General features: G+C 42.3%; 1 protein-coding gene across 14 annotated transcripts; it reads left to right on the forward strand.

Annotated features, from left to right (window-relative positions):
- Positions 1 to 90,845: 90,845 nt before the first annotated feature.
- Positions 90,846 to 800,822, forward strand: ROBO2 (roundabout guidance receptor 2). Of its 14 annotated transcripts, none has more exons than XM_069204124.1 (31): positions 90,985 to 91,763; positions 150,501 to 150,827; positions 571,166 to 571,323; positions 574,483 to 574,603; positions 581,503 to 581,641; positions 602,787 to 602,914; positions 639,214 to 639,338; positions 645,069 to 645,240; positions 667,035 to 667,240; positions 667,743 to 667,824; positions 669,725 to 669,890; positions 670,942 to 671,108; positions 679,581 to 679,702; positions 693,536 to 693,767; positions 709,793 to 709,917; positions 714,639 to 714,810; positions 731,517 to 731,699; positions 734,491 to 734,517; positions 735,194 to 735,262; positions 738,144 to 738,183; positions 740,299 to 740,429; positions 746,760 to 747,041; positions 747,353 to 747,478; positions 749,282 to 749,435; positions 760,635 to 760,895; positions 764,045 to 764,253; positions 774,224 to 774,406; positions 782,352 to 782,522; positions 787,973 to 788,221; positions 790,377 to 790,574; positions 797,960 to 800,822. In XM_069204124.1, coding segments are annotated over exons 1-31 (4,782 nt in total). In that variant the 5' UTR covers positions 90,985 to 91,708; the 3' UTR covers positions 797,962 to 800,822. The 14 variants fall into 14 exon arrangements, with proteins under 14 accessions (XP_069060235.1, XP_069060225.1, XP_069060226.1 ...); XM_069204125.1 differs by having other exon boundaries at positions 746,775 to 747,041; XM_069204131.1 differs by lacking the exon at positions 774,224 to 774,406.
- The last annotated feature ends 352,611 nt before the right edge of the window (positions 800,823 to 1,153,433 follow it).

Here is a 1,153,433-nt window from a genome sequence, read left to right on the forward strand (position 1 = left end):
GCTCCCCTCTGTCAACCTCACCCTCGCAATAGTCCCTCGCATTCACTGTACCACAACCGGCGGCAGATCCTTCTCTCACCTCGCAGCCAAAATCTGGAACTCACTCCATGCCAACCTACGTAAGACCCAAGACCTCCTGACCTTCAGGAAGCGCCTCAAGACTTAGCACCACCCCCACCTCCCCCCCCAGTGCCTTGAGACCCTTCCGGGTGAGTAGCGCGCTCAACAAATAATTTGATTGATTGATTGATTGATTGTTGTGGGTTGTCTATTAGGAATCTGGGGATTATGCAAATTATGCAAAAGAAGTAAATTGAAGAGGTCTAAAAAGAATCAGAGAAGGGAAGAAAAGAAAGAAAAGGGCAAGAATTTATAATGAAAATGCAAGGAGAAGACAAAATGTCGAAGAAATAGAACTATAAAATTGAGGTTAGTAAATTTGGTGTTCTGACATATTTAGTCATCAGAGGAGGGATTGCTGAAGCAGATGTCTTAATTAAAAAATTCTAATGAGTGTTTACATATTTTAAATAATGACTTATGTAGGAAAATGAACAACGTAGAAAAATAATGTGCACGTTTGAAATTGTGACCTCGAAGAATGGCCACCAGTGTCCACGAAATGTACCAAATGATGATTAATACTTATGAAATATTGAAAATGTATTAGAATAATGTAGTAATATATAATATTAAGGGTTATGAAGTATGTTTTAGCTTATTAATTGTAGACCTTAACTTAGCAAGTGTCCGGCCTAGTTTTGCCAGGCCTCTTGCAGAAGCTATATTTCTTAGCGTTTAATGAAAAATGCTGACAAAGTGAACTAACTGTGAATTACTCATTGTCTTGTTAAAATGCTTAGCAGAAGCTTTCCATTAGAACCAACTAACAGGACACAGTGTCCTTAAAATGCATCAATACGTGTGTAATGTGTGCTAGATGTTCTTTCCCAGGGCGCAAACAATAAAGACACTGATTGGGGAAGAAGATGCAACAAATTTGATACCTGACGAGCCGGATGATGAGAACATCGTAAAGCAGACCAATCAACGCTGTATGAAGTGTGAAATATTAGAATTCATAGATTTGGTATAAGAAAATTACTGGACAGAGTAATAACGTACGATTAATTGACCAATTGTAAATTCAGGGATAGTTTGGGTGACTTTGATATAACAACATGACAGAGGAGACCAGACTCAGGTTAGACCTCATTCTGATATGTGATGCGATATTGACTTAAGAAGAGATTCGAGATTCTGTCATTGGGCTCATACTCTCTGACTGAGAGCCTTATGTTTTTGCTGATCGATTGATGACCGGAGGACAAAGACTGATTCTGCTTGCTGACCATACCGTGGATAGGTAGATATGACAATGAGACCGAATTGCATTTTATGCCTTTCTTTCTAGGTACCAACTGCGCTGTTTTAATAGCTAGATGTATTCAAAATTTGTGTTCTACATTTTTTTGCACAAAGCCCCACATGCTAATGCTAATCTGGGTTAGTTGAGACTATTCAAATCAAGACTGACAATTTGCAGGGACAAATGGTTGACAAACTATTTTGCTGAATTCTATAGATCATGCAGTACTATTGAAATTGGTTTGACTAATGATTTGTGCTGATGCTTTAGAATGCATTGTGATTCAAGCTTTAATTAGATCATGCTTTTTGAGTCTTAAATATTAATTGTGTTTGATTTGATTTTGAGATTAATCTACATGAGTTTAGCATTGTTAATATAAGGGAAATAAACTTACTAACCTTTTACTAAAGGTGCAGTTATTCATGGCTGAAAAGTCATGGTGCGTGACAATTACTGACTCCATTGATTATTGATTATTGATTTGACTAATGATTATTGATTATTGTGTACTGATTATTGTTTCTGTTCTGGAACTATGGTAAGAACATCCTGAATGAGTCAAAAGGTTCATCGACCTATACGCGTCCCCTTGTAAGTTTACTTATTAAGGTTTGACGCCCTAACACACCGAAGAAAAAAGATGTGTAATACATAGCTCTGCGTGTGGTGTAGTCATTGGGGGTAGGCGATAAGTAACCGGATGATTTACAGCGCTCTCTCAGAGAGTTTGTTGTTGTCCAAGCAAACTGCCTGTACATGCCACATGTGACTTCATCGAAGAGCCGAATCAACCGTTGGCGTATGTGGAGTGAAAGGTGTGTAAAGTAATTTTCAACATGCACTCATCCGCGTTAATCACGTTGCAGCCTTTGCTAGGATCCTGATGTGACTAACGTAAACAAATGCATGTTGAAAATTACTTTACACTGCAAAATAATTTACACTTTGAGATTTGATTAGTCTTTAAACCATAGGCCATTCAGGGGCATTTCTACATTGTGTCCTGATTATGTTCACATGGACCGTTTGGCCATAAGAGACCGAAATGTCAACGGTTTCTTCTCTCTAACATCATTCACAGTGATATTTTGTAAATCAGTCCATATCATCGTCAGTTCTAAATTAATCCAGCTGGACTATTCATTTCTGATCATATGTGGTTAGGAGGATTTATCACTCCCCATGTGATCTCTTGCTTAGAATTACTCCATAATTGTTGGTTTGATCATGCAGGGTGCGGGTGATGTTGCATTAATATTTTCAAACTGTACTTTTGATCCTGAATATTGTTTATATGTTTTTGTATGATCAAGAGAAAACTGAAAGTACCAAATAAAAAGTCTTGTCTGATCAGTAATCCTAAGGTCTCATTTTTTGGATATATTGTGAATAATGTGTTTAGAATGTATGTTGGAACAAAGCATGCTGGAACAACGCATGCCTGAACAACGAGGTCGGAACAAGGACCACGTTGTTACCACTAATGCCTTTACCACGAATGCCTTAAGAACGATTTTTCATTGTAAAGGCATTCCTGGTAAAGGCAGTAGTGATAGGCATGCATGGTTCCAGCATGGGTCCCCCCTGGGTCCCCACCCCTAAAAATTACTTGGACTCCCCCACCTCCTCCCCTGAAACCACGCCAAACCCCCACCCTTGCCCCTAAAACTGCCCCAACCCCCCACCTCGTCCCTAAAATTACTGTGACCCCACCCTGCCCCTAAAACCTAAAACCACCCCAACCCTCACCCCTAATACAACCCCAACCCTCACCCCATCCCTAAAACCTAAACTACCCCAACCCCCACCCCTAAAACCTAAACCTAAAACCACCCCAACACCCCCACGGCTAAAAGTACCCGAGCCCCCCACCCCGCCCCTAAAACCTAAACGCCCCCAACCCCCATCCCACCCCTAAAATTACCCAACCTCCAACCCACCCCTAAAACTTAAAACCACCCCACCCCCAACCCCTAAAACAACCCCAACCCCCAACCCATCCCTAAAACTTAAACTACCCCAACCCCACCCCTAAAACCTAAAACCACCCCAACACCCGAACCCCTAAAACTACCCCGAGCTCCCCACCCCACCCCTAAAACCTAAAACCCCTCACCCCCCCACGCCGCCCTTAAAATTACCCGTCCCCCAACCCACCCCTAAAACCTAAAACCACCCCGACCCCCACCCCTAAAATTACCGCAACCCCTCACCCGACCCTAAAACCTAAAAACACCCCAACTCCCACCCCTAAAACATTAACCACCCCAATCCCCCACCCCACCCCTAAACACCGAAACCATCCAACCCCCATCCCCAAATACAAAAAATACCCGACCCGTCACCACGCCCCTAAAATAAAAAATGCCCGCCCCCCCTCCCTGTCCCTAAACCTAAACCACCCCAACCACCCACCCTTAAAACTAAAAATACCCCTCCCAAAACCTAAACCGCCCAACCCCCTACCCCTAAAACTAAAAATACCTTGACCCCCACCCCGCCCCTAAAACTAAAAATAACCCTCCCCTCCCTCCCCGCCTCTAAACCTAAACCGCCAGATGCCTCCTCCCCTAAAACAAAGAATACCTCGAGCCCCCACCCCACCTCTAAAACAAAAAATACCCCAACCCCCCCTTCCCCCGCCCCTAAACCTAAACTGCTCCTAAAACAAAAAATAACCCGACCCCCCTCCCCTAAACCACCCTGACCCCCAAAACTAAAATGACCCCAAGCCCCCACCCTCGCCCCTAAAACTAAAAATACCCCTCCCCCAAACCTAAACCGCCCGACCCCCACCCCTAAAATTAAAAATACCGCGACCCCCCCACCCTCGCCCCTAAAACTAAAAATACCCTTTCACAAACCTAAACCCCCTGACCCCCCACCCATAAAACTAAAAATACCTCAACCCCCCACCCCACCCCTAAAACTAAAAATACCCCTCCCCCAAACCTAAACCACCGACACCCCTCCCCTAAACCTAAATATACCTCAACCCCCGCCCCTGCCCCTAAAACTAAAAATACCCTGACCCCCCTTTTTCCACCCTTAAACCTAAACCACCCCTAAAACAAAAAATAACCCAACTCCCTCCCCTAAACCACCCTGACCCCCAAAACTAAAAATACCCCAACCCCCCACCCCACCCCCTAAAATGAAAAATACCCCGACCCCCCCAGCCCCAAAACAGCCCCACTTACCTGACCTCCTCAGCCGACTCCCTTCTTCTGTGCCTTAATCACGCATGTGCGTGGTTCAGCACATGCGTGGTTAAGGCACCAAACAACAAGGTTGTGGTTAACGAAAGCGTTGTTCAGCTTTCGTTGTCCACAACTTCGTTGTTACGGAGTCGTGGTTAAGGCCATTTCCCATGTGTTTAGAATATTAACAATATTGTTGGATAGAGAAGCAAAAGGATTGAACAGTATATTTGAAATATACCGGTTCCCTGGGGGATGTTGGGTTGCCCAGTGTGTTTAAGGACTTTTAGAAAGTTGCCAATTTCTTGTCCCAACCATTTGTTGCCTGCAGCTAGTATCCTGGGTCAAATGACTAGGTGTAACTGCCATTTGGTCTTTGTGTATTGCTCCTAGACAGTGAGACAAAGGAGAATAGCTGTTTGGCAGGAAGGTCCATCTCTGACTTGATGAGAGGGACAAGCTGTCACCTACCATACTTTCACAACATAAAGCTGGCAAGCTGGGGCTAGGGCAGGGAGGCACGAAATTCCAATCACCTCTGGGGGTTGAAACCTCCAGAACCTTCTCCCACTTCAAATTAGGCACCAGGTATAGATAATGGACCCTGAGATCGACCTCTACAGTACACCCCTGGACTTGTAGAAGACTCAGAAGAACTGCTATGCTGCTCTGCAAGAAGGATTGCTACACTCCTGTCCTACTGCCCTGTTGCCCTGATGTCTGAGTGAAAGGACCTGCATCTTGAACCCAGGACCACCAGAGCTACTCCAAGGGCTAATTGGTTGGCCTCCTGATCAGACCCGAAGGGGCAGAAAAGGCTCCAACCCCCTTAAAGCCAGCACCTGGACTATGCTGTACGTCCTACCCCCTCAAATGATGATATCCCAGTCCTAGACCTTTGTAGTGGGCCTGAATGTGCTATACCAGCCCAGCTGTGGAATTTTCAGCAGAACCAATGTAGTGCAATGCATCATCTCACAGCCAATTTGGAACTGCTGGAATGCAATGCATTACCATTGCTGGACCTCGCATTGCAAACCCCTCATCAACTGCATTCTCAAAAACTGTGCAGGACTCCGCATTGCAGTTTCTTTGGAGCCGTTGGTGCATGATAAATCTTCGATGCAGGACTTCACATTGCAAGCCCTTCATTGGTGGCATGCTCGACAGTGTAGGGCTCTACATCGCAGCCTCACCGCTTCCTCAAAGCTGCTGCTCTGCAACACATCCTCGATGAGGGATCTCGCAGCGTTCCATAAACCAGAATTTATTGTACTTTGTTCAGTGGGCCTAACTAGGTCCCTGTATCTGGCTCATGTTTCATTGCAGTCGGCCTGAATTTGTGACACTGCCCCGGTCTGGCCTGACCAGATTACCACAGTTGTAGGTTTGTGCTTCTAAGCATTATTTTTACTTAAAACTGTAAAATTTCATATCTCTGGCCTACTGATTGGATTGATCTCAAATGATGTTTTCAATTTTACTGTTTGTTTTCTAAATTATTGTGGGATTTTCCTTGTGTTTTGTTTTCACTTGATTAGTGTTTGAAGCTGCTTTAAGCATTGCCTTCAGTTTTAGCATGACTGCTTTATGCAAAGCCACCAGAGGGTTAAGCACAGGTTAATTTGGGGTTTGCTTGTGTTTCACCTTGACAGGGATTGTGGCTGCTGTTTGAGTAGGTTTTCATTTGTTGTTATCCAGTAACTCAATATTCTACAATGCCCTATCCAGAAACATCTATAAACACTAACGTTGAATGGTCCTCAAGTGGTTAATGGGACAGTGAATATTGCTTAACTTTATAATCAAATGGGGGTTTACATTGTAAAAACACATTTATTTTTTCTCTATTTCCTTTCATACACTAATTCATAGGGATATTATGCTATTTGCCCAGACACACAAAATTATGAGCAGTAGCTGGGATTTCAACCTATGCAATTAGGTTCAAATATTAGCATCTTAGACTTAAGACCACTCTCCACCACTTTTGTCCTTTAAGATTAAATTTTTAACCTTCCGTCTGTTTATGTATACATTTTTTCTACTTTCCATGGTTTTTGTTTAACATTGTAATTGAATTGTATTCTAAACAACATTCATAACTTTTTATGTTAGACCTTCATGTTGTTCTTCAGTTCCATAATCATAGAACTGTATTGATTGTTATAACCAGAGCAATTATGCCAGTGTACTGCATACCCCTCAGCCTCACTCTTTTACAAATACCACTTTTTTTAGTGCACTGTGCTCCAGCCTTTAAGAACTGCAGAAAAACACTTAAGCATCCATGGAAATAAGCTGAAAGAAGCCAAGCAAGGGTGCACTATGTAGTGCCAGGGAGAGGGGATCCAATTGATGCTTACTTTGCTCACTGTCCTTGGTACCTACTTTTAAATAGGTGTTCCCAGATATGAGAACCTACTCATATCACTTCCTTTGATGCTACTGGACCAAAGGTAATGTGCTGTATCTTTCTGTGATGACACTGGATCTCGTTGCTCATAATGAAATATGAATAGTACCTTTACATTTCTGTGATGTATAGGCTTTTATATATTTTGTTTGAATTAAGTTATAATGGTATGATTTTTAGTTGTATGTACTCTTTTAATGTTATTAAAGTAAAGCTGGAATTGTAAATATATTTCCCCTTTTACCTAAGTTGTATCTATTTGTTAATGTTTATTGGAGATTATTTCTAGTGTTGCTTATTAGTAATTAATTATTATTTTTTAATTTGAATTTCATTTACCGTTTTAAATTTGTTTTTGTATTGTTAGATGTACTTTTGTAATTTAGTTTTGAAGTCTATATTTGTATTATTAAATATTTTTATTTTACGTATTCTAACTTTATTTGTGTTTACCGTTTGACACAATTCAGAGTTATGTTATATTTGTCATTTTGGCGATTTTAATAATTATATTGATAAATTATGCTTTCTATAATTTGTTCAATATATTCAATGCACTGTAAATTATTAGTTTATTTTAACTATTCTTTATTTAACATTTTTATTTCTGCAATATTAATTTTAGTATTTTTTTAGATTAATTTTAAAGTTTATTTTGTATATTATTTATAATTTACAAAACGTGTCCTTACATTTTAGTTTATGTATATTTTTAAATAATTTGTAAAATATATTTTTTTATTACAATAAAGTGGAACTTTTCTAAATGCCTATATTTAAACATGTAGGGCCTCATTAGGAGTTCTGCGGACGGTTTCCACCATCCCTCGAACTTCCGATGGGGAGGTTGCCATTACACTGGCTACCTCCCCACCGGACCCATTAAGAGTTTCTCGCTGGGCTGGGGGGAGACAAGTGGCAGCATTGTCTCCGGGTCATAATCGAGCTGGCAGCAATGCAGCAACCGCAGGGTGCACGAGAACCCTTGCAATGTTCACAGAAAGTGAACATTGCAAAAGTGCTGGGCAGGAGGATCCCTGCACTGCCCATGCTAACTGCATGGGCAGTGCAGGGGCCCTTCTGTGACCCCCTGCACCTGTTCTTCTACATCCTTTTCATGGTGGTAAAACTGCTGTGAAAAGGCAGGTAGAGAATGAGGTTGTAATCAGCAGGGCAGCGGTGCATGCAGCGCCGCCCTGGCTGATTGCAATCCCGCCACTGCTAGGCCATCGGGATCATGGATTCTGGCAGTGGTGGTGTTCTCCTAGTGGTCTAGCCAACAGAGTCTTAATGTGCCAGTCAGACCAACACAGCAGCAGTGGTCCTCACCACCACCACGTGGCTGACGATCTTAAGACCGCCAGCCTCGTAAGCCTCTAGGTTTGCGCCCGCCGGCCCAGCGGGGATGTTGTAATGGGGACCGCGGGACTGCGGCCGCATTGGCGGCCGCATGACCTCCTTACTGTCTAATTAGGAGTTTGGCAGATGGTTTGAACCGTCCGCTGAACTTCCGAAGGGGAGGTTGACGGCACACTGTCTACCTCCCCGTCGGACCCATTACGAGTTTCCCACTGGGCTGGTGGGTGCAAACCTTGGTTTCCACGCACTAGCCTAGTAGGAAACCGGCGATAGCATTGTCACCGGCTCGTAATTGAGCCAGTGACAATGCTGCCACTGCAGGGTGCACCAACACATTTGCAATGAACATTGTGATGGTGCACTGCAAGGGGACCCCAGCACTGCCACCGCCAAGTGCATGGGCAGTGCAGAGGTCTCCCTGCGGCCCGCACCTTTTTTCCACCAGCATTTTCATGGTGGTAAGGCTGCCAGAGAACGAGGTTGTAATCAGCAGGGTGGCACTACACGCATCGCTGCCCTAGCTGATTGCGCTCTCCACCCGCTGTCAACCTGTTAGGATCACTGATCCCAGCTGAGGTGACAGAACCCTGGCAGCCTGACCGCCAGGGTCTAAATGTGGCAGTCAGACCATCACAGCAGTAGCAGTCCTGACCGCCACCACTAGGCTGGCAGTCTCCAGACTGCCAGCCTCGTATTGAGGCCCTTAGTGTGCTATGTACGAAAGATCTCAGATAAAATCAAAGTTTGCATGAGTATACTTAGGGAGAGACATATTATTTGGACCAAAGTGATCTCAAACTGTCCGTGACAGTTTTTCCATGTGGTACACTTGTGATACACCTTTGGAAGGGCAACACTAAGGAAGGTTATTTGGGAGGAATATAACAATGCAACATTACTTACTTGAGGTCCTTCTGAGGATTCAGAAGCTAGAAAGTGTTAAGGAAGAAGGAGGATTGGAGTTCAATGCTGTGAGGACAATTCCAGAGAAGGATTATTTCCATAGGTTTTTTTTCTTGAAGGCTGTATTTGTAGCAGCAGGCTGGGTGGTGAACTGTGTGTGCTTCTCAAGAAACTTAGACTGTATGAAATTGTACGTTTCTGAGCCAGGTAGATGTAGTTCTTTGGTTACAGTTTTGTATACAATGTAGGTAAGTTGCAAGTGTCTTTTTAAAGCCATCTGAGTGATATCAACAGAAGGGAGGGGCTAAAGTGACTGAATTGACACTCACCTGGAATGAGTTTGGCTGCTGCAAGTAGCACTGCCTTGAAGGAGGCTGAGTTTTGGGAATTTCAAAAAACAGAGATGACATAATCCAAGTGCACTTGAATCTGCAATACATCTTTTGATGAATGAGGTGCAAACTTTGTGGTGTAAGATTCAATTGATATGATACTCCTTTTTGCAAGAACATTTATGTGTGTCTGTAGGTTGAGTTGCCTGTTCAGTACAAAGCCAACTGCTTATACACAATACACAATCTCTGAATTGTGGTGTAAAATTACTTAATCGTTGAGCCACTCAATTATGCAGTTTGAGTGTTTGATACATTGACATTCAGTTTTCAGAGGGTTTTGTTTACGGAGAAGTGTCATTGATGCCTCTACTTCTTCATGCTTATTGGCTACCGCTAAGATGTCATTTGGTGAAGAGATTTTCTTTTACAGTTGTATTTTATCAATGTAGAAGTGATATATGGATTCATGGGTAGGGATTCCATCTATAGTTTGAAAACTGTAGTAGACAGTATGTAACCTTGAAGCACATCTTGGTCTTGCAATGATTCTTTCAATAAACATTGGCTATTTTTATTCTTTGTGCTCTGTTTTCCAGATGCAAAGTGAATAAAATGAAGAATGAGTCTCAAAAGCATCATTCTTTCCTGTAGGATATTTATTTGTGTGTGATGGTGTACTGTGTCAAAGTTGGCGAAAACACATCCAGAAGAATGAGTCTCTAGTAAGTGTGCTAAGGGCACTGTTGGTAATTTTACTGTTGCTTATTCCTTGCTGCATCCTTCTCTGAAACCAGATTAAAATTCATCTAGAAGGTTGCAGTCAGTGACAAATTGTTTCAACTGTGTATTACTTTTTTAACACACTTGCAAGAAATAGTAACTAGGAGTGCAAAATCTGTTTTGATCCTTTGTCTATAATCCTGTTTTCCTAAGTAAAAGAGTGACTAAAACTCTGGGCCTTATTACGAGTCTGGCAGTCCATCGACCGCCATGGTGGCGTTGATGGTCTGACCGCAGTCAGGTTGGCGGTGGGACCGCTGTCAGGTTGACTGTCGGAGTGCCATATTATGAGTCATGCGTGTTTCTGGTCAAAGACCACCGCGGTTCTAGGCAGCACAGACCACCACGGACACGAGGAAGCACAAAAAGGCCGGTGGAACCTATGTTTCCCCCAGACACATTATGTGGTTGCACACTGCTAATGTGACAGTGGTGGTCCAACCACTATGTCTGAGAAGGGAGAAACAGATAGTGTAAAGGGATACACTCACCTCCAGGCAGCTTTTCACGTCTGATGCCACCATGGAACCCATCACGCATGGCCTCGGCTGCTGGTGATCATCGAAGGAGACCAAAATCAATGCCACCAATCGTAAGTACACACACCTACCTGTGTGATTAACCTTAACAACAGATCACTTTGCCATCATCCACATCATATGGGAGGGCACACCATGGGTAGCAAGTACACTTGGCATTGTGTCCCGCATTGGAACCAGATACCATGAAGGACACATGCACAGTGACAGTACGCCCCCTTTGAGCAGGGCACTCACACAGCATGGCAACACTACACTAAAACACACGGTCACATATCTCTGGCACAGGGATAGTGAAGGCTACACAACCATATCACACACATCACCAACGCAATAACATCACACATACAAATATAAGTTACACATCCACATTCCACACAGGCCAGAGACTGTCATCGCATAAAACACACAAATGTAACAATGTGGCATTAAACACAAACAACACCACCATTAAATAACCCTGCAATGGACAAACACATCATAGCACAACGGAAGGACAATGGCATGCACAATACATAGACAGACAAATAGACAAAGGGTAATAACCACACATTACTTGCACTATTGGGAAGGGGGCACCAGGAACACTCAGGGAAGGATACATATTACTTTACATATGCCCAAAAACAACATGTACATAGGAAAGGGCCCTACATGTGTCTCAGGGACAAACAGTACCATACACTAATGTCATGACTATCTGCACAATGTGGAAGTAAAAGCCTACAAACCACATACAACTCCAAATGCATGGGGCATACCCCTACAGGAACCAGCTGCAAGGAACACACAGATAAATGTACAGATGCACTGGCAACTACAAACCAAGCTAGCACAACTGAACACACTCCATGTCTGCATTAACAAAACTCAAGCTGGCACATATCCGATGAATACATAAACCATGTCAGGGGACAGGTCAAACATGTTATATGCTCACACTGGACAACACAAGATGATACTCACCATAACAAACACTACATAATGTCATGACACCACCACATTTACACACAGACATATACACACACTCAACATATGCCTTCCTCTTGGGGAACACCAGCACTACCCACAAAGTAAGATAATGCAAACAATAGCAAAAAGAGCAGCAAGTAGGCTGAAACACACACAACTGTATGCACACAACACATGTCACTCTGGAACAACATAAAGGTAGAAAAGGTAGAAAAGTAATTGCAGGAAACATGTGTACCCAAAACAAAACAACTCTTTGCATTTTATTAATTAGGGGATTCAAAAACATCCAAGGCCATATCATCAATAATAAAATAGCACAATGCTGTGCATAAACCTGACTCACAACTGCCATTGAACCTCCACAGAAAGGGGCATCAAGGGGGCAGGCACCTCAGGGATTAACTGGGGGTGGGGTGTCAGATTTTCAAGTTGGGGTTGGGGTTGGGGTTGGGGTTGGGTTTGGGCAGAGTGATCTTCTTTTAGGGAGTGGTGGGAATGTAGTGGTGGGTTGGTGTGTGGCTGTTGGGATGGTGACTGCAAGTATGATGGATGTGGTAAATGTCTGTGTCTCTGTAATTGTGGTGTCTGCAGATGTGGTGCTTGTGGTGGATGTCTGCGGGTTTGATGGGTGTGGTGGGTGTCACTGACTATTGGTGTGGTGCCTGTGGGTAGGTTGGATGTGATTTGTGTGATATTGGTGGTGGGGTGGGTGTCAAGGGAAGTTGTGACCGTTGCTGTGTCTGTGGGTGGATGTTCTTTGTGTGCATGCCAGTGTGTCTTGTGTGCGCTCCTCTTGGCTGTTGAGTGGGATGTCTGCGGATCGGTCTGTGTGCTTTGGGTAGGTAGTGAAAGGGGGGATTTGGAGTGGGAAAAGGGAGGTGGAGGGGGTAAAAGAAGGTGGGGGCTGACTGGCTGCCATCAGCGAAGAGGCCAGAGCCTGAAAAGATCTCTGTAGGCCAGACATTGAACAATGAATGGCTTCCAGGAATGTGTTGGTTTGCTGGAGTTAGGTCGCCAATCCCTTGATGGCATTCACAATGGCTGTCTGACCACAGATATACTTCTCAATAGGTCAATAGCCCCCCTCACTGAGGGCAGCAGGGGGAGTAGGGGCTAGAGTGGAGGTGCCTGCAGTAAAGGAGACGCCGACCCTCTTGGATGAGCTGCCACCATCAACTGGGTGGGGAGCAACAGCGAGGGTGGTGATAGAACATGGGTGGCAGACAAGAATGGTACTGGGGGATTACCCGATGGGTTCGCCACTACTAGGGAGTCGCCACTGGAGAAGGAATCCAATGATAAAGATGTTTTGGTCTTCCCTGTGGCACTCCCCTCGCCCTCTGGGTTACTGGGTTTCTCTGTGTCAGTTGTGTCTTGACCAGAGGTCCCATGGCCAGATGCCTCCGCACTTTGCTCTGCCCCATCTCCTTCATTTGCCTGTTATGATGCTGCAAAGACAAAGAGGAATAGGATCATCCCATGCCCATGAACACACTTGAACAACAGCTCAGATTAGCAAACATGATCATAATGTCAAGTAGGCCCCAGCAACAAACTCCATCTAAGTGGCCCATACATGCCATGCCATATACATGCATGCCATATAAACTGTCAACAGTTACCCACAGTGAAATCAGGATCTCACAATACTACAATTGCATGGCTGAAGTTGTGCAATCACAGTTACCAGTCAACCATTTGGAGACACCATCACCCCCAAAGCGTTGCCCCATGGAGCAGGCCCCAGTTACCTGTTGGTATACAAATGTAGCCCAGTGCAAAGTCCATTCCCACAGATCCCACACAAGGCCATGCACACATCAATTTTTCACATAAATCATGACCCTACAATAAGAAATGATGCTCCAAAATTCAGCCATGTTGATGGCAAGAGTACAATAGCCTGGAGAAGGTGACATGTCACACTGGGAAAATATCAACAATTTACACTTCACCAAGTGATTTTTGTCCAAGTAGAGTCAAGGAGGTAGTATCAATGTCAAACAGATAGGCCACATATGTGTCATGAAAATGAACACTGTAGACATCATGTCCAATATGTCATGGTGAGATTTCCCCAAAAACACAACACAGTGAATCTGTAAGCCACAGGGTAGTCACCACTAATGTCGGGCACCCTTTACAATAACATACTCTCAGTGCATCAGTAGAAGCCAGTAGTCCTTTGCATGTTGGAGAGGCACAGAAGTAGCAAGGACTTGTAGGAGGCCCACAACATGCTGACCAGTGGAAAGTTACATTACAATCCCCATCAAGGTAATGTAAACCCAGATGTCTATCTGTGTATGTATGCCTGTACCCAAACACATGAGTCTAAAACATAACTTCAAGTCACTCCATGATGCATGCCAACAGTCAGGGAACATACCTTAACCTTGACCAACGTTCAGGTGGCACATCAAGCGCAAAGATATTCACATTGTGGCTCTAAACTCTAGGCCTACCTGTCATGTCTCTCATTGCTACTGCATTGGTACATGCCAAATAACATGCTATGACGCATGAGGGAATGTGTTAGCCAATAAACAATGGTGACACACTCTTGTATGTAACACAACATGAAATGCCACGTGAGGATGAGAATGGTGAAGAGGAAGGAGTTCACTTGAGAGAAGATCTCATCAATAACTACTTTTCATGAGTTTAAGTATGTCATGTGATGTAATGACTGTGACCGTGCAATGAACTGTAGTTGTCAATGTGTGGAGTAGTGTGAGTCTGCAAAACAGTGAGGAGCTAATGCTATCAACATTCAACCTAAGGGTGCTTGAAAAGATAGGCTTTGACATATCCCCACCTCGATGTAGCTGTTTCGTTTGTGTCGGTCTTGTTTCAATGTAACCTCATTTCCAGATGCTTGCTATGTGATTTATGTTGTAGGCATGTTATTAAATCTAAACTCATTGTCTTGTCTTTGTCTAGGTACCTTCACCATGACATCCTCCTCTGGGCATTTCAGAGTTGTGACATTAGAAGGTATCTGATATTGCTCTGACATGTGACGTGGACATGGACTGTTCCAGGTAATGTAGGTAACAGATTTGGGGTGTATGAAACTTGTTCCAAGGCAGCCTCACCAGTGTTGGGTGGACGTTCTGAAGTGCACAATGCACTTGTTTTTTTCGTGCTGTGTTGACCCATTTGCATCATGAGTGTGAATATGTGGGCATAAAATATGTTGTCATCAAGAGCAATTCATCCTTCACATAGGCTAAATGTTCTTGAATGACCTGTATGTAGCTGTAGATGTGTTTCATCATTGCAGGCCACAGTGCCTGTGCCATAACACTGACATATGTTTGTGTCATTCCACCAGATGCATGGTCATTAGAGTATGATGGATCTGTCATCAGGGACTGTTGTCCTGCCCTCTGTCTGTACCTTGGTTTATGTGATGTTAGAATATTTTGGTTTGGTATGTGATAAGGCTCAAACTGGTGACACCATTCACTTTTCTGTTTCCTATTTTATAGATCAGTGTCTAACAAGGCCCTTTGTTCTGTGTTCTGGGGGACTGTACCTTGGTATAATTACCTTGACACAATTTAAGTGAGCCGTTCTTGGCATTGGCAGTCCAGACATTTAGACAGCGTATGTGCTGTACAGTGAAATAAAATGTTTGGTGTGACAGACACTTGTACGGATGTGTTTGTGTGTGTTTTTCATAATCCTTAGCAGGACAGTGTAGCTGTTACACATCCCTCCTTGCACTAGTATCATGTGTCTTCCACATTTGCTTCATATGGTCTTACATCTCTATATTGCAATAATTGAAGCAGAAGAAATCAGACACAAACTTAGTGATAGGTGGCATTTATAGTGCATAAGTGCATAGGATGAAAATAAGGGACATGACGGAACATAACAGTGAGGGGTTCAGTCATGGTGGATGAAATGATTGTATTAGATGCCACAGCATTTAAAGTACAAAGTCCAGTTTACTCTTCCCATAGGAAATGGAAGGTTGTTGAAGGTCAGTCAACAGAGTGATTATGTGGCACACTAAGGAGTTAATTTAAGAAGAGGTCACTTGCTGGCAGTGGAGGGTATCTTGCCATCTGCACCTCCTGTATTCTTAGCTGGATGTCCCACTTGCAGAGGTGGTGATCTGATGCTTCAGCGGTGTCTTTTCTGGGTTCTTCCTCCTTCCAGTGGCTGGCACCGATGATGAAGGGCCTGGTGTTGCTGGGCCAACGGAAGGGGGATGGTGTTGCTCACAATCCTGATCAGGGTACTGCTAATCTCCTGGAACACTCCTGTTAGGCACGCCAAGACTGTATTTGTGGCCTCCCACTTTGTAAGCATTTCCTTATGCATGTCCTTCTGCAGCTGCTTGATCTCCCGGAGTTCGGCAACTACCTGGCCCATCACGCCTTGGGACTCCTGATAGACACCCAAGACTTGGCTGATGGTATCCTGGCCCCAGTGCGCACAGCTGGTTGGTCTAAAGCATCACTCCACACACCCCACCTCCCACGGGCCTGTGCCCTTGCCACAGGGTGCCCTCTGATACTGGTTCCAGGACCATCATTGTCCAAGGTGTAGTGATGAGACTCAGGATCCTGGACTGGGGGGCACAAGATGGTTGCCACTGTCTTAGACACAGCTTGGTGCAGAATGGCAGTCTGTGAGGTTGATGCAACCGGGATGGGAAGTCTTGATGTGGGCCCACTGAGAGTACCTGTTGGTGTCTGACCAGGTTGCCTAGATGGGCCAGAACTGCCCTCCACGCCCAAATGTACAGGAGTGTGTCGTTACTGAGGGCTTTATTCATGGGACAATGGCTGTCTCTTCTGTAGGCTCTGTGTGCCAAGTGGCAGCTCGACCTGTTGATGTGAAAGGTACACTGTTACTCATTGCATTGTGACATCTACCTCCAAAGGTTCACGGTGACATTTAGCGAAGACCTTGTAGTTAGTTGATTTGTAGGTTATCCTATTGTGACAGGTACCCATGGTAATGCTTGTATTCACCTGACATTTATGAAACATGCCAATTCCATTGACTTTAAGCTACTGCTGAATTTGGGTGTTCATTGGCACTTGGGAGGATGGACAGAGAATGTCAGCTTGCCACCAATGGAGGCAAAACAGTAGCTGGGCAGGATGTGGCTTTGACCATTTTGAGGCCTGGCTGATTGTTATACAGGCAGACCCAGGATCCTGTTGTATAAGCGATTGGAGGCATCATGTGGTCAGTGCACTGTGAATCTGTCTGCAGCCAATACCATTCTGGTTAGGCATCTTAAGGCCTTGTTGATCATTTATGGTCCACACTGGTTGTGCTGTCCTTCCTGTCCTCAATATTTTCATCTGGGCTTAGCAGTTCAAGATAGCGTGAGGTGGCCAGCCAAATCTCTGAATTGAGCATGATCTGTATCTTGGCCCCTCTGAGGTGAGTACACGTCATTTGAGAGTGACCAGGCAAGTGTTTTTGGACATGTGCCCACTGTTCTGCTATTTGTGGTCACTTGAACAGTGCCTCCTGTGAGTTGCATTCAGGTCACTCCCTCTACTTCCCAACACTATCCAAGTGTTATCTTCCCAGGTGATTAAACTTCCTTTGAGAGTTCATTTACATATGCATTGGTGCAAGTGGGCACTGGGCTGGTGATTCTAGTTAGCAAAACAGGGCACATTGGGCTTGGCATTCAGGACACTACCTCTAATTCCAAACAGTAGACAAATGTTATCCCCCCAGGTGAGTGAACTGCATTTGGGAATTGACAACCCATGGTGTTTTGAGAAGAGAACACTGTACTGATGTTTGTAGTTACAGATATGGTACATGCTGGTAGCTGCAGTTATGTCACTCACTCTAGTACAAACACTTGACCAATGTTCTTCCCTAGATGTGCACACTTCAATTAAGAGTTGACAGACACATGTTTTTGAACAAGTGACCGCTGGTCTGTTGTTTCTAGTTACAGAAACAGTGCCTACTAGGAGTTGGAGTCAGTTACCTCTATCTTCTACACACACTATACAAATGCTATCCTTCCAGAATAATCTTCAATTGAGACTGACCAAACAGATGTATTTAGACAATTGTACTCTGGGCTGGTGGTTGGAATTACATACACAGGCCCTACTGGCTTTAGCAGTCCTGTCAGTCCCTATACTGCTCACACTATACACAGATGTTATTCTCCCAGGTGAGTCTACGACAAATGAGAGATGCCAGGCAGGGACCCTTGGACAGGTGGACACTGGACTGGTATTTGGAGTTACAGACACAAGGCCTCCTGGGAGTTGCAGTCATGTTACTGTTGTACTACACACAGTATACAAAATTAATCCTCCCAGGCAAGTACACTTCATTTGTGAATTAAGACAAAGGGGTATTTGGGCATGAGAACACTGGGTCTGAGTTTGTATTTGGTGAGACAGGGCGTCCTGGCCTTAGCAGTCATGACACTCCCTCTCTTTCATGTACTTGATAAATGGCACCCCCCAGGTGAGTAAACTTCATGTGTGATTTCCCAACCATGGGTGTTTGGAGAAGAGGTCACTAGACTGGTGGTTGGAATGACAGTAAGAAGGTCTCCTGTGAGTTGCAGTCATGTAACTCCCGTTACTACATACATTATACATATGTTTTCCTCCCAGGTGAGTAAACTTTAATAGAGAGTTGAGAAACACAGGTGTTTGTTGGGGAAACAACGCTGGTCTGGTGGTTGAAGTTGGAGGAACAGCGTCTGCTGGGAGTTGCTGTCCAGTCAGTCCATGTACTACACACATTATTCAAACGTTACCCTCCCATGTGTGTATACTTCAACGGTAGGTTCACAAACAGGAGTATTTGGACTCCACGGATCCCCATTGCATCGGACCGCCATGGGTGTCTGCCACTGTGACTTTGGACTTGTAATACGGTCAGTGGTTGGTCACTAGGCTGTCAAGGCTGGAGGTCTAACCACCTATTTCCAGCCCTCAACGTACCCACATTGTACTACTGCATTGGCAGCACGAGACACACCCCAGTGACAATCCAATTCAATACAAAACAATTGTATTATGGATCCCAGTTCCCAACAATAGCAGCAATGTATACCTACAGAGACTATAGCATTTCTGAAATAGGTCTGCGCCTAGGCCGCACCAGTAAATGTCAATGTCAACCACGATGGTAAACAATGTGCATGGCAATGTTGCCATGAGTTGAAATCAACCCTGGACATTCACTACCACACTCTCACTCCATACCTCTATGTGGTGCCATGGATGTCAGCCATGCATACCTATACGCACTGGCACACACTCACTTCAAGCACCCTAGTGAGGTGTTCTGACATACGGCAGATGAGGTGTAAATGAGTTAGCAGACCCCTCTTGGACCAAACCTTTCTACACCCTCTAACCAATTCCTGCCCCCCTCAGAGATAGAAATGAAGCAACCTTTCCTCGCATACTAGGTCTCTTGCAGCTGGCATTCACACTTAGTCAAGATCCCAGGGCAGGGGTATGGGAATGAAGGAGAGAATGGCAACAGTTGGCAAATGGAGATTTGGTCCTCACTGGGGAAGTTCACTCAGGGTTCTTCACACCAGCCTTCTGGTGTGGGTCCCGGTCAGTAAAGCACAGGCGGAGAGTAGGTTTGGGACACATTGCTCACAGTGGTGCGCAGCCAAGCCAGACGTTCCACTTCACAAATAGTTACCAATTAGGCACCACCCAGGACAGGCGGCACAATGTCTGGGGAGAGATGATTTGGACCACCACAGACAATCCCTAGGCACATGAAAAGATAACCAAATTCCATGCGTCCCTGGACTGAGGCTCAAAGTCTGGTGTGCAAAGACTTGAGTCCCACTTGACAATCCCGCTGCACATGAAAAGATACCAATCTAGCACCTTCCTGGGATGAGACACCATGCCTGTTGTGCAATGACTTGATTTGCACCAGGCACTTCTGAACACACAATCAGTTCCCATTCCTCACCTCCCTCTAATGAGACACAATGTTTGGTGGTCGATGACGTCAGCTGCACCAGACAAATCTGGTTCACACACACAGAATTCAGCATCACTGCTCCGGGTATGCCCCGACCTCCAGAGGCCACAGACACAGCACACAATGAGCTTACAGTCAGTGGTTACAAAAGAGAAATGCAGCACACTCAAAAACATCCTCAAAACAAAACAAAAAGTCTTGTTTATGATGCTCAGTATACTTATTGTGTGGTTGTGCTTTGCTAGTGCTTTACACATTGCCTCTGTGATAAGCATGACTGCTCTGTGTCAAGCTACCCAAGGGTGAGTGCTGGTTATACAGTGAGTGTAAACGCCCACACCTGACAGGAGTGGTAGAGTCTTCCTGGCTAGGGCCTCAACTCAGCTAACCAGAACGCCTTCAAATTTTGATGGACAAACAATGGGAACGCCCCCACGTCTGATGGTCAGACCCAGTGACAAGGACACCACAGGCAATGATAGTACAGTTGGTGATCACACAAGAGAAATGTGGCACACTAAACAACTGGATCGGGGTACCACAAACAATAATCCGTTCACTACCAACCAAACGCGTATGTGTGACATGGCCCTACGATGAAGGGCTACACTTCTTGAATGTGGGATGTACTTTGCAGGCTCCGCACCAGGCAAATCTGATCTCCAGGTCCAATACTTAGTTCAACGCTCACATGGCTGCTACCAGGTGGAATCCAGCAGATGACGTAGACGAGTAGGAAAGCACCGCTTTCCAGATGACGCAGTAGACAGTGTAGTGCCCTTGCAGAAGGTCATTGATATCCCTGAAACCCCCACGCCTAACAGGAGGCAAGCTAACAGGCCCTTAGAGAGCACAATTCAGAGTGTCACACTGCAGCAAGCAGTGTGCCCAGGCCAGCCATGATGCAGGAAGGGAGCACAATCCCTTCTCAGGACAGTAAATACTCCTGTGCACAACAGATTCCTCTGACCGTGTGCACCACGTAGTACGGGGACTCCGTCCTGCACTCCTGAAAGTGATTCTGAAGTGTGGTCCCCCAAGTTATACTGAAGTAAGCCTTTGAAGTTGGGGGTGATCCAAAGGGTTACCCTTTAAACCACAGATGTCTCCCCTAAATTTCAGCCCTGTTCTGCCATGGGGCCTGGGAATGTAGATCCTTATCTTTAGTGGGGCCATGATATGGCTCTAAGAGGACAAGTGTCAAAACCTCTCCCTCCAATCTATCCAGCCAGGCCCTCAGATGGCAGATGTCTGTCGTTTTGGTTGTCTATGTTTCAAAGCAGTCACTGGGGAATGCACAGATGTGTTTTCCCCAGCCCCCAGTGAAATGAAGCTTGAATTGAAAAGGCATACAAAAGGGATTTTAAAACATGGAAATACCCACTTTCTAGAAGTGGAATTTCCAAAGTATTACTGACAAAACTAACCTTACCATTGGAAACGGTTTGTCATTGGGTACCTAATGTTGGAAAACAGACTGAGGCCACTCCACTGCAATCCACTATTGCAGCTAGGTCTAATCAGAACTTTTCCCCAAAAAATAACCTACGGGCAGAGCAGCTTTCAATGGCAGTGAAAACAAACATAAGCATTCTTCACTCAATGGGCACATGCCCTGGTGCATACACAAGCCTATAGGGGCAGGCTGGACACAAGTTTTGAGAACACCCCAAGGGTCCAAGCGTGCCCATACAGGCCTACTGTGTCATGCGTAGTACATATATAAAAACCATAATGTGCAAGTGTGCACATACTGGCAAGTTGTGCCAGGCTCATTATACATATGAAAACACCAATTTGCATGTGTGCACATATAGGCAAGCCATGGCAGGCTCATTATATACATGAAAACACCAAGGTGCAAGTGTGCACATACTGGTAAGCCATGTGAGGCTCAGTATATACATGAAAACACCAATGTGCAAGTGTGCGCATACTGGTAGGCCATGCTAGGGTCAGTATATACAAGAAAACACCGATGTGCAAGTGTGCAGACATAGGCAAGCCATGCCGGGATCAGTATTTACATGAAAACACCAATATGCAATTGTGCACATACTGGTAGGCCATGCTAGTCTCAGTATATACATGAAAACACCCACATGCAAGTGTGCAGACATAGGTAAGCCATGCCGGGATCAGGATATACATGAAAACACCAATGTGCAAGTGTGCACATACTGGTATGCACCCCTTCCTAATTTATTTAGGGAGGGCACACACGCACTTCCACACTGTACTTACAGTGGAAAAGTGCCCAGGGCCCTAAGCTCACTCAGACAGAATCAGCAGAACCTCAAGGAAGAGCCAATCTCCTTTTGTAGAAACTCATGTGGGGATGGGTGAAGGACTGGAACTCACCTGATGAAGTTAAGAGATCGGGTTGTGGTAGCCATGTACCTCATTGATAAGGTCTAGCTCATAAGCATAACACCAGTCCTGGTTACATTAGTTTGAGGTTAAGGAATATATGTGTGTATATATATATATATATATATATATATATATATATATATATATACACACATATTTGTTTCTCAGTTTAAAGGTCTTCTGATATTCCGATTTTAGCACAGGGTTTAAATCTGGTGCATTCATGTATTTATGTTTCCTGAATATGGACCAAAAGTGCATTCTGTTATAGGTGTTATCTTCAGATTGTTCAAGGCTGCAATAGAACGTACTACTTAGTTGAAATCAAGTATATAGCTGTGACATCAATCTTGAAGACCAACAGAGACACTGCATGTTCTATTATCTTTGTTTGTTTCTGAGGTAGATTAGACATCCCTTTCAAACTGAAAAGAAAGCTATGTATACTTTCGTATAGTTTAGATCCACCACTGTCGGTGAGTAATGCTCCTCTGATTTTGTTATTTAGATAGAAAATTACTAATTAATTTATTTTAATTTAATTTTAATCTATCACCTTTAAAAAAAAGAAAGTATAAGGTCAAAAAGCAAGTATTATCAAACTATTATAGAAATATTTATGAAGAGAAACTGCACAAACTTATCAAATGTGGGAATCGAATTTAGAGAAGACATGGCAAATAGCTGATTGCAACCTTTATGACCACATTTAAATATTATTACTGTAATTTTGTATTTTTTTACTTTTCAACCAAAAATTTAAACGTAGATTGTCATTACAATTATAATTCCAAGGCAAATATGGATACATTTGATGTGGACCTTTTCACAAGCTTGAACACTTTGGGGGTGAAAATTGTTCTTATGATCAGTTGAAAGGTCTTAGTTGTAGTCTTTTAAACAGCTTAGGATTTAATGGTATCAAAGCCAAATCAAGTTTAAAATTATTTATCACATTCTGCATAGCTACTTCTACTGGAACCTTATTTTCATATGATTTTGGACATATACCAATATGCCATATGCAGTTATGTCGTTTGTATGAGATGCATACAAGTACTAAAGGTTGCATATTTTCTTACACTGTGAATTATATTTTTTGGGAGTGCATCATTTTCACCAGTCTCCTTTGAGCATTGGACCAGAGGTCATTAATAAATAAAAATTCCAAAACTTTGATCATCACTTGTCAGTTATATGCTGTGTGATCCAATAACTCTTCCTCAAAAATCTTTAAAACTGCACACTGTCCTTGTGGTTTTTCATTTCCAGTGACTCAGTGAATATGTTTGGAACACATTATTATGTGCAAGGTCTTGCACATTAATCACATGTAGCTTTGGATCACACGGCAATGAAGTGCATAATTTCTAGGTCAAGTTTTCGATGTTTCCCTTACATCAGGGATTTGCAAATATTAATTAAACATGTTATCAGAACATACGCATCCACTCAGCGCACAAGCATACTTCAACTTTATGTCTAATTTAATTACGTTTAAACAAACTCATGTGACATATTGCACTGGAAAACGAATTTCCAGATACTTTACAATAGAAAGAGCCTTGAAATATTAAATATGAACAGTTAAAGTGAAACTGCAGAAGCAAAGTAAACATGCACTGCATTAAACAAGAATTGCATAGTTAAATAGACTTCATCTTCAATACAAGATGAAATATGCACCTTGTAACATGGCATCAACAGACGAATAAAAAACGCATATCTCACAAACAGAGCCTATTTTCTTTTAAATACTCAATGGAGAATGAGAATACATTTAGCACAGTGGAACATTACCACATAAAGACAGACAAATATAAGGAAGAGTCAATTGGAATCGACAATTCAGTAGTCTGGCAGCTTTTGAATGAAACAACTGTATTTATAAATACAAATTATTTGTATAATTTGCCATTTCTCTTTTTTTGCAAATCTTTCTAGTTATAAACTGTTAAATATTACTGAGAGACATGACCCATAAATGAGTAAGCATAAGCAAAGCCAATAGTTTTCGGCTCAAAAATGCTGACTTTGCCAAATACTTTTTCCAGTCGCATGCGGGGTTATGTGAGAAGACACACATAATGGCAATTTCGAAATGGGTTTTATAAGAAGGGACACTGATACAAAGTTGGCTGACACAAGCACATGCACTCATTGAGAAGCGTCAGTCGAGACATGTGCATCGGGACTTGTGCCTGGGCATGTATCTTGATGCTGGTGGCTATTTTTTGTTTACTAATCAAAGATGAGATGGCCGATACGCATGTTAGGGTGGTAAATTTAAATATTTTAATGATTGTGGGCAGCCCAGCAGCTAACCAGCTCTATCCGTATCTATATATTCATAGACAAGGGTAGAAGAAACAAGGGCACAGCATCAGGGATTGTCCAAGGTGAATTTTCTAATTTTCTTATTCCATTCATGCAAAGCATGGCCAACGTGTTTCAGCTACTGTCTTCCACAGGGCCGCAATTCTTTCCACTGAAAAAAATGTCAAGTTATAGCTAGATGAAAATGTTAGTTTATACATAACACTTTAAACTAAAAAACACTGACAAAAACCCACTGAACTTCATCAGTTGAAGGTATTTCAAGTACCCATTACTCACACTCTTGACGTGCACGGTGTTATCATCAATGATGTAATTTCAGTTCTCGTCAGGGATGTTATCAATTATGTATAGAACATGTCATGAATTTTACAATATGTGAGTCATAACCAATGCATAGAAAGGGAGTGAGTTATAGTTACTTTAAAGAGCTTTAACTGGTGAATTTCAGTTTTTTTAGTTTAAAATGTTATACTTTTTCAACTAACTATAACATTAGTTTTTTGTTAGTGAATTTCTGAGGTTTTTTTTAAGGAAACTAAAATATTAGCACACCTAACTAAAACCTTTTTTAATATAAAGTAATATTTTCTTACCAAACATAAGCATGCCAATCCCTGCCGTGCACGTCTTTTTGAAGTGCACAGCTTGGTATTGGTCATGGCCCTGCATTCCCACGGGACACCTCCACGGAACACCTCCAGGAGACCAGGGTGGACCAGTGGCTCCCACAGGACCATAGAAACCCATTTTGTATTTTTGTTTGGCCAAGAGAGTGTCCCTCTGGGACCCCACACAAGGTCAAGGGGTTAATAATACCTTGTTTGCTTTTATTTTCAGGACACAGGGACTGAGACACATGGCCCAACTCTCCAGGCCATGGGGACAAATGTTTCACCCTGTCTGCCTGCACTCATGCAGACAATGAAACACCAACTTGCTCCTGCCCAATGGAAGCAATATTGAAAGCTGCTATCATTAGGTCAGAGCAATGCTGGCAGGTGGGTGTGTAGCCAGCATCAAGATGTGGGTGGTGGGTGTGTTGTATGAAAAAATGAGCAGGAAGTGAGGGATTGTAGGAGGCAACACAGGAAGAGAAGGTGTGAAGGAAAATTGAAAGGGGATGCCGCATATGGGTGGGAGAGCAAGAAAGCACATGGACTCCAATGGCATGCTTACAGAATAAGACAAAATAGTCTGGTGAATGCAGTCAAAATCAGCAGTGGAAGAACTTTAACTAAACAGAATCCTGTGAAACCAAAATGTTACTAGGTGGAAAATACACATGAATATGGAGAAAAAACATCTGGAATTTGGTGCATATGGTCACATGACTGTCCTCCAGAAATGTATTATATACACCAGAAATCACCTGTGTGGTATTGCCTCATGTTGTGGTTTATCTCAGTGCTAGTTTCCATTTTGACATATTTGTACAGAGGGTCCAGTCAGGCATGTGTGGTCTGTGAATTGAGTTTATTTACTATCATGGGACTTTACTGAAAGGACATGGACTCATCAGGTGTAGATCCAATGTATGCATGTTCTGTTCTGATTAATGATCTGTCTTGACTACAGATTATAGGAGCATGGAGAGTTATGATCCAGATTAGGACAGATTTACTGTTTTAGCCAGGGCTTGATGCACATTCTGACATACCTTTTCAGGTGATTTCTTGGACTGCTCCAGTCATGCTACCACATTTGGATTATGATATGGTTGAGGCAGTAGCCATAATGGAGTGGATAGGAGTAACATGTTGGGACATGATGGAGGTTATGTGGGTTACTAGATGAAATAGCCTAGCCAGGAGATGTATACCTACAGTTGTCCTTGTTCTAATGTGTGTATATGAAGAATGTGATGACCCTCTCTCTCCCCTTCTATTCGTCCCTCCCTCTATCTCTATTTGTGTGCATCAGCAACTGCAGGCAAAGGAGAAGGGGCACAGGTGAGTGGGGATGTTGCTGGTCATGGGACCCGGAGTGCTGATATCACCGACAGCAAGGGACCCAGTGGCCCGGAGGGTGAGGGGAGTGTCATGGGGGAGACCGGATCTTCTGCTTCATCATCCTCAGAATCCTCCTACAGTGGACACTCTCTGGCAGTGGAAGACCCTTCTGGGACCATGCCAGCACCATCTTTCTCCAACACCACCACCCTTACTATCACTACCCTTCCTGTAGCTCCCTACCCATTAGTCCAAGCCTGCTCACCCAGGAGGGTGGGCGTCTCCTTCGCCGCAGGCACCTCTTCCCCTGTCAGCCCTGCTGCCCTCAGTGAGGAAGATATTGACCTCCTGAGGTTGATCTCTGAGGGTCAGTCGACCATCGTGATTCCCATCCAGAGACTGGCAACTCAAGTCAAGCAGAGTAATGCGTTCCCAGAGGACATTCATGATGCACTGGCTGGCCTACAGAGATTCTGTCAGGCTCTGGCCTCCACAATGATGGCAGCCAGACACCCTTTGTCTTCTGTCCCCCCTCCACCTTGCTCTTCCCAATCCCAAACCCCTCTTCCCCATCCCAGCCAAAGCACACAGACAGACAAGCATGCATCCACCTCAACATCCATGGGTAACACTGACAAACACAAGCACCACTAGACCCTCCTCCTGCAGGCATACAGACAACACCCACCTGCAGACAAACCAACACTCACTAACTGCACTGCCTCCCCCACCACCCCACCTTCACAGACACTACACCGGACATACCTGCAAACAGGTCCGGCCTTTGGGTGGTGCGAGCGGTGCAACTGCACCAGGCGCTGACCTCAGGGGGGCGCTGTGTTTATCAATAACTTCCAAAACTTGCGATTTAAAAGCACCTGCTGAAAAGTTCCTTGTGCGTTTAGCCTTCAAGAAACAATTAAAATGTCAGGATACCTCTTGTGATTAATTTTCCTGCTAGAGAGAAGAATGGGAGTTTTGCCTAGTGGCAGCTTTGACTCAACAGAAAGTAGCATAGAGAGTTAATATGCCTGCTGCAAAAAACAGAACTATGGGGCATATTTAAGAAAAGTGGTGCTGCATACAGTGCAGCTCTACTTTTCTTGCACCCCTTAGCGCCCCCCCTAATGCCACCATGTGTGCGTCATATTTTTTATATTCGGTACACCATGGCGGTAATTAGGGGATAAGCATCAGAATTGTTTATGAAAGTCTGGTGCTTTGCAGGATTAGCCTCATAAATGTTGACACTAATCTTGGAAAGCACTTAGAGGCCCATTGTAACCAATGGAAGCCTCCTTTTAATGCCTGCTCTGAGCAGGGGCAGGTAGTGCCTGTATATGGATTGTAGAGGCCCAAGATGGCTTCAGGATTATGCTGCCTCTGTATTCCATGTTCACACATTTAATTGCAGCAGCCACGTGTTTAAGAAGAGCGCTTTGGGCACCGGCACCTTTTTATTTACAAATTAAGCACTGCCCAATGGGGCACATTTGAAAAAAGTGGCGCTGCACACAGTGCTGCGTCACTTTTCTTGCGCCCTTTAGCACCCCCCTAATGTCACCATGTGTGCGTCATATTTAAATATGGCGCACCATGGCGGTAGTTAGGGGACTAGCGTCAGAATTTTTTACACAAGTCTTGGGCTTTGCAGGATTAGCATCAAAAAAATGTACGCTAATCTTGCAAAGCACCCAGAGGCCCATTGTAACCAATGGAAGCCTCCTTTTAATGCCTGCTCTGAGCAGGCACTGAACATGCTGGCACACAATTACGTGAAGAAATCTGTCAGATTTTTTTGCTCCACTTTTTTTGCCCCCCCCACCCCTAACGCGGGGATGCCCCCTTTGGATACATTATGCCTGGTGCAGGCATAATGTAGCACAAAAGGTTACAAAGTGGCGCAATACATGCATTGCGCCACTTTGTAAATATGGTGCTGCGCTTTTGGCCTTCTAACGCCACCTTAGCTTAAACAAAATACACTAATGTGACATTAGAATGGCACTAGGGGCTCTTAAATATGCCCCTATGGGGCATATTTGAAAAAAGGGGCCTGCACACAGTGCTACACCACTTTTCTTCCGTCCTTAGCACTCCCCTAATGTCACAGTGTGTGCTCTGTATTTAAATATGGTGCAACATGGCAGTAGTTAGGGGACTAGTGTCAGAATTTTTTAAGCTAGTCCGGTGCTTTCTAGGATTCGCGTAAAAAATGTTGATGCTATCCTGCAAAGCACCTAGAGGCCCATTGTAACCAACAGACTCCTCCTTTTAATGCTTGCTCTGAGCAGGCGTTAAAAGTGCGCAAAAAAATCTGACAGATTTCTTTGTGCCATTTGTTTTGGCCTCTCTAACGTGGGAATCCCACATGTGCATACATTATGCCTGGCGCAGGCATAAAGTAGCGCAAAGGGATACAAAGTGGCGCAATGCATGCATTGTGCCACTTTGTAAATATGGCACAGCATTTTTGGCCTTCTAATGTCACATGAGCGTACAAAAAATTACGTTAATGTGGCATCAGAATGGCATTAGGGCTCTTAAATAAGCCCCTATATTTTATGTCGCTAGCCGAGGGGATTAGTAAAGCCAGCCTTTACAAGTGCTTTAAAATACATGAATGTAGGTGAAAGGGGAGCGATGTAGAGATGAGGGGCACATTTGCCGAGTGGTAGTGAGTGAAACCGAGGAGGAGGTCACGGGGTGGGGGGGAGCCACAATAAACTGTCGCACAGGGCGCCACCAGTCCTGACGGTGGCCCTGCCTGCAGACACCACACCCACATTCACCGATACAGCCACAACTCCTATCCTACCTACAATCACCACAATAGCAGACCCAAAGACATCCAACCAGTCACCACATCTGCTGCCACCACAACCACAGACACCTACGTGCAGCATACCCACCATTCCTGCAGTAACCACCCCAACAGATAGTCACCCATTCACCACAGTATCTCCCATCACTTCCACCTCCTCCTCTCAAAACACATAAACGCCCACACTCACCCACCCAACAGACACCCTGCACACACAACCATACCTCGCACATACATGAACCCAAAACATCCCCCAAAACACCTCTCACAATCACTCCTTTACCCTTCACTCCCAAACGTTTTTGCCATGATTGTCCCTGTGTGTCTAAGAAATATTTCCTCTTGGAGTTGAACCTAGTCTCTCTCCGTGTCCAGCCTTTCCACCTCAAAGTCCTCCCCTGGCCCCCCTGCAGGTACCCATTCCCCTCCCCCTGCCAAAACGTCAACCCCTCCTAAGGGTTCCCAGCCCTCCCCTAAGCCTCGAATTATGCCTCCCCCTCCCAAGCCCAAACCCAAGGATCTACCTTCCAAACCCAAACTCCCCATCTGTCCCCCCAGTGCCTGAGGTGCCTGCCTGCCTCCTTGATGCTCCTACCTGTAGAGGTTGTATGGCAGTCAGGAGTCAAGTAGGGGCACCGGAATGTGCCATATGTGCATATTGCACATATTTTCTTGGACTGGCCTATAGCCTGATTATATTGTACATAGTTATGTTTTTATATATTTATTAAATTCCCATATATCTGGGCCAACCAGTCGTTGGTTCCAAGGTTACTTTGTTGTCTTGCCTTTCATTCCTTATGGCTATTTTGGTCTTGCCTGCTTATGTTTGAGTGTGAGTATGTTTTGTGTGTGTATTGATAGTGCTACCAGTTGTATGTTGCCATCATGTGTGGGTGTGTGCGCATTGCATTTGTCCCGCTGTGATGGCTTTGTATTGTATGATGGGCATGTATGAATTTGGGACATGGATTGATGTTGATGTTGTGCGTAGTGATTGTGTTGACATGTGTTATTTCGAGTGTTGTGTGCCCTTGTGTGGTTGTACTGTGTGTGTGAGTAGGTGTGTTGATTGTTATATCTTATCAGTTGAGATGTGCATTGGCAGGATATGATATATGGCTTGTTATATGGATGTTTGATAGAGTGTGTTGGTTCTCTGGTGTTGTTAGGTTGCACTGTATGTATGACTTGTCAATTGGAGGTGTGTATTCTGGATGGATGATGATGATTTCATAGTTCTGCAGTTGTGGTGTTGTGTCATTTGTTGTGTTGTGTGTTGTAGTGTTAGATTATGATGGTGCTGTGTATCTGGGTGTTGGTGTGTGTTTTGAAAGTGTGTGTGTGTTGGCCACAGTGTGTGTACTAAGTATGCGCATGTGTATATGTGTGAGATGTGCGTGTCAGTGTGAGGGTACGTGTGTGTGTGCCCTTCGTGACCCATTCGGGATGTGTATGTTGCGTGCGCATCTATTCATTGACATTGTGCAATGGTGCCAGGTAAGTGTGTGTACTCACGGTTTCTGTCTTCGTCATTGGTTCTAAAGTCGTTGGGCGAGTAGGAGCAGTGGGAAGACAAGTAGTTCAGGTTCCATGGTGGCTCCAGATGAGTATGTGTTCCTGAATGTGTGTCTCCTTTTATAGAGTGGGTTTCCGCCAGGGTTTCCTTGGTGGTGTGACCGCAGCCGAAACCTTGGTGGTGTGCAACCTTGTAATCTGTCCTGCGAGAACATGTTCTCTGCCGGCCTGAAAGTGGCTGCCGTCATCTGTGGTGGCCTGATGGCACTGGCGGTGCCAGCGGAGGATTGGCTGTATTCTGTTGGGAAGACTGCCATGGTCATAATTTGGCTGTCTTCTTCTTGTCAGATTCAGGGTCCAAATAGAGTGACCCCTTAACACGGTTTATCACATGGTTGTTCAGATATTGGGCAACCAGTCAAATGAATAAAACTGAAATTGGTATCTTACTTTCTGCTCAGGAAATCACCTGAAGAAAAATGAGTCCTTTGCATGGTAGGCTTCATGTGAAGCTCATCCTGTTTGGTAGATCACCAAAGAGTTTTGATAAAGCTAAACTGAAAAGTAGGGGATGTGCTTAGTTGGCCTGATTTTTTCATGCAAGTACACATTTTTTCAAAACTACACAAAATTTCACGTACCTAGGTGAGCTGCAAATCTATCATTTTGTGTTATATTTCAGCAAGAAATGCATCTTCACATCAATTTTTGACGCGAGTCTGCATTGCATGGTAAAAAAAATAGTTCCAAAAAATGAAAAAATCATAAACAACAGCTGTTTGCTCTCTGCTGTTCCCATGCGTTTGCAGTAGATTTTTAATGTGAATAACCTACTTGAAGCAAAATTTTAAAGTGAATGGCACGTAATTATGAGAAGTGGCGTAGTGATGTAATTTCAGGGATTTTATGTAGCATAATGTGAAATCCCCACAATTATTTGATTTACATGTTATTTAAAGTTTGTCTAGGCCCACTGAAAATGTGTTAATTTTTAATCAGATATATTGCTTACATAAGATTCTGCAAAGACTAATGTCTATATTCACATAAGTAAAATTACATATGCATATTTACTCATTTATAAATCTACTCATGCACATAGGTGTAAAGTCTGCTCTTTTTGCTGTTCACCATTTCTGAGTATAGATGTATATTTAAGTGAATACTTACATATCTCCATTCAAGTGAATATTTACATATCTCCATTACCTTAGTTCAGAGGTGGAGATGACTAAGACTGAATTTATTTGGGCAAAGTTACTACTTGTAACTTTTCACACGTATGTGGAGTTCTCAGCCACCGTGGCACAGATATCACTCTGGGAATGTAGAAGGAAAATTATTAAAGTTTATGAATTAAAAAAACACCTATTTTAATTTTAAATCTAAATATGAAATAAATAAAAAAAACAATTTTTACTCTACACCTAATAACACAACAGTCCACTGGTGTGACTTTGCTGCTGTTTTGAGTGCTTTTTGGCTGTAGTAATTTTAGAATTGAAGTTTGTGAGTAACAATGGGTTTACCCTGTGGGTGGGCGTAGCAATGGGTTTAACCTGTGGGTGGGTGTTTGTATTAGCACAATCCACATAGCAGGGTGTGGACTGCATAGGTTGGTGCAGTAAATAATACTGTGCATTCATCTTAAATTAAATACGAACTTGCTCTGCTTTAAGTGTAGCTCAACCAATTTTGTTCACTGTAGGGATACACGAGTACTTGTTAATTTTACTTTCCGATCTGGACACAAGTGTCTGAATTGCCTCATTCACTTGCTACACATTGTTAAAATTAATGGTCATCGACAAATGCAGGTAATGTTACACTGGTTTGAATTTAATTTGTATTATGCCCCATGAATTTTCGGATGCTAGACATGTGTGTGCCCAGTGGGACAAAATAGTCTAATAGGCCACTATGAATTACGTACATATATTTACATGCCCTTTGGATAAATATTTATCTGATATTCATTAATTTGAGAGTAATTCAAATATGGATCAATGGATCTTTCTTAGTTTTCCTAATATAGAATGAGTGCCGGATTTTCATCCTCAGGGTGAATATCTAATTATTTAATGGAGCCTTTTACTTTAACTCTTCATGGCACAGCCAGTGTGCATTTTTCACAAACCCTTTCACTGGTTTCTCATATTAGTGATATCTGTAATTCCTTGCCATTGCTGGTTTGATTTTATTACAACATTGGGAATCTTCATAGTATTTGTTCTTTTTTGATTTTTGTATGGCATGTGTCATAATATACACTAGATTGTTGAATTTTATCTTGAATGAATTTGCAATATATTATTATTACTTGTAAGATGATATTATGAATAGAAATAGACAGAACAACAATAGTATTTTATACGTTGATCCCCATATCCACTACATATAAAATAAATGCATTAATCTGTGAATGTCTACAGCTTAATAATGATGAGATAATAATTATTAATGCTGAAAAATGTAATTCAACCTTGAAATAAGAATGGTAATTCAGCATTATGGAGAGATTTTTTTCATGTCTATTATGTGTTCTGTATAACTATTTGTAAGGGTAGTGGATGTTGATGTATCTTAACAAAGGCCCCTCTTGAGGTGAAAGGTGTCTTTTTATTTTAATTTGAAATAACTAAATTACTTCAACCTTATTTTCTATGGTCTATTATTTTAAGTAACAGCTTCCGCTTTTTCATTAGGAGTATGTTGTATTATTGTGAATGGCCATGTATGATGCTAGACTTACTCCAAGGCTGGATTGGAGTACAATTGCTACTGTTTTGTGGCCATTGCAAGGAGACACAAAGTGACACATTGGTATTTACTTTCCAGCACAATAAGTATCTTGTGCTGGAGAAGTTGCCTTCTCTTAGTGCAAAACAATCACATTGCTGCTTTGGGTTGCTGTATGTCAAGTGAAGCATCACTGGGGCATTATTTGGGTGAATCAGTGAAAACACCCATAGGTTTTGATGCCAAGATGATCTTCTAAGAAAGACATGTCAGGCTTTGCATAAATAACTAACACCAGGTCCAGACTAGCTACTGGGCGTTTCAGCGGGCTGGAACGGTGGGGGCCACTATCACTTGTTGCTGGGGACCTGCTGTCTCAGAGCCACATGCACAACGCAGCGGAGCAAAGTTGTTTTTTTTCTGAAAAAAATAATAAATCTGCCTGTTAAACTATGAAGAATGAAAGTTACTGGGACAAATGCAGGATTTGGTGCTGCTTTGTCACTCTGTGCCAATAGCTATGTGATGTGTAATAAAGATCATTAAAGAAGAATCATCTCTTGGTCTTTGTGCAAAGGCACATGGTTGTGAGTTACTACACAACATAGTTTTGAGTGGATTCAGAAAGCTTGTTTGTTAATGGCTTCTACTAACACTTAGAGGAGAATAATACATGAGCTCCAGGAGGAATTAGACAATTAATCAGGAACTCTGGAAGACTATGCTCAAGTAATAAAAACTCTGTACAGCTCTGATCCTAAATACATCTGGTGACATCTCACTGCTTGATGTGTTTGCAGTACTTTGAAACCTTTGAATGTCTTAGAGAACTCCGTGTGGTGGGCGAGCATATAGAAATCATATGCAGAAACCCCCAAGAATATTGGGGTTTCTAAATCGATTTTGTAGAAGAAAATATTGTACATTTGAAGATCAGAGAAATTTGCATAATTTGCACACTAATCTATTTGCTGTTGTTTAAATATGTATACTTTGCACCCAGGTTGGTTAAGTTGTATCTCCAGATATATTGATTTTACTCAGCAGATAGAACTTGGGTATTCCATGTCTCTTAAATTGTATTTAATCCTTTGAAGGTATTTAGAAGCAGAGATTTTTGGATTGTACACATTGTGAATTTTTGGAAAAAATGTCATCTGAGCATGAGAAAGCGTCATCTCTTACTCATCAAAATAATTCAGACATTGATGTGGAAGAGCTGATATATTGACCTAGCCAAGGTGGTAATGTGGATTTGAGTTTGAACTGTGTACCACAAGTATGATTAAAGGTAGGTTGATGTAAGAATGAGTATCCAAAGACTGATTCACAAACTTTTTTGTGAGTAGGCATGTTGTTGTGGTCGGTATGTATTTACTTGTTCTGTACACAGAACCTTTAGGAGTGGAACTTAGAGTGGTAGAATGTTAATGGGGTCTGATATATATATGGGGTATATGGCATGTGGGAACATTCAAAGAGATGATACATACATGTGAGGTGCTGTATTACCTCAATGTATGAAGAGACAAACAATAAACCTATTGGAAAGTACGTTTGGTGTACAAAGTTACTAAATGTGTGCTGATTACTATGAAAGTTAGAGCTGCAGACTTAGGGTCTGATTTAGATATGGGTGGATGGGTTGTTCCGTCACAACGGTGATGGATTACCCGACCGCCGAAATCTATATCCCATTATTTCCTATGGGATTTAGATTTCAGCAGATGGGATATCTGTCGCCGTTATGGCGGAGTAACCCATCCGCCAATATCTAAACCAGGTCTGTAGTATTGAAAAACAGTAAAACTTTGTGAATCAGGCCCCAGTTATTTCACGAACAAATAGATCTCTTACTTAATGTCACAAACTTTACAAAATAGAAGTACTGTTTAAAAAAATCCATCCACGTCTATGAACAAGCAGACAATGCTATGACCCGATAAAAATTCAAATCAAAAACCTGATTCATATTTTTCTTCTACTTTGCAATATTTTTCTATTACAATGTGCTAAACCATAACAATTTTCATATCACAGAGAAATGTAGCATTTGGCCAAACAGTAAAACTGAATACTGCTTGATGGCTGATCATTTTTCATTCCTTTGATTCTAACATGAACTCAGGAAGCTTAGAATCATTTTAAATTCCATGTGCCATGTCCTGATAATTCATGCATTTTATCAGATGCTTTGCTAAATAGTATGCATTTATAGTCACATTTTGAGAAAATTTCTATTTCTCAGACAATGCGCTCCCAAATGTTCCAATTTCAGAACAGAAAACGTCTACAGTGCCTGAAATGAACTTGACAGTGGTGCCTGCTGCTCAGTCTGATGAACCTGTCACTCTAGGATACTGAGCAGAGAAACTTTACATATCTGAATTGTGTTTCATCATGTTTGTATCCAAAGACATTGCCAAACGTCATCTCAGACTTCCTCGTAATGCCAATGAGCACACATATGCTTACTGGCATTCGAAACATAGTAATGTTTAGCATACTTACAGTTTGAAATTAAAGACTTTGGGGGTCATTACAACCCCGCCTCGGTCAGTAGATCCCTGCTGGGCCGACGGGGATCTCGGCCGCAACACAGGAGCCGGCTCCAAATGGAGCCGGTGGTGTTGCACCTGTGCGACGGCGTCGCGCTTATCACTGCCTGCACAGCAGACAGTGAAAAGCTGCACGGGGCCCCTGCACTGCCCATGGCAGTGGCATGGGCAGTGCAGGGGGCCCCGCAACTCCCCTTTCTGCCAACCTTTTCATGGCGGTTAAACCGCCATGAAAAGGCTGGCGGGAGGGGGACTCGTAATCCGCCAGGGTTGTAATGAGGGCCTTTATTTGTAAAATGCATTCATAGAGTTTTGTCATCATGGACCAACCCAAGATTTCACATTCAGACTTAATTATGCTCTTGAAAGTCGAAGGGCCTAATTTAGAACTTGGCGGATGGATTATTACTTCACAACAGTGATGTATATCCCATCCGCCGAAATCTAAATCCCATTCTATCCAATGGGATTTAGATTTCGGCGGATGGGATATCCGTCATCGTTGTGATGGAGTAACCCATCCCCGATTTCTTAACCAGACCCAAAATCCTCCATCTGGGCAAAGCTGGAAGTACTGGTGTGCGAAATTTGGGTAATTTGTTTTCACATAATTATGTGCAATATTGGGAACATTATGTGAAATTACTCATAATTACACAAACTGCTAATCTGTCATTTAGTGCCAACTCATTTCACTGCATCCTTCAGTTACTTCGATGTGAGGAGTGGCATGAGCAGCAACTGGTTTTTTTCTGGACGATCATGTTATTCCCAGGCATTCACAGTACAATTTTACCACAAGTGTCATGTAATTATGCAACTTGTCAAAATGGCATAATTTCAGTAATTTTGCATAGCAAGCATAATGCAAAATTCCCAAAATTTCACAAGTAATGCAAGTGTAATTTTAATTTTGCCCTAGCCTATCTAGATGCTGGGCAGAGCACCACAACACTGAGTACTTTTGCAATGAGATCCCGCTGATCCCATTTGCAGTGTGGCAAAAATCTCTGAGCAGGCTGAACCTGGTTTTCTTGTCCAACGTGTGTGCAACCTTTGAAGAACCAGAACCTTATGGGCCTGGCGGCGCAGGGTACGCCTAAAATCTCCTTGGATTCACCTGCCTCAACTAACAGAGACACGGGACACTCTGTCAGGCGTAAAAGATCAGATTTTATTAGCTGCAGCTAGTACAGTTGTCCAAGAAGTACACAAGGTATGTTCTCAGGAGACTGCCACTTTACTTTGTGGCGCACAATCTTATATACCGTATAAAAACCATTTATTAACTACATACACTCCCAGAACACATAGAAAGGAGCCAGTAAGAATAATGTAAAGATAGAACAGAGCCAATAGAAATGTCGGAAAACAAGACAGCACCAATAGAAGGAATTGGAAAACAAAGTATCAAGTGACTTAAGGTTGCCTCCCCTCCAGCTGTGTTTGTCACCCCTCCCTTGAACTAATTCATTAACCGATCCACAACGAAGTTGCATGTGGTGCGATAAGTTTGTGTGCGTTTGGAGGACAGTTGTGAAATGAGAGAATACTAGCAAAGGACAGCGAAGGCCAGACGATAAGATAAGATCGGCGGAGAATAGTGTGAGCCTACAGATAGTTGAAACAAGGATTAGAAAACCAGACAGGGATTAGTGTACTCGGTCAGACCTTAATACCAGCCTTGTAAAGATAGAGGCAGAAGGCTGTTTTGAACACCATGTTGCAGAATAAGCAGAAAAGGCAGAATGGACTTCGTTCGCTGTGCTGCCTGAGTGAAGGCAACATAAAATGGCGGCGGGCCACAAAATGGCGGGTCGATACGATCGTATTAAAAATCGAATTTCCTCAGACCCTCCTTTTGCCAGAACTCAGGCAAGATACACAAACTCATGTTAATCTGAGTCGATGTCTATGGCCATGAGGTCATCAAGCTGTTGCTGTACCATCATTTTGATATTCTCTGCTCTTTGTGACTTGGGTTTGGGAATACATGCAGTAGCACATAGGTTGCAGATGGCAGGACCGCAGTGCATACAAAGACAACAAGAGAATATAAAAGCTAAAATTACTCCAAAGAATGTCAATACCTTCCAACCCCATTTGGACAGTAATTCCCAAAACCACTCTGAAAAGGACCAATCTCCTTCGTCCTGATGAATCGACTCGGAGATTATGTGTAACTTAGAGATAGCTTGGTATACTGTCGGAGCGTCATTAGGTATGAAAATACAGCAACTTGATCCGATCAATTTGCATACTCCACCACGGTCCGCAAGAACAAAGTCTAAGGCAACACGGTTCTGCAAGGTCATAAGACGATCAGCCTGTAGTTCAGCTGTAATGTTACTTAAAGCTCCTACAGTGATGTCTATGGTGGTTTCTACGACACGAACCAATTGCCTTATATTTCTGCTGTTGGCCATTGGACCCCAGAAGGGAAGAAATCCTTTGAGGAAATCTCCTCCCTCTTGTCCTGCTGTGTCTTTCGAATCCACAATCCCTCTGCCATATCTATTTTTATGATGGTTCGCAGGAGCGGTGTATGTAGGGGGAAGAAGAAAGGCTATATAACAAGTACCAGAGAAATCAGCTGGCAACCATGTATAAGCCCTATCGTGGCAAACGAAGTATGTACCTTGAGATGGTACTAACGGCAGTGAATTCAGGGCTGAATAAACATATGTATGGGAACATAAACTTTCTCTTTGTCCGGTGTTTGGAGTTCTACCATTTATTTGCAGACAGAAATTTCCTTGTTGGGGTATGACCCGTATCGGAGGAGATTTTCCTTGCTCAACCTTATCATTGAGGCTAGAAATGTAATTAGTTATGTTCCAATTGGTATATGCTTTTCTTTCATCTATGGAAGCTTCACTTTTTTCCATGATTTTAGCCATAGCTACCATTCCCTTTATCAATAAACTATGACTGAAATCTGAACCAACACTATGTGAACTGACAGGTTGTTTAATTTTACTTTGATATGCATTATTGAAAATGACAAAATAAGCCCAAGCGGAACCTTCATAGGAGAATGGAAGAACTAAATATGGCATTCCTTTTTCTACCGTATGTGGTATGAGTCCACACACCCAACAGTCAGTTGTATTGATCACTAACTGATGTTGATGTAACAACTGGACGAAGGAATTGTTAAAGTATTCAGTTCTTCTGATGAGTTCATGCTGGGGAAGAGTGTGAAATAGGTGCGGAGAGATAGTAGAAGAAGATGTAGAGGTAGGAGAAGAGACAACTTTTTGCTGCAGAGTAATAATTATCCAGTTTACAGATGCCAAAAGAATACACGACAATATAATGACGCATAGAGCAATACTACAACGACTATATATTTCTTTACAATTATTCTTTACATTTTTACTTTCTCTTTTATCTAATGTAGCCTCCATCTTTCTAAGTGGATGCTCACGGCAATCTTCCTCAATCACTGTAGTCACGATTATCTACCGTCCTATGACACTGTGAGGTCCTGCAGGCCTATTGCCACTTACTCAGGTCGTAACTAAGACTCCTACCGTGACCCTGCAACCGGGATAGAGTACTACATAGGAGAGAAATTTACAAGTTCTTTGGTCTTGGTCTCAAATTATAGCGTTCCTGTCCAGAGGCAGTCTGGTTTTGAAACAATGTTCCTGGATTTGTCGTGTTCAAGCGACGATGCAATGGTATTGCTTCTTGAAGGATGTCGTCGTCCTCTTTCTCAGAAAGTGTTCCAATTAGACGCGCATCACTGAATGGTACAAATTGCGGAACTTTCTCACTTTCAGAGTCACTGATGCCTCTACGGACCCACTGATCGAAAGGCAAGGGCAAAGGCACTTTCTTGCAGTGCACGGCATGCACCCAGTTTTTCTTTCCTTCGACTTTAACTGCTGTTCTTGTGGTCAAAAGAACCAGGCGTGGCTCTCTCCATCTGGGCTCCAAATTTCTCTGTCGTTGGAAATTTTTCGTGCAGACCCAGTCACCTGGTCGGATGGAATGACCTGGGTCTGTGGAAGCCTCTGGTAGAGCACTCTGAACCTGTTGATGAAGAACACGCAATTTAGTTGTAAGGTCATGCAAGTAGTCAATCAACATCGGGTATGGCAAGTCTGAGTATTTTTTAGGGCGAGGAACTCCCCATACATTAGCTGGGCGACCAAATATCACTTCGTAAGGGCTAAGCCCCAAACGAGAGTGTACTGCTGTTCTGGTGGACAGAAGAGCCAATGGTAAAGCATCAGGCCAATTAAGTCCTGTGCTAGCTTGCACCTTAGCAATTTTAAGCTTCAAGGTTCCATTGTAGCATTCTACTAAACCAGCCGACTGTGGGTGATTCGCCGCGTGGAACTTCTGTTTTATGCCAAGACCTGCACAAACTTTTTGCATGACTTGACCCACAAATTCGCTCCCATTGTCACTCCAGACAATGCGCGGCAAACCAAACCTAGGGAAGAATTCTTTCAAAAGTATTTTGGCAGTTGATAAAGCAGTATTGTCCTTCAGAGGGTAGGCTTCTACCCATCTAGAAAAAGCACATACTACCACCAGAACATATTTGAGGTTGTTGCATCGTTCCATGTGAATATAATCGATCTGCAACACCTCAAATGGATATGTTGGAGGAGCAAAATGACCTGCTGGAGTTGGGGTTCCCTTTCCCGGATTGTACATCAAGCAAACAATACAATGTTTTACTATATTATTTGCACACTTTGGGATCCCCTCATTTTGCCACACTGGAGCCAGAAGTTTACATATTCCTTTTGCACTTAGGTGAGCTGGACCATGTGCCATAGTAACTACAGGTAGTACATAAGCATCTGGTAACAGCCAACGTTGATGTTCTGATAATTCAACCCAACATCCCATCTCATCTAACATTCCTGTACTTTCCTTCCACTTTCTCAACTCATTCTCCGTAGCCTCTCCTTGAATTGATTTCACACTCTCTACTGTATCTTCACACATTCCCTTTTCTCTTACGCAGTTTGCGGGACCTGCAACATACATTCGACTTGTGTTGTCTCTGGCTGTCTTTTTCGCTACCTCATCTGCAAATGCATTTCCTCGACCAACATCGTCCACAATCTTTTTGTGTGCACTACACTTCACGATCGCTATCTGAGTAGGCATTGTAAGTGACTCAAGAAGTTCAGTCACTAATTGACCATGTTGTATCTTAGTACCATGGGAAGTAAAGAATCCTCTTTCCTTCCATAAGCGCCCAAAGTTAAACGCTACACCAAAAGCGTATTGGCTATCAGTGTACACGTTTACTCTTTTTCCTTTGGATAACACACACGCTCTAGTTAAGGCTATCAATTCAGCTGCCTGAGCTGAATTATGTCTAATGCGTGCTGTCTCCACAATCGTATGCAAAGTAGTAATAGCGTAGGCTGAAACTGTATCTCCATTCGGGAGCTTGAAACAAGAACCATCTACCCATAGTGTTCCATCTGGATTCACTAATGGCGTGTCTTTTAGGTCAATTCTACCCTTAGTCTCTTCTTCAGTACGGAGAAAACAATCATGCTGTTCAGAGACATCTCTCTCTTCTGGAAGAGGCAACAAAGTAGCTGGATTCAGGGTATTACATCGTTTGATGTGTATGTGACTAGCCAAAAGCGTCAGCTCATATCCGGACAACCGAGCACTCGTAAGATGCTGCGTTTTTGTCCTATTTAGTAAAGTATCCACTGCATGTGGCACCATAACAATGAGAGTATTATCTAGCACTACTCCAGCAGACTGTCGAATAGAAATTGCTGCTGCCGCTGTCGCCTTAAGACAACTAGGCAATGCTTTAGCTACTGGATCTAACGTAGCTGAGAAATATGCGCATGGTCGCTGTTGATCTCCAAAACGCTGCGTTTAGACTGACAATGCACAACCCTCTCTTTCGTGGACATAGAGCGTAAAGGGCTTACTGTAATCAGGAGTACCCAATACAGGAGCAGAACATAAAGCAATACGCAAATCAGTAAAACTCTTCTGACACTCGTCAGTCCACGGAAGAGGCTGAGGCGTATCTTTTAAAGTTAGCGCCAACAGCGGTTTAGCCAATAAAGAGAAACTCGGAATCCACTGTCTACAATAAGAAGTAATGCCCAAAAAGGCACGTACCTCTCTTTGTGTGGATGGCACTGACATTTGTGCAATTGCCTGAATTCGTTCGGGGGTCAATCGTCGTCCCTCCTTTGACAAGAGATGACCCAAATAAGTCACCTCGCGACAGACATATTGTAATTTAGAAGGAGAAACCTTGTGATTCAGATCAAACAAATGACGCAACAGTGCAACGGTCACGTTTTTGCAAATCTCCTCTGAATCAGCGGCAACTAATAAGTCATCCATGTACTGAATGAGAGCGGCACCGGACGGTAAGGAAAAGGCATCAAGATGACATTTTAGAGCTTGACTGTAAATAGAGGGACTTTCACAATAACCTTGAGGTGCGCGTTTAAACCGGAAGCTTCGGCCTCCGAGGGAAAAACCAAAAATATCTCTACTCTCTTCGGCGATGGGAATACTAAAGAAAGCATTCTTTAGATCAATAACTGAAAACCAAGTCGCTGTAGAAGGTATCATCGTCAACAGAGCAGTGATATCTGGGACTACAGGAAACTGCGGTACGACAATCTTGTTTACCTCCCGAAGATCAATTACAAAACGATAAACAGGAGGCTGAGAAGGATCAGTGCGTTTAAGAACCGGAAGAACAGGACTGTTACATGTATTTCCTCTCGTTTCCTCAACCACACCCTTCTGAATCAAATCATGGACAATTTCCAGAAGTGCTTTCTCACCTTCAGTAGAGATTCTGTATTGCGGAATACGTGGCATTTCAGCATTGGGCTTAAGAGTAACAACATAAGGTGGGATCTCAAGACAACCAACGTCATTCGGACCCGTAGCCCAAAGCGTTTCGGGAAGAGAAAGCAATTCAGGTGGGAATTGATCTTTTGATAAGTACATTGGACTAGTCATTTTCTGTCCTAGAGTGAGGTATACACCAGAAGGTGAACAATATATCGTAGCATGCATTCTTTTTAATAGATCTAAACCCAACAGATTTTCACCACAACCATTCGTCAGAAGAAGCGGAGCTTCTAAATCATAAGGGCCTATTGAAACAGGCAAAGGGCAAGAAACTGGATTGCGAACAGGGGCGCCAGAAAATCCTACAGATACATTCGTTAAGCCAGACAAAGGTGCGCCAGGGAGTTTAGAATGAATGATAGAGCTTCTCATGGCACCAGTATCTAAAAGAAATGGCTCTGAAACACCCATTGTAGTGACATTAACATAAGGTCCATTCTGATCCACTGGAATTGACGTAACCCCCTTACTTTGTCCATGGCTGTCCTATTCAAAATGAAGACTTTCATTCCCTCCTTCAATATACTGATCCTCACTGTAATACTGTGTAGACCTAACATTTTGCTGGTCAAAGTAATTTCCGGAATTTGGAGGAACAAAAGAACGCTGCTCTTGGGTTAACACACCTCGACCTCTACCTCTATTTGCTGACTGAAGACCACCACGACCTCGTGAAGCAGATGTTGCTCCATTACGCTGCAACAATGCCGGACAATTGTTCTTAAAATGACCTTCCTCCCTACAATAAGCACATTGATTGGGACCTAGCAAAGGTCTTGGAATGAATGGTTCAGGCTTTTGATACAACCTCTGAAACTGCGGAGGCTGTTGAAACTGAGGCTGAACATAACGAGGAGGATAAGCCTGTTGCAAGAGAACTTTAGTTTTTAATTCTTTCGTCTTTTTCTCTTGTTTTTCCCTTTCTTCTTTGTCTCTATTTTCATAATATTGTGCAGTAGCCAATATCTGGGCGGAAGAAGAAACTGCCCATGAACTCTCGGAGTCTTTTAGCTTGTGTGATAGTTCAGGAAGCAAGTTATATACGAACTTATCCACAAATAATCGCTGTCCCCCTTCTGTAGCCATATCTTGACCACTGTGATCAATGAATGTCTCCTCGAATCGGGTAAAGAAATCGGAAACACTTTCATCTTTCTTTTGTTTACATACTGCTAGCTTATCCCAATTAACTCTCAAAGCAGGCATCATTGTTTTCATTAATGTAATAATCCTACCAGGGAGTTCTGAGATCAAAGCGTCGGGCTTTGCACCACCTACTTGACCTCTATCTGCGGCAATAATAGCGTTCCAATCGCCGCCTAATTCTTGAGCGTGATCCTCTCTACGAATTTTAGCCCATATTGTCTGTGGAACTACATTTCCCATCAACATGTCAATATCTGCTAGATTCATAGTACATGCATCAACTGTTTGCGACAACTCTTTATAGTAACCAGCAGGATTTTTGCGTGGATCTGGTAGTGACTGTTTAAGTGCTAAAACTTCAGACCTTTTCCAGGGGACATGTATCCATATGCGCTGAAAATGCGCAGGAATAGCTGGATTAGCACCTGCTGCTGCAACTTCTTCCTTCCATATTGGAGAAACCTCTCTCATGGGATAGTTTTTCAGTGCTGTCCTAACTGAAGGATCAGAATCAGGAAAAGTCTGTGAGAACAATAGGGATCTGAAAGAAATAAGTGTTCTGACAGCGTTTTCAACCTTAGGACCCACAATAAGTCCTTTGTCAAAGTCAGCCTGAACATCTAACAGATCCTGTGGGACCAAACCCAAATTCATATCCTCCCATTCTTTAGCGAGAGTATCGCACATAACTTTAAAAACATATCTCTGCGTAGGTGCATTCCATTGCAGAAAGGTGGACATAATATCAGACGTACTATATTGGGGACCCTTCTTGATCCATCTACAAGCAAGTGAGTCCAATTTTTCTCGCTCTTCGGAGTCTGGGAATTGACTACGAGACTGTCTTCGAGAAAAAGCTGGAGACACATTTAAAGCTTCAAAGAAAGGTGATAAGAGACCAGAGACAGTATCTGCAAATCGCTTACGCATAGATGGAGAATTTGACATAAGGATAGGGGACAAGGTATTAGGTGAATTAACTAAAGGAGCATTAGGAATTGCCAAAGGAGCAGAAGGCAAAGGAGTTAAAGGCAAAGCTGGCATAGGCAATACTTGAGGAGGCAAATGTGGAAAAGCTGGAGCAGGCGGAAGCACAACTGGCGGCTGAACAGGCTGTAACATCGGGGGTGCATTAGCACCTTGTACATAGGGCGGAGGCAATTTCAATAAGTGGGACATTAAGGGATCTTCCTCAAAATCTTTTCTCTTATCAAGGGAAGAGATAGGCAACGTCGGATAGCATTTATCTATTGCCATTCGATGCTGTCTGTCTGAAATTTCCATTGCATTATCTATTTCATCATCTTTGAATTGCTGAGCAGCCTGTATAATCGTCATTCCCTGTGTTTTCCTATCTCGTTTCGCTTGTTTAATTTCTCTCTGTTTGGCTTCCTTACGCCAAAGGCGAAAAGAGTCAAACATTGCCGGCCGGGCTTTTCTTTTAAATAACGTTGCTTCTAAATTATCTAGCACATCAGTTTCGAAACTACCATTTTCTGGCCATTTTAAAACACCATCTTTCTTTGTATATCGGGTCCATGTCTTATTAAAGGCAATAGGACCAACACCATGTTTAGAATAGAGCTCATATGTGGGAGTTCCAACCGAAGGAATCGGACAGGAGTCCTCAAGCTGGGAGTCCCTATTACAACCAAAGCAACAAAGTTTTCCAAACTTAGTCAGACCAGACATCTCACGATTTTTACTGGCTGTTCACAAACATCAAGGGGGTAAAACTTTCAGTTTACACAGCACAAATGCACTTACCCCTCGGCTTTGGCCACTGCAATGGCCAAATCTAAGGACCTAAGGACAAAACAAAGACCAAAATTTGTGGGCGCGACCCACCAAATACTTAACTAAGGATGTCTTCTTACACCAACAGAGGCCCGTCTATCGTCTCGCTTTACCATACATCATCAAAGAAAGGGCCAAGGCAGGGCGGCAGTCAGGGCAGCAGTCGTCAGTAGCCGTCAGGAAGGAGTAACCGCGCTGAAAAAGACCTTCGGACCACTTCGACATACAGGGGTCGCTTGACGTGGCTCGCGATTCCTCCAGAATTTTCTTGCGGGGTTCCTCACGACCTTCAGGCAGAACCGGTACCGCTGAAGCCGCCCCACGTTGGGCGCCAGTTGAAGAACCAGAACCTTATGGGCCTGGCGGCGCAGGGTACGCCTAAAATCTCCTTGGATTCACCTGCCTCAACTAACAGAGACACGGGACACTCTGTCAGGCGTAAAAGATCAGATTTTATTAGCTGCAGCTAGTACAGTTGTCCAAGAAGTACACAAGGTATGTTCTCAGGAGACTGCCACTTTACTTTGTGGCGCACAATCTTATATACCGTATAAAAACCATTTATTAACTACATACACTCCCAGAACACATAGAAAGGAGCCAGTAAGAATAATGTAAAGATAGAACAGAGCCAATAGAAATGTCGGAAAACAAGACAGCACCAATAGAAGGAATTGGAAAACAAAGTATCAAGTGACTTAAGGTTGCCTCCCCTCCAGCTGTGTTTGTCACCCCTCCCTTGAACTAATTCATTAACCGATCCACAACGAAGTTGCATGTGGTGCGATAAGTTTGTGTGCGTTTGGAGGACAGTTGTGAAATGAGAGAATACTAGCAAAGGACAGCGAAGGCCAGACGATAAGATAAGATCGGCGGAGAATAGAGTGAGCCTACAGATAGTTGAAACAAGGATTAGAAAACCAGACAGGAATTAGTGTACTCGGTCAGACCTTAATACCAGCCTTGTAAAGATAGAGGCAGAAGGCTGTTTTGAACACCATGTTGCAGAATAAGCAGAAAAGGCAGAATGGACTTCGTTCGCTGTGCTGCCTGAGTGAAGGCAACATAAAATGGCGGCGGGCCACAAAATGGCGGGTCGATACGATCGTATTAAAAATCGAATTTCCTCACCTTCCTGAGTAAGCTTCCACACCTTGTTGCAGTCCTCGGGCGGGGAAAAAATGACTAAGATCCAATTTTTTCCAGCTGGATAAGTTCATTTTCATCAGTCCTGCATACCCTACTTCCTCATGACAGGCTTCCAAGCACTAAATAACTCTCCAGCAAAGGCTCCTCCAAGGTCTAGTCCTTTGTAGTCAGCTGGGCCCTCTCGAAGTCAGGAGCTATCTCTCTTGCAGAGGGAGTTAGGAGGTTTACGGTCGTTTTCTCCCAGCAGATTCAGAAGTCCTTGAGTCATCCCTATCCATCCAGCAGGGCCTTATTCTTTAGATGTAGTCTTCACACTTCTAGAAATATTCTGGGGAGGTGGTGTCTGAGGTGCCAAAGTTATTGTATGCACTGGCCAGTGATTGGAGAAATTCCACCCCCCTATTACATTTTCTTGCAGTACTCTCACTTTTTTTTACAGTACTTCCTCTTTGCCTTATTGTAAAATTACCCAGGGCCCCCTCTTTAATATGGCAAAACCCTTCTGCGCAAGGTGTCTCTCTTCACTTCCTTTGCCACTCCTCTGTTTAAATGAGGTCTCATCCCATCTGACAAGGGCAAAAATTGTTTTTTTCCTTTAGTGTGAATGGAATCAGGCTGTCCAGGAAGGTCTTAGGAACAGATGGGAGAAACTTTTCCTGGCATCTCCAAGTCAAACGAAGTAGTGTTAACCCTGCCTTTTGGTCTGTCAGCTGTTTCTGTACACCCCAGAGAGTTCAATGGTGTTAAATGGTCAGCCGTTCACACATATTGTACCTCCCTAGCCTTAGCGATATGCTATTGTCCTTTGAATCACAGTTGTTTACACTCCCAGCCAAGAATGTGCTTCCCAGATCTGGGAGAAGGGGGTGGTCTGATGGCAAAACTGGTTTTGTCTCAGGCAGCACAAAATACATTTTTATGAAGGTACCTTTCGTCTTACATTATCAAAATGTGATATGACATTAAATTAGTTCTTGAGAACTAAACAAGAAATTTAAATTCCTTTTCGTAGCATTTTCCAGTCAAATAAAGATTTTAATCCCATGTAGGGTTGCCCAAGATCTAGCAAATGTGTTCAAGATCTAGTAAGCTAAGCCTAAAAAGTGAAATAGCTTCTTGATTTTATTTCACTATGATAGCATATTAGCACCCTGTTCTTTGGACTTATGATGCATACTTTAAGGTTGATTTATGAATATTTAAAAATAGGCCTTTCCTGCATGGAGGAGGCATTGTTCCGAACAGGTGTTTATTTCTGTCCTGTATGTGGGCGGTGGAAAAGCACACTGCAGCACACATATGGCATTTAATTTGTACACAATAGGTGCATTTTATGGCTCATCAACAATGATCTCATAGAACATTTAAGAATAATTGGGTGAAGCCAATTGTAGGGCCTGAGCACACAAACTGTGGCACAGAATAGCATTGTCGCAGTCACAGAATATTTTATCTTCTAACACTTAAAAAACAGGGCCCAGAAAAAGGCAACAAATCTGGGGTGACTATGAAGAAAAAGTGAATTTGCCACAAAGATGATCTATATCAGGTGTCAGTCTTTTATGGCATGGAAAATAGAATAACCTTTGAACTACGAATCGTATACAGTAATGTGAATATTTCTGAGACATATGTACTTGAGGGGTGAATACCTTTGAGTAAGTCAGTTACGTGCAGAAGCAGGCTACATTATGTGATATTGCAATGTTACCATGCGAACTAGACTCGCTTAGTTTGTGGAAATATACATTCATCTCACTCTAACAATATAAAGTTTAAATTCACTGTGTATTGTGTGACACGAGGCTTACCATAAACAGGTGAACCCTAATACCGGGCTCTTCTAATAAGGCATACCTCCTGTTTACTATGCTTGGCAATCAAAACATATCTAAAACGTCAAACTTTTGCCTCAATCGATGTATAATTAGATGCGAAATTGGAGGAGAGTGATTATGCATAAAAACAGCAACGGAGTAAAATTAGCTCATATTTTAAGTAAGTACCAACAGCATGTTTTACATCAAGGGCAAGTAATCTTAGAAAAGAAGAGCAACATTTAGAGAAAGAACAATTAAATCTGAGGCGAAGTACTCCAATCTCGTTAGAACGAGAGAATATGTCATTCTCGTTAGAATAAAATAAATTGTAGCAAACACTTCCACATTATATGGACATATTTCTAAAATACGTTTACGGGGGGAGAGAGGACTTTGGGGGTCATTCCAAGTTTGGCGGGTGGCGGTTGCCGCCCGCCAAACTTACCCCGTCAAATGACCGCTCCGCGGTCAGAAGACCGCGGGGGCCATTCAGACTTTCCCGCTGGGCCGGCGGGCGCCCGCCAAGGGAGCGCCCGCCGGCCCAGCGGGAAAGGCCCTGCAACACAGAAGCCGGTGGTGTTGCAGGGGTGCGACGGGTGCAGTTGCACCTGTCGCGATTTTCACTGTCTGCTATACAGACAGTGAAAATCATGCTGGGGCCCTGTTCCCGCCATCCTGTTCCTGGTGGTAAAAACCGCCAGAAACAGGCTGGCGGGAAGGGGGTCGGAATCTCCATGGCTTGCAGCGCCGCCTTGGAGGATTCTCCCAGCCGGGGGAAATCCGGCGGGAAACCGCCGGACCCGGCTGGGCGACCGCGGCTGTAAGGAATCCCAAATGAAGCACCCCCAGCCTGTTGGGGGTGCTTCCGTGGTCAGGGTTGGAATGACCCCCTTTATGTTGAAATTCCTATTTCACAGCCTTTGTTTGCAGTGCTTGTTTGGTGTTTCTGATGTCGATCTGAGCGAAAATGCCTTTCAGGACATTGTGCTTCTTTTTATTTGTTTACAACTGTGCCGCTGTCGTTCTGTGATAAATTTGCAGAAGGTCTTCTACTGGGGCGCTACTTTCTACTTTTTTGCCCTATTGCTCTGATGGGTGATAACATCTAGATTATAACCTAAAAACTGTTGCTTTCTGCACTTTGGCTCTCATTTCAACATTGGCGGTATCGACCGCCTACCGCCACAGCGACGTCCCCCAACAATACCGCCGCCATGGCTACCAGCCGTCTACCGGTATCATGACTGCGGACGGTATTCCACCTGAATGCTGGCAGAACACCGCCAACGGTCATGGCTGCGGATGGCGTTAAGGCGGCGCTGCTGACAGCAGCACTGCCACGCCAGCAAAACAACGCTTACCGTATCAGGAGCAAGGATACGGTCTGGCGGTGTTTTTCTGGTTAACTCTGCTGCTGACAACAGCGCCGCGGGCTGTCTCCAGCCAGAGGACCCCCTGCAAGCAGGCAAGTTGGGTCCTCGGACGGGAGAGGGGGGTGGGGGGTGTTGTGTGTATGTGGGGGTGTTGTGTGTATGTGGGGGTTGTTGTGTGTATGTTTTGGAATGCATGCATGCGGGTGTGAGTCGCGTTGAATGCATGCATGAAGGAGTGATTGTGAGTGTTGTGTGTTGTGAATGCATGTGTGTGACAAGGCATGTTGGTGTGTGTTGCGGTGTGTAGGTATGTATGTGTGCATGCATGGTCGTGGTGGGTATACATGCATGCATGTGTGTATATGGGTGCGCGTGTGGGTGTGTATATGTGCGGTGGTAGGAGCGGGAGGGTGGGGGAGGACGCTTGGGAGGGGGAGGGGGGAGACCCCTATCAGTGCCAGGCAGGGGATTCTCTGGCACTGATAGTGCCTACCGCCATGGTTTTCGTGGTGGTATGTTTGTCACGAAAACCATGGCGGTAGGCCGGGTCGTAATCCCAAGGGTGGGATTGTGGCGGTCGCCGGGCTGGAGACTGAAATCTCCAGCCCAGCGTCCATTACCAACCCTAGTGGTCAGTGTGTTAAAGTGGCGGTTTTGGATGGCGGTAACCGCCATGGTCCAAATTCCATTTTTTTTACTGCCGGCCTGTTGGCAGTATTACTGTCACTTTAACACCGACCGCCAGGGTTGTAATGAGGGTCTTTATGTTAATCTCCAGGTTCTGAACTGGAGCACACCAAAGCACAAATACATGACTAGCACTATGCTGATGCTTCAATAAGAAGGACTGGATCAGAAACAGTCAATGTTACTGAATGGTAATTGCCCCATGGCGATACATGTAAGAACAATTGCTGAACATAGAAACACATTGTTTTTTTTTAATATTTAGTATGTCAAAAATATAGTTCAACATTTTCCAGGGGTAACATTTAAAAATTAGAGAAAGGTAGTGTACTACCTAACAAAAGCCCAAATTGATCTAATTGATAAAAAAGAGAGTCACGAATCATAAGTTCATGGCTGAATTCTGTCCCCTAAGCAAGGAGAAATGTGGCCGGTGTACGAATATGGAGCTGTGTGATAGGTATCACATCCTCCTTGTTTTCCCCTTACAGATTTCGGAAAGTCACTGATAACATTCAGCTCCACTTTCAGTGAGCCAGCAAACAAAGCATCATAACATTCCTGAACCTCGTGTGCTTCTGGGTGAATGAAAGCTTCAGGCATGAACTGAGCCACAGTTAAGGCCATGTCTTGTGAAAGAGTTGTACCAGACCGATTGTCCTTTATCTAGCCCAGTGGTTCCCAACCTTTTGACATCTGCGGAACCCCACTTTATCATTACTGGAGGCCGGGGACCCCCACTGAATCATTATTGAAATCCGGGGTCTCCCTTTTGAGTCATTACTTTAAACTGGGGATCTAATCTGTTAATTTCATTCAATTTTCTAAGTAGTCACGGACCCCCTTAGGAGGCTTTGCGGATCCCCTGGGGTCCCCAGACCACAGGCTGGGAAACACTGATGTAGCTTACAAACATAGGACCAATTGCTTCCACAACTGCAAAAAAGAGAGGAAGTTATTAATCCTGGCCAGTACCAAACTATCCTTCATTGTCCAGGTGAATTCAATGTCCATGAGTCTCACTTTTCAGTGCCTCAGAAACTTCTCTCCCTCCGGTTATAGACTACGAAATGTAGTTGAAAAGAGCACTGTTGATGATATGGCATACCATTATTATTGTAATATCATCTGTTCTGGATACTCGAAGAAATTTGTCAGCAGGATGCAGTGGCTCCAAGGCACAAAAAATGTGCCTGGAGGTATGGTTGAAGAATCACATCAAATTGAAGGTGAGAACTAAATTCAAAATTGTCTTCACTGTGCACAAAGCTGAAGGGGGCCCAGGGGCCTAGAGAAACTTGCATCCATTGTGAGTCTGACAGGTGCCTATGACTGATATCACAAAGAACAAAAAGCGGAAGGGAAAATACCTGAACCCATTCCTTTGGTTTGAACCAGACTGCATGCATTTCAGGAAGAATTTTAAATTAGAACTTTTCTGCCTCATCTACAATTGACTTTCAATTGAACGTGGGTTGTAGAGAAGGATGTCAGATTGGGGCGTCCTCTTTCGTGACAGAACACTTACTTCTCTCTTTTTCTTTGGGCCTATTTTATATCTACCCAGCACTCTGGCGTAACTATGAGACCGTACACAGTTATCAACAAAACTCCTGAAGTAAATAATATCTATTTTTCTTGCCCCCTTGCAGGTGGGCCCAATAGTTTTATATATGGCCCAATTGTCCCCCTACTAAAATCACTTCTAGAGACTCAACTGCATGAGACACAATTTGCACAGAGAATCTGCAGATATTTTATTATACAATATCACTTCCACCGAGCAGGGATTATGTGGAACAAACTTGGAGACAAACTTAACATGCTTTCTATTATCCATGTTAAATTGCCTAAGTATTTAAGGTCATTGGTAGGGTCAGTTCCGAGACTTGTATGATTCTAGTCTCCATACTGTCATATCACCATATCATGGATGTTTGTAGTAGCATTAGCACAACCAGTAAGCACTTAAAATAGAGGTATATTTGTGTTCTATTGTGATTCATTAGGTAATGACAAAATATTTGCATTGGTAATGACGATTGAGGATGCCGTGTGTGCAGCAAGAACTGCAGTAAAGTAATCTGAAGAACTAATTAGTCGTGATAGAGCAGACCTGCCAGAGAAGCTGGAAGTAACCGCTGGCACATACTCTGAGACCACATGCATTCCATTTGTGAGATCACTCTTTCTATATCTAGAATGACAGAGGTACATCTCCTTACAAAATCCCAAAGCAGGAAACAAAAAAACACATTACGTAGGAAATTAGTGGGTTAATCTTAAAAGCATCATGCCACATTCTTGATGAGAGTTCGGATTGAGCTCCCACAAAGCCAAACGAGTCTGATCCTTAAAAAGTAAAATACTTTTGTGAGGAACCCGTCGCTCAGGCATGATAACTTGCCTCAGGCAGCACAGCATATTTTATGACCACAGGGGGGCAGTAAACCCTTCGTTTTAGGGACAGAAAATAAGCAATTACCCCATTCTTTCTATAAGCCCAAATATGCATTTAGAAAAAACGCGATTAAAGAGGAAAAGTTCAGCTCACTTGCAGCATACCTTGCAAGGATTGTTCTTGATAATAAAATCTATCTTCCCACATGCAGCCACTAGTCCGGATTACCATGGTGAAAATAACCATGTGAGGGATGTCGTCTGAACTGAAATAAATATCTAACGCCTTAGGACCGGTTCTTGTGAGAGAAAAAAAAACATCGTTTTGCAATGTTCTGCTAATGGTTTTACACAATGGACATTTAGGGGCTCATTATATGTGACCCAGTAACTCCGATGATGCCAGTAAGTGAGCACTAACTGTTGCATGAACATTGCATAAAGCAAATCTATTGTCTGGGTGAAAAACCACGAACAAATGGGGAATAACATGTAGATATCGGTGTGGAAACTTTGTGTCCAACATGCTGTTCTTCGTTCCAGCTGCTAAACTCAAAATGGCGTGGCAAAGGCGCTGTAATCCTGAGTGGCACGGTAGGATCTAGTGCGATATTGCCGAGCCAATATACCAGGACACTGATAAACAGGGACCGCGCACTTTTTGACATCATGTGGTTGACTAAACAGGGCAAACGTTTTTATTCTGCAGATGCCATATCTGTCGCTTTGGTAAATCAACAGTCTGCAAAAAGTGTATTTGCAGGGTGTAGAAGTGAAGGGAACACTTTAACCACGTGCACTTCAAATGCAACTCGGGACATACATACGTGACACTCTTGTTGGTGTAAAAGGTCATTTTATTAGAACAGGATTTAAACACAACAATACTTCAAAACATTTAACTGTATATCTTTTAAAGCAGACTTTAACTTTTACAACTCCCTTGCCTTCATTTTCTCCTCAAATGTCTCCCTTCAATTTTCCAGCCGTATATGCTCCCCTATTCCGCCCATGCCTTCCTTGCCTGTAGCCTACCCCTCCCCGCTCTGATGCTTCACCTCCTTGTTTTCCCCCTGGAAGGGTGGACAAGCCGGCACCTGGCTCTCCACCCTCCCCCATCTCCTGCTACCTCTCTCAACTCACCTGTCCTAAATGACTGTTAACCCCCCCTTCCTGCCCTAACTAACCTGCCTAACTAAAAACCCTTCCTCCCCCTGTCTTCCTAAGCTGGGTTGGTGGGTGGTCACTACAATTAACGACCCTCCCTCACCTAAGTCGGCGCGAAAAAGGGCCGACCCCACCCTCCACCCCCCCTTTTAAACCTGTCCTAATCCCCGCCCCAACTTACCTCCTACCCAATCGGGCGCCTTGCGCGCCACTTCCCCAGTCCTGAATCCACCCGCGGAGAGACTAGACTGCGTCTCTCTCTCCGCGGGTCCCTTCAATGTGCTATTAGCAAGTTCCTGTTTTCTCAAGCCAGTCTGCAGCACTTTCCCAAGTGACCATATAAGGATTAAAACTTTAATTCCTTAATTCTGTATCTTTTGAAAGATTATCTACCGTGGAAAAAATATTGTTGAGATAACATTTGTATTACATTTGTAGCCTAATAGATAACATTTGTCTAAGCCTAACTGAAGTGCTTAAAAATCCATTCACATTCATGGCTGATCTTATCTCATACGCACTTCCTTCACACATGTGACTGTACCTGGTAGACTAAAAGTGAACCTGCACATTAGGATGAATGGGACATTAGTTTCCAGGCCTGAAATCAAATATCTACTCGGGTTACTCGGGTAAAGGTCTCTTTGAGCTTGGGATTCAGAAAGAGAGATCTGGGTTAAACTCCTTGAGAGAGGTGGCACATATGGGAGTATATGGTTGGAGACTTTCAATGTTTGGTAGAAGCAATGGAGCGTGTTTAGGGTTGAGTTAGGCAACTGAGATAACTGAGCACAATGCAACTACTAGTTCGGATAAGTATAGTGAAAATAACTATGTGACAGATTTTGTCTGAACTGAAGGAACACCCCTTAAAAAGAAATTGGGTCACACTGCTGCCAACCAATGAGGGGGAGGGGAAAGTGGCAGGAATCTGCCTGAAATAGATATAGAAAATAAAACTATGCAGTATATATCAGAGACGTATTCTTAACAAACTGAAATAGATGGTGAAGAGAGGTAGTTTTCTTCTCTACTTTGAATATCTGGGACCGCAAATATGCTTCCAGATAGTACATGAATACTGGTGTAACTGGTTACATGCATTCCCTCATTGGACTCTTGATGTTGTTATAAACACATACATTTTCACAGTCTGTCAATATACAGTGCCTGGCAAGCCATGTTAACAGCAGCAGTTTCAGAAAATGATGATTCTAAGGGAAGGATGTATTCAGATATTCCTCATACTTACAAAAAGAAACCTTAGGCTAAGAATAACTAAAGGTATGCAAATAGATGAACTCTAAATCTAATGTAACCCAATGTTAACCAAAGGGAGAGTTAGGCCTTACAGTGGTGAAAAACTAACGTAGGGGTTTTGCACCACCAAGACATGTAAAACTTAAACCACATCTCCTGCTTTTTGCATACAATGCACCCTGCCCGATGGGCTATAAGGGACCAGTGTAGAGGTAACCATTATGTAATAAAAATGAAGGTTTAGGCCTTTCAAATGTTTATTTTGCAGTGGCAAAGTGGCTGTTTAAAACTGGACTACAGGCTGCAGTAGTAAGCCTTAGACATGTTTTAAAATGCTACATTAGTTGGCACAATGACTGCTATAGGCCCACTTGTAGCATTTAAATTACAGGCCATAGGTACATGCAATGCCACTTTATTATGGACTTTCAAGTACATTAAAGGTGCCAATCATGTGTCGGCCAATTTCACTATGTTTAAGGGAGTGAGTTCAAGCACTTTAGCATTGGTAAAGTGCACAGATCCCTAATGCCAATAAAAATTAATTTAAAAAAAAGGAGGGATGAAGGCAAATAGTTTGTGGTGAACCTGCAGAGAGGGTCAGATCTAACACTAATTATCTGGTAGTGTCTGACTAAAGTATATAACAACAACATCCCATCCATTATTACCTGGTCCCAACGTCCACCCTATAGTATGGAGCAATTTCATAACATAGTCAAATTTTTCCTCGATTCCAATAGTCGTATGTGTTTTATCAGGAGTGGGCCACACCTCAGCACATGGCACAGCAGTCAGTCAAAAAGAGCTGTAGGCCTAGTAAAGCAAACCAAGGCAGAGTGCCACTGAGCTTCTCTCAGCCTATCTACACTAGAACATTTTTGCCTGCCCAACATCCTCCCCGCACACCACGTCCGCTTTCATTATAAGTAGCAGTGTAAGCTTGCACCTCTTACTGTGAAAATTAAATTCAAGAAGAGGTTCTTGAACAGAAAGAGCAGATGTGTCCCTGACTGTACCCATACCGACATGGTGGATCAGCCATTTGCCTTTCGGTGAATGAAGGCTCTGTGGACTGCTATGTCGTACATGCTTCGTAAACATTTGCTAAGAAAGGGTAGTAGAAAAAGCCAGGAAAATGCACAAATGTTTCTGTAAAAAAAAAAAAAAACATTTGCAGTACTGGAACCGGTGCTTTGGCTGACCCTGTCAGTCTACAGGCTAGAGGGGCCAAAGGAAGGTCCCCCAAATATTAACCCCGGGTGTAATCGGGTAGAACACAAATGGGCTGAGGTAGTCCAAAATAAACGGGGTGTAATGGTTGCCATGGAATGCATTTTCCTGTGGTCTGATTCCATTCGTTCTTTATATCTTTTATTTACTCTTTTAGATCCTCAAATGAACAATGTCAGGCTATCAGCCTATGAAAACACGTATCAACAAGCTACATGTGAGTGAAAGTGTTATTAGAAACGTTGAGGGCAAGCTACACCTGGTTGATTAAAATGTCGTCTTTTTATTGAAAGTGCACTAAAACAATTTGTAGCATCTTCATTGAATGTTGATTTGCTGTCTTAAAGTGCACATATTTATTATTGATAGTAACACAAATATCAGTCATGGTTGATACTGAGGGGTCTTTCTTCTCAAACGTTTCCAATTCCTAGGTTAATAGAGAAAAACGAATATTACCGACCTAGAGTGACTCAAAAATCAGTCTATACCTGCATCGTCATCTCTTTTTCAGAAGGCTCAATTTTCGGTATAATTACACATTCCTGAAACCCTAACACAAAGGGTTAGCAACAGTAAATGAGAAGAAAGCGGCTTTAAAGGATTTCAAATATAATGTATTTTTTTAAATAACCTAGTGTGCCTTCTGTAGATAAGGCATATGAAACATTCATTTTGTAATAATATTTAATTGCTTGGAGGCCTGAAGCAATGTTTAGTTACTTGTCGTGGTCCTGTTATATATTTTAGCATGCCGTAATCATGAAACTGTTATTGGTAAGTACATGATCATGATCAATTGTAATCTCGTTCAAATGTGTACTTGGCCTAGGGAGTAATTTTATGAGTCAACTGCCAGCAGAAAGTTGCTTCTTTGACACTTGACATAACGTCGGACATTGCAGAGAACAGGCAATAGGAGTTAATGTTTAGTACCAATTCAAAATGTGCAGAAAATTAATCTTGCACCTTTTTGCAGCTTGCATGATGGAAAATGGAACAAACGGATTTTTCTTTAAACTAACGTTCACCACAGGGGCAAACGGAGCAAAACAACTCTTTATTTTAACAACCTTTAGAAATTAGAAAGTGTGAAGCAAAATAAGGTTATTTCTGGATCTGGTTTCCTGTGGTAAATCCTCGTAGAAACGATCTATGTACAATAGATTTGCCAAATTTGCCATATTTATGCCAGGTAAAAATATGTATTGATTTGCTTGTTTTATTGTTTTGTATCATGTTAAGCATGTCGCCAAAGGCCACTTTCCACAGGTGTTAGAAGAGCGTACATTAATAATCACTAATCATAACTGTGGAATAAAGAGAGTAATGTTTGTTAACATGAAGAACATCAGTGGGAGGAAGCTTCTTGAAGTCTTAGGCAAAGTGAAAAAACCTTGGGCCAGATGTATCAAAGTATTTTGCATTCTCAAACAGTGCAAATCGCAAAATTCCAGCATTTTCGAATGCAAAATAGCCTTTCTGAATGTATGAAAAGCATCAGCAGTCCCATTTTAGAGAATTACAATTTTTGTGAATCCCTAAAATTGTGACTCCCAATAGGAAATCGCAATTTGCGATTCCCTAAATATGAAATCGCAAACAGGGATTACCTATTTCCGATTTCATAAGCACATATATCAAGCATTTCCTAAATGCAAAATGGGCATTTAGGAAATGCTTTTACCCTCCATTGCAAGTTGATGGGAACCATGTGCAATTTAGTAAAATGCATTAAAATGCATTTTTAAAAGTGCCATTTAGCGCACACGTGCCCCTAGGGCATGTATGCACGTCACATGTGCACAACTCATTTTTGGGGTGCATCAAAGGGGGACCTTAGGCCCTCGGCACCCTTGACTTTGCATTGCCTAATTAGAAATAGCAATTTAGGAAACGCAAAACCATTTGTGCTGGCAGCAGCGCCACCTTACCGCCGTCCGCCACCATGACCATAGCCGGAATTCTGCCAGCCTTCTGGTGAAATTCTGGCTATGGTCATAATTTGGTGGACGGTCAGTAGCCATGGCGATGGTATGTTGCCAGCTGTCGCCATGGCGGTAGGCGGCATTTGCCGCCAGTCTTCTAATGAGAGCCTATATCTCAAGGTTTGAAAGTGGTTGAAGGAGTGTGTTAGACAGCGAGTTATTTGTTTGGTAGGGGTGCCTCTATCAACTTAGTAAACACAATGTGGTTCAGTCAAAATACATTTCTAATACAATCTCTGCTGAGTTCATGATAGCTGTGGCATAAGCAGCACATAATTCCTAGGAGGAATGCATGTTAGGTTCAAACAGAACCACCAATTTTAAAGTCAAGGAAACTGCACAATAAAGTTCTCAAACCAATTTAGAGAATAGAGAAACTTCCATGAACAAAAACACCAAAGAGAATTAAATTGGACATGGGGAACTTGGTACAAGGGCGCAGCTAGACCTGAACTTCGGTGGGGCTAACATGTCAAACAAAAGAGGTGGGAGCTACCCTTAGAGTAAATACTAGAAACTAGAGTGATGAACTGTGCATTTTAAACATACTTGTCAAACTGAATACAATTCCAACAAACTTTATAATACATTTGACATCCCTTTTTCCAATTTCTTCTGTACAATGACAGTGAGCTTGTGAAATATTTTGAATTCCATCTTTGGAAATAAGCTCCTGTCTGGATGTTGCTCAATGAAAAATTCAGTCTGGTCATAGGAATGTTGCAATATATGCTCACAGGAAGAGGATATTGGGGTCAGTGGGTTAACACCCCTGATTACGGGATGTGTGAATGGCAAGTCACACGTTTGAGTCTTAATGCATCTTATTTTCTTCTGCGATTGAATAAGTGAGTAAACATCAGTTGTTGAGATCAGCAATATTACCACCTGTAACTTTATCTGCTAGTATTCTGCACTATCCATGAAATAACATTGCAATATATTGTGTTGATTCATACAAAGGATGAACAAATTCCTTCATGCTTCAGAACATATAGAAGGTGTGGCTGATGAGCAATGCCCTGCAGAAACAACAAAGCAAAAGAAATAGACTTTCAGGTGCTTAATAGCAGAGGTAATAAAAACAACTTAGTTACAAACAGAGTAGGAGCTCAACAGTAGCCAATTCTATTGATATTTGTAACTCAGACATGCACTCCTGCTCTTTGTTTCACATTTAGAGGAGCTTCCAGAATTCAGTCCACTGGAGGTACAGGTGTCACTTGGTGTCCCCATACAACACAAACTTTCATTAATCTCAAATCTCTTGTCACACATACCCCCGAATTCTTCCTTAGACTGCTCACAATTTGGGCCCACAACCTTGCCAACTAATGGATGATGAGTGGTAGGAAGCCGTGGGATCATCATGGTAGGATACTATTAAGGCCCATCTTTGCCTAAGACTGTTGAAATACCTACACCGGCTCTATCTTACAAGGTCCATGGGTGTGATCACTTCTCCACTTTGTCTATCCTGCTCTATCCATCAGGGAGACTTATTCCATACTGTTTGGGTCTGTAAGCACTCAGGAGGTTTTGACATGAATTGGGGGCAGAAGGATGAGCTGGGCTTGTCACTCCCCAATGATCCTAAATTAGAAGGCAGCAGGTACAAGAGAGCTCGACTGTGGATTGAATTGGAGGTGACCAAAGATGGTATCATCAGAGAATGGACAAAATGTAGAGGCTCCATTGCTGGTGGAACGGAAAAAGGACTTGGATAGATGTATGACCCTACAAAAAACAAAGCATGTAGTTAGGGGTTTTCTAAATATTAATGGCAATATCTGGATTGATTGGGCTCAGTGCTGAGGGATTTCACTTGAGCCTTGCTAAACATGATCCTGGTCTTCGGACAAGGTGTGCATCTCCGGGATTTGATGGGCTCATGGGCAGTGATGGCTATGGGGGCTTGGAAGAGGATGGGAGCTAAACAGTTCTTATGGCCCAATATGTTCTCTTTAGTTTGGATCTGCTACTTGGGAATGGCATCCTGACAATTTGTTCTTGCTGTACCATATTAATGTTAAATGCCAATAAAATGTGTTATAAACAAAATAACAACCATCCTTTCAGTTCTGTTCTGAAGCCCGAGCACGTAAAGGGTCAAATCCATTAAAATATTGCTGCTTTTTGTTAACCCTGTCAGCCTTAGGGTGGTCTTCCCCCAAACTTTTTGCCTTCACACATCCTATTTATTTGTTTTTGTTGGCTTTAGTATTCTGTGAACTTTGCCACTGCCAACTAGTGTTAAAGTGCGTGTGCTCACTGCGTAAAACATGGCAAAATTGGCTTACATCTGATTGGTATACAGACATAACTGATACAGAAATACCTCATTGGCATACATAATTTACTGAGTAAAGTGGTATACCATACACCCATGGCTGGTAAATTAAATGCTCGTAGTGGGCCTGCAGCACTTATTGAGCCACCCACTTAAGTAGCCCGTTAAAACATGTCCTAGGTCTACCATTTAAGCCATGGTTGATATCTGAGGAATTGTAATTTAAACACCTCTTCAACTGTAAAGTCGGATTTTAAGTCACAATTCTGAAAATGCCCCTTTTAGAAAGTTGCCATTTTCTTGTCCTAACCTTTTCGTGTCTGTATCCTGGTTCTAGTCACCCGCCTAGAAGTTAGTGACAGTTGGTCGTTGGATATTCCTTTCAGACAGCCACACAAAGGAGGGTGTGGGTGTTGGCAGGATGGGCCATCTTTGACTTGATAGGGGGCAGAGCTGTAAAATACCACACTTGCACTTGAAAGGCACTGGCTCAACTCACACACAAAGGACTTCACACTACTTTATTGTTCCCCCAGATAGACTGGGAGCAGGGCAGGGAGGCAGAAACCTCTAGACACTTCTGTGAGGAGACAACTCCAGAAGCTTCTCTCATTCCAAAGGAGGAACCAGTTAAACAAATGGGACCTCAGACTGTCACAGTTTAAATTGCCATGTTCTGGGGATTCACTGCTGGGCCTTTACTGCAGTGAGCATTTTGCAAGGTACTCTTGCTGTATATATGTCGATAGGATGGGCTTTAATACCAGCAGGTTTTGTCTGTGCTTCTGTCTTGACACTTCATAATATTCCGTGCTAGGCAAATGATTAGGCAGGGCTGTTCAGGTGGCAGGGGTCACCTGGATTCTGAAGATAAACAACAGCTAAGGAAGACTGGTTTGTTTCACTTAAAAAATGCTTGACAGCTGAAAGGAACACCTTAAAGTGTCCGACTTGCAGACCAGGCACGCAGCCCCAGCTCAGCCAGCCCAGCTCACAGGAGCTGACAGGGTGACTAAAGCCCATTCAGCCCAATTGGCGTTGAACGCCTTACTGGATATTTTTTTTTTTAAAGCATAAGAAGACTCAAAGAGCAACCTATGTGTGATTTCAGAGCACAATGCAATGAGTATCAGGTAATCTGGTCAAAGATTTTACACTGGGACTTGGAGTACTTTTTAGAGCTTAATGTACTCCAGTGGGGCATGGTGGGAAACTGAAGCCATTGAAGTCACAAAAAATTAGATAGGCTATTGTTAGACTTGAAATCCTTAGCTGGTCTCCCCTAACTTTCTGCCTCTGTTTCCCAGGTTGTTGCTATGTGCTGGACTTTGTTTTGACTGTTTTTGATACTCTGGATACTTTACAACTGCTAACCAGTGCTAAAATGCAGATGCTCCTATCTAAAATGTATGTATAATTGACTATCCATGATTTACATATTTGATTTACTAGTAAGTCCCTAGTAGAGTGCACTAGTGGTGCCCAGGGCCTGTAATTCAAATACTACTAGTAGGCCTGTAGCACTGGTTTTGGAACCCACATCAGTAGCCCTGTAAACATGGCCCAGACCTGCCACTGCAGTGTCTGTGTGTGCAGTTTTAAACTACCAATTCAACTTGGCAAATGTACTCATGTAAGACACCCCTAAGGTAGGTCCTAGGTAGCCACTTGGGCTGGGTGCAGTGTATGTTAAAGGAAGGACATGACTTGATGTGTTTTACATGTCCTGGCAGTGAAATACTGCCAAATTCAGTTTTCACTGTTGCAAGGCATATCTCTCTCATACGTTAACATGGGGGCTTCCTTCAAATGATATTAAAGTGCAGATTCCCTTTGAGAGCAAATAGAAATATGGACTTTGGGTCTCTGAGCTCATAATTTAAAAATACATCTTTTGGTGGAGTTGGTTTTTGGATTGTGAATTTGAAAATGCCACTTTTAGAAAGTAGGCATTTTCTTGCTTCAACCATTCTGTGACTCTGCCTGTTTGTAGATTCCATGTCTGGGTCAGTATGACAGTTGGGCTGGTGCACCTGTCCTCTAGCCAGTGACACAAAGGGAGCTGGGGTGTAGCCTGCATATCCTGATGGGCCATTTGGGGAGGGAGGAGTGGTCACTTACACATGAAAGGGCTGTGCCTGCCCTCACACAATGCAGTCTCCAACCCCTGGTGTGTGTCTGGGGCCTGGCCTGGGCAAGGCAGGATCTTGCAAACAAGAGAGATTTTGATTTTAAGTACCAACTTCAAAGGCTGAAAGGGGTATAAGTATTGGACCCAAAACTCCTGCAAATCAGATTACTTCAAGGATTCGAGAGGAACCTCTGCCTGGAGAAGAGCTAAGGAGAAGTGCTGCCCTGGCTTGTGAGTGTGCTGTGTAGGGCTATCCTGCAGTTGCTGCTTCTGCCTCTGCAAGGGGACAGAGATTGGACTTTGTTGTGCATTCCTGCTTGAGAGGTATCTCCGAGCTTGCCTTCAGTTTTAAAGCCTCAGGAAAAGCAAAGGCTTAACCACCCAGTTCTGAATCTCCCTGCTGTGAACTCTAGCTTGCCAGAGGGTGCCATTCCAGTTCCTGGGCCCCTGGAAGTGAATTTCTGGAGAAAAAACAGTCCAACGACACCAGACGATGCAGTGTGACTTTGTAAAGGATGCCGCTGCCGGGACCGCGACACCTCCTGCCCCGAAGCCGTGGACCTCAAAGAAGTGCGATGACCCTGAGGACCCTGTAGGCTTTGTGTCATTGCAGCTGCTGATCCCGTCCGAATTTGCTGACTTCAGAGTGTCATAAGTCCGACATCCGTGACATCCGATGCCATTGCAGTGCCTACGGTTCTGCGATGCCTCACTCCCCGAATCTGTGCCCTGGTCTGTTTTCTAGTTGTTTGCTAAAGTACTGTACCTGGGGGTCGAGTGACTCCATAAACGGCACCATTGGCATCACATTGTCGGAAACTACTCCGTCACAACGCCGCTTATTACCAACTTGCAGCATTTGTGCCTCTAGGCACTATTTATGTGCTATTAAGTGCTAAATTCATACTTGTAACTGTGTATTGTGTTTTTTTTATTGTTTTTTGGTCTTGTTTATTTAGATGAAATAATAACTATTTTTCTAAACCTGTGTTGTGTCATTTTGTAGTGGTTCACTGTATTACTGTGTGTGTTTGTACAAATATTTAACACATTATCTCTGAAGTTAAGGCTGCCTGCTCGTGCCAAGCTACCAAGGAGGTGAGTGAGGGTTAACTGGGTGTGATTCTCCTTTGCCCTGACTGAGGGTCCTTGCTTGGACAGGGGGTAACGTAACTGCCAACCAAAGACCCCATATCTAACAGCTATTGTCAAGATCCTGCTGAAATGGCTGTTTTTGGTGCCAAAAGCTTCAAACAGGACAAACCTGGATTTCCCAGCTGCTGATGTTACTTTGCCACTTGGGTAGATTTGCTGCCTTATACCAGTTCAGTGTATTACCTTTTGATTTAGTCAAAATCCACTATCAGGGATAAGGCTGGGAGCTGTAGCTGGGTGGACTCCACAGTGATATATACTTTTCAAGTAAGATGCAGCTGAATCAATTTTAGTGTGAAAAGCCACGAGTGGGATATATCTGGTTTACTTGCATGCCAGGCGTACTCATTCCCTGAGGAAGTCTCAGTACCCTCCTCTGGTCATCAAAAGGGAAATATTGAATAATCACTCTTTTCACCAACTAACTACTCAGAGCATTCCTCTTGGTCACTCCGGAGCCACAAGGTGCCTATGTCAGGCTTCTAGGCATTTGGTCTCTCTCCAGCTATAGACTCCATCGTGTACCAGTGCTCAGTGGTAGCCTGACCTTCTTAGATACAGTAGTCTTTCCACATTTTGTGTCCCTGTAGCAGGTAACTTGAGGCTTGGAAATCAATTTTAGTCCATTTGTGCCACTAGGAGTCAGTAATCCTTGACTCTTATTTCTTCCAGGTTTCAGGAAGATTTTTCTTCCAAATGTTTACTACCCAGGTCAATGACTATTTTAGAAGCCAGTGGTGGGGTGCAGTCATATAGCATTCACTTGCCAGTGACTGGGTAATTCCCTACAATCAATCCTGGCTACTTTGTCAAAGAATTAATTCTCCTTTTATTAATACTTCCTTTCCCAGTTACTGCAACACTTGATAGACTACCTCATCTAAAGTGTCCCAGCTTTCCTCTTCCTGCATGAGCTGAGGCCCTACTGCTAGCCCCTTCAGTAAGGAAATGAGGTGTCCTCCATTTCATCAGCGCTAGAACTGGGTTCCTTCGTGATAGAGATAGAGACAGCAAGTCTAGTTTTGCTCTGGAAATCAATGGTTGTAGAGATTTTCAGTCCATGGTGGCACAGGCAATCTAAACATATGTGTTTTCCGTTTTGAGCAAGGAATCTAACTTCTCTCTAGTTAACTTCCAAATCAGATTTGGTGGTCATATTACGGAGAGCAATTTCACCCAGACCTATAACCAAGAGCTTCATTACACTAATGCCCTAATGCTCTGTACATTCCTGAACTTTATTACAGACTTCTTGCTACCAGCCACTGCCACTCGTGCTCGGCAGTCTTCATTAGAGACACATTTATTTTTTGATTTCTTCATCAGTGTTAGAAATGGGGTCTCTAGTAGGCTGTCAACTTACACCGTGTTCAAGAAGGGACCCTCACTCAAGCCAGGGTAAGGGAGCCACACACCTAAGATAACCCCTGTTCACCTCCTTGGTAGCTTGGCTCAAGCAGTCAAGCTTATCTCAGAGGCAACGTGTAAAGTACTTGTTCACACACCCAGTAACACTGTGAAAGCACCAAAAAAGCACTCAACATCAGTTTAGAGAAATAGCCATTATATATCCAAGCAAAACAGGACCAAAATGACAAAAATCCAACATACACAAGCAAAGATATCTCTTTTAAAAGGTTGCAAAGAGTCTTAATCCAGGGGAATCAGTGGGTTTCTCTTTTTAACACACAGTACCTGGGATGCGTCAAAATCAAAGATGATGCGGGCTGCAGAGGAGATGAGATCCTTCTACTGCAAGGCAGGTGTTGCATCGATTCTTCAGCCGTAAGGCAGGCACTGCACCGATTCTTCTGCTGCAAGCCCAACAATGCATCAGTTTTCAGCTGCGGTGATCCAATGTGTGGATTTTCTTCCTCATGGCACCAGTTTCCACTTCTAACGGCCCATGGACTGGATTTGGCACCACTCGGCAAGCCAGGACTCTCAGCAGAAGAGTCCAGACATTGGCAGATGAAGTCTTTGTGGTCCCTGAGACTTCTTAACAGGAGGCTTGCTCAGTGCAAGTCCTTGGCGAACCTTGGAAAACAGAATGTAGAAAAGAAAGTCCAGCCCTTTACCGCCCAGGACAGAAGCAGCAAGCAGCAGGCCAACACAACAAAGCAAAAGGTGGAGTGGTAGTCCCATGTACAGCATCTAGCTCTTCTTCCTGGCAGAATGTCCTCAGTCCAGAAGAGTTCTGAAGTCGTGGTTACAGAGGTTCAATGCTTCCACTCATTTCTGCCTTTGAAGAAGACAAACATCAAAGGAAAGACTTTGTAGTGCACAGGGCCCTGCCTTTCCTAACCCTGGCCCTAAACACACTCCAAGGGGTTGGAGACTGATTTATGTAAGGGCAGGACACACCTCAGCTCTCTTTGTGTGACTGCCTAGAGTAAATTCACAAACAGCCCAACTGTCATCCTGACCCAGGCATGTATCCCACAGCCAGGCAGAGGCACAGAATGGTTGAGCAAGAAAATGAACATTTTCTAAAAGAGGCATTTTCAAATTTACAATTTAAAAAACAACTTCACCCAAAGATGTATTTTTAAATTGTGAGTTCAGAGACCTGAAAACTCCGTAGCTCTATATGCGCCCAATGAGAAATTACACTTAAATGATATTTCAAGGCAATCCCCATGTTAACGTATGGGAGAGATAGGTCTTGCAATAGTGAAAAAAGAATTTAGCAGAATTCACTATCAGGACATGTAAAACAGACCAGTACATGTCCTACCTTTTAAATACAATGCATCCTGCCCATGGGGTTGTCTAGGGCCTACCTTAGGTGTGACATACATGCAGTAAAAATGAAGGTGTGGGCCTGGCAAGTGGGTACACTTACCAGGCCGATCTGGCAGTTTCAAACTGCCCAAACAGACACTGCAGTAGCAGGTCTGAGACATGTTTACAGGGCTACTCATGTGGGCAGGCCCACTAGTAGCATTTGGTTTAGAGGCCCTGTGAACCTCTAGTGCACTTTACTAGGGAGTTTCTAGCAAATCAAATATGTCAATCATGGATAAAACAATTACCAATCCAATGTAGACAGAGAGCACATGCACTTTAGCACTGGTCAGCAGTGGTACAGTGCCCAGAGTCAGAAAGCCAGCAAAAACGAAGTTCAGCATAGGATCAAAACAGGAGGTCAGAAGCCAAAAAGACAGGGGAAACCACACCAAAAACTGAGAGGTCTAACAATCAGTCACATGCAAATCATTAAGATTATCTCTCTTTTGATATCAGCCATTATCATTGCGAACTCCATCCCAGTATGTGTTTATTTATTTGTTTATTTCATTTCGGCTCAATTTACAATGGTCCAGTATCATGTTACAGATGACATCATTTCCAGTTCCTTTTCCTTGTAATACTTTCATATGGTGTCCTAGATTTGGCTGAAGACAGTTGGCAGGAGGGACCACACCAAAAGACCTTTTACAAGATGAACATAGATTGGACCCGCACTTTCCTTTCCTCTGAAGGTGGGGAGGAATGATGGTCTCAGAGATTGATCCCTGAGTAATTACTAGTGGAATCAGAAATATAACACCAAATTCCACAGCAATTTTAAATCGTGCTTCAAAAATGTTCAAGACATTTCAGTTGCTAAAAGGTTGATGTGAAGCACAATGGGTCTGAGCAGTCCCACAAACCTCATGATTCTGATGAGGCCAGTGACTCATACTGTTCGCCCTACCAGTATAATATGGACATTCAGAAGGCGGGTCTAAAATGGTCGCCTTAGGTCTTGCAATATATTGTGTGAGATCACATCCCAGTATAGCATTGGCTTGAGTGGTCTAGTCTTTTAGTCATGATTATGAGAAAACGATGGCCACCTACTTTGGAAAGCTGAGGTATGATTTATGGCTTCCTCCATAGTACTCCACAGTCCCTGCTCCATTAGCTAATCCTCAGGCAGAGGGTTGGGGTTAGTTTTCAGGAATTATTGTAGGAACTACGGAGTTCAGACATAAAGTTTGCTTCTAACTAGACAGATCCTCCTATCGCCAGAAGCTCGTTCACCTTTAAAATGCAAAACAACTGATAGACAAACACATTTCTGCTTTTCAGGTGAGCACATTTTACCAAGTGAGAGAAAGCGGGCCACTATTCCGGTTTTGGGTATAAATGTCCATTTGTGCCTCAAACAGAATAACAATTTGCACCTCATGGTGTGTGCCCTCCCAAGTTGGCCCAGATAAAATGGAGGTATGGGTATATGCCACAATGTATCATTTTGCACACCTCAGATGAAAATATGTGACATTTGGTACCACTCTTCTATAGTCAGCAGCTAAAAACTAGGTGCAAACTGTCCATATTCTAATTCCCACAACCAGTGCAATCGGTATTTAGCAATTGCGTGAGCGATCACGCCGATAATGTAATCGGGGAGTGCAGGTAACCTGAAAAACTGTCCAGTACAAAAGACAAATGATAGATTTTGTCTGGTTAAATCGTAAATCAATTTTATTGGCCATACTGTGTTGGGGTATGGCATAAAATCTCATTGGGACTTTTATTAAACATATCAATTCCATTTGTTTGCACTCTGCAATGGCAAAGGTATAACAGAGGGACAGGGTTGTCCATCTGTTCTGCTTTCCCTCTTATCTCATAACGGAGCTTACAGAACCTCTCTGGAATGCACTTCTGAGTTTAAAGAAGACATTTATTGTTATTAATTCCCCACCCACAAGTTCCTGAGAGACGAAATTAGTAGATTGGAAGCACACGTTCAAAAGTAGTCGCAGCAATGAAAGCAAAATATATCAAAGTACTTCTCAGTTGCAATGTACACAGCAAATATAGGTGATTATATTATAGCATAACTTCAAAGCAAAGCATAAAAGTCAAAATTCATCACCGTATGAGAAAGGCGGTAGGGACTATAGTCAGCTTCATCTTTCTGGGGTCTGCAAGTTGATGACTCCGGTCAACTGCAAGAAAGAGATTCTCTACCCAAACAGGAGGCAGGCAACTGACGTCTAGTTCCTGTCTGAAGTCAAGCAGATTCAATCTATCTCTCTGTAGCCCAGAGTCTTCCTTAAAAGCAAACTCAGTGTGAGAGCCGAAGAACCTTGCAGAGAGGCCAATTCTCCTGAGCTCACTCGCTCTCAGACTGGATTGTGAGGTAAACACAAAATCTACGTGCTCTTATCAGCTAAGGTCTGGTGTGAAGAAAACAGCTTTGTCCATCTTGTGGAAAAACACAGCTCGGAAAAACACAGCTCATCTTCAATGTCTCAACTGCAATGTCTAACCCCACGTTAAAGCCAATAGGCAGCTAACCTAAATATCAAATGTAATGTCTAATGTCATGTCAAAGCCAATAGGCAGCTAAGCTGAATACAGAATGTAATGGCTAATGACATGTCACAGCCAATAGGCAGCTAAACTGAACACAACATGTAATGGCTAATGCCATGTCAAAGCCAATAGGCAGCTAAACTGAACACAACATGTAATGGCTAATGCCATGTCAAAGCCAATAGGTGGCTAAATTGAATACAGAATGTAATGGCTAACTCCATGTTAAAGCCAATAGGCAGCTAAACTAAACAAAACATGTAATGTGCTACTGGTGAACATTGAGCAACTAATATGCGCAGTGGTGAAACACAAAGTCATTGGTCAAACACAATTAATAGCATCACACCATCTCAACCACTTTCTGCGTGTTAATTGTTTCTTTGGCTGTGCTTCCACGACATATCAAAGGGTTGTGGATCTGGTTGTGAAAACCTTTGATGACTTGATCTGCAGCTACTGTTATGAACACAAAACCCAACATTAATCGGAGCCCCAAGGAAGAGGGGTCCATCTGGTATAGTGCACACGCACCACCACCCAGTATTTAGGAGCTTAATTGGCTTTCATCTGCTCTGCTGTCAGCAAACAGGCTGAAATGCCAAAGTCTAACGAGGCATATACTTAACATATATTTCGTTTTTAATTACAGAATATGCATACAATTCTGGACTGTTTAATAATTTCAGCCCAACACTTTCAGATATTTTCCCTACCTAGCAATCTCATAGAGGAGACTCAATAATCTTTAATGGTTTGCTGCATTGTGTCTAAAACCTCAGATTTCCTAAACCATAATGGCTCTAAAGAATAGATTGTACATTACACACTTTAATGATACTCGATTTATAGATCTCAGAAGGATAAAAGGCTGAGTTGACGCTTCCAGGATTTATCCTGGTGGCCTAAAGATCACACCACATCTTCATGAATCACTATTATTGGCTGCATTCCTTCTCCAAAGTTTCTAACAGTTATTTAATTCATTATAGGCTACACTTCAAAATCTGCATTATGATTCTCTTGTTACTCTTTCTGCTGTTTTGGGTTTCCTTCCTATTGCAAGTTTTTTGTTAACTGATAGATTTTGGAAACTAGGTGCCATCATGCGAGATAGAAACATAACAGATGGCACTGTCAGTCTAACAGATTTCAGTGTGCGTTACTGGGTGCAACGTGGCTAAAGGGCTGCTTAAAAGTGAAAGTAAACATGATCTGTCACAGAGCATCAATCACTGAGTTACCAAATAAAACATATAGAGTTTCTATTAGGTACACATTTCCAATATCATTCACGATGCGATGTTAATTATAGTTAGTTGTGGGTAGCATTAAAACGCTGTTCCAAAACACAGTGGGTGGTCTGCGTGTGTTAACATCAGAAGCCACATTTGCATTTAATTTACATGTTTAATTCTCTGTTCGGAACAAAGCATTGCTGTCCATTTATACTCTTTTTTTCCAAATGCTATCGAGGCACTGTTTATCGTTGATGCATTCGCATCAGCCACTGATAATTACGGGAATGCTCTTTTCAGTGCTATGATTACATGTAATCAAAACGTTCTATATGGCCAATTTTAGATGAATGGTTGAAGTGAAGAATGAATGAAATATTGTGGACACCTGTATCAGGCTAGCCTGTCACCTGATATCATGTTTCTCCACTTAACAGAAAACATACTTACATCTGCTATTCAGACATACGGTTCACACAATGCTAGGAGTATTGTGTATTAAGGAAAGGGGATATTAAAGCAGGCACACTGCTTCAATCAATTAAATAATATAATCGTAGATGTCATCAGGATTATGCATCTCGTAATTCCCGTCATTAACAAAGTCTTGACTGCTACCTTTGAGAGTACTTACGAACTTTATTCTCACATGAAAGTACGTGCAAATAGGTATGAATGTGAGTATTTGCATTTGCAATCATGCCTTTCCTTGGTTTCAGGGTAGGCGTTGTGTGATTGGAATAGTGTAGAAAGGGATTACAAGATGAATGCCCAATACTGTCAATTCTGGCCAGTTTGTGTCCGGTTCGAATTGAAGCTGCGGTTGCCTAGGAACCTATTCAGGCTCTGCTTTAGCCATGTGTTTGGTTGCACTATTGAGTTTTTGCACGGGTTCGGGATTTGCAAAACAGGGACTAATACTATCTTTCCTTTAGTTGAGACTAAGGATATACATTTAGTTCTTGTAATGTATCGATGAACCTTAAAGTGTGGTGCCCTATATTTAGGGTGACCAGACGTTACGGATTTCTCCTGACAGTCCCGATTTTCTGAGGACTGTCCCGGTGTCCCGATGCTTTTCTTAATTTCAAATGCATGTCCCGGTTTTTGAGACCAAGGGTCAATTCAGCCTGCAAAGGACAACTGAAAGTGTACTAACATTAAGTAACTTTTCCTTTTTTTATAGGCAGCGCAGAGGAAGTAGGCTACATGGTGGACGCAGGGATTTACATAACATTTACATAACATTAGCTCTGACAGGACCTCTGTCTACCCTGAGACCCTCACCCCCTCACCACTCTGCCTCCTGTCTCCTGGGAGCATGCAGCCGACGCCCCCTGCACTACCTAAAAGAAACAGAGAGATTACTTAAGGATAGTATGTATATATATATATATATATATATATATATATATATATATATATATATATATATATACATATATATAAAAACTGTAGGATCTATATACACACACACAGGGCGTAGCTGCAGGTGGGTTTTGGAGTGTGCTCGGGGGGGGGGGGCTTGGAGTGTTATACCCCCCTAATACATTTAGTTTCTGATAAATAGTTGGGTGCAGGTGCTTTCAATCGGGTACAATGAGGAGTTTGTTGGATCTCACCAGGAATTTTTACATACACACAGACAAATAAGCGCATGCACACTCTCTCCCTCACTGTTTTGAAAGTCCTCTAAAAAGTTTTTTTTTTTAAACAAAATATTGTTTTTTCTCTCACTTGGTACTCCTACCAATCCACATTCTTCTCTCTTTCCACTGCCCCTTAGGAACCTCTCATGTGCCCTGCTAGTTGTATAATGTAGCGTGATTGTCAGAAAATCCAAAGCTCACACCGTCCCAATTTTACTGACCAAGTCACGACCCTGCACACACACAGACACACACACAAACAGACACAGCCGCACACATAGACACCCATGCCTGACCCTCCTCCCCCATGCAAAAACTGGGACAGGCCAGACATGAAAGTAAAGTTAAATGCTTTCGTCCTACTTTTATGTGTGGCCTGTCCCGGTATTAACTTCTCAAAATCTGTTCACCCTTCCTCTATTCCCTTGTTGGGTGACCTTTGTTTTGCTATCCATGGCTAGAAAAAAATGTTCCTTATTCTGTTTTCAGGAATTTCTAAACTGAAAGTGGTTATGCACTTCACTAAGCGTATGACTTGGGCCCGCTTTATGAGTGTCCCAGGAAATAGACCAGTGTTCCCCACTCCTAAAGTTACTGACACAAGAGGTAAAGATATCTCAGCAGGCAGGGGATATCTGGCATATTACAAGTGGGACCGAGATGGTCTACTACGAAATGGGTAATTACAAGAGGGAATCAGTAAATCCGGGTCCAATTCAGTGGGTAAATCTCTGGGTGAAACTGGACAAACCCCAGGATATTCCTGTTGAACTCATATTTGCAGTGGAACCAGTAAATGTTGTTGTAGCAGGCAAAACATCTAAGGTAAGAGGCCTGTGTGCTTTAGTGTTTTAGGCTTAGACACTTAGAGGTCTGCCCCAGTGCTTCTGTAGTTTGCATTTCAGTGAGCGGCTCTCGTGGGAGTTGCTGAGGGCATTATTTGTACATTGTGGGATGCCACTTTTGGATGGTAGCTTGGGTGTCTTCTGCATTAAAGACATTTGCATGCTTCACTGCATTTTGAATGAAAAACAGTGAGAAGCTTTGAGTACTACACTGGTGTGGTCAAATAATGTGTGTATGTGGCTCAGTCCATGTTTTCATCAGGACCTTAAGCTTTACAATGGACAAAAGGTGAAGACACTGTATGGTTTGATAAGCACATTTTGATGCTATTGTTTCGACACCTGCAATGCAACGCTGGATAATTGATGAAAAGGAGACTTTTAGGACTGTGAATGTATTTTCAGACTACACCACCCGTTATTTCTCCATTGTCCTCCCTCAAGCGTAAACAGGAGCATCACTGTTGTGGCCAGTGCTATTTTTACCTATCTGCACCAAAAGTTGTGGCAGTGCTGTTTTCTCTACTTCCATGTGTGTGGAATGTGTTTGCACATTGATGAGTAAAAAGATAGTTATAGGCTGTCCATATATGTTTACAATGTATTGCAAATGTAGATCTACCTTACCCCATTAAGCAGCCGGCACATGCAAATGCACACAAACAAATTTAATGTATAGAGAATGACTTTAAAAAAAACACCCCACATGAGCTCTGCTAACAAAAAGTTTGATTTTAGGATATTAAAGGTCAGGTACTTTTGCCTCTATTAGTGTTGCCAGGTGTCAACATTTTCTCCTTCTACAACTGCCTGTATTGTTTGTGTTATGCAATGTGTAAACATATTTTAGGGTGTACAATTGTAATGCATCCACTCCCTTGCGTTACATTTCCATTCACAGAAAATATATGTGAGCCCATACAAATCATGCAAGAGACGGGTGCATCAGTACTGTTGTGCTCTGAAAACACCAGCATCAGATACCCAGTTTACATTTGAACCGGATGCATTCTGTGTATGACGTTTTTCTAAAGTCAAGTGTAGGCCATATTGCAGTGACATAGCACACCCCCTCACTGAGGTTCATGCATCCCATTTTTATGCTGAGCCACTGGTGACTCATGTCCATCCTGCCACTTCACTTGATCATCTGTCTTGTTCAAAACACTTATTGCTACCCTGGCTAATGTATGGGTGGAGGCAAAGCGGTCTTTGGCTAACTATTAAGTGACAAATGTCAAATGTTAGGTTCCTCTTATAGTAGAACGCGAGTCCTCTATATTTGCTATCCATAGGGTATGTGTACTATAGATGTTGTGAGGGGCCCTGTCCTTCACTCTAATATAGTCACAATCTCAGGTACGCATGTGGCTTTTTGTTTAGTGATCAACTGTCTTGATTCGGCATTAAGAGATTTAGGTTGTCTGTCTGGCTCCATGCAGGCTTGTTTACTATTGTAAGTGGTATGCAGCTCAAAACATACATTTTTTGCACACAAAGGCAAAGTAATATTTTATTGTGTGGGTGCCTCCTTTCTCCTGGCAACAAGGTCACTTTATGCCATATGTTGCAGTTTGATGACCTGTTGCGGTCATGTGAATGCCTCAATAAAGCAGCTGTTTGCGTTCGTCTTACTGCTACAATGTAGCAACAACACAGAGCTAGGGAGTCGTGCAATATTGTGCCTTGGGTTCTATTTTCTTGTAGTTAAATATTAAAGTTTCTTTTGAAACTATTTGATGCTGAGCATTTCTTTGTGGTCCTGCCTTTGTGTGACTGAGTTTGTTGCTGTTTTATGTATTGAACGTTGATTGAACACATCGTTATGAGTAACCTTTATCACTGAATGAAAATGAAGGAAGAACATTTATGACAGATATATTAAATGTCTTCCATCACGGAGTTTGTGCGTTTAAATACACAACCTACCTTTTTGGTAGGTACTTTTTTCATTTGGAAATGTTCGGCCACTCGATTTCTGGGTCAACCCACTGTCTAACATGTCACGAACTTGAATTCAATTAATTTAATTGTTGAGAGTTTTCACCCATCTCTTGGATTGCCACCACATCCTGAAGTAAATTCGAGTTTCAGTTATAGGTGTTAGTCCTCACTTGATTACATATCTCACCTTTTAATACATTTCACAACTTTTGTCAGATTCGTTCTGCTCGTATTGACCTGACAAGCAGCCTTGAGTTGCACACTTATCTTTTATCCACACAATCCGTGCCTCCCTAATAATTTTATTTACATTGTGCTCTTTATTTTTGACAGTACGTGACTCTTATCTTTTTAAATACTTAATGTCCAGATAATGACCCTAAAACTAAACGTAAAGTGTCAAAACATCATGAACATGTACGGCAACTGGAACTTCATATGATTCCTTCTTTTCAGTGTCTAATTAACTATGGACAGCAACTGTAATTGATCAATGATTACTCATTATTATTCCATTGCTATTTGGTTGACTGAGCAGGGTAGGCCACGGTCTGCCACTGGAATTGCAGTGTCTGGGAACTCAGCAACTCTTTCTCCTGGGTGGAAGTGTCTTTCAATGCGTACTAGCTCCCGGACTCTCCTCTTCTATGCAGGCCCTTCACTCACAGTCATCCAAGGGTGGGGCTGCGTGTCCCCACTAGGTCTGTTCCCACTACTTCTAAAAGCTGGCTTTCTCTTTCTGGATTTCCTGGCCTCCACCGCTTGCGTTCCTGCAGAGGAGAAGCAAGGATACAATTGGGATTCTTCCAGGGAACAGAGGTAGCAAAGGAATAATTGCCATCCATGTGATTGTCCCTATCTGGGGAGAGGTCAGGTCCATCACATAACCTCTCCCAAGGCATTTGATGTTTTGGAAAATACTTAACAAGAAACCGGAAAAAGAAGTGTGCATTCGTTTAAAAAGATCCTGGTCTGTGGTTTGTGAAAAAAGGCAAATGGTTGAAGAGCAAGAAACCAGGGAAGAACATTTGGGTTAGTGTCGGTGGAATGGGAAAAGCCACGTGAGTGGAGAGTGATCAGTGCAGAGGTGAAAGTGACAGCCAAACAAGTAATACCGAAAGGATAATTAATGCAGCCAACAGGCCTTCTAATTCCTCTTGAATTTCCTTTCTCCTTGGGTTTGCAAAAGGAATTTTGTATGGCTCCATTTGTATATGAGGTTGGATCTTGTCTGTCAGTCCTAGTATTTTTGGAAAGAGGGAGGAAAATGCAATTAATAAGCACTGCAGATTCTGTGCATGATTCAGGGGTAATTCCTGAACCTGAACTATCCAGAAGCCCCAGCGATGTTCCCAAGTACATCCCTTGTTACAGTAATTGGCACCAAGATTAACCAATATTGGATCTTGGCAGGCTTTCCATGCCTTCATTTCCTTATTTTTCATGTCTTTAAGGTGTTGCTTGTAGAACTGTGATGAGAAAAGGAGGGATCTATGAATCTCTTCTAGGGGCACTTGCTACTGTAAGCACTGACAGATCTTTGTTTATCAATCCCTAGTTCAGAATTTTCGGGGAAATGGGAAAGAACATCTACACTCTCTTTCTCAGGTCCTAATTTGCATAATAATGGTGGCAAAGCCATAGAGCTTTGAATCCCCATGCTCACAAATTATCCACATCCCTTCCTCTTGTATTGATCAGGGGTTAGATAATTCCTTTTATTAGCTGTGTGCTTGGAACTCATACCCAATATTGCTTCACTTGGTATGTTTGTGTAGGCTGAACCCTATCCTTTTATGTTACACACTGACCTCCCAAAGTATCTTTTGACCTTTGGTAGGCACAGGCAACACCATTGGCTTCCAGTAGTGACAGTTTGGGGTGTTGTTTCACTCATCACTTGGTACCAATAAGGGGGGGTCTACATATTGTTCCAGTAGGAAGTGATTGAAAAGTCTTCTATAGTCACTGTGGTGGGTTGTAGCCACTTTTTTAAATCTTGAATTCTACTAAAGAATACATTTGGACTTTCTCATAGAGGCTATTTGGATTGATGAGTTTGCTGGTAACAGGACTGTGTACCAGTCCCCAATCATAAGCTTTTTTTCTATCTCACCTTAATGGGTTGTTCCAATTGGAGGCTCGAGGTTGGGATCCTCCTAGACAGATAAAGGTCACTCACCTAGAAGTCCGTCATCTATTGACCCCAATGTTTAGGAAGTCAAGCAGTATTTTGTGCAATCTTTTGAAATTGTTGAAAAATCTGAATCATCAGCTGGTAGGTTTCACCCTTGAGCTTGGCACATTTCTCTCCTGTGTACTATGTCCTACAGCTTCCACCAGGGTTTCTATAAACAGGTTCTCCCTTTCATCCTTGGGTGACAGTTGCAGCTCCCCCAGCTCATAATCAGAAGTCTATCCTGGGTGAATCCCTCTGTTCCCACTGGGTAGCCCAGCCTTCTTCTACATGCTTACCTCTTTCTCCTTTATCTCTAGTTCCAGGTACTCCCTATTTCATGCTAGACTCAGAGGGGCAGGGACCATTTGCATCACCACTCAGTCTGGTCAATTTTCCTCTAGGCGTTGGCTTTCTATTTCCAGGCTGCCTATTCTCTGTCCCCTGATAATGACCCTAGAGATGGAAGCAAGGATACCATTTGCATTCTTCCAAAATAATTGAAGTAGGAAAAGAAAACTGGTCATCCAAATGATTATTATTTCTGGGAAGAGGTCCTATACATGCAACTTGAATTATTGCTAGTTTTATCTATGGCTTTGGAGACATGCTCATTCAGCAGGACCTGGAAAGCGGATGTTGTTACACAGTGGTGTTTAGTAAGGGATTATATGGGACATTCTCTGTCACTCTGAATCTTAAACAGGAGGGTGGTATTTTATAATTAAGATATATTTGCTCACTGTGGTAATTTCTTGAAATTGAAGTGTGATTGGTTAATAACAGGCTAGTTTCTCCTTTGCTGTACCTGTGCTTCATGAAGAGTTCTAATCTGGCATTTATGGCTCAAATAGGTTTGCATCCCAGGGTAAGCTATGCTCCTGCACCTGCCTCTCTTTGTGTTTACGTGTTTGTAGCTGTAGCAAGTGACAGAGTGTGGTGAGTAATGTGCAAGATGATGTGAATGAGAAGAGTGGAGTAAGCTAAATGAGAGAGCGAAAGGGTAGGTCTGTTGTGCAGGATGACAGAGGTGAGTGGGGTTACATGAAAGAGATTCCAGTGACTGCTAGTGTGTGTAGGTTAGTGGTGGAGTGAACAGGCTAAAAGGATGCATGGAAAGAACAGAATAGGCGTTGCAGTGAGGTTGCAGTGAGGTAGTATTGGAATGACTGAGTGATGGTTAAGTAGGGTAAAACTACAGAGTGAGTTTAGTGGAGCGGTTGATGGAGTTGATGGAGAAAATGTCATGGTAGGGTACGTTCAGGGAGTAAAGCTTGTAAAGTTAGTCGTTTGGGTGGATCGCATACCAGAAAGTGTATGGCGTAAAATATAGGACATGTTCTATGCATGTTGCAAATCTGAGAGATATGGAGGTGAGTGTAGCAGGGTACACTTAATGGGCAGAGAAATCCCACAACTTGCTGGCCCTGTGAATGATGCACAGAGACCTGAAAATGAAAAGTGGACAACATCGTGAGAACAACATAAACAGCAAAAAAAGACAGAGATAGGAAAATGGAGACAAGGACACATAAAAGGAAAGAAGGACTAATCGAGGGCACTCTCACTGAGCAGGCTGGGAAGGTTTCGAGGATGGGGAAGACGTTTCAGCAAGGTGACGCATAGGTGAACAAAAGCACGCTGGAACCGCGGAACCAGATGAAAAGAGTTGGACAGATGGGACGCCTGACGCCAAAGATAGGGAGGAGGATATTGACAAGGAGTGGTGGCTACCTCCTGGGCCAATAGGAAATTACAATCCTGAGACAGTCAAGGTGCGTGTTAGGTAGGGAAATGGAATCATTTTTTAGAGATTCTAACCTGTTATTTTCTTGACACAACAAAGATGTGAATATTTTAATCCTTACACAGAGGAAGTTAATAGAATCAAGTATAGGAAAGGAATTTATAGCAAGATAAGTGACTACCAGAAATTACTAGACACTGGACACAGTAGATGGTAGATTATGAGACATAGCCACAGATTCCTAATAATTCGGAAAACACTGCAAAATTGCATGGTGCATATAAAAAAAATGTACATCTAAAATGTTGCAACATTTTCATATGGAAAGGGATCAGGAACACTGCTGGAACAACACCAAATTAGATCACTTGATGGGATACCTTGGTTTGCTAATACACATATAGCTACAAAATGAAATCCCATTTATTTAGGCATGACACATATGTAATGGAATTCATCCTGCATGATATTTTGCTGTGAATTTGCTTATTGGCTAAAATACAGACAGGTTTACATCTTTCTGTTGAATTACAAATATCGGGGAATATTAATCAGCCATGTCATCCACTAGTTGTATAAAACAGTGTGTTGGCTGCAAATCAATGTCCTGTAAGTATATCCTTAGAATGAGGCTTAACAAACTCAGAGCCCGATTTAGATATGGTTGGACAAGTTACTCCATCACAGCGGTGACGGATATTCATTCCACCAAAATCTAAATCCCATTATATTCTATGGGAATTAGATTTTGGCGGACAGGATATCTTTCACCGTTGTGACAGAGTAAACCGCCAATATCTAAATCAGGCCCTTAGTATGACTCTTAATGCTTAAATTAGATTGAAAATATGTTGATGGTGAAAAAGGCCACTCATGTGTGGGGGGTAAGGACAACAAATCCTGAATGCTTATAGTTATTATACAGAAAGTGTTTTCAACTAACAACCTAATCACCAATCAACAACACAAGTGTATTTTTTCATTCAATACAAGTATATTCCATATTAAACTCCCCAAGTGTGTTCATAAAAACAATACAACTTGTAATTTCTTGAATAACATTCAGAACACTTCTTCTAGTGAATATTCAAAGAAAAGTCCATTAGTTGCTTGCAACTAGACTTCACGGTTGGGTTTATTGACAACAATACACTTGCCTATAGATGTACACCAAACATGAGTTTCACATTCTACAGCCAACAGGCCTGGGGCTTTTTCAATGCTGAAAGACAGTGCACATATAAATCATATACACATATAGGCATTTTGTTTAGTGAGGTGAGTCGCACTGTGTACCTACTGCATATGTGATATTTAATTTAAAATTTCTGTGACTAGTTTTTTCAAAAAGTCTGTAATATACACTTATTAAAAAAATTAAAGAAACAAGAATCTTGTATGATACATTCTGGTCTTATCACAATTTCTTGTGTAACCCACAATTATTATGGTCCAGCCTGAAAATGGCTGGTGAGCACAGGAACAATTCTCTGTGACCAGAGAACAAAATCGTGGTCTAATCGACTTCTAGTACAGCTATTGTGGTGATCCATAATATACAATCTAGAATGCACAATCTCTGCTCTTTAACTTTGGAAAGTTAATTCTAAATAGACGAAGAGGCTAGGAGCCCAGTGCTGCTTCATTTGTACTATGGAATGATCAGAACAGTCTGTGAATACAACAGTAGTTCTTACTTGCTTGTATCTTCATTTGTGGATTAGCTTATTAAGAGCTGTGCCATTATGGAGAGAGTGGTCTGTTGGGAGGCAATGTTGAAACAATGCTAAAGTTGAGTATATGGAGAACAATGTCAAAGGTAATGGGGCTAAGTGATTTATTTAAGTACATTTTAAAAGTTCAGCATGGTTAAAGTAGCTATGCAGTGGTCATCTTGGTCTGATTCTAATGGAAAAATAATATTCTTCTAAGACTATGCATATATAGGGACTATACTGTGGCTACAAGTTTACATTCATGTAACTCCTTTATTTGAGCCTAAAAAGAAGAGCAAAATTGATGGAGGTAATAGTCATGTACACGGAAAATTAAAAATAAAACCAAACATAAAAATATAAAGAGATAGTTTCTTGATATACATTGTCGTTCCCCTTGGGTCAGGATAAGAGGTGAAGGGCAGATTTGACAAACTATGTTCATTAATGCTGGTCCGGATCATTAAAATGTAAGAACATCAAACACTTATTGGCACTATTAGTGTAGAACCTATATATAATTGTCATCAGATCATTGTGGACCTTTGCGAATACCAGTGGGACCATGGACTGCCCCAGTGGAGTCTCCATTGTAGTGTTCCTGTTGAATATAGAGGTTGTTGGCCAAATTCATTTGCAAGCTAAATGGACCCTCATTAAATTATCATAGGCCAGAGCTGGTCTATGTAAGGTTTTGGACAGACACATTGGGGTCTCCAAATCACGTGCGGTGGTGGAGACACTAGTGCTACCCAGGTAAGCTAGTCTTAAGAAAAACAAATTATATTTTTAAGGTGAAATAAATTGAATTGGAGGAGTGACCCATGATCATCACAGCAAAAATAAATCATTCCTCTAACATTGTTGGGTGGTGGTTGTGGGGAACTGGGTCTATGCAGTTGTGTATAAGCCTCTGGGGATGCAGATCCCGAATCAACATTTTTAAGGTTACATGTAGCTTTGCCATCATATGAGTTTGGGAACTATTTATGGTGAACAACCACAGTGCCCTCTTGGAAACGGTTTGGACTCATTTTCAGACAAGGTCATGTGGGGCTAAACCACTAAAAGCTGTGGTGGGTTTGAAGAGCAAATAAGTGACAGTGCTCTAAATTTTAATGCTTACAGGGTAAAATTGCTGGCACATACTAGAAGTCAGAGTTCTGTAGCCACCATTTCTTAGTTTTGCACAGCCTCGTCAACGTTCATTGTTCAGACTGGATATGTGCAACCATTCACATCACCATCTTGGAAAGGCTCAAACCTACTCTTTATGAGGTTTTCTAAGACTCATAATCATTTTCAGTTATGTACTGGTAGCGTTTTTAAGTGAGAGGGGGTGGTAAAACTCCCACACCTATGGTTCAGGGTTTACCCTTGGCCCTTATGTTTTACGGTGGCCCTTAAGATTAGCAGTGGGGTGTGTTGTAGGTTATGTAAGGAAGGTTTGTGGTATTCCATGGTTGAGAAAGGTGGCCCTATTGGATAATAGCCTGTCTAGTTAGTAATGGGTTACCTGTACTATAATACACTTTTGATTTTACATTTTTCACTCTAACGTGGACCTCAATGGCATGGTTAGATTTTGATGTGCTGTACTGCCCCAGAGAGAACAAAATGATGAGTACAGTTGGCGGGGACGTTTGGTCTCAGTTGAAAGATAACCATTAAATCGAATGTTTCTTCGTGCTACAATGTATAGTTTCATTACGGTCCTCAGAGATTCAATAAGTGCTAATTTGCATGGTAGCTTATAAGAAACAATATGTAATAAACCACTATTACCATGTTCCATTTCAAAAACATTATAAAGAGATAGTCGTATTTTTTCCTATCCTAATGGAGTGATGTGTAGTCAACGTTGGAGGGTCACAAGGTCAAAAAGCTAACATTCAACAGTGAGTCAAACACTCCATCATGCTACAATGCACAGTAACAATAATGCCCTTTCGAAAACTGGTTGATAATATAACTAACAAGTAGGAGTGCATAGTTATACATATTATTAGGAGAAATATCTGTATAATAATATTACATGAGTGATGGTTAGTTCATGGTTTCTTCCTCTAAGGTTTTTCCAAAATGTATCTATGCCCATGAACTTGAACTATCTGATATTGGTGGTGTTCTTCAAAATGTTAAACCAGCTGTGATTTTTGTCTAACTTGTGAATATTTCTGTAACGTCTTGAACACGTAGTTTCAATAGTCTTAATCTGCTGCCAATATAGCTTTTACTTCAGGGACACCTGACAGTTTAAATCATGCAAGTGTTGTTACAGTTTATCCAATACAGTATTCGGTGTCTGTGAAAAATTTCCTGAAACTGTTTAGCTTTGTAGAGGCATAAGGGGTTTTTGATTTCATTTCCACTACACGTTTCCATTGAGTCCTTGTTTTTACCTGCTATTCACTCCTTTAGTGGTACATTTTCTAAATGTTCCCTGGTGCGGACATGCGAGAAGAGGAGGGAACTGTCCTCCCTGCCCAGGATGTTAGGGCAACACAATGCAGAAACAGGTTAGCTGCATGTATGCAGCTGATATATGACAATCATGTAGCATTTGATGTCTGGAGGACGTACAGTGGGAAATTCATATTTACCCTCCGCAGCTAAGAAGGATAGTCATGTAGAGAGTTTTGCCATGGACCACTGATGGCAATGATAATTGAGGCAAGCAGGCCTCTGAACTTGACATCGCCAGGACATGGTGGGACTCCCAGCAGTACGAGTCACATGAGGCAGGCCCAGAAAGGTGGCATCTGAAGTGGCACCAACCATAATCTTGGTGTGTGTGTTTTCCTACTTCTAGAGAAGGAGAAGCATAAAATGAGTCTGGAGGCAAAGTGATATGTTCCCTCAATTGCTCCTGTGTCTACAGCCTACCCCAGTGGAGGCAGTAAGGAGGACCACACACAGACGAGCAGTGGGGGCAGAGGCGTAGCTTGGTCAGTATGATTGAGAGGGTGTTAATTTCAGATTTCCAGACAATCACACTGGCACTTGATGTTAAAATATGTTATACAGCAAGCAGGACACACGAGAGGGACTTAAGGGGCAGTGAAAAGAGAGAGGAATGTGTATGGGTAGGTGAACAAAGTGAGAGAAAGTGCATAATTTAGTGAAATAACCATTTTTGTAGTCTTTCCAAAGAGAGAAAGGGAGAGAGTGTGTGTGCGTTTTTGTCTGTATGCATAAAAAATTCCTGGTGAAATTTGTTAGACACATTACCATATCCTACTGACAGTACCTGCACCCAACTATTTATCACAAAATATATTCAGTAGGGGGTTTAACCCCCCCACACACACTGAAGTTATGCCCTTGAGTGGGGGGCATACTGGCAGAAGGCATTCCATCCCAGTGCCGGGCCACGTGCCTCTTGGCAGATTGATCAACATAACAGGGCTCTACCTGAGAGCCAGGATATCTGGATCCACACCATAAAGCAAGAAAACCACAAAAGTGCTCAACGGCAGCTCAAACAATATACCACCAGAAGATAACACATGAGAGCAGGCTTGGAGTACACTTGGCACCAAAATAGTTAGAAGGGGCTAGACTGTGAAACCACAAATGCAGGGGCAAGGAAGGGTGGGCAAGAAGAGCACATAGAGGTCACTTCAAACAAGAGCAGTCCTCTTCCTTCAAGATGGAACATATTGCCACATTCCAACTGTATAGTTTTCTGAAGAGCATCAAAGAACTGATTTTTCCCTTCACTGGCCTCTTATAATAAGTTGACAAACTTGACAATCATGCGCTCAGTATTTTAACTGTACGATGTAAATGGCTCCTGTTACAAAATAGAAAATTTGTTTTCTAAGCCATGTCCTTTCATTACACACATCAATTAATTCTATGCACAGACAGCTCTGTTAAGATACAGCATTCCTTTGCGGTGCATGTAACATTTTAAAAATCAACAAATCCATGCAGCAGCAAACATCAACCCCCTGCCCCCTCGTCAAGAAAGCAGAAACTCTGAAGACAATAACTACTTAGGAGGGCTGTCAGGTTCTGGATACTTACGTGGGGGCAGAATGTAACCTCATGCCACCCTAACATTGGAGTGGTAGTCACTTGTAGGGCCTTAGTGTCAAGCCATTGTAAGATATGGGGAAATGGGTTATGAAGTGGGCACCAGGGAGTAGATCCTGTTGACAGGGAAGATCATCAGAATGGAGCTCCAATCCGATATCTGACTCAATTACAGATAAATACAGTTGAATTTGGCTCCTACCCGAATTGTCAGTGTTATGGAGTCCAGAGAATGATAAAGGCGCTGTAGAAACTTTAGCCACAACCTTTGTGGAAAGTGGGTTAGCTGTCAATGAGGCAATAGAACAGATGGTGGCATAATAATTAGAGAGGACAGCTGTGAAGCCACTGAGTAGAAAGCAAAGGCTCATAGCATTACATTCCTACCTGGTAGTGGTGTGATTGTGGGGACACAGGCTCCAGAACAGTAATATGACTTTTGTAATCAACATGATGGAGGAATAAATTATGAAAAGAATGACAGTATGTATTGTGATGGTACATCAGCTATTTAATTAACTAATACTGCTTTATCTACAGAGAAATATTTCGCTATTAGCATGTCACATTGCAGAATTGGACAACGGGGTGGCAGGTGCCTTATAAAGTTCACAGTGGTTGAGATTCCATGGGGTGGCATCCAAGGCACAGTGATGTGGGTCCATGATTCTGGATAACCTGTGGATTCTAGGTTTGTAAGAACCTTAAGACTGGCAGGCGGCCCCAAGGCTGTCTTTACAAGGTTGACATATTGGCAGGCATGGAAGAAATTGTTGAGGAGTGGCATGGCAGCCAGAAGGGAGGGTATGGTTAACTTTGCAGTGAAAATCTTTGGAAAGAATTTGGGGCCAGTGATGGAATCAAGAAAAAACAGCAAAAGTAGTATTTAATGAGAAATGCTTTTGAGACATGTGCCTTAAAAAGGTGAACTTGGGATACATGTCTTATTGGGTGGTAAAAAGAACAGGAGAGGAGACTAAGTGGAGGACTTCCTATCACAACAGTGCTACTGAGAGGGAATATTTCACAGGAGAGGCGCATATATGTTTCTGGCTGGGTGTTCAGATTTTTTGGACCAATATTTTCTTTGATTTTTTTTGTGTCATTCAGGATCTCCAAGATAGTTGGGGTAAAAATTATTATGGTGGGTTGCATTGATGGGGGCACAGTAATTGAGGGGTTGACATGGTGTGCTTTGGGATAAGGAAAATAATACACACTGGAGGTTTGTGGGGCATGTGTGACATTGAGGAGCACAGGTGACAAGGTGATATATCCAGTAAGGACACTTAAGTAATATATATGACTGAGGGGTCCTGGATGCCCAAATATTTCACCGTGAGGCCTTGGAAAATGTTATAGATAGGCAGATGTTAAGGGTTTTGCAAAAATAGATGAGCTGTGGGGGGCAAGGGAGAAAGTTTGGGACACTTCCCTTCTGAATGGGTGCATTCACATTTGGATATATATTAGGGATGAGTGAGGGCAGGTTGAAAGGTATTAGTCTGTTGAAACAGAAGAGTTTTTGTTGATATGTGTGCCCTGATTTACAGGCTAACAAGCAGCAATGGCTAACCAGTGTTTTGCTGATAACTAGGGTATGGTTGCAGAAGCAGAATGAAGATCTGGATTTGAGGACACTAATTAGCTAAATAAGTCAGTGAGCATGCGTGGAGACAGAGTTGTTATCTGCAACTAAGTTGGAGCATTAAAAAAGGTGGAAGTGCAATAGGTTGGAAAATGGGACAAGAGATGGGGACAATTACAGCTGCATTATGGGACAGAAACCAAATGGTACAATCATACTTGTAGGGGAGAACATACTGGTCCAGATTTCATGTTTACTGCTCATACTGATGAAGAACTAAGGTGTGAAGCTGGTGGGGGACAAATATGAAAAATAAGATATTTTCTGGTTTCATCTCCTTTGATGAAGTGTGTGATGTGGGACGAGGAAGCCAGCAGACATTTATAGAGAAAGGAAGGATATAAATAGGGAGATTTCTGGTTTCTACAAGTCAAGAAACTTGAGAATGGTTAAGTCATTTTAAAACAATGATTAATGTTTTAAAATGACTCTTCTGTTTTAGCATGACTGAGCTCATTCATCACCTCTGGATAAGAGGATTTATCTGGTGAAGTTAGCAGAGGTACTGGAGGAATGTTGAAATAAGGAGTGGAATAGGATAACAGAAAGGGGACATCTTAGGAGGGTTTTTCGGGGGCAGAGAGACCTCATAAAAGTCAGAGGGGTAGCAGGAAAGATCTTCGGATCACGAGTCAGAGAATGTTTCGAATGGAGGAATAAGAAGTAGTCCTGATCCTAGTGTAGGCAGAATTGAAGTGAATGTTGGTGGTGTTAGAAGATTAAGGAATTAGCCATAGAAACCGGTAAGATTCAGAAACAGGATTGTTGAGATGACTGAGGTTGAATTCAGGTGAGAGGACTTTAGAAGGTTAAGGGGAAGGAATGCAGGGTAGGCTCTAGGGCGGTGCAACTGGTGCCACTGCACAAGGTACTGACATTGGGAGGGGGCGTTATTGGTATAAAAGCCTCTACTGCAGCTTTCCTTGCCTCCAGCAATTTTCAGGCAGGAATAAAATGTCAAGATAACTCTAGTGATTAATGTTCTCTCTGGAGTGAGTTTTTCCCCAATCTTTTATTATATTAATGTTGCAAAAAAGGGTTAACTTGGGTAGAAATCAATTCCTTTTATTAAAGAGAACCCCCAACCATGAGGTTACATTTTAAATCCTGAGTTTGTGCTTCTCCAGACCAAGCAATCTTTAACTATACAGCCTGCCAGTGTGTATGGCATGTGACTCCTACACCTTGTATCCTCTGTCTTATGTAACATTCTTTGTACAGTGATTTCCACACTTATGATTGTCTCTGTGTAATGTGTTTGCGATATAAAAGTGCTCTGATACCCTACACCGGAGTCGCTACAAAACTAATTAAATGCATCTGAGAGGGAGTGGTTATGACGACTAGAGGGGCACTGTTAAAGGGTGGTAGTGAGGGAATCTGTAGCAGAGGTGGTCACTGGGGGGCACCAGCAAACATTGTCGCACAGGGCTCCAGCAGTGCTAAGGCTGGCCCTGATGGAAAGTATTACGGTAAGGAGAAAAGGTTACTGTTTTTGTTAGGGCATTTGTAGGAACATTTATATTGTGCAGCCTAAGTCCAAGGATGCGTATAATACGTGTGAGCTTGACTTGCTTAAAATATTTGTAGCCTTTTGCACTTCACAAGTGACTTGTGGCTTTTGTGCTCCTTCAATTTTGCAAGTGGCACTATCTTTATGACACTGCTATACTGTTTGCATTCATAACAATGTTGACTTTCAAGACAGAAACGGCGAGTGGTGTCAACTTCCAGCGGGTGGAAAGGCAGGGCAATGGAGGGTCAGTTTCCTGTTTTCAGCCTGCATGTCCATCTAGGCAGACAGGAAGGAGGAGCTGCATGCCAGGTATAGTCTTGGCTTCTGAGGCCCCTCCGGGTCCAAGATGTCAGTTCAACCTATGCTGTTCTCGCCTCACTAATTCAGATGGAGAGAATGTGCTGTGAGTCAGGCATGTTGATAGCTTCTCTGGCCCTGCTTGTCCTCAGGTGTCAGCACTGCCTGTACCATTCGTATGTCACCTAGAGGAGAGAGAAAGAAAGATTCCTGTCAGTGCCAGCGCAGAAACACCAGGCGACTCTGGGTTGGCATTGGGATGTCACTATTAGCTTGGATAAAATAGTATAGGTAAGTAGGGATTTTTTCTTATTACAAGCACATTGTGATGTCAATGTGCTTACAGTAAAAAACAAATGACAGATTTTACAAGGAGAATGGAATCTCACTTGCATTATAAAAAAATAAACAGAACTACAACTCCAGGAATGCAAAGAGTTAGTCTGGATTGGTTGAGTTGATTAGATGACATGAGAGTTGCAAATGTTTAACCCGCTGAGCAATCTTTTAGGATTAACTTTTCAAGTTTTTTATTAGGACACTTCATGTTTGTGTTTCACCACTGATCAATATTTTTCTCCTTTATTTTCAGCATACCCCCCCACCCATAAATACAATCTATATTTTCGGATTGTCTTTGTAAATGAGTCTATTTATATTCTGTGCGTGTATAAGTATATCTTATGTGGATCTCCTCAAAATCTGCCATGAATTCGTTCACCTGGATATACAAGTTTTATTTCCTCTTGTGTTATTGAAATGCACCTGGACCACAAGCTTTCTCCTTGCCCTCCTACCCTTCACCCAAGAGCAACTCTGCTCCTGACCCCCACAGCCGATGTACCTCCCCACCTGGTCCCATGAACTTTCTCCCTGCTCTCCCGCGCGCTGTGGGTTTCAGACGCGCCTGTCGGCCATAATAGCGTATCAAGAATGCCATGGGCCCTGGTGCAAAGCAGTGAAGATGGTCCCCTGGACTGCTGTTGGCTAAACAAACACAGCACTATCCTGGTTTAATCGGCCCCTCGGGGCTCAGGGTCCCGGTGTCACTGCACCTGCTGCGCCGATCGTAGCTATGCCCCTGGTCGACCCCTGTCCTCGGTATCGCTGCCGCGGCGCAGACAGGTTTGCCTTCTTCTGCAATCCCAGCCCAAGGAATGGCGTAAGGCACAAAAGGAGCAGGTCTTCCAGCAGGGGGAACTAGAGCCTTGTAATCCGAGGTCTGCTCTCGGCGACGTGCCAGTGCGTGCCTCCCCGCTGTGAATCACCGGCGCCCCCAGGAAGCCGCGAGCCTGTGATCACACGTGGCTCGACATCCACACTATTTACATAAACTGCAGGGCAGATGCCGAACCCCCCTTTGGTCTCAATGCTGCTGACATACCTGCCCGTGGTCGGACCCATTGTTCTTCCTTTTTGCGCCTATTATTGTCGCCACTTGGACGCTGCTGTTTGTGTCGCGCAGGCATTCACAGCGCTGACAACTGTTCAAATGGTGCTTCGTGTAAAACACAATGGGTTCGTTCCTCCCCCAAAGTTCGAACCCCTCCACACGAACGCTCAGCCTCCGGTGTGAGCCTTTCAAATAACAAAAGGGTGTCTGTGAGGTGGTAGCAGCCGTCTCACAACTCTCGCACCTGTGCGCGCGCTCTTCATATTGCCTCTGAAACACACTGTGTCCCGCCCCCCGCGAGAACACACAACAAGCTCACACCCGGTGCGCCCAGGTGATTGCGGGTCGCCTCGAATTCGAAGCCGCGCGCACGTCATCCATTTTGATATGAGTTGCAATATGCTATAGTAGAACATACATTTACTGGATATGGGGGGAGGTCGTGCGTGTTTTTAGGCGGAGTTAGCCCCTTCCAACTATAGAAAAAACGTTTAAGTTGAAAATTTAGCTTTAATAATTAGGCAATACCACCAGCTTGAAAACAATCAGCCAGAAAACACACTGTCCGCCGTGAAGGAAGCACCATTCAGCCATGCATGGGGTAGAGGAGGGAGAAGGGGCTTGAGGGAAGAGGACCAAACCATAAGTGCTCATTTCCCTCTTCCAAGCACATCATCCGCTCTCACTGAGGGCTGGTTATTTATCCCCGAACGGCTCAGCTCTCTGATCTGCGGTGTGCAGCGCTCAGAGGATGCTTTCGACGCCGCGCTCCCCCGCCCTCCTCTTGCCTCTGCCACTTGGCTGAGCAGACATCTCCTCCCCTTTGCAAGTTCCTCTCGGGATGCGACGCGGGATCAACGAAGAGGGAGCGCCACGTGACCTGCGGAGGGAGGCGGTGGGCTGGAGGCTGCTGCTGCTGCCACTGCTTGGCTCAGGGGGAGCAGCACTGCGAGCGGAGGGGACGGGAAGGCTGGGCTGAGCGGGGTTGTTCCACACTCTTCATACCGTCCCTGCCCCAGACCAGCGCCCGCCCCCCTGCCGGCACCTGCCTCCATTCAACAAACTGTTGGGCGGCCGGCACGTCCATCCACCCTCCCCTGACCCTCCTGGGTGCAAGTTAGTGAGAAACTCGCTGCTCCATGCTGCTTGTGGACGAACAGGGCAAATAAAGAATTGTTTCATGCAGCCTGCTGAGAAGTTCGCAGTGCACTTTTTAAGGAACCGGCCTCTTTCTGGCCTTGGAGGAAACACCTGGCTCTGGATCACCAAGGATTTTAGGGGGAGCAGTTTAGAAATTGCATTGGCTGGGCTGGATCTTTGGGGATGTGGGAACCCGAGTGGATGGAGGTAACCTGTGTAGTGCTATGGATCTAGCTCTGTCCTGCTCAGACCGCTTCCTTCAAGGCGCTGTGGAGGTATCGCGCTCACTTATCTGCTGTTTGATCGGCTCCTAGCGAAGCGCCACGTGCCTCCCCGTCCCTGGTACTTGTTGGTACTTGACACCCTGGGATTGTGCTACCTCGAATTCTGGATTGTGTGTAATATGACAACATGGGTCTGCTAACACACCTCCTGTTCTGTGGGTGTGTGTGCTTGCAGGTGTTTGGTAAGTATTTCCCTTTTTTTGTCTGACAATGCACGTTTCCACTTCTTGTAGTGCCCTTTGTGAAACAGCACGTGTGCCGGCGAACTAACATGAAAAGGGTAACTTTTAATAACGTATTAAAAGTAAACAATATTTCCAGTGCACTGCTGGATGGCAACGCCAAGAATATCACAAAACGTGAAACAACAGAAAGCTGGACACGTCGTTAATTGGTCACAGAGCATCCCTCCGGTTGTATATAATGTTCAAGGTTACAGTGATGAACTTTTGTGAAGGAAATAGACAGAAAATGCGTTTTCTCTTTCCTTGTGTTTGAGGTGAGACATTTATGGGACACTGGAGTTGGGGAGAATATTTCCTTCGAATGCTTGTTAAGAAGCCTCAGCAGTTGGGTGTGGGAACAACAGTGTAAGAGCAATTTCTAACCAGATTTTAAGAGTGAATGAGTCAATGGTTTGGTGATGTTACTTCAGAGGATATACGATCGAAGTGCCTAATACAGCAACTTCAGCGTAGACCTGCCCCCCCAACCCCTACCCCAACACACACACACACAAAACTAGGTGGCACGAGACATTTATTGGAGCATCCACTGAATGTATCTCTTATCTGCAGGCGCACAAGCCAGACTTGTTGGACTTCTTGGTCACAGTGTTATATCAAGGGCGGATACTGTCTCCTGACTACGTTTGCAGGGGTTAGGAACATTTCACACGGGGGAACAGGCTTTGAAGTACTTTTTCTGGCAAGCGCATTGAGTTCACAATGCAGTCAACGCGGCGCTTTACGAGTGGTTTCCTTTTACGCTTATATCATGGACCTTTAGGTGGATAGGAACATGTCGTTGTGTGGAACTCGATCTGTTATTAGTGAGAAGGAGCTTTATGTATTAAGCATGTCTGCATAATAGATAGTTTATTTGGGGTGAATGCAGAGAGAGCAATTGGCACACATCTCCACCGAGGTATGTCCAGTGTACAGACCCTGATGAACATAGATTGAAATGCGGCGCGATGGGATGCTCGTTTCCCGTTTTTTCTGGGTGTGCATAGACACACCTAAAACTGTGTGAACCCGTCCCCTCGAGATCACACAGCTTAGTCGTGGGAAGGCTGGGATCTGAAGGCGAGTATCAGCGGCCCAAAATAATTTGTGTCACTGGAAGACGATTCTTTTTCATAAATCAAGATTTCTCTGGCTCTGTCTATTCATCCGTCTGTCAGCTTGTGGCCCTGTCTTGTAGGAAATAAGAATTATCTCAGAAATACTTTTCTATGTTATGTGGTGCACGCATAGCATAACAAAGACCACGTCTACTATACTGGGCCAATCTGTATATAGTGATTTAAATTGGGAAGAGCAAACAAGTGTTATGATAAGTGCATGCACCAATTAAACCATTTAAAAGTATCAAATACTAGTATTTGTCCAATTTGGAGGTCTTCCCAGTTTTACAGATAGGCAAGAGAAGTCACAAACTAGGTGTATAGCGATTTGCTTAGGGTTGCACAGAGTGGTCAGTTAGAGGGGTTGGGGAATCGATGCCACAAACAATCATTGTGATGCCTCTTTGGCTAGAGCATCATCTTTGTGTACTATTTGCTTTCATTTGACTAAACGGTTTTGTCATCACATACTCTTCTGTGCCTGAATATGTTGTTTGCAGTTTGGCTTGTTACTCAAGGCCAGTGCGTTTCAGTTTGAGCGGGTTAGTTATGCACGTGGTATCTGCTTTGGAAGGTCACCCTGGCAGATTTATTCTTCCTGGGGTGATTGCAGTAAGCTGCGAAAATGTGTATGTCTACAAGTGAAGCCTTTCATCTTGTGGATGTGCAGGCGAGCAGAAGTATCAGGTTAGCATTCTGACACACACCCACACACACGCCACCACCCCCACACTCCCCCTTGCTATCTGCTAGTAACCATCTCCCACTATTGCTGCCACTATACATCTCTCTCTAGAATAGAATTCGAATAACATGTGCTGTCCTGTATCCCATGTCATCTTAGTTAGCCATTGCTTAATGACCGGTATCATCACAACGCAACTCAACAGCACTTGTTGTGTCCTCCCCCAGAATGCTGAAAGACTGAGTTAACCCTTCCATAATTCACACCTTTTGGATTTGTTTGAACTTGGATCTGTGCAGGAGCTGCATTCTGTATTTCCAACATTTTAATTGTTATGCATACACCTTGTGACATATGTATGTAGAAATCCCATGACTAAAGACAAGCTCCAATTAAATGCAAAGTGAAGTGACCTAGAGGTGTGTATGTTTAAAATGATGATATAAAAAGGCCTATTTATCTGTAATCTAGGTAATTGAGAGGAAAACGCTTTCTACTTGCATTCCGCACATTTCCCACAAGTGTATGTGCTTATAGTTGTAGTATGCATGGTGACCTGACTCCTTTCTAGGCACTAGGTAGAATTTCGGATGTAAATTGGTTGCCTGGTAAAGATATCAGACTTAGGTTGAGCCTCAAGTATTTCAGGCTAGCTGCTTTGCCATCATTGTACACATAGAAGCTCAGACTGGAGGCACGTTTCTGATTTGCACCACAGCTGTGTCTTTTCATGATCCTTCTGTACACCTTTTTGGAGCCTCGGTTGCAGCCTCATTGTTTGAATATTGTTAGATATTACTGATTCTCAACTACTGAAGTTGGTACTATGGTAATTTTTAGAGCCACAGATTGGCGTCTCTATTTCCTGATTTCTGTTGTTTCTACTTTTGTGCAGAAAGGGACCCACTATTGGAATATACCACCCTACCAAGACACTTTGCATATCTCTGTGGTGACCTGACTGCATGGCATGCTTAGTACTGTCAGATAGGCAGTTACACTGAGGGTGGTGGAGTTTCAGTATTCCTTATCTCCGTTTTGCTGCACCTTTTTCTTTGTTGTTTTGTGTTACACTGCCTGTCTGGTATGACTTGAACAGTTTGCCATTGGGTTGGTGTCGTTTGATTCAAGGCATCACCTAACTTACAGTGACCTGTGCTTTGTTCAGGATTGAATACATTTTCAGGTCAGGTAAGTTTTGGGTCTGTTGCGCATTCGGTTCTATAGCACGTGTAACACAGCATTGTTCTGGTCTGGATTTAACAAAAAGAGGCACATTTCCATGTACTGCTGATTAATTTGGTTAGTTGCCTTTCCAGATTCTATCTCAGTAATGGCAGCTAATTTGTGGCTAGGACATCCATCCACCCAAGGCTCTTGGTCTGTTCTTCGTGTTTTTCACTGACTGTATAATTTTGTGGATTGTGCATTGTATTAGAAGTAGAGCATATTGGTCTATGACAGCCATGGACAATCTGTGACAACAGAGTGTTGAGAGGGCTTACAGTAAGCCCGGCTCATATGAAAGGGGCTGTTTATCCACCAACATGTAAATTGGCATTTAATCGCCAGGTTCACCTTTGTTTGTGGTCTACAAGTGCAGTATAAACCTTCATAACAAATTGAATTCAAGCAAGATCTTTTAAATTCAAGGTAAATTGGCCACGCTTGTGAGTTCTGCGCTAATCCATGCATTGCTGCTGGTGGTGTTCTTCACTGCAATTAGAGCCGGGTCAAAGGCAGCTGGCCCCACCCCCAGCTCTGCATCAAACATTCATGGAGGGTAGCTCATGAGGCTTCCAGCGAAATGCATGCAGACAGGCACGCTCAGTGCACCAACCCCCTTCCACAGGCAAAGACAAACAGATCACATTTCACAATACCATAACCATGCACAGAGAAGTGTTCAGCATTAGATGGTACAAATGTAATTATGAGTAAGTGCCGAAAAATGGCGTGTAGCTCAGAGGGATACAATTAAAGTGCTCAGTAGAAGTGACAGAGTGTAGCAGAGGAGCTTGGCGCTACAGAATGTAATTAATGTAGAAGACTGTTTGGAGATATATGAAACAAATGCAATTAACCAGCTTGCCGGAACGACAGAGCAAGACATAATTTATTCTGCGTCGTTTTTTTTCTAACTCGGGAATAAATCAAGAACCCTGGTCCTGATATGTCTCTCTGAAAGAAGAGGTATGCAAAGATCAGTTAGTAGGCACTGGCTGAAAATGTTCTCACCTATAGCTGCTTGTTATTATGAAAGTTGCCAGATCACACTCCTTGTCACTGTTTAACTCATTCTCAAGTCCTAGGTTTTCATTGCTCAGACAACTTTTTCTGGGAGTTGTAATTTTCATTACTTCAACTGAGCCAGTTGGGCAATATATATATCAACTGATTATGATATGTAGGGTCTAGAGCAGAGATGTCCTTTAGCTTTGATGTTGCATAAATTGATCACATGAATTTTGCCTCCTTTCAGAACTTTTTATGCTTGTTTATAGAAAATTAATTGTCTAAGTGTTGTCCTAGCTGTCCGTAAATATACATCGGTACAAGGATTTGTACAGTCATACTTCACATTTCAATACCACTTTTTTTCTTCTAACATGTAGTGGCTTCGATGTAATAAACTACTGTGACACTTAACCAACACAAGGAGTTGTTTTGAGTATATATTCTTGGCAAGGTTTTATCTCAAAACCACCACACAAAGTAGAGCTAAAGAAATGGCAGAGCACATGAAGATGGTTACATAACACACCAAGTGCTTTTTTTTTTCTTTTTCTGAAGACAAATGGCAATTCTGCCAACCTATAATCGCCTACATTGACTAGTACAACAAAAACTGTTGGTTTGGCTTCCAGCTTTGACATCTTGGGTTGGCCCCTTTCCATCGAATGCCTTGCAGTTGTCTGACTCAAACCCAAAACGATCAACATGGTTGTTCTTGCAAGCAGCCTTTGTCAAAGCCCTTCACAGGTAGGTTAGAAGGTGCTCTATCACTTGGGCACCGAAAACCCACTTTCACAAAATGTAAGAACAAAGAATTATTCCCAACAGCAGTGGGCAATATAGTGGCTTTTTATTCAGCAGTGGGAGAGAATTGAAGGGCATTTTCTTTCTAGTGACCTCTTGCGTTCTCAAATGTATGGAGTAGCGCACTACTAGCCAAGGGATATGGAGTGTTATAGATACCAGTTACTAAACAGTCATATCATAGAACAACGCAGGGCCGGGATGGAGAGAGCCTTGTGCGCATGTATGTTTGGCCGGCCAAACATACATGCGCACTGCACCCTCAGTTCCTGTCATCCCGTGGCCCGCAGTCTTTTATAGTAAAAACATAATAAACAGAATTTGTTGTGTTTTTACTATAAAAGTTTTGCAGCTGCTGGTGGGGGGGGGGCGATGCTCCTCCGTCATAGCAGAGGAGCTGCCCCTGGTCATTTGGCCCTTAAATGTCTTTGGTAGAGAGCCATTGTTAGAAATGGGGTCTTTGGTTGGCAGTCAGGTTACCCACTGTCCATGCAAGGACCCTCACCCTAGTCAGGGTAAAGGAGAAACACCCTCAGCTCACCCCAGCTCACCCCCTTGGTAGCTTGGCATGAGCAGGCAGGCTTAACATTAGAGTTCTAGGTGTAAATTATTTGTGCCAACACACACAGTAACTCAATGAAAACACTACAAAATGACACAACACAGGTTTAGAAAAATTTAAAATATTTATATAAACAAAACAAGACCAAAACTACAAAAATCCAACATACACAAGTCAAGTTATTAATTTTAAATGCAAAAGAGTCTTAAATCCTTTTGTAAACAGGTAAAACACTGTTAGCGTTGAAAAGTACCTGGGTAGGGTCAAAATAACACGCACGGGCGAGTATGCATTGAAAAAGTTAAGCTGTGTGTCTATTTTTCAGCCACAAGCGGGATCATGCGTTGTTTCTCCTCCTCCCGTTGGGTTGGCATGCGTCAGTTTTCCTCTCTGCAGGAGAGCAATGAATTGACGCGGGCAGCACTCAGGTCCTGGCAGGTGGTGCGTAATTTTTCCACGCCCAGCAAGGTTTGTGTCAAAAATCCTGCCGAACTGTGTTAGCAAAACCGCGCTGTGTGGTTTGCGATGATACCAGCCTCTGTTAGCGATGCAGCAGGTCATTTCTCCAGCCGCGAGCGTCTATCTCCCAGCCACTCTCCAAGCGGTTCGTCGATTTCAGCAGTGTCTCGGAGTTTGCGTTGGAAATTTGCCTGCAAGGTGGTCAGAGCATGGATTTTCAATCTTGGTCTGCCAGCTTCACCTGTCAAGGCCCCCATGTACTGGATAGGGCACAACTTGGCACAGCAGGAGTCTCAGCAGAGAGTCCAGATGCTGGCAGGGGAAGTCTTTAATGGCCCTGAGACTTCAACAATAGGAGGCAAGCTCGAGAGAAGCCCTTGGAGATTTCTTCACAAGCAGGAATGCACAACAAGGTCCAGTCTTTGTCCCCTTTCACCAGGCAGAAGCAGAAACTTCAGGATAGCTCCACAAAGCACAGTCTCAGGCAGGGCAGCACTTCTCTTCAGCTCTTCTCCAGGCAGAGGTTCCTCTTGATGTCTAGAAGTGATCTATAGTCTGTGGTTTTGGGTGCACTTCTTATACCCATTTTGGCCTTTGAAGCAGGCTTACTTCAAAGGAAAGTCTCTCTTGTTTGTGAAATCCTGCCTTGGCCAGGCCAGACCCCAGACACACACCAGGGGGTTGGAGACTGCATTGTGTGAGGGAAGGCACAGCCCTTTCAGGTGTGAGTGACCAGTCCTCCCCTTAGCAGAGATGGCTCATCAGGATATGCAGGCTACATCCCAGCTCCCTTTGTGTCACTGTCTAGAGAGAGGTGCAAACAGCCCAACTGTCAAACTAACCCAGAAAGGAAATCCACAAACAGGCAGAGTCACAGAATGGTTTAAGGAAGAAAATGCTCACTTTCTAAAAGTGGCATTTTCAAACACACAATCTTAAAATCAACTTTACTAAAATATGCATTTTTAAATTGTGAGCTCAGAGACCCCAAACTCCACATGTCTATCCACTCCCAAAGGGAATCTACGCTTTAATCAAATTTAAATCCAGCCCCCATGTTAACCTATGAGAGGGACAAGCCTTGCAACAGTGAAAAAACACATTTGGCAGTATTTCACTGTTCGGACATATAAAACACATTAGTATATGTCCTACCTTAAACATACACTTCATTCTGCCCATGGGGCTACCTGGGGCCTACCTTAGAGGTGCCTTACATGTACGAAAAGGGAAGGTAAGTGGGTACACTTGCCAACTCGAATTGACAGTTTAAAACAAACTGCACACACAGACACTGCAGTGGCAGGTCTGAGACATAATCACAGAGCTACTAATGTGGGTGGCACAACCAGTGCTGCAGGCCCACTAGTAGCATTTGATTTACAGGCCCCGGGCACCTCTAGTGCACTGTACTAGGGACTTACCAGTAAATCAAATGTACCAATCATGGAGATCCAATTACATACACATTTTATGCAGGGACACTTGCACTTTAGCACTGGATAGCAGTGGTAAAGTGCCCAGAGCAACAAATACAGCAAAAACAAAGTCCAGCACACATCATCAACCTGGGAAACAGAGGCAAAAAGGTAGGGGAGACCACGCTAAGGACAACGAGTCTAACAGCCATTCATATTAATGAACTTTCTCATGATCCAAGGTCCCAGTGTTGGAATAAAGATGGGACACCTCTTTTTTGTCTCCCATTGGTATCAAGACTCAAAGTTAGTATGGGTAGCATGGCCTCCTCCCCTCCTCAGGTTGTGAAGTGAGAGGAGTCCTCCACACAACCTCATAGAAACTCCACATAAATTTTATCTGTTCTGAGGCCACATGATCAGCGCCTCCTCCCATCCTTCCAAAGCGTATAGTTTGAGAAAATTAACCAAATGACATCCCACCCTCTGCTATTGTAGTCTTTTTTTATTTCAACGCAGTCGTATCGCTTACCCTCTCTTTTCAGTGCAAACGTTTCTCCACATTTCATTGTCTGCTCACCTCTCTCCTCATTTGTATGTACACACAGACACCAACTCAAATAGTGCCCATCTAACACAAGAAACAAGTATTTCCCTGTTAACTTCATTTGTTTATTGTGATCATGAAAGTTTTTATTACTCCATGCATTTCTCTTTGTTTACCACCTAGGCTCACCTGTTGCTGCATCTTAGCGATCCTGGCAAACATGTTGTTGCATGTGCACTCCCCTTGCATCAGGTGTTGCTAAGGGAGTAAACAAAGAGTTCCCGAGGGGCCTGCCTCCTGCCTTGAAATACCTTAATCAAGAGCAGCACGTCCCACAGAGACTTTGCTTCAGCAGTAAAATATAAACACCAAATACCGAAATAACATAATCGGAGCACTGTTCCAAAAGTCACTTTTTATCCTCTGTAACTAATCTTTCCATGTGTGTGCACTTTTTTACTGCTGTTCTTCAGACTCCCCTTTAAAAGTTATGACGTGATAATTCAAAACAGAATAAACTGTAATTTTAAACATCTTTCTCTATGGGAGGAGTTGCCAAGATTTGTTTTTGTCACTAGTCATTGAACCATCAATGAGAGCTTTGGTCCCGACTACCAAAAGGGGCCTGTGTTGTGTCTTTAGGTCACAATGTGAATATATATATATTTAATTCGCATTTCAATGTGTGCAGTAGCAGCTGCAGGGGAGGTGTCAAAATATGTCTGATGTTTACCATCAATCCCGGCAGCCTCTATCCCAGAGCAGTAAACAGGATAGTGTCTAGGGGTAAGCTTTGGGTAACAGAAGGTGAGCACACAAGTATAGCTCTGCAACTGGTTACAAAGTTGCAATCCTTCCCCCCTCTCTCCCTTTGTGGTTCATCGTTTTTCAGATCTATCTGTGAGAAACGTATAGTTGGGAACTATGTCTTAAATTAAGATTTTACAATTGTTAGTATGTTCTTTTAAAAAAAATCATTGTATTGCTTTTAGCTAACCGTATACAATAAAGATGACTATTATTAGATTTTTTAAATAATAAAATAATAAATATATGTGAGAAAAGTATAGTTTCTGTAGCTGCTTCCAGGGTGACCCAGTTGTCTTCAGAATTTAACATTCTATGCTGTTAGAAGCGCAGTGAAACACTGTTTTCTAAGGCATGTTCTTTGTTTGTGGTAAAAAATGAAATGGACTCAAACAGGTCAGGAGTGATCAACAATATGATTCTTTTAGGTTCTTCAGGATGTTGCTATAGAGTTTTGTCAGTTATCCTGTGAAAGGCTATACCCACAGTGGTTTGGGATACACAAATTTCACAAGGTTAAACCTTGCAAGGGGAAGAATACGCAGTTTTCCTAATGTGGAAAAAAATAACATCTACATGTTATCCCCATTCCAGGATGCAAAACTCAAAGTGGGGGTGGCCATTTTCCTACCTGTAAATTCCAGATCCTGCAGCATTTGTACTTTTCCTGTCTGGAATTTCTGGCTACAAATACAATGGTGCTCAGATTGTCACTTGTATGCTGTTACTCTATGTTATTGCACCTTCAAGCACCCTTAAGCAGGTAGATTTTATTGTTCGTCAACCACAGGGTGGTCAAACAAATGTTGAATGGCTGCTATTGGTTGGCTGGCTATGTATTGCAATTAGTAAATTTTGCTAATCCTCGCTTCAAGTCAAGCACAGCAGTAATCAAGCAAGTAAAAACAGGTTTCAGAAAATATTGTACATGATTTCTGCTTGAGAGCATGTTTTTATAGCTCCAGTTCCATTGTGGTGATTGCCTTATAAAAGCAAGTTAGGCTAATTGCAGTAATAGCACTTAAAGCCTGCAATCGTAAGTACTCAACCTAACTTTGAGGAAGGTTTTCAAGGGTCGTTGGCCTTGAAAACTATACACTGTAGCATCCCGCATTAACAGGAGTCATTAGGAAACCATTCTGTTATGCCATAGATAAAAGTACGAATCTCACGCTTGCAGGAATGGAGGAGGTGTGATACTGAGAGGAGCGATCAGTAAGGGCCAAAACCAGAAAGCTTTTTTTATTTAAGTAATTTTCTCTTGCTCTTGGAAATCCAGGAATAAGTCAACCCCATATCAGGAGTAAGAGACAATGACACACTGACAAAAGTCTTCGAATTGCACCCATAGTGATTCAAAATAACTGAACTTCTGATCACTTGCTAATTGTAAAAGTGCCAAGACCAGCAATGTACAGTCACAAAGATGGTACAGTTATTTGCCCTTTTGGTAAACATGAGTCCTTGTGTGTGTTTTTTTTTTTTTTTTTTTTAAATGTCAGTTTGTTGTAAAGTGGTATTTGTTTTTTTGTGTTTTTGTGTTTTTTGTTTTTGGTGTATTTTTTGGGTGGTATTGTTGTTTGCACTAAATTTATTACACACTTTTGAATTCAATGTCAGTTGGACATTGTAAGAATATGACATTTAGTTTTTGGTGACCATGGTGATTGTTTTTCTGGACATTATAAAAGTACCCGGGCTCCAATCATAAGTAGTGTAATTTGTTGATTCAGCTTTAAGATAAAAATGAAGTTCATGATGTTTGGAACCAGTTTGCCAATGTGCTTATTGCAGTGATTATGAAAGTTCCTAGGCATGGAACGAGGTAGGCATGGGTAATAGAGATCACCATTTATCCAATAGCGATGTGTAATGTATCAGTCATCTGTGAACTGTAGCAATGGTGACCTATCGGTTGCGTTTACTTGACGTCTAAATCCTATTCTGGGACTGGTTGTAGCAGTGGGTGCCACTTAGTGGAGAATTGAACGTCACTACTACATCTCATTTTCAAATAGTGCAATCAATCAATTTTAAAATAATAGGAGCTATTGTGGGTTCAAAGGGTCGGTCTAGGGAAGTTCTGCCATCACATATTTATTTATTTATCGATTAAAAAAATAGTCAGAAATGAACGTTTACCAACCCGCTTGTTCATTTGATCTAAATGGAGAGCCAATATTTTGTGTATCGTTTCCAATTGAGATGTTGTGAAACAGAAAAACATAGTTTTTAGAATGAATATTCATTGTATTGTTATAATGCGATCTTTGTAAAGAAGCAGACATCCAAAAAATATTCAAGATTTAATTAACGCTGTAGCAATGCAAAATATGTGACTTGCGTTACGAAATAGGCATTGCAGATAAGTAGATTTTTTTTTTTTTTAAATAAAAGGCCATGCCAGGAAATAGCTGCCATTAGAAAATAGGTCTTTGGTACTACACGTTTTTCAGTTGCTTAAGTATCTCTAAACCTTGTTTCTTTGATGCAGACCTCTCTGGTGGAGTCTCCAAGGGGCTGAAAGACAGGCACCTAATCCCCCCCTATTACCTAAAAGCACATTTAGATGTCTGCTCACAAAGGAAACTTCCCATCAAAATCACTTGAAACAAAAAACGAAACGTGCCGTCAAATTCTTAAATGAGAAGCACAGATGTGCACTCCAAAACCATTTCAAATGCACTTTACACTGCACAGGCCGAGCTGTGGACTCTGTTTCCTGCATAATACAGGAGTTAATTGCTTTGGGCTTTTCAAATTCCCCTTTAAAAAACAACAAAAAAACCTAAACACTTGAGCATCAAGTGCTAAGAAACATGTATATGGTTTTGTGTGCCCCAAACATTCATGTATTCCCCCACTGAGCACAAAACGTGGCTTTTTGCTGACGTGCATCCGTTGCTATGGGAAGAGCACAGATTGGCTTCTACACACCCAGCAGTGTGGGTGAAGGGTGCATTGAGGCGGCGAGAGGAGGTGACACATTGTGGCGCGATCAATGAATCACAAGTTCACTCTAACATGCCCACTTCTGCTTAAAAACGAACGTTGTTTTGGGTTTCCTAGCCTCTTCCAGCGGTTCCCTTCCAGGCTTTGAGCAGTGCCGCTTAGAGTGCACTCCAAGCCACAAAGGCGGGGTTGAGATGTTATTCATAGCACGCCTTAGTCACAATGGCCAACCCAATGAATAGCAACCGTCAGAGGCCTTTAAAATCTGGTGATTAATACCGCCTGCTTTTAATTGAGGTAAAAGAGGCATTCCAGATCCCGCCCACTGGTTCTGCCAATTTGCAACATAGAGATGCTTCCCACATTCTTTCAAACGGGGCACAAGCAGGTCATTAAAACGTAAACACATTTTCGTTTCTGGGCATACTGTGCTCTAGAAGTTGTAAAATGTTGTTGCCCTCGAGAAAAGCAGGAACCAATCAACCTGTTTTTTTGCTTTCTTTTTCTGGTGTAATCTATGACGAAGTAGTCGTTTTACAGGCATACACTGAATAATGGAGTCTGCAGTGTTGATAATATTTTTGGGAATGTTACTAGGAAATAATTAGAGCTGTTAAAACATTTTTGTAAATGGCCTTTACGAAAAGGTCCAAAAGTGCCACGTGCACCTCATGTTCGAGAATCACAGAGAGGCACATGAGGCAGCATGCAAAGCATTCTGGTCTGCAGCGATTGGATAGGAGCAATGTCATTTTCAAATCTCTTGCATCCGAATAGTAAACATAAAATCTGTTTTGAATCTAGGGTTTCCTAAAACCGCCCTCTGTGCGAGCCATCAACATTATTATGATTCGATGTTTCAATGTAAAATATTTTTTTAATTGTGAAGAATGGAATTATGTAACAGGTGTGATAGAATATTAAAGTTGATTATTTTCCTTTTATAAGACTTTCAAGGACCACCATGTGTGAGCTGCCACGACCATCCAGACTGCTCGTGGCTCTCCTTACTTGTACACACGAACATTATATGGTGTGGACTATAGCTCTGTGATCACATTAATATTGTTCCTTTATGTATGTCGAAAGTCTGTACCCATTCGAGTTCTTTCTATCACTTCTGCATGAATGTCGCTCCTTTGAGGGCCTGTTTTCCTAATTCTTTTAAACCACGTTTTACCAGCATAGCCATTTGCTCCCTTAAAACATGTCATCTTTGTGACTAATACAGTAATCCAGGACAACTTTACTAGCGCTTTTCTCAATATTATCAGTTTTGACAGAGTTTGTAAAAATAACGTTTGATTTGTGGAAGACCAAAGGCTAAGTGAAACTGTCCCGGCCGTCATGACTCCGCCCTTCTTGACCCCGCCCCTTTCTGCTCCCACCCACTCATCTACAATGTGTGGTTTCCCAGGGTCACTTGTTTCTACTCCCAGAGTTATGGGTAGTTTATAAGCTACATACAGAACTCCTGTGTAGAGTTAGTAAACTTGAAAGCATTTTAAACTCTAGCTTTTTTTCTGCCTAAAAAATATTTTTCTTAATGTGTCACCCCTTTCTTCCTACACAGCGCTTGTGAATTCTAGGAAGCTTCCTAAAGTTTTACGGAAAACATGCATGGGGCTTTCAGTTGTATCTTAGATGTGATTAAATGGTGTGACAATTTAATTTAGTGACCACTTCTTTGGTGCTCCAAAGTTCAAAACTATGGCTGTAAAGTCTATTAATACAATAATGTTAAACAGGTCGATTACTAGCCACAAGCATTTACACATTTTTCATTCACTTTTCATTCATTGGCAATCGGGCATGAGCTAAACGAGTAATGTTGAAGAATCAGAATGTTTTCTTTTTTGCATTTTTTACATTTCTAAGAGTATTCAAATATTACACAATGCCGTAGGCACTGCATTTATCGTGCACGTTGTGGCCTAGAGAGGTTAGCGTTTTGATAACTAAGACAACGTTTATTTTAATACAAATTATGATATTTTCACAATCCGTACAAAGGATAGGAAGATTACAGGATACATAACAAACGGCCTAATAATGTAATTGGTGGATTCTGGTGACATAACCACTAGGGTGAATGTCAAGTAGTTTGTAAATGTCACCCGAACCCCAAGATGGCAATATTGGACATATTTCGCACTTCGCCCATTATGTATTTTTATTTCACTTGTTTATTTTTGGGTAGAAAGCTTGAAAAAGTTGCTTTCTTGTAAGTGCGACCAACAGCTGGCACTGTTTTGAATTACAATGTTTAGGTTTAACTTTCATGTAAAGGTGTTTGATATAACAACAGACAATGGTGAGGACCACAGAATTTATGAGCTTGTGTGGCTGAAGCCATTACCGTATAATTATGGGTTTGCCACACATTTTCCACAAAATTAGCAGTTTTTACAAAAATATTTCTAGCTCAAATAATGAAAGTAATATTGCCAGAGAATGAGCCACATCATTTGCATTTTTTGCCACATTGTTTCGATAACCTTGCCACATAATTTAGGTAACTTTGCTGCATAATCTTACTAGCCCTGACGATTATAAAGGTCTGCAGAGTGATTTGGAAGGGCAGTCATGAAGAAGAAACATGGTTTTCACAGGGAACCAGAAATAGTTCCTCTGTTTCACAATTCACTGTGAAATATTTGTTTTTATAGTACTGCTTTTGGTGCAATAAAACACCTCAGTTTGTAATGAATACATGTGTATGTAACATTAACTAAATGACAAGGTCACAAGTGTGGGTTGGGAGAGAGACTCCTCCCCATCCTCAAGGTTGAAGCCCTCATTTGAGATGTCAGACAGTCCATTAGTGGCATGTTTCTAACTTGTCACCCAAGGCTAAATGGTGATCCCTTACTCTCATTCTCCATATCCATATCCAAAATTGGAATTTCTTGAACCATGGTAAAATACTTCTAATGTTTGAGGAGAAAATTATAATTGGTTTAATTTCCTCCCTTAACATGCCACAATACATAATTTATATTACAACAAATACAACATGTTGATCTGTTGTTACTGCTGATTTCTAACTTACGAGGAGAATTATGACAAAATCACTAACTTACAACCACCAATTCAATTATACATCTTGTTGGTAATTAGCATGTCATATTACACGGTGTTAGCTCAAGATTCTGTCATGTTTTTGGCATAACTGCCTTATTATATTCTATGCAATCTACTAATTTGACTCTCGGCTCTGCATCTTTATTTGTTGCACTGTAAAGTAAACATGTACTTAACACAGTGACATAAATTTTAATAAACAAATTAACTAAAGGATATCTCTTCTCATATGAAATGTATATCTGAGAAATGGTGAAAAATGTAATTCTTTTAAGAGAATCACTTTCAAATCGAGAGATGCATACAAAAGTGCATGCTTTGCCCCCCCCCCCCCAACCACCCAACATACACACTTGATGGTAATGGAGTGCCTCAGTTTTCAAATGAGCAAAATAACCTGCCTATATACAGTATTGCCTATTTTAAGGCTAATCAATGTTTTTTTTCAAATCTAGATTATGTAACTTTTACACAAGAAAACTTGTTTGCACTTGAGAATGCATGTTTATGCTTAGAATTGTGCTCCTGAATCACATATTTATGTGATTAAAATGTATAAAATCCATAAGTCCCCATCGTTTATATATTATATATCCTTATCCTTCAGGAAGGAACAAAAAATGCGAGGTTACACCTAACATGATTCTATAATCGTAGGTGTCTGGGTAAAATTTAATTTCTGTTCCACCCAGCCCCCTTTTTACGTGCAAATGTGTTTGCCTCTTCCGCATACACTGTTATCCTTCTCAAGGATGTGGTATAAATGTCATCTGGGTGTCTGTAGTTTGTATGTTCGACCATGGGAGTAGTTTCATTCTAAATAGTTTCCCACAATTATATTTATAAAATGATTCAGTACATAAATATAACGTGACCACAGTCTGTTGGGACTGAATGCTTTAATTGTATGCCTATTCTTAGCTGTTATAGCACCAAGCAGTGTTCCTTTGCCTCTGTTTTTAACATTGAGCTGTTCTGGCATATTTTGTGTGTCACGTTAGACATGTGTGCTTAGGATGCAGTTTTAAACATGCACCTGCTAAGTACTTAAAAAAAAAAAATAATAGTTTGTACACCCGTTTGCACCATGTTCCTGCACTACATATGTACTCAAATGTCATTCTGCTGATGTGAGGTTAAGGTTACTACTTGTTGATAACTGCCTTCGAACTACTTAAACAAGACTTGGCTTGCTTAGACCAGCCCAGGGCTTCAAAGACCCCACCCCATACCATTAAAGTTGCTTTGTATGTAGATTCCCAGATAAATGCTTTCTGGAGAAAAGATGGAAAGCCAGACTGCAGCACTGCCTCCTACTTGTACAGGGGGACTAGATCTCTGTGTGTACTAGTCTTCACTCTTTATTTAGTCTGTGTGGCTTTGCCTGCAGTACTTGTTATGCTCCATGTCAGTGAGCGAGTACTGTGTTGAATTTTTCTGTAAAAAACAGCCACATAACCAGGTAGTTTTTAGCAAACAATAGTGTGAGGTGGGTTAAAATGTGAGATAAGTGGAATGATATAGGATATGGAACCATGTAAACTTACAATTTGATATTATCAAGTTCCGTGCCCACACATGAAACTTATTCTCTCAGTAGTAACCAATGTAGGTTCCTTTCGTGAACTTTCAACTCTCAAGAGGTTGAATTGCATCCAGTTCACCATTTGTTAACACTGAATCATCTTCCTGTCATTTGAGAGATGATCTGGAGATCCGCAGGCTGGCAATGCATGGCCAGTAATCTAGTAGCATACAGCGTAAATGATGAATGAGATAGACATTCGTTTAAACCCTGGCAAAAGGTGCAGTTGGTCTGCTCTTTGCCCGATGCTAAAACCATCTTCTTATTAGTTGTGGAGAACTGTGATGTATTTAAAGTCTTTTTTGGACACTTCTTAGTTTTGTATCCGTCTGTGATGCCAGAAAGCATATTGAATGATAATTAATGGTTGCTAATGTTCAAAATGCCTCCATGTCAGGTAATGCAAAGAAGGGAAGACACCGCAAATTGCATCTGTGACTTTTAGCAGGTTTTTTGAGATGGGGAGGATACCTCCTATTTCATTGTGTTTGGAATGCAGGAAGCTTGGCTGTCTTGTCTCTTAGATGTGTCTAAAAAGTGTGATTTGGCTTTGCCAGTATTTTAAGAGGGAATAACATGCAGTAAGTCAGCCTATAATTACCAAGAAATAATTTGGTGAAGGCTGAATTTATGAGGACATGGAGCACCATCACCATGGCCTTTTTTTGCCAGTGGGGAATGATTCTATGAGAGATGAGATATCAATGTTTGTGATTAATGTTTTGATAAGATGCACCCATTATTCCAGGAGTGTATTTGAAAGTTGTTGACTGGGTAGTGGTAGAAGGGGAGATTCAATTTGCTGTTTGTTACCATTGCCTCTTAGTGGGCCCAATTAAATATGCTGAGAGTCTTCCTTTGTAGGTCTGGCCTAGAGGTGGCTTTAACTTTCTTGCCAGCCTCTAATATGCATTCCATCACCCCTCTTCACACCCTGGTCTGTTCAATTGTCTTTCAAATTTTGTGCACAGGCAACAGATTGGCAAATGTAAGTGATTGGGTTTTATCACGGTTAGTGACAGCAGTTTGTTCTTGCACACATGCCCATCAGCCTATAAAGTAGCCCTCTCCTGTGCCAGGGCTGCTCGGCCAGTCTTTACTTGAATTTCTTATATTATTTATTTATTTTTGTGATGGGTCTTTTTTTCTTTTTTTTTAGTAGTATTTGTAAACAAATGCACTCCACCTTTAACAGCATTTTTATTATTATAACGTTTGCTATGTATTGCACAAGTTGACAAAGCAAGAAAGAAAGAAGTTAAAAATAAAATGCATGGCTGCCAAGACCAGACCTATTTACTTTGGCATTATTGGCCTGATTACATCCTTGGCGGATGAGATTTCTTCCTCCCAAATGTGACGGATATCCCGACCTCCGTGTTACAAATTCCATAGGATATAATGGAACTTGTAACACAGTGGGCGGGATATCTGTCACATTTGGGACGGAGTAATCCTCTCCCCCAAGGTCGTAAACAGGCCCTATGTGTTTTATTTAAGTTTCTTGGAATTCTTTTCACATTAACATATGAACTACTTCGCAGAAAACAATACTGTTTGAAATCAGTCAACGATTATCACGTATTAAGCTGTTGTTTCTTTAGGTCAGTTAGTTTTTAATTTTTTGCAATTTTTTAAAGTTGTCCGGTTGCCTTATTGACATCAAAACACAATGAAAAGAAATTGTCTTTGTCAAAGTAACCAGGTTTGTCTGTGTACTCCATAATTCCGTACATATTAAGGATGTGTTGGTTGAACTTTGAAGAGAGCTGGATTTTGCCTGGATTTCAACAAACATGTATTTTATATCTAGCCAGTCCTGTGTCACATTGAATATATATCTTCCATGGGCTTTTGCTGTCATGTCAATTAGTTGATTGGATCTGCATGCCTTGGGACTAATCATGTACCTCTGCCTAAAATAGGCCATGTTATGCAGCCGTTGGTGCTTGCTGGCATCGGCTTCATATTTATAATTGTGCTAAACTGTGTTGACAGTGTTGAACATTCAATAGTGTGTCTATAAACAAGGTGGGGACTGGGAGATTACTGGTCCAGTGCACAGTCTCCCAAATGAACCTATAATATCAAAACAGGTGCACTGTTCCACAAAGGAGAGACATAAAGAAAATGATCCAGTTTGGAAATGGCGAAGCTATACTGAGTAATCTCAGGAGGGCCCTCAACCACCCATTTGGGTGACAGGTATCATCATCGGGCTCACTCCTCGCCAGACTGGTGCTGCAATGCCTGGCGGGCCACCCAACATTCTGGGTGGCACTCAACCGTTATAAAATTGCTAACAACAAGGGTCTGGGAAAGAAACTGAATCAGAAACGGAGAGTGTAGAAAAAGAGACAAAACTCTAAAATTGGCTCTGAACCTGAGCCACTATTTTAATGTGATAGAAATTGGGTTCAGGCCAAGATTAAAAGCAAAAAATATATATTAGAGTGTCACAGAATGTTGGGTGGCCCGCCAGGCATTGCAGCACCAGTCTGGCGAGGAGTGAGCCCGATGATGATACCTGTCACCCAAATGGGTGGTTGAATTATACATTCAATAGTGTGCCCAGGATAGACAGGCCCGTGGGACTGCAGTCTCTGGGGCTTCGTTATCATTTTTTTCGGTTTGTCGGGTCTCGAAAACTGACATTATTCACCTCATACTGTAATCTGGCTACTTTGGGCTTTATTCTATGGAAAGGCTTAATTTTTCCAATTAAGTCTAGAAAATAAGTACAGAATTTGGTACAAGGCAAGCTAAACAAAAAAAATAATAATACTTTTCTTATAGTTTTTCAAACAATTTAATGCATGACAAAATGCGTAAACTTTTCTACTTGATTATCCTTTCTGTTGCTGACACGGATCTGACTTTTTTTTAATACTTTCTAAATTACTCGTCCATTTCTTGCATATAAATATGGCTTGGAAGTGATGTTTACATTATTTGTCGGGTTTATAGCAGTTAATGCAAGTCTTTAGCATTTGTTAAGTGCTAACAAGTTTTGAAGAAAAACATGTTTGAAACAGATTAGTTCTATTTGGCCTAGTGGTGTAGGAAGGATTAGCACTATCTTTGTCACCATATAGCAATATAGGGAAGAGATCCTAAGGTACTAACTTCTATTCAAATATAACACCTAAACAAACTGTCGCCTTTGATTTATACAGTTCAACAACCCATAAAATACAGGGTTTGTGCACCACAGAAGGAGTACATTTGTTATATTTCAAAGTTTGTTGAACTAAGGAGATGGGCATGCTCTCACTGTCTGTAAACAGCATTCTATCTTTTGTGCGTGGCCTTTTCAGATTTCCTGTGATGGGGAATCTTAAAGTTCACCTTTTTCCGAACACATATGCTGGTGCTCGAATCAGCGTTTACCCAGGTGGTCTATATGCAATTATTGTGTTTTTGCACACCACATTGGACTCTGAGAGACACAGTAAATTGTGCTTCAATTACACAAAACAGTGCAACAATAAACATGTCAAAACCAAATGTATGTGATGCGTGACTACATATAATTTGTGCCTCATTTCTAATACACTCACCATTAGTGTTTTTTTATGTTTACACATGTTGCACGTTTTGAACTCCTGTCAGTATGTTGGAACAGAAAAGTCCCCTGCATGGTAGACTGGCATGTACCCCAGTCCTGAGAGTCCAACTGCATGGGAAACTGATATCCTGCCTTTTTGGTCTTTGCACCATGCTAATCTCATGAGGTCACTGAGGCCTAGAACATCCCCATGTAATATGAGGTCCACAACCTGTTATGAGGCCTGGGAGGCCATACAGAGCTTAACCTCATAGCATGCGTGGGACTACTATCATGTCCTGAGTAAGTCACATAAGGCAGTGGTGGCCGTGCTCTGAGTTTTATGAATCTTTACCAGGACCAGCCCTATTTCTCACTGTCAAGGAGGTTCCTACCTATCAACCCTTCTTGTTTAAATTCCTGCCGATAATTGAACCCCCGATCCTTTGGGAGGAGATGTATGTGTGTAATAAGTGACTAGGCCTGGTTTCATAGTAGGACTCTGTGTGTGATGAAAATCTGAGTATTGGGTCCAGTGGCACCAATTTTGATTATCCCCTGTTTCAACATGACAGAAGATGGAGGGTAGATACAGCCTCTTTGGACACCAGAAGTGTATTGACTACATGCCTGCCACTGGAGGGTTTAGAATGTTGTTCAGGGTCAGGAGGTGTCTAGGCAGGCCCTGTTTCTGGTTACTGCTTCAGGAAGGCTGATGACACCTACATGCAGAGATCTCACACTTCTTTGCACTCTTGGTTTGAATATGCTTGCATGGAGCCACTAACATTGCAATCTGATGTGACAGCCATCACCATGCACAAAGGCTGCTTCAGAGGAACAGCCAGAAAACAACATTTGAAAGGTAACAAACCAAAACTCGTTTTGGAAACTTTAGACAGTGGAGCCACTCCCTTTTCCTCAAAAATGTATATAAAAGTGTGTTCCAAACTACTCCCTTTGTCCTAGTTCTAAGTTCTTTATGACCAAGGAAGAGAGTCCTCCACTGAGTGCACGAAGGACTGCTGTTTGAACAGGGTGGAGTCTTCATGACAGGCCATTCTCTAAGCGGTGAGGAGGCATCATGTGAAGTCTGCAGTTTCTGCTGGAGGAGCTGAAGCTGTGTCTTGACCATAGATGATTTAGTGCCTGCTAGGCAAGTGATGGAGTGGGCCAGGACCTGCAAGAGGAGACAGTCCAGGAGGTGAATCCCAGACCATTCTCGGCATAGGGAACTGCCAGACAAAATAAGTGACTATGAGGGATTGAAGCCTGGTGTGACTCGTGCTAGGATCCCCTTGGTCTCCCTGTGCAATCCTTGCTGTGAAGTCCAAGTCGTCTAACAAGAGCTAAGCATCACGTAATGTTGGCAATCTGCTGTGTGTCTGACAGATTTCTGCTGCAGACTTCACGCTTGAAACACTTCACTGCTGAGGTGAAACTCCTGATAGGCCTCACCTACCAATGACACCTGTACGATGAAGATCGTCCTGGAGGCCACGCTTGCCAAAACAGACCTGTCTGCGAAGCTACAGCTGCCAAAGTGAAGAGCCACTGTGCTGAAATCTCAGAGCTGTCTTGGTATGAACGAGGCCACAGCCGTGGCCCATACAGTGCAAGAGTTGCCACTGACAGAGCAGGACCACAGGACTTATCTGCCTGTAGCACCCAAACATCAATGCCAGACTGCAGGTAACCACTGTGCCTAGAACTGTGAGTTAAACTAGAGACTGAGGAAGCATACCGTGTTCTGTAAAACAAGCAGGACTATTACCAGGTAAACACAATGAGGTGAAAGAAACCTTAACTGTTGTGTGCATCAAATGCCTTGAAGGAGCTTCTTGAGAGTTACATCTGTGCCTAATCAGTGTCTTGCCACAAGTTATCCTCTATGGATCATAGGCTCTGGGGATCTCTGTTGATGGGGAGGAGGGTACCGAAGTGTGCAGCGCTTCACAAAAGATCACAAACAAGATTACAACACTCAATCTGAATTTGCTCAGTGTGTTGTGCAGTATTACCTTATATTGTGATATTAAAGTACTCCCTTCTAATCCAAAAACTAAATTCTGGGCTGAAAAATATGTTACTTTATCTGTTGGTTGGCTGTTGACTGACAGTACATTTATCAAGTACATTGCTTTACTCCTAACAAACATGCCCATGTCTGTAGCTGGATAGAGAGCATTCCAGCATTAAGTAGGATAACATTAAGGGCCAGATGTAGGTAGAAATGGTTTTCGAGTCGCAAAACCATATGCACAATGGTGTCCCTGACACCATCTGCGAATCGCAAGGGGGTCGCAAAGACCCAGCTCATCAATATTAATGAGGTGGGTCACAATTTGCGACCCCTTGCGATTCCCTGCACTCACAGGGATGGTGGCCTGCTGGAGACAGCAGACCCCCATGTCTGTGACTGCTTTTTTAATAAAGCAGTTATTTTTGTTTTTGTATTGCAGCCCGTTTTCCTTAAAGGAAAACGAGTTGCAATACACTCGGGGAAAATGAAACCATTTGGTTTCATTTTTTCAGAGTAGGCAGTGGTCCATTGGACCACTGCCTGCTCTGAAAAAATATTTTTGGCGTCATTCACAAAGGGGAAGGGGTCCCATGGGGACCCCTTCCGTTTCGCGAAAGAGTTGCACCCACTTCACATGGGTGCTAACTGCGAATTGCTTTGCGACCGCGTTCGCGGTCATAAAGCAATTCTGCATCACGGTGTGAATCGCAAATAGGAAGGGGAACACCCCTTCCTATTTGTGAGTCGCATTCCCATTGTGCGAGTCGGTACCGACTCGCAAAATGGGAATGTGCATCGCGATGCACATTTTGCATGGCGCACACTGTGAATTTCGCAGTGTGCGCCATGCAAAACGCCACCTACATCTGGCCCTAAGTTCGGTTTCCTAGAGAATTAAAAAAAAACACCGAGTACATATTGTTGTTACCTGGGTCAGTTTTAAAATACTTGCGATTGCGTGCTTTCTGTAACTAGAAGAAAAACTTTGGCATGATAATTGTACCTTTATCTCTTTTTTTTTTTTGCACATCCAAGGCCATTTATCCTTTGAGCCTCAGATGTGGCTTCAAAAAGAACTATCTGCGGGTGGTGATAGCATCGCGGCCTTCCGACAGGATCTAAACAGAGGCCGAGAAAAAAATGTTCGGCATGTAAAGTTATAGCCCGTAAATGTTTATTTAAGACTCATACTGAGGGCAAGGCTGTCTGTACTAGAGCAAACAATAACCCCCTTTTGTAAATATGCGATATCCCTTTACAAACCTTAAACAGAGTGACTTTATATTTCCGATCCTGCGAAGGCGCTATACTGTTAGAATATATTTTAAATCCATGTACGTAGCCAAAAGAGTGTCCTAGTTCTGCTTTAGGTCTGTGTTTTTCTTTAAATGTCCAGGTTGATTTAGACCGGCCATTCGCATTCTCTGGGGACTGGTTCATATCTAAAAATTGCAAGGGCTTCACTTCTGACTGCTGAAACAAGTGTTTTCACAGCAGCCACTGTGCTGGGGAGGCGCCCACCAGTGTTCAGCAGTAAGGAGTGAACGGAGACATTAATCAACTCATTTTCATATCTGAACTGCTTACTGCAAATATCCGAGCGGAGCTGCGGCAGGCCCAATTTAGCTGACTTCAAGAGAATGGGGGAACTCCAGGGAACGCTCTTCAGAATCGGGGCGATTTCACTCCTTCCGCTGAATTCCTGGCTCGTGGGGCAGCGTCGGAGCCGCCATAGCCAAACTGTGGCCACAATGCGCCTTTTAAGCGACCGCTTAACAACGCTGTTTGTGACAGGAGCTTACAAAAGGCCCCACACATGCATTTGTTGTTCGGATTCACTGTGGTTGTGAAGCAAAGACGTGATTTTGCGAAATATGTTTGAACAAAGAGTAGCGGAGATGTACATTTCCGAGTTGATGTTGTGTAAACTCTAGGATATTGATTCAGAGGAGACCGTGTGAGCAAACGTAACATCCGCCCGCAACCCCATAATCCCCTCTCTCCTGCTCCACCCAACATCCCTCTCCAGCACGGTTTTCGCGCAACGGGCATTATCCATTTGTATTATGCAGAAATCCGAACTCCTTAACTATTAAAGGGCCCAGAATACACCAGGCATCTTAAAAGGTTTTTTTAAACTCTCACTTCGATAGAGGAACATAGATGTAACATGTTTACTTAAAAAAAAAAATATTGCCATTTTGGCTGTTCTCTGCAATTGGTTAATGACATAAACATGTACAGTTTTCAAATCATTTTACCTAAAAACAGGCTTGTCACAAGAATCCTGTCGTTAATGTTTGTAAGCCTTTTGTCTTGGTCTCACAAGCCACTTTTCACACTCTTGTGCTGGTACATGGATGGACAAATTGAAATTGGTCCATAATCTTCTATGCACAACATACAGAAGCAATTCGATGTGTGTTTTCTGTGATGAGCGGACTTAATCTGGTGAAATAGCTAAGACGAGAAATATTCAGGCACTATACACATTAGGAAAGATGTCTCGTCTTAACACCTACAGGCCTCAGAGACTCAGCCATTAGAGTGGCACAATATTGCCTGAAGTATAGATATATGGGCCTAAGACAGGAAGAGGTTAACATCACTCATGTGGTCCCTCACTGTTGACTTCCACGGGCAAATAAATACACAGAGATGGAAGAGTTAAACAACAGAGTGGATATTAAACTCAAATGTCTGTGAGACTCCAAAGAAAGAGGGGGGGGGGGACCAGGTGCCTCTAAGCTTGGAGGTGCACAGGAGGACAGGATACTGTAATGAGCTTTAAGACAGGAAAGGTAACACCAGGGACAGGATTGCATGTAGAACAGTGGGAATGATTGTGGTGTGGTTTCACACTGAATGGCACCCTTTAAAGATGCAGAACTGGAGCTGCTGTATTTTAGCAACTTTGGCAGAGGTCATTGATTGGTGTTGGAACTATCATGAAAATACAACGTTCGATGGCATCTGTCGCTGTAGATACACATGGTATGCATGAGCTCGCCATCTGGTGTTGGGTCGGAGTGTTACAAGTTGTTTTTCTTCGAAGAAGTGTTTTCGAGTCACGGGACCGAGTGACTCCACCTTCTGTGCTCATTGCGCATGGGCGTCGACTCCATCTTCGATTGTTTTCTTTCCGCCATCGGGTTCGGACGTGTTCATGTCGCTCCGAGTTTCGGAACGGAAAGATAGCTGAAGACGGAAGATTTTCGACGGTATCGTTGCGATCCGGTTACAGATAGACACATACGACGACGCGTTGAACATCGAAGCGCTTCGGTGCCCTTCGGGGTAGATTTCGGCACCCCGTCGGGGCCTAGTCGGCCCGACCGCGTGGAGGACAACGCCGATGGATCGGACCCCGTTTCGATTCTGCCCCGAATGCCACAACAAATATCCTTATACGGACCTGCACTCGGTCTGTAATCTGTGCCTGTCACCCGAGCACAGTGAAGAATCCTGCGAGGCCTGTCGGGCGTTCCGGTCCCGAAAAACTCTGCGCGACCGTCGAGCGAGAAGACTGCAGATGGCGTCCACGCCAAAAGAGCGTCGACAGTTCGAGACAGAAGAAGAACAGGAGGAATCCTTTTCCATCCAGGATTCAGACTCCGACGAGCTACACTCTACAAGAACTGTGAGTAAGACGTCGAGATCAAACCCTAAAAAAGGAAAGAAGGCCCAGGGGACGCCACTGCCAACCGGCCATGGCTCCACCCAAATTCTCGGTGACCAACAATCGGCACCGAAAAAGGCCCATTCAGTGTCGAGATCGTCCGACTTCGGTCGAGACACCGGCACGCAGCCTCCTCGGGACCGAGAGAGTGCTAAACAGAAGCATCGACACCGAGAGTTCGGTGTCGACACCGATCGACGCCGAGACAGTGGCGCCGAAGACCATAGAGGCCAAGAATTTTCGGCACAGAAAAAGAGGAAGGTTACCTCGGAGCCGAAAAAACAATCGACAGGGCTTTCGGAGCCGAAAAAAGCGACATCAGACCCTGTTTCTGGCTCCTATACCGAAGAGCATTCTATGTCTTCTCAAATGAAGAAACATAGATTTGAACAAGAACTGCAATCCACTGACGTGGATCACACGCAAAAGCGTATCTTTATTCAGCAGGGGACTGGGAAGATCAGTACCCTTCCACCTGTCAAACGAAAGAGAACGCTTCAGTTTACTCCTCAGCAACAAACAACACAAAAGGTAACACCTCCTCCCTCGCCTCCACCTGTAACTCCGGCTTCGCCAACTTACACCCCGTCACATTCGCCAGCTCACACCGCCATGAGCCACGACGACCAAGATCAGGATGCGTGGGACTTGTACGACGCACCAGTGTCTGATAACAGCCCAGACACATACCCAACTAGGCCATCACCACCGGAAGACAGCACAGCCTACTCACAAGTGGTGGCTAGAGCAGCTCTATTCCATAATGTGGAACTACACTCGGAACAAGTCGAGGATGATTTTTTATTTAACACCCTCTCCTCAACCCACAGCTCCTACCAAAGCCTGCCGATGCTCCCAGGCATGCTACGCCATGCAAAGGACATTTTTAAGGAGCCAGTTAAAAGTAGGGCAGTGACGCCTAGGGTGGACAAAAAGTATAAGGCGCCTCCTACGGACCCTGTCTTCATCACCTCTCAGCTGCCACCAGACTCTGTGGTGGTAGGGGCTGCCAGAAAACGGGCAAACTCGCACACTTCTGGGGATGCACCTCCCCCAGATAAAGAAAGTAGGAAGTTCGATGCAGCCGGGAAGAGGGTTGCTGTCCAAGCAGCAAACCAGTGGCGCATCGCAAATTCACAAGCGCTGCTAGCGCGATACGACAGAGCCCACTGGGATGAGATGCAGCATCTCATTGAACATCTCCCAAAAGATCTGCAAAAAAGAGCAAAACAGGTTGTTGAGGAGGGTCAAAACATTTCCAACAATCAAATACGCTCCTCCATGGATGCAGCAGACACGGCCGCAAGAACCATTAATACGTCGGTTACCATCCGTAGGCACGCATGGCTCAGAACGTCTGGATTCAAGCCAGAAATTCAGCAGGCAGTGCTTAACATGCCAGTAAACGAGAAACTTCTGTTCGGTCCGGAGGTCGACACAGCTATAGAAAAGCTCAAGAAGGACACTGACACTGCCAAGGCCATGGGCGCACTCTACTCCCCGCAGAGCAGAGGATCTTATAACACCTTCCGCAAAACACCTTTTAGAGGAGGGTTTCGGGGTCAGGCCACACAAGCTAGCACCTCACAGTCCGCACCGCCCACCTACCAGGGACAGTACAGAGGAGGTTTTCGGGGCCAGTATAGAGGGGGGCAATTTCCTAGGAATAGAGGAAGATTTCAAAGCCCCAAAACCACTACCAACAAGCAGTGACTCACACGTCACTCACCCCTCCCACACAACACCAGTGGGGGGGAGGATACATCAATATTACGAAGCATGGGACAAAATAACTACAGATACATGGGTCCTAGCAATTATCCAACATGGTTATTGCATAGAATTCATGCAATTCCCTCCAGACATACCACCAAAATCACAAAATTTATCAAAATACCATTCACAACTTCTAGAGATAGAAGTTCAAGCACTACTGCAAAAAAATGCAATAGAATTAGTACCAAGCACACAAATAAACACAGGAGTTTATTCACTGTACTTCTTGATACCAAAAAAGGACGAAACACTGAGACCAATTCTAGACCTCAGGGTAGTAAACACATTCATCAAATCAGACCACTTTCACATGGTCACACTACAAGAAGTGTTACCATTGCTCAGAAAACACGACTACATGACAACCCTAGACCTCAAGGACGCATATTTCCATATACCAATCCATCAATCACACAGGAAATATCTAAGGTTTGTATTCAAAGGAATACATTACCAATTCAAAGTATTGCCTTTTGGTTTAACAACCGCTCCAAGAGTATTCACAAAGTGCCTAGCAGTAGTCGCTGCACACATCAGAAGGCAGCAAATACATGTGTTCCCGTATCTAGACGACTGGCTAATCAAAACCAGTTCGCTCACACAATGCTCAAACCACACAAATCAAGTCATACAAACCCTCTACAATTTAGGGTTCACCGTCAACTTTGCAAAATCAAACATTCTGCCAAGCAAAGTACAGCAATATCTAGGAGCCATAATAGACACGACAAAAGGAGTAGCAACGCCAACTCCACAAAGGATCCACAATTTCAACAGGGTCATTCAACACATGTCTCCAAACCAAACAATACAAGCAAGAACAATACTACAGCTCCTAGGCATGATGTCCTCATGCATAGCCATTGTCCCAAACGCAAGACTGCACATGAGGCCCTTACAACAGTGCCTAGCCTCACAGTGGTCTCAAGCACAGGGTCACCTTCTAGATCTGGTGTTGCTAGACCGCCAAACTTACCTATCGCTTCTATGGTGGAACAGTATAAATTTAAACATAGGGCGGCCTTTCCAAGACCCAGTGCCACAGTACGTAATAACAACAGATGCTTCCATGACAGGGTGGGGAGCACATCTCAATCAACACAACATAAGAGGACAATGGAACATACATCAAACAAAACTGCATATAAATCATCTAGAATTATTAGCAGTTTTTCAAGCACTAAAAGCTTTCCAACCAATCATAACCCACAAATACATCCTTGTCAAAACAGACAACATGACAACGATGTATTATCTAAACAAACAAGGAGGAACACATTCAACGCAGTTAAGCTTGTTAGCTCAAAAAATATGGAAGTGGGCAATCCACCATCAAATTGGTCTAATAGCACAGTTTATTCCGGGGATCCAGAATCAGCTGGCAGACAATCTCTCTCGAGATCACCAGCAAGTCCACGAATGGGAAATCCACCCACAAATTCTGAACACCTACTTCACACTCTGGGGAACACCACAAATAGACTTATTTGCAACAAAAGAGAACGCAAAATGCCAAAACTTCGCGTCCAGATACCCACACAAGCAATCCCAAGGCAATGCCCTATGGATGAACTGGTCAGGAATATTTGCTTACGCTTTTCCTCCTCTCCCTCTCCTTCCTTACCTAGTAAACAAATTGAGTCAAAACAAACTCAAACTCATTTTAATAGCACCAACGTGGGCAAGACAACCCTGGTACACAACACTGCTAGATCTGTCTGTAGTACCACACATCAAACTGCCCAACAAACCAGATCTGTTAACGCAACACAACCAACAGATCAGACACCCGGACCCAGCATCGCTGAATCTAGCAATCTGGCTCCTGAAATCCTAGAATTCGGACACTTACAACTTAGCCAAGAGTGTATGGAAGTCATAAAGCAGGCCAGAAGGCCATCCACTAGACACTGCTACGCAAGTAAGTGGAAAAGATTTGTTTGTTACTGCCATCATAATCAGATACAACCACTAGAGGCAACTCCAAAACATATAGTAGATTACTTGCTCCATTTACAAAAAGCAAAGCTAGCCTTCTCTTCTATTAAAATACACCTTGCAGCAATATCTGCATACCTGCAAACTACATATTCAACTTCCTTGTATAGGATACCAGTTATCAAAGCATTCATAGAAGGGCTTAAAAGAATTATACCACCAAGAACACCACCTGTTCCTTCATGGAACCTAAACGTGGTTCTAACAAGACTCATGGGCCCACCCTTCGAACCCATGCACTCTTGCGGAATACAATTCCTCACCTGGAAAGTTGCCTTTCTCATCGCCATTACATCTCTAAGAAGAGTAAGTGAAATTCAAGCGTTCACAACACAAGAGCCTTTTATACAAATACATAAAAATAAGGTCGTCCTACGACCTAATCCAAAATTTTTACCAAAAGTTATTTCTCCATTCCATCTAAATCAAACGGTAGAATTACCAGTATTCTTCCCACAGCCAGATTCTGTGGCTGAAAGAGCACTACATACATTAGATGTCAAAAGAGCATTAATGTACTACATTGACAGAACGAAGAACATCAGAAAAACTAAACAGCTATTTATTGCATTCCAAAAACCTCATGCAGGTAACCCAATATCAAAACAAGGTATAGCCAGATGGATAGTTAAATGCATCCAAATCTGCTACCTTAAAGCAAAAAGACAACTGCCCATTACTCCCAGGGCACATTCAACAAGGAAAAAAGGTGCTTCAATGGCCTTTTTAGGAAACATCCCAATGCAAGAAATATGTAAGGCAGCCACTTGGTCTACGCCTCACACATTCACCAAACACTACTGTATAGATGTGCTATCCGCACAACAAGCTACAGTAGGTCAAGCTGTATTAAGAACTCTATTTCAGACAACTTCTACTCCTACAGGCTAAACCACCGCTTATGGGGAACTAACTGCTTACTAGTCTATGCATACCATGTGTATCTACAGCGACAGATGCCATCGAACTGAAAATGTCACTTACCCAGTGTACATCTGTTCGTGGCATCAGTCGCTGAGATTCACATGGACCCACCCACCTCCCCGGAAGCCTGTAGCAGTTCAGAAGTTACCTTCAATTTTGTACATTTGTATATATATTACTTAATCCTTTAATAGGTACATACTTACATTTTTCATTGCGCGGGCACTATTACTATAGTACAACTCCTACCTCACCCTCTGCGGGGAAAACAATCGAAGATGGAGTCGACGCCCATGCGCAATGAGCACAGAAGGTGGAGTCACTCGGTCCCGTGACTCGAAAACACTTCTTCGAAGAAAAACAACTTGTAACACTCCGACCCAACACCAGATGGCGAGCTCATGCATACCATGTGAATCTCAGCGACTGATGCCACGAACAGATGTACACTGGGTAAGTGACATTTTCATTTTGGTTGGAAACAAAGCTGCATTTGATGACACATCTGCTAGAAGATTTATAACACAACAGTGAAAAAAAAACAATATCAACACAGCACAGTGGGACAGCACCACAACAGAACAACTGCAAAACAGCAGTACTAAATGATAAGACATTATAACTACATGTTAACAATTCTAAAACGTGACAATATTAACTCAATAAAACACAATAGTTAATAACACAACAGAACACAAAAACAATGGTGGTACGAGGGTGAGAGAAAATCACAATAAAACACAAAGCAGAATAATAAAAAATAGCAAAACCTAATGCAGAAACAGTGCAATAAGACATCATACCTAAAAGGACACCATCATAAGGATACTACAATAAAATACAAAAAAATAAACACAATAAGAGCACAAAACAATGTATGACCATAACAAGACAACACAGTGCAAATGCACAACAGAATTGAGTTGTACTATGCAGTTCTGTAGTGTGTTGGTGCATTTTTATTTTATTATGTTGTTGCTCTGTTGAATTGTACTACTGTTGTTTTGTAATATCATGTTGTGAGCCTGGGACCCATGTCTGGGCATACCCTTGGCCACTTAGGGTGTCACATCAAACACACAACAAGCATTTGCAATGCAACGGGTCTGCGTTTGCTCATGTTAGAGCTGATCGCGTTGTAAACTCCTAACCCGACTTTTCATCTATCAGCAAAAGTGCTTTTATGTACATAACCCGAAAAAGTGAAATTAACTGTGTAAAGCGCTCGACTTCTGCCAAGCGAAATGGCGCTAAGAAAATAGAGAAAAAGTAGTCCACGATCCGACAGAAAACAGCGAGTCTCGCATGTTTTCTGTACTTGGTCGCTGCGCTCGAGGAGGGCTAACCACCGGAAAAGGCATGACGTGTGCATGCCTTCCACTAATGAAAGCAAGCAGATTTTACTAGGCAAGCCCACAAACCAATCAAACACACTGACGTGATGTCGACAGGGCTCCGAGCCCTTTTCTAATAACTAAAGCGTCTCGCTGCGATACGCATGCGCGAGCGCATGCAACGCAGGCTCGACCCTAAAAAGTATTGGTAGGAATGCTTGCAATTTGTCGAACCGAACGCAATTGCTTGGGTTGCTTGTGTTCTGGTTCAGAGAGGGCCTGGCTTAACAGTTCGGGCTGAACTTTTCCTACTGGAGCAGGACCAAGACTGAGTTGCATATGGCTGTTTAATCTAAGGTGGCATATGTGGGCAAAAGAACAGTGAGTTGGAATGCTACCCGGGTGATTGCCAGTGGTTAGAGTTTTTGTAATCAATCCTCCCATCACCTTTTTGTGTTTGATGTAAACCCCCCCAAAGTGTCCAAGGACATTCTCACTGTGCCACCAGAACCAAGCCGTACCTGATGATGAGCCCTAATCAGGGTGGTACTGGTCTTAGTTTAAATACCTTCCAGTTCAGAGAGGGCCTGGCTTGGCAGTTTGGGTTGTACTGTTCCTATTGGAGCAGGACCAAGACTGATTTGCATATGGCTGTTTAATCTAAGGTGGCATATGTGGACAAAAGGACAGTGGTTTGAAATACTACCCCGAGCAATTCCCAGTGCTTAGACTAATTGCAAGTATTCACTCAATCACCTTTTGTGTGTTCATTTCTAAACGTGTTATGGAAAATACATCTCAAACATGAAAACACAGTCGCTACAGCAACTGTGCAATATATAGCAGATTAAGAAGCAAAACATATATAAAGCAAATAAGAAAAATTCTAGGCTACGGTGAGTAAGGTAACCTATCTCTTTCAACGCAATGTTTGTGACGTCACATATTTTCACAGATCATAAACAATCATTGACTAATCAAGTGAAGGCTAGGACAAGGGAGCCAACCTATACACATAATAAAATAAATTGAATAATAAAGGGAAAGAAGATACAATGCATTTCGTGCTCAGCAGTACCTGCTTTGGTTCGTTGGATTAGTTTTGTCAATTACACTTTTATTTATCTAAAGTAAGCTACACATTTATTCACACACAGAGCTCGCTTACCAAAAGTGTACAAAATCTTGTAATGTTTCCCCCTTTGTGTTTTACTTAATCTGTGAATTAATATCAACTTCAGTTACTGCACTCCACTTTCAGCATTTTCCTGACTAAAAGAATACAGTTCTGGAGCATTTGTGTTTTAGTAACTTTGGCAGTGATAATTGTTTGATTGGCATTGGAAATGTTCTGAAAGTGCAACTTTTGGTTGGAAACAAAGCTGCATTTGATGACTCATCTGATGGAAGTTTCATAACTCAACAATGTTATTCACACTCCCAGATCACTTACCAAAGGTGTGCACAATCTTGTAACGGATTTCCCTGTGTGCTGTACTTAATCTGTTAATGTCAGTTAACTGCACTCCACCTTTGGAATTTTATTGACTTGAAAAAGATACAGTTCATTACAAACATCTACATTGACATGGGACGTAGAAGAGAGTAAAAAACTTTATTTGATTAAGTTTTGTCTTAGGGATACTCCAAATCAACCAGCTACTGCTTTCACCCTAAGGATTGTCTTCTTTTTTTGTTTTAGCAACAAATATTCCAAATGAACTAAAATTAGATAGGTTTATCCTGTTATAAGGCAAACTCTATGCTAGACAATAGATTTCTGCAAGGAAGAACCAAGGAGGCATCATGATTAATCTGAAAGTGAGGTGGTCTTTCATTATTCATCACTTAATGACAGTTTGGAACAAGCTGCAATGTTTCGATAAATGAGAGCTGTAAAATGCCACTGTGAAGGAGCCGCCTTGCATCTGAACTGGAACACAGGGCTCAATTGAGCTCCTCAGTGAAAATGGTAATTCCACATGATTAATCCCTTTTTTTCTGTCAGGATGAATATTAAGTAACTGCCTTCACAGGGGTCCTGTTAACTTGTGTTACTTCGATTTGAGCCAATTTTCCAAACTATATACACCTCAACCTTGACTCTGTTGTCCTGATAACGCGATGGAACCTAATTGTATTCAAATGCAAGTCTACTCAAAAACCTATGATAAAGATGGCGTATGGTTTATATATTTGTTTTATTTAGATTTGTTTACTTGGAGACAAATGTTATACGACTAACAGACCAATTGAATCTGTATATTGTTTCTGACACTTCGAAACAAAGATCATGCTGGAATGCTAAGTTAAATTGAGTTTATTTTCTTGGTATTCTGTCATCCTCAGTTAGCAATAGTATCCTATTTATCCAATGGTTTGCTTTTTATCATCACAGTCCTTACGTAAATGACTGGATCACATTCCATTTGTATTGTTTTCTCTATATTCAATACAATTAATTGTCAGACACATCTGAATTCCCATGTTTCATCTGATAGTTTGCATTTTTATTGTATTCTTGAACTGACCAGTGTCTCTTTTTACTGTCCATCTCCATGTAATGCATCTTTCTTATTTCTATCCAGTTATTCCTCCGTACAGCTGTTACTAAATCCACTGGCGGTAAAGCAATTGCTTTAAACATTCTGCTTTGTGAGTTGATCTCTGGAATTATTCCAAGCTGTTTTAATCTGTCTGGAGATAAGTCCTTCACAACTTGTCTTGAATCAACTTGTGAAGTTTCTAAATAATAAATGCATGAAAATAACTATCACGATTGTCCTCCTTTAGGTTTTTTTATTGCTCTCTTTATGGGATTAACAACTCATTTTCCTAGTACAATAATATCTGATAGAATAACTTCATATTCATTAGTCCATCTGTCAGTAATTGCATACTTTGAAGTATGGTTAAATAATATCTGATGCTTCACACAAAATACAAGTTTCTTGATAGTGTGCTCTCCTTTTTGGACATCTCCTTTTAATTTGCTACCAAGGAGTTGCAGTAGCTTGAAGTTGCTCTCTAATCTTACATTGCCGGCATAGGTACAGAGCCAATGCAAGGACTTATTTTTGAGTTGTGCAAAACATTCCTCTGCCCCATTTGCTAAACGGGGCACGTTGGACAGTATGACAACATAGGAAAAGCATCTGGGGGCAAGTTGAGTGCAGTAGTCTAAGGCCCTTTCCCTATCTCCCTATTTGGGCATATCACCCCTCTTGCCCATCCACCTTCTCTCTCAAACCCAGCTTCGGGCCCAACTATTGGCCCTGCTCAGCAATCTCCCCTGCTTCCTAACTCGCCTGGGTGGCATCTATCTCTGGAGGAATGTGCTCCTGTTGTACCATGCGGCTGCTGGCGTGCCAAAACTCCCTTGGAAGGCGAGTGGGGGAAGTAGCTTTGTCAACTTTTTTGGTTGAGGGCACAGGGTCGGGTTTAAGGATTACAAGCCTGTAGTTTACTGGATCCAACAGCACCCTAATTTCCGACTCAATCACACTCAGGCACTGATAGATGGCTTCTAGTTTTCCCACAACAAGTGAAGTGAACTTATTGCACAGGTCTTGTAGCCCTTCATGTGGCTTAGTCAGTGTCCGATCCTTTAATGCCCCAACCCCAATAGGGCTGGTAGACAGTGTCTTTGCTTTTGTGTTGATGATTGCCCTTTTTAGGGTCGAGCCTGCGTTGCATGCGCTCACGCATGCGTATCGCAGCGAGACCCTTTAGTGTTTAGAAAAGGGCTCGGAGCCCTGTCGACGTCACGTCCATGTTTTTCATTGGTTCGTGGGCTTGCCTATTAAAATCTGCTTGCTTTCATTAGTCTAAGGCATGCATACGTCATGCCTTTTCCGGTGGCTAGCCCTCCTCGAGCGCATCGACCAAGTACAGAAAACATGCGAGGCTCGCTGTTTTCTGTCCGGCTCGTGGACTACTTTTTCTCTAATTTACTAGCCTGATTTCGCTTGGCAGAAGTCAAGCTCTTTACATAGTTAATTGCACTTTTTCAGCTTACGTGCATAAATGCACTTTTGCCGATAGGTGAAAAGTCGGGTTATGAGTTTACAACGCTATCAGCTCTAATATGAGCAAACGCGAGACCCGTTGCATTGCAAATGCTTGTTTCTTTTGCCTCCTACCCCTTTAGCTGGTGCAGAGCTCACCTGACGCAAAGAAGGATTTGATAGTTATGCAGGGGATCCTCTCAATCCTTCTGTATCTGTGTTGCACAAGCATTCAAGAATGACCCAGCTCTCAAGTTACGGATGGGAACTGGAGTACCCAACAAGCTCCAGGTCACTGAGGTTAGCAATGGCAGTAGCTTGGGGTCACAAGGAGAGGGCAAAGACAAGAGGGGCAAAAAGGATAAACAATATTCCACAAGGTCAGTTTCCTTTCTAATTAGGCTCACTGCTGTCTGAAGAAATCCGTTTAGGGTACAGCCAGGCAGAACCTTTATTGCACTCTCCGGAACTCCTCTTCCCCATGCTGGCCTATTCAATGGCAGCATGTGGCTGCAGTAATTAGAGGTTTGAGGTTGTGGATAGAGAGTTACGTTGAAGAGATTTGAAGGGGGTCGGCCAGCCCAGCCCACTTACTGGCTCACTTCCGGGCTTCTTCCAGCCACTTCTGGGCATGCAAATGCACCTTATGATGCTAAGGAGTAACAGGCAGGAGCAGAAGCATCAACACAAAGCACTTCGGAAGGTGTAGTCCCCCACTGCTGGCCCTCAGCAATCCTAAGGCAGGGGGGTGCTAGGCAGTGCTGGGCAAGTGCCTGGAGTGTCTAGTAACCAAGAGCCAAAGGCAGGTGGGTATGGGATGTGAAGGAAGAGAGAACAGAGAAAGGCTCAGGGCTTGAGGGGCCTGCAGTGTCTATTTAATCTTCTAGGAGATTAGTCCATTAGTCTGAGAAGATCCAGTGAGATCATGCGTGTCATCAGTTCATGCATACAGATCTTCCATAAAGAAGTAGAAACTGAAAGGTTAGAATAGCAACTAAGCTAGCAGCATATAGGAAAATATGGTATCCAATTTGTAGCAAACATTCAGGAAAAGTCCGGTCATCTGCAGACACTTACCACTTCCCCAGGCAACAGAGATCTTGGTGGCAGCTTCCGCCTCCCCCCACATGGCCCTGACTCGAAATGAGCTTAGGAGAGGCACTGACATTGTGCCCAAATGAACTCTAAGCTGTCTCTGTGCTCCATGGGTCTGGTCCCTGATGTTTGGCGGAAGGTGCTCCCCCTGAGGAAACCTTTTTCATCCTTCTTCAATCTGCTATTCACAGCAGGTTTAGTGCATTAAGCTTAGCCCACTGCACTGCAGAGAGGCTGCTCACCACCCTACCGTACACCTGTACCCATTATCGTCTGAGTACAGTGACAGTCAGCGGCAGTATGTGATTGCAGTGCCGACACGTTCGGGCTGTTGGCTGGGAGCTTGAGGGAGAGAAAGGTGAGCGTGTGCCTAGTCTTCACCTGAGCCACCCCTCTCTCCAGGTTGTGGGGTACACAGAGGAGTCTATCAAGGGGCCTTTCATGGCGATACTCTCCGGCCGGGATCTCCAACGGGTTGAACGGCGTGACTAGAGTAATTGATTGCAGCTACATAACTACGTCAGCCATCCTGTTGTGTTCCAGCCTCCCGACGTGCAGCATGTGGGCGGGCACATGCACGACAATGGGGAGGATGTCATCTACATTGCGACACAGAAGCCTGGCCATGTAGATTTTAGGAAAACTTCACTTCCATTTGTTTACTTCAGTACATGTAAACTTGTCCAGCACTGGGATTTGGTAAAGAGACATACACTTGTATTCCTATTTAAATGTTCTATATGTTTAGATGATATTTTCCTGTAAGTCCATGAACTCAGAGTTGATTTGAGTGTTCCATGTGCTTGGCAGTAATGGAATTATTGAATGTTGTTGTCTGAATGCTTTTCCTAGTGTCCATTTCTGAGAATTGTTGCATCTTCTGTTTCTGTACATTTTAATGCCTGGATTTAATTTGAATTGAAGAGTATGGCACAGCATTTCATAATTTCTGTTTCTTTGTTTCCTGTTTGGTTCACGTTTTCCTGTTTGGTTGTTTGGTTGTTAAGACTTATCACAGTAAATTGGTTCAATGAAGTACAGAATAAAAATGTATTTCCGTAACAAGCGTAAGATTGGGCACTTCAGCTTAAAAACAGCGGTCCACAATTGGCAATGATTACGATATGCTTTACTTCACAGAACATAAAGCTTAACCTTGATAAAAGTGTTTTCAAGCTATTCAGTAAAAAAAAAAGTGTAAAGAAGGGAAAGTTTACACTTTACATGTCTTTAAACTTTAAAACGTGGGCGGAAGGTTTCAGTAGACTACATTCTCATGTGTGTACTCTCCAGCTGTTAACTCATGAATTGTCTAGCATTCATTTAGGCACATATACTGTCCCATAGGTGGTGTCATCTATATTTTGCAAAAGCCTCCTTAATGTTTTTGTTATGCCAAGCCAGTACAAATAAAATTTGATTCTAGCATATTTCAATATTACATGTATGTTAAGGGTTAACTCTGTTGACATGCATTTATACCCAAAATGTAAAAATCCTGTATTATCTAGCGTGTTACTTGCCTTATTCACATTAAGGATCACACATGTATTTGGTGTTAACTATAACTAGAGAATTTTATGAAAACCATGTTCCCTTCCTTCTTGAATGCTTTGTATGTTGTCTTGGTAAGTAGTGGGCAGTTACAAACAAAGATGTTAGAAATTGCACAAATAACATCTTGCATGTTTATTCACCAGGACATTTGCAGGGACTGGCTTAATGCAGCTGTAGTGACCAATTCTATTACCTATCAATGAACAACTAATTCTAATAGCATGATAACTTAATGACAAACAGGGATTCTTGCTTTTACTTTAATCTAAAATAACTTAGCAAAACACATTGTAAGCGGGAAATGGAGGAAACAAGTGGTGGTATCAGATAACAGAACTAATGGAGGCTTCTAGCAGTACTCCAAGGCTTTTCTGATATTTAAAAAAATGCACAAAGAGCTTCTTGTTTGATTTTAGATTATCTTTATAGTTTCTCCTAAGTTTTGTACATTTATAGTGATTGAAATATTTCAAATATTTTTTTCTAATCCATCGATTTTTGGATAATTCGAAAAATGATGACGATGACAAGCCCTTTTGGATCCCCACTTGATCAGACAAGCATGTTTTTAATTGAGGAACAACAGTTTTAACAACTTTCATAACAAAAATTCAAACTAGATCTTGAAAGGAATAGCTAACACCAGATAAGTTGAAGAAAACTATTGTTGAACTACCATTAAAACAAAATGTTTTTTAGCCAGGTTGTCACATTTCAGTCCATTTTCAGTTGTACACAGTACCTTATGTAAACTGAGTAATTCCCATTAAAATGATTTATTTCCATTGGAGGCAGATCATATGACATGCCATGGTATTTGGCATTTTGGGCATGTTTGCAGTAAGCAAACAGAAACTACTGAAAATTGGGTAGGTTTGCCCTGGGAACTTTTACCCTACTGGTTAGCAAGTGCCCAGGAGTCACCCTTCCAACTACCTAGTGACAGGCATAAATGTGGCACCTTCACCAGAACACTGCTGAACTTGCAAAGGAATACTAGGTAGGCTGACCCTGCTGCACTTGGAATCTATGACCTATGAGAAGGACCTAATGAGATTGGATGCCCCTCCACTGGAAAGCTCAGGAGAGAAAGATCTCCAAGGATCATAAGGCTGATCCTCTGGATAGCATTATATATTTAAAAAAATCTGAAAAGGACATTCCGATGAAGAATCTGAGCTAACAAGTGGTAACTAGTCCTGACTTTGTTGTTGAATTCTGCGTGACACTTTAAGAGTCTGTAAGTGGTCATTAAGGCCCAGGGGCCTTGGAAGTGTACTTCTGTGATTGGGTACCAAAAGAGGTTTGGGATTTTTTCATAACTTTCACTCCAGAGCTTCAATTAGACTGACTTAAAAAAGTATCAGACTGTCAGTTTAACCACGTTGAATTGCATTTCAGATTTGTCCCCTGTGGAAAAGAGTTCTTCCTCAGAAAAACAGCAAAGTCCCCTTTCAGTTTGGGACTTTTGAAACCTTTCTGGACCTCCCTACTTCCAGGTCCTAGTGGAGCCAATATGTTTTTCTACCCTAACAGGGCTGCATGGTGTTTCGCCTCAAATCATGGCTAGGTCATTTTCTGCAGCTACTACTGAATACAGTACAGCTCTTGGCTTTATTTTCTCTTAGATCATTAAACAAATCATATTTCTGGTTACCTATTCTGCTATGGTGAACCCTAAGCTCGGCAGTGATCACAATATCATCACAAACGCACTTTAATCAAATTTTATTCACTCACATAATCCTGATATTTGATTAATATATATTTCAGCATCAAAGTAATAGTACATTTGAAATAGACCCTCTTTATACGTATAGCGCCCGATAGATATACTAATTTATATTGGTTTAGAAGCGGCTCTTTTAGTAGAATGGCCCATGTAAAGGTTTCTTGATTAATTCTGAGACCTATTCTTGAAACATAATTCACTCCGTTTTATCATACAATTTGTATTTGCAAACAGTGTTTTCATTGCTCTGATTTGAGAGTAGTAGAATCCAATCATCAGCATTATTTGACCTGGATGAACTTGAAGGAACACACAAGATATAAAGATACAGCAATGAAAGTAATGGAGCAAACTATCTGACTAAGCTATAGTCAATGTCCTCAACCGCTTTGTTTTACCACAGCTTTAAGTCAGACAATACACAAATAATTAAAGAACAATATTTGTTCCTTAGACAACTTGAAAGATATCTTTATTTGTAATGAAGTAAAATTTGACAATTCATTAAACATCTCATATGAAATATGTGGCATATGTAAACAAATTAATCATACTGTACAATACTATAGCCCTGATTTAGAATTTGCAGATGCAAGACACCCACCAAAACAGACAGATGTCCTATCTGGCATATTTAGAGAGTAGAGATGGTTATATACTCTAATAAATAAGGTATAGAAGACAGTAATCTCTTGTTGGCAGCTGTCCGCGTAACTCTACTTCAGGCCTATGTGCCTAAAACTTGTTAGATGTGGTTTCAACCTTTGCTTTTTGTAATAGTTTCTTTGCATGACTAGACAATAACATCAAAGACAATGATCACTTAATATGCAGTTTTTGGTGTCTCTTCTAAAACATCTATGTGGTTATTATTGTAGTTGGTGTTCGGTTAGCACACATTCTGTCATTCTGCCTGTCATTTACATCAGATTGTAAAATTTTCAGTAGTCTTGGGATGACCTTCTAAACAGTCGAGAGAGTAAGTGGGAATGTATCTAGGTTTGTGCATGAAAGTTCTAAGTCTTTAATGAGTGATGTGCCAAACCAATTAGTCATTACATAAACTACATTGTGTACCCTTCACCATAATAAAGTATATTCATGGAAGACAGTTGGTGGGACGGTGCTGTTGGGTTTTCCGGTATCCAGTTTTTCACATTTGAACTCTGTTGGATGTATGACCAGCGTTCTATCTTCATGAGTTATGTTGTTAGTTAGTATGTGGTATGTTTCATTGGACACTATAAGCACAGTGGTTATGAAATACATGGCATATCTATCTGTGCTGAGTTGACACATTGTGTGTGTTGAATGTTATGTCTATCATACCGTTTTTGATTTTATATACGTGGTATTATTCTGGACGTGTATCAGGCAGTAACTTTAAAAATATGCTTACCTATACCTTTCATGCAAACCGATCCTTTTACACTTTGAGACTAGTACTTACTAAATATATTTCATTAGAGGTAACAAACAGTTCCACAAGCAGAGTAACTCACAGAGGTGCAGAAACCTCAGGACCACTTCCAGCCTCTGAAGTCCCTAAGCTTAACTTTAGCTTGAAGCCAAGTTTAAATGTCCTCATTGCCCACCATCTGTGCAGCCACACTCCAAGCCCCAGTACTCGCTGACTCAAAACACTATAAATAAATTGCTGAACACACCGCAAGCCCTCTGGTACTCCCCCTCCAAAACAAATGCACCTTCTGCCATTGCCTCTTAAAATCAAGATTTGTTACATCATCAAAGCACCGAGACGCTAATTATACATAGTTAAAAGATTTTCTAAAGTTAATATAAGAGAAGGCAAAAAAGTTAACAATATTTCTTTGTTCTCCGTTTGTTACACACACGAGATTTCTTTTAATTTGTTTATATGAGCCGACCTGTCTTCTTCTGGGCAAAAAAGCGGGGATTTAACGCTTTTTACCGTTTTTTTAAACATGAGAACAGTTGGGCTACAACACCCACTGTGAGTTATGACAGTGCTACCACAGGCGACCACAACCTTTTCAACCCGGTAATAACCATAGGGTGTTGGGTTTATTGCTTGTCATGCACAATATACAACTATGAAAATGAGTGTGTGTTTTTTAATAAACAGAGAATTCAATTTAATTTGACAGGTGATATATTAAATGCGAAAGATGCAGTAAAACAGGGTTTATTCCTTTACTTGAGACAAAAAACTGTACTGTGTAGCTCTCCTTTATGTCATATAAAAGTATGCGAAAGGTGTTCAGTCTGCAGATACTGAGTAAGAAAGTCACGGGTGCAACGTGTGTAGTCTAATTTGCTTCACTTGCAAGCGACCTCAATGGCTGTGTTATGCAAATTAACCAGGCGCCGGTAGACAAAATGGCCCTCCTGCGCCGTAATGTCTGTAGCGAAAGGGACAATTTTGGAAAGTCACGTACATATTCAAAGCATTGTATCGGCTACTGTAAGAGCATAATTAGCCTGGCTGTGGAAAACAATTGCAAAGGCATCTGCTTGCCTAATTTTGAGAGAGAATCTACCAGATGGAGGCTGGAGATTTAAGTGATTAGACGGTGGTAGATTGGAATACAAATTGGATTAAGAGAAATTGGATTGATATAAATCGAATTGAGTCACAATAGTTTGTGTTGTTCCTACCAAGGGGCAGTGGATTATGGGAGAAGCAGATGCTCCAATGAGATGGGAATTAATGTGACTTTGACAGTCCATCTGGGAAGACCTGAATATCGAGTGTATCGAGAATCTCTGTCCATTTATCAATGCCATAATGTTAATTAGTACTTCATTTATTTAGTTACTTAAGGTGGAAAAAAGAGACACAAACTCGCCTTAGCCCTTCTCAGTTTGTAAATCGGCTGTTTTTCCAAGAAATTAATGGCCATTTGTTGAATGTTATTAGAGAGTTGTGTTGTACGATTTTAGTTGGCAACATATTTAATATGACAGAAATGTATTGGTTGTATGATACAAAAATAGTAAACCCCAAATCAGTTCAGTAACTCATGTAGCGTTTTTTCATTTCTTTTCGATTACCTCAATTTATTATCAATAAAGCATGATTTTGTAAGTTAATAGTGAAAAGGAATAAAATTCTAATAAAATGTTTTGGATCCTTACAGCCCAATCCCTAGAGTTTTTGTGGAGAAAATAATAGTTTATTTTTAACCCAACATGAAGTGTAGTTATTAGTTTTCATACATGTACGTGGAGATTGTAATTAAGATATAGTCACCCACCTTTTTTTCTAAAATAATTCCCATAGGTTATAGAGTTCACTGGGCACAGGGCTCGTGACTTAAGCTTTAAGGTAGAAGGCAATGGAAAGAAATTAGCGGGTGAGGTAGGAAGGCAATATGCTGCAGTGCTCCTATCGCATTTCCGTCAACTAATGCACTAGTCAAAAGAGCGTAACATGAGAGATTTGCCAGTGCTTTGCAATGTAATTCAGGTTAATCTGTTGAGTGGATGACAATAGTGAATTTAGGTATGGCTTGTTAACATTGAATCCTTTTTTTGCCCTGTGGGATTAGTTATTTGAGAGGGCTCCAAAGATGGCTTCTATGAGAACAGCCCCTTAGCTGTTGGTGTGAAACGTCATGAAGAAAAGTGTGCCGTGAAATTTTAGAGATGCTATGAAATTGCAGTAGTGACATCAGTGCAACTGATAGAAGGCCACTGGACGGGGTCAGATAGGCGATTCCGTCTTCTGGCTTGCTCCATTGCAATAATAAGTGGCTTCCTATGTCGGAACTAGACAGAGAGATAGAGTGAAAGTGGTTACGTTTGCAGAACTATTAGAATGGTCATAATTTAGTAATTTCCCTATGATTCGTAACATAGTAATTTAGAACAACCGCACATGCACTGTCATGCATACTCCTACTCACCCACAATATTTCTACCTAAATCAAAGACTGCATGTGCAGTGTGGTGTATATACCATACCATTACATATTCTGACTCAGAACTGCGCCACCCTGTAACGCCAACTCTGCACTCGACATTTCAGGTCCCATATCCTGCATTCTCATCTATGCTTAACACTCATAAGGTCATATATTGCTCGCCCACAGCTATGCTATGGGCACCCCTACCTGTCTTTTGCTTCCCCTTTGCCATGCCTTGTTCCTTACCAACTACGCTAAGGGAACACTTCCAGTCATGTTTCTTTTTTGGTTTGGCCAGGATTTCTGACACTCAGTCACATGCTGTTCAGTCTCAGCCGTGCTTTTAAAGCACCATCCATGTTACTGAACTGTTACCCCTGCTCAGGGAACCATCAGCCACACTCTGAGCAATAAAAGGAACAAAGTGACTATCCCCAGAAATACTATGAGAACCGATAGCCAGACAGAGCACCTACAATTAGGCTCAGTAAATCACAAACCCTTCTACAAATCCTTAGCCATGCCTTGCACATTTGCAGCACCATTATGCTTCTGGAATACTAGGCCTTGAATGCTTCCATGAAGTGTGTACACACCCTAAGTAGAACTTTGCATACTCTGCTGCCTGCACTCTCAAAGCCCTAAAAACGCTATGCTTTGGTCTACACACACCAGCTACAACTTCACATCCTCAGATATACATACAATATTTTATCAAGAGGGCAGCAGGTTGGTGTTAGCACCTCCACCGAGCATGTGAAGACCTTTGATTCTCCCTGTTGACCGCTTCCACCACTGTCTCACTGCCAACTTACTGACGTAGTGTTGAGGCTCTGAGGTGAGTCATCTATTCACAGGTTGCTAAGCATGCTGCAACAAAGTTCTGCCCATGGTAGGCTGCTTTCTTGCTGCTGATGGGACCCTTTCCTCTGCTCTCTCATCCAGTGACCAAACAGCTACTGTGCGTGAGGCCTACAAGCTTTACACCTTGAGCAGCGGTTAGTTTGGAATGCTGGGGAGCAGTAGCACTGACAAATATTGGTCTTAGACTCTGGAATGGAGAATGGCCTACTGGTGTGGGAGAGCCATGGTTGAGGTGGCCAGATTTGACAGTTACCACCTGTGTTGGCCATTGATGCCCATCCACTTTGTTGCCAGGTTGTGTCATCCTGTCTCCTTTGTCAGCAGTGCTGTCTTTTTGGCTGCCTCAATTCCCTTTAGCTGTGGTGACCCTCAGGATGGATGAATATCAACGTCATGCTCGCCCACGCATTCGCTTTGGGACATAGATGGAGTCTACCATGAGGTGCCCAATCTCTCTGTCAGCTGGATTGCTAATCCTGATGTGGTTATGGCTGCCATTTTGGAAATGAAAATAGTTGTCCATTGATCTTTTTCTTCAGTTTTCTTTTTACTCATGACAAATTTTCATGTTAGAGACTATAACAATATTTAGGTATTTATATTTGGATGAGATGTCTATTTAAGTTGTTACAACTGTGTAAAATGTGGCTATGCAACAAAACCTATTTAATGTTTCTTTTTTGAACTCGTAATGCTTTCCTGCTTGTCATCTTTAAAATTCCTCTCCAAAAACTCAACCAAGCCCTTAACGGACACTGTATGCTATCACTGCCACTGAGAACCCTCAACTAGATTTTGCATATATTCTGCTACACTCTCTAAATATCCTCAGCCACACTCTGAATGCACACACCAATGTGCAGATAGCCCTTCTCCATGCCCTTCTCCATGCTCTGAACAACCTCAGATAGAGGAGGCAAATCTCCAGGCATATTCAGAAGTACTATACACACCACTAGCATCACATCATTACCTACAATAAACCATGCTCTGCACACTTGAAGACACCATACCATGCCAACAATATCAGGCCATGCTCTGCTAACACTCAGACATGCTGTTTCCATTCATAACCATGTTCATTCTCTGCCATGCTTGTGAACGTTGTCTTTCCCAGTACACCATTACCACCATGCTGTGTAATTCTCAGCCATGGTCTGTGCATCATCTCCACTTCATCCGAGGTCATCCATGATCTGTTCAAACCCATTAACTCGTTGGCATGCACCGGTGGTCAATCCCTTTTTATCTTTGACCTGCATTCGCTCAAGCATACTGTACCCACCAATAATCATATTCTGTACACTGTCACACTGCATATGTTCTGACAGATTGTGCATACGCAGTTGCTCTGTAAAGATTGTCACATACCACAATCAGTCTTTTAATGCCTTAGCCAATATCTGCATGCTCACAATCGTCTCATGAACATTGATGGCATCTCTGTGCATCTACATCTTCCGTCTTGCCACACTTTACCAGTACTTTTAACCATACTTTACTGAATTTATTAACACTCATGTTCTCCACTTTCTCAAACTTATTCTGCACATCCTGATTTAACCCTTATCAGAGCTTCATGGGACTTGAGGGATGAACATTTGTATGTTCAAGGTGGAGTCAAGTGAGCTGTAATCGGGGTCCGCACCACTTGCCATGTGTGTGGTATGAGAGACCTGGACAGGTTGCACAGAGATAGAAAGCTACTCTGAGTAGGAGGGATCTATACAATGCTACACAGTGCAAAATATAGTGTCAACATTAGTTACCATTACAAAGGCTCTCAAGCGTATCTCTGAGTAGCCTTGCATGAGTAGACACCCACACAAACTTTAGTAAATGTGGTCTTCCACGTTAAGTATATTGGATACAATTTTTCCAAAAACTAGAGGGTACGGGCTGTTTGACAAACATTTTGTTTTCCCATCTCCAAGCACAAATTACCTTCTGACCGAGGCATCATTTTATCAGTGATAAACCACCACAACTGCTGTAGGTGGACCTTGTAATGGCCTTATACTCTGTTATCTTTAACAAATAATACGTGCAAGAATCATGCATCACTAGCTACAGAAACACTAATGTTTGTTCTTTAATTAGGTAGTCCGTGGCTTCAAGATTACTTGTAATATATAGTCCAGACTCGCTATTGAGGCCAGTGTCACCTTCAGGGTAATTTAGCAGACATTGAAATTATGCATGTAGGTCATTTGTTTTGCTTGATGACCAAGCGCATGCACACACCTAGATGAGCGTTATGGAAATTGAGTGAGTCAAAAGTATTTCAGTCTGAAACTCCTGGAAAGGTCGTTCAGTTGCTGAAAAGCCATCACTTATTAAAATCAAGACCTATCTATAATATGCTCTTCTTGTTGTTCTATGTAAATATGCCCACTGCTGTTATTTATTCTGTGCTATTTAAGTATGGTATGAATAAAAATCATGAAGATGTCCTTAAGGAAACATCAAGAGATAGGGGTTTACACTCTGTTATAAATGCAACATATGGGCTAGCTCCACTACATTAAAACGTATGTTCGTATTAGCTTTATTACATTTATAACCTCCCTTGCTAATCCTCCAGGCCTGAAAGATACTATTCCCCAGATAATAGCCCTACCAAAAGCTTTGCCACTATAAACACTGTACATGAAATATGCGGGGGAGGGTAATGCTTATTTTCAGAAAGAGCCATGAATTAGCTTTGGGGGATGGACAACAGTGCATTGCCCTTTGGTCTCCATGGATTTAATTTAGCTTTTGCAATTTCATCTGTTGTATGCAGCTTCGATTTACAAACTGCTGTGATTCTATTCAAAACTGAGGCGGGCTTGAGCTGGCCAAAGAAGTAGTCTTTTGAAAACGAAATTTGTAGCATTTTTGTTTTTGTGGTTTAAGCAGAGATTTGGTGACTGGGATTTGGTGACCAGCTGTTTGCTAACTATAAATGAAGAGTCAAATGCACAATTTCACTGTATACTGGATTATCTTGGCACTAATTTTATTGATAATGTGAAGAATTAAATATTAGTACCACTTCCACTATCAGATCAGTCGACCTATGTGCTAAACAAATTGGAATCACATGTGCTAGCAAATAATATGCACTTCATCTTTTCTTAAATGGTAAAATAGTGAAAGATTATAAAGAGAAAGCTCTCCCACCATAATGGCAACCATATTCATCCATTAAAATAAATATTAGGTAATGATGCATAGTCCTAAATGGCTGTGCTCCTTCTCCAAGAAACTGTGCACTTTGGATAGAGTGATCACGAACAAAACTCAGAGTTGGCATCACATTTTTGGGACAGTGTGCAGGCATTAAACTTGCACATGTGCAGGGACACACTCACTCTTTCTCTCTGACAGACTAATACAATAGGAATGATGCTATCACCCGCTCCATATTCTCCAATGTATTTCGCACTGTTCAATCACTTTTACCTGGCTTCCTGCTCAAAAGAGTCATGCATATGATTGTTCCAACTAGCATCTCTAATCTGTCTGGTCCCATTTCTGTCTTTGTGGTCTGATAACAAACGATCATGGCAACTATATTCCAATGTTTCTAGTGTGTTAATGATCTTTGACGTTGCCTCCCTTGTGGCCATCTGCAGATACTCCAGAAAGTCCACAGTGCAAGGCCTGCCTCTTTTCACAGTCAGTGGATTGCATCTCAACTCACCATTGAGATTTCCATTAGACTATCAAATATCATAAACTTCTGTTCATCCAAAAATTATTTTTGTTGAAATGTATAAATGATTCTGTTTGTTAAAGTAAAGCACTGCTGCTCTGCCCACTCCCAAACCAACACTAGTAAATCTAATTTACACTTATGCTAAATAGTGAAGAACTTGGTTCAGTCAATAAGCTTCCATTCTTGCCTCAACACTGATTGATTGATCACCTTGCTCAAGGCATCCTTGTTATACAGCAGGCTTTTACTTACTTCCTCCTCCTTCCTCAATGTGTTGCTGTTTGATGACAAAATTTAAGTAGTGCATATAAATCTGGCTCTATACATAAGAAGCAAAATGATCGAATTGGAAAAGATTTAGGCCCTCATTCCAACCTTGGCGGTCATGGACCACCAGGGTGGAGGGACACGGAAGCACCGCCAACAGGCTGGCGGTGCTTCCAGGGCCATTCTGACCGCCGCGGTCAGAAAAAGGGATCCGGCGTTTTCCCTCCGGATTTCCCCTGGCCCGGAGAATCCTCCATGGCGGCGCTGCTTGGGGATTCCGACCCCTTTCCCGCCAGCCTGTTTCAGGCGGTTTACACCGCCAGAAACAGGATGGCGGGAACGGGTGTCGTGGGGCCCCTGGGGGCCCTTGCACTGCCCATGCCACTGGCATGGGCAGTGCAGGGGCCCCCTAACAGGGCCCCATAAAGATTTTCACTGTCTGCTTTGCAACTGCACCCGTCTCACCCCTGCAACGCAGCCGGCTCCATTCGGAGCCGGCTTCATTGTTGCAGGGTCTTTCCCGCTGGGCCGGCGGGCGCCCTTTTGGCGGTCGCCCGCCGGCCCAGCGGGAAAGTCGAATTGAGGATTAATTTTATTATTGAACAACAACCATGTTCTCAATGAACCCAAAAAACTCATTAATATCAAAGCTGAATATTTTTGGAAGTAGTTTTTAGTTTGTTTTTAGTTTTAGCTATGTTAGGGGGATATCTGTGTGTGCAGGTGACTATTACTGTGCATAATTATTAGGCAACTCAACAAAAAACAAATATATACCCATTTCAATTATTTATTATTACCAGTGAAACCAATATAACATCTCAACATTCACAAATATACATTTCTGACATTCAAAAACAAAACAAAAACAAATCAGTGAGCAATATAGCCACCTTTCTTTGCAAGGACACTCAAAAGCCTGCCATCCATGGATTCTGTCAGTGTTTTGATCTGTTCACCATCAACATTGCGTGCAGCAGCAACCACAGCCTCCCAGACACTGTTCAGAGAGGTGTACTGTTTTCCCTCCTTGTAAATCTCACATTTGATGATGGACCACAGGTTCTCAATGGGGTTCAGATCAGGTGAACAAGGAGGCCATGTCATTAGATTTCCTTCTTTTATACCCTTTCTTGCCAGCCACGCTGTGGAGTACTTGGACGCGTGTGATGGAGCATTGCCCTGCATGAAAATCATGTTTTTCTTGAAGGATGCAGGCTTCTTCCTGTACCACTGCTTGAAGAAGGTGTCTTCCAGGAACTGGCAGTAGGACTGGGAGTTGAGCTTGACTCCATCCTCAACCCGAAAAGGCCCCACAAGCTCATCTTTGATGATACCAGCCCAAACCAGTACTCCACCTCCACCTTGCTGGCGTCTGAGTCGGACTGGAGCTCTCTGCCCTTTACCAATCCAGCCACGGGCCCATCCATCTGGCCCATCAAGACTCACTCTCATTTCATCAGTCCATAAAACCTTATAAAAATCAGTCTTGAGATATTTCTTGGCCCAGTCTTGACGTTTCAGCTTGTGTGTCTTGTTCAGTGGTGGTCGTCTTTCAGCCTTTCTTACCTTGGCCATGTCTCTGAGTATTGCACACCTTGTGCTTTTGGGCACTCCAGTGATGTTGCAGCTCTGAAATATGGCCAAACTCGTGGCAAGTGGCATCGTGGCAGCTGCACGCTTGACTTTTCTCAGTTCATGGGCAGTTATTTTGCGCCTTGGTTTTTCCACACGCTTCTTGCGACCCTGTTGACTATTTTGAATGAAACGCTTGATTGTTCGATGATCACGCTTCAGAAGCTTTGCAATTTTAAGAGTGCTGCATCCCTCTGCAAGATATCTCACTATTTTTGACTTTTCTGAGCCTGTCAAGTCCTTCTTTTGACCCATTTTGCCAAAGGAAAGGAAGTTGCCTAATAATTATGCACACCTGATATAGGGTGTTGATGTCATTAGACAACACCCCTTCTCATTACAGAGATGCACATCACCTAATATGCTTAATTGGTAGTAGGCTTTCGAGCCTATACAGCTTGGAGTAAGACAACATGCATTAAGAGGATGATGTGGTCAAAATACTAATTTGCCTAATAATTCTGCACTCCCTGTATACCAGTGTAAAAACTTGATTTCTTTTGTGACAGAACTATGAAGATTCTTTTTTTCCCTTAAATAAACATCTTTAAAAAGAAGTAAACTTGGTTCAAATAGTAAATCCATGGATCTAAGGGTGGAGATATGATTTCATTACCTAATGTTACGATTGGTATAACTCCTGAATTTTGGGCCACCTGTAAAAAGACCAACAATCAACCAGAAAAACGGAAATCAGCACTGTCCTACTAGTCAGTTCTAAATATAACCATCATTCTATTTCACAGGGTGAGAAAATGCTTCATCATTCTCATTTTCAGAATTATTTGCTGGTGTCTGTCTTTTAGTTTTATGTTGTCATCCATGATAAAGACCAGATATTTCACTTTAGTAGCTTTTATTAGCTTAGATCCCTTTCATGAAGGAATATGTAAGCTAAGTTTATTCAACCTCTGCCAAAAGCCTACATCTGTGGTTGTATTCCACACTGAATGGAAATGTATATTTTCATGGTAATATTGGGTACCTCACTTTTACTAGAAATAGTAGGAGTGATTGTCCTGCCAAGTGGGAACAATGCTTGGCTTCCTTTTGTCAAATAACATTGCCAAAAGTTCGAGTTGGATTGGTATTTTATTATTTACTTTAGTTTACCTCTGCATGATGGAGCAGATGCAAGTAAACGTATTAAACTTTACCTCTATTTCCTTCAGATAATCTGGTAATTTTATGTGCCAAAATAATCGTGAGAGATAATCCTGGATTCCAAACACAATTGGTTAGCATGTCCAATTTAGGATTCTTTCTGGCAATGCCATGATGTTGGCATCATTTATTTAGTAGAACTTCTGTCTGCACATATTGACATGAAGTACTAAGCAGGAAAAAACACAGACAAATGATTAAGGTATTTTATAATTCCCAGGTTTATATAAATACATATAAAAGCTTGCATATGCCTGTGTGAGATAAAAAGAAAACAAGAACGCCTATTGTAGGTCTTGCAGACATGATAATCTTCAATTTCCACGAAAATATGTTTAGTGGCTCTCCTATTAACTTGTTTACAGCTGAGAAAGCTGATTCCGTGAGTTCTATCAGCCTTTGCAGTCACGCAAAGAACATTATCCTGTATTTTCATAGATGGATCCATTTCATTGCTTAGTCGTGCGGTTCAGCTGCAGCGTGACAATTGTGGAATGGGAATTTAAAGTGATAGTCAATTATTTTAAGCAGGGAATGTTGCAAACTAGCCCCAAAGAATCATTATCATTTAAATAGATATGAGAAGGGCAACGTGGTGTACGTAGGAAAATACTGTATCCATAAAGTTGTTGAACTGGTAAATACCCCAGTTCTTTGTATTACAGATCACCAGGGGGCATTTAGCCTGTTCAATTGCTTCATCAGCTCCATGCTACCCTGTCTCGTGCTCCGTACTGTGTGCTGTCATGCAGTGCAGTGGCAATGTGCCATTCCCTGTGCCTTTGGGAATACACTGAAACCATTCCTTTGTTTGACAATCAGGCTGAAAAATACATTATTTCATATTCTGTTAGAGAAGTATAGTTAATAAACACAAATGCCATGTATGCATAGGAGCATCCACAAACAAGCCACACACATCTACACACATCGCAAATTCAGTTAAAAAAAAATATTTCTCTTGTTTATCACCACCCAAATGGATGAACATTGTTAGCATTTGCCTTAACTATGCTTTTAAAAACCTAGTAAGGGCAGTTGGGAGGGCTAAAAGCTAACCAGCCTGCCCTAACCATTTTATTAAATGTTTTGATATTCGGACCTCCTAGGTGCGAGTTTCCAAATTCATCAATGAGATTTTGTGTTTCTTAACATGGTGGGTGCTCCTTGCTACTGTTTTGTCTTGAAACATATTATAATCCTACACTGCAAAGAAAATAACGTGCAGGAGCATTTTGTTTATCCCACCAAGCAGAAAGTCCAAATTCATCCTTTCAGCTATTGTTCATGATCCAAACCTACTCGTCAAACAAATGTTCTTTGGCACATGGACGAGTATATAAGGGACACATAGAAGTAATCCCAAAGCAAGGCAAAAAAGAGTTGTTTTCAAGATGTGCCTATTAATTGACAGTCCAGTTGAGACTATTTAAAAATAAATTGTATGTGATGATGTTTCGGTTTCAACATAAATAAATGTACATTAATGATTACAACTCTGTTCCCTTTGTTTGTCACTATTCGCTGTCACAATCCTAACCCTCTACTTATGTTGTTTTTACTTTGATCTTTTTGGGAGGTTTAACCTAGCTCCTCGAAACAAGGGCGCTATTTAGACAGAAAAAAGTATTTGTAATACATGATTATTTGCAAAGCACCACTTCAGTCATGAATAAACACCGTTAATAATAGCGTTATGTTCTTCCTCTTGGTGGTAGTGACTTTACCAAACTTGAAATGGTTACAGCTGACCTGGCCTTGACAGGATTCAAACGTTTGACCTGCAGCTAACAGTAGTTGTTAACAGCAACGTATTGACTGCTCTCAGTGGTTAATGGCTACTTTGCCACACTTTAGGAACCTGTTTGCCTGGGTTATTCATATTACCATGGGCAACTGGATGTCGGCATTAGGGATCTGATTGAGGCCATCTAAAATGGGATAGTGACCGTGAGAATATCTTCTAAGAGCATCAGCAGAGTTTTCAATGGGATACATTGGTGGAATAAATGAGTATTTAGTGGTGTGAAAAGTGAGTGATTTGTTTTTATTCACTAACTTAGTTTGCCTGTATGGCTGCTTTTGGAAATTATTGATTAACAATCAAGTAAAATATCTAGTTTCTCTCATTGGAGCTCTGGCTAGTTTAAGGGAACAGATGTCTCCATGTTATGCACGGTCCAGCATACTTGCAGCCAAAGGTGGTAGTGCCATTGTCAGATCTACTAAATCAATTTTATTTCCTATGTCTCTTAAATGTCTTCCCCTTTACATTTTACGCAGCCTATGTGCCTTTAAAGATGACAACCTTGCCACAAAGGACATCCTTCTTCAAATGTGTTATTTTAGCTTAGAGAATCACAAATCCTTTTTCTTTCTCTTCCTATAATATATTTAAGAAACTGTGGATTTCCACCTATCAGCACCATTTGTATTTTATTAAATGTCAGTTGCTGTTCCGGTGGTAACTTAAAATAAATGCAAAAATATGCTAGTGGCTGATGTATCTGAGAAAGAAGGAAAGGAGAGGGAAGTTTTGATATGTCTGTCATCCAGTCAACTTGAAGAGTAAAATCCCTTGCCCCCCCCCACCTTAGGTGGCCTACTGCACCATAGACCCCACTACTCCCATGCAACCCCGAAAGATAGTGGTGTGGGCTACAACCTGGACACATGGGAGCTCTTGAGGCGTTAGTCAGTCAAGGGTAAGTCATTTGTAGTAGTAGTTGTGGGTGTCTCACAACAATGATGTGAAACCAGAGTTAAAATACAGTCACAGACTACCTCCTGGGTGGATCCTACAATATCATATTCTTATCCACAATTTTTATATATGTGTACACTTTTATCAGTGTGATCCTGAAATGTACACCCAGTTCAATCTTATAGGTACTTCTATAGAGATGTTTTACTTTTCCCAGAAAAGCAAATAATACCAGAGCACTTGAAGCTCAAAGGAAGGACATTGAATTTGTCTGTTTTCTGTAGAGCTGGACAAATGGAAGAGAGCATCTCTCCATTTTTCTTGATAACGTTATTCGCTATGGGTGTTTTATATTGCACACTATGTAATGATTTTATGCTATTTATATTAAATAGTGGTATATTTGTATACTATATTCTGTGAAATCATTGCCCTTTAACACTGTAGCTGTTTTAGCAATATGTGATTTCGTATCCTTCCATATCTCCAAAGTTGTGTGCAGCTGCTTAAGTCAGATTTGTGTGCAGAAATCAGTGGGATTTCCATACACACAAACAGTCATTACCAAAAGCCCAGAGGGTGTTGGGCCATATTGTCAATGCAGTTTCTTTAAAAGGTATCTGTTTTGCTAGGGGGTGTGGATTGCAAATGCAAATAGTAAATCTGCTTCAGAGAACAGTCCATCAGTGCAGAAATTGCTGAATCTGCCTGGAGGAGAGGAAGGATGGAAGGCCACCAGCAATGAGTACTTTTGTACATCTGTTGTCCTGTCTTAGAGGGTGTTGCCACTGCTTTAGTATTTAGTACCCCGTTATATGTATGTATCATTCATGCTAGATTAAGATATGGAAGCTGCTGATGTTTACAAATGCGAAGCATCCATGACTGAGAAAAGAAGGCCTAATCCTATTTAAGTACTGATCACAGGTACTAGTGCTAGGGACAGAATTAACTTCAGAAGGAGTAAATCCCGGAACAGGTCTGTCAGGGTGCAACTTTCTGACCATTGTTACTCAGTCGATACTCAGCTGTTAACGTAAACACACTGAACAATCAACACTCAAATGTTTTTATCTATACATGGATATCCACTAATGTCCCACTAGAAAGAGGACAAAATGTGTATCAAATTCACAATGATCTACCTTACAGTCACAAAAGCTCATCACTAAACATGTTACCTAAAAGAAACCTTTAAGCTAGGCGTGCATGCTTCCTGCTAGCCATATATTATAAAAAATATAAGTATGGTATAAAGCCACCTCACGCCAACAGATAAACAAGTAAACCATTGTGAATTATGGAAAGCTCGAACTACATAACTCCTAAATTCGATCTCCCAAAGCTAAGGCTCTTCACGTCCACCACAGACGCTACATCTTGAAAGAACCTTGTACTGCACAGAAGTTCCTAAAATATAACAACTATATTTATAATAATGTTCCTCGAGTCCAAAATTAAACCTTCACTTTCTTCTGAACATGTTATCACCTGATCCATGATAGTTTAATTTATCAAGTACCTTTTCCTTTTTAAGTTGTAGGAAAAAACTCTGTTCAGTGTAGCCTATTGACCTGCAATTGAAAGAATGGGTTAGTGTGCCCTACTCTATTTGCATCATCGCTTTGGGTTCACATTTACCTTTATAGACACTTAGTTGATTTACTGTAACTTTCTTAAAGGGTGTGTGTGGGTCTGTTTTTGTTTATTGGGTATACATACAAGACTCACACATTTTATACATTATGACGTTCATACATTTTTGGCATTTAAAGTGAAGATTCAACTTTGAATGTCAGTTGTTCAGATAAAACCCCTTCCCTAAAATAGATCTGTTGAGTGATCCGATGGAAGGTGTCGAATATGTATAGACAAGACTTGCAAATATGTCAAGATATGACCCTTATTATTAATAATGTTACTTATTAGCCTCTGTATTAATAGGTATCTCATGCCATTCTTTCACAGCTGAAATAAAATATCAGAATGATACTGATGTCAAATTTTAAGGTATTAAATAAAATACACAAAACACTCTACATGAGTCGCTCACTTACAATACCATTCATGGTACGGGAGACTATGCATTTGTGCTTGCGGCAGGCAGTGCTTGTGATAATATCAGGGTAGTGAACAGTAAGTAAAACCGGCCTAGACACCGACCTATCAGGTCTGCCCTCTGGGCACTGCCAGACTGCCCTCTAGGCCAGTCCTTCACTGCACATTTTAAATAAAATAAAGCATGTCTTGCAAATGCTCTATAGAGCTTTCGTCAACAAATATAAGATGATGAAAAACTGGATGGATTTGCAGAGACGCCATTTGCAATGCATGAGTTATTTATTAAGGTTATGGGTACAGTACATCACCTCCTCAATGAATAACCCATGACTTCCAGTTCTTGTCACTGCAAATGCTTCCTGCTCCTAAAGACGCATGTTCTGCTGCTAAAAGCATCTGTGTTGTTGTTGAATGGGAATAAAATGTTGCCATTATTGTTATGTTTGACATAAAGAAATGAGTTGTAGATTTTATTCTAATGTAATGCATAGAAAATGCTATCAATGTTTGGAAAAAAGCCTAACTTATACATTATATCTATGTCATGGATACCCCTCTCTCTTAACTATTTAAAAACTGTTCCTCTGGTTACACCCTGTGGGTGTCTTTGAGTTCCTTAACTACGAATTCAGAAGCAGACATTGCTGCTGTTTACATTTCCCTTAGCAGTGTAGGCTCAGTATCAACACCTACAGCATCACTACCAAGTGGCGTACAGAACATAAGCAGCTGCAGTGGGGGTGGTGGGGCTTTCAACAAAAGTATAATCACTGCTTTTTGAACACCTTGTCTGTTATTTACAAGGAAGCACATAAATCACATTTTACCAAAATACCATGAGAGCGATAAGAGGTGGAGGCCGAGATCAGGCAATGAGGCAAAAGTGATAGAGAAAGGGAAAGAGAAATTTTGAAAAAATGGAAAGAAGGTAGAGAGAGGTGGAGGAGCAAAAGTACAGCAGTGAGAACAAGCAGGAGGGAAGTAAAAAGAGGAAGGGTACAAAAGTGAAGAAAAAAGTTCTTAGGAGCAGAACATCCCCTTAGCATCAACTTTTCTCTCCTGAAAGTAGTAATGGTGGTCGGGCTTCCTTGCTTTGCTTACACTATGCCTTTGCGATGTGATCAAAGCGGAGAGTATTTGAAATTTCCTGCCACTCCATTGTTCCCACCCCTAACTCCTGCCCTCGACAATAGTGTTCTGTCTGCCTTCACTCACAAGCATGTCTCCCTGCTCTGGCTTCACAGAAGGCTGTCTTTAGACTGGATACCTGTAACATCATGCCCCCAAAATAGGTTTTCTGTCTGCCTTCACCCACAGGTGCACATCTCCTATGGCTTCCACAGAAAGTCTTTGTTGTACTAGTGAAACTCTGCTCATATTCCACCATTTTCACCCATGGTTGATGCAGCAAGGATCTGTTCCCATGTACAGTGTTGGCTTTACAAACCCACAGTAGAGGTCATCGAAACACTATGACTCAAGAGGCATTAATTCAGGCTTTTCACTATACAGATCACCTCCCAGGGCTCACATGGAGAATTGAGAGGGGAACAAATGCTGCTAGATTCTGCAGGAAACTGGGTCTATAACACCCATTTCACCCGTGTTGACATCAGCCCTAAATAGAAAAGGTAATTCATGAGACATTTTCTTATTAATATATTTAGGTTCAATTTCTGATGAGAATTCAATGACAAAATACCTAATTGTTTTAAACGTTAGGCACTCCCTGTGGCACAGTGTCTAACAGCATGCAATTGTGCAATATTAGATGCATTTTAAAGTATAATAATTTATTGATAATCCATGGTAGTGCATTCCATGAATTTGTCAGCCTGGTTTCATGCAAGCACTGCACACTCTCCTACCTTATAGATTGACAACATAGGCATCTGTGTCAAGAAGCTTCTTCAGCAGTGAAGTACAAGATCTTTACGCTATCAGCTGGCTATTTCATAACAGTATCTGGTGGTCGGTCTTTAATGACACAGTATTACATAGGCAGCTCAACAGACAGTACCGGGTGCTAGTTTCATGGCACAGATTCTTAACAGCACAACAATTCTGAGGTCAAAATTTTCATTCATCTAGTTTCCTGATGGCTGCTATTGTCCTTGCAAAGTGTTTCTCAGAGTGATCTACTCTAATAAAGCAACTGTTCTAAGGATAAGCATTCACACATTGTATTTACCTTGAGTATTGTTTCTTCAAAACATTATTGTGGAGGAGCTGTAAATTAAATCTGTATGTCCAAAGAATGGAGAGAACATGCTTCCTTTCAACAGTGAATTTTGGAGTAATATTATGGTAATTAGAGTGAATGTAGAAGTTACATTTTATTGTTTTGAGGCAAGAAAACAAGTTGCACCTTTTGTTGAAAGAAGCACCCTGGCATGCATGTGACTGACTATCTATGATGTGTAATAGCTGGCTATATTATTTACTAATTCTCTTACTCGCTTTCATTATGTAGGATCTCGTCTCCGCCAAGAAGACTTTCCTCCTCGCATTGTTGAACATCCATCAGATGTGATTGTCTCCAAAGGTGAGCCTACAACCCTCAACTGCAAAGCAGAAGGTAGGCCGACGCCCACCATTGAATGGTATAAAGATGCTGAGAGAGTGGAGACGGACAAAGATGACCCCCGTTCCCACCGGATGCTGTTGCCCAGCGGATCCCTGTTTTTCTTGCGCATTGTGCATGGACGCAGAAGCAAACCTGATGAAGGAAGTTATGTTTGCGCAGCCAGGAACTATCTCGGTGAAGCTGTTAGCCGCAATGCATCTCTGGAAGTAGCATGTAAGTCACTTCATTGTTAATAAGGGAAATTTTAATAGCACGTCTTGCAATGCCAAGTTAGCAGCTTTAGCTTTACAATGCTTTCCTCTGAAATTAGTTTTAACATTACTAAATACATGGTCCATGCTTTTTCACACTAATGTTTAGTGCACTAATGTTTAATTGCATAATTAAAACGGCAATAAAAACATGATCTATACCATGTCGTTCCGCAATTTGCATCTTAAATAAATGTTTGCAGATAGCAATTAAATTCAGATAGAAAACATTTGTATATGTTGTGAAGATGAAAGAGTTGAAGACAAAAAGTGCAATGTAATCTAAAGACATTATTAGTCAACAGAGGACTGAAATGTTCAAACTGAATAAGGGCTTGTTCAGCATCCCAAAACATTAAATTGAACAAATGAAGTCAGAATAAATCCACAACCCCCACCATAAATGATAAAACAAGGGATATTCTGGATATTTGTAACATTGAAGATAATTGGTAGTGCAAGATTAGGAAAAATAGTTCACTGGACGGGCAAAATAATTCAAATAAGATCATTTGCCTCTGTAGAGCTACCTTGATATTAATCATTAAGGCATATTGTTCGAGAATGCAGCAAAGGTTCCAGTAGAGCTGTTACTGAAGAAGGAAATGCATTTCAATCCATTAATACACTGGGAATTTCAGAGACAACAATGTAACAAGAGCACGGCAGTACACATAAATTAGGTATGGGCATAATTCCATACTCCTTGACAAATCAGACATAGCAGTTTAAACACTGCCACTAATTCTTTCTCAGGAGCGAAGATCTCACAGGTTTATGCCAGAGGATGATGCAATCAAGTTTGTCCAAAGCTGTACAGTTTCCCACGAAGTAGCAGAGTAATTGTTTACAGTCACTGTTTCTGTTCATCTGGCCCAAATTGTTCAGTGTAAAACGCTAATCAGTAACAGAACCTAATCCAGATGCAATAAGATTTGGATATCGACTGTCTACCCCACTTCAAAATGTCCGTGGCGAATATGTTTGAAGTATAGATTGCAAAAAATGAAATTATGATACAAGATCCAGGGTATGGTCTATTAAATCTCCCAATCATCACTTCTTTCATTGGGTTGGTCTGTGCTTCAGAGTTGGCCTTTAGACGGAACGATATTCCCGCTCAGCATTGTTTTTCTTTCATTTTTTTTTTTTTTTTTTTTTAATAATGAGCAGAAATATGTGTTTGACTGGATGCTGTAAGACGTTCAAGCCATATTTGATCCTTTCAGTATTTCTTGAAACCATAGATTCTACAGGCCTGGTATCATCCATTTATTCACTAGGGGAACCAGGATTCACCCAGTCTCCCTTACAATTCTGAATTCCTAAATAATTCCCTTAAAAATGCACCTCATATCTCTTTAGGCAAATGTATTTCAACCTTGCTAGGTTGAGCATAGCAGCTGGCAAGCGCTGATTTTCTGATGTGTTGGTATCTATGTGGCCTTTGAACCACACCCTTCACTTTTGCTGGTTCATGGGCTTGCCTTTCAAAAATCCTTAGATGACATTGGTAAATGCTTTATGTTTGTCCTGCCTTAGGGTGATTTTGTTACCCCCCTTGGCGACCAACCCTGTTACATGGATAATTCCATGTTTGCCGGTATGTTTGACTGCGAGTGAACTTCTTTTTCTTTTTGTGTGTCTCCATCACACTCACGATCATGGCGGCCGTGGCGCTTTGAATTGACTTGCTCATGTCAACTGTTTCACTTTACATTTTCAATTTATGTGTCAAGAAAAGTCTAGTTAGGTATTTACAATGCTACTAGCTATAACTCCAGCAAACACAAGACCCATTGCTTTGCAAATGCTTGTTTTTTATTTGCTACGTTCCTATTAACACCACCATTAAAAAACAATTGGTGTCACATTAGGTAGCCATCTTTATTGTGTTTTTTGAATTTACTATCCCATGTATAATAACGCTGTTTTTCATTGTATTCATTTTGACCACTGACCCGTTGACATTCCCACATAAAAGTGGGGCTGTATCATTGTTTTCTGCCTTACTGCTTCATATAAATACTGTTGTTGACACTGTATCCTTTACATTTGACATTACATTACAATACCCTTCCTCATTGCCTTCAACACCATGATAAAATTCCTCTAGTTTTCATATGTGTGCCCTTAACACTCGTTTTAGCGGCTGTCAGCACATTCTAGGTTATCACATTTTGAAGGTAACCTACTTAACTATTTCCCACACCTCTGGTTTTCTTCTTTAATGGCAAGCAACACACTAAACTTGTATTAAAAATTGTACTAGCAACTGGAGACTTAATATTATACCATGTATAATATGAACAAATAGTTTGGGGGTTTAATAGCTCTTCTTTTTGTACTTCTGACTTTTCTGGGCACTGTGGATAATATAATTTATTACCAATTTTTAAAACACAATTTATTGACCTCGCAAGGAAAAAAGGCCTACTTTGCTGGGCTTCTAGGTTATGACTTCAAATCCCCGCAACATTAATTTACCCTGCTGAGCCATCTTGCTAGCTATAGCCAGTTTAAAGGACTCCATTGAAATATAAACTAGTCTGTAGGCCATTTTGTACTGCAAGACAAACTTCCCCCCCCATTTGACGCCCCTGTTTTCCAAAAAAGCCAAATGATATGCCACACAATGCTGGTTATTCGATAACACTGGTTCTCAAATAACACTGAGAGCGTCACTGTTTTTATTCATAGTTGAAAGGTCAAACTATTTGTAAAATCATGAAATGCTCAATGAATAAATTGGATGTAGTATACTGAGTTGGTGAAACCAATGAAACTGAAGACCTTTTATGACCATCTGGCTGCTGAAACGTGGCCATTTGGAGAATTCACACATGGTGCCCAGACAGCAGCTAACATTTCTTAAATAAATATTTATCTTGCGGGTGTAGGCAGCCGAGCCATAGTTTAGGGCCTGGCATTAAACTACAGTTGTACTATGGACACACTCGAGTTAAAGTCTCAAACGCCACAGCTGGTGAGTGGTCACGCATGATCTAAAGGCCTCGTAGCAGATGGTTACAAAGAAAATAAAAGAAGGCTTAGGGGTTGTGTATTTTAAGGCAAGACCATAGAATGGGGCATGTGAGGTAGGAACAAGGCTGAAACGTGTGGCTCTGAATCGTGCACCTGACACCCGATTGTATTACTGTTTTTGTAGCTTTGAAATTTAGCTGACTGAATTATTTCAGTAATCTCTAAAGGGATTAAAGGGAAACACTTGTAGTGACAGAATTAGGTTCTGCTTTGTGTCTGGCTATCGTTTTATTCTGTTTATCTGGGACTAGAAACATCCAGTTTGTTAAAGGAAACCTCTTAGTGACACACTCTTCACCTCCCTACAAAAATAAATATTTATTTGTCATAAGAACAATCTGTTAGAAAAACATTTTATACATATATAGGCTGAGCAGGACATCAAAATGCACAAATCAACATGTTCTAAACAATGTTTAGAAGCCAAATGACCAGAGAACACGATGCCATATAGTTTACCTAGTATATTGGAGATTCACATGTTTTATATCTTTAACAGACACTGTGAGAATGCCCTTTAATTTTCGAAAACAGTGTTTCATTGTTTCCCTGGAGGTATGTTTAGGTGGCTGGAGTGCCTTGACTTGCAGAAGATTAGGTAGTGGCCAGGACTCACTGGGGCAAATGTAATGGCACTGCTACAGATCACAGTGACTAACATGGCTTCATCTTATCCATGCAGGAAGGGATTTCCTTTTAACAACACTGACCTTTTCCCACCTCATTGGCATATTTTAGAGTGCGCCCTCAGTCTGGCTATTGTTTTGTTTGCAAATTAGCTTTTTGGTAGATACTCTATGAATGTATAAAGGAGGCATGCTTGTTAATGTTGGTTGTCATATTAACAATTATTTGCTAACTTTGTTAGATTGGACTTGCTTACTTAGCAAGACCACTCCCTGCAGCTGATGTAGAACATACAGACTTGCAGGGCCAGAGTCACAAGATATGGTCACACCCATGCTTTGGGAAAAATAAATCTTTGGAATAAATGTCTCCCAAATGAGGCGCCATATTTTCTGGGCCTAGTAGGGCTTGACATACAATTGGGAAATACGAGTTGGGGAGGTGCGGGTTGCAAGCGCAGCTCTGATAGGTGCTCTGTGGTGAACACTATACATATTGGCATGCACACACTGCACTTGCGTGCATCAATTCTAAGTGTACATGTGTTCAAGCAAGGAGTCTGTTTATCTCAGGAGCCTCCCTTTTCTTTATCCAAATCTATCTTGAAAACAGCATTTATGTTACAGCATTAATTGTTGAACTGAATGTCTACCATTATGCTAGGGGCATAAATCAACATTCCACTGCTCAGGACGTGCATAAGCAGTAGAGTATGGAGGCTCAAATCTGTAGCCTACTAGACTTCTGCATTACTTTAAGGTAGACTTAGGTTATTTTGTTTCTGCTGTGACTAAATGAGATCAGTGCATACCATATCCATCAGTGAATGAAGGATGCAGTGAGATCAGGAACCCTCCCTCTGTGCAACCAGCCCTGTGTCTAGTCAGAAAACCTGGAAGTATGGTACCCACACTCTGGACCCTTTTGTACCACATGTGGTCAACTGGATGAACTTTCATTCTATTTCATAGGTCTACCAAGCTGTTGATCAATGCATGGCTGAACATATAAAATTTGCATGCAATACTTTTCTACATGTTCTTTGAAGACAAAAGCATTATCAGCTTAAGCACTATCATCTGTTAGACTTAATGGAATCAGGTTCTAGTTTAAATGTCTATCAAAATGGGCAATTCATCCGATCACTCTTCATTCAAAAGAAATATACTTTCATAACGTTTCTAATAGTAAAAAAATCTGCTTCAGCGCATGTCGCCTCAGGTTACCTGTCAAAGTTACCTCTGTAGAAATGTCCAGAGTATGGCCTTCACTCGCCCCTTCACTAGTAGCCTTTCAACTGCTCTTCTCTCTCTCTCTCTCCCTCTCTCTCTCTCTCTCTGTATATATATATATATATATATATATATATATATATATATAATAACGTGGCTCTTGTTTGTGTAAATAACGTGCCATTTCAGACAAGTGTACCAACAAATACAGATTCGCACATTTAATACTGCAGTGTAAACTTGTTCTTACCACAGCAGAGTATAAATGGCTTGAGAAAAAAAAATGACTCATGCCTCCTAGGTTCCATTGTAGAATCACTTTACATAAGAAATCATCGAGGGCGGTATTCACAAGGCCTGGCAGTTGTGATTCTATCTTAATTTTTATTTGGGGTATTCACATCCATATATATTTGTTGGCTTCAAAATAGTTATTAAATTGTTCGGTTGGCAAGCACAGGGCTCAACTGGAAAATCTGAAAGCATGTCTTAGCATACTCTTTTATGGAGTTATATCAGTGCAGTGTTTCTTTTATGTACTTGCTCCAGTGTTGCTTTTGTAACGATACAGAAGACACATACTGGCTTATTGAATCATCCTGCTTTTATTCCTCTGGCAAATGTGTTTAATAATCTCATTGTGCAGGTTGAAATGCTGCAATACCTGAAACTAGTCATAGTTGATAAATGCAAACCATGAATGCCCTTTTTGATCAGAGACTGCCTGTCCTAAGTGTAAAATAGAAATATTGTACAAGAACTTTATTCTTCCTTTTAAAAACTTTGGGACACTTTCATGAAAGTGTCCCTGAAAAAGTCTTAAATATACGCTTTCAGGGATATGTCCAATTTCTGTGGGAATTTCAAAAAGTTCCAAAAATACTGCTGGGAACTGTCACTGTCAAACACTCTTGTAGAATTTCGTATTCATATAACAATTCACAAATGTATATTTGAACAGTTCTACATGTAGAAAACGTGATATGCAGGAGCACATGGACGTTTACACGTTTTTTTCTTTCCTTCAGTCCTGTCGAGGGTCAGGTTGAGAATGGAGAATATATATAATCCTAAATCATTGGGCTAACACGGTGCTTTGTGAGAAGGATGCTTCACCCCTGTACGTTTTGTGAAAATGGTGCAAAGGGTTCACTTTAAGTGATTGGTGTTATGGTGTTCAGAGGTGTTTTTGTGCGTGTTCCTGCATGTACCTTGTATGTTAAAAATTGTTTAAACATATATGTCTTAAATCATTTTTTTAAGTTACCTATTGATCTGACATTCCTTTGTGCAAAGCAATCAATGGATTTCCTACATTGTCTGAATTTAAATACCCCCCTGAATATCAGTGAAACATAAACCTCACCAAACCATCTTTTTCCATGAAAAAGTATCAGTACAGAAATTGACATTAGTCAATAAGGTTGAGTTCTCTTTCCAAAACGCATGATGCCCCGTGAAAGTGGCATAAAGGGCAGGGGTGACTCTTCCTGCATACTGAGACAGCCACTCATCTACAGCCGCCACAGTCTCTGGGCGTCCCTTGAGATGGCAGTTCCAGGCCCAGGTGTTAAATATGTGACAGCAGCTTGATCTATCGACCGGTGCAAGAGGGGGCTCTGGCCTAAATGAAAATTCATGAAAAATTGATGAAGTGCCCAGATAATTTTTTCCTTTTTTCAGAGCTGTTCCTGTGCGTCAAGGGGCGATTAAATAAGGTGCTGAATGCTTTCCAGCCAAAGAGCTGATGGTTCAACAGTCTTGGGTCATCGATGAAACCTTTTTTCTCGTTTTTCTGATTTTCTACTTTCAAAAGCCAACACAAGGTCTTGAAATATTAACTGGGATTTACCTTGTTTTTGTGCAGTGTAAACACGCAGAAGTAGATTCTGACTTGGCTTATAAAGAAGTAACTACATCAGCTTCGTAATTAAATTCCAGATCTTGGAAGCCAGATTGAATTCTGTGACTGCGCAGCACAGTCTGCCCTCAGATATGGAGGCAGGGGCCTGAACTGTGATAATCGGGTAAAAGAGAAACCGCTGCATTATTTATAGGTCACCTATTGCTGGATTACCAAATTTAGGACCTTGGCCAAATATAATGATCATAGTTAGTCTAAATACAAACCAAATTGATGCCGTATGTTCTAAATACAAGAGGTTACAGTAGTAGATATGGCTACCGAGAAGGGTCATAGGTATTTTTCTCACAAGCCACTTTATGCCAGAAAGGATTTTTTGACAGTTTCCTTCCTTTTTAGGTCGTACATAGCAGCACGCAAACGCTGCTTTTCTGACGTGTTGGTATGTATTGGGGCTTTTAACTGAACCCACCGCACGTCCAATACTATCACTTGTTCATGGGCTTGCCTTAAAAAAACTCTTTCTTTTCATTGGTAACTGCTTTACATTTGTCCCTCCTTAGGTGGTTTTTGTTAGCGCTTGGCCATCGACCCCTTTACATGGATAATTGCACTTTTGCCAATAACTTTGACTACGAGCGAACTTCTTTTTCCTTTTGTCTCTCTCTTCGTCCTCACGGCGGCACTTTGAATTGGCTCACTATGTCAAAAGAAAAGTCCAGTTAAGAATTTACAGTGCTAATAGCTCTACCTCGAGCAAACGCGAGACCCATTGCATTGCAAATGCTTGTTTACTTTGAGTAAGGGATGATGTGCATAAAAGCAAGATACACCATGCTGGGATAGTTCACTGTTTCCCCTGAGGACTGCTAGGTTCCTGTTCTGCAATCGCTAATGTGCAATGTTTGCAGATCCTTTTCTATCAGTTCCAGTGGAAATGTCATTCTTCGCTTCCTCCACTTTTTGCGACTTTGTGGATTTTAATTATTTCTGATTTCTGGTTTTTTTCCAAACGTGATTAAACCATTTATTTTCGTAATTTCAAATTTTACGACAGCCAATGTTCTAGATGTAGGACACATTTTTATCTTAAGTGTTACATATTGGTGTGTTTTTTTTAATTAAGAAAATTTCATTTATGACTACTGGTGTGTTTTGATGCTGAAGGGGAAGATATAAATATGTCACTTCGGTGTCTTCCAGTAAAAATGTGTTGAGACATCACACCAGCCTCCCTCGGGGTGTATATTTATAAACATGAAACCTGGCATAGTGCTGTTCCCTCCTCTTACAGATAACCCGAGAAAATTAGTCTTTTTCACAGATTTACAACATCAGTTCCGGGATGGGGATGGAGCTGTGCCGTAAATAAACTGACTTTCTAGCATCAGTCATTTAGTGGAAAAAGAACTAAGAGCCATATGTACAAACACATTTTCCCATAGACAGAGAATGAGTAAAAACCCTTTGATACATCTGGCCCTAAGTCTTTCAATGTGAATAGCGTGTCATTAGGCACAGTTGGTTGAAACAAGTGCTCAATAGTATGGTCTCTGAAATGTGTATTATATTATCATACTTCTTCCTTGTGTTATTGATTTTTTAAATTATTGTAGTATCACACTTGTGTTTTGTAATAGCAGAGTCTGGAGATAAATCCAAACTGGGAGATATTTGCTGGGTATAAATAGTATTAGAGAACTTGTCTCAAACTGTATTGCTTCTTGGTATTTAATATAATTAATTACTAACATTCCATTTGGAATATCCACACAATGACCATTATAATGTAAGCTAGTAATATTTAACATGGGGCTATTCTCCGTGTAGCCTGAATGCCAATGCCTAGACTTTTAGCAGGGCAATCTCTTCTTTTTGCTATTCCAAAGTCAACAAACTGAGTTCTTTTAATTTGGGAAACACTAGCCTGCATCTACAGCACTACTGAAGGTAAAAATGTAATGTTTTAAGTGCTTGGGAAAATAGTTATTCTTATTATGATTATTGAATGCCAGAGTCGGGCACAGCTGTAAGTAGTGGGGCATGTGCAGTGGCATCCTCTTTGGCCTGGGAGTCCTCTGCATTCTATTTCTGGCTGACGTTTACTAGGAATCCTGGAGGTACGGGTTCTTTGTCCTTGCTTGTATTGGGACCCGTGCTCCCTCGCTACACATTGACTTCACTTTGCACCATTGCCTCTTATTTAGATGTGCCACTGCATACCTTTGAGCATGGTGGAGATGGCCTTCTCAGCATGGCTGCCACCCTCTATCAGTTTGAAGAGGAAGTTTGATGATGCCGAATGTAAAGGCCATCAATAAGCACAGAAGCAGGCAAGCTAAAATATAGGTAAATGCGAAGTCCTCTAAAGGATGGACATGGCCTTCTCCATTAAACAGAATCGCAAAGCTGTAAACAGGCCAGTATTTAGAACTGGGAGGTCATCAACCTCTTCTTCATTGCCTAGCAATAACGAGTAGTTGCTGATGATCAAATTCTTATTATGATAAGATATTTATTATGATACAGAAAATTATTATATCATTTCTCTCATCTACAGATAATGCATGTTGTTTTGTTTATCCGTGTTATTTCTCAGATCCTGGACAGCCCTAGTCTCTTGTAAATGTGGCAACTTAGACACCTTTCAATGTTGAATTGCAAACACAAATTTCATAAATGTCAGTGTTATTCAGTTCTTGCCAGTAGGGATTTGGTTATTCAGTCTTGTCTTATGTTGGCCAAATAATAGCACCCTCATGCAGTATACAGTACCAACAAATATGCTGAACTGTTCTTTGGTGTCTCTGCCTGCTCTTCAACAACCTACAACCCGTTATAACCAAGAGACCTTACAAACATGGAAATGCAAATTCGTGAAATATAAGTTGAATACCAAGTACATATTTTCCTGTTCTTATTAAGCAGTCTCAGTGGAAAACTAAAATCACGAGGGAATGTCCTCTCATAATTTCACATTCCCTCACTTTAACTTTCCTGTACCTCTCTGCCACACTCCAGTCCAAAAGAGTTTTCTATTACCTATTGCTTAGTAACATATTGTTAATACTAAGGCTCATTTATGAAACCTCTTATTTTAATCACCTTTGTGTTGAGGTGATGTTGCTTTTTTTACCTCTTACCAGGGGTGTTGATGCTATAATATTGATGTCTAAGTGGCTACATTTTCAAATACTAATTTGTTTATGCTTTCTTTGAATACTTTAAACTTCCTAGTACATTTGTAATTATTAAATTATATAACTTTATGATGCAAATCATACTTACTGTGTTAAAACCACACGCACAAAAATCCACAAGACTGTAAAACCCTTAGAACATATAGGGGGTCACCGCCAGGGGTAATGTAGCGTCCGTACCGCCAACAGGCTGGCGGTACGGAGGCCCTTATTACGACCGCGGCGGTAGCGCTGCGGTCGCACCGCCGGGGCCGGCGGTTTCCCGCCGTTTTAGCCCCGGCGGTGATAATCCTCCAGGGCAGCGCTGCAAGCAGCGCTGCCCTGGGGATTATGACACCCCTACCGCCAGCCTGTTTCTGGCGGTTTGCACCGCCAGGAAGAGGCTGGCGGTAAGGGGTGTCCTGGGGCCCCTGGGGGCCCCTGCACTGCCCATGCACTGGCATGGGCAGTGCAGGGCCCCCCGAACAGGGCCCCGGCCAGCTTTTCACTGTCTGCATAGCAACTGCACCCGTCGCACGGCCGCAACACCGCCGGCTCCATTAGGAGCCGGCTCATACGTTGCGGCCTCATCCCCGCCGGCCCAGCGGGAATGTCGTAATGGGGGCCACGGGAGTGCGGCCGCATTGGCGGCCGCACAGCGGTTACTGCCAGTGTCGTAATGACCCCCTTAGTAACTTGCAAAGAAAATACTATTGAGTTGTTTTTGATTGGGCCTTCATATTCGTTATTGACAAAAGTTAGCTATTGATTGTGTGACAGAATGTTGAACAATGTAGGTCTGGCATCATAACCGCTGATACACTGACAGCATCTGTCAAGTGTGAACTGTGTTCAAGGAAAGGTTAGAAAAAACAGACCGATAGGTTTGCTGTATTTTTGTAACTCGCCAATAATATATAATTAATCAGAGGAATTGCTTCAATTTTGGTGTCAGATTTCACCATAAACCGCAATTGGAGTTCATGCTGACAGTCTTATAAATCAGCACAGCACAGTCTGTAATTTATTTGATCACTCTTTCTATTAAATGACTGTGAAGCAAATGCAAATCCCTTCCTGTATTGATTAGATTGTTTTTTCTGATGCTTAGTTATTCAATGGAATCTTAATCATGTATTTTGCAATAGTTTCATATTTGCCTCCCCACTATGAACTATTGTATACCTGCTTGCGATTTGGATGACTTTGGAAAATCACATAAGGAACATAAGGTAAGCGTGAAACACAGAACACCAGTTCTTTTACTGTATTCTGAGGCGACTAAACTCATAGTAATGTGTTCTATGATTTATATGCAACAGATGCCCATTGTTGTGCAATCTGTATTTTGGAATCTGCTCTGGGTGTTATGATCACTACCATATCCACCATCAAGCCACAAATAAGGGAGGCAATAATTGTGATGCAGAGCTAATAAGAGATTCTGTTGTAGTGTGCTGCACTGCAAGTAGTACAATGTCCCTTTCATAATGGAGGTAACCATTGAAGTGGCCACCACCTTTTTGCATTGTGCCAGCAGGAAATCATTTACTAAAAAATTTCTTTATTTTTTTTAACAAACATATACATTCATTCTTCCTTGACAGAGATAAAAACATTAATTTGAGGTGTTTTTCTTTGTTTTATCTTTGAATCCGTTTTCTATCATTTTGTAAATGTGAATATCCTCTCTAAATATGGGCTTTGGTGACCAACAATTGAGGGGAAAGTTATATTTTTCATATAGCTGGAGGCATTTGAACACAGCTTGTTTTCCATCTCTAAAATGGATAGAAAATGAAGAATGGCCCAGTTTGCATGGGCTATGCCTCATGCATCATAGCCATGTGACCGTATTGGGTCACAGACGTACCCCTGGCCCTCTAATTCTGTTTTGTTTAAATGGGCACTGAATACCACCCGTGGTAACCAGTCATTGTTGACTTGCTTTTTTCAGCGTGAGCCTACGAGAGCATGCGCTAACACATGTGACTCGCTTGCGAGACACCTATGTTGACAAAAATAGGTTTTGAGACCTCCCATTGCTTAACATTTGATAGCTTGCCTGGCACTCTTCTTTACAGCCTGGCATTATTTATTTTCCACTCTGCAGAGCAGAGACCACACACTGATTGGTTCAACGTAATCAGTGCACATCCACTGCTCCCGATGTGACTGAGGTACTATATTGATCTCTTTAACTTCTAGTGTCCTGCCGGTAGGCGTGTGACTGGCAAAAACGTGTCCAGCAGGGCATATAAAATTGCAAAGTTTTTTTTTCTATAGTCAACTTTCTTTTATTTCGCCAAGTCTTTTCTTCTCCCTTTGCAATCATGTTTTGTTTTTGCTTGTGAGCACTGTTCTCAAATGCTGATGATTATCTTGTACTAAATATTGCAACACAACATTATTTCTTCATGTGTATTTTCTGAAACTGTTTTAACACATAATCGTGCAGTACGCTCGAATCCAATCAACGTCAGTCCAACCCACTCAATCCCAATCATCCCAAACCTATCCAATCCTCCCCACTCCACCCCAGTTCAATCAAACTCTCCCCAATCCAAACCACTCACCCCAATCGAGTCCACTCCAATGCTTCAAACCCACCCCACAAAAGTCCAAAACAATCTGCTCCAATGTAAAACAATCTGACCTACTCCACTTCAAAACAATCAGCTGCACTCCAGTCTGCCCCACTCCAGTCTGCCTCACTCCACTCCAATCCAAAATAATGTTCCCCACATCCATTCAAAACAATCTGCCTCACTTTAATCTAAAACAATCTGCGTCACTCCAATCTAAAATGATCTGCCCCACTCCAATCCAAAACAATCTCCCTCACCCCAGACCAACCTGCCTCACTCCAGAAGAATCTGCCCCACTCCAGTCCAAAACAATCTGCCCCACTCCAGTCTAAAACAATCTGCCCAATTCCAAACCAAAACAATCTGTCACATTTCAACCTCCCCCACTCCAATCCAGAACAATCTGCCCCACTCCAGCCTGCCCCACTCCAATCCCAAAACAATCTGCCTTACTCCAATCCACAACAATCTTCCCCAATCCAACCCAGAACAATCTGCCCTACTCCAATTCAAAATAATCTACCCAACTCCAGTCCAAAACAATCTGTCCCACTCCAATCTGCCCCTCTACCGTCTGCCCCACTCCAAACAAAAACAATTCACCCCACAGTTATTCACCCCACCAATCCATTCCACCCACTCAAATCCATTCCACCCAACTCCAATTCACTGCAACACAGTTCTCCTCACTCCTGTCCAATCCACCCACCCGGTCCATCCAGTCCACCTTAATCCATTCCACTTCAAACCACCCACTCCAAACTACCTTAATCCATCCCACTCCAGTCCAATCTACCTCACCCCACTCCAGTCCATACTATCATAATCCATCCCACTCAAATCCCGTCCAATCCACCAGATCCAGTCCACTTCAATCAAATTCACCCACTCCCAAAATTCCACCCCATTCCAGTCCAATTCACCACACACAATACACCCTACCCCACTCCAGTCCACCCTACTCCAATCCACCCCACCCTACTTTAATCCCCCACCCCAATCCACTTCAGTCCAATCCACCTCAATCACATTCACACCACCCTGGTCCAGTCCACCCAATCCAATCCACCCCAACCCACCCCACCTAAATCCAATCCATTTTACATCATTCCAGTCCACACCACTCCAATCCACCCCACATCACCCTTATTCAATTCCCCACCCACTCCTATCCAGTCCACCCCATGCACTCCATCCCACTCCAATTCACCCCACTCCAATCTAGTCCACCTCACTCTACTCCAATCCATCCCAGTTCTGTCCACCCTACTCTTTCCAATCAATTCATTCCAATTTACCCCCACTCCGTTCCAATCCACCATTCTCCAGTCCACCCCATTCCAGTTCAATCCACCCTACTCCAGTCCAATCCAATCCACCCCACTGTAGTCCACCTGACACACTCCACTCCACCCCACTCCAGTCTTCCCCAGTCCAATCCACCCCAGTCCAATCCACCCCAGTCCTATCAATCCAATCCACCCACACTAATATAATCTACCCCAACTCACCTCACCTCACCCCATTTCAATCCACTCAAATTCAATCCACCTCATCTAGTCTACCCACTCCAGTCCACCCCAGTCCGTCCGCCCCACTTCATTCACCCCAATCCAGTCTACCCCACTCTATTCCAATCCAATCCACCCCACTACCTCAATCCACACTAACCCAATCCACACTATTCTACCCTACCCACTTTATGCCACTTCACTCTATGACAATGCAGTCTACGACACTCTGTGCCACTGAACCACTCAACTCTACTCCCCTCAACTCTATGGCACTCTACTCCCCCACTCCACTCTCCAAAACTCTACGCCAACAAATCCACTCTACAGCAGTCCATGCCACCACTTTTTAGCCATGCTGAGCAGCTACCACACTTTTGTACACATGGCAAATATACATTGTGCAAGCCAGTAGCTGTTGTCTAGGGGAGACCCATTTTCTTTGCAAATGCTTGTTTACCAATTGAGTGGAGTTTGTATGAGCATGAGTGATCAAAGAGAACGATCCCCAAATTTTACATGTTTCATTCCTTCTAAATTGATCCTGCCAGTGATGTGATGATTTTCTCATTTTTAAATATTTTAAGGATATTGAGCCACCTTGCTTGCTAATAATATTTGCAGCCAATTAACCCAAGTTAAAATAATAGTTTGTGCTCACAGCTACTGATAATGTGCTCACAAAACATATTTATAAAGCTGTTTTTAGATTTTGACAATATTATTGAAAATAGCTGGATGTAGGTTACTGAATGAACACAACAATGAATCTGAGATACTCAGCAAGAACAGGAAACCAACAGAGACAAGGTGAAATGGCTGGCTGGAACACCTGCATTTTAACAATCACTCCATTGATTTTTGAAATAATACATAACTTACTTTGTATGCAAACAAATAAAAGTAACGGGTTAGCAGTACTTAAGCTCTATAGATTATGTGCATAGAGTTAATAAATGCAACAGTACTGAATTCAGTGACTTCAGGTGTATGAAAGGCTGTGGTGGATGTGCTGGTAATTTGCATAGATACAAGCAGTAAACTCTTATCTCACTGAGCTATTTAGCCGACTTTTGGCACGAGAAGCTCAGAGGCTTTCATAGGATTCTCAACATAGCAGACGCAGAAAATGCCCTTAGATGTGTTCAGCCTTTGCTAGAGATGCCTTGGAGATGGTATACCCTAAGGATGTGACTGAAATAGGAGAATGCAGGAAGTGGTGTTCAGATGGGTGATGGTAAATGTTCAGTTACTTACTGGTAATCTTCATTACCCCGATTAGGGATCCTCCTCCTCCCAGTCCTCTTTAGTAGCGACCAGGATGAGGAGGATCACATGAGGGAGTAATGATGTCCTCCTGCCTGACTTCTTCTTTTAAAGCTGGGGTTTGCTGGAAACCAATGGTGTTGCTTCATGTGATGGCTACATAATGGCTTTGAACATGTAACAATGCCCTGATATTGTACTAATCCACAAAACCAATTGTTTGTGTGTATTCAACACACACACAACACACCCGCATATACACACATCTGATGTTTGATATAATTCTGATTCATGCAAAATCATCGAAAATTAACTGATATGTAAATTAGGCTAACAAAATCCTTTCCTTACAATATTTAAAACATATCCGAGAGGTTAAGTACAAAGCCAAATAAATCCATTTAGCTTCTCATACTCTAATCGTCACCGTTTGTAGGAGCTCATGATTTTCACAGTCAGACACATTTTAGAGCTTATCATTACACCTACCCATCTCGCACGAACAAAAAACACATACATTCAACGGCCCACTCTTTTTCTGAAGCACAATTCTGCTACTAAAAGTAATATTTTCAGCATCACTTTCAGGCTCCCATACAATCCAAAACACAACTTTCAAACGCTATGGCTTTCTACCTCCTAGTTCTGCAGTAGGGCTTGAGTTGGAAGATTGGGTTAAAGAATGAGGCACAAGCTTCGGCCCTCTTTCGCTCCTTCTCAAATCTCAGCAGGGCTGGGATGGAATCAGTCATACCAGAACAGTGCCTCCTAAAGGACGTAGGTCTCGAATAGAATCCTCTACGTGTTAGGCTTATGTTTGAGACTCACATGCCAAATTGATAATAATTATTTCAGCGGTCAGCTGAAAAAGAATGAACTATGTATTGCTGTATTCGTGTTTTGTCATGGCCCACATGGCTGTTAGAGTAAATGCCAAAGTCTTTCTCATTGAGACGAATAAAAAAAGCCTACAAAGGAATGGTAAGTTCACAGAATGTTTAGGTAAGCACATCTCCATTTTAAATTGTTCTGCAAGCATGTTTGATTGAAGTGATGTTGATCATTAAATATTGCGAAAAATGTAAATCAAGGCACTAAATTTCATTTTTAGATGACTATCTATTTATGTTCAGTCCACAAGATGACAATTTCACACACACATGAATTTTTTATTTCAAACTTTCATGCGTATCGCATTTTGGATTTATTTTGCAATATTTAGAACTGGGCCAACAATGGTCTTCTCCAAACTTTGAAACTATTTAGCAACCTGGCCATCCATTGTGTTCAAATTTAAGTAATTTCAAGGTACTTAGTGCATGCAACAAAAAGTAATGGTTTAAAGCTATGAAAAAATCTTTTTAATCTGTTTCTCTTTTGATCCTCCAAAGACGTGTAATTGGTCGAGAGACTTTAGTAAAGATATTCTGCAATTATTTTAATATTCAAAGATAGTGAATACAACTGCAGATACAAGTGCATCAATGAGTGAAGGCCTTCGCATTACTAGATGTTAAGTGGTTTGTGAATTCCTGTGTTTTTTTATATAAGAAAAATATGAATTCAAGAAACAGAATACCTTGCATGTGAATTTAGTGCATGAAGTGAAACGAGGTTGAGCCTCTCAATAAAATTAAACATGTCACCAGCATATAGTTCCTTGTCTTGACTACCTGTAACAAGCTACACAAATAATCACACAATGCACATCTTTTAGAAAATTAATTGGGAAAGAAATAGTGGTAAAAAGCATTAGAAGAGCCTACAGATGAAGGTATGGTTATATTTGGTGTATTTACCTGCAGGGGTTTTGATATATATTTATTTAGCATATACTGATATATATTTATTTAGCAAATACAGGCCCTGAATCTGATTATGTTGGAGGCGCACGTACTAGTTATCACACCCAATATAAGTTGACACTTTGAGTTCAATATTTTTTTTTTTTTTTTTTTTTTTTTAAAGCCACTATTACGAGCTTCTTGGGAATAAGCTGCATATTTTGGTGCTTTAAGTACCTACATCTACCTGTTTAACCTGCCGAGATTTAATTGAAGCAAAGGTATTCAATGAACCTGGTAGTTTTTGGGTATAGTAAAATATACCAAACATGAAATTCCAACCTCTGAACAAACAATGGGTCTGTTTAAAGGTTGGAAAACTCTGACTCACTTATAATTAATTAGGGCATCAGACTTGGTGTGAAAAGTGATCAAACACCATAGACATGAAATTACTTGCGTGTCTTCAAAATGATGGTAGAAATAAAGCCATATCTGTGTGGTAGAGTGTGTATATACAGACCATTGCATGGGTTTACCAGTGTGACAATAAGGAGGATTTTGCTTTTATGAAGCGCAACACAACGTTTAGCAAAAGTATTGTCCTCAGCTCGTGACTGCAACCTGGCATTCCGTTGGAAATCTCGTAACACTTTATATAATTTAATTGGATAAATAATGTGGCCCATACCTTGTGATACGGTGTGTGGGTACCAGTGACCCTATGTAACTTATAGATGCAGCAATGCTTATGTGTGAAAAACAACTCTGATTCCAGATTGGACTCTTAAAGAAGGACATTGATCATTGTCTGAGAGACATGGGGAGCACAATTCTTCAGTTTATTCAGCAAATTGTGTAGAGCATAAGGTATGAAAGAAGTGCCAGCATCTGCACAATATTACACATTTTTCGCACTACTTTTCAGGGAAATAATACACGTTTTTAACAAAAGGGAGCATTCCTATTTTTTCAGCAATGTCTATTGAATGGTTCCGCTTGTAGGGGACAAAATGGATTCGGGTAAGGGAAATTCCCTACTTTAAAAAAATCGCAATAATGCTTTATGAGTAGTGGGAGAACTTCTGAATTAGTATGTACATTGTTTTATCTTTATTGATTCCAGCTTTGAGTACATTCCTCCTTTACACGGTTAAGGCAATCCCTCTTTTACCAAGGTGTATCTCAATTGCAATAATTGCATATTTTCAAGGACAGAAAATACAATATTGTTTTGTTGCACTCTTATTAAAACCGTTTTCTCTGATAATCTTGCCTACCACTGATTCTGACATCTGGTCTCTAAACTTAGTTTAGTTGTACCTTGCTTCCTAAATACCATTAAATTGTGTTGGCATCAAACAAAAGTTCAAGTCTCCCTTGTGCTTTCATTCTGAAATAATTTGACAGATTGTTAGGAGAGACAACTTTTTATCTTGTGCTGAAGTTTTTCTGTTCCTAGTGGGGTTAAGAATTTTATCAACTGCTGCTACCTTTTTTTGCATCATTACTTTTTAACATTGTTATAACTTTGACTCTAGTCTTGTTATAAAGTTATTTTAAATTAAATATTTTCAAGGTTTGAAACAAAAATAATAGTCATTATGTAAAAGCTGTTTATCAATCTATAGGTGTGCTGCAGTGCATAATAATATTAAATGCAAGCAGTGGTGGTCACCGCAAGTCTCAAGGGGAGGGGTAGGGGGAAGAGAACAGAGGGGGGTGGAATAAAGAATAAAATAAACTTACCTTACCGCTGCCTCTGTCTCCTGCCGCCTCACGCTCCTCTTCCCTCCATGGGGTGTCCTGACGTTCACTGGGACACCAGCACAGGCTCCACAACAATCCTGGCTCTGCTTTCGTGCCAAACATAGCATGGAAGCAGTGCCAGGATTGGTCTGAGTGGCAGTCACAACTGCTCAGACAGTGCAGTGGGGTCTGTGCAGTTTCTCCAGCTCGGCTGTTAAACACAGCCGGGCTGGAGAAACCAGAGTGCGCATGTGTGTTTTTCCGGCCTGAGATGGCTGTCCAAACACATGCGCCCTTAAGTCAACACTCTCTCCTCCCCCCACCTCCTGTTGCCTGGCCCCACCGCTCCCTGTACTGCTGGCTGAGCCAGCAGATTAAAAATAAAACAATAGTGCAACTATTGTTTCATTTTTCATCTCCTGGCTCTTGGCCAGGGGGGCGATGCTCCTTTGCCATAGCGAAGGAGCCACCCCTGACTGCAGGCAAAATAGTTGCTAAGAGTAAGACTTAAGGGAAGTCAGAAAAGTCTGCTTCCATGGCAGTTAGTGTGGCCCACATATTGAATAACTTGAAGATGATCCTACTTGTTTTGACTGGCAGCAGAGAATGAATGGAATGGGAAACTGACTGCCTCTAGCCAATAGTATATTCTACTACAAAAACATGACACTTGTATGAACTACAAGTACTCATCATATGCATTTCTTTTGCATTTTTAGTCAGTATGTGTTGCTTTGTTAAAACTGTTGTTCCTCTACCTTAGTAAATTCTGTGCTTCTGAATTAAAATATAAGATTAGAACACATTGGCTTACCTAATTTAATGGAAGTATATCATTTGTTTAAATGTAGACTTTCTAGGTAGCATCTTGATCATGAATGTCGAACTATTAATTAATAGCAACCAGTTTGCAAATATTTGTGCAAATAGAGTTTCCGCCTGTGTAATCACAAGTATGGGGAAAGTGTTTTGATTTATATTTAAGCTCTTCCACTGATTGACATTTTCACCCCCAGGAAAGGAAGCTTTAAATTAGATGTAAATGTTATGGATTTAATCATCTGGTATCAAGCTGGCTTTATACAGAGATGGGACACATCCAACAATTTGGAGGCCATCTTGGTTCTGATTGGATAGTTGCTCCGCTTAAAGGCAGCCTTGTATGTCAGCTTTGTATTCTTGAGGGATGCTTTGTTCTGTGTTGACACAATTCCCATATGGTTCAGACTTGCACACTTATTAAGGGGCATTGAAGCATATTATCACAATACAGATTAAAATGGGGAATAATAGCTTCCTTTTGCAAAACATTTGCCACGTCTCAGTGATGAAAGCAAGGCTATGTTTTTCTACCTTTAATATTAAAAATATTTGCTGGGAAACTATTAATACCACCAGAGAACCTAGATGGTGTTCCATAAAAAATATGGGTGAAAATCAACTGCATTGCTGCAATCTGTTCATTACCCTGTACCGCTAGCCGAGATTAGGATTTAAGTGATCACTGATGAACATCCAAAGTCTTTTTATCCCAAAACACATTCACACAAACAAAATAAAATGTATGGTGCTCAGGTCATATTAGAAGAGGGAGTTTTGTGAATTGAAGACTATCTAACAGAGATATGTTAAAAAATGTAGAAACCCAGGCATGTGACAGTGCAAATGGGAGCTGTCATCAGCACCATTGTCTTATAAAGTTAAAGCTGAACTCCTTGGCCTATGCTTTCTTCTAATTGCCACTGAAGGATTGTAATCTCTCTCTTGAGCCAATTTTGCAGATTATAAAGTAGTGTTTCTTTACGCTCTAGGATATGGACTGAAACCTTTCATGATAGATACCAAGTTGGCTAGAGTAGCTCAATGGAATCGCTGCTGTGCAATATTCCTTGACCTTACATGACCAAGAAAGGCCAATTTAGGCTTGAAATTCACCCCAGCACATAAAATATATCAATGAAGAAAAAATGCCCAGAAACCATGGGTTAGGCTCAGGACTCTAGACTAGGTACCCTGAAGACACATGGATAGTCAGAGATATTTATAATGCAGAGAACAATATTCTATCACTGATTTTTGTTCTTTGTAGATCTGGTTCAGCTTCATGAAAGATTAATTGGTGATAATCAGCATCAACCTCCAAATAAAGGCATTTTCTTTTTGGAAAGACAAAGGGGGTTATTCTAACTTTGGAGGAGTGTTAATCCGTTCCAAAAGTGACGGTAAAGTGACGGATATACCACCAGCCGTATTACGAGTTCCATAGGATATAATGGACTCGTAATACGGCTGGTGGTAAATCCGTCACTTTTCCGTCACTTTTGGGACGGATTAACACCTCCTCCAGACGGATTAACACCTCCTCCAAAGTTAGAATAACCCCCAAAGGGTTTTGGTTACGAGTTTGGCGGATGGAAAACTCAGTCAGCTAAATTCACGACAAGGTGGATGCTGCCTACGTGGCAACCTCTCAGCCGGCACTATTATGGTTTTCCTGCTAGGTCGGCGGTTTCCGCCCACTGACCTAGCGAGAAACAGGCTACAGCATTGTCTCTGGCACGTAATTGAGCCGCCGGCAATGCTGTCGCCTGCAGGGTACGCCAGCCCTCTCACAATGTTCACTGTCTGCAAAGCAGACAGTGAACATTGCGACGGTGCTGGCCAGGGGAGCCCCTGCAGTACCCATGCAAAGTGCATGGGCAGTGCAGGGCGCCCCCCCATTGCCCCCTGCCCCTGTTTTCGACCAGCCTTTTCATGGCAGTGCTATGGCCATGAAACCACTGGCAGAGTGCGAGGTTGTAATCCCCAGGGCAGCGCTACTTGCAGTGCTGCCCTGTGGATTAGGGCCACCTCCAGACCAACGGGATCCAAGATCCTGGCTGAGCTGGCGGTCCGACCACCGGGGTTGTACTGTGGTGGTCTATAGACCGCCACACTTATAATGAGCCCCAAAGTGTATTTTGCCGAATGCCACTGAACATGTTATATAATTGATACTAATGTTTTTAAACAACAACCATGCTTCGATAAAGAGATACTCCCAGTTGTATATAAGCAGAGATTCATCCAAATAAAATTATCTTTGTTTATTCTGTAGCAGTTCAAATCAACCATGGCCTCCTTTAATTACAATTGCCTGTGCCTATTTATTTATACAAAAGCAATTTCTAATACGATTTGCAAACTTTGACTAAATTCTTGTGGGATTTGGGACTCTCCTGTTCTCAGGCGAAGGAAATACGCTATTTCAACTGGACCAGATAATTGAACTTTAATATATAGACGTTGTAGATGTTGCAGAGCCTTGGAGCACAGTATATCAATGTTTTTTTCAAATAAGGGTTTCTTTTTCTCAGAATGTTTTCTCAGGAGCAAAAATCCCACTAATGTAATGTTTTTATTCAACAATATTTGTTTCTGCTTGCCTTTATATTTTCTCATTCAACCTTAAGTTGGCTTAGTCAGACTCCAATAAAAGAGCTCAAAACATAAACCTCTCCGTAATATTGTACCCCCTCTCTTAATGTCACATTCAGCTAATCTATGATGATATTCATAGTAGTTCACAGCTGACCATGCATAATATTCTATAACTAAACTTAATGTGTTTCGTTGTTTGTGTGTGTTTGTGTGCTTAAAGTGAAACCAAAAAACTAGTATTTTTCCTCTATGTGAGTGATTTTGATTTTCATTCTTTAAATGGAGGAACGTGTTAGACACAGCTAGATAGACTGAGTACTATGATACTATGCAATTACACCTACAACATATAAGGTTAAGTATGAATTAACTATTGCTCAAAATTCATGCCCAAGGTGGCTTGATACCTCTATGGTATGTTTGACATCTCTATCAAAATATGGAACATTTTGTCACCATAGCAAGCCAAGCATGCTTTGCCCCTGTAATCTCAATCAGACGATTCTGTGACACTTAAAATTTCATCTTCTGCCCCTCACACATTTTAGAAAAAAAACAGAAATAAAAATGAAAGACAGACCAGTGAATGAAATCTTCATTGAGATCAAATGGCAATACTCATTAATCAGGGTGTCAAGTGAGTATGAAGGCAAAACTAAAATGAATTTTCAACAGAGAGTTTTGGAGAGTGTCCTTGCTTAATAACTGCAAGATGGGTCAGTGAGGTAACACTCCATGTTGAAATCATTTGTCAAGAATTACAATTTCTAGGAGGCCAACTCAGCCTTTCGCCACCCTCAGGTTTGTAAATTGTGTATCATTCAATTAGATAATAGTCACATGTTATTTACAGCACTGCACACGTCCTGGCACACCATCCATACTCTGATTGAGTTCCTGTGGCAAAGCAAACGTCCAATTTCTTGCATAGAGAATCAGTATTTATATTTAACCAGTGATTGGTCCTTTAGTGTCTTTCTACTAGTAAAACTCCTCGTGGCATATACTTGGGAGATATTGTTACCACAAATAGAATCATTCATGTACATTTCAACTAGTCAGAATGAAGGGTGCAAGAGCGAATATGTTTGCACGATGCTGAAGCCCAGTTACACCACTCTTCTTTTTAACATACTAACAATACTAGCCAAAACTACAAAAACACATACAGTAACATGCTAGTTACTTTTCCTACTATGATCTTTACACTGCATAGGAAAATACAGTGCGCTTTATATGCTGAGACTATTTTTTGTTGAGAAAATGTGCAGTGCTGTGTGACAAAGTGAATGAAACAAAACCTGGTTTCCTTGGCAACCATATTGACCTGGCAGGACCCTAATCATGAAGGTCAGAAGTTCAGTCGCTGACAGCACTGGTCCGAAAAAAAATGATTCTGCAGGACTCGCACATTTACTGAGACTAGCTGATAGAATCTTTGAGACAAGGCCACAGCTCACCCCGCGCTCGTCTGTTTGCAAACACCTCACAGTCATTTTGTCTTCAGAGCAGTGGCTTAGTTTTTCTTCTTGAAGAGAGCTAATACAAATTATAGGACTAAATTAGTTGTTTCAGTGAGTGAACTTTGATGGACAGCAAGCATATGCAAACATAGTGTTTGCAGTGTGATAGCTGCCTTTGTAAGGTCATTCATTGCACGTGATGACCAGTGTTGCAGTGTCTCTCACACAGTAGTCTGCGATCTGGTCACATTTGCCTTTGATCTGCTTAGGGCCAAAATATGTAAAGGAAAGTGCTAAAATTAAAGTACCCCTTTCGCAGTGTCTGAAAATGCATGAGCACAAAAATAACTACAACACTGGAAAGTAACTAAGTTGGGAATTTACATGCTGAATAATTATTCATGCTATGTACAAATAGCGGATTAATTGCAAGAATGGGTACTTAAAAACTATTTTTACATCAGCATATTTTTAATACGCAGTATCATTTCCATTCAGTTTGCTCATTGTACCAATGATGAGGCCTGTTATTACCGATATAGTTGTAGAAATGCAAAATAAAGAAACGCGTATTCTGTTCTATTTCTAAGATTACATAGTGCACATCAAGGCCAGTACACTAGAATAAGAAACATCTCGGATGGCGTGTGATGGAGCATTTGATCACATTTTTTTTTTGTTTGGTGAGTCTCATAGTTATCATACTGGACCTGAAATAATGAAGCCAATAACATGTAAACACACCACCCAGAAGTGCCACAACCCACATTTCTTTGTGTCAAGTTGTATTCTTGATTCACATAATGATGGGTGTCATCCTTTTCTATTGCCAGTGGGTTGTGCTAATTAATGCAAGCATTTGAACAATATGGTGGAATTACTGAATTTACATTTCCATGGTTAAGAATGAGAGGGGCAGGCACAGTTGCATTTTCAGGGATAAAATGGGGGAGGGTAGAAAACAAAATCGTTTCTTTGTATGGTACAGTTATTTTTCCAATGTAGAAACAAAAAAGACAAATATGTAATTGTTTATATGTGTTCACATTACACATCTAGAACAGATCACCAGTCACAATTTCATATACATAAATACTTATGTATGAGAGTACTCAAATAATTCTACAACTGCCATACATTTTAATGATGTGCCTTAGAGCTCTTTGAACATTTGAATGAGTAGCACATGAAAGCAACTATGCAACTTGCTTATCATCAGCGAATCTAGCTCATTGTGATGTACATATGGTACTATTGGAGACAGCATCTTTAGGTAGGTGTAGTCTTACAAATAAGGTTCACAAAGTGAATTTACTGTACAACAGCCTCTATACATTTTAGACACATTTAACCGATTTTTTTAAAGTGATAACTAATTCTTGGATCTTTAGATCTTCTAAATGGTTAGCAGTAGTGTGAGGGGATCCAGGTGCTGTTCAAATGTTCGTTTTTAGGGGTGAGCGCAAAGCGCTTCGTCCCCTGATGTAATTTCTCTTTGGGCTTCTAACCACACCCATGTTACGTCAGTCCCTTTCATTGGTTTGTGAGCTTGCCTTTTAAAATCTGCGTGCCTTCATTAGTGTAAGGCATGCATACATCGTGCCTTTTCTGATGTTTAGCCCTCCTCGAGCACACCGACCAACTACTGGAAACATACAAAACTCCATGTTTTCCGTATGGTTTCTGGACTACTTTTTCCCTTTATTTCGCAGCGCGATCGCGCTGTGTTTTACACAGCACGATTGCGCTCGTTTTTTTTTCATTTAATGTGGCAAGAAAAGTCTGGTTAGAAGTTTACAACGCTAATAGCTCTAACTCGACAAAATGTGAGACCCGTTGCACTGCAAATGCTTGTAAATAATAACTATTATGCTTTCAAATTCCACACATTGATTTTTCTTCAGTGACACTGACCATTTTAGAAAAACAACGTAAAAAGAAATAAGCATTCCAATTAAATATAAGTAATGTAAGCTGTAGGTTACTATGTGTTACTGTGAGGACTAAGATTGTTGGATCATAGGAACAATAGCACATAACATCTCATTGTGTGCAAAGTACAAGAAACCGATTCTGCCAGGCAGCCATGTCCCTGCTGTGGAGAGCTCAGTTGAGGTGACCTCTGGAATCTATGGTGTGGTGAGTGATGTAGTTAATGAGATCTAGTGACATTCTGACCCCCAGCTCCTCATGGCTTTGGTTCCCCTCATCCATCTTCCCAGCCCCAAAGGCAGTGAGGCAGTGTGTGGAAACAGGATTAAACAAGTGTGAATAAACAAGTTCAAGAGCTTTCTGTCATGACTGCCACTGCTGGACAGAGCAAAAGTAAGACATCAATATCCCATTGACGAGTAGGACTTATTAGTTAATTGCTGGCATGAACACATAAACCACCATCTTCCAAGTGCTCAGTTCACGAAATACCTCAAAATTCTGAAGCAGGTGTTTAGTTGCGTACCTATTATCAAAATCATGCAGCAGAAGGCCAGAATACCATCAGATTTATAAACTCTTCATAAACCCTACTTTTTGCATTTCAAATTATGAATTAATACATCAATTATTTTTTCCTTGCATAACTTATACTACATTGTTGACTAACGTGCATGGGAGTCATTTGAGTTTTTTCATGTGTTTGTTGGTACTTCTTGGTGGACTTTCTAGAAGTGAGGTATTATAATTTCAATTAAAATAATTTAGTTTCTTCGGAAGTATATTATTTAATGTATTTTTACTATCGGTGGAGAGCACATCTTCATTGGGGGGGGTAAGAAAAAAAGTATTTTTAATGTCAATTCTGACGATATTTTGTTTAAAAAATGAATCCCTAGTTAACAGCAACTAATATTACTGAAAAAACACTGATCTTTCCTCTCGACTTTGAGAGTTTGACAGGCCTGCTAAAGATGCATGGAATGATTTTGTGCTAAAGTCCATGCAGATAACCTCCCACCCATGACACGAGTGCAGGCAGCGCGTGTCCTCTATTTGACAGTACGCTATGCTTGTCCTCTGGTGCTAATTGATAACTTGAGCAGGCACTGATTACATATATTTATTTAGTTCAATAGGTCACAGATTTTGCCTGGATAGAAAATTACTGACAAATTATCTGTTGCCAGGTCTTTGACATCTGGCCTTACCGTAGTCCATCACAGGAGAATTCATAATATGTTTGCCTCGCCAGCATATTGTTTCCCTACCTGTCTGGCTACAGTGCTGCAAATTGGAAGCACTGTTCGGAATTGCCAGAAATGCATCATTAAAATGAGAAGAGTGCCTTTTATGTAAGGTGATTAAAATGACTTTCAATGTGAAATTGTCTACTGTTGAAATTTTTGTTCTGGTTTGTGGTGTACAAGTAATGTCCCTACAAAACTACAAAGGAAGACATTTTCATTTAAATAGCGCTACAAGAGACGCACTCGCTCTTAATGAGCACATGAAGATGGACCTTAATGTGCTGCAGCTTGGCTAATACCAGATGTCGAGGCAATGAAACAGTCTGGAAATCTTTAATAATTAAGAAATGGTTATAAAGGAAGAACTTGATGATTAGTCTAAAGACCATGTGAAAGGAATGATGGAGGTTGGTCGCCTGCCACAGCTAGTGTGTTCTGTGTGATGATACTGTCTCCCTCCACCCAGCGACTGTTTTCCCATGTTTCTTTGACCCAAATTGAGACATCGGAACAGTTTTTGGTAGGTTTGTTTTAATTTCAGTGCATTTAAGTTCTGGCCCTTCAAACTATGTTGTAACTTTCTGTACTAGTAAAACACTCAAGAATTTGTAACTTATGTTTTTTGCAACATTTATTAATGTATAAATATTCATGATGTGATCTGTTGATGCGTACTTTTGAATGTTCCATTTTCAATGTTTGTTATTCCATCTAATTTTGATGCTTGGGAAAGTAAAATGTCCCTCACCCATTTCTCCAGTGGTTACTGTATGCAAGTTATGACCTCACATGCAACTTTAACATTGAAGTGCATTTTGCATACTATGAGTATTTTTGTTTCAAAAATTACACATAGAATGTAAGGAAACTATTTTGCCCACCTGTAGTTTTATATTGCCCTAAAGGGTAACAGAAAGAGAGTAATGACTGTTCTGGAGTGTTGCGGTGTGTGCAGAATGAGACATTCGCTTTGGGTAGAGTTACTTCAGCTGCGAGGGTTAGGAATACAACAGTAGGCATGTAGCAGCTGCACAGCAAGGGGTAATGTGAACCTGCTGTCTTCACTTGCCTCCTTAAATATATCATATTCTGTCAGAAACGCTGTGAAAATGATATACTTGACATTCCAAAGGGCCTTACAAAATGCTTGTTTAGGGGTTTCAGTGACACAACTGAAATCTAATCTTGGATACTTCACAGGGTCATGTATGTATGGATTGTTGGAAACATGAACAACACTGGCAGTGCTTTGGAAATGAATGCTTTCTAATGGCACCAGAATTCTAAAATGGAATTGAAATGGGAGCAAAAGCAATGATATGTTTGGCGATTTTTGTTAAAATACGTATGTTAATTCTCATCCTTGAGGAGCCTTGCCACACATCTATACAGGTATTCCTTAATCTTTATGAAATGTACATAAAAACAATCAGGAAAAAAGCAAATAGAAATGGGACAAATGTATTTGTTCCATCCTAACTGTCAATATAGTCACTTGTGATCTTAATTTTTTTTTTTAAAGTTTGTATCTTTGCTGTTCAGCACCAGTCTGGTCAATGATTCCATCCAGCAACTTACCCGTTTTTTTTTTTTTTGGGGGGGGGGGGGGGCGGTGTTTATGTATGTACTGGGTCTCTACTGGCACCTCTGTCACTTTCTCCATTTCCCCATGGCTAATATCATTTGGTGCAGTGAGAGATCCAGAGGTGAGAGAGTGGAGGAGGATCAGAGAGGATAAAGAGAAGCTGAGAGTGAGAATGGATGGATAGAAAGAGAGAATAATAAGGATGAGGTAACGAAGGGAGAGCGACTGATTGAACATTTGGGACAGGATTGCTTTTGGTTCCCTGTCTCCCCCTTTTCCTCTATCTGACTCCAATACATAAGCTGAAAACAGAGTGATAGGTCCAGCAGTGTGAAAAGAGGCATTGCTGCAAAACATGGTAGTTGCACACAGTGTTTATACAAATTGATTAATATATTGTATTTGTATATCTTCCTTTAACAACTTTGATTTTTCTTTAACAGTTCCATTGCTCTGCTTCTCTGTAACAGTGAAGTTCTTCCACGTCTTCCTGCAGCCTCCAAACATTCTAGTTTGTCTCTTATACTCTGATTGATCTAGGAAGATGACCACTAGCGTCCCCACATCACCCTTTCAATTCCTGTGTAGACTGTCCCAACTATGTATAAGTGAGACTGCAACCTACCATAGATGAAAGGATGGATTTCAAGTATGGAGACAAAGGCACAATGAGAGCAATTGGAGGATTTGTTAATAATCGAAGCAAAACACTGTCATGTTTCTTCCTAGTACTGAATATAGAGGACTTGCCCAATCCAGTTAACAAAATAACAGATGGTCCACCTTGAGGAATGACAATCTGACACCAGTTACATAAGCACACAAAAACATGTATTTACTTCCATAAATTGTATGCTACCCAGTCTGATTTCAAAGCCTTTCTCCAGCACCCAATGTATAGATTGGCATAGAAGTGAGAGTGACCAAGTGTAGTTCATGCTGCTGGCTTGTAGGTGCACATTATAAAAGCCCATTGTGCTGCTGCCCGGGAAAAAGGGCTACTCTTACAGAGGGACATATTATCCTTACTTTATGGTTGATCCTCCCTTTACTGTAGGAAAGGGAAAACACTGACCCAGCCACAGCCCAGTTGATCCATATAGATCTGTGAATCCAGCGAAGTAAAAATGCAACTCACAAGGAGAGGATTGCATTGGTGGATCTTGGTTACCTCAGGAATTAATAAAAGTCCTTGTCTGCCCATATCCACAGCAGGCATCATGTAGCTGTCCCTTTTCTGATGAGTTTGAAGCTGGGAAAGAAGGCTGAAGAAGCACTTCACAGTTCTGAAACTCAAAGTCCACCTTGTTGACACAGGTTATCTGGAAAAAATTTGAACTTTTAAACCAAGGAAACAAGTGGTCCCTGGTCTTAGGCAACAAGGTAATGTGATTGACATCAGGACAAAAGGTTCTAAAAGACAAGAAATTCAAGGACACCTTCTTACAATGTTTGCATGGCCATACTTTAGGGCAGACAGTTATGTGGAATAGCAGTAGGGAATGGGAGGTTGAGTTGAGAAAACAATTAAGCCATTAAGGGTCCAAAACCTCAAAAACTCCATCCCCAAATGGATTGTTTGGAGTACTAAACAGTAGTCCACTTGGCATAGATACTGTTACAACCATGTGAGCCCACCACTCCATTTTAAATGTTTAGACACAAACTGGGTTTAAGCCTGCAAACGTGATAACCATTTGATATATGCCAAGCTAAAAATGAGTCCAAACAAAGATTGTCAGATTAAGCTTGGAAACTATTTTTCATTGCATAAACTTTTAAAGCCAGTCCTATAGACGAGCTAACCTGTGGATGTCTAGTATTTCAATCTCCAAGACAACTGAAGGCCAAGCAAGAATTTGCAGGGAGGGAAGGGGATATGAGAGGTTTCTTGGTGATGGCAACGATCTACTTTGCATTCATCTCCATATTACAAAAAAGTAATAAACCACAATAGAATTCTCAAGAAAGAAACTACCAACATATTCCTCAGAATCTGTGCCAGTCCCCGGGCAATGAAAAGAAAAGTGAAAAGACATACAACCAGGACAGTGACAAGTAGAGAGATAGAGCAGTCATCTACGGTTCAACCTCCTGGAAGCTGGAGCAGAATAATGTAGAGGAGAATTTACTTGGGAAGCAAAGGAATTGTTCAATGAAAAGATGAATTTATTGCAAGGTATACAAAAAGACTCCCGAAACAGACAATAATTCTGCAAAGAATGGAAAATCAGACAGTTTTGTGCAGTGTTCTCCCACCCGATGGTGCAGCTGAAAAAAAGTGAGAGGACATGGACCAATGCCACAACTCTACATTTATTGCCATTTGTGATAGTGGAAAGGGACTGTGTACCATATAATTTGACTATAACAGCACCTCATCTTGTCTCTGTTTCCCTGCACCCTAAATGGCATGATGACCACATTATTATCCAAGTCCAATAACCGTGAATAGAATTTGTCTCACGCATTTGTTGAGGAGAGAAGTGGAGATGGGTGTGCATGTGAACCCCTCTGACTAGGTGTAGTCTGCTCAGTTACATCTGGGTTTCCTATATCCAGCTGTCACTGGAAATCTGACTTCAATCAGTTAGAATTTTGCCATAAAGCATTGCGAATGAGATCTCCATAACATGAAGATGCATCTGGTGAGCAACCATAGAGGAAGCTTTGAACATGGCACTGCAAATACCGACACTGCCCATAGAGAAACAGAAGCTTCAGCATCTGTATACGTTTTTGCTACTATCCTTCCTCAAGGGAAATAATGGAAAGTGGGCTAACAGTACCGAAGATCTCTCCTTGTATGCTGAACCATAAGCACACCTGGATGATCAGTTTTAAAATGCTCTTCTCTGGTGTCATATGAGACTTTATGCTCATGATTCCAGAAAGGAAATGCAATTCAGGTCCACCATCAAAAAACAGACAACAATGAACTTGAGATTCTAATACTAATCCAAGTGGGATTTCTTCTTATTCAGTTTGACACTATGAAACACTAATATTTCTCAACCTCCTCCATTTCTGCTTCCATTCCAGAGTGATATAAGGAATGTAGCATTCTTTCATCATGGTAGGGGCGGACAGTGATTCCAGTTTGTGTAGGCAAGCCACCTGGGAATGCACCTTGGGGATTTCTATTGAGCCTGACCTCAACATGAAGGGCAAGTTATAGACCTGAAAGTGCTGATTGTGGAAGCCAACATCTATACATTTGAGACGAATACCTTCCTTCAAGATATAAAAGAATGCTTCCTTCAGGTCCATGGACAACAGATGGTCTTGCAAAATAAGGCGAGATGCAGTGAAAGCAATCCATATTGAAATGGATTTTTGTAACATAGTAATCGATCTACATATGTATGTAAGCCAGTGCATCCTGCAAGAAATATGAACAAGTAATACAGTCAGGTAAACCATTCTGCCTCTATTATTCCTTAGAAAAGAAGATGACCCTCTCGTCCAGTTGCTTTTGAATTTCTGATGACACGGCTAGCTTCTTGGTTGGGTGGAAAGGCCAAAGGTTCCCCAGGATTTTAAATAGAGACAGGCTATAGACATTTCAACCCTTTTTCCGTACCGAATAAATTCCTACTCCTAGTAGTCAAATATCAAAGCCTTTCTCACTGACTTGAAATGGACTAGTATACCTCAGCTCGAAAGTTGAACTCTTAAAGAGTTTATATTGACCAAGTCAGCTTTCATAGCTTGCCTTTAAAATTGATTGTAACCAGGATATTCCTTTGATTGCTCAGATATGCCTTTTTGAACCATCTACAGCAGCAACTACCTTCAAGAATGTAATTTAGGAGACATTGGAGGTAAATGAGTGTATGAACTTTCTCATGAATGACCTACATGCTTGTTATCATTAAACCCCATGTACACTATGTCACCAAATACATAGTCAAAGAATTCACTTAAACAGAATCTTTGGCATGAAGTATCTTTGGTACATGTCTTCTTGAATTTCCTCACCTTTGTTTGGTCAGTTAGGGAGGAGCTTGATATCTTATTTATATTTCATTGAAAGCTACATCCATGAGAAAAAAAGAGCTTGATCTCTGTGTTAGCCAAAAGTCATCATCTGTTTCCGGAATCGCAAAACACGAGATTGAAATTCCTCATCATTGACATCGTAGTTGAAAAGGGGGCAGTGTTAAGAATAGCTGTAATTTGACCTTGATGAGAGAGCTTTTTAAGAGTATGATAAGGCCTACAGAGAGCTGCAACATTATTTATTCTATGTGATTTCCCAAAGATGATCCCGTGGAGCCACGTAGGTTCTACTCAAGTGACTGGCTAAAACAAAGTCTATGTGGACTCGGTGTAACACCTTGATTGCCCATTCTGCTTTCTTCTGTTCAGGAAGCAGTAAACTGTTCACAAATGGACGTTTTAAGCACCATTGTGAGGAAGTGAGTTCCGGTGTGCCTAATCCCCCCCATAGATTTTTTTACCTTGGAATTATTGTATTCACAACTTTGCTGTGAGTTACTTTCACTGATTGAGTCTCACAAACTGTAAGTGTATCATGAAATAGATTTGCGTTATAACCACCTGTGCCTGGCTTTTTAAGAAGCTAGGCCTGCTTGTCTGAGGGGCTGGTTACATGTAAACGTGTGTGTAAATTTGCGTGCATGAGTTGAGCACGTTGCACAGCAGTCTCTCCAGGTCTTGAACTGCACTCAGGTAGCCTCTCACAGATGGCACCTTCAATAAATTGGTTATGCCGTATGCAGGCCTTATATTTAGTGGCACGAGTACAAATAAAGCCCCCTTTCTTTGTGACTGTGGGTCTGTAGTGCTTTATTGCATTCGCACTGTAGGTGGAAACGTGGAGTGCCCAACAGGCCAGTCGAACACTGCACAGTTCTCTAACACTTCTTTAAATAGCAAAACCCTGTTACTTTAACCATAATCTGTTTATCCCAAGTTTAAGACTACTCTTGGCACTTTCTGATCTTCTTTAAAAGATTGTGTAGTTGCACAGATACGTTACCTTGCGGCCAACACAACTTTAAAAACATCTCAAGTCTCTGCTGCATATAACGTTTCGCATAAACACATGGAAAATGGCGGCGTAGAATTGAACGTCAGAAATAAAACACTCAATCAAACGCCATCGGATGTCTCTCCGTTTTGAAAAACATGCTGAGCGGTCGATCTGATGTAAAATGGCAGGAGTGCCAAGGATGTGCCTTCAGTGGGGGCGACCCCAGGCGGCTGGAGGGAGCATTACATTTCCCGCAGCGCTAAACATCTGAGATTATACAACGATTGTAGGACGGTACCCCTACTTGAACCTAGAACCTTCATGCCACTTTTAAACACTGCATTCATTTGACCCCCGAATGACAGAGTAAATGAAAGCTCTTTTTCAATATAATGCGATCAGTTGCCTGAATATTGTGCTAATAAAGTTATGCATTCTAATTGAAAGATTTATGGCGGTCTATTCAGTTGTTACTAGGTTATTTGTGACAGGCAGATGCCAGGTAACCTGATTAGAGGCAGCCTTGTGATGACTTGTAGCTGCTGAGCAGAATAGAGCTCTAAAGCTCTGTCACAGACTGGCTCTGAAATGAAGTTTGAAGATGATTTAAAGGCAAATGCTTGTCATTTAAAAACATGTGTGCATCTGGTGTCCAGAGCATCCCCATTCTATAAAATGCTGAATAATGGGTAAACCCCCGCTCACTAATTGGTTTTACTTGAGCCCATAAACCGAATTTAAATATTAATCTTTGAATAGCAGCCTCTCAGTAATAAAATGGGAACTTCTGCCGCCATTTTAACTGATGTTTTCATCTCTTGTTAGACCGAAGAATCATAAACAGCCATTTCAGCACCATATACGTTGTAGGAGACTGGTTATTTTAATGACTGTGATAAAATATTCTCAAGTTGCGTATATTTATTTAAAGAAAAAAACAACTAAATACTTGCTTTTGCACTTCACTGGCAAGGTCCCCGGTGTTTCTGGCAAGCGATATGATCAGCTCTATAAAACATTCAATAAATAAATTAATTATTCTGTGCAAGGCCAATGCTTCATTCACTCCGTGCCGGGATTAACTGGCCCTCATATTAAAATGGAAAGAAATCAATAAAATGCGTGTTTTACTTGAACTAGTGAAAATGCCTAATTGTGGCAGGGTTTCACTTCATTCCGAGCAGGGAAATTGAGGCCGCCCTGTGTCATTGTGCTTTGTTTGCTCACGAGAGATAAGGCTACTGTGATTTATTAGAAGGATGTAATTTCAAAATCCAATAGGACTGAATGCTGATTTTTAATAACCTTGTAATGTGACTTGATACACAATATATTGCTGCTTTAATTTCTCTGAGTCAGGAGATAAAGCCCCCGAAAGCCCTTTGGTGATTATTGCCTGATAAGCAATCAAATGAGTCAAGGTTCAGTGGCAAATGGTGGTTTAACCCTTCTGATTAATTTTGGGACTTTTGCTGTAAGGTGTCTGGTTGTATCAGATTCACATTTATCTTCAAAGTCAATGGGTTAGTTACTTCTGTCAAAAGGTGGATTGTGATGGAGTTTGTGTTCTATATAAAATGAAAGGATGGTTAGTGGTGGAGATGTGCCTCATGTAAAAGCAGTCCCCGCTTGTCAATAAGCAGGGGAGGTGGTGGAGGGGCGGCGACACAAATGTTGAAAATATTCTATAACCTTTTAGGTATTCAGCGCTCCAGATTTTGTTGTACTTAGGGAAAATGAAATGCACATATGTTACAATGGTTTATAGTTTAGATTTTAAGTTAGCTTTATTTCTATTTAACCTAAGTAAGGGGTCGCTTTGAGCCCAAACCTGCTTCATCATAGTGTTGCTGTACTATATTTTTTATTTATAGATGTAAAAACATAGAGCCTAATCACAACGTTTTTGGGCAAATTTGTGTTCAGCCTGGAAAATGTTGCACTAGAATCAACATATTCCAGGTGAGCAGTGGGTGTAGCGGACACTGGAAGGTCAAAGTTATTATTTTAACTTCAGTCTTATAATAAAATATTGTTTTCCCCTAAATACTCCAAGGGGCCTAATTGGTACTCCAACTCCAGTCCTGGACTATATTGGGAAACGTTATAATTTTCCCAAGCATTTTTAGTAAGGATTGAAAAGTAGAAATTTTGAATGGCAGAAAGTGCTGCCCAGAGGACTCAGCTCTGGGCACAAAATAGGAATACCCAATTTGTAGGGGAAGCACATTTGTCACATTTACTGTGTTAAAAAAGACACACGTTCTGACTGTGTATTTCTTTAAGTAATCCTGTGCAATCGACTTTGTCTCGTTATTTCTCTGTTACCTTGCCAGAAGAATTGTGAAAGCTTTGAAACAGGATAACCCCTTACCTTGAACAGTACATTAAATCGCAATAAAATATTTTTACTCTTTTAACAGAATTCCTAGCTTGTGTTGTTGCATTTTTTTTTTTTTTAGGTTATTGAACTTTCTAGATCTGTAATTCTGATGGCACTTGGTAACATATATTCATCATTGTTTCTATGAAGGATTTAAGTTTGATACTTTGGGCCTTCAGTGGTGAGACACATATACGTGTCTATTTGTCAAGAATAACAAATCCACTGGAATATGCACACTTCCTCTGCTGTGCTCACTCCCTCAGGGATTCTAAGTAACTATGACACGTCTGCCATGTCCCTCATATCTTGCTAACTTTATAAAATCCTTGCCCCTATCTTCATAGGAATTGTAGCACCCAACAACTTTAAAATCCTTTACATTTTCTGCTTTGGAGATGTGGCCTCCAGAAATGAAACCTATAGATGGGGACTCACTTTTGATAGGAGCCTTTCAAAATATTGTTTCTAATGTTGTCTCCATATTGTCCGTCTCATAGTTTCAATGACACAAATGTACCACTTTGTACACAGTGGCATTTATTACTGTCTTTTTACATTCTAGTGATATTCTAAGCCCTTTCCCCACTTTTTGAGAGCATTAACTCTTTTGTTTAGCATATGTAACTGACAAAGCCACTAGACCCGTTTGTAGTGGCTGGTTAAACGTGGTTGCCAGTGTGTGTGGTAATTCACCACTGTTTGTTCTGTTAGAGCCAACATGTTGCTGTGTTGGGTGGTATTTATGAATGGGTGTGTTTCTATTGGCAATTGATTTGGGAATCTTGAAGCACAGTCTCCGAAGGTTAACTAAATGAAGGCTTCCTTTTCAGTATTGCAAGTTGTTGTGTCAGTCCTCATCAATCAATTGAAGTCTTGACTTGTTTAATTAAAGGTATTGCAGTAACGGCATTGATTTTATGAGGGTTATCTCTGCATTGATTTTATGAGGGTTATCTCCACCTAGAGATGTTACATTTTTGTTTTCCTGCAACCAGTTTGTTACTAACAGTCCTTCTGCATCAATGTCCAGTTAGATCTGGGCACCGTGAGACCAAGACAGGTGCCTACGGATTGACCAGCCTGGGTCAGATTGAGTTCAAGGGTCGTACAATGCAGTGTATTTTCAAATCCCGATTGGACTACTGGTTTGTCTCTGCTATGAGGGTGAGAATGTTGTACAATAAAGAAATATTCTGTGCAATAACCACTCCTTTTCCTTTATGTATCGTAAATAAACAGATGTGCTTTACAAATTAGTATTGAGTAAATGTCCTCAATATATTCTAAATATTATGAGATAAGCATATCAAATAGGAGCCCAATTCGTGTGCAATACAGTAAGAATTTGCAACACCAATTTATAAAAATAGAAAGTATAATAAACAGTTTTTCATTAAAATGCAACACATCTAGACTGTGCATCTATTGTCTATGACCCAGCTGGATTGAACACACTGTATCATTTAATTAAACTGTTGAATTTGGGGCTCACTGTGCCCCAGAGAGTATTTGTGCATCTCACAGGCATGTAAACATTTACTATGCACTTTAAATTATCCTTCATCTTCCTTCCAGTAGTCATATTGTGAAAATTCCTGCTTCTGGCTGTCAACACCTATGAACCCCTTTCAGTGCTTTGCTCGCTGTACTCCCGCTGATCAAAGCCTGACCTGCTTACTAAAGCTCTCATACAGTAATAATCCAATAACAGCCGAGAGCTGGGAAACAAAAGAAAATGACAGCGGAGGAGGCTGCTGCTAATTTCTCTCCCTAACATAATCAAATCAGTTCAGCTACCCAGCCAGGACTCATCGCCCTTAATAAGTCACTCTACTCGATTAAGAGAAATTGATTTTCCTCTGCTATAGATCCTAGTGATTGTGATAAATATGGTATCTTGTGCTTACTTCCCTTACTTGCTCCCAGCATCCATTTGTTTGCTGGCCCGCAGGTAAACGAGCTAGCGGGATGATGCGCTGCCATTAACTGCAGACAGTGTCAGCACTCTGACAGTTCTGGAATTGAGCGGTTCCATACATCAACAAGGAGCCAATCCGGAAAGGCTTGCACAGCAATTACGCACTTCTGACAACTGTACTGACAGCATTAGATGCATAGATCTCCAGTGCCATAATTTGTAATTGCAGCTAAGTGGACAAACGGTATTTGGGAGGGATGCCAGGGTTTTCTCAGGTTGCAAACAGCAAGTCAAGGTGCAAGCTGAACCATTTTAGCACCATCAATGGTGAACGGAGCACTGCACCCATGTTAACCCAGGAGTCGCTCCTCTCTTAATTTTTTTTCTTTGTTCCGTGCTCTGGCCTGTTTTTTTTTTTTCCTTTCTAGGTCAGCTGAAGCAGTGCATTTCCAGGCAAGTGACACTGTGACAGCAACGCATGAAGGCATGGAGCTGAGGGGTGAAATACACTCAGACTAAAGAATACAAATATATTTTTTCCTGAAGCAAGTGTGTGTGTTGTTTTAACCAACGTCTGTTTCCAGCTGTTTTCATTACTTCGTTTCGAGTGTTACCCTACATCAGAGGTCTTCAAACTGGGGGGCGGGCCCCCATAGTGGGGCCTCAAGTGATCCCAAGGGGGGCGCCAGACTCTTTCTGAAAGAAGCATTATACAGATAACAGGCCTTTGTTTTAAGCAGAAGCATGTTATTGCATATTTAAAAAGGTAACAGTACTTAACTGCAATGTTTAAATAGGTCTAGACATATTTAAACATTGCCCTCTTTATGAAATAATTGTGAAAAATTCTGAGGGGGGCACAATGATTTTTATTTTTCAACTGGGAGGGGGGCGCAGCATTAAAAAGTTTGGAGACCACTGCCCTACATTGAGATGCTATTACTGTATATCAAGACATACAACTTACTTTATTAAATGGAAACCACTAAAGGAGAAACAAGTACTCATTATAAGTGCTTGAAATAGAGGTTTGTGTTCTCATTGAAACTGATATAAGAGTAAATGTGGTGCAGAAGTTGATATGTAAGCCACCTGACAGCCTTAGGTTAGTGATCTTTGAGATTGCATTTTCTTCTATATTTTATTAAAAACCGGAGAGAAGATCAATATTTTTACAATATGTTGAGTTCTTAAATGAAATTTAAAAAGGAATGCATTAACAGAATACAACACCCCTAACACACTTATTAAATTGCCATAGTTTGTGAGGACTGATTAGGAAAGGATTTTCAAAACTCAATTCAGCAAGTTCTTTGGCATCCCGGGTATGAAGAAGACATTTGAACTTATTAAATTAAAGTGAGTTTTGCACATAAAGAACAGTGTTTAGAGTTGCAAACGCTCCATACGAGAAAGTTGAAAGACGGAGATAAACTACTGTCTTTCTTATCTTCCCAAAGTTACTTTATTTAATTATTTGTTGATTGTCTTGTTTCTGTGTTCGCTCTACTATAGTGATCAGTGTAATCACACATAGATCATTGATCATTAAAGACCATCCACCATACCAAGCGTGTAAGTAAACGTTAACCATAGTTACAGGTTTGCCAAGCCCAGGTACCATGTCAGAGGTGATTAGTGTTGAGTCGAGATTATTATGATTATTTTTTTTTTAATGTTTTATTTAATTTCTTATGCAGGTAGGGAAGGGAGAGATGTTACATACTATAAACCATATCTGGAATGCCATAATATTTATATTCAAAAACAGTTCTTAATTAATCAACATACACAGTAGTACACTGCAGTTAGACCAGATTATTTTGATTATTCATCCCTCTCCCCAAATTATTTGATACTTCCGCACTGCCCTTTTTCTCTGAGCATATAGTTCTTCGTTTGCCTGAACTACTTGCATCTTATGCTCCTAAAGTTCATATTATGGGAGTATGGCTGTTCTCCATTGCTGTATTAATAATGACTTTGCAATTCATGTTGCAATAAAAGACATCTGTGTTTGCTGAAAAGAGAAAGTTGAACCACTGGTGAGTCCAAAAAAACGATCCTAAGCGGTCCGGACTTCGAGGCACCTGTAATTTGGGCCTGAGCCACTGATATACTCTTTCCCTGAATTTTGCTACAGCAGGACAGGTAAAGCACATATGCAGCCACTCTCCCACATTAAGCGCGCACCAAAAGCATTCCACCGAGACAGAAGGATACATTTTCTTTTCCTGAGTGGGTGTATAATAGAATATCCATTCTACGAAAAAATCCATCCTTTTGAAATTTGCCGCTTATATAGTCTTATGCAAATAATCAGTATACTGCTTCCGAAGTTGTGGGTTCATCCTGGCACCTTTAGTTATCATAATATCCATCTAAGCTTGAGGGATGAGTTTCTCATAAAGTTGTCGCTGTAATATTTGATACCAATTACCTACCCCCATTTGTCGCTTTAGGTAAAATGCTTGGGTATAGTGGTAGTTGACTCATCCACTGAAGTCTGCATTAATTGAGCCGAATGGTAAATTTGAAGATAGGAAAAGAATAGGTAATCACAGATATTCTGTTCACTAGTTCAAAGCTGTCCCCATGACTTGCTTTTCCCTGCTAGTAGAAAATTGCTAAACCTGGAATTCCCATGCCTTTCCCATTCTTTAATATCGTTTATGCCCAGTTGGAGACCCATTGTCTAGGATTCATATATTGTTACAGAGGGATGAAGCCGACCCAAATGGTATCCTTCTTTAATCTGGACATATTGTGACCATACTATACGGGGGAGCTTACACATAGTACGCTTTGGAAGTCTGGGAAATTTTTTAAAAAGTGAGGAAGCTGGAGATTGTCCTCTAGGAACATATGTTTAAAATACAAGTTGTCATCAAGTTTATAAGATATAGCAGCTCTGACGGCCCAGTCGAAATAGGCTTCCTCATAATATTGTTTAAAGTGTGGTGGGCTAGGCCTCCATCTGCCGTACTTACCTGCAGTGTTTCTAGTTTGAATGAGGTTTTTTATTTTCCTAGATAAACTGGTGCAGTATCTGGTCGAGTGCCCTAAAAAATGTTTGGGGAACTTTGATAATAACATTGGAAAATATAAAGAGAAATCGTGGGAGAATCTTCATTTTAATTAGTGGTATACATACGGCCAATGACTGTTAAGGGAAAAGAGCTTTCTTAAGGGTGGTAAGATAGTTCAGATGATAAAGATCTGTAAAATCATTGGGGATATAGATACCCATATATCTAATAGGCTGTTGGGTTCGAAATTGTGCCCTCATTTTGACTGGCAAGATTGCTTCTGTGGTGCTAAAGAGAAGTGCCTCTGACTTCATATGGTTGATTCTGTAGCCCCGTAGGTTTGTAAATACTTTAATTTTAGCGAAGGCTCTATTACCATTCTGTGCATTTACAGCCAGATGTAGAATCATGTCGTCGGCAGATAGTTTGACTTTAGGTGCACAACACATGGTTGCTTTCATAAAAATGTCTTGCCTAAGTTCGCCCGCCAAGGGCTCTATAAAAAGTGCAAAAAGCACTGGAGACAGGGGGCATCCTTGGCGGGTTCCTCGACCTATTGACACTGTACCAGCTATCCGTACATTAATTAGGACGTTCAATATTATTTATTGATGCATGCAGTCATTCATTTTAAGGACATATGCAGATCGCGAGAACACAAATGCTTGCATACACTAAAGAAAATATAGCAGAAAATGCACATCATATTGTCTTTTTCCAATTGACTAGATAGTCAGTGCTTGTTAAAAGAATTCTGGTATCAGGCCTTAGAGCCATTAGCAAGACCCAAGGAACTTACTCTCGCATCCAGAAGATTGCAACAACGCCAATAAATTGGCCACTATATTTATTTGGGTTCCACGTTTCCTGTTATTCTGGATTATTGTAAGTGCTAGTTAAATTACAATTAAAGCGCCCTAAATCCACATGTCAGAAGTACTAGATGAGCAAAATAAATATTTTGATATACTTGTATGTACGAAATGTAATGTAAATGTTCAAAACAATGTTTGCTACATTGTTAATCATCAAACGTGAAATCATTTTTTGTAACCAATACAGTGGAAGTGATTGCTATGCAGTTAAATTCATCCATGCCTTCGCCAACCTTCCAGTGTGCAGCACCGCTGCACAGCAACGCCAAGTGATTCCCCTGGTCAATGCACAGGTGTTTTGTCACATTTCTTTATTTCCCCAGTTATTCATTATGGTAATGGCACTTTGTGATGTGCAATTTCTGGATTTATGGCCCGTTCTCGATAAGCCTGATCCAGGCTGCATGTGCATCTTTGATAAGGTTCTAATTGGATAGCGCTGACCTTTCTGAATGTAATTCAGGGAGGAAGATTAAAAAGCAGTCCAGGAAGTGACAGCTTTGGGACAATAACGTATGAATTCGGCTCCACTGGCAGGCAAGAGATGTAAGCAGTGATAAATTAGAGGCAAGCCAAGCAGCCTTGTTGAATGATTGTTCGATGTCGCTGCATCCTTGGGCGAAATGAGTTGCACCAGCCATGCCATGTTTTTCCCCCAAGCACTGCATTTATTGTTTGCGATTTCAAAGAAATGCACAGATAGTGCAGCTTCATATACATTGATTGAGAAGTGCTCATTCTAGAAAAGCTAAAGTAGGAAGACAAGGGAGGAGATGGGGGTCTGGTAGCCTAGAGGTTAAGCTATCGCCATCACTGTAAATTGTGTGATTTTGATCAAACCAGCTAATCATCCTCTGCCTAAATGTGTGACATTTCGTCATAAACTGTGTCACAATGCAAATTTATGCCCCCCTTCCTTGCAGGTTGCGCTAAGAGAGAGCCCTGGAACTCCTATAACTTGTAGATATTCATAGGACTCATGCTGACTGTGCATCCCCTAAGCCACAGGATCATGCGTTACACCCCTTAATGGGAATATGTTAAATTTAATGTAATTCAACAATGTTAATCCCCACTTGGTGTGCACAATCTTATATCATATCTCAACACCCCCCAAGTTATATACTATTCCCTTAATCCCCAGCTAGAGTTCTGCTGCACAAAAGGCAAATCGATGTGTACACTGGAGCACACATCCACATATGGGTACATTGTGTTATTAGAGAAGGGAGCTTCCTTCAGTTTTTCTTTCAAATAAATATATGCATCCACTGTCAGAACAGATTTTTGGGAATCGCCAGAATGTACCACAAAACACATTGCATGCTGCTTTTATGACTCATTTCAGCCATTGTATACAATGGTTTGAACACCGTTGTGCTCTTACCCATCAACAGGGAAGCATTCCTCTTGTGACTCTAGATAGTAGTGAAGCTCCTTGTCCTACTTTGCTGTTTTTGCTCGCATATCTCACAGAGATCCATTCCCAAAGCGTGCATTATTTTGACTAAAACAGCGCGGCTCACAAGGGGCCGAGATTGATATACTGTGAAACCCAAGGGGGCTGCCATGTTGCAAATGGGTTTAGCGTCACGCAGTATTTAGAACTCATCCCATGAGAGTTGCATTGTCTGCTTAACATATTCTGAATTGCCCCAGAAAATATTGCATGACAAATGAGTGAATATTAAAATGATTTGCTTTAGAAGGGCACCTTCCTTCTTAACAAAGGTAGGTGTATCAAGCATTTCAAAGAAATTAAATTTAGCAAGGGGCAAATACTTACCTTTATTACTATTCCTGTAGAAATGCTATGTCTTAGAATAACTTGTTGACTACATGCCTTTTCACGTGTTGGTTTCATTTTTGTCTATTAAAGGGCAAAAAAAACTGATATTGACCTGCAATCCATACATTCCATAAAGAGAATACTCCCAAAGGCTGGCAACTTGTTCCTTAATGCTCAATATCACCCATGATTTATAGAATTATCAATGTGTAACGTGAATTACTGGGATGTTTTTCATCAAGGGGTTCTGAGTGCCATCAAGTAGATAAAGAGAACTTTGAGTTCTCTATGATGTCACTCAGGTGAAAACCATCCCTGCAATTCACTGTTTACCTATCTATATTTTTTTATGTATGATCTCCAAATCATCTGCCTCTGTTTTCAACTACGCAGGACTGAGGAATAATGGAGAGCCATACATAACATGGCCTCTGTTCAGTTTCCAAAACGTGAAAAAAAAATGATCCGGCCTTCTGCCACCTACCTTCACCCTGCTCTGCCTTCCCCTCCAGAAGCCGAGCTCCCTGGTCCAGCACTTCTTTAACATGCTCTTAGAGAGCCCAGCCGGAGCAGCCTGGAATCCCTTTGATATAGCAACAGCGGGTACCAGCTTTTGTTAACTGTAGCTACCTCATAGCAGTGAGTGACTAGATTGTACTCCTGTTTTTCACAGTAGTGGCACTTACCAGATCCATACATAACATGAAAATGCTACAGTGACGGGTAGTGATGTATTATGATGCCCTTATTCTGTTTCCTTGCTTACAAAAGCAGTGGCCTCATTAATGTATGATCTGTGCTAAGGAATACTAGTGTGCTGGATTGTAGTATTTCAGTATCAGATGAAACCAAACTCAGCATCCTGAAAACATTACTATATTACCACATTCACTACTAAACTCTGCAGTGAAAAATTGCATTTTTCCTTTGCAAATTAGTCAGTGCTGATTGTCTGCCACATTGTACTATTCTATATGCACTACTGGGGCATGTTGCCCAACTCCCAAGGTGCCAGACTGAGTCAGCCCCTAGAACCCGTAGTGTAGTCTCAGGGCTCCTGCACATCCAACAAGGAGCACTCAGGAGCCCATAGATAGAAGGATCGCGACTAAAACATTCCCTGACATCTCCATGCAATCTGGGAAACGCAAGAATGATTTGTTACCTACACCAGCCCAGTACCTCTCTCATCCACTCATATACCTCTTGGGTCACCTGGTTAATGTCAGCCACAAAGAGAATGGGGCACCAGCATGGCTCATTGTAGCAGTTGTGGGATGTTTAGTATTCCATTCTTTTAGAAAACACTTTTCACAACAAATTGTTTTGCGCTGCTGGCAGCTAACACCAAACTGATTTGATCCAGGCTAATATTGGTCTGTAATGGTCTACTCTCAGTCAGCACTTTAGTCTGTCCGCTTTCACTCAGAATGACCATCAGCAGCCTCTTTGCTTCCTATATTAAGGGTGACCAGAATTTCAAAGTGGGTGTGCTGGGGTGGAGTGATGGATTCTGAGTATGGAAATGGTGGACCCCCAACCAGCGACTGCTCTAGGCATGAATCAGAGAGCCTTGAAGTCAATACATGAGTAGAGAGAAAGCCGGAGCTGTGTAAATGACATGAAATCTGGCTGTTGTGATTGAAAGTGTTCTTTGTCTCCAGTAACTTCACTCTTGTTTGAGCCAAGTGTGTAGGTAATGTCACAGACATGGTGGCAGCTTCTAAAATCATTTGGGTCAGAATGAGTAACTTCGAGAAATGGTATGAAGTGAACATATATACATTTGTCTGACACGTGACTGAAAGAGAGGGATGTATTTGTGAACTGCCACAGACAGTGTAAGACTAATGTAGTTTCAGCAAGAGTTGTGAACACTGCTGATGACCAAGGGCATATTTTTGACCTTCACCCATATTTTGCTTTGTAACCGGTTGTAAATTGGTTCTCACACAAAAGAAATTCAAAGTTCTGTAAGAGAGATGTTGGTATGTTGTTAGTGTGTCTGGTATCTTATTTCTGACACCTTATTCACAATTTGGGCATCATTCTTAATCTTCTTCCCAAAAAGAAGAAACAACTGAGTGAGAGAAAAATCACAAGGACATCAAAAAGACCGCTTTTGTGAAAGGATTCCAGAATTAGAAGGGAATTTGGATGTATTCCATAGTAGGCACGAGCTCATTGGCAGCCCCCTTGATTGGTAATGATTTTTTTCACCTACACGTTTGATGCACATGCATTCATGTTTCTCAGGTAGTTATTTTGCACCACTGGGAAATTTATTTATTTCCTTATCCACTCTACTGTAATTTCTTGTCAGGGCTGATGTAATAGTACCATCCAACTAATACTGATTGTAGGCTAGTGATGGGGAAGGCACTTGTTTGGAAAAAAAATACAATTTGTATATTTTCTTTATTAAGTAGCTTGTTGTTTACAAATGATGCAAACATTGACAGATCACCGAAATACTTTTGAACAGGGACTACTAATGCCTCAAAGCACTTTATGATACATCCGTTTATTAAAAAGAAACAAAGTATCTAACTTTAAATTAAATGATACTTTACAAACAAAAAGGAATTTTCTTCCTGTTGAGTTTTATTTAAATTAAATAAACATACATCAACTCATTCACACGGATACTCATAAAATCAGCTGTATTTACTTGGAAGTAAAATTAAAGTATGTATTCATTGTTAAAGCATTTTCAACCTTCAAATCAAAATTCTTCTCTTTAATGTGCCCATGCATATCATAACCTTTTATACTGAAGGGGCTGGTCACTCCACTTTACAAAACATAGATTTTATTGTGGCACCATTTGCCCGTTTTCTAGGGAGCATAACTTTTGTGCCTTCTTCCTTTCCTGCCCTACCGCCAAGCAGAATTTCATCATTCCGCATGAATGATTTCTGATGAAATTAAAAGCTCGATAAAACGATTTCCTTCCTTTTGAAGCCCTTGGTGTTAAACAGCTCTTCATGGCTCGAACAGTGAGGGGCCCGGATTGTGTAATATATGCAGACTGACATGTGCCTCTGCACGGTGAGCAATTAATAAGAAAAGAAAAGCAGGCACTACGTCCCAGGCGTACCTCAAGCTGCTGCCCCACTGTTTTTACATTACAGGGGATGAGGACATTGCCTGTCCCCTGTCTGCAAACTCGCATGCGGCGCTTGTGTCGAGAGCCAGGCAAATCAAACGCCGCCTACTGACCCTCCCCATTGTCTGGGCTTGTCGGCTTCTATCTGCAGTGCGCTGTAATCAGCAGGATACACGTGTACCTCGCGCTTTCTTGGAGTTTGGCAGGCCCCGGCCCCTCGCACCTGTTTGCTTATTCATGAGGTTTTGTGCATGGGTAAATCCAAAGCGAAGGCGGGGGGGTGGAGTGAGTTTTAGGGCATCCCTCGCTCAATGGCTTTGAATTACTATCTGCCGAGGAGACTGGCGACAATGGCATAATATGCTGAGCTAGTCTGTAGGGGAGCCCTGCCCCTGGAACATGTCCGCCCAGTTTCATTGCAGAACAAGTGATTAGCATTGCATCCCTTTCACACTCAGAAGGTCATATTTTTTTATTTTTTTATTGTGTTGGTCTATGTCTAGATTTTTTACTGAATCACTTCATTTTAGTATCAACCAGTGGAATAGTCGCGCATAAATGAAACGTGCTACGATTCATTAAATCTGTGTGCAAAGATTCAATTGATAAAACAGTCAAGCTAATGTTCAAAGTAGCAAACTGGGGAGAGTAATTTTCACCTGGTATGAAATAAAAATGTATAACTTTCCCTAGTGATAGTCTGTGTACGTTTTATCTGTCAATGGAGGGATACTTGCTGTAATCTGTAGAATGCATTTATTTCATAAAGCTATCCATGTGCATTGCACGTATATTCTGCCTTTTATGCAAATGACTGCTGTCGTAAACCATTTCTGTTAATGTCCATCAATACACTTAAAGACTCTTATTATTATATTTTGATGCTTGTAGGTTTACAGTTTAGAATTACATTGTGCCTTTGGTGGCTAGTGGTAGGCATCAGCACTCATGTTTTGCACACTCATGCTTGTTTTTCTTCATCAGACTCAGAATCGCACCAGGCGTGAACAAGGCCACAAAGTAAGAAAGGAGGATTAAGGAAAAACCTGAGGAAAAAGTGGAGATATAAAGCAGTCGAAAAGGAGCCTGCAAGAGTTATGTGAAGAGAAAGGTAGTGTAGACTGGAGGAAGAAAGAGAAGTGAGGTCTAATGAGGACCAGGCAACCCTAGTGTACGAAAGCCCTGAAAGAGGGTTCCTAAGAAAAAGTTTAGGCCTCTGTAGTTACTTATTCAATTTTATAAATGAAGCACTGCTTGGAAGTTTTAGGTTGTGTCCACAACTGATGGTCAGAACTGGCTTTGTGCAAGTGTTTGTACAGGACTGAGGAATAGAAAATTAATATGATTATCTTGCTACTACTGAATGTTTATACATATTCAACAACTTGTCATGGTTTGACCTTCTATTGGATAAGGATTCAAGTGGTAGCATGCCTAAACGGTGGCTAAAATCTGGATGTATTTCTTCACCAAGAAATGTCCTCACCCCATAGTACCCGATGACCATACAAACATTAACAAGCAAAGACCAACCATTTAAATTTTGCAGCGTAGTCCTGTTTTTGTTTTTTATGGAGGGTGGTCGTACAGCAGACTTCCTGACTGGGGTGGAAGGGATTTATTATTTGTGTTTGAGATTAATAGACCAACATAAGCAATGACTATGGGGGTCATTCTGACCCTGGCGGTAAATACCGCCATGGCGGAGGTTGGCGGTAGCACCGCCAACAGGCTGGCGGTGCTCCGCCGGGCATTCTGACCGCGGCAGTACAGCCGCGGCCAGAAGCGGAAAGCCGGCGGTGTACCGCCGACTTTCCGCTGCCCATGGGAATCCGCCATGGCGGCGCAGCTTGCTGCGCCGCCATGGGGATTCTGACACCCCATACCGCCATCCTGTTCCTGGCGGTTCGCCCGCCAGGAACAGGATGGCGGTATGGGGTGTCGTGGGGCCCCTGGGGGCCCCTGCAGTGCCCATGCCAATGGCACTGGCCAATGGCATGGGCACTGCAGGGGCCCCCGTAAGAGGGCCCCACAAAGAATTTCAGTGTCTGCTTTGCAGACACTGAAATTCGCGACGGGTGCAACTGCACCCGTCGCACCTTCCCACTCCGCCGGCTCCATTCTGAGCCGGCTTCCTCGTGGGAAGGGTGTTTCCCGCTGGGCTGGCGGGCGGACTTTCGGCGGTCGCCCGCCAGCCCAGTGGGAAACCCAGAATGACCGCCGCGGTCTTTTGACCGCGGTACGGTCTTCTGGCGGTTCCCGCTTGGCGGGCGGCTACCGCCGCCCGCCAAGCTTAGAATCAGGGCCTATATATTTTCTGCGTTCTAGAAAGACATGCTAGAAGGCACATGATGGAATCGAAATTAAAATGAGTCTGAAATATTGTCCTGGAACAAGGGTGTTCTGCTGCATGTTGATTTTTAGTGTATTTTTTCTGTTTTACCAACCAATCACTTTCTACACCACATGCAAGTGTCCACTAATGACGACATTTGTCATGCTATTCTGGCACATAAACTGGACCTGTTCAATGGAAAGACACGTGCAAGAGAAACCCTCAAGTCTTTCCGAAGACCAGATAGGTGAACAATTTTTCTTCATTCACCAGCCTTGCTGCCATAGTGTCTAGGCCGTGTGGGGGTAACAAATGAGCTGTCTTGAACTTTGTACTTGATTTGCCAGTGGCCAGGCAGAAGGCGTTTACATCTGCACGGCCTTGCCTGACTAATTTCATGTCAGTGACTGATTGTATTGTCATTTAAATAGGAATGTACAATAACTGTTGTTAACCTACCAGATGGCAGAGTTGGAAATGTTTTAAGTGTATGCTGCTAATGTAGTTACCTTCGCTTTTGCCTCGTGTCTCTGAAATGAGTGTCAGTAGCAAACACAATTACAGGAGCACATTTCCATTCTGTATTTCCCTTCGATTGTTTAGTTTTCACCAGGGCAGATGGCCTGAAACATCAGTCATTTTTGATTTAAGTCACGGTGAGAAGTGATTATAATATTTCCATTCTAGAAGAAACATTAATGTTAGTTTGTTCATTTTACAAAATTGATGAGAATATAATGCTAAATGTCATACAAGAATAATTGGAACATTTTCATAACGTGGCTTGATTTGCGAATGTTATTTATTTTCGCTTAACCGTAGGTAGACGATTTGGCATTAGACTTTGAGGTTCAGTGATGCTCTTTCATTCTTGCAACGAATTACTCCATTACAAATCATGCCTGTTGCTAGTAAGTAACTGATGACAAGTGCTGAAATATAAATTATTTTGTAGAGAGAGCACCTACCAATAAATGACGTTTCTCTGTGTCATCATATTGAGCCATAAAGTGATCTTATTCACAAAATTGGTTTGTGAACAAACTTAGCAGTAAATATTGCAATGTGCTTTTTTAGTTTTCCCTTTTTATAGCTAGATAGGGCCTGGTCTTAAGCATGGGGATCAGGATCAGGCTGTAAGTGACAAAGTATATGACAATCTACTGGCAGGTGTAGGGAGATATAGTGTAAGTGGGAAAGACTTGTGCAGGGCAAAGGAAAGAAAGGCTACCAGGCAATGAGTCCAGTGCAGAACAGGGTGCTAGAATAAACCGTCCAGGATAGCACTTTGGTTGAATATATGTTCTTATTTCATCCATTCTTCTGGATCCTACACATATTAAACTTTTTTTTCCCACAAACCAGGCAGTCATCCCTTAAAACAAAATTGGTCATAGATAATGAACTCCAAGAGTTGCAAGAGTGTAATTTAGCTGACCCGGCTTCAGTGGTTCTGGCTTTCTGAATTCAGATCAAAAAAGTTCAGTGTTCTTAAAAAATCAATTGAAAACCTGTTTCTTAAAACCTGCTTGACCAGTGCTCACATATTCACATTGCATCTTCTCCTAATTACCGGAGTGACAGGACTCCTTGTTTGGATAGCTGTTGTCAGTTGTTGGATCTCCCCACAATTGGTGTTGCTGTATGACAGTCACCTGATAATCAAACAAGTTAGCTGAGATCTAGTAAATTGGGCAGTGCCTTCCTCCAAACCAGAACTATATCCAAACTCTTTGAACTCTACTTCAGGAGGCAAGTTCCCCTACAGGATAGTCAGATGTTCACAAAAGGTGATCCAATAACCCATGTTGACTAAATCAGGAAACTGAAACTGGCTCCCCCAATTCTTTGAATCTCGTACTGGTGAGCAAAGATTCAGAGTTAGGAATCTCTCTTCTAGAATCCTCCAGTTAAAGAAATATTATAGGTCATTATGATGGGAAGTCTGCCACCTCATTTTTCTTCAAGGATGGTTTTAAAATGCAAGCTTGCCAGGCATTGTTTTTACTACAATGTGAGGAGGTCGGCGTTATGGAAAATTGCCAAATGACACCAGAATCAATCCAGCAATATCCCCTAGAATCTTGGTGAATATATAAATCCAGCATGGCTGAAGGTAGCCTTATGACTAAGGAGATCAATTTCGCCCTGAACTTCTCCCACCTTTAGCCAGTTAATTCCAGAACACTTAAAATGCTTTTCAGCACAAACTGTTGATATTGTACCAGCATAATGTATTGAACAAGGGAGAAAAATTTGAAGTGGCAGTCTGTCACTAAAAACGTCATGGAAGAAAGCAAATACGCCCTCCTCATTTACTTCTATTGTGTTTACACTGGATTGATTATCTGGGATGGTTGTTGGGTTAAACCGGGTGATTAGGACCAGTGAAGAGGCATGCAAATGTGGGGATTTCCTGGCTGCAGATGTGAATACTACATTCATTCAAATACTCTGTTTAGACATGCAATATTTTTTTTTATCTCATAGGCACCAATCTAAATTAGGGTTATAAATGGGGTCTCTAGTTGGCAGTCAGTTAACACCCTATCCAAGTATGGACCCTTGCTCTAGTCAGGGTAAGGGAGATGCTAAGATAACCCCTGCTCACCCTGCGGTAGCTTGGCATAAGCAGTCAGACTTATCTCAAAGGCAGTGTGTATACACACACACACACACACACACTCTCTCACTCTCTCTCTCTCTTACTTTCTCTCTCTCTCTCTCTCCCTCTTTCTCTCTCTCTACAAAATAACTCCACACCAGTTTAGGAAAATAGCCAATATTTATCTAAACAAACAAGACCAAAACAAAAAATATCCAACATACACAGGTAAGGATATCACTGTTTAAAATTAAGAGAGTCTTAATCCATAAGAATCAATGGATGTATTGTTTTACCACAAAGTACGTGGTATGCATTAAAAATAAAGCTGCACGGGTGAGCGTGTGTGTCGGAAAAGTAAGCAGTGTGTCGATTCCTTACTGGCAAGTGAGGCCGAGCATCGATTCTTTGCCCGCCGGGTAAGCAATGCATCGATTCTTTCCTCACTGGGAAGGGATGCGTGAGTTTCCAGACAAGCAGCCTCTGGTCCATGCAGTGATCTTGAAGGTTTGATGCCCAGGGACGATGCGTGGAAAAAACGGGCACATGGCAGCAATGTATCTGCACAGAACTGGTAATTCATTGATTTTTCCTGCGCTACATCGATTTTTCAGCCACTTGGCTGCATTGTGTGGAGGATTTTCACTCAGATTCTGCCATCTTCTCCTTCCACGGTCCTCTTGATCCAGAAGTTATCTAAAAGTCTGGGGTTTTGGGTTTATACTTATACCCCTTTCTACCTTTGAAGTAGGCAAACTTCAAAGGAAAGTCTTCCTGCCTCTTCCTTGCCCTGCCCCAGCTACACACTAGGCAGTTGGAGACTAGATTGTGAGAGGTCAGGCACAGCCCTTTCAAGTGCAGGTGTCGGTTCCTCCCTCCCACTCTTGCCCAGAAAGAATCTTCAGGATATGCAGGACACATCTCAGCTCCCTATTTGTCACTGTCTAGAGTGAATTCACAAACAGCCCAACTGTCAGCCTGACCCAGGCGTGTATTCAGTAGCCAAGCAGAAGCACACAATGGTTAAGCAAGAAAATGCCCACTTTCTAAAAGTGGCATTTTCAAACTTATGATATAAAAACCAACTTCACTAAAAGGTGTATTTTTGAATTGTGAGTTCAGATACCCCACACTCCACATCTCTGTCTGATCACAATGGGAAAATGCACTTAAAAGATATTTCAAGGCAATCCGAATGCTACCCTATGGAGGAGATAGGCCTTACATTAGTGAAAAACGAATTTGGTAGTATTTCACTACCAGGACATTTAAAACACACCAGTACATATCCTACCCTTTAAATACACTGCCTCCTGTTCACGAGGCTACTTTGCGCCTACCTTATGAGTGACTTACATGTAGTAAAAGGGAAGGGTTGGGCCTGAGGTCAAATTGACAGTGGAAGACTGCACATACGCAGTGGCAGGTCTGAGACAGTTTTACAGGGCTAATCATGTGGGTGGCACATTCAGTGCTTCAGGCCCAATAGTAGCATTTGATTTACAGGTCAGGGGCACCTCTAGTGCACCTTATTAGGTACTTACTAGTAAATCAGATATGCCAATAATGGAGAAAACCAATCACCAACCCAGTTTAGTCAGAGAGCACTTGCACTTTAGCATTGTGTTAGCAGAGATATCAAAACCAACAAAAACTACTTAAAGCACAGGACCAAAACCAGGAGGTGAGAAGCAAAAAATACAGGGAAACCATGCCAAGAGCTGCCAGTTCTCACAATTAGCATAACTCAAATGTGGCTGCAGCTCGAATTACAGTTTGAATTTAATTTTAAAATTAACTTTTCCCACCATCCCTGAGATCCAATTTAGAAATCTTTCTATTTGGAAATGGGACCAGCACTGTGGATTCCTTGACCAAATGAAGCTTCTTAGCTGTTTGAAGTTCATTCTACATTGTAGGTCACTAGTGTACTCAAAGATCCATAACCATTCTAGATGCATTAGATAGGATGGCCTGCTCTTTATGCTTGCCAAAAAATGAACTAGATATTTATGTATTCCCAAGTGTCAGCCAAGGGCCTTGATATCCACCCAGGCAAGCCCTAATGTAGCAGGACTGCAGTGGGTGAACAAAGGCACACCATTTTTGCAGGGCACATGGGGCTGAGCCTGAACAACAGACCATCATAAATAGCACAAGTCAATTTTTAAATGATCTAACAGGAAATATATGGGGGAAATAATAATTGTAGTTAAGCGCTTGTTGTTAAGTGTGAAGTCAGCACTTAAACGTCTACTGACCCGCCAAGCTAAGGGTATAATGAATACCTGCTTGAAGCCATAGTAGAGAAGTGCAAAAGTCTCCACACTCCATGTTTTGATAACCTTAATTGGACTAAACAAGATTTTTCAAATTTCCATGTTGTTTGTTATCAGCTGTATTTGGAATATTTAAAGCTTGTAACCTAGTCACACATTATTTGCCAAAAAAATGAATTGTATCCACTGAGCCACTTTCTTACAGATACACCAATTTTATTTGATATTTAACACATCAGGTCTTGCTTTTAGGGCCATACATTACCATAATATCCAACTTTTGCTAGTGGCCCATGTTAAACACCATATGTAACAAATTGTGTTGTTGGGTTTGATTCTCATGCTTTATTAAGTACTGGGATTGAATTAAAGTCTGGTATAATCACAGTAAAGAGTTTCAATAACATTGCCAAAAAGTCATCAGAATGAGAAGTTACACAAATATAAACATCAGTATAGTTTTATGCTTTATTTGAGCTCCGAGATACCAAAGGAAAATCAAGTGTGATATTTTTCTCAAAAGAGTTTCTCTGATACTGAAATACTATGAAATGCTTCTTTTGGAACCATAGTAAATTCAAAACATAAATAAATAATTAAATAGCTTGCAATATGTGATTTCAGATGATTACTGCTTGATAGGTAGGTAAAAGCTGTTTTAACATGTAATTGCAAGGCATCTGAATAACTTTGACTAGGATTTTAAAACTAGGTATTCCTACAGTTCTAATAATGCAATGTTGCAAAGATGGCATCAAAGGCAGCATCAGTCCTACAGATGTGTATTTGTTATCCAGGTTTGTAACTGTACTCCTCAAGCTAACCCTAATATTTACCTTATCTTTTCCTATGCTTAGCAATAGAAATTGTGTGAATATAGATTCAAAAACAACTTTGATGCTAACAGCAATCCAAATACCTATGCAGGATTGCAATAACTACTTGCATTACTAAATTAAAGAAATGCATAGAACATTAAAGCAGCATAGGTTGCCTGAAATGCACTGAGGTCCTCATTACGAGTCTGGCGGTCTAGTAGACCGCCACTCTCACGGTGGCTGTCCCACCGCCGACAGGCCATTGGTGAAGCCCACCGGATTACAAATGTGGCAGTTTGGTCTGTGCCAAACCTCCACTTACCCGTTCCTTCAGCCAGGGCAGGCAGACCACCAGGCCAGAGATAAGCATCTCCGACCCCGCGGTCCATCAAAGTGGTATCACAAGTCCCCTTACCATCAGGGATTTTGTGGTGGTTGCACCATCATGAAATCCCTGGCGGGAAGTCTACCGGTGACAGGAATTTGCATTCCTGTCACCGGTAGATGATTCCCCACCCCCTGCGATCCCAACCCCACCCCCACCCCCTTTCCATACCAGAACCCCCTTACACCTACCCCTTCCATACCAGACCCTCCTCCCCCCCTTTCATACTAGACCCCCCACCCACGCATACACACACACCCCCACACGCACCCCGCATACACTCATTTACAAACACTGACATACATGCATTCACTCACAAGCATTCACACAGACATTCCAACATGCGCTCACTTCAACAATCATACATGCATTCATACACCTATACACACATGCATGCACACGCGCATTCAAACACGCATACAGACACCCATACACACACACACACACATGCACACTTACATTCACACTTGCAGACTACACCCACTCATACACGCACACACAGCACCACCCACCCTCCCACCTTCCTCCCCCTTCGGACGATTGACTTACCTTGTCCTGCGAGGAGGTAGTCAGGCAGTGAATGGACACTTCCACCTCCGGCAGTTCCCTGCCGTCAGGACACCGCCAGGCTGTATTACAGATCGTAATGCGGCTGCTGGAGTCTTTTTGGTGGGTCGAGGCCTGTGGTGGAACCGCCCTTGTGCCTCCGACCACCAGCACGACTACTGGTGGATTTCCACCAAAATTGTGGCAGAAATCTCTGAGTACTTGTAATATGGTGTTTGGAAGACCGCCAGCACTGGCGGTCTTCCAGCGCCCGCAGTTTCCGCAGTCTGTGTAAAAGACCACCGAAGTCATAATGAGGGCCTTAGTTAGGGAATATATAATCTTCTTTAAATTGTATTTTTATCATGTTTAAGTAGATATTTTTATTTTATGTGTATTTTTTAAAGCCTATGCTACCCAAATGCAATGTGGCAAATTGTGGTAGGATAAGGAGTTTAGAACACCGTTATAATGTTGATCCTTTTCTATTAACTAAAATATCAGGATTCATTTAAGGCAAGCTTTTTGCTTCATAAAAAGTCCCTTGCCTCCTAAATCTGTAAAACATTTTGGCCCCCATTCTGACCCTGGCGGTCGGTGATAATGCGGCGGCCAAGCCGCCAATAGGCCGGCGGTCCAAAATATGCAATTCTGACCCTGGCGGGAACCGCCAACACAGCCCACCGCATTAACACTCCGCCCGCCACGGCGGAACAAACAAACAGCGCGGCGGGCCCCGCCAACAGCCAGGCGGCAGACAATGTACCGCCCACCTTATCACGACCCACCAATCCGCCACCTTTTCCGGGGCGGGAGCACCGCCGATAAAAACACGGCGGAAACAGACTACGAACGGGAAAACGCTCACCTCTACGCACTCCACGTGAGATTCCGGCAGTATGGAACCCGAGTTGCAGGTCATCCTCGCACTCCTATACCTGCTCCTGTACCAGGAGCACGCCCGGCGGCGCGGAAGACATCGGTGAGTACTGCACCTACGACACAGGGGAGGGAAAAGATTACCGGCACACACCCACCCACCCACACCCACTACAACACACACATCAATGCATTCCCACAGATCACTGTCACAACCCACAAACCCCCCCCTCCGAAATAATGCAAAGACCAAAAGAAGAGATCATAAACGGGCAGATATATTGAAATATGGACACCAGTAATCCCAATAAATAAATAAACTATGTACAAAATATATACAGCTACTAAATGTAGTCCAACCACTGTCCGTGGACCACAGGGGTCCTGTGCAAAGGGGCAAGGCCCAGTCCCACGACAAGAACTCCACGGAGAGAACACTGCAGGGGCATCAGAAAGAAAATAGGACAGGCACCTCAGGGGGAAGGGAAGGGGGGCACCTCAGCCACTTGAGTACACAACGCCAGATCCACGAGGGGACTCCATGACCACTGGCCCATCCTGGGGAGAGCAAAGCCACAGTCCATACAGTCCATACAGTGGGTGGCCTGCCCACTGGGCCATCCTGGGGAGAGCAAAGCCACAGTCCATACAGTCCATACAGTGGGTGGCCTGCCCACTGGGCCATCCTGGGGAGTGCAAAGCCACAGTCATACAGTCCATACAGTGGGTGGCCTGCCCACTGGGCCATCCTGGGGAGAGCAAAGCCACAGTCCATACAGTCCATACAGTGGGTGGCCTGCCCACTGGGCCATCCTGGGGAGAGCAAAGCCACAGTCCATACAGTCCATACAGTGGGTGGCCTGCCCACTGGGCCATCCTGGGGAGTGCAAAGCCACAGTCCATACAGTCCATACAGTGGGTGGCCTGCCCACTGGGCCATCCTGGGGAGAGCAAAGCCACAGTCCAAACAGTCCATAACAGACTCCACTGCCACTGGAGGAGGCATGTTGGCCAGAGGACATCCTGCAGCCCTGCCCGAGACAGATCCTGCCCTGCCACGTCTGCCAAAGGGCCAGCGGTTCTTGTCTGGAAGGGCCCAGTTCAGCACTTCTTGCCTTGAACGGCCCAGTTCAGCGCTTCTTGCCTTGAAGGGCCCAGTTCAGCGGGTCTTGCCTTGAAGGGCCCAGTTCAGCGCTTCTTGCCTTGAAGGGCCCAGTTCAGCGGGTCTTGCCTTGAAGGGCCCAGTTCAGCGGTTCTTGAGACGGCGGTCCCCAGCGGAGCGGTGCTGGAGACGGCGGGGCCCAGTTCAGCGGTGCTTGAGACGGCGGGGCCCAGTTCAGCGGTTCTTGAGACGGCGGGGCCCAGTTCAGCGGTTCTTGAGACGGTGGGGCCCAGTTCAGCGGTGCTTGAGACGGCGGGGCCCAGTTCAGCGGTTCTTGAGACGGCGGTCCCCAGCGGAGCGGTGCTGGAGACGGCGGGGCCCAGTTCAGCGGTGCTTGAGATGGCGGGGCCCAGTTCAGCGGTTCTTGAGACGGCGGGGCCCAGTTCAGCGGTTCTTGAGACGGCGGGGCCCAGTTCAGCGGTTCTTGAGACGGCGGGGCCCAGTTCAGCGGTGCTGGAGACGGCGGGGCCCAGTTCAGCGGTTCTTGAGACGGCGGGCGGTCTATGGCCAACTGCTCATTGCCTGGTGGTGCCCTCCTGGGCAGCGGGGATGGTGCTCCTTCAATGCCCACCTGGGCTGTGGGTGGTGGGGCCCTCCTGGCCAGCTGGGCTGGGTCCTCCCTGGCCAGCGGCTATGGGGGTGGTGGGCTCCTCCTGCAGCCTGACCTCTCCGACTTGCTGCCCTTGCCCTCCTTAGTCGGGAGTCTGTGGCCCTTTCCTCCCTTTGGAGCTGTGGCTGGTGACTGTGTCTGGGTGGTGTCCGGGGGGGATGTAGAAGCCGGGCTCCTGCGGCACCCCTTCCGCCTTCTGCTCCTCTTCCCAGGGGGTGGGCTGGCTGTCCCCTTGCTGCTGGGCGAAGATCCAGACATGCGGGCTGGTGGGCTCCAATACCCCTGCACCCTTGTCAAGGGGGCTGCAGGGCTGGTGGTGGCTGAGGTGCTCTTCTTACCCCGACGAGAAGGAGGGGGGGGCTCAGGGTCAGGAAAGAAGTTAGCAGTGGCGAGGAAGAGTTTCTTGGGACAATGGAGAGTGGTAGGTACAGTGGGAATGGGAGTGGAGGGAGAGGATGTGGTTGTAGGTGAGTCACGTTTGCTGTCTTTGGGTGCAGGTGCAGGAGGGATAGGCTGTCGTGAGGTGGATGGCTGTTGGGTGGGTGGGTGGCTGCGTTTGTGTGGTGTGGAAGAGGGGGTGACAGACACAGTGGGAGAGGACACAGGGGACGTGTAAATGGCAGTGGGGGTGGTGACTGCACGTGTGCGGACTGGACTGGAGGGTGTGCTGGTGATGGAAACACTGGCTGATGGTGAGGTGAATGGAGGTGTGAGTGTAGACGTCACAGGGAGGGAGGAGGGAGACAAGGAGGTGGGGGTCACAGAGGTGGTAGTGACTGTTGGCATGTCTGCATCGGAATGTTGCGTGTGTGAATGTCTGCGTGATCTGTGGTGCTTATGTTTGGATGAGCTTCTCTTGGGTGTTGAGGTGTGTGCAGGCTGGTCTGATGGTGTGGGTGGGACAGGCAGAGGAACAGGAGACTGGGAGGAGGGAGTTAGTAGAGGGAGGCAGGAGACAGGGACAATGGCTGCCGTCAGTGCTGAGGCCAGAGCCTGGAACGATCGCTGATGGGCAGCCTGACCCAAATGAATGCCCTCCAGGTACGCATTGCTGCGATGAACCTCCCTCTCCACCCCCTGGATGGCATTCAAAAGGGTAGTCTGCCCAACAATGAGCGTTCGGAGGAGGTCAATGACCTCCTCACTGAGGGCAGCGGGGGTAACAGGGGCAGGGCCTGAGGTGCCTGGGGCGAAGGAGATGCCCGGCTTCCTGGCAGAGCGGGCACGGGGCGAACGCTGAGGGGCTGCTGGGAGGGCGGTGATGGTGCGCTGGGTGGCGGCTGTACCTGTAATGGCGGGGGGCACGGATGGTGCCACCCCCGCAAGGGAGCTCCCTTCCGAGGACGTGTCCGTGTCGCTGCAGGGTCCAGTCGTCCCCGTTGTGGAGCTCCCCTCGCCCTCCGTCTCACTGGTCCAGTCAGACTCTGTGGCATGGCCCTCCTGGGCCATGTGAGATGCAGCGCCCTCCTGCCCCGATGCCACTTCTCCTCCGCCTGATGATGCTGATGCACACAAGCACAGAAAGACAAACAAAAAGGGGGGGGGAGAGAGAAATAAAGGGATATTGAGTACATGGATCTCCGGTACAGTTAGCGGACATGACAGACACAGATGCCCCCTGCACTAAGTTGCGCACTTGGGGTCCGCTACGCATTCCGTGGAACATGCCCTACACGCCTAGAGTTGACAACTGCACCCATGGATGACACGGCCCAGGGATGGCTGTACTGACACACTACTGAGGGTGTTGGCTGGGGACACAGGGGCTTACGGGGGTGCCCAGCCTACAGATATCGCCCTGGCCTAGGGGGACCCACAGCCCTCCTCCCCCACCCAGACACCTCCACTGCACGACAACAGAGTAGATAATGCTTGAACTCACCCCCTTGTGTCTGCTGTGCTGCCCTCACGCGCCCATCCAAATCAGGGTAGGCCACCGCCAGGATCCGGAACATCAGGGGGGTCAGTTGACGGCAGGCACCCCGCCTACGTTGGGAGGCCATCCCCAGCAGAGACTCAGCGGTCTTCTTGGTCCCGCGGCGGATGTCCTCCCACCTCTTGCGGCAGTGGGTGCCCCGTTGATGGTGGACCCCCAGGGTCCGGACTTCCTTGGCGATGGCACGCCAAATCCCGATCTTCTCATGGGCGCGGACCTATGTGACACGTACAGGGAGGGAGAAATACCACGTTCAAGTTTGTCTGCATTTTCGTTGCCAGTGGCCCAACGCCCCCCATCCCCGCCAGGCCCCCCGCCATGCCCCCCGCCAGCCCCAACATGCCCCCCATCCCCGCCAGGCCCCCCGCCAGGCCCCCCGCCAGGCCCAACATGCCCCCCATCCCCGCCAGGCCCCCCGCCATGCCCCCCGCCAGCCCCAACATGCCCCCCATCCCCGCCAGGCCCCCCGCCATGCCCCCTGCCAGCCCCAACATGCCCCCCATCCCCGCCAGGCCCCCCGCCAGGCCCCCTGCCAGCCCCAACATGCCCCCCATCCCCGCCAGGCCCCCCGCCAGCCCCAACATGCCCCCCATCCCCGCCAGGCCCCCCGCCATGCCCCCCGCCAGCCCCAACATGCCCCCCATCCCCACCAGGCCCCCCGCCAGGCCCCCCGCCAGGCCCAACATGCCCCCCATCCCCGCCAGGCCCCCGCCATGCCCCCCGCCAGCCCCAACATGCCCCCCATCCCCGCCAGGCCCCCCGCCAGCCCCAACATGCCCCCCATCCCCGCCAGGCCCCCCGCCAGGCCCCCAAGCCAGCCAGTGGCCCCAAATCCAGATTGAATTAAACTCACTTGTTGGTCTGGAGGACCGTAGAGTAGCGCATACTGGGGGAGGACCCCATCCACAAGTTTCTCCAACTCCTCTCCAGTGAAGGCAGGGGCCCTTTCCCCAGGCGCAGCAGCCATTGTCCCTTCCAGACCGAGGTCACAGCAACACTTGCAGTATAGGTCCTCTCCTGTGAAAGTTCAAGTCGCAAGTGGATAAGTAGATAGAAAATGGCAGTCACGTCTGCGGCGGTGCGTACCGCGGCGGTGCGTATCGCCGGCGCCCTTCGCCATTGGCTCCTGAAACCCATAGGCTTCAATGTTAACCAATGCGGCTTCGCGCCGCGGTCTTCGACCGCTGACCGCCGCGGTGTGCCACGCCAGCGCATTGACCTCACATCCCATTGTCACACTTCACAGGTCAGGCAGCCGCCATTTCGAGGGTCCACATGGCTCAATTTCAACTGCGTCACACAGGCCTAGGCCTTGCATAGCCACTCAGACACGCCATTCACTGCATAGAGAATCGTTTACTGTGCTAGCTGTGAGTACGTACCTGTGGGTTGCTTGACTGTGTGCTCCATGTTGTCCTTCCTAGGCACCGTCCGCTGGGTTTGGCGAGGAGACGGATGAATCCTCGCGTGTACCGACCGCTGGTGGACCTGTCGACAATGGAAGAACGCCACATTATCCTGACCTACCGTCTTGACCGTGCCACTATACATGAACTGTGTGTCCAGCTGGAGCCCGACCTGATGTCCCCCATCCGCCAACCCACAGGGATTCCCCCTCTGGTGCAGGTCCTGTCAGTACTCCATTTCTTGGCAAGTGGGTCATTTCAGACAACAGTGGGAATTGCTTCTGGGATGTCTCAGCCCATGTTTTCGAAGGTGTTATCCAGAGTGTTGTCTGCCCTGATGAAATACGTGAGGAGCTACATCATTTTCCCTGAGGTGGGCGAATTGGCTACAGTGAAGGGTGATTTCTACACCCTTGGACATATTCCCAACGTCATTGGTGCCATTGATGGGACCCATGTGGCTTTGGTTCCCCCAAGAGACAGGGAGCAGGTGTACAGGAACAGAAAGAGTTACCATTCCATGAACATCCAGGTGGTGTGTTTGGCTGACCAGCACATCTCGCATGTAAATGCCAAATTCCCAGCGTCAGTGCATGACGCCTACATCCTGAGGAATAGCAGCATCCCTTACGTGATGGAACAGCTAGAGAGACACCGTGTATGGCTATTGGGGGACTCTGGGTACCCCAACCTGTCGTGGCTACTGACCCCAGTAAGGAATCCCCGGACCAGGGCAGAGGAACGTTACAATGAGGCCCATGGGCGTACTAGGAGGGTGATCGAACGCACCTTTGGCCTCCTAAAGGCCAGGTTTAGGTGCCTGCATATGACAGGTGGATCCCTAATGTACTCACCTAAGAAGGTGTGTCACATCATCGTGGCCTGCTGCATGCTTCACAACCTGGCTTTGCGCCGCCAGGTGCCTTTCCTGCAGGAGGATGGTCGAGACGGTGGTGTTGTGGCAGCGGTGGAACCTGTGGAGAGTGACGAGGAGGAAGACGACGGGGCTGAAACAGACAACAGGGACAGAATCATTGAACAGTACTTCCAATAGGACACAGGTAACAATTCAAAGATAATTTAGTAAATCTGAACTACTCTCCTGCATCTCTGCTGCCTGTCTATTTGCCCCAGTGTATGATGACTGAGTTGTGGCTTTTCCCTCCCTATTTCATATCTGGGGTCCCCACTACGAGTCCTGTGCTTCGTTTCCCCATGGACTACAGCTTTGTGGCAGCTGTTTGTTGACTACACTATGTACAAGGACATATTTGCACTGTCATGTCAATTACAATATTTTGAAATCACAGCCAGACTCCAGATAGTTTTGTGCAAAATAGGTGTTTATTTAAGTGCTCAAAATGGGATGGGTGGTTTCAAGTGGGTGGGGGCTATGGTGAAGGAATGTCCATGGCAGAGTCCAGAGTAACAGTCACACAGGTGCATTGTCCAGAGGCCTGTGGAGAGATGGAGCATGGGCAGTTCAAGGATGGACAGGGTGACAATGTGGGACAGTGGGATGACATCAGGTGGTATCCTTTGCTGGCGGGGGTCTTGACATCCTACTCTGTCTTCTTGCGAGATCTCAGGGCCCTCTTGCGGGGTGGTTCTTCTCCTGCAGGAGGTGGGGGTCTGGTGGGCTGCTGTTGTGCGGGGGGGCTCCTGTCCACTAGCGCCGGCGGAGGTGGTTGGCTGTTCTTGGTCCAGGCTAGTGGCAGGGGCCGTTTGTTGTTGTTGAGTGTCCGTCCTGGTGTTGATGAGGTCCTGCAGCAGCCCTACCATGGTAACCAGGGTGGAGGTGAGGGCTCTGATGTCCTCCCTGTACCCCCGATAGTGTTCCTCCTGCAGTACCTGGATCTCCTGGAACCAGGCCAGTACCGTCGCCATCATCTCCTGGGAGCGGTTGTATGCTCCCATGATGGTGGTGAGGGCCTCGTGGAGAGTGGGTTCCCTGGGCCCCTCCCCCCCCTGTCGCACAGCTGCCCTCCGAGTTGCCCTGTTTCCCTGGGCCTCTGCCCCCTGGCCGGTGTGCCCACTACCACTGCCCCCAGGTCCCTGTTGTTGTTGGGGTGGTGGGTTATCCTGGGTGCCCTGTAGTGGTAGACACACCGCAGATTTACGCGCCCTGGAGACAGAGGCATGGGCCCGCTGGGTGGGAGCTGTGCTGGTGTTCCCAGAGGGGTTTGGGTCTGTAGTGGCCTGGGCCTGTGTGAGGGGAACCGACTGTCCAGAGGTCCCCGATGGTCCGGGCTGGTCATCGGTGTCCAGGTCGACAGAGCTGCTGTCATCGCTGACGGCCTCTTGGGTGGGGGGTGTGGAGAATTCTGGGCCCTCCGCGGCGGTGTGTTGACGGTCGGGTCCTGCAGGGGTATAGAGGTATGGTTATAGTTTCAATGTGTGGCATATGGGTGTATCTGTGGGTTCCCGTGTCCCCAAGTGCTGGCATTCGTGTGTGGGGGCTTTGGTGAGGGTGGCTTGTGGGGGGGATGTGTATATGCATTGGGCATGCTTTGGTGATGGGTGTCCATGCTTAGTGGACGCATGCAGGCCTAGGTTTTGGGATGTGTGGGTTGTGATGGTGAGACATTGGCAGGGAATAGGTGTGCTGGGGGTGGGGGTGAGGATGGTGGTGGGGGTGAGGATGGTGGTGGGGGTGAGGGTGGGGGTGAGGATGGGGGTGGGGGTGAGGGTGGGGTTCGAGGATGGGGGTGAGGGTTGGGGTATGATTTGGCATGCAGGTGGGGGGGAAGCAGTAGTGAAGCTTCAACTTACCAGTATCCATTCCTCCGCCGACTCCTGCGAGGCCGTCAGGATGCAGGATGTTCAAGACTTCCTCCTCCCATGTTGTAAATTGTGGGGGTTGAGGTGGGGGTCCTCCGCCAGTTTTCTGCACGGCGATGTTGTGCCTGGATACCATGGAACGCACCTTCCCCCGTAGGTCGTTCCATCGCTTCCTGATGTCTTCCCGATTTCTGGGGTGCTGTCCCACAGCGTTGACCCTGTCGACAATCCTCTGCCATAGCTCCGTCCTCCGGGCAATGCTGGTGTATTGGATCTGTGTGCCGAACAGCTGGGGCTCTACCCGAACGATTTCCTCCACCATGACCCTGAGTTCTTCGTCTGAGAAGCGGGGGTGTCTTTGGGGTGCCATGGGGTGGTGTGTATGATGTGTGGGGTGGAGTATGTGTAGTTAAGTGTGTTGAGTGTGGTGGTGTGTGTTGTTTTGTGTGTGGATATTGTGTGGGTGATGGTGTTGAGTGGCTGTGGCTGCTAGTTTGTGGATGGTGGTGTCTCGCTCTGGCCTTCTTTCTGAATTTTTGGTCGTAGGGGTTTGTGGGTGATGTGGGTGTGTGTTTTATATTGTATTGTGTGTGTGGGAGTGGTGTGTGTATGTGTATCAGGTGTGTGGAATTCAAATCGGCCAATGTGGCTGAGTTTTGTTCGTTTGTGTGTATTCTGACCGCGGCGGTGTGTCCCGCCAATGGAAAACCGCGTTTGAAAGACCGCCGCGTGGATTCGTGGGTCGTAATGGCATGGGCGTATTTCTGTTGGCGTGACGGTGGAGGTTTTGTCACCTCCACTTTTCCGCCGACCGCTGGTCTGGCAGTCTGTTGTGGCTGTCGGATTTTCGGAGGTTTGGCTGCTGCGGGTCAGAATGACCGTGGCGGGTTTCCGCGACCGCGGCGGGATTATGGAGGATTTCTGACCGGCGGTAGGCGCCTTTTACCGCCGAGGTCAGAATGACCACCTTTATATGCTCTGTTACATTGATGGATCATTAGGGAGCGTCTGAGTATAGAAGTAAATCTTGAATTAAGAAGGGTGAAATAAATATACAATGCTGTTTACAAACAAGCAGGTGTAGAAAAACCAGCATAGAGAAACCAAATCACATATACTTGAAATATTGGGGGTAAGCACAGTACTACGTTGGGAATGGAGAATCGGTCACCAAAGTACAGCAGGTGTGACAAGATTTACTAGTCCAAAACTTACAGATGTAGGTGATGTGATCTTACAGCTGTTTTGAGACTGCTGTCTTTTTCAGCAATTGTGATTGCCTGCTCCAACCTATGGAATCCTTTTGATTTTCCCTTTTTAAGGTTCATTTCTAATTTGTCAATATTATACTTAAATTACATAGACATGAATACGCTCTTTTTAGGCAATTGACACGCTATTGGGTGTGATCATGTTGTATAGTCTTAATCAGCTTGAAATATTTTCTTAGTTTTTTTGTCTCCCCGGATATTTTCACGATGTTGGGGCTTTGCTTCCCTAGGGACTTACAATGGCGTCTTGTTAGCCTTTTAGTCACTGCAGGTGTAAAGAATGTGATGACTAACCATTTCCCTTTGGTGACAACCTATAAATACCTTGGTGCCTGTTTGTATGCCCCACCTACATAATTGTATTTGCCTCTGAGTCATTTTGTAAAAAAAGAGGAGCACAACATGAACTAGATTGTAATCCCTACAGGCAGCCTTCCTTTCCACTATAAAAAAAAAGCCGCAATAAAGGTAATCTTGCTACAGACACCACAGTATGATGACGATACCTAAAGCATCCTTTCTAAACACAGGGCTATAGAACAGTCTACTGCTCAATGTTAGTATTCAAGTATGTTTCCTCGACACTGAAGGTACGTATGTATTATATAGTTGATTGTTGTGCTTGTGGTGGATGAGGCAGGTGTAAGACTGTTCCATATAAGCTGCATAACCCATAGAAATCAAGTGTGTAGATTCAATCCGAGTGCAATAGATAAAATGCCACGAATTGTGTGCCAATATTAGCATTCAGTTGGGATTACATACAGTACCTTTGGGGTTTAGTCGGTCCTCTCTTATCCGGTTCTTCCAGCGAGCATCAGCATCCACGTGCTAAGAATGTACAGAACCTTTCATGGCCTCCAACCTGAAAAACATTATATTTATCAAGACTGGAATGACGGTCACCAGTGTGTGAATAGTCCCAGAGGTCAGTGTGAGGCTACACATCTTTTCAAGGGATTTAGTTCATTGTGCTGGAATTGGGGCACCTCAAACATCCCTCTCATTCAATTCACAGCTTGAACATCTTCAACTAGCAATATAAGCATTTGCTGTTTGGAAATACTGGCAGTGGAAGGTTTGTTTTATAAGGAATAAGCTATTGACACGTGCCTCTGCTTTGATTTCCAGGCAGGGGAAATGCATGTGATGTAGTGTAAAATTGTCTTTCATTTCCTATCATTATCTGTGATTTTTTTTTCTTCTGTTTAACGTGCTTGCAGTGTAAACGTATCAAGTTTCTGTGATCTCACCAGGGTGCTGCAAACTGCAAAACAGTGTCATTTAAAGTGACAGAATACTGAAAGAAAAGATTGATATTGTTCACATATCCCCTCTCTATGCCTAGTGTTTATCCCCATCATTGTTTTTTATACATAGAAAAAACTTAAAATATTAAAAAAAAACATCCAAATGTGGTAGCACTCTTTAAAAGGAGGGTTTTTAACGCGGGCACTCCAAAATCCCCTGCTGGGCTCAGGCAAGCTGAAATTAATTCAAGAAGGCAGATACAAATTTTAACCAGCCCGAGTGGAGATGACGGATGTGACAGCTCTCAGTTAAAATGTCTTTTAGTGGCAAATGCATGCGTATTAGTCAAGTGATGTGACATAACTGTCCCGGGTGAGGCGGAATGAGCTGGTGACCATTTGCATCGAGAACAAAGGAACATTCTTGGGAGGCAAATGGAGAAACGAATTGAAAAATAACTCCATATTTCCTAGTCATTGCTTGTCTTGTGTGCAATTATTGTGTTTTTCGGCCTTAACATATTTTTATGTGTAAGGGAAGTGTGATAAAATCGCTCTCAACCTCTTATAGTATATGAGCAGATGTGAGATTGTTTGAGCACACAACAAAGGTCATACATTAGCTGGAAGAGTCCACCAACAATAGCCAAGCACTGGCTTTCACATCAAACAACACATTTTCGGTATTATGATGAAAAATCTTCGTTTTCGCTGCGACAACAAGGTATTTGAAGCTTTGAACACATCACCACAAGACCCTTCCTGGTAGTGCATTAGTTTATTCATGTTTCAAGCACGGATTCACCTCATAGTAATGGAATCATGCAAGCGAAACAAAAGGATGTGTCTCCGCTTTTAATATAGGATATTGCTTGGAACTGTGATTTTTAGAAAAAGTATGCGACTTCAGGGTGCAAAAGTCATTTTTACTATGCTTTAGTACCAGATGCTACCGATTCCCAGTGCCTCCCAGCTAGAGCTGCCACCGTAATTGAGTTTCCAGTATTATTCTGCTTATTGTTTCCCATTATAATCAGATTGTATTATCATAATTTTGTTATTAGAATGCACCTCTTACTGTGTACCTCAATAACTTTCAAGGCCACATCTGCAATGTATTAAATATGTCTCCCCTTTCCGCAAAACGGAAAGCAGCCTTTATTTACTAGGGTATTGCACGGGTCACTCATGCACAGAACGGCTTTATAAAAAAAATACCAATGTAAAATGACATTCACTCCTCTACATTTGAAGGAACCAGTTGTTTGTATTGTTTTAAACTTTTATTTATACACTAACATGGGAGGAGTTGCGCTTTTGTTTCTATCATGTTTGCTGGGTCCGTTCAGGTGTTGAGATGTTAAATCTTGTATACTTGGTATTGGGTGATGACTCTTGAAGGTCAAGCAACTGTTCTAAAATTGAATGTTAAAGAAAAATTCTCTGACTTCTGGGGGAAGTGCACATTTATAGGAGAATCCACCAGTGGAATTTCCTACATTATTATTGTCATTTATGAAGGAAATTCTTCCAGTGGGTTCTTTGCAATTCACACGTGTTCCAGAAATCACAGAATGTTCTAAAAGAGGCCCACATTCTACAAAGCCACAGATTCATGTCCAAGTACATTGTCAGTCATGCCCAAATCTTGAAGTAAATGCTATCTCAATGCATTGGTGCTATTATGGTAATTGTTATTTAGCAATTGTAGAGCTCACACTCAGCCATTAAATTGACACTGCAGCACCTTCTGTTGTCCGGGTTACGATATTCGAAATATTCCATCATAGACCAGAGTCTGTGTGTTTGTTCTGTGGAAGTGTACTGCCTGTAAGTTGCTTTTAAAGAGTTGTAGATTTTTGGTTGGTTAGACAAGCGACCTGTGCCAAATGGTTGACCTGTTCCCTTGGTTAGCCGGGGTGCACTTTGTAATTTATTGTAATTGTAATTATTTAGTGCTAACCCTGAAGAGATGTTAAAGCATGTTATGATGAATTGCAAGCTACTCTGGAACCCAAGGTTTAGTGGTAATCCAGTTGTTACTGGTTAATGTTGGTTGATGGGATTTGTCTTGTGTTATTAATGAAACAATTTCATGCATCTACTACACTTTCCTTGTAGGAGATTAAATAAGGGTTAGGTGTGATTAAGTGCCGGGGGTATGTGAGTTCAAACAATGGTTGGTATAGTAAATATTTAGGTTGCAGGAGATTGAGAAGTATTAGCTTGCAGGCATATGGTTTCAAAAAAGGGGATGTTGTGACCTCTGAAATAAGTTTTGGGCAGTTTGCAGGGTATTCATATTAATATAGGCAAAGGTAGACAATCATAGGACTAAAAGGAAACCCTGATCAGGGAGAGGAGCCATAAAGAGAATGGAAAGCAAGCTTTAAATAGTTGGTAGTGTGCTGGCAGCAATGATTAGCTCTGCAAGTTCTCTATATTATGTTGACATATGTCTTTTCTTACATGATCTCAGTCTCCTTTCCCATGCTCCCTGTAACAGGATATTGTCCACTCTATGATCTTGTATATTTGTGGGAGGTAACTGGTGTGCAGGCTGGGTGAGTAACAGTCCTACTTTGCGATTGATGACATGAGACATTAATAAAGGATAGTTGGGGTATGTGGCTGGAACGGCAGCGGGCAGATCCCGCATGCCTTGCTACTTCTGAGTGTTCACAGCCCCTCGCTCCCTCCTGTTATGCAACTTCCTCTTTCACCCTGGAGTTCTGGTGAAGCTGGAGACACGTGTCAGAGCTGTGGCTCATTGATGTAATGATGGTGCTTGTTTTGAAAATCAGCTCACAGGAGTAAAAAGGGGACTGCCATGTCCAGGCCACGTTTGATGCCTGATGCCTGGAGACAGTAGTATTTGAGGTGGTGAAGGCAGTGCCAGATCAGCTGCTTGATGTTGAAAGGAGTTTGTGATACTGCAGCTTTTGTTCAAACTTCAGGGGATTCAAGTGCATATTGTCTAGCAGTCTAAAATAAAAGTGCTGGTGAAGAGCCAATTCCATCTATTTGTTAATGTGGCATAAGCTCAGGAGCTTTTGCAACAGTTCTTTGGCCAGTCCTTATTGTGATGAATTTGGTCCTTTTAGACTGAGGGGGGGCTTTTGTGTATAGGTTGTTGATTTTGTAGGTGCATTTGTGGAGGTCGGGCAATGCTGATGAGGAGAGATGGACATGAGCATAAGCGGGTACAGCACCATGGCTCATAGTGTAGCTAGAGCTTCTCTGGGAGGGGTACAGTGGACCATTCCCTTGATTTGGATATTTTTAAAAAGTGTTTTTTTCTTTTTTCTTTTTTTTGGGGCACAGGGTGTTTTGGGAGGGGAGGAATACAAGGGGGTAGGAGCTGGGTGGTGGGGAGCACGTTTAGTTAAAAGGAGCAGAATCATGTCTGATTGCTTCAATTTTATGAAGTACTATGGAGGAAATTTGCCATTTACTGTGACAAACAGAATCACATTTGATTGTTTATGCTTTGTTAAAAGTTTGGGGGGGTAATGCCTTCATTCAGGAGAGATTGTTGTAATGATGGAGTTTGAAGCACTTCGTATGATGTTAATGACATTTTAATCAGGCACGCATATACGGACTTATTGGATGGCTCCCCTCTCTCTCCAGAAGTGTTATTTCTGCTGGAGACCCACCTGAAAAGAAACTCTCCTGAAGTATTTATTCTGAAGTATTATTCAAAAGTCTATCTTGCTTCCACCGGTTTGGCAGTTAGATGTGTATCTGTATACTGGGATAGAGGGCTGAACTGGCAGGTGTCAAGTGACAAGGGGCCCCCACAACAGTTGAATATGGTTGGAAGCCAGCGTGAATGGAAACCCTTTGAATTTGATCAATTATTATGCGCCAGTTTGGGATGATCCTGAACCAACAAGGCAGATCTATGCTATCGCTGCAGGGGTGGTTGTCCCTAATGTGCTTGGGGGGTGATTTTAACTTAATTGAGGACTTGGCCTGGGATACTTCTAATAAAATGAAAAAAACAATTGAATCCTCAGACGAAATGTGTGTTCATTGCCTCGAAACAAGATGCCCAACTGCTTGATCCCTGGCGTGCTGACCATCCCACCCACTCACAATATACTTCGTTCTCATGTCTCTTTCACACCACTTCCCAGATTGACTACTTTTTAATTTCTCATTCACCTAAGTGGACCAGCTCACATATCTGGGCAAATTCATTCTCTGACCATTCTCTCGCCATTGTCACTCTTGAGTTGGAAATTAAGAGGAGGGAGATGCCCAGGTGGGAGCTAGATTGAAACCTTCTCACCAACCAAGAGTGGCTGGGAGATATGAGAGTCTTTATTCATGACTTCTTTGCTTCGATCAGGGAAAGGCTCCACTTTTTGCAGTTTGGGAAGCCTTTAAGGTTTCGGCTCAGGCAGGTTATTGCTTACAAGGTGCAGCAATCTAAATGGCGGGCTGAGCGAATAGCTGAGCTTCAAGCTGCAGTAGACGCCGCCTTTCAGGCCAAGTTTAGCTATGAGGGTCATACTACTGCAAGCTAAGAATTATTTTTATCATTGTAGAGATCAATAGCTCAAGGGTCTCTCAGCAGTGGGTCTTTGAGGACACAGTGCTCCATCTTGGCGGTTTAATGGAATTCTAGTTCAATAATAGGCCACAAGGCATGGAGGGCTGCTAATTTTAAAAGAATCTCCTCCTTATCTCATTGGATGGTTTATTATACTCCTGAGGCACTACATAGAAGGTTTCTGTTAGTGTAGCTGTGTTTCTGCTGCTTGCTGTCGGGGTGGGGGACTGGCTGCACATCTTTTTTTCCTGTCAGAGGTTGGAGCAGTTATGGCAAGAGGTCTTTGCTGCTCTCAGCCTTGCCCTCCGGATAAAGCTAGCCCAGGAACCAGAGGCGATACTCTTTGGCTTGGCTAGTAAAGACCAGAGGCCGGGCTTAGATAAATGGGCCCTGGTATTTGTTTTCATTGCTTCACGTGTCGCTCGGTCTCTGATCCTGCAGAACTGGGGATCATTCAGGGTTCCAGTATTTCAGGAGTGGTTGAATACAATGCTCAGGACAAAGGTGGGACACTGGCATGTTGTCATTTCATTCTATTTTCTATGTGTTAATATATCAGTCTGGTTTGAGGAAATGCCTGTTATAATACAGTCAGACATGCTGCTAACAGAAAAAGTCGTTATATCTGTTAGTGTTGACTAGGAAATTGGCATGAAGGCACTTTAGGATCTTTCTTCACATCATTTTCAGCCTTTTCCACTTGTGCTCAGCTGAGATCAACTGTTCTAAATTGCAATTGTGACTTGTTATTTATATATGTATGTTTTCAGCTATATTTGTGTCTCGATATATATTGGATAGCGGATTGATTCATGATTCTGCTGAATAAAAATATTTAATAAAAAAATGGAGAGTTGGCCAAAAAATTGAAATTGAATGAAACAACTATTAAATCCTCTGTGGGAAAAGGAAACGGATTCATGTTTATTTACATGAGGGATTTAGTGGAGGCTGTAGTAAGCAATTACGTACAATGATCGCTGACAAGAGGGTGAATTTATCAGAAAGGTAATCTACTGCAGCACAATTAGAACATTTCTCATTGAACAGCCCAATCGCATTGTTTTATTCTGCAGAAATACTTTGAATTACCTAAGAACATAGATTCATTTAGAGTGGAAGCATAAATGTCTCTATTGGGTGAAGAATGTACAGTATACATTTGGTGAAAATGATTTGCTACAGCCATAAGCACCCTTTTATCCATTGCAGATTAGTGAAGGGTAAGTTCTGGACTCAAAATCGAATCCTTCCATGCAGCGTTATTGTGTACCATGGTCTGCTACTCATGCTGACCAAATTAGCCATGCCACCAGTCTTGTCTTCAGTTCACTACATAACCTCATGATTAGTAGAAGGTGCTAACAACCAGTGGAATTAAGATGGCTCTTAATTGAGCATGGAGGCTGAAGCTGGGCCAGATGATTCCTATGAGGTATCACTCTTGGCACCCTGTTTAATCTTTCTCCAAGGTCACCACATACAGTTATCAGCAGAGAGGTGGAACATTAAGGCCGCTGGGCCATAATCTAGGCCCCATATTTTCCATGATCCAATCCACTGAAAACCAGACCACTACTTTAAAAAATACTCTCTTCAGTAGTTGTACTATGGTGATGTAAACGTCTGAGAAAGACAGGCAGATATCAAGACAATAGGCAAGGAAATATCCAATATTATAAGCAATCAGCCCATTTTGAAAGAAAACCTTCATTGAATTGTATTTTGGTGATCTTTTGGAGTGGTAATTATTAATTGGTAGACTATATACAATGAAGCTTGCACTCAGTTTTGATTTCTTAGAAAATGTCTGCATTTTCTGACTCAAAATTGCTGGCCTCTTTTGTGAAAACAATGACTCTGATCATGGCTCCACAACATTTCTTTTAATAATGATGCTGACCATATTTTTGGTTGTGCGCTATTGTCTATTTGCAGTGCTACATGCAAAAGCAAATAAGACATGATCTAGTTTTGTTTTTATTCACAAAGAATGTGTTTGCTATTCAATTTGCCTTATCAAAATAACACACATCACAGCACAGCTCTATGGACACATTTGCCTGTTTTTATAGCTGTATAGCCCTCCATAGCGGGCTATACCAGCTATTAAAGGCTTGCTCCAGTGTTAACAAGGTATCAGGCCTTTTATGACTGGTATAGTCCAGCTACCGCAGACTGAAAGGCTATTACTACATTCTGCCCCTAGAGGGTAGAATGTTCTAATTAGTAAAACAATGGCCTTGCCGAGCTTGAGGGGAGGAAATCACCTCGGGCTCCGTGAGGCCTTTGTTCACAGCAACAGCTGTGAAAGGCAAACATTGGAATTTTGGAGCTCTGGGCTTTTACCAGCCGTTAGAAGCCCACTGCTACTGCATTGTCTTCAGTGGAGCACTCAACAATCCAATGTACTAATTATCCTTAATCCCCGTTCTGTTGATTAGACCATGTACGTTGCCCAGCAGGAAATTACCACCACCAGAAGATAATCTAATGATTGAAAGTTAGGTGGGTGTGGCATAGCACACCCATCTCATAATTATATACATGAAATAAACTTTTTAAGGCGACTCTTCAAAGGAGCGAGAGTTTTGGAAAACACAATTGTTGATTCTTTTCTAAGCAGAAAACACGTTGAGAAGAGAATAAAGACATTGTGTTTGGAAGCCTATCTGTATATTTCCTGTGTCCTCATCATTTCAGAGCATCTCGTTTTTTCAGAACAGCCATGTTGTGCAGCAGTGTCAAATGCAGCCTTTTTTGATAGTTGACTATATAGTAAATTGCTTTATCATGGGTAATGTTGAATACACCTACAAATTATTGACTTTTCATCTTGTATTTTGAGTACCCAGAGCTAGCTGTTTTTTTCTGGGGGCCAATGACTCTGATGAAAATTATACCCAGAAGAGTGCAGGGTTTTGCCACTGACCACGAGCAGTTAATGAATGCGGAGGTAAATGAATGATGCATCTCTATGATGTCGGTGCACCTGCCATGCGCATCACAGTCTAAGCCTTTGATGAAATCCCGTTTTACTCTTAGGCATGTGCTCAGCTATCTCGAAGTCATTTAATCTGCCCTGCCTTTATCACTATTTGTCAAACCAAAAGAGCTGGTCAGGGTCAGGCACTGCAGGTCAGGGTCATTGATTGGGGAAAGCAATAAGTGATGAACCCTGCGCTTAATCTCAACAGAGGATCCCAGTCCTTAGTGGCTGCCTTTATTTAGCCAATACACCAACTCTGCAGAACGTATCCTCCCCCCAAGGAATTCCATCCCCTCACTGCCACCTTGTAACATGATAATGGAGATGTTAATAGGGGCCTAAATGTTCAACTGATATCAGCAGCTGTTCAGATTTCAGCTTTAACTGAATATCCTGCTGAACAATTCACTGACCGAGCAGAGTATTCCAATGCAACAAAAATGTACTTTGAAATCTGTTTTTTAGGTCTGGTCTATAGACCGCTTTAGATGTCACAAGAGCCTCAGTCATAAAAACAAATACATAAATAAATAATGAATACCTATACAAGAACAGAATAGTTTGTCAGCCCACTTCATCCATTGGTCCTTTTAACTGTCCTTCACATTTACTGCTGTCCTCCAAAGCATGGGGCAAAGGGTCAGCCCAGTTCAATATAGCCAAAACCATTGCACAAAGTTAATATTTAAGGCATTAGTACAGGTAGTTCAAAGGTACAAAGGTTTCCAATGCAAACAGAACCATAAAAATATATCTTAACATAATCAAAAACCATAATGCAAAGATTCAATGAAATGAATATAAATGATTGTAGTGGACAGATTGGAAGATTTCCAAAACATTAAATCAGTAAAATAAATAAGAAATGTTCTATTTTATGTTTCAGACGCTGACAGGCAGACATGACAGTCTAATTTTTGGTAGTGGCTCCATAATGATGCAAAATGCTTCCTATTTTTTAAGGTGTGGTACAATCTGCCTAATGTACCAATTTAAAAAGTGAAAGGGGAAACCATATGTGTATCAAATACTTGTGGAATCACAGCCGCCCCCAGATCACATTAGTATGTATCCTCCAGTAACTCCACACATGTGCTCTGCATCAAATGTAACAAACGAACAATGAAGCCTATACTAATGCCTGCTGCCTTAGATGAACCACACGTTGGACAGCATCAGCATCTGAACCCGTGTTTTCACCCATTACTTTCCCTAGTGGCCGCATGTATCTATTAGTGATTTCTTAGGCACTCGGTTCTTCTTGCAAGTGACATGAGTGGATCAAATATAAAGGTATGAAACAATAGAAGAGAAAACACTAATACTAGTGTGTGCTTTCACATCTGTATTTCTTGCAGTTTACTCCATTAATCATTCTGGTGGTCTTATGGAGAGGGTAGTCTTCCTCTCTACAGGAACCAACATGGTAGTGTCATTGCTGCAGGGGCTTTGACACTTGGGTACTCACAAATTCTTCCACCAAGTTTGTGTTTATTTGGTCAGGAAGAACTGGCTGAAGAGAAGGATCTTCACTTTTTTATGAAACCTATAGTGCTCATGTAGGCACCTCAATTTCTTGTTCAGTGCCCCTGTCTCTTGCACCCAATGCTTCACCTTGGTGGCCTCTTTCGCTAAAAGTTGCTGACGTGCTCCAGTTGTCAGCTGCTTATCACAGGCTGCGTGTCGCCTTGTAGTGAGTGGTTGAAGGATTTGGTCAGTTATTTAAGGCTATGTGCCCATTAGAGTTTTTGAGTTGTGCAGAACATCTTGATAGTTAATATGTTATGATTTTGTAATCCCAACCATAATTTGATGATATTAAATTCATTTTGTTGTAGAAATATTAATAGGTCATACTTTGTAGTATCACCTCTTCCAAAAATGTATGAGAATATTTTAACCATTTGTGCAGAAACTGGAGATGTTTGTGAAATTCATCCACAGTCTTGATTCTTTGCAATAGAATATTTTGTAGAACTAACAATGGACACTGGGCAGTCACTCTCATTATATGCGGGAACAAAGATGAAGATATGTCTGAGTGAGCGAATGGTCCGCTTGGAAAATTGCCTTTTGTATCTTGTTTCCACCTATCTGCAAGCAAAGCTAACATTGATAAAATAATCTGCAAGCAAAACTAACACTGATAAAACATTAACGCATTATATAATTAAGAACATTTTTTTGCAGAATACAATGAAATTAGCATAGAGATTCCAAAAATCATAATGGAACATATTAATTATGTTTGTGAATGCTTAACATTTAGATACAGTGCATCAAATCCATGAGTAGGCATCTATCTACTTCATAACGATACACTAGTACTTTCATGATTTCTACCTAAGACAAAGTTTGCATTCTCTTTGAATTTTCAGTGAAACCAATTCATACAGGATCCAGGATTTTAGTTTCAGAAGATTTAGATTTGGGGGAAAAAGTCATGCTCATATTTAATTGGCTAAATTCAATATGCAGCGTTCCATTTGTCACTAAGTTATACAATTTTACAATGGAATCACGGCTAATTATTAATGGAGGGGTTGCTCCCATCTGAATTATCTAATGCTCTACCCAGAAATGCTTCTTCAAAGAGAACATGAAGGTTGAACTGCAAGCTACCCGAGACTCTTTGGAGATCAGAGATGTTCATTTTAGCGTAATCACTAAATATTTCAGTAGAAAACACAGCAGGCATTACGATTTTATAGAGATTCATGAAATAAATGAAGGTATTCTAATAAAAAATGCTAACTGCTGTGACTTTCAAGTCTCACTTTGAACATAACATTTAGCCATGGGAGACACGAGTTTGTCAGCATTGACTCTTTAATTTGCAGCAGTTCCAAAGAAGAAGAGCATGTATTTTGCTAAGAGTGTTCATTTTCTATAGGTATGTGGTCAAAAGAGTTAAGAAAAAAGGACATTGGGGTATATGTGTTTACTTGGTACTATTTTACTCTAAATAGCTGTTTCTCATTCACTAAATTGTACATTCAATTGTCAAAATCATATACCTTATCTATTAAAATGACATTCCTGTGCCTCAGGTTTCCTGTGTGTTTCAGAAAACACATGGGCCATTTCATGTACTACTCAGAATAAACCAACATGGGTCCTGTAAGAAATTGGGTTATTGGTTGAGGGGGTTGGAAGCTCCTTTCAGGTACCATCCACAATCCTTGTCAGGATGAACTACAAACATTTTTATTAAACTGTACTTAATCCTCTGGTAACTTGACACAAAAGCAGTGAGGCTTAACTTGGATGCAATCTGTAAAGTATTTATACAGTGCACAATTGTTATGAAGTAAAAACACAGCACAGGATAAATCCCAAACCAATTTAGAAAAATAGAGTAAAGTATAATTTATAAAATGATACTAGAATGACAAAAATTCAATCCATACAACTGGAGATATTCAGTTAAGTTTTTAGTTAACATAGAGTCTAAAAGCACCAAACACCACACGTGGTCATTTGGTCACGCTAGCTAAGGAAAATGACAGATATCCAGTTTGACTGCGATGGAACACTGGCCAGATACAGGGACAAGATTAGTCCCACTGAAGAGTTACTTTCTGAAGTCCAATACAAAGAGTTCAGTTCACTCTGGAGAAGGCTGCAAGAAGCCTAACTTCAGTACTTACACCCTTTTCTTCTTGGAGTTGCTTCATCTGAAGCCAGCCAAGTGTCCAGCGCCTGGAGGGCACCGTTTTGGTAGCAGTCCTGAGTCTAGGAGCAGGGCACAGGCAGGTCCAGTTGCAGCTGGGCAGTTGTACGGAGGCCACTGGAAGCTTGTTGTGACCTCACATAGGAGGTCAGCCAACTGAACTTGTGATCACCCTGGGATGAAGACAAATAGGCCAAGTCTTCCTTCTCAGTTAGCAAGGCATTCCTTCAAGCAGCTGGGCAGCTCTTTGGCACCAGGTCAGTCCTTCTTCCGTACATTACACAGGTCTAGGAGTGTTCTGAAGAAGAGACCTGAAGATTGTATTTTTATATCTGATGCCAGCCTTTCTGTGGAGGGGGACTGGTTCTAGTATGTTTTCCCCTTCCCCTGTCAGGGCTTCAAACTATCTGGGGTTACAAAAGGCAGGCCAGGATTGGTGTCTGATTTCTTTGTGTTTGCTGGAAGCAAATGCCTTTGAAGTGTAAATGGGGGAGGGTACTGCTCCGTCCAAATATCCTGTCAAGAAGGCCCTCTCCCAGCTAAACATATGTCCTGTTGTTCACTGTCTGGGCCCCATATGCATTCTTTATAGGGGAGCAGTTAACAGGACCAGGCAGCTGAAAACTCTTAGAAGGCCTCAGAAAATACAGGGCTGAAAAATGCCAAAGTTCTAAAAGTTTCTTTCATGAAAATTGTATTCTAAAATCCGACTTTACCATTAAAGAGAATTTTACATTGAAATTAATTTTGACGTAAACAGCAGATCCTGTCTACTCCCAATCAAAAGTTATCACTTAAAAATTGAAAAAAGGTAGCCCAGTATTAGCCCATGAGAGAGATAGGCCTTACAGCTTATGGTAGTAAAAAATGACTGTAGGAGTTTTTCACTCAGAGGACATATAAAATGTAACTTCACATGCCCTACTTTTTCAATACAATGCATCCTGTCCTTTGAGCCTTTATGGCCTACCTTAGAAGTGACTTACAAGTTTTAAAAAGGGAAAGGAAAGTTTAAGCCTGGAACAAGGTTTATTTTTGCCAGGTCTAAATGGTAGTATAAAACTGCACTACAGGCTTCAATGGCATGCTAGAGTTCGGTTTTAAAGTGCTACTTTAATGGGTGGCCCTATGGGTGTTACAGGCCCACTATGAGCATTTTATCTTCAGGTGCTGAGTATGTGTAGTACCATATTCTAGGGCCCATCAGGCATTGGCCAATTTGACCATGTTTTAGGGAGAGAGCACTCACTCTTTAGCACTGGTTAGAAGTGATAAAGAGCACACAGACATAAAAGTGAACAAAACCAGGTTCAGCATAACAGGAGTGGTGAATGCAAACAGTTTCGGGTGGCCAGGTTCAACAGGTCCACATCTACCTAAATTGCTGGTTTGATGCACTTCAGAATTACGAAAATGGTCATAATGCCTTTTTCACTAATTACAAAGGTATTGGGTTGTGGGGTGTTTGGGCTTTTTATTCATGTCAATGAATGACCATTGTGACATGGTTGAAGTTTCCATTGCTCAGACACAGCTACTACAGCTCCAGGTAGGACTTTTCTGCTGGTAAAGTGTGGAAATGTACCAGCTTATTAACGTTCTTTGTACTGTATCTTTGGGAGCAGTTAGTGAAGAGAAGTCCCCGAGTACTTGCTGGAGACTCACACCACCCAGATGCATAGAATGCTGTCAAAAATATGAGCTTTACACTGATGGTCTTATTCCAAGGGGATCCTCTCTGCCTCTTGCAGATTGTGCTCCACGTTAAGATTGCATTGGTGACAGCAGCTTGGCTACATTGAATAACTCATGTTCCTATATATGAGTCATGTAGACAGTGCTAGAACAGCAATAGTTATTAACACAACTGTACAGAATGGTTGCAAGTAAGCCCTGCAGCCTATTAATGATCGTAAGGGGACCACACGCAAATGCATACACCTTAAATGTGCACATACATTCTTCAAATAATACATTTAAAAACTGGCATCAGAATTCACCCCAGCTTGTTGTGTTTGCTTCAAAATGCTGTAGAATGGTTGTTTGATTCAATATCAAACTGTTGGACCTGGCATCCTCGGCGAGGTTCCCCTGTCTTTTTGCCTCTGCTTCCTGTGTTTTTGTCTGTGTGCTGGACTTTGTTTTTGCTGGTTTTGGTACTCTGGACACTTTTTCACTGCTGAACACTGCTAAAGTGCTCTCTGTGTAAACTGTATGTGTAACTGGCTTTTCCATTATTGGCATCTTTGATTTACTAGTAAGCCCCTAGTAGAGTGCACTAGAGGTGTCTAGGGCCTATAAACCAAATACTACTAGTGAGACTGCAGCACTGATTGTGCCACGCACCTTAGTAGCCATGTAAATATGTCTAAGACCAGCTACTGCAGTGTCTGTGTGTGCCTATTCCACCTGACAAGTGTACCCACTTGCCAGGCCCAAACCTTCCCTTTTGGACATGCAAGGCACCCCTAAGGGAGGCCCTAGGTAACCCCATGAGCAGGGTGCAGTGTACGTTAAAGGTAGGACATGTACTGATGTGTTTTACATGTTCTGACCAAATGTGATTTTCACTGTTGCAAGCTTATCTCTCTCATAGGTTAACATAGGGATTGCCTTTGAAAATCTTTTAATTGCATTTTCATTGGGCGCAGATAGAGATATGGAGTTTGGGGGTCTCTGAACTCGCAATTTAAAAATACATTTTTTGGTAAAGTCGTTTTTAGATGGTCAGTTTGAAAATGCCACTTTTGGACAGTGGGCATTTTCTTGCTTAACCATTCTGTGCCTCTGCCTGCCTGTGGAATCCACATCTGGGTCAGACTGACAGTTGGGCTGTTTGTGAATTCCCTCTAGGTAGTGACACAAAGGGAGCTGAGGAGTGTCCTGCATATCCTGATGTGTCTCCTGGGCTAGAGTGGGGAGTTGACACACCTGAAAGGGCTGTGCCTGTCCTCACACAATGCGGTCTCCAACCCCCTGGTTTGTGTCTGGGGCCAGGCAGGATCTTGTCAACAACAGAGACTTTCCTTTGAAGTTTGCCTACTTCAAAGGCAGAACTGGGTATAAGTAGTGGACCCAAAACCCTATTTTTTTAGATTACTCCTGGATCAAGAGAAAGCTCTGCCAAGGAGAAGCACTAAATAGCTGGAGGAGGAGTACTTCCCCTTTGCCTGAGAGTGTGCTTTGCTGGGTTGGCCTGCAGTTGCTGCTTCTACCTGAGAGAGGACAAAGACTGAACTTGGCTGTGTTTTCCTGCTTGTGGAGTGTCTTGATGGGCTTGGACTGAGTTTTCCCCCTGTTCTGAAGTCTCACGGCCATCAAAGACTTCCTCTGCCAGCACCTGGACTCTTTTGCAGAGACACCTACCCTGCCAAGTGGTGCTCAATCCTGTCCCTGGGCCTTGAAAGGTGAATCTGGTGGAACCAAGACTAAAATGCATGCACATGAGCTGAGTGGGAGAAAAAGTGACGTAGCACTTGTTTAGCAGCTGAAAAATCGACACACCACCTGCATCGAGCTGGGAAATCGCCGCAACACCTGCTTGAGGCTGCTAAAATCGACACATTACCCACGCACCATGGCTCTTCACCACCGTGTGCCAGGATTTTGCGTGCATTGTCACTGGGCATCGAAACCGCTGTGAACCTGTGCGGACCCAAGGTTGCCCGTCCAGAAATCGACGCATTGCTCTTCAGCGGGAGTGAAAAATAACACATTGGCTACCCGACCAGAGAATAAATGATACACGACCTCACCTGCGAATCGGGAATCAACGCATTGCAGACTTTTCTGAAGCACTCTCGCCTGTGCGGCTTAATTTTTGACACAACGTTGCTTGTGTAGGTTAGATTTTTGTAGTTTTGGGCTTGTTTTACTCAGATAAATATTGGCTATTGTTCTAAACTGGTGTTGAATCATTTTGCAGTGATTACACTGTGTTACTGTGTGATGGTACACATACTTTGCACATTGCCTCTGAGATAAGCCGAACTGCTTGTGCCAAGCTACCAAGAAGGTGGGCAGGGGTGTGTCTCCCTTACCCTAATTAGAGGGAGGGGTCCTGCTTGGAGAGAGTGCAAACTGACTGCTAACCAGAGACCCCATTTCTAACACAAATGTAAATTGCTAATAACTGACCATGTCCAGAAGGAGATCCCGGACAATGCTGCCAGTCAATAATGGTATTTCTGCTTCTCATCATAGAAGTGAAATGGGGAGACATATTTCTTGCCAAAGCAAATATACAGGCTAAGTACCCAGCTATCTTCCCTTTATTTAGCTAAAAATGTTTAATTAGTTGTACATTTGGAGCACAACATGGACATGTCTAAATGAAAGGGTGTATGTGTCACAATAGGATTCATATGGGAGACAGGTGCTTGGACTTCACTGGACATGGCCATGTAACTTTCATGTGGATGCAGGTCATTTTCTACAATATCATGCCATACGCAACATTGTTCAACACGTCTGGGACAAAGTACAGAATACACCAGGTGTATCAACTACATTGTGTCTCCTGAAACAGCAGACCAGATACATGGCATTTCCGCCAGCCTTTGTATTGCCTTAAGAGAGAAAAAAAAAAGGAATCAACAATCAAGCTGATGGGCAGTTGAAGACTAATTGTAGGGCAGACTTTTTTATTGGACAGTGGCAGAGAGCGCTCCCACTCATACATTAAGCATCCAGGACAGCTAGTTTCCAGCTCTCCCGTTTTGGTTTCATACATAGGGCTTACATAACTCCAGCAATGTACAAGATTAAGGCCCTCTTTACGAGTCTGGCGGGCCTAGGACTGCCATACTCGCGTGGAGGTCGGACTGCCGCCAATGCAACAGTCCTACAGCCACATTATGACTGTGGCCAAAGTTCCACGGTCCGACCACTGGCACCGCCAATTTTTCACCGACCAGCGGCCTAGCGGTGCCTGTGTCTTAATCCGCAGCGCTGCCCTGGGGATTACAACTCCCGTGTCCGCCAGCTTTTGCATGGCAGTTCCACCACCATGCAAAGGCTGGTGAAGATGGGGTGCTGGGGCCCCATGCACTGCCCATACACTTGGCATATGCAGTGCAGGGGCCCCCATTGGGCAGCTCTGTCGTGCTTTTCACTGCCTGAATTACAGGCAATGAAAAGCGTGACTGGTGCTGTTGCACCTGACGCACTGCAACACTGCTGCCGGCGCGATTACGAGCTGGTGTCAATATTGTGGGTAATTTCCCACAGGCAGGGGTCCACTGCCGCCCGCCAATCTCTTAATGAGGCCCTAAGTCTACAAGACCGGAATTCTATACTAAGTTTGTGGGGTTGGTGGCCATATATCTTCATTTAGTATGAAAATACCCTAAAAAGGTGGATTACTGAAGCGGAACTTTGGATAGATATAGTAAACATATACAGATATCAATTTGGTTGCTTTGACAGACTTGCTTGTTAGGCATAAATGCTGTCACACCAAAATATAAAGAAAAAATATATATATTTGTACGGTTTACCTTAATTGTAGTAAAGAGGTGTATTATAATTACTTTGCTGGGCGCCATGGTGCCCACATTAACAAGCTGGATTAAAGATGTTGGTGAATGGACTCTGGCAAAAGAAACTAAGATTAAAATTACCATAAACTCCAAAAAATGTATGAAAGATTGCAGGAAGCGGTGGAAGATTGGAAAACATTTACTGGATACTTATTTTAAGAGATCCTCATAATTTTTTTTTTGGTCCATGTAGTTAAATATTGGTTTGCTTCCTGTTCTGCCACTGTAAGGTTTAAAGAAAAGTTGTTGTTTAGATATGTACCTTTTCAAAAATAAACACATGCAACATATAACTAATGCCCCCTTTTGGGCCTGCATATTATTACTTGCCTCCCTGAATTCTATACAGAAGCAGTGGTCACTAGCAAAACCAATAGGTCTGGCTTGCCTTTAAATCTTGACGAAAATATTGATAACAGTTGCCACAGTGAAACAATGTGTTTCCGTATGCAATGTATCTGTGAGATAAATAATTTTATTTTGTGATGATTCGGAGTACATTTGGATTTTAATATAGTTCCTCTTTCATTACAATGCGAACACTTCATAGGAAGCAGACCGATGCACTTAGCGCGAATGAGGGAACAGAGCATAATTTCTGTGGATTGGCTGAAATACCCCACGGTATATTTATTTTAAAGAATTAGTAGCAATAGGTTTTAATGCAGCAGTTTGTTAAGTCATACCTAAAAGTGGACACATTTTCTAGCCCGATTTCTGTTTCAAGTACTAAAGTTGGTGGTAGCACTGCAAAAAGAGGTCCAGTTAAAATGCATGTTCTGTGACTACAGCACAGTACAGGAAATTGACTCATTTCTGGTTAAGTCTGCTATGTGACGTTCTATGATTAGGTTAAGTGCAAGGAAATTGAATTTAATCATAGTGAGATGTTAAGTATTGGGATGCGCGTAAGAACAATCATGTGCAATATTGTACACCACACACACACACACGCTTACTTTGTCATTTTAAGCATAGGGCTCTTTGAGGCATAATGACAGCATTTTAAAAATGTGAGGAACTTAAGGAACCATTATAGATAATGATAACATTTCAGACATTTTTACACGTCAGGTTTTTACTATAATGGTACTTAAACATGCAGCAGTTGTCTGACTTACTCTGTAAAGCATGCATACCTTCACATCCACAGCAGGAAATTGTTTCAAATGTTAGACCTTGTGTACCTGTTCCATACTGAAAGTATCTGCTTCAATCATAGTTTCAATGTGAGTAATTTAAGTAAAGCATTTACGTCTTAATTTCCAGAGCAACTAGAATGCATTACGCTATTAACAATTTCAAGTATACGAATCTGGGCCTGCAATTGTATGGAAATATAACAAAAGACTAACAGTCTAGAGCTCTTTCAGTCAGTAGTTCTGGATAGGATGCTATTTTTGTGTTTTGCATTCACATCCCTAACACACCCAAAAATAAAAGTTGTGTTTTTGTGTCTTTGTGGTATTTGATACTTTGAGACCTATTCACAAGCCACCTGACACAATATATCTAAATAAAAGATTCAGTCCGAAGGAATGCTAGATTTATCTAAAATGACAGGATATTGCATTTCAAATCCTAATGCTGGTTTCCTCATGAACCCATAATACTTCACCCTGTTCCTTTTTTACACACGAGAACAGGGTTTGAGGGAGTGCTACGTGAGGAGGAATCTTCTGCTTCCAACCATCAATTACAAGAGAACATGGCTTCAACTGGCCCTCTACAAAGTCAGCTAGATATTGGTGTTACTAGCAATATCCTGGATCCAGGCTGCCTTATTCACTTGGATTGTTGGTGAGCAGAATGGGCCTGTGAGAGGGTGTAGTTTGAGTACATTATTTTGTTATATACCGTGGCTTTTTACCTTGCCTCACAGTCCTTCTCTCCCTGTTACTAAATAAGTCATATAATTCATACCGGAGTGAAAGAGTTAGATGGGCAAAGGCAAAACAAAGGGCAGGAAGATGAATGATCATGTAATGTTGTCATTAATTCTTATCAAAATTAATTTGATTATAGATCGTAGCTACAAGGGGGTCCTGATAAGGAGGGCCTGTGAGGCACTTCGGATGGAAGGGAATGGGAATATGGAGGACATAATAACCTCTGATCAACAAAGTGTGCAGTGCGTGGAAGGGGTTTGGGTAAATACTAATAATATCAGTCATACCCTGGAGATTATTTATACATGTAGATCTTAACACACACTATTAAGTATTTCCTGAGAAATATGTGCCTGACTTTCCAGTAGGCATGCAAAATTAACTGGTATGTGGAAACAACACATCATCTAGAGGATAAGCAAAGAGAATAAACGGAGTGACCATTATTAGGACAGTTTTAGTAGTGACTGATAACTATAGAAAGAGCCCACGCAACCCTTAGTAAATCTAATGTGTGTGTGTCCTCTGTTCATCCTGCTCTTCCTCCATTCTTCTTCTTTTCTCCCTCCCTGGCACAGGGCTCTCCTTGATTCCCATTTCTTGATGAAATCCGAAAATAAATATCCTTCCAAGGACAAGCATATTTTGTAGCACTAAGAGGATGTGTAGTCTAACTCTTCTTTACTGAATGCCCCTGCTGTTTTCCCTTTAAATTAAATATTGTTTCACTGAATAGATTGTGTTTATTTTCCAAATCTGCTCTTTGGTGTACCCCATAGTTGTTTGATACACCCCCATCATGTCTATGATATATTAAAAATACTGCTCAGGCTATTGATAAGAACTGAAGAATAGGTCTGGACTGGCTGGAGCCCATCTGTCAGTGGGGTGCACCACAGCATCTCCAGCCACAGCCTGCATGATGGAATTATCAACAGATCTCGCACATGTTACCTGGCAGACATTAATGCTCGAAGAACCAATCGCCAGAGAGCGAGTGGACGCACCATGGAATCTGGGTGGAATCCGGCCATGTGGCGCTTCGTTTGCATAGGAATAACATTAGTATCATACATCACGTATTCCTAATGAGCATATGAGTTTCCCCAAGGAAGCAGGCGAGTTGTGGGCTGTAATGAAAGTAATCTATAAATGAGCTTTTAAAGGGTGCAATACTTTATCACTGGCACCATGTCACAGCGCAGGCCTGCCCTCTGATGGGAAATAGAATTCTATTAGTCCGAGATTAGGAGTGATGACGGCAGAAAGTAAAAAAAAAAAAACACCCTCTAACAATGTCAGCTGCAGGTCTTAATGATAACATAGTGCAGCCTTCCTCGAATAGTTTCATGTCTTCCTCAATGTAAATGGAGAAAATGTGGCATTTTAAACCATTAATGTGTTTTCTATTGACGCTGTCACCGCGGCTAGTTGCTAAAAGAAGACAGTTGTTTGCCAGTGCCCGTGTTTTTCAGTGATTCATGAACTGCTGTCATTTCAGGGCTGCAGCTGGCAGAACTGGAATACACATTTTACAGCCATACAAGGAAGGAAGCTGTTTCAGTTTTAAAAAAAGAGGATCTCCGGAAACCCTGTCCTTCAAGAGCGCAGGGTCCTGTACGAGTTGGACAAGGTCACTAGAGCGAGGCCCTCGGTTTTTGTAAGCTGAAACGCTTGCAGTGCCTTTACACGAGGCGACTTTCCGCGTGTAACAAGGCTACATTTCAGCATCTGAGGTCCATTGTTATGGATCAGTCCATATTGAAGGTACGAACACATTCATCTCTTTCAGAACAATTGTTTAGGTTTCCTTGAGGTATATTACCTTTCTTTCACAGTTCTATATTCTTAGGGACTGCCTGCAATCTGAGTACGTTGAGCTTACTCAAATTGCACTACGTCTGACCCTCAGACAACAGTTACTTCTTTGAAGAACATATGTCTAGTCAGAAATAATATTTCGAAATCTGCAATGCTGCGTATTCTCCTTCAGTGTATCATAGGAAGTAATTAGGTACACTTTCTGGAAATAACTACACATAACCTATCTTCAGAAGTAACAAGCATTTAACTTGCGGGTGAGTCTGGTGACGTGACACCGGTTTTTTAGCAAAAAACACCCGATTCCACCTGAATATATGCATCCGGGTGTTTATGATGAATGTGTTTCTTCCACTTTGCTAAATTGAGGGAAAGTGTCATACTTACTTAAAATAAACGTATTTTCAAGTGATCCCTTGCTACAAACAACCAAACTGCAGCTTGCTTTTTCTCTGAATGTCAATGTATAATCTGAGGCTATACAGAAAAAGTTAACCGACTCTAAAGCTTACCATCGTAAATATCTATGTCTGTATCATGACTACGTACTGAGCTAGTGGTTCTATGTTGGTGTCATGGATAGCTATTGAAACTGGTTGCTCTTCTGTCTGTATTATGGATGGTTATTAAGCAGGCTGATCTTCTATGTCGGTATCATGGAGAGTTATTAAACCAGTTGTTCTTCTATGTCGCTATAATGGATGATTATTAAACCGCTGTTCTTTTGTCAGTGTAAAGGATGTTAATTAAACAAGTTGTTCTTCTCAGTCAGATTATGGCTGGTTAGTAAACTGGTTGTGCTATGTCGGTATCATGTTTGATTATTAAAATGGTTGTTCTTCTATGTCGGTATCATGGATAGTTATTAAGCTGATTGCTCTTCTATGTCGGTATCATGGATAGTTAGTAAACTGATTGTTCTTCTATGTCGGTATCATGGATAGTTATTAAGCTGATTGCTCTTCTATGTCGGTATCATGGATAGTTATTTTACTGGTTGTTCTATGTCAGAATCATGGATAGTTATTAAACTGGTTTTGCTTCTTTCTGCATTATGGATGGTTGTTAAACTGGCTGTTCTATGTCGGTATCATGGATAGTTGTTAAAATGGCTACTCTTCTATGTCGGTATCCTAGACAGTTATTAAATTAGTTGTTCTTCTATGTTGATATCATACATAGTTAATAAACTAGTTGTTCTTCTATATCGGTATAATGGATGGTTATTAAACCGTTGTTCTTCTGTCATTATAATGGATGGTTATTAAACTGGTAGTTCTTCTATGTCGGTATCATGGCTGGGTTATTAAACTGGTTGTCCTTCCATGTGGGTATTCTGGATGGTTATTAAACTGGTTGTCCTATGTTGCTATAATGGATGGTTATTAAACCATCCATGAACTGGTTGTTTGTCCTACTATCCCTCTTCTCACAGGATATGGGTTAGGTGATGGTATGCTGCTTTCAGTCTTGTTACCTTTTGGAGTTACCAAGGTGTTTCTTGTATTAGTTGTGTTATTTAATCTGTACAGGAAGCTTGCTACTGGGGCGCCGGATTACAAAACTGAATGTGTCTTGGCACAAGTAATCTAATAATATCCCACTGTTTTATACTAGTATCTTCCTTATGTTGATGCAGAAAAATCTCAGCTACTGTCTTAAGAGGACTAACTTTTAGACAGCCACCGTTTAACTACCAAAGAATGGAGGTTCTATGTTTGGAATGCTCTTTTTAAATTATTTCACTGTGGATTAAAGAACTCTACAGTAAGTGATCCGTCGCTTCTCTGTTTCTGGGCTTTTTATTGAATGTGGAAGTCTCCATGAAACTGCATTTTGAAATGTTGTCTGCACAACCTACTCCTATCAAAATGTTATTGGCTATTACTTAAGCCAATTTACCAAAGTTCAGACTTTCGGTCAGTACTACATGCTTCTAGAAACTTGAGAAATATCCCTGGGTGGGTTACAGGCTCAAGAAACCAAAATGGCTTGAAATGCTGTTCTTGTGATCACCAGTCCTCAGTTTAATTCAAGTATTACTTCCATTTTTATTGTTTGTTGCAGAAGAAAACCAAGTGTGATGGGTGTTATGCCCAGGCACTGGACCCATGCACACATCATAACAGAACTTCACATCACAAATGACAACCAAGTAGGCCACAGCTGATTTGGAGTTACATGTTTCCCTCCTATATGCCGTGGTTATCCTTCATTACGCTAAAAAATACCTTCAATGTGCCAGCATTTTGACATGGATGGCCTCATGCCAAGAATTATCTTTAGTACGACACCCCGGTACGTTTATGTCCTGGCCAGTACAAAACTAAGCAAAATCACCTAAACCTGCTATTTTTAGCTCATATCTGTACAAACTTCAATAGCAAATATGAATAGAAAACACTTTTAAATGTGTTCTAGAGCCGCAAAGATTCCAGACTAATATAGTAAATATTTACAAAAGAGTCATGTTACAAATGAATATATTCCGTTTTATTCATAGTCCTATTTAGTGTCTTGTCCAGGACTTTGCACGCTCTTAGAGCAGCGGTTGCAGTGCATTAAAAGAAGTATGGGAACTATGGTGTTGCATGCAATGGAGGCGGGGTCAGTGAGCGTGAGGCGGGGTCGAAGATGTGGCGTAAAAAAAACATTCTGTATGTTTTCTTGATCTTTCACTGTTGGTTAATTATGTATAAAATAACGTGCAGCTTAAAAAAAATGTTAGTGGGAAACTCACTATACTACACTATGAAACCTTTATCAGTTAATGCACTACAGAGGTCAGGGCTGTGTGTAAACAGAGATCCACTTAATTACATCTTGGTTGGTGCAGGGAGAATAGTGACATGTATTTTTAGTACTAGAGATCACAGCCTGTGACAGAAAGCACCGTCAATACGAAAGTCATTTTAAACTTGCATTACACACAGTATAAGATGGACTGCTACAAAAAGGTTAAAGATAAAATAGTGTTTCCAAAATGTAGATTTTAGTAATACCCAGACTGTACGTAATGCAATTTTGTTTTATATAACTGTCCCTTTAAGCTCTTGGCAGTGGTAGTAATCGCTATGACAAATACAATTAAAAATAATAGCACACACTTCCCAGCTCCGTTGTTAAATCTTTGCACTACCACTCAAAAAAGAATACATATTTATTGCAAAGCTTCCAGTGATTCTATCAACTAAATCTCCCAAGCATCCTTTTAATTTGCAGATTACCATTTACAATTGCTGAGTAACTCGTGCAACTTTGCATTTCTTTTAGGCAAGCAGGCTGTCTGGCAGGAAGACTTGTTTAGCTGTCTGCCTGGCTTTGGTTTCACAGCACAGGAGACTTGGTGAATGGCACTTTAGCTGAAGCATTTAAACCATCGGAATTAACCATCACAGGACAGTTATCTTTTTACAAAAAGTAGGGGAACCATTTTTATAAATAAAAAAAAAGTATGGGCATGTCTTGCCTCTCTGATCCCGCCCACTTCAACCTCTGCTTAAAACTACAACAGATGGCCAGTATCTTTCTTTTTGAAAGGTGGCAACCATACCTCTGACTTAAAACATCACAAGGTTTGACCGTCCACTACAAGGGAGCAAATATGACGTGTGTTCTGCAAGGCCTCTCCTGCTGACTGGGAGGGCCAAAGGTCATGTTTGGATGGGCCAGGCCCTCCTGCTAGATCCAAGCCTGTTGGCAGACCATCATCCATGGGCACTTCTATCAGGGCTTCCCAATGCTTTGCTCGGCTCATGAGGTCACACTCTCAGGGCTGTGAAATCTTCAACTTGTCTCTGGCTTCCAGAAGCCTTTGCTTTAGCTCAGTGGTTCCCAACCTGTGGTCTGAGGACCCCCGGGGGTCTGCAACGCCTCCTCCGGGGATCCTTGAAAGCTTAGAAAATGCAACAATACTAACAGATTAGGTTCCCAGCATTCAGTAAGGACTCATTGGGGGAGTCCCCACATTCCAATAATGATTTAGTGGGGGGCCCCGAGCTCCAGCACTGATAAAGTGGGGGTCCACAAAAGTCAAAAGGTTGGGAACCAGTGCTTTAGCTCATGAAAAGCACATGGCTATCAGAACCTGATACGGTGAATGTTTGCCAGGCTGACCTTTTCTCAGCCTGCCATACACTCATCGTGCTTTGGGAAAGAGGGGGACAGAGCCCCAGAGCCCATAATGAAAGAGCACTTACGAAAGAAAGGGTGTCCAGTGCAGGTTCAGGAGGATACGATCCGTTCCAGATAGATACATGTAGTTAATTTCAGTGGGCTTAATTTATGCAGTTTGTGAATGTCCTAAAAACAAGTATAGATGGTGTTCCTAATCAGATCAGTTTCGTTAGCTAACCCCACAATGAATGAAATAAATAACTGTTGAGAAATCGCAACTGACTCCATTCTGTCTTCGTGCAAGCTTGATAGGTACAAAGAGAATATGCAACTCTCTTTAAATAAATAGGCTGGAATAAAGTGTGGCTCATTACCGTGTTTTTCTGTTGCAAATGTTAGGGGAAAAAATGTAAAGTGTGTTAATGGAAAAGACTGCAAAGAAGAATTATTGGAACGGAAAAAGATGGATATGATTATAAACTACTGGAGTAAGCAGATTTCTGGAAACAGACATGCCGTTTGTCATTTAAGATGGGCTTACTAGCACGTTATATATTGACTGTGAAGGAGCTCAACACAATGATCAGTCTTGATAAATTAATGAGCAGTGAGGAAAATGTGGGTACTCAATTATCTTGGCCAAATTAACAATTGTAATGTACAGTGAATTGGCCATGGCTTGCTTTCTGAGCACAATTTACGGACATAAAAAATATGCACATAAAAAACACCGTAGCGTCGGTTAATAGATGATTCCATATCATTAATCTACGTTTTGTGATTCACAGATTCATCAAAGATAGCCAAATTTGTTTTTTCCTCTTGCCACACTTGATGCGGGCATTGCATGAATCTTCATAGGAAAGCAAATGCGATTCATAGCACCTTCAATGGGAAATTCTCATCTTATATTATCAAGTTATTCTACAGTTTTTATTAAATGGGGTCAGTTTGCATTTAGCATTACATGAATTAGTTGTAAGGGGAAATAAAATATATCCTCTTGTTGTCTGTCTGTATGTTTTTTGCCCAAAGTCCTTGTGCGTTGTTTTTTCTGATTCCTTCTTTTGTGAGTGGCGGAGAGTTTACCAAAGAGCAACATGGTATTAGTGTAACGAGCAGGTCCAGGCAGAAGCCATTTTGAAAAACCCAGGGTGCAAATGGGAATGGCACCCATTGACAGGCACGTTTAACTCTTGGAGGAGAGAGGCTGAATTATTGCGTGATTATGCTGTGAAGTAGCAGCAAGCCCAAAGTGTGGTTAATGCTCAATTGGTGTCAGCCCTTCCGAAGTTGGATAGGTTTTTCTAACCATGAGACAAAGAGGAAATTCACAGTAATGGAGAGAAGGAACACCGATCAAAACAAGAGACCTAAGACAGAAGTAGAACTGTGGGCTTTATTGAATCGCAATAACAGAACAGAGAGGACTTTTCAGAATCGTTTGTTTTCCTAGCCTCTCAAGGTTTCTTTCCCTCTAATCGTGGGGTCCTACAAAGCATGAGGGTTCAAGTTATGTGTCTAGGAAGAGAAGTGCCACAGGGCTTAGACCTTTATTACTGCAGCAAACAATGAAACTCCTCACTGTGTCGTGTACTTCCACAGCTGGCTTCCTGCCCATGAAACAGCGACCTCGGGAGCAGAGAAGTCTGTTATATGGCAGCCATCTTAAAGAGGTTAGTCATTATTTCATCCATTGAAGAAAATGGTAAATATTTTTCTAAGATACTCTGATTCCCTCGAATGGCAATAAAGCAGGAATAAAGCAGGAATAATCAGGGTAGGGGCGAGAAATAAGAACCAGTCTCAAATGGGCCAGACTCCAGCTGAAGAAAAGGAAAAATCTCAGGAAGCAGACAACAATTTCTTGAAGATGGATTGGTTTCTCGTTATTAATCTTAGGATTTCACGTATGCAAGTATAATTTTGAAGAAAAAAAAAACTACTGTAAAGGATTCAGAGTCTTGCTGAGAAGTTCAGGGGATATACAAATATAAAGACAGGAATTACAAAACCAAGAGCTAGAACCATAAATAGTTGTGATCTGATTCTGAATTAGGGTTATAAAGACGGTTATTGTTACAAAATAGAAAATAGTAACTTTACAGAATCAGGCATAAGAACTAGATAAGTAGAAGTACATGAATGCACAATGCCCTGATTAATGGACCATGATCAGGCATTAGATCTTTGAAAGAAGGCAAACCATTTTATTCACCAGTCTGATTAGAGCTGTTTTTTTCTAGGTATGGGTATTGTGCCTAGAGAAAATCACCTCTTAACAGAATTGCTGAACCTTCCGTGCCTGGTAGCTTCAGTTTAAGGTCGAACATTTTGTATTCGGACTTGTAGTTGTGGAAATGCTCATTTCTGAAAGTGATTAGAGCATTTTTATCAGAAAGTAATATATTTTTAGAAGTCAGGTAGAGGTTACAGAATGACAACATATCTGTAGCAAAACAACAACAAGCATTTGCAATGCAAAGGGTCTCACATTTGCTCGAGTTAGAGCTTTTAGCGTTGTAAACTCCTAACTGGACTTTTCTTGCCACATAAACTGAAAATGACAACTAATACGATTTCACATAAGGGAACTGATATAAAGCGCCATGCCATGAGTGTGAAGGTGACTAATAAGAACAAAAAGATCGGTCCGGTTTCGCCTTTGCCTAGTAGTAAAAAACAAAAAGAAGTGTGACCGCGGTGTGTAAAATCTTGAATTTGCAAAGGAGCACTAGGATAAACAATAGAATTAAACTGGTAGTCATGAAATGTGCTCGATTAGTGCTCAGTGAGATTACGCTGCCTACAAAATAAAGAGAAAAAGTAGTCCAGAAACCATATGGATAACATGGAGCCTCGTATGTTTTCAGTAGTTGGCCAGTGCTCTCAAGGAGGGCTAATCACTGGAAAAAGCATGACATATGCATGCCTTTCACTTACGAATTCAAGCAAATTTTAAAAGGTAAGTCCACAAACCAGCTAAAGTGATGGGTGTGGTTGAAAGCCCATAGAGAGATTACAACAGATACAGAGCGCTTGCGCTCTCAACCCTAAAAATGTGATGGGTGGACTGAATGCAACTATCTTTGACACCAGCAATCACATTGGGCGAAAATATAAAACATCCTTTTATACTCATGTTGCCACTCCTGACTGGGACCAACCATATGCACATCAGTCCTAGTCATGGTTCAATAGGAACAGTCCACACCAAACTACTAGCTCACATACGATGTGAAGGAGAAGACAAGCAGCTCTAGAAGGGCTTCAACCTTGAATGGTCTGATTAGTGATGTGCAGGTTGTATTCAATAGCATAGCAAACATGGGACCCATGTCTTGGTATACAGCTCATATAGTGCATCACATTAAAACAACGAAAGATGATCAGTGGAATGCTTGAAAAAGTTTCAGACACTGGCTTGGCTTCAGTCAAGTCCATTCTTTTTTCGTCTGCTGCTCCAATTCAAATGTAGAACAACTGTTCACTCGGTTGCAGCAGAGAAGTTCATTGGCTGCTGTTCTGTTGTGTCCTGTACTCTTTCTGCTACCAAAGGTTCCACCCAAAAATCAACATGGAAGAAATGAGGAGAAGTGTGGAGCTGCCAACTAAAAAGAAGTTTGTAATCCCTAACCCTGAAGAGAGTTCAAATAAATATTATTGCTACTACGATAAACTTCCAACAAATAACACAGGGATTGCTGAATTCATCTCAGCACTGGCAATTGCTCAGGACCACTTTCCAGTTTATCAGTTTTGGCCTATTGTACTACTTTAGATCGAGACCAGGCATATGCAAGTCAGTCTTGGTGGTATTCCAATATGATTAGTCCAGCATGAGCTACCAGGTCATGTCCCTTCTGAACAGGAACACATATGGTGCTGCTTGTAATTTTGAAAGTATTGCACTACTCATCTTTTTTCCTTTAAAATATCTGTAGAATCTGCTAAATGGGAACAATCCAAGAGAGTGCAGACCTTATAGAAGCGGTAAACAAATATAATTGCCTTGAGAAGGGTGCTGACATAGGTAAAGGGGAAGACATGGTAAATCATTTTAAACCATTACAGCAAGGAACATTGCTGGGGTGCAATAAGGCAGACGATCCTGCTCAGCCATTAGTTGTAATGTCAAAGTATTTAGGAGTGTCGAGGTTGTACATAAAACTTTAAGTAGAATAATTCACTGTATCCTGCTCCAGTCTACATTTTTGTGATTCAAAAACAGTGTAAAACAAGAACAGAAGAAATCAAGTAAAACAACTTGATTGTGTACAACACAGCCCTGTGCACACCATAGATCAGGGAATCAACAATTGCAATGTGGTCATATCCACACATTACCTTTACAACTCAAATACCTTTACCACACATTCAATTATCACGCATAAACCTTTTCCACCCTTGACTTTACAACAAAAATGTAATAATGATTATATGGGGTGAGTGAGGGTATTGGGTGACTTGGGTACTTTTACAGTAGACAAGGGTATTTGGGTAGCAAAGGTATTTTTAGATTATAGGGTGGGTGAGGGTATTTGGATGGCAAAGGTATTTTTAAGCTTCAGTGTGGTTGAGTTTAGCGCTTGGTGGTGATAACTTAATGTGTGTGTGTACGTATAATATATATATATATATATATATATATATATATATATATATATATATATATATATATATAAAACATTTTATACTCACCCGGGTAATACTTACATTTTCTTTTTAATGGCATGGGTCGTAAAGGAGTATGTGTGATGCAAAAATGTGTGGTAAAGACATGCGTGGTGAAGGCATTTGCGTTTGTAATGACTGTGTTGTAAAGGTAGTGTGTGATAATGGTATAATGGTATGTGTGGTTCCGTCATACAATCCATAGATCAGGTCAGTTCCTCAAAACATTCGCTGGGGACATGATGTTCATATCTGCAGCGCTCAGTATTTCCTTGAGCTGTACATGCAGAGGTTCATCTAGCATATAATTCCTTTCATTAGTCTGTAGGGCCGTACTTGATTTGGCTTTAGGGTATAAGTCCTTTGTATGTACTACTTGATTTCCTCTAAAATAGTGACTCTATGAAATGTTATTAAAGCGTCGTTTCATGGATGGCTGGTTAGCTGGTTACACAAACAGGTAAAGGAAACGTACTCTGGTGGCTTGATGGAGACTGCTAATTACCACTCTCGCCCTGAAAGCTTCACAGCATGTGTTCCTCCGAAATATAGTGCAAGTGATGTGTGACTGCCTAGGGCGTGTAAGTCCCCAAGCTGTGAGCTGTTTGTTTAGTTCCCGAGAAAAACACATTATGGCCGCAATAATTATGTATTTTGAATTGGATTTTAACTTCCTTGGTATGGTGTTTCCCCCGTGCTTTAAAAGGCAGCCACAGCATAATGTTCTGATGCTTCATTTGCTAATTTAGCAATCTAGTGCTTGTACGATAGATAGAATGCATTATCATTAAGAAATAATAGCTCATTGAAGGGCTATCTGGGCACGGGATGCCTGCAAGGCCCTTCACTCAACAAGTCCATTACAGCCATCAGCTGGAGGCAGAGTTGTTTGTGTTAGCATATATCCCTGCATGCAGAAATAATACTATTTATGAATTAATGGCCTTTCTGTAAGTGAACGATGGCCCTGATGATCCAGAAGGATATGGGAACATGCACTATTACTTACCTCAAAGTATTTACATCTGGAATTTAAACATCCAGCAGGTTAAGTAAATTGCACCAGGGGACGGACCTTGCACGGATGGCTAAGAAATATTTCAGTTTCCAAGGAGGTGAATACAAAAAGAAAGAAACTCAGTTGTCCTAGTGAAATGAGACTCCTTACAAAACGAATTGCGATGGAACAGGTTGTTTTAAACAACAAGGGAATTTGACTAAACCCTCCGTTTATGAATGGAGCATTAATTCTAATCCCTGTGTGCACTTATGTTTGCACTGAGGTCAATATGTGAGGTCAGTTTCACACCCATGCAGATTTCCCCAGTTACATTTTGAAGGTCACACCTTTAGTGAAGTAAAAAATGGCTCGTAAATACCGAATATGCAGAATTCAATGAAGTATGCACCAAATTCAGCCAGTAATTCACAGACAGTATGTCGAAGACCAGTGGATGTAATACCGTGTCTGCCCAGCAGGTGGTGATCTTTCAATCTACCAACACTTCCTCTATTGGTGCATACCCTGGATGATGTCATGGGTGGAAAGGGTTTGTGCATGTGGAGATGCTACTCCCTGAAAACAAAGGGTGTGGCATATTGGCCGCGCTAGTGCTAGTCACCTATCTAATGGGAGGAGATGAAATGCCAGCTACCTCACTTAGATCTCTCACAAAGGAGCATCAGTTTCTTGTTTTAATTATTATTTTGATGCTTTATGTTTTATTAAGGCGCCACAAGTAGCTTTGCTATCAATAGTGCAGTAGGTGCCGGCCGCACTAGATCCATGGTTCTGATGGGCCCACTCACCCCTATTATGGCTGTATTTTACTTCCCTACTAGGAGAGACCATTTTTTTTTTTTTTTTTTACTTGCTTGCATTAGGGCCTACTGCTCTGGATGCCACAATTTATCATCCTTTTATTTGAGTATCTTGGTTATGTTTATTTAAGTGGTGTCCAAGTCTATATTACATCTCGTAATGTGATAGACCTGACTCGTCATAATTCGTCAGCGATAGAAGGAGACATGTTGTGTGCCCTGGCCGAGAGGAGAACGCGCCGAGGTTCTCAAAATGCATCTAGCCATTAAAAATCAAAGAGCCATGAATATTATATGAGTAAAAATCGACCATATCTGTGGACTTAGTTCTCGCAGGTCAAAATACTGCTCCAGCTGGGACAGCGGGTTCCTCGGCCACTAAAACACCGCCGTGCATGTTGAGAAGGTGTAATAAGAGCAGATACTAATATTATGGTGTACTGCTCGAAGCAATTCCTCTCGGAGCGCAATAGATTTAAACAAAATCCATAATCAATTAAAAGAGGTCATCCATCCCCAATGAAATGGCTTCTTTAATAGCATTCACATTCATTTGCAATGAGGTTCATTTGGTTTTTTAAATAACATCCTTGCAAGAGTTAGCGTGGCTTGCATACTAGAGCACAGCAGAGCAGGGGGGTGAAGGATAGAAGATAACATATGTTTGATCGTTGAACCGGAAGCTGCAATAAAACCCCATGGAACAAAGAGGAATATATGTGAACAGTGCATTAATGAGGCATATGAATATTTAAACCATTCATCAACATGTAAAATTTAGTTTATATTCTGTGTTCATGCATAACTATCGCACGGGAATCGGATATATCGGACTGGTCAGCAATGACTGCAGGTTCACAACAGCGAATTCATAGCATTAATCTATTTATGATGGTCCTAAATACATAGTTTAAGGTTCTTTGATGGAACCCTTAAGCAATGAAGGACCCCAAGGCCATTCTAATGGCAGAACAAAGCCATACAAATCTGTACCTTAGGATATCAGTGATGTGATTACAGTCGTTCCCATTAACCGGACGCTTCTCAATACACCCTTTGATAGTGTCCTCCTCTTGTAAAGAACACTATAGAAGTGAAAAAATAACTTAGTGAAACACAAGGCTGCAAATCATGGCAGTTCACATGTGCAGCACAGATACACTGTGAAATATGGGGCCAGATGTAGCAGGCATTTTGCACGTCGCAAACAGCGATTTTTGCTGTTTGGGACGTGCAAAAAGCACATCGCAATGCACAAACCTTGTTTTGCGATTCGGTAACCTAGATAATGAATCGCAAAACGGGTTTGCGAGTCGCAATTAGGAAGGGGTGTTCCCTTCCTAATTGCGATTTGCAATGCAGTGCAGGATTGGTAATCACATTTTGCACCTTTTTGAAATGGGTGGTATCCCATTCGCAAACAGGAAGGGGTCCCCATGGGACCCCTTCCCCGTTGACAATGGCACTGCAAACATTTTTTCAAAGTAGGCAGTGGTCCTACGTACCACTGCCTGCTCTGAAAAAATTAAACAATAGCGTTTAATTTTTCGTTTTTGTAATGCATCTCGTTTTGCTTTAGGAAAAACGGGCTGCATTACAAAAAAAAAACTGCTTTATTAAAAAGCAGTCACAGACATGGTGGTCTGCTGTCCGCAGCAGGCCAGCATCCCTGTGAGGGCTGCCATTCGCAAGGGAGTCGCAAATTGTGGCCCACCTCATGATTATTCATGAGGTGGTCATTTGCGACCCCCTTGCGAATCGCAGATGGTGTCAGGGACACGATCCACCATTCAGAATTGCGACTCACAAATTGCGAGTCGCTCTGACTCACAATTTGCAGGTTGCAATTCTAAATGTTGCTACATCTGGCCCTTGGTGTAAAGCAGGGGTGTCCAACGTAAGCCCACGAGGGCCGCATCTTTGTCAGATTTTCAATGTGTTAACATAACATACACTTATATATGGGGCGTCTGAATGCCTTTCATTTCCTTTGTGAATGGTGATCCTGAAAATCTGGACTCATGGACCGTGATTATTCACTCCTTGTCCACAACCTCTGAGCACATGGGCACAATTTCAAGTTAAATGTTATACCAGCTATTCAAATGTGGAGTGTAACCATAACCAGAGGGTGCAATTAAAACTGTGGGTCACAAAATGTAATGAACGAATGTAGCAGGAATCTTCCATATTTATTATATCAGTCTGACTGTATATTGGGTGTCAAGCCCTATGTGTGTTGCCCTATGGTCCGTGGAATCCATATCCACCTTCATGCTACTTCCATTGCTCTCTTAGACGCCCACCTCATTTTATCCTTCGAGCTAGCACCTTAAGCATCTGCTACCTCCTTCACATGAACTCAACTTTGAGGTGTAAAAATCCCTCCCTCACAAATTCCAAAAACATCTGCCTGAATAAGGAATCCATGTGAGGTAGTGCTCCATCACATCTTCATCTAAGCATGCTTTTTGTATATAAGTATTTATATCACAGAAGTCTACTTAAGAAGGAAAGAAGTGCTGTACATTTCATGGGGGCAATGGAAGATGACCCACAACATTGTGTACATCAAATGGGGATTACCCAAATATAGCCCACACTTTACATTTCACATTGTTAGACAGGGAGAGATTACATGACTTGCCCAGAATCACACGATGTTGAGTCAAGCACCGAAGCTGTGACTTGAACCTGGCACCCAGGGCCCAAATCTGGCAGCTCTAGCTGCTAGGCTAAATTTTTCCTGTCTTCACAGCTCACATAAGAAGCACGTGGCAGCAAAAGTTTTCGTTGCGATTTGATATTTATTTACTTTATAAATAGAGCATGGATATATAATATATAGATCAAGGAAATAGAAACAATTCGCTGTATGCTAGCACAGAACATATGATTTACGTCTACACTTCTGTCTGTGTGCATTTTATGGGGGCAACGTGTTGGGAGTCGGTGCGCTTTTTCTCTAAAAGCAGTAGAATCTTGTTTACCTATAGCACATCAAATCCAAGTATTTGTTTCAAGCTCCTTATTAGGAATTCCCAATAGAGTCGGTAACATAAACTATCAGCCAGATCGGCAAACAAGTGATGCAGTGTGACTGGTGGCAAATCCTCGAGGTCAACCAAGGACGAGTGCATCCTCGGGAAAATACTGCAGTCAGAAGTCTGTGCGCAGCACTGATCCCTGTCTAGGGAAAAGTCGGGCATCAACATGTGATCCTCAGGAAATATTGGGATCTAGTACTGCTGCTACCTCTGGTATCCACACTCCCAGGTGTGATATTACCGCTATTTGAATCCAAGGAAACGTGTTCTAGTGCCCAGTGCAGTGATGCTCAATTTAGCCACCTTTAAAAGATGAACGTCTGAGTAGATCTTGTCTGTATCAAACCAGTGATCTGCAGGTCACAATAGATGTCAGCAGGTAGCGTTTTACTCGCTCAGGCACTGTGCAGCCTAAAACATTTGTGTACATCCGTTTTATTTCATTTGATCTGTGAAGCCATTATGCCAGAGTTTGCATCTGCAGCTTTTCATTTTGAAGGGAAATGCCTCTGCTCATTAGATGAAATTAAATGACACATTTTCCCATGTAGACCGAGTTCGCACAGTGACACAGGTTAAACATTCTAATAGCACATATTAACTTCCTGGCCTTTTTACTTAATACTTCTTGCTGTTTTTTATCGTGGTCACCGAGTATCACCAGGTCTATTGGATTTTGGAGTCTTATCTCTTCTTTGTACTGATGGGGTTACATGGTGTCTCTTCACTGCATTAATTTTATAGTTCTCTGTAAAACATTAACACAGCAAAAATCTGAGCTTGTAAATGAGGGCCTGTCCTCATCTTGATCAGAGAAATGAAATTTGTAATTCAAATTAGAAGATGTAATGAACTTAATGCACAGGCCGGAAAAATGCTGTAATGTGCCAATTTCGTTCTCGTAAGGATGATTCCAAACATCCCCATTAAGGTATTGATTGTCCCATTTAGTGAACCAAAGGGGAGAATGGCACGCCTAATGGACTGCATGTTACACCATTAGTAGCCAGACCCCAAAACAAAGAGAATTCTGTCCTAGAGGATCCGCCCATTCTGTCTCTGCTTATGAGCGCAGGGATAAAGATGTGCACACCCAGATGCACCACTTTCCTCTAAGGTTGATTGAAAGATAGATAGATAGATAGATAGATAGATAGATAGATAGATAGATAGATAGATAGATAGATAGATAGAAAATTGAGCACATTTTCCTCATATTACTGCAGAGCCAAAGTCAATTCTACCACAGTATTAGTGTGCCTTGAGAAAGCATGCTATATTTCTTACAGATACCATTGTAGAATCAGTGTAGCGAAGGCATCTATTAGTGGTATACACACCAAACTAAGATGCTGTTCTATCTCACTGTATGGATTTAATTAACATCTTCTGCTTTGTAATTATATCCCTTTGTTTATAACTACTGCAGGAAACACAACCTGGCATAAAGCATATATGCAGATCCATCGAGTGTAATATGCTATTTATTGCCTTGATGATGGTAGAGATGTGCATCCCAACCCACTCATTGCTCGTTAATCATTACCCTTCACCACCCAGCAATGGTAAAATAGCATGTTACACTCTGCACATATGTATATCCAAAGTCCGGCAACTTCCTCAGGTGTGACCTGACCACAGTGGGTGTCCGTGTAGTAGGCCTGCCTTACGATATTCAATCAGATTAATACACACTCCAGGCACAATTCTTCTAACATATAGAAGATGACATTTCAGCTGAGTTTTCAATCATTCTCATGGCCCATGCATGGATTAAATATAATTCCACAGTGCCTTTCGGAGTGCTGGTTCTTTTGGGATGAGGACTTCTCATGGAAGAATCTATCTATCCATCTATCTATCTAGAGAAAGAAAGAGAGAGAGAGAGCAAGAGAGAGATGAAAATTCCTGCCTATGTGTGTGTGTGTCTATATATATAGATAGACACACACACACATACTGAGAAAACCAAAGGTTACAAGGGCGTTCTAGTTCAGTTCATATTTTATACAGATAAAACCATAGAAATACAGCAGTTATAGTTATCTTAATAAACTATAAATCGTGCCCTAAGGTAACTATAACTTGAGTCCCCCGCCATGCATAGTTTTCTTATCAATAATTTTATTGCAAATGTTGAAGTGATATTATCAATGATGTCATAGAAGATGTCATGACGTATGTAATATGTAGGGTAATTAGCAGTGCATGGCAAGGGCACAAGTTAGTTACCTTAGGGCTGGAGTTATAGTTTCTTGAGAACTATAACTGCTGAATTTCTATAGTTTTATGTGTTTAAAATCTGAACCTAACTGTAACATCCCTGTACTCTTCATTTTTTTCACTGAATTTCTAGAGTTTGTTTTTACGCAACGCAATATTTAATTACCATATGTTAATACAACTGCTGTCATGGCAGTTGGCCCCAGGCCTTCGCTCTGTAATACAGATATATATATATATATATATACATATATATATATATATATATATATATATATATATATATATATATATATATATATATATATATTCATATATTAAGCAAGTACTACATTTAGAAAATCCATCCAGAATCATATAAAACATTAATAAGAAACAGAAAAGGGAATAATGTCTTCTTACAAAAGAAATCATTAAGTTGATGACCTTGCTCCATTTTCAGTGTTACCTACTCAACAATAATGAGATAGCTTCAAGGTACGTGGTAAGAGAAGTAGCTGCATGCATATAATCACTCTCTTATTAAAGGAAGAAATAATGCTTTTGAATCTGGCCCCTGTTATACAGTTGGCAGACTGTGCACTGCAGTAGCTCGCTAGTGAGGCACAAGTCAGTGCCCTATTGATTAGTTGATGGTGGGATAAATGTGTGGTGGCTTCTATCCTTTAATGAGAGCTGATTGTTCTGGGATGTGCTGGCCTGGCTTGCCAATTCCCTAGGTGTTGTTTACCAGATAGGACAATATCAATTTTCCAGAGGGATGATTGGTGGGCTGTCACAGATGCCACCCCTTTCTTCCTTTCTCTGAGTGGACTGCGGACCAGCAATTATGGGGACAGACTGTTGTGTCCATTAATAGGTGCAACAGAGGACAACTGGACTAAAAAGAAGAAAGCTTACTTTAAAAAAAAAGTTGTTGCCATCCAATGAGGTTTCAAGACATAAAATGCAGTAGCATGGTCTAGGCCTGCTGAGCGCTGCAGGATTTGTTGAGATATTTAATACCCTAAGAATCAATTTTATTCCCTTTATGTCAACCATATCATCTGACCAAAAAAGCTATGCTCTAAGTTAAAGTAACAATTGATCTGTTTACATCTCTGAATTATTTGCCTTACTTCAACTCTGCTTCTTCAGTATTGTGGTAACATTGCAAACAACAAATAATCTAGCACTCTGTTGAACGTGGGTCAGCTTCTGTTTGCTCATTATTAATAAGCAACACAAACGTGAGATGGGGGGAGTGCTGAAACTTTTCTAACACTCCCCCTCAGTCACAGATCTGGGTTTAAGCCATTGTTCTTTTGCCCACCATGCCACACCAGTTTGGACCCAGCCATATGCAAGTCTGTCTTGACCCTGTTCCCCAGGGGAACAGTCCAGCCTGAATTGCCAGACCAGGTCCTCCCTGGACCGGAAACAGGTATCCTGGGACTGGTTTCAGGGTATCATAAACTGATGGATTGAACCCAGATCTGGGACTGGGGGTGAATGTTTGGTATGTTCTGCATTCCGTCCATCATCTCTTGTTTTTGCATTGCTCATAATCCATAGCACTGTACAGCAGTGAAGGTCATTCTAATGTAGATCATCCTTTTGTTACAGTATATAATACGGACAGCCACAACCATCCCATCTCCCCTTTCAGTCTAAGGCCTTAGATTATCTGTGTTATATGGGAATCTTAGGGGTCCCTCACCAGATTCTCCCAAGGTAGGGGGCAGCATTTTGCATTACTCCACTGTCATATTCCATTGCTGGTGTAAGATCATTGTCTTTCTGCGTTGGCCCAAACTCTCAGCTTCACTCAATATGCATGCATTGTAAAGACCTTGTCGTATGATTACATTAGCCTGGACACCAGTTTTACCTTTCCAAGGTACAAGACAGTTTGAATTCAGTAAGTTCTCAAATGATCAGTTGCATGCAATATATCAACAGTCAGTAACATCAAAATCTGGTTTACCCATTATATCGGTACCTACCATGGGTGTATGAAATTCTCACATTCTTGTGTGCTGCCGAGGGTGGCATGTTTTCTGCACCGCCCCTCTCCCACCTATACATTTAAATGTACAGCCATATTAAAGAGATGTTCAGCATTAGATGTTCTTTGACATGCCATTGACTAGTACTAGAGAATATATATACATATATGTTTATATATATATATATATATATCAATATATATATATCACTTAACATAAAATGCATATATATATATATATATACATATATATATATAAATAATATATACATTATATATGTGTGTGTGTGTGTGTATATATATATATATATATATATATATGTACATATATATATATATATATATATATATATATATATATATATATATATATATGTGCATTTTATGTTAAGTGACATTTGTATGGAGCTGTATTGCCACTATTATGGCAACACACCCCTGTCAAGTTCAAGTACCTTGATGCCCAGGTTGCAGTCTTTTTGTCTTTTGAGTAGGATCCTCCGTAGATGTAGGTGTGAGAAATATTTCGTGCATATGTTTGATTTTCATTGTATTACAAAGGTTAGTGTTGTTTTGTGTGTCTTTTGGTTGTCATTGCGATGCTGGCTGGCGTTTGGTGTGAGTGGAGGAAGATGTTTATCACTTTGGGCATGTGCTATTCAAATGATTGGTAAAAGCATTATCCATCTCAAACATCCTTTGACTTCCACCCATTTATTTTAATATTATGTGATGTTCATATTAAAGTGTCAGTGTTGGTGGCAGTTAGTTCAAAATAGCCAAAGGTAAAGCAAATGTGTGATATAGGAGGCCATTTCTGTGTGGCTCATGCAAATGCCAAATATACGTGATTATTAATTTCCTCTTTTGAGGCCCCAGCTAATTGATTTTGCACTGTGCTCATTAAAAATGGATATGAGGCCTTTCAAAGTGTCTTCTCAGAAACCCAAGCCGGGCGCACTTCCTTGGGGACAGCCTGCACTGACCAGTCCGTTGGGGCGGCAGCGAGAGCGGCCATCACTTCTGCCAGAGACGAAGTATTTATCCCGTCTTCTTGCTGGTAAACATTTGCAAGGCAAATACTAAATTAGCCATTAATCAGAGGAAAGCCGATGCTTGATGAACTCAGTATACAGAGGAGATGTCAGGTAAACAGACAGAGAGAACTGATGTAGTGAATTGACTCAAGGGAGATGCCAGTTAGCAGTCTACAAAGCTTTGTATTCCGTTAAGTGTCTTTCAAGGTTAAAACATATTTTCTAGCACGCACAGGTATTGTATGGCTCGTTTCTCCGAGACTGAGCGTCTTTTTAAACGGGTAGTGACTGCAAAAATAAATTACTGTGGGGCAAAGCGCCATTTATAATCCCACTTTCCATGCCACAATGGTTCAATAGGAGCAGCAAAGCTTTATTGTCACATAACTTAATGAAGGACACCCACTTTGATAAGGTATTTCGTTCTGGGTTTTAGTTCAAGGATTTTACGCATTAACTGTGCCAGAGATTCTTGCGCAGAGCGCATCTACCATCAGAACACAAAGCAGGGGATTGTGATGTGTAGAATCTTCCATGGGCATGTGCAGGGCTTCCTGTACCTCCTAGCAACTATTTTACTAATAAATATGACTATTTGATGTGTCCAGCGGCTGGTGATGCTTGAGTGAAATATTTGGGCATAGTGATAGCATTGGGCTTGTGACATATTTTACTTTTTTTACCCTAACCTATGTGCACACACATTTCTACTATTTGCAGAGATTCAACTATAATATCTTTGTTTTATAACGCATCAAGCTACACTCCAAACAATTCGCTGCTTAACAGCAATGGTAAGGAAATGGTGGGCCATACCTTGCTACAAGCTATTAACATAAAATTAACAACGTAGTTAAAATAACGACAGGCTCGTCATGTTGTGCTTTGTGTTGCAGGCCTCTCTAAAATAAGCATTGACAAACCCAGTACGTTTCGCCTACACAAAAGCTATTGGCATGCCAATGTCTGTTTGCCATGTTGTGAGCAGCGTGGCAGTAGAGTAGAGGAGTGGGGTTGAGTAGCGTGGAGTGTCATTGAGTAGTGTAGAGTGGTGCAGCTTAGATTAGAGTGGCATGCCATGGAGTGGAGTAGAGTAGCTTGGAGTGGCACAGACTGGCATGCTGCGGAGAGTACTGGCGTAGACCAGAGTAGGGTGATGTACAGTGCAGTGGCATAGAGTAGATTCGCATAGAGTGGTGCACAGTGCAGTGGCAGAGAGTGGACTGGAGTAGAATGGAGTGGGGTAGACTAAAATAGAGTGGAGTGGCGTAGACTGGTGTGGATTGGTGTAAAATGGAGTATAGTGGCTTGGAATGGCATATGGTAGAGGACCTTAGAGAACAAGGGGGTAGGATGGAGGGTCATATTCTTGAGGGGCATAGAGCCACACTGTGTGTAGTGGACTGCAGTGGCATGGAGTGGTGTAGAGTGGAGTGGCATAGGGTAAAGGGGTGCTGTGCAGAGCGGCGTATACTGCACTAGGATTGAGTGCAGTGGAGTAGATTGCTGTGCAGTGCAGTGGTGCAGAGTACAGTGGTGCAGAATACAGTGGCCTACAATAAAGTGACATAGAGTGGAGTGGTGCAGAGTAGAGTGCACAGAGTGCAGTAGAGTAGAGTAGGGTGCCATGGCATAGACTAGAATGGTGCAGATTAGAGGTGTGTAGAGTGTAGTGCCACAGTGTAGAGTGGTGCAGGATGCAGTGACAAAGAGTGGAGTGCTTCAGATTAGATTAGAGTGACAGAATGCAGTGGTGTGGAGTACAACAGTGCAATATAGAGTTCAGTGGCGTAGAGTGGTTCAGAGTAAAGTCACATAGAGTGCAGTGGTTTAGAGTAGAGTGGTGAAGAATAGATTAGAGTGGCATAGAGTGCACTGAAGTGGAGTGGTGCAGAGTATAGTCAAACAGAGTGCAGTGATGTAGAGTACAGTGCAGTGCCGTAGAGTGATGCAGAGTAAAGTGCAGTGGAAGAGAGTAGTGATGTAAAGTGGCACAGCGGCATGCAGTGGCATAAAGTAGAGTGGCATAAAGTGCAGTGAGAGTAGAGTGGCATAAAGTTCAGTGGTGCCAAGGTGCAAAGTAGAGTGCAGTGGCATAGAGTGGTGCAGAAAAGAGAAGAGTGGCATAGAGCGCAGGGGCGTTGAGTGGATTTCATAGAATGCAGTGGCATAGAGTGGTGTAAAGAGCAGGGGAACAGGGTGCAAAGTAGAGTGCAGTGGAATAGAATGGTGTGGAGTCCAGCAGCATAGAGTGGTGCAGAGTAAAATAAAGTGGCTTACAGTACAGAGTAGAGTGTGGGAGGGAAAGAAGCTATAGGGATATGGGAGACAAACTAAAAACACAAGCATTCATATGCAGTACTTGAACACAAGGAAAATGAAGCTCCAAGAACGGAAGCAGTGGAGGCACGCAAGTACTTGGTCCTCGCTGAAAGTGAGGACCAAACAGAAGAAGAAGCCCTGGCACTCACATGCCTTGAAGAAGAGGGACAAAGGAAATAACAGCGACTTTGAAGCTAACAAATAGTAGGCACTGGGCGGGCTGTAAGACCACTGTGTGTAAATAACATGTCTCACAGAGACAGCGCGTGGCTGTCTAGCTGAATCCTAAAAAAAAAAAAAAAATGATCGCTTGAATGAACCAAAACCATTGATGTACCCACTCTGTTTATGATGCTCCCCATCTCTGATATATAAGTATTTGTGTAATTGCTGAATTTATATTGCCGTGTCTTGCTCAGCAACCTGTCTCAAAAATGTTGTGTTACATTCGAGCTCCTTCATGGAACCTCTGCTCTGCATTGGTTAACCCTATTCAAAGCACTGCATAATCTCACGATTTCTTATTTCCTCAATACCTAATGCTAAGATCCTGTTTATTTGTCCCATCAGAATTCGTAATACTCACATTTTAAAATATTTAACATTAGATACAAATATTTGCTCTTTCTATACCATTGGGTGCTCTCGTTCATAATGTATGGAATGAGAGATTACACTCTGCTTCATTGTTAGTTGAATTGTGTATTACTAACTTTTAGGGGAAGCCCTAATGAGGCAACTAATAAGCTTTAAATAAGTTTCACTCAAGTGAAATGTTTTCATCATTGATTGAATTAAACATTACATAAACGTTTTGCTGCTAGTGTATTTAATAAGCACTGGAATAAGGTGATCCAATTCCATCTTCGCAATTTGCCATGAAACCTTTCAGATGCCAGGAACTTAAGATGCACACATTGAAACACATGAATGACGTTTTAATGTTTTTTTCTGGCAGACTAATTAAAAGGAGCTGTTGGAAACATTTAAAAGAAATTTCTTATACATCCATACTTGGTACTTTGCAAAGGACTCCAGGGGTCTTATTACGGCCATAGCTCCATGTCGCAGTTAACATTTGTTCCCACTTGTTGTGCTCATGGAGCGCTTTGGTATGATAAAAAGAGGACACAGATGCTTTCCCAGCCACAGATCATGCCAGTGCACATTTGGGCCAGCACAATCACAAGGGGGTATTCCCTTCGTTTGCATGGAGATGTGGCCCATACAACTGAGGAAGCAGTTAGCCTCTACACCCTTGTCATATAGAGATGGTGCACAGTCAGGGTACCCCCCAAGGATGCCACTGAAAAGGAAGAAATGGGATCCCAATCATCCCCACTCAACTCTCCATCAACACATTGAAGACTGGGGAAGTCACTCACTGCAGGGGAATCCATGGCCTCCTCACCCCCCTGCACCCTCCCCTCGCCCCTCCTCGCCCCATTTCCAACACAAGCTAGGTTGCAATCTGCAAAGTCAAAACTGGACCTGCAGCTTCAAACTGTTGGTCTCTCTTCCACCTCTACTAGAGTGCTGTTCTTGTGTTTTATTTATTAAAAAAAGGTGAACAGACACCACCATGCACTGTTTCACTACAGATATCCGATATGGATCAAACATCAAAATTAACTTTGTTATTGTGTGTAGTGCTCAGTACAGATGCCACAGGGATGCTGTGAAGAGCATAGAGGCAACATAAATTCCCTTTCCATCAGGCCTGAGATCAGATATGTTCTTTGTTCTTTCATGTTCAACACTAAGATGCCGATTCCACAGACAGATATGCTCTGCAAGTGAACAAGAAAACGCAAAAACCAAGCACGATTCTTCTTCAATGGAGAGCAACAGGCGCGCACAACGCTTCGCAGCTTTTCAAGACTAACATCGCCTTTTCGCTCGCTCAAGAGGCCGATTTTCAAGCTAATGTCTTTTAACTCTTCTTCCAGACCAAACTCCTTCTTTTCATCTCTCCCAGTACAATCGAGTGTCCACTGTGGCTGGCTTCAGTGCTTGAAAGTTGAAGACTCCAAACATGTTGATCGCCTCGTACTCATTTCTGCAATTTCATGTACTTAGGCTGGAATATGACAGGCGAAAGGCTGGCCATGCATGTAGATAATACCATCATTTGCCTCCACTGTAAAGCAGATTAAGTCCGACTATGCTTTTACTGGATTGATTACGTTTGTTTAACCGCATGCTTTGTTTTCTCTATCACTTTATTATCCTGTTTCTTCTCTGTTATTGTTTAATCTGTAAATGCCTGATTATGTCCTGCTTATTAAGCACTGCATTAAATGGATCAGAGCAGTCCACTTGCAGTGGGATAACATAATTATTCCGCGTGGTCCCTGTGGAAAGGATGATTAATCTTTAGCTAAAAATGGCTAATCTCTTATCGTTGCTTAATTTATTCTTTGCACTTTGCTGGTACCAGCTTATCCAACTTGTGTATGCAAAGCTAGACCTCTGGGAAGCTGACGAGTGCTAAAATGAAGTTGAGTTAATTTTCTGTCTTGTATTTGCAGCCTTAAACTGATCAGGGCTTCCAGGGTTCCTCACCTCATTGGGCATTGAAAGCTAAAGCCTGTTACATTCATTTCTGACAACTCTATAAAATGAAATAGGTCTCTTCGCTGTATTTCAATATCACAAATATTTGTTTTTGTTGTAAATCCTTTTGTTGCATTTTCTAAAACTAACCAATAGTCGGAACCACAGTGTTTCCCACATGTAACAAGGTGTTTTATCACAGTTGCACATGGTTCACCACACGCCCCCTGCCGCAAGACACCAAATCTCATCACTGCATCTACTGTCTGTAGTAGTTGTGCTCACTTTGCAACTACTCTCTTCTTCATATAGTTTCTATTGTGTGTGATCATTTACTATTCGGCCCTCTCTTCTTCATGTAGTGTCCATTGTGTGTGATCATTTGCATGGCTGTAAGAAACCAAAGTCTTCTTGACTAGTATAATAAGTTGGTGCATTGTGTTTATTTTTGTGTGCAGTGTTTAGCTGCCAGCAGCATCTGTGAGGTAATGGTCCACTGACTTAATGTGAGACCCTCCTAGGTGAAGGACCAAAGCACAGGGTCATCATCAGTCACTATGGAGTTGTCAGGAATCTCACCACTTTCATATGGCTCAGTGTTCCCTTCTAGTATATTTTGATTTTACAGCACAATTACCATACATGTATTTCCACTCCCTCCGTACGGCATCCCCTCCCGCACATGCCATCAGTATGTGGGCACATTCTTTTGAGGTTACTCGGCATGTGGTACCAGTTAAACATGATTTTATACCAAGTTTCCAGGACACTAAGCATAGTATTCTAGGCATTAGTCATAAGCCCTCCAGTTATTGTAATGAGGCTTTTTCTCTCATCCTCTTCCATTGTTGCATGTAGGGCTATTTATGGTTAGGGAGTGTGGTCATAAAAGTATCATATATCAGTGACATCAATCCCTTTGAGGGTTCAAAATGTGTGAAGAATTATTCAAAGGTGTGAGATCTCTGGTGCCTGCTGTCTTACTCTGAGAGGTCAATACACACCGTGAAACATGGAACAACCTTGCCTTTATTGGCCCTAAGCTGGTAAAGTCTGTGAGGTAAAAACTCCAGGCATACAATTATAATGAAAACTTGTAAACAAATTGCTATATCCAGGGGAAGGCCAATAGGCCTGCCTAGACCCAAGCCCTATGTGGCTGCCCAAGTGAGAAGCGCTATGTTTATTTTGTTGAAGCACAAGAAACAATACAATTAGAGGTTTCAATTTAAGGTCGAAAATGTGAAGCAGAGAAAAGAAATTGCTTGGAAGGATCTCAAAAGGGCTGATTGTATCCTTTCATTTAACAAAACAGACTTCACCTTTCAGTTTTATGTAATTAGTCCATATAGGGTGATTAGAATGATAAGAACCAGTGACTGAAACTGTTTGAACTTATGTGTAAGTACTTAGATGTAGTTACACAGTTGATAAAGGACTCCACTTGAATAATCATATACCCCTTTACAGAACATGTTGTCGACCAATGAAAATGCACATTCTCAATTTCAAGGATAATGAATACATTGGGATTATGGTTTTACTAAAGCTAATTTGACCCATATAATCTTGTATCTTGATGGAATGTTTTGCCGTAGGGCCTGTTGCGTATCACTCCAGTGGTTGGTGGTAAGTCATAGGTTCGAAACAATTTGGATTCGGTCCTGAAAAACAGTTTGGAACAATTTAATGTTTAAAAAAAGTGTTTTGTCAGAACTGCCTTTGTGGTTTCAAAGAATTATTTGTTAAAGTTTTTGAAACATCCTAAAGGCAAAATTGTGAATAGATTATTTTAAAGACATATTAGACAAAAGGCTTTAAGAAAGAAACAAGCATTTGGTAAACTGAGGAAGAATTACCAAATACTTTCAAACATCCTTGACTGATATATTGGTTTAGAAGCCCTCCCTCTGTGTATGTTTATCCCTCTTTTGTTACCATTTCTGTACCTCCATTTTAGGATTTGCCTGCACAGCACTTGCAAAATCTCTTGTAAAGAAAAAAAAACATTAAGACTTAGGGCCCGCCCATTACTTACTTTTATTTACTGTTGATTGGCTCCGATATCACTCTTGTTTCCTTGTTTCATATGGGTCATCTCCTCCTCTCCCCCGGCTTCCTCCTGTGCTTCAGTGTTTGGTCACTGATGTGGACCTTGGACCAAGTACTGCTTGCAGTGGCCAGTGTCCTTCCACAAGCCTCAGGCTCCTGACAGTACTTTTTTGGCATGCACTGTGCAGCACCATTAGCCTGCAAAGAACACTGGATGTGGTTAAAATGTGATTTCTTGGCAATGTCTGCAATTTCCTATTAATGCTGGACATCAACTAGGCAAGTCGGTGCATTCTGGCGATCTGTACTTGATTGTTACGAATACTGCTCCTAATACTGAGAAATATATTGATGGATTCTACAGTATTGCCAAGAGCGAAACAGCACACCGAGCAGTGGTTAAAGCGGGAATGCCTGCAAGCCTTTGTGCATTAGGAGGGGCAGATTTATTGATAGTTTATAGTCCTTTGAGTGTTTATCCTAATTCCCTTTTCCCTCCATAGGCTTCTTAGGCAGAAGTATCCAGTTACCAGAAACAAACGCACTTTGGCACTTCTGCTTAAGAAAATTCTCAAGCAACACAGTCTCCTCAGTGGAACATGGAGTGGCCTTTGTGAATATTACCTTGCATACATTATGTTATTGCTTTAAGCCTTTTCAATCATTTAAACGTTGTGTGTGTTCCAGGTACACCTAAATCATGGGAAGGGTTAATAAATGCCCGACATAGAAGTTGTGGCAGACTGAGCACCGTTACTAGGAGCTTCACGACTCAGAGCAAAATAGCCCATAAGCCCAGCAGCAGCCACCTCTCCTCACCCCACCCTCATCTTTTCTCCACAAGAGAAGCAACATGTAACAGTATCTACGGCCCATGCAGTCTGCAGAACTCTGGCTTAAAGGGAAACCTGGCCCTTTAAACAGCGCCTTCACCTCCCTAGCAGCACGAAATGCTACATTTGGTTCCAAACTAGGACACTGTAGCATTGGACACCATTGCTCTTATAATGTCCCCTAAAATGAGATACTGGAAGGCATGTTGATAGTTTGTGATGTTTTCTTGATGTGCCAACTCTAATCTTGCGATGCTGGCTAAAAAAGAAAGGCCTGTGTGGTGTAAATCCTCTACCCCCGCCAGGCGATCTTTTTAAGCTGCCTATCCTCCTGCTTTCCATTCTTTTTAAACATACCCCAACTCCTCTCGCCACACATTCTTTGTTTCTCACCCTCTTATTCTTTGTCACCCCACAAACACCCCCCCCCACTATTTTAAGGCATATTGCACAGCAGCATGGGCTGCTATGGAACGTGACTTAAAACAAATAAAAGGAAGGTGCTGTGGCGCAGTAAACACGTGCTATATTGTTTTGTATTTATTACCCTTTTTTGTTAAGTACACAATCTGTAAAAACATTGACAATGCTGCTAGGTCTCACATAGGCAAAACCTATTGGCTTTGGCAATGATTGTTCTCATTACCAGGAAGCTCTGATGATTTCATCCATTTCCATCTGGATCTTGAGGGTCACATGAAAAACTCTGTAGTGAGGCAAAAAAAATTGAAAAACATTTCTTAATGGCTTTCTGTTTTGTATTTTTGTATTTTGTATGCCAGTGAAGTAAGGATGTGGTCTTTAATGGTTCCCATTAGTACCTAACGTTATCAAGAAATAAATAACACTACAGGCTATCCTAATTGAAAGAAGACACCACTGCAACAAAGCAAATATTTTCAAACCATTATACAGAAATATCAATTATAATGTTTGAAAAAACATCCTCGAGGGTTTTACTGTAGTTTGATGTGACCTTTCTATTTGAACACAAATTGAAGCATGTAAACTGCCGACATTACTGGCATGTTCTAAACATAATTGAATAAAAAAATTATGCTAACTTGCATGGATGCTCATTTCAGACAGTGCATGGCGTAATGTAGTTGAAGCATCAAGTCTAGCTTAGTTGTTTCGTGTTCTGCATGTTTTTAGATCACATTTTTGTAAACTTAATTAACGTTTGAATATTTCTGTAGCTGTGTATGAAGAATGGCACCTGGGGAAAAACTCTGGTACACAATTCCTCTACGTATACGAACATAGCCCGGCGGTAAAATGTAACTCATTGCATCAGCAAGCAGGGCTGCCTCTGGTAAAGCACCTTTACAAATATTTGCCTCATCTATTTATTCACTCTGTTGGCTTGTATGTATTTTAGTGTCAATACAGGTTAAATGTCATTGAAATTAAGAATGGACCACTTTTACTGCAGGGAATTTACTGCACTCAGATCTAAACGAGTATCATGAGTCAACTAAGTCATAGGTAATTGGGTCATTTGAGGGAGGTGGGGATGAAACTGAGGGCAAGAGTCTTATACTGAAGAAAAAAAGATAATGACACTGCTGCCTAGTTCCACTACCAATGCTGCTGGCTTAAGTTATGGAAAGAAATATTGTGAAGCAACTACAACAAGATAACACACTCTGGCAAAGCTCATATGACTGGCTATGATAAGCGGTCGAGCACGCAATCTCTCTGACGTGTTGTAATCTCTGTGGGCTTTTAACTACTCCCACCGCATGCCCATCACTATCACTCCTTCGTGGGCTTGCCTTTCAAAAAACCTTTCTTATCATTGGTAAATGCTTTATGTTTGTCCCTCATTGGGGCAGTTCTGTTACTGCCTTGGCTATCAACCTTGTTACAAGGATAATTGCACTTTTGCTGATATGTTTGCCTGCGAGTGAACTTCTTTTTCCTTTTGTGTCTCTCCTTTGTGCTCATGCTCATGGCAGCCATTGCACTTTGAATCGGCTCACTTGTGTCAACTGTATTACTTTTCATTTTCAATTTATGTGCCAAGAAAAGTCCAGTTAGAATTTTACAACGGTAATAGCTCAAACTTGAGCAAAGCGAGACCCATTGCATTGCAAATGCTTGTTATTTTTTGCAACCATGGGCAATAGGTATTTAAAATGTATTGATAAAAAGTAAAGATTCCACTTTTTAAGGGTTGGATACATTTGCTTGCAAAACAAGAAAAAATGACCCTTAAAGGAAAAAATAAATGAAAAAAAAATTAAATAAAAACTGAAAGGAAACCAGAGATTGGCAAACTTGGTTTGCCACCTAATCAGCTATTTGTTAGGCAGATGTGCACATGCACGTGAGTAAAATGCTGCCACTCCCAGCAAAACAGCTAGTGACTGAAATGCGCTGACCTAATGCCCCATGCTGTGTGCTGCAGTGAAGACCCGAAGTCACTGTGTGTTTATGCATATATTTTTATTATGAGTGTTTATGGAAAACATAAAGCTAGCCAGACACCTCCAGTTGTCTCTAGGCCACCGCTAAAAAAACTACATTTTGCATCAACGTGCTAATTTTAATAGATCTAGCACAAGTTGTTGTTAAGTCTTTCTACACAGAATTGCAATTTGGGAGTAATGCAGTAATGATCGGCAAAGAAAAAAATAAATTATTTCCGTACCTGCGTGCTACTTCTAACCTCATAGATAGGTACCTTCCTTGCAACCAAGAGACTTGACCGTCAGGGATTTTACTTACTGCTCTAAACAAAATAAGCGTTTTAATTCAGAAATGTAATTGTATTAATTTTGTAAAGGTGGTATTTTGAGTTTATTTTAGGGAAATGGCTGCACAGATGGCCAAGTAGGTAGTCCAGGTGGGCATGGATAGCATGAACATATGGCTTCTTCTTCCCCTATTTAATTGTATGTTACCTTGCAAAGGATAAGCAGAGTTAATTGAAGTAAAAAAGGAAATCGTCACTAAGGCTACTGGAGGAAGAGGCTGTAATTGTAATGTTAAGGTGTAACGCATCTATAAGTCAGCATCATTTTCCAAAGAGTTGGCATCTATTACGTATATGTGGTCACCTAGCTCAACACATACTGGGGAGAAGGGTACTAGACAGCCCCTAGAAAGATCAAATGTGGTCTTCTTGCAGGCAAAGAGGGAGAATAATGCTCCTTTGGCTTGAGAAGTGGAAATTCCTGGTACCAACTCTGGCTCACTTTACCAGAGACAACTCACATAAGCAGTGGACCATCTGGATTTTTAAGTTCTCTGGTTCTACTGCATAAGTTCTCAGACGTGGTCTTACCATATATTTAGTAGTAGACAGGGTACTGTGTAATCGATCACTCAGGTGGTCTCAGTATGTATGGTATTTACATCACACCGAAGTATATTATGTAGTTTCAGGAACCTTGTATTATGCTAGTTACATGAAATTCCCCAAACTATTCCATTTCACCACATTGTGTAATTACACCACAGTTAGTGGAAAATTATGGCCTGGATTCAACATCAACAACTAGAACGTTAGTGAATGTTGTTTGCACCAATTTCTTTTGTGATTTCATTTTTGTTTCATCTCAAAATGTTTTGATGTGAGGGCTCATTTCACACTACAATATAACAATAAATTACATAGTTACATTTCCTGTAATCATGTGTAATGTGATGTAATTTTCCTGAAATTTCTTAAACTTACAGAAAAGCAAATTATATAAATTTCACACCAAGTCATTCCCCTCAATGCCTTATCCATTGTGACATAACATTGAGAAATATATACATTTATGTATAAATGTAGTACTTTATGGGATTTCATACGCGGCATACACTATATAAAATCACAGATAGGTATGTTATTTCCATACAAGTATATTTACATATATGAAACTGTACCATTTTAAATTAAAGGAAGTTTATGAGACAGGATTGATCTAACTGCTTACATTTCCCTCTGCAGGGGTCCCTTAACTAGAACCGGTTTGTAATTAGATGAAGAATACAGATAGCAGCATTAAGATAGGAGCTCTTTTCCAATTGACCGAACACCAGACCAAGCACGAGACAGTTAGACTGTCGATAAACACATCAGCCCTTGTTTGGAATAACACGGCTGACTACTTGCTGGAAAAGAGTGTCCTAGAGACCGGTCTCCTCGTAGGTATTGATGAGAACAAGGACTTACATTATATTATATTTTTGCTACAAATACGATTGCATTCCTGTTTAGCTTATCTATTGTACAATGTACACCTTTGCTATGGATATTTTCGACAGTTTCTAAAAACAAATGTTGAATGTACCGTTTCAAGGCGTCCCTTTTAGCTGTCTTTTAAGCGTCAAAGATTATCTAAAAATAAACAGTCAGCACAGCTGTAAGGTTTGGAGGCCAATTATGATAGCTGGCTTATAGTTTGAGTGCCACATATAGGCAATCGTTTGATTTATTCCTATATTTAATTCCTATTAAAATCATCTGTAACTCATGTTTTCTGTTATAAAATGGTTCATGTATGCCCCTTTTCGTGGAAACCACTGACAAAATGTAATTTTATGACCCCCAACATAGAGAACAATGTAACATTTGCACTACTGTCTTCAAAACCTACATCAGTTGAGCTTGCATCCAGCAGCCATTATATCTTTCTTCTCAGTGGTAATGTTTTCTGTTGCACTGTTGTTTGTGCATATGTTTGGTATTTGTCACTTGTTTCCTAACTAGTGTTCATTGCTGTATGGCTTATATCTCTTTTTACTCAATCCATCACAGTGCAGATGATGATAAAGTGTGCATTGTGCAAAAGAAGCTGTGCAAAAAAGATGTTCATGGAAATTGCTTTGCACATGTACGTTTTGGGGAATACACGAGGTGTGAGGAAAGTGCTGAATAAAATTAATTCCTCATTCATTGAGATCTGTGCAGAAAAATGCAAGTAGAGAATCTTCAAATCACCTGCAACAGAACGGATGAATCACAGGTCTGCTGCAGGGAACCATAATGCAGCCAATGGAAAGCAACTTCACTTACCTCCAACCCACATTTCACCACTCATATTCATGGGAGAAGGTGTATGGTGTAGTAGTGATTTACTTTTTGCCAGTGCTCTACATTGGAAATGTACATCTAAACACTGGGAAGGAGCAAGCCCTTTCAGGCTCCCAGCTGCCAATGCCTCTTCCATAGGTGATGTGTGAGAGAGAGGAGACACACCTCTTGGGGTCAGAAGGCCTCCATCTCCACCAACGCGTGGCAGATTCATGCCGGGTTCCTCATTACCTATGGAGGCCCTAGAGAGAATGCCAGTGCAGGTTGTTCTTTGCACTGGCTGCAGATCCGCTATGGCAATTTGGATCTGCAGCCACAAAACTGTGACTTAACATATCTATCTGCATTTGAGCCCATGCAGGCATACAGGCTATTTTTTGTGGGTTTGGCCAAAATTGTTGTTACAAAGTCAATGCTGGCACTAGTGAGTCAGAAATTATCATATGATTGTGGTTTTCATCTCCTTTAAAAAAATAATTGCAGCCTATCTCTTCTGTCTGTTTCTGAAATATAATACATGCACTTAATAAATATTCAAAGTGTTAGGAACATCATATTTCACTGTTTTTTTTTTTTAATGCATTTACCCATGCACTTTCAGTATATGTGCTGAGAATATATCCCTGCTCCCTCCGTTCATGATATGTACAAGTGAACATGGCCATATTATTTATTAGGTAGGTGCTATGAAATAGGACTCTGGAGGCATTCCCACCACCGGACAACCCACCTGCATCTGCTGAGCTGCCATCACTAATTGTGATCTGATTTCCCCGCACAGTTTGCATCTGCTTTCTTTACATATTTTTGTGCCAGTGAACATCACAGCTTTCATCAAGAGTCTGGAAAGGCATTGGGATTTTCAGACTGAAGATGGGAGGCTACTGAAATTGCAAATGAATATGAGAGGTTCCTTCCTGTGCGCAAATCCAAGAAAACCTATTGGACTATTGTGTTATAGGTACAGTATTTCTAATTGTAAACGTTCTTCATTCACATTTACTCAGTAGGAACAGACATCCATCACTGACTATTTCAAGTAAAACTGGATACTGGTTATAAACTTAATTTCGAACTGCATTGTTATGGACCATATTAAATGGATTAAGTTGCTGTTTTACAAGCACACACGTGTGAAAGTTCAGTGTTTTTCTTTGTGCACCCCAGATAAAACTATTATTTCAGTGTCTTATTTTCTTTGTAACTATCTGTGGTAGACTCTGTTCTTGGTTCACTGCTTTGAGAACACTCAATCAAGGTTGGACTGTGAAATTCTGTTGCATTTACGTTACTTTTCTCAATTCCTCATAAGCAGATTTCTCGACATGACATATTTTTTCACTATAAACTTTCATATTAGCCGCAGACCACAGTACTGAAAGAACTTACATTTTACCTTTAAGGAGCCGAGGGGCCAGATGTAGCAAACGTTTGCGAATCGCAAACGGGCCGATTCGCAATTTGCGACAGTGCAAAATCGGAAATGGGATGCAAAAAGCCCATTTCCGACTCGCAAAAAGCGATGGGACCCGTTTGCGAGTCGCATCCGTTGCGACCCCATTTTGCGACCCGCAAATTGCAAGTCGCAATTTGCGAGTCGCAAACCTTATGCAATTGCAACTCGCAAATTGCGACTAGTCGCAAAAAGCCCAGTTTGCATGTCCCATTTACCACTAACTCAGAGCAGGTGGTAACCATTACCAAAGTATAAAAGGGGACCCAGAAGGCATCTGGGTTACTCAAGATGGCGGAGATATACCTGATAGCAGTGAGGAGGAGAGTCTACGCAGCCCAGCAGAGGAGGAGGAGGGGCCACAGACAGGAGAAGATATATAGAACCAGGCAGACTCTTTTTCAGCAAACTGAAGAGGAGATCTATGACAAATACCGCCTTAGCAGCACAGCCATACTAGAATTAATAGATTTACTGAAACCACAGCTAGAACACAAGACTCTGCGTGGCTGCGCCATCCCTACGCATGTGCAAGTGCTATGCGCACTGCACCTCTTGGCCTCAGGGAGCTATCAGGGGGTCATTGCCGTGGCAGGTGGGGTATCCCAAAGTGCAGTGTCAAGGTTCCTCAGGGCATTCCTAGATGCCTTAGTCACGCACATGTCTCACTTCATATACTTACCAAGGAATGAGGCAGAAATTAACAGCACCAAGCTGGACTTTTACCGCATTGTCCACTTTCCTCATGTCATAGGGTGTGTAGATGGGACACACATTCAGATATGCCCCCCTGCTAATCTGGAACACATTTTCCGCAACAGGAAGTGTACCCACTCACTCAACATACAGGTTGTTTGTGATGCCCATTATGTCATCACGGACATCGTAGCTAAGTTTCCTGGCAGTACCCATGACTCATACATTTTTAGGCATAGTGGGATACATCAACGCCTGGAACGTGGGGAATTTGGAGACGGTTACCTCCTAGGTAGAGCCACAGACACTTGCAGACATACACACAGGTCACTGTGCACGACAATCTGGACTTCCTAACCGTGTACTTTTGTGCCCAACAGGTGACAGTGCATATGCTCTCAGGCCTTGGATCATGACTCCGTTTTTAACACCCAGAACTGAATCAGAGAGGCAATACAACAGTGCACATAAGAGGACCAGGAACCTGATCGAGCGCACCTTCGGACTGCTGAAGGCAAGATTCAGATGCCTCCACTGCAGTGGAGGCGCCCTCCAATACACCCCTATTACCGCTTTCAAAATTGTGGTCGCATGCGCCATCCTCCACAACATAGCCACCCGACGTGGGCTACCTCTCACCCCTGCAGACCCAGATCCTGATGATGAAGAGCAAGAACAACCACATCGCCATCATGGGGATAGGAGTCTAGCTAATCAAGGCAGACTGAGACGGGACCACATTGCAACGCAATATTTTGGACGGTACGTGTCAACTCCCACCATACTCACCTATTAACCATTTGTTAAGTGGAACAAAAATAACTGTTTTATTAATGTCATGAAGAAACTATATACAAGTTGAAATTGTCCATGGGCAGGAAAAATGCCAACCAGTCATGTGGCACATAAACGCCATGTGCCACATGAATCTGTCCTGGCTGTTATCTATGTTCTCCTGCCCCTCCTGCCAGCCTGGCTGGTCCCTGCTGCGTCCATGGTGCTGTGCCTACCACTCCTCAGCACCCTACTGTGAGTGGCAGAGACACTGCTCACTGTTGAGCCCTCCTCCCAGGTGTATTTGTTAACTTCCTGGCTGTGATGTCATCATCATGTGCCAGGAAGTGTTTCCAGGGTGTTCTGGTATGCTTTCTGGAGTGTTCTGCTGCATCTGCAAGCAATTTTGAAGGTATTCGCAATTTGCGACACCCACTCGCTAATTGCGAGTTCGTTTTTTGCACACTCGCGAACAGCGACCTCGCAAACTGCAGACTCGCACATAGCGTTGCGAGTCCGGCTGCGAGTCGCAAAATCGGATCGCTTTTTTTTCTGGCATTCCAATTTGCGACTCGCATTTTGCGAGTCGCATCAACTCGCAAAATGCGAGTCGCAATTTTTTTTTTTGCTACATCTGGCCCCAAGTGTTGAAAAAATCATAAGTCATTTCACCAGACACGCTAAAAACCCTGTCAAGTACTTGGGGATTTCTTTGGATACAGTTCTGCAATAGATAGTAGTAGAACACACAAGTCTTTGCCAAGAGATCCATGTTTCTGTTGCTGGAACGCAGTGTGTTAAGTGGGGCCATTAGGTAAAAATCTGATTCTATCAGTGTCCTTACTGGTTCAGAAAACAATGTTTCAAATATTACCTCGCAGTAGATTTATCTGTAGTGACTGTAAATGGGTTCAGAAGCATACCTATCAGCACTTTGACATAGTTGTGCTGAAGATTTCCATCAATCTACAAGTTCCTCACAACTATTTGTGGGAGTATTTTATATAGCATCAAGGGTTGTTGAGTTATAACCTGCAATGTTCTGTATGAGACAGCAACATTGTGGTTTCGTGCTACAGTAAAATTTGTGGATTTTTGCTGATATGGAGATAAATCCATGGATCGCTGAAGAGCACAGAGTGTTCAGCAGAACTGCAACTCTAGCCCGGTTTCTGAAATAGAGGTCAGCGTGTCTTTGGTCAGCAAAAACCTGCTGGCTAACCACATGCATTTATAGCATGTGGTACTGGATCAGAAATGTAATCAGTAAACATCTGATGGATATGCATATATAAAACTTCACTTGGTTTTCCAAAAACGCATGTATTTATCATGTGCATCATGAAAAGACCTTCTGCATATATCTAATTGGCACCTTTTATACCTCTGACTGCAGGTGGTACTCCTTGATCCAAATGGCACCATAAATCAGTTTATTTCAAATATTTCTTTTTCTGTCTGATCAATTTGGCTCTTAAAATATTACTTTTTTATTCAGAAATTTCTACCATTTAAAAGACTCATCACACTTTACACATGTTTGGTTTCTTTATTTCACTGAGGTCACAAGCCATTTCTCTAGCACGTGTTCACCGTCTGACTCTCTACCCATGTTTTAGAAGCCTGATTTGTGTGGACTATGCCTTCTTAAGTTTCCTTTGCTAATAGTTATAAATCGCACCTGATCCTCCAGCGTTTCTCCATCAGAAAGGAATACTCTATCTGGAGGCTTGCACTTAGAAACATAACTAGCGTCCCTCAATTTTCTTCACTGAGAAATAGAAACAGGTTGTAAATAAATTAAAGTGGCATTGATACCTTAGGTGGGCTCCTTCCAGTGCCATATGCGCTATACTTTCATCTACTGTATGTAATTGCACACCTTAAGAACATCACTAGTGTTCTGCAGCATATTAACCCTGGGTCTCTGAAAGATATTTCATATAACCCAGTTGTCACCAGAATGGGTACGGCTTCACGGAAATGTTTCGAAAAACTTTTACATACAGCAAAATGTGAACCAATAAGAGAAAATATACCTAGTCAACTAACTGGTATTTCTTTCTGAAGTCCATGTATTACTGTTACAATGGTACCAGTGAGAATAGTGTTGCGCATCACCACAATATAATGTGCAAAACAATAAAATAGGAAAAAAAGATGGTAGTGCAACCTGTCAATTCTTGAAAAAAACTGGTGTTATCACAATTCAAAACACCGATGGGTGTTGTACGAGTGGACGGTGTGCAATTAACTCAAAGCAAACAGCACACAAATTAACAATGTCTCATTGTAGTAAGGAGACAAAAGTCCCTAGTAATATATAGTTGAAAAGTCCTGAAGTTCAATTTTTTCTTCTTGTAGAACCAGTATGTGCTGAGAACAATGGTTAGTAGCTATACACAGGCCTGGTAATAAGACAGACAACACGTGTCATCCTCCGTGGTATTTATCAAGGCTAATGTTGGCAAGTCATGGGATGCCTGTATTACAGCACAACAAATATAAAGAAATAATGTTCTAATTTCCGATGTCAGGGTGGACGTGTATTTCTCCTACTTATTTATCCAGAAGGCAGCATCTAAGCGTATGTGGAATACGGCAATCCGAACATGTTCGGGGAGTTTAGGTAGTAAATAGACTGAAGTATGTAAGAGCCCTGACTTTGATAAGCCAATGAGGTAAATTTGTAGTTTCAAACCATGCTTTTTAAACAACTGATGCTCATACCATAAGCAGTATAGTTCCTGGTATGAAAGACTTGCATCTTTAATTACTTTTAGGAAATAAATACACTGATGGAGAGGGATAGATATTACTTAGGAAACGCTGATAGTACGTGGTACAGCTACCTGACTATACCCTGCACAATGCTACATAATACTTTAATCTGCTGAGTATTATTAGCTAATCTGTTTCTCCTAAAAACATAAACCAAATTAATTGTACCTATTTTATATTGTTTACTTTTTTCCCTTCACCTACTTCTAGTGATTTTCAGTAAGTTAAATCTCTACCTGCTGCCACCAACTTAGATCTTAACAATCTGCCTTAACTCGCCTTTCACACTTATACTTCCCCCATCCACTACGTCATGAAACTCTCTTTAACCTAAAGCTTTTACTTTAAAGGGGCCAGCTACTGAATGATGTCATAATGAATGACCTAAAAAATCTTTTCTGACATCATCAAAGACGTTAACATTCTAGAATGTATATTGTAGGTCATTGCTAGTGATGAAGTACTGGGCAAAGAACACTGTTAATTTACAGGGGAAGGCCTCTTTAATTTTCAAACTATAACCAATCCTCCTTCTTCAATCTCCATCTTCGTTTATAGGCAGCAGGTACCTGGTTCAGAACAACAGGTGCCAAAGATCCTTTTACGAGCATAAACATATGGTAAAGCATTTCTCACCCAGATTATGCTTTAAATTAGGTCAGTAAAATGTTTCACCCCACATGAAGTGGTGGAGAAATAGCTGCAATCAAAACCTTTCAGACAATACAATTTAAAATGACAGCACAGTCTCATGGGTCATGCAAGGACAACTCCAGTCTGGGAAAGTTAAAGGATCTTGTTACAAACTTAGACTCAAACTCATATAGAAAATTCTCAAAACAAAGTTATAAAGATACAGAATCACCGGTGGTTAACCAAGGCGATCAAAAAGATTCAAAGAAACTAACATCAAAATTCAATAAAACAATACAAAGCATCAGAAGAATAACCTGATGAACAACAAGTACTGTTCAATTCTTTTATGCATTAAGGCAATTAAAAAATCATCTGACCTTACTTAGCGAGGGCAAGGGAAATCCCTACAGATTAGCAAATCACAAATTAACGTGCTGGGCTAAACACACGTGGACAAAAAGTAAAAAGAAATCTTACAAAAAAAGAATTTGGAAAAATGACATCTGGGGCAAAAGGCAACTAACCAAACTTGGCAAAAAGTAGGTAAAAAAGGAAGGCATCAGCATGCCGTAAGCTGGATCAAGAGTCTTCTTCTCGGATCAGGGAAACCTTCTAAGTCTCACCGAAGCATTGGAATAAAAGTTAAGGGTAGAGAGGACTGTACCTCTCAAAGTCCAAGGGTCTAGCATCAAAAGTGCGCTGAAGAACGATGAGAAGCAGAATGCTGCTAATCCATCCAGCGAACGGTATATTAAAGTTCATAGTGCAAGATGATTCTCTCATCCATCACCGCAGATGATGCAGAAGATGTAAGTCTTCAATCTTAGTCAGTCATGCGACATGGAACTGCAACATCAGTGAAGATTCCCAATACCAACATGTTGAAGCACTTGGGACCAAAGTTTAAAAGAAATGTTCATGTTTTCAAGAATGACTAAACATTATCTGCACAGTTAGGAAACAGGGGCTTGCAGGCCTCACTTAGGCTAAGCAAAGTGAATTAAAATGGCACATTCATTTATGCACATAAGGCACATATAACATTCAAAGTTTTAAATTCATCACTAGTAAGCTTTGTCAGTGTTCATATTACAGTACATTTAAAACAAAGTAACTCTGTTTATACATTGCTTTAAGTATAAGGCAGAACTGCAATCTTCAACTTGTGCATGTTAAATGGTAACCATTATCCTCTTGATATTTTTTATTGTGTTATTGTTTGCAAGCCATTAATTATCATAGAGATTCACATATAGTTGAATTAGTTGATGAAACCTAACATCTTAAGGCTATACCACCACACTTTACTCCTCTATTCTACAGTTCATTCAGATTCATATAGGCTTTCAGTGCACCACTTTACAGCAATTCTATTAGTACTTCAATTAACAAAATGCATTGTTTGTCACACATAGATGATCACTGTGACATCAGGGGTATCAATAACATTTGTACTACATCACAATAAAAAAAAATTCATTCTCCCTACTTTGCCTTTTTACTTATGAAGCATCTTGCATAACCAAAAATTCAAATGTGTTCTTTGGCAGTAGCACTACAGTGGAATACCTATAATTTAAAGCAAAAATCCCCCTACCAGCCACCAAAAGCATGTTCAAAGAGGTATTTTCAACCAACCATAATTTCCCTTAAGCCCTTCATGACTTGCATCAAGTAAACAAATCAAATCGTGGGACAGAGAAGGCTGGTAGCAGTGGTGTGAGAAATATGCTGTACCTCCCAACACAGAAATTGTATATTCCAAACAAATGTAAAGTGTGCTCAATTGGTAGCAATCACTATTCTACCAAAATAGTGCAACATACATGGAGAGAATCCCCACATATCAAATATATATGAATAACTCAGAGGACTACAAAGTTCATTGATGGTCTGCTGTCCACAGCAGGTCCAATTTATTGGTGAAACAACTATAATCCAGTCAGCGAATTGTTTCCAACATCAGAAAACAAGACATTGTGTTTTCAATATTACCTGATATTTACAGACTTCAGCCTTGAAAAAGTTGTCTAAGGCGAAACACGTGTGTTGGAAATAAAATGGCTTTTTTTCTGAAGTTGGAAATACATTTCTTTGACTGGATTAGTGTTGTTTTTCAAAACAAGTCATGACAGCTCTAAAGACTACACCCTGGATAATACATCCACAGTCTATATGGCCTTTCAAATATATGTTGTTTCATTTGCACACACTAATAATGTCATAAATAATGCTTGTGTGTAACATCTCTAAAGCATCTTGAGATGCTAAAGAAATACATGCATAATACATACATCTATAAATGTTAGGTACTAAAGTGAATAGGATAATAATTTTAACATATTGGTTTTGGAAATAACTAACAATTGAGATACTGGGACTTACATTGCCAATAGAAGCATTCAGTGTTTGAAACGAGCTAATGATGACATGTCTGGGAAAAGATAGTAAGGTTATGGAGTGATATAGCAGTTTTCTAGACTGAAGGGAGAAATCGAAATGAAACACTGATGTTTATGAATTATTGATCAGGGTTGTGTGTGATACGAAAACTCCATGGGTGACAACTTTAAAAGCTTAAAGAGACAGAAATAAGTCTATTTTTCAGAAAGAAGGACAGGCACTGGCAAGTACATATCTAAGCTTGCTGAAACAAAAAGTTTTAACATGGAACCTCGCCTGTCAATTTCTTTGTGAAGAGAAGTAAAGATCAGATTTTGAAAACATGATTTTGGTATATTTTGCACTTAATCGTCTGCCAGTTTCACATTTTTGTTTGTCTTTCTCTTCAACGTGTCTGTTTGCTCCAATGTAATTGTATGTATCCTTTGTTTAGGTGTTAAAAAAAAACAATATTTTCAAATTAAAGTACAATTAAATTGTAATCCTCTGCTAAAAACGTTTGGTAAAGCGATCTCCTTTAGGGAATTCTTATATTTTTGCAGTTATCTGATTTCAGTTGAAAATTAAATATGATACTTTGTGAAAACAGACACCTGAATTATCCTTTTGAGCACGGATGTTGGTGGCTGTTTATCCACGTTCAGGGCTGTGTCAGCATTGCTGCAAGAATTCAGAGGTATGACTCCTACCTAAGGGCCCTCCACACCAGGCGCAGAAATGTTCTCCAAATCACGTTATTGCTCACTAGGTTTGCTTCTAATAATAGTGTTTCAGTTTTCAGTGAGGTAGGGTACATATTTGAACTTGCAGAATGCAATATTTTTGTAAGGGGGTTTTCGGTATTAGAGATAGACTGATCAGCAATACAATAGTTAAATAAACACAAAGATATGTGGGTGTGTGAGGCTTCTAATTGTTTGTTGGAAGCTATAATACACCTAGAAATAGCTTTCAAATTAGGGTAGGTTCTCCATCAACTTGGAGTATGTAGAAGTATGGAGAGTGGCACAGTATATACAGGGAGTGCAGAATTATTAGGCAAATGAATATTTTGACCACATCATCCTCTTCATGCATGTTGTCTTACTCCAAGCTGTATAGGCTCGAAAGCCTACTACCAATTAAGCATATTAGGTGATGTGCATCTCTGTAATGAGAAGGGGTGTGGTCTAATGACATCAACACCCTATATCAGGTGTGCATAATTATTAGGCAACTTCCTTTCCTTTGGCAAAATGGGTCAAAAGAAGGACTTGACAGGCTCAGAAAAGTCAAAAATAGAGAGATATCTTGCAGAGGGATGCAGCACTCTTAAAATTGCAAAGCTTCTGAAGCGTGATCATCGAACAATCAAGCGTTTCATTCAAAATAGTCAACAGGGTCGCAAGAAGCGTGTGGAAATACCAAAGCGCAAAATAACTGCCCATGAACTGAGAAAAGTCAAGCATGCAGCTGCCACGATGCCACTTGCCACCAGTTTGGCCATATTTCAGAGCTGCAACATCACTGGAGTGCCCAAAAGCACAAGGTGTGCAATACTCAGAGACATGGCCAAGGTAAGAAAGGCTGAAAGACGACCACCACTGAACAAGACACACAAGCTGAAACATCAAGACTGGGCCAAGAAATATCTCAAGACTGATTTTTCTAAGGTTTTATGGACTGATGAAATGAGAGTGAGTCTTGATGGGCCAGATGGATGGGCCCGTGGCTGGATTGGTAAAGGGCAGAGAGCTCCAGTCCGACTCAGACGCCAGCAAGGTGGAGGTGGAGTACTGGTTTGGGCTGGTATCATCAAAGATGAGCTTGTGGGGCCTTTTCGGGTTGAGGATGGAGTCAAGCTCAACTCCCAGTCCTACTGCCAGTTCCTGGAAGACACCTTCTTCAAGCAGTGGTACAGGAAGAAGTCTGCATCCTTCAAGAAAAACATGATTTTCATGCAGGACAATGCTCCATCACACGCGTCCAAGTACTCCACAGCGTGGCTGGCAAGAAAGGGTATAAAAGAAGGAAATCTAATGACATGGCCTCCTTGTTCACCTGATCTGAACCCCATTGAGAACCTGTGGTCCATCATCAAATGTGAGATTTACAAGGAGGGAAAACAGTACACCTCTCTGAACAGTGTCTGGGAGGCTGTGGTTGCTGCTGCACGCAATGTTGATGGTGAACAGATCAAAACACTGACAGAATCCATGGATGGCAGGCTTTTGAGTGTCCTTGCAAAGAAAGGTGGCTATATTGGTCACTGATTTGTTTTTGTTTTGCTTTTGAATGTCAGAAATGTATATTTGTGAATGTTGAGATGTTATATTGGTTTCACTGGTAATAATAAATAATTGAAATGGGTATATATTTGTTTTTTGTTAAGTTGCCTAATAATTATGCACAGTAATAGTCACCTGCACACACAGATATCCCCCTAACATAGCTAAAACTAAAAACAAACTAAAAACTACTTCCAAAAATATTCAGCTTTGATATTTGAGTTTTTTGGGTTCATTGAGAACATGGTTGTTGTTCAATAATAAAATTAATCCTCAAAAATACAACTTGCCTAATAATTCTGCACTCCCTGTAATGAATGGATGGCAAGTATGGTTTAAGATCTGACTGTGTTAGATAGGATGTGGTTTACGTCTCCTCTGTAGCCTGTATGTACACCATAAAATAAACCGGTCCCAAGAGTTCCATTACTAAGCTCTTGTGACCAAAGGAAACAGTGTATTCATTTATTTAAGAACCTTCATTTCCTTGCACATTATCATGGTGCAAAAATCGTTTCTTAGCAGCGTACCACAGCGAGCGACTCGTAAAAATTATGTTAAGTGGAGTGAGTTACATTCTGCAAAACACTCCCATTCATTGATGTTTGCTGCTCAAGTTACAAAAAAGCTTGCTTGTTGATTTCTATTTCATTGTATAACTCACTTAAACAGTAAAAGACCAAATTGTGAAAGATACAAACAAATGGCAAGCAACGAGAGCCCACATGAGAGGTAACGTGTGGTCTTTTTCTGCACTGACATCCTCTTCTGCAAAGGGGACGATGCCATTGGATTCAGGTTGCTTTCTTTTTTGCAGGTGATTGTCTGTCAATGTTTCATCTAGCTCAGATGGATTGTGCACCCTCTGATGATGATGCTTGAAGAAATAAATGTGTTCTGAAAGGCCCTGTCAATCACAAAGCCAGCTGACCCACGTACCGCTTGAAGCCATATTAAGTAAAAGCTGTCTCCCTCTGTTACCTTCTGAACCAACAAGGAACACAAAATGTAAACTGTCATGGCGTGCACTGCACAAAATGTGTAGTTATATCTGGTAAACGGTGGCCTGTGGTGCATACCTACTGGAAGAAGATTTGAAAGCTATGGCCTATATTTCATAATGCTGCATTACATCTCTTTACATTCTTTATCTGGGCAGTTGCTCAAGAAGGGTAATTAATTCCGATCTTTTTCAGAAATGCTTATGGGAAAGCCCACAAATGGGCTTTACCTATGACAACAGTCTTGAGTTTTGAGGAGCCTATCTGTAACTTTAAGTGAAGTAAGCTTGAATACTTGGTTAGAGATGACCAAGCCGGGTAATGATGATCTGTTTCCAGCGCATTTGTACCTACAAAGAAACTGTACTGTTGGTGTACAATACTTGTGACACACGTGTTAGTAATGGTATCGTGTTGGACTCTACACCCAGTGTCTTCTCAATCTGCAATTCAACTGAGCGACATTTCAATTGTGTTTACATAATGCCTGGTAATTTTAAAAGTAATCAAAAAATAGTTTGAGGCTTAATGTAGAAATATGACCATTTGACTGTACTATATCTCAATACAAAAACATACATTTGTGTTTGTTATATCTAGTTATACAGCCATTTCCAAACTTGTGTAGGTCTGGAAACAAATGTCACTTAGAATGTACCATAAAAGCAATTTTGAGACACTTAAGTGGCAAATGCTTTAGTGCATTAGCTGACTCCTTCTTCATCTCACCAATTCCTGATCATATCCTTCTGGACGATGTCATAGTCAGCCCCAGCATACAGAGCATGGCTGAATTAAAGGTTACACAGTAGGTCACAGAATATAGACTGCTTTGGAAAGTGGTCCTGTTTGCTTCTTTTGTAGCAGTGAGATAAGAAGGGATACAAAAGTAAAACATTCTGGCCAGATGAAGTCGAGCTCAAACATTGCAAAAGTGTGTTCTCGTCCTTTGCATGCTAGTTCACATGGTCCAATCCTGAACAAATATAGCAGCAATAAAATTGGTAGATCAAGAAACACGTGAAGATGAGGGAATTTAAGTTGCCAGTGGCTGCACACAACCACTTGAGGTGCCAGTTTATATACCATGGCAGACGAGTTATAAAAATTGTGTCCTTGGACAGTGCAAGAGGGTGACGAGCACCTCAGCATGGAAATGAAAGTTCACTTAGGTCTGCAAGGGAGAGGCCTAGCCACAGGTATAAGCATATGCACCAACAGAGGAGCTCTTGAGTAATGAACAAGTGGGTGTGAGAGACAGTCTTTTTAAGGGTCATGCGGATTTGCAGGTTGAGAATACACGTACTCTCGCAGGATATCAGAGATTCTCCCAAATTGGTTGTCCGCCTTAGCCACACACACGTGACGCAAGCAGAGACAGATATGGTTTGGCCCACCTAACGCCAGTGCCTGCGCTGTGATATCCAACATCTAGTCATTATAATGTACTATAAAATACATATTTTGGGCTAGATGCCTATATAACACATTCCAGTTCTTCCATACTAAAGCTGTTTTACACAATACACTCCTTTATTGTTGTCCATTTGTGATTTCTGGTGAAAAGCTGTGGGAATTCTCATGTTTGTATCCTCGAGATCTCCGGCTTCTCAAATTTCAATCCAAAGTAGTGGAAAGACAGTTTTCCAGGGACCATCATTCACTGTCATTCAGACTTCCCTCATGCTTGAAGTCGAATTATGAATGTGCACTATCTCAGAATGCCTGTTTGCAACAAAGAAGTGCTGGTACTCTCCGTTACCATTCCATTAACCGTACTGCACTCTTATCTTAGAAATGTTTAAAATATTCCTTTCAAATTAAAAAGTGTAGGTGTTCCTTACTGACAGTAGCTGCCCATTTAAAGCACTGCTCTTCATATATGTTGCTTTTTCATGCATGGGGCCCCACGATAGCCAAGTCTGTCACCTGCCGGCATGGTACATATAGCATATAGTAGGAGGCTAAAGTGCAAATATCTAGTGCCTGGACTGGGAGGCAGAGAATTGTTCATCTCTGATGGGCTTAGTGTGATTTTTTCTTGGCGTATTCATGGCATAAGCTGGCTCTCCTTGGCATGTTGTGGCCATCCTAAGCTTAGCGATAGCCATTTCTACCATAACGGCACCCTGGCATATGGTGGCCCTTGTTAGTATATTGGTAGCACCCACAGCCTTATTTGTGCCACCTCTGACATAGTGATGCCCATCCTTGGTAAACTGGTATCCCTGACATGAAAATACTGTCATGGCTAGATAAACCATATGCTTATGACTCTACTGCCAGTGAAAACATAGGGCCTTTTTTTCAAAAATATAGTCTGTCTAAGAAATATAATTCCGAATACAGTAGATGTAAGGCCTTACAGAGGACCTGTGGTGAATGATGTCACACTATATCTCACAACACAAAATATGGTCAACAAACAAAACAACATTTTAGAATTCCTGTTGATAGTGATTGCTAACAATACGCTACAGGGTAAGGGACACTATCTCGTCTGCGCTGTATTGGCCCATTTAAAAGCAATGCCTTGAATGGATCGTCTCCTCGGTTGTTTAACTCTCTTCTTACTATCTCAGTGCGCACGTTGTATGACCTATTGTTGTTGCTTTGAACTGCAAACGAGTCAACACAAACATGAGTCAACCAGAGTTGTTTCTGGCGAAAAGCAGTGCAAAGGTCATACTATTCCCATGGGACTCGCCACGGACGGTTTTATGTTCTTATAAAAATCTAACTACACCCCAACATTGCATGAATGATAAATGTTTTATGAAACATGCTTGGTTAAACCCCTCACACCCCAACCTGTGCGTTGCAGAGAACATGGTGAAAACGATGATTAAACATCCCCTCCGTTTATGGCAGACACGGCCATTTATTTTTATAAGGGGTAAAATATGAACCCTGGTTTTCCCGAGGTTACTAATCGGTCGGCTTTTGTAACACTTTTCTTGATGGAAGTGATTCACCAGTTATTGTGGCAGCGCAGGTTCTTTGCTTTACACTGAAACCAGTGTTGTTCCTGTGGCTTTACTGAGACGTTCGGAGGAATGTTCCAGAAAACAATTAAGGCCGTGTTACTGCAATTCTGCGCTGGTGTAGATAGCTGGCCGTAACCCTTTTGCAGTAGGTTGTCGCATCTGTAATGCGGATTTGTGTCAAAAATTGACCCCAGCCCATTTTACAGAAATGTTCGCACCTGGGCAAAAATTAAAAAATTAAACGGTGAAATTATTGCTAAACAGTTTTGCTTTTAATTGTGTTTGTAGTGATGTTTTTAACACAGACCTCACAGTCCACGAGGAACCCTTAAACAAAAAGAAAACGAGTTAACTGATTTTGCTTTGTTTTTGCTGCTTTTGAAATAAAAAAAGGGACACGTGTTTTTTTTCCCCAAACATAGTCCAAGCGTCACGTTTAAAATGTGGTGACAATGTATATTCTGCATTTATTAAAAATAACGTGAATTCTACTTTGTGTCCTGTTTGCGCTGGTGCCAAAATCGTTTGCAATATTCCTCTGTAAAAAGAGCTAGAATGGTGCAATGGATTAGCCTTAAATTGTTTTTGCAACGGTGAAAAGTTTGAGTAATACTGACAGTGGATTTTATCCCACCTGTGAACTCTTGAGAGGCGGTTTAATCCGTGATAAGCACACACTGGCAAGTAGTGCAATCAGGAGGCAATATACAAACTCTCTGTTCTGCATCAGATGCATTTAGCAGATAGTTAATGTATCCCGTTAAACTTCATTGGAGTGAGTCTTCATTTTACATGCATTTCTATACCTTAGGAATACAACTTTTTTCTCTTCACATCCTTTTGTCTCTTTCATCCTGGCTTTATGAGATGTCAGCTTTGTTAATAAATATTTGTGCACACTCTGCCTCGTTGTGTGGGGCATCTTGCCTGGCCAATCTCAACTTTACCCTTTCTGACTGATTTATTAATTGAATGCTGAAAAGATCTGCCTCTGGGATGCACGTTATGTGACAACGGGTTAGAAATGGGAACCTCAGCAGCAGGTTTGATGCAAGCCTGCATTTGACATTCATAGAAGGGGGGCGGATGTCATGGACAAGGCGACGCAGAGAGCGTGCAGTGGATTTCCTGAATGTGAATGCCTGGCTGTGAGGCTATCAGGTTCAGAGAGAGAAGTCATCCTCCTGACGAGTCGGGGGCAACCCTCTAGTTGGCAGACCCAACGGGTGATGAATGTCCAGGCGCCTGCAGGCTGACGAGGCATTTTTCATCATTAATCCAGCCCATTATGAGCAGGTCCACTCACATTGATTCCAACCAGGGGGGCATCATCTGCTCTTAAGGGGGTGATGACTCGCTAAAATGAGGGCCTGGAACTAATCAAATGTAGTTAGAGCCTTCACTGGCAGCCTGCTGGGACAGCTCTAGGGGCACTAATAGGAATCCATCAGACCTGGGAGGACGTCCCCCCAGGCATTGCTTATCTGTGTGTGGGAATCCCGCAGTAGCCTCTAAAAATATGCACAGCGCCTCCGGTCATTACTAAGTCATGTGGTAAAGTCAACAGTTGGAGGACCCTTCTAAGGGTGTTCCGTACAATTGATGACATGATGCTCTTCACAAACTAGACAAAAAAGTTCTAGAAAACATTGTTATTCTAAACAGTTTCTGATCCGTTTCTGATTTATTTAACAGATGGTTATTTGCGTGGACTTTATGATTTAGGTTGTATTTTAGAACAATATTTAAGCTTCTCTTGTAAAAGTTCTTTTATGCATTATTAAATATTTATATGTAGACCTAGTTTCGAAAAATATAGGGTTAGAACATAAATACATTCACAGACCTAAATACTTGTGATTGCATAATGTTATATGCTGCATAGAGCACTGTTCAGCCAACTGCTAATTACTACTTTCTATGGCTGTTCAACATATTTCATAGAAATGTGAAGGTCTTTTACATGTTAGAGCTGGTGCACAAAACTCATTTTATGCACATAGCAAAGGACTTTCGTCTGCTGTAATGTACATTTACTTCATCACGTTATTGCAATGTGCTATTGCTAATATATCACAGCATGCAATTCAACTATTATGAGCTCAAACATCATGAGCCAATGCATTTTTCAACTCACATGGGATGCCACATATGTCAGCAAGAGATTTGTGGCCCTGCACACATTTTACAAGTCTTGGCAAGTTACTAATTCCAAGAGCCACTTGGTTCCATATATTTGACACAAAGAATCTATGGCGTGGACCTCACGCTTGAGACTGAGAATAGCTAACTGGCAGATTTGGACTGTAGTGAGCGATTGTGAAGCCGAGGATGGCAAGCCGTGCAAAGAACACATTTTGCACTAAACTGGCACAAAATGAGTCTTTGCAAAAAATATATGTGTATATATATATATATATATATATATATATATATATATATATATATATATATATATATATATATACATATATACATACATATACAGCCAGCATTGCTTTTGTAGGTCATGCTAGAAGCAACTAACATAATTCCATCCTCTTTACTCTGTGGACAAGGTGACCAATTGTTATTTGGACATTTTGAAGGTGGATCATCTAGTACCCTGGGGGAATGAATTACAGGTGTAAAGTGTAGGCTAAATCAGGTGTTCAAATACATGAATTTTAAATTAACAAACATGATAATTGTAGTGGTGGTGATGCTGTAAAGAATGTTTGAGATGATAGTATTGAGGTGTTAAGGGAGGAAGGTTGCTCATTTTGATTGTCATCACCTCAGCTTTATCGTTCATGCTTTTGTCAGTAGGGAAAACTCGTAATTGTTTCCTTATTTCACGGACAACATTGAAAGACAAATGAAAATCAATGTGTGCATGTATATGTGCATTCTTTGTATAGTACATGCCTAGCCTAACTCCATCCAGCCAATGAATGATAGGCACAGCTAGGTTCTGGGAACAGAAGTGTACTCTGTGTTCTTCAAAGTGCATCTTAAACTCTTTCCTAAATTGCAGCAGCTTGAGGGCTGTACATATGGACGTGGGGATATTGTTCCAGATCCTAGGTGAAAAGATCAAAAAGGCCTTCTGCCTTGTTTTTCCATTTTACACTCTTAGTCTCCAGTCTGATTGTGTATTGGTACAGTTGTTCTGACAGCCATCAGAGATGGTGAGATTGTCTGTAAGATAAGGGGAGGCAGGGGAGATGATGGTTGCGATGACTTTGTAAAAGATGCAGTTTGTGTTGAAGATGGTGTGGGCTGACAAAGAGAGCCAATAGAGTTCCATCATGAAGGGGTGAGGTGATCATATTTCTTCAGGCCTTGTGGTGCGACCTTAATGGGGTCAAATGTGGAACATGAGACTTCATGGAGCAAGGTGTTAGCGCAATCTAGAGTATGAGGGTTTGAACAACATTTCTGATGTTGCATCTTGGAAGAAATGGCTTTACTTTCTGGTTGGAGGTGCAGACAGTGTTTTAGGCATTAGATGCGTGGAGTGAAGGAGGCTTTTATGTATGGTTGCTTCTCGTTCTAATATTGCTGTATTTTGATGCTTTTATTTGTGAGGTTTATAATGAATCCTGTATTTTATGAGTAGATTGGTGCCATTGAAATCAAAGCTCGTCAACATACATTTGCTGAGATTTTGGAGCTCCTCAAAAAACACCAAGAACATGTCATTGGGTCAATCATCAAAATACTGACCTCTGTGCCTATCCTGTAAGTAGGTATATGGAAGCTGAGGTGGAGTCCTCACCTTCTTTAGTAATGGCTTGCATGTTTTGGGGAGGAGTGATGAGAGAGTCTACTTCTAACTATTATGGGTATAGAGACAAATAATTCAAGTATGATTTGCTTTAATCTTCCATATAGGAATGACATGAACCAGTTGTGTAAGGTGTTGAAAACACTAGAAAGTAAGAAAAAGTGTGTTGTCATGTCAGCGAAAGTTGTGGGGGAGAGAAGGATAAGCATGTAGTGGGAATTGACATCCACAAAGAAAAATATATTTTTGCATAGAGTCTTATTGCACTGAGCAGCCAATGCTGTCTCTAATATGAAAAAGAGGGGTAGATTTGTGTCAGAAGAAACATGAGGAATAGGAAGTGAACCTTTTCAGCACTGCTGAATGAGCAACAAAGAAAGAAAGCAGAGGGTAAACAAGAAAATGGCGGATCTGTCACCACCTCTGACGATCATCCTCCCAGTTGCTTTAGGTATTAGTGTGGTTGAGCTGCATGGGCTAACAAATGGAATCAATCAGATGAGGATTCTGATTCCATACTACAGAAACAGTGTAGATACAGATGAAAAATAATTAATCCATGCAATTGAAACACAAAACATTTTGATGACATCTGTAAATTTGACTAAAATAATCTCCGCCTATAATCCTAGCTGAACCTGGAGGTCCTTGATTCATAATATCACGATCTTGCTGAATAAAAATTGCTGCTGCTAGAACAATAAGATCCTTGCGATCAGAATTGTGGAGTTTTGAAACTCCTTGCTACTTGATCTGAGATTTCAAGGAAATTTCAGACTATTCAAGATTGATCTCAAGATTACACAAACTTTCTGAGGCTATGACAGTTATCTTCCTCTTACGCTGTTAAAATCTTTCCAGAACCCTGACTTGAACTTCGTCAACATCTGCCCAGAGAGTTGAGTTTCATGCAAAGATACTTGCTTTTTGTGAACTTCACTCTGCTCTCTGGCTTTATATTTCTCCTTCTCTCTGTCTTTCCCATTCATTACTTCCCTCTGTCTACAGTTGCAGTTGATTTCACTCAGTGTCAAACTACAACATCAGAGTTCCAGTCCTCTTCTAAGTGAATACATTTTGATCACTTCATTACATAGTCTACACAATGCACTCCTCAAAGATGGACCATTAGTTCTAATGTATGGCATTTAGTTGGACATATGACCTGGCCGTGAGCTTGCTACTTTTGCTTGGGGAACTGCTCTCTTGAAAATGAGTGAATGCCTCATATAAAGGCAGTGTCAATTGAAGACAAAAATGGCATTTATACATTTGTTCTTATTGATGTTTATTAAGCACTGGTTTACAAACATAGGTTTCTTGGTGCAAGGAACAATAAAACAGAAATCTAAAAACAAGAAAGAGAGAATAGGTGAGTTTGTGGCTACAGAAGGGAGAGAAAAGTCCCTTCTATCATACCAAACTGTGCACTATACACACACTACATCAACACATTTGTGTTCCTTTGGGACTCGCACACCCTTTTTTAAAAAGAAAAAAAAAAATCTTTCTGCATTGAGTACACTATTTCTTTGTAATCACATTATTATCCTAAGTATTACTTAGTTCACTATCATTATGGTTATATTTTTCCCTACTACGTGGTTTTGTATCATTGATATTTCTTGATATTGTGATGATTATGACACAGGGAAAAGGAATCTGCTCCATTTTTTTTATTCCATTGAAGTCAGCTTCTTTGACTTCTATAATAAGAAAGCAAACGGGAAAAATCAAACTTCTCTCAAACGTGTAGGTCATTGAACAATTTTACAAATAGTATCAGTGGACAGCTTCCAGCCAACTGTGAAATGACTGATCATCGGGAATTTTCCTTAGTTTGGACTGTATGTATGTGCAATAAAATCACTGTCTTTTCTGCAGTGACCAGCAATTTTACCTATTGGTGCTTTCTACCAATTTTCTACAGCTGATTACATGTCCATGTCAATGGGGCTCTGAGCTTGATGGATTATGGAGCCTTTTCCAAGGAAGTTACAGAAAGCATATTATTCTGATTGCCTGCCTATGGCGTTCTTCCAATGTATCATTGAAATACAGTAAATGCCACACAGAAATATTTCAATAGATATTGAATGAATAGCAAGGTACTTATTGGATCCTGGCCATATGTGCTATAGATGCAAATGAGCTGAACGTCTTAAGATTGAATTTCTTCACTGAAATCTACAATATGTAACCATTTTTAAAGGTCATCATGGTAGTACTTCAAAAATGTTTTTTAAGTCACGCGAAGAAAATTGTAACGCACTAAAGCTGTCAAATGATATTACTTCTCCGTTGTGAATTCACCTTTGCATGGTCATCCCAGATTTTCTTTAGAATTTGCTGGGCCCCATGTTGATACGTAAGTACACACTGCAGTCAACATATGATATTTAACTTCATTATCACAGGTGAATTTTCTCAGCAATCTTCAGTGAACTTGCAGGAAAGATAAATAGACCAAGTGGACCAAACCAATTTTGAAAGTACCTTTTAGGTACAGAGCACAGGCACAGATTGGGGGTGTCAGCATGCACAGAAATCTAGTGACAGGAAAAATAGGGTACAAAATGGTGAAAAGTCAAGTATGATCCCCCCAAAAAAGGTGATTTTGCTACAATTCTCCTTGATGCACTATGAACTATTGGTAGATCAATGTGCACAATCTTCCCTTTGACTGTGTTCATCTCACCCCCTCTGCCGTGGCTATATTAGAGGTTTCCTGCAGAATGCGGTGGGGCCATGTTTTACTACCCACACAGCAATTCCTTGAAATTGAATCTGTGTGAACAGTGAGTAGATCACTATCCAACTGTGGCGAGTAGAAGCCCATTGGGTTACGAGAACACCCATAGTCTATTAAAAAAAGGTGCATTTTCTGAAACCACACTAAGGTGGGGGTTCTAGAGTCCATCTATATTACATGTATTTTGAGATCAGCAGATATATAAATATATTGGGGATGAAACAACCGTTCTGTAACATAGGTGTGAAGGAGATACTCATCAAAGAAAAAATGATTTTTGTAATGGTTCAATTGTGTATCCTCAATTATGTGTCATGATCCTCAGTACAACATTATATTAAAAAAATACAAATATATGTGAATTTTGTTTTCAAATATGCCATGGCAGGTACTAATATAAATAGGTACATATTAAGTGAATGAGAAATTTTACCTGTACAATGCATGTATATCTTTGTTTTCCATTTTAGCAACAATTTTATATTTCATTGTTGACGCAGTTCTAATACTTCTGGTTAATACAGAGAAACACGTCAAGGGCATGTTGTCTTTTGTACAGATGAATTTGCCTTTCCAGAAGGGGAGTTATAAAATCTGGCCACTTTTATTAACCAGATCAATGGACATGAAGCTGAGTTTGTGCCAGGACTGCATGCCAACATCTGCAAACTTATGCAGCCTTGCTCAGCCTCCACTTTGATGATTGTGTTAATTTTAGTTTATACCTTCATTTAAATAACTATGGGCCAGATGTAGTAATCTGTTTGCATGGTGCAAACTGCGAAAATTGCAGTTTGCGCCATGCAAACAGCCTTCTGCGATGCACATTCACAATTTGCGAGTCGGTAGCGACTCGCAAATTGTGAATGCGACTCGTAAATAGGAAGGGGTGTTCCCTTCCTATTTGCGACTCGCATCGCAATGCAAAATTGCTTTGTGACCGCGAATGCGGTCGCAAAGCAATTCGCAGTTACCACCAGTGTCACACTGGTGGTAACTCATTCGCAAAAGGGAAGGGGTCCCCATGGGACCCCTTCCCCTTTGTGAATGTTGCCCAAAAGGTTTTTTCAGAGCAGGCAAAACGAAACCAAATGATTTCGTTATTTTCTTTATTTTGCAACTCGTTTTCCTTTAAGGAAAACGGGCTGCAAAATAAAAAAATAAAGAACTGCTTTATTTATAAAGCAGTCACAGACATGGAGGTCTGCTGACTTCAGCAGGCCACCATCCCTGTGAGTGCAGGGACTAGCGATGGGGTCGCAAAATGCGACCCACCTCATTAATATTTATGAGGTGGGTCTTTGCGACCCCATAGCGAGTCGCAGACGGTGTCTGAGACACCGTTCTGCATCCGCATTTGCGATTCGGAAATTGCGAGTCGCACAGCAGAAGTTGCTTCATCTGGCCCTTAATATCCTTTTTAAGCCAATGCATCCGGCCATAGTTTCCATACGGTAGCTAGAAATATATTTCATTGAAGTAACAACTGTTGAAGTTAAGTGTCAGGCCAATGTGTTAATTTATGTCAGTATTTTTTAATGTACTATTTATCTGTACAATTATACAAATAATGTACTAGTGATAGTCGTACTGCCATTATAACTGCTTTTACTTCCACAACAACTATTGCCAGTGATATCATTGTTGTTGCTTTTAATATACGGTACTCAGTAGTCTGCCTGGCTAATCTATATTTGTATGAATTAACATTCTGGTTGATCAATATGTTTGTTAACCAGTCTGGGGCAGCCATGCTGTGTAAAGCTGTTAAAAATTAAAAAAAACTTAAACAAAATAAGCCTACCCCAGGTTTCTCATGTGGGTGAGAAAATATTTCTGTACCTGTGGTTTGTGGTCAAGATTGATAGAAAAAAGTTAATTTTTTGTTTCATTAGTTACAGTTGCATTAAATAAATGTATTTCAGTCCTCAGGGCCTACTAAATAGGACTTGTTAGGGTTGTCACAAAGCCAAGAAACAGCTGGTATTTGTGACTTAAATCTTACACCCAGCACATATTGATATAACTATAGGGACTCACTATTATTTTAAGGCCAGATTCACAAAACTATATCCAAACCTAAAAATAACTCGTGTGTGCAAATAACTTAATTTAGGTGTGTAAACTCATATTAATAATTCAAAAAATATGAACATGCACTTGAAAATGAATTTACTCAATATAGTATAATGTTTACATGCGACCAAATTACTTCACAGAAGTTGTCATTCTATGGCGGGGATTCACACAGCAGTATATCCCCATGCAGGATGGGAATGTGAAGGGAACACCGTAAATGGTGTGGGTGTATAGATGGTCTCCATGGCTCAAAATGATTTTCCTCATTGGGAAACAAAAACATTTATCAAGTGCAAACTTACTTATATATTAAATTCGGGCAGGTCATTTAAAAATGAAATATTTACCTATGTGTGTGCTTTTGAAAAACTGTTGTAGACACAGCTTCTCCAGTGCTCAAGGAAATCTTTTATATTTCTAAATAATTTAAATTTTATCCTAGCTGTAGATGTCAGTCTAAGTGTGCAGTTAGGAATTCTGGTAATTTGGGACCTTAGCAGCAGATACTGTTCTTTGAGTGAATTTCCTTTGCATTATAGTTGTAATCTGAAAAATAGTTTTAATTAAAAAAAAAAGAGCTTTATGCAAGAAGGCTGGTGGTTTCATGTATAGCCGCTATCAACAATATAGCATTCAGCATATACTATTTGATTGTGCAGCTTGAGAGTATTTCAACTGAAAATATTTTCAAAATGTCATTGAACCTTGCACTATTGACTTACTATCGTTTATTTGGACACTATCTTATTGTGATAATATCACATGAGAATATAGGAAAGTCTGAAAGAATCTAGGTGTATGTCAGCATTCTACACAGGTTCCATGTAGGATAGTAGCATGATTTTGGTGTACTTGCCCTTGAACAAATGTGACGTTTATGATTACCTTTTTAAGCCGCATCAAATTCTTCTCCCCAGTCATCTCAATTAGACTCTTCAACATCTTACGATTTGCAACAAAAAGCGAAATAAGACTTTTATAAAAGTAAAAAAAATGTAGATCTCCTCTTTTTGACCCTATGCTGCCACACTGTGTCAAAAAAAGAAGGGTGGGCAGAAGATAGGTGTTTTCATTCTCTCTCTGTCCTGCTTTTTGATGCCACAATGAGCTTCCTGGAGGCAGCGCCTGCCTTCAAGAGCATCAAAAGAAGCTACTCTGGACCTGCACAAAAATGAGAAAGACCATTGAAGACGGGGATACTGAAGGTATCTGAGCATTCCGGGTTCCTTGAGAAGTCTTTCTCCTTTCCTTTATGGCACCATGAAACACATGGTGCTGCATGGAGGTGTTACAGTAGCCCGCTCTACCCTCCTCACACCTTGCGCTAAAATGGGAGGATGGTGCAGAGGGCACATTAACAGCTCCCTCCAGCAGCATGTATCTCATGCTTGGAAAAGACGAATGCTACTAGAGAGAGTGCAAAGCTTAAAGTGTACTATATCTGGCATCACACTTTCCAATCTACAGCTTACACTTGCTGCAGGGTTCTGGTTTGCTGGCTGGGACGCAAAATGTTTGTAATGGGCAACTTTTGTGCCTACCGTAAAAATACTGAAATTTTGCTTTGTTTGTCACATTTTCCTTGTTTTGTGGCAACACAATTTATCAAATTAGGTTACATTGTTCTTGGGGGGTGCATCAGGGTCAATTTTTGATTCACCTGGTAAAGTTTTTAAATGAAGTTTGCAGTGTCGATTTGCAAACACTGACACATTGTGTGTAATGTCATATGTTCTGGTGCATGAGTGGAGGAGGCCTCTGAGAATAACACCTACCCAACACAAGGTATGCAAGTGGATGTGGCCACTGTTATTAAACAAAGGAGGTAGAGCTTTTTAATGGTACACAAGTATCAGAAGCCTCAACGCTTCATCATTTGGTAGTGGTCCTTGAATTTTGCACTTAACACACTTATAGTTTATCCGCAACTCCTACCACAAGAACCAAAGCCTGTTTATTTCACAGTATTGGAGATACATCAATATAGTAAAGGACTTTGGTCTTGTGGACGCAGCCCATTCCTAATGTTTGTCTCTTACTCCCTGTAATGTTTCAAAACTCCTTTCAACTTAGTTTAACAATGCCTTTGGTCGACGTTGGTTCTCAAGAGCAGACACATAGAGATTATTTATATACAACCATTCGTACATTAGTGCTCTGCAGAATCATTAACGAGTTTACAGCGCATTGATAAATAGTGTGTAATTAACTAGCTATTCATTTAAAAAATACTATTTCCCAGATGAAAGCCTTGGAGTGTAGGAGATTTAAGTCTGTATGCATTGCTTTTCTGGCATACCAGCATAAAACATGGAACTTTTAAAGTATTAGGGAGAAGATAAAATAAACTCTTATCTGTGTTCTTGTTAATGAAATTTTCATGAGCTTTAAATATGTCAGTCTTCTTGATGAACAGAAATATAATTAGAAAACATGAGTTGTTGCTGTTGCTGTTATTGATGAGTCCACAGTAGTAAAGAAATGCATTGCTGTTTGACTGCTTCCTTGTGAATCTGGTATAAAGATCCAGGTTAGAAGGCCCTGAAATTAAGTGGATAGTATAGAAACTCAACATAGCTGACAGGTGATACCGCAATTGCATTGAAGGACGTTTTGAACATGGAGCGAAGTATGAAGTGCTCACTTAGTATAAGCAGAAAAGCTGGTTTCTAGCATGACCATCTATTTTTGTGGTGTAGTCTATTCACATTAGAAGTGGGCCACCCACTGAAACTTGGGGCTAGGCTCGAGCACGAAGCCTCACTCTGGTTCAGCTTGAAGTCCTGATGGAAGCTCAAGCCTATGTGAGCCAAGCTTTCTTGTAACTTCTGCCTGCCTGCCTCCCTCCCTTTACTGTGGACGTAGCATTATGGCCAGATCAGCCAACTTTGGAACTGGGGAACCAGGTTTGAGTCTGTTTCAACACAGTGTTGAAGTAAGCCTCAGCAAGGCCTACTAGTGCAAGGGGTTCGCCCTTCTCTGCAAAAAGTCCTCAGACCATATAGGAAGAAGTTGGCACAGAAACTGAAATAAAAGACAACGTTTATTAAACCTCTTGAGGTGGTACTACAGTTCAAATAGCACCCTTCGGTAATGTTTGAAGTAGCACACTGAACTAAGAGAGCATGGTCCTTTTATACCCACGCAGGGGCTAAAAGAAGGTGGTACAATTATAGAAGCAAGACTTACATACATATAAGGTCATATGGAAATGCACAGTCGACAGGTAGGAGGGGCTAATAGTTTTCAAGGACTAGTTGACACATTACTGTCTGTTACTGACTACTAACAGCTGCAGATCTTACTGGGCATGTGCGAATGTGGGAGATGCTAAATATAACTTGTCACTAGACAGATTTTCGAGAGTAGTTAACAGAAAGGTAGGACAGAGCACATGGCGAGCACATGGCAGCATGTGGCAGAGAAAATGGCTGCCATGAATACAAAATGGATTCCACGAAATGTTCACAATAGTTGCTAAATACAAGATGTCTTGTGCTAATGCTTAATCTAATCGCTATTAAATTACAACAACAGCAGCCTGTGGCAAAGGCTCCCCCAAATTGTGGGAGCCACAAGTGTGTCGGGCCGGGCCGCAGCTGGGGGCAGGCGACTCATTGCACCAGTGTCGCTGGCGGGGATTGGCCACCAGGCTGCTCACACTCCCAGAAACACTTGGAGTGCTTCTGGGTCATTGTGGTATCTGTCTGGTTAACCAAATCTTTTCCTTTCCAGCTGGATTGCTATGCCATGCTATTGTCATATTTTATTGTATATCTTGGCGGGTGAGGTGATGGTGGCTGGGACAATTGGGGTCAATGTAAGACACAACTTTCCCCTAAATAAACATGACAGGGATGTTACAGGGCCCTCCAGTGGGTGCTGGCAGGGACAAGATTGGAGGAGTAATGGGTCCAGGGGGTTGTGAGTGAACGCTGGCATCTAGTCCTTCTGGCCTATTCCCACCCATGCGCAGTTGGCACAAAGGTGGCACTGGCCCATGGAGGTTAATGGTAGGTGTAGGGGTTGCCCAAGATAAGTATCCTGGCAGGCAGGCCCCTGCACAGGCGTATCTGGGAGGTGCGGCGAGTGGATGGGGTCCTCCCCTAAGGAGGTACCCAACCCAGAACAATAGGTGGACAGGAAAAGGGAGGTTTTGGAGTAGGAGACACCACTGACCACATGGACCAGTCATGATCTCACTCAAAGGCCTAAATTGGATACACAGGAACAGTTGTTTAGACAGTGCAAGGAAACTTGATGTATAGAGTCTCTGTTAAGGTTAGCCATCCAACACGTGTAAATAAAGCTGTAAATATGAAAGGACTACTGCATATAAACTTTTGAAATGTTCTGTGTTTTTGAAAGGCAAAAATGTTTGTTATGTTTTAATAAAATACAGCTGGGGGTTCACAACCCCTAACCCAAAACTGTGTGGAATCTTGCTTAACCGGGTGGGGTATGGTTGGATGGGATAGTGTGAGGATGGTCTATGGACAATGAGGGAGGCCTCTGTGATACCATACCATATGGTCTAGGCAAATCACCTATTCTCCCCAAACCTATAAACATTGAATGGTGACCTTGTGACTGGTGCTCATATAAAGCGCTCCAACACCTTCCAGGTTGGGTTTGTGCTATAAAAACTGAAAATGAACAAAGAGGTAACAATTAAGCCTTAACATAAAGAAAGACAGATCTATTCCCACTTACTGGCTGATTTGTACAAAGTAAAACTGGGAAACCTAGATAAATCGCTGCCTCTTGCTTAAATTGTGTCATCTTGGGTAAATATTTTATTTCACCAAAAACACTTTTTCTTCATTATCTCATATGAAAGCTTTTTCAAATATATGAGTTCAGAATATCAGTTGTTCAACATATCCATTATTTGATTTAATAGATTATAATGTTGCTCTATAATAATCTGGGCTATGTACAGAGCTTGCTTGACAGCTGTCTTGCCTTCTTAGTTCACTAATGGTTCATTAAAAAAAACTATCACTTTAATAAAGTACTCCTCAGTGCAGTGCTTTAATGTGACATATTCATGTGAATGCTAGAGTGTTTATCATATTGTACTTACTGTTTGTTTTATGATTTACTTAGCAAACAGTTTTAGGGCTCAGCTCCTGCACGGGCTCTAAGATCTGAGCAGGACCGTTGCCTCGTCTGTGGCTCGGCACTCCCTGTTAATGTGTAGTCTCTAATTCACATCATTCTGACAAAATATTCCCATCATGCTCTCTGCTGAGCACATTATACTAGATGTCATGCAGACTTATGAGGCTGACCAAGAAAGGTCCCACAAAATAAAATGAAGACACTGCACAAAATGTGCTCCATGTTCCTAGCCACTCATTCAATACTACTGTTTTTCATGACGTCACCATGTGAATGGTAAACACTTTCGACCTACTTTCATTCTCAAGATTACATGATTCACGATTGTTGTTTGGGCACTTAAGTAGTTGTAGACTTGGCCATCTAACTGAAACACGTCAGTAATTTTGCGCTGTGCATAATTTACATATGCGTAATTGTGACATCTGCGCAGGAAGAAGGATTGGGACTCATGACTCGGCCTTCGGGTTTGGCTCAGCCTTGAGATTGAGTGTTGTTTCTTTCAATGAGATAATGAAGAGGAAATAGAATGGGGTTCTCCATTAGGACAGTAATGTAGTTTTAATCATTGTTTCCAAGGTCTCCCTATTCATTTCGTCTCGGTGGTCAATTGTATCAAATTGTATACATTATTCTAATGCGCGCCTTACAGAAAAAAACTGCGCACTTTTCCTAAATAAAAAGGAGTATGCATAAAGAATGCAGATGCAGCTAAAAAAAAAAAACATTGTGCATCTGATAAAGCTTCTGGGGAAAAATATATCCGTTTTATGTCATTTAGGAAAATATTATTCAGATTTTTTTCTGATAAACTGCTTAGTGCCGTAGATATTTATTAAAACAGTTTTTCCTTGTGTTTCTTTTGTTGAGATGGTTTCGCCATTTACCATATTTTAATTTTTGTTCCAAGCATTTCAAAATATGAGCGGGAAACTCATGTAGAGTGACATTGTGCACAAAGACACAAAGTGAGTGGTAGCCCTGGCACGAGTCCAGTGGAAATATTTGGTGAGCTCCCATTTTTATTTTTTTTCACTTCTGCTTTCATAATGGTAAGGTCCATTAAACTGCAGACATCTGGTGTGCTATGCACTTAAAGCTGCAGATCCCAAAGAGCTTTTTTCTTCCTGTTTAAATATGCATGAACTGTTGTTTAGCTAATCCACTTCACCCTGTCAAAATAGTATGGAGTGCAATCCAGCTACACCCACCTCGTCTTTCCATATTTTGACAAAGGAGAAAGGCTCCAAGGATCTGGAGTCCACTGCCTTCAGCATGAACCCACCGAGGTCGTGGAGGTGGCACCAGGCTGTAATGGATACGTGCTGTGGGTAGCAGAGGGTGCCTGGAAAGTGAGTGGTTTCAAGCAAGACAGTCAGCAGGGACTAGAAAGAGACATGTTGAATTATGGCCTCTGAGCGAAGAAATAGCATGACACATGTCTTCCTCAAAGGAACTCGCTAAATATGTGCACTCATTCTAATGCGCGTGTAATAGTATGAACATACAGGCCTTTGTCCAGCAAATGACACTGGGGCATATACAGTTGTTGCATGGTGATTGGGAAGTGGACTTTGCCTCCTGTAGCATGTCAAGTGGGGCCTTTCGGAGAAAGATCACATTTATAAAGAACTAGAATGTTATTGATTGATGTAAGGTAATTGTTGGGTGATGTTTGCAGTGTAAGGTGTGCCGTCCTTGGTTATTGAAAGCTGTCTGGGGAGTGTTGTGCATCTCATGGAGGGGGGGAGTGCTGCTTTTCCATCCTGTGGCTACATGTCTTTATCCCAGGTGACAATAAGTACTATATTGGCCAGAATAACCCCCAAATAACCTGTAAGGATACTGTAAGTCACTGTTGATGCTGGAGATTAAAGAAATGCAAAGCACTGCAAGTTTGATTTGAGAGCATGAAAATCTGTAGTGAGTTATAATATACACCCAAAGAGAGTAACGTGAATAATGGTCAGAAATCTATACCTTGCATGTCCATAATCCTCCCTCCAGAACTGTGAGGGGTTTTAAGATTTCCATTGCAATACACTTTAGAGGCATTGTTTAGAATACCTGGAAGCTGCATTGAAAGGTACGCGTGTTAAAAAAACTACCTAGCTGCGCCCAACTATGAGAACAGGCCAGGTTGCAGTGCTAGCTGTGGAGTGTGGAAACGTCCAGCGCTCCACTGAGGGATGGGAATGGCGGAACAAGTTCAGTTCAGGTCTCAACCAGTTTACCTGCCTATGAATCTACTGTGAATCAGGACAGTTTTGTCTCTTATATTGTGGTATTTTCTCAGTAACAAAAATACAGGCCTGGGACGACAAATATCAGAAGCAATTATTTTTGCTTTTTGCTTTTCTGGTGCACTTAGTGTCAGGGTCATCACGCTCTTCCATCCACCGCCCACTCTTCCCCCTTCCCATATACCTTTTCTTAATAAGAAAATGTTGTTGTCATCAGCACTAGTCCTGGAGGAAAGGACAAGAGCTGCAGGCAATGCTGTGACTTTTTTCACAGGTTGTGATAGAAGACAGTCCTTAGATGTTCAATCATAACCCCAATAGGCAGAAAAAAAGTTGGCATTTATATTTAGGTCTCGACTACAGACCACTTTAGCAAGAGCTATTGTTTTCAATATATACAAAAAGTGGGCTTTGGATCAGCCCTTTGCTCATGATCTGATAGCTTTGTGGTTTATCTCAGTTGTCTGCTCTTGATTTGATGCCCTCCCTCCCTATTCCTAAGTTTATCCCACCCAGGAGCATTTCATTTTTCTTTTTTATTGAGCCCTTCATGGGAGTTCTTGTGTTTCCTTGTGGCCTCTCTCTGCCTAAAGTGCCCCACAACCACATTTTCCTATTTCCCCCCACTTATGTTTTCCACCACCTTTTTGTTTATTTTCTTCTTTTCAGCCCTCTTGCCTCCCATGCTGCCTGTCTCTATTTTTTAATGAGGGTCCAACAGCTTAAAAGTGCTGTCAAGCCGCTCCCTTTTTTCGGTGCCTTGCACATACTTGTATATATTTTTTGCATTTTAATCTATTATTTTAGCAAGGCCAGCTGCCATGTTAAAAGGTTAAATTAAGAATGGCAGCCACGCATCATGATGCATGCGCAAGTATGTAATGGCGTGCATGCATAATGATGCACACATGACGCACACACTGTGATGCATATGTGTGCAAATGTCATGATGCAGGCATGCACATGCATTTTGATACATGCATGTGCATCAGCAGCTATCCTGGATTTGTTTTCCTTTAATATTTATCCTGTAAAAGTTTGATAGTTGTGGCCGCTAATGCTTATTAACGCATGTGCTTGCATATCAGTACCAAAAAGCATTGGCAAAGTCAATAGCTTGGTCTTTTGAAACGGTGACCAATTGGCTTTGCTAATAGTTGTTGTCATTCAGGTTGCAGTTCCCAGACACTAAATTCTAATGACTGTCTCCATCTTCCCTCAATAGTTTGTGCGTGGAGTCGGCTGGTGACACTGTTCCTCTTTGTAGGAGGGTAGAACTCTGACATCACTACTCGCTTCTATCAGGCATGTCAGATTGTGCCTGTTAACAAGAAAATAAAGTGCAAGCTTTTTTAGGGAGATAATGTTATGTGAGCTAATCACCAGGTGTTTATGAGGGATGTGCCAGGCAGTGTTTAGGATAGTCACTGATAGCACCAGCAGTATGAAACAAAACATCATATGCCCACAGCGATAGTTATGATTAATTGGACTAATATTGCACAGTAAGAGCCGTCCTTCAGGTCCAGATGTTGTTTATCACAACATGTTGATGTAAGAGGATCATAAGGCCCTCTGTGTAGCCCATGCTGGATACTATTTACTGTCACTTTGGGAACAGTGAGAGCCAATTGGTTCCTTTTCAGACCATTCTCTTATTTCTTTATAAAACCCATTAGTGGATTTAGCCTAGACATCTTTGCAATGTTGCCAGGACATGGCTGTGCCTTTTTTTCCCTTCAAAGTATTTCAGCGGCGCTGTTTATTTGTAAGCGGAGTAATCAGTCAACAGTGTATTAGAGTTATTTGTACTCCTTTTCCTCTGTTTCCAGCTTTGTTAGCCAGAGTTTCATGTGTTTAAAGCTACTGAAACCATGGTTTATGAGTAAATGTTACATGCAAATTCCAAAACAAATTTAATAAAACATTTTATGGTTCATATAAGTCAAGCCAGGCAATAAAAATAAGATTTACCAGGGACAGGTAGAAGAAGACTGTGTGCTTCTAAATCAATTTCAAATACATTCAGAACTAGACTGTGTGCAATAGAGTATGAAAATGTATTCCATTTTATTTGAAAATAATCTTTGTCTCTAACCTAGAGAATAAAGTAACGTGTTTGCATCTAATAGTGCTTTGAAAGCATTTCATATTTAAATGCAAAACTCCTTTGCAGGACACCACATGAAGAATTGTGCTACTGCAATGTCACCGTATTATACTATATAAGGCAGAAGAGTATTTTATACACCTAAATATGCTTCTTTTCTATCATATTTTCTATCCTTTCTGTAAGTTGTCGTATAATGTTGTGGTAATTGTTTCTGTTATTACTAGAAGCTGTTGTACTGATATTGATTGTACTTAGTATTATTATAGTGTTAGACTGATAAGAACAATGATGATAAGGTTGATAATAATAATATTAAAGCATTATAGCCCACTGCCCCAATTGCACCAGCTTTCCGAGAAAGTGCCAGGCCGACCCCGTCCCTTACTCTTCTCTTTGACTTCAGTTGCTTGTGGTGGAGCCAAACAGAAGAATACCCTTGGTTCTACTTATGTTGAAAAAGACGCAAATAGCCTCTGTAAGGAAATGCCTCCTTGGCATGGTTGCCCCCTGACTTTATGCCTTTGCTGATGCTATGTTTACAATTGAAAGTGTGCTGAGGCCTGCTAACCAGGCCCCAGCACCAGTGTTCTTTCCCTAAACCTGTACTTTTGTATCCACAATTGGCAGACCCTGGCATCCAGATAAGTCCCTTGTAACTGGTACTTCTAGTACCAAGGGCCCTGATGCCAAGGAAGGTCTCTAAGGGCTGCAGCATGTCTTATGCCACCCTGGAGACCTCTCACTCAGCACAGACACACTGCTTGCCAGCTTGTGTGTGCTAGTGAGGACAAAACGAGTAAGTCGACATGGCACTCCCCTCAGGGTGCCATGCCAGCCTCTCACTGCCTATGCAGTATAGGTAAGACACCCCTCTAGCAGGCCTTACAGCCCTAAGGCAGGGTGCACTATACCATAGGTGAGGGTACCAGTGCATGAGCATGGTACCCCTACAGTGTCTAAACAAAACCTTAGACATTGTAAGTGCAGGGTAGCCATAAGAGTATATGGTCTGGGAGTATGTCAAACACGAACTCCACAGCACCATAATGGCTACACTGAAAACTGGGAAGTTTGGTATCAAACTTCTCAGCACAATAAATGCACACTGATGCCAGTGTACATTTTATTGTAAAATACACCCCAGAGGGCACCTTAGAGGTGCCCCCTGAAACTTAACCGACTATCTGTGTAGGCTGACTAGTTTTAGCAGCCTGCCACAAACCGAGACATGTTGCTGGCCCCATGGGGAGAGTGCCTTTGTCACTCTGAGGCCAGTAACAAAGCCTGCACTGGGTGGAGATGCTAACACCTCCCCCAGGCAGGAATTGTCACACCTGGCGGTGAGCCTCAAAGGCTCACCTCCTTTGTGCCAACCCAGCAGGACACTCCAGCTAGTGGAGTTGCCCGCCCCCTCCGGCCAGGCCCCACTTTTGGCGGCAAGGCCGGAGAAAATAATGAGAAAAACAAGGAGGAGTCACTGGCCAGTCAGGACAGCCCCTAAGGTGTCCTGAGCTGAAGTGACTCTAACTTTTAGAAATCCTCCATCTTGCAGATGGAGGATTCCCCCAATAGGGTTAGGATTGTGACCCCCTCCCCTTGGGAGGAGGCACAAAGAGGGTGTACCCACCCTCAGGGCTAGTAGCCATTGGCTACTAACCCCCCAGACCTAAAACACGCCCTTAAATTTAGTATTTAAGGGCTACCCTGAACCCTAGAAAAATAGATTCCTGCAACTACAAGAAGAAGGAATGCCTAGCTGAAAACCCCTGCAGCGGAAGACCAGAAGACGACAACTGCCTTGGCTCCAGAAACTCACCGGCCTGTCTCCTGCCTTCCAAAGATCCTGCTCCAGCGACGCCTTCCAAAGGGACCAGCGACCTCGACATCCTCTGAGGACTGCCCCTGCTTCGAAAAGACAAGAAACTCCTGAGGACAGCGGACCTGCTCCAAGAAAAGCGGCAACTTTGTTTCCAGCAGCTTTAAAGAACCCTGCAAGCTCCCCGCAAGAAGCGTGAGACTTGCAACACTGCACCCGGCGACCCCGACTCGGCTGGTGGCGATCCAACACCTCAGGAGGGACCCCAGGACTACTCTGATACTGTGAGTACCAAAACCTGTCCCCCCTGAGCCCCCACAGCGCCGCCTGCAGAGGGAATCCCGAGGCTTCCCCTGACCGCGACTCTTTGAACCTAAAGTCCCGACGCCTGGGAGAGACCCTGCACCCGCAGCCCCCAGGACCTGAAGGACCGGACTTTCACTGGAGAAGTGACCCCCAGGAGTCCCTCTCCCTTGCCCAAGTGGAGGTTTCCCCAAGGAATCCCCCCCTTGCCTGCCTGCAGCGCTGAAGAGATCCCGAGATCTCTCATAGACTAACATTGCGAACCCGACGCCTGTTCCTACACTGCACCCGGCCGCCCCCGCGCTGCTGAGGGTGAAATTTCTGTGTGGACTTGTGTCCCCCCCCGGTGCCCTACAAAACCCCCCTGGTCTGCCCTCCGAAGACGCGGGTACTTACCTGCAAGCAGACCGGAACCGGGGCACCCCCTTCTCTCCATTCTAGCCTATGTGTTTTGGGCACCACTTTGAACTCTGCACCTGACCGGCCCGGAGCTGCTGGTGTGGTGACTTTGGGGTTGCTCTGAACCCCCAACGGTGGGCTACCTTGGACCAAGAACTGAACCCTGTAAGTGTCTTACTTACCTGGTAAAACTAACAAAAACTTACCTCCCCCAGGAACTGTGAAAATTGCACTGTGTCCACTTTTAAAACAGCTATTTGTCAATAACTTGTAAAGTATACATGCAATTTTTATGATTTGAAGTTCCTAAAGTACTTACCTGCAATACCTTTCGAATGAGATATTACATGTAGAATTTGAACCTGTGGTTCTTAAAATAAACTAAGAAAAGATATTTTTCTATACAAAAACCTATTGGCTGGATTTGTCTCTGAGTGTGTGTACCTCATTTATTGTCTAGGTGTATGTACAACAAATGCTTAACACTACTCCTTGGATAAGCCTACTGCTCGACCACACTACCACAAAATAGAGCATTAGTATTATCTCTTTTTGCCACTATCTTACCTCTAAGGGGAACCCTTGGACTCTGTGCATGCTATTCCTTACTTTGAAATAGCACATACAGAGCCAACTTCCTACATTGGTGGATCAGCGGTGGGGTACAAGACTTTGCATTTGCTGGACTACTCAGCCAATACCTGATCACACGACAAATTCCAAAATTGTCATTAGAAATTCATTTTTGCAATTTGAAATTTTTCTAAATTCTTAAAAGTCCTGCTAGGGCCTTGTGTGTTAAGTCCCTGTTTAGCATTGTCTTTTAGAGTTTAAAAGTTTGTTAAAAGTTTGAAATTAGATTCTAGAAACAGTTTTAGATTCTCTAAAAAGTCTTCCAACTCTTAGCAGAATAATGTCTGATACAGAGATGCAGGTGGTGGAACTCGACACCACACCTTACCTCTATCTTAAAATGAGGGAGCTAAGGTCTCTCTGTAATATCAAAAAAATAACCATTGGCTCCAGACCTACCAAAATTCAGCTCCAGGAGCTGTTGGCAGAGTTTGAAAAAGCCAACCCCTCTGATGATGACCTCACAGAGGAAGAAATTAGTGACTTGGAGGCCAATGTCCCTCCTCCAGTCCTAAATAGGGAGAACAGGACCCCTCAAGTCCTGTCTCCAACTGTGTTAGTCAGAAATAGTGAGTCCCTCACAGGAGGGTCCCACATTTCTGAAATCACTGAGGATGCTCTCAGTGAAGATGACCTCCTGTTAGCCAGGATGGCCAAAAGATTGGCTTTAGAGAGACAGCTCCTAGCCATAGAAAGGGAAAGACAAGAGATGGGCCTAGGACCCATCAATGGTGGCAGCAATATAAATAGGGTCAGAGATTCTCCTGACATGTTAAAAATCCCCAAAGGGATTGTGACAAAATTTGAAGATGGTGATGACATCACCAAATGGTTCACAGCTTTTGAGAGGGCTTGTGTAACCAGAAAAGTGAACAGATCTCACTGGGGTGCTCTCCTTTGGGAAATGTTCACTGGAAAGTGTAGGGATAGACTCCTCACACTCTCTGGAAAAGATGCAGAATCTTATGACCTCATGAAGGGTACCCTGATTGAGGGCTTTGGATTCTCCACTGAGGAGTACAGGATTAGGTTCAGGGGGGCTCAAAAATCCTCGAGCCAGACCTGGGTTGACTTTGTTGACTACTCAGTGAAAACACTAGATGGTTGGATTCAAGGCAGTGGTGTAAGTAATTATGATGGGCTGTACAATTTATTTGTGAAAGAACACCTGTTAAGTAATTGTTTCAATGATAAACTGCATCAGCATCTGGTAGACCTAGGACCAATTTCTCCCCAAGAATTGGGAAAGAAGGCGGACCATTGGGTCAAGACAAGGGTGTCCAAGACTTCAACAGGGGGTGACCAAAAGAAAGGGGTCACAAAGACTCCCCAGGGGAAGGGTGATGAGACAACCAAAACTAAAAATAGTAAAGAGTCTTCTACAGGCCCCCAAAAACCTGCACAGGAGGGTGGGCCCAGAGCCTCTTCACAAACCAATGGGTACAAGGGTAAAAACTTTGATCCCAAAAAGGCCTGGTGTCATAGCTGTAAACAGCATGGACACCAAACTGGAGACAAGGCCTGTCCCAAGAAAGGTTCCACTCCAAACTCCCATCCAGGTAACACTGGTATGGCCAGTCTCCAAGTGGGATCAACAGTGTGCCCAGAGCAAATCAGGGTCCACACTGAAGCTATTCTAGTTTCTGAGGGTGGGGTGGATTTAGCCACACTAGCTGTCTGGCCGCCTAACATGCAAAAATACAGACAGCAACTCTTAATTAATGGGACTAGAATAGAGGGCCTGAGGGATACAGGTGCCAGTGTCACCATGGTGACAGAGAAACTGGTTTCCCCTGGCCAATACCTGACTGGAAAAACTTACACAGTCACCAACGCTGACAATCAGAGAAAAGTACATCCCATGGCAATGGTTACTTTAGAATGGGGAGGGGTCAATGGCCTGAAACAGGTGGTGGTCTCCTCAAATATCCCAGTGGACTGTCTGCTTGGAAATGACCTGGAGTCCTCAGCATGGGCTGAGGTAGAACTAAAAACCCATGCAGCAATGCTGGGTATCCCTGAACTGGTGTGTGTGAAAACAAGAGCACAATGCAAGGCACAGGGTGAACAAGTAGAGCTGGAGTCTGGAAGAATGGCCCAGCCTACCAAGAGGAAAGGAAAGTCAGTTGGGAAACCAACTGCAACACAGCAAAAGAAAGGGAACCTCTCTTCTCAGGAAGAAGTTCTGCCCTCTGAGGGAACTGAGCCTTTGGAGCTTGAACCTTATCAGGTTGAGCTCTTAGGCCCAGGGGGACCCTCAAGGGAGGAGCTGTGTAAGGGACAAGAAACCTGTCCCTCTCTTGAAGGCCTTAGGCAGCAAGCTGCTGAAGAGTCCAAAGGCAAGAAAAATGGAACGCATAGGGTCTATTGGGAAGATGGACTCCTGTACACTGAGGCCAGAGACCCCAAACCTGGTGCCACTAGGAGAGTGGTAGTGCCTCAGCTGTTCAGGAAGTTCATCCTAACATTGGCCCATGACATTCCCCTTGCTGGACATTTGGGACAAACCAAGACGTGGGAGAGGTTAGTCAACCACTTCTACTGGCCCAATATGTCCAACATGGTTAAGGAGTTTTGCCTCTCCTGCCCCACCTGTCAAGCCAGTGGTAAGACAGGTGGGCATCCAAAGGCCCCCCTCATTCCACTTCCAGTGGTGGGGGTGCCCTTTGAAAGAGTGGGTGTGGACATAGTTGGTCCACTAGAACCTCCCACAGCCTCAGGAAATATGTATATCCTGGTAGTAGTGGATCATGCTACCAGGTATCCTGAAGCTATTCCCCTTAGGTCGACTACTGCCCCTGCAGTAGCCAAGGCCCTCATTGGTATCTTTACCAGAGTGGGTTTCCCTAAGGAGGTGGTGTCTGACAGAGGTACCAACTTCATGTCAGCATACCTAAAGCACATGTGGAATGAGTGTGGAGTGACTTATAAATTCACTACACCATACCATCCACAAACTAATGGCTTGGTTGAGAGATTCAACAAGACATTAAAAGGCATGATCATGGGGCTCCCAGAAAAACTCAAAAGGAGATGGGATGTCCTCTTGCCATGTCTGCTCTTCGCTTACAGAGAGGTGCCACAGAAGGGAGTAGGATTCTCACCCTTTGAACTTCTGTTTGGTCATCCTGTAAGGGGACCACTTGCCCTTGTTAAAGAAGGCTGGGAGAGACCTCTCCATGAGCCTAAACAGGACATAGTGGACTATGTACTTGGCCTTCGCTCTAGAATGGCAGAGTACATGGAAAAGGCAACCAAAAACCTTGAGGCCAGCCAACAGCTCCAGAAGTTTTGGTATGACCAAAAGGCTGCACTGGTTGAGTTCCAACCAGGGCAGAAAGTCTGGGTTCTGGAGCCTGTGGCTCCCAGGGCACTCCAGGACAAATGGAGTGGCCCTTACCCAGTACTAGAAAGGAAGAGTCAGGTCACCTACCTGGTGGACCTGGGCACAAGCAGGAGCCCCAAGAGGGTGATCCATGTGAACCGCCTTAAGCTCTTCCATGACAGGGCTGATGTGAATCTGTTGATGGTAACAGATGAGGATCAGGAGGCAGAGAGTGAACCTCTCCCTGATCTTCTGTCATCAGACCCAAAAGATGGCACAGTAGATGGAGTGATCTACTCAGACACCCTCTCTGGCCAACAGCAAGCTGATTGTAGGAGAGTCCTACAACAGTTTCCTGAACTCTTCTCCTTAACCCCTGGTCAGACACACCTGTGTACCCATGATGTGGACACAGGAGACAGCATGCCTGTCAAGAACAAAATCTTTAGACAGTCTGACCATGTTAAGGAAAGCATCAAGGTGGAAGTCCACAAGATGCTGGAATTGGGAGTAATTGAGCGCTCTGACAGCCCCTGGGCTAGCCCAGTGGTCTTAGTCCCCAAACCTCACACCAAAGATGGAAAGAAAGAGATGAGGTTTTGTGTGGACTACAGAGGGCTCAATTCTGTCACCAAGACAGATGCCCATCCAATTCCAAGAGCTGATGAGCTCATTGATAAATTAGGTGCTGCCAAATTTCTAAGTACCTTTGACTTGACAGCAGGGTACTGGCAAATAAAAATGGCACCTGGAGCAAAAGAAAAGACAGCATTCTCCACACCTGATGGGCATTATCAGTTTACTGTTATGCCCTTTGGTTTAAAGAATGCCCCTGCCACCTTCCAAAGGTTGGTGAATCAAGTCCTTGCTGGCTTGGAGTCCTTTAGCACAGCTTATCTTGATGATATTGCTGTCTTTAGCTCCACCTGGCAGGATCACCTGGTCCACCTGAAGAAGGTTTTGAAGGCTCTGCAATCTGCAGGCCTCTCTATCAAGGCATCCAAATGCCAGATAGGGCAGGGAACTGTGGTTTACTTGGGACACCTTGTAGGTGGAGGCCAAGTTCAGCCACTCCAACCCAAGATCCAGACTATTCTGGACTGGGTAGCTCCAAAAACCCAGACTCAAGTCAGGGCATTCCTTGGCTTGACTGGGTATTACAGGAGGTTTGTGAAGGGATATGGATCCATTGTGACAGCCCTCACTGAACTCACCTCCAAGAAAATGCCCAAGAAAGTGAACTGGACTGTGGAATGCCAACAGGCCTTTGACACCCTGAAACAGGCAATGTGCTCAGCACCAGTTCTAAAAGCTCCAGATTATTCTAAGCAGTTCATTGTGCAGACTGATGCCTCTGAACATGGGATAGGGGCAGTTTTGTCCCAAACCAATGATGATGGCCTTGACCAGCCTGTTGCTTTCATTAGCAGGAGGTTACTCCCCAGGGAGCAGCGTTGGAGTGCCATTGAGAGGGAGGCCTTTGCTGTGGTTTGGTCCCTGAAGAAGCTGAGACCATACCTCTTTGGGACTCACTTCCTAGTTCAAACTGACCACAGACCTCTCAAATGGCTGATGCAAATGAAAGGTGAAAATCCTAAACTGTTGAGGTGGTCCATCTCCCTACAGGGAATGGACTTTATAGTGGAACACAGACCTGGGACTGCCCATGCCAATGCAGATGGCCTTTCCAGGTTCTTCCACTTAGAAAATGAAGACTCTCTTGGGAAAGGTTAGTCTCATCCTCTTTCGTTTGGGGGGGGGGGTTGTGTAAGGAAATGCCTCCTTGGCATGGTTGCCCCCTGACTTTTTGCCTTTGCTGATGCTATGTTTACAATTGAAAGTGTGCTGAGGCCTGCTAACCAGGCCCCAGCACCAGTGTTCTTTCCCTAAACCTGTACTTTTGTATCCACAATTGGCAGACCCTGGCATCCAGATAAGTCCCTTGTAACTGGTACTTCTAGTACCAAGGGCCCTGATGCCAAGGAAGGTCTCTAAGGGCTGCAGCATGTCTTATGCCACCCTGGAGACCTCTCACTCAGCACAGACACACTGCTTGCCAGCTTGTGTGTGCTAGTGAGGACAAAACGAGTAAGTCGACATGGCACTCCCCTCAGGGTGCCATGCCAGCCTCTCACTGCCTATGCAGTATAGGTAAGACACCCCTCTAGCAGGCCTTACAGCCCTAAGGCAGGGTGCACTATACCATAGGTGAGGGTACCAGTGCATGAGCATGGTACCCCTACAGTGTCTAAACAAAACCTTAGACATTGTAAGTGCAGGGTAGCCATAAGAGTATATGGTCTGGGAGTATGTCAAACACGAACTCCACAGCACCATAATGGCTACACTGAAAACTGGGAAGTTTGGTATCAAACTTCTCAGCACAATAAATGCACACTGATGCCAGTGTACATTTTATTGTAAAATACACCCCAGAGGGCACCTTAGAGGTGCCCCCTGAAACTTAACCGACTATCTGTGTAGGCTGACTAGTTTTAGCAGCCTGCCACAAACCGAGACATGTTGCTGGCCCCATGGGGAGAGTGCCTTTGTCACTCTGAGGCCAGTAACAAAGCCTGCACTGGGTGGAGATGCTAACACCTCCCCCAGGCAGGAATTGTCACACCTGGCGGTGAGCCTCAAAGGCTCACCTCCTTTGTGCCAACCCAGCAGGACACTCCAGCTAGTGGAGTTGCCCGCCCCCTCCGGCCAGGCCCCACTTTTGGCGGCAAGGCCGGAGAAAATAATGAGAAAAACAAGGAGGAGTCACTGGCCAGTCAGGACAGCCCCTAAGGTGTCCTGAGCTGAGGTGACTCTGACTTTTAGAAATCCTCCATCTTGCAGATGGAGGATTCCCCCAATAGGGTTAGGATTGTGACCCCCTCCCCTTGGGAGGAGGCACAAAGAGGGTGTACCCACCCTCAGGGCTAGTGGCCATTGGCTACTAACCCCCCAGACCTAAACACGCCCTTAAATTTAGTATTTAAGGGCTACCCTGAACCCTAGAAAATTAGATTCCTGCAACTACAAGAAGAAGGACTGCCTAGCTGAAAACCCCTGCAGCGGAAGACCAGAAGACAACTGCCTTGGCTCCAGAAACTCACCGGCCTGTCTCCTGCCTTCCAAAGATCCTGCTCCAGCGACGCCTTCCAAAGGGACCAGCGACCTCGACATCCTCTGAGGACTGCCCCTGCTTCGAAAAGACAAGAAACTCCCGAGGACAGCGGACCTGCTCCAAGAAAAGCGGCAACTTTGTTTCCAGCAGCTTTAAAGAACCCTGCAAGCTCCCCGCAAGAAGCGTGAGACTTGCAACACTGCACCCGGCGACCCCGACTCGGCTGGTGGCGATCCAACACCTCAGGAGGGACCCCAGGACTACTCTGATACTGTCAGTACCAAAACCTGTCCCCCCTGAGCCCCCACAGCGCCGCCTGCAGAGGGAATCCCGAGGCTTCCCCTGACCGCGACTCTTTGAACCTAAAGTCCCGACGCCTGGGAGAGACCCTGCACCCGCAGCCCCCAGGACCTGAAGGACCGGACTTTCACTGGAGAAGTGACCCCCAGGAGTCCCTCTCCCTTGCCCAAGTGGAGGTTTCCCCAAGGAATCCCCCCCTTGCCTGCCTGCAGCGCTGAAGAGATCCCGAGATCTCTCATAGACTAACATTGCGAACCCGACGCCTGTTCCTACACTGCACCCGGCCGCCCCCGCGCTGCTGAGGGTGAAATTTCTGTGTGGACTTGTGTCCCCCCCCGGTGCCCTACAAAACCCCCCTGGTCTGCCCTCCGAAGACGCGGGTACTTACCTGCAAGCAGACCGGAACCGGGGCACCCCCTTCTCTCCATTCTAGCCTATGTGTTTTGGGCACCACTTTGAACTCTGCACCTGACCGGCCCGGAGCTGCTGGTGTGGTGACTTTGGGGTTGCTCTGAACCCCCAACGGTGGGCTACCTTGGACCAAGAACTGAACCCTGTAAGTGTCTTACTTACCTGGTAAAACTAACAAAAACTTACCTCCCCCAGGAACTGTGAAAATTGCACTGTGTCCACTTTTAAAACAGCTATTTGTCAATAACTTGTAAAGTATACATGCAATTTTTATGATTTGAAGTTCCTAAAGTACTTACCTGCAATACCTTTCGAATGAGATATTACATGTAGAATTTGAACCTGTGGTTCTTAAAATAAACTAAGAAAATATATTTTTCTATACAAAAACCTATTGGCTGGATTTGTCTCTGAGTGTGTGTACCTCATTTATTGTCTAGGTGTATGTACAACAAATGCTTAACACTACTCCTTGGATAAGCCTACTGCTCGACCACACTACCACAAAATAGAGCATTAGTATTATCTCTTTTTGCCACTATCTTACCTCTAAGGGGAACCCTTGGACTCTGTGCATGCTATTCCTTACTTTGAAATAGCACATACAGAGCCAACTTCCTACAGCCTCATTATGAGGCTGGCGGTCTTAAGACCTCCAGCCTGGCATTGGCGGTTGGACTGCCGCAGACAGGGCGGTCCGCCGCCTATTAGGACCGTGGCGAGCCACTACGGTCCATCTGCCGACACCACCAGGCTACAGCCTGGTGGTCCCAGCAGTTGTAACCTGACAGTGAAATGTACGACGGGTGCTGTCGCACCAGATGCACCACAACATTGGCGTCGGCTCAATTACGAGCCGGCTTCAATGTTGTGGTGAGTGTTCCGCTGGGACAGTGGGCAAAAATGCTGTTTTCGCCTGCTGGCCTAGCGGAACACTCCTAATATGGCAGGCAAAAGACTTCCAATACTGGCGGTCTTTTGCCTGCAACGGCTTCAGCGGTCCTGTGAAAGGATCACCAAAGTCATAATGAGGCCCAAAATGTTCAAGTATAGACACAGCTTCACAGAGTATAGCTCAGCCTTTTTATATATTCTCTCTAACAAAATAAATCACACGGGGGAAAACAACAACTTACTAATGGAATTCTTGAAGCGTTTAATCTCTGAAAGCGTTGCCCCAGATGTGTACTTACTTCACACTTTTTCACCACAGGTGTTTGGCAAATCAATGTTGGTTCCTATTTACCTGTTGTTGAGATGGCTTAGGAGAAGTGTTCAGTGACTGAATTGTAATTCAGCTGTCCAGTTTCTGATAAAGTGATTCTTAAATGTTGTATTGTGAGGGTTCTTTATAAGTTGATATTGCTCCTGGTCACCTCAAAATGATGTGCAAGAAAGGCAATTAAGCTAATCTCTCTGACAACTAATCCTTGCATGCTTATTCTTGAGTCAGTGCATCTACGCATTACCGGTGCAGTATCCTACGAATGTGCCCTGTAAGACCTGAAGGTGAGTAATCTCACTTGTGAGGGATGGGCACACAGACAAAAGAGGTGTTAGATCTCAAGTACTGTGCAATGTTTGTAGAGAGATTAAGGATGGAGCAGGCAACATAGTGGACAAAAGTTAAAGTGAATTCTTAGTTGCTAGAAGACCTCTTCTTGAGATATTTTCTTTCACTTTTAATCAGTGCTTAATTTGTATAGGAGTGAGTGCTGGTGCCCAAAGCTCCACTCAAAACCTTCTGGCTGACGCTATTAAATGTTAGCACACTGAATACCAAGGCTACATAGGCTTCAGTCCACTTTATTTTTCTTTAAACCACTACAGACACTCCCTGCTCCTTTATCTCATTCTTACAGGTTCCTGCTTTCTCAACATTTTTTTTTGTCTTTATCTTTCACAGTCTTTCCCCTTTGTGTATATTTCTCTCTCTTACTCCCCATAACTGGTATAAGTGCAAGCCCCCAAAAATGAGTGCCGGTGGTCCCCACTGGCATCACCAGCACAAATTAACCCCTGTTGTTAGTGTGCCTCTCTTTCTCCCTTTCACAGGAGCGGTCTTTCTCTTTCTTTCCCTTCCGATGAACCTATGTTCTTTTCAACGTTCCTTCATCTGTCACACATGTACCAAGGCCATTGTTCAGTTTTTGGAAAATTAAAAATGTTTCACAAATTGTTTGTGCTTCAAATTCTATTATTCTGAGACTAGGTGGATTTGGTTCATCAAATAATTAGGCCACATGACGATTTTAAGCAATTATTTGGAAGAGCATTGGTCTGATTATTGTAAATTCAACATTCATGTTCAATTCTTTATGGTCCAAAATCCACTTTTGAAAAATAAAATGTGTTTAATTACTTATTTTTAAGCACATACAAGTGAAAAGAAACTATAGAGTGTGCATCTATCACTTAATCTGTACCCATTGGAACCATTTCACTATCTTAAAATGTAATACATTGACATGAAATCAGAGACTGGAGCAACCTTTCTGAGGACAGCTACACCACAGGCCTCCTCAACTTAACTTTCATTTTTTCTTTTTTCAGCATTATAAAAAATGTACTTAGCAAAATAATCTGTTGCTGTCACCGAGTATGCGCTTGATGTCTGCATAATGTGTATATTCTCTGAATCCCTAGTTACATCTGTGCGTATGTTTAGCCGAACCTCAATTTTGTTCACGATGGCATTGTCCATTTATCTAGGTGACCTTTCTAATATCCCCTTCCTTCTTGTGTAAAGATTCCAAGGAATGGAATTGCTGTTTTTGGATCATCCTGAGAGAGCAGCCCATATATTCTTCTCTTCATAAGACCTCCAAATTCTCTGGTACTAAGGAGGACAAGCATTCTGATTATCAAAACATTTGCTGCTCTATGCACTGTGTAAGCACTCTACTCTGGCTTTTAGTTGCATTATCAAGTCCCTTGAACTGTGAAACTCAGTGAATGCTTCCCTAGGCCTTGGGATGAGGGAATATGGGTGTGTTATGGTAAATGTTTGATGACGCTCACCTAGACATAGATATCTTCGAAATCGTGTGCTCACTTACAAACATGTTTGCACACTTAAGTATTACTGAGATGGGTAAAACTAGGTAATTATGCGAAATTTATGAATTATAGCTTACACTTTTTTGGAAGCTAGATAAATGGAAGAATCTTCCTTTAAATATTCGTCTAGAGGCAGCCGAAAAAGATATATATATATAATGGCCTTTATAACTGAGGAAGAGGATCACTCTCACCCCTGTATCCTGGTGAATATGAACCAATGATAGCTTAAGCCCTTGGTGATGGTAGTTCTTTATTGCACATCCTCATCAGACCGCGCTTGACTATTTGGAAAATGCCAATGTGTGTGAACAGAGGACACTCTCTGAATATGTACAATCATTATCAGGAGCCAAAGACCGAATTTGCTATAGATAGTTGCAGCCCTTGACATATGAAATAATCACTATTAATGTATTCTCTTGCTTTCTCAAAAATGAGTCAGCCCCCGATCATGCTTGCTGCTTAAACATAATCCCACTGAAATAATGATTCTACCTTGCAAACCGATACCACTCACATAAAATATCTGTACGATACAAAGCAGTTTTCCCCGATACCCGTCACATAAAATATCTTTATGATATCAAGCGGTTTTCCCTGATACCCGGCACATAAAATATCTGTATGATATCAAGCAGTTTTCCCTGATGCCCGTCACATAATATATCTACATGATATCAAGCAGTTTTATGATATCAAGCAGTTTTCCCCGATATCTCTACGATATCAAAGCAATATCTGTACGATTTCATGCAGTCTACCTCTCTGCTGGTGCACGTCATTCTAAGGCATTGCTCCCAGTCTTTCATGCTACAATGCAATTCAATAAATAAAAAAATGTATACACTGCTGCACAAATGTAATATTAACCTAAATTTCCCAGAGGACAAAGATGAGTGCTGCAGGGCCTGCCCATGGGAAAGTGTGAGGCGATAATAGAAGGATACGCAAGGTAGCTTCGGAGTCGCCGGGCCGCACAAAGCGCATAGGTGACAATCAGGTGCATGAATTTTGCATTCATTTACTTTTCTCTTAGACTCCTTGGGGCAGATTCACTGAGACACAGGAATCAGATGGAGAAGCCTGCCTTCAAGAATAGGTCCTCAGCCCGTTCCATTTATGAAGGTTACACAACAGATTAATCTTTGTTTTAGGTGGTTAAAATTTGTCAGTTTTAGAATATTTTGACACAGATGGGGAGGATGCAGACCAAGAAAGAAGAAAAGCAACCGTGAAAAAAACTGCCCTTGAAGAGATGCTATATTTACCACTTTGAGGATTCCATTAGTTTAGTTTGGCAAGAGGCTAATTTGAAATTAATTGGAAATAAATGCGTTTTAGGAGAGTATTGACCGGAAAATGAGCAATGCTCCTGAATGCTGGTGGTTGCAGTCAAAAGCACAATCCACTCCAGAAATGGAAACATCTGCCCCCATCAACACTGCGCTGTACATGCATTCACTTAAAATTCAAATAGTTTAAGGTGCACTTTCAACTGTGCAATTGATTGAAAGAAAGTGTTTTTATCTCCATATTTTCTCCTGTGTTTTTATTCTGAGAACAGCTCTATTATTTTCCATGCTTTTTAAGAATGCTAAGAGCATCGCCGTCTGTCGCCTTCCATCCTGCTGCACTTATTGCCTTCCTGCCACAGTATTCCATTGCTCCCTTGTGCCATTCTGGCTAATGATGTGTGGCTGGGAAGGCAGGTGGTGAATCATTTTACAGTAAAACACTGCAGTGTCTCCATGGATGCCAGGAGTCGGGCTCTCTGGCTACTTCCTGGGAATCACCCTGCCTTTCTCCATGCCAAGTGGTTCATCGCTTGGCGTTGGACATGACAGCACAGCGTCCACTGAAACACATTGTCCTATTGCTAAAAATCAGCAACAATGGCACATTGACAATGACAAACTACATAGATGTCTGTCTGTAGATAGTAAAACCCCTCCTTCTATTCATTTATGTATTTATTTGTTGATCATTCTGAGGTGCCACATGTTCCATCTATTGCGTCTAGACATCCTGCAATTCATTCGCTTACAAATTATTTATTCCTTAAAATGAGTGCAGTAAAATATATTATATTTGTAATAGCCAATGAATCTTTATCTATTGGGGATTTTTTTACCACTGTGCAATGGATCACTAAGAATGCCATCTCGCTGTTCATTGTCTAGCACAGAAGGTTATATTACTCAATGTGGCACACATCAGCACATCCACCATTTTAGACTTTACACCCCAGCTAAGTGCCAAAGATTCCGATCACAAAATAATGCTGTTATTGACAGTATATTGGAGGAGGTGTATCGCCAGGGTCAGCGTTGCATGTTTGTTTCATTAAACAAGATAAGGGATTTTTGACATATATAGAGCGTGTGAACACATACATATGTCTAGAGACCAATCTTCACCTCCTGCAGCATTTCACAAAAGCATTTTAAAATGTGTTGCTAAAGTGATGTTTTAAAATCACCATGCATTATGCTGATGCTAACGTTTCATTGTTTCATGTGGCAATAGGGAGATACATTTGAAACACTGGTAACATTGTTCAGCATGTCACAGTCAGTCCGATTGGCAGTAATGTCAGTCAGATATATAGCAACTTTTTTTCAGTGAAAGCATCCCTGAAAACTCCATTGAATTGTTGTAATTGAGTAATATGCTTACAAAAAACTTAATAATTGTAATGTCTATATTCATGCTATCCTCTAAGCTTATTTGTCACTCAGCACACGTTTCTTACCTGTAAATCAATCTTTTGTCATATTGACACAATTTAAAGATATAAATGCAGTGTGTTGCACTTCTATTGTTCTTGCATGAGCGTTCCGCCCTTTTACAGCCACCGAAGGCTCTGCGTGTCTATTCCCTCCTTACAGTCTTGGCACTCTGCTCCAGGACCATTAGCTTTCTGGGAGCGCTGGGACCTCACCCCTTTGCCACTGGAAATTAAATATTCAATATTGCTTTGTCTGTGCTTACTTTGAAAAGCATTCATCCTTCGTTTGAATGTCATGTCAAAACTCATTGGCAAGCAATGGCTAATGTTGCCGACTGATATCAAACCTGACCCTCTTTCCATATTCACCCTTGGGGACCCTGACATCATTACCATCCCACCAACTCCCAGGATCATTCATGTTTAAATGAAGTGAAATTGGGATCCTAGTAAAAAAGCAGCCAGATATTGTTTGCACTAATCTAGGAAGGACTTTTTTTTTATTACTTTGCAGGCAATGGTGTTCTTCCCGCCTCGACAATTACTCCTGGGTGACTTAATGTGTACAGGGACAGAAAAGAATACCAGTAGGTGAATAACAGATTAAATACATGGAACATCTGCTTTGAAAGCACTGCTGGGAATGAAAATTTTACCTATTCAGAGCTTGTCTTGAATATGGATGGGAGGCGGGCAAGAGAGGTATCCCACCATCTTCAACAATGGAGAAAGATTTTCCCTATTAAAAAAGGCATTTCTTAAAGGAATAATTTTTTTTATATCGTAACCACAATGGGTAGGTCAATATTTCTATGAGCGGTTAACATCTTCCATGGTTGCCAATTGGCGCATGCTAAATATCCTTAAATGGCTGGCTCTCAAAGGTGATTTCTGTACAAAGGCAGGAAGAATATATTTATTTTCACCCAAAATCCTGTATTATTAAATAATAGACCACATTCGGTTCCGTTTAGACAAAGACATCAGTAGTTTTTTCCTTTTCTCTCCAAAATGCAGTAAATGCATATCATAAAACCTGCTTTAGAACTAGTGCATATTAGTGCCACAGTTCCCCCAAAAATAAATGTACTTGCATAGTCTTGTGCCTTCGTTTTGAGGAAATAATTTGCTTTCTTGGAAATCAGTAATAATTCTAGGAGTGCTCTTGAAAATGTGTGACTGTTGTAGATTACAAAGCGTACTCGCATGTATTACTCTTTTTACCTAGGCACATGTAAGTGTCCATTTCAGCATAAGGATATTGCACAGAAGTGCATGCTGTTCCCATTGACAAAACTCTTCCATAACTTCCCACCAATTGAAAGTTTGTTCCCTCCTCATTCTTATGGTAAAAAAGTTCCATTTGCTGTACCAACTCTCCAAACAGTTGGAGTGGAAATGTAACTGCCAAATATCTGTGAATACCCCCACAATTGTGAGTTTGAAGTACACACCTACTTCGGCAGGTAGTGTAAGAAACCGGGATGTGCAAGTAAACAATTTGCATTTCAGAACTCTACAAATCTGCAGATTTTGGATTAATGCATTTTTTGGATGCTGTGAAAGCAGAAAATATAGGATTAGTGGGGGAAATTAGGAAGTTGAGAGAAGTGATGTTCCTTGAAAATGCAGGTAACGGCAACAAAGTTATAGGATTTTGGATTTCACAATCGTTTTGCAGGTAGTTTCCTACCTTGGAAAGGCATAACCTGTTTTTTTGTTGTCTTTCCAGGGTGGAAAAAGGAATGGAATAGCCCCATGTTCAATGAGGATTTAGTGGAACAGTTTTGAAAAAAAAGTTTTTCCTGTAGAGAGAAACATTAAACACAAATGTGCAATTGTACGTTTCTGCATGATACAAATATGAACATTTTCCACCCAGCTACTGTCTGCATGAGTACAAATGGAATAGTAGGAGTATTCCTCCACGTCTGTAACAGTCATGCATTTTTTTAAAATCCCTTTGTTTCTGCAGGAATACCCAAAAGCTGGAATTTGGATCCAAATAAAGAAGGAAACCAACAGGATTAGATGTCCGTCTGTTGCAGACTAGGTTATGTGAATTAGTTCCAAAATGCTTCTTCAAACTACTTTTAGTTTGCCTTTAATGAATAACAAATGTGAAGCAATGCACTTTCTTGGAAGGCAAGTGGAACAAATATGCATTATAAGATCTTGGACTAACGCTGCAGGTTTTGAGTTCACGTCTTATGTTGATGCTCCCACCACATCCTTTACGTTTTACCTGTAATAATAGGTCTTGTCAAGTAATAAACCTGCTGATAATATCTCGGGTCATGTTATAGAATGTGTTCGGGTGACGGATGCTTTTTGAGCCCTCAGGGCCCTTCTTTATTACAGAAAGGGCCACAGACACTTGCTCACTCCCTTTTATATTACAAATTGTGCACTAGTGGTAAATGTATGACTGCATTTCTAAGGGGGCGTATCCTTATTTGCATGTGGACATGACCCCATTAAAATGAAGAAGTCTGTTTCTTTGCTCTGCATATAATACAGATGCAAGTGCAGCGGTAAAGCGGTTTTTATGAGGTCACTGACTGTGCTACACAGTATGGTGCCTCTTGGAAGAGAGCAATGTGGCTCCCAGAATCCTCTAGGTATCACTCATTGCACCTGCTTGTAGAGGAGTTTTGTCCTCCTTTGAAAGTTAGGTAGGTTGCTACCTGCACAGTTTAAGGTGGAATGGCTGCTTCCAACAGCTGGTCCCCTTTGACTATTTTGCTTTGACCAGTGCAGGCACAGCCTGTGCCAATAGGGTGGAGGGAGCACACTGCTGGCATCTTTTTTAAAAAGGGCCCCTTTGCATTCTGGTAAATCTAGTTTTAATAATGTCAGTAACTGACAGGTAAGAAAGTGTTCTCCATCAGTTTATGCAGTCAGTGCTGGTATTTCTGTGCATTCCTGGACACACATTTCAGAGCAATTGCCATTCTTCAGAAGTAGCAGGCCTCTTTAGGGGTGCTTAAGATGCTGCTTGTGTTTCTTCAGGTCAGCACTATTCTGAAGCACACAGGTGCCTCTCAAGACTCGTCAGCCTAATCACTCCAGAAGGAGCTTTAACCATGCAGGGGAGAGGAAGCACTCTCCAGCCTTATCTGCAAAAGTTTCTATTGCGTACTGGTAAATACAGTTCATAATAATCAGGGTCACTGGAATTATGCAATTGTATGGCCACGCGATTTTTGTATTATTATAGGTTTTCTGCATTTGCCACTTAAATCATAATCTGCCCCATAATCTGCAAATATTAACAAAAAACATTTTGTTTCTAGCTCAAACGTTTCAAAAGTTACTAAAAATGTGAGGACGGGTGTTGCTGCACAATAGAAGCACCTTTGCAAATCTGGATTGGTCGCCTTTTTTGTTGCTTATTGCTATATTTGGATATTAAGTTGGTAATAATGTAATGAAACCAATACCCAGAGAGTGTTACCAAGTTTAAAAATGCAAAAATAATGAAGTCATATTGTTGCAAAATGGTAAAGCATAATTTGCCTTGTCGCATTATTTACTCAACCCCATCACATAAATTGGCTCTCTCCTGCCACATAATTCCAGTGGCCCTGTTGATATTTCCAGTAATTAACACGCAAGGAAGTGTTCACCATCACAAATTTTACATGAGTGTGTGCAACAGTGTGAAAAGAAGAGGGCAAATACATTTTGCACCAATTTTGCTATTTGCTTATAAGTGATAAAGAAAACAGAATTTGCTCCAAACTGCAGTCATCTGCCCTCCACTAGATGGATGTGGACATCTAGATAATGAGTTCCTGTTTGGGAGTGACACATGTCTAATTGCGTTTAGAGAAAAAGCATTGACAAAGCCATTTGTTTAACGGTCACACAGGAGCATTTACCAAAACAATAAAAAAAAGCCTGCCGGATTACAAATTGATTTTTACAAAAGGATTGTTTTGTATATATGATGCAGGGATAAGATCAAGAATTACACGTGATGATAGCAATCATTTTAGATGTATAATAGTCCTTTGTGCATTTCAGTGGTAACAGAAGATTTGCCAATAGAACAGCCAAGAGAATGAAGGTGCAATGCTTTTTCAGGCTTATTCAGGATGTGATGAACAGTATCTGAAGTCAGTGGGTGAAGGTTCCTGAGACAAAAAAGTTAATTGCCGAAAAAGGCAGAATCATAGCCCCAGAGCTTTTGAGTGGGCCCGGTCTGTCCAGTCTCAGACCCGACAGTAATTAAAAACTGAGGGTAAAGGGGGTCTCCGTCACTCCCTAAAATCATGTCCTTAACTCTAATTGTAAAAACACTGATCAATTTCTGAACGAGGGGTATAAACATTAAGGTAATCCATGTCAGCAATGTACTTTCTGTTATATTTCACATGATTTATTTGAGATTTCATTCCCTGACTGTGCAACATCTATTTCCTGGATGTTTCTGTATTTTGTTACTCTTGCATAGTGCATTCTTTCAACTGAGTCACTACTGGTTTTTATAGCAGGTTACAATTGAGAAGGCAGGATTCGATGCTGAAGTTAATGTGAGTTTCTCGCTGTGCCTGTCAATATTAATTGTATATTAAACAGCTTACAACCATTTACACGACCAATAGTTCTGGTTGCTTTCAGGTGTATGTTAGTTATTGTGCTGAATAGCTGGATACAATAACACAAAGATCAGAGAGTAGCCAAGACACCTGTAGGGTGGTACACTATGGAAACCACACACATTTAGTCACCATGTTCAAGCCTCGCCATTTTTACATAGTTCACATGTTTTCATTCCACTTAAGGCCCCTTAGAAATGTAAAGAATACAATCTGCTTGCCATGAATGGTGGAAACACTGTTGCACATCAAACCTCATAACTAGCCAAAATGCAAGTCTGGGGCAATTTCAGCTATCGCAGACCAACAAGAGCAACCAGGAAAAGAGGACTTATGAGATTATTTTCTCTCGGCCAGTGGTATTGAGCTATCAAGAACACAGCTGCATACCCTCCTGTTCAAATGAAAGAGGCAGATTGAGGTGCCCACGTTTGAAGGAGTCAGACTGTGTCATCCCCGATAGACATCATTTTTTTTATAGGGCAGAGAAAAAATGCAGCAAACTCAGACATTACTGAACTGGTCATCTACCAAATATCCGAAGAAGTTGACCAATAGCTTTTTGATAAACAAACCTTTAGAAATAAAGACCCTTATAATCAAGTCTTCATTAGAAAACATCTGTGACACACGGCCAACTGTGTTTAAACACCAACTCAAATGTCATTGTGGGTACAGATTTGCAGAACCAGGTGCCCAAACCATAACCCACACCACCAGAATGCATTTAATTATGACATATGCAAAATTCAGAGGCATACTTCAAACCCATCTACTTTACTTGTTTTCTTTAATATTTGCTGTGTTATACCTGTCAGTACAGCTAATTAACATAATTGTATTTACAGGAATGATGCAGTGGTGCTACATTGTTTAGTACCCCAGGCAAAAAAAACATTCTTCCTTTGGTACGCACCGCATCCACTGACAATAAGGCAATTTTTCTATCCTTTCGTTACCTTTACTCACAATGACCCGGATTCTTTCCTGTGTTTGACAACAAAATAGAAGATAATCTAGATTGCAAAATGAGGACCCAGCCAGCAATCTAGTAATTCATTAATTTACCCAGACACTCACTCATTTCCTGAGTTGTACTGCATTTGGATAACATTAACAGCATATGTTAAATGTGTTACATAGAAGAAAACACTACATATATGTTACATATTAATATTACAGATACCCAGAAATGTGGGAGATGCTGTAAAGAAAAAAAATTGTAACAATATCAGTTGTTTGTCACATACCTGACTAATTATATGGGTGGATAGACTGAGAATGCCCCACTAATTAGCGTGTTTTTTGAAAATTTCCTTTTACATCTTAATTCGCTTTTGCTTGATAGGGTTGTCTATACCATTGAAATGCTTATGCAGTGTCCAAAGTTCTCCATGCATTTGTTTACGTTTTCCTTTTAGAGGGTGGACGGGTCTTTTTGGTGTCCGAAAAAAACTTGCCACTAATTTTTATAGTACTAAAGGCCAGTTCAACAGAATGAGGTATACGAGCTACAATAAAAAGTCCCTACTTATAATAGCATTACTTACCACAAGCAGTCATTTATTAGATTTTCGCAAATCATAAAAGCACGCAGTAATATAAAGTAATCTACAAAATGATAAATGAAACAATAAAAAATAACATACAAATTATCTAAACTTAATATTCACATATCAAGTCAGATATATTAAAGAATAAACAAATAAAATCATTCATAAAATTCCTTTCAAACAGCATCTCTCACACCTAAAACCTAACCCCCACACAAAGAGCCGATCACCTTCAGCCATATCGTTTTCTAATGAAGAGTGCCCCTCTAATAAAATTGAGAACCTCTAGACAGACTTCCTGGGACTTCAGCGAATGCAAGAACCTTCATTAATGATCTAATTTTACACAACTCATCTTAGGCTTACTCTTAGGAATTTCTGAGGAAGATCCAAAGACATTTTAAATGTGCTTCCCACTAGAATCCACTCGTTTACTATTATTTAATTGTAGTGCTTTGTGTTAATGAAATAGCAACATGACAATGTATGTGTTTATTGTAACTGGCATTAGCTCTCTGTATTGCTTGGAAAATGCATTCTAAATATTCCCCCCCTGCATTTCTTTTTATAAGGTCCAATCTTACTGCATCCTGATTTAAGGGAAAGTGCATAACCATATCTCCAGCTGAAACACAACGGGGAATACATGCGTCTAACACAATTTAAAGTTGATTAACAGCTATTTTGTATTAAGCCCAATAGGTTGTCTTGAACATATATATTATCCAGGACCCCACTGTCTCCTTTGATTTCAGGTTTCATGCACGTTATTAATGGAGTGCAGGGTGAATATCTACAAATTGTGCTATGTTGTACTGTTTCAAGGTAGGCAGATATTTCATACACTCTTGATAGCATGGCTTAATTCAAGGTTTATCTTGGCACATTATCTTCTCTTGGAGTTTCCAAAAATTCTTATATGTCTTACCCAGGTCTTAATACTTCTATCAGCTGAAAAATATGCATTGTGTCAAGCACCATGCTTGCATGCTAGTTGTTTATATGATGATGCTCTTTGTTCCTTGAAGAGAAAATGCGGACATGATGACTAAGAACCAGATACAGTCACATCTGGTCTATTATTCAGCAATCATTCAAAATAACTTCTTGCACAGTTTGAATACACTCCTTAGTTTGATTTGAAGCTGTACATTTGATCTCTAACTTGGGGAAACAAATTTCTGAGGTCTTTGGTCAGAAATCTAACCCTCTCACTTGCAACTTTTTGTTTGTGACTTAAATATATGTTCCTTTGATCCGGATAGCAATGTCCTTACTAGGACTCTTTACAGTTTGGTATCACTCATGAAATGGCTTGTAGATAGTCTTCTTTTGAAACAGTCTGTTATCCAAATGCAGACCCTTAGAGTCTCAGACTGTGCTGTTAGGGATCATCATTTAGGGTGTTTTTTAAAAGCTGGTGCTTGCCTTTTTTAAGATGCCTAGGATTGAGTTAAGCACATGTTTCGCAGGAGAAAACTGTTATGCTAGCTAGGGACTAAACTAACAGGATTAGGAGAGAAGAACTCTTGAAAACTAAAGTGTGGGAATCAAGAGTTAAAACTAATGATATCAGGTTCATCACAACATACACTGAGGGTAACAATCTAATTTCTAAAAGTCTTTTAAAGTATTGGAAGACCCTTTCTCTAGACCCTGAAATCTCAAATACTTTACCCCAAAGAACTCGTATTACTTTTAAGAAAGCTGTTCCACTGGGAAATTTACACAGTTGTGGTGGCACATTGAAGTATCACTATCAAGTATTGGGATCTGAAGCTTTAAATTGGTTACTGGATAATCCAAGGGGTTATTATAGGTGTTGCAAATGTGTGTGCTGTTAATATGTATCTGATAATGTTAGAAATTTTACTGATGATACCCACAAATTTGTCTTTGAGATTTAGGGCCTCATTACTAGGCTGGCAGTCACAAGACCTCCAGACTCGCGGTGGGGTCAGACCGCCATGGCTGTGGCGGTTCTGACTGCCACATAACCAGTTTGGCAGTCCATTCACCATTCATCTGCCGTAGGATCCTGATGAGGTGAAGGCAATACTAGTTATGATCAGCAAGGGCTTTGCTGAACTTAGAACCTCCCTGCTGATTTCATCCGTGTTCTTTGCCAGCCTTTTCATAGTGGTTTAGCCTTTTCATGGTGGTTTAACCACCATGAAAAGGCTGACAGAGAACAAGTGCTCTGGGCCATGGGGGGGGGGGCTACACTGCCCATTGCATTGCATGGGCAGTGCAGGGGCCTCCCTGGCCAGCACCCTTGGAATACGCACTGTCTGCTTTGCATACAGTGCACATTCCGAGGGTGCTGGACGGCCCCCTCTGTGCTAAGAGATAGCACTCAGCTCCTTTAAGGGAGCCAAGTGTTATCTTGTAGCACTATTCCCAGCGGTCAGACTGGTGGGAACAGTCTATTTCAAGGTTTGTGCCGGGCAGCCAGGCCAGGCTGGTGGAAACCTTGCAATAGGGCAGGAGGGACTACACCGCCATGGCGGTGGCATCCTCACTGCAAGTTTGGTAGTCCCGCGCTGGGACCGCCAAACTCATAATGAGCCCCTAAGTCATTTATTAATTGTAACACTTCAAATTGTGTATAAGTAGTAGTGTGTGTCAGGGAAATCAAATATAATGATTCTAAACATCATATGGCTATTAGTTTTCATAAGGAACACTCTGTGTCTGAACTAAATATGTTCTGTTTTTTGGGCATTGAAAATGATGTGGATGACAGAAGAGGAGGAGATATTGAGAAGAAGATAAGTGGTAAAGAGACTAATTGGATACATAAATGAAGTATGTTATCACTGGGTTTGAATTTGGATAGGGAACAGCATGCTTTGCTCTTATTGGATGAGATTGTCTAATATTCACAATATAGAAGTAAGCATAATCTTTACCTGTCACAAATTAAGTGATGCCCAACAAAAATGTATGTTTCTTGTATATACAGCTAAAAGGTCTTTAGTTTCTTTGGTCTCTACAACTTAAGAACAGGTTGTGCGATCTAGGAAATGTTTTGATTATTTCATACCATACCTCGTTGATTAGCATGCAGATTATTACGGAATAATGAGGATTTAGAAATTTTCTGAAGTGAAATAGACTTTGTGGTATAGATGTTAGCGACTCTGCCCATGATGGATGAGTGAGCATGGTTTTGATTTTAAACATGGACAGTGCTTTCATTTGGATAATGGAGGTATTTATTTGCACTTAAGAAGTGCTGACACTAAAGTGAACTAAAATATTTTAATCTTGTTTTTCATGTAACAAACCACATACATATTAGATTTGGTTTTATATTAGTTGTAGTTGATTAGCAAGTAAATCATTACAGCACTAAGAGGTTTGTGGTAAATTTTAAAGTGAATAGAGGATGTGGTATAGAGGTTAGTGACTTTGCCCATGATGAACATGTGAGCATGGATTCAATATTTAACATAGAGTGTTGTTGTTTGGATAAGGTATTGACCCATTTCTATAAATGGTCAGCATTGGTGTTAATTAGAATATATATTTTGATTGTGAGTTTCATATAGTAAAGTACCTAAATATTAGATTTGCACGAAGCAACTAGGTTTTGGTGACAGGATTGCTAAATTGCAGTACAAAGAGTTGGTCAACTAATTGAAATCTTGAATACACATCATATCAAAGGGGTTAGTGGTTTTGTCTACCATCAATAATTGATCACAGGTTTGACTGTGATTGTTAGAAATGGGGTTTTTGGTTGGCAGTCAGGTTACCCTCTGTCCAAGCAAGAACCCTCACTCTAGTCAGGGTAAGTCACACACAATCCAAAATTAGCCTGTGCCCACCCTCTGGTAGCTTGGCACGAGCAGTCAGGCTTAACTTAGAAGGCAATGTGTAAAGTATTTTTGCAATAAATCATACAATACCACCATATAGCATCACAAAAATACACCACACAGTGTTTAGAAAATATGTAATATTTATCAGGCTAATTGTAGGTCAAAACGAATAAAGTTGCAATGTGAATTTGTAGAGATATCACTGAAAAGTGATATGAAGTGTCTTTAATCTTTAAAAAGCAAACAAAGTCTCTTTCAAGCACAAAGTACCTGGTTTGGAGTGGAAAATCTCCTCAGAGGGCCACAGAAGAAGAGATACGTGGAAAAATGGTGTGTGCGTCGATTTCTCCCCAGCACACACGGACTTGCGTCGTTATTTTTCACGCGGTGAAGTTGTGCGTCGTTTTCCGGCACGCGGACAGTCTCTTTCTGTGGATCGCGGGGATTACCAGATGTCCCGGTCTGTGCGTGGATTTTCCTGCTTGTTTTCCGGCTGCGCGTCGTTCTGCGGGGCTGCGCGTCGAAATTTCAATCTCACGGCAGGCGTCGCGTCGATTTCTCCTCTGGAGGTCGGGCGGTGTTGTCCTTGCGAAGCCGTGCGTCGAAGTTCCGGTCGTCCCGGAGGCGTCGCGTCAATCAGCGTCGGTGTGCAGCGTTTTTCTCACCGCAGAACAAGCTGTGCGTCGAACATTTCGGCGCACGGAGCGTCCAAGTGAAAAAGAGAAGTCTTTTTGGTCTTGAGACTTCAGGGAACAGGAGGCAAGCTCTATCCAAGCCCTTGGAGAGCACTTTCACAGCCAGACAAGAGTTCAGCAAGGCAGCAGGCCAACAGCAAGGCAGCAGTCCTTTGTAGAAAGCAGACAGATGAGTCCTTTGAGCAGCCAGGCAGTTCTTCTTGGCAGGATGTAGTTTCTGGTTCAGGTTTCTTCTCCAGCAAGTGTCTGATGAGGTAGGGCAGAGGCCCTGTTTTATACCCAACTGTGCCTTTGAAGTGGGGGAGACTTCAAAGAGTGGCTAAGAAGTGCACCAGGTCCCCTTTCAGTTCAATCCTGTCTGCCAGGGTCCCAGTAGGGGGTGTGGCAGTCCTTTGTGTGAGAGCAGGCCCTCCACCCTCCCAGCACAGGAAGACCCATTCAAAATGCAGATGTATGCAAGTGAGGCTGAGTACCCTGTGTTTGGGGTGTGTCTGAGTGAATACACAAGGAGCTGTCAACCAAGCCCAGCCAGACGTGGATTGTAAGGCACAGAAAGTTTTAAGTGCAAAGAAATGCTCACTTTCTAAAAGTGGCATTTCTAGAATAGTAATATTAAATCTGACTTCACCAGTCAGCAGGATTTTGTATTACCATTCTGGCCATACTAAATATGACCCTCCTGCTCCTTTCAGATCAGAAGCTGCCACTTCAACAATGTATGAGGGCAGCCCCAATGTTGGCCTATGAAGGGAGCAGGCCTCACAGTAGTGTAAAAACGAATTTAGGAGTTTTACACTACCAGGACATATAACATATGGTACATGTCCTGCCTTTTACCTACACAGCACCCTGCTCTAGGGGTTACCTCGGGCACGCATTAGGGGTGACTTATATGTAGAAAAAGGGGAGTTCTAGGCTTGGCAAGTACTTTTAAATGCCAAGTCGAAGTGGCAGTGAAACTGCACACACAGGCCTTGCAATGGCAAGCCTGAGACAAGGTTAAGGGGGCTACTTAAGTGGGTGGAACAACCAGTGCTGCAGGTCCACTAGTAGCATTTCATCTACAGGCCCTAGGCACATATAGTGCACATTACCAGGGTTTTATAAGTAAATTAAATAGTCCAATCTGGTATGATCCAAAGTTACCATGTTTAAAAAGGGAGAGAGCATTAGCACTGGTTAGCAGTGGTAGAGTGCGCAGAGTCTAAAAGCCAGCAAAACAGGGTCCAAAAAGTGGAGGGAGGCAAGCAAAAAGTTAGGGGTGACCACCCTAAGGCATGTCAGGTCTAACGTGTCCCCCCCAGCTGAAAGTGGGGAGAGCTACCCGACCTCCTGGGAGCTCTCATCGCTAAGGCGGAAGTTACTGGAGAGACCATCAGCATTGGTGTGGTCAACCCTTGGGCGATGCTCCACCGTAAAGTCCATCCCCTGTAGGGAAATGGACCATCTCAAGAGTTTTGGATTCTCATCCCTCATCTGCATGAGCCATCTGAGGGGCCTGTGGTCTGTCTGAACCCGGAAGTGAGTCCCAAACAGGTAGGGTCTTAGCTTCTTCAGTGCCCATACCACAGCAAAGGCTTCTCTCTCAATAGCACTCCACCTCTGTTCCCGTGGTAATAGTCTTCTGCTAATAAAGACTACTAGTAGGTCTTAGCCCTCCTCATTTAGCTGTGCTAGAACACCCCCTATGCCATGCTCTGAAGCGCCTGTCTGAACAATAAATTCCTGGGAGTAGTCAGGGGCCTTGAGCACGGGGGCCGTGCACATGGCTTCCTTCAGAGAATCAAAGGCTTTCTGACAGGCCTCTGTCCAATTCACCAACCTAGGTTGTTTCTTGGAAGTGAGTTCTGTCAAGAGGGACACAATGGTACCATAGCCCTTGACGAACCTGCGGTAGTATCCAGTGAGGCCCAAAAAGGCTCTCACCTCAGTCTGTGTTCTAGGTGGTTGCCAGGCCTTGATAGTTTCAATCTTGGCCTGGAGCGGCTGCACCCTGCCACCACCTACTAGGTGTCCCAAGTACGCCACGGAACCCTGCCCAATCTGGCACTTACTAGCCTTGATTGTCAGGCCTGCCTGTTGCAGGGCCTGAAGCACCTCCTTGAGGTGTAGCAGGTGTTCCTCCCAGCTGGAACTGTAGACAGCTATGTCGTCTAGGTAAGCTGCACAGAAGGCATCTTTACCAGCTAGGACCCCGTTAACCAACCGTAGGAAGGTAGCGGGGGCATTTTTCAGCCCAAATGGCATCACCCGGAATTGGTAATGGCCATCAGGGGTGGAAAAAGCGGATCTTTCTTTAGCCCCCTCAGTCAGGCCAATCTACCAGTACCCGGAAGTAAGATCGAACGTACTCTGGAACTTGGCAGCGCCTAGCCTGTCAACGAGCTCATCAGCTCGGGGAATGGGGTGAGCATCAGTCCGGGTGACTGAATTGAGACCCCGGTAGTCCACACAGAACCGGAGTTCTGGCTTTGCATCTGGGGCAGTAGCCTTGGGAACCAATACCACAGGGCTGGCCCAGGGACTACTGGATTTCTCAATAACCCCCAAAGTCAACATCTTGGAGACCTACTCCTTGATGCTGGCCTTCACCTTATCTGACAACCTGTAAATTTTGTTCTTTACAGGGGCACTGTCACCTGTGTCAATGTCATGCACACAGAGGTGGGTTAATCCAGGAGTAAGGGAGAACAGGGGGGAGAACTGCTCTAACAGCTCATAGCAGTCCCCTCTCTGGGTTGGAGTCAGGGAGTCAGAGGGAATGACACCACCTACTGACCCATCCCCTTCTTTGACAGCGAGGAGGTCGGGGAGAGCTTCACTCTCCTCTTCCATGCCCTCATCGGTGACTAGGAGCATACTGACCTCAGACCTCTCAAAGTGAGGTTTGAGCCGGTTGTGATGTAGGACCCTTAGGGGTTGCCTAGGGGACTTGAGGTCCACTAGGTAAGTGGCCTCCCCTTTACTCTCCTTGATCTCAAAGGGGCCAGTCCAGCGGTCCTGGAGAGCCCTGGGCTCTACTGGCTCCATCACCCAAACTTTGTCTCCAAGTGAGAACTCAACTAGAGTGGCCTTCTGGTCGTACCACTCCTTCATCACCTCTTGACTGGCCTCGAGGTTACTCTGAGCCTGCTTCCAGAAGCGTTGGGTTTGTTTGCGGAGGGCCAGCATGTAGCTGACCACATCCTGGGGAGGGGCCTGGGGAGCTCTCTCCCAGCCCTCCTTAATGATGCTTAGGGGTCCCCTGACAGGGTGACCATAAAGAAGCTCAAAGGGGCTGAACCCCACCCCTTTCTGGGGCACCTCTCTATAAGCAAACAACAGGCAGGGTAAGAGGACGTCCCACTTACGCCTCATGCCTTTCAGGGTCTGGTTGAATCTCTCAACAAGCCCATTGGTTTGAGGATGATAAGGGGTGGTAAACTGGTAGGTCACCCCACACTCATCCCACAGGGTCTTCATGTATGCAGACATGAAGTTTGTGCCCCTGTCAGACACGACCTCCTTAGGGAATCCCACACGGGTAAATATTCCCAACAGGGCTCTGGTCACCACCTTTGCAGTCACTGTTCTCAGAGGGATTGCCTCTGGATAGCGGGTGGCATGGTCCACCAAAACCAGGATAAACCTGTTGCCCAAGGCAGTTTTGGGGTCCAAGAGACCAACAATGTCGATGCTTACCCTTTCAAAGGGGGTGCCAACGACGGGGAGTGGGAGCAGGGGAGCTTTAAGCCGTTTCCCTGCCTTCCCACTAGCCTGGCAGGTGGGGCAAGCTCTGCAGAAGTTATCTGAGGCTTTCCTCATTCTGGGCCAATGAAAGTGGGTGTTAAGCCTGTCAAAGGTCTTGTCTTGGCCCAGGTGTCCTGCCAGGGGAATGTCGTGAGCCAGGCCTAGTAGGAATTTCCGGTAACACTGGGGGACCACCAGCACACGGTGTGCCCCAGGACCTGGAATCCTACGCTCACTGTAAAGGAGATCATTCTCCCAGTAAATATGGTGAGCGCCAGAGGCGTCACCTGCTGCGTGGTCTGTGGCCTGCTTCCTCAGACCCTCAAAGGTGGGGCATTCTTTCTGCGCCTTGCAGAATGCTTCCCTGGTTGGCCCCCCTCTACTTGCCAGCCAGCAAGTTCAGGTAGGTTCCCCATGGCAGCTATGTCCTCCCCGGTTGGCTCAGGGGCCTTCTCTTCCTCAGGGGCCTCGTCTACCACCGTGGGAACATTGGAGGCGGGTTTCCCGTGCCCCTGGCCCCCCTCTTTGGCAGCTGTCTGGGCCATCTTTCCAGGCTCCAGGGGCCCTTGACTCCCTTCCCGGGCAGCCATGGACTGTGTGGTCATCTAGACCCACTCAGGTAACCCTAACATCTCCAGGTGAGATCTGAGCTCTACTTCTTTCCAAGCAGTATGCTCAAGATCATTGCCTAACAGACAATCTACAGGCATGGCAGGACTCACAGCTACTTTCAGAGTACCAGAGACCCCCCCACTCAAAGGGAACCAGAGCCACTGGTAGGTGACTCTCACGATTGTCAGCGACTATGACCTGGTGGAATGTATTAGGGACTATCTTCTCTGTTGACACCAGCTGACTCTAGATAGTAGTCATACTGGCTCCTGTGTCACGCAGAGCCTCCACCTTCTGCCCATTAATGGTGACCCACTGCCTGTACTTGGAAGTATTTCGGGGCATGTGGGCTTTGGGCACCATTTCTCTTTCTCCCAGGGCCACTAGGGAAATCTCTACATGCTCCCCAAAGCTATCTTGGTCCATCTACCCTCCAAGTGCTATACTAGTCAACCCAGGTGTCTGTCCGGTAGTGGACGGTGCCCTTTTGGAGCACTGGCGGTCGCCTTTATAGTGACCATACTGGTAACACTCCATACATTTGGGGTTGGGTTTCCCTGACCTATCATATGTCCCTGGCTTTTTCCCAAATCTGGAAAAGGAATGGTTGCCACCCCCTCCCTGGGAATTCTTTTGGGGGCCTTTGGAGAGTTCCTTATCTGTAAGTTTATCTCCCCCCTCTTTCTTCTGTTGGGAACCCTGACCACCTTTGTGGGAGTCCCCCCCAGGTACCTTTTTGGACACTCTGGTGCTAACCCAGAGGTCCGCCTCCTCAGCAAGCTTCCTGGGATCAGTCAGCTTACTATCTACCAAGTGCTGGCGCAACTCTGTATAGGTAACATTGAGTATATGCTCTCTCAGAATCAAGTCATATAGCCCTTTATAATTATCTACTTTGTTGCCCCGCACCCATCCATTCAGTGCCTTACTGGAAAAGTCAAAGAAATCTACCCATGTTTGTGTGGTTTGTTTGGTGCTGTCCCTGAACCTCTGACGGTATCCCTCAGGGGTCAGCCCAAACTTGGCAAGTAAAGTGGCTTTCTGAAGTGGGTATGTGTTTTGATCAGGTTGATCCAATGTGAGAAGTGTGTCCCTCCCCAATGGCGGCACATAACCCCACATCGCTACCCCCCATTGCCCTTCAGGAACCTCATGAGCCCTTAGTGCAACTTCATAAGCAGCTAACAATTTATCTATGTCATCTCCCACCACAAAACTGGGCAACACATTTTTAGGTATACGAACCTTCTTTTCTCCAGCAGGTCCTGTCTGTATGCTGCCACCATTATTGCTGGATTCAGACTGTCTCGCCTTGATCTCCAGCTCCTTGAGACTCAGTTCATGAGCCAATAATAGTTTCTTTTCAGCCAAAGCTCTTTCAGCTTCCACCTCTTTGCTGCTCTGTCAGCCTCAGCTTGTTTGGCTTCTCTTTCTGCCCTCCTTTCCTCCTGTTGAGCCTCTAGTCAGGGTAAGTCACACACAATCCAAAATTAGCCTGTGCCCACCCTCTGGTAGCTTGGCACGAGCAGTCAGGCTTAACTTAGAAGGCAATGTGTAAAGTATTTGTGCAATAAATCATACAATACAACCATATAGCACCACAAAAATACACCACACAGTGTTTAGAAAATATATAATATTTATCAGGATAATTGTAGGTCAAAACGAATAAAGTTGCAATGTGAATTTGTAGAGATATCACTGAAAAGTGATATGAAGTGTCTTTAGTCTTTAAAAAGCAAACAAAGTCTCTTTCAAGCACAAAGTACCTGGTTTGGAGTGGAAAATCTCCTCAGAGGGCCACAGAAGAAGAGATACGTGGAAAAATGGTGTGTGCGTCGATTTCTCCCCAGCACACACGGACTTGCGTCGTTATTTTTCGGCGGTGAAGTCGTGCGTCGTTTTCCGGCGCGCGGACAGTCTCTTTCTGTGGATCGCAGGGATTACCAGATGTCCCGGGTCTGTGCGTGGATTTTCCTGCTTGTTTTCCGGCTGCGTGTCGTTCTGCGGGGCTGCGTGTCGAAATGTCGATCTCACGGCAGGTGTCGCGTTGATTTCTCCTCTGGAGGTCGGGCGGCGTTGTCCTTGCGAAGCCGTGCGTCGAAGTTCCGGTCGTCCCGGAGGCGTCGCATCGATCAGCGTCAGTGTGCAGCGTTTTTCTCGCCGCAGAACAAGCTGTGCGTCGAACATTTCGGTGCACGGAACGTCCAAGTGAAAAAGAGAAGTCTTTTTGGTCCTGAGACTTCAGGGAACAGGAGGCAAGCTCTATCCAAGCCCTTGGGGAGCACTTTCACAGCCAGACAAGAGTTCAGCAAGGCAGCAGGCCAACAGCAAGGCAGCAGTCCTTTGTAGAAAGCAGACAGGTGAGTCCTTTGAGCAGCCAGGCAGTTCTTCTTGGCAGGATGTAGTTTCAGGTTCAGGTTTCTTCTCCAGCAAGTGTCTGATGAGGTAGGGCAGAGGCCCTGTTTTATACCCAAATGTGCCTTTGAAGTGGGGGAGACTTCAGAGTGGCTAAGAAGTGCACCTGGTCCCCTTTCAGTTCAATCCTGTCTGCCAGGGTCCCAGTAGGGGGTGTGGCAGTCCTTTGTGTGAGAGCAGGCCCTCCACCCTCCCAGCCCAGGAAGACCGATTCAAAATGCAGATGTATGCAAGTGAGGCTGAGTACCCTGTGTTTGGGGTGTGTCTGAGTGAATGCACAAGGAGCTGTCAACCAAGCCCAGTCAGACGTGGATTGTAAAGCACAGAAAGTTTTAAGTGCAAAGAATTGCTCACTTTCTAAAAGTGACATTTCTAGAATAGTAATATTAAGTCCGACTTCACCAGTCAGCAGGATTTTGTATTACCATTCTGGCCATACTAAATATGACCCTCCTGCTCCTTTCAGATCAGCAGCTGCCACTTCAACAATGTATGAGGGCAGCCCCAATGTTAGCCTATGAAGGGAGCAGGCCTCACAGTAGTGTAAAAACGAATTTAGGAGTTTTACACTACCAGGACATATAACTACACAGGTACATGTCCTGCCTTTTACCTACACACCACCCTGCTCTAGGGGTTACCTAGGGCACACATTAGGGGTGACTTATATGTAGAAAAAGGGGAGTTCTAGGCTTGGCAAGTACTTTTAAATGCCAAGTCGAAGTGGCAGTGAAACTGCACACACAGGCCTTGCAATGGCAAGCCTGAGACAAGGTTAAGGGGGCTACTTAAGTGGGTGGCACAACCAGTGCTGCAGGTCCACTAGTAGCATTTAATCTACAGGCCCTAGGCACATATAGTGCACATTACCAGGGTCTTATAAGTAAATTAAATAGTCCAATCAGGTATGATCCAAAGTTACCATGTTTAGAAAGGGAGAGAGCATATGCACTTTAGCACTGGTTAGCAGTGGTAAAGTGCGCAGAGTCTAAAAGCCAGCAAAACAGGGTCCAAAAAGTGGAGGGAGGCAGGCAAAAAGTTAGGGGTGACCACCCTAAGGCATGTCAGGTCTAACAGTGATAATGAACATTGTCTTTGTATGATAATTTCAATTTTCAAGTAGTACTTAGTGGATGATATTGGTTTTATTTACAATGTTTTTGATAGTATGTCTGCTCTTTATATAGAAGTTCACTTTAATTTGTTAAGTCAGGAATTGGTGATGTGGCCATTAAGATAGTTTTAAGATTATTATGTGAATCTCAAACAAGGTTCAATGTTTAGAAAGTTTTGAAATCTTAACATACAATTAGAGTTATTTTACTTTTTATTTATGTTTGCTGAGTGCAATATCAGGATTTCTTGAGTCTGTTCCTTTTTAATCTTGTCTTTATTTCTCTTTTATTTCTACTCGCACCCTAAAGAAACTATAACTCGCACCCTCACTGTAATATCTGGGGTAATTAGCAGCGCATGGGAAGGGTGCAAGTTCTAGTTACTTTAGGGTGCAAGTTATAATTACTTGAAAGAACTCTAACTGCTGAATCTCTATGGTTTTGAATGAGTAAATGCAGAACCTAACCATAACCTCCCTGTAACTTTTTTTTTCAGTGAATATGCAGTCACCAGCAGGTAATTATAGTTAGGAACTAGTTTCCATAGGAAATACATTTTTTTATTGGCCTATAACGCTGCCGCCATTTGACAAATCTTCATGAAATTTCCCACATAAGTGTCCTACTGTGTCTTATTGTGCATGGTACGTTTTGGGTTGATTTGTCAAAAGGGGGCTGAAAAAAAGGGGGGAGGGGGGTTCCCATAGAGATTTTTTTTAACATGACTACAGTCTGAGCCGCTGCATGGATGATTGGAATGACACCAAATTTGGCGGAAAGCTAGCTCTTGTTCCATAAAGTGTGCTTTTTGTGATTTGGTGTAAATGCGTTCAGTAGTTTTGAAGATATTAAGGTAAAAAGAAATATAGATATCTAGGCAGAGCTTAAGCACAGATCTAATGGTAAGATCTGATTGGCTGTCAGCACTTCAACCAGAAAGTGCTGGCAGCCATCTTGGGACCAATATACATAATACCATCCATTGAAAAGCATTGTAGTGAACAATCATGTTTGAGACAGAACTGTTTTCTCATAGAGATTATGATGGTGCTCGAGAAGCTAAAATGAGAACATATTTTCTCTAAATTTATATTATGTTTCTGGGCCATATGAAAATTAAGTCTGACTTTCTCAGTAAAGCATTTACTTCCAACAGGAGAAGCCTATCAGTTGATTCCCTGGTGTTCTACTGTAGCCTCCCAAAGTGTTCTAAAGAACAACTAGAGTGCTAACAGTCTTATTTATGACAAAAGTGTGGCACACCTTAAGCCATCTTGATTGAATCAAGATGGGACAAATGAGGGTTTTTGTTTTGTCATAGAAATTATGGTTTAGAAGGGAACAAATGAGGGTTTTTGTTTTGGCAATGAAATGGTTAGTGCTGTAGAAAGAAAATTAGGGCATATTTCAAATGAGTTTTCAAACATCGTCCTCTTCTATTTCATTAAAACATTCTGACATGGAGACTGAAACATGCACTTTCAACACCAGCAGCAGACTGCCTGCTAACTCCCATGCAATCAGCAGTTTACTACAGCGTTCTTAATGAGCAACTAGAGTGCTAACATTCTGAATTGATGCCAGAAGTGTGGCTCATCTGAATATCATCTTAATGGAATCGAAGTGGAAAACTGAAAGCATTTTCTCCTGAGGATACTGCAGTAAATGAGGAGACTAGGGAGCTTCATATCAGATGTCTCCCAAGATGGCCACCAGAGGAAAAAATAGCCCAAATGCAGCACATGTATCGCTCAAATGTAGCCCTACTATAGCCCACTGACAGAAGTGTGCAAAACACTTGCTTTTTTGCAGTTTTATATAGAACAGACTTGACCTGAAGGTATTGGAGTGCTTTACATGAGCATCAGTTATATTACACAATGACACATTCTTTTTGGGCTTCAGGCATGGGTAGATTAACTGATTTGCCCAAAATCACAGGATGTCGAGCTGACGGCAAAACTCGAACCTTGTTCTCCCGTTGCAAACTCTCCAGCTCTGCCCATAAGGGCACATTGTCTCCCCTAAGTGTAACTTTTATTAAGTGATCAACTGGATAAAATAATATTGAAATAGCAAATAACTTGAAAGTGCTATGTTGCTGTTTGAGAAAATATGTCCTCATTTTATTTTTATAGTGCACTAATCATAATGTTTATGGGACTAAGACAGTCTTATTTTTATAATTTCTAATGGAAATGCTTTAGATTTTACAGTTTTGATTACATCAAGATGACGTCAGGCGTGTCATACTTTTGTAATAAATATAGATTAACAATATAGTTGTTCATTAGAATACTGTGGGGAGGCAAATGTCAGGGGCACAGACTCTGATAATTAATTGCAAGGAGGATGGTGCAGAGGCAACAAGTTGACCATGCAGGGCAGGCAGGAGGGGCAGTGGCAACAAACTAACCATGCAGGAACGAACCACGCAGGGGCAAGAGAGACTGTGGCAGAATAACATATCAGTGAGGGCAGAAGGAAGAGACAGTACCACCATACAAGCCAACAGACTTGATTCAGGCAGGACACTCCTGATGTTTTTAAGTCCAAAGGGGCATTATTTTATCTGTCGCCTGCCTAAGATTGCCTCTTTTTCACTGTAAATCGGTGTGGAACATCAATCCCGCAGTTTTTTTTTCAAAATCTCCCTCTCTCCATGTTCAAAATATGGTAAGTTAGATGACTGAGGGCAGGAGGAATGGGGTAGGGACATTGATTCAGATAAAGAGGGCAGGAGGGAGATGGACAGGAGCACCAAAATGACCTTACAGGCCGAGCATCAGGGGTCGCAGCAGCACAATACACCACACAGGGTAAGTGGGATGACAGTGCAGCATAATGGACCATATAAAGCAATAGGTGGGGGGGGCAGGGCCATGCCAATGGACAACAGAGAGCAGAGGGGAAAGAGGCAAGGGCAGCAAGCTGCCCTTACCGGACAGACAGGAGGGACAGTTGCAGCATAGCAGAGCATAAAGGTCAGGAGGGAGGTTTGAGGCACAACAACGAAACAGCCAAGGCAGGAGGGAGGGGTAGGGGTCTGCACATGCAAACGGGACGGCAGGGGCAACAGGGCAGGGCTAGGGCATCAAGCTGGCCATGGAGGCCAAATAGAATGAGCACTGAAAGAACAACATATTATGGAGGACCACAGTGAGACTATAATTACATACACACAGATAATGTAGGGAAGGTGGGAGGGGGCAGGGGCAGCAAGCTGACCACACAGGGCAGGTGGGGGGTCTGTGGCAGCACAGAAGGCCATGCAGGGCAAGTGAGAGGAATAGCATCAGCACAACGGCCATGGTGGGCAATGGGAGGGGGCAGGGACATGCACAAAAGACCATGGAAGACAGAAGGGATGGGTAAGGGCCAGACACAGAAAAGAGAGGGCAGGGGAAGGTGCTTCACAACAGACCACATGGGGTAGGCAGGAGGTGCAGTTGCAGCACAACAGAGCATGAAAGGTAGAAGGGGGTGGCAGCAAAATGGACCATGGAGGACAGAAGGGAGGGGATATTTGCAAGGAACTCAGAAAGGCAGGATGGAGGTGGCTGGGGCAGACAGCAGTCATCTGACCATGCTAGGCAGGTAAGAGGGGCAGTGGCATCTCAGTAGAACACTCACAGTAGATAGGAGGGGCAGTGGCAGGTCTATGAGACATGATAGGCAAAGTAGGAGGACAATGATGGGGCATATATTTGGGCAACAGAAGGCGGGAGGAGTGGGCAGGGACATCAAGGTAAATGGAGAGCAGTGGCAGCACATCGGACCATTCAGGGCAGGAGGGTGGGGGCTGGTGCATGGACTCAGACAACAGAGGGTAGGAGGTGGTGGGGCAGCAAGCTAACTATTAAGGGCAGGCGGGATGGCAGTGCCAGAACAATTGCCACACAGGGCTATAATGAGGGAGCATGGACTTGGACAATGGATGGCAAGGAGAAGGGGAGGGAGGAGCAGCAAGCTTGGGTGGGGCAGACCAATGCTAGGCCAGGTCCTGTATCTACCCCCCCCCCCACTGTGCATTGCAATGAGCATTTTACTTAACATTAAAAAAAACTAAAGTTAGAGATATACCGTGATTTAACCATTCCATGGGTATGAGAGAGGTCCATTACAAGCAAGTTTTCCTTTGGAATCTCTATTCCACGAAAATTTAAATAATCTTTCCTACTACATCAGATTTTGCTGGAGTGGGTGTGGCCTACTTGATGACTTTTGTCATACATGGTGGAACTGCCTCACCTGAAGTCCATTCTGGGCTGGAATATTAGCTCAAATAAAGGAGATCCTGGGATACCCGATATTTAACAACCCCAACTTTGTGTTATTGGGACTGCAAGATGATAACTTTGGGCATGAAATCCGGGGTGATAAGTCCATACAGTGGTTGTGTCTAGGGACAGCAAAACTAACTATAGCAGCTGCTTTGAAGAAAAAAAGGGGGCACCATCTTTCTCACAATGGCATGCAAGATTGTGGCAGGCCCTCACGATGCAACGAATGGCGGACATATTTAAGGATGATTATTAAAAATGTTGAATACATTTGGGGTCTCCTGGAGCTGTCTCTCTCCAGAGGTCTGCCTCTATGCGTCTGTCCCCACATCAGATGAACACTACATCTTTTTCAATTTTAGGTAGACAAACAAATGGGGCAACATGATACCAGGAGCTGGTCCCTTGACTGTTTAGGCCTGGAAGTCCCCACTCCCTTTCTACTGCCATGCCACACTCCTATTTGTGTATTTATATGCGTATACTGATGACATCCACATGTACCAACTTGGTCTTTTGGTGTCCCCCACCCGTCTTCTACAGGGGAGTTGTTCTTTGTTTGTTTGAGGGAGAGAAGGGAGATAGATTAGCCAACAGTTTATAAAACTGACAACAGCAGTGATGGTATCAATTGAGGTGAATGAGCAACATTTCTCGTAGTTTATGGAGCAGTATATTACATCAGCAGATATGGAATGAAGTGAGATTTGAATTATTTGCTACTATCAATGTGTATGTTTAACTCGTGTCCTTGCCATTCTGAGCTAATTACCCCAGATATTACATCACACATGACATCGTATATGACATCATTCATAACATCACTGTAACATTTACAATAAAATTATTGATGAGAAAACTGTGAAAGACAAGGGCGCGAGTTTACCTTAGGACACAAGTTATAGTTACATGAAATAACTCTTAACAGCGGAATTTCTATGGTTGTGTGTGTGTAAAATCTGTAACCTAACTATAAAATGGCTTTTTTGGTATCTGTATGCAGAAGGTTTAATTTGTACATACCTAAATAATCCTTTTACAATCAGATTTCAATGGGATTTAGTTAAATATTTAGTGCTTATGACGTGCTGTGGTTGACTGGGCCCAAGTAATGGCAAAATAGTGTTAGGGGTTTGCTGGCAATCAGTGTGTGCCAGGTCAGATGAAGGGCCTCATTACAAGTGTGGCGGTCTTGAAACCTCCACACTAAAGGTAGCAGTCAGGACCGCCGCTGTTGGGTGGTCAGACTGCCACATTAAAACCCGGAACTGCCTGGACTGCAACGATATATGATCCTGATGGCCTGGCAGGGGCGGAAATCGTAATCCTCAGGGCAGCGCTGCATGCAGTGCTGCCCTGCGGATTTTGACCTTGTTCTCCACCAGCCTTTTCATGGCGGTAACACCGCCATGAGAAGGCTGGCGGAGAACAGGTGCAGGGCTCCCTCTACACAGCATCCTTGCAATGTTCACTGTCTGCTTTGCAGACAGTGAACATTGCGAGGGTTCTGGTGCACCCTGCGGGCTACAGCATTGTTGCTATCTCAATTATGAGGTGGTGACAATGCAGTAGCCTGTTTCTCACTGGGCCAGCGTGTGGAAACTGAGGTTTCCGCCCATCGACCTAGCGGGTAACTCTTAGTTACTCCTGCATTGTGGTTGCCACAAAGGCAGCAGCCACCCTGTCAGGAGTTTGGCGGACGGGCTTTCCCTTCCATCAAACTCGAAATGTGGCCCAAAGTTCTTATGTCAGGAATTTATTGTAGACAAATGCGTTGAAATTTTCTAAGTGAGCCAGAAGACAATCTGCATCGAGTGTTCACATGAAAGTCTGGTGAAATAACCTGTACTGCAGTTTCTCACAGTGGGTATACTCCCAAAATCAGGTACTATTAGAGTGCATACCACCAGTCTCAACATATTCACTTGTGACGGATGTCCTATTTCACTGTAAGGTGTCACTGGATTTTTTCCAGTGGCATTTCAATATTCCTATAAACATTTTAAAAAACATTTAAAACAAATTGATGTCCAAGCAACGAATGTAGGGATCCTGAGTGAATGACCTCGTAACTGCAGCATCTCATTTTCTCACCACAACAGTGTCTGACGACAGGGTCTGTTTCTCCCTTTCTGCCCATCTCAACTTGTCTGTTGTTGTTTCCACCAAGTATGCAATGTTCATGAACTAAAATAAGTGACTTATCACGTAAGCTGCTGCACGTATATTCTTAAACAATAAATATAGTTCTAGATTCCACTACTTTTCGACAGAAAATTTGTTGGGGAATATTGCAGTACTTTATAATCCTGGAATACATTATATGCATGCAGCATTTTAACAAGTAGACTTCTCATTGAAATGCTCTTCCTTCCAAAACCGCCTTATTTTGGGGATGGAATTAATAAGGTGCCTGTCAGATCTGCCTTTGGGCTAAAACACATCATGAGCAGAAATTCAAAGAAGTGACATTTTTGAGTGACATGGGGCCGTTTTAATTTTTGTGTGGAAGGCAGCTGATATTCATTGGTGAGCATTCTGAAGATGTTTCATATGAATCTGCTTTAGGCAGATTGCACTGATGAGTCGGTAATGACGTTGCAAAGCCACATTTGACAGGTAAATTTAGCTCTCAATCTCGGCTCGGAATAGAATATCCTTTGTAGGTTTCATTTCTGATGCTCGTTCATATGATAAATCTTGTCTGTTGAAGTGGAACAACGCTAGGAAATTCACAGTTTGTGTTTCCTTGCCGAACTCAGAACTCAAATAACACAATAAACGATTTACTATTGTTTTAAAGGAATGTAAAATATGTTTACGAAGAAGGTGATAAAAGAAAATAACTACATAATTTCCAGGATAACGTTTACAGCACATGCTGAGGAGGCTAACCCTGTTATGCACACAGTCTGACAGTAAATCTATACATTTCTTATGCACATAAATAGTAATGTTCCCCTGGAATTAGGTGGCATTGACTGATGACTTTTGAGCACCACACAGACAAAATGGTATTTGACAATGGGAAACACTCAAAAACTAGGGGACTGCCTCAAATAAAATTTCAGACTTCAGACGCTTAATTACCTTTTCTAACATGAATAGCATAGTGCTTATCATAAATCCCAGGCAACCTCATGATGTACAGAATTGTACAGAGATCACTCGGACATCCTTTGAAGTTAGAATGGCATAGATTTAGACACTTTCTTAGGAAATATGATTTACTAAAGTAAATAATAAACACTGCCCTGAAATGGACTTCCAGCTCGTTATACATTGCAAGCAGTGGTGAATCATTGTAAATCTATTTGGGGTGGGTTCATAAGGGAGCATATCATTATTAAGTATAAATCAGTTGACTTTTGATAGAAACATATGTTCATAAATGATTAATTTTGTAGAACGTTACACAAAATTATTTTGGTTATATAATAATGATTGAGGGCCTTTTTACGATCTTGACAGAGGAGTTTCCTCCATCACAAATGTGACACATATCCCGTCCGTCGTATTACGATCCTCATTTAACATAATGGGATCATAATACGGCGGACGGGATATCCGCCACATTTGTGATGGAGGAAACCCCTCCGTCAAGGTCGTAAGAAGGCCTTGAGTTCCTTTGTATCTGAGAGTCTGTGCCTTGTTATGCTCTTTTAAACAGTGGTGACTGATATGCCTATATACCTTCAGCTTCAGTGCAGGACTTCATTGAGCTCCTTCCTCAGCAGTCGCTTGATTCCCAATGGTATCCAGTCATTGAAACCCAGCATCTACAACAAATGTGAATGGTGACAACCTTATTTTGTCTTACAGTATCATCCTGATTAAAATCCAGTCCAGTTCCTGGTGGTCAAAATGTCTTCCGATTTCAATCTTCATGTGTCCAAATTGATTGATTAAGTAAATATAACAACTGTTGGCCCTTCTTGGTTGAATTTGAACACACCTGTATCTCCTGATGGTAGCATTCTCATAATTAAGTCAGTGATCGTACCCATGCATCCACTTGTTTACCTTCAAACTTCAAAGCAATTTATATCTACATACATAATGTATCCTCCTGAGTTCCACCATGCACATTAGCCATTATTAACGGAAAAGTGATATCCTGATGAAAGCAGAACATAGAAATAGAACTCATTGGACATATTTTATGATTTTTTCCTTTATGATCTCGTGTGGACATTTTCCTAACAATCCTAGTAGAACTATATTGTTTTTGTTTTTTTAGTAATGCAAAGTCAACATATTATTTAAACATTAGCCTCGTGCGTAGCAGGAGTCTATACAATGATCACTATTAAGAATGGGGAGAAAATGTTCTTGCTTGACTAATTTAACTAGATTATTCATGACATCCTGGTCGGGCTGAACCAATCTGTATTTGGTGTGTAAATTTGTAATTTTACTAACAGCTTCGCTCCTCAAGTATGCAATTACTCTCAAAAGTGCCACAGCTATGAATACTAAGGAGGGATGCCCTCATATTCGTCAGGCACCCATCAAGTGCAAAGACCTGGATTTAGTCCCTAAATTATGGAACTGATACAAAAGTTGATTAATCAAGGATTTTGTAGGAGATTTTGTAGGGCACTGTGGCAGGCAATTCTTCTGCATAAGCATTCAGATATGTGCAGTACAAGTGCTCTGCTTTTAACGTCTGATTTTATGACACTTTCTGATGGTTTCGTTAACTTTATATTAGATTGTTTAAAAAATCATCATAGTTCAGACCATTAGCTAATTTGTAACCTTCCCTCTTGTCCCTGCTATATGCTCTTAGGTGTTCTTAGTGCTTAGACAACTTACCCAGTGATTCATTCTACCATTGGTACAATGACACAGGTACTTTAAATATTTGATCACTTCTTCCTCCCCTTGCCAAAGATATACCTGCCCAGGCCTAGTAAAATGTGCACATACAGCAACTTCATGCTACTTGCCTTTTTCCAGGTCTGGACTGCTGGTGTAAGCTTCCACATCACAGACAAAACACCTTGGATCCACAGCAGCCATCAATAATATTGCAGAATGTAGAGGGTGGCAAACAGGTCACTGTATTCTCAGGCCGTGCAGTAAGACATACACTTGAAACAAGAAATACAGTTCTCACTTAAACCTTTACAGAGGTTGTTCTGCTGCATTGATAGAGCTAGCTGAATAAAGATAATGTGTACAATTCCTGGCTTAGTAGAAGGTTAAACCATGTTCCCCGTGTCAATGTGAAATTCTGAAGAGACCAGGTCTAGGATCTGAGACTTTACTTGATGCCGTACATTCTAGATCACTTTTGCACTAGTTCACTAGAGCAGTCAGTTTGCAGCAAAAAAGCAAGTACAGAGGATCCCAATTTTGGGATGTAGAATTAAGTTATATGCCCAAATATCTGGATCTACACCAGCAAGACATTTACACAAGATGAAGTATGAGGAGTGGATCCATTAACTCCCTAATGATACAGTCCTATTTTGTATAGGAATACATTTGACGTCAAGGGTCAGAAGTGTTTTTTAAGGGTGTGGTTTGCTGTTAAAGATTTTGAGCACACAGAGACACTTCAGTTTGAGAGCATTTTGGCTTTTTTCTCAGGCCCATTGCTAAATGATCAGAGATTTATATCAGTCAAGAGCTAGGGTAAATGCCTTACCAGGGTGGGAAGTGGAAAGGAACACCTCGTAGGGAAAGCCATTTCTCCAAGGGGAAAAATACTTTCCCTGGGAGGAAAATAGAACATAACAAAGAAAATCATGGAATTGTGCAGTCATGCTGTCATTCGATAACGCACTATGGTAATGTGCATACATTCCCATATTGGGGAAATGCTACCCTTCCCCCCAGCCCCCAAAACAAGAAGTCTCACAGCTGTCACAAAAGTATGTCTAGATACCTATGACTGGTGTAGCTTTCCAGTTGTACACTGCAAAAGTTTTGCAAATTCAAAAAAGCGTAAAAGTACATTGAAGCGGCAGTATCAGTCTGAAACCCTTTTTTTGGTAAATGGAGCACAGTAAATATTGGGCGATGTTTCTCATCTCATTGCATTGCGTAAAAGGACTGCACTGGCCTACTGACCTAGATTTGGACATTGGATTGACGTTACCTGTCACTGACCGAGATCATGAAGCCCTGACAAGAACTGCAGTACCCAATTATATCTGCAACCATGTAATTTCCCTCCCGCTGTGGCTGCTGCCTTGTCAATCACTGTGTCCTTCCCTGTAAATATCCGCTTCATGAAAGCTATTGACACACCTCACAGGCGAAGCGTTAAAATGAGATGACCCCTCAGTGTAAAATATTTCTAAAGAATAATTGTAATACTGTCACCAGATAAATCTCTGTAGTTTTCAATGGCTCCACCCAAAAGTCTCTTATTTTTCGTGAGCTTCGTCTGCAGCCATATTTAAATAACTATCCGCTGTCCTGCTGTTGCTATCAGCCATCAGCCGGCAGACCACACATGACCTCAACAGATGGTTCCGACTCATTCAGACAGTGCACTGTTTTCTTCCTCTGCTGACATCAAATTAATCAGAAGAGCTAAAGACTGGAAACTTGGTGCTTGACACGGCCCACGCTGCCTGTGGTGACACAAATTAAAGCCCCAGTTCTTGGAAAGGGATTCTGACACACTTGCATATTAGCATACTCATTTACATAAGCTTTTTTTATGCTTTACTTTCAGTTGTGTGTGCCTGATTTAAAATGAGCATCAATCAAATATAAATTCCTGTAGGGAGATACACGAATATGGACTTTTGAGTATTGACCTCATTCAGCAACCCACCTACATAGGCAAGATCTTGCCTTTGGATGAGAATTTGTAGGCATGCTTAAACACTGCACAGTGGCCCACTGACACCACTTTTTGGGCAGTAAATAAAGTAATGAAAAGCCACAAATCGACACCGATCTGAGCATTCATGAAAGTTTTGTCAGTTTTAAACCATCTGATAATGATCTTTGTGTAAACATAACATTAAAGCTAGGTCCACGTTAGTCTGGTACTTTGATGTGGCAATCAGTTTATCAGTCTTGTTCTAAAATGGAGGCACTGGTGCAGACTATGTGTGCGGTTATTGTTCATAGATCAAAATAAGTATGTCAATCAGCTTACATTTTAAGACACTTAAAGTTGGATGGGAAGCAATGAGGCTTGGTTTGCAGTCAAAGAAGAACCAGACTTGAATCTTTCAGAGCCATCCAAAAGAAATAAGATGTTTATGGAAACATACAACGTCTGTGTGCTATTTTTAGCAAGTTCTTAGATACCCCAGAGATAATTTGGTTCCTGATAAGTAAAGCGGAGTGGAGGTTGATGTGTGTGGTAGAGGGGAGATTGAGCAAGGAAAGGTGTAAGTGAGACTGGATGAAGTGAATATGGGCAGCGTCTGATCCAGTCTTGTTAAAGGCATCGGAAACTGAAGAAGGAAGTTGGGGTAACATGAAGGAGGCAGCGTTTCTAAGAAGTCTGATTACTGATTTGATTATACAGCAACGGAATTGGTTTAAGAGTGTGGTCTTGTACTCTTCTCTGTAGGGAATTAAAGTAAGGGCATAGTTGATTGTAAATAGGGTGGAATTGCATTCCCTCAGAGCATAGTAGGAGAAAGCCTGCTATCTGGATTCCCCACTGTTGCCCCCACGATTTACATACAAATAAACACATATAGTAAACATATTTGTTTTGTAAGCATACTTATAGACCAGCAAGACCGAGCCAAGGAAGCAATGTACTTGAAGATAAGTATTGTTGAGTTGGAAAGCATACCCAATCATTGCAAACTAATCACAGATTATAATAGATATAAGGTACAGCCAATGAGACAGCACGCGCTGTCTGGTTGCAAAGATCCATTGTGGGCTTACCAACAACTTACATCGGGCTCAAAACCTGTCAATTGCTTACCAGTGGCTGGCTCTAACGTCACTTTTAAAAAAAAACATCTTATTTAATGGCATGCCTTATCCATCCTGTGTTTGTCATTCCCCTGGAGCATATGCTCTTTTTTGTGTCCTTTTACTGATCACTTTAAAGGAACTACTTAACTTTTGCCTAAGCTTTCCACAAGATTGTATGTGTTTTCCCTCCCTCTCTTGCTTCGTCCTGCTCGCTCTCTTGTAGGTGTGCTTTACTCACCCGCTCTCTTGTTTCTTTTCGAGTAAGCACTCCATGAGTGCTAGTGTTCTCCAGATGTCCTCTTTGTGTGGTTTTCTCCCCTTCCTACTCTGTGCTGCTTTCTGTCATTCTTGTGTCTTTCCTCTAGAGCTCTACATTCTATGTTGTTTTCTCTTGTCTGTGTGCTTCCTCTGAGCTGAAATATCTCATGCATGTGTTTTTCTCCCCATACTCAGTGTTGCTCTCTTACTCATGTAAATCTGTAGTGTTCTCTTTCTTGTCCCCCACCTGCTCCTCTGTCATAAAACACCAACCGTCCAGTTCTTATTTTTTTTTTTTTTTTTTTTTCATTTACTGATCTAAGTTGTGTCACCATTGTGGATCAACAAAATGAACAATTAAAGCAAATGATGCTCAAGTCATTCGGCTGGTGCGTGCATACGTTCCCACACATTGATGTGCAGAACGACTTGACCGCCACCAATCCTTTTTATGTCGCACGTGCAAGCGTTCTGACGTGTTGTGATCTATCTGGGGGCTTTTAACCACGCCCATCATTATCACTCGTTCATGGGCTTGCCTTTCAAAAAACCTTTGTTATCATTGGTAAATGCTTTACGTTTGACCCTCCTTGGGGCAGTTTTGTTATCACCTTGGCTGTCGACCCTGTTACATGGATAATTGCATGTTTGCCGATACATTTGACTGTGAGCGAACGTCTTTTTCTTTCATTTCCTTTTTTGTTCATGGCGCTTTGAATTGGCTTGCTTATGTCAACTATTTCACTTTTCATTTTCAATTTATGTGGCAAGAAAAGTACGGTTAGGAATTTACAACTCTAATAGCTCTATCTCGAGCCACCCGAGATCCATTGCATTGCAAATGCTTGTTTTATTTTTTGTTGTTCACTAGTTGTTTTCTGACTACGATCACAAAGAAATTATTTCGCACTGTACAGTTCATTCAGAAGTAGATAGCCACATCTTATAATGCACTTAGTTTAATTTCGAAAAAATGGATTAGAATCTAGGACAAATTCTAAAATGTGCCACAAAAGTACCAAATGTCATTTTGCAAAGTGCTACCTACATTAGTCTGACAACAAATCAACTGTACTTTTCGTCCGGGTGTCACATTATCTCGTGTACAAAATTGCATATGTTTCTTATTTTCCGATCACAGGCCATGTCATAACACACGCAATTATAAATAAATAATGCTTTTCAATACCACATTATTTGAAGAAGGGAAGCAGTCCGAGTTGATAATGTAGAGTTCTTTCGCCATTAGGTGATGTTGGCTTGTGACCTGCTGCTCGATTTCACAGCTTGGTTATGAACACATTTATCAATCAAAGTTTCCACCTCCTGCTTTTTTTCAGACAGCAATCAGTGGTTCCTGTTATGCAGTGGAAGCAAATTTGCCCGGCCATAAATCCAATTCACAAAGATTGTTTTTTTATTGTCACTGAAAATGTCATCTTAGGGTGAATGCAAGATACATCACAGTAACTTGTTTTTTATCAACCTCAGCAAAGCCTGCACTTCCCTGCCAGAAGACTCTGTAAAGAAAAATAGCACCTTAAAGCGAATTTTAGTTTTCAGTACCACAATGGCATTAAGGTGCCTCATTGTCTTTGTATTTGTCGGTGGAGCAGGGTAGCCTAATATTTCAAATATTTGAAATGTCCAGCATCTTGATTTTTATTTTTAACGGAAATTGCCGTAGAAGCATGTAACAGTAGCATAATGGTGATTGGAGTCTAAATGTATTAGAAGCATTAACAAAGCAAAAGCTTTGAAATGCAAACACCTCTATGTGCCTAGCAGGACCTAAGGTAGTATTTCAGTGGGTCGAAGCAAGCACTATGATTATGAACTACTATTTCGTGTTGAAGATGGGCAAGAACCAGGGGCGGCTCCTCCGGCATGGCGGAGGAGCGTTGCCCCCCTCACCTACATCAGCAGCAACAGCTGCAAAACTTTTATGGTAAAAACATAATAAAAGTGGGTGGGGCCACGGGCACGACGTGGACAGAGGGAGAGTGCACAGCATTCTCCCTCAGTACGCATGTATGTTTGGCCGTCCGTCTCAGGCCGGCCAAACATACATGCGCAGTAGGCTCTGTCCAACCCGGCAACACAGTGCCGGATTGGAGAGAGCACGCAAAGGCTCCCACTCTGCCTCAGAGCTCCCTGGCTGGGCACTCAGTCCAGTCCTACTGCTTCTTTCATGCTGCCAGCAGCATGAAAGCAGCTATATGATTGGATAAAGGGCAGGCTGGGAGCCTGTGCCTGCAACGATGGAGCAGAGCGGATGGAGCGGCGCTGGAAACAGGTATGTGTTATTTTTTATGGGTCCCTCCCCGCGCCACCCCGCTCCTTTTCCCTCCCGTGAGCCTCGGCTGGCAAGAACCCAGAAACAAATGTTCAGAAATGCATACAATGGCGCCGCAGCTGATGGTGAACGCGTCCTTACTTGTGAGTTAACGTAGATATCGCAAACTGCAATTGTCGCTATGTAACAATTGCTGAGATACCAGCAGCATACTTCCACCTCCGTATTCAATCAGAATGTCTTCATATGAATTTAATAAAATGAGAACCATTGGGGGTAAAGGTAGCAGATGTTATGTGCAGGACTATAAAAAGGAATATATTGTCAAAGTGTATGATAATAAATTTGTAATTATAAGGATACATTTCACACTAACCTTCCAAACTTTACACTGCGTTACTGAGAACAGTGAACAATGTATCAAAAATGCTCAGTTTTATAATAAAGACGCAAATGTACCCTTGACTGCAGAATGCAAAAGAGGAACGGTCTTCTGTCATTTGTACAGTTTTCATATTGCAAAATAAGAGGCTGCGTACAGTTGTGAAGTCAAATGCTTCACAATTTTGTGTATTTATTTATTTTTAAACATAGCCAGTTTCATAAGGTGTGAATATGGGGAAGGATAATAAAAAGTGACATAAAACTGACCATGCACAATGGCTGGAAAAAAAAATCTACTACTCTTCAAGTCTGCGAGTGGGCCACCACTGCTCGGTATACATGAACCTTCCCTCTGGAAGTTCTGATCAATTACTTCTGGCAGAATGGAAACATTATGTGCAGCTCCCAGGTAGGTGCTGTACCGCATTTCATAACTTTGACGCCGGCCTAAGGGCAGAAATCAATGATAGCAAGGGAAGTTTCTCTCACTGGTTTGCCCAATGATATAACAACCTAACATAACATAACATAACATAATCTGTGGCTGTTGAGCAGTAATTCAGACTGCAGGAAACTGCCACCAGGAAAAATTCAACTTCTCTTCCTAAAGTGCAGCAATGCTGAGATTCTTCTCCAGCCTTCATGAAGGATGAAGTTTTCCCATCTTCTCCCAACTATGCAGTAAACCTTTTAAATTGCACCTCTCTAGTTGATGTGAGATTTCAAGAGTTTGTATCTACTCCATCTTTCGCCAATGATAAGAAGCACAGGAGTGAAGCTGAGGTTGGCAGAAATTTATCGCATTCAATAACAAGGTGGTAGCCATGTTACATTGATTCTTGGAAGTAGCAACTGGGGAAATCTCGGTGGTTAATTAGCCCACTCTATGTTGGTAATCCACTAAAACATGTACCAGAGACAACAGGCAATACTGAACATCGGCAGGCTGGTACTTTAACTACCACTGTCCAAAATAATTACCGCCCTGGGCCATAGTCACACACAAGCCATTGCTGAAACTTGCCATGTTTAGCTGCACTTTCCAAGTTTTAATAAAGACTTTCTTGAAATAGATGAATTTGAGTATTGAGGCAGGTTTCGTACCAGTTCATATCTATACATTGGTTCTACAATATATATAGAGAGTTTGATAGGACTGCATAACAGAATTAAAACTTAATGACCCTTCTTCTCCATGAGAAAGTGCGCATTTCAACATAATTTAAACATTTGTGATCATTCTTTACCCATTGAATTACAGGCAGTTAGAAACAGAAAATAATTCTTCTTCAAAAGGCTCGACATCTGATTTAATCTTAGACAATCACAAAGCTTACTAGATAGGATGCTTTGGAAAGAACTGGAGCTTTTGACTGAATACATTTGTAATACGTCAAACTGCAGACAGGAAATTATTTCATTTTTATGCAAATTAATGAGCACATTTTACAAGAAACAACATTTTCACCTTCAACAATGCTGAAACTTGTTGCAAACTCCACTGCACATGTCCCGTTTGAAATGCCATATTTCCGTACTTTGAGGGGTTGAGACACTGGGAATCAGGAAATATCTTGGAGTCCTAATATGGAAATCTTTTTTCTATAATTTAGCTAAGCTTGCAAACTAGTCAACAGGAACTTTACATCAGAAATGATATATACTTTGTATATGTTTTCTTTTTTTTAGCCAATTTTCCTTTTTCAGTAACACTAATGAACAGTGATTTCACACATCAATCACTCTAGACTCAGGGACGCTAGTTTGGTTGGTTTTAATGACTCAATAAAATCTCACCTGGTTTCTACCCTGCACATCTAGACAATCATAATTCAAGGCACTAAAATCATTGCTTCTATAAAATGCACTGCACAATTAACTAATTTATGTTATAAGTCATTTATAAAGTTACAGTTGCTTTGAATCATTTCATATGTATAAACCTGGCAGTACAGAAATAATTATTTTTCAAGGAGCAACACCATACTACCCTTATTACAAACATGATACACATATACTTAAAACTAACCAGACGTAATAATTGATATTCTTTCAGAATTACTTAAATCCATATTTGATATTTTCAGCATTTTCACACACAATGCATATTCCGTAAAGTGTACCCAACTGACCCCTACACTAGTTGCTACCTAATTATGTAAATAACGGCCAGCTAAGCAGCTACATACTATTTTTTGTAACCACATGACTTACTGTTGCACTGTGATTGAACAATGAGGTCTCCCATCCATATTACATTGTCTTCTGTAGAATCATCACCCAGTAAGGATAGACTTAAGGATGTCACAAAGGAATCTGTAGTCCTCTTTAAACAAATGCCCATTAGCATACCTTGGGCTGGGTTCCAAGGTCGCTCACAGATATGAGTTAATTTTTGAAAGATCCCTTGGAACCTTATTCACAGACAGTATAAATGGCTGACAGCGCCTTGGTGAGGTCTAGAACTTGAGTTTTGCGAAGGAGGAGTGATGCTCCATACAATTTAAGAAGCTCCCCCTCTAGTACACACCAGAGTAGGAGCTCCTCCAGAATAGTCCCTATTACAGAAGGGTTGAGCCAACCTTCTGTGACAGCCAAAAAGGCACTAGCAGCACACAAACCACAGTAAACATAGATTTTCTTTTCTTTCACCCTGAATATTTGGCTTTCGTGGGTCCCTTATCTAATCTGGAAAATATAGAGTTCTAGATTCATATAGTACCATGCAGAATTAAAGATTTCTAGCTCTTCAGAATTTACAAATAAATATTGTATTGTAGGCATAGAGAGATGAACTCATGGCAGTCACAAATAATTTGAAGAAGAACATACCATCTTCATCTTCAATAATGAATAGCAATAAAGGACTGTAGCGTTTAGGGAGAGACCGCGGAGTAACTGAAGCACAAGGTCTCATTTCTTCAAAAAAATGTCCTTTCAGCCAAAATTTATCATTAACATATAGGGAATTTGATTTGCTGATTTTTGGTGATTCTATTGTTAGAGTACATAATATGTTGAAACTACTTTACCTTAACAGATCTAAGGATGAAAGTCCTTGTAGAAACCATAGGTTTGAAAGCACTAACATCAGAATACAAAAGGCTATAAATGATGTTCAAATTAACCCATTCAGTTTTGATATTGTTTGGCACTAGCAAGAGGTATGGATGTCATAGAATGAGAAGAGGTTTCTTTTAAAATAAATATTCTTAACTCCATATTGATTTTTCACTTATTGTTGAATGGAGACTCCCCTCTCCTGTAGTAGGGTACATAAATTCAGTGAATTTGTTACCCTAAGCCTAATAGTGAAAGAATTATCTTAAAACCTCATATCCACTAAATACCAAGTCAGTTTAATGCAAAATTGTGAACTTGAACACATACAAGTTTTTTGCATTTGTAAACATCACATCGTCTGTTGCTTAAATGTCTTTAAGCAAATGAACAGACATATGCTATGACCAGATCATATTAACATTTTTTACAATCTTAAATGCCTTGTAAAAGGTTATGGGATGCAGAGTAACTGGTACAGAGGCAGATGTTCTTGTAAACCAATTATGTTTATTGGTGGAATTATTTTCAGAGGAAGAAACATGCCGTGACTTTGAGATGTTCTTTTAATTATGAAGTCCAGAACACAAGTTCACATGAGCAGAATATGAATATCTTTTGATATAAGAACTATCCGGTATTTGCCAGTGCTCTTGATTGCATTACTTTTGGCTTAATTTAGTACAGAAGTAGTTTTTAGTGCTAGGAAAGGATTAATTTGAGAAATAATAGAACTTGAAGCAAAGACTGGAAATTATAATTAAGAACATCAATCTTAATTAACATTTTCCTTCATGTGACTAGGGCATGCACACATTTTACTAAACATTATTATTTGATTGTCTTCACCTTTGACACTACTGACAGAAAAAAGCACACTTATGTAGCATCACTGTAATTGTATGATTTTGGGAAATAGCTTTATTAGTCACTATTTGATATGGGCACAATGTTCCTCTCTTAATTCATGAGATACACTTTACACAATGATTCATTTGACTTTCAAATAAGTTACTCATCACTTTTCTTGCTTTTCACAGGGATAAGATTTACCATTTTATGTTAGGAATAGAAAGAATGGTGCCGAAGTACTTCATTACTTCAAAAGAATATCCAATCACTGTCCAGTTGCGTGCATAATATCCTATAACCATGGCCGAATGTACACTCATGTCACCACCATGTCAGAAAATTACATCAGTATTCTGTTCTATCTGATTGTGCTAGTTACCATTTATCATCATTGTGCAATGGATTGATGTTGGGTATTTACATGATCAATGTGTTGGAGTATATACCTCTGCAACACCTGCTGCCTTGGGAGCCTCTGTCTTTGAGAACTGTAGTCACTTCACTGGTTCTCCCTCCATTTGGCAGATTGAAGGCAGGCCATTTGGTACCTTGAAACAACTATATTTTAAAGGAGAAACACGAATGTGTAGCATCATAATCACACATTTTTAACTTGGGGGTATTTTCACTCACTTATTCACAATAACCGGCACTGCATGTAAGGTTTCCAGTAAAAATATTTATCCTGTGATTGGACACTTTTTAGATGCTGTTTTCAAATCCTTATGGATATCACCAGTTAAAGTGTTGACGAAATGTATTAATTAGTTTGAATTTCCCACTCTCCTAGCACGATTTGTTAAGTAGATTTTGATGTTACTACGGCTTGTTGCCTCTTTAACTTTCAATGCATCACAGCTTCAAAACACAAATACCAAAGTTCAGATGGTAAGCAGGGTAGATTGCTCTGACAAGGAATTATTGGAAATATACAGCATGTGAGCTGATTAGCATTTAGACCTGTGAAAAATGTGTTGCTTCTAGTATCATCCCTTCAAGAATGACTGATGTGGCCACACAAGTGAAAATTTAGTTTTAAAGGGATGTGAAGAAACGTTGGTTGTACCTACATGTTAGGCTCGTAGGAAGATACTTTTAAAGATAAGAGGCGGCACTGATCTGAATTAGCCTTATAACTATTTGTATCACTTGGCCTTGTTGTGGAATTTTCTGTTGTCTCAGTGATTAAACAAGGGTCTTGATGGTAGCCAATAGAGAGCCACTATCATGATGTAATACGCTTGGTATTTAGGCCTCAGGAATGAGTATATGTCCCACATTCTTCTCTAGTAAGCAGAGCATTCTGAGGGGCACTATTTATTATTATAATAATAGAGGGATGGGTCACAGATAAGACGTTGTCTTTTATAAGGCCCACATCATAAGATTTACTTAAACACGCAACTTCAATTTCGGATGAACACCTACCTTACTTGAGAAAATAATCTTGTGGTGATGTTTCACAATATCCTGTTTCAAATTCACATGTTTGTTATAGTGTGGATATTTATGAAGTTATTTATTTTGAAATATACCTTTGAACCCTACATAAATTTTGATCTCCCTCAATAAGCATGTTGCTTTGTTTCCCTTTTTTTCACTTGTGACCATACCCATAAATTAGTTTACCACTTATAAAGTAATAACACTATGTGATTTAGGGCCAGATGTAGGAAATTCCTGCATTGCAACTTGCAAATTGTGAGTCTGAGCGACTCGCAATTTGCGAGTCGCAATGCAGGATGCAGGATGGTGTCCCTGACACAATCTGTGAGTCGCAAGGGTGTCGCAAAGGCCCACCTCATTAGTTTTAATGAGGTGGTTCGCAATTTGCAACCCCCTTGCGATTCGCAGCACTCACAGGGATGGTGTCCTGCTAGAGACACCAGACCACCATGTCTGTGACTGCTTTTAAATAAAGCAGTTTTTTTTTGTAATGCAGCCCGTTTCCTTAAAAAAAACCGAGATGCATTACAAAATGAAAAAATGAAACGTGTGAGTTTCATTTTTTTAGAGCAGGCAGTGGTGAAAAAATGTTTTCAAGGCCGTTCACAAAGGTGTGACACTGGTGGTAACGGCGATTGATTTGCGACCGCGGTCACAAAGCAATCCTACATCGCGCTGCAACTCGCAAATAGGAAGGGGAACACCCCTTCCTATTTACGACTTGCAGTCCCATTTTGCGAGTCGGTAACCAGGTTACAGACTCGCAAAATGGGAATGGGCATCGCGATGTGGGTTTTGCACCTCACAAACAGCGATTTTTGCTTTTTGCAACGCGTAAAAGCCTTGTTACATCTGGCCCTTACTTCCTTCATTTCATGACCATTCTTATTCATAATATATTCATCAATTAAAACAATTAAGAAAGGCTAATTATGGGTGGATACATTGTAATGATGAATGGAGTGGCTCCACCGAGATAATTAAAGATTAGCTCTGCACAATTAAATTGAACAGGAATTGTTTCCACTATAACTTTTAGTGGCATAATGACAGCACACATGGTCTGCATGCAGTTTAGAGTTTTCCAAACATATATTTCAAGAAAATGAAAATAAAGGGGAGAAATCTAATGCCAAGCAAGCACATTGCGTCATAGCAACCAGTTTGTTTTTAGCGCAATTTCGTTTTTTTACAGTTTTTTTTTTTTTTTTTAATTACCGCACATACTGGAAATATTCATTTCTTAATCTTGCCGCAAAGGTACGATAGTCAAAAGTTTTTTTACATCATCTCATCACATTGTAAAATCACAGGTCAGAGGGCAGTCTTATCCATGTTTTCATGGTGCTTGAAATATATCGCCTGTTTGCCGGCAGCATTTTTACCCCAGCCATCCGAGTGCCTTCTGTTTGCTGCCCGGGGGGCGCACACAGTCCAAAAAATGATTCAAAAAGAAAGCCGGTTATATTAGGCAACTGACTTTGTGGGCTCTGCTTCCTGGAAACACCAGAACATTGCAATAACTTTCTGGTGCACCGCTGTTCTGCAAATCTTGAAAACTTTGACAGGAGTTTAAAAGATGCTGAATGATAGTGACGTATGGCAAAGCTTTATTCTCCGACAAGGTTTCAATGAAAAAGAGACGAGGACGGATATTTACAGATTCTAGCTTAGAAACTTCTATTATGAAGCCTCACACAAACATCAGCTGTGGCAACTGTAGAAACAGATGAATTGAGCGAAAGATAGAGGTCATAATGAAGGTCATTCACACCCAGAGGGCTGCTGGTCTGAAAGAGCATACCGGGCTATCAAATCATTGATTTATCACTATAGGGCACAGGTTAGAGAGCAGTCCAGGAATATGCGAGGCACAACCTTCCATAGCCTAAAGTGTACCTAGTGCTAAAATGAAGAGAGGACGAAGCCAAACAAAGGAAAGGTTGAATTCTGAAAAGGAATGTTTCACCCAAAACAATCCTTTCTCCTAACCTAAAGATCTAATTTAAAGTCTTAAGATCTGAGTTTTGCGTTTTTTATTTTACAGTAAGAATTATAACAGGTGTATCGGGCACTCTTTAAATCAGGATAATACCTTTGAACATTTGCAAGAAAATCAGTATGAAATGGTTCATGTGTAAACGTTGCTCAGACAGCGCTCGGGCAGCAGCAGACCAGCCACTTACTCATGCAGATGCGAATGTAAAGTGCATGCAGTTTGTGTGTGGGCTTGACCCTTGACTGATGGGCCATATGCTGGAAAGCCCCCAGGGGCGTTATTTGACTGAGTTCCTTTCCTCTCTGTCTCATCACCTATGGAGTCTGCTCAGTCACTGTATATTAAGCCTTAGCGGAGTTTGGCTAACTCTGTCAATAAATCTCCTATACTGCCAATGGCGAGCGGAGGCCACCGATTACCCTTTCCACACGGGCCCAGATATCATATGGCATCAAATCTTCACATTCAGTAAAATAAACATTACATTTTTCATGACTTTGCATGCGCGATGAAACAGATGGCTAGGAGCTGATTCTCCCTTCTGTGTGTTAATTTCGCCTGAAAGTGGTAAACTTGTATTCTGAACTCCCCTTATAAATCAAAGTGTGTGTACAAAATGGCGCCGCAATCTCTTTTCCATGACTCTGCTCGCCTGTCTGTTTTAAAGAGTTGATTGTTTTCAACCTTTAAAAAATGTAGAATGTTTCCTACTGCTTAGCATTTATGATGGAAGATAATGCTTCCATTTTCTTACGATAATGGCATTACTCCTAGTCCTACTCCCTCGCCTTCCTTTTAACCAATGAGGCCTCCCGCCTCCCCCCTAGACCCTCCCTTCCCCTTTCAAAACCCCCCCCACCCTTATCCCCTCCTGTACAAAAACCAAGCCCAAGCCGCAACTCGGACAGTCCGTACCGGGAGGGTGGGAGGGAACGGAAAAGGAAGGCGAGGGAGTAGGACTAGGAGTAATGCCATTATCGTAAGAAAATGGAAGCATTACCTCCCGTCCCTCCCTCGCCTTCCTTTTAACCAATGAGACATAGCAAGAAAAACACACAGGAGACGGACATCGAGTTGCAAGACCCTTATTTAATATCCTGCACCAAGAACATCCCAAACAGTATCTCATAGAGGATAAGACCCGGTGACCAAACACCGACTCCAAACCACCCAAGTCCGACAGCCTATAATGACGCACAAACGCCGAAGGAGAAGCCCAAGTGGCGGCCCTGCAAATATCCACCACTGAAGTCCCCTGAAGCTCTGCCACCGTCGCCGCCATGCCTCTGGAAGACCTCCCCTGAATCCCTAGAGGAGGAACCACTTCTTTCAAGGAATAGGCCAACAGAATCAAAGATCGAACCCACCGACTCAAGGAAGCCGTGGAAGGTTTCTCACCTTAGCGCGTCGGACCAAAAGTAACAAACAGAGAATCCCCTGTACGAAAAGGAGCCACCACCCGCAGATACTCCAACAAAACCCTACGTACATCCAACGAATGCAAACGGACCTCCTCCCCTGATGAGGGATCCGGACAAAACGAAGGAAGGATGACCGCCTGCCTGGAATGGAACGAAGAATTGACTTTTGGAATAAAGGAAGGCACCGGAACCAGAACCACCCTACCGGGAAAAACTTACAAAAAAGGAAAGGAACATGCCAATGCCCCCAATTCCCCCAACCGACGAGCCGAAGCAATGGTGACCAAAAAGAACGTCTTCAAAGATAGACGTCGCAAATCACAGTCCCCCAATGGGTTAAAAGGGGCCCCCGTCAACACATCCAACACCAAGGACAGATCCCATGAGGGTTGAGAACGTACCGGGCGAGGAAATAAACTAATAAGCCCCTGAAAAAATCCAGGCATCAATCGCCCTTCAACTTGAAGATTACGCCACGGTCCCTAAATGCCCGAATAGCCGCCCACAGTACCCGAAGAGAAGCCACTGACAACCCTAAACGAGCACCGTCCTGCAGGAACTGCATCACCTCAAAGAGAGAAGCGCAGGAAGGATCCAACACACGACTTAAGCACCAAGATGAAAACACCTTCCACTGTCCACCATAAGAAAGCAAAGTTGAACGTCTCCATGAAGCCAGCAAGGTAGAACTCAAAGCCACTGGCACCTAACAGAAACGCCCTGAATAGTTGAAACGGAGGGAACGCATATAAAAAGGCCCTGCGGCCAAGGACATGACATCCCGTCCACCTCCCATGCTTGGGGACACCGAAACCGGGAGCAGAAGCACCCCACTATCGCATTCTCTACTGACGCAAACACATCCAGCACTGGAAGACCCCAAAGCCGAACCAGATGCCGAAAACAGAGACCTCTGGAGAGAGAAAAGTTGAGAGGAAGGAAACACTCTGCTCAGTAGATCCGCCCGAACATTTACCACTCTCGCCGAACGACATAGGCCACGGCCACTAAGACGTCTGTGCGAACCAGAACCGCCAATCCCCTCAGGGAATCCTGGAAATGGACCAGAGCCAGGAATATAGCCCGCAATTCTCGCCAATTAGAAGACCGACTCGCCTCCTGAGGGGACCAAAACCCCCGAATCTGAGCTGACCCCATCCATGCCCCCCAACCGGAGAGGCTGGCATCCGTCGTCACCACCACGGGTCTCAGAGGTGACAAAGACACCCCTACCCTCAGGTGGTCTGCATCCAACCACCACTGCAACTCTCTGTGAATCAATCCGAACCCTGGAACCCCGTCCCTCAGAGAACCGGACCCTGGAGCCCACCTACTCAAGAACCACGTCACCAAGCACAGGGGATGGAAACGTGCCCAAGAACCCCAAAATATCACTGACGCCAAATGTGCAGTCGCAACCATAGAAGAGCTCGGGGAGCAGACAGTAACCATACCTTCGTTACCAAAGCCTGGAGAGCATCCAACCTATTTTCGGACACAGTCACCAACCCTAGAATAGGCTGAAACCGAGCCCCTAGAAAAACCAGATCCTGGGACGGCACATGATTACCCCCAATTGATCAAAAACCCGTGTTTATTGCAGGACCCCCAGAACTTGGGCCACCTGCCTTTGCAAAAGGTCTCGTGAATGGGCATGAATCAAAATGTCGTCTAGATAAGGGTGCAGAAACACCCCTTCAGAATGAAGCAAAGCCACTAGAGGAGCCAGCACCTTCGTGAAAATTCGGGGAGAAGATTTCAGACCGAAAGGCAGAACGCAAAACTGGAAATGATCCTGCCCCACAGCAAACCTCAGGAACTTTTGAGAGGACCATGCCCCCGGTACGTGTGGGCAAGCATCCTGCAGATCCAGTGACACCAGAAAATCCCCTTGCCTGACCAATGGAAAAATAGTCTGAATGGACAGCATGCGGAAATGCACTGTCCTGATCCAGGTATTCACCTCCTTCAGATTGAGCACCGGTGGAAATCCCCCTGAAACTTTCCGCACAAGAAACAAGACCGCATAAGTGCCCTGACCTCGGGCCTCTAGCGGAACGTGGGAAATGGCCCCCATGACCAGTAAGTCCCGCACTCCGTCCCATAATGCTCCACTCCAAGACCCCTCTGAAGGCAGAGGTGTGGGATGCACCCCGGAATCTGGAGGAACCGACACAAAATCTATGACATAACCATTGGTCACCATGTCTAGTACCCAATGATCGGTTACACTGGCCTCCCAAGCTGAAAGAAAGTGACACAGTCATCCCCCAACCGGCCCTCTGCCAGGCCCACAGCGAATGCCAGGACCCCTTCTTGAAACCACCCCGGGTCCCAGGAGTAGACTTCATAGGTGAAAAACGCAGATGAAAACGCCGTTTCCCAAACGAAAAGGATTTAGCAACCCTAGTAGGAGAAGAACTGGAATGCTTCTTCCACCCTTTACCCGAAGAAGAAACCCCTTTATAAGGTAAGGCATGCTTCCGCTCCTTAAACGCCATGGAAAGTATGGATGGTAATAGTTCTCCAAACAAGTTACAACCCTCAAACGGCAGTCTCAACAAGGCCGCCTTTACCCCTGGATCAGCCTTCCATGAACGCAACCAGAGGGACCTACGAGCCCCAATCAAAGACCCAGATGCCAGAGCCGAAGTACGGACTATATCTGAAGACACATCCGCCAATAATCTGGCCTGCTGTTCCATACCAGCCAGGAGCTCCGAACATTCCGCCCCTTCCTGGACAGCCACCGCCAGTCTATCAAAGCCTTGAACCAATGATTGTGACGCATAAGCCGAATAAATCCCTTCCTTCAGCGCCAGATCCTCCGCAGCAAAAGCCCTCTTAAGACCTGAATCCACTTTACGGTATGTGGCATCCGTAGGCACACAATCCTCCGGATTGACTGCCGTTTTGCCAATGAGAGTAGCCAGAATAGAGTCCAGGCGTATTGAAGGAGGAAAAACCCCCTCACCCTCAAGTAAGTAAAGTTTCTGAAGGAATCGCGGAACCGGAGCCTTCTCCACATCCTTCCACTCACGAAACACCATATCCTTCACAGGTCCCTGGAAAGGCATGGCAAACATAAAAGGCGTCTGATATTTGAGGAAATAAATGAGACTCTGAGTTTGTAGGTTGAAACACAGGGACACCTAAACTGTCCCGAACATGTGTCATCACTGCCCACATTACCTCTTCTGGAAACCTATTTCCCCCCAGATGACGTTGATGGGGCCTCATCCTCACTCTCCGATGAGGATTTCCTTGCCGCTACCGATGAGTGCGCACGCTTAGACTGAACAGTCCTGGCCACGCCAGCCTGCAGTGCCCTGGTGACCGCCAATTCAACCATATCCTGCACTTCCTCACCAGACATGAGGGGAGTACCCCTGTCAGGTACCTGTGGGTTCACAGGAAGAGCAATGCTACCCTCCCCTCCCACCTCCGAGGAGGAAGAAGAGACAACCACGTCTCTTTGCTGGAGCTTTAGGCATGGTAACCAAAACAACACTGTCTTACATTCCAAAACACTATCCTACATATAGGACCCTGGTCCTCCCCTAACAGGGCTCCACCAAACCCTAAAAAGGTTACAATCCTTGTAAAAATCCAAAAAACCACGGGCAGAACGCCCGTCCTACCTGACCAGCATCCAAAAATTGAAGTTCCTCGGTCCTCGCGGCTCCGCGGCGTGGAAACCCGGAAACTAACGCCCCAGCCACAGAGGGCCGGCTGACCCCGTCAGCCGGCCCCCAGTACACGCCTCTCGAGCAGCCATGCCGTTCGCTCAAGACGTGACCCAGCCGTAGCACTCCTCGCGGAGCACCGCGTCCCGAGGAGTGCCTCCATCGACGACCTCCAAGCCCCGCCGTGCAGGTAAGAAAGGGAAAGAAAACCGTCTAGCGTGGGCTAGACAAAAGAACAGGAGGGGATAAGGGTGGGGGGGGGGTTTTGAAAGGGGAAGGGAGGGTCTAGGGGGGAGGCGGGAGGCCTCATTGGTTAAAAGGAAGGCGAGGGAGGGACGGGAGGTAATTGCTATGTCACTACCTAAGATTTTAGCTGTTATAGGCAGACTAGACGAGTCCCAGTAGAAAGTTCTATACCCTTTTAAAATCTATCATCTGTATCATCCCATAGACGTACTTTGGAAACCAAAGATTCTCTACTTGTGCTACACTGCTTTTGCTCCGATTTTTGTCATTTATGTAAACTGTGTCTTGAAATTGAACCCCTGGACGCCAGTGGGGCACAGTGGCACTCATTTTGGGGACCAAACCTTATTTGTTCTCATCAGACTCGACTTAGAGCAAGAGTGTGAAAAACACACAAAGGAGAAAGGAAGAGGAAGAGAAAGATGGAAAAAACAAGGACAAAGGGAGAAATCATGGAGGAAAAAGAACCTGCAAGTGTGAGATAAAGGGGCAGGGAGTATCTAGTGGTGGATGAAAGAGGCAAGAGGTGGAATGAACACTACTCAGTTTTGGTATTCGACACAGCGATATTCAGTAGCACCATCTGTGGGCTTCTAAGTAAAACATTTGGACCATGACACTTATTCTTTTACAAATGTAGCATTATATATATTCTTCCGAACCTAAATAGAAAAACTTAAGTATGTTTTTTCTACTCCACTATAATACCTAATTGCCCTGACTGGTACTCTTCTTAGTAACTTGATTTGAATACGAGATATAACTACACATTCAATTTTCATGCAGATACAGCAAAGTAAATTTTGTGGAAATTTATGCAATTTGGGTTAATTTATTTTTTAAAGTAAAATGTTGCAATTTGTTTGAGGAAGGACCTGCAGGAGCAATTGGACAATGTGCACCTACACAGTGTGTGGCTGCTACCACTACTGTGACTCATATAATGTCCAGATGAATATGTGCAAAGTTTTGCAAGTGTGATTTTGTTTTGCGAATTAAGATGGAAAAAGTGTGCCTTTTTGTTTAAGTGTGAATTGGATTGGGTGTACAAGTTGAAATATGGTTTTAAAAAAAGATAACAGACCTGTATAATTTTATTTCATACTAATTTATTTTTGTATTTCTGTATAATATGAGTAACCCAATAGGTATGCATGTTGTTTGCAGGTGTTGTGACTTCATCAGTGTTACTTGCATTTGCATTAGTTTTGGACATATGTCAATTTACACTCTAGATTTGTTGGTAGCATCAGTTGAGCAGGTTGTTCAGTTTTGTTAGGATGGAACAAGGGGCTTGATGGAAGGATGATACTGTGTATTATGAATTTATGAGACTTTAAATTTATTGATTGAACTGCTCCATGGTTCGGATCATAATGTGTGCAACCTTCCAAAGTTGAGGAACCTGGGCCAAAATAATTTACCATGCCTGTTGTTGTGTTTTGGATTTAAGTATGGCTGACTAAGTGAACAGTCTTAATATATTTTAGGGCTTAAGATGGCATACTTGTCAGCTAGGACTTTTGTTTGTAGAATAGTTTAGGAATGCTACAAGTGTATTGAAATTTAACACTCTCTTTAATATTGTCCATTATGAACTGCAAACTATATATGAGACAAAGGGGAAATTATATTTCACAAGGTAAATAAGGCAATCAGTTGCTTATTCACTCCCTGGTACATTTTCTTAAAAAGACTGCAAATATGTTCAATATACTTTAAGCAGCCTGTTATACATATCTGAAAATGTAAATCAAAATCAGAATTCAGATGTATAAATCAAAAGCTTTTGAATTAGATCCCAGACAAAACACTATCTCCCCTACTGATTCAAATTACTGCACCAAACTACTGCACAAGGCTGTTAAAGTTGTGTTTTTGCAGCATAAGGGGTTGACCCACGACGTACATGTGCATTTTGCATGGGTTGCTGAAAATTTTGGGCTGTTTCAGCTTAAGTCAGATGTAAGCAATTGACATAGTTTTAAAATGTTTTGTACAGAAATATTATCTTTTATTCTTTACACAATGGGCTTGGTTAGCAAAACATCATCCCATGCAGAGGTCCAAGGCTTGTGCTCACTTAAAGTGAAGTAAGATAGCAGTTTTAAGGAGCCTCCTACTGAGTTCATCGAAATACTTCACAGAGTATTTAACCTGCCAGCTTTGATTGCAACGAAGGTCCTTATAAGTTTAGAGGTTCCATGATATTGCGTATAAGCTAGGAGAGGTGGAATTTTCCACAACAGTACACTACACAAAAAAGCTGAATATTCATAGTCTCGTATTTTGCTGGTATAAATATGGGAAGTTTATTAGACATCCCCATTTTTAATGCCGAGCAAGTGTATGGAAATTTTCAACTAGAAACATGTTTTCCAAGTGTAGAAAACAATATCTGTGAAATTTCACAAACATTCCAACCCACACATATGAATACTCCACAGTGCAAATAATCTGCACTCTAATGCTTGTGGGTGACTGGTGTCCCACACAATAACATTCCTCCCAAACTTTGACCTGTTGCTTCTAGGAATTAATAAAAATCAAATATTCTCTTCAGTGAACATCAGGAATCATACACCTAGACCGATGTTTCTATTCTGATACAGTCTCAATAATTTTCTTTGTGTTTACAAATTTTTAGCTAATGTGATTATATTTTGCTCAAAGTTTAAGTCCCTTTGTAAAATGCTTTTTAAAAAAGATAGTATTTTCTAAATGTAAAATATTGTTTGTGCTATGGCTTTGTATTTCCATGACATTGTATAAGTGTTTCCATAATTTCGTAGGAAAGAAACTGCCTGAACAGTCTTTGTACATGTGATTTTCCTATTATTCAAGTTTATTCTTTGTCGATCCTACCTGTAAAACTTTTTACAGCCAAAAAACTTGTAATGCTACATATGTATGGTACCAGTGTAGAGAGTATTGAATAGTGTGCTACAATTATATAGAAAAAATATCGATGATAAAATTCTAGTGAAGGTAAGTACATACAAGTATATGCTTATTATACTTGACACTTCCTGCTGAGAGCCAAAATCAAAGTGCTGGCAGCCCATGACATATATAATATAATGTAGTATATTATAATATAATATAATAAATTGGGTCTCTAGTTGGCAGAGGTATGCATCCTGTTCAAGTAAGGACCACAATCCTAGTCCGGGGAGGTCACAACACAACCTAAATTATCCTGTGTTCTTCTTCTGGTAGCTTGGCACAGAACAGGCAGGCTTAACTTAGAAGGCAATGTGTAAAGTATTTGTGCAATAACTCATACAGTAACACAGTGAAAACACCACAAAAAGTACTCCACACAAGTTTGGAAAAATAGATAATATTTATCTGAATAAAATAAGACCAAAACAACAAGAATCCAATATGCACAAGTCATGATATCACTTTTTAGAGGTTTAGGTAAGTCTTAGTTAATAGAAATCAATGGATGTATTATTTTTTTTGCACAAAATACCTGGTGTGCGTCAAAAATAATGATGCAGATGGCCGCAAAGGAGGTGATGTGTTGGAAAGTAAAGCACTAAATAGATTTTTCCGGCGCAGTAGAGGTGATGTGCTGATTCTTTACTCGCAAACAAGGTGTTGCTTCGATTTCTGGGTGCACAGCCTTGGCTCCTCAATGTGGTGCAGGGAGATTTTGAGGCCCAGGGACGATGTGTGAAAAATCCAAAGTGTGCTACGATGATGAAACATGCGCTGCCTCAATCCAGTGATTTTTCAGATGTGAGACAGGTGCTGCGTTGATTCTGCAGGTGTTCTGTTGATTTTTGCAGGCTTTGCATTGATCTCCCACGCAGTGGATTTTCTCTCTCTAGTGAAGTCTTTGATGGCCCTGAGAATGCACCAGGGGAGCTGTTAACCAATACAGACCAGACGTGGATTAGAGATAGGCTGTAAGGCACAGACAGAGAGCAGTAAGTGAAGGGAAATGCCTACTGTCTAAAAGAGACATTTCTAAAATAGTAACGTTAAATCTAACTTCACCAGTAAGCAGGATTTCTCACTACCATTCCAAACATGACAATTCAACTCCTTTCATATCAGAAATTACCACTTAAGAGTGTATAACGGAATTTCCAATGCTGGCCTATGAGAGGAGCAGGCCTGAGACATGGTTAAGGGGCTACTTATGTGGAGGCACAATCAGTGCTACAGGCCCACTAGTATTATTTGATTTACAGGCCCTGAGCACATGTAATGCACTTTACTAGGGACTTAGAAGTAAAGTAAATATTCCAGTTGGGTTTGAGCCAATGTTACCAGGTTTTAGAGAGAGAAGATATGCACTGTAGCACTGGTTAGCCGTGATAAAGTGCCTAGAGTCCTAAAGCCAACAAAAACGAGGTCAGAAAAAGAGGAGGAGAAAGGCAAAAGGTTTGGGAAGACCTGAGACCAGAGAGGGTGCTCTACAAATTGCTCAAATAGCCTTTAACTGTATTATCACTATAAGACCATTAACTCAATAATCTTGTTGACTGTTGACTTTTTGAATGTCATCATTTACAGTTGCATCACATGGTGACATGGTCTGCCAACTCTTTTGATATTGACACTTGAAAGGATGTGTGTAAATGACTGAATGTTTATATGTCAGAATCAAAGGGATCCCTGATTGGCTGGAAAATCACTTTAGGCACCCCTAACCTGGAAAAACACGTTTCTGAGCAATATAATTTTCAGGTCTCTGTCCATTTTGGGCCAGATGTACTAAAATGCAAATTTGCATGTCTTAAATAGCAACTTCATAGAAATCGCTATTTAGGAAATGAAAAATGTTATGTATAAAGATACTGATTTGCTAATATTGATTCCTAATTGCTATGAAGAAATCGCAAATAAGAAATCCCATGCCATTTGAGACAATGGGCCGGTTTTGCATTTCCCAAATAGCGATTTTCTATTGGGAAATTGCTATTTGGAAAATGCAGACCCAAGGATGGCTATGGGCAAAAGGCCCTCCTTGGTGCACCCCAAAAAAAGGGATGCACATGTACAGCATACATATGTGTTTGTTCCATTGTGCTTTAAAAAAAGCATCTTGGAGTACTTTTTTTTATTTGCACATGGTTACCATTGACTTGAAGGTAACTGCATTACCTAATTCCCAGTTTGCATTTAGGAAATACTTTGTACATCTGATTAGGAATCGCAAATATGTAATCCCTATTTGCGATTTCCTATTCTGGGGATCGCAAATTATGAATTTCCTTTAAGAGCTTTGTACATCAGAAAAGCCCATTTTGTAGTTCTTAAGGACCAAAATAGCAATTCAGACCCTTATGAATTGCAAAATAGCTTTGTACATCTGACCCATTATCTATATGAGCCACAGTAGTAGTGTCTAATTACAGAAAAGCTTGCTCTCAAATGCAGAGCATTTTGAAAATCAAGGTTTATGATATTTTGTTGGTACATTTATTTTATGGTGACACGTTTTATCATGGATACGTGTGAATAGTTCTACGCCTTGCCGGGTAGGTTATCGCTGTTGCGATGGATGCACAAGGCAGGGTGAAAATTAATTATGTTTCCTGTGATTCGCTCACATTTGTGTGAGCACATATTTCACTGTGTCAGCATGATCAGAAATAGAATATCCTTGACATTAATTGCAAAAGCATACCTTCACCACCACCACACCTTTCTGCAGGTGTTATCAGATGCAAATTGCAATTGGCAAGTTTCTGAAATGACTTCATCGCCTCGAGCCGATAAAAATACGTCTTGGGAAGCAGCCATGTTTAAACTGTTAGAAGAATATTTCAAGATTAAATCCTATGCAAGAAAAGGAAAGAATGCATCATAATTCAACAAAGGGTAGAAGAAAAGAAGCTGTAAGTGCATATACACTTTTTTTCGATGTAAACAATCTTAACCATTTACTTACCCAATGAATTAAAATAATGGTCTGTTTTTTTCTTGCCTATTTGAAAAAAAAGAAACGTGGTTATTAGGGAAGTTTTTATATATGAATTGAGGTTGTACCGAAATTCATTTTGGTTAACCTTCCGAAGAACGTATCAAATTTCTTTTGAATGCTCTGATTTATAAATATATTTACGAAAGTGATTTTACTTGTTTTAGCCCATGCTAACTGTTCCCTTCTCGTACAACAGTTGCCAGGTGACGTTGTGAGAGCACAGAACACATATTTTTTTATCTTTCACTTCATAATCACTGTTAGGCTCCATGCTTCAATTTCCATCACGCCTGGAGGTGCACACAGCCCATATCACCACTGAGTGTATTGCAGGCTCAAATAAAACATTTATGCGTTGCATACATAAATGTCATTATTTCTCACACTAGGCTCAAAACTACCTGTGAAGTGTGGTCGTGCAAGACTGCCAAAGTGACCAGTGCCTCATCCAATGTTTTTTGCCTATTGAATAATGCTATTAACTGGATTTGACAGTTAATCTGACAATTGATCTGACATTTATGCTCAGCCTGATCACTCCAAAGGGTGGTGGATTAGGGTCTGTGGCATTTTAAAGACGTCTGGGGGTCTCTGGGTACCAGCACACGAAGCCCAAAGGGAATCCAGAAACACTATTGCTGAATAGTATGGCTTTTAGAATCTTACATTTAAAACACTTCTCTACTATTGTTCCTCAGCTGACTATAGAGATTTGTATTCCCCATTCCAGAACTTTCTTTCACTTCAAGGTTGATCTGGCTCCCACCACTTGATCCAAGTTACAAAACAACAACTTAGTAATGCACACGTTTTTCTACTGATCGTGACTAAACCTTTTTGTGGGGCTATTACATCGTAATCCCCAGAGATGGTTGCAACATATATTAGCTGTTTCAATAGGTGGGTTAAATCAAGGAAGAAAAATACATTTACGTTTTCTGAAATGATTACTACTATCAATATAGTAAATCTAGTGCTATTGTTGAGCATCCCTGATGAAGAACTGTGTGCCCCATTCCAACTATAATAGCGAGATAGTGGTATGTATATATTGTGATATTTCTGTATTGTGAACATAGTGCTGTACATGGTCCAAGTCAAGCATAAAGTGAAGGTGTTACAAGAGACGAAGCCGCATTTAAAAAAAAGAAAAGAAAAAGAAAATAAAGTATTGTTTTCCAAACAGCAAAACAGTCTCTCCTACAGATTTTGGTGCATATATATTGATACAAAGACACTAAAGTATCAGTTGAACAGAAAATATAAATCAGTTATTACCATTTGTGAGTACAAATAATCACTGCCTGTTTACACACATAAATTTCGATGGGAAATTATGCAACACAGACATGTTACATTACAAGGAACAATTAATCTGAAAGCACAGACAAATATCAAGTTGCAATATTTAATTCTTAGGAACAGAGAATTTAGAGCCAGTGGGTTTAGAACAGTCTGTCATCTGATTTGGGATTGATTTGAAGTATAATGGTGTCCCAATCATTCAGTACCATTGGCCTCTGCTGACAGAGCCATAAAATACTGATCAAAGTGTCATGTGCCAATTTCTACAGATCCAGTTTCCAACTGTACATTACAGGTGTCTTGGGTGATCCCCAATAAGAAACTGGATTGTGGATGGTTAATTCTTTTTGAGTATTCTTCTTAAAAGAGGTGAGTCTTCAGATCTTGCCTAAATTGGAGCAGCTTTGGGGCAGTCTTGATGGTATGGGGATGTTTTTCCAGATCCTGGATCCATAGATGGAAAGTAATTTTCTTTCTTTTTTACATTGCTTAGTTTGCAGCCTTATGATGTTGAGGCTGTGAGTGTGTCTGCAAGATAAGCAGGGGTGCTAGTTTTGATAGATTTGTAAATAATGCAACTGGTTTTGGAGCTGGGCTGGGCTGGCAAGTAGAGGCAATGGAGGTCCATCGGGATGGGGGTAATGTGATGACATTCCTTCATTTTCTGTATGAGACATGCTGTAGCATGTAGGATGCCCCTAACCTGCCAGTGTAGAATCTGGGAGCCCATCTAGTAGGGCATTACCACCATCTATGTGCAAGAGTATGAGGGCTTCAACATATGTTCTGAAGTCGCTTTCTGGAAGAAACTGTGTTACTTTCTTTAGAAGCGAGAGCTGGTAGCAGACACTCTTTGCTTTTTAGCAATGAATGTGAGGTTGGTGTCCAGGGTGATTTCAAGTGACTTGGCATTTGATGGAAATTGGGGTTTAAAGCTGTCAAGGTTCTTGAGTCATATTTTTACTGTACCTAGTTTGTTGCTCTTGGTGAAAACCAGGAACTCTGTCCTGGTTGTGTTGAGCTTCAGGTGGGCGTTCAACATTCAGGTCTGGATGATGTGCTACCATTGTCTGAGGTGTTGAAATTCTGAAGAGACTTTTAAGTACAGCTGGTATCATCAGCATATTGGTGAATCTGGATGTTTTCTGTGAGTAGAACAGTAAGTTGCTCCATGGAGAGGTAGAATATGACAGAAAACACTATGCCTGTGTACTCCACAAATGATAGGGAACTTATGTGAAAAAACTGGAGTCAGCTGAGATGGTAGGAGGAGAACAAGTAAAGGATATTGCTTGTGAATCCCAGTCGAGTCTTCAGAGCGCATATGAGAGTGGGATGTTCGACTTTGTTAAAAGCAGCGAAGAGGTCCAGCAGTATCAGGAGATCTAGGTCATGTTCATAAGTGGTCAAGAGGAAATTGTTAACAGTGTATAAGTTAGTGGTCTCTCTGCTGTAGTGTGATCTGAAGCCAGACTGGTAGTCGTGCAGGAGATGGTTAGCGTACATATGATCTTGGCGTTCAGCATAGACTTTTGGAATTAGCTTGCGGATGACTAGAAGGTGGGTGTTTGGCCTGTAGCTGGTGAGAAAGAGCCTTCCCAGAGAGAGCTTTTTGATGAAAGATCACAGTAAGACATCATCTCTGTGAGAAGTGGCTTTGAAGGAGTTGAGTGTATCAGCAGGGGCTGGGATGGCTTGCACTTTCATGTTGCAGTTGGGGCATGGATGTTCACATAGCTTTTCAAAAAAATATTAAAGTTGTTTAGTAGGGTTTGGCATCAAGAGATAGAGTTGATAGGATGAGAGATCAGTCAACCATGACTTCATCTCATGAGATGTCTTTGAAGGATCTGGAGGTTTGCTCTTTTATTTTGTGTTGACAGTTTGTTAGTAGGATGCGGAGTAGGGAGATAAGGGTGGCAACGTGTTCAGTCCTTCTCAGTGGTATGGAGGTTTTGCATTGAGTTATTGGTGATGTTGAAAAGATACGGTTGACAATTTGGCCTATGCCATTGTGTTAGATGTGTGACATGCTGTAGCACATTGCGTGTATCAATTAGATTGAAGAGTCTTGTTTCTATTGATCTTAAATGGTCTTCAAACTGCTCCATTTGATTTTATATGTTTTATCAAACTGCCTCTATAATATCATGATCATAACATGCATCACTGTCTCCCAAATCAGGCCTTGGGATACAACATTATGGCCATCTACCAGGTTTCCTAAACCAAATGTAGGTGGAGGGAGGATCGAAGATTTTATTTTCTGTTGATCAATAAACTGTGGGATGCACTTCGTATTTCAATTAAATTACTCTAAAATATACTTTCATTCCATAAAGCTATAAAATGGTTTTAATTTGAATTATATCCCTACTTTGCAGAGCAGTACTTCTCACCATGTAATAGAGGTGAGCGAGCCACTGAAAGCTCAAGCCTGAAGACCAGCTATGGCTCAGCTCGCAATCCTGTTGGACCCTCGAGCCCATAATGAGCTGAGCTTTCATGGAGCTTCTGTCTGCCCCCCTCCCCCCCGAAACACTCCCTCTACCTAGGATGTGGCAAACTCTCAGACCTGCTGACTGTGGAACTGAGGAACCAGGTTCGAGTCGCGGTGTCAGTTCAAAAACCTGTGATTCTGGCACATCACTCAATTTCCCCGTGCCTATAAACAATTCATGTGACCTTATGTAATGTGACTTGTTCTCATGTAAATCGCTCTGCCTTCAGGTCGAGTTTGCACTGTGCATAAAATTACAGAAATTTAACTAAGGTGCTAATAAAGCCTTGATATAGGGAACGACAAATATTTCCAGACCGATTTGTACAAAATGAAACCAGAAAACCTAAACCTGGATGAATTGCAGCTTCCTCTCTTAAATTTGATAATCTTAAACAAATGCTTTCTTTCACCAAAGCTCTTATTTCTTCATTATGGCCTATGAAAGCACTTTTAAATATGTGAATTCAGACTACTGGTTGTACAAAACTATCACTGTTTAATAAGTACTTCTCAGTGCAGTGCTTTATTGCTAATGCTTCCATATGTTAAAGAAATAAACTTTTTTAATTTTGAAGAGACGTTATCGTATTTTGCATGATTTGTTGTATGATTTACATAGCAGATATTCTTAGGGCTCAGCTCGACCAGGGGACTCTAAGATCCAAGCTAGACCTTTGGCTTGGCTCGCCCTGTTAAATTGTTGGCTCACCCACCTCTACAATGTAATGCTGCGTTAACAACTTTAGTTTTTATTTGTGTTCCCAATTGGATACCTAGAAATAATTTTATTGGTATCTCCTATTTTGGGGAACTTAATTTGCCTGCATGTTGCATTACAGAATAAACCTTTGCCTTGCTTAATATTGCTAGGATATTTCACAGCAAGGAAAACATTTACTTGCCTTGGGTGCGAGGTTTAAGAACACCGTCACTGCTGCAAATATTGTCCTTGTCTAACAGCCACGTATTTTCATTCTGAACGAGTTTGTAATTCAGGTGTAAGAGACAAAATCGTCTTTAGTCAATTCCAGATTGTAGAGGTGAATTGTTAACCTGCTGAACCCTGAAGCTTTCCCGCAGAGGATAAAATACAACACTTAAACTGCTATGCTGTGAGGAGAAGATTGCGAAGGTAAGCAACAACTAACTGGAATTGGTCTACATCAGTGAAAACTCTTTTTGTCTGCTTGATCATTCTTCGTGAGACATTGAAATATGAGCTACAGCGATTTTCTAAATAGCTCTTGGGGTAAGATGCAGAGGAAAATAAGAATATTTTTCAGATTATTTTCTGTTTTGACATTTCCCACGGCGCAAATACACATTTTACAGCTGAGAACAACATAACAACTCAAACATCGTTCATGAAGTTTGCTGGTATCCAAGAGCGAATTATCTGTGTTGCCTTGTTTTGAAACTATTTATTGGACTCGACAAATAATTCTCAGTTTCAGTTCGTGTTCCACCCATGTGTTTGAAAAAAGAATGCGAACTTTGCCTATCTCAGGACACTCACAAATAGGCAAGGTGCAAAATATGCACTATGTGGTGAGGTGTTAGTGTCCAGGTCACAGAAAGAGGAGCCCCACTCATTCATTTCTCTGCATTCATCTGGGCTCCCCTGCCTTATGCCAGCGAGATCCTGACATTCGACTTTTGTAGAGGATGCTGTAATGCGTGCATGTCTCCTTCTTCCGTAATGACTCCATTCATCTTGCAAAACATTGTCCTTGGTGTTCATTTCCTTTTGAAATGTCTAGAACCACCAAAAATCCGAATAATGTCTGACTTAGAGAAGATCACCAATCTCCCACATTACTGCCAATTTATGTATGTATGGAAAAATATAAGGTGCATTGAACTTAACAGAATATTTAAGCATGTTAAAATGACATAGACCACTTACTTCAATATTATGTAGCTAATTGGTACGTGCCAGTAGTGTGTTAATTTACCATTTTTTCTTTCTTCCACTCACATATATTTTGCATTGGGTTTACCAGAGATGGGATGATTGTTTGATATAAGGAGGTGCTGACGATGTCAACATTTGTGTAACCTGCTCTACGTGTAAATAAAGGGCCCTAATGTGCAAATACTTGCCGGACATTAGTTTGAACATATATTATATGTATGTACTATACATAGAGCATGGGTTTGGATGTGGTTTGCTGCACACTATCAAAAAGTGGCCTTTTTAGCCTTTATTACATGCAGGTGTGATGGACTGCCTACACCTCTGCTAGAATGTTGTTGTATGAATGCTGTTAGGCTCAAAAAATCACAATCCCATTTCCTTCGCAATAGGATCTCTTCCTTAATTGTCCATGAGGAAAGTAATCCAGTTTAAGACATTAAGCATTGTAAGTAAAGCCATCTATCAAAAGTCCCCTAGTGGTACAATAGCCAATTTCATTAATATACACTGAAGATATCGTTGAACGTTACTAAATTGAGGCATCTATGGATATCCTTTATCAGAGGTATGCTAGACTAGACAATAGAACATGTTTGTAAAGGTTGCCAGGCTTCATAATATATGTAGGAAGTTGGCTCTGTATGTGCTATTTCAAAGTAAGGAATAGCATGCACAGAGTCCAAGGGTTCCCCTTAGAGGTAAAATAGTGGTAAAAATAGATAATACTAATGCTCTATTTTGTGGTAGTGTGGTCGAGCAGTAGGCTTATCCAAGGAGTAGTGTTAAGCATTTGTTGTACATACACATAGACAATAAATGAGGTACACACACTCAGAGACAAATCCAGCCAATAGGTTTTTGTATAGAAAAATATCTTTTCTTAGTTTATTTTAAGAACCACAGGTTCAAATTCTACATGTAATAGCTCATTCGAAAGGTATTGCAGGTAAGTATTTTAGGAACTTCAAATCATCAAAATTGCATGTATACTTTTCAAGTTATTCACAAATAGCTGTTTTAAAAGTGGACACTTAGTGCAATTTTCACAGTTCCTAGGGGAGGTAAGTATTTGTTAGTTTTACCAGGTAAGTAAGACACTTACAGGGTTCAGTTCTTGGTCCAAGGTAGCCCACCGTTGGGGGTTCAGAGCAACCCCAAAGTCACCACACCAGCAGCTCAGGGCCGGTCAGGTGCAGAGTTCAAAGTGGTGCCCAAAACACATAGGCTAGAATGGAGAGAAGGGGGTGCCCCGGTTCCGGTCTGCTTGCAGGTAAGTACCCGCGTCTTCGGAGGGCAGACCAGGGGGGTTTTGTAGGGCACCGGGGGGGACACAAGTCCACACAGAAATTTCACCCTCAGCAGCGCGGGGGCGGCCGGGTGCAGTGTAGAAACAAGCGTCGGGTTTGTAATGGAAGTCAATGGGAGATCTAGGGATCTCTTCAGCGCTGCAGGCAGGCAAGGGGGGGGTTCCTCGGGGAAACCTCCACTTGGGCAAGGGAGAGGGACTCCTGGGGGTCACTCCTCCAGTGAAAGTCCGGTCCTTCAGGTCCTGGGGGCTGCGGGTGCAGGGTCTCTCCCAGGTGTCGGGACTTAGGATTCAAAGAGTCGCGGTCAGGGGAAGCCTCGGGATTCCCTCTGCAGGCGGCGCTGTGGGGGCTCAGGGGGGACAGGTTTTTGTACTCACAGTCTTAGAGTAGTCCTGGGGTCCCTCCTGAGGTGTTGGATCGCCACCAGCCGAGTCGGGGTCGCCGGGTGCAGTGTTGCAAGTCTCACGCCTTTTGCGGGGAGCTTGCAGGGTTCTTTAAAGCTGCTGGAAACAAAGTTGCAGCCTTTCTTGGAGCAGGTCCGCTGTCCTCGGGAGTTTCTTGTCTTTTCGAAGCAGGGGCAGTCCTCAGAGGATGTCGAGGTCGCTGGTCCCTTTGGAAGGCGTCGCTGGAGCAGGATCTTTGGAAGGCAGGAGACAGGCCGGTGAGTTTCTGGAGCCAAGGCAGTTGTCGTCTTCTGGTCTTCCTCTGCAGGGGTTTTTCAGCTAGGCAGTCCTTCTTCTTGTAGTTGCAGGAATCTAATTTTCTAGGGTTCAGGGTAGCCCTTAAATACTAAATTTAAGGGCGTGTTTAGGTCTGGGGGGTTAGTAGCCAATGGCTACTAGCCCTGAGGGTGGGTACACCCTCTTTGTGCCTCCTCCCAAGGGGAGGGGGTCACAATCCTAACCCTATTGGGGGAATCCTCCATCTGCAAGATGGAGGATTTCTAAAAGTCAGAGTCACCTCAGCTCAGGACACCTTAGGGGCTGTCCTGACTGGCCAGTGACTCCTCCTTGTTGCTTTCTTTGTTCCCTCCAGCCTTGCCGCCAAAAGTGGGGGCCGTGGCCGGAGGGGGCGGGCAACTCCACTAAGCTGGAGTGCCCTGCTGGGCTGTGACAAAGGGGTGAGCCTTTGAGGCTCACCGCCAGGTGTCACAGCTCCTGCCTGGGGGAGGTGTTAGCATCTCCACCCAGTGCAGGCTTTGTTACTGGCCTCAGAGTGACAAAGGCACTCTCCCCATGGGGCCAGCAACATGTCTCTGGTGTGGCAGGCTGCTGGAACTAGTCAGCCTACACAGACAGTCGGTTAAGTTTCAGGGGGCACCTCTAAGGTGCCCTCTGTGGTGTATTTTACAATAAAATGTACACTGGCATCAGTGTGCATTTATTGTGCTGAGAAGTTTGATACCAAACTTCCCAGTTTTCAGTGTAGCCATTATGGTGCTGTGGAGTTCGTGTTTGACAGACTCCCAGACCATATACTCTTATGGCTACCCTGCACTTACAATGTCTAAGGTTTTGTTTAGACACTGTAGGGGTACCATGCTCATGCACTGGTACCCTCACCTATGGTATAGTGCACCCTGCCTTAGGGCTGTAAGGCCTGCTAGAGGGGTGTCTTACCTATACTGCATAGGCAGTGAGAGGCTGGCATGGCACCCTGAGGGGAGTGCCATGTCGACTTACTCGTTTTGTCCTCACTAGCACACACAAGCTGGCAAGCAGTGTGTCTGTGCTGAGTGAGAGGTCTCCAGGGTGGCATAAGACATGCTGCATCCCTTAGAGACCTTCCTTGGCATCAGGGCCCTTGGTACTAGAAGTACCAGTTACAAGGGACTTATCTGGATGCCAGGGTCTGCCAATTGTGGATACAAAAGTACAGGTTAGGGAAAGAACACTGGTGCTGGGGCCTGGTTAGCAGGCCTCAGCACACTTTCAATTGTAAACATAGCATCAGCAAAGGCAAAAAGTCAGGGGGCAACCATGCCAAGGAGGCATTTCCTTACACAACCCCCCCCCAAACGAAAGAGGATGAGACTAACCTTTCCCAAGAGAGTCTTCATTTTCTAAGTGGAAGAACCTGGAAAGGCCATCTGCATTGGCATGGGCAGTCCCAGGTCTGTGTTCCACTATAAAGTCCATTCCCTGTAGGGAGATGGACCACCTCAACAGTTTAGGATTTTCACCTTTCATTTGCATCAGCCATTTGAGAGGTCTGTGGTCAGTTTGAACTAGGAAGTGAGTCCCAAAGAGGTATGGTCTCAGCTTCTTCAGGGACCAAACCACAGCAAAGGCCTCCCTCTCAATGGCACTCCAACGCTGCTCCCTGGGGAGTAACCTCCTGCTAATGAAAGCAACAGGCTGGTCAAGGCCATCATCATTTGTTTGGGACAAAACTGCCCCTATCCCATGTTCAGAGGCATCAGTCTGCACAATGAACTGCTTAGAATAATCTGGAGCTTTGAGAACTGGTGCTGAGCACATTGCTTGTTTCAGGGTGTCAAAGGCCTGTTGGCAGTCCACAGTCCAGTTCACTTTCTTGGGCATTTTCTTGGAGGTGAGCTCAGTGAGGGCTGTCACAATGGATCCATATCCCTTCACAAACCTCCTGTAGTACCCAGTCAAGCCAAGGAATGCCCTGACTTGAGTCTGGGTTTTTGGAGCTACCCAGTCCAGAATGGTCTGGATCTTGGGTTGGAGTGGCTGAACTTGGCCTCCACCTACAAGGTGGCCCAAGTAAACCACAGTTCCCTGCCCTATCTGGCATTTGGATGCCTTGATAGAGAGGCCTGCAGATTGCAGAGCCTTCAAAACCTTCTTCAGGTGGACCAGGTGATCCTGCCAGGTGGAGCTAAAGACAGCAATATCATCAAGATAAGCTGTGCTAAAGGACTCCAAGCCAGCAAGGACTTGATTCACCAACCTTTGGAAGGTGGCAGGGGCATTCTTTAAACCAAAGGGCATAACAGTAAACTGATAATGCCCATCAGGTGTGGAGAATGCTGTCTTTTCTTTTGCTCCAGGCGCCATTTTTATTTGCCAGTACCCTGCTGTCAAGTCAAAGGTACTTAGAAATTTGGCAGCACCTAACTTATCAATGAGCTCATCAGCTCTTGGAATTGGATGGGCATCTGTCTTGGTGACAGAGTTGAGCCCTCTGTAGTCCACACAAAACCTCATCTCTTTCTTTCCATCTTTGGTGTGAGGTTTGGGGACTAAGACCACTGGGCTAGCCCAGGGGCTGTCAGAGCGCTCAATCACTCCCAATTCCAGCATCTTGTGGACTTCCATCTTGATGCTTTCCTTAACATGGTCAGACTGTCTGAAGATTTTGTTCTTGACAGGCATGCTGTCTCCTGTGTCCACATCATGGGTACACAGGTGTGTCTGACCAGGGGTTAGGGAGAAAAGCTCAGGAAACTGTTGTAGGACTCTCCTACAATCAGCCTGCTGTTGGCCAGAGAGGGTGTCTGAGTAGATCACTCCATCTACTGTGCCATCTTTTGGGTCTGATGACAGAAGATCAGGGAGAGGTTCACTCTCTGCCTCCTGATCCTCATCTGTTACCATTAACAGATTCACATCAGCCCTGTCATGGAAGAGCTTAAGGCGGTTCACATGGATCACCCTCTTGGGGCTCCTGCTTGTGCCCAGGTCCACCAGGTAGGTGACCTGACTCTTCCTCTCTAGCACTGGGTAAGGGCCACTCCATTTGTCCTGGAGTGCCCTGGGAGCCACAGGCTCCAGAACCCAGACTTTCTGCCCTGGTTGGAACTCAACCAGTGCAGCCTTTTGGTCATACCAAAACTTCTGGAGTTGTTGGCTGGCCTCAAGGTTTTTGGTTGCCTTTTCCATGTACTCTGCCATTCTAGAGCGAAGGCCAAGTACATAGTCCACTATGTCCTGTTTAGGCTCATGGAGAGGTCTCTCCCAGCCTTCTTTAACAAGGGCAAGTGGTCCCCTTACAGGATGACCAAACAGAAGTTCAAAGGGTGAGAACCCTACTCCCTTCTGTGGTACCTCCCTGTAAGCGAAAAGCAGACATGGCAGGAGGACATCCCATCTCCTTTTGAGTTTTTCTGGGAGCCCCATGATCATGCCCTTTAATGTCTTGTTGAATCTCTCAACTAAGCCATTAGTTTGTGGATGGTAAGGTGTAGTGAATTTATAAGTCACTCCACACTCATTCCACATGTGCTTTAGGTATGCTGACATGAAGTTGGTACCTCTGTCAGACACCACCTCCTTAGGGAAACCCACTCTGGTAAAGATACCAATGAGGGCCTTGGCTACTGCAGGGGCAGTAGTCGACCTAAGGGGAATAGCTTCAGGATACCTGGTAGCATGATCCACTACTACCAGGATATACATATTTCCTGAGGCTGTGGGAGGTTCCAGTGGACCAACTATGTCCACACCCACTCGTTCAAAGGGCACCCCCACCACAGGAAGTGGAATGAGGGGGGCCTTTGGATGCCCACCTGTCTTACCACTGGCTTGACAGGTGGGGCAGGAGAGGCAAAACTCCTTAACCATGTTGGACATATTGGGCCAGTAGAAGTGGTTGACTAACCTCTCCCACGTCTTGGTTTGTCCCAAATGTCCAGCAAGGGGAATGTCATGGGCCAATGTTAGGATGAACTCTCTGAACAGCTGAGGCACTACCACTCTCCTAGTGGCACCAGGTTTGGGGTCTCTGGCCTCAGTGTACAGGAGCCCATCTTCCCAATAGACCCTATGTGTTCCATTTTTCTTGCCTTTGGACTCTTCAGCAGCTTGCTGCCTAAGGCCTTCAAGAGAGGGACAGGTTTCTTGTCCCTTACACAGCTCCTCCCTTGAGGGTCCCCCTGGGCCTAAGAGCTCAACCTGATAAGGTTCAAGCTCCAAAGGCTCAGTTCCCTCAGAGGGCAGAACTTCTTCCTGAGAAGAGAGGTTCCCTTTCTTTTGCTGTGTTGCAGTTGGTTTCCCAACTGACTTTCCTGTTCTCTTGGTAGGCTGGGCCATTTTTCCAGACTCCAGCTCTACTTTTTCACCCTGTGCCTTGCATTGTGCTCTTGTTTTCACACACACCAGTTCAGGGATACCCAGCATTGCTGCATGGGTTTTTAGCTCTACCTCAGCCCATGCTGAGGACTCCAGGTCATTTCCAAGCAGACAGTCCACTGGGATATTTGAGGAGACCACCACCTGCTTCAGGCCATTGACCCCTCCCCATTCTAAAGTAACCATTGCCATGGGATGTACTTTTCTCTGATTGTCAGCGTTGGTGACTGTGTAAGTTTTTCCAGTCAGGTATTGGCCAGGGGAAACCAGTTTCTCTGTCACCATGGTGACACTGGCACCTGTATCCCTCAGGCCCTCTATTCTAGTCCCATTAATTAAGAGTTGCTGTCTGTATTTTTGCATGTTAGGCGGCCAGACAGCTAGTGTGGCTAAATCCACCCCACCCTCAGAAACTAGAGTAGCTTCAGTGTGGACCCTGATTTGCTCTGGGCACACTGTTGATCCCACTTGGAGACTAGCCATTCCAGTGTTACCTGGATTGGAGTTTGGAGTGGAACTTTTCTTGGGACAGGCCTTGTCTCCAGTTTGGTGTCCATGCTGTTTACAGCTATGACACCAGGCCTTTTTGGGATCAAAGTTTTTACCCTTGTACCCATTGTTTTGTGAAGAGGCTCTGGGCCCACCCTCCTGTGCAGGTTTTTGGGGGCCTGTAGAAGACTCTTTACTATTTTTAGTTTTGGTTGTCTCATCACCCTTCTGCTGGGGAGTCTTTGTGACCCCTTTCTTTTGGTCACCCCCTGTTGAAGTCTTGGACACCCTTGTCTTGACCCAATGGTCCGCCTTCTTTCCCAATTCTTGGGGAGAAATTGGTCCTAGGTCTACCAGATGCTGATGCAGTTTATCATTGAAACAATTACTTAACAGGTGTTCTTTCACAAACAAATTGTACAGCCCATCATAATTATTTACACCACTGCCTTGAATCCAACCATCTAGTGTTTTCACTGAGTAGTCAACAAAGTCAACCCAGGTCTGGCTCGAGGATTTTTGAGCCCCCCTGAACCTAATCCTGTACTCCTCAGTGGAGAATCCAAAGCCCTCAATCAGGGTACCCTTCATGAGGTCATAAGATTCTGCATCTTGTCCAGAGAGTGTGAGGAGTCTATCCCTACACTTTCCTGTGAACATTTCCCAAAGGAGAGCACCCCAGTGAGATCTGTTCACTTTTCTGGTTACACAAGCCCTCTCAAAAGCTGTGAACCATTTGGTGATGTCATCACCATCTTCATATTTAGTTACAATCCCTTTGGGGATTTTCAACATGTCAGGAGAATCTCTGACCCTATTTATGTTGCTGCCACCATTGATGGGTCCTAGGCCCATCTCTTGTCTTTCCCTCTCTATGGCTAGGATCTGTCTTTCCAAAGCCAATCTTTTGGCCATCCTGGCTAACTGGATGTCCTCTTCACTGGAGTTATCCTCAGTGATTTCAGAGTTGTTGGTCCCTCCTGTGAGGGAACCAGCATCTCTGACTATTATTTGTGGAGTCAGGGCTTGAGAAGCCCTGCTCTCCCTAAGTAGGACTGGAGGGGGGGAATTTCCCTCCAAGTCACTATCTTCATCCTCTGAGTTGCCATCCTCAGAGGGGTTGGCCTTTTCAAACTCTGCCAAAAGCTCCTGGAGCTGTACTTTGGTAGGTTTGGGGCCCATTGCTATTTTCTTTAGTTTACAGAGTGACCTTAGCTCTCTCATCTGTAGATGGAGGTAAGGTGTGGTGTCGAGTTCCACCACATTCACATCTGTGCTAGACATTTTGCTTCTAAAAGTTGGAATACTTTTTAAGAATCTACAACTGGTTCTAGAATCTAATTCAAACTTTTACCAAACTTTTAAACTCTAAAAGAAATGCTAAACAGGATCTAACACAAGGCCCTAGCAGGTCTTTTAAGAATTTAGAAAACTTTTCAAATTGCAAAAATCAATTTCTAATGACAATTTTGGAATTTGTCGTGTGATCAGGTATTGGCTGAGTAGTCCAGCAAATGCAAAGTCTTGTACCCCACCGCTGATCCACCAATGTAGGAAGTTGGCTCTGTATGTGCTATTTCAAAGTAAGGAATAGCATGCACAGAGTCCAAGGGTTCCCCTTAGAGGTAAAATAGTGGTAAAAATAGATAATACTAATGCTCTATTTTGTGGTAGTGTGGTCGAGCAGTAGGCTTATCCAAGGAGTAGTGTTAAGCATTTGTTGTACATACACATAGACAATAAATGAGGTACACACACTCAGAGACAAATCCAGCCAATAGGTTTTTGTATAGAAAAATATCTTTTCTTAGTTTATTTTAAGAACCACAGGTTCAAATTCTACATGTAATAGCTCATTCGAAAGGTATTGCAGGTAAGTATTTTAGGAACTTCAAATCATCAAAATTGCATGTATACTTTTCAAGTTATTCACAAATAGCTGTTTTAAAAGTGGACACTTAGTGCAATTTTCACAGTTCCTAGGGGAGGTAAGTATTTGTTAGTTTTACCAGGTAAGTAAGACACTTACAGGGTTCAGTTCTTGGTCCAAGGTAGCCCACCGTTGGGGGTTCAGAGCAACCCCAAAGTCACCACACCAGCAGCTCAGGGCCGGTCAGGTGCAGAGTTCAAAGTGGTGCCCAAAACACATAGGCTAGAATGGAGAGAAGGGGGTGCCCCGGTTCCGGTCTGCTTGCAGGTAAGTACCCGCGTCTTCGGAGGGCAGACCAGGGGGGTTTTGTAGGGCACCGGGGGGGACACAAGTCCACACAGAAATTTCACCCTCAGCAGCGCGGGGGCGGCCGGGTGCAGTGTAGAAACAAGCGTCGGGTTTGTAATGGAAGTCAATGGGAGATCTAGGGATCTCTTCAGCGCTGCAGGCAGGCAAGGGGGGGGTTCCTCGGGGAAACCTCCACTTGGGCAAGGGAGAGGGACTCCTGGGGGTCACTCCTCCAGTGAAAGTCCGGTCCTTCAGGTCCTGGGGGCTGCGGGTGCAGGGTCTCTCCCAGGTGTCGGGACTTAGGATTCAAAGAGTCGCGGTCAGGGGAAGCCTCGGGATTCCCTCTGCAGGCGGCGCTGTGGGGGCTCAGGGGGGACAGGTTTTTGTACTCACAGTCTTAGAGTAGTCCTGGGGTCCCTCCTGAGGTGTTGGATCGCCACCAGCCGAGTCGGGGTCGCCGGGTGCAGTGTTGCAAGTCTCACGCCTTTTGCGGGGAGCTTGCAGGGTTCTTTAAAGCTGCTGGAAACAAAGTTGCAGCCTTTCTTGGAGCAGGTCCGCTGTCCTCGGGAGTTTCTTGTCTTTTCGAAGCAGGGGCAGTCCTCAGAGGATGTCGAGGTCGCTGGTCCCTTTGGAAGGCGTCGCTGGAGCAGGATCTTTGGAAGGCAGGAGACAGGCCGGTGAGTTTCTGGAGCCAAGGCAGTTGTCGTCTTCTGGTCTTCCTCTGCAGGGGTTTTTCAGCTAGGCAGTCCTTCTTCTTGTAGTTGCAGGAATCTAATTTTCTAGGGTTCAGGGTAGCCCTTAAATACTAAATTTAAGGGCGTGTTTAGGTCTGGGGGGTTAGTAGCCAATGGCTACTAGCCCTGAGGGTGGGTACACCCTCTTTGTGCCTCCTCCCAAGGGGAGGGGGTCACAATCCTAACCCTATTGGGGGAATCCTCCATCTGCAAGATGGAGGATTTCTAAAAGTCAGAGTCACCTCAGCTCAGGACACCTTAGGGGCTGTCCTGACTGGCCAGTGACTCCTCCTTGTTGCTTTCTTTGTTCCCTCCAGCCTTGCCGCCAAAAGTGGGGGCCGTGGCCGGAGGGGGCGGGCAACTCCACTAAGCTGGAGTGCCCTGCTGGGCTGTGACAAAGGGGTGAGCCTTTGAGGCTCACCGCCAGGTGTCACAGCTCCTGCCTGGGGGAGGTGTTAGCATCTCCACCCAGTGCAGGCTTTGTTACTGGCCTCAGAGTGACAAAGGCACTCTCCCCATGGGGCCAGCAACATGTCTCTGGTGTGGCAGGCTGCTGGAACTAGTCAGCCTACACAGACAGTCGGTTAAGTTTCAGGGGGCACCTCTAAGGTGCCCTCTGTGGTGTATTTTACAATAAAATGTACACTGGCATCAGTGTGCATTTATTGTGCTGAGAAGTTTGATACCAAACTTCCCAGTTTTCAGTGTAGCCATTATGGTGCTGTGGAGTTCGTGTTTGACAGACTCCCAGACCATATACTCTTATGGCTACCCTGCACTTACAATGTCTAAGGTTTTGTTTAGACACTGTAGGGGTACCATGCTCATGCACTGGTACCCTCACCTATGGTATAGTGCACCCTGCCTTAGGGCTGTAAGGCCTGCTAGAGGGGTGTCTTACCTATACTGCATAGGCAGTGAGAGGCTGGCATGGCACCCTGAGGGGAGTGCCATGTCGACTTACTCGTTTTGTCCTCACTAGCACACACAAGCTGGCAAGCAGTGTGTCTGTGCTGAGTGAGAGGTCTCCAGGGTGGCATAAGACATGCTGCATCCCTTAGAGACCTTCCTTGGCATCAGGGCCCTTGGTACTAGAAGTACCAGTTACAAGGGACTTATCTGGATGCCAGGGTCTGCCAATTGTGGATACAAAAGTACAGGTTAGGGAAAGAACACTGGTGCTGGGGCCTGGTTAGCAGGCCTCAGCACACTTTCAATTGTAAACATAGCATCAGCAAAGGCAAAAAGTCAGGGGGCAACCATGCCAAGGAGGCATTTCCTTACAATATACTACTCCTATACCTCTGGACCAAGCCAACACTACTGAAATGTAGAAAACTTTCTGTACCCATAGCGAACTGGTCTTTTCCAAATGCTTGTGTTGGCTCAGTGTTTATCCTTGGCATCATTTGATCACAGCGTGGTCAACAAATAATCCATAACATAACACAACATAACTGAAGGCAGACCAATGTATTGGGGGAAGTTTGAACTTTCCAGTGAAGAAGATTTATATAGGACTACGTCCATTCTCCTATAACCTTCAGGCTTAGCCTAAAATGAAGCCGATGTAGTATAGTAAATGTTCATCTGTACCAAAATGACACTGAATATCAGATGTATGAATGCACGTCCTGGCCAGGGTGGTGAAGGAAGCAAAGAAAGCCCCTTTGTAGAACTATTTTGATTGTACTCATCTTTCTCTTGGTGAGGGTGTTTGGGTCCTTAGTCACCTCTTTGCATCACCAGCCCATTCTACATGGTGCGCCTCCCTTAAATATCAATCAGGTGAATCAGTGGCTTAATGAAACTTGAGGGCCCCCGCAAAATACATGAATGGGGCACCCCCAAGCTCTGGGTCCTGTCAGAAGCTCTCAGGGGGCCCATTGCCCATGCACATTGAAGGAACCCTCCCAACCCTCGGAGCTCGGGCAATTGTTATGCCACTGTGGTGCATGCTTCATAATGCGAAATTTTGCCAGACTGAGCAGGGACTTCATAATTTGAAAGGTGTGAATCCCCATGCAAACATGTGATTCTCTGTTTTTATTCTGTGGGCACAGAATGGTGCTCTCATATATTCATTATTACAACAGAGCTATATTAGACTCTTCTGTAATGCCAAGAAGTGTAATTTTATCACATCTTCCAACCTCTTTTATATGGGCCACGAAATGTAGTTGTTAAGCTAAATTTGTACACACCTCTGAAATGTCTATGTATCATGATTAATCATGTGTTCTTAAATGGAGATCATACAGATAGAAAAATATCCTCTTCCCAATTACAATAAAAGGGTCATTCTAAATGTTTGAATAGTTTAGAGCTATAACGATACAGGGACCATTTTACAAAACAATTGCACTTAAGAGAAAGACATATGAAAACAATTTTACACCAATTCTCCTCCACATGTATAAAGCAGAAGCTGTCAAACATACCTTCCTCAAATATTGATTATTTTCAACATATGTGACCCACAGTGTAAATTAATAAAATAAACTGAGACATCATTGGACAAAATATAGGCTCAATCTATTACATACTATTGATTAAGTAAATCTCAGTTGCCTGGGGGCATGTCTTTCTTACTCAAACATGCACCCAGACCAGGAGGCCTAGGTGGGACACAGGAATATCTGTCATTGAGGAAGTGGAGTTCTTTTTGTTCCAATCCCTTTTGTAAAGGGTATGATGAACCTCCCTAACCCTTCCAAAAGGAGTCCAGTAGTAAACATGCAGAGGCAAAGCCAAGGTCGCCAGTATTTGAGTATGCACATCATGCACTTTGATGGGTTCATGACAGACCCCATAAGAATTAGTGTGTCACTGGACTACGGCCACCAATATCGAGCAGCCAATTCACCTATAACGCAGTGTTGATCTGATGCGCCTTTCCTTTTTCAGAAGCTCATATTGCCAGAGAGCACCAGTGGAAGGAGTGCACATTTTTTGGTGTGCACATTCTGTCACATAGGTGCTTTAGACATGTGACAAGAAGTCTAATTTGAGACACACTCTGATACATAGTACATCTTTATTAACCAATGAATATGTTGGGCTTCAGTTAAGAGGTTATTGTCCCACATTGCAAAAATTGCAATATTAATATATTATATTCAGTTTTTGTTTCATTGGTGTTGCAAATGGGGTTCACCTATTTCATACACTAAGATTTTTTGCTTTTTGATCACCTGGTTTTTGGAACCTTTCTGTGGGTGAGTCTCATTACATAAATCTCACCCATAGTAATTGTATGGTAATTGGACTGCAGTTGTTTATCACCAGTGTCTGCCTGTTAAGTTAAGGCTGCTGTGATGCAGCTAGGGTAAGGGGCAGTGGGTTGGTTATACATGAACGCACCCGGTGCAGGCTGCAAAGGAGAGACTACTGCCTGGTAGTCGTACACAGTTAACCCACCAGTGGCATTTGTAAACTGCAAATTTGACCTAGCAAAATAGCACTTTTGACAGGCCTCACCCTTCCTTTTAGATATTAATAAGTCATCCATATGTATGTCATATTGCAGTGTGCATGATATTTAACAGTAGGACATGTAGAACTCAATATTGAGCATGATCAAACAATGAAGTATCCACCAAAATGACTCACTATAGCAAGGCTGGCTCCACCCAAAGGGACTCATTGGACTACATTGTAATATTTATTAAATGCTACATTGGATTGGTAGCAGTTAGAGAAATACTTATTTAAATTATTTTAAATTATTATTTTGGGAATTCCAATTTTAGAGTTTGCATTTCCCTGACTAAGGTTTCTGTGGCCTTTCTGTGAGCGGCTACTTGCCTGGGCTGGTGATGCTCTCCCACTAGGAAATTTGTATTGAGACCTGACAGTCAACAAAAGGGTTCTTGGTACAGAGGGGAGTGGATGTTCCTGACAGTATGGCTAGTGAGGAGTTTTTCCCTGCCCAGATTACTCTTTAACGGAACCTGCCTTGAACACACTCAAAGGAACCAGACACTAGGCCTGCTCCTGCTTTTTTTTCACTAGCCGGGTTAAAGCCAAACCCAGGGAAGAGAGGAACTGACCAGAACCCATTTTAGGATTGGAGACAGGAGTGTCCCCTACCCACTGGCTGGAACTAAGTATAAAATTGTCATCCCCTAATTTTGAGGGCATCTCACTGACTTGTACTTTGCTTACATTATTATTGGGCTTTGTAGGCGATGTACAAAGGAATAGACAACTATTAGTTGCAATTCTTCTGGTGCTGGTGAGGCACAGTGTCGCCTGGGACTGGCTTAAAGGTCCCAGCTCAAAGATTCAAAGATTGGCTGAGGGGCGCAGTGTTCTTTAAAGAACAGGCATAATTGATATGTTACCCTACTGGTTCCCAGATCACGCCTAAAAGACATAATGAGCCCTTTCAGAGAGTATTTGTTGGGAGACCTGGAATTGGGATTGATGACCAAGCCCTGTCCTGCAAAGCAACTTCGGGTACTGCAGATGTTGACTGAACATTTAATGGGAGGGGTCACAACACCTGATGGGCATGATTTGCAAACATCCCGCAGGAAAACTCTGGGTTTTCTACTGTGGGTATATTAGATTTAAATGACACAAAAAGGTATCCTGTTTTTACAATGCATGAATCTTAATCCTGGATAGGTCTCTCCAGGCTCAGTAAAGTGGGCTCCCTGTGGACCAGGTGGGGGAAGACCTGAACTTGTGTGCCCCAGCAGGAGGAATGAAGCACCAGGAGCCCGGCTAAGAAGAAAGCAGGCCTAGGAAGCCAGTGGAATCAGCTCCCTGCAAGGTGGACCTTTTGGGAGGCCAGAAAGCCAGCTGAAATTGCTCCAGGTGGCTAAGCTACACCACCAGGAGTAAAATGAGCCAAGGATCATTGGAATCGGCCCAACAGGGTCTGAGACCAGAACCAGTTTTTATGTTAAAATTTGAGACCTTTGACCATTTGCAAGCGATGGAGTGTTTGAGGCTCTGCCACATTTCCTAAATCTACCCTGTGGGTGGGTCATTGCCCAGTGTTAATTGTAAGCTCCATTAAGCACTTATACTCTGCAATGGGGCGTGCGCCAAGCCCCTCCCCTAACTCTCTGTAGGCCTGTCACCACCTTCCAGGCCAGCACGACATTCCAGGTGCCTGGGATCCCAGCTCCTTTAGTGCCACCAAACTACCCAGTGGAGTAATTCAGCCTCCTGCTCCTCACACCTGTGATTAGGGTGAGTGGGGAGGCCAGCCTAGGTTGCCATCCACCTGTGAGGAGACAGGTGAGGAGATAAATGTGCCAGCTCTCAATACAGCACTGCAGAGTGTCAGTTGGGCTACAATCCGGTTAGCGAGTGCAGGAATTGGCTCCCCATACTGCTCCAGTGATATACACCATGCTGGGTGTCCCAGAGGACCCATTTGAAAAAAAAAAAAAAGGTGTTGCTTGAGGCCACAGACATAAAAGCAACTGTGGGCAAAGCCACTATTCTAATGTTGACTGCTCCCTTGCGGGACTTGCTTACATTAAACTTTCTTTTGGTTCAAGGGCACCACCAACGCAAACTTTGTGCTTTTGGGGCTCTAAGGAGTGCAGCAGTCCCCTAGGTTCAATTGGGAAAATTAACCACATGTCTCCCAGGATGCAAAATACATGACCTGGGGAGCCTTTTCATTGTTTTTCAACCATTCTGGGCTGGAGTTTTTGTTATAGCTTCAGTGCACAGAGACCTCTAGAGGTTCATTTTACAGCTGCATTTTGGGTGGCCTGAAATTGTATAAGTAAATCTCAGATACATGTTATGTTGGTTTTAAATGCATTAGTCAATATGTAATGCTGAGAATGTTTTTTTATTAACTTTGCCATGCTTTTATTGACAATAATGATCACATTTAGGCATGGTTATTGATTTCAGTGATATGATGGTGATTTTTTAACATGTAATATTTGGTCTTATAATGCTTATTATGATTTGGTGTCCCCTTGACAAAGCCAATAGGCATGTTTTATTTAACACAGCTTCCCCCTATTTTGTGAAGCTTTACCTGGTATTAGGGGGGTCATTGCCCACTAGGGGTCAAATGTGATTTTAGAATGTCACCAAAGGTAATTCAATCTGCCTTATGTACATTGTTGTAAATTAATACATAGTATGTAATAGTCTATGTGTAATAAATGTACTTTTATTTTTCCAGAGAATGAGCACTGACTAGAAAGTAATTTATTAAGTGTCATTGTGTTCCCGCGGACGGAGATTACTAACCCGCTCCAACTCCCCTTAGTAGGGAATGGACTGCTCTGCTTCACTACCCTAAGAGAGTCAAGGGCTATAATGGGTAATTGATTCCCTTTAAGGAAACAATTGTGGACCTTTCACTTGTGTCGGACTCACATCCTGCACAACTAACAACCCAATTTCTTACAGTTGCCTTAGGTGTATCCTATTGGCTCTGTTCATCTTTAATAACATTCTCTTAGCTATGATTACATTATTGTATACACGCTGTTGCAAAAACCTTTTGATTAAAAAGCTATGGATGAACAGAAGTTGATATGTGCAGCACCTCTGAGGTTTTCTGTAGTGTTTCTTCACAGTTCTTTGGCATCAAAAGGACTACTACAACATGTGTCTTCAAGTGATTGATAATAGTTTACAGTATTCTACCCAAATATGTCTTATATTATAAATACTGCAAAAATGTACACATTGTTCTTTGCAATTCATAAACATGCATTTCATCTGTTGAAATTACAAATGGAGAAGAATACATTGTATGATGTATTTGTTTGTTTCAGTCATTGTCCCTAGACCAGCAGATGGGTAGTATAACTGTAGTAATACCTCAAAGTTGTGTACGTATTAAGTTCACTCTAACTTTACATTTCATTTTCTACAAAAGTGTGCAGTTATTTTATGTTAGTGGTGCAGTTATTAGGCACAGGTCTGTCTAGGTGCAACTTATCGTTATTAAAGGCAGTAGATAAAATAAAAAAACATCAAACAGCATTCCCAGTAGTCAACAATAAATATTTTAATGGAGATACAAATCGGTGTCTAGCATATTTAGAGTTCCCACATTTTAAAATGCTAATTCTCCAAAATAATGGCTATTGTGCATGAAAGAGTGTAGCTTGAAATCCTGAAAAATAATCAAAATGTTTAAAAATGAGAAGAAAAAAACAGACATCTGCCAGTAAGAGCCTATTTCTGCTACTCTTGACAGGTTTGGTTCTTTCCTCTTTAGAATATAAAAAAACAACTTTTTTCCAAATATGAACGATCTTTTTCAGGTGAATTTTTTTTTCGTCATTTTTCCAACATTTTAAATCAATCAAAATGGTACATTTGCCATCAGTTCATAAAGATTTAGAAACCCACAAAATCACTCATTCGAAAAAGTCGATTATTTGAATGTACCTTTTGTGCTTGTTTTCTTCTGAAACAAATCTTGGTCGAATTACTAGTGTTTTAATTAGACTTTTTAATTCCCAACAGGAATAAGTTTGCATACTGCCAACTCGATTTGGAATGTCCTGCCCCATGGTGATAAAACTAAGGCGGTATTCACGAAAGAGTATAATTGTTCTTCTAACTGAATAATATAGACAGTTAAAGTTAGCTTTAGATCCACTTTAGTGGTGATTTTAATTTAGCAATCCCATACTAAAACAATTTAGGCAGCAATATACATTTTCATAACATTCTCTAGATTCAATTTACAAATATGGTTAGAAGTTGACATCGCCTCATGTTGATAATATACCTGGAAAGCTGCCCAAAGCACAGGTTTTATATCAAGTGACAATTCCTACAGGGGAGTTTCCCCCAGTGCATAATACTACATAACATACTATTCTGCAAGGAGTGAAGTGAAACATCCTAAACAAATGCACATTTGTTTCCATGGGGAAATTCTTTTCCCATTGAGAAATCTCTTCACCTACATGCCCACCAAATTTGGGGGTGACCTGTTCCATTTCCCATCAAAGTAAATCTTGATCCATTTGATGTGTAGCTCGAAATATCGAATCCCAGTTGTCAACGCAACAGAATATTACAACAATATTGAGGAACAAAATATTGAAAGGTAAGCTTCTGTACATTTTCTATATGTAACTTCACATATACATACCTTAGTGATGTATAGATCTTCAAGGTACCTAGATGTGAAGTTAGGAATAGTAAATCCTTACTTTCCTCTGTGCACTTACCTTTCAATATTATGTTCCTCAATAGTTTTGTAATGGTATTCTGTCCCATCAAAATTCAGGATTGAATATTTACTTCTAGAAGCTCTATTTCTCTGTGGGAAGAGGGGAGATCAGAGTTTGTGAATGCCCTAAAAAAATAAAGTTTATGGGTGTTTGCAAATGTTCAGGGCAAACCATGTTTTGAAACATACACTACCCACCTCTAGAGTGTGATTTACTAGTGTGGATTTCTTTGCACTCATGTAAGAGACCCCTGCAGTAGTAAATGTGCTAATGACTGCCAGGAATCCCTGTCTAAATTCCTGTCTTGTGTAAATGAGATACTTTCAGCTGTAAACTTATGCTTATGCCTGATAAGAATCTTTGTTAAATCGGACAGGGTACAAACTTCAACATTCATGCTTTTTTTTCTATCCGTAAGTTTGACTGTACACCAAAAGTAACTCACAGTCACACAGAAAAATATTTGTGTTCAGCCCCCCAATGGACCTCATGATTCTAAATCCCAGTTGCATCTCTGATAGCGTAATGGATAAAAATTGCAAACCTGGTAAATTATCATATTTATTATATAATTCATCCAAGGCAAACACAAACACTTGTTGTAAGTAAGAGCTTTCTTGTAATCACAGACATGCACACAAGCTATTCTGAAATGTCAATATTGGTGAAACATTTTAATTCAAACTTTAGGATTTGGCCTGTAGCAAACTAGGAGTATCAAAGAAAATGAAACTGTCTGTAAAAGTGCATTTGCATGATAATTCTAAGATGTAGTTGCTCATTTTGTTAGGCATACATTTATTCTTCCTAAATTGATATGTTTACAAAGAAAAATAGAGGCTGTTTCAAAAAGACATGAGTCTGTGAAGGAGTACTCCTATTACTTCACATATTCTTAAATGGATTTACGAATTGCCCCCAAAACATTTAAAATGTGAATATTCTGGTGGTTAGTACAAATAGAGTGACCTGGACTCTCTTTGCACTTTACTGATTGGGAAATGGGACATTTGGGGCCAATTCACAAAGGATAGTTGAAGTATGTGAAGTACCACTCTTGTAGTACTACTTCATACTCCTATAGCATTGGTCCACATGTGCATACAAGACTTCATAACTCAGTCCTATATTGAGAAACCCTACTCTCTGTAAGGAATGTCCACAGTCATTCAAGCAGGCAATTATTTGAAATATTAAGTCTGTATTGATCTGTCATTGTTGTCAATAATGCGCTTATAAAAATGTTACTGTGTACGCATATACTTTTTGTGGTTTCATACCTATACTTACAGGATAAACTGCATGCCGTCTCAATTCTGTGCCAAATAAAGCTTAAAAGGCAATATTACGTCCTGTATAACAATTGTCTTTTTTAATGTTAATATTATCTTACAAGAGCAAATACCCTTGGCATTTCTCATGTTTTATAGGGTGCCTACTGCCTTTTGGACTCCAGAATCACAGCAAGGAATGTTTTAAAGCATTTCAGTCGTAAACCACTGGTCCACATATCAAGAGGAATAAACAGCCAGCCTATGTTTTAACTTTGAATAAATAAAGGAGGATATATTTAGGCACAGTCCTCTAATGGGAAGACATTCCCTCCAAAGACCATAGGCAGTAGCATTGTTGTGACAGTACAGAATACACAACGCCTTTTCTGTTTGACATGTCCTTCCCATGGAAATAATTGGACGTCTAGGTTGAAAATATTAGTCTCAGGCACAAAATATATATTTGGGGACTCCTGAATCTCCTGCATTCCTTCCTTTGTAACACATTTTTGCAATACCTCAGGACAAAGTGTAATGCACCATATACTTATCAGGCTGTATTTCAATGCCAGTAAACCTATTGCATTCCATTAATGTGATTACCTCCTACATTTACTTTAAAATACAAATACAATGCTGTAGTTTGATTCTTTCTAGCTATTACTTTTCAGGTCATATTTTTTTTTATACAGTGGCACATGAAAAATACAGTCGGGTCTTTTATGATGTGAATACTGTGTACAGTTCTTTTTAGATCTGACCTGGAGCCAGCTTTGGCTGTCTGACAAGCCTTGTTTAATAAAAAAAAACACATAAAAACGCATGCACAGATACATACATGAGCATTATTTGCATTATATAAATTGACCTAGTTGGGAAGGACAGCACTATACTCATCTGTGTACAATACAATTGGTTAAGCAGCATGGCTTACATACAAATACTTGACTGGACAACCTTCAGCCTATGTCTACAGTAATAGCCTTCTATGTTAATGCAAGGGAATGTTCTCCTTCGAAGAATCACATGGTTCACATGTTAACTCAAAGTGGATACCAAAATGGATGGATGGATATTTCTGGTGGAAGACCACAAGCTATGGAACCACTCATTAATAAGTTCAATTTTCATTCAGCTAAAGGAGCTTTTCTATCCAATCCTTGAGATATATAACCCCTGCTTGCTAATCATGTTCCTCATAGAACTTATTCTGCTAATGACTACTAAATGGGGCCTGCACTACTCCCTTTCTGACTGCTCCAAAAATCTTTCTTTTCTGCCTATACCCTATGGTCCCTATAACTAATCTCCTCCACCCTTAAAGAATTCAGGCCCTCATTATGAGTCTGGCGGTCCTAGGACCGCCAGACTTGCTGTGGCGGTCTGACCGCTGCCAATGCAGCTGTCTGACAGCCACATTATGACTGTGGTGAAAGCGCCATTGTCCGACCGCAGGCACTGCCACTTTTTCTCCGGATGATGGCCTGGCGGTGCCGGGGGTCTTAATTCGCCATGGCAGGGCTGCAAGCAGCGCTGTCCTTGGGATTACGACTCCCGTGTCTGCCAGCTTTTACAGGGTGGTTTAACCGTCATGCAAAGACTGGCAGAGACAGGGTGCCAGGGGACCCATGGGGGCCTATGCTCATGGCATGGGCAGTGCAGGGGTCTCCATGGATAGCCCTGTGGCGCTTTTTACTGCCTGAATTACAGGCCATGAAAAGCTCAATGGGTGCGATGCACCCCAACATTGCCACCGGCTTCATTACAAACCGGGGTCAATGTTGTGGCTAGTTTCCTGACGGACCTGTAGAAAGCTCATAATAGGGCCAGCAGGCAGAAGACTGAACTGGTGGTCTTCCGACCTAACGAGTTTGGCGGGCGGCCTCTGCCGCTCGCCAAATTCATAAGGAGGCCCTCAGTATGTAGAAGTACATAAGCTGAAGTGTGCAGTGCATCATAACACTGATGAGTTGTGCTTCTTCAGATACACGTGGTTCCCTAGAAACAATTAAACTTTGTAGTGCAAGCTGTACTTTGTCAATAAATCCATAAAATCATATTGGTTCCAAATAGTAGTAGGATTAGTGGCCACTTGATGAAAACCTGAAATCTGAAGACATATTTGTTCAACCATACCTTCTGGAAAGCTCTGGCCCTCATTATGAGGCAGGCGGGCCGACCGTCATCTCGCCAGCCCCATGGAGAGGAGACTAGCAGCCTCACCCCACCCCCACCCTCAGGCTCAGTACTAGGTTTCCACTGGGCTGATCACCGTAAACCTCTGAAATCAGAGGTTTCCGACTGTCAGCCCAGTGGAAACCGTGTGGTGGCATTGGCTTCGGCACTTCATGGAGCGTAGGCCAATGTCGTCACATAGAAGGTGCCCCAGGTATGCTCAGAATGCGCAGTGTCTGTTGTAGCAGACAGTGCGCATTGGGAGGGTGCTGGGTGGTGGAGGGCCTGCACATCCCACAACATGGTTGTGGCAGTGCCGGGGGCCCCTTGTGGCCCCCAGCACTGGGTTTCCACCAGCCTTTTCATGGTTGGGTCCCTGCCACGAAAAGGCTGGCGGAAACTGGACTCAGAGTGACAGCACTGAAAATCTATGCTCAGCGCCTCTGTGGCTGTCCACGATTCTGACCGCCGCTAGCCCATCAGGAACAACGCCAGGGTCATAATGTGGCAGTCGAGCCACCCTGAAGTGCGCCGGTCCGACCACCACCACGGCACTGGTGTTCTGCGGACCTCCAGTGTCGTAATGAGGCCTTTAGTATACTTGAGTAGATGAACTTCAACTCGAAAAATGGTGGCAACTGAAGAACTTAATGAGTTTGAAAGGCCCTGCACGACTGAAAGATGAATTTAAATTTGGTTTTAGCAAGTCGTTGTTGGTTAAGTCTTTGTACCTTTCTTGTTGATCTAATGTATTCAGATTATTTATTAAAAATATAAGTCAGAATCAAAATAAAAATAGCAATGTAGGGTTCTCGTATGTTCAATTCGTTTGCATAAATTCAAAAATAGATTAAAAAACTGTGTATTTTTTTAACACTTCAGTAAATACATGAAAATATTTTAAAATGCAGTACCCTGCGTATTACCTAAATCCCCAACAGCAGTTGTGCTCAGCCAGTTTCTATTATTGAATGTTATTATGACCAGATCTTGAATTCGGTTGTTCTATGTGCAGTAATAAAAAAATATATATCTGCAAACTTTATCATTAACAGGCTCTTCGGTTGACTCAATCTACTGTTTGAGAAATAGGAGCGCTATCGAGGAATTACTTTGAGGCGATAAGGGCAAAAAAAGCTTTGATGTTTCAGTTGAGACAATGCTGATGGCAGGATTCTTTCTAAACCTGCCTCACTGATGGACATAATTCAGCATAATTGACAGTCAGTGCTGAGAGGCGAGTCAAGTTGATTGAGCAGACATGCGAACCTGGTCTGTAAACTAATATACAGACATATTTCCATGTTTTATTTTGCACTGACTCGCTTGCCACCATTGTTTACTGAAAGGTGCTGTGGAGCTGTCAGTCTAACATTTAATCTCCTCAGAACATATTAAAATTTAATATTTCAGTTCAAGGTGATTTGGTTTGATGACAAGCTATTAGCTTCCCTACATTATGCTTTATTTCATTGAAAGCCATTTTTGTGTGTTTTTGATGTTGATTTCTTTTACCAAGATCAAACACTGACTTCAAAACTGACCAAGCATGAAATTGTTTCCAGACGATGAGGGCCAGTTCAAGAACGCAGTTGGCTAGGCTTCGCAGTGAACTCGTCATTCTGTGAACTCAAGAAAAATAGAATGCAGTCCCCATAACAGTAAGCATCACTGGGCAACGTCACTAGTAAATATGTTACCTTCTGAGAGCGGAGGTGTGACCAGCTAACCCCAATCCATTGAAATGTGGCTATTTATCGGGTGATTGGAACTTTTGCAATTATTCATGAACCAAAACGTAAAACATATGAAAACTAGTTAGATACAGAGAGATCTTGAATGTGATGTGGTCTCAAAGTACAGTGACTTTTATAATTTAGTCTTTATCGATGTTTTCCATCCACACGAGTTGCACGTGGCTGCTTCTGTTTCTGCTGTCCAATTCATGATTAGTATTTTGTTTTTATACAGGTACGGTGAAGCTGCCTACTGCCTGTTTTGGGGTGTTATTTGCTGTTGTGTGTAGTATCACTTTAATATTTTAGGGAGATTGTTCTCTTCATTAACATTAATGGTGCACGAGGGCCTCTGCTGCCTAATTTTTTGTGATTTGCGAACGCAGCTCTATTTTTTGTACAGGGAAGGTGGGATCAGCCGAATCCTTGTTTTCCTCTGGTGTTCTTTGCTGTCATTTGTTTTGCTTCTATGCTCAAAGACCTAGTTGGTGCAACGAATGGACAAATGTTCGGTGTGACTTACTGTGTGGGAGGAATCATGTTAGTATAGTATGCAGTGATAGAGGTAACAATTAGTGCATCAATTACAGTTAATTGTATGCTGTTTCTGTCTTCTTACAGTTCTTGTTAAAGGCATTTAGAGGTGGAAAGATATTTCCTACCAAGCAAACATAACATAGCCCCCAAATGTCTATGTGCACTTCTGGTAACATGGGCATGAAAGGAAAATGTAGAACTATGTGGGTGATAATATTTCTTAATACTATACGTTTGCCAAACAAGTTAAGGGATCATCAATCTCTGTAGTTAAGCATGCATATGTTGATTAGTGTGAAATTAACTCTTTGCATCCTTAGCCATTTCGAAGTGGGTAACATTATCAGTTAAATATATGAAACAGGCAAAAAAAACCTCATGATGGGAAAAGTGTTACGTTGTCTCTTGTAGAACAATACTGCCCATGTTCTCTTGGGTGGAAGAGGGGAGAATGGTATGTGCCTGTCCAATGCAGCCGCTTGTCTGTGAACATATCGGTGTGGAGTGCAGCAGGACAAACCAGGCAGAGCAGTCTGAATAGGCAAGCGCTTTTTTCTGGCAGAGAACAGTGTCGACAAAAGGTATTCCGTGGTGTCAGTCTTTTTGAGACCCGCGACAAAGAAGAAGATATCGAATATGAGCTCTGGAAGCTGTTTTGTAGCTGAGCATCAACGTTTGAACGATTGTGTTAAATCCAGATCCCCTTGAGAGCTGTGTCATGGCCAGAATCACAAGCCTAAGTGAAATGAAGAGTGAATCTCGACAGACTTGGAGGCAAGGTAGGCAGAGCGTGTCTGCTGCACCTCCTAGGCATAGCTGCACCACAGGCAGAAAGCAGCTAGACCTACGCCTTACTGGAGCTGCTGCTGAAACATAATTAGAGTTCATTATGGCTGTGTCTATTCAGTGCTAATTGGCATGCATGTTTGCTCTTGTGTGATCATGTGACCTCCACAGGTCTGACACCCTCTGAGAACAAGCAGATGAGATCATTTTAAATATATATAAAAAAATCTATGTTCAGAGAGCGCCCAGATAGAAATGTAATCACTTTTCACCCATATCATCGCAATTAACATATTATTAGTTATGCATTGAGATGCATTGGTGCAGAGAAATATTGAAGAACATTGCTGCTGGTTCTGCATATGGCTTTTCACCTTGGGGCCAACGCAAATTGTCTTCATTTACAAATGTTTCATGCACCCAGGCAAAAGCATTTTATATGTGTAAAAATATTCAATTAAAAACCTTTTTTTTAAACGTAAACTCATTCGTAGCTTAAAACTGTGTTTTTGTAATGAAATTAGCGTAGGCCAAGCTGAACCTTTCTTGTACTGGACAAGGGAGTTTCAAATTTCACACTTCTGTGACTTCATTTTGACTGAAGCTAGGCAACTAAATTCCTGTGGGTCTGTTTAACAATTGCATCTAGGGAAAACAGGCTTGTGCACCCATCAGCTGGAAAAAATATGGACATTTGAGACATCACACTTGACAAAATTGTAGGGTGTTTATGCTGGTTTATTCTTAATCCCCCCTGCATTTCGAATGGCATTCATTCAAATGGGATCTATGAGTGAAGATGACAGAGAGTCTTCCAGTGTTTGTGGATTAACCTACCTACCTTTAAATAAAACAAACCACACTGCTAAAGGTTAGAAAGAAAAGGGATATCCTTAGAAGAGCACGCACAAGAGTTCAAGGATGATTCATACTTCATAAGTAGTTGTATTACTAACATCCAGAAATCCAAATTTGTGATTGAAAAGCTTAAAGCTTTACCTAGTCAGCTACTGATGACTACGTGAAATTAATTCCATCATTTTTTTTGCATCCTCTTTTTCTCTTTAGAGAGAGAGAGGGCCAGCCAAATACAAACAATCTGATCAGCTCCAACAGGAGATTTTCAGCAGGATCTGCTATGTCATTCTAACTATATATGTGACAGAAGATACCATGGATGCATTTCTGTTTACTTGGACTTTGTCAGTGAGATTAGAGTTACGTTTTTGGGTCTCGCAATTATTAAGGTCCATGCTTGGCTCCTACTTGGTATGTGGGTCCTTCTTAGTTGTTGCCCAAAATTCACAAGGTGGGCATACAAAGCCCAAATTGAGGATGTTCTCTTTTATCTCAAACTGGCCTGGTATCCCTCTACCCTGGGGTCTTATACACAAAGTGATACCTCTCCAGCTGACTCAAAATGAGGGCATTAGCATAGAAAAGTAGCCAGGTTTTCTGATGGAGATACCTAAGGATTTTGCTGTGCAAGCCACTCGGGCTATTCAGTTTGAACTGACTCCGTTACTTTTTCTTACACTCCAAAGTACATCTCAATACAAAGCTAAAGCATTCCCACCTAGGGGTTTGCGAGGAGCTCTGCTGTGCTGGCAGAGCTAATGGAGTTTTTGGTACTCCACTTTCCAAGTAAGTCCAAAAACTCTGCTAACCCATCCAGCAGAGCAGAGCTCACCCAGTACACACTGCAGCCCTGTATGGGCTGTGCAAGCACAGACGTTCTGTTCTTGTGCTGTGTAGCCCAAAACTGGGCTGCAGTGTGCACCAGAGCAAACCAGAAGGAGGCAGCTGCTGAGACTAGTCGCCGTTGGACGAAAAGGAGAGGAGGATGATAAGGTAAGTCCTTGTCTTTTTATCATTGTTTGTGCACACTGATGCACAAGCAAGGACTGAAACCACAGTTCTTGCTGTCTACTGCCCAAGCCTGAATTCAGGCCAGGGCAGTAGTCAGTGAAAGCTGCTGTTTCAGGCCACATTTGCCCGTACTGGGTTATTTTTGATGCACCCAATGTACATTTTCACTCTAACAAGGTTAGCATTGTGTTTAAAATTACATAAAGGCTCTTTTTGGTAGACTTGTGTATTGTGGATTTTTGTCCTTTTGGTCTTGTCTTGTTTAGATAAATATTTTCTATTTTTATAAACCTGTGTTGTGTCATTTTGTAGTGTTTTCATTAAGTTACTCTGTGTGTTGGTACAAATACTTTACACCTAGCACTCTGAAGTTAAGCCTACTGCTCATGCCAAGCTACCAAGGGGGTAACCAGGTGTTAGCCAAGGGTGATTCTCTTTTACCCTGACTAGAGTGAGGGTCCTTGCTTGGACAGGGGGTAACCTGACTGCCAACCAAAGACCCCATTTCTAACACGCCCCCTCTCAAAAGTGCTAAGCAGGGTCGGGCCTGGCTGACCAGGCCCGACCCTGCTTATCGCTTATGAGAACAGGTGCATTCAGAACTCCGCGGTTCATGGAACTCCGCCTCCCCAGAATTCCACTGAGTGTTTTTTCAACGCTGCAGCATTCTGCGGAGTCAGACTCCGTGAACTCCGCCCAGGCAGAAAGGTTGACTATTACCATCAAATTAGAATTAGCTCATTTTCTATGGATTCTGTATAACACCCATGACTGTAACATAAGTTTACTTTTCACTCATTTTGGAACACTAATTAATGTTTTATGTTAGTGGTTGCGATCTTATCTCTGAGAAAAGTATTGAAATGTCATAGATCTTCATGTATGTAGTTTCCAAATCTGATATCCTTTTATTCCAAGCTATAGAACTGGGATCATTCATTTCTTAATAACGCTATAGTAAATTAAGTGCTGCTAACATACAACAATACAAACTTTGTGTAGAAATAGTTATAGCAATATTATTTGATCTGTTCTTTCAAGGACATGTTGTGTTAGAGAACTTGTGAATGATAGAATATGAATAAATGGAATATTATGATTAGTTGGTTCAGTCAATTATGAAATAGGAAGGAAGGACCATACAAACTATATGTCTGGTGTGTTGTAAGTGAAGACATATTACCATGTTTAGTTCTGATGAACGTCAAAAATGTTGAGACTTTGAAACATGTTGATCCTCAAAACATTGATAAGTACATTAGCCCCATTTTTGTCCTTGTGTTGTAACATATCTCTCTACAAGACCTGTTGGTACCAATTCTTTGAAACACACAGAGTGGACTTTGACTCTGCCCAGAGGAATAATTCGCTCACCTCAAGCCCATGGTTGGTTGATGTATTATTCCGACTCCTAAAGAGTGCTTGCAAGCAATGTATGGGTGGGGGACTGTTTTACAACTCAAATGTACCCTGAATCATCACAAATGAAATTGCTTCATAAATGTATCACATATGTTATACAATCATATTTGTTATTTTCTTTGAAACAGATTGATTTTATTGTTTTAGTCAACTGGCAGCCAGGCATACTAGTTTTGCCAATACTTGTGTTTTTTAAATGGGCAATGGAATGTAACGAAGCAAACAGCCCTTTTTTTCAACACAGGTTTAATTAAATATGCCTTGCACACAAGTAACACATGCTTACTCCTAATGGAATTCAAAGTATATAATGGATTAAGACACATCCTGATGGTAAGTTGACAGCAATTGTCAACTTTTACAATTAATGTAGCACAACAACATTTCCAACTTAGGAAAAGTGATGAGGAGCTAACAGGGTTAAACTCCTTTATTGCATTTCCAGAACACACCAACACATGTCACAGGAAAAGCAATGATGAAAGTCCACATTAATGGTGGATCTTTCTCATTAACATTGTATGCACCTGTGCACCGTCTCCTCTGACTCATACCCATGTTTGTAAAGCACCTACTACACCTCTATCTATAGACCTGTCAAGATTGTACACATTTTTTCAAGAGACTGGAATTACCCTAGGAAATCACTGAAGTTCTCCCTTGTATGTGCTTACAGTATATTCTGTTTTATCATGTTGAACAATTAAAGATGAAGGTGCATTCAAACATTGGTTCCCTCATTCTTCCCCCAGTTGGAGATTGTGTGCAAAGACATAGGAGTGACAGAAGCACAGACAGATATTCTCATCATCTCTCAGAAATGCACGGGTATTGTGGGAACACAGACGTAGACACACGCTGCCAGATCCTAAACAGTAACTTGCTCATAGTAGTAGACAGTGGCAAGATACACACAGAAGACTGGAGTATCTAGGGCTCTCAATGCAGCACTATTCATGAGCATCAATGAACACTCAAAGTCTTCCCAACAATAGATGGTATGCCTTTACTTGTATGTGCTATTGCAAGGTTGAAATTGAGCCATGTATATCTTTAAATGTTGTTACTACCTACATATGTCCCAGGAGCAGACTATGTCCTGTGTGTATGAGCCATATTCCAGAGCCAGGTCTTACATCCAAGATAAGTGAAAATGTGATGTGCACCCTGCATACAAAGAACAGCTTGGTGCCATCCCTGAATCAATAATTATACTTTGTTTTATATATACCTACAATCAGCATGTCTGCAATTTCAAAACTTTGCAAATAATTTCCACAGGTAATGACACTGAACTTGCCAACCTTGGAAGGATTTAGGGCAATAAGATTTGATCTTCAGATAACTGTTGGCTAATTCTTGCAAACATTAACTGGGATCTGCTAAATAACAAAAGGAAAGGGAATTCCCTTGTTGAAGCAGTGCCTGGAGGCAGAAAAAAATATAGCCTCTTGTTTTGTACTTTTGAATATATGTATCTGTTAACTCAAACTTGGCTTGATCATTTAGTTCATTTATTTTGTAATTTGAATCGTATATAATTTCAAACGGAGGTGGGAGAGCAAACAAATCAACAGGGAGAGCTGAACAAATGATCTGGCTCGGATCTTGGAGCCCGTGCACGAGCTGAGCCCTTAAAATGTTTCCTATGTAAATCATACTGCAAATTTCACGTAAAATATGATGAAGGTGCTTCAAAACGTAGGAAAAGTACACTACAATGAAGAAAAATTGTTATGGTGACAGAAAATATTTGCCTAAGATAACACTGTTTAAGCGGGGGGAGCCGCCACTTAGCCAGGTTTTTGCTTTGTATAAAATCACCCACTAAATTGGTAACTATGTGTCTATCCTTATACAATGGCTTTGTTTTTTTCTGCTGTGCAGTTTTTGATATGGCGCCAATTCAATCCGAATCACCAAATAGTTTACAAAATGTCACGGTTGATTACCGGTAGGCACAGGAAGATTAAGGGCCAGATGTAGCAAAGGGTTTTACCCATTCTGTGTCTATGGGAAAATGTGTTCGTACATATGGCCCTAAGTGAATTGCGCAGAATCACAGGATACTGAGCCGACGCCGAGACTCGACCCAATTTCCTAATACCTCAGTCGACAGCTGTGGCCATAAGGCCACATCCGGGGTACAGGGAGGAAGGCAGGCTGAAGCCACATTAAAGCTCATCTCTTTATAGGCTCTAGGTTCCAACTGGACCTCGAGCTGAGCCAGAGCAAGGCTTCAGGTTCGAGCCTGGCTCCAACCTTCAGTGCCTCGCCCATCTCTAATTTTCAACAAAACAAATAAAGTAGCTGAACTGGGGCACTTCCAAATAAATCAATAAGATGTAAATCTGTGGGGAAGTGATTTGACGTGCGCAGAGGCAGACATTTCACAAAAAAAGTTATACAATTGTTAGAAAAATGTCAGTGATTGTCAGGAACAGTCTGTGTGTCGGATACATACCTTGCCGCCTTCACCTTATATTGAGATGTAAACGTGGTTTGTTTCATGTAAGGTAGAGAATATAAGTATCTAGTTAAGAAGCTGGTGAAACACGTTGTGCATTTAACAAAGCACACGAGAATAAAAGGGAATCTTTGTTGTATAAAATAGACATACAATCATTCGTATTTACACGCATTCGCCGAAGCTCAAGCATGAAAAGACCCCCGCGCGCTTGCGAATACACATACACATGAACTCATATGTGTGACATAAGGGTTAAAGGGTAATACTATAATTCAATTGTCACAGAAACCGGGAAAGGTTGTGTCGTAAGTGGCACTTTACATCTGCGTCATAATTTCCCTAAGTCCGGTCATCAACTTCGTTGGCTGTGTGTGGAAAAAGATTTTCAAAAATTTTCAATTATGGTTGACGTTTGTTGTTTTCGCTCTGTCAGCCCATCCAGGGGGCGGCTCTGTTCTTTGACGAGGCGCCTCCACAACTTTTAAGGGGCATCCCACCACACCGCCCCAGTTGGATAGACAAACGAGCCCCTCGTTACGCGTCAGAGTAAGCCGTGGACATATGCCTGGAGTGTCCACTTTCCTTCCGAGATTTAGTGTGATTGGAAGATAAAGGGTCTGCTCAGCAGATGGAGGTTGTCAGATTAGCAATTGGAGCAGGGCACGTAGCAACGTCACATTGTCTTTCGAAGCACAAAGAGCTCCCTTTATACCACGCGTGCATATTTCATGGTCTTAAAACAGCAAGGCGGCAGACGGGTGGCTGCCGGCAGTTCCTCTAGCTGTGCCTCGAGGCCCTTTTCGGCTCTCCTCGTAATAGGGGGACATTAGCAACCAGTGGCTCGCGGAGGCAGAATCGGGAAAGTCTCGTGGGGACAAGCAGGCCACGCGAAGTGCGAGCCATTAGACAAAGCAATGAGATTACTGCTCCTGAAAGGGGTTTAATATTACCGCATAGATTTTACAGGGCTGCCAGCCCACTCAACCTACAGATGTCAAGCATGATTTAAAAGGTTATTATACTATCGAAAGCGGAATTGGATGGTTTTCCATCACTGGGGGTTCGAGTTCATTCGGCTTCTCATACACCATTTCATAGTGTTCAATATAGCTAAATGGCTGGCTTTTATACGTAATAAGTGTTTTATGGGTCTCAAAATTGGAAGAACCATTCTCACTTTATTTGTATTAGAAAATGTGATCCAGTTGAATGTAGCAGCGTGATAGCTTTGTTGCTGTGTGACTCCGGGGTGTTTTTGGTTTTTTATTAGGTCAATTGAAGCAGATAAGTGTGTGCGCTACAGTATGCCACTGAAATGAATACACGCAGCCCATTGTACTGTAGAGACACTGAACCAGTGGCTAAGCTTGTAGAATAATGTTGTACAAGTCAAGCAGTTGTAATATAGACTTTATTATTGGGCTTTGCATCAACTGGCCATTAAACAGCTGTGCTGTTAAAACTCTCAGCAGTGTAAGTCATCACAAGGTGCTCAACGGCGACACCTTTTGGAAGAGATGTGCATTGCAAAGCTTCAGAAGAACGCAGGGCAAGAATTACGTTCTACTTGGAAAGCTGGGGCGCGCGCACCCTGTAGCACTTTAGCAGTTTCCTTCCTGAGGAGGGCTCTCATTCGGGGGGGGTACTTTATGGACTGCAGCAGCACTCACTGATTTTGACATATGTGTTGGCTGGTCTCTGCCACCAGCCTCGCTGATTCCCAGAGGTGTCCGCTAAACCGTATTGTACAAGGGAGAAACATTTTAAATGAGTAACCCTTTCATGATCTTAAAAGCGAAAGCAGCTTTGATCTAGGCAATTAGATACTTTTCATCTCCTTTCCCAAGCCCCAGAGGCATCTTCCTTCAAACTTTTTTGCAGGCAGATTGTAGATTTGTTTTGGTTGTCTTTATGTAATCCTGCAGAAGGAGGGGGCTGCGCACATGCTATGAGTCCCTGCAGACAGTGCTCAATATTGCATCCGTGTCTCCTAGGAGCCGCTTTGCTGGATGTAGTCATCAGCTGGCCTGTAAAAGGACAGGCGGATTTAGCTTCAGTCTGCTGATAAAACAGATTTTCTTTCTTATCTTTGAGCCCCGGAGCATTAAGCCCAATGCTCAGAATTCATATAGATCCACATTTAAAAAAATCAAGATCAAATTAAAGGATACACAAAAGATTAGGAGGCTTATTGCTGAAGTTCAACATGAAGGTTAAAAGTTTTTATTCTTTAATAAACAGAAACTTCCAGTCTTTAGCTGTCATTTGTTAGACCACAACCTTTTGGATGATGCAGAGGTCAAGATTGTATTTTTTATTTTTTTTAAATTGATCCATTTCTACTCTCAGCAGTTGCTTCTCTGTGTGATAAAATAATTAGAATGTCTTCGGAACATCTGCTTTAGGTATGCATCTATCTTTATTCAGCCTAGCCTTCAATATATTGTTTCACAATTAGAACTACACTTCAGAATGTTAGCTAGTGTACAGGTAGTATGTCTGCTTGGGGCAGTATCATATATCCTGACATGGCCCCCATCTTCACTGAACACATCCTCAACAGATGCACTAGCATTATTGCACAACAAAACCTCCTGCCCCAGTGTGTTTGAATGATGAGGCTTGTGTATAACGAGCCTGCTTGTATGGGTGCAATATTCTTTTTAAACATTATTTTTAAATAATTATTTGTAGTTTCAGAATGAAAATCACACAGATAAACCATAACACGAAAAAAGAGCAGGTCACATGTATCTGCAGACTGTACAAGCAGGAGGATCAAGCATGTGTACATAATGTTTCAGATGCAATTTGGTCTACTCTCCTTCTGGCATGTTATGCAAGGACATATCCCTGTGACCGTGTACTTCTATGTTCAAGATAGCTATCTGGCACTGGAAACCAAAAATAAGTGATGGAACCAAACCGAAATATTTTGCTATAGGTGAGAACTTAAGGGGGGCAGAAGTCACCCAGTCACTGCATGCAAGTGGGTCCTCAGCAGAAGGGTAGAGACCACCACCAAGCAAGGAAAGGAGATGGCAAGGAGCAATTACTGCAGAGCGGGGGAGAACCCAGCGGTGGCTCTCACCCACTGGAGCGAAACACAGCGGTGGAGCAGGCCAGATCTACCTACAGAATGGGAGCAGTCTGCAGGGGAGCGGGAAAGGCTCCAGAGCTGAACAAGTGCTGGTGGCAGGGGTGAGCCCTGGGGATTCAAGGTGGTCTCTCGTCCAACTTCGCCTCGAGCACAGTTAAGTATTTTTCCCAGTTTGGAAGTAAGGTCGGTTCACCACAAGCTGTCCTGACTTTATGCAGTGTCTCACCTGGCCAACTTCCCAGTGCGCAAGTCCAAGTGCCTTAGCTGTATTGGGGAGGGGGTAAGAGCTGATGTCCAACTCATGGCTAGCTGCCATTTAGCAAGAATCGGGGCCAGGTCACTGAACTTAGTAGTAGGTTTTCTTTCGGCCATGCATGTGGTGAGCCCTGGCACACAACTCAGTGCATCCTTTGGCAGGGAGAGCCCAGCGCTTCTGATGTATGAGTGAGTACTTCGTCCCACTATCTATGCATTATTCTTTACAAAAATGTAAAAATGTGTAATAGATTAGTGGTGTGCTCCTTTACACTTTTTATGTAAAAAAACATTCAGTCAGAATTCACCAAAGTATTCAATTGAATTATTAATTTAAGACAATGGATTTTTTTTTATTTGAAGAAATATTAGAATCTCAGCAGGCATTCTCAATGTGTATGGTTTAATCTAGGGTCCAGCCTCCCCACCTCAAAAGGCCCCACTCCATCTCCACGTTGTCTCCAGAACAAGCAGAATCTTGTAACTGCACTGGGGTAGTGCAGCACAGAAATAAGGGCCCGTGCTTTGAATCAACCCGTCTGCATTTAAATGCATAAGGACAGGACTGTTCCAAAGAAGCGGGTTTCTGGGTCCACCATGCCCCATTCACAGAATGAGTCCCCAGGGGCACACTAAGTGCACATTACTGCATCTGTGGTGCATAGCCAGCAAACCCTCAGGAAGCCTGTTAGCCACTGCAGTTGCATTTGTATTATGATGAGGGGAAAGGTATTCCCTCTTTTAGATGGAGCCATGCCCCCAAGAAAGTAAGAGAATAGCCAATTGAGATCACATGGATGCAAAGTGTGCACCCATGTGAGTATTATATCTGGGATTACAGACATAGTTCAAAAGTTAATCGGTAGTTGAAATGATAGGCCCAAATGCCCATTGCTTCTCAGAGTTAAATAAAGACAGAAAGTTGTATTGCTACTTCTTTCCTCTTTCCTGCAAACTGTATTGATGTGAAGCACTAATGAAAACATTTTTTTCAAAAGTAAACACCAACTTGAACAGATATTGATAGTTATGTATTGGAGATAAAATTGTATTAAACAGCACCATTTTGTTGTAGATTCTAACCTGCTACATTATGTTGTGCCACAAAGCAGCTGCAAAAGTAAAGCAGAAGTGTTAAAGGGGCAGGCAAAATCTGGTTGTTAGATTGGGGTCTGTAATTGGCAGTGGCTTGCACCCGGTCCAAATAGGGACCTTTACTCTAGTCAGGGTAAGGAAGTCACACAGCTAAGATAATCCATGCTCACCCCAGGGTTCTGTTAATACTGAAAAATGAGAAACTTAAAGCAGTTGTTAATTAGGTCCAATGTGACTGCAAAAAAATGATAAATACATTTAGGAAGTCAGACATGACCTAGACATGAACTAAAATAAACAGAAATATCATTGGACTATATTCCCCAAATCCTGACTTTGGGAGTCAAAAATATACTCTTGTGCCTTATTTTCCTGCATAAAAAGACAAAATATTATTTTCAACAAATTCACAATACTAGAGGTAATAAGGAAACATATAACAGTTGTAGACATCTTGAACATTCAAATAGTTTCAATGCACATATTCCTTGATCCCCATCAGTAAAATGTTTTCCCATGAAATATTCTGCCTTTGTTTCTGTACTCATTAAGCAGTGGGTGGGTCCCCATTTTGATCCCTGAAACACCCCAGTGCCCCAAGAGAAGCAAAGTGGCTTTTGATTAGATTGCACTGCAGAGTGTCCTCAACCATAATCTCTTTTTGAACAAGGTATTGCTCTACTGCAGTGCCTTTTAAAAACACTGTAAACACAGCTCCGAAGTCTCCTACTTTGAGAATGAGTTTTATCATCTCAAGTGCAATAACTAACAGTGGCGAAAACCAATTACAAAACTCTCGAGGAAGACGAGAATGCTGTCTCCATTTCCTTAGCACTGTGGCAAAGACGTTTCTAACTAAAGAGTTTAAAACATAAATCCGCTCTCACACGTTCCCAGGTAGATAAAGAAAACAAAGCTTCTGTGACATTGTTTTTGTCTGGAAAACGGGGGCAGCATGAGCGTTTGCTACAATTTGACTACATTTCTTATGTTAGAGATATATGCGACCCTCATTAGTGCCACTGTGTCTTGGATAGACCGTCGTATTTGCAGGTACATTTGAGAACATTCATCCCAGTTGTGGTCTTCTGGGATTATGGGAGTTAAATAGATAATTAAGGATGTTTATAAGTTTAATATCTAATAATATGGTCCTCTAAATAGCGTATTTCCTAAGACAGGGTTCTGTAAAGTTGGTCCTGGAGAGCCGGGTCCATGCCAGATTTTTAGCATATCCACATTTAGAAAAATTTAGATTTCTGAAACATATTTTTTCTAAATGTGGATATGCTAAAAATCTGGCATGGACCTGGCTCTCCAGGACCGAATTTGCAGAACCCTGTCCTAAAATAACGTCCACCTTGAAAAAGGTTGTGGTTTTATTAGTGTTGTGTGATATATAATGCCTGACTGACAAAAGAAAAGGGAGGAAAGATGAAAAAGTATACTTGTATTTTTAATGTTTACTTGTATTTTTAATGTTAAGTAGAAAAAAAATACAAATTGCCTGGAAATGGTTGTGACATCACAGAATTATGCAACAGTGAATATAAGCATATGGAAAAGTGCATAGGCACACTTCTGCATAGGTAAATACAGCTATATTGCTGTGCACATTTTTTTTCATTTTTAGGATCATCTCTGGGCGGTGATTTTCCCAGTGGAATAATAACTTCACCAACACTAGTTCAATTCATTTAGTGTTCCACCCCTTAGGTAACTACGTGCAAACGTTTGGTGATTTTGTGAGTTTTGCAGGTTTTGCAGGTGAACCCATGCTAGAATGGCCACAAATGCCCTAAAAGCAAAATTGCTTACACAAAAATTCTGCCATGCTGTTGGGCATTTCTGTGTTATAAATCACACTTCCGAGTGCAGATTCCCACAATTTCTGATTCAGTGGATCAGGAGTTGGAATTTTACTCGTACATTAAGGGATTTCCAAGGTAAACACCTGCATTTGCTGATTTGCCTTAGTCAGCCTCTTTCATACACACATATGCTTGCCGTTTCACAATGCAGAGAGAATTACTTTACCACGATGAATACTGAAGTCAAGCTAGTATGGCATTTTAAAGTTAAGCAGTATACAGCTTGCTAGACTGCTGTGTCAAACACCTTGTTTGCCAAAACAGAAGAGCCCTCCCTGCCAGCAATCATTTTAAATAGTGTCAAGGTTTCATGGAAAACAATGCCATTGGTTCCAATAAGACCAAGGTGCCAAAAATACGAGAAAATGTCAACTACACAGACTCAGGCCCTGTACACTCGAGCAGAAAATGTAATACGTACATTTGCATAGTAACAGGCTCTTCAAGGAATACAAAACATAACAGACTCTGCTGCCAAGAACTGAAGGCTGTTTCAAACAAGCTTTTCTAAACATTGATTCAAGAGCAATAAGAATGTGATTTCTAGGTTTTATATACTTTTCTCCTGCTTTTAAAGCGTCATCAACTTCCAAAAGTTGGTAAGGTCGGTGGCCTTTTTAAAACAAGCATTGGCAAAGCCAGCAGGAATGTATTTTTCAGGGAACAGTTTGCTAATAGATGGGCAATTGTGTCTTGTCCACAGCTGCCCCAAAAACAAAATCTCATAGTGAAACAACATGTGGAATTTGGAAGTAGAGTGCTTTAGTTTATGATTTAGCACAGATGAGCCATCCAATCAGAGTGTTATAAAAACGAGGGAGAAGATAACGTTTGTGTTGTAAGTGGTGAACCTAAAATATTGCTTGGTAGATACTGTTTGACACACTTATAGATGCTTTTGATACAGAGCCACTATTTCCATTGTATCTTTGGGAAAGTCTATATGTACATTCATATTTACTTTGTAAATAAAAAGTTATAAATCAAACAACATGCTATCTAGACAGTAAAGTAAAACCAATCTGCAATGAATCATAGTAACAATGAGTTTTCAAGACAGACAAAGTAAGCCATACAGCAAAGACTTCTTGTAACAAAAAAATAAATAAAACAGCAATAAAAAATCTCAAGTAAATATACCAAAGAACACCTAGCGGCTCTCAATTGCAAGCCACACTTGGGCTTGGCATCTACAGCCTATCATAAGCATTGGCAATGCCAATAGTTGTGGGTTTACTACGCTCTTGCATACATACAGGTGTATCACATTAAGGTGATGCAGAGGAATAGGAGCCAAAAGAAAGGAAGTGAGAGGTCTGCTGTTGTGAAGCAATACCTCACGCAGGTCAATGCAAGCACTCCAATAAATGCTGGAGGATATACCCAAACAGACAGGAACAATAGGAGATAGATCAATGCTCTGTTGGGCTAAGGCAAGATGTCTTTGACAAAGTCTCAAGGCAATAGCTGAAAGAGGCAAGTTGAAGAAAGCCAATGTTTAAAAGAGTCAAAGGCAAATCACACTCTACATACATATATTTTAAGCAACAGTCAAAACAATGCCTAAAAACCAAAGATTTGCAGGCTCAATTTTAGCTATTTAGTTTAATCATTACACATGTAGGGATTTGTTTGTTAAATGGGCTCACAGTCTAGCACGCTGTTAGCTCTAACAGAAATCTGGGGCTTTGGTGTAAGTATAATTCAGCTCATATGAAAAATGTTGTGATCCCAGCCACTTGTATACACCACACCCTTTTTTATGACTTGCATTGAGAACTACACATATTTCAGAGTTAAATCCACAAATGAACAGACACTAAGGCACTGAAATTCTTATTTGAATGACAGTGTGTGTGTTCAGTGCATTTAATAATATAACTATCAAGCTCCAAATAAAAATAGCAAGCTTTTGGAGTGCAAACTATGACACTTTTTTGCAACCTTTTGTAACATGGTGCATAGGAGGTCATAGATCCAATTTAATCTTGTGTGAAACCATTCACATACAGAATATTTACTTACCCGAAGAGTTGCTTTATTAAGCTTATTCCTTTTTTATAATTGGGTTCTTAGTATAGAATATCTATGTTTACATTTTCTGAGTTCCCCAACACATTGAACTACAGACCAAAATGGATATTTCATGAGCACACAATATACAGAAAACTTTTCACCAGAGGTGACTCACTAATGTTAAAAGTACACTTTATTTGACTTGTTATGTTAATGTACCTCGTTCTGATAAAATATCTGTTTGCCACCCTTGATTCTTCCAGCGGTCATTTTTTGCTTCTATTTCATGAATCGTAGAGCTGATTGAGAACAATCTTAATATTTGAATGATCCATGTTCTGCGACTTTAGATTGCTGGAAATGAATATTTCTTACTCATGTACATGTGTGTTTGCAGGCACCCTGTCCTCAATTTGAAGTTAGCTTCTGAATTGTACAAGCAATTACTATCCCTCAAGCCCTTGTTTTTTTATTTCATGCTTATGTCTATTTCCTGTTTGCATTTCCCAGCCCACACAATGTCCATATTAAGTTCCACATAATTAAAATCATTAAAGGACTGACATTTGTGTTGTTCTAAAATGAAGCATAAAATATGATAGCTGTAGGCGAAATGTGATCTTGTGTAACAGGAATTTTTTATGTTGTTTTATAACCATTAGATAAAATATGCAAGGACATTGGAGGGATATCTCAGAATACATATCCGTACCTAGAGGCATGTGTGTTACTTAGCCAATATTGAGTTAAAGGGTCATCAATGACTTGAGCAGAATTATAATATGATTTCTTTCAGCCCACGTGAAACTTTAGGTCTCTGGTTTATGCACTGGCTTTCAGCAACAATAAATAGTACCTTAAGGAAATGTGTTGAACATAATGTAATAGCACTGTCTGGCCACATTCACTTATCTCAAGCTTTTACTCAGTAGATCAATCAAATGCATTTTCTTTCTGCTGATAGATATTGTGTAGGACACCATCCTTACTACATCAAGCAGTTTTGCTTACACAGTTAGTTTTTGCTATGCAATTAGTCATTACCCTAAAAAAAAAACTAAAAAAAACAGTCATATCCCTAGGAATGCAGCCAAACTATTTTTGTTAAGTAAGTAACTATTAAACAAGACTCGTTCACTAATTCATCTGAAAATTATTGCTGTGGATGCTTAACATGTCTACAACCTAGTTAGCTGATCTCCTTTTGTAGGCTACCTCAGACACACAATACCTTACAAAAAGCAAGGCAACACAATGACACCAAATAGCACCATACACTGGTGCATATTATTATGCAATCAAAGATAATACCATGTAACTTCATGCACTGGTGTATGTTATTTTGTAGTCATCTATAACACCATACTCTGTTGTATGTTATTGCACTTTCAAGCAGCTGTCAGGTGACATTTAGTTAGACCTTGGTGACTCGTAAAGTAAATGTAAGTAATTTTAAGAGACCCATTGACACATACGTGGTTTTACCAGGTGCTACATTTACTTTCTTTGTCTGAAAAGTTTCAGGGTGAACATATATGTGTTTGCGATTTGAAGAAGCGCCAAGAACCCAACAAATTATATTTTCACTAAATGTTCTCTACTTTGAAGGAAAATGTTTATTTTGGTGATTGTAATTGTTATTTGAAATATTGCATATAGAATCACACCTCGTTTCTGCGTGTTGTGGTGTGCGGTTATGTTTTCGATAAGTCCCTGAACATCATCATCTTGCATGTTGTTCTCCTAGTAATTCTTGTTGGTGAGATTTTTCATTGCAGTAGGTTTAGATTTGGGGACAAAATATTGGTACGTACAGGGGAAAAGAATGGGCTGCCATTTGATTTGAGGCATACACGTTCTCATCCAATTTGTACATTAAGCTTTAGTGCCAAGTAAGATCCAGTGTAAGAGTGCAGATTCTACATAACAAGTGCTTAAACTCAACAAGATTTATATACTTTTTAGGTGAATAGAATAACTAAGAAATTATTCCTTAACACTTTAAATTCTGGGTAAAAGTAAGTGTGGGGTTGCAGAAATTCTCTTGACTAGGTTTTCTGTTTTATGCTGTTAATTGATGCAATAAAGTGCAGTTATTTGATGACCCGTTCATTGTATTTCTTGATTTCTGGAAAATAGCAGAAAAAAATATTATTTAATCCTACAAAATCTGGATAAGTATGTGGCTGCAGAAATACTGACAACTTTCGACAATTTGCATAGTTTCTATAAATACAGTGATAAGATTTCCAACACTTTAAAGGACGACTGACTCACTGTGTTAGTAAACCATAGGACATGTTTGTATGAACATCTCTATTATCCACTTTAATGAGTTTTTATTCTTTGTAATTGCTATAGAAATATGCTTGGCCTATTAAGAAAGTAGTTTATGATAACAATCATAGAAAAGTAGTATTCTGTAGATCATAAGCATACTCATATTTTATAGATTGATTTGAGATGCTTACTTTCTCATAGGAAACTATTTGGATGATCAATAGAAAAGATAGTATGACTGAGTTGGAGTTTCTATGGTATATTCACTGGCTTGCTACTGTTCATTGAATCACACATCTTGAGAACGTCCCATACTCAGTGTTAGACTAATGTAAACATTTGATTCTGCTATGAGATATTTAATGTTAACAGTCAGAATCACTCAAAGATGACGTTCATAATGTGTAAATTTATATATCTATTTATTAGGGTTTCAAAATCAAAATGATTTCCAGATAGTAGATTAAGTGGTACTTCACAATTTAATGGTGAACGAATACAGTATTTGCAAGACATGTTGGCAAGTCACACATTGTATGACAATTATAACTTGTACATCAAACATTTACAGGTACTTCAGTCCACTGCAAAAACGTCTGTATGTCTGCCTGTGCAGACTCTGCAAAAATTTAGGACACATGTACCTGTGCACACCTGAACAGTAGAAAAATTAGAAGAAAAATTGGAAAGAAACAAAAAATAGAGAACAAATAGAGTTTTTTTGGTGAGTAATGGACATAGACTTTGCAGGATTTGCACCCCTTTCAAAAATCTCCATGGATACCTCTACCATCAACAAAAAGGTCTATCCAGGTGCAGCTATGTATCACACTCAATGACTAAGAAAGAGGTGTGTTTTAGGAATGGTTTCCACCAACACCTCAAGCGAAAAAAATATATTGCATTGCCTTCAAGGGTCAAAGGAGTCATGAAACTTAGTTATAAAATTCGGCAAACATAACATATGAAACCCAGAGCACAAAAATATGTCCAGTACTGTCCCATTTGCAGTTGAAAAGCAGCTAGTAGCATGTGGCTAGTCAATACATTAATTGAATCAGAATATGTATCATAGTTCATTAAAGGAGGGGTTTAACATTTGGCCTGTATGTACAACATGCTGTTTCTGGGAGGAAGTGGGCAGTACGTTCACAATCAGATCACATGAACTCAACATCATCTCCCACACTGACACACACCTCATCCTCTCACTGTCCGAGGATCCTTCGACCAAAAAAAGCTAACTTCCACAGATGCATGATGAACGTAGCGTACTGAATGAAAGACAACTGTCTCAAACTCAACACCGAAAAAACTGAAGTCCTCGTCTTTGGGAACAACACCTCGCCATGGACTGACAGATGGTGCCTCCCCCCAACTGACCACACCCACAACCTCAGCATCATGCTGGATAGCAAGCTATCCATGAAGAAACAAGTTGACCCAGTCTCATCCTCCTGCTTCAACACCCTTTGCATGCCCCACAAGATCTTCATGTAGCTCCCAGCAGACAACAGAAAGACCCTCATGCAGGCCCTGATCACCAGCAGACTGGACTACAGAAACACGCTGTATGTAGGAATCCTAGCAGGCCTCGTGAAGACACTCCTTCATACTCCTATCAACTTTTTTAGTATTTGTTTCCATTGGCCTTGTGATAGTTTTTGTGGTGTAATCCAACTATTTGCGTTTTTTTTTTTTTTCCTAATGACCATGGAAATGTATTTTGGGTTGCAAATGGTAATGTATGAGGGTGTTATTTAGTGGGAACATGTGGTCCAGATGTACATTGAGAGTTTTGCACAATTTGTCAGTTTTTTTTTCTTAGAGTACTCCAAGGTAAATGGGCATCACACACAATGCATACTTACCGGTAGTGTCATTATTCTGAGTCCAGACTTCCCTGTTCCGATCATTACATTTCGTGATGAGCGAAACAGGGACGGTGACGATAGTCCTTGTGATAGGTGTCCGCTGATGTGGTGCTCCTAAACCGCTAGGGCCTTTCATGATGCCATAGAAGACGTCCAGTCCTTTTCAAGCTCCAGAATCCATTCTACTCGGATGGCTGATAACCCTGCCCTGGATGGGGCCGTGATCTCACCCCGAAAACACTGCACATCCATTAATAATTTACAAGTGTGAAGCTGTCATTTTTAAATTAAAAAAAATTCAGGGCCTGCCTTTCTTCTCATTTTCACGAACAGAAATGTTGGCCCAGAAAAATGAGCACGCGCTGCTTGCCATTAAACACTTTACGAAGGGTGAATCTCTCTTCGATTATATTTCGATTATCTACGCTTATTCTGCAGCAGTATTTATCTAACAATGGGACACGTTCTTTCATATTGTTGTATTTATAAACATAAAAACTAGCGTCTGTTGTTTCCTGAGAAGGCACAGCATTTCGCTGTTTTAATGAATGAATGGATGGCTGAGGCGAGTCTAACACCACAGCATATATCAAAGAAGACCCTTTTATGACTTTTTGAAGCAGCATTGGAATTGATTTTCTGTGATTAAATTGCGCTTAAATGGTATTCACCTCACTGGACTTAGCACGTTTTCCGCTCTGGACAAGACAGACGTTCAGCAGTGGGGGGAGGCGGTGGGCCTGGAAACCTCTACTCAGCGCAAACAAAAGCAAACAACCCAGCGAGCATTCACCATCAGCAGACCCGCAGTTACCTACTGGGGCTCCCGCTCTCTCTACCTCTTTGTTTTGTTAATAGCGGATTAAAAGTTAAGCAGGTCCCTTTGGGATCAATTGTTCAGCGAAATAGCAGTGGACCTTTGTCCTGTGATGGTGAGCTAGCCCTGTACAGATGGCATATTTCTGATATCTTGTGAAATTCCGGTTTGCACCTTTTTTCCTCAGTCGCTCGTTAGTTACTGCGGCCTTTCTGAGGATGGTCTTCCGGGAGCTGCTGTGATTGTGACAGATGGAGGGGGGGCAGAATCGCACGGGGACACTGCCTCTTGCACTCCGTCTCTGTCTCTTGCCCGGCTTTCCTTCCCCGGCACTAATGCTAGATTCCCGAGCACTTGCCCCTGGAGACATACAAATTGCTGTAGTTACTGGAGGAGCTCTTCACGCAGCTAGCACCTGTGTGAAAAGGGCCGCGTGTACCCGCTTTGAAAAAATAAAATAAGGCAGGGACTTTTTTTTCCTTTTTTCCATTTCTTGTGCTTGTCGTTAATTGCTCCTGTTTAGGAACGCGTAAAGTGTTCTGATTGCACGTCCCTTTAAAAACAATATTCCGGTCCATCTGCAGAACTGATTTCTGTATTTCTTGAGCTCTCACCTCTCATCCTTTGTTTGGAGTTTGGAACATCTGCCCTCTAGCGGAGGCAAGAAAGATTTCCATATCATTAATTTTTTTGTGAGGTTAAAACAGAAATGCGTGCAGCATTGGGTTGTTGTTATTGTGTCGCTCGGGGAGGCGAAATCGTGTAAACTAGACCGATTCTATTGCCCTTCAAGTGAAAACCCACGGACTACGAGAGGCATTGCTAAATTAGCTTAGTAAAAATACTAAGAGGTATTGATTTGGTAAAAAGGAGAACCAAAGCCTGGGTGGACGACTTCTGTCTCGATTTATCATCCACCAATGTTTTACTTTCTGGGATTTGTAGTTTTGCATTCCTCGTTTAAGTATTGGTCACTTTCACCTAGCATACAAGCTACTGTTAGCAACAAATGCCATGTTTGATAAAATGTGTCACGTAAGACGGCTGGTCTCACACGTCTTTAAGCTTCACATCATAAATGGGAGTTTCGATAGATACAGACATCCCTTCAGAAACACACACCAGCCGCACGCAATAACGTGACACGTACTTGTGCGATGTGCACCGTAGCATATCAACGTAGCTCTGCTGGTTCAATGTGCATTTTTTTCTTTATTGGCCTGCATCAGGATGTTTGATAAAGGAAGTTCGTGTACAGAATATTTGTAAGGTGCGGGAATATAGCATTTTTTCATTTTAGTAGCTATTGATGACCTGTTCCTGGATGTCATATGAGAGTTGATATCATGATTTTATTAAACAAATACATAGAAACGTACCTCACCCTGTTCAATGTGAGTACATGTTGTGCTGTTTGTTTATAATTCCGATTTTCATGTTTCAAGAAATTCTTTCATTTACACGGTTAAATCTGAAGCCCACATCTAATTCTTAAATACGTAATAATGGAGTCAAATAAATGGGGCTAGGTATGGTTAGGGGTGCATTACTACTTTTTGTATGACTGTAAACCCTTGTGGCAGACACCGACGGGTTATGCACTGCATCCATTGCAAACGAGTGATAGTGTTGGATATAGGCATGGGGTGATTTACTAATCACTCAACGTTTCCGTCTACTTGTCCCACTGTCTCGGGGGGTGGGAGGGGGGGGGTATAATATAAAACACTACAGTAAGGCAAGTGTTGTAATAACTACACCCATTATTGTGGAATCACCAGTGCATGGAAGGTCCCTGCTGCAGTGTCGTCTCTTATGCCCTTCTTATCTTTGAAAGGGATCAGAAGCCTCCCCACTCATGGATGCTATCAATGATTTCATCAAGATGTATAGGCCATGGAGGAACTCTCCTTTCCAATTCCACTTGCAGCCCAAGGGCTGCACTAGCTATACATCATCCGCTCTGCATAGCTGCCAAGGTTTCAGATTGTTGTGTGTGACATTTTCATAATTTCAGTGTAATTATGAGTGACATTTCAACAACTGTAATTGACACAAGACGAGGGAACCAAATAAATACCATAACATATTGAAAATCCTATACCTCCCGTTGTACACCAGTGCCACCTTGTGGCCTTTGATAAGCACTACTCGGAGCTTGAGAAACTGGAACAAAAGGTTTTACCGCACTTCAGGACACAGTTCTTTTGCGTGACAATATCAGGCATTGCGGTAATGCAGGAAAATAACTAGAAAGGTGTTATTCTAACGCAAGATGCTTGACACTTGGCAGGGCTGCCTCAGTGCGGGAAGAGAGCACATCCTTTTAGACCCTTTATCACTTGTACTTCTGAAATGTTCATATCATGCTATTGAGGGTTGTCCAAATGATGCACAATACCTGGGCATCAAAACAACTATACAAAGAAAATGGTTTAATGTGGGAACAGATTGTTAAACAAAACTGCAACACAGAGAGTACTTAAATTAGTCACCCGTACATTGGTCTATTTATCACCAACTATGATTTATTCAGTTCTTATGAAGAAGGGGAGGACATGTAAATTGACATCAAATGGACATAGAAAATGGCATAAAAATTGACATATCACCATACATCTACATAACACCACTGTACTAACACAAATCATAAATAAAAAGAACAAAATCACATTATTACAACATATAAATCCATCAAAAAAGGAGAAAATGGCAACTTTGAAACTTTTTTTCAATCTTCCAATACCTTTACACATATGTGGCAGTCTCCAACTTTGAGCACAAAATACACAATAGGAGGTAGTGTGTAAAGGACACTGAAGACAACCTTTTAATTTCCATTGCATTCTTTCACAATCATTTGAAGATCTATATGTGAAGGATGTTGACAGTGAATAAGCATGATCACCTCTCTTTCCAGGTGGGCTAAATATAATTTCTTTAATATACTCCCATGAAACTGCAACTTCAACTTCAACAGATGTTAATGATAAATATTTATTTTGAAGCAGCCAATCTAGCTCTGGTTTTGCCATCTTTTAGAATCTCTCTTCAAGCTTCTAGTACACAAAAATCTACTGTATAACTTATATGAAATTAGTGGTTCATTGATTTGATGTGTTAGCCAAATTTGAGGGCTTTATTTGTTGGAAACGGGATCAAATGTAGGCAGTAAATGTAAAAACGATCAAGGACTGCTGCATAGGTTCACAAAGCCAAAGCAGTCCTTTGATGCTTTCAAAGTGTAGAGTCCACATAGCACCATCAACATGAAAATAAATAAAATAATGCACAACCCCCTCTACTTTGTACATAGGAAGGGACACTTGAGTTCATTCCTTCAAATTTAGAAGTATGCACAGATTTTAATTAAATCTATTTAAGACAGTCAGCCTTTGTTATTGCATATAAAAGTTTTACAAAACTTGAATGCCCAATATTTATCTACATTCCTAATGCCAAGAGATGGTGGTCAGAAGTTATAGTATTAAAGTGATCCACAGTTCCACCTTATTGTTACAGTAATGCTTACAGGTGTTAATGATTGTGACCTTGACAGCTCTTTTTCTTTACATTTAACTCAAATCTAGTTCACCATCATGAAATCCATCCACTCAGGTGCCACATCCGGCCCATGCCCCCCACACATCTCCAACCTAGGGGCATCCAGGATTGGTCTCAAACTTTTCACCCTAATACCTCACTGGATTCTGCCACCTTCCCAGAAGACTGGCAACATGCAGAAAAGTATCCCTCAGCAGACCCCAGCAACCTCAGCAACTACAGACCCAACTCCGTGTTCCTTGTCCTGGCCAAAGACATTGAAAAAGCATTAAACCAATAACTCACTATCTACCTGTAATATAATCACCTCCCGCACAACCCACAATCCGGATTCCGCAGCAACAACAGCAGTGAGACATTCCTGATCACAGTGACAAATGACATCCATGCCAACCTCCACAAAGGAGAGACAGCCACCCTTATCCTCCTCAATCTCTCAGTAGCCTTCAACACTATCTCCCAATACACTCATCACCAGACTTCACAACATAGGCACCTGAGGAGCCGCCCTCAGATAGATCACCTCCTTCCTCACTGACAGAACACAATGAGTCCACCTTCCACCATTTGCCTCTGAACCCAAACCAATCATCTGCGTAGTCCCTCAAGGCTCATCACCCAGCCCCAGCCTCCTCAACATCTACATGCCCCCCTCTTGCTAGCCCAGTAAGACCCCACAGACTCCACATGTATATCCTGTACCAACGACACACAACTCATTCTGTCCATCTCTGAAAATTACACCACCGCCAGAGCCAAGTTCCACCAATGCATAATCAGTGTCGCCAGTTGGGTGAGGAATAACTGCCTCAAGTTCAACTAAAAAAGATGTCAGTCTTCATCTTCAGCAGTGGCAAATCCCACTGTGACGCCTTCTTGTGGCCCACAGAACTGGAGCCCACTCCCGCTGAGCACCCACAGAATCTTTGTATCATGCTGTACAGCAAACTCATGATGAGGTTCAAGTCAATGCAGTATCATCCCCCTCCTTCTTCATCCTGTACATGTTACATAAGATTTCTAAGTGGCCTCCCCAAAACGCGAGAGGCGCCATCACCCAAGCCCTCATCACCAGTCGACTGAACTATGGCAACATCCTCAACATGAGAATTGAAGCCCACTTAGTTCAAAGACTACAGACCATCCAGAACGCCACAGCAACACTCATCGTAGATCTCCCTTGTTGAATCCACACCACCTCCACCTAAAAAAACACGACTGGCTCCCTACTTAGAAGAGATACCAGCTCAAGTTCCTCACCCACGTGTTCAAGGCCCGAATGACTGTGGCCCAGCTACATCAACCACTGCCTGAGATTCCAAAAAAAAAACAGACACCTCCACTCCACATCCCTTGTGCTGGCCCATACCCCCACATACAATGCAGCAGAGCAGCAGGATTCTCCTACCTCACAGCCAAAGCCTGCAATGGTCTTCCCTGCATGTGAGAACCTCCCCTACTCGAGAGGAGGTCTGTAGGATGCTGAAAACCTGGCTCTTTAATTGAGACCCTGGACTCTGCTAGCACTTGGATAGCCTCAGAGGTGGCAAGTTACACTCTGCAAGTTGGATGATTGATTACTTCTTAATAGGTTTTTGCCATTGCATACACCTTCAGTAGGAGCAAGAAATTATAGTGCCAATACCGTAGTAATTTTTTCACCTTTTGATGGAAACATTTTTCCACAAGAGTCTAGCTTCAGAAGGTCAATACATTATGGGCGGCGGTTTCAAGACTGAAATGATCATTATGAAGCTTGGTTAACTTATGACAGATTAGTTCTACAGAGCAGATGTGGCAGCATAGATGTGCTAAACTGAATCCTTTTGCAGTGAATATTAGCAGAAAATATTACCTTATATAAACCAATTTGTGCCCTAGAGTGTAGGTGTTAGTTGAGTGTAGGAGCGTTGACAGTCACAGTAATGTTTATTTTTCCAGGATAGCATGGCACACTCTCTCAATACTTTACTATCTCAGTTTGCATCCCCACAAACAATACTTCTATGATTGTCAAGCCAACATTATAAAGAGATATTAGAGATGAGTACCATTTGTAGCATTTCAAAATCTGAAAATCAGTATTGTTACAGTCAGGGGTCTCACTTTCATGCAGTAATGGAAATGACCTCTGCCACATCCCTTCTGGTGCAGTTGCCCTTAGATGACATGCACACATGAAGCAGCAAAATTCAAAGAGTTTGCAGTGATCTGACCACTTTATAGGAGAACTAAAAACTGCCCAGGGAGTAAGAAGTCTTTTGTTTAGGATCAAGTGTCTGGGCAAAACTCTAGTCTACTGTTAGAAATGGGGTCTCTAGTTGGCAGTGGTTTGCAACCTGTCGAAGTAGGGACCCTCACTCTTGTCAGGGTAAAGGTGCCACAAAGCTAAGATAACCCCTGTTAACACCCTTGGTAGCTGGGCACAAGCAGTCAGGCGTATCTCAGAGGCATTGTGTAAGGTATTTGTATATACATACATACATACACACAGACACGCAATGAAAACACCACAAAGGTACTCCACACCAATTTACATTAATAGCCAATATCTATCTGACTACAACAAGACCAAAATGACAAAAATCCAACATACACACGTAAAGATACCACTTTTAAAAGATTAAATGCAATCGTAGTTTCTTGAAATCAGTGAAGAGTTTGACTGATGCAAAGTACCTGAGATGCATCAAAAACAAAGGCAATGCACGACCTCAGGGGAGGTGATGTATAGAAAGAGCCAGAAATGTGTCAGCTCCTTGATGTTGCAGGGGAAGTAATGCGTTGGTTCCTTACTGCTAGGCAGAGGAGGGGATGGTTCGGTTCCTCACTGCCATAAGGGGAGGTGATGCATCATTTGCAGAGTTCCTTACTGTTGTGCGGTGTTGATAAAGAAAACGGCTCCCAGGGACAATGCGTCGATGATGTGTTGGAAGTCAAACCTGTGATGCATCCATCTCACAGCGATGAAATAGGTGCTGCATCCGAGTCAGGGCGGTGTGTCACGGATGTCTTGAAACTCATGCAGCTGTAGTTCTTCTGACATCTGCCGACGGAAAGCTGGGTCCTGCATTGAAAATCATCATTGTTGAGTCAAGCGGGGACCGCGCTTTGGTGCAGGCAGTGGTGATGCCTTGAATCCTTTCAGTCCCAGGACAGAAGCAGCAAGCAACAGGCCAGCACAACAAAGCCGCAGGCAGAGGAGCAGTCCCTCCTACAGCATACAGCTCTTCTTCCTGGCAGAATGTCCTCAGTCCAGAATTGTTCTAATTGTGGTGGGTCAGAGGTCCAGTAGGTATTCCCTTTTCTGTCTTTGAAGTAGGCAAACTTCAAAGATAAGTTTCTGCAGTGCACAAGACCCTGTCTTTGCCTGCCCGCACACACACTGGGGATTGGAGACTGCTTTGTGTGAGGACAGGCACAGCCCTATTTAGGTGCAAGTGTACGCTCCTCCCACCACTCTGGCTCAGGAAGACCCATCAGTAAATAGAGGGCATACCTGTGCTCCCTTTGTGGGAATGTTTAGATTGAATTCACAAACAGCCCAACTGGCTACCTGGCCCAGGCATGTATTCCACAGTCGGGCAGAGGCACAGAATAGTTGAATAAGAAAAAGCCCAATTTAAAAAGTGCCATTTTCAAACTTACAATTCAAAAAACAATCTCACCAAAAGATGTATTTTTGAATTGTGAGTTCAGACACCCCAAACTCCAATCTCTGTCTGCTCCCAATGGGAAATTACACTAAAAAGATATTTCAAGACAATCCCCATGATACCCCATCGGAGAGACAGACCTTGCAATAGTGAAAACCAAATTAAGCAGTATTTCACTATCAGGACATGTAAAACGCAACAGTACATGCACTACCTTTCAATTACACTGCACCCTGACCACGGGGCTGATTTGAGCCTACCTCAGGGGTGCCTTACATGTAGAAAAAGGAAAGGTTTGGCCTGTGAAGTGGGTGCACTTGCCAGGTTGTCAAAATGGCAGAATAAAACTGCACACACAGACACTGCAGTGGCAGGTCTGAGACATGTTTACAGGGCTACTCGTGGGTGGCACATTCAGTGCTGCAGGGCCTCCAGTAGCATTGATTTATAGGCCCAGGGCACACAGTGCACTTTTACTAGGGAATTACTAGTAAATCAAATATGCCAGTCACATATAAGCCAATCACTAATACATTTTAGACAGAGAGCATATGCACTTTAGCATTGGTTAACAGTGGTAAAGCTCCCAGAGTCCTAAAGCCAACAAAACCAGGTCACTAAAAATAGGAGGAAAAAGGCAAAAAACTTGATGATAATCCTGCAAAAAGGGCTAGGTCCAACATCTACCATTGTCAGACCAAGTCTTTTTTGCTTTTCAATGGCTGTGATATCTCAAGTGTGAAGAACAACTTCAATGTTTGTATCAACCTTCAGTCTCTGTCCGAAAATACATGTTCAAATAAAACAATTGTATTAATGACTATCCTGCATGATGCCTCAATGTTAGAGATGATGCTTTAACAATAATACACCACTACAGACATTTATGAAAAATACTATTTAAAACCGAAGCCTAGTGGAGAGACGAATACATCGATGCTTACCCTCTAAAATAATTTTCCTGCAGTGCTGACTTCTTTAGAGAATTTTTCAGAAAATAACTCCGTGAACTTTGCGCACGCTCTTTTCCATTTGTACCTGTAGTGAACTGTAAAGTGGTACATAATTTATATAGCCAGCATGCTAACTCTGAGTGGCATTAAAACCCAAGAGATTGGCGAGTAATAAATAAAGCATTTGTTTTTCCTTTTACAGGATGTCAGTGTCCCTTCTATTTGAGTCTCAAGGCGGGCACCGTAACGATTTTTGGAAAGCAGAGTACAATAAGGCATTGGGACATGTCTCCGTGTCACAATCTTTAAAATGTATTTTATGTTTCGAACATATTTAAAAAATAAGCTATATAAAAAAATAGTTGTAGAGATAAAAATGTTATAATTAGACCTTTCATCCCACCTAGTATTCAATCTTGGAAGGAAATGTAATACATTTAATTTGTTTCCATCATTAATTGGACGTGTACTACACAATACCGGAAGGTGAATGGGCTATGACAGACAACATCATTACAAAAACAATGCATCATTCCTTGGTTTTGTTTGTAAATGGCATTCATGTTGCTGTTGGAGCAGGATATGAACTGAAGGATACTAGCACTTTGTGAATTATATTTCCTAAACCCAGGAAGTGGTCGCCTCTAATGCAACATATTTCCCACTAATATAGGTCAGTGCAAGAACATCCTTATAGATGTGCATTTCCAAGAGGACGGTTATTAGGGCAGATGGAGTTTGGGATTTGACAGTCCCCCTCTCGACATTGACTGGACTGACATTTGCTGTGCAGTAACAAGCTGCCATGGTTATGATGCCAAGGGGGCTCGTGGGCTTGATTTAAGAGTGCTGACACTGCCTGCTTGTTATTTCATATCTTAGAGCTGTCAGGGAGGCAACTGATGTCAGCATAAAATTATTTGATGGCTCTAACTCCTGGCAATGTACGAATCTATTGATGTCCATATAACAGTAATCAAATTGTTGTCCTTTCCAGTTGTCTAAGTTGACAGTGGAGCAAAGCGGCACATGATTTAATCAGCACACAAGCTGTGATTATCTCCCTTGCATAACCTTTACCATATTTTGAGATTACACATCTGGGCAATTTTTTCCGATTCATTATTGACTATATGCTCTAAGTGCCAGATTTCTTTTGTCTAAACAATGTTATGTTACGATTAAACCTGTAATTTCTGCTGAACAAAAGCTTATGGAGTATCATTTACGATCAATAGAACAAAACAAAAGAACAAATGAACAAATATAAATAAAATAACACTATTGAACATGTTTGATAATAGAGAACATGGATGCAAAAATGATCTTCAATTTCAGAAAGTTTCTGAAAGTTCTTACTTCACGTTGGACATTTCCTTTTAAGAGTAGGTGTGTCACTTTCATTATGTACATCATATTTTGGACCGCACAGTTGACCTCAAACATTATCAATGAGTTTAAAAAAAACAATGCATCAAAATGGACTACACATGGCATATTGTTTCTCCGCAGCAGTAGCTATATCATGTACTGGAAAGTTCATTCAGGGTAAGCATTGGTAAGCGTTCAAAAGTGCAAGAAGTAATGCATATAGTTACAAATTACACTTCAAACCATATCTTACACAGCATCCCCACCCATCTCACCAAATCCTCAATACACCTGGTATTACTTCATACCCACCTTTGGCATCATTGCTGACTAGTCGAATCATTAACTTTCTTATATCAGCATTTCTCTTCGTGGGATAGCTCACATCAAATTCTCTTCAAAAGTCCTCCTTTTCATTTAACACTCCCATCTTGTAATGCTGATTATAAACCCCTCCCAACATTTGAATCACTCACACTGTGCTGTAATTCAAAATTGTGAGCCTCACCCAGCTTAGTGCCGTATTAGGAACCCGGCTCCCTCCACTTTAGTCAGCAATCTCAATTACCTATCGTGCCAATCAGAACACACTTTCCTCTGATAGGAATTGCTGCCCAATCACACACCAGTCAGATTAGCCCTCATCTACCTTGAACAGGATTCCAACACACTGCCCTAAACCTAAGGTCAGACCATGTCTTAGATAATTCTTTGTCTCCAACATCTCACTCACAGTCAACTGGGTAGACTAGTGCACAATTATATTAAAACATGCTGAAGTTTACTTTGTGAGAGTGCTACATCCTGTGTGAATGTTGCGTGAATATTGAAACTGACATATTAAAAAGGTACTTGGTAAAATCTTGCATTGTAACTGGAACACCCATGTTTTAGCATGGTATTCCCCACACAACCTGCAACACAACATTCCTCTGCTACCCCTTACGGTGGAACCAGGAGTGCAGAAGCAGCTGTGGAAGCTAGCACTCCACACTATGGGAGACCTGTTAATAAATAACAGCTTTCTATCATATACTGATTATCTGCATGGAAGTACCGGCAACCCCCTTCATAAACTGACATGCCATATGCTAATCAGTGCTATACCACACCTATCGTGCTGATTCCCGTAGGAACAACCTGAATATCTGCTACTCACTACTCTTCATTAATCCCACACCCGCCAAACTAGTAACCAGACTGTATGATTCAGTTACATCCACGCTCCCACAGCCTTCTGCACATACTAAATCCAGCTGGGAGTGGGAGCTCAGACACGACCTCACCGAAACACAATGGGCATACTGTTGCGAGCAGACACAAAAAGAATCCTCCAATGGCCCGTTCAGATCTTTACACCTTAGATTTCTGCATTGGGCTTATTATACCCCCATAGCTATGTTTCGATACAGCTGCTCCGAGATGTGGCACTTCCCCCATATGACCTGGACATGCTGTGATATGTTATCTTATTGGCACAAACTTACTACCGAACTGAAGGCTCTGACTGATGCAGATCTACACATTACACCTCTGTTTGCACTACTCCAGTTTATTAAAGAGGTCTCAAAGCCCTACCGTAGATTTGTACCCCTGGCACTACTGTTGGGCAAACGTAGGCTAGACATGTCCTGGAAGTGCCAGACTGCCCACAGATATGCTCAATGGCTGAGAGACCTCACTACATGTTCTGAACGTGCAGACAAATACAGTTTGCTTTGCACCTTCTTCTAGACCCAGAGACAAATGGACCCGCTCTATTTGTACTTAGCAGGCCTACCTTAAAGTCCATAGTGACATGCATCACCTCCTTTACTATGAGATCACTTTGACTGTTGGAGTTCTATTGTGGGGGTGCATCGGAAGAATGATGCCTGATTAGAATGCTAAACACCGTGTGATTGACTGTCCTGCGTATGTGTTCTGTCTGACTGTATTTACAACAGCTACACTTTGTATATGCCTGTACTTTTGTGATTAAAATGAAAATAAAATTGGACCACAAAATAATTGAAACACAGATTAACACAGCTCAATGAATATGCATATGTGTTTATCCATACACAAACAGTTATTACAAAATCTGATAGGACTATAACAGTTTGGGTGGCATCCCATGAGTGTGTTCCTGGGCTTTCACTACAGGTGCAAAGTCTCTGTGCCCTCAAAAAGCCCTTTGTCAACGATTCTTGGCCCCAGCAAAATGCCAACCAAGGTGAAGCAAAACGTAGACCACCCCTGGTGTCGTCTGAATTCTGCATCTCTTCCAAGAGCTATGGCACCCTATTGAAAATAAGGACACCCTCTATTGCAGTGTGCCAGCAGAAATCTTCTTTCTGTGACGGGTATAATGTAGGGCTGCAAAGTAACTTCAATAGTTTTAAATTTTATTGGAAGCACGCACAGATATGACAAAAATCTGCCTTTTTATTGGATTTGCCCAGTTCCGGCCTCCAAAACAGTGCATGCAATACAGCCTTGAGTGCCCCTTTTCGCACACCCTTTATGTCAGCTAAAAAAATATCGAGCACTACTGTGTAGTATAGACTCATAGACATAAACACATACAGCATGTTTAGAATCATCTGGTCAGTTACTAAAACATTCCTATTCATTTCATCCCAAGAATCAGTGTCAAGAACCGACAAAGCCTGAGAATATTGTTAACAATCCTGGCATTTTACAAATGTAATTCATGCAGAGCACTATATGTAACAAACATGCACAACATTGTGATTGGTGTTTGTTTTCAAGCCTGTCACCACAGTTTTGGGTTTTCTGATTTTATGGTTGTCACACTCATTTTTCCAACTGACTCATTCAGTTATGATTAAAACAGGTTGAACACAATAATCCCTCTGAGGGACCAGCTAGCTTCACAGTACTCAGACAGATCTCTTTGGAGGACATGAGCTAATACTGGACCAGCTAATTTCTGCAGCATGTCTCATGTGTGCTTTAGGTTTCCTATACTATTTATTTTGTCATGCTGAGAAAATAGATTTATTCTACTTCTTTCCTTGTATAGACTAGTATCATTTAAGCTGAAAATTGCCAATATACCTTAAGTTAAGACTTTGCTCACAGAAAGGTAAGTAACAGTAAATAAAATGGAGCAACACAAGTTCATGATTAATATGGTAATTCATGCGCGCTTTGAGAGTACTTGAATAGTTGTTGGATTTTTTTTTAAGTTGATGTTTATCAAGACATATTTGAAATGGAAAGTATGTGCAAGGCAAATGCACATTTACATGTTTGAACATCTTTTCTTCAGCTTTTGATTCATAGTGGAACTCTTTTACTAGAGTGTCTAGAGTGTTTCCTTATTCTTCAATTATGGTTCCTACAGAAATTCCATATATTTTTATTTTCGAAACGTTATTTTTATGGCACTTTAAATACACTTGTGCGATATAATTTTAGAGTTCTTCTTTTCATTCTTTTAATTCTTTACTGTATGTGTTCTATGGTGATGTATCATTGACATGAACTTGTCTCTTGGAAAATCTTGATCCACATTTATTTAATCGGTGTCTGGGCACACCGAGGTAGAATAAACGTGAAACCCAAGGAGACCCATCTGAGGAGTCTCAATCACGGAAAGAAATCTAGGGCACGACTATATCTTGCTTAACAAACACTGACAAAATTAATTGTCCTGCCTTTGTGACTTGTTGGCTTTGCCAATATTCAAGTTCAAAATTATTTTTTTAAATCATTATTAATTAAAACCGTTTCACATAGAATCGTAAAAACAATGTTGAAATGTGTGGCTTACAGAACTAGTTTGATCTAGCACGTAGTTAAATGATGTAATGTGCAATTCAAAATGCACAAAAAGACAACAGTAAAAAAAAATAATGAAATGTGGAAAGCCGCTACAATGAAATACATGGTTATGTGTCATAAAATGCAGTTCGAAAAGCAACGTATTTTCAGAAGTGAGAGTGTGCTCAAGAGTTAGCTGTGCCAAGAAAGGATACCCTCTAAGATCTAACACAGGCCAGCCAGGCCTGGTGTTGTCTGATGCCATTAGAGACTTCACAGCTTACATTCGAGCATGTCCAGGTACTTCACCATCCTGTTGAAAGAAGCCATAATTGTGGACCTGCATCTGCGCAGCCGTCTGTGGAGCCAGATTGGCTGAAGAATTGCTCTTTGGTCGTCCATACTACCTTTGCATATGCACATCTGGTGAACCAGTGTCTCGGACTAGGCTGCAGAACTGAGATAGCCGTGTCATGTCTCTACTTTTCTATAAAAGGAGATATTCATATGTTGGTAAACATTCCATTCGGAATTTCATAAAGGCTGCTTTGGCTTGATGTCTTGTGGCTGTTCCCAGATATGGCTGGATTGCTAGCTAAGTGTACAATGACAGAGTACGCCAGGCGTGCTGTCTCTTAGCAAATGCTTCTTTGTCTGCAAGTAGTGAGTGGGCCTTGAGGCTTTTGTTGACCAACAGTTTAGCTTGGTGATAAGAACTAAAGCAGTCCCAATGGGCCATTGATTGCAGGGAGGAGGCTAAGTAAAGCCTGGCTAAAGAGTGGGACTGGCAATTTATTTCTGCCCAGGGAAGAGAACTAAGCATGCCAGGGGCTGCCACCGTAAGTTTGTGGAAGAGCTTGATGAATGTGCCATTCCTCGCTAATTACTGTCTCACTAGGCAAAACTAGAGACGCAGCTGAGCAGTTGACATATGAGTTGGTAGGGGGAATGTTGATATAAAGAGCCTGGAGATTATATTCTCCAGGAAGACCCCATCTCTTTCTCTTAGGATTTTTCTACCATTTGTAATAGTGGGGACCAGTTTGGCCTGGATTACTTTAAGCAGAGGTAGATAGGTTGAGGAGCCTGTGGCTACTTTGATACATTCAAATGCAGACGTGAGGGAAAAGGATATCTGCCTTGGCGAGTCCAGTTGTGGCTGGAAAGCCCCATAATTATCCTGGAGGATTCCCAGGTATTTGTATCCCCACACCTCTTTTTTGCAGCACAGGCAAAAAGGATAATTCTTTTTGCTAATGCTAAAAGTGTCAACAAGAAAAAAGACACAAAGTTCCACTGTGCACTTGTGTGTGCCATGACATCATGTGGCAGCATCATCCAGTAGGTGCATGCTTGCATGATGGCAAATGCAGGTGTATGCATCATCACACACGTGAACGCCTATGGAATGATATTTATTTTTGTTTATATACTGATTCAGCTTGACAGACTCCATTTGGAGTGGCAAATAAAAACATAATTTTCCCTTTCTCAAAAATGCAGTTGTTAAAAGTGTTAAGAGTGGTCTGGAAACCAATGGTAGCTGCCAGACCATTAAAAAAAATGTTTAAGGTCCACAAGGGGTGGAGGGAACAACTAAGTATGGGGGAGGAGATTGGGTTGGAAGAAGCAAGCAATGAGGAGATGGTGGTGAAGTATCAGGGGAGCTTTAGACCTTGGGGAGATTAATTAAAAATCCAAAAAGAAAAGCTGGGGTGGAGGGAAAGAGAGCAACACGGAACACGTGGTTTAGGAGGCAGAAAGCTGAAACCAGCTTTGAATGGAAGAGCACACAAGACTGAGAGGAAGTGGAGGGCAGGGGTTAGCTACATGGAGTGCAAAGTGGGCTTGTAGTTGGGGAGAGAAGTAGCACATGAGGGAGAGAGCTAGTAAACGCACGCATCTCATGGAATTGAGAAAAAAAGCTGTTCCCTAAATGTGAGTACTGGAATGATATATGTCAGTGAATCAAAAGGGTGATAAAAGGATGATAAAGATACTGTGAAGGATAAACACAAGAAGAAGGCAAACAATTGAATTAGAAACTGGGAAATGAAACTGTCAATAACCGCTGGTCTAGAAGATGCCTTTGCCTACTGAAAGCTAAAAGTTGAGTTGAGTTTAAGACATAAAAGTGGGGAAACTAGATCAGATTGGCAGACAAAAACTGCAGATCCTGGCTTAGGCCCTTATTCCAAGTTTCATATAAATCTGGCTTCAATTGCAAATGTGAGTTTTTGCTTGAATCGGGATTCTAAGTTTTGTGGTATTTACTATACACCCCTAATTTTCCCTAGACGCATTACATGGTAAAAACCTGGGAAAATTTGTACTAGATAATATGGCCAAAAGAGATAAATGGGACTCAGACGCAGAAATGTTGGCAACAAATCTTATACCTTATTTTGACATGTGGTCCTAGAAGGAGTAGATAGTCACACCAGATAAATACAATACTCTGTGTTCTCAATGCACACTGCATTTGCAGTTGGTCACCCAACACATCAGGACACTTTGCACAGGTCCCTCTAGGTATTATTTGCTCATGAACTTCCAAGAATGAGGCATGCCTGCTCACAGGAAAACACGTTTTGTGATTCTCAAGCTTTAGGATGTTACTGAGAGTTTCCTTACACCAATTACACCTGGAATGAAGGGAGTGCTGAGTTACTGCTCTCCTCCATCTTTGAAAGATGAAACCTAGTTATTTTCCTTAATACTTTTTAGATTAGTTTGAATGTGGCTTGCCTTCTATCAGTGGCTCGTGTCTCCTACTACAACGAGTATCACACACAACAGTCACGACCCCAACAAGCACCACCCACTGCAGCTACCCCCATACCGTTTAACTGGCTGTTGTTAATTGCCACCATGGTAAGGATTATTGCCATCACTCCTATTCAATGCAGTTTTATTACAGATGATACCTTCTGAGATGCCAGGGACTCATTCTAACATGGTGAAAAGCTAATTTATGTAATCTGTTACTTTGCTCATTAATTACTACTTTGACCTGGAGGAAAACAATTGTATTTAATGCGTCTCAGTTTCTTCCTACAAAGAGATGTTAGACTTGCACTAAGATTTTTAACTACTAGGAGAATCTGGTTGCAGACTACATTTCCAACACTGTAAGAAAATGGTAGATTTTTGGTATGCTGAAGGACAATAAAGAATACAAATTTGCCCTACATGATTAAGAAATACATTTGTCTCCATATTCTAGATGAGAAAGAACATCCCTCTGATGTTGAAACACTCAATTTGCCTATGTGCTAATTTTATACAGAAGTGAACGAAAAAGTACAAATACACTACTCTAATTGGAAGACACATCACTCACCTGACTCGTAGTATTTGCTGATTTTGAGAGTTTTGCAGTAACAAGACTCAGTGGTGGACAATTACAGGGTTTGATTTTTGGTGGCTAATGATGGAAGTCGCATAACTCCAGGTAGATCAATGTGAATTATATTAATATGTACATACACAATCTCAATCTGTCACCTACAAATGAGCTTACATGAGAAAGTTTGCACTGTTATGAGAAATTTTACACTATCCTGGATATGAGTAATCATGCCAAGGGCAATTATGACGGTTCTAAAAAGCATAACTTATTTTTTAGGGGCAAAAGCACCACGGAATTTATGTTTTGTAATCAGGTTTTATGTATGTAAACCAGGTCACGCATATTGTGATGTAATTGTATATTAACTCATCAATCTAGGATATTTTTCATAATTGTTTGCTGCATTTAAAACTCATCGTGTTTTTTCCTCCAGCATTTGAAGAAGAATTTTGAGCATCAAGAACTGAAAATTTTAAAATTTTGAACAAAAATTATACATAAAGTCCAACAAGGCAATCTTTGTCCAAATAGGACACATACTAGTATTCTAGGGGCAAATAATGGTTCTCAAATAAATAAGGAGCCTCAAATTTTTTTTTCTCAGAGAGCTCATTATCATACTCTGAGAGCAAGATTGCAGTTAGTTCACATGAATATAGATGTATATTCCTGTAAATGGATGTGTATAAATATTTGCCATAATTTGCATGACTAATTCTAGCGCAGTAAAAGGAAATTAAAGAACAGCTAGTTGGTTCTATTGCAATTGGGGAACAAAATAACACAGAAATGTGTACCTTATGCTGTTTTTGGATACAAAGTCAAGTTGTGCCCATGAAAAAGGTTTAAGTGTAAAAACTACATTGCATATCTTTTTAACTTAAATTATTTTTACATGGTCTAGATAAAATGCTTTGGGATTTGAAGGGATGTTTTTGTATGTAATGCAATACTCAGTCTTTACTAACTTTACTAAATGTTTGAGTATCTCACATTTGTGTGAGTTTGTGCGCATACAGTTGTGTAGGTGGCTGTATGAAAAGATTTCTGTGAGCCTTAGAACCTATGTCTTTTTTATGTCAGAGGAAGTTAGTGTTCATCAAAGGGTATAATTAGAAAACATAACTCAGTATGGCAACATATTTCTAGAACTGATAACAGAAAATGTTTGACAATATGAAAGGGAACATCTGGGAAAGAATTACAGGGCTGAGTTGATAATGAAAGCTAGTGCACGGAAAGTGGGGAGGCCAGTATAGGACATTGATATTTTCAGTTTAATGACTTATGTTGAGTGTAGGTCACGGGGCAATACATTTGTCCATGCCTGCTGCAGTCAGTTTGCTATAAATATAGGAAAATAATGACCTCTGCTGCTGTTTAAAAATTGGTGCAGAGAGTAGGTTGTGTGGGATACTTTGCTTTGTATGATGTCACACTACACTATTTTCCATGTATTCAAGGCCCCATTAATCACTTCCAAGTGCATAAATGGTGCTTAGCATGTCTTTCTTTGAATACTGGGTAACCATCACTTGTTACTAACTAAAATACTAAGGAAGTTTAAGTAAACCATTTCATATACAAAAAACACTAACCAAGGAATCATGTTTTACAGTGTTCTAATGTAGTTGCAAGGCTTAATAAAGGTGTGTGAAGATCCACATACTCTAGTGTGCAAATATGGCTACAATTAACAACAAAAGAGTATGAAATAAAACTAAAGAATGAGTGCTTGCGCTATCAGAAAAGTCCTCTTTTAAGGCATGCAAAATAATTGTCACATATTCTGTTAGCCATTGATCTTTTTATGCTTTAATCTAATTTTTTACAAAAAAAATTAGACCGTTAATCTTTGCTGCTAATTCACACTGGGCGTGCAAGTGCAACTTTACAATTTAAGGATTTGAGATACTGAGTTATTATGTAACGTACAACAATCAATATATGGAAAATCTGGAATGTAAAATAGAGCGATTGGGGAGTGCATAGTTTTCCAAAACTATGGTTAGGTAAAACATTTTGAAAGTTTCTGTCACATAAAAATATTTGAGAAAGGTAGCCATACATTTTTATTGGGTAGTGTTCACATGCAGTTGCAAAATGGTGAGTGGAAAACAACAAAGAGGGGTAGAAGCAAACACTATAGCCGAGGTGTTATGAAATTTTGAATACACTTGAAACCAGATTAAATAATTGTTTTGGCAGTTTTGTAAGATTTCCAATGTGTACAAATATGGAGCAGTGCTGGCAAATCAGGCATAAGGCACTTGGATAGACAACTGCTTGACCAGACAATGACAGTCACTTCCACTTTAGAAGTGGTGGTACTGAAGCTTCTGTTCATATGCTAGGGCCTGATGTGCCTTGTATAAAGATGGACTCTCCCTTTGTCAAAAACAGGGGATGTCAACAGGCAGTGACCAAACAGCCTCTTCTTGCACTAACATGAGACCCCCTACTTGGATAATTGCTAGAGCTTGGGATTCACCTGGTGAAATTGCTGGTGATTAGCAGATTGCCGACTGACACCTCAGTTGGTTAACACACATTAACGGGCGGTAATAACACCTATTGGCAAAAGGCGTTAGGCAATGCTGATCCAGGGAAAAGAAGAGTAATGGCTTACTACCACAAAGGACCTCTTTCTGACACTGCAGGTAGTCCTGTGGTATTCCCACACCTGAGAATTACCAATAGTGCATTGATATTTCCTGCCCCATTGGAATGAGGGTCTTAGAATGCAATCAAGCCCTAAGCACTCATGGTCTGCATTTCACCACACAGACAAAGTAGTAAAATGTTAATTCATGTCACACATTTCCCTCACAGTTCGTAATGTCGATATATTTAAGTCGGTCAACATAAAATAAATCAAGTGCATTGACAGCTAGTGGTAAGTAAAGTAAAAAAAAAATGTGTAGTAATTGTCCTTGTGTTGGAGTTTATTCCACGCTTCCTTGTACACGAATGGCCCTTTAAAATTCAAGCGCGCATGGAATAACAGAGTGTGCCACAAAACGAAGCCTCTAAAAGAGGTTACTAAATTATGCATAGGATTCAGAACGCTTCACTGAAAAAAAGAAAATCCTGTCTTCTCGGTGGGAATAGTCCTTGCAGTTGAACCGGCAGGTGACTTGCTCTTGGAGTTTAGGGCAATCCAAGAAGGTTCATTTAAGGAGAATCGGCAGATATGACCAAGAGAATGGTAAAGTGCAGTTTGTTTAAACTCCTTTTCATAAGCAATGTCGGTTTCCACAACGTAAGCACCCCTAATCCAATAAGCCAATAAACGGCCGTTAGAAGCTAGCACGAGCATGCACAGCTGTGTGTAAATAACATCTGAGGTAGGAATGCAATTTCGTTTTCCATTCTGTAGCTCTAGGGATTCGCATTAACGGGTTGACGTGAAGACTTTTGCAGTTTATTGCTGATGACATTTTGAGGACAACTGCAATTGTTACTGTAGGACAAAAAACTACGAGCCGGGGAAACTTCCTTAGGATTGGGGATAAATCATTGAGGGAAAGTCAAGGCTTTCATCCAATGTCAACTGAGATTTCATTGTTTGCCTGACCAAAATCACATACTTTTTTTTCCCTTTTTTTTTTTTACAGAAATCACTTATAACTGTTTTTTAAATTAGATGCTCTGAGAATTACAATACTTTCTGTTTGATCAGAAGCCTAATCCCTTGGGTATAAGTCACAAAAGTAGACCAGAATCTCTGGAGGACTAGAGCATGTGTGATGATCAAGATATCTATTTTGTAGTGCAATATACCTCCCCCCCTCTCTGCACCTCGGGGTCAAAGGGCGGGTACTTGATGGCATGAAGTCATGCGATGTCTCTACCTCACACACTTTCACGTTTAGAAACACCCTTCTTTAAATATGTTGCGCAAACTAACACATAGTTTTAGTTAGTTAAACACTGAAAGAAACAAAAGAGGTGAGTTATTCACATGCTTATTCATGTGTGTCAAGAAAGACTTCCTTGTTATATGACGAGATCAATTTGCTTCACAAGGAATGAGGGAACTGCTATGAAGTTGGCTAGTTCAGTTTCAATGAGTGATGTGTGCAGTCTATGGTTTTGAAAAAATCATAAGAGGGAGCAGAATAGACCTATTTTACAGGAATAGTGAAAACAGAATGTACTACTATGTATATATTATGCATTATTAAAAACATGGTTTTAAAATGGTCACATTCGATTTCAGATGTTATTGGATGAGTGGCGCTGTACCTGCTGTCAATTGCAGTCCTCACTGAGAACACAAAGACATTTGTGATGCCATGTGTCATGGCACAAAAAAATGCAACCATTCTTCTTTTGTCCTTGTCCTGTTCCTGGCCTCGCTCCACAGCTTTCCTGTATTTTGGTTCAAATGTACGTAGTGCCCATTATGCAGGATGGCTTGTAGGGCAGCAACAAAGGCCATCTACTTCTGTCTTATGCACGTGTCTGTACGGTGCCTCAGCTGCAGTTCAGGCTCTTCATTTCTATTTCCACAGTTCACCTCCAGGTGTTCTTTGGCCTGCCTGTCCTCTGTTTGCCTTCTGTGGGCCAGAGGAGAGCTGTTCTTGTAACGGTGTTGTGTTCTCTCTTAATGATGTGCCCTATCAATCAAACCCAGTGAAAAAATGCCTCTCATTGGACCCGCAAGCTCCCAGGAGCCCAAGGAATTATCCTGTACTGTCACACATGCATAGGTTTCTAGAGAATTGGCAAAGGAATCAACGCAAAAGCTCTAAAGTTGGAAGATATTAATGATGTCCCCCACACATGAGAAGGGGCATTGCTAAAGATTTCCCTAGACCTGTAGAAATGGGGGGCGGGAGGAGGAGACAAAGAAGTATCACTAGCTCTGAACAATTAGCCATGCTGACTGCTGATTTTTACATGGTTGGGATTGTTAGGCCAGTGGTGGAGGCAGAGATTTCACTATCTGATGCTATACCCACCTCCAGTTGGCATTCTACCTGATGGCTGGTCATCTGGTAGCAGTATTTTGGAAGAGAGATGCTTAAACCTTCTTTTGCTAAGAGCTAAAATGAGGGTTAAAGGTAATCAATAGTGAAATAAATATGAAGTTCTGAATGCAAACTCTGCAAGATATGCACATGTGAAATTAAAACAATTCCCATCTGCTATTTATTTAATCAGGCTTTCTCTGTGCCCCAAAACTTTTCATTGGCAAGGCATGGTAAAGTATGTCAATGACCGTGTGACTAAGAGCCTATTTATCCACCTACTATTATATCTAGGGTCTCCAAAATATAATTACAAAAACGGTCTATAAGGAGAGAAAGGTTTTGGTATTTTTTCACGTCTAATAGTAGATTACTTAATGTCAGCATCCTTGGTTTTACTGACTTTTTATGCACAAACAAAACAGTGTTTCATCACAGGCCATCCTTTAAACAGTGTGAGTAGTGTAAACATTGTCATTTTAGAAAACATCCAGTACTCCTTAACATGCAATAAGGTAGTTAATGTATTTGTATAATATGTCCCTTCTTTTGAAGAAAGTTTGCTGTACTCTCCTGAGCCTTGGGCCTAGTGTAGAGTTTTGTATTTGTATTCTTTCCACACTTAATTAATTTCTCTTTCCCTACCTCTCCTCTCCTCCCTCTTCTCTCTTCTTTCCCCCTCTTATCCTCTCTTCTTTCTCACCCTTGCTTCTCCTCTTTCTGATCTCTTCCTTTTCTCCCTCTCCTCCATATAGTATAATACAGTCCCTCAGAAGTATATCACTATATAGTTTTCCAGAGGCAGTCAAGCAAACTAAGCTTAAAAATATGTATTGAAGATCTTTTTAGAAATACAGTGCCCTACTTTACCAGCTGTATCTTATTTCCTGTGAAGGGCCTCAATACACTTCACTTTTGAGGAACCAAAACATATTGATCAGCAGTCAAGACCTCTGCATGAATCATTAGCTTGGGCATCAGAACATTTCAGATAAAATAAACTAACTTCAAAACATAGATTTGCTAAAGTATGCCTCTTCTGGCCTGTATTTATCTGTAAGTTGTTTTCATGCAACCAGCAGGTACAATTAAACTCTCTAGTTCCCCTTTTGTCATGATCAATCAAGAATAATAGCTTTATTTGTTAGCAAATGTTATTCCCTGCAAAGTAAGCTTTTTCAATTGCTTTCTCATTGCATAAATCCCACCTGGGCTGCCCTCTGCCTGTTGATAGCTAGATAATTATAGTATTCAAGTAATTTGCAAACATGCTGTGAAAAGGATGAAGTACTTTGTGACCTCCTATGAAAAGAGCACTAATTGTTCCATTTCTGTATACTGGTAGATAATAATGTTGAACTATCTTTTACATTTGAAAATATCAATGAATATAATATTGTTTCTGACGTATTGGATATTATTGATTGTGCTTATGATGACTGACAGCCTTGGGACTATCTGTTTTACCATTAACCCTTAACTTTAGTAACCAATCATAATATTTGTTGATGCATTTCTTCAGTTTCTTCTACTTTATTTATTATAAAAAGCTGCTGGTCAAATACTAATTTCACTTTCACGTTTTTTTCCCCACAACTTTCATATCGCTGTGAATTCTCGCTGTGACTCCTGTTTTTCGGACTTCTTTAACTATAATGTGTCTGGCAACTTTATGACTATACTAGGTAAGTGAGAGCACCTCTCTTATTGTGGCAGAATTTTAAACATGATTTTCATTATTTGCCATTGATCTCTGTATGTTAAATTTTCACAGTGGTTTTACCAGTCTGTTTTCTACCACATACTGAGGTTCTTTTGATGAAAGAAAATTTCATTCAAAATGCTCCGGAAGTATTGTAGTTTATAAGATGATATTTCCAAAATTATTCTGGATAATAAATACCATCAAGTTTATTTTGTTTATATTTAGATCATTTGAGATAAGCAATTAACTTTTCCTCAAATATTTTTAGAAGGCTTACTGTTTGCTGGATGGACTGTACTTGCATAGCTTAATTTAATAAGTGAGTCCTCTAGGATCACAACAGGTAGAGCATGAGCTGAGACCTTCAATCAACTGACAATGTATGTTAAATGTTAATTCTTTGGTCATAGGAGTTTCACAAAGTTTTTTTGTTCACAACTGTCTCTTTGCTTGCAACATTTTGGTCTCTACATATAGGAAAACCTAATTAGTAAGTTGTATGTTATGCATTTTTATGAATATTTGTTTGGAAAACTTGTGATTCTATATGTTGTACAAGCAATGGATGATAAAAAAAAGATGGACTGTGATAAAGAGATAGACTGAAGTGAAGTTAATTAAGGAAGACTTAAAGATTATATCGAATCCACAATGGTTTAAGCACATGTGCTCTCTAGGCTGTGCAGCCGATATTGCAGAATTTATTGTGAATATGCCACCAAGCTTCTTGCACAGAGTTCTGACCTACAAAAGTGACTTTGTGCTTTGCTTAATTTGCTGGATCAGCAGTGGTCCATGTACGATATCAAACAGGTGCTATTTGCTCAGTGCAGTGCAACTGCTAATTCTGCACCCAGTGGTGAATTAATTAGAGGTATGATCTTAGTCCCATTAAGTCTTCATTCTCAATCAACAAATTCTTTAACCGCCTAAGACTGTCCTAACAAATATACAATGACATCTAAATCTGGAATGTTTTTTTATATATCCCTTTAAAACATTCTTGCATATGAACATTCATCATTCCCACAATGTATTCTGTTGGACAAAGAGATTTCAGTGCTGTAAGACTGATTGCTGATTGTGTTCACAGCATTCCCAAGAATGCTTTTACTCTCTGGATGCTGATACAAAGGCAAAAATCCTATCTGGTGCTACCTGGGGCTACTCTGACTAGAGAATTCTGAGGTAAGCTGAGGATATGGAAACAAAATTTACATGGAGCAAAGCATGAGACTGCAAACTAATGCAATAGCAGAGTTGCCAGTAAACTATTGAGATTATAAAACAAAGTGTTTTGGGACTATTGGCTTTAAATTGTACGCTGATCACGCACCAAGACCCATAGTGGTATGACTAATTCCAAACTTGTTTTCACTCTGCATGTAAAAATATGAATCCCTAAACTCAACATGAGACACTGGTGTATGTCCCAGAGATGTCCAATTAGGATCAACTACGGCTCACCTATAGTTGTGTGGATCACCATGAACATTGTTCTGTGTGTGTGAAAGGATCATGTTAAATTCATCCCCCACCTGCTATCAAGCACAAGGTAATCAACAGCTATCTAGACACCATGAATAGATCCAATAAGTCCATTCCTTATAGAATCAGGTTTAGGAGACATACAATCTCCCGGGAAGAGAGGCTAATCCCATTGGCAAAACCTAGTATGACGTGCCATGCCAGATACTGTAAAATAGCAGAAGAAATGTAGGGTTCAAACTTACATTGTAATGAAATAGTGCAAAGATTGAAACTCAGAAGTTCGCTACTAATTTCCTTCCAGAATCTGCCCATTTATTTTAGTACTGAAGCTCACCCTACCTTTCCTAGTTTGCTACACATTCCATTTCACATGTGCCTATCTATCATTTGGCTCAACAACCTGTCAGCTGTAATTGGTATGGCATTAAACCATTACTAAAGGTAGATGATGAAAGGGTCCTATTCTTCTACTGGGTCGAAACACTGACTCCTATTTTCGCAACAAGACAATTATTGTTATGGATTTCTCAGGTAAACTCCTCATTTAAACATTATGCAGTACAAAGGCTGTCCTTATTCTAGTTCTGCATAATCTGTATGTCACTCCACAACACCCTAGGAAAGTTTGACAATGTAATGTTGTGAATAAACACTTTATAAACATTAAAATAGAGATAGGATCCTATATTTTCATAATCTATAAACATTTCATAAAATAAAAAAAATGTATGCATGTGTTAGAGCGTTCCTAAAATAGGGTCATATTAAAAGTGTTTTAATAATGCATGTTAGGGAGGGTATATATTTAGAGGTTCGTGGAAAAGACAGAATAGCATTTACAATACCTGTCGATGAGACCATACTCCTCAATAGCTTAGATTTCTTGTCAATACAAACATAGATTATGAAGTATTGCAACTGATGTGTAGGGCATTAATGTCAATGTTTTGCCATTTTATTTGCTGGACCCCCAAAGATGGTTGTACCAGTGACTGAGAATAGATTTGGGTTCTTTCAGCTATCCTACGGTGATGATAAAAAGGATGTCTAAGAGTGTATACAAACACTGTGCCTAAATTGAATTTATGTTCCTTCCTACCTATCTGTTTTAGTGAGACATGTATAAGGGCAAATAAAAGATTTTAAAACAAATCTTAAAACAGTCCACACTGAAAGGGGAATAAGGTGGGAATATAGCCATAATTCTAGAGCTAATGTTGGTCTAGCTGCGTACATGGACGGGAACATTGACAAGGAAGAAGAGACATGAAAGGTAACCAGCACACATTTATTGTTGAAGCTTTATCACAAATAATAATAATATTTAAAATGGTCTCACATCTCAAGATAAAACATGGTGATGAATATTATTATGGTGTTATTCTTTTCGTTATTATTGATATTACTATTGGTATCGTATGAACAAATGCTGAATACTGAAAAGGGTAGTTCAGTAGTTTGCAAATGTCATTACCCTAGAAATATGCACTGTGTACACAAGGCATGTTATATGTGCTTTGTGCGTGATTTCATTTCAATTACACCTTCTTCATTTGATAACGTAAGTTGTACATATGCAGGTCAGCATGTTATTTGCATCTTTGTGAATATGGCATTTTGCCTTTATTTTGGACATCTATTTGAGGAAACTCCTCTAGATTCAACAAACTGTATATTGTCTCAGAATTTCCCTCTGTACAAACATATGTTAGCAGTGCTGGCCTCTTCACTGTGGTTTTCATTCAGTGTGTGAGTTATGTTCATTTCTTGATTCATAACGGATTGGGTCATCGTGCACATGACAAATCTAGTGTTATTTCCACTCCTAGGCAGCTTGCTCTAAGGGAGCATCTCTAGTGGGAATCTTTAGGGCGTGTAAAAGGTCATGTGTTTTTACATACTTTTTCTGATTTGGGATCTAATCTATGGGATTTCATGTCTGCTATGTTCATTTAATCAATCAATGATTACTTCATGTTCAGGCAGAGATTGAAGATAATCTTTTTAAGTGAGCAGGATTTTCTGAGTGCACCCTCAATGGCTTTTCTGGTAAATTTCCCAGTAGCTGCAGAAGGTCATGTGTGACCTAGATGTGCTTAAGTACTGTTATAGAACATAACAAAATTATAGCATTAGATATATATATATGAGTGTTTATTATGACATCTCCATGTTTAAATTACTCACGTTGAATTTATTCTGTATGGATAAACCGTAATATCATCCTTGCCCATTTTAAGATTCACCGCCATCAAAGTTGTATGGAGATGTTTACTGGGGTATTAGATGATGTTTATTATCATAGTGACATCTCTCACATATCTACGTACCTACTAATCTGTGATGTGCTGCAGTTTTAAAATCACCAATATAATGACAATACATTGAAACACCCTTATTTCAATTGTTTTATGAATAAGGCTATGTATGTAGTCACCTAGATCGATATTTAAATACACCTTTACTCACGAGATAAATCAAAGTACTCACATTGTGGTCAGTTACAAATTTAGCAAACGCAAGAGGGTGTATTACAGCTCAAATCAGACGTTAGAATATTACAGATAAAGAAACAGACCGAGAAATGTAGTTATGGCATAAAGATAAGAAAAGAAGATCAAAATAAACTATGAAAGAAAAATATGACGAAGTGAGATAAATGGAAGTACGTAGTGAGACATGGGAAAGAGTTGATGAAAGTGAGGCAGAGGTGTGAGTACAAAAGATTGAGGTAAAGATGGAGGAAAGAAAACAGGAAGTAGGAATCAATGGCAGGAGGAAAATGTACTCGAAAGAGGATTGGAAGGAGTCATTGGTCGTTTTCAAGTATATCAGCAAGAAGAGGAAAAGAGGTTAGAGACTGGTAATATTCCCACACAGCATTCACAGTTTCTCTAAATTTTTCTCCACAAGAACGTTTATTGACTTTTACCAAACCCAATGTGGAATCTAACACAATTGCAGGGAAATGAAAAGCTGGATACCTTATTAGATTTTTATGCTGTACATAAAGAGGCCATGTTTTCTTTTGTCAAGCTGTAAAATAAAATGCCTTCTCTGAGCATCAGTAATGTCTCAAAACTTTACAATCTGTTACATCTTTTCCTCTAACACAGATTGAATTCTGAATATGAGGTCAGTTAGAATTAAAACACTGCTGGGTTTTTAGTCTATTTACATACAACTTTGTAAGTGCAAATAAGATATCATACCACCATTAACATAATTTCTTGCATACAAATCGCATCACATTTTGTGTTAATACAGTCGTAGCAGTGGTGTCACAAAACGAGAGGAAGCTCCCCTACAAAGTACACGAAGGGTACCCAGTCTGGAGCTCACAGGCAAGGGGCCTGCTGTCCTTGCACAGTGTACTGTGCTAAAGGAGCCTGCTGGAGCTCGGAGCCCCCTGCACCGTGGGGGCTACTATTACCGCACTGAGTGTTAGAATGTTAGCACTGGGGACCACTTATCATTTAATGAATAGTATGCAACTGAAGCAAACAAGAGAAAATGATACCAACCTTTGTCAGAAACTCTGCTCGAATCATCATATTAATATATTACTCCACTTATTGAATGTGTGAGGCTGGGTTGGCTACTGGAAACAAATACATGTTCGGGAACTAAAAACATCTTATAACCTACAATTTAGCAAGTTCTGTTCTGAATTTTACAGGAAATACTGGGGAAAAAGCTTAAGACTTTTACATCACACATTATGTAATAGAGATGTGAAACTAAAGTCTTGTTCGAGCCACATGTGTGATAGAAAATGCAGTACCTAAATTAAAGTCACAGCCATAAAACATATTAATACCCCTTTCCCTGCAATCAGGTGAGAATTAAATAGGGTATTGGTGGCCGACCACTGACGCCTGTTACTCTCAATACTCAGCTTGTACCATGATTAATATTAGAAGGAAGTGGTTCATGGTCTTCAATTCTTGTTTCTAAATATAGGGTGGGGACTATGTTTAAGCAGTTGTGGCTTAATAATTGCATTATTCACAAGGTTGTTTCCAAAATATAGTTAGAATTTTGCATAAGGCCTTCTAATAAGTAAATACCTCTTTTCAAAGTACAGTCAGTCAAATGTATTGGCGACTGATGAAACACCAGTTGGTGCCTGACTGATGCATCCCTAGAAAATCTATATATAATACTACTGCCTGAAAAATGAAGTACTAATCATATCAGTGAGATTTACTGCAGGCACAGGGTGATTGAGTTCATGTGGATAACATGGACAGGGGAATCTTAACTGCATCCTGCATGACATTTGGGAAGCCCACAGGCAAATGAAGGACAGCAAATATAGTTTAGACTGATCAGGGTAAAGATCTGATGATATTCCCTTAACACAGTTTGGCTGTCTTACTGAGATATCCGTGTTAACAGAGTGAGCACTCGAGTGAGGAAAGTGAGCTCCTTTAATCCATCAGCACACATGGCCAGATTAACTCTGCAATCGTGGAGGATCTGCCTATGTCCCTGCTTGGCAGATTTATACATGAGACCTCAACTTGCCAATAATGTGTTTTATTAATAAAATACTTTTTCAGTAAATGTTTAAAAAGCTTAGAGTCGGTGTCAACCTGAGAAAGCCCAGGAGATACTTATGTTCCTTAGAAACATGCAGCAGTAGGTGATGCTTTGGTGTGTGACAGCAGGCCTATCGGGCAACATGCCTACTGAGGCTTTGTGTTCCACTGTTGCAACTTGCACATCCAGTAACCTTACAGTGACCCTGAGTTTCACTGGGCAACACATCAAAGAAGTCTACAGCGCTATTGTGTTTACTGCTGTTTACATTTCGAGGACTCCTATTTATTCTCTGGAAATATCTGTGAGGGTTCACATAATCCGAACGTTTACAGTGTGTCAGGAGTTCAGATTAAGGGCTGTACATATCAGGACTCTTTGAATACCTTCTGGGATTTTACTATCTGGGCTTACATGACCTCTAGAGTCATATTAGCTTTCAGTGAAGAGACATATAGCCAGGACTTTACCAATTATTTGGTTTCACTGGCAGTAACACAGTTTAAATAATCAAAAGCTTTTCAGAGTTTGTGTGTTACGGTCAAGATACCAAGTCCAGGGCACTTCCAGAGTGCCAAATTCATTATTGTCTCTTGCATTCTCAATTCTTTATTAGATAAAACCCAAAATGTTCTGATTGAAATGCGTTTTATTTCACCAATCTATGGAACAGGGAATAACTTCAGACCATGGTGTTCCACAACTGAAAAAAGCTGGTATGCATCCTATTACATCCTCAGTATCATTAAATACCAGGTTGATTGACTTACAGCATTTGAATATAAAAGATACTGTCCTGAGGGATGTGGGACAACGGCTTTAGGAAACATTCCTAACAAAATCAGAAACTCAATTGTAAAAGTTATAAGTGACTGCCTCACTTCCATTTCCCAGCATTGTCTTTTAGTTCTTCACTTGATATTTTGTAAATTGTGAGGTTTCATCACCCATGATTTCAAGAAGACACACTGGTTAATGGTCCTCAATTCATGTTTTAATTGCAATACAAAATATTCAATAGGTTGAAATAAATCTATATTTTATCCTGCAGTTCAAACAAAAGGGAGTTTTAGCACGCTTCATACTATAGAACATTTCAAGTTTATTGGAGAGCCTCTTTTTGTGAATTTTCTAAAAGAAAATAAGCCTTAAGTTGTCCCTTATTGGTCTTAAGGTACTACTCAAGGTGCTGTCAGGATGGACGGTATGTCCTATTCATCACATTCTGAACTTCCAGGGAGTAAATACTTATTGTACTTGTGTGTTAGCGCTCCATCACTTGAAACTGTAACCTTACTTGGAAAACAATTGCCTATTGATCCACATTCTTTATTAAGTTCTGCCATGGCTCAGTACCGTTTTGTACTTGTTTGCTGAGATTGACTGAATGAAATTCCCTGTATTGTAAGTACTTCAAAAATTACTCAACAATGCGACTTTTTTTGTACATTTGAAATGTCACTGAATTCATCAATCATAACAGAATTTGACCACTTAGATGTGGTTTATCATGCCCTGTTATTCTGCATTAACACAATACTATAGAATTAGCAGTGTGTTTAACCATTGATATGTTTTTTTCTGTTTAATGCACAAATTACAAATGTCATTTATATGCTTCTGTATGCTCAACCATGGTTTAACGGAAAAAATATTGTTGACGTTCATAACAAAAATATTGGATAACATACAGATAGTATCATAAATGTAAGTTACAAAAATATACCCTCATTGGGGATAGATCTTGTGTTATGGCCTCTAATAGGCTGGTACTTTTTTATAAAGGATATTCAGGACACAATGGGGGTCATTCTGACCCTGGCGGTCATGGACCGCCAGGGCCAACGACCGCGGAAGCACCGCCAACAGGCTGGCGGTGCTTCTGGGGCCATTCTGACCGCGGCGGTACAGCCGTGGTCAGAAAAGGGAAACCGGCGGTTTCCCGCCGGTTTCCCGCGGCCCCAGGGAATCCTCCACGGCGGCACTGCAAGCAGCGCCGCCATGGGGATTCCGACCGCCTTCCCGCCATCCTGTTTCTGGCGGTTTTCACCGCCAGAAACAGGATGGCGGGAACGGGTGTCGTGGGGCCCCCTAACAGGGCCCCATTGAGATTTTCAGTGTCTGCTTGGCAGACACTGAAAATCGCGACGGGTCGCACACCAGCAACTCCGCCGGCTCCATTCGGAGCCGGCATCCTCGTTGCTGGGGCTTTCCCGCTGGGCGGGCGGGCGGCCTTTTGGCGGTCGCCCGCCAGCCCAGCGGGAAAGTCAGAATGACCGCCGTGGTCTTTTGACCGCGGTACGGTCTTCTGGCGGTTCCCGCCAGGCGGGCGGCTTCCGCCACCCGCGGGGGTCAGAATGACCCCCAATATGTTTGTGGAGGGATATGTTGGCAATGATATTCTTTACCACAATAGTACCGTTGAATATTACAACAACTCCACACCATACTGGTTCATTAAAGTAATGCATTTTTTGGTGGGTGCAAAATTAAGTTAAGACATGCTTTTAAATGTGTCAGTTTTTGGGTTGGTGCTATTCTAATATCATATGTGGGGTCACAAATAGACCTGCAAACTGCTCCCTGTCGAAATGAATTACTAGCTGAGACTGTTTCACATATTCAAAGCAGATGGGAGGTGCATATGTTCAACATTGGAGTAGCATTTCATATATCTGCTGTAAGCATTTAAAAAAGTCCATCTGCCTCTGACATAGCTACATACTATATCTATGTAACCAAAAAAGGACACTGTCAACAGCATCAACAGCCCAATGAAATAAACAAAGAATCAACTGCATATATCCTCTGCCTACAGGTAACAACCTGCAACCTTTCCTAATGTTGTACATCTTCAAACCGCATTCTGTCTCAAAAACCCACTCCCACCATACTCCTAAACGCTGCACAAAAATTCACCTTCATTTTGTAGCTAGTGACTGAACAACTGTGAGTGAGTCTCTTGCATTCCTGTCCACCTTATTTTCTACTATATTTCAACAACCTAACCATACCTCTCCTCAGATATCACAAATAAACTAGGCAACCAGTTGTTTCAGTCTAACAATATATCACCTTTTCCAGCCTATCTACACTTCCTAGTTTGACTCACTGCACATCATACATCACAAACTCTCCTTCTGTGTAATCTTGTCTTGCTATTTACCATTGTCCACCCTCCTCTAGCATATCTACTCATCCCATTTTCAACTTGTTTGCATTCTCATTAATACCTAACTTTTTCTAACCTCATCTACCACAAGACACTGGAGGACGCACCTCTAATAGTTTCTTAAGAGTGCAAGGTCTAACTCTATAACAGTTAGTCTACAACAGTAACTAATAACCACTGGATTACCCACTAATGTTCGGTTACAAAGTAGCGGGTTACCTGCCATAAAGCACTTCAGCACATCGTCAGGATCAGGAGACTCTAACTAAATCCAATTGCAGTACAATCCCCTTTGGGCGCAGTCCTTGTGGTCATAACTTAATTTTCTCATTGATTACTGGTCTCTTTACCTTCCCTGCCTGGTATTCTTAAAGGCTATTGGATGCACATTTTAGTGCTGCCAACAGTGCCTACAATGGACACGTGCCTCAGGGCCATTATAAAGGTTGTGTGTTCTACATGGAGCAAGCACTGTAGATCTCTCTTGGTGTAGTTGTTCAGTTTGTGCTTCTCAGCCAGGAACAATTATGCACCACTGAGACATTATGAAATGTGGAACATTATACAGAATACATACTACATTTGTAAGCACTGGATAACTGTCCTTGATGTAGTTGTTCAGTTTGCCCTGAATCAGCCAGGCACATTTATGTACCACACGAATATTATGCAATGTGGTCTTCCGTCTTGGCATTTTTTCCTAAATATTTGGTGTTCATTTAAGTAATCTCTTTCTTAAAAAGGAAAATCTCGCTCTTGTAAGTTTTGTCCTACAGTTGGAGTACATTTGCAATTCTTTGTGATTTAAAAGCATCACTCGATTTAGGAAAACTACAGAAGTCATAATTCATTTTTAAGGGATTGTCATGTACATTTGTTGAACCTCTTATGAAGAGATTATCCACAAAGACCGATGATGCTTTTAGAATGACCAAGCCAGCATTTTGTTACCTTATGTCTACTTTGTTTTAGAACAAGTCACTCAATCAAACAGGATTTATAGAGCATGGCTAATCACCCATGAAGGTATCAGGGCGCTGACTGCCTGTTACCCATGCCAATGCTTTCTAGAGGAGCCCAGAACCTAAATTAAATAGACGCATAATCCAGTTATCTAACAATACAAATGTTGGCATTTATACATCCATGGAACCAAGTACAGATATCCAGATTATAAAATGATTATAGTTTACACAGTTATATAATGTGCTGGCCATGAGTGAACCTCCTTTATTTTCTTAGAATTTAGAGCAGTGGTGGATAGGTTTACTAAACAACTTCATTAAACAGAGATGAAGGCCATCTGATGATAGTGTGTTTCTGAAAGTGTATTATTTGTGTAGTTAAATCAGAAACACAAGTAAGACAAGAATCTGAAAAAGATGTAACCATCTAATAAACATGATATTAAGAAAAATAAACTTAAAACAGTAGCACCCATGAAAAATATACCGTTTCTAGGATTCAAAAAACAATTTAACATCTAACAGAAGGGATTTCCTAATTTATTGGACCCAATGCACATGGGTATTTGGTGGTAGACGCAGATGTATGATCAAAAATACCTGATTTATGCCTGCTAACAATGTACAGAGTTAATCCTGGCAGGCGTAGGTGGATTTAAAACTGCAGCTTGCTCTGCTGTGAGTGTGGAGAAATTGCAATAGTAAATATATATAAAAGTGGATGTTACAAGGCATGGTTTGCCTGTTACGTTTTGCTCACAATCTTCTGCAGTTCACGCTTCAACCCTTGCCCACACTGCAAATGGTCAGAGAGTTAAACTTTATGAATATTGTCCAGGGGCCGGAACCAGGCAAGCAACAAATTGAGCATTGATTTATCTAGCAAAGTGAGTTTAGGTCTACCTAAGGAGGACACACAGGTGTATATATATATATATCTATCTATATATATATATAGATCTATCTATCTATCTATATATATATATATATATATATATATATATATATATATATATATATATATATATAGATAGATCTATATATATATATATCTAAAGATATATATATATATATCTATATATATCTATAGATATATATAGATATATATATATAGCCTTCTGACACTCTTCTAGAGGGGGGGTTTGCTTGAACAAAAATTTCCAAACGAGAGACAGAATATGTCTGACACATCTTTTCTGAAAACTAAATACAAATTCCACTGCTAGCATCCTTTTATACAAGCTATATAATGTTCAGAGTTGGAGTGCCAGGTTTTTATTATATTGAATCATAATTTGATGTTGTGATATTCTTTCTAATTGTAAGCAAGATAATTATTTAATTTAATCCTGAAGAAGGTGGACCCCATAGATCTTCTCTACTGAAACTCCCAAACAAGATACTGTGACATTAACTATGGACACTGGTCACACTTTTATGAAAATTAAGCTTCATAAGTGCTCGACATGGCATCCCCCTCAGGATGCCATGCACACAAAATACTGCCTGTGGCATAGCTAAGTCACCCCTCTAGCAGGCCTTACAGCCCTAAGGCAGGGTTCACTATAGCACAGGTGAGGGGATAGCTGCATGAGCAATATGCTCCTACAGTGTCTAAGTCTATTCTTAGACATTGTAAGTACACTGTAGCCATATTAAGTATATGGTCTGGGAGTTTGTCAAAACGAACTCCTCAGCTTCATAATGGCTACACTGAATCCTGGGAAGTTTGGCATCAAACTTCTCAGAATAATAAACCCACACTGATGCCAGTCTTGGATTTATTACAAAATGCACACAGTGGGCATCTTAGAAGATGCCCCCTGTATTTTACCCAATCCTTCAGTGCAGGACTGACTGGTCTGTGCCAGCCTGCCACTGAGATGACTTTCTGTCCCCCTGGAGTGAGAGCCTTTGTGCTCTCTGAGGACAGAAACAAAGCTTGCACTGGGTGGATGTGCTTCTCACCTCCTCCTGCAGGAACTGTAACACCTGGCGGTGAGCCTCAAAGGCTCATGCCTTTTGTTAGAGCACCCCAGGGCATCCCAGCTAGTGGAGATGCCCGCCCCCCCCGGCCACTGCCCCCACTTTTGGCGACAAGGCTGGAGGAGATCATGAGGAGAACAAGGAGGAGCCACCCACCAGTCAGGACAGCCCCTAAGGTGCCCTGAGCTGAGGTGACTCCTGCCTTTAGAAATCCTCCATCCTGAGTTTGAAGGATTCCCCCAATAGGAATAGGGTCGTGCCCCCTTCCCCTCAGGGGGGAGGCACAAAGAGGGAGTAGCCAGCCTCCAGGACAGTAGCCATTGACTTCCGCCCCCCTGACCTAAACACACCCCTAAATTCAGTATTTAGGGGCGACCCTGAACCCAGGAAATCAGATTCCTGCAACCTACAACAAGAATAAGCACTGCTGACCTGAAAGCCCCACAGAGACGATGGAGACACCAACTGGCTTGGCCCCAGCCCTACCGGCCTGTCTCCAGACTCAAAGTACCTGCACAGCGACGCATTCGACAGGGACCAGTGACCTCTGAAGCCTCAGAGGACTGCCCTGAACCGAAAGACCAAGAAACTCCCAAGAACAACAGCACTGTTCAAAAACAGCAACAACTTTGCAACTTTCAAAGACTTCACTCTTCCCGCCGGAAGCGTGAGACTTTATACTCTGCACCGGACGTCCCCGGCGTGAGCTCCAGAGAACCAACACTGCAGGGAGGACTCCCAGGCAACTGCAACCACGTGAGTAACCTGAGACAACTCCTCTGGACCCCCACAGTGAAGCATGTAGAGAGGATCCAGAGGCTTCCCCTGAACGCGACTGCCTGGAACAAAGAACCCGACGCCTGGACCAAGCACTGCACCCGCAGCCCCCAGGACCAGAAGGAACCAAACTCCAGTGCAGGAGTGACCATCAGGTGACCCTCTGCCTAGCCCAGGTGGTGGCTGGCCCAAGAAACCCCACCTGTGCCCTGCCTGCACCGCTAGAGTGACCCCGGGTCACTCCATTGATTCCTATTGAAAACCCGAGGCCTGCTAAGCACACTGCACCCGGCCGCCCCTGTGCCGCTGAGGGTGTGTTTTGTGTGCCTACTTGTTTCCCCCCCAGTGCTCTACAAAAACCCACTGGTCTGCCCTCCGAAGATGCAGGTACTTACCTGTTGGCAGACTGGAACCGGAACACCCCTGTTCTCCATAGGCACCTATGTGTTTTTGGCCCTCCTTTGACCTCTGCACCTGACCGGCCCTGCTGGTGCTGTGACTTTGGGGTAGCCTTGATCCTCCAACAGTGGGCTGCCTATGCCCAGGAAACTGAACTTGTAAGTGCTTTACTTACCTCAGAAACTTGACCTAACTTACCTCCCCCAGGAACTGTTGATTTTTGCACTGTGTCCACTTTTAAAATACCTTATTGCAATTTTAACTAAAACTGTGTATGGTACTGCTCTAATTCAATGTTCCTTACTTACAAGGAGTACCTTGCATTTTATGTATTTACTTCAAATCTTAAATCTAGTGGTTCTAAAATAAATTAAGAAAAAATATTTTTCTACATAACAACTATTGGCCTGGAGTTAAGTCTTTGAGTGTGTGTTCCTCATTTATTGCCTGTGTGTGTATAACAAATGTTTCACACTACCCTGTGATAAGCCTACTGCTCAATCACACTACCACAAAATAGAGCATTAGAATTATCTAATTTTGCCACTATCTTACCTCTAAGGGGAACCCTTGGACTCTGTGCACACTATCTCTCACTTTTTGTGAGATTGAGGTTATATGGAAGTGTTTTGTTTTAAATTTCTTTTAATACTGAGTTGAGAATACTTTGGTTTTATTCAGGGGGTGTTGTTGGGGGACTTTTTCAACAATAATTTTCCTGTTGAGAAAAAAAAGTGCTTTTGACTGGCCATACCACTGTGCAGAATTTTAACTATTTATCATTCTGAACAGGGTGAATAGTAAGCCTTTAAAAAGTCACATGGCGATGAGAGCCCCTGACATGCCTTTCCATGTGTGCTATTGCATCTGTTTGGTGAATGTCAAAAAAGTGTAAACGCACATTCAGGTGCAGTAGTAGGTCTCTGCCCCCCCACAGAAAAATCTGTAAGCAGAGGAGGTTGCATGCTGCAGGAGCCATAATTATCTTTATTAATTCTACTGAAAAGGAATGTTTCTACTGACCTTTGTTTTAAGATTATTATAACTGTTACAGTGACCCATTTTTCAATGTTCTATTAGTGTTTCAGAAGAAAAACAACATGGATAGGGAAGTAAAAACAGAGGTTCTGCAGCTTAAAGCAATTATTTTCTTATAGTTTTCTATTTTGCTGGGAGGCGAACAAATACCAGGAGAAATTGATGTATACATTTGGAGGACACAGCGCTGCCTTTCTTTGCTGGTGCTGCCTGATAGACCACGATATTAAACATATAGGCTCCCATCTCAAAACTTTGTAACTGGCTCACTATCACAAAACTACTCTTTGAGGGAGAACTCAGTTTCCATTCTTTGGATATCCCTCTATGTCTACGGGCTCCAGATGCGGTGAATACTGACCATATCATGAGTGATGCAATATGTGAGGTCATAAGCAGTGCATGGGGGGGGGCATAAGTTATAGTTGGCTCAGATAAGTATAACTGGTGAGTTTCACTGGGTTTGTGCAAGTGAAATGTGAGCCTAACTATAATGTCCCCTTTGTTTTTTTCAGTGAATTTCTAAGGTTTTTTAATGTTGATTCCTAACTATAATGTCCCTGTAACCTTTGTTTTTTTAAGTGAATTTCTAAGTTTTTGTAAATGTTATTTCCTAATTGCAACCACTAACCTTTGACAGTGTGTGAGTCAGTGCAGTGTCTCACTAAGTCTCTGAGTGGGTTCATGAGTGTCTAAATGGGCCTATGAGTGGGTGCATGAGTCTCTTAGTGGGTTTATGAGCGGGTGTGTGAGTCTCTGAGAGGGTCTGTAAGTGGGTGTATGAGTGTCTAAGTGGGTCTGTGAGTGGGTGTGTGAGGGTCTGAGTAGGTCTCTTAATGGGCACATGAGTCTCTGAGTGTGTCTGTGAGTGAGTGCATGAATTTCTGAGTGGGTCTGTGTGTGGGTGTGTGAACCTGAGTGGGACTGGGAGCTGGTGCATGAATGTCTGAGAGGGTCTGTGAGTGGGTACATCAATGTCTGCGTGGGTCTGTGAGTGGTGCATGAGTGTTTAAGTGGGTCTATGAGTGGGTGTGTGAGCATTTCAGTGGGTCTGTGAATGAGTACATGAGTGTCTGACTGCGTCTGTGGCTGAGTCTGTGAGGATCTGTGTGGGTTTGTCAGTAGCTGTGTGAGTTACTCAGCCACAAAGGTACCTCACCTGCCATTGTATCCAATAGAAGACCACAGTTTTGCCCAAAATAGCTATAGAAGTGGAGTTTTTTCTACCTCATTGGGTTAATGTCAAGTACATATTCTACACTACGACTGGGTAATGGAGCGCAAGGAAATGTCACCAGTGACCTTGTTTGCATTTTGGCAATATGATTTTTCCTGGTGCATTGTGATCCAGAAATATGTGATAACATGAATCCTCCTGTAGAGAAGACAATGAGAGTAGAAGAGGTAAATCTCCACCAAACTAGGGTCTTTCCTCTTCACTATATGAAGTAAGTGCTTCTTTGTTTGGCGGAGATGTCCTCATATTCCTCAGCATCAAGAATCCATGACCAAAATCGGTGGACAATGTGCTGAGGAAGCTACTTGTTATGATCTCCATCATCCTGGCAAAAGGCAGAAAGACCTTTAAATGCTACTAAGGTGGGTGGGGCCAAGCAGGGAAGCATCCAAGTGATTTCCACATTTAGATACTGCTAGCAATTTAAAGAGAGAGCCATGGACTCTGCTCACAACAGGACAATAAAGAACACACTGGTCACAGTCGCAAACAGTTTGCTCTCCAATAGATCAACGATACAGTCACCTTAACAAAGGATTTCAGATAATTTTTCATTGTGCAATTGCTGAGAAAACACACTTGCTTTGCCTTCACCAAGTCCAGGAGTTAGGATCATTTCTCCTTTACAGAAGTGGAGCTTCAACGGGGGCATCTGATATGTTTATATTTGTAAGTACAGCATGTTGAGGATTAATTTCTGTCAAATGAGTGGCATGGCAGAATTTCCCCGGGGACCCCTACCCCAGGCCACAACTTAATGGGAGATGAGGTCGCTTGGACCCCCTCCCCAATCTCAACCCTGGGGACTCCATCTCCCGGGGTCTGGTCTTCACTGACTAAGGGAAGGGGGCAATGCAACCCTCCTCCCTGGGCTGATTTAGGATCTGGGGACCCCAACCCCATCCATGTCCCTTGGGTGCCCTAGGCAGGAGCAATTTACTCAGGCAGGGAACAGATGAAACCTCTGCTTCCAGTGGGTGTGAGCACTTTGACAGCTCCCACCCTCGGGAGCCGGAGTGTTTGCTTTTGGTTTGCAGGAACTGTCAAAGCTCCCGCTAAGCAAAACCAAACAACCATGCCCTGGGGGTGGGCACCCCAGGTCATAGCAGGAGCCGGCCCGGGGAGGTGACGATCCCCAGGGCCAGTATTGCTCCAGGAGGAGGGCTGCACAGGCCACCCCAGAGACCTGGTGGTCCCTGGGGCGGGGGCACGCTCTTTTAAAAAAGTTTTTTTTTTTTTTTAAAGAAAGGCGTGGGTGGTGGTGGTGGTCCCAGGGATATGATGAGGGGGTTCTGTGCGACCTCCCACTCTATATTTAACTTATCCCCAGGGAGGTGGTGGTCCATGGGGCTCGGGGTGGGGAGGTTCCAAGCCCCCCAAGCATTTTATTTGTAGCCCCCAAGGAGGTGGTGGTCCCCAGGGCTCGGGGATGGGTCCGCATCACCCTCCTCCAGTCAATTTATTTATAGTCCCAAGGAGGTAGTGGTCCCTGGTGCACGTGAGGGTCCATACGGCCCCCCACTCTATATGTAACGTAGCTCTGGGGAGGTGGTGGTCACCAGGGCTTTGGGGTCTATGCAGCACCTACTAAGCATTTTATTTATAGCCTTGGGGTGGTGGTGGTCCCTGGGTCTTGGGGGTCTGTGTGAACCCCCTTAAGCATTTGGTTTGTAGCCTTGGGGTGGTGGTGGTCCCTGGGTGGTCCCTGGGGCCTGGAGGGTATGCACAGTCTCCTGGTTACTATCAAAATTAGCCCCAGGGGGGTGGCGGTCCCCAGGGCATTTCTAAGGCATTGGAGGGAGGCCCCATACACCCCCAACATTTCTTTTATTAAACCCCGCATGCCTCCGGGACCTGGCCCACCTGAGGAATATAATTAAAACAGCATGAGAGAACGCGCTTGTTTTTTTTGTCTGTGAATTTGCAGCACTTTTGTTTTAATGCTTTTTGCCCTGTCGGGGTGTCTCTGGCCCCTTTCCTTTTTTCCCTATTTTTTGTGGGACTCGCCTAAAGCAGAGTCCCAAAATGGCTACCAAACCTTCCTGGTTGAAGGGTTGGCAGCCAATCAAAGCTCTGCATTTCCATGTACAAGCTTGTTATTCTTCGCAAAGTCGTTGCACAGGAACCGCAGCCCTAGATATACCATTTTGGGTTTCCTTACATTTCTCAATAACTAATACCTGGATTTACAAAAATATAAAAAATCACAATCTGTAGAACAAAATCTACCTTTCTGCCAAATTTGGTGTAATTCCATCCAGAGGTTCGGGCTGTGGTTGCATTCAAAACTCCTATTGGGATTAACATGGGTAACACCCCCTGTCCACTCTTTTTCTCAGCCCCACTTGATGGATCACCCTGAAACTTTCCATGTGCAACAAGAATTACCAGCACACTGTTTTTTTGGAAAATGTGGTGAAGATACATCAAATGGCGCCAAAGATATAGGGGAGTCAAAAAATGCTTTTCCTATGGAAACATGGTCCTAACTACAAAAACCCACTGTTGACCAATTTATATATTTATAGAGGTGGGTAAAGGTATTTTGATGGAAAGGGTTTTTTAGGGTTTAGAGTGGGCAAGTGTATTTGGGTGGCAAGGGTGTTTTTTTAGGGTTTAAGGTGGGTATTGGTATTTGGGTGGTGGGGTGTTTTAGGGTGGGTAAGGGTATTTGGGTGGTAGGGGAGGTTTTAGGGGTTAGAGTGGGTAAGGGTATTTGGTTGGTTGGGGTATTTTTTAAGGGTTTAGTGTAGGTAAGGGTATTTGGGTGGGAGGGGTGTTTTTTTAGGGTTTAGGGTTGGATGAGTTCAGGGGTTATGGGTTGGTAAGGGAAATATATATACTTACTATTTCGTGTTAAAGGCAGTTTGTGGTGGCGCATGGTAAATGCAGTTTGTCGTAATGGCATGCCTGGTTACGTCATACATCCGTGCCTAGAAACCCATGTGTATCATTCCAGGGAGAGGAAAAAAACGTCACAAGTAACAAAAATAAATAAACGAAGACCTTTAAGCTTATACGTGATCTGCTAATTTATTTGTGCACCCCTTTCATATAGCATGGCCATCCAAATGTAGCCATTTCACAATTTACACTCCCAAAGATTTATTTTTTAAGAAAGTATCAAAATATGCTACAGAGTCTAAAGTCTTTTGTAGGTAAAAAAAGCGCTTTATGTTGCATGCTGTTATACTCCAACCATGTCAGCCTCCCTTTTGCATTACAAGTTCAGTTAAAAAAATATTTTTGAACAAATGAAGGGATCAAAGATGAGAAAAGTTTGCTCTTGCACTAGTCCTGCTGCTGGACAATGTCTGAAGCAATATAGCTGGCTTTTAATTGAGAATGAGATCATTTGCCCTGGAGGAAACGAGGGATTTTACTAAAATGAAAAAGAATCACACAGTAAACCCAGACAGCAAAAATAACAGGACTTTGTTAAGCCTAGCCTCGAGTGCAGTAGTGACTGCGTGCCTTGGAGGTCTGAGTGCTGTGCGTACACTAACACATTTTTGTGCATGGTACATTTGACATTGCCACACATGAAGGCCTCCCTTATTCCAGTCTTCTGATCTAATTGTCTCTTTTAATGTGTGGTGTTTGTCAGCACCATGATGAACTTCTTTCGTTAACAAAGAGGTTGGGGCACGGCTGAAAGATTGTATTTATTTTTGCAGTGTCCCATTACTGCTCAGACAGCTGACGGTGGTGTAGACTCGGCCAGGAGCCAACCTGCTCAAAACTGAATAGGCAGACGTGATTATTCAACGATGAGTGATAGTTTTTTAGATGGAAAAATGACATGTGCACTGTAGGTGGCATAAAGGCAGTGCATTTGTTGGACTCTGTAGTTGCTGGATCCGAACAGTGGCAGAAGATGAGGGGCATGCTAGTGATATAGAATATATTTTTTTTTAAAGTAGACAACTGTTCAGAGTCCTTATCCAGCCAAATACAATATCAATATGTAAGACAGCGTTACATGGTACATGATATATTTGAGAAAATATTGATACATTACTCTTTGCTTGCAGAGATCAAAACTGTGAAGGGACTCACAAGTGCAAGACACTGTATGAAATAAAAACTTCAGGGTGAGGTAAAGTGCTAGGCGAAGAGATAATTAGTAATTATTGTCTAGTGGAGACGTCTAAGAGAAATTGGTAATATGGAATGCTCAGTATTTGGATTTTAGCAGTACATCATAGTACGGACTCTAGGCATACCCTGTGCAATAGATCCTCCTATTATTATTATTATTGGTATTATTGTTATTATCATTATTATTATTAAAGGTGGTGGGACAATTCATCACCATCCTCATTATCATCATTATTATTCAAAACACTAACAATAGCAGTAATAATAATAATACTTTATGAGTGGGGGATGGTAGCTTCTAGAAAGTAGACCATAATCCTGTTTCTGTTCAGTGTGCCACATTTGACCCAAAGAGATGCTTACTGTGGCAGTAGGTACATAGAGCAAAACGTTTTCTTGGCAAGGTGATATCGATATCCAGGATGAATCCAAGAGAAATGGCACTGAGTCAAACTTGGGGTTTGACGCTATCAAATCCATTTTGTTGACCAAGATTTGGACTAATTTTGCTTGTTGTGCAGAGATTCTGTTTTGGTGGGGATAAGAATTAGGTAGGTACTGGATGTTCCAGTTTGAATTTGATTCAAGCAGCTTTTAAAGATTTGGATGTTTGGAGCTGAGGAGAATTTAAAATACAGTTGTGTTTCTCAAGTGTATTGATGAATTTTGATATTATCTGTGAGAAGAGCCTCAAAGGGCTCCATGTAATGAGAATGGCAATCTCACATTTAAGTACTGCCAGAAGTTAAGCACTAAAACACACTATATCATCTTCACATTGAGTTAATATTCTGGGAAATGCACATAAAATGTGAAGGGATTTAAACAGCTCAAGGGACTACAGACCACATCTTCGGATCTTCTAGTTCTTAAAAAAAATGGCTAATGTTTGTGGCTAGTAAATACATGTTTAATGTAGGGTCACAGTCTTTTCTCCTGAACTCAGGTTACTTTATATTAATGATGATTGTAAAGGGTTAATACCAAAGAGTTTTGGAAACATCTAAACTAACATGACAAAAAAAGAAAACACTGGTGAGTAAAATTCCAGTACTCGTGGTTCCTGGAAAAGGTGAGGAGAGTGTCTTGGAGTGTAAAAGCCGAGGAGCACACAGTGCTCACAGCCATCCATAAAGGTCACTAGATCCGGATAGCTAACCAGCCCACCAGGTGCTAGGTTTCCTCATATGGCACCTCTTGACACCCTCACCTGCATTTGTAGCAATCAGTCTCTCCTGGAATCTGTCTCTGTCACTGATGAGGAGCTCAAGGGGCACACCAAAAGTGTGAAAACATTGATGGGTCCCAATGTAACTTATTGCGTACCTCACCTCCATATTGCAGTGAAGAACAGAGTGATATTATTAAGGATCAAGCAAAAAATTAAAATTAAAACATTTAAAGGAAAAGAATATGTTAATTCACCATAATAATGAAACATTAGAGATGGGTTACTATATTAGATAAGTTAACAACATTACATTTGTCTCAACAAATACAAGAATATGATTCCAGTGAGAAATTCTAAAAACATTATTACAAACAACCATTAACATTAAAGCAAGGGTATGGTTGATATATTCTTTGAAGTCATTGTAGATAATTTATTGTTAAACTTGGTTCACATTTTAGGTGTAGTTGCAGATGCTCTAGTGCCTCTGAGCTCGTGGTAGTCAATGTCCCCCCAAAATCCATAGTATTCTGCAAATAGCCAGGGATTGTGCAAAGTTATGTAAAGGTGACTGTTCCCTTAAAGACCACATGTGAGGGACCCTATGGAAGTCGCCTATTGTCAGGCCAGAATAAGCATGTCTCCAAGAAGCAGCATGTCTGCAGTGTGAGGGGTCCTAGGGGAGCATTAACTTCCTAAGAAACTATGAGAAAAAGCAAAATCCCAAGGGAACAGCTGGAAAAATGACAAGGGTGATACATCTGCTCTGCTTTGAAACTTGTCCCTATTTTAGCCTTATCTCATTGTTTCCTCTCCTCTCTATCATTCGCTCTCTCTGTTGCCCTCTCTTTCTTTTTTGCTCACTCAAACTACTGGAAGTCAAGTATTTATAGCGGTAGAGGTGCTTAATTTGAGCTGATGGTTTCCAGTATGGGCACCAGCACTTGTCACAGTCTGCCACACGGTGGCACTCTTGACCTTTTTAGATATGAGTACGCCAGATGTTTATTAATTCAATATAGATTAAAGCAGGATTAATGCCTGTCGCCAGAAAATTCTTACAGCTTTGATGGCCTAGAATAATCAGATTGGTCTCACTTGTAGCAGTGTAATGGTTCGCAGTTGTGTTGTTACTGTAAATGACAGTGCTTACAGCTGCATTATGATGTGCAAGCAGAAGTAGCACCCTGACGCGGGACCTGGCACTCATTATCCTTTTCTTTGCTTCAAATTAAGCTCTAGTGGTATGCCTCTCAAAATATGAAATTCTTTCTGTTAGTACCTGTTCATTGATAAGCATCACTACTGTTTAATAAAGATATGAAGCACATATATCTGTGAGCAATAAAGTGTATGCTTTTAGAAATACTTACACATGCACAGCGTAACCTAAAGAGAAGCAGGTGCCAGGGGCAAATCAAGTCCAAAGAATTAAGCATTATACAGTTAACAACAATTCACGAAACTCCAACGTTTTCAGCCACTGCCATGTGTCTCCCTAGATCCTGCTCATACCATTTTCCCTTAGACTGTTACTTTAGGAGAGTGAAGCATTCCTGGTGCTTGTCATTAGGTGGGATATGTAAGAAAACCTTCCTCCCCAGACAGCTTCCATTCTATGGACTGACTTTTCTTCTGATGGATCCACTAACGAATAATTTTATTTTGCTCTCTTTGTTAAAGTGTTGGTCGTGGATGAGGCAGCAATACAACCACAGGTCGTTAGTGTAGCAGATAAATACGTCCTTTGTTTATTCAGCAGCTTAATTCGAAAGGTGAAAGGTAGGTTACAATTCCCTTTAAATGTTTTGCATCTAGACCAGGAGTAAGAAGGGCATCTCTTTCTTGTGGCGAGAGGCTAATTAAAGCAAGAAATCCATTGGAAAAAAATGCTTAGTGGTAATTATGGGAACAAAGTAGTGAGCCCAGCAAGCTTCCTTTAATTAGACACTGTAACAGCTGACTCATCAGAATTATTTATATATTAATGAACTGTGGATCTGAGCTGTACTTTTACTCTTTGAATGCACATGTACATTATTTCATGCCCTCAGATTATTACTAAAGTAGACAGTATATGGTGAAAAACTTTAGGTAAATGGAATATTAATTGGAACTCTGCATAGTTACAGACACTTGACTGGTGGTACATAATATTAATATAATAGTAAAGGAGTGGACATGTAGAAATGATAATGTATGAAAGTCAGTGACCATCAGATTCTGAGTCTGTCTGATACTTGAAAATCTGGGACCTCATGCACATGCCATTGTATGCAAAGTAACATGGTAATAGTGCCTTCATTACTTGAGTGTTAATATGTATATTGTTCAAAGCATTGAGTGTAGTCATTTGGTCCCGCTTCCCTCTAACTGTTGGTTCCACTGGGGTTGTCTGTTTGTCTAGAGTACTCAAGTGTAGCATTATGTCACACTTTAATAGAGGCACCATGTAGCAGTTTGGGGTCCACAAGAATATGATCTTCTGTTGTTCATTACCACTAAGTGATCATTCATCAGTGTAATTATGATTACCTGCATAGCAATATATTCCTTCTCCAGTAGAAAAATGTCACTGAAGCATATTCAGGCTTGGAGTAGTCTTTCCAAAGAAATTTAAGCTGAAGTACATTTTAAGATTAACCTAGGTTTCTTCCTCTGTCCCTCCTATCTGAGGATGGTATTTCCATCAAGCTAATAGTCCAAAACCAAAAACGTGTGTCAGCATAAAAATGATGAAATTATTGCAGAATAACTTTTTGTTTTAGACATTTTCTCATGACAAATATGGAATTCCTGTAACTTTTTTCGATCTGAGGTTTGATTGTTTTCTGCATATGGGTTCCTAGTATGTCATTAGAGAATGCAACAAGGTACTCATACTCAAATATTTAGGTTGTTGTAAGGACTTTTTATTTGAGAAAAAGCATAATTCACATTAAATAGCCTCATTACCTTTACCTGAGAAACTAATATGTACCTAAAAAAATACTTGTATATTTCTCTAGTTTCTCAATTGCCGCATAAGTAAATGATTTTGGGTATCTTAGCTCTAACATCTCCTCCTTTGTCTCATTGATAAATTTTGGCCTTGCTCCTTTTTTTTTGCCTGCCAGGTCTATGAATCAATTTACTTGTTTATCTGCTGTCCTTTGGCCAGAACGCCAACCTAGTGAAACTCTCACACTTACTGGAACATGGCTGTCCTATCTTCTAATACTCTTAACCAAATTCCAGATTATCATGATTATGACTGTCTAAATGTAAACACAAATAATATTTGCCTTGTGATTTTCAAGGTTGTTGGTTTAGCATCGGTTGTTCACTCCGAGAATGTCATGCAGTCATGAATTCATGAATTATGATAGTATGAAATCAGTTCCCTCTGTTTGAGCTCCATTCTTGCACAAAATTGTACATGAAATCGTGAATTCATTCTGCTGTGTAAATGCTAATGACCAGCCTCCGAATATTTCTTCGCACTTCACGAAAGTGCTTATGGAAGCTTTCTGCTTTCCCTTCCAACCATTAATTGCTTTCAGACTTGACACATCAATATTTCCAGGAAAGATGTGATGTACATTATGTCTCAGCATATAGATGTAAAAAAGCTCACAGGATTTCTGGAACCAGAGTGAAACCCATTCACTGAATTCTTGAGCATTGGTTAAATATTTGGCCTATAAGAATTTAAACCTGCATGGATTAAAACCTGTTTAAAGCTCATGGTTTATTGACTGGGGTCAAATGATCCTATGTGACTGGATATTGTATTACAAATGATGCCAAATAAAGCAAATACACTGGATAACAGAATTTGCTCCAGTTTGGCTAAGCGAAATGGGAAAAATGCTCTTGTCACTGCTAATAGTTAACATTGCTTATATTTGTACCAGTGTTTAGGCCCTTTCTTAGCTGCCTCACAGTTGTTTTTTTCTTTTATTGACTCAGTAGAGGTACCAGTCCTAGAAATGACTAATCTAATATCTGTGTTTATACGTGTTTGTTCTCCATAATCTCTGAGTGTTTTGCTTTGGCTTCATCAACTCATGCCCCTATGCCTGCTATGCAGACTCTTGCATAACGTTCAAACATCTATGATGCACTACACTAGGATATAACTTCTACTTTGAAGTCTAAAATGTATCTTTGTTGGGAGGCCTGGAGAGGGCCATGGGACCTTTTTAGCCACTTCAAGAGAAAGGCCCAAACTGTCGCTCGGTCACTCCTTTAGAGCTCTCTCTTCTTCATTGCTGATTCTCCCCATCTTCTGGTTTTGCTAGTGCAGAATAGTTAGCATGCTACACACAGGTTTTTTCAAACTTAAGGAGTCGCTTTCATTGCCATATGGTCCTCCACCGTGGAAAACATGGAAAGAGCCCAAATGTATGTATTGTTGATAACCATTTTGTACATATTTGAAAAAATATAGTTAAGAATCAATTTTTCATCTTTTGAATCAGTATAGAACCAAACAGTTTGTAAGACCATCAATGATGGTCAAAACAGAAATAAAGAGAAATGTTGATAGGAATGAGACACATGCGATTGATTGTATACTATATTTATTTAAACAGCAGAACTTTCCCCAGTGAATAGATCCTAGATGATGTGCTGTGGAAAACTGTTTTTTTCATTTATCAATTGGGTGAGAAAACAGGCGTGCTTTCAGCGAGTAGCCAGTGCTGAGAATAGGTCTGTTTCTTTTTTCTTCTGATTTACTAGTCCAGCAGCAAATAGCAAGTGTTATAAACCTTGCTCTGTTAATTGTCCTTTCCTCTACAAGGTTTACAGCCTATTAAGCCATTTTTTAAATAACATTGGAGTAATTTTAATTCACCCTTTAATGTGTCATATTCTTATTATCTTGCTCCTCTTCATATTGCTTGGGGGTACCCAGCGTTCTCACAAAACCATCACCATATTTGGATTCTAAAGCAAATTGCATAGATCTTCTGAGAATTCTCAGCTGATGAGCTCTGCATGATAGACTCTTAAATGATGACTTCCATATCTTTCAGAATCCTTTGATAATTTCTTACTGTTGCTGGTTCTACATCTCCCTGGCATGTGTAGTTCTCCTGAGGCAACTGTGCAGAAGGCACGTCTCCCGCCGATTCCCAGGCCGATAATCCCAAGTTTGAATACCTCTGAACAGATGGACCGTGAAGCATGGCTGAAGGGAAGGGAAATGGTGGATTCAGTAACAGAGACCCACCTGAAAGAAAGTCTGCTTTCATATTTGCTCGGCCTTTCCTTTTGGAATACATTGATGCACAAACCTCAGAATGCAAACCACGACTTCTTCTACCTGCATCTTTTTTGGTTTGCATAACGTGGATGCTACTAAAATCTCTAATTAGGTATTCAGCTAGTGTTGTACCATTTTAATAATAATAACATTATTAATGCTATTATTGATCATAATATTCTAATGATAGAAGCCTGCTGATGCTAGTCATAACTGTGTTCAAAGATCATATGCCCAAATTGAACTGCAGTTAATAGTGGGAGGGATTCATGTATGTTTTGGATTTCCTAGCGTAAACAGGATCTAGGTTATATGCATATTTGTAAAAGGGAACTATTAATTTGTTTAGGCACCATTTTTAGAAGTGGTCTTGCCCTGTAATGAATTTTTCCTTGCACCACAATTCTATGCATTCATTTTGTATTAAATATGGCTATAGTACATCCTGCCATAAGTTATAAGGGCATTACATGTCACTGAAAAGTAATGTGACAATATATGGAAAGAGGCTTTAATCTCTGGTGTCATGCTGTCACTGCAAACATTAGGAATACATGTTAAATCTCTAAAAATGAAACAATAAAAAACAAAAAACTTTGCAAAATTATATTAAAGTCAGTTTAACATATTGTGTAGAAACACTCAGAGACTTTGGCTATGGTGGCGGTCTCACCGCCGACGGGCCGGCGGTGATGACCACCACATTATGAGTGTGGCGGTTTAGCCTGTGCCAAACTGCCACTTCCCCATGCTTACCGCCAGGGCGGTCGGACTGGCGGACCAGAGATAAGTATCTCCGACCCGGCAATCCACCCAATACCTCCAGATTATCACGAGTCCCTTTTCCTCCAGGGATTTTGTGGCGGTAGCACTGCCACAAAATACCTGGCGGAAAGGTTACCGGCCACTGGAATTTGCATTCCCGTCACCTGTAGACGATTCCCCCACCCCCATCTACTTAAGAGCCCGCCCCCTTACCTTACAACATTTCCACCCCCACTTCCCCGAACCCCCAAGTAACCCCCTACCTCCCGCTCCCATTAGTAACCCCCACATACATGCATGCACCCACAGACACACACACCCTGATACTCACTCACCATATTTACATATAGACACACACACACGCACACATGCACAACAACTCCCCCTCCCGCCCCCATTCATGACACGCTTACACACAATCACACACATCCATTCACACGCCCCACCCCTCTCCCCTTGCAGAGGACACTTACCTCATCAGATGAGGTGCTCCTCACTGAGGTGACGGGTCCCGGCGCTCCCACCACCGGCAGTGCCCCGCCATTAGGACACCAACAGGCCATATTACTGCCAGTAATATGGCTGGTGAAGTCCTTTTGGTGGGGCGGGGCTGGTGGTGGAACCACCTCAGTGCCTCTGACAGCCATCACGACTATTGGAGGATTTCCACCCAAATTGTGGCAGAAATCCTTCAGTACTCATGATATGGCAGTAGGAAGACCTCCAGCACTGGCGGTCCTTTGTCGCCCTCAGCTTCAGCGGTCTGAGGAGAAGACCCCCTAAGTCAGAATTACCACATTTGTCTTTGTTAATATCTCTATTGTGCTGACCACTTTTTCTTTTTTTTTTTAATATTCCCGAAAAGGTCGTCAGTTCCCATTTTTCTTGTTCAGATTAGCTTTCATCATGCTCATTTACATGGCTTTCATCATGGCTGCTGGCTCTGATGGGAGGCATTGTGATGTCAGAACTCAACTGTAATCAATTTGTTTAGGTAGAACGCCAAAAATATTTATTTATTACAGGTGTCTAAAGATATCACAACTATACTGCAAAAAAGAAATTGGACACTGGCTTTATAAACAGACATTGCAGGCCCCTTTTATAACAGAATACTAAGCTCTAAATGTGCCACAACAGAGCATAACATTGTGTTAGTGTAAGGTTTGCAGAAAATTCAACAAGAATATTAAACTGTGCAGCACAGAAATTCAGCATATGACTCAGTAAATCTTGAGAACTTTTCACCCAGCTTGATAGAATACCCCTAAATCAGAAACAAAAGTATGCACGGCAATTTCTCGAGGAACATAAAGGTGTATGAAATGCAGTACAAGGCAGTATAAAATAATTTGTTGCCCTAATTAAGGCCACAATATGATAAGATATTAATGACTTGTTTCCTTCTTTTTGAGCTTGTCCTGGTTTCTTTAGATCAGTAGAGAAATAATATCTGTAGGGACCAGAACTACATTTAACAATTGAGGTGAATTGGCTGAGGTTAATAACTAATAATTTCCAAATACAGTTCAAACCAAATGAATGATTAAAAAAACAAGCCATGTTTCTGCCATCTGTACGTTGTAAGCAACTTTCATGTAACTGTTCTTAGTAGCATGATCCTATTAACATGTTCTTATATGATTGTCTATTGAAAGTAGCTTTTGGTGGTTTAGAATATTTTTGTTTGATGATATTAAATGTGCCTATGGGATGCCTTAAGCCATATAATCTTACTTTTTTATCTGTACATACAGAGTAAATCAATTTGTCCTGCTGTTGCTGCTTGTGAAAAAGTTATATGACACAAAGATAATATTTCAGTTGATATTGAATAGTGTTTCTCTTCTACGAAAAATATCTAGGAAATATATTACAATGCCATTTCAAACATGTAACGCATCAACTGCTGACATTTTCACAGCCTCTGTAATAGAAATAGTGCTGGCACTGTCCTGAAGGGGTGTTAAGGAAAACACATTTCCTCTGTGCCCACAGCATATTATAGATTTGGGTGCAGATGCAAAGAGGCCTCTTGGGTTGCACTGACTGTGTGACACAAAGAGGTGACACGCACCCAGTGCACCCTTGAAGCAACTCTTCTAGAGGGTAATGGAGGGCCTGATGGATCCACAAGATGTGTCCATGCAGGGGGGTGCAGTCACTCGCTGCATCCACCCGCAGGGGAATCTCTGTCCCCCTTGAAATTGTAGGACAGGTGCTATCAGAATTGTGAAAGGAGGACCAGCTACATCATTCAGCCAGTCTGTCTTTCACTTACAAGCTGCCCCACGAAAGCACAAGTTTGCAACTGCATGGTGCATTGTCCCCACTTGCTCCCAGCACACCTATTTAAAGGTGAACGACAGCACAAACACCGACTATGGGTTCTTACTCTAATATGAGCCATGGTCTAATAATAACACTCATTAAATGAAAATTGTGCAGACTGTGACTACGTTGATCATATTTTGTCCCTAGCACCCTAAATGTTCTTTAGTTATTTTTCTTTTATATTACACAGTTTTCCTAAATCCATGTCAGTGCACTTTAAAATAGTGACCATTGCCTCACTACAGTTCTGCCATATTTGAGACGGATAAGGTTGGAGAATATGGGTCTGATTATGAGTTTGGTGCTCGGAAAACCTACTGCCAGACCAGTGGTGAGGAGACCGCCGCAGAGCTGGTGGTCTCCACACTTGCCTTATTAGGAGTTTTCCGCTGGACTGACTGGCGGAAACCAAGGATAACATAGGTCAGCCCAGGGGAAAACAGGTGGCGGCATTGGACTCCCACAGTGATGAGGCGGGGGAACCCTGCACTGCCCATGATGATGTCATGGACAGTGAAAGGGGCCCCCTTTGGCCCCCACCCCTTTCTCTCCGCCAGCCTTTTCATGGTGGCTGAACCACCATGAAAAGGCTGGCAGAGACAGCGCCGCCCTGGCTGATCACAACCAGGACCACCGTCAGCCTGTCGAGATCAGAGATTCTAGCAGAGACGGCGGTCTTTTGGTGGTCTGACTGCCAGACTTGTAATGTGGCCCTATGTCATCATCAAGGATGGAGAACATGGGAACACTAATTCTAAAGAAATAAGACTTGGGGAGCAAAGGAAAAATGACCCCATTCCTGAAATCCTGCAAACATAAACAATGATAAAAACTCATGTCTACATGGAAATCAATAAATATAATTTTGTGTATGAATTGTTCGTCAATTGAGGCAATAACTATTATTTTTATTCTCTTACGTATTAACTTTCTTGTTGCAGGCAAAACTCATGTACTACCAGAACATTTGTTTTTATTTCTTTAATGTAAATTACGTTTGACTATATATGTTACGTAATATATCCTCATAAAATCTAAAATCAACTCATGAGTTTACATTGCTGAGATGACCGGTGAAGGCACATCGTGACACATACTGCTGTAGCCCAGATAGGCACAGTAAGTCCTTATCTGCTTTCAAGGTCAACGTTTTTATGCATCTTGCTTTGCTTCATGCCTTTGGGAACAGTGTACAGGATTACACATTTAAAATTGAGCACCAAAAGACATATCTCTTCAGCTTCCATCTCCGAGATCCCCATTACACGTGGCATGTTTTACGAGGAACAAAAATTGCCATTTCCCCCAAAACGGAGGACAAGGCCAAATTCCCTTTCATGTTTATGGTAGATATATGCTTATAGATAATCTCTCTCGCTGCAGTGAGAATAAATGTCAAGCTTTGGCTTGAGGTAGAAAAGAATGATGCTTCCTAAGTACTTTATCACAGTTCTTCAATTTGTGGCCTTTTACAACCATAGTAAATTGGCTGTAAATCATATAGAGACCTTAATATGTGGATGCAAACTGAGAGAATCTGCCTGAAAGTTACTTTAAAAAAATGAAGGGATCTTGCTCTGGTAATTCTGAATTAAGGTTAACAGCAATGTCAGTTCTGAGTGGAACACTTAACTATTTAGGGATTTATTTACTTGCAATATATGGTTGTCACCTACTGGAAGTCAATGTTGTCGTTCTGAGTGACCAGTTGAAGTGAAAAAAGCAAGTCAGAACGCTCAAATAGTATACTGATTGTTTTGAAGCCTATTTTAAATAGAAATCCATTGTGTACATTGTGCAAGCATTTCATAGTATGTGTGATACTGTATTTGTTATTATATCCAGGTAGAAATGCATAGACATCCTGGAATTGACTGATTTACTGCACATAAATTGTGCACAGTAGCTCACAAAGTCTCTTGGCGTGGAGGCGGCGTCAGGGTGAGTGGAGTTGGAGTTGGTGAAAGTGGCAATTTCATACACCTGAATTCTGTCACCACCAAAATGTCAGGTTCTCCTACATGTTGGCAAGTGTTTAAAAATGCATAATCACGTAATTCTTGTTAATATTGAACAGATAAGTCCCAGACAAAACAGACAACAACCTTTAACAGGGGAATTATAGTTACAATAAATGAAAAGGCAAATCTTACAAGTTCCTTATAAGGAAGTATCAGGAAGGATAAAAACAATGCTACATACTGAATTTTTTCTGAAAGTCGATCACCTTCAGAGCCCAGTGGAGAGAGATTTTTCTGAGAGCTGCCAGTCTCTATTCCTGATGGTCTGTCCTCCACATCTATGAAGGTTGACCTGAGCGTTGGTACAGAGTTTGCATCAAAAAGAGTTTAATTTCTATTTCAGAGACTTAGGAGCAAAAAGAATCGGCATCTCAAATGTAATTTTATAGACCCCTGTCGGTCTTTTCGCTCCCCTTCCTGTTGCAGGTAAATTCATGTCCTAGGAGAGCAGTTTGATTTCGATAATGGACATTAGTTCTTTTGTTTGACAGTACTGACCTTAAAGACCTCTTCTGTAATACTGAGTGCTCAAGTAATGTCCCAGCAACCAAGAATTCAAGTTGTGGATTCCTCTAATTCACATGAGGTGCATCTCCGTGCACTAGAGGCCAGTTTAGAAAGTGAAGGTCCGCTGCTGGTGGCCCTGTCACTTTGTTCATATCCTCAGTGTTTTAATTGCAGCAAACATAGGGAGCCTCAAGAGAGAGGGGGGAGAAGGGGTGGAGAGAGGGAGCAGAGAGAGAAGGGAAGAGAGAGGGTGGATGGCATAGAGAGGGAGAGAGAGGAGAGGAAGGGAGAAGGACTGTTGTGAGCATTTGTGCAAGGGCTCCTTTTGGTTCCCCATGCACATCAGGAAATCCAGCTCAGTCCGTTGCATATTTTTTTATTAAGGAACATACAATGGGCTGTGTTGTGATTCCACTTGAAACTTAAAATGCTGCAGCTCTAACTAAATGTACATCTACAGTCATAAATGTGGTCACATGTACTATTACACAACCATGCCGTATTGTTACATGTGATGAACTCTCTTCTGAAAAACAGGGTGCTGGATTTCCAGAAAGGAATGCGTAAGTGAACACCTATACCTTCGTGAGATATTCACAAACCTAAAAGGTACAAGCACATCCCTTAAGTGGTTATACATATATTCCTGTCCTTAAAAGGATAAACCATAAATCTTGTGATTATGTGGCTGTAAAACCCTCAACATTGATGATGAAATATAGGAAGTAGTTACTTCAGGGGAGAAACATTTTCCCCACGGAGAAACTAGGGAAAACCTAGCAAACAAGAAGTAACTTTATGTATGTGGAAATACACACCTGGAAAATGTATGCATACAGCTATCTATACCTTTGCATAGGAATACGTTGCATTTCACAAAGAATTCCATTAGTACTCAGTGGAATCTGACGGTGGTAACTTCACAAGAGTATTTTTAAATTTTTCATGAAAGCTTGAATTTTTCTTCAAATTTGAACACAAACCTAACGGAGTAAGTAGTTAGGCTCTTATACTCAAGAATGCATATCTGGAACACTAAATGTCATTTTAATTGCTGTAGGATTCTTTGTCCCTCGATCTAGAAAAACAATTGAATACAATTACATAAAATTTGACATGGAGTTTCGCTCAAATTTACTCAAGAAAGTGACTTTGCTCAGTTTGAAATAAAACCAGTTAGTAGTTAACAAGAGATTAACATTTAGAAAGGTGCTTTGGTTGTGCATGAAGAGGTTAAATATTAGAGATACATGGGCTGCTAATTCACGAGTTTCACATATGGGCTGCTAATTCACGAGTTTCAGGAACTCAGAGGCCACAAATCTAGAGTCTACATATAAAACACAATGACACCATAAATATATATATATATATAAATATATATATATATATATATATATATATATATATATATATATATATATATATATATATATGGTAAGGTTAATGTGATATGTAATCTTATCCGAAGATAAATTAAAACATTTGTATCTGGATCTGTTTCATTAAGGTTGATGTCATGAGCATTGCATTTGGTGTGCAAGTTATGAATTGCATGGTTGTTGTGTAGAATATGGATTGTGGGCTAACCATAGCCTGAAGATTTCAGTGGTTTTTAGATAGAGCGTGCAAGCAATCTGATGTGTTGTAGTCTATCTGTGGGCTTTTAAACATGCCCACCGCACACTCATCACTATCAGTCGTTCATGGGCTTGCCTTTCAAAAACCCTTTGTTTTCATTTGGGAATAGGTTTACGTTTGTCCCTCCTCAGGGCAGTTTTGTTACCGCCTTGGCCATCAACCCTGTTACATGGGTAATTGCACGTTTGCCGATACATTTGACTGTGAGAAAACTTCTTTTTCATTTTGTGTGTCTCGTTTGTGCTCACGCTTATGACGGCCGTGGCACTTTGAATTGGCTTGCTTATGTCAACTGTTCTACTTTTCAATTTCAATTTATGTGGCAAGAAAAGTTCAGTTAGGAATTTACAATGCTAATAGCTCTAAATCGAGCAAACATGAGACCCAATGCATTCCAAATACCTGTTTTAGTTTTACTTGGTAACCAAAGCTTCAATAAGGTGTTATTACCAAACCACTCTTTAAGGTATGTTTTTCATATATCTTAAATTATCACTTAATGCGTTGGTGCAGTGGTTTTTAACCTTTTGACTTCTTTGGAACTCCATTTAATCATTACTGGAATCTGGGGACCCCCACTGAATCCTTATTAAAACCCAGAGACCATCAATCCGGGAACCCCGGCCCAAGCAATTTCGATAATTTGAACCACAAGGCAATACACAAACACACAAAGACAAGCATTCACAAAACAGATGCATAAATGCTGAGGTTTTTTATTTAACTCACAAATATAAAAAAAATCATGGTCACCCATTGTACATACTATATTCTATGTGATGCACTTGTTCTCCTCCCACAAATCAATCTGAGGAGACCAACTTAATTTGTAGCCTACAGTTTCAACTCCCTTCACATTTACAGAATGCTTTAAAATTTTCTAATTTTACATTTTGCTTCTTAATAGCCACATTATTGATATGTAAATATTTTTTTCATTTCCTAAGTAGACGTTGGACCCCCTGAATAGGCGTCACAGCCCTCCAGTGGTCCCAGGATCACTTGTGAAGTACTTCTGTCTTAGTGAATTCTGTCAGTCTATGTGGTTAATCGGGTACTCTCAGGTACTCAGAGTAGTGTCTTTTTTTACTGTTTCCTCTGTGTCCTGAAGCTGAATATTATTTGAAAGTGAAACTAAAACATAAACTGAAACAATTGTATGTTGTATTCCAATTACTTGAATCCTTCAATAACTGCTTAATTAATAATGAAATAAAATACATTGATTTCCTCTAGTAGTTCAGACATGAATCCTGCCTAATCTTGGCCTCGGGCACTTCATCCTTAGGGATGAGAAACAAATCCTCCAGCTAAACATTAAATTCCAGGGCTTTATGTGGAATCGACACACTTTCTTTCCTGCTGCAGGATATGGAAATTACTGTTGTTCTTGTTTTACTTTGTGCAAACATTGGAAACATTTACTAATCCCCCCATGTAGAAACACAACTTTGTGAAGGAACCCAATCAGATCTTTTGAAATATGAAGCACACTTGCATACACTGTTAAGTTATTAAATCTTATTTTAAACAAACATCATTAATGTGCACATGTTAATGTACATAGAAATTAACCCTGTATTCGAACAAGCATAAGTGTTTCTTAGAACAAGGTTTATTTCCTGCCAGTCAGTTAGTGCAGGTTTCGCATGGTACCTTAAATGCAATAACCAACAGAGATAACCGTAATATTATTTTTTCCTTGTTATTTTATTATTTCTTGCTCATTCCTTCTTATATCAACACTCCCTTTTTTAAATTTTTTGTTCTGCCAATCAGTCATTTATTCCTTTATGATTTTTCGTTTACACTTCTTTTTCCTTATTAATGTTTTTTTCAGAGTCCTTTCCACACCTCATTCATCTCTTCTTTCCTTTTTCGTTTATCCTCAGACACCAAGCAGAAGAGGTCTATATTGTGGACCATTTACAACAATAAGACTTATTTAGGTCCCACCTATTTCTCATTTTTGGCGTGTACTATTGGTTTATGTACTTAAAAAAACAGATGATAATATAATCTACTCTGGTGAGGAATATTGAAGGCAGTCTCGTATGGGTGAGTGAATGGCTCTGTGACAGCTTTGGCTGATCTCTGCTTTTTGAGGCAAAAGGCACTTCTCTTCTCTTTAGGTTATATGAAAGAACACTCATTTTTATGAAGGTAAATAGCAAAGTCCGAAATAGTTTGAAAAGTTGTGCTACTCTAAAAGTAGCTGGAGACATTTGGCAGAGTTAGCAATTACATATGTCATTTTTTATTACCAGTATTTATAGGAGCTGGGTTCCTTTCCCTTCTTATTCTAGTGGTGTTTAAGCAGTTTCCCAAAAAAAACTCTTCCCTCATCCTCTTCCTCCATGCCTTAAATGGTGCCCTGTTGTCTGGCAGTGTAGTATAACTTGTAATAATAAGAGGTGTCTTGCATGTTCCTTTTTCCTGTTGCAGTGATGTCGCTCCTTATCACTGTACATCATAGACCTTACTTGCAGCAGCAGATTCTCCGCAATGCCGAAGAGCGTCGCTCCACTGGCTAAGAGCCAGCAGCTGAAAAATAAAACAATATTTTATCATTGTTTTATTTTTCAGCTGCTGGCTGAGCCAGTGTGTGCAGGGAGGGACGGGGCAGGGCCACAGAAGGAGGAGTGGTTGCACTTAATTGCGCATGTCGGTTTGGCCAGCCATATTAGGCCGGCCAAACACGCATGCGCACTTAGGTTTCTCCAACTCCTTGATATTTGTGGTGCCCCCCCTTGATATTTGTTGTGGTGCCACTGCTTATTTGTTGGATGTTAATTCTATGATCATTGATACAAATTAGACAAAATAGCTGGTGATGCTCCAAGGAGATAACCTGTCTGCATGGCATAATTTTCATCACTTGTAATTTCTGTTGCAAGCTCGCTTTTGCTTCATTTGACTGTTTTTGGTCTGCGTTTTAAGGTGACTATATGACAGCAGATAGATCCCTTACATATTGCCTTCAAAGGTGGTGAAATTAGTATTGGAATGCTACATTGGGAGTTAAACACACAATAAAACCACTACACTATGTTTGTCTTTGAAAAACTTTAGATGCTACTTTAAACAATCACTACAATGAAGTGGAGTAAAAAAATGCCACTGTATCAATGATCAAGTGCCAAAGCACTCAACACAGTCTGGTTTCACCAGGCGCAGCAGTACAACAAACCCAAGTAGCCCGTCCTATACTGTCATTAGGAGTAAAGTGAATTTGGCGAAGAAAGATTTGTGCTTGTTTGAACTGTTGCCACAAAACCTGTTGTTGCCACACTTGCAGATATCGTCCTGTCCTCCCTCTGTGCCAGTGGATCACGAGGACAAGCCCTCCCAAGACCTAGAAGGTCCAAGTCAGGTTTACAGTAAAGCTCCTGCAGAAAAGGTTGAGGTGTCTGGCCCTCCTCGTGGTGTTTGCCCATATAACTTAACCATGATCTGCAATGGGTGCATGACTCACCAGGTGCTTTAACATAAGGAATACCACAACTTTAAGGATGGATTTATTTCTGGCTGTGAAATTGTTTGCAGCAGAACCGCATTTAGCACTAACAGGCTGGTTGATCAGTTGTTATGAAGGGTAGTGATCATTATGTCTTGATTTGATTTGTCTTATGTTGAGGGATATAAAATACACATCGTCCTCAAAACTGGCAAAATCTTTGCCACTACTGTTGCAAATTTTGGCATTTGTGGTAATTCATAAGTTTACACAAATACCAATTTTATTAACAATGTTCAGTCCATATTTAATTTGTAAATATCTATAATATAAATGATGCATTTCTTCCAGTGGAAGCCACTATCATGAATACCCAGATGAAAACAAGGGCGCAGCTTCAAGGGGGTGTTACACTGCCTAATAAATGTATTCTCTAATAAATAGTTGGGTTCAGATGCTTTAAGTTGGGTGTGGTTTGGGAGGTTTGCATAGTATTTTTACATACATACACTCACTGTATGTTTTAAAGGTTTTAAAAATGGTTATTTTACCAAATATTGAGCTTTAACTATACCTGACAATTCACACTCTCCTCTGTTTCTACTTCTTCTTAAGGCCACCTTTATACCCTGCTTCTTACATAATGTATTTTAACGAGCTGTGCCAGCAAGATTTTTGGAAGATCCGAATCTCACCAGCCCCCTCCGCCCCGTCTTACTGTCCAAGCTACGTCACTGGTTGAAAATGTGGTTATGTGGTTATTCACTGATGTGACATAACAACAATGGAAAAAAGGTTATTTCCCACTGTTATGTCATAGGGGTAAGCACTCACTTCCCATGTGTTCTCCGCTATGCTTGGGCCCCATAGACTTGATCATGGGCAATGGTGGTTGGTGTTCTCAACTGCCTGCTCTCTGCTTCTTTCGAGACTCCACAGACCAGAGGGATGTGGGATAATGCAGGTGCCAATCTTCCACCGCTGACCTCAGTCTTTTTGTCACAGCCTGGGACTACACAGACCCACACCAACCGAAGAAAATATGCTGTACTGATGAACATCTGTCAGACAGCTGCTGTCAGTGCAGCATTGGCCCTCCCCTTTATGTCAGAGCAGAGAGCACGACTTCAGTGGAAAGGTGGCAAGAAGACACAGAGGGTGGTGTGAGTGGATCTGAAGAGGTCAGTTTATTTTTTATTTTTGGACACAGGGGCTTTAAATGGTGCATGTGAGTGGCAGGACATCATTTTTTTAAAACATTTGGATCAACTGGTGGTGACACAAATCCTGGTATTTTTTTTTTTTGTGTTTGGGAGAGAAGGGTTAATGCTGAGGGAGGCCGGATGCCAAGTAAGAGTTTATTTTTTGTATAGGGATAGGAGTGGTCAGCAGAACTGTTGATTATTTATTGTTTCCGCTCCCTGTGACTCCTCTATGTGAACGTTCTCTTCTAAGAGGGGGCACGCCATATACACCACAAAACAATACTTATGTAAAAGTGAATAACAGGAGTGTTTTTCAGCTCTTTGTTCTGAGTGACAGCATAGACAACTTGAGTTTCTCTCTCATTGTATGTCGGATATAACTAAGAACCCCTCAGTTGAAAAATAATCATCACTATTCACAGTTGTCAATTTATAATTCTATATTCAATACACCAAGCTTTAACTGCTCTTCTTAGTATCTTATGCAGGTCAACCATGCAAGCGTTTCAGTCAGTTTATTTTATTTCAGCATAAGGTATGCTTTGACTAGGTTCTATTGTCCTATGTATTCCACCAAAAAGTAAATAAGCGCTAGCAAAGCCAATCAGTCTGGCGTGGTCTGCCAGCCTTTCGGCTTTTGAGGAAGCTGGTCAACCTTGGCCACTCTAATATTTCGTTATTATAAGTATCTGCAGCCAAATACTGTTCTTGTGCTCATGTGTTCATTCTGTAGTATGTATGACTTTCACAGATTGAATTGTGTAGTTTTTCTTGTTATGTATATCTCCAACAAATGATGGCTTAGTTATTGGCCCCATTGTCATATCACGAACCATGCTATTTATCTTATGGTGTAACCACATACTAAGAGTTTTTAAAGGTGCATCCTTATTTATTCGTAACCAGATTTCACATTTGTGAGAAGGAATTGTTATCACCCTCCATGCACTAAAAACAATTTCCATTCAGTTTGGTGAAGCTTTTAATATTTGAAGCACATTTTAATCCAATGGTCTGTAGCTGCTCTGAGGCTTCATTCACAAAGTTTGTTTACTCTAAGGTTATGTGACATAGGCATTAGAGTTGTGCCTGGAGTGTGATAAGTATACAGAGAAGGAATACATTCTTGAGGTACATCATAATGAATCCTTTAGTTGGCCAGGACTATCTATGAAAATGAATATATAAACATTGTTGCATAGATCTCGGAGATAAATTGACTTGCCGTGGCACTCTATCAAATAGTACCTTTATAAAACACCTATGCCATTTAAACAGAGGGTTAATACTTTTTTCTTCCTACATTGTTTTTCAGGGACTGATGAAAGTACACTTATCATGTGTGTAAGAATTTGGGTTACTGGTTGAGGGGTTGGGAGGGTGAAACCCTATTCATGCAGCAACCACAATTCATGTCAGGGTGAAGCCACAGCAAACCCCAAATTAACCTGTGCTCAACCCTCTGGTAGCTTGGCACGGAGCAGTCAGGCGTAACTTTGAGACAATACTGGACACACTACGTTCCAGAAATCCCTATGGGGCACCAGGCATCCACTAAATAAGTGGACTCTCTTCTATGAAAGGTTATTGTGGTAGTGTACCGTGTATGTGTGTGGCATGGTATAAATGATTAAATAAACAACCAGCCACCCTTTCCCAAAAGGGTATTAATAGGGACATAATGATCATGATGAAAGCCACTGGATTGGGGTACGTGACAGAAACATGTTGGTCTCACTTAAGGGCCAAGGAGTGATAGTAACTCCCAACTTCCCCAGTTTTTTAAGCTTGCCAGACTGAATAAATAAATATAGATTTGGGTACTGCCTAGGCAATTTTAAAGATTACCTCACCTAGATTCGACACCCTTTACCTTAAAAAGTGCTCCCTTGGAAGGAAAGAGGGTGCAGCATGCCCCAACTCTCAGAGGGTCGCGAAGAACTTGATGATAAAGCATGTCACTGGAGAACATTCAGTGAGTGAGAGTTCCTTTCAGAAAATGTCTTTCCCCTATATTCATTAGGCCCACCCTAGATGGCTCAAGGTTGACTTGTATTGTGATAAAGTATTTGTGCAGCAAGTCAAACAGTAATAAAGTGAAACACAACAGAAGAAAAATCCCACGCAACTTCAGAAAAATAGAATAAAATGTAAGAAATTATTTGACTCCAAAATGACAAAAAATCTAATCAGTAATACCAAAGATATGCAATTTTTAAAAGTTAAGTAAAAATAGTGCCTAGAAGCACAGAGCGGCAACTATGGTTATCTGATCACACCAGACTGGAACAAAGTCACAAGTTCAGGCTGATTGTGATGGCCTGTGGGCCAGATACAGGAACCAAGTTAGGCCAGCTGAACAAGAGTACCTTAAATCCTGGTTGGGGAGCATTGCGATATCCTGCTTCTGGGATACGTTGTGCATAGTAGACAATGCAAGGTCCTGGTAGGGAGATATGTTGCGCAGCAGTGGTTCCGAGAAGCAGCGAGGCTGCAATGTGAGGTCGTGCATCACCGTCAAGGATACCGGCGATGAGGGGCTTGTTATGCGAAGTCCTGAGTTGAAGATGTGTCACGCACTAGCTGGCTCCAGAGAAGTAATTAAGCTTGCGATGAAAGTCCAGTGTCATCATGGAGGATGCTGTCAACAAGGGCCTTAAGATGCAAAGATCTGAATCAGAGATGCATTGCTCAGTGGTTCTGAAGCAGAGTTCAGTAAGCTGGTGTGTCGCGCTGCTGTTCCAATGCAGAGTTTTGGAAGGCAATGCATCCTGCTGCGTCTGTTTTGCTGAAACCACAGCTGGTCTGGCAGAACATGTTCAGGCTCACTTCCAAGGAACCAAGACTGGGGTGGCACCACATAAGAGGGCAGAACTCACAGCAAAGAAAGTACAGGTGATGGGTTCAAAGTAGTTAGAGCCTTCTGCCCATAAGGCTCTGGACAGACAGGAGGGGCAGTAGGGCAGAAGAATGGCAGTCCTTATTGCAGCAAAGCAGCACAGCAGTCCTTCATCTACACCTTCCATGGGTCCAACTTTGTATTGATGAGTTGGGTATGAGGGCCCAACATTTATACTTTCTGCCCACGTTGAAGTAGGAGAAGGGTCTGGAGATTTCCACCCCCAGAGATGCTTTGAAGTTCCTACCTCCCTGTCCTAGCCCTAAATTTTCTGGGGTCACAATAGTCTAGTGTCAAACCCTTTGTGAGTGTGCTCTCGCAGAGTCCTTTCGATGTGCAAGTGTGGTTGGTGATAGCCACACCCCATTTATTTAGTCAGAGTGGACCAGCCTGCAACACCTACCTTCCTTTTGTCTAACTGTCTGGGAGCATTACACAAAGATCAACTGCTAGATACAACTAGTTACGTGACCAAGGGAAAGACTGCGGGCACCAAAAGGTTAGGACAAGAACATGCTAGCTTTCTAAAAGTGGCAATTGCAGAATTTTGACTTAAAATAGACTTTACCATTAAAGAGGGCTTTTAATTACAATTTGCTACATTCCAAACTTGATATTTCCACCTGCTTCCAATTGAAACTTATTACTTATTAAATGTACTAAGTTAACCCAATGTTAACCTATGTGAGAGGTAGGCATTGCAGTAGCAAAAAATAAATTTGAGTTTTTCACTCCAAGAACATGTAAAAGTTAAATGTATATGTCCTACCTTTTAAATACAGTGCACTCTGCCCTATGGGCTGTTTAAGGCCTACCCTAATGGTGACCTATATGCATTAAAAAGAAAGGTTTAAGACTGGCAAAAGTTTCATTTTGGGGGGTCGAAATGAGCAGTTAAACTGCACACCTAGGCTGCAATGGCAGGCCTGAGACATGTTTAAAGGGATTTTTAAGTGGGTGGCACAATAACTGCTGCACACCCCCTAGTTGCCTTTAATTTACAAATCTTCAGTATATGTAGCACAACTTTACAAAGGACATACAAGCACATTACATTTTCCAATTGAGTATAATTCAATGTTGCCATATTTAAAGGAGAGAGCACAGTAACTTCAGCACTGGTTAGCAGTGATAAAGTGCTCAGAGTCCTACAGCAGAAACAAAGTCAGTAAAAACAGAAGGCTGAAAGGCAGAAATCTGAGGGAAGCCACACCAAGGAAGTCAGGTCTAACAACCTGTCTCACTGGAAGATGTAAACATTGGCATCCATATTACAACATCTAAACTGGTCTCCCCTTAGTTCTAGCCCCACTGGAGGAAATATAAGCATTCTGCCTGCTAGGTTTTGTATGTTGTTTAGTGCCAAGAAACGTGTTCAAAATCAATAGCACCAGCTGCCATTTTCCTTCAATGAGATGTATGCAGTGAGGTGGCAAGACTTTTGGAAAGCAAAGGGTGTGCATAATAAGAAAAACCCTTTCCTGCCTCAGGTTTAAGTGCTTCTAAACAGGATTGTGTGTAACTTGCATATTTTCCTTTTGCTTAATTACATTGCTAAAAAAAATACGTGAAATGCAAATCATCCATTGAGCACTATAACGTAGCTCAAAATGTATCATTATGTCCATTTTGGAAGAAGGCCGCATTTCCTGCTTAAAAAGTAGCAGAAAAACACCCGCGCAGCGAATAACAGCTGCTTGCGTTCTATTCACTCATGTTGTTCCCACTGACTTGAAATTACGCAACGTGGCACCATTTCACGTCACACAGAATGCCATCATTTATGCCAGATTACGCCAGTGCAGCAAAAAATTCAAATGAGCCTACCTTTAAACTGCAGTGCCAATGGTATGAAAATTCAGTCCACAGACAAAGTTACCTTGAATATGTCATTGGCATGTCTGCTTCAGTTGTCAAGTGTAAGGAAAGTTGTCAGATACACAGGATCTAGCTCGAGGTATTCTAATATCCAGCTGCAGAGTCGGTGAAACACAATCTTTGAAACACAGCCCTAAACTGTTCGAATTTCTCATGACTTTGAAGGTACCAGCTGTTGAAAAAATAACAAACACAAGATGGGATTGCAGGAGGGTTAGTCAGAGTTTGACTATACTGTGGTTATCTGGAAACAGCTGATGATTGACTGGTTTCCATAGCCTGCATGTGATATCTCCAGGCAGCAGTATGTAATTCTGATTTTAGACGGAAGCATTTGTGTTTGCCAAGAAGATAGCTTAAGTATACACTGGTGTGGGGTGGGCTGGATATTAGTCTAAGCGGGGGAGGGAGTGGGTGAGCGAGAAGGGTGAGAAAGCATCAAGTGGCAGGAAGAATACATTTGACAGCCTCCCCGTGCCAGCATCTCTTACAGTTCAGTTGGCATACACTCCTAAATATCACGTGTTAGTGTAATGACAATCATCGTTAAGCATCCATCCACCAGTACTGTTGTTGAAAGCCCCATCAGCATATTCCCTGACTTGGGAATTCATTAATGGGGACCCTTCCTGCCAAAAACGTGATGCATTGCACACTAGGCAGAAGGGTTTGTAAATTACTGAGAAAGAAGAGCGGGCGCATTGATTTGCCAAGTGTGACTTGAGAAACCAGGGGCACTTTGTAATTCCTCTTACATCCTTGAAGCTTCTGTCAATACGAGTAACACAAGGAATTGTGTGCTGCCGATTCAAGTTGCACTCAACGGTGCAAATCAGCGCCACGAGCAACGTTACTGATTCAATCACATAACCTGACATGACATGACTACATAACGTGCTTTCTTTTTACAATGAGACTCGCACCTTATCCCATTTTCAAGGAGGTGCTTCTTCATTTTAATTTAGTCGTTCCTTATGCAAATGAGGAGACGCCCTCGTCACAGAACACCCCATTCCACTGGGGAGCAGCACTCCCTTCTGAACTCCGGGGATGAGTGAAACAGTGCACATTTTAAGGAGGGCGTTTGGCAAAGTCGTGGAGAGTGCCATTGGCCTTTCAGAAGTCCCAGTCAGGGTTGTTCAGCTAAATGCCATAGGACTGTAGTAGGCATGGCCTTCCACTGAGACAGTCGATATCGGCCATAATGGAGAGAAGCAGGGGCATATGTAAGAAAAGTGGTGCTGCACTGTGTGCACCATGACTTTTCTTGCACCCTTTATTGCCCCCCTACCGCCGCCATGTGTGCGCCATATTTAAAATCTAGCACACCATGGTGCAGAGTAGGGGGGCAATAGCGTAATTTTTTTATGATGCTATTGATGTATTCTGCAGGAGCAGCGCCAAAATATTGGCACTACTCCTGCAGAGTACATAGGGGCCCATTATAAATAATGGATGCCCCCTTTTAATGCCTGTTCTGAGCAGGCATTAAAAGTGCTGTAAAAAATGATGCAAGGAAATCTGTTAAGGGGAACGCCCCCTTTGCTTACATTATGTCTGGCGCAGGTATAATGTAGCACAAAAGGTTACAGAGTGGCGCAATGCATGCATTGCGCTACTTTGTAAATGTGGTGCAAAGATTTTGGCCACGATGGCCCACATTAGTGTAAAAAGATGTTGCTAATGTGGTGCTAGGGGCTTATAAATATGCCCCACAGTGCTTCAAATAGTGATGCTGGGAAATGTGCTTCGGACATTCATAACAGAATGTGTTCTGTCCATTGGGGGTTTCTAGGCAGAGAGTGACACAGATTTTGTGATATAGCACCACTGATGTTTACAGCTGGAAAATGTAGAGGTCAAGTTCATGCAAGGATGCACATTCCAGGCCTTAACTGGTGTACGTTTATCAGGCAATTTTGTTGCAAACCATTGAAAGTGCAGTCTGCACTGCAATGCACCTAGCAGGGTCAACCTGTGGGCTCGTGCCTATCAACAAACATTCCCCATTCAGCCAGTTAAGAGACCTTGTATAGTATAGGACTTGCATGTATGCTGAAATGTAGTTTTTATGAGTACATAAGCGGTTACTTTATTATATCAGTGATGGACAAGCACGTCTCAACACTTTTTCTTCTTTTTAAGGTGCTACATCACATAAGCAGCCACTGTAGCTGAAATAGAGAGTTCACAGCATGCTCATTTGCTGCGACACAGTGAAACACCAATATTATTTACTATCTATGTAGCCCTTACTGTAAAATATTGATTTTCCACAAAAGTGGACCCTGACTGCTCCCAGTAATTGATTAAACTCAGGTGCATGTAAATTACCTTAGGTAATCACTCTTTGCCAAGGCGGGTGTGATAAAAGGACAGAGTCTTTCTGTCTATTTCCTATTGTTGTGTATGTGAAGTGCTGGGTGTAATTGTCTCAGCCTAATGGAATGGGTCCATCTGGTCCCTCCGTAGAAGAGAGCTCTGTAGGCCCCTAAAATATTCAATCAGATTCCTCAGGACTGACCCACCAATGCTGATGGTTCACCATTAGTCACATTGGTGCCACCACATACATCACCCACATTCACACCAGAAAGTGCTGTCAAAATATAGATAGTAACTTTACTCATAGCACCAAAACTGTGATATCAAATTGGAGTACTACACTCAGGTTTTGAGTGAGATGAAAATTTATTACACGGTCCTATTGTTATGTAAAACCACGCATGCTTCCCACCCACTCTTGACGAAGCACACAGATGCTTGGAAAGTGGAATGAGCCCCTGCCCATCACAGAGGCAGTTTGCATATTGTGGTAGTAGTTCTGCACAAGCGGGTGAGCCACCCCCACAGGGAGTTTAGACTCCTTTGCATAACGTAGGCCAAAAAGTCTTATGAGAAATATGCAAGATCCCAAAATTCATTAGTAACTGAAAATGTTTACATCTCAATTAATTCCGGAATTGAGAGCGTTGATCGAAATAAAAGGAGAATACAACACTGAAAAATGTGGACTGCTCACAAAATAATCCAACAAACCCAACAGGCTATGCTTCAGCATACTGAGATGAAAGCACCTCTTATCTAATGAACACGCTTGTGTTTGTGTGCGCACTGCAGGGAAGATACGATTCCATCTAGGGTGACTGTAAAGGTTGCTGAGCTTAATAACAGACTGTGCTCCATCAGCTTTTCACTGTATGGACCGCAAGTCACAGCAGGAGCCAGGGTCAAAGAAAACTTCTTAAGTCACATTTTACGTTGTGTTTTCTTTCTTGAACGAAAACGCCCATTATTTTGAAATGCATGAAAACCAAAGGTGCAAGTAAACTGGCCAGTTGCCCCCTGAGGACGCTCACGGGTGGTCTAGTGAATTCTTTAACATATTCTTAAGGAGTCGAGGCAAATACCTAAAAAGGACTCAAGCTCAGTTCCAAAGTAAATCTAATTTTACACATGAATGGGTAAATAAAATGTTAATTTTCCAATTACCTTTTTGACCCTCCCTTTTCCCCTGTGGTTGTAGCTGTCCCAATCATTGACATGAGAGCGAAGGCTTGTAATGCACCACATTGTCACTATGGACAGCTCTGATAAAACCACACCTTTGGCAAACTCCACTTCTGCCTGCATTCGGCATTTTTGGGCTGTGATTCCGTGGAAACTGTGCTGTTCATCATCCTGGTATGTCCAGTCGCCACGTCCAAGCTTCATCTTTAATAGCCATTTCTCTGAGTGCCTACAATGTCATGCGTCTTTTAGACATAGTTTATATAAGATTACCCGTTGTCAGATAATAACATCACCATCCTATCCTCTTGACCTCACCTTTTGACCCTGGCCTGGATAAATTGTTTTCATCTACAGACACAATAGCTAAAGTGCCCTCGTCCGCTGCCAATTAGGATGGATGTCCCGCATTTTCCCGCATACTCAGAGTACTTTAGTCAATCAAAGATGGACCATCCTGTCATCTGTCATAATCTGTAACATCTTGAGCCGAGCAAGAGAAATGGAAAAAGCTCCTCGAGACAGGCCATTGAGCTCTGCTTGAAAGGAGAAGCCGGGTACCTAGGAGATAGGCCATTTTATGCTGCGGGTCAAAGTCAGTTTACAGCGAAGGATCAAGGATGGATGGCACATGGGGCCTTGCACATGAGCAATGAATTGCTATGTGCGCCTGATTGTTTGAGAAATCGTTTAGCAAACACTCAAGTATAGCCTCCTTGCCTAAAGAGGGTACACAGAAAATCGAATTGCCATTTTAACTCAGAAATTGTCTTATTCATTCACCTATAGAGTGCTGTCGTAAGTTTCTATGGTGAGCTAGAGCCTAGAAAAGAGGAACTCCAAGTGGCATTTGCAACATTTTTGATAAATGAAATGTTTTAGTGACGCACAGTATGACTATTTGAAACACGTTGGCTGGATATCTGACAGATAGAATTGTGAAGAGACAGCGCTCAGTTTGTAATAGAATGAGTGCCTGTGTCCAAAGCTCAGTTCAGAAGCCAGCAGCCGGCGCTGTTAAATTTAGGAACACCCAATTACAAGTTTGCGACATCTGGAATCCACCTCTTGCCTCTTTACTTCGCTACTAGATTTCTCCTTGCCCCTGTATCTCACTCTTGCAGTTTTCTGCTTTTTCCTTTTGTGATGGGTTTACTGTCTTTCTCTTCATCAGTCTTTCTCTTCAACTGTCTTTTTCTTCATCCATCTTTCTTCTTTGTGTGTTCTTCCTTTCTTGCTCTCTGGAAATGCCTGATAAGGAAAAATAAGTGCTGGTCACCAAAAATAAATGCTGGTGGTCCCCACTGGCAACCACCGGCTCAAATTAGATGGTGGGAGGAGATGTGATCTAATGGATAAGCTGCAAACTTCTGACTTGAGTTCTAATGCCTGTACTGGAACTGGACTAAAATTGTCTAATTCCTAGTGTCCATCTGCTTAAAACTGTAAGTTTGTGTGAAATATGAATGTAATTTTGTCAATCAGATGACCATATGCCTGTCTCATGTGCACAATCTTGTATCATCTCCCAACACCCCATTGATATGCTGTTCCGAAGTGATCCTCAGCTAGACTTGTGGTATCTAAATACCAATAAATACTCAGAATGATCCTAACCAACGTGAAGATTTCCATCCTATTATTGTAACTCGAAACTGGTTAACAGTGTAAACATTGATTTACTGAGGAATTGGCCCACCCCAGACTGAATTTCTATCCCACTATTTATGGAAATAAACTGAGCTTTTACACAAAAGGATTTAATAAATTCCAGAAACGTGGGTAAAATATTAATCCTAGCCCCAGAACACCACCAGTAAGTGTTTCAATTTTTTTTTTTTATATGTGTGAAGTTTCAGTAGATATTGTAGTACATGCATAAATGGTGAATTAAATGTACAATACTCCACAGCAATATATATAAGAAATCTACATGTGTCCTAACTCTTCAAGAAGCTTCTTCAAAACAAAAATACACTTAATAATTACTCCTGTTACTTTATAGACTGGTTGCAGACACATATGGAATTTTCAATGGCTAAATATATCGAATATATGTTCTGTACTGTATTCACAAGGTTTTATATTTGTTTTTTATTTGGTAAGTAAGTCAATCCCTCAATTCCTTTAGTAAATGTTCATGGGTAAGACCGGCAATCTGTATTTGTTAGATCTGTCAGCTTTTGGGTGATCTTTCAACAATCGTTTTGACTCACCTTTTCCATTTTTGCTAGACTTATTTTTCTTGGCTTTGGGACTTTGTGCACTTTACCACTACTAACCAGTGCTAAAGTGCTTGTGCTCACTCCCCTTAAACATGGTTTTATTCGCTTATACCGAACTGGCATATTTAATTTACTTGTAAGTCCCTTGGAGAGTGATATACTATATACTGAAGACGTGTAAATTATATGTTACTAGTTGGCCTGCAGCATTTGTTGTACCAACCACTTGAATAGCACTTTAATGTATGTCCCAGGCCTGCCCCTGAAGCCTGAATGCAGTTTTACACTGCTATGTTGACTTGGCATTTAAACCCCCTTTCCAAGCCTTAAAGTAGTCACCTTTTATGTGTAAGTCACCCTTGAGGTAGACCCTAGGTAGCCCGTAGGGCAGGGTGCTTTGTAATTTAAAAGTACATGTCCAGCCTTTCAGTTTCACATGTCCTAGTAGTGAAAAGCTCCTAAATTTGTTTTTCACCACTGTGAGGCATACCCCTTCCAAAGGATAACGTTGAGGATTCCTTATTACATTTAACAAGATGTAATTTCCAATTGGGAGATGGTAGCTACATCATGTTTGGCATTTTCCTGCCCTTAGCTCTTTTGTGCCTGTAGCCTCTCACATGTCACATGGCTGGGTGTAGCTGACAGTTAGACTTTTTGAATTGCTCTCAGACAGTCACACAATAGAATGATTAGGTATCCCTAGATGAGCCAACTCCACATTGTTATGGCAGTCAGCTTAGAGCCAGAGCAGTGGAGGCAGGGAACTCCATGCATTTCAAAGTCAGTGTCTAGAATTTGTTTCCACCATCAGAACCAGGGCACCAGGGTATAAAAGAGGATATCAGACACAAACTCTTCAGTTCATTACACTTCTGGTCTTGTGGATACTCTGCCAGGAAGGACTGCTGTGCTAATACAAGGACTGCCCCTCTGCTGGACTGCTGCTCTAGAGGAACTGCTGCCTTGCTGTGCTGACCTGCTGCCCTTTTGTCTGGAGAAGAACTGGACCTACAACTTCAGTTTGAAGCCAGGACTCTAGAGTGACTCAAGGGCTATTCTGCTGTCCTCCTAATCCGAGCCTCAAAGACATAAAAGGCTCCCCAAACAGTTCATGGACCAAACCGCAGTGAGGTCCTAGACCTTTGGTGTGGCTCAGTGAGCTTAAATCAAGCTTTTGGGCTTCTCTCATCTGCAAACAGGACCGGTCACACTTTGAGACCGTGCTGCTCACTCCAAAAATCAGCCTAAGCCACCACAGCCCATTTCTTTGCACTGTAACATCAACTGCTTATGGGGGACTGCCAATCCAAAGCTCCAGCATGTCTGTCCATGACATCTGGCCTGCTCTTCACACAATGCCGACAGCCTCCCCCGGTGCTCTCTTTTCTCCTTGCAGCCCTCTCCAATGCGAACAGGAATCTTGGCACAAAACTTGAGGAGGTAAATCTTTGGCAGGACTAGTCTGGGACTGTGTCCAATTGGCATTCCAACACAGTCAGCCTGAACGTTTGACCTTGACCTGGTCCACCATGACCAAACAGCTGTGGTTGGCGCTTTGTGCTGTTAGGCACTATTTTACACTTTATTCTTTAAAAAAACATAACTCCAGTGCTACTGAATGGAATTTTGTCATTTTGTGCTTGCTTTATTTATTAAAGTTTGCTCTATGTTTATAACTTGGTGTGGACTCTTTTTGTATGGTGTTTTCACAGTTTTACTGCTAGAAGTGTTGCATAAATATTTTACAGATTGCTTTTAAGTTTAGTTAAGCCTAACTGCTCTGTACCAAGCTACAAGTTGGATGAGTACAGGTTAATTTGGGGTTTGCTTGTGCCTTAACCTGACAGGGATTGTGGTTGCTGCTTGACCAGAGCTCACAACCCATTTATTCACAGTATTGTATTTATGGATGTTCACAGGTGTTGTTCATAGGCAATCAGAGGCCTGATGTTCCTTTTTGCTTGCTGGTATGTAGTGAGTATACTAGAATAATATTGCAAGACAAATTAGGTTCAAATTACATTGCTTTTGATACCCTTGACAATTATCTAGTGAAAGTTTGAAAAGTGTTCTTATATCTTCTTTGGTCTTATTTCTATTCCCAAATATGATCATCATGGCAAATTCTAGATACCAAGCAGTGCCACACTAAGAGCATGTTTGATGTGCTATTAAAAGCAAAAACATAATCAGATGTGACGGCTTTTTCAATAGTTCCCATATGGTGTAACCCATACAGGTAAAGAATATGCAGAGCAATTAAAAAATGCTGAATAATAATTCAGCCTCACTCCCAACTTGCTAAGTGTGACATCCTAAATCATAGAGCAATGTGTGACTGAAAAACCCTTCTTTATACCATTTTCTAATTGCTAAGATCTTTTTTACCTGGTGAGCGAAAAGAACGGAATATATTCCCCAAGCTGATGATTTGCATTTGGTCTAGGTGAATGAAAGATTGAGCTGCAAGTTTACCAATGAACATTATCCTGCATTTATTGTCAGGCTGGTCCTATCCTGCATACTGACCAAACCCATTAGGCATTAGGTTTACAATCACAGATGGACACTCTCTTGATTCTGTGAATCTTACACCTGCATGTTCAAGCCTCTGCCCTCTTGAACAGTTTTCCACTATCACGCCATGTTAAAATCAGACTTTATGAAGAAAATGAAAAGCCTACCTATTCCCTGCTTCTCACACCCTGCAGCTGTAAAGTTTTGCTTCCTTCTCCTTTCTGTTAATTATTCCTAAAATATTTAAGTATTTCTCAAGAAATGTTAAGTAGCCATGGGATTAAAAAGGTTTTATATTGTGTGTGTGTATATATATATATATATATATATATATATATATATATATATATATATATATATATATACATATATATTATTTTTTTTTACTCTTCCAAAAACATAAGTCAGCACTCTCCGCGGACAGCGAATTTGTATTTATAACAACAAAATCAGCAAATGCCTTGTTTGGCAGACGCCTTTCTCAGTGTTTACAGCACACTGCGGGAGGTCGCATATATATACGACTTCAACACTACCCATGTTTCCCCATGTTTTTCAAAGGAAATAGAACCAATCTTTTTGCAATCATGGTCGCCATCTTAGACTCACTCAATTTACCTTCAAACAAACCAACTTCAATTACGCATGATTTGAGATTTTAAATTCAAAAATCAATAATTGGCAAAACTTGGAACAAATCGCATGACATACTTTTCATCATCCTATCTTCATTTCAAATGAAAATGGAACCACTTGTAAACCTTTCTAAATATTGAATATTCATTTAACCACCATATCTCAAAATAAATCAATCATTAAAAGCCAACGTCTATTATGCATGACTAAGAATAATAAATGAATAATTGGTCAAAATTGAAAGCAATCATGAAATTTCTCTCTTTTAATGTCCTTCCAAAGTACAAATTTAAAGCTAATTTCATTTCCTTAAACTTTGAAAAACAGTGTCATCTTCGATATATCCCAGTGTCTATCTGTCTGACTCTCACAGTACCTGGTACTCACCGTGAGTGGTCGGGTATATGATGGACTTGAATATATATATATATATATATATATATATATATATATATATATATATATATATACAAAAATAGTGATGCATTCAACTTTAATGGCACAAACAAATCCCAGTGAAATCACTCCACCATTTAATTCTCCAATGCATGTCCTTCTTCATGGCATTTGGCACTTCCACAACACTGCACTATGTTTATCCCTTTGAAAACCTCGCCCTTCAATGGGCTCCTTAGTCGGTTTCACAATGAAGGAGGACGTGAGTCTGAAACGCTTCGGGAATTAAGTGGTGGAGTGATTTCACTTGGATATATATATATATAATCAAAAGTCAATATTCACTGCAATATTTACAGTTGAAAATGAAGGGGCATATTTATACTCCGTTTGCGCCGAATTTGCGTCGTTTTTTTCGACGCAAATTCGACGCAAAACTAACTCCATATTTATACTTTGGCGTTAGACGCGTCTAGCGCCAAAGTTCATGGAGTTAGCGTCATTTTTTTGCGTGAACACCTTCCTTGCGTTAATGATATGCAAGGTAGGCGTTCCCGTCTTAAAAAATGACTCTGATGCAAATGCGTCGTATTTATACTCCCGGGCAAAAATGACGCCCGGGAGTGGGCGGGTCTAAAAAACCCGCATTAGCGCCGGATTTTAGCGCCTGGGTCAGGGCAGGCGTTAAGGGACCTGTGGGCTCAGAATGAGCCCAGAGGTGCCCTCCCCTGCCCCCAGGGACACCCCCTGCCACCGTTGCCCACCCCAGGAGGACACCCAAGGATGGAGGGACCCACCCCAGGGGACATTAAGGTAAGTCCAGGTAAGTATTATTATTTTTTTTTTTTGTGGCATAGGGGGGCCTGATTTGTGCCCCCCTACATGCCACTATGCCCAATGACCATGCCCAGGGGACAGAAGTCCCCTGGGCATGGCCATTGGGCAAGGGGGCATGACTCCTGTCTTTGCTAAGACAGGAGTCATTTCAATGGGGGATGGGCGTCGTAAAAAAATGGCGCAAATCGGGTTGTGGCGATTTTTTTGCCTCAGCCTGACTTGCACCATTTGTGGACGCCCATACGCCATTTTCCCCCTACGCCGGCGCTGCCTGGTGTACGTCGTTTTTTTTAACGCACACCAGACAGCGCCGGCGGCTAACGCCGGCTAACGTCATTGAATAAATACGGCACCCGCATGGCGCTTCTGAATGGCGTTAGCCGGCGCAAATTTTTTTGGCGCAAAACTGCGTTAGCGCAGTTTGCCGTCAAAAAGTATAAATATGGCCCTAAGTTTTATTTAACTGAAGTAACAAGGATAAGAATCCAAACCGGGATCATCTAATGCACTTTAAATGAAGGTGGACATCTTCTAGATGTTCACTCATTTCGTCGATATCAATTAAAGTGTGAAAAGAGAGAAGTAGGATATTTATTGATATATAACTCAGGAGTGGCTTGTGGGGCTTTGTTTAGGTGGGGTAGTGCATGTGTGTGTGGGGGGCAAATTAATTTAAAAAAACGAAAAATCACTTACCTGCAGCCGATGCACCTCTCCTGCACTACGGGCAAAGGCCCCCAGCCTGCTCTGCAGCCAACCCTGACTCTGCTCAAAGAAGCGTTCAGATTGGCTGGGAGTGCTCAGCCAGGGCGCTCCCAGGCTGACTGGGAGCCTGTGCCTGCTGGGCTGGAAAGAGTTGCTGGGCTGGAAAGAGCCTACTTCGCATTTATGTATGGCCGGCATGAGACGACCGGCCAAACATGCATGCGCACTGAGGGGGGGTGCTGTGCACTCCCCCTCAGTTCTCGTGATCCCTAATAACCTGCCCATTTTACTACAAAATGACAATAAACATAGTTTATTATTGTTTTGTAGTAAAAGTTTTGCTGCTGCTGGCGGAAGGATGGGTGCGACGCTCCTCCACCATAGCGGAGGAGCCGCGCTTGTTATAACTTATTTCTTATGTGATACCCTGGACATGAGGATAACTTGGCACTGATCAAACAAGCAGAACACAAAAGGCAATAACTGATTAATTGGAGACTGGACTAAGAACGGCTGCAAAAGAGAAAAGGAATGTGCTGAGATTACCGACAAAGAATTGGGTGGATTTGTAGAAGATGTGTCTTTCAATGTTTATGGAAACAAGAAAGGTGGACACCAAACAGATTTCTTCAAGTAGTACATTTTGGAGTGTTGTTGCAATGCAAGAACTGGATCATTTTACAATTTTAAGTTGAAGAAAAATACAGGAGTCAATTTGCTTTTCTACTTGCTTGACCAATTTTAAAACAGAGAGAATATTGTGAAGTCAGGTAGGTTGTCAAATGTTGTTTCGGGTGATATTAAATGTTAACTATGCCACATGATTTGGCCAGTGAAGAACAGTATGGTATGGGGAGGCTTAACATGGTCCAATGTCTTTAATCCTGGAACAAATGAGTAGCAGTGTGAATGGCCAGTTCCAGTAGAAAAATCAATCAGTGTTTTGAGACCACCAACAGGTAGAGCAATGTCCCCTTCGGCAGAAGATAGCACAGGTGCTTTAGCAAACTCCTATTTTTTGAGGGAAGGATGGCTTTGCATTTTTGCCTTACTATGATACGGTAACAGTATAGTCAGTTTGAAAATGTGTGTTTGATATGTGCACAAGATATTTTTGTGAGCGCAGTATAACTTCATTAATGCAGATGTATGAAATTCATTAGGGATATCCTTCAAATTAATTTGTGAATGACCTGTGTGTAATCTGCCCCAGATATAATACCGCTGATGGATTATTTGGGGACAAAAAGGGTTAGCTTAGTCTGTGTCTGGAAAATAATAGTGATCATGTAGAACTCTTATATGGGAAATCATGTGGGTATGCCAGGAGTCATTAGATGGTCATCTGCTACACGTGTTGCCACCAATGAAACAACCCAACATATGGAAACCTGCAAGAAGCGTCGAATACACAAAGGGATATGTACTTGTAAAACATAGAACTTTTTTTTCTGTGGCTGTGCAAAGTGTAAGGTATCTATGAAACGTGAACCATTGAAAAACTCTTTATCTGGCTGGGGTGATGAAATAAAAAGAATCCAACTTTATTAAACGTTTTGCTCTCTTCACACTGTCATCTACCTGTGTTTTTTTCTCGAGAAATAAGGCAAAAGCAGGCAAAGGGTGTATCAAGACAATATGTACATTTTCATTTTTGGGTAGATGCGGATATTTTTATTTAATGCCAAATAAAAGAGGAAGCAAATGGCTGAAAAACGTACCGGAGCATAGGAAATTCAAGCGAACGTGTGGGAGCCATGATTAATGTTTCTATTATTTGAGATTTTTTTGACACGGTGAAGATCTAGTCTTTGTTTTAAGGAAAGAAACGTCCTGCCACCTCCTGTCAATGACCACCCAACGTGTGTACTTTATGCATGTTGCTGAGGTCCTCAGTGTAAATATTTTCTTCTATTCTCGTGTGTTTTACTCAATAGACAGCTGGGTGAATTCTATTTGTACTAAAGCATCTTTTACGGCTTTTGCAAGCCAGTAAGCAGTTATGAATATCGCTCGGAGCCTAAGATGACACCACCAGTGAAATGACTCAGTGATCCGTGATAGGCAGCAGTCACCAGTGAAATTGCACCGTCCCCGAATGAATGGCAGTTTGTCATCCATGTGGAGAAAGTGAGGTCCCAGGGAAAGTTCTCAGTCCTCGAGACACCTCCACTGAACAGGAAGATATTGGTTAGCCTTTTTCAGCTGGTTTTGTGACTATTTTCCTCTTTGCGGGCACAAAAGATGCAGCCAGTTGATCAATCGTCTGTGAATGGTGTCAGAGGCATTGCTGCAATACCGTCAACATTAAATGTCACTCGCCCATTAGACGCCAAGAATAGAAGTATGGATGCACAGTTTATTTAATTATACAGTAAACCTTCTGTAGAGGATTAGAGTGCAACAATATAATATGATTCTAAACAGTACTAAAATCAGAAAAAAAACTCACGTTAAATTCTATTGATCAATAGATACAGAAAATTATGGAGGAGAAAGGCGCATGGTGAGTGTTTCAGACATTTTAGATTGGTTGCCTAATTGCTTGGGCTAATTTAATTCACCTCATTAGCCAATAGGTCACCTAGCAGTATTGATGGTTGAAAGAAAAATTAAGGCTGTCTAGATGTTAAATTATTCTCTTTAAAAATGATTGGTATAAGCTATATAGATGACATTACATTTAAGTGGCATAGCAACCAAAAATGGATTATAGTTTCTCCTATTAAGTCGCAAATCTATTTCCTTTTCTGTGACTCAAGAGATGTCATTAGTATATGGAAATGAAAGAAATCGAATATGTATGCACTTATCCTGCCAATTGTAAAAGAAATAAGATTGGTTTTAGACTAGAGTGAAGTTCATATACCAGTGTGTTAGCTTTTTTCTTAAGACTGCAGAAAATAATATAGATATAGTAGAATTCCAACAATTAGACTATGATTTTAAGTTTTGTAGGAAAAGGCAATATGCTTCTCCTACAAGATGATGGCAGTTGCTTCATTCGAGCAGGCACCCTACTAGAAGCTACTGATGGTCGTAAGCCAACCAATGATTCAATTTCTTACCCTAGAAATGGCTTTGCGGTTATCAACAGATTTGGAAACTAACAGTGCAGCTTTGAGGAAAGCAATATAACAACTCCCAGGATGTTGCAGGTGGTAGCTAGACATCAACAAGCATCTATACATACCTATTAGGTTCTGACATGCAGAGAACTGTGAAAGGACAAACACTGGTTATTCTTCACCAGGCCCCATATGAAAGCGCATCTTCCTGCACAAACTACTGAGTTAAGTCTCCCTCTACTAGTATCTTGTAATAATGTGATTTCACCTTTCTGGTAGCTCCACCATCGGCAAAAATTATGCCTTATAATTTTACCAGTAGTGGCTGGTGATCTTTAAAAGTAGTGGGGAGTAATGCTTGCCAGCAGTTCACATCACTTTTTAATAAATAGGCTTTGAGATTTCCTCATATATTAAGAATGACCTTCATTGTGCCAGTGCTAACATTGTGTTATGAGTCCCCCAAAATGCCAAACAAATGCATACAATCTTTCAGTAGCAGCATTTTGCCTTTGTGCTGCCCAAATACCATGGCTCTTGGGTATGTCAAATATTGCCTCCAGTATTTCAGTGGCAGGATTTTATCATGGTGTACTTCCCCCAACCGCCCTTGAGCCCCAATATGGCATGGGTGCCCTCCCATATGCCAAAAATTACCTCCAATGTCCCAGTTCCAGGATTTTCCCAGTGGTGCCCCAGACCAAAATTTCCTCCAGTATACAAGCACCAGCATTTTTCCACAGGGGCTCCCTGCCAATAATTAGTATGTCAGGGTCTGCATTTAACCATGGGTACCCTTCCTTAGGCTACGAATTACCTCATTTACCAGTGGCAGCATGCTACTTTGTGTGCAGCCATAACCCCAGAATTATATTGAGAATGACATGGCTAGCAGCAGACTCTTAATCATAAACAATGCAAACAAACTCACTCTTAGTCACTTACTCTCACTCACCCATACTCTATTCTTTCTCACATTCATACTGTTCCCCAGCACTCACTTTAACTCACACTCTGTCTCCCTCAACTTCACTCATACTCACTCCCACTCACTGTTTCTTACACACAAACATACTCATACTTACTGCTTTTTATTCTCACTTACAAACACTTCTACATACACTCACTCTTTTACACTCATTGACTCTGGACACTCGCATAACTGTGCCTGCTGCGCCATTGATTGCTACTCCCGTCTCACTTCCACACGTCTCACAATCTCCAATCACTCACTCCTTCTAACACACTCCTTCACACACTCCCTTGCAGTCACTTTCACTAATTCATACACTCTCTCAAACTCAGATTCTCGCTCACTTTCACTCTCATCGGAACTCTCAAACACACACACTGTCACTGACACACTCACACACACATGCACAAAGAAACAACCGTTGTTTTACTCACCTTGTTTCCTTTGATCACAACTTGGAGGCTTCATGGGAGCAGCAGAACAGGAATCTGGCACTCAACATTGGAACCAGCAAACCTGACAAGAAGCCATACAGAGCAGCAAGGTCAAGTCTGAAAATGGGAAGACTCGCCTTGATCCCTCTCAACTTCTTGATAAGACTGAAAGCACTACCCTATAAGAGGATGGGAGAGTGCAGAGTATGCTGCCCGACTGCTCTGTGTGGTTTCTCATTTGCCTCAGGGATGCTCTAATATGCGCTCTGGCAGCCACATTTTCGCAGATACACTTTGCTGCCTAAGGCATTAGAAATACATCTGCTAAATAAAATGGATGTTGCCTGTGTGAGGCGACCATAGTTGAACTAGGGCCCTCAGACATGTTCAATCCAGACATCTACCTACAGAGTGCTGTGTTTTTAAAAAGTACTCAGTCGCTGGATCATGCCCCGCACCCTCATCCTCCTATCAGGGGCCAGCAGACGAGACCAAGAGAGATAACCTGTGCACAGGCAGTGTTCATGAAAACACAAAACTTGTGTGTTCATGAACACTGTTCTGCTAAGTAATTAGCAGCTGTGGCAAGAGGCAGTAAGTGATGCCACAGAGAAGTCAGGGCTGAACCCTGACACCCCTGATAAGGAGCTGCCACTGGAATTTGCACTATTGGTAGCTGCAGATGCAACCAGGCTCTAAGTCATTATGTTTGTCTCATAATTCTTCTATACTTTATGAAATTATTGCATTATTCAAGCCGCATAAAATCAGCACTTTGTCCAACCATGATACAGGTTTGCAATATAGACCCCAACTATCATGACAACAGTTTCATATATAGAACTCCTGTTTTTACTGGTATATTGAAAACAGTTCTAAAGTCACAAAACTCACTTGCAAAAAAAGAGAAGTACACTTAGCTTTTGGAACTTTCATGGAACTTACAAAATGCTTCAGTAGAAACGGAGGCTCATAGATTCTCAAGAACGTTCACGGGTATACCTGTTTATAGATTCCAAGTGTACATCTACATTTCCATGTGGGAATGGAATACACAAGCTATTTTTCTATAGAAACAAATGATTTTTGTTGTGAGGGCCCTTGCCTATATTCCTAATTTTCGGGGGAATCACCTTCCCATTCCCAATTTAAATACAGATGTATGCTAGTCCGTAACAGGAATAAATGAACGAGTACTTTTAGGGTGAAAATTAACATCAAAAGTTGTATGAATACACATGAATCTGGTAATCTGAGGGTAGTAGCAAATAATTGTATATGCCTAATTGAATAACTCTCAGAAACCTAAATTTAAGAGCAAATTTGTGAAACATTCTCCTTTATTCTTTGCCTTTCATACTATTCATTTTCTCATTTTACTCTGCCAGCTTCTCCTTTGCATCTTCTTGCTGTGTTGTACTTTGATTTGCCCATTTATGGTTGTTGCAGTGCCAGTGTTTCTGTTTATACTTGAGAGAATTCTGAAGGTCAGCATTGAGATCTGGCAGTTGATATAGGGATGCTGCTCCATACACATGTACTTGCCTTTATGGATGAACCTTACTTCCTTATTTGCTCATTCCGGCCGTTCTTTGATTGTAACAAGTATCTCACACATAAATTCCACTAAATGCTTAGCATGTGAGCAAGTTCTGTATACAACAGCATCATTTCATCACCCCTGATCCTGTGAATATGCAACATGTTTTTTTCATTTAACATTCTGCTGACATAACATACCTTTACGTCGCCATACAAAGAGCTTTGTTAAGCAGGTCCTTAAGTTGTAGTGTATAGCAAATATCCCCAATGATAAGACTGAAACTATATAATTTTGATACACATCTAAGGTGTAATAGCAAACACGTAACTAAGATGAACCTTGTAGAATGATTATTTCATTCTGCAATCGATAACTGAGTGCTTAAGAGCACTGTTTCCAGTCTACATACTTTCCCCATTTCGTCATGAGAAAGTAAAAAAAGTTACCCATTTTCTGTCAGACTTTCCACGTGAACGAAAGTAAGGTGCAGGTTTGGTATGGTAACAGATTGGAGTCCAGAAATTAAACCTTTAAAAAAGAGCATGATCGTGAAAACGTATTTTTTTCTTTCCAAATGTGGAAAAAGGCATGTTCCAGGTGCTTAGCCAATACAGTTGAATTCTAGCTTGTATTCAATGTTTGAGGAGGCATGTTTTATACAATTTTGCACCTTCCTGCTGATAATTTCGATCACATTAAAAAAAAATGGCACAGCAAAATACTCTTATGGTTGTACTGCTATCTTGCAACCCTGTATCATATATCGTAATATCTTTTGAATTAAAACGTTACGACGACACATATAAATTAAATACTTGATCTCTGCGAATATTTTTAATAGGATTCTTCTGAAGCGGACTCATTAAATATTTGCTGTGTGTTGCCTTCTACTGCAGGGAAAATATGTAGGCTTGCTATTGTCAAACGAGTACATTTTTAATCCTTCACTATCAATCATGATGGAAGTAATTGTCAATATAATCATTTTTTACAGTTCAGACATTTTTCCATTAGGGATCACTACTATTGTGTTTATGCTGCGCTGAAAAAAAAAATCTGTTTTGCGTTACTATTAATATGCAAAGTGTATTCTTCAGTCTGCTTCTGTGAGATTTAGGGGAATTATAAAGTAGGGATTAGCATGTGTAAACAATGATGTCTCAGATAGCTTGCCCACTGGCCTGGGGTCTCTGCATAGATCCAGCAGAGTTTACCTTCAGTATCAGTAGTTAATTAAGGTGAAACATGAGGTAATTAGAGCTAATCCTTGTGCTCTCCTGCTGGCCTATTGCCTTAAAGGCTAGCCTCTGATATCCAAACAGTTTCCTACTGTGTGCAAAATGTTATTTCTCAAAGCCACATGCTAAAAGTTTTTTTTTTTATTTGCAGTATTTATAAACTTTTAATGCAGGAATGTGGAGCAGATTCTGAAATTTCAACTTCAAATAACTATTATATATTTTCCACCCAATGTTCGACTGTAGGTTTCATGATACTTTGCACAAAGATGTCTCTGTAATAGACAGGGGATTAATGGCTTAAATTTATCTGCACACTTGTTAGCAACAGCCGGGTAAACCCTTTATTATTGTAATACTTTAGATTTCGTGATGTTGAATGGATACGCACACTATGATAAAAACAAGGATTTGGACAAAAATCTACAGCCGATATGTAAAACGTGTGTAATGGATCCTAGAAGCCACAGGAAAAAGATAAATACGTCTTTTGCTGTTTCTTGGAAGGATTTCATTCTTAACACTGCAATAAACCGGCCTGCTGTGCAGTAGCAAATCTTTTCACCTTTCAGTACCCGTTCTGATTGCTACCACCCGTTGTACTTCTTCGATAGGGATTTGTTGGTTCTTTTCGTCCTGGGTAATCAAAGCATAATTTTGCTACATTCTTAAAAGATTTTGTTTTCAAAATGTCTTAAAGTCTGTTTAAAGCTCTCTAACTTCACCCGGAAACTATATGTATTATTCATATTGAAAATTACCAAAGAATTGTTCAAGAGTCAATGGAGCGCATGCGTGCCAATGTGCTAATTTGCTGAGACGCAAAGAGAAAGAGAAATGTAAAATTTATGAAATTCAGGCCCCACCTCCCCACTCCAGACGGCCATTGAAACAGAAGATGGAAGAGCACACAGCCCCTTCTGTAAGGTGGTGCCCATTGGTAGATATGACCCCCAAATACATAAGTGAAGGGTGACTCCTTCAGTTGCTTGAAGGTGATCAGGAATTTAGTGATAGGCATCTTTGGGTTGGATCACATAAAGTGAGCACTGAAAATATTAATTTAAGACAGTTCTGTGGCACAGATTAGTACTGACTGATTTATTAAAAGGATTGAGAGTAGGGACACTGATATTGTGCCATTTTAGTCGTCAGTGGTAAGTGTTCGTTTGTCATGTGCTGCCTTGTCCTGGAAATTTAGAATCATTTTTTGCTCTAAAGTAAACAGAGCACAACATCATACCATAACACGAAATAACAGAACAACTAAAACTTAACAGCCATAAAATAGATAAAACGAAATGCAACACAACAGCAATCCAACAGAACAACAGCATGATGCAATAATGCAGGGCAAAAAAAAACATCAGCACAAAAAGCAAGGCCACACATCACTACCACAACACACTGCAACACGTCACATCCAGCATTCTTGTCACACATTACCAGCTCTACAAATCTCTTTTCCTAATATGGTGATGAAAGGTGCTTGCACCAAACACTTTCTTGTTTACCACCAAAGAAATGCAACAGCAGCAGTAATACATGTTTTGTTGTCTGCCCGTTGTGGCACTAGCATATGTTCCATGAAAATTAAGAGTGTTCCTTGAAGGGCTGTTTAGGGGTCTTCTACAAAGTGTGCTCCACAGTTGGGCCAGGGGGGCTTACAAATCCTCTAGGTGGAACCACATATTTGGATATTTCAGCTATTCATTTAACTCTATTTTTTAATTGATTTTGGTAAATGCACACTCTCTTGTGTATTTCTACCAACTTTTAATTAGATGCCCAGTCCAAACTATCAAACAAAAGCCAGTAACACATTTTGAGTTACTGGCTTTGGTTCTTTCTGAAGTGCTTCGACTCAGTCACAGCATATCAAGAACACAGCCTCTTTTTTGAAGACTCAAAAGCTGATTTGCTACATTCATAAATGCATAGTGCACCAGTTCTGGCCAGGTCATTGTTTTTGTGGGCCTCATTCACAAAGGTAAACTTACAGTTTTGTACAACTTTACTTTTTTGGTATTCACAAACCACACATTAATGGCAAGTTTATGACTGCAAAAACTCCACAGTAAGGGTGTAAAACTCCACTCATAAGAAGGTCGGACAGACCTAGCTTATTATTTGTGCAGGTCTCCGCACCGACTGCGTAGTCTGATGTTGTAAACTTACTATAAATGGTGGTGTGAGAAAAACAAAAAATTTAAACTCACAATAAAGTGTAAGTTTACCTTTGTGAATCAGGCCCTGTGTTACTATTTTCATAAAAATGTGCAGCATCAAAAAGTTGTCAATTACTGACATATCTATTTTTAGTCCTAGCCTAAGAGGCATTTATACAGTGTTTCATCAGGGTTCTGTTTATAAAATATTGCCGTTCTTTTCAAATGAACATTTTAAAAGTCTGTTTGCATTTCCAAATTTCTTCCTTGCACTCCAGTGAATGGGAAGTTCCTACAAAGCCATACCTACATTCATTAAGAATACATGTTGTACAATAGTTTTTTCTGTTGTACCAGAATCAACATGTCCCCTAACAAAGGATGGCTTCTGTGACGTGTACTGTGCATTCGAAGTGACTTATAAAATTATTGGCTTTGAGAAATATTTAACTTGGGGAAACACTGAGCAGCATAGGAAAGGGAGTTTTAAGAGATCGTTAACTCATTACCTTACCCTTCAAAACACTTATAATTTAAACTTTAAAGAAACCAGTTGGGGAATACATTAACTTTATTTTTTTGAACGTAGGCCATTTTAAATGGACTTTTTCTTTCTTTGTGGAATCTATCAGCACCCTATCACAGTACATACAAAGGGGATTTGTATCCTGAAAATGCTGAGTGTATGTCCTGTAGTTTTTATTGATCCCTTGGTGAGGATGAGTGTTGAAAGAGAATGATATTGGTCTGTTTTATTGGGCTTCTTAACTACAAGGATTTAAGTTGATTCATTTACACATTTGCTGTAAATGTTTACTTGAAGCACATTGGACCATTTTCATTGCAGAGGGAATTGACAGTTATTCAACTTGACATGCTCACAGGAGCTAAAAGTTATGCGCACCTAAAGCCAAATATTGATTATTTAAATTTTCAGCATAACAGCTGCTAAACAATTTACACGTGATGCTGGAAATATTTTAAAGATCTAGGATGTTCTTGTGGATGTCCTTTGACCCGAAGGCGAGTTATTAAACAGCTTTGTATTCAACATATAAAACAATTCTATTATTTTCTGCCACACCTCTCCAAAGTGACCTTTAGGGAGTACTTTCAGTGAGCTGCTAGGATCCACACATTGAAACTATGTCTTTGATTTTTATTTAGTCATTTTGTAAAGCTTAACATGAAAACATGCATAGTAGGTATGGCTATGTAATACCATGCCTGGATAATAAAATACTATAACATGCCATTAACAGAGAGATAGGAAAATAAAAGGGCCAGATGTACTTAGTAATTTTGTTTTGAGCAATTTGTTGGGCACTGTGGAAAATAAGGAATCGCAGTGGATTGCGTATTGCCCTATTTAATTAACATTAATTAGATAAGGTGTAAGCCGCATCTCACTTCAGTTGGCCTCAATCATAAGGATGGTGGCCTGCAAGGGTCAGCAGACCACCATCCACGTGACTATGTAATGAAAAAAATTTAAACTTAAAAAAAGAAAATCAGGATGATTTTCTTAAAGGAAATTGGAGCTTTACTTAAGAAATAATGATGTTTCAACTAGTTAATTGAGAGTTGACAGTGGTCTACTGCACCACCATCTACTTCCCCTAAACTTGTACTCCAGTTTGCAAAGTGGAAGGGATACAAAGGATCCCTGTACCATTTTGTGAATAAGTTACCATCCCAACATGGCAGTCAGTAGATTTTCAATGGTTTAAGACTGGAATTCAGTCATAAACCATGAATATAGCTTTTACTGAATTGCAATTTGGAAAGGGACACCCACAACATGCCCCTTTCTAATTGTGACTAGGTGTAGAGTCACAGACACATTTTAGGGGTCACTAAAATATAACCAACTCCTAAAATGGGTGTGGCACACAAGCAACTACATTTTGCAGTTGCAAACCCTGCATTTAGGTATTTGCAACCTCATAGATGTGTACATCTGGCCCTTAATGTGCAGTTGGAAGGAATGTGCGTATGGTAGTCTGCCTCAGTTTTCTTTTCTTTTGTTTTTACATTTATGTTAGTCATTCCTGGTCATTTGCACTCTTCCCAAGAGTTTATGGATAACATGATCTAATGTTTATTTTGCCTCTCATAGCTATACTAATTGTTGTAGACATTTCCTTACCTCATCCAAGCTATGTTATGCTTGCATGTGGATAGTGGCATCAGCCACACTTAGCTGGTAGTGTCTTAACGTTCTGTATAGTGGCCTGCCCATGTACTCACTCCTCTAAACTTTATCACATTTATTACATTTTAGGAGATGTGTGTTATTTTGTCCAAATATTGTATAAATGTTTACTAACAGTACAAAATAAGATGATACACAATGGTATTAAGTATTTTGTAATTTGTAATAATTATCTTAAAAAAATAAAAATGAATTGCATTATAAAAATGTTAAATTAATTGTTACACATTATTTTTAATTATTTCTAACTATTACATTCAACATACCAGATCTAATTTTGTGTGTGTGTGTATGGTGTACTAGATGTTAAGCTGGGTTTGGGCCACATCTCTCAACATGCGACTGACCGGCTTAGTCCTGAAGTGCAGTGTATTTGGCACCTGAACATAAGTATGGGCCTGGCTGCTGTAACTCTTTTGGACAGTATGTTGGTAGTAGGATTAGCCCATACCTGACATAGGTAATTGCACCCCTAGAGGGCCAATTGCCACTCAATTAAGCTAGTACAGTTATCACAGCAGGTGCCTCCCTGATTGGGAAATCAGGCACAGACACTTGAAGGGGTTCTCTCCAGGAACCGGGTGTGAGAGATCAAAGGGAAACTTCTTTGACGTGGGTCCCTGTTAGCTCACTTTCATATTGTCACCTCACTCTGGATTTGCTCCTGTCATGGGGCATGCTGGGCCTCTCTTTTCCTTGACAGTTTCTTCTCCTTTACAACTAGACAGACTCATTCCCTCTTTCATCTGTCAGGCGGACTTCTAAACAGTCAGAAAGATCCTCTAGTAGAAGTGCAAACTTTGTGACGTCCACTCATCTCTCATAGAATGGCAGTCAGACAGACACTAACCCTGGTCACACAGCACTCCTCCAAGTACATTGAGAAGCACTCCCCTCCCGGGTCATAAAGGAATTGGAATTAGAACAAAGTGGTGTTTTGTGTCCCAATTCGATGCATAATTTCTAGGCAGAGGATGTAAATCCACTGTCTCAAACTTCAGAACAGATTTGGGGCGGTTTTCCTTTCTTGTGTCCTTCTCAGGCTGCTCTCCAGCACCTCAAAGCAGGTATGACTTTGACTCTCTCTAGACTGGACCCCCCCCAATACATGCACTGTGTGAGGGCTCTGCACGTAGCTGTCATGAACCTCCCTGAAATAGCAATCAGAGATGGTCGACTTGACCTAGAAATAGCTTCTCTTACCACAATAAAAACTGCAGTCCCATCTATACCATCAACCACATGGTAGTGCCCATGAAGAACTAATCAGCAGTCCCTTTATAAAAATGAAATCCTCACTGCATTTATAAAAGTAAGCTTTTCTCCATCCTCCTCACTTCAGTGTCTGGATAACCACATTTAAACACAGGAATGCGGGCAATCCACTGCCTAAGGAAGCTGTCCTCATCCTCCATCTTGTTATGGTAGGGGGCATCCAAAATTGATCCCACTGGCTTCAGTAATCAGGCTCAATCACATACAGCACTCTACTACTGCACACATGCTAGGTTCCTAATTCATTCACACAGATGCATTTGACATACATACAGGATGCCAGCAAAAGGTTTTGAGAATACATGTAATAGAGGAACTTTGCACAAGTGGGGCCTTTATGCACATGGTCAGTAATACAGATAAAAAAGTCTGGGCAGACTATCAATTTCAATAAACATGTAAGGCTCCCATCATTGCCTCGTGTGCCATATGAAGGGGAGAGATGTTAATCCTCAGCCCATTTTGAGGTCACGGTTAGTTCCCACTTCTAGTCACAGGACAGGACCTAACAGTCAGGGATAGGCCTTGGCCTATGCGCTCACATTTAGATTAATGTGGCACTAGGACCAACATAAAAATCTGAATACTAAATACGAATGTTGTTGGATGATCAGGGCAGGGGGACATGCTCAAATACCATGCAGCTCAAATTTCTGTCTCAACAGTATCGCCCCTACTCCAATTTACACGTTTGCTACTTTAATTTTGTTCACTAATTTTCACTGATGTGGTCCTCGTTTTTTTCATTTTTATGATAGTCTTCGTTTTGATAACACTTTTTTTATTTGTTTGCTTTTTGTATTTCCTCCCTCTGATTTTTAGAGTTGGTATAATTTATGTTTCTGATCTCGTTAGTTCTGTTCATGTTAATTATTTCTTAAATGTCCCTATCATTTCTTCTGCAATTCCATTTCTTTCTTGATATCTTTTTTCAAAACTATACACGGAAAAACATCATTGGTATACCATTTAATATCAGTTATAGGTGCCAATATAGGTGCAAAAGCTTAGCTTCCTTCTCCAGATGAAATTACAAATGTCTTTTTCATCTGTTTTCTAACTAAATGTTCTGCAATATTTCAGTTGTCTCTATTGAATGGTTGACATTGATTTGCTTATTCATTGTGTGTATGTGTATGTCATAGACATTACTTTCACTGTTTCTAAAAACTACACTTTTTATCTGCTGCACCATAGTACAATAAAGGAAATGAAGAATGATTTAAAAACACATTTCATCTCTCTTTTCTCCCTCACACTCTCTCGTAATCGCTTTCTAAAACGCACCCTTCTCCAGTCACTCTCTCGCTTTCTCAATTTAGCGTGGCACTTGGCATGTGGCAGTGTATTTTCTGCTGACATGTTATCCTAGATGATGATAAAGTGTTTTGTGCAGTACCGATAAAGCCATGTGCGGTGATTTCAGTACATAAACTCGTTGGGAGCAACACTGCAACAAATTGACACTTGACACCAGAAGGGGCACCATTGACATGTAATAGCAATGGGATTTACCCCTAAACTCTGTTTGAAAATGTATTTGGTTCACTTTATGAAGATTGGTTGATAACAATTTTTTTATTTGTTTGCTTTTTGTATTTCATTACTCTGGGTTTTAGAGTTGGTATACTTTATGTTTCTGGTATCTTTAGTTCTGTTCATGTTAATTATTTCTAAATGTCTCTATCATTTCTTCTGCAATTCCATTTCTTTCTTGATCTATTTTTTCCAAACTACATGGAAAACACATCATTGGTATAACGTTTAATATCAGTTATAGGTGCCAATATAGATGCAACAGCTTAGCTTCCTTCTCCAGATGAAATTACAAATGTCTTTTTCATTTGTTTTCTAACTAAATGTTCTGCAATATTTCAGTTGTTTCTTTTGAGTGCTTGACATTGATTAGCTCATTTATTGTGTGTATGTTTGCCATAGACATTACTTTCTCTCATTCTAAAAACTAAACTTTTTATCTGCTGCACCATAGTACAATAAAGGAAATGTAGAATCTTTTTTTTTTAAATTCTTTCATCTCTGTTTTCTCCCTCCCACTCTCTCGTAATCGCTTTCTAAAACGCACCCTTCTTCATTCACTCTCTCGCTTTCTCAATTTAGCGTGGCACTGTGCATGTGGCGGGGTATTTTCTGCTCACATGTTATCCTAGATGATGATAAAGTGTTTTGTGAAGTACAGATAAAACCATGTGTGGTGCTTTCAGTACATAAACTCGTTGGGAGCAACACTGCAACAAATTGACACTTGACACCAGAAGAGGCACCGCTGACATGTATTAGCAATGGGATTTACCACTAAACTCTGTTTGAAAATGTGTTTGATTCACTTTATGAAGATTGGTTGAAAGGCATAGAATGAGCAATGAGAGCAAGCTCATCTTCCACTGTTGTTTGTTCTGAACATTTTAGACACGATAGCAATATAGCACATAATTCAGATTCTTTGTGTGACTAAGTAAATGTGAAGGTTTCTTCATCATATGTTTAATTGTATTCTTTTTTGTCAGTCATTCGCAGCATGGGTGCACTGCAAAGCTGGCCTTTGGCCAGGAGCTACACCCAAAGTACAGTGAGATGCCACTCCCAGTTTTCGGCAGCCAAACAATTGACTGTTTCCTTTTTATTTATTTACTTCATGTGCATTTATCTCTTCCTTTGAATGAAGTTTGTGGAACCCTGTGCAGGTTTCCTATCACACAGAGACTCTTGGCCCCTTGTTTGACTCATTTTGTGGTTTTCTGGCCTAGTTCAAGGTCAGGGAATCTGAGAAGGGGCCCAATCGGGGCCTAAGCACCCTTGCTGCTTCTTCACAGAACCTAAGGAAAGATTTACCAAACTAAGAGCCATGCTGGAGGTCAGGGAACCTCGTTCCAGGGTCTGCAAAACACAGGGCAAACTTTTTTATTTATCCTTAAAGGGTCCATGTGGGGCATCTCAGCTTACCCAAGGGAGGCAGTAAGTGCTCCAGCTACCCTCACATGCCTTGTTAGTTCTTTTTTTAAGACTCAAGTACCAATGTCCTGCATCTCCTAATGGTGGTCACAATTGATTTTTCTATATTTTTCCCAGCCAATCAGACTTTTTGGGGGGGATTAGCCAATCAAATTCATTTTTTGCAAACCTTTGGATCCAAGGATGGTCATCAAACCCTTTCTTAACTACCTATTGGCATATCTCCCCTTCATAGCCTACAGCTATTTTCTTGAAGAATAATGAATGAATTTACATCAAACTAAACATATACACTTCCTTGAGTAGATTATTTCTTTTATACCGAGTTTGGAGTAACTAAGTTAATCTATTTCTCTGTAGTGTAGGGCAAGCTATCCTATGGGATATGATACTGCGGGAGTCTCTTTTTGTAATCACTTACACTTTTTTCTTCACTCTGATAAATTTACCACGCCAAACCCAGATTGATGGAACTTTTTTTTTTAAAGATGTGTGCCGATTCCTTGAACTGGGGAACAAACCGTTAAGAAAACAATAAACACTTCAGTCTCCAGCACATACTCGCTCTTTAAAGAGAGCGATTGTGTTGTCAATAAAAGATGTACTTATGCATCACTGTTACATAATGTTCCTAATCAGATTTCAGAATTTCTAATTTCTTTTGTGGAACCAGCGAGATGACAAGGCAAGTTTAAAAACATCAAAACCAAGAACCCCATTACTTTTTCTTTTTCCTCCTCCCTCCAGGATTATTGATTTGTCACATGTCAAAATATATCTTCTAGTTTATTTTACAGTCCTCCAAACACAAAAGAAAACTCTTTTTAAAAAGATGCAAACCCTACAAACCTGAAGGAGTGAATTAAAAGTAAAAGGGATTTTGTTTGGGATATATTTAAACTTGTTTTGGCATCTGTGTTCCATGAATGAACTCATAAACTCTGAAAATTCTTATCTGACCACATACTCCACCAAGCATGGATGCAGACGGACATCTGTAGTGGACAATGACCAATGCAGCTTCTGTGTCGGGCACCAGTGTGTCATCAAGAAACAATGGAACAAAAACACCACAGCTACTCAAAAAAGGATGCCAGAAATAAGATGTAATTTATCTTTTCAGGTCCAAGTGGGTATGTGCTGATACACAGGTACATTACATTCGAGATTCTTATCTCTTTTATCCTCAGTGAAGGATTAGAACTAAAATCAATGAGGCCATTTCCAGTGAGGAATAAAACTTTCAGAGCATTACTCTGCAATCTAAAAAGCAGCTTGTCTATATTTGATTTATTGTTTTGCCATATTGAGTTTTTCTGACTCACTGAAAAAGTGAGCAATTCCGGAGAAAAAGGAAGTACCTTGTTGGCTTCATCTAGAAAAATCTGTGTTGGTGAGAATCGCGTGTTTTCAATCACTGTTCAGGGGATGCTTTTAAAATTAAATGCTTTTTTTCTCAGAAGCAACACATTAAAATGCAGTACCAGACCTGCAGGGGGTGGGGGACAGTTAGTGATACATAAGTCTGAGGGGGGGTTGCTTCCTTTTGACATTTTATGCTATATTTATAGTAGCTTCTTCCACTAGTGTTATGTTTTTGGATGCATTGACTCTGGTGTCATGGATAATTTTAAAAATGACTTCTGACAAGCGCATAATGATGTCCTTTGTTTTCAGTCAAGGGTCAATGGCACCTGGCAGCTGGTATCCAGAGCAGTACACTGGATCTAAACTAATGATTGCAATTCAGAGCTGGTATGGTGTCTTCTCACTTGGCTGCCGTTAGAGACACACCAGTACTACATTACCTTTCTGTTAATATAACAAAACTGTTTCTAATGGGTCATAAGAAACTGATATTACAAAATGAATTTTATTACCTAATTATCAATTACAAAAATGCAGTAAGCTCAATTTCTGCTCACAGCACAAATGTGTACAATGCATAGTCCTCAAATAGGAGCTATGCCATTGTTGTGGGCAGCTGCACAGCAAACCCATTCAGAATATGCATCAATCTACTATTGACAGTTGTACATTTTATATAATCAATTGGTCATGACTACTGCATTGTATCCTGGTTACGTATCATCTAAGAGTTGTCTTTAGCTGCAGATAAAGTTTTATTGGCACATATCTTGAAAATAATTTTTTTACTGCACACATGGTACCAAATTATTTGTTAAAGTTTGAAATGAAACACATACATCTTCTCAATTAATTTATATAATGTGCATCATATCCTAGAAACTCGGTCATATCTTAAAGCATGTGATGCTGAATTAGCTATCACTTGTTTACTCACTGTAGGTAAACATGATAGGCCCAGTGTCCTTGTTCCAGCCTTTGATGATATGAATAATGAAATTATGTTGCTAGAACTCACTGTAAAACAATGAATGTATATGATAAACTGAGTTGTTTTAAAACTCAGCAACCATAGAATAATGATTAACTTGCTGGCCCATTGGGTGAGTTTGGGTTTTGTGGATTGTTTTGCAGCCAGTTGTGGAAGCTGTTTTAATCTTTTATTTTTTGTATTTTTAATGAAACCATCCTATTTCCTGTAGGTAATTTGCATGGGGCTATGAATAGTGGCGCCATTAGTGTAGCATCATGTATGTAAGCCTTAACATTCTCTTTAAAAGTCCTCACATGGCTTATTAGGTGGGAGAGCTGTTTCTTTCTCCCTTTGCTTCAAATCTCTGATTCCAGCACATGGTTCCAGAAATGGAAAGGCAGTCACATAAGTTAAAGTTAACACGATATTTGACCCTCAATATGAAGAGAAGAGCATGCATTTTGGTGAGTCTTGCTTTTGAAAATGTGTGGCTGATGCTTTGAAATGGTCATGAAGAAAGAGAAAAGTAATTACCATTTTATGGAATTCAGTAGAAGCAATGCTTCTGTAGAAGCAAGGCAAGCAACTACACATGTATCAGATTATTATCAAAGTGCAGTTTACCCTTTTTAACCAATGAACTTGTTTTGATTACTTACAAAGTCAGCAAACAATTATGAACACAACTACTGAACTATCCTTAATGTCACAAGCTCATGAAGTCATGGCTCAATTGATGGCTTATGAAAATAAGAAGGCTGTGTTTTATCAGAGGAGTGATATTTGTCAGTGTGTTTCTGAAAGTGTTCTAAAACATGTTCTTCAGACACTTATTCATTGGTTATTGAAACATAAACTGTATGTGAGAATCACTGCGTACCTTGAGAGCTAGGACAATATTTTCACCATTCTTTCATATCAGCAGAGAGAACATAGCAAAGGAACCATTTTGTTGATAGTCCTGGAAAAGAAAGTAATGCAGCAATACATAATCACTGAAGATGGACGGGGTTGGCCAATGTGGAAGCTATTTTGTATTATTTATTGTTTTCATGATGAACCTGGCTGGAAGAATTCATTTCCTGTGTGGTATGAGGGAAGGACATTCATTTTTATAGTGTTGTGCCCTTGATATTTTAGCTGTGTGTTGAAGGCAATTTTCAGTCTGAGATTACCAATGTTGTAACATGGGACACTTCAAAATGTGTCCAGGCTTATTATCAATAATTTGAGGAATATTTTTCATGGTTTGTAAATATGCTTATCTGATCTTTGTAGTGACTAAGAAACAAGTGCATCACAAAATGGTGTCGAAAATCATTCTAGTATTTCACGTGAATGAGTTCTAGAGATGTTATGCCACTTTATTTAAAATGATGTTATCTTCTGTTGGTGGTTCTTCTTTCATGTGCCATGATCTCACTAAATATCATTGATATCTTTTTACACTGAAATCTACGTCTGCCCTTCCATTGAGTTCTACTAAGTGAACCAACTTCTGATAATTAGTGACTCTTTTTACAGAGCTACTGTTTGGAAGACTACTTTGTTTCCTTAAAAAAAAAACAGTCACCTGTATTAAAACTGTGAAATTAGAGTATCGAAAATACTGTTTTGATTTGGAGATAAGCGCACAACCATAATAAACAGCTAGATAAGCCACTTTTTGAGCAAATCCACCCCAAAAGAATTTAATTGAGTTCACGTTTTATTGTTTTATTTTGCCATTGTTTATTTTTAGTTTGTTTTATGTTGTTATTTCTGCACCGCAATTGGTTATTTTTTTCTGGAGAAGAACAGCGTTATGTTTCACACCCACCGGGATTTATAGCCTTTAGCATTATCTAGATTTCTTTAAGCAGCTCGGTGCTTTGATGGTTGTTTTGAAATACAACTAAAGACACGTTTTCGAGGTAGAGATGCTAATCAGCTAAACCCATTCATTGCCCATCATGTGCGTAATAAAAATTTGTAGGAACGTTGGAGTTACGGTGGAGCAGAAGTAGATTACATTTCTAATTCAAATTAAATTATTGGAGAGTTAGGAGGATGATGATGAAGCTAAAAATATTAATTGAGTTGTTAGCTTGATTTGAATGAGAGTTTGGGTTTAATCAGAGATGTTATTTTGATTGTCAATAGGAAGGTGGCTGCAGAAAAAAGACCTGATTTGAGAAGTAATTACTTAAATACCGGTTTTTTTCTGTCCCCTTTTCGTTCCATGTAGATGCTTACACTAAGCCTTTCACATGTTGGAACATAGCCAAAGAACCTTTAAAATTAAAAACCTGCTCTTAAAATTACACTGTGCTGATAACTAGCTGGCAGACAGGTACTAATTGCGCCCCGATTTACAATGCATCCGTTTAGGATTATTGATCAGTAGAAAATAAAATCTGAAAGCAAAACTCAGCAATAGTCAGACGTGTTACTAAAGGAATGATCTATCGATTGTGTGTGACAGTGCTTTGCCTACAGATCAATGTTGATGTGCTGCACACACCCCTGCGAAGAATGGATCAGGGTCAGGAAAGGTCACCGAAGGAACAAGGCATCTGAAATTACTGGAGACAATGAAATAAACATGTCAAGAAGTAGGCCAGACTGGCATTTGTAAAGGAATGTTGTGGTTGTATTGCTAACTCTACTTACCGAGACTACTATTGCAGGTATCAAAGTTAATATTTAGACACAAATTACCCATGTGCCTATATGTACTTTTTAGGGTCGAGCCTGCTTTGAATGCGCTCGCGCATGCGTATAGCAGGGAGACTCTTTAGTATTTAGAAAAGGGCTCCGAGCCCTGTCAACTTCACGTCAGTGCTTTTTATTGGTTCGTGGGCTTCCCTAATTAAATCGGCTTGCTTTCATTAGTCGAAGTCCGGTGGCTAGCCCTCCTCGAGCGCAGCGACCAAGTACAGAAAACATGCGAGGCTCGCCGTTTTCCATCGGGCTGGTGGACTTTTTTTTAAACTAATTTACGAGCCCGATCTCGCTTGGCAGAAGTCGAGCTCTTTACCTACTTGATTTCACTTTTTCGGGTTACGTGCATAAATGCACTTTTGCCCGATAGGTGAAAAGTCGGGTTAGGAGTTTACAACGCGATCGGCTCTAACACGAGCAAACGCGAGACCCAATGCATTGTAAATGCTTGTTTATGATGTCTTTTACTTTATCGGTTTCTCTCACTTCCCACTCAATGTATTGTATTGTAAAATCCTCATTTCTTAGGTGCACGGTCATTAGATATTACTAGTAAAAGTTAAAGTTTATCTTTATGAATCAGGCCCCTTGACTCCGACATGCAGCAAAATGGAAATCTATCCATTTAGCTCATTTATTAACTCTGGCATATTGGTTTTGGAGTGCCTTCAGCATCTCCAGTGATCCTGGAAATACCATGAAAACATGATTTTGTGATACAGATAGCAAAACCATCAACCGATAAGCCTTGTGTCATGTTGGTACCTGCAGAAAGGTTCTTTTCTATAATGTCATCCAAGAAGGCATTCCACATTTTTAAATGTTTGCTCCAAGAATGAGTACAACTGTGTTGTGTGCATATTACTTTTTGTGTCCATAGAAAGGTCTCATTTTCCGGTCGGTCACCTTAGTCAAACGGCACTGTTGTCCCTGTTTTCATTGCAATATTGTACTTGGTTCTCAGTATTATTTTCTGGTAAGTATCCCGCTAGCTTTGGGCGAGGTTTGCACTTAATAAAGACTTGGATAAATGAAGTGTAATGAATAATGCTTGAATCTCTCTACTATTTAGTCACGTTTGTGATTCTTTCAGAATAAGAGAATGAGCATCGCCAGGTATGGCATTTTGCAGCACTTTAAGATTCCTCTAGAAACCTGAACTCTGTTCTATGCTACGACAAATATCAACAACATGGAGTGTACCAATATATAAATGCATTTTTTTTTTTTACCAAATTCATAAAAATAATTAATTCGCTCATAAGATTCTCTGAACATGCCTGAATATCTAAATATGTCCTTTTAGCCCAGGCCCTGTTATGAGGCAAGTCTTGGTGCAATAACTTATCTGCTTATTATTAAAGAAAACGAGCAGTGTAATAATACTTTAAATGTTGATTCTTTATTTCTCCATGGGCTTGCCTACACACAGAGAGATGGTGGGCAGTACAATCAATATTGATTTAAAACAAAAAGACTCATGCCAGGCAGGAAGTCCTGTTTTGATTTATATTTTGTCATCTTGCAAATATGTAAAGTTTATTTTGTTTATTATTTGCATGGATCACATTCTGCTCCTCACGCAGGTGAACCAAGACATTGATGAATTTCTCACACAATTTAGTATTTTCACGTTCTTTCTCATGTTTAGTCAATGTTATACAAAACATATGCAATTCTAATCTTATGTAGGTGATGGAAAATGGAATTAATGTGAGTTAACATATTCTATATACTGTTAGACTGTAAAACGACAAAGGATGTGCATGTGAGAAGTACTGTGTGGAGAATGTGTTTATTCCTTCAGTTACATGTGGCACCCAATATTAATTGGTTTAGCAGGTTTCTGTGTTCCTGTGTGTGTATCTATATATTAAATCCACAAACAGTCTTGTACACACATATCTTCTTTGTTCCTAGTAATTGATTCAGTGTTCTAGGAGCATGGCCTGATGGACAACCCAAAGTAGCCCTGACACGTTTTCTTAGAAAAGCCCCTGTGATGTGTGTAGCGAGCAAGACTGGCCACTACAGGGGGTGTTTAGAGAATGATTACCCCCAAGAAACTTTGGGAACAAATGGCAAATATGGTGCATTTGACAGCATATGTTCATTATATATTCAATTGTATTCACTTTTAAAGCATAGTAAATGATGACCTTACAGTGCACCAGGATACCCAGTCATACCCGCAGACATTCTTACAGAAAACACAAAAAATAAGATGTCAAGCATGAAACATGAATTTAAAATAACATTAGTGCCCACATTTACTGTCAAACACAGCCAAGAAGCTGAGAACACAAGGAAATACAATTTTGTGGGGTGTTAGCTTCTTCCACCCAATCAGTGGCACAGCAGGGCTGGCTTTAGTGCTGGTGATGCCAGGTGCGACAATATTTTCAGGCACCACCCCTGATGACCTCCTTCTCCACAGATTCCTTCACTATCACCCTCCAACAGTGCCCCACATGTCTCCATAGCCACTCTCTCAAATGTATTGCATTTCTTTTATAGCACCGCTCAGACCAGTGTAGGAGCACTTTACATAACACACATACAGAGACAATGAATCACACGTGAAAATCAGTGTATATAAAATATTATATAACATAAAGGTGATAAGGTGCAGGACTCGCGTGTCATCCATACTGGTAGACGTTTTTAAGAGTGGTTGGTCTGGAGAAGCACAAACTCTGAATTCAAAACGTAACACACTGGTTATGGTTTGCTTTACTAATAATAATTTATCTCTACCTAAATACACCCTTTTTGGCAACATTAGGATAATGAAAGACTGGCGAAAAAACATGACTTACTAACCTCTGTCATGCAGTTTACATGCAACTCTTTGATGGCATTTCATAGCTCATTGTACTATATTATGAGTTTACCTTATGAACTGCAAGTAACTAAGGGATCCTGATTACAAAGCAGTAACCCACTGTGCTGAGTACCTTTATTATATTCCTCTATGACATAAGATGCTTTTTATTTCTGAGAAATCTTCTTTTGGAAGCCTGATGTCACATTTGAAATGCATTCTTCTGCAAATCTTGCATGGGCATTTATTTCACATTATGGGGGTCAAAGTATCTTCTCTTTTTTGTAACTGTATAATGTAACATTCAATCTTAGTTAAAGACATTTTTAGAAAATAGTGAAGCAATATTTCATTACATTGGTATGATGCAATTCTTGCCAAGGTTTTCATTCACTTACTAAGGAAATTGTGTTTGATTCATGTCTAAACACATACTTATAAATTATTGAAACATTAACTAATGTAATACAATGTAATACAGTGCCATGATGTTGTTAATTATGAAATAATTTAGGAGTTTACGCATGCCTTACAGAGGACGTAGTTATTATTGAGTTAATTTAACTTTGATATATGGATGTCTGAGTAATATTTAAGTCGCATTTGATTATGTCTTCACATATAATACCTATTTGGCATATTGGGTTAAATGCTAGCATAACATAAAATGTGGAGTTGTAAGATGTGCATGCCCACAATTTTGACACCTTGGAGCTCATTAACAGCTGTTCATTGTTGCCTATTCAATGCGGCTGATGTAATCGACTTCCGAAGGAGGATAGTCAAAGGGCTTATTTGTACTCAGACCTGTGCCATGGCTTCTAATTCTGAAAAGTCCACAAACTCAACCTTAATGCTAATATCTAAAATGTCTTAGTTCTACCATACATTTGTATATGTGCACACTTGAATTTAAAAAGCCTTAATTCGTATTCATCTGAACCAGAATGTCATCTTTTAGTTTAGAGGTGACATCAAACGACTTCATAAGTCCCAAAAATGCAATTGTTCTGAATTAAATAGTTCTTTTATACTCTGAACATCATTACACTGTTTCTGATAGTTGGTGATAGATTTGTATTTAGTGTTTCAGGTGTATCTAGACATCGTCAGATATACCTGGTGTGAGAAAACACATCTTTCTGCATGCTCACCACCTTTGATTTCTGTTTGGTATTGAAACCGGCTCATCCAAAGCCATATTATATGGTGCAATAACATACACCAATGGCTTGGGAAGTTGAATGTCACCTTTTGACTGCACTACATGTGTGCCATCTGTTAGGGTGACAAAGGAAACATGGCTCCAATTCTACACATGTAGCCTGACTGCTACAGACTTTCAACCTGCAGGTGAACATGACAAAATAACCCATTCAAACAGGAAGAAACTCTGCTCTTAAATATTAAATTACTCACCCAAAATAGGTCTTATATCCCACAAGATAGGGTATTCCGTATTTAAAAGTGGTCCATGCCAAAATTTAGTCTGCAGTGGGAGAGGGACCAGGTCCCAGAACCAGTTTGGGGGTTGAGGAGAGGACTGCTCACTTCCATAAACACACACCTGACTGAGACACCTGAAACATCAAAGGGCAGAAGGCTGATGCCATGATGGATTTTACCCAGAATAGTGTCTCCCTGCAGTTACACAGATTTTGTTTTTTCTGTGTCCAGCACAGTATACCAGTCAATATCCCATTACTTCAATTCAAACATTTTGGTGAATACATCACCTTTATGTTTTATTACATTCTGTAATTCAAGCGCACCTGGTGAAAAGTGTGTGTTGACTCTTGCTTTTTCTGAGTGCTTGAATGTACCACAGACGTTCGGGTTTCCTGGTAGTGTGGGTGCAGTTTCTGTCTATATCCAGCTATTTGGGAATTTTCCCCTGCCGTATTATTCTGGGGTGTGCTGGGACAAGTACACAAACCATGGCCAAAACCATAATATATTACACAAGCACTAATGCACAATGGACCCACTTGTGATAGGCCTGGAGGCCTGTCTATGAACAGCAGTAAAGACAGCTTTCCTTTGTAATGCCCTGGGTGGGTGTGTTGATAGTACCTGAATGGTGTTAAACTACATGACTCTCCAAGGACTGTTTAGGAACATGAAGATAAATAGCAACATCATTGGAAAGGACCTCAAATTTAAAATGAATGTTCAAAGTCTGAATTGTTTGTTCTTTTGCTGGGTAATGTAAGGTTTATTTGTAAAGCGATGCTTGCCACAAGTGAGAGTATCCAGGCACTGAGTGGGTTAGAGTAGGCCTGTGGTGAGGCTGGACCTGATTACATGCAGTTTTGATGGTCCCACAAGAAGTCTAATTGAAAAGCCGGGTATTCAGGGCCTTGCAGAATTCAAGAAGCGAGGAGTAGGGCCTGATGTATTGGGGAATGTTTTTCGCAGATCTGGTGGCTCGGTAGGATAATATTTGACCTGTTTTGATTTTGTGGATGTGTGTGTGTGTGTGTATGTGTGTGTGAGAGTTATGCTGTGTGAAGTTGTCTGCTGGGTTGGTGGAGCTGAAGCCTGTGATCGAGGTATGCAGGTCCTATGTTGTGTAGTGACTTGAATGTGTATGTGAGAAGTTTGGACTGGCAGCACTTCTGAATTGGGGAGCCAATGGAGCTCTTTGAAGAGTGGTGTGGTGTGTGTTCAGTATGGGAGGCCGAGGACGTGTTTTTAGATGGTTGGAAGTCTGTAAAGAAGATGCATTGGGATGACGGTGTAGAGTGTGTTGCTGTAGTCCAATATACTTGTGATTAGGACCTGCGTCATGGTACGTCTGGTATCCAGTGGGAGCTAGTAGAAGATTTTAACTAACATGCAGAAGATGTGGAAGCACAAGAAGGGCACGGTGTTGACCTGGGACTTCATGATGAGGTTGGTGTCCAGGAAGAGGCCTAGGTTCCTAACATGGTTGGTTGTCGTGGGTGTGGATCTGAGTTTGGTGGGCCACCAGGTGGAGTCCCAAGGTGAGATCTTATTCCAGAAGATCAGCACTTCAGTTTTGTCAGAGTTGAGCTTAAGGTAGTTTTTTTTCATCCAATTAGCCACACTGATCATGCATAGTTCGAAGTTTGTCTTGGTGGTGACGGTGTTGTCTAACAGGGAAAAAATGAGCTGGGTGTCATCAGCATAGGAGATGTTGATTCCGTGGGATCTAATGATGTTAGCTAGAGGAGACATGTACATGTTGAAAGGTGTGGTGCTAAGTGATGATCCTTGTGGGATTTCTCAGATGAGGTCCTTAGGTACTGATGTGAACTGCGTGAGCCTGACTTCTTATATTCTTACAGAGAGGAATTGATTTATCCATTTCAGTACTGGTCCTTCTATTCCCTCTGAATGTAGTCAGGTGAAGAGTGTGCATGAGAGATGGTGTCAAAAGCAGTGGAGAGGTCAAGGATGATGAGGGATGCGGTCTGACCAGCGTTAAGGATGGTGTGTATGTCTCTGTGGCAGCAATAAGGACTGTTTTGGTGCTGTGGTTGTTTTGGAATCATGATTGTGAGTTGTCCAGTAGTTTGTTGCATTCTAGTTGGTCAAAGTCATCTGTTGATGGTCTTCTCAATGACTTTAGCTGGGAAGGGGAGCTGTGAATTGGGTCAGTAGTTGCTGAGTACTTCAGGGTCAGCCAAGGGTTTTTTGATGAGGGAAGTGACTGAGGTGTGTTCCCTGTTATAGAGACTGCATGGTGACATCTGAAATAGACACACATATTTGTAATTCACCATGCTGACAAACTCTCTGAAGTGTTGCTCCCACTGTGTTCAATTCAAAAGATCTCACAACCTTTTAGCAATGGGATAGAGAACCCTCACTGAATTTTGGCCTGGGGCGGCATCCCCTTGGGCATAACACATGCAGGGTCAGTGGTTTTCCCAAGTTCCGTAAGGTGATCACCCCAACACGTGTCAATATGGGCTCTGTTTCAAGTTCAGAACTTTTCATCTGCAAATAATAGCTACACAGTGTTAGTCTTGTTCGATCAGTGGAATCTAAACAAGACTACAATACCCAGAATGTAGTATTGGAAGAGTGTGTCTAACATTCTGAACATCGGCTATAGAACTAAATCATACACTTTTCTGAGGACGTAGCAATTTATGCATATGCACAGAGCAACTTAAGTGCAAGTTAGGCAACTGCACCTCATCAGTGAAGAAACATTCCATTCATTCCATTAGCACAGTCACAATCTTCATTAAAACATTGGCTTTGGCACCCTATTGGTAGCACCTGAGCTTGCTGGGTAAAACACTGGTTGCATAATTATTTAATGGAGTATTATTTGCCAGTACCTTAAATGTTATTGAAATAGTGAAGTCCAGGAAAAGAGAGAAAATATATATTGTGAAGTGTCATTCAAAATGTAAGTCAGTCAGTCAACACTGTTTTTCTTTGTGGTGCAAAATAGCGACTTTAGCAACCAAATCAATGTGTTGCAACTATGCATGTAAACACTGTTGTATACATTTAGGTGGAGGTATGAACAAGTGAGTTATAGTTTTCAAGGTTACGTGCCATAAAAGTGGGTTAAGCCTTAGTTGTACTGCATAAGCAGCACTTTCTGTAGAACTGAAGATAGTCTGCAAATGTAGCTAAAAGCTTTAATAAAGCCATATTATAGCTATAATGTGGAGGTGACGAAGCTGGAGGATTACTGGTGTTCTTCACTGTAATTGTAAGGAATTACTGCAATTTTACCACTGCATCATGTTTGCAAAACTAATGGCAAATTATTACAGTTATATGAGCAATCCAATTATGCATTATGTTATATATTTATTGAGAAAGGCTAGTACATATTGCGGTGAATTCTACCATTACAAGGCAATTGGTTTAGTAACAGCAACGTATTTATTCATCAGGATCGAGGGATCAGGAGGAGCCATGCCACCACCCTCCCCTTGAGTATACCTGTACCTTTACATTATATTTCTGTTTCCTTACTACAAAGCATCTAATAGCATGCTAGGGAATTAAATGCTTAAAGACCATTCCAGAGTTTAACTTACATTTATTTTCTATGGAATGCTGTGCAACAGTGCGTAACGTTAACAGAAATATAAATATGCTTATATCTGACATCAATACATATTTAGAGTACCTATGGAAACAGGTCCCTTTAAACAATTCTGCGTAACTACGTCATGTATACGGATCATGGCAACTTGAAGCGATGAAAATGTGCTAGTTGGTTAGGACAGCATCAACCTAATAACGCAAACAGACTTTGTTAAAATAGCAATACATTTAATGTGTACTATGTTATATGTTAGCACCAAGATATGAGTAAATCCACTGAAAACGTTTAATACGTATTCCTTATGGTTTTTACTTATGAGATTATTGTTTGCCGAGTTTTTATGGCTACTAGGCTTCTACAGAAAAAATAAAAAATAGGAAATGTTTATTTGTACTGGAAAGTTGCTTGCAATTGAGACAGCCAATAGAGAAAAAGTATACATTGGTTTAATTCACATGATTTATTAATTATGACAAGTTCAAGAATGACTTAAAGTGGTCTGCTCTGTCAGTAATGTACTTCAAGGGGTTGAATTGTTACAAAGAATTGTAATAGATCCCATGCTCCCAACCAGAAGGCTATTGGATCTTGCAAATATATTTAGAACTGATTTAGAGATTATAGTAACTCAGATTTCTGTCATATATAGTGATATAGCAAGACATTCATCATTCTTTGGACAAGAGTCCTCTGGAAATTACAGCTATGTTGGAATTTAATGAATCACTGCTTTTCATAGATTAATAAACTACCACTGTTTTCTAAAATTGAACCATGTGTACACCCTATGTGCCTTCATGATTGGCTAAGATAGCTTTGAATGAAACCTCAGCTAATAAATAACATAAAAACGTGCTTATTCTGTCCTGTTTAATAGGATAGCATGTATTGATCACATATTGGTCATCCTATCTTGTGAGGAAGAAGTTGTAAAGTTGTGATTATTCAGAAGTCAGGATCATAGCCCATTTTAATCAGTTACAGCAACCCTTATTACGAATGGTTATATAGTTTTTCAAATAATTTGCATACACAGGTATTTGATATATTAGGTCCCTATGAACAATCATCATTCAGCTGTAAAACCCTGATATGAAATGTTGATCAGTAATTGAATGATGAAGTGACTCGCGTATGTTTTTTGTAATTATTACCACATGAAATGCATGTAAATAATAACCATGTTTTGGTACAGTAACTGGACATGAAATACTTTTCGAAATGTTGATTTGAAAATGAATGATCTGTTGGGCACAATTAGGGACTTTTCAGTGCACAAAAAAGGCATTGAAGTGTACAAATTATCAGATTGCCTTTGTAAATTTCACATCCAGATTCCAAGGATTAAATTCGGTGGACTTTGGCAGTCCGATGGTGGATTAATAACCTGTATGTTGGAATATTTACATTAGTCAAGATCGTGTTCACATAGGTTGGCAGGTTTTTCATGTGCTTCTGATGTGGGTACTCTCCCATACTTGTAAATTGGTCTGTATTCACTTACTGATTGTTTGGATGTATCCGAATGAGAAGCACGTGTTAATCTGCCCTTTTCAAAGTCAGGAATGAAATGCCTTTCTAGAGTTATAAAGCAATTGACTCATTGCCTCACTTTCCCCATATTAGGCTGGAGTAATACAGCTGTGGAAAATACTGTCCCTGTGTGAAGACAAAGTTACATGTAGTTAGGCAGGAACACACGTTTCAGACTGAATTATAGTACATTTGCGAGTGTTGTAGATTTCCTGGAATATCTTTGAGATTCCTTCTAAATCCCTAAAAATGTAGAACATCTACAACTCTACAGGATCAGGCACCCTGATTTTTTGCTTGGGGATTTTGTATTGGTTCTCTATTTCTATAGGCAGACAACTGTTATATGAGAGCAGCTCAGACCTAGAAATTAAACTACATAACCAGAAGCCAACATAACTCAAAAGATGGTAAATTGATCCATCACAAACCATTTTTTTAAAACTTTGTAGTGGCTGAACATAATAGAATATTGCTTTGCCAGTCTATAGCTATGTATCCTAATCTGTACATTTTTACAGATATGGGAGTATTTGTGTCTGTGTCTCTGTTTACGGCTCATAAATTCATAAAAATCTACAAAGAGACGTGAGTTATGTTAAGACTTGTTGGATCATGACTGACATGACTGTTTTATTGCAACAAAGCCACCTTTTCAAATATTTCTGTAGCATTCCTTTCTGTACGTATGGATGTATTTTCAATGAGAGTATTAATGTCAGTATATTATTATAACATCTTTCAGCAACTTTGTGAATCAAGGAATTTACACAGTGGATGACGTTTTTCTTGTACAAAGGTTTTTCAACTGCTACTGGGTTATTTTAATTTGAATGGTTTCCAAATGGACATAGTCATAATAGGCAGATGCATATTTCGTTTTTTTAAGAACCTATGATGAACACCAAGTATTCCAATATAAGGCTGCATTGTGAATTGATCAGGTACTCCACACAAAGCTCATGAGTTTTTATAGTTTTGAACTTCATAATAGTGGTAAATTACGAGAGAGCATGGAATTATTCAGAATAGTGGGGACTTAGACCAACATCAATTTTAAGCGTAGAAGACTTTTTCTGCATCTGGTGTTTTGTTTTTTCATATTTGTTTATTCTTCTACAGTTTCCCTCAACTATGTGGTTGTATTAGAGCCCTAATAGAAACAGTAGAAGATGAGACTAACCGTGTGTTTCTCAAGATTTACCAAAATAAAAAGGTGGAGTTGACAAAAGGGGAAGTTACCTCTCTAAGAACGTTAGGATCCTTCTGAAAATGTAGCCACCTGACTTTCTAGGCGACAAGCCTTGGAAATCAAGGTATCTACCCCCCAAAATAATTTTACTTGGGTGAACAGATAGCCACTATGATTAAAACGGTGAGACCAGTATGGCTGGTCAGTTGAAAGAGAGGAAACACTCTCATGAGGTTACTGAGTGAGTAACAAAAGAAAAGTTTGTTGCTTGGGCTAAGGATGTTGGTTTATTATTTGTTCACCAGCAACCAGTGTGACTGATTCATGACTAGAAAAAAGTGGGATCATCTCTAGAGATAAGATTAGTCATGCCATATAGTTAAGTTGTATGCACACTGTAGTATAATAATTCTGGAAAGACCCTCAGGCTTAGAATATATAACTGTTGTTAATATAGGAAATAATGACTTCAATGCTCACCACAATCTTGTTTGGCACTAGCAGGATGGTAGGCAGACAGGGGCTTGATTCCATTCTTTATCTATGGAACAAAGGTCATATCACCATTGAAAGTTACAATACGTTTTTGTTAGATCTGACAGCCTTAGGGTGGTCACCCTCAAATGTTTGCCTGCCTCCCTCAATTTTTTGACACTGTTTTTGCTGCTTTTAGGACTCTGAGCACTTTACCACTGCTAGCCAGTGCTAAAGTGCATATGCTTACTCCCTTAAAACGTGGTGACATTGGCCCATACCCAATTGGCTTACTTAATTTACTTATAAGTCCCTAGTAAAAGTCCAGTACATGTGCCCAGGACCTGTAGATTAAATGCTACTAGTGGGCGTGCAGCACTGATTGTGCCACCCACATAAGTAGGCCCCTAACCATGTCTCAGGCCTGCCATTGGAAAGCCTGTGTGTGCAGTTTTACTGCCAATTCGACTTGGCATTTAAAAGTACCTTCCAAGCCTTACAGTATGCTCCCCTTTTTCTACATATAAGTCACCCCTAAGGTAGGCCCTTGGTAACCCATAGGGCAGGGTGCTATGTAGGGAAAAGGCAGGCCATGTATCTTTGTAGTTTATATGTCCTTGTAGTGTAAAACCCCTAAATTCGTTTTACACTGCTGTGAGGTCTGCTTCTTTCATAGGCCAACATTAGGGCTACCCTCATATACTGTTTGAGTGGTAGATTCTGATCTGAATGGAGTAACAGGGTCATTTTTAGTATGGCCAGAATGGTAATACAAAATCCTGCTGACTGGTGAAGTTGGACTTAATATTACTATTTTAGAAATGCCCCTTTTACAACGTGAGCATTTCTCTGCACTTAAATCCTTCTGTGCCTTACAATCCATGTCTGACTGGGTTAGTTGACAGCTCCCTTGTGCATTTCACCCAGACAACCCCAAACACAGGATGCTCAGTCCACCTGCACACTTCTGTATACTGAATGGGTCTTCCTAGGCTGGAAGGGTGGAGGGCCTGACACTTACGTGTCAAAGGACAGTGGCCTGCCCTCACACAATGGACTGCCAAACCCCTTACTGGGACTCTGGCAGACCGGATGGAACTGAAAGGGGACCTTGTGCACTTCTAAGCTACTCTTTGAAGTCTCCCCCACTTCAAAGGCACAGTTGAGTATTTAAATAGGGCCTCAGACCCTACCAACTCAGACACTTCTGGACAAGATACCACTGGGGAAGAAACTCTGAACCTGCAACCTGCCAAAAGAAGCTGCCTGGCTGCCTGGCTGCCCAAGGGACTCACCTGACTGTTTTACTAAAAAGGACTGCTGCCTTGCTGTTGCCCTGCTGCCTTGCTGCTCTCTGGCTGTACTGAGAAGTGCTCTCCAAGGGCTTGGTTTGAGCTTGCCTACTGCTTCCTGAAGTCTCGGGCCAAAAAGACTTAATCTCTGCAAAGAACTCCTTGTGCGGTAAAAAATCAATGCACAGCCTGCCGGAATCGACACACAGCCTGCACTGCGGTGAGAAAATCACTTCACGCTGAACCAGAACGATGCAGCCTAGCTCCCCGAGTGGAGATCGACACAGTGCCACCGTTGCGACCAAAACTTCGATGCACGGCCCACTGGATCGACGCATAGCCGAGCTGGAATGAGGCAGCCTGACTTCCTGCAAGAAGAATCGATGCAGCGCCTGCCGTGTGACAGAAAATTCCCTGCATCGCCCACCGGATCAACGCAGCTCTTGTGACTTTGCCCTGCACGCCTAGGATTTCTATGCATCGTCCCTGGGGCCCAAAGTGGACCAGAAATCGACGCAAGCCCCTTGCTGTGTGGAAAATATTGATGCATCGTCTGTGTGCTCCAAGAGAAACCGATGCACACCTCCCAGTTTTCTATGCATCTCCTCCTCTGCGGTCCCTTGTGGGTAATTTAGACGCAAAACAGGTACTTTGTGCTTGCAGGAGACACTTATTGCTTTTTAAGTACTAAAGACTCATTACAAAAGTGATACCACAACTTGTACTTATCAAATCTTGATCATTTTGACCTTATTCTACTCAGATAAATATTCTATATTTTTCTAAACCTGTGTGGTGTGTTTTGTTTTTGTGGTGTTTATACTGTGTTATTGCATGATTTATTGCACACATACTTTACACATTGCCTTCTAAGTAAAGCCTGACTGCTCAGTGCCAAGCTACCAGAGGGTGGGCACAGGATAATTTGGATTGTGTGTGACTTGCCCTGACTAGAGTGAGGGTGCTAGCTTGGACAGGGGATAACCTGACTGCCAACCAAAGACCCCATTTCTAACAGTTTTCAAATAGAATTAAACTAAATTACTACTGCCGTACCATTGTGTATTAAATTAATCATACCAGCCCTGTCCAGGACTTATCATTAGTAGGCGCTAAGGTAGAGGGTTCACTGCCCCATATCTGTGACTGAGATTTTGAAGAAACAGCATAGTGCTAAACAGTATGTAGTAAAGACATTAATTACCTTGGACAATTCAAATGAAAAATATTTTCTTTTGAGGATGGGGCAGTTTTACTAATCATCCATTTTAGTTCACATTGGAGAAGGGTCTGCGAGTTCCAAAATCAAAGAGAAAATGTGTTCTATGAACTCTGTGATTTTGAGGGAGTTGGGTTTTGTGTGTGGCCTGAATCAGACTGACCCAGCTGACTTTGAATGTATACCCACTGACTAAGTCCGCCCAAGCGCTTTAGGAAAACCAGTCTATTAATGGGTTTTATGACAAAGGCATGATCCTAAAAATATTGGAAACAAATTAACAAATATATGTATTGAAATAGGACAACTTATCATTCGATGTATTAAATTATATTTAAAAACAGCATCCTTCAAAACCCCATACAAAACACACATACATAAAAAAGATTATTATATTTTAACTATTTCTATTTTACAAAATATACCCATCAATTTCTCCAACAAAAATAAATATAAAAAAAAATAAACATATAAACAAATACATAACTGGCAAAGTTACAAATTCAGTATTTTAAAGAATTTACAAAAATGTGGACTTTTAAAATAACAATGCCCACCCGATAATTGCTTGAACATTATATAAATTAAAAGGAAACCTATAGAACAATATCTGAATAAATATTTGCATTATGAATTCATCAAAACCTTAATATCAAGGTGTATGTTATTTAAGCACTATCCATCCATTAACCCTGGAATACCATTATCTCAAAATTGAATATAAAGTCAAAATACTATTAAAATTAATTAAATGATTGAAACATTAACCTATGAACGAATATCATTTTTTAAATAGCAAATTAACCAGTCAAACTCTAAATATTATATAATTGAAAAAAACTGCCCATCCAATTCTCAAATAAAGCCAACAACCTAAAAGGGACATTTCTAAATGCTGTACTTAATGACCTACATAATAAAATGAAAATATAATACTAGAAAACAAAATAATTAAAAAAACTCTTAGTAAACTACATTGGTAGTGTGTGTTTTTAAAGCAATGTATTTAACTCTGATACTTATGACTACAGTTTTTGTATAGTCCTAATAATTTGACAATTATATTATGGTCATTCAATATTTTTGAGTCGACATTTAGGTGGAATGTCAACCCATACCTTAATATAAACTATATTTGAGTTAATAGTAACCATGCTCCAGCCTCTGTGTCCATTAGAACTGCTACATGTTTCAGGGACAAAGGGACAATTTAATTATCTTATCTGTCCATTGGATGGTGGTGTTGCAATTGTCAATGCCAATTTGTGCTTCACATTTGTGCTCGCGGAATGCATAGTATCAACAAAGTCTGAAGGTAACATGATTTGGATTTGGTGAGTACCAAGAAACGTTATTATTGCTCTGTTTTCTCACATGGACATGGTTACATACCCTACATGTCGTGGCTCAGCCTTGGTCATCATTCTTTCATTTTTATTGACATAAAGTATGCTTTCTGTTATTATGCTTTTAAGTTAAATGTATTTACCTGTATTATTGCACTTTTGGTGATATTTCAGTATGTGCCCACATTCATGGTGTATTTTAATAACAGACTTTGGGCCTGATTACGATCTTAGTGGCATTGCCACTGAGAATGCCAATATGAGAAGGGTGAGGCTGCAGCTAAACCGGTGGCCTCACCTCTGTCATATTACGATGTTTCCGCCATCAGCTCGGGAGCCGAGGCCTATGCCATCACACGCAAGCACCCTCAGAATGCACATTGCAACAGCAGATACTGCGCATTCCAAGGATGCTGGAAGGGGGGCCCCTGCACTACCCAAAACATTGTTGTGGGCAATGCAGCCCCCCCCCCCTGTTGTCCCCGGCACTGGCTTTCTACCAGCCTTTTCATTGCGAGGACCCCGCCATGACACCGCATGGCGGTGCCAAAATAGGTGCCACTGCAGCTGACCACAACTTCGACCACCGCCAACCCACTGGGATCCATGATCCTGCAGTCGTGGTGGTCATCTGGTGGTCTGACCACCAGGATCATAATCTGGCAGTTGGACCACCAAGAGTGCAGCTGTCCGACTGCCCCCACTAGTTTGTCAGTCCGTGAACTGCCTAACTCATAATGAGGCCTTTTGATTTTATGTCTGTTCACTTAGAAATTTACATGGAGCACTGTAGCATTCATGTCTTGGGCCATACACAATCAGAATTTGGCTTAACCTCACCAAGATATGAGTAAGAGGCAGCTTTGATTCAGTCAAACATACATGTCACAATGCCCTAGCTCATCCAGCCAAGCTACGTACTAACTAGTGTTAAGAGAGGCTGAAATAGGGATTCAAGTACGTGACATTTCATCAAGTGGAGTTGTTGCATGGAACCTTTTCATTTCCACACATCTAAGAGACATGTTTGGCTAGTGTCTCGGCCTTGCAACTATACTAATTATTTACTCGTCCATTTGATAGATGCCTTCTTACCTCTAGAGCTAAGAGACTCTTTACATTTAATTACAGAATTTGACATTTTTGAACGATATGGAGTTGACATGTCTTTGACAGTCTTCAAATTGAAATGAAAATGTCTGTTGGTAATGTGTCTTTTTTGAATCTCTAACGTTTATTCCTGCTTTACCTGAATTGCTCTCCTGCATTTTTGATTTATTTCGAGAAATCAGAGATAATATTATAAACGAAAGTGAATCTAACCTTGTACCCCATTGTGGAAGCAAGTCAAAGCATTGACTGTACATAGGTATCCAACATGACTTTAATAGTTGAAAAAGCTGTATTGAATTAGAATACAGCTAAGGGTTGTATTCAAGCAACAAAAACTATTAAATAATTATGTTGATTAAATGGATGCAAAACAACGGCACTGCACTGCTGAATAACCCATTTTACGTAGTTACTTTATTAGATTCAGCTACACAAATACAACAAAAGTGAATATTATACATGGAAAGGAAATTGCATGTACCATCTGGAACTTTGCTTCCTTGTGTTCTAGTGAGATTACTGTGCTATTATGTGCTGTTTTTACTGTGCAAACTGTTTCTTGGCCTCACACCGAGTTGGGATTACCCTCACCTATTAGCCCTTTTAAGGTCCAGCATGTGCCAACCATGCCATGTGTTTGCAACTGGCGGGGGCCATTAACACGGCTTCATCAGCTCTGCACAACAGTCTGTGAGGTCAATTTAAGACAACAGGGGGTGAGTTGAACTGCTTTCTTAACTAGCAAGGCTCAGTTAAGAATAATGAGTTTAGGAAAAACACGATGTTTGTGTTTTTAAATATATCGCACGCTGTAGGCTACTAAACTGTTTTTACTATGTTATTTTTTGTAAGTGTTGCAGAGATTGCAAATGTAACCTTTATTTGTGAAAGTGTCCAACATGTAAACAAATGGGTAAATTGTAGGATAATTCAAATTGTACTTACTAGCTGTAGAATCTGTATTACCAGATGAGCTTGTGACATATAGGTTGCCAATGTCTATTTCAGGACTTTTCCTTTAAAAATCTCTTGCAGTTGAATTCCTGATTCCGTTAACTAAGTAAATAGGTCCAAAATACATGAATCTAGTTATTAGTAAAAAATAAAGCTAAGACCTGGAACATGGTGTTACAGGTGGCATGAAGTCATTAGGTCACTTTATATAGAGTCATATTCTGCATGACAACATAGATATTTGATTATGGTTTCTATACGTCAGTGGATAATGATGGTTGATAAATCTACCATAAACTCTAATTATAAAAAAAAAAAGAGAGAAACTTACGACCACAAGCATCTATCTGACTGAAAAGAGTATTTTCTCAAGAAAATAGAGCGCCTCATAAAATCGTGGCATCAATTTAGGAGGCATACACAACAAATACGTACATTTTCAATGAGTGCCTCGTTGTCAGATCTACAGGTGCACATTGCCATGCTTTGATCCTATTCATCTTTTACCCATTTTCCCTGCCCTTTTGGTGGCTGCTCCAAGCTTCGGTACGAAGAGGTGGTTCCTCTATACCTCAGACGGGGCGTCCTCAGAGCCCTGAACCTCAGACAGGGCATGGTCAGAGATCTGACTGCCAATACTTGGGCGCTCATGAATTGACTTAGGCACCAGCACGAGTAAACAGGGATAGCTTCTGTCCTGTGTCAGTAATTTCATATCCACTTTATCCCTGTGAATTGAAGTAATTCCAGGTGGTGATGTTATTACTATTGATGATCGTTTTGTGAACCGAAAATAAAATCAAACCCCATATAAAGCGTTTCCTTGCTACTTGTAAAGATAATATGTAGGCCGTGTTGCGCAACCCTGATTTAAATACTGCATAGATCAAACAGTTTCACCGCACAAATTCCACTAGGTATAAGGGAGCACAATTTGTTTAGAGAAAAAAACAAAACATTCTGAATTTTGCAACTCCTAATTGGGTTAAACATGCACTGTTACCTCATTATCCCTATTTCCTATGACCGGGGAAACTTGAAATTATGCCCTAAAGTCACACCCAAGAAAAAAACATCCAGGATTTCAGTATTACCTCTGAAGTAAAAATAAATCATTTTACCAGCCCAGTCAGAATAACCACATGAAAACTGGGAATAGTTGAGTGCGGATCTCCAACACATGAGATCCTTATGTAACAATTACTCCTATGCTTCCCAACCCACCGCTTCATGGGGAAATGGACCACTTCATCTTCCTGATAAACTGCTCCTCTCAATGCAGTGCTGTGGCAGCAGCGTCGAAGAGCGTGCAGCTCTGCAGTCTTCTTTTCCAGTCCAATCGTGATGTGCCTCATTTAAAAATAAACCTGTTCCTCTCACCCACTCCCATGCTGGCACGTTACATTGCAGCACAGGGTGTTTGGAGAAAAAAAAACAGCATGCTGATTTCTGAGAAGGCCTCAGATATATCTGTGTGTGATTCTCTTCAGTTTGACTACTATAAATAGGAAGCCAACTAGCAACAAGAGGGAAAAACATTCAAGTACCCAACGCCTCGCACGTTAAAATGATAAAATGAATCTAAACTTCTCAAATATGTCCTTTTTCTCTGTTCACACGTTTCTGTATGCATCAATCTGGACACCCCATGATACCACTCAGAATAATCAAGGTAATCTTTTGCATAGCTGTGAGGTGGCCCAGATATGGAGCACTTTTAGTCTGACATGATTTTTTACGAAAAGGCCAATAAATTATTTAGCTTAAAGCTTTATTTTTAACAGTGTACAAAAATCCATCATGCAGAGTTATGTTACCTCAAAAACTAGGACTAGTGAAGGTATCAGAGACTTTAGTCGGTGACAAACAGCCAAGTGATTTAGATGTGTTTAAACAATTGTTTGTAAAGCAGTATTTCAAGCATTTTATATTACTGACGTCTGAGAAGGTCCACAAAACATTAAAACTCATTTCACAAATACATTCATAGAAAAATACATAATGGGTCAATCTGTGTTCTGCTCCTAGGATCCCATCTGGGGTTTAGTTGATATGTACAGACCATTGGGACATAGCCTTGTTTTTTATCATTTCATCAGAAACCCTTTATCACAGGTCCATAATAAATGTCTACCCATCTTGTATCATTTACATATTTTACATGCCCAAAACCATATAACAGCTATAGTTACACTTATCTCAAGAAACTAGAACTTGCGCCCTAAGGTAACAATAGCTCGCACCCTTGCCATGCACTGTTACTTACCCCACATATTAAATCAGTAATTACATCTTCTATGACATCATTTATAATATAACTGCAACATTTGCACTAAAATTATTGTTCAGAAAACTGTGCATGGCAGGGGCACGACTTATAGTTACCTTAGGGCACAAGTTAAGGTATCTATCTATCTATCTATCTATCTATCTATCTATCTATCTATCTATCTATCTATCTATCATCCCTTTGAACACCTAGTTAATTAAAATATGTGGGCTATTAAATGTTAATTGTGAGTCCATGCTCTTGAACATGCCATTTTACATGATTACAATCAGTGTTTAACCAGTATGCACTCATTTTCATGCAACAGTTGTTACATATTTGAGCAGAGAATATGCACACACTGCAGTAATACATAGGTACTGCCATGAACGCTTAGTGATGACAGCGGTTAGTATGCTCCTTCCTCTACACCTAACTCACCAATCAGAGTAAGTTGACTTTTATGCCCTTAAAGGCTCATACATGTCAATGTATTAAACTGCCTTACTACCCCTAAAATACAGGTCGAAATTCTTTTCTTTTCTTCAGAAATCTTTTATGCATCCCATGAGTGTTTCAAAGTAAAGGGGACCTCATGTCTCTACTGTGTATATTGCACACGTTCCCCTTGCTAGTTCATGACTGCCACATGGGAGTGGGGAGTGCACCTGGCATAGTTCTTAGCATATTAATCTGTGAATGAGGGATACATTGTGTTGGGACATGAATGTCCCTTTCATGGTAAATGCGTTAATTGCCTGTCTGCATGTAAAACTGTGTTCTGACTTTTTGTTTGGCCTTGTAGCTACTCCTATCTTGTGTTGCCACAGAAAGCTACGCCTGTCCATTTATCTTGTAATGCACGGTCCAGAACTTGTGTGACTTGGTGGGGCATGTCAACTGTTCCTGCAAACCTAGTATACAACTGCAGTCAGTGCCCTGGGTTAATTAAATAAACTGATGGTGGCAGTGTACATGGTTTTTGTGATTCCTTATTTATGACTAGGCATTCTTTCTATGTCAGCAGAGAAGGTCCACATAGTATGAATCCCATCCCATCCCTTTGATATGCTGTGTGTGCATTTTGAGTATATGTATCCTTAGTGGATGTCTCCCACACATGTTGTAGACTGTGTATGTGGTGAGTTTCTGAGTGCTTAAACGAGTGGGGGAAATTTTAGATGGCCCCTCTGGTAGCATGGCACAAGATGAAAGTTGGATACAGTTTGTGTGACTGGAAAGTGGAGTTCTAAACGCTGAATTGAGGAAGGATGGGGGCAGGACTGCCCTCAGAAATTTGAATGAGGTCATTGCAATAAAAAAACAATGCAGCGTCATTATTTTTGAGCTCTGCAAAGTCGTTTGTTTTGAGCACTGCCATTTAGCATATGGTAGATTCAAGGGAGGGATTGCAGCGTTTTCCCTTTCCTTGAATACTGCTTCTGGAAGGCTGATGAAAACCAGGTGCAGAAATCTCAAACATCATTGTGTCCTTGCTTTTCAAGCTCCTACTTGAAGCCAGCAGCAATGTTACCTGCTCTGAGAGCCATCCACTTGTGCAAAGGCTGTATCTGAGGACCAACCTGAAAATAACATTTACAAGAGAACAAACTTAAACCGATTATGAAACCTCAGACAGTGGGTCCCCTTACCCTGTCAAGAAATTAGTATAAAAAATGGATGCAAACCACTGCACGGTATATCAGTTACAAGTTCTTCTTGACCAAAGAAGGGGTTGTCCACTGAGTACCTGAGGTACTGCTGTGTGACTAGGGTTGGCGTCTACAAGGTAGCCATTTTCTCAGAGGTGAGGGGATAACACCTGAAATCTGCAACTTGATGGAGAAGCTCAGGGTCTGCATAGAGCATGGAAGCCTGTCTGCCTCTTCAGAAGGGAAATGAGAGTGTTTGAGTCTGCAGAAGTAGATAATCTGCAAAAGATAAAGACCTGTCTATTCCCTTGATATGGAACAACTAGAAACAGCCAACTTCCTTCACGTCAACAAAGCTGATGTTGAACCCAGTTGTGAAGGGTCTCCCTGCTCCCCAGTGCAGTAGCTGGAATAAGCTTTATGATGAAGATATCTATCAGAATGTCATTGTCTTTTAGAGCATTTCTACTGCAAGATCCAAAGATCTGGTGTTTCTGTTCACTTCCCATTGTGTTAACGTGTGAGGATCTGCCTGCTCCTATCAAAGGGATGCAACTGCTGTAGAAGAACACCCTTCTGCACCAGCCCACAGGCCGTAGCCATTAAAGATATCCCCAGCTGCACTGCTAGGAGGCTACAACTGCTGAAGATAATCATCTACCTGCACTGGTCTGAATACCATAGGTGCCAAACATGAAGACCTGCCGAGCATGCCTGACAACCTCTTGAATACCAGTGGCCAGTGGAAGAGTGAGTCAGACCACTGTTCAGTCTCAGTAATTGGTGACTGTGACATAAGGTACATAGTCACCAGCACCACCAATCCTCAACACTGTTTAGCAGGTAATGCAGGGATGAACTCTCACAAACTGAAAGGCTGGGCCCGGTTCATGCAAAGGTGAAACCTTCTGCTAGAATGTAGCCTTTGTTCACTGAACTCTTTAGGCACAAAGACTATCAAACCGACCAACAAACTACCCATTTGGGCAGTTGATACTGATCAGCACCTGAGCCTAATCAGTTCCTATAAGCATATCTTTGCCTAAGTAACCCTAGGTGTTGGGACCTTGCAATAAGAGGAGGTAGGGCACTGTAAAGGGATGAGCACTGCACTAGAACTTGTAGGGATATTCTAACCTAGTAACTAAACTATCATTGGAATGCGTAGTATGCTGTTTTACTGTAAGATCAAAGTACTGTTTTAACTAAGGATATGCACTTGGCTAGACCATGTGTTTTGTGTATGTTAAGCTCTACGTTCTTGCCTCTCACTCTCCCTCCATGAGAAGCCTTTGACTGCTCACCATCACTACCCTGAAACTTCAGTGTGGAAAGGATGTACTTGGCCCAGTTTGCAAAGTCATAGTAGGATGAACACCCAGGACACCAGAATGCCAGATCACATTAGCTATCCCTCTTGTGGCCCAGTAATGCTAGTCTGCACTGTGCTCCTAAGAACGGGATCTTACCCATTGAAATCTGTATTTCTGCATCTGCCTTCTCTCTAGTGTAGATTCTGCACCAGGAGCACATACATGTGCTCGGACCAGTCGATCTAAACAGAGCACATTCTGTGCATGCATGAATTGTATTTGAGAATTAGTACATGGGTAAAGTGTGCTTTGTTTCTGGAAATATACCATCTATTTCTAATGCACTTGATGGTTCTTTAGTACTTTGACTCATCTTGTGGCTCCCTTATATTTCTTTCCTCTATTACTTTTCTAGACCAACAAACACACAGCTTTAGACAGCGTAATTAAATTAGAATGACAATAATGCAAATCAAGACCATGAGAATTTAAATGAGGCACACTAATAGCATGCATTCATTCACAGTTCCTGTTGTGAGGCTGCCTTGTCGCATATCTTGTTACTTCATATACTGATATGTTGTTGTTTGGGAGTCTGGCAGTATTTGAAACATTCATAATGAAGTGATGGTGTTTGCCCTTCGAAATATTAATATGGTTGTTGGATTTTAGTGTCAAAAACATGACTGATGTAAAACTTAAGGCAGATTCGACAAGCCCTAAAACTGAAAGTTTTAATTCTGCTCTCACAGGACTAGTATATTTAGAGGATATTCCAGCTTTGTAGGGATTCAATTGTGTCCAGGAAATAACTGAGTGCCCTAAAACTGATTGGAGTTCTCCAATCTGTATCATTAAAAGATAATAACTTCTCATCCACTCGACAATTTTGCATGGGTAAATGCTATGGAGATTTGCTTTAACACCCATAACTATCATTTTTCTACCGTTGAATAAATTATGTTCCCTGTGGAGAAGGAGCACCCTCCATGCCATTTTAGTTATGTCGATCTTCACTTCTTCTTTTTCCATTTTGACAGCACACTTAGGCCCTCATTACCAGTGTGGTGCTCTTAAGACCGCCACACTCACAATGGCGGTCGGACCTCCGCAGACAGGGTGGTCTGACCACCCTATCATGACCGTGGCCAATGTCAGACAACCAGCACCGGCAGGTTGCCACCTGTCGACTGCCTGGCAGTCTCGGTGGTAGCAATCCACCAGGGCAGCGCTGCCCTGGGGATTACGAGTCCCCATTCCACCATCCTTTGCATGGTGGTCTCACCGCCATGCACAGGATGGCGGAAAGGGGGCTTTGGGGGCCCCATGTGGGCCCCTGCACTGCCCATGCACTTTGACAGCCCTGTCGCACATTTCACTGCCCGGATTACGGGCAGTGAAATGCGCTACGGGTGCTGTCATGCCCAATGCAGACATCATTGCCGCCGGCTTCAATGTTGTGAGGAGTTTTCCGCTGGACCAGTGGGTGAAAACGCAGTTTTTGCCCACTGGCCCAGCGGAAACTCCTAAGAGGGCGGCCAGGATACCGCCAGCACTGGCCGTATGCTGGCTGCTGGGGCTTCGGCGGTCTTCGAAAAAGATCGCCAAAGCCATAATGAGGGCCTTAATCCTTTGTTTAGCAGCATGTGTGTATTTCTTCAGGTGACGGAGAGATAACATACATATACCTTTGTGTTTGTTCACTTTTTGGCAGACTGCCCCATCCAGAAATGCCTGCAATGTACCCCTGACCATAACCATCTGAATGTGCCACTTCCAAGGACGTAGCATATGTCAAATTTCTACGCGAGACAGGGACCGCCTTGGATGGGGTCGAGAGAACAGTCTGGCTTGGCTCTAAGAGAAGAAGCATGAGCTAAGTCAACAAAAGATGTAAAATAGAAACAAATGTGATGAAAAATCTGATAAAGAGTTTCTAAAAGGACAGCAATGTATTTTTCAAAATGTTTGCATGTCTATGTAGGTAATTGGGGTAGTAGCTGAGGGAGGTGAGTCCCCACCACAAGTAATATCTGCAACCGTTCTCTGGGTCAACCACTAAAATCGCAAAATAGACCTGAGCTCAAACCCCCTGGTAGGTTTGATATAGAGCACATGCTTAACTTTGGGGCAATGTGTAATGTATTTATAAAATAGCAAACAATAATACAGTCAAAACACAACACAAAAACATAATAAGCCAATATAGAAAAATTGAATAAAACGTAATAATATAATAATACAAAAAGGACAAAAATGCAAGAACAGAAACTGCAGTTAATGATTTTTACAGATTAAGGTAAAACAAAAGCAACAAAAAACATTAAGCACCATCCACGGTCATTTGGCTGAGCTTGACGGGAACCTATGTGCAAGTCAAGGCCGACAGCAGTGTAGAGTGGGTCGTATAAGAAACAGGTTCAACGCAGTGTGAATATTTACCTTAGGATTTAGTCTTTGGAATGGAAGACAGAAAATTTTCAGCAGAGCACTGCAGCAGGCTGCGGTCGAACTGGAATCCTCAAGACCAGATAATCGCTGGACGAAGTCCCAGTGAAGCTATTGGCTTTTGGCTAAAAAACTCCCAGTGGGAAAAATTAGAATTTTGGACCCACGGAAGGTTTCTTGCCTGCTGCATACTTTTGGCACCTTTGCCCGGAGAAGATTTCTAACTTTTGTCCTCCCCAGATCTTTCAAGCCAAAGCATTTCTCAGGATTCAGGAGATATAAGGTGGACTCCACTTTTGACCCCAGACAAGGGTCCAGTACCTTGGAGACAGCATTGGGGAGTTCAAGACCCACTCCAGCAGATTCCAGGGCAGATCCATTTGGAACTGGGCAGCTAGGCAGTTGCAGAAAAGGTCTCTTGAAGCTTGTTGTTTCACTGTAGCTTCAACAGAAGCCCAGCGTTCTGACTCTTGAGGTGAATTTTTAGGTTGAGCATATCAACATACAATCGCTGCTCTTTTTGACATGTTGTAATCTGTTCTGATGGCTTTAACCACGCCCATCACTTTCATTGGTTACTGGGCCTGCCCTTCGAAAATCCCTTCATGTCATTGGTAAATGCTTTTGTTTGTTCCGCTTTGAGGCAGCTTTGTTAACCCCTTGAAGACTGACCCTGTTACATGGATTATTGCATGATCCACAATATACCTTAGTGTGGCGCACTACTTTTTCTTTCGCTTCACTCATGGTGGCATTTTGTTTCTTGTTTTCCTTGGTTTCGGGGATCTTTCTGTTTCTTTGCAATGTCTGCTGGGGCTTTTTTTTTCTTTTGCAGTTTTAGGTAGCGCAAACTTAACACAAAGGTATTGGAGTGCTTTTTTTTCTGTAGTTTTATATAGCCCTAACTCGATACAAAACTATTACAGTGCATTACACGAGCACCGGTTACATTACACATTAATTTTTGGTAGCAAGGGGAGACTAAGTAATTTGCCAAGAATCACAGGATGTTGGGCCGGCGCTGAGACTCAAACCATGTTCCCCAGCTCCAAAGTTGACAGATCTGGCCCTTACCCACATCCTCTCCCTTAGGGTTCTTTGTCTGGTGCATGTTGGGGCAGTCTGGGAATAACTTGTTTATTTTTATATAGCACTGGTAATACAGGTTCTGCCATTTCTTAGCACTGCAAAGCAGGTGCCATTCTTAACAAAATCGCTATAATTCATTTGCATGGACCTTGCAGGGATGAAGAGGTGAAAAAGTTATGTTGGGATTGTAAACTGTGACATTCTCGTTCAGTCAAGACCTCTGCAATGTGTACATTAACCAACTGACGTGAATAGAGCTTAGCACTAGGCAATAGCACATGCTCTTGATAACCTTTGGAGGGTCACTAACCAAGCACATAGGTAGGTTCTAGGCAAGAAGATGGTGAAAAGAGTTGTCTCGAAAATGGTGGAAAAGGAGTTGAGACTCCAGACCCAAGCACTTCATAGCCTCAAGCTTGATAGCAAGAAACATCTAGCCTTTGGGTGTAAATTGGGCCTCTTCAAATAGAGTTCAGTTAGCATGAACTCGATACAAAGGTATTGCAGTGCTTTACATGAGCATCGGTTACATTACACAAGAACACATACATTTTTGGTATCAAGGGGAGATTAAATGATTTACCCATAATCATAGGATGTTGAGCCAGCACTGTGACTCGAACTGTGTTCCACAGCTCCAAGGTTGGCAGCTCTGGCCTTTATACCACATCCTCTCCCTTAAGGTTCTTTGTCTGGTGCTTGTTGGGGCAGTGTGGGAATAACCTGTTTTTTAAATATAGTGCTTGCTAATACAGGTTCTGCCATTTCATAGCAGTGCAAAGCAGGTGCCATTCTTAACAAAATCGCTATAACTCATTTGCAGTTAAGCTGCCTCTTCTGTTTTTCTTTTTGTATACAGTCAATGTTTTTGAAAGTTAGGTTAGTATTGCCAATGTAGAAGAATAAATCCTTCAAAAGTTTAACACACAGAAATATATGGCTGCCCCCTTTTCTTTGCTCCTAACTCTTTTGACCCCCTCATTTTCCAGGTTAAATGCCACAAGGGTGCCTTTTTGTGTCTTGCTTGGTGCTATAAAGGTTTAGATAAACACACTAAAAAGGGTTGCAGCTTTAGGATATTACAGCCATTCTGTAGGACTGTTGGCAAAAACACTCCCAAGATGGCGGCCTTGTTGTGTCCTCTCTCCTGCAGTGACAGGCCTGGGAATGTTGCTGTGGCACGTGGTATACATCCCTTACACTCCAAACACATAGGTAAAAGACATTGTCATCTACAAAGCCAATGGCTCTAACTTTCACAAACGCGAGACCTATCACACTGCAAATGCTTGTTTTGTCATTGGTCCAAGAGGGGAAGCAGGTCTAGTCTCATTTCAGGTCTGAGACAGCACGTCCAGTCCTCTTCTTTTCTTCCACAATTCCAGAAAGTGGTCTGAGGAAAGCAATGTGGGAGTACGGCATTTACGCCTGACACCAGCCTATGACTGTGATGACTCCCGGCTCCTCCCTAATCAATTGGATAAAGGTTCTCATGGGAAACCTACCAACGTTTGCAGCATTTACTAAGTACCCTACTGCTAGCAAACCAACAGTGCTCCTCTCTAGATAACACCAAGATGGCAGAACCCTTCTTTCCCTGTGCAGAGCTTTTGCGCCCACTTCAGAGGTGTGACCAGGAAAATGAGCAACCCCTCCTCTGTAGTCCCTTTAAACCAGTTTGGGGGCAGCTTCTCTCCCACTGAAAATGGTGACTTCCTGACTGGGACAAACAACAGTGACAGTGTATGCCTCTATGAAGTTAATCAGGTTCCTGTGCACAGCTCATATTGTCTCCTTGCTAAAGAAACAGACATGCTCGCCTTGGAACAGTGCACATTCAAGGGTACCTGATGGCCGCCTCTGCACTACGAGATAGCACTCAGCTCCTTTAATGGAGCTGAGTGCTATCTTTTAGCACTGTTGCAGGAAAGGTCTATTGCAATGTTTTTGCTGGTCAGACCAGCGGGAACATTGTATCAGGGAGGGGGGGTCCATTCGGTGGCATCCTCCCCGCGAGTTTGGCAGTCTCGTGTTGGGACCACCCAACTCATAATGAGTCATAAATTGTTACATGTCCTACTTTTAAATGCCAGTAAGACCTACTTAGGGGTGACGTATTAATATCTAAAAGGAAAGTTTAGGTCTGTCAAAATGTTTTTTACCCAGTTGAATTTGCAGTTTAAAACCTCACACCCAGGCTACAAATGGTAGGCCTGCATTCATGTTTACATGGTCATTGTAGTGGGTGTGCACAATGGGTGCTGCAGCCCACTAGTGAAATGGAACTTACAGGTCCTGGTTACTCGTTTAAACCATAAACTAAGGTCTTACATCTATGTTAAATATGCCAAATAGGGGTATGCCCAATTCACCATGTTGAAAGGGAGAGCACAGACTTTTTACCACTGGTTAGCATGAATATTCTGCTCAAAATACAACAGAAAGCAAAAGCAGTAAATGCAAAATCTGGAGTACACCAACAAAGATTGTCATTTCCAATAGGCTCCATTAAGAAAATATGATATCACTGAATTGAGTGACATTTATTGAAAATATTTTTTTTTAAACGTGAAATGGTCCAGAATATCCCTATGCCCTGACATTGTTATCAAGAATTATCTTCATGTATTGTGTATATATACATATCCAATAACTGTGTTAAATGTGAGCCGTCAACTGAAGTAAAATAAACTACTTCAATGTGCTCTTACATTGGTGGTTAAAGAAAATTATGCAATTTGATGGAAAGCGATGTGCTGTGGATCACACAATTAAGGTTTAGGTGGGAAAGCTGGGATTTGAGCCTAATTAAATGTGCAATTACTACTCCAGGGTTACATCTATATCCTGTTTAGCATGAAGGGTCAAAATTAGTGACAGAACATGTCCCTTGAAGCCATGCTGTACACCCCCTGTATTTTCTTTAAGTGGTGTAACTCAAGGACTGAACTCTGGCAGGCTCCAAGACCTATCCAATTTACTTATTACTCAATGAGGTGTTGCGTCTTACCCAAGATGTTAATAATGCTAATGTCCCTTCTGGCTCGCCTGTAGCCAAAACAATTTTTGGAGAGGGTCAATACCCCAGTGATCACCATTTAATAATTAACAAAATAAACTGTACAGGGAGGCCTTTGAGCATGGATAAAGTGTGGTCCACAGGTAACCGTTCTTCAAAGACACTTGTGTGCTGTGCAGCATTTCTTCAGCGAGACAGACGTTCAGCCACTGTAATCTTTGATTTTCACTCACAAATATGGGGGCAGGGCTATATTGACCCCTGCATCCCCTACACTCCAAATCCCCCCCCTCCCCCATTTATATACCGAAGGGCAATTCCTAGACCAGCCATTTTTCTTCATTCATAAGTGCAATTTATGAGCATACAGCTCCATCCAATCCTAAGAATATGCAAATGGATTATGTATTTATATTATTATTGATATATGTATAATGCAGAGTCTTGCAATAGTGACCCGAGTGGATTAACCAAGCTGGTCAAATGGAACTATCTCCTAAATTCAACGTATGTATGTGAGCAAAAACAAACAGACTCTCTCTCTTCTGATTAAATGAACCATATTGTAAAAGAGCATACAGGAACAATGACACGTAATGTACAAAAAACTGTGGATTTGAAATACAATATTACTTTTCCAGTTCATTACCTAAAAATGTATACTTTCTGTGTTTGTATACATGCAGCTGACACTCTTCTACCATTCTATTATTTATAGTGGGAAGTATGTCAGCCTTTTGATTTGAATATGAAGACTTCTTATTTCAGCAAAGCTTAATTATGCATATTTAGACTTTTCAAACTCATGGTATCTAAAAGACAATGAAGAAGGACTATGCCTCGAAAGAAGATATCTGGATAAAATCTCCAAGGGCCCATTGTAGCTGATGGTGGCAATTAAATGCAGCATATTCATTTGCATGAGGTATCTTCAGAATTGTAGTGCTAAGCAACCTTATCCTTAGTTTAAAAATCCTACCCATATATAACTAATCATATTAGCTTACAAACTATTGGATAACTTTGACAGGTGCCAGTGTCAACCTTGCGCCCTACCACTGAATCATGGAAGGCCCACAGAAGCAGGGGCTATACTGTTAGCAAAACGCTGTAGTATTTCAACTCCAGACCCACCGAGGCCACAAATGTGGTCATCAGTGCAATGCAGGAAAAAATATGAGGACAGCACAACTTCCCACCACAGTTCATCATAAAAAATAATTATATCAAAGACCATATGATTGCAATGAAAAATAATGAACATGTTGTTGTGCATATCTAATGGGAATGCATTGCACGTGATGTTAAAAAGAGGGTGTATGTAATGAAACAAAGGAACAGTGGGTGCACTCTTACTTTGATTGTACAGGATTGACACCATTAAGCTCAGCTTGTGACCTCCGTACAGCATGTCACCAGTTTACCCCTGGTACCCATTCTATAGGAGTAATATTTGAAGGTATTTTCTTATTTAAGATAAGTTCATAGCATTTTCCTTGCCCCAAAGGCAATAGACAATCGCATTTTCAACAAAAGAGAGAGAATTAAAATTTCTACTTATGAATTTTTAGCTTGAACAGATATTATGCAACCTTGTGAATTCAAATATTCCATGGCTGCCCCTTGCCACAACAAGGCTGCTTTCAGTCGCCTAAGCATTCATCTTGTGCTACCAAAAGAGAACTCTGTCCAACCAGATGTACTCTTGATGGGTGAAGTCACATGCCACAGTTGAACTGGGACTCTGGGTTTCATCTAACAAGCCCAAGCAAATTTCATTTCAGATTTTCTCAAATGATTCCAACTCTTGCAATCGCAGGGTACCTAATCTGTCTTGTATGATACAATATTAATTCCTTGGTGATATTTGGGCCCTCATTACACAATGTGTGATGGCATCCCTTTCAGGATCATCTTGGTTATCAGTTCCACCTAACACGTTTTCCTGCCTCATAATTAATGGTGACTGGTACCCATCCTGGTGTTGTGCTAGCTAGTGCACTCTCTTAGATTTCAATTTGAATGGAGGACTTAATTTACATGTGGGCAGTTCAGATGCGCACCATACCAGTCTCTTCTACCCCTTGTGATAGTTTTCTGTATTACAGTTCTATTATTGGAACGGGAAACTGCCAAAAATTAGATCTCTCTTTTGCTTACTTTGAACGTTGTTAGAAATCTCTCCCAAACACCCATCACGTGTGTCTGGGTCTGCGAGAACCTCCAAACACCCCCCTCCCCAAAAGGAAACCACATACACCTTACTCACAACTGTCAGGTCACGCACATTAGTGCCCAATGGAACACTGTGCTAGAATAACTGGGCTGATGGGAAATTGGAGAACTCTAACCATTGTAATATGTAAGTGTAAACTTTGGCTGTCTAAGATGGAAAGCATTCTCCTATTATTCGTGTTGAGCACTGTAAATGTAATAATGGTTATTTCTGGCTTTGGTAAAAGTAACACATTATTTATTGCACATCGAAGACACAAGGACTATTGTACACCACTCATAATTATAAAGACATATTGCATGTATACACACACGTGATGTGGAAGTAACTTTTAGGTGTTGCATACAACTTCAAAAAGATAAGTCTGCATGCTATTCGTTGTTGTAAACTGCACTGATATGAAATAATGTTTTATTAGAAACAAGACAAGAGCTATATAACAACTTACATTCACGCTTACACAATATATTTTAACTACTTCGGTGCTTAATTATTGAGTACCACTGCAATATCATGAGAACCTGATCATTATGCAAATGTATTCAGTTTTGGAAACATCTAAGTGATAATAAAGCATTCTCTTTCCCCTTTCAACATATTACTGTAATGAAGCTGTTACCTCTCAGTCTGAATTTTAATGGGTTTTAACTAACATTTTAATGAGCTCAACATTACCATAAACCCTTAGATCAGATAAAATTGAATTTACTTGAGAGAGGAAGAGGCTCATTAAGAGTTAATTATGCTGCTTAAGATGGGGTGTAATTCACCTTATGATGTCCCATCAGCCAGCATCCCATAGGTACATTCATATTTTGTAATATGTACTGCAATGTCACGAAAATATTGATATGGGAATATAGCATTCTATTTACGACTGGCTGTGTTTTATGTTCAGTAATACACTTTTAACTGGATTTAAGTGATTAATTGGGAGCTGCATATATTACATATTAAATATAGAGCATTAAACATATACATTAGTTTAACAGTTTAGCATTTAATGTTCTATCGATCAGTGAGTTTTCATTTCCTGGGACGGGCTAAAACATATCTTCATCAAAGGCAAGAAACTTGAAATAGCAGCACCTTGTGAGACCTTATTGCCTTTGCTGGCTCTGTGGCCCTTCCATAACTGCATAGTGTATGATCAAGTTTTAACATAATAATGTCAACAATCAGCAACAGAGTGTGGTGTTAAAATCATTTTTCACAGAAAAAAAGCTTAAAGCCAGATGGCACTGCGCCTTCCTCCACTACTTATTAGTTTCCTACTTACTCTGCTTTTTTAAGATTGAGCGCAACGTGCTCCGTCCCTGGTGTAATCTCTCTGTGGGCTTTTATCCACGCCCAGGTCAAGCCCATCTGTCTGGTTGGTCCATGGGCTTGCCTTTTAAAATTTGCTTGATTTCATTAGTAAATGCTTGCATATGTCATGCCTTTTACAGTGTTTAGCCCGTCTCTAGCGCACCAGCCAACTACTGAAAACATACAAGGCTCAATATTTTCTATATGGTTTCTGGACTACTTTTTCTCTTTATTTCACAGGCAGTGCGATCTCGCTGGGCAGTAGTCGAGCGCATTGCATAACATCGACCCTGTTACATGGATATTTGCACTTTTGCCGGTTACACGGATAATTGCACTTTTGCAAATATGTTTCACTGCAAGTGAACTTCTGTTTACTTTTGTGTGTTTGCTTTGTGCTCATGGCAGCCGTTGGCATCTTATGTGAAACTGTTTTACTTTTTAGTTTATGTGGCAAGAAAAGTCCAGTTAGGAGATTACAACGCTAATAGCTTTAACACCAGTAAACGCGAGACCCATTACACTGCAAATGCTTGTTCCTGTTTATTGCTGCCAGTGCATCACCACATACCTCCCCGTCTATACACTACAGTCATCAGCCAATAACCTTGTCTACATTCGCAGCTTTCATTTGGCTTTGGTAGATACTTGTTTGCATGTCTTGGAAATTTCTGAGTGACCAAGGTCAGTGAGATTGATTGAATTTGAAAGGTGCCCCAAATGAAATTAATGAAGATGAAATAATTTTTGAAACTATTTTCAGGGTGGGTGATCTTACTAATGATTATAGGAGGCACTTTGGGCGGGGTTGAGTGGAAGGAGTGTGACACCCTCCATTTGAGGGTGAGGTGAGGGTTATGATATTCATTTCAGTGAGATATGTGCACGTTTTTTTCATTCCTGAACTCTATATGAAATTCACAAAAATGTTGGTAAAGACAACTTCCACTGAACTGCAAAGTGGGTGCCAGAGAGGTAGATAAAAGTATTTGCTGTCCTATTTGCATTCAATATATTCTTTACACAAGGAAAGACATTTAATTCTGATCTCAATTGGCTACTATTCATGAGAGTTGTTTGAACATTCAGAGACATTTTACTTATGCGATTGACAGCAGGTTGGGGAAAAGGTAAACCAAACTAGGACTTATAACTTAACTTAGCAGCTATTTAAGGTGGTCTGAAGAAAGTGGCATTTTGCCATTCATGCGCTATGTCGTTGTAGCAATCTATTGACCATCTTTTTATGCGATGCAGACCTAGAAGCAAAAATGATGACAGTTGCTTCTGTTCGGCAACAACACCTGCATGTTCCATCGTTCTGAAAGCTGGAAAAGTAACAGTCCTTTGTGAAAGTTCAGTCTAAAGGCATGTATATGGGTGAAGTGACGACGTAAGGTGAAAGGAGACAGTAATGTGTTTCATGCATCCTTAGTTTCCCCATAGAATATCCCTCTCACACTCTTCATCTGTGAAAGAACACCATAAATGTTTGAGGGAGTAGTGCATAGTTGAGGAGCGAATAAAGGAACCTCAAATAATATATAATTATGAGTATTTGTCTAACCAGAGTTACAGGTCCAGTTTTGAAGCTCCAGGACTCTCCAAATTGTCATATTTGGACCCCTGCTCTAAGCAAGACTGCTGGTTTAGGGATGACATCACTTTTGTTTGTTGGTGACTAGGCCTGTCCTGCAGTAAGTTACAACTGTCGGCCCTACCCTCACAGCTCACAAGCAGTACCTCACCAAAAACCCAGGTAGTAAAAGGTGACTTGTGGCAGCTTTTTTGCATGGACTTAAGAGTGCAACATTTCAGGGGAGTCATGGTTAAATAGAGATTACCCTTTTCTCACATGAGCAACAAGTCTCAGTTACACACAGACAATGAAGGAGATGCAGTAAAGTTTTCAGTAGGGTTTACTAACAAGACTTCAATCTACTTTAAATTACATGGGCTGCAATGATTAGAGTAATGCACAATGCAAGAAGCAGAATTGTAAAAACGAGACCCATGAATATAAAGACCCCAACCATCTCGCAATAACATGAAATGTGAAATAAGCTCTAGAATGATGAGCCTAATCAACTAACCTAAAGAGAGGTCAGTGTGTTAAACCTAATCTGCCAGTACCATGTCCATGAGAGGTGCCCCCCAACCCTTATTACCTTCGAATTAAGTCTGTAGATCAGACTCCATGGGGACACGAAGCATGGGTCTGCATCAAGGCGATATGTAGCATAGATAGCGTTTATGGCAGCTTCTAGGAATCCCCCTGATAACCTTGTCTGCATGAGATGTATTTACACAGATCTTGTAGGACCCCTGACGCAGGTATGTTCCCAAACAATATATAAGAAGACATGCTTGGGGTGGCAATTACATCAACAGTTCCCTCCAAAAGTACATTATGTACCTATCACACTTAAGTGGGAAAGAACATGATGTGAATACCTATGTATGTCACTTTTTCTCTGACACTGAAAGTGACACCTTCACAGAGTGGCACTGATAACATGAAATCAAAACATCTTCCTAACTATAAACATAGCAGTCATCTTGGAAGAAATAATTAAATAAATGTGTTAAAACAGAACAGACTAAGTAGGCTATAAATCACCAGGTGATAGGAGTACAGGCCTGCAAGCCAGAATACTAAGCTATCTCCTGATTCCCACTACAAGATATATTAGTTCCAAATGTAGATGGTTTTATAATTGCCACATTTACAGGGAGGAAGAAAATGGTTTTGTGCATGAACACAGTTGCACAGGACCGTTATGGATACTCCAGTTGTACATTTTGGTTTGGAGTCTATGAGGTGCACCTACCGACCTTCCAAAAAGGATACATGTTAATGGGATGTGAACAAGCTTGCAGCAGGAATAAAAGAAGCTGCCCTGCCAAGTACCACTCATCAGGGGTTAGACTAATGCATTTTAGTGCTGGTGTCCACATCACCTCACTAAAATTCATTAGTCACACATCTAAGGTGCCTTGGACTGTCACCCTTGACCCACCAGAGCTCGCTCTACTATGGTGCTGCAGCTTACTCACTGCACTGTCCCGTGTGCTCTCCCACTTGAGAACACGGAGCTGCTTGATTGTTGGCATTTAGTGTTGCAGTGATGGTGGTGACACGAGGTGGAATCTCATAACATATTAAATAATTATTATTTCAATCTACTGCGGAGCTGCTTCCTGGGCTCTGCGTACTACGTGGTGTCTGTCTCCAACCTAACAGTGATGACTCTGGCAGTGAGGGTTGATGTTACACATCCAGGTGCAGCGCCTCACCTGTGTTGCTAATTTTCCTGCAAAGTGCCTGCCCCACTGTCACCTGGCACTTTGTGTTCACATGGATCAGGTGGGCCGACCTCGTGTTGCCTCTGTTATTATCTGGCATCTGCAAAGCAGTTCAGTATTTTTATCTGCTCTTCGCTGGGGCTGAGATCAGTGAGGGCAGATGGCAGCTTTGTTCCCTTCACTCGTATACCCACCACAGTACAGTAAGACTGTGATCTCAAGTGAGGTCCTCTCAGAAGGACTATGGAGAATGTTGCACGTTCGTTGCCTGGCAAGATCAGGATGTTTTTAAGGGGCCTGACCTGCACAATTCCGGCATTTTGCACCTCAAGAAACAAGCAATGTGATGGATGCAGTACTTCTGACATATGAAAACAAATTTGGCCCTGACCTCTGGCTCCAAGTAGCCAGCTGCCTTCCATCTACACCTAAGGGTACGGTCGGCACAGGCATAATGTTTTTCATTAATTACTGCCGGCCCGGGCCCCAGGAACAAATTACTGCCGCCTCCTGGAATGCCAGTAGGCGTTTCAATTCATGCCTTCCTCCACACGTGCGGTGCTGCTTGTGTGTGCGTTGGGGGAGGAACAGCCGTTTGTGTCCAGTGTTCAGTGAGATCATTCTGGGCCTCAGTGTGTCTTTAAAAGGATCATTGAGCAGCCAGGCCTGCTCTGAACTTGCCAGTGTGACAAGGCATGAGCTCTCCCCGCACCTTCTACGGTACTGCAGATTGAGAGAGGAGCATCATCTGTGCCAGCATGCCCTTAGTCCTGACCGGCAACACTCACTCCTATTTCCATCAGCAACTGACCTGAACAGCTGTGAGTGTGTGGAGTCCACAGACTGCTGCAGTGAGAGCGACAGCCTGAGGCAGGCATCGTTTTTCCATGCACTGCTCCTGACTGAATGAGATGGTAAGTCAAAGAAAACTCTGATGATTAATGTTCCTCCTTTTTTCTAGTGGCAGTTTTGAATTACCATAAAGTGGTGCAGCGGTAGTACCTTCCATAAAGTAGTGTACCTGCTGCAAAGAACACGTACCATGCGTATCACAGAAGTATATTGTATGTAGATAGGTCTGTGGGCTACTTATTTTCTCACAGACATCCTTTTGTTACTTGTGGTCAGCCCCGCCTGGTGCTGAGGTGGGATGCTGTGCTTAAAAATAATGTATGAGTTTAAAGGCACCTGCTACTCATGTGTCTGGCAATATTCAGGCAACAATAAAAATGTCACAGATAGCCCTGATCATTACAGGGAGTGCAGAATTATTAGGCAAATGAGTATTTTGACCACATCATCCTCTTTATGCATGTTGTCTTACTCCAAGCTGTATAGGCTCGAAAGCCTACTACCAATTAAGCATATTAGGTGATGTGCATCTCTGTAATGAGAAGGGGTGTGGTCTAATGACATCAACACCCTATATCAGGTGTGCATAATTATTAGGCAACTTCCTTTCCTTTGGCAAAATGGGTCAAAAGAAGGACTTGACAGGCTCCGAAAAGTAAAAAATAGTGAGATATCTTGCAGAGGGATGCAGCACTCTTAAAATTGCAAAGCTTCTGAAACGTGATCATCGAACAATCAAGCGTTTCATTCAAAATAGTCAACAGGGTCGCAAGAAGCGTGTGGAAAAACCAAGGCGCAAAATAACTGCCCATGAACTGAGAAAAGTCAAGCGTGCAGCTGCCACGATGCCACTTGCCACCAGTTTGGCCATATTTCAGAGCTGCAACATCATTGGAGTGCCCAAAAGCACAAGGTGTGCAATACTCAGAGACATGGCCAAGGTAAGAAAGGCTGAAAGACGACCACCACTGAACAAGACACACAAGCTGAAACGTCAAGACTGGGCCAATAAATATCTCAAGACTGTTTTTTCTAAGGTTTTATGGACTGATGAAATGAGAGTGAGTCTTGATGGGCCAGATGGATTGGCCCGTGGCTGGATTGGTAAAGGGCAGAGAGCTCCAGTCCGACTCAGACGCCAGCAAGGTGGAGGTGGAGTACTGGTTTGGACTGGTATCATCAAAGATGACCTTGTGGGGCCTTTTCGGGTTGAGGATGGAGTCAAGCTCAACTCCCAGTCCTACTGCCAGTTCCTGGAAGACACCTTCTTCAAGCAGTGGTACAGGAAGAAGTCTGCATCCTTCAAGAAAAACATGATTTTCATGCAGGACAATGCTCCATCACACGCGTCCAAGTACTCCACAGCGTGGCTGGCAAGAAAGGGTATAAAAGAAGGAAATCTAATGACATGGCCTCCTTGTTCACCTGATCTGAACCCCATTGAGAACCTGTGGTCCATCATCAAATGTGAGATTTACAAGGAGGGAAAACAGTACACCTCTCTGAACAGTGTCTGGGAGGCTGTGGTTGCTGCTGCACGTAATGTTGATGGTGAACAGATCAAAACACTGACAGAATCCATGAATGGCAGGCTTTTGAGTGTCCTTGCAAAGAAAGGTGGCTATATTGGTCACTGATTTGTTTTTGTTTTGTTTTTGAATGTCAGAAATGTATATTTGTGAATGTTGAGATGTTATATTGGTTTCACTGGTAATAATAAATAATTGAAATGGGTATATATTTGTTTTTTGTTAAGTTGCCTAATAATTATGCACAGTAATAGTCACCTGCACACACAGATATCCCCCTAACATAACTAAAACTAAAAACAAACTAAAAACTACTTCCAAAAATATTCAGCTTTGATATTAATGAGTTTTTTGGGTTCATTGAGAACATGGTTGTTGTTCAATAATAAAATTAATCCTCAAAAATACAACTTGCCTAATAATTCTGCACTCCCTGTAAAGTTCCTGCTGAAGAGAGCTCAGAGTTTTGTCTAGTTGCAGTTTGGCTCCCCGTAAAGTAGCTCAGAATACCATCAGATATCACAGAACTGTATTTTAGGGGAAAGCTCAGTGGGTTACTTCTTTTGTCACAGGGCACTGGGTCAGTGCACTTCCATTTCAGGTGCTTTGCAGCAATTGAAGGATCTTCTTAGAGATTCATATTGCTCAAATTTGTAATTTCTGATACTTCCATGGACTTCATTGTTTGATTTTGCTCATGAGAAAGTGGCACTCTAAGTGTCACACATTTGGTTGTTAAATGTCAGTCATAAGAACTTTGAAACCTTAAAAATGTCACACATAAACAGTCTGAAACTTTGGCAGCTATGAAGAAGACAAATCACTTTCCAGTTTCTTCTCTCCTCCTCACCTCATTTTTGTCTAAGGTAGGCAGAACCTAGAACATGACTGCTGCAAGGTATAGGTATGGCGAACATAGGGATACACATTTACCCTCTTCCTATTGGTTTGACCTTGTTTATAAAGGTTTATTCAGACAGATGTGGAATCAATTACATTTTCCGAGATAGGTCTTAAAGGCTCGGTCAGGAAAACAAACTCCAGTGCAAAGGAATTTCAGAGCCACATGTAAAATTATATTTGGGTATTTCGGATATCAGGCAACAAGGCCCTTTTTGTATGCTACTTTTGCAATCTGGATCCCTGATGTCTCTTGTCATGGTGCAATGGTGCCCTAAAGCAGGTACCTGCAGTCACTAAGGCAGTATTTCTGGTGGGAAAGGCTTTCCACCAACCGTGCGAGGGTTTACTGACATCAGGAAAAATCTGTTCTTCACACTACATGGATCTTATTGGCAAAGGGTCGAGCACCAAAGTGGTGGGCTTGCACCTGCTATTTTGAAGTAGAAGCTGGCTTTATCTGTGACAGATGTGGAGCAAGTCCTCCACTCTTGTACATTGCGTGTAGAAAAAGTGAATTCCCACATCCTACGTTAACTGTGACATCACTGAGGTCCCACAGAGGCTATTGACAACCTTCTTATAAAATAAAGTCATATATTCTATTATTATTAGTTATAGCATAAATCAAAATCTATATTTCACAATTCACACGTCATTTCTCAGGTATCTCAAGGTAATAATTTCTCAAATGTTTTTATCTGCTGTTCACTTAACCCCTTAGCTGCTGGGCCTTTTCCCCCCCAGTGCTGAGCCCTTTTTTGGCTATTTGGGGTAGTTCGCGCTTAGGGCTTCATAACTTTTTGTCTACATAAGCTAACCACGCCAAATTTGCGTCCTTTTTTTCCAACATCCTAGGGATTCTAATGGTACCCAGAGTTGGTGGTTTCCCCTGGAGGAGACCAAGAAAATAGCCAAAATACAGTGACAATTTTGTTTTTTCCAAAAAAATTGGAAAAAAGGGCTGCCGAAGAAGGCTTGTGGTTTTTTCCTTGAAAATGCCATCAACAAAGGGTTTCTGGTGCTGAAATCACTATCTTCCCACCTTTCAGGAACGGGCAGACTTGAATCAGAAAACCAAATTTTTCAACACAAATTTGGCATTTTACTGGGACATACCCCATTTCTACTATATTTGGTGCTTTCAGCCTCCTTCCAGTTAGTGACAGGAATGGGTGTGAAACCAATGCTGGATCCCGGAATGCTAAACATTTCTGAAAACTAGACAAAATTCTGAATTCAGCAAGGGGTCATTTGTGTAGATCCTACAAGGTTTTCCTACAGAAAATAACAGCTGAAATAAAAAAATATTGAAATTGAGCTGAAAACAACAGCCATTTTTCTTTATGTTTTACTCTGTAACTTTTTCCTGCGATGTCAGATTTCTGAAAGCAATATACCGTTTTGTCTGATGGACTCTTCTGGTTGCGGGGATATAAAGGGCTTGTAGGTTCATCAAGAACCCTAGGTACCCAGAGCCAATAAATGAGCTGCACCCTGCAGTTGGTTTTCATTCTATACTGGGTACACAGCAATTCATTTGCTGAAATATGAAGAGTGAAAAAGAGGTATCAAGAAAACCTTTGCATTTCCAAAATGAGCACAAGATAAGGTTTTGAGGAGCAGTGGTTATTTGCACATCGCTGAATTCCGAGGTGCCCATACTAGCATGTGAATTGCAGGGCATTTCTCAAATAGACGTCTTTTTTACACACTCTCTTATATTTGGAAGGAAAAAATGTAGAGAAAGATAAGGAGCAATAACACTTGTTTTGCTATTCTATGTTCCCCCAAGTCTCCCGATAAAAATGATACCTCACTTGTGTGGGTAGGCCTAGTGCCCGCGACAGGAAATGCCCCAAAACACAACATGGACACATCCTATTTTTTTTATAGAAAACACAGCTGTTTTTTCCAAAGTGCCTACCTGTAGATTTTGGCCTCTAGCTCAGCCGGCACCTAGGGAAACCTACCAAACCTGTGCATTTCTGAAAACTAGAGACCTAGGGGAATCCAAGGAGGGGTGACTTGCGGGGCTCGGACCAGGTTCTGTTACCCAGAATCCTTTGCAAACCTCAAAAAGTGGCTAAAAAAACAGGTTTTCCTAACATTTCGGTGACAGAAAGTTCTGGAATCTGAGAGGATCCTCAAATTTCCTTCCACCCAGCGTTCCCCCAAGTCTCCCGATAAAAATGATACCTCACTTGTGTGGGTAGGCCTAGCGCCCGCGACAGGAAACGCCCCAAAGCGCAACGTTGACACATCCAAATTTTTTGAAGAAAACAGAGGTGTTTTTTGAGAAGTGCCTACCTGTCGATTTTGGCCTCTAGCTCAGCTGGCACCTAGGGAAACCTACCAAACCTGTGCATTTCTGAAAACTAGAGACCTAGGGGAATCCAAGGAGGGGTGACTTGCGGGGCTCGGACCAGGTTCTGTTACCCAGAATCCTTTGCAAACCTCAAAAAGTGGCTAAAAAAACAAGTTTTCCTCACATTTCGGTGACAGAAAGTTCTGGAATCTGAGAGGAGCCACAAATTTCCTTCCACCCGGCGTTCCCCCAAGTCTCCCGATAAAAATTATACCTCACTTGTGTGGGTAGGCCTAGCGCCCACGACAGGAAATGCCCCAAAACAGAACGTGGACACATCACATTTTTTCATAGAAAACAGTGCCTACCTGTGGATTTTGGCCTCTAGCTCTGCCGGCACCTGGGGAAACCTAGCAAACCAGCACATTTTTGAAAACTAGAAACCCAGGGGAATCCAAGATGAGGTGACTTGTGGGGCTCGGACCAGGTTCTGTTACCCAGAATCCTTTGCAAACCTCAAAATGTGGCTAAAATAACACGTTTTCCTCACATTTCGGTGACAGAAAGTTCTGGAATCTGAGAGGAGCCACAAATTTCCTTCCACCCAGCGTTCCCCCAAGTCTCCCGATAAATATGATACCTCACTTGTGTGGTTAGGCCTGGTGCCTGCGACAGGAATAGATCACACAACAGTCAATGTTGGTCCTTACGTTAGGCAGCTGTTGACCCTGGGGTGATCCATTCCTGACACAGGCACTAGGTGTAGGCACTCAAGTGGGGTAGTATTTTTATCAGGACAGGTGAGGAGTCACTGGGTGGTAGGAATGTTGTGGATCCCAGCATATTCCTGTAGTTTGTGTGACAGAAATGCGAGAAAAATTGAGTTTTTTTCAACATTTCAGCTTTGCAGGGTATTCTGGGTAAGAAAACTTTGGGGAATCCACACAAGTCACACCTCTGTGGACTCCCCCGAATGTCTAGTTTCCAGAAATGTTTGGGTTTAGTGTGTTTCTCTATATGGCCGCCGAATCCAGGACCAAAAACACAGGTGCCTGCCTTACAAAACCAGTTTGTTTTGCCATAGACAATTTTGATGTCTCCACAGTATGATTTGGGTGGTGGGATTTGGGGCTGAACTAAATTGGTGAGCTCCCAAGAGAGCACTCTCTCTCTGCTTGCTGCCGCATTCACCTGCTCTCTGGGTTGGCCTAACCCACTATTACCCAGTTGCACGAACAGCTTGCGAAGGGACAGCAGGACTGTCCTCATCACCTCCCTCATAATGTACTGGAAGAGGAGTTTTCGAATGGGACTCCTCTGACTGAAAAATCACTCCCAGAGTCTGCGCCATTGTCCTATCCCTCAGATGCTGTCTCAGTATCTGATGTCTCAGTCTCTGATCCTATGTCAGAGCGGTCCTCTATAACCCGAGTGCAGGCAGCAGTCATCCATCAAGATGCCATCTCTGCTATTGGCTAAACTGTTGCTCTAAAACACTAGCCTACGTAGACAGTCACAAAATCGTTGGTGTGTGTGAGATACGTGCAACAGTAGAGGCCACTTTACCTGCGCTTCTTCCCTCAATCAGCACGTACTTTCAAGACACTCAAAAAACACCTTGTCACATACCATTCGTCACAGTCTTTAGCACCTCCTGCGCCCAGTCCAACAATCATTATTGGTGCTCCCACTCCCTCCTCCTCGGATTCCCTCATTACCACCCAGCAAAAGTGTCCTTCATCTCTCCATAGACTTTACTAATGTAGTCAGCTATTTACATAAAATACAGATGTGCTCTTTGCAGTAGGCATATAAACCTTCTGCGCTTCTTTATGGCACTAAAACTGCCAGTAGACAAGTCGGACCCTTCTCCCCCCAGGGAAACCACACACATATTGACAAAAGTGATATATATATATGACAGCCAACCACCTGAAACTCAACTCAAGCAAAACCGAAATAATCATCTTTGGCCCACACAAAAACACCTGGGACCCCCCATGGTGGCCCACCACGCTAGGCCCTGCACCCACCCCCGCCAACCACGCACGCAACCTCAGCATCATCCTAGACTCCTCCCTCTCGATGACCCAACAAATCAACGCTCTTACCTCCTCATGCTTCAACAAACTCTGTATACTGAAAAACATTCAAATGGATCCCCACAGAGACCAGAAAAACTGTCACTCACGCACTCATCAGCAGCAGGCTTGATTATGGAAACGCCCTCTACGCCGGCACCACTCTAAAACTCAAGCGCAAACTACACGCATCCAGAACTCAGCAGCACGACTCATCCTCGACCTCCGCCGACACGAACACATCTCTCCACACCTCAAATCCCTCCACTGGCTCCCCATTGACAAAAGGATCACCTTCAAGATCCTCATCCTCGCACACAAATCACTCCACAACACAGGCCCTGCCTACCTCAACGAGAGTCACCTTCCACACCCCCACACGAAACGTCCGCTCAGCTGACCTCTCTCTCGCCTCTGTCCCCCGCATCAAACACACCACCACCGGGGGCAGATCCTTCTCCTACCTTGCACCCAAAACCTGGAACGCACTCACAACCCACCTTCGCAAGACCCAAAACCTACTTCTTTTCAGGAAGGGCCTCAAAACCTGGCTTTTTAAACAGTGAACCTCCCAGCCCCTTTCCCTCCACCCCCCCCCAGCGCCTTGAGACTCTCACAGGTGAGTAGCGCGCTTTATAAATCTTTTTGATACAGATCTACCTCTATATATATATATATATATATATATATATATATATATATATATCTACATAGATATATCTATAGATATATCCATGTACCTAGATATATCTGTCTACATAGATATATATAGATATATACATATATTTTTTTTTTAGTTGTTGTATGGTTTCCTTGGGGGCCAAAATGGCCCTCAGGGAAACCCTACAACATCTAAAAAAAAAATAGCCCCCACAGGGGGTCACCCTGCCCACGGGCGACCCCCTGTCATTTAATTATTTTTTATTTATTTATTTATTTTTTTGAAAAAAAAAAATTCCCCTCGGGGGGGGCGCGATCGCGCCCCCCCCCCCCCCCCAGGGGGCACCTACCTTTAAAAAAAAAGAAAATTATGCCGGGGGGGGGGGGCGGCCCGTTTTCCGGGGGGGCCGCCCCCCAAAAGTGAAATCCCTGGTGTCTAGTGGGGTTTCCTGTCCCCCGATCGCAGCTGTGCTGCGATCGGGGGCCAGGAAACCGTTTCAGAAGGCCTCGTAAGAAAGGGGAGACTCTCCTCTTTCTTACGAGGCCTTTTCAAAGTGTTTCCTGGCCCCCCCGATCGCAGCACAGCTGCGACCGGGGGCCAGGAAACACTTTCAGGAAGGCCTCGTAAGAAAGGGGAGTGTCTCCCCTTTCTTACGAGGCCTTCCTGAAAGTGTTTCCTGGCCCCCGATCGCAGCACAGCTGCGATCGGGGGCCAGCAAACACTTTCAGGAAGACCTCGTAAGAAAGGGGAGACTCTCCCCTTTCTTATGAGGCCTTCCCGAACGTGGAAAAGGCCGTTTTCCCCATCAAAGCAGGAAGCGGCCGCAAGGCTGCTTCCTGCTTTGATGGGGAAAACACCTTTGCAACGTCAGCGCGCCTCGCGGCGCGCTGACGTCACAAAGGGGCGGGTGGGGGGCGGGGGGAGACACGATAGCTTCCGTGTCTCCCCAGGGAAGTAAAAAAAAAAATAATAAATCCTCGGGTGCGACGCACCCGAGGATTTATTAATGCCCTTCCTGGTGTCGGCCACTGGTCGTGACCCGCACCAGGGAGGGTGTGTGGGCGTCGGCCAGTGGCCGACGCCCGCACCTAAGCGGTTAAATATCAATCACTGTGTATATTTATAACCTTGCCCCACTGGATTGTGGGGTAAGAAAAAATCAAATGCTAATAACCTTATGTTATTTATTCTCCTGGGAGAATGTGTGGGGCTGGGCTGGAGGTAGGGGGCCGGAGTAGGGTTGTGTTCACACAAAGTGCGCATGTCTGTTTGACCGCCCGTGTTGGGCCGGCCAAAAAGACATGCGCACTTTGCCTGTTATCTACTCAGCTGCACAGCACATCCGAGTGGAGAAGATGCCCAGGCTCCCACTCTTTTGAGTTTCTATACATCACTGAAAGAACACATTTGTATTTTTGTATATGCCCCCTTAGGAGATGTATATACACTTCATGCATCCGTTATTCTGTAATTTGAAGAAAAAAAAACATACAGCCACATGGGTTAATAGAAACGTTTTCCATATTGGTTGACAAGTTCATTTAAAAGAAAAAAACAAAGGGCTCGAATGTATCAAATAGCTAATGATTTTTAACTATAAGGTGTTTTTAAACGTGTTTTTTTCAGATAATATTATGTAATTGTGGACTATTTTATTTACCGGAATCTTTCAGTGGCAATGGACGGGACAATCACTCTGTCAAAGACCCGAAGTAAATATGCGCTGACCCTGGAAAAATGTGTTTAATCGCAGAGGCAACCTGAAAATGCCCTTGTTTGAAACAGCAATTTATTGCTGAACAATTCATTACTTCTAATGTGATTTTCAGCAATCTCAAGGCTGCATATTGTTTAGACCAAAGAGAGGGTGGAACGCACAGTGCAGTTACAGCGTGGGGGAAGAAAGGTGTGGGCGATCAGTGCCCCTTTCTCGGCTGATAGAACAACTGAGCTTCTGTGGGATGTGCTGATGCTATCAATTTCCTCTGCAGAATCTATAGCAGGAACTAGCAGCTATTGCAAGGTCCCTGCTCATAATCATAAATCAAGTGAGAGTTACCTTTTAAATGTAATTCCAGGAAATAATTCTTCGTTGCTAAACTGTTTCAGCTCTCCGCATTCTACGTTTTTAGTGAAGCTACATGTAACAAGGCACCTAGAGACAAATGATCAACAGTGTCACAAGAAAACAATGTTTTATTTTGACTGCTAGCCATTCTGTTTTTTTTTCAAAAGCCCAGCTCTTTACAATGGATGTCACATGCCCAGTCTTAGATTTCAAAATTCATTTAAGTTTAGTCTTTTGGAAATTTGAATTCATAAAATACTTTGCTTATTGCCTCTTCTTACCTTGGTTCGCTGTCAAAACAGTGATGCTTTTGAGGATTTATTGCAGATAGGTAATGAGATTGCTGAATGTTAAATGCAGCATTCAGAATTCATTAAGAGGGACGAGATAGTATGTGGGAGGGGTCGTTGTGATATTTAGGAATGTAGAAATAGGTGACAAAATATTGATTTCAGTCGAAAACCTGAAAAATGTATGCAGCTTAGGGTGATTTTTAGAGCAAAGTACATCTCACAACTGTTTCTCTCTAGGTTGTGCACTATGCACACATTTTGTCTGGAAAGGACTTAATTGTGGGAAAAAAATGTGTTGATTGTAATATTTTGTTCTATTTGAATAAACGCCTGCTGGAAATGTGAAAAGTGTAAAAAAATCATTTCTGGACACTTTCACAACAAACTTGTCTTGGAAACTGTAAAAAAAAAAAATATATATATATATATATATGGGAAAGTCAGCCACTTACATGCGTTTTGTTTTTTTGCGGAAAATCGTGACTTATAAGAGGCAGCTAATGTTACACACTGCCCACTGTCACCTAAAATGCTTTTCCACGTCTGAGAAACGCTAGAAGGTTTTTGGGGCAAAAATAAACAAGCTTGTTTGTACAATAGTGTCATTATTTTCGTACTTGTCCCTTGAAAGTCTGCATTAATTAAGCTCTTTCAAAGTCACAAAGAAAATGCAGTGCATATCCGGTTTCCACGTAAATTAGATACAAAACAGCATATCCAGTGTCAGCACAATGCTAAGACTGAAAATGAAATGTGGGAAGGAAGAAGGTAGTCGAATAAAAGGCGAGAAACCACTTATGCTGTGAATGGACCGATAATATGGAATTTAATGTAACTTGACATGCTTAACATAAACTGCGTGCACCACTCTACACAAATAAGAATCAAGGTTTTTGGTAGGTATTTGTAGAGTTCGGCTGTACTCTTCTAGTGTTTCCACCACCCACTCGGCTGAGGGCTGGCATCTACACTCAACCCAGACCCATCCATCACAGGCGTCACCAGTCAGGTGACCCTGCAAATAAAAGAGGCCGGCGCACATGCCCAGTTGTACCAAGCACAACTATGTGTCGGTGTCACTCATTTATGGTAGCATGAGGGCCTAGGGCCCCCAACACTGAGGTGCTCATTCTGAGTTTGGTGGGTGGCAGAGGCTGCCTGCCAAACTCAACCCGCCACCTGACCGCTGGTGCCATCAGGACACCGCTGGCCATATTCCAACTTCACCGCAGGGCCGGTGGGCGGAAACTGCGGTGAAGAGGGCCTTAACATTGACGCTGGCTCGGAATCGAGCCGGTGCCAATGTGGCGGTGTAGTGGGTGCAGCAGCACCCGGCGCGCATTTCACCGACCGTAATTCGGGCAGTGAAATCCGCAACAGGGCTGTGTATGGGTGCCCCTGGCACCCTCATTCTGCCAGCTTTTCCACAGCGGTGTGAACCACCATGGAAAGGCTGGCGGAATGGAACTTGTAACCCGGCGGGCAGCGCTGCTTGCAGCGCTGCCCTGGCAGATTACAACCGCTGGGACCACCAGCTGAAGGCCGTCTCCTGCGTGGCAGTGTCGGTGGTATTGCCGCGGCATTTCGACCACGGTCAGAATATGGCGGATCAGACCGCCAAGACCGCCAGACTCAGAATGAACACCTGAATTTCTACACTGGATTAAAAGCTTTATATATAAATTTGACATGAAGATAGGGTCGAAAACTCACAATACTTATTCTCTCTTCATCTAGTCTTCCTTCTGGACTCTCTATTTTTTGTGTGTATTTTATGCATTGTGCTTTTTCTATTACTCTTTTTTTCCTTTTGCTTTCTGTTATTCCAGCCTTCTCTCAACCTGATGATGCTGTAAACATAACTTCGATCATTCAGACAATTCTAGCTTAGGCCGATTTTAGCACTCTTCCGCAGAGCTTTAAATGGAAAAATAGAAGTGCAGGTACTCTGTAATAGAGTACCTGCTTGTTTCTGAGAAGTGCCGGTACTCTCCAATTAAAAGTATTAAGTTTTTCCTGAGATATGCCGGTACTCTCCCTCTCAAAATAAAAAAGTGCCGGTACTCAGTACCGGAGAATACCGGCCCATTTAAAGCACTGCTCTTCCGGACTAAAGAACAGTGCCAACTGCCTGAGTTAGTGTCTAGCTTCTGTTAAGAATGCTCTTTACATTTCCAGAGAGAGGTATTCTTTCTGCACAACTGGAAATTATATTGCTTAATATCTGAAGGGATGTTTGAATGATCCAGTCAGAGAGCTCAGACAGAACTTGCACAACTGCTGATATTATTATGGCACTTAAATTTGCCATTGCTATCTACTTTTAAATACCTAACAAAGAGTCTTGAACGGGTAATCTATGCATCAAGAAACATATTTGGATGATTGTTAAGGCAAGCGTGTGCACTAATACAAATTAGATTGTTCATAATACATTGGAAATGTGATCATATTTGGTTGAAAATATAATTTTACCATTGGAAGAGCAATGAATAAGACAGGATGTATCGTCGATTTGCTATTCGATTCTTTTGGGGGCCTCCCATTTGCATTAGTCTATACAGTATTATATTCACTAAAAATACGTTGTCTGTGAATAAATGGAGTTTTGTTCTTGATCATTACATTTATGGCACTACAGACATATTACATTTAACAAGATTATTGTGTTTGCTTTAGTGGCAAAATGTAGATAACCTGGCATTCCATTTCATTAGAATGATATGTAACTTTTTCTCATTCAATCTTTGATTAGCTGCGGTCAGGGCATTGAATTTTCAAAGTTTTCTTAATGGAACCTGTGTGACAAAATGCCCCCCCCCCCCCCCCCGAACCCCCCCATCCGGTTATCTTTTGAGTTATTTGCTGTCTTGTGTCAGTAAAGCAATTTGTAATGGAAAGTAGGACAAGACCTAGGGAACATATGTGTATTCGTTCTTCAGTCATGCAAACTTACATGAAGCCCAGCCGATTATTTAGTTTCAATTTTCTTTAATAGATTCTGCTGTTAGACCTTTTTGATTTACTGGCATGCTAATGTGAGACTGGAAACAGATTAATGCCACTGTAAGAACTGTGCTTACAGTTCTCAGCTTGGATACTAATTTTAATATACAAATGATGATATGCCTGCATAGTAGGATCACAATACAATATGTGTATAATGTATCCTGGAGCAAATGTCAGAATAATAACGAACATAATCTTGGTCGGAAAAGTCATGTAATACAACACTATGCAAGGATATCATATGCAGAAGATTTGCAGTATGTAAATGTCTCCTTAAAACAAACTGGCAGTAAACATGATGTTAAAATGAAAAAGAACTAGAAAGATGAACCAGATGAGTGATTTTAACATTATACATAAGGCGTGTTTTTATAGCACACATGCACCAATTAAAAGGTCTCTATGCACTATTCACAGATAGGAGATGTCCTTTTGTTATTCAACTGAGTGACACCATTTTATTGACATTGCCAGCACGAAAGGCTGTGTTAATCTGACAGAATTACAATCTGTTGCTTTGGGGTCAAACACAGATCCCTGAAGGGGATGCACTAGTCCACTGAGCTACCAGACCTGGCCTAGTCAATGACAAATAATACTAATATATCTTTGCAGTTATAAAGTCCTATAGCTTTAATCTCGCAGTACAAACATGAATAAATGTGGCTCTGGCTCAAAATAAGAAAGACTCAACACTATATAATGGGGAATATTGCTCAGCACCCATGGACCAGTCTGACAGCTGTAGCTGTTGATCATGGCTGTAGCATTCCACGTGCAAGGTATATAATAATGCAGCGTTTTTCTTCTCAGATGTTCATTGTGTTATTTCTTTCTAACCGGATGCTAGTGGGAAAATAATGCAATTACTCTCAGCCTCCTGACAGCCCTCCAAATCTTGCTTCCAGCTTAACTGCTCAGACCATCCAATGGAGGCTCCTGGGACATGAACCAGATTGGAAGACTAGCAGCAGACAGATGGTTATTTGTAATCATCATGTAAATGTTAATCCTATAAAGATTTTTCGAGCCTCAGAGATGCTGTACTGGGAAGTAGGATTAAGGGAATTATTGTGAGACAAGAATGTTTCTGCAGTCCCGCCATACCCGTAGTATCACTACAAATTCCTAGATTCCTTTAAATGCAATTTTTACTTTTTAAATAGAGGGAGAAGTTTCACAGGTTTCTCAACAGGACACAACATCAGCAAGAAGGATGTCGGGATGAGGCCCTGTTTATGCAGGTGCTGCCATTTTATTGCCTCCTTGCCTCCATTATAGTAACATTTTTGGGCTCCATAGGTGAGATGATTCAAAAGGTTTATCTAAAATATGCTGAAGAGCATGTCTGCACCAGTTAATACATTATTGCTCAGTTCCAGAGTCTGCTCACAATTGCATGGTACTTGTTGTCAATAACTGTGTTCAAGGAACTGTAGGGTGAACATCAATTGAAATAAATCCAGCAGCTCAAACACACAATATATAATTAAAAAAAATATATATTTTAATGTGTTCATGTAATACATTCCGCTTGTGTGTGTATCTTCTGCCTTTCTAGTAATGAATGGGTACTGTCTGTAGCATGAAATTGTGAAGGTTATACCTATTGGCTTTTGCATGTCTTACAAAAAGATGGGGTTCATATAGGACATGAGGGAAAAGTAGATGGATTTGAAGGCATTTATAATGACAATCCTAAGTGTGTTAAGTTTTATGTCTTGCTTGACAACACTTCTCCCCACTGGCCTATAGGTGTCCCTTATTTAAAATATGCTAGAGTGGCTTTTGGCTCCAACCAGAGAGGTATTTCTCCCTCACTTGATGCTAGTGGTGGTTTGGTGTATCGCTCAACCTCTTAAAGATGCACTGAATCATCACACATCAGATAATTTATCTGATTGGTGCATTGTTTACATAAAGTTATGTTTTTGTTATGTGTTTTTCCCTATAGCAGGCTTTTTTAAATGCATTAGTCATCACTCAAAATGCAAGCCAGGCTTTGCCTATACTGTTGTAAAGCACTACTCATCCCAACCCCTTAAAATCAAGGGCAAAAGCCCCGTGTCTCTTGTGAAGTTAACACATTGCCAGTGCCATTGGGTTATATCACCACAGTGGCTATACCTAGGAGAATATACTGAATGAATTAAATCATTTTTGGCAACATCAATACACAGTAAGGTGAGATCACAGACACCATCAAGATAAACATAGGTATAACCCATAAGTGAAGTCTAGGAATCTGTGTCACTCAAGCCTTGCATCATCATTGTTAGCATTTTCCAAGCTAAAAGGTAATGAATGAAGATTATGTAGGTCAGTTGCATAATAATATGTGTGAATGGGATGGTGCACTGTATAAGGGTTGAAGTTATCACAAATGCTGTGTGTTGTTCACATCTCACTGTAAAGGTTAATGTTCTCAGTCAAATAATTTGGTCCACTCTCAATATTTATTAAAACATACAGGGTAACTGCTAAGAAGACATTTTCAGTTTCAAGCTCAAATGGTTCTTCTGGAGAATTATTGATTATTAGTTCTAACTAAATGCATTCAGGTTCTCAATCAGCTACTTCTTGCAAGCCCACTACCCAGAAACAAATTATTCCTACTGCATTGCTTCTCTGTCAACCCCCATATCATTTAGATAAAACTATATGTCCTGCAAGGAGTATGATGTCTTCTTATTGAGCATCTTCAGATGTTGTTATTGACTAGTCTAAAACATCTTCTCACTGACCACTAACTTAGGATTATTCAACATTGCTTATGCACTATATGCCTGAGTGTCATCTAGAAACACGTATTCTGTGTGGCGATTCTTTGATATAATGTCCTTCATGTAATTCCTCTTCTTCCCTTTGACAATCAATTATCTGTCTTAGGTCATTTTGTTAGGAAAATACATATAAAACAATGTATATAGAATCTACAGTAAGACACTATCCTGGCATACTCAACGATAATAATAATCATGGATCAAGTGGAATGCAAACAGTAAATAGAGAGTAGTAGTTGTATATAATGCAACACTTTAACAATATTCAAACATAAGTCGTGTCTTCTGAGTTTTCCTGATTCTTGCCTCCCTGTCTCTGTATTTAGAGACATTGATAATAACTTGTCACATTATTTTTACAGTAGAACGTCATGCTGACCCTCCCTTTTACAAAGCACTTTTTCTTATTTCATTTTAGTACTTCGTGATGACTTCCGGCAGAACCCTACAGATGTGGTTGTGGCTGCTGGGGAACCTGCAATTCTTGAGTGCCAGCCACCTCGAGGACATCCTGAACCCACAATCTACTGGAAGAAAGACAAAGTTCGTATAGATGATAGAGAGGAACGAATAAGTGTAAGTCATGCAATAATTTTTTTTTACATGTTAGTTTAATATTAGTTGTTGGTATATTATGCAAGGTCCCGATATAGGTTTAAAATGGCCAAATTATTGTGACGGTTCCTACAAAAGTTATATGTTTATACAATTCAGTGTAAATTGAACTCAGTAACATATTCAATTGTTAGCCTTAATATCTGTCATAAGCCTGGACCTTCTTGACCTAAGTTAAGCATTCCACTACACTTTTTCTCTGTTTGATTGTTTCTTAAACGAAATGCATGGACTTAATTGTATTAAAGTCAGTTCCTTAGAACATATAAATTGAATGCTTATGGAAAATGAAATGTAGTTGTCTTCTTTAGGATGTTAAGTAAGTGATCAATGCTCCTTTTAAGAAAATATAGCTTCAGAAATCCAAGCGGCATAGCAAGTATTATCAGGCATGTCCTCACAATTACAAATTCATCAACGAATGCTGAATTCTGCTCTGTTTTCTTTAGGACTGCAGGCATCATTCAAAATATTGAGCACATTTACTAAATATCACCCTTTAAAATTATGTAATATTTATAATGAACGAAATGTGGTCGTATTCAATCTAAACTGGTATGTAAAGTTACATGATGGAGATTTTTTTGGGGCTGTAAGTTTTAGAAACAGAGTTGGTTCTCGGAACTGCCCCTCAATTTGCATCAAAAAAATATGTAGCAAGTGGAACGTGCACAAACAAACTCAGATACCAATATTATTATTGTTGGATCTACTGGCCAGCCTCAAATGCTCCTAAAATGCAATTCTTCGTATGGTTCCCTGAAAATTTTCTACCAACCTTTTCAACACATTTCAAGTTTTGAACTCTATGCAGACATTTTACTGTTTGGTTAAGGCATCTAACAATTCACTGTCTCTGGTCAAGGAGAATTCATTTTCAAACAAAATATAAGATACTGTTGTAAAATACCTTCATAATAGTATATTGAGGTTTGAAAAACGGTTCACCTATTCTCATTACCCTACTTGCATGGTCTGACTTACTGCATATACAGCCACAAAAATAGGTCTGTTGTCTGTATTGGACTCTTGTCACACTGCAGTTAGGAAGTGATACGTTCATTCTACTGAATCAATAACTTGGTCAATCATTACTGCCTAGTCTCTCAGGCATGTATTCATCCTCATATAAAGCAGGCTATTTTCAGCCCCAACCCTCCAAACAGAGCCCTTTAGAGGTGAGAAACGAAGACATTATGGGCCTGATTACAACTTTGGCAGAGGGGGTTAATTCGTCCCAAATGTGACGGTTATCCCGCCTACCGTATTACGAGTCCATTATAGCCTATGGAACTCGTAATATGGTGGGCGGGATATCCGTCACATTTGGGACGGATTAACCCCCTCCGCCAAAGTTGTAATCAGGCCCTACATATCATCTGGATCTGCAGCTTAAATTAACTTTTCTGTTTTCATGATCTTATTTTATGAATGTCACATGTTTCAGGCTTGGCAAGGCAGTATACTATGCCTTTATGTAGTGCTTGCTTAAAGAGATTTTTTTTTTTTTTTTAGATGCTATATTTGTGATCAGTTCTTTATCCATCACAGCTTTGGGGTTTCCCCATCCTTATTTCCAGTTCAGATTTCTCAGCTTCCACTTTCAGTTGGGGGAACTGACATTCTACACGCAGTAGCTGACGGTTTGCACCTTCTGATAAACAAAGACACTCACCCTTAAGAGTCATTAACAGCACCTCCCTGTCAGTCACATCAGTTTTGTGTTGAGACCTTTTGACACATTAGTCATTAATGTTCTTTGAGCTTATTCAATGAAATAAATGGGAAAAAGGGGCCAGATGTATGAATATTCGGTTTTGCGACTCACGAATTGCGAGTCTTAGAGACTCGCAATTTGCGAGCCGCAAAACCTGATGTACAACAGTGTCAACAACACTGTTTGCGATTCCAAATGGGGTCGCAAGTGGCCTACCTCATAAATATTCATGAGGTAGGTTGCAATTTGCGACCCTATTGGGAATGACCGCCCTCACAGGGATGGTGGCCTGCTGGGGACAGCAGACCACCATATGTGTGACTGCTTTTAAATAAAGCAGTGTTTATTTTTTGAAATGCATCCCATTTTCCTTAAAGGAAAACGGGATGCATTTAAAAAACAAAAATGAGAAGTTTTCTTTTCATTTTGTCAGAGCAGGCAGTGGTCCCTGGGACGACTGCCTGCTCTGAAAAAATATTTTTGCTACCAGTCATAAAGGGAAAGGGGTCCCATGGAGACCCCTTCCCGTTTGTGAATGGGTTTAGCACCAGTTTGTAATTGGTGCTAACTGTGATTGTTTTGTGACCGCATTCATGGTTGCAAAACAATCATACAGCATACTACGACTCACAATTAGGAAGGGAACGCCCCTTTCTAATTGCGACTCGCAAACCTATTTTGCGATTCAATACACAGATTACCGAATCGCAAACTATGGGTCTGTACATACCAAAATGCTTCTTTCTTCTCACAAACTGCCCAATTCTATGAATCGAGATGTTTGGGACAAGAAAAAAGTACGTACATCTGGCCCTAGGTGTAGTAGAAATTTCTCAGTCAAAGTCTAAATAGTAGGTCTTATGAAACTGGACACACCAGTAGCGCCAAGTTCTTGTACGTAGAATAGAATTCTAGGGCTTTTATTTTTCATTCTGTATCCTTCACAGTATACATAATAATTATTTATAAATCTCAATCTCACTGCTTTCCTTTGAAAGATTACCCTGAAATGCATTTTTTTTTTATTACAAGATATCATGTTGTCTCCTTTTTGTCATACACAACTATAACCACATTCATGATGATGTACAATGAAAGAAATATGATCCAATCTGCACAATATTGCTTTTTTTATTTATAAAATATTGTCGAAAGTGGTCAAAGCAATGAGGTTGTTGATCTACCAAGATGGCTGTCCTTCAAATTAGCTTTTTTCATTTAAAAGGTACAGTTTCCCTTTCAGGACCTTTAACATTATATTCAACATTGTACATACATTCCAATGTATATATAGCAAGGCTGTTAATATCTACCCTATTGCATAGTGGTACAAAAGTAAAATAACATTGTTAACTCCTAAAGGTTCAAATGTTTTTAAATAATTTGTTACTTTATTATTTCAGATACGCAGTGGAAAACTCATGATCTCCAATACCAGAAAGAGTGATGCTGGAATGTATACTTGTGTCGGAACCAATATGGTTGGAGAAAGAGACAGCGACCCTGCGGAGTTGACTGTTTTTGGTACTGTTTTTTTCCCTACTTTTTCCCTTGAAAAAAGAATAGTTAGTATGTACTTATTTCTTAGTGAATGACATATTTGTGCCAGGGCTACATGTATCACTCCATAAATACCACGGAATTAATGAAATAGACTTGCTCTAGCAGTAGTGAAATTCTAGTTGAGACTTATTAATTTTGTTTTCTCAAAAAGCAGTTTCAGGATGCAATTATTACCCAGTTACATTGATGGAAACAACGTGCCTTGAAAATAACACTGGTGCTTTGAAGATGAGTGCATTGGCCAATGGTGACTTTATTTTGACAAAGCATGTACTATGTAAAGCATTACAGAATTGGAGTTTGAACGTTCTTTAAAACTATCATTTGCATCGTTTTTGAAAAGTAGAGCTACATGAAAGGCTGTCTACTGTCAACCAGCAAAACATAGTAATGCAAAATAATATTTCCCAGCAAGAAAAGAAATATTCAAGACAAAAGATGAAAAGCACTTTCCTTTTAGCATTTCTGTTCCTCTCAAATATGTTGCTTTGATTGTAAAAATAAAGTGTGTTTAGCTACTATTTCAGAATTGGAGAGACTGGCAGATAGTGCAGATGAAAGAATCTCACTTCCAAACTTGGTACTCTCGAGTTAGAATATGATCATTTACTGAACATCCCTACAGGTCCCCCAAACTTTGATGTACAGTAACAAGCAAGCAGCAAGTCATAAGGATCATTTGCCCCCAAGGGAGAATAAATATAGAGGAAGGTTAGCTAAGTGAACTCCTGCCAGAAGCCACGAAGTGGGTAACTGGATAATAGACGACATTAGGAAACCTTACTGTGGGAGACCTTTCAGTTGTGTCGCTTGCATCCACCATTAGCGATGCTGCTGTAGACTCCAGATGAAAGGTCATGGATAGACAAGGGAAAATCAATAGGGATACAAGTTTAGAAGAAACGATTTCAAGCTGTAGTGCTATTTTACGGACATGTTTCGATACTGTGCTGTAACAATACAAGCAGACTAAGTACCAAAACAACAGCAGTTGAAAGCATGTCTGCCCAGCTACATGGAGGCAATCTGTTCATTAAAGAATCCCGTGGCTTTGCATTACAATGATAAATTAGGTACTCTTAGCAATTGAAATGCTTTATGTATTCAAAAGTGAAAAATAAGTTAATTTTGCAAACAGTGTGTGGGTCGACCTCGTGGGAAAACCCACTTCCCAGATGAAAATCTTTTTATCTGGTAAGTGAGAGCATTTATCTATATAAAAAAATGTAGGCTATGCATTATTATATGTAAATGTAATAGTTGTATTCAAGAGTGGATATTTTTACATTTTTAGAATGTGCAGATTCACTAAATCTATATACCATAAATAGCAATCTCTTGTGCCACTACTGTGAACCCAGGCCACTCCCCTTATGACCAGCGCTTGATGATTCACTGATTAGATAAATGTCACCCGCTCCATGTTGCAGCCTCGAACTGAATAGATACATTTTAATATTAACTGGCTAACAAACTAATACATAAAGGGAAGATTGCTAGTGAAATGCCTTTTTAGGAAATAGATAAAATTAAGAGCAAACTTATTTTGTACTGAGTGGATGTGTGAAGCCTTTTTCCACCCCTTCAGTAAATTCGGGCAAATTACAATTGTATTTTCAGCTTCTGTCAAGTTTTAAATGAAACAAATAAGTAACGTTGACGTAGCTAAAGTTCAATGCTTTTGATTTTACTTTTGACTTCTGCCTCTTCTTTTCAAAAAAGATTGTTTAAAAATATACATCTGCCTATCATTGAATTCAAAGGGTAAGGAGTCTCACTTAATTTGATGTGGTTTGCGGTTTAAAAGGCACATACTTTCACGTGTGCTACTTCCTTGACTTCATGACAAATCTGTACAAAATTGTTTACCTCTTAGGGTTATAAGGAAAAACACAAAATGCTTTTCTTGGCACTGACTAGGCCCATGACCAAAAGAATCAAGCAAAGCTGGTGTACAACGCAAGGTACTCTACAGCCTCATAAACAAAACATGTTTATATCTACTCTCAAAGAAACAAAGAGCTTAAAACAACCTTTGCTTTATTTCCCACTCCTCACCTCCACCTGAACTTTTATATTGTCTATCTGCCTCATTGATCTTTTGGAATTATACTCAGTATTTCAATAAATGTTGCTTCGAATGAGAAGGACTTTTTGTAGAATGCTCTCCTTTATTTATCAAGGTTTCTGCAACCTTGCACATGATTGTTGATGACACTTTGATATTTGAAGTATGAGACAGTAGCCAGCACGTAAAGCTTTGCATCACTAAGAACCATTTAAAACGTTTTGAAATTATTAGTCCATCAGTAACCAGTGAATTTACTGAGGAAAGATAGAGAACATTGGTCGACATGCTGTTTATGTGCTCGTGACCACGATAGGCATGTTAGTTTCTTCTAACGTATTTCGGGCAGTTGATTCCGATGCCAACAGACGATCCTTTATGTTTCTAAAATACATATTTTCACTTGCTTAGCTTAAAAAATGTATAACAAATGTTTAGGTTATTTCAAGTTTTTCCAACTTAGCTTCAGCAATCACAATTGTGGTACAATGCTTCTGGGTGTCCCCATCTCCATGGGGACTAGGGCATTAACAAATTGTCCAGAGGACCCCACCTCAGGACTGAAACCCTGTGGATGGGCATGTAACCTGTCCCCCCTTGCCAATGTCTTGGGGGGTGGGGTGGACTGCTGGCCTGTCTCCTCTACATCTACTGGTAGTGCGGCAGTGGAAGCTGCATTGCTTCTTCCTGTCTGTGGGGGCTGAAGAGAGATTGCAAACTCCTGCAGTGGCAGGAACAGAAACTAATGCTGACAGGTCGCATACCAACTGAAGAAGGACGAGGGGGCCAGCTGTGGCCGGGGGGTTCTTAGGTCTCCTTGTGGACCTATTCACCCACAAAAACGTGTGGGTGCCCCAGGTGGGACCACAGCAGCACAAACAAAAATCAAAAGCACGGTGCAAAGCTACTTGGTATAAAAACAAAAGGGAATCCCTGCTGCAAAATATGCTAATAATATGTTCACTCCTTGGGGGAAAGGAGCACCCCAGAATCCATTAGAGAGGTTCCAAAATTCAGATAGATCATTGGCTTTTGTGGTGCCCCATGAAGAGCAGGGGCACCACCAGAGGTTTCTTAATGTGTTTGTGGGGCTGCAGAAAATGCAACAGCCCCCTAGAGATGCCCTCCAAAACTGCCCTAAGTCTCTTATGGCATTATAACCCTGACCCCAAAAGAGGTTTTGCTTAATTTGTATAAGTTTCTCCAAGCCTGGGCTTTTGCACATGGGCTTGGTAGTTCAGGAAACTCCATAGGTGGGTCCTAGAGCAGTAGTTGCAGCTTGGTGAAAGAAAATGTAAGATTCTGAGGTGCATGTTTTCCTGTGCAGTACTTTATTGACAATGGCGATGGTTAATAGTGGAAGGTGTACAGTATAATGAAAGTTACTGAAGTTTAGTAATACCCCCATTCATTGGTGGTTGACTATATGTATTGCATGTTGATACTCTCCCTGTTGATTTCAAGTTGTGTTACAGTGGTCCTTTAGAACATGTTGCTACTTCTACTGTGTTATACGCAGTTGTGGTAACAACCTGACAAAGCCAATAGGCCGCAATGATTGATAATGACACCCCTTACATTATGATTTTGCATCCAGTATGGGGGAGTATTTTGGTTATAGGCTTCAGTGCATGTTAGGGTTGTAAAGTGATATGATGGTGCCACCAAATACATTTCCATCTACATATTTGTAAATTAATGTTTAGTATTTAGCAGAGTGTGTGTGTATTTGTGTAATAGTAGTTTTCGTTTTTTACAAGTAAAAACACTCATTGGACAATTATTAATTGAGTCTTGTGGTGTACCAGCAAGCTTTGATTATTAGCCCACACCACCTAATTAATCCTAGGCGACTTTGAGCAGCTCTACTTTGTTACAATGAGAGAGTCATGTGCTTCATTGAGATAGTTGGATCCCAGTAAAGAGAAACTTGGAGTCTTATTATTTGTGAAGGACTTCACTTCGGATAACCCAGTGTCTTACAGGCATGAATGATATTTTCTCTGAATTGAAAAATATTGCTGTCTGTGAAAGCAAACATCCTACTTGTTTTGGTCCTTATTAATAGGATAAACATGTTAGCCTTGAGATATGAACCACCACAATAGTCTGAAGCAAAGTAAGGTGGATTTGTAGAGCGCGATATCGAGGCACAAGCAGGACTGTCATTGATCAGAAAATGGGGGGCCTAGTTAAATGGCAAAGTGAGATTAAGATATTTGATAAAGGGGTTCACTAATCTATATGCCTCCCTTCTAATCAGACCCAGGCATTGCTTTCTCTCTTTAAGCGAACAGACTTAAAATTGATTTACTTATCCATCATAAAGAATAATTTAGAAGAAATATCTTCCCATACTAAATTCACCACAAAGTCCAGTTTACAGTTGTAATAAATGTGAGTGGCCATCTACCATAGCCCCAAGATAAATGTGTGTTTTTAATCAAACATAAATGGCCATGTTGAGGCCATTCGGTCACCCTTGTGTCCTGCTCATTTTAGCAGCGTGTCTTGCACAGGGTTACAAATATGGGGCCCATTCACAGACCTACCAATTCATATAAGTGGTTTAAGGCCCTAAAACAGTACACAGCATGAACACAAAGTTTGGAATTTAAGTAAGAAACAAGATATACCCTACAAAAATCTTTCCTCCTTCCTCTCTTTTTCCTTATGTCTCCTTGTCACCCACTTACTGACTCCGAAATACGATGAACATATTTTCTATGATCATAATAAGAGCAAACTTATTCAGCAATAATTCATCAAAGACGTCAATGTTTTCACACGCTGAAAGACATTTTTTTTAAAAGAAGTATAAGTTGAATTAGGCAGCTTTGAGTTATCAGACAGCTTTGTGTTGCATGAACTAGGAGCATGCTTTCTGTCTCCTGAGAGATTAGCATTGGAAACAAATTATACAGGTGAGTGAAATACAGTTAATCCTGCAGAAAATATGTTAACACTAGCAGCAGCATGCTGTCTGATCACACTGCAGTTCTGTAATTAGCAATTGGACTGTGCAAAGACATCGGGGATGTGTCTCTTCTGTTTCTTGTACTGACTTGTTTGTGATGCACATAACATACCTTCATCCATGAAGTTTGACAAAAGCTCTGCTCTTACTTTTCAGCGAGATGTCATTTTTTTTTCTTCATAAAGTTATATTTTGTACTCATTATGTTTTTCCATAGTGACAGGATTATTCACACAATACTGCAGAATGTTTAGGAGTTTTGTTTTATGTCTGTGTCTGTCCAACTCCCTGTATGGTTGTATGACTGAAAATTAAAGAAAACAAATAATCCAATAAGCTGTTTACAACCGACAAAGAACTGCAGTAATCTTTTCTCCTACCACATACCTTCCAGGAGTAACTCTCTAATCAGACAAATGAACGATGCCCTTTTCTGACTGCCACAAAATGCCTCCTAGTCATAAGTGTTTTTTTCTTGGCAATAGTGCTACGATGCAGTTAGAAGTGGAATTTGTTGAACAGATTCTTGCATCGAAATTAAGAGTGCCTAACACTCACCACTAACCTACATACGGCTAGAGTTGTGTGTCTTTATTAGTAAAGCAGATTCCTGCCTCTAGTTCCAGTTAAAGAATACCTGGGCCAGTTTGTAAAACTCATCACTCAAGCCAGGACTTGAATTATCTGAGGTGCCACACATGTCAGTCAGCATCATAGACTATGACGTTAGGTCATCAATATGTTTACATTTATCGTGTGCATTGTAGTGCTGTTTAGACTTGTTAGCTGCTAAAAAAATATGTAGGTCAAAAATGTATTAATTTCAGGTGGTTCTTTCATTGAGCAATCACTGGTTTATTAATTAACAACTGATAAATGGTGAATTATTGGAAGTGATTTAATCCTGCTGATGCTTACATGCTTCATTTTCTGCTGGTGCAGGTGATGATATTATTAGGATAATGTCTGATCCTTTTAAAAGCTCTCATGCACTTATGTTAACATAACTTATTTTAACATAGAAACATATAGTGAAATTAGAAAAAAACGATGAGAGTGAACGGATTTTAATTGCACTAGTGTGCACCTTTATTGGATGCACCAGAACAGACTGCAGTGTGGTCCAGATTGCATAGAAAGCACTTTAACCAACAATTGATGCACCCCACAGATTTAGCGCATGTGCAGAAGCAGAGAACCATGCACTGTCTTTCCAAAACACTCCTCCATACTTCACTGCTACCAGAGCCCCTGGGGCCCCCTTCTGAAGTGGTGAGTGTCTCTCGTTATTCTCTGGGTTTTTCAGTGCTTCTTCCCAAGGAGACCAGTTGGTGCATCCATGGCGGGCTTCCTTGACCTCTGTGCCTGTATCTGCAGTGCCTTGTGGGTGCACGAGCAACGGCGGTCCCTTAGGTGCATGGATTAGATAGTCCACCTGCGTGAATAAATTGATACCTGGTGCAGCTCTACATTTAATTTAAACCATTTGAACCCAGGTTCACAGTTGCACAGTGCAACCCTTTCATGCAAGCAACACACTTTAACAGACGAACAAGATGTAAAATCAAAGCCATTTGTTTTTCTTGGAATAAACTACGGAGTGTTCGTTGCATACATACCTCCTGCACAGTTACGACTATGTCAAAATCAATTGCTAGCCTGCTTGGTTCATTTTGAAATACGCTAAATGAGGCAATGGCATAGGTCTGATCATAGACATTAGGGTTCTGAGTTGTTTTGTCCTGCTTAAAGCAAATAGTTGTCTCTGATCAATGGGTTTATGTTCCTTTCTGAAAGATCGTTTCTTTTTTTCAGAACGGCCCACGTTCCTCAGGAGGCCAATTAACCAGGTCGTTCTTGAGGAGGAAGCAGTGGAATTTAGGTGTCAAGTCCAGGGGGACCCTCAGCCGACTGTGCGATGGAGAAAAGATGACGCGGATTTGCCAAGAGGGCGGTAAGAAGTTGGACTGACATTTCTCTTTAGTTACATTGTTAAAATGTGTTTTTAAACTTGGTGACTTATATACTACGTTTTTGCACCTTCTTATACTGAGTGTTTTTTATTGAGAAACTGTTCTGTTTAGCAACTGTTCTGTTTACAGAAGAGTTATCACCGCAGCTTAACATCTTTTGCACAAATGAAGATGTGATTACTGAAATCTGCATTGTATTGCTCTAGAAATAGAACAAGTTAAGGATATGAATTTCAGTGAGGGATGAGTGTAGAGTGTAGAGGGGGTCTCGTGAACACAGTGTAGAGGTGCAGGGGCCAGCTGTGGCTGTTTTCAAATAAATCACTCTGACTACTGCACATTTACTACCTCCAGAGCACTGGGGCTTCGCGAATAAATGGCAAAGCGTCAGGCAGCACTGATTGGAAACCCGGGGGGGGTGGGGCAGCTGATACCAGCATTCACGAGTACAGGGAGTCGAACTCCATAAGTACTCTCGCATGCCTTTGTGAGTCAGCCCAGAAACGCACAAGGAAATGTGCAAAGAGAACACAGTCTTTTGTATTTGAACCCCTGGTATATGAACATTCCAGCGTTAGAAGTTTTTGGGCCAATTCACGAAGGCATGTAAGAGCACATAAAAAAGTACTACAGAAGTACTGCGTTATGCTCTCCAAAATGCCATTGTGAATGAGCCCCTTAGAGTAGTGTTTGCTACCCCCTGTTTGTATATTTTGTATTTCAAATATTCTGCATAACACAACTCAGTACCCTTTTCACTCTAATGGCAATTATTTCTCATCCTTCATCACATTTTCTTAAGTACCCCACCTCTGTCTAAATAAACCACTCTTCAACGTAGAACTTCTCTGTCGACTTCCCTCATTGTGATTTTAAAATCTACATTTATGTCCAAAACTGTTTTACCCCTCTGTTATCTGTGCTAATAGGGAGGAAATCACAAGCAAAGAAAAATAACACCCACCAAAAAAAAATTCTAAAAAGCATACATTCATTGTAAAATCAAGCTTTCGAAACAAATGGAGACCTGGTCTATGTGTGAGTAGTGACATTTACCAGAAGATTATGCATTCCTATGCCTTTGAATTCTAGACCAAAATCAGTTTAACATTAGTAACTAAATTATTTTGTATATAAAAATAGACATGTACAAAAATGCCAGGATACTTTTACCATCTGGATGGTGATGAAGCAAAATATATTTAAAACAAAGGATCTTTACTTAGAACAACAAGTTACAAAATACCACAGTTCTAGTAGTCTTCAATTTTAGGTCTGCGGTGTGACTAAAATAGCCTCTGTACTGCCAGCATTTAACATACTCATTTGTACTATGCTATGTATTTACCACATATGTGTAGTGATCCTTAAACAGTTAGGATCTGATTAAAAATAACAATTTTGAATACTAAATGAAGTGTATTTTTAAATTGTGTGTGTGTGGGTGCACACGTGTGTTTGAATGAGCTATATGACATATCCTCGGCTGCAATGTTAAATAAATAGGAATAGAGTTTGTGCAGTGCTTCGTGTTCTTAAAATTCTGAGCCAAGTGTAAGAGGACAGCTGCACTGCTTGTAATTACAGAGCATTAATTTTTTTTCCCTCTGGGTTAGTGAAGAGATGTTCAATTACAAGTTGAAATTTATGACACATTATAATAAGTATTTGAATCCTTCACATAGTAGAAGTCTGAACTGGCTGCTCTCCAGCAGAAATGTGACTCTGGTGTAGCTCATATCTTCAGTTACCTTGAAATCAATCCACAATTGTCAGTATGTATTGCTTGTGCATGCACTCAAGCCTCAAACATCTGGCTTTCCTCTGTAATGACATCCTCAATAAAATTGCAACCTTGAAGTGTAAGTTTCACTTACAGACACATTCAGATGAGGTGAATAGTTAGAGGAGGAATTAGAAATGTCCACCGCACCAGTTATAGGACGTTCTGTCTTAAAAATAGGTGTTTTCCTCAGCACCTATAATATATATAATTTGTATTATATATAGAATTTTCTCAAATCTCTCAATATAGTAGTGACATTTAAGAGACATTCGTTAAACACTGTAAACAGTATGAGGAGACAAAACATTTTAAAAATATGTGCTTTATGGCCATTTTGCAATGCGACCCATGTTGACTTCATGGAACCGTTATAGTGCAGTATAATTTTACCATGCTACAACTGTTCTTTTTATTGTCAGGTGTACCACATATGAATACTTTCAATACAATTATTGAAATAAATAATTTACTGGAGAAAACATCACTGTAAGATCTTCAGACACAAACGTCACAATTATACTAGTATACTCTGACTTTATCGCTATTTGAGAACACAAACATACATGTGACCTGCATTGCACAAGCCTCGTTGCAAAGCAATAGAACACTGTACATGTTAAGGTTCTAGAGTATGTAGTGCAAATGAAGGCTGAAAGGGGAGGAGTCAAGCAGTGATTCTGCATAAAGGGGTGAGGTTTAAAGTAAATGGGTGGTTGTGCTGGTGTCAAGCAAGTGAATAGGATCGGGCAGTGATGATAGTTACAAGTAGAAGAGGGGTTGAGGTGGATAGGGATAAGAAAAGGAATATTCAGCAATGTTCTGGCATCCTCATATTATTTTTTGTTCTTTTTACTTTCATTATAAATTCAAATCTCCACTGATTTATCCAGTTTCTAATTTAAATTACTTCCAAACTTCAAAAGAGTATGCATTTTTGGGAACAAATGGTGTCCAGTTTTAAGATCAAATCATACGATTAGCAAATAGCTTTCTGCAAATATTTGTAATTTAGTGGCATATTGAATTGCCGTCTGGTTTATAATGAAATGACTGGGTCTCACATTTTGAATTAAGGAGATCATGATGTACACACACCAGCAGTAGAAGAAGCACACACTCATTGACTTAACTACAAATCAATGGTTTTTATATAGCAAAAATATATTTTCTTAATTTATTTCTAGAACCACAAGATTCAAGTTGAAGGTAAGTACTTCAATTGATTCATATTTCACACATATATCAATAGTACTTTGTTTGAAATCGATAAGTTATACAGTTTTTGAAATATTGGCAATTATCTGTGTTAAAAGTTGACACTGCAATTTTCAGAAACAGTTCCTGGGGGAAGAAAAATTAGTACAATTTACAGGTAAGTACTTGACTTACAGTTCCAGTCTCCGGGGGTTAGGAAGTCCACAGGTTGGGGTCCAAGTTAACCCCAAACACTAACCATCAGCAACAAGGTGTCGGCCGGTTGCCGAAGTCAAAGTTGAGGCAAATTTATCATGGGCTCCTCAGAATCAAGCCTGCCTGCAGGTAAGTACCCGTGGCAGACTTAGGGAGTTTAGAGAAGCACTGGGGGGACCAGAAGTAGACACCAAACACACACCCTCAGTGGCACAGGGGTGGCCGGGTGCAGGGTGCAAACAAAGCGTCCGGTTTCCAATGCTGGTTTATGAGGGGACCCCGGGCATCACACAGATGCTGCAGGCGAGGTCCATGGGGCTGGCTTAGACAAATTACAGGCTGGACAGGGAGGGCCCACCTGCTGAATGTAGCTGCATGGGAGGTCGGGTTCCCCAAGGCCTGGGGGGCTGCAGGTTCAGTGGTCTTTTAGGCATTGGATATCTTCGTCCAGAGCTTTCTCGGTCAGGGGGGTCCTCAGGATTCCCTCTGCAGGTGTCATCCTGGAGGGTTGGAGAGGTCATCCCAGGGCGGGCACTTGCTCACAATCACCTGGGTACTCTCTCTAGCTGGTTGGGCCATCTAGTCACCGGCCAAAGGCGTCGGGTGCATGGTGGTCATGACTCATAGATCCGGGGAGGCTCTGGAGTCCCTTGGTAGTTGATTCTTTGTGGACAGGGCCGCTGTCTTTGGGTGCTCTCAGTCCTCTCTGGTGCAGTGCAGTCCTATGGAGCTTGCCAGAGGTCGCTGGTCCCGCTGGATGCATTGCTTTCTTTGTGCAGGTTCCCAGAAGAAGGAGACAGGCCATTAGGGCTGAGTACAAGTCAGTTTGGGTCGTCCTTCTTCTCTGCTGGGGTTTCAGCGATGTAGTCTTTCTTCTTCTTGTGAGGTTGCCAGGACTCTGATGACTTGGGCTCAGGGGGCCCTTAAATCTTGGATTTAGGGGTGTTACAGAGGTCAGAGGGCTTGGCATTTCAATGGCTATTTTCCCTGAGGTTGGCTACACCCTTCTTATGTCCACTCCCTTTGGGGAGAGGGACACAAACCTAATCCTATTGGTCCCTGTCCTCTAAACCAAGATGGAGGATTCTGCTGGGAGGGGGATCACCTCTGTTCTGGACACCTTAGGGGTGGTCCTAGCTGGGGTGGTCACTCCCCCCTTTTTTCCCTAAATTTTCTGCCGGACTTGCCGCCAAAAGTGGGGCTTTGTCCGGGGGTGGGCAACTCCGCTGGCTGGAGTGTACTGGGCCACTGTAACCCGAGGTTTGAGCCTTTGAGGTTCACCGCCAGATGTTCCAGTTCCTGCAGGGTTGAGGTGTGAAGCACCTCCACCCAGGACAGGCTTTGTTTCTGGCCACAGAGAGTCAAAGGCTCTCACTCCATGTTGTCAGAAACTTGGACCCTCTGGGTGCATTTTTCAATAAATCCCACACTGATATCAGTGTGGGTTTATTGTGCTGAGAAGTTTGAATCCCCATTATTCAGCAAAGCCATTATGGAGCTGTGGAGTTTGTAATGACAAACTCCCAGACCATATACTCAATATAGCTATACTGCACTTACAATGCCTAATAATAGACTTAGATACTGTAGGGGCATATTGCTCATGAAAGCTGTGCCCTCACCTGTGGTACAGTGCCCTCTGCCTTAGGGCTGTAAGGTCTGCTAGAGGGGTGACTTACCTATGCCACAGGCAGTGGTTTGAGGACATGGGACCCTGAGAGGGGTGCCATGTCGACTTTGCCTTTTTCTCCCCACCAACACACACAAGCTGAAAGGGCAGTATGCATGTGCTTGGTGAGGGGTCCCCCAGGGTGGCATAATACATGCTGCACCCCTTTGGGACCTTCCCTGGCCACAGGGCCCTTGGTACAATGGGTAGCTTTTACAAGGTAACTAACTGTGTGCCATGGGTGTGCCTATTGTGGAAACAAAGGTACAGATGTTGGTAAAGAACAGTGGTGTTGGGGCCTGGTGAGCAGGATCCCAGCACACTTTCAATCAAAGTTGGCATAAATGTCAGGCAAAACATGGGTGGGGGGTAACCATGCCAACAGTGGTATTTTCCTACATATATTTTTCCTTCAAAATAAGGTTGCCTTTTCTAAATCCGTAGTTTGAACCAATAATGGATTGTGTGGCTAAAAAGACACAACAAAACATGTACATATACATTTATTTAAAACAAAAAGGAAATTACCCTTTTCAAACAGTTGCTTCTGGTTCTGAAACCTTAACTATGCATAACTATGTAATATAGTTTCATAATTTTTTACTTCTTCCCATGTCAGTCTGTTTTTCAAGCTGATTCATTCAATTTCAGAGAGGGGAGTAATAGGTGATATGCTGCTTTAGATGGCCATTCATAAATGAACTGTTAAATCTTGTCAGTCCTTATCACTCAATTAATAATTGGTGTCATACAAGGAGATGAATTCCTAACTAGAATATTGGCTGTTTCCTAGCTTCCTGTTGCATTGCCACGAAGAAATGTTGCAATATTATATATTTACATCTCTGGGACAGCATTTAACTATGTCCTCTGCTTATGACTGCAATTTGAAGTCGCAAATGACCTTTATATGAAAAATGAGTAAAATAACAGTGTAGTAGTGTGCTATGCTTGAATTTATGTTAGACCACACTGTAAAAGAATGCATTTTAACATGAGCTGAAAAGTAATTAATCAGCCACATATATAAACCTGAAATGCAGATATATATTTGTACAACTTGTTTTGCATTATTGTTTACTAACACTGTTAAGCGTAGGAGGTAGTAGTGATCAATATTTTGAATATACTGATCACATACAATTCTGTATACATTTTTATCATGACATCATTACTGCTTTTGTCCTAATTCTATCATCAAGCAGAGATTAGTATTCTTTGTAGACAGTGTAGGAGAAGCATCTATATTTTCATAATCGCATGCCCTAGAGAAACGGACCATAAATGAGTTTTCATATGACATGAATGATCCTTTATCCATTTGGGTATGTGATCGCCATTGTCATGGTAATTTGCGTATCATAAAAAAGTAAATAGATTATGTAGGGTTAACAGTGTCACAGAATTTATTATCAATGGTTAATGCTCTTTTCATTTTTCACAATTTGAGACATAGGTGCTAAATGCCTACTTTTTTCAGCCCTGTCAAGCACCCTTAGGAAGTCATCATCTAAAAAAATGTGACTAAAGAAGCCCTTTATGCCATTGTGAAGAAACCTAAAAGTAGTTCTATTTGTGTTTTCCAGGGCTATAATTAAAGTCAGAGAATCTGCAATGGTTTGATGACTAGTAGAATGAAACAGTGCTTTATAAATACCAATACTTGAGGGGATATGTGTATTTATGAAATAAGTGTAATCACTTATATAGAGTAGGGTTTTAAGTGAGGCAAACAAACCTAATGAAAAGGTCAATTATTCTGGGAAGGAAGTAGTGTCAACTAACACATCAAGTCTGGATGATATTTATCAAATTAAAGGAAGTATGCAGTACCGTACTAACCAGAAGATCAATCATGACAACATAGTCACAAAGAATATAGTAATTCAAATACCCTTCATGTGACTTGGAGAGACTTGGTTAGTTGGCTGTCTATCAGTTAACCCTGTTTAAGTTGAAGAATCTATTGGTAATTACCACTATATATTTTCTAAGTAGCACTGTACATCTGGTGTTTGGTGCATGTAAGAGATCAGCTCTTAAAATATTACTAGCTGACATCCATTTCAGTCTAGCAAATTGGTGGTATTAATGTGGCCAAGGCATTGTTTAGAAAGCTTTGGAGAAGTATTAATGATTTGCGCCGTACACTGATGATATGAAAGGTATCCTTCAGAGGTACTGTTTCCCAGAGATATCACTGAGACATTCACAAACAGGCAAAGTGTAACACAAGTATTTGGGTTGAAGTGAACTTAGCACTTTCATGTATTGTTGCTCTCAGTCCTTTTTTATGAAGGGGCAAAGCTCTGGATAAGTGCACGTAGCTGGCACAAACTTCAGAAAACAAAAGCAACTGCTTGCTGTCTGATACAAACAGTGTAATAAAGGTAAAATTTGCCTTGTTACAGATAAGGGCTGTAGCTGTGTGGGAAGCACCATTGATGAAAGAGTCTGAGATCCAAACTAGACACCATGTAGATCTTATCAATTACTAATATGTATGACTAGCAAACCACTTGAACAAGAGTGAACTGCCAGCTGTGTTTCCTTTCAAAACCGATCTAGGAACTTCATTCATGTGGATGCTTATTTTGAGCTTGGTTTTCCATTCTTCTGATTCTTTAATTTATCCTTCATGTTTGTAATCCCCCCACAACTGTCATGGTATAGAGACTCTGTGAGAATGTGCCTTGTTTTGTGTGGTCAACCCCATTCCTTGGGAAGCAATGCTCCTGTTGTTTTACTTTGTGCACTGGAACACTGCTAATCAGACCCATTCATGTGATTTGACCCCTAAAATATGATTACATTGGTAACTCCTAAATGGCTTTTTTAACATTCCTGTGAAGCCATACTATACGGTACAGAAACACATCTATGGCACTGAAAATTAAATGTCACCTGTGGACTGCTGCAGTTATTGTTCCATACACTAGTGTGACAAGGCAAACATGACTTCAAGCCTACCACTGTAGCCTGATGGGTGCATTTTAAACCTGCTGCTATTCCTGTCAATATAATCCCTTTTGGCAAGGTAAAAACCTTCCTTTTAAATTTTAATAGTTCACCCTTATGTTTGCCTGTTGCCCACAGGGTTTGAAGAATAGTATTTAAAAGCAGGGTGCTAGAAATTGGGTCTCTAGTTGACAGAGGTATGCATCTTGTCCAAGTAGGGACCACAATCCTATTTAGGGTAAGTCACAACACAACCTAAATTATCCTGTGCTTACCCTCTAGTAGCTTGGCACAGAACAGGCAGGCTTAACTTAGAATGCAATGTGTTAAGTATTTGTTCAATAACTCATACAATAGCACAGTGGAAACACCGCCAAAAAGACCTCACACCAAGTTAGAAAAATAAATGGTGATTTTATGAATAAAGATCAGAACAACAAAACTCCAATGTTTAGAAGTGGAGATATGAATTTTAAGAATAAGAAAAAATGCAAAATTAAGCTTAGAAACAAAGTGCTTTTAGGGGTTACTTTAGGTTACACTTGACCAGGGCAAAGTCAAAGTATGGGCCGACCACAATGGCTGTAGTGAGCACCCATGAAGGCCCCTGAGAACAAAGTACCTTTCCTGGTCGCAGCAGTGAGGTGTGTGGCGAGATGCGTCAATCGGGGCCTCACAGGGATGGCGATGCATTGATCTGTCTCACGCAATGATAGCGTTATGTCAATTCCTGAGACAAGTGATGGAGCTGAGATGTTTGGTTCAGAAGTGCTATGTGCTGGGTTTTCTCATGTATTCAAGGGATGCGTCGATCTCTGTAGACTTCTGCAGCAGTAAAGCGTGGTTTCAATGTGTTGGACTCTCAAGATACTGTGGTTGGTCTGAGAGCGATGCACCTGTTTTATTCCTGCAACTGGGTAAGTGCGCCGGTTATGCTACACATAGACAGGAGCAAGGATAGAGACTTTGATGTCCTTGAGTCTCAAGAAACAAAAGGCAAGTCAGCAAGCTCTTGAAGATCACATGTGGTGCAAGGCAGGGTTCAACTCTTCCTCAGTAGGGTCAGAGAACAGCAGGCAGCAAGGCAGTCCTTCCAGGTCAGCAATTCAACAGAGTAACAGTCCTTGTTGCAGCCAGAAGCTCTTCTGACTGTATTCAGTTGTAGGTCTTCCAAGATCTTCCAACAGATGGAAGCACTGCTAAGATCTGGAACATCCTCCCCTCCCACGCACACCCTCCTTGACTTCAGGAGAAAGCTCAAGTCATGGCTGTTTGAGGAGTAGCTATTGGTTCACAGCGATGTCTCTCAGCGTCTGGATACCACCCGGGGTGATAAGCCGTGCTTTAGAAACCTAATAATTGATTGATTGATAGGCCCCGAAGTGTCTGCTTTGGTGGGATCAGAGACCCAGTACTTATACCAAAATGTTCCTTTGAAGTGGGGAAGACTTCAAAGAGTGGCTTTGAAGTGCACAAATGTCCCTTTCAACCCATTCCTGTGGGGGGTAATCAGTTTTAAAGTGTGTTAGCCTCTTCCTGCCAGAAGGGGCCATCAAAATGCAGATGTATGTAGATGGGTACTCAGCTACACCTAGCCTTCCTCTGTTTGTGGCTGTCTGGAGAGAATGTACAAAGTACAGCTATACTTTGTACATTCTCTCCAGACAGCCACAAACAGAGGAAGGCTAGGTGTAGCTGAGTACCCATCTACATACATCTGCATTTTGTAGCCCAGCTGTGTATTGGAGACAGACTGTAAGGCACACTGAACAGTAAGAACATAGAAATGTCCACTTTCCAAAAGTGACATTTATAGTAGTAATGTTAAATCCGTTTTTAGAAGATTTATAATTACCATTCCAAAGATATATGAAACATGATGCAGCTACACCTTTCTGAAAAGGAATTACAGCTTAAAAGTGTATTAAGGAATTCCCGATGCTATCCTATGAGAGGAGTAAACCCCACAGTAGTGAAAAACTACTCTGGGAGTTTTTCACTACCAGGATATATAAAACTTAAAAGTAAGTCATACCTTTTAGTTGCATAGCACCCTGTCTCTTTGGCCACCTATGGCCTACTTTAGGGGTGACTTATATGTAATATAAGGGTGGTTTAAGGCTTGGCAAGGGGTCTTAAATGCCAAATCGAAGTGGCAGTAAAACTACACACACAGGCTCTGCAATGGCAGGCCTGAGAGATGGTTATGGGGCTACTAGTGTGGGTGGCACAACCAGTGCTTCAGGCCCACTATTAGCATTTAATTTACAGGTCCTGGGAGCATGTAGTGCACTTTACTAGGGACTTACAAGTACATTAAATATGCCAATTGGGTATGAGCCAGTATTACCATGTTTAAGGGAGGAAGCTCAAGCACTTTAGGCCTGGTCAGAAGTGGTAAAGTGCACAGAGTCCTAAAATCAGCAAAAACAAGGTCAGAAAAATGTAGGGAGGCAGCCAGAAAGTTGGGAGAAGTCCACCCTAAGGTTGTCATGTGTAACATGTAGAAATACAGGGTTAACATACCCCTACAGTGACTAATACCAAAATTAATTTTCACTGTACAAGGATCTGGCTAGCCCACAGAAAAATATTGGGAAGCAATATAACTTTTAAATTGTGCTCTCTCAGTTTTATGATAAGCTTGAGAAATATTTCCAACAGTATTTTAAATATTTATTAAAAGCTCAATCCAATGGTGAAGTTAAATTTTAATAATTATCCAGGAAAGGTGATTTTTATAAAGATATATTTTCCCTGCTTGAATCTCCTGGAGGCTAAATTGCAGTAGCTCTCCAGCAGCTTCCCAGCCAATTCTTGACCATAATGACTCCAAAAGCAGGCACAATGGCATGGGTGTGGGAAAATGTTTTTCTTATCCTTGCAGGCAAACCAATAAGCCTGGACCCAGAAACTTCAATAACTTGTGATGCGGCTGCCCTTTTCCAGTAAATGTAAGGTGAGGCATGGAGTCAGCAAACCTTTGTCCCCACAGCCAGGCTGGCTCCAAACTCGGTGGGAAGAGCTTCTTCAGATCTAATTTTGAGTGACCACAGAGGAGGTAACTGCTCATTTTCCTGGCAACACATTGGTTAGTGAGGAGCCAGGAGAGACACCTCCCCCATCCACTGGCTAGTGCAAACCATAAATGTGTTGTACACCCCCAGTTACTCTCCTCAGGACCTATGGAAGAACAAATACATGACTGCACCTACTCTTTGAGGCGTGAGAGGCGATCTGAGGGTCTTGGGCTGCTTCCACATGTACCCAGGACAATGAAATGGACTCCCTAGGTCAGTTGGTTGACCAGAGTACACTACAAGAGACCTTTTTCTTAAAGTGCCCCCGATCAGCTGCAATTGGACCATGTCTACACCCTGATGGTGGCCTCTGCTGGAGTGAGTCCTGACCTCTGATTGCTGTCTTGTGGTCCTGGAACCCTTGATGTAGTCTACCCAGACCTCTCCTTGAATCTCTGAAAAGCTGTGGGGAAAATGTCTGACTTCCAGACGCAGGGGGACCGGGCCCAACCACTGTTCTTGGTTTTGCAGTAGAGGTGGGTGCCGTTCATAAGATCAGCATCAAGTTTAAAGAGCAATGGACACCTTGGCTTCTCACTTAAAGTGTGCCTCTAGATTGGTCTGGTAAGCTGCTGATGATGCATTGTCATTTGCCAGGTATCTAATTTTTCATAGGGTACTTCACAATATTTAGGGGAAGGTACCTAAAAGTTAACTTCAGAGCCCCCTCCATGACGCTCTGAAAAAGCCTGCCCCTGGTCTCGATTCCACCTCATGCCTATTTCTTTAATGACCATGAACGTCCTGTCACTCCTTCAGATTCTCTTTTCCCATGGTTTCTCCTTTTTCACTGGCTTTTATCCTACTCGTCTTCCTTCCTTCTCCCTTTACTGACTTTTTCTTCTTGCTCTGGGACAAAGTCTGATAATTACAACTAAATTGCGGCCCCCCAAAAAAGAGTGCAGTGCCTAAAATCGGCGACCACTTGCAGAAATAAAGCATTGGTCTCATGAGACATAGGTTCCCTAATATGTACCCTATTGACAGCTGTGTAAGTGTGACTGCATGGGTCCAAGGGTCCTAATCTTTGAAGTAAAATATCTCATCTTTAAAATAAGTAGTGTTGAACAAAAAGGAATGCACAAGGCTTGGAAACTGTAAAACCATATTGGCCATTTAAAAGGCTCCGTAGTGCACTAAGGCACGTATTTAGTTTCCATCTGTATTCACCTGCACACGAGAATTGGTTTGACATCATTTCGTTTTCTGTCTGTATGCTCTTTTTTCCCTTATAAGAACAAGGCTCTTTTTCTCAGTTTGTCACAGCTGGTTACCAATCAATCGCAATTCACGGTACAGTGATGATAGCACGGCCTAACCATAGGCCGTATCTGATTGGGTTGCATTTTTCAGCAGTGTTTCATATCAGAAAAAAACGTGTCTGCATGGAAGGGACTGTCAGCACACCATTGTACAGCTGCCATGAATCAAAAGCAGTAACAATAAAGGCATTCACACGAATCACTGCCTGCCACATTTCACAATCAAAATCACCTAATTTATGTTACCTTTTCCTCGCAAGCATTTCGTTTTTTTTCATGAACTCTAGTTCTAATTAACGAGCGACTGCTGGGAGGAGGTGGATATATCTGTTTTAAATAAAGAACGGGTTTGTCTTTGCTTTGGAAAATAGGGTATACCAATGCCAAAGCTTGTAGAAACATTGAAGAATTTTAAATATGTTTAATATTTTTTGTCCGCTGAGGGATACCAGTCTTTCTGCCTCCACCTGATTGCTTTATGCATAAATAATTATTATTTTCAGCCCTAGAAAGGCACCAGAAGGGAAAGGTTAATTACAGTGACTTACACTTTCTAAAATATCAGGCATTTAAAAGTAGAAGCTTATTCGGGAGTTAAATTGTGCACAATATGAACAGTGTCATTTGGACCCATCTTGGGGAAAAAGTTAATTTTGCTGCACCAACCATGTCCTGCACCAATATGAACTTATATTATGATGCAACCACTGCAATGAAAAAGCGTAAACAGATGAAGTTGTAATTTTCGATGATATTTTATGTCACTTTACCTGTCCTTGTGTCAGCTTCATGCCATTAAGAGGCATGATTTCTCTAAAACCCTTGAACTAATTGGTTGTAGCTTACATCAAAATAAAGGTCGGATTCTGAATATATTTCCCAGCAAGAGAAACAATGCAATTAGTTCTATCTCTTCAATATCTTCATAAAACAATTTTTGCATAATCATGACAGGGATCAGGCTTGGATGATAGCACCTCGTACTTTTGCTTGTAAAACTCGCTGCAAAATGACCGTAATGATAATACTGGAAATTGCGAAAATGCCAGCCTGATCATGTGGGTTAGCATGTAATTTTGAATTTGGATCTAATGGTGGCATAAATACAGAAAATAAGGAGCGCCATTCCCTGTTTCTGGCAAATTATTAAACAATGAAGCTAAAAATGTACTTTAAATGTTACAAAATAGTGACATATCATGAAATTGAAAAGCTGGAGATCAAAATAATTCTAGCAACTCCTCTGGTCTGTAACCTAATGTATTCCCAGACACTTTAAATTAAATACAAATACACATTTTTCACGACATTACATAAAGAAAAAGAATTAAAAACGAAGTGAAGTTTAATACATAAATGTATCTCACCAACTCATAATCTTATGTTACTTTATGTTATGATAGTAGGCTTATTCTAGACATCTCCTTATTTGCTCCAAAGAGCTAGGTCAGTGCTTGAGGTGCAGAGTATCACACAACAATGATTGCTTAGAATAATCTACATCTAAACCTATGGCGTGTCCTTAATTGTGTTAATAAAGAAGAAATTGTTATACATCAAGGCTTCCTTGAATATTTGGAATATGGTTACCACAAATCTGTAGTTAATGACTACTATGTTCACTGAGGTAAATTCCAAGGGTATTCTTGGCCGTTGGTTCTTTTCCTGGTCTCTTACACTTCTCGTAAACGTGAATAGGAAGAGCCCCGAGGAGATCTGGTGTGCTCACCAGGCTCACACAGTTATAACTTCCCATAGTCTCCTGTTTAGCCACGATCTATCTGGTTTAGAAAAATGTATGAGAAACCTCTCATAAGCTGGACAGACCTCTAATCATCAAACAGAATGTGTCCTAATTTTCTCATTATTTTCCTTACCTACCTTTTTCCACCATCTAGCTGCAACTGAACTCCCTTCCTGTCTCTGAGAAAGTGAGATAGAAGCATTGAACTGGTCTTTGCTCCTCTTTGCCTGTTAACATCAGTCCAGATGCTATAATTAAACTATATATATATATATATATATATATATATAGCTACATTATATTGTATTGTACTATAATATAAAGTATTTTCAAGACTGAAAGACAACAAGAAAACAACATCCAGCTAGGGTTCTCTTGATAGAAGGAATAGAGGCAAACTTTAAGATGTGTACTTTGGTATGGGAATTTTGAGCCAGTACAACAGTTAGGAAGATTGTTACTATAAACGCATCTCCCCTATCAATTGCACACTTCACTTTTGTTTAGAATCTAATGTGTACTAAAGGGAAAAGTAAAGAAAGCAGCAGTGCATTCATGCATTCATCATTTCAATAACCAAAAGGCTTTGTAGAAAAAAATACATTTATTTGAATAAATATACCAAAATTTATGCTGGGATAGACATTAATTGGACATTAGTTTTTCCACTGAAAAACATATAAGAAACAGAGGATTTTAATTAAAATAAAATACATCATTTGTGCATTTGTTTTGATTTTACATCTACGTAAAACTCAATCAATGTAATTCACTGATGTATTGCCCTCCCATGTTGAACGGAAGTGTTCAAAAACCTTCATTTCTGATTACCAGTTTGTATTTGTTACTCGGAAAAAACATGAATTTACACTTTACAGTGGCTGTAACTACATCATATTATTATATCATTGTGTTATTATATTTTAACAATTCTGACACGTACTGTATGTGGGTGTTTAATGCTGGGAATGCCAGGACAAACATGCAAAATCAACAAATATGCATTTCTGTGTGTACTTGCAAACATTTTGCATGTACACTCTCACCTTGGATAGGTCTGAGATTTATGCTGGTTAAATGCAGGAACTGTTGGGGGTGTGTGTTGGAAGAGTGTGGTTCCCGCAATACGTCGGACAGGATAGCCATAACGTTTGCGACAGAGTAACCCCTCCCTCCAAACTCAAAATCAGGCCCATAGTCTGAGACATGCCAAATCACTAGTGGAAAAGAATTCCACAACCATGAAGCAGCTCCAGAGAATGCATACATGACACAAACAATACACCAAAACTTAGAACTCGCTAAACATTGAAATAGTTATGTGCTTTTCTCTCAAGAGCCACACGAGAGCTATAACTGGCTAGCAAAGCAGGCAGACTAACCAAGAGTAAGAGCTGTGTGGCTGTGTAGGTAAGTTTGTATCAAAATGTTTGAGGGCGAACCAAAGAAAATAAAACACTGTGGGTGAACTGTGAGCAAATTTGCTTATGCTGAAAATGAAACAAGCAGCAGTGTGTTAGACAGAGATCAAGGGAGAAAGTTTTGCAGGAGATAAATCTACAGAAATGGCATTCCTGTCATCTAAGCAAGAGAATGTCCCACGCAGTAGTTCTGAGACAAGAAAGAGAAAATACAGGCTAGACATTTCTCATTAATGAGAGTTGTTAGCATCAATGTTTGGCCATCTTATCACCTATGGGGTTGAAAGAGAGTTTAGACTCAACAGTAAAACCATAGAGTTCAAGGTAGGAAGCATTGTTAAACCTTTTTCGGAAAGTCCATCAATGTATTATTTAATAAGGGACAGCTTTGCAGTTGTTGTGAACAAAATAAATTCTGTTTCTGAGGGGACTGAGGATCACAAAAATTAAGACACCCAGGCCTCGAGTTTGTGCCAAAACAGTCCCGTAGCACATGAACATCTTCTACAGAGGATTCTGATTAAGTTGATTATTAACAGCATATTAATCAATGCTAGTTCATGTTCTTGACAAGTGATGCTGCATAGTAAATTGGAGATTATTTGGATGTGTATTTTGAGGTAGCTCCGATTTTACAGCCCTTATACTTTATTACATCATGCATTGTGAGATAATTAACAAATAAGAGGGAAGTGGGTAATCCTTTGCAAGGATTGGTGACTTGTTTGAATAATAACTGTCTGTATTTTAACATGCTCTATTGTTATGAAAGGTTTATTAGAATTACTTTAGAACTGTGATAATGAAAGTATGAATACAGTGAATTACATTGAGTGGTCCTCTCAGAGAATTGGTGTGACCATTAATGATTGTCAGAACCCCGTACAGTGGGCCAAGGGGCACACAGGAGTTAACGGGCCCAACCAAGGTGGTTGAGGCCTTTTACCCCTGATGTCCTGGAGCCCACTCTAATATGAACGATGCTCAAGTGGGTCAAGCACCCCTTCTGAACCTGACGCTCAGTTGGGTAGCATTGCTGGAGCAGTGAGGGCTCCTTTAAGGGAGATGCAGATCAGTGAACATAACTCAATGTGTGGGCAGCGTGACAATAAATCAAGGTCCATGCAAATACTTGTTTTGTATAAAGATAAGTATTTTAATTCTACTTCTGCAAATGCAAAGGTAAACGACATTTAAAATGCAACACAGTCCTCTTGAGGTCAGGGCTCAAGTCGTTTTCAAGCCACTCTCTGTCCTCCCACCTCTAGTGCAACAGGTTCCTGTTTTGTTCCCCATGCATTCATGGCTGCATCCAGGGAATGTAAACTAAAAGGCAGTCTCAAGAGTTCCTTCCTCAGACTCTTTAATTAAGTTCAGTTTTTAGAGTGTAGGTATTAGTAGCACCCATAGTGGTATGTCCCCTGAGCCATGAAGGCTCTGGCAGCTAAGTACTTTGCACCCGTGCAACAGAGTCCTGTTCTGGATTGGCTGCATTGGACATCTCACTGTCACATGTGGCAGACATCTGGCAGGTGCTGGCTCTCTTCCCTGACCCGCACTATGTGCAGAATCCAGATGGGTGAGGTGCCTTGGCGGTCATGCTGTAAGTCTTTTCTTCCTTTAGCAGAGTGTGGAGGTGGTTTCCATGCTCCAAAAGGTTTCATGGGTGCAGTCCAGGAGATGACATTAAGTCCACCTTGGTCACAACAGTTTCCGGGTCTTGGGTGACGACCTGGACCTCTGGACTGCAGCATCTCTGGTGGCCCCTCCTGTCATACAGGATCGCCACTCCAGCTTCGCACTCCGGTCAGGCTAGCCTTACGCTGATGGTCACGCCGGCCACTCCTGGCGTACAGGGTCGTCAAACCTTTTCAGCAAATGGGCAATAGCCAATCAATGTGGAATGGGTTTCTCCCACCTCAGTCAGGCTTTGAAACCTTGCAATGCAAAAAGAACAGATAAGGGATGGAATGCAGAACAAATAAACCATTCACCCCAGTCACAGATCTGGGTTTAATCCATCAGTTTTTTTGATCACCATACCATTCCAGTTTGGGCCCATCCATAACAAATCTGTCTTGACCCTGCTCCCCATAGGAACAGACCAGCCCGAACTGCCAGGCCAAGTCCTCCCTAGACCAGAAACAAGCATCCTGGGACTGGTTTTGGGGTACCACCCCTCATCAGCCAGGCTAGCCTGAATCTGGTGGCAAGGCGAGCATGGGACCTACCTCTGGGCATACTCTTCCCACTTAGGGTGACACATGCAAAAAGAACAGATGATGGACGGAATGCTGGAACAAATTAAACATTCACTCCCAGTCACAGATCTGGGGTTATTCCATGAGTTGTTTTTGCTTGCCATGCTATTCCAGTTTGGGCCCAGCCTTATGCAAATCAGTCTTGACCCTGCTCCCTGTGTGAACATTCCAGCCTAAACTGCCAGGCTGGGTCCCCCATGGAACAGAAATGAGCATCCTCATACCAATCTCGAGGTGGCATAAATTGATGGATTAAACCCAGATCTGTGAGTGGGGCTGAGTGTTTGATTTGTTCCGCAGTCCATCCATCATCTGTTCTTTGTCCTTGAATCCATGCAATGGGGGCCCCTCCTGGCAAACGGGATCGGCAAGTCAAACTAAGCACACAGGCTATGGTCTTATCCGTTCAGAGATTGGTTTCTCCCACCACAGATTTTCGACTCTTAGCGGCGGCCCCTCCTGGCATACAGGGTCACCAAAGAAGCCCAGCTTGCGGGTTTCAGCCTGATCAGTACAGGCTGGATTCCTCACACAGAGAGTTCTCAAGTCAGGGTTCTCTTCTGGGCCTCTCTTCCTCCAACCCTCTACTCATCCTCACGGGCACACTGGTCTTGGTGTGCAGGCAGGTGCTGGTGTTCCATGTCTCCATTTTCCAGGCAGGTTACCTTGGCTTCAATGGGTGATGTCCCCTCACCCAGCAAGGAGACTCCTCACATAGTCCGGTTGGCTAATGGACAAATGACAAAGTTGGAGGTTTCAAACTCCCCTACTTATAGTTCTTTTCCAGACACCAAATGTGAATTAAAGTCTGGAATTTTGAAGTATTATGTTTAGGTTGTACTTATTTGAAACAGACATCCCTCCCCTTTCTTCTTTATCCTTAAGGATGTCTGTCACAACAGGAAAGACTCTAAAGCTGATTAACCCACAACAAGATTCATGGGAGTGACTAGAGTTCACACCTGGATGTCAGCCTCAGTGATATGTGCATCAAAGGTTAATCCTGGTCCCTCAGCCCTACTCTTAATGATTCCCTTATTAGCCCCATCTCCCTCTTTCTGACATGTGTCTAATCCCCTTTCCTTGTGATCTGTCACTGAATCAAAGAGCCCTTTGAAATCCACAGGGAGAGCCTGGCTCCCGCTCATCCAATGTTTGTCCCACTCAGCTTACAGAAATGTAGCAATATACAACTCAGTCTTGGGGGATTTCTCTACTCTTCATTTCTCCACCAGGCATGGGTGGGCTTCTTAAAAAGGAGTAAAAGGTCTTTCCAGTTATGTACTAGTGAAGACACTTTATCTCCCAGTGTACATCCAAAGCACACTCCACTGCCTAGTACTGTTTTCCTCATGTGTTATGCTACGACCAGCATTTCCACATGCAACACACACACACTCAGTCTGCACACACTGTTCTTCACTGCATTCTCTCTGTACTGCCCCCAGTGTGTGTTATTTAGAAGCACATCCTGGCAGCACATACGCAATTAACAGGTCTGCACTGTACCACACTTCACCCTAGGTGTGGTGTATTCCTTATGAGCAAACATGCATTCAGAACATTTTCATCACACATGCAATTCCACATCAACCTGATGTAGGTGAGGGGTGAGTTAAACACAACCAGATGAACCTTTCAAAATGTGAGTAAGCATGTAGGCCTCACTCCAGGGTCACAGTATAAAGGACCTGTTCGCTACTTATGACCACTGCATGGTATGCTGCCACCACCATGCTTTTTCTGTTTAACTTCTTGGTTGAATGTTATATTACCTTAAAAAAACAAAATACAAGAGGTGTCTGGCAAAACAGGAACAGTTCAATTAATTAAACATTACAGCCGGGGGTTCAGTTACAGAACCGGGATCTGCGAACTGTCTCTTGTTGACCATTGAATTTAAGCATGTTTTTATACATTTCTCTGAATGCAATACAACCATAAATGACATTCTTTTCTTGGTAAAAAAATGCGAACAGTTGTCAAGGAATCCTAGATACACTTCCAGATAGTGACGGCAGATGGGCCTCGATCTGGCGTGTGGGCCAGCGAGTACGTGTCTAGATGTCTGGCCTGAGGGACGTGTGATCACTGTGTGTGTTGTGTCCTAATTGGCTAAATGTACCTAACTACATGCGTCATCTAACTTTATGGTGTTTTTGGGAATGCACATACTCCTCTGGTCATGTGTATTTTATTTGGGCCAATCTCCGGGGATTATTGCAGTGTTGTTGCCTTCTGTGGGATCTTATCTAAGTTTTCCTGTTTGTGCTTTTGGCTGCCGGCTAAGTGATACCGCACCTGTGACCTGTCTGTCATTAACCTTCAGCCCTGGGTCTCACAGCATGCCTGACCACGTACCTACCTGCTGGGTTTAACAGAAAGTTCAAAAAGGGGGACTCTAACAATGGTGGTGCGACTTTGTGTATGAAAATGTATTGCGGTGTGCATCAACATCAGTTAACTCAATATTAATAATCACCTGGTGAAAGCAGCATCCTTCCACCACTACAGGGGTAGCACTTTGGATGCAACAAGACTGGCCCATGTCTTGGCATATACGCATGATCCGTATTCGCCAATGACAAAAAAATCAAAATTAGAGATCCAACCAAAAGTACAGTTGGGCGCCCAGGGCAGGGGTACATATCTCTCACCAAGCAGAGGAGTTCTTCACCCCAACACTGATCAAGAAGACATGCTTGGTTATTGGTTATAGATATTACCATGTCTGTGAAAGTGAAACAAAAACAACCTGTGGTTAGCTGACGTCAGTAACGTAGTTAGCTCTTTTTCACTTGTGTGACATGTTGCTTGGGTTATAAGAATAAAGGAATGCAATGGATTTAAAATTTCGTTACAGCTGAATAACATTTTCGAAAAGGTCTTTGAAAGATAAACATTAAACAACTATTTATTATATGTCATTTGATTGCAGCAAAATCACTGTCGGCAATTGACTAATTTTTGCAGGAGACAGTTTAGTGTGAAATAGTTGCATGTACAAGAGCATAGTTCAGGCGGTTATTAACACTGGGAAAGTTATAGGGAAAATATGTCTTATAAAAAATATGCAGACGATTAACTGAAATACAGCCTAAAACAATAATTCATTGGGAGCATTGCATTTCAAAGGCATAGATTAGGTTTGTCCTTTGAAAGGTGTGCTCATAACATGCACTCCCTTCAGACATGATGGATCTGTCTGTCCGGTTTCACGGAGTTCTGCCTGGCTGCCTTATTTTGTCATTGTGCCATACTTTAAAGAGCAAAGTGATATTATTAATGATGCCTTAATACTAAGTGAACATAGTAATACTAATTTTACGGCTGTAAAGTTTTTAAGTAATGCAAAGAGCAATAAAAATGTCATCAAGATGAATGTCTAATGGCATTAGTTAATGCAAGCTAATACATGAGCTGTGGAAGATGTGTTCTAGATGGATCCTGAGCATAACCCCTAAGCTGCACATTTTTGACATTGAAATTTTCCAGCATACCCTGACTTTCATTTCTTTCTTGTCCTAATGTATAGGTATGATATCAAGGATGATTACACCTTACGAATCAAAAAGGCCACCAGTGCAGATGAGGGTACCTACTCGTGTATGGCTGAGAATCGGGTTGGAAAAGTTGAAGCCTCTGCTTCCCTTACTGTTCGAGGTGAGTGCAAAAGATGTATCTAAGTATATACACATTGCTTTATTGACATGCAGCTGAAGGAGCACACCATGAAAACACATGTATTATAAAGTTGGTTGACTCTGGTATGCCTATGTTCTCTGAGCAGTTTCACACTAATAATACACAGGACTACAGACTTAAGCTTGTTTGTAACCCATTGAAGCAAGTGAAGTTATTTCTGCATTGTGTATTCTTGATGGTAATTTTCTATATATTGAAATTTAAAATCCATTGACTGTTGTGACATAAAAGTATAACAATGAAATGAAAGTGAATTAGCTACCATTTAAATATAGAGTCACAAATGCCTTTCACTCACGTGTCCAGAGAAAAAAACATTAGCTTTTTTCAAAGAACCCTCACCCACCAACCAAGTTGGAGCTGTTTTTTTTTGTGAAACCGCAAATTTGTGGGTGAATTAAAACTACCTCATGGTGTTCCGTCCCTTAGGGATGTTTTAATCGTGGATCCCTTGGGAAGGATTAAAAACGGTGATGGTGGACATGACATGCGATAATAATGGTCTTTCACATCCTAGTATTAGGTCAACATGTTTCAGCTAAATATGCGTGCCTACTGAGTCACAAGGGCTTTGTTCAAGACAAGGTGCAAGGAAAGCCCTAGTCGGTTGCGGCATGCGAAACTGGTGCTTAGTGGTTCATCATTTATGATTTTTACCAACTGTCTTGTAATTTTTTTATAACAAACCACCCATCTCTGCACCTTTTACCTTCCTCTGGAGATCCAGACCTCAGATCAGGTACAGAGACGAGTGGATTGCCGTGAGGAATGTGTGACTACAGGCCCTGCCCCCTCAGGTGATCCATGTCGCCATGAATTTGTGCAATTAAAAAAATTACAAGATTGGTGAAAATCACAAGTGATGAACTGTTAAGCACCATTTAATCAGACTTCTCAGGAAATCCGAGATGCACTAGGCACCTTGGATGGGAACACCCGATGAAGCATGCCACCAACTAGGTTGGTGGGTAAGGGTTCTTTTAAAAACCCTAATGGTTTTTCTCTTGACACATGCATGAAAGGCATTTGTGATGCTATATTTAAATGGGAGCTAGTTAATTTTCATTTGATTGTTATATTGATTAGGGGAAGAGAAACAAGCTTACCTCATCTTCTCACTTCCTTGTTTTGTTTTCCGTGACATAAAAGTATTCAGTGACTTGACGTGAAGACAGAATATTCATATGAATACTTATATTACATGGGTATACTGTCCACTTGTGAAGCATTCCAACCAGAAATCAGTAGTCTGTTGGTAAATGTGCCAAATATCTTCCTGATGCTGGCCTGAGCTGGCCTTTTACATATATCATCCCTTGACTAGGATGATACAGTTTATTCTTCAGCGGCATTTTTAGTAATTTTATTTAACACACAATGTGGTGAAAAGCAAGTTGACCCCCCCCCAAAAAAAGTATTGCCTGCGGTCTAACATATATAGGGTCATATTTTCATCACTGTGCAACTGATGATCATAGGGAAGAATGTAGATTTACTCTGTTGGTGAGTCCCTACCAAAACTCATCTACAGGTGACACATCCAATTAAATGAATACTAAGAAAATCTATCACAGGGGATTTTTGGGGTGCAAGCTCGCATGTTGATGGCCAACCCTACCAAAGAGGGCAATTTAGATCATTTTTCTATGTGTTTGGAGTCTACTGTCAGGCTCTCAGCACCATTAGAGCTGAGTGCAAATGAGAGACACACACCTCTGGATGGATACATGCTCTCATACACTCTTTACAAACAAAATCCAAAACACATGAAAAATATAAAGTGTGCATAGTGGAAACACCCACTTTATCACAAGTGGAATGCTGATTTGGGTGTCAACATGAGGTACAACTAACCTGGAATATGTGGATACAATCAATGCCCTCTAATAATTATCAGGGATTGATATTACATCAAGAGGATGGAATACAATAGGAAGTGAGCTTGATTTGTGATTATAAAATGCTCATTTTCATCAAACTTATTCGATCAATGGAGAAATAAGGATAATTCAACTGAACCACCTTGAAGAAGTTCATTGTGTGTACGAAAAGTGTTGGCTAAGGCTGTAAAGATTTTTATGTATATGGAAGAAAATATGTTGAAACAAAAATAAAGAAGATATATGAACATAAACGTTTGAATTTTGGACTTTGGGTGCGCTGCCAAATTAGTGAATTTAAAATATGCCATTTATCTTTTCACTTCCATGCAATGTTCCAAAATTCAAGAAAAATATTAGAATTGACAAAAAGAACAGTATGGAAATCTCTAGGGGTAGATACGGGTATGTAATTGTATAATAAAACATTACTCTTTTATAATGAGTAATTCCAAACTTTGCATTAAGTCCTGTGCAGTTTGCACTTAAGAATCAATGGTAGAAAATCATGTTGTACTTTTTGGGGGACCTTTCAAGACCCGTAAAAATATATAAGCCACTTAAAAAAAGATGCTTTGATGCGCAGCATCAAAATTGAGGGGCTATGATCCCATGTTATATCTATAATGGAAATGCTGTTCTACAGTAGGGGCAGTCAGACAAAATGTCCAGCGCTTAACTTGAGCAGCTGGTTACTGGTGGAGGCCACCAACACTTATTTTTGGAGACTGGCACGTATTTTTCCTCAATTGACATTGTAAAAGCGAGAGAGGAGTAAATTATCCTAAGTAGAAAAAAGGAGAAAAAACGGAAACCTGTCACTAAGGGAGAAAGCTGGAACGTACAACAGTGAGCTAAAACGGCAGACTGCGTTTGGTGGTGGAGTCAAGACCGTGCTGTGTTGGTATGCGGTGCGCAGCATTTAATTGCACCGGCCACGGGCTTTTGAGCACAGTTTCGGGCAGTTTTACTTTCACAATTGAGAAAGTCCACTTTATTTGAATAGGTTCCAAAAAGATTTTTTTCCACAAAATAAACCATAACAGCATATTTCTTATAAAAAAAAAACCAGTGATTTAATAATATGGGCAGGACCCATCAAGTACTCTGTACTAGCACTTCAGTCATTTGAAAGGGAAAGTATAGACGCTTATCGGCACTGCTGCAGAGCTTTAAATGGGAGAGTACCAACATTTTTCAGCCACAAACAGGTACTGGACAAGGAGTGCCTGCACTTCTATAGTTCTATTTCAAGTGCTGTATAACAGATAAACATTGTCGTAAAAACACCAGAACCCAAAGTTGCAACAGAATAGATAAAAGAGACCAAAGATTTTAAATGTGGATGATTGGGGGGGGATTTGACACTAACCAATATTTTCTGACCTACAGTAGTGCACTGCGCTGATCGGTTGAAACGAGGCTCAGATGCAATGGGTGGGCGTGAAAAGGTTACAGAGAAATACATTTCAGGAAATAGAATAGGATTTTAAATGGTGTTCTCTCTTATCCACAAAGTGAAGCAACACCCTGCCATGCTGGATCTCAAGACTATTTCACAGTTTAGTGGTGCATGATGAAGGCTTTCAGCAGAGCTGCGAAAGGTTAATAAAAACATTTTTAGCATAATTCCAACTCCTTTTCTGCTACACACATTAAATCAAATGTTCAGAGTCTCTGTGGATTGTTTTATTGGAACAAGGGTCATGTGACCCTGGAGGCCCACATCCATTTCCATCCGTTTAATGCGTGGTCACAGTTCGGTTTCATTTTCTGAATTCATAGGAAAACAAAATTTCATCTTGGGTTTTACAAGGACGAGCCGGTGGAAGTGTTTTTCTAAAGCAAATACATCAAAGTCTGTGTTCAGCCAGGCACAATATAGACGCTCATGTTATATCACCCTTATAGGAATGTTAAGCTCCCTGCAACTTAAAGGGTTATTTTTTATGGCAGTTGTACACGAGACTTTGTCACTATAGGGTTGGACAAATGTCTGAACCTAATGATTTGTCAACTACATATTCTCACCAAGATATACACAGAGGGCTCCTTAAAGATTTTGGAGAACATTATTTTCTTCCATTTTTTAGTTAAAGTAAATTTAAGCTAACATTGTCACGTTTTCAAACAATGCTAACAAACTGCAGCCAGCCTTAAAACATTTAAAAACTGTGCATTTGCTACAATTATGGTATAGTACTTCTTTTAATCTTTTTGCAATTATAGAGCATAAAAAGACCTTGAAAGCAACTACTAGTGTAGCTGATAGATGGTAAATTGAAGCACTACGGATAGTTTAGAGTGGGGAAAGAATTAATTTCTATCATATAGCCCGGGAGGAGCTACAGGTTCTTCATTGATGAAAGGTAATGTACTTATGTTTTTCTCTCCTTCACGAACTGGAGCAGTGAAGGAGTGAGTTCCATTTAGGGTAGGAAGTCATACCATGACCTTGGTGCATGGCGTGCAGACCCATCTCCTGATCTTTGCTTTGGTGCACATTTTGATTTTCATTCTGGTGATGTTGTGGCTTTGTGTGTTGTAGTGTCCACAGGCGATGTCACGTTTCTAGGTCGGGAGAAACGTTGGTTAATCCTCTCTTATTTATGATGTAGCAGTAGTTGAAGTTGGCATACAGCTGTAGAATTAACAAGTGAAGTTTCCTCATATTTGACGTAAGGAAATACTCAATTTAGAACTTCAGTGGGTTGGACCGTAGCAAGCAGAGCACTCTTCATTACAGTCAGTGGTGAGAATGCACTTTGGAGAGCCGCTCCGAGGTCTTGGCTTATTATGAGCTGGAGGAGCTAGTAGAATTAAAAAGTTACTTACTGGGAGGATTCCTCCTCACAGTTATTACATCTGGAGTGGGCCCAGGCTCTGAGCCAACAACCTCCAGTTTGAACTTTCAAAAAGACAAGACCCACTTAACCCAGCTGGATTTTACAATGAACCTCTCCTTTGACCTGGAGCAGCACACCAAGCAAAGCATTATTTTTTTGATAGTGGACTGGTCTCCCTGGCACAGGTTTAGCATGTACAGCAGAATATGTAGCTTACTGTCTTTTGTGAATTAATAGCTGTGCCCAGGATTGTTTTATTTTTACTTTGTCCCTGGAGCAGGGGCCTACTGCCCTACTTCTCTTTTGCAAAGTTCTGCTTCTATGCACTAACTCCGATATTAGCAGCAATATCCACTTGCTGTGTGGCTTGTGTGGCACATGCATTGTCTGTGAGTGAACCAGCATAATGGAGGCCTGCGGATTGTATTTTGAAAGCCTCTGGCCTGTTGCTGTGCACAGCAGGGAGGGATATTTCCCAGATAGGCAAATTGTATTGCTGACATATTTAAGGCTTGAGAGAGAAGACCTTAACACTGAACTGATGAAAGATGAGACGGGGCTAATTTATTTAGAAATACAGTTAGGTCATTTTCCTAAGAGGCGCTGCTGATTACTCTTCCTGAGCACTGCTGTTTTGTAGATGGGGCAGTTAGGGTGAAGGGCCAGACTGTTAATGGTGAGATTGGTCTTTGAAAGAAGGCCATACTTTTGTCTCTTTCCTGATCTCTGTGGTTGTTGATAGCCAGGTGATGAAAGTTCATACCAATTTTTGCCTCTTTTGTGGGTACACTGGACCGGAAACTATTCTGTCAAGAGGAGCATAGCTCTACACAAAGGCTGTGTCTGGATATGGCATTTGAAACAAGGAAGTTGTTCTGAAAATGCAGACAGAAGATACACATCCCCAGTCTCCTTTCACTCTGTATGAATGAGAGCCGCTGATCCATTTGTTGTTCCAATTCCCTGGCCTCACAATTTAAAATCACAGCTTATGGTAAAGTCAGATTTTAAATTACAAGTCTAAAAATGTCACTTTTAGAAATTGGACGTCCTTACCTAAACCATTCTTTGCCTTCAGACTGTCTCCAATACACATCTGCTGTGGGTGACAACTGGGCTTTGTGCATTCCCTCTGACAGCCACACATAAAGGGAGCTTAGGTGAACCCAATGGGCCATTCACTTCCTGATGGCGTTACCAGGCTGATGGGTCTTCCTGGGCTGGAACTCTCCTCACTCAAAGAGCTGTATATTCCCTTCTCCCTTAGTAAGTCCGGAGCCAGGGCAAGAGGGGAGGAGACACTGTGCACTTCAGAGCTTTTCTGTCAAGTTCCCCCCACTTCAAAGGCACAACTGGGTATAAGTACCAGACCCCTGACAACATCATCTCAGTACCCTTCTAGACCTGTGGATACTTTGCCAGGAAGAAGGACAGCTGTGCTGCCATGGGGCCTGCCGTTCTGCAGAGCTGCTACTCTGCTGTATTCCTGCTTTAGTGAGCTGACCTTCTGCCTGAAGGCCTCCTACCTGGGAGTGAGAAGGACTGGACCTACATCTCTCCATCCCAGACCCAAAGTGACTCCAAGGACTTGCTGGCTTGCCTTCTCTTCTCTGAAGTCTCAAAGACACAAAAGACATCCAACAAATCTGCTACAGCTGCTGGACCCAACTTCAACCAGCTGCTGGCCACCAAGAGGCACTCCTAGAGTCCTGGGACCTTGAAAGTGGTTTTGTGACTCCTGAAATCAAGCTTTTGGGCTCTTCATGACCACGAATGTGGCCTGCACGCACTGGAACCGCGCTGCTCCCACAAAAAATCAGCATGAGCTGCCGCAACTTCATCTCCTCGCACAGCCAGCATCACGCTCACAACTGTGAGGCTCCAGTCTGCCTATCTGAGATGCCCGATTGACTGCTCCTGCCTGCAGACCAGCTACTCTCTCCTTGCACCCAGCAAACTTCTTTCCCGCAAGTGGCACTCTTGGCTCAACCTTGAAAAGGTCAAACTTCTACGGGACTTACCTGGGACTGTATCTGACCTGTGCTCCATCACGTTTGGCCTGTAGTTTTGGATTTCACCCAAGCTACCGGAGGGCGAGCACAGGTTATCTTCTAGTGTGAATCTGACTTACTCTGACTAGGATTGTGGTTTTTGCTTGGACAGGGCGCATACCTCTTCCAATCAAAAACAACATTTCTGATAGTATAGATCATGTAATATTCAATGTGTATGTGTTTGTGGGTTGAAGAGGTCATTCTGATCAACAAAACTCATCTACTTAAAAAATGAAACAATATTAGACAAAGTGTAGAGCTTTTCTATATATGCCTCAGAAATTTGTGTCAGACAAAAGTGCCAAATATACATTTCAGAAAACTGTAGTGGGCCCTAAATTTCTTGGAAAACAGCAAAGGGCCCCAAGAGAGGAGATGTTTTTTCATACCACAACACTTAGACCTAACTTACAAACACTTTTGTGTGTATATATATATATATGTGTGTGTGTGTGTGACTTGAAAGTAGAAAAGTTGCAACTCTACATGCAATTCACAGTTATTCGTAAAATACATGTATACATTTTACACACACAGATTTGATTTTCCATGCCTGATGTACTGAAATTCTGAAGCAGAAAATTATGCTTAGATCTTTTATTTGCAAGTGCTCCGTAGTGGTATGTGGTGTTAATTATTCACTTGTTAATTCTAAAACTGTATGTAATTTAATGGTTTGCCATTAATAACACCCCTTCTAAGATTTTTCCCCAGTAATAGGGACTAATATGGAGATTTGGCTACGTATCACAACAAAATCTGCATGTATCCATACTTACATGGCTTTTGTACTCTATTACATTTCAGCAGGTCTTTATGCTGATTGATTTGGTCACCATCCCCTAATTCCTATATTTGTAACAGGGTGGTATTAGTAAACAGATTGTTAGTTTCGATTGCCTGTCCTAGGTTTGACACTTTTGCTTTAGGAGCGAATATCTTAAAGGGAAGAACACAATAGTGACTGAAAGTTCTGTGTAACCATCATGAACTGTATCGTCAGTCAAACAAAAGCTCCAGCATCCTCTCCACAGCACATTCATCCCCCAAGTCTAGGCAGATAAGGCTCTGATATCTAATTCACGCACCACTGCAATGCTTTCTCCAAAGGGAGTTTTATTTTGTTTCTCTTCGTTGACAGCTTTGATAGTGACACCCTAATTTCTTTTGTGGTAGGAAAACTTGCCTTTTCTCATCAGATCCTGGGAATTCCCTGTTGTGACTCCTTAAAGGTGTACTATTATGAGTAGGGGAGAAACTACTGACCGAAGGGAGAATTGTATTGTTTGTTGATCTCTTTGGACTCATGGTGTAAAAGCAGAATCGGCTATGTTATAGAGTCACAGCTAATAATCAAGCTCTAACCTATGATGAATATCCTACAACACTATGAAGCAATCCTTACAAGTTTCTTCCCGGGTGAGCTTATATTGCAGATGTACAGAAAAAAACAATAAGTGTCTCATTGTGCGCCAGAGTCTGTTTCTTGGCCGATAAACGTGTTCAGGCATCAGGGATTGGAGGCCGAAAGGCCTGTGAAAAATGTGTGACATGACGAGAGGGCGGCAACTCCACATGCAAAAATAGAAGTATTAAGTAGCTGTATTAGTGTGGCACTAGCAGGAAAGGAAAGAGGAATCAGAGCAAAGAGGCCAACTTGGCCACAAAAGGAGCGGTCAGAAATCTAAACATTTCACTGCAGGGAAGGGATATTGGTGGCAGAGATACAAAGCTGGTTTCAGAGAGGCAAACAGAAAATGGATGCCCATTGTATATGAAGCAGACCAAACAAAAAAAAATGTCTTAGGTGAACTTTCATTTTGTTGAAAGATGATTAAAGCAATTTTCCAATGAGCCTACGGTGGAAGAGTTGGGTAATTCTAGTGTGAAGCTTATACAGTAAACACATGTATAGAATTTAGTGTAGAGTGGGAATCCATTAAGAAACTTTCATAATTTTCTGAGTCTATATGTCCTGCCTACACTTAACATTTTACAGAAGGATTGCTAAGAGCGTAGCGCATGCATTTTCCGACTGTGTATCAACTGCTCCAGCACAAAACAAGAGGTGCTAGGGGTACCCACACTCATAGCTCTCTCATCCTGACCTTCCCACCTTGCAGGTGCTGTGTCTTTGCACATATTTATGTCAACCACCATCCCCTCTCACAGGATGTGTATGGTTGGAGTAGATTGTCAAGAGGGGATGCTTTGTGTTAAAGAGTCTTTGCTTCTAGTGTAGTAGTGAGTGACTGGGTGGATGTGCACCACTGATGCAGATTTAGTGAGTTGCCTTCTAAAACCCTGCTTCGCTGAACTCTGCTAAGATGGATGGGACCGATCGATTTCGTCTGTGCCACAAATCTGGAGTGTGCCAAGCACAGAGCTAATGCTTGCGTGCAATAGTGCTGATAAAATTCAAGTGGGACTCTCCATCGCGTTCTGACTGACTGTCGCAGTTCAATTTGTCTTGAAATCCGATAACAATGTGTTCTTTTTATTGGCCCAACAGTTCCGAGTCCGTGGCTATGTTCAACGTGTTTAACAGGTTTTTAAAATAATTTTACTCTACTTGTAAACTCTGCATCAGTACTTCATGACATCATATTAACCTATCTGACTGGTTTCTACGATGCCTATCTGCCCAGTGCCACCTTCGTACATTGAAAGACTACTGATTTACAAACAAGATCAAAATGATGTTTTTTTAAGTACTTTTGGCTAAGGCTGGATTACCGAAAGAGTGTTTAGAATATTTTGGAATTGCCCATGTTTCAATGCAACATAACACATCCGATCAGGCACTGTGACAAATGTCTTCTTTTTATTTCTTTTTTTTTATGTTTTCTTCACGCCATTGTTATTGTCTCCAGCTCGCCCTGTTGGTAAGTAGTCACCCTTTGTCCATTTAGCATGGCTTTCTGCAGAGCTTTATTCTCCTTGCATATGCAGACTAAACATTACCTAAGCAAAGCAATTAATTAGTGCAGCAGCCACTAACCCCCCCTTTTAACCCCATCCACTCGGCCTGCAATGAAACCAAATTGATTTCCGAACTTTTCCCTGCTTTACGGCAATTAATTGCAAAGAGAACTGCTGGAATACTAACTCTTCTGTTAATGGTGTATCCAAAGAACGAGAGGAAGTTGAGAGTACGCATGCGGCTTAAGGGGCGCGCGAACAGTTACAAGTTGAATGTGCGCACAGCAAAACATAAAACACAATGACCTGGAACATCTTGATGTTCTGTATTTTTTAAAAGGAAACGACCCCAAGAAAACAGTGCTGGGTTTTTTCTGCTCGAATCAAAAATGTATTCAGTCAGTGGCGCCTGCAATGATCTGTGAAATGAAAATACTGCTTTTATATTTTTCTTAAGTGTGGGCTAAATGAATGAAGAAGTAATGAACAGTCAGGCGGACTATTTTTCTAAGAATGTGTATTTTGCTCTTTGTTGCGCATGGCTGAATATAAAAATTTAATGTAAATACATTGATGATATGTAGTATTTTATGGATAAGCCTTTTATCTTACATTAGATCAAACACTCACACTATAGTGTAGCTATGTAGATGGACTTCATTCAAATTACTGTTTGGGAAAAACAATTGATTTCTACATTTCATAAAACGGATTATCCCAATAGAAGACTATTGTAGGGACGAATCTGCACACGTAAAATATCCGATTATTTGTAGACTGTGACCCTCCTGAGGATCGCCACTGTTTTTGGCGCAGAGATGCCAAAGGGCCAGAATTCCTGATTCCTGGTTGTATCCATGCACCAAAAGCCATTCATCACGTGTTTTATTCTCAGACTGTGGAATACCAACCAAATCCCAGAGATACAGGGTCCTTTGTCGTTTGTTTTTTCCTCATTCAGGGAACAAAACAGCTGACACATTCAGCCAACTCAGAACATGTGGAAAGTGTCAGCTGAAGGACCCTTAGGAGTTTTGGGACAGGGGACAGGTTTTAGCCTTCCCTAGGGGGAAATGTCTACTCACTCTTTGCTGCTGCAAAGGTTGGGGGGAGGGCCAGGCTGTGCTGCTCCCCGCAGCCCATGCAGTGTTGAAAATTATCTGATGTCTTTGGGACTGGAGTTTATGGAACCAATAATTGCATGCCTGGAGGCACACAGAATTGTGTGTGATGGATTTTCACCCAGAGCTACTGCTCTGGAGGAAATTCCACTACTTGTAATGAGAGTCTACAATGGACAGATGGCTTGCAGAGAGACTGATTTCTTTAGAATAGTTGAGAAGACACTTGAAAGAAAAAAGTAACACCTGTTTTCAAATGACACATGTAAACAATTAAAAATCTTTAGGAAAAAAAAAACATTCACACTACCTGGATACAGGGCCATATTGTCAGGGATGAGAGACAGTCAACATAAGTGTGAACTATGGACCTTCGATGCCAGACACAATTAAGGACCCACCAGTGTGTTTCTTCCATTTTACACACATAGACACAATACTTTAAACCCCACAAAGTATTAAAATTGTATGTAGGTTTTAATGCTTCTACTATTTTGTATGTTTCTGAGTTATGAGGTTGGGGTTAAAACGTAGCACCCAAAAAACAGAGCATCACCAAGAGAAAGATGTTGGGGATGGTGATCTTATCCTTATAATACCAACATGAAAGGCCACTGCAGTTGTTGTGGGGAGGGGGCCGATGCCACTATATACTCCTGACTGAAACTCAAAACCTCAGTACTTTTTTTGAGTGGCCATCTTAACTACCTGTCAGAAGGAGTCACCAGGACCAGCAAGTCGTGTGACCTGGTTAATCGCATCACCTGTCCGGTGCAAAGGATTCATACCGGCATCTTTGTACCATCCCCTCCCCAATCACAGGAGCAATCAGAGACTTACCCTGCAAAGAGGAGTCGCAGAGAACCTCTGGTTGTTGCGGAGGCACAACGGCGAGTGAGCACTCTGTGGCCACCAAGAGCAACACTCAAATGCAGATAAATCATCTGAATTAGCTGCTGCAGCTCCAGCACCTGCTGAAGAGGCGGGCTCAGAAATTCAGGTACCTCCGGTCCTGTGAGGTGTGGGTAAGACAGAGGGCCAGTTGGCCTTGGGCGAACTTGCTGGTAATTAGGGTTGTTGCTCTGAAACACTGTTGACTTTAAAATAGAGTCATAGTTGACTCTTTAGACTCAGACAACTAGTGAGGCTTACCCTGGGTGTTGCCTATACTGAATGGAAAATAATCACTACCACTAGTAGCAAGGAACAAGTTGGACCCGAGGAACAGCTAATCGAAACTCTATGACCCTGACTTCACGGGACTGTGTAGTTGGTGAATGTCATATTTTTCCTTTTCTTTGATAGTAGTAGCAATATAACACTTCTCTTTTGTCATAAATGTGAGTATGTGGCTGGACAATAATTTATTGCTCTTGCTGCTTGCATTTTGATTTGTGAGCCTGTGCTCACTCCCATGTACGCACACCTCTCTCTCTGAGGGAGCCTTGGACTGCTCAACCACATAACTACTGAGAGTCAAGTGCAGAAGGGGCACTTGGCGCAGTTGCTCGGAATCCATAATATATTGGGCACTAGCACATCAGGAGTAAAAGGCCTCAACTCCCTTGGTTGGGGCCAATAAACCCTGCTTTCCCTGTGACTGTCTGAAAGGGGTTGTGCCAGTAATCTAAAATCCATCTGAATGGTAAAGTCATATTTTATGTTACTAGTTTTTAAAATGACAATTGTAGAAAGCTGTGCGAGTGTCCAGGGGCACTTGATTGGTGAATGTCTCCCCTGGTAACGTGGATTCCTCCCATTCAGTGGACAAAAGGCATGGATCTAGATAGCTGTTTTTCTTTATTGACCAGGAGAACTGTGGTGCCTGGTAGATGTAGCTCACATCCAGGCCTTGCCTCCTTTTGTCTTCCTACTCAGTTTGGTTCCAAATCCAGTTGGGAGGGTGTCTGTGGGGCGGGGGATGGTTGCTTCAGAACTGGTTTGGAAGTGGCCAGGACAGAAGACTTTCTCATTATCATAGCCACATCTCCTGTGGCACATGGAGATCTGACCAAGGAAAAAAGGGTTCTGCCATGTTGCATTTAGCTGGAGAAGGGCATTGGGGGATGACAGTTAACAGTACAATGCACAGGATGTACTGCAAAAGTGGGTGGGGTCACCCTCGGAACTCCATTGATTAGGGAGTGGTCAGGATCTCCCCCCCCACAGACTGGCACTGGGCATAAATACATAGGGAAACTCCTTTTCCCTCCTCTTAAGCCTCCTGGACCTGTGAAGATCAGAAGAAGGACCGCCAGGTGTCTGAATTCTGATGGAAGACTGGACCCGCTTACCATGAATCCATGACCCCAAAACTGCCTTTAAAGGACAGTTGACTGACTTGTTTGAGCTAAAGGGACACACCAAGCTCCCAGAATCCTTTCCTGCAACTGACCAGCTTATCTGACCAGTCCCAACTAGCTCTGCCCTGGACCCTGCTTCTGGCCTCTGCTGCAGAGAATCCTTATCTCAAAGTGTTGTCCCCAAGAACATAGACTCTTGGCTTATGTCAAACTGTACTCCTTCTAAAATTTCCTGGAACCTGGGAATTTAAAAAACTTTTTGCTCTGAGAACTGACAGGGGACCAGGGCCAGCCTGCCAAGCCAATCTGAGAAAAGTGTATCACCTCTAGTCGAAAGATTGTTTGTTCCCGCAATATTCTTTAGAAGCAAATCCAATCTAACATGGCTTCGCAGAAAAGGTGTCTGGTCTTGCTGAACCCTCTTAGGCTACAGCCTGCAGCAATAGTGCACTGGAAAAATCTGACTGCCAAAAATAAAGTGACTAAGTCCCAAGGTAGAAATCTTCTTTTGTTGAAGGTGGAAAAAATTATTCAGCCAGTGGGGGGCATTGTGTGGGTGCAGAATTCAGATTTTTCCTACTCGGAGCTTTCTCACCAAAAGTGGCTTCACTGAAACCTCACCCAGCAATTATTTGATGATATGGAACCACATTGGTCACAACCTTGCAGCCTTGCTCCACTGACAATTTTTTACTTCCATTCTTCCATTCCAGATGCTAAGCGCTAGATGTATTAGGCAATTTTTACATTCACAAATGGGCCGATTTGCAGAATTAGGCCATTTGCAACTGCAAAAAGGCCTTTTCTTATGTGCAAAACTAAATTGTGATTTGGTAACACATTACTTAATCACAAATTAGGCTTGTGCCTAAATACTGATTCTCTATTTGAAAGTGGGTGTTTAAGGCATCCCTTCGAAAGAACGAATTGACTTGGTATGTATTAATTTTTTGCAACTGAATTCCATTTGCAAAATATTACTCTGTTACCAACAATGGAAAGGTAGTGGTAAGGAATTTCCAAATGAGAAGGTGTCCGCAAGGGATCACTTCCCTTTTGAGACTTTTGAAAAAAACATTTTTAAATGTTCCTTAAATTTAATTTTTTTGTAATACATCCAATTTTCCTCAAAGGACACACAGTTATATTTAAACAAAAAAAAATGCTTTAAAAAAAAAAAGCAGTCACAGACATGATGGTCTGTTACTCTCATTAGGCAACTTGCTCTGTGATGATAGTGATTCCTGTTTGATCAAAATGAAGAAGGTTGAATTGCGACCCACTAGGAATAGATAATTTGTGAACCGACCTGTTAGTACAGAGATCAGTTTACAAATTACCATTCTGATCACAAAATACTGCTAAAAAATTGTGACCAATTTTTTGTGACCATAGCTTGTACATCTGGTCTCAAACTTTTCACCTGACTGAACCTGGTCCTTATATGTGACCTGCACTCCATCATGTCAGCCTTTGACTATGCCTGGTTTACTGCAGCAAGACACATGCGGTTGGTGATTAACACTCTTTGGCACTATTTTGAAGTTTAAACCTTAAAAATTCATATCCCCACTTTGACTCATTGGATTTTTGTTGTTTTGGTGTCATTTTGTTTAGTATGATATTGTCTATTGATATGATTGGATTTGGGATTCTTCATGGATTGTGTTTTTACTTTATTACTGTGCTACATAAATACCTCACACATTGCCTCTAAGTGCAACCTAACCACTTTAGGCCAAGCTACCCGAGGGTTAAGCACAGGTTCATTTCATGAGTTTAGTGGTTCACCCTAACAAGGATTGTGATTATTATTCGAGGTAGGTTTTCACCCCCCCCTTAACTAATACTCCAGTCTCCGATAATAATAATAAATACAAACTACGAGTGACTAACCCATGTCACAATGGGCAACTTGCAACTGTGTGCATTCAAGGCTACTTTTCCAAACTATAGAAAAAAAATATTCCCAATATTAATGTTGGTTTCTGTCTAAAACAACTAAGAGGTTAAGACCACTCACAAAAGAGAGTGCATCTTTGCATTAAGTATCAACTACGTAGGTGTTCATAACAAGCCCCACTTTGGGCCTCATTACGAGGCTAGCAGTCATGAGACTGCCAGCCTCACCGCCGCAGAGCCGGCGGTAAGGACCGCCACATTACAAGCTGTGGGGCTTGGCAGATGCCAAGTCTCCACAACGCCAACTGGCCCACCGGTGGAGTCACAAGCAGTGGTTAACACATACTGAAATTGCAGACAACTCACATGGTTCATCGCCAGCAGCCATGTTCTCTTTTCTTTTGGGAATTTCCTCATAGTGTTACTGGATGTATTTTGCATTCTGAAAAAGGCTATACCTCTAAATAAAAAATGTAAACATTGAAATTACATAGTGCTTAATTATGCATCTGACTTTAGCAAGAACAATTTAATTTGTGCTGTATTAGGCAAGATTGGTGTCAGTAAAAGCATAATCATATTTCATCTTGTTTCTCACAGTGAAGAATTTCTACCTTTTCTGTCAAACATTCAAACAATCTGGCTATTATTCTCCATTGAACATTCATAAAAATTCAGTCTCACTATTATAGGGCCCCATAAACACCAAATCATTCCTCCGAACCTCCTGGATGTCGCAGACACATTTTATGCACTTAATGCATTTATATTTAACCTCCCTTCTCCACTTCCATAGCTTCACCATTTCAAGGTCTTTTACAGTGATGCAAAGCAACATTCCCCATTTCCTTAGTCAGTGGAATGTCAGCAAAGAGTCTGCCTCAGCCATGACAGGAGTTTGGTAAACATCAGAACTCTCTAAAACAAGTGTGAAAAAGATTAGGTTATTATGAAAGGGCCCCTAGGATTCAACAACATAAGCGTCTACACAACTTTGCCTCTCTCTTCACGCACCTGCCCCATAGAGAAAAGAATTCAGGTCCATCACAGCAACTGTTCCCATATATGTATATTGGTAAGTAATTAAATTAAGTTCACACATCTAGGGACTGAACAAGAAGCTCTCTTTGTACCATAAATACAGAATGCCCTTAACATATACTCAAACAAATTTAGCTAGATAGCAAAACATGGCTATGCATCCTGTTCTTAAGAATATTGTTCCAAAATGTATTAATTCCCAAAATTAGCATTACGTTTTCTTTTTGAATGTTAGTTGTATGGATTACTTCCACTGGAAAAATATGTTGATATCCTATGTAGGGTTGGCTTATATCATTTACCATTACCTATTGATGTTAGGATTTCAGAGCTATTCATGAAAATCCTTTTAAACCCTAAAATGTGTTACTGCAATATTGCCCTCCCCTGTTCTGTGTAAGTTAGATGTTTATGGTCAAGTATCATCTCATTCCACAGGTACATTTAAGTTTTTTTTAAATTAGCTTATAGTCTTTTGGTACATTAGTCCCTCATTCCATTTTAGTCAGATCTTTATATACGTAAAATATGCAATATTTATTGCACTTGAGCTGTGGACGTTGCTGCTGCAAAAAAAAGAAAATACTTGGATAAGGACAAATTATTCCTTAAAGTGATGTTCTTGATTTTTAAACTTGGCCAGTGACATTTAGGGCCAGATTGAGAGACTGGCAGTCTCAAGACTGCCTGACTCACGGTGGTGGTCAGATCGCTGCAGCTGTGGCGCATTACAAGCCTGGCAGTTGGACCGCCAAAAGACCGCCATCCCCGCCAAGATCTCTGATCCCTACGAGCTGACTGCGGTCATGGTTGTGATCAGCCAGGGAGGCACCACCCTGCTGATTACAACTATGTTCTCTGCCAGCCTTTCCATAGAGTTTCAACCGCTATGAAGAGGCTGGTGGAGAACAAGTGATGGGGGTCCCTGCACTGCCCTTGACATTGTTGTGGGCAGTGCAGGGGCCACCTCCCCAGCATAATGGGAATGCGCACTAGCTGCTGAACATACAGTATGCATTCTGACTGTGCTAGGGAGGCCCCCTGTGCAATGGCATTTGACTCTGCTCCATGTGCAGCAGAGTCCAATGCCACCACACATTTTTCACTGGGCTGACCGCCAGTCAACCCAGTGGAAAACTCCTAATAGGGCAAGTGGGGAGCCCTCTGGCTCTGCGGGGGTCTCCTCATCACGGGTCTAGCTGTCTTTTTTTTCCGACTGCTAAACTTGTAATAATGCCCTAGGTCTTTCTTTTTAATGACACTGAAAAAATGAGCTTCTTCAGCTTGTACCAACTGCAGAACCAATCTGTTTTACATTACCTAAGGATAAGTGAAGTGGAAAAATTTATAATTTTTACATATAATAAACAAAGCAAAAAAAATAATTACCTGTTGAAAGGTGCAACCGTTTCTATAGGCTTTTGCTAATGGCTACGGAAGTCTTTGCAACTTCTCACACCACTAGTTTAATTTTCTGCTGCACTATCTTTATATCTCTATCCCCTCTTCCTTGCTTCCTGAATATTAAGCAATCCATCCATAATCTTAAATCATGTGTACAGTAATCAGTTGAATCTAGACACACAAGTCTTGCATTTTATTTGTTGATCTTCCAGAACATTTCATGGATAATGTTGCTTCAAAAGTAGCTTAAAACAGCCAATTGTTTTTACTGCTGATTTCTCAAACATGGACTACTCGAACCGATAGCTCCTGCTGTCCATTTCTTGCCCCAGTAGTATTTTTCTAACTAAAATACAGCTCCTAGTTAAATATCCCCAATAGAAAATAGTTCCCTTTGTATGGTGCAGCCTGAAAAATATTACGTAATTATTTATTGAAATCAAACAAAAGAAACAACATTTCATCTACTTAAGGATTTCCTTCTGGATAAAGACCCCAGCATTATTTCACTCCTCAAAGTGTTGCAGGATTAAATAAAGTCAGAGGCAAAATTAGTTATGGTTCAATCACGATTGGAATCCCCTCGGCGGAGAGGAGTATTACAAAAGCTAACAAGAATACAAAAAGCACGAGGTTAGATGGGAGCTGACTTTGTACAGTGCTATTTTGGATGGTTGAAAGCAGTAGTAGGTCCTCCTACATGTACATTTTACAATTATATATTATTCCTCAGATATGTGAGTTTTCAAAACAATTCATACTTGATTAGTTCCATTGATTTATTTCCACAAAATTCGGTATAGATAAAACATTCGCACATAAACATCAGTAATAAGGTGATGTCCTGTTACTTTGGTCTAGTTGGATTTAGTTATAGATAGGATATTAATTTAGACTTTTATTTGGAATGGAACAGTGAAACAGATGTAGGTTCTCTCAAAGGAAATGGACCATTCATCTTATGTTCTCAATTACGGTCTAATTTGCAAATTAAGTAAAAAAATACTATTTGCAGGGTTCCTTCTGAATTGAGTAGATTTCAGACTTTACAAACATCCCTCTTAATATGTGTACAGATCTATGGAAGGCATTGTTTCTGATTCATGAAGAGTTTGCTAGGAATTACTCTTAGATCTCCTTGCTTATACCCTTATTTCATAAGTAAGCCTGGCGTATCTCTGGCCTACTGTAGGAATACATGGGCATGCCAGAAGTATTGCAAGAGTAAGTGACATGTAGGTGAAATAAAATCTTTGTGGACTGGGCCTGATAATTAACGAGTGTGTTCCCCAGAATACTGCATTACCAGTTTAACTGTTTCTGTCCCTCTTGTCTCCATGAGATACATATGTTCCACTCAGCAAAATCCTCCCCACTCCAACCTGCACATACCACAGAAAGACACTAATTTGCTTTCTATTTGAGGTGCATGTGCATGTGTTATGAAAGGAGAAGATCCTTATAGTATTATTATGGATACCAACAATAGTGACTTTGGGCCTATTTGTGAGTCTAGCAGTCACTAGACCGCCAGGCTCATGGTGGCGGTCAGGACCGCCACATTACAACCCTGGCAGTCGGACTGCCAGGGAACTGCCATCTCCACCACGATCAGTGATCCAGACGGGCTGACTGTGGCAAAGGTTGGAATCAGCCAGGGCAGCAATGAAGTCAGAACTTCCCTGCTGATTATGACCTGCTTCTGCACCAGCCTTTTCACGGTGGTTTCACCACTGGTGAAGCATAGGTGCAGGGGGCAACAGGGGGGTCCCTGCACTGCCCATGCACTCGGCATGGGCAGTGAAGGGTCCACCTTCCAGCACCATAGCAATGCTCACTCTCTGATCAGAGTGAGCATTGCGAGGGTGCTTGTGCATCCTGCAGGTGGCAGCATTGCTGCCGGCTTAATTATGACAATGCTGCTGACACTTTCCTGCTGGGCCGGCAAGAAGGTCGCCAGTAAGACGACAAGCCCACCCCCCTGTTAGACGTTTGGCAGACAGGTCTTCCCATCCGCAGAACTCAAAATGAGGCCCTTTGTTGTTGCCTATTCCTGGTTCTCCCACTCTTAACCCACCCTTCTGAGACCTGTTCCAAAAATATTGTTGTGCTGAAAATCTAGCATGCCTGCAGACTTTCCATTTAAGTACCTTCTGCAGGGATTTGTTTTTCAAAACAGATAAATACATAGGCACACTAGAAGATTTTGAGATGGGCACTTAGATTATGGTTCATTCCCCTTTTTACAGATTGAACATTATTCACCTATCAACTGAGATTGGAAAATATTAAATTGAAGTGTAAGTAGGTGAACGACTTTAGCTACTTTTGTTAGAGCCAAATTCAGCCTTTTAGCGCATAGAAACAGGCTTTGGTGCCAACAGTTAAAGACAATAAATCCAGTAATGATGCTTGTTGTTTTCTATAACTTTGTATGGCTTTGCTTCAAAGCTGTGAATTAAATGTAGCTGTTCTAGAAAGTGTTTTTGATTGTCTGCATGACCACTATAGGTAATTTGCAAACTATTCTACTCATTCATGTCATTTCATTTTCTTATCAGTGAAATTCAATAACAGGATTTACCTGCATGGATGAACTCAGAAATGCATATTAAATCTGGAATGTTGGTACAGAGAAAATCTTTTAAATAATTCAGTGTACATATCCAAGAATATTAAGTTGGGAACTTTCATGCTGATTTAAAAAAGAAAGGGGTTATTCTGTGTCTGTGTACCAATGTTGTTGCATATGCTAGAAGAACATTTCCAAAATGCCATGAAAACGTCTCTTTTTTACCCATGAGGTCTATTGTGCTTTACAAACTCTACTGATTGCTATTTACACGTGGTGCCATATGATATAAGTATTTTTCTATGCAGTCATATCCCTAGGAGGAATGTAGCTACTTTGTTTAAACAGTGTGCACATACTGAAATTTTTCCCTTAGAAAATTCTCAATGATTCAACCATTTCCTACAGTATCATTGTTCATAGAAGATGCTAACTTTTTAGGTGCTGTTTGTCTGTGTGAGACATGTTTGTTTGTCGTGTTTATGTTGGTAATTTTGTTGACTATAACACTAAAATAATAAATGCATTTTCAATATTTAAAACCACTACTTCAGAACTTCCCTGGTCTTAGAACCTTTTTTTTTTTTTTTTTTTTGTCTAGTCCCTTTATTTATATGAAAAGATTTAGATTTGCTTAAAGTAATTATTGAGCTAAAAGTAAAATAAAAAATATATTTTTTTTAAAGAAATGTAGCCCATAAAGATAATATTGGGTACATGTGATAATGACCCACACCATGTTGATGTATTGGGTAGGCCTATTTGTTTTGCTGAATGATCATTAGATCATACTGTAACAGTTTGCACAAATAGAGTCAAATAGTTTTAGAACTCATTCTTGTATCTAGAAAGTACTTGTAAATCTTCTTACTTAGTTACAGTAACCCTTTGAGGATTCAAAACTTTGATTTGCACTCATGCCACCTCTCCCCCAAAGATCAAGTCAGGTGGACAAATGGTTTTGAGAATTAGGCACTGTAATGTTAATAGCCACATCACTACTCATTCCTGTCAGTTTTCAGTGAGATTCTTACCATGCACAAGGCCCTGAATATAAAATAGCTTTGTTTATTGACTGTTAAACATGGACCCTGTGATTATTCAACACAAGGTATTGTTTTTTTTGTTAACCCCACCACAGTTTCTTTTAACTAGAATGGAATATTTCTGACAATTGTTTGTTCTATGAAGTCAATTGTGAATGAACAAATGTCTATGACTTGGATCCTAGGGTGAGCATTGGAAATAGATTTTTAAGATAAATATAGAGGAAGGGATTTTATAATTCCAAGAGCAGTAATGAGCAAGATTATTATCAGAACTGCTCTTAATGTAGTTCAACAAGCCGCAAAACCAGGAAACAATATATATTGTTAATGTAAGAAACAACCAAGGAAGCTTCAGAAGGAAATGTGTGCGACTTCACAGAGTCCTTACATATCACAGAGTGAAACAGCTCTGACCTGGATAGACTTTGTGGCTTCCTTAACATGTTTCAATTGTCCTGAGGCACCAATTGCTAAACTGTTCTGTAATATACTTGAAAGTAATGCTAGATAATGCAAAATGTCACATTAATTGGAATAGAAGTTCACCCAGATTAGAGCAAGAATATTTACAGTTGGCCGACTACTCAATGTACTACTTTGTTAACTGTGTGTTCTGCGTTGTGCATTGGTTACATCCAGAGTCATCCTTAATACCCCAGATAGCACTAATGTTTTGTTCTCAATTATGTTGGTGTCATACACGTTTGTTGTGCATGTGCAGAGACTCTGAGACACAGCAGCAGCTGCCAAATTCTGTCATCTTAGACCACCTTAGGAAGCTGGCCAGAAGAAATTAGAAAAAAATATTTAAGGAATGAAAATGTAAGTTGCCAGTATGTACATTTTAAAGGTAGAAGTGCAGGAGGCAATTGTTCTGTTTGTCTGTGTTACTGATTTATTTAATTAGAAAGTTGTAATACTTTGTTGTATTTTGAACAATAACCAGCCTTATAAACATTGAGTCAAATAAATAAATGTTTAATAATCTTAAAGGTAAGGTTGTAATACCATGCTGTTTCAAAATCACAAAGTGTTATCACCTGCAACTGCATATAAGTATTTTATAATTAAGACACATGTAGTGTATACTCTTTATTGTAGAGTTGGCTCACATTCAGCTAGCTGGCAGGAAAGCCAACATACTTTTGCAAAATAATATGGCAACTAGAAACATTGTTTTGTTATTCTTTTGAGTTAGTGAAACATCACAACATTGTTATGCTAACATGGAAATTATTATGAAGTGACTGGAGCACTGTTAACATTGTCTTGGAAATAAATAGAAGCATGACTTCTACCATATTTAACAATGGCTCAAATATATCTTGCTCTCGCCTGTATAACTCAAATATTTGTCTGTAGTTCATATGTTGTCATGTTTTGTGTTGAATTCAAATGCAACTTAAATGAGATCAAGTTTGTAGATTCCCATTCCGTGCAGTCCCCGACAATTAACACCCGCATCAATATCTGTAGATAATGTGTTCACTTACAATGATTTACTTGTACTTTAAACTCAAATACACTTCTCTATGATTTGTGTTGGTAAAGGCAATGTCCTATTGTAATTGGCATTCACCTGTTGCGAGTAAATGACTGTGTGTGAGATGTCACTCACTAGAACAAGCCATCACTGTCTAGTTTAGAAAGCATTGACTGTATCAATGTGTCCATTCAAGTTGGATGGTAACAATTCACTAAATCACTCCTCTGGAATTTCATAGTTGTGTGTAATGATACTTGAGCAATAAATACTCCATGAAAGACAGTGTAAGGTACCTGCATTTATTGCGCTTAGCAATCTCACTCTTTCAGTATTGGAATAACATAAAGGATGCCTGATTCACAAAAAAAGTAAACCTATCTCTGTAATTTTTGACTATCCATTTAGACTGGAAATACACATTTTAATTTTCAGTGAATTCCACGGGCTCTATTATGATACTGTTCTGTGCTAAACACAACCATGGAAGAGAGGCAAACAACAGGTGCTGTTAAATGAACGTGTTTACTTGCTCAAAGCAAAGGTATTTTCGGTTTTAATTCACTAGCACTGTCTAAAGTGCACACGTTTTAGTTGGAATGTCTCTTAGTGCATGAGCTGTGGACAGCACAGCTCAGATAAATATTGCTGAAGAGCCACACTCTTGCCAAAGTACTTGATGCCTTAACTATAGACACACAGGGATATTTCCCTTTTCCAAACATTTGGAACATTCCTTGCAACTAGATTGGTCACATGTGTTATCCGGCATTCTCTTCACCTCAATAGCTAAGGGCCTGATTACAACTTTGGAGGAGGTGTTAATCCGTCCCAAAAGTGACGGTAAAGTGACGGATATACCACCAGCCATATTACGACTCTATAGGATATAATGGACTCGTAATACGGCTGGTGGTATATCCGTCACTTTACCATTACTTTTGGGACGGATTAACACCTCCTCCAAAGTTGTAATCAGGCCCTAAGTCTCTTTAATCCACTGTATATATGTAAAGAGCAGGTTTTATTTTCTAAATGAGTACATGGGAGCACATTATGCCAGGGGTGCCTTTTTGGTACTGATCAAAGTGAATAAGGTGATTAATTATTCCATTTCTCAGAATTCACTTAAGCTGAATGGTATCAGAAATTCAAAATATTACTGGGACCACAAGATAAAACTACATTCATGGTCGGATTTTATCAGCTACCTATTGGAAAGCGCTTGAGTACTTTTTCAGTGGGTTGGGTTCATGACAGTGATGAATTACTTAATCAATTTTGGATTATAACACATCTTTCTATCAGAGAAAAATGGCATGCAATGATTATTTCCTTAGCTTTGGCATACAAGTCCAGTCACACATTGTCTAAATACACACAGGCTTTTTTTTTAGCAACATGTGAAAAGTCATTTCTTGATTGGCAAACAGATCCATGAGACTTTATGTATTGGCATTTCTTGTTATTCTAACTACGAGGAAAAATAGAAGATGATTAGGGATAAGAGAGGCACATATATTGTTGTGATTATTATTTTTAATGAATCTTTGCAGAATACAGTGGTTAGTAAGTACTAAACAATACATTTACAAATAATGTATAGTGCCAGGTTCCACAAACACAGGATTTCAAATGTATTGTAACTGTGTTTAGTTCTTGGTTCTACGGCTACCTTTTATTACATAAGTCTATCAAAAGCATTAATAGTTGGTGACAAAAACTTTACAATATTCTGTGCACAGAAGCCTACGAAGTTGCATTCTTCTGCACAAACAAATTATGGTGAGGAGGCCGGTGACACTGTGCAACTACTGGTGCCTCATAAAAAATCAATACATAAAAAGCTTAAAATGAGGAGTGGGGCTGTAAAATGGGGAAGGGGATGAAAAGCATGTACAGGATGAGAGCAGAGGAACAAGTAGAGAAGCAATGCATGCTCTCACATGGAGTGCTTGCTGCAAAAGAGAAACAAGCATTTGCAATGCAATGATGTCTCACATTTGCTCAAATTAGAGCTATTAGCTTTGTAAAGTCCTATCCGGACTTTGATTGCCACATAAAATGAAAAGTAATTCAATTTTACATAAGCTACCCGATTAAAAGCACCACTCCATGAGTGTGAAAGAGCACACAAAATGAAACAGAAGTTCACTCGCAGTCAAACATATTGGCAAATGTGCAGTGAGATCGCGCTGCATAGGAAATAAAAAGAAAAAGTAGTTCAGAAACCATGGTGTCTCGTATGTTTTCGGTAGTTGGGCAGTGTGCTCGAGGAGAGCTAAACACCAGAAAAGACATGACGTGTGCATGCCTTTCACAACAATAAAATTAAGAGATTTTTAAAAGGCAAGCCCTCGAACCAACAAAACTGATGGGCGTGGGTGAGCTTGGTTAAAAGCCTAGATAGAGATTACAGCAGGCTAGAGCACTTGCACTCTCGACCCTAAAAAAGACCCTGAAGTCAACAGTGGAAGGACAGAAGTCATCTGAAATTCTTCTGGGTGGGACAAGCCTAACAATAGGGAGTAAATCCATTGAATCAAGAACAGTTAAGAAAGGCAATCATAAGGAAAGAGATGAGCCACTCTAAGCATATTGGGCCAGATGTATCAAAGATCCGTTTTACATTTCTTAAATAGCGAATTTGAAGAAATCGCTATTTAAGAAATGCAAAATGGGATGTATGAAATTTGTGATTCGGTAATAGTGATTTCTTAAAATTCGCAATTGCTGTTACTGAATTGGAATTAGAGAATGCAACTCCATTCATCCCTATGGGCCTGTAGGCCATAGGTGTGAATGGTTTTTCATTTCCCAATTTGCAAATTCCAGCTAGGAATTCGCAAATTAGGTAATGCAAACTCCAGGGTGCTGGGAGCCTAAGGCCTCTTCTGATGCACCCCAAAACAATATTTCCAGACATGTGAAGCACACACATGCCCTTCGGGGCCGGTAGGCCATAGGTGTGAATGGTTTTGCATTTCCCAATTTGCAAATTCCAGTTAGGAATTTCGCAAATTAGGTAATGCAAACTCCAGGGTGCTGGGAGCCTAAGGCCTCCTCTGCCCCAAAACAATATTTGCGGACATGTGAAGCACACACATGCCCTCTGGGCATGTGTGCTCTACATGTCATTTTTAAAAATGCATTTATAATGCATTTTTAACAATTGCACATGCTTACCACCATACTTAAGTTTGTGGTATTTGCATTTCCTAAATGCCCAATTCGCATTTAGGAAATGCTTGATACATGTGCGTGGAAATCACAAATAAGAATTCCCTATTTGCGATTTCCTATTCAGAGAATCACAATTTGCGATTCACTCGATGTGGTCACAATTTTAAGGAATCGCTATTTTTGCGATTCCTTAAAATTGCACAGCGAATGCCTTTCATACATTGTGAAAGGCATTTTTGCAATCACAAACAGACAAATTTTGTGATTCGCACCATTTGCACATGTAAAAAAGTTTGATACATCTGGCCCATTAAGATGATAAGAAAGGAATTTGGACGGATGAGAAGGTTGTGTGATTTTATAAGTGCCTGATAAGTCTTGTGTGACTATTCAGTTACCGACCAACATACTTTCAATAAATGGCACATGTTGTGTACCAATACAGATGAGTTGTGGCCATTATCCCCTATATATATTGTGTTATTTTCTATATCTGCTTTGAAAGCCTTCAGTGTCTTAGGGGGTGCATGAGGCATGCACCTTGTCAAAAAGGCTTCAACTTGGCATAGGGTTTTTGGCCAGGCCTTTGCATTTAAAAAGATTAATAATTATGTTACTGGTACTAATTTGATAACAGAAACACCTGTTTTACCTCTTATATTAAAAATAATCAGTGCTCATTAGCCTTGTGACTTTGCTCCAATAGGGCCTGATATAGAGTTTGGTGGATCGGATACCCCATCACAAGTGTGACGAATATCCCATGCACCATATTACAAATGTCATGGGATATAATGCTTTCGTAATATGGTAGATGGGATACCCATCACATTTGTGAAGAAGCATTCCATACACCAGACTCTAATTCAGGCCTTTAGATACCTTGAATAAAATTAATAAAGAACATTACAGTTCACTTATATGTTATGCAGATTTGTAGAGTGCACTATCGCCCAGAAGGGTAGTCTGGTGCTGAGCAAGTGTGAGACTAGACACACCCTGGGGTATGGTAAGACTATTCAAACACCCAGGTCGTTAGCTTCTACTGGAATTCAAGAAGTGAGGAAGAGGTTCTTATCTGAATATTAGGGTAACAATTCTTAAGGTTTTGTTATTATATTATTTGTAATGTTTTCCTGAATCTAGAGATGCATCTTTAATTATAATAATAATTTCATATATGTTAAATTCATTTGTATTGCTCCTGCGTAGGGCTATTTGACAGGTGTTATTTCCTTGTTGTAGTTGAACTGTCTTAGTTGGAGTTTTGCTGGTAGACACGCACTTTGAGGTCATGATTTTTGAAGCAACTGCTGCTTTTTCCGCAATTGTTCTTGAAAAGAGACATAAGTAATGCAGTGCGGTGTGAATTCAATTCAACTTATTGAAAGCAGATGTATTTTAGGGCTTGAACCACACAATCTTTTTGGAGTAATCTGCAAAAAAAAAAATATTCAGTGCATTCAAAATCACATGATTGCTTCCCATATCTGTGCTCTAGAGTATATTTGAAATAGGGTTAAGACTACAATATTTTATGCATTTATTAGCGAAACATTTAATTGATTTGCAGCATGTAACAAAATAGTGGCCATGAGCAGTAAAATGGTCACACAGAGAAGTGGTGCAGGTGATTGGTGATGAATGGTAACGTGCATTAAAACAACAGCAGACTGCACATACTTTCAAAAGTCGCGGTTCAGATTTGAGGCGCCGGGAGATGGTCTGATTTGCCCAGAATCACCAGAAAGTGGGGCAAGTCACACAACTATGACGGTGTTCTGCGTCTTCTTTAATGTCCTATGGCATAGAACCCCCTAAATACACAGCACAATGATGCATCTAGTCATAAAAAGTGAAACAATAGTATGCCGCGAGTCATAACAACATACCTTTGACTTACCTCCTTACAATGTAATACTCCTAACCACTGCACCATTATGCTCATTTCAGTACCCGACACAGAATTCTTGACAAGGCTGTGAATACAGCTCAAAACATGATGTGATTAACCTTTAGGTCTCAAAGCCCCTCATCACAGAGCCCACCTTGTACGTGGCCTATGCTTTCCATTCATGTTCAAGCATCTGATTTCCATAGCATCCTTCTCACCCTCGCAAGCCCGTGATTAGCATAACAGAGCTCTTGCATGACAGTGATTGAAGTCCGTGCAAGCTGAACACTGTATCAAAGCATCATTTGGCAGGAATCAAATCTAATTTACAGTCTCCTGTATTCTCACAACGATGTGGTCCGAGAGGACTGCTCAGGAATTCTAATCATATTTTTCAGGAGATTTACATATGTATGTCTGGTTACATGGAATCCACAAGGTAACCTTTTCCCCCTGCCCTTGTCTTTGACTTGCTAATGTGCTTTAACCCCAGTCTGGCTAGGCTTTTGGATCACCCGTTTAGTACAGCTTTGAAAGCAATGAATGCCAATTGTTTGTTAGGGAAAACCTATTGCCTCATGCTGCAGCTAGACTGATGTCTTTCAACAGGTTTCATTGTATATCCCTATTAAGTGAAAATAAGCATTTACAGAATAAACCTTCCACTGAGTGGTTCCTGTGTTTGTTTCACTGGAATAACTTTCTGCAGGCAAAGTAAACTGGAACCCTCCTGTCCCAAATGTTTATACAAAAATAAGCGCAAACCAAATTCCTTGCTAAATCACATAGATTCTTCTAACCTTTATGCAAACAAAAAAGACACAATCTGTATACATTTTTTCCTAAACTCTAGTGCGCAGCCAGAATAGCAGGAGTTGAGAGGAAGTAAAGTTATGTAGTAAAACCAAGGGCTCTATTATAGAAAGTGCCCACATTCCATGGGAGAGTGGTCCCATGCAAATTAGACTATGCTCATCCTTTACTCCCTTACCTTATTACAGACAGGGGACTAGAAACAAAGAAAGTTTGACCTCCCCAGGCATCTCCTCCTCTTTTGAGACTAGTCCACCTTCAACGAAAGATGGAGCCACAGATTTCAATTCGAGGTGTTATCTCTTAATACTGCACTCTCACCAGCACAGACTCTGTCAGAGTTTACACCTGCACTAAGGATAAAACAATTTTCTGTGTAATTGGGCACATTGCCGGTGTGAGCTGGGTGAATCTAGTTAGGTGTGTGCCATGATGTAAATAGGTCATTGCTCCTGAGTAATTTGAGCCCTGGTATTCTTCAGGGCAGGTGTGCAATTGTCAAAGGCCACTTTCCAGGGCATAACATGGGTTTCAACTGCTTATCATGCAAAATTTTCTCATTGGTGCCACATAATGCCTAGGCTTCTGGTCCTTAAATCTAGACTTTTGAGATTCTCTGTCAGGAAATGTTCATATAATATGTAGAGATCCATATTTTATGTAGAAAAAGGATTGTTCCCCACACACTTAGGAGACTTCTCCACTCCACTAATGGCCATTTACTGTAGGTTCTGAGTGATCAGATGACCACCAGAAGTGACAAGTCATTTTCCATTCTAGCCCACCCCCCCCCTCAGAATTGAACCAGCTCCCTCTCTTCTTGAGGATGGAAGGGAACGAATCCCGATTTTGCAAGCAACTTCAGGCTCTTTTACCAGCAAGATTAATAGTCAAACCCCCTTTTTCACGCACCTCACTATGCTTATTAGAGGCACTCTATTTCCACAGTGCCAGAACAAAGTGCTATACAAACACAATAAATATCAGAGGGAGCAAGTAAGTGGCTTTTTACGTGAGAGGTGTTTGTGCATCTTCAGGAAGAAGCATTGCACATGCAATTAGAGACAGGACAAACAATATAGAGGATGCTTGTTAATCGAGAAGCTGACTGCTCGCTGAGCTACCTCAAACTACACAACTAATCAGTTTCCTCTCTAGCAGGCCCTTGCAGCATGGACGATGTAATCAGGATGTTAAATAAAAAATATTCTTTATATACACATCCTATTTAAACATTTGCTTAGTTGGGTAAAAAGTATCTTCATCATCCTACACCAAAATCGCTGTGAAGAGTCTCTCTTCCATATAGAGGTCCCATTTTTGGAATGGTGACCCATGGAGCAACCAGTCTTTGTGTTATATGAATGCTTTGAAATATCTGTCTCTGGTCCTTTAATTAATGTTATTAAACTATAGACTCGCCACAGGTAACGATTTTTTTTCTCGTATTGGACTTTAGACATACATAGAACCAAATTAAAAAAATACATAACTAGTTTGTATGTACTAGATACAGTTTAAGGCCAGCCTATACTAACCAATTTTCCCATAACACAGAATCGGAGAGACTATTTGATACATCAGTATCTTAATCTGCCAAGCATCATATTACAAATGTAATTATTAATACTACATTCAGAACTATAAATCAGTACAAAACACATAAGGTGAGCATGGACACAACAAAGTTAGACAATCAAAAACACATTAGACATTTGACAGACCTGTACTTAATAGACTTAAATTCAGTTTAAGGGTGTCGAAGCGATATTACTAAAGCATCAGACAAGTACAATTTGAGAAATAAACTTACACCTTCAAAATTAAGAATGTTCAAATTGGACCGTTAATGATCAAATTTATGTAAGTGAAATTGCTACGCCTCATTTAAATTTATAATCATTTTTCATTTGTTGTGTACGTTCATTTACTGTCTACTAGACTTAATCACCTTTACATTGAAATGGAGCTTACTGTTTAGAATCTCCTTTCTCAAAAATACATAAATATTGATCAGTTCTCGTCAGGAATGCTAATCCTCATATCACATGGTTTCTACTTGAATTGAGATTCACAGCAATATAGTGATCATTTTTTGTTCAAATAGGGTGAACATTTCATTAGGAACGCAATCTCCAGCCCTGAACATTTCACTTACAAATCATTGAGTTCGGGTGTTATAGTCTAATATATTCCATGGGAGCAAAACAAGACTACATCACCCAGAATGCATCTTGCTATGCATCATAAACCTACAAAAAGAAATAGTGTCTGTGACGACCTTGAAGGAGATGGTTACCGTAATTGCAAATTTCACTGAAAACCACCAGAAAGGTACTTTAAGAATCCAATAGATAGTAGGATATTTGTCCTACTGTATGGCATAGACTAGAATCACAAGGGTCATGACTACAACACTTGCATTAGTCATTTCGTGGCTGCTAGTGTAACATTGTCTACTCCTCTTTCATGATGTGGTCACCAGTATTTGATTAATTGCTTATAGAATTACTTGCACTGTAACTCCCCAGGCTTCAGATATATTGTTGTTTTTGTAAAGCCTGGCAGTCAAAGATGGATTCTACAATCTGAAGCCAGTCGTAAAGTAAATTGGCATCAGTCTTTTTGGGAAAAAAAAAGTCTCAGTTTCCCTCTCTACATTTTATTTTTCACTTTTATTCATTTGTTAACTACTTTCATCCCTCCTCTTCTTCTCTCTCTTTCCCATTCTAACTTTCTGTAGCTTTTGCGTTCTCTTACCTGTCACTCTTACTCATTCTTTCTACCCCTCTCCTTTCCGTCTCTCTTCTTCTCTTCATCTTCACACTTTCCACCCACTATTTGTTTCACTCCATGCCTCTCTTCTTTACCTATCTTTCTCTTTTTCTCTCAGTTTCTCTTATTTCTTTCCTGCCCAAACTCTTTCTCTTCCTCCCTCTTTTCTGCCCATTTTACCAATATCTTCTTGCCACACTGCTTCTCTTTGCCTTTTTTCCTTTCTGTATTTTGCTTTTACTCTATAATAAGAAAGCACAGTGAATCAAAGTTCCTGCTGCAAGACCTCAATCACTCTCTTTTCTTGAGCTTCCTACCTGGCGCTAACACAACCTTACCCAAAGAGGTCACAGATTTGCTTAGACTATCCCACTAATCTCTTCGCCTCTGGAGACCTGGAGACTTGGTGATGCCTTGCAGACCTACGTATGATTGTTAAAAATGCTGCTGGGTCCGTTTCATACAATGATCTCAAATGAATCTAACCCACAGCCATTTGCAAATATTTTCCCAGGGGCCAAAAAGTTTGATCTGTGATGTGCCTGAGGGCTGTAGTGATGCTAGTAGGGTGGAAGTGGGGCTTTGGAGGGGGCAGAGGGTGTAAGGTGGACATAGGAGAAACAAATGGTGTGAACAATGAGCCACAGAGGTGTTTTGAGGGTTTTGTTTCATACTGTTCTGTAAGTGAAGCCCCTAGTGTCTAGAAGAGTCATAGATTTTACAATACTGCATTATGCTATATATGAATCATCATCATCATCCGCTGCCACACCTTGGGGTAAGCCTTTTCTGCTTGCTATTGCTCCTTGGGAGACTCATCTGTAAAAAGGAAGTAATTTTATTATTGAATTGGAATGAAACAGAATTGCACAATATGAAGCCAAAAAACGTAGGACCAAACCCGGCTTCCCCACTTGATCAAAATGTGTGATTCTAGGCAATTGTTTTATTTCACTTTGCCTACTCTTTCTACGTTACTACAAATAAGAGCACATTTAAATACATTAGTTCAGTGTGTGTGGGGTAAAAACACCTTCTCTTGGGTTTGATATAATAAATTATAATGTTGTCCATGAAAACAACACCTAAGGTGACCTAGAGGGAACCACAATGCAACTGGCTTGCTTCTTAGTTCACTGTTGGCATTGTTGTCAGGTTGGGTGGAGGCACAAACTATTCTAAGTTCATTTTACTTTTACAAAAGTATCACTTTTAAAAAGTACTTCTCAATCCAGTGATATAGATGGATGTACTATGTTGAAACGCTCCTGCATGTTAGCAAAATATAGTTATGTCTATATTTTGTTGAGACTTTATCACATTTTCAAACGTTTATTGCAAGAGGTCTTAAAATGAATGCCTAGAGTCTCCTCTCATTGCTTTTGTCAACAAGGTTCTACCTTGTATGTGTTCCTTTGCATAACTGCCTTCTCCTGCTACTCACCAGTATAAACCCATCCCACCTTTCCCACATGCCATTCATGCCTCATTTCTTAGAGTTCACCAGTAGGCATATGTTTGTACATGACTAATTACTTTTCTTCTTGTAGATTCTGTTTCTAGTTATAATTATTTTACATGTGATGGAAAGTCTGCTTTAAGGTGAATCAAAAGACACTGTTTAACATGAATTTGAATTTAGCAATATATCTGTTATTCAATATACAAATAACTGCACTCTGAAAATGTAGCGTTCCTCCCGGACTGTATTACACAGTCAATAGCAATGAATGATTTCAAGGACCACACAGGAGAAACATCTTGCTGATAGGTTCTTGTATAACCAGACTTTCAATCTCTAACATGCAGAAAAACATACCTTAGAATAAACCTTTAAATGTAAAATGAAAATCTAAAGTGTATAATTGTTTTAAGGTGTGTTTCTTTTATTGGAATTGGTGTGTAAAGAATCCTCACAGGAAGTTTCAGAACTTCACTGCCACCACTGATGTTCCCCATTTACAACTGTATGTCTGGTTGTAGGAAAGCACTCTTTTTGGCCTGGTTAGCCCCAACCTTTTGCCTGGTTTCTGATGTGGCTTCAACTGTTAGTGCACTAGCCCCCTGCTAACCATGTCCCTAGGGCCAGATCTCTTTCCCCAAAACTGCACAGTTGTTTTGCCCGATTGGCCCATACTTTAGCACCCACTGTATGTCCCTAGTGGGACCCCTCACTAAACCCACTCAGTGCTGCCATCGCAGACTGCGTGCGTTGGCACAGGCTAAATTGAAAATACAACCTTTCACACACCCCTGTGTGCCAGGTCCCCTAACACTGCATGTGCATGTGTAAATCACTCCTAAAGAAGGGTTCATCAGGGCACATGTGAGCACGTATATGCATGAACAGATATGCCTCTGCTACGTCTCTGTCGATTCTGAGACATAATAAGTGAACAAGGAAGCCAATTTAAAAGCATGTGCTGGACACTGGTCTTTACAAGTTCCCCAGCTACATGATGGCTTCTTTGAACCCTGGGGTGTTTGATATCAAATATCTCAGAATAATAAACCCTCACTGAATCCAGTGAGAGATTTATTAATAAATGCATACAGAGGGCTCCTTAGATATGGTCCCTGAAATCCTACCAGCTACTAGTGTGCTGACTGACTGGTCCCGAGCAGTTCAGCCATCACAGATGCATTTTTGGCCACCAAAGGTGAGAGTCAGCGCACTTAAGGGCCTGAGGCAAAAGCCTGCACTGGGCAGAGGTCTTACCACCTCACCTATGCAGGATGGACATTCCAGGGCAGGGAGCTTCAAAGGCCTAGACGTCTTTGTAATGTGACTAAGTTCTTTTCAGATGGTGCATATGACAGCCCCCCTCACGTCCTGACCCCACCTTTGGCAGCAGCACAGGCAGGAAAATTAGGCAGATTAGGAGGTGTGCCCAATTGATGCCAGTCCCACCCTAATTTGGACGAGCTGAAGTGAACACTACTTTTTAAATTCCTCCATCTTGTTTGGAAGGAATTAGGCCAGTAGGGTTATGCCCACTTCCCAGTGGAAGAGCTCATGGAAACGGTGTAGTCACCCTAAAGGTGGGCAGCCCATTAGCTATCGCCTGGCACTTCCTGTGACACCCAGGATTGAGTATTTAGGTGGCACCCATAAACCCTAGAACTCAGATCCTGACTACCTAAGAAGACGAGGGCAAAAAAGAGTTGCACCCGCAGAAGAGGAAAAGAAGAAGCAGCTGACTAAGCCGGACTGTGCGCTGACCTCAAAGCTCTCTGCCCAAGAAGCCAACTCGTCTTGCCGTCAATAAAAACTCAAGTCTCCTGTGAGCAGCAGACCTGCTCTGCAACAAAAACTTCAAGGGAATGACTCGGCAGCTGCTGGAACCCCAAAGATCTAACTCCTTAATTGACCACTGCACCCACCCTCCCCGACCTGGCGTGAAGCCAACCAGTGGTGCCAACGCAGTTCCCCAGCCGCCCAGAAAACAGGTTCGGTGTGGTCTCGCCCATCTTGGACTCACCGAGATGCCTGCAGTGTCTGCACGTAGGCCCCCTCTCCTGCAGCCTTGTGGTTAGGGAAAACCCAACACCTCCAGCAGCCACTGCACCCATCTCCACTGACCCATCTGAGGTGGGTCACTGGTGTTAATGATGTTTCCCAACTCTTAAGAGCTAAAGTCCACCCTCGGTCTACCCCTGCTGGACTCCCCGACTACACCTGCAGCCGTAGCACACAGGACCCCCTGACCGCTCATGCTCCCAGACGAGAAAGCCCGACGCTTAAGGACACTGTCACCGATGGGCCCTGAGAAAAGGACCAAAGACACACCTACATCGTGAGCATCCTAAGTCCACTACCTACCTGCTTGTTTTCTCTGACTGTCTTCCTAGCCAGAGCCTGTAGCCTGGTTGTCAGGAGGTCCAACACCCATAGAGAACTATCGGGCACCCAGCTCCTTACTGTACCCCTGCACCCGGCCAGCCCAGAGGCGCCTGGTTTGACCTGTTGTTGTGGTTCTGATCAGTGCCCAGTACTTACCTTTGCACCCTGAGTTTGTCCTCGTAAGTTGTTGTTAACCCCTGTGTTTGGTGAACATTGTTTTACTCCATATGGTGACATTGAGAGAACTCTGAAAAGTGTTGATATATCAAACTGCAAAGTATTTATGCTTAAAAATCTTTTTACTGGATTACGAAGTTCTTGGGTTTGAAACATATATAAAAAGAATGGTTATTTTTCTAAATTGGTCTCAGATTTATTCTTTGAGTGTGTGTATCATTTATTGCCTCTGTGAGTACAACAAATTCTTAGCACTACCCTTTGGTAAGCCTAAATGCTTACCCAAACTACCGTAAAATAGAACATTAGTCCTATCTACTTTGCCTCTGAAAACCGACTGGGGATACACTGGACTCTCTGCACGACATACTTCTTTTTAGTGCACCATATAGAAAGCTAGCTTCCTACACCAGTTATAAAAAATACATAGACTTTAAGATAATGAGGTAAAACTATTAAAAAAGTAGTACTTAAAGTAGTATGGTATGATCAGCTAATCTATGTCCTTCGCATTTGGCACTTATAATAAACAGTCTGTATATTTATGTGGATAATCATACAATCCACGTTACTTCACCATTTGGGAATATAGAATCCACATGTCATTCATTTGTATATCAATAAAATAAATAAGTGAGCAGAGAATCCCCATATATAGTTTAAGCAACAGTTTTAACACTGGTTGTGTGGTTCATTGAAGGCAAATCCTGGAAATATTCTGCACATTTATGATAAATTATGTCTTAACTGAGGATTTTAATATTGATGCAATAATTTGTCCCGCCGAACCCCACCCCCAGTGCTATATGGACATACATTAATTGTGGATAAGATTTGCTATTTGTGTGGCCATGTTGATGGGTGGATAGAGTTAAACAAATGCAATATTAGATTGAATGGATAGTGAATGGAAGGGTGGCTGGATTAGTGGTAGCACCTAATCTGTAGTTTGGGATAATCTGCTGAATTAGCATCTGTTTCTGTTATTTATTAGCTCCACCTCAATTTGTTGTGAGGCCACGTGACCAGATAATGGCCCAAGGAAGAACAGTGACGTTTCCCTGTGAAACAAAAGGAAACCCACAGCCAGCTGTCTTTTGGCAAAAGGAAGGAAGCCAGGTAAAGTACCTTGTAATAATTTGATTGTTTACACTGTGAATCTACCTAAACTGGTCTCCACAATTTAGGTCTGAGAAGATTAACATAGTTATCATAACTGTTTGGTGCAAATCGCACACTAGCATTTTGAGACCTCACTATCTATTTCAACAGTATGTTTCTGGAGAAGATGTAATTTTGTTGTGTGATCTTACTTTGATTTCTTTGATAAACTTGATGAGTTTATCCTTGGATTGGATTTTAAAATGTAGTGCAGGTCAAAAATAAGCGAGTTTTCTGACCTTTTGTTACCAAATGTAGTAGTCTACATTTTCATGTATTGAGTAAGCTTGGCCTTTAAACATTTCTACACAATATTATAGGAATATTTCTTGAGAGTCAATTACTAAATCTTTACTGCTCTTGATGCTATTATGGTGGATGTAAGTGGAATGAGCTTCATATTTCTGATTCCAGGTACTTATATCTAATATGATAATGCAGTGAAACCCAGAAAGGAGCGCTGCACATTTCTTAGCCAAAAATAAACAATTCTAAACTTGAGAAATATAGTGGTGTGTGTCTCACAATATTAATCTACACTTTAAGGCCTGAGTCAGCTAAATGAGTAATATTTTTCTAAATACCATTGTGAACATTTACTTCCTCTTTTTATCTACTTATGTTTTTGGAGTACTTGTCTGCTTCTTTCCTCTCTGAATGCTGGGCTAGTTGTCAAGGCTTTCTCTTTTTATTTACCTGTGTATGACATCTTGCACCTTCAGCAGAGCAGTCATCATAGCAGCTCTTTTAAAGGCACTTTGCTGAGCAGTAGCCATGTTTACTGCAGCCTCACAGCAATGTTTTTTTATTCGTAAAGCAAAAATCCAGAAAGGAATTGTGTCAATGAAAAAAATGTCCCGGACACAAAGGAAGCTCTCTTCCAGCGTATGGTGATGATTGTCAATGGGCTAAGATTAACAAAGCAGGGGAAGAAATATTTTACTATCCCTGTGTCTGGATATCAGTGTGCCTCCTGATTTTCCTGTCTGAAAAGAGCCCAACGGACTCCTCCACACATCTACAAATGTGAAATGTACAGTGTTTTGTGAAGAATCGAAGAAAAAATGAAAATTCACGAGCCAACCACTTTAAAGATCCTTGGACTACTGTTGTGAGCGAGTGATAGACTGCATGTTGATGTGGTCAATGGTGGTCTCAATAGCCGCATATTAATCAGTAGGTGTCAGATCCGAATGCAGTTAAGATTACTTTAGATTTATATTAGTGTGGGCTTTAGTCAATTCTGAGCAACGTTCCAGACAGCATTTATTGTCATGGGCAGTGTTACATTGATATTTTAGCATGTATGTATGTGTTTGGCTTTGAGGATGATTTGCTTTAATCCCATCATTTGAAATTGTATTTGTTCAGTCTATATATTTGCATAGTTCAACAAGGGCTGTTGTAATAGTCTTAAAGTCCTGCCTCGTTAAGTGTTCCCACATTCTACTTCTTTTACTTTTCAGGATATGCCTCCTTGTACTTATACAATGTGAGGTGAATATTATAACAGCATATTTGCAACAGCACATAGAGGGAAAATGACTTTATTATCCTCTTTCCATAGCATTACACACTTCATTAATCACTTGTGCTTTTGAACGATGGTCAACCATGACCAAGGGCTTAACAAGAGGAGCTTTTGAAGAAGGGATGTATAATTGAGGTAAAGGGGAAAGAATACCTTTTCGGACATTTCACACCCTAATTATAAGCCAGAATTAATTGTTGGATGAAAAAAATACCTGGAATGCGACTCGTTCAGAAATTCCAGACCAGGAAAGTGTTTTCTGCAAACATAGCTCTTGCATAAACTCTTAAGTGGAAGTATCTGGATACCCCTAAATGTTCATATTTTTTACTGGGAACCAGATAAGAATTGTGTGGAACCTGGGCTACAAACGCTGATACAATTCTATGTTACCATGTAGAGTTTGCAGATTCCTTGTTAGGGCAAACAGTTGTCAGGACCCAAATATAATCTAAAATATCAATAATCATAATTATTGCATTTTTTATATCCACAATTTTGTAGACCAACTTTTATCCGCAATGCTTGTACAGTTATTCATATGGATATATACAAATTTTTTCGTGTAATGACATTCCTATGAACAAGAAGCACGCAATCTAATATGTCTAATATTAAAAACTAAGAAAACGTTAGTTTATAATTTTAGTCTTATTAATTTAAATCATGTGATTTCATGAAGAGGAGCATCACAGCTATCATAACATTAGACAAAATAATCTGGAAATTACAGAGTTTTAGACCATTAATATGTTTGCGATGTTGACCCCGTGACGGCGTCTGCAAAATACTGGGTTTGGGTTTCAAGTTCATACCTGAATTGTAAGAAAGCCCATCATTTACTGAAAACGAAGACCGAAATTGCTCGTGAAGTAAATATAACAACGTTCTGGAATTCAATCACAGAGACTTGGCATGCACACAAACAATTCAACAACACTCCTTGTAGAAGCGTTTTAATAACATGTTAATGCATATGTAAAGTGGGCTGTTCGTGTCACACTAGATTCCAGCAAAGTGGTCATCCATCATGTTGTAATAAAGAGAAGAGCTTCTAATTAAAGTGTGGCATCATTTGCAGGATTAAAGTCATTTAGTGTAATTGAACAGTGTTAATATCCATTCATTTCACAAGCACTGGACTTACTTCAAGGGTAAAATCTTTTTAAGGTGAAAGTGTCTGTTGTATTTAAATGAATGTTAACACAGTCTAACTTTACTGTTCTAACACAATTAATTACAAATCTTGAAAACAAATTGGACCAAACTAGAACAGATGCCAGAAAACACTCCGCTTAAAGAAAAAACATACACTAAATCTTTCTGTTATAAAGCTAAAAGTGCAACTTAATAACAAACCTGATTAAATGTTGGAACAAAATTAGGGAACATATGCTTAGCAGTTTAATGTCATCATCCTAATGGAGTATTGGGCAAGCTTCATTACAGGCCTCAAACTCTATGACAATGGCAAGCACACTTAAGATTGTACACTGACAGCATTTTCTAATCCAACCACTTGACGAGTATAGGTTCTGAATTAAGTGCGTCTGTATTACGTAACATTGTGTTGATGATTAATTTGTTCAGTTACCTCCATGGGCACGATAAATCAATGCAAATGCATTTAATGTCAATCAAAAGTTACTTTCTATTAACATTGTTAGGGAAGGGAAGGCATATTAGGCATTTGGTCATCTAGCTTTTAAACCCATTTGCTACAGCTCATTGTAAGGCATCAAGGCAGCTGGTATGCAGGAGAGGGGAAAACCAGGGGAATATCTTCCATTTGTGGGGAAGGTGCAGTGCACCAGGGACCCAGAGTCCTGAGGGGCCCTATTAAACCCTGATTACTGATGTACTTGACAGTTCAAGCAGCAGCCAGTGAGCACATTTCCTTCCTCGTATTGGGGCCAATGATACACTCCACTGGTGAACGGTTCCATATCAGATTGGTAGCTACACATGCCAGTACACAAGTTAGCAACTCCTCTTTTGTGTTTATTGGTGTTATACTGAATAACAAACTGTCAACAATGCTTCATTGAAATGCTTCATTTTACACCAGGTCCAGGATAGGTGCTTGCCCGGATTCACTTCCTAATGTGCCCAGTCGGTAAGCGTGCGACACAATGGATACCCAGCAAATGAACACAACAAACCCAGGTGCAAGTGCATTATTGTAACTGGTGTCGTGTACCATATGGAACCAACAAGAAAATCTCTTTGGATAAAAAGTAGAAAAGAGATCAATAGCAGTGGGATGAACTAACTTTCTGAGGCACCTATTCAACCTGTGTTAGGGTTTTGTTTAATTTTTTCTCAAGATAATTTCCTGTGTTGAGCCTTAAGTTCAAGTTAGTTAGAAATTATATTTCATCAATGCAAAAATGTTCTTATTTTGTATTCAACTTTATTGCCTAAGAGTGGTCATGCATGCTCGCAGGTGTACATAAATACATTGTGGGGCTTTAGATGAAAACTTCACTATGAGTTACAATATACAAAAGGGGCTGGGTGAGGTTCTTAAATAAAATTATTTTGGCAAAAAAAGCATTTTGAAATTACTTTGTATATTATTAGATAAATGTTATGAAGTGATGTTTTAAAACATTACACAAAACAAAAAATGGTGGACTAATAGAATGGGATTGTTTTTGTTGTTTCTTTTTGATGTATTTATTTGGATGTCCTGTCAGGTGCTCTAAATGTGATCCTAACTTAAGGGCAAAGTTCATAGTACCATTTTTTAAGTTTTTCCATTCCCCCTGTTTGGAAAAATTAGAACGGTTTGTAGATAAATGTTTTGCCACTCATTGATCATCTTTTAGTCCTTACACCGTCCTTTTCTGATACCTCCTCATGTGAAACCTATGTGCTACACTGCATAATTTACGTTCCCTCACAAATGTTTGGATTGGAAAATGCCGCAGCTATCATGCTTCCCAAGTTTCAGGCAGTCATTACCAGCAAATATGCACTCTTATCCTACTCTGCAGAGAACAGGGACATCTGATAATCCACTGATCATCTTTGAAGCAATTCATGTATTTCATTGATGACATTACAGATGAGGACTCTGGTGGGCCAAGAGCATGAATGGAATTTCAAAGCACATCTCATCCCTGAATTTACAAAGATATTGAGCATTTGCTCAAGAGTTAACATCAGTGTGGCTTTTATAATACATTACATGTTTAATAAAATAGACGGAGCTCACTCCCTAAAAGACATGCTAAGAACACCGGTGACAATAAAATTGATTAAGAGCTTCCACCACACTGCCTTATATGTGCTATCAGAAGACTTTTTTATAGTACAAATCATGTACTGAACCCCAAATAGTATCACCCTACTTATTGGGGGTAGTCTTGTGACAGTGCTTCTCATGCATCATTGACTGATTTATTTAACGCATAACATTAATAAGAAACGGCTATTGATTTGTCTTCCACTGATGAGTGGTACTGAAAATTAGTGTTTTAAAAGGTCAAGTCATGCATGGTAACCATAGTATGTAAGCATTATTGGGTTAATGAAAGAAACACTAAGCTCTTTACCATGCTTAATACACTGGTCTCTTTCATTCATTTATTATAGAAAGTGGAGTTAATAAAAGACATTCAAATACAACTTCTCATCAGTCTACTTCTTTTAAAACACATTCATCGCTATTTCCTGTATTTTTATAGGATTGGACTGAATGTCTGCTATATGTCTTGAATTCTGGCTTTGCCACCAATCAGCCATTGAGATAGCTCAGTGTCACAAGTACACACTGCTGACATCTGCTTGCTACAGTAACATGAGTAACTGTGTCCACTCCAGATGCCATTCTTTGACCTGTTAGTAAAATGTGTACCTTTGAGTTGGTTCCTGGCAGCAGGTGTAATATTTTATTCATTGAAAGAGAGTCGCAGAGTTACGTATGGGGTACTTTTAAAGTGCAACAGCTGCATAATGTAGGATTATACATGTATAGATACAGTTACAGCAAAAGACTGTTACATTTGAGTTTAAATTGCAAATATTATGTGAATGAAATCAAGTATTATGTACTTTTATACAAATGTTGATTTGCTCTTTCAATGAATTACTATTGATAATTAACCTGTGTAATGAAAGGTTTGTTCATACTTTTTATTTTGTTTCCATAGAATCTATTATTCCCAAACCAGCCCCTCCAACCTAGCAGCAGGTACTCAGTGTCTCCAACAGGAGATCTCACTATCACCAATATTCAAAGATCAGACTCTGGCTACTACATATGCCAGGCACTCACTGTTGCTGGAAGTATTTTGGCAAAAGCTCAGCTGGAAGTTACAGATGGTAAGAGTAGATTTTATTTCAAATAAATGAATGTATCCCTCTGTTATTTTGTTCTGCATCTATTGAGCAATACAACCTTGTACTTGTTGTTGCATAACTCAGACAAATGCTTTCACATGATCAGCTTAGTAACAATGATTTTGAGATGTAATTACCTTTTCTTATATCTGGTCTTTATTTTGAAGTGTATTAGGATACCTTCAGCAGTACTCTGCCACTCATCATAGAACGGATGACACTCTTACCACCACAGTCTGCACCAATGTGTTTTCTTAATTAGAAAATAGTATTAGTTTGTATGGTGCATACACATTAGTAATTGTTTCATGTTTGTGTTTGATTTGGCATTTTTAAATGTTATTTGAAACAATTAACAATTCAAAATCCTAGTTTTAAAATACAAAATTATATTGCAAATAATGCTGTGGGAATGAAACCCACTTACTCATTTAGGAGTTCTGCCATATAAAATGGCATTGTTTTCAAATTATTCAAGCTTTGCTGGTGTAGATTAAAAAATGGGTATGTTTTATACTAATCCAAGAACAATATTTCCAAAGAGAAAAAAACAGTCATATTAATCAATCCAAACCAGTACCATTTTGTGCTCAGTATTATATTTAATTTTAATCTGCCACAATCTAATTTAATAGTCAGTCACAGTAAGTGAGAAAACATAATTGTTGTGGACAGACATAACATTGACACAGTTTTAGATATTCCGCAATCAAATATTCACATGATTCATTATCACAAAGCTTTTGCTTTAACCATGCAATTCAGAACATTCTATGCACTTTATACAGGAAAACCGAGTGTTCCACCATTTTCAAGAAAGTGCAGTTTCAACTGCATCGTCCCCCTTTTTAGTGTTGTGTCAATGTTTTAGAGCACTCCTGCCAGTAATGAAGATCAATGTATACATGATGTATTTTAGAAGTAGAAGTCTGTTACTATTGTTCTAAAATGACCCCCCATTATCATTCCTTCAAGTCTATATTTGCTGGATTGTTTTACATCTTAAATGACCTGCCAAACTTCACATAGCATAGAAGACATTAGCATAAATAAAACACAATTCTGGCTATCCAACATCATCCATTAAAAAATGATTTCACTATTGACACCTATGGTGTATTTCTTTGCCAAAAGCTCTACAATTGCAAATATTCAGGGATGTTCCTTTACACAATAATGTGAGAATGTTCATTCATAATTGAGCGATACTATGAAATAATGTCTTTAAATGTATATCTTAACTGTAAGAAGAGGACACATATTAATAGAATGTAATAAAGTGTACCAGACTGACTCAAGTGCCTTAGTACAGAATCAACAAATTGGTTTGATTTTTACTAGGCTCCTGTCACCTCTGGTATTGGAACGTGATAGTACTGGAATAAAATAAATGCTTATCTAAACGTAATGAAAGCAATTTTATTCAAATGTCCTTAGGAAAAGCATTGATTACCACCCAGTATCACTGTATGACCTGAATGACGTCTGTCTCTCAAATGCTTGACTACCTTGTGTTAGCTATGATATTGAGGAGCATACAGTCCAGCATATTTAGCAAGTGTATGAATTGACTTGCTCAAATCAACAACCATTGCAAGACTAATTGTGCTTATGTAAGCCCACAGAGGCAAATTAGTTTTGTTGGATGAATCTCTAGCTTATGTGCATATACGTTAAAGGGCTTTACTATATTTTAAGGCCATTTGGCTTCTGTACTTTCAAAGTACAAGCAGGCCAAATTTTGAGTGTTGTAGTTTGGGGGACATGGACATCCTTACATGCTGGTGGCATATCAGATATGTGTACATTAAAGAAATACAATATTGTATTCAATTATCAAGTGCTACTAGTAACTTTATGTCTTGTTTGGGAACCCTTATTTATGAGCTGGTAATTACAACAAGACTCTGCTTTCGAATCAGCATTAAAAGTCCTTCAACAAATTCACAGTCTTGTAACTTTGCTCACTTGAGTGTTTGCTTTAGACAGTTAAAAGTCATCATGTAGTCTATAAACCGGCAGTACACTTTAGACCCTGTCAACGGATTGGCCAATTTATTTTTAATGCCACATATTTGATATGGAATCCTACGAATTAGCTACAGCAGTAAATATTCTTCTTTCATTCTTTGGACACACCACACTGACTTCACACACCTCGGGTACAACTCAGTATTTGCCCAGAGTTCTAAAACTTACAAGGGAGCTAGTCTTTAATCATTGTCCTCCTGTTAGTATTTATGTCTAACTCACAAAATAAAGACCTGCATCATGATGTCCTCATGAAGTTTCAGTAATATATTTCAAGAGGAATCCCTTTGTGCCTGCCTTGCAATACCACCATGGAATCATACACTGCCAGTAATGAGTCTGTAGAAATCTCCAATGTACAATAAAGCTCTTCTTTGAACGAATCAATCAGCAGTAGCAAGCATATTTGAGTTTCCACTTGAATTGTTGAAACCGTTTTTGAGAGAAATATCTTTGATTGTTTAAAATATTTTCAAATGAAGACTAGCAGAGGGTCAGATCTCCTGCTCACTAATTTTGTACAAGGTCTTATGTGTTTATTGAGACTAGTTGCTCAGTTGTTTAATAAGTAACAAAATAACTGCACTATGTGTAAATAACTTACCACTGCTGCTAACACAATAATAACATGCAGCCTTGCACATGACATTTGGACTTGACGGTTAACATCAATTGACACACCTCTGATATGCTCATTATGTATCATATTGAGACTATTATTTGTGCTGATGAGTGGATCCTTGGAAAATATGTGTCATCCAACTATATCACTCCATGATAAAGACACTTTCGTATCTCACTCACTACTTGCATTTAACAATTTTACAGAGATCTATATCTCACAGCTTCACAAGGGCTATGTCAGATTCAAATATAAACTGTATTTGGTGTACTTGCACTGTCAGCAAGCAAGAATCTGCCATCATTAATAATGCAAGGTGCAGTAATCCTCTGGCCTCTCAGAACTTCATCTCATCTGACACACAACTCAGAAATTTCTCTTGTCCACAGAGAGCATTACAGTGACCTTCAATGGCTCATGAAGCAGGTAGACTCTTTCTCACAGAACCATAATCATTCAGGTTTTCTCTCCACTAAAGTAAAAAGGGCACAAATTATAGCAGAAAAAGAGAAACAAAAACAAAATAAACATGGGCAGTTTTATCATTCAATCCCCTGCCACATTGCCCTAGCACAAGCCATCTTAAGACTTGACAGTCACTCATTCATCAACTGAGTACGGCTCATTTTGAATTGAGTTATGTAAAATATTTAAAAAAAGAAGTAGATACAAAATAAGTAGACTCTTGCAGTTTGTGCTGATTGTATGTAAACTATTTTCCTCCTCACAACTATAGTTAATTTGTGTGGGGCCTAAGCTCTACAGTATTTATACGGTATTTAATGGCTTTCAACACTGTTCCTCAACAATATGTCAAACCAGCCTAATACTGGTATGATACACACTTCCCCATTCTTAAAAACTTGTAGGTTTTCATCTGGTTTCCAGTGTATAATATCAAGAAAAACATTGAGCAGCTTATTTTTGGCACAGCACACCAGCTCATATTCTTATTTAAACTTGGATGGACAGGTACAAGATGAGGAAGACAAATGTATATGTTGCTCAAATTTTTAATTGTCTGGTAGAAAGCAGAAGCCAACTCCTGAAAGCAAAGGTGTAAGCACTCTGCTGGTACCCATAACTTGAGTTACAGCTGATTCTGACCGTGATAGATGGACCATAATGTGTCACTGTAGCATAACAAATGTCTTCCAGCTTCCTCTTTACCAACTGAAGAATGTTTTAAAAGTTATATTGGGGCATTTAATCAGTTAGCGTGCATAAAGTTTTGATCCTATATTCATAGCTATTTTTAAAAAGCAGAGGAATCTAATGTTTTGTGAATTTTTATCTTTGACAGCAGTGTTAAATGTCCTGTTGCCTAAAATATACTTGATGCATGAAAGTCTCATTGCTTTTGTGCGCTTAACAAGACAAGACTATCTGTCAGCCTAGTTGTAGTCATACATCACCATCAGGATGACTACGTTTACATTACAGGTGTTTGTGTTACCACGTCACTGAAAAAAAACAACCAACCCTTTCTTCTTTATGGCAATGTGACTGCCACTCACCTGCAGGGTCCAGGTTGGTGTGTGTTGGTTAGGGCCTGAGACCACATACTGGACATTTTCCTTTCAGACAGTGGCGATACAAGGGCCCCATTTTACAGAGATTTTGGAGGAGCCCGGATACCACAGCTACCCCATCTCTGTTGGCTCCTCTGCCACAGCATAATCAATGTATTTATTGTATTTAGCAGTTTAGTATGGCTCAAATAAGACTATGGGGTGACTGAGTGTGTTTTACAGGACTACTTTCATTGTGAAGAACTGTTACATTGGTTCACGCTCCGTACATGATTACAAAGAGAGGGATGGCATACCCACAGTGTTAGCAGTATTTGCAAACAAATATTTGTTAAAGAACAAAAAGCATTTACAAAGGCATAGTTACATAAGTATGATAATAAGGCCGTCTGGAGGAGGAGGAGGTGAAGGTTGATTATGTCTGTGAAACGAGGAAAATACCCATCCCGTAGGCTCTCATAACACATTGTGTAGAATAGTGTGGGGGGGATTTACAAAACTAAGATGGGTATCAATATCCTAGGATGACGTATTCAACAACTGTCATAAATTCCTCTTAATCCGGGATTTCAACATGAAAATGAGACATAACTAGCATATTTGATGTTGTCTCTTTCCGGGACTTCACCCATGCTACCTTTCGGCAGGTATGATCTACCATAATTTATAGCAGCAAACTTTGAAGGAAACACAGCTTGTAATACCTAATGCTGTGCAAACCCCTATTTGCCATGGATTGGAATTTAGCCTAGATGTTGTCAGGATTGCTGCATTTAGCTGCTCCAGAGATCACTTATACGAGGAAGTGACACTGGATTGGTTGGTTAGTCAGTTACCTTTCACACCAGGAAGCGGATTTATGTTTACCTGAAAATATGGATAGTTCTAGAACAGCAGTATTAGGTTTGAAAAATTGTATTCTGCAAATAACATGGGTAACATACCTACTCCTTTCATAGATGCTATCATAGCCGAGTTTAATTTCCTTGCTTTGCCTGACTCATTAACTGTATGTTGTCTATGATGAATTTTCTCCATTAAGGCTTGCGGTTTGTGCACAGGCCAACTATTACTGCTCCCTCAGATGTGCACTGAGACAATACAAGTTGCAAAAGATGTATAATGCTGAATAATGGGGCTTTCCACAGGAACATATTCATCACATGTGACAGATGCATGAGGAGAGGTCAAAGACATGCACATCGCTGTTTTCAGCGTATAATTCCTTCCTTCCTTCTCGATGTTTTCTGAAAATATCTGCTTCTGTGGCAAGAAGAGATCATTTCTTGTTTAACCTTGCAGTTTTACATGCACTGTCTTGGCTTCAAGTGGCCATTCAGAGATGGCAGTCTGACCTTGTTGATGAGACTACTCTGAACTCCCTTTCCTGTGCATGACAACATGATGCATTTTCGCACATTTCAAATTTGCATGTAGATTAAAAGCTCATTTAATATGAATTTAAAGGCAATATTTTTTCATATCTGTCACTGCCACTAACTGATGAACTACAATCATGGTGAATGGAATAAATAGAACAGACATACATTAGTGAAAAATACTTTGAGCTGTTAAAAGCTGCACCTGCCCAGTGCTTGAGTAACTCTGTATTTATAGTATGTGTTGCACAAATTTAGTTCAGATATACGACTGCCAAACAAGCCGTTCTTAAAGAGAGAAAACGCATTTAGAATCTTAAACTTTTTCAATTTTTATAGAACAAAATAATGCAATATAAGACGTTTCATTTATTTACCAAAGCATCACCTCCAATGGTTGTTTGCCTTAAGTAACTACACATAATGATATAATTGATGACATCTGAGTTTATATTGCCTCTTAAGATAGTTAAATCGTCATTCTTAACGCCCCAGTAATCCTTTCAATAATTTCAATCCGGAAGTTATCAATGATTTTGTTACTGTAAAGTCGGGGGGTGTGGGATGAAGTTACCAAGAGATTACAAGTCAGATCATGGATCATCTATTAAATAGGGAATTACCAGTGGATTCTGGAATTCTACATTGGATTCCCGCAATATTTTCCTATTGCTCGTGAAACTTCACCTGCATATTTTGCCTGCTTTCAGGAACTAAATTCTGCAGGTTATCAATCGGGCCGGTAACTGATGTTACTGGCCCCATCGCAATTGAGAAGACACTCATAATGAGGACTTCATTTGGGATTTGCTGTTAAATGTCAGTACCAGTATTCCTAGTGTACAGCTTTCATCTTGCAATGCAGCTTTGAAAATATGCATTGGAATCTAATGGGTCTCTCGGGATGGGAGAGTGAACCAAAGTATGTTGCATTTTGGAGATACAGCAATGATATAGTGCATGCTACCACACTGGCAATTAATCAAGGACTACATTTCAAAATGAAGAAAATGGTCATAGTAAGTGCTGCAAAAATCGCACAAGTAAAAAGGAAAAAAAAACAAGCCTTTGCAATGCAATACGTCTCGCATTTGCTTGAGTTAGAGCTATTGGCGATGTAAATTCACAACTGGACTTTTCTTGATACATAAATTGGTCACCCTCACCTCATAATTCCAGTGGCCCTGTGTTAGAAAGGAGGTCTTTGGTTGGCAGTCAGGTTAACCCTGTCCAAGAAAGAACCCTAACTCTAGTCAGGGTTAGTCACACACAATCCAAATTATTCTGTGCCCACCCTCCGGTAGCTTGGCACTGAGCAGTCTGGCTTAACTTAGAAGGCAATGTGTAAAGTATTTGTGCAATATATCATGCAATAACATAGTATAACACCACAAAAATACACCACACAGTGTTTAGAAAAATATATAATATTTATCTGGTTAAATGCAGGTCAACACGATTAGGATTTGATAAGTACACTTTGAGTTATCACTGTAGAAAAGTCTTTAGTCTTTAAAAAACAACAAATGTTTCTTGCAAGCACAAAGTACCTGGTTTGCGTTCAAATTCTCCGCAAGGGGCCACAGAGGAGGAGATGCGTGGAAAACAGGGAGCTGTGCATCGATTTTTCTGGCACACAATGACGATGCGTCATTGAGTTTCCACTCAGAGAAGGTTTTTGGTCGATTTCCGGCGCGTAGATTGGAATCCTCTTTGGGTTGTGTGGTTTTTGGATGCCCCGGGGACGATGCAGAGAAATCCTGGGCATGCAGGACTAAGTCACAGGGGCTGCGTTGATCCGGTAGGCAATGCGTGGTAGTTTCTGTTGCACAGCAGGTGCTGCATCTATTTCTTCTCACATGTAGTCAGGCTGCGTCGTTCCGGTTCGGCTTTGTGTCAATCCATTGGGCCGTGGGTCGAAGTTCCGGTCGCAACGCTGACGCTGCATCGATCTCCTCTTGGGGAGCCGGGCTGCGTCATTCCAGTTCGGCGTGTGGTGATTTTCTCACCGCGATGCAGGCCATGCGTCATTTTTTGCAGGCTGTGCGTCGATTTTTGACACACAAGGAGTTCTTTTTCAGAGATGAAGTCTTTTTGGCCCTGAGATTCCAAGGAACAGGAGGCAAGCTTTATCCAAGCCCTTGGAGAGCACTTCTCAGCAGAGCCAGAGGGCAACAGGACAAAAGCAGGGCAGCAGTCCTTTGCAGAAAAGCAGTCCGGTGAGTCCTTTGGGCAGCCACGCAGTTCTTCTTGGCAGGTTGCAGGTTCTGGTTCAGGGATTCTTCTCCAGTAAAATCTTGTCCAGAAGTGTCTGAGTTGGTAGGGTAAGGGACCCTGCTTAAATACCCAAATGTGCCTTTGAAGTGGGGGAGACTTCAAAGAGTGTCTTAGAAGTGCACAAGATCCCCTTTCAGTTCCATCCTGTCAGCCAGGGTCCCAGTAGGGGGTGTGGCAGTCCATTGTGTGAGGGAGGGCTACTGTCCTTTGACATGTAAGTGTCAGACCCTCCACCCTCCCAGCCCAGGAAGACCCATTCAGTATGCAAATGTGTGCAGGTGTGACTGAGTATCCTGTGTTTGTCGGAGGGGAATGCACAAGGGAGCTGTCAACTTACCCAGCCAGACGTGGATTGTAAGGCACAGAAGGATTTAAGTGCAGAGAAATGCTCACTTTCTAAAAGTGGCATTTCTAAAATAGTAATATTAAATCCAACTTCATCAGTCAGCTGGATTTTGTATTACCATTCTGGCGATACTAAATATGTATATGAAGGTATCCCTGGTGTTAGCCAACAGCAGTGTGAAAACGAACTTAGGAGTTTTACACTACCAGGACATATAAACTGCACAGGTACATGTCCTGCCTTTTATCTACATACCACCCAGCCCCAAAGGTTACCTAGGGCCTACCTTAGGGGTGACTTATATGTAGAAAAGGGAAGTTTAAGGTTTGGCAAGTACTTTTAAATGCCAGGTCAAGGTGGCAGTGAAACTGCACACACGGGCCTTGCAATGGCAGGCCTGAGGCATGGTCAAGAGGCTATTTATGGGGGTGGCACAACATGTGCTGCAGGCCCACTAGAAGCATTTAATCTACAGGCCCTGGGCACATGTAGTGTACTTGCCTGGGGTCTTACAAGTAGATTAAATAAGCCAGTTGGGTATGAACCAATGACACCATGTTTAAAGGGAGAGAGCATATGCACTTTAGCACTGGTTAGCAGTGGTAAAGTGTGCAGAGTCTTAAAACCAGCAAAAACAGTGTCCAAAAAGTGGAGGGAGGCAGGCAAACAGTTATGGGTGACCACCCTAAGGTTGTCAGGTCTAACACCCTGCATATAACTAAAGCCCTTCCATTTATCTTCTTCCTCTATTTGCAGCCAAAAATGAAAATGTTGCCATTTAGCATTCTAATTGAAATCTACCATGCTAATTCTAATAGAATACCACTTTTACCACCCCACAATCATCAAAAAACAAAAACTATTCTTACCTGGACCCCCCACTGCTGTTACTGCACCATCTTCATCACTTTTGCCATTCATTGCAAATTATCAGGAATTAAAAATATCAGATTTAATTCATCGACGTCAAGAGAAAACTTAAAGCCCAATCCAAAATCACGTGAGGAACAGAAGTTGTGAGTCCGCTTTTTCGACAAACGGCAAAATGGAAGGCTTCTCGAGCAGGCTGAAATATGAAATTGAAAAAGAATATGTAAGAGCTGTAATGCCCCCTACGCTCGCCAAACACTTACTAAAAAACATTATCAACTGTAAGCTGTTACAGCAACCTACACTCGCCAAACACTTATTTAAAAAAATTTCAACTTTATGCTACATGTGCAGGGTGAATAATGCCAACGAACTGGTGAGAAATCTTGTTATACAGCAATAGTTGGTCTGTCAGTGGTATTGCTGCCTGACTGATGGACAGGCGATGTTTTAAGCATTATTTAAATGCATCAATTATTATATATTCGGTGTTGGTAAACTTTATAACACTGGTGACAGTTTGAAGCTAGACTGCGCTCTGTACAACTGCGTGACACTATCAACTTTTGGAAGTGGCAGCCTCAAGCGATAATTCTAAATGACTGGAAATTAGTTCGGTCCCCTCAGTTGTACACATTGTATGCTCTAAATATCAAAGGCAATTCTGGCCCTCCTGCCAATGGGTATGTGTATAAGCTAAACAATAAACTGTAAGTTTCCAACACCCAACAACAACACGCTTCACAGTTACACAGAACTTTTAGTTTGGGTGCCTGCTGCACACCCACATGATCAAGTGGTTGTGTGTTATTAGTAACCCACGTTACAAGACTAAGGAGCTATTTGTTGAAAAAATTTGAAAAAGGAGTGATTCACTGTTGATGGTTAAACATTTTCTTAAACGCGGCGAGAAACTGGCAACCGTTTTGCCAAAGTACGATTCACGACATGTGTATGTGTAAACAAATGGTTAGAATGTGTTACTCGTGTCAATAACATTAAATGTTGTTGTTGTTAAGGCGGTGGGTAACATTGTTTTTTTTACATCGTGATTCAACTTTCGCTTCCTGTGATATGTTTCTTTACAGCACGAAGATTGTAATGAAAACAAAATACAGGAGTAGCAGGTTGGTTCTAAATATCCTTGTTCAGTCCAATCTAAATATGCAGATTCACCTTTATTCACATTCTAAGGTTCCGTCCATCCAGGCCTTCTCATAATTGTTTACTACCCATCGCCACTTCACCTCGCTGACATAAGCTGCCCACTTTCCCCGGCATACTTGAGTAACATGGGGTCTGACTGCGGCAAGTGGGGAAATTGCACTGCAGGGCGCTGACCTGTCTCTAGCACTGGCCCTCTCTAGTATGGCGGCTAGTGTGGCACACTTGGTCGGATTCACTCAAACCTGACCAGAGATTGTGCACTGGTCGCAGCTCTGAAGATGGACAGCAATGGTCAAGACTGCGCTGCCCCTCGATCTCAGCTATCAGGCTATCTCCCAGGCTGGACTGGGCTGCACACCAGGAACAAAGATGGTGGCAGTCTGTGTCTGGGAGAGTATGCTGCCACCGCGACAGAAGGAGAGGGACACAGGTGGTAAAGGCCCCAGTGTTCCTTCCAATCACAGACCATGGAATGGCTGACTGCCACTGTAATGAAGTGCGAGCTACTGGCGTTGTGTGTCTATGGAGCTCACCAGCTGAATGCCCTGTATAGTCTCTCCCATATCCCCTCGCTCCTCACCTCAGCACTCTAGCTGTGAGCGCCCGGCAACAGCCGCCATGAAACCAACGACCCCTGCCATGAAGCGGGTCACGGAATCCCGGCCGTGACATCACAGTGGAGCTCTTCGACCTTCAAGGGGCTGAAGGTGCACGTGCGAGCTTTGGCCTCGTGTCCCACGAGAGCGAACAGGCTGTCACGAGACGGGATGTTTCACTAGAAGACGACAGGGGGCATTGTAGCGGGGAGGGAACAAGGGTACTGAGACAAAGGTGAAAACAATCATTTGCAAAAGAAAATCCGCTTGCAGTGAAAATTATCGGCAAAAGTGCAATTATTCATGTAACTGCAAAAGTGCAAATATCCATGTAACTAGGTCGATGTCATGGGTTTTATGTTTGCAAACGGGACTGGTGAGGAAGAGGGCCTGAACACGCACCACCCACCCACAGTGTAAGACCAACAGGCAAATTTTAAAACAAAAAGTCCCCTACAGAAGAGATAAACAGGACATAGAGTAATTATACAATAGTTGGGGCTGCTCCCAAAGAGAAAAAGGCAGGACAAAGAAGCAAAACTGACCACAAACAAACAAGGATTTTTGAAGGACACTGGAACCAACAAATGAAATCACAGGAACCCACAGTATAAGTATACTTAAAAGGTATACAACACGTTGAACACTACGCTCGACCTAATGATGAAAATAAATCAGGTCATGAAGGGTGTTATCAATTTACTTTAATTTTTCTTAAGATTTCTGTTTGCTTTGTTCATTCTGGTTTACAAAGTGTCTCCGTCCATTAAAATTGAATGCTTCCTTATCAGGCATTTGAATGGTTTGCCTCATCGCTGACTGAGACTAGTACTGAATGTTTCACCATTCAGGCAGTGTGTCATTATTACAATTGTAATATTTATGTTTGATTTACCGTCAAGTTGCTGCTATGAATTTTTAACAGTGAGTGAACAGATTCTGGAGGAAGTGAATGCTGGAATTCATCAGCTATCATAAAGAGCCCACTTCACATTTTTTATCCTGATGTCTCCACAGACACAGATATCTCGGAAAGGATTACAGTGTGGAAATGTGCTGAGTTGCGTAGTCTTTTTTTGATTATGGCTTGAGCTTAGAGAGCATTTTTGCCTTAGTTGAAATTCAAATATGGTTGGTCTTGCTCAAAAAGACTAATGCATAAATGTGCTATCTCACCTACGTGTATAAAACTAGATTCTTTGTGGAATGGATTTGTGGCATCATTGAAGCGTTCAAGCAGTGATGTTTCCCTGTTTAGTATCGGAACCACGATTTGTATGGTGATTTTCAAAACTGTTTTTTATTTGTTGCCTTACTTAATGTTGAACTTCCTCACGTACTCTATTTCTCTGCTGTCCTTTCTCTTTCTCTGTTGCTCTAGTTCCTTATTTTATTTAGCTCTTTAGGTTATTTTTACATATGTTATTCTTTGCATGTTCTGTGCTTTTGCATGATTTCTCTGTGTCCACTTTTTCTTTCTTCCTTTGTTTCTTACTCCATTCAACTTTCTTCCTTTCCTCTCTTCAATCCTACCTTTCTTTCTTTGCTTCTTTGCTTGATTCTTTCTTTCTCACACTATTCCTGTCTTTCTCTTTATTTTGCGACTACTTTCGCTCTGTTTTCTCTCATCTCTCCCTGGCAGTCCATCTCTCTATTCCACTTTTATCATCTTTCTCTTAACATCTACTTTCTCTCCATCTCAAACACTCAAAAATGTACCCTATGAAATAAATCAACACCTGAAGAGCAGTAATGGTTACTAACTTCCGCACAAGTGACTGATCCATTAGAGCAGATAAATGGTATGCATTCACCCCTTGGCCCCTACTGCCTTAAAAGCCCTCTTTGAAATAACCACAAAAATGTAATTATTTTCCTTGTTTGTAGCGATCTCTTTCCCGAGTTCGCAGTATAAGTGTTTTAGTCTGCACTCTAGTGAAAATAGCTGTTGGGCCTTGTCACTGTAGGTATAGGTTTACATTAATTTTCTACATGTCCCATCTTTAAACACATAAGACCCTACCTTGTGGGCTACAAGGCCTACATAAGGGCTACTTACTCATATTTAGAAGAGAAGGTGTTTACTTGTGAAAAAGAGTTACTTTAACAGGTCACACCGTAGGTTAAACTGCAGCAGTCAGGCTACAATGGTAGGCCTGAAACTATATTTTCCTTGTCATACTAGTGGATGGGACAGTAAGTGCTGCATTCCACAGATGACATCTAATTTTCCATGCTATGGCACAGTTTCTCTACCATATACTATGGCCTTATAATGGACTTAAATTCGCCAGTCAGGGATTAGCTAATTTCTACATGTTTTAGGGATCAGGCCACATATACTGGCTAAAGGACTGCAGTTCCCCAGTAAGCAGAGTCTAAAACCCAGAATTAAAATTCAGCACAAAATGGAGGCGAACAAGCAAAATGGAGTATGTTATCGCACTTTGGTTTAAATTTCTATTTTGATATTATCCAGCATAAATTAATGAGATCAAGTTTAACACTAAAATAGTAGATGGGCATGCTTAGCAATAACCTTTGCAATGTTATTTATGATAGGGATTTTTCTGAAGCTATTGTTAAAATGGTTATAACGAAGTTCTTCTTATTAGAATAGGGCCACTGGCAATTTAATCCATTAAGCGGTAAACCTTCTTCAGACAATATACACTACTAAAAATATGTGAAAATGTAGGCCATTTGAGCCAGTACGTGCAAGTAAACAGCTTCACTGCATTGAATAACAGCTCCTTGAAATGTCATAGTGTCTCTTTAACCCCTCCCTTTGGAGTAATGCAAAAACGAAGTATTCAGCACAGAAAATTAATATAATTCTGAATCGATTTGACTACAAGGCTCAGAATCACAAAAAATGTAATACACCTGATTCGACTCTCATTTCAAAGGATAATCCACTATAACGCCAAGACATGTTTGCATGTGTTAAAATATATATGTACCATGAGATGAGATGCAGGGTGCAGAAAAAATGTCATGCTCTTGATAGTGCATTCATTGCATGCAAAGACTGTAGACAGGACACTCTTTGAGTAAACTGTTTACCTATAATCCATGTGTTACACTTGTTTTTGAGGAGATTCTTCCCTAAAGTATGAATGTGGGTATTCAGATAGTTCTGTGATTCGGTCACAGAACTAGGTAGCATTACTAACAGCGAGAATGCCTTATGATTGAACCTTCTCTTCCCTTTACTTGACGGTGCCACACAGTGCCTAGTGGTTGTGGGTTAAATGTAGATATTCCATAGTGACTGGTATATGTCTGCATTAGATGCACCTGACAATCAGTGGTACAATGTATTATTTTATTATTGCAGGAGAATGGATGATCGAAACTGAAATCTTTAAATACCAGAATGTTTATGGGAACAATCTTTCAACTACCTGCAAGGGAGAAGGCATCAAGGGTGGTGAAATCAGGAGAACAACTAATTGTAGATAGTTTATTATTTTTAGCAAACCTAAGCCATGTTCTGTGAGCTCCTCGGGATTCACTGCCTTGGCAGGAACCACAAGAGCTTTATAGAAACTTATCTTCCAAATTGCATTTGATGTTATGATGACTAACATGAGTTTTCAGAAAAGGAGGCTTGGGTTTATCAGCTTCAGGTATGCTACACTGGTGGGCCCTCTTTTGGAGCCATCCCCCAGAAAGGAAATTGCTTGCAGGATGCACAAGTCTAGATCATAAGGATAGTAGAGACATCCTCAACCGCTTCCTCATGCTCCCCTTGGATGCTGAGTCTTGAACCACTCACATGGACAGATTTGCCTAACCCATCATTGACATGAAGTCTTGGGCTGCAGATATACATCAGTTAGTGGTAATTCTGTTTCCGGTCCTTTCAGACTGTTCAGTGGCATACTTTGTTTTCACTGTATTGATATGTTTGGCTTTTGTATTACTACCTGTGACCTGCCTTGATGAGTATTCCATACCCATCTTTTCAGTTGCTCCTGAATATATCTCAGCCTAATTAATTCATTTATTTGGATAGTCCCCGGAAATATATGACACCTCACTATATTTTTTAAGCATGTATTATGACTGACAAGCCTTGACCACACTGTACTTAAACATATAGGGAACAGGTCAGTCTAAACTGGCCCTATACATTTTTGTACCTGGACTGTGACTTTCTTCCAGTATGAATCACCAAATGTCTGATGATCTAAGCTGGGGACACAAAGAATTTGAACTTGTCTTCACACTGTCTGCTTTGCAGTCTTACCTTTGTTTTGCAGTTTGCCATGTGCTAATGGTCTCCTTGTAAAATACCTATTGAAAGGAAGTTGCAAAAGCTCATGCCTCATTAATATTTGTGTGCCATGAATTCCTTTTGTAACTCCCTGTGAATGACTGTGAATGCAGGGTTGTATGCCTGTGAGGGACAGTAGAACACCATCCCTGCACTCCCATATACAGAATGGCAAGTTTTTTGTTTTTTTTATGCCGCCCTTGTCCATTGTAAAGGGTAAAATAAAAATGCCTATTTAGTAAATTACATGGGGGAAGAAAGCAGTGGTCCGCTGGACTGGTAACCGCTACCTCTAAATGCTGATAGTCATAATTCAAAAGGTTGACATTGTCCCTTTGACACAGCTTCCACTTTGTAACTTCCTAAAATCCCATTTTATGGAGTCAGTAACAGATCAGTGGTTTGTAACAAATTATTTACACATTGCATAGAAAATAGGAAGGTAGAAGCCCATTACTTGCCCATTTCCTTTGAGATTTGTACTTTGTGAGTCGGATAAATATTTTCAACTTACAATGTATTTTTTTTATACTGTTACTGCATTTTTCAGTTTGCAAAGCCTGTGATTTTTCACACTGCAGAATTTGTGACCGAGTTCTCTGGCTACTACACCATCACTACTTGTACTTTGTAGTGACTCTTCATAGCAACCCTTCCGTGTTCCATGCATCCTATGTGTACTTCTGTGAATGCAACAATGAACGTATTTGTATAGGCAACTCCTCTTTATAGGCAATTCGATTATGAAATTGTTTTTTATCTTGCATCCTCTCAGTACACCATTGACTGTTAATGATTACTATAGACGTAAAGAATTAACCAATGGTTAATGGTAAAATATTTGGTCTAAGCGAAAGGAAGGAGAATGTATGGGGACCTCCGCTAAGGTTGACAGCCCATACTAAGAAAGGTAACTATAAGGAAAACCATTGTCCCTTCCTTTGTGTGGTTGAGACAAGCAGTTTCTCCATTAGTTGGGCTCAGGAAATACATAGGGACTTAATGAGCCACAGGGTGATGAAGATAGTAGGCTGTCACCAGTTCCGAGCTGGTGGGTATCATTGCCATGTTTTCTCCTTATAAGAATATGTCAAAATCAAACCTTACGCAGTGCCACCGAATTCTAATTTGGGCAGTGTTTGTTTGGTCATTCATAGGTGTAAATACTATCATGGATCAGTGGTACCACTGCCTCTGCTCTCACCTTATAAGTGATGGCTAGGAGACTGACTCGTAGTCATGCAAGGTTACACTTTCACTCTACCTAGTTTAAAATACAGGACGAATTGTTTGATTAGGATGCCTCAAAATATGTTTTTTTATTGTGGGGGACAGGGATATTTCAAGGTTAATAAGATTTTTTATATATTTGATTCAGTAGTGGGTAAGGCAGTTGCACCTCCAGCAATTTAAGGAATTCCATTAACCAGGATACAATTCTTTATTCTATAAAGGAGAAATGTGTCTTTGCCCTCTCAAAATATTTTATCTGTTCCTATGTTGCACTTATGTTGTCTCCATGGAGGAGAGAATGTAGCGTTTCGGGACCAGGTGTCTGCTGCACATCCTATGATTCTGGGCAGAACATTTTATCTTCTAATGCCTAAAAACAAATAAAAATATGATCTTGTCTAATATACTTGGTATTCATATAAAGTGCTCCAGTATCCTTGGGCCGACTTTGCGCTACATAAAACTGCAAAAATATATATATGCCTTTGAGCAGTGGCGGCTTCTCCGCTATGGCGGAGGACTGTTGCCCCCCCACCAGCAGCAAGAGCTGCAAATCCTTTAACAATGAAAGGATAATAAACTAAGTTTATTGTCCTTTCATTGTTAAAGGGGTGGGGCATTGGGGATGATGTGCACTGAGGGGAGTGCACTGTGCACTCCCCTCAGAGCGCATGTGTGTTTGGCCGGCCAAACACACATGCGCAGTGTGCGCTATCCAGCCCGGCACTCTGTGTTGCTGGTCTGGATAGAGCAGGCACAGGCTCTGAGCAGCGTCAGGATTGGTCGCAGGGCAGGCTGTGAGCCTGTGCCTGCAGCCTGAGGAGACGGAGGAGCGGCACCACGGGAGCAGAGGTAAGTTTTTTTTTTTTAAATTAATTTATTTTATTTTATTACTCACCTCCCCCCCCCTCATGTGCACCGTCCCACCCCCTGTATCCCCACGAGCCGCAACTGCCTTTGAGACAATTGGTTAAGCAGATCTTATATACATGAAGCATGTGCTCTTAATGCTGGGCTGAGTCCTGACCACAACAGCTCTCACAGACATACTAACTAAAGATGTTTCAAATCAGGCCCCCAATATTTACTCAATGGATCAACTAAGCTGCTGTTTGCTTTGGTAGGATATATTCACTCACTTTCCAAAGGTACTGCTGATGAGAAAAAGCTGCAGCAGCGTTTTTAATGCATCTGTTTTCATAAGTGAAGGAGTCAGCAAAATGTTGTCTCTCTTACACATGAGCGGTCTGGCAAAACACGCACTTCTTTACTTAACAGATGGCGGAGGAGGTGTTTTTGTTCACTGACTGATTTTGGAAATAACGTGTTAGCAGAAAGATGAACCTGGACTTTTAATTATTACTTTCCTTAGCCTTTTCAGAGGCAGAACAAGTGCACTTTATAGTTTTCTTTGTCTTTTATTGCCGGTGTTGCCATACTTTAAATGCCTACATATCATTGTAATGGTTGATGATATCTGCAATGCCTGGTACAGGCTGTAGGTAGGATTGACTACACCAGCTCATGGATGCATTATTGAGGAGCGCGGGAGTGATGAAGCGTTCTAGACTAATACAGTCCTCACCGGAGGAAAGATTGTTTTAATCAGCCTGTGCTCCCTGAAACGAAACGACCGAACCACTGACATGATTGATGTTCCTCCACTGATGAAAACATACTAAATGCAGCTCCTGAACATGATAGGTGTCATAGCACAGCAATGGCCGCATTTCTTTCAGGGAATATGCAGTGATTTGGCAGCCGCTGTTGTTTACCTGGGCGCGCCAGTCTTTCTGTCTGGAGCGCATCTTGCACGCAGCGCCGTCAACGTCACGCGTTTCCTTCCTCTCTTGACATGGACCTTGATTGCTATTCAGTCCCTTATGGCTGGAGATGGACAGCACCGCTTTACTGAATTTAAAGTCTACAAGGGGTCTTTCACATGCTTGACTGTACAGCACAATAGCAGGGTCTAACCCAATACAAAAACACACCGATCTATAAACACAAGCTCTTCGAGTAAGTAAATGGAATATTCTAAAATAGAACAAATATGCATAACTATTCCTGCTGAATGCTATTATGGATGGTATTTTTGGGATAATTCCTCCACAATGTTAAGAGTTTCAGAGCAAAGGTGTATAAGGAGAAATTCACAAATGTTTGCATGTTCTATATGTATCTGTCTCAACATCCAAGCACTCGAAAAAGAGTTTTAACGAACATTAAATATGAATGTTTCAAGAGGTCCAAAATCCAGTATACTTGCAGGTTAAGGGTGGATTCATAGTTGTGTTGAGTGGAAGTCCTGCAGGTATTCCATATGCTTTCCGTGGAAAAAACATCCTAAATATTTATAAGATTCAACAGGGGTAGAATTGCACACCTTCTAAAAGTAAGTGGAATAAGTGGGTTGAGAAATACTTTGAATATGCCAAGACCATGAGGACAATGTCTTGGTTTGCAGGCCACGCATGTGATTGGCCATTTCTGTTTTCAAAGTTGTAATCACCTTTCAGAGAGGTGGCAATACCTCTTGGTATTGTAATACCAGACACAGTAATACTGTGCCCTCTTTGCTGAGAAACTGGTAATCTGACTCTTATTATATTAGATAACTTGAATTGTTTCTCAGTGTACATACTTTAAATGACAGTGGTGATTATTTAAATTATTGATCTGCAAATTTATACTGGATCTATTTATAAAAAAATAACACAATCTTGGGTAATACAAATTTTTATTTGAATACAATGTCTATTTAAGAAATCAGGTGATTGTTAGTAGGATATCTTGATGTCACCAACCAGATCTTTAGTTGAATCCATAGATAGTATACATCCCCCACATGTCTTTAACTAATGACAAGCAGGAGAGTTTAACTATACCAATTTCAAACGATTACTGAAATTATGTTTTTATCCATTCTAGCTCAACTCTGTCCAGCTAGAATAATGGAATAGTCTGCCTGGTTCAGCTCTTCCATTTTCTAGGCCTATTGTATGGTGCACTTAATAGTGGCCCAGGTCTGGCAGCATAGATATCAGCAATAATTAAGCCACTCTTAAAGATGCCATCTTTGCCATCTCATGAAATAAGCGACTGCTACCTAACTCCCTTGTTACCCTACTTAGGGAAACTTTACCCAGTTATAGACATTTTGCCACTGGGAAAAATTGCAAATGGAACTTCACCTTGTTGTTGGATGACCTTAGGAGTCTAGTGGATGTTGACTCCCTGGTTTTCTTACATCTCTCAATGACCTTTAGTACTATACTCGACAATGTTCTCTTTGGAACTTGTGGAAGTTGACATTACAGAACAAGCCTGGGGAATGGCTAAAGTTCTGAGCAATAAGAAACAGTTTACCAGCCACCCATCAGCTCCAAACTTAAGACAACTAACTTTGGAATCCCCCAGGGATCAATATTATCATTTAACGTACACATTATAAATGTTATCACTGACAAAGCTACTGAACAATTTCACTCACAAATTCACATGTACACTGATGACACCAAATTGACCTTTGGGGTGTTAAACAAAGCCAAAGCTAAATCACTGCTTCAATTTCTGTGGTCAAACTGTGGAAGGTTCCAACTTTCTAAAGTTAACTCTGCTAAAATGTGTAATGTTTTTACAAAAATAACTTTATCAAATTGCAAATCGATGCCAGAAACCTGACCAGAGAAAATTGACTCACCACTTAAACCTGTATATCAGGTCTGCAACCCGGAATGCCATGTTGATTCCTGGACACCCAGGTGAATTAAGTCTCTGCTTGTTAGTTTTTATAAGTCATACATCTTGAAACAAATGATACCATATATTCTAACTGATCACATTTAATTTGTCAAAGCACTAGGCCAGTTGCAATTGGACTATGACATATTAAACTAGTTAGGTTCCCCTGTCAAGCTGCTTATGAGATGTCAGCTTTTACAAAACAATGCACCACAGCTCATCTCATGACAGACCTGCTGTGACCATATCAGCCCTATTTTATGGCTTTGCGCTGGTTCCTTATAAGCCACAGAATACTATTCAGGATCATGATAATTACATACAAAATGATATACAGAGCAAGCCAGGACTTTCATGCCTCTAAATTTAACCTTTGTACACCTATCCACACTTCACACTCAACACATCACTTCTTACTGGATGTTCCCAAAACAAAGGTGACTACTTTTGAGGACAATGATTTCTCAGAAGCTGCAGCTAAAACTTGGATTACTCTTCTATCTATGCAGCAGGAACACTCTTCTTTGAACTTCCACAGCAAACTTTAGTCCCTGTTTTTTTAATAATGTTTTTGCTTCTTTTAAAAACGGTGTACATTTATGTATATTATGATTCTTGGCTGATGCTGTTGTGCATGTCAAGACTCTTTGTGTGTTCTATCCTACCTTGATTAAAGTAGTGTCAGTTTTGCAAATAGGTTATTTCAAGAGTGCCATGAACCTCTAGTTTACGGTATGCTTTATCAATACATATATAACTCATTATAGCAATCTTGTGTTTCCAAACAGGAATCCCTCTGTTTTAAGTATTTGATCATCAAAATGCACTTACAACCTTATCATTTCAGGATGAATACAATTAAAAATTATGGGAGATTCTCTTCACAGTTAAAATATTTGCCAAAATAGATGATGATAATGTGTCAGTTCAAGGAGGGATCAGTAGACTTATCATTTTGAGTAAAGGTTTTAGTGGTAAATTAACTGACCTGCTGTGGCAATAAACGTGTGATCGTGACCTCAGAGGAACAGGCCCTCAACAAATCAGACCAGGCTTGTGAAATTGTAGTACATTACTGCAATTCGATGCAGTTATGTCAATACTGGGGACTACAAAGAATGTATTCAAGCATCTTCAACTGGTCCAAAATTCAGCTATCCTCAGGGTTACTTGGCCCTGAAAGCACAACCATATTTCTTCCTATTGGCGTTCATTTCCCTGGTTACCCATTTGAAAGCGCTCCTTTGGAAGCGAGGATCATCACTCATATAATTCTCTTGATTTTATGTGTCCTAAATTTAGTTGTCAGCTCACTTGTCAAGCCTTGCAATCAACTGATAAGGTGCTTCTGTATGTCCCAAACTCAAGGCTTTTTCTCACCCATGTTCCTAAACATGAAATGAAAGACTTTAAAGTTTAGGAAGTTTATTTGACAGTGGTTATTGGAACACTAGTCCCAAAACTCTATTTTATTAGTCTGTACTTTGCATATATTATGTTGTAGATTGTGAAGCTTAATTGACTGTGCATGTTATAAATAATGTTAAATATATACATATATCAAAATAAAGGTATTAAAATAAAAAGCAATGCATATATGTCATATAGTATTACTAATTGCAGAGGCTATGTTTGGGGCAGACATTAATAATACAAAAGTAGGATGTTTTTTTGAGATGTTTCGTGTTTTGATTTAGTTTCTACAGATAGACCCCCACCCATCATCCTTCAGGGCCCAACCAATCAAACACTGCCAGTAGATGGATCCGCTGTGCTCAAATGCAAAGCAACTGGTGAACCAGCCCCAGGTATCAGTTGGCTGAAGGAGGGACTCAGTTTCCTGGGACGAGATAGTCGAATTTCTATGTTGGAGCAAGGTTCTCTGCAGATCAAGGCTCTGCGGGTGAGTTTACACAACCTACAATGTACTGCAAGGAAGCCGTCCTTTGTCAGAATGTTAAATCCTCACAAATCGGTCACCTCTGCATGCTTAGAAAGCTGCCGCTCACATGCAGAATCCCTATTAAATAAAACACAGGCTTTACACGTGACAAACACAAAAGATGCCCAAAAATTACAGAGCGTGGATTTCCTGGAAATGAATACATTCAAGATATGTCCTTCACTGCGCTGCTCATTATGCTTCTTTGATAAAAATATAAAAGCATTTGCACATATTCATTATTGGTGCTGGGGGTGTGTTATATTTTTGGTGTACCCATGGAAACATGATGGATTACTGTGTGTTTGTACCACAGGAATATAATGTGATAGTTTCTGTCATCAGTAGAAACAGTTACCAATGGGTTGCTTTGGCAAATGTCGTTGAAGAAGTTCCTTAGTTGATCAAAATAACAAAAATAAACATTCGGCAAACTCACCCATATTATTTCCTTTGTGCGCAGGCCTCTGATTCGGGCACGTACACTTGTGTGGCCACAAGTTCGAGTGGGGAGACCTCCTGGAGTGCTGTTTTGGATGTTGCAGGTACATTGATTTCTTTTGATTGAATTCCATAATATAATGAATTAACTGTAATGGCTTTATGTCCATTATGACCATGTGGCCCTTTATGGATCTAAGCAGGTGTATGGCAGTTAAAAGTAACATTTAATGGCGAACGTAGTTGTTAATGGTTTCTTTAGCAAATATTGATTAAATATTGAGTCGTCTATTTTTCTATAGAGATCATTTCACCAAACTTGATTTTTTCTTCTTGGATAAACTGTCTGCTGCATTCTTTGTCCGAAGATCCTTGAACTGTATTTGTCATCCTTGTGAACCTTTCCGGGAATCTTTGAATGACGCTTCTTTACTTTGCAAACTGCAGCTGGCAGAGAGAAACGAGATCTCCATGGAGAGGTCTTAATACTATAGTGTATGATAACATTAAAGTAGTTGCATCAATAAACTGACTTCACTTGTCACAGACTGGGATATGTTTTAACACATGCGAACAGTATTATTATTGTATGTTTTGTATGTAATATGTCACAAGACAACAACAGAACTGCCACCCATTTTTTTGTCTAGGAAAGGATAATGTAGGTGGGAGCAGGCTTGGTGGTATTTGCTTGACCTACAAAAAGGCTAGGTGTAGCCCTTTGTTAAATGTAAACTGTCTAATTCATTGGCCCTCCACAGAGAAATGTCTTTGATCTTTCCGGTTGTAGAAAATCACATTCCTGACAACTTTTGTCACATTTTCTAAGCACCCCTCAAATTAACCTTGATATATTTATTACCTCTTCACAACGGACACAAGTAAGGTGCGGAAAGGGCTGTAAAGAAGAATGGCATCCTGAGTTGAGCAACTAATATTTTAATAAGATGGTGAAGATTTTATATTTTAATATGCATTTGAAACATTCTTTGCTGAACATGATCAATACAATATGACAAAGGAAGATTTTTACTGAAGTTAAAGAAGGTTCAATACCCTTCTTTTCTATTGCTCCTGTGACACAGATAAAGTGTAGATCATTTCTACCTAACGCCTGATTGCCTTCTTTCTGAACATAAACACAGGTCATGGCCATAGGCAAGATAAGAATGAAATTTAGGGTAATAAAGAAAAATAGAAAACACATCTAAAACTTCTTGAGTGATCACCCTCTATAGATAAGTGGCACTAATTTGCTGCACCCAGCTCCCTGGCATTGGCATGTAGTAGATGGAACCCTTAAGCCACCAAAAGCAAAACTACAAGAAGGAACTGAGCAAAAAAGAACCTATCGAAGGACAGTACTTGGAGTCAGTAAAACATGTATTGAAAGAACTCCACAAGCTGCTTGACCGGACAGCAGCACTAGAGTACATTGCTAAAGCCACCTGCTCTATATTATTTTGGTGTAAGGTAAAATCCACAAATAAATTCAAGTGCACCGTTTTGTCTTTTACTTTGCACTTGCACTCCCAATGGGCAAACGGAGCTGAAGGGGTTCTGCCCCTCTGTAGTTACAACCCACAGGCACTTGAAGTACAGGTGGCTTTACAGAGCTTCCATGGGTTCTTTATTTTAAAACCCTAATTCACCTCTTTGCTTGTACAGATAACAGCAGCATTCACATTCATAGGAACACAATAACACAGTGTTGTAAATTCATGGGCCTAAACCAAATGATTGTTTGTGAAGTAGCGAAACACAAGCAAAGCTGATAATCCCCGATAAAGTAAGCAGATGGGTGTGTCCTTTCTTATCAACCCAAAAGAAAACCATGTATGATTTTCCTATGAAAGCATAAAAGAAAACTAAGAGTACTGGTTTTTATGAATTCTAAAGTTCAATATCATTTTCAATTGTATTACATATAGAACTACTCTTGTGGCAGTAAAATCTAGAATGTGGTTGCAAATTAAATGTTCCATGATTTTGTAATCCTTACAGAACCAGGGACAGCAATAATCAATAAAAATTATGATTTAATTGACCTTCCTGGGCCACCATCCAAACCTCAAGTCACTGATGTTACCAAGAACAGTGTCACCTTGTCCTGGCAGGCGGGCACACCAGGGAGCCTGCCTGTGAACGCATATATCATTGAAACTTTCAGGTATGTGAACTATGTAAAACCTAACACTTCCTAGTTTGTTGTATCTGACATTTTACTTCAGATCTTCTGGTATTAACACCCCTTGCTTCTCTTAATCTTGGTGCTCTTATTGATTAGTCTTACGTGTCGCCATCATTTAAGTTTGAAGATTGTTACTACTAAAATGTTTGAACCACAAATTGGAGCTTATCTATTTCCACCTTATTTAAATATTACACTTTGACCAGTACTGAATACTTATAGCTTTATTGCTAAAATCCTTTAAACAAGGGATAAAGAAGTGGAGAATATTGTGTGCTTCATGAAGTAGTATTTGCAAATAATAATAAAGACCACATCAAAACATGCCACTGAGAAACTTTGTATTTGTTTCTCTTTAGCTGGTTGTAAAGCAACCTAAACAAGAATTATGGATATTGACCATATAATGCAGTAAAACACTACAAAAAGGCTTGCAGAAGACATAAATGTGTGAATTGGAATGGGTGGAATGGGGGATATTTAACAGAATATACAATTATAGCATGATGGCAATTATAGCTCATAAGCAGAATGCTTTTTTAGAGACAGGGCTTGAACTAAGAACATGGAAGATTTTCTTTTAAGCAGTTTCATCTTGTTTGTGATTTTCAATAAAGACAATGATGGTAACACTCCTAGATCCAGGAGGACTGTGTTCTAGTGATAAGTAATTGGAGCCCGAGTCTGGATGTTCTGCAGGAAGATTTCTGGATAACTGAATATGTGTCAGAGGACACATCAAAATGGAGTTGGCTGTGTTACATAAGGGTTGAGTTTGTAATGCGACAAGGATGCAGATTTGTACTTCTTGGGAGGTTTGCTGCTGATCCCAAGGGACTACACATGCATTATATGGGATCTTGACAAATTCATGCTTCTTGAATAGTCATATGGGACTGCTGCTAACTTTGAGCTTACAAAAAAAATATTGCATTATTCAAAACATACCAAATAATTCTATTTTGAAACTTAATACAGAAGCCTAACAAGCAGAACTGAAGGTATTCTTTTTGATTTATTCCAATATCAGTCAATCAGTCAGCAACAGTTGGCAGACGGTGGCTAACCATGTGAAGACCACAGTTTATACAGTAAAAGGACTTCGACCCAACACTATATATCTTTTTATGGTGAGAGCAATCAACAACCAGGGTCTGAGTGACCCCAGCACCATGTCAGATCCTGTGCGGACACAAGGTAATTATTCTATAAAACATCATTGTGTGATATGTTATCCAATGTTTCTATTCCACATTAAACTAGATACCCTTCTTCACATTGCCATTTGAAGGCATTTGAATTAAACACTTCTCTTTCTTCATAATTGCATATTCTTCTTTTTAATATCTGATCATAACATATAAATTCAATGCTATCTAAACCTCATTTGTATGTCTCCTTTGTTGGTTGTTTGGCTTTGCCTCTTACTGAACCCATCTTGACCAAGTGCATTAATTCACATTTATTGAGAATATTCACCACAGTGGACATCAGATTTCCCTAGAAAATGCAGGTGGGAAAAGAATGAACGTTGCATAATGATATATTATATACACTGTTTGACAAAAAGTATGTTTTACCCATGGGCACTCTAAATTATGTTGGTCTTAAGGAAATATGCATACTAGGATTAAATATCCAGTGCTAGACACTGGAAGGAAAGGAAATTATGTTATTTGATTCACTCATATTCCTTCATGTTTTCTGTATCAGCTACTCTGACACCATTTCTCTTTTTTCTGCAAATGTGGGTGGTGGACAAGCCTCAGTGAACAAGGACATTTTTAATGAATTTGAATAATGAAAACACTCCATGTACCTGTTAGGACCATGATATTCAGACCAGATTTTATGGTATCAGCCAACTGAATTTTGTGAGCTACAGCAGACATGCAATTTTGTAAGAACATTTTAGGGTGTATCTCTCTAATCTCTAAGTAGGGGCACTTAGGATGATATGGAAAACGTAGACAGGGTTGCACGAATTTATGGTTCTGGGGCTGAGACATTTTCCTATAATATTTTGAACAGTGATGCATGTAATGCAGAAAAAGGATGAGGCTGTATGTATCGGGCATGCCAGATGAGGAAGGGGGATTGGAGCCAGGTGGAATAGAAGTGTAAGAAAATGGGTAATAATGACCTGGCTCCTGCAGGAGAGTTAGTATCAGTTGGAGGGCTATTAGTCCTCTGTGAGTAGTGGTCCTTAGTGTGGCTAAATGTCTGTAGAATGACTGCCATAGGTGAGCCCAGAGAAAGCAACAGTGTGTGTTTCTGCATATATTTACATTTGAGATCTTGCCAGAGAAATTGAGGTAGATCAGAGTGTATGGAAAGGGCTACCTTAGCGTTGATGAGTACCGTTGTGAAGTTCCTTGTATTGGAGGTCATTGTGTTTAGACAGCCCATCATGCTTGCAAGCTCAGATTTGTCTACATTTCTTTTTCTTGTTAATATGTCATATAATAAGTCAAACTGGGTTTGGTAGTAACAGTTGATTCCAGGCTTTTCCATTTTCTGTCTTGAGTGGCAGGAGAAACTTAGGAAGAGACAAAAGAAGGGATCATTTTGTCTTTGGTAAGATGTTTTGGTTAGTGGGAGTCATTGGCAGGGGACAAAGTATTTGTAAAAGCATTAATTATCCTATCATGGATCACAGCTCTCCTTGTGAATTGAAGAATGATGGAGAAAGTCATGTTAGCATTTTGCTTGTTAGTTTATTGATGTCTGGTACTGCTATGTGTTCTAAAGTTTTTTAAGCAAAAGAAAAAAAATGTCTTTGATATAAACATCAATTGGTGAAGCAAAACATTTTCAAGATGAAGAATGAATTACTATGACTGTTGAATTGTTATATGTATGTGGTTTGTTTGCCTTGATGCAGATAAGGCCCTTCCCCTCTCTTTTCTTTAGGGAAGTCTGCCCTCTCTGGAAAAGGTTCTCACATCTTCATTACATGGACACTGCAGTGCATAGCTGAAAAAAGAACAACTAACTTTTGCAAGGTGTATTGCACAATGCTAGCCCCCATCTGAAGCATATTCAGGAACTTTTGATCTGTTTGATAAGCAGACTTTCTTTAATTAAAAATTGTTAAAATCTGAAAAGTATACAATAGATGCTGGAGGCAGTATGGCAAGTGAATATATAACCAAAAATGTAGCAGCTAGACTTTACCTACACCGTAAATCCAGTGGCCATGGGAACAGTGAACCTTATAAAATATAGAGTAGCATGCTACAATGCCCTTTGGTACTGAGCCCTCATCAACAGATTTGCCGTTCCTACCCTTCTTCATTTTAAAACTTCCCAGCTATGAGCTAACCACTCCAACAATAAACAAGATTACTCAGGAAAGTGTTGCAAAAGTAAAGCCTCTGGGGTTCATGCTTGATGGCTGCCCGCATGTTAAAAAGTACAGTGAGAAACCCTGCTTCAATATGAGGAAAATGTATATGCATCACCAAGCCCCCTAGAGACGTAGAGGTACTTATACTTTCTACAGTGGTCTATGCTGTACAAATAGATTTCCATTCAAGCATACGCGGCTATTAAAAGCAGTCCAAGATGCCACTGGCAACTTTCTCTAAGCATCCAAGGGGGGTCACATAATGGTCCTAAGTCCCTCCTTGAAAAAAGATCTCTCTTTAAGAAACATTGCTTGTTCTTCAGATATGTTCCTCAGAAGGTGATCTAACCTCCACAAAAACTAGAACTACCTAGCTTGGTAAGAATATCCCCCTCTCCCTTGTACTTATCATACTTCATCATTATTACCACATTTTCAGGCTCTAATAAGCATGTTCCCTGAACCCATGTGCTGTCTTGGGAAATCTTAATATCAAAATATTTTTGGGTCTCTGAATTACACATATCGTTGTGTATCCTGCACTGATCTCTAGGCATATCTGTAAAAAAAATAACACCACATACCTATAAACCAGGCATGGAAGCACTGGACATATGCATGAATGCCATCTCCCTGGGCACGTGACCAAATACTATCCTTGAAGCTGACTCCAAATGAATGCCCTACTCAATAGCCTTGCTTTGCTACTTTAGTCCTTTAAAAATCAGTGTGATTTAAATGGCACTTAACAACATTTTTTCAGAGAAATGCGAGCACCTTATCAAATCTCTGCGGGATCCTGAGTGAATGGTGCCAGCTGCCTGCTTCAGTGTTGCCATTCATGTCATGAAATGACTGACGAGAGCAGATCATTTCATATATATCATTTTATGAGAAGCACGATGAAAGGTGTCTAAAAACAGTCGCATCGGTGAAACTGAGGTTCAGTGTTCTCGGTTACGCTCTGCATTACCAATGTAATACCTTATTATGTACCGCCTCGTTCAGATACCTCTAATAACTGCTTTCAACAACACGGAGTGATAAAACAGGTGGCCCCATAATATGAATCATACTTTAATGAATAATTTGTGGGTAATTACAATGATTTGCAAATGTAAAATCCCATTAACTGAAGAAGTAGCTGCTGATCTGCGCAGCCAAGTGCAGGTGCTTCTTTTAATAATAATCAGGAAGGAAAGGGTTCTTAATGGGTGAATTAGCCTTTTGTAAAGACCTAAGTTTTTTCTTTCATTTATAAGCGGGCAGCCATTCCTCTGCTAACACACAAATCTTCTGCTCAGTTTGTCAGAATGATATTTCAATTAGCTGATCAATACGACAAGGAGGCATTTGTTTCAGAGACTTCAGTTCATTCAAACACCCTTGGTATTTATAGCAATTTACACAACATATTTCATAAGCGTGCTCATTTTTTGGGTCAGAGTGTCCGTTCTGCCTGATGAACCGATAGGATGTTTGCTTATAGGATAACATCCTAATGAGAAGCACAAAATACTTGAAGTTAACTCTCTTAGCATAAAAAAAAAAAAAAAAAAAAAAAAAAAAAACTTTTCCTACTGATTTCTACTGACTCGCGACTATAAATATTGTAAGTAAATACATTGTCTAGTAGTTTTATAGACTTTTAAAACTAGTTGGGCCCTAACTCTGCGCTTAAAAAGACTGCATCACATTACTTCCCATACAATATTTTGTCGTTTTCACTTACAAAAAGTTAGCTATTTATCACAAAGTAAACGTGGCCTATGTTCACTAGATTACTTAGTTTTTAACAGTCGAAGCTCTAAAACAGATTATGCATTCACGATATCCTCATTTAACAGGCAATGGTTTCTCAATATTATCGAAGGAAGCTTTGCTCTCAGCTGTTTGCCTCACGTTGAAGAAAAGTTACGAAAGTGAAGTTTAGCAGAAGAAAGTCTTGCAGAGAGATATTCTCTCAGAATATGATTTTCTGAACAGAGAAGCATAAACGGTGACTCACATTTGTGAAAAAGAAATGAAAATGAGTGACTGGTCCTCGATATTAGTGGGATGTACTTTCTCTCTTTCAGTGTAGCAGATTGGGCTTTCTTTTGCTTTTTTTGACCTCATATGAGACAAGGGGCACTGATACTGTGTTTGATTTCGACCGGGACCTCCCTATGCAGGGTCCCAGCTCCGTCAAAGAGCCTCGTTCAACATATATAGGGTTTCCAAAGTGCAGCTCCGTACTCTTCTTAATGTTGCATTTGTCTTTAATCCTCGGACCCCTGACCTGAAAAGTGTATGTCAAACAGTTCCCACATCCTAATTCGTTTCTGCGACCCATTGCACAATCCAACCTACAAATGCATTGTGCTGATCTATCCCATTGTGTGCAGTTTGGTGAGCCGGAACATATCCATTTCATGCAGATTTCCCTTTGTGCAATCAAAACCAGTATGAAGAGTAACTATGACTATGGTTTCCCTAGTTTGCTGCCCGGCTCTTCACCAGTTAGAGCACCAAAAATAACCAAAGCCAGGCTCTCTCTTTTCAGTGTGCCTGTTGAAATCTTGCCCACTTCTTGCCAGAAGAGCTGGATGTTCTGATGTACACCATCTGCCTTCTCTAGGCCACACTTGGAGCAACACCTCGGCCTGTGCCCTCCCATGTTCATCAATTTCTTCAGAGACCAGTATGCTCTGTGAACTGTAAATAGATGATTTCTCCCAAGGGATACAGACTTAACCGAAGCCCAAAGGGTAGACATTAATGCTTGCCACTAGCTCGTAAGCTCCAATGCTCGCCGGTCTGATCCCCACTTGTCCTCTGGCAATGTTAATGGCCCATCCTCACCCTACACCAACATACAATACCATTTGGACACTTCTTTCTTCTGCACAGAAACACTCAGCAGTTTTAATTCCCATTCCAGGTTTACAACCACAAAATCTCTCTGCACTCCTGCCTAGCTGACTGATAAAATTTGAACCTGGAGATATTCATTCCTGTGAGCTGGGATAGTCTGTCCCATGTTAACAAAGTCCCCTCTTCTCGCAGTTGCCCACTCTTCAGAATTCTGGCATCCCTTAGAGAGCTAGCTAATAGATCCGGTAAACATTCTGGCATGCCGGGGAAGTCCATATCATCTTTAACCTCCTCTCCTTAAAAAATTCTGAATGGCCAAATTTAAATAAAAAATGTGCCGCTTCTACCAAATTTTAGTTAAACCCCAGTAGAGGGGGAAGATCTGTTGAAAGTCACTAGCAGTCTTACATTTTTCAATTGGAAAGCCCAGTAATATAATTGGAAATCTACCAGAGCAATCCCTCCATCTATTTTGCGATTGCAGGCATCCATGAAATTCGCACCCCTCTGTAGGCCCAGGTAAAGCTACACAATTCGCCTTACAGTTTGTTAAAACATTGTGCCCTGAATTCCAATGGTATTGTGTTTAAGATGAAAGTAAACTTCTGTAATATCATATTTTTTACATGTTACTTATGCCAAGCCGTGAAAGGGGGAGACAAGCCCAAGAATTCAAAAGTCTCCTAGTTTCTTATAAAAACTTGTTAAAGTTTACTTGGGCCATCCTACTCAAGTCTTTTACCACCTGAACCCCTAAGTATCTGATCGAATTTTTCTCCAGTGAGCTGATTGAAGGAGTATTCCAGGGCATCAATTCTGTTTTCTGTTGATTCTTTAAATACCCCAATACTCTCCTGAAGTCAGTTAATACGTTTAATATGGCAGGAAAGGATCCTATACAAATGTGCATGTAATTCATCTGATCGTCCGCATATAATACCACTACTTATACCCACTCATGATGTTTAAAAGGGATAACCTTCTGGTCACCCCTCACCTGAATAGCTAACGGTTCAATATATATTTTGAAGAGTAGTGGCAATAAGGGGCACCCCTGCTGGGTTCCTCTCTCTATTTGAATTTGATTAGTTAGGTTCCCATTAACTAATATCCTTGCTGATGGTTCTCTATAAATAGCTTTGATTGCCTCGAGGAACCTGTCCCCCAGTCCATATTGCTTAATTACGGTAAACAGGAAAGGCCAACTTTGTGGCCTTGAATGTCATTAGAATAAGGGGGGGTTTCTTTCTATTGCTTTGTTTATAGCTGACAATAGGATGTGGGTCAGCTCATGTAAATGTCCGCCTCTCATAAAGCTCTTCTGATCTTCATGCACCAGCCCTCTCCCATTACCCTCTCAAGTCCTCTAGCTATGACTTGTGTGCACATTTTATAGTCATTATTTAACAGTGTTATAGGTCTATATGACTTACAAACCGTTCGGTCTTTATTGGGTTTTAAAAGTATATTAATTACCACTTCATCCCATGAACCTGCTTGTGCACAGCTATCCACATATAATGCATTTAACAGCCGAGTCAAGACCAGCATTATAACTCATTGGGTAATCAATCGGGGCCTGAACCCTTCCCCTTTTCAGCCCTTTAATAACAATACCCACTCCATCTGAGCTCATCTCTTGGTTTAAGGCATTCTGCAAGTTGGGTTGGAAAATGGGTAGATCGGCTTCCTTAAGCCAACCGTTTATATGCTTTTCTGTGGCTATTACATTATCTCTATTCAGTGTCTGAAAGAAACTGTCAAATGCCTGTTTTATATTTTGGTCTCTTTAATTATTATTTCACTAATCAAGGTCTTTGATCACATATGAAGCTGAAGACTCCTTTTATCAGGCAGTGCCTCCTAACATTATAAACTCACTTCCTTTATACACTCAGAGGAGCCCCCCCCTCTTCCTCGGAACCCCCACTCTCCTTCCTCACCCAATCCTTTCCTTGTCTTCTTACCAACTCTATTCTCTATGCCCCTTCCTGGGCCTACATGTACCCAGTACCAGCATCTACCTGTTCTTTTTCCCATCCCTCTTTTGTAGCAAGTATCGTAGTATGAATGTGCCTTACATTCATACATAATTCTAATACAAATATCACTTGTAGCAAACTTTATATTTTCAAGTGGGGCCAGCCCCATACTGTGATCCAAAGTGGTATGGGGTCTTTGAGGGTGAGGTTTTCTTTTATGTCTGTCAGAGTAGCTCGGCCAGCCTTGGGTGCTTATGGGAGGAGAAAAATTAAATTTGTGGAAAAATATTTCCCCATAGTGAATCTCTTCAACAAAGAAGACAACAGTATACCTTTTGCTTAGAGGCATATTCTTGGTACAGGGACTGAGTGTCATTGCTGTAAATTCTGTAAAGAGAAAGCCAGGGGATTTTAGTTTCACTTGCTTCACTTCACTTCACTTCCCTTCACTTTGATTCGCTTCACTTGCTTATGGGTGCTACCCATAAACGTGTCCTGCTTGACCTACAGTCTTCAGAGTTGTGATTGAAACATGGTATACAGCCCCAGTAGTGCTAGTTTCACCGCATCTGATGCCTGGTGTCTGCTCTCATTCGGCTGCAGGTGATGGCCAACCAGAACACTGGCTGGGTGAGAGTGCAGTGGGTAATAGGATATATTTATGCCAGACTTGGAATAAATATATCCTATTACCCACTTTGTGGACATATCAGGTTCCAACCCTGTGGCATTTAACCCCAAAGCCACAGGGTTGGAACCTGATATATCCACAAAGTCCTCCTGCCTGCTGAGTTGGGTGATAATAAGCATATGTTGGGTAGTATCAATTGAAACTGGGTCAATAAGAGTTTCACAATATACACACTTTTTATGCTGCTTACTAACAGTCATGTCTGTCAATGTAAAAGGTGTCTTTTCAATTTGACAGAAAAATGCATTGCCAAGCATGGTTCAGAATGTATTGTTTAATGGAGAACGCATGTTTAAAAAACTCTTAGCTGCAAAAACAACACAATGATCATACCAAATGCAAAGGGTGATGTATCTGGTCGAATACAAACTTCAGTTAATTGTACTTTAGATTATAATGTGATCTTCATCTTTCCCAGCTCGTTTTTTTTCATCAGCAAGGGCGTGTTTGTGATGAGTACAATAGTTCTTTAAGACAAATAAAGATTAGCTACCTTGATCCTGATTCCTGATTTGTTCAAATCGAAATGCTCTATCACTTATAAAACCAAACTGGGGACTCTGTCTAGTGTTCTTGAAATGTATATAAACCTGTGTCCTCATTGCTATGCTATATTGTTTAGCCCAATTCTTATCAATGAGACATGTGCTTTTGCACATGAAGGGTGCAAACAGTTCTCTGACATGAATGTCCAGATATATATTACTCTCCATTGGCCTGTAAATTACCCTACTTTTCTAGCCACTTTCTCCTGTATGTTTCTGAATCATCACTTTATATGTTTTTGGCAGACATCAGTCCACCAGCACAAGGAATAGACCACAGACAAGTACAAAAAGAACTGGGTGACGTCATTGTTCGGCTACATAATCCTGTTGTACTGACCCCAACAACTATTCAAGTCACTTGGACGGTAAGTCCTCAATAAAGCACTGGACTCCTTTTCTCATTTGTGGTGCATGTTTAAAAGTAACGTGTCTGACCTCAGTTGTCACAATTTAGTCTAATTTCTTAGTGCAATAGCTTCAGCATGTATGTTTCCAGACAGTGTTTTTTCTTCAGCTATGTTTTGTACTCTAAACCTTCAAAAGCTATAAATAAAAAGTAAATAAATGATGCACTGTATAACTTCTTATTAATGTTTGAAATTAGAAAATTCCGGTAAATAGGGAGGAATTGACTCAGCTTTCTGCTAAATTCAGAAGATGCCCAAAAATGAAACTGAAGAGTGCCTGACGGAATATTTTCTCCACTTCACTTTTCTGGGTGAAGACTTTGGCAGGAAAAAACAGTTGGAGACATTTCCAATAATTTTCAAGTGGTGTTTGGTATTGAAGTTGCACCTCTGTAATTTCCGGATGTGCTGGTAATACAGGTACTGGTAATGGTGCAGAGAGGAAATAATGTCTATCTCAGGACAGTGTCTCACACTGCGCCAGTTTTCACGCTGATGGACGAGCCTGCACTTGGTCTAGCTACGCCTGATTTCAGTGACCGACTCACACCCTAAGGAAGGCGTTAAGCAGAGCAGGCTCATAAAAAAACATGCGATGAACTGATCCCACAGGAATACAAAGTTAGAAATAGGCCTCCGAAAATATATTTTCTAAATGCATTTACCAATTTAAGTTTTGATCAAATTCATGTTTTTAAGGGGCAATAGCTTTTGAGCATATTTTACCAGAGCGACGAAATGTTAGTGAAGCAATGTCCCTCAAACCGCTCTGGTACCTCATCAAGAGCATAGAGCGTTACAAAAATGCAACTGTAATAGCATACAACTTGCTTAGGAAATAATTCACAGTGCTATACTGCTATGCTGGGTATCCTGTGTTAAAGAACAATCCAACGGATGGTGGCTGGCATTATTACGTGTCATCGGAAAAGTTTTATACTCTTGACAATTACACGTTAAAAATACTGAATCCCAAACTCTACACACTTTTTCGTAAAAAACATACTATTTCACAGATATATACGTGACTGCACCTCCCAAACATTTTGAACAGTAGAGAGATCATACCTTAAATTGTAATGAAAAAAATACCAAAAATCACCCAAGCAGGCATGATATATTTTTTAGAAAGATTTATCTGTTTTCGGCTGGAGCCAATTCCTTAGTGGAGCAAAATGTTGACATCCCCTTGGGCTAAAACGAGATGCCCTGTGATGTTCTGCCAGTCACACCCTCTGAATGATTGAGCATTCACATATGCTTTATGATATGCGGAAATCGCCCTGCAACTGTAATTAACGATAAGTCTGCTAGGTGGAAAACAAATTTGTTATTCATTTTTTCCACTGGTGGGCTAGAATTAGAATTAGATGTTCGTTATCTGTTGGTGCAGTCTTTAAAAATTGTAACACAGATGGAACAATTGCTGAAGGCTATGCTGTTAGGGAATTTTGCACAGGAGATTAAGGGCGGAGAATTCACAAGCCAAAGTGCATTCTGGAACGTGTGCTTAGACTGTAACTAATTGGGCTCTTCTCATCCAGCCACAGTTGGAGGGCATGCAAAGCTTCAGTTCTGTGGAGCAGTTAAAGTGATCTATGTAATAATTTATCAGTTTCTTGATGATGATTTTTATTCATGAGAAGAGATAAAGAAGCATTGGGAAGAAAACTATGGTGTCCAAAAGTTACAACCTGACATTTTCTTAACCATGATTTCAGAGAGGAAACCCTGGATTTAAGTGTTCTACATAGATGTACCCTTCGTTTGATAATCTCGTCTGTTTGAAGTGTTGATCAGTTAAAGGTGAATGAGCTCCAAACACCCCAGAGGTGTGAGACTGTAAGAGTGCTATGATTAGGTTTATATATCATTTGCTTAGAAGCTTCTAATGCACAAATGACAACCTAAAAGGTGATCTTGCACCGATCTCAAATGGACCAAAGGAAAACAAGCTGAGAAAAGCCAATATATTACAGCAGTTGAATCAAAATGGATGAATTGATAGATGCATTAGATTTTCGTTAGTTGTCCATAACCAGTGAATGCTTAGCTGAGAATTCACTTCAGACAAGCACTGCAGAATAACTTCTTAGTGGTGATTCACTGAAGTGAGACATGGAAATAGAATGTTGGTGAAGCTCCTAACAACAACATGGCCCTTTCAGCCTCTTCCTGTTTGCAAGTGTGGAAAATGTTGCCTAGAGGATCCTCAAACAGTGCTGCGTGGTCAGACATCACTTGTTGCAGCAGGTGGGGGTCAACACTGTAATGCATTGGTAGGCTGAGTGATAGAAGGAGGGAAACAAGCATAGGGGGAAGTTTAATTGAATGGAGCCTTTTTCCTGTCCTAATAAGAGCACTTACTTCACTAAAATGTAAACTATTATTTTTAGGATAGCACAGGTGCGGGCCTTAACAATGATCTGATAGTCATTGAAGATTCCAACCCTATTTTAGGGCGATTTATATTTTTGAAGAAACGTACACTTTAAAGTCTTAGCATACCAGTTAGGTTTATCTGATTTCTTCACACAGAGAGTCCAAGTTGGTGCATATTGTCATTGTATTCCTCTTTTAATAGCCATATTTGAATGTTCAGTGTTTCATATTGCCATGGTTCCTGCTAACCTTATGTTTTCATTGCTTGTTGGCATTATGCAAACAGGAAAACTGAGCTCCTAGATCACTGGCTGATTATTCGCCAATAGAAATTGATGTTAAACATTTTTAATGCTAGTTTTTATTGTTTTCCATTGCTCTTAATTCTTAGAACTTGAATACGTGCAGTATAGTTTCACTCATTTATCTCACCATTCAACACATACAACCTAGGGGGTCTAGCAAACAAATCCATCCAGGAAAAAAACAAGCCCTAAGTCAATCTTCTTTCTGCTAAAATGATTGCTTTAATTGGCAGTAAATTATCAGGCCAAAGTGTGATGGCTTCTCAATAAAAACACCCACAGTTGGTTTGCTCCCAAATTCCTTCTAGGCAAATCATCACTTTTATCAAAGGCAGGATTTAAGTCAAGCACGTTTGAAAATTAAACTATTCAAAATATTAAAAAAATTAAAGCAAGACACTTGTCAGATGAGACAATTGTTGTTAGTTAGCTTCCTTTTTTTCTGTTTCATTTCTTGCCCATGCTTTAGCTTCTATATAGTGGTTATTTTTCAGACATGTGGTAAATAGTGCATGTGAGTATCAATTGCTCAGTTATTTAATTCACTATATCAACTATAATTTTATATAAGATTGTTGATACTGGAAGATTTGCCAAATGCAAATACAATAATAAAGTAGATAGCAGGAAGTGACCACGATGCTGCGGATCACTCGTGGTATCCTCAGACTCTGCTTACGCCCTCCTTTTGCAGTGTAACCTTTCTGTTGTGATTTACTATTATTGTACTATTTGCAGTTTTTTCACTGTATTGTTCAACTCCTGGTTGTTCTGGTTTATCTGTTTGGCTACATTGTTTTGATGCCACTCCACCTGCTTTTTCCTCGCTCTGTTTCCCTTCTGCCTCCTGCTAGCCCCTCCCACCTCTGAGGACTACTTATGGAGGCCGCAGCACGGACACGTAGCAGAAGTGTACAGTGGACACACCAAAAGCAAGCCTGTCTATGCTCAACCATGCCTGAACCATGCCCAGAGCCAGAAACGCTGGCTCTTTCACCCCAAGCAGCTATACCACCGCAGACCTCCGAGCCCTGGATCAGGGGCGCATTGACAACAACAACTACTGCCACAGATTGCCACGCACCTCCAGAGGACAACTGTCCTGCCGGCACTGCAGTTTCACCTACCACACTGTAGCAACCAACATTGCCAGAGACACTCCAAACATGACTGTGCCCACCAGGCCGACTGAGACCACCACAGCGCAACTCCAGTGCATTCCACTCAATGCACGATCGCTCGACAGGCATGCAATGGAAATCAGAGACGCAATTGCATCCCTCACCCTGGATGTCTTCATCCTCACAGAGACCTGGCTGTCTCTGTGAGGACACAGAGCGCCTCAGCGCCGGTCATCGCCATCAAACACACCAGGACCAAACCAACAAACAGGGAGTTGGAATTGTCAACATCTACAAGGACACCACCCACTGCACAACCTCCTCAGAGAACTCAACCCCGATAATGGAGCATCTCAGCGTCCAACTTCACACAGATGGAAAAAGCGTCATCAGAGACACCCTTGCCTATAGACCACTAGGACCACGCCCCAGTTTCTGGAAAGCTATTTCTGACCTCATAGTGCCAATCACCATTGACTCAAAGCACTACATCTCCACAGGGGATCTTAACTTCCACCTCAGTAACATGAACACAACCAGCCTCTTGGAAAGCATGAACAACAGTGGCCTCAAGCAACTTGTAACTGACCCTACTCACAGTGCAGGACACACGTTCAACCCCATTTCCACATCCAGCAACAGAGTCTAGTACAACCATGTCTCTCAGCTCACCTGAACAGACCACTGCAACATCCACTTCACCATCTCAAGACCTACACACTCTGGCACCATCCCCCCAGCTCTACACGCAGAGACTGGAGGATGATATCAGTGGAACAATTCTCTTTACTCCTACCTCTCAGACACAACATCCAACCGAGAACAGACCGAGAAGAGCTTCTCCCAACGGATCACAAAATGCACAGACACAATCGCCCCACCAAGGCAGCCAGATCCAAAGGAAGTGACTAAATGCCAGCTGGTTCACCCATGCACTGATATCCATCAAATGCAACTGCCGGCAACTAGAAAGGAAATGATACACAAGCCACAGGAAGGAGCTCTTTACTATTGTGAAGGAGTTCTCCAACCTCTCAACTGATTGGAAACAACATCACCCCCTCCCAAGTACTGTGTGACACCCAGGCAGACTTCTTACATGATAAGATTGCAGTCATTTATGAAAAGTTCAAACAACAACGACAGCATCAGTCTGCTCAGACCCGCAAACACCTAACACCTGTTCTCCAATTGGGACCCTCTCACAGTTCAAGCCACAATCTCAATCATGAACTCCATCATTCAGGAGCACCCACGGACCTCTATCCCCACCACATTTTCAACCACTGAAGCAAGACGATTGGAGACGAGCTCAAGAAAATCCTGAACACCTCCATCACCTTAGCCTCTTTCTAAGTGAGGACCCTCCTGAAGTAACCATCCATTGACCCAGAAGTACCCAAAAACTACCAGTCTATCTTTCTGCTATTCCTCCCAGTGAAGAATCTCGAGAACTTAATCAACTAGGAACTCACCGAACACCTGGAAAACACCAACCTCCTGGATCCCTCAAAATTTAGATTCTGAGCCAGCCACAGGACTGAGGCAGCCCTGATCACAGACACCAATGACATCAGGACCCTCCTAGACCACAGGGAAATGACAGCCCTCATCATCCTGGACCTGTCAGCTACCTTCAACACAGTCTCCCATCACATCTTGATCAACAGACTCCACCACATCGAAATCCAGGGAAATGCCACCAAATGGATTACCTAATACCTCATCGGAAGAAGCCAGAGAATCTGTCTCCCACCATTCACCTCAAAGGCCAAGATGATCATCTGTGGCATCCCCCAAGGATCATCCCCAAGTCCTACTCTCTTCAACATGTACATGGCCTCCCTGGCCAACAAGGTCAGATCCCATGGACTCAACATCATCTCCTACCTGACAACACCCAACTCCTTCTCTCAATGTAAGAAAACCCCTCCACCACCAGAGCCAGCTTCCACAGATGTATGATGGATGTTGCCAACTGAATGATGGACAACTGTCTCAAGCTTAACAAGCACAAGAAGGAAGTCCTCATCTTTGGAAACAACAGCTCACCATGGAACAATGCATGATGGCTTGCTGAACTTTGCCTGCACACCACAACAGACCACGCCGGCAACCTCAGCATCATCTTGGACAGCATGCTTTCTATGAAGAAACAGGTAATCGCAGACTCATCGGCCTGCTTCCACACCTTACACATGCTTCACAAGATCTTCAGGTGGCTCCTAGTCAACACCAGAAAGACCATCATGCAGGCCCTCGTTTTCAGCAGACTGGACTGTGGGAACACACTCTATGTAGGAATCACCATACACCTCATGAAGAGAATACAGACAGTAAAAAACTTAGCTGCAAGACTCATCCTCGACCTCCCCAGATGGACCCACATCACTCCCCCCCCAAAAAAAGCTACACTGGCTCCTGATCCAGAAGAGATGCCAGTACAAGATGTTGACTCACACATTCAGAGCTCCACACAACAGAGGACCAGCATACATCAACAAACACGTGACCTTCCATGAACCAACCAGACACATGTGATATGCCGCCCTCTTCCTTGCAGACACCCCCCAGACCTCTGGATTCACAAGGCAACATTGGAGGACACTCCTTTTCACACCTGGCGGCTGTTAGAAATGGGGTCTTTGGTTGGCAGTCAAGTCACCCCCTGTCCAAGCAAGGACCCTCACTCTAGCCAGGGTAAGGGAAAATCACCCTGAGCTAACCCCAGCTGGCCCCCTTGGTAGCTTGGCACAAGCAGGCAGGCTTAACTTCAGAGTGTTAGGTGTAAAGTATTTACACCAACACACAGAGTAACTCAATGAAAACACTACAAAATGACACAACACAGGTGTAGAAAAATAGGGAATATTTATCTAAACAAAACAAGACCAAAATGACAAAAATCCAACATACACAAGTCAAGTTCTACATTTTAAAAGCAAAAGAGTCATAAATCCTTTTGTACTCAGATAAAACACCGTTATTGTTGAAAAGTACCTGGGTAGCGTCAAAATAACACTCACGGGCAAGTGTAGGCCGAAAAAGGTAAGCGGTGAGTCGATTTCTCACCCGCCAGCGAGACCGTGCGTCGTTTCTCCTTCTCCAGTCGGGTCAGTGTGCATCGTTTTTCCTCTCTGCAGGAGAGTGATGCGTCAATCCGGGCAACACTCAGGTCTGGGCAGGCGTTGCATCGTTTTTCCGCACCCAGCAAGGTTTGCGTAAAAAATCCTGCTATGTGGGTTGAGACGTTAACACCCTCCGTCAGCGAGTGTTGCACGTCGTTCTTCCAGCTTCGTGCATCGATTTTCCAGCCGCAATGACGGTGGAGCATCGATTTCTGCTGCGAAGATGGCGGCTCGTCGTTTTTCAGCTGCGTCGCAGAAGGTGCTTTGAATCTTTCCCTGCACGCTGGTCTGTCCGTAGATTTTCAGCCTTGGGCTGACAGCTTCACCTTCCAAGGCTCCAGGAACTGGATAGGGCACCACTTGGCAGGGCAGGAGTCTCGGTGGAGAGTCCAGGTGCTGGCAGGAGAAGTCTTTGATGGCCCTGAGACTTCAACAACAGGAGGCAAGCTCAGGACAAGCCCTTAGAGATTTCTTCACAAGCAGGAAGGCACACAAAGTCCAGTCTTTGTTCTCTTGCACAGGCAGAAGCAGCAATTGCAGAATAGCTCCACAAAGCACAGTCTCAGGCAGGGCAACACTTCTCTTCAGCTCTTCTCCAGGCATATGTTCCTCTTGATGTCCAGAACTGATCTAAAGTCTGTGATTTTTGGGTGCCTTTCTTACTTCAAAGGAAAGTCTCTCTTGTTTGTGAAACCTTGCCTTACCCAGGCCAGGCCCCAGACACACACCAGGGGGTTGGAGAGTGCATTGTGTGAGGGCAGACACAGCTGTTTCAGGTGTAAGTGAACACTCCTCCCCTCCCTCTTAGCACAGATGGCTCATCAGGATATGCAGGCTACACCCCAGCTCCCTTTGTGTTGCTGTCTAGAAAGAGGTGCAAACAGCCCAACTGTCAAACTGACCCAGACAGGGAATCCACAAACAGGCAGAGTCACAGAATGGTTTAAGCAATAAAATGGCCAGTTTCTAAATGCAGCATTTTCAAACACACAATCTTAAAATCAACTTTACTAAAAAATGTATTTTTAAATTGTGATCTCAGAGACCCCAAACTCCATACGTCTATCTGCTCCCAAAGGGAATCTAAACTTTAATAATTTTTAAAGTTAGCCCCCATGTTAACCTATGAGAGAGATAGGCCTTGCAAACTGAATTTGGTAGTATTTCACTGTCAGGACATATAAAACACATTCATATATGTCCCACCTTAAACATATACTGCACTCTGCCCATGGTGCTACCTAGGGCCTACCTTAGGGGTGTCTTACATGTAAGAAAAGGGAAGGTTAAGGCCTGGCAAGAGAGTACACTTGTCAAGTCGAATTGGCAGTTAAAACTGCACACACAGACACTGCAGTGACAGGTCTGAGCCATGTTTACAGAGCTACTAATGTGGGTGGCACAACCAGTGCTGCAGGCCCACCAGTAGTATTTGATTTACAGGCCCTGGGCACCTCTAGTGCACTGTACTAGGGACGTACCAGTAAATCAAATATGCCAATCATGGAAAGCCAATTACATACACATTTTATACAAGAGCACTTGCACTTTAACACTGGATAGCAGTGGTAAAGTGTCCAGAGTAACAAAAAACAGCAAAAACAGAGTCCAGCACACATCAACCTGGGAAACAGAGGCAAAAAGTTAGTGGAGACCATGCCTAGGATGAAAAAGTCTAACAGCAGCCGAAGGCTGGAACAACCTTACCTTGCACCTCAGGACTGCCTCCTCGCTCTGGCAGTTCAGGACTCAAGACCTGGCTGCTCGAATGTACAAGATCACCACGGAACAGCTACTAACTCCAGCACTTTGAGATCCTTACCGGTGATTTGCAGCACTATATAAATCCTCTTTGAAGAAAGTTAGCTTGTCATTGCTTTTGAAGGTTGCTGGGTTTGTGAGACTCCTTGGGTAAGGCTTTACCTAGCTTCAGCGATGTGTCCATTCCACACATAATCCACCCTCTTTGAATGATAGAACACGTGTCTTGTTTGATCATGTGGGCTTTGCTAGAATTCACATCTCAACTTGTTGTTTGATGTTTAAGCAGCTTCAGTAAGTATTTTGGACGCTGGCTGTAAAAATATACAAATGCATTTCTGATCAAATGGTGTAAACTAAATACACCTTAGTAAATCAAATAAAATAGACTGATTTACTGTTGATAGTAAGAACTCCGTTAACAGATAAATCATGGCATACTGAGAGAAAGATTCAAATCCTATTCCTGACTCCAGGAAGTATATAAGCGTCTGCCACAACGACCTTATCTCAATACAAATATACCGTTTATGGTATTGAAAGATGTCATCAACATCTCTATTTAAAATATTTATTCAACAATATATTGACACAAACTAAATTAAAGATCGATATTTAGTAAAAGGCACAGGACTCAAAGTGTTAGTAAATAATAAGCAACCACTCATTACTTTATTACCTGCCCACTAAAAATAGATTTACTTGCAAATTTCATTTCACTTAATTATTTGCAAAGAATATGGTTTGAAGCCTTGTTAATTACATCAGACCTTATCAGTGCCTCTTAATTGATGGATTGAATTTGGATTTTTAAAATAGGTTATAGGAGCATGCTCCTCTTTACGCCATGTAGGAGGCGAAGAGATGGACAGTTGCTTATATGTAATAATACTTTGTGATGTGTATCTCATGCTATTGTATGTCGTTTTGAAATTAGGGCATTCCTCAGCAGGACCGAATCTTTCTCTTAATAGGCTGTGAAGTATTTTTTACCCAATCCATTCATTATATATCCCTCTTATCTATTTGGGGTTGATGTGATTTATTCTAGAGTATTTAATTCACACTCTAATAATAAGCGTCTTTGAAAAGGCAACGAGAAATGTCCAAACTGCTCAATGTGAAGCTAATGTGTAGTGAAATCAATTGTGGATTTGCTGTGTCAGGATTAAAGTAGCAGGTTAGTGCAGGCAGAGCTTGTTGGCCTACATATTATAGGACCTGGTTTCCTACTGAAAACTGACACTGACTGCAACTCTAGAAATGGAAGCCTGTCAGGAAGGAGCATCATTCCACCTTTCTTGGATAGGTCAAGCCAGTCATCGACTTATTTGCTACTCCATAAAGGAAACATGATAGTAAGCCAAACTGGGGTTGCCAGTATGGACTATAGCGCTTGGGTCAAAGACCTGTACTCCTAATAATGCTTTCTTGACCATTATGTCTTAGTAATGCCTCTGCTACAGGAAAGAATTTTACATTGGCTACCAATGCATCCACTACATGGATTCATGTTTGGCCTCATGACCCCCGGATAGAATAATGATTGGTCCACTCATATTCCATTCTCCACTGGCTGACCAATTGAGAACCGTCGAGTTAATGTGCCCTTTACAAATATTTGATGATATGTTGAAGTAAGTCTCTTGTTTTGCAGGGAACAGTAATATACTGAGTTTTGTGGCCCAGAAAGAAAGGAGTAGCATTATTGCATTATTCCCCATTCCAAGGTGCAAAAGTGGAATAAGGAGGCACCACTCCACATCCTAAATGTGCCATCAGTACTGGGTGTGATAGTAACCTCCCCACAAACTGAGTCACTTTGTAAAAGGGCTCCTTAGTGTTATCACCCGTTCCTAACAGCACACCCATTTTTAATTCTGGAGTCAGTGGAAACAAATTGTGTACCTGTAGAGGCTGCAGGCCATACCCTCACCTTGTCGCTTCATATAATGCAAAGTTTAGCTCGACACCCCCCACACAATACTGGGCAGAGGCTTTAAATGTTAATGTTTACCCTAATCCTATGGCCTTCACATCTGTAACACGTTCAATTAATGAAAACCAAACATGGGCAAAAACAATCTGTCCTGATTTACAGACTCACTTCATGTTGAAACAGCTGCTTAATGCTTGTCTTAAACACACAGCTTGGTTCTTTCTGTATTAACAAGCTATTATTGTGAGTTATGTCCCTTTACCGGTGCATAAATTGGCTTAGAGTGACTGTCGGGATGTTTACAAAATGCTAGCAGATTATTGTAACATATACTGCAAGGTTTTCGGCGCTGACACTTTTGATGAAAGACGCCTCGTTGTTGCTTTTATAGATGTACTCTTCCGTTTCTTCTTTGACCTGTGAAATAGTGCCGTGAGCGGCTGATCACTGCTAATGACAGCACAGAATGCCAGTTTTCCAGTTCCTGAGAGGTGAACTATATTAGAGTGTCTAGGGTTCATTAACAAACTGTACCTTCAGCCATTGCTGGCGTGCACTTACGATTTAAGAGCACTCATTCTGAATGATATTTTGATCTTTTAAAACAGTAGAAGAACGTACCCTGCAGAGGCCCGTATGTCTTATCAAGCAATTCTCATTTTAGCCTCTAGTAGTCACTATAAACTGTGCATCTAAGTTTAACTTAGATGTGAAAAAAGACATTGGTAAACGTTTTGTGATTCCGTAGTATGATAGATAAACGACCACTACTACAAATTGTCTGCCGCAGTAGGGCTAAGGGTATCTAGGGTAATGTGGGTATGATTAAGGTGAACATTGAAAGAAGGTGAACCCACACGATGTTGTAACTTTGTGTGTACTGGCAAACATCTAAACAGTGTTTATGAAGATTCAGTCTGACAACCTACATTGGGTGTGATTAACAAGAACCATAAGATTGTAAAGTATCTGTGAAGACCACACAAACACCATCATAGTTCATGAGGGTGTACAGGAAAGAAGTTCTACAAAGGGAACTATTTTCTCTGCATAAAAAAGAAAAAAATACACTTAAAATAGATTTGCACATCAATACAACTAGAAAGCAGTGCGTTTTCGAGTGTTGGGAAATCAGCTATTTAATGTCTTGACCCATGAATGGAAATTCATTATTTGCTCAGATTTAAATGTGTAGGTTTTTTTGTGTAAAGCCCTTGATATGAGGAAAACAATTATAAAATCATAACAGAAATCTGACTATTCTTAGATTATTTTAGATTACCTCATGTAGGCAGATTATGTATGAGTCGGGGTCAGAATGTTTATTGGTTCTGCCAATGTGCTCACTGTTCAACAAAGTAAAATATTCCTAGCCAACAGAAAGAAGCTGTTTTAGAAAAATACGGGGAGCATTTCTACCAACATTGAAACCCCTTTAATTGTTCCTTTCCTTTATGCCTGACTTGGAATAATAAGAAACAAATTTAACAAAGATTAACACTGTGCCATTTATGTGTCTCTTTTTGAATTCCAGAAGGCCAAACTCCCTAATCTATTGCAGTCCTAGTTTAGTCTGCTGTCAAGGACACAGCGCGTTTGTTTTGGACTGTTATTCTTCTACGACGTTGTTATTTTTCTATTGTTTAGATTGATATAAATTGTTTAAACATACTCCATGCACGTGTTTCTGGAAACACATTCTTGAAAGAGACATTTCTTTGTATAAAAATATGTTTTTACTTTGAAAACGTGTTTGAACACAGTATGAAAAACCCACGAAATTAAATAACCAATGGTTTGAGTGAAAGGAAAATCAGTATTTTTTTTCTTTACACCTTACATTTGATAAACCTCCCAATCTTTCAACTAGGACTTCCACTGTCGGAGACTTCGACTCATTTCTCATGCAGTAACTCTCATTTGTATTTACATTCCATACATTTGTGTTCGACTCCCAAACACTGATGCACAATGTTTGGGACAGTGCTCTAAAGCGTGACCACCCCCTGATTTTGGGTGGGACCAATACTTAAATTACAAATGATATATCTATAACACCAGATGTGCAGCCTGATCCATTTCAGGGAGGGGGGAGCAAATATTGCCACTGTAATGCATATTTAAGGATGGCACAAACAACAACAAATTTGAATATTTATTTAAAAAGAAAATGTAGGAACAATGTATAGAAAATCAAATTATTAATTTACTTTTGACTTTTTGCATTCTTTCCCAGTAACATAATATTTGAGTACATGTCTTTTGTCACTTGCATTTGTGTAGCTCTAGCTACAATTATTATTGCATTGTATTCTAGTGCCAATGTTCAAGCCCTTTTGGTGGAATTGAAAAGACAATCAAGTTATTATGTCTGTTGTGGTTTGAATGTGTGAGGTTATTAGAGAACAGTTTAATGTTCAGTTCAAAAGAGGCTTCTGTGGTTTGGAGTAAAGCTAAATTGTATTTTGTCTTGGAAGATCTTTGGTAGATTTATGTTCATGCTGAATCACTCCACCGTGGATCATTTGGAGGATCTTATGTGCATTAACAAGTCTGCTGAATCAATGTCCTGTTTTTATACAGTACACTTCACTGGATATTTGCAGGATTTTATTTGAATGAGCAAGTCTGACAGATCACTGTCCTGTTCTTTTACAGTTTATCAAGAAATTATATGTGAAATGGCCAGATGACCAGATAGCCATAACAATGTTCTCAAATAATGATTATGTTAATGTTAAGGATGTCTTGTAGGTTCTTTCTGTCACACTCAGCAGCTTCAGGGGTTGTCACTGAGTTCTTAAATTTTTGGACTTGGGAATGTGAAATTGTGCTTGATTAGTTAAAAATGTGTTTAATAAGAAAGACCTGATACATCTTTCAAACTTCTTAGAATGGTTCCCCGATGTACAGTAAAAGGTGCTTATGGTCAGCCTTATCAAATAAATGCTTAGCTCAGAAAATGCTCTTGAAACATATGTCCTCGAAAGAGAGCACACATTGTCATATATTGTGCCAGATTCTGCTTTTAATGGTAAATCTCAAAATCATATCTAAAAGAGGTATTTCTGTGGTTGTTTTTTTTTATTTTTTTATCTTACACTTTATTTACATGGATACACATGTAAACTTCTCTTTGAAACTATTGTTATCAGGTTGACCGCCAGTCCCAGTTCATCCAGGGCTACCGAGTAATGTACCGTCAGATGTCAGGTCTGTCATCCCCTTCAGCATGGCAAAATATGGATGTCAAAGTTCCTACTGAGAGAAGCACTATCATAGTCAATTTAAAAAAAGGGGTTACATATGAGATTAAAGTCCGTCCCTATTTCAATGAGTTCCAAGGAATGGACAGCGATTCAAAGTCAGCCCGAACAACAGAAGAAGGTTAGTAAATAGTCCCAACCTGCAGCCTGAAACAGTCTACTGATAAGTAGCTATGAAAATAACACTAACGTCCATTCAAATTGTAACAATTGTATTTCATTGTTGGAGGCATCAACTTTATAAATGTTATCTTAATGCTAGTGACAATATTTGTCATTTAGATGCTAATTTCTGTAAATGTGTTTAGATTTAATTGCATATTTGTATCTTTAAATATGAATGTCAAAATTAAAATGCAATTAGAAGAAACAAATGTACATAATTATCTGCCTGAATTCTGACTCAAGACTCATACTTACTACTCTGAAATTACATATTGGAATTTTAAACTCATGTACATATTTCATTTGGAATCATAAAGTACTAGACAGATTTTTGGGTATTATGTTGTAACTCAATAAATAATGGCACATAGATTTTAGAGGTTTGAATATGCCATCATTTATAAGTATACATCCATGCAAAGTATTAAAGTTCCAATGGACAGTCGACCAGGGTTTCATAACAAAATGTTAATACAGTACAAAAATGAGTAATGCTTCATTATTCTCGTATTGTTGTTCCAATCAGTATCTCACAGTATACTGCCAACAAGTGTTTCATCCCCTTTTAGCACATAGGCCTGAAGCTTGTTCAGGGTGAAAATTTAAACATAGTAATGAACATATTTGTTTTGGTTCACCTCCCTATTAAGAAGAATCTATTAATGGGAGACTATTTACTAACTTTAACTGTAAGAACTCAATGTGATTTCCAGTTAATGGGGCAGGTATGAATAAAAGTCATAGTAGTGAACTTGCACCAGCTATGGTTGTGAATGCATGCTGTAGTAAAGGAGGTACTTGTACAGTACATGTCCTTGTGTACATGGATAAGAAATGAGCATAAAGATCAATTACTATCGGTCGGCATAGATCTCTGGTTGAAAGTGGTACTATACAATTAAAAAATGTGTAATGAACCTCAGACAGAGGGTAAGAATATGCAGGGGTATTAGGATGGAGGTCTCAAGTATCAGTACAGGTATGCAGTTTTCCTGAACATCAGATGCTGAAGAGGAGGCTGGGGAGGGGTCTCATGACCATAACAACAGAAGAAGGTGAAATGATGCTTGATATTATTCTAATTAAGATAGGGAAAAGTAGACAGGATAACCTATAAGTAGTGCCTCAGCATAATTGCAACGCTCATGTTTACGTTCTGCACATGGGTACAGGGGACAGAGTTGCTTGTGCATGGTCCAAACCCTCTACCAGAAAGTTCCTGGGCATAGTGACATTATAACATTCTGTAGAAGGATATAATTATTTCGATGGGGTAGTCTGTAAAGGATGTGTCACCCCATGGTGTCAGTGTGGTCATGCTGCTAATAGTATGTGTGGAAAGCAAGCATCGCACTATTTGCATCACTGGGCAAAATAAGACGACAACATGCATATAAAAGGGACAGTAAAATAGGTGGTTTGAGTTAGACTTCAGTACATAAGCAAGAGAGTGTGTCATGCGTTGAGGATTTCATCCAATAAATGCTTCTAAAGGTTGATCAAGTACGAAGGAACCTGCAGATGCGTAATGATGGAAATCAGTTGGTCAATGGGCTATGATATTCACAAGAAACTGGGTAATTCATTGAGGTCTCAAAGTAAACACATACATTGTGATGCTTGTGTGAGCCCTTAGTAGTATCTGTGGTCCATAATAGGTCTGCACATTTCCAAGGAGCGACTTGTGCAGCAAGTTCTGCATGTGGGAAAGGATGTGATCGTGGTGAGTGCAGGTTTCATAAGCCATGTACAACAAAGTGGCAATCTTGTGGTGGGAATCCTTGGCTGGCAATAAGAATATTGAAGGTGAACGACAGATAATGTATTCCATGCATTTTTATGGAATAACTGGGGACCACAATGCGAACATTTCATGAATCTGACTCCTTAGACAGATAGTGAGTTGCCCACAACTGGAAACTATGTGCTGCAAGGAGCATGCCTATGGAATGGCCATCTTAGAGTTGTTACACCGCTGAGATCAGAGATGATGTGGTGAAAGGCATGCATAATATGTGCTCAGGTTTTCTGACGAAAACTGAGACCGACAAAGCAGAAATTTCAAAGAAAATGTGCAATGGTCGGTAAGGGTGAGGTAGACTAAGTTTGGTTATTTATAAGCCTAATTGATTATTTTATTTGGTAGATTATAATCTTCGTGGTACATATACAGAACAATTATATTTTGGTGGCAAAACACAAGGTCTATCATAGTAGTTTTTAGAAAGAAGCTTTTTATGGCCATGATGCAGAAGTATTGTGTCAAATAGACAATTTAAGAGATGAACAAAATTCTTCAATACAACATGCCTATGATACAACAATAGGCATGGCCTAGTCTTTACCCCCATTGGAAATATTGGCAAATCTGCTGGAAGAGCTGTCTCTGCCCTGGGGAAGCAGTGCAATTCTTTAGACACCAAACTCGATATTCCTACTTCATCCCAATTGAAAGTTAGCACTTAATAAATGTAACAAGTTAAGCCATTCTTATCCTAGTGGAGAGTTGGACCATGAAAGTAGTGAAAAACTATTCACCATTAGGACATGTAAAGCTTAAAAGTACTTGTCCAACTTTTTAAATGTGCTGCACTCTGCCCTCTGAGCCATTTAGAGCCTGCCCTGGAGCTGACTTATATTAATTAAAGAGAAATGTTTAGGTCTGAGCAAAGGTTTATTTTGCCAGGTCAAAATGGGAGTTAAAACTGCACACACAGGTTGCAATGACAGGCCTCAGAGGTTTTTTTCAGGCTACTTAAGTGGTGCAGGCCTCACTCATAGCTCTATCAGAAATGCTACTGTGTGACGAATCCAGAATGCAGGATTTCACAATGCTCTGCAACCAGGATTTAAGGTACTTTATTCAGCTGGCCTAACTTTGTTCATGTATCCAGCCCACACTCCATCACGGTCACCATGAGCTTGTGACTTTGTCCCGGTCCTGCACAACCATGTATTTGCAGTTGGCACTTTGTGCTTTCAGGCACTATTTTCTCTTAAATATTTAGAATTCCATATCTCCAGTTCTACTGATTGGAACTTTGCAATTTTGGTCTCAAATAATTTATTAGATTTTACTCACTCTTTCTTTAAATTGGTGTTGAGATTTTCCTGTGTGGTTTTTTCACTTTATATTCTGCTTGAAGTGCTGCACAAATATTTTGCATATTGCCTCACTACTTTGTGCCAAACTACCAGAGGATTAAGAACAGGTTAATTTGGGGTTGTTCTGACTTCACCCTGACAGGAGTTGTGATTGCTGCTTGAGCAGGGTTTCGTCCCCCTAACCAGTAACCCAATTTCCTGCACCTATGAATAGCAGACTGAAGATTGTAACTTCTCATACCAGTACTGCCCCTGCAACTGAAATTAATATATTAGGTTTTCTATGCCGTTGCACAGTAGATGAATGAATTAGTCAGTGAATGGTTATGCGCTCTGCCTACTATGTTTTTGCCCTAGTTGCACTGTGACAAACACAACAGACTATAGGAAAACAACTGACATAGAGGGCAAATCTTTACTCATGAACACATAACTTTGAACTGCAATTGTTATGTTAACATGATAGGTCAATGTTGGGTTGCAGAGGTAAAGGTGTAGAAATGAACGTTTGCAGGTCTTCTGACACTATAATTGATGACTTCTAGAATATACAATACCATCAGAAACTAATTTGTTCTTTTTGATAAATTGCTGACTATGATCTTCACAACTGCACAACATTAATCCAAAACTTATCAGTGATGTACTTATCAATCTGTTACAATTCTTAATTAACTAGTCCAGTTAGGCTCCTTGGCATTTTCACTCGGGCTAATCTGATGACCTGTGCTAAAACATTGCAAAGCATAACACTAAATTACATCCTTTTTCTCGTGCCAGACCTCAAAGCTCTCTCTCTTAAAGACAAAAGTATCTTCCATCATCTACAATAGGTGCTTGAAAGAAAATGGTGTCATTGTATGTGAATGAAAGGAGCAATAGTATTTAATTAGGATTGTCTCCACACTGAAACAGAAGCACAGCTTTTTTAAATTGATAGGATCTACAAGGTACAGAAAATAATTCTAGTTCACCTTTCAATAAAGGGGTAGTATCCTCAAAATCTGTTGAAAAAGGATGAATTATCCCTCCCTAAGTTTCCCAGTGAAACAAGATATTAAAAACGTTCTCATGTAATGAAAAAATGAAGATGTAAGATCTTTCTTTGATTCAGTCAGATAGAATCAAATTTTTGGCAAGCATGTCTCTGCCTTTCTCTGTGTGTATGTATGCACGCATGTGTGTGTGTGTGTGTGTTTCCAAAGGTTAAGTGACTTTGATGATATAGACAGCTGTTGTAATAAGGTAAAAGCTAATGTGCAAAAACATCTGAAATTCACCTGTTGCACATTACTGATGACATCATACAATCATTGTGACACCATGTAGAGTTTGTGGACTTGAAGTAATTAAACAAGCTGAAGCAATGGAGTGGACAATATCTTATTCACAATGGGATTACACTCTTCAGTACTTCGAATCACTTACAATTGTAAATCAAGAGGTTAACAGGGATACATTTGTCACTATAAAGACACCTTCTGTCTGGCACTGTGGACAAAGCTCCATAGTTTAGTAGAATATGCTACACACATTCCAAACATGGGTATAGTGGCATACAATACTATCAATATAATGTGGGGAGTATGCTCACATAGTGTATAGTCAACAATTAAATCCAAAGTATCTAGCATACATGTATTAATTTCATCTTTAAAGCACATACCTTTTGTATAAAGAATACATTAAGTCAATATGCACTGAGTGATTAACATCAAAACAGTATACAAAATTACAGATCCATAAAGGACTTTTCAGAAAATATAACTCATAAAGTTCATAGGTCATAGTGAAAGAAAACAACTGGACAACCTCATGTGGTTTGTAGTTTGATTCAAACTTTCTGTTGATAACAACAAATTCTTTGCTTTACAAATATGGGCTGGATATATATTGTTGTCAAAGCTTCAAGTTTAAATATATACATCATTAATTAAAGTTGTTGTCTCTGTAACAGATCATAATAATTATTATAAATGGTATCTGTTGATGTTTAATTTGAAAATAATGTAGTGTAAGCAATTTTTTACTTTGTTAAACTTGCAGCCCTGAAGAAGCAATGTTCTCAATGTGAAACACGTGTTGGCTGTCCTGTTTTTTTCATTTCTCAGGGCTAGGTGTTCTGTTTTCATCTGTGTTTAATAATGGCACACAACCTTATAGCCATGCTTACAACACAAGTATGAAATAAACCACCTTTAAGTGGGATACCCCTGCATTCTACATTATTCAATAATCTTCAATGTCTCAAAATATTTTGTGAAGTTGTGGAAATAAAAATACACAGCTTAAAGTATATGGCCATACCACTGTATTACAACTATTTAACATGGGCATGTGGCCTACATCGCCAAAGGTGGATAATATGTTCTCAATACCAGCTTTTGCATTTCTCACAGACTTTTTTGAACAAGCTTTTGCTTTACTTCACAACCTATTTTCAAACATTCACCTGCACCTGACATCAGGCGCACTCAGTCTTTGCCTCTTATTTAATATGAGTATTTCTTCCACCCCAAATTATGATTTGCAAACGGCGCTCCTTAAAACTTTGAAAATGTACAATTATCCTGTCTCCATAGCTTGCACTATTTCCATGCTGTCAACCCACAATTGTAGACTCAGCAACTCTATGCTGTATGTGAATATGGTGTTGTAGCTGATGTCATCAGTGATATTATCGATGTTGTCATTTATGCTGTCATTTAACATGTCATGAGTGATGTAATATATGAGGTCATATTCATTGTATGGCAGGGGCACAATCAATAGTAGGTGTAGTTAACTATAGCTGGTGAATTTCAGATTTGTATGGTTTTAATATGTTAGTCTTTTCTTTATTTCAACATCTAACTACAACATCACATTAACCATTATTTTTTGTTAGTGAATGTGAAGGTTTTTTCTAATGTTAGATAAGATGTCCCGGAATCCTGTAATGGCTGCCAGAACATGTTGTCCATGTTCCAGCCTATCAAGTATGGTTCCCCTTGAGACCGTGACTTCACCATGCCAACTTATACTGTTTTAATTCATCTTCAGGACCCATGGGCCCGGTTCCTGTGTCTTGTAATGACTACCCTCTTTAAAGTATTCAATCTGAGCATATCTAGCTATCAACAATTCAAATCCAGATATCAGTATCTTTTTAATCCCTTCATGACCATCCAACCAGCTATTAGAATGGCTGAACTGATTTAGTACAAATAGTGAAAAACACAGTTTATGACTAAAGCTCTAACTTTTTGAGGAAGTTGGTGTACTTTGTTTCAGCCATTTTCTATTAATCACTTTCCAAAATGACCCATGGGAATTATCATGGGAAAAAATGTTTTGGCATGCCCCCTCCCTCTTTTGCTCGGCCACCAGTGGAAAGATTACCCTGAAGTTTTCCAGGAAATAAACATTTTTTGGAAAGTTTAATCAACAGTCGCCAAATGATGTCAAAGTTATTGCTGAAGCACAAAAAATGTGACAACTACAAAATGACAGTTGCCACTGTCCAATATAGATAGATAGATTGATAGATTAATAGATAGATAAATATATATATATTACCAATGATGGGTTTAGGGAGAGGCCATGGCTTACAGGATATGAAGCATTGAGTGGTTTATTATGCCCCTCCCTTTCTTCAGCAATGGTAATACATTATACTCTCCACCTCTTGCACTGTGTGTATAGGGCCCAGTTACAAGTCCGAAGACTGCCAGACTAGCAGTGGAGGTTGGACTGCTGTGGCTGTGGCGATCCAACCGCCATATTACAAGATTGGTGGTTGGTGCCGACAAGAGCCCGCCATCTCTGCCAGGATCTGTGGTCCCAACAGGAGGATGGCGGTCATAGTTGTAATCAGCCATGGCGGTGCTGAAGTCAGTGCCGCTGTGCTGATTACAACCATGTTTTTCCCCAGCCTTTTCATGGTGGTTCACCTACCATGAAAAGGCTGGTGTAAAACAATTGCAGGGGGGCCACAACATTGTCAAGGGCAGTGCAGGGGCCCCCCTTCCCAGTACCGTCAGAATGCATACTGTCTGCTGTGCAGACAGTGCACATTCCAAGCGTTCTAGGGGGCCCCCTGTGGGAGGGCATTGGCCATGCCTCTATGTGGAGCCAAGTGCAATGCTGCTACACATTTTCCACTGGGCTGACCAGCAGAAACCTTGGTTTCCACCAGTCAGCCCAGTGGAATACTCATAATGGGGCTGGTGGGGAGACTGCCAACTCCACGGCTGTCTCCTCACCGCGGGTCTGGCGGTTGGGTTTCCCAAGCATCAGACCCATAATCAGGCCATAGATTGAGACATGACTTTTTTCTACTTTTTTTAACAAAAGGTATTTAATCAAAACCAGGATGCCAGGAGTTACATGTGTGCAGTAATGTAAAAGCCAAACTAAAGATACCTTGTTACCATAAGGAGAGGCAAGTTATTGTAAAATGCAATTTGTGAGGCAGTAAACAATGATATTCTCCTACGAATTCCACGCTCATCTAGTTGTAAACAGGAATGTCACATTTGAATTGTAGATATATATTTGTGAATGTGCATTTGTTAGTATAGTTGCTTTAAATAACATGCTTTATTCAGCCACCTTTATTTTCACTGCCATGGCATACATGTCTGTGTGTGTTGTATCACTGCAATTCTGAATTAAAACATCAGGCATTTGGCTGTAATAGTTCTCCATACTTAGGAGTCTTCTGTCTGTTCTTTTCTAAATTGCTTTAAGTTGCTGACTGTGTTCATCTGACTATCTTTTCCTGAAGTTAAATTAAGATCCTCTAAAGGGAGAAGTCACGTTGTATCTGTGTAGTAAACCAGTGTTCCCAGTCAGTAAGGGAGGAGCGACATTTTCATTTGCACTCTTGGGCAGTGGGGCCTGTCAGCTGTGTTTCCTCTCGGAAGGCCTTCCTTCTGTGAGCAGAGTAAAAGAACTCTCCTAGTCTAAAGAGATATTAAAGTGACAATACCTGTTCTCTGCAGCAGAAAAAAACAACTATTTCAGTCTTTATCTGGTGTTAATCTGGTGGTGGTGCCAACAAAAATGTTTGACAGCTGTTTTAACAACCAACCAATTCTTGCGTGCTTACATAGCCTTGGTAACATGCTTCCTTTTGTGTAGGTGTTTGCTATACAAATACCACATGCATAGAATAGTTAAGTATGCTGACTCTTCTGTGGTGAATAAAGAAAATGGAATTAAATCTTCCAACTCATATTGAATGTGTGGAATAGTCCCACATGATGCCCTAAACAATATCAGAGTTTAAACGTGTTTTGCAATAAATGACTAAAAAAGAATAATGGATACAGTGAGTAATAGATTGGATGACCTACTGGTAATCTTCATTACTGTTACTCCTAACATTCTTGGTCACAGGCATAACCAAAAGGAGGGCAGTGACAGAATAGCTCCATTACTCCTAATTTCAGCCTCCCACTTCTCAGTCCTTGCAGAGCATAGGGATGTGACAGGTTTTGGAGCTATTGAGTTCAGCATTCAGTATCATATCAAGCAGTCTCTTGACATGACTCTCTTACAATTGCAGTATCACCACAAACTCTTGGTTAACAGAAGCATGCTTTCATGCCTGTAACTGATGGCATGTAAATCCTTATTGTGCGTTCAGTAGACTTTGCTTGTGCTCAACAACTTCTTTATTATCTGGGATATTGCATTTCAAGTTAGGGGTGTAATGATGACCAGCAACCAATCACTGCATTCCCGGGGCATATATTGAAGTTGTCGTATGGTGAAGCTTTGATCGTGTTGTGTCTTTCTTCAAAACATCATTCACTGGTTTGATCTACTTATCTGGGAATACATTTGCCTGATAAAAGCAACAAAATAATCCACCTGACAGGAAAATCTCTCTAAGCTCTTCTTAATAATTATTAATGAACATTGCTGGTCACCAGAAGTAGGAAACACATGTACTTTTGTCAGTTTGAGAGTTCTTTTTAGAGTACTAACGTGGATGCATGACTGCAAAGCATGTCTTAAAGTTTGGTACCTACTGTTAATTTATGACTCATGAGGTCTGGGTTAGTAAGAACATTGCCATGGATATCAAAATATATACCAGGCTAGAAGTTTCTTTCTCTGGCTTCCCTAGTTGGCATGCATGTCTTAGGAAGCTTACCCAAATAACCTTGATACTTATTCAACCACTTAATGGTACTACTATTCTCATTGCTAGTGGATGAATGGCTGAGCCAAACTCTGTATAATTTGTAACCTATGATTTATAGGTTACCGCACCTGGCGTGATTGGGAGGTTCATTAGTGTTTACAACTAATTTTGACTTCAGAAGTCAGATTGACAATTGTAATTGTACTAGTATTTATATAGCGCTTACTACCCCTGACGAGGCGTCAAAGCACTTTTCGGCGAGTAGCACGCTACTCCGGAACCCAAAAGGAATTAGTGGTGGATTAGTATAGGGAAATATGAGAACAGTTTTAGTATTATTATGAGTTAATTTGAGCCGCAGATATGTGAGTTTTGCTGCTGGTGTACAAATTGCAACTATTAAAGATACCTTAAACTACAAACAATTCACAGGAGCTAAATGTGTCAATGTTTCCAGATAAATAGTGATAAATGCCCCCAAAGAAGGACAAAAGTGCAGAGTTTGACATTATTTATAGATATTCTTGGTTTTCCAGTTTCTTTAGTCTAGATTGTTTTGCTCAACGGTAGCTTCACAGCATGTCATTTTGTGGCTTTACTTTGTCTAATTTTGTACTACACTATATCATATCGAAAGGAAACAACTAAAGGCAGTGTAAAATTAACTTTCAACTCACCCTAATTTTGGAGGCTGTCACCCTCCTTTTACTCATCTTCATTTTACAGCAAGCCACCTACTTCCCACAGACCTCGGTGAGGTCATCCACTCTGAAAGCCTTGCACGCCTTCTAAAAAAAAAAAAAACATGGTTCATCTATATTGATTTCAATAGGCTTATCGTCCAAAACCTTGCACCCACCGTTCTTGTGGAAACGCATGAAATTGCCCAGTTTCACAATTTTAGGATGAGAAAGTCTACACGTATGAATTGTAGCATATTTTCTGAAAATAGTCCCTAACTTTTTATAAATATACCAACGCTGATGGCGGACAAAATAATGTTCGGTGTGTGTTGGGTGGCAGTTACCATATACAGCCTCTTTTAATTCTGCTGTTGCCATTGATTGATTGCTTCTTTGCTCAACATAACTTGATATGCACTCCAAGCAGTGCATAAATGCATGTGGCAATCTCAAATTTAATAGACTTAATAGCCTTATGCCAATATCCCTGCTTCACAAAACTGTTTAAGAGGCTGCTTCAGGAATACACTGCAGGGTCTTTTTCATCAAGGACACAGGAAAGAAATCTCTGTATTTTAATACAGAACTGATCTATTGCACTGCAGTCTATCAAAGAAATAATCTTTTAAAAGTCAGCATGCTATCTTAGAAAACAATTTGGAGGAGTGATGTGGGCACTTTTAATGCACATCAGAAAGTGTGTTCCTAACATAAAGTCCCAACCTTCACCAGGTTGAATTTTATGTGGACCTTTCCTTCCCCTCTGCAAAAATTAATTTCGCCAGAGTCCCATCGCTTCCCCAGATCAGACATTTGTCACAATTCAGTGTACATCCATCTCCAACCTCTTTGGCCTTGTGAAGGTAACAAATGGAATTCTGTTTGGCTGTATCTGGAAAAGATGAGCAGCGATTTGGGTTCTCGCACATCTGTAGGAAGGGCTTGAGCGCTGGAATAATTGACCTGTCAAGAATCAAGCATGGGGTTCTCTACCATGCTGCAACAAGGGAAATGAGAAAACGGTTTAAAAATGTTATTTTTCAGCGTGCAGTACTTAATAACTGCAGGACTGTCAAGCAAGTGCTTTAATTTATATCTCCAGTGCCAGTTTTCGCAGGGAGATACCAATCAGAGCTGGACTTAGACGAGTTTATTCTCTCTACCTTCCTCACATATTGAATGTGCATTTCTGCACTTGCTTTGAACTGACAATATCTTAAGATATTGTTCCAAGTATACTGAAGAGAGATGTGTTCAGACGTTAAAATGTGGGCTTCTTCCTAGGGTGTTGTTTTGATATAGTTGGTGTATTGTATTAGCATCTTCGTGTCTTTTCTTAGCCAGTAATCTTGTTCAGTGAGTTAGGGAATTGGTGCTGCGATGATGGCTCATGTATGAACCCAACAGTGCTAGCTACACCTACATTTAAATGTGCTTTGATAGCGCCTGTTTTGTTCAATGGTTCCACGTGACATTCATTCAAAATGTTAGTTTATTTAAAACCATTAAAAGGAAAAGCAGCAAAAGAAAATAATACTACAATTCCATACACAAATCTGCTGCGGTCCTAATTTTTACACAAAATATTTTAGTCACACAGACAGACTTGTATGTGCTTTTAAATAGGAATAAACATCTAATTATCGATGGTATAATGCATATAATATATAGCACTTAAATTTACTACCACAACATTTATTTCATATATACCAACTACTTTCAACATGAGTGATAGATCTCATTAGATTTTAACCTCATTAGTAAATCCCCTTGTGGGTAACATGCAAGGGGGCAACACTGGGGAAATAAGTTAGTACAGATATATTTAAAAATCTTAAAAAAATAAAATACAATGTTTATTCAACTGATACGACAAAGTATGTCAGAGCAAGCACTACTAAAGCCAAGAAGCTGATTAACAAAAGCGTTTATGAGTATCTGGATTGGTACTTCAGGAGTACTCTTTTATGTACTTTTACATGCATTTGAGAATTGGCCTGATAAGTCCACTTCCATATTAGGAAAAGTGTAAAGAAGTCACAGTCCTTTCTACGTATATTAATTGTATATTCCCAGTTTGGATGTTGGGGACCAATTCATGTAAGAGTGTGTAAAAGAATGCTACATCAGCACTACCATAGGTACTCCAAAATGTTTTTGTGAACAGGAACTAAAGTAATAACATTACAGATGCATAACCTAATTTTAGGAAATGTATCAACAGACGGCTTACAGATCCTGTCAAATCATCTTTTCAGGTAGCAAACGTTAATTACCTGCAACCTTCTTAGATGTATTTTGCCTATTATTGTTTTGGCTCTTTATTGTTCTGTCTTCTTACTTGGCTTCCATGTGCTAAGGTGGAATTGACAGTTTTGCACCAAGTGATATATCACTGTAACTTTGAAATCATGTACTTACCTTTACAAAGCAAGCCACCTCAAAGCACGTTAGTGACAAATGGCAGTCTCAGTTTCGTAAGTCCTACTGTTTGGTGACACTGCTACATTGCCTTTTGTATTTCTCAAAGTATATAAAAATATGATTTGCAGAATGAATGTACAGTTACATGTGCTTTGTGCTGTTACTGCTAGGCAGGTTGCTGGTTTTAGTAGACGTTCAGATGAATCTCAATCTTAAATGAAAATTGTGACATATAAAACTAGCTCCCTACTTTGTTATACACAGATTTTGGCCACAACTAGGAGCCAGCAAAACAAACATGGCCCAATTGACAAAAATGTTAATACCATTGCCGCTAGCCATTTCAACTATCTTCAGAACCCGACTAAGTAGAATCGTCCAAACCATAACTTCTGTCAGCCAGTACCATAATTCTACATTTTCAACAAAATGATGCTGGAGGCACCTCTGTTGTTACTGTGAGCTGAAAGGTTTTTGGCGCACATCATAAAACATAGCTGTATAAGAAGGATGTTGCATGTCACTACAGATTTCTCTGACCTTATAAAACAAACCAGCATTGGCTGTGTTCCTCTATATTGTTGCAGAGCTTCTTGGTGAGTATCTTTTTAACCTATGGAAGCGGTACTTTATGTTGCATAACTTTGAATTAACATTTACATCCTATCTAGTCACAGTATTTCTGGTAAATCACTGTGGCTTTCTATGCCTGCACAGAATATTGTCTTACTGCCCAGTACAAACAATGGCATATGCTTTGAAGGCACAGAATGTGCCTTCAAGTCAAGTTGCCTTGGGATGTGATGTAGACCCCTACAGCTGCAGTGGTACTGAAGAGGCCACACTCTTCAGACGCCCCCTAAGAACTATGAATAACAGTGATATAAAAAAGTGTCAGTGAACCCTCACAACTTTCTGTAGAGGGCATCATATTGCATTATGCCACTGGCATGGCCTACTGAAGGAAGATATGACTTCAGCACAGTGCATTCCATACTGGGAGGTTGTCTCCTGTCTTTGCAGACACATCTGTACCAGGGAACTGAGCAGAATGGGTCAGAATGACGAAGCAGCCAGTTGTATTGCTGTCAGTGGTTACACCATTGTGGCTTTGTTTATTGACTCTCCAAGGTGTTATGGACAGTTACTAGGATGTGCACACAGGGACGGCTTTTGGGCGGTGCGAGCAGTGCGACGGCACCAGGTGCTGACATTAGGGGGACGCTGTGTTTAGTAATAACTTCCAAAACTTGCGATTTAAAAGCACCTGCTGAAAAGTTCCTTGGGCGTTTAGCCTTCAAGAAACAATTAAAATGTCAAGATACCTCTTGTGATTAATGTTCCTGCTAGAAGGAGAGATAGGAGTTTTGCCTAGTGGCAGCTTCGACTCAACATAAAGTTGCATAGAGGGCACACAGTGCAGCACCACTTTTCTTGCACCTCTTAGTGTCCCCCTAACGCCACCATGTGTGTGTCATATTTAAAATATGGTGCACCATGGCAGTAGTTAGGGGACTTAAATCAGAATTTTTTACACTAGTCTGGCGCTTTGCAGGATTAGAATAAAAAATGTTGGCGCTAATCTTCCAAAGCCCCCAGAGGCCCATTGTAACCAATGGAAGCCTCCTTTTAATGCCTGCTCCGAGCAGGTGTTAAAATTGCTGGGAAACAAATGACGCAAAAAAATCTAACAGATTTTATGCCCCCTTTGCATACATTATGCCTGGCTACGGTGCAGCGTTTTTGGCCTTCCAACGCCACATTAGTGTAAAGAAATGACACTAGTTTGGCGTTAGCGTGGCACTAGGGGCTCTTAAAAATGCCCCTATGGCAGTGCTTAATTTGTGCTTGTTGTTTCCGGTTCGGAGCACTGGCACTTATTTTTGAGGGTGGCACTTATTTTTCTTACTCAAGCATTTACTGCGAGAAAAAGACACATATGGGAAAGATGGAGAAAGAGACAAATGAAAAAGCATCACAATGGAAAAAATCAGAAATCCACAAGAGTGAGCTGAAGGGGCAGGGAGTGCCTGTAAGTGGATTGAAGAGGCCCAAAATGGCTTCAGGATTACGCTGCCTCTGTGTTCCGAGTTCAGACATTTAATTGCAGCAGCCGCATGTTTAAGAGGAGGGCTTTGGGCACCGGCACCTTTTTATTTACAAATAAAGCACTGCCCTATGGGTCATATTTGAAAAAAGTGGTGCTGCACACAGTGCTGCGCCACTTTTCTTGCGCCCTTTAGCACCCCCCCCCCATGCCACCATATGTGCGTCATATTTAAAATACGGTGCACCATGGAGGTAGTTAGGGGACTAGCGTCAGAATTGTTTATGCTAGTCCGGCGCTTTGCAGGATTAGCATAAAAAATGTTGACGCTAATCCTGCAAAGCACCCAGAGGCCCATTATAACCAACAGACGCCTCTTTTTATCCTTTTAATGTCTGCTCTGAGCAGGAGTTAAATGCGCCAGATAGAAATGACACAAAGAAATCTGTCAGATTTCTTTGTGCCTTTTTGTTTGGCCCTCCCTAACAGGGGAATGCCACCTTTGCATACATTATGCCTGGAACAGGCATAATGAAGTGCAAAGGGATACAAAGTTGTGCAATGCATCCATTGAGCCACTTCGTAAAGATGGCATGGCTTTTTGGCCTTCTAACGCCAAATTAGCATTAAAAAATGACACTAATGGGGGGGTCAGAATGGCGCTACGATCTTTTAAATATGCCCCTATACTTTATGTGGATAGCTGAGTGGGTTAGTAAAGCCAGCCTTTACAAGTGCTTTAAAACACATGAAGGTATGTGAAAGGGGGCAAATTTGCTGGGTGGTAGTGAGTGAAACTGAGGAGGAGGTCATGGGGTAAGGTGCGCCACAATAAACTGTCGCACAGGGCGTCAACAGTCCTAAAGCTGGCCCTGTGTGCACATGCTTCTGGTTCAGAAAGGCGTCAATGCTGGTAATGTCTCAGAGATAAATAAGTCCCTATGCTACAATATAACGATACATACAAACAAATAGGCACATGAAATGAACACAGCTCATACCGGGCTGACATGCCTATGACTGAATAATAATGCAAGGTGCAATTTGTCAGAGAGACATAGCCTACACATTTATCAGGGACTGACAAATATTTTTCTGATAGAACCACCCACAAAACACACTGGACTGCGGTTTTACTTTTTTCCGAGAGCCTGTTTGTCAATGATTTGCTGCGCGAGACACGCTTTTGCAATAGAATTGACATGGAGAAACCTGGATGAGATAGTTAAACCTCATTGTAAAGAAAAATGATCAGATAATACAACGGCTACACCAACGTTAATTACTAATGCTTGATAAATTCATGAGCAAGTCGGTATGTTGTTGTGCCAGGCAAGGCAAGAGATGGTTGGGAGATACTGATTGATTGCTTTTTTCTGTACTTGCTACATTTTCATTCAGTGCCTTGCTTCTCGTTGGATGGACATTTTTCAGAATTGTCAGCTCTCGACAGTGTATGCATATGGGGGCCCATTGGGACTTTGAACTTTCCACCTTCTCTGCGTATTCTCCTACTATTTAAGCAGTGTGAACAACCTGGCAAGTAGATTAATGTCTTTATTCTGTTTTTCATCTACCTGCTGCAGCTCCTAGCGCCCCGCCACAGTCTGTCACCGTCCTGACAGTCGGCAACCACAACAGCACGAGCATCAGCATCTCCTGGGACCCTCCCCCATCAGAGCACCAAAATGGAATTATACAGGAGTATAAGGTAATCATCACCAGGCTTTATTGTCGAAAGTAAAAGTGGTTGCAGGTAAGCGAAAATAAAATATTCATGAGTCAATTCATTTCTAACGTCGTCTCTGCGCCTATTATTTGCTTGGGGTTCGGAGACAACAGCCAGCAGGTACCAAGACACGTTTTATGTGGAGCATAACTTCATTTTTATGTGGAATATAACTTAGTTCATTTTAGTGCTCTTGTTCTACTCAGAGAACAAAAGGATCAAGTATGTTTACACTTATTGCACTCAATTCATGGGAAGATCAAATAAGGAAAGGAAGGGTGATCGTTAGGTAGTAGTGGCACGTATTTCACCACTGACGAAGCCAATAGGTTTGACGTTTATGCGCGTCATGCATACAGGCATGCATAGATGCCCACATGCAGAAACAGGGCGACATATCTAAGGGCACCTCTGCACACAGCTCAGCATACACACAGGCGTCCTTGCATACACAGAAACCAGGCAGAGACACTCATGCAGCTGGATGGAATTCACATCCAGGCACCCACGTATAGACACAACTCACATACACACCCTGATTGACAGATGGATGGAAGGTTGCAACTGGACACAGTCAGACAGATGTAATTCCTGTTTGTGCCTTTTCCTTCACAGGGCCACACTATATATGATTATTTACTATACTTGTTGAGCAGTGCACTGAGTGCATGAATCTGTTTGGTGACATTTTACGCAATATGGAGCTTAAAGTTTTCATCAGAAAAATATACCTGATGCGGACAACAGCATGAAGACATTTTCACCATTGTTAAAATATTACAATATTCCTACATATACTCATAATTTTGATTTGGCTCTAAGATTACTCTTTGGTGAAACTGGCAGACAACATTTTGATTGAATAGGGACACTTTTTAATGTCCACATGGTTTAAAACATTAGCTACTTCTTAACTAACCAGAACAGGACCAAACTGTAGTTGAGCATCCCTTAAAATATTTAGAGAAAAAGCTTAGGGCCCAGGAAATCTTCCAAGAATACATTTAAGGAAAGGCAGGATACTCTAGCTGTCTACTGAATCCCAGACATAGAGTATTTTAAACTGTTGCTATCATCCTAAAGACAAAACCAACAAGGAATCGGAAGGTAGACCAGTTGCTAAAATGCAACTTTTTCTGGGCAATAATTACAAAGTATCCATTGACCAAAATTTGTTAATGGGAGTTCAAATTCTATGTAATACTAGTGTATTTCCGCACACATGTTTATGGTTGTGCTGTGGTACCTGCTAGTTAGCCAACAACTTGCCAAGCCATTGACCACGTTTAGCTTCTTCACCTTTCCAACTCCTCTTCATCAGTGGCACTACTGGGTGGTCAAGCAACTCCTTGCTAGTTCTAATCTTTAATATAACCACTGCAGCTGACCCATTACACCTCTTCATTCAAAAATAAGGTGACGATTCATCATCATATGTAGACAAATCTATTGATCTTCCTTTTAATGACTCTTTGGGATCCAACATAATGCTTTCATTCTCCAAAAATCAATATTATTTGAATTATAGTCAGTGTGCACTTTGCTGAACATCCATTCATTTTATTAACTTAAATAAAATTCCTCATAAAAAATTCCTTGAAAATTTCTTAATAATTTGACATTATTTGCACATCCTCTTATGTAACTCTAACTTAAAATGGAAGTTTTGCAACATATATTTCTGTTACAGCCAGATGACATATGCTTGCACATAATTATTTTAGTCTTTTATTTAGAATTATCAACACTGTTCTGGCTCTAGGTTTTGGCCAACGGAAATAGGTATCTGGCCATTCCAAGCAAAAATGGTGATTCAGACTATCATAATAAGGTAACCCAATATTTCCCCAAGAACTGGGTACTTAGAATTCTAATGTAACAAATGTTCAAGGAAGACTAATTTTGATAATTAATTCAATAAAGTTGAATATCAACATTTAGGACCTCATTACGAGGCCAGCGGTCTTGAGACTGCTGCTTCTGTGACAGCCCGGCCACCACATTAAGACCGTGGCAGTCAGACCGCCAGGGTTCTGCTGTCTCCGCTAGGATTGGTGATCCTGACAGGTTGACGGCGAGTGCAGGGTGGAATCAGCCAGGGCAGCTCTTCTGCCATGCTCATGCACTTGGCATAAGCAGTGCAGTGTTCCCCCCTGCCCAGCACCCTCAAAATGTTCACTGTCTGCTGGTGCACCCTGCATGCAACAGCATTGCCACCAGCTTGATTACGAGCCGGAGACAATGCTGCTGCCACTTTCCCAGTAGGCTGACTGGCGGAAACCTCGGTTCCGACCCATCAGCCTAGCGGGAAAGTCTTAATGGATCTGCCGGGGAGGTAGCCAGTGTGACGGCAACCTTCCCGTGGGAAGTTCGGCAGATGGGTCTTACCATCCACCAAACTCCTAATGAGGCCCTTAATGTTCAAGCCCAAACATGGACCAATTTTATGTTTCAATAAATCCACATAAGGCGTGATATAAAATGGATGTCAATTTTATATGATCATCAAGTTTATACAAGAAATTAGAGCAGCAACAACAACATTGATTAATCATGCCTCCATTCCCACTAACTCCATATCTAGTGTACAAAAGGAGGACACTAACCCCCTGACTCTCTAATACAAACAACAGGTAATAATTAATCAGTCCTGTCTGATGCCACACAGGCAATCTGAATCCTTTATGAAATATTCCAGCAGAAATGCGAGGAGTTTCTTCATGAGGGTCTATGGTCAACATTTCGGTCTACCAGCAGTCCCTAAACAACATGTCATGAAGGAATTAATTACAATTGTTGCTCTACAACATAATAAATACTTTATATTAATAAAGCAATATGTACATGTAAAAACAAGCCAAAACCCAACCACGCCATACATAAACGTGGATTGCCCGCTCACAATATACACCACATGCAGTCACCTGTGAATGGAATCAAAGCCATCTCATGCAAATGTGAGCAGAACCGTACACTTGTGCTTACAACAAGACCACACCTACATTAGAAGGAATGACCATCTCACCACTTATACCAGTGTTGCCAATTAGAAAAGCCTCTACCTCAGCTCCACATAATATTTAGAAATACCACAATAAAAAAAACACTGTGACGGGCATGTGGTGGAGTGCTTACCCCTAGGCATTTATCATAACTGTTATCTTAATATTGTGCCCCAACCATTCTCCCTCTAAACTGATCCTCTAAATACAGTACACCCATAATGCTCCTATAGAATCTTGTGGTGCATGTTTTTAGGTCAGTGGGTTAATTCTTAACCTAAAATAAAGGCAATAGGACCACATGCCATTGTGGGTAAACAGTGTTGTTTCCTTAAAAATGTTATGACATCACATCATTCTAGAATCCACAGTGATAACATTTTTGTGTTTTATCATAGTTACTTAAGGTTTTCAAGAGTGCTTGTATTAACCTTTAAGACAGAGGTATACCAGATCAGAGTTAGGATCCCTCCTATAACAGTGACAATAAGTAACCCCTTTATCTATTTGATTGCAAGAATTACATGATGCCCATGTCAATGAGTTATTATTTTTTCCCAAATTTGTGACAGCTGCAAAGCCTACCACCCCTGTTAGTAGTTTGTGTCTGGTGTACAAACATGTTTTTCACAACTCTATAAATTCGGCAGGTACATTTGTATGCATTAAACGCTGCAACTTACATGTGTAAATTATTTTCAGGTTCTTTTGTATTTTATAAGAGAGACTTTCACATTTCATCAACATGCTGTTTAAGTAACTCATGAATTTCTGGCTAACATGAACAGAGGGATGCTACTACAGGGAAATACCAATAAAGAGGCCGTTTGTGCATGTATTTCATTTTTCTGTTTGGAATCATCAATACAAGACCAGGATTTATTAACCCCAGTGTTAATGTTGACCTCATCCTCACCTTGGTCAATATTCACCTCAGGGCAATTAATCTTTTGTTCTCGCTAGGTCTATTCCTGTGTAATGTCAGAAATAAATTACAGAGATATCAAGCCATTCATAAGCAGAATTCAAGATGTAATTGTCGGATGAGTGAATTACATATGCTCTTCTGGGCTTTTTTGACATTCATCAAGAGGTGCCCACAGCTGCACACATCTGTATGAACATTATTTGTATACTTTAAAACAGCAAGTGTTATCAATGTATTTTTTTTTTTTAGAAGTGTACCCTTCGAGTGTATTAGTGAGAGCACATTCCTGTTTTTTGTGTACGTGAATTATGTTTGTTCATATGTCTGTTAAAAGACGGTATCCATTTTAGTTAAGGAAGTTACAGAACAGTAGCTACGATATGTACATTTAGAAGATTTCTAATGATACTGTAAACAGTCTTGTGCTCAATGAAGCGCTGAGGAGCAGCTGGAGACGGAGGCAATAGGCCACATAGACAATAATGACTTTTTGTTACCTCTGAAGGTAATGGAAGCATTTAACCTACATGTCATACTGCATCCTTTGATGATTATGTTCTCTTCCACGCAGGCCAGTGCTATTCAAGAAAACGTTTTTTTCAGAAATTGCTAATTTTAAACCCATGAACTGAAATAATTGTTTATCGATATAAGCAGCTTGTGCCATCTAAGATATCAATATTATACTTTGTAATGGAATTTAGCTATACTTGTCTAATTTTAGAACTATAATGTGTTAATACGACTGTGTGTTATTCATTTTTTCTCTGCAGATCTGGTGCCTTGGAAACGAGACACGCTTCCACATCAACAAAACAGTAGATGCCGCCATCCGATCTGTGGTGATTGGGGGGTTATTCCCTGGCATTCAGTATCAAGTTGAGATTGCTGCAAGTACCAGTGCGGGTGTTGGAGTAAAAAGTGAACCGCAACCGATAATCATTGGTAAGCTACATGTAACTTTTTAAATATACCTGATGCACTGCGTTGTTTGCTAGGTCGATGTGTGGTACTGTTCTAAAAGAATAAACCACTCAGCACACCACAGCACAACACTTTACCTCGGTCATTAATCCAAAACCTCCACTAAATTCATTTTTCTGCCCTGAGATAGTCCTTTTTGTTTACAAATACTACAAATAATATCCAGATTTTTCTTCAGCGTGATTGTTTTAGTTTTCTGTTGCTCTGATAAAAGCATCTCCAACAAGAAGCTTGTGAGCTACTGGTAGCTCTCCCACTACCTGTCAGTAGCTCTCCCATGTTCATCCTAGCCTTCTGAATTGGAACTTTTTGCTTACCTTTTTGCTTACTTTTGTGTGGTGTATGCCAAAACTGTGTATTCTCATAAGCTGATGTTTGGAGAAAAATGGCTGAATTTTCAAAATGCATTTAAGGCTGATTTTTGAGTGATATATCATGTTCAAATACGTATTACTAATATGATTAATTTTGCAACAGGGGCACTGCAGCTGTAGTTGGAATGTATTACTTACATGTAGGCATTCCAAATTGACAAAGCATTTTTTACATTACTGCTGCAAACCCTCTGATGCAGTGAGGTGATCAGTGCTGGTAATCTTGGACATGGTGGTTACTAATGTCATCTTGTCTGATGTGGTAATTATTATGACACTAAAACAATTAGTAACTCCTGATGATTTTCGATAAGAAGGTGGTATTACAAAAAGGTTGTAGACCCCTGCATAATCTTATTAATGGTATCATTCAACTTTTCTGGCAGCTCCTGTGCATGATTCACACACATTCCACACAATCAATATTGCCTGGGATCACATCACAGAAAAGTACAGATATACAACTATTTTCCTTTTTTCAAAACATTGAAATGCATCCCAGGGTGTAATGTATTTTTAAAATTCCCTGACCCATTATTGTAGCCATATTCACATGACTATAGAATCTAAGCTTTGCAAAAAATATCAAGCATAGGATTGTGCATGGACAAAGTATTTTCCATGCAAATGTTCCTGCCTCCTCAATCCATTAAAAAATGGGGGTGTTGGAAGCCCTTTTCTGGAGTTTTGGCATAACCTTTGCTTAGGTCTTCCCACATTTTTCATACTCTTAGAAATACAGCAAGTGTGGGACATTTATAGTAGTTGTTTGTAAATACCATCAAAGTTAGGCTGTTGGGGCAATCACACCATTTGCATTGCCCACTGCTTTAGATATAATCACTTCTCTATCCTTTGATGCCACATTCATCTACAAGAACTCAATTCTATTGAAGGTTCACATATTCTCACTATGGGCCCATTCTCACTAAAGACCTTTCTCTTAGCACTGATGTTCCTATTTCATTTGATTCTTCCTATTGTTACAACAAACAATTTTAAATTTTTAGTTGATTCACTGATTCTAAATGCAGGTTCATTGCAAAACAAAAGCCTAAGCCACAATGTCTAAGTAGATACCTGGATACGTTCAAACACAGTAATAAAACTGTGAGTTGCACTAAAGTGCACTGAAATACTTTTTCTTATGTTTCTGTATTTATAAACTGAGTTTTTTCACCAAGTCCTTTAAAAAACGTTTTTTTAAATCACAAGATATCATAAAATGATATATTAAAATTAACACTGTTAGAAATTAAATAAGCGTCAATGACTAATTTTCACCCAAAATGTTTACAGTCTATTTTCCATTCTTTGCAAGTTTAATGGATATTGGAAGCTCTTGCCTCACTTTCGGACAGTCTGGCAAGACACAAATGACAATACTATGCATTTTTCCCTCTCTATTCTCTTCTTTGACTGCTGCGAAGGAACTCATTTTCAAAGCCATATTATTAGAATGGTATCTGGAACAACTGCCTGCATAGAGGACATTTGACTACCTAGAACCAGTACTATTCTTGATTTCTGTACCTTTCATTCACTGCCAAAACACATTAGATGCCATTCTCCATTTTATTTATTGTGACTGATTTGACCAAATGTCATCCAATATTTAACGTGCAGGAGACCTCTGCCTTGCTGTCACAGTTACATATCAGGCAAGGCAGGGAACCATGAATCAAGGGTCAGTGGTATTTTTGTCTTTCCAACAGTCTTCACACTACTGTGACTGAATCTGAATGGCGGCTTCTACAGCATGCAACAAAGCAGCAGCATTTAGGCCTCTTGACATTTTCAAAAGAAGGTTTTCTGAACAGTAAATGCATTTTCAATTATTGTCCTTAATAGGCTTATACTGTGGCCTTGACTACATTTCGAACATCTGTATGTATATACAAGAGGTTGAATAATAACCTCCAAACCTCTTGGCTCTGGAGTTGTGCAACCCTACTTTATAGAAGGCAACGACTGATAACACATTGTGAATTAATTGAAGTATGTTGTCAATGTGCAGGATCTTCATTATGAAAGCTTTTAGCTGCACAAGGGGAAACCACATTTTATTGTTGCACCATCTCCCATTTTTTAAATAATTTTCTGAGCTGTATCTCAGTAGTTAAGAGGGGCTTTCATGCCGTGTACTGAACTTTATGGCAGGAAGAATCCACTGGAATCTTCATAGTTGTATTTGAGAATATCAAGGACAAAACATGCTTGGCAAGCTATGATGTTGTGGCTAAAATATTGCATACCACTATACTGCATGAAGGACATATATACACACATGTAATATATATATATATATATATATATATATATATATATATATATATATATATATATATATATATATATTTTATTAACATGTCAGTATTCTTTTAGAGAAGCATTCAGATTGGAGGTGTATGCAGTTACTGGTCTGAACATCTTGGCCTTTAACTAAATAACCTTATGATGAATAAAGATGAGATCTTCAATTTCAACACGTATGCATCCACACTCTTGTTGAAAACCTTTTTTCACTTAAAACCCATGTAAATGGCCCTGTGCCCCCACTATGTGATCAGCATTTCTAGTGAAGTTGATCACTTCTTTCTTAAATGCACATCTACACATCTCTCCTCCATCCCTCATTGTCATCTGAATTGCCTACTCCACTTGTGAACATTATTCCTCCTCAATCAAATTGTCAAATTCACCACCTCACATAGTTAATTCTACTGCCCTCTACCTAGCTAGGCCTACTTAGGCCCATATTTATACTTTTTGACGCTAAACTGCGCTAACGCAGTTTAGCGTCAAAAAGTTTTGCGCCGGCTAACGCCATTCTGAAGCGCCATGCGGGCGCCGTATTTATTGAATGGCGTTAGCCGGCGCAAGCAGACCGGCGCTGCCTGGTGTGCGCGAGAAAAACCACGTACACCAGGCAGCGCCGGCGTAGGGGGAAAATGGCGCATGGGCGTCTTAAAATGGGGCAAGTCAGGTTACGTCGAACAAATCGTCGTAACCCGACTTGCGCCATTTTTTAACGACGCCCATCCCCCATCAACATGACTCCTATCATTGTAAAGATAGGAGTCATGCCCCCTTGCCCAATGGCCATGCCCAGGGGACTTCTGTCCCCTGGGCATGGTCATTGGGCATAGTGGCATGTAGGGGGGCACAAATCAGGCCCCCCTATGCCAAAAAAAATTATTAAAAAAAAATAAAAAAATACTTACCTGAACTTACCTGAATGTCCCTGGGGTGGGTCCCTCCAGCCTTGGGTGTCCTCCTGGGGTGGGCAAGGGTGGCAGGGGGGGTCCCTGGGGGCAGGGGAGGGCACTCTGGGCTCATTTTGAGCCCACTTGTCCCTTAACGCCATGCCTGACCCAGGCGTTAAAAAGCGGCGCAAATGCGCCGTTTTTAGCCACGCCCACTCCCGGGCGTCTCTTTTGCCCGGGAGTATAAATACCACGTAAAGGCCTGGGAGTCATTTTTTAGACGGGAACGCCTCCCTTGCATATCATTAACGCAAGGAAGGGGTTCACGCTAAAAAATGACGCACATTCCGGGAACTTTGGCGCTATACGCCTCTAACGCCATAGTATAAATATGGCGTTAGTTGGCGTTAGTTTAGCGTCGAATTTGCGTCGAAAAAAACGACGCAAATTCGGCGCAAACGGAGTATAAATACGGCCCTTAGTTGTTAAACAGCTTCCCTTCTCAAGACTTTTTCAAAAACGAATTTGTTTCTCTCATGGTTTGTGTGACATTTACCTCGTTTACTGTTGCTTCTCATACTTTCGAATCACTTTGGTTTTAATGAAAGGCTAATCTTGTCATTCTAACTTATCTTACTGTTCACTAGAGGAAAGACTGAAAACAAACCATTTGCAGGGACACTTGGGGACGGAAAATGGGCATGTTTTATCAAATTAGATCTGTAATTTAAAAAGTAACAGGTCAATTTGTGTTTATTCCCTTGCAGTAGACATCTTTAAATCTCATTTAGATTTTTTTCTAATGATTGCTAGAATTCCCAACCTGTGAATAAGGAAAGGGAGTATCTCAATAATGGATATATGAAAAAGAAACTAATACATTGACTGCAAAAGGCCACTTGCACCTTGGAGAGCAGTTACCTTTTCCATGTAATTATACTCAAGATGACTTCTAATTGTTTCTTTAATTATCTGGAATCTCTGCCTCAACAATCTTCTCTGCAGCTTTTAGCTTTATAGCTATTACCAATTGAATGAAAAGTGATTACAAAAGCTTGCTCTGTGCATTTTTAATTACTTCGCTTAAGGTCTTTATTGCCAACAAAGCAGAAAACAAAACGCAAAGTTATCTGAGAGTGTCATGATTCCTGTAGGATTCTTGATGCATATTTTATTTTTGTAATTGAGCCCCCTATGAGCAATTATTACTTTGTGCTCGTGGGCCACGTTTATGGTGTGCTTGGATCGTATTTCGAGGAATGTCTTGATGACGGATTTATCTAATAGGGCCTGCCCTATTCTGCAGAACTAGTGCATAAAACACTGGGAACTGTCATGCTTTGGCATCATTTGGAAACTTCAGCTAATACAATTGGTCTATTCTGTGAAGATGCTGATGAAAATAATGACCGACGACTTGGGTTTTGATAATATTTCATCCTCGGTTTCCCACATTTCTTGCTGTGCTTTTATTTAAATTACTTTGCAAGCGTGTTCTTGTAAAACTGCTTTTATTACCTTGATATAAGATCCTCATTACACTTGTTTTGTAGTTGAAAACCAATACTGCCTGCAATTCAAAGCTCTTTTATACTTGTTTTTGTCTCTTTATCCAAAATTAATTCAACTGTTTTTTACAGTGTTTAGCATGATGCGGCATTCCTGTAATACCAAACAGTTGTGTTGTGTACTATATTACAGTCCTTCTTGTGCATGATCTGTACAAGACCCACAAATTAAACAATAAACTGTCACTTATCGGGTTAGCCAATCAAAATCCCAGGCTTCCGATATTCATGATAATACTATGTACCCATAAATATTCTCACTGGGATTCTGGGCATTGAAAGCAGCCTAAATCTCCACCCAGAAAGCTTACTATGCAGAACTGCAGACATGGACCAATCACTCCATCATCCACTTTAGCATCGCCAGCCCCTCCACTCCCAAGATGACCAGTACCCCCCCACTGGAGGTGGAACAAAATCACAGAGAACCGCTGGGCAGATGCCCTCGACACCTCCAACCCCGCTACTTCCATCAACCTCAAACAGAGAGTGAAAAACTGCGATGCCTGGATCAGCAATTATGCCAACAATATCGTCACCATCAAGAGGAACATCCAGAGAAAATCCTCCTAAAAGGCCAGCTGGTGCACCCAACAACTCAGAACAGTGAAGCAAGACAGCAAACAGCTGGAGAGGAGATGGTGCACCAGCAAGGACACCACCGACAGAGAAGCCTTCAAGACCTCGCTCAACCCACACCACCGTCTGCTGAGGGCAACAAAGAAGACAGTCCTTGCCGCACACATCTAAACCAGCTTTAACAACACCAAGGAGCTTTTCAACATCGTTAAGGAATCCTCCAACCCGGCTTACAGTGAAAACAACATCAGACCATCACAGAAGCTGTGTGACAACCTTGCCCACTTCTTCTAAGGCAAGATTGCAACCACATACAGAAATTTTTAACCCCAATCCACATCTATGGACTTGCACACACTGACCAACTGGAACTTACTCTCCATCCAGGACATCACCTCCACCATGAAATCGATCCACTCGGGAGCTCCCACAGATGCATGCCAGCACCACATCTTCAACTTTAGAAACCAAAGAATTGGTCAGGAACCAACCACACTGCTCAACACCTCAATCACCACCGCAACATTTCCCGATGCCTGGAAAAATGCTGAAGTCAGACCACTACTCAAAAAACCCTCTGCCGACCCCAGCAAACTCAAAAACTACCAGCCAATCTCCCAGCCTCCATTCCTAGGGAAGGTACTGGAAATGGTCATCAACAAACAACTCATGGCATACCTGGAGCAGAACAGCTACTCAGTGCCTCCCAATCCGGCTTCCACAGCAATCACAGCACCAAAACTGCCCTGATTGCAGCCACCAATGACATCCACACCTTTCTTTACTGAGTAGAAACAGCAGCTTTGATCCTCCTTGGCCTCTCGGCAGCCTTCGACACCGTATCCCAGCACATGCTGGTTGAAAGACTCCACCATATCGACATCCAAATGAAGGCGCTCAAATGGATCACCTCCTTCCTTGCCAGAAGCAGCCAGAGGATCCAACTTTCACCTCCAAACTCAAGGAGATCAGCTGTGGTGTCCCCCAGGGCTCATCCCTCAGCCCAACACTCTTCAACACACACATGACCCCACTGGCCAACATCGACAGACCCACGTTCTCAACATAATTTCCTATGCAGACGACATCCAACTCATCCTCTCACTCACCGACGACACTTCCACCACCAGAACCAACTTCTACAGATGCATCACAAGGGTCTCTGACTGGATGAATAACAACTGCCCACAGCTGAACACAGACAAGATGGAAGTACTGATCTTTGGCAACAGCAGCACCACATGCTCCAGACTTCTGGTGGCCATCAGACCTAGGGCCCACACCCACTCCCACCGACAATGCCAGAAACCTTAGAATCTTTGAGAAAATGCTCACCGTTAAATCTCAGATTAACGCCGCCTCCTCCACCTGCTTCCTCACTTTGTGCATGCTACCTAAGATTTACAAGTGGCTACCCCTGAACATGAGATGCACTGTGACACAGGCCCTCATCACCAGCCGACTGGACTATGGCAACACGCTCGATGTAGGTATTGCCGCACACCTCCTACAGAGACTTCAGACCATACAGAACACTGCAGCCAGATTCATCCTAAGCCTTCCCTGACGAACTCACATCACACCCCACCTCATGCAACTCCACTGGCTCCCCATACAGGAGAGATGCCAATTCAAGCTGCTGACACACACACAAGGCTCTACACAACCGAGCACCCGTGTACATTAACCACTGTCTGAACTTACACCAACTGTTGAGAAGACTACACTCTGCCTCCTTTCCACTTGCCCATACTCCCAGCATTTACTGAAGGAGAAGTGGAGGATGCTCCTTCTCTCACTTCTGGAATTCTGAATGGCCCTCTTGGCCCGGCTGCTCTGGGACCTGCAAGCGACTGGATACCCTATTGGGTGATTAGCCACGTTTTATAAATGATTGATTAATTGAAAAAATGTCCCCAGTTAAGGTAGCCGTGTAACCTAAACTGCGCCTATCACAGGATGACCAGAGTCCCACCACTTGTGATGCAAGCTCCCTCCAGTATATGCAGGATGTATTATCAATATCAAATATCACTCCTTGTAGAGTTGTTGAGTCAGCAGTTAATGAATCATCAGGTTCACATCTTGTACCAATCCTACATTAACCTCTTTTTGAAACTTACTAGTATAATAGGTATTGATGCTCACTGCCCATGATATTAATTCTAATAATGCTCTTCATCATCATTAAAGTAACTTTTCATTTGAATTTTCTCCCATTAAACAGCCTTCAGAAACATAATTTTGTTCTGATGCTTCAATATTGAGTTGACAAGGACTTTTATTGAAGAGTTAAATACCTCAGTGCGTCACCTCTGTGCCCCAGCCAGAGGCTGGGCCAAAAATCGGGGCTGGGCCATAAATCGGACTGGGCAGGGCCTTATAAATTATCAGGCCCTGCTTGCTGTGACCTGATGATAACAGTCTAAGTTAAACACAGCCTTCCCTTAACTTTAATAGGAAAATGTGACCCTGTGCTTAGATAAAAATAAATACAAGGCTGCCAGCTACTCTGAAGGTGACTGGGAGCTATTGGGAGCTCATGATTGAATTGTTGGAGACACCTGCTCCAGGTGCTCAAACAGAAGTGCCCTAGGAAATCTAAGTCTGGCCTACCTGTGATATTTATGAGAAGCTTACCAGCCCGATACTATTCAAAGTCAACACTAGACACGTCACAGCTTTGACTTCAACATTATTTTTAAAGATTGATTTACAAGGTAATCTGAAATTATGAGTCTGATTGTGAATTGAACCCCACGTTTGATGTTAAAGTTTTTTACTTTTTTCATTGTTTATTTGGGCTATGGGGAATTTTTCTACCAATGAAAATAATTGGCAGGACAATAAATAAAGTGCAAATATACAAAACATATGGGAAAGTAGAGGTGTGAAAATGTAAGCACATATTTTTAAACAAATATCATGGCATTGCACAGATCTTTCACAACAAACTCTAATCCATGGTGTATGGCGATGTGACTGTTGTATGACAGAATATCAAGAACAACAATATCAGATTACAGAAATATTGTGTCTACAAACATTTTGAGTTTACATACTGTATATGAAAACTACAAAAATACTGCCTCAAAAATATAGAACAGACTATCACAAAAGAAGTGAGAATATTGTTTATTGTAATAAATATAAGTTTTAAAGAAATTTATATACAATATTAAATTAGTGAATAATATCATTAAAACCAGTTTTAATAAGTTTCATATTAATATTATCATTCTTTCAGAAATATCAAAATAATTAGACAACTTCTGCAAACATGAAATTTACAATCTTAACCATAAAATAAATATAAAAAATAGCATATGTATAACCAACAAATATAAGTAACCTAATTTAAATATTACAATTATTATATACAAATAAAATAATAGTTTGAACTAAGTGTATAAGGTATGTATAACATTTTTTTAAAACATGAAAACAATATAAAGGAATTAAATAACCACAACAAAAAAACAAAAATTAAAAAAAACTTTAACATATATAACAATTAAATACATATAGTTAATATCAATATTATTGTAGTAAAGACATTTTTTTAAGTAATAACATTAATAAAGAAAATATTTAAAAAGTCATTAATGTAATGCCAATTTAAAGAAAAATAGGAAAAGTGATATACTTTTCCCAGATTACATATGCTTTTCCCATTCCAACTTAACCAAAACCAAGAAAAATGTTGGACTTCAGAGAGTTAGAATTGCTATTCATATTCCATTCTATATAACAGTAGGTAAAATGTTGGTCTTTGGAATGGTCAAATGTACAATTCTAGTTTCAATCTAAGCAACAGTAGGAACATTGTTGCAATTGTTAGGGGTTAGATTTACTATTGGTACTCCAATCTAAGCAACAGTAGGAAATATATTGTACTTCAGAGGGGGTAGATTTACCATGCTTACTCCAGTCAAAGCAAAAAGTAGGGATAGTGTTTGGCATCAGAGGGGTTAAATTAAGTATTACCCTCCAGTCTAACCAGCAGTAGGGAAAGTGTTTGATTTCACAGGGGTTAGATTTACCATTCCACCTCCAATTTCAACAACATTATAGAAGGTATTGGGTTTTGGAGGGTTTAAATTTACTATTCCCACTTCAATCTAAGCAATGGTACAGAAGGCATTGGACTTCAGACAGGTTGCATATTTCATTCCAACTCATATTCATTTTGTAAAAACATTTCCATACCTAAGAAAATTCAAAGTATGAAAAATTGTTTCAATAAACATAGATTCCATATATTTTTGTTACAAACTGATCTTAACAGAAATTCAAAATAATTTTTCAAATAGGATAAAAATTATAATAAAACAATAATAAAATCAAATGCTACTTAAATAAATATATATATATGTGTGTATATATATATATATATATATATATATATATATATATATATATATATATATATATATACAAATATTAATCCAACAAAAACAAAAAATAAAAAATAAAAATAGCACGCTCAGGATTCAGGGAAAGTGAAAAACATGTTTAATCAAAGCACAGCGTGTTTTGGCTGACACTGCAGCCTTGGTCACGTGATATTCATCACCAATCCACCATTGCTAAATACTATTCATTCATAGACATAAAGATAAGACAAACAGCAGATACCAGATAAAAGATAAAAAACCTTAAAATCACAACCTCATAAAAAATTACATCTGGGTTATAATAGCTAATAAGATCTGTACCAGTACACACAATTGTCAAATATATAAATAAATAAGTATATATAAATAAATATATAAATATATAAATATACAAATACATAATTATACAACCATGTAACCGTATAAATAGACATATATTGGGGTAAACTATCATGCCGAGGCGGAGGGTAAAGTTATACCATATAGTAGTAGTCCACCAGACTATTGTATCATAATAAAATATTATCACTTATAAGCCCAACGGTGAACTAAAACCACACGATGTAAAGGATAATTCAAATAATAAAACCTTAACCACACTAGCTGCAATAGTAGTACCCCTATATCACTTCTTATACAGTTGATATTGATGGGACAGACCAACTATATCAAACAAATTCTTTTAACATTTTCTTATCTCATAATCTGCACTGACAACACCAAATAACGTGCAATGTAGAGAGAGCGGTGGCAAGTGGAAATCAGCATTAATTCCATCCGACCCATTAAATCTGAAAAGACATATAAATGAATAAATACATTTAATAAATGACCATATATCCCCCAATCTAATCAACTACTAAAAAACATTATCATAAAAATTATATTAATTACAAAATTGAAAGAAATCTCCTATTTTCACAATCTATTGGCATTCAAAAAAGTTATTAAGTTATTTTAAATACTTGTATATTCTTTTGAATTCATTAATGGTAGTCACTAGGCACAATCCTATCTAAGGTATTATACCCTGTTATAATTTTTTTTCAATTATCATATAAATGGGTATTCAGTTCTTCCCCAATGTTCAATCCTTTGGGTATCTTAGGAAGATGATTTCCTGTTATTAACTTTGGATGTCAATTCCCTGTATGCTATTATCGACAATGAAAAAGGTATTGCAGCCTGTAGACACTTTTTAGATGCTAGATCACTTAAATATCTGGCACATACTGGAATGATAATAGATATGATATGATATTGCTTGATGAATAATTTCTTCTTGTTTAATGGGGTCCTTTACCAGCAGAGAAGCTAAAGAACCATGTGAAGTGAATCAACAGCAGGCAGCCTACATGTATGTCACAGGATTGGCTTTAGGGGATGAAAAAGGAGAAGCCAAATAGCTCCTATAACAAGAAACAGTACTGGGAGACTAACATATGGAAAGCTTACAAAACTGCAGGATATTTCATAAAAATGGTAAGAAAGAACAAAATAAGCAAAACCAATATATGGAAGCAAGTTAAATGGCATCTTGGTTCACCCCACTCCCAGGTTTGCCCACCTGTTATTACCTCCTCTTCCCTCATTGGCTGTCTGTTAGTGGGGACTTGCTGGAACTACCCACGTGTTATGTGGCACTATATGTACTCTTTAACCAATAGTCCCCCTCAGAGTTAATTTGCTTCCTCATTCCAGGTGTTACTATGGTCATACTTGTGTCACCATATTCCCAGGCTCACAGTCAACCAGTTCCACTGCAAATGCCTCGTTCGCATCTTTGGTTTCTGACTCAGCGAAATCCACTCAAACTCAGAGTCACCGAAAGCAGCACATCCTAAATGCTCTTGTCTGCCTGGAGCAGACACAATTGAGGACACCTGCCCTGCCAGACCTGAAACTCATAAAGTTGCAGATTTGCAGAAAGGAAAGAATATCTTTTACCTACATAGAGGGCCTGATTAGGAGTTTGGCGGATGGGACTTTTGACAGGGAGGCTCCTGCCACACTGACTACCTCCCTGCCGGACCCATCAAGACTTTCCCACTAGGCTGGCGGGCGAAAACCTAGGTTTCCACCCACTCGCCAGCCTAGCGGAAAACATGCTTTAGCATTGTTTTCTGCACTTAATCGAGCCAGTGGCAATTCTGTAGTTACCAGCATTGTGCACTGTCTACAAAGCAGACAGTGAACATTACGATGGTGCTGGGCAGGGGGGCCCCTGCACTGCCCATGCCAAGCACATGGGCAGTGCAGGGCCCATCCTGTGCCCTCCTGCACTTGTTCTCCACCAGCCTTTTCATGCTGTGCTACCACCATGAAAAGGCTGACGGAGAATGAGGTCCTAATCCGCAGGGCAGGTCTGCATGCCGTGCTGCCCTAGCAGATTAGGATTTCCACCACCACCAGTCCTGGTGGAGCTTACGGTTCCATGCCGGTCTGACCACAGAGTTGTTATGTGGCGGTCTGACCGCCACCCACAACAGTGGCGGTAGTCTGACCACCACACTCGTAATGAGGCCCAGAATGATGAACAGGATGGCACTGACAGGAAGCACATAAGATGTATATAACATACTGTTACACTGTTACGTCAAAGCAGGTGTGATGAAATTGAAAGTTCTAATCATTTTTTTATGGCACTATTTATTTCGCTTTGTTGTTTACAACAGCACAGCATATTTTTTATTTTTTTCAGTTTTATACATCACAAAAGTGGCCCATGACGCCAGATTTTGTTATTATTTATTTTAGGCAAAGGGAGATTAGGGGCCTGATTATGCACTCACTGTGGCTGTCAGACCGCCGCTGTTGTGGCAGTCTGACTCCCACATTACGAAGTTGTTGGACAGCCCCGCTGGGATCGGAGATCCTGACAGCCCACAGTGGCAGAAGTCGGAATCAGCCAGGGCAGTGCAGAAGTCAGCGCCACCCTGCTGATTATGACCTGGTTCTTCGCCAGCTTTTTCATGGCAGTTTCATCATCATAAAAAGGCTGGCAGAGAACAGGTTCAGGGGGCTACAGGGAGACCCCGGCACTGTCCATGCACTTAACATGGACAGTGCAGGAGTTCCCCTGCCCAGCACCCTCACAATGCTCGCTGTCTGCTGTGCAGACAGTGAGGATTGCGAGAAAGCTTCTGCACCCTGTGGGTACCAGCATTGCCGCCAGCTTGATTACAAGCTGGCATCAATGCTTCCACCACTTTCCCGCTGGGCTGACAAGGTTTCTACCTGTCAGCCCTGCGTGAAAGTTGCAATGGGCCTGGAAGGGAGGCAGCTAGTATGGGGGCAGCCTCCCCGTCGGAAGTTCGGCGGATGGGTCATCTCATCTGCCAAACTCGTAATCAGTCCCTAAGTGATTTTCCCAGAATCGCAGGATGATAACCCAACCCCAGGACTCAAATCTGGTTTCCCAATTCTAAGGTTGGCCGGTCTGGCAATTAGGCCACATCTTAAATTCTGTGTACAAACAGTAGTGTAGAAATGTTTTCTATGACACAGCATTTTTCCTTACCACTTAGGAATTAATGTAATTACCTAGCTTGGACATGTTATTTGCTATCTTCTGAAATAAGATGGAAAACAGCTGCACATTTTCACAGTAATCAAAGCAATTTTATCTTCTAGATCTTCTTATTTTTAGCCCCTAAACATTTGTTCTTTGTTACTGCGATAAGAAAATATTGGGTTTCTTTATAGTCATAAAGCGGAAGATTAATAGATGTTGCATGTCTTAATGATCCATACTCTGCATTCTAAATAGCAGAACTGACAGCCTAAGTGTTGCTGCTGTCTGGGCACAGCTGCAGTATAAAAAAACCAAAATAATATCTATCTATTTATCTATCTATCTCTGTGTGTGTTTCTTTTTTCATATGGAGCTGTGAAATATGGAACATCTCTCTGTGGAAAAAAGTATTTCATCATCATAGCAGCCCCTAAATCACTTTGCAGATCATAACCATTGTCAGGGCTACATGGAATACCTGGCAAAAAATACCAAATCATGCATCAGGGCTTTATAAATTATGTGGCAAAATTGCAAATAATGCAGCACCTTAGCTAGCAATATTAATTGCATCTTCTTGAGTTAGAAACAGCATTTTTGTGACATCTACAAATTATATGGCAAATTGTGTGCGAAATGCACTAGATCCATAATTACGTGGTAAATGTTGTAGCCACTGAATCACATAAAACCACTGGCCCTCCCCAAAACCTTGAACATTCTTATTCATGTCAGTGCTCATTACTATCTACAATTTGAACACACATGTAACTACCCCCAAAAAGGATAATATAAAAAATATATAGTTTGTAACATGTGGGATATGGTAATACATGTCTATCTTGGGATTCTGGTTGCATTCACAAACCAATTGCAATAGTGGATCCTAAGTGTTTTTAGTAGCTACATAGGAGGATGAAAATGTTTCCCTGGAGAGAGGTAGCATGCATTTTAATGTGAGATAAACGTTGCACTGGTAAGAAGTAACGTGTACCTATATAATTTTAGCAAGCCACACCTTTACCCACATGTACTGCAGGAACTTCTAATATGGTGTCCAATGTAATTCACTACACAGCTAATTATTCCCTGGCCATGCTGAATTATTAGAATTGCTCTTTGACCCAGCCATTGTTCTTATCAGGTTTCTGCTGTTAGAGGTATTAGAGAGGAACCTCCCTACTCTTTATCGTTTATTTGGAAAACATTCCTTGGAAGCACTAAAACGAAGCCGCAGCCCAGAGCTAAGGCTAATTGCTAATTTACATGGGTGAAAAGTCGCACTGGCAATTTCAGACTTGGATGAATTTACAGAAAGAACGCTGATTCACACAAATTATTAACAACATTAGCAAAATCATGACATATTGTTCATTACAGTGCTGTCTCGGGTGCCTGCTAAAAAACACACGAGGCTTTAGCTCATTTTCACCAACTGTGCGTAAAGCAAGTGAGGAACAGAGGGGTGAGTTCTCCCTCAGATTCACCGTTAAATTCACATGGGGTTTGTTTATGGCCAAGTAATTTTGCTGGCACTGCACTCATTGAATGCACACGTTTCAGAATAGCATGGTTTCATCATTCATTTATTGTGTAAACCCATAACCAAGCCTAATAATTTTAGAATTTTAAATAAATCTGAGTTCTAAGTTTACTCCACATACACGAATGTATAAGGAAAGCAATATTTGCGTTATTTGACTAAAGCCATTGAAATCGTCTCTTCTCCTCGACAACATCTTCCTGTACTGAAAACATATTTCTAATGTGTTTGAAAATAAAAGACTGCACTATCCATTAATAGTTATCAACTTCTGTCCTAGAGAATCATTACGAACGCTAAGTTTCTGTCGTGTCAAAACACAAACCCCATTGTGCAGTGCTTATTTTGAGCTAGTGGTTGCCGTTGGGGGGGACACTGCCACTTATTTTTAGGGACGGCACTTATTTTCCTGTGTCTGGCATTTACTTTACACATGCGAAAGACGAAGGAAAAGAAATACGGAAAAGCGTCACTAAGGGAGAAAGCAGAAAGGGTGAGATGAAGGGGCGGGGAGTGGCTGTAAATATATTAAAGAGGCCCGAGATGGCTTTAGGGTTATGCTGCCTCAGTATTCTGTGCTCGCACATTTAATTGCAGCAGCAGCATGTGTCAGAGGAGAGCTTTGGGCACGCACGTTTTTATTTACAAATTAAGCACGGCCATTGTGTTATTGTAGCTTGCCACAAAACACTGAAAGCAACGACTCAGCACACGCAGGATATTGTTGTGAGTGAACCTACACCTCATCATCAATAACATATTTGCTATAGAGATCTCACACCTGCACAGAACTAAATCACACACTGGGTTGCAAAGAAGTATTTGGACTCGTACTGAAGGCTAACATAAGGCATTACAATGCAATACTAAATGGTAGAATGTGTGCTATGCGCGTGTTATGTTAGAATAAGAACAATCTTTATTACTGGTACAGTGAGTCAACATACAGCATGCTTCCTGTAGGTGTTCTACAACGAAACGTTGCAGTCAGTCACCTTTTCAGTGGCCACTGCTCGGAGCTCACTAAACTACCTCTGCCTGATGTTTTCTAGACCAGCGAGATTTGTCTTACCAACACATTACTTCAAACTCCTACAACTTTAGTCATTTCAGATTTTGCAGTTAAATTCCGTTGTTCTTTCTTTACTCTGATTGTGTCACATTGATTGGAACTTGCAATACGTCCTTTTTTCAGGCCTTGGACTTTAATGTTTCTCACCTGACCATCACATTGAGCCGAAACAAATGCATAGTGTCTTATTTAGAGTTTTTTGGATGCGAGACATCTGACAAAAGGAGGATGTCCCGTCCGCACTTTTTAGAATGTATGAGGCCTCCATGCATTATGAATTAGATGGATGTGACATCTGTTATTTTCGGTGATAGCTTTGTGCCAAAAATGTAGCTATTAACCGAAAAGGGCAAAAAGTAAAGTATTTTGAACCCATTGAATATAGATTGACAAGGCATTATTTTTCTGTCGCAGGGAGCCGCAATGAAGTTGTCATCACAGAAAATAACAACAGCATAACCGAGCAAATTACAGATGTGGTCAAACAACCTGCCTTCATTGCTGGTATTGGAGGTGCATGCTGGGTTATTCTTATGGGATTCAGCATCTGGTTATATTGGCGCAGAAAGAAGAGAAAGGGTCTTAGCAATTATGCAGGTAAGATGAATGAATATATTGCCCATTTCTTCTAAAGTGTTTGAGATACTTTGTCCCCCACTCTAAAACATCATTTTACTTGTGCATCTCCATTGACATATGTCTGATGTAGTGTTCTGGGCATTTTGAGGCCGAGTACTTGAAATAAGCCATAACATTTTGACACGGTGAAGTAATAATTTGGCAACATGTGACCAACAGACTTTACATCAGTGTGCGCTTACACTGTAATTTGTTCACAGGGGATAAGGCTTGTGGGAGTTTATGCCTCTTCTGTTGATATTGTTAGAAAGATCTAATGCCTTTTTATTGGTGCACGTTTCTTCCTTCATTAAGAAAGAACACAAAACACTGCTATGTTTATTCACTGTGACAGAGAAGAAAGATACATATGATCTACATATTTTATTACACAGAAATGTCTTAAATCAAACAAAAAGCCCTGCTCAAGTCTTAGAAGTCACATCCTTGCATGTTCGAATGGTGGTTGACTAGAGTTCCCCTCAGTTGCTCCTTGGGGGGCAGAAGGGTGATGGTACGATTTAGAAAAGGGAGCACACTCTCTTCTCTGATTAGCCCGGGCACACGGGCAAAAGGCCTATAGTGGTGTGTAGCCAAATAGATACATCACTAGTCACTGCAGTAGATAACTATGCCTTTGCATATCCAGTCTGTGGGGTGCCATGGATCCCCAGAGTACGACAGCCTGTCAATGCTTTTCTTCTGAGGAACACACAAGGCATTACTGAATCTGTCTAGGACGCCTTCTAAAGATACTCGTTGAGGAATACAATTCATATGCCACCTGCTGTGAGTTAAGGCTTCTACTCAAATTGGAATGTGGTCTTTGGTGCATCATTTCCACAAAGGACATTTCTGGCCAAAGCAAACACTCACAAGCTTGGAGTGCCACATAAGTTATGTCAAACACCAGATATGATATATTAGGTAATTTCCTGTTTTAAGGTGTGGAGCTGTCCCTTCTACCTGAGTGCATCACCAACATTCTAAATTTACCTGGTTCAAATGGTTTTTTATCAGAGCATTATTAACTGCACCCAGGGCCGCCTTTAGCATTGGATGCATCCTGCGCGACAGTCTTTTTTGGTGTCCCCTTCAACTAATGACCACCTCCTCGAATTCCCTCACTTCCACCTGGCAAAAGTGCCCCTCAACTCTCCATAGCCCCCCTTTCACATACATTCAATTGTTTTAAAGCACTGGTAAAGGCTGGCTTTAATAATCCACTCAGCTATCCACATAAAATATATTTCTGCTCTTTACAGCAGGCACATTAACCCTCTACGCTAACTATGTTGAGTCAAAGCTACCCATAGACAAAACTCCCATCTCTCTCCCTATCAGGAACATTCATCACAAGCGGTATCTTGACATTTTAATTGTTTCCTGGAGGCTGGGCACACAAGGAACTTTTCAGCAGGTGCTTTTAAATTGCAAGTATCTAAAGTCATAGCTAACAACAGGGCCCTCTGAGGTCAGCGCCCCCCAATCCTGGTCAGCACCCAGTGCACCCACTTTCTTGTAACCAAGTATGAACCTTTCATTTTTCAGAAAGCCACTACAGAGAAACACAAAGTGGCAGATCAGCTTCTTATCTAGTTTTTCCTTCTGCACGTTTCAGAGTCTGTCCTAACTCTGAAGGCAAATGTGTGCATTGGAGCCAACCCATTTTCTCTGCACTCCAGTAAACAGCTCCAGGCTGCTGCAAAGAATGGACACCATCACAAACCAAGGCTATGCTATTGGTCTAGTATTGTATATTTATATTTTTTGTGCCAAACTAGGATTTGGAATTCTATGGGAGCAAGGAGTAGCATAATCTATCAACGTCCTAACAAGGGCCAGAATAAATATGGCAAAAAGTTTAGAACTTTGCTCCTCTCTAAACAAAGGAATTGGCAGTTCTGAAAGATACAGTTCATTTATATTAGTGTACCTCTTTTACAGCGCAAGTGGAGTCTAACAATTGTAGAAATACACATGTTTGCAATTTTTGAACTTGAATGGTTAAGACCAGTGGGCATAACTTATGTAACATTCCCAATTGCAGGTCTCTTTTTCTGTTCTTCTCTTGGAGGTTTACCTATGAATCATAGAAATTGATGTGTAAGTGCTGTAGAATTTAGAAAATGCCTCTTCCTACTGTTTCTATATGGTTTGCTTGAGGTTTTTGGGCATTCCCTTCCATTTGAGTAGTTCTGCAGTTTGAAATGTTCTCTTTCCTGGAGTTTCATTTGTGTACATGGGCATCCACATAGGGAGAAGGGGGACACCTACCCCCCCTCCCCCCTCGGATTTAGGTACAACCTGGTGTGCAGGCTCACTGTGCAGTGTAACACTACGCCCGCCGTAGTGGTACCCTGCCTCAGGATGGATGACATTAAAATGATGCCCTCCCCTCCACCCCGAAAACATTTCTGCGGACGTCCATGTTTGTGTATGAAAAATATGGTATTCAAAAAGCAGCGTGTTATTTAGCAATGTAGAGGTATACTATGGAATTCCTGTTGCTACACAAGTAAAACCCCAGAAATATTAGTAGTAATTGGGCAAGTTGTTGAAAGGTAATACATGTTGCACAGTTTTCACAATGTGCCTGAAATGGTTCGACTTCCTCACCTTTTCCCAGCAGCACTCTTTTTCATTTTAACTTCTTACATTCCCTGTGTACCTGTTAGTTAAAAGGTCCTAGCATGCCGAAAGCAATACAACACCCAGTGGTGCTTGTGACAGGGTTGGTAACTCACAATCTTACTTTCTTGTTTTTCAGTTCAGTCGTTCACCTTCACCCCTGCAGGTACTGTCCATTAGTCTACTTCCTCACCAGCATCTCATTACATTCATTTTCTGTCTTAATGTTAATGCCATTTCAGCAGAGACCAATAATACGAAATGAAGCTACAGGTCAATGAATGCTAAGTCTCTCATGATGAGGACCTCTGGAAATCACATTGAGTAATCCTACTGCCGGCTTCAGTAATACCATGAGTTGTTCTAATAATTGGATGCAGTATTACCATCCTCTTATGAATTTTAACTTGTAGAATGGGGAAATACCATGAGAATTGATGTTTATGAACTGTTTTCTGATGCTTTTCCAACATTGCAATCCTTTTTCCCTTGATATACTCCCCCAGGGTTTCAGTGAAACTGCATCCAGATTGCACTGAACTTTGTAAAAAAAAAAAAAAGAAAAAACTTAACAAAAAAATATGCTATAAATAGGTCTACTAGCGAGCATTTGTATATTTGTAACATTACAGCTCCTGTCTTTTTAAAGATAAATTATTGCTTTCTGAAACGTGGCATCGATAATATGAGGGAGTGAATTAATGTATGCACACATTTCAGCCATAAGGTGTTGCTTCGTAATCAAATAATTTTACCTCAGAAGCATCTATGTAGCATTATGATTTTGATTGCTAAACCAAACTGGCAAACAACCCTGTTTTTCATGTTCACCCTCTGCTCAGATTCCCCAGATACAACCATGCACCACAGGGTTTCCCATGGTATAAAGAAGGGAAGCTGGCACAAAGCAGGTATTCCCTCTTTCAACACTCTTCACTCAGATCTTGTCAATGGCAGTTTTGGAATGGAAGGACTTTCTCTACTGAGCACAGAGAAAGTCCCTACACCCATACCTCTCAATTTTCCCATTTACGTCCTCGGAGAATATATAACCTTATTTGGCATACAGCCCATTTTAACAGTGATGATCAGTGGACAAAAATAGTGGCTGGTTTTAGAAATTCGGACATGGGTAAAAAAATCTCAATTGAAAAAGATGACAACCTTCTTACCACTCGAAAGTATTGTATTGAAACAAAATGTGTTTTCTTTTTTTTAATTGTCGAATGTTTACCAAGATATATGTCAGAGATGGGCTCAACACATTTTTTTGTATTTGAAATCAGGGACATCCCTTATCAGAGACATCCCAAAATCTAATGGACACTTGAGAGGTATGACCACATATCATCACATCTCTCGTGGGTCCAGAACATTTGTGACCAGCTGTTGGGCATTAAATCGCGTGGGACTGGGGTTCAGTGGGCATGTGGCAAAAATAGTCATCATCACCATGCGTGCCTCATATGTACCAAAACCATAGCTGCTGGAGGAAAATTTTGAAAATTATATACTATAGCGGGTCATCATCCATCAAATTACAAGCTAACATGCATGAATATGTATCATTGTGAATTGCATGTCTTTAATTTAAACATGAGCCTTTTGTTCTGATCAAACTTGCCTAGTCACTAGCCGGAAATAAAAACAATTTGAAAAGCATAAGAATTCGATATTAAACAATAAAATTGATTTTGCATTCAGGAAAAAAAGCTATGAGCGTAGACATTCTGTCCTCCATTTGTGGGCTAAGTGAAGATTTGCTTTAGTGTGTGCATTTGTATTATCTACATAGAATTAATACTTATTAAAAGTGAAAAAAATAATCTTTTATAATTGCGAAATAGCTTATCAGAAAAGAGCGAGGGGTCTAAGCTTGCAACAATAACATTTCTATTTTTTAGAGGCCTGTGTGGTCTGTAAGAGATAGCCAAATACCAGTTACTAAATCATCTCTTGCAGAAAATGACAACGATTTTTATGCAAATTACGCCCCATTGATCTACAAGGCATCTCATTATGCATAGCCTGTCAGATGATGCTGGGGAAAGCTGCCATTGCAGTAACTGGAAATAAAGCACGGTGTGCTGCACGCGTTCTGTTGTGTACATTGGCTCTCACATTACTTCTCGTTCTTGTAATGCAGTCATATGTTCAAAAGTTTGCAAATCGGAACAATATCCAAAGATGGCGCTCCAAGCAAGCTGCCTGCACTGCTTCCATATTTTGTGCTCCCACCCCTCCTCTTCAATAGTGGGCTGAGAGTTGATCCTCTCTAACATCCTAGCAGATCCCAGTAAAAGTTGAAAATTGATATGTTTTTGGAACCTGATCATTACGTTTGTGCAAAATGGTACTTTTGGTTTTCCTTCGATTTTAAATAGAGAAGTAACTAAATGGCTAAAATAAGAGCATAGTCCCTAGATAAAGTACCTAAGCAGGAGGATACAAGATGCTCCTTTCGACAGCATGACATCACTTAGTCTGCATTGCTCTTGGGCATGCTGATGTGTGCAATCTGCGTGAGATGCAAATCACTACAATATGGCAATGTTTCCCATCAACGTTTAAAAAAAATATTTGGTAATCCCGTGGTTTGTGGGACATGTATTAACTGAGATCCGACTGCTGCTTCATAAAAGAGTGACTTCGTGAAGACTACAATCCATGCCTCTGCTGCGAATTCCATTATTACATCACAGAGAGCAACATGGTGCTTCCAGCACAACATGACACTTATAGTTTATTGAAAGGTTTCACTTACCATGTAGTAGTTTAGCAGTGTCCAGCACTCTACTTTTATGTGTATACTTCGCAGGGGGATGACTACTATTTACAGTTCAACGCACGCAGATGAATAGTTGTTTGATGCCAAAGAACTTCAGGTTTAAGTCCATTCTGAGTCCCCTGGGGGCCCACTCTTTAACCAATAGTCTAGATAGTGACTACTAAGGGTGGAAAGGGTGTGCCCTTTCAAGTCAATATCATTGCTATCCCTTCATTTGACAGCAGGGGCCTCTGCAGCTCTCTTTGCAGACTGGCCATTCTCGCAGCCATACTGAACGTCTGCTGCAATGTACTATTTTATCTTCCTTACTCTAGCCGTCTGAGGATTGGGTCCAAAGGGTCATTGTCCGGCAGTTATTATTAAATCCAAGGAAGACATGTAGCTGAACACATGTTTTACTTGGTCTACATTAGTCTCCTTTCAGGGAAATCACTATGGCATGCAATTCTGGTGCTAGAACCACAAATATCAGCATCCACAAAGAAAAAATTGGCCAAATGGATGGCAAATCTGGCAATAATTCTTTTGAGAGAGGAAGCACCCGGAATGAACTGATACATTAAAAGGTGTTCTCCAGATTCCCAGCAAGCTAGATTGCAGTAATTTAAATCTGTTAGTTAGGAGCAAAGTACACGCATTTAATTTCTACCTATAGAATACCTGAAACAAACAAGAACTGCATAAGCCAGCTGACCATAGACTTGTTTTATAATTGCAAAATTAATGTTTATTGTGAGATTTCTGTTCAAGGCATCTTAACAGTGTGGGGCAATTATAAATTATGTGTTGAGTTCAACCCTTTATCCTTCGCAAAAAGAAACATTTTGTTATGATCATTTTATTGTAATAATTGTATTTTTTAATTAGCAGCAATTCTGTTTCTCAGGGTAGCACACCCAGGCACATACAGATAATGTAACACCTTTTTACCAACTAGAAGTCTGGTATTACACCTTTTATTGGCTTTTCTAACATATTGTTTCCTTTTTTATTTCAAACAACAGTCACATTTCAAAGAGGAGAAGGCCTAATGAGCAATGGAAGGTATGTGTACAAAAAATCTCTGACAGCCAACCTCCTAAATGTAAAAGCATGTGTAAGCATACTCAGAGGACATAACACGGAGCCTAATGATATATCTGTTGTGCATTTTAGAGGAATCACGTCCAGATGTTTCATGTCTCCCAAATGGCTACGAAGAAATTACTAGTAAATATCACACAGAATGTGTTCATTTGTTAGCAGAATGTTTATTGCATTAATTAGACATTAGCAAATGAAGTTGCTGTTGTTTAAGACCCCTTATTGGCTGCGACTAAATTGCTGTGAATGAACATTTACACGTAATCGATCACAGAATAAATGATTCATGGATGATAAATGCTCAGCAGAGTTATGAAGCCGGATTCCGAAACTTTGGCTATTTGATGGAATCTGCTTAGAACTGATAACCACCCAATACATTCTCATCTGCTTCCACTTTGCCAATATGAAGATTGTAATTAGGCTCTCATAATAACTTTAAATCTCCTTTTTGATCAATATTTTCGCAAAAAGTGATTAAGTTTAATGAGAACTGGTTGATGTGGCAAGTACGCAGTTGCTGCTTCTGACTGATGTTACCATAGAAACAAATGTTTCTCTTAGGGGTTGCAGGAGAAGAGGTCTATCTGAAAAGCGTGATCATGTGGCAATTTGTTATTATTCTACATGAAGTACCATTACATTAAGAGATATTGACAAAGGCAAACCGATGAAATAGGCCTTGCTAAACACACCCCAAGAATGACTGAATCCCAACATTTATACATTTAGGGGTCCTCCTCCGATTTGTTGAACCTTCAGTCTTCCTTTCAATTTAAATGATGTCAGACATGGCCTCTAATAAATTATTTGAGTTGTGTGTTTACGTTACATCATGCCTGCTCCTACAGCAAACAGACTTTCCACATCCCTGGAACGAAGCAATGTAGTGACCCAGATGCCTCTTTGTGGTGCTCCTTTCATGAAACCTCTACCTTGATATGTTCACAGTTCATGATTAAGGACCCTGTAGGTTACCTCCTAATTCACTATTGTGCAGTTCAAGAGTCAAACGATTTGCATGTTTCATCAGTATTTTTGTACACTCCAAGATTTTAAATCGTGCAACATTGGTTTCAAGCATGGCATTGACCCAACTGTTAGCATATAGGCTTATGTTTTACAGTAGAGGTACTACATGGAAATTATAAAAAATGCACCTTGATTATATATCGCTTCTAAAAAGAATTGACACGGAGTACTGAGGGTTGGGTATGTTTACCTTGCATAAAACCAAAATAATACCTTCTATCGTGAATAAAAAAAAAATGTAACGTATTTGTGTTCCTTAGAGTGGTAAACCAATTTGGAATTTAATACTATTAATTTAAATTCTCAGGTAAATTATTAGTTAAATGAAATATTATTATGGCATGACTTGAATAGTGTTTTATGCAATTCAATGATTACCATTTCATGGATAGTCTCATAGGAAATCTAAATTCAGACGCCAAGTCCGAGTTTAGATTGTTAGTTCTGGGCAAATTATTCAAGTATCTGTTATTTTTTTTCCAGGTGCAAATTCATCGAGATTTAAGAAGGAGGAATGTGTATTGGAAAATATGTAGAAAAGTGGTTTAATCGGCTGTTAGAACCGAATTGTTCCAGTCGATACCCTCAGTTCTTCCTCATTCGAGAATGTTTAACATTTAATTAACCTCTGATGACAGAACAGTTTTGTAGTTTACCAATTAAAAAATTAACAATTAAATGGCCAAACTTGGCAAATACATTATGGGAATTCCCTCTCCTTATAACGATCACTAATCGTACAGGACAGTCTTTGGTCCTTTCTTTTGAATATTCAGTAAATAAGAGCCAGACAGAAGCATATCCTTTGTGTCCCATGGTCTGAATTCCAGCACTTCTTCCAATTTCCCGTGAAAAGATTGATTTAATTATAATATAAAAGTGTCACTTGTTCCTAGTCAGATAAAATAATGACTGATAAACATTTTTCGGTGGTTTTAAGATTGTCTAAAATATGTCAAAACAATAAAGACGTTCTTCTGAATCCTAAATGTGCAGTTTTCGCTTTTTTAATGTCCTCTTTGTTTCCTCTTTCTCCTGCTCTAGTCGACCTGGGTTGTTAAATGCAAGTGATCCGAGTTATCCCTGGCTTGCAGACTCGTGGCCGGCAACCAGCATGCCTGTAAATAACAGCAATGGAGGTGGACAGAATGATCTCGGGAATTTTGGCCGAGGAGGTGAGTCTTCTGAATAATTCTATAAAAAAACAAGATTTTACAAAACTATCTGTTGTCCTTGGATTGTTTTTTTTTTTTTTTTTAAATAACTGATATGCATGGTTTTCATTGTGGACGAGGCCTTTTGCTTCTTACCAACTCAATAGTATTTGTTTTCAGTGGCATAATACAATATGATGCCCCCCTCCTTTGGAATGTGATGGAGACCCTGGAATCTCCAACATCTTACAGATTTTCATTGGCTTTGAATATCTACCTTTAAGGGGAGCCACCTGTAGGTTTTCGGCACCCACCTGCACAGTAGAGCCTGTGTTGCACCCCTGTTTGTTTTGAAAGCTAAATTTCCTGTGAGCTCACTCCTTTTGCATTCTTCACCCATGGCACAATGGTCCTCTCCTGGGGTATCCTTTCTCTTCGTCAGGCTTAACCCACTTCTCCAAAGCTATAATTTCGTATTCCAGCATTGAAGAGATGTATGTATAGATTTAGATACTACTGTTAATGTTTATTGTGACATTCATTTCTGAACATGAACAGTACAATCTTGTTCACCCTGCAGTTTTTCTTAACAAACCAAAACATACTTCCATGATTTCTAAAAGGTCCAGTCAGTGTTCAAGGTGACTCAGTGAAAAGGCTACATTCAGGTTAAGGTAAAATCTGTAAAACACATAGGAAGACCGGAGCAACAATACTGACAGGCAGTGCAGAAAGCAAACGTGAATTCTAGACCATTGAACTTTCACCTGAATAAAAAAATATGACTTACATACTCTTTCCCTTACTACAAACAGTCACAAAGACATGGGCCAGCACCACCGCCAAGAGCTACCCAGCACAGTTAGCTACCTGTGCAATGGTGTACTGCGGCCCCTCAGTACTTGCACACAAGGAGAATATTAAGTGAATCATATATGCTGTGGATTGGTGTGGTTTCTAAGGGCCATATGTATGAACATATTTTCCCATAGACACAGAATGGGCAAAACCCTTTGATACATCTGGCCCTAAATTATGTACGAAAACATCATCAAAGGGACATTTTCTTCTCTGAGACTGGAGGCGGCCAAAACAGTTAACCCATTAAAATATGGATGCCTCCAGTGTCTGCACTACCTGAGCCTGTTAGGCCAAGCACAGGATACAGAGAAGCACAGAGTGGAGTTCACCTGCTAAATTTTGTATCTGTGTAGATGCCCCTTCTATCCTTCTCCAGGAAATAGACCCAGCGAGGACGTGCACAGTTACTGACAAAAGGTGCTCCTTCTAGGATGGGTCAAGCACAACAATATGTAAATATGGACCCTGCCTTTTTGAAGGACAGTAGAGACACCTGGGGAGAATGCACTCACTCTGCTTTGTTGGTTACTAGAGTGTCCCTTGGATCATTCATGCTCCCCTCTCAAATAGCTTCCTCAGGTGGCGTGCTATGTGTGAGTCCCCCCCAGCATGGGACACACTCCTTCCATGTGCATGGCACACCAACAGAGTGTCTTTGTCATGTTTATGTACCATGCCACCATACAAATATTGTATTTCACTTTTTACATTGCACAGGTGCTAATTTTGAACATGCTCAATGTGTATTACAGAGGGGGCTTCAAATACCACTTCAGCTTTGTTGTAGGAGTGAAACTAGTAGCACAAATCCTAATGCACTCTTTAGACTTCTTCAGTAAGAAGGCTTTAGAAATCTTGTCCCTAAATGTTTTCTCTTCAGTAAAAGTAGCATATATTTTTCCCAAATTGCTGTCTGTATTTATATGGTTAATTGTGTTCAGTCATTATGAAGCACAATTAAAATGTGCAATGTCCATCTGAATTCATTAGATGTTACTATATAAATGGCAAATAATACGCATCTCATCATGTAGGTTCATGTACTAGATGATGAGCCAGCACCCAGACACAATGATATATATGTAACATTGCAGTGAAATTATGGTGGAGGCGTGAGTTATTGTTACCTTAGGGAATGAATTATAGTTACTTGAGCTAACAGTAACTACAACTGGCGAATTTCTGTGGTTTTGTGAGGCAGCCCCTTCCCCATATATATCAACTTCAGCCCCAGGAGTGGGTTCCCCTGGCCTCTGGAGGCTCAGGTAGAGGGGCAACATATCCTCCCCCCTTAAAAAGTAATGTTGGCCTGGGGTGGGCTCCATGAGGCTTCTAGAGGCTCGGTGAGGCGGCCCTTGTACCCACCTTAATGAATACAGCCCTGGAGGTGGGATCCCCAGGGTTTAAAGTCAGTAAATGCAGCCTGGCTGCCATTCTTTTTTTCTGGTCCTGCAAAAATCTCACAGGATCGCAGCATTTTTGCTGCTTTTTTCTTTTTGGCCCCGAGGGGGAATCCCTCTGCATCCCCTCTCATGGGGCTTAGAGGGTCAGGGTATCCCTACCCTGCCCGATTTATATCATATTTCTCCAAGTTCAGACATGTGACTCAGTCCCCGTGCCCTGTAATGGTAGCCAGGGCCATATTTATCAAGTCCAGATATACAATTATTTTCCACCCTTAATTTCTCAATAGCTAGTGAATGGATTTATACCAAATCACGAAAAGCACAATCTGCTGACCCAGATCAAGTTTCCTGCCTAATTTAGTGTAATTCCGTTCAGCAGATTTTGTGGTAGCCCGTCTTAAATAAGTCTATGGAAAATGCATGGGAATTTTGTGTTTTGGTACAGTTTGTAACAGTTCTACAAATAAAAGTTTGCAAATATTAGATCTAAATATAAATACTTTTAAAAAAGTAGACTTACTAAAGGGTTTTTTCCCCAACATATATTGAAGAAAGGACTGTGTGAAAATGGTTTATAAGTTAAGAGTATATATTGTTCAACAGAAAAGGGTTAATAGTATAGGCTTTAAGGTTTTGTGGTGAGGCATTAAAGGTTGAAAGTATAGGGCTTAGAAGTTCAGGCTATAGCATTGGGAATATAGTGTTAATGGTGCAAGTAATAGGGATCAACGTTATGAGGTTAGTGGCTAAGGATATAGGAACTGGGGGCTTTTGTATAGGCTTAATGGTATAGTATTTGGGGAATAACAAAGATTTGGGTAGAGAGTTATATTTCAAGAACTGTGGGTGTAGCATTAGAATTTAAGTTTGTTATACATGAGTAAACAATATAGGTTTACAGGTATAAAGTTGGAATGTATAGGGTTAAGGATGGATTTGGGGTACAGGGTTAAAGCTTTAGGGCCTGATTTAGAGTATGCCAGATGGGTTACTCTGTCACGAACGTGATGGAGTTTCTGATCCCCATATTATGATCTCAGTATGCTGTAACGGGATCGTAATACGGTGGAAGGGATGTCTGTCATGTTTGTGACAAAGTAACTCTCTTTGCCAAACACTAAATTAGGCATTTAGGGGGTCATTCTGACCCTGGCGGTCATGGACCGCCATGGCCAACGACCGCGGAAGCACCGCCAACAGGCTGGCGGTGCTTCCTGGCCAATTCTGAGGGAAACCGGCGGTTTCCCGCCGGTTTTCCCCTGGCCATAGGAATCCTCCATGGCGGCGCTGCAAGCAGCGCCGCCATGGGGATTCCGACCCCCTTTCCGCCATCCTGTTCCTGGCGGTTCTTACCGCCAGGAACAGGATGGCGGGAACGGGTGTCGTGGGGCCCCTGGGGGCCCCTGCACTGCCCATGCCACTGGCATGGGCAGTGCAGGGGCCCCCTAACAGGGCCCCATAATGATTTTCAGTGTCTGCTTAGCAGACACTGAAAATCGCGACGGGTGCCACTGCACCCGTCGCACCCCAGCAACTCCGCCGGCTCCATTCGGAGCCGGCTTCATCGTTGCTGGGTCTTTCCCGCTGGGCGGGCGGGCGGCCTTTTGGCGGTCGCCCGCCCGCCCAGCGGGAAAGTCAGAATGACCGCTGCGGTCATTTGACCGCGGTGCGGTCTTCTGGCGGGGGAACTTTGGCGGGCGGCCTACGCCGCCCGCCGAAGTTGGAATGACCCCCTTAATGTTTGACAAATATGACTTAGAAAGTTTGAGGTTGATAGGTTAAGGGAAGTGGTCAAAAGTGGTGGTGGTTACATTTACGGGCTTAAAAGTTAAGCATAATGTGTAGCAATAAGTATTTCAGCTATGGGATTAAGGGTTTAGGGTAAAGTTTTGAGGTAGTGACTTATTGTTTTGGAGTATAGGGTTAAGAGAGGGCAGCTTGCGGTCAAGAGCTTAACCTTAGTTATTACGGTTGTTCAGTTTCACAGCTGTAAATTAGTTCAATGTAAGGTGCATTGATGAGTGTTTGAGTGATGAGTTATTTTTACCTTCATTAAATGAAAAAAATGAAAAAATTTGCTTTTCACTGTAGCCCTCTACTTAATTAATTTTAATGGAACAGACTTCCATTTCGGAGAGATGCAATTAACCGTTTTAAAAATGAACTGGAGCTGTTTTTCAATAAAAATCGAAATATATAAAGGTATATTTGTGATTTTAATGGCTGACAAACTCTGTTGTGATGGGCTGAAATCTTATTGAACATTCCACAGGAATGCCCTAATTAGAACCAATCCCAAAGAGAGACACAGGAGTTTAAAAATTCCCATGGCTCTTGACAGCTTCTCCCTAGCTTGCTCACAAGTCCTCCTGTCCCTTGTTGCCACTGTATTGCCACGTGCTCAACCCCAGCAGTAAATGATACACTTGATTAGCAGGTTCTGTGAAAGGACATTCCCTCAGCTGTATGAAAATTCAGTGGTAAGGTTGAGACACAGGCTTTGAAGGCTTCCCTATCCCTCCTTCTGGGTGGCATTGCATGGGCATACCAGTGCCACTGAAGGAGGAAAGTTATAGTGTTGGCTTTTTTACCTTGCCAAAATGAGTTACTGGTGGCCGTGGGCCTTTACCAGTATTTTTAGTCTGCTGCTGCTCCACTATCTTTTTTGAGCAGTCAACATTCCAATATTGTAATCAGTATTACGTAACACAATTCGGAGTGAATCTATTTTCCCTATGCACATCTTTATAAAAGATGATTGTGTTTTTATGATGAATGTCACTGGCGTCAGTTCAGTAGGCATTATTCTATTTCAAATAAATATCTGCGAACTCTACAAACATTGTGCACGATTCACAAGTGTTTTTTTAGCCTTTAATTTAGGTGTTAAGAAACGGACTTTACAGTCGTACATTGCACATCGCAGTACACAAAATCAAGATGTGTGAAATTTTAAAATTATAATAATGTATTTGCAGGGGTGGAAAATCCACCAGTACCAAATTTTTAACTGTTTGAACCCTTTTCAAGTTACTGCTAAAAAGGGTGGGGCCAATTCAGAAATACAGTGATTTGCTTTGTCTTTTCTGCACATCTAAATGTAATTTTGGTGTGCAGAAACACTTCTAATTTGAATCAAATAGCACGTTGTGGCTTCATGTTATTGCACAAGTACCCAACGAGTGAATTGGTGGCATAATTTATATAGAGTATACCACCCGAGTGGATCTCTAACCATCTAAATGTTACTGTCAGCAAGCATAGACAACACTGATACTCCTTTCTTACTAGAGCCGCCTGGTTTCTTCTAACGATAGACAATGAAAAACATTTGCAGAAAATATTATAATTGCTATATATTTGGGGTTTTCAGCTCGAAGGTGTCTGTACTGTACAGTATTCATATGCGCAAACAGATGTAGTTTATAACATGGTTTTACTTAAAATGTACTGTGCACCTTCACTAAACATCATATTGATAAGTTTTGTACTATCTTATACCATCATCCTTTTAGGCATCTTAATTCCACATCCCAATACATGTTGTTTGTGCCATTACCACAAGGTGTTTCATTCATGGTTACTTTTGCAAACAAAGTTACGGAAGTGGATGAATGAAACCTTAGCGAACCTTGACATTGAAGAATCAATTCTGTAGATTAAAGCTTCAGTCAGGTGTTCTCATTCTGTACTTTGAGAACTGGTATTGGGCTGGATATAATTGAAATGTGATGACCTCCTCAAATGTTTCATTGTCCCTTGTAGATTTTTATTGGCTCTGACACAGAATGAACAATTGGAAGCACACCTCTGTTTTGAAATATTGCAAACTTCACATTCACAGTTAAAGGTATGGGGGAAAGATGGCTTTATGCAGCGAGCCGTGAAGGACAAGTGGTAGGCCTGTCACGCGCGCTGATAGCTTGCCGTCGGTTATACATCATCTCCCCTTCATTGGCTCATGGGCTCTCTCAGCTGAAATGCAAGCGTTCCGATTGACACATTTATTTTTCATCTCGAACCTTAGTGGTTCCAGGCTGCCTGTGCATCACTGATTTGTTTCATTTCCCTATGCTCACCGCAGATGTTTTGCCAACAGTGCCAGGGCAAGGCGATAAAACCTCGACTATGCTTTCTGATGGAGCCATTTACAGTAGCATCGACTTCACGACCAAATCCAGCTACAACAGCCCTGGCCAGATAACACAGGCTACGCCGTATGCTACTACCCAGATACTGCACTCAAACAGTATCCACGAGTTATCAGTTGACTTACCTGACCCGCAGTGGAAAGCTTCAGTGCAACATAAAACTGAACTGACTGGTTTAGGTTATTCTCTGCCAGATCAAGGCAAGGGAAACAATGGTAAGTGCATTTTTCTGTTTTCTGACTGTTAATGTTGTTCTGTGCATGAATTGTAAAATCGGTACTTAGTGGTACAACCTGGTATATTGTTACAGTTAATGAAGTGTACCCTTACTAATAAAATATATCCTTCGTACATTAGTCTAGGCTCTTCCTTAAATCAATACCCTCTGTCTTTCCATTTCAACCTGCTAGATTAACTAGTTATCCTCTCCATGGCAGCTTTTGATTGCTAACTGCATGATATGCATGTGCTCGTGCTGTGAACTAATCACATGATGCCACTGTGACCTTTGACCTTTAACCCTTAGCCTTACTTTACATCCCTGACTACCGATTGGCTGAGGGCTTGTCTAATAGAATGCCACACAACCAGTCACAGGATTTCAGCACCACCAGCTCACACAACAGCTCTGAACGGAGTGGCAGCCTCTCAGGTTGGTTTTGTTTTCACAAAAGAGAAATCATTTGGTCGTAAGCAGCTTGCTCTACTTTACATTACATGACGATATGCAGTGGGATAACAGCTTCAGCACATGCATGTCATGGTTTCTTCTTGTTCGTCATGTTCTGTGCATTTATCTTATTAAGTGAAAAATGCAGTTACCGTGTATAATAGTTTAATGCATGCATCATTAGATTAATGAGTGTTGTGTTTGCTAATTCTGCTTGTTCGCCAGCAAGTTTTCAGCATACTCAACCTATATTCTGTTTTAATAATAGTTATTAACAAAAACATTATTCAATCAGGCGCAAAGCTTAGCCCACTTCTCAGAACACTGATTTAGTTCTTGCCTACAGATAACTTTGTGTCTGTTTTCCGGGCTCTATTGTGAATAATTCAGTATAGGAAGTGGGCTTTGGAACGCCCCTTACTCATGGTTCAATTTGTAAACAGACATAACTTTCGGAAATTATCATTATGAAAATCCCCTTCTGAGTGCATTGCGCATGATACCAGGCTGAATGCTTCCAGAACATAACTGTGCAAACACCATTAATTGCTTTATATCTTACACTTTGTGTAGCACTATTTGATAAAATTCAAACACTATAAATGAAATAAATTTATTATCAAGGAATTGCCGTTCTGCGCTGTCTTTAATAAACATGTGACACAAATAAGAATGAGCATTTGATTTAATTGATTGAAAAATGGGTATCCAGGAAATTAATCACTTCGAAATCTGCATGTTGGTTGATGCTATAAAGCTTGTTGTGTTCTAGAAAACGATGAAAAGCAAACATACAGCATATGCTAATATACACATATGAAACATTGAAACACATCAACAAAAAGTATGAGTAGGAGAATGGAGTACTCCTATATTTTATTCAATGTTCTTAAGAATGGATATTACTCTTAATTACTATAAAGAGGATTAAATGAGACCTCAAACCATAAAATGTTACTTCAGCTAATTCGTAAAAATAAATGGCAACAAACTGATTGTGGTAACCTGTGAAGAAAACAGAGGTGGCGTCCTCTGACTCTGCAAAGTTTCAGGCATCATTAATGACGATGTTAATAAAAAGGGGTGAATGATTAAGGTGCGTGGATATGAAACAGTGACAGTCCTCATACCCCCAAAATATGAAATCCCACATAGCAACAACAATATCATATTTTCCACAGCCTGCTGTTTCTTAAAGCACAAATATACACTAATGGATTGTGGTAAAAAGCATACGTGCCATTGAGTAGTATTAATTAATTTATTTTCATTGGGCCACTAATACCTTGTGGATTCTAAAACAGAGTGGACATTCGTAGTTGTAGTTAGTTTCACAGTAGGGAGTTTGGCCCACAATATAGTAAAAGCATCATCTAGAGCTTGGCATAGTGCAGCAACGAATTGGTGGTTCACCCACCCAGTCAAACCTGCAAGTGCTCCACTCTTTTGAAACTTGCGGTGCTAGCATCCCTTCAAACCATATGTATCACACACCTAAAGGAAAATAACCCTACACTTCAAAAATCAAAGCAGCATTTTTCCAACATTTCAATATGTTTGTAAAATGTTCTTTTTTGTTTTGTAAAACTATAATGTATTAAAACATAACACATATTTCATCCATATTGCTAAGTTTTAAAATGTGTTGTTATATATGCAAGACACTGGATTAGGTCCCTCTAGGATCAGATATAAAACACCATAATTGCGATCATATATCTTGTGTCTGTTTTCATGATATTAATATGATGTGAGGTTATATGTGCTGAACTTAATCAATTGTAGGTGGGAAAGGTGGCAAAAAGAAGAAGAACAAAAATAACACAAAATCACAGAAGAACAATGGTTCTAACTGGGCTAATGTACCACTGCCACCACCTCCAATTCAACCCCTGCCAGGCACCGAGTTGGAACATTATAACATGGAACAGCATATGGGGTAAGATTATCAATATTTCTTCTCAATACATTGTATCTTTCTGGGCAAGAATCAATCTATTTAGTGGCAATGTCAGTAGCAGAATATAGTTGGTTACTGCAGCTGCTTCATTTTGCATTTGTTTTTCAGTACGTGGTGAGGAGTAGTATATTTGTAGTCCTGTATTATATCCCATCATCCTTTGTACATTTGCAGTAAAACCTTTCCCCATCTATGGAATTATATAAAATGAGATTGCTGAACTAGGTTTGTTTAGCATGAGACTAATGACATTTTCTGATTTTGGAAAATTCAGGATTAACTGATTCTTCTTTCCAAATCTTTTATTTTTGCTATTTTCGTATAGTTTCAATATGACAGTTTACCTAGCTGCAAAATCTAAATTGAAGTAAAAGAAAAGCATGTCTTTCATTGAAGTTCCTTTCTAGTCCATATATACAAGCACAATTACAATTTTGTGAAGTAATACTGAATCAATACATTGTTTATATTTGTGCGTGTTTCAACTTATTTAATGAAATGACTCCTACCTACAGATGCTTTTAACATAGTAATGTTTTTTGAGGATATCATGGACTGTTGATTTCCATCATGAAGCAGGCTTCTGCATATGGAAATTAGTGTTGATGACTTTGAGAGAAACGTTACATGACATATAGAGAATGTTTGAATACTGCAAAACATTTACCAAGGGAATGCCAAGTGTATTGAGGGACAAATACTGATGGAAGAGGAAAGGGTTAATAGCTTGTTAGCTTAGGAAGTGAGCATTGAGGCTTCTCCTAAATTTAGAGAGCAAGAGGATTGTGCAGTGCTGACTTCAAATCAAGGTCCCAGACAATCAGATGTTATGTTAAAACAATTTATATTGCTCATGTCTAACCCTGAAAGGGGTATCTCAATGTGTGTAGCTTACTAGGCAGTAGATGGCGATCAAAGATATTGAGTTGAAACAGCTCTGTTTTAAGTAGCTTCCTGAATTTAAGATGGTCAGGCACTGTTGTAATTGTAAAGGAAGTGCATTCCAGTACATAGGGGACAGGTAGGAGAAAGATTTTCCTCAATACCTGGTCCTTTTAATACTTGGAGAATTAAGAAACACTTCATCATGCAATTGTAATCTTTTCCCTGGGCAATAAGAAAATAGCCTCGAAGATAAATTGTGAGGCCCCTTTCCGATGAATGGCTTTTGAGTAATGCAGCAGATTTTAAAGGCAATCTTGCTGCAAACAGGCAACCAGTAAAGGGAGCGTAGAAGAGGAGCTGCTGATGTCCTAACTGGTGCTTTGCAAATAAGGCTTGCCGTCGTGTTTTGCACCACCTGTAGCTTAGACATCAGAGACTCATTTATAGATGCGAGTAAACTGTTGTCATAGTCCAGGCAACTCATAACCAGTGTTTTCCTGGAAGCAGAAGGTAGAAGGGGAAAAACCCGCCTCAACAGGTGAAGCAAGTGGAAGCAAAATCTCACGGTTATATGGACCTGAAATGCCATTGTGAGAGTTTGATCCAGATCAGTCCCTAAATTATTCATTACCAAAGTTTTATTGGAGCATTACTGAGTTTGGGTGGCCACCAATCTGATCTCCAGAGATTAGGGGCCTTCCCAAATAGCATAATCAAGATCTTTTTGCTAGCCTTAAACTGGAGACAATTCTTAGTCTCCCAGGTCGTGATGGCTCTCAGAACAGCTACGAAGTGCTCCTTCACTATGAATGATTTATCATCAAAGTACAACAATAACTGTGTGTTGTCTGCATAGAGAATACTTTTGTAGCCTGTACTGTCTAATCAGTTTTGCCAAAGGTACTACATAGATATAAAATAGCGTGGGACTAAGAGGCACTCCTTTGTCCAATCATATGTTGCGTCATCTGAAAGAGCCTAAGGTGTAATGGTTTGCGTTCTATTAGTAAGAAAGTCCTCAAGCCATTGTAATGCCAGACCGAAGATGTCACATTCCCTAAGTCTTAAAAGTCAGCAAGTGTGACACTGTGTCATAAGCTGCCAACAAATCCAGTAGTACTAGCATAATGGGACTGTTGGTGTTTAAGGGACATTTGATTGGTCAGTAACAGTCACTAGAGTGGTCTCCATGCTATAGAAGGGACAGACATCAGACTGTTAAGGGTCCAAAAGCTGATTGGCTTGAAGATGCTTGATAATCTGTTTGTTTATTAAACCTTTCAGTAGCTTGCCCCATAAGGGGAGTAGTGAAATAGGACGATAATTGTTTAAGTTATCAGGCACCGTGTTAGATTTATTTTGTCCAAGCTGACAGGATTTTCCCACTAGTTCCAGATAAATTAAAAAGTGGAGAAACAGCAGAGGCTAGTGTTCCGGCTAAAGAGACTACTATCCTGGGTGGGCTGGTATCTGAGGGGGACCCAGATTTGGCTAAGGTAATGACCAGCTGGATTGATTCTGGTGAAAATGTAGTAAAGTGCTTGAGTCGAGATAAACATGCAACATTAATATTATTTGTCACTCGATTAATGCCTGTATGCCCCATTGAGTTAGAAAAATTTGCATAATTTTTAAAAACGTTATTCCTCAAAGTGGGAAGCTAGAGAATCACATAAGACTTCAGATGCCTGAATGGCTTGAGTACAAACTTGTGGTTTAATAAAGAGGTGAATATGACAAAGGCTGGCTTAATTGGTAAAATAGCTTGTATTGTTGTAAAGTGTAGATTGGTGCATAGCATAAAAAGAACTGTGGGAGGTGAGGAATTGATGTGACATGGATTGATTTGCACAAGTATGTCATGTCAGTTATTAGATATGTGGTTGGTTGACAGTTTAAAGAAATGTGCTTGGAAAGTATGAATAACCTTGTCAATGGAAAGGAATAAGGACAGTGAAATCCCGACAGTACTCTATTGCTTTGTTTATTTTAACTCTTAACAAAAGAAAGAAAATCAGATTTTGCTGGTTTCAAAGAGGAGGAATGTGTGGATTTTGTTGATATTTTGAAGTTGAACCTGATAGCATGGCATCAGCTATGGCTGGGTTAAATAAGATACAAGAGAGTGACATGCTGGTTTTTGGAAAACATTGGTTATCACACATTCATGGGTAGTTGATTCCCCCCAAAGTTGTTGAGTAAAAACAAGAACTAGATACAACAGTCCATTGAAAACATTGCTTAAATTTATGAAACCATAAAAGGAACCTGTCATGCTTTTGCATGTGAAAATGGAGTTGCTACTTTTCTGTCTAGTTTATATGGTGAAGGTTAAGTATCATATTCTTGATATTTCTGCATAAAAGTGGTTGGAATTCATGCTGTTCTATACCATTTTCTCTTTCTTGAGTTTCATTATTAATTTTCCCTAACCTGAAATATGTAGTCCCATAAAAGAATCATTCACATTGCTTTGATTACTCAAGAACAGGTGTAATGTTTATTTGTTTTAAAATTTAGAAAATGTTGTTTGTGTGCAACAGTTATGAACACATTCTGTTCAGAAATGTCTTGGGACTCCTTCTTCATGGTCAGTATTTGATGTCAAATGGAAATGTTTGAGGAGACCTGGAAAGGGGGGTACCGATGCAGTGGTGTCAATATTACATACATTTAATTTGTTCTGTATGTGGAGGCAAGTGGTTCCTAGGTCTTTTGTTCAACTGTAGAGTACAGCCAAGGCAATTGCACTAAAATGGGCTAACTCAATGGCATAGATTTAGTGTATTTTCCATTCACAAATTGACAAAAACAAGACATTTTTAAAGAAGTGCATTATCACTGTATCAGTTTGTGTTTATCCAAAGCAACATAGCTGTTTCCTTTCAACAGCAATCATGGATCATGTTGACCCCTATTTTCATGTTTCATTGCCCAGTGAAATGTGTTGAAGTACAAAACAATTATAAGTCATCCAAGGAGAATAGTGTCCTTACTACACCATGTGTTGAGAATAAAATGTGTTACAATAACTTAACCATGACATCATTATGTAAGACATTGTTTATAGAGAATGACTTACTAGAACACTATAGCCAACAGAATATTTATTGAGGTTGTTTTTTCACTAAGATGTCATTTTTACAGGAGAAATACAGTCATCAGAATGTTTCCCTTTAACAATATTTCACAAACTTGCTTTGCTTCAAGTATAACACTTGTGCAATACAGTTAAGTGGTATGCACCCTGAAACTCCTACATGTGTGTCTGGTCCTCCTTTAAGATAACACCTTGAGGGTGTGCCTACCAATGTCACTAAGTAGGTTTGACATTGGCTATTTAATTAACTAGAAGAGGTGATTCACACCACTAGTTTGTGTTTAGCAGGGGTGAAGATGCCAAAAGGATATAGATTTATTCAGGAAAAAAGCTGGGCAGATGCCCGCTTCCTGCCCAGCTGCTTTTTTTTGGAAGCATGTGATTGATTACCAATGGCGTTGGAGAGCTGAGCTTCAAGCGTCAGAGCCCAAAAGCTGATGTTCATGTAGCAATGATGACACTTTTTTGAAATTTGGTCTGTGGTGTACATTGTTTTACAATGTTGCAGCTAACCTCCCCTTTAGTATGTAATCCTTCACAATTGGAAGTTCACGAATATGTCCCTATATGTACTACTCCTCTACATTTTTAAATTCTGAATGCTGAGTAATGCAACCGTTACATGGATACCGGGTGGCTCATGGCTTGCCTTCTTCAGAGCTTAAAATATAGGTTGTTCAGCTGCAAGGAACTATTTCAGTCACATAGGCAACACTGGCTATACATGAAGAGTCAGTGAGTCAGACTTTAATTTTTAAGTGCCACACCGTTGACTCTCAGTTTTTATTTGTGTTTCAAATAATACTCATTATATATACATAGGTTTATAGACACTAAATGGGGCCCATCTTTCTTCGGTTCATCTTACAAAATTATAGGAAACTGAACACAAATTAACAAATTCACATAACGTGTACTTGACCAATGTCTGAGAAACATTATTTAATGAGAGATATAAATAGTTATTGCCATTTTAACGTTTGTTTGCAAACTACATTTAAAATTAATATGGTAATATGGTATACATTTGGTTATATTAAGACACATTGCATCTGAGGTAAAAGAATAGTTAAAATAGAAAACAACCAAAAAGTAAATTAGTAAAGAAGAGAGAATATGAATGTTACACTTTGCCTTTTCATGTGTTATGTAGATAAATAAAGCTACACATAATAGGCAAACGTTGAACAATGTCTCTAGTAAGAACAAAGACACGTTAAAATCAAGCCTTGAAAGGGATGACAAGACATAATCAGTACTCAAAAATTACCATAGGTCTGTGACCTGAAAATTAAATCTTGTGTGCACATCTTTAATTTGGCTTAACCATTTCGCTGCTAAGCCTCCCCGTGCTACTACTTTCTTTTGGCTATTTGGGGTAGCTTGCCCTTAGTCTGCCATAAGGTTTTGTTCACATAAGGTATTCTTGCCAAATTTGTGTCCTTTTTGTCCGCACATCTTGGGGATTCCAAAGGTGCCCAGGGTTTGTGGATTCCCCTGAAGGGGACCAATAATTTAGCCTAAAAGCAGCTAAATGTGAAAAATGGGAAGAAAGTGCTGTAGAAAGCAGCTTCTTTTTTTGTCGCTGCAAATGGCATCAACAAAGGATTTGTGGTGTGAAAATCACAATCTTCTCAGCTTTCAGGAACAGACGGACTTGAATCAGAAAACCAAAATGTTTCATGCAGTTTTAGCACTTTACTGGGACATAGCCCATTTTTCCTATTTTTTGTGGTTTCAACCTCTGTCCAATTAGTGGTAGAAATGGGTGTTAAACCAATGATGGATCCTTGAAAGCTATACATTTCTGACAAGTAGACAAAATTCCAAATTCAGCAAGTGGTCACTTGGATAGATCCTTCAGGATTTTATTATAGAAAATAACAGTTGAAATGAATAAAAAAAAGATTGAATATGGGTTGAAAATGGCCATTTGTGCCTACATTTTCATCTGTAACTTCTTCTATGCAGATTTTCAAAAGCAATACATGGTTAGGGCCGCTGGACCATTCTGGTTGCAGGGATATATAGGGCTTGTTGGTTAACCAAGAACCCTATGTAGCCAGAGCCAATAATTGAGCTGCACCTTGCATTGGGGTTTCATTGTGTACCAGACATACAAAAAGTAATTTGGTAAAATATAAAGAGTGAAAAATAGGTCCCAAGGTAACATGTATTTCCTAAATGGGCACAAGATATGGAGTTTAGAAGCTGTGGTTATTTGCACATTTCTGAACTTGGGGATACCAATAATAGTATGTGAACTAGAGGGCATTTCACAAAATTACTTCTTTCTTACACACTGTCTTACATTTGGAAGGCACACATGCAGAGAAATACCATAGATGAAAACAATTGTTCTACCATTTGGTGTTCCCTAAGTCTCCCTATAAAAATGGTACCTGACTTGTGTGTGTAGGCCTGGTGCCTGGGACAAGAAATGGCCCAAAAAGGAACGTGGACACAGCATATTTTTCCACTAAAACCTGACCCTTTTTTTGCAATGTGCCCAGGTGTGAATTTTGTGTCCTAGCTCAGTCGGCACCCAGGGAAATGTAGCAAACCTGTACGTTTTTGAAAACTAGACACCCAGGGGAATTCAGGATGCAGTGACTGATGTGGCTCTCACCACATTTTGTACCCAGAATCCCTTGCAAAACTAAAATCTTTTCTAAAAAACACATTTACCTCATATTTCTCTGATGGAAAGTTGCAAATCCACCCAGGATTCCCCAAAGTCTCCCAATAACAATCGTAACAATTGTACCTCACTTGTGTGGGTGGGCCTAGTGCCTCAGCAGGAAATCACCCAAAACTCAATGTGAAGACATCACATTTTTCCCCCTAAAGTTTACCCTTTTTTTGCAGTGTGCCTAGCTGTGGATTATAGGTCCTAGCTCAGCCGGCACCTTTTTGAAAACTGACACCCACTGGAATCATGGATGGAGTGACCTGTGTGTCTCTCACCAGGTTCTGTTACCCAGAATCCCTTGCAAAACTCAAAATATGACTAAAATACACATTTACCTCATATTTCTGTGATGGAAATATCCTGGAATCTGAGGGGAGCTACAAATTCCCTTCCACTCAGTCACCCAAGTCCCCTGATAAAAATGATACCTCACTTGTATGGGTAGGCCTAGTGCCACTAACAGGAAATGGCCCAAAACTCAACTTGAGCACATTACATTAACTACCCCCTGCCCTTCGTCCCCCTAATGACCCTTTTTTTGCAATGTGCCTAGCTGTGGAATTTGAGCACTAGCTCAACTGGCACTCTAGTTGGCAGTGGTTTGCATCCTGTTCAAGTACAAGTACAGACTCTCACTCTAGTCACAGTAAGGGAGTCACACCGCTACGAAAACCCCTTCTCATCCCCTTAATAGCTTGGCACAAGCATTCAGGCTTATCAGAAGCAATTAGTAAAGTATTTGTATACACACACACAGTAACACAGTGAAAACACCACAGAAATACTCCACCCCAGTTTAGAGAAAAAGCCAATATTTATCTGAGTAAAACAAGACCGAAACAACAAAAATCCAACACATACAATCAAGGATACAAATTTTGAAAGATTATGGGGTCTTATAACAACTTTGGAGGAGGTGTTAATCTGTCCCAAAAGTGACAGATATACCACCAGCCGTATTACGAGTCCATTATATCCTATGGAACTCGTAATACGGCTGGTGGTATATCTGTCACTTTACCGTCACTTTTGGGATGGATTAACGCCTCCTCCAAAGTTGTAATAACCCCCCATATCTCAGTAAAGTGCTTAGAAACACAATAGCTCCAACTGAGGCTATCCTGATGTCTTGATGGAGTCGTTCCCAGCAGTCCAACGCCACTCGCGAAGAAGTGTGGGCCCATCATGGAGTCACACAGACCCCAGGCACAGTACCTTTGAAAACAATGAGGAAACAAAGACAGTGCACAGAGTCCGGGAGGTGAGGCATTGTTGTAGCCGGTGCGGTGTTGGTTCATTAATGCTGCCGGGGAGAAGATGCTTTGGTTCCTTACAGTTGCAGAGAAGGTGGTGCAGCATCGGTGGTGCAGCATCAGTCCCTTATGATCCGACGAGGTTGATGAATCCAAGATGTGAGGCATTGATGTCACGATCACACCACTGGGCCACAGGTGCTGCGGCAGGGTTGTCTGTCACGGACTTCGGTAACACGCACTCGGGGCTCATGCTGTGGTGGGACTTTGGAGGCACTGCGTTGTGGCGGGCCTGCTGCATCAGTCGCAGTCATTGCATTCAGTGTGGACCGGGGCTCCAGTGCTGACAGCGGCGCACAATAACACAGTGGCTCTGGTTCTGAAGCTGCTCTGGAGTTGATGTACTTGGTTTCTTCGTGGTTACACCAGAACGCACTCCCAAGGTCCATGAACTGGATTTGGCACCAGTTGGCGAGTCAGGACTCTCAGCAAGAAATCCCGGGTGCTGGCAGATGAAGTCTTTGATGTCCACTTTCTAAAAGTTCAATTTTCAAACTTACAATGTAAAAAACAACTTCACCAAAAGATGTGTTTTTAAATTGTGACTTCAGAGACCCCAAACTCCAGATCTCTATCTGCTCCTGCTGGGGAATGACACTTTAAAGATATTTCAAGGCTATCCCTATGTTAACCTATGGGAGAGATATGCCTTGCAATACTGAAAAACAAAATTAGCAGTATTTCACTATCAAGACATAAAACACACCAGTAAATGTCCTACCTTTTAAATACCATGCACCCAGGCCATAGGGCTTCCTTGGGCTTACATTAGGGGTGGCTTACATGTAGTAAAAGCAAATGTTTGGGCTTGGCAAATGGGTCCACTTGCCAGGCTGAAAAGCCAGTTTTAAACTGTACACACAGAGACTGCAGTGGCCGGTCTGAGATGTGTTTACTGGCTACTCATGTGAGTGGCACAATCAGTGCTGCAGGCCCACTAGTAGCATTTGATTCACAGGCCCTGGGCATTCACATTGCACATTTCTAGGGACTTACTGGCAATCAAAAATGCCAATCATGGATAAACCAATCACCAATACCATTTAGACAGAGATCACTTGCACTTTAGCACTGTTCAGCAGTGGTAAAGCGCCTAGAGTTCTAAAGCCAGCAAAAATTTAAATCAGCATAGCATCAATAAACAGGAGGTTAGAAGCCAATAAGGTAGGGGATATCATGGCAAGTCCTGACAGGTCTAACAGGAAACCTGGCAAAACTGTACATTTCTGATAACTAGGGCCCACATGGGAATCCAGGGTGGGATGGCTTGTGTGGCTCTCACCAGGTTCTGTTACCCAAAATCCCTTGCAAACCTCAAAATATGTCTAAAAAACAGATTTTCCTCACATTTCTGTGATGGAAAGCTCTGGACTCTAAGGAGAGCCATAAAAATGATACCTCACTTATGTACATGGACAAAACATGCACTGCAACATTGAAGGGACAAAAATGTGTAGAATTTGAAGGGCAACCAAAGCAGGTCCGAAAGGGAATTTTTTTTTTTTTTCCTGATGTTTTTAGGCTGACTCTGCTTTGGGCACCCACATAAGTAGGAAAATGTTTTTATCAGTATAGATGAGGCAATGCTGGGTGGTAGGAATTTCTGTGGAATTCTGTGGATTCTGGAAGTGTCCATCACACAAATGTAGGGAAAATGTGATTTCAGGCAAAGTTGGAGGTTTGCAGGGCATTGCGGGTAAAAAAAGTGGCGTGGGGTGCATGTGAAGCACACCACCCTGGACTTCCCCAGATGTTTAGTTTTCAGAAGTGTCTGAGCCAGGTTTCTTTGGGTGGCAGTGTACCCAAGTCCTAAAAGTACAGCCGCTCTCCATTTCAAGTGGGACAATATTGGAAATTAGCTAAGCTTTCCAGGCCTATATGTACAATCAACACCCAAAATACTTAAATGTCCTCTTGCTTGCCATTGGGATGAAATGCTTTAGTCAGTCCTCAGGCAGAGGGGCTAGAAAGACTGTTGCCCCCTTCAGTTGGGGTGGGGACAGATTTGGGGTAAGAGAGATTGTACCTATCTGTACAGCCCCCATCCCTAGACCTTCCTAAAAGAAAATAATCTCTGGTGCCTAGTGGTCTTTCTGCCTCACCCTTGGGGCAGATTGGCAGTAATAACCCCCATCTATTCCCAGAGGGGTCAGAAGGACTGTGCCTACTTTTGGGGGTATCGGTGGGGGCATTGCCTTTACCATTCTGGGCAGCTCCCACCCCTCTATAAAAAAAGAAAAATACTGGTGTATTGTGGGTGTTCTGCCACCATCTGCCATCAGGGGTGGGTGTCAGAAAGATTGTGCTATGCAAAAAAGTTAAGAGTGAGCAAAAGCCCTTGCTCTCCCCCCTCTCTGGTGGCCTAGTGGAGTGAATCCCTGCTTGGGGATTGTCCTTTTGGAGTGATCCCCAAGCAGGGATCCACGCGATAAAGGGTCCTTTTGAAAGGGGAGATGCCCTTCTTTCCAACGGTACCTCTCACATTAAAATTAGTGCTCAGGGGGCTAAGATATGCCATGAGCATTGAAGAAAATGAAGGGAAATGAGCCAATTGGCTCATTTTACTTAAATTTTCCCCTGTAATGACGTTGGTGCCCACAGTGCAACAATCGTCATTTCAAGGTGGGGATATTTTTAGCGTTGGTTGCCGAGAAAGCTCTTTCCCAGCATCCAAGGCTAAATATATCCAAATGAAATCCCACTGGTGTGCACACCAAAGGAATTTCCAGTGCCGTATGCGCAGACAGCCAGGAGCTATCCACTGCACACAAGTACCATGGCGTCGGATGGCTCCAGGCCATCCGAAGCATGGAAGAGGTTAAAAGGTTCAACAATACTACAGTCACTATCCCTTTCAAATGTATACCAGAATGAAACCTACTGTTCATTAAACATCGTGTCTAGGCCTTCAGGATTTAAGGAATCCAAAATCAATGTATATGATATCTAACATCAACTGCTTCCATAAATTTATTTCACACACTACTCCTTAAAGTTAATTTCCCAAGAAATGTGTTGTGGACCTCTGCCTAATATTTATTACACCAAAGAAGTGTTTATTTCAAATGCAAAATGTCCATCTTGGTCCAACTTCTACATAGCCCTAAGATGCCAAAAGGGAAAAATTAATATCAACTCTGATCTTTATCTATAAATGGACTTTTAACCAAGCAAACTTATGATTTTAGGTATGACAGTGATGGTTGGTGTCCACCTTTGCCAATTCAGACATACCTGCACCAGGGTATGGAGGATGAGCTGGAAGAAGATGACGAGAGAGTCCCAACACCACCTGTGCGTGGGGTGGCTTCCTCACCTGCAGTATCATTCGGTCAGCAGTCTACAGCAACGTTGACCCCCTCACCACGGGAGGAGATGCAGCCTATGCTTCAGGCCCACCTTGATGAATTGACAAGAGCATATCAATTTGATATAGCAAAGCAAGCCTGGTAATTATATTGGATACTAAAAAATAATAATAACAGAACTATTAATGTTTTGCTAATAAAAGTAATGTTTGCGAACACTAATAGTGATTACATTACATCTATCACTCGATCAAAGATGGTAGGAGGAGTAATCCATGTGGATTGTCCTTAGCAACCTTCCACATAATATCTACAGAAACACAGAGGAAAACCCTTAGTTTTCATTTACCATTTGGAACCTATATTGTTGGTGCATTATCACCACTGTAATAAGTAATAAAATGTAATCATTGTAATTATAAAAGAATGTTAAGTATCCCTTTGTAGTAGAAAGAACATATCAAGTTATGGGTATGGATATGTAATTTCATATCTGGTTGACAAGCAGAGACATTTTTGTTTCAAGACTGGTCAATTTTAATAGATCTATTATGATCACTTTGGTGTCTAATCACCTAAATGCTCTAATACATATTAACTTAAAGTTTTCTGAGCCAATAACAATGACAATCAGTTTTGTCAGCTGTTCTTTTGTGACTAACACATTTTGATTTACATGTCTGTACTTTTGTTTAAGACAGCAATTGCTCACACAATAATGGCCAAAGGGAATGTGACAAGGCACAGCCTTGATGTTACCTATATGTAAGCTCCCACAATGTCCAACTTGGAAGACGTAGGGAGTAAATATAATATTTTTCACTAATACCATTTTCTGAGCACGACGTAGTCCTCAGACAATTTTGTGTGATGTGAGAGCAACAACTATCCCCAAAAATATAGCTGTTCACACTGAATTTATTATAGTAAAGAAAAACCTGAGCATGAATAATATTGCAAAATGTATCAAATTGATAAGGGGTGCTATGTTTATAAAAATGAAAGAAATAACATAATGAAAGTCTACTGCAAAACAATTAGATCAGGGGAAATGGCAGTGACACAGAATGTAAGTGCTCAGCAATAATTGAGTGGGGAGTAATGATTTGACACAATTTGAGACTTTGCGAGGGTCAAAACTTTAACCTTCACACTTAAAAAGTCTCGATTTATGTGTTGTGGGAGTTACTGCTTATTAGTGTTTTTTTTATTATGAATTCTCTGAGTATGTGATGTGAGATCATTTTGTAGCTGCTGGTTTTGATAGATCAGGATTTCTACAATGAGACTTTTATGGAGCTCATAAAGTGAGAGAAAGACAAAGCAGTATGTGGCAAGGCTGCCACATTGTTTAATAGGCTCTGTGCAAGTAAATCAAGTTGTCCACTGTTCATATTGTCCTATTTGAATTTGGTGGAGGTTTCGCATTGGTCAAAGAGTTGTGGATGTCCCATTCTCCCTACGTTAAATGCATAGAGGTCCATAGTCCTCCTAAGCCCAAACATATGTGATGATAGTGTGTCAATGAACAAACAAAACAAGGATCTAAGCTATAAATAATATTCCTATGTCTCACAATAGCTTGCTGGCAAGCATGCCAATAAATCATGAACCTAACTTAATGTCACAGACTAAACTTCTAGAATTACTTTGCAATTCGGTAGTTATTATTAGTCATGCATGGCCCATCCTACTTTGACAGGGTCTGCATTGTTAGCAAACTTGTCTGGCAATTTAAGCCATAGCAAAGGCCCAAAAGCCAGGGTTAGAAAAATTTAACAAATCAGTGAAACCAGGGGTGGGAGGAATTGCATACAAAGCCCATTTGCCTTCAAATTGTATTGTGTATGTTGAAAGGATATTCTTGCCATAATGTTATGCTATAGAAGACATAGTGAGTCGCAAGGATTTACTTTAAATGAATGAGGTACTATTACACCAGATAATTCTTCAACCCCTCTCCCCATTTCATAATATTCTATCATCCTTGTAGTAACAGCCACATAGCAAAAAGTGTTTGTGTTCTCACAAAGTAGTAAGTCATTATAGTAATGCATATATAAAAGTTTGGCAGATGGGTTACCCCATCACAAACGTAAAAGATATCCGGCACACCTTATTACAAGTGCCAAACGATATAACGGATCAGCTCTGGCCCCGGGGGGGGGGGGTTGACTTTTGCGACCTCTGCCACTTTCTTTGCGACCTCTGGCTTCAAAGGTGGCAGTGGCAAGAACACAGGGGCAGGCTACTCTGATGCCCATTTTTTATTATACTAACAGTGAATAATAATTTGTTATATTCTATTAGTGTAATAAAAAAGAAGCACCAGGAACTGGAACAAAACATGTGCTGGCAGCAGAGATAAGTAAAAATGCTTGTAAATGTATTTCATGTGTTTGTGTGGGTTTGATGTATTTGTGTGAGAGTATGAGTGTGCAGATGTGTGTGTGTGTGTGTATCTAAGTGAGCAGGTGAAAGTTAAAGTGAACTTGAGTCAATGACAGCGAGTGTTAGTGTGTGAGTGAGAATGAGTGATGTGAATAAGTGTAACTGTGACTGAGAATAAGTTAAAATGAGATAGAGCTAGAGTGATTATAAGTGATATTGAGTGAAAAAGTATGAGTGAGATTATTTGAATGTGAATGAGTGAGACTGTGGGAGCCACCGTAATGGTGCTGGTATGCATGAGGAGGCTCTTGGTGTATCAGGCTCCCTTGGCAAAATGTTGATAGCACATTTGAGGTAATTCTTGCAATAAGGGACAGCAACCATAACAACATGGTGGCCGTGACATACTAGAGGTAAGGAACCCCATTTGAACACCGCTCAAAGATGACTATCTTATTTGCTTCACTTGCTCCCTACAACTCAGGACTAGTATTATGCCCCACCACCTTTAAGGATCATGTGAGCACTCTAACGTAGTTGACACCAAAAATAGAAATGGGTCCTTGTGCTGTTATTTTAATTCTGCCATTATTGTGGAACTTCGGCAACGTTATTATTTTTTTACTTTTATTATTTTTTTTATTTTTATTGGTGTCAGGGTTGAGGTACTTTGACGTGAATTCCTGGGTGATTCAGGGCCAAAGGTCATATTCTGTCACTTCCTGTGATAACATTATGGTGAATCATTTTCCAAGGTAATGTACTTGTCAGGCAGACAGGGCATCTGTCATGTTTCTGACAGAGTAACACATAAGCCAAGCTTTAAATCAGGCCCTTGGTTCTGAATGTGGAGTGGTGTTGAATGATGTCCACTCCATATGTTTTTTTTTCTGTTTTAGGCACATTCAAAGTAATTCTCAGCCACCTCTAGCCCCAGTTCCACCCCTTGGGTACGTTTCTGGAGCATTTCTTTCAGAAATGAAAGCCAACCTTGCAGATGACGAAGAGGACGATATTGAAGAGGAAGACCTAGAGGTTACCAGGCCACTAAGAGGTCTAGAACATACGCCAGGTTCCAGTATGGACAATCTGGACAGCTCTGTGACTGGTAAGTAAGCTCTAGAATCAGAAAGTTTCCTCATAAACGTATGCTGTTATAATTCTTTAACATGTACGATTTGTTAGTATCAGAGGCAGAGCTAAAGGAATACAGGATTTGGGGCTACTTTTGTATTTCTGTAAAATAATGAGACATTTTATGAATTTTAAAAAGCTTAAATACATGAAAGAAAACTCAATTACATTTGAGGTTTTCATGCGATGTTCACTTTGCTGGCGACGCACGCCTATTTTTCCAGTTGAAAAATACTTAGACGTTGAGCAAATATCTTATTTGAATGAAACAAACAACAATTTAAAAAGTAACAGGCAATGTTTCTAAGATGCAATTTGTGGTATGCAAGGAATAAAAATAGTTATTCGTGAATACCACTGATGAGCGATCATTTGAGCTTGTGTGTTGTGCTATGTCTAGTAACATTCAGCACTGTTATGCTAACTGTAGAACTTTTTTTATGTATTCAACAGTTGCGTTCGTATTTCATGCCCCATTATGGGGTACATTTTATTTTTATATTTTGATTACAGATTATGCAAATGAGGCGAAATCGCTATAAAAACTATATGACTGTTGGTAAATGTTTATCTCTGCAAGGGGAATTCAAAACAAGTATGGGAGAGCTGTTATACTTAACATTCTGCCCATCATGTCAGACTGTCTATATTCCTTTAGAAAGATGCATACACACACAAACTTATCAAACAGCCCAAGAAGTTACACACGGCATTATGATTTTAACATCTGTTGCTGTACGATTTATTTGCACAGGTTGTTGCCAAATCGTATTTGGAAGGGTCTTGTGTAGTATTATATTGAGAAAAAAACACACATAACGTGTACAGCTATGCGTAGTCTGTTTCTAGGTGACAAATGCTCCGTTTCGAGGGTGGACTATATTTCAAAATATTCAGAATTTTCCTTGGGGGCATGATGGCTAACTGAGAAGAGATAACCATTTTGTCATCCGATTGCACCTCAGCCCTGAAACACTCGTTTTGTTCTACTCATTTGCAGAACTTTGCTCCCTTTAAAAAAACACAAGAAAGCTGAAAGGCACCCCCACAGAGGGAAGAGACAGTGTGGCAGTGATGAAGCACCTGATCCTATATAATTCCACTATGGCCCTTGCGCAATTAAATGTTGCACTACTTTATTCGGCGTCTTTTTTCTCCCTGGGCCTCAGGCAAGACTCCTTGCCAACGCAATTAAGATTTAACAACCTCGCTACACTACTGCAAGTAGAAATCCTGCCCCAACCTAAGGCTGCAGAGTTAAAGTTTAGATTCTTGAATTCAAAGTGTTGGCTTATTAGTAGACCCGTATGTTAAGCCACTTTGCCTGAATTCCAAGCATAATCCCCCACAGGTCTGAAATCCGCATATTTTTACATATCTTACTTAGACTTCTGAAGAATTTCATTATGAATGCAGTAAAAGCTTTTCAGTAATAATATATTAAAAGATAATGGCAATACTTTTTGCATTGCACTTTCAACATGAGAAAATATGTTAAACAAGGCAGATCTATGCTATGAATTAAATATTGTTGTAAAGTTCCAATATGTACAGATTTTCCATTCCATAACAAGGAATGTCCCTACTGAAAAGGGTGCACCTAAAACTATGCAGTTCTTTTAATATCAAGGTCACCAATACTTCTAAAGCTTAGGATATCAACATATGCATACTCTGGTACTGTTTATTTGTAGTGCTATGTTGAGATTTTGCCATTGTGGGGACATTGGTGGTTCAATATACAGCCCACATAATTTAATATTTTTGGAAACTGACTAAAGGCAGACCTTAAACAGAGCCAAACGTAACCCGTGACTTTTAACTAAAAAAGAGACACTCATTCTACCTATCAAAAAGGCCTTCTGCTGCACATGCAAAATAATAGGGTTGTACAAGGGTATCCATTGTAATGTTAATATTGCAAATTTTAACTTATTTCTCAGATAAAACAGTTAACAAATGCATTTCACAGGTAAGCATAATGCTGGTTGTTTGTTCAGCTGAGCAGAAAACTGCTGCATTCTGCACTAACAGGGGTTCTTCGTCACTGTTATGTGCAATGCTGTGTCACTAATGCTGCGGAGTATATCTTCCTAGCGATGATCGATTCAAAATGTAAGCCATAGATCCAAGACAACAGGTAATACAACAGTAAGGCAGGGTCAATAGGAAAGTAGAGGAAGCTATACTATTTATATAGTTGATTTCTTCAACAGTTCTATACTTTTCTAGCGCTTGTGCAAGCAAGCCAAATTGTTTTCCAGGACAGAGAAGGCTGTCAGAGCTTTTGTCTATGTCCTTGGTGCTGGTGAGACTGCCTAGAGTGGTGTAAAGTGAATCTCAAACACAACTAGAGTTGTAGGTTAAGGTTGGTCAGATTTTAGGCACTGTCATTCAAAGGAATTGGAGGGGGGCAATCTTGTATATTGAAAGACCATATAACAGGATATTGCCCATTCACTAGCCATTTAAGTGAGAAGGCATGCTGCAGTCTGCATCATTCATGACAGTGGGATCAGTCCTCACCAACCTGCAGTGGGTGGACTTGAGAGTCCCTCGTGTCTGCGGCAGAGCTCTAGTGGGATCTTGTAATGGATATAGAAATTAGCCTCAGAGGAGAAATCATGGGAACAGGGAAGCATAACATAGTCTAAATTGAAGTGGCCACTTTTGTTAATAGTGGAAATTCAGTGTTTCTATCTATAGGACACCTGAACCAGCATTACGGAAAAAGATGTTGATGTGCTTACGGGAGAAACACTCTTAACTCACTCAGTTGGAAGAGTAATGAATTGCTGACATCTGGTCTTATTGAGTGAAAGGTGTGGAAAAAACTTGGAAAAGGCAGCAAAGTGATTCAGACCTCTGGTACTATCAAAAAGGCGATATTTTATAGATGATATTTCAACTTAACTTGCTGTGGACTTGTGTATTTCTAATTCCAGGTGTCACAATAGTCTTGTTTTTGATAAGATGAATAGCAAAAAGTCTACATCTGCATTCTTCTGTAGAAAAATGGTGCAGAAACACAGGTGGTACCATTAGAGCTTGTAAAATGAGGTGGTTTAAGTGACCTGAGATCAAATATTTGCCTGGTGTTCTTGCATTACAAGATGGTAGATACAAGGAGAGGCAATTGCATAAGGTATTTGGGTCATCTATCCTAAAGAGACGATCGTCCCTTATTATGGAGCCTTGGAGTTAACGTACACCATAAAACCAGCCCTAAAGTCAACAACATCAATGCACAGACATATGTTTTTATTCACACATAAAATAAGGCTGAATAGGGTATAGTTAATAGCTATGAGGTCACTTAGCACAAATAAAAGAGCTTTTGAACTCATTTTGTATTATTTTGCAACCAACGGTGCGTTGATGATACACCAACCCCATCTTTTATCACACTATTCATAGTCTACATTACATGTTCCATCTTGTATGCATATATCTAAACTCCCCTGATCTCTCTATAATTCCACATGACAAACGGAAATGTGTTTTTTTCATTTTAATTCACAAATACATTTTTAGCATGGCGCCGGTATGCAATACTGCTATATTGATCCTTCCAAACCTCTGCAGTTGGGTTAGTTAGCTTTTTGAACCATTAGGTTCCCAGTGTGTTATACTAGCATGGGAGACATACACTGCCCTAGACAGTGAAATAGTGTAATAACTTTGAGCTCTTTAAAAAAATATATATGTGTAGCAATATCTCCTAAAATGATTTTCAATTCGTAGTCTTGAAACAAAAGGATTACATTTTACAAAAATGCTGTTTAGTTTTTCCACCCGCAGAGATATCCCAATATACTTTAATGCCTTTATAGAACTAATATGAAATACTGGCCTGTAGACCACTTGTGCCTATTATACCTGCAGGCCTAGAAAATCGAGTTTCAAGGCAACTCAAGTGAAAGTACGACTTCTCTCCAGACCAAGGTTAAAAGACGAGCAGATCTTTCAACATGCATTTTGTAACACAAAAAGGTGTGCATATATGGCCTATGCACTCTTGCCATCTCAGTGCCAAATTGACTACAATGGGAGAAAGATGTGTCCGTGTATGTAGCAGTGCGAGTGTGCAGACAGCAACATTTCAGAGAAGATGACACTGGGCAGATGGGAGCCTTACAGTATCATAGAACTAGAGGTCATTTATGTAATGATTTGATTATGGATGCATATTTCTAAATATGTTATGTTTGATCCAACAAAGGAGCCTTGCATTTACTAATGTGAATTCTGCATTAAAATGTGTTCGGAAATAGGGCCCTGCTACATTTTGCATCTCATAAAAATGGTAATGCAACAATTAGCAGGGTCATATTATAAAGCAGAGACTTTACTCTAGCTTAATGGATCCAGAGATGCACATTCATCAGCATGGAAGGATTTAGCATAAAACGACATGTAAATGAATTGATGAGTGATCGTAATTTAATTTTAGTGCTGAAGATGTAATAGAGACACAGCAAGATGCCACTTTATCATAGTACTTTACTGCTCAGCTACATTCTGGCAACTGCTTAAACGTCCTGTGTGCATTCCTGTCGTAGCAGCTTGAATACATTTGTGAAATTTCCAGTTTTCAGCAATAAAATGAATTCAGTGTGACTAAGGATGCAAACACAAATAAATATACCTATGTGACATAAATTTCGTTTTCATTAAACACGTAACTGTAATTTGGTCTTGACTACAACAATGATATTTCAGAGAACCCTGTGCATTTATTGATTCCATTTGAAAATGTTATGATCAGTTTGTATGCATCATATCTGTTCTCACATTTTCCCTTTTCCTACTGCAGTCGGTTTTCAAACTTGAAAATGTAATCATTGCCCGGGGTCCATTTAAGGATCAAGGCTGCTAATTGCTATAATCGTCATCTGTGTCTGTGTCCTACTCAGGACAATGACACTAACTCTGATAAAACAAAATGTAGCGGATAGCAGAATTGTTATATACTAAAACCACAACATTTTTGCAAAATATTATGCAGGTAACTAGAGATACTAATAAACTAACAGGAGACAGAATGGGATAACATGCAGAAAACACAACGTTGTTGCAAATATTATCTGAGATACATTTAACATGGGTGCAGAATTGGAAAATAATGAGTGCGCTCGAAAACACGTATTTACATAAAGGGCTCTATTCAAAAACACTTTTCAATGCAGCACTACTTGGATTTGTCAGGCCCAGGAGCCTATTCGCTTTATTGTTGAAATGGCCTTGAAGCCTTGACAGTAGCACATAGGCAGTAAAAGCATCATCTCTCTTTTGATAACAGAAAGAGTTTTCTTTTCAAAGGGAACAATATCATATTCAGCCTTAATGCAGAGGCGCACATAAACACGGCAAAACAGAGTGGGGTGAGAGTGGGGCTGTGGTGAGGGAGACATTTTCTCCATTTGAAGGTGTAGAAAACTATGGGTCTGCCAATTCTTTGAAAATACTAACCTGTATAAGGTTGCTTCTTTTGACTTGCGAAGCAGTGTCTGAGGGGTTTATTCTGCTAGATTGGTCCTAAATGAGGAGACGATGGCTACAATGTTTGTCACTGTTTTAAAGATACAGCTTTTCCTCTGCAGTTTATTTCTAGGTAAGAACATTTGTGATAAAAAGCCAATGCTGCATGATGCCTTGAGAATTTCAAAATTGCATTTTCATTTCATTTTCGATTTGACTCAACTCTACTTCACAACGTGGTTGGTATAAATAAAGATGAGTATTTTGAGTTCAGGTTTCATTTAACTTGGGTCTTGTTCACACTTTGGTTGGTACCTGTGTTTATTGAAGCACCTAGTAAAGCCTATAGCAAATGGTGGTGATGTGGCATGGCAGCTGTTTCTCAGTCTCTCAACCGCTTTCAACATCCTGAACCACTCCCACCTACTGACCAAAAAAGATGATAGAAGGGTGTTGGAGGAGACACATAAATGTTTGAACTCATTCTAATAGTAAGAACAGGGTATGGTATATGGATGGATCCTTCATCATCCATGTTTTTAAGCGTGGTTACATGATGGGTCAGATTTACCTACGTTATTGTTTACAATGTATGTGCAACCACTTCTTCAGTTTTTGAGACTCGTGGAGAAGAATTCCAGAACTATGTGGTTAATCAGTTAATCAAGGTGGTTGAAAAATCAATCAGCTCAAATTGGTTATGCCCTTATGACACCAAAAGTGATGTGCTATTCATCACTGAATAACAAACTCCAAAAGGTAAATGAAGTTCATAAAAAAAAATCATAATAGGCAATGCAGTAAATTATCTAATAGATAAAGGTAAAGCACTAAAAGTTCTGCTGATGTGCACTTCATTTATAGACTTTACACTAACGTTTGTAAAGGGCACATATGCCTGCAGAGATTTTGTAGCCAAAGTGAGGAACATTGGCAGATCATTTTAGTGTGATTACATCACACAAAGTTTTTATTAGTTTGTTTTGCTACTTAGAATTATTCACGTTCAGTCTACAAAGTGGTTTTGAAACTCAACTATTTTATGAAAATAATAAACACTTTAGTTCTACACTAAAACTGTTACCGGCTAAATAATAGAATCCTCACTGAGTAGTTTTCACTTCCTTTTTGATGCAGCCACCAGTCATAGGATCACAAAATGCAAATTTCTTCCATACAAAAGAGACGTATCACATTACTTTGTGTTCAGGTGTAGCATGTTCATACTTTAGTTATCCACTTTGCTTGCAGTCTCTTTAAACAGCATATATGTTCCATGCCCTAAATGAACAGCTTTATAGATTTCTAGTGCACTATAAATGTTCAGGTTAATGTTACATCACCTGCTTATTCAAAACCCTTATTGGGAGTTAGGGGTCAAGGGATGCAGCTAGAAACATCTTGTAGGATCTCGCTACTGGGTCCAAAAGCTCATCAATGTGAACATTGTTCAATATGGATAAATATGGATAATAATCTGACCCCCGCAAGCCAAATGAAAATTGATTTAAAGCCACTGCTAGCTTATCTGTGGAAGGTGAATGTACCCAATAATGCAATAGAGAGCTCCTGAAATCCAAGTCCCAACATAAACCTTTAGTTTGTACTTAAATGAATTACATTGAAACATTCAGATCTATGTGTTAAAACTGCATATCTACTACCTGGATTGTACTTTCAAAGCACAACATTAGAGGTGCAAGAGTTCATCTCATCAAATCTGAAAGTTGTCCACAGTGAGGCCCTCCGAGATGACTACCATTGGGACAAAAACAAACAGACTGTATTATTGTTTCTGAATTCAATTCACAAGACCACTGCCTCATTTTAATAGCACAATTAAGCTGTCATGAAACATACAGGTACATAGTATAATTTTCTGGTCATATGACATTAATAGTAATAGTAATGATAATAATTAAAAGTTGTGACTAGCAAACCAGAAAATATGTCATTGTAGGGCATTGAATTTACTGATCTAGCTTTAAAATGTTGGGTAATTTCATATATTCCTGCAAGTAGCTTTCAAAAATGAAATGGGCAAATCCTGCATCACCCACTGCTTCAGCAAAATTCAAGTGTACAACTCGTTCTATCCACCCGAACTGCAGTCTACACACTAACATACAGATAGCTGAAGTGCAGTATTTTATTAATATCCATATCTTTAAATCTGAATGAAATGCTTTGAAGACAAAAAGACAAGAACAGGATAATTTCAATATTGGCTATTATTCACAGCAATACATGACAACAAAGCACTGCTGAACACTTTAGGAAACGCCTGTGCTGCCTATCCAAAAGAGATTATAGTAACACCTAACAGAGCAGGTATAGTTATTTCTGTATTATATCATGGCATGATTGCAAAGCTGTTAAAAGCATCCAGTCTCAGGTCCAATAGATCCTGATGAATCACCAAGTTCAACTTGCATTTGAACACCACTAACATATTTATTTACTATGACCAGTATGGATTTTGTCCACAAGGAAAAGATGCATCAAACAATGTCTGTGTAATATATATATATTACCTAATGGCAGTTGCCAGAAAATAGTTAGACCATGTTTACATATATATATATATGTATTACCTAATGGCAGTTGCCAGAAAATAGTTAGGCCATGTTTACATAGAAAAGTGTTTTTTGACTTGCCTATATCTTTGGTACCGTTTGACGAATCCGAACAAAATTTGCCATAAAAAGTAGCCCAGTGATTTTTGTTGTGCACAGGAAGTTTTGGGGTGATCTGTCAAGCAGGAATTGAGAAAAAGGGGGCTAAAAAACATTGTGTTTTCCATGTAATTACTCCATATATTATGTCATTGATGAGATCTTATATGACATCTTTATTATCACTGCTACATTTTCAATAACATTATTGATAAGACGACTGTGCATGGCAAGGGCATGAGTTATAGTTACCTTAGGATGTGAGTTATAGTTACTTGAAAGAACTCTAACTGCTGAATTTCTATGGTTTTGTATGAGTAAATTCAGAACCTAACTATAATGTCCCTGTAACCTTTATTGTTTTCAATATATATATATATATATATATATATATATTATATATATATATATATATATATATATATATATATATATATACACATATATATATATATATATTTAAACACATGTGTATATGTATGTGTATATATGTATGGATTTATACATCACACCATCTTAAGGTCTTTTCATATATACAGATGGTTGAGTAAAATGAGGTATTTTTCTGAAGCTAAAGTGAACACAGCTGGGCTAAATAGCAAAAACAACAGTTGTGTGCCTACAGTAGGGGACACTTGGCAGGCCGTACCCGTTTTTGTCTGATATTCTCATTGACACAGATGAGTATCATAATGTTTAAAGTGATTAGACTGAGAGGTATTACATACTGTGTGATATTTCGGAGTACATAAGTATGTAAAGAGCATAACAACCAAATGAAAATGGATCCTATAACTTATTTTCAAGGTGGATCGAAATATGGAGTAAAACAAAGTTACTCCTACTACACAACTCTATTTAATATATCTTATCAGCTACTGACTAATGTAAAGAAGTCCTGTGGGAGGCATTGCCATCTGCGTTCAGCTATTACATTGGTGTCCCTGAAGCACGGCAAAAAGGAAGTCATAGAGACATACTCCAGTATTCAGTTTTACAATGTTATTGCCTCTTTCATAAATGTTCATTGATACAAACGAACTAGCCTATCCTTAATAGGTCCAAAAAAAAATAATATAAGCAGAGCTTATACATGCCATCAACAATACCTTCAACTTTTTACCTATTTCAGTTTATCAAATATGTAGGCATGCTACATTCACAATGATATGATTCAAACTAAAAACATAATTGAGTAGTAGGAAAATCCATTTTCAAGAGTCATATTATTATGTTTGTGAAATGAAGCAGCTTTCCCAGAGGATGTTACAAAAAGACAAATGTAAGTTTTTTCAGCTACTTTATCCCATGAGTCTTTATATTTGGAACCTGTTTTCTTTGTAAGAAAGCACTAATCAAGCTGTCAGTCATGCAATATCATATAGAAGCACTACTAGTATACATTTTATAATTCTCTGCACACTTACAATACTATGTGGTCCTGCTACAGTTAAATAACCTTTCCATCTTTATTATGTTCATATGCACTCATCAGATGGAAGATTGAAAAGGGAAAACTGACTTTATAACTACAGGACTTTTTAGTCTTCTTGTCATTGACTCTTTGAGCAGTTTTGAAAAAAGTAGTAATTTGTACATTGTACAGTGATTGGTGAAAGCTGTAGCCTTTTGCAATTGTTCAACACACGTTCACAAACTGGGAAACAGGTAACAATACAATGATGTGTAGTACTACTTTAAGATTTCTATCTCCTTTGAGATTTTGGTTTGCAATTCTCACAGATATACATGTATGACACTCACTCAAGCCACTGCCTTTGTTTCTAGGTTCAATGGTAAACGGATGGGGTTCTGCATCTGAGGAGGACCGTAACTTTTCTAGTCATAGGTCTAGTGTAGGTAGCTCCTCTGATGAAACGCTTTTTACCAGCAGCAACTTTGCACAAGCATTGGTAGCAGCGGCAGACAAAGCAGGGTTTAAGCTGGAGGGAACAAGTTTGACAAGAACAGGTTTGTATGTTCAAAGTTGGTGTTTTGAGCATGAGGGATGCTGCTAATTTTATGAAGCTTTGCTTTCCTGTTTCTTGCAGCTGCACTGATTTAACATGCATGGCATTTGGTGAATGGACATTTACACTGAAATTGTCTTATTTTCTGTCTATTGTCTAATCTGAGGGATGACACCTGCAAACTGACTGGCAGCACTTTTTCTGCTTTTATGTATTGATCATAAGAAGAAGCAGCTCCATATCTTTTTTTTTACCTGGCTAAAAATTATTTTTTTCACAAAAAGCTTAGATCATTTGCTATTGAACATGCCCTTAAAAGTATATGTAAAAAACATTACACCGCTTTTATTTCACCTTCCTACAGTACCGTGCATTGCTTTATAAGATGGTTTACTTTTGTTGGTGGACACATAAGCATGATTTGTGCAGCCATGAACATGTATGAATTGAATTATGTATTCTTAGTTGGCCTATTCCTTAAAAAGTAATATACTGTGTACATTGAGTGCTTGACAAATGGATTGCATGGGAACTTAATCCATGTATTTCAAAAATACATTGTATATCCAAAACATTAACAAAGGAAATTATGTATAATGGGAGAGAAAATATTTGTCTTAAAAACAAGAAGGCTCTGGGCTAGATTATAAAGAGCTATTGGTGTGCAGGACAATATTAAATTGGTACTTACCACAAACAACCTCATGCTAATTTGAATACATGCATATGACATTTTGCTGGTAGTTGGTGCAAATGTTAGTACAAAATCACAATGTGCAGAAATTGTATTTCTGTATTTGAGTTATCGCAAATTCTGCATCATCTGATAGCAATTCTGTGTCATGTATTTGAAAAAAGGGACCTCTTCCAATTTGATAGTTAAGTTTTACTTATTACCATTTAATATATGCCTGTGAAGAGAGTGTAAAGTCTCTTACATGTTTGCTAATCATATCAATTACTGAAAATATTTTCAAAAGCAGCAGCCTTTGTCTTTTGAATACTGATACATTGCTCCTATTGCAGCAATGTGTTTGTACATTTTCCACACAAAGGGTTAAAATATGTCCTGATATTTTTTATTATTACTAATCTTTCGGCATCTAAGTGACAGCAGATCTGTGGTGGGCCATATTGTGTATCAACAAGAAGTAGTCTCATGTACATGTCTGTTTGCTAAACATGCACCTTAAATTCGACCACAGTGCAACACTTTATCAGCCTTGCTGTGTAGGTAGAAGATTTTCTTGTCCATAACAGACCTATCATCAAATTATCACTATGGCTTACACTTACTTTAACACACTTTCCTTACCACTCACTTTTTGTAACACACACTCTCTCATCACTATTCCATATCTAGTCTTGATCAGCAAATCAACCTTAATGTTGTTGTCTTTTTATAAGATGAATATTGTGCACTCAACAAACCAAAGTGAATGTGAATTATTAAATATGTTATCTATGACAATCTATTCCACAGTATGGGCTCATAAACGATTAACGTATGTTTGAACATTTTTACAACCTAGTACTGTATGACATTGTTGAAACAGTTAAATATGTGTTGTGTAATTGTGCCACTGTTGCACAAGTTTTTGTTATGGTAAAACAATATTTTGAATTATTTATTATTATCACTCATTGTATAGCAAACATTCTGCCCCTTGGGGTACAATTAAACACGCTGTGTCTAGCTTGAGAGCCTCAAAGTTAAGTCTATTGAAAGTATTTTCTTACTATCCAATCCTTAAATGTCTTCAGTCCTTCGGCAATATGGTTCAACTGTTCCCACAATCAGCACATTCAGCAGATCTTCAGTAAAGTTTGTATGTGTATTGATCAACAATGGTTTAGAATTAAGGGTTTCAATTCTTTTATTGAGGAAACTGAAGGTTGATATCAGTGTGCTGATGAGAATAATGTGAGGAGTAGCTATAAACATGGGGGAGGGATCCAGAATTATAAGCATGGTCATGCTGTTGGCCTGGATTTAATTTTCACCTGATACTACAACTTTGGCAGTTTCAACTTTTTGCTTCAGACGGAAGTCTGACTGGAGGAGAATGGGTACTAAAATATCTCCCACTTTTATTACATTCATAGTAAATCACAGTATGTTTGGGACATACCTGATTTCTTCAGAGAGAAAGTGGGAATCATACATTAAAATGGTTTTGCACAAGTCCATTCGTCAAAAATATTAGACACATAATCGGCACATTTTCTGGTCAATTCTTTAAAGTCTGAGAAAAAGCATTGAACACTTGCTTTTTGTAAACCATGCAAAGACATGTTACATTTTAATGAAGAAGGCTTCCTTTTTACTATTACATTCCATTATTGAAGTCAGTCTGTGTTACATGTGCTATTCAAATTCTGCATAGTTCAATATAATTAAGACATTAATTTAATCCAAAAATCTTGGTACGTTTCCCCTATTAACATAATAATGATTGCTTATATAATGTAATCATTATATGTGTCTTGATTTATGGACGTTCAATAGGAAAATTGCCTCTTTCTCACTTTGTTAAATATTAGAAAATTGTAAATGTTTAAATTGATTTTTGCCTGTGTAGACTTGGCAATAAAGGGTATATCAGCCAAACATTGACTACTCTGCAAAAAAGTGTAAAATGGGGGGTCTATTTAAATAAACAATTGCAAAGAATGTGCTTTCATTCTACTTCATTGTATTTCAGCACACAATAGCTTTTTTTAATACCATTTTATCACTATCATATTCTCAACAAATTTCGTCCATAAGAATTTTCTTTACAAATCTGAATATCCACATTCAATCAGTCACAAACTTATTTTTTGTTGAAATGAGACTGTTCAATGAAACACAACAATATTTACCAAAAGAAGAAGGTGTGCTTAATTAGATTTATTTTGATTATTAGTCTATATTTATTGAAAAATATTTGTAGGTAATAGAAGTGTTTAAAATCAACTGTCTGATTGTGTCTGCCTCAAAAGTACTAATTTCCCAAACCAATGGCTTAAGACCAAGGCCATTGATTCTTCTATTGCCATCACAGGAATAAAAATATACAAAGTTGTCTCTGACATACAAAAATGTATAATTTTGAAAACCCAAGGAACCTTAAGTTCCTTCATAGTTCCTTAACTAGGTTGCAATGCATAAAACATTTTTATAGATGTGAATGCTATAGTGAAATCCAGGAGCTTCTGTGAGAGGGGGGCCATGATATGCATAACATGACCCTTAAATGACAACTATATTTTATTTTAAGTCTTTCATTTTGTAAATCTAAACAATAATAGTCACTCAATGTATGAATCAACATGCTAACCCACGATCAGCACATTTTTAAATAAGGTGTAGTCTAACAAAATTAATGCTGTCAGTAAAAACAATAAACACAGCAGACAGCAGATATTGAAAGCAGGTGTTAAATAAATTTATTGTAAAGGTCAGAAGAAGAAAAAAACAAACAAATGTATACGTTCCAATCGAAAGTGATTGAACAACCCATGTGTACAGAAGTGAACGTAGAAAATAAAAATCTAAGAAACATTCCTTTCATTTTTTATGTGATTCTTAGCAAGAAAAATTTCAGAAAAATCAATTAGTGATATGTTTTTTTGTCCTTGCTCATTCTGTTGCCTATTGGCCCAACAGATGTTGCTGTTGGTGTCACCATTAGCTATGGATTCAAAACTTCACATTGTGTCATAGAAGTCTTTTTAGTAACACTCAATTGGGTCACTTTACACTTTTACCAGACAGATTCAACTATGTCCAGTTGCATTTTCAGTCATTTTCAACAGAAGAGAATGGAGTTCTTAATGATAAAATTGGAGCTCAATGTTATTTAATTCTTAGTAACAGTACTTCCTAGATACTATGTTTTATCATGAAGCTGGAACCAACACTCAGCCTGCTTGAGTACATTTTCTTGCTGGGGTTTGGTATCACTACAGACTTTGTGAATATTGTCCAAAATGACACCCCAAAGAGGCAAAGCATGTGCCACAGAGATTCTTATTGTCAGTTGAATTCTTATTTTCTCCAGAATTACACTGCTTTTATATGGTTACTCACAGGCTTGATATACATTCAATAGACTCTCAATAGAGTTGAGTGAGTCTGGGAGTCATCCCAGGGGTTTAGCATATCAAACACTTGTATTCTTTGTCTATCAGGGACTCAAGCAGGTATAAAGAGAAAAATGTAAGAGCATGAGTCAAAATATTGTCTGCTCTTCTCATACTATTTTGCCTACTAAAACTCCAGCGTAATATATAAAATCAGCAATTTACAAAACTAAAATTCGGATCATGGTTCACAGAATCACAACTAATGCAATTAAAATTCTAATAATTGCTCCCATGAATGTGAAGTGTATACCAGCATATCAGAACAATGACATGCTAATTTAGGACTGGGGTGAAAATGTGTGCTACCTTGCAGAAGGAACTCACAAACACTCACATATGTGTGCATTCATTTTTAACTTACAGGTAATTTTCCAATCTTGGAACACAGATATGCACTATATGATGGAGTGCCTTGTCCCGCTGAGACGAGGAAATTAGTGTCATGTTTAATGGTGCTGTACAGTGAAGTGTTTTCTTCACAAGAAAACACATTTCCCCATGGAAAATTATATTTATGCACAGGTGTTTCCACATCATTAACCCCTGCAGAATGTTTGACCTGATAGAGGTTCTGCATATATTATGTTTGTGCCTTAGAAATATCATCATGAAACTAGAGTTGACTTTCTGAATTTTTTTGTAAATACAGAAAAGGCTAGACATCCACACCAAACTTAAGTACTAAACCATGGTAGATTGGGTAACCAGGACTTAGAGTTCTTCAGCAGAGAAGAAATCACATCCTCTTCTTTATTCATGGCTTGCACACAGGTAAATGGCCATGTAGAACATTTTAGCGGTCAAGCTAGCATACTATTGAGAGTTTGAAAAATGGGTTTATATTGACCAAGAAAACCCTTTACTGGAATGTATGGTCAGCAAAAGCCATCTGATCAGGGAACTCTGACTTTGTCCTTCCTACAGGATGGCAAAGTTTAAAAGTTGAGAGCAGCACCTCTCTCTTAGGCATTTTGCCACCTCTGAAATATTAAAGGCCTTCATTCCCTCCAAGAAGAAGAACACATAAGCATTTCCCAGTGCCCACAGCTAGAGAGCCAGTAAATGGAGCAGGGCATTTGAAGTAGAAATAATGGTTATCTACCTTATACATCCATATCATATTCTACCAGCTGGACAGTGTCTCTCCTTGCTTGTAATCATCAAACTAACATGGGAAGACTAATTATTAGAATGAAAAAAATGACAACCAGAGGAAAGTATATACTTTTTATAATTAGATTTTCTCTGCAGCCATTTGCTGCATTTTATGTAAGCTTTCATTAATCAAGTCTAAACATTTAAGCCACTTACAGCTACAATTAGTTTAGTTATTTCAGTTTTCTGTTCACAAATGGTATTTTAGTCTCAAATCCATGATGCCTGTAAAAATTATTTTGCGCCAACCATTTAAACATTAGGATTCAAAAGGAATATTATTTTAGAAATGATTCTTTGGTCATTTACTAGAACCCACAGCATTTTCATTTGAACATTCTCACAGAAACATTGGTATGCTTTGAGAAATATATTGAAAACTGTGTGCACACCTCACAGCCCTAAGTTACACATATGACCAGAGAGGGATTAACCTGTTATACAAATAGTCAATTCTCTTGCTTTGGGGTCTTAATACTTCACAGCTGTCAGTGACAGCCAGTTGACCTGCTTTGTTTCTGGTAAATTCCTAGTTTTTAACATGACCAAATGTATAGTGTATAATTTGCACTAATGGTTGCCAGTGGAGGCCACCAGCACTCATTTATGAGGACCTGCATTTATCTTTCATCATCGGCCATTTGTTTGAGAGTGAGAGAGAGAGAGGAAAGCGTACCAACCAGAAAGACAGAGGATGTGAAAGATGAAAAATCATCACAAAGGGAGGAAAAGCAGCAGAGAGTGTCCGGTAGTGGAATAAAGAGCCTGGAGGCAGATTTAAGACTATGCAACTATGTATTTGGTATGTCAACATTCAATTGCACCTGCAGCAGGCTTCTGAGAAGAGCTTTGTGCACCAACACTCATCATTTTACAAATTCTGCACTGCATGTGTAGTTTCATATCTATTCAGCAAATATCAAATATAGTGATGTCAAGAAGTACAAAGATGTAAAAACAAATCTGGAAGCACACTACAGACAGTTGAGATTTCTTATAGATGTATATTTATTTTCAGAAATAAAAGTATTTCTGCCTACTGATCTGGTAAGACAAACAGATCCTAATTGTTTAAATAAATAGCCAATAAAACTAAAGAACACCATGGCCTGTTGTTTGTGACAAACTGCTGTAGTACACATTTCCATTGCCTTGCATCAATAACTGCCAATGTGAGCTACTTGTTTATAACAATCTTGCAAATGTTCTTCTTATCTATTAATTTGAATATTGTGGCAAAATCAATAGCACCAGGAACCTAAATGTAAGAACATATTTTTTTTTGCATGCATTCATTGTGGTCTGTATAACTTAAATGAATAATAAAATTCAACAAAAACAAATTAAGCTAATACACAAAGACATTTATGAGAATGTGATGTAGTGCTCTTGATAGACAAAGGCATTTTATGAGTATCTAAATCATGTATTACTACTTCACATACTATTAACTGTTTTTTGTAAATTAGGTTAAACATCTAAAATGGCAAAGAGCAATATTACTTCAGATACTGATGAATGCCATTGTGATTCGGCCCCAAAACATCTAAAATTGGAATAAAATAGGAGTATCGGGCCAAAGTCACATAGAGATAGAAAAGCTACAAATGATTGCGTCATTTTTGCATTTGTGCTAATATGAGTTGTACAATTCAGTGATGATTCTTAAAGACATTATGTGAAGTAGTACTCCTGCAGTACTATTGCATGTACATTTGAATGCCTTCGTTATGTGACCATCTTCTGTCTCAAGATCCCTTTATTTGTCAAACTGTAGGCTACAAATAATAGCAGAGCTGTTCTTAAAATAAACTATAAGGCAATGCTTCAATTCCAAGCAATTCTTTGACAAACAACATCATTTAGGATAGGAGTGTCATGAAGTTGGAAAGCAAAGTAGAAGGAAGGCAAATTCACTTTTAGAATGCTAAAAGTATGTTCCTTCAGAAAATCTATTCCAAGTAGCACACTTAATGAAAGTCAAACATTTTCTCCAACAGAATTAAACTTAAGTGTGTAGTAATTTTCTGACTTTAATGAAATGCAAGTGGAGTTTTCCTGGAAATCGATTACAGTCCTAGTTTTGTAGGAGTGATCACTACTGGGAAATATATGCATGTAAAATTCCAAACAGGTAAAATATTGTCCATGCAGAAATATGATGCCGTCACGTGCATGTGTGTACCCCAACATGCTATCCCTGGGCTTTACTGATTTTTCTAGACTGACAAAATTTACACAATTGCACATGGGATTGACAAAATCAGCCATTTCTAATTCTTTTAAGTCACAGTTGTCAGTTTGCTCTCGCACATGGTGCTTTGTACAAACCTAAGTTGGACTTAGGTGAACAAAAAACAGCAAATCATCTTCTCTAGAATGTGATCTTTTCACATCTATTAAATACTTTTTAAAATGCAGCAAAAGATGTCTCAGTGAGGTAATACCTCTGATATCTGAAAGCCAAAGCTTTAAGTCCTGGCAACACCAACTTAGCCTTTATACTTCACAGGTCACTAAACATGGTAAAATTAGCCACTGTTACTACAACAGAAATGGCAGACATGCAATATGAAGTGCTACATAAAACACAGTCATAATATGAATATCATTACTACAAGGACAGAGCTATTAACCAGGTCTTTCTACCTTTCTATTAGTAAAAGGATACTCTTCTACACATCGACCTCGACCAACCAGTCCGTTGTCAAATGACAGTAACAACAGTTCAGCCTTGAATCCCAGCCAGAGGCCCAGGCCTTCTAAGAAACACAAAAGTAACCGCTTAGAACAGCCTCCAATTCCACATCGAAGGGAAGCATTGGCAGATGGTAAGTTTATTTGTGTTTGTGACTGGGTGAAACAACGTTCTTTTGCAACATAGTCATACGTGTCCTGAACAAATTTCAGAAGGAAGATATATTAGCACTTTGCTCGTATTCTGGCGTTTGAAAGGTAGAACGTTGTATCAGTTGTGATTCATGTGCAGAAATGGATGTAGTGGGATATAATGTAGAAGCCATCAAAATATAGTGTATGTGATGTAAGATAATAAATATTACTAAATATCTGTCAGCGTATATAACTGTAAAACTAGAAGCAATGAGTGAAACTTGCATTCTGTTGCCACAGGTCGAGGAGATTGTATGAAAAATAGCAGTTAAGTCTCAGAGACTATGAAGCATGGGAGAAAACTGTGCATTGATTTAAGTGCAGGCTCAGTTGAGTCTTCTGCTTCCAGGACTTGTTTGGATAATGATATGCCCCCCTCCTGCAACTATATCCTTCTCTGTACTTTGCTACATTTCCTCTCCCTGTGAAGCTGGTATCCCACACTAGGAGTACTTATTTTGGTCCATGCAAAAGCAAACACTATTGTGGTCGATGTTTTTAAACCTAGAGTGGTGTATTACTAATTCCCAACAATTTGTTTTTTAGAAATATGCTGTAATTGTTACCCTACTGATCTCAGTAATGTTGCATACATTTGGAAAAAAGTTGATATCATGGATGGGATTATTCACTTAAATCTAGTATCATTATGGTAGGTTAGACTTTATGGATTTGATTTAGAGATTGGTGGATAAGGGTACACTGTCACATATGTTATAAAATACCCTGTCTGCCAAAACCTCATTTCAGCTGCACCTATTTTCAGTGAGGCAGACCGTCAGCAGAGCCAAACTGGGAACCCAAAGAACCCCTGCCAAATTTTGTCAGACCGGCCCCCACAGGGTGCATAATGTGCAAGACTGACCACTATAATAGGGGGTGGGGGTTATCCCCCGAAAGAAAACTAGATAAAAAAGCAGCACATTTTCCATTGGATATTCAATTGTATTAACATTTAAAGCATAGTAAATGATGACCTTACAGTGCAGCAGGATGCAGCAGTCTTTATTGGGACTCTTTAATGATTCCCTTACCATCACCCTCTAACAGTGCCTCTCATCACTCCATAGCGCCTCTCTCACATGTATTTGATTAGATTTATAGTGTCTCTCCTACCACCGTAGGGTGTTGGAGCACTTTCCATCACTCACACATACAGAGACAATTAATCATATGTGTGTAAATCAGTGTATAGAAAATGTTAGATAAGACAAAGGAGACTACAAGTTGTAAGATTCACGTCTTTGATTATGGTAGGCATTTTTTAAACAGTGCTTGGTCTGGGGAACCATAAAGTCGGATTTCACAATGTCACACAGTGGTTAGGGTTGGCTTTACAAGTAACAATTAATTTCTACCTAAAAAAACCCTTTGTCGCAAAATTACAATAATGAAAGACTGAGAAAAACACAAATTTCTAACCCGTACCATGCAGTTTGCATGCAGCTCTTTAATAGCGGTTCATAGCTAATATTGCCAGATTAGGATTATAATTTATGAACTGCACAGTAACAAAAGGATCTCTGTGACAAGCGCAGTATCCCACTGACCTTTGCACCTGAGTTATCTTGGTACTTTTATTGTTGGAAAACTGTTGGATATACAAGGAACTATGCAGTGCTATTAAAACTGCTGCACTGCAAAACACAAACACCCCAGTAAGAAAAAACACACCATTTCAGCCGCACAGGGAAACGCCTGATGCTCAGTACGGCCAGTCTGGCCTTGTCCATCTGATGTCTTTTCTTCCTGTCCATTTGTCATAATCACAAAAAATAATAATGATACCCACATGCTGGGAAAAACTCCAGGGTATGGTGGCCACTTGTGTTTTGCATTTTGGAAAACAACCCCAATTTGAGAGCCTGAACAACAAAAAAGGTTTGGTGCACAACTGTTAGAAAAATGGCAGCAAAGCAGCAATCTTTTTGTGCCTTTCCTGGAGCTGCAACTGTGGCACATACCTCACTAGGCCAACGGTGATCTATAGATGTGGGTGGGAGTCTAGCCAATGCAATGGAATTAATGACCGCTGTCACCCTTCTGCGGCCCATCAACCACATCTTAAGTCAAGTATAGTGAGATTTGTAGATGTGAACATGGATCCATCTTTCCTTTCTTGTTTCAAATTGAGCTGAAAAAATATTGATTACTCACTTTATCATGACTTCCGTCATAAATAAGTGTCTGTCATTGATTGCTAGAGAGTCAAACAGTGTTCAGTGGATGACTCAATGACCACATCAGTTCACTCACACAAACAATTATCTTGTCCACCTCAAATATGTGAATGTTTGATGCCTTGATGTTCTTGGTATATAATGTAGATCATCCAAAAAGCATTTGACAATACAAAGAACTCATAAACAGGACCATACTCTACCACTCATTTTTGCCTTGCTTAGCCTGAAACAAGCTGCTATATTTGTGTTGAAATGAAAGGAAAACAGGTGGCACTTCTTAGTGTAATTAGGATATTTCAAAGAAATCTGCTTCTATGTCTATCAGTTTTGGCTTCTTTATTAAGTTCTTGTTGTGAAAAGTGTTGTTTTCTTACACAAATATGAATGGGGTTACACATAGAGACCCGTAAAAACACAAATCTTCACAGTTCCCTACATTGTGCATTTGGATTACATACGTATTCTGGTATTTTGTAAATGTAGCACTTATTCAGAGTTGTCCAAAATCTTGGCAACATCAAGACATATGTATTTTTATTTATTTTACAACAGTCATACCAAGTATCTTCCATACATACTTCTAGCATTAAGTTGAAGACACATTTGGTAGAATCTACAGAAATGGTTTGGGAAGCACTTAGACATGAATCCAGGGACTTTTCAGTGCAAGGATAATAAAACAAAATTTGATATGCACCTAAATATTTACCCAGATGAGCAGCAGTAGCCATCGCTCACATATAAGAAGCTTTCATGTTTAAATGTTTTCTGTTAGAAGTATTTTCAGAAGACATTTCTGAGGAGTGGAATTGCCAGCATCTCATTTGAAGAGGGAGTTCCGTTCTTTCAGTTACTTTATCGAACATAGGGCCACATGTACAAAGATCAGGTTTTGTGACTCGCAAATTGCGAGACTTAGTGACTCGCAATTTGCGAGTCGCAAAACCCGATGTAAATTACACTGTTTGTGATTCGCAATGGGGTGGCAAATGACCTACCTCATGAGTATTCATAAGGTAGGTCGCAATTTGTGACCCCGTTGGGAATGGTGGCACTCACAGGGATGGTGGCCTCCTGGGGTCAGCAGACCACCATGCCTGTGACTGCTTTCAAATAAAGCAGTATTTTCTTTTTTTAAATGCAGCCCATTCTCCTTAAAGGAAAACGTAATGAATTTTGAAAACAAAAATGAAAAGTTTTCTTTTCATTTTTTAGAGCAGGCAGTGGTCCTATGGACCACTTCCTGCTCTGAAAAATTGTTTTCACATGCATTCTCAAAGGGGAAGGGGTCGCAGGGGGACCCCTTCCCTTATGCGAATGGGTTAGTACCAATTTGAGACTGGTGCTAACTGCAGACACAAAAAAAATCATACATCGGACTGAGACTCGCAATTAGGAAGGGAACAACCCTTCCTAATTGCAACTCTCAAACCCTTTTTGCTATTTGGTAAATAGATTACTGATTCGCAAAAATGGGTCTGTACATACCAACATGCTTTTTTCTCATCACAAATGGCCCAATTCTGCGAATCGGGCCATTTGCGATGAGAAAAAGGGTACATACATCACTAGCTAACACTTACACAGCATGGCACCAAATGGTGGACACCGCTTCTGACAAAGGAGTAGAGAAGGTGTCTTTAAAAGTAATAATGATTGCCAATAGAAGCAGCAATGATGTTGGATATGTATCATTGTTGATGCTTATCTGTCTGAAAATCTATAGAAACAAATGACCACAATTAGTTAGTCTGATGAACTGGATTTACTGTGAAATGAGTTTAGGAAAAAAAAAGCCTGCCCTGTTTCTAAAATGGACCATTATCACACTGGAGTATATTTTTCTCAGTAGCTAAAGGATACAAATATTTATTAATATTAGTGTTTGTATTTTATTTATGTGTTATGTATAATGCACTCCAGAGCAGCAAATCTGCTCTTTCTGTTTTATCCATTTATTCATGTCCAACTTATACCAGACAAGACTAGTTTCAAGACACATTCAGATAATGAAGGGGCGCATAGAAAGAACAAGTGGAGCATCTCAAAGGAAGTGGGAAACATTAGATCAGAGGCATAAAAAGTGATGGGAGAAATGTTTGCAATAAGTCTAACTACTGACAAAAGCTTGGGTTAGTAGTCTAAATTATTGGTCTTTTGCCCACCTTGCCTCCTCAGATTAGTCCGAGCCATATACATATCAGTCTTAACCCTGTCTTAACCCTACTGCAATACATACAGTCCAGCTTGAACTGCAAGGTCAGGCCCTCCTTAAACTGGAACACAAGCAACCCAAGACTTTTTAACCCTGACTGTGGTCCTTCAGTTAGGTGGGGCGGTACATCAAACACACAAAAGAAGCAATGCACAGTTCAAAGATTTTGGACTGCAAAGGCAGGGCAGAAATTAGTATGTTCTCAGAGCTGTCTACACTGTGCTTTCCGTCTATGTTCCTTGTTAAGGAAGGCCATTATCCACTTGGGAAAAGTATTCTCCCAGTGTGGGAGTGAGCAATTTGGTTAGATGGGAAGGCAATATATCTAAAATTGAGCCTGGTGGATGAGCTTTCGAGACCAGATCTATTATGTCTGATGGACATAAGCATTCAAAGTAATTGAGAATAGGCTTTGTAGGAAGATTGTTAGGCAGCAGGTTTGGCTGTTCGGAAAAAGTTGGAATTGAGGGAATTATGGGGAGATGTTTCCTATGCATCCCCTGTTTTTTTGAGTGAAATATTAACTAAGAAGATGGCATAGTTGCTGAAAGCGTGTGATATCCAAATGTAAAGAATTAAGAGCTGTGAGTTCTCGGTGTATCATTAAGTCATACACCATTGCAATATCATGCAACTAAGACATACAATACTGCATTCAGGTTCTCGACAATGGTTTTGTGTACTGTACTAAGTACTAGGTTTTGGTTTTAATATAGTATCTGTCTGCATTTATTGGTAAGCCTGTAACTTTTTCTTCACTGAATCTATGCTTCTCTAATACTAGTATGTAGACAGTAATATATTATCATTGTGTTCATCCAGTTCTAATTTGCAATGTTAAACCTACCTGTGTATGTTGACCACAGTAATATGTGTCTTGAATCTTTTCATCCTTTCTTACATATTCTTTGCTGACAGAAATTATTTGCTTTTGACATGTATGATTTATTTAGAAAAATAATAAATTGTGATCATATTCTTATCCTCTTAGATCTACCACCACCACCAGATCCTCCACCAGGTCAAGCTTTGCGACAGCAAATATGTCCTGGTCAACAGAGTGGCAATCTTGGCGGGTCATCACAAAGGAAAGGGAGCTCCCTAGAAAGGCATACATGCAATATGGATGAATCAAAGGGCTCTATGGAATGCAATACCAGGACATCACTGGAACGTCAGCGACAAACCCAGGAGTGGCTAGGCTCCACAGAGCGCCAACATAGGCAGGCATTTGGTTCAGGTGTGTATGCTTATGGTTTCACTTGTGTAATACACTGAATCTAAAGTTATTTAAATCATTAAAAAAATTAAGTTGTTCAGTCACTCATACTATATTTCTACTGGATTAATCTCCAACCTCCCTTTTTAATTCTCTGTAAAGTATAAAATATTTTAAAACATCACCATGCAAGGATTCAAATTCCTATATATATATCGCTGCCTTGAGTCAAATGTATGCTTTATAAAGTAATTTTATGAGCATACCTAACGGATCTAAGATTCACATGCATTGGTATGTGTGAGAAATTGTGTAGTTGGTTGACTAGGGTGTGAGCCCTGGTCAAGTATCAGCCACAATCCCTTGCAGGGTGAACCAAAAAAGCCACTGAATTAACCTGTGCTTAACCCAGAGTAGCTTTGCACAAAAAAAGTAGTCATGCTTAACTTAGGGGCCATATGTAAAGTATGTATACAGCACACAAACAGTAATAAAGTGAAAACACACCTCAATAAAAATACCAAACCAATTTAGAAAAATAGCGTAAGTATGGATAATTTTAGGGCCAGAACTTGCAACCTTCTAATCACTATTGCATCCAGGTTATTCTTTTTGCTCTGTAACCCTTCCTTCCCACTCCTGAAAGTTCACTTTGAAATGGCATCAAGTTAGCATCATCACTATGTAAAAAAACAAAACAAACAAAAAAATAATGTGCATTTTAAGTGCATGCAGGTGTAGAAATATGACCTTAGGTCACCAGGAAATAAACAGTATGCATAAAGGACCCTAATATATGCACTGTTTATTTTGTGCATGGGCTTTGTTTATACAGATGTAAATTAGCGAAAGGTAACAAATGATCAGAATCAACTTGACCCTTTGATTAGGATAGATTGTTACTCTACAAACTTTGTGAATGCACCAATGACTACATTACAAGTATGTCTTGAAAAATGTATTTTTAAAAGTAGATCACCAAAAATAAGGCCAATCCTTTTAAATTCTGAAAGAAATTAAAGTATTGTTATTACCACACAAGTATTAGGATGGGCTAACTTTTAAAGGATTTTCTGTATCACTTGGAATACGCCAAGCCACAGATTCCTGAAGCATTGTGATCTGTATTGGTAGCAGTGTCATTTTGTACCATTTAACATAGCAGATCATTTCACATGTAATGATTTCTTATGCATGCAATGTATAGACTGATACTCAGAAGTTCAAGAACAAAAGTAAAAAATGTACACCTGTAGTGTGTGCTTAAACATACACTCCATATCTGACTGAAATGGACTTCAAACAGAAGTCTATGTGTTGGCCTTGAATCTATAGCAGTTAAGGATTCCCAAGAGTTCTACATTTGTGTATGGATTAAAATGTAATGGGTGCATTTCCATACTTGCAAATGCAAAGTGAAACTGCTATTTCACTGTGAATCCTTTTAATTATTCCATGAGGATTTATTTTTACTAATACATCTCCACATAGACCCACTGGGTGATCCTACAGTATTTTACCCAAAATATAAATGTATTTCTGATCTTCAGAGGATTACGTTTACAGGTGTATTCCCGGTGTGGTATTACTTGCAAAGAGTTTGTGAGTAGCTACAAATTTGAGTTTGTGGATGTTCATCACCATTTATTGGTAGGCCTGTTGTCAAATAGCCACAAATCGGCACCAAAGAGCAGATTAGATAACAAAGAAAATCCACATTATGTGCTGAACACTGATGTCCATAAATCTCTTTAGAGGCAGAATGTTACCATTTCAGATTCTGTGAATGAAGAACAGGATTTTCCAATTGCAAATGCCATTATTTTTTCAGCACCCAAGGTTGACTCAGATGTATTCATAGTCATCTTTTATTATGTTAGCACATTTTATCTGATCACAAATCTAAATTTAACATATTTCATTCAACAGTTCCCTATATATACTTCAACATGTAGAGTAGTGTGCATAGGATAGTGATGAGCAAAATGAGTCATTTTATAAGAAAAGGGAAAAATCACTGTTGAAGTGCAACTTGATCCTGAATTCACAGCTATGTTGGGCCTGTATTCTATTTAATTGAGTTATTAGACTTACGTGTTTAAAAGAAATACCACCTTACAGTAGCATTTGCTCTGAGGAATAAGCATTCAACTTCATGGTTTAAATTTTCTTGCAGAAGAGGCCCTGATGCCATACAGTAAACCCTGTTTTCCATCACCTGGTGGCCACAGCTCTTCAGGAACAGCTTCTTCAAAAGGATCAACTGGACCTAGAAAGGGCGACATTTTGCGAGGTCACCAGCGCAGTGCTAATGATTTCCTTGATGTTGGATACATGGGTACAAACAATCAAGGGCAGTTTGGAGGTGAATTATGTGAGTGTCCAATATATGATTAATTCATATTTGCAAATATTAAAATGTACAGGTCTATACATTGGCATGCAAAGCATCTTGTGCTGTTGTGAATGCATTGCAGTTGGATCAGATTAATGACCATATAGTGCCTTGTATTGCTCTCCCTCACAGAGATTGACTATGAATCTAGTCTTATCACTCCGGTAAAAGTAATATACAATGGAGCCTATGTGTTTCTGTCATTATAATTTCTAATGTAGAACTGTAATCCTGCTGAATGGAAACAAGCAGGGATGTATGCTCTGGCAAGTACTACTTCAGAACCTGTTGCAATTGTCATTAGAACCAGTGTTGTCATCTGACATATTCATTTATGTTCTGAGTATTTTAAATGCCTACGTTTAACTGATAACAAATTTATTAAGCTGTCCTCTCCTAAGCATTTTCCGAACTATAAAAGTTGGCTCATTTACCAGATATAAAATTAATTGTGCAAAGTTTATAATCATGCTTGTTTTTAATTAGTGTGTGGGGAGCATATGTTGCAGTTCATCTCCCCCAAAATGTCTAATGAACACTTTAACTTCATATAGTCATTCTAATAAATTCCCCTTAATCAGGCTTAGCGCATTGGAAAAACATAATTTGGGCCTCTGGGGTAAAATTAATACAGTACAAACTGATACAAGAAAATGAACGTCTTTCATAGATACCTAAAATACTTTATACATTCTGAAAGTTGTGTGCATTTGGAAAGTTGAGAGTATATTTAACATTAGAATAATTATCAACAGGAAAACAGGAGGACTTGGTTTCCCTAATCTCCACAATATCACCTTGATATTATCTTCTTCCTTATGTGAAACTATGTTTTACCAAATACAGAAAATATGTCTAATTGTGATGACTATGAATGTTGGGCTAGTACATATATGCTGTTGAATACAATGTTTGTTTAGATAATCTTTTTTTGTCAAAATTGCTTTTAGAAAACGAATGTACCATCTGTGTGTTAACAAGAACAAAGTTTCAGAAGCTTTTATATTGGACAGACAGTTCAACAAGTATAAAAATAATGACAAAGATCAGTCTCTCTGAAGGACAATTAAGGAATTATTAGAACATGGGAAAGTTGAGAGCTCCTTTGAAAACTGTGGATCAGCAGTGGTCTATATAAACTGATATGGGCCTGCTGCTCTCAACATTTCAATGTTCTCATCAACAGCTTCTGCCTTTCTCTTTCCCCTGCCTCTCCAATATATGGAGTGGGCAAGGGTAAGCGAAAGGCAGAGGTTGTGCTGCTGGGCTCACCAGAGCCATCCTCCTCCCATAGCTCACAGAACCACTTTATCCCCTGGAGGAGGGAGAGGGAAGGCAGTTCAGCTCCTGGATCTCCCTGGTCTGGCTGAATGAGAAAAAGCAGTTTAGCTAAACTATGGGAAACAAGTGGCTGACTTCAGCCGCCTTTCACAGCTCATGCTATGAACGTTCAACAGCTAACACCCCTGGCTGTAGGTGCGACTGTTAGCAGTTGAATGATCACAGCAACAGTTGTGAATCAAAGGCTTCTGAGCCTCTGGGATTTCAACCACCTTGATCTCTGAGGAGCCTTTGTTTTCATAATTAGGACATTCCGACCTCAACCACCACTGAAGACCCACTCCCTTGTTAAAGGGCTCTGCCTTCGGCTCAGGACTTTAAACATTGGAGTGGATTTATAAAACTATAGGCTATATTAGACACCCTTCATTCAACCCCTTGGTTTTAATGGTGGAGCATTAACTGACTCTGCTGTTATAAACTTGATGTGACTAGTTGCCCATGTGCCACTTGGCTGCCAGGTCTCAGAGGCACTCACCCCACCCTATTCACAGTGGTCAGTCGGCACTGGATTTCCATTCCAAAACTGACTGTGTGAGATAAAGCATACACAAGTTAGAAAAATGTACAATACCCCCAACTTAATTGGACTCTACCATAATCCCTACATGATTTTCCTTTTTATAAATTCTTCTAAGAAAAGGTATCCATTCAAGTGGAATCGTCATTGAGATGGGGAAATTTTGGAATTCCAATCTTTAATGGTGAAATTCTTTGTTTTGAGCTTGGATCAATTAAAACAAAAGAGTGAGAATAATAATGTACCAGCACTTGGATAGTACTCAGAGTGTGATCTCTCCAAATCGTTGACATGACAGTAGAGGAAATAATGGTACAGCTGTGGGTGACAAAACGTTGAGTGGTCCATAGAATGATCAGGTGTGTGTAAACTGCCATGGACAACATGGAAAATCCCTTTGACTGTGCTGTTATTGAAGTACGAGGAGGCATATTGGCCTAGATGAATGTCTAACCAGTGGTGAATTCTGCAATGAGATGACATCTAAAAAAAATCAGACAAGATGTTAGCTCAGAAAGCCTTAGAGTGGCACTGGGGATCCAACTTGTGGTACCAAGGATTAAAATGGAGTGTTAGTAAGTTATATGTACAGGAAAGACAGATTCTTGGAATAGAGTGTGAGAAAATGCCCCTTATTTTGATGAGCAGAACTGAATCAGAACCTCTCAACAGTAAGTTGATATTAGAATCTGTCTCAAAGTTCAACTCTATCTGGGAATAATTTAGAATATAAAAGTGTTGCCCAGAATTAGATCTTACAGAGATGATATGTATTTGGTGATTAGGTGCAGGGGTGCACCACATAAATAACTAAGACATGGTAGTCCTGCCAGCCTAGAGCTTCAGAGCAAGGACCTGGAGTTTACAGAACCCTTTTCCATTCCTCTTTCTGGCGTGCCTTCCCTTTTATACCAGTGACCCCATAGCTGTCCCCTAAATCCTTGCTGCTCAACCACCTAGTAGCACTTCCAAATAAAAATGGTTTCCATTGATTATTCATTGCCCCCATCTTAGAATAGTAATTACACTTCACCTTTGGCAGCATTGCAAACATTTGTCCAGTCACTCACCTACACTTGTCATGTTGTCAATAAATCAGTTTACACTTAATTCCATGGTCATAATCGTGCTAGTTAGCTGCTGCACAACAACCAACCTGACTTAAGATCTATCACACTGTAGCACACAGTCCGCTGCTACACACATAGTAAACCATCTCCTGACCACAGATGAAGATGACTGCTTCTTAGTGAAATTGCTGGACCTCTCAACTGCTTTTGGCACAGTCAGCCATGCCACTCTTAATCACCATGGAGTTGCCTATGATACACAAATCTACTTGAAAGTCTTCTCTGCTCTAGACATCCAATGTTTCAAACACTGCCTACACCTCATCCTGACCTAGATATCCACTACCTTCCTGAAGATTAACCCCACCAAGACATAATTTACGTTATTTACCAAGAACACCAAGCAACCTGGTTCAAAATTGTGACCCTTGAAGGCTTGAATCCCCAACTTTTACAGAATGTCAAGTCACTTCAAGTCACTGTAGACACCAAACGTGCCCTCAATTAACACATTGCCAAAAAACACAAACACCAGCCCAGGACCTACTCTCTTTTCTGAAGAAAGTAAAACTCCTTCTTACAAAAAGCAACTTTAGAACTATTATTCAAGCACTCACTCATGCATCTGAATCATGGTAAATCCCTGATCCATGGCCTCCCAGATGCCACATTGTCCTCCCTTAATTTGACATTCCAAAGCAAGTCTGGACATCAATTGGCTACACCTTGTTAGCCTCTACCATTGTCAGAACCAGCTGCATTATTTACAAAGCCATCACGTCCAGCACTTTTGCTATCTTGCAGACAAACTCACCATCTCTGATGGCTCTCAGCACACCAACACCTAGGATACTGTCAGACGGGAGACAAATAAGTGTCATTAACTAAACACCAAAGAAGTAGGTATTTCAATCTATGCACGCAGAATCTGGAACAACAGCCCCTTAATCATCAGGACCATTTCAACACTCCCCTAATAAAGGAAAGGATAGAAGACACACCTCTTTCAAAAACACTATAGGCACTTCTGCTGCTCCAGAATCCATCTACTTTCCTACCTCTTGTTGACTATATCATTGTCTTTGACCCCATGCAGTGCTTCTGTTCGAAATAGGGTCTTTGGTTAGCAGTCAGGTTACCCCCTGTCTATGCAAGGACCCTCATTCTAGTTAGGGTAAAGGAGAATCCCCCCTCAGTTAACCCCCACACGCCCCCTTGGTAGCTTGGCACGAGAAGGCAGGCTTAACTTCAGAAGCAATGTGTAAAGTATTTGTACCAACACACACAGTAACAAAGTGAAAACACTACAAAATGGACACCACACCAGTTCAGAAAAATAGGTAATATGTGTTCAATGGCATGTGTAGCTGCAAATGCACATGCTTTCTTTCCCACAGTTTTGTGCTCCAAAAGCTTGGAGACCGACTGCTTTAATCAAGTTGAGAATGTCAACTCCGAAGCAGGTAAACGTTTTTTCGGTTCCGAAGAGGACGTTGGATGTTTTGGCTCTGAGGTGGAAAACAAATGCTTCGGTTCTGAAGTGGAAGCCTCCAATTTAGGAGTCAATCTTGAAACAGGCGTAGCAGTCTGTTCGGTCGGCATCTAATGCATTTTGGTCTTTTTTGATGCCGAACCCGAGGGCTGGTCGTAGAGATGTAATTTTCAGGTCCAACCATGGCCAGCAAGCAGTGGTGGACCCAAGACCAGTTGTGCTGATTTTTTGGATGGTTTTAGGTGATGGGAAAGGACTGGCGTACTCAGGTACTGCTCTGCTGGAATCACTTGGCTGTTCCCATTGGATTCACTGTCTGAATCAGAGTCTGCGATGGAAACTGCAGTCTGCTCCTATTTCTCACCGCTAATGTCGGGCATTTGTTCGGTCAACTTGGATGCCATCTCTCGCCGACGTGCTCTTCAACCCCACAGAGTCTTCTTGGAGTGGAAGGATAGACACACCTCACAGGTTTCTTCCTTGCGATTGGGAGTGAGGCAGAGGTTGCACACTGAGTGTTGGTCAGTGTAGGGGAACTTGGCATGGCACTGAGGGCAGAATCGAAACAGAATCTGATCCATGAGCCTGTGATGGAGTAGGACTGAGAAGGCCTGAGAAGGGCGCTATCACCCAAAAGTGCGTTTAATCGATCCCGACGATACAATCGGATCGAGTGTAGTTTGAAAACGTGTTTGAAAAACAATACTGACATTTAAAGGAAAGATAGAGAAGAGCAGATAGCACTGAACCGAGATCTACCAGAGCGAAAGGGAATACGTCTGAACCCGAAAGCAGAAAGAAAGCAATCTAACAAAGGACTTGATGCCCATGAACACTATCACCGAGAGGAGGAGTCACTCGATCTTATGACTCAAAAAAGCTTTGTGAAAGAAAAACCACTTGTAACACTTTGAGCCCAACACTAGATGGTGGACTTATGCAAAGCTTGTGAATCTGCAGCACTACATACCACAAACAAATGTATACTGGGTAAGTGACATTTTTCATTTAAATCAAACAAGACCAAAATGACAAAAATACAACATACACAAGTCAAGAGATGAATTTTAAAAAGAATAAGAGTCTTAATCCTTAGAAAATAGTGCAGATGCTGTTACACAAAGTAGCTGGTTAGTGTCAAAAATAAAGCTGCATGGGCAGTTTTATTTTTACCATTAATTTCTGTGGTTTTCAGTGGTGCTTTTTCAGTGTTTTCCAAACCTTTTCAAATCAGTTCTAATCAGTGTCTATTCAGCTACGTAACTACCAAAATAGACAAAAGCTGTGATTTTTAGTGTTTACAAAACATATTTTTTTGAAGAGAGGATTTACCCATTCTTTGTAAGTGGGTAAATGTTATTTTACATATTGGTCAAGATTCATAGGAGCCAGCGATTTCACCCTAAAATGAAACTGACCAAATATGATTTTAGTATTCTTATATTCTGTGCAGTGTATAAAGTAATTGCATCAAACCTAAAACATGCTTCTGGACCCTGCACCTTTAAAACAAGCACACAGAAAAAAACTATGTTAGCAACATCCCTAAACAACTAATTTAAAGCAGAATAATCTTAGCGTAGTCTTTATTTCTACTACCTTGTATAATAAAGTTACTCACTTGTTGGCACCCCAAGAAATAAATAAAATCATAATGGCTAATTTATTAGTGTTTACATGTTTAAACCGATGAGGGCTGCTTCCCTTTTGGAAGAATATTATAGTTTTACCCCTAAAGCAGGATAATCTAGCTATATTGCATTCTTATATATTGCAGATCAGCAAAACAATGTACTCCACTGCATTGATAGAGTACAACCTGTCTTATGTAAAAATGTATTCCAGATAGGAGGCCATCACTGTGTCTTCAGTGGAGTTGCCATCAGAGGGCATAGGGCTCTATTAAAAGCTGTTGAATGCTCTGAAGCTTTTTTCTGTGGGCACCATGTTTATCGTGCCCCCCACAGCAAAGGTTTTTTTTTCAAAAAAAATATTCTAAAAAAGGAATTTGTTTTTGAAAAACATGTAATCGTCCTTACATACTGGGAGTTTTCTCCTAGCGAAATCCAGGCTTTCACTGGTAGTCCCAAACAGGAAAACATTATGTCCAAACATATACACTTAATCCAAAACTGAGCCTGACATCTGTTGAGTGATGTCCCAATATCAGTCCAGTGGTTGGTTAAGGTTTCTGCTGGCCCAACCAGCAATGGTTCAGATGCTATTCTGTCTGCACAGTGTGTTTCATGAAAAACAAATATAATTCCTGTTGTAAGGTATTGTCTCCATTACTTTGGAACAATTTTGATGCATCTGTTAATACCATCACTGATCTCATCACGTAATACTGCCCAATGGAATTCCATTGTAAAGTCATACCAATAATGAAAATCATGAAGATTTTTCTTCATGGTCAGGCTTATTTTTATAAACTACTTTATTTACTAAATTTAAAGTTTTGAACACAGTGTTTCTATTTAATTTGAACGCTGTGTTGAAAATATAGAGGATTCTTATTGTTGCTCACTTCTAACTGCTTTTCACAGTATCATTGTTCATAAAAAGATATTTCAAGATGAAAACTCACATTTCCTGTTTGAAGACAGTACAGCCTAATACAACTTAAAATTATTGTAAAATGTTTATTCAAGAAAGACGAAACATTCAAATTATGATAGTGCTCTTTAATTTGTAACCTAAGCCCTGCTGCTGTGCTTCGGTTTTGACATCAAAGGTCTGTTCTGAAGCAGTAAATACCAATCACCAGGCTGCATAAAATGTTATCTGAAATAATGTGTACGCCATTAAAAGATTTCCTTCTAGGTTATTACTTGACCATTATTGCAAAAGTGAAATGCAAGGAGACAGAAGTGGTAATGATGTAAATATATTAATAATGTCTTGTGGTTTAATTATCCTTTTTGTTTTGTTTTGTTTACAGAGTACTTGATGCAATTCTTTCCAAGTTTCTCTGGAGGACCACATGTGTGAACTCATTAAAATGATGTTACTAGATGAGTTCAAAGAACACTTTCTTTATTTATGTACTTTTAAAGAACTGTAAATGCAATGTAAAGACACACATTCACACATATCCCTCAGATATCCAACGTGTTCTTCAGTACACCATCCACCTTAAATCGTTCTTGTCAGGATTGTACAAGACTCATGAAATTCACCTTCCTGGATGAAAAGGAATCCCCTGTGTATATAATTTATTTAGTTGCATCGCTATGCAAGTTTACCCTCTTTTTAACAATGTGCATATTATTGTCTGTTCTTATTGTTCAATTGTAATATATGTGAATTAATAGGCAGTGTTGCCATATAATAACATAAGTTTTACTGTGTAACTTTTTTATGTTTAAAGTTTGCACTGCAATTTTATTTGTTGATAAGCACAAAACTCTACTCCTAGGGACATGATGAAGAAAAGGACTGAATGTGAAAGGAGTATCTGTACTGTAAGCTATATTGGATATTGCTGGATGTACATGAGATGGTTTCTCCTTGATGTATAGAAATACGCAGATGACAGTGCTGACAAAGAAAACAAAAGGTTGTCTTGGGAAGATATGGGACAGATTCAATTGTGTTACTAAGAATCTGAAAATCTGTTCATGCAATTAAAGGAATAAGAGACAGTGGAAGTATGAATTAAAGGAGGAAATGTTACAGGAAGAAATGTTTCCATTGTATATGGAAATAGCAGTGAAAGTGAGCCATGCTGGGATCGATCATTAAATGATGTTAACTTTTTACCTGTTTTATTATCTGCCCAATGTAACTTAATCCTTCTACTATCCTACAAGGAAATGAGAATAAGGTGTTTCACCAAGATATTGTCTCTTATAGTAAACAATACATTTTAACTATTTTAAGCAAATGTATTCACAAAAAGTAATAAACCATAACACTTAAAAATCGGTTGTATATATCACTAGCATTATGTTTTAAGTTACTAATCAGCAAACAAATTTACATTTTCGTATAATGTAAAACAACATAGATTAATTTGAATATCTGCAGTACTTAAATTAAACTTTATTTGGAATAAAAACATACAAACCTACTGTAAAAAGCAAATCAGTTGTAATCGCCATGTAATATAATATAAGCAATTAATCCTTCAGATAAACCTGCACAGTGTGTTGGCACAGCCAAGTGTAAAAAACAAAGAAGTGGTGTGCAATGTGAGTTATTTGGACATGCTTAGTGTGAAAAACACTACACATAGATTACTATAACAGAGGGAGTTTAATGATTTGAAAAAAAAGAATCTTTGACTTTGGTTAAACACCTTACTCTCTCTACTCTATATACAAATTAGTGTAGCCATTCCAGTAAACTGATATGTGTTTTATCTATTCCACTGGGAAGTGATTGTGTGTCAGTATTAAAACTGTGCGGTACCATGGTTTTCACTAAATTGTCCATCTGCATTTGTATATTTATTTTTCGTAATATTTTACTGATATCACTTTATAAGGTGTCATTGTATATAACAAAATTCTCCAGCATCAGGTAGATGCATATTGTTTTCTTTAATTTTCTATTTTGTACAGTGGGCTTCCATGGAACCACAACATTTTTTAATTTGTTATTTTATTGACTATTTAAACAAGAAGCATTTTCGTCTTTATTCCGTCTTATTTTGTGAGTACTGTACTTTTAAAGGCAAGGGATGTTATGGCAGCACTTATTTTTATGTTTAAGAAAAGATAAATACTGTAAGAAAGGCAATCCTGTCACTAAAGATGTTCCGGTAATATTCTAATATATTACATTTATATTGCTGGTATCTCAAATATCATTATTGGCAAAACCGGTGTTAAAAAGTGCAGTCTAAAATCCTTATTGTATACTTATGTGGGGAATAGACAAGTTTATGATCTATGAGAACTATGCTTGAAATTCAGGAAGGGTACGGAAGATATAGGTAACATGAATGAGGATATTGTCAGAAATTAATAAAAGGCCATGATATCTCAAGTTTAAATTAAGCAGACTTTTGAGTGAGATTTAGACATGCCACAAAGAGAGTGCATGTAATACCTGAATCAGTAAGCATTGTTTGCTTTAGTTGAAGTTAATTGAAAACATTGTAGCACTCCTGAAAATGAAATGTATAGTACAGATTCTGTGTTCTCCAAGAACAACTGCACAGATCTTTCAATTGCTGCTAAATATTGTTGAGCTACAATATATAACGTACAATTTTGGATTGGCACTTTCTGCTGCTAAATCGATTTCAATTTTGAAAACACTTAAAACATATGCTGATTAGGAGTACAAAAAGACTTAGAAATAATTTACAAGAAATCTTATTTTATTGTATTTATTTTACTGTAATTTATAGTCAGTACTCTTTGGTATTTAGAAAATATTTCAAAAATCAGAAATCTTCATTATCATATTTAACTTTCTTTTACAGCTTGCCTGAAGGGCAATAATAGAATGTTGGCTAAGAGGTGAAAGTCAGAATTTTAGGTCAGACAATTATTTCACTCATTAAGGCTGGATTCCTGTAGGCATTGATGCGCTACCTTTTCCAGATTAAACTTGTTTGAGGACATTGAAATCTAAAGTGCTGGAAACAACGGCTGGGAACTCCCCATGTCAAGATTTTTGTTTTATATTCTGTTCTTTTTCTGTAAATTACTATTTTGAACTCACTTGCATGTCTTTGTCCAAAAAGTTATCAAGTTTAGTTCTCATGTTCTGTAAAAAATGATATTCATAAAAGAAAAAAAATTCTCGTACATGGAACACTAGCTAAAAATAAAATATTTTTGAAAACCAAATAGTTCATTATGATTTTTGCCAGATAGATTTTATATTTGTATTGGCTGTTCTTATTAATGTTATCACATAACAAAAGTGTTCAAAAATGTGTCCTATATTAACTCTTCAAGTATGTCTTGGTACCTGTAGAATAGTGAATAATGAAATAATAATGCACTATTGCTATAAATACCTGTTGTTTAATCAGTTACTTCTGTAGACATTGCGCTGCGTAGTGAGACTCTGTATTGAGAATTTTCAATTTAATAATACTTGATATATGTGGCTACAACTTACAGGGGAAGTAACCAACGGTTTTGACATGAAACGTTTATGACCCAGCCCTGATAAGCTTTTTGGAAATACTCCAGAAGCTGGTTACACTTCTGGTACACCATCACTGTACTGCTGGAAAATGAAGCTATTTTTTCAAGGCTAAAAAAGAACAGTTTGAGGATAGATAAATTATGTTGCTATCGGTCTCCATTGCTCAGTCCTAGAAAAGGAAATATCAATAGCACACTGGAAGGCATTAGAGAAATAAAGTTAGACAGGTAAGCTACATTGCTGAAAGTGTTGGATTGACTGTTTTCCCTTACACTAGGTTTTACCTAATATGAATGAGGACTCATTGTGATGGGTACAGGCACAAATGTGTTTTGGAGTGCTACCAAAGAGTGAAGATGGGTGTTCTGTAATGGGTAGATTTGGGTTGATTTGAGTAGCTGTGTGAACAGTGAGTGCTGCTTTTAAGTGCAAGAACTGTGACCATAAATGGTTTTCTACAACCACTTTCATAGCATGTTAATAGTACTGCACAAAAGAGGGCCATATTGTTATCTGCATTGTCACCTGGACACTGTGCCTACTTAGCTGACTGCCAAATGAAATTTCTGAGGTGCTGTCACAGGTAGACTGATCATGCTAGTGCCTTATGTACACCTGCCAAAACAAAGAGATACAGAAATTACTGTTTACCCTATACCCACCAATCATTTTATCCATCATCAGTAGTCATTTACTTCCTTTCCTCCTCTGCTACCACTGCCCCGTTCACTCGCATCACTTTGCCGTAAATACTGACCTAACTACTCTGATGTAAATAACAAAATGTATTGAAAATTGTTTGTATGGACTAGTCATGATCTTTGTCTCAATCCTTAGCAACCATTCTCATCTCCATTTTTACTTGTAACCATTTTTACTAATGATTATACATTCATTATTTTAGAACTCCCATGCTAACTGAAACACATTTAGTATAAATAAGAGAATGGATTAGGAAGTTGAAATAGAAAAGCCTACTATAATAGTGTGAACGACTGCATGGAAATCATTAGTACGATTGTAGCCTCATTGTTTCTAGTATTAACAGGGCTTGATCATATAATTTTCAGTGGAGGAATGGGAACTGCCTTTAATAGATTTAAGGGTATATCCCTCAACACATTGAGGACTCCCTTGATAGATTGCCATTTTCAAATGTTCTGGCCTTAGGAAGAGGTTTAAGAACTGAGAGCATAGTTAAAACTCTGAGCAAGTCCCCAAGACAATTGGCCTGTCAGGAGGCTTGTTCTTACATTATAGAATTTTGGTAATGCATAATTTTATGATTTTGACAGCTCTTTGGTTACCAGGGAATCAGCTTCCTGCTCAGAAATTCGACCAGTATGAATCCTACACTGGCTTCAAGGTAAACCTGATCAAATCTATGTTAATGTCTGTGACTTTGTTTAAGCGTTGGCAAATTTAATTAAAAATAATTTGTTTTTTTAAATGGACGTTTGCGCCCTAAATTAAGCGAGGAAGCTACCAGACACAATGTATGCAAACAAAATAATTTAAAGTTTCTATTATTTTACCCAAATATTAAAATGTTCTTATATTTTACATAGATTTAGCAGATAACGGTGATACTTGTCCTAGCATTATTTATTTAGGTAACTGAACAGGGTATGAGACTTTGGTGTAGATTTGTACCTTTCTAATCACATTGTGGATATAAGATGAATTTCCTAAATATTACAGTGTCATCTAACATTTAAAAAAGACATAGCATGGAAAATCACCACAAGGTTACAGTTTGTTTTGGGTTCGAGCCCTGAATGGTCACCTAATATTAAACACCAGGCATGCATTAACACATTTTGCATGCTTTGGAAGCATAACAATTAACTAGCATTCTCTCCCTCTGTACTTTAAGGTTATGATGAAATGTGCAGTCTAAATGGATTGAACAGTGGTCTTTTGAAGGGGCCTGAAGAGGATTGTGTCTTTGTAGTGGGGTGTATGGGGCTTTGTACTTGGGTTTAGAGGGGGATTTGCAGTCCTGTCAAGTTTCACAAGTCTATACATGACTGGCTCGCATGTGTTTTTTCCTTGCATTCTGGGATTTGTACTCTTGTTTCGCCAATTCTGTTTTGCCATTTTTAGAACCAGGGCTACAAGTCAGAGAATGCAAAGAAAACTTTAGCTTGTTGCACATGGACCTGGAAAACTTGACAATTATGAGTTTGAAGAAGGTGCACTGGCTATGACATTAAAAGAGGGAACAGAATTGATCCTTTAAAAGAAAGGCTTGGTGGAAGTCTCAAAATGGCATATAGATTTTGGTTTCATGACTTGATGGTTTTTTTTAAATGGATATAGCCCTTAACAGAGGGGTATTGTTTTTAGCTTTCAACAGTAGCAAATGGTTGGGGCTTTTCAAATGGGACAGGGCAGGGCTTGCCAGAGGGGAGTGTGGATCGTGATTTCCACACGGGGCCAGATGTCAATTTTTAGAGAAGAGACTGACTATGAGCTGAAAGGTACCTCAATGTGGTTTTAAAAAGGGGCTCAGTGAATTTAGCTTTGGAAAGCAGGATGGAACGATTTGCTGGAGGGGTTGTTCTTTGCAGAAGTGATATGGCTGTGGCTTTGCAGAGCAGATGTTTATGGAGCTTTCGTAAGTATTTCTGTATGGCGCTTTACAGAAAGAGTAAGGAGGGGCCTTTGTAGAGAATGCTTGGGTGCAGTTTTGTAGAGGGAGAGAGGGCAAAGATTTAATGGATTTTATAAGGGGGTTTTGAAAAGGGGTGAGGAGGGAAGTCTGAAAGTGGTGGCTGGCTGTAGCTTTACAGAAAGCACTTTACTGGGACTTGGTAGAAGTGACTTGACAGGCATCTGAAGAGGGAGATGTAGACAAGACCTTTAATAGGAGAGCTGGATGGGATTTTAAAAAGGATTTGTGGACAGGGTACTAGAGAATTGGCCTAAATGTTCTGTTGTACAGTGGTACCAGTAAGAATCTTCGTAAAGGATGCCTAATAGTTCTTTGTTGATTGGTTCAGAGTAGGCATTTTCATGTGGATGCTGCTTTGCAGAGGAATTTGAGATACGTTGCAGAGGGTGTTTAGATGGGGTGATGTAAAGGATTCTAGGTGACAACATTGCAGTGTGAGTTTGATTGGATTTTCAATGTATCCAGGATAGGGATTTGTATATAAAGGACAGAGCAGCACTTTGCAGATGATTAGGACTGACTAGGATTTTTATATGTTCTACTGCTGCTCAGTTATACTTGGCCACATATCTATTACACTTGTTTTATTGTATAAGAATGAGTAATTAGTTGGGAATGGTGTGAGTCCTTTGCAAGTAATAAGTCCAAAATCTTGTCAGGTACAACACCCAAGTTCAGTACATGAACCTGGGCTCCACCTCTGGTATCTATGGCACAGAGAACACCATAACATCTTCAAACTAATCTCTGAAAATTGAGAAAATGTAGTAGGAAAAATTACACCAAAGCAACCAATAACATGAACCTTGAACTAAGGAGAAGAAGGTGGGCAAAAAGCACCAATAAAAAGTAAATCTGAATCAGAAGTCACTGTTTGTGGTTGTTTGGAACCTAGGCACAGTTTCCCATTGATCACGATGGAGCAAAGGTCCGATGTCCTAGGCAGTTCATTATGAGTTTTTATCGGCTGGTATAGAACTTTCTTAATTCAGGTCTTCACGTTCCTCCTTAGAAGCATCACAAAATGCTCATTCTGCTTTTTTTGTGGGACATTATCTGTGCTGCAGTACCTCTGACTTAATCATCTTAAGAAATACTGGCCTCTAACAGGCACCTTTCTACATCTCCTATTGAGTGTGAGTCCCATTCGAGGCATATCTAACTATGCCCTTTGGAGGTATCTCAGTCCATTCTTGCAGGTGCAGGATGTCAATAAACTAATTGCTCTGAGCTGGGTTTACAGGTATTTTAATGAACTAACACCATGCCTTTTCTATAAACATTCACTGGCAAAGTAAAACAATCTGGCTTCCTAATTGTGATTTAGCAACATTGCATAATTGCACATTACTCTGCTGTGTTTTTTAGTTCATCACCAGCTGCCATTTCTCCCATTTGCTTTCACTGCAATATTATCAGTTCTTCAAATTCTTTAAAAGTGAGTTGTAGTCTGCCCTGCTTTTTTGATGTGCCTTGCTAATTCCATTTTTCCAGCTTCAAATATTGTGTTCTTCGTAGGGAGGCTTGGATGTTTATAAGTTAGACTTTCTGGTTAGATGCTGGTGTTTCACATTTGTTAAGTTTGTTAGATGTATTGAAAATACTGTAATTGATTTAGATCTATGTTGTGTCTCTTTTAAACAGGAGTCAGCTCTAAGTCCTCTCTTGTGAATATTGTAGAGGTGATACTAACACAACAATGAGCCATTCCAGTTTCTTTCCTTGTACTCCTCTCCCATTTTTCCGGGGGCTTATCAATTAACCCGGTGAGAATATGGCATCAGAATCTACCTGTTGAGGAATGGGCAGCTTACTGCTGTGGTACCAGCTACAATCTTTCTAGACTAGACATCTGATAGAGTGAACATGATTTGCCTTGGCAGTAGACTCATTTGTGGAGCAGGGTTGCACTATTATCAGAGGAGTGTTTCAGAGTATATAAATGTAACTGTTGGATGCGTCATAGATTAATTTTTCAGCTAATTTCTGAATCAATCATTGTCATGTAGTACTGGATTATCTTGTGCCACTTATGGCATTGACCGTTCTGCTGCATCTTCAGACAACTATGAGAGTAAAATGGTGGGAGGTGCAGAACCAAATTCAAGGTGGGTTTCAACTACAGCTGTTAAGTTACTGCTTTTCAACTGTCCACCATCAAAATACTGGGAATTCCTTGTAAGCAAATGCAGGGGTTAATCCTATTCCATCTAAATCTCCTTATCCTCACCCTTCCCCCCATAGAAAGGATTCGAGCTCCCATAACTCAGAGTACATCAAACGGGCAGTCCTTGTATGCAGTATTCTCGGATGGGCCATGATGCGCCCAAGCCTCCAGGATGCAGAGGAGGGAATCCATCAGGGCATGTGTGTGTGTATGTTTGGCATTTTCAGTTCCTATCAATTATCACGTTAGGGAGAGTTCAAACTCAAGACAAATTATTATCCTCAACTAGTTGGTCTTCTGGTAGATCCTGGGAGATCTGTGCCGAGTCTGACACCACTTCCGTCATCTGCAATGTGCCATCTGGGCAAACCACTATCTTCTCCAGCCATCTATCATCCTCTGTATACCTGCATTGTCCCCTGCTTGATTGCAGGCGCATTGATTGACTCTGAGTGGCGGTTCATGATGAAGTGGTCTGAGACAGTTCTTAAGTAAATCTAGTCCCTCTGGAGTCCAGCCAGTCATTAGCATCCTGCGCTGCAAAGAAGAAGAGAGCCTTCCCATCATGCTGGACCCTCATTTTTACTGAAAAGATAAGGCTGTACTTTACCCTTTGAGTACAGACAGGGTATATGGAAATGGGATAATCCTAAAAAATCAGGGGGCTGCACACACAGGCTGTCTGGATAATTGCATCTCTATCATGAAAATGGAACAGTTGGGCAATGATCGCACAAGCCGGGGCACTGGTTTTGGTGGCGAAGCAAGCCTCTATGCGCCCCCTTGATCGTAAAGAACTTTGAGAGATTCTTTGGAAGCAGGTTCATATAAATCCAGTCCTCCAAAAAAGTTCTGTGGACTGACCCTCTACCCACTCTCAGAACCCCATAAATCTCAAGTTATTCCTGCAGGACCTGCCCTCAGAATCCTCCAGTCAATCATCTGGGTGTACTCTGTGTTTTTGTAGATGGACTACTGTATCTCTCAGAATATGGACCTCTTGCTGCAGGGTGATCACCCCGTTGCTCTATAGTGGTCACCCGCTCCATTACCTTGCGCAGGTCGGCCCGTAGTAAGTTAGTGGGGGTCATTACGACCCCGGCGGTCGGTGGAGAAGCAGCGGTCTTACCACCAACAGGCTGGCGGTAAAAGTTTTGGAATTCTGACCATGGCGGTTACCGCCATGGTCATCCGCCACTTCTCCGTTCTGACCGCCAGGGTGGAGACGACTGCTGGGCTGGAGACTTGTGTCTAGACAGAGTTATAGACTTCAAACAGGGGTGACACCCAACCCGGCTTCAGACCGATCAGATTCCTGCACCTTTCCTACTCTATGAGGAGAGGTGAATGTGTCCCGCTGAGTTTACTGCAGCACCTGCAGTTGCTGTCTCTCCTTCAAACCAGCGATCTGTCTTGGTGTCACTTAACTGGGCCCCACCTGGCCTGTGCTCCCCCTCCCCGATACACTGTAGCACACAAGAAGGAGATATGTGAAGCTGGCATTGTGGGGACCTCAAAAGAATGGCAGGCAGTTGTCAACTGCCCAAGCCCAATTGCCTCCACCGCCTATTGTTCTGGCATCATTTCAATGTGCAATATGTCCCATCATAGGGGGCAGTCTCCACGTCAGTGGATAGGCTTTTTGGTCAAGGCCAAGCTGTGCTTGCACTACTCCCCCAGGCAGCTAAGATTAGTGTGCCCTTGGGACTATTGGAGAATCATCACGGTGCCACCCTGCGGTCTGGGAAACAGTGGAGGATACCCTTCCCCCTCCGAGGCACCCTGCCTCTAGAGCACTGCACACAGTGGGGTCCCAGGTCTGTCTTATCCAAATATAGGTAGGGGCAGAGCCTTGTTTCTCAATCCCCCTCTAGGCATCTCTGGGAAGGGCAATGATGGTCCCTTGCTGTTACTCAATGAATTACTGTGTCAAATCAAGGCAGTGGTCAGGACTCCTCACGTGTGCTTGGTCAGTGGCTTTGTCTTTTCAGGCCTCGTCTCATGGGCCCACTCGAACACCACCTGCTCAGGCAGTGAGGTGGGAGGATCCCCATGGTGCCGGGCCCTCTCATCTGTTTTCTTTGCCACACAGCCCAATCCAGAGAAGCATAAACTCCCCAAGGGTGTCTGGGCTCTCTGTTGGCATCACAGATGCACACCGCAGGGAGTGGGGGCACCATCTCTAGGCCGCTATAAGCAGCCCCCAGCTGGGTTTTTGGTGGGCCGCCGCTAAGTGACCCGTCGGGGCTCTAGCAGGTCGGCACCAGTAGAAGCCTCAGCAATTGGCAGAAAGTTGTGCCAGCGCACCTGCCCCAGATCCAAAATGGTGGCAGCCACGCATTGACAAGGGCCACTCCCTGTCACATCTAAAAATTTATCTCTCCTATGCTGCAGGGTGCCAGGGTGCCAATGGTTCCGCACAGACAGCACAAACTTGGCCAGTAAAGCAGCTTTCATCGGTGCATAGACATTCTGATCATGTGGAGCTAGAGTAAGAAGTGTGTTCCTCCCCACTGCTGGTACATAAAACCACAAGGCCGCCCCACCCCCCCATTGCTCCTCAGAGGTCACATGGAGCCTTAGTGCAACTTCATAGGCAGCCAACCACTTGTCAATGTCATCTCCCACCACAAAACGTGGCACCACATTCTTAGGTATACAAACCATTTTCTCCCCAACAGGTCCTGAATGCATGCTGCCACCATCACTGCTGGACTCAGATTGCCTCACCTTCATCTCCAGCTCCTTGAGACTCAGTTTAATGGCCTTACAAAAGTTTCTTCTCAGCCAAGGCTCTCTCAGCTGCAGCTTCAGCTCTCTCAGTTTTAATCTGCTTGGCTTCTCTCTCTGCCCTCCTTTCCTCCTGTTGAGCTTCAATTTTCAACCTTGCCTTTTGCAAATTAAACTCTTTCTCCTCTCTCCTTTCCTCTGCGGTCAGGCCTTGATCAGAGACACTGCTCCCTGGTTTGGCAGGGGGCACAATTGTAGTGGTAACATCATCCACTGACAGCAAAAAGTCCTCTGAGGGGACATCCTCTGGACCCTCCTTCTCAGCATCCTCCTCTGAATGGGCATCTGCCCAGGCCCTCAGCGCCATATGAAATTCCTCCTTTCTGGAGGCACCTTGGGTGGGAACTCCCATATCCCTGCAGAACCCTTTCAGCTGTTTGACAGTAAGGGCCATATTTATACTTTTTGACGCAAAGCTGCGCTAACGCAGTTTTGCGTCCAAAAAATTAGCGCCGGCTAACGCCATTCTGAAGCGTCATGCGGGCGCCGTATTTAATCAATGACGTTAGCCGGCGTTAGCCGCCGGCGCTGCCTGGTGTGCGTGAAAAAAAACGACGTACACCAGGCAGCACCGGCGTAGGGGGATATGGAGCTTGGGCGCCAAAAAATGGGGCAAGTCAGGCTGAGGCAAATTTTTCGCCTCAACCCGATTTGCTCCATTTTTTCGACTCCCAAACCCCATAGAAATTACTCCTGTCTTAGCAAAGACAGGAGTCATGCCCCCTTGCCCAATGGCCATGCCCAGGGGACTTCTGTCCCCTGGGCATGGTCATAGGGCATAGTGGCATGTAGGGGGGCACAAATCAGGCCCCCCTATGCCACAAAAAAATAATAATAATACTTACCGGAACTTACCTTAATGTCCCTGGGATGGGTCCCTCCAGCCTTGGGTGTCCTCCTGGGGTGGGCAAGGGTGACAGGGGGTGTCCCTGGGGGCATGGGAGGGCACCTCTGGGCTCTTTCCGAGCCCACAGGTCCCTTAACGCCTGCCTTGTCCAGGCGCTAAAAAACGGCGCAAAAGCGGGCGTACGTCATTTTTTTTGACCCGCCCACTCCTGGGCGTGAATTTTGCCCGGGAGTGTAAATACGGCGCACATGCCTCGGAGTCAATTTTTTAGACGGGAACGCCTACCTTGCATATCATTAACGCAAAGTAGGTGTCCACGCAAAAAAATGACGCAAACTCCATGGACTTTGGCACTAGACGCGTCTAACGCCAAAGTGTAAATATGGAGTTAGTTTTGCATCAGAATTGCGTAAAAAAAAACGACGCAATTCCGGCGCAAACAGAGTATAAATATGCCCCTAATTGTCTCCAACAGGGCTAGGTCAAAATCTCCAGCTTGAGACCCAACCTGAGACATGTTGAGTCAGGATTTTAGTTAGAAAATTGTCAGGAAAAACGAAATTGCAGAAAAAGATATAAAATAAGTTGACCTTCAACTGTGGGTAGGTAGTGAAATACTTAGCTGCTGTATGTCACTGCACAAATACAAGTCCTATCCTCACCGCTGATCACCAATGTTAGAAATGGGGTCTTTGGTTGGCAGTCAGGTTACCCCTGTCTAAGCAAAGACCCTCACTCTAGTCAGGGTAAGTCACACACAATCCAAATTATCCTGTGCCCACCCTCTGGTAGCTTGGCACTGAGCAGTCAGGCTTAACTTAGAAGGCAATGTGCAAAGTAATTGTGCAATAAATCCTAAAATACCACCATATAGCACCACAAAAATACACCACACAGTGTTTAGAAAAATATATAATATTTATCTGGATCAATGGGTCAAATCGATTTGAAATGCAATAAGTATATGTTGAGATATCAGGGCAAAGTGATATAAAGTGTCTTAAGTCTTTTAAAAGCAAACAAAGTCTCTTTCAAGCACAAAGTACCTGGTTTGCATGCAAAATCTCTGTAAAGAATGGTAGAGGAGGAGATGCATTGAAACAAAGGGGTCTGTGTGTCGATTTCTCGGGCCGCACATGGCTATGCGCCGTTCAGTTTACACACAGGGACAGCTGTGCATTGATTTCCGATGATCGGTCTTGGATCCTTTTCGGGTTGCGGGGTTTTCGGATGCCCTGGGGACGATGTGTGGGTTTCCTGTGCTGGCAGGATGAAGTCACAGCAGCTGCATCGATCCGGTGGGTGTTGCGTCTAATTTTTTACTGCACAGCAGGCGATGTGTTGATTCCTATCTGGAAGTCGGGCTGCGTCATTCCGGCTCAGCTGTGCGTTGATACGGTGGGCCACGTGTCGAATTTCCGGTCGCTACGCTGGTGCTGCATCAATCTTCTCGATGCAAAGTCGGGCTGCGTCATTCTGGTTCGGCGTGCAATGAAATTTTCACCGTGGTGCAGGCTGTGCATTGTTTCCCCGCCAGCTACACGTTGCTCTTCGCTGATGACGGCCAAATAGCCAGAAACACGTGTCCGAAGATACAGCATTTGCCGCACCAACATATGGTGAAAAACTTTCAAAACTCTATTCAAATTTGTGCTAATGACTGCATTTACCATGATGCCTTGGGGTCACAAATGCTGGAATGGAAGACAGGGTGCTCCCCATTTTGACTGCTGTAATTAAGGCTCCCGTGAGCCTCTGAGCTGACGAGCTCGGGTGAAGCACCTGTGCGCCTTCTTGAGTGGTACTTAAACCTGTGAATACTTACAAGGCGGCATTTCAAGCAACCCCGCCAGCTACACGTTGCTCTTTGCTGATGATGGCCAAATAGCCAGAAACACGTGTCCGAAGATACAGCATTTGCCGCACCAACATATGGTGAAAAACTTTCAAAACTCTATTCAAATTTGTGCTAATGACTGCATTTACCGTGATGCCTTGGGCTCACAAATGCTGGAATGGAAGACAGGGTGCTCCCCTTTTTTCCTGTGCATTGTTTCTGGCAGGCTGTGCGTCGAATTTCATCGCACAAGGAGTCCTTCTTGAAGAGATGAAGTCTTCTTGGTCCTGAGACTTCAGGCAACAGGAGGAAAGCTCTATCCAAGCCCTTGGAAAGCACTTCTTCACCACAGCCAGAGAGCAGCAGGGCAACAGCAAGGCAGCAGTCTTTCACAGAAAGCAGACAAGTGAGTCCTTTGGGCAGCCAAGCAGTTCTTCTTGGCAGGATGCATGTTTTGGTTCAGGTTTCTTCTCCAGGAAGTGTCTGATTTGGTAGGGGCAGAGGCCATGTTTAAATAGCCAAATGTGCCTTTGAAGTGGGGGAGACTTCAAAGAGTGGCTTAGAAATGCACAAGGTCCCCTCTCAGTTCAGTGCTGTCTGCCAGGGTCCCAGTAGGGGGTGTGGCAGTCCTTTGTGTGAGGGCAGGCTTTTGTCCTTTGACATGCAAGTGTCAGGCCCTCTACCCTCCTAGCCCAGGAAGACCCATTCAAAATGCAGATGTATGCAAGTGAGGCTGAGTATCCTATGTTTGGTGTGTGTCTGAGTGAATGCACAAAGAGCTGTCAACTAAACCCAGCCAGACGTGGATTGTAAGGCACAGAAATATTTAAGAGCAGAGAAATGCTCACTTTCTAAAAGTGGCATTTCTAAAATAGTAATATTAAATCCAACTTCACCAGTCAGAAGGATTTTGTATCACCATTCTGGCCATACTCAATATGACCTTCCTACTTCTTTCAGATAAACAGCTACCACTCAAACAATGTATGAGGGCAGCCCCAATGTTAACCTATGAAGGGAGCAGCCCTCACAGCAGTATAAAAACAAATTTAGGAGTTTTACACTACCAGGACATGTAAACTACCCAGGTACATGTCCTGCCTTTTGCCTACACAACACCCTGCCCTATGGGTTACCTAGGGCATACCTTAGGGGTATCTTATTTGTAGAAAAAGGGGAGTTTTAGGCTTTGCAAGTACTTTTAAATGCCAAGTCGAATTGGCAGTGAAACTGCACACACAGGCCTTGCAATGGCAGGCCTGAGACAAGGTTAAGGGGCTACTTAAGTGGGTGTCACAATCAGTGCTGCAGGCCCACTAGTAGCATTTAATCTACAGGCCCTGGGCACATATAGTGCACTCTACTAGGGACTTATAAGTACAGTAAATAGTCCAATTGGGTCTGATCCAGTGTTAACATGTTTAAAGGGAGAGAGCATATGCACTTTAGCACTGGTTAGCAGTGGTAAAGTGCGCAGAGTCTTAAAACCAGCAAAAACAGTATCTAAAAAGTGGAGGGAGGCAGGCAAAAAGTTAGGAGTTACCACCCTAAGGCTGTCAGGTCAAACAATACTCATACCTCCAAACATGCACCCACTTTTGAAACCTCACCCCATCAATCTTCAAATTTGGGCCTTGAACTATGGACATTTCTCTAAACTAGGGGAATTAATTACAGCTCCTCGTTCTCAAAACGTAAACTGTCCTCCTGCTACCAACGTTTCTATTGGAGTGGGGATTGTTTCAGTTAAGTTTTTGGTTTACCATTCATCAGAGCTAACCCTGCGTCCTCAAGCTAAAGGATCTTTGACGTTGGCTGAGATTAATAGGGAACTGTATATCACATTAAAATTATCATCGCAACCTCTAGTCTATTTCAGTCAATTTTGAGAGTTTGGTATGAGTTAAAGGGTTTTATGTATCCAATTTTTCAGTAATTCATCTTTTTTAGAATCACCAGAAAATTCATATATGTCAATCATTAGTTTTCTCGGTAATCAGAATAAGTAATCAATAAATCATAACAAATGTATTAAGCACATTCCAAAATCAATGCAATAGCACAATAATCAATCAGAGCACAACTTCTCATGAACAGAGGTTCAAGAGACTCACTAGAGTCTCTAAGAACATATGGCATCGGCTAAAAAAGGTGGTAAGTAAATGTGGAGTGAAAGGTAAGCTACTGTAGGAACACACACTATTATAGACAGACAAAATCAGTGTTGCAAATTCAAGTGGTTTCTTCTTTTTTCAGTTGACCAATCAGCTTTTTATGTGCCCTTGGAACACATTCACTCCCCGTCTTCTCACAGGAACACAATCTTCAGAGAACAACTTCTAAGACTGCAACTATGTTTTATCTTGTAACTGCCTCAACCAAGTTCCCATAACTGTACCTCCTATACAAGACTACATCCCATGTGTAAACTTTCGTATCTAACCTTCTAATTAACAAGTCATTTAATTAGCTAACAGTGGTCTCTTTTAGAGCTCGAGACATCTATGGGGGGTCATTACGACCTCAGCGGTCTTTTTGCAAGACCGCTGAGGGACCGCCGTGCGGAAGACCGCCTGTGCAGGTGGTTTGCCGCTCGGCGTATCATGACTGTTGGCTGCTCTCTGTCGTTATTCCGACGGAGAGCCGACAACAGCCATACTTGCGGGCGGCGGGGAAGTGGAGGTTGCTCCACCTCCACCGTCACGCCAACAGAACACCGCCCAGCGAATCACGTCCTGTGATTCGCCGTGGCGGTGTTCTGTCGGCGGTGTGGTGTCGGCAGAGCTGCCCCCATGGCTCCCGTCCCCTCCCGGAGGATCGACAGACCAGGTAAGTCAATCGTCCGTTAGTGGAGGGGGAGGGGGGGGAAGTTGGGTGTTGTGTGCGTGTATGGGGGTGTGCATGTGTGTATGTAGAGGGAGTGTGTGAGTGCGTGTATGGCTGTGGGTATGTCTGCATGGATGTGTGCGTGTATGTTTGAATGTGGGTGTGCGTGTCTGACTGTCTGTGTGGATGTAGGCATGTATGTCGGGGTGTGTGTGTTGGTGGTGCCTGCATGCGTGTCAGGTGTGTGTGAGTAATGTTATGTTGGGGATCGGGGTGGGGAGGGGGGCCCTGCCACCTTTGGGGGTGGCAGGGGTGGTGGGGGGTGTAGGGGAGGGAGTCGGGGTAGGGGGTGGGGGGCGGAGGAGACCCCTATCAGTGCCAGGGAAGGAATTCCCTGGCACTGATAGTGCTTACCGCCATTGATTTCATGGCGGTTGAAACCGCTGGAAATCCACGGCAGTAAGCCGGGTCCAAATACTGCCAGCGGTATACTGATGGCCTGGCGGGCGGGAAGGAGAACCGGCGGATGACCATGGCGGTAACCGCCATGGTCATAATACACCAAGGAAAGACTGGCAATCTGTTGGCGGTCTTACCGCCGGTTCTCCGCCATCCGCCAGGGTTGTAGTGACCCCCTATATAACTAAAAACTAAATGTTTTTGTGCAACAAATATTCATTATGAAAACAAGCCTTCAGAAGGCCAAGATAAGGCCTTGTGCCTTTTCCACAATTTCGGCTTAGTTAACTATAACATGTCAGTGTCGAAATATTTTAGACCCAGCACGTTTAAATATGACTGTCTAATAGAATTTTTCATGTATTCACATTGTGAAAGCATTATTAACTTTACACATTATTTAAGCATTATACTTTCTTTTTCTTTTCTGGACAATTTAAAAATGCTTTCTCTCCTAAAACCATTGTGTTGAAGGCATGTGAAACTGGGGAGTGTGCCTGCTCCCAGACTTTGGTAAATATTGATTGGTTTGCAGGAATGAGAATGAAGTGAAAGGTTGCTACTGGAGTTTTGTTGACTTATGATAGTGTGTGTTTCTTAAACTAGAGAGAGCAGATCCCGTTACAAATGGGGTCTTTGGTTGGCAGCCAAGTTTCCCCCTGTCCAAGCAAGGACCCTCATTTTAGTCAGGACAAAGGAGAAACACACCCAGCTAACCCCTGCTCTCCCCCTTGGTAGCTTGGCACGAGCAGAACGGCTTAACCCAGAGGCGATGTGTAAAGTACCAACACACACAGTAACATAGTGAAACACTACAAAATGACTCCGCACCAGGGTAGAAAACTAGCTAACATTTATCTGCGTAAAACAAGACCAAAACAACACAAAAAAAACATACACAAGCAAAGTTATGAATTTTTAAAGAGTAAACATCAATGTAGCACATAGAAACACAAATACTTTGAATTAGTGATATCACACCGTCGTGACAAATCGTTCTCAACAATCTGATGCTAATTGCACCGTTCAGAGTCACACGGACCCCCAAGTACAGTACCTTGTGTAAATGAAGGAACAAGCCGGTGCACAGAGTCGGGGATCGAAGTGTCACTGGGTCCGGTGTGGCAGAGCAAAGGAGCGAAGGCATTGCGAAGAGGTGTCGGATCCTTGCTCAGAACTGTACAGGTGAGATGGCATCAGTGCAAAGCGATGGATCTGCACACTTCCTGTGGAGTAGTTTTCCGTAGGTCATGGCATAGTGCGGCAAAGTCAGGTGTCACGAACGTCGGCGACACAGCACTTCGAGACTGCGTGGTCGCGGACTTCAGCATGGATGTGGCAACGACTGGCCTGCAGGGTTGTTGCATTCCAGGGAGGACCACAGCTTCAGGTGCAGGCGGCGTCACGGAATTCGGCAGCAGCATCAGTCCAGGGTCACTGAAGTCGGTGCACTTGGTTCTTCTTGGTTTTCCACCAGCTTCTCCTTTCAAGGGCCCAGGGACTGGATTTGGTACCACTAGCAGTGCAGGAGTCTCAGCAGAGAGTCCACGTGCTGGCAGAGGAAATCTTTGATGTCCCTGAGACTTCAGAATAGGGGGCAAGCTCAGTCCAAGCCCTGGGAGATACCTCTCAAGCAGGAATATACCACAAAATCCAGTCTTTGTCCCTTTTCACAGGCAGAAGCAGCAACTGCAGTATAGCCCAACAAAGCACAGTCACAGGCACGGGAAGCACTTCTCCATCAGCTCTTACCCTGGCAGAGGTTCCTCTTGAATCCTTGAAGTGATCTAAAGTCTGGTGTTTTGGGTCCAAGACTTATACCACTTTCAGCCTTTGAAGTTACCCAACTTCAAAGAAAAGTCTCTGTTGTTTACAGGATCCTGCCTTGCCCAGGTCTGGCTCCAGATGTACACTAGGGGGTTGGATAGTACATTGTGTGAGGGCAGGCCTGGCCCATTCTGGTGTAAGTGTCAGCTCCTTCCCCCTCTCTACCCCAGATGACCCATCAGGATATGCAGGCTACAACCCAGCTTCCTTTGTGTCACTGTCTAGTGGAGATTCACAATCAGCCCAACTGTCAGACTGACCCATATGTGGAATACACAAGCAGGCAGTGGCACAGAAGGGTTAAGCAAGAAAATGCTCACTTTCTAAAAGTGGCATATTCAAACTGACAATCTAAAAAACAACTTTACTACAAGCTGCATTTTTAAATTGTGAGTTTGGAGACCACAACTCCACATCTCTATCTGCTCTCAAATAGAAACTGCACTTAAAAGTGATTTAAAGGCAGTCCCCATGTTAACCCATGAGAGAGATAGGCCTTGCAACAGGGAAAAATGAATGTTGCTGTATTTCACTGTCAGGACATGTATAACACATGTCCTACCTTTAACATACACTGCACACTGCCCATGGGGCAAGCTAGGGCCTACCTTAGGGGTGCCTTATATTTATAAAAAGGGAAGGTTTGTGCATGCAAGTGGGTACACTTGGCAGGTTGAACTTACAGTTTAAAACTACACACACAGACACAGCAGTGGCAGGTCTGAGCCATGTTTATAGGGATACTCGTGTCTCATGTGAGTGACACAACCAGTGCTGCAGGCCCACAAGTAGCATTTGATTTACAGGCTCTGGGTACCTCTAGTGCATTTTACTAGGTACCTACTAGAAAATCAAACATGTGGATCAGGGATAAACTAATCACCAATACAATTTAGACAGAGAGCATATGCACTTTAGCACTGGTTAGCAGTGGCAAAGTACCCGAGTCCTAAAGCAAACAAAAACTGGTCAGAAAAAATAGGGGAGGGGCAAAACATTTGGGGATGACGCTGCAAAAAGGGCCAGGTCCAACAGATCTTATATATCCTTGCTGACTTTAAGCTGAGAAGATCCTTCTAGCATCTGCTAGTCTCTACTGCCTCAGTGCTATAGCTTTATGCCTATGCATTCTTATTCATGCATCATAAATCGTCATTTGGTTTTCTGTAGCTGACACCATTTCTAATTTTCCTCAGTTTAAATGCCATTCTTGCTCAAAACTTCTTCAATTTAGATTGGGGATTTTACTACATGATTTTTCATTTTATCTTATTTTGAAATATCAACTTTTAGATTATTTGAATTTGTAAAGTGATGACTAAATTTGAATACTTAGCAAACCAATTATCTAGCTTGAAGTAATTTATTTAATATATCTTTTTAAACTTATTTTTATTCTCCTTGTTTATAGAAATGTATGTAGAGGATAGCTCCTTATCTACACTCCTTGTCGACTAACAAAGAAAGGTCCATATGACCAATGGTGGGGTTACTTGATAATACCCAATGTTTGAGAAACAAGAATCCCTCAACTGGCAATATCCAGACCTGCTTAACCACCAATTAAAATGTAAGTTAGGTACATACTATGGTCCTCATTAAGAGCAGACTCTGTGTTGGAAAATGGGTTATTGGTAGGGCAGGTAGGTACCTACACCTAGCAACAAGCCACAAACCTCCACAAAAGTACAGTTAGGTCTCAGTAAATTAATCCCAGCTCTACCCTTGGTAGCTTAGCATCGAGCGTCAAGGCTTAACTTAGGAGACAAAGTGTAAAGCATTCAAATATCACAAAACAGTAATTAAATAAAACACAGGAAACAGTTTAAAAATCCAAAACCAATTTATAAAAATAGCTTATATTTTTATCTTTAAAATGACACAAAAACGATTAAAATCGGTTCAGGGGAACCGGAGATATGAATTTTTAAAGTATTATTATTTTCTAGCGCCCAGAAACGAAAAGCGCCAATCGGGTCATCTGGTTGCACCAGGACCGGGACAAAGTCAAACTTTCAGGCCGACCGCGATGGAGCCCTGCTCGGCTACAGGTCGCGGGAGGCCTCGGTTAAAAAGTTACCTTCTGACTTAGTCTTTATTTTGAAGTTTTTCTTCACCGGGACGAACCTGCCAGTTGGATCCGACCTCCTGGAGCCCTTGTCCGGATACGCGAAGTCGGTTTCCTCGGTGGTGATTTCTACCTTCGGACTTAGTCGTTTTTTCGAGATGAAAATCCTTCGACCGGGGTAAACCTGGATCTTGATCCGACGTCCGTGGAGCCCTTCTCGGATACGATGGCTGGAAGGTCCCGGTCAACTTTTTACGTTCGGACTTAGTCTCTTTTTCGGATGTTTTTCTTGACCGGGACGAACCACGAAGTCAGGCCGGGTCGCGGTTGAGGCAAGCCGGCTAGAATTTCCGCGTCGAGTCGGTCACTTTATGGAGCTTTTTTCTAAAATTTCTCCAATCTTTTCCAAACTTCTGGGGCTTCACCCAGATGTTCTTTAAAGGTTCTTTTGGGGTCCACAGCTCACCCCAAGGGTCCAGAAGTTCTGTGATGGTCCTTGGGAAGTGCGGACTTCAACTCCCAGAGTGCACCTGGCGCAAACTCCTTTTTGGCCACTGGGCAGTGGTCAGCTGGTCACTTTTTCAGGAGTTGGTGCAGGGGACTCTGGTTAGCAATTTTTCACCTGTAGCAAACAGGGAGTCCCTCCTTGAACCAGTGGAAGCCAGGCAAAGTCCTTCTTGTGGTGAAGCCCAAGTGTGCAGCTGGTGCAGTCTTTCTGAGTGCAGGGTCCAGGTGCAGGCCAGGGGTCCAGCAGGGCAGTCCTTCTTCTCCTTGTAGTTCTTTCTTCTTGAAATTTGGTGGGGATCTGAGGCGTGGGTGCAGGTCTGCCAGTTTTATCCTTGCTCCTGGGTGAAAAGCAGGGGGGCCCTGGTCCTCCAATCAGGGACAGGGTCGTCCCCCTGTGATGACCACTTCCTGGGAAGTGTGGCAAAAATCCATCCCAGAAGGCAACAGTCTCTAAAAATCCAAAATGGATGAATCTGATTTTTAGAGGAGAGATCTGGCTGAGCCCACCCACTGGTGTGGCTAAAAATCATAAACACACCCCTCTCCTGCCCTCTCCTAATCTAATCAAGGGGGCACCTAGCTGTCTGGGGTTGCAGGATGTGGGGGTGTTGCTGGGTGCTCCAGATGTCCTTCTCTGCCTTTGAAGACCAGTTTGGCAGCCCTCCCCCTTCCTGCTTCCCCATCTGCTGAGGGGAGATTCTCTCCCCCAAGCACATTCCTTTGTGTGAAGTCAGGCCACTTCACACCTCATTAAAGTAGCCTGGCAGAAGCTGCTGCAGGCTGGCCAATCAGAGCACAGCAGCAAAAACAATGCAGAGCTGAAATTGGCAACTTTTTAGGTAAAGTCTAAACTTTTTACCTGCACTAGTTATATTAAATCCAACAACTGGAAGTTGTGGGATTTATTATAACAATCAATTTGATACCAAATTCTTGGTATGTAACATTTAAGGAGACTTTAAAATTTAAAATAAAGTCTGCCCATTCTAGCCTATGAAGGCCATTTACTTCAATGAGGGAAAAACGAATTTGGCTGTTTTTACCTCACCAGGGCTTATAAATCTATTTTTATAAAGTCCCTGCTTATAGTTACATGGCACCCAGCCCTAGGGGCACATAGGGCACACCTTAGGGGTGACTTATATGTAAAAATAAGGTAGTTTAAGACTTTGGAAGTACCTTTAATTCCAAAGTCGAATTTGCATATAACTTTAATTTAAAAGCAGCCAGCAAGGCAGGCTTGCTTTTAAAATGACACTGGGCACCTCAGCAATGCACCTAGGTGTGCACCACCTATGCTGTGGTCCCTAAACCTACATGCCCTACCATATACTAGGGACTTATAGGTAGGTTTACTTAGCCAATTATAATTAGCCTAATTTGCATATCCATTTTACACAGAGCACAGGCCCTGGGACTGGTTAGCAGTACCCAGGGCACCATCAGAGTCAGGAAAACACCAGCATAAAGTGGAAAATGGGGGCAAAAAGTTATGGGGCCTCTGCAATCAGCCCCAGTTTCTCACACAACCCCCCCCCAGCCCACACGCCCAGGAGACTCAGCCCAACCCTGGGAGAGTCTTCCTGGCTTGTTAGGCGAGGAAGACAGTGAAGAAAACTGGCTGTCCCTTTTGCAGGGCCTACTCTGCCTTATATCCCCCTGTCAGGGTCACTCCCTCTGGGTAGTGAAGCCATCCCAACAGTAAAAGGACCCAAGTCAAACTGAAACTTCCCTCTAGGGGGGTCTTCCTCCTCTCTCTCTGCCAACTTGGGTAGTGAGGTGCCCACCTCCCCTACTCCAAACTTTGCTAGGGCAACTCCTAGCTTACCCAAAGAGGTCACCCAACACTTGAGCAACCCCACCATGACCAACAGGGTCAGGGGGCCTACTTTGCTATTGGCCCTGGGGTCTGCCTCCCAGGCCAAGTACAGTGCTGCCTGGAAGGCTAGCACCCAGCAGAGGCTACTGACAGCTGTCAGTACCCAGAACCACACCCTAAGCTCTCCACTGACAGGTGGCTGAGCGGCTTTAGGGGCATCTTTGGGGTTCTGGCACCCCTCTTGCTGTCTAGAGTGGGGGGCTACCACCTCCTGTGGCAGACACCCTCCTTCCACTCTCCCTTCTGTCAGTGCAGGGGCAACACCCTGCATCTGGACAGCTGCCTGACTACTCAGGACTTCCTTGGGGTCAGGTGAGGCCTCACCAGTGCCAACTCTGGGCTCCCCCCCTACTGGGGCAGAAGGCCTTTGGCTCCCTGGAACTCTCTTTAAGAGTGGCCTACCCTTCCTTTTCTTCTTTCCTTTTCTTGGGGACCCCTGTCTCCTAACTGTAGGGACTGACTCCCCAGGACTTTGGGTTGGGGGGGCGCCCTGGGCGACCACCCCATCTGTGACCAGACTCACCTCTGGGAGGTCATTGCCCAGGATACAATCTAGGGGAAGGTCAGCACTGACTACCACCCTAATCCAGTCAAGGATACCCTCCCTCTCTAGGGGCACTATGGCTACAGGTTTGGAGGTGACCTCCCCTGTGGCTATCCTGACTTTCTTTGTCTTTCCTGGGACATACATGTCTGGGGTCACTAACCGGTCACTCACTACAGTGTGACTGGCACAGGTGTCTCTCAGGCCAGTGGTAGGGATCCCATTCACTTGAATGTGGTGGAAGTGCCTACTCCCACCCTCAGGGATCACCAGCTTACCATCTGGTCCTGTCTCCCAGCACAATGCTAGGAGGACTTCATCATCTGAGGAATCCTCCTCTATGGCTACACTGGACAGCCCAGTGCTAACCACCTTCTTTGGACAGGCTGCATCTCCTCTGAAGTGACCTGTCTGCTGACAGTCAAAGCAAGCCCTACTGTCCAAGAGCTTTTTTAACCCTGGGTCTCCCTGTCTCTGCATGTCAGAGTGGGAGTGGGATTTACTCTCCTCCTTCTTAGGGTTCTGGGGTACAGAGGGAGTCTCTGTGGTGGGCTTACCACCTCCCTCCTTAGGTTTTTGGGGACCTGTCCCCCCCTTCTTGGAGTCTCCCCCCTGGGACTTGACAACCACCCTGGTTCTCAACCACTCATCAGCTGCCTCCCCTAGCTCTCTAGGGTTGGTCAGCTTAGAGTCCACTAGATGCTGGCGTAACCTTTCTTGGATACAATTGGTCAAGATGTGCTCTCTCATGATCAGATTGTATAACCCCTCATAAGTATTTACTTTGTTGCCAATAATCCAGCCCTCTAGTGCCTTTAGTGAGGTGTCCACAAAGTCAACCCAAGACTGGGTACTGACCTTCTGGGTGTCCCTGAACTTCATTCTATATTGCTCTGGGGTCAGACCAAACTTCTTGACTAAGCACCTCTTCATACTAGGGTATGAATCTGCCTCCTCCCCCCTTAAGGTCAGAAGCCTATCCCTCCCTGAGTTGGGGACCAACTCCCACAAAAGGGAACCCCAGTATTGAGGCTTAACCCTTCTCATTTGGAGTGCCCTCTCAAAGGCCCCTAGCCACTTATCTATGTCATCCCCCTCTATATAAGCAGGAACTACCCCCTTGGGTAATCTGGGGCAAACTCCCCCACCCATGGACACCTCAGCTTCTTTATCGCTGCTTCCATCTCTTTTTTCTTTGTATGCCCACTTTTTCTTCTCTAGGGCCAGCTTCTCTGCTTCCAAAGCTATGTAGGCTAGCTGGGCTTCCAGCTCTCTTTCCCTGATGGATGGGTTCTCTCCTCCTGAAAGGACCCTCTTCCTACCACTAGCTTTGGGTCTGCCCCTAGTGACTGTGTCCAGTGAGGACCGTTCCTCCTCTTCCTCACTTGGGGTCTGATGCCTTTCCTCCCCTGAATGGTTAGAGTTAGCATCATCTTCTTTTGGTTCCTCCTCTGGAGCTTCCTCTGTCTCTACCTGTTGGGCCTCAGCCCATGCTGTCAGGGATTTAATCAGGATTTCTTTCCTGAGATTAGTGGTTGCAGGCAACCCCCTCTCAATACACAACCCCCTAAGCTGGACTACTGTCAGTGTGGGTAGGCTAGCCAGATCAAGCTCCATGGTTCCCTAGTTTTGTGTCAACAAAAAACTTTTTGCAAAAATTGGTAACAGGAATTTAGAAAAATTACAAAAATTCAATAATTGAAATTAATCCAAATTAATTTTAAAAAAAATTAAAATTAAAAATTCAAAACAATTTTTGCACTAGGACAATTTAAAGGATTTTTAATTTGTTTTATCTAAAACTGTAACGTGATATTGAACACAAGTACAGGATCCCGTCGCTGCTTCCAATTATGTTGGAAAATGGGTTATTGGTAGGGCAGGTAGGTACCTACACCTAGCAACAAGCCACAAACCTCCACAAAAGTACAGTTAGGTCTCAGTAAATTAATCCCAGCTCTACCCTTGGTAGCTTAGCATCGAGCGTCAAGGCTTAACTTAGGAGACAAAGTGTAAAGCATTCAAATATCACAAAACAGTAATTAAATAAAACACAGGAAACAGTTTAAAAATCCAAAACCAATTTATAAAAATAGCTTATATTTTTATCTTTAAAATGACACAAAAACGATTAAAATCGGTTCAGGGGAACCGGAGATATGAATTTTTAAAGTATTATTATTTTCTAGCGCCCAGAAACGAAAAGCGCCAATCGGGTCATCTGGTTGCACCAGGACCGGGACAAAGTCAAACTTTCAGGCCGACCGCGATGGAGCCCTGCTCGGCTACAGGTCGCGGGAGGCCTCGGTTAAAAAGTTACCTTCTGACTTAGTCTTTATTTTGAAGTTTTTCTTCACCGGGACGAACCTGCCAGTTGGATCCGACCTCCTGGAGCCCTTGTCCGGATACGCGAAGTCGGTTTCCTCGGTGGTGATTTCTACCTTCGGACTTAGTCGTTTTTTCGAGATGAAAATCCTTCGACCGGGGTAAACCTGGATCTTGATCCGACGTCCGTGGAGCCCTTCTCGGATACGATGGCTGGAAGGTCCCGGTCAACTTTTTACGTTCGGACTTAGTCTCTTTTTCGGATGTTTTTCTTGACCGGGACGAACCACGAAGTCAGGCCGGGTCGTGGTTGAGGCAAGCCGGCTAGAATTTCCGCGTCGAGTCGGTCACTTTATGGAGCTTTTTTCTAAAATTTCTCCAATCTTTTCTAAACTTCTGGGGCTTCACCCAGATGTTCTTTTAAGGTTCTTTTGGGGTCCACAGCTCACCCCAAGGGTCCAGAAGTTCTGTGATGGTCCTTGGGAAGTGCGGACTTCAACTCCCAGAGTGCACCTGGCGCAAACTCCTTTTTGGCCACTGGGCAGTGGTCAGCTGGTCACTTTTTCAGGAGTTGGTGCAGGGGACTCTGGTTAGCAATTTTTCACCTGTAGCAAACAGGGAGTCCCTCCTTGAACCAGTGGAAGCCAGGCAAAGTCCTTCTTGTGGTGAAGCCCAAGTGTGCAGCTGGTGCAGTCTTTCTGAGTGCAGGGTCCAGGTGCAGGCCAGGGGTCCAGCAGGGCAGTCCTTCTTCTCCTTGTAGTTCTTTCTTCTTGAAATTTGGTGGGGATCTGAGGCGTGGGTGCAGGTCTGCCAGTTTTATCCTTGCTCCTGGGTGAAAAGCAGGGGGGCCCTGGTCCTCCAATCAGGGACAGGGTCGTCCCCCTGTGATGACCACTTCCTGGGAAGTGTGGCAAAAATCCATCCCAGAAGGCAACAGTCTCTAAAAATCCAAAATGGATGAATCTGATTTTTAGAGGAGAGATCTGGCTGAGCCCACCCACTGGTGTGGCTAAAAATCATAAACACACCCCTCTCCTGCCCTCTCCTAATCTAATCAAGGGGGCACCTAGCTGTCTGGGGTTGCAGGATGTGGGGGTGTTGCTGGGTGCTCCAGATGTCCTTCTCTGCCTTTGAAGACCAGTTTGGCAGCCCTCCCCCTTCCTGCTTCCCCATCTGCTGAGGGGAGATTCTCTCCCCCAAGCACATTCCTTTGTGTGAAGTCAGGCCACTTCACACCTCATTAAAGTAGCCTGGCAGAAGCTGCTGCAGGCTGGCCAATCAGAGCACAGCAGCAAAAACAATGCAGAGCTGAAATTGGCAACTTTTTAGGTAAAGTCTAAACTTTTTACCTGCACTAGTTATATTAAATCCAACAACTGGAAGTTGTGGGATTTATTATAACAATCAATTTGATACCAAATTCTTGGTATGTAACATTTAAGGAGACTTTAAAATTTAAAATAAAGTCTGCCCATTCTAGCCTATGAAGGCCATTTACTTCAATGAGGGAAAAACGAATTTGGCTGTTTTTACCTCACCAGGGCTTATAAATCTATTTTTATAAAGTCCCTGCTTATAGTTACATGGCACCCAGCCCTAGGGGCACATAGGGCACACCTTAGGGGTGACTTATATGTAAAAATAAGGTAGTTTAAGACTTTGGAAGTACCTTTAATTCCAAAGTCGAATTTGCATATAACTTTAATTTAAAAGCAGCCAGCAAGGCAGGCTTGCTTTTAAAATGACACTGGGCACCTCAGCAATGCACCTAGGTGTGCACCACCTATGCTGTGGTCCCTAAACCTACATGCCCTACCATATACTAGGGACTTATAGGTAGGTTTACTTAGCCAATTATAATTAGCCTAATTTGCATATCCATTTTACACAGAGCACAGGCCCTGGGACTGGTTAGCAGTACCCAGGGCACCATCAGAGTCAGGAAAACACCAGCATAAAGTGGAAAATGGGGGCAAAAAGTTATGGGGCCTCTGCAATCAGCCCCAGTTTCTCACACTCTGAGATAGTCATATGTATGCAAAGTACTGTTATCGCACAATGGAATTTCACATTTTGCAACTAACATCGCACCCCTCACAACTTTTCCCCAGATAAATTTCAGCATATCAAACGTGTAAAAATTAATGAAGAAAAATATCCAGGAAATAGTGTGAAACAAATTGTGCTGTGGTAAACACCAAATTCTACATGTTATGCCACATTTTGCAGGAATGAACTCAAAATATTGCAGCTCTTAAATTCTGGTCCATACAGTATCAGATTTTCAAAAGGCTGAGATTGGTAACATTAAGGACTATTTCACAGTGCTCTTAACTACTCTCTTCACAGGACGCTCCATGCACCTGTTTACAACAGAACTGTTTAAGACAGAGTCCAGAATATTCATCCAACGCTGTCAATTTATACCTTAATTGGTTATTACCACACCCAACACCACTTGCTACCATCAATTACTCCTATTATTTCAAGTATGGTTTTGTGTACATGCTCTGTTAAATGACTCCGAGGTCCTGCCAGTCCTCGTCCCATTCATTACAAATGGAGATAACCTATCTTCATGACAGAAAAAATAAGACAAGGATTGCTGAGCCCCTTACCCCATCCTCCTCCCTCTGGGAGTACATATTGAGTACTTACCCAGCATTCTTTCAGTTGTTTTTCTGTCCTGTGGCAGAATTGTGTGAGGAGTGGAGGGAAGTGCTCTTGCGGGGCTGGGGTGTCTGCCAGTTGCTTTTTTCCGATCCTCCTGCTGGGAGTGGAGGTCAGGTGTTAATGTGGTGCTTCCTCCTGTCTGCTGGGATCGCTGGGGCCCGTGTGATTGGTGTGACCTTTGGTCAGGACATTTCTTTTCTGGTCTTGTCTCATCTGGGGTGTTGCTGCATGCGTGTGCCTCCCCGGACTGCTGGGTGGCTTGGAGTGGTGCGTGTGGAGAGCAGGTGGGGTCTTCTTTGCCTGCTATTCTTTTGGGACGTGGACTCTCCTGAGCATGTGCGAGGGGTGTGGTATCGCACTGCTTTAAGTCAGAATGGCATCTTCCTCTCCTGGTTTTGGCAGTAGCTATAAGCAGGGTGACCCGGGAGGGTGAGTACTGCACAACAGAGTTGACTGCAGAGCAGCAGGATTGTGTTTGTTTTTATGTTTTTGGCCATTCTTGTTCTTGCTGACAATGAGAAAACACTTGCATAATAGGAGACATGTGGAGGTGTATTCTTCACCTTCTTCCTCTTCTTCCGCTCACTCTCCTTCACCCCCTCATTCACAAAGTAGAAAGGAGGGTGAGGAGGCTCACCTGAAGCACCTCATTCCAGTGACTTTGTTGGAGATAGGGGAGGCTGGCAGACAGAAATTCATCCCTGCAGTGGTTTCTTCCTCTATAGGTTCCCAGGGTCGAGCTCCTGAGGAGCAGAGGGGTAAATACATCTCCATGGACCACTTGCCAGACATGGTTCGGCATGTCAAGTCCAATAGGGCTTTTCAGGAGGAGAAGCTTCCGGAGTTGTCGTCTTCCTCAATACTTTATCAATTCCAGAGTTTGACTCCTGTAGATCTGACTGTGCATCCATGTATCCAGGAGGTTCTGAACCTGGGGTGGAGGTATCCTGTTAAGATTTTAATGCCTAGTTTCATGGCCAAGCTGCTTCCCTTGCATGACATGCAAAAGGACTTGCCGGACTCCATTCCTGTTGATTCCTTTGGGACAATTTGGTGGGTCATTCTTCTTTGGCTGAAGATGTGGTGCTCAAAGATTTAGTGGATTAGAAGGTGGTTGTCTTCCTCAAGGAGGTGGTACACAGGGGCACATCTGGCTCTTAGGGCTGGTATATATTGCACATATATGTCTCAAACCCTTATTTCTGATCTAAAAACTCTGGATAGGTCTTTGGATGAGTCTTCAGACTGTTCAGGTGTTCTGGGACTTATTAAACGTCAGGTGGCATTCCTGTCTCATGTGTCTTTTGATGTCATATGGGCCTCAGCTCTTGTTCATGGTGCCTGGGTGGCTGCTCAGTGCCATTGAGTGTTTAAGGGATTGGAGGACAGACGCAGGCCAGAAGTATTCGGTGCTACAGTTGCCCTTGCATGGGTCTGTATTATTCGGGGCTGAATAAACTGCATAAACTGTTTAAAGGTAAGAAGCATTCTTCCTCCCTGAAATCCAATACTAGTGATAGGCCTTTTTCTAAGTTCAAATACCCTTTGCACTAGCCACCACCAAGGCAGTCTGTGCATTTTCAGGGCAGGTTTCCAGCAGGAAGAGGTTGTGAGCAAAAGCCCAAGTCACTTCCCCCCAAACCTTGCTCCTGACTATGGGGTTCATTAAGAGTTTGGTGGGCGGTGGAGGCCGCCCGCCAAACTCTTCCCACCATCAGACAGCCTGTGCGGCCTGGACCCTGCTGGTCCTAATAGGACTTCACCGCTGGGCCAGTGAACAGGGCTTTAACATTGACACCAGCTCCTAATGGAGCCAGCACCAATGTGGCGTTGCAGCGGGTGCAGCAGCACCTGTCACGCATAACACTGCCTGTAATTCGAATGCGCGATGGGGCTGTGCATGGGGGCCCCTGCACTGCCCATGCACAGTGCTGTGCAGGAGCCCCTAGAACCCCCCCCAATGTGTCCCCCATTCAACAAACCTTTCCATGGCTGTGTGACAGCCATGGAAAGGCTGGCAGATGGAGACTCCTAATCCCGTAAGCAGCGCCGCCCTGGAAGAAGTGAATCCACTGGGCCCACCAGGCTTCTGGCTTGCGGCAGCCTGGTGGTGTCGGTGGTCTGACCATTGCAGCTTTACCATGGTCATAATGTGGCAGTCCTACGGCCAGCCTGTTGGGTGTGGGACCACCACTGGGAGTTTGGCGGTCACGCCACCGCCAGACTCGTAATGATCCCTTATGTTGGAGCAGGTGCATGCAGTTGGGGGTTTGCCTTCAGTTTTTCCTCCATTCCTGGATAGAATCTGCTTTAGATGCTTGGGCTTTGGATGTTGTTCAGATATGTTGGAGCAGGTGCATGCAGTTGGGGGTCGCCTTCAGTTTTTCCTCCATGCCTGGATGGAATCTGCTTTAGATGCTTGGGCTTTCGAGATTGTTCAGAACAGCTACAAGATAGAGTTTGTTGAGCTTCCTCCTTCTTCTGGTGTACGTCCCACTCTGTGGCCCTCCAACCTGGTGAAAAGGGATGCCCTGCACCAGAGACTCCTTTTTCTTCTTCAAAATTGGGCCATTTGAGAGGTTCCCTCTTTAGAGAGGGGCCAGAGATTTTACTCCATCATCTTCTTCGTGTTGAAGTTCACAGGGGGCTTTCGACTAGTGTTGGATTTGAAGCCTCTGAACAAGTATGTTATCATGTTCCCTTCAAAATGGAAACATTGCAGTGCATTGTTCCTCTGGTGGTTAAAAGGCATTTGATGTGCACTCTGTATCTACAGACCTCGTATTATCATGATCCAGTTCACTCGTTCTCTTAGCCATTCCTGAGATTCTGTGTTCAGGGAGCACATTGTCAGTTCATGGTCCTGCCATTTGGAATTTGGTTGGCTCCGAGGGTGTTCACCAAGGTGGTGACACCTCTGGTCGCCTCCCTCCATCTACAAGGGATCCACATCTACCCTCACGTGGATGACTGGCTTCTTCACGCTCTATCAAGGGACACTTTTCTTGAGGACCTCCAGAGGATGTGTGCTGCTCTTCAGGCTCATTGGTTCCTGATAAATTGGGACAAGTGTCAGCTGGTTCCTTCTTGGCATCTGACCTTTATTGGGGAAAGATTCAGGGCAGATCTCAGCAGGGTCTTCCTGTCTGCTCCCAGGGCATTGACCTTAAGGTCTGTGGCTTGGGACTTGATAGGACAAACTGCAGTGTCAGTGCTCACAGGGCTTCGTCTGCTGGGATTCATGGCCATGGCAGCGTTCACAGTGGCTTGGGCTTTTTTTCCCCTGTGCTCTTTGTGGCTGCATCTGCTGTCATTTTGGGGTCTCGCTCCAGGGACTTTGAGATGTTGGTTTCTGTGTCTCCTGCAGTATGGAGGACTTGGGATGGTGGACAGTATAGGTTAATCTGTCCAGGGGTGTCCCTTTGCAACCAAATCCTCTGTTGGTCCTTACCATGGATGCCAGCACCTTGGGTTGGGGGACAACTCCAGGGGAGAGTTCTCTGTAGGCTCACTGTTCTATTCAGGAAGGGCACAGGTCCTTGAATTGGAGGGAGTGGATGGCTGTTTTTCGTGCTGTAATGGGTTCTGTCATCATCTTAAAGAGCACAATCTGGTGGTACAGTCAGACAACCTGGTGTCTGTGGCATACTTCAACAACCGGGGAGGGGAGATTTGTTCAAAATCTCTGAATGCTGTGGCCATGACTTTGTTTCAGTGGGGAGAATTGTATCTACAGTCCCCTGTGGCGGTTAATGGCAGGGGGTGAACAATAGGATCATAGATGCCCTCAGTCACTTTTTTCATCCCTCTCAGGAGCTCTCCCTCTCAAGGACTGTGTTTCATTAGGTGTGCAAGAGTTTTGGTGTTCCTTACCTGAATCTATTTGCTTCCTGGCAAAATAGTCCAGTTTCCAGGTTTTGTGTTCAGTTCAGTCAGGAGGGGACCTCTGAGGTGGATGCTCTGACGGTTTCCTGTCCAGATTGCCTGTTGTATCCATTCCATCCAGTGGCGGTAGTTCCCCGGTTTCTTTCTCGGTTGCTGTGGGAGTCCCGGGTGGTGATTCTGGTGGTGCCTTTTTGGTCTCGGAGGGTGTGATTTCCCATGCTCAGGTTGATGGCAATCCCAGGTCCTTGGTTGATTCCTGCTCCCTTTTCCCTCTTCGGTTGGTACCACCTCTAGATCTCTGGTGGCTTTGTCTGTCCGTCTGGAAGTTGAGAGTAGGGGGTTACAATGCAGGGGTCTGCTAGGACATCTAGCAGTTTCTGTTCAATGCTCTAAGATGCCTGCTATCTTGGGCCCATATTTATACTTTTTTAGCGCCGCATTTGCGCCGCTTTTTGACGCAAAAGTGGCGCAAACTTACAAAATACATTGTATTTTGTAAGTTTGCGCTACTTTTGTGTCAAATAGCAGCGCAAATGCGGCGCTAAAAAAGTATAAATATGGGCCAAAGATACTAGGCATGCAAAAGCGGCGCAAGCTTACAAAATTCAATTTTATTTTGTAAGTTTGCGCCACTTTTGTGTCAAATAGCGGCGCAAATGCAGCGCTAAAAAAGTATAAATATGGACCTTGAAGTCTTATAGGTGGCATTGGAGTAACTTTCAGCGGTGGTGTAAGCCTTTTGGGTTGTCTCCTCTGGATTGTTCCCTCCTGACAGTTCTCCAGTTTTTGTGGGAGGGCTTTGAAAAAGCATTTGGCGGTGTCCACTTTGGCGCCATGAAGGTGCTCTGCTCTCCTGGGGGAAATATAGAGGATGTGGATGACTTGGAGGTTTGTTTACTCCATGGTTTCTCTCTGTCTCTGTCTGGTGAGGCCACTTTTCCCTTTATGGGCTCTGCCTTTGGTTCTGAAGGCACTGGTTTCAGTTCCGTTTTAGCCTATGGAGCTCTGTGACATTAGGTGTGTCACCTTCAAGGTGTTCTTTTTTGTTGGTTGTGACCTCTGCCAGATGCATTGGTGAAATTGAGTCCCTTCTGGCATGCGAGCCCTTTGTGTCATTTCCAGATGATGGGATTGTGCTGCGTTTAGACTTGGTCTTTGTTCCAAAGCTTGCTTTCCAATTCCATCATTCACAGGAGGTTGGTTTTTCCGGCCTTGGTGGCTGTTTCTAAGGAGGAGACAGATTTGAATTGGACTTTGCTGGATGTTAAATAGGCTTTGCACTTATATTTGGACAGTGCCCATTCTTTTTGGAAGTCTGATTTCTTGTTTGTTTCTTTTGTTGCTTCCTCTCAGGAGGAGAAGGCCTTCTTGTTGTCTAACAGCAGAGGACTCAAGCAGACTATTTCAGAGATCTGCCACGCAGCTATCTGACCTTGTCCAGCACCTTTGTCCAGCACTTTTGTCCAGCACTATCGTCTGCAGAATGTGTTAGGGGCTGATACTAATTTTGGTTTGCAGGTGTTGCGAGCTGTCTACTCATGACCTGGTTTTGTGCCTCTTGCATTATTAATAAATAATTTCTGGTGACTGCACTTTTGGTTTTGTGTCCTTTAGAGATTGGTTCTTTTTCTCTGGTTTACAGAAGGCCAGTTCTGCAGGCTTGAGTATTCTACATTTGCAATTAATGGGATGAGTGGCAGGAGCTGGGGGTATTGTCTTGTTACTTACCCGTAATCTTCATTACTCCTGGTCCTGTAGTCCTCATCCCATTCATTACGCCCCACCATCCCTCTCTCTATGCCAGTCTTCTTTTTTTTAGGCTTGGTAGTTTAGAAGGAATGCTGGGTAAGTACTCATTCTGTACTCCCAGAGAGAGGGGGATGGAGTAAGGGGCTCAGCATTCCTTTTATTTTTATTTTTTTCTGCCGTGGAGATAGGTTTATTACCATTTGGAATGAATGAGAGGAGGACTACAGGGCCAGGAGTAATGAAGATTACCGGTAAGCAATAGGACATAATTTAATTATTCCACACCTCATGAATAAATAGTTATTTTTAATTTAATTATTTCACCAGCCTGGCACTCAAACAGCAGTGTGTTGTTTCACAGGAATTGTTTACAATTTTGCAGGTAACATTTACAGGGTAGGGAGAATGCTGAGGTATGACAACTAAAACCAAACTAAACACTTCAGCAATTTGCATTTCACATGTCACAATTCCGCTCATCAGTGTAGTCCTGTTTTTAAATCTCTTGCGATTTAGGGCAAACGATAGAGAAATATCCACTCGATTTCCCGAAATGAGCTTTTGTGTGCGTCGTCTAATCAGTTAACTTAAACATTCCATACGAGGTGAACAAGTATCAACTATAACTGCATTATTTTACCGGCCTTGTGCTGAAACGCTGCAATAGACACTTAAGCGCGGTCTCCCTGCAATAAAAAAGACAGTGATGATATTACGTTTTTTGCAACAACAATTTCGTTTCTAAGTGAGGTGCATGCACTCAACCAAAACAGAAACTAACACTTCAGCAACTTCTTCAATGTGTTCAACGAGGTTGCTCCCAATAGGTCACCTACAGCAACGAACTGTAACTATCAACAGAAGACAGCTCCCAGGGCAGTGTTTCTTCGGTAATGCTCTTGATAGTAACAGCTGAGAACCCCGAGATAAAAATGCAAATACATTAAATGTGGTGCTAGCATGTGTTTTTTTCGATAAAAAAGTTATTCATTAGACCGCAAATAGTATTTTTTTAATAGTTGACAAAATACATGCCAGATCAGAACTGATACAAAATATATTACGTTTTTTCCCCTGTAGTGCTACAACTCATTGCACCACTGCAGTTTTTATTTTCGGATTTAATTCTCATTCACAAATCTGTGCTTTTTATTATTATTTTAAGTCGTAGTGATCGAAAAGGAATAGTATTGCTTCTCCTTTTTGTAAAAATATTCATATCTTACCAGTGAAACTTTCCATTCCCTTTTAAGGACCTTTTCTGTTGTACTTTTTATCGTTCTTAACTGATTCTTGACTTTCTGAAGGATTGCTCTGGATTGAGAAAGCACTGAAATCCCAACGCAAACGATGTGCTTTTCTTCTGTCTGTATACACACACGCGCACACATTTGTGTATGTATACCTAATATATATGTACAATTATATATATTCACTAAAAGCAGGTTAAAGGGAGTAATAGGTAAAAACAGTTGCATTGTTCAACGTCCCCACCCGAGTAGCTTTAGAGGGAGGGGTAGCCCCTGCACCGGATGGGCGTGTTTGCAATCTGGGTCCCCACAATTGTCTTCTCTCTGTGTCTTTTCACGCTTCTGTATGCGCTCTACGGGAACGGTTGCTAAGTTAGCCAACTTAAGTGAAGGTGACATAAATGGCAGACAGCAGCAAATAGAGCTATGGGTAAGATAAAGTTAAGAAAGAAAACAATGTGAGGAAAGAAACTGGAAAAGAAGGGATAAGGAGGAAAGGGTCACAGTCGAAAGGTAAACAATATGGAAGAAAAAGGCAAATGGAAAACTGGAAGGGAGGTAGGTAAAAATAACATAGGAAGGAAGAGTGCAAGGCAGGATGGTAGGAAATAATGGATTGGCAGAAGGATGAAATGATCAGTTGAAAGAATGGAAGAAAGGGTGGAAGGGTGTATTGATGGGTGGGTGGAAGGATTAACAGAAAGGTGAAAGAACGAATGGATGGAGCAGTGAAAGTATGGATTATTGACGTGTGAATTAAATAATTGGATATAAGGATGCATGTATTGAAAGGTGATAGGGTAGCTGGGGTAAGGATGGTAAGTTAAAGAGATAAATGGGTGGAACAGTGAAAAGATGGACGATCGACTTGTGAACGAAATGATAATTGGATAGATAGAAAGGGGGAAGATGTATGGGTGAAAGTATGAATGGACAGGTGAAAGAACTGATTGGTGAAAGAATGGAAGGCTGAAAGGATTGAAAGAAAGCAGAAAGGGAGGATGAAAGGGTGAAAGGGATTAGTCTAGGAATAGCTGGGCTTACTTGCATTGCTCATTCAGTGTCATCAGACGTTTAGTTGAATCTGTGGGACATTTTAATTCTCTGCTACTCCCTTCATTGAAAATATCAGTTAAAACACACTGATTGAAAAGACTAAAAAAATAAAACCACTGAAATTCACCAGTTATAGGTTTCACAAATATCTATAACTTGGGTCCTAAAGTAACTGTAACTCGCCCCCCCTGCCCCCCCCCCGGAAGTCACAGTTTTGTCATCAATGATGTCATTTCAGATGTTGCAGTGATGTTATCAATGATGTCATAGAATGACGTGTGATGTAATATGGATAGTAATTAGCAGTGCAAGGTGTGGACATGAGTTATAGTTATTTTATGGCACAAGTTAAACTTCCTTGAGGAATTGTCTTTTTCACCTAACTTTAACATCTCTAACCTTTGTTTTTTCAGTGACTTTCTAGTGTTTTTTGTAATACAAAGTAATATTTTCTTATCATACTAAAGTCAACCATCTGCCGCACGTGGCTGGCTGCATATGGGGGGGTTGGATGGATGACGTGGCCCCAGGTCAGGCCCTTTGGCCAGCTCCCGCTGGCTGCCAAAAAAGTAGTATGTGGTTGGCCGCAGGGTCTGGCTTGCAGCCACACTCTCCATCCAACCCCACGCAGGCAGGCAGACAGCCCCACACCACACGTGGCTGCCAGCGCCTTTATCAACAACTGCAGGCAGCCAACCCCACCCATTGGTGCAGCCTCCTCCCCAAGCCACTTGAGCCCTGTGGACCCCATCCGCCAGCGCTTTATTTTTTAATATAAAGGTGAGGGGCACACAACCTCTCTCTCCCAGATTAAGTGGAGGGGGCACGTGTCCCTTCTCCCTAAACAACTAAAGGCCCCAGGGAGCCACTCCTACAGGCCAAGTTCCTTTAATTATGGGTGGGGTCCTTCTTCCTGAGCCTTAAATAAAAGGCAACTGTACCCCATCCCTGGGGGCCAAATCCCTTTAATAAGAGGAAGAGGATATAAGCTACCACTCCCTGAACCTTGATAGGCCCCCAAGGCCCCATTATACATTTTCTGGGTGAGTGTCCATGCAGGGTACTCACCAAACAATGCATTGGGGCACCCACTGCCCCATATGGGTCCCTGCATGCTGCAGAGGCTGGCATTCATCCTGCCCGGTATGATTAGCTGTTTGAGCTTGCTCCCACCAGGCAATAAGAATGTGTGTTTCTCTGCCCCCAGGAGCGTGGTGTTTTTTTCTTCATAGCACTGGAGTCCACGCTTTAAAAAAAAAAAATTGCTGTGGATCCTTCATGACTTTGCAACAAAATGTTTTTAAAAAATAACTGCTTAGACCCCAGGTGGGGTCCGTCTGAGACCCCACCACAAGGTCTAAAGAGTAAGAATATTCCTACCCTGCCCTTCCATATCTTGTTCTTACCTTTTCTGTAGGACTAAAGACTGAGCCCTGGTCCTAGGTGGCTGCTATCACATCCTTTTTTGGTGTGGTGGGAGCCAATCAGATCTCCCCATGAGATCTGTCAGCTCCGTGGATCCTCCATGTCATGAAATACTCACATTTGTTTAGCATAAATTGTTGAAAAACTGAACGTATTTGTACAATGTCACAAAAAGTACTCTTTCTGGACCAAGATCTAGCTTAATTCCAAAATAGATGTACATCCATTCAGTGGTTTGAGCTGTAGCTGTGAGCTGTGCCTGCTAGCACCTGGCCAGGGCCATCACGTGAGGTTTAGGCGGAGCACACAATCCATAAAACGTGCGCCATCCAACAGGAAGCTGCTTGCCATTCTAGTCTTTGGGTCCAAAACTTCCTGGCATCGCGCTACTTCACCCTTTTCATTTAACCCGAATTCCTTGTGTCTTCACGTCTTCCGGGGGCATTGTTCGTTGTTTCAGCGCCTTCAGCATTCCTCAGCCTTTGTATTTTTAGACAAGCCTCTCTACTTTCATCCTGTTTTCGCCGCCGTCGACCCACAGAAAAACAGCAAAGGAAGAATCACAAAGTTCATCCTGAACTATTGCTGGGTAACTCGCCTTGCGTGCTGGTATTATAGCTTAATGATTTTTATGCAAAACACTTATCTGACTCGTGTATCTCCGCTGCAGTTCTGTGTCTGTTGAAGTGGTACATAGACTGTTTGATCTCGGGAAATAATGATAAAAGACAAATCACTGTTAATTAGGATGCATTGTTGGGACATTTAATCCTACATTGCACTATGTGTTTCTTTAACGTTAGTTTATATGCAGGAAATAATTGTTTGTATGTTAACACATGATGTAAATGAATTCTGCTTTCCGGTACTATTTTGTTTTCTAGGTTCATGTTTATAATGTGCTGCAATCCTAACTTAATCAGGTAACAGTTTACTTCTCCAATGCCTTGATCACCGATTAAGTGGGTATGAAAACCACATATTCAAATAGACTAGGACACAAACTGCAGGATAATACATATGTATCATTTGTGTATGGACACTGATTTATTTATCAGCACGAGGATTTTGGCGCAATTTTAATAATTAGTTCAAGAAATACTGTAATTGTATATTTGTATTGTACCTAAATAATATTCAGCCCAAATGCTTGTAAATAATTGTTTGCAACAATTAGTCGGTGGTGGTTTTTCGGATTTGGTGAGACATGTTTTGAAGAAAGATATTATGTTCTGTTGTGGTGTAGTTCTTATTATTATGTGTTAACAGTAAATATTTGTATTTGATTATGTGAAGGAAATGGTTGCTAGCAAAATCTCTGCACAATGCAATGGACAATAGCAATGTTTTAAGATGGCTATCATTGTTTATGCTATATTGCACACATATGTATTTGGGTCCGTTGTTTGTGTCTGAGTCTATTTGAATATGTGTTTTTCTTATCCACTTCATCCGTGATCAAGGCTACGGCTGAAATGCATTGGAGGGGGAACCTGTTTCCTGATTAAATTAATTTAGCAACATTTCGAAGGTGTCCAAGCTTTCCTTGTTAGTAAGGATGACTATTGTATATTTTGGGGTTTCCAGAACCCGGGCTGAATCGATGCGCTATGGCTACCGCACTCCGAATTGCTTTGTGGTATATATACATGTGTGTGTGTGTATATATATATATATATATATATATATAAAACCATTATCATTGTCTTTATTTACCACTGTCAATGATTCCTCTTGTATCTATAGATTTACTGACAGTGCCATCTAGCCTTCCCTTTTTCACTACATTTTACAGGAAAAGTGGCTTTGACATTGTTGAGCCTTCCCGTTCAGTTGGGAAGTGGGGAGTTTTTGTTGTGACCTCTGTCTTCACTCTCATGGAAAATCAAGGGAAGATTCCTGATGTGTCTAAAGTTCCTATGAAAAAGTGAATAGGGAAAATGAGTTTTGAAGTCATCCTTTTTCTCAGACCCTGCTTGATGGATCACCCTGAAGGGTGAGGTGAATTTTTTTATTTTTTTGGGGAAAGTTTTGTGAAGATTTGTGAAATGGTGCCAAAGATATAGGCAAAGCAAAAAAGTGTTTCTTATGGAAACACAATTCTAACTGTAACTACAACTACCCAGTGGCGGATCCCCATGTTATACATGCAAAATTTTGGGGTGATCCGTCAAGCCGGGTTTGAGAAAAAGGGGGGTCCAAAAAAGTGCATTTCCCATGTTAATTTCAATAGAAGTTTTGAACGCTTCTAATGCTCGAATAGCTGGACAGAATTACTCCAAATTTCGCACAACGCAAATTTAGTTCCACAGATTGTGCTTTTTGTGATTTGGTGTAAATCCACTAAGTAGTTGTTGAGAAAATTAAGGAAATCCAAATCTGTATATGTAGAGCTGCAAATCCTTCCCAACGACTTCGCAAAGAATAACAAGCTTATACAGGGAAATGCAGCGCTCTGATTGGCTGCCATCACTTCCACCAAGCAGAGAAAGAAATCTTGGGTGGGAGCTTAAAAATTGAAGAACCGGTAGGACCAAAGAAAATGCTCAAATTGAAAAGCAAGAAAGTGAGGAAGTATTGGGTGTCAACCTGCAGAGCATAATCAGTTTAATGGATATGACACTGAGGAGGAGCAAAAGATTTTGTCATTGGGTTTAACTTACTGTGCACCAGCCCAATTGAATTACAGTCAAACAAGGATTGACCTGTTGAAATATGTGAGGAAAATTAAGTCAAGGAAATTCCATGCAATGAAATCAATACCAAAACATAGTGGGGCTCATTCCGACGGGGTCGGCGGGAGCACCGCCAACAGGCTGGCGGTGCCCCGCAGGGCATTCTGACCGCGGCGGTTTGGCCGCGGTCAGAAGAGGAAAACCGGCGGTCTCCCGCCGGTTTTCCGCTGCCCGACGGAATCCTCCATAGCGGCGCAGCTTGCTGCGCCGCCATGGGGATTCCGACACCCCATACCGCCATCCTGTTCCTGGCGGTTCGCCTGCCAGGAACAGGATGGCGGTATGGGGTGTCGTGGGGCCCCCGTAAGAGGGCCCCACAAAGAATTTCAGTGTCTGCTGTGCAGACACTGAAATTCGCGACGGGTGCAACTGCACCCGTCGCACCTTCCCACTCCGCCGGCTCCATTCGGAGCCGGCTTCCTCGTGGGAAGGGGTTTCCCGCTGGGCTGGCGGGCGGCCTTCTGGCGGTCGCCCGCCAGCCCAGCGGGAAAACCAGAATGGCCTCCGCGGTCTTTCGACCGCGGAGCGGCCATTTGGCGGTTCCCGTCAGGCGGCCGGCTACCGCCGCCCGCCAGCCTCAGAATGAGGCCCAGTATGTCTTTACATCCACATGCCCATGTAGTTAACTTATTGGTGTCTGACATTCCCCTGATCGAAGAATTGGCAGACTTGGAGAGTGCCAATGAGGGTGACAAGCCCATATTGGAAGAACTATTATTTCAACAACAGGGTTTGAATGTGTATCTGAGACCTATAACTCCATTTAAGACAACATCTAAATTTACTCCTTTATTGCCTAGAGACCCCATTGACGTCTTTTCTGATTAGGTAACACAAGAATTAAAACATTCACAAACCCAATTGGGGAAACGGAGCAGTGTAAGGCAGTTACGAGCTATGTCTAAATACAAGCCATTGATTACTAAATTCAAGAGTAGAAGTGATATGGTACTTCGGCAGGCAGAGAAGGGAGACCATATTGTTCACTGGCCTTTACAGATGTATGTTGATGAAGCACTCAGACAATTGAATGATGTCAGTTGTTACTGCACAATAGATCATGGTGAAGTAAGTACACTTTATTTAGCTTTTCTGATGGAACTTGGGGGTTGGAGGGGTCAGGTTTGATTACTCAGTATGAAAATCAGTTCTTGAAAACTGACTATCCAATTTATTGGGTGGGGGATGATTTTTTGTTAATCACTTTAGACATAACTTCAGTACACTAGCATCAAACATGAAGATGGTTTGAGGGTGTTACAACATTTCCTGAATACAAGACACATTTCACTCTATAAGCACACCTAGATGTCTTTGGAGATGGAACACTGGTGCCTGGAGAACAACTTCTTTCTCTTTAGGAAGGAGGTATATAAACAGCTGAGAGATACAGCGATGGACACCCACTTCGCCCCCAGCTATGCTAAGTTGCATATGGGCTGGTGGGAGGAGTAGGCACTTGTGGTTAAATTTGAATAACAGTGTGCAGAAAATATTGTCTTATGGACGGGCTTCATCAATGACATATTTGTCATATGAAAGGGCACCCAGGCAATCAGCATATTGCTTCACTGAATGGACAAATAGTAATGATCTGAATCTTCACTTCTCTGCCTATATAGGCAAAGAAGTGGTATACCTTTTAGACCTTACAGTCTTTGTGAAAGAAGGCAGGATACACACCACAATGTTTTGCACAGTTACAGCAGGAAACACTATACTACATTCCAGTAGTTTCTACCCAAATAAATTGAAACCCAGCATTCTCTATGCAGAGAATCTGCACATGGGCAGGAATTGCAGTGACATACTCCAACTGACAGTTGCTCAGGATGAACTGGCTAGTAGATTTTGGAAGAGATGCTATAGGGAGGCAGTAAGACAGGGAGCAAGAGTCTAAGCCAAGAAAAAATCTAGGGAGGAACTCCTGTTTGGGATAAGGGATCCAAAGCAGACAGAAGGTCAACAACTGTGAATGATTACTGGGTATAGTTTGCAGCATGTCCAATTGAGAGCCATTTTGAATAGAAACTGACTTCTGATAAAAAAATTATCCTGTAATTGGAAACTTGGTGCCAGGTAAGCCGTTAGTGACTTTCAGTAAAGCCAACTCCATGAGGCAAACATCTTGTAGTTAGCAGTCCAGAAATAACTGGAGACAGCACTTGGCTTGCACACAACCCTGGATACGGGAAGTGCCATAAATGTAAGGCTTGCACTTTAGGGGTCAAAATATCCCATGTGTTTTCACCAATAATGGAGACCCCAATTTGTGTTACCAAAAGTATGCATGGTAAAACTGAATTTGCGGTTTATGTCGTCAGTTGCTCCTACCGTAAACTGTATGTTGGGAGCACAACATTTAAAGTCAATCTTTGAATCTTACAGCATATTAGAGCTATTAAAAACAGGGATCAGAATTATCCTGTAGCCTGACATTTTGATGAGTGTCTTGATGGACGAGAGGGTGAACTGAGTTACTTCGTACTCTGTGCAGTACCAAAAAGCGTGTGAGGTGGGCACAGAGAACACCAGCTGAGAAGATTAGAATCTATGTACATCCTCATGCTGAATACCAAGGCCCGAGGGCCATGAATATGGATGAAGATTTGCATGTACACCTGTAGACAGAGGACATCCTTCAAGACATTCTCAAAGGCTTACTTTATGTTAGCAGGACAGTATTTTTTTTTAGGTTTCTTATAAAGTGGTATACAAGTCTCACAAGTATATATTCATTAATTTCATTTATCCTTGGGTGTGATTTACTTATTTTGTTAATATGTATCAGGAGAGATGCAGGTAAATGGGGTGGTTTCAATAGTTTTTAGTGTTTATATGTAAGTGTTGTGCACAATATGCAATGTTGTCAAATAAATGTGTGTTACCCACTTGGGTTGGCAGGCCGGAAGCAGCTTTGTCTTGACACTTTGTGATTATGTTTGATAAGTTCATTTCATCTCATAGATTTTGGTTTGAGTTTTGAACATATCACTAAGTTTTGAAATGTGGAACTGCAACAAATTGTATTGTGACATATTATTGTGCACCATCCCAAAGTAGTTTTTCAATGTCAATGGGTTAGGCAGATGGTCATCCATGTGAGACGTTTTTGCTACAAAGAATAGATGTGTGTCTAAACATGGTGGCCATGTTCCAGAAATAAATTTCATTTTTTCCCAAAAATTTGAAAAAAGGGCTGCAGAAGAAGGTTTGTGTTTTTTTCCTTGAAAATGGCATCAACAAGGGGTTGCAATGCTAAAATCACCATCTTCCCAGCTTTCAGGAACAGGGAGACTTGAAACTGAAAACCACATTTTTTAACTCAATTCTGGTATTTTACTGGGACATACCCTATTTTTGCTGCTTTTTGTGCTTTTGACCTCCTTCCAGTCAGTGACAGAAATGGGTGTGAAACCAATGCTAGATCTTGGAAAGCTAAACATTTTTGAAAAGTAGAAAAAATTCTGAATTCATCAAGGTTTTTTGTGTGTAGATCCTACAAGGTTTTCCTACAGAAAATAACAGCTAAAATAAAAATACATTGAAATTGAGGTAAAAAAAAGACATTTGTCTCCAAGTTTTACTCTGTAACTTTTTCCTGCCATGTCAGATTTTTGAAAGCAATATACCATTACATCTGCTGGACTCTTCTGGTTGTGGGTACCCAGAGCCAGTAAATGAGCTGCGCCTTGCAATGGGTATTCTATACCGGGTATACAGCAATTCATTTGCTGAAATATAAAGAGTGGAAAATAGGTTTCAAGGAAAACTTTATTTCCAAAATGGGCACACGATAAGGTGTTGAGAAGCAATGGTTATTTTCACATCTATGAATTCCGGGGTCCCCATGCTACCATGTGAATTACAGGCATTATAGATGTCTTTTTTACACACTGTCTTAGATTTCGAAGGAAAACATGTAGAGAAAGACACAGGGCAATAACACTTGTTCTGCTATTCTGTGTTCCCCCAAGTCTCCTGATAAAAATAATACCTCACTTGTGTGCGCAGGCTTAATGCCCGCGACAGGAAATGCAACATGGACACATCACATTTTTACTTTGACATCTGACGTGTTTTTTGGAAAGTGCCTAGCTGTGGATTTTGATCTCTGGCTCAGCAGGCTCCTAGGGAAACCTACCAAACCTGTCCATTTTTTAAAAGTAGACACCTAGGGGAATCCAAGATGGGGTGACTTGTGGGGCTTTCACCAGCTTCTGTTGCCCAGAATCCTGTGGAAACCTCAAAATCTGGCCAAAAAACACATTTTCCTCATATTTCGGTGACAGAAAGTTCTGGAATCCTAGAGGAGCCACAAATTTCCCTCCCTCCACCGAGCGTTCCCCCAAGTCTTTGATGAAAATGGTACCTCACTTGTTGGGTAGGCCTAGTGCCCGCAACAAAAAAATTCCCCAAATACTCTGTGGCCGTACCAAAATTATCAAATACAAAACTACCTGTTTTTGTGGGGTGCACCTGCGTTTTTTAGTCCTGTGCTAAGCAGCCAAATAGGGAAACCTACCAAGCCCAAACATTTCTGAAAACTAGACACCCCAGGGAGTCCAGGGAGTTGTGACTTGCATGGATCCCCCTGTGTTTTCTTAGCAGAATCCTCAGCGAACCTGAAAATATGGCCAAAAACACACTTTTTCCTCACATTTCGGTGACAGAAAGTTGTGGAATCTGATAGGAGCCACAATTTCCTTCCACCCAGAGTCCGCCCAAGTTTCCCGATAAAAATGATACCTCACTTGTGTGGGTGGGCCAGGTGCCTGCAACAGAAAAAGGCCAAAAACCTGTAGAGATTGAGGGGATAGCACAGCACATATTTTTCTTTTATACATCTTTAGGCTGACTCTGCTTTGGGGACCCACAGAAGTGAGGTATCATTTTACTTGGGAGACTGAGGGGAATGCTGGGTGGTAGGAAATTTGTGCCGGAGTGGTGATTCTACAAAGAAAAGTGAGGAAAATATGCTTTTTATGCAAATTTTGAGGTTTGCCGAGGTGAATGAGTAGGAAAATGTTGGGGGATCCACACAAGCCACACCTCCCTGGACTCTTTGGGGTGTCTAGTTTAAAAAATGTCTGGGTTTGGTAGGTTTCCCTAGATGAAGGCCGCACCCAGGACCAAAAACATAGGTGCCCCCCAAACACAGGTAGTTTTGTCATAGATCATTTTGATGTGTCCATGTACTTCTGTGATGTTCCAAACTCTAAAATTGTGAAAAGAAACACACGTAGGTTATGTTAAAAGACCCCTCACCCACCAACCAAGTTGCTGGCATACTTCATCATCAGGGTCCCATCCGAGACACCTAGCATGCCACGGATGTGCTGCGACGCCTGATTACAGCGGAGCAGGTTTTGTTATTTGTACCACATATACAGGTTGGATTTGGCATGAGGGTGAGTGATGCTTCAGTAGATCAAATGTTATTAACAAGAGATTTCACAAAAGTGAAATGCACTGTTAATAACTGGTCCCGTTTTTGTCCTTTCAATGACTCACAGCTCGTGAGCTGCAAAGCCACGTCAAGGCACCAACCGCTTTACAGTCCATTCACACACCTTTCATACATGACATGCAGAAGACCATTTACCCTGCCAGCCGTGGGCCCAGCACATTACAACTCTCGCATCAACAGACAACGCCATTCAATGGCCCATCAATTTCATATGCCCACATGCCTGAAACAGCAATCACACCAGCTGATGGGAGTGTGTTAACTGGAGTTTGGCTGGCACTGCCAGCCAAGCGCCACTCCACGCACATTGCCAGCCAAGCGCCACCCCACACACACTGCCAGCCAAGCACCACCCCACACACCACCAGCCAAGTGCCACTCCACACACACTGCCAGCTAAGCGCCACTCCACGCACACTGCCAGCCAAGCGCCAGCCCATGCACACCAACATCACTTTTGTTTTTAAAAAACAAAGAAACCACTAATTATAAATGAGTACAAAACTACAAACACAAAAGCTCTAACTGAATACATGACAGTAATGCTGACCGTGAAACTGAACATATGAAAATATAAAACAGCAGTTTACGCTCATAGTATTTCCCAATAATTATTTTGTGTGTGGTAGCTCCTGAAAAAGCCACCCACACACAGCCCAGGCTTTGAAGGACAATCAGGGCAGTACATCCTAGTCTCCTTCGTGATACCTCTTCGAGCACCGACTCTACATCTCTTAGCAGGAAAGTCTTTTTTGGCTGTGGGAGGAATGTGCTCACGAAAGTGATGATCTTTCAATCTAGCCACATCCTCCACCACTGCTTCTCTAGGAACTTTTGCCTGTTCCAGCACAACAAGGCTCGCTATGACAGATTCCTGAAATTTCACAAATGTCATCCTTGACTCTGGAGAACTATTCTTGAACAAAACAAAAGAATTAAAATTTGCCAAGTGGAATAGTTGAACCTCTAATTTCTTATATTAAATGTAAGACTTACGAGCAGCAGTGTAATGTTCCAACCTCTGACCTACTCTATCAACACCACCCATGTGCTTATTGTAGTCTAAAATGCACACAGGTTTGTGCACTTCAGCAACTTGACCCCAAACAGCCACAGGTGAAGAACTCTCATCATGGATGGTAGTTAGCATGTACACACCCACCCTGTCTACAAATTTCAGAGCTAGCAGCTTATCATTCCGCAAGGCACTGCACTGTCCCTGCTCAAGTTTTTAACAGACAAGCTCTCTTGGATAGCCTTTCCGAGCAGATTCTGCCACAAGCAACAGTGTCCACTCTGAACAATTCCTTGAATAACTGAAATCCAGTGTGGAAGTTATCTACATACAAATGGTGACCTTTGTTGAACAGTCGTCTACCAAGTTCCCACACAATTTTCTCACTAACTCCAAAAGTGGGCGGACAACCAGGGGGGCCAATACTGGAATCCCTGCCAGTGTAGACCCGGAAATTATAAACATATCCTGTACTACTTTCAGACAGCATATACAATTTAATTCCATACAGTGCCCTCTTTCTAGGAATGTACTGCCTAAAAACCAAATGAACCTTGAACAGGACCAAAGACTCATCTACATATATTTCTCTGCCTTGAACATAGATCTCTGAAAACCAATCTACAAAATGATCAAGGACAGGTCTAATCTTAAAAAGACGGTCAGAATCAGGGTGATCTCGTGGCAAGGCTAAGGCATTATCAACAAAATGCAACATCCGAAGAAGAAGCTCATACCGGTTAGGACTCATGGTTGCAGGAAATATAGCAGTTTCCGTCAAGGGACTAGTGGACCGATATGAGACTGTGATGGCTTCCTTATCAGCCCCATAAAAAAAGGTAAACCCAAGAACTTTTTAAACTATTCCAGATTTGTGGGAATCCACCGCATAGCTCTAGAGTGTGGCCCAAGTCTGGCAGCGTTGTCCCTCAAATACTGCTCTGCATACAAATTAGTCTGCTCAACAATCTCTTCCAAAAATGCATCGTCCATAAACAACTCAAAGAAATTGACAGGTAAAACGTTTTCCGTATTTACTCTACACCCTGGGAGAACAGTAAAGGCAGGCAACTGTGGGTGCTCCATGTTTGGGGCAACCCAGAGTTTAGGTCTTCCAATAGTAAACCTTTCAGCCGCTGGCTGCTGCACCATTGGCACATCAGTGTCCTCCTCTAAAACAGGCATTTCGTCAGCACTGAGAGTGGCTTCATCATCAGATGATTCTTCACTGACAGCAATTTCACTTCCAGAATCTTGCACTTCCTCCTCTGCCTCAGATGCAGAGTCACTCTCATAATCATGGTCAGAAGACGACTCAAAAAGCACACCAACAACCTGCTGAGTGGTCATCCTACGGCTAGCCATGATCCTTCCTAGGAAAAGTAACTGGACAAATGCACCACCAACAACCAGCACTGTGTAAGATAAGTTATAAACAAAGTGTGGCTTTATCACTAAGAGTTATAAACTCAAAACCATACCACTCACTTGCCTGAAAAAGCTAGACTCACCAGCAACTACTCTGCACAGCCACAGCAATCACCAATGATATCCCACAAAAAATAAAAAATAAAAAAATAAAAGCAAATTAGACATAAGACAACACAAAGGGGGCAGAACTACCCAACAGTGCTTTGCCCCCTTTTGTGGGGGGCCAACCCTTGCCAAAGGGGGCGCCCCCCAACACACAAAAAATGAAGGGAAATTCCTGCCATCTTGGTGGCTTCTGCCCCCCTGGGGGCAGATGGCCCTAAAAAAAATAAGCCAATCTGGCCCCAAGGGGGGCAGAAATGGCATAGAATATTTAGCCTCCTTTGGGAGATGATCCTTGCCCAAAGGCCACCCCCCCACACACAAAGCACACACACATGATCCCTGGCGCTAAGTGGATTCTGCCCCCTTGGGGGCAGATGGGCCTAAACAAAATAGGCCGATCTGCCCCTAAAGGGGGCAGAACTGCCCAATAATGCTTTTTGCCTTTTGGGGGCGAGCTTTGCCTAAAGGGCTGCCCCTCCCCCACAAATAAAACACAAAAAAACAATCCCTGGTTTCGAGTGGCTTCTGCCCCCCCCCTTGGGGACAGAAACGGAGATAAACACATTGGTTCCCCAAGGGGAGTGACCCTCGTCCAAGGGGTTGCTCTCCCACACAGTAAACACACACACACATATATAAACAAATCCCTGGTGTCTAGTGAGCATTCCTGCTGACCAATCACATCGCGATTGGGCAGCAGGCATGCTAAAAGATATATTGAGGGAAAGGAAAACCCTTTCATTTCTCCCCAATGCCTCTTTTGCAGCAATCTCCCCCGACCGGATGAGAAACTCACCTCCTTCTCTGAAGACACGCTGGAAGCAAATGGATTCCAGCGCGTCTGGCACCCTCTGACGATGTCAGCGTGCAATCGCACGCTGATGTCATTGGGTGCGGTCGGAGTGGAAAGGGAAGCGATTCCCCTTCCAACCCTGACCTGGGGCCTTAGGGGGTTGGCCCTCGGGGGGACGCGGGCCAGTCCCAGCACTTAATGGTTATGTCCGTGGCGCCTAAGCGTCGCAGCCACGGATGTAACCATTACGTTCATGGCGGGGAAGGGGTTAACAACATTATTTTAAAAAATAATGTAAGGATTTATAGAGTAATGTTAATAGGAGTATCATGGATGATGTAATTTGGGATGTTAATAGTGATAATTTCAGTGATTTCAATTTACACAGAATGAGTGATGTAATATGTAAGGTTGAAAGCAGTGCATGACTGTGGTGCAAGTTATAGTTATCTCACTCAGCTATAACTGCCAATTTTCAGTGGTTTATAAACAGTCTTATCTCATTACAACACCTAACCATAATGTCACTTTAACCTTTGAAATTCAATGAATTTCTGTTTTTTTAAAATAGTTTAGCATAAGTTAAGATGTTGTTACAATATCCAACTATAATGTTCTTTAACCTTTGTTTTGTTCAGTCAATCCCCTCCCACTGTGCACGGCCTTTGGCAGGTTGGATACATTACTTTGTCCTCAAGCCAACTCCCCGTGGGCTGCCAACTCCCCTGCTAATAGAAGCCTTCAGCCAGACACACTGGCCAACCCATCAGGTGCGCATCCTCCTGCTGCACTCAAACTTGGGCCTCTGACCAGGTTCTTTGCCCAGGCGCTTGGGATGCGAACTTCTCACTGCACATGGCCATCAACCCAGCTTTGTCTCCATGAACTGGAAACTAAGGATGGGAGAAGAAGATTGCTCTTCTAAACAGTTTTGCTTACTTTTTCCCATTTGGATTGGTGGAAGATTCATAGAGCAAGTATAGCTGTCCTCTGCTATCAAATCCAGATATCTTTAATTTATTGACCCTTTCAAGATGTAACACATTTTTTGTAACACTAATCTCTTGAAAATGGATTTACTCTAACCAAGCAAAGGCACTTCTTCGATTAAAGTCCTGGTTTCATGCCATGTTTGATGTAACCTTGTTCAGTGTTTTTTTTCTGTGTCAGTTGTCTAAGTTTCCTATGGGAGATAAATGATAAATGTTGCTTTTGTACCATTGCTGTATTTGTTTTACCCAAATGGGACTACTATTGTTTTTTTGGGAAATGCATTTGTCATTGGGTTGTTGGATGACGGAGATGTGAGCCCTTTTTCAAGCAACAGCCATGATACTTGTCAGGGTTAACCACAAAAGTCACTAAATTAACCTGTCCTCAACCCTTTGGTAGATTGGCAAAAGCAGTCAGGCTTAACTTAGAGGCAACGTTTACAGTATTTATGCAGTACACAATCAGCAATAAAGTGAAAACATAACAAAAGAAAAATGAAACAAATTTTAATAAATTATTTGACACCAAAAATGTCAAAAATCCTATCAGTAGAACTGGAGATTTGTAATTTTAAAGATTTAGGGTAGGTATAGAGCCTTAAAGCACAAAGCACCACTTGCTACTATCTAGTCATGCAAGATCAGGTGAAAGTCACAAGTTGAGGCCGACCGTGATGGGGCATGGGCCAGATACAGGGACTGGGTTAGTCCCTCGGAAAAGTTACCTTCTAAAGTCCAGCATGAAGAATCCAGTTAACATGGACCACAGAGAAAGTTGTGGATATTCATCGTCATAGTGTGAAGAGCTGGCCAGACATTGAGACAGTCGTCTTTGATCAGGCATTTTGGATGGTCGTTCCTGGAGGTTCACATTGGCGGTCACTGCAGGCTGTTGATGCTGTAGGGTGAAGTGCAGATCTCGCATTGCTGGTCATCATTAGCATTTGATGTAGCACAAATAGTCTGGTGGGGCTTTGCATTGGTGGTCACTGCGGGTGGCATGATCTTGGCATGAACGGGCCTAGAAACAGACCCACTCACAGTCACAAAGAGCCCTAAACTTCAGGTTTTCTCCTTTTCTTCTGGGAGGAGCTCAACTGATGCCACACCAAGAGTTTGGGACTTGGGAGTTAACTCTTAAGGATCAGGAATACATTCCAGCACAGACCAGCAGGGCTCAGGCAGTTCCAGTTGCAGTTTCAAGCAGGTCCACTGCAGCAGGTCAGTTGCAGAGAGACCTCTGGAACGTGTGTCCCTGTAGCTCAGAACAGGAGATCAGTCACCCTTTGAGTCAATTCATCCTAGGAAGAAGGGTGCTGGTCCAGTCACTTTTCTCAGACAGCAGGACAGGCTTCAAATAGCAGGGATGTCCTCTGGCAGCAGGACAGTCTTTCTTCTATAGTATCTACAGGTCCTGGAGTGTTATGAAAAGAGGGTCTGAGAGTCCAATTTTTAAACATGGTGCCCACTTTAAAGTGGAAGAAACTTCTGGAGACTTTCCCCTCCAGAAGTGTCTAGAATTTTTCTGCCTCTTTGCCCTGGGCCTAAAACGCCTCCAGGCTCAATATGCTAGTGATAAGTCCTTTGTGAGTGAGCTGAGGCGGTGTCTTTGAAGTGCAAGTGTGACAGGTGATAGCTCTGCCCCTCTCATCAGTTCTGGTTGGCCCACCCTGTCAATACCCCATGCCCTCTATTGTGTGGCTGTCTGACAGGAATACACAAGTACCACCTGCCAACTACAACTGGTCATATGACCCAGGAAACAGGTTGCAGGCACCAAGTAGTTAGGACCAGAAAATACCAACTTTCTAATGTGATTTTTGAAATTCTGTCTTAAAATCTGACTTTACCATTAAAGAGGGGTTTAATTCACCATTCCTCAGATACCAAACATTATATTTCTACCTACTCCCATACAACTGTTAGCACTTATTACATGTAATAAAGTAACCTAATGTTATCCTATGGGAGAGGCAGGCCTCACAATAGTGACAAACAAATTTGTGAGTTTTTTTACTACCAGGACATTTAAAACTAGGACATACCCTAAGGGTATTAAAAAGTGAGGTTTAGGCCTGGCAAAAGGTTTATTTTGCCATGTAGAAATGGTAGTTTGAAACTGGACACACAGGCTGTTGTGTCAGCACTGAGACTTGTTTTAAAGGGCTACTTAAGCGGGTGCCACAGTAACTGCAACAGGCCAACTAGTAGCATTTAATTTACAGACCGTAGGTACCTGTTGTAACACTTTACCAGGGACTTGGAAGTAGATTTAATGTGCCAATTGGGTGTAAGTTAATTTTATCCATTTTAAAGGTGAGGGCACAAGTACTTTAAAACTAGTTAGCATTGGTAATGTACACACAGTCCTAAAGTCAACAAAAATGAGAGCACCAAAACAAGAGGGGTGAAGGTGAAAAGTTTGGGAGATTGCTACCCAGGGTCTCAGGTCTAACAGACACCATGCAAGTTTGTCAAACAGCACCAAATTTATTAGCTAAAGGAAATATGTTTTTTAATGAAGCTGTGACCTAAATTTTACCAAAGGGTCAGTGTTGCTGACTCTATAATTAACATGGATGTTTGTGTCTATGTTTGTGCATTTACATGTGTGCATGTTTTTTTTTTACAAATGCGTTTCAGACAGCTTACTTTTCTCGCTCTGTGAAGAAGAGCAGTTGGCAGTTATGGTCCACATGCAAAAGATCATTGCTAATATCTGTTACATAAGAAAACTAGATCTATTGTTTTTTTGACAAAAGTGCAGTAAGGAAAGAAATGCCACAGGCTGACCTGTATCCAATACTTGCAGCATAATTGACCTTATGTACAATATGCAGACTTCATTCTGAATTGTGCAGACCAAACTGTACGTTTTGACATCCACATTAACATCTACTTATAAATAAGTAGAGACACTGAGAAAGAAATTGGAAATGTTGAAACCCCAATGACAGAATGGACATCTATTTAGTAAGACTCCTTTGCTGCCAGCATTGCTTTGCAGAGGTGGTTTGTCCAATGTATTAGAAAATGAAGAAGAACAAATACTCTAAGGTGCTCCTACCAGCAAATTCATCCTGTCACTCACTTTCCAGAGAGCGGTTAACTACAGAAATATCCTCCTAACTGTTTGCAAGCTGTATACTGTCTATCCCAAAGTTATCACTGAAACAAAGTTTTCCATGTAAGTGAAGGTTGATATCACCAGAGGTAGGATGGTCATATTGGCCAATATGAGGGACCCTGCCAGCAAAGCTTGAATACTTTGCCCTGTGGAAAGACCGTGATTTTGGATGATTGCTGCATGCTGCTCTTTCTGGCATATAGAGTTTGTTTCCATTGTGGGTGAAGTTTTTTCCACAGTGGCTGGGATTAGAATTAGTATTTGTTGTCTAGGAATAGTCTGCAGGATTTATGCTTTACCTTTTTCTTTGTGACTCTCTATTTGCCTTTTGCATTAATTAATTGATTTAAACACAAAACTTGATAGAAAGTGTCAATCAAAACTGTAGTTTGGCTTAATGACCATCATCTGCATTATTAATAATCATCTTCAAGGGGTGACTGGGTGTATGGCCCTGTAATGGGGGAATTGTGCCTGGCTTGGGTGATGGACAAGATGTTGTTGTGAGTTTTGAAAGAAACAGCAGTATCTTTGCTGCAGTGCAGTGAACAGCAGTGGTGCCTGATTGACCTATTTCATGCATTGGGCTAACTCCTCTTAACTTAGTCTTCTTCCATCTCAGAGAAGACCTGCCATCCAAAAGTATTGAGTGAATATCAAGAATACTTACTGGTCAATTTCACATTTACTCAACAACTGTTCAAATTACCTGTGGTTTCCTGTTCCTTCTGAGTCAAAATATTAAGCTGTTGACCTCTGAACTCAGTTGGGTTTTTCTGATAACTTGGTTCATCTAAGATTAAGAGAGACACCTTATCAGCAATAAAGCTATGTGCTGCCTAGCAGAATCTAATATCCATATTTAACAATGGTTACATGATAACTTTGCCCTTCAATTTGTTGTGCCATTCTGGTTTCAGAGTACCCAGGGTACACATATAAAATAAAAACCTACCACAGAAGAACCATACAACTCCATAGACTGTCCACATGCCCTGGTCAGAGGTTCCTGTGAGGGGCTAGCATTTGATTTCAAAGTAAATGACAGTGAGGAGCAGTAAAACTGTAAGAAAGTAGATTGTTAGTTGTGAAGGAAGCAGGTAATAGGTCCACACCCTTTTTGCATACTAGGAACCAAATACACTACTGTAGCACTTGAAACTCTCAGAATAGAAAAGTAGAATAGTCCAAGGCCTATCAGGGGAGGTGGTGTGGGCTATCACCCCAGTTGGCATGCACACAACAAACAGCACCCAATACATCAGGTCAAGTCAGAGCTTTTTAATTATGAAAAGGAAAACTGAACCCTAAGACAATAGTACCCCTTAGCTATATTATACACAAAACAAGGGGTGTTGGTATCTAGAGGCATACCAATTGGCTTTCACAGAGTGCCACCACATGATTAAAAAGCAAACGTATGTCAGAGAAAACTAATGCAATACTGTTAACATCACTATGTATGGTGCCATTTTGCACTGACATTTGTTGTGGCCTGTTCATCTGGTAATTGTCAATAAAGTATTTCAAAACATTTTAATGACCTTCTTCAAAATTCAGTGACAGTATGGGAGTCAGGATCTCACTTCTCCTGCTTATGTTCTAGTGGGTAGCTGATCCTGGAGGTGTGTGCCCCTTTACCTCCAGGCACAGGGAGTGGGAGAAAGCAGATCATAATGCTCAGATTCCTCTTTCCCAAGGAGATGTGGGCCCCCTGACAGTTTACTTGCAACAGTCCTTGTGGGATGGGGTCCCCAGGGATGAAAATCTTCTTTTGGGATAGGGCCCAGTCCACATTTCCTCAATGATCACATCAGCCCCTGGGGACCTGGTCTCCCTCCATTTTATATTAAGAAACTGCAGTATACTGCTGTGCCCTCTCTTGCACCCCCTAGTGCCCCTGGGCAACAGAATGTCTTATTCTATTTTTTTGTAACCCTGTTGGGCACAAACTTGGTGGTAATTTGCTCTTGGTGACTGTCCACCACAAGTATTTTCCTCAAGCTTCTGAATTTCACTTCTCTGGGAGATTGTTTTTACGCTGCTCTCCCTCTGATGTGGGAGAGTTCAGGGATTGCCTTTCAGCTCCTTGTGCTAGACCTGGCCTTTCTCTGGGATCCTGGAACCTGCCTTCTTATAGGGGGTTTAGCAGCAGCCCCTGAAATGCCCACCCCAGGCCCCATGGCATTGACTATTTTGCAAGGTACCTGTATGTCAGCGTCTGAGTCAGTAGTCCCCTATTGATGGAGGTCACCCATCTACAGAACTAGTCCACAGAATATAGAGGGGACTCTTCCTGGGACCGCCAGAAGATCTGTACCTCTACTGTCCCTCATACGGTGGCCCTCGAGAAACATTCCTAATCCCTTTCTGGTTACCACAGTCCAAAACTCCTTAAGTCTATCCTTGCAGCAGATTTGGGGGGCTTCTCCTTCCAGTTGGCCATTCCTTCAACATTGTCACTCCCACATTCCTAAGGTTTTCCACTATCTCTCTCTTGTGAATGGGATTAAGTGGGGGTATACATTTGCCCAGTCGTAGGTTGACACATCATCACTCCACCCTTGCCCCAACTCTCTTACACAGCATTCTGGTGCATTCCATCATGACAGCTTGAAACGGTCTGCTTAAAGACATTCTCTGAGAGTCTTAGCCCTAATACCATCTACCACAGATGCTTAATGCCTTCCTTCCAAAACCTTAAGGGGGAACCCTTCCTATTTTTGGCTCTAGATGTTTGGCCTTTCCTTGTTGTGTTTTTATACTCGGTCTTCTTCTGACCAGATGCAGTGTTAAAACCTGATTAGCACATGCAGATTCCATCATCTCCCTTTCTTTTTCCAGAAACAGGTCCAAGCACTGGCAAATTGGCCTATTGTGGGTAACACCCAATGATTCTCTTACTGGCCACTACAGTAATTGACTTAGCTCAGCAAGGGGGACAAAAGCCTGGAATCTAGTTATGAGCTGAGTCAGATAATTATGACATAAGGAGTAAAAGCTTTTGATTTTCACCTGGCTTTCGTTTTTACCCTAGGATTGTTACCGGACCTGTAGCTCTAGGCCTAAGATGTGCAACAATAAAAAAAAAAATTGTCTTAAATTTGCCCATAATGTATACTTCATTTCAGCACCTAGACTTTTCAGTAATTGCTGCTAATATACACTACTAATGCCCTCTCACATTAAAAGGCTGTCACCAGGTCAGGACTAATCCCTGATGAAGCATCTCTTCTCCTGTGCCCAGATACTAGATTGAGATAGGCGGTACTCTCACATGTTCAGCCCACACTTGTGTGCGCATGTTTGTGTTCATGTCCTCACATGCAACCAGTCGAGAGTCTCGTATCCTAGTTGAGTTGCATTGGACCTTAAAGATGGTTATTTGCAGTTAGTACTCTCAGTCCTTTTTTCACAGAATTTACAGTGACTGAGGGCCATATTTATACTTTTTGACGCAAAACTGCGCTAATGCAGTTTTGCGTCAAAAAAATTAGCGCCGGCTAACGCCATTCTGAAGCGCCATGCGGGCGCCGTATTTATTCAATGACGTTAGCCGGCGTTAGCCGCCGGCGCTGCCTGATGTGCGTGAAAAAAAATGACGTACACCAGGCAGAGCCGGCGTAGGGGAATATGGAGCTTGGGCGCCAAAAAATGGGGCAAGTCAGGCTGAGGCAAATTTTTCGCCTCAACCCGATTTGCGCCATTTTTTTCGACTCCCAACCCCCATTGAAATGACTCCTGTCTTAGCAAAGACAGGAGTCATGCCCCCTTGCCCAATGGCCATGCCCAGGGGACTTCTGTCCCTTGGGCATGGTCATTGGGCATAGTGGCATGTAGGGGGGCACAAATCAGGCCCCCCTATGCCACACAATTTTTTTTTTTTTTAAATACTTACCTGAACTTACCTTAATGTCCTTGGGATGGGTCCCTCCAGCCTTGGTGTCCTCCTGGGGTGGGCAAGGGTGGCAGGGGGTGTCCCTGGGGGCATGGGAGGGCACCTCTGGGCTCCTTCCGAGCCCACAGGTCCCTTAACGCCTGCCCTGACCAGGCACTAAAAAACGGCGCAAAAGTGGCTGGATGTCATTTTTTTTGACCCGCCCACTCCCGGGCGTGAATTTTGCCCGGGAGTGTAAATACGGCGCACATGCCTCGGAGTCAATTTTTTAGACGAGAACGCCTACCTTGCATATCATTAACGCAAAGTAGGTGTCCACGCTAAAAAATGACGCAAACTCCATGGACTTTGGCGCTAGGCGCGTCTAACGCCAAAGTATAAATATGGAGTTAGTTTTGCGTCGGAATTGCGTCAAAAAAAACGACGCAATTCCGGCGCAAACAGAGTATAAATATGCCCCTGAGTCTCAGTTAGAGAGACTCACTCACTGTAAAAGTCCAAAGTAAATAAACAGGGGACTAAATGGGTTAAAGCCATTTGCTACAAATACAAAATGTAATCTTACTAAATTCAGAGGTAGAAACACTTGTTCACATTTCAAAGTACTGCAAATACCTACAGTAAGGTGACTCATCAGGGGAAATGCACTGAAACTATAATAGAAGGCAGGCCAAATTTACTACTTCAATGAAAAAAGATGAATGTGAGTTGAATTATTTGATGCCTGCCAGGGAAAGGGCTGTGCTTTTTCCAGAGGTTATTGGCCAGCCCCTACCTGTGATTCACAGTCACTCAGCCCACATGCAGGAATCATTTTTCAGTCACTTTCTCCAATAAAACTAAACCCATGCTTTTGACTCACCATGGTACCATTTCTACTGCTCCTCAACAGAGGCTTTGCCTCACACAATATTTTGAGTTTACATCCTCTTCTTAAGCATTGCTGGCTGCCCCTGCCCTGCCCACTTTCTAACAGAAGTGTCATGGCAGTGGATTTACTACCACAGAAGAACACTGACTTCCACCCACCTGGTGATCGGTGAAGGTTACGGTGCTCAGCCAGTGTCTGCAGGGAAAATGGGCATTGGGGAATCCCTAAGGAAGAATATGCAACACACGCAAAAACTGTCTAAACAAGAACCCTTTTTTTCTTTGCCTTAACCACGCATGGCCTGAACAACGAACATGGTTAAGGCAGAGCAAAACAGACTCCGGATAGGAGAGGACGCAGTCAGGTAAGTGGGGCTGGGGTAGGGTTGGGGGGTAGTTTTATGGGCAGGGTGGGTGTAGTTTTAGTTTTTAAGGGTGGGGGTAGTTTTAGTTTTTAAGGGTGGGGGTCTGGGTAGTTTTAGTTTATTGGGGGGTCGGGGTAATTTTAGGTTTTAATGGTGGGGGCGGGGGTTGGGGTAGTTTTAGGGACAGGGTTGAGGTCGTTTTAGTTTTTAGGGGTGGGGTGGGGTCGGGTAGTTTTAGGTTTTGAATGTGGGGTTTGCTGTAGTTTTAGGGGTGGGGTTGGGGTAATTTTTGTTTTTTGGGGTGGGGTGGGGGTCAGGATAGTTTTAGGTTTTAGGGATGGGGTGGGGGTGGGGGGTCGTGGTAGTTTTAGGGCAGTGGTGGGGGTTGGGGTAATTTTAGTTTTTAGGGGCAGGGATGGGGGGTCGGGATAATTTTCAGTTTTAGGGGTGGGGTCAGGGTAGTTTTAGTTTTTAGGGGCGGGGTGGGGGGTTGGGCTAGTTTTAGGTTTTAGGGGCAGGGTGGGGGGTCAGGGTAGTTTTAGGTGCAGGTGGGGCATTAGGGTAGTTTAGGTTTTAGGGGTGGGGTGGGGGGTCGGGGTAGTTTTAGGCTTTATGGGCAGGGGTGGGGGGTCGCAGTAGTTTTAGAGGCAGTGGTGGACAGTCGGGGTAATTTTAGTTTTTAGGGGTGGGCGAGGGGGTCAGGGTAGTTTTAGGTTTTAGGGACAGGGTGGTTGGGCACAGTAGTTTTAGGGGCGATGGTGGGAGGGCAGGGTAGTTTTAGGTTTTAGGGGTGGGGGGTCGCTGTAGTTTTAGGGGCGGGGTGGGGGCTCAGGGTAATTTTAGTTGTTAGGAGCAGGGTGGGGGTCAGGGTTGCTTTAGGTTTTAGTGGCAGGGTGGGGGGGGTCACTGTAGTTTTAGGGGCAGGTTTGAGGGGTCAGGGGGGTTGCATGCTGGAACCATGCGTGCCGTTCCACACATGCCTTTACCAGGCATGCCTTTACAACGAAAACAAAAAATCATTGTTAAGGCATTTGTGGTAAAGGCATTAGTAGTAACAACGCATTCGTTGTTCTGGCTCGTTGTTCAGGCATGCGTGGTTCCAGCATGTATTGTTCCGACATATATTCAACACACACCTTTCTCCTTGCACCAGAAGCTAATGATCCACCATAGCAGTTTGGAAGAATCAATAGCACATGTTCCTAATGGGCATGCCATCATTTGGATTCTCCTCTTCAGTTAATGCAGTACAGAACTATGTATAATTAAGTGTCCTATTTTTATATTACTTTGATGAATTTAAATCACTTTCAAATATTGCTCTAGTTTGGCAGGCTGCTGACCCTGCAGAAGTGTGATGGAGAAGTAGAGCCCAGTGTTCAAAAACCTACCAACACTCGTCCATAAATTCCATTTTGCTGTACTCATAGTATCCTAGTGCCCTTCGTTGTCCAGCAGTGTAATTACAATAAAAAACTCATTTTTTTCAACTTCTAACTGGTCAGTAGATTTCTCACATCAGTGGAGCTTTCTCAGTTGTAATCAGATTTTAGTGAATACCAGAAATCATAGCAATGTTGTTATGTTATGTTTTGTGGATTTGTAGAGCGCACTACCACCCTGGAAGATGTTGGGACACTGATCAGGTATGAGTGTAGGCATGCCTAGGGCCTAGAGAGACTTCTCAAAAAGCCAGGTCTTCAGCTTCTTGTGGAGTTTAAGAAGTGGGGAGGGGTTCTTATGTGTAGCAGCAGGTCATTCCACGTTTAGGGGCTCATTACGAGTGTGATGGTCTACAGACCGCCGTGGTGGCAGTCTGGATGATGCCAGTGCGGCGGTCTGACCACCACATTAAAACTCTGGTGGTCGGACCACCAGGGAACCACCAGCACCACCAGAATCTTAGGTCCTGGTGGTCTGGAGGTGGTGGAGATCCAAATCCACCAGATCAGTGCTGCAAGTACCGCTGCCCTGGGGATTATGACCTTGTTCTCCGCTAGCCTTTTCATGGGGGTAACACCGCCATGAACAAGCTGGCGGATAACATGGTGAAGTGGGCCACAGGGAGCCCCTGCAGTGCCCATGTACTTGGCATAGACAGTACGGGGTCCCCCTTGCCCAGCACCATCACAATGTTCACTGTCTGCTTTGCATTAAGGTGATGGGGATGTACATGCTTGCAGTTTCACATCCACACAAATTCCATATGCAGTAGACCTATCTGTTAAAGAGCATACATCCTGGCTGTGAGACAAGCCTATTAGTTTTTTACTTCCTTTATTGTGCATTGGCTTGGTTTGAATTTTCCTATTGTTCTATAGTGTCAAGAAACTGGTGAGCTTGCCCTCTAAAGGAATATTTTAAAGTAACATAATATATATTAGTACCCATGACATAGTGACTGCAGCAGATTTGCCATTCTGTGTGTTTTGAAGATTACTCTAAAAAGTATTGTTTGCAGCAAATCCTATTTTGGAATATTAAAATAGTATTTTACCACATATATGATTCAGGAGATTAACTTCAATTGAGTGCTTTGCAAGCTGAGATCAGCCAGTGGGTGGATTTGGGAAGTGTCGGAGAGCTGTGTGTTCTGAATGAAAGACGTGTGTTTGTTTTTGTGTGTGTGTGCTTGCATGCACATGGAGGGTTGTTTGTGTGCATTGAATTAGTGAGTGGAGGGAAGCTAACAAAGATTTTGATACATGACTGTCTGTTTAAAGAAGAAGTTGGAAACATCAGGAGTCCTTCCAGTGAGGTATCCCAAATTTCATATAGCAAGGTAAGGTGGGTACCATCTTTTATGAGATTAGAAATGGGTGAAAGGTAGGCCCTGAGGTGAGAGGTGAATTGGACTGGAAAATGAATGATGTGTTCCTGGGCAATGACTGCCAAGCTTGTTAGGCAGTGACTCTGCAGAATAGTATTTGCAGTTATTATGGAATTGTGTTTTCCATCATGCCAGTGAGAGGAGGTCCCAAGAGAGATGTGCGGTTTCTCAGAAAGAGGAAAGGTCAGCAGTAAAAGCAAACCATAAAGTGCAAAAACCCCTACCAGGAGTTGATATTTATGTGTTGTTATTTTATTTTGTGCATATTTGTATGGCCCTCATATCATCCAGGAGTGTTTCAGGGTACCTCAAGAAGGAGGGCAGCCCTAGCTGCCTATTGAAAACGTTAGGGTTTGAGTTTTTAGGAAATTCTGAAATAGCTGCTCTGAGATCAGTGGAAGCTTTTTCAGGATTATGGGACAGGTATGAGAAAGCACACTTGCTGTCTCTGGATTTTTGGATTTGGGGGATGTGGGTGAGTAGGAGACCAGCCAAGTAGAGGTTTCAGGTCAGGATGTAGAAGCTGATGCAGTTTTTCAGGTAAGCAGAGGCTAGATTGTGCAAGACTTTGACTGTGTGTGAGGAACTCGAAAAATGGGCATTTGTGAACTGGCAGCCAGTGGAGGCTTTGGAGATGTGTGAACGTGTGGGTGCAGGATAGGAGTTTGCATGTAAGTCTAGCTGCTACATTTTGGATGACCTAGTGTATTTTGTTGAGATAAGTGGTCATACCGACAAACAGTGTGTTCCCATAGTACGTTCCCATAGTCGAGCTTGCTGGTGATCAGGGCATGTGTGATGGTACTTCAGGTAGTCTGCAATAGCCATTTGATAGTTTTTGTACGGATCTTGAGTGTGTGGTAGCAAAAAAAGACAATTATATGAATATTACAGGTCATTAAGAGTTGATTATCCTCCACTTTCATTCGGTTTCAGGCTTGGGTGGATGGTTTGGGTGCCAGTCCTGGTTCAGAATGCACCAGGCCAATGTCGAGGTGTCTTTTGTGAGGAGTTCCATGTTTGCCTTGTTGGAGTTGAGCTTCAGACAGTTTGTATTCTTCTACTTGGAAACATCAGGTACGCAGATAGCAAACTTCGTCCGAGTGTTTCATCAGTAAGGGAGAGGATGAGCTGGGTGTCATCGGCAAACAAGATGATGATGATTCTATGAGCTCAGATGAAGTTGTCAAGTGGTGCCATGTAGACATGGAACAAGATGGGGATGAGCAAGGAGCTCTGGGAGACTCCCCAGATCAGTTTGGAGTGACAGAGGTGTACAGGATCAGACTGACCAACTTGGTATGTCCTGCTCTAGAGAAATAACTTGACCAGCTTATGAAATATAATTCAATTTTTCTCAATTTATCCTAAATATATATTATTTGGCTATGCAGAAAATCTACACAGCTCTTCCTACATTTTGAACCCAAGCTTTAGATTATAGACATAATGTAAAAGAACATATTAGTAGTAAATAACTCTTCAAAGGAGTTTAATGCACTACTACTTAATGAGAGGCATAGAATTCAACAGTATGACACAGACAACTAAACTCTGGCAGATACACAAAGGCTAATGACCTATACTATGCTATTAGAACAAACAGAGCTTTATAATATTTTAAAAAGTTTTATTAAAGCAGTTGGGGGTCTCCGATTGGCAGTCAGTTTACACCCTGTCCAAGTAGGGACCCTCACTCTAGTCAGGGTAAGGGAGATACACAGCTCAGATAACTCCTGCTCACCCCTGTGGTAGCTTGGCACAAGCAGTCAGGCTTATCCCAGAGGCAATGTGTAAAGTATTTATACAATAACATAAACAGTAACACAGTGAAGACACCACAAAGGGGATCCAGTTTAGAAAAATAGCCAATATTTATCTAAATCAAACAAGACTAAAATGACAAAAATCCACCATATACAAGTAACGAATCTGGTATGCGTAAAAAATAAAGGTGCATGGGTGAGCATGCATGAAAAAAGCAAGTGATGGGTAAATTCCTTAGTCGCAAGTGAGGCTGTGCGTCGATTCTTTCTCCACCGGGCAAGCGGTGCATCAATTCTTTCCTTGCAGGGAAGAGATGCGCTGATTTCTGGATAAGCAGCCTTAGGCTGGTGTGTTGATGTTGCAGGTTGTGATGCCCAGGGATTATGCATAGAAAATCCAGATGCATGGCAGCGATGAATCCGTGCTGAGCTGTTGATGAGTTGATTTTACCGTCAATGCATCGACTTTTCAGCCGCGGTTTAGTCGCTGCAGTGATTTTTCTGCCTCTCGGCTCCGGTACGTAGATTTTCACTGTGGGTTCACCAGATTCTCCTTTCAAGGGCCCAGGGACTAGATGCAGCACCACTTGGCAGGGTAGAGGTCTCAGCAAGAGAGCCCCTGTGCTGGCAGATTAAGTCTTTGAGGTCGCTGAGACTTCAGAATAGGGAGCAAGCGCACTCCAAGGACTTGGAGAAACTTCACAAACAGGTTTTCAGAAAGCAAAGTCCATTTTTATACCTCTTCAGGTAGAAGCAGCAGCAGTGGGCCAGAAAAGCAACTCTCCCTTATCATCAAGCTTTTCTCCTTTGCAGAGGTTCCTCTTGATCCAGAAGTAATCTAAAAGTCTGGGGTTTTGGGTCCACTACTTATAGCCCTTTCTGCCTTTGAAGTTGGAAAACTTCAAAGTAAAGTCTCTGTTGTTCACAGGATCTTGCCTTCCCTAGGCCTGGCCACAGACACACTCTAGGGGGTTGGGGATAGCATTGTGTGAGGGCAGGCACAGCCCATTCAGGTATAAGTGACCACTTCTCCCTCCACTCTTCCTCAGATGGCCCACTGGGATATGCAGGCTACACCCCAGATCCCTTTGTCTCACTATCTAGAGGGGATTCACAAACAGCCCAACTGCCAGTCTAACCCAGACAGGGAATCCACAAACAGGCAGAGTCACAGAATATTTTAAGCAAGAAAATGCCCACTTTCTAAAAGTGGCATTTTCAAACTGACAACTTAAAAAACAACTTTACCAAAAGATGTATTTTTAAATTGTGAGTTCAGAGACACCAAACTCCTCATTTCTATCTGCTCCCAAAGGGACACAGTGCTGCAGGCCCATTAGTAGCATTTGATTTACAAGCCCTGGGCACCCATAATGCACTTTAGTAGGGACTTATCAGTAAATCGAATTTGCCAATCATGGAAAACCAATTACCAATATCTTGTAGACAGAGAGCACTTGCACTTTAGCACTGGTTACTTGTGGTAAAGTTCCCAGAGTATCAAAATAAACAAAGATGAATTACAGCACAAGGTCCAAAAACAGGAGGTCAGAAGCAAAATGTACAGGGAAACTATGTCAAAAGCTGCCAGGTCTAACAGCAGTTAAATACTATTTTGAAACGAACAACAAAACAAGCTAGTTTAACTCCATTGACACACAATAAAACACTGTGTCAAGAAATGCCTTACACCTGTGAACACAATATACAAACAGATATGGTATCACTGATGAAAGCTGTTCAATAGATGTGTTGAGCACATCAACTACAGTGTAAGAAAATTCATTTTTTTGCATGATCCCTCCCATTTATTTAGACCAACATGTTGAAATTGGCTGTACTCCTAATTGGCACATTTAACTTACCTATACAGCCCTAGTTTACAGCACAAAGTCTACCCAGGACTTGAAATTTAAATGTAACTAATTACCTCCAGCACATGGTGTGCCACCACTAAAGTGACAATGCAAAACATGACTGCAGGACTGCCACCAGTAACCTGGCTATGCAGGTTTAAACTACAAATTCAAGCTCTCAACAAAAACCCTTTGACAGGTCTAAAAAGTCACTTCTAAGTAGATCGTAACTTCTTATAAGGCAGGCTTTATATTTAAAAGTAGGGCACATAAAAGTTTAATTTCAAGCATGCTTACAGTTGCAAAGCCCTAAAAGGTATTTTCACTGTAGCAGTGTTAGCTGTTCCTTTGCTGCAGATGACTGCACATAGGTATGCACACAAAAGATGGCACGTAAAACACAGATCTCGTTGTAGGCAGCACTTAGAAGCATGCAGGATTTTGTTTCTACCCCATAACATGAGACCTGTTGGTTAGATCTAGACACAAAGGCCCATAATTATACTTTTTGACTCCGGCTACCTCCATTCAAACGCGCCAGCCGGGCGTCCTATTTAAAGAATGATGGTAGCCGGCGTTGTGGCCTGGTTAGCGTAAAAATAAATTACTCTAACCGGGCAGCAAAGGCATAGAGAAGACTGGGGGTTGTGGGTCAAAGAATGGTGCAAGTCAGGTTAGAGTAAACAAAAATGACTCTAACCTCACTAGCCTAATTTTTTGATGCACAACCCCCATGGAAATGACTCCTGTCTTAGCAAAGACAGGAGTCATGCCCCCCCTGCCCAATGGCCATGCCCAGGGGACTTCTGTCGCTTGGGCATGGCCTTTGGGCACAGCGGCATGTAGGGCGCCCCAAGATAGCCCCCCCATGACACCTAAAAGACAAAAAAAAAAAAAAACTTACCTCTACTTACCGTAGATGGGTCCCCCCCATCCATAGGTGTCCTCCAGGGGTGGGCGGCAAGGGTGTCAAGGGGTGTCCCTGGAGGAAGGGAAGGGCACCTGTAGACTGCTTACTTGGTCAGAGACCATAGAAATGAGCCCACAGGTCCCTCAACGCAAATCCGTCTGGGTTCCATTTTTTAAGGCCCGCCTCCTCCTGTGCGTCAAAATGATGCAGTAGGATAAATAAGGCACATATGCCTTAGAGTCATTTTTTGCACAGGAACGCCTACCTTGCATGTCATTAGCGCAAGGTAGGTTTTCACGTACAAAAAATGACTCACACTCCATAACTTTGGCGCTGGATGTGTCTGGCACCAAAGTATAAATATAGAGTTAAGTTTGTGCCGAATTTGCTTAAAAAAAATGACGCAAATCTGGCGCAAACAGAGTAGAAATATGGCCCCAAGAATGTAAGTTGAGGACGCTGAGGAGTTAATACAAAGGTAGCTCCTTTTGCCCTCAGATGCAATGAGTGATTGGAGGTTCAGTCCCCCACACTGGAGTGTTTGAAGTCAAAACAAGTAGTGCCCATATGGTGACAAGAGACTCTTAATTTATTTTTATTGTTTTCATTCTCTGTTGGTGTCCTTAACAAACTAAGCGATTAGAGAGATACCTGTACCTTTTTACCTCTGTAGGCTGTTTCCAGCATGAGATTTTTGGCAGTGGCCTTCTGGTGGTCCTTCAATATAATTTTTTCTGTCCAACTAGCATCTGACTCGTGCTAGGCAGGAAACAGATAGGACTCAGGGTACTTCATGAGTCAATTACGTGCAGATTTATAGAGTGAAGACAAAGGCCGGCTGAAAGGATAGACGTGACTTTTGGAGACTGGCAGGCAAGCGTCAGATCAATTTTACGGAGACACTGTCTGCAAGCTAGTAAGTTCTCAGTTTTCTTGCTTGTTTGGATTTGAAACACCACAGAGGGTTATTGATGATTTGTTTGTACTCTTAAGGCCATGTGTAACATTAGTTTCATTGCCTCCATGTGATAGAACCAGTAGCTTAGCTCCCTGGCATCCCACGCTTGATGTCACTGATGTGGGCAGCATATTACCAGACAGGAATAACCACAGCCCAGTCTGGTGTGTTATTTTTAGGGTTCGGTTTTATTTGGGTAATATGAATTACACCATGAAGAGGAAAAAACGAAATAAGGACAAGGTGGATAGTTCCAATAATACTGTCGCCAACTGTAGTTACAAGGCATAATCTCCCCTTTCAATACTCCTTCAGTCTTTCCCAGGAAGACGAATTCCTCTGGATCTCATCTATTAGAATTGCCAGACTGGGTTCCACAACTGTTATGCCTTCGAAAAACACAAAGAAAGGCTCTCTTGAGATAGTGTCCTTTTCCTATATAATATAGTGCCGTCACCAACACCTGTGTGGTTTGTGCACAGTGTGGCCAATTTGTCCCCGACTTTGTGTGAGGTGTGTTCACCTTCTTACAACTGCCCACCTCCCCATGTTCAATTATTGCACATGACTTTTCCCTCACCACTAGTGATGTAAAAAAAAACAATGCAAGACTTGCTTCTGACCACGGCTCTGTGACAGAGCCATGGCGTCTTGGAGCCTCCAACTTCCCTGTGGTCCAGGCTTTTTCCCTGTCGCTCTCCTTCTCCTGCCTCAGCTCTTCCAACAGTGATGTCTTGTCAACATCTCTGGGGTCTTCCTCTGCTTTGTCTCTTGTGCTCTCCTTCTCCCCAGTTCCTCTCATTCATCAGTAACCTCATGCTTCTCACACACCACATTTTCAAGCCCGGCATCTCAATGTGATTGGTGAGGGGGTGGCGCCCACTAGAGCGCAACCTTCTCACACTGCATGAGTGCCCTACTGTTAAAAGCTGGGGGCCAGTACAGGTAATGAAGCTTTGGTTTTGTACACATCAGACATGCACTTTGGAAGTGTGGAATAGATGCATGTGCACACTGCCACATACTCAAGATTGGTTGTTTGTAGAGGATACACTTTACAGCCTTAATGACCTCATGCATTTTTTCCACATTGGCACTTTGGTGATGATGAAAGAAGGAAAATAGTGTGATTTCTGAGCATCTCTTGTTTTCGCGTTGTTTGCCGCACACCTCAAGTTAAGTCTGGGTTGTAATGTTTTCAGCCTGGCACAGGTTTCATGGTTATTGGCCATGGTCTAAGATAGAGACCAGGCACCACACATTGCTATAATTTCAATTTTATTTTTAATTCATGCTTCAATTCTCATATTAGGATTATTTCTTTTTTGTATGGATAACAGTTATTCTATATGTAGATCTATCTGTATGGTGTGTATGTAATGAACCATACTGATGTAAAGCTATTTATTTTTAGTTAAGTTGGGCCACACTACCTTGTATAGTCCTGATGAGGCCGGAAATCATATGGCAGAAATGCGTCAACTCTCATTCCAGAGGAGTCCACGTTGATATTGGAAAGGAAGATTGATGCAAGAATTAATGACCTAATTACATTGGATGTCCAGCATGTACATATCAGGTGACAGCTAGAAATAATGGAAAGTGGATTACCTCAAGACAGATCCAATTAGAAAGGATGTTTTGGGCGGTCTATTGACAAATGCAGGTAGATGGGGACTATGTGTTGTTGGTTCTTAAGCGTATTGTCACTTGATCTATGAGAAGCATCCAGTAATAAACATTTTGTTGTATAGCAATATTGTATGAAGTTTTTAGATGGAAAATTAAGTTTGAATAATTTGTCATGCACTGTTAATATGATCCAATAATAATTCTATTATTATTATAGATTTAATCACATGCACCTATCCCGCTAGATGTAATGTTTTTTTGGTTCTGTATTGTACTACCCAAACTCCAGTGCATGATTTAGGCTACCCTCCCAAGATAAGCACTTATACGCTCATAAGGCAGGTTTTATGTTTAAAAGTAGGGCATGTAAAAGTTTAATTTTAAGCGTCCTTACAGTGACACTGCCCTAAAAGCTATTTTCACAGTAGCAGGGTTAGCTATTTCATTGGAAAGGCACTGCTATACATTATTAAATGTAAATAATGTTGTCATTCTTCGATTGTTTAAAATATTTACTACAAATGCAATTAATTGGTACAGTCATATTTGTACTAAACATTGTACATGTTGGATTTGGGGATAGAAGGGCACTCTGTGATTGTTTGCAATAGGGTATAGAGGAGCTGCTGCAAAAGTGTGTAGGTTTAACCCTGTTTTCTGTGTGAGCCACTCACCTGACTTCCAGGTGATCTTATGGGGTGATGACCATTTCCCCAATCCTGGTGAGGACTAACATGACTGCGATGGAGAGTACATTGCCCTCTTGCAAGTTCTCAAGGAGAAGGGGGTTTTCGGAAGAGAAAAAGAGAAAATACCATCTTCTGCTTCGTGGACTGCAGAATCGGACTGCTGGATTCTGGACTGCATGTTGTGTTGGGTGTCAGGACTTCTGATTTCTCAAAACACTGGGTTCTTGGTTTTTATGATTCTGGGCTCCAAAATAATTACTTCATTAATACATTGAACTTGCATAAGCTATTGTACATAGCATAATGTCAGTTATTATTGACACATTGTGCATACCTTTCTATAAGGCTGAACAAGTCTCTTCCTCTTTTGGCAATACTTTCAGAGTCTCTGAAACAATGTCCAAAATCAAAAACAATCAACTTGACTAAAGGGCTTCTTTGTGTTCTGATGTCATCTCCTGCCAATAATAGTTTTGATAAACTTGTTATATTTCCAATCTCCTAATTCTCAGGGGAGCGCTCTCTACAGGAAATACATCTTTCCTTAATAGCTTTTTAGCGGTATTTCAAATTCCCACTCAAATGATAAATCATGCTAGTTCTTATTGTCATAAATTATTTAAAAGACAGAGCTTTGTTTTGTTTCATTTAGGCGATTAATCTCCCTTTACCTTGAAATTAATTACTTGCTTGAAAATTTCAGAGGAACCTAAACTGGGGATTTTTGCCTTTCTTATTTTCTCTCTTTTACAAGAAATATGGGATCGTCAGCAGAAGACAGAAGAGCCTGGGATTCTGCGGGAAGCCAACCGAAGGGCGAGGATCGCCACAACTTGGCTAAAGGCTTTCTGGAGGATGAGAAATGCCGGAGTTCGACTGGAAGCTGGTCGTAGAACGAGGAACACTGGAACTCGACTGGAGGCAGGCTGGAGAACAAGGAACTTGACTTACACTGGAACTCGATTGAAGGCAAGCCGGAGGACAAGGAACTTGACTTCACTGGAAACAGGTGAGCAGAGCAGTAGGTACAAACCCAAGTAAGGCCTCAGACTCCTAAGCATCCTTAAATAATCACATGTGCACATGCACCTTTTGGCAGTTGATTGCTTGTTAAGGAAATTAACAATTATCCCCCTGATTGTGGCACATGTTCAATACAGTTCACATTGTGAAGAGCACATGTTTTGGCAGTTACTGTCGGAGCAGGTGTAAAGGCAGTTGGTTGCTTGTTAAGGAAATGAGCAATTATCCTCCTGATTGTGGCACATGTTCAATACAGATTGCATTGTGAAGAGCACATGTTTTGGCAGTTACAGTTGGCACAAGTTTACCAGGTAGGATACAATATGTATAATCAACAAGCATTGGTTATAATAAATGAGACATTTACCAAGCATTGGTTATGGCAAACTTGTTATTCAAAGATGTAATGAATATACCAAATAAGCCTGAATGTTGCAAGCAACAGCATCTTACTGTAATCGAGCTCTTGGACGTGCTAGTGTACCCACAACACCCTAGGAATTTTCTCTCTATTGGTTAAGAAGGGGCCAGGAAACAGTCCCACCCACAGAATACTACCTGGTGTAATGTGGCACCCCTTTCAGAACACTACTAAACCTGTGGAAGACAGAAGAAAGACTGTATCTGCTGTTGGGACCTGTGAGGAAAACCCTAGGGGCTGGACCTACTCCCACATGTACCCAGGACAAAGTAGTGGACTCCAAGGGTTAGTTGGCTGACCTTCTGTTGACCTATGGGTACACGTATGCAGCATAAAACTCAGGTTTGTGAAGGAGCCCAGCTGACCATTTTCAACTGGACATGCCCTGGACTTTGCTGCTGGCTTCTGTTGGAGCAAGTCCAAACTCCAAAGTTGTACCCCCGAGGCCCTGGACCCATAGCTAGTGTTAAAGCGTAGTTCCCCATCCTCAAACTGCATGAAGTGGGACTGGAAAATTACCAAATTTCTGCCTAGAGGCCTGATGGAGACCAGGTCGCAACCAAAGCTGCAGCCTTCAATGTTGAGTTGCCAGCTGGCTTCAGCTTTCTATTTTGCCCTGCTGAAGGAGATCCAACTTCCAGAAAAGTCTGAACATAAAGTGCTTCAATGGATCGACATCTCCTTGGTCTTCCTGCTTGTAGCTTTCCTGCCTTCGTCAATGACTGCACCAGAGACCCGGTCTTTCACAACCCAACTTTATCGGCCACTGCTTTGGATCCAGGTACCCTGCTGATGTCTCGTTGATGACCATTTTTACTTAAAAAAATTCAGAAGGTAAATTTTCCTCCTCAGGTGAACTTCGTCCCTCAATCTCACTAGTGATTCATCACAGTCAACCATTAACTTTTGACTTTGAACAGGTCTAGTGCGACGAGGTACCCGCGGGTAACACCTTGTGCTTTTTAGGTGGTAATTTTATATAAAATTTCAAAAATGCATATCTTTGGTTTTCCTCATTGGATTGCCTTTGTTTTGTTGTCATTGTGTTTATTAAATATTCTTTGTTTTGTATACATTTAAGTGAGATTTGTAGTGTGTTGTTGTTTCAACTTTTTTATTGTTTTGGTACTTTCAAATTCTTTACACATTTTCTTACCTTAAACCTATCTGCTCTGTGCCATAGCTACCATGGGTTGAGCTCAGGTTTAAATTACATAAATCTTTAATGGAGCTAACAAGATCAGTGACATTATTACTTATAGTGGACTACCATCTATCATAACTAATAATCCACTTTCCCAGAAAGGATTTGTTTGGTCAGGACGGAATATAAATCTCCAGTGTTGAATAAGAAAAGCAATGTGTATATTGAAGTTAGTGTTCATTACATGAAGAGCGAGAAAAGAAAAACTTTAAGGAATGTTTGCATTTAATTTCGCTATGCATCTCATGGCAAAAAAGCAATATATTTTGTACATTTATATTAATTTATAAAATGCACACATGCACCTTTATCTACTGTGGTGCTAATAAATACATGACTGGATTTGAAATAACCTGGCTGTCATATATTCAAATACATCTCAAAGCCTAACAAGCCAGAAAATGCCAGGTTTTTAAACTGCAACTTTAACAACAATCGCCCTGCAAGGGCAGGCCATTTTAAAGCCTCACCACTGCCACTGCAAAGGCTCTGTTATCTAAGGAGACTCGACAGAATCTTATTATGTTAATTAAATATGCTTTTTCAGATTTCAAATGACATACCACAAAAGTTTTGTTGACAAACAATTAGGCCTCGTATTTTATGTAGACTGCTGCAATTCCCAGGAATAAGGACTTTTATATTATCCCTTGATTACATCGGAGGGAAGGCAATCTGGCTAATGGCAGGGCGATAGATAGAAATTTCTAAATGTTCAGACTCATTCTTGGTGATTCATTTTTTGGACCTTTTGCAGTTTATTGACAGTTTTTAGAGGCAAGCCCAGATAGGAAGAATTACAATGGCTGACACTAATGCACTTATAAACTGAGGTCTCTACTCAGAAATTAAAAGGACAAGTGGTCTCAACACTCTCAATGAAAAAAGGTATGCCTTTATCAAAGTATTTATTTGATCCCCTCAAATTCTTTACAATGTGGACTTGGGAGAGTTTCTGGCCCCATAATGATGGCCAGAATGGGAAAATTCCAAACCAACTTCTGACAGAGAAGGCACTGGTGAATCAGAAATGTTATTGTTACGTTTGAGGTCACAGTGATCATCTATACCTGACCATCTATGTATTTTGTTAATCAAAGTAGTAATAGATTCATTGTACAGTGGTGCACTGAAAGCTGATGTTTATGTGCATTCACTGTAGAATGGAGGATTAAAGTGTTGTGGTGTAGACTTAAAACTTTATGTATAACCAATTAATTAAATCATATGTAATTCTTTATCATGTTCGTTAATAGTTTGCACTAAAATGATAATGATTTTCTGAAGAGAAATTTGTATATATTACATGCAAAAGCTGAAGATCGCAATTCTGCACTGTAGTTAAAGCAATATATTAAGAGTTTTTTCATTTTAAAACTACTGTAATGAACACTGACAAAGCTTATTAATGATGGATTCATATTTTGAATGTTATATGTGCCTTAATTGCTATAAATGAATGTGCCATTTGAATTCACTCTGCTTAGCCTACGTGAGGCCTGCAAGGGGCCTGTTTTCTGACTGTGTAGAAAGTCGTTCCTATTAATGTGAACTTTTCTTTCAGAATTTGTTCCCATGAAATGCTAGCTTTGTAATTGATGTCCTATTGTTCTGCACATGGTGAGTCTAAGAAATTAAACTTGAGCCCAGTACATTCAGAAACTGTGGAATTAAAATGTCTACATTTGTTTCAACCCACACGGATGAGCTAAGATGAATGCCTTCTACATGTTCATAATGAGAATCATCACTGATGTTGCAGTTCCATGTCGCATGATGAACTTTCATTGGACATTTATACCTTACAAGTCATCTAGAGTGATCGATGAGCAAATCATGTTGCACTTTGGGCACTGGGGACTTGCACTTGGACTAGTGCCAGTCTCTCCAAACCTCACTTGAGCATGTTGCTCCTCACCCTTCTTCAGAGCACTCCTTGTTTGGCTTTACTTGGACTCTGAGAAGTACAGATCTCTCTACCCTTATTCCTTCTTTACGATGGTTTTCTGAGACTTAGAACTTTTTCTCCTGAACCCAAGAAGAAGACTGTTTACATTTTATCAAATTTTTTGCCAACTTTGGTTAGCCACTTTTTGACCCAGATGTAATTTTCCCAAATTCTTTTTGTCCTTTTTCTTTTTACTTTTCGTCCACATGTGTTTAGACGAGCACATGTTAAGTTGTAATTTGCTAATCTGTATGGATTTCCTTAGCCTAGCTAACTAAGCTTCAATGACTTTTCAATTGTCTTCATGCTTGAACTGAACCGCACTTGTTTTCTTCACATCAGATTATTCTTCTGATGTTTTGTATTGCTGTTGAAAAATGCTTACTCCTTTTGATTTTACATAATTTTAAATTTTGTATTATCTCGGTATATCCTTTCATGTGGGCTTGTCACACCCATCCCTGAGATCTGGCCGTGACCTTCTGCAAATGATCAGTGCTTGTGCTAGGATCTACTTCAGACATAAACAAAATGTGTCTATCATCCACATATAACAGGTGTTTAGGCTAAATGACAGAATCAATTGCACCAATAGAACCATGTAGAGGTTGAATAACAAATGGGGGTACACCAATCCCTGAGGTACTTCACTGGACAAGATTTTTAATGTTGATAAATGATTCCCTACTGTATGGCCGAATGTGACAAAAAGCTCTGAAACAATTTTAGAGCAGTGCCACTGATAATGTAGCCATCCAGGCGTTTTAGAAGATCTTGGTGGATAAAGACATCAAATGTCTCTGATAGGCACAATAAAATCAAGGCCATTGGGACATTGCGGTCACCATGTAGATGTGTGGTTTTAACTAAAGTTTATTACAAGGTTTAGAAGGCAGAAGATCCTTTCTTGAACCAGAAGCCTAATTAACATAACTATAGAGGTATGACCTCTCTTGTCCACTATACTGTGATATTCTTGTGAGGATTCCATTTACATTTCGTGAACATTTCTGTGAATTTAGATCTCAGTCCCTCTGCAATAAGAAACTGTCTGATTACTTAACAGCTCAAAAATAGAGGAGGCCCCAGGTATTGACTTTCTAAGAACCAAGCCTTCTGGTTGACAGCCGTAATGTTTGTGTTTAACATATTAAACATGCAGTGTCCCATATTCTTCGTTATCATCCAACATAATATTAATTCAAAAGAAAGTATATAGTGTGGCACTTAAAAACGACTGTTCTATCTCCCTTCTAGATGTCAGAAATTTATATGAAGCAGTTTTTACATACCAGACTCAAAGCATATCTTGAATCCAGTGAGGGTTTAGTGATTGGTCAAGCTGGTTTCTGGACAAGAAAAAATAATATTTGTCCTTTCTTAAACTTGTGGCCACTTTTTATGATATCAACTCTATGTTAATGAATGGGAGGCTAGTTTACAATGTGCCTTTTGATCTACTAAATGCCACCCTTAGCTTATATCAAAGAATTCGCCTCACTTAAGGTGAATTTAATTCACCCCATTTTGGGAACTCAGGGAAATTTGATGTTAAAAAGCAGGTCCAACATTGGTGCATTCCGTCTCCCCACCTTTTATTTTCCATGAATGACTTGGGGCCAGATGTATTCATTACTGTTTGCAAAAACTGATTGAAATTTGCAATCAACATTTTTGTGTTTACTAAAGAGTTTTACAAAGTGACCTATGTACTAATAAGATGGTCCATAAAATTCAGAATTGGAATGGGATGCAATGCGACCTGCCCCATGATTATTAAAGAGGTAGGACCAGGTTGTGACTCACTCTGATAGGTTTCCACCCAGAAATGATAGCCTTCTGAGAGAACCATATCTCTATGAAATTTCAATTAGTATTTCCATCTTTAATACAGTGATTTTTCTTAAAGCAAACTGTATTGTGTTTAAAAACAAATTTTGACGTTTTTTCAGAACTTTGTTTGAAAATTGGCAGTTTTGCTACTAAATTGGCACAGTGTAACCTCTTGGTAACATTCCAACTGTAATATGTGAGAAAAAGTTAAAAATAAAAGCTAGGAAATGTAAACCATTGCTATTTGATAAGGATCTGGGTCATTGCACATCATTTTATTTAAATGCGACTAAGCATCTGTGTGTTGAGAAATATGAATATTTTTGGCTCCATTTCTGTAGCAGGGAGTGTGATTTCGGATCCAGAAGAGCCAATTAATAATGTCTACTATGACATATGTACTGTCATTTTATTTTATTTCAAAGAGAGTGTGCACTTGCAGCCCCTCTTAAGTCCTATGAGGCTAAACTGAGATGAACACAGTGAATGAAGCTGGGTTGCTGGGAGTCATCAAATATAAACATTTTTGTAAAATACATTCTGCACTCTCTGGAAATCTGCTCCATTTACTCTCTTAAGCGTCTTTGGTTACATATATATGGTCTACAGCTTGCCAGAAACTTCATTTCTAGATGTAAGGCATGAGATTTTGAGATTAGAAATAGCTTTGAGGCAACCTGTTTTTTTTTATTTATCTTGGTGAGTTTAGGTCACCAAAATCTGTAGTCTGAGCCACAGTTTTTAGTGAATGGTGTTGCAAAAAGGGCATGCAACTACTTCTGGTGAAAGGTTGAGGGGGAGACGTTTACTAAGATGTCCACTTTGGTATCAGCTTATCTGTTATTAAAAAGAGGCATCCAATGTAGAGAAAAACAATTCTCTTCGTAAACACATGTATCAATAACAATCACCATCAAGAGGCATTAAACAATGTTTGTTTATTTGACACTATCTGCTTTGGTTTGATACCTGTTGTGACATGATTCACCAGATAATTTGCATGAAAACAGAAGCCTATTTTGATTGGGCAGCTTCTCCATATCTCAGTACATTTTATGAAACTTTCACATTGGGAGTCAGCCTCTAAGGAGTTTTACTTGTAAATGGTTCATAGATTAAGATAAATTATGTAGTAGTATTACTGGTAGAAAAGGGGATGAAGTAAACAATTTTTATGTTTCTACTATATGAAATTGAGAGTTAATTTCGTAATCATAATTTACAAAGTTACAGGCTACAGACAAGAAATGAGACCATACACTTGTGAGACTGCTCAAATACAGATGTTAAACACAATAGAGCTAACTGTACATGTAGAGTCTAGAGGGAGAGATTTATAATGCACCTTTGACATATTTAGTTATACTATGTATAACCAGTGCTGTAAATGGAGATAGTTTACACAGTATCCTGCATACTGGGTGTGGCAGAAAGGAGCAGAGTTATGATGGACAGAGAAATGATGACTTGTGGCTCTGACAGACAGCCTGTTTGTAGTTTATTTTGTTGATCTCTGTCCCCAAAGGAACAAATAGCATAGAAAATGTGGTAGTAAAGCTATCCTGGTTTTCTTAATTGACCTCTTTAACTAAGGGCATGTCTTTATACACATGGTCAGGTTGACATGGGCTTTCTCCTTCTTGTCCATCTGGTCTTCCTTGTCATTTCAGTTGCTCATGTTTCCTGTTATACCTCCTTGCACAAGTCCTCTTTCAAGTTCTCCTCTGTCTTCTTCTAGTCCACACCCTCAGCATGGTGGTCCTTCTTCTCTTGGACATGTCCCCTGTTGTCATCCTGGCCCTGGTCTTCTTGGTACAACTGACCCGGACAGCCCTCCACTTTCTAACTGTAGTCCTCTTGGTACAAGTCCTCCTGGTCTTGGTCCTCTTGATCATGGTCCTCCTCTAGGTACTTTTTATTTTCTTGGTCCTCTTCACAATTTTCCTGTCCATGACCATCCTAGATTTTGTCCAGTTCCTGTTCCTCATCCTCCTTTTGGTTTCCCTGATGCTGGTGCATTATGTTGGGACTCTCCAGGTCTTCTTTTCTCTGGCTCTTGTGGTGTTGGGCAGTCAGACAACCGAAAATAAAATCTGAAGAGCAATGAAAACTGTAATGAGAACCTATCAATCCTTTAGCTAGAGAGCATAACAAAAGGAAAACACCACTTAACTGTAACACTAAATAGGGCGTTTAATTAATGAGCACTAACTCATGGGAGAAAAATCCAACAATAACCATCATTTGAATGAGAAAAATAAAGGATACATCTCAAGGGCACATCAAAAAATGAGGAAATGTAGGGCCAAGATACACTTTTGAACAACACCTTCACTTCTCATTAACATTGTATCCTCAATTATCTGACAAAATGAGAGAAAATTCTATCCTGAGACCTATGTTTGCTTGCTCTGAATTCTCTGATAAAAAAGTATAGGACTCATGCAAATTCTAACCCTATCCAGGGAAAGTTAACTAACCATCAGGAAGTCTGAGAGGGAAAAGGATAATTGATAAAAAAAGAGAAATGTATCTAAACACACAACAAATCTTTAATGAGAGTATGTGAGTGTTAGACCTGTCATACTTAGAGGTCTTACCCCAGACTTGTTTGCCTTTCAAATCTTGTTTTTCGCTGTATCTTTTTGTCAGCATTAGGACTCTGAGCACTTTACCACTGCTGACCAGTGCTAAAGTGCATGTGCTTTTCTGCATTCAGTGGTGTATCCACAATAGACGTATTTAACTTACTTGTACCTCCCTTGTAAAATGGTATTTTACCCAGGCTGGTAAAATAAATGCTACTAGTGGGCCTCCAGAACTGATTGTGCCACCCTCTCATGTAGCCCTGTAAACATGTCTCAGGCCTGCCATCACCTGTGTGTGCAGTTTCACTGCCACTGTGACTTGGCATTTAAAACTTCTTGCCAAGCCTCAAGCTCCTCTCTTATTACATATAACCCACCCATAATGTATGCCCTAGGTAGCCCACAGGGCAGGGAGCTACGTACATAAAAGGCAGGACATATACTTTTGAGTTTTACATGTACTGGTAATTAAAAACTCCCAAAGTCATTTATACTGTGAGGCCTACTCCTCTCATAGGCCAGTACTGGGAATTTCTTAATGTACCTTTAAGCTGTAATTCTTGATCAGAAAGGAGTAGCTGCATCATGTATCATATCATAGGAATGATAATGATAAATCCTCTTTTATGGTAAAGTCGGAGCTACTATTACTATTTTAGAAATGCCACTTTTAGAAAGTGGGCATATCTCTGCTCTGGTTGCTCTTTGTACCTGAAAACCTTTCTCCAATATCTGCCTGGTATGACCTTGGGGGCAGCTAGATTTGAGCATTCCTTCCAGACACCCACAACACATGACACTCAACTGCATCTGCTTTCATCTGCATACTGATGGGTCTTCCTGGGCAGGGAAGATGGGAAGGGCTTACCCACTTTGCGGAGTAGTGGTCTGAGCCCACACAAAGGGCTGATTACCCCCAACTAATAGTCTAGAGCCAGGGCTGGGGTGAAAGGGGGACCTGTGCACGTCCCATAAATCCTTTGAAGTCATCCCCCTCATCAAAAACACATTTTTGGTATAAGTATTTGGTCTCTGACTCCCTTAAATCAGTACACTACTGGACCAGAAAGGAACTCTGCTGGTGTAAAGGCTGCTGTGCTGGAGGATTGCCCCTCTGCTGTGACTAACTGTGCTGTGCTGCCCTACTGCCTGCTGACCTCTACCCTGTGACAGAACCAAAGACTGAACAAAGAGTTACTCCAAGGCTTGCTGGCATGCCCTCTGTTCTAGCCGAGGTCTCAGGGACATCAAAGACCTCATCATCTGGTTGTATATGCATCTCTACTACAATAGGCCAATATACAAAGACAAGCGCTCCGCTTTTGGGAAGTAAGCCAGACCTTCAGCTGGTGTTGATAAAGGGTGAGCGCTACGATCAACTCTGTGCTCCATGTTTGCATCTACCCTGCTTCGCCGCTTCCCCCGTGCTGTGTGCTGGACTGTCAGCTGATGCTCCATGTTTGCATTCACCCTGCTTTGCCACTCTCTGTGCACTACTGCCGTGGTCTGCGCCAGAGAATCAGCGTCCCTCCAAGAGCCTACATGTGGGGAGGCACAGTCTTCCTACTCTGCACGTAAGCGCCACACTAAGGAGGATTCCTCAGCGTAACCCCTGCACATTTGACAGGACAGCCCTGTCACTGCTACAAGCCTGCTGGCCCGAGAAGCTCTAGTGAGACACCGGCTCTCCCTGCACCAAAGCGGACTTCTCAACGGCATCGATTTCCAAGGTAATGAGTCACGTGGGGGCCCTCAAGGTGATTCCTTCTGGCTCATGCAACTCTACTTACCTAATTAACTCTGTCTCACGATAGGCCGCACCCTCAAAACAACAGCAACATATTTTCTCTACTGTGAAAGTAATAATACCTGAAACAAGGTTACTAAAGATTTTCCATAGCACTGCTTTTACATCCACTAGTTTAAGACTGATATCACATGATATACTGATTGGAGTTTTGTTGATTTGGTCCCATTTTTTCAGATAAAGATCTCCTATTTTTTTAAACCGGTTTGGGGACTTTGTGGTGTTTTCATTGAGTTGCTGTGTGAGTGTGTTGCACAAATACATGACACATTGCCTCTTAAGTTAAGCCTGCGTGCTCTGCGCCAAGCTACCAGAGGGTGAGCACAGGTTAATTTGCCTGTAAATCTAACTTATCCTGACCAGAGTGGTGATCCCTGCTTGTACAGCATGCACGCTCTGACAACCAGGAACTCCATTTCTAACAGTGAGTATTCAAATAAAATGCATGAACTCACCCATCACATTTTGTATCTTGCCTGCTGGAGCAATCAAAGGCCTCAGTCCAATGTACAAATTCTCAATTCACTTAAGAATGTTGGACCACATATTAGAGACATCAGCTCTTATGTCGTCATTTACTAAAAACAAATGCAGTTGTGAATGTGGTATATTGAAAGACCCTGGTCTGGCTCAACCACAACACCATGCATACCATTGAATACGCAACAGAAAAAGCATCACTAATATCAAGGGAAATTATACTAATGGAGCTTATTGAAGAAGGAGTACTTGATCACAGAAACTCAGTTTCACCCTGGTCCCCTGGCTATTGTCTTCTTTGATTTACTCCTGTTGATCTTCCATGTTTAGTTCTATTTTCTCTGGTGCTCATGGTTCTTACAGTCTTGATCTTCCTAGTCCTTGTCCTTCTAATGTTCTCTGTGCTTGTCATCTTGGTCTTGATTCTACTTCTCACAGTCTGCCAGATTCTGTAATGATCCAGGACTTCTTGATGGTTTCCTACTGGTCCTTCCCTCCACCACCCCTGGACCAGGCAGGTACCCCTCTTGATGGTCCTTTTTCTTCTTTTCCAGTGCTGAACAACGACAGGATTCATGCATTAAAGGCCCCGGGGTTTAGGCACCCCCTGCAGAGATCTATGCATATCCAAAAAGTATCGGCATGTGATATCAGTAAGTGAACTCAGTGTTTAATATGCTTGGTGTGACATTTCTGGTCACCGTTTGGAAGGATCATAAACAGCAAAAGGGTTAAAGTGCTTATTTCATTGTCTGTGACATGTAGGTATTGTTTATGTAAGATTATTCAGTGGGTTAATGAATTTGCAGAGACTTCTTTGTTACTTACGGTTCACAAGATACAATCCTGGTAGATTAGCCGAATTAATAATGTGCCTGTTTGAAAAAGCTTCAAGTAACCTGAAAGGTACCATTTTGAACTTTTACTTTTTCCCTCTTCCCTTATTCAGTGTTTGACACAATGCATTATTTTGAATAACAAAATGAGTTATTGCTAAGTGGCAAATATTCAGTTTGTATTATGTTGATCTTTTTGCATTTATTTACACACATACAGCTATAGCTGACTTTCTTAGAAAGCATGCGATGTCTGACTTATCTACCATACATATTGTGCCTAGGAACATATAATAAAAGTTTCAGATCTGTTTGTCTCTTGCTGAGTGTATGGACTGCCCCTGAATTGCCATTAAGGAACAATGTCAATCTCCAACATTGCTCCTTAAGAGAATCAAGTGCCAGGAGTGAACCCATAGGAAAGGTATTGACTCTTTATTTGCTTACCACCCAGCAGGCTAATGTTGGGGCATGCAGTGAATGTGAATAGCTGCAACTAATGGGATGATGGGAAGTATTAGACCTATCAGTCTCATGGTGACCTTCTGCCAAAAGTTTGCCTCTCCTCCTCCATTTTGCTGAACCTCTTTTTGTTGGCCTTGGGACTCAAGGGCCTTTATCACTGCTAACCATTGCTAAAGTGCATGTGCTTCCTTCCCTGAAACATGGTTAAATGGGCTTATACCTAATTGGAATATTGTATTTACTTATAAGTCCCAAGTGCAGTGATATACCATATACAAGGGCCTGTAAATGAAATGCTACCTGTGGGCCTGCAGCATGCCACCCACTTAGGTAGCAATGTAAAACATGTCCCAAGCCTGCCATTGCAGCCTGAATGCATTTTTAAACTGCCATGTTGACATTTAAACCCTTTCCCCCCCCCCTTAAACTCTACCTTTATTTCATATGTCAGCCCTAACATAGGGCCTTGGTAGCCCACAGGGCAGAGTGCTCAATTAAAAGGTTGGACATGCACTCTTAAGTTTTACATGTCCTGGTAGCAAAAAACTTCTACATTGTTATACTGTGAGGCATACTCCTCGCACAGGATAACATTGATGATCCCTGATTACAGTAGATAAGCTGTACTTTCAAATTGGGAGCTTCTGTTTGATGTCTGTAAGATTGTACTGATAAGCCCTCTTCAATGGCAAAGTCAGATTGTTCATTACAATTTTGAAAATGATACGTTTAGAAAGTTGGCCTTTTCCTGTACTTAGCCCTCTTGTGTCTTCAGCCTGTCTTGAGTCACATGACTGGATGTAGCTGACAGAATTTGTGAATTCCTCCTAGACAGTAACATAATAGCGGGATTAGGTGTGCCTGAGTGGGCCATCTACTGGCAGGATGAAGGGGCAGAGTGAAACAGAGCCCCACTTACACCTGAATAGGACTGCCACTCTTCAGTACTGATACTCTAAAGAAACTGATGTTCTATTGTGCTGACCTGCTGGAAGAAGAACTGGACTTGCAACTTCATCTTGAACCCAGGACCCCAGATGTACTCAAAGTGCTAGTCTGCTGGCCTCCTGAACTGAGCCTCAGGGACATAAAAGGTCACCCGACCAGCCCCTGGACCCACCTGCAGCAAGTTTCTAACCTCCAAATGCTGCCTCTCTGGTTCTGGACCCTTGATGTAGTTTATGAGCTCTTGAAATCAAGTGTTTGGTCTCTTCGCAAATGTGCACTTTTGCACTGGAACTACACAGCTCATACCAAAACTGAGCGCAAGCTACTGCCAGCCTATCTTTTTGCACAGCAAGTATTGATCACCCATAGAGGCCCACAACCATGTAGTCCAGCCACCCGTCTGCGACGCCCTATCTACTCATTGCGCCACATTGACCACCACCCGCAATGCTCTCCTTGCTTCCTGCAACCCTCTCCAATCCAAACGGGACACTTGGCATGAAACTTGAGAAGGTAAAACTTTAGCTGGACTAGTTGGGAACTGTATTGACATGAGCTGAACCTTTGACTTTGACCCAGTCCAGCACAACAAATTTGCCACGTTTGGTGCTTTCTACTTTTTGTCATTTTGGTCTTGTTTCATTTGTTAAATTAAGCTCAGTTTTTCTAACCTGGTGTGGGATTCTTTTTATGTGGTGTTTTCACTGTTTTACTGTTTGAAGTGTTGCACAAATACTTTGAACATTGCCTCAAAGTTAAGCCTTATTGCTCTGTTTCACGCTAACAAGGGGTCAAGCACAGGTTAATATGGGGTTTGCGAGCACCTTAGTCTAAATAAGAATGTGTCTGTTGTTTGACCAGGGCTCACACCCTAGTCAACCAGTAAACCAATTTCTAACATTGGTGATCAGCAGTGAGGATCAGGTCTTGTGTTTGTACAGTGCCACAAAGTGATTTGGTATACATTGCCATCCCATATTTGAGATCATTACGAGTTTTAAGTTTTCCTGATTGGCCTTTTTGTTTTTTAGATTTATTCCTGCTCTACCAGATTTGTGTCTGTGGTCCAAACTGGAAGGATGGAGTATGAGCTGGTTAGCCTAGGGAGTGACACTGTGGCTGAGCTCAAGGAGTTTAGGCAGGAGAGGGGTGCCCACCAAAAGGATCACCAATAAGGTGGCACACCAGAAGGCCTTGAGGGCATGGTAACAGGCCCACCACTCACCAAAAGATGACGAAGAGGGAAAAGGATAATGAGGAAGGATCAGAGTATGACCTTCAGGAGGGTCTTGGAATGCAGCCTGTTGAGGAGGGGAATAACCTATTCCCAGATTTGGAAATCCCTCCACATGCAGAGACCAGTGGGGCCTGACCTGGAAGAAGTTGAAAGAAAAAAAGAAGAAAATGAAGTTCAAGCTCAAGCTGAAAAGGGAGGAGAAGAGGGCTAAGGCTGAGAGGGCCTTGACAAGGGAGAAGGCCGAGGGCCTTAGCAAAGGATAAGGCAGAGGCTAAGAAGGTCTTGGCTTAGAGAAAAGCTACTGTTGGAGCATGAGAAGAACACAAGGGAGCTACAGGTTAAAGGCATGGCAACCTACAGGATCCAATAGTTATGGTGACAGCATACCAACAGTGTCTGCTGGAGAGGTGAGGGTCTTCATACCCCAGGAGCTGGTGCATAAATATGTGGTGGGAAATGATATAGACAAATATTTTTCTGCTTATAAAGTTGCACTCAGGGTACATAAGGACCCAGAGGAGTAATGGGCAGGGGGAACCTGTGGAGACACATGCCCACAGTGGGGAGGGACACATTCCTGAAACTAGAGGCAAAGGATCAGACTAGGCATGCCCCCTGAAGGCAATTCTTGTGGGTAAGTTTGGGCTGACCCCTGAGAAGTACCCTTAGAGGTTCAGGGACTCCCACAAGCTCCCAAATCAATCCTGGATGGATTTCTTAGATTCTGTCAGCACAGCACTAAAGGGCAGTACCACCTAACTTTGAGGGAGAACATTTTCAATATTTGTTTTCCAGAACTGCTCCAGCACCTAGTGGATAGCAAAGTTACTGATTTTAGGAAGCTTGCTCATGAGACAGACATCTGGGTCAGCACCAGACTGTCTAAGAAGGTGTCAAAGCCCTATCCAATACTCCAAAGTATAGGCAGTGGCTCACCATCAGTGGGCAGAAGGTGGAGGGAGGCTTTGAGGGACAGAGGAGGCAATGACTACTGTCAGCTGTTATCTGGTGTTCTCAGAGCAGGGGATACCCAATACATTTCACCAGGCTGTAGTAACAGACAACCGGGATAGCAACTACTCTTTGTGTCTAGTTCTCTTTGACTTTCAGGGGAAGGTTTTTTTTGGGTCTTCTGAAGGTTGCTGTGAGCCCTGCTTTGCCTGTGTACCATCTGTTAGGGAATGACTACCTGAACGGAAGTGGAGCTCAAGTCACTTCTGGAAATGTTAGGGTTGCCTGAGTGGATCTGTGTGACCACCAGGTCCATGGTTGTCCTAGAGGGGAGTCAAGAACATCTGAAGTGTGTAAGAATGAACCAGACTACTGCCAAAATAAGGAAGGGCAAGGAGCATGGGTAGCCAGCCCCTAAATCTATCCCAGCACAGGTGGATAGGGTGCAAGAGGAGGCCCTACCCGGAGACTACTGTGCCGAAGACTCCAGAGCTTAGGGCATCTCATGTATTGGTAGTTCCCCAATGTTGCAAGGCCTTCATATTGGGGCTGGTTCATGAGATACCCCTAGCAGGACATCTGAGGCAGGACAAGACATTTGGCAGACTCGTTACCCACTTTATTGCCCGGATGATGACTAATACGGCTGTATTTTGTAGAACGTGTCTCACCTGCCAGGCTATTGGAAAATAGGGAAAAAGCTAAAAGTCCCCCTGTCCCAATGCCTGTTGTTGGCACACCCTTTAAGAGGGTGGGAATTGATAATGTAGGACCCTTGGACCCCAAGACAGCCTTAGGCAATATATGTATCCTAGTCTAGGTCTAGGTGGGCGATGCCAAAAGGTACCCACATGCCTTCACTCTGAGGTTCATTACTGCACCTGTAGTGGCAGGGGCCCTAATGGGGATTTTCACCAGAGTGGGTTTCCCCAAGGAAGTGGTGTCAGATGGGGTACAAGCTTCATGTCTGTGTACATGAGGTTTATGTGAAAGGATTGTGGGTTACTTATAAGTTCTCCTCACTCAACCATCCACAAGAAAATGAATTGTTTGAAAGATTCAGCAACACCCTTAAAGGCATGATTATGGGCCTTGCTAAGCCCATGCAGAAGAAATGGGATGTCCTCTTACAATGCCTGTTCTTTGCTTACAGTTAAATACCACACAAGGGAGTGGACTTCAGCACATTTGAGCCTTTGTATGGTCACCCTTTCACGGAACCTCTCAGTCTGGTTAAAGAGGGGTGGGAGCAAGCTCCCAAGGCACTCCCCCAAGATGTGGTTAGCTACAGGCCAGCTCTCCAGAACCATATGGCCAAGTTCTGGAAGAAAGCTTCTAAGAACTGGGAGGCTATTCAGGAGGTAATGAAGCAGTGGTACGGCCAGACAGCTACCCCTATGGAGTTTCAGCCTGGGCTGAGCATGTGGGCTATAGAGCCAGTGGAGCCCAGGACTCTCCATGATTTATGGACTGGGCTATATGAGGTGTTGGAGAGAAAAAGGGAGTCCACCTACCTGGTGGACCTTGAGACCCACAGGAAATCCCTTAAGGGACTTCATCACAACCAACTTAAACCCCACTAGGAGAGGTCTGAGGTCACCATGTTGCCTGTGACAGATGATGGGGAGGAGGAGGAGGACACTGAACCTCTCCCAGATCTCTTGTCATCTAAAGATAAGGATTGGTCAGTGGAAGGCATCAACCTCTCCTCTGCCCTGACAGCAGAGGGACTGTGGCCAGTTACTGGAACAGTTTGCCTTCCTATTTTCTCTCACTCCTGGGCTTATATACTTGCGTACCCATAATGACAGTCTGCATGTCAAAAACAAAATCTGACAAAGCTGTCTGACAAGGTGAGGGCCAAGTAGAAGTCACTAAGATACTAGAATCTGGGGCCATTGAGGCCTCCAGTATTCCCTAATCCAGCCCAGTGTTGCTGGCACCAAAGGCGGCCCCATTGAGCACTGCCCCAGAGCTCAGGTTCTGTGTTGACTACTGAGGTCCCATCCCTTTGGCTGACATGCTTATTGATAGGTCAGGGGCTGCCCAGTTCCTTGGCATGTTTAATTTGACATCAGAGCAGGGGCAGATTGCTCTGACTGAGGGATCTGAAGAGAGGTCAGCCTTCTCTCCCCCAGAGGCCCACTTTCAGTTTCAAGTGATGCCCTTTGCACTGAAGAAATCCCCTTCCACCTTCCTTCCAAAAGCTGGTGAACCAGGTCTTGGCTGGGATGGAGGCCTTCCTTGCTGCTTATTTAGATGATGTATCTGTCTTCAACTGGCAATTCCACATATTTTACTTGCTGGAAGTGTTTCAGGCTCTGCAACAGGCAGGCCTGACAATCAAGGTCAGTAAGTTTCAGATAGGGCAGGGGTCTGTCGTGTGCTTGGGACACCTGGTGGGCAGGGGTAGGTGCAGCCCCTCGAGGCTAAGATAGAGACTGTCCTGGAAACCCCCAATAGCTTAAACTGAAATAAGGGCCTTCCTTGGTTTCACCGGGTACTACAGGAGGTTTGTGATGAGATGTGGCACCATTGGTGCCCCCTTGACTGAGCTAACATCCAAGAAGCAGCCGAAGAATGAGATCTGGACACAGGCATTTCAGAAAGCCCTTGACTCCGTAAAACAGGCCATGTGCACAGCCCCTGTGCTCAAGGTCCCTGACTTTTCCCAGGATTATATTGTTCAAATAGATGCCTTGGAGCCTGGTATAGGGGTAGTCCTATCACAGCTAAATGAGGAGGACCTGGATCAACATGTGGCTTTCATCTCTAGGAGGCTACTTCCCAGGGAACAGAGATGGAGTGCTATTGAGAAGCCTTTGCTGTGGTCTGGGCACTGAAGAAGCTGAGGCCACACTTGTTTGGTACTCACCCCCAGATTCAAACAGACCACAGGCCCCTCAGATGGCTAATGCAAATGAGGGGTGAAAATCCAAAATTGTTGAGATGGTCCATTTACCTACGGGGACTGGACTTGATGGTGGAACAGCACCCCGTGTCAGACCATGCCAATGCTGGGGGTCTTTCCAGGTTTTTCCACCTTAGTGAAGAGAACTCTCAGGGGGTGGGTAGTTCCCGTCACTCTCTGCTGGGGGAGCTAAGTTTTATATGTCTTGATAGTGAAAAAATCCTAAATTCATTTTCACTGCTGTGAGGCTTACCCCTCCAAAGGGACAACATTGGGGGTTCCTTATTGGATTTAATAAGCTTTCCTTTTCAGTTGGGAACTGATGGCTACGTAATGTTTAATATCTATGAAATTGTAATGATAAATCCTCTATAAATGTATAGTAGGATTTTCCTGTGCAGTTTTGCAAATGCCACATTTTCAGAAAGTTGGCATTTTCCTGACCTTAGCCCTTTTTTGCACGTAGCATATCTTGGGTCACATGACTAGGTGTAGCTGACAGACTTTGTGAATTCCTCTCAGTCAGTCACATAATTGAGGGATTAGGTGTGCCTCAGTGGGCTATGTACCAGCAGGATGGGGGCGGGGTTGACCACAGTCCCACTTACACCCGAAGAACCTGTGTTCTGCCTTCACTCAAAGGGCATAACAACCCTGCTTTGTCACTTCAGCCTGCTTAAAGTCAGAGCAGGGGAGGCAGGAAATTGCATGCACTTCATGGAACTCCATGCCACTGTCTAGAAGCTTCTCCTGTCGCTTAGGCTCTCATTATCCTAATGAGACTACTGGATTTTTGGGCGGCAAGATCGTTCACAGTGTGGGGGACTAAGTCTGACCCATGGCGAAGGACCCTTGTCACCCCAAATCCGGGTTAAGCACCAGCATACTAGCAGTGCCTTATCTTTCCCAAAGGGAAGAGACAATTGGGCAGCCGAGCACATGACATCTTAGTGCTTCCAAGGGAATTCGTGGTCACTCAGGTCACAACCAGTTCTCTCATACACAGTGCGGTCTCATATATAAATGACAAAAGCAGTTTGAGTTTTAAAGATTGGTTTAATAAAACAACTGCATTTTAGATAACAAGGCGTGAGCCACAATAACCAGAACCATACAACACAGTAGGATTGAAATAGTAACAAGGAGAGTGAAACATAAGAATAATGCTATCATAGTGCAACTAGATTACGTTCTCTCTTTAAGTTATATTTTGAGCACAGCATGTTGAGCTCTAAGCCTGCCTTTCAGGTTCCCCCGGGAGGACATCAACCCTCATACCTGATCAAAAGCCTGTGATCTGGATCAGCATCTGCAACAGGGCAGTCAGCATCTAGTTGTGGGTTCCTGGCCGAAATCTCCCTCTTACGTGTACCAGGACTAGAAAGTGTTTTTATAACTAACATGCCGGTGTTCTAAGAAACGTCCCTACGTAAGAATGTGTACTGTCTACGAACCCTAAAGACTAAACTTCTACCACGTCTATCGGCAATGTATCATTGACTGAAGCACAGAGTGAGCAAGAATGTATTGTTTGAGAACTTCAGTGCTGAAGTAAGCTAAACAGTGTGATAGAAGAAAATAAAAACAAGACAGTGAAACTGGTTATTGTAAAATAACAGTGCAAGGCTAAATAAAATGCATCTAGGGCAAAGTGCACAGAGGCCTAATACTTTAAGCAAACGCGCATAAAGCTACATTAAAAATGGCTACATTACACTCCCACCTTCCAGAACCAGGGCAACATGGTATAAAAGAAGGACCTCAAACACCAACTCTTCAGTATACTTCTAGATAGGTGGATATTCTGCCAGGAAGAAGGACTACTGTGCTGCTACATGGACTGACACTGCTGAACTACTGCTCTAAAGTAACTGTTGTCCTGCTGTGCTGACCTGCTGCCCTCTTGCCTGGGGAAGAAGAACTGGACCTTCAATTTCATCTTGAACTCAGGACCCCAAAGTGACTCAGAGGGCCAGTTTGCTGGCCTCCTTATCTGAGCCTCAGGGACACAAAAGGCTCTCCAACCAGATCCTGAGCCTAGCTGCAGTGGGTTTCTGACCCCCAAGTGGTTTCTCTCCAGTCCTGGATCCATGGTGTGGCTCACGGGCTCCTGAAATCAAGGTTTTGGGCTCTTTGTGACTGCAAACTGTCCCATTCGTACCAGAACCATGCCACTTGCACTGAAATTCAGCGCAAGCTGCTGCCAGCCCATCTCTTTGCACAGTAAGCATTGGTTGCCCGAGGAGGACCACCACCACAAAGCTTCAGCTCACTCACCCGCGACACCATGCCTGCTATTCCAGTCATATTTACCACTGCCCACGATGCTCTCCTTGCTCCCTGCACCCCTCTCCAATGAAATCAAGACTGTTGGGACAAGCCTTGAGGGTGTAAAACTTTAGTGGGACTAATTTGGGACTCTATTCGAACATGCTCCATCTCTATGGGCCTGAACTTTTGACTTTGATTCGATCCAGCGAGACCAGATAGCTGCAGTTGGTGGTTTCTGCTTTTAGGTGCTATTTTTCAGTTTATTACTTAAAAATTCATAATCCCGGTTCTGCTGATCAGTTTGGTACTTTCTACTTTTTGTCATTTTGGTCTTATTTTGGTTGCTACATTAATCTTTATTTTCCTAGCCTGGTGTGGGATTCTTTTTGTTTGGTGTTTTCACTGTTTTACTATTTGAAGTGTTACACAAATACTTTGTACTTTGCCTTTAAGTTAAGCCTGACTACTCTATGTCAAGCTAATAAGGGGTTGAGCACAGGTTAATTTGAGGTTTGCGTGTGCATTACTCTGACTAGGTTTGTGGTTGCTGTTTACTAGGGCTCACACCCCATTCAATCAGTAACCCGATTTCTAACAAGACAACTCCCTGCACCGGCCCAGAGTCTTGATCTGACTTATTAATACCCACTGGATTTGGAAACCGACTGGTTCCCTCTCCATTCCAGCAACATGGGTACCTGATCTTATATTCCGAATTGTCAAACTAATATATGGATTAGATTATTATATACGTCTCTAAATTCATGTAAATTCTGTATTATATACCTTACAAATATTTGTATGTATTTTGCCTTTTTTCTGCATATTGTTATTAACAGTGATTTGTGATATGAGAGTGTATGGATTGTATGATTCATTTAAATAATTCAAAACAGAACTCAGGGTGTTATGCACATCACAAATATATAATATTCAAAAGTTACTGAGAAACAAAATAGGCACACCATGTCTAGTGACCATTGTGACATAGCAGTTGTGGGATAACTTGTGTATTACAATATTCTTTTTAAAATCCCACATCATATTTTTCAACTCAGTACAGTCCTCTTTGAGCAGTTCATTCCCCTAAACTGCATCAGAGATTGGGAAAATACATACATGGTAGGTCAAAGACAGCATTGTTCCTAACAAAATATCACCTATAGGTTTGACAGAATAGTCTAGCAAGAAAAGATGACTTTTTCATTTCCTATCATCCATCTGCATGGGAAGTAGCATCACTGTATTTCCCAATGTCCGTCTGCACAAAAAGTGACATCACTTTCTCCATTGCCTCATTTCAATAGACACAGACAAGGGCCCTGCATATTCAGGCCTTCTAGGGACAGAATGGACCTTGGGCCAGAACCCTGTTCCACTGAAACCAAAAAGGAAAGATGTGATCATGTGCCTCACTCAGTACCTGTATTGCCAATCCCCACAATTACACTGAGGCCAAGATGACACAGCTCTCATATAGTATACTCTTAGCACATAGACCAAACCTCATACTTATCCCACTTACTACCTCACAATCCCAAACCATACACACATTCCAGCTCATGGTCATTACTGTTTGCTCTGCAGTACCCCATGCACCAAACATTTCATCCTCATCATCTAACACTAGCTTGTTGTCCTCTTCATCAGAGAAACATGGTTTTCCTCCACATCGTCCCACACACTAGCCATCTTTCTTCCAACAGGCTACAGAATCTATCATGTTGACCATTCACATAAGAAGGGAGGATGCCTCACTGTTATCCATAACTTTTCCTGGATCAGTATCTAAGGCTAGCAAGTGGCACTTAACTCTTGGAGTTAGTCACATGTCACTTCCCACTCTCTGATACTCAGATCATCACCTTCCATCTCATTTACAGACTTCCTGGTCAGAACAAGAACTTAATTGATGAACTTTTAGATTGCCTCACCACGTCATCCATCCAATACACACAAGCCACTCTTGTGGATGACTTCAACATCCCAGATACCACAAGTTAAAAGAAAAACAGAGAAACCCTCCTCAATTTAATTGCCACACTCAGTGTGATACAGCACATCACACGGCCAAAACACTCCACTTAATCTTTTCAACATCACCAACAGTCTAATGCAAACCACCCATTCATCTGGACTGGATTTACCATCTCACCACCTCTATCTCCCTGCTCAGCATTCAACCATCAAACAGAGTTCAACCCTGATGGATGTGGCCCTCTCTGCAGTGTCATTCCCCAAATGTTTGTCTCCACCCTCCTGTTTATTGAACCTGTTTTTGCTGGCCTTACGACTCTGCACACTTTACCATGGATAACCAGTGCTAAAGTGCTTGTGCTTGTGCTCGCTCCTGTAATATTGTAATATTAGCTTAAATCCAACTGGCACAAATAATTTACTTGTAAGAGCCTAGTAAAGTGGTACTACATGTACCCAGGCCCTGTGAATGAAATGTTTCTAGTGGGTCTGCAACACTTATTGTGCCACCATCTTAATTAGCCCTGTAAAAATGGCTCAGGCCTGCCATTACAGCCTATGTGTGCAGTTTAGCTGCCCATACCAACCCCGCAAAATAAAGCTTTTGCCAGGACTAAACCTTTCCTTTTAAGCATGTCTCAGGGCTGCCATTGCAGCCTGTATGTGCAGTCTTAAAACTGATTTTTCAACCTGACATATTCAACCTTTTGCCAGGCCAAAACCTTCCTTTTTGTTACATATATTGCCACAAGGATAGGCCCTAAAACAGTTTGTAGGGCAAGGTGCAGTATATTTAAAACGTTGGGCATGCACTTTGGATTTTTTATATGTCCTGGTAGTGAAAAACTCTTAAATTCATTTTTAACTACAGGAAGGCCTGTTTCTCCTATGGAATAACATTGGGGTAACCAATTATATATAGTAATTGATAACTTTAAATTGGGAACAGGTGAGAGTGTTGAATTTAGCCTCTGAAGAATTTTCATTTGAAACCTTCTTTGATGATAAAATTAGATCTTAAGTCACAATTCTGAAAATGCCACTTTTAAAATGGTGCATTTTCTTGTCCCATCCTTGGTCACATGAATTGCTGTAAGTGGCAGTTGGTCTTTGTGTATTGCTGCCAGACTTTGGGACAAAGGGGGAGTAGGTGTTGGAATGATGGGCTATCTTTACCTTGGTAGGGGGTGGAGCTGTTACCAACCACACTTGCACATCACAAAGACTCTGCCTCAGCACACTCACAAAGGGTTTCACTCTGGTCTTTTGTGCCACCAGAGAAGCTGGGTCCAGGGCGGTGATGCAGGAAATTTCAAACACCTCTTAGGGGGAGAACTCTAGAAGCTTCTCCCACTTCAAAGTGGGCACCAGGTATAAATATTGGATCCTCAGACCTAACTCTTCAGTACACATTTGAATCTATGTAAGACTCGTGAGGACTGGTGTGCTGCTCTGCTGCAAGATGGACTGCTATTCTACTGCTCCGCTGCCTGAGAAGGACTTTACCTGCACCTTGACCCCAGGACCACCAAATGACTTTGCGGGCTATTTGGCTGGCCTTCTGATCAGAGCCCCACCAGTCCTCGACCCTTGGAAGTGGGCCCGAAGGTGCTGTGCCAGCCCAACTGTGGTCCTTGCAGAACCAATGCAGCCTGACCCATCACCTAGAAGCTCCACATCAGAACCACCACCGGGCAAAACATCTTTGATGCAGGACTTCACATCACAGCCCCACAGCTCTGCAGAACCACCGTAGTGTGTCACATACTCAAGAAAGGATCTCACATCACAGCCCCGCAGCTTCTCCAACCCATCACTGCGCAACGCATTCTGGACACAGGACCTCGTATTGTAGCCCGTCAGGTCCTTGGAACTGCTGCTGCATGTAGTATCCTCGACACAAGACCTCACAGCGCTCTTTGTGCTTTTAACCATGATTTTTACCTAAATCTTTAAAATTGCATATCACCAATTGGACTTTTGTAGTTTTGGTGTCAAATAATGTATAGCATTTTACTCTGTTTTTCTGAATTGGTGTTGAATTTTCCTTGTATTGTGTTTTCACATTATTACAGTTTGTGTGTGAATAAATACTTGCTTCTAATTTAAGCTTTTATGTCAAGTTAACCACAGTATTAAGCAAAGGTTAATTTGGCATTTGCTTCTGTTTCACCTTGACAAGAATTGGGATTGCTGCTTGAGTAGGGGTTGACCCCCTCAAACAGTAATCTGATTTCCTTCAAACCTAAATTACAAGATTAAACCTTCAGATCCTTCTAAAACTCCTCAATTGACAATCAAATGCATGAATTTATCTCTTCCCATGCCAGCTCCACGTCTGACATCAACACCTTTCTAGAACATTTTAATGGTTCAACTTTTGTTCACCAATAAAAATGCAAAATCCCAAGCCAAAACCTTCAGCTCCCTGGTACTATGAAGACCTTTCTGACAAGAAATGCTACATCCACATGCAGGAAAGTAAACAATAAAAAGCAGAACTCCAGAAGACCTCAATATACCTAAGTCTGTCCATGTAACACAGAGACAGTTCTTCACATCAGCCAAGGTAAATTACTATACTAACGCCAACAGCAGCAGAACACTTTTCAAAAGAATCAAGCGCTGCATCACTCTTCTGCATGATTCAGTTATCCTACACATTACAGTCAAGTACAATTTCATCAACTACTTCTTAAGTGAAAAAATAAATATCATCTGCTAGCACATTAACAACGCCAAGCCCGCCTCTCCTCTTACACCCACCACTTCTCATAGATTTCCACAATAGTCAGTCAACTGTCAAACCCCTATCTTTCATATTTCTCTCATTGATCTCACTGGCATATTCAACTCCCTTAAAGGCACTCTTTATGAAGATTATATATTACCCTCCTCTTTCATTAGAACACTCTCTGTGGAAGCCCTCTCATTTCTACTTACTATTATCATTACCTCCTCACTCAAGGCATCTTCCCAGAAACTCTTAAGGCAGGCTGCATTGTCCCACTCCTAAAGAAACCCACATTAGATCCAACTAATGGCAAATTCAGTCTGTGCTCAACTTTAAGATCACATCAATGCTAACCATCATCTGCATGCCTACAAATCTGGCTTAAGACCATGGTGCAGAACAGAGACCACTACCTTACGCATTGTAGACAACACCCGCTTGACCACAGATGAATATGACCCATGCCTCCTGAAAGATTATATATTACCCTTGTCCTTCATTAGAGCTCCCTCTGTTAAGGCCCTCTCATTTCTACTCACCATTATCATTACATCCTCACTCAAGGCATCTTCCTAGAAGCTCTTAAGGCAGGCTGCATTGTCTTACTCCTAAAGAAACCTACATTAAATCCAACTAATGGCAAGTTCAGTCTGTGCTCAACTTCAAGATCACATCAGTGCTAACCATCTTCTGCATACCTATCGATCTGGCTTCAGATCATGGTGGAGCACAGACCACACTTGACCACACATGAAGATGACCCATGCCTCCTGAAACTGTTGAACCTCTCAACTTCCTTGACACAGTCAACCATCCAACCCATACCCACATTGTGGATTCTCTAATGGACTTCACTGGCAATGTCCTTCACTGGTTCACGTCCTACAATTCAAATCATCACCAACACTAGTTTGTTCACATGGGTACCTCCAGGTCCAAAAACATCCCTATCGCCTGAGGAGTCACCAAGGGTTCCATACTGTTTCCTTTCATCTTCAACCTCTATATGAAGATTCATATATATGCTTAAGATGCACAGCTCTACCTGAAATTCTCATGTGTTCCAGACATACAGTGCCTCAAATATTGCCTGCATGTCATTTAGACCTGGAAGTCCAGCACCTACCTGATGCTTAGCCATCCCAAGAATATTCCTGTTATTTGTCAAGAACAACAATCAAGAATAGTCTAAACCTGACTCTAAGATACAGAGCTTGACAGCTTTGAATCCCAACTTTCACCAAATACCAAGTCACATTGCCAGAAAAAAACAAAGATGTCCTGGTACCAGCTCTCTCTTCTATATAAAGTTAAACCATTTCTTCCATGAAGCAACTTCAGAACTACTGTTCAAGCCCTCATACTCTTGCATCTGAATAATGGTAATGCCCTTCTCCATAGCCTCCCATACTGTGTACTGACGTGCTTAAATGCATCTTATTGACCTCAGCATGTCTCTTCCAGAGTTAAGAGAAATTAGATCACATCACCCCCATACAGATAGAACTCCATAGGCTCCCATTGCTTGCCTGCGTCATCTTCAAAACCAGCTTCATTGTTTGCAAAACCTTCACGATCAGTGCCCATGCTTATCTTGCAGGCAACCTGACTATCTCTTGTGGCTCAAAGCACACCCACAGCCATGCCACCATCAGACCGGAGACTAAGGAGAGTAAAAATGAAAAAACAAAGCAATACGTTTCTTTTTGTCCACCGATGCATACAGGACCTGGAACAACATCCCTATACCCAATAACACTGTCCTAACATTGTTCCAGTTCAGTAAACTGTTGAAGGGACTCCTCTTTAAAAAACACAACATTACAACACAATAACGATCCATTAACCAGCTACCTACCCTATCTCTTGCGCAATGTGTGCTTTCCTTTGACATTGTACAGGGCTCCAATGCCTTTTCAGCAAGGTTTATACTGTACAAGTACCACAGACATCTGTGTGCCTTTAATTCAAATCTAGTACTTCTGCAAGAAACTTTTGCATTTGAGCTGAGAAGAGTGAAGGAATGTTGGTGACAGCCATTCCAGACATTGCCATACCACATTTAGAAGAGTACAGATGATGGACAGGGTAAATCTAGAAAATGTGGTGCCAGAAGGAAATGGAGGACGCACATACAGAGAAAACTCTAAAGTAAAAAAAACTCAAAAAATATACAACAGCAGAAAAAGGGTACAAGGTGAAAAAATAAGCAGAAAGCATTTGAAAGACACAATGGAATGAAAAGTGCATTGGAGCTTATCACGGTGGAGAGGGCAGCTCAAAGTGTTTTGAAGACTACATTCTAAGGTATTCATCGTAAAATGTTATCTTCAAAGTTACACTTGAAGTACACAACGTCTTGTTTAGGTGTTAAATGTGAGTAGACATTCTCTAACTTGAGTTTGATAAATATATGTTTTAACATGCCTGTAGATGGTACTGAAGGTTTTCTGCTTACTATTTCTCAATATATCTTTTAAACTTTGATTGATGTTGGCCCTTCTAATATGACAACAAAGATGCCCACCTGCAAGGGCCCCCACCCTAAAAAACAGACTCCAAACCAAAGGCACCCAAAGTGCTACTCTTCTACAAGCCAACATAGAGTTTGAAGTGAGTTAATGGAGTGAAACAAAGAAGGCCTGAAACAAAGCTTCCTTTGTATACCAACAGCATACATCTGCAACACTTAAGGCTGCAAATGAAGGACAGGAAAATGCCATGATCATGTACTGGGCTAGGAAATACTTGTTAGAAAAACCCCTAAATATCTCTTAATATTTAGAAGCACACCACAGAAGAACCACAAAATCAGCCTGAAAGTGGTGGATTAATTGTGCCTCTTTCAAGGTAACACTCTCCCACTATGACACCTTGTTTCCCAAAGCTCCATTCTGGCACCCAATCTATTCAATCCTTATGTGAGGTCACTATGGGACCTAGATGGGGACTTGGGTAAATCTACAATTAAGAATATCAAGAAAAGCTAGGCTCAAAAATATCTTTGGGTCTGACATTTCCACACCCAAATTGTAGACACATTTCTAACTTAGATGGCATAGCATGATCCCAAATTAAGATCACAAGAGTCATTTGGCCGCACAGTCCAAGTAGTGTCACTATATGAAGATGATGCCATGATCTACTTATGCCAGCCTGACATATCAGCTCCAATCCTGCTTAATGTCCTATGCAAATTCTGGGAGTTCTCTGGACTCCAAGTCAACTGGGCTAAGTCAGCCCTCTTCCTGGTAGGACAGTTTAAGGGATTGCAGATAGACGACTGCCAGAATGGGGACTGCCGTCGAGAACAGACAGTGTCAGTTCCTCAGGATATATATTACCCATGGGGATCAGCGGTCATATGAGCTGAACATGGGATGAGTTATTTGCAAACTTTGTCCCTCAACTGCTTTCTGGAACACATTGAAACTGTCTCTGATAGGAAAATAGCACTTATAAAAATGGTGGACCAGCCTAGGTGTTTGTTTTAGGGGTGTTTCGTGATCTGGAATGCTTGCTGATAGATCTCCTGCGGGCTACAAGTGCTGCACAATAGGCCATAATACCCTTAAGGGAGAATGTGACAGGGGTACAATGGAGTTCCTGGATTTGGAACTCTCTTATCTTGCGGTGCAACTTCAGCATGCAAAACACTGGCTAGACAGAGGGGCTAATTGGGAGAGAGTGCTATAGGAGGGCACACATAATTGTCACCAACTGGGTGCCTTGCTGATGAGAGGGAGAGAGTGGTACGGCGAGTGCTGGGTTGTGTGCCATGTGCCCCGGGCCTGGACTTATGGATAGTATGCCCCTTTGAACAAATAGCCCGGACAATGACAGTTGACAAGTGACAGATGGGAGGCCGTATAATGATGTCAGATCTTTTCCCGGCTGGCCTCTTCATCACCCTACAGGATGTGATTGAGATGTTTGCCTTGGGAAGGAGACATTTCCTCCAATACACCAAGAGAGGGGTTATGGCACACCAGCTGATTCCAGAGGCCCCTGAGCCCATGCAGACCCTGGTGACCATTCTTTCCATGGTGGGCAGCCATACGTTCATAACACACATATACCTTGCATTGCACACAGATAGATGACTTGCACAGCTACAACTAGAGGATACTTTGCAGCTGGCTCACTGCTAGACCCCCTGCACAGAGGGACTGGAGTAGCATGGGAATGCACAGAGGAGGCACATATCCAGAGAATCTGCAGGAATGAGAGGGTGGTGGATGACTTACTCTCCTAGAGAACTATGATGAAGGCGCTACTGAGGGTGACCAGTCTGAGAGGCAGAATAATTGCATACCACAGTGGGAGGGTTGAATAAAGGGGGATATGGGTGGCCGACGATACCCCAGAGCTACCTTTAATAAATGGGACAGGAGAAGACCCGAGAAGTAGGCTGACAATATTCTTCCAACTGCGACCTAATGGATGATTGGCAGCTATGGGAGGCAGGGGTGGAAGTACAATGGGCATGTAATTAATGAAACATGTTAACCATTTTGCTGCTAAATGCAGTGCTGTTCTGTGTTATTTTTTTTTTCCCCTTCAATTTTTTCATTGATGGAATAAGGCGCTGTAACATGCAGTGAAGGATGTAGCCTGCCTCATGTGGAGGGATTATGTTGTGCGAAGGGAGATATATTGTCATGATAATTGGGATGTATAATAAAATTACATATGTACGGATCCTGAGCTACTGTACTGAAGAACGATGCTTCCATGGGTCATTGTTTTTGGCTACTGAACTGTAAATAAATGTTTTTAAAAACCACAAGACTGAATTTCTTGTCATATTGTCTGTACCCTTAATCTGGCCACCCTTTACATCACTTGACATTGCTTCTATCAACAATGATAGCATGGTTTGGTAAACGGCACTGAGAAGGCTTCCCTGTCTTCCTTTGATATAGTAGTAATCTTTAGTTTCCCTAAAAAATCCCTAACAGCCTCTAAGTCAATGGGGTGGTTTTGGCTATAAGTACGTCTATAATGCTCTAACATTACTTCTCCCACTGTACTAGATTCCGTGCATCTCTCCCCCATAGTTGGACATCTCAAAGCGTGAATCGTATTTGCACAAGGGTGTGATCCGGAGTCGCAAATTGCACCCAGCTGCAAATAAAATGGTGAAAAACCCACTTCCTGGTTCTGAGTAATGACATCAGAACCAGGAAGTACCCCCATGGAAGAGGGAGGAGCCTACCCAGCCCAAACTGCAGAGCCACACCCAGCTGAGAGGAGCTACTGCAAAAATGGCATCTCAGGACAAGGAGGCACCTAGTGCTGGCAGGAAAAGAAAACTAAAGTTTTCAGAGAAGGAGTTGGAGGTGCTTACAGAGGAGTGCTGCCTGCACCATGATGTGTTGTTTGGAAAGGCAGCAATGAGTGTCCCTGACAGCCAAAAGAAAAAAATCTGGCAGGACATCCTCACCATTATGGGCAATGTAGTACAGTAGTCCAAATATAGAGAAATCTTTATTCTGAGGAATCAAACATATGTGAGGCACTGACAGTGTTTCCCCTGTGTCCCACAGGTCTCCCACAAGGAGCCACCAACAGCGCCACTGTGCAGGGAGATGAACCAGCCACACACACGCAAAAGGAGACTGCCACAGAAACTGCACCAGAGGACATACAAACCATGCATCCTGATCTGGGTTTAGAGGCAGCCAACGTCACACCGTGGCCAATGATGAAGGAGAGTCGACCACATAGGTCAGCTGGCTCTGTGCGTAGACAGCAACGCCCAATGCAGTCAGCGAGTGAGGAAGATGTCACCGACGAACAATTGTTGGGACTGGAGGCATCCTTACTGCAAAGCCACCGGCTGTAAAACAACACATGCGGTTGATGAATCGCAATCTGAACACACTCTCCCAGGGTTTTGCTGATGTGGACAACCAGTTCACTGCTATGAAAGCAAACATGGCAAGCCTTACCACTTCCATAGACAACTTGGTCAGGGAAATGGTGGCAGATAGGGCACATGCAAGGCGCAGGGAGCACAACACTGCTGCCCGTTTGGATAGACTAAGGGGGTCATTACAACTTTGGCGGTAAAAGCCGCTTACCACGGTGCAGAAGACCCCCAACACACCGCTGCGGCCACGGAATTCCGCCACGGTCATTATGACCCAAAGCCTGGAATCCGCTAAAATCTAGACACCCACACAAGTCCACCACACCAAAGGTCAGTGATAAACTGGCGATAACAAAACCTCCACCATCATGCCAACAGGAATACGCCCACACTATCACGACCCACAAATCCATGCGGCGGTCTTTCAACCGTGGTATTCCATTGGCGGTACACACCGCTGCAGTCAAAATACACACACATTTACAAAACACAGCCACATTGGACAATTCGAAATACACACACCTGATACACATACACACACCACTCCCACACAACCAATACAATATAAAACACACAGTGTGAGAAAACAGGGCTGATTGCAGAGGCCCCATAACTTTTTGCCCCCATTTTCCACTTTTTGCTGGTGTTTTCCTGACTTTAAAGGTGCCCTGGGTACTGCTAACCAGTCCCAGGGCCTGTGCTCTGTGTAAAATGGATATGCAAATTAGGCTTATTATAATTGGCTAAGTTAACCTACCTATAAGTCCCTAGTATATGGTAGGGCATGTAGGTTTAGGGACCACAGCATAGGTGGTGCACACCTAGGTGCATTGCTGAGGTGCCCAGTGTCATTTTAAAAGCAAGCCTGCCTTGCTGGCTGCTTTTAAATTAAAGTTATATGCAAATTCGACTTTGGAATTAAAGGTACTTCCAAAGTCTTAAACTACCTTATTTTTACATATAAGTCACCCCTAAGGTGTGCCCTATATGCCCCTAGGGCTGGGTGCCATGTAACTATAAGCAGGGACTTTATAAAAATAGATTTATAAGCCCTGGTGAGGTAAAAACAGCCAAATTTGTTTTTCCCTCATTGAAGTAAATGGCCTTCATAGGCTAGAATGGGCAGACTTTATTTTAAATTTTAAAGTCTCCTTAAATGTTACATACCAAGAATTTGGTATCAAATTGATTGTTGTAATAAATCCCACAACTTCCAGTTGTTGGATTTAATATAACTTGTCCAGGTAAAAAGTTTAGACTTTACCTAAAAAGTTGCCAATTTCAGCTCTGCATTGTTTTTGCTGCTGTGCTCTGATTGGCCAGCCTGCAGCAGATTCTGCCAGGCTGCCTTGATGAGGTGTGAAGTGGCCAGACTTCACACAAAGGAATGTGCTTGGGGGAGAGAATCTCCACTCAGCAGATGGTGAGGCAGGAAGGCGGAGGGCTGCCAAACTGGTCTTCAAAGGCAGAGAAGGACATTTGCAGCACCCAGCAACACCCCCACATCCTGCAACCCCAGACAGCTAGGTGCCCCCTTGATTAGATTAGGAGAGGGCAGGAGAGGGGTGTGTTTATGATTTTTAGCCACACCAGTGGGTGGGCTCAGCCAGATGTAACCTCCAAAAATCAGATTCATCCATGTTGGATTTTTAGAGACTGTTGCCTTCTGGGATGGATTTTTTGCCACACTTCCCAGGAAGTGGTCATCACAGGGGGACGACCCTGTCCCTGATTGGAGAACCAGGGCCCCCCTGCTTTTCACCCAGGAGCAAGGATAAAACTGGCAGACCTGCACCCACACCTCAGATCCCCACCAAATTTCAAGAAGAAAGAACTTAAGGAGAAGAAGGACTGCCCTGCTGGACCCCTGGCCTGCACCTGGAACCTGCACTCAGAAGGACTGCACCAGCTGCACACTTGGGCTTCACCACAAGAAGGACTTTGCCTGGCTTCAACTGGTTCAAGGAGGGACTCCCTGTTTGCTACAGGTGAAAAATTGCTAAACCAGAGTCCCCTGCACCAACTCCTGAAGAAAGCGACCAGCTGACCACTGTCCAGTGGCCAAAAAGGAGTTTGCGCCAGGTGCATTCTGGGAGTTGAAGTCCGCACCCCCCAAGGACCATCACAGAACTTCTGGACCCTTGGGGTGAGCTGTGGACCCCAAAAGAACATTAAAAGAACATCTGGGTGAAGCCCCAGAAGTTTGGAAAAGATTTGAGAATTTTTTTTAAAAAGCTCCAGAGAGGGACCGACCCGCCGCGGAAATTCTAGCTGGCTTGCCTCAACCGCGACCCGGCCTGACTTCGTGGTTCGTCCCGGTAAAGAAAAACATCCAAAAAAGAGACTAAGTCCGAACGTAAAAAGTTGACCGGGACCTCCCAGCCATCGTATCCGAGAAGGGCTCCATGGACGTCGGATCAAGATCCAGGTTTACCCCGGTCGAAGGATTTTCATCTCGAAAAAACGACTAAGTCCGAAGGTAAAAGTCTCCACCGAGGAAACCCACATCGCGTATCCGGACAAGGGCTCCAGGAGGTCGGATTCAACTGGCAGGTTCGTCCCGGTGAAAAAAAACTTCAAAATAAAGACTAAGGCCCTCATTCTGACCCTGGCGGTCGGTGATAATGCGGCGGCCAAGCCGCCAACAGGCCGGCGGTCCAAAATATGCAATTCTGACCCTGGCGGGAACCGCCAACACAGCCCGCCGCATTAACACTCCGCCCGCCACGGCGGAACAAACAAACAGCGCGGCGGTCCCCGCCAACAGCCAGGCGGCAGACAATGTACCGCCCACCCTATCACGACCCACCAATCCGCCACCTTTTCCGGGGCGGGAGCACTGCCGATAAAAACATGGCGGAAACAGACTACGGACGGGAAAACGCTCACCTCTACGCACTCCACGCGAGATTCCGGCAGTATGGAACCCGAGTTGCAGGTCATCCCCGCACTCCTATACCTGCTCCTGTACCAGGAGCACGCCCGGCGGCGCGGAAGACATCGGTGAGTACTGCACCTACGACACAGGGGAGGGAAAAGAGTACCGGCACACACCCACCCACCCACACCCACTACAACACACACATCAATGCATTCCCACAGATCACTGTCACAACCCACAAACCCCCCCCTCCGAAATAATGCAAAGACCAAAAGAAGAGATCATAAACGGGCAGATATATTGAAATATGGACACCAGTAATCCCAATAAATAAATAAACTATGTAAAAAATATATACAGCTACTAAATGTAGTCCAACCACTGTCCGTGGACCACAGGGGTCCTGTGCAAAGGGGCAAGGCCCAGTCCCACGACAAGAACTCCACGGAGAGAACACTGCAGGGGCATCAGAAAGAAAATAGGACAGGCACCTCAGGGGGAAGGGAAGGGGGGCACCTCAGCCACTTGAGTACACGACGCCAGATCCACGAGGGGACTCCATGACCGTCCATACAGTGGGTGGCCTGCCCACTGGGCCATCCTGGGGAGAGCAAAGCCACAGTCCATACAGTCCATACAGTGGGTGGCCTGCCCACTGGGCCATCCTGGGGAGAGCAAAGCCACAGTCCATACAGTCCATACAGTGGGTGGCCTGCCCACTGGGCCATCCTGGGGAGAGCAAAGCCACAGTCCATACAGTCCATACAGTGGGTGGCCTGCCCACTGGGCCATCCTGGGGAGAGCAAAGCCACAGTCCAAACAGTCCATAACAGACTCCACTGCCACTGGAGGAGGCATGTTGGCCAGAGGACATCCTGCAGCCCTGCCCGAGACAGATCCTGCCCTGCCACGTCTGCCAAAGGGCCAGCGGTTCTTGCCTTGAAGGGCCCAGTTCAGCGCTTCTTGCCTTGAAGGGCCCAGTTCAGCGGTCCTTGCCTTGAAGGGCCCAGTTCAGCGGTTTTTGAGACGGCGGTCCCCAGCGGAGCTGTGCTGGAGACGGCGGGGCCCAGTTCAGCGGTTCTTGAGACGGCGGTCCCCAGCGGAGCTGTGCTAGAGACGGCGGGGCCCAGTTCAGCGGTTCTTGAGACGGCGGTCCCCAGCGGAGCGGTGCTGGAGACGGCGGGGCCCAGTTCAGCGGTGCTTGAGACGGCGGGGCCCAGTTCAGCGGTGCTTGAGACGGCGGGCCCAGTTCAGCGGTTCTTGAGACGGCGGGGCCCAGTTCAGCGGTGCTTGAGACGGCGGGCCCAGTTCAGCTGTTCTTGAGACGGCGGGGCCCAGTTCAGCGGTGCTTGAGACGGCGGGCCCAGTTCAGCGGTTCTTGAGACGGCGGGGCCCAGTTCAGCGGTGCTTGAGACGGCGGGCCCAGTTCAGCGGTTCTTGAGACGGCGGGGCCCAGTTCAGCGGTGCTTGAGACGGCGGGCCCAGTTCAGCGGTTCTTGAGACGGCGGTCCCCAGCGGAGCGGTGCTGGAGACGGCGGGGCCCAGTTCAGCGGTTCTTGAGACGGCGGGGCCCAGTTCAGCAGTGCTTGAGACGGCGGGCCCAGTTCAGCGGTTCTTGAGACGGCGGTCCCCAGCGGAGCGGTGCTGGAGACGGCGGGGCCCAGTTCAGCGGTTCTTGAGACGGCGGGGCCCAGTTCAGCGGTTCTTGAGACGGCGGGGCCCAGTTCAGCGGTGCTTGAGACGGCGGGCCCAGTTCAGCGGTTCTTGAGACGGCGGGGCCCAGTTCAGCGGTTCTTGAGACGGCGGGCCCAGTTCAGCGGTTCTTGAGACGGCGGTCCCCAGCGGAGCGGTGCTGGAGACGGCGGGGCCCAGTTCAGCGGTTCTTGAGACGGCGGCCGGTCTATGGCCAACTGCTCATTGCCTGGTGGTGGCCTCCTGGGCAGCGGGGATGGTGCTCCTTCAATGCCCACCTGGGCTGTGGGTGGTGGGGCCCTCCTGGCCAGCTGGGCTGGGTCCTCCCTGGCCAGCGGCTATGGGGGTGGTGTGCTCCTCCTGGGCAGCAGGCCTGCAGCCTGACCTCTCCGACTTGCTGCCCTTGCCCTCCTTAGTCGGGAGTCTGTGGCCCTTTCCTCCCTTTGGAGCTGTGGCTGGTGACTGTGTCTGGGTGGTGTCCGGGGGGGATGTAGAAGCCGGGCTCCTGCGGCGCCCCTTCCGCCTTCTGCTCCTCTTCCCAGGGGGTGGGCTGGCTGTCCCCTTGCTGCTGGGCGAAGATCCAGACATGCGGGCTGGTGGGCTCCAATACCCCTGCACCCTTGTCAAGGGGGCTGCAGGGCTGGTGGTGGCTGAGGTGCTCTTCTTACCCCGACGAGAAGGAGGGGGGGGCTCAGGGTCAGGAAAGAAGTTAGCAGTGGCGAGGAAGAGTTTCTTGGGACAATGGAGAGTGGTAGGTACAGTGGGAATGGGAGTGGAGGGAGAGGATGTGGTTGTAGGTGAGTCACGTTTGCTGTCTTTGGGTGCAGGTGCAGGAGGGATAGGCTGTCGTGAGGTGGATGGCTGTTGGGTGGGTGGGTGGCTGCGTTTGTGTGGTGTGGAAGAGGGGGTGACAGACACAGTGGGAGAGGACACAGGGGACGTGTAAATGGCAGTGGGGGTGGTGACTGCACGTGTGCGGACTGGACTGGAGGGTGTGCTGGTGATGGAAACACTGGCTGATGGTGAGGTGAATGGAGGTGTGAGTGTAGACGTCACAGGGAGGGAGGAGGGATACGAGGAGGTGGGGGTCACAGAGGTGGTAGTGACTGTTGGCATGTCTGCATCGGAATGTTGCGTGTGTGAATGTCTGCGTGATCTGTGGTGCTTATGTTTGGATGAGCTTCTCTTGGGTGTTGAGGTGTGTGCAGGCTGGTCTGATGGTGTGGGTGGGACAGGCAGAGGAACAGGAGACTGGGAGGAGGGAGTTAGTAGAGGGAGGCAGGAGACAGGGACAATGGCTGCCGTCAGTGCTGAGGCCAGAGCCTGGAACGATCGCTGATGGGAAGCCTGACCCGAATGAATGCCCTCCAGGTACGCATTGCTGCGATGAACCTCCCTCTCCACCCCCTGGATGGCATTCAAAAGGGTAGTCTGCCCAACAATGAGCGTCCTCACGAGGTCAATGAGCTCCGCACTGAGGGCAGCGGGGGTAACAGGGGCAGGGCCTGAGGTGCCTGGGGCGAAGGAGATGCCCGGCTTCCTGGCAGAGCGGGCACGGGGCGAACGCTGAGGGGCTGCTGGGAGGGCGGAGATGGTGCGCTGGGTGGCGGCTGTACCTGTAATGGCGGGGGGCACGGATGGTGCCACCCCCGCAAGGGAGCTCCCTTCCGAGGACGTGTCCGTGTCGCTGCAGGGTCCAGTCGTCCCCGTTGTGGAGCTCCCCTCGCCCTCCGTCTCACTGGTCCAGTCCGACTCTGTGGCATGGCCCTCCTGGGCCATGTGAGATGCAGCTCCCTCCTGCCCCGATGCCACTTCTCCTCCGCCTGATGATGCTGATGCACACAAGCACAGAAAGACAAACAAAAAGGGGGGGGGAGAGAGAAATAAAGGGATATTGAGTACATGGATCTCCGGTACAGTTAGCGGACATGACAGACACAGATGCCCCCTGCACTAAGTTGCGCACTTGGGGTCCGCTACGCATTCCGTGGAACATGCCCTACACGCCTAGAGTTGACAACTGCACCCATGGATGACACGGCCCAGGGATGGCTGTACTGACACACTACTGAGGGTGGTGGCTGGGGACACAGGGGCTTACGGGGGTGCCCAGCCTACAGATATCGCCCTGGCCTAGGGGGACCCACAGCCCTCCTCCCCCACCCAGACACCTCCACTGCGCGACAACAGAGTAGATAATCCTTGGACTCACCCCCTTGTGTCTGCTGTGCTGCCCTCACGCGCCCATCCAAATCAGGGTAGGCCACCGCCAGGATCCGGAACATCAGGGGGGTCAGTTGACGGCAGGCACCCCGCCTACGTTGGGAGGCCATCCCCAGCAGAGACTCAGCGGTCTTCTTGGTCCCGCGGCGGATGTCCTCCCACCTCTTGCGGCAGTGGGTGCCCCGTCGATGGTGGACCCCCAGGGTCCGGACTTCCTTGGCGATGGCACGCCAAATCCCGATCTTCTCATGGGCGCGGACCTATGTGACACGTACAGGGAGGGAGAAATACCACGTTCAAGTTTGTCTGCATTTTCGTTGCCAGTGGCCCAACGCCCCCCATCCCCGCCAGGCCCCCCGCCATGCCCCCCGCCAGGCCCAACATGCCCCCCATCCCCGCCAGGCCCCCCGCCATGCCCCCCGCCAGGCCCAACATGCCCCCCATCCCCGCCATGCCCCCCGCCAGCCCCAACATGCCCCCCATCCCTGCCAGGCCCCCCGCCATGCCCCCGCCAGGCCCAACATGCCCCCCCATCCCCGCCAGGCCCCCCGCCATGCCCCCCGCCAGCCCCAACATGCCCCCCATCCCCGCCATGCCCCCCGCCAGGCCCAACATGCCCCCCATCCCCGCCAGGCCCCCCGCCATGCCCCCCGCCAGGCCCAACATGCCCCCCATCCCCGCCAGGCCCCCCGCCATGCCCCCCGCCAGGCCCAACATGCCCCCCCATCCCCGCCAGGCCCCCCGCCATGCCCCCCGCCAGGCCCAACATGCCCCCCATCCCCGCCAGGCCCCCCGCCATGCCCCCCGCCAGGCCCAACATGCCCCCCATCCCCGCCAGGCCCCCCGCCATGCCCCCCGCCAGGCCCAACATGCCCCCCATCCCCGCCAGGCCCCCCGCCATGCCCCCCGCCAGCCCCAACATGCCCCCCATCCCCGCCATGCCCCCCGCCAGGCCCAACATGCCCCCCATCCCCGCCATGCCCCCCGCCATGCCCCCCGCCAGGCCCAACATGCCCCCCCATCCCCGCCAGGCCCCCCGCCAGGCCCCCAAGCCAGCCAGTGGCCCCAAATCCATATTGAATTAAACTCACTTGTTGGTCTGGAGGACCGTAGAGTAGCGCATACTGGGGGAGGACCCCATCCACAAGTTTCTCCAACTCCTCTCCAGTGAAGGCAGGGGCCCTTTCCCCAGTCTCAGCAGCCATTGTCCCTTCCAGACCGAGGTCACAGCAACACTTGCAGTATAGGTCCTCTCCTGTGAAAGTTCAAGTCGCAAGTGGATAAGTAGATAGAAAATGGCGGTCACGTCCGCGGCGGTGCGTACCGCGGCGGTGCGTACCGCGGCGGTGCATACCGCCACCGCCGGCGCCCTTCGCCATTGGCTCCTGAAACCCATAGGCTTCAATGTTAACCAATGCGGCTTCGCGCCGCGGTCTTCGACCGCTGACCGCCGCGGTGTGCCACGCCAGCGCATTGACCTCACATCCCATTGTCACACTTCACAGGTCAGGCAGCCGCCATTTCGAGGGTCCACATGGCTCAATTTCAACTGCGTCACACAGGCCTAGGCCTTGCATAGCCACTCAGACACGCCATTCACTGCATAGAGAATCGTTTACTGTGCTAGCTGTGAGTACGTACCTGTGGGTTGCTTGACTGTGTGCTCCATGTTGTCCTTCCTAGGCACCGTCCGCTGGGTTTGGCGAGGAGACGGATGAATCCTCCCGTGTACCGACCGCTGGTGGACCTGTCGACAATGGAAGAACGCCACATTATCCTGACCTACCGTCTTGACCGTGCCACTATCCATGAACTGTGTGCCCAGCTGGAGCCCGACCTGATGTCCCCCATCCGCCAACCCACAGGGATTCCCCCTCTGGTGCAGGTCCTGTCAGTACTCCATTTCTTGGCAAGTGGGTCATTTCAGACAACAGTGGGAATTGCTTCTGGGATGTCTCAGCCCATGTTTTCGAAGGTGTTATCCAGAGTGTTGTCTGCCCTGATGAAATACGTGAGGAGCTACATCATTTTCCCTGAGGTGGGCGAATTGGCTACAGTGAAGGGTGATTTCTACACCCTTGGACATATTCCCAACGTCATTGGTGCCATTGATGGGACCCATGTGGCTTTGGTTCCCCCAAGAGACAGGGAGCAGGTGTACAGGAACAGAAAAAATTACCATTCCATGAACATCCAGGTGGTGTGTTTGGCTGACCAGTACATCTCGCATGTAAATGCCAAATTCCCAGGGTCAGTGCATGACGCCTACATCCTGAGGAATAGCAGCATCCCTTACGTGATGGAACAGCTAGAGAGACACCGTGTATGGCTATTGGGGGACTCTGGGTACCCCAACCTGTCGTGGCTACTGACCCCAGTAAGGAATCCCCGGACCAGGGCAGAGGAACGGTACAATGAGGCCCATGGGCGTACTAGGAGGGTGATCGAACGCACCTTTGGCCACCTAAAGGCCAGGTTTAGGTGCCTGCATATGACCGGTGGATCCCTAATGTACTCACCTAAGAAGGTGTGTCACATCATCGTGGCCTGCTGCATGCTTCACAACCTGGCTTTGCGCCGCCAGGTGCCTTTCCTGCAGGAGGATGGTCGAGACGGTGGTGTTGTGGCAGCCGTGGAACCTGTGGAGAGTGACGAGGAGGAAGACGACGGGGCTGAAACAGACAACAGGGATAGAATCATTGAACAGTACTTCCAATAGGACACAGGTAACAATTCAAACATAATTTAGTAAATGTGAACTACTCTCCTGCATCTCTGCTGCCTGTCTATTTGCCCCAGTGTATGATGACTGAGTTGTGGCTTTTCCCTCCCTATTTCAGATCTGGGGTCCCCACTACGAGTCCTGTGCTTCGTTTCCCCATGGACTACAGCTTTGTGGCAGCTGTTTGTTGACTTCACTATGTACAAGGACATATTTGCACTGTCATGTCAATTACAAAATTTTGAAATCACAGCCAGACTCCAGATAGTTTTGTGCAAAATAGGTGTTTATTTCAGTGCTCAAAATGGGATGGGTGGTTTCAAGTGGGTGGGGGCTATGGTGAAGGAATGTCCATGGCAGAGTCCAGAGTAACAGTCACACAGGTGCATTGTCCATAGGCCTGTGGAGAGATGGAGCATGGGCAGTTCAAGGATGGACAGGGTGACAATGTGGGACAGTGGGATGACATCAGGTGGTATCCTTTGCTGGCGGGGGTCTTGACATCCTACTCTGTCTTCTTGCGAGATCTCAGGGCCCTCTTGCGGGGTGGTTCTTCTCCTGCAGGAGGTGGGGGTCTGGTGGGCTGCTGTTGTGCGGGGGCCTCCTGTCCACTAGCGCCGGCGGAGGTGGTTGGCTGTTCTTGGTCCAGGCTAGTGGCAGGGGCCCTTTGTTGTTGTTGAGTGTCCGTCCTGGTGTTGATGAGGTCCTGCAGCAGCCCTACCATGGTAACCAGGGTGGAGGTGAGGGCTCTGATGTCCTCCCTGTACCCCCGATAGTGTTCCTCCTGCAGTACCTGGATCTCCTGGAACCGGGCCAGTACCGTCGCCATCGTCTCCTGGGAGCGGTTGTATGCTCCCATGATGGTGGTGAGGGCCTCGTGGAGAGTGGGTTCCCTGGGCCCGTCCCCCCTCTGTCGCACAGCTGCCCTCCGAGTTGCCCTGTTTCCCTGGGCCTCTGCCCCCTGGCCGGTGTGCCCACTACCACTGCCCCCATGTCCCTGTTGTTGTTGGGGTGGTGGGTTATCCTGGGTGCCCTGTAGTGGTAGACACACCGCAGATTGACGCGCCCTGGAGACAGAGGCATGGGCCCGCTGGGTGGGAGCTGTGCTGGTGTTCCCAGAGGGGTTTGGGTCTGTAGTGGCCTGTGCCTGTGTGAGGGGAACCGACTGTCCAGAGGTCCCCGATGGTCCGGGCTGGTCATCGGTGTCCAGGTCGACAGAGCTGCTGTCATCGCTGACGGCCTCTTGGGTGGGGGGTGTGGAGAATTCTGGGCCCTCCGTGGCGGTGTGTTGACGGTCGGGTCCTGCAGGGGTATAGAGGTATGGTTATAGTTTCAATGTGTGCCATATGGGTGTATCTGTGGGTTCCCGTGTCCCCAAGTGCTGGCATTCGTGTGTGGGGGCTTTGGTGAGGGTGGCTTGTGGGGGGGATGTGTATATGCATTGGGCATGCTTTGGTGATGGGTGTCCATGCTTAGTGGACGCATGCAGGCCTAGGTTTTGGGATGTGTGGGTTGTGATGGTGAGACATTGGCAGGGAATAGGTGTGCTGGGGGTGGGGGTGAGGATGGTGGTGGGGGTGAGGATGGTGGTGGGGGTGAGGATGGTGGTGGGGGTGAGGGTGGTGGTGAGGATGGGGTGGGGGTGGGGTTCGAGGATGGAGGTGAGGGTTGGGGTATGATTTGGCATGCAGGTGGGGGGGAAGCAGTATTGAAGCTTCAACTTACCAGTATCCATTCCTCCGCCGACTCCTGCGAGGCCGTCAGGATGCAGGATGTTCAAGACTTCCTCCTCCCATGTTGTAAATTGTGGGGGTTGAGGTGGGGGTCCTCCGCCAGTCTTCTGCACGGCGATGTTGTGCCTGGATACCATGGAACGCACCTTCCCCCGTAGGTCGTTCCATCGCTTCCTGATGTCTTCCTGATTTCTGGGGTGCTGTCCCACAGCGTTGACCCTGTTGACAATCCTCTGCCATAGCTCCGTCCTCCGGGCAATGCTGGTGTATTGGATCTGTGTGCCGAACAGCTGGGGCTCTACCCGAACGATTTCCTCCAACATGACCCTGAGTTCTTCGTCTGAGAAGCGGGGGTGTCTTTGGGGTGCCATGGGGTGGTGTGTATGATGTGTGGGGTGGAGTATGTGTAGTTAAGTGTGTTGAGTGTGGTGGTGTGTGTTGTTTTGTGTGTGGATATTGTGTGGGTGATGGTGTTGAGTGGCTGCTAGTTTGTGGATGGTGGTGTCTCGCTCTGGCCTTCTTTCTGAATTTTTGGTCGTAGGGGTTTGTGGGTGATGTGGGTGTGTGTTTTATATTGTATTGTGTGTGTGGGAGTGGTGTGTGTATGTGTATCAGGTGTGTGGAATTCAAATCGGCCAATGTGGCTGAGTTTTGTTCGTTTATGTGTATTCTGACCGCGGCGGTGTGTCCCGCCAATGGAAAACCGCGTTTGAAAGACCGCCGCGTGGATTCGTGGGTCGTAATGGCATGGGCGTATTTCTGTTGGCGTGACGGTGGAGGTTTTGTCACCTCCACTTTTCCGCCGACCGCTGGTCTGGCGGTCTGTTGTGGCTGTCGGATTTTCGGAGGTTTGGCTGCTGCGGGTCAGAATGACCGTGGCGGGTTTCCGCGACCGCGGCGCGATTATGGAGGATTTCTGACCGGCGGTAGGCGCCTTTTACCGCCGAGGTCAGAATGACCACCTAAGTCAGAAGGTAACTTTTTAACCGAGGCCTCCCGCGACCTGTAGCCGAGCAGGGCTCCATCGCGGTCGGCCTGAAAGTTTGACTTTGCCCCGGTCGAGGTGCAACCAGATGACCCGATTGGCGCTTTTTGTTTCTAAGCGCTAGAAAAGTAATAATTCTTTAAAAATTCATATCTCCGGTTCCCCTGAACCGATTTTAATCGTTTTTGTGTCATTTTAAAGATAAAAATATAAACTATTTTTATAAATTGGTTTTGGATTTTTAAACTGTTTCCTGTGTTTTATTTAATTACTGTTTTGTGATATTTGAATGCTTTACACTTTGTCTCCTAAGTTAAGCCTTGACGCTCGTTGCCAAGCTACCAAGGGTTGAGCTGGGATTAATTTACTGAGACCTAACTGTACCTATGTGGAGGTTAGTGGCTTGTTGCTAGGTGTAGGTACCTACCTGCCCTACCAATAACCCATTTTCCAACATAATTGGAAGCAGCGACGGGATCCTGTACTTGTGTTCAATATCACGTTACAGTTTTAGGTAAAACAAATTAAAAATCCTTTAAATTGTCCTAGTGCAAAAATTGTTTTTAATTTTTAATTTGGATTAATTTCAATTATTGAATTTTTGTAATTTTTCTAAATTCTTGATTCCAATTTTAGCAAAAAGTTTTTGTTGACACAAAACTAGGGAACCGTGGAGCTTGATCTGGCTAGCCTACCCACACTGACAGTAGTCCAGCTTAGGGGGTTGTGTATTGAAAGAGGGTTGCCTGCAACCACTGATCTCAGGAAGCAAATCCTGATCACATCCCTGACAGCATGGGCTGAGGCCCAAGAGGTAGAGTCAGAAGAAGCTCCAGAGGAGGGAGAAAGAAGGGAGGATGCAAGCTCTAACCACTCAGGGGAGGGAAGGCATCTGACCCTAAGTGAGGACGAGGAAGAACAGTCCTCAGTAAATACAGTCACTAGGGGCAGATCCAAAGCTAGTGGTGGGTCCTTTCAGGAGGAGAGAACCCATCCATCAGAGAAAGAGAGCTGGAGGCCCAGCTAGCATACATAGCTTTGGAAGCAGAGAAGCTGGCCCTAGAAAAGAAAAAGTGGGCATACAAAGAGAAAAGAGATGGAAGCAGCGATAAAGAAGCTGAGGTGTCCATGGGTGGGGGAGTTTGCCCCAGATTACCCAAAGGGGTGGTTCCTGCTTATGTAGAGGGGGATGACATAGATAAGTGGCTGGGGGCCTTTGAGAGGGCACTCCAAATGAGAAGGGTTAGGCCTCAATACTGGGGTTCCCTTTTGTGGGAGTTGGTCCCCAACTCAGGGAGGGATAGGCTTCTGACCTTAAGGGGGGAGGAGGCAGATTCATACCCTAGTATGAAGAGGTGCTTAGCCAAGAAGTTTGGTCTGACCCCAGAGCAATATAGAATGAAGTTCAGGGACACCCAGAAGGTCAGTACCCAGTCTTGGGTTGACTTTGTGGACATTTCACTAAAGGCACTAGAGGGCTGGATTATTGGTAACAAAGTAGATACTTATGAGGGGTTATACAATCTGATCATGAGAGAGCACATCTTGACCAATTGTATCCAAGAAAGGTTACGCCAGCATCTAGTGGACTCTAAGCAGACCAACCCTAGAGAGCTAGGGGAGGCAGCTGATGAGTGGTTGAGAACCAGGGTGGTTGTCAAGTCCCAGGGGGGAGACTCCAAGAAGGGGGGGACAGGTCCCCAAAAACCTAAGGAGGGAGGTGGTAAGCCCACCACAGAGACTCCCTCTGTACCCCAGAACCCTAAGAAGGAGGAGAGTAAATCCCACTCCCACTCTGACAAGCAGAGACAGGGAGACCCAGGGTTAAAAAAGCTCTTGGACAGTAGGGCTTGCTTTGACTGTCAGCAGACAGGTCACTTCAGAGGAGATGCAGCCTGTCCAAAGAAGGTGGTTAGCATTGGGCTGTCCAGTGTAGCCATAGAGGAGGATTCCTCAGATGATGGAGTCCTCCTAGCATTGTGCTGGGAGACAGGACCAGATGGTAAGCTGGTGATCCCTGAAGGTGGGAGTAGGCACTTCCACCACATTCAAGTGAATGGGATCCCTACCACTGGCCTGAGAGACACCTGTGCCAGTCACACTATAGTGAGTGACCGGTTAGTGACCCCAGACATGTATGTCCCAGGAAAGACAAAGAAAGTCAGGATAGCCACAGGGGAGGTTACCTCCAAACCTGTAGCCATAGTGCCCCTAGAGAGGGAGGGTATCCTTGACTGGATTAGGGTGGTAGTCAGTGCTGACCTTCCCCTAGATTGTATCCTGGGCAATGACCTCCCAGAGGTGAGTCTGGTCACAGATGGGGTGGTCGCCCAGGGCGCCCCCCCGAAGCCAAAGTCCTGGGGAGTCAGTCCCTACAGTTAGGAGACAGGGGTCCCCAAGAAAAGGAAAGAAGAAAAGGAAGGGTCGGCCACTCTTAAAGAGAGTTCCAGGGAGCCAAAGGCCTTCTGCCCCAGTAAGGGGGAGCCCAGAGTTGGCACTGGTGAGGCCTCACCTGACCCCAAGGAAGTCCTGAGTAGTCAGGCAGCTGTCCAGATGCAAGGTGTTGCCCCTGCACTGACAGAAGGGAGAGTGGAAGGAGGGTGTCTGCCACAGGAGGTGGTAGCCCCCCACTCTAGACAGCAAGAGGGGTGCCAGGACCCCAAAGATGCCCCTAAAGCAGCTCAGCCACCTGTCAGTGGAGAGCTTAGGGTGTGGTTCTGGGTACTGACAGCTGTCAGTAGCCTCTGCTGGGTGCTAGCCTTCCAGGCAGCACTGTACTTGGCCTGGGAGGCAGACCACAGGGCCAATAGCAAAGTAGGCCCCCTGACCCTATTGGTCATGGTGGGGTTGCTCAAGTGTTGGGTGACCTCTTTGGGTAAGCTAGGTGTTGCCCTAGCAAAGTTTGGAGTAGGGGAGGTGGACACCTCACTACCCAAGTTGGCAGAGAGAAAGGAAGAAGACCCCCCTAGAGGGAAGTTTCAGTTTGAGTTGGGTCCTTTTACTGTTGGGATGGCTTCACTACCCAGAGGGAGTGACCCTGACAGGGGGATGTAAGGCAGAGTAGGCCCTGCAAAGGGACAGCCAGTTTTCTTCACTGTCTTCCTCGCCTAACAAGCCAGGAAGACTCTCCCAGGGTTGGGCTGAGTCTCCTGGGCGTGTGGGCTGGGGGGGGGGGGTTGTGTGAGAAAACAGGGCTGATTGCAGAGGCCCCATAACTTTTTGCCCCCATTTTCCACTTTTTGCTGGTGTTTTCCTGACTTTAAAGGTGCCCTGGGTACTGCTAACCAGTCCCAGGGCCTGTGCTCTGTGTAAAATGGATATGCAAATTAGGCTTATTATAATTGGCTAAGTTAACCTACCTATAAGTCCCTGGTATATGGTAGGGCATGTAGGTTTAGGGACCACAGCATAGGTGGTGCACACCTAGGTGCATTGCTGAGGTGCCCAGTGTCATTTTAAAAGCAAGCCTGCCTTGCTGGCTGCTTTTAAATTAAAGTTATATGCAAATTCGACTTTGGAATTAAAGGTACTTCCAAAGTCTTAAACTACCTTATTTTTACATATAAGTCACCCCTAAGGTGTGCCCTATGTGCCCCTAGGGCTGGGTGCCATGTAACTATAAGCAGGGACTTTATCAAAATAGATTTATAAGCCCTGGTGAGGTAAAAACAGCCAAATTTGTTTTTCCCTCATTGAAGTAAATGGCCTTCATAGGCTAGAATGGGCAGACTTTATTTTAAATTTTAAAGTCTCCTTAAATGTTACATACCAAGAATTTGGTATCAAATTGATTGTTGTAATAAATCCCACAACTTCCAGTTGTTGGATTTAATATAACTTGTCCAGGTAAAAAGTTTAGACTTTACCTAAAAAGTTGCCAATTTCAGCTCTGCATTGTTTTTGCTGCTGTGCTCTGATTGGCCAGCCTGCAGCAGCTTCTGCCAGGCTGCCTTGATGAGGTCTGAAGTGGCCAGACTTCACACAAAGGAATGTGCTTGGGGGAGAGAATCTCCGCTCAGCAGATGGTGAGGCAGGAAGGCGGAGGGCTGCCAAACTGGTCTTCAAAGGCTGAGAAGGACATTTGCAGCACCCAGCAACACCCCCACATCCTGCAACCCCAGACAGCTAGGTGCCCCCTTGATTAGATTAGGAGAGGGCAGGAGAGGGGTGTGTTTATGATTTTTAGCCACACCAGTGGGTGGGCTCAGCCAGATGTAACCTCCAAAAATCAGATTCATCCATGTTGGATTTTTAGAGACTGTTGCCTTCTGGGATGGATTTTTGCCACACTTCCCAGGAAGTGGTCATCACAGGGGGACGACCCTGTCCCTGATTGGAGAACCAGGGCCCCCCTGCTTTTCACCCAGGAGCAAGGATAAAACTGGCAGACCTGCACCCACACCTCAGATCCCCACCAAATTTCAAGAAGAAAGAACTTAAGGAGAAGAAGGACTGCCCTGCTGGACCCCTGGCCTGCACCTGGAACCTGCACTCAGAAGGACTGCACCAGCTGCACACTTGGGCTTCACCACAAGAAGGACTTTGCCTGGCTTCAACTGGTTCAAGGAGGGACTCCCTGTTTGCTACAGGTGAAAAATTGCTAAACCAGAGTCCCCTGCACCAACTCCTGAAGAAAGCGACCAGCTGACCACTGTCCAGTGGCCAAAAAGGAGTTTGCGCCAGGTGCATTCTGGGAGTTGAAGTCCGCACCCCCCAAGGACCATCACAGAACTTCTGGACCCTTGGGGTGAGCTGTGGACCCCAAAAGAACCTTAAAAGAACATCTGGGTGAAGCCCCAGAAGTTTGGAAAAGATTTGAGATTTTTTTTTAAAAAGCTCCAGAGAGGGACCGACCCGCCGCGGAAATTCTAGCCGGCTTGCCTCAACCGCGACCCGGCCTGACTTCGTGGTTCGTCCCGGTAAAGAAAAACATCCAAAAAAGAGACTAAGTCCGAACGTAAAAAGTTGACCGGGACCTCCCAGCCATCGTATCCGAGAAGGGCTCCATGGACGTCGGATCAAGATCCAGGTTTACCCCGGTCGAAGGATTTTCATCTCGAAAAAACGACTAAGTCCGAAGGTAAAAGTCTCCACCGAGGAAACCCACATCGCGTATCCGGACAAGGGCTCCAGGAGGTCGGATTCAACTGGCAGGTTCGTCCCGGTGAAGAAAAACTTCAAAATAAAGACTAAGTCAGAAGGTAACTTTTTAACCGAGGCCTCCCGCGACCTGTAGCCGAGTAGGGCTCCATCGCGGTCGGCCTGAAAGTTTGACTTTGCCCCGGTCGAGGTGCAACCAGATGACCCGATTGGCGCTTTTTGTTTCTAAGCGCTAGAAAAGTAATAATTCTTTAAAAATTCATATCTCCGGTTCCCCTGAACCGATTTTAATCGTTTTTGTGTCATTTTAAAGATAAAAATATAAACTATTTTTATAAATTGGTTTTGGATTTTTAAACTGTTTCCTGTGTTTTATTTAATTACTGTTTTGTGATATTTGAATGCTTTACACTTTGTCTCCTAAGTTAAGCCTTGACGCTCGTTGCCAAGCTACCAAGGGTTGAGCTGGGATTAATTTACTGAGACCTAACTGTACCTATGTGGAGGTTAGTGGCTTGTTGCTAGGTGTAGGTACCTACCTGCCCTACCAATAACCCATTTTCCAACACACACCCACATCACCCACAAACCCTTACGACAACAATTGAGAAAGAAGCACAGAGAGAGACACCACCATCTACAAACAAGCATCCACAGGTACTCAACACCATCACTCACATAACATCCACGCACCTCACACAACACACCTCTAAATATCACCCCACACATCACAACACACACCACCCCACACATCACCCACACCACACCATGGCACCGCAAAGACACCCCAGGTTCTCCTAGGAGGAGCTCAGGGTCATGGTGGAGGAAATCATCCAGGTAGAGCCACAGCTATTCGGATCACAGGTGCAGCACACCTCCATAGCTAGGAAGATGGAGCTATGGCGAAGAATCGTGGCCAAGGTAAACGCAGTGGGACAGCACCCAAGAACTAGGGATGACATCAGGAAGAGGTGGAACGACCTACAGGGAAAGGTGCGTTCCGTGATCTCAGACACCACATCGCGGTACAGAGGACTGGCGGTGGACCCCCACCTCCTCCCCCACAACTAACAACATGGGAGGAGCAGGTCTTGGCTATACTGCATCCTGAGGGCCTCGCAGAAGTAGCTGGAGGAATGGACTCTGGTAAGACAAATCTTTACTGCCTTATCCCCCACCCTACCTGCATGTCATCACATACCCCCACCCTCACCCTCACCCCCATCACTCCAACTCTTCACACATGTCCCAATATCACAAACCACACATCCCAAACCCAAGCCCTGCATGCAACACCAAAGCATGGACACCCATCACCAAAGCATGGCCACTGCACATACCCATACACCCCCCTAAACCATTATCAAACAAGGTCCTACACAGGAATGCAAACACCGGGGTACACCGGGGTACACGGTCATCCACCCATTGCACACCATGGCACACACAGATGCAATAATCATGCTTTTACACCCCTGCAGGACCCCTAAACAATGTCACCAGACAGGAGGGTCTTGATGTGTCCACTCCACTCACAGAAGAGGCCCACAGTGATGACAGCAGCTCTGTCCAACTGGATCTAGATGACCAGCCTTGCCCATCTGGGACCTCGGGACAGTCGGTTCCCCTCACACTGGCACAAGCCACTACAGACCTTCCCCCGTCTGGAAACACCAGCACAGCACCCACCCAGCGAGCCCATGCCTCTGTCCCCAGGACACGTCAAGCAGCAGTGTGTCCACCACTACAGGGAACCCAGGCTAACCCACCACCCCAACAACAACAGGGACCTGGGGGCAGAGGCAGTGGACACACGGATCAGGGGACAGAGGCACAGAAACACAGGGGAACAGGGAGGGCTGCTGTGTGACAGGGGGAGGACAGGCCCAGGGAACCCACTCTCCACAAGGCCCTCTCCAATATCATGGGAGCCTACCACCATTCCCAGGAGACGATGGCAGCGGTACTGGGCAAGTTTCAGGAGACCCAGCGGCTGCAGGAGGAACAGTATTTGGGCTTCAGGGAGGAATTCAAATCCATCAATTCCACCCTGGGCACCATTGTAGGGGTGCTGAAGGAACTCGTCAACACCAGGGGGGACACTGGGACACAACTTGGAGCCCCTGACACTAGCCTGGACGATGAACTGCCCACCACCTCTGCCGGCTCTAGTGGACAGGAGGCACCGCCACAGGACCACCACGCCAGCACCCCACCCCCTGCAGAGGGAGAACCACCCTGCAAATGGTCCCTGAGATCCAGGACAAAGACAGAGAACAATGCCAAGACCTCCGCCAAGAAATGAGACCACCCTGATTGTTATCCTTTTGTCCCATCTTGTCACCCTGTCCATTCTTAAACTGCCCCAGCTCCACTTCCTATGCCCCTTTGGACAATGCACCTGTGAGACTAATAGACTGGACTCTGCCATGGACATTCCTCCTCCATCACCCCTCACCATTTTACAACCCCCTCCAATATTGAGCAATTAAATAAACACCCTTAAAGCACAAAACAATCAGGAGTCTGTCTGTGATTTCGAAATTGTGTATTAGCAATTACAGTGGCAAAATGCTCATTCAAATGTAATGTCAACATACCTATGTCACACAGCTATAGTCCATGAGGAAACAAAGCAGATGTCACACAGTGGGACCCACATCTGTGAAATCGTAAGGGAAAGTGGCAACTCAGTGACCATACACTGGGTGAAAATGACAGACAGTAGAGAGGTAGTACATTTAAATTAGATGTAGCAGGCAGTGTTGTCTTCTTACCTGTGTCTCACTGGAAGTTGCAGGATCACTGTGTTCCTGTTGTCGATGTCCTCTTCTTCTGCTTCCTCGTCTTCACTGTCCACAGGCTCCACAGCTGTCACAAGACCTCCATCCGGACCATCCTCCTGCAGAAAAGGCACCTGTCATTGCAAAGCCAAGTTGTGAAGCATACAGCAGGCCACAATGATCTGGCATACCTTCTTTGGTGAGTAGATTAGGGAACCACCTGTCATATGGAGGCACCGGAACCTGGCCTTCAGGAGGCCGAAGGTCCGCTTTATAATCCTCCTAGTCCACCCATGGGCCTCATTGTAGCATTCCTCTGCCCTTGTCCTGGGATTCCTCACTAAGGGTCAGTAGCCATGACAGGTTGGGGTAACCAGAGTCACCTGCAAATGGCGAGGGACAACTGTGAGACACACACAAACTCATAGGGACATCCACAGACCCAGACATCTATTCCCACTGTATTGGGTCCACGTGCTCACCTAATAGCCACACCCAGTGCCTCTGGAGTTGCCCCATCACATAAGGGATGCTGCTATTCCGCAGGATGTAAGCGTCATGCACTGAGCCAGGGAATTTGGCATTAACATGGGAGATGTACTGGTCTGCCAAACACACCATCTGCACATTCATGGAATGGAAACTCTTCCGGTTTATGTACACCTGTTCACTCCTGCGGGGGGTACCAAGGCCACATGTGTCCCATCAATGGCACCTATGATGTTGGGGATATGTCCCAGGGCATAGAAATCACCTTTCACTGTAGGCAAATCCTCCACCTGAGGGAAAACGATGTAGCTCCGCATGTGTTTCAGCAGGGCAGACAACACTCTGGGCAACACGTTGGAAAACATAGGCTGGGACATCCCTGATGCTATGGCCACTGTAGTTTGAAAAGACCCACTTGCTAGGAAATGGAGTACTGACAGCACCTGTACTTGAGGGGGGATTCCTGTGGGATGGCGGATAGCTGACATCAGGTCTGGCTCCAACTGGGCACACAGTTCATGGATTGTGGCTCGATCAAGCCTGTAGGTGATGATCACATGTCGCTCCTCCATTGTGGACAGGTCCACCAGCGGTCTGTACACCGGAGGATGCCGTCATCTCCTCACATGCCCCAGCGGACGGTGCCTATGGAGGAGATCAGCGAGAAGAGAGTCAACCAACTCTGAGGTAAGTAGACACAGCTTACTCTGAAAATATTAGCAATTCGAAATTAGCCTGTATGAGTGTTTAGGCAAGGCCTACATATGTGTGACACAGTCAAAAATAATGCCATGTGTGCCCATGAAATGGTGGCTGCTTGACCTGTAAAGTGGGACAAGGGGATATGAGGTAACTGCGCTGGCGTTGTACACCGTCGCAGTAGGTGGTCGAAGACCACGGCGCAATCTTGCATTGGTTAACATTGGACCATATGGGTCCCAGGAGCCAATGACGATGTACGCCGGTGGTGACGGTAAGCACTTCCGTGGACGTGTGCGCCATTTTCTCTTTGTTTAATCACTTGATACCTGATCTTCGACAGGAGAGGACCTACACTGCAAATGCTGCTGTGACCTCAGTCTGGAAGAAACAATGGCTCGTGTGTCTGGGGAAAGGGCCCCTGCCTTCAGCACGGAAGAGGATCCTGGCGGTGACGTACCCGGAGTTGGATGGGCGCTTGAGGGCATCACAGCAGCAACAAGGGGGTGAGTACACTCTCATTCTGCTGATTCAGCGCACATTGGAGGTGTCTGGGTGGGGGAGGTGGGCTGTGGGTTCCCCAGGCCAGTGCGAGTTTAGTAGGCAAGGACCCTACTTAAGGCATGCCCTGTGGCACCCCAACCCACCTGTGTACAGTGCCAACTTCACCTAGTCAGGCTCCTGTGACATCCATGTGTGCAGAAATCCCCCATAGCCTTGTAACCCATGTCCCTGGGATTGAATAGTGGACTCCAAGTGTGCGGCATAGTGCAGGGGGCTTCTGTGTCTGTCGTGTCCGCCAATAGTAGAGGTATTGCATGCACTCAACATGTCTTTCTTCTATCTTCCCCCCCTCTTTTTGTGCTCTCCCTGTTCTTGTGTGCATTAGCATCATCAGGCGGAGGAACAGTGGCACCGGAGCAGGAGGGAGCTGCATCCCACATGGCCCTTGAGGGCGAAACTACGGAGTCTGAATTCACCAGTGGGACGGAGGGCGAAAGGAGCTCCACGGTGGGGACAGGAGCTGACACAAGCGATGCGGACTCCTCCTCTGATGGGAGCTCCCTTGCGGTGGCGGGCCCATCTGTGCCCCACGCATCTACAGGTACAACCGCCACCCCCACACCAGCACTGCCCCCCCATCAGCCCCTCAGCTTTTGCCCCGTGCCCACTCACCCAGGAGGGTGGGCATCACCTTCGCTCCAGGCACCTCAGGCCCTGCCCAAGTCACCCCTGCTGCTCTCAGTAAGGAGGCCATTGACCTCCTCAGGTCCCTCACTGTTGGGCAGTCTACCATTTTGAATGCCATCCAGGATGTAGAGAGGCAGTTGCAACAAACCAATGCGTACCTGGAGGGCATTCACTCTGGTCAGGCAGCCCTTCAGCAAGCATTTCAGACTCTGGCCTCAGCACTGATGGCAGCCACTGTCCCTGTCTCTAGCCTCCCCCCTCCAACTTCCTCCACCCAGACCCACACCCCTGTACCTCAGCCTATCCCAAGCACACCATCAGACCAGCATCAGACCAGCATGCACAACCTCAACACACAAGGGAAGCTCAGGCAAACAATAGCACCACACATGCCACAGGCACTCACGCAAGCATCAGACCTATGCAGACACACCAACATCCACTGCCTCCACTATGTCCCCCTCCTCCTCATCTCCCTCCTTCCCTGTCTCGTCTCCACTCAAACCTGCAAGCACTACATCCTCAGCCACTACGTCCATCACCAGCACACCCACCACCACACCCTGCTCACTTGCAGTCACCAACCCCACTACCATTCACACGTCCCCCATGTCCTCTCCCAGTGTGTCTGTGAGACCACCTCCCAAGGTACACAAACGCAGCCACACACCCACCCAACAGCCATCCACCTCACAACAGCCTCCAGCACATGCACCTTCACCCAAAGTCAGCAAACGTACACCTCCTACAACCACTACCTCTTCCTCCACTCCCAAACCCCCTCCAGCTACCCGTCCCAGTGTTCCGAAGAAACTTTTCCTGGCCAACCTTGACCTCTTTCCCTCACCTCCCCCACCCCTTCAGTCTCCTGGGGCCCAACTCTCCAGGTCCCAACCTAGCACCTCAGTCACAACATTGGCGGGACCAGTAGTGCCAGTAGTCACCGGATTATGGAGGGCACCAGGCAGCAGGGCAGCCAGTGTGGCAAGGAGCCAGAGTACGGACAGTCCCTCACCTGTCAAGCATAAAAGGTTGGCCAGTGCCCGGGGGGAGAGGGGAAAGAAATCAGCCACCAAAGCAGCTCCCAGTGGTACAGTTGGGAGTGTGGAGACAGCTGCGACACCATCCAAGCTGGGGAAGGGGCACATTAAAACCAGTAAGTCTGGGAAGATCAGCACGGCGGACAAGACCGCCAGCAGCCCCGCTGCCCAGGACAAGACCGCCAGCAGCCCTGCTGCCCAGGACAGGACCACCAGCAGCAGCCCCTCTGCCCAAGACAGACCGCCAGCAGCATCCCCGCTGCCCAAGAGAGGACCGCCAGCAGCAGCCCTGCTGCCCAAGACAGGACCACCACCAGCAGCCCTGCTGCCCAAGACAGGACCGCCAACCGCCCCGCTGCCTAAGAGAGGACCACCAGCAGCAGCCCCGCTGCCCAAGAAAGAACCACCAGCAGCAGCCCCGCTGCCCAAGAGAGGACCTCCAACAGCAGCCCCGGTGCCCAAGAGAGGACCGCCAACAGCCCCGCTGCCCAAGACAGGACCGCCAGCAGCAGCCCCGCTGCCCACGACAGGACCGCCAGCAGAAGCCTCGCTGCCCAAGACAGGACCGCCAACAGCAGCCCCACTGGCCAAGACAGGACTGCCAGCAGAAGCCCCGATGCCCAAGAGAGGACTGCCAGAACAGCCCCACTGCCCAAGAAAGGACCGCCAGCAGCAGCCCCGCTGCCCAAGAGAGGACCGCCAGCAGCCGCCCCGCTGCCCAGGACAAGACCGCCAGCACCACCGCAGGACAGTGAGCGGCAATGATTACTACGCTACTGAGGCCACCACGGGCAGGATGAAGCACTCTGGGCACCAAGCCCCCTCCAGAACCAGTGGAGATTCATATCCACTACCTCAGTCCTTGGCAGGATGAAGCACTCTGGGCACAAAGCCCCCGCCAGAACCAGTGGAGAAAAGCATCCACTACCTCAGTCCTTGGCAGGATGAAGCACTCTGGGCACCAAGCCCCCTCCAAAACCAGTGGAGAAAAGCATCCACTACCTGTGTCCTTGGCAGGATGAAGCACTCTGGGCACCAAGCCCCCTCCAGAACCAGTGGAGAAAGGCACCCACTACCTCAGTCCTTGGCAGGATGAAGCACTCTGGGCACAAAGCCCCCTCCAGAATCAGTGGAGACTGTTATCCACTTGAGAGACTGTGGCTTTGCACTCCCCAGGATTGAACAGTGGGCAACCCACCCACTGTAGAGACGTGAGAGACTGTGGCTTTTCACTCCCCAGGATTGAACAGTGGGCAAACCACCCACTGTAGAGACTTGAGAGTCTGTGGCTTTGCACTCCCCAGGATACATCAATGGGCATGGAGCCCCCTCGTGGATCTGGCGTCGTGCACTCTTCCGGCTGAAATGCCCCCCCTTCCCTTCCCCCTGAGGTGCCTGTATTATTTCTATCTGATGCCCCTGCAGTGTTCTCTCCGTCTTGTTTGGGTATTGAGTGTGGCCTCCCCCATGCCTTTTGGGCCCAGTGGTCCACGAACTATGATGGTGGAATCCCTTGGACTTGTGTTCTTTGTGTATATAATTGTTCATAGTGTAAATGTGTATATATGTAAATATTTTTGATTACTGTATTTTAATATATTACAATCATTCGACTCATTTCCTTTTGTCCTTGCATTCTTCAAGGGGAGGTTGGGGGGTGTAACTGTGATGTATCAATATGTATTGGTGTGTGTGTTGTTGTGGGTGAGGTTGGGGGTGGGGGTGTTGCGTATTGCGTGTGTGTGTCACTGTTTTTTCCCTCCCTCCTCCCCTGTGTCGTAGGTGCAGTACTCACTGTGGTCTTCGCTGCCGGCGTTCATGCTCCTCGTAGAGGAGCAGGAAGATAAAGGCTGGGAGTATCTGAAGTTCCGGCTCCATGGCGTCCTGGTTCCTCGTGGGGTGTGTAGAGGTGAGCGTTTTCCCTTGATGTCCTGTTTCCACCGTGTTTTTGTTCACTGTGAATCCGCCCCGGAAAAGGTGGCAGATTGGCCTCTCATGATACTGTGGGCGGTACATTGTGTTCTGCCTGTCTGTTGGCGGTTACCGCTGTGGTGTTTGTTTGTACCGCCATGGTGGTTGGAGTGTTAAAGTGGCTGTCTATGTTGGCGGTTTCCGCCACGGTCGTAATTCAATTTTGTTTTACCACCGGCCTGTTGGCGGTTTACCGCTGCTTTAACACCGACCACCAGGGTTGTAATGACCACCTAAGTGTTTTAATTGGGTGTCTTGCTAGCACAACAACCTGCCCGTCAAGGTGCACAGTGAAGCTGCAGGTCGAACTTGGCCATTTTGCAGGTGATGTGGCAAGAGGACTTTGGCCCATCAGCCATGCAGTGGACCTGCTAGAGACCAGCCAGGCAGCAAGGGTTATTGGCGATACCCTTCAGGATAGCGAAGAGATCTCCAGTGTCAGCAGTGTGTCTGCCACTGCTGCACAAATCCTGCTGAGTAGCAGTGCCCGGCAAGGATCAGGGGACCAACCTGGATTGGCCATGGTGGCTGTACTCGCAGGGGGCTGTGAGCTACCAATCTGTGTTGTGACTGAGGCACATGACCTAAATGTGTCAGACTATACATTTTGCTTTCTTCATGCAGTTTAGTTGACTATAGTTTCCCCATTATATTCCTGAAATTATAGGGATAATTTGTTGAACTACACAAAAGGGCTATGTGTGTCTTACATTAGTGAGTGTTGTCACGGTTGCGACGTACCTGCCAAAGTAGTGGGTTGCAATGTGGTTCAGTCTCTGTCTGCCCTCCATTGTGATGCTTCCATCCCCAGGCTGTTGATGTGGTAGCTCTTGCTTCTCATCCTCCGAATCTGTGTCATTAGGGGTGAGATATAGCCCACGTCTGGTGGCAATGCTATGTAGAATGGCACAAGTAGCAACGATCTTGCATGCAGTTTCCGGGGCATACTGGAGTGCCCCTCCACTTTTGTGCAGGCATCAGAATCGGGACTTCAACAAGCTGAACGTCCTATCTATGACAGATCTGGTCCGCTGATGTCCAGTGTTGTATCGCCTCTCATTCTGATTGCCAGGTGTTAGGTATGCAGTGAGTATCCATGGTCTCAAGGCATATGCACTGTCACGTGTGTGACAAAAGAGGCAAAATTAGCAGGGCATCACAGGGTTACGCTTTAACATGTATTTTAGGCATCAGAGTGTACTCGCCAGTACCTGATAAATATCCTTCACCAAACTCCCCATGTTCTAGGCGTTGGTGTATCCCACTGTGCCTGAATATGTATGCATCATGTGTACTTCCTGGATGTTTGGCCACAATGTCAGTAATGACACTATGGGCGTCAAATACCACCTGGATGTTTAGCGAGTGGGTACATTTCCTATTGCAGAACACATATTCCAGATTTGCAGGCGGGCAAATTGGTATATGTGTCCTGTCCACACACCCTATTACATGGGGGAAGTTGGCAATTCTTTAGAAGTCCAACTTGGTGCTGTTAATTTCCTCCTCATTCCTGGGAAGGTATATATATCTGGACATGTGTGTGAGTATGGCATCTAGGAAAGTCTGAAGAATCTTGAGAGGGCACTTTGGGATACCCCACCTGCCACAGCAATCACCGCCTGATAGCTACCCGAGGCCAAGAGGTGCAGTGAGCATAGCACTTGCACATGTGTGGGGATGGTGCAGCCGCATGTTGTCTGGCATTCTAGCTGAGGCTTCAGCAGTTCAATGATCTCTAGGATAACTGCGCTGCTCAGTCTGTATTTATCATAAATCTCATCCTCAGTTTGTTGAAATAGTGCCTGCCTAGTTCGGTATATCCTCTCCTGTCTCTGCCTCCTCTTCCTCTGCTGGGCAGCCTGGACTCTCCTCCTCAATGCAATCACGTATAGTGCAGCCATTTTGAGACCCCCAGATGCCTTCTGGGTTTGCTTTATACTTTGGTTCTGGTTACCACCTGTTCAGAATCAGTGCTAATCTGGGTGTGAAAAAAGGGCTTTTTGCCACTAGTTGCAATTTGGCTTGTGTATTCGGTTTGCGACTCGCAATTTGCAAGTACATAGTTGCGAGTCGCAAAATCAGGCCGCAATTTTTGCGAGTCGGTAATGGGTTGCATCGCTATTTGGTACCCCAAAATGGGATTTGTACATCCCATTTCGCTTTTTGCAAGGTCGCAAATAGCGCTGCGACCCATTTGCGACTGGCAAAAGTTTCCTACATCTGGCCCTTAGTTATCAGGTAAAAGTCAATATGAGAAGTACTCTTAAATCGGCTGGAAAGACATGTATAATCTCTTTTATGAGGTGTGAAAGACCTCCAGGGATCGCATAGCACCAATACTCTTAGATAGTTCCCAAAAACCTTTGCGACCTTTGGTTAAAATCATTTTTTCCCTTTGACTGAAGAGTCTATGTATGGGTCCTGAAGAAAGTTAAAATCTCCACCAATGATCACTTTGCCTGGAATTTGTATAAGAGATTGGAAGAGCTCCTCGTACGGCCCAGGATCATCTTCCAGCGGTGCATAAAAACTCACACAAGTAAATCTCTCCATTGCCACTTTACAACTTACCCAGCACCACCATCCATTTTATCACTATTGATGAGCACGCATTATAGAAAGGTCTTGATTTCTATCAGCTAATTCTGGGAGAACATATTGTGTGAGAATGTCTCTAATATGGTTTGTAACTGTTCGCCCATTTTTTCCGTCCTTCCGGAACCCCCGTAAATCTTAAATTAGATCTACGAGAGTAATTTTCCATATCATCTATCCTGCACTGCAGGTCTACCAGATCCGCTTGATATTTGGGTATTGATTTGGATAATGATCGTTCCAGGTAGATCGTCTGTCCCCCAAGTCTGAGACTCACTGCTCCACCTCTTTAATGCAAGTATTAATTTGCTGTATGTAATTACTTATCAGATTTAGTTGTGCCTCAGTCTTCTGATTCGCCTCTTCCTGTGAAATTGTTAGCGATTTTAGTTCACTTAGTATTTAGAGGAGCAAACTCTCTGTGGGCGTTTGCACGTGATATCAATGATAGCCAGGGGGCCATTTTAGGTCACAGGGAGCTGTATCCTTTATTTAGTGGTGGGAGCAGAGAACTTAAGGAAGTTCTTATGGGGTCTCAGAAAATGACTAAAAGTCTAAATCTAGCGGGAACAACCCTGTCCTAACATCTCAACTGTCAATAGGTGCCTGTACTCTTGAGGCAGGAACAGCAGACGGCTCCCCCATTACCTGTCCAGGGAATGAGGTCTCACAGCTTGAGCACCTGTCAATATCAGGGGGGTTAGGCTGGGAGCTGGGAAGGAACCTGAGGAGAGACTGATGATCATCTGTTGAGAATCTTTCGTGCCTGGCTCAGCATTCATCATTTTATCGGAGAGTGTGAGGCATTTGCCCCTGACAATCCGTGCTGTCTTAACAGTTTTCAGTGTAGGGCGGCCCTTGTTCTGTGCATCCCGCGGGGATCTTAGCATTGTTTAATAAATATTGCACACTGAACTCTATATCCCCTTCTATTAAGTTGCACCCAGGGGGCCACAAGCCACACCTGCGCCTACACAGGCCTTCCGTGACCACCGAGAGCAACTCAATAAGGGGGCTCTGATGTCGCCCCCATAGGGGGAGATGGCTTAGGTTCAGTACGCCCTATAATGATATAATTTTGTCCGAATAGTGTCCGATTAGGATTTGTTGCAGGCTTGTTGCAGGGGGGAAGGGGTAAAAAGCCGTCAGGAGGGTTTCTCCCAATAAAGACCAGTGAATTTTTCACTGTAGAAATAGGCCCTCCTCAGTACAGATGTCAACCACCCACCTCGTGCTCTGGGGAAGCGAAACAAGGTATCCGTCTACTTGGTGCTTCCCAACAGGCAGTCTATAGCACATTAATGCATTTTGGTCCCCTTTCAGAGGGGTTTGGTAGCCCCTCCCCCCCCCCACTGAATCAAAATCACTCCTACTGTGTAGACAGCGCTCTCTCTCTCCTTTCTCCTCTCCACCATGTGAGCCAGAAATGTGAGCCAGTACAAGCCAGCAATGACACAGCTAGCCACACATGGTCCGACCGGCTAACAGCTTCCTCTTTTCTTTTTTGTAAATTATGCTCCTCTATTTATGAAGTGCACACTCCTGTGGGGATGCGCGTGCTGCCCACGATCTTCCCAGTCTCTCCTGACTCCCATTCCCTTCCCGAGCCGAAGCTCGCCATCCATAACGTCCGCTGCTTCCGATCACATGTGCGGCATTTGGCAAACTAACCGCAATGCATGACGGGAGCTTCTAGGCAGCCTAAACACCCCTTGTAGCAACTCAGAAATGTTGGAGGTGGATAGAAACCTCGCCCGGATTGCCTCCCGGCAGAATTCTTTAAGATTTTTATTGATATCTTGGCCGACGAATTCTTGCTTTTAATTAATGATATGTTAAAAGTTGGGACGATCCAAAATTCTTTCCGCCCTGGGAGTGTAGTCAGTTTCCCAAAAAAAGACAAAAATAAAGAAGATCCAAACTCCTATCGTCCAATTACGCTATTAAATACCTTCTATAAAATTATAATGAAGGTCATAGCTCTTTGTTTCAATGTGATAATCACCTCTTTAGTCCATCCAGACCAAAATGGGTTCATTGCTGGAAGGCAACTTGCAACCAATACCCATTTTTTGGCTGAGGCATTAGATTATTTCACTGTTAATAGGATCCCTGCGGTCATCTCCGGGCTGATACACAGGATGTACCAAGATGCTGAAGCAAACATCATAATTAACTTTGCAAATGTAGGAAAATTACTAGTCTGGCAAGGCACCCATCAAGGGTGCCCACTTTCACCAATCTTGTTTGCTTTATTTATCGAACCCTTAGCTATCACAATTAGACAAAATGATCTGATCTATCCCCCACTCAAGCAGATGCAGAAAATAAAACTGTATGTAGATGATTTTATTCTATTCCTGGATGATAGTCAAAGTTCTTAGGAGAAGACATTTGAAATTTTTGCTCAGTTTGAAATAAATAGGGGGGTATAAGGTGAATAGGAAAAAAACTGAAATTATACTTTGTGGTTGTTCTTCCAGTAGATTACTTCTTGAATTGGTGCTGTGCATAAACTCTCGGCCTAAACAGTATCTCGGGATCAGATTCTCATCTACAGTAGAAGATTTGTACGATCTTAATTATGCTCCCCTGCTCCTTAAAACTCAGACATTACTTAGAAAGTGAGGGACACTGCCTCTAACTGTTGTAGGGAGAGCCGCATTGATTAAAATGACAATCCTGCCACTGTTCACTTTTTGTTTTTTGCCATCCCTTGTGTTTTAACTGGAATCAATTTTGACATCATTTATTTGGCAGAACGGTAATGCACGCATTGCACTATGCACCTTATGTGTAGATCGAGACAAAGGGAGCTTGCCACTTCCTAATATGAAAGCCTATTATTTGGCCTTTTTTGTTCAATATATGGCAACTTTCAAACCTGCATCATCACTGGGTAGCCCAATCTTTTTAATTTGTTGTGATTTAATATGTAGATAACATGGTTTTTGGGACTTCATAATGCCAGTGAAATCCCCAAAGAAAGTACAGTATAAGGACGTCAGGTGGTTTGTCAAAAAAAGGTCAGATTTTTTTCAAAGGTATACAATTCCATATGTGAACTAATTTACGCATCTATCTGAATTCGTGACAAAGTCTGGTTGTAGGCTTAGTTTGGAAATAGTTAAGAAATGGGAAGCCGCAGGATTTAGGAAAATTGTAAATTTCTTAAGTGGAGATGGATGGGAAACGCTTGCGAATATTGGGGTTGCTGTTCAAAATGACTTTCTGCTTCTGGGGTCTTATAGTAATTTGCTCAGCAACTTCGCTGACTTGGATTGTGGTCAGATACATGATAATCAAAAGATAATGAAAGAACTGGTTGACCAATCAGAGGGGAGACGAGCGGGGGAATGGAGAAGTGTACTGCTCGAATGGAAAAGTCACAATCTTTTTGATAAAGTCACAAGGAAATGGGAGTGGGATGAAGGGTTAAAATTGACTAAGGGTATCTGGGAGAAAAATCAATGAATTAAACTTTGGTGCAATGAGAGATGCAAATTGGCATAGAATGCTGTTTTTTAGTAAATGGCTGCTTTATCACACTCTGCAATTTCTGGCCCGGATCATTCCCAGCTGTCCCAATCATTGTTTGTGCTGTCAAGGGGATGGAATAGCAAATTGGACTCAAATTATAGGCACTTGCAGGTCTATTCAAGAGTTTTGGGGTGAGGTATTTAATTATTTTTAAACAGCGATACAGACAGAAATTGACTCTTCGGTGTGGCTATTGGTATTGGGCTATGACCCTGAGGTAAAGCTTGCACCTAAATGGGTGAAATTGGTCTTTATCTGTACAGCAGTGGCCATATCCCTCCTATTAAAAAATTGGTGCACCACGCAGAATCCAACTATTGACGAATGGTTAAATAAAATGGTACAAGTAAGAACCCAGGAATGGAAGTATGCTGCGAAGTCAGGGGGACTCAAGAGATTCTTTCAAACCTGGGGTAGGATGTTTGAGATGATTTAGACAGCCCGCCTAGCTAGCTATTCCTAATCTGTGAATAATAAGGCTGTTAATGCTACTTATTCACCTAATGGGATGGTATGGCCTGATTGAACCTATTTTGGAATTGAAAATGTCGATGTTATAATGGTCGGATCTCTTTATAAAAATACATTAAAAAAAAAAAAATAGCACAAATTACTTGGGTTTGGTCTTGAATAAGAAACACAAACCCAGCTCTATGTATATAATCAGGAAAAGAGTGCTCAGTGTCAGGTTTGAATACTGAAGGTATTAAAAACGTCATCCCGGATGTTGACTTACCATTGTCAATTTAAGTCCTGCACCTGCCTCAACATCAATAAGGGATCTTCTCACAGGATTACCTAAAGTATGATAAGCCTCCTGCCAAGCAGCCAACTTCATGAACGTACTCTCTTGATCTCTGTTACAAACTGTTTGACTGATTCACTACATATCTTAACTCATCCATTAAGGCGAAGCATTTTTAAGATTGTCTTTCTTCTATGCTTCAGAATAAGGCCCACATTCTGAGTTGTATTTTAATACCTATTTTGATGGACACAGTGCCATGAAATTGGGCTGGAGATTCTACTTACTGTTAGGTCAGGGCTGTCAATACTTACTGAATTAAGGGCCATATGTACGAACACTTTTTCCCATAGACACAGAATGGGTAAAAACCTTTTTTACATCTGGCCCTATATTTCCATATTCAATCAATTGGTAGTTGAGGATGTTTAACCAGAAGTAAAGAGGGCATTTTTTATTTTTTCAAGGTCCTTGCTGTGAGTTGTGGTTAATCCTTCTACTAAACGTGATGAGCTTATTAGGTTTGTATGGCAGTTGAATAATTGCTTATCTCAACATGAATCAGAAAAGACAAAAGTGTCAGTAGCCAAGAATAAGGCGGAAAACAGTAGAATGTTGGAAACTCCTGAGCTGAGTTTATGTCCAAAGAAGAGACAGAAGAGGGATTATACATGGTTTGCGTTTTAAAGAGAAAACTCAGGACACTTTCTGAAAGACTATAAGCAAATGAAAGACGATCGTGCTGCTACCTAAGCAGGGTGTTTCGCTGGAGGAAAACTAGATTTCTCGACCATAAATGTAGCTGACACGACAAATGACATACCTGAGACGGGTTGCAAATGATATGCGGTCAGCTGTAGTGCACATCATAATCCCTGTGATTATGATTTGGTCAGGAAAAGATAGTTTCAGGACTTTTATTTTCAGGAAATTCAATTTTTGGATATTACGTTTGCTCGATTTTTACACATTCCTGTCATTAAGAAAGAAATTTGGAGAATGTTACGGCAGCCATGGTTCTCATGTATCTTTACTTTTAAATTGGTTTAATATTGATATGGTTTCTATTGTTTGTTTTGGGAATCAGAAAGAGAAAGTATGTTGTGATAGATGCCACTCAGTTTATGGTGATTCTGTGTATGGCCTGGTATGAGTCTAGGTATGTCTCCAGACTTACAAATTGGATAGGGGACAAAAACAGGTGTATAAGAGTTTACTGAACATTGTCAGAGAGTTTCTCTTTTCAGAACTGAATGGAACGAAATCCATCCTTCGATGTGGCTATAGAGTAGTATTTATAATCAAATCAAACATATTTGACTTTTGGTTTTCCAAACTAGCAGTAGCAGACTCTAACGTCAGACATGGGAAGAGTCAGTGACATTTGGTGGTAATACATTTTTAATAAACTACTTTGTGAACTATGGTCATGACTTTGAAGGATACACCTTTATGAATAGTTGCTCCTGGAGCATGTGACGAGTAGCAGATCTTATTTAAGGAAACCAACTAATAGGTAACCTGCTGTATTTTCTATTAGCTTTTGGCAGTTAAAAAGTACTTCAGAATCTGCAAAACAGAGCTACCGTAATCAAGGTAATTCTGAACAATGGCACTGGTACAGAAAGGTGATGATAAAGGAACGCTAGAGTATTGGGAGAGACTATATTGCAAGGGCATTCCTGAATTGGAGGGTAAGAGCCATTGCCCCATATTCGCTAGCCAGGCAATGTTATCCAAAGAGGTAGGAGGCTTTAGAGACAATTAGGGCCGTATTTATACTCTGGTTGCGCCGAATTTGCGTCGTTTTTTTCGACGCAAATTCGACGCTAAACTAACGCCAACTAACGCCATATTTATACTATGGCGTTAGACGCTTCGGGCGCCAAAGTGCCCGGAGTGGGCGTCATTTTTTAGCGTGAACCCCTTCCTTGCGTTAATGATATGCAAGGGAGGCGTTCCCGTCTTAAAAAATGACTCCCAGGCCTTTACGTGGTATTTATACTCCCGGGCAAAAATGACGCCCGGGAGTGGGCGTGGCCAAAAACGGCGCTTTTGCGCCGCTTTTTAACGCCTGGGTCAGGCATGGCGTTAAGGGACAAGTGGGCTCAAAATGAGCCCAGAGGTGCCCTCCCCTGCCCCCAGGGACCCCCCCTGCCACCCTTGCCCACCCCAGGAGGACACCCAAGGACGGAGGGACCCACCCCAGGGACATTCAGGTAAGTTCAGGTAAGTATTTTTATTTTATTTTTTAATAATTTTTTTTGGCATAGGGGGGCCTGATTTGTGCCCCCCTACATGCCACTATGCCCAATGACCATGCCCAGGGGACAGAAGTCCCCTGGGCATGGCCATTGGGCAAGGGGGCATGACTCCTATCTTTACAATGATAGGAGTCATGTTGATGGGGGATGGGCGTCGAAAAAAAATGGCGCAAGTCGGGTTACGACGATTTTTTAGCGTCAACCTGACTTGCGCCATTTTAAGACGCCCTAACGTCATTTTTTCCCAACGCCGGAGCTGCCTGGTCTACGTGGTTTTTTTCCACGCACACCAGGCAGCGCCGGTCTGATTGCGCCGTCTAACGCCATTCCATAAATACGGCGCCCGCATGGCGCTTCAGAATGGCGTTAGACGGCGCAAAATTTTTTGACGCTAAACTGCGTTAGCGCAGTTTAGCGTCAAAAAGTATAAATATGGGCCTTAGCATCTCAGTGGTGGCTAGGTTAGGTTTTATGTTTTTACCATTGTCACATGGGCTAGTAAACGGCTATGTAGACTGATAAATTATGTACTCTACCTCTTGTTTATTTGCTTATTGGTGTCTTTATTTTTCTATATATATATCTTATGCTTTTCTCCTTTGTTGTTTGCTTCATCGTCATTGTCTTTGTTTCCCTCTTCCTTCTAGTCTCGACTGGGTTGGACCACTGTGGTTGTTGCACCCCTCAGACAGAAGAGGAAAGAACCACAAGGAAGTGTACGTTCTTTAATCTTATCGTGTTTCTGTGGGGATGGGTGTGAGGGATCTAATCACTGGCTTCTTCCCTATCCGGTCGCTGTGTTGTCACGCTTTCCCTTATCTTGTTTGAAATGTGGCATGCAACAATTGTTCCCGTCTTCTAAATAGAACAAGGAACCCGTCACTTAAAGTGGTGACCCTTCCCTGGTTGAAATCTCCCCGCAGCTACCCGTTTCCTACTGACCAATTCGTCCTAGCAGGTGCCAACACACCTGGGTTAGCTACGTTCCACCGGGAGCGTGGCGGGGTGACACAAGGAACTGTGGCATCTTGGCTTACTTCACCATCTCTCGTCCGGCTCCCTGGAGATCTCTGATGAGATGCTGGAGCTTTCTGAATCATCCTGTGCCGGCTGGAATGGTCCTTGGTCGATTCCACATGGTGTCTTTGTTTGGTGGTTGTCTCTCCCGCTCTCGTCGGCACTCTTTGCTTCCAGGTCGGTCCCACCTCTGGTCCTAGGCCACCATTCATCAGGGGTCAGTGTCACACACACGGCCATACCCCTCGTCCCGTATCTCAGTAGAGGCCTTAAAATGACAGGCATCCCATGTAGTCTGCAAGAGAAACACAGGCGCATCTCGTGGTGTGGAAGGAGAAGAGAAGGGCTAGGGTAAAGCCCCATCTATGCAGACCTCGTGCCTTTCACAGTCATCTATCACTTGATGAAGAATAATACCAGACTCTAATTAAAGCTCCTGTGACATTAAAAGGCATCAATATGTTGTCATGCATGTTCACGTTTTGTACTTTCACTGCTTCCACCATTTATTCTCCCTATAATATGGCAGCTCTGTGACGTGTATATGGGATGGCAAAGTGTAACTTTCAATCAAGTGAGATTTGATATGCATATGTCTTAGGCTTGTAGCAGTCTTTTACATCACATGTTTAATATGTTTAAGTTCTCCTGCAACTATGTAGCGAATAAAGTCTATGTGCTAGATCTATTCCACACCTGTACCTTACATTTCACCCATGTGCCTCCTATACCAAAAATATACATCTGCAACATTCATTTCAAACGTATATCTGTGCAGCTGGGCAGTTTCATAAACAAAGACTGCGGCACATTTCTACTGAGAGCTAGTAGTTTAATTACTCCAAGCCAGCAGCACAACTATACCTCTATAAAATGATGTCTTCAACTATGTTAAACATGTACTCCCATACTCGAGTGAGTAGGAGTCCCTATCTCCAACTCCATCCCCCTTTCGATATATTTTGTATTAAGTATGCAAGACCCATTCTATAATCAGATCTTCCTACTCACACGGTACCACCTTAAATCACCTGAAATCGGCCCCTCCACACGTTCACCCAGTAAGGAGCCTGTATTACACAGTGAGGACACAATGAGTTTACACCCCTGCAGAGCACAGGTTTTCAGCTCATTGTGTGGAGTATAGACATCTTTTGTCCCTTACGGGTGTGAGACCTCCACAGGACATGAGTGGCTTTCTTTTATTATTTTTTTGCTGTAGGACTGGGGAGGCTGGGAGGGGAGGCGATGAGTAAAAGTCACTTAGGTTTGTCCACTGCAAGCCCGTCCTCCCCTCGTCGCCTTCTCCCAAACATACGGTGAAAAACATATAATAAATTGTCAAGTCTGTGTAATGCTTATTTGCATATCTTGTTAAGAAAGGCCTCAATGGACGCCCTGGGACGTGCACATTACCAGGACGACAAATCTGCCTCTTTTACACAAAAGTAAATAGGCAAATGAATAACCAAAATTCACGGACGCTGTTTGTTGAATCTCTGATGCGACGTGTCCTTACTTGTGAAACTGTTTTCTGAAGATAGATCTTTGTTATTCTTATTCCATCTCAACTCTGGGCAGAATAGCCTTGTTTTGTTCTTCATTTCGAGCCTTGTACGTTGCCTCGCCTGCTACACATAAAAATCAAGGGCTGGCAGATTTAGTGCCTGCAAAGTACATGATTTATGTGAGTATCCTGCATTTTTCTTTATAAAGCCTCAAGGAATTTACTGTTAGTGTTTTCTAACTTTGAACTCCCCTCAAACTTACTGATATATTGTGCACTGTTTGAAGTCCTACGATGTGAAATGGATATTTCTGTGAGAAGATGTAAACGTGGTAAAGTGATTATGATTTTATTCATTGGCGGATGATTACACTAATAGATTTTTTAATATGAAGCTGTGGACAACATGCACGGATCTGTGATTTAATCTCCTTCCTTCATTCTCTAAAATAGTTCTGGTACTATTCAAATTCCGACATAAAAAGTAGGCATATTGAATGTAAACTTGGTGATAATTTAACATTCATGTGTTCCTATTTGAACTACAAAAACAAACCTACAGAATCAAGTATAGATAAAACAAATGCACAAATTATGAAATATTTAATTTAATTCAGAAACAAACAATATACACAAATCAAAATTTCAATGGCAAGCTAGGAGCTTTTTAAAAACGTGATTTTATTTATAAAAGATGAAGTCACCTGCTAGACCCTACCATATCACTTTGTCTATTTTGTTTCTGATGTGTGCTTTCACACATAGCAGCGATTCAGTTGAGGCTACCAATGGAACATATTATGTTCGGTTCGCTGTACTTGTGCTGCCTCGACGAATCAAGCTAAGGATTCCAGCAGAGGTCCTGATTCCTAAATGTAAACTTACATTTTTTGGTAAGTTTACGATTGTTTGCTATTCAGAGTGGGATTTAGGAGCAGTACCCTTTGGAGTGTGAAGTCTACGTACATAAAAATACCTTTCTTTTTATTTGCGGAGACTTTGCACTTGTAAAGATCTTACTCGTAAAGTCTTTTGTAATTAGCAAACAATCATAAACTTACAAAAAAGTGAAAATGTACCTTTGTGAACCGGGCCCTAATTTTTTTGCCTCAAATTCCTTCTCTTTTACAGAGATGTTTAATTGTGTATGTTGCTCTTCGTGCATACACGCTTTATTAATGTTATCATATTTAATTTTGTTAGCAGGTGCAGATCACTGAGTGGGCGTCACAGACGGCAGTTTGACATGCTGTTATAGAGACACGACTAAAGATATACTTTTAATTTAATCTTCAGTGGACAGTAAGGTCACAGCATTGGAAACTGCAGCCTTGTTGTGGGCCGCAGGTTACTTAGGGACCCAGGGGACTTGACAACCAAGAACGCACACAGGGGTTATTTACCCACTGGCCAAACCCAACGTAATCCCTAACGTGTCATAAAATCAAAACATGGGGCTTAAACCCGCAGCGTAATTCCACAATCTTGGGGACCTTGTCCCCTCTTTTTAATTCAGTCTGGTGTTGCATCCCCTTAAATCCAGGAATGCACCACAGAGCTTAACAGGCCTGAGGGGCTCTACAACATGTTAATACCGCAGGTTAAGTCACGTAGATAGGAACCGGATAGGTAACTCATTGTCTTTTTTAAGAACACACTCACAGGTAAGTTATAATAGAAGTTGGTGTTGCATAATTAACGACAAAGCACGAACATCCTATGTTTCCACATTTAAAACTTAATTTATGTGACCCAAAAGGAAGAGAGTTTACTGTGTTTGTGCTTTCATCTCATAATATCTGGAACAATATGCACTTAACCCTGCACCTAAGGATGTTGCTATTCACTGCAATTGACAGTGCAGTGCTCCGTTTTCAAAATACTACAATGATGGAACTTTCTGCAAGGGTCGCAAAATGTGTTCTGAGTGAAATGGTGCTGGAGTCATTGAAAGAAATATAATTCGGCATAATTATTTGCAACAGTAGTGAAGCAGAACCTTCCACAACATTTGTGCCTACTATCATTGTGAGGACGTGAAAAAAGTGTAGTAAGTGTTAGATTGCCTGTAATTACTGCGCTATCACTAATGTTTCTACAAATTGCACTGAAACCATGAACTTTCCATAGCATCAAAGATGCTTTAGTTAGTCAGAACTATTCATCCCTGTCAGGGTAGTTTTCAAAAAGGAATCTAGGTGGTTTTTCACAAAGAATGACGTCAGAGCCTGCTAAATGTGCTTCCTTTAATGACTTCTAAACATGTGATCGTGTGCTAAAGTATTAATGACAAATTTGTGAAAAAGTGGCGCACTGTGAATGCCAGTGGTCAGTCTCTGGGGCATATTTATACTCTGTTTGCGGCGGATTTGCGTCGTTTTTTTTTACGCAAATCCGACGCAAAGCTAACTCCATATTTATACTTTGGCGTTAGACCCGTCTAGCGCCAAAGATCTTGGAGTTTGCGTCATTTTTTAGCGTGGACACCTACCTTGCGTTAATGATATGCAAGGTAGGCGTTCCCTTCTAAAAAATGACTCCAAGGCATGTGCGCCTTATTTAAACTCCCGTGCAAAAATGACGCACGGGAGTGGGCGGGCCAGAAAAAATGACGTCCAGCTGCTTTTGCGTCATTTTTTAACGCCTGGTCAGGGCAGGCGTTAAGGGACCTGTGGGCTCGGAAGGAGCCCAGAGGTGCCCTCCCATGCCCCCAGGGACACCCCCTGCCACCCTTGCCCACCCCAGGAGGACGCCCAAGGATGGAGGGACCCATCCCAGGGAACTTAAGGTAAGTTCAGGTAAGTATTTTTTTTATTTTTTTTTGTGGCATAGGGGGGCCTGATTTGTGCCCCCCTACATGCCACTATGCCCAATGACCATGCCCAGGGGACATAAGTCCCCTGGGCATGGCCATTGGGCAAGGGGGCATGACTCCTGTCTTTGCTAAGACAGGAGTCATTTCAATGGGGGTTGGGAGTAAAAAAAAAGGGCGCAAATCGGGTTGAGGCCAATATTTTGCCTCAGACCTGAGTTGCCCCATTTTTTGACGCCCAAGCTCCATTTTCCCCTACGCCGGCGCTGCCTGGTGTGGGTCATTTTTTTTGACGCACACCAGTCCGCAGCGCCGGCTAACGTCATTCAATAAATAAGGCGCCCGCATGGCGCTTTGGAATGGCGTTAGCAGGCGTTAAATTTTTTGACGCACAACTGCGTTGGCGCAGTTGTGCGTCAAAAAGTATAAATATGGCCCTCTGTGTCTTCGTAGTTCCTATGAGGCTCATTACTTGACTGAATATAAAAGTGTTTAGTATCAGACCCGGAGGAAAATGGTGTGAAATGGCAGGAAAGGGAGCAACAGTGGTTCTAACGTTGCCTAGTTTAGCACATCTTATGGTAGCGCAACCATCTGCAAGGAAAAGTCCATAATGAAACACACAGATATTTATATAATTATATATGCCCTTTTTAAGGCAGATAAAATAATATTTGGAGTAAAAGAAATGCAGACAACAGCTGCAGATTATATGGATAATTCACCTACAGGATAGATCTAAAAGAGGATTCTCACAAGGCAGATGCAAAACTGAAAGGAGTGGCATACAATTAAGAAACACCAACAAGGTCCCAGAAGTATCAAGGGGATGGCTTCAGCAAGGGACAACTAAAGAGGAACAACAGAAAATAACAATGGATGTCAACTAGAATTTACAATGACTTTAGCCAACCAACAAGTGCAGTATATTCCTGGCATCCTCCATTCTCATGTTGCTGATGATGGTCATGACCCAGAATCTGTGTGCAAATGTATAAGCACCTGTCTCCTGTTTGTCCCTTTCTAAGCTGTTGTTCCATAGGTAGACCAACATGAGTGCACTCAAGCACAGCTGGATTTGTTTGGAATCCCCTACGACACTACCTCACGCTTGCCCAAAAATTGTCTCATCAAAAAAATCTCAGAACAACACCCTTAGGTTGGTGACCAAGCTCGTTCTTCAATGATGCATAATGACAACCAGCTCTTCACAAGTAGTTATACCTGCTTTACTCTGTTGCTGTGGGGAACCTAACAGTTATCCTTTACACTTTAACCATTGCTGCTTCACGGCCAAATATGGGAACAATAGGACTATCACCCTTCTAATATCAACTCATGCATATGAGCCCTGCATACATTTCCTGATTCTGGATAGGGCACTCTTACGCATGTGTTCCAGAGAGAGCACAAATGTTTCAAGCCTAAATAAGGAATGTTGGAATACATTCCCTTCAATATTATTAATGTGAACTTTGATGGAAGATTAAAATAATGCATTTTAAAATTATTATTATTATTCCTTTTACAATACGTAGCAGGGATTTCAATCAATTGCAGCATGAGGTTGAAACCAATTAGCATTTCATGTAAGTGTATTGAAACATCTAATATTAAAAGTTGTCTTAAAAGGTGTTAGAGTAATTGCTCTGTTACAATGACATTGCTGCCCAGCCCATTGCTCTTATAGATTGGTATGGCCTGTTACTTTGCAGCTTATATTTCAGTAAATTTGAGCCTCTCATTCTTCAGAAACTAGTGCCAAGCTGATAAAACTGACGTTTTGAATATTTTGAAGAAATCCATATTGTGATAACTCCAGGTTGAAGGGTGCCTGGGTAAGAAGAATGTAGTAGGCCTCAAATGTAAAAGTCAAGATCCTTTGGCTCTAGGGGCCTGAGTCTACTGTACCGTGGATCCCTCAACTTAGGAACCAAGTGCCCTTTAGCAACTGAGGGCCATATTTATACTTTTCGACACACAACTGCGCCAACGCAGTTGTGCGTCAAAAAATCTAACGCCGGCTAACGCCATTCTGAAGCGCCATGCAGGCGCCGTATTTATTCAATGACGTTAGCCGGCGTTAGCCGGCGGAGCTGCCTGGTGTGCGTAAAAAAAAATGACTTACACCAGGCAGCGCCGGCGTAGGGGAATATGGAGCTTGGGCGTCAAAAAATGGGGCAAGTCAGGCTGAGGCAAAATTTTGGCCTCAACCCGATTTGCGCCATTTTTTTTGACTCCCAACCCCCATTGAAATGACTCCTGTCTTAGCAAAGACAGGAGTCATGCCCCCTTGCCCAATGGCCATGCCCAGGGGACTTATGTCCCCTGGGCATGGTCATTGGGCATAGTGGCATGTAGGGGGGCACAAATCAGGCCCCCCTATGCCACAAAAAAAAAAAATATATACTTACCTGAACTTACCTTAAGTTCCCTGGGATGGGTCCCTCCATCCTTGGGCGTCCTCCTGGGGTGGGCAAGGGTGGCAGGGGGTGTCCCTGGGGGCATGGGAGGGCACCTCTGGGCTCCTTCCGAGCCCACAGGTCCCTTAACGCCTGCCCTGACCAGGTGCTAAAAAACGACGCAAAAGCGGCTGGACGTCATTTTTTTTGACCCGCCCACTCCCGGGCGTCATTTTTTCCCGGGAGTATAAATACGGCGCATATGCCTCGGAGTCATTTTTTAGAAGGGAACGCCTACCTTGCATATCATTAACGCAAAGTAGGTGTCCACGCTAAAAAATGATGCAAACTCCATGAACTTTGGCGCTAGACGCGTCTAACGCCAGAGTATAAATATGGAGTTAGTTTTGCGTCTAATTTGCGTAAAAAAAAACGACGCAAATCCAGCGCAAACAGAGTATAAATATGGCCCTGAATCTTATGCTCCTGTGCTGACCCGGGTGCTGTGCGCTAGATCTCAGCAACCCAATAAATAACACTCAATAAATCAATGTACATCCAGTGAATTTCCTTTAAAGAGGAAAATTGCGTTAGTACCACTAAACTAAATATGTGCTCAAAAATACAAATATTTACAAAATGAAATGTGACAAAACCAATGGTAATTCACTCTGAAAGGCTTCGCAAAGTATAGGGATGCCCAGCAAGCAAACGTCACGGAGGTCAGCAAAACACCGTTAACATAGAACCTGCATGCCACAGGCATCATTAACAATTTTTACACCAGCAGGCTCTAACCTCCCAAAAGCAAACAAATGGTATGCATTTGTAAAAAGACAGGACTACTAACTTTGCCAACAGTTGTTACCCTATATTTAATGGAAAAGAAATAGACATTTTAATATGTCAATGGTAAATCATTTATTTTGCCCGCAGCAGCAACCAAAGTTGATGCATTGTGTGAAAGGGAGAGAGCTATACAGCTCCATAGTTACAAAGATATGATGCTATTTTTCTCTCTACTCGCACCTGCTCACCGTAGGCTGCCTTATACATCATCTTTTTTTTTTTTTTATTGTTTTTTTTATGACATACCCAAAAAAGAAACAATACATTTACGAAGAGAGAACATAAAAGAGCAAAGAAAAGAAAAAAAAGAAAAAACAAGAGTCCCTCGATTATCAGATGACCTCTACTATATGCATTGGTTATCCAGCCATTTGGTCAGTGGTGTCCAGAGTCGTTCCCCCCTATGTCTCTTCTTATGTCCTTTAAGTATATACAAACTCAGTTCAATATTGTAAGTTGCTAGTAGTCTTGATCGCCATACCTCAAACGTGGGGGGTTCTTCTTTAATCCAGTCCGTGGTAATACAGAGCCGAAATATTGCCATTGCGACATACAAGAAGAGTCTTATTTTTTCCAATGCCGGCTCTATTTCTCCCATTGAATCAATAACTCCTAGTAATACCAGTATAGAGGACAGCTGCACGTTGCAACCCGTAATCTTACTGAGAAATACCTCTACATCAAAAAGCAATGATCTCAACTTGGGGCATAAAAAAACATGTGCAACATCTCTGCTTCCTCATCTCTACAACGATTACAATGCCCATCTGTTTTATAATGTTGCGTTTTCAAGTTAGCTGAGAGAAAGGTTATATCTGCCATTTCTAAAGATTGACCCATCCACTTCCCTGCCTTACCCACCCGTTTAACCCATTTTTCATTCTGCTGTACCATATCATCTTGTTGAAGGTCAACTAATATTGCATATATCATACCAATCTTATCCCCACGACTAATGGCCTCTACTAATGCGATCTTGTACATGAACAACATATCATGCCTATGGCGATAAAAAAAATCCCATATTTGCACAACCTAAAAAAAATGGGTTCTAGGTAAACCATATTGTGATTGCAACTCCACAAAGGATTTACAACCTACATTTCCAAATATATCCTCAACACTCCTTATTCCCTGTCGTCGCCAAAAAGCTAAGATGGAATCTTTAAAAATGAGACTAGGGATAATGGAGAAATCCAATGGCATATAAACAGTAATCTTACCCAGTCCCAGACTTTGTTTTACCTGTGCCCAAACCTTATAGGCTGCTAGGAGAGGTTTAAATCTTACTTTTTTAAAGTAACTAGGTTCCTCAAATTTCGACAGCCATCCTTTTACTACCCCACCCAACATCATCGCGTATAGGGAGGGTTGAACTGCTTCAATATCTTCTCTGACATTTCCCCTTATAAGTTCATCCATATGTTGGAGACAACAGGCATAGTAATACAATGTAAAGTTAGGAACCGACCAGCCTCCACGGCACTTGGGAAGCATCATATATTTCATTGCCCTCCTTGGTTTAGCGTATCCCCACAAGAAGTTATTACCTATTTTTTTCCAATTTTTTAAGCCAGGTTTTAGTAATCTCCAGGGGAATAGCTCGAAATAGGTATAGTACTTTTGGCAGAATCATCAGTTTTTTAAATTACACCGACCTTCGAGTGATAAATATAAATAATGCATTCTATCTAGATCACTTTTTATTTTACTTAACAAAGGAGTAAAATTAAGTTCCACCAGTTGATTTACAGCAGTAGTGATTCTTATCCCCAAATACATTGCATCAGATACCACCCGCTTATCCGTTATCGAGGTGTATTCAGAGCATACTATCTGTGTCTTGCCCGTATTCAATTTATATCCAGAATATCTTCCAAACTTTCTAGCCTCCATTTCAACTTCCTTGTGGCACTCTCTTGATCACTTGTTATTACAGCTACATCATCTGCATAAGCAAACACATTATACTCTTTCCCGTAGTAAATTAGTGGCTTAATATTTATACATCCCTCCAATTTAGAAAGGAAGGGATCTATATACAAAGCAAAAAGCAGAGGGCACCCCTGTCTAGTCCCCCTTGAGATTGATATAATACCATAGTCCAAGCCCCCAACACACACTCTGACTTTAGGGGCTTCATATAGGACTTTTATAGCTGTTATGTATCCTGTCCCTATCCCCTTCCACTTCACATTTTCCCATAAAAAATTCCAAGCCACTCAATCAAATGCTTTTTCAGCATCTAATAATAATAATAATAATCCAAGAGGTGTTCGATGAAGCTCTGCAAGATCAAACAAGGAGATTATTCTCCTTATATGATCAACCGTTCCTCTACCGCGAATGAATCCATGCTGCTTTTTACAGACTAGACTAGATATAACTTTTGATGGTACAGAGAGCGGCACACCTCACAGACACTTATTTATATACTTAAAAATTCAATAAGTAGTCTTGACAAAATCAAATATCCATTTTTTAATGTGCGTTTGAAAAGTCCAATCGTATTTGATGATTTGAATAGTTTTCTCATATGTTTGAGAACACCTCCAGTGGTATAACTTAAACCATGTTTGAGAACACCTCCATAATAGTACAACTCAAGCCAACACGTGTTTCGTCATGGGAAATCCTTGTTCACATCCCAAACGACTTCTTCAGGGCTGTAATTGTAAGTGTATTCATTGAGTTAGAAACCAAAATACTAGAACTTAGTCCTTGAAGTTTCAAGTAAAGAACAAACTGAGTGGAGGACTCAAAATTAAACCCCAAGTGCAAATAAGCTGGAAAATTTACAACAAGTGTCCCTTATATTCAAAATTCACCCAAAAACCGTGGGATGGGATAAAGGAGAATCGTATGAGAATTTAAGCAAACTAACCACAGACACCAAAGCAATCCATTGAATCACTAAATATAGAGAAAACTCCTTATTAAAGGAATAGACAAACCCCTGGCGTGTGCTAACCAACAACTCAGAAATCCATGCAAAGAGTGCACCCCTGTGTCAATCTACAAGCTCATTAAAATCATTAGTCATACCTCCTAATTCATAGGATTGACCACTTCTATACGTCATCAATAGTGTTCATCCAATTTGTTTCGATGTGCAGGTTGTAGATCAAACTCCTACATACAACACGTAAATGCGTAAAATAGAAAATGTAGATAAGATCTATTAAAGTTAAACACTGAAGCTGGAAGCTCAAAGGTTGTTCAAAAACCAGTGCGTCAACAACACCACACTTGAATTACCTTTATTATAGGGTCCACAACCTAGTATGCACGATTTTCCATGTCCAGTCAGTAATCGACCTATAACTCAGCGAACGTCAGACATGACAGAGCCTTCTGGCTAGAGGACTCAACTTTTGCCCCAGATCCTTTGGGGACCCCTGCAGATCTAAGATCGATTTATTCAAATTTGTCCGTAAACTCAAACTTAAGAAATATTTCCATCAGCATCCGATCATAAGTTCTAGTTCTGATTTACGCATATCTGCTTTAAGCACTCTGTCCATTGAAGAAGTACATGACACAGCACTTATTGTATCTCTAGCAGAGAGAAATGAAGATCCGGGTATTCTCTCAAGAATGCTGCAGGATTTGGAAGTTGAATCTGACATAAGTATTTCCAGTGGCCTCAAGAAGAGATCTTGCTGGACACCGAGGTCTTGGAACTTAAATTGCTTTGATAAATTCTTTGACTTGGTGTGCCAGGATTTTGATAAGCACTTGGCCAAGATCAAGTATAGGCAATTTACCAACAATTTGAATCTGGATGAGTCAGCTGCACTTACAATATTGAAACAAGACAAAGATATTATCATCAGGCAAGCAGATAAAGGAGGAAATGTGGTTCTCATGAACAAGATTGACTATGACAATGAGATCCTTTCACAACTCAATGATTCAATCTGTTATGAGAAGGTGTATGGGAATCCGATCCCCAATCTTACTCACACAATAAACAAAAAGTTGTTGGCATGGAGGGAGAAGGGGTTACTTAATAAAGATGAATATATGTATTTGAGGGTGGATCATCCTAGATATCCCTGCTTGTATACACTACCCAAAATACACAAGGGTTTACCTTTTCCACCGGGTAGACCTATTGTTTCAGGTATTTCAGGTCCTACTGAGAAACTTTCTGAATTTGTTGATTGTTTTTTGCAACCGTTAGTGTGTAACTTACCATCCTTTATCAAAGATACCACACATATTCTGAGTATTCTGAATGATGTAGAATGGGACAATGACATGTTGTTGGTAACCTTGGATGTGGTCTCATTATATACTTGCATTAACCATGAACTGGGACAAGAAGCTATCCGGTTCTTTTTACACAGAAGATCAGCCAGTTTTTGGGAACATACTACCATGTTGATTGAAATGATTAACCTCATTTTGACCAATAATTTTTTCCTTTTTAACAGAGATTGGTTCAGACAAAAGCAAGGTGTGGCGATGGGTTCCAAATTCTCCCCCTCATACGCAAATCTTTTCATGGGGTGGTTTGAACATAAATGGATTTGGGGCTCAGATGCAATCGAATGGCAAACTTTTGTATTGTTCTGGGGAAGGTATATAGATGACTGTTTCTTGATATGGACAGGTGGCGAGAAGAAATTATTGGAATTCTATGAGTTCTTGAATTCCAATAACATGAATGTGAAATTTACGCATCAATACAGCTCTACAAGTATTGAATTTCTGGATGTGGAATTTTTTATTGCTGATGGTAAGATCCAGAGTAGGTTATTTCGTAAGGCCACAGCCTGCAATTCTATTCTTCATGCAGATAGTTCACATCCTAGGCATCAAATAGCTTCCATCCCTTATGCAGAATTCGTGAGGGCTAGACGCAATTGCAGTCTGGATGAAGAGTTCTCCCATGAGATAGATGAGATGGGTAGAAGATTCCTAGCACGAGGCTACTCAAAGAAAATAGTGAAGAAGGCTCATCTTAAAGCTAAATGCTTGAAGAGATGTGACACGTTAAAGACGGTTAATAGAAGCAACAAGAATGATCAACCTAATGTAGTTCGGTTCATCACAGACTTTAATGATGCCTCGTTGATTCTAAAGAAATGTATGAACAAATATTGGGGTTTACTGTCTCAAGATGAATCACTGAAAGATATGATACCGGAAAGAATACCAATAGCATTTCGGTAAAGGCAGAAATTTGAAAAGTATTTTGAGTCCCAGTTTTACTGCTAATCCTCCTGTTAAAACATGGTTATCTACAAAAATTGTGGGTTTTTTCAAATGTGGAGACTGTGGAGTGTGCCGTTGGGCCTGTCATAATATTAAGGAATTCTCGGATGGTAAAAGACTATTTAAAATCTGTTCATTGATCAACTGCAATACTACTTATGTTGTGTATATTATACGGTGTAAATGCCTGAAGATTTATGTAGGTAGTACAATTCGTTCACTCAAGATCAGAATTGGTGAACATGTCCGAGCGCTCAAAAATGCTGATACAAAATATCCAGTAGTAGCACACATTGTCAACTGTAACTCACAATTAACTCATAAGAGTTTTGAATTTTTTGGGCTGGAACATATCCCAAAAGATTGGAGGGGTGGTAATAGAGAACTAGCCCTGCGTCAAAGAGAGGCACTCTGGATCATGAGATTGAGGGCCGTTGAAACAGGCCTCAACTCTGATAGAGAGTTGGAATTTTTCCTTGTTGACTGAATGATGTATCTGATGTATTCATGATATTCAAGTTGGTAAGCTATGCGTCACTTGCTTTGTTGTGTCTGAAAATGTACCTTTCTTGTGTGTATACGTTTCCCATATCAAATGGGGACTCAACATTGAGTTATGAATCAAAATCCTACAATAATGTCTTCATGATACCTACTATAATAGTTTGGTCATGTGCATTATACGGGTTGGGTACATTGGATATTTGAATGAAGTTTTTTTACATGTGAAGTATATAAATTCCTTGTCTGTTGAGATTGGGACACTTTTGTAATGTAAATGTGTACACTATTTGTCATTCTGGTTCATTGAAGCATAGTGAGGCAGGAATCACGCGTTGTAGATTTAGTCCAATTTTCTCCTTTTACATAGGGACTGGGCATGTTCTCATTAGGTGCCGAATCTAGGGTTGAATAGATAGTGGCTACTCATATTACAACCGTAAGTCGAGGTTAGATTTACTTCTAAAGCATCAGTTTATTTATTTTTTCTTTTTTCTTTTATCTTCGTAGTATTGCTTAAAGTGGTATTGGTTGTCTCTTGGCACTGTGGCATTGTGCACTAAGGGTTTAAATTCTCCCTGTCTAGATCTAGGCAGTGCATTTGAAAAAATCGTGCTCGACCGAGCCATAATCCGGAGTTACATTGACTTCCGAAACTATCGGTAGTCCGTCTTCTATGTCGATTACATTGCGTGTTGGTTCATAACCGGCAGTCCTTTTGACTTCTGGGTTGTAAATACGAAACAGTGGAGTCGCGTACTCGCGTCTCCGTGCCCATTGTTATTTAAGAATAGTGCAATTGTATCCTGATTATGGTGAGTACCGGCTCATTTGTGATTTGTGTATTTTTTCAACAACGTGGATTCTGACAGGAGACTAGGTCACGGTCTTCGGTGGTTACGGCATGTCCTTAACAGCTTCCGAGTCTTTATTTTACAGTATCTTAGAAGCGGTGTATATATTTTCAAGATGTTTCTTTACATTTAGACTGGGACTTGAGATTGATATTTTGTGATATTATGATTTTGGGTTTGTCTCAATTGTGATCCCTAAATCCGTGATCACATTACTGAAGGATGTATGCTAATAAATCGTGTTTGTACTGTTTGTTAGATCTGAACGCCGTTATTAGATCACATGTCTGACGTTCGCTGAGTTATAGGTCGATTACTGACTGGACATGGAAAATCGTGCATACTAGGTTGTGGACCCTATAATAAAGGTAATTCAAGTGTGGTGTTGTTGACCCACTGGTTTTTGAACAACCTTTGAGCTTCCAGCTTCAGTGTTTAACTTTAATAGATCTTATCTACATTTTCTATTTTACGCATTTACGTGTTGTATGTAGGAGTTTGATCTACAACCTGCACATCGAAACAAATTGGATGAACACTATTGATGACGTATAGAAGTGGTCAATCCTATGAATTAGGAGTTATGACTAATGATTTTAATGAGCTTGTAGATTGACACAGGGGTGCACTCTTTGCATGGATTTCTGAGTTGTTGGTTAGCACACGCCAGGGGTTTGTCTATTCCTTTAATAAGGAGTTTTCTCTATATTTAGTGATTCAATGGATTGCTTTGGTGTCTGTGGTTAGTTTGCTTAATTTCTCATACGATTCTCCTTTATCCTATCCCACGGTTTTTGGGTGAATTTTGAATATAAGGGACACTTGTTGTAAATGTTCCAGCTTATTTGCACTTGGGGTTTAATTTTGAGTTCTCCACTCAGTTTGTTCTTTACTTGAAACTTTAAGGACTAAGTTCTAGTATTTTGGTTTCTAACTCAATGAATACACTAACAATTACAGCCCTGAAGAAGTCGTTTGGGATGTGAACAAGGATTTCCCATGACGAAACACGTGTTGGCTTGAGTTGTACTATTATGTAGGTGTTCTCAAACATGGTTTAAGTTATACCACTGGAGGTGTTCTCAAACATATGAGAAAACTATTCAAATCATCAAATACGATTGGACTTTTCAAACGCACATTAAAAAATGGATATTTGATTTTGTCAAGACTACTTATTGAATTTTTAAGTATATAAATAAGTGTCTGTGAGGTGTGCCGCACTCTGTACCATTGTTTGTTGGGTTGTTGAACCTGTAAGGGATGGGTGTGTTCCCTTGTGCTGGCACCCCTTCTTTTTCTTGCTCTCATTGATGTTTGAATTAAACTTGTGCCATTTATGATCCTGAGCGCCCACACAACCCCAAGTTCTCACCCCACTATTAGAGTTGTAGATATAACTTTTGCCAGTCTACTGGCTAACACCTTTGCATAGATCTTCCCATCTACATTCAACAGTGAAATTGGCCTGTATGAACCGGGGAGACCTGATGGCTTATCCTTTTTTTTAAACACCATAATATTAGCATGTTCCCATGATGAAGGTGCCTGACCTTCTTGTGCTTTACAGAAAGTGTTATGTACATCCCTCTTTATTTCTGTAAGAAAGACCTTATAAAATTCCAATGGTAAGGCGTCTGGTCCGTCAGCCTTCCCTGTTGCCAGGGAGCTCATGGCTTCCATTATCTCCTCAGTTTGAATCAGTGTATCCAATATCCTTTGCTCCTCAAGGGGGAGTCTCATAGTTGTTAATTCTCCAAAAAATTCTCTAACCTCCCTTTGCAGTTGTTTAGAATATACTATATCTTCTCTGCATAGCTCTTGATGAAAGTCCTTAAAGACCTCTATGATTTCCTCTTGTTTTTTCATGTTTCTGGCCATTTGCGTAAATAATAGCTGGGATATTTTTTTTTGCCGATTTCTGCCTTATACGCCTAGCTAGAACTTTACCGGTTGTCTCACCATACTCATAATACTCAATATTGTGGCTTTGATTGTCAGCTGCAGCTGCCTTATTCAAATACGCATACATTTTAGCTTTCAGCATCACAATCTGGGTCTGTGTGGGAGTATAATCCTCCTTGTTAGTGATTTTTACAGCTAACTCCCTCTCCCTCACTATGAGTCTCTCCTGAAGCTCTTTAACCTCCTTCCCCCTAGCCTTCTGCAATCCCAAGTTATAGCTTAGGGTTTCACCTCTGACGGCAGCTTTAAATGAGTCCCACTCTTTGCCGTATTTCTGTTAATTTAAAAAAATTGTTGAATCCAAGCCTTCATGTGACCTATATATCCCGGGTCAACCAGCAGTGTCCTATCAAATGTCCAGACTCGGCGTAGGCTTAATAGCCCCTTTACAAACACAATCAAAATTAACGGATTATGATCTGACAAAAATCTAGGCTTACATTCTATTCTAGCCCTGTGAATTAAACTACGCAAAATAAAAAAAATAAAACAAACGTGCTAATTTCGCATGTGGGGAAGAATAATAGGTATAGCCCGGGTCTGGAGCCATAATGTTCTCCCAGACATCAATTAAGCCATGATCCAACACCAGTATTCTTAAGGCCTTCCATACTTTAGGTTTCCGTCCTTTATTTTGGCTCTGGGTACCCATAATGTTATTACTTACTTCTATATGAATATTTAAATCACTGCATACTATCAATGCTAATGGCCACCCAGTTAATTACACATTTAGAATATCTAAAACCTCAGCCTCAATAAAAATGTACCCATAGATAGTGCAGAGAGTAAATTTATGTGTACCCACTGAGCATTTCACAAGAGCCCACCGCCCATCGCTGCTTGCGCGCGAGCGGCTAATATGAAAACTACCAGTTCTGGCTAATATCGCCACATCCTGTGTCGCCACCTTCTGCCGAGTGCAAATTAAAAGTGCTAACCCAAGTTCCTTTAACACCTCCCATCTGTCCCAAGGAATATGTGTCTCTTGCAAACAGTATAAATCTGCTTGAATGAGTTTAAGGCCGGCTGCCACTTTTCTCCTTTTTGGGGGATTATTAAGACCACAAAGATTCACAGTGCACGTCCTTAATCTGCCTGCCATTCTTCCTTATCTGAAAATACATCTTGTTTTAATATCGCCACATCTCCTCTATTCCTTCCTCCACTAAAACCTGGACACTGTCTTTGCTGAATCTCTCCTTGATCCTCTCTACCAACCTCCTGTATGTCTTTACTTGGTCATCCTGTATATTACTGGCTGTCAGAACTTCCCCCGACTCCCCTCACCCAACCCCCACCCATCCTCCACCCCAAACCCTTGCCTCCCTACCCTCCTACTACCCTCCCCCAACTGCCCCCCTCCCTAACCTCCCCCACTAACCTTACACCCTGCTCCTGGAAAGTATGGGACCCCACTGTCCCTAATGATAGATGCGTGGCCGCTCTGCCAGCTCCGTCCTTATCTGTTTGCATATCATATATTAAAGCCTCATCCATCTCATTACAATCACCATAATACCCTATTCCCCAATGCCATATTTCCCAAAGTTTGGAGGGGGGAGAGAGAAAAGAAGAAGCCAAACTAACGCCTCACTTCCCTCCCTCCCTCTTCTCATTTCCTTTCCCATTCTCCTCTCTCCCCCCCCCCCACCTCTCCCCCCTCAACACCCAAACCACCCAGGAAATCCCTTACTTTAGCCTCAGATGTAAAATACTGAATTTTACTGCCCACTACCACCTTTAATTTAGCAGGATTTATCAAAAAGCCTGTGCACCTTTATTTTGCAGAGGCTGAATTAATTGACGAAGCCTCCATCTTTTTTCAATTGTCGTATGGCAAAAATCTGACCTCATGAAAAAAATCACACCCCCTGGCCTTACATCTGGAATTGGGTCGGGCAAGGTCATAGACAGCCTGTCTCACCTGAAAATTAAGGAGAGAGAATAACATTGCCCTTGGCCTACCGCCTTCTTCTGTGGAAGATACACCTTCCCTGTTAAAGGGGAACCAGTGAGCTCATTGAATTTCTCTCTCCCATTCCCATTCATGCAAATCCGGAAAGGCCTCTTTAAACAAAGCAACCATGAACCCACGTGGGTCGGACCCTTCAACTCCTTCAGGTATACCCAGTACTCGTAAATTATTGCGTCTCAATCTATCCTCTAAATCTGTCAATTTCCACTGAGTGTCTTCAAGTTGTTTCTCCATGGTTTCCCGAGTCGTTTTCTGAAATCCAATATCATCTTCCAAATGAGAAATCCGAGTTTCCTCCTCCTCCATACGTGCAGTAAACTCCGAACATGTTTTGGCTACCTGACGGATTTGAGTTTGCATTTTACGACAGGCTAGTTAAGTTCTGCGATTCTTAATCTTTGACTCCTCTCTCTGCTCCATAATACTTTGATAAATAGTCTCTAATGAGACAGGATTATATTGTTTCTCAGTATTATCATGGAATAGTCCCACTGAAGACCCTTGGTATCCTGAGGTTTAGGTAAATGTTTAATAGAGCCTGAATGTTCGATCCTCTTCCTCTGTTTCTTCCTTACAGTGGCACTTTTGCCACTCTCAAGTAGTTCTTTATCCGAAGCTAAAGAGGATATTTCAGAATCTGGCTCAGGGGAAATTTTATCTGCCTCAAAGTCCGATTTCTCATTACTTGACCATCTTGAGTGATCCGATAAAGAGAAAAATGTATCACTCTTTACCACTTCCTTGTCTCGGGGTGTGGCTAGCCATGCCGCTTCCATTTTGCCATCATTTAATAGGCCCACATTGCCCGGGTTTACAAAGTCCTCTGCTAGGCTGCCTCCGTTACTGACGGGGGATCGTTGTTGTAGAGTTTCTAATTGTGTTAGTACCATATCAGTTCGGCGATTATTCATTAGGTCCCCCTGATTTTCTGTGACATGGTGTTTCTGTAGCAACATGTCACAAAGGTTCTTTGATTGTGACATGTCTGATTTATCATCTCTAGACCCCCCACTCCTACCTGCAAGGGGGGTCCTACCCCAGTTCCAGTCTCTGTAAGCACAGACTGTTCTAACACCAATAATGAGGCAGTCATTCCTATTTCCCCAGGCGCTCCCTCCCTGCTTTTTAAAAAAAATCTGTCCAGCGAGGTATTTTTAGGTTTAGCGCTCGTTTTTTCCCCGAACCGCACTTTACCTCCATTGCTGCACCCTGCCAGGTGGTCGTGCTAATCCACAGCGGTTTTCAGCGTCCCACAGAGAATGCCGCTTTTGCCGGCATTCGTCTCATGTTGGTCCTCCAGCAGGTATATACGCCGCAACAATGTAACCAGTGAAGCAGGCGTCGGAGAAAACAAAGTATCCTCGAGGTTCCTGAGGATCATGCCTGCAAGGTTTTCCCCTTGCCGAAGTCAGCGCACATTCCTCGATCTGGTTAGGGGGTTAACCAGGCACGGGAAATTCTTTACATTCAGACGGAGCGGGCTGAAGCGGACACTCGCGGCCAATTCACGCAGCCGCCATCTTGCTTTCCCTCGGGGTTCTCACCAGGCTGCCTTATACATCATAGTGCGATGGTGTGTGTGTGTGATGTCAAGCATTGACATAGTTTAATACTTTTACAACTTTATGTGTGTGCTGTACAACAGAGCACAAACGAAAATTTGAAAACATTTTGAGAGAAGAAACTTTTCTCGCACATTATTCCTGGATTCAGGAGGCCTACACTTTTGGTGCAATTCACTGTCTACAAATGTTAGTAAATAGGCATGCGTGTCAAAACCCATGGGTGGTTGCATGGGAACGACCATGTACCACCCACGCTAAGTTCTCTTGAGGCAAAGCAGAGCAAAACACTTTTTGTGTTACTTTGGATCTACTTTCCAACACAAAATGTTTTGCGCTGAAAAGTACATTTTTAAAGGCAACACTTTTTATGATGCAAACCTGGTGCAAACTGTTGTTAAATTAGGTCCCAATTTTGCATCCTCGCAATTTTACAGGAATAAGCATGTTTTTTTTCGATGCGTATGATTGTTGTGATTAAGTAATGCCCCAACACATGCAGCTGCAGGAGCATCTGTCTTGCTCTTCATTAAAAGGGCCTCCCTCTTTCAGAGGGCCACCAGTACTAACATGGGGTCCTCACCCAAAGTCAAAGTCAGTCATTTCTCGAATCCCCTACCACTAAGGAGATGGTTTTCAATCTACGTGTAATGGGGCCAACAATCTTGCCAGTCCCTTGCAAGGACCCACGGCAATACGCTCTCCTTTAGGGTAAAAATAAGGCATTGGTACAGTATATTCTCACTGTCATTGGTGCCCCCAGTCAGTGGGTCCCCGTTGTGCTGCTCAAAAACACTGTATACGAGTGGCTTTGGTTTTGGAGGATATCTCTAGCCTAGCTGGGTTAGCTCAGAATTTCTCATGGTTACTGTGGGAAGCCTCATTGTAGCATTCCTGCAGACTCTGACACTGCTGCTTCATACACTCCAGAAGATGTTTGCTGCAGGGGTCAAAATCTGCCATTTTGTCCTCCCTAGAGCCATCCTTGCTATCTGCATCCCAAGATCCCTGAGAAAGACCAATGTGCCTGCCTGCAATCCCGAGCATCTCAGTCCTTCCCCTCCATCAATTGCCTGTGTTTCCAGCAAGGGTCTGCAACACCTCTTCTGGAGGAAAATCAACCATCTCCACAGGATGTGCACACATTGCATTGCCCAGTATCACTGACATCTTTGTATTTCACAGCATCCACCTCATCAGGAAGTGGCGTTACTAGTTTTCCACCAAAACCATCTTTAAAGGAAGGCAGAAAAGTGGACTCTGGTATCCATCATCCATCACCACAGTAAGGTACAAGCCAACATTTTCCAACATTAATATGTTCAGGAAGTGACATCACTTCCTGCCGTCTCCCTCCTTCATTTAACTCCTCACAGTGTCACTCTACTTGAACATCCCCAGTTGAGGGTTCACACAGAAAACACCATTGCCTGTTTGTGACTGTTTTGGAAAGTAAAGGCATTGGGACAGAACCCTGTCCCACTACACTCTGAATCCTTCAATGTAAGATATAAACATGTGCCTCACCACGTATCACACACTACCAATCTTCAAAATTGTACCAAGTCAGCTGCACTCCAAGGTCCTCAAGCAAGACCAAAAATGTACCTACACATGTGCTCACTAAAAGACATTGGCGGTCATTAGAACATTGGCGGTAAAAGCCGCTTACCACCGTACAGAAGACCGCAACACACCGCCGCAGAATTCCGCCACAGCTATTATGACCCACATCTCGGAATCTGCCAAAAGTCAGACACCCAAACAAGTCCGCCACACCAAAGGTCAGTGATAAACTGGCGAAAACAAAACTGACACCGTCACACCAACAGAAATACGCCCACACTATCACGACACACAAATCCACGCGGCGGTCTTTCAACCGCGGTATTCCATTGGCGGTACACCGCTGCGCTCAAAATACACACACTTTTACAAAACACAGCCACATTGGACAATTCAAAATACACACACCTGATACATATACACACACCACTCCCACACACCCAATACAATATAAAACACACACCCACGTCACCCACAAACCCCTTTGACCAAAAATTCAGAAAGAAGGCCAGAGAGAGACAGCACCAGCAAGAACAACAGCATCCACAGGCACACAACACCATCACCCACACAACTTCCACGCACCTCACACAACACCGCACTACATATCAGCACACTTATCACCACACACTCCACCCCACACATCACCTACACCACCCCATGGCACGGCAAAGACACCCCAGGTTCTCGGAGGAGGAGCTCAGGGTCGTGGTGGAGGAAATCGTCCGAGTAGAGCCACAGCTATTCGGATCATAGGTGCATCACACCTCAATTGCAAGGAAGATGGAGCTATGGCGAAGAATAGTGGACAGGGTCAACGCAGTGGGACAACACTGAAGAAATCGGGAGGACATCAGGAAGAGGTGGAACGACCTACGGGGGAAGGTGCGTTCTGTGGTCCCAAGACACCACCTGGCGGTTCAGAGGACTGGCGCCGGACCCCCACCTCCTCCCCCACAACCAACAACATGGGAGGAGCAGGTCTTGGTGATTCTGCATCCTGAGGGCCTCGCAGGAGTAGGTGGAGGAATGGAATCTGGTAACACAAAGCTTTACTATTACATCCCAACACCAAGCCCTGAATGCAACAACAAAGCATGGACACCCATCACCAAAGCATGCCCACTGCACATACCCATACTCCCCCTAAACCATCATCACACAAGCTCCCACACAGGAATGCTAGCACTGGGGTACACGGTCACCCACCCATTGCACACCATTACACACACAGATTTAATAAACATCCTTTTATACCCCAGCAGGACCCCTACAAAACGTCACCGGATAGGAGGGTCCACACATGTCCACACCACCAACAGAAGAGGCCCACAGTGATGACAGCACCTCTGTCCAACTGGATCTAGATGACCAGCCCGGACCATTGGGGACCTCGGGACAGTCACCCACACAACAGACCTTCCCCCCTCTGTAAACACCAGCACAGCACCCACCCAGTGGGCCCATACCTCCGTCCCCAGGACACGTCAATCAGCTGTGTGTCCACCACTACAGGGAACCCAGGATAACCCACCACCCCAACAACAACAGGGACCTGGGGGCAGTGGTAGTGGGCACACGGTCCAGGGGACGAAGGCCCAGGAACACAGGGGAACTGGGAGGGCTGCTGTGCGACAGGGGGCGGACAGCCCAAGGGAACCCGCTCTCCACAAGGCCCTCTCTTCCATCATGGGAGCATACCACCACTCCCAGGAGACGATGGCAACGGTACTGGCCAAGTTTCAGGAGACCCAGCGCATGCAGGAGGAACAGTATATGGGCTTCAGGGAGGAACTCAGAACCATCAGCTCCACCCTGGGCACCATCGTAGGGGTGCTGAAGGAAGTACTCAACACCAGGAGGGACACTGTGGCACTACAAGGGGCCCCTGACACTAGCATGGACGATGAACTGTCCACCACCTCTGCTGGCTCTAGTGGACAGGACGCCCGCCACAGGACCACCACACCAGCACCCCACCCCCTGCAGAGGGAGAACCACCCCGCAAATGGTCCCTGAGATCCAGGACAAAGACAGAGCACGATGCCAAGACCCCCGTCAAGAAATGAGACCACCCTGATTGTCATCCTACTGTCCCACCTTGTCACCCTGTCCATAATTAAACTGCCCCAGCTCCACTTCGGGCAATGCACCTGTGAGACTAATAGACTGGACTCTGCCATGGACACTCCTCCGCCATCACCCCTCACCATTTCACTACCCCCTGAGCATTTAAATAAACACACCTAAAGCACAAAATGATCTGGAGTCTGTCTGTGATTTCGAAATAGTGTATTAGCAATTACAGTGACAAAATGTTTTTCAAATAGTAATGTCAACATACCTATGTCACACAGCTCTAGTCCATGAGGAATCTAAGCAGATGTCACAGAGTGGGACCCACATCTGTGAAATCGTAAGGGAAAGTGACAACTCAGTGACCATACACTGGGTGAAAACGACAGACAGGAGAGAGGTAGTAGTGTCAAAGTACATGTAGTAGGCAGGTTTGTGTTCCTACCTGTGTCTCACTGGAAATATTGCAGGATCACTGAGTCCCTGTTCTGCATGTCTTCTTCCTCTGCTTCCTCCTCATCACTGTCCACAGGCTCCACAGCTGCAACAACACCGCCATCTGGACCATCCTCCTGCAGAAAAGGCACCTGGCGTCGCAAAGCCAAGTTCTGAAGCATACAGCAGGCCACAATGATCAGGCACACCTTCTTTGGTGAGTAGAATAGGGATCCAGCTGTCATATGGAGGCACCTGAACCTGGCCTTCAGGAGGCCGAAGGTCCGCTCGATCACCCTCCTAGTTTGCCCATGGGCCTCATTGTAGCGTTCCTCTGCCCTTGTCCTGGGATTCCTTACTGGGGTCAGTAGCCATGACAAGTTGGGGTAACCAGAGTCACCTGCAAATGGTGAGGGGCAACTGTTAGACACACACTAACCTGGAGGGATAACCCCAGACAACCATTCCCACTTACTAGCTTCCAGGTGCTCACCTAATAGCCACACACGGTACCTCTGGAGTTGACCCATCACATAAGGGATGCTGCTATTTCGCAGGATGTAGGTGTCATGCACTGTGCCAGGGAACATGGCATTCACATGGGAGATGTACTGGTCTGCCAAACATACCATCTGTACATTCATAGAATGATAACTCTTCCGGTTTCTGTACACCTGTTCACTCCTGTGGGGGTGGGGACCAAAGCCACATGGGTCCCATCAATGGCACCTATGATGTTGGGGATATGTCCCAGGGCATAGAAATCACCTTTCACTGTAGGCAAATCCTCCACCTGAGGGAAAACGATATAGCTCCGCATGTGTTTCAGAAGGGCAGACATCACTCTGGACAATACGTTGGAAAACATAGGCTGAGACATCCCTGATGCCATGGCCACAGTTGTTTGAAATGACCCACTTGAAAGGAAATGGAGCACTGACAGCACCTGCACTTGAGGGGGGATTCCTGTGGGATGGTGGATTGCTGACACCAGGTCTGGCTCCAACTGGGTACACAGTTCCTGGATTGTGGCACGGTCAAGCCTGTAGGTGATTATCAAATGTCGCTCCTCCATTGTCGACAGGTCCACCAACGGTCGGTACACCGGAGGATGCAGCCATCTCCTCACATGTCCCAGCGGACGGTGCCTATGAAGGACAACAGCGAGCACAGAGTCAAACAACTCAGAGGTACGTACCCACAGTTTACCAAGAACACCAATCATACACAAAAGGTGGCCTGTATGTGTGTTGAGTCTAGGCCTAGGTATGTGTGACGCAGTTGAAAATGAAGCCATGTGGGCCCCTGAAATGGTGGCTGCCTGACCTCTAAAGTGGGACAATGGGATATGAGGTAACTGCGCTGGCGTTGTACACTGTCACGGTAGGCGGTCAAAGACCGCGGCGCAATGCTGCATTGGTTAACATTGGACCCTATGGGTCCCAGGAGCCAATGACGATGTACGCCGGTGGTGACGGTACGCACCGCCGCGGACGTGACCACCATTTTCTATCTGTTCAATCACTCAATAACTGATCTTTGACAGGAGAGGACCTACACTGCAAGTGCTGCTGTGACCTCGGTCTGGCTCGTGCGTCTGGGGAAAGGGCCCTTGCCTTCACATCGGAGGAGTTGGAGAAGCTTGTGGATGGGGTCCTCCCCCAGTACACACTACTCTACGGTCCTCCAGACAAACAGGTAAGTACACTGGGAGCATGTTGTATGGGCTATGCCTGTGTGGAGAGGGCTGGATGTAAGAAGGAAGGGGGCAGAGTGCTGCGTGCATGAAAGACGGTGAATGCATGTGCCACATGGCACGGGTAGGGATGGGGGCCAATCACTTTGATGGTGCAGTTGGTAATGACTTCTCCTCTTCCCCTGTACATTTCATGTAGGTCAGCACCCACCAGAAGAAAGATATTTGGCGTGCCATCGCCAAGGACGTCCGGACCCTGAGGGTCTACCACAGAGACAGAGCACCCAGTGCCGGAAAAGATGGGAGGACATTCGCCGCTGGAGGAAGAAGACAGCGGAGGCTCAGCTGGGGATGGCCTCCGAACGTGGGAGGGGTGCCAGTCGCACCATGATCCCCCTGATGTTCAGGATCCTGGCAGTGGCCTACCCGGAGTTGGATGGACACTTGAGGGCATCACAGCAGACACAAGGGGGTGAGTACACTCTCATTCTGCTGACTTTGCACGCAGTGGAGGTGTCTGGGTCGGGGAGGAGGGCTGTGGGTTTCCCTAGGCCAGGGCGAGTTCCGTAGGCAAGGCCCCTCCGTAAGGCAGGCCATATGGCACCCCAGCCCACCTCTGTAGCGTGCCAAGTACAGCTAGTCATGCCCCTGTGTCATCTATGTGTGCAGATGTCGTCCATAGCCTTGTAGGCCTTTTCCCAGGAATTGAACATTGGATCCCAAGAGCGCAGAGTAGTGCAGGGGGCTTCTGTGTCTGTCGTGTCCGCCAACGGTAATCCATGCACTCAACATGTCTTTCTTCTGTCGTCGTCCCCCTTTTTGTGGTCTCCCTGTTCTTGTGTGCATTAGCGGAGGAGCAGTGGCACCGGAGCACGAGGGAGCTGCATCCCACTTGGCCCTGAAGGGCGAGACTACGGACCCCTAATTCACCAGTGGGACGGAGGGGAGATCCACGGCGGGGACAGGAGCTGACACCAGCGACACAAACTCGTCCTCTGATGGGAGCTCCCTTGTGGTGGCGGCAACATCTGTGCCCCCCGCATCTACAGGTACAGCCGCCACCCCCCCTACCAGCCCCTCAGCCTTCGCCCCGTGCCCGCTCACCCAGGAGGGTGGGCATCACCTTCGCCCCAGGCACCTCAGGCCCTGCCCCAGTCACCCCTGCTGCCCTCAGTGAGGAGGCCATTGACCTCCTCAGGTCCCTCACTGTTGGGCAGTCTACCATTTTGAATGCCATCCAGGGTGTAGAAAGGCAGTTGCAACAAACTAATGCATTCCTGGAGGGCAGTCATTCTGGTCAGGCGGCCCTTCACCGAGCTTTTCAAACTCTGGCCTCAGCACTGATGGCAGCAATTGTCCCCTTCTCTAGCCTCCCCCCTCCAACTTCCTCCACCCAGACCCAATCCCCTGTACCTCTGCCTTTCCCAAGCACACCATCAGACCAGCCTGCACACACCTCAACACACAAGGGAAGCTCTGGCAAACATAAGCACCACACATCCCACAGGCAGTCACGCAAGCAACACACACATGCAGACACACCAACATCCACTGCCTCCACTGTGTCCCCCTCCTCGTCGTCTCCCTCCTCCCTCCCAGTCTCGTCTACACTCACACCTGCATGCACTACCTCTGTAGCCACTACGTCCATCACCAGCACACCCACCAGCATACCCCGCTCACGTGCAGTCACCACCCCCACTACCATTCACATGTCCCCTGTGTCCTCTCCCAGTGTGCCTGTGACACCCCCTTCCAAGATACACAAACCCAGGCACACACCCACCCAACAGCCATCCACCTCACGACAGCCTCCAGCGCATGCACCTTCACCCAGTCACCAAACGAACACCTACTACTACCACCACCTCTTCCTCCACTCCCAAACCCCCTCCAGCTACCCGTCCCAGTGTGTCCAAAAAACGTTTCCTGTCCAGCCTTGACCTTTTTCCCACACCTCCCCCACCCCCCCCATCTCATAGGTCCCGAAGTAGCACCTCAGCCAAAACATCTCCGGCACCAGTGGTGCCTGTAGTCACCGGTATGTGGAGTGCACCGGCCACCAGGACAGCCAGTGTGGCACGGAGCCACAGCACAGACAGTCCTCCACCTGTGAAGCATCAGAAGTTGGCCAGTGCCCGGCGGGAGAGGGGGAAGACTCCAGCCACCAAAGCCGCTCCCAGGGGTCCCGGTGGGAGTGTGGAGTCAGCTGTGACACCTTCCAAGGTGGGGAAGGGCCACAAGAAACCCGGCAAGTCTGGGAAGAGCTGCATGGTGGAGAAGACCGCCATCATCCCCGCTGGCCAGGAGGCCACCGCCAGCCCCAGCCCAGCTGCCCAGGAGGCCACCGCCAGCCCCAGCCCAGCTGCCCAGGAGGCCACCTCCAGCCCCAGCCCAGCTGCCCAGGAGGCCACCGCCAGCCCCAGCCCAGCCAGCAAAAGCCCCGTTGGGCCATGAAGGACTGCCAGCAAAAGCCCTGTTGGGCCGTGAAGGACCGCCAGCAAAAGCCCCGCTGGACCATGAAGGACCACCAGCAAAAGCCCCGCTGGGCCATGAAGGACCACGAGCAAAAGCCCCACTGGGCCATGAAGGACCGCCAGCAAAAGCCCCACTGGGCCATGAAGGACTGCCAGCTCAAGCACCGCTGAACAGGGCACCGCCAACTCAAGCACCGCTGAACAGGACACCGCCAACTCAAGCACCGCTGAACAGGGCACTGCCAACTCAAGCACCGCTGAACAGGGCACCGCCAACTCAAGCACCGCTAGCCCATGAGCGGCAGGGGCACTGACGCAACTGGGTCCGTCACGGGGTGAGTGATGCACTCTGGGCACCAGTCACCCTCCAGAACCAGTGGAGGGATCCATCCACTACCTCTGTCCTTCACAGGATAAGGCACTCTGGGCACCAGTCCCCCTCCAGAACCAGTGAAGAGATCCATCCACTACCTCTGTCCTTCACAGGATAAAGCACTCTGGGCACCAGTCCCCCTCCAGAACCAGTGGAGAGATCCATCCACTACCTCAGTCCTTCACAGGATGAAGCACTCTGGTCACCATGCCCCCTCCAGAACCAGTGGAGACTGTTATCCAATTGAGAGACTGTGGCTTTGCACTCCCCAGGATTGAACAGTGGGCAAGCCACCCACTGTATAGACTTGAGAGACTGTGGCTTTGCACTCCCCAGGATTGAACAGTGGGCAAGCCACCCACTGTATAGACTTGAGAGACTGTGGCTTTGCACTCCCCAGGATTGAACAGTGGGCAAACCACCCACTGTATAGACTTGAGAGACTGTGGCTTTGCACTCCCCAGGATTGAACAGTGGGCAGCCCACCCACTGTATAGACTTGAGAGACTGTGGCTTTGCACTCCCCAGGATTGAACAGTGGGCAAACCACCCACTGTAGAGACTTGAGAGACTGTGGCTTTGCACTCCCCAGGATTGAACAGTGGGCAGCCCACCCACTGTAGAGACTTGAGAGACTGTGGCTTTGCACTCCACAGGATTGAACAGTGGGCAACCCACCCACTGTAGAGACTTGAGAGACTGTGGCTTTGCACTCCCCAGGATTGAACAGTGGGCATGTGGCACCCTCGTGGATTGGGCGTCGTGCACTCAAGCGGCTGAGGTGCCCCCCCTTTCCCTCCCCCTGAGGTGCCTGTTTAATTGGTATCTGATGCCCCTGCAGTGTTTTCTCCGTCATGGTTGGGGATCTTGTTTGGGCCTCGCCCATACCGTGTGGTCCCTGTGTTCCACGAACTTTCTTTGTGCAGTACCTGGACTACTATGCCTGGTATTTATTTTGTACATGGTGTATATATATATATATATATGTTTCTGCCTACTTGTTTTTAATATATTCCAATGGTTACACTCATTTTCTTTGGTCTTTGCATTCTTCCGGGGGGCTTTGAGGGGTGTAACTGTGATGTATTTATATGCATTAGTATGTGTGTTGTAGTGGGTGAGGGTGGGGGTGTTGCGTGTGTGTGTCCCTGTTTTTTGCCTACCCCCTCCCCTGTGTCGTAGGTGCAGTACTCACTGTGCTCTTCGCCGCCGGCGTTCGTGCTCCTGGTAGAGGAGCAGAAAGACTATCGCAGGTAGGATTTGGAGTTCCGGTTCCATGGTGTCCTCGTTCCTCGTGGAGTGTATAGAGGTGAGTGTTTTCCTTCGAAATTCCTGTTTCCACCGTGTTTTTATCCGTGGTGAATCCGCCCTGGAAAAGGTGGTGGATTGGCCTGTCATAATAGTGTGGGCAGTAGATTGTCTCCCGCCTGTCTGTTGGCGGTGACCGCCGCGCTGTTTGTTTGTACCGCCGTGGCGGTCGGAATGTTAAAGTGGATGTCTTTGTTGGCGGTTTCCGCCATGGTCGTAATTGCAATTTTTTTACCGCAGGCCTGTTGACGGTCTTACCGCCGCTTTAACACCATCCGCCAGGGTTGTAATGACTACCTTCATATTTACGTAACCTCTCAGCTATCAATGGTGACCCTCATAAGTGAATCTGTCCATTTGCCTCGATGATAGCTGTTTCCGAAATCAGACAATATGTGTCAAAACGTCCAAGCTTTTCTCTTACCACAGGGCCAAAACAGAAAGCTGTGTATCCGTACATATAGATAGCTGTTGATACAAGAATGGCAATTGAAAGGGTGTTTTTAATGAGTTTTATAATCATATGATCACTATTTTTTCACTCACTGGTCACCGTGGCATACCCCACACTGGTTCATGTCTTGAGTACTTTGAATATCATCATTTGTTTTCTATAAACAGCAAAAATGACAAAAAATTGTTTTATGTGCAAGAAAATTGTGGTACGTAATCGACTGAGTACACAGTCCCCTCCTCTTCTTGATCTTCGAATGATTTAGACTTCGTTAATGTTTCACATAGTAATTAATTGCTGAAATATTACAAATGATTTCTTTGTAAATCACTCCGATTTGTTATGTTATAAAGAGCCACTGTGTTTCTTCAGGCTTCATCTTCATCTTCATCCTGCAATATATTTTATTATGAAGGATGGAGAAAATAAGTGGATTTTTGCAATACTTGGATGTGAAATAAATAAATTGCGTACAATGACCCGAATTTTTGTATTGGTCAAGTTATCACACTTCACTGAATGATAAATGGTCCAGCTATTGGATTCCTGTTCCCCCTTGCCTTAAACCCCCCATCAATTGACAAGCGGATTATCCTTCTGTCTGCGTCCATCATTCAGTCTGTTCCTCATAAAGTTTTTCCAAATAAACATTGGCACGGCTGTTGAACCTGGCTGAAAGTAAAGTTATAAAAAAAAGTGCTATGACATGGCCAGTGCCAAAAATGCATGCAGAAAACAAATTATGGACCAATCTCTGCTTTTATTTCATGATTTTCATTTATTTGGGTTATTGTTTACCATCTGAAGAGCAGGATTGTAGTCCATGCCCTTGGGCGCCAGGAGACGCCCTACGATCAGACATGCCCATGTGTTGGGGGGCTTCCATCCTCAATAAAGGGGCCCTTTTGCCAGCTAGTAGACTGCTTTTTCATGTTAGTTCAAATTCAGTCACCCTCCATCTGCCACAGGACACCTTTTGCCTCATGTCTAACTAAGGGTTCTATCTCTGTGTTTTACCCTTCTTCCACCTATCTGTTTTCTGTGTGAGCCGTTTATAGAGAGCTGAGTTTGTCATCTTCTTGTAGAATTTACCTGGGTCTGTCATTAAAGAGCCTCACTTTGGAGGACAGATGTCTAATGCTGCCTGTTTAAATGATGTCAGTGACTTATGACAGAGGAGCGCTATCCCTCCTTCAACCTGCTGCTTGGTGGAGTTACGGGTGATAGACCAGTCTTAGATGCAAGTGTAACTTCAAACAGCTCTCCTACTATGAGTCAATGATTCAATGCATGAGTGAGTTATCAGTGCCACTACCTCAAAGTTGTACCAGAACAGCACCTGATCAACTTTGTCGAATGCAGCACTGACGTCAGATAAGAACAAAAAAAACATGAGTCATTAGGGTGTGTAAAAAGGCCTCTTTTGTCATGGTTAACCCCCACATGTTGGCTGGTATTTGATGTAGTCTCAATGTTGTTTGTGCTCAGGGCACCAACTAACCAGGTTCCCTGGGCCAGATCTTTTTCCCTAAAATTGTTGTGATGCATTGGCCCAATGGACAACACCTTTAGCTGCCACTCTAAGTCCCAAGTAAATGGTACTTAGGTACCCAGGGCATGAGGTGCTAAGGGTAGGCTCCTGAGGACAGCAGCACAGATTGTGCCACTGTCTAGGACCATGCATCCAGATGAACCCATCACTGCCATTGCAGGCTGATTGTTCTGATGCAATCCTAAAAGACAAACTCAACATGGTACTCAGTCTGTGTGCCGTGTCCACTACACTGCATGCAGTATAGGTAAGTCACTCCTCTGGCAGGCCTTCTAGCCCTAAGGCAGGGTGCACTATACTGTATGTGTGGGCATACATGCATGAGCAATATGCTCCTACTGTGTTCTTGCCAAACCTCGGACATAGTAAGAGAACAGAGCAGCCATTTTAATGCATGTGGTGGACACTGGTCAGTACGAGTTTCACAGCTACATGATGACCATCTGAACCCTGGAGTGCTTGGTATCAAACAACTCAGAATGATAAATCCAAACTGGTACAGGTATTGGATTTATCACAAGATGTACCCAGGGTCACTTAGAGGTGCCCCATGCAAAAGCTAACTACCCACCAAACACTGCCTGCTGCACCCAGGACCCGACAATCACATCTAAGGGATTACTTGGATACTGGACAGACTCTGCAAACCCCAAGAGGACCTCCACTCTTCGAAAATCCCCTAAAGGCTCCCTCCAGAGTGAAGGCATCACTCTCCTGCAACCCAAAACGAAAGAACAAGTGAAGTTCACTTCACTGACCGGCTGCTGACCAAAGAACCGGATGCTGCAGCCAGACCAAACTACACCAAATGGACTGTGAGGACAAACCCTGCATGTGTGCCAAGTTTGGTTGCACTGCCCCCTCCGATGACCAAACCGTGTAATAGCCCTAGGTACCGGTCACCTCACTTCAGCCATCAAGAAGGACAGTCCACTCTGGACTGAAAAAGGACTGGGAGGAAACCCCTGTTGAGGGACTTCAGAAACTACCAGGACCTCCCACCATAGTGCCCCTGCTGACCTGTTACTGTTAGTGACCCTCAAAGTGACCTACCTCCTGCTTCCAAGGGCATCTTCATGCACTGCTCCTTGCTCACTGATTTGCTCTGCAGCTGGCTGCCCTATGCCCTGCACCAAAGGACCGACTATGCCCTAAGGGTCCCCCACCCCTTGTGATTTTGACACTCCAAGGGGACCCACCAAACTTACCTTTAACTCCACCTGTGCAGTATTTTTCTAGGTGGTCCCCCGCAGTGGCCTGGCACCAACTCAAACAACTTTCTGCAGCTGCTCCCGCCAAAACCGGGAGCCACCCAAACTTCTCCAGGTGGCCCTTAGTGTCCACGGACAACCTCAACATACCTGCGAAAGGAGACATTGGTAAATGTGTTGCCTGATTTTATGTGCATTTTCAAATTATTTTCTCCAATGTTTCCTATGGTGCTTAATTACGCAAACGAAGACCACTTTTATTAAAATGATTAAAATTTCAAAAAATCATAACTTAAAAAGTACTTACCCAAGTTTGATGATCTTGGTCTTCAAAATTTTATAAAAATCTGTGGTATTTTTGTAAATTGGTCTCGAGCTATTGTTTTGAGCGTGTGGTCTCATTTATTGATAATGTGAGTACAACAAATGCTTTGCACTTCTCCAAGAGCAGCCTAACTGCTCGATCAAGCTACCATACAAATTAGAGCACTAGGTGGTCTAGTTTTTACCTCTGTAAACCAACATGTAGTTGCCTGGTCCCCCTGCACAGTGTCTCTAGTTTTGGACACTACATCGAGGGCCAGCCTCCTAAAAGGGTGCAGGTTAAAGTTAGTCAGAAATAGACAAATGTGGAGCATCTGCGCAGCAAACATGTTCCCAGTAAGACAAACCACATTTTCATGCTTATTTGATTCATGTTTTAAGTCTACTTCTAACACCCTTACAAAGATCCTACCATGGGTGCCAAGCAGCACCACTAGCCAAATCTTTTTGGAGGTCACTGGTTGAGCCTGTGTACATATGGGATGAATATACCTACTGCTTCCATGCTTGGAGGATGTCCCCAGAGCTCAGAATGCTGGTATACAAAGGGAGCAACACATTGGGCCACCTCAGAGGGCCCTTTTTATGTCACTGCCTACCAGACAGCACAGCTGTCAGGTCTGCTAAAGACATCTTGTGGACTTTCAGAAAGTTGATCTGGGAATGCATTCCACTCATTGATTACCATGAGTAGTTTGTAACTCTCACTTTCGGGCTTTCCATTCGCTGGCTTTTTTTGCTTTAGGCTCTCGAGGTTCAGATTGTCTGTATTCTTCCACAACTCGGTTTCTGAAATAGGCCTTTAAATCTTGTTCATTCAAAGACTGAGGTCAGTTGTCAGGCACAGTCTTCCAAGGGCGCTTCTTTCTCTGACTTCAAAGGCAGAGGATTTATGTGACAAGCTTGCTAGATACTGGGGATAGGAAAGAGTTTTTTTCAGCACAGGACAACATTTAAACAAACTGTGTCAGTATTTCAGACTATATCAGGATTATGAATGCACAAACGAAGCACATTTGTTGCTATTTCTGAAGTGTGTTGGAAACAAACACTTTCATATGATGGAAACAAATCATTAAACTAGGTAATACAATTTCTACACATTTTCGTCTGTGCACTGTATAGTTTTATTAGTAAAACCGTATTTCTGTCCAAATGTAAAAGTTATTTCAATTGAAAATGTGTTGTCTGTAATGGCAGTGTGCTACCACATCATGAAAACTCTGCGCTACTCAACTCCACTCCACACCACTACACTCTCCTCTTCACCACTCCACTTTACACTGTTCCATGCCACTGCACTCTGCACTACTCCACTCAAAGCCACTGCACTCTACAGCACTTCACACTTTGCCTCTCTACTCTACCCTGTGTCACTCTGCTCTATGCCAATGCGCTCTTTGGCACTCTACTCTAAACCACTGCACTCCACTACAGTACACTCTACACCATTCCAGTCTAGGCCACACCAATCTACTATGCACAACTCCACTCTGCACCACTGTACTCTATGCCACTCTGCATCACTGCACACTATACCAATCCACTCTACACAAATGCACTTCTCTCTGTAGCGCTCAACTCCATGCCCCTGCACTCTAGGTCATTCCACTGTTTGCCACTCTAATGTACTCTGCATCACTGCACTCTATGCCACCACACTCTACAGCACTTTACTCTACGCCATTACACTCTATGGCACTCTATGCAATGGCACTCTACCATTCACCACTACACTCTACACCACTTCACTCTACTCTGAAACAATCTACTCTACTCCACTCTGCACCACTCCATTCTATGCCACTGCAGTCTACACTACTCTACTATTAACCAATGCACTCTGCACAACTGAACTCTATATCACTGCACTCTATTCTGCATCACTGTACTCTATGCCACTGCTCTGTATGCCACTCTACTTCACTGTACACCTCTTCATTTTGACACTCTACTCTGAAACACTGTACTCCCTGTCACTGAACTGTATGCCACTCTACTCTGCACTACTTCACTCTAAGGCACTATGCTCTACTCTGCACCACTCTAAGTTACTCTACTCCACTCTACATCAGTGCTCTCTATGCCATTCAACTCTACTCTACACTCTGCGTCACTGAACTCTACTCCATTCAACTGTACTCTGCACTCTATGCGACTGCACTTTATGCCACTTGATTCTACTCTGCACCACTGACCTCTGCATCGTTCAACTCTAAGCCACTCCACTCTAGGCCACTGCCCTGTGCATCACTCAACTGTACGCCACTCACCTCCTCACCACCCTATGCCACTCCACTCACCACCACTCTACTCTACTCCACTGCACTCTACAACACTGCACCTCTTTACTCTACTCTGCGTTACTCTACTCTGCACCACCATACTCTGCACTGATGCACTTTGCACTGAGGCACTCTGTGCCACTTAACTCTGCACTACTCCATTCCACTCTGCACCACTCCACTCTGACAACTCCACTCTGCACCACTGCTCTCCACTCTTCGCCATTCCACTCTATGATAATCCACATGACTCTCCTCTACATCGCTAACTTTTAGTCATGCTGAACAGCAGCCATGCTGGTGAACAATATGACATAAAAAACATTGGCAAAGCCAATAGCTCTTGCATAGGTGAGACCTATTGGCTTTGCCAGGGCTTGTTTCATTTGAAATGCGCACTGCTGTGTAACATCATAAGAAAAGTATGGGTGGGGTGGAAGAAAGAATTTTAACACCGGAAGGTGAAGTATTGAAAAGAGCAGTGAAGTGCTACAGATCTGTAGCAATTGGAACTAAGGAACAATTCAGAACAAAATCACCACACTACCAGTGGCCTTTGTTTTTTTTTACATTTGTAAGGCCTGAAACTTCCAGAGACCAAAAAGAGCAATACACATGGAGCAGCTTCAATCTGCCTCCTGCTTTCTCCAATCCCCTACGTCACAAAAAGAAAGCACCAACAAAAGTACTGCCAGGATGGTGCTCTGCTCCATAAAGCGTTTGTTGAATGCCGCTGTCTAATGTTGAGTGCGGTAAACACATGAAACTGTGACCACTTATGCACAATATTTTGGCAGCTTCCAATGTGACCTACAGAAGTGTAGGCTAAATAGTGAAGGGCTACAATACCTCTTTAAAATGCATCATACTGGGACGAAATATCACCCCCAAGGAAGAGTTTCAATGTTGCCAGTCCAATGCAGAATGGGCAATGATACAGGAGGTGGGAGAAGGGGAGGCACTCAACAATGAGCAAGAAACAAATGGCAAATAAGAAACCAGGTGGCAGCATTGAACAAAATAGTGCCTGAATCACAGCGAGAGCAGTGGAAGGCGCTAATTAAGTTTAATTCATCTGTGCTTCCTCCATACGCCACTTGAAGGAAAGGAACTAAAGCATGGCCTGTGCTGCCCAATTAAAAGGCAGCAAACAAGAGTGAAGATGGAGCGAACCAATCGTAAGTAATGGGTGGGCTCCAAGCTCTTTATGGTATTCACTACCCCATGAAGCAGCAGTGCAGGTGCACTAAGAAGTCTATGGCCTATATTTACAATCATCCACACAATAGAGCGCTGCATGAGAAAATGCCATCTTGCACAGCATGAAGGGGTCAAAAGGGGTTCAGCTGCAGATTTAGGGCCAGATTTACAAGGAACTGGTGCAGCGTGGCACTGTGCCAAAACTGGCAGTGCTGCAACAGTTCTGAAATGCAGGGATGCACCATTTTTACAAAAAATGTGGCGCACCACAATGTTTACCCTAGCGCTGGCACTAAATTTAGCTGCCAGCGCCAACACAAACACAGGCATTCTTGCACCAAAGTGCAAGGGTGTCTGGGTTGAAGGGAATGATTGTTTATGTGCAGGAAGGTGTCTCTTCCTGCACGTAAACAATCTACAATGGCGATTAGGCACTTCTATGTGTGCTGCAGAATACATCATCGTCATTATGGAATGATTCTTTATGTGCAGGAAGGGACACCTTCACAAATGGAAAAAAATAAAAAAACAAGGAGAACTAAAAGTATTTATCCTCATTGTGCCATACTAACGCCACTCCTGGGGATGCATTAGTTTTTGGCTCTGTACAGATTTATGGTTCCTTGTAAATCTGGGGCAGCACCAAGAGCAATGGGTATTGCAGTGGAACGCCCACAGCAACACCCATTGCACGCCCCTCTGATGTAGAAAACTACATTGTAGGGGCCCATATTTACAAGGCGGCATTAAGCCACAAAAAATGGCTTAGAGCCACCATGTAAATATGGCGTAGTGCACAGCACCATCAGAGCATCACAAAAAGGGATGCTCCGGTGGGGCTAGGTGATTGTAAATATGCCCCTTAATATGAGTCGCATCAGATAACATCTTATGTGGTGTTTTACCCAGAAAGACCTGTTTTGCCTGCCGTTCTGCCTTGCCAAAGGTGAAAAGGTGAGCCAGCAGAGCTAACATAGGATTAATGCTCGATATTTTTCCTTCAGTCAGAAATGTACAGTTTTTTGGGGGTGAAGAACACTTTACTCATAGACTTATCAGGCAATATATGTTTGCCCATTGAATGTGCCTGCTTTCTCTAGACAGAATTTGGAGCAAAGCCAGATCACACTACTTTAGTAGAACTGACCTTTTGTCAAAATGTAAGTTCATTGGGCTTTTTTGCCCTCGACTACACAAATTAAGAAGGGGTGGACACAGAGTTGCTTTGACTCTACAGCTCTATCATAGCTTTTGTGCACAGTTGTTTGTGTTGATTTGCATTGCTCAAGCTCAGCACAAATCTTTAATACATCTGGCACAACCCCTTATAAACTCTGGACTGAAGTTTTCTCTCTTTAAAATATACCAGAATGTACTTATGTAGATGAGGATTAGTGCCTATTGAACACTTTTGTTTCCAGAATGTTAATTGTAGGTCTAACAAAGTAAATTCTGCTTGTATTTTTTTCAACTGATTTTCCATTTTAATAGTCCAGAGAACCAGTTTGGCTTAAGACTCTCTTGTAATTATTACTATATTTCTCTTATCTCAAAGTAGAATTGCAATACTTTTATCTGACATCTTTGGAAGCTTAAAATATTACAGAATAGAGTTTGTTTATGTACCCTTTACAATTCACTGTTTCTAGATCCCACATTTGTTTCAGTTCTCCTTGGGTGAAAAGTTGTACAGTTGTTTGTCCTTTAGTCTAGTATCTTGCTTGAACATTGATGTTTCCTTACAAATTTACGAGTGTATTCCTCATAGAGGGTCTATTTGTCATATTTTTCATGAGATTTACTGGCTCTTAGCGTCAAAGCTAGACTTGTAACCCAGAACAAAAATAAGGTGCAGATTCACAAACATAAATTTACATGAATAGATCCACTCATGTGTAGACCTAGGTGTAAGTTAGAACATTTTTGCTATTCACAATTTTGTATTGGAGATTTACATATAAGTGTAGACTTACAAGTATCTAACACCTCCAACGAGGGATGGAGACTCCTACTGCTGAATACATGACTGGAAAGTTAATACAAGTAACTTTACAACCTTATTTTATGTTCCATCTGGTTGACAGTGATGTTCTCCACTAGAGTGGAGACCTCCATACATAAAAGACAAGAAAGGCAGGGGTCGAGCTCACCAGTCATAGGTTTGTGGATTGACTTTAATAGTGCATGAAGTAGTACTGCTTTACATTTTCCAAAACATCTATTATGGTTTGGGACCGAAGTATAGCACCATTTGATCTTGACTGATCTTTTTCACAGTAGTGTATTACTAAGTGTATGTCTCCTCATCACACTAGTCAATAGTCTACTAATTTGTACACATTCAATAGTAGTATAGTTAAAACCTGTATCTAAGCACCCTCTGGATGTCCAGATCACAAATAGCTGATGTAATGCCCATAACTCTCTGTACACTATTATAGGATAGCCATACAGTCTCACTAAACCTATTTTATAGGTTTTAAATTATATGGCTCTTTAACATCCATCTTCCTTAAATAGTGCCTCTGTCACATTCTTGAGTTTTTTCCACTAGTGCTTTGACACCCTTAGGGTTTAGGGCACTCTGCAAGCTCAAAATACATACATACATAGTGAAGAACATTGATCCCTACTCCCATTTACATCAGTATTCTGGAGCCAGCCACCCATGACCTGGCTCTAATTGTGCTAGAGTAGATAGCCACATACCTGATGATTCCCTTTTCTGCACCATTTTACTTTTGGACAGAGGTGTCTTTGATACATAAGTAATATTCACAAGCAGCTCCTAACTGGAAGTCACCACTCTGGACTTTTCCCTTTACTCACTATTACTTTGCTGACTTAGCGAGTACTGCTGATGGGAGTGTTACAATGTACTGTTTTCCGAATCATTTTTGCTTCTTATATTTGTTCATGATAAATTTGCCAATTCAAGACTGTAGTGAATCCTAGTTCGTTTTAATGGGATAACAGGAGTTAGCTTAGCCTCTGGCTTGCAGACTCGTGCCCCCGCCACCTAGTGACTTTTAACCTACTTAGCTTGCTCTGTCTTAGCCCATTTAATTATTTATTTCTTCTAAGATGGCTGCCTTGTTTACAGTTAGGTCACTTGTTATGGGTAACATTATCAGTGTCACCGCGCCAAGGCGTCAAGATTAAGCACCAAAGACAAACAAACAGTAGGTTTTTCACACTTAGGGATTTTCCCTCTCTATACTTTTGAGGGATTGTTTATATTAATTGCCGTCCCAAGCATGTCTGTTATCTATTGTTTAGGAACACACCTACGTCAGCGGTCCTTTTAGATCTGTATAAATACATCACACTTTAGACAGATAATCAGAGGGATTCCGACCAGAGGGCATCGCCACCATCGCTGATACTGATGCTGCAATCGTCTTGACGCTGACCCAGTCTTCGTGTCCCAACGGAGTCTGAGATAGAGACCTCATTCCAAGGTAACAAGGGTTGGGGGCTCCTCTCATGGACATGGCATTGGCAGATTAGGGTTAACAAACCCAGCTCTCCTTTAGGTAGGAGGTTAGGCCTTTCACATTAGGGTATTAGGGCATATTACATCTCGTATGTCTTTTCTACGTATTGCAAGATGGTGGGGGTCTTTGTAATAATGACTCTCGTCTTCACAATTCTGTTTCTTGCATTATTCATTATCCTAATCATTGCTGCCCATGCAACTCAAAAAATAGTGTAAAGGTTTATTCCTGAGAGGTTTTATATGCCTTTTAGTAGGTTCACCCTTTGTTAATCTTTTTGATTTGGTCACTCCTTGCTTCTTGGTTGGTCCTTGTTTCTTTGGAATCTTAATCTGTGTTTTCCTGTAGGTTGGGTGGTACTTGAAAAAAAGACAGCGTGGTGTCAAGAGAGGCGGTCCCTTATTATGATAGACCATTAAGATCAAGTAAAAAGTAAAGGAAGAAATAAGGCCAGGACTTAACAGGTGGCGAGGGTCTGGGTAGCCTATTTTAGAATGACACTAAAGGTGTATTTTCCACATGTGAACAAGTATTAGTACTGGGATAGTGCAAGAAATGCATGGATTCCAAGTGGCTCTTGACTGCCTCCTAAGTTAATCCAATGATTCAACCTGGAGGAGAGTCCTAGGAGGTTATGTACAAAATAGAAGTATTGATATAAATATTGAGAGGTATTGATATATGTTAGATGTGGCATCTTTTTCTCTTGAATTTTTGCTTTCTGACCTCCTGTTTTGACTGACCAGTGCTAAAGTGCATGTGCTCTGTGTCTAAAACTTGGTAACAGGGGCTTTGCCATGAGTCTCACATTTAAATTACTAGTAAGTCCCCTTTTAAAGTGCATTATGTGTGCCGGGGTCCTGTAAGTCAAATGCTACTAGTGGGCCCGCAGCACTGGTTGTGCCATCCACTACAGTAGCCTTTAAAACATGTCTCATGCCTGCCAGTGCACGGCTTTTGTGTGCAGTTTAAACTGCTATCTTTACTTCACAAGTGTACCCACTTGCCAAGCCCAAACCTTCTTTTTCATTACATGTAAGTCACCCCTAAGGTAGGCCCTTGATAGACCAAAGGGCAGGGTGCAGTGTACTTAAAAAGTTGGACACGTACCTTTAAGTTTAAAATGTCCAGACAGCGAAAAGTTCTTACACTTGTTTTCCACTATTACAAGGACTATGGCCCTCATTACAACCGTGGTGGTAAATGCCACCTACCGCCGTGCCAACGGCACCAACATACCATGACTGCGGTGGTATTCCGCTACGGGTATTATGACCCACACTGAGAAATCTGCTACTATACAGACACCGACACAAGTCCGCCAGACCAAAGGTCAGTGATAAACTGGCGGTACCAAAACCCACACCGTTACGCCAACAGGAATACGCCCACAGTATCACGACCCACGAATCACTGCGGCGGTCTTTTAAACACTGTAAACCATTGGTGGTACACACCGCTGCACTCAAAATACACTCACTCTTCCAAGACACCACCACATTGGACAATTCAAACTACACACACCTGACAAACATACACACACCACACCCACATACCCACACCACTATAAAACACACACCCACATCACCCACAACCCCTTACAGCAAAACAAAAGATAGAAAGCAGAGAGAGACAAGCCAGGAGCACCCACTCAATCAGAGGCACAATACATCATCACCCATACACCATCCACGCACCTCACAACACAACACCACACACATCCTCACACATACCACTCACACCACATCCATGGCACTCCAAAGACACCCCAGGTTTTCAGAGGAGGAGCTAAGGGTCATGGTAGAGGAAATCATCCAGGAGGAGCCACAGCTATTCGGATCACAGGTGCAGCAGATGTTCATTGCAAGGAAGATGGAGCTATGGCGGAGGATCGTAGACAGGGTCAATGCCATGGGACAGTTTCCCAGAACTAGGGATGGCATCAGGAAGACATGGAACGACCTATGGGGGAAGGTATGTTCCGTGGTTGCAAGACACCAAGTAGCCGTACAGAGGACTTGCAGTGGACCCCCACCTCCTCCCCCACAACTAACAACATGGGAGGAGCAAGTCTTGGCAATAATGCATCCTGAGGGCCTCGCAGGAGTAGCAGGAGGACTGGACTCTGGTAAGTCAAATCTTTACTACTATATCCCCCCCCACACCCTACCTGCATGCCATCACAAACTCCTAACCCTACCCTCACCCCATCACTCAACCACCTCACACATACACCACTATCACAACCCACCCATCCCAATAGCAAGCCCTGCATGTAACACCAATGCATGGACCCCCATCACAGACCTGCATGGACACCCATCACCACAGCATGCCCAGTAGAGAGACTCACCCAGCCCACAAAATCACCACTCACACAAGGCAAAGCTGATGGGGAAATCACAATCATGCAGGGAAACACACCCATGCACAAGATGGCACACACAGATACAATAACACTGCTTTTGCATCCCCACAGAACCTCTACTCAACGTCACCGGAGAGTAAGTGCCAGCTACATCCAGTCCCCCCCCAGAAGAGGCCCACAGTGACAACAGCAGATCTGCACGCCTGGATAAGGATGAACAACCTGGCCCATCATGGACCCCTGGACACTCTGTTACCCTGCCACAGTCCCATACCACCAAAGAGCCTCCCCCTCAGGAAACACCAGCACAGCACCCACCCAGCGGGCCCATGCCACTGTCCCCAGGACACGTCACTCAGCAGTGTGTCCCCAGGCAACCCCACAAACACAGAACGATCTGGGACCTGGGGCAGCGGCAGTCGGCACACGGTTCAGGGGACAGAGGCACAGGACAACAGGGAAGCCGAGAGGACTGCTTTGCAACAGTGGGAGGACAGATCCAGGGAACCCACTCTTCAGGAGGCACTCTCCAATATCCTGGGAGCATACCACCATTCCCAGGAGACCATGGACCAGATACTGTACAATTTGCAGGAGACCCGGTGTCTGCAGGAGGGACAGTACCAGGGGATCAGGGAGGACCTCAAAAACATCTATACCATCCTGGTCACCATTGTAGAGGTGCTGGCTGACATGGGCAAGACATTGAGGGAGGCAGTGGCACAACAACAGGCCCCTGACACTAGCCACACCGAAGAACAGCCCTCCACCTTCGCCGGCGCTAGTGGACAGGAGGCCCCACCGTAGGACCAACAGGCCACCAGCACCCCACCCGCTGCAGAAGGAGAACCACCCAGCAAATGGTTCCTGCGATCCAGGCAGAAGCCAGAGAACATTGCCAAGACCCCCTCCAGGAAATAAGACTCTCCTGATTGCCAGCCTTCTATCCCACTCTGTCACCCTGTCCACCTTGAACTGCCATTACTCCCCTTCCTATGCCCCATTGGACAATGCACCTGTGATACCATGAGACTGGACTCTAACCTGGACTTTCCTCCACCATCCCCCCAGCCCACTGCACATCCCCCTCTACTTATGCGCACTTAAATAGACACCCTTGGAACAAAGACAAATCTGGAGTCTGTCAAATGATTAAAATATGTATTAGTTTGACATTATCAAAGCATTGCAAGTCATATGTACAGGTAAATATACTTTGGAATAACTTTTGGTGGGCAGCAGTACACATAGCAGGAGCCAGAGTGGGACAAAGAGATCTGAAAATAGAGATGCCAGAGGGTACAGTAAGTGGACATAGACATAGGGAAATCAGGCTGCCATGTACAATGTCCAATCGAAAACTGAAAAGTTAAGTCAAGTTACAATGTCTTACCTGGGTGTCACTGGAATTACTGCTGTATGACATTACTTCTGTTGTCAACATCTTCTTCCTCTGCCTCCTCTTCCTCACTGTCCACAGGCTCCAACACTGCCAGAAGACCATCTCCACGCTCATCTTCCTGCAGAAAAGGCACCTGGCGTTTCAAGGCCAGGTTGTGCAACACGCAAAAAAAAGAAAAAATGGTAAACTTCGCACTTGTATAGCGCACTACTCACCCGTTAGGGTCTCAAGGCGCTGTACACATACCACTGTGGAACCCCTCCTGGCTTTTCCCCGTGAGGCACCCACTCCTGGATAGCCCCAGGGTGAAGCCAGGCATCCAAGCTCTATCAGGGCCGTTGTGGAGATTAAGCAAGCTATTGCCCAGAGTTAGACCCATTAATTTGATTAGGCACCAAGGCAAGAATTAACTGGTCCAAGGGAATTGAGCCCAAGACCCCCCGAGGCAGGAATTGAACCCTGGTCCCAGGGCCAGATGCCTGCATCAGGGTCTGCCACTCCAACCATTGTGCCACACTTCTCCACTTCTTCACTTCTCCACATGCAACGATGATCTGGCACACCTTCTTGGGTGAGTAGTACATGGATCCACCTGTCAGATGGAGGCACCGGAACCTGGCCTTCAGGAGGCCAAAGGTCCTTTTAATAATCCGCCTTGTGAGCCCATGTGCCTCATTGGAATGTTCCTTTGCCCTTGTCCTGGCATTCCTCACTGGGGTCGGTAGCCATGAGAGGTTGGGGAAACCAGAGTCACCTGCAAATATCGAGGGATACCAGTTAGACACTAACCGTTAGGGACAACCACATACCCAGAACCCTACTTATACTCTGTGAGGACCTTGGGCTCACCCATTAGCCACACCCGGTGCCTCTGGAGTTGGCCCATCACATATGGGATGCTGCTATTCCTCAAGATAAAAGCGTCATGCACAGAGCTAGGATACTTGGCATTCACATGGGAGACGTACTGGTCTGGCAAACACACCATCTGCACATTCATAGAGTGATAGCTGGGGGGAGGAACAAATGCCACATGTATACCATCAATGGCAGCAATGATGTTGGGGATATGTCCCAGGGCATAAAAGTCAGCTTTCACAGTGGCTAAATCATCCACCTGGGGGAATATGATGTAGTTTTGCATGTGTTTCAGCAAGGCTGACAACACTCTGGTCAACACGCTGGGGAAAATTGGCTGAGACATCCCTGAAGCCATGGCCACTGTTGTTTGGAAGAAACCACTTGCCAGGAAATGGACCACTAACAGGACCTTCACTAGCGGGGGATACCTGTGGGCTGGCGGATAGCTGACATCAGGTCTGGCTCCAATTGGGCACACAGTTCTTGGATAGTGGCCCGATCAAGTCTGTAGGCTAGGATAATGTCTGTCCTCCATTGTCGCAAGGTCCACCAGGGGTCTGTACACCAGAGGATGTCACCATCTCATATTGAGCCTCAGCGGTTGAAGCCTATGGAAGAAAACGGTGAGCAGAGGGTCATATTCACACATGAATTGCATTAATGATGTTTTATTTTCATTTACAGAACCAGTATGTGAATCCAACAGTTAGTTGCTGTGCCAGTGACTGCTGTGACGCAGTTAGGTGCCATGCCTTGTGCCCCCCTGAAATGACGGCTGCCTGACCTGTGAGGAGGGACAAGTGGAAATGAGGTAATTCCACTGGCATTGTACGCCGTCGCGGTAGGTGGTCATGACCGCCCCCCAACTTTGCATTGGTTATCATTGGCCCCTATGGGTTCCAGGAGCCAATGGCGATGTATGCCTGCGGTGACGGTACGCACCGCTGTGGACTTGACCGCCATTTTCTATCTGTTCACTCACTTGCTACCTGACCTTCAACAGAAGAGGACCTGCAGTGCAAGTGCTGCTGTGACCTGTGTATGGAAGCGACAATGGCTCATGTGTCTGGGGAAAGGGCCCCTGCCTTCACTGCAGAGGAGTTGGAGAAACTGGCGGATGGGGTCCTACCCCAGTAAACGTTACTCTACGGTCCTCCAGACAAACAGGTGAGTACACTGTGAGCATGACGCGTGGGCCATGAATGTTTTGAGTGCTGTGTGTAAGGCACATGTAGGGGGAAGCTGAGGGGTCCTGGGCAGGGTGCTGCATGTATGGTGGTCAATGTATGTGCCTAAGGGGATAGGAGGGATATGGTGGGCCATGAGGATGACAGTCAGGACGGTATGGCTAATCCTTTTTCTGCTATCTTTTCCCTGCACCAGAAAAGGGTATTTGGCGTCCCATCGCCTAGGAGGTGCGGACCCTGGGGGTCTTTGACAGGCGGAGCACCTACTGCTGCAAAAGGTGGGAGGACCTGTGCCGCTGGGCAAAGAAGATGGTGGAGGCCCAGCTGGGGCTGGCCTCCCAACGAGGAAGGGGTGCCCGTCGCACCATGACCCCCTGATGTTCCGCATCCTGGCAGTGGCCTATCCGGAGTTGGATGGGAGCTTAAAGGCATCACAGCAGCCACAAGGGGGTGAGTACAAAATTTGATTCATTACATTGCGCGTTAAGGTTTTACTAGGGTGGGGATGTGGACTGTTGGTGCCCCTAGGCCAGGGCGAACATGGCAGGGTAGGTCCCTTTTTGGGCAGGCTCTGAAGCACTCCTACCCCAATAGTGTTAGTGGGCATCTACTACTGGGCAGGGTCCTGTGGATTTCAGGTGTGCAGCTAATGGCGTTAGGCATTGTACCCCATGGGCTGGTGACTATCTTAGTAACTGGTAGTGCATGGCCTAGTGCATAGGGCTGCTTCCTGTGTGTTGTGTATGCCAACGGTAGTGGTGTTGCTGGCATTGACCAAGTGTATCCTCTGTCTCTCCCCCCCTTTTTGTTTTGTCACCATGTCCTTGTGTGCATTAACATCATCTGGCGGAGGAGCAGAGGCACCGGTGACTGAGGGAGCTGCATCCCACGTCGGCCTGGAGGCCGAATCCACTGAGGGTGAGGGCACCAGTCGGACGGAGGGCGAGGGGAGCACCACAGCGGGGACAGGAGGGTAGACTACAGACAGCGACTCCTCCTCCGATGGAAGCTCCCTGGAGGTGGCGTACACCTCTGTGCCCACCCCAACCACAGATACAGCTGCCACCCCCCCACCAGCAGCACTCTCCCAGCAGCCCCTAATTGTGTTTCCCATGACCGCTCACCCAGGAGGGTGGGCATCTCCTTCGCTCCAGGCACCTCAGGCCCTGCCCGAGTCAGCCCTGCTGCTCTCAGTGAGGAGGCTATTGACCTCCTGAGATCTCTCACCATTGGGCAGTCAACCATACTGAATGCCATCCAGGGTGTTGAGAGGCATGTGCAACAAACAAATGCATACCTGGAGGACATTCACTCTGGCGTGGCGGCCCAACAGAGAGCATTTCAGGCTCTGGCCTCAACACCGATGGCAGCCCTTGTCCCTGTCTCTTGCCTCCCCCCTCCAACTTCCTCTACCAAGTCCCAATCCCCTCAATACCAGCCTGTCCCAAGCACACCTTCAGACCAGCATTCACTCGAATCACCACACAAAAGTGGCTCAGGCAAACACAAGCACCACACTTCATCTCCCAGGCACTCACCCAAGCACCATCCCCATGCAGACACACCAACATCCACTGCCTCCACTTTGTCCCCCACCTCCTCGTCATCCACCTCCCTCCCAGTAACATCTCCACTCACACCTGCATGCACCACATCCTCATCCACTACCTCCATCACCAGCACGCCTATCACAACACACCCCTCACTGGCAGTCACCAACCCCACATCCATGCACACATCCCCTGTGTCCTCTCCCACTATGCCTGTGACCCCTCCTCCCAAAGTACACAAATGCAAGCACCCACCCACCCAACAGCCATCCACCTCACAACAGCATCCAGCCCATGCACCTGCACCCAAACACAGCAGACACCTCCTACAACCACTCCCTCTTCCTCCACTCCCAAACCCTCTCCCTCTTACTGCCCCAGTGTCTCTAAGAAGCTTTTCCTGTCAAACATTGACCTCTTCCCTACTTCTCCCCCCGTCCTTCCCGTTGGGCCAGGGTGTCCAGAACCCAGGCTAGCACCTCAGCTACCAAGTCGACGTCTGCTGTGGTACCTGCAACTCAGAGGCTCAAAGGGGGCACCTGTCAGCCCAGCCAGCGTGCCTCCAACCCCTGCAAAGGACAAAACCATTCCGCCACCTGCCAAGGTGAAGAGGGAGCCAACATGCAGCAAGGAGCATGAACCACCCAGCCAGGCCTCCTCAAAAACTCCAGCTGCCAGACCGAAGGTCACACCACCATCTGTCAAGGTGAGGAAGGGGCAGAAAACACCAGGCAAGGCACTTCAGCCGTCGGAGGCTGCAGGTGAAGGCCTGGTGGCTACCAGCACAACCGACAGCCCTGCCACCTGTACCGCGGCCAGCACTGCCAGCAGCCCCACCGCCAGCACTGCCAGCAGCCCCGCCGCTAGCACCGCCACTTGCACCGCCGCTAGCACCACTACTGTCAACAGCAGCAGCCCCAGTAGGCAGCTGTCCGAGGCAGCAGAAGAAGGGCTGGAGCCTCCCTCCACCAGTGGCAGCACTGGCACCTGCACCACGGCCAGCACTGCCGCCTGCACCACCGCTAGCACTGCCGCAAGCACTGCCACCTCCACTGCTGACAGTAGGACCACTACCAGCAGCAGCAGCCCCAGTGGGCAGCCGTCTGAGGCTGCAGGAGATGGGATGGAGCCTCCCACCACCACTGGTAGCACCCCCACCAGCACTACCACCAGTTTGCAGCCTTAGCCGCCGCAGGATGGAGTCTATCTCTGCCTCCATGGACTATCATGCAACCTGTTCCCTGCAAATCTCGTACCTCAGACACCCAGGTGAGAGACTGTAACCTTGCACCATCCACGATGAAGCACACTGGGCACAAAGCCCCCTCCAGAACCAGTGGAGATATGCATCCACTCACCCTATCCTTGGCAGGATGAAGCACTCTGGGCACAAAGCCCCCTCCAGAAACAGTGGAGATATGCATCCACTCACCCACTCCTTGGCAGGATGAAGCACACTGGGCACAAAGCCCCCTCCAGAACCAGTGGAGATATGCATCCACTCACCCCCTACTTGGCAGGATGAAGCACACTGGGCACGAAGCTCCCTCCAGAACCAGTGGCGATGTGCATCCACTCACCCTATCCTTGGCAGGATGAAGCACATTGGGCACAAAGCCCCCTCCAGAACCAGTGGGAGAAGACATCCACTCACCCCCTCCTTGGCAGGATGAAGCACACTGGGCACAGAGCCCCTTCCAGAACCAGTGGAGATATGCATCCACTCACCCCCTCCTTGTCAGGTTGAAGCACACTGGGCACAAAGCCCCCTCCAGAACAAGTGGAGATAGGGATCCATTCACCCCCTACTTTGCAGGATGAAGCACACTGGGCACAAGGCCCACTCCAGGACCAGTGGAAGAAGCCATCCACTTGGAAAACTGTGGCTTTCCACTCACCAGGACCAGGCAGTGGGCAAACCACCTACTTGAGGGACTTGTGAGACTGTGGCTTTGTACTCCGCAGGACCAAGCAGTGGGCAAACCACCCACTTGAGAGACTTGTGAGACTGTGGCTTTGCACTCCCCATGACCAAGCAGTGGGCAAACCACCCACTTGAGAGACTTGTGAGACTGTGGCTTTGCACTCCCCAGGACCAGGCAGTGGGCAAACCACCCACTTAAGTGACTTGTGAGACTGTGGCTTTGCACTCCCCAGGACCAAGCAGTGGGCAAACCACCCACTTGAGAGACTTGGGAGACTGTGGCTTTGCTTTCCCCAGGACCAGGCAGTGGGCAAACTACCCACTTGAGAGACTTGTGAGACTGTGGCTTTGCACTCCCCAGGATTAAGCAGTGGGCAAACCACCCACTTGAGAGACTTGTGAAACTGTGGCTTTGCTCTCCCCAGGACCAAGTAGTGGGCAAACCACCCACTTGAGAGACTTGTGAGACTGTGGCTTTGCACTCCCCAGGACCAAGCAGTGGGCAAACCACCCACTAGAGAGACTGTGGCCTTGCACTCCCCAGGACCAAGCAGTGGGCATGGAGCCCCCTCGAGGAGCAGTGGCGTTATTCCATCTGCCGGCTGAGGTGCCCCCCCTTACCCATCCCCTTAAGGTGCCTGTGTGTTTTCAACCTGATGCCCCTGCAGTGTTTTCTCCGTATTGCGGGAGGAGTCAAGTGTGGGCTTGGCCCATGATTTTTGTCCCAGTGGCCCACGGACATTTTGAATGGACAATGTACCGTCTTATGTACTTATTGTATACTTTTGTAAATAATGTTTTTCTATTTCTTATGTATATCTGCCTATTTCTAAAATATCCCTGTTTAAGTCAATTTCTTTTGTCCTTCTGTTCTTCCACAGGGTTACGGGGTGTAAATGTTGTGTTGATGCATGTGTTTGTGTGTATGGTGTTGTGGCTGAGGGTGGGGGTGTTGTGTGTGTGTGTCCCTCTCTTTTTCCTCCCCCCTCCCCTGTGTACTAGGTGCAGTACTCACCATGGTCGTCGCTGCCGCCTTTTGTATTCCTGGTAGATGAGGAGGTAGACCAGCAGGGGCAGGACCTGCAGCTCAGGCTCCATGGTGTCCTGGTTCTTCGTTGAGTGTCGAGAGGTGAGTGGTTTCCCTTCCAAGTCCTGTTTCCGCCGTGCTTTTGATGGCGTTGGTACTGTCCGGGAAAAGCTGGCGGATTGGCAGGTTGTGATGGTGTGGGCAGTACATTGTCTTCCGCCTGTTTGTTGGCGGTTACCGCCCCGATGTTTGTTGTTACTGCCATGGCAGTCAGAGTGTTAAAGTGGCTGGCTGTGTTGCCGGTTTCTGCTGTGGTCGTGATCCAATTTGTTTGATCTCCGGCCTGTTGGCGGTATTACTGCGGCTTAACACTGACCGCCAGGGTTGTAATGAGGGCCTATGTCTCCCGTAGGTTGAGATTGGGGCAGCCTAAAAACATCTTTTAAGTGTAATTTCCAGTTGGGAAAATAATTAAGTTTGGAGGTTCATATCTCTGGACTCACAATTTTAAAATACATCTTTTGGTAAAGGTGTTTTTTATATTGCAGGTCTGAAAATGCCACTTTTAGAAAGTTGGCATTTTCTTACTTTAACCATTCTGTGCCTTAGCCTGTCTCTGAATACACGTCGCGGTTTAGATGACAGCTACATTTGTGCATCCTCTCCAGACAACCACAAACAGGAAGGGCTGGGTGTGAAAGGAGCTACATCTACATTCATCAGCATACTGATTGTCATCTTGGTCAGGGATGTGGAGAGGTAGTTCACACTTACATCTGAAAAGGTTGTGATCTGCCCTCACACAAAGGGCTGATTACTCCCTGCTGGTAGACTGGAGCCAGGGCAGAGTTTAATATGATCATTGTGCACTTAAGAGAATTCTTTTGAAGGTACCCCTACATCAAACGCTTTTTTGGGGTAAGTACTTGGCCTCTGACACCATAGACTCAGAACACTTCTGGACTGAGGACATTCTTCCAGTAAGAAGGACTGCTGTGCTGACAGGAGGGACTGCCACACTGCTGTTTTCTCTGCTGCCCTACAGCTTCTTGCCTGGGAGTAGAGGACTGGATCTAGCTCTCTACACACCGCAATCTAAAGTTTCTCTGAAGGCCTGACTGAGCTTGTCTCCTGTTTCTGAAGACTCAGGCGAATCAAACACTTCCCCTGCATCTTGCTACCAGAACCTGGGCTCCTCTGCTGTAAGTACTGCTCTGCCAAGTGGTACCAAATCCAGTCCTGGGCCCTTGGAGGTGAGTGTGGTGCTGCAACTCAAGAAAGTGATGCATCGACACCGGTGCATCAATTGGAACCGATGCATCCTGCTGCAGAAATCGCGATTTGCCGCTGCCTGCACCAAACCCGTAGACACCTCTTGCTGTCTGTGCCACAACCTCAACACAGCCCCAACTTGGCTGATGCAACATTGACACATCAGAACTGTTAGACTTTTCATCCTTGGCGTGGTCTCCCTTAACTTTTTGCCTCTGTTCCCCAGGTTGTTGATGTGTGCTGGACTCTGATTTTGCTGTTTTTGTTACTCTGGGCACTTTACCACTGCTAACCAGTGCTAAAGTGCAAGTGCTCCTGTTTAAATTGTATGTAAGTGGTTCATCCATGATTGGCATATTTGAATTACTAGTAAGTCCCTAGTAATGTGCACTAGAGGTGCCAGGGCCTGTAAATCAAATGCTACTAGTGGGCCTGCAGCACTGGTTGTGCCACCCACATAAGTAGCTCTGTAATCATGTCTCAGACCTGCCCCTGCAGTGTCTGTATGTGTATTTTTACACTGTAAATTCGACTTGGCAAGTGTACCCACTTGCCAGGCCTAAACCTTCCCTTTCCTTACATGTAAGGCACCCCTAAGGTAGGCCCTAGGTAGCCCCAAGGGCAGGGTGCAGTGTATGGATAAGGTAGGACATATAGTAATGTGGTTTATATGTCCTGACAGTGAAATACTGCCAATTTCGTTTTCACTGTTGCAAGGTCTGTCTCTCTCTCATAGGATAATATGGGGGCTACCTTTAAATATGATTAAAGTGTAGATTCCCCTAGAGAGTAGATGGACATGTGGAGTTTGGGATCCCTGAACTCACAATTTAAAAATACATCTTTTAGTAAAGTTGATTTTAAGATTGTGCGTTTGGAAATGCCACTTTTAGAAAGTGAGCATTTTCTTGCTTAAACCATTCTGTGACTCTGCCTGGTTTGTGGATTCCCTGTCTGGGTCAGTTTGACAGTTGGGTTGTTTTTCACCTCACACCAGACAGTGACACAAAGGGAGCTGGGGTGTGATCTGCATTTCCTGATTAGCCATCTCTGCTAGGAGGGAGGGGTGGAGTGGTCACTCTCATCTGAAAGGACTGTGCCTGCCTCTGACAATGCTGTCTCCAGCCCCCTGGTGTGTGTCTGAGGCCTTGCCTGGGCAAGGCAGGATTTCACAAGAAGGTGTGAGTCCCCTTTGAAGAAAGGTGACTTCAAAGACTAAAATGGGTATAAGAAGGGCACCCAAACTTACAAACTTGAGAAACACTTCTGGAACCAAGAGGAACCTCTGCCTGGAGAAGAGCTGATAGCTGAGGAAAACGTGCTGCCCTGCCTGTGACTGTGCTTTGTGGAGCTTTCCTGCAGTGCTGCTTCTGCCAGAGTAAGAGGGCAAAGACTGGACTTTGTGTGCCTTCCATCTTGAAGAAGAAATCTCCAAGGGCTTGATGTAGAGCTTGCCTCCTGTTGTTGAAGTCTCAGGGATAGCAAAGACTTCTTCCTGCCAGCACCTGGAGTCTCTGGAGAGACCCCTACTCTGCTCTGTGGTGCCCTTCCAGTTCCTGGGACCCTGAAAGGAGAGGCTGGCAGCCTAAGGACAAAAATACACGCACCGAGCGCCGTGCGGAGAAAAGATCGACGCGAATCCGATCGCGGCTGAGAAAACGACGCGACGCCGGTTCCGCAGCTGAGAAACGACGCCGCAGGAAACGCGACCGAAAAACCGACGCCCGGAGCAGGAGAAACGACGCGCAGCATCGCTGACGGAGGCTGAGAGATCGCACCCTGCGCCGCGGGACTTTCGGATCGTCGTGTGGCTGGCTTTTTCAACACGCACCGCCGTGCCGAGTTGTTTTCGACGCACACAGCCGTGCAGGGTTACTTTCGACGCACACCGCCCGTGCGGGGTTATTTTTGACGCAAACCAGGTACATTTTCACGCTAGCAGCGCTAGTGTGGTGTTACAACTACCTAAAGACTCTTTTTATTTTAAACCTTTAAAAAATCATAACTTGACTTGTGTATGTTGGATTTTTGTCGTTTTGGTCTTGTTTTGTCTAGATAAATATTTCCTATTTTTCTAAACTGGTGTTGTGTCATTTTGTAGTGTTTTCATTAAGTTACTGTGTGTGTTGGTACAAATACTTTACACCTAGCACTCTGAGGTTAAGCCTACTGCTCTGCCAAGCTACCAAGGGGGTAAGCAGGGGTTAGCTGAGGGTGATTCTCTTTTATCCTAACTAGAGTGAGGGTCCTTGCTTGAACAGGGGGTAACCAGACTGTCAACCAAAGACCCCATTTCTAACAAGAACCAACACACATTGCTTCTGGACATTAATGTACAAGGAAATGATGCATCACCTGGAAGCGTGATGCATTCCCTCCTTGGATCAGTGCATCATCACAGAGTATGGGCACAACCAAGGTACTGTCAGCGGGTCTGCATGACTCCTGTACCCGGCACGCGCTCCATCACAGTCAGACTAAACTTTTGGATTTGGCCCAGTCCAACACGACCAGATAGGGCCAATTAGAGCTATAGACTTCTCAGCACTGCATTTTGATTTAATCTTTAAAAATTCATAACTTAACGTGTATATTGGCTCATTGTCACTTTGGTCTTGTTTGACTCAGACAAATATTGGCTATTTTTCTAAACTTTTGTGGAGTCCATTGTGATGTTTTCACTGTGTTACTGTGTGTGAGCACAAATACTTTACACATTGCCTCTTTAAGTTTAGCCTGACTGCCCTGTTCCAAGCTACCAGAGGGTGAGCACAGGTACATTTTTAGAATGTAGATTACTTGCACTGACTAGGATTGAGGTCCCTACTTGGACAGAGTGCAAACCTCTGCCAACTAGAGACCCAATTTCTAAAATTATACAGTTATAAAGCAAGGAACATGTTTTTCCCTGAATGTTTGAAACAAAAACAAATCTCAGTTTTTGAGTACTGCCCTTCAGACATCTATGGAGGTTCACCGAGAATTCATCATTGTTTAATTTTTCCCACATTTATGTACTGATATTAAACATCAAGCTTTATCAACATTACAAAAATATGTACATTTTAGTATTATGTGCTAGAGCTATACTGTTATAGAACCATGCTGAGGAAATGTATAGGTTTTACCACAACCTATATCATATATGTTCTTATAAGTAGACATCTAGAATCAAAGATACCAAAAAAAGGGCTAAACGACTAATGTAGTTGAGCACACAAGCAAAATGAGAACAGGGAAAAGAAGAAAAAAGAGTGATTAAACAAGAGCAAACAGCATCAAACACTGTAAAATGTGCAGTTCACTATATATTTTTCAGAAAATGGTTTTGGTTGTTGGAGTTGGCCCTTTCTGCAGGGTCCTCCCCAGACCTTTTGCTTTCACTCCTCCATTTTTACCGAATTTGTTTTAGTTGGCCTTAGGACTTCGCTCACTTTAACACTGCTAACAAGGGTTAAAGTGTTTGTGCTCTCTCCTTAAAACATGTTGAACTGGTTATAGCCAATTGCACATTTTAATTTACTTGCAAATCCCTAGTAAAGTGGCACTACCCGGGTCATGGATCTGTACAATAAATGCTATTAGTGACCTGCAGCACTGATTGTGCCACTCACTTAAGTAGCACTTTAAACATGTTTCAGGCCTGCCACTGCAGTCTGTGTGTCTGCACTTTTTAAACTGCCAATTGCCCCTGGAAAAATAAACCTTTTGCAAGGCCCAAACCTTCCTTTTTAATAAATATGTCACCTATAGAGTAGGCCCTGGACAGCCCTTAGGGCAGGGTGCAATGCATTTAAAAAGTAGGACATGTTATTTTAAGTTGTAAATGTCTTGGTAGTGAAAAGTTCATTTTTCACTACTGCAAGGCCCATCTCTCCCATAGGATAACATTGGAATTGCCTAATTACATTTTATAAGTGTAATTTCCAAATGGGAATAGGCAACCGTTTCACGTTTGGTGTCTCTGGAAGTGAAAGGTAACATCCTAACTGATGGTGAAGTCAAATTTTAAATTGCAATATTGAAAATGCCTGTTTTAGAAAGGTGGCATTCTCTTGACTTAGCCATTTGGTGCCTGCCTAGGTCACATTACTGGCTGTAGCTAACAATTGGGCTTTGTGTATTCCTGCTAGATAGCCACAGGATGGGTGAGAGGAGGTAGGCCCATCCCCACTTACACTTGAATAGGCTGTATCCTTTCTCCACACAAAGGGCTGAATACCCTTGTTGTTACTTTGGAGCCAAGGACAGGAAGGCAGGCCATCAGTGCACTTCAAAGGCATGCCTCTGGAAGCTTCTCCTCACTTCAAAGGGACAACTCTGTATAAACAGTGGACCTTAGACCCCAACCCTTCAGTACACTTCCGAACCTGTGGATAGTCTTCCAGGAAGAAGGACTGTTGTGCTGCTATAAGGACTGCCACTCTGATGGACTGCTTCTCTAAAGGAACTGCTGCCCTGCTATGCTGACCTGCAGCCCTCTTGCCTGAGGAAGAAGAATGGGACTTGCAGCTTTATCCTGAACCCAGCCCCCAGAGTGACTCCAAGGGCTAGTCTGCTGGCCTCCTGATCTGAGCCTCAGGGGCATAAATGGCTCCCCAACCAGCTCCTAGACCCAGCTGCAGTGAGGTCCTGTCCCCCAAGTGGTGCCCCTGAGGTCCTGACCCTTGTTGTGACAAGCTTAAATCAAGCTTTTGGGCTTTTTGTGATCATGAGCCCGTTCGCACTGACACCATGGTGCTCACAATGAAAATCAGTGCGAGCCGCCACCAGCCCGTTTCTTTGCACTGTAGCATTGACCACCAGGGGACAACCAATGCATAGCACCAGCCCGCCCATCAGTGTCATCCTACCTGCTGTTAGTGCTATGCCTACAGCCTCCTGCAACACTCTCCTTGCTCCTCAAAGCCTTCTGCAATGCGAACTAGACTCTTGGCACGAAGCTTGAGAAGGTAAAACTTCAGCTGAACTAATGTGAGACTGTATTCGACCTGCACTCCATCATGGTCAGCCTGAACGTTTGACTTTGATCTGGTCCAGTATGACCAGATAGCTGCAGTTGACGCTTTCTGATTTTAGGTGCTATTTTTCAGTTTAACTCTGATTCTACTGATTGTTTTTTTTGATATTTTGGTCTTGGTTTACTTGTTAAATGAAGCTCTTTTTCTAACCTTGTGTGGGATAATTTTTGTGTGATATTTTCACAGTTTTACTATTTTAAGTTTTTCACAAATACTTTGTATACTGCCTCTAGGTTAAGTCTGAGTCCTCTGTGCCAAGAGGCTAGTGGCTAAGCACAGTCTAATTTGGGGTTTGCTTGTGCCTTACCTTGCCGATGACACTGATTGGTGCTTGACCAGGGCTCAGACCTCAGTCAACCCGTAACACAATTTTTCACCCTGTTGTTCTGAAAGACACAGCTTGTTGCCATATTTTTGTAAAAGTTTCTCCACTGATGCTTGAGAATTCATTCCTTTCTGTTTCTTGACAAACATACAAACTTACTGAATGACTATGTTAGCTTCACAGATTCAAATGCTTTCTACAGTGGATGAGTTCATATTAGTGCTCCAGACTTTGGTATTTATTATGCATAGTGCACAACAATAAAGCAGACCAGAAAAGCCTCCCTTCGCCAAAATCTGCAACACATATTAACTACATTAATCACTTCCGGTCGGAATGAAGGTATCTGTACTCAGAGACCTCTGAGTACTACATTACACTGTGATGTTCACACTATTTTACAAGACCTTTAACATGTCCTTATACTTACTTTTTCGCTTCAAAAATCAAACTATTCTCGAGTGTGCATTATGAGGAAACACCAAAACAGTACAAGTCTTTGCCAGTCATGCTGCTGGCACAAATAGTTTACTAAACATGTGGACTGTTATAGGGAGCTATCTTAACTTGCATGATCAAAACACCTAGGCCGCTGATCCAAGATTGCTGCAGGGTCAATATTGGTAGCTTCATCAGGCTATGTGCAACTGGCTGCATAGATCCCCATATTTTATGTGGCATGGAGTTATTCACGTTAGCGCAACTGAAAATGGATACTGTACTCAGAGCCGGATTTTCGGCAGTGTGAGTGGTGCAACCGCACCGGGTGCTGACCTTAGGGGGGTGCTGTGTTTTGCAATAACTTCCAAAACTTGCGATTTAAAAGCACCTGCTGAAAAGTTCTTTGTGTGTTTAGCCTTCAAGAAACAATTAAAATGTCGAGACCTCTTGTGATTAATGTTCCTGCTAGAGAGAGGGATAGGAGTTTTGCCTAGTGGCATCTTTGACTCAACATAAAGTAGCATAGAGGGTTAATATGCATGCTGCGAAAAACAGAACTATGGGGTATATTTAGGAAAAGTGGCGCTACTTTTCTTGCACCCCTTAGCGCCCCCATGTGTGCGTCATATTTAAAATATGGCCCACTATGGCGGTAGTTAGGGGACTAGTATCAGAATTCTTTACGCTAGTCCGGCGCGTTGCAGGATTACCATAAAAAATGTTGACGCTAATCTTGCAAAGCACCCAGAAGCTCATTGTAACCAATGGAAGCCTCCTTTTAATGCCTGCTCCAAGGAGGCGTTAAAAGTGCTGGAAAAAAATGACGCAATGTGACAGATTTCTTTGCGTCATTTTTTTGGCCCCACCTAACGGGGATGCCCCCTTTGCATATATTATGCCTGGCACAGAAATAATGTAGCGCAAAGGGTTACAAAGCAGCAACATGCATGCATTGTGCCTCTTTGTAAATATGGCGCAGTGTTTTCAGCCTTCTAACGCCACAATAATGTATAAAAATGACACAAATGTGGCATTAGAATGGCATTAGGGGCTCTTAAATATGCCCCAATGGTAGTGTTTAATCTATGCTTGTTGTTTCTGGTGCGGAGCACCGGCACTTGTTTCTGAGGGTCGGTGCTTATTTTTCTGCCTCAAGCAGTTACTGTGAGAAAAAGACACATATGGGAAAGACGGAGGAAGAGAAAAACGAAAAAGTTCCACAATGGGAAAAAGCAGAAATCCGCACATGTGAGCTGATGGGTCTGGGAGTGCCTGTAAATGGATTGAAGAGGCCGAAGATTGTGTTAGGATTATTCTGTCTCTGTTTTCCGGGTTCACACATTTAATTGCAGCAGCTACATGTTTAAGAGGAGGGCTTTGAGCACTGGCACCTTTTTATTTAAAAATTAAGCACTGCCCTATGGGGCATATTTGAAAAAAGTGGAGCTGCACACAGTGCTGCACCACTTTTCTTGCCCCCCTTAGCGCTCCCCTAGCACCACCATGTGTACGCTGTATTTAAAATATGGCGCAACATGGCTGTAGTTAGGGAACTAGTGTCAGAATTTGTTACGCTAGACTGGCGCTTTGCAGGATTAGCGTAAAAAATGTAGATGCTAATCCTGCAAAGCAGCCAGAGGCCCATTGTGACCAACAAAATCTGTCGGATTTCTTTGTGCCATTTTTTTTGGCTCCCCCTAGCGGAGGAATGCCACCTCTGCATACATTACGCCTGGTGCAGGCATAATGTAGCGCAAAGGGATACAAAATGGTGCAAGGCACGCATTGCGCCACTTTGTAAATATGGCACAGCGTTTTTGGCCTTCTAACGCCACTTTAGCATAATAAAATGACGTTAATGTGGCGTTAGAATGGCGCTCGGGGCTCTTAAATATGACCCTATATTTTATGTGGCTAGCTGAGTGGATTATTAAAGCCAGCCGTTACAAGTGCTTTAAAACACGAGTGACTTGTGAGACTGTGTGACGTATGTGAAAGGGTAGCGATGGAGAGATGAGGGGCACATTTGACAGGTGGTAGTGAGTGAAACCGAGGAGGACATGGGATGGGGAGCGCCACAATAATCTGTCGCCCTGACTGTACTACACTGGCTGCTTCAATAGTAGTACCGCCGTTATTACAAAGGCAGCTTCTAGTGAAGCACAATTATTATAAGTGCTGGAAGACAATCGTATACATTATCGTAGTTTGTTCTTTTTAAAGTAAGATCCATAACGTTTACCATACGCAATACTTTGCTTTAGGAGGCCCAAAAATTTGATCTAGGATATTTAATTCCAAATACTTGTAATCCGTGTCTCAAAGCATACTCCATATTATCTGTGCATGCAGTCGAACTGTGATGGGAATGAGAATGTATGAACTATTCCTGCCTGCCATTACTTCAAGCTGTCTCATTAGTATGAGACATTAAATTTCCAGGATATAATTTATTTCACCAAGTGCCTTTTATGTCATCTAGAGTGAAGGGTTTCATTGATTGTTCTTTAAATTGCCACTTTACAGAATATCTGTGTGGGAAACATAGGGGGAAATGGGAGTGTAAATTGATTTAGGTGTGGGACGCATTACAGAAATGAGCCAGACGCAGGCAGCAAACACAGAACAAATTGTCCGCGCCGCTCACACACAAATAGAACTTTTAGTGTCAGCACAGACAGAGAAACAGGCGCAGAGACTTTCCATTTGGGCTTTGACCGGTGAAACTAAGCACTTCGAGGAAACAATTGTGATCGCTGGTTTAACAGTACACAGAACGATTATTGCATGGTGTTCTCCTATAGAAATTTAAATTATAAAAAAGTTTTACGAATGAATGTATGAGTTTAGGGAACCAGTTAAGGAGAGGTAAACGCATTTAAAAATAATGTGAAATCCTGGCCTGATACAGTGAACTGAAATACTCGGTCCGATAATGTATAACGTAAAAATTGTTCCTACAAATGTTGAGCCCTGTTACTAAAAAATGTCCCTCTGGGTCGCTTGCTGTGCTGAAAGTGCACTTTGATTTTAAGAATGAAACTAGAGTCCCCTTATGCAATGATGCATGCTATTCCACAGCAGGAGTGCACACTAGCAAGAGAGCGTTCGCTGATCTGAGTGGGTCGGTGCCCATTCACCTGTCTCTGCGCCTGGCGGCATTGCGGTACCAGGTTCGCTGGCAGTGAACTCCATGGGCAATATGCTCCACCCACGACCATGTGTTTATGCAGTGCACTCTGGCCAGGACGACTTGAATTATGCGATTGTGCGGCCACCGCAGTTTTTTGCATAGGTGTAGATTTGCTGCATTTGCCATATAATCAATAATCGGATGCATAATCTGCAGACTTTAACAAAAAAATGTTTGTTTTTCGCTCAAACGGATGAAAGGCTAGCATAAACACAATGATACCTGTTGCTGTGCAGTGGAAGTCCCTTTGCATTGGTTGACTTGTCATCTTTCTGTGATATATTGCTATATTTGAGTGTTAAACAGGTACTAACAAGGTACAATGAATGCCCAGACATTTAAAATCTGACTAAATAATGAAGACATACTGTCATAAAAGTGTGCTGCATAATTTCCTTTTTCTTGCTGCATAACTTTCTCAGCCCTGCCTCATGATTTGACCCTCCCTGCTGCATAATTCCAGTGACCCTGCCTCTGAGATACATTTCCATTGGGGATGTAAACGTCACTAAGACATTCTGAGGATTCCTTCAAGGGAGTGAGTGGTTACAAATCACACCAACCCCTAAAGGCTGGTAAGTCCTCCCACTCTGAAAAAATGAAGCTGCTACACCATACATGATAACTTTTTAGAAAAGGAAAGTGGGAGATTTTAGAAAAAATGTAATATATTTTCTCCATTGACTTCTGTTGAAGCAGAGGTGAATTCAGGTGGGAGACAGCAAAAACAAAACCCATTTTTAGCATAAAAAATCAGGAGTCTCTGCCCTGAATCTGGTCTATTGGCATGTATACTGTACATACTCACATTCAGGCACTGTCAATGCATTGCTGGTATTTCTGTACAGAAGAGTGTACTCTTGCTCATGAAGGGGGTCCCATAGTCCACAATGAGGCAGGTACAACTTGAGACTGTGATAACTTTTGTGAGCACCAATAAGGGTGTTTTTCAAGGTTCCTGTTGCAGACATCCATGGCAGCCCTGTTAACCTCAATGGTGCGGACGTCAAACCCCCAAAGGGCATATAAAAAAAAAGTTTACCCCAGGGGCGCGATCGCCCCCAGGGTTAAAAAATAAAAAAATCTTTACAAATAAATAAATAAATGAATTGACAGGGAGTCGCCCGTATATATATGTTTATTTGTATATATATACATATCTATGTACATAGATATGTATATATATATATATATATATATATATATATATATATATATATATATATATATGTGTGTGTGTATATATATATATTTATTTATAGATAGATAGCAATCACTTTTGGCAGTGCGTGTGTGGTTTCCCTGGGGGCTGCGATCGGCCCCCAAGAAAAGCACACACGCATATAAAAGTGATTTCTTTATTAGAGATACATATATATAGATATTATTTTTTTCACCACCAGTTATCTTGTAGTTGCAGCTTGCGTCTTCAAAGCAGTGCACATAATTCAAATGACGCCTTTCAAATGTATCTTTTAGGCAGCAATAAAAAAGTCAAGTCTTGTGATTATGTTTCTGCTACAAAAGGATCTGACTTTTGTCTAGTGGCAGTTTTGATGCCATAAAGTAGTGCAGAAGGTTTATATGCCTACTGAAAAAATCAAATCAGTATTTCTATGGAAATAGCTGAGTGGATTAGTAAAGCCAGCCATTGCCTGCGCTAGAATACAAATGAAATGTAGGTGCGAGGGGGGCTATGGAGAGAGTAATGGCACTTTTGCTGGGTGGTAGTGAGGGAATCCAAGGAGGAGGTCATGGGAGTGGGAGCACCAATAATGATTGTTGGACTTGGCGCCAGAGGCGCTAAAGACTGTGATGATTGGCATGTGACAAGGTGAAGTAATAGTGTGTCTCTTTTGTTTTTTTGAGTGTCTTGAGAGAACGTGCTGATTGAGGGAAGAAGCAAAGGTAAGGTGACTGACCTTTACTGTTGTATGGAATACACACACCCCCACCAGCAATATTTTGACTGTCTACGTAGGCTAGTGTTTTAGAGCGACAGTTTAGCCAGTAGCAGAGATGGCATCTTGTTGGATGACTGCTGCTCAAGCCCTTACTCAGGTAATAGAGTACAGCTCTGACGTAGGGTCACCATGGCGCAGACTCTGAGAGTGATTTTTGCGACAACTCCTCTTCCAGTGATTCTGAGAGAGGTGATGAGGACAGTCCTGCTGTCCCTTCGCAAGCACAGTCTGTGCAGCAGGACAATAGCGGGTTAGTTCAACCCAGAAAGCAGGTGCATGTGGTGGCAAGCACAGAGACAGTGCTCTCTTGGGAGCTCCCCAATTTGGTCCGCAGCCCCCAATTCCACCGCTCAAATTGTATTGTGGAGACATCAAAATTATCTATCACAAAACAAACTGGTTTTGTAAGGTAGGCACCTGCGTTTTTAGTCCCGGGCTCAGCAGCCAGATAGCGAAACCTACCAAACCCAGACATTTCTGGAAACTGGTAGTCCACAGAGGTGTGACTTATGTGGATTCCCCAAAGTTTTCCTACCCAGAATACCCTGCAAAGGTGAAATGTTGAATAAAACCTTTATTTTTTCTTGCATTTCTGTCACACAAACAACAGGAATATGCTGGGATCCACAAAATTCCTACCACCCAGTGTTTCCCCAACTGTCCTGATAAAAACGCTACCCCACTTGAGTGCCTGTACCTAGTGCCTGCGTCAGGAATGGATTATCCCAGGGTCAACAGTTACCCTCATGTAAGGAGTAACATTGACCATTGAGTGATCCATTCCTGACACGGGCATTAGGCATACCCACGCAAGTAAGGAACCACTTTTATTGGGATACTTGAGGGAATCCTGGGTAGAAGGAAATTTGTGACTCCTCTGGGATTCCAGAACTTTCCATCACTGAAATGTGAGGAAAAAGTGTTTTTGTTGCCCAATTTTGAGGTTTGCAAAGCAGTAACAGAACCTGGTGGGAGCCCCACAAGTCACCCCATTCTGAATTTCCCCAGGTGTCTAGTTTTCAGAAATGTTCAGGTTTGCTATGTTTTCCTTGGTGCCAGGTGAGCTAAAGGCCAAAATCCACAGCTAGACACATCTTGCAAAAAACAGGTCAGCTTTCCTTGGAAAAATGTGATGTGTCCATGCTGGTTTCCTGTCGCGGGCACTAGGCCTACCCACACAAGTGAGGTACCATTTGTATTGGGAGACTTGGGGGAAGACAGAATAGCATAACAAGTGTTATTGCTCCTTGTCTTTCTCTAAATGTTTTCTTTCCAAATGTAGAACAGTGTGTTAAAAAGAAGTCTATTTGAGAAATGCCCTGTAATTCACATGCTAGTATGGGGACCCCGGAATTCAGAGATGTGCTACTGCTTCTCAACACCTTATCTTTTGCACATTTTGGAAATACAAAGGTTTCCTTGATACCTATTTTTGACTCTTTATATCTCACCAAATGAATTGCTGTACATCCGGTATAGAATGCATGGTGCAGCTCATTTATTGGCTCTGTGTACCTAGGTTCTTTGATGAACCTACAATCCCAATACATCCCCGCAACCAGAAGAGTCCAGTAGACGTAACAATATATTGCTTTCAAAAATCTACAATAGATGGAAAAAATTATGGAAGAAAACATGGACAGAAATGACTCTTTTTCACCTCAATTTCAATATTTTTTTTATTTTAGCTGTTACTTTCTATAGGAAACTGACCCCTTGTTGAATTCACAATTTTTTCTACTTTATAGAAATATTTAGCTGTCCAGTATTGGTTTCACACCCATTTCTGCCACTACCTGGAAGGTGGTTGAAAGCACAAAAAATAGTAAAAATAGGGCATGTCCCAGTAAAATGCCATTGTTATGTTGAAAAATGTGTTTTTTTGATTCAAGTCTCCCTGTTCCTGGGAAGATGGTGATTTTAGCACCTCAAAGCCTTTGTTGATGCCATTTTCGAGAAAAAAATATATGCTTTCTTCTGTAGCCCTTTTTTCCAATTTTCGTGAAAAAAAAAACGAAATCTTAGCTGTATTTTGGCTAATTTCTTGGTCTCCTCCAGGGCAACCCACACACTCTGGCTATCTTTCGAATCCCTAGGATGTTGGAAAAAAGGATGCAAATTTTGCATGGATTGCTTATGTGGACAAAAAGTTATGAAGGTCTAAGCGCCAACTACCCCAAATAACCAAAAAAGATCTCAGGACATCGGGGGGGCAGCAGCTAAGGGGTTAAGGTTTCTCTCCTCAGTCCTAGAGGAGAGTACCGTTCTTGTTAATTGGAAGCATGGCCCTAGCAGGGACAGCCCCTCCACTATGGCAGTGGAGGGCCGCCCCACTGCAGAAAGCAGAAAAATAAAATTATAATAAAACCATTTTATTATCATTTAATTTATCTCTTCTACAGCCAGTCTGCATGCCGAGTGTAGAGCAGGAGGGTGTCATCCTCTGATTCAGCAGAGGGAGGAGGATAAGTCAGTGCACTCTAAGGGGGTCATTACGACCCCGGCGGTCGGTGCAGTAGTAGAGGTAGTACCGCCAACAGGCTATCGATACATACCTCCATTATTATGACATTAGCGATTTGGCCAAAGCCAAACCGCCAAGTTAACACACCGACCACCACAGCGGTATTGACCGCCAGGCTGGAGACTACAGTTTCTAGCCCGGCAGCCGTCACTAGGCCGCCAGTGGCATTTTGACCCTTCCCACTGCCATGGTCTCCGTGGTTTCTGTACCGCCATGGAAACCATGGCGGTAGGCACTGTCAGTGCCAGGGAATTCCTTCCCTGGCACTGATAGGGGTCTTTGGTACGTTGGCAGCCGTGGCGGTAGGCGGCATTTGCCACCAATGTCATAATGAGGCCCTCAGTGTCTTAGGCTGGCCAGACCGACATGCACATTTAGAACTTTACACCCGTTTGTGTTGCACAGCCATGTGAAGAACCAGTGCAGGCTCCCAGTCCTAAACTGACCAGCATTTGAGTCGGCTCAGACCAATACTGACGCTTCTCACATGCTGGATAATAGCATGAAAGAAGCGTCTGGATTGGGTGAGGAGGTAAGGAAGCACAGAAGCACCAAGGCTGCACTAGCGGTGGGAGCAGAGGAACACCGGGGAGTCTTTATTTTTTTATTATTAACCCCTTCACACCACCCGCTGCCCAACCAAGAGTTATTGGCTGCTTGCCTCACATTGTTGCTGATATATGTTTGTTGACCTTAGGACTCTGAGCACTTTACCACTTCTGACCAGTGCTAGGTTCACGTGCTCTCTTCACTTGTAGGTCCCTAGTAAAGTGCACTACTTGTGCCCAGGGCCTGTAAATTAAATCTATTAGTGGGCCTGTAGCACTGCTTGTACCACTTATTTAAGTAGCACTTTAAAACACAGCCCAGGCCTGTAATTGCAGCCTGAATTGAATGCAGTGTCACACTGCCAGGTCGACTTGGCATTTAAAACCCCTTGCCAAGACTTAGACTCACCTCCTATGGCATGGACGTCACCCCTAAGGTAGGCCCTAGGTAGCCCATAGGGCAGGTTGCTATGTAATTAAAAGGCAGGGCATATGCTTTAAAGTTTTACATGCCCTGGTAGTGAAAAACTCTCACATTTGTTTTTCACTACTGTGAGGCCTACCCCTCCTATAGGATAACATTGAGAATTCCTTATTACTTTTAACTCATTGTAATTCCTGATTGAGAAGGGGTAGAACTGTCATGTTTAGTATCTATGGAATTGTAATGATAAATCTTCTTTAATGGTAAAGCTCTGGTTTATTGGTACGATTTAAAAAATACTACTTGTAGAATGTTGGCTTTTTCCTGCTCTTAGCCCTGTGTGGCTGCAGCCATTCTCCAATAAAGGTTTGGGGTGGGGTGACTGCTGTGCTTGTGCATTCCCTCTAGACAGCCACACATAAAGGGAGCTTAGATGTGACTGATGGACCCTCATCATCCTGATGGGCCATCCTGGGCAGGATGGGAGGGAGGAGCTGGCCCCAGCCTCACACTTACAACTGAATAGACTGTGTCCTGACCCCACACAAATTACTGCTTAAACATCTGTAGTGAGTTTGGACCCAAGACAGGAAGAGAGAACCTCTTTGCCCTTATTTGGAGTAACCCCACTTCAAAGGCACCACTGGGTATAAGAACAGGACTTCTGACCATACCAACTCAGTACACTGCTACACCTGTGGACACGCTGTAAGGAAGAAGGTCTGTTGTGCTGGTATAAGGACTGCTACTCTGCTGGACTGCTACTCTGGAAGAGCTGCTTTCTTGCTGTGCTGACCTGCTTCCTGCTCCCCTTATGCCTGGGTGAGGAAAGACTTGACCCATAACACTTGAAGCCAGAACCAGAGTGACTCCAAGGGCGTGTTCGCATGCCTCCTGTTCTTTTGAAGTCTCAGGGATACAAAAGACTTCCAACTCATCACCTTCAGCACCTGTGTTCTACCATCTGTGAGTTCTGCTCTGCCATGTTGTGCCAATTGAGTCCTAAGCTATTGGAAGTGGGTATAAAGTGCTGCTCCAATCCAAAATCCACACATCGACACCATTGCTTCGCTTGGAACCTGTGCATCTCCAGCAATGCAAAGGTATTGCTGCTGCTGCGAGGATCAAGGACAAAGCATCACCATCAATGCCGGCACATCGCCACTACTTTGAGGATCAAGAACACTGCATTGAAGACTGTACGGTGCATTGCCCCCATTCCCAATAGTTTTCTGACTTTGCGTGGCTCAGAGCTGATGCATCGTCTACTTCTCTGGGATCTACGCTAGCGCACCACCTCCTTTACTCCTATCATTAAATTCTCAAAGTCAACCAAACTCTGAACCAAGTTGCTGTTTCAGCGGGCCATGGCTGATCCCTGTTTTTGACCCATGCTCCATTGCAGTTGGCCTGACTTTTCAGATTTGACCCCGCTTAGCGCAACCAGCCTTGGTTGGTGCTTTATGTTTCTAAGAACTACAATTAAGTTTAATCTTTAAAAAGTCATATCTCAACTTCTACTTATTGGATTTTTGTTGTTTTGGTCTTATTATCTAGTCTATTGCAGGCCTTGGGGATACATTGTGAGAGGCAGGGAGAGTTGTAATAGTGCCCCCCCCAACATTATTCTAGGATTGTAATTGATGATCTCTGTATTGTTGACTGTGAAGTCCTTGATACCAAATGTCAAGAGATTTGTAGCTTTCATCAATAAAGTCCATGATTTTGCTTTAGCTGGTTTTTCAGGAAGCCTAGGTTTTTTCAAACATGCATTATCTTTATCTGTTTCAGGGGACAGAGATATAAATGTTATGAACAAATTCCTTGTCTTATTTGTCCTTAATGGTTCTTTGTTTAAGATGGAACATTTGTAGGAGACTTTTGTATGGTCTGAATGTGAAGTATTTGGTGAGGTCTAATTAAAACAACCAATCTTTTTTAACACAAATTCAGATATTGGGGTGATCAGGGTGTTGGCTCTCCTAAGTTTAATATTCACCTGCAGGACAGCTTTAAAGTGAGTAGAGATTGCCAATGAATTTTAGTTAGACCAATGTACCCTCCCGCTCTTGGGATGTTATAACAAATCTCAAGCCTCAAGGTTCAAGTGGCCCCTCTTGTTTCTTGTTGTGGTTTCTCAAGGTGGAACAGATTGGACATACGTAAAAAGTTTGTATGAATAGGTCACATTATCGGTTTTAGAGCCTGAGTTGGACTTTCTAATTGTTGTTTCAGCAGAAGAGTCCGCATCAATTCTTCTATTAAGTGTTATACGTTGCTGGTTCAGACACCCCATAATAAGTAATTTACCCGTCTTATTTGCAAACAGCATTGGGGTGAAATTTGAGGGCTATTCAGGAACACATGTAGATTTTCATCTACACATATTTTGCAGAGAAGTATTGACGTCTGTCCCTCAGAGAGACAGAAATCCCACTAACCACGAGGGATTTGTAGGCAAAATATTTTAGAAGTGGTGGGGGTGGAACAACCTTGTCTGGGCTATGCTCCCAACTGAAAGGAGGCAAAACAGTCTTTCTGTCCACCTGGAAGTCAATTTGGAAGATTTGAAATTGACCCCTAGTTGGGAAGAAAGGTGACTAGACACCGGGAACTGTTTTAAAAAAAAGGAAAGGGCGGGGAGGTCCACCCTGATAAAGGGCAATGTCCGTAATACAAAGGGCATTAAAGCTTTTCTGGCCCCTCCGACCAGTAACAGGTGTGTGCAAAATTTGGTGGGTAGGGCAGAAAAGTAAGTAAACACCAAGAATTTCAAAATGGCATATACAAATAGGGAAAACACAACATGGCATTGGGCTCTAATCCCACCTCAGAAGGCACAATAGGGAACTTGTCACAATTGAGGGTTCTCTTGTTATCTGCCCCCCCACCCCAAACCAAGGAGGTTGGAAAGCTCACAAGACACCAGATATTTTACAGTGGGGAAAAAAGGGATGATGCCATTGCACTCTGGCATTGTGCCATAGCTCAGCCCCTAAAGGAACAACTGTCTCTCCAATTTACCCCGGGGGAGAAAGCTCACTTGTCACCAGGGTTTTCTAAATGACAACAAAAATTGGGGTGGCCGTCTCTGGAATTTGGCCTTACCCTCACCCCCAAAGGGGTGATAGAATCTTACTGTCCCTAAGGGATAGGACATTTACCCCAAATTGAGAATTCAATTGCAATCACTAACCCTGGCAGATTGAAAGCCTATAAAACAGCAGAGATTTTACAGTAGAGCAAAAATAGGTGGAAGGCAACCCCACCTTGTCATTTGGGCATACCCCCACCCCAAAAGTTACAACAGTCTTTCTGCCTCCTCAGGGGGCAGATATGTTGTGTGCCCCGTTTGACCCTTGGGCATCAGAAAACCCGTTAGATACCAGAGATTTCCAAATGGTACCCCTGACAAAAAATGGGTGTGGTTCAGACTGGCCGTGGGCTAGACCCCCGCCCCAGAATGAGCAATAGAGTCTTTCTGTGCTCTTCTCCCTTGCACATAGGGAATTTTCGGCAATTGGAGGTCTACAGGTAATTTGTCACCCACAGGGTAGAAAGCCCATTAAACACCATACTGTATATTTTACAGTGGAGAAAAAGGGGTGCAAGACTCCTACCCTTGCATTAGACCATTTTCCTACTCCTAAAGGGAGAATAGTCTTTCTGATCCCCTGAGGGTGTTGGTAAAGTTTTTTCCCTAGTTTGCACCCTGGTGGTGAGGAGGAGGCCGAACGCATATTACAGACCAGGGATTTCAAAATGGACCCAAGAAAAGATAGGGGCTGCTCTTCTGGGCATTGGGCCATACCCCAACCCTGGAAGGGGTAAGAGAGAATAGAGACTGTCCACCCCCTCGGGGGCAGATAAGAAATTTGCCTCAATTGAGGGTTCAACTGCAATCTGCCCCCCAGGGTGGTAAAAGGGCCATTAGACATGAAGAATTTTACAGAAGGGTATAAAAGGGGTGCGGACCTCCCACCCTGATGTTGGCCAATACCCCTACTCCAAAAAAAGGCAACACAGTCTTTCTGCTCCCCAAGGGACAGATATTGGTGTTTTCACAATTTCCTCCAGGGGACAGAAAGCATACTAGATAACAGGGATTTTTAAAATGCCACCAAAAAAATGTTGGGTAGCCTACCCTTTTATTTGGCTAGGACCCACCCGGAAGGAAAAATAGAGGCTTTCTGTACCCCTCGAGGGGACAGATAGGAGAGTCGCCCCAATAGATAGTTTGGCCCTAATCTACCCTTTGGTGGGTAAAAAGCCCGCCAGACACCAGGAGCAAATGGTCCAAAAAAATGAATGTTTGGCAAGGTGTCCACCCAGGCATTGTGCTGTGTCCCCACCCCAGAATGAGTTCAAGAGTCTTTCTGTGCCCCAACTGTTGATTGGAAGTCTACCTTTGGGGGGCAAAGATCCGATTAGACACCAGGGATATACTTGTTTTGTTTTAGGAAAAAATATTAAAGGAGGGGCCCAGTATGGCAAAGGACCTATCCACACCAATAAGGACTCAACAGTCTTTCTGCCCATGTGGGGTGCACGTGGGGTGCAGAGCATTCACATCCCCATGGAAAGCAAGAGGAAATGTGGGTGCAATTTTGAAATAAGGATTGCCATGCTGAATGACTGCACTGTTTGGACCTACTATATCCAGAAAGTTCTGAAAACTAGACAGATAAGGGAGTCCATTGTGGTGTGCCCTGCATGCATCCCAAGATGCTTTCTTACCCACCATGCCTTGCAAACCTTAAACTCTACCTAAATTCACTCATTTTCCTCACATTACTGTGACCTCGACTTTCGGGATTGTGGGGTGTTAGACCTGACAGCCTTAGGGTGGTCACCCCTAACTTTTTGCCTGCATCCCTCCACTTTTTGGACACTGTTTTTGCTGGCTTTTAGACTCTGCGCACTTTACCACTGCTAACCAGTACTAAAGTGCATATGCGCTCTCCCTTAAAACATGGTAACCTTGAATCATACCTGATTGGACTATTTAATTTACTTATAAGTCCCTAGTAATGTGCACTCTCTGTGACTAGGGTCTGTAGATTAAATGCTACTAATGGGCCTGCAGCACTGGTTGTGCCAACCACTTAAGTAGCCCCTTTTCCTTGTCTCAGGCCTGCCACTACAAGGCCTGTGTGTGCAGTTTCACTGTCACCTCGACTTGGCCTTTAAAAGTACTTGCCAAGCCTAAACCTCCCCTTTCTCCACATATAAGTCACCTCTAATGTGTGCCCTAGGTAACCCCTAGAGCAGGGTGCTGTGTGGGTGAAAGGCAGGACATGTACCTGAGTAGTTTACATGTCCTGGTAGTGTAAAACTCCTAAATTCGTTTTTGCACTACTGTGAGGCCTGCTCCCTTCATAGGCTAACATTGGGGCTGCCCTCATACAGTATTGAAGTGGTAGCTGCTGATCTGAAAGGAGTAGGAAGGTCATATTTAGTATTGCCAGAATGGTAATATGAAATCCTGCTGACTGGTGACGTTGGATTTAATATTACTATTCTAGAAATGCCACTTTTAGAAAGTGAGCATTTCTTTGCACTTAAATCTTTCTGTGCCTTACAATCCACGTCTGGCTGGGCTTAGTTGACAGCTCCTTGTGCATTCACTCAGACACACCCCAAACACAGGGTACTCAGCCTCACTGGCATACATCTGCATTTTGAATGGGTCTTCCTGGGCTGGGAGGGTGGAGGGCCTGCTCTCACACAAAGAACTGCCACACCCCCTACTGGGACCCTGGCAGACAGGATTGAACTGAAAGGGGACCTGGTGCACTTCTTAGCCACTCTTTGAAGTCTCCCCCACTTCAAAGGCACATTTGGGTATAAAACAGGGCCTCTGCCCTACCTCATCAGACACTTGCTGGAGAAGAAACCTGAACCAGAAACTACATCCTGCCAAGAAGAACTGCCTGGCTGCTCAAAGGACTCACCTGTCTGCTTTCTACAAAGGACTGCTGCCTTGCTGTTGGCCTGCTGCCTTTGCGAACTCTTGTCTGGCTGCAAAAGTGCTCTCCAAGGGCTTGGATAGAGCTTGCCTCCTGTTCCCTGAAGTCTCAGGACCAAAAAGACTTCTCTTTTTCACTTGGAAGCTCCGTGCACCGAAATTTTCGACGCACAGCTTGTTCCGCGGCGAGAAAAACGCCGCACACCGAAGCTGATCGACGCAACGCATTCGGGACGACCGGAACTTCGACGCACGGCTTCGCAAGGACAATGCCGCCCGACCTCCAGAGGAGAAATCGACGCGACGCCTGCCGTGAGATCGAAATTTCGCCACGCAGCCCCGCAGAACGACGCGCAGCCGGAAAACAAGCAGGAAAAACCACGCACAGACCCGGGACATCTGGTAATCCCCGCAATCCACAGAAAGAGACTGTCCGCGCGCCGGAAAACGACGCACAACTTCCCCGCATGAAAAATAACGATGCAAGTCCGTGTGTGCTGGGGAGAAATCGACGCACACACCCTTTTTCCACGTATCTCTTCTTCTGTGGCCCTCAGAGGAGATTTTCCACTCCAAACCAGGTACTTTGTGCTTGAAAGAGACTTTGTTTGCTTTTTAAAGACTTAAGATACTTTATATCACTTTTCAGTGATATCTCTACAAATTCACATTGCAACTTTATTCGTTTTGACCTACAATTATCCTGATAAATATTATATATTTTTCTAAACACTGTGTGGTGTATTTTTGTGGTGCTATATGGTGGTATTGTATGATTTATTGCACAAATACTTTACACATTGCCTTCTAAATTAAGCCTGACTGCTCATGCCAAGCTACCAGAGGGTGGGCACAGGATAATCTTGGATTGTGTGTGACTTACCCTGACTAGAGTGAGGGCTTTTGCTTGGACAGGGGGTAACCTGACTGCCAACCAAAAACCCCATTTCTAACATGGGGGATCCACACATTTCCTACCACCTTTTGCTCCCACTTGTGTCTCAAGAGAAATGGCACCCCATTTTTGTGGGTGGGCCTAGTGGTTGCAAAAGAAATGGATTAGACCATGGACAAGTGTGGGACCACTGAGTGGTAGGAAATATATGGATCCCTGCAGTTTCCAGAACATTCTCTCACAGAAATGTGAGTAAAATATGTAATTTTAGCCAAAGTCTGAATTTCACATCCACACAAGTCAGTCCATTCTGAACTCCTCTCAGAGTCTAGTTTTCAGAAATGTCTGGATTTGAAAGGTTTTCCTGGGTGGTGGCCAAGCCTAAATCCCACATAATTGCAATAAAAAGGGCTCTGTTCTAAGTGGAAATTTTTTATCTGTCCAGGTTAGTTTTTAGGGCCATTCCTCTTGCAGTTGCTGGGCCCACCCACCAATGTGAGGTATTGTTTTTATTGGAAGCAATGTGGTTACACTGGATGGTAGAACTTTTGTAGATCCCCACAGATTCTGGAATTTTCTCTAACATATATGAGAAAAATATGTGTTTTTAGCCAAAGTTCAAAGTTTGAATGGTGTTATTGGTTAGAAAACATAGTTGGGATCCACACATGTCACACCATCTTGGACGCCTGGGTGTTTAGTTTTCAGAAACATTTAGATTTGGTAGGTTTCTCTGGATGGTGGTGGAGCCTGGACCCAAATTCTGGAAAGGGTGGATTTTACTAGTTGAGATTAACCCCCTAGGCAACCGTTGCCGAGGGTGAGACCAGATCGTCCTGCTATGGGCCCCCGAGGGGGGGCGCTAGCACTCCCCCCGATGGCCAAACACCCCACTCCCTTGGGCAGGGATGGAAGGGGAATCACCTTTTGTGTCTCTCTGAGCATGCCACTAGACACCAGGGAATTTAGTTTTTTTGTGTTTATGAAATAAGAGGAGCGTCCCTTTGGGCAAGGGCCACTCCCCAGGGGGTCAATTTATTTTTAGGCTATTTCTGCCTCCCCGGGGGCAGATCGGCCTATTGTAATTAGACCGATCTGATCCTGGGGGGGGGGGGGCAAAATCCTCTAGGCACAAGGGATTATTTTATTTTTTTATATGTGGGGAGCGACCCCTTAGGAAAGGATCGCTCCCCTGGGGGAAAAATTATCTTTAGGCCATTTCTGCCCTCCTTGGAGGCAGATCGGCCTATTTTTATTCAGCCAATCTGCCCCCAAAGGGGGCAGAAACCTCTAGACACCAGGGATTTTTTTTTGTCAGTTTCACAAGAGGGGAGCTACCCCTTAGGCAAGGGTCGCTCCCCTGTGGGGAAAATTTGTTTAAGGCCATTTCTGCCCCCCTTGGGGGCAGGTCGGCCTATTTTTATTCGGCCAATCTGCCCCCAAAGGGAGCAGAAACCACTAGGCACCAGGGATATCTTTTGCGCCAAATTCACACAAGGGGAGCGACCCCTTAGGCAAGGGTCGCTCCACTTGGGGGGCAAATTTATTTTAGGCCATTTGGGGGCAGATCGACCTATTTCTTTAAGGCTGACCTGCCCCCTGTGGGCAGAAACCACTTAGGCACCAGGGATTGCTGTGTGTGTGTTTTGTTTGGGGGGCAGCCCCCTGGTCAAGGGTCACTCCCCATTGGGGCATATTACTGTTGGCCATATCTGCCCCCTTGGGGGCAGATCAGCCTTTTTTGGAAGGCCCATCTGCCCCCAGGGGGGGCAGAAAGCCCACCAGAGAAGATTTTTTTTCAAAATAAGAGGTTGGGGGTAGGGCCATACCCCCACTCCAAATAAATGGGGTGAAAGTTGTTCTGCCCACCAGTGGGCAGATGGGGCAATTACCCCCGATCCACACCCCAGGAGGGCAGAGAGTCTACTAAATGCCAGGGAATTAAAAAAAAAAATAGTGTGGTGGTGGCTTCCAGCCAGTATGGGCATGGTTATGCCCCCACCCCAACTGAAGAGGGTAACAGTCTTTCAGCTCCCCCCTGCTTACTAAAACATCTTATCCCACAGCAAGCAAGTGGACATTTGATAAATTGGGGTTTTGGTTTTACTTTTGGGCCATGAGAGCTTGGCTAACTCTCAAAATCGTACCACTTGGAATGTTGAGGGCTGCACTTTTTGGACTTTGGGATGCTGCCATGTAGAAAAATCCACAAGACCTAGACACATCTGAAAACTAAACATCTGGGCGAGTCCAAGGTGGTGTGCTTCAAATGCAGCCCGCACCATTTTCTTACCCACAATGCCCTGCAAACCTCCAACTTTGCTGGAAATTTCACATTTTTCCCCATTTATGTGATGGAACCTTCCCAAATCTGCAGGAATCCACAAAAATCCTACCACTCAGCATTGTCTCATCTATACCGATAAAAATTCTGCTGCACTTGTCAGCCTAAAAATGTTTTTTTTGTTCAAACTGCCCTTTTGGAACCACTTTGGTTCCCCCTCAATTTCGACATGTTTTTGGCTCTTCCCTGTTACAAGCACTTGGCCCACCTACACAAGTGAGGTATCATTTTTACCGGGAAACTGAAATTGGATTCTTGTGGATCTCTGCAACTTCTGGAATATTCTCCCACAGAAATGTGAGGATAATTTGTATTTTGGCCAATATTTTAGGTTTGAAAGGCCTTATGGGTAGGAAATCATAGATGGATCCACATAAGTCTCAACACCCTGGACTTCCCTGGGTGTTTTGACTTATGTGGATCCCTGGGTATACAGTTTTGGTAGGTTTCTTTGGGGGGTGTCTGCGTAAATCGCCAAATACAGTACTTATCCACATTGTAAAATCAAAATGGGTTGATTTCGCTGGATGAAACGTAATGTCTCCCAATTGTGTTTTGAAGTACTTTGGGGGATATTTATGAAGGCCTTGCACCAAAGTTTCACTAAAACGTTTGACGCAACTGTGGCACAAGCAGAACTCTATAACTATGAGATGACACATTTGCTCAAGTGAGTCATTTTTGAAGGCTTGCGTTGGGCAAAAGCTGTGCCTAAACCAGATACGCCTTGCACAACTTAAAAAATGCAAGCTAAGCATTTGTGCAAATCTAATGCAGTGATATTTATGGGTTTGGCAATGTGTGAAGCATTATTTGGATGTGCAGCGCAAAGCCAGAAATGCACCCAAAAAACTGCACATCGATAACCGAGGGATAGGAAATGATGCACTGTCTGTGGTATAAAATCCTGACCATTCAAAGACACTTTGGCAAGCTCAACTTCGCCATGGAGGCTGTGATCCTGCTCCTCGGAGTCACAAGGAGACCACCACCCCATAGGCAGCAAAGGAGGAGGAAGCGTGTGTTCCAGTAGCACATCTCCCTCATCGTCTTAAGAGAGGAGGAGGTCATCAAATTCTGCAGACTCAGGAGAAAGTCATTCACAGAATTGCTCCACAAGATTGGGCCAAGTCTCCTGCCACCAACTGCCAGGGCTATTAACATTCCCCCACAGGTCAAACCTATGGCTCTGCTCCACATGCTTGCAGGTGGTTAGTTCCAGGTCACAACAGCCAGAGTGGCAGGATTATCACAGGCATAATGTTCTACCCTCTGTCCAGTTCTTCCCCTTCCCCAAGACCCACCAACAAAAGTTGGAGACCAAGAAAGGCTTCTATGTTGTTACTGGGGTTTCCTATGTGTTAGGTGTCATGGATTGCACACATCTGCAATTGGTTCCTCCTGCCGAAACATTCCACCTGTAATAGAACTAGAAATACACCTATTCTATCAACCTTCGGGCCACAGTGGACCATCTGGGGATGTTCTCCAAGTGCTGGTCAAATGCTCTGGAAGTGTGCATGCGGCCTACATCTTCCGACACAGTATCATCAATGAGTGCTTCCAGAATGGCCAATACAGGAATGGCCTACTAGTTAGTAAGTAAATCTGAGGTACACAACATACCAATAAAAATGTAGAAATGTTTGCCTTAATAGCCATCTCTGTGTCCAACAATGGAGCTAGAAGCATAAGTACGAGAGGTGTGCCCATACTTGCCCCATGCATTATGGTACATGTGTGATGCAAACCTCTAAGTCAGATATTTGAAGACATTCAAAGCCACTTTGTGTGGCTTAGAATGACATACAAAATTTGGTGTAATGCAACACAGCACCAAATGGTATTTTGCATTACTGTGTGTAAGGGAAGGGTTCTATGAGCATTGTGTGGGTGTATCCATGTAACTCCTGAGGTTGATGATGTATGTCATGTATACCAAACATGCTAAACCTGGGAATGCGTAAAATAAATTTGCCTTCCTAGGTGATGCGTAAAAAGGATAGATTACATAAGTAATCCAAATCACTTCTGCTTCCTATGTGTGCTGCAATCTGTTTCACACATAGAGGAATATGCCACTACGGATTGTGTTTGTGATAGAAGGTGCCCTTTCCTGTACTAAAGCAGTCATGCATACAATGCAGGAATACTTGCAGCATGGTACAAGGGTGGCTGTGTTTGTGGTAGGCAGTCCATTGTGTTCCGCTAAAGGATGAAAGGACAGGAATGTATCATATAGCTTACATTCTGTGCATTCCTACCCTTTCCCAGTGATGCAGTGCAGCACAGCAAGGCCACTTTCTGTGCTGTACTGTGCCACATTGTCAAATAGCTGGCCCCTAATGCCATGTGGACATAGTGGGAACAACCTACTACAACGTGTAGGCAATGATTTCCCATTCTGTCATTCCCTCAGTAATCCTGCAAAGGCAGTAGCATAGTATTGTGTCATCTCCACTGTCTGAATAAACTGCACCACATTAACTGCAGTGGTTAACAAACCAAGGTAATAATCATGTGTTATACAAGACAACTTTCTATTAGTACAAAGTGCACCTGATGTCTAAGTGTGAGATGAGTGTTTCTCCAATTACAAACCTAGTCTCGGTAGCAGTTACACTTCAGATAAATTATTGGTGTGTGAAATAATCCTGTGTACATAAGTATGTGTGTTGAGCATGGCAGATTACTTGTATGTTGACCATAGTTCCCTGGAGCAACTGGGGAAGAAGTGTACCAATGTGAGATCAACATTACAAAACACACATGTCTCAGCCATACTGACAGTCTAGGCACATCCATGTCATATGTTGCAAATGCAATACATGTAGGTAGCAAGTTCCCATGCCAATGTAAGTGAACAAATCAAAGGCTGGGTCAATGTCATGTAGGCAAGTCGCAACATTCAGATGTTTCAAAAGGACATATGTATGTGTGAATGTCAACCACATTGGCACTGTCCAAACCTACTTAGTGCTGATTATATGATACAAAATCAGATCACTACTTTGTCACTTTGTATATGTAGTTAGTGCATATAACACAGCGTTTTCCCAAACTGTCTGACATACCTATCATAGTAATCTATTGCTGTAAAACAACAAGAGTCCCTTGTTCAAGAATCAGAAACAGGAGTAATAAATCAAAATGATTGGTTTGAGAGAACAGGACAATAAAAAAAAAAATGAATTAGAACATGTAATTATCTAAGTGCAATTTGTGGTGCAACAATAAGTCATCATGGTATTGTGCAAACGCAAGCCCTATCCTCACCGCTGATCACCAATGTTAGAAATGGGGTTTCTGGCTAACTAGGGTATGCACCTAAGCCAGGCTGAACCCACCCACTCAATTCAGGGCGAGGGAGTTACAAACCCCAGATAACCCCTGCTCACCCCCTTGGTAGCTTGGCACAAGCAGTCAGGCCTATCCCAGAGGTAATGCGTAAAATGTTTGCACAACACACATGACACAATAAATACACCAGAAAGGAAACACAACACCAAGTTATGTAAAAATAAACTGTATTGCACAAAACATCATTAGACTAAACACAACATATATCAGTAATGCCCTGCTACACAAGCAGTTGTCAGAATATTACTCAGGTACTAGTACTCTGTGAAAACCAACAGTAGTCATAATAAAAACACATATGTTACTGGATGTCCTACAACATAAGTATTAGTCAGGTTGTCAGTAGTGCTGACAGTGCACTATGCAAAATAAAGGGCATGGTATTGCCCCAGGGATATACTTTTGACCCCTAAGGATAGGACAGGGATTGACAGCTTAACACGTGTCACTTCCTTTTCTACTGTATCCAATCAAATGAGGAAATGTATCCTCAAATACTGGTCGGTGCTTAATGCAGGTGAATTGAATTTGGAACCTCCCTTGTTTGCATTCCGTAGGAATAGAAACACTAAAGATGATTTGGTTAGAGCCAGTTTGCCACCTAAAACCACAAACTCCACTCTCACTGATGATTTTTGGGGGTTACTTCCCTTGGTGGGACACTTCAAGTGTGGACATTTTGTGGTGTGCCAATTTACGATAGAGTCTAAAGAATTTGCTAACATTAAAACTGAGTTGAAGCAGTTCTCTAATTGTAATTCTATAAATGTTTTATACACTATTTTTTGTCCATGCAATAAAATCTACATTGGCCTAACAATGCAAAAGGTGCGCATCTGCATTTGTCAACACCGTAGTCACCTGCAATGTCAGGTTGCTAATGCCCCAATGGTGGATCACTTTATGGAGAAAGGGAACACTGTAAATGACTTTCGCTGGCAGATAATCACCGTTGTTAAGACACCAGAGAGGGGCTCTGATTTAGTTGTGTTTCTCAACAAGAAGGAACTAAAATGGATACTACCATTAGTCTGCATTCTGGTTTGAATAAAATGGAGTACTGGACTGCACCCATTTGAGGCTTATGAACTTGCCAGACACAGTGACTCAGTGTCTGTGGGACTCAGCTTTTTTGGTTGTGCCTTACCCTGCTACGGTGTACCACCTTGATGGATGGTACTTTCTAAATTGATAATTTTAAGTATGTTATGGGTCTCTGTATACACATAATATTGGGACTTGTTTTTGGGTTATAGCTGCCTGAGGTGGTATTAGATATCAAAGATGTCAAACACTCTATTAACTGTTTTTCTTACTAATCACTTATGCTGTTTCTATTTAATGCAGTTGGCATTCCTTTGTATTTTTAGCATTACTTGCTTTGAAATGGTCTGTATGGGCTATGTCGTCCTACTCTATTACTGGGGTTCTAAGGAACTGTTAATTCGATATTTACTCATATGTATGCTATTTCCTGAAATAAAAAATACTCTATTCTAAGATGGCTGTCATGCCTTCTCCAACTTTTCATTCAGTTTTCTTCAAAATGGCCACCACTCTAAGTTAAATGTACTTCCTAGTTTATAATCTCTGGGCATGCTATGCGTGTCTGCTTTAGGCACCAGGCATTCTTTTCCAGTGCATGCCGGCACATGTGTACACTTGTATATTTTTTTAGGTGAAAGATATCGTTGGTATTATTTGGCTATCTAACGCCAATTCCATTACAGTTAGTAACTGGTTTGACCTGGTATAGAGGAAACTTCCTTTCCAAGATGGCCGCCACGTTTTCTTAACTTTTTAATAACATTCTCCTCAATATGGCTGCCATTCTTACTTAAAGGCAGTCCCTGACCTACAAACACTGGTGTGATTGAGGATCATAACTACGGTTGATTCATTGAGGACTTCTTAATTGACAGATGTCCCTACAAAGGTTTATTCTGGTGGGTTGAATCATTAGAACCCTTTTACTGTGCTACTGACTGAGTGATTAGTTTGCTTCACAGCTTCATGGCACATAACCTTGCATTGTGTACCCACAGAACAAAGTGTGATTGGTTTGTGTAAGCATTGATTGAGCTCACAATTTTTGTGACACCGGTGACTATATACATTGTTCCTGATTCCTGTTCTAGGACACCTTCAGTGGTTTACTAGCTTCAATTATCATTCTGATCCGAGTGTTGGTACAGCATGACACCATGCATGGCAAATCTTTCCTGCTTTTGATGCATGGTGTGGCAGCATATTTATATTATATTTGTGACCTATAGCAATATCTAATCTATTCATTTTTATTATTTTTTCTCTCTTAACCTTTTTTCTTTTCTTTTTTTCTTCCCTTGCTTTGAACTGGTCTTGTTTATATAGTCAGTGACTACTTATGTGCATCTCAGGCATTATCTTTATGTCCTGAAGATGATCCCAACAATCAAATTAGGGATTGAAACATCATAGACATTTAGGGCCAGATGTAGGAAGAAACCAAATTGCGACTTGCAATTTGCGAGTCCGTGCGACTCGCAAATTGCAAGTCGCAATTTGGTATGCAGAAAGGTGTCTCAGACACCTTCTGCAACTCGCAATGGGGTCGCAAAGACCCACCTCATTAATATTAATGAGGTGGGTCGCAGTTTGCGACCCCATTGCGAGTATGGGCACTCACGGGGATGGTGGCATGCTGAAGTCATCAGACCACCATGTCCGTGACTGCTTTTTAATAAAGCAGTTTTTTTTTTTTCCATCGGTAGACCGTTTTGCTTAAAGGAAAACGAGCTGCACTTGGAAGAAAAAACGAAACCTTTAGTTTTGGGTTTTTTCATGGCAGGCAGTGGTCCATTGGACCACTGCCTGCCCTGAATTTATTTTTTTTCAATCACAAAGGGGAAGGGGTCCCAATGCAAATTGCATTGCATTCCGTGTCGCAAATAGGAAGGGAACACCCCTTCCTATTTGCGAGTCGGAAATGCATTTTGCGAGTCGGATCCGACTCGCAAAATGCATTTCTGCATAGCAAAGAGGCTTTTGCGCCTCGCAAACGGCATTTTTCGCTGTTTGTGAGGCGCAAACACTTTGCTACATCTGGCCCTTAGTGCTTGGACTCTGTACAATAATATATGTTTTGATATAAGCAAGAGTACTGTAAAATTGTGACTTTAACTGTACTTTCTGTCACATGCAATATGCCTGAGCAATTATGATTTATAGTTTCCAATACATTTTTGTTTTCCCACTACACTGTTTTCTTACTTTCGTTTGGAATAAATGTACGGGTTAATTGCATGTTTTCCATAGACTTCATTCTCATTCTATGTGGTATTTAAATCTATAGTCCTTTTATCTAAGGGACCCTTATTCCTTTATAAAATCACACAGGCCTGTATCATGGATTTTAGTCTTCTAGGACCAGGAGGGCTGCACAAAGACCTGCACTCAGAGTAGATGCTACTGCCTTTGACAGGAGTAAGACAGAGCTCAAGTGGGTTTGACAGCATGATGTTTCTTGAACAGTAGCAGTGAACATACCCATGTGACCCTGGTTCACTTCATTTAGGCCTACTTGCTCAGTGACCTATTTAAAAGGTCTGTTGCTGTGAGTTACACTCACCTGTGCCCAACATCATGTTGATCAAAATATGTGTACATGATAAAACCATGTGCTGAATGCATGTGTCGGAGGAAGACATACATGACACGTAGGTTCCAACATGGAACAATGTGCACATGGGGAGAGTATGTGTACTTGTAGAGTGCGTTCACCTTCAGGCACTCTAGCATAGTCCAAAGGGAGTGTCAAAACCAAACAGTGTGCGATGACTGAGTGTGTGTGCTGCATGTCATGATGTTTGTGTTCAGCTGATCAATGTGGATCAGCTCCCCTAATGTCCTCTGACTGTAAGAGGGGCATATGATGAGCATGGCCACACATTGCAGCACAGATAGTCTCCCTACTGCAAGGCTATGTGTGAAAGCAAAAGGCACGTAATGTGCTGTTTCCAATAAAATACAAATAATTTCTACCTTTTCCCCTTCAGCTGTGCTATTTTGGTTGCCTAGGGCCAACGCAGGCACATTTGCACCATGGAGTAAGGTTGCTTGCATCACATACAGGAATGTTTTTGTGCATGAAGGTACATATTCCACCATCTATGTGTGCTGCTGAATGGAACACACATTCAAAAATGAAGTAATGAGAGTAATGAGGAGATTAAAAGGTCTAACTTCTTATAATGCCACTCGTGGGAGGGTTGTACTTACTGTTGAATTCCCAGGTTTAGCTAGTTGAGTCCGGGAAAACCATGGGATTTGAATGGGTACCCCAAAGGAGAATCTCTGGTGCAGAGTAAGATAATAGAGTGATTTGCAAACATTGTGTCACCTCGGATTAATGACACTTCTCAGGGCTACTCAAGCTTGCCTTGGGTGGCTCTAAAATATACAAATAGATTTGTTTTGCCCATTTACCATGGTGCGTTTTGCAAGTGCCACACATATTGGGTCTTATATATAGCCCTGAGTGCAGAAATGTCTTTGGCACCACACTACTTGGGGGACCTTGCCTAGGTTTGTGTGCAAAGACATGGCTGCCTGACAGTCACATGTGCAATACTGGAATGGCCCCACATGGATTAAGAAAATTTGGTAAATCTGCAAGCTGGGTGGCATGTGCACTGCAGTATGGGTGAACCAGCCTATATCTGTGCTTTCCTAAGTGTGTGTTGCATCTGTAACACATCATACGGAAGGATTCCTCACAGGTTGAATGAATAAAGAGATTGGACAGAATAAGGAATACAACAGAGTGGGCTGTAGGCCCAAGGCGCAATCTTCACATGCACATATGACTGTGGGGAACATTTAGGTGTGTATCCTGGTAACTTCAGTGACAACTGATGTATGATAAGACAGCTCATGTTTCCTGCCTTTCTGTGACGCCATGGTGCCTGCTATTACCCTGGTTATGTGAAGAAGAATGCACATGCACATCTCAGACTGATTCCATGGCCCATGTGCCGGCCCACCTGTCATAAAGTGAAAGCGGCATGAAAGAAATCCAACCACCCAGATTCACCACCTGGACAATGCTCTGTGTCACACAGACCTGCCAAAAGGAGCCACCCTAGTCCACAGCTCTGCCATGTACCACGCAACACTCGGTATAGTAACCCATTTATGACAAATTTCCAGCATCACCGCAGCTACCTAGGTCCACACAAGACTATTACAAACCACAAAAGGAAGTAATTTTGAAAATGTGTCTCATTACAATAATTATGTTCTCCACTCACAATAAACTGTCCCTCAAACTGTCACACCTAAGAAGTTGAAATGTTACACATAAATAGACTATGACCACTGAAATGTTACAAATAAGCAAACCTAAAACTTAACAGTTATAAACCCAGGACCTATGGAAGTGTGCCCAATGTGTGATTTCCTGCATTTCATAGTCCTCTACAGTAGATCTTGCACATTAGGCCAGTTGCGAGGGTCAGAACCCACACATCGCCGTGTTGCCCAGTGCATTGCACCAGTGGAACCAGTTGTAAGCAGCGCATTGACGATAATGCATGAAAGTAACTTCAGAAGTGCTAATTTGCTGTGCGTTAATCATGCAATGGCCATTTCAGTAGCAATGCATAAAAAAAACACAATTTTCCTCAACAGGCATGATACACCCAGGAAATGAAGCAATGGGTGTGGCGTGCTGCATACTAGGAAGCGTAAAGTTAATTTAATTTCCTCTTACTGTAAAAGCAATATCTGCGATGCAATGTTGAATTTCTTGTTTTCTAGGTGGACAGCTCCCATTCACACGTGCTGAGGTAGACAGGTTTCCGGGACCCCAATGCTACTAGTAAGTGTCACAAGTACATGTATGTAGCATTTTGATGTATGTTTGTGATCTATGTGAAATGTAACATTGTGATGTCTTCTGGAAGGTAACAATCACATATTATCATTTTGCTGTCAGTGTGGCAACACAACAGAACCTACCCACAGATTCATTTGGAATGAACAAGGAGGCATTTCAGTATGAATGTAGGGTATAAGCAGGCCCACAGGACTTAAGAATTTTCACATTTGTGTTATTGTTAGCACATCATGTGGCTTTTGTCACAGTAGCCATCATCTGGTGCATAATCTGGATGTGTTCAACAAAAACACACTAGGTTGTACAACAAATGGCAGGAACCAAAAAAGTCATGTTTGTACAAATGTAGCAGCACAGTCAAATGTGTGTTGCTAAGCATGCCTGGGCAGGTTTCTGTTGCATATGTCCAAAATTGTGTATGACACAGAGGAAGATAATGTGCAATATTAACATACAGACACTGTTAGCAAGTATGGACAAGTAGGTATCATTGAATCAGAGTCACACACAATGTGTGATTATGACACATATCTTTCATCAACATGCAGCCTACTTTGCTCAGACATACTGCATACTTTTGAGCTCTCCCGCTGCACCATTTCAGTGTGACTAACCATAAGCGTGGTCAAAAATACCTGCTGGCTTACACTTAATTTGTTTATAGACAACATATCTGTTGCGATAGCAGTATGTCAAACCAAAATCCATATTGTGAAAACATGTATGACAGTGTCAACAGGGTAGCTGTCACAATCTAACCAATTTTAAATATGATAGATGCAGCATATGTTTTTTGTGATGGGACACATTTTTCATAATTAATGGATTTGACCAATGACTGACAACAAAAGACATGGCGACATGTGTGTCTGTTCCCATGTTTGTACATTATCATACAGACATCCAGATCTTCAACTTTTTAGCTTACCATGAGGTATGGCAAGGGTTCTTGAGCATTCCTCGGAGTCATGTTGCAATGGTCTTTGCATTATCTGCAACACTGTTCTTGGTCAGATGAGTACTCCATCATGCATACACATACTACTGAGTTGCATTGTGTAATTTATAAGGTGTTCAGACAAATGCAGCCTTGGGATGATGTGGGTAAAGAAACATGTTTATGTAAGACTCATCGGGACTGATTCACAAAGGTAAAGTTAGACGAAAAGTCTAGGTTTATGACTTTTGGTATTCACAAAGATAAGTTATAAGTAGTATCTTTGCGTCTGCACTCTGGGTTGAGGCCCCTCACTTGGGGCGGAGACTCCACACTGTGGGTGGAATCTCTTCTTTCGGGGTAGAGATTCCACACTCAGAGTGGAGTAATTGTAATAACTACTACCTGCAGACAACAACACCAAGAATCCTGCACTATAAACCACATAACAGCAGCACACATTCAAGGCTCCGGTATTTCCACACCAACACTGCACCTGCCTGATCTGTGTCTTGCAACCTTTCGCCATGCTACCTTTTAGGAGGAAGAAGAACTATACAAAGAAGGAGACAAACATGATTATCATCTTTGTAGTGAGAAACTGCAAGAGCATGCATGGACATCCACTCCGCTACACCACTGCAACACAGAAGACAGCCCTATGGCAGCAGTTTTCAGCTGAAGTTACTGCATTGGGGGAGGGTGTCCACACTGTCACTGACATAAAGAAGAAGTATTGGGATGAGAAGAGGTAGGTGGCCGGAGCTCTCCCTGGTGGACCAACTGGACCCTGCCTTGGGCCAACCCCACTTGAGAGGGAAAACTCCTTGGGCCAACCGCACTTGAGAGGGAAAACCTCTCCACCATGCGGCCCCAATTGCTACATGGGCTGTCTGAGACTGATGAGCAGAAAGTGGTGCCAGGTAATATGTGAAGAATTAAACAATTATGTAAAATGCTAAATCGGTGTGATACACTGCAAGTGTGACTATGGAAGTCAGTCCTAGATTGTGCAAATATACGTAGTGAGTTAGACTCTCATAGGTCTCATTTTGTTTATTGCCCTACAAGTCCCAGAATCCTTTGTGACAGAAATGGTAACATCCAGCTTCTCATTCACAAACAGTGGGCCATCATAGCAGGTGAATTCATTTCACACTGGTAAATGACACCAGAACATGTGCCTGGGTTAGTAACCATCACCTTTGTCTTGTAAATGTGATTGCATAAATTTGTGAATTGTTGTACATAATCATCAGTTGTTGGTATTATCAGTTGACTTCTCATTTTCATTGCCACATACAGGTAGAAGAGATTCATCCACTGGAGCAGAGGTCCCTGCAATTGCATGGAGGCAACATCATGGGGTACATCAACCCATTCCACCAGCGCAAACAGGTACATACATATGGCCTGAGGAGGGTCCCTTCTACTACATTGTGATCTGACAACCCATAGATATTTTACATAGATTCCATCAATAGTCTCAAACATGTAAACTGAACTAATAAATGTGGCACATTGTATGTGTTAATTTCAATGTGAAATAAATACACTCATACCATTTTAGGCCCTGTGATATTGGCCAGAAAAACATCAACTACAGTGCTCTCTGCTCCACGGATGGGTGTGACAACTGGTCAGGCACCACACACTGAGCAGATGGCAGGCCCTGGTAAGTACACTTAATAAGGAATGCACAAAATTGTCATGCTCCTAAATATTAGATGGTATGTGAGCAGTATGTGGTGTGTGTCTCATATACCTGCTGACGCTCACCTCCATATGCTCAGATATGGCTCATAATATTATTCATTGGGTAATGAAAGGATGGCTAGATTTATACCACATTTAGATAGTATGTACCAAATTGCCCATGTTGTCTCATCTAAAGAGGAGTAGTCACATCTGGCTTGAAAGTCTATATACTCTTAAACATTTTCCCAGGGGCCAATATGTGTGGTCAGTGATGTGGCCAAGGTCCACACTGATGCCAGCAGGGTGGTGGTTGGTGATTGGGGGATGGAAAGGTTTGGTGATAAGGTGGGTGTAGGTGAAGCAAAACATGCATCTGTCGGCTGAACTGCACAATATGAACCCTGCAGATGTGTTCTTCATCCCTGTTCCCCATGTAACTAAAATTTGGGATCCTAGGCAATCGTTTAATTTCACTTTCCCTCCTTTTTCATCACAATTGCATATCAGAAATCTTGAAATGCATGGCTTCAGGATGTGTGCTGTCGAAAACTTTCTCTAGTGTTGGATATTAGAAATAATGATGTTTATGTTTAATAGGAACACCAGTCACTCAAAGCGTGTGTATTATAAGCGATTAACCTCTAAGTTCACTATTGGCAATGTTTTCAGGAGGGTGGGGGGAGTTGAACAATGAATGTTACCAAATTCATCTCAGAACACTATCCCTTTTAAAAACTACTCTGCATTGCACCAATAGAATCTGATGTACTAAGGTAAAATAGTTTTGCATGTCAATGAATTTCCTTGTTAGAATATTGATGATACTTTTCCATACTTTTGCATGTATGCTGAAAGATGTCTTTATAATTGAAATGTTTCCAACATTAAGTGATACAGGACACCCTAGTTACTTCCTTTCTTTAACCTACATTTACCTTACATACATGTTTCCCTGCGTATTTCACATCTCTTCAATGTCAGTGCTATGTTCAGTTAAGAGCCAACACCAGTGCTTCTGTTGACCAGGCTGGCCACTTGTAAAGGTCAGGAGGGCTACTTGTGGTCCCTGGGTGTACTTAGAGCATCACTGGTCTATACCTATGACATATAAATGCAAAATGATTACCATCTTCCATTGTATTGAAATATGGACATGTATGCTACATCATAGCTGCTGTCAGGACCTTCTCTGTGATCCAGTCAACACCATCCAGGGGTCTGGGAGACATCATGGATGCAGCACTCTGACCCATTACCATTTGTCCATCAGCTAAGTGTTCTATATAGTGTTGTCAACTATTGATTCTCAAATTTTGCCCATAAACCCACTCCTTGTGAAAGAATATTACAAGATTTTGCCAGTTTTTTTTATAGCATCTGAATTTGGGTGTTATATGTTATCTGCATAATCAGGAATGTATGTGTTATACTTGGATGTACACATATCATTCATGCTGAACATTCATTTTGTTGTCACTTCTTTCTCAAGCTGCTGGCTTTGAGGACCACATCTTCTGCAAAACACTCAAGGTGCACAGTTCAGCAGCTGACATCACAGGGGATCACAAGACCACACAAGGCTGTGGATGGAGCTGGTGAGCTTGATTTTGCCTTGCACATCTCCCTTTAACACCTCAGTGCTACAGTAAGTTTACAAAAACAAGGTCACATATGGAAAATCATATTGATGCAATATTGTTTTACCCAGCCCAGCCCTTATATTGCAGCACATGATATACTAAGGCAAATACTTCTCCTTTTCAACCTCTGTATTTCTGGTGCTGAGGATGATGAGTCACTTGAGGAAGCTGAGCCATCCATCAGTGGAGGGTGTCAGGCAATCCAAGGAGAGAATTCAATTTTACTCCAAGCAATTATGTCTGCAGCCTGCACCACAATAGAAGAGGAGGATGAGGAGGAAGTAGAAGAGGAAGAAGATGATCTAGTGCTGGTTGAGGAGAAGGAGTCTCAGGAGTGTATTGTTGGCCCACAGAGCAAAAGACCAAAGCCAACTCCAGGTCCCACCAGCACTGCACTTCCCACTTTACCTCTGAGGAGTGCCCATTTCCAGCAGTCAGCCAACTAACCACAGCATTCACCTACCCCAACACAGCCATCTCCTCCTCACATCTAAGACATGTTGGTTCCCCCTACACACTCCTCCCATGACACTGACTCCCATGCCTTCTCTTAAGTATTTGAGAGACCTGACACCTTGGTGAGGAGCAGGTATCCTCTAGGCACTGATATCCTCCACGCACCCTTTCACATGCCACCCTTCCCCATGCTGGTAGACCTGATGGTCGGAGGGAGTTCATCCCATGTGAAGGTCGCTGGCACATGGTCTGGGTGGCCAAGGGGAGGATGAGTTTTCTCAACAGCAGGCTGATGTAAGGCAGGACATTTGTGCAATACGGGATGCACTTTCTGACATGTCAGATGTCCTGCTAGATAGAGAGACCTATGTCATAGACAGCATTGAGAAAACTTCCCAGATCATCTTCATCTTCTGATGGGTGTTGTACCTCCCCTGCATGTAATGGTGTTTGTATGGGCGGCATCTGAAGCACACAGACACCATGGGCCAAACATGTGGTCAGTAAAGTAGCTTGGAAATCCCTGTCAAGGGTCTTTTGGTTTGCCAACAAAGCATTGGAGTTGCTATTGAGGTCACCCATGGCCAGTATCGATAATTGTACCAATTTTTAAAAAGGGAGACAAATCGGACCCTAAATGCTACCGGCCTATTTCTCTTTTAGACTCCTCTGTCAAATTGATGAGTAGGATCCTCTTAATGAGGATTGAGGAGTGGACACAGGATAAATCTGTACTTTCAGACACACAGTTTGGTTTGAAGAAGGGTCTCGGCACGGTCGAACAATGTGTATTCTGGACCTGCTAATAGGGAAATATACAAGGGCCAAGTTGGGATGCCTTTATCTGTGTATTTTTTATTTAAGCAGTGCATTTGATTTGAACGACCACTCGATTTTGTGGGCAACCTCGACCTCTCCTGGTGTGCCGACAAAGATCATTTGTTGTTTTTTGTCACGTCTCTATGAGAATTTATCCTCAAAAGTGCAGTTTTTGGACCCCAGGGTGAATGCTCAGCAGCCTTTATGGCTGGGAGAGGTATTAGAAAAGGCTGCATTTTAGCTCCTTTACTGTTTTCATTTTTTATTAATGGAGTGGATAAATCTCTGCAGGCCATGTCTGCTGATGCTCCAAGCTCCGCGGGTCACCCTATTCCGGTGTTATTATATCAATACGACACAGTGCTGTCATCTACGTCCCCAATAGGCCTGCAGAAGTTGATAAATGCATTTGGCAAGTTTATGGCATCAAGGAAAATGGTGATTAATATGTCTAAAACCTATGTAATGATGTGTGGAACTAAGCCAAAAAAGTTTGGATCTTTCTTCATTGGCGATTTGTCAATCGCTGGGATTGACGTCTTTTGCTATTTGGGAGTTCTATTAACTAGTTTACACGTTCTAGTTCTATTTACTAGTAATGATAGTTCTAGTTCTATTTACTAGTAATAATATGTGAGGACAGTAGGTGTTGCCATGTGGTATTAGGGTTTGCAACGAAACTGGGTACTTGCCCTTTGAAGGAGTTGGTTGAGATTTATAAGGCTAGAGGAGTGTCTATTGCTGTATCTGGGGATTGGGAATGGGGTTATACCTCAGCATCATCTCTGTTAGTTCATAAGGAGGTAGGCTTGCAGCACCTGGATGATTTGCTTCCATTAAAACCTTTCCTGCTATGACATTCCATATGGTCAAATGAGGAAACACGTTTACTAAATCGATCATATCAGATTGCCTAACTTTGGATTATGTTTCTAGAATCCCTTGTCTTTCTTACTTGAATACAATTTTTAGCTCTCTTTTTAATATGGATCTGTGGCACAAGCCTTCTAAATTTCTATTGTTAACCAAGAACCATGTCAAGGAAGAGTTTCTTAAAGACAGGCTGGATTGTAGAGTAAGGAGAGAAGTGAATAAGCCAACTGTTTCATTTTATGTATTGTTTCCCAATGGAGGGCTGTCAGTACTATTTAACTGTTGTTAATAATATCCAACATCATTATGTTTTGACTAGATTAAGTTTGGGTATGGCTCATCACTTAGTTGCATTTCCTATAATGAAAACTTGCCCCTCGGAAATGTCCCGCGCTCCTGTGATGGGACGTGTAAACAAAGCAGTTTATACTTTTTGCTTTTTTGTGATTTTTATAAAACATTTCAGGTGTCATTATTTAAAACTTCTTTTCCTTGTTCCTCATATCAGAGAACACAAGAAATCAATAGAATATTTGTTTTCTCTTGGTGATCACTTCTCATGTTTTAGTTCTGCTATTTTTATATTGAAGGCTGTGCAACAAAATAAGATTATAACATATTGGGTGTTGTTTTATATTGGTTGAACACTGTTCCATATGTTTTAGGATGTTTTTATTAGTATAGTCCATATGTTTTTATATTCTATTTATGGTATGAACTTTTATGGATGTTTCTAACTGCCAAATAAAGTTTGATCTGACTGACTGACTGACTGATGTCACCCATTGCTGTTATGTAGGAGTCCAACTTGCACTCCATGGATCCCATGATGTTCCAGTTGGTCCCCAACCGTGTGACATCTTCACTTGTGTCAGAAGTAGAGGACTGATGCTTTTCCCTCTGCATCATGACACCAGCAATGGCACATAGGGACTCATCAATCGAATTGAGACTAGTGTAGGTGTCTAAAATAGCCTTAGGCATACCCTTATTAAGTTTTAGACACCTACAGACTCTTTGTAGGGTTTCTGCTATGGTCTCCATCCCTGCCCACACCTCATCAGCCATTCGCTGTTGAAATTTAACTTGGGAGTCCTCGGAGTCCTCAGCTGGGATTGCACAGCTAGGTGGGGCGTGCCCTGTGGATGGTGGATCCTCCGTTGACCCTGTAACATCATCCTCATGTGGCAAGACAGGAGGAGGAGATTCTATAGAGTCAAAGAGTTGTCGGAAAGTGCCATCATCCATGGGGGTCAGAACGGTGCCCTCATCAGGTTGGTCATCAAAGACAGTCTGTTCTACAGGAGGTGTTGTTTGTTCCTCTAGAAAGAAATAAGAATATGTCAAAATTGCTCTGAAATATATATAGACATAAGTATTTTTTCTTACATTTATACGAGTTATTTTCAGTTGTCAAATTCACATAGATATGAGGCACATATGTTACAAAAAGTAGTTTAGGTCACGTTAGACTATTGTTTCATTACACATGCCAGAACCTTACCATTGTTCAGACTAGCTCTTTATGAACAAGGGTTTATTCACACACAGTGCAACACAGCTTGACAACTTGCAGCCTGCCCTGCATGAAAGAGTAAGAGCAGGTAATGGGCACTTTTTTCACAGAACATGATTTCCGTAGGTAGTGCCTACACTGATGTTACATTAGCATCTTAACCCCACTTCTGAGACCATTGAACATGTCACCAGGGTGCCAGCATTCCCTCTAGTCATGAATTATTACCACAGCAATGTAAAAATCATATGTTTTTTCAATGTTTAATTAATTATCCTACACTCAGCCTTACACAGAGTTAACCACAAAAATCTGCCTTTTTGTACTGTTTTGCATGCAATTGGTAACAATTACGTAGCATAGGGATAATATGTGTCACACATCCATGCAACTCTCCACAGCAAGCAAACTTCTACACTGCCGGATTGGGTATAGACAGATATGTATAATACTTCAGTTTCATTTTGATATTCAGTAGTTTCCTAGCACATACATACATCTCCAGAGTACAGTACAGTAGACACTGACCCCCCATCTCTGAATGGGATTACAAACATCCATATTGAAAATACACAACATCTCAAGCTCAGTCCATTGATTTTGGACCCAAGATACTCAGCTCTAGAGTCCCACTAATCTCTTTACTTAGTCACACTTATAAATGACTCCTTAGGTAATCACCATTTAGACCCAGACACTGTACTTAATCTCACACACTGACGACACCCATATGTCAAACTTTGTCTTTGGCTTACCATCAAGACCAGAGGGAGATGGGGTGCGGGCTCGATTCCAGCAGATCCGGCTCTAAACGAGGTAGGGGCGACCCCTTCCGGTAGCCACAGTGCTGTTGACAGTTAATAGAACCACATAGGAAAAAACGCCATAGGAAGAAGGGATGCAAGTGCATGTAAGGAACCAGAGAAGAGAAAGGTATGATGGGAGAACAGGAAAAATGACTTCCCAAAAGAAGAGAAGAAGAAAGCCAAAGAGGGAATCCCAGGTGAGTGGAAGGCCGAGTGGGGGGGCCCGAGGACCCTCACCTAACGTCTGTGTGCCGCACAAAATGCACTGCGAGAACCGAATCCCAAGTTTGGGCTCCCGTCCCCACCACAGCAGTGAGGATGGCACAAGGCCTGTAAAATGGACCGCGCCCCCGCCGCGATCCAACAAGGCGGCGCCGCAGGTCCCCACGATGCAACACCATATCATACACTGACTATCTGAAAACACAAACACCACCAACATTTGATACATTATGCTACTGTCCAGCATGCCTCCCTGTATGTGAGAGTGGTGGGTCATACTGAGCCTCAATAGATGTTAGTGAGGATAATCTGCAACATGTACCTACTGTGGTTGCCCACATGACTCGGCCCAAACCCCTCACCCTCCAACCATCCAAGACACCCGACCATCATCCAAAACCCCTAGATAATCCTGATACTTCACAAATCATTGTTTTACCTCCACCTGCCTTCACATATGTTGCATAGTGAGACTTCTCTTCATTTTTCCCCTGACACCTATGACACCATCACCCATGCCCTAATCACATTTAGGCTGTAGTAGATCAACCCCCTCTACCACAGCATCTCTGCAAAGTGCAACACGTGTTTAACTATCATACTCAGCAGTGCTGAAGCATACCTTTGCCGCACACACATTACCCTTTACCTCCTTGAGATATAATAATGTGTGCCCATTCTGATACAATGCAAGTTCAATCTGCTCCACCACACCTACAAGGGCCTACACTACCCGGACCACACCATCTATGCTCCCAACATGGACGTCTGCTGTGAATCACTTGCAATAACTCCCACCCCTAAACTCCATATTAGCAAGACAGGGTGTGGCGTGGTCTCTTCCATGGCAGCCAACACATGTAACAACCTCATCCAGCACATCAGGACAGCTGAGTGCAAAATGCTTCAGTTCAAATGACTGTATACCTGGCTCTTCAGGTAATCCTACTTGGTGAGCCGGAACTAACTCAGCACCTGAATACACACTTGGATGAGAAGTTAGCACTCTAGCAAAGCACAGTACGTGGCATTCCATTCCAAGATGCTTTTGTCTATGTAGGCCTCAGACAAGCACACTTGCTACAAAGAGCAGGGGAGCCACCTTTGACACCAGCAGTTTCTAATAACCATGCATAATGTGCTGCTCCAGTTGCAATATTTTGCTTTGTATTGTGGGATTTGGAGTCCAAGTCTATCATGTTGTAGATTAGACCACAGATCCCTTGATTAATTGGACAACCTATACTGTACAAACACAACATGCAACAACACCATGAAAGTTGGCAAAGCTGGTGATGAACATATGCGACAAGGCAATTATTTCAGAGTTATGTGATGCATGAATTAATATGTGAGACATTCCTGCCTTTTACATGCACACAGTGCAGCACAGCCCAGCAAAGTGACTTACTGTGCTGCGTTGCATAACAGATCACTTTCATATGTCCCAGGGATCCTTGTTTTCTCTTACTCTGTAGTTCTTCCTGGTCCTCAATTGCAGCAATGTCCTGTCCTTCGACTCCTGCCACCAACTCTGTTGGGATGAGTGACGCCATCTTCTCCTCCAGTGAGTCCAAGTCCTCCTGGACATCAGGTTCTCCTCTGGCCCTTAAGGCTGCCCTGAGTTTCTCTTTTGTACTGCCCTTATAGTCATACCACCTTTTTTCAACTCCAGCACTGTCCTCTTAGTTTGTCCTACACTGTTGATTTTGTCCAGTATGGATTTCCAAATAGCTTCCTTTTTCCCTAATTGCTATCCAGAGGTGACAAAAAGAAGATGTTAATTTTTTTTATACTCAGCTATTAATATTTGGTTCTCCTCTACAAAGAAATTGGTCATCCCCTTCGTCGTCCCCTGGCCTGCTGTCTGGTTATCTTGGCAGGGGTTGGGATTGTTGCCTTTCTGACTTATAGATGGTGCTCCCTCCATTTTGTACATTTGTTTTGGTCTGCTATTCAGGTGTTTGAAATGCGTCGTTTTTGACACTTTTTTTATGCTTCCTTGACGCAACCGCAATGCAATCCTATATGACACTGATTCTTGGCACTTACAAGTGCTTTACAACACGCAAACCAGCTTTGCTTCACGTAGGGGCCAGTTGTCTTACGACAAGTTGTGGCATTTTTTTAAAGATACGTCAAAAAATTTGACACACCTCCAGGCCATACAACATGGTTCACTGTTCCATAAATCTGGTGCATCCATGCCACAAGGAAAAGTCGCTCCACCATGCAAGTTATTTTGATGCAATACTGCTGCAATTCATCCCCGTGTCACTTCTCAAAAATATAGCCCTTAGAGTTGCAGGCCGTAGTGGGATATGTTTTTATTGGAATACAGAATATTACAAAAATGTTTATTACTAATTGAGTTTCTCTGCATTTTTTGGTTCTATATGTAAGCAAAGGTGCAAGAAAGAACGCATTTTGCAAAATGCCCTATCAATCACGATAAAATGAGTAACCGCAAATGCAGAGGTGTAAACATAACCATGTTCCTCAACTCATTATCTTATACACATGTAAGAAATACATAGGTTTCCTTCATACCCATTTTTCAATAATTAGATTTTCCCATATGAAATGATGCATGGTCAGTCCATGATGAAAAATCATTATAAGCTGCAGCTCAGGCTTTTGATGTGTGTGAATTACTGGAAAACAAAAACTGAGAAACCACATTGGAGAAAACCAAACTCTGGAAAATCAGTTTTAAGGAAAGGCAATTTTAAGGAGGAATCAAAAATTAAAGAAAACATTTTGAAGGACAGATACCTAAAAGGAAAAATCCAAAATTACTTTAAACTTGGGTGGAGATTAGGACCACTGTGGGTTTTTGGGTTCAGGGATGGGTGATGAGGGTTTTTAAAGGGCAGGAATAATTGGAGTTCGGGCATAAAAAGGGATTTTTAGAATTAGGAGATAGGTGGTATGCATGAGTTGTGTGGGTTTTTGAAGGTTCATTAATAAGTAGTGTTGAGGTGTGTGAGTTCTTTTTTTTAGATTTCCGGGATGGGTGTAATGATGTTGAGGTGTTTTAGTGTTCATGGATGGGCACAGTATAGGGCTGGTGAGGATTTTTAAGGTTCAATTATGGGTAAGGGCTGGGGTGGTGAGTTTTTGGGGTTCAGGATTGGGTGGGGTTTAGAGTGGTGAAGTGTTTTAAGGATTTAGGGATGGGTGGAGTTTAGATATAGAAATAGTTTTTTAGGCTTCAGGGATGAGTAGTTTAGGGTGATGAGGAGTTGTTATGGGTCATAGATGGCTGGTGTTTAAGGACAGTGAGGCTTTGTTAGGGTACAGCGATGGGTGGACTTTGGGTGTGCTGAAATGTTTTAAGATGTATGGGATGGTGGTGTAGAAAGAGATTTTAGGGCCCAGGAATGGTAGAGTTAGGTGTAGCGAATTATTTTATGGTTCGGGATGCTGGATTTTTGGGATAGAAAGGGCTTTTAGGCTTCAGGGATGTGTAGTTTAGGTGTGATGAGGGGTTTTAGGTGCATGAATTCATGGCGTTTAGGGGCTGTGAGGGGGTCAACAAATTAAAAGCATCTGAAGTAACTGAGAATGTAAAAGATATAAATATAAAATAATGCTTCCTGAAGTAAAGCTGAGATCAAGTTTGCCTCAGATACCATCTGGAGGTTCACAAATGTATTTTTTCTGCTCCATTATAGATGCTGTCGGACTACAGGTGGAATCGTCTAGATGTGTGCTTAACCTAGGAGGAGCACTTAGGTTCTGCAGACTATTATTTTAGCAATATGTATTTTCCAAAGTGAACATTTTCTTAGAGTGACATGAAATCTGCAGTACTTGTTTGTATTAACAGATAAGGCCCTAAGAGGGTCTTTAATCCTTTGTGGATTGATTGATACCATCTTTGGAGTAATAGAAAGCCAGTAAATGGTAGCAGATGTTGTGAAACATGAGCTTCTCGTACTCCATATGAACGTCCACATTGCTCAAGCCATTTCTTATTGGCCTCACAGAAAGAGTCATTTTCTGTTTTAAACCACTCCTTTAACGTTCCTCTGTGCTTATTCTCAAAAGAGCTCTCTTTGTAGATTTTCGTAGAACAACATCAGGTTGCTATATTCAGCTTCTTCCCATTAATCACTAAAATTCCAGATTTATTTGGTTACATCCTAACACTATGACGACTTCTTGTAATATACAAGTGTGTTAGCATTCCCTGGTGTTTGCAATTGTAGCACGATGACATTAGCAAATGTCCTAAATGGGTTAAAACAGTTGATAGCCAGTTTGCTATAATGTGTTAGCTAGGAATATTGCTAATGGTTGTTCATCCATTTTTGCTTTCCTAGACTTTCTATCAAAACCTTCAGATATACTTGAGCTGGATCCAGGTCTAGTCATACAGATTTAAGGGATAACAGATCTGCAGATGGTTACATCGTGTTGTGGTCTTAATATTTCGTCTTATTACTGAAGTGTAATGATGCATTCAGTGTTGTAAAATGCAATGTAAATTTGTGATATACCTTAGAAAAGACAGAATTCTCTTTAATCTTGCACAGTCAGCAATTGATTTGGATGCTCTGTTTGCCAGTACCACCTGTCAAGAATAACCCTAATCACCAAACAGGGTAAAAAAAAAAGAATGAAAGAAATATGAAAAGTAGAAAGCCGTTGACAATGCTGCAGAGGTAATCATTTGCTATTTTTCACATCATAAAAAAGTTTCATCATAATAATTAATTGCACGTTCGGCCTGGAATGTATTCAAAGCAATCTAAAAATACTGTTTTGAACAGAATTTGAATGAAATATGTTTGAGAACGCTACAATAGGTATTCTACAATACAATACATCAATCTAACTAAAAAGATATCTGTGGAAGTAAATGTTCATGCTGCATTGTCACTCACTTTTTGAAATGTGTTTATGAGAAAAGTAGGTTATGCGGACCTACCAAACAAAGGACATATTTATCAAGGGTTTTGCATCACCCTTGCACCATGCAAGGGGTTGCAGGGCGATGCAAAACCTATAATGAGACTTACCAACCCATGCAAGGCCCTGGGTGGTTCTGCATGGGTTGGTAAATTTGGAGTAATCCAAGGTAGCGCAAGTTGCTTCTTTGCTTTACTCTGCCCCAGGGAAGTGTTCCATGGGTGGAGCTTGGGTGTTTCCACACATCCACCCATGTATTCTAAAACATTTTCCGAATTACCAATACTGATAGACCTGGGAATGTGTCAGGATCCTATGCCTTCCCAGGGGAGGCATAACGAGGACAAATATCTTTATTTCTCCTTGTTTTTTTCCCCTCTTTCTACGTATGTTGCATTCTGCAGCACACATAGAAAGAGGGAAAAGCTTTGGAGGATTGATTTTCTGAAGGAAGGTGTCCTGTAACGCAGGCACTCTTGCACCATGTTGCAAGGATGCCTGGATTGGAGCTGGCAGCAGCTTGTGTGCCAGCACAGGAAAAGAGTAGGAATGTACCATATCTTGATAGCTAAGGCACATCCCTGCCCTTTCACGCAGCATTGCATGAAATAATGATAAATATGCCCCAAAATGTATAGCTCTCAGCATTCTAAGGCAGTTTGCTTTTGGAAATCTGATTACAAAATTAATAAGCCAGGTTTCCTCATATATCAAAGGTTATTGTTTGGGTGCAAATGTTGCTAATACCTCACAGACTTTACTTAAATGAATATGGTGGTCGTGAAGGGCTGCACACCACAACTATAATATGCGAGGTGTGTAAGCATTAGGAAAAATGTTGTTGGTGACCCATCGATGAGCAATGTGACTAAGAATGGCATTTAGACAACAACGGGTGTCAACTGTCAACTGAGGCTGGTGGTGTGGCAGAGCACTCACTCTATTAAGAAATAGTTACTGAATTGATAGTTCATTTCTCAAGAAAGTACTTTCTTACTGCAGGTCTCATTGTTTATAAATGAATGGTGGGTGGGCTTTTTTGTGCTCAAAACAAACCTCCACAAGGGACTTGTTTCTAAAAAAACAATTGTGTCACTAAGCCTGCCCTATGAAGGGTATGCCACCCTATGCTTCAAAGGTGGCGACCTGGTGGTGGATCTGTAGGTGGACAGAGCAAGCATTGATGACTGTCCTACTACTAAGTGTGCAATTGAATAATTTTAAAGCTTTGATAAAGCAAAACACATCCACAATTTTGCAAATATAGAGCATACAGTAATCACCTGTGACATTCTGAATCTCATCTACCAAGAGATGCTCTAGTTTGCCCAATATAAGAGGAGGACAATAATTCACCCTTCAGGAGTCCCTTCTTGCCTTGTAAATTAACCCTTGAACTAAAATCATTCTTGTTTTGCCAAAAAACAAATGATATAGGGTCTATACGTAGATATTTTGAATTCATCTGCTTTTTGCCAGTGTTCTGTACATTTTATCTATGTGTCTGCTTTTCCAAAATGTGTATCTATTCAAAGACAAATGTTTAAAATATTGGGTTTTGTGAATTTCTTCCAAACAGTGACACAAAGTAGAATTAGGTGTAGGCATAGGGGGCCATACTGCCAGGATGGTTGGGGAGGAGCTGTTCCCATTCCCATTTAAATGTCGAAGGTCTTTGATTACTGTGCACACAAAGAAACCTGACACTAATCTTTTTTCGCCCCAGACTTTTTGGAGCCTTGACAGGGGAAGGGTAAAACATTAAAGAACCAGATGCGAGGGCACTATAGGGAATTGCCCCCACTCCAAAGGCTGGCACCAGGTTTAAATATAGGAACCCCAAAGCAACCTTCAGTACACATCTGGACCTGTGGACATTATGGAAGAAGGACTGGCTTGTTCCCAAGAGGACTGCCCTGTTGTATGAGGCCTATTTTACTCCCTAGAGGACTGCCCTGCTGCCAGAGGACTTCCCTGCTTCTTGAGTGCTGAAAGGCCAGAAGCCCCCCCACCACGATGCTCAAGAAATGCCTCCGGGACTCAGGGGCCTCATGATAATCAAGAGCAGCAGAAAGGTAGCTGTTGGTTCAGAAACAGTCCTTTTTGTTATTTGGTGTAAATCCATTCAGTAGTTTTTGAGAAATTTAAAGAAATCCAAATTTGTATATATAGGGACGCAAAGGATTCACTACACCTAACGATCTTGTGCAGAGATCTGATTGGCTGGTAACATTTCAACAACAGAAGTGTTGCAGCCATCTTGGGACTCGGCTAAAGCTGAGTCCCAGAAAAAAATATTAACAAAATACAAAATGGGCCATGGTATGAACACCCTGACCCCTTAGCTCTGGTGGTGACCATCACCTCCCTATGGCATTTAAGAAATAAAATGTGAGGGGGCTGTGGACCACCATCCGCAGGGGTAAATATAAAAAAAAAAGAAAAGGGAGTCCCTCTAGCACTGGGGACCCCCCCAGGCTACACAGAATTTTGAGCGGGGGGGCGGCCACCCTCCCCCCAGGGATCACCACCCCCCATGGCATCTATATGCATATGTGCGGAGGGCTTGTGCCCCCCCTGGAGACCACCACCCCCAGGGCAAAGAGTAAAAAAATTAGAGGGGGTCTGTTTCGGACCCTCGTGCTCCCGGGTCCACCAACTCCGAGGCTATCTTGATATTGGAGGGGGGCTCCCCCTCATGGAGCCACTGATGGCCTTGGGGACAGCCACCCCCAGGGCCGGCTCAAGCTATGTCCCGGGGGTGCCCATCCACAGGACATAGCTGTTTGCTGTGGCTTGGCTGCAGCACTGCAGCTACAGCCAAGCCACAGCAATCACACTTCTGTTTGACAGCGGGACCTTTAAAGCAGGTCCCGCTGTCAATCAGCAGAGCTTTCATCTCTGTCAGAGATTAAATGCTTCAGCAAGCGTGGTGTTGCTGTCAAAGCAGCTCCGTGCTTGCAGAAGCAATGGCACTGCAGGGAAAGCCTTATGGACTCCCCTGCATTGTCAGGTAGCACGTAAGGGCTATTTATTATAAATTCTTTTTACAAAAATTAATAAATAAATACATAAATGAGGCAGGACTAAGGGCTTCCCCCGCAGAAGGGCTTAAATGTTTTTTTGATTTTTTTTTTAAACGCAACCACCATAGTTCACTGTGAAGGTCACTAGACCTTCACATTGAGCTTTGGGGGTTTGAGTCCAGCTTCACTCAGTACCATTTTTTTTAAATTAAAAAAATATTTTATTTAATAAAACCAAAAATAAACTCTATCTCTTTCCTTCTCACTTTCTTTCTCTCCTTCAATCAATTTCTCCCACCGAGACACTGACGCTCACACTCACCCAGATGCTCATGCACCCACTCACAGACCCACTCACACCCTCATGTACCCACTTACAGACCCGCACACACACTGACGCTCCCAGTAAAACACTGATGTATGCACGTTCACACCAAGACAGACAATCTGACAGCCACTCTCACCCCAGATATACACTCTCACATCTATTCTCACACCCAGAGAGACTTCTGCCAACTTGCACTGCACACAGCCAAAGACCCATGGACAGGCACAGTATTATAGATCTGGATTGGTGAAATACCATCCAAGCCAACCTCGAATAAGGAAAAGCAACCCTTGACATGTGTTTCTCTATCATTATAGCTCTCCAGAGAGATGGAGACCCAACATCTTGAAGCATTCTGTGCCCTTCACTGACAACCAGAGTAGGGCTGCCCTATGAAAGACCTCATTGAGTATAGATATTAGCAAATATATGCTGAAGTCGTGAACTCCTTACCAGAGATAAAGATAGACTGGTGAGAAATCACCTTTGATAAAAGAAATAGAGAAGATTTGCAATTCTTTCTAAGGCACATACTCCTAATTGTACTTAATTTTATTATTTTGCTGGTAAACCTGAACCTGTGTGTAAGATGGTGTGCTAGCCAGTGAGACCTGTACGTCCTCTTTTGAGCCCTGTACTTCTATAGTATTACACACTGTTTTTAATCCTAACTTTAAATCATAAGGTAAGCGAGTCTCACTGCTCTCAGGAAACATATAGAGACCTGTCTCCGTTTTAGCGGGTGCTACCATACAGTTTTTATTTGCCATTATGTTTACTTTGTTCTCTTTTTGGTATTCATGAACCTCATTAACGGCTTGCTAAAAACTAACATTTCTGGCAGGATTGTTGGGTTCTCTTCTTTCCAGTAGCTTGAGTGTTTTCATTATGGCTATAGCGTCTTCCCCAGCCCAGAAGCATGCGGATGAATTATGCCTCAAAGGAGCTGTGGTTACACATTACTTTACTCTACTCTTCAGCATACACTCACGAACTGTTCATTACATCGTACTCTCCGTTAACCACACCCTAACACCTCTCTGCACATTACATACTTCCTGTTTTAGAGTCAGCCCAGAAACAGAAGGATTCTAGTGAGCATAACATTAATGTTCTACAATGGTTTTGTAATGGTAGCTGTTTGGGAAACTTGTCATTATATAACTGGTTCTATATCCATTGCTTTTATGTTGTGCCCTGTCTCTGCCGGGTGTATTCTTTCGTTGTGATTATTAGTTTGTTTTGAATATTAGAACTACAAGTACATTATATAATTTTGCACACATTATACAACATTATACAAACTTTGCAACAAGGGGCTCTGCTCCTCCATTCTCTATTGCTTCATCACTCTTTTTAGTCAGTATTTTCTGTGTACCTTCCACTTTTTGGACATTCGCATCAACATTGCAAGTGTGATGTGTGTTGCAATGCACCTAAACCCATCTCTCACCACCACCATCACAGCTGGGCCTTAACTACTCATTTCAAACATCCCTGAAATTCAACGAGGCTTTGTGAGGTCACCTTTTCCACTGCTGACCTAGTACCTTGATCCCTGGTTGCAAGGGATTGACAGCTTTCTCACTTTCAGAGGGCTTGGCATCCCTTGCAGCCCGAAGTTATGTACCAACAGGTTTGATCGTGACATGTGGCAACGTTCATAATTATTTTGCTACACATTCTGACTAATATGCTACAGAACACAATACCTGCCTCTGAATCCACTATTCTATTAGTTTAAATGAGAAAGTGCAGGTTTCTTCGGGATAGGCCAAGACACAGAACACCTGTAATGACTCAGTGTAAGCCAATGTGTGAAGGGTGAACTGAATTATCACACATCAGATAGTTCTGCGGGGCAGCACAGATAGTTGTGGATTGTTGGGCCTGCCAGAGGGCATTGAATCTACCGGAAAGGGCTCTCTTGGAGACAAAACATTTTCAGTTTATAGATTAGTATGTGTTAAGAGATACCATGACCCTCTCCGCACACAGTAGTTAGAGGTTGGCGAAAATCTCTTTGTGTAATGGAGTCGAGTATTCAGCCTATTGTTGAGACATCACTTTTTGGGGGTAAATAATTATGGGAGTTAGCCCTGCTGAAAGTATTTCAGACAAGGGACTTGTGTTCTAATTAAAAGGTGGTACTCACATAGAATATAGTGATTCCCAGAAGAAGAATTTTTAAGGTTTGCCTCAGCTATAACATGCCTCACTGAGATGACAGAGTAGCCCCTGCTGAAAGCTTAGGCTCTCGTGAGAATGATGAGAAAAGTGTTGTTTCTAAATTGTATAACAAATTCACAAGCCAGGAATTAGGCACTTGAAAAGGTAGAATGACACATGTCGCAACACAACTCAAAAAGCCATGGTCTGGGAATAGTCAGAACCACTTTCACTTAGGGACAGGGGTAATTCTGTCATTGAGTTACGGAATACATCAGTGCTGGAACTAAGAAACTACTGACGTTGGGACAGGATACATGCTGCCAGCTCCGAGTGAGACCATACTTAACTCCACACTATTCAGTAGACCTCAGCCAGAAAACATTGCAAGTGGGGCAGTACAATAGCAATGTAAGTGAGAACACCAGGTCTGATGGCATAGAAGTTATCACACTGTGGAATTTATCATCTCATTGCTGTCAGATTGCAAGTCCTATTCCTCAAGCAATGCCCCTGCCATGAGAATTCTTTAAGAAACTGGTCAAGTGTCAAGGATGGAGACTCCAAGGCACTGACTTTCATACCATTTCTGTAATGAGAGCAAAGTGTACCAGGTATATCAAAGGTGGAAGCCTGACTAGGGACTTTAATAGGTGCTGTATAATACATCCCATATGGCTTAGGCTATGTCGCACTCCAAATACAATCCCTTTAAATGAATTTGGTGTAACAAAGTGGCTGCTCATAGAGCTGGCCTAAGCCTCTATCAAAAATCTGTGGATAAAGAAGTGGTTTTTAAATCCAGACGTTGGCAGTGTCAGTGGTTGATCATGATCCCTATTATAGACAAGAAGAAGCAGGGATGCTTGCTTCTATGTTTTGTAAACTATAGCTCTTCATCTCTAGTGTTCTGATGCCCTGGTTTCTTGTGATACATGAAGTCCAAAATACATTGTAATATTCTTCTTTATATGTTATGTACAGGCTCTTTCAGGCTTGAAGCAGCAGCAAGTTTAAGCATTTCATGATGGGTCAAACGGGACTAAGGGCCCGATTTAGATCTTGGCAGTATTACCGGCAACCTACGTTCATGGCTGGCCCCAAAAGACTGTCATGTCAGTGGTCTCCGTCATGCGGTATTCAGATTTATTGCAGCTAAGCTAAAGACTGCCATGACGGAGTGTACTCAATCGCGCCAGCTGCATCCCGCATTAACAGGATGGACTTCAATGCTGACGATTAGCACTCTGTCGCCATCTTGATGGCAGGATCCCACCACGCCTATTTAGATCACACAGTTGTGCTGTCGGTGTGTCAACGGCGGGACCCATGACAGCGGGAGACCATTGCGGGACACTATCAGTATAGTACCATGGCTGTGACCATTGTTTGGATGCTAGTAGCCCACACCTGTTGTAAATTGGACAATTGTAAACACCTGCAAAACACACTTTAAAAAACACTACTTTACAGACCATGATCTTTTGCCATCACACTGCAGAAGATCATTTGGAGGCAGGAATTTCCCACAGGAGACAGTTTTTTTTCTGTGTTACTCTCCCTCTACATTTTTTAAACCATATTTAGTTGATTCTCCCTCATCTTTTTGGGAAATTCACTATAGCAGGGAGGTGAAATCTCTATTTTTTAAAGGAAGGGTTGTCTGTCATGGTGAATGAAATCATTAGAGTAGAGTCACAATTGTTCAGAGCACAAGTCAAAAACTTTACCATTTCCAAGAAAAGGCAAGTGTGAACCAGAATAGTTGACAGTGTGAATGCTGTAGCTGACAACCTATGCACACAGAAGGATATTAGGAAGAGGTGGAATGAACTGCGGGGTGAAGTTCGTCCACTGGCTTCCAAGGATCACCTGGAGACCCAAAGGACTAGTGGTGGTTTGCCTCTCCCCCCATTACACCTCTTTCCCTGGGAGGAGAAGGTCTTGCAAATTTTCCTTCCTGAAGGCTTGACTGAAATCCCTGGTGGAGAGCAGACTGGTAAGTCAGTCCCATGTATGTCCTCCCAATAACTAATGGAGTCCTGCCCTTAAGTTAGACATTTACAATTCTGTAACAACCTTAGCAACACAGATCAACTACTTATGACTAAACAAAATATGTTGTGTTATTAAAAATTAACAACAGCATGGTTGTAGCTCTCCTTCTAACATACTGCAATATGTATAGCTAGATTGTGTATAGTTCTCCATGGGTCTGCCGTTGCATTGGTTCTGCTCATTACTGTCTATCAATGCATGTTGTTGTGCTTGCAAAAACAGGTCCAAAACTACATCCATTTTCACAGGAAACTATGGTGTTTCTAAGTGGTATTTTCTCCTAGTTACATCATATCCTTATGTGTGTACAAATTGCAAATGTATGTTTTTCTCCAACAAAGTTAAGACCAATGCCTTGGTCCCTGCCTAGTTATTCTGGTTATATAGGAAATTGCTGTATAGACACTTATGATATACATTCTGCTGTATTAAACCACAATTTATTTGTGTTTAGCAAGACTCCTTATCTGAAGAAAGGTCGGGGTTGTTCTTTTAATTGCATATTTTCACTTTCTGCTCTAACTTGCACTTCTCTGCTCTTATTATTTTATCTTTGTTAGCTGCTCATTTTATGCACTATTTGTATTTTACTGTTAACATATCAGAAGAGAGGGAGGGCGAGCCAATCACTGTGCTCTTTATTGTGGTGGCCGTGTTAAGTGATATTGATCCAGCCAGAGTTGTCATTTTATGTCAGCCCTATAGTCTTCTGCTCAATTGTCAGGCCTGGTATTTAGTGGAGACCGGTATATAGGCACACAGGTAAGACCAATGCTCGTTCCCTGCCAAGTTATTCTAGCTATATAAGAAAATTATGTTTAGACACAATATAAATTTTGCTGCATTAAACTGCAATTTAGTCATGTCTAACAGGACTCCTTATCTAAGGGAAGGGCAGAGCCATTTTTTAATTGCATATTTGCACTTTCGGCTCTAACTTGCACTTCCTCGCTCTTATTACTGTATTATTTTATCTTTGTTCACTGCTGATTTTATGCACTGTTTGTATTTTAATCTCTGCCTATTTGAGGAGACGGGCCAATCACTGTGCTCTTTATTGTGGTTGCCCTGTTCAGTGCCATTGTTCCAACTAGAGCTACCATTTTAGGTTGCCACTCTAGTCTTCTGCTCAATTGTCAGGCCCAGTATTTAATGGAGCCCAGGCCGAGGACGCACAGGTAAGACCAACGCCTCAGTCCGTGCCTAGTTATTCTGGCTTTATAATAAATTGCTGTTTAGACTTGTACAATATACATTCTGCTGCATTAAACCACAATTTATTTATGTCTTGCAGCACTCCTTATCTGAGAGGTGGGCAGGGTTGTTTCTTTAATTTAAATTTTCACTTTCTGCTCTAACTTGCACTTCCTCACTCTTATTATTATATTATTTTATCTTTGTTCACTGCTAAATATGTACACTATTTGTTTGTATTTCACTCTTTACATATTAGAAGAGAGGGTGGGCGGGCCAATCATAGTGCTATTTATTGTGGTGGCCATGTTCAGTGCCATTGTTCCAACTAGAGTAGCTGTTTTCGGTCAGTGCTCTAGTCTTCTGCTCAATTGTCAGGCCCAGTATTTAATGGAGTCCGCAGACGCACAGTTTAGACCAACGCCTCGGTCCCTGCCTAGTTATTCTGCCGATATAAGAAATTGCTGTTTAGACATGTACAATATACATTCTGCTGCATTAAGCCACAATTCATTCGTGTCTAGTGGGACTCTTTATCTGAGTGGAGGGCAGGGTCCTATGTTTTCATTGCATATTTGCACTTTCTGCTCTAACTTACAATTCCTTGCTCTTATTATTGTATTATGTTATCTTTGTGCTCTTTATTGTGGCGACTGTGTTCAGTGCCATTGTTCCAACTAGAGCTGCCATTGTATGTCCATGCTGTAGTCTTATGCTCAATTGTCAGGCCCCGTATATAACAGAGCCGGGGCCGCGGACATGCCTCAGTCCCTGCCTAGTTATTCTAGCTATATACAAATTGCTGTTTAGACACTTACAATATACATTCTGCTGCATTAAACCACAATTTATTTGTGTCCAGCATGACTCCTTATTTGAGGGCAGGGCTGGGTCATTTTTTATTTGCATATTTGTGCTTTCTGCTCCAACTTGCACTTCCTTGCTCTTATTATTGTATTATTTTATCTTTGTTCGCTGCTGATTTTATACACTATTTGTATTTTAGTGTTAACATATTTGAAGAGTGGGATGGCAGGCCAGGTATTTAATGAAGACTAGGCCGCGGACATTCAGCGGACGCACTTCTGATGCACTAGAGGCACTCCAAAAGCAAGTCCATCTGTGCCCATCTGCATATGGCCAGGGCCAGAGGCCACCACCCCTTTCTCTTTGTGGCCAGCTTCCATTACCTTCACTGCTGGGAAACTAAACTCATTTAAAATACCATTATAGGAGGCATACAGACACTATGGGCCTGATTACGACCTTGGTAGATGGGATACTGCATCACAAGCGTGACGCATATCCCGTCTGCCATTTTACAAGTTCCCTAAGATATAATGGAACTTGTAATGGGGCGGACGGGATATCTGTCAAATTTGTGATGGAGTATCCCATCCGCCAAAGTCGGAATCAGGCCCTATGTTTTTGCAAATCAAATACACTGAGCATGTAAGCATTGTAAATGGAATACAGGGAACATAAAATCTATATTTTGCAATGTGCCCAACTCCCTCCCAACAACCAGGCTTCATGAACGTCATATGATTCTGCTTAATTGCAGATCCATCCCTAAGCATAGTTTAGAGCTCTTTATTTTATTAGAAGAGGAGGAACCTGATGTTCTGTTCATTATAGAAACCTGGTTGTGAGAAGAGCCCACTTCAAATATTGTTCTGGCCCTTCCCCAAGGCAATGCTATTCAAAGATGTGACCATGAAGACAGGAGAGGAGGGAGATTGCAATAATTTTCAAAGAAAACATAAAGGGTCAGTTTTCTACCATAACATTTACAGGAAGTTAAGGCCTAATGTTCTCTCTGGAATTCTCAGCTCCTTTTACCTTCTCAGGAATTTTAGTATATCACTCCCAGGCCCTGCTACTGAACTCAGCTCAGTACTTCCTGAGCTAACTGCAGAATGTAGTCTGGAAAAATCTAATTTCACAGTGTTAGGTGATCTGAACATCCATGTTGATAATGATAACATTGAAAGTATAAAAAAACGTTTTACAGGATATGGCTGCACTCTAGATGGTTCAAATAGTAAAATATCAATCCCATAAAATAAGCCGCATATTGGACAACATCTTTTCCAATATTAATGATCTTATCCTAGATACTCCGATCCCTATGTGCTCATCAGTTCCCTATCTAGTACCTTTATCCCTTAACATCACGATGGAAAAAGTGAAACGTTTGCATTCAGCAAAATTAACACATTGTTGGTCTAGATTGGATGCTAAAAGTTGGGAAAATGCCTTAGTATAGTAAAACCTACATTAGCAAGAAAAGGTGAATTAGAACAGAGACATAAACATTTTGAGAGATGGCTGTGAGGCTCTCTGGATGCTGTAATCCCCATTGAAAATGACAGGAACAAGCCACTCTACACAATGCACACTTTGGTACTTCACCAATCTTAGTGAGCTAAAAGGAGTAGCAGAAAAAGCCAAAATACAGTAGAGGAAAAGGTATGATGGGCCAAGCAAGGTGTCATACAAAAGAACAATAAAACAATATCAGTATGCCATCAGAGAAGCATGGATAATCTATTTTAGCAATAAAATAGAAAATGCCCCAACATTTCAAAGTAACTGTTTAAATTAGTGAACAGTTTTATGAAGTCAGCATAAACTCAAAATGGGGCTACAACCTCTGTTAAATGGTGCAATACACTAGCTGTTTTTTTTTAGGAAAGGTGAATACTATCCTGCTTACCCCATCTAAAAATACCAATGCTGACCAATACAATATCAAAATAGCAGGTACTTTAGACAGTGATCCTTTTACAGTCTTCCCTAAACTCCATCAGGAGACAACTAAAGAGATCTTTAATACAATTAAATCTGAATCTTCACTGGACACCACTCCCCCTCACATCCTAAGAAATGGGAGGGGACATAATGCTAGTTGAGCTGACAGAACTCCTCAATTATTCATTAGAAAGTGGTTGCTTCCATGAGCATGGAAACACAAAAAGTAAAACCTCTCTTGAAAAAGCCTACCGCCAGTCCTTTGAAGGTGGAAAACTATTGCCCCATATCGCTCCTCCCTGTGGCGATTAAGGTTCTTGAAAAATATGTGAACAAGCTCCTCTCCACCCACCTGGAAACTCATTTGATTCAGCACCCTGCTCAGACAGGGTTCAGACCAGGTAAAACTACTGAAACTGCCTTTTTGGTTGCAACAGAAGAATTAGGATCAGTCCTAGATCAAGGCGGCTCAGCAGCATTGATTTTGCTTAGCGCTGCCTTTGATACTCTGTCCAACCTAGTCCTCATCCAGAGAATGAAGGAGACAGGAATAAATGGAATTGCCCCAAAATGGCTGATAGACTTTTCAAAGTCGATAAGCTTCCAAGTCCAGGTGGACTCCTTTCTATCGTCAAGCTTTGCATTAACCTGTGGAGTGCCTTAGGGATCTTTGATAATTCCTACTCTTTTTGATCTTTATGTTCACCCATTGATGGAAATTGTGCAAACATATGGGTTCCCACTTGTTTCATATGCAGACGACACAGATATTAATAACACTTCGGAGCTGCTAAACACCTGTCTTAAACATCTTACTAGCTGGATGTTGAACAATCATCTAAAACTGAATGGTGACAAAACAGAGGTGTTGGTGGTAGGAAACAACCCTTCCCTCTGGAATGAACTCAGGTTGCCGAATGAGCTAGGGATGCTTCTGACACCTGCTGCATCTGTGAAGAGTCTTGGTTTTTGGATTGATGGAAGGCTTACTATGGAAATCAAGACTAAAAAACTGGAGGATGCTGATTTGGACTTCTTAATGCCTTAAGACAATTTTTGAGCTGGCTTCCTATTAACCTGCACAGAATAGTAGGTCATGGCCTTATCAATTTGTACTTGAAGTATGAGAATACTCTCCTTCCAGGTAGCCCTAAATATGTTTTCAACAGACTGCAGATAATACAGAGTAGTTTGGGGCTTACTTCCTCGAGGGCACAGGCTAGTGGGGATAGTGCTTGTGGGAGGGAATCTGTGGGCCAGCCAAAAGAGACCACTGGGTTTTTTATTAGCTAGACCATAATTGACCAAGACCTGGAATAATTCCAACAGACCCAAGACATGAAGTGCTAGGTTATAACTGAGCTCCGGGAAATCAAGGCAGTGCAGAGGGAGCACATCTTGGAAATACAGACCACAATTAAAAAATGAGCTCCCTGACTGAGCTGCAATTTGATGTTTACCACCATGTATACAGGACATTTCCTATACCCTCTGTCCCTGTCTTTGATCCCTCCTCATCTGGGCAAAGTATACCACTGCCACAGACTGGGAGGCCCTGCTACATGAGGAGCCTGCTCCTACTACTCCAGTCCCTGCACCTCTGCCCCCCATCAACGGAGGGGACGGTCATCCGGACCAACAGGAAAGGATGGAAATACCAACACCACCACCTCCAAGAAATGCAGAACCTAATTTCCTCCTTGTGTGTCTACCATTCTGTGGACTATTTCATGGACACATTTACCTTTTCAGATGACAGCTGTAGTTTGGACCTTGGACGTCAAACTGTTATTGGCTCTACTACCATGTTTCCTTCCACCCCACTCTTGTTTTTGGGTTATGTTAAAAATGTAATGAACACAGAGTACAGGACTCTTACTGGAGTATTAGTGGTATTTCCTTTGTCATGTCCATATTCCACCATCATGTTGCCAAAGTGTTAACCGATTAATTAAATAAAAAAAAACTCATAACAGAATTTATTTGGAACATCCAAATGTTGGCAACAAATAAAATCTTGGTTACCAAAACCAGTCCTTACTGCTATAGTCTGTGCTATTCAGTGTTATATGTTATATGACCTTGAAACCACTTTTCTTGCACCCCTTAGCGCCCCCTATCGCCACCATGTGTGTGTCATATTTAAAATACGGCGCACCAGGGCGATAGTGAAGGAACTAGTGTCAGAATTTTTTACTCTAGTCCGGCACTTTTCAGGATTAGCATAAAAAATGTTGACGCTAATTTTGCAAAGCACCCAGATGCCCATTGTAACCAATGGAGGCCTCCTTTAATGCCTGCCCTGAGCAGGCGTTAAAAGTGCCAAAAAAAAATGACGCAAATAAATGTGACAGATTTTTTTGCGTCATTTTTTTGGCCCCCCAACTGGCAACGCCCCCTTCGCATATATTATGCAAAGGGTTACAAAGTGGCAAAATGCATGCATTGTGCCTCTTTGTAAATATTTTTCAGCATTTTTGGCCTTCTAACGCCACATTAGTGTTAGAAAATGACACAAATGTGGCACTAGAATGGCACTAGGGGCTCTCAAATATGACCTTATATTTTATGTGGCTAGCTGAGTGGATTAGTAAGGCCAGCTTTTGCAAGTTATTTAAAACACATGAACATACGTGAAGGGGGAGTGATGGAGAAATGAGGGGTACATTTGCCGGGTGGTAGTGAGTGAAACCGAAGAGATTATGGGATGGGGCGCCACAAAAACTGTCGCACAGGGCACATCCAGTCCTAAAGCCAGCCCTGCCAGTACAGGACACTGTGCTAGTATCTGGTGGAATGACACATTCACCATTCAGTGGTGTGTTAGCAAAAAGTTCTATCATCTATGATGAAACATATTAACAGCTACCTCCACTGTCCACAAGTTGAAGATTTAGCCAATGTGAAGGAAGAACAGTACGCTGGGACTTTACATACACATGTGGCTTGAGCAACTCAAGTGGCACATATTGCCTTGATGGCAGCATCACACAGAAAACAGGTAGGTACAATCTTCTGAACTTCCATACTATCAAAGTGCAAGTTGTCTCTGGAAAATATTTTTCCATCCTAAGTGGGTGACTGTCTCAGGATCAACACATGTTCACCTTGTACATCCAAACAGCAACATTTGGCAGCAAATGTCACAACATTGAAATGTCTAAATGAAGGTGACATGGTGGAGGACCCTGACACATAATAACAAGGGAAAATTAATTTGACCACGTATAAAATTGAACTCAATTGACTAGTCATGATGACACATCTACATATTAGCTAATGCAGGGAAACTCTGATCCACTAACTTCTTTGCCTTGAACTTTCCTGCACTGACCATTCCTAACAAATTACCCTAGCAGACAGATAAATTCCCTAGGTCACAAGTTGTACTGACATTGGAGCTTAACATTTGTAAAGGCAAACTTACACTCAAGTGAATAAGTGGGCAATCACATCTTGACGTAAGTCAACTCGTTCTTCTTCAACACTGTCATCTTCATTGGCATTTCAACATCCTCACCTGGGGACTCATTATGTTCTCCCTCCTCTACAATTATAAGGATGTTTCTCCTCAGGGAGATGTTATGGAGAATGCAGCAGGCAGCCATGATTTGATACACTTTATCGGGTGAGTAGAGGAAGGCTCCACCTGTCTTGTCCAGGCACCTAAACCTAGCCTTCAGGAGCCCAAAAGCCCACTCCACTGGTCTGCATGTTCCTCCATGTGCCTCATTAAAGCGGACGCTTCCTGGCATTGTTGGATTCCTTAGCAGTGCCAGTAACCACAGTTGGTTAGGATATGCTGAGTCTCTTACACAGAAGCAAGACATCGGCAGCTTACTCACATATCAAGCAATTGTCCCTTCCTACACTAAGATTCAGTCAAAAGATCAACAAGTCTTATTGTACTTACCAATAAGGCAGGCAATTTCTGGTCCAAGTTATGATATCTGCATGGGTATATTGCTGTTCTGTAGTGTAAATAAATCATGTGTTGACCCAGGGAAGGGGGCACATACATACTTGAGATGTATAAGTCTGGTAAGCAGACAACGTGCACATTGATGTAGGGAATGGAAGAACTTCTGATTGCAGTAGACCTGTTCTCTGTTGTGTGGTGGCACCAAGGCAATATGCATGCCATCTATTGCTCCAAACACATGTGGTAGTCCACCCAAAGCATAACATTCTCCCTTCACAGTGGCCAAATCCTGTGGATGAGGGAATTGGATGTAGCTGTTGATGTTTTTCATCAAGGAAGCAAGGACGTCTTGTAACAGAAAGTTGGCTGGGACGTGCCCCCAGGTACTGCTACAGTGTATTTAAAGGTGCCAGTGGCTACAAAATGCAGTACTGCCATGAGTTTTACTACTGGTGTTATGGCTGTTGGATTCATATTGTGAGGCACAAGATCAGGCTCCAGCTGCTGACACAAATCCAGGATAGTTTGCCTATTTAGACAATATTCCTTGATGACATCCCTTTTCTCCATGGTGACAAGGTCTGGAAAGGGCCAGAACACCTGAGACTGTCACCTCCTACCCAGGGCTGGGTTCAGACATCTATGTGTATGGAAAAGAAAAGATCAGATGAAATGGTCACACCATAATTTTAATGTCAAAATAAACATGACTTCTTGGTAACATCAAAAATGTCATTGAGTAATACATGTGCACACATTGACATCAAATATTTGGAATGCAAACATGTAAAAAAAAAGCTTTTTATAAATGTTTTGCCATCATGTGCAAATAATACATTTGAACTGTCTTATTTGCACATAATAAAAAAAAAAAAATACCATCAACAGAGGTAGTACTTCCCCCACAGCACTTTCATTGTCAAACACAGTCAAGGTCCACATTTTCTTCTGTTATATCTTTCCAAGAAAGTATTGTTCGTATCTGAAATTTAGAAATGCACTAGCCTCCACTTTGAGTGCTGGTGATGCACTAACAATTGAAAAATGTACAACTTCATACCCTAAAAGGGTGGCTGCCTGACCTTGCAGTCAGGACATTGGCTACCCGATGGCCATCAGCAGTAGTTGACTGTGTAGCAGGTGGTAGCCTACATGATGGGCCCTGCCATAGGCTAATGTGTGTGACGGCTATGTATGAAAGCCAATGGCTGTGTCCGTCTCTATCACGATCATGGCCGTATTGTGAAAACACTCACTTGCTTCTTAACACTGCAGCCATCAAGACCTTCTTGTTTTTTGCTGCTGTTACCGACCACTGGGAGCCAGGATGCTGGGCAAAACAGGTGACAGGGCCCCTGCCTTCTCCACTGAGGAGCTTGGGCTCCTTGCCCTGGAGGTTCACATGTGTGATTGTGGAATGTCTGACCGAGTAAATTCCTTCTTTCTGATTCACTGGCTATTTGGTTCCTTTTTGGTAATGTGAGTAGTGTTGTGATTGGAGTTGACAGGATTATGTATCTGGGACAGGGTTTTGTGACCAATGTAGTAAATATCTGTGCCTGGCACTGTTAAGTCACTTGAAAGTAGAAGCTGTAATGTGTGTCCATGTAAAACACAAATCTTATTTCTTCACACAAAGTGCAAGCCACTGACTACCAGTGGCCAGTAGACAGTGTCCCAGCACATACTGTGTATTAGATTGTTCTGTGTGGTTTAAATCTGTCATGGAGTTACATATAGATAAGCTCATTTTAGGTGCAGCAAGTTCAGATGACATTGGCTCACCATTATCCATCCCAGTATGGCCCGATCCACATCACATTTGTTCAAACAACACACAAATCCCTGCTCTCATTGACACTTAGCAGAACTTCTATCTTTCCTTCAGTTACTATGTGTGATGCAGACCATGAGTTCTCACTCTTGGGAGTTTAGGCAGGAAGCCACAGGGATTGTACGGGTGGTTTGGCCTTTAGTAACTCACAATGAGTGTGATAAATCAGGGGTGGCTCTCACAACAGAATTAGTTGTATAGCTCTGGCAAATATTATGTTGTAGGCCTGATCAGGTAACATGAGAAGCTAGCAAGTATCGATGGTACTTATTGGATCACTGCAAATCAGTGTTACCTCTCTACCTGTAACAATTTGCTGGTAAAAAAAATATATAGTAACTGTTTGGTAAATGTATTTGTGAATTTCCAAAATGTAATGTCACAGCAGTACTGCCCAACCGTAACATTGAATTTTCTTTTTATGTCTTTTTATATCATCTATACAGTTGAGCTCCCATTAGAAGCAGTAAATCTGGAAGGCCATTGCAAAGAAGGCAAAGACCCTGGGGGTCCACAAGTGGCATAGCCTGCACTATCAGAAGAGATGGGAGGACCTATTTCAGGCCACAAGAAAGTCAGCCAAGAGCCAAATTGGGCAGTCCTCCCAACAATCCAGGTAGGTGCGCTGCACCCTGCCCCTTCTAATGGCCCCCTTCCCTGTGGTGGCTTACCCAGAACTTGATGGGCAGTTGAGGACCCAACAACAGCAACAAGGGGGTAAGTCATTGGCCGTAGATATTGTTGTGGTTTAAACTATCTAGTTTCCAGCTATGTTGTATGCCATCAATTTTGAGGCATCGAAAGCCCATGAGGATTTCTGGAGATGTTAGTTGATCAGACACTGCCTGATGCTATGTGTGATGTATTGCTTTGTGCTGAAGTATGCCACTAGATTCCTTCTTAAAAGGCAACTACTGTTGTGGGCAGACACATGGATGCATGCAAACAAAGGGATTACCAACTTTGTGAAAATGACATGAGGGACAGTTTCACAAAACATGCCCCATGCCATGCTTGGTCAGGTGTGATGGTACATCACAAATGTGTGTAGTGAATATAGGCTTTATTACTGGTAACTTCTCAATTATGAAGCAGCTGATATATCAGGCTTGAGATTGCTAAATTGGTGCTATGACAATGTGAAAATGTGCATCTGCACCAAAAGTATTGGTTTTCTGTGTACAGTGGAATTGTTCTTCATATGATACATGTTTGAAAGCAGTTTCCAGAAAACCTCCAGTAAGTTAATTTGGACAGTAGCAGGCAGCCCTGAGTCCTTAGTCCTTCACAAATGTGCATGTAAGCCTGTCTGTGATTGCGAACGTGAATTACTATACCAAACTGTATTGTTAGCAACAGACAGGAATGTGTCCACATTGGTGAGAGAGTTGTGCATCTCACAGACAACATTTTGGTGTCCTGTCCAAGGGAGAAATTAATGATGGAGAGCAATGTAATCCTGAAAGGGACATTTTCATATGGAAGGTAACATTACACAGATGTTGTGTTGTTCCATTTCGAGCAGACAATTTCCATCCAAAAATCTTACCCTTTAGGAGAAGTGAACCGGTTTTGGTTCTGTACTGCAGTGGTTCAGAGATGTAGCCAGGCCTATGTGTTTACTCATGCTGTCGAAACCCTTTGTTATGGAGTGAACTACAAGTGTATAAGTGATCAAGGCATACATGAAATGGGTGCTAAGGTTACTGAACGTGTTGCAAATGTTGTGTGATGTACATTGCTGTCCAACTGTATTCTCACAGATACACTATAACTGTTTCATCTGTGTTTTCAGCATCAACTGGGCAAGGTGAAGGTGACATCGGCTACATCGGCAGGGATGAACCTGGCCACTGGGGATCAGGTGTGGATACCACAGTCACTGAGGGCATGGCATGGAAGGTGAGGGGACTGGCATGGAGGCCACCAGTGACTCTACTTCTTCCTCGGAGGGCTTCAGTGAAGGCCAGTCCATAGTGGGAGTAGACCCTGGATAGACAGTGACACCTGCATCTTTGTCCACCCCATTCCACTATCCACCCTCCATGTTGTTTCCCACCAGTTGGCTGTAGGGGCGGCATCACCTTTGCTGCAGGCACTTCTGCCCCTGTTGAAGTATCCCAGGTTGGGCTCACTGAGGAGGCTGTTATTCTTTTAAGAACAATCACTGTAGACCAGACCACACTATTGAATGCCATCCAGGGGCTGGCTGGACAGAAGACCCAGATGCTGGCTTACCTGGATGGCATTCATGGTGCTTTGTCTGGCCTACAGTGGTCATTCCAGGGTCTGGGCTCCTCATTGGCTGCTGCCTCCAACCAACACCAACCTTGTGCCCAGACTCAAACCCCTTCCCCAACTCAAATCCCTCGATCCAGCCATGTCCAAAGTACACGCAAAGTACACGCAAACATATATACGTACCCAGACAACCACAAGCAGCACATACCAACACAGCAAAAAACACAAGCACAGACTGACACATGCAGACACCACACACACCACCAACACAAACACACCATCAGTCAGTGCACCCACCATGACACAACTACAACCCCCACCACCACCACACCCACAGACACAGCACCCACCAATACAGCAACACTCACACACATGACAGGCACACCCCCAGTCATTGCACCCACCATAACACAACCACACACGCTCACCACCAGCACAACCACAGACCCCCCACTGGAGCAACACCCATGGACACCACATGCACACCTCCAGTCAGTACACCAACCACGACACAGCCATGTGTCAGTACACCCACAGACACCAACCCAACACATACCACATATACTATACACACATCCATACCCACCCATACTCCATACAAATACCCACACTCACCCACCCAACAGGCAATCAGTAAAAGAAACAAATCTAAAATTATAGCATATACACCAGACCCTCAAGCACCCACACCTTCAACACACACATGAGCAACAGACACAGCCACTCCCTCTACCTCCCAAACCCAACTCCCTCGCAAACACACTACTCATTTTCCTAAGGACAGCCTACTTTTTTCCCTGGCACTTACCCCTTCCACATCCCACCCCACCCCTACCCAACGTAAATCTACCTCTTCCAAATCCCAAACCACCTCTACCAAACCGATCCCTCCCAAATCTATCCATCCCAAACCCACAACTCCCAAACCCAAACCCTCCCCTTCAAAACTCAAACTCTCCCCCCCAAAACCCAAGGACCAGCCCCCATGTATGATCACTGAGGTTCCTGCTCTCTGCCCCATAGATGCCCCTTCCAGAGAAGGTTTATTTTGGCAGTGCAAATAGCAGGCAAATTATGGGCATGCAACCCAGACCTTGAACTTTCTGGCCTAGTGCCTTTGATGTTATTTTTTTTTTTTTGTGTGAATCTTACGGAAAATATGAAAGAGTTATATCATGCTTATAAAAAATGTTGATTTGAGAACACCTTATTTTGGGTTGTTACTAATTGTTTGATGGTGATGTTCTTTCTGCTAATGTGTGTGCCATGCATTTACTCTCATTTGTGACAGAGACACACACCAGTTGTATATTTTAGTTTTTTTTTTTAAATGCATTCATTACTTTTATATATTAGTGATGAACTTATTAATTTTGATGCAAGCATTCATGTTGTTACTGGACATGTACCCCAAAATTATTTGTGTTTCTATTTTTGTGAGCTGGAGAACGCATGTGTGTTTGTTTTGACATGATGTTTGAATAATATACACATATTCATTACACAGAGGATTTGGCACTTAACAGTTGGATGGGATCTTATGTTTGTGATGTATCGCACACACCAAGGGGATATCTGACCTTCATAAATCTCTGCCATCTTTGTAATTTACCAGTAAAAATTGTATTGCATTCTGTGCACACCAACTTGTAGCATGTTGTAGTGTAATTGCTACATTATCAAGGGACTGTTTGCTTCAAACCAGGGTTTCTGTTTAAGTTAATACTTAAGATAGTTTGGGGACATTATTGCACACACCTTTATGGACACATTTCTATTTGCGATTGTTGAGACTTTTTTTGTAGATGTCTATTGCCATGAAGGCAGTCCGTTCCAGATTGGTAGATGCTAGCTATTTCTCAAGGTTTGTTCTGATATATTTTCAGACCTCAACATTACACACTTCACACTTCACCATTCTGCAACATTATAATGGTGTTTACACAGAAATGAGCCATGCATGAGTCCAGCTGTACTGTGAAGCTACAACTCTGAGGGTAACAGGAATGTCTGTGACTTACCTTCTGTTTCAGCGACAACTGGGTTGATTTCCATCTTGGACCTCACCTAGGAGTAATGGGAGGACTGGGAGCAGCGGGTTCATGGCGGTAGAATACTTGGAAAGTGTTTAAAAGGTGAGTTTTCTGTTTATATAGCTCCCATACTGCCAGCTCAAGTGTGGAGGTTTACCTGCACATTGTCTCCGGTTAGGCAATAAAAGGGGCAGTGGTCCTACCGCCAGCTATCTTTTGCCTATGGCACCATCGACAGGGGTGAAGATTACTGGTGTTGACGGTGAGCCATTTGGGGGGGGTTTGTCTATGCTCATGTAGACATCTAAATATGGAGGGCGGACTGCCATGGCGGCGGCTGGGTTTCCCATCAAAAAGTCAACAGTGGGACCATTACCGCCAACATCTAAATCAGACCCTACATTTCTTGAAGAGGAATGTGGAAGCATAAAAGGACATTCTTCACTAGTGTTCATCTCAAATGTGGGGATCATCTGAGCAAAATGTTGCTTCTGTCTTTGTATGAGAGTGCCAAAGTTTGCACGTTAATTCTGATTGTTTTTTAATTGGGAAAATAATAGAAAAATTGAGAACATCATAAATATATATAATCAAGCACACATGGAACAGGTCAAAAATTGTACCTTATTACAAATATCCATAACTGCTCAACAAACAGTTAGATCATCACATATCCCTATGCAGCCCAATTACCCATTGTGAACATTGCCACTGCTGTCTTTTAATTTTAACCACTCAGCTGAACATTTACTTGTGTTCACCCAATCAGGATATTATCAGCATACTCTTACCTTCGAGTTATCTTGTATGTGCCAATAAGGATCTCAAAAGCAATCAAATTTTGACTGAAAACCCGTCTCATCACCTGCCCTGAAAGGCCTCAACTGGGCATAGATTCAGATCGATTTCACAAGTTCCTCAGTCATGCCTTATGGAAATAAAATTAGAATGAGCATGATCTTTATATTTTATATTCTAGTGCCCTTGTTAAGTGGGCAATGAACACCTCTACTGAGTTGCATGTACATCTGGAAACTGCCCTCGAACTTATTATCACATTTCTTCTGGACCTCTAAAAAAGTGGAAAATTCAACTGAGTGGCCCTTTGGCTAAAGCAGTTACTGGGTGACATCCCAGACTGGCTAAGGTCTGAATGGGACTACCTAACTGGGTCATGTAAGGTATTAAAATTGATCATGACATTAAATGTGACGTTAGGGCCAAGTCAACATTAACGTCACCTTTAAAGTTAAGGTGACTCTGCTAGTCCAGTAGCCTCACAATCAGGTGCAAACACAGCTTTCAAAGTTGTTGACACTAGTGCAGCAAAGCACCACAATAGTATCAAAAATGTTGACACTATTGTCCTAAAAACCACGGCACAACCATGGTGTAGTTAGGTGGGGTAGGGGTGGTGCATCAGGACCAACGTGCCACTTTCTTGTAAGTATGGCACTTAGAGCATCCATCTTGACAAGCACATAGAACATGTACCACATAAGAACAAGTACAGAGTAAGAAACAAAACAGTAGTTCAATTGTAGTACTCACTCTGATAGACACATACGCATAAAACAAGTCCTAACCTGGGCATCAGGAGTGTTTCCTTTGTATATACCAAATCGATACCACATTGGCATTAGCAGTGCAAAACTTTCTTTTGATCACAGGGAACAGTCTTTTAATACTTCCAAGGATGATACAAGGTGAATCACAGAGATGGACAGTAAAATCTTCTTGTGTGTAAAATCTTCTTGTATGTAAGGACCTAGAGAACATTCAGTTTGTGCTGTGGGCTATGCAAGTGAAAATTATTCAATGACCTACACACCAACGTAGGAAAACCTCATTAGAAAACGTTCATAAGTACCTTACCCTTACTTATTAATATACATTAACACTACTGAGGCAATTTTTCATGTAGGGAACATATAAATCATATGTAATTATTCTAAAAAGATACAGCTTGAGCAACTTAATAAGAAAATCAAGTCTCCTTTCAACCCCAAACTATAATATGCTGTACTCACGAGAGAGGTGGAGTAAGAGAAAGTGTGTTTGGGTGTGTGTGTTTGTGTATGTGATAGAAAGAAACAGGCTTACAGTATGGACAATGTTTTAATTATGCATGTCATCAGTATTCTAATAGTAGATGGAAAAGTGTGGTACAAATTATAAGAGAGGGTGGAATTATTAAGGAGCAAGAAAGACCAAAATGGTTGACTGTCAATGAGAATAAGTGAAATGATTCAAGGAGAAGGCAGGTACTGAAAGGCTGCAACAAATAACAATTAGAAATAAGGTATGTTATCTGCAGTGGCATAAAAATGTGATAGGGGGCCTGGTTCAAGTACAAAAAATGTTCCTCATCCACTGGATGAAGAGTAAATTACAGTTAAACCTTGGGTTCAGTGAGCCACAAGGACCCATGGAAATCAACGGCACTGTTCCTGCTCTACCTTTTTTAGGTGCACTTCTGCCCAGAGGAATATAAGACCCTTCAAGGCCAAACTAGGATATGTTATAGATAACTGTGGATATGTAAAGCATACCATTGTATTGAACCAAACAAATGGAAGAAATGATAGAGGAAAAGACTGAATCAATGAATGAAGGAAGTTTCTGAACCTCGAACAGCTACCCCAGATGGTGTCCCTGCACTAATACACAAGACAGGAAACCAAAGAAGAAAACTATTTAAAATTAAAATGCCATGTTTTCATATTCTCTCATAACACCTAAATTGATGATTTTCTCTGTAACTCCAAAAATCGAATTCTAGCACTTAGTCGCAAGGAACAAAAAAGGCATTCACACATGTTCTGCCTAGGTACAGTAAGAAGCAAAGTATTAGCACATCTTAGTGTTCTTTTAGGGGTGTACAGCTGTGCCAGCCTTCAGAGATAGACAGGTCTTGCCTGATTCCCACCTCCTGGCACCCGCCTGTAAATATGGAGCCAATGAGGTCACCCAGATGGTTTTGGATTGATACATGTCTTGAGTTGGCCTTCCACATTCTGGACTGTCTGTAGTCAATGCATGGAGGCTTTAGGCAAACCCAAAAATAGGGAGTTGCCATAATCTTGACGTAATTGCTGTCTGAACAATGTAAATAAATATTGTTTTAGTGGTGCTTATTGGTACCTGATCAAACTAGGAAGTATGAAGTGTTGGAGTTCTAGCTGATGTATGCAGAGTCTTGTTGGTTTGCAGAAATGTTTGCTTATATCCAGATGCATTATCAGATACTACATTGCACATGAAGTTTAGTACTGCTCCAGAAAATAAACCAGCAAGACGATAAAAAATTCTTCAAGATGATGAGGTCAAGCAGCAGCTGAAGAATACAGGAAAAGAAAAAAGAACTAGAGAGAGTGGATATTCCACAGAGTCCAGTGAGCAAGCCATGAATCAGCAAAAAGTGAGACGCAACTGGACTTCACAATGGAACTCCTTTTGCAGTAGAAAATAGGACATGACATCATCCAAGAAATCCAGAAAGTAGGCTAAGAATAACACAAATGATCCTTGTATTCATTTCAAAATAATAAACACAAGTTGTAAGGTGGTCTTGAATTCTAATAGCTCTCCTGCTTGCATGCAGGGAAACCCCATAATCTCTTAGGCAGTTGGGAAACATGACACACGCCTGAGGAACAAGATGACTCTGTGCGAGAGGAAAGTACCTAGCTGCGCAGGCTACAGGATGACACCACAGTGGCACAACCAGTGTGCAACAAAGAACAGTTGAGGAACATATCCTTACGAGTAGTCAAACAAGATTGAATCCAAATGGAGTCAGGGGCCTCAAAGATTATGATCTCTGACACAAGGGAACTGAATTAGAGGCACTATGGGGGTCATTCTGACCCCGGCGGTAATTACCGCCATGGCGGAGGTTGGCGGTAGCACCGCCAACAGGCCGGCGGTGCTCCGCCGGGCATTCTGACCGCGGCGGTACAGCCGCGGCCAGAAGCGGAAAGCCGGCTTTCCGCTGCCCGTCAGAATCCTCCATGGCGGCGGAGCGCGCTCCGCCGCCATGGGGATTCTGACACCCCCTACCGCCATCCTGTTCCTGGCGGTTCTCCCGCCAGGAACAGGATGGCGGTAGGGGGTGCCGCGGGGCCCCTGGGGGCCCCTGCCGTGCCCATGCCACTGGCATGGGCACGGCAGGGGCCCCCATAAGAGGGCCCCACAAAGTATTTCAGTGTCTGCCTAGCAGACACTGAAATACGCGACGGGTGCAACTGCACCCGTCGCACCTTCCCACTCCGCCGGCTCAATTCTGAGCCGGCATCCTAGTGGGAAGGTTGATTTGCCCTGGGCTGGCGGGCGGTCTTTTGGCGGCCGCCCCCCAGCCCAGGGCAAATCTCAGAATCACCGCCGCGGTCTTTTGACCGCGGTGCGGTGTTCTGACGGCGGTACCTTGGCGGACGGCCTCCGCCGTCCGCCAAGGTCAGAATGACCTCCTATATGCTTCCACTTAGCTGTACTGACGATAGTCTCTCAACATTTCCTGTGTGTGAGAGATTTTCTGAGATGGAGACTGTAAGGAAATAGGCTTTTTACAGGTTCACCCTACTTTTTTGCCCCCTCTTTTGGCCTACTAGCTGCTGTTTTTTGTTTGAACTCTTTGAGTGTATTGAAGCCTGCTCATCCGACTTTAGTGTCAGTGTTTGAATCATATACAAATAGCATGTCAAATTTAATACACACAATTGGCGATTGCAGGGTCCATAGTATATGGCACCTAGGCTTGTCAGGCAGAGTGTCCACTCAGGGCTGCGGCACTGGCTGTGCTACTCTGTGCAACCCTGTGTGTGACAGTGTACAACGTGGCCCTCAGCCTGCCGCTACAGAATGGAAGGATAGTGTTTTCACTGCCGTTCAACTTTGCCATTTAAACCAATTGCAGTGTCATTCTGTTCCTTAATATTAAAAAGGAAGGCCTACAGAGCTCTATGGGAGGGAGCTATATTTTGTTAAGTAAGATATATATATATTTCAGTATGTCGTAACAACAACACTTCCATATTGCTATGGGTAAAGATAGTGGCCCGTTGGCTAAAAAAGCAGTTACTGGGTGACATCCCAGAATGGCTATTGTCTGAATGGGACTACCTAACTGGGTCATGTAAGGTATCAAATTGATCATAACATTAAGGCCCATATTTATACTTTTAGACGCAAAACTGCGCCAACGCAGTTTTGCGTCAAAAAAATTAGCGCCGGCTAACGCCATTCTGAAGCGCCATGCGGGCGCCGTATTTATTGAATGACGTTAGCCGGCGTTAGCCGCCGGCGCTGTCTGGTGTGCGTTAAAAAAAACTACGTACACCAGGCAGCGCTGGCGTAGGGGAAAAATGGCGTATGGGCATCCAGAAATGGTGCAAGTCAGGCTGAGGCAAAAAATTCGCCACAACCCGATTTGCGCCATTTATTTACGATGCCCATCCCCCATTGAAATGACTCCTGTCTTAGCAAAGACAGGAGTCCTGCCCCCTTGCCCAATGGCCATGCCCAGGGGACTTCTGTCCCCTGGGCATGGTCATTGGGCATAGTGGCATGTAGGGGGGCACAAATCAGGCCCCCCTATGCCACAAAAAAAAAAATATACTTACCTGAACTTACCTTAATGTCCCTGGGGTGGGTCCCTCCATCCTTGGGTGTCCTCCTGGGGTGGGCAAGGGTGACAGGGGGTGTCCCTGGGGGCAGGGGAGGGCACCTCTGGGCTCATTCTGAGCCCACAGGTCCCTTAACGCCTGCCCTGACCCAGGCGCTAAAATCCGGCGCTAATGCAGGTTTTTTTGACCCGCCCACTCCCGGGCGTGATTTTTGCCCGGGAGTATAAATCCGACGCACATGCCTCGGAGTCGATTTTTTAGACGGGAACGCCTACCTTGCATATAATTAACGCAAAGTAGGTGTCCACGCTAAAAAATGACGCTAACTCCATGGACTTTGGCGCTAGACGCGTCTAACGCCAAAGTATAAATATGGAGTTAGTTTTGAGTCGAAATTGCGTCGAAAAAAAACGACGCAATTTCAGCGCAAACGGAGTATAAATATGCCCCTAAATGTGACGTTAGGGCCAAGTCAACATTAACGTCACCTTTACAGTTAAGGTGACTGTGCTAGTCCAGTAGCCTCACAATCAGGTGCACACACAGCTTTCTGCCCACCTGGTGAAATGTGTGAATGACTCCCAGGTTTAGGAACAAAGACAATTGCTGCAGAGTGAGGTTTCACCTCCTCTGTGACGATGGTCACTCGAGGGTTGGGGGGGTTAGCTCAGAAGGCAAACTTTAAAGGGGAAGGTACCTTTAATGGGCCACCAACCACAACACTCCTGAGCAGGGTGCTTTTTGGTCCTGGATCTTGTTTTGTGAATGAAGACATGGCCAGAGAGGTGAAATTCACCCCCAAACTGGTTTTGCTGTGGGAATGTAGCCCTCAAGTAGCCACACCTGTAGAGTGGGCTACCAAGCTCCTGATGACAGAGAAAAGGTTAAACCATCTTGAAAGTGGCATTCTTGGATATCCAGATGCCACACATCACAGGAACTTGGTCACTATGTAGAAGGTGACCCAGTAGCCCATTGGCTAGTGACCGCATGATCCCCTCGGGCACTTTCCTAGGATAAATATGGCCCCTTTTGAACTCTTATCCTCAGATCATGCTGGAATCATAAAGAGGAACAGAAGAGAGGCTGCACCACCAGAAGGACTGCAGTTTGGACAGTGTCTGCAGCTCCAGGCTCAGGAAAAAGTCAATTCCCAACATCAAACCACAGCAGTGACTCAAAGGATCAGTCAGCCGATCTCCTGGAACCAGCTCCAGGAACACAAAAGCTGAAAGAGGTGAAGACGACAAGTTAGTAGTCACCACAGAACTTTTGCGACAACCAGTTGCCGGGCACCGAAGTTGACACAGCTGAGATAGCCAAAAATAGCACCCATGTCTGCAGTACCCAGGAGTGCTGTCTGGGTCCAGATCCGTCATACCTAAGTGACACTAGCCCCCACCTAAGGCTTTTGCACTAAATGTGATGTAGACCTGGCAACATAGAGGACTTTGTGGAGCCCTGATCTCCATTGCCATGGTTGCCCGACCACACTCGTAGTCTTAGGAACACCCACAAAGACACCCCTGTTGACCGCACCACAACTGGAGAATCCTTTGAGCACCTTTTTGCCTACATCACTCAGCATTAACACCGCTCCATGGCAGTTGTCCTATAAAGTTTGGATCTTGCTTTAAGAACACTCTGGTGGCCAGGCAACTGTCCTAAGTTTCCTTTCTGGCTGCCAGACCTCTGCACTGTCGGAATTGGTGGCACAACTTGGGCCGGAGTTGACAAACTAACATTTTAAAACTTTCCAAAAGTTCACAAACATTTTGGTGATCGATGTTTGTAAAATTCGTATCTCCAGAACTCTCAAATGGATTTTAATGATTAAGGTCTCTTAAAATTTAATAAAATATAAACTATTTTTAGAAAGTGGTTTCTCATTTCTTTCATGTTGTTTGGTCAAGTTAAATGCTTTACACATTGTTCCTTTGCTAAGCCTTATTGCTTGCAGGCACAGCTACCCAGAGTTGAGCTTATGGTTAAGTAAACATACTGGACTGGACCCAAGACGGTAATTGTGAGTGTACTGCACAATAAACCCCCTCAGCCGTATCATATAGTACATCCACATCCTTACCTACACTATGAACTGTACATCATCAGTGTAGAAAACAACTGAGGAACTGAATTGCTATACAATTGAGCCAATGGTGCAGGGTATATGTTAAATCTTGAGAGGCTCATTGCTTTACAGAATAATTGTCTGATTTATAAGGGCCTAAGTAGCTCCTTGAAAGAAATGAATGGAGCTGTGTTAACGCTGGATGACAGATGCATTTGTTGGTGAGATACTTCAACATGATTATGTGTGACGTTATGTTGAATGGCTCAAAAAATTCTAATACCACCAGGGTGGTTCAACTACCATTTTCAAAAATTAACATTATATGCTCAGACATTACCAGAAGCGCAGTTTCAGTACCGTCATGCTGCCTAAAACCTGATTGGGAAACACCGAGCAACAGATATTCTAAAAAAACTGTTTTTTGCTGATTAGCAACCCTTTCCAGAATCTTAGTGGGTGGTAGAGGCAAAGAAATAGGCTTGAATTATCCAGAACAAAGTAATCTGCAGTTGGTTTCCTCAACAAAGGCTTTATCATTGTGAATTTCTGAATCAGGGGATCGGACCTGTCTCAAATTCGTTTTTGATGAGATTGCATAGCTGGTGACACATTTGTTGGAGCTTAGGTTAAAAACTTTTGGTGAGTTTGAGTCAAAAGAGTCCTATCCAAACAGAGGGAGTATGGAGAAAAAGCAGGTAGCGTATGTGAGGAAGAGGCAGACTCCAGCTCTTCTGTACAAGTACATTCTTCAAGAGCAGGTTGACCTTAATTTTTTTTTAGATATCGACCATTTTTCCAAATAAAAAAGAGGCTAAGTTGTCACAAAAACTCTAGGAAGGTCTACGTATTTTGGGGACAAGTTGGAGGATGAGGAAAATTATGTATTTACTAAAATTCTGTCTATAGGGCCTGGCCAATGATGCAAGATCCTTGTCATAAAAGGAGGTATGAGCACGTTTCAGGGACCTATGATAGCCTCTGAGGACTTATAGTTGGCCTTCACCGTGGAGTACTGGGCAGCACTTTTTTCCAAGGCTATATATCTGGATTTTTCTCCTGACAAAGCCTCATTAAACCAGGGATCAGGGGGAGTGCTACATCGTGGTTTCCTAGTACTGTAGAGAAAAAAATGTCTAATGCAGTGAAAATCCAGGGGTTAGCTAAAGTGCCATCTCCTCTATCACACCTCCCCAGCTTGGAGAGCTAGTTCCCAACACAGCCTCAAATGTTTTTGTCACCTTAGACCACATTCTAGACCTTCTTTCCTACTTCATATATGGTGCACTCATGAGGGGTGGGCTCAGAGTGCAGGGGAGGTCAAAATGATCAATGCAGGGCAGAGGTATTGACTTTCCAAGCAAGAGATTTTCACTGTTAAAAAAATTAGGTCCAACATAAGGACTCCTTTGTGAGTAGGGAAATTGACTAACTGGGTTAAATCACACTAACGAAAGGCTGTACAAGGATTTCTACATAAAGAACTTTAGGATTGTCACTGTGTAAGAAATGGGATTAATAATTCAGGTGGGTGACTACCCACCTCAAGGAATAATCACAACCATTGTCAGAGTGAACCTTTAAAGTCACTTAAAACATGAGCTCAATCCCTCGATAACTAAGATGGTGAGTACATAGACAATGTGTAAAGTAGTTATACAGTGCGAAAACAGTAATAAAATCAAAATGTAAATTGATAAAAACCATGGATCAGAAAGAGAGAGTACATTTTAGCAAATAAAATGATATGAAAATGCCAAAAATCCAATAAAGGGAACCAGAGAAATGACTTTTTAATTTTTTAACTAGGAATAGCACCAAAAAACACAATGTGCCAATGATAGTGGACACAATAGACTGGGACCGAGATGCAATTTGAGGCTGGCTGCGATGGAGCACGGGTTGCTACACCTACCAAGTTTTCCCTTATCAAAGATTTTATCTTCTGACTTAGTCCTTTAAGTCCCAATCTACCACATGAGTACAGTTCTAATGCCCCAGCTCGTCAGGGAGGCACTTACAGGGTCTCAGGGAGTTAAAGTTAGGCATAGGCCAATAAAAGAGTCCAGGCCCAGTTGCAGGCAAGACCTCTTATAACTTGTTGTATCCAGGTAGCTTGAACAGAAGTTCAGCCTTATGACCTTTAGAGTTCACTTCTTTGTCCTGGGTACAGTAGGTATAGGTCCGGTCCCTTTTGGCTCTCTCAGGTTACAGAGAGTAGGTCCAGTCCTCTTCTGTTCTTCCTCAGGTCCAGAAGACTTTGCCAGTGGACATCGAGGGATGCCTCATTTGTGCCTGGCATGAGATAGTGGTTGGGAATGAATCCTGGATATACCCTAACCAATGAGTTAAAAGTTCCATGGACCAAACTTACCTACTTTAAGCATTTTCAAGATGGTGAAGGTCTTTACCGCACTAAACATGGGCTCTGAACATTGGTGTGAGTATGTGGAGTGTACTATGGTAATCCTGGTGTCCTTCCACATCTAGCACTAAATCCAGTTTAAAGCAGCCATTGTACCCACAATAAACCTAGAGAAAGATGTCTGGTAGGACAAAGGCAGGATTCTTCATCAATCACACAGTAAACACACAAGAATTACCTTGAGGTCCTGTTCCCTTCCTTTCAAGCACACCCCACGTGTTACATGTAAAACCCAGAGACAGATGTCTAGTAGGACAAAGTAGGCTTCTTAAGCAACCACAAAATGGCTACCTAAGAATGTTCTCCTCTCTTCCTTTCAAGTGTTGCATGTGGCTCAGAAGACCAGGCAAGCAACATTTGGCACTGTGCTGTCAAAAAGAAGCACTCTGCCCCCACCCTGCATATTTTGTGAGGTTCAGAAAAGCCATCTCTGCCCTTTCAGGTCAGCATATTGTTAGCTCCCAGGAGGCATCTCACACCTCTTTCACCCCTACAAAAATGTTAATCACTGGCTGGGAGTAGCTGGAGAAGAACTGCAAATGCAAATTAACCTCCAAGAACTTCAGGAATGGAAAAGGTAACTTTCACAATTTACTTTCTGTGAATAGTTTAAAAACTCCAACTTCACCATCCGGTTGTAATTTGAATAACTATTAGAAATGGTTGTTACATTATTTTTTTAGCTTCCCATTCCTCAGGCACGGTATTAGTACTTTAATATGTGCTCTGGTTTTCTCTATGGACCTGCCAGCTTTCCTACAGTGAAAACAGTTGCTGGTGCTAGTCTCTGTAAGAACTAGTTGAAATAAAATTTCTACATGACCTACTTTTAAATACTGTGTACCCTGCCTTGTGGGCTACAAGGCCTATGCAGAAGTGTCATATAATTTGTAGGTGAGTTATTATTTAAAAGGAAGATTTTAGCTGTCGAAGGGGTTTATTTTCACAGCTTAAATTGTTATTTTTCTCTTTCTTCAGTCAGGCTTTAATAGTATGCCTGAAGTCATATTTGCATTGCCACTGTATTAAATGGCCCAATAGGTGCTGCAGCCCACTAGTGACAATTAAGTTCCAGGCCGTGGGTACACATTGTATTACATACTAGATTCTTATAGGCATGTTAAATACACCAATTAGGAATATTCCTTTTTATCCATGTTGAAAAAGAGAGTACAGGCACTTTACCATGGGTTAGCAGATTTAAAATGCAGAGTTCTAAAGCCTGCAAAAACAAGTTGTCCAGCAAGGGGGGGGGGGGGGGGGGGAATTCAGAGTGGCCACACCAAACATTTGGATTTTCTACACTCAGTGAATGTTTAAATCACCAAGAACAGTAATGTTTTTAAGCTTGATAACATAATGGAATCCACTTTATGCTAATAGTGTTAAAATCAATGTAGGGATCCTGGGGAGTACTATTGCAGCCCATGGCCTCGTTGCCACTACACCGGCTACACACAATAGCTAGCCACATCTGTCTACGTGTTCAATGGTGCCTCCTGTAAAATTTCACCACACGCAAGGGCATATTTATATTCTGTTTGCGCCAAATGTGCGTCAAAATGTTTTACGCACAATCGGCGCAAACCGTGCATCATATTTCAACTTTGACGCCCGCAAATGCCAAAATTCCGCCATGTGCGTCATTTTCTGGATGCGGGAAACTGCCTTGCATTAATGACATGCAAGGTAGGCGTTCCCGTCCAAAAAATGACTTAAACTCCTGTGGCCGGAGTTGGAAAATGACGCACAGCCCGATTTGCGTCAAAAAATAACACCTGGGTCAGGGCAGGCGTTAAAATGGGGCAAACACACCTGTACTTAATGAAAACACACAGAAGCAACAGCAGAGCTCCAAAAGGAAGACATGGAGGTGCTTTTCATCCAGCATGCGCGCAGATGCAGAGCACAGGAGCAACAACAGCAGCTTCCACAACACCAGCAGGGACCCCAAAGGCAATGCAGAAGGCAGGAGAGGATATTCGACACCAGGAAAACCCTTCTGGGACCCCGCCAACAAGACATCATTCAGAGGTACAGGCTCAACTGGCAAGCCATTCAGCAGCTGCTGCGCAACATTGAGCCACAGTTGGCACCCAGCGTGCAGACATCCCGCACCATTCCACCAGAAACGAAGCTGCTAGCTGTACTCCACATGTTGGCAAGTGGCTCCTTTCAAACCACTGGTGTCCTGGTTGCTGGGTCACAGCCATCATTCTCTGCCTTCCTACCCAAAGTACTGGAGGCTATCATCTCCCTTTCACCCCGCCACATCAGCTTCCCCAACACACAGCAGAAGCAGCAGGAAACAAAACAGGGGTTTTACCAAATTAATGGCTTCCCACACGTCCTTGGTGCCATTGACTGCACACATGTACGGATTGTGCCACCTGCTGCAACCGAACATCTATACCGCAACAGGAAGCACACACACTCCATCAATGTGCAGGCCATTGTCAATCACCGGGATCACCAACATCGTGGCAAAGTATCATGGGAGTGGACATGATTCATTCATCTTCCGTCACTGCACCATCATTCAACACTTCCAGGATGGACGATATGGAAATAGCCTACTTGTTGGTAAGTACAGAAACCCAGTTATATACACACTGCACAGCAACCCTCTAGGACACACAACACATACACCACAACATTGACACGTGGACAGGAAGACAATGAGGTTGTGACACTGCTAGGCATGTTTGATATCTCACCCAATGGGATACACACCTATGGACAAATGACAGTTCCAAATAACAACAGATGCCACTCCACAGACACAAGGAGACAATTTAAAATGACATAATGACAAAGACATGGCCCCAACTGGCAGTACAATTTGGAAGATTAATCTTTCAATATCACATCAATAACACTCAATCAAACACCCTTCCAAACAATAAGTACTGTGTAACGGGTGTGTAATGTGTTTCGCTGCAGGTCAAACACCATGACACACATAGCATGATGATGACTACAATGAAGGTCACATGCAATCATTGAGGCTCTACCAATATCTCACATCACTCCTGCTCTCACATTGCCCACTACCAATCAGCAAGTGGACTGTGTGAAGAACACATATTGATGGGACAATATTGAAAGTGCACATTCCTACACATACACATTGCGACAAATTAACACACACACAACAGATGTACAGGCCTTCGGACCTTCTGAAACTCAAAATGACAACCTCACAACCAAGTTAGCCATTTGAACTAGAACATGTTCAGTAGTATAGGTACATGTTACAACCTGAGTCGACTTGGCAAGGGAAGAGAAATGGGTCTGCAGTGAACTTGTCACACATGTGAAATTAGTGCATAGTTAATTGTCAACACGTCAGTGCTGACAACGTACGGAGATGTGTTGTACATTGTCACCTTGCCAAATCTAAGGGTCTCACTGATGGTTCAACAATTCTATTGCATATGTGAAATTGGATGGGATGTCCAGGGTATATAGATGCAACCATGTTACCACCACTGTGGAATTGAATCTGTGTATGGAAGTATCATCTCACCCCCAGTTAAGACACAGAGACATCTCTTTCACATGACACAATGCAAGGGAGTACACACTGTACTGCAACTCAACAAATATACTGCTGACAGCCGGTCAACAGCCAAACACCCGTTCAAATAAGGAAACAACCCAATGCTGATGGTACATCCTAGAAGCCTAGGATTCCACACAATAACACAAACACTGATGAGTCACAGACAACACAAGAGAACAACTGCCATGCAAAGTGATAATTATGGTGCAAGGTACATCAACATGTTCTCACTCAATTTCTCTTTCAGCTGATCAGGGGTTTGGGATCCAGCCATGGATCATGACCCCATTTGCAAACCCAAGCACTGCAGCAGAGCGTGGCTATAATGAGGCACATAGGAGGACACGCATCATAGTCGAGAGGACCTCTGGCATCCTGAAGTCAAGATTCAGGTGCCTGGACATCACCGGAGGCAGCCTCCTATACTCATCAGAAATGTTGTGCAAAATAAGTTTGACCTGTGCCATCCTTCACAAGATATGTGTAAGAAGGAAAATTCCCCTATATGAACCCGACCCACAAATGCCTGAAGAAGAGGAAGAGGAGGATGCTTTCCATCAACATGAGGGGGTCCATCCAAACACAGCTGCAGGATTGCGTCGGAGACAACATATTGTCCAAAATGTCTTTTAACTCTACTCATCCATCACCACTGTCTTACCATATTTCAATAAACACCTATACTATGCACTATATCATGGTCTGGATAATAATGTTTGCATTACATTATCTCTAACTATCAGAATCAACGTGTAGCCTCATGGAGCATTGCTGAAATACAGATTAGGACACAGAAAAATCCAAATCTATTTTGATGTGTTTGAATTTACAGCCAAATTCACACACACTGTAAATGACATATATCCTGTACATTTCACATTTGAAGGGCAATAGCAGAGGACCACACCTATTTCACACATACATGTTAGCAACATGGTTCATCGCAGCATATGTCACACAACTAAGACACCATCAGTCAATAAGGGAAAAAAATGCCTCATACATGAGGCAGTGGATGTGCTATTGCATTGGTGAGAAGAAGGTATGACCAGACCCTTGACAGCAGTAAGTCTTACATCACCTATCTTTGCAAGGAGTATGTGTTACAAGATTTCCATATAAGCATTAAATTGATAGCACAAGTCCCCCCAGGTATGAATAGCATTGCTCACATGACATCCCCTGCACATGGCAGCCCATGTCCTAAGTCCAGCCACACTCATGTTCCCTGTCTCAGCCCACCCTTCTTCAGAGCTCCCTGGAATGGGAATATGTGAACCCAGATAATCCCTCCTCTACACACACCCAGACTAACAATGTGAATTCAGTGTGCTTCCCTCTTTAGTATGGTATGGCATAGTCATTGTACTTCTGTCTGCATGGACGTCAGGTTAAATAATGCACTGCCATGTAGTCTGTAGGACCTGTAATCACCTGTACATTGCTTCCCATGTGAAAGGTACTGTTGGCCTTTTGAACTTGAATCTCACCTACAGTACTTGTGAGAGACTGATGCTGCACACACCTGTGAGCACCTCCACAGAGACCAGCCATTTAAACATGCAATGGCCTTGCAGCTGCCTGGAACAGCGGAGAAGCTGCCATTTTATCTATAACACTGTTATGCATTGCCATAAAATTCAGCTGTGTAACACAGCCCTTGGGTTAATGTGTTAAGTTCCAACACACAGGAGAAACACAGTTTTCAGTTTCCAAAGTGTTGTTCCACCTTTGACCAGTCTCAGTCTGACCACTGTGTATTTACCTTTTTAAATGTTTGGATCCTGATTGACCCTGCATCCTGTTAGCCTGACTGGTTCCTGTCTTTGCATTACCCTAAAGGTTCCTTGTGGCTACATTTGTATCATAGTTGCTTTCCCAACCCTCACTTTCCTCCTGGGGTATTGTGCCAGGTGCGTCTACAATGCATACTTAAGTACATCGTATAGCATAATCAGTTTATTTATCGTACCATGGGGGGGGAACTTGTCTCCAGATAGCTGAATCATGGCCTATCCCTTGTTTGGGTTTCATATATGCAAGAGTGACAAATAGTGACAGTGTACCATGGCTGCATGGATTGGGTATGGTGCCTCCAGCACAACAAACAACTTTAGATAATGTGCATGAAATGTACACACGTTTGTATCCTGATGGTCCACACACTGATTCACATTTCCCCCAAAATATTGATGGGGCTTGCACAGTGAATAGCTGTGAGGTTAATCAGCACAGAGGCACTGATGTGCCCGGATGCAGTTGGAATTTTAGTGGCCACCCTGTATACAAATCTTGTGAGGAAACCTGCTGGTTTAAAATTACTGATTCATTAACTTTGTGAGGACACCAAGGTTGCCCTGCTGTCAGGCTCATAAAACGTCTGCAGTGCCATAGTTGGACTATCCCCATGTGTGTTTTCTATTCCTCTTTGGCTTTCTTTCAATTCAGCTGTGAAGGATACTTTGTTAATGCAGGGAATGGCTCTACAGACTCATGACTAGACCTGCACGGAACTGTGACAACATAGACCCCAATAATGATACAGGCTAAACTTTGGCCTACAGACATGAACCAGACACCTCTGTGCATTTTACCACTGGAAATATGTGAACACGTGCTGCTTGGTCTGCTGGTCCTCCACTGCCACAGGAGAGACATGGCTCATTTATATGAATCCAACTGTGGCATAACATTACATTTGTGTATTATATTTGGGACTCGGTGTCACAAACACGGTACCCACATAGCATTATCACATGCCTGACTCATGGTGGGTAAACAAACAAGTGCCTAGGAAGTAGTATCCAACATTCCAGGACAAGTGATGGCTAAGTTTTGGAACATTGCCATGAACAACCATCTGCTATCTATCCTGTGCATGCTTTGTCATTGGTGGTGCTTATGTTCCAAAAAACCTAGGAAGTGCACACAGCAGTTGTGGCTACATGTATAACTAACACATGTCCTCTCTCATTTCCACACTGAATAGCATCTGAGGGTTGGACACACTGATTCCACATGCATACAAGCAGATTTGCAAAAATGCATCTTGTGATGGTCACACAGTGGGAAAACAACAATAGTAGTAGCCAATCACACACATTGACCCATAGGCATTGAGTTACTGTATTGAGTTGGGTCGCCTTGCTATCCTCTCTTGACATAAAACATGCCCAAACTGGGTAATACCTACATGTATTCCACACGTCTGGCCATCTACTGCGTCAGTGAAGAGTGCAAATCCGGTACAACAAGTAGAGGATCATGGTCCGCAGTAGTATGATCTGTCACATGTGCCCATACACCGTAATGCCCAATGTGGGTGCAATCAGCCTATCCCTGTATTTTCACAACTGTCATGTACTATTACAAATTAGAAATGACCCAAACCCAGTTAAAGACAGAAATGTTGATGCATATGCGTCAAAAAAGACGCACATGCGTCAAAAAATGACACATCTGTGTGGTAACTATGATGCACATTGCCATGAAACATCCATAGGCCCTGAGCGGTAATTCCCACACTGTACCCCCTGAAATTGGTTAAGTATAAAACATATTTCAAAATATGGATGCAGTGTTATTTTTTTTTTAAATGACGCACAGACTGTAAGCGTCATAATATTTTGACGCATAACAATAAAAACACACTGCATTTGAGGCAGGAAGTGATGTAATAGGATATCCTGTTTACAGAATTGGTACAGTGGGTGTACTTTCACTTTCACTTTGCAGTCTGTGATATTTCCTGATTTTGTGGCTGTGTTTTGACTTGTCTCTCTGTGCATTTTGTGAATTTGTCTCCAGAGTAGTCTTTAAATTGTCTTTTTGTGTTTCATAACTGTCTGTGGTATCCTGTCTTAGTGTTTTTTTTATCATTTGTGGTGTCAACATTTGTCCTTGTTGTGTTGGGAGTCTGTTGTGGGTAGTGTTAGTTTGGGTATAGTTGGGCTGTGTTCTTAGTTATTTTGCCATTCCCTGTCCTACTTTCCCTCTATACTCCTCTGTACCCCTTTATTACCTTTTTTTGGTGCAAGCATGTTGGGTAGGCCTCATCTTGGCAGGATGGGAGAGGAGGAGCTGGGTGGTTTTATTTGGCTGGTGTGCCACTTCCTACCCTTAATGATAGAGGCAGGTGGTCATGTGATACAAGGCTATCACACAGAGGCAAGGAGGCTCCGGTGGGCAAAGGTGTTGTAGCATCTCAAGAGAATCTATAACACGCCACGCAATGACCACCAGCTGAAGCACCACTGAGCTGACCTTGTTGTCAGGAGCAAGACCTGCTGGACCAACTGGGGATTGTGATTGGTGGCCCTGTTGGTGAGTACAAATCAGAGTAATGTGCATGTTTAAATGCTCTGTAGTGACAGTAGCTGATTTTTTCATATGCTGCAGGCAATGTTTTTGAACATGTGGAATGCTAGTTAAACATACAGGGCCATATTCCCACTTTATTAGCACCGCATTTGCGACATGTTTTGAAGCAAGAGCGGTGCAAACGTACAAAATACAATTGTATTTTGTAAGTTTGGGCCACCTTTGTGTCAAAAAGCAGCACAAATGCGGTGCAAAAAATGTATAAATATGTACCACAGTTGCCTGTGAGGTATACAATATTTCCTACACATTACCGACATTTCTTGACGCAACAGCTAGACTAACTTTCAAAACACAACCGGAGCCTGTAAATTAGTGCTGGCTTCACATCAATTGATGATGCCAATGTGTCTTTAACATATGTTTCATGCATGGCCTGTGAGTGTATCAGGAAACACATGTTTTAAATCCAGATATTTTCAAGAAATAATGTGTCCCTCAATTTTTTCGGATACATGACTGAATTGGATTCTGTCACATACGTAGCAAGTTATTGTTGACCTCAGGTATCATCTTAGACTGATATTTGGAGTTTGTAGTGCCACATTTAAATTAGGGATGGATGGCAAAAGGTATGCACATGGGTTCATATCTCTAAGGTTGGTGCAACTTACCATAGCTGGGGCACATCAAATGAGGAAAATGATACAAATTGAGGGCTAACAACTGTTCCTGGCCCTCTGTACATTGTACCTGTGTGTCTTAAATTGGTCTTAGTCACAATGTATGGGAGACTGGTATTTCAGTCCTCCCAGAAAGTGGCTTGGCATGTCTCTCATGGATACACATGATGAGACGAATACACTACATGAATTAGTCTGCTAACTAATCAAGGAGCATGTTTGCCACCACAAGATAGTTAGGGCCACTGCATGTGTGCAGATATGTGTGTCTCAATCAGTGGAGTCCCCGCGTCTGTACATGTTTGCAGTGGTATGTAGGATGCAGTATCATCATGTCTGAGAGGCTTGACTTTCTGAGTTAATATTACACATAGTATTTGTATTAGGCAGTGTTGTACAGTGAATATACATTGAGCACATTTCTCCCTTCCATGTCTTACAGGTGGACCTGCACCCTACACTATCGGAGAGGTAGCTCGATTTGCAGACCCAAACATCTCCAGTAAGTGCTGATATTTCTGTTCTGTGCTGTGTTTGCTGATGATGTGTGATTGCCTCCTGTGTGTTGGACACATAGCAAGGTGTGATGCGCTGGTCAATCATCGGTTTTGTTTCTTGAGTGGAGTATCATTTTTTCCCCATCTTTGAGTTGGCCAATCATTAGCGTATTGTCATAATTTGGGATTGTAGGTCAGTCCTGTAGGCACAGCAATGTGAATATGGATGAGTTATGTGGATAAAACTTGAAATCAGAAAATGTAGCAATGGACCATATTAGTGATTTAGTCAGCAAGTCAGACCCTGATTCTCCCAGAATAGCGATGCCAAAGTCTTACCCACAGACTTCAGCTTCCCTATTCACTAATGAACATGTTTGACTGTATGTTTAACTTCTTAGCAGCATGTAGTTCCACATTTGTGCTACGAGTATAAGGCACTTCAGTACAATGTCCTAGGTGTGCATGCAGCTCATGGCCAGAGTGTGCTTGCATCTATCTGTTTGTTGTAAGTCATGGGTTACTGGTAGGAAATGATGTTGACAATGGTCTGCATTTCCAAAGATAAGTGTTGATGGGATTGTCCAAGGTTTGGGTGTATCCTAGTTGGACTTCCTCCTTACCTGTGGTGTACTGGCCAAACCCATGTACAGCTGTCCAAAGCTTCCTGGGTGTCCTTGTTGTTTAAAATTATTTGTTGCTTGCTCACCTCCCTCCCAGGCACAGACATAGGGTTGTGAATAGTGTACCTAAGAGTGATGATCCAAGTTTAGTACACAGACATGTAAATCTGTAAATCACTTGTCCAAACCTAGGATACCCACTCATGATTAGCAACTGCATTCTCTCCTGGCAATTCCATTTACAACTTGGAAATCTTGTGGCCCTAGATTGTCATCAAGAACATAGTAATTTGTTGGCCTGTCAGTGGTGGAGGATTTACAGCATGATTTTTAACTGACAAATGGCTGAACAATGATGCAAATGTCAATCCAGTTGTTACCCATCTTTTAGGGTTTTGATGTGCTGTTTGATGATAGGACATGTGTAGGCTGGCTTGGCATGTACTGCCTCAGGGAGAATCAGTGATCTGGATGATGAAATGGGCTGTTTCAGGCACCACCTGCACCTCCTCTTACAGACATGGCACAGACAAGGGCCCATACTTCCTCCCCTGGCACCCAGACCACCCCTGCTGCAGTCATAGACACTTCAGCTTTTCACCAGATGCAACGGAACTTGGACTGTGTGTTGCGGAAAATGACCAGGCTGCAGCAGGAGGTGGCACAAGTGAATCGGAGGGTGCGTGCCATCAAAAAGACCCTGCGGAGGGCCAACTTGTAGACCTTATACTCAGCCATGATTCCCTCCCCTCCCTCCTCTTTCTTGGTTCCTTAAATTAGTGGGTTTAGGGGGCTTAGTGTTAGGATAGTATAGTCTGTTAGTTTAGTTAGTAGTAGTGGGTGGGGCTATCATACTTTTCAAAACCGTTTTTTATTATGTGTGTGGGTGGGTGGGGGACGATGTTGGGGTTTTTGTGTTTAAAAAAAATATATATATAATATTTAAAAAATACAATAAATATATATATTTGTTTAGTATAAGATAGTATGTGTTTAGGTTAGTATATGTTGTCTTCCATGTGTCCCGTCTTATAAAGGGGGTGAGTGGGTTGATGTTTAGATCGTTTCGTTAAATGTGATAAGTAAGTTTAGCTTAGGTTAGTTAGGGACAGTTGTGGGTAATGTGTAGTTATAGTAGTTTAGGTTAGGAAAGGTGTTTCCCCTGATTTTAGCTTCTGTTTTTACTTTTTAATAAATATCTAGGTAACCCTTTACAGTATGTGTCAAATGCTTGTAGATCAGGGCCTCGGCATGAGTGAACAGTGTCTCTTTAGTATTAGCTTTTGTGCCCCATGCTGCAACCAAATCCCAACTGAGCTGTTACATTGGCAGCTACACCAAAGCTAATTAGCTAAGATCCCAAAGTGTGGTTAATTTGTGATGTATGTTTTCAATGTCACATACTTTGCTACCAGATTTTGTATTGAGGACATTGTGTTAATTCTGCCTGTAGCATGATGTCCAAGCGAATCTTTATAAGGTGAGTGGTAGTATGCTCTCATGTAGTATGGTGTACATAACTCACATCTATCATTTGTTACAATGTTCAGCCTGGTGACTTATTTCTATGGAAACTCATACACATCCATTCATGCTGTATGGTGTGTGTTAGGTACAAAGTGGGGCAAATGTCACATACATAAGTTTTGGCTTGCAGAAAACATTGAAGGCACTATTTTCTGGCTTAGACATCCCTTGATGAAGCGTTATTCTGTCCAACACAGCATTATGGTGTATAGTTTCTATTTTCCTCTGAAATAACCCTCAGGAAGGCCAGATGATGGTACAATCTAGACCACTGTGCATAGTTATCAGCCAACATTTGTTCAGGTCAGGTGTATTGACAATCAATAATCATTGACCTGAGGTAAACATCACTGATGGCCATCACAGTTGATGTGTCAAATTATACAGAGACAAAGTTGTTGGGTAAGTGCTATTTATTTTAAAGTGCTGTTGTGCTATATGTACATTGACCATGATTGTGAGTCCATCAGTGTGATATCTTCCACTGTGATCCTACACAAGTGCAAAAGGACATGTCATTGGACATGCTGGGGTGAAGTGTCAGACAGTGCAGAGGGACAGGATTTGCCAATGAGGTAGTGAGAGACAATCACAGGTCAGGGTGACAAGATACACAGTGGACTGAAGAACAGTGTTTGAGTACAGTTGTTGCAAGACTGGCATGCTACAAAGCACAGGACCTTGGTAATAGGTGGCCATGAGGCAGGGACTAGTGCTACCGGGTACTCTTACGGGTGAATGTGATCTGTTTCACGTCTTCATCTTCTGATGTGTGTGTTGTCTCCTCTGCCCTTGGTGGTGGTGGTTGTGAAGGGGCAACACACACCTCAGTGTTTGAAGATGTGGAGTCAGACATCACGGTAGCTGCCAACTGTGGGGCTCTTAAGAGCAGTACTGCAGCAAGGAGGAGCTGCTGGTTCTTAAGAATAGCAGCCACATCACGGTGGTAGGCAGCCAGGTCGGCCCTGAGGGGTTCAATATTGCATTTGTGCATGCGTTGACAGTATTGTTGTTGTAGGTGTTGGGTCCAATCTATTACAGCTGTGCTGATGTCCTTCAATCTTTTTTCAAGTTCCTGCAAGATTGTTGTTTGCCCTTGCATAGCTGCTGCCTGTTCCTCAGTTGACATCATGCATGAACGCACCCCCTCGAGGCTGGCTGACATAGTTTGCATCCCCACCCGCACCTTCTTAGCCAGATCCAGCTGTACTCCAACTACAGTTCGCACAAAGCTGGTGCTAGGGTCGTCAGAGTCCTCAGCTGTGTTGGAGCTGGCAGGTCATGCCATTGGGGTGAAGGTGGGTCCTCTGTGATGGCTGCTAGTTCTGTGCTCCTCCTAGTGATTGAAGGTGGGGTCTGGAGGGTTCCAAGAACATCTTGGAGGGTCTGCTGGCTGATGTTTGTTAGCTCATCATCCATGCCATCAGGGTAGTCCTGGACAGGCATATCCGTTAAGAGAGCCATCGTCCTCTGCAATGAGATATGGTAAAATCAGTGTGTCTGTGTTGTGGCATTTGTAATGTGACATGCCTGCCTTCCGAATATTTTCACATTGTGATCTTTGTTCCTATTCATTGTTCCTGTCTTTAATATTAGCATTCTCCTATGCCTATGCCCCACCTGCATGTCACATGTATTGTGGTCAAGTTGTGGACTTGTCAGCCTCACATCCTCTAGGTGTTGGTTCAGGCCAAATTGTGAATTGCCACCTTCTTGTCCTACTCAACCCTACATCTACTTCCATTCTCCTGGTGAGGCCTTTCACTGGCTGTGGGTGTTCTGATGGCACTAGCACCACACTTAACAATCTGGAACTGAGCCAGTCTCTAATCGTTCACATCCACCTATATGTTGTTGAGATCTAGCATATACTAGGTATAGCATTGGTATGGCACGATATGGATGTCAGCATTGGTAATGTGTACTGCTGATGTTGGGGAATGTGTGGTACATTGGATTGCACTGATTGTCCTAGCAGTGTTCCACTTCCTCCTCTGACTGTGCGGGTGTATTCCTGTAACCAGTTACATGTGCCTTCCCCCTCAATGCTGTTGTCTGAGCAGTATGACATTTGGGATGTTGCATGGTGTCATTGGAGCTATTGTGACCCAGGCACAGGGTGGACCCTGACATATGCAGCCTGGGTATGACACTAGTGTTGTGTACCTCCTAATGTTTATGACAATGGCTGATGTACTTCTGGCCGCACTTCTGCCACACAGTTTATCTTGTCAACAATTTGTTGCCATATTGCCTCTCTGCCTACTGATTGGCAACTTTGAGGTGACAAACAGTTTGTGCTGGTGTTCCGTCACCTCTTTCATCAGAATTTCATGCTCCTCTGCACTGAAGCGACACTTTCTTTTCTTCTTCTCCCTGTCCTGGGCCTTGTGTGGGTCCTCCTGGCTGGTTCCTGGTCTGTTATCATCTTCCTGGGGTCTGTGCAAGCATCTGGGATCCATTTTGTCTCTCCTTAGCGCATTTTGCTGTGTTTGGGCCGCTTTTTGATGGAATTGCGTAAGAAAATGGCGCATATCCGGTATGTGACGTCATAAACCGGATCACAGTCATTTTCGCTGCGTTAACGTTGTTTTCCTTTACAACGTGATGCACTGGTTTGAGTAAAAAAAAATGACTCACACCTGTGGTTTGCGCCGCCGTGCGTCAAAGTATAAATTTGACGCCCATACGGCGCAAAGAAATGGCGTTTGCCGGTGTTAAAACTTTTGAGGAAAAACTGTGTCAGGGCAGTTTTGCATCAAAAAGCATAACCATGGCCCGCAGTATCCTATACACCATGCGAAGCCTAGCAGTAAATTCCATGTTTACCAAAATGTGGGTTTTGGTGACAGACATTGTTGCAGTTATTGCTGTCATGATTAGGTATACCTGGTACTGGGTTAACACATGCTTGCCTCTAGATTTTGAATAATTGTATGAAAAAATACAATTTGAACTAGTTTCTTAAGCAAACGACAGTGGACTGCAGAGGTCTGTGAACGTGCATGCCAAAAAATATACCCGTTCTCGAATGCAATGGCATATGCAATGCAATTTTGCTAGGCTCGAAAAGAGATGATTATTCGCAGACTAAAACATCTGTTTAGTATCATCATTGTTTAGCAATAGTTAACTCGCATATTTTGATTACTAAATTCAATATCGTTCTGTCAGGTCCTGGACCAGTGTTCTTAAAGAAGTCATCTAGAAAAGAAGTAAATCAACATTTCGTAAAAATAATGTAAAAAAATATGCAATGGCCTATGATTTATGGCAAGGTGCTCGTATATTTTGCACACACAACACCGCATGGAGGATTCTTTCCATATCTGCTGTTCACATCACGTTGGCTCTGTTATCAAAAGAACGGAAAGTAAACCTTGCTGCCTGGTTGTCTTTTGTTTGTTCCTTCGCCGCCTCACTGTACACGATTCATCTTTCTCCCTCTTTATGGCTGAGTTGCACGGCCCTGTCTATGCTAGCTCACATTTCTGTCATGGCGTGCTGGTACATTGCAAATACAATTAAACATCCCACGATACTGCACGTTTTGGCTGAACACCCGAGCTTCAGGGTTGAAAGAGTTCTGAGATTACGACTGATATCAGCTCTTTCCCATTTATCGGTGGTGTCTGGGCTAATGCAGAAGCGTTGCATTAATTAAAGGAAGCAACCAGCAATGCTGCTGTTTTTGCTAGTCTGACACAGATTTGGAGCTTCATGCCTGCTCATGTTTTAAGGGCCATTCATCACATATGTCATCTCGAAGCCGCCAGCTGTCTGAGCACAGGCTCATTTGCATTTCATCAACCGCAGGCTCGCTCTCTCTCTAACTTGCACCCTCCTATCACCACCCCTGTAGTTTTCAAGACATTTATTCATTTAAAAAGCATTCCGTTTCCTTTAATAATGTTGTAGAATTATTTTCCTTTTAAAAAAATAATGTTTCCTCTAAATTATGACTTTGTTTGCATTTCAAAGGAAGTTGTTCAAACTTCAAAATATTATTGTTGCATTAAGGTATTACCAAATGAAACCAAGTTAAAAATACACCAGCAGCAGTGAAAACCAAGGGCCAGTTTACTAAAGTAGGTGCTGCAATGCTTTGCATGAAAAACATGAGCAATCATTTATGCAAGTCCCTTTTTCATGTTCAGCACTATGGTGGTCATTCTGACCCTGGCGGTCAAAGACCGCCAGGGCGGAGGACCGCGGGAGCACCGCCGACAGGCTGGCGGTGCTCCAATGGGGATTCCGACCGCGGCGGTAAAGCCGCGGTCGGACCGGCAACACTGGCGGGCTCCCGCCAGTGTACCGCCGCCCCATTGAATCCTCCAAGGCGGCGCAGCTTGCTGCGCCGCCGAGGGGATTCCGACCCCCCCTACCGCCATCCAGATCCCGGCGGTCCGACCGCCGGGATCCGGATGGCGGTAGGGGGGGTCGCGGGGCCCCTGGGGGCCCCTGCAGTGCCCATGCCACTGGCATGGGCATTGCAGGGGCCCCCGTAAGAGGGCCCCTAAATGTATTTCACTGTCTGCTGCGCAGACAGTGAAATACGCGACGGGTGCAACTGCACCCGTTGCACAGCTTCCACTCCGCCGGCTCGATTCCGAGCCGGCTTCATCGTGGAAGCCTCTTTCCCGCTGGGCTGGCGGGCGGCCTGAAGGCGACCGCCCGCCAGGCAGGCCGCCCGCCAGCCCAGCGGGAAAGTCAGAATTACCGCCGCGGTCTTTCGACCGCGGAACGGTAACCTGACGGCGGGACTTTGGCGGGCGGCCTCCGCCGCCCGCCAAGGTCAGAATGAGGGCCTATGTTTACTACACTAAGCCACACGACGATGCAGGAGAGCAAAACTGCACTACCATTTAAAAAAGTGATGCGAATCAAAGCAAATCTGACGAAATACTAAACAAACCTGGCTATCCAGGTCAGAAAGGAAAACGCAAGCTAAACAAGCATTTGCAATGCAACGGGTCTCGAGTTTGCTCATGTTAGAGCTGATAGCGTTGTAAACGCCTAACCCGACTTTTCACCTATCGGCAAAAGTGCATTTATATACGTAACCCGAAAAAGTGCACTTAACTATGTAAAGCGCTCGACTTCTGCCAAGCGAGATCGCGCTAGTAAATTAGAGAAAAAGTAGTCCACGAGCCCGATGGAAAACAGCGAGCCTTGCATGTTTTCTGTACTTGGTCGATGCGCTCGAGGAGGGCTAGCCACTGGAAAAGTCATGACGTATGTGTGCCTTCGACTAATGAAAGCAAGCAGATTTTATTAGGCAAGCCCACGAGCCAATGAAAAACACTGACGTAACGTCGACAGGGCTCCGAGCCCTTTTCTAAACACTAAATCGTCTCACTGCGATACGCATGCTCGAGCGCATGCAACGCAGGCTTGACCCTAAAAAGGTACTAAAAAGACAGGCGCTGCAGAAGAAAACTACAGAGAAGAGTACCAAAATGAGGAAGCTGAGGTTCACCCAGAAGAAGGTTGAAATTCTGGTCACAGAGATTACAAGTCATGAGAACGATCTATTTGTCACATCTGAGCTCACACCAGGGTATAAGTCAGTCTTGTGAAAAGAAATCTTTTATAAGGTCAATATAGTAGCAACGTTAGAACTGGGGTCTCTAGTCGGCAGTCAAGTTTGCTCTCTGTCCAAGTAGGTACCCTCACTCTAGTCAGGGCAATGGAGATACACACTTAGATAACCCCTGCTCACCCCTTTGGTTGCTTGGCACAAGCAGTGATGCTTATCTCAAAGCCAATGTGTTATGTATTTGTACCAACACACACAGTAATACAGTAAGAACACTACAAAATGGGCACCACACCAGTTTAGAAAAATAGGTATTATTTATCTAAATCAAACAAGACCAAAACAACAAAAATCCAACATACACAAGTCAAGATTTTCAGAAGAATGAGTCTTACTCCATAGCAAACAATGGAAACGTTGATTTTACACAAAGTACCTGGCTTACATAAAAAATAAAGCTGCACAGGCGAGGGTCAATTCCTTACTTGCAAGTGAGGCCATGTAGTGTTTTTCTTCCGGGCAGGTAGGCAATGCGTTGTTTTTCTCCCTCCCAAGAGAGCAATGCGTTGATTTCCGGAGAGGGTACCTTGGATCCATGCAGGTTCACGATGACTTTGATGCCCAGCGATGATGCCTGAGAAATCCATTCACACAGTGTTAGAAAACTGCACTGTATCAGGTTTGCAGTCATTTTCAGCAGCCACAAGCGGGTGTTGCGTCATTTCTTCAGGCACGATGCATCGATCTCCCAGCTGTGATGCAGGTGGAGTGTCGATTCTAGCCCTGAAGTGGATGACGCATAGTTTTTCAGCCGCTTTTCAGGTGGTGCGTCAAACATTTCCCTGCACGGTGTTCTGTGCGTGGATTTCAGATCTTGTTCTGCCAACTTCACCTTTTGAGGGCCCAGGGACTGAATGGGGTACAACTTGGCAGGGGAGAGGTCTCACCAGAGAGTCCAGGTGCCGGCAGAAGACATCTTTGATGGTCCTGAGACTTCAAAACAGGAGGCAAGCTCAGTCCAAGCCCTTGGATATTCTTCTCAAGAAGGAATGCACAGCAAAGTCCAGTCCTTGTCCCCTTTCACAGGCAGAAACAGCAACTGCAGGATAGCTCAACAAAGCACTGTCACAGGCAAGGGCAGTACTTCTCCTCAGCTCTTCCCCTGGCAGAGGTTCCTCTTGAATCCTTGAAGTGATCTAAAGTCTGGAGTTTTGGGTCCAGTATTTATAACCCTTTCAGCCTTTGAAGTTGCCCAACTTCAAAGAAAAGTTTCTGTTGTTTACAGGATCATGCCTTGCCCAGGTCTGGCTCCAGATGTCCACTAGGGGGTTGGATACTGCATTGCGTGAGGGCAGGCACAGCCCATTCAGGTGTAACTGACCACTCCTCCGCCACTCTAGCCCAGATGGCCCATCAGGATATGCAGGCTACACCCCAGCTCCCTTTGTGTCACTGTCTTGAGGAGATTCACAAACAGCCCAACTGTCAGTCTGACCCAGACACGGAATCCACAAACAGGCAGAGTCACAGAATGGTTAAAGCAAGAAAATGCCCACTTTCTAAAAGTGGCATTTTCAAACTAACAACCTAAAAAAACAACTTCACTAACAGATGTATTTTTAAATTGTGAGTTCAGAGACCCCAAACTCCACATTTCTATCTGCTCTAAAACGGAAACTGCACTTTGAGAATATTTAAAGGCAACCCCCATCTTAACCTATGAGGGAGACAGGCCTTGCAACAGTGAAAAACAAATTTGACAGTCTTTCACTGTTAGGACATGTAAAACACATCAGTAAGTGTCCTACCTTTAACATACACTGCACCCTGCCCATGGGACTACCTAGGGCCTACCTTAGGAGTGCCTTGCGTGTACTAAAAGGGAAGGTTTGGGCCTGGCAAGTGGGTACACTTGCCAGGTCAAATTGGCAGTTTAAAACTGCACACACAGACACTGCAGTGGCAGGTCTGAGCCATGTTTACAGGGCTACTCATGAGGGTGGCACAATCAGTGTGGCAGGCCAACTAGTAGCCAACTAGTAGCATTTAATTAATAGGCCCTAGGCACCTCTAATGCATATTAATAGGGACTCACTAGTAAGTCAAATATGGCAATCATGGAAAAGCCAACTACACACACAATTTACACTGGGAGCACTTGCACTTTAGCACTGGTCAGCAGGGGTAAAGTGCCCAGCAAAACAGAGTGCAGCACACAGTCAAACATGGGAAGCAGAGGCAAAAAAGACAGGGGAGACATCACCAAGGATGCCAGATATAACAAGCATTAACATGCAGGACCGTTGAGGAATGTAAGAAGAGGTGGCATGATTGTGAATGTAGGACAAATGAGCAATTGGCAGAGAACCTAAGGGCTGCTAAGGATGGTTGCATTTCCATGTCCTACATAATTTAATTCATGGACATTCGTTACCATTATGCTGTTTCCCCAGTATTTCCATCTGTATTATTCAGCTTTTAATGTTTGATGGCCTTATGTAAGACGCCACAGTCACGTTGCATTGGTGTGTCCCTGTTTTTGATTGAAGATCACAATGTAAAAATATCAGACTCAAAAAAGACAGGCAACATTATTGAAAATAGCAGCGTAAATGTCATCAGGCACATAGCCACAGCACAGGACTCAAGTGCTAACCAGTATACATTGAAAGCTACTAACAGTTCTTTACTCCTGTACCAATTGGACATGAATGGTGGAGTGAGGAATGGATGTAAGAAACAATTAGCATAGATGCACTACAATTCCCAACATGAAAAGTTGTGGTCACAAACCAAACAGATCGAACAAAAAGGGTTCACATATGGCTGGAGACACAGACCAAATGTCCTAATGTATCGTTGACAGTGGCTGGCCATGTAGCAATACATTTAACTGATAGACACCTGTCACATGTGCTAGTAAATACCATGCATTTTGGACTTGGATTTCATGGAAAATAAAGAATGATCATACAGATGTGGAGTGCCCTTCCAAGCATACATCCCTTCAGTAACAATCATACATACATGCTATACTATGAATGATCACTAAATGAAGTGTCTGCAGTATGGTGTCATATGTTCTTGTTGCCTATGAGGTTACTACTCTTATCTATTTAATTCACTCCATCCCTCCCCCATCTACATTTAGCAGAATGGTTTAATACTTCATTCAAAAGTGACCATGTACATTTTATGTTTGGTGAGCCCTGTAACATTTTAATGTGGAATAAATAAATATAGTAAATATATGGAGAGACATAGGAGCAGCATTTTACATGTACAGCAAGACCTAACAATAATAATGATGCAATTATGTGGCTTTTAAAATGTTTAACCATTGTTTGAATAACAATACTTGAAAAAATGAACTACATTGAACATTTAAAAAACATAAAAAAAATAAAAGAACAGACATGACTGTAGAGTCTGTGTAGTGAGGGTTGGCTGTCAGTGGTAGATTGGCAGTGTGTGCTGGATTCAGCATATGGCCTGACTGGATGCCTGACCTTGGTGCAGGAGTTGGCCACCCAAAAGATATGACCTGCTGCCACCACCTGCTGCACACAGTCAAATGCTGTGTTCAGCAGATATACACTACACTTGGCTTAATGGATGCACAGCCTTGTTGCCGGCCTGGTCCTACATTTAACCCCCCCTTTGAGCAATGGCTCCTAAGATGTGCTCTTCTGCAGTGTTCAGCAAGGGTTGAATGCCCATCACTCACATGATCGGCATCTTGGGCCTGACCTGGTGCCAGGCACTCTGTTCAACTGTCTTTGCATCCAGCCACAGCAGAGTGATTTGTGTATTGTGATGGCTGGATATTTAAACAGAGCCCGACCTCTGACCCGGCGCTTCTTCCTTACCACTATCAATCTAGCCCCACTATGCACTCCCATCAGCAGTCCATAATATGTCTTAAACAAACATATCTTATAAACAAACCCTGGTTGCAGCCAATTACATACCCTGTTCCTGAGATAGATTTGTTTTCAGCAGGGACTGCAGACATGAGCAATTGTATTCAAAGCCTAAAGTCAGGTCATGTATCCAATGGCAAATACAGCCGGCTTCTAAAGCTTCCATCCTTTGCCAATATTCTCATTGCTTGCTTGTTGAGATGGTCTACTGCCACTCTCTGTGAACAACTGCAAGTAACTCCAAACCCTGCTGCACATGTTTTGGACATGTGCACCAGAGATTAGAAAAAGGCCCTGCACCTACCAAGCATATACATTTGTTTATGGGTGTGTGGGTATGCTTGCATGTGTGAGGTGTATGTAAGTGCATGTCTTTGATTGTTTGGTTTTTACTGTTTGTTTATGCATGTGTGTGAATGGAAATGTGTGTGAATATATGTGGCTGCGTTTCTCTTTGTTTGTATTAATGGAGTTGTAAGAAATCAGGTTTCTGGTTGAGATTGAGATTAGTGGAAGCCCTACTCATGCAACAACCCCACTCCTTATCAGGGCGAACCACAAATGTAATTATATTAACCCGTGCGTAGCCCTGTGGTAGCTTGGCACAAAGTAGTCAGGCTTTATGTTGCACACAACCAGTAATAAAGTAAATCAGAACACAAGAAAAATACCAAATCAGTTTAGAAAAATAGTGTAGATTTTGGTAAATAAAATTATACTAGAATCACAATAATACAATCAGCGGTTTGAAGGTATGTATTTTTTTATTTTTTTAGTGAAAATAGTGCCACTCGTGATCATCTGTTCGAGCTAGACCAGTGGAAAGTCACAAGTTCAGGTTGACCGAGATGAAGCATGGGTTGGATACAGAGACCAGGTAAGTTCCACAAAAAAGTTACTTTTCTCAGTCTGCTATGGAGTTCTGTTTGTGTTTAAGGAGGCCGCAAGGAGGAGACTGAGTGTTGCAGTTTTCATGGATGCAATCCAAAGAGGAGGTTGGGTGTCCCAGGCAGTTGTCACTGTAGAGCAAAAAGCTGATGAAGCGTACAATGGCCATTGCTGTAGCTTCCCATTTGCAGCCATCCCTGACTGTTGTTGCTGCACCATGAAGTGAAGGTCTAAGGTTGCCACTTGTCAGTGGCTGTCACTGTTGACAAGAAGATCTGGTCTCATCAGACTTCCCGTTGGTTGTCACCGCAAATGGAATTCTAGGTGCAAACGGCCCGTTTGCCATCACAAGGAGTCCAAACAACAAGATTTTCACCTTTTCTTGGGGAGGAGTGCACTCTGATGCCAGTCAAGGGTCCAGGACATGGAGAGGCACCACTTGGAGATATGGGAATCATTTCAGTAGAGGCCAGCACGGCTCAGGCAGGACCAGTTGCAGGAGATCAGCTGGGCAGTTGCAGGAAGGCCTGTCTTGTTATTTGCTGTGTCTCTGGAGCTCACACTGCTCAGCCTTGTAGTCATTCTGATTAGTCTTGGATAACGTCAAGCAAGTCCAGCCTTTGATTTCAGACAGCAAAGCAGTCCTTCAAGCTGCAAGGAAGTCCTCTGGCAGCACAGCAGTCCTTCCTCTGTAACTTCCACATGTCCAAGATTGTTCTGGTGAGTATCTCTGGAGGTCCAATAGTTATACCTGTTACCAGCCTTTGTGTGAAGGGATTCCCTGTCCTACCCCTCGCATTTGGGTCTGGAAAGTTCTCCACCTCCTCCTGTCAAGGCTCCAAAATGTATGAGGGTGACAAAAGGCAGGGAAGACTTGATGACAAGTTCCCTTGTGTGTGCAGGAGGCAAAGTCCATTGAAGTATAAGTATGGCTTGGTACAGCCCCCCAGTATTTCAGCAAGGATGGCCCATCCTGTCTGTACCTAAGCCCCCTTTGTGTTACTGTCTGAAAACAATACACAAACCCCAACAGCAGAGTCATTCACAGGCATGTGTCTCAGGATAATGGCAGAAGGCACAGATGTTTTGGACAAGAAATGCCTTCAAAAAGTGGTATTTTCGGAACTGTAATGTAAAATTTAACTTCACCACTAAAGATGATTTAAAATTATAATTCATTGGAGTGTAAATAGCATAAATAACATGTCTGCAACTGGTCTCATTCCAACATTAGTGGTTATTAAATATATTATGGTCATCCAGTGTTAGCCAGTGAGAGAGGTAGGCTTTGCAACAGTGAAAAATGACATTATGAATTTTTCACTTCCAGGACTTGTAAAGCTTATACCCACATGTCTTACTTTTTGAAAAACAGGAGCCCTGCCCTATGGGCCTTCGGGGCTTACTATCAAATAGGAAGGTTTATGTGTGCAAAAGGTTTATTTTGTCATGTCAAAATCGCATTTTCAAACTGCAGTCAGGCTACAGTGCCAGACTTGAGACATGTTTGAAACAACTGCTTTAGCGGGTGTCACAATGAGTTCTTCTGCCCACTAGTAGCATTTAATTTACAGGCCCTGGGTACATGTAGTACAATTTACTAGAGAATTACAAGTAAATTAAATGTACCAATCAGGTAGATGCCAATGGTACCAGGTTTTAGGGAGCGAGCACAAGCACTTTACAACTGGCCCTCTTGCCAAATAGAAGGGGTTCAGCAAAAGAAGGCAGAAACACTGGGGGTGACCCTGCAAAAATGGCCAGGTCCAACATGAATGTGTTCATATTTATTTGAATACATGTATATTGGTTCCTGTGTATGGGTTTGTATGGGCATCCTTGGTGTGGTTTCACCTGACTTTTTTGCCTTCTGACCTCCTCTTGTGCTGATATCATTTCAGCTAGCTTTAGGACTCTGGGCCCCAGATTTATACTTTTTGCCGCAAAACTGCGCAAACACAGTTTTGCTGCAAAAAGTGTAGCGCCGGCTTGCGTCATTCCAAAGCGCCAGGCAGGTGCCAAATTTAGGGAATGCCGCAAGCCGGCGCTAAGCCTGGGATACCGTCAGTAAAAACTATGGGCCTGATTCTAACTTTGGAGGACGGTGTTAAACCGTCCCAAAAGTGGCGGATATACCACCTACCGTATTACGAGTCCATTATATCCTATGGAACTCGTAATACGGTAGGTGGTATATCCGCCACTTTTGGGACGGTTTAACACCGTCCTCCAAAGTTAGAATCAGGCCCTATGTTAGCCGGGTGAGGGTAAATGGGGTTTTGTCTCAAAAAATTATGCTAGAATGGTTAGAGGCAAAGAAAATGCTGTTAACTTGCCTAGTGTCATTTACTGATGCACAACAATCTTAACACATGACTCCTGTCTTTGAAATGACAGGTGTCATGCCCACGACCCCTTGCACCCAGCGCGATGCAGGGGGCCCCAAGTTAGGGCCCCAATGGCACTTTAAAAACAAATTACAAAATAGTTAACAATACTTATCCTACTTACCTGGGATGGGGTCCCCCATCCTCTGGTGTCCCTCTGGCGTGGGTGGAGGTGTTCCTAGGGTTTGGGGAGGGCACCATTGGATCCATTCCATGGTGTTCAACCATGGAAATGGGTCCACAGGTCCCCTAATGCCTGATCTGATGCAGGCATTAAATAATGATGCAAAGCAAGCTTTGCACCATTATTTAGCTCTTCCTCCCACCCATGCGTCATTTTAGCACAGGGGATAATTTATGGGGCTATAGGGATAGCACCATTTTTTAGATGGGAACGCCTACCTTGCATCTCATTGCGGCAAGTAGGTGGACTCATCCAAAAAATTGTGCCAACTCCAATACTTTGATGCTAGACATGTCTAGCGTCAAAATATAAATATAGTTAAGTTTGTGCGGAATTTGCATAAAGAAAGTATAAATATGCCCTCAGTACTTTACCACTGCTAACCAGTTCTAAAGGTCATGTGTTCTGTACTCAAACCATGGTAACATTGGCGTACACACAATAGGGCTGTTCAATTTACTTGTATGTCCCTAGTAAAGTGCACTACATTTGCCCAGGGCCTGTAAATTAAATGCTACTGGTAGGCTTGCAGCACTGGTTGTGCCACCTATTTTAGTAGCCCTTTAAACATGTCTCAGGCCTGCCACTGCAGAGCCTGTATGTGCAGTTTTAAACTGCCATGTCAGCCCAGAAAGTTACCCTCTAGTCAGTCCCAAACCTTCTTTTATAATACCTAGATGAGACCCCAAAGGTAGGCCCTGGACAGCCCCAAGGGCAGAGTGCAGTGTATTTAAAAAAATAGACAAGTATGTTTTACATGTCCATTTTGTGATAAACTCTTGAATTCATTTTTTACTATTGCACCTATCAACCTCTTAGGTTAACACTGGGATTACCGTATTACATCTTTTAAGTGTGATTTCCAATTGGGAAGAGATGGGAGCCTCAAGTTTGATGTATTTGGAATCACAATTTTCAATCAGAACTTAAGGTGAGGTTGGATTTCAAATTGTAATTCTGAAAATGCCACTTTTAGAACATTTAGCAACACAAAAGAATGATGGATGGAGAGCTGACACTTTTCAAACACTCAAACCCAGTCAGAGATCTGGGTTTAATCCATTATTCTTTTGCTCCTCATGCCACCCCAGTTTGGAGCCAGACAAATGCAAATCAGTGTTGATCCTGTTCCCCATGGGAACAGTCCAGCCCAAACTGCCAGGCCAGGTTCTTCCTGGACCGGAAACAAGCATCCCAGAACTGGTTTCAGAGTATCACCATTCATCAGCCAGGTTAGTTTGAATCAAGTGGCCCAGTGGGCACAGGGCCCACGTCTGGGCATATCCTTCCCACTTAGGGCAACTTTAGCAACACAATAGGATGATGGACAAAGTGCTTAAACTTTTCAAACACTCACCCCCAGTCACAGATCTGGGTTTAATCCATTGTTCATTTGCTCTCCATGTCACCTCAGTTTGGACCCAGAAATATGCAAATCAGCTCCTCATGGGAACAGTCCAGCTCGAACTTCCAGGCCAAGTCCTCCCTGGACCAGAAGCAAGAATCCTGGGGCTGGTTTCAGGGTATCACCCTTTATCAGCCAGGCTAGCTTGAATTCAGTGGCACAGTGAGCACGGGACCACCATCTGGGCATACCATTCCCACTAAGGGCAACTTTAGCAACACAGATGGATGGAGTGCTGAAACTTTTCAAATACTCTCCCCTGTCACAGATCTGGGTTAAATCCATTGTTGTTTTGCTCACCATGACACCCCAGTTTGGACCCAGCCATATTCAAATCAGTCTTGACCCTGCTCCCCACGGGAACAGTCCAGCCAGTGCCACCCCAGTTTGGGCATTTACTTACTTTAACCATCTGGTGCCTTCTGCCTGTCTCTGAATACATGTGTGGGTGGATGACAGCTGGGCTCTTGTGCATTCCTTCCAGACAGCCACACACAAAGGGAGCTTAGGTGTGTCTGATGTGCCATCCACACCCTGATGGGCCTTCTTGGGCAGGATGGTAGGAAGAAGCTGCCACTAACACCTGAATGGGCTGTGTCCTGCTCCAACACAAAGGGTTGCATCACCCCCGCAGTCAACCTCTGCCACGCACGGCCAAAGGCTTTGTATGGCAGTGGTTGGATAAGCGTACAGTAATTACAATTACTTTAAAGAAAACATAGAAATTCACTGAAAAAAACAAGTTTACAGAGATGTTATGGTTACGAAATAGAATTTTAAAAAAACTAGAAATTTACTTAAAAAAACAAAGGTTACAGAGACTTTATATTTAGGTTCTGAATTCACTCACACAAAATCATAGAAATTCAGCAGTTCGAGTTATTTCAAGTAACCATAACTTGCGCCTTAAGGTAACTAGAACCACATGAATGGGACATTCCATTCACTATATACATCCGCCGAAGGCAGACAAGAACGGCACATGATAATCCATCTAGTGTTGTTGCCACAAGAGTATGTAAACGGTCTGATACTTAGGTACATGCTCACTTCAGGCCTATTTCACAGAACACAAAAATATTTCTTATGAAAACATCATACAGACCTGGAAAAGGGAGAGAGGTCATTCAGGCCAGGACACCCATCCATGCTGTATGCCATTTCACTGCAGACCTCAGCCCTGTGTCTACAACCAGACAAGGAGACGGCGGTCAGGCCCCTGTTCTCAGGTAATGGGGGTTGGTGCTCCTCTAATGGACTAAGCACAGACAGTTTGGGCTATCAGTGCAATGCTCTTAGTAGCAGCTAGGCATTAGGTATGATTCTTATGTACATGTTATTCCAATAAGCTTTGGTTGGTTGTTTCCTTTTCACTGATCGAACAATCGTTTTCTTCCTATGTCTCATTACCCTAATAATTGCAGCTCATACACTTTATCGTAGATTGCAGACTTTCCAATAAGTACATAGGCCTGTGCTGAGTTGGTGGAGCCACTCTATGCGGAACTCCACAAAGTGGCAAAAAAAACTGTGCTACAATATACGGAGTTCCGCTAACAGGCAGAGTTCTCAGTTGCACCCATTCGCATTGCAAACACAACGCAAAATACCTACTTGCATTAAAAAATAGCACGTGAACTACACTACGCCATTTGCATGGGTACGGATATCTTGTTTTTCACTCTGTTTATGGTGTTTGGACTTTTACTTCAATCTGCCCTCAATCTTTGTAATCCTCCACCCCATACTTAATTTACCCCTATTTGTTTATTTATTGTATTAGTGTTTCTTTTTATGCCTCGTTATATTAAAAGTGGTTTTTTTTCATGTTTTTTTTGTGACTTTTTGATTTTTTTTTAAAGAAAGGGTGGATATTGTGGGTACTGAATGGATGGATAAAGGATTGAGTGAAAGACTGGAGAGAAAGTAAAGTTTACATTATGGTGGCTATGAGTGTATATAGGGGAAGAATGAAAGGACAATTGAATAATTGCTTGGATGAATAAAGGACGGCGCTGTAGATAGACCAGTGAGTAAAGTGGGACTAGTAGGACCCTTTTGGTGATGTTATGACTCTGGTCACTTCATCACTGCTGATCAGTGCTAAAGCGCATGTGTCCTCCCTTGTAAACTTGGTATGATTGGCTATACCCTGGGCCTGTAAATTAAATGCTAATAGTGGGCCTATAGCGCTACTTGCACCACCCACAGAAGTAGCCTTTCAAACCTGTTACAGGCCTGCATGCACAGTTTACTGCCACAGGGACCTGACATCTAAATTAATTTGCACCGTCTGGAACTCCCCTTTTACTACATATAAGTCACCCCTACGGTAGGCCCTAGCTAGCCCCATGGGCAGGGTGTAATGTATGCAGAAGGCAGGACATGTGCCTGGTTGTGTGGCCTGTCCTGGTAGTGACAAACAGTCTATTTGGTTTCTCGATGCTGTGCCTTCTCATAGGATTGCATTAAAAATGCCCTACCTTATATCTATGTGTTATTGTCTGATCTATGATGGGTAGCATAGGCATGTTTGATATGGTTGTAATGGTAGTGAGAAATGCTGCTTACTGGTGTAAGTGGATTTCTTATTATCATTATAGAAATGCCACTTCTAGAAAGTGAGCATTTCTCTGTGCTTCAAACTCTAGTGTTTTGCAACTTGAGTCCAATCCACGTCGGGTCAGAGTCACTGTTGGGGTTTGTGCATACTTTTCAGACAGCCTGTACACAGGGAGGGTGGAGGAGTCACAGAGGTGCATCTGCATATTGAATGGTCTTCCTGGGCTGAGAGAAAGCAAGGCATGGCACACCTGGATTTATAATGGCTGTGCCCTGGCCTCACACAAAGGGCTCGTTTACCCCCACTGATGTCTGGAGCTTGTGCTGGAGGAGAGAGGGGACACTCCTGGAACGAGATGCATCTGGTTGGAACCTCTTCTCCCCCTCTTTGAAATTGCTTGGCAAAACTGAGCGTAAGTACAGGGGATTTTGTTCCATAAAAAACACACAAGAAACATACTTGGAACTGGACACAGAATGCTGCTGGAGGGACTCACCAGGTACTGCCTTGGACTGCTGCTGCTGTGCTGACCTGTGACCTGCTGGGTGACTAGGATGAAGGTGAACTGCCACTGCCTGAATCCCCTTAGTGCTGGTCTGTTGCTGGGCCCTACTGCCCTGTGCGCCACCTAGTGTCCCCCTGGGGCTGGGTGCTGTGGCCCCTTCCCCCTACATCACCTTGCTTTTCAGTGCAAATGAGTGCTGGGCCCTGAATGCAGAGGGCCTGAGGAGGATCTCTCTTTACTTCCTTTGCAGCACCTTGTGTTATTTCCTAAAAGCACCTGGGGAGTGCTTCCCTTGATTCCTGCTTCAGAAAATCACTGCACAACCCGGGCAGGCTTTGTTCCAAAGCATGTCTGAAATGCGCTGTGCTGGGGACCCTCAGGGCACAGGCAGGTGAAGACAGGAGCGAATGTGCTCCTGAAAGTGCCCCCACGGTGACAAGCACAGAGGAGAGTTCTCCCGGGGCACAGCCAGGCACCTGCTTTGGGTGCTTTACCGCACCAGCCTGAGTTCTGAAGGCGTGGGTATCTCCCCCTGTGGGGGATCTGCTACCGAGGGCCCAGTAAGGCTGGAAGAGCTGCTGTGTCCTCATCGTGCCCCGGGAGGAGCGCTCAACTGCTCCCAACTGCCGGGTGGTGCATGGAGGCGAACAGCATTCCGGATACGCATCTCCCTGCCGGCTGGGAAGCTGGGAGGCTTTTGTTGCTAAAGGCGGCTCCTGTAGGTGGAGCGGGGTCACCGCCATTCTCTACGTGCTGGTTCAGTGTTTTTTTCTCTGCCCACCCCCTGGGAACACTAGGGGGGTCGTGGAGGCCTTGATTGAGGGGGTATTACATTGTGGGACGGACGGCCTGGTGACCACTACCAACTAGACAGGAGATGCATGCCTGTCTGCAGCAGCAGAGGCTGGTGAACATTCAGGTGGAATACCAGCATCTGGTGATCCTGGAGGAGGAGGAGGAGGAGGCCGAAACAGCAGCCTCGGACCCAGGACCCAGCAGAACAGCATGCCAGCCCCCTGGCCAGTACATTGCCGGTGCCGCTGTTAGCAGTCAGGGTCCCTGACTGCACCTGCTCCTGTACCCTACCGCTCCACCAAGCCATTGCTCCGACACATCCTACAGTGGATGGACTGGATGGAAAGCCGGCTCACTAGCATAGAGCAGCGCATTGACCAGCTCCGGACCCATATAGATAGTACCCTTTTAAGCCCTTCTTACATTTTTTTTTCTTTGTTTTGGTGGGAAGGACTTGTTGGAGAAGGCATGAAGGGATTTAATAAGGACTTTTCGTTTGACTTTTTGGGGCCAGGTTTATATTTATTCGGGGAGAGAGACACTGTTTTGCCAAATTTGGTGATGCATTTCCATTCTTCTTGGAATATCCGGCACTCTGGCGCCTGTCTGAACCTGTCAGGTAGGCAAGCTGGAGTCTTGAGCTTTCCAAGTTTTGTTTGTGCAGGAGAGGACTAGGAGAAGGCCTGTGTATTGACACAACAGTAGCTGTATAATAAAGTGAAGGTAAAGGGCAAAAGAAATCAATGTAAGCTTCATGAGGAGTCAGGAACCACATACTCAGCAGCATTTCCAAATCAATGCACCTCTCTCCAGTTCACAGAGCTGAGTCAGTACTAGGCCTCAGAATCTACACCATCATGTTTGGTTCTCTTTGAAGTTGAAAACTTACTCCTTTCTAGCTGTTGAGGTTGTCCCACCCTAAGTCCTTACATCTTCCTCCTTCAGATTCAGAGTAACTACGTCCCAGTCCCAAACCGAGCAAGGTAGAGTTCTGAGGTGCACTACTGATGAAGAATAAATAGAGAAACAGAACTGGAGTATTTTTTGCATAGATTTGTGTTTGGTAACTAAAGTGGCTGGTTTGTTACGAGGAACCAGAAAAAAGGAGTAGACCCTGCAAGTAAATTTCACTAATTTTCATTCAAAGGCCATTCACATTCAGGAAAAAATGATCACCCATCAGCCCCCAAACATTGCACATTATTGGAAACAAGTTTACAATTTTGTTAAACTCCTTCCCTGCCTGTCAGCCACTACATACATCAATCATCTCTCACAAATTCAAAATCACAATCATCAATATATCACCACTCATTGGTGCAATAGTTACTTTGTTACCTCTTCCAATCCAAGCACAGTGGTTGAATAAAATACCTCTTTGATGGGATCCACACATTGGAATTAGACATTGGCACTGGCAGTATTTTAATCAATGATCTACTAGGTGATGTAAAATAGGATAGGCAATGGCATGTGAGGTAGGCAGGCAGCATCTCCAATGTCCTGAAGGTATGTGGGGGCATCTTCACTATACACGGGTCCAACTCCAATGTGGGCATATATGTGACTATAAAATCAATGGTGGGGCAGCATAAATCCAACACAAACATAACGTTGACCTAGCATATATATATATATATATATATATATATATATTTTTTTTTTTTGCAAACATAGAGGAAAAAAAGCTGAACAAGAAATAATTAAAATGTTCTGCGGTGGCACTAGAATTCTCAATCTGGGAAGTAAAGTTAATTCTCAGAGTTTGGTGATTCACCCAGAAGTTGGCCAGCTAACACGCTTGATTCTGTTCATTCATCCTCTTCCTCCTCCTGTGGTGTTTCAGGAATGCTGTAATCAGGTGGTATAATATGCTCATTCATTTTGATCATGGTCAATCTCTTCATGTTTTGAGGATAGAGAGTGGTCTTTCTAATTGTAACAATTGCACCAGCTGCACTGAACACACGTTCAGCAGACACACTGGCTACAGGACAAGCCAGAAACTTTATTTCCAGCCTGCTGACCTCTGGCCATTGGTACATCTTCCATACCAATACACCAATGGGTTTTGATCCACATACACCTATTTCAGGTCATTCAGATACTCCTGGACATCCTCTGAATGGTCATTGGTGTTGCCACCTACTCTATCACTTTTTCCATTGCCTCTACACAGGACTTAAGACCTGCCACTTGAAACCAAGCCAATGCAGATGTTGGGTCTGATTCATCTGTTGCTGTTATTGCCGGTTATCTTTTTGGTGGGGTTGGCTGATGTGAGACAAGACTGACCTCTCTGAAAGTTGAAGGGGGCACCCCAAACTGCAGAGGGGGACTCTAAATTCTCGCCGTTCTTCTTCCAGTTCTCCTGCTTGCTCAACAATCCACCTCTTGTATTGTGAAACATTCCTTTTGGAAAAAGGAATTATAGCGGAAAGAATTATTTTGTAGCGTGGATCAAGTGGGCTGGGACACATGTACTCTTGGAAGAGACTATGGGGGTCATTCTGACCTCGGCGGTAAAAGGCGCTTACCGCCGGTCAGAAGGCCGCCACAACACCGCCGCGGTCGCGGTAAACCGCCACGGTCATTCTGACCCTCAAGAGGCAAACCGCCAAAAACCCGACATCAACAAAAGTCCGCCACACCAACGGCCAGCGTTAAACTGGCGAAGACCAAACCTCCACCGTCACGCCAACAGAAATACGCCCATGCCATTACGACCCATGAATCCACGCGGCGGTCTTTCAACCGCGGTATTCCATTGGCGGTACACACCACCGCAGTCAAAATACACATACAGCTCCAAAACACAGCCACATTGGACAATTTGAAATACACACACTAGAGACACATACACACAACACTCCCACACACCCAATAAACTATAAAACACACACCCACATCACCCACAAACCCCTACGACCACAAATCAGAGAAGAAGCCCAGAGAGAGACAGCACAGAATAGAGAACACCATCACACAGAGGCACACTACACCATCACCCACACAACAACCACGCACAAAACACCACACACCACTACACTCACCACACTCATCACCGCAAACACCACCCCACACCTCATCCACACCACCCCATGGCACCCCAAAGACACCCCAGGTTCTCAGACGCAGAACTCAGGGTCATGGTGGAGGAAATAGTTCGGGTAGAGCCCCAGCTCTTCGGGACACAGGTGCAGCACACCACCATTGCCAGGAAGATGGAGCTATGCAAAGAATAGTGGACAGGGTCAACGCTGTGGGACAGCATCCACGAAATCGGGACGATATCAGGAAGCGGTGGAACGACCTACGGGGGAAGGTGCGTTCCATGGTATCCAGGCACAACATCGCGGTGCAGCGGACTGGCGCGGACCCCCACCTCAACCCCCAGAATTTACAACATGGGAGGAACAGGTCTTGAACATCCTGCATCCTGAGGGCCTCGCAGGAGTAGGTGGAGGAATGGACTCTGGTAAGTCTCATCTTCACTACTTCATCCCCCCCACCCCACCAGCATGCCAACTCATACCAACCACCCTCCCCCCCACCACCATCACACATCCTCATTGCTAATGTCTCACCATCACAACCCACCCATCCCACCACCAAACCCTGCATGCCACCACAAACCATCGACAGCCATCACCTAAGCATGCCCACTGCACATACCCATCTCCCCCACAAACCGCCGTCACAACAGCCCCCACAAAGGAATGCCAGCACTGGGGTACACGGGCACCCACCCATTGCATGCTATGGCACACACAGAAGCAATAACTATACTCTTATACCCCTGCAGGACCCGAACGCCACCACACCGCCCAGGAGGGTCCAGAAATGTCCATCCCACCCCCAGAAGAGGCCCCCAGTGATGACAGCAGCTCTGTCTCCCTGGACCCAGATGACCAGCCCGGCCCATCGGGGACCTCAGGACAGTCGGTTCCCCTCAGACAGCCACAGGCTACAGCAGACCTACCCCCCTCTGGGAACACCAGCACAGCACCCACCCAGCGGGCCCATGCCTCTGTCTCCAGGACACGTCAATCAGCGGTGTGTCCACCACTACAGGGCACCCAGGTTAACCCACCACCCCAACAACAAAAGGGACCTGGAGGCAGTGGTAGTGGGCACTCGGTCCAGGGGACAGAGGCCCAGGGAAACAGGGGAACTGGGAGGGCTGCTGTGCGACAGGGGGGGGACAGGCCCAGGGAACCCACTCTCCACGAGGCCCTCACCTCCATCATGGGAGCATACCACCACTCCCAGGAGACGATGGCGACGGTCCTGGCCAGGTTCCAGGAGATCCAGGTACTGCAGGAGGAACAGTTTATGGGGTTCAGGGAAGAACTGAGAAACATTAGTTCCGCAATGGGCACCATCGTTGTGGCTCTCAACCAGATTGTCACCACATTGCGGGACCATGTGGCACCACAAAGGGCCCCTGTCACTAGCATGGACCAGGAACAGGCTACCACCTCCGCCGGCGCTAGTGGACAGGAGGCCCCGACACAGCAACAACCGGCCACCAGAACCCCACCTCCTGCAGAAAAGAACCACCCCGCAAGCGGGGCCTGAGATCTAGGAAGAAGACAGAGTAGGATGCCAAGACCCCCGCCAGGAAAGGATACCCCCTGATGTCATCCCACTGTCCCACATTGTCACCCTGTCCAACCTTAAACTGCCCCTGCTCCACCATCCACAGGCATATGGACAATGCACCTGTGAGACTGAGAATCTGGACTCTGCCATGGACATTCCTCCACCATCACCCATCACCGATTTTCAACCATGTCCCAAAATTGAGCACTTTAATAAACTCACTTATTGCACACAAATAATCTGGAGTCTGCCTGTATTTTTGAAAATATGTATTAGACATAAACGTGCCAAAATAATCAGTTACATTGTGATGACAACATACCACTGTCACACAGCTGTAGTCCAAGGGCAAACAAAGCAGAGGTCACGCAGTGGGGCCCACATCTCTGAAATTGGAAGGGAAAGTAACAACTCTGTTAGCATACACTGGGTAAAAAGGACAGACAGTAGAGAGGCAGGAGACTGTAAGTAAATGTAAACTGCCGGTGTTGATTCTCACCTGTGTGTTATTGAAAATACTGCTGTATCACTGTGTCCCTGTTGTCTGTGTCGTCCTCTTCGTCTTCCTCCTCTTCACTCTCCGCAGGCTCCACAGCTGCTACAACACCACCATCTGGACCATCCTCCTGCAGAAAAGGCACCTGGCGTCGCAAAGCCAGGTTGTGAAGCATTCAGCAGGCCACGATGATCTGGCACACCTTCTTTGGTGAGTACATTAGGGATCCACCTGTCATATGCAGGCACCTAAACCTGGCCTTCAGGATGCCGAAGGTTCTTTCTATAATCCTCCTAGTTTGCCCATGGGCCTCATTGTAGCGTTCCTCTGCCCTTGTCCTGGGATTCCTCACTGGGGTCAGTAACCACGACAGGTTGGGGTAACCTGAGTCACCAATTAGCCACACACGGTGTCTCTGTAGTTGTTCCATCACATAAGGGATGCTGCTATTTCGCATGATGTACGCGTCATGCACTGACCCAGGGAACTTGGCATTTACATGGGAGATGTACTGGTCAGCCAAACAGACCACCTGGACATTCATGGAATGATAACATTTTCTGTTCCTGTACACCTGTTCACTTTCACTGGGGGGTACCAAAGCCACATGTGTCCCATCAATGGCACCAATGATGTTGGGAATATGTCCAAGGGCATAGAAATCACCCTTCACTGTAGGCAAATCCCCCACCTTAGGGAAAACGATGTATCTCCGCATGTGTTTGAGCAGGGCAGACAACACTCTGGACAACACCTTGGAAAACATAGGCTGAGACATCCCTGATGAAATGGCCACTGTTGTTTGAAATGACCCACTTGCTAAGAAATGGAGTACTGACAGCACCTGCACTAGAGGGGGGACCCTGTGGGTTGGCGGATGGGTGACATCAGGTCTGCCTCCAGCTGGGCACACAGTTCATGTATAGTGGCGTCGGTCAAGCCTGTATGTCAGAATGACATGTCGTTCCTCCATTGTCGACAGGTCCACCAGCGGTCTGTACACGGGAACATTCCTCCATCTCCTCGCAAGTCCCAGCAGACGGTGCCTAGGAAGGACAACAGCGAGCACAGAGTCAATCAACCCACAGGTACGTTCCCACAGCTTGCACAGTACACGATTCTCTATGCATTGAATGGCTTGTATGAGTGTCGATGCAAGGCCTAGGCATGTGTGACGCAGTAGAAATTAAGCCATGTGGGCCCTTGAAATGGCGGCTGCCTGACCTGTGAAGTGCGACAATGGGATGTGAGGTCAATGCGCTGTCGTGGCACACCGTGGCGGTAGGCGGTCGAAGACCGCGGCGCAAAGCCGCATTGGTTAACATTGAACCCTATGCGTTGCAGGAGCCAATGACGAAGTGCGCCGGCAGTCGCGGGACGCACCGCCGCGGACGTGACCACCATTTTCTATCTGCTTAATCACTCGAGACCTGATCATCCACAGGAGAGGACCTATACTGCAAGTGCTGCTGTGACCTCGGTCTGGAAGATACAATGGCTGCTGCGACTGGGGAAAGGGCCCCTGCCTTCACTTCTGAAGAATTGGAGAAACTCGTGGATGGGGTTCTCCCCCAGTATGCGCTACTCTACGGTCCTCCAGACCAACAGGTCAGTACACAGGGACCATGCTTTGGGGGCAATGCCTGTGTTGAGTCGGGTGGATGAAAGATGGTGGGGAGGGGAGCGATTGAGGCATGCATCAAACGACGGATGAGAGCATGTGCCACATGCCAAGGGTGGGGATGGGGGGCCACTCACATCGAGCATGCAGAAAATTATAATAATGTTATTTCTCCCCCTGTACATGTCACATAGGTCAGCGCCCATCAGAAAATCGACATTTGGCGTGCCATCGCCAAGGACGTCCGGACCCTGGGGGTCCACAACAGACGGGGCACCCACTGCCGCAAGAGGTGGGAGGACATCCGCCGCGGGAGCAGGAAGACCGCGGAGGCTCTGCTGGGGATGGCCTCCCAACGTAGGAGGGGTGCCACTCGTCAATTGACACCCCTGATGTCTCGGATCCTGGCGGTGGCCTACCCAGATTTGGATGGGCGCGTGAGGACATCACAGCAGACACAAGGGGGTGAGTACCAGCACATTCTGCTATCTTAGCGCGCAGTGGAGGTGTCTGGGTGGGGGAGGAGGGCTGTGGGTATCCCTAGGCCAGGGCGATTTCTGTAGGCTAGGCCCCTCCGTAAGGCATGGCCCTGTGCCCCCGCCCCCCACCTCTGTAGGGTGCCAAGTACAGCTATCCATGGCCCTGTGTCACCTATGTGTGCAGTTGTCGTCCATAGGCTTGTAGGCCAAGTCCCAATGATTGAGTAGTGTACCCCAAGTGCGCGGCGTAGTGCAGAGGGCTTCTGTGTCTGTCCTCTCCGCCAACTGTGTTGCCAATGCATGCACTCAACATGTCTTTATTTTCCAACCCCCCCTTTTTTGCTGCTCTTCCTGTTCATGTGTGCATTAGCATCATCAGGCGGAGGAGAAGTGGCATCGGAGCACGAGGGAGCTGCATCTCACATGGCCATGGAGGGCCATGCAACCGACTCGGAGTTCACCAGTGAGACGGAGGGCGAGGGGAGATCCACAACGGGGACACGTGGAGACATCAGCGACACAGACACGTCCTCGGAAGGGAGCGCACCAGCTCCGCCCTCCCAGCAGCCCCTCAGCGTTCGCCCCGTGCCCGCTCGCACACGAAGGCGGGCATCTCCTTCGCCCCAGGCACCTCAGGCCCTGCCCCAGTTACCCCTGCTGCCCTCAGTGAGGAGGTCATTGACCTCCTCAGGACGCTCATTGTTGGGCAGTCTACCCTTTTGAATGCCATCCAGGGGGTAGAAAGGGAGGTGCACCGGAGCAATGCATACCTGGAGGGCATTCATTCGGGTCAGGCTGCCCATCAGCGATCGTTCAACGCTCTGGCCTCAGCACTGACGGCAGCCATTGTCCCTGTCTCCTGCCTCCCTCCTCCAACTTCCTCCACCCAGTCCCACTCCCCTGTTCCTCTGCCTATCCCAGACACACCTACAGACCAGCCTGCACACACCTCAACACCCAAGGGCAGCTCATCCAGACATAAGCACCACACATCACACAAGCATTCACACAAGCAACAGCCACATGCAGACATACCAACAGCCACTGCCTCCTCTGTGTCCCCCTCCTCCTCGTCTCCCTCCTCCCTCCCTGTGACGTCTCCACTCACACTTGCATGCACAACATCATCAGCCACTACGTCCATCACCAGCACACCCACCAGAAAATCCGCACACGTGCAGTCACCACCCCCACTGCCATTTACACGTCCCCTGTGTCCTCTCCCAGTGTGTCTGTCACCCCCTCTACCAAACCACACAAACGCAGGCAGCCACCCACCCAACAGCCATCCACCTCACGACAGCCTCCGTCACAAGCACCTGCACCCAAAGACACCACACTTGACTCTCCTACAACCACATCCTCTTCCTCCACTCCCATACCCACTGCACCTACCCTTCCCACTGCTCCTAAAAAGTTTTTCCTGTCCAAAATTAACCTCTTTCCATCACCTGACCCACCCCCTCCATCTCGTAAGAGTCCAATCAGCACCTCAGCCACCACAACCCCTGTACCTACAAGGTCCATAGAACAGGGATATTGGAGTCCACCACCTTCAAGGGCAGCAACATCGGCCAGCAGTAAAGGGACAGCCAGCCCACCCCCTGGGAAGAAAACCAAGAAAGGCAAGGCCCGGCGCGAGAGGCCAGAGACGGCAGCCTCCAAAGGCACTACCCTGGCACCGTCAGGAAGTGGGGTGCCACCTGGCACATCTACAAAGGGAGGCAAGGGCCACAGAGAATCACGGAAGGATGGCAAGGGCAGCACGACTGACAAGTCCAGCAGCAGGTGAGCTGCCCAGGAGGGCCCCACCAGCCCCATTCCGGGTGTGAAGGAGGACACCCACGGGCCCGGGACTCCAGCACAGGAGGGCCCCGCAAGCGAGAAGTCGGATGGCGAGTGAACTCCATATATTGGCCGGATATGGTGCCCTGGAGACACATGTCAAGAACCGCTGAACAGGGCCCTTCAACACAAGCACCGCTGAACAGGGCCCTTCAAGACAAGCACCGCTGAACAGGGCCCTTCAAGACAAGCACCGCTGAACAGGGCACCGCCGTCTCAAGAACCGCTGAACAGGGCCCTTCAAGACAAGCACCGCTGAACAGGGCCCTTCAAGACAAGCACCGCTGAACAGGGCCCTTCAACACAAGCACCGCTGAACAGGGCACCGCCGTCTCAAGAACCGCTGAACAGGGCCCTTCAACACAAGCACCGCTGAACAGGGCACCGCTGTCTCAAGAACCGCTGAACAGGGCCCTTCAACACAAGCACCGCTGAACAGGGCACCGCCGTCTCAAGAACCGCTGAACAGGGCCCTTCAACACAAGCACCGCTGAACAGGGCACCGCCGTCTCAAGCACCGCTGAACAGGGCACCGTCGTCTCAAGCACCGCTCCGCTGGGCCCTTCATCTCTGCACCGCTCCGCTGGGCCCTTCATCTCAAGCACCGCTCCGCTGGGCCCTTCATCTCAAGCACTGCTCCGCTGGGCACCGCCGTCTCAAGCACCGCTCCGCTGGGCCCTTCATCTCTGCACTGCTGCGCTGGGCCCTTCATCTCTGCACCGCTCCGCTGGGCACCGCCGTCTCAAGCACCGCTGGACTGGGCCCTTCATCTCAAGCACCGCTCTGCTGGGCCCTTCATCTCAAGCACCGCTGGCCCATTGGCAGAAGGGGCAGGCCCGGATCTGTGTCGGGCAGGGCTGCACGATGCACTCTAGGCACCATGCCTCCTCCAGTACCAGTGGAGTCTGTAATCCACTTGAGAGACTGTGGCTTTGCACTCCCCAGGATGTAACAGTGGGCAAGCCACCCACTGTAGAGACTTGTGAGACTGTGGCTTTGCACTCCCCAGGATGGCACAGTGGGCAAGCCACCCACTCTAGAGACTTGTGAGACTGTGGCTTTGCACTCCCAAGGATGTAACAGTGGGCAAGCCACCCACTCTAGAGACTTGTGAGACTGTGGCTTTGCACTCCCCAGGATGGGACAGTGGGCATGGAGGCCCCTCGTGGATCTGGCGTCGTGGACTCATGTGACTGAGGTGCCTCCCCTTCCCTTCCCCCTGAGGTGCCTGTAGTTTTTCTATCTGATGCCCCTGCAGTGTTCTCTCCAATGGATTCGGGTCTCCTGTGTGGGCTTTGCCCATGTGTTGAGGCCCATCGGCCCACGTACAATGACTGAAACCCAATTTGGACAGGACAATTTACATATGTGTATATAGTTATAGATGTTTTACATTGTTTTTTACTTAGCCTTACAATATATTTGAATTTCATGATCATTTTATTTTGTCTTTGCATTCTTCTGGGGGGTTTGGGGGGTGTCACTCTGAGTTGTTGCTCTGCATTGATGTGTAGGGTGTTTGTGGGTGAGGGTGGGTGTGTCGCGTTTGTGTGTGCCCGTAATCTTTTCTCCTCCCCCCTCCCCTGTGTCGTAGGTGCAGTACTCACCGTTGTCTTCTGCGCCGGCGTTCGTGCTCCTGGTAGAGGAGCAGGTAGACAATAGCTGGTAGGATTTGTAGTTCTGGTTCCATGCTGTCCAGATTCCTCGTGGAGTGTGTAGAGGTGAGCGTTTTCTCGTTCGTAGTCTGTTTCCGCCGTGTTTTTATCGGCGGGGCTCCCGCCCCGGAAAAGGTGGCGGATTGGTGAGTTGTGATACGGTGGGCGGTACATTGTCTCCCGCCTATCTGTTGGCGGTGACCGCCGCGCTGTTTGTTTGTCCCGCCGTGGCGGTCGGAGTGTTAAAGTGGCGGTCTGTGTTGGCGGTTTCCGCCAGGGTCAGAATTCCATTTTTTGGACCGCCTGCCTGTTGGCGGGTTGACCGCCGCTTTAACACCAACCGCCAGGGTTGGAATGACCCCCTATGTCATTTTGAAGACTTGCATTACAAGTCAAGCAATAGCTTAGGCTAGTAACCAAGGCGTGCGCTTCTGTGTTTTCATCTGCACCCCTGAATGTGAACCTTCCAGACACCTTCTTTAGCTGCTCCTGTAGCAGATGCAATAACGGAATAGCTTGGCCTGTTGTACTGTCCTCCCTGCTAACGTACCATGTGAAAACCTCAAAAGGGAGCAGCACCTGTGTCTGGCATTTAATTAGGCCCCATTTGTCATCATCTTTGGTCAGAGCTTTCCCAATTGCATCAGCTCCTCTTTGAATGACATAGTCATTGATCTGTTGTACTGCTCAGACAGATGTTGCAACATATAATAGGTTGAGTTCCATTGTGTTGGTACCTCTTGTAACAGGGCTTTAACTAGCTCAGTTATCATGCTGAATAATCTGCAACTGTTTCCAGGCTTTAAAGGAATGGCTGAAATTAATGCAGATGCGTCAGCAGGTGGTCAGTATGTTCCTGAATATGTCTTCTTTTTTAAGAAAGTCCTGCACAACCAGATTGCAGTGCTCCAAACACAGGCCCCTGAAAAAGCCACAATCTGCCATAGCCTTGACTATGTTACTGCCATTGTCAGTGGAAACAAATCCTACTCAAAGACCTCTGAGTCGCTGCCCTTCAGACACCTTTCTATTACATTTCTCCAAGATCCACATGTTTGGCCTATCCATGACGAACATGGCTACTGTTGCATGCTGCCTAACACTCTTAAAAATGTATCCAGGCACAAGACCTGCAGATAGCTTTTGCTTTACCCCCAGGAAAGAGATCCAGTGTGTAGTGATGCACATGTAATCAGTCACCTGACAATTGGTCCACAGGTCTGTCGTCAGGTGGTTAGTGTGGACAACACTTTGCTGCAAAGCTTGTCCAAACAATTGCAGCACATTGTGATGCTGTGCTGGAACAGCAACTCTGGCAAAATCGGTTGGCGTTGGAACCTTCCATTTTGAGCAGAGGGCTATCACAAACTCTTAGAATCCCACTGCTTTCACAAAAGAAAAAGGGAGAAGGAGGTCCAGCACTAACATTGTTGCCAGCTTGCTATTGTAACACGTCCCATTGGGTGGATGCATTTATAGGGCCCCTAATACCTAAACATGCCCTTAATTGTAGCGTGGATTTTCTTCTTTTTTGGGGCCACTGATGCAGGCGACTTTTTAGATGTAGGTGGTGGTAGACTCAAAGCACGTCATGATGGTGCAGTCACCATATGTTGTGATGTTTCCATCAGACTCTGAGGCGGTCATTCTGACTCTGGCGGGCGGCGGGTGCCGCCCGCCAGGAGGGAACCGCGATTTGGCCGCTACGCGGTCAAAAGACCGCTGCCGGCATTTCAACCTTCCCGCTGGGCAGGCGGGCACTAACCATGTTAGCGCCCGCCAGCCCAGCGGGAAGGAGGTCTGCAACACAGAAGCCGGCTCCGAATGGAGCTGGCGTTGTTGCGGGCGTGCGACGGGTGCAGTTGCACCCGTCGCGCTTTTCACTGTCTGCTAAGCAGACAGTGAAAAGCTTCATGGGGCCCTGTTAGGGGGCCCCTGCACTGCCCATGCCAGTGGCATGGGCAGTGCAGGGGCCCCCAGGGGCCCCAGGACACCCGTTCCCGCCAGCCTCTTCCTGGCGGTGAAAACTGCCAGAAACAGGCTGGCGGGAAGGGGGTCAGAATCCCCAGGGCAGCGCTGCTTGCAGCGCTGTCCTGGCGGATTCGCCCAGCCGGGGGGAAAACGGCGGGAAACCGCTGGCCCCGGTTTTCTGACCGCGGCAGTATTGGAAGCACCGCCAGCCTGTTGGCGGTGCTTCCGTCATTCGCGAACCTGGCGGTCAAAGACCGCCAGGGTCAGAATGACCCCCTGAGTCTTCCTGTGCCATTTTGAGGTCCCTAAGGTGGGTGATTATGGCACACTGCTGGGGACAGGGCTGCTTTGCATTAGGATAATATTACCTACTTCTTCCTCACCTATTCCACCTGTGATTTGACCAGGTGCAGCTGATATTTTCTGGCTCTCCTTACCTTCACCACTGTGACCACATAGAGCTATTTGTTTAAGCTGCTGTTCCCACCAGATTGCATGATGTTTTTCATATGGGTTGTCTGGCCTCCAATATCATAATGTGAACCAGGTTTACCTCAACAAACACTCGTGTAGCAAATGGAGCATATGGCAATGTTCTCCTCCTGTTTGCTAATCGTAAAAAAGCCCCAAACTGGGGAGGAGTACTTTCTCATTGGGCCACTGCCAATGCCTGAAGAAGAACTGGATATAGGTGGTCGTGAGTGTGTTGATTGCCGCTCTGCAGTACATACTTGTACTGAGGTAGGGATTGGTGCAGGTCTCTGCTGGGGACTTACAAATATGGGATCTGGCAGTGCTTTCTGTGCCACAACCCTCGGAGAAGGTTAGATAGTAATGTCGAACTTGTCTGTGCCAGCTTCCACAATGACTGCATCGTCATGATCATCCTTATCCTCATCATCATCCCTTTCCATGAGTCTAAGGCTTTCTGGAACTTTTTTTTCCTTTGCCTCTCCTGGTGTCTCCCGTACTCTCTCGGGGTCCACTCCATGTCCCTAACATCATCATCATCAGAAGTGGTTCTTAGAGAAGATGATAGAGTAGTACCCTTCCTTTTTCTTGCTGGAGATCTGGGAGCCCTTGATTCTAAAAGAGGAGGTTTTTGTTCGACAGAAAGCTCAACCTCCTGTTTTGCTTCAACTTCAGGAAGATCTGATTCCCGCTGCTGTCCACTTTGCTCTATTTCTTGAAACAATTGAGTACTACATTACAAAAGGGAGAAATCCACTTCAACATCATTGGTTGTCAGCGGTGCCATGATTGCAGTGACTGCCTGTTATTCATAAAGGTAAATTTTCAGGTGTAGATTTATTCACATGCAAATTTACTCTTACACCTAGGAGTAACTTTACTACTTTTGCCATTCATCATATCCAAGTGTAATGTTACTCCTATGTTTAGATTTACACATCTCCACTCCCTCACTTCAAGGGGTGGAACCTGCTACAATGAACCAAAACAGACACATTTGCCACCTAGCCATTTTTAATAACATTAACACTATACATGCCACAGGTAAGGCTTGTCTTCTGTTCCTGTTTGTTATCATGCAGCCACCATGAAACACATTCTCCTTCACGGATGGTAACTCCATCCTGAAGAGAAAGAAAAGTTCTCTGAGGAGGAGACAGTTTTTGTAGTGAAATTTGTGGCCAGACAATATAAAATATGACATGGGCTGTATCATTCACCCTTACTGGAACACAGAAGGAGGTTACTGACTCAGTAAATGCATTAGAGAGGAGGTCTGCACTGTAGGGGACAAAAACAAAAAATGGCAAGGTGAGAGGAGGTGGTTGAAGGCAAAATTCTCCAGGATTCAGGTAGATAAAGCTCTTCATGTAGGGCCACTTGGATACAGTCTTTGTGTCACCCCTCCTGAAGAGGCTGCCATCTCTACAATACATCCTCGGCTACTATATATTGGCTGCCTGTTGCAGACAACACTAATGTGGTGTGAGGTAAGATTTTAACCTCCTCTTTGTCACTACAAACTTTACTTCATTCACACACCCAACCTCTGTTGCCACAATATGTATGTTGTAAGCATGCATCACATACATTTCCCTGAAACACAACTTTTCTTCATTGCTTACAGTCACTCTTGAGAATAAGAGCTTTTTGTCTTGGCCAAGAATACCTACAAGTGCAGTCAGCTAACACACGGGGCATGTCTTTCAATGCAACACAAGTACACAAATAGGTATGTTCTTATGCTAGCAAACTCACTATTATACCTTAAGGAATTTCTATAATTTTGTATTATAAACCCCACCTCTATCTTTTCAAAATGTGTTTTTAATTGACAAATGGCTGTGCCCAAGAGGGAATTTCAGATAATGGGGTAGCTTTGATAAAAAACCATAGAATTCAATACAGCAACCAACGTTCAAGCTTTGAACGAGAGAGAAAGAGGAGGGCAACAGAAATCTACAAAGATATTCAAGATATGGTGAAACTTTGCCTATCTCGCTAGCATTTGTGCCCTTTGTGCACAGTCAGGCTTCCTTGTTCCACACACACCTCTGCACCATAGTCCAAAGGTTTCTGTGTCCTGTCTACTATAGGCTTTTTTATTACAAACTCAAACCTTTTCCCACTTTGGATGAGTACAATGGAATGGAGAACACATGCAAAATCAGATAAGTATGAAGAAATGAATGCATTTCTCCTTCTTAACACCAACCCCAAAGAGGAGTTATTTGTCATTTCTACAAACACTAGTAGAGAGGGCTTTGAGTCAAAAATTGTGGGTGGTTGAATGGGAATGTTCATATAAAACCCATGGTATACCCCCTTGACACTACTCTGTGTTACTTTAGGATTACTTTGCAGCACAATTAAGGTTTTATGCTGAAAAGTAAATTCAAAATAAGAATTTTGCATGACTTGTGTGATGCAAAACTGAATCAAAATATTTGTAAATCAGCCCCTTACTTTCTTGGCCAAAATATAGCCATACACTTTTGTTTGATATGATTAAGTACCTAAGTTGTTCCATCCACAACCTACTACAACATCTACCTCTGCTCCTACCAATACAACAAAACCCAGACTACAACCACAGACCACATGCTAGTAGAGACTGGAAAATATAATGTGTGTACGTTATGCTTCAACTCTAACTTATTTATTTGTAAGAGACAGGGAAAGTGAATGTAAGGTGCCACAAATCCTTATATCAACCCGAGTCATTCATTTGTTAATAAGTTGTACTTTGACAATTTATATTTCCCTTAGACTGGGCATTGTAAAGGCAGCATTATAGCATATCTTTTAAACGAGGAATCTGTTTGGGTTTCAATCTTGCAAACAAGCATAAGTTAAATAAGCTCATTGTTTATGGCTTCAGGTGGCTTACTCCTCTATATATATTTATCTATCTGTCATCAAGATTTTTAATATAACGACCCTGAGTGTCCACCTGACAAACAAAAATATCAATTACATGAGGGAACATGCTGGCAGCAGCAATTAGGCATTCCATCATCCGTCGGTCAGGTTAATCTGAAAAAACTCAGATTTTTACTACTATATCTCATCTTTAATCCTTTCACATCATTTTACACATTTTTTAAATTGTTTTTGCAAATATAAATGTGCTTTTATTGATGTTTATTGTTTTCCATTAAGCCTTTCTATTAATTCAAGATTTTGTGGTAAAGATCCCTTTTTTTAACATTCTAATTATACTTATCTCCAAAGCTCCTGGTTCAGGGGTTGCCACTTCAATAACAAGTATAAAGACACTGACTCAGCTGCTGACATCAAGGTGGGTTATCCTGAAAGGAAACATAGGTGGCTGGAGCTGGGGAGTTGACCTTTTAGAGATGTAATAACCCCATGCATGGATCAACACTTAACTGCTTGTGTTTTTTTTGTTCAAATTATACTAACTTTATAGTTTAACATTTATCAACATTTTTTATTGCAAAGTTTATAGACATTTTAGCACTCAAATGTATATGAAGTATTTTTTTACTCCTTTCACGGTCATCTTGCAGGCACAGGGTATTTTGCACTGGATTATGACTGATTCATCTACAAGCAGAGGATGCCAGGCGATTCAAGGGGAAAATCCAATGCTGCACCAAACAGCTATTTCAGTAGCCAACAATACTTATGAAAAAGAGGAGGAGCAGGAGCTGATCAAGGAGGAGAAGGAAGGGCATAAGAAGGAGGAGGACAATGTTTCCCTCACACATAAAAGAGCAAACAAGACCTCATCTCAGCTGGGCAGCAGATTAAACTACCCCCGGTTACGACCATAGATGGTAGTTTGCTTATGCAAGATTGATCTGTACTCAGCCTTCAACTCACAAGTAACTCCATTGACTCCTTGATACAGATCTCCTAACCAGGTACATCTCTGATCTTCTCTCAATCATCTGAGGGAAAGGACAACCACAGTGAGGAATAGCCCTCCCTTCTTCATCAAAATCTCCCAGATAGCAAATCTCTCCATGATGGTCAACCTGCCGCATATGGTAGAGAGCCACACATGTGAGGGAGCATGGCATGGTGTAATCATTTACTCTGAGAGGATCAATTTTCTCAAAGGCCTTTGCATGACAGGATAGTCATAGAATTGGACAACTCTCCTTGAGATAGTAAGACCTTTAAAGAACTCCAAAAGATGAAAGAAAAGCAGACTTGTACCTTGGCTAAAGTTGTGAAATGTTCCCAACACATGGCAAATATGCTGCATGAACATCTTTCTAGTGCGAAGAAAGAGAGTGCCAGGCAACATGCATTGATCACAGAGACAATAGAGGCAACAACAGACGAACAGCAAAGTCACTCTTCACAGCGAACACATGTAAAAGATTATTTAGATGCACCTCAGCCAATGAAGGACACACAACCCACAAATCCACTTGCAGCACACTCAACCTGCTCCACCATCTCCACTGCCACCAACTCAAGCACCACCATTGCAATAACCATCAACTCAACCACCATCAAGACAAGCAGACTAACATCAATACTCCCCCAAGCATTGCTTCAGAAGAGTACAAGAACAAACTGTCAAAAATACCTTCTGTTTTGCTACATTTTATAACTCTGTTCTGAACACACTCACTGAAAGTCATTTTGAAAATAAAAATAGTCTATTATTTTTCGAAAAAGTTCTGTCTTTTTCATCTGTGTTCAGTCATGTTTGTTATCTTCCTTTAAAATGGAATGAAATTAAGATTATGATTGTTATTCTGAAAATATTTCCAAAATAACTAAACATTTAATTTTCATTACATGCAATGCACTAATCTGAAATGTTCATCAAAAACAACAAACATATCAACTGATAATTTTTCAAATATGTTTTAAAATATATTTAGTAAAGGTTTTTTCAAATGGAAACAACATTTCTACACATATTTGACCTGTGCTTCAGGATGGGTAAAAGAAAGAAATTCAAAGGGGAGGGATTAGGCAAATAACAAAATCATGGCAGGAAATATGTGAGAGAAAGCCTATATAAAAGGAGGCAAATTTGTTTTTAAAAAACCCTACGAATCTGGTAAAAATGCATTGCTAAATTTGTGACAAAAACTGTAAAGAATTCAAAAGCAAGTCTACTATACAAAACAATAATACAGTAGATCCAGATTCAAGTTCCATTTCTAAGGGCAAAACATCCTGGTCTTCATCAGGTTCACCTTTTACCACAATGATCTTAAACTCCTTTGATGCAGAAATTAAGTGGCTGGCTGTGGCAATAATGGACACCCCATGTAACGACCAAAGCACAGGAGCGCTCGTGCCCTAAGGTAACCATAACTCGCGTCCTTGGCATGCACAGTTTTTTGTCAAAAAATGTACTGCAAATATTACATTGATATTATCAATGATATCAAAGATGTCATGAGTATCATAATTTGTGAGGTCATTAGCAGTGCATGGCAAGGGCGTGAATTATAGTTACCTAAGGGCACAAGTTATAATTACTTGAGATAACTCTAACCTTAAAAGGTGAGTGTCTACGGTTTTGTACATTTAGAATGTGAGCCTAACTATAATGTCCCTATAACCTTTGGTTTTCTATGTGAATTTATATGTTGTTTTTAGTTCTACTTCCTAACTATAATGTCCTGTAACCTTTGTTTTTTTAGTGAATTTCTATATATTTTTTTTAATGCAAAGTCATTTTCATTACTATATGTTAATCCAACCACCGCAGCACAGGGCCTTTGGCCGTGCACCATGTAGCGCCACTTTCCTTGCACCCCTTAGCGCCCCCTACCACCACCATGTGTGCCCCATATCTAAGATGCAGTGCACCATGGCACAGGATAGGGGGCAATAGCATAATTTCTTGTGACACTATTGACGTACTCTGCAGGAGTAGTGCCAAAATGTTGACACTACTCCTGCAGAGTACATAGGGTCCCATTCTAAATAATGGTATGCCCCCTTTTAATGCCTGCTCTGAGCACACCAACACATACGCATACACCCACTACACCAGACAAGGTGCGTAAAGACAGACATGGGCATCACAAACGTTCACACAGGCATGCACATACAAAACACACATCTGCAGACAACAACAGACACTTCTCCCACCACCTCCTCCTGTACAGTCATATCTCCACTCATATCTGCCAGCACTGCATCATCACACACTGGTCCTGCTGTCATTCCTATCATCCCCTCAATCACCACAACAGCAGACTCACAGTCACACATCCCACACACCACATCCGCACTCACCACGACTACCGTCTCTGCCACCTGCAGCACATCCACCTCTCTTGCACACACCACCACAACATTCACTCATACATCACTCATTCCCTCTCCCTGCATCTCTGCCCCCTCCAAAAAATGCAGACGTACCCACTCACCCACCCAACATTCAGCCACCACACACATACAGACACAGCACACACCAGCATCCACGTACAGCACACAGACATGTCAGACAAGCACTCCCTCTACCTCCACGACCAACCCTCAATCATGTGACCACTCCCATGTACCTAAAAGGGTTTTCCTTGCTGCCCTTGACCTCTTCCCTACTCCTCTCCCACCCCGTCTTCCCCATAAACAGCATGTCCCCCTGCCGCTCTCAGGCCCTTCCACCTCCCATTCCTTGGGTACCCCCTTGCGTGTTTCCCCTGCTCCTCTACCCAGCAAAAAATCCACCCTTCCCAGTGCCAAGGCCACCCCTACCAAGCCCAAGCCCTAACGTGCCCCTTCCACATCCAAGCCTCCCCTACCACCCTCCACACTCCTGCGGTGCCTGCCTGGCCCATTGCTGCCCCTATGAAATGGAGGCCTATTTTCAATCAGGAGTCAAATTGGGCCCATATTAATGGACAATGTATCCTGCTGAAGTGGACATTGGACTATCCATTGGCACATTTGGTATATAGTTTATTTATTGTTTGAATACAACTGCCCACATTGCTGTGGTTGGCAAGATAAGATGCTTGTCCTGGTTTCCTTCTACATGGTGGTGTGACATCTGTGTGCAAAGGTGTGTGAGGTCTGTGTGTGGATTCTGACTGGGTTGTTGCATGCACTTGGTAGATGGTTTGGGCCATGGGGATGTTTTGATGTGTGTGTCTGCTTGCTTGTGTGTTTGTATGGGGTGTTGTGTGCGTCCGTGTATCTAGTGCTGCATGTGTGTATTTCCTTGATTGTTGGTTGTATGTGTTGTGTCACCTGTATGGTTGTTTGGATGTGTATTCACAGCTATTGATTGTGTGTCATTGTTACATGGAGTTCATGGTGTGTGTGTTTATGTGTGGTGTCTCACAACGTGCCCGTCTATGCCAGCGCTGAGGTGTTTGTGGGGTAGTTGTTGTTGTGTGGTCATGGGGTGTGTTGGTGGTGTTTTTGTGCATTGTGCTGTATGTTTGGCATGTATATGCATGGCTTTCTGTGTGTATTGGGTATTTGGCATTGACGTATGTTGTGTGTGCATGTGTGTGGCCTTCACTGTGCGTGTGGGGTATGTGTGTTCTGTGTGGAGTGTATCACTGCCATTTCCCTCCCCTCTATGTTAGGTATACTTACAGTTGTCGTCGGTGGTCCTGAAGTTGTATGGTTAGATACAATGCTGGGAAGACTAGCAGTTCATTTGCCATGATGGCCAAGGCGGTGTCTCTGTGCCTGGAGGTGGGTGTTTCCTTTTGTACTTTTTGTTTCCGCCAGGTTTTTCATGGTGGTAAGGCCCCACCGGATATCCTGGCAGAGTGGTTACTCAGAATATGGAGGGCGGGATGTTGGCTGCTGCCTCCCTGAAGTTGTCTTCCGCCAGCAGATGCTGCTCGTCGGCGGTGGCGGTGAGTTGTCTGTATTGCGTTGAGTTCACCGCCTTACTCGTTATTTGCCGGACTGCACCGCCACCCTGCCGGCGGTCACAAGACCGCTATCGGTGTGGCAGTTCAGTTACTGCAAAACACGGAATGAGCACCTGAGTCTGTGACCATGTCAAGATTCATTTTAGGGGAGGAGCAGTATCATTGACTGCTTCCCTGGACATCCCGAATATGATAGTCATTTGCCTGGAAGCCTGTTTCACCTTCTCTCTTATTGGTCCCTCAAAACAAGGGACAAAGCGATAAACATATTCACCAACATAGTGAAGCCTGAAAAGGTTGTTGCCTGTGCAGGTTCAATTAATGTGTGGTCAGTCCTGATGTGATTGGTTGATGCTGTAATATGTTTTACCTGTAGATGGGCGGTGGACTGTAGAGGCATCATGCCCTGTATTAACAAACGTATTGCATGTGTTGTAAGCCATGTTCATAAATTTAACATTTGTTTATTATGAGGCAGTAGTTCCCAACCTTTTGACTTCTGTGGACCCCCCCTTTATCATTACTGGAACCCAGGAACCCCCAATGAATCATTATTGGAAGCTGGGGACCCACCACTGAGACACTACTGAAAGCCGGGAATTCAGCTTAAACATTGTTGATGATTTGAAATGCAAAACAATACAAAAACAATACAGAAACAAGCAATCATCAAACACATACACAAATGATAACACATTTGATTTAATTTGCAACCAAGTATAAAGAAAATAAAAAATGTAATTTTAATAGGAAGGTTAGTGCTTTTCTAAATTCAATTGGAGTCACACATCCTCCATACTGTATTCTGTTTGATACACCTGCACTGCACCCACAAATCATTCTGATTATACTAATTGAATTTTTTCCCTCTAATTTCAAATTCCTTGACTTTTACATTACGTTTTAAAATTTTCTGTTGTACACTTAGCCACTTTATGTATATACACTTTATTAATCTGTTAATATTATTTAATTTTCCAAGGAGTCAAGGTCCTCCTGAGGAGGCTTCGTGGACCCCCAGGGGTCTCCGGACGACAGGTTGGGAATCACTGTTATAAAGTAATATTCATTTGATTTTAATAAAAATACAATAATTATGTTCCAGTTGTTTTCCTTCATATATCTATTGTTATTTGGTACCTCAATGTTTTCTATGGAGGTGTACTGTATTACCTCTAAGTGACCATTGGTGGTGCTGCTATTACTCCAAGTTTTGACTGAAGTACGTTTACCACTTTTTTGTGTCCTCTCTGTCTGTTGCAAATTTAGAAGTGCAGTTTGTAAATAGAAATTGCCTTACTATTTTGTGGGTGTGTTTAATTTTTTTATTTGATGTCCCTCACTAAGCCCCTCCTTACCCCTTCCCAAAACCCGCCCACTTAGATTAAGTAGTCCCAATTTTCCAGCTACACTCCTTATTCCCTCCAACATATACTCATAAAATATATGTGCATCTGTGTGGACATCTCTGCATAGAACAGATTAGTGATGCAGAGGCTGAGACTTCCTCATGTAAGTTTGTAAATAGCATTTCATGTATGTGAGTAATAATGCTGTAGTCTTACTGAATGCACTAAAATTAAAGTTTGTGAATAAACCCCTAGGTGTATTTAAAAGAACTGATATCTTCACTGTCAAGCCAGACCTAAAGAATTGAAGGAAATGTGTAAAATATACAAGAAACTGCAAACAAAAATAAATACATAATTAAAGCAGCAAACTAAATTAATATTTAGTTGGCCACAATCCCAAACTAGTTAAAATAATGTACAGAAAAAGTAGTGGAACACTGTTATCCTACGTCTTGGGTTATTAATACATTAATGTCCAGAAACACACTTTAGCACAACCACTGCAAAAAGTAAGGCAACATCTGGCATAAATAATACAGTACTTGAAAAAACGCCTACAAATTTTAGAATAGAAAAAAGTTGTTTACTTGATACTAATTTATTCACATATAGACCATAAGCATGTGATCAGAATGTACATAACAATGCAAACAAGATTACAAATATTACAAGATTACAAATATATTGACCGACTTGATTTATAGATGATTTCACCCGACACTTTTATTGTCCCTGTCTGGGGACTTCTTCAACGCTGATAATAGTAAAAAAATAAATCACGAACAGACAATGTATTACAATATGGTCAAGAAATAAACAAAAAATTCTATTGCTATAAATAGACAATTTGAAATTCAAAACACTATTGTTACGAATGGTATTAAAACAAAATGCCAGTGCATTCGTATGTTGATCATTCCTGGAAGTTTAAAAGGCCCAAGAAATGATGAAGGTTAAAAGCCATTGGGCATGCAAATAGATGCACACCCTTGTGAAAAGAAAAAAGAAAAAGCGCTGAGATGTCCACCACATGGACTTCACAACAGTGTATATAAGATTATAAGAAAAAACAAATTCAAGATGACAATAGAGATTGGGAATACAAAACAAGAAATAATGTGATGAGATATGTGCTCAATAAACTCAACCACATGCCACCTTTAGAAATCAGAATAGGACAATCCAAAGGTCCATGAAAAAATGCAAAATTTCAAGACTAAAGAAAGGAGAAAGCAAATAGAGAAGGATCAAAAGATTACCTCTACTTGAGTCAAGTTGTGCCAAAAATGAATCATTAAGGGCACCAGGTTTCAACCATGTAGCCAAGCAAAACTTCAACCCAATGTCAAAGCAGAGAAGCTGAAAGGGCAGTGCATGTCATTTAAGGTTAAAGTCAAGCATCTAAAGTTGGAATCCAACTTTCATGATATGATAACCTAAGAGGATGGTCCCTCGTCACTCAACAAGCCTTCAGGGTCTAGTATCTGTTTGTCCTATTAGAAAAAGGTAGTGACCTTCGAGAAAAATCAGTGATCAATGCAAGTCTGAACCAAGTACTCCAAAGTGTTCAATGTCTGGTTGCAAGAATATTACAATTGGCAAAATTTGAATTGATTGCCACAGTACAGATGGGGTCTGTAGAAAGTTGTGGGCCTTGATAAGTCCATATAAAGTATCTGTAAATGACAATAAATCATGTGACTATTACTAATATTAGATAATCACTGCCATGCCTTTCCTATTTAGTATATATCTAACCATATGCCCAATAAAATATAACAAAATGTTCCCAAAAGAAACACATTCAACACTATGGGGTCATTCTTACCCCGGCGGTGAGTGTTAATGTGGCGGTAGTACCGCCAACTGGTTGGCGGTACATACCACCACATTATGAGAATGGCAGGTTGGATGCAGCCAGCCCACCACTTCTGCACTCATACCGCCATGGCGGTATCAGCTGCCGTGCCGGAGATATCAATCTCCAGTCCGGTGGCCGGCACAGTACTGCTGGTGGCCTTATGAGATTGCCTAACACCATGATATTTGTGGCATTAGCAACGCCACGAAAACCATGGTGGAAGACTCTACAGGTGACAGGGAATTCTTTCCCTGTCACCAGTAGGTGGCTCCCCCACCTGCCTACACACACCTGACACCCCTACCCTGCTCCATCCAAAGCCCCTCACCCCCATACACACACTAACCCCTACCCCTGATCCAAACACACACCCCCACCCCCTCAGATCATCACACACACCCCCTCTGATCATCACAAACCCACCACCCCCTCCGATCATCACACAAACCCCACCCCTCTGATCATCACACACACACACACCTATACACGCACACACCCACAGACACGTACCACGCATACACCCAATCACCCACATTGGCATACATGCATTCATACACGCATACTTCCAGACATGCTTCCACACATTATTACACACAATCACTCACACGCATACAGCCAAGCAAACAACACAACACCAACAGATGCATTCACACACTCACTCAGACACACAACACCCCTCACCACTCCCCTGCTCCCTCCTCTGTCGGAAGCTCTACTTACCTTATGCAAGGAGGTCTTCCGGCAAGGAAGGGGTGCTGCTACTGCCACAAGCAGAACAAGCCAGGCTGTATTACTTGTCATAATATGGCTGGTGGTGTTCTACTGGTGTGGCGGTGCTGGTGGTAACAGCGCCACCTTACCACCGTCCGCCACCTTGAACATCACTGGATTTCTGCCTTTCTTGTGGCAAAAGTCCGGCAGTGCTTCTAATATGCCAGATGGATGGTAGCCGCGGTAGCTGTATTTTTGGTGCCATCCACGCAGTGGTAGGGGATTTTTACCAATAAAGGCAAAATGGCCTCCTATATTATTGCTATGGGCACACCATCCAATTGTTCAATGATAATTAGTGGTGGTGGGAAGAGACCGGAAAGAACCAGAAACACATAAGTGCATGCATATAAAGTGACATATATCACCTATATGTCAAGACGAAAGTTTGAGGGGATATCAATAACTCTGTTATATTACTAGTATAAAAATAGCAACTAATTGTAAATGTCCCACCATGTTCAGAAAATCGTATTTATAGATAAAGTTAGAACCAATTAGATCAACTGAATAACAGTACAAGTAAAATTACTTCTATGTAAGGTGACCGCGTTCAAGACATCAAAAATATCAGCCATTCACCAAGGAATAATCTGGTTGACCTGATCTCTTAAATGTAGCCAAAGCATTGCAAAGTTGTATCTAAGCATAAATTGTAGCTAACCTCTGAGAAATGTGGAGCGCAGCCCACTCCACCTTTGGCAATTATAATGATAATATGCACGCTCCGCCTGGGTTCCACAGCAGCTAGCAATTCACTGATGAGAAAACATAGCTATTGATGGTAACATAAACGCTAACTCTCACAAAGGAAAGATAAGGTAATCCACAAGTATGGCCTATTCAATGTGGAGACCTGTTTAACCCTAAGTATATCTTTCTTGGATCTCCATCAAAATAAAACAGTTGTAGCCCAGAAAAATGCCGCATTAACAAGCGTCTGCCCCGTAAGAAGACCAACCCATGTTAAAAATGAAAAATAAAAGAATATGTTCAACTTATTGTTACAACCATAGTGTGCAGTGCAACCAAACAAAAAAGCTGAAAGACCAAGTGGACTGATGTGAGCCCAGCCCATATTTACTGTTGCTTCTATGTGCTCACATAATGCCATCACAAAAAGAAAAGAAAAACAGAAATAGAAATAATCTTACAACATTCCCAAACAACAGAGATAGAAACACTTGTATCTTTCCCCACTGAGGACTAGGCCCTTGGAAAACGCAGACAGAAGCAATGATGTCAAATAATCCTTGAAACATTACCACAGTCACTGTTAGAAATGGGGTCTTTGGTTGGAAGTCAGGTTACCCCTTGTACAAGCAAGGACCCCTACTTTAGTCAGGGTAAAAGAGAATCACCCTCAGCTAACCCCTGCTTTTACCCCCTTTGTAGCTTGGCATGAGCAGTAGGCTTAACTTCAGAAGGCAAGGTGTAAAGTATATGTACCAAAACACACAGTAACTCAATGAAAACACTACAAAATGACACAACACAGGTTTAGAAAAGTAGGAAATATTAATCTAAACAAAACAAGACCAAAATGACAAAAATCCACAACACACAAGTCAAGTTATCAATAAAAATACAAGAGTATTCAGGTAATTTTAAACACACACTAACACTGTTAGTGTGAAACTGTACCTTGGGTGCGTCAAAAACAATAACCCTGCATGGGCACGTGTGCGTCAAAAAGGGCTTGTGATGTGTCAATTTCAATCACAAGCAAGATCTTGCATCGTTTCTCCTTTAGTCGGTCTGGGCACGTCATTTCTTCTCTCTCCGCAGGAGAGCGATGCGTTGATCCGGTCAGCACTCTCGGGTCCGGGCAGGCCTTGCGTTGTTTTAAAGTGCCCAGCGGTAATTGCGTCGGAAAATCTGCCCCACAATGAAAACGGCGCAGCACAGGTTGCGATCTCCCAGCCTCCGTCAGCGATGCTGTGCGTCGTTTCTCCAGCTCCGTGTGTTGATTCTTCGGTCGTGCTGCAGGCAAGCGTCAATTTTCAGCCACAAAGCCAGCGGCGCATCGATTTTTCAGCCACAGATCAGAGTTGCGTTGATCTTTTCCCCACACAGTGTTCTGTGAGTAGATTTTTTTCTCTTAAGCTGCCAGCTTCTCCTTTCAGGGTCCCAGGAACTGGATGGGCACCACAGGGCAGAGTGGGAGTCACTCCAGAGACTCCAGGTGCTGGCAGAGAGACGTCTTTGCTGTCTCTGAGACTTCAAACAACAGGAGGCAAGCTCTAAGTCAAGCCCTTGGAGATCTTCACAAAATAGAAGGCACACAAAGTTCAGTCTTTGCCCTCTTACTCTGGCAGAAGCAACAACTGCAGGATAGCTCTACAATGCACAGTCACATGCAGGGCAGCTCTTCTTCCTCAGCTCTTCAGCTCTTCTCCAGGCAGAAGTGTTCTAAAGTCTGTGGTTTGGGGTGTCCTTCTTATACCCAATTTCTCCTTTGAAGTAGGCCTACTTCAAAGCAAAGTCTCTCTTGAATGTGAAATCCTGCCTTGCTCAGGCCAGGCCCCAGAAACTCACCGGGGGTTGGAGAGTACATTGTGTGAGGACAAGCCACTCCTCACCTCCCTCCTAGCACAGATGGCTCATCAGGAAATGCAGACTACATCCCATCTCCCTTTGTGTCACTGTCTAGTGTGAGGTGCAACCAGCCCAACTGTCAAACTGACCCAGACAGGGAATCCACAAACAGGCAGAGTCACAGAAATGGTATAAGCAAGAAAATGCTCACTTTCTAAAAGTGACATTTTCAAACACACATTCTTAAAATCAACTTTACTAAGAGATGTATTTTTAAATTGTAAGCTCAGAGACCCCAAACTCCACATGTCCATCCGCTCCCAAAGGGATTCTACACTTTAATCAGATTTAAAGGTAGCCTCCATGTTAACCTATGAGAGGGACAGGCCTTGCAACAATGAAAAACAAATTTAGCAATATTTCACTGTTAGGACATATAAAACACACTATGGGGGTCATTACGACCCTGGCGGTCGGAGACCGCCAGGGCTAAAGTCGCGTCCGTACCGCCAACAGGCTGGCGGTACGGAGACCCATATTATGACCGTGGTGGTAACGCCGCGGTCGCACCACCGGGGCAGGCGGTTTCCCGCCGTTTTAGCCCTGGCGGTGATAATCCACCAGGGCAGCGCTGCAAGCAGCGCTGCCCTGTGGATTATGACTCCCCTACCGCCAGCCTGCTTCTGGCGGTTTGCACCGCCAGGAAGAGGCTGGCGGTAAGGGGAGTCCTGGGGCCCCTGGGGGCCCCTGCACTGCCCATGCCACTGGCATGGGCAGTGCAGGGGCCCCCTAACAGGGCCCCGTGCAGCTTTTCACTGTCTGCGTAGCAGACAGTGAAAAGCGCTACGGGTGCAACTGCACCCGTCGCACGGCCGCAACACCGCCGGCTCCATTAGGAGCCGCTCCTATGTTGTGGCCGCATCCCCGCTGGCGTAAACTAGGTTTGCGCCGGCCGGCCCAGCGGGGATGTTGTAATGGGCACTGCGGGAGTGCAGCCGCACTGGCGGCCGCATGGCTGTTATCCCCGCCAATGTTGTAATGACCCCCTATATGTCCTATCTTAACCATACACTGCACCCTACCCTTGGGGCTACTTAGGGCCTACCTTAGGGGTGCCTTACATGTATGAAAAGGGAAGGTTTAGGCCTTGCAAGTGGGTACACTTGCCAAGCTGTATTTATAGTTAAAACTGCACACACAGACACTGCAGTGGCAGGTCTGAGACATGATTACAGAACTACTTATGTGGGTGACACAACCAGTGCTGCAGGCCCACTGCACTTTAGCACTGGACTGGATAGCAGGGGTAAAGTGCCCAGAGTAACAAAAACAGCAAAATCAGAGTACAGCATACACCAACAAACTGGGAAACAGAGGCAGTAAATTAAGGGAGACCACGCCAAGGATGAAAAGTCGAACAGTCACCAAAAGATTACCACTCCTCAAATATAGATTTATAAATCTCCATACAATATAAATCAAATCTGGTTACAACAATTAAACTGTTAACAAAGACAAGGTCCATAATGGGACCAGAGAGACGGAGGAATGAAAAAAAAAACAATGATAGACATTAAGGCAAGAAATTTGTGCTGCCCTTGTCTTGTTGTAACTATGTACAAAGATAGATATGTGTCATGCCGCGGCGGCCGCGGCTCTTACGGCGGCCGTGGCCGCAGGCACAGGTCGCCGCGCGCGGCATTCCTTTCATGCCGCGGCCTGTGGGCGGGCCGCGGGGGAAGCCGCGGCTGGCGCGCGGACCGCGGGAGAAGCCGCGGCTCGTGCGCTGGCCGCGGGAGATCAAGGGGCCTGGTCAGGGGTTGCGGCACTCGCCGCGCCCCTTTCCTTAAGTTCTGCTTCAAAGGCAGACGCGGCAGGGCTTGAGACCCCGAGTAGGTTTCAGGCCTGACCGCGTATAGCGCATTATTGCGCTTTACATCCAGTTTCCTACTACTGCAACTACATCTGCTCACCACTTACCAATGTCTCCAGGCAAAGGCCGAACCCTTGCAAATGGTGGTATTTTTATGCCTGCCTTTTCCTTTCCCAGCATGCTGCCCACTTCCTCTCTTCCCAGCATGCATTGTTTCTCTTTGTTTAGACGCATGTACCTGATTCACTATTACATTCTCTTCCCCAATCCAAGATGGTGGTGTTTCTACTTCCTGTTTCCTACTTCCTGTTTAGAGGTATATAAGGGGAATTCAGCTGCTTGTTCATTGCGTTGCAACACTCCTTGGTGGTAGTCACGCTTTGATCGATTTCTTCCTACGAATCCAGTGTTTCCTGACCTGTCTTTGTTCTCCAGTTTTCCTGATCTTCAGTCCTAACGTCTTGGTGTCCTCCTTTCGTTTCAGGGGGTTCCTGTGGAGGTTTTTTACCCTATTGGGGTTTTTCCTCTGGGACTCCTTCTGGAGGGCACGGACTGTAGTGGTTTGCTCTTACCAAACAGCACCGTGGCTACTGGAAGGGGTCGCCCCTACCTCGTCCAGAGCAGAACCTGCCGGAACCGGGGCCGTTCCCCTACGCTTCTCAACTTCGACGGTAAGCCCATTGAAAACCGTGACAATATGAGGCAATGGCTAGCTATCTCGCTAGTAAACACGTAAAGGCCGGATTTTGCGTAACAGATTTATGAAGCAGTAGTACACCCGAGACAAGATATAAATCATGAGAGATAAGAGATTTTTAAAGAAAATTTTAAAAATATTGTGCCACTTGTATAAAGCATCAAAGGAGAGTGCAAAGAACAGGAATGTGTTACCCAGCACTTAGTAAGTTGTAGATTTAATGTCTCATTCTGAGTGTCTCGATAAAACGACACCTCAATTTCTGGGGGTTACCGATGCCCCAAAGTTAGATTTTCCCCAAGTGTGACATTACTGGTTAATTATGACTTCCGGTGGTCACATTGCGGTAAAATGCCTGTGTCACTCGTTCCAAGGTGCAAAACTCAAAATATTTAATTTTTCCAGGTAAGACATGGCACAGCTTGTGCATGAAAAAATGGCAGGACTATGCAGTAATTTTGAACAAATTGTAGTTAATGTTAAAACATGGCCGGAGAGTCCCATGATGAATTTGAAGGTTGGGGTAATAAAGCTTGCAGTGCAGTTGTTGATGGATAACTGTTGCTGTAAAAATACTGGACGATTTCCAGATGTATTAGCCTTTTTTTAGTGGCAAGACTGATGCTTATTCCTCTATGGCTCCGTTTATTGCTTTCCCAAACCTGCTTCTGTATCCTTGCATAGCAGCGTGCATTCCATTATACACTAGAAGCAATGCCATAGCTACTTGCAGGATGTCGCTTTCCAATTTCGTTCATCATCATCAGGGTGCAGGTTATCAGGATTATGTGCTGCGAGGTTTGCTGAAGATAATTGGTGTTTAGCCATGGGAACAGCACTGCTTGAGGGCACACAGATGGGCTCCCAGGAGCCTTGAGACAGAGAGCCTTGTTCTACCTGCAGGCAGCAAAGCAGGTGCGTTGTACTGATGGTGACGCTCCAAATGGAAAATACCACAGGTGATATTAATTAAGGAGTGAATGGGACTACAAAAGGCGCCCATTTTATGGCTGATGGTACGGAGCCAAAGGTTAGTGAAAGCCGAGTTTTCTGCCGGCCCTGGGCAGATAAGAATACAAAGGGCGCCGGAATAGATTTGAATACAGCACTTATCTGGGTGGCTTTTAAACTGCATTATGCCGCGTATAATGGTGTGCTTTTAGAAGTAAAATTGGGAGTTCACTCATGAATGTACTAATTTATGAACTTCAATTTGTGCCCCCATTTAGACTGTTTTCGTCTGTAGTCGGAAAGAGAATGACCAGATAGGATTAGGGCAGTCTTAAGTGAGCTACAATTTAAATATAGTTAATTTGTGTGCTGCTTGAACGATTTCATATTTTGTGTGCTATATTTAATTCTTTCCATTATCAGGGAAAGTCAGCTTGAGTGAAATGGAAAAGTGCAGAGAGCCGCTGAAGTGAATGCATAATCATGCTTTGCCGTTTTAAAATGGCGCCAAATAAACCCGGATATGTGCTTACAGTTGCCTGATATAAGATAATAGTATATAGAATTCTAGAAAATGCAGTGTTTCCGCAAACACAAAATGAACGATTATTAAAGAAACTCAGATGTTTGCTACCGGAAAATGGAAACGATTTTTAATATATTTATTTTAACATCAGCCAAAGAAAAAAACAGAGGACGCATGTTACCATACATACTGAAACTATAAAAACAAAAAATAACTATTTAATATATATATATATATATATATATATTCACTATAGCAATGCTCACAGCTGGGCTCCTGGAGGCCCGAGAGAGGTGGTGCGTAGAGAACCGGCAGAGCACTCCGGTTAAAAATAGAAACAATGAAGAAGCTTCCAAGGAAGAACGCACACTCGGGAAATCCCAGAACTCAAATAGAGTAATTTATTACACACACTACGCGTTTCGGCTGTCTAGCAGCCTTGATCACGTGTAACATACCACCAGTGTACATTTAGTTAAATACCCCTTGAATATAAACATAGAAATAGGACTACACATTACAAAAGTTATACAAACAGTGGAAATAAAAAGGGGAGTAAATAATTCATACATTAAGACCATTGCAGGAATAAATATATTAATAAAGCAGTACTTTTTCATATATTAAAATAATTGCAATATTTCATAAGTAATAAGTAAAGGAATGATAATAATAAGAAAACATTCGGTTTTCAACCAAGTGCATTAACATTGCCTAACTGGCTCCCAATTAGTACTCAATAAATAACATAAATAAATACATATATATAAATCTAAGTTATTATATGTATCTGTTTTAACAAATTAACCGCATAGATATTATTTAATACATCTTACAATATTTTATTTTAATGAATTTAATATTCTTAATAGTTGTAGATGTCTAGAATTATACACGATCAATTGTATCGGCATACTCAATTGCATATAAATGTCTTCACAGTTACATATAAATATATAAATATAAGTATAAATATAAGTAAGAATATAAGTATAGATAAGAGCCAGTCAATTTTTACGTTGTGAATTTCAAGTTACATCTATTCCGCACTTCCAAATGTACTTCTTCAATGCACTAGTATCTAAAGTTATTCATTTAACATTCCTTAAATTACTCCCTAAGATGATTCTAACCATATTTTCTCCCAATCTACATAACCACATGTTCTACACAAGTTTTCAAATATCCGATATCCCTGACACCTCGTGACTGAATACATGCACTTAGTATTCCAAAATCGGGAATCCATCCGGACTCCTCCATTCTGAAAGAATAAAATAGAATTGAAAAATAAAAAATTGGTTAAATATTAAAAGTATTAAAAATACATACTTTCAATGAAAAGCTACCACTCAAATACGAGCATTAATCCAAATAACTAAAAGCTCCCATCCCATGTAATAATCCTAAAAATAATCATCAAAAAAGATGAGTGGTAAGCTCTTCACTCATATTCAATCCATGAGGTGTCTTAGTTTCTAAATCAAGAATATATTTGGATTCTTTTATACGTAAGGTCAACTCTCTATTACCTCCTCTATGATACGCGGGTATATGTTCAATACCAAAGTAGGTCAACACAGTAGCATCAGAATTATGATACTCCTCAAAATGTCTTGCTACCGGATAATGGGGATTTTTTGATGTAATAGCCCGCATATGTTCAAGAATACGCTTCTTCACTACATGTTTTGTACTTCCCACATACCACAAATGACACGGGCATTCCAATACATAAATCGTAAAAGGAGTACTGCAAGTGAGAAACTGCTTAATGGGTCTATTTGTCCCTGGTCTTTTTATGGGGTACTCTTTTCTTGCCACACTATTACGACAGGCTTTACAATGACCACAGGGAAAAAATCCCTGTAAATTATGCTCCTTAACATGAGATAACGGAGAAATATCATTAGATCTCAACATATCATGAAGATTACGGCCTCTTCTGTATGTAATCGAAGGCCATCTCTGAATCTCCTTACCAATAACAGGATCACTTTTCAAAATGTTCCATTGTTTGGAGATAATCTTTTTAATCTTTGTGGTGTCCTCATTAAAAGTTAAAATTAATCGAGTATCGTCCTTCTCCTGTTTTTCAGTTACTGCCGTATTATCAAAGAGAGTCTGAATTCTTACAACTTTCTTGATTTTTTCTGTGGCCTTTTTAATTATCCACCCCGGGTAACCTCTTTGTTTGAATCTTCTAATCATCTCTACCTGTTCTCGTTCAAATGCCTCATCTGTGTTACTTATTCTTTTAGCCCTCAGTAGTTCTCCATACGGAATACTCCATTTAAGTTTATCTGGATGTCCACTAGCAGCATGCAATAAACTGTTTCCTGCTGTAGCCTTACGAAAGAGTTCAGTATATATCATCCCATTCTTAATCTCAATCTTTGTATCTAGAAATTCAATATACACCTTACTAATATTGTAAGTTAAACTAATATTGAGATTATTATCATTAAGTTTAGTGATAAACTTAATAGCCTCTTTCTCAGAACCTTTCCAGATAATAAATAAATCATCAATATATCTGAGCCACTGTATAGCCTGATGTATTTCAGGATACTTCTCTTCATCCTTGAAAACATGTTCTTCCCAAAGGCCCAAAAATAAACAGGCAAAACTGGGGGCAAAACAAGTTCCCATAGCAGTCCCCAAAATTTGTTTGTATAGTTGACCATTGAATAAAAAAATATTATTAGTCAGACAGTACGTAATCATTTCAATGATCATATCCGTATGTGCCAGGTATCTTAACGATCTAGTATGTAAAAAATGTCTGCATGCCTGTATGCCTTTCTCATGATCAATAATGGTATAAAGGGAATTTACATCAAGAGATATAAGTAAAAGTATGTGGGAAGTACAAAACATGTAGTGAAGAAGCGTATTCTTGAACATATGCGGGCTATTACATCAAAAAATCCCCATTATCCGGTAGCAAGACATTTTGAGGAGTATCATAATTCTGATGCTACTGTGTTGACCTACTTTGGTATTGAACATATACCCGCGTATCATAGAGGAGGTAATAGAGAGTTGACCTTACGTATAAAAGAATCCAAATATATTCTTGATTTAGAAACTAAGACACCTCATGGATTGAATATGAGTGAAGAGCTTACCACTCATCTTTTTTGATGATTATTTTTAGGATTATTACATGGGATGGGAGCTTTTAGTTATTTGGATTAATGCTCGTATTTGAGTGGTAGCTTTTCATTGAAAGTATGTATTTTTAATACTTTTAATATTTAACCAATTTTTTATTTTTCAATTCTATTTTATTCTTTCAGAATGGAGGAGTCCGGATGGATTCCCGATTTTGGAATACTAAGTGCATGTATTCAGTCACGAGGTGTCAGGGATATCGGATATTTGAAAACTTGTGTAGAACATGTGGTTATGTAGATTGGGAGAAAATATGGTTAGAATCATCTTAGGGAGTAATTTAAGGAATGTTAAATGAATAACTTTAGATACTAGTGCATTGAAGAAGTACATTTGGAAGTGCGGAATAGATGTAACTTGAAATTCACAACGTAAAAATTGACTGGCTCTTATCTATACTTATATTCTTACTTATATTTATACTTATATTTATATATTTATATGTAACTGTGAAGACATTTATATGCAATTGAGTATGCCGATACAATTGATCGTGTATAATTCTAGACATCTACAACTATTAAGAATATTAAATTCATTAAAATAAAATATTGTAAGATGTATTAAATAATATCTATGCGGTTAATTTGTTAAAACAGATACATATAATAACTTAGATTTATATATATGTATTTATTTATGTTATTTATTGAGTACTAATTGGGAGCCAGTTAGGCAATGTTAATGCACTTGGTTGAAAACCGAATGTTTTCTTATTATTATCATTCCTTTACTTATTACTTATGAAATATTGCAATTATTTTAATATATGAAAAAGTACTGCTTTATTAATATATTTATTCCTGCAATGGTCTTAATGTATGAATTATTTACTCCCCTTTTTATTTCCACTGTTTGTATAACTTTTGTAATGTGTAGTCCTATTTCTATGTTTATATTCAAGGGGTATTTAACTAAATGTACACTGGTGGTATGTTACACGTGATCAAGGCTGCTAGACAGCCGAAACGCGTAGTGTGTGTAATAAATTACTCTATTTGAGTTCTGGGATTTCCCGAGTGTGCGTTCTTCCTTGGAAGCTTCTTCATTGTTTATATATATATATATATATATATATATATATATATATATATACATATATATATATATATTGCCTAGAAGCTCTGTGAGCAAATCTACAGTATTAAGCACAGGGTATATTTAGTTCATATATTTAGTTCATTACAAAGTCCCAACACGCCATCTTCCCCTCTTTCTTGCTGCTGGAAGAGTCAGAGATAGCTGTCTACTATCCTCAATGCAATTGTTTATTTGCTGTATATATTTAATTGCTTAATATATACTTCATTGTTGAAATATTATTTTTATTTAACTTCATTTGCTCTTGCACCGTTCAAAGAACACGTTTAATTATGTGGTGCCACCGTTGATGTACAGCAACTCTGTTTGGCGCGTATGCCGGCAGAGGTCGCTTCTGTACTCCTGTGCCTTCAGCTTTTCAGTTAGGACTTTCAGTGGGTCATTGTTGACTCTTGCTGCACCTCAATCCCATCCTTCTTTCTCAGGAAGCGTTTCTGAGAGGCTCATATGCTACAGCAGAGGAGCATCGCCCCCAGCCAGCAGCAGCCGCTGCAAACATTTAACAACGAAATGATAATAAACTATGGGCCATATTTATACTTTTTGCTGCAAAACTGCACCAACACAGTTTTGCGTCAAAAAGTTTCACACCGGCTAACACCATTTCTTTGCGCCACCCAGGCGGTTAGAGTCATTTTTTTCTTTACTCTAACCATTGCGCCACGTCGTAAAGCAAAATGACGTTAACAAGGAGAAAATGACTCTAATCCGGTTTACGATGTCGCAAACCGGAGACGCGCCATTTTCCCCAGAATAGCATCAAAAAGCGGCGCAAACGCAGCAAACAGTGCTAAAGAGCCCCAAAGTGGATCCCAGAAGCCAGGAGAGACCCCAGGGAGACCCCAATCGACCAGGAACTAGCCAGGAGAACCCAGACAAGACCCAGGAGTGGGAGAAGAAGAAAAGGAAGTTTTGTTTCAGTGCCGAGGAGCAGGAAATACTGGTCAGAGAGGTGACGGAACACCAGCATCAACTTTTTGTCACCACAAAATTGCCAATTGGGAGGAGAGAGGCAATTTGGCAACAAACTGTCGACAAGATAAATAGTGTGGCAGAGGTACGGAGAACAGTCACTAAGTGCAAGAAACGCTGGCATGACTGCAAGCGCAGGACCAAGGAAAAAATGCCAAGGAACAGGAAGGCAGCATTGCAGAGTGGAGGTGGGAGTCCAGTACCACAGGAGGCCCTGGACCAGATGGAGGAGATGGTGGCAGCTGTCATCCCAGAGGAGATTGTCACAGGAATTCAGGGACAGGACAGCACGGACTACCAGGAAACAACACAGAGTTGCATAGGGGACAAAAATGCCGAAATGTTAACTGCAACCAGGGGGAGGTACCAACCTACTACACAATGCATGTCAGCTATGGAAATCAGGCAGTGGAAATGGCAAAGGGGCACAGCACGGGTGCATGGGCTGTGCAGGGGAAACCAGAGGCACAGCACAACACTACACCAACAACCTTTGCATGGGGGTACTATGCCATGCCAAGGCTGTTTGAAAGGCCAAACCAATCCAGGAGGGAGGGTAGAACGTAAAACTGGCCTGCTGTCACAGGACAGCTGGTATTGTCACAACATGAACTAGGGCTCAAGTTCCAGTCTCAGGCCATATCCCCAAGTGGCATGTACTATTGACAACAGTTGCCACTACCACCTGTGCTGTGTGTGCTGGTCAAGTAGCAAATAGCAGTAAGGTGCCCATGGATCACACACACCCAAAATAGAGGGTTTAGCATGACAACATTATCAATCCCCTTTAATTCCTACCAAAGTGTAAATCCTGTCAAATTCTCATGTCTATAGGCACAATAAACATTAGGTATTCTTACTTACATTATGAAGTACACAGCAGTAATTTCATTCCCATGCTGCTCATTCCAGGGTCCACCCTGTGCCTGTGTTACAATAGCTGCAATGCCACCTTGCAACATCCCAAGTGTCATACTGTTAAGACAACAGCATTGAGGGGAAAGACATATGTGTCTAGCTAGTTAAGCACACCCTCACTGCCATAAGAGGAAATGGAACACTGCCAGGCCCATCAGTGCAATGCAATGTAGCACACATTTTCAAACATCAACATGACACACTACCAATGATGACACCTGTATCGTGCCATGGCAATGCTATACATAGTATGTGCTTGGTCTCAGCAACGTATAGGTGTATGTGAAATATCAGAGACTGGGTCAGTTCTATATTGTTAACTGTGGTGCAAGTGGCATCAGAACATTCACAGCCATTGCAAGGCCTCACCATGCTAATGGAAGTAGAGGGAGGGTTGAGTAGGACAAGAAGGTAGCAACACACAATTTGGACAGAACCTAGTCCTAGAGGATGTGACGCAGACAATTCCCCAAACTGCCCACACTACATGTGACATGCAGGTGGGGCATAGGCCTGTGAGAATGCTAATATTAATGACAGGAACAATGAACAGGAACCAAGATTACAATGTCTCACTAATAGGAAGTCAGTGACATCACATTACAACTGGCACACCACAGACACACTAATTGTACAATATCTCATGGCTCTTCTGTGGATATGCCTGTCCTGGACTTCCCTGATGACATGGATGACGAGCTGACAACCATTAACCAGCTAACCCTCCAAGATGTCCTTGGAACCCTCCAGACCCCACCTTCAGTCGCAAAGAGAAGCAAAGATGCAGCAGCCATCACAGAGGACCCACCCTCCATCCCAATAGTATGACCTGCCAGCTCCAACCCAGCTGAGGACTCTGATGACACTGGTACCACCTTTGAGAGGACAGTAGTGGGAGTACAGCGGGAGCTAGACAATAAGGTGTGGGTGGGGATGCAAAATATGGCAGCAAGCCTGGAGGGGATGCACATGTGCATGATGTTATCTGCAGAACAGTCAGCAGCCATGCAAGCGCAACAATCCCTACTGCAAGGACTACAACAATGTGTGAGGGATTTCACCACAGCTGTTAGGGAATTGCCACAACACCTGGCATCCCAAACATATCACTGCATCCACAACTGCACTCATGACCCCCTCAGGGCCGATCTGGCTGTCTACCACAGCGATGTAGCTGCTATACTCAAGAACCAGCAGCTCCTCCTTGCTGCAGTAATGCCCTTAATAGCCCCACAGTTGGCAGCTACCGGGAATTCTGACTCCACGTCTTCAAACACTGAAGAGTGTGTTGCCTCTTCAAACCCACCACCACCAAGGGCAGAGGAGACGACACACACATCAGAAGATGAAGACGTGGAACAGAACACCTTCACCCATAGGAGTACCCGGTAGCACCAGTCCATGCCACATGGGCACTGATTTCCTATGGCCTGTGCTTGTTAACATGCCAGTCTTGCTACAGTTGGTAACATACACTGTTCTCCAGCACACTGTTTACCTTACCACTATGCACTGCAATTGTCTCTCACATTGGCAATTCATGCTCCTCTGCACTGAACGGCACTTCACCACAGCATGTCCATTGACATGTTCCTCACCATTGCACATGTGTTGCGTCACAATAGAAGGCGTCCCACTAATGGACTTACAATCCTGGACTATGTAAATATTGCACTACAGCACTTTAAAATAAATAGCACTTACACAACCACTTTGTCTCCCTGTAATGCGACACATCAACTGTGTAGGAGATTTGTGATGTATGTAACATGTCAATGGCCAAAGAATGTCAATACAACAGTGTAGAAAGAATGTGGGCTGATAACTATGCACAGGGGTCTGGATGTTATCATCATCTGTGCTTCCTTAGGCTTATACCTGAAGTTAAAAGATCACAAACAGTATAATGCTGTGTAGAACTGAATATGTCAGGTCCAAAGTATGTACAAGATGAAACTCAATGTGGCCCACATTCCCTTCAAGACAAACATTATGTATGTGACATCTGACTCAAAACTTGAATCACACACACATGGTTACCATACATTCACAAAGAGCAGGGACCCCATGATGAGCCATTCACTTTACAAAATAGTTTGGCTATAAAGTGACACAGATGGTAACTGCACTAGCTCAGTACCAGCAATTGTGCCCAAGTCAAAAATGTTGTTTGGCCCTGCTACTCAATGATAGGTTTTTAACGCCTACTCCGAAAAGCCACAAGATGAACCTGTTTTGTGCTACTGCTATCTGGTAGCATCCTGGCACATTTGGCCACGTGAAAGATTTTCTGTCCAGACGTAAACACACAGAAAGAATGAACTTAGGGCCAGATGTGTCATATTTTTGTGTTGCATTTGCTTCATTTGTTTACACTACAGCTGCGGAAATTAGCTAAATAAATTTGATTATCGCAAGTGTGCTATACTTTTGCATCCACAAATAATGCAAATGCAGCACAAAGTAGAGCTTTGTATGTATGGCCATGAATAGTGTTCAGACATGGCTTAAAAAAACTGGGACTACATTGGTTTCTTGTATTAGCACGTGAAATACATCCCATTCCTGGTACACTCACAGGCCCTGATTCATAATTTTGTTTGTGCCACATTACCATCCTCTATTGACACCAAAGCGGCACTCATTTACAAGATAAATTTGTCTTTTGTAAGTTTGCGCAGCTTTTGCATCAACAAATGACTGTAATGCGTTGCAAAATTTATACAAATCAGGGCCACAGTTTGTTCAACTTGCATTCCACATGTCCACAAACATTGCATGCAGCATGTCACAAAATCTGCTACTGTCACTCCCGAGCATTGTACTGTACACATTAGTCAAATATGTACTCACCAAAAGGGCCATCAATCACCACACCCAGGTGGTCCAGCAGGTCCTGCTCTCGGGCCACACAACACCTATCAGCACCTATGTACACTTCTGCATATAATCCCTCCCTTTTATACACACACACACACACATAGAACCCCATTTGCAGTCTCACACACACCCACAGAACCTCACGCACACCCTGGAACACACACATATCCACATACATACATAACTACTCATGCAAACACACCCCAGTTAGTCACACACACACCCAGACACCCACTGACAAACCCATATTGAGACACATACCTACACAAATACCCCCACATATTCACTCACACAGTGAAACATACTCCGTCACACATCCTGGCAAAGATGCACAAGAAAACAACTACTCACACAGATACACAATGTCACACACACACCCATGTAGACATCCACATATGTTCTCTCACATATACATACACATACTAAATCACACACACTTACTCACACACCAACATAAACCTTCAAATTCCGTCACACATATACATGTGCACACAACCACTTCTGCGCACTGTGGCACCCACTCACACATTATACTCACACTCATACAACTGCATCCACACATATACACACTTCCACTCTGAGGGCTCAATTTACAAAGGGACTCACAACTTGCAAAATTATGAGTGGGGAGTGTCCGCACTCTAGGAGGAATCTTCAGACTTGGGGCTTGAATTGAGTGCAGAGATTATGCACCAAGAACAGAGATACCTCCAAAAGTGTGGAAACTCCACACTCGTAACTTTATGATTCTTAAGTCCCTTTCTGAATCCAACCCTGAGAGACTCACTCAGACACATAAAAACCCTCCCACATTCACACATGCACACACTTTCATACAGCACAACACACATTGTCTTACACATAAATACATACATACACACAAAAAAGTGCCCCAAACATACCTTTATACACTTAATCACATGCAGTCACAAAGATGCCAACACACACACACACACTCGCACACTGAGACACACATACCTGCACAGACACCCATCACATTCACATACCACACTCACACAGATGCACAAACTTAGTCCCTCACCTGCACAAAGATGCACAAACAACTACATACACACCCATAGTGACACACACCACAGAGACATCCCCTCTCACACACACACACACACTAAATACCATGCATACTCATAAAGACACAACTCCATACTTGCAGACACCCCATACACTTCCACTCACACACAACACTCATCTGCATACAAATTCACTCGCACACATACATACATACTCAACTACACCCACACACGGAGGCAAACAACGACACAGAGACACACACACAAACATAAACTACATACATACACACCCACACTTCCGCATTGAGACACACACACACACAGCTGCACAAACACCCTCAAACATTCACTCACACACACTGACACATACACTTCAATATAGTGCAACACATTCTCTTGTACACATACAGACACACACAACAACTCTCACAAACATAACCCCATAACAGTCAGAAACCCTCAGAAAGGCACAAACAAACTTAGACATACTTAGTCACACACCTGCCCAAAGATATACAGGCATACAACATGCATTATCTTGCACACAATCAATCAATCAATAAATCAGTGTATTTGTATAGCGCACTACCACCCATGAGGGTCTCAAGGTGCTGAGGGGGGGAGCTGCTACTGCTCAAATAGCCTGGTTTTGAGCCGCTTCCTGAAAGTCAACAGGTCTTCGGTCTGTCGTAGGGGCAAGGGAGGGGTGTTCCAGGTCTTGGCGGTGAGGTGGGAGAAGGATCTGCCTCCGGTAGTCGCTCTTTGGATGCGGGGGATGGTGGCGAGGGCGAGGTCGGCTGAGGGGAGTTGGCGGGACAGTGTGTAGAAGGTGAGTCATCTGTTGAGGTAGGCTGAACCGGTGTTGTGGAGCGCCTTGTGTGCGTAGGTGAGGAGCTTGAAGGTAATCCTTTTGTTGACAGGGAGCCAGTGTAGGTCTCTCAGAAGGGGAGTGATGTGACTGTGGCGGTGGGCATCGAGGATCAGTCGTGTGGAGACGTTTTGTATGCGTTGCAGTCGTTTGGCCGTGGCTCCACGCACACACACATGGTTGTACACTTACCTATACCTAAAGTCACATTTGGAATACTTTAAAAAAAGTATAATTGGATCTATGGATCCACCATTGTGCCTTAATAGCCAGAAACACAATAAATTCACTGGGATTGCCATCTTGTTGAATCCGCAGATCCATTATATGCATAAAAAAGAAATTTGAGAACAATACTGTCATTTGTTCATAGGGTAGTGTGAGAAAGGAGGTCATTGGTTGAGGGGGGATTCAAAATTCAAATAACCACAATTCTTGTCAGTGTGAAACACAAGCAAACACCAAATTAACCTTTGGTTAAACCTCTGGTAGCTTGGCACACAAGCAGTCAGGCTTAACTTATAGGCAATTTGTAAAGTATTTATGCCGAGTTTCAAACAGTAATCAAGCTAACACATGACACAAGAAAAATCTCACACCAATTTTGAAAAATGCAGTACATTTGAATATATTATTTGACACCAAAACCAAAATTAGTAGAAACAGGGATTTACAATTTTAAAGATTTTTTAGTAATCAGGCACTAAGAAGCAAATAGACCTAACTGTGGTTATCAGGTTGTGGTAGACCAGGCCCAAGTCACAAGTTCAGGCCAACTGTGATGGAACATGTCTGGAAACAGGACTGAGTTCAGACTTCTGAAAAGTACTTTGAGGCTTTGCCATTGAGATTTGTCATGAAGTGGTGGAGTCAGGGGAACCATCAATTGGAGCTTGTGATGTGGGGTCCATTGTCATTGGAGCTACTAGGGCTTATGAGGATTTCTGCTGACATACATCAGTGTCGAGGACGACCTGCATCACAATTGTCCAGAATCAATAGCTGGCTGTGTCACACTGTTATGTTCCTATGGCTTGAATAGAAGGTCAGATGATTAACCCCTGGAGATTCCTGGGAGTGTTGGGTCCACACAGGGAGGCTGGATTTAGCAGTGAAGTTCACAGCAGCAGAAGAGTTGTGGTACAGCAAGCAGTCCTTGGTCAGCATGCAAGTCAGCCAGGCAGACGTCACAGCTGGGCAGCCCTTCTTCCTGGCAGAGTCCACAGGTCCAGCAGTAAAGTGAAGTTTTGAGTCTGAGGGGTCCACCATTTCATCCTGGTACCAGCTTTGAAGTGGGAGAAGCTTCTAGGGTTTTCCACCCCCAAAGGTGCTGGAATTTCTTTCCTCTCTGACTGGGTCCCAGCTTGTCTGTGGGCACAAAAGACTAGTATGAAATCTTTTGTGGGTTTGTCATGCAGGGTCTTTGTGATGTACAAGTGTGGTAGCTGACAGCTCCTCCCCATCATCCTGACAGATATGTCCCATCCTAACAACACTTACTTCCCCTTTGTCTCAATAGCCGGGAGTAATACAGAAAACGCATCTGCAAGCTACACATAGCCATGTGGCCGAGGAGACAGGCACCACATGGTTGGCACAAGAAAATATAAACTTTCTAAATGTGGAATTTTCAGAATTGTGACTTAAAATCCAACTTCACCATTTAAGATGGTTTGAAATTACAATTCTTTAGAGACCAAACACTGGGTACCTGCTCCAAATTGAAGGTTATTACTTATCAAAAGCAATAAGGGCACCTAATGGTATTCTATGGGAGAAGTAGGCCTTGAAGTAGTGAAAAACTAATTTAAGCATTTTTCACTACCATGGCATGGTAAAGTTAAAAGTACATGTCCAACCTTTTCAAATACACTGCACTTTGCCCTAGGGAATGTTTTAGGGTGTACCCTGGGGTTGACTTATATGTATTAAAATGAAAGGTTTAGGCTTGGCAAAAGGTCTGTTTTACCAGGTTGAAGTGGTAGTCTAAAACTGCATATGCAGGCTGCAAAAGCAGGCCTGAGGCATGTGTAAAGGGCTACGTGAGGGGGTGGCACAATCAATGCTGCAGGTCCACTAGTAGCATCTAATATACAGGCTCTGGGTACCACAGTACCACTCTACTAGGGACTTACACGGACATTAAATGTGCACTTGGGTGTAAGATAATTTCACTGTATTCTAAAGAGCACAAGCACTTTAGCACTGGTTAGCAGTGATAAAGTGCACAGAGTCTTAAAAGGCAACAAAATCAGTTTAAGAAAACAGGAGGGTTAAGGCAAAAAGTTTGGGGATGACCCTACAGAAACAGTCAATTCCAGCAGATTTCTCTGAAAAGAGCTTTCGGGTTAATATTGTGTTGTGCGCACTTCTAGGTAGAACTGGAAATATTCCTTAATGTTGTTAAGAAAGATCCTTTTCCCTTCTGCTGCGAAACGGACTCTGTTATTTCAGTATACCCTTGCCATGTCAAAGTGGATAATATTGTGGTAAATGGAGCCCATCCTATGGTCACAGAGAAATATCAAAATATTTTTGTTGACTTTTCCTAGATTTTTCAATCTTTGGACAAAACTCAGATGACCACTGCCACTTCTGCCTTTGACAAAGCTTGAAATATCCAAAGGCAGTATGAGGAGAGAGTGTCAATTATGCCAGTGTCTCCTTCATTTGGACCGGCGTCCAACCCCTGTGACTATGCCCAGATTATTGCCCAGATTGTAGCCACCACAGTGCGCAATTATGGGATCTGGCTGCTCCTAATCCAAAATGCTCCTAAAAACAGGCAACAACTGATGCAAATTCATACCTCTGTCACCAATACAAGTAATGTTCATTTGGGAAAATCCAAGATCTCTGTCATTGCTCCAATTATTGCCATGCTCTCTGGCCTAACAAAGCAACGCTGTGCCCCACATTCCACACTTTCACATGATGCTGGTATGCAGGAGCAAGACATAGGAGGAGTCAATAGCAGAATGAGACAACTGGGCAAACAGCATGGAGTTTTAAGAAAATTAAAAAAGGACAGTGCAAAGGGTGTGATTGGCTGATTCTGGTGTGCTGGATAGTAGAGTAGGAAGTAAATAATTGCCATTTGCATTGCATTTTCAGATTGAAGGAAAGAAACATTAGTCTTATGTTGTTTGTAATGGGTTAATATTTATCAAAAGTAGAAGAGTGCTTCCAATGAGCATCTTAATCAGACCTGCAGACCTGACAAAGCTTAATGAGCTTTTGACCCTTATAGCTTGCGTGTAAAAACTTTCTGATTGGTTGCCATCAAAACTGAGATTGTGGAAAGGTTTGTGTGACAGGATGTGATGGAGATTGCAGTTATATTGCAACTGAAACAAGTAAATGGTTTGCAATTCCGTGCTGGTCAATTTCCAAGTGACATTCGAGAGAATAGGAATAGATAAAAGTAACCTTTCTGTCCCATTCCCTTAGTCTTCTAGTTTTTCAAGGCTGTTTTGTGGACCCATAGATCCATCAGGGACCTACACAGGGAGTCCTGCTAAGTTCTGCAATGGATCTTAAAAAATAAGCGTCACATATTGAATCTTGCATGTTGGTAATTTGCGGCGGACCCATGGATTCTACTCAGCATTTTAAAAAGGTTACATTAGGTTCATTCAATAGCAACTGTTCCCAGTTAAACTTTCAAAATGCTGTTTTGTGATTGGGGGACAGGTCCAAACCTACAAATGCACAAACCTCATGCAAACCCTTTCCCTGTCCAGTTTATCTCTGGTTGATGAAAAGTTGCAGGAGGTGAACTCTCTTTTGCCTCTTATTTCCAGAAGTATGCTAATTTGAGTATGACAATAATCTTTTAATTCAACTACATTGAACCAACAGCTTCTTTTTCACATATACTTTGTTTACGCTTTTGGTTTTGCCAATGTGCACATTAATTTTATGTACTGTACAATATGTTGATTTTGCCCTCAAATGAGTTTACATTTGATAAATGCAGGAGGAATCCATGGGCCAGTCTATTTGACATAATATGTATGAATGTTTATCAAGTTGCAGGTGTATGCCTATGAATACTTAGTATGTTGTAGGGAATAATGTGTAATAAAGATAAATGAATAATAGCAAAATAAAATTGGACTAATGCAGATTCATGGCCTGTATGATAGGGTTGTTAAAAATGTTTCAAAAAGAAGACACACTTAGGAGTAACATAATAGGTTCTAATCATAAGATGGCATATGCTCTGTAAAGAAATCATACCACACCTAATGATTAAGGTACACAAGGGTTGGCCACTTATTAGGTGATTTGCTTTGATGGGGAGTAGCCTCTCTACATGTAGGTGTAGACAGAATGAATATGTATGTGGAAGAAGTTTGGTAAACTAATAGGTAATGGGTGTGGTACGGAGCAGGCAACTCCATGACGAGCTATGTTCAAGTTGACAGCTGTAGAGGTGGCTTAGATAACTAATAAGTGGTGTGTGTGCTGGAGAACTAGTGTTTGAATGATGACCTCTGTTTAGAGTGCGAATATGAGCACAAACAAGATATGTAAGTGAATATATGCCAGATAATAGGTGATGCCTCTCAGTGAAGAGGTCATTTCAGGTGTATAGATGCTTGTTGAAGAGCCTTGGCTAAGGTGTAGCTAATTTTTGTGGTGGGGAACTGATTTGTGAAGAGTTCATTTCAGTGCAAAAGGTGTATTAAAGAACTGTTAAAATTAATAAAAGATTAACCTGTTGTGGGGGTCTGCCCTCTTCTTGTACTGCTCTGTTCTGGACAGAACCTGTATGAACAAGAAGCTTAGGCATGTTATAGGTGATTACTGTGATGGGGAACTAGACTCTCCAAGAACAGCTCTGCTCAGGATGAACAATGTATGTAAAAGAGCCGTGGATGTTTGTAGTAGGTGACTGACCTCTATGTGAAAACCTTACTAAAGGACCATTACAGTATGTAGACAAAGGTTGTTCACTGGCATCTACATGATGAAATGTGTTCAGGGTGAAAAATGTATGTGGAAAAGTGTTGGCCAAGTACTAAGGGGTTATGTCTGATGGGGTATTGGTGTGCATGTGGCAACCTCAGTTTCAACAGAAATATGTATGTGGAAGTAGCCCTGAGCAAAGCTCAGCATGAAGAAGTTAGTTCCTACCACACACAACATTTATCATTAGGTTGTCCCTCTTCTACATGCAGCAGTCTCCCTAAATAAAGGTCAGTAACAAGAGGCCAGTCCCCCACTATTTATATTAAATATTAGTAGGCTGTGCCTCTTCTACATACAACTTTCTCCCTGAAAAAGCGCTCAGCCTGAAGAGTCCCTAATCCCTAAACTAATAGGTAATGGGTGTGGTACGGAGCAGGCAACTCCATGACGAGCTATGTTCAAGTTGAAAGCTGTAGAGGTGGCTTAGATAACTAATAAGTGGTGTGTGTGCTGGAGAACTAGTGTTTGAATGATGACCTCTGTTTAGAGTGCAAATATGAGCACAAACAAGATATGTAAGTGAATATATGCCAGATAATAGGTGATGCCTCTCAGTGAAGAGGTCATTTCAGGAGTATAGATGGTTGTTGAAGAGCCTTGGTTAAGGTGTAGCTAATTTTTGTGGTGGGGAACTGATTTGTGAAGAGTTCATTTCAGTGCAAAAGGTGTATTAAAGAACTGTTAAAATTAATAAAAGATTAACCTGTTGTGGGGGTCTGCCCTCTTCTTGTACTGCTCTGTTCTGTGCAGAACCTGTATGAACAAGAAGCTTAGGCATGCTATAGGTGATAACTGTGATGGGGAACTAGACTCTCCAAGAACAGCTCTGCTCAGGGTAAACAATGTATGTAAAAGAGCTGTGGATGTTTGTAGTAGGTGACTGACCTCTATGTGAAAACCTTACTAAAGGACCATTACAGTATGTAGACAAAGGTTGTTCACTGGCATCTACATGATGAACTGTGTTCAGGGTGAAAAATGTATTTGGAAAAGTGTTGGCCAAGTAATAAGGGGTTATGTCTGATGGGGTATTGGTGTGCATGTGGCAACCTCAGTTTCAACAGAAATATGTATGTGGAAGTAGCCCTGAGCAAAGCTCTGCATGAAGAAGTTAGTTCCTACCACACACAACATTTATCATTAGGTTGTCCCTCTTCTACATGCAGCAGTCTCCCTTACTAAAGCTCAGCAACAAGAGGCCAGTCCCCCACTATTTATATTAAATATTAGTAGGCTGTGCCTCTTCTACATACAACTTTCTCCCTGAAAAAGCGCTCAGCCTGAAGAGTCCCTAATCCCTAAACTAATAGGTAATGGGTGTGGTACGGAGCAGGCAACTCCATGACGAGCTATGTTCAAGTTGAAAGCTGTAGAGGTGGCTTAGATAACTAATAAGTGGTGTGTGTGCTGGAGAACTAGTGTTTGAATGATGACCTCTGTTTAGAGTGCAAATATGAGCACAAACAAGATATGTAAGTGAATATATGCCAGATAATAGGTGATGCCTCTCAGTGAAGAGGTCATTTCAGGAGTATAGATGGTTGTTGAAGAGCCTTGGTTAAGGTGTAGCTAATTTTTGTGGTGGGGAACTGATTTGTGAAGAGTTCATTTCAGTGCAAAAGGTGTATTAAAGAACTGTTAAAATTAATAAAAGATTAACCTGTTGTGGGGGTCTGCCCTCTTCTTGTACTGCTCTGTTCTGTGCAGAACCTGTATGAACAAGAAGCTTAGGCATGCTATAGGTGATAACTGTGATGGGGAACTAGACTCTCCAAGAACAGCTCTGCTCAGGGTAAACAATGTATGTAAAAGAGCTGTGGATGTTTGTAGTAGGTGACTGACCTCTATGTGAAAACCTTACTAAAGGACCATTACAGTATGTAGACAAAGGTTGTTCACTGGCATCTACATGATGAACTGTGTTCAGGGTGAAAAATGTATTTGGAAAAGTGTTGGCCAAGTAATAAGGGGTTATGTCTGATGGGGTATTGGTGTGCATGTGGCAACCTCAGTTTCAACAGAAATATGTATGTGGAAGTAGCCCTGAGCAAAGCTCTGCATGAAGAAGTTAGTTCCTACCACACACAACATTTATCATTAGGTTGTCCCTCTTCTACATGCAGCAGTCTCCCTTACTAAAGCTCAGCAACAAGAGGCCAGTCCCCCACTATTTATATTAAATATTAGTAGGCTGTGCCTCTTCTACATACAACTTTCTCCCTGAAAAAGCGCTCAGCCTGAAGAGTCCCGTCCCCCACCGCACATATCAAGTACTGGTAAAACACACCTTTTTACATACAACTCAACATCAAGAGACCAGTACCTCACCACATACACCACCTATTAATAGGCTGAGCCTCTTCCACCTATAGCCGTCAAACAAAGCTCATCTTCAAGGGGCCAGTCCCACACTAGGCAGATCACTTATTACTTAACAGACTGTCTTTTACATACAGCTTTCTATGTGAAGAAAGCTCAGCTTGAAGATTCCATTCCCCTACAACACATATCATGGACTGGTAGGCTAAGATTATTTTCTATACAGCTGTCTCCCTAAATAAAGCTCTACATCAAGAGGCCAGTCCCCTAGCACTCTATCTACCTTTAGTAGGCTGAGCTTCTTCTACATACAGATGTTCCCCTAAACAAAGCTCAGCATCAAGAGAACAGTCTCCCACCAGACACAACATGTATTTGTAGCATGAGCGTCTTTTACATAGAGCTCTCCCCTAACAAAGCTCATGCATCACGAGGCCAGTCCCCACCTATACACAATACTTATTACTAGGTGAAACCCCTTTTACATAACCTTTCTCCCTAAACAAAGCACAATGCCTCGAGACCCTCATGGGTGATTTGCCACGCTCTGTAAATGTTTGATTGATTGATGGAAGACTTCGGACCCTCACCACACATATTATGTAGTGGTCAGCCAAGCCTCTTCTATATACAGCTGTCTCCCTAAACAAAGCTGTGCATCAAATGGCTGCTCCCCCACTACATACATCACCTTGTAGGAGGTCAAGTCTGTGCTTTAAACAACTGTCTCCATAAACATAGCTCTGCATTAAGAGGTCAATCCCCCATCACATATAATAGCTGTCCCCTAAACAAAACTTAGCATCAAGAGGTCATTCTCCCCAGGCACATTACCAATTACTATGCTAAGCCTCTTCTACATACAACCTTTTCCCTGAACAAAGCTCAGCCTGATAAGACTAGTCCCCTACAACTCATCTCATGTATTGGTAAGCTGAGTCTCTTCTACATACAGCTGTCTTCCTAAACAAAGCTCTGCATCAAAGGATTGGTCCCCCACTACATACACCCCCTTATAGTAGGTTGAGCCTCGTCTAAATATAGCTGTCCCCATAAACAAATATCCGCATCAAGAGACCAGTGGCGTACTATACACATTACCTATTAATAGGCTGAGCCTGTTCTACAAACAACATTCTTTCTGAACAAAACTCTGCCTGAAGACTCCAGTCTACCACCACAGATTTCATGTACTGGTAGGCCAAGCCTTTTCTATATACAACTGACTTTCTAAAAAAAAAAAGTTCAGCATCATGAGGCTACTCCCCCACCACACACACCACATATTATCAAGTGAACACTCTTCTACATACAGCTGTTCCTCTACACAAAGCTCAGCATCAATAGGCCAGTTGTTTACTAGACACATTATTTATTACTGTGCTGATCATCTTCTACATTTAAATTTCACATTGAACAAAGCTTAGCTTGAAGTATCCAGTCCACCACAACACAGAACATGTACTGGGAGGCCACACCTCAACTACATAAACATACTGTCACCCTGAACAAAGTTCAGTAAGAAGGGGTCAGTCACCCACTATACACATATTCTTCTGGCAGGCGAAGCCTCTTCTACATGCAGCTGTCACCCTGAAGAAAGCAGTGCATAAACGGACCAGTACCCCACCACAAATATCACAAATTACTACAGCTGAGGCTGTTCTGTGTATAGCTCTCTCCCTGAACAAAGTTAATCATGAAGAGTCCAGCCCCCCACCACACACACCACTTATCAGTAGTTCGCAGCTTTATATTAATAGAGTCCTCACCCTAAACAAAGCTCCACATGAAGAGGCTAGTCCTACACTGCACACATATCACCTATTGCTAGGCCTTGTCTCTTCTAAGTACAGCTGTCACCCTAAATAAACCTCAGCAGGACTAGTCCAGTCTCCCTCCACACACCCCACCTATCCGTAGGCCAAGCTCCTTCTACCTTCAACTTTCACCCTGAACATAACTCAGCATGAAGAGACCAGTCCCCCACCACACAGACCGTTCATTCATAGACCCAGCTACTTCTACATATGTTCTCACCCTAAACAAAGCTCAGCATGAAGAGACCAGTTGTAAACCACATACATATCACCCATTGGTAGGCTGAGCCTCTTCTACATACAGATGTCACCCTGAATAAACCTCAGCATGAAAAGGCCAGTCCCCCTTCACACACATCTTTGAAAATGCCTACAAAACAGCAGAAGAGGAAGAAGATGCATACTACTACAAAAAAAGTGAAACAGTATCCGTACAAACATGGAGGAACACTTCAAAAGATACTCAATGATTTCTAAGAAAATTATTTAAAAGAACCCTTGTTAGTGGTGAAGGTGAGTGTGAAAAGATTTAGCTACCAGAGTAAAGTAGTAGGCCAAAGTGAAACATCAAGATTATCAAATGTTTTTGAAACTAAATATACTTATTCTTCTGTAAGGAATACGAAATTGAGGGAACTTCAACACAAGTTACTTCACACAAGAGTAGTATAGAATAATATGAGATCAATTAAGCAGGTGAAGAGAAAAGCAAAGAGCATAGGACAATTTTATGTATTTAATGTAGAAATCAATTTTCAAAGCAATAGTTTATTGTTTGCAGTTGATACAGATGGATGATTGGATGAGGTGAAACAAGGTACTGCAATAGGAAATGGAAAATTAGTACCTACAAATACTGATGAAATAATTAGGTATGACATTTTACAGTGATATCCTCCTGCTCCTGTGTATGAGTGGCAATGCAGCAGTATTTCTAACATAAGGGAAAAGTCAATTCAGAAGCTTAAGTTATTCTCACGAAAGTTCAACAGTGCATCTTTAAAACAGAAAATCTGAATTTTGCAAACTCTGGATCCCTGTACGATAAGGAAGCTATCCAATCTACAATAATATTCATTGACTTGCCTATCTAAAGAGATATGTTACAGTACATCTTACCAATTCAAATGCTGTCTGTGAATTACACATAGAAGCTTTGAATACAGCTCTCTGGCATGGCACTCTGTCTAAAGTTAGAGATATTTCAGAAAATATTCATATTATATACTTTGGACCTGAAAGTCACCCTGAAGTAAATGAAGTAGTAGTTAAACCTACTAGTGAGAGAAGAAGTGTACAGATATTCTATTAGCACCATTCAACAAAGAAATAAGAGAATATAGTGCAGCATCTGCTGTTCCTCCTTTTCAAGCAATGGTCAGAATACAGAAAAAAGTGCCAATTGAGTTAGTGAGAGATGTACAACATTGAAACTCTTGCTGTAGATCAAGACGTAGAGAAGCCTCTAGTGAATCTACTAACAAACAGAGAGTGAGAAAAATGGTAGGAATTGGTTAGCATAGAGAACAAAAAAACAGGCATAGAGTATCTAAAAAAAGAACATTTTCTGCAGAGATGTAGATGTGAATCAGCATGTAACTTTACTGGGCACACCCACTTCAGTATCTACTGATAGTGGACAGTTTGAAAAAAATTGATTCTGCAAAAGCAGAAGAGATATATGAACAGTAGAGTATCTACCCTCTATACTATAGGGACATAATGGGTGATGTATTCAAAAATATATCAGCTAAAACAAGCCAAAGGTGAATCTATCAGTGTGTGGGAAAAGAGTTTAGAAGCTCACTGTTTCAATATCTGTTTCTCACAGGAGAAGACAACTGTTATGTTGATTTCCCATTGCAGATTCCAGCTTCAGAGTACTGATCAACTAGACAAAACATTATTTATCTTTTCACTTTCTCTATGGAAGTGGATTCTCAGTTTTTGTTTATGCTAGTGCACATATTGTGAAAACAGGAGTACATTTTCAAAATATGAGTACAAGAGACTTTGTTGAGAAAGTTCATGGGAAAGATGAGAATCTTGAGTGCAATCTCATGAATTTCAAGGAGTGCAAAAAGTACTGTTTCCGTGAGCATGGTGATCTCAAGTACATGTTGCGCAACCTTGGTGGTTTCTAACTCTTACCTGTGTAGAGTATGCCTGGGGCTATTTGCATGACTTTCTTAGAGAAGCTAACTTCAACTTTGCTGGCATTAACTTTAAAACACCTGATGATTTGTGTCTGATGGATCCAGCTAATATTCACTGGTACTTTAAACATAGATTTCAAGCTATATTTCACTTTATGTGCAACAGAAGGCACCCTCCTCTTGGTGAGGCCTTTGACTGCTTTTGAAGCAATGAATACCAAGCTAGAGGTGCTTCACATATTCAGATGTTACTTTGGGTAAACGGTGTGGCACAATTTGGATAGGATACTGAGAAGTCAGTACTGCAATTCATTGAGCAGTATGTAAGATGTGATATTCCCAGTGAGAGTGAGAATACAACCCTTAGGCAGAATTTGTTTCGATTTTAGTCCCATATGTGGCAAATAGATTTGTTGAAGATACGGAGTCAAAGGAAAATACTACAACAAGTGTTGTTTTGTTGTCCCTAGGCCTGTTATCTCTTAATGAAGAACAAAACGTTTCATGTTCTCAGTCAGACATACACTCACTAGCAAATCTCCAAAGAATACATACCACATTAAATTAAGTGAGGCATCCAAACTTGTCAATGACTACAATCCTGTCATTTTGTTTATGTGGAATGCAAAAACAGACGTTCAGTTTGTAGCCGACAATTCCATTGCTGTTGAATGATGTGTTACTTCTTACATTACATAGTCTAAAAAGAAAGAAATGAAAGCGTTGTGGGAAGAAGTTTCATCAGAGAAGTCCTTAACAAAGATGTTGTATAGCTTCAGTTTGAAAATGCTTTCCTGCAGGGAAGTAGGTTCATTTGAGGCATGTCACCATTGAGTTTTACTAGTTTATATTGAAACTTAAAGTCTCAATTCTGGATTTTTTTATGCCTTGTTTCTACATGCATGAGACTATTGAAGTCTTTTGATGAGCTTGAATAGCTGCACACTCTTATCCTGATAGCACAGACCTTATAAAAACAAATGTTCTGGTTTCTTACTACCCAAATCACATTTTACATTTAGAAAACATCTTTCTGTATGAAGCAGTTCAGTTCTAAGCATACAGAAACAATGTTGAAAAAAACATTGAAAGTGGCAAGTTTTCTGCCACTCTCTTATGAATGTTTAGTGAGATATAATAAACCATGTCTCATCAACCATCAGAAACTAAGGGCCTGGCTTAGATTGTGGTGGACGGGTTACTCCGGGTTACTGTTGTGACAAAGTAAACCACGGGCTGACATTTAAATCAGGCCCTAAGTTGTCAAAGTGGGCATAAGAGAGAATTATCCTATATGGCTGTTCTGTAACTCTGCAAATCTTGTCATCATGAAGAAGAACTGATATGTGAATACAACTGCTATGAGGATGCTTCCATTGCAGTTAAAGACTAAATTGAATGTTCAGTTTTTCCTACATATTTGAAAATGTTGAATGATGACATTCAACAAGAAGAGATAATAGCAGCTAAGGTTACAAAGAACAGCTCACAAGGCAGCCAGAGTCCAGGAGCTCATTGGAAAGATCATCTTGGTGAACCCATTGATAAGAATGCGGTAGCCATTGCTATGAAAGGGGTGCAAAATGCTATGGATCAGGATCAATCTGTTGACCTAGATAATTTGTCAACACGACTAAATGTAAAACAACTACAGGTTTACCAGGAAATAACTGCATCAGTGGATCATGGAATTCTGCACGATAAATCTGAATGTACGTGCACCACATTCAAGCCTGCACTTCTCTGTTAGCGGACAAGCAGGCACTGACAGAAGTGCTTACTACCTATGTCCATAAAAAGAAAGATTGCAACTTTTCTTGTGTTTTGACAGCAACCTCTGGACTGGCTGCATACAATATAAAATACATTACTTTTCATCAACGTCTGTTGCTGGCAGTGGGGCATAGCAACAAACTGGAGTACCATAAATTAGTAAGTGATGCTTGCATGAAGTATCAAAGCTTCTTATGATATTGAAGGCTATAATTAGAGATGAGGTAAGCAAGGTTTCAAATTTATTGCTAGGTTTTGTTTAATTGCAAATGCATGCATTTCCCATATGTACTATAATACTATGCTTGGAGGGAAACATGTTATAGTGTTTGGGGATCTACTTCGGCGGACCCATTTGAAAGGTCAGCCAGTTTTCAAGAACCTGCTGCATGAGTAAACTAGGAACTCTTGAGGGGCCATTGCAAATGCAAATTTGATTGAATTTCCAATATAAAAAACTAACTAGAAATATTAGACAGGCTTTAGGTATAGAGGATGGAAATATACTGACAGGCATTAGAATAGGAGTAGTCACAAAAAAGCCAGGTTGGATCTTGTTAGTAATACTTTAACTACTTTCACACAGTCCAAAAGTCTACAGGAGTTGTAATGGAGGAGCTCCTTAAATGTTACAAACACATTGTGTGGCTCATGCCAACATTAGACAAGTGTGCACAAATAAATATAAAAATACTGATGTTATAGAAAGATGACATTATTATCTCCATGGAAAGACAAGATGCGCATCAAGGCTTAAATTTACCTCTATATCCATCAGTGGTAAAGAAGCTTGATGGAATAGTAAAATCAGTGTTTTGAACAGCAGGATTATAGATTCTGCATCAGAATTTGAATGTCGATAGGGGCTGAATGAATGGTACTATGGGAAATTTGATAGACTTTGTCAACTATCCCAATAAAAGCGAGTATGAGTACAGTTTGTACAGATTTGACCATATAGACAAGCCAAAACAGATAGTTGTAGTGGTAGATCCCTGTTAGTAAAGTATTTGTATGTGCAAAGGAAACAATTTCCCCTGTTGCCATCCATAAATCTCAAGGTTTAAGTCTGGATGCAGCTCATAAACATAGGCCAAAACCTTTTCAAAGAGGTGATGTCCTATTTTGCACTGTCCCATGTTAGGTCACTTTCAGAGCTGTACCCTGCAGATTTCGATGAGAGCAAACTAAATGCAGACAGCCTATGCATTACAGGGTATAATTGATTGAGCAGTCTGTATGCTCCTTGTCTGGGTCAATATCCAACCTATGGATAGCATGCCATTTGTCCAAAATGTAAGCATAGTAAAGTGTGTGAGGAAAGGGAAGGTAGAAAAGAGGAGAATGATAAACAAAAAGTATTGAAAAAGGTGAAAGTGAAACATGTAGCAGAAACGGTTTGAAAATCTCTTCAGTGTATCTGGAGTTAACTGTTATTGCAATGTAGTTCTCAATGTCTTCTATTTTGTTCCTCCAGTGACACAGGAAGTTTAAGGAAACCAAGACAAACCATTATGCAGAGCAGTGTCAACACTCCTGAGGTCTGTGCAACCCCAGAAAGCTGCTTGTCATTCCACCACATGCATATATCATTGTGTTGGCGTATGTACTTGTGTCACAATATTTATTCTAAATTCTCAAGAAAGTCCACAAGACTTTCTAATGGTGTTGTTAGCATTCTAGAAAATGAGAAAATACTTATAAGTGGTTTCTTTAGAATAAACTACTCATGGTAACATGAATGTGAGAATTGTGTATGTACCACAACCACTCACATTCACTCTGAGCCATTTGTGTACCAAATTAAATTGCAAAATATTACCATTTGATAAATGAATAAAGAAGGCAGTACAAAATAAAGTATGCCTGAACTGTAGAGCAGAAGATCTATCAAAATTCATTGTTCATCACACAATACATTTCTCACCTTAATGCTGCAAATACGTAGAGCAGATGACACTAAAATAAAACCGGAAGTTTCCAACTTTTATAGCTGGCCAGCTTGCAATTTTAGGGAAAGCTGATAGCTTGGCACGAGCAGTCAGGCTTAACTTAGAAGGCAATGTGTAAAGTATTTGTGCAATAAATCATACAATAACACAATATAGCACCACAAAAATACACCACACAGGGTTTAGAAAAATATATAGTATTTATCTGGATATTTGTAGATCAACACAATAAAAGATGCAATAAGAATTTGTAGAGATGTCACTGAAAAGTAATATAAAGGGGGTTATTCTAACTTTGGAGGAGTGTTAATCCGTCCCAAAAGTGACGGTAAAGTGACGGATATACCACCAGCCGTATTACGAGTTCCATAGGATATAATGGACTCGTAATACGGCTGGTGGTAAATCCGTCACTTTTCCGTCACTTTTGGGACGGATTAACACCTCCTCCAAAGTTAGAATAACCCCCAAAGTGTCTTAAGTCTTTTAAAAGCAAATAAAGTCTCTTACAAGCACAAAGTACCTGGTTTGGAGTGGAAAATCTCCGCAGAGGGCCGCAGAGGAGGAGATGCGTGGAAAAATGGTGTGTGAGTCGGTTTCACCCCTTCACACACAGACTTGCGTCGTTATTTTTTAACGCAGGGAGACGTGCGTCATTCAACGGGAAGAAAAATGGTGTGTGCGTCGGTTTCCCCCCATCACACACGGACTTGCGTCGTTATTTTTCACTCGGGGAAGACGTGCGTCATTTTCCGGCCCGCGGACCGTCTCCTTCTATGGATCGCAGGATTACCAGATGTCCCAGGGTATGTGCGTGGATTCCTCGGCTTGTTGTCCGGCTGCGCATCATTCCGGGAGGCTGTGCGTGGAATTTTCTTTCTCATGGCAGGCGTCGCGTCAATTTCCTCTCTGGAAGTCGGGCGGCGTTGTCCGTGCGAGGCTGTGCGTCGAAGTTCCGGTCGCACTGCAGGCGTCGTGTCGAGTGGCGTCTTTCTGGATCGGCGTGCAGTGAATTTCTCACCACGGAGCAAGCTGTGCGTCAAATTGTTCGGCGCACGAGGAGTCCAAATGAAAAAGAGAAGTCTTTTTGGTCCTGAGACTTCAGGGAACAGGAGGCAAGCTCTATCCAAGCCCTTGGAGAGCACTTTTGCAGCCAGACAAGAGTTCGCAAAGGCAGCAGGCCAACAGCAAGGCAGCAGTCCTTTGTAGAAAGCAGACAGGTGAGTCCTTTGAGCAGCCAGGCAGTTCTTCTTGGCAGGATGCAGGTTCTGGTTCAGGTTTCTTCTCCAGCAAGTGTCTGAGGTGGTAGGGCAGAGGCCCTGTTTTATACCCAAATGTGCCTTTGAAGTGGGGGAGAATTCAAAGAGTGGCTAAGAAGTGCACCAGGTCCCCTTTCAGTTCAATCCTGTCTGCCAGGGCCCCAGTAGGGGGTGTGGCAGTCCTTTGTGTGAGAGCAGGCCCTCCACCCTCGTAGCCCAGAAAGACCCATTCAAAATGCAGATGTATGCAAGTGAGGCTGAGTACCCTGTGTTTGGGGTGTGTCTGAGTGAATGCACAAGGAGCTGTCAACCAAACCCAGCCAGACGTGGATTGTAAGGCACAGAAAGATTTAAGTGCAAAGAAATGCTCACTTTCTAAAAGTGGCATTTCTAGAATAGTAATATTAAATCCAACTTCACCAGTCAGCAGGACTTTGTATTACCATTCTGGCCATACTAAATATGACCTTCCTACTCCTTTCAGATCAGCAGCTACCACTTCAATAATGTATGAGGGCAGCCCCAATGTTAGCCTATGAAGGGAGCAAGCCTCACAGTAGTGTAAAAACGAATTTAGGAGTGTTAC

This window comes from Pleurodeles waltl, chromosome 8 (genome assembly GCF_031143425.1).
Source record: "Pleurodeles waltl isolate 20211129_DDA chromosome 8, aPleWal1.hap1.20221129, whole genome shotgun sequence".
Lineage (NCBI taxonomy): Eukaryota > Metazoa > Chordata > Amphibia > Caudata > Salamandridae > Pleurodeles > Pleurodeles waltl.

Excerpts from the sequence above, each read along its gene's own strand:
- ROBO2 (XM_069204124.1), top strand. The coding sequence starts at position 91,709 with ATGGGTCTGCTAACACACCTCCTGTTCTGTGGGTGTGTGTGCTTGCAG. Across the intron at positions 731,700-734,490 it reads GGGTCTTAGCAATTATGCAG|TTCAGTCGTTCACCTTCACC; the intron begins GTAAGATGAATG and ends CTTGTTTTTCAG. Across the intron at positions 760,896-764,044 it reads GATATAGCAAAGCAAGCCTG|GCACATTCAAAGTAATTCTC; the intron begins GTAATTATATTG and ends TTTCTGTTTTAG.